This window comes from Scyliorhinus canicula, chromosome 6 (assembly GCF_902713615.1).
Source record: "Scyliorhinus canicula chromosome 6, sScyCan1.1, whole genome shotgun sequence".
Lineage (NCBI taxonomy): Eukaryota > Metazoa > Chordata > Chondrichthyes > Carcharhiniformes > Scyliorhinidae > Scyliorhinus > Scyliorhinus canicula.
In genome coordinates, this window is record NC_052151.1 from 127,183,914 (window position 1) to 128,337,346 (window position 1,153,433).

General features: G+C 47.2%; 6 protein-coding genes, 1 long non-coding RNA gene and 1 pseudogene across 27 annotated transcripts; 6 read left to right on the forward strand and 2 right to left on the reverse strand.

Moving 5' to 3' along the window:
- Nucleotides 1–20,341: 20,341 nt before the first annotated feature.
- agbl5 (ATP/GTP binding protein-like 5) lies at nucleotides 20,342–179,730 on the forward strand. Of its 9 annotated transcripts, XR_005460999.1 has the most exons (19): nucleotides 20,464–20,982; nucleotides 32,737–33,036; nucleotides 38,425–38,596; nucleotides 50,660–50,826; nucleotides 66,715–66,892; nucleotides 69,341–69,519; nucleotides 69,833–70,403; nucleotides 74,322–74,491; nucleotides 76,362–76,497; nucleotides 79,150–79,331; nucleotides 80,350–80,600; nucleotides 98,061–98,267; nucleotides 127,159–127,268; nucleotides 134,598–134,650; nucleotides 154,453–154,613; nucleotides 166,175–166,293; nucleotides 173,962–174,057; nucleotides 176,527–176,699; nucleotides 178,752–179,730. XR_005460999.1 is itself a non-coding variant. In XM_038800111.1 (18 exons), exons 2-17 carry the CDS (start codon nucleotides 32,816–32,818, stop codon nucleotides 174,031–174,033), a joined length of 2,949 nt encoding a protein of 982 aa, XP_038656039.1. In that variant the 5' UTR covers nucleotides 20,342–20,420; nucleotides 32,737–32,815; the 3' UTR covers nucleotides 174,034–174,057; nucleotides 176,527–179,730. The 9 variants fall into 9 exon arrangements, 8 of the variants coding, with proteins under 8 accessions (XP_038656039.1, XP_038656040.1, XP_038656042.1 ...); XM_038800111.1 differs by lacking the exon at nucleotides 20,464–20,982 and adding an exon at nucleotides 20,342–20,420 and having other exon boundaries at nucleotides 176,527–179,730; XM_038800110.1 differs by having other exon boundaries at nucleotides 176,527–179,730.
- A 16,129-nt stretch (nucleotides 179,731–195,859) lies between these two features.
- selenoi (selenoprotein I) lies at nucleotides 195,860–279,988 on the forward strand. Its single transcript, XM_038800119.1, has 10 exons — nucleotides 195,860–196,043; nucleotides 240,575–240,643; nucleotides 241,205–241,313; nucleotides 253,838–253,912; nucleotides 260,165–260,427; nucleotides 263,786–263,894; nucleotides 266,073–266,121; nucleotides 266,658–266,838; nucleotides 272,173–272,355; nucleotides 273,207–279,988. Exons 1-10 carry the CDS (start codon nucleotides 195,987–195,989, stop codon nucleotides 273,270–273,272), a joined length of 1,161 nt encoding a protein of 386 aa, XP_038656047.1. The 5' UTR covers nucleotides 195,860–195,986; the 3' UTR covers nucleotides 273,273–279,988.
- LOC119966894 (60S ribosomal protein L37a-like) lies at nucleotides 197,359–198,266 on the forward strand. Its single transcript, XM_038798852.1, has 2 exons — nucleotides 197,359–197,362; nucleotides 197,745–198,266. Exons 1-2 carry the CDS (start codon nucleotides 197,359–197,361, stop codon nucleotides 198,044–198,046), a joined length of 306 nt encoding a protein of 101 aa, XP_038654780.1. The 3' UTR covers nucleotides 198,047–198,266.
- Nucleotides 279,989–284,526: 4,538 nt separating the features above from the next.
- Nucleotides 284,527–284,635, forward strand: LOC119968092 (annotated as a pseudogene).
- A 16,349-nt stretch (nucleotides 284,636–300,984) lies between these two features.
- drc1 (dynein regulatory complex subunit 1 homolog (Chlamydomonas)) lies at nucleotides 300,985–434,670 on the forward strand. Its single transcript, XM_038800120.1, has 17 exons — nucleotides 300,985–301,413; nucleotides 315,219–315,306; nucleotides 331,849–331,961; nucleotides 342,407–342,590; nucleotides 351,764–351,901; nucleotides 369,394–369,480; nucleotides 375,595–375,717; nucleotides 380,764–380,903; nucleotides 381,890–382,024; nucleotides 391,368–391,603; nucleotides 393,366–393,553; nucleotides 396,153–396,242; nucleotides 400,925–401,014; nucleotides 418,022–418,263; nucleotides 422,992–423,135; nucleotides 430,995–431,097; nucleotides 434,222–434,670. Exons 1-17 carry the CDS (start codon nucleotides 301,289–301,291, stop codon nucleotides 434,282–434,284), a joined length of 2,289 nt encoding a protein of 762 aa, XP_038656048.1. The 5' UTR covers nucleotides 300,985–301,288; the 3' UTR covers nucleotides 434,285–434,670.
- Nucleotides 434,671–438,856: 4,186 nt separating this feature from the next.
- otofa (otoferlin a) lies at nucleotides 438,857–939,796 on the reverse strand. 13 transcript variants are annotated; one of them, XM_038800130.1, is made up of 49 exons: nucleotides 939,273–939,793; nucleotides 895,762–895,820; nucleotides 837,411–837,499; nucleotides 761,416–761,515; nucleotides 702,562–702,773; nucleotides 643,628–643,672; nucleotides 633,966–634,025; nucleotides 618,596–618,675; nucleotides 612,876–613,002; nucleotides 609,714–609,768; nucleotides 602,855–602,986; nucleotides 600,710–600,772; nucleotides 598,657–598,741; nucleotides 598,005–598,164; nucleotides 596,793–596,979; nucleotides 591,722–591,908; nucleotides 591,368–591,591; nucleotides 588,303–588,411; nucleotides 586,635–586,818; nucleotides 580,665–580,785; nucleotides 577,892–577,992; nucleotides 576,533–576,623; nucleotides 572,594–572,710; nucleotides 567,546–567,698; nucleotides 563,117–563,306; nucleotides 562,699–562,823; nucleotides 560,610–560,744; nucleotides 552,832–552,993; nucleotides 549,309–549,428; nucleotides 545,869–546,030; nucleotides 544,068–544,230; nucleotides 538,788–538,858; nucleotides 537,344–537,373; nucleotides 526,884–527,009; nucleotides 525,235–525,313; nucleotides 522,913–523,025; nucleotides 521,514–521,648; nucleotides 514,568–514,705; nucleotides 513,474–513,601; nucleotides 511,826–511,996; nucleotides 509,031–509,191; nucleotides 506,031–506,173; nucleotides 501,193–501,281; nucleotides 484,434–484,532; nucleotides 471,275–471,516; nucleotides 462,912–463,090; nucleotides 452,381–452,481; nucleotides 443,890–444,082; nucleotides 438,857–440,669 (listed from the first exon to the last, which is right to left on the reverse strand). In XM_038800130.1, exons 1-48 carry the CDS (start codon nucleotides 939,349–939,351, stop codon nucleotides 443,902–443,904), a joined length of 6,063 nt encoding a protein of 2,020 aa, XP_038656058.1. In that variant the 5' UTR covers nucleotides 939,352–939,793; the 3' UTR covers nucleotides 438,857–440,669; nucleotides 443,890–443,901. The 13 variants fall into 13 exon arrangements, with proteins under 13 accessions (XP_038656058.1, XP_038656056.1, XP_038656051.1 ...); XM_038800128.1 differs by having other exon boundaries at nucleotides 522,913–523,055; XM_038800123.1 differs by lacking the exon at nucleotides 484,434–484,532 and adding an exon at nucleotides 484,249–484,347 and having other exon boundaries at nucleotides 522,913–523,055; nucleotides 538,788–538,918.
- An 8,200-nt stretch (nucleotides 939,797–947,996) lies between these two features.
- Nucleotides 947,997–948,434, reverse strand: LOC119966831. The gene is made up of 2 exons (XR_005460848.1): nucleotides 948,378–948,434; nucleotides 947,997–948,138 (listed from the first exon to the last, which is right to left on the reverse strand). It is a non-coding gene; the product is annotated as an uncharacterized LOC119966831 (long non-coding RNA).
- A 54,680-nt stretch (nucleotides 948,435–1,003,114) lies between these two features.
- On the forward strand, nucleotides 1,003,115–1,067,854 carry fam166c (family with sequence similarity 166 member C). Its single transcript, XM_038798804.1, has 5 exons — nucleotides 1,003,115–1,003,343; nucleotides 1,031,076–1,031,349; nucleotides 1,046,152–1,046,264; nucleotides 1,062,804–1,062,947; nucleotides 1,067,646–1,067,854. The coding sequence occupies exons 1-5, from the start codon at nucleotides 1,003,270–1,003,272 to the stop codon at nucleotides 1,067,785–1,067,787; spliced, it is 747 nt and encodes a 248-aa protein (XP_038654732.1). The 5' UTR covers nucleotides 1,003,115–1,003,269; the 3' UTR covers nucleotides 1,067,788–1,067,854.
- The last annotated feature ends 85,579 nt before the right edge of the window (nucleotides 1,067,855–1,153,433 follow it).

Here is a 1,153,433-nt window from a genome sequence, read left to right on the forward strand (position 1 = left end):
CGTCTGTTTCGCTGACTGGGCAGCACCAATTGTACCTGTAATGAAGCCAGATGCCATAGTTCGCTTGTGCGGCGACTATAAACTTCAGTGAATACGGCTTCCCGACTTGACCGATACCCAATGTCTCGCATAGAGGATCTCTACGCGAAGCTTGCAGGCGGACTCTCGTTCACAAAATAAGATATTAGTCAGGCCTACCTACAGTTGGAGCTGGACCCTGCCTCCCGGCCATATGTAACGATTAATACACACTGCGGCCTGTATGAATATACACGTTTGCCCGTTGGAGTATCCTCTGCCTGCGCTATTTTTCAATGTGTTATGGAGGGCATTTTGAGAGGTTTACCGCGTGTTGCTGTTTACTTAGATGACGTTTTGATCACAGGGACGTCAGAGCAGGAACATTTGGAAAATTTGGAGGCTGTCCTTAGACGCTTTTCGGAGGCTGAAGTCCGTTTACGTTGCAGAAAGTGCGTTTTTCAGGCGAAGGAAGTAGTCTACCTGGGTTATCGGGTGGACTGCGAAGGTTTGCACTCCGTCGCAGAGAAGGTGCGCGCGATTCAACAGGCCCCTGCCCCGACTGACACTTCGCATCTTCGTTCGTTTCTCGGCCTCGTAAACTATTACGGAAAGTTCCTCCCCAATCTGGCAACTACGCTGGCCCCGTTGCACCTTCTGCTAAAGAAGAATCACACCTGGGTTTGGGGTCAGCCGCAAGAAACCGCTTTCCGGTGGGTAAAACAACAATTGTCATCGTCTGGGTTACTAACCCACTATGATCCTGGAAAGCCTTTGCTCGTCACATGTGATGCATCCCCGTATGGTATTGGGGCCGTCCTGTCCCACAAGATGGAGAACGGGGTCGAGCAGCCGATAGCTTTCGCCTCCCGCACACTGACTGCAGCGGAAAAAAAGTACGCGCAGATCGAGAAGGAGGGCCTGGCAGTGGTCTTTGCGGTGTAACGTTTCCACCAGTACGTATATAGCCGCCACTTCACTATCGTGACTGATCATAAGCCTTTGCTGGGACTTTTCAGAGAGGCTAAGCCAATACCGCCCATTGCTTCCGCACGGATCCAGTGCTGGGCTTTGTTGCTCGCTGCATACAAGTATTCTCTGGAGCACAAACCAGGAACCCAGATAGGGAATGCCGGGGTACTGAGCCGATTGCCTTATCGACCGGCCCCATGTTGACCCCCACGACCGGTGAGGTGGTTGCAAACCTAAATTTTATGGACACCTTGCCTGTCACGGCATCACAGATCCGTGAGTGGACCCAGACGGAGCCAGTCCTGTCAAAGGTTCGGCACATAGTCCTATATGGTGGGCAGCATAGACAGCTCCCAGGCGACTTGCGGGCATTTTCAAAGAGGGCAGGCTTTACTCGGATGAAATCCGCTCTCCTCTTGGTCAGTTCCGCACCCAGGTCCTGATATACCTGGTGCTCAGTATCCCTCCAGGTAACATCTCCTCGTCTGCCTGGCCCACCTCAAAATCCTTGCCCTACCCAGGAATCGGTGTAACCTCACCATCATTGTCCTGGGCGGCTCAGTCATCTGCGGCTTACTCATAAGCGCTCTATGCACTGATCCACCTCCAGGGGCTGGTCGAAGGCCCCCTCCCCCAGCAACCTCTCCAGCATTTTGGCTACGTAAGAGTCAACGTCCACTCCCTCAATGCCCCCCCGGCAACCCCACAATTCTCAAGTTCTGTCTCCGGGAGCGGTTCTCCAGATCCTCTACTTTCCCTTTGAGCCGCAACATCCCAATTCCAGCTGCCAATGAAGTAAGCTGCTCCTCGTGCTCCACCACCACCTCCTCCACCACCTTCTGGATTGCCTGGCTCTGGGTCTCCAGCCTCAGTTCTACACGATCAATCCCCACCAGATCCTCCTGAGAGTCCTTTCTCTGCTGGGTGAACCTCATTCAAAACGTCCATGTGGTAGTCACCACTAGTGGCATATTATATGTATTACGGCACTGCCCGTATATTGAGGTTACAATGGTAAATCCCTGCCTGCTGGCGTATAAAAGTGTGTGCTCTCTGGCGCTGCAGCCATTCTGGTTCCAGCTACAGGAGGCACAACATCGTGTTCAATAAAGCGTCGATTGTTCCACTATTCTCGTCTTTGTGGTAATTGATAGTGCATCAATTGATTGAGCAAGATTTTTTATACGATGTATCTTCACATCAAGCCTGATCGCCTGCAGCTGAGCCTTCAAGCAGCCAACGCTACGTCCGCCTTTGATCACTGGCTAGCCTGCTTCGAAAGCTACCTTAGAACAGCTGCTGAAGAACCCTCAGACTCGCAGAAGCTCCAAGTCCTCTATTCATGGGTGAGCCCTGACAATATTCCTCTCATCCGGGATGCGCCCACCTACTCCGAAGCAATGGAGCTCCTGAAGGGACATTACATTCGACCAGTAAATCAAGTATACGCCAGGCACCTCCTGGCCACGAGACAGCAACTCCCTGGGGAGTGTCTGGACGATTTCTGGCGTGCCCTGCACATCCTAGCTAGGAACTGTGACTGCCGGGCAGTTTTGGCAGTCCAGAACACAGAACTTTTAATTAGAGTCGCTTACATCACGGGCATGAAGTCTGCGTACGTCCGCCAGCGGCTACTGGAAGGGGATACGCGCGATCTTGCGGGAACTAGGCAGCTCGCTAATTCATTAGAAGTGGCCTCCCGTAATGTTCAGTTCTACGCCCCGGACCGCGCGGCAGCCTTGTGGGCATCATGTGCCACACCAGCTGCAGACTCCAGCTCACTGCAAGCCTGCGCCGCGTGGCTGACAGCCAACTCTGGGGGGCCCAAGTGTTATTTTTGCGGGCAAAACAAGCACCCCAGGCAGCGCTGTCCGGCACGGAGCGTGACCTGCAACGGGTGTGGGAAGAAAGGACACTTCGCTTCTGTTTGCCAGACCCAGTCGGTCGCCGCTGTTTCCAGGCCCGACGTTCCTACACCTCCCACGTGCGACCCAGGGGTGCCGCCATTTTCCCCTTCGCAAGCCACGTGCGGCCCATGGGCGCCGCCATCTTTGATGCCGCCCGCCATGTGCGCCTCGTGGGTGCCGCTATCTTCGGCGCCATTTTGGACCGTGCCTCAGGACCCCTGCTCATCTGGCTGTTCATCGCCTGCCGCTACCTCCACCACCACTGACCAGCCCGGGACCTCCCAGCATCTGCTGCAGCTCAACTCTATCACCCTGGATCAGTAGCGGCCTCGCGACCACGACGGTGAAGATCGATGGGCACGACACAACCTGCCTTTTTGACTCCGGGAGCACAGAGAGCTTCATGCACCCCACTACGGTAAGGCACTGCTCCCTCCCGGTACACCCCGTCACCCAGAAAATCTCCCTGGCCTCAGGATCCCATTCCGTGGAAATCCGGGGGTACTGCATCGACACCCTCACTGTCCAAGGCGTAGAGTTTAGCAACTTCCGGCTCTTCGTCCTCCCCCACCTCTGCACTGCCCTGTTACTCAGCCTGGATTTTCAGTGCCATCTCCAAAGCCTAACTTTAAAATTCGGTGGACCCCTACCCCCCTCACCGTTTGCGGCCTCACGACCCTTAAGGTCGATCCACCTTCCCTGTTTGCAAACCTCACCCCGGATTGCAAACCCGTCGCCACCAGGAGTAGATGGTACAGTGTCCAGGACAGACCTTCATCAGGTCGGAGGTCCAACAGCTTCTGCGGGAAGGGGTCATTGAGGCCAGCAACAGCCCCTGGAGAGCTCAAGTGGTGGTAGTGAAGACTGGGGAGAAGCACAGGATAATCATTGACTACAGTCAGGCCATCAATTGGTACACGCAGCTCAACGCGTACCCGCTCCCACGCATATCTGACATGGCCAATCAGATTGCGCAGTATCGAGTCTCTTCCATAGTGGACTAGAAGTCCGCCTACCACCAGCTCCCCATTCGCCCGGAGGACCGCCAATACACTGTGTTCGAAGCAGATGGCCGCCTCTATCACTTCCTTGGGGTTCCCTTCGGCGTCACTAATGGGGTCTCAGTCTTCCAGCGAGAGATGGACCGAATGGTTGACCGGTACGGACTGCGGGCCACCTTCCTGTACCTAGATAACATCACCATCTGCGGCCACAATCAGCAGGACCACACCGCAAACCTCCAAAAATTCCTCCAGACTACCAAACTCCTTAATCTCACCTACAATAAGGAGAAATGCGTGTTCCGCACCAACCGCTTAGCCATCCTTGGCTATATCATGGAAAATGGAGTCCTCGGCCCCGACCCCGATCACATGCGCCCCCTCCTGAAACTCCCCTCCCCCACTGCCCCAAGGCCCTGAAACGATGCCTGGGGTTTTTCTCCTATTACGCTCAGTGGGTCCCTAATTATGCGGACAAGGCCCGCCCACTCATTCAGTCCACAGTTTTCCCCCTGGTGGCTGAGGCCCACCAGGCCTTCAACCACATCAAGGAAGACATCGCAAAGGCCACGATGCACTCGGTCGACAGGACCCTCCCCTTTCAGATGGAGAGCGATGCATCGGACGTAGCTCTGGCCGCCACCCTCAACGAGGCGGGCAGGCCCGTGGCCTTCTTTTCCCACACCCTCCATGCTTCGAAATTCGGCACCCCTCTGTCGAAAAGGAGGCCCACGCCATTGTGGCCGGCAGGAGATTCACTCTCCTCACTGACCAACAGTCGGTTGCCTTTATCTTTAATAATACACTGTGGGGCAAGATAAAAAATGACAAGATCTTGAGGTGGAGGATCGAGCTCTCCACCTATAATTATGAGATCTTGTATCGCCCGGGGAAGCTCAACGAGCCCCCTGATACCCTATCCTGTGGTACATGTGCCAGTGCACAAGTGGACCGACTCCGGGCTCTTCACTATGACCTCTGCCACCCGGGGGTCACGCGGTTCTTCCATTTCCAAGGCCCGCTACCTGCCCTACTCCATTGAGGAGGTCAGGACCGTCACCAGAGACTGCCAAGTCTGCGCAGAGTGCAAGCCGCACTTCTACCGGCCAGATAGAGCGCACCTGGTGAAGGCCTCCCGCCCCTTTGAACGCCTCAGCGTGGACTTCAAAGGGCCCCTCCCCTCCACCGACCGCAACACGTATTTCCTGAACGTAATTTTTTTTTATTTAAAAATAATTTTTATTGAAAGAGTTTTTCCATACAGACATTTACCCCTACTAATTTTAAATTATTTACAACACAATCCCTCTAGGCAAATGTCCCTCCCTCGCCCGCCCTCTCGCGCGCACCAGTCCTCCCCCCCCCCCCCCCCCCCCCCCCCCCAGGCAACCTTAACAAACAAGGCAGCCTACAGTTTCAGACATGAGCAGCGAGCAGACTTGCCCGCGTTACAGTCGTGCATGTCCCCCCACGACCCTTGCTGCCCCCCCCCCCCCTCCCCCCCCCCCCTCCCACCCCCCGGGTTGCTGCTGCCACGACCCCGAACGTCTATCTCTGATCTAAAAAGTCAAGGAAAGGTTGCCACCGCCTGGCGAATCCCTGTACCGACCCTCTCAGGGCAAATTTGATCCTTTCTAGCTGAATATAGCTAGCCATATCGTTAATCCAAGTTTCAACGCTTGGAGGCCTCGCGTCCTTCCATTGAATTAATATCCTTCGTCGAGCCACTAGGGACGCAAAGGCCAGTATTCCGGCCTCCCTAGCCTCCTGTACCCCCGGTTCTACCCCGACCCCAAAGATCGCAAGCCCCCATCCTGGTTTGACCCTGGACCCCACCACCTTCGACACCGTCCTTGCCACCCCCTTCCAGAACCCTTCCAGCACCGGACATGCCCAGAACATATGCACATGGTTCGCTGGGCTTCCCAGACATCTGACACACCTGTCCTCACCCCCAAAGAACCGGCTCATCCTTGTCCCCGTCATGTGAGCTCTATGCAGCACCTTAAATTGAATGAGGCTCAGTCTCGCACACGAGGAGGAAGAGTTGACCTTCTCCAGTGCATCCGCCCACGTCCCGTCTTCTATCTGCTCTCCCAGCTCCCCTTCCCACTTGGCTTTCAGCTCCTCCCCTGATGCTGCTTCCGCCTCCTGCATTATCTTGTAGATGTCTGATATCTTCCCCCCTCCGACCCAGACCCCCGAGAGCACCCTATCACTCGCCCCCTTACTGGGGAGCAGGGGAAACCCCTCCACCTGCCGCCTAGCAAATGCCTTCACTTGTAAATATCTGAACATGTTTCCCGGGGGAAGCTCAAACTTCTCCTCCAGCCCTCCCAGGCTCGCAAACCTCCCCTCTATAAACAGGTCCTTCAGCTGCCGTATGCCCACCCTGTACCAGCTCTGAAATCCCCCGTCGATGTTCCCCGGGATGAATCTATGGTTCCCTCTTATTGGCGCCGCCAACAGACCTCCCATTTCCCCCCTATGTCGCCTCCACTGCCCCCATATCTTGAGGGTGGCCGCCACCACCGGGCTCGTGGTGTACCTCGTGGGGGGGAGCGGCCATGGTGCCGTTACTAGGGCCCCCAGGCTTGTGTTGCCACAGGACGCCCTCTCCATTCGTTTCCAAGCTGCCCCCTCCCCTTCCATCATCCACTTGCGCACCATTGACACATTTGCCGCCCAGTAGTACCCCGAGAGATTGGGCAGTGCCAGCCCTCCACTGTCCCTACTCCGCTCCAAAAAGACCCTCCTCACCCTTGGGGTGCCATGCGCCCACACGTAGCTCATGATGCTACTCGTCACCTTTTTGAAGAAGGCCCTAGGGAGGAAGATGGGCAAGCACTGAAATAAAAACAAGAACCTTGGGAGGACCGTCATTTTGATTGACTGCACCCTCCCCGCCAGCGACAACGGTACCATGTCCCACCTCTTAAATTCCTCCTCCATCTGTTCCACCAGCCTGGAAAAGTTCAACTTGTGGAGGATCCCCCAGTTCCTTGCCACCTGCACCCCTAAGTACCTAAAGCTCTTTCCTGCTCGCTTGAAGGGGAGTCTCCCAATACCCTCTCCCTGGTCCCCCGGGTGTATCACAAAAACCTCGCTTTTGCCCAAATTTAGTTTGTACCCCGAAAAGTCCCCAAACTCTGCTAATAGTTCCATTATCTCCGGCATTCCCCCTTCTGGGTCTGCCACGTACAGCAGTAGATCATCCGCATACAGCGATACTCGATGTTCCTCCCCTACCCTAGTCAGTCCTCTCCACCCCCCTGAACCCCTCAGTGCCATCGCCAACGGTTCAATCGCCAGTGCGAAAAGTAGGGGGGATAGGGGACATCCCTGCCTGGTCCCTCGGTGGAGCCCGAAATACTCCGACCTCCTCCCGTTTGTCACTACACTCGCCGTCGGGGCCGAGTAGAGCAACTTCACCCACTTAATAAACCCTTCCCCAAACCCAAACCGTTCCAACGTCTCCCACAGGTACTCCCACTCCACCCTATCGAATGCCTTCTCCGCGTCCAGCGCTACCACTATCTCAGCCTCCCCCTCCACTGCCGGCATCATAATTACATTCAGCAATCTCCGCACGTTCGTGTTGAGCTGCCGCCCCTTCACGAACCCCGTCTGGTCCTCATGGATTACCCCTGGCACACAATCCTCTATTCTAGCTGCCAGGATCTTTGCCAGCAACTTGGCATCCACGTTCAGAAGCGAGATAGGCCTGTAGGACCCGCACTGCACGGGGTCTTTATCCCGCTTCAATATCAGGGAGATCAGAGCCTGCGACATTGTCGGGGGCAGAACCCCCCCCTCTTGCGCCTCATTAAAGGCTCGTACCAGTACCGGTCCCACCAAGTCCACATTTTTCTTATAGAATTCCACCGGGAACCCATCTGGCCCCGGCGCCTTCCCCGCTTGCATCTGACCTATTCCCTTGACTAGCTCCTCTAGCCCTATTGGCGCCCCCAGCCCTTCTACCAGCCCCTCCTGGACCCTTGGGAACCTCAATTTGTTTAGGAAGTCCTCCATTCCCCCTCTCCTCGTCGGCGGCTCAGACCGATACAACTCCTTGTAAAAATCCCTGAAGACCCCGTTCACTTCTTGCCCCTTCTGCACTACCTTCCCGCCCCTCTCCTTCACTCCCCCAATCTCCCTAGCCGCATCTCGTTTGCGAAGCTGGTGTGCCAGCATCCTGCTCGCCTTTTCCCCATACTCATAGACCGCGCCCTGTGCCCTTCTCCACTGCGTCTCTGCCTTCCTGGTGGTCAGCAGGTCGAACTTGACCTGCAGGCTGCGCCGTTCTCCCAGCAGCCCCTCCTCTGGTGCCTCCGCATATCTCCTATCCACTTCCAATAGCTCCCCCACCAGCCTCTCCCTCTCCTGCCTCTCCTTTCTTTCTCTGTGCGCCCTTATGGAGATCAGCTCTCCCCTGATCACTGCCTTCAGGGCCTCCCAGACCATCCCCACCTGCACCTCACCCGTGTCATTCAAGTCCAGATAGCTCTCAATGCTCTTCCGGACCCTTTTACACACCTCGTCGTCCGCTAACAGCCCCACATCCAGCCGCCACAGCGGGCGCTGGTCCCGCGCCTCCCCCATTTCCACATCCACCCAATGCGGTGCATGATCAGAGATCACAATGGCCGAGTACTCAGCTTCCCGTACCCTCGGGATCAGCCCCCTGCTCAACACGAAGAAATCGATTCTGGAGTACACTCCATGGACGTGGGAGAAAAAGGAATACTCCCTCGCCCTCGGCCTACCAAACCTCCATGGGTCTACTCCTCCCATCTGCTCCATGTACCCCCTCAGCACTTCTGCCGCTGCCGGCCTCCTATTGGTCCTTGAGCTCGATCTGTCTAGCCCGGGGTCCAGCACTGTGTTAAAGTCCCCCCCCATGATCAAGCCCCCTGCCTCCAGTCCCGGAATGAGGCCCAATAGGCGCCTCATAAAACCCGCGTCATCCCAGTTCGGGGCATATACGTTGACCATCACCACTTTCTCCCCTGCAGCTTACCCTTCACCATCACATACCTACCCTCCTTATCCGCCACCACCTCCTCCGCCACGAATGACACCCTCTTTCCCACCAGAATCGCCACCCCCCGGTTCTTTGCGTCCAATCCAGAGTGGAACACCTGTCCCACCCACCCCCTTCTCAGGCGAACCTGGTCCACTACCTTCAAATGGGTCTCCTGTAACATTGCTACATCAGCCTTCAGTCCCTTCAGGTGTGAGAATACCCTTGATCTCTTGACCGGCCCATTCAACCCCCTCACGTTCCAAGTGATCAGCCGGGTCGCGGGACGACCCGCCCCCTTCCCCTGCCGATTAGCCATGTCCTGTTCCCTGCTCGCCCCGGGTCGACCCTCCCCTTCTGACCCGCTCCCCATGGCGATGTCCCCCTCCCCCCACCTCTCCAGTCCTCCACTTCCCGTTTCTGGTCTTTTCAGCAGCAACCCGGTGTCCCTCCCTTTCCTGAACGTAATTGATGAGTACTCCCAGTTCGCTTTCGCCATCCCATGCCCCAATATGACTTCTGCCACGGTAATTAAAGCCCTGCACAGCATCTTCACTCTGTTCAGTTTCCCCACCTACATCAACAGTGATCGGGGATCCTCTTTTATGAGCGATGAGCTGCTTAATTGCCTGCTCAGCAAGGACATCACCTCGAGCAGGACGACCAGCTACAACCCCCGGAGAAACAGGCAGGTGGAGAGGGAGAACAGGACGGTCTGGAAGGCTGTCCTGCGGGCACTGCGGTCTAAAAATCTCCCAGTCTCCCGCTGGCAGGAGGTCCTCCCCGACGCACTCCATTCCATCCGATCGCACCTAAGCACCGCGACTAATGAGACCCCTCACGAACGTGTGTTTGCCTTCCCCAGGAAGTCCACCTCCGGGGTCTCGCTCCCAACATGGCTGACAGTTACTGGACCCGTCCTCCTCCGGAAGCATGTGCGGACCCATAAGTCGGGCCCCTTGGTCGAAAAAGTCCACCTCTTGCATGCTAATCTGTAGTACGCCTACATGGCACACCCCGACGGGTGCCAAGACACAGTCTCCCTCCGGTGCCTGGCACCCGTGGGATCCCCACCCACGACTTGACACCGCTCCCCCCTCGGTTGCCTCATTCACCCCTGCGCCACTCATCCTTCCTCCAGCAAACCTCACCGCAGCCCCCACCCCAGCAGGGTCCGTCCTCCCACTGGATCCACTCAGGGGTGACGAAGGCGAGGACAATACGCTCCCAGAGTCGCAGGTGACCCAGTCGGCGTCCACATCACCACCAGGACCGAGGTGATCGAAGAGGAGGGTTAAGGCCCCGGACAGACTTAACTTGTAATGTTTTCCACCACCCTCGCCGGACTCTTTTTTTAACAGGGGGTGAATGTGGTAGTCATCACTAGTGGCATATTATATGTATTATGGCACTGCCCGTATATTAAGGGTACAACGGTAAATGCCTGCCTGCTGGCTCCACCCAGCAGGCAGCGTTTTAAAGTGTATGCTCTCCGATGTTTCAGCCATTCTGCCACTTCCCTCAGCGCCTCCCCTTGCTCCCGCACCTCCGCCACTGTGCTCGCCACCGCCGTCATCACCGGGGAAATCGCCTCCTCCACCAGTACACTCAAAACCTCTCTCATCTCCTTCCTCATTGTCTCCATGTATTTTGTAAACTACCTTTCGAATTCCGCAGCCATCACCTTAGTTATTTCTTCAGCCGTAAGCAATGCGGCCTTCCCTGGTGCTCCAGCCTCCATTTCCTTAGTGACCCCACGGTGATCTTTCTACTCCAAGACGAACTTTCAGCTGTTTTCACAGCCGTTTTCTTACTGGACCTCGACATATCCCTTCCCGGTGCTTTCTCCTGGCCTTCACTGCCTTCGCTGCCCCTAGGACCAGGCGTTAATCCCCGACAATGCCGTTCCCAAATGGGAGTCCTCCAACGCGCAGCTGCCTCCCGCCCGCCGTCACCGGAAGTCAGCCGTCACTGCTTCTTCAATGGCCTTGGTGAGATCTTTTCACAGTTGTTCCCTCTGCTGCTAGAATTCAGCTTTCATAAAGGCCCTCAAGTCAGCTTGAGGCCTTTAAGCTCGCCCTTCCCCCACCTGCATGCTGGAAGAGGCTTCTGTCTTTGCCCTAACCCTGCCCTTCCTTCTTATTGTGTTCCTCGTGGTCCCGTTTCCCCCTTGTCCCCCTTTCTTTTTTTTAATAGAAAATATTTTATTGAAGCATTTTTAATTTTCACAGTTTAACAATTGAACATTTCTTAAACAAGCCAGCGGGCCGACACAAGCAACAACATTAAAGTAACATACCGCCCTATCTGATTACCCGTATATTAAGTTTCCTGTCCTTGCCTTACACTACCATGCCTCCCCCCCCTGGGCCCCCGGATTTTCCGATACCCCAAATATTGCCATTTCCGGACTCGGAGTCACCCTCCCTTCCAGGACCTCTGACATGACGTCCGCAAATCCCTGCCAGAATTCCCTCAACTTCGGACATGCCCAGAACATGTGTACGTGGTTCTCTGGGCTTCCCCCACAGCGTCCGCACCTGTCCTCCACTTCCTCAAAAAACCTACTCATCCGGGCCAGTCATATGAGCCCTATGAACCACCTTGAACTGGATCAGGCTAAGCCTGGCACCACGACGAGGATGAATTAACTCTCCTCAAGGCAATGTGCCTCAATGACTACCGCCCGGTGGCCCTGACGTCAGTTGTAATGAAGTGCTTTGAGAGGCTGATCATGAAGCGCATCACCTCCATACTCCTGGAACGCCTTGACCCACTTCAATTCGCATACCGTCGCAACCGGTCCACATCAGATGCCATTTCCCTGGCCCTACACTCATCCCTAGAGCATCTCGAAAACAAGGACTCCTACATCAGACTCCTATTATTGACTACAGCTCCGCCTTCAACACCATAATCCCAGCCAAGCTCATATCAAAGCTCCAAAATCTAGGACTTGGCTCTCCACTCTGCAACTGGATCCTTGACTTTCTGACCAACAGACCACAGTCAGTAAGAATGAACACCAACACCTCCTCCACAATAGTCCTCAACAACGGTGCCCCGCAAGGCTGCGTACTTAGCCCCCTACTCTACTCCCTGTACACACATGACTGCATGGCAAAACTTGGTTCCAACTCCATCTACAAGTTTGCTGACGATACGACCATAGTGGGCCGGATCTCGAATAACGACGAGTCCGAATACAGGAGGGAGATAGAGAACCTAGTGGAGTGGTGCAACGACAACAATCTCTCCCTTAATGCCAGCAAAACTAAAGAGCTGGTCATCGACTTCAGGAAGCAAAGTACTGTACACACCCCTGTCAGCATCAACGGAGCCGAGGTAGAGATGGTGAGCAGTTTCAAATTCCTAGGGGTGCACATCACCAAAAATCTATCCTGGTCCACTCATGTCGACGCTATCACCAAGAAAGCACAACAGCGCCTTTACTTCCTCAGGAAACTAAGGAAATTTGGCATGTCCACATTAACCCTTACCAACTTTTACAGATGCACTATAGAGAGCATCCTATCGGGCTGCATCACAGCCTAGTATGGCAACTGCTCGGCCCAGGACCGCAAGGAACTTCAGAGAGTCGTGAATACCGCCCAGTCCATCACACGAACCTGCCTCCCATCCATTGATTCCATCTACACCTCCCACTGCCTGGGGAAAGCGGACAGCATAATCAAGGATCCCTCCCACCCGGCTTACTCACTTTTCCAACTTCTTCCATCGGGCAGGAGATTCAGAAGTCTGAGAACACGCACGAACAGGCTCAAAAACAGCTTCTTCCCCACTGTCACCAGACTCCTAAATGACCCTCTTATGGACTGTCCTCATTAACACTACACCCATGTCTGCTTCATCCGATGCCAATGCTTATGTAGTACATTGTATATATTGTGTTGCCCTATTATGTATTCTCATGTATTTTCTTGAATTCTGTTCAATTCCCTTTTCTTCCCATGTACTGAATGATCTGTTGAGCTGCTTGCAGAAAAATACTTTTCACTGTACCTCGGTACACGTGACAATAAACAAATCCAATCCAATCCAAGGCCTTGTCCCATATTCCGACTTCCAACTCCCCTCCCAATTCTTCCTCCCACTTCCTCTTCACCTCCCCTATTGGGACCCCTTCCCACTCCATCCACTCCTTGTATATCTCCGAAACCCTCCCCTCCCCAACCCCCGTTTTTGACATCACCTTATCCTATAGTCCCCTCAGGGGGAGGTGAGGAAAGCTTGCCTCCGAACAAAGTCCCGTACCTGCAGGTACCGAAAACCGTTCCCACCCAGCAACTCAAACTCCTCCTCCAATGACTCCAGGCTCAGGAAACCCTCCTCAATGAAGAGATCCCCAAATCTCTCAATTCCTGACCGTTGCCACCTCCTAAAGCCCCATCCAGCCCTCCCACCTCCCCGCCCGGAGCCGTCTCCCTTTCTAACCCCACCCTACCCCTGCGTCTCCCTCCCTATTTCTCCCTTATATTCCCATCCCTGCCCCTCTGCTCCCCCCCTCCCCCCCCCCCCCCCCCCCCCCCCCCTACCCCGCCAGACGCTCCCTCCCTGCTGGGAGGTGCGCCGCAGCTCCATTGCTTTCCTGCTTCCTCGGGCTAGCATTCCCTGCTAGTATGGTGTCCCCCCTCTCCCGGGGTTGATCTTACCCTTTTCCTGATCAATAGCTGTTCCCTCTGTCTCCTCTTCACCCTCTCCTGCACACTGCCGACCTCGCCTTTTCCTGTGGGCTGGTGCTTTTGCTCAAAGCAAGGCAGTACTGTTCCATGCAAACTTGTTTAAGTCTATCACTTTTCATTCTCCTTTCTTTCTTTGTTTCTTCCTCTTGTCTGCCCCTTGTCTATGCTATTCTTCCGCAAGAACACGTCTGCCTCTGCCGAGGTGTTAAAATATGAATTGTTTTGGAATGTAAACAGAGCGTAGATGGGAATAGCATCCCAAATTTTACTCCACTTTGTACAGGGTTGATTTTGCTTGGTTGAACTCAGCCCTGCGCTTTGCCATGTCTGCCCCAATTGTCATAATATACACACAAGTATATGATGGTGCACAGACAGACACTGACTGACACGCTGAATGACCAATCAACACACAGAACACAGCAGCCAATCACTAGACAGGGCACAGCCACTATAAAGCCAGAGGGCACTAGTTTTCCCGCTCTCTTGGGATGCAGCCTCTGAGACAGCCAGAGCCCGTGAGCAGGAACACGAACATCCACCATGTGCTAGCAGGATAGTCTGGTCAGGTTAGCCTCAGGTCTCCAGTCAACTTAGCATAGTGTCAACCCACAGTTCAAGTATGTTTAACAGCTCATAGTTCAATAAAATGGAGTTGTACTTCTACAAGTGTTGGAAGCCTGTCTCTCTCACTGCTCTGGTAAACGCAGTCTTCGCAGACCCAGCACACCCAATACATCACCAATGTTCTGGGACACTCCTGTTCTGTGTCCTTCCCAACTGCTCACCTTTGGCTGCCTAGCCCACCGCAGGATCCTCTCCCAATCCTGGTATCTGTGTAGTTTGGCGATTATCGCCCTTAGCTGCTCCCTGGCCTTGGGCTTCGGTTGGTGTGACCTGTGTGCCCTCTCGATCTCCGGCGGCTTGGGGAAGCTTTTCCTCCCGACAAAGTTGACCAACATCTGGGCCACATAGTCTGTCGGATCCCTTCGCCGAGACCGAGACTTTTCCCTTCAGGCTCCTCTGGGACGCCACCAACCTTTTTATTTCGACCTCCAGAGCAACAATCCTGTCGCTCTGATCCATCAATGACTTTTCAAGTTCCTGGATCGTCTTCCCTGAGCTTCCAGTTTCTTCCCCATTCCGTTGATTGCTGTCTGCAGGGCAACCAGCGCCTCTGTCACTATCACCTGGATCTCTATTTTAATCGCCTCCCTCATCGCTGTCCATTCCTTCGTCAGGAGCATCTTCCATCCATCTCCAGGCCCGCGGGGGGTGGGAGGAGGGGGGGGGGGGGTGAGGGTAGGGATGGAAGCCGTTGTTCGGGTCATCAGTCTCCCTCTCTCAGGGGTGGCTGGGGATTCTTCGCCTTGTGTGTCCGCCGACTCACTCACTCACTGTTCCTAACCTTTTCCTCCGTTTCTATCTTCTTCGCAGCCTCTTGAGCTCCCATTCACTGGCAAACTGCACCTTTTCTCTTCCTTTCTTGTTTGGGACTAAAATGAGTCCAATGTTCCAGGCTGAATTCATCCAAAAGTGCTTATTTTATTGTATTCTGGAGGAGAGCCATCTGATGTGCGACTGCTCAGCACTTCTCCGTCACCGGACGTCCCTCGTGTTGCCTCTTTAATATAAACTGTACCCCAAATCATCATTCCAAATATCAGGGAACTAAGCCACCAAACTATGTCAGGACATCATGGGCTAGTGCGTGGTCACATCCAGCCCCACATGACCTGAAATCGCGACACAGATAAAATTAGATTTTATTTAAAATACCCAAGGTCCTTGGTTGAGCTCAATAAAGTACAGTCACAAGGTTTGTAACACAAGTAACCTTTTTATTATTTATAGTATTATAATTAAACAGATAGAAAATGTAATTATCTAATACCCTTTCCCAACTCCCTCTTCCCAACTATCCCTACTCTCTATATACGCACAGACACACACAAAGACAAACAAACAACAAAGAGTGGAAAGGTAAAAAAAATTAATAAAATAACAAGATTAAAAAACTTTGATGCACTGGGATGACTTCCAGTTAGTCTCTGAAATCGGGCTTTCATTTTGATACTTTTTCTCTCGGTTTTGAGTTGTTTTTGTGGTGAGGGTGTCTATCTTCTCTACAGACTCAGCATCAATTTCACAGCAAAGGATGTGCTGGGTAATCACTGTTTTCATAACAATAAAGCAGGAGAGAGAGCATGCGTTCCTTTCACTTTCAAGGTCTCTGCCCAGTTCTCTCAGAAAGCATCACGCAGGAACCAAGCACTGAATATTGTCATGCAGAACACTGTCCCTGGCCAATCCACCGGCTGCCAGCTATCCAACCGATCCGACTCCCTCCAAACCTGGTTCCTAAGATCCACTCAGTGCCGAGTCTGATTTCTTTCCAAAAACAAAACTTGGGGACTCAGTGTCCTGACAAGCAGGTTGCTTCAACTTTGAGTCTTCTGCTTAAAGGCACATTCCTGTTCACGGACTGAAATAATAAAATAACATAACAGAAATGGGAAGAAAGGAAATAAACAGGAAGGATCCTTACATTTGTGATATCTAGAGGACAGAGAGAGAGTTACATTTCTAGGGAGCCACTTCAAAATAGTGCATTCAATGCTTACAATGAGCTCTTAGACATCACACATGGGAATCACCTCTGCTCTCTCCCCATCCAGTCAAGCCTGCCTCTCCTTCTTCCAGTTTCCAAACTCCACAGCATCACAGAACATTGACATCCTGGCTTCAACTCCATTTTTATTCCGCAGGTTTGCCTGCATTTCAGACTTCTGATATTTTTCTTCAGCCTGGGATGCGTAAAGGTTTATGACAACTGAAGGAAAGGAGTCATTGGAGCAAAGGTTAAGGAATAAGGAACAGGTAACGTCACCTGAAGACTACCATCATCTGCAGGTAAGGCAATGAAACTTATGAATTGGGGAACGTGGAGAGGATGCAGACAATGCATTATTATGGAGGAAGAGACTACATCTGTGAGACGTAAGGTGAGGCTTAAGACAACAGGACCATGAAGTGTTGGAGGATTTAAAGGGTGGTATAGAACACAAAGGCTCAGTGACATGATAATGAAGGATTATTATAACATGCAGAATGTGTTGTTGACAGGGAGATCTACAATGGGGAAGTGACAGTTGTTATGACACCCTGGGCTAATGCGTGGTCAATTCCAGCTCCACATACCCCCGAATCACAACAGAAGTGAATTAACCAATAATTCTTATAAAAATACCAAACGTCTTTGGCCCTTGGCACCCCAATAATTACAATCGCCAGGTTTGTAAATGTAAAAATGATTAATATTTATTTATAACAAGGACTATCATGAAATATGCAGTAAATACAACTGATTAATGACAAGCAAATACCTACTACCCACTTTAACTGTTGCATCCTCTACCCACACACATAAGACAAACACAGAGGGGCGGAAAGAGGTTAAAAAAAAGGATGGAGGTCAAAGGTGAAGAGTCTTTGCTTCAGATGGTGGTTCTTCAGCACAGTCTTCACAGCAAGCTTGCTGAATAAAGTCTCTGATTTACAGCAAATAATGGTCTTCTTTGTAGAGTAATTCATTCAGGTAGCTTAGAAAATGCATTCATCAGAAATTTCTCATCAAACTGGGCCGTCACCTCAAGGTCCTCATTCATGCCTCTATCCTCCTGTAGTCTCCCTTTGCCTTTCAGGAGAGAGAGTTGATCGGTTCTGGAATCTGCCTGTACATAGATTCATCCAGTTCAGTAACACAACCATTCTGGAGAAAAACGGAGATGAGTGGATAGCAGGTCCTTTCTTGGGGTTGCCAAAATCAAAACTGAAACAAAACTCAACCCTTGGAGCTCTGAAAACCATTCCAGTGGGATCAGATCGAGTTACCTCCTGTTGCTGGGCAGAGCACTGCCTTTATGGACCAACTCATAGGCCATCAGCCAATCAATAAAACCGAGTTCTCATTGATGCCGGCCAGTCTGCTTACACCAGTAGTGGAATTATTCCACAATGCTCAGTTTCAACTGTTCGTAGCGAAGTAGAATAGAAAAATGATAAGCACACTGCAGAGTCTTATGGATTCTTCTATTTGAATTAAAGGTACAGGCTTCTTACAGGCTGCTTGCCTTAAAATGAGACGTCCATCAATCATCCATAGATCAAAAGTGCAACAGCAAAATAAAAATAAGGGGAAATAAGGGAGTAAACAGGAAATAAACAGGAAGGAACTTTACATTATGCAGGGAGATGGTATGAAATTAATGGTTAGCATGATGGCAATGGGAAGCAGGATAAAGCTTTCCTTTCAAAACTGCTGACTGCAAGGGCGGCATGGTAGCACAGTGGTTAGCATTGTCGCTTCACAACTCCAGGTTTGATTCCTGAATTGGGTCACTGTCTGTGTGGAGTCTGTGTGTCTGCATAGGTTTCCTCCGGGAGCTCCAATTTCCTCCGACAGTCCAAAGACGTGAAGGTTAGGTGGATTGCTAAATTGCCCTTAGTGTCCAAAGGGGTTGGGTGGGGTTGCTGGGTTACGGGTATGTGTTGGAGTTGTGGGCTTAAGTGGGGTGCTCTTTCCAAGGGCTGGTGTGGGTTCGATGGGCCGAATGGCCTCCTTCTGCACTGTAAATTCTATGTTCTATACTACTCCAGGATCATTATGAAGAGGGAATATAACCACTGATTCTATTCCACACTGCTGATTATCTCTTTGAACCCCCATGCCCACCTCTTCCAAAGGAAGTGCAAGGAGTGCATTTATTTAGACGACTTATTTAGCAGTTTTTGCTACTTTCCCTTGTTCACCAAGCCATACCACCCTGCTTTTTTGGACACTTATCTTGTTCTCTCTCCAAGCTCCATTTCCATCCAACTTCCCTCCCTAGTTCTCATGCTATCTGACATTTCGACTGGTTCCCTCGCCAGGTGTTGTCCTTTCTTTGCCATATGAACCATCATCACTCCCTCCTCAAAAGATCTACTCTCAACCCTTGCAAACTAGTGCTAACATTTTCAATCACTTTTCCTCTCCAAAGTACTTGCATGTATAGTTGACTCCCAAATTTGTACCCAACTCTCCTATAATATACTATGACTTTCTCTAATCATGCTTCTGCCCTGATTTGCACAAAAATGTCTCTAATCGAAGTAATGGATTGAGTTCTGTGACTGTGACCATGTGCAATATCCTGATTTTGTCTTCCATGAGCTTTTTGCAGATTTTGATGGGTCAACCACACTATTCGCCCCAACATTATCTTCATAGTCTGGCTCAGTAGAACCACTCTGTTATAATTTCACTTATCCAATCAGAAGCGTAGCATCTCCAGAAATGCCTTCACTTCCTGTCTCCGCATTGCTCTTCCAAAAATCTATCTTTCATCTGTCCTGCTTTAGCTATGTTAACTCACGATGATGTTATCCAGACGTGGTATGCTGAAGATGCCCATTTACACCACCTGTTTTAACCTTTTCACTTTTATTATGGTGCTAGAAGAGATAATGAATAAATTGCAGAGCACCAAAGCTTGAATACTACATTCTATTCCAGTTGGTAAAAAACAAGACAGACCAACACTGGAGGCATTGTAGAGAAGAGCTGTTATAGTCATAGAGTTCTCAAAAAAGAGGCCCTTTGGCCCATCATGTCTGCACCAGCCATCTAACACCTATTTATTTTAATCCCATTTTGCAGCACTTAGTCATAGCCTTGTATGCTATGATGCCAAAAGTGCCAATCTAAATGCTTTTTAAATGCTGAGAGTTCCCACCTCTACCGCCGTTTCAGGCAGTGAGTTCCAGATTCCCACTAACATCTGGGTCAAAAGGTTTTTCCTCAATTTCCCTCTCAATCTCCTGACCCTTACCTTAAATCTATGTCTCCTGGTTATTGACCCCTCTATTAATGGGAAAAGTTTCTTCCTATATATGTCCCTCATAATTTTATACACCTCAATCACGTCTGAGCCTTCTCTAAGGAAAACAGCCCCAGCCGAGCCAGCCTCATTTCATAACAAAAATGCTCCAGTCCAGGCAACATCCTGGTTATTCTCCTCTGATCAGTGTTATGAATATAGATTAGAGCAAGTGGCTTAATTTTCAATTTGGACAGGGAAGGTTGATTATCATTGCTTCCACTTGTTGCTAATAATACAGGTCGCATTCTTGCTGTTACCCCTGGGAGACTCCAGAGGAAATCTTCCCAGGTTGGCAATAATCGGAGGGGTAAAAAGACTGACCAAAAAAATGCTGCAAATACTCAGCAGACTTGGCAGCATTTTTGTGGGACAACACTGGTTCCAGCATTTTCCGTCTTTATTTCTGATTTGCAGAATTCGCACGACTTTGCTATTGCACGGAGTGAAAAGGTCACACCGGTGGAACCCTCAGCCTCTCGAACTGCGCACGCGCCAGCGTTGATCCCGCTCGTCCGCCCTGTGAACCGCGCACGCGCAAGAGTAACCCTCCAACCCCGCGAACTGCGCACGCGCCGGCGAAACCCCGCGAACCGCGCAGTTGCCGGTGAAATTCCCCGGCCCCGCGCACGCGTCTGGATCCCCCCTTGCCCCCTTGCCCCCTCCCCCGACACCCGCGCGGCCCCGCGAATCGCGCACGCGCCGGTGGCGCTCCGGCCCGCCTCCCAGGAACTGCGCACGCGCAGTTGAAACGGTCCATCAAACTGCGCATGAGCCCTTTAAATGGGTCAAACCGGCTTTTTTTTCGAAAGAAAGAGTCTTGTGACCAACCAATCATTGCTCACTTTACTCCTGTGTGTGAGGTGGCCAATGAGGTGGGTGCTTGTTGATGTCAAGCAGAGTGAGGGGAAGTTGGCATTGGTTTGTTTGTCGGAAAAACAAAGCGAGAGGGACGGAGGGAGGGAGAGACGGAGCCTGCGAGACCGCGGCTGGCAGCGGCCGGTGACCAGAACACCAGGCGGCTCGGGGTGCGGGAGAGGAGTGGCGAGGGCTCGGGAGAGGGGGCGAGTGCGAGGCGGCGGAGGGAGCGGGGTAGTGAGGTGGAGGACGGCTCCCCAAGCCGCCGGCAGCGAGAGGCGGAGGCCAGGAGGCGGAGGGACCGGCACGCTGTGACCCAGGGCCGGAGAGAGCGGCTGAGAGAGGGCCCAGAATCGCCGCCTGATACCGGCCCCGAGGAAGAGGTGGCTTCGGCTTCCAGCCGGACTGAGAGCCCGAGCGATGGGAGCGGCGGTCCCGGCCTCCGGGTGAGCCCAGCGGCGGAGAGGCGGCGCTGTCGCTGAACCCTGGTGAGCGGGGACCGGGCATTCCGCCGGATCGGTCGCGATCAGGGTGGCTGGCCCCCACCGGCTGGCCAGGATAACTGGTTCCGCTGATCAGGTTAGTACCGTGAGGGTGACTGGCACTGCGGTTGGGATGTCGCTGATGGTTGTGACTGATGAAAGATTGCTTGGTCGGAGGTATTACCAGAACATTGGGAATTGTCCCTTATCCATATCATTCATGAGACTGACTGACTGGTGATCTCACCACTTAGGTTGACCTGGAGCTGCCATTTATTCATGTCAATAGATGGGAATGATTGGCACTGAGTAACAGCATTAGTAAACGTAACTGTGCCATTAATGAGTGCATTTGGCACTGATAGCTGACAGTTACTACTGCACTTGTTATCTGTTAATCTTGCACTTGTTATTTCTGCAAAGAAGGTCAACAATACATTAGCATCAACAACCAGTACAGTTACAGAACAGCTACATGTAACAGCCAGTGCCAATCGTACGTGGCTAATCTTGCAGTGGCTGTTGGCACTGCAGCCATGTACTCCCACGGTGGTGTTGACACCGCGATTTAGGCCTTATGTACGAACATACAAAATAGGAACAGAAGTAGGAAGTTCAAGCCCCTCGAGCCTGCTCAGGCATTCAATAAGAACATGGCTAACTGTTATATTCCACAGTTCCCATGTGGGAAGTTCCACGTTCCCATGTGCGCCGGGAAGCCTTTGATATCTTGCCTAGCATAAATCTATCAACCTCTGCTTTAACAGTATTCAATGACCAGCTTCCACTGTCTTCTGAGGCAGAGTTCCAAAGTTATATAGCCCTCAGAGGGGGAAAAATCCTCATCTTTGTACTATAAGGGCGAGCCTCATTTTAAAACCGTGCCCCCGTTCTCAATTTTGCCAAAAAGGAAGCATTCTTTCTGTGATCACCTTGTCAAGACCATTCATGATCTTGAATCCCCTTTGAATTTTTCTTTCTAGTAGGAATATACTTGTCTGAAATATCCCCTTAAAGGGCAGGTTTAGCTCAGTGTGTTAGACAGCTGGTTTGTGATGCAGAACAAGGCCAGCAGTGCTGGTTCAATTCCTGTACCAGCTGACCTGAACAGGTGCCGGAATGTGGCGACTAGTGGCTTTTCACAGTAACTTCATACTTGTGACAATAAAAGGTTATTATTTTATTATTAAATGTCTGCTACTGCTTTCATCCTCACATAGTTGCCCTTTATTTAAGTTTAAAATACTAGTCATAGACCCATTCTTCTCCCTTTCAAACTGGATGAAAAATTCAATCATGTTGTGATTGCTGCCTTTACATTACAGATCATTAATTAAACCTGTAACATTACACAACACCGAGTCTAATATGACCTGCTCTCTGTTTGGTTTCAGAATATGCTGCTGTAAGAAACTATTTCGGACAATCTATGAATTCCTCTTTCAGGCTACTACAGCCAGTCTGATTTTTCCAGTTCACGTTTAGATTAAGAATACTATGATTATTGCCGGCCTTTTATCACAAGCACCTAATATTTCTTATTGTATACTTTGTTTTACATTATAGTTACTGTTAGGGGGTTTGTAGACCACTCTCACTAGTGACTTATTTCCTCTACTATTCCTCATTTCCACCCAAACCGATTCTACCTTCTGATTGCCTGAGCCAAGGTCGTCTCAAACTATTGTACCAATGCTATCCTTGATTAACAATGCTACTCATCCACATTTACGTAGTTTCCTATTCTTCTTGAATTCCATGTACCATTTAATATTCCGAACCCAATCCTTGTCATCCTGCAGCCGCCTCTACAATGGCTACCAGATCATATTTATTTACTTCAGTGTTATCAGCTTGATAACTTCATGAATGCTACACGCATTCAGAAAAGGCCTTTAGTTTTGCCTTTTTGTTACCTTTGTAACATCTTGATTGTCAGTGCATTCTTAGGCTTTTTTCTTTGTCCCTCCCTGTTGTTGTCTGACCTTAATTTCCAATATTACTATTTTCCTCTCTTATTTTGCCTCTATTTAATGTATCACATCTTTCCACATCCCTTGTCCCAAATATTTAGTTTTGAACCCTTCCTCCCTGCCTAGTTGTATGGTTTGCATGAACCCTTGTCCCAGCATGGTTCAGATATAGATCATCCCAATGATACAGCCAGTTCTCGAGCCAGTGCTCCACAAACTGAATTCCACTTCTCCCACACTAGTCTTTGAATCACCTTTGTAAGTTTATGTATTCAATGCCAATTTGCACCTGGCTCGGGTAATAATTCAGAAATTATAACATTTGAGGTTCTCCTTTTTATTTTGGTGTCCAGCTCCTCCCATTCTCTGTGCAGAACCTCTTTCCTAGACCTGCCTATGTTGTTGGTACCTACATGGACGTTGACAACTGCATCCTCTCCCCTCCTGCAAGTTCCACCAAGCCCTGAGCAGATGAATCAAACCCTAGCATCAGGCAGGCAACACAGCCGCCTGGACTCTAGCTCTTTGCTGCAAAGAACAGTGTCAATCCCCCTCACTATATTGTTCCCTACTACCATCCCCCATCCTTTTTTGCTCAACTCTCACTTGAATGGCTTCCTGTACCACAGTCCTGTGTCAGTCAGCTCATCCATCTTGCAGCCCCCATTCTCATCCAAACAAGCTGAGAGAACCTCAAACCTGTTAGACAATTGCAGAGGCTGAAACTTCAATTCCGAACTAAAACTGACTGCTTTATTTGTTAAAAACCAGTCCAAATGTCAATTAAGTTCTGAATATCCTAGTTTCTCTTCATCTACGCATATATTGAAGAATAATTTGTGCTCTAACGTTCATTAAAAGTTCAGCATCCAGTTTGTCAACATGACCATGCAAAGGTTAAAATAATCTTTACTTATGCTCTATGTATCTCTTATGTATTTTGTTAAAAGCAGCATGTGCTGTCTTTTCATTCAAAGGCCATCCTGCTTTGTGACTGCTGCATTTGTAGTCTCTAGCTGCTGGTTGATGTTACATCGTTTTTGCTCTTTAAAATGCTCTGATTTTTTTCAAACTCTCTTTCCTCAGTTACTGAAACTTATATCCAAAAATAACTGTTTAAATAAAATAAAAATATTTATTTCAAACATCCCTTTAATTGTATTTCCATTTTTTAATGATTCAAAGGCTAATTTCTCCCATATGCCCAGGATGTGACTTGATAGTTTTGCACAGAGCCTTGCATGGTAATGTAATCTGAATTTGGATTATACAGTGTCTGTGTGGTGTGCATGCTTTCGAAGATGCCCCGGTATTGTTCAGCCAGCTGTGTGAGTGAAATATTTTTCTTCCAGCAACTTTTTCCCAGTTTTTCATAAGTGTCAAGAAAAGCTAGAGAAGATAGTGCAATTGATGTTTAATTAACTTTTAAAAGATATTTGCTAATTATCACAGATTTAAACTAAAATCTGTGGGAGGCAGTGGCATTGTGGATTCAAAATCGGTTAAGGGGGAAAAGACAAAGTAGTGGTGAAGGATTGTTTTAAAGCCAGGAGGGGAGTAAACAGTGGTGTGACCAGGAGCCAGCATTAGGATCACTACTCTTTTTCTGGACCTGAGTTTACAGGGCACAATTTCAAAATTTGCATATGACTCAAAACTCTGAATTGAAGCAAACAATGAGGAGGAGAATAATAGATGTCAGGGGGATATAGATTAACTGGTGAAATGGACAGATGCATGGCAGATGTCATGTAATCTGGCGTGCTGGGTAGAAAGTGGCAAAGTAAATAAGCTCAATGTACAATTTTTAAGGGATGCAGGAACAAGATCTGGATATGTACATCATCAAGGCTTTGTGACAGGTTGAGCAACTCTCGAAAAAGGTGCACAGGATCCTTGTCTTAAGAAACAAACATACAGTTGAAAAGCAAGAAAGTTGCTGGGTAGACCTCTGCTGGAGGATTGTGTCCAATTCTGTGCAGTGCATTTCAGGAAGGGTTTCGAGGTTTGAGGAGATGGTGCTGAGGAGATTCACTGGAATGGTACCAAAGATGTGGGACCAATTACATGGAGGGACTGAAGAAACATGATTGTACTCGTTTGAGTAGGGACGGTTAGGAGGGATCATGAGGAGATTTTGACATGAGTAAATAAGAAATAATTTCCAATGGCAGAAGGGTCAATAACCAAAGACAAATATTTCAGGTATTTGGGAAAAGAGCCAGAGTCAATATGATGCATTTGAGAGAGCTTTCTCGAGACAAAGTGGCTACCCTGCTTTTTACATTTCAACAGTGATTGCAATTTAAAAGTACTTTATTGACTGAAGTGCTTTGAAACATTGAGGTTGTGAAAGATGCTATATAAATACTCATCCTAATAAAGAGAATATTTTAATACCCAAACAGCAATGATTATTGCTGAAAGTGTGATGAAAACAGATTCAAAAAGGGATGATTTTAAAGTTGTGACCTCTGGTTATTGGCCCATTCATCAGAGGGAATAATTTTTCTCTGCTCTATGAAAGCCTACCTTCACCTTTTAAACCTCTTGGTTCACCTTTTAAACTTTTCTGTTCCAAAAGCAGCCCTAATTTATCCACCCTCTCCATTTAACAAGGCACTGGTAAAACGTCTATGATGTTCCTAAGACCTTCACATATTTCATGAAGTGTGATGTCCTGAATTGTTAACAATGAACAGTTATTAATAAATCCAGAACCAATGATTTATTAAGCTCCAACATCTGTTTGATTTGATTTCCATTCAGATGCCCTTATTTTATGAACCTGAATGACCTGGCTTTTTTAACCATCTTATCAACTTGTTCTGTCACTTTTAAGGATTTGTAAATACCAAGACCTCTCTGCTCATCTGCATAGTTTTACATTTAGTATACCATCTTTCACACTCACATCATTGAACTCCATCTGCCATGCTTCTTACCATTTAACCATCCTGTCTATTATCTTGAAGTTTATAACTTCACTATATTGACAAGTTCCATATCATCTGTAAATAATTTACATATTGCTCTCTAAATCTGAGTCTAGGTCATTTATAAAAAATCTATCTAAAACTGACCCTTGGGGAACACTGTTACAGATCACCTCCCAGTCTGAAAATCATCCATCATCCACTTACTGTCACTGAATCAATTCTTTTTATCCATACTGTCACATTACCCTTAAATTCTATGGGCTTTCACCTTTTTAATGAATCTCCTGTGTGATACTTTGTCAAATGTTTTCCAAAAGTTCATATGAGTAATATTTATTGAGCTATTTTGATCGATTTTCTTGTCTCATGAAAGATTCAATTGCATCTCTCCTTACCTTATGCTCTCATGACAGTTGCCCAGACCGTCCCTCTATTTTGATACCCACTTGTTTGTCACAGAGCAGAATAACATTTTCCTCTCCATCTTTATGCCTCCCAACGTAAGCCGCTGATCTTATGATTGCACCATAGCCACTCTCAGGCTTTTTCTTAATTTATCATCTTGACCATTTAAAATCTATTTTTGTCCAGTGCGGTCTTCCTCTTACTGGTATTGTGCAGTTTTTCTTATTTTTCCAGATTGTTGCTTACTTTTGGAACAAGGATTATAACATTTGCAAACTACATTCCTCCATTCCCACATCCAGGAATGACTGAAAGATTGTGGCTAAAGTCTGCTATTCCAACCTTTAATTCTCTCAGCAATGTAGGAAGCATCCTCTTTGATGTGGATAACTTTTGCGTTCTACTTTGAGAGCTGCCAGTCATTTAAATACCTCTACGTAATTATATTATATCATCCAATTTCACTGCATCTTTCTCATTTACAGTGATACTAGCAGCAGCATATTCGAGGACAGATGCAAAGTAGCTTTGTAGTGCAGCTGCAAGAAGGTTTATATTTTTGTCCTTAATTGGCACCACTCTTACTTTGCTTTATGATCCTGACATTTATCATAGGCTTCACTTTTTTGTTTAATTTTAATCTCAATTTCTTTTCGTTCAGGGGTTCTATCTTTGAATGATCTTCCATTCGTCCTTCATAAGAATATTTAGTCTGTCTCTGAATTATGTACTCCATGAAGATTGCTTTGTCAGATAAACTTTATTTCCATTCGACTTGGGCCTTATCCTTTTTCACCTCTCAACAATTAACTCCCTTGCAGTTAATATCTTCACCATTGATTGTTCCTCATCCTTTTTCATAACAACTGTCAACCTACTGAGCTTTAATTGGATTTGTTTTATTGTCACGTGTACCGAGGTTGAGTGAAAAGTATTGTTCCGTGTACAGTCCAGACAGATCATTCCATACATGAAAAAAAACATGGACCATACATAAATATACAATGTAAATACATAGACACAGGCAACGGGCGAGCATGCAGGAGTGCAGTACCACTCAGTAGAGAAGATGTGTGAAGAGATCAGTTCAGCCCATAAGAGAGTCATTCAGGAGTCTGGTAACAGTGGGGAAGAAGCTGTTTTTGAACCTGCTAGTGCGTTTTCTCAGACTTTTGTATCTCCTGCCCGATGGAAGAAGTTGGAAGAGTGAATAATTTGGATGGGAGGGAACATTGATTATGCTACCTGATTTCCCAAGGTAGCGGGAGGTGTAGACAGAGTCAATGGATGGGAGGTGGGTTTGTGTGATAGACTGGGCTGTGTTCACTATTCTGTGGTTTGTTACGGTCTTGGGCTGAGCAGTTACTACACCACGTGGTGGTGCAGCCAGTTAGGATGCTTTCTATGGTGTATCTGTAAAATTGGTAGGAGTTAATGCGGACATGCTGAACTTCCTTAGTTGTATAGGCTCTGTTGTGCTTTCTTGGTCGTGGTGTCAACGTGGGTGGACCAAGACAGATTATTGGTGATGTGCTCACCTAATAATTTGAAGCTGTCAACCATTTCCACCTGTGTGCCATTGATGCAGACAGGGATGTGTACGATACTTTTCTTCCTGAAGTCAATGACCAGCTCCTTAGTTTTGCTGTTGCTGAGGGACAGATTGTTGTTACACCACGCCACGAGGTTCTCTATCTCTCTTCTGTATCTGACTCATTGTTGTTCAAGATCTTGCCCAATAAGGTCATCAACAAACTTGTAGATGGAGTTGGAGCCAAAGTTTGCCATAGTTGTGTATGTGTGTGTATAGGGAGTATTGTAGGGGCCTAAGTACGCAGCCTCACAGCACCCTGGTATTGAGGACTATCGTGTAGGAGGTGTGGTTTATCCATACTGATTGTGGTCTATGGGTCAGGAAGTCGAGGATCCAGTTGCAGATGGAGGAGCCAAGTTTTGGAGCTTTGATATGAGTTTGGCTGGGATTATGGTGTTGAAGGTGGAGCTGTAGTCAAAGAATAAGAGTCTGACGTAGGACTCCTTGTTGTCGAGATGCTCTATGGATGAGTGTAGGTCCAGGAAGATGGCGTCTGCTGTGGTCCGGTTGTGGTGGTATGCAATCAGTTTCCAAAATGCTCTTCCAATGAAAGCTGCTCCACGTGGCTATTTCATTATCTGGAACTAGATAGAACATTATTTGATTCCTCATTAGACTGCAATATGCTGATGAACAAAATTTTTCCTCTATACATTTGAGCCCTTTTCCTTGATACTGTTTCCCCACCTCAAATCCCAAGTCTATATTGGGATAATTGAAGTCACCCATTATCATTATTCTGTTTTTACATCTTTATGAAATCAATTCTGAATTGTTCAGCAATGGATTACAGTGTGGAACATGTGTAAGGTCACCTTGTCCAGTCTCTCCCTATCAGTATCCATGGGTCTTCTGATACCCTTTTGTCACATTAAAAGTTTCCATTTTCCTGGTCCTAACTGCTGCCTTTTTACCATGGATGTCCATTCCTTTCCTTGATTTATCTGTCTCTATTTAACCATTAGCTAATATTATAAGCCCATCGACTCCGCCACCGTGACTACACCTTGTCACACCCGAGACACTGTAACAACTTCATTTTCCCAATTCCTCTACCTCTTGTTGCGTCTGTTTTGATTATTTAACTTTCCACACTGGTATTTCTGGAATGTCTTTTTTCGCTCAACTGAGGATTTCGCCCTACTGTGGTTGAAGGGGCACTCAACTGTGTCTGTCACATTTACTGCTTTTTTTTCGCACCCCTTCCCCTCTGTCCCATAACCATGATGGGAATTGCTTTGTCCACACTTTCCACCCCAGCATCCTCTATATTAAATGGATACTTTTCTGTCATTTCCACCACCTCCAGTATGATGCCACCACTGTACATTTCCTCCCCTTCAGCATTCCAAAGGGGCCGTTCCCTCAGAGTTGCCCTGGTCTACTCCCTGTTCCTTCCCACAGCATCGTCTCATGCAAACTTAGGAGCTATAATACCTGCTATTTTAGCTCCTCACTGTCCAAGGCCGTAAACATTCCTTCCATGTGAAGCAGCGATTTAGATGCACATCTTTCAACTTGGTGCACTGTATGCGCTGCTCAGGATGTGATTTACTCTCCTTTGGGAGACCAAAAGCACATTGGGTAACTGGAATACGATCCTGTTAGGGCCATGAATGTTTAAAGAAACCTGAATGCTTTGCAATTAACCGACAGAAGTTCACCACAAGATTTCATGAAGAGTTCAGTTATCTTACAACATCTTGCAGATTCTTTCAGTTTTCCTTGGACCAACCCAAAAAAGCACTCCAGAATTGACTTTAATTCTCCTTCGTATTCCAGCTAGTCCTCTTGGGTAAGATTTAATGGATGTCCTTTGATCAGGTTTTTAGCTATGTGACCCTACACCCTTTCTTTTATCGACCTCAACTGTGGATCCCTTGGGTTCCTGTTTGCGTTGCTGGCAAATATCTGATGCCTTGCCACAGCTTTCCAAGCTAGCCCTGCTAGGGAGGCATGGCAGCACAGTGGATATCGCTGTTGCTTCATAGAGCCAGGGTCCCAGGTTCGATTTCTGGCTTGGGTCACTGTCTGTGCGGAGTCTGCACGTTCTCCGTGTCTGGGTGGATTTACTCCGGGTGCTCTGGTTTCCTCCCACAAGTCCCGAAAGACGTGCTGTTAGGTAATTTGGACATTCTGAATTCTCCCTCTGTGTACCCGAACAGGCGCCGGAATGTCGCGACTAGGGGCTTTTCACAGTAACTTCATTGCAGTGTTAATGTAAGTCTACTTGTGACAATAATAAATATTATTATTATTATTAATTGTTTTCTGCTACAAGGCTTCGTGAAGACCACTGTAAATTTATTTCACTAATTGCAAACAGCTGCCTTTCCCTAAAATTGAAACAGCTTTGTTCCCAATTGGACCTGCTTGCTTCTGTCAGCAACACACAGATAAATTAAACAAAAGAACCTTCAAACAAGGCTTCACCTTGAATCACTACCTTTATGGCAATGTGACACACAAAGCCCATTCTTAATTAGAAATGCCAAATGCAAAATTTTTCTTGATTCTGTGAAACCCTATGAATAATGTCAATCTCTCGTAGTTTTACGATGCCTGCTCCCAGACTTGTTAACGTTTAGCTTTTATGGAGATGGCAATGCTATGTGTCTCCCAAGAGGTCCAGCAATGGGTCATCTATTGATATTTTTTTTCACTCACATCTGAGCTTGCGAGATACAAAAGGTTAGCTTTTAACTGCAGTTAACTCCAAGCTTGTTTGAATTGCATTTACTTCAGGGTTGCTTCCACAGTTCAAACTTTAATTCCCAATACTAAAAGTTATATTCAAGGGCAGCATGGTGGCACAGTGGTTAGCATTGCTGCCTACGGCGCTGAGGACCCGGGTTCGAATCCCAGCCCTGGGTCACTGTCTGTGTGGAGTTTGCACATTCTCCCCGTGTCTGCGTGGGTTTCGCTCCCACAGCCCAAAAGATGTGCAGGGTAGGTGGATTGGCCACACTAAATTGCCCCTTAATTGGAAAAAATAATTGGGTACTCTAAATTTTTTTTTTAAAGTTATATTCTAAAACATTGGAATTATGCACTAGATAGTTGCAACATGACCACTTTGCAAAACAACTCCATTCAGCTTGATAGCATGACACAGCTCCAATGGACTGTCATTTTAATTCTCCACCTTGCTATCTCACTGACATCTCTCTTTGATTTGTTGCACGGTTCCAATGAAGTTCAATGTAAACTTGAGGCACCACACCTCGTCCTTCAATTTGGCACTTTACAGCCTTTTGGACTTAATATTCCACAGAATCTCTATTGTGCAGAAGGGAGGGCATTTGGCCCATCAGGGCCATGCAAAAGAGCACTCTACCTAGATTAAGCACCTAGATTGCCTTGGATATCACACTCTCCCATGTCCTATCCCTGCAGCCCTGCACATGGTTCATGGCCGATCCGCCTAACCTGTACATCTTTAGATTGTGGGAGAAACCAGAACACCCAGAGGAAACCCATGCAGACAAGGGGAGAATATTGAATGCAACAATATCAGACTGTAAACTCTGTCCCTCCATTTTGTTTCCTTTACTTTGAAAGTTTAGATTTTTCTCTTATTTTTGCATTTAGACAACAGCGGATCTCCTAGGCCCATCTTTTGTTTCTATTTTTGCCCATCGCCATTCCCTTTCGCTCTTTAAGACTAGTTCTGTCATTCAATCTTTCCTGTCTTGTATCCTATCACAGACCTTCCTTTGTCCTTGTCCCACCTGCCATTCTGCCACTGGAAGGAGTTTATCCTTCTATACTGTATCAAAGCCATACATGATTTTGAGCAGCTCTATCACATCTCTCATAACCTTCTTTGTTCTAAGGAGAGCAAATTTAGTGTCTCCAAAATCGAACTGAAGGCTTTCATCCTGTAGTAAATTTCCTCTGCACCTTCTCCTTCAGGCATTTGACATCCTTTCTAAAGTGTGGTGCGCAGAAAAGACCACAATATCTCAGCTTGGAGCCCAGCAAGTTTTTTTCACACGTGTACCATTACTTCATTATTTTTGTACTGTGTGCTTCTATTTATAAAGCAAAGGGTCAGTAGCCTTCTGAACTTGCCCTGCCACCCTCAAAAAATTGTGTATGCCCAATGCCCACACCAGGTTTCCCTGTTCTTGCACTCCCTTTTCAATTGTACCATTTAGTGTACACCTTCTACATTTATCAATTCAGATTTTAGTGTTAAACTACATCCACCAGTCTGCTGCCCATTTTATCAGTCTATCCACTCGCTGTTTACAACATGTCTTTGTTGCCTCTAAACTTGACTCTGACCAATGCACCCCAGGCTGGCATTTCGCCATCTACCCTCCTGTAAACGGAAGGTCATTCAAAATTCTGCTGTTCGTGTCGTAACACACGGCCCCTTTCCACTATCATGTTTTAAGATTTCTGCCAGTGGTCTGCTGCTGTGAGGCCATTTTATTGATGCCCTTTTTTACCCCCTCGCTCCTCCACCACGACAGAATGTGTTCAGAGCTGTTGCTAGGAAATCAAAATGTTTTTATCAGGTGGTTAAAAATTGTGGAAGGTTCCTCAGGACGTAGAATTGGCTTGGTTGTGTATGCTGGGTTGGAGGAGATTTGAATAGCTTCTGTTAAAGGTGGCAGTGTGTCACTGCAGGTATGCCAATCCTTCTGAGTTCATTAAAAGTTGCACAATTTCTGAGCCTTGCTCATGATCTCGTGCGGGGGGTGGGTTTCAAATCTCACAACCCTTTTTGATTTTTTAAAAAGAGTTTGTCTTTTTATTTGAGGCAGTAGACTTGGCATTACTGTCACTGACTGGCATGGTGTGATATCCAAGGCAATCTAGGTGCTTCATTTTTGGTAACCTTTCTGTCACCGTTGCAATTCTATTCAACTAATCAGCATATAAATGCTTTTTGGAATTCTTGGGAATAACTATTTTCTTTCCTTGTTCAGATCTTCCAGACATAACTGCTGTCACGGTGGTGCGTAAAAGAATGAAATATGCCTTGAAACATTCTCTCTTGCCAGAAAAATGGAAATTCGATGTGGCGGCTTAGTTTTCAGTTCCAAGTTTGATTCTGGAAACATTGCTCAAGTTGAAAAAGTGGAGCATCCTGAAGGAGAAGTGGATTCAACTCCCATTGGCAGTACAAGCACAGGAAGTTTAGGGAATGTATTAACCACTCCAGATTGTGAGTTTAATGTATGGACCAAACCAGACTGCGCTGATACGGAGTTCGAGAATGGAAATAGGTAATTCTACAAGTTTTTTCTGTGCTTGGGATAATTGGAAATTTTATTGCCAGGCTAAAACTGCATAGAACCATACTCAATTTCTGTGTCATATCTTTTGCAATAAACTAGAAAATTGCATTATAACAAAATGGAACAGATAATACTAGCCATTATAGGTGGAATCACATTGTGGCACATGAATGGGGACATCTGTGGAGGAGACATCTGTAGAGGAGACTTATTATAGTTTAATTGTTGATCGGAATTCTGTCAGTTTTGACAGTTTTGTCTGGGCCTGCCCCAAACTTGTTGGGGACTGGACTGCCTTTTTCAAAGCCATGTGCAGTGGCTCAATGGTTAGCACTGTTGCCTCACAGCACCAGGGACCTGGGTTCAATTCCGGCCTTGGGTCATCGCCTGTGTGGAGTTTGTATGTTCTGTGTCTGTGTGGGTTTCCTCTGGGTGCTCTGGTTTCCTCCCACAGTCCAACGGTGTGCAGGTTACGTGGATTGGCCATGCTAAATTGCCCCTTAGTGCTCAGGGATGTGCAGGTTAGGTTATGGTGATAGAGTGAGGTGGATGTGGGTAGAGTGCACATTTGAAGGGTTGGTGCAGACTCAATGGGTCGAATGGCCTCCTTCTGCACTACAGGGATTCTAGGTCATCTGTATAGAGTGAGTCTCTGTGCTCTGTTTCCCTTTTGGGTGCATCTCCACTCCTTTTGACCTGAGGGCAATAGCCAGTGGCTCTATTGCCAGTGGATATTCCTGCCTCAGTGCAGCCGGAAGTATTCAAAGTTGTCCATGCTTGCCATGGGAGCACTGTACAGTAGTTTCACCCACGGGTGAACCCTGGCCCAACCCTAACTGTTCTAGCACCTCCAGGAGGTACCTCCGTCTAGAGAGATGATCACGTCTGGTGTCTCCTCCCTGGTTGGAGTCATAACCACGTTCAGCGGGCGCCTGATGTTCGCCGTTAGCTGTCTGCTCTTGACAGAACCAGTCTCATCTTCCGCAACTACCTCTGACACGCAACTCTCCAGTCGCCTCAATCATGCCCTCGCCAGGACTTTAGTGTCAGTGTTCAGGAGTGAGCTGAGACATTGTCTTTTTTACGGATCAGTGATATCGAGCCCTGGGCCAGCGTGGGTGGCAGCCCCTCTCGACAGCGAATCATTGAGCATCTCCCATAGGTGTGGCGTTAGTGCTGCTGCGAACGTTTTGTAGAAGTCCACCTGGAATCTGACTGCATGGAATTGATGTTCTCCCCCAGTCCTCGCAGTGCTTCCAGTCCCTGTTTCTTTTTCTCCCCCGCAATTGGCATGTCCAGGCCATCGAGAAACTGTTTCATTTTCGCGTCCCCCTCCAGCGGCTCTGAGGTGTACAGCTCCCAGTAGGTCGCAAAGGCCTCGTTGATTTCATTTGTTGCTGTGACTAGCCTGCCATCCCTGTCCCTCACAGCACCATCTCCCTTGTGGCTGCCTGCTTTCTCAGCTGGTGAGCCAGTAGGCCGCTGGTGTTATCTTCATGCTCATAATAGGTCCCCAATATCCTGTGGAGTGGGTTCAGAGCTTTTCCAATGGAAAGCAGGTCAAATTCCATTTGCAGTTTTTCCAATCAGTCGGGGCAGTGGAGTATCTACCATTGATTCCCTTTGAATATAGAGTCGATTTAGCCGCGCTTTCCTTTCTGTCCTTGAGAATTCTGAATGCTATTATTTCCCCTTATCATTGCCTTCAGTGCCTCCCAGAATGTGGAGATTGAGACCTCCCCATTTTGGTTGCAGATTACATACCATTGATGGCTTGTGACATTTTCTCTCTCCGAGGGCCTTCTCAGCGAAGAGAGCGCAGTCCAGCCTCCATGGGGGACCGGCTCATCTCCAATCTCGTGTCCATGTAGTATGGCACATGGTCCTAGATTACTATTGCGGAGTATTCTGCCCCTACTGCCTCTGGAAGCACCGATTTACCAACTGCAAAGAAGTTTATATGGGTGTGGACTTTCTGAATGTGGATGAAGAAGGAGAACTCTTCCCTCGGATGGTTGAACTTCCACAAGTCCATCCCCCGTCTCCTCCATAAAGGTGTTCAATTCCTTTGCCATTCCTGATTTTCATTTACCCTGCCTCCCATGATGAATTGGTGGGAGTTGAGGTCTGGGATCTCCGCCTTTTTTAAAATTAAGTCGGCGTTGTCCCATCCAGGGGCATATAGATTTACAAGCACCACCGGTATCCCTTCCAAGATATCACTAGCCATCTAGCCTGGTTCTAAATTCAATAACATTTTGAGCAAGCTGACGTTGAATAGTAAGACAAATGGTAACAATGTTGTTGCCTCTGAGTTGGAAGTTGAGTCGTAGCATGTATTCAAACTTTCAGTACACTATTGAGGGCACTAGCCTAGGGGCACTGTTGACGGCATCTCTGCCGTTCCTGCCGGCGAGGTACTCCACGGACCTGTTGGTGGTGGCGGCCCTGAGGATATGGCGACAGTGGCGGCAGCACCTGGGGTTGGAGGGTGCCTCGGTTTGGGCACTGATTTGTGGGAACCACAAGTTTGTCTGGAGATTGAAGCTGTTTATTGAGTTCTTCAAGGATAGTTAAGACGTCAGCAGTGGGGTGGGGGGAAACGCCATGGATGGAGTGGTGGTGGGGTGTTATTTATGGGCTGTGATTTGCTATTTGTACTCTTGGTTTTCGATTGTGTTTTATGTATATATTTATAAATACCTTAATAAAAATATTTAAAAAAAAGAACAATTGAGTATAAAATGAGGCATATGATTCTATCTTGGTACAAGATCTTGATCAGACCTCACTTGGAATAATGTGTCCAATTTTGAATATCTCAGTGCTGAGGGATATTGAGGTTTTGGAAAAAATACATTGTAGTGCCATGAGACTTAATTCCTAGTATAAATCAAATGGTAATCAGGGTAGGCTAAAAGAGGTGGGACTCTACACTATGGAGAAGTGTAGGTTTATATTTTTTTAATAGTTAAAATAAATTTAGTGTATCCAATTCAGTTTTTCCAATTAAGGGACAATTTAGTGTCCCACCTCACCTGCGCATCTTTGGGTTGTGGGGGCGAAACCCACACAAACACGGGGAGAATGTGCAAACTCCACACAGACAGTGACCTAGAGCTGGGATCGAACCTGGGACCTCATTGCCGTGAGGCTGCAGGGCTAACCCACTGCGCCACCGTGCTGACCTGAAGTGTAGGTTTATAAGTGTTTTGGAGATATAAGATCCAAAGGAGGGAATAGATTCAACTTGGTAGTCTGCTCCAATTAAATAGATTAGCGAGCACCAGGGGTCATAATGTTCGAGGCCACATCTATTTAAACACCAGGAAATTCCCAGAAAATAATGAATTACTGGTTTGTGTAGTGAACACTGATTTGCTGAATTCCCCTAAGCAAGAGCTGGACCCGTTTCTAGCTAGGACAGCGATCACTTCATCCAAAAAGTACGGAATTCAGGACCAGAGTAATTTCTTGGAGTAGTTTTGATCACCTAGATAGGTTAGACAGGAACTTTCAGATTTCATTCCCCAAAGTTGGTGTGCTTTTGGGCACTATTCATCAGAAAAAATTCTAAGTTTATTTGTGGTCGGTTTTTCAGAGAATTTCCTGCCAGCTTTGCCGGTGTGTTCTTCACCACTATCCAATGATACTTAGTCACTTTTTTGGGCCTTGGCGAGTTTCTCACCGGTACAGCCCACAATTAGAATTCGGCACTGAGGAGCTGAACTCTGAGAAAAGGCCGCCATTTTGAAAGGGTGCCTGATCTAGAAGTGAGTTTGTGGGTCCCCCCGCACTCCTTATCCATGGAAAGTGTTACCCCCCCATCCCCCAAAAGTAAGGACACTATGGGGTCCCTTGGGGTCCCCCCTCTTCCAGGACCCCCACACATTTTCTCCCCCCCCCCCCCCCCCCCACCCAACCTCTCAGAAGCCCCTATGTACCTGCCCTGCACCACCCGCACCCTTCATACTCTCCTCCACTCTCCTTTCATGGGCATGGCCCCCCTCAGCCCATGAGGCTTGACAGTGCCACCTTGGCACACTGGCACCCTTGCACTGCCACCTGGGCAGTGCTCCTGCCAGCTGCAAAGGTGCCCGCATTCAAGGGTGAGGGCCACACCCCTAATCCCTGATCATCCAGGGATCTCCGGTAGCCCAGGAGACTTCTGAATGTCGATCCGCCTTGTCCACTTGTGTGTGGACCAATGCTGAACCGGCACCCGGTTGTGGCCTCGCTGGGAAGGCTCGCAAAGGGGCTGGATTAGCACAGTGGGCTAAACAGCTGGCTTGTAATGCACAACAAGGCCAGCAGCGCGGGTTCAATTCCCGTACTGGTCTCCCCGAACAGGTGCCGGAATGTGGCGACTAGGGGCTTTTCACAGTAACTTAATTGAAGCCTACTTGCGACAATAAGCGACTATTATTATTAGATTCCAGATAAGTTCGCCGAAGTCGGTTTCAACGCGAGCTATTTGGTCTCGTCCATTTTGGGCAGGATTCTGACGCTTTGTGGGTCTTGGGCAGATCCCGCGAGTCACTAAGGCTGCCAGGAAACTCGCGGGAGGCATCTCCCAGCATTAACTGGATACACTGCGCTCGAGCGAGAGTGCAACGCGGCCATTGGATCACGCCCTTTATCTTATTTTCTCCTCTCCCAGTAGATCACAGGGTTTTGAGTAGGATGGAATGTATTCCACAGGCTGGTTTTGGACAGAGGGTTTTTAATCTGTTTATTATTCTTTGTATGCAAGTACTTTTCTGTGTCAAGAGGATGTGAGAGAAGCTATATAAATACAAGTCTTTTTCTTTCTAATTGGATTGGAAAGGAATTCTGTCTATTTTGTGCTTGTATAACTGTAAAGTTTGCTTACTTTCTATAAATGACAATACAAGGTTACAATGATTGAGGGAATGTGGAGGTTGGATTGTGAGGAAGGGTTATGCAAATTGGACAGTTTGTAACTGGAAATGTTTGATAGGCAATAGGCTGATTTTAGGCTTAAGTCTAGGGAAACTAGGACTATGATTAGCTATTTCAGTTTGTCCAGAACAGTACAATACAACCAAGGACACAGACTTGAAGACGATAAATTCAACATTAAACTATAAAGACAAACACATGGATTGTGACCTTTTTGTCCAGCAATGCTAATGTCCTGAAGAAAAACAAAGTAAAACTTAGCTATATTCAGGGATATTTCTTATCTTACAACCCCAATCATTGATTGGGGCTAATGAACTCAATGAAGAGAAATGGTAAGCATAAAAGGTATTTTGCTGGGAATCTTTTTGGATTAACTTGTACTTGTGTTCTGATTCATGAATTCCTGCAACATATTGACTCATTTATTTTGTCTTGTTTATTTATCTTCAGGTCCTGGTTTTATTTCGGTGTGAAGGGAGGAATTCCGAGTAAAGTTATTAAAATCAATATTATGAATATGAATAAGCAAAGTAAACTGTACTCTCAGGGAATGGCACCATTAGTTAGGACTCTACCTGGAAAGCCACGCTGGGAACGTGTACGAGAGAGACCAACATTTGAGGTATAGACATTCTGAATTAGAGATTTGGTACAGATTGCGGCTTATAAATTCACCTTTTGAAGTTTTGAAAAATCATTCCAAAAACAGGGGTTGACTTATATACTGAGTATAGAATGTGAGTCGCCACTGTTGGTATAGGCTGTTGCCATTTTTAAAAATACATTTAGAGTACCCAATTCTTTTTTTTCCAATTAAAGGACAATTTAGTGTTGCCAATCCGCCTACCCTGAACATCTTCTTTTGGTTCATGGAGGTGAGACTCACGCAGACGGGGAGAATGTGCAAACTCCACACGAACAATGTTCCGGGGCTAGGATCGAACTAGAGTCCTCGGCGCAGTGAGGCAGCAGTGCCTCTGTGCCACCATGGCATCCTTGGGTTCTTGCCATTTTGAAATGTGAAAACATTTCTGTTCATCGACTGTCGTGTGCATTTTACTCTGTGTGGTTGTCTTAAACTCTCTCGCATCTACTTGACAACACTGTTTGTATCGCCTGCTTTATCCCATATGCTGACTTAAGGCAAGCAGAACCCTGAGCATGTATTTCTTAACTGAAAAATAGAGGCCAAATCCAAATATGTGTAGAGCATATGTTTGCTGAAAAATGGGGAATGGACTTAAATGCCGAGTATAGGCCTAAATATGCAATTTGGTGTCTAAAACAGGGGTTGTCTTAAATGCCATGATATTTGGTAATTAGTATTGCACTAGTGTGATCAATTTTAAACTGGTGAATTCTTTGAAATTTCTCTGTACAATTGCATGAATTTAACAGAATGATTTGCACTGTAACCATAGTTAAGTGGCACATGCACGTGAAAAAACAACAGTTGCACCATAAGTGCAGTTAATAAGTGTGCTTTTGAATTGTTGAGTACTTAATTTGTGCTCTTGAATGCAGACAGCAGGAAAGTTCAGTAACTTCCAGAAAATGTCATACTTGCCACAATTGTGTTTAATTCAAATGTGCTAGACAGTTTTTAATGTCGAAATGGTTTGGGTAGAGATGATAAATGAGGCAATAACTCAATTGTGGGGTCATGTACAGGTCCTCTAACAGTAACCACATGGTAGGGTGGAGCATAAAGGAAGAAGTAACTGGAGCTTGATAGAATGGACGGTGTTAATTATGGGAGATTCTAATTTACATACAAACTGGAAAAGTTTGTTGAGCAAAGATTGCAGTTCATTGAATGTTTTCTTTCCATTTTCTGGAGCTAACCAAGGAGCAGGCATAAATTAGACCTATTATGCAACGAGATGGGAGTAATTAATAATCTCGGTGAAAGCGGCCCTAAGTAGCAGCGACCATAATGTGGTTGAATTTTATATTCAATTTTAAGCAGAAAGGAGTCTGTTTTAAATCTTAAAATAGTGGTGATTATGAGGACATAAAAAAAAGCTCAGCTGACTAAAGTGAATTGGCAAATTGGGTTACGGGATAGGTCAGTAGAGATGCACTGGCAAGCATTTAAGGAGATATTTCAGAATACACAGAATAGATGCATTCCAACGAGTAAGAAAATTTCCAAGGAACGGACCCACCATCTGTGGTTAGAAAGGTTAAAGATTGTATCAAACTTAAAGAAAAAGCATGTAATTGTGCAAAGACACATGGCAGGTCAAAAGATTGTAGAGAATATAAGGAACAGCAAATGATAACTAAAATAGTAATAAGGAGGGTAAAATTAGAGTATGAGTAAAAGCTAGCTAGAAATATAGAAACATTGATTTTATTAATGTTTAAAAAGAAAAGAGCTAATAAGGTGAGCGCTGATCCTATAGAAAGTTAGTGTAGAGAATTGATAATGGAAGACAAAGAGATGACTGATGAATGAAACAGGTATTTTGCGGCCATCTTCACTATAGAGGTTAGAAGTAATATCCCAGGAAATGGGAGAAAGGGATGAACGTGGGGAAAATTGCAATCACCAGAGTGGCACTGAGTAAATTGTTGCAGCTGTGGGTGATAAGAGCCCTGACCCTGATGGATTTCATCCAAGGGTCTTAAAATAAGTGTCTAATGAGATAATTGATACAGTGGTTTAGATTTTCCAAAACTCCCCAGATTTGGGAAGATTCCATTAGATTGGAAGGTAACAAATGTGGCACTATTATTCAAAAAGTAAGAAACTACAGCCCAGTCATCATCATCCCCCCCCCCCCCCCCCCCCCCCCCCCCCCCCCCACACACACACACACACACACACACAACTTCCCCTTTGCTGACACCTCAATCCTCCTTAAAGAAGTCGATGAATGGCTTCCACCACCACCACCCCTTCCCCCAAGTAAAATTCTTCTCTGGGCTTTCGGGCTACCCGGGTCTTAAGACACCCCAAATGTCGCTACCTGTGGGTTCAGAACCACCTTTACCCCCAACATCTTGGGCATTACGTCCACAAACCCCTTCCAGAACCCTTTCAGTTTCAGACCAAAACATGTAGACATGGTTTTCCCACGTCCCTCCCTCTGCCCCAAGCTCCTCCTCCCATTTTCGCTTAACATCACCTATCGGGGCTCCCTCTCAGTCCATCAGCTCCTTATAAACCTCGGACACCTTCCCGTCCCCTACCCACTTCCTCGACAGCACCTTTATCCTGTAGCCCTGGATGTGGCAACCTGGGAATAGATGGCATCTGCCTCCTCACAATGTCCTGCATGCGTAAGTATCTAAACCCATCCCGCTGGGCAGCTTGCATTCCTCCTCCAGGTTCTCCAAGCTCGCAAAGCTGCCGCCCCCCCCCCCCCCCCCCCCCCCCCGAAACCTTGCGTCCAAACCCCCCGTTGCAAGCCGATGGTTTTCACAAATCGGTGCCTACACTGAGGCACCTCCACTGCCCCCATACTTTCAAGTCCACACCACCACTGGGCTCACAGAGTACCTGACCATGCAAGAACGGCAGAGGCGCTGTCGCCAATGTTCCTGAACTCATTCCCCTGCAAGAAGCTGCCTCCATCTGACCCCTCCCCCACTACCCATTTCTGAACCATGCCGATGCTAGCTGCCCAGTAATAATTTAGTATATTTGGAAACGCCCTCTTGACCCGCGGGGTCTTCCCCACCGAAAAACAAACCCTGAAATTAACGTGTTGACCTTTTTTAAAAAAAGAAATGACTGTGGAATGAAGATCGGGAGGTTCTGACATATGAACAAGAGCCTTGCCAGCACCGTCATCTTCACTGTCTGCACCCGTCCCGCCAACGACAATGGAAGCACATGCCCCTCTTAAAATCCCCCTTCTTAAAATCCCCTTCCATTTGCTCCACCAACCGAGCCAAATTCAACTTATGCAGCTGTGCCCAACCCCATGCCACCTGGATGCCCAAGTACCTAAAATCCATCCCCACCACTTGAACGGCAGCTCCCCCAACCTCCTCTCCTGTCCTCAATCGGGAATACCGCACTCTTTCCCACGTTCAGCTTGTATCCGGAAAACCGGACCAAATCCCCATAATTCTGCCGATGCCCACTAGTGGACCCGAAATATATAGCAGCAGGTCAACTGGCTGCCCTTCACGAACCCCGTCTGATCCTCACCTATCACCCCTGGGACAGTTCTCGATTTGCAAGGCCAGCATCTTCGACAACAACGGCATCCACATTTAACAACGACATAGGACGGTCGGACCTGCACTGCTCTGGATCCTTATCTTTCTTCAGTATCAGGGAAATAGCTGCCTGCGATAGTGTGGGGGAGTTCCTCCCTCTCCCTAGCCTCGTTATATGCCCCCACCAGCAGAGGCCCCAGATCATCCCCAAACTTCGGGCTTCCCTGCCTGCATTGCCCGCCAACCTTGCCATTTCTGCTTGTTTAATCTTTGCCGTGTGCGCCCGAATCAAAATAAATCTCCTGCTCGCCCCCTCCCCCCTAACCACTGCCTTGAGTGCCTCCCACAGCATGGTGGCCATAAACTCCCCCTTATTGTTGAGTTCCATATGTCCCGGATGGCAGCCCTCACCCGCTTGCACATCACCTCATCCGCCAGCCACCCCACATCTAGCTTCCACTGTAGGATGAATGACTTGGATGAAGGGATGATTGTTAAATTTGTTAATGACACAAAGTAAGTTGTGACGGGGCCATGCGGTTACAAGAAGTTATAGCTGACTAGTGGGTGGGTAATGACTTGCCAAACAGAGTATAATGTGGGAAAAAGTGAAATTGTCTATTTTGGCAGGAGGAATAAATAAGAATTTCTAAATGGTGAGAGATTACAGAACTCTGGATAACAGAGGAAGCTGGTGTCCCAAGTGCATGGATCACACCAGGCTCTAGGCAGGTATTACAGCTCGTAATTAGGAAGGCTAATAGAATGTTATCATTTATTGCGAGGGGAGGTTATGTTTCATTTGTACAGGTCACTAGTGAGACCACATTTGGAGTACTGTGCACAGTATTAATCACCTTATTTAAGGAAAGATATAAATGCATTGGAAGCTGTTCGGAGAAGAGTGACCAGCCTAATACCGGCATTGGGTGGGATTATTTTACGAGGAAAGGTTAGACCAGCTAGGCTTTTATCTGCTGGGGTTTCGAAGAGTAAAAGATGACATGATTGAAACATTCAAAATCATAAGGGGTTTTGACAGGGTGGATGTGGAGAGGATGTTTCCTCTAGTGGGATAGTCTAGAATTTAGGGGTCATTGCTTAAAAATAAGATGTTGCCATTTAAAATAGAAGTGAGGCAAAATTCTTTCACTCGGGGGCAGAGTCTTTGGAACTCTCTTCCCGAAAAGGTTGTGGAAGCAGAAGCTTTGAATATTTATAAGGCAGAGGGGAGATGTTATCGGGAGTAAGCAGATTTGAGGTTTTCTGCAGAAAATCAGGTCAGTCTGTACACATTGACATCACAGTTGGATTGTCACATCACATTTTTGGAAAGAAAATAACGGAAAATTGTTCAGGTTTGTGGGGACATTGATCTTAAACTAAATAAATGTTTTGAATTTATTAATGGCCCCTATTGCTAGTACTTCTAATATACTCTGAATTCCACTCTCCTCTTCCCCCATTCCCCCCAACAGCAACTAAGAGTGATTAATTCCTTAAAGTAGGTAATGAATGGCTGCCTTTACCAGTAGAATCCTTCAACCGACCTCCTGACTGTATACTTATCAGGTGTAAGAATTCCATTAGGTCCCTCAGCTATACTGAGGCGCATCGCAGAGAAGAGGATCTCCAGCCCAGCAGAACTTGCCTCCGGGCAATCAGCGAGGCGAAGGCAACGACATCTCCCTTCACTCCTGGCTGCAGCCCCAGTGGGTCCGACACCCCATAAACGGTCACCAAAGGACAAGGCTCCAGCTCAATATTCAAAATCGGCGACATAGTGTTGAAGAAGGAGACCCAAAAGCGTACCAATTTGGAACAAGACCAGAACATATGTGTGTGATTGTCCGGCCCCCCCAGAACACCGCTCACACCTGTCTTGTACCTCAGTAAAGAAAAAAAACTTATCTGGTTTTGGTCAGGTGCGCCCTGCTCATCATCTTAATCTGGATCACCTGAAACTAAGCCGCTTGCATGAAGACATGGAGTTCACCCTGTGAAGGGCCTCACTCCACACCTCATCATCTACTATAGGCTTCAGCTCCCTCTCCCACTTCGCCTTCTCTCCATCCGCCAAACCCTAGTTCTCAGACAAAATTTGCCCATAAATACCAGACATGCTCCCTTCTTCCAACTCCGCCAGGGAAGGCATCCTTTCCAATAGAGATGCCCACAATTCCTGAAGAAATGTTGGGAAGGTGCCCACACAAAATTCCTTTTATCTGAATTAGTTTGTCTCTTCCCCCCCCCCCCCCCCCCCAGCTCAAACTTTGTCGTCAATTCCTCCAAGCTGGCAAACCATCCCTCTATAAATAGATCCCTGAATCTCTCCAGCCCCTTCCCTTCCCACATCCCAAACATTGCGTCCAATCTCAATAGTTCAAATAAATGATTGACACAGATTGACACGGCTCCAAGTTTAAAATGCTGCCTGAATTGTCCCTGTATCCTCAAAGTAGCTATGACCACTCCATTCGGGGAAAAACTGGTCAGAGAAAACTGAAGCAGGCCGTCACCAAAGCACCCAAGTTAAATCCCTTGCATGCTTTCACCTCTATTGAAAATTAACCAAAGCTTCTCAATAGCTCCATCATATCACTCATAGTTCGGACTGGGTCCGTGAAATAAGGCAATAGAATATCATCATATAGGGACACCCTGTACTCCGGCCTATCTCGCTGCTAGTACCCTTCCACTTACCTAAAGCCCTCAACACTGTCTCAGGGCTCAAAAGCTAACACAAATAAGAGGGGAAACATCAGATACCTCTGTCTGGTCCCCACTTTTAAAATTAAAGAACCTGGAACACTAGCCAAGTGGGCCCCATATAACAGCCGTGCTCATGAAATCAAATTTGGCCCAAGACCAAACCTCTCCAGGACTTCGAAGAGGTAATCCCACTCCACCTTGTTGAATGCCATCTCGGCATCTAAAGGCACTATTATCTCGCGTACAGACTCCTCGGAAGGGGAGAGAACCATATTCAATAGCCTCCGGATATTGGCTGACAATTGCCGCCCCTTAATAAACCTGTCTGATCCTCGAGTAGACAGGGCTCCAGACTTACTGCCAATAACTTGGCATCCACGTTTAGCAGCGAGATAGGCCGGTATGACCCACACTCGATGGGTCCTTATCCTTTTTCAACAGTGAAATGGAGGCTTGCGAGAGTGTAGCAAGCAGGGACCTCCTGGGACAAGAGTTGTTGAACATGTCTTATCAACAATGGAACTAACTCCCTGGGAAATATGGATGGGGGATTCCGGATATGGTGGAGAGCAGGGATTGAGAGAATGGGGGATATGTTTACAGAGGGGAGCTTTCTGAGTATGAGGGTGCTGGAGGGGACGTTTGGGTTGGCGAGGGGAAACAAATTCAGGTATCTGCAGGTGCGGGACTTCTATGTAAACGGGTGTCAACCTTCCTGCTCCTACCGCTAAGGGGGATTCGGGACAGGGTAGTTTCCAGAGGGTTGGTAGGAGAAGGGAGCGTATCGGACATTTACAAGGAACTTATTGGGTCAGAGGAGACGCAGACCGAGGACCTGAAGCGCAAGTGGGAGGAGGAGCTGGGAGGAGAGATAGAGGCTGGTCTATGGGCGGACGCGTTGAGTAGAGTCAATGCGTCTGCAACATGTGCCCGGCTTAGCCTGATACAATTTAAGGTCGTTCACCGGGCCCACATGACAGTGGCCCGGATGAGCAGATTCTTTGGGGTGGAAGACAGGTGTGCGGGAGGACCAGCGAACCATGTCCACATGTTCTGGGTATGTCCGAAGCTTAGGGAATTTTGGCAGGGGTTTGCAGATGTTATGTCCATGGTGTTAAAAACAAGGGTGGCGCTGAATCCAGAGGTGGCGATTTTCAGGGTGCCGGAAGACCCAGGAATACAGGAGGAGAAAGAGGCAGACGTTCTGGCCTTTGCTTCACTGTTAGCCCGGAGACGGATACTATTAGCTTGGAGGGACTCAAAGCCCCATGTCGGAGACCTGGCTATCGGACGTGGCTAGCTTTCTCTGTCTGGAGAAAATCAAGTGCCCCTTGAGAGGGTCACTGGGGTTAGTCGACTTCTTTGGGGAAAATTAATCGTCCGCAGAAGGGGGGGGGGATTAGTTTAGCTTAGAGTAGGGGGTTAATAAAGGTGGGACCTGTAAGGGAGGGAGACGGCTTTTGCACTATGTTTATCGTTTCCTGTACATTGTTTATTGTGTTGTTTTTATAATACCAAAAATACCTCAATAAAATGTTTATTTTTTAAAAAAGCAATGGAACCAACTGATATGCAAATGTGTTATGAAATTCGACTGGAAACCCATCAGGTCCAGGCACTTCACCTGTTTGCATCCGCCTAATACCAGTCAAAATCTCCTCAGGACCTAACGGGTTTCCCAACGCTCCCAGTCACATCTCCTACCACTGGAAACTCTAATCTGCCAAAAGAAAATTGACGTGCAGTCCCTCCCCACTTGCTGAGGGCTCCGATTTATAAAGATTCTTATAAAAAGCCTCAAATGCCACGTTAGCTTTATCTGGGGCGAAAACCAAACTCCCACTCTAATCCCCAACTTGAATAATCCCCCGGGAAGCTGCCTGCCGCCTCAGCTGACCATCTCCTAATTATAAAAGATCCTCCTCGACTGTCACAACTAACTGCCTTGCCCGTAGACTACAGATCAAACTGTCAGCAGCTTTTTCCTGCTCACCAGGAGCTCCAGGGTAGGGTCACACGAGTACCTGCGGTCCACCTCCATGATCTCATTTACCAACCTCTGCTGTTCCGCCCTTTCCTCCATCTCCATATGCACTTTGTATGATATAATCTCTCCTCTAATTACCACCTTCAAAGCCTCCCAAAGCGTGGAGGGTGAGACCAAATCATTCTTATTGAATTCCACATACTCCCCAATGGCCTTGGTCATGCACCCGCAAAAACCACAAATCAGCCAAGAGACCTACATCTAAACTCCATGGGGTTCGCTGAACGGAGCCCCACTCCAGAACCAAATCTACTATGAGGGGCATGACCCGAGATGACAATGACCGAGTATTCTGCCTTCCTCACCTGAGGGAGATGCCACCTACCCACCAGAGAAAAGTCAATCCTTAAATACAGCTTATATACTGAGAATAAGAACGCAAATTCCTTATTTCCCAGGGGCATAAACCCCCACAGATCTGCCTACCCCGCCTCTTCCATAAACACTAACTGCGTTTTCGCCACCCCCGAGGCACCAACGATTTTTACCTAGAATGGTCCATCTTTGGATCTAGCACACAATTTGAACCCCTGACACCCCAAAAGTTAGTTGGTGTGTATCCAAATCCATAATGCAAGCCAACAACTTCTTAATAAATGCTGTATCATCTCAATGCGAGGCACATACATTAACTAATGTCACCAACCTACCTGCCAAAGACCCTGTAACCATCATGTATCTGTATGTGTCCGCCACCACCTTGTTCGCTGAAAAATGAACCTGGTTATTGATTAAAATTGCCACCTCCCCAAGCTCTACTGTTGAAACCAAGTGAAAGATTTGGCTCACCGCAGCCTAGTCTGATCCCTCATCTGCAGTGAGCCTTCTGCAAAAATACCACATCAGCCCTCAGATTCTTTAGGTGAGAGAAAACTCAGTTTATTTTACTGGATCCCCCAATCACCTTGCATTCCAGGTGACCAACCAAATCTGCGATCACCCACCCGCCCTTGACAAGGAATCATCCATTTCCACCGTAAAGGATTCTCAAGTCCCTGCCCAGAGGATGTCAGCTCCCGACCCACCCAAGATGGCCACCAAGCCAACCCAAACAAGAAAACCAAGACAATCCATTTGTCACCATCAGAAAACTTGCGCCACCACCTCTCGTGAAACAAACCCCATCCAAACATCCATATTGATTACATTCCAGAGACCAGTACCCCCTCCTAACCACCCCTATTCCCCCAACCAAATAAAAGCACAAGACTCATCAAACCAATAAAACTAGTCCAACAAACCGCAGTATCTCTACCCACCTGTTCCCGTTCGCTAGCAAAAAGTTGATGCCAGCAAAGTAGCCCCTCCCCAGGGAAAAAGAAAAAAGTGCCCCTACCCTTCCTTGCTACTGAAATATAACAAACATTCAGCATCCCTTCCAAAACATGTTCTCACTGGGAGCCATATATTTCCAAATATAAGAGAAATATTGCCTTAAACAATATCCCACAAAACTGTTATCCTCCCATCCCCTACTGTACAGCTCGTACAAAGCAAACTCCATCCCTACCCAAAAAGCAACAAAATAACAGCAAATACATACAAAATGTAGACTACAAAATACCCCAGAGCCCCTTCCTATAGCCAACCATCACAAGGCTACACTGAGCACGTTCAACTTAACCCTAATCTTCACACTCTTCTTCCAAATGCTTCTTCCTCCTCCGAAGTATCGAAGTAATGGCCCTTTGACCAGAAGGTGACTCATAGCCTTGCAGGGTACACTATTCTAAACCTCACTCAACTCTTCTATAATTCTGCTTTGGGCTTATTAAAGTCCGCCTGCTTCTTCGCCAGCTCCGCACAGAAATCCTAACATGGCTTCCTTCCCATCTCTGGTCCCGATTCTCCTCGGTCCACGTCCGATCCTGATCCCGCTCCTTCTCCTTGAAGCTGTGGAATCTGGCTATCACCGCTCATGCTGGTTCGTTCGCCCGAGGCTCTTTTAAAAAAAAATATATATATATACATACATATTTTATTCCAAACACTCCAACGCAACAACATAGTGCAAAAGTAACACCCCTCCCCCCCCCGGCGCGGGACAAACAGTTCCTCATATGTGGACAGATACAGCTCCATCGCACATATAACCCCTCCTCCGTACCTTGGGGCAAACTTTATCTTCTCTAACCTGAGGAACTCGTACAAATTCTCCAAATATGCGTGACCCCCGCGCCGCTGCCAACTTGCGGTTCAAATAAGTCACCAAGCAAACGGATTGGTACCCCCTCAAAACATATGGACATGATTCGCTGGCCCATCCCGTTTCTCTCACACACAGCCACAATCCCCCGGCCTCCGAATGCAGCAACTTTTCGTGCAGCGTATATTTTGGCAACAGAGGGAAAGAGGGCAGCTCCTTCCGCACAAAGGCCTGCGCCAATACCGAAACGCACTCGCCCGTGGCAACTTGAACCTCTCCCGTACTTCCTCCAATTCCGTGAAACTTATCCTATCCAAACCAGTCCCTCACCCTCCCTGTTCCTCCCTCTTGCCATCTCTCTCACCGCACCCCTCCCCCCAGTACAAACCTGCGATTCCCACATAGTGGGGTAAATAGCAGCATATGCCCCCAGGTTCGCACTCTGCCCCAGAGCATTCACCGGGAAAACCTCACTTTTCCCAACATTCAATTTGTACCTGAAAAGGCCCCAAAGTTCCCCAGAAGATCCATAATTCTCCCTATACTGTCCGTCCACCCCCCCCCCCCCCCCCCCCCCGACTTGCATGACCACATTTAATTGCCTCTTAATATTTCTGAAAGCTGTCGTCCCTTCACAAACCCTGTCTGAACCTCTGACACACCTCCGACACACCCTTCCAGTTATCTCGTCAACAACTTGGCCAACACTTTAACATCTATGTTCAGCAACGAGATGGACCTATAGCACCCGCACTCCAACGGGTCCTTGTCTTTTTTGGGTTCAGTGAAATAGCCACTTGTGCCAACATAGCCAGCAGTTTCCCCCTTCTCCACTGCCTCTTTAAACATACTCCGAAGGTGAGGGGCCAGCTCCACTGCAAACTACTTATAAAATTCTGCTGGAAAGCCATGTGGCCTCAGCACCTTACCCAACTGCATTATTCCTATCCACCTCCACAGTCCCTTCCAACAACCTCAGCCTCTCCTCCGTCTCAACTCTGTCTCTGTGGGCCTTATTAAAATAATTCCACCCCCATCCCCCAACCACTGCCTTCAATGCTTCCCAGAACGTGGCCTTGGAGACATGCCGATTTTGAATTAGATCATGATTCTTAATCACCAGTGCTACCTTACCACAGAGCTCCTTGCCTGCCAGCAAAGCCGAATCTAGCCTCCACCCAGGTTTCCATGCGCCCCCCCCCCCCCCCCCCCCCCCCAACATAAGGCTAAGTAGTGTGATGCGTGGTCTGCAATCACTATTCTCACATATTCCGCTCCCACCACTCCCATCAATACTGCCTTTCCCACCACAAAGAATGGCACACCTGATGAATGTGTGAGAAGAAGGAGTACTGTCTCTCTCCCGGGTGCCGAAACCTCCACAGAGAGCCAGCATGGACTCGATGGGTCGAGTGGCACCCTTATGTGCTCTAATATTTGCCATTCTGAGTTTCTGCAAATTTTGTTCCATCCCATCAACTTCTCCCCACTTAATGAGCCTGATGATTGCTTGAATCAGTGACTTGCTGCCTGTAGGGTGCAAATATTAATTTCTATAAAATTCTTGTAGTTACATTTCTTTTTGCCATTTTCTTTCAATTTAGATGGTGGATAATCAGTTTATTCTCTCCTTCATGCATCGTTTTCTTGAATATCGTGGAGCAACAACCTACTTTGCATTTTGCTTTCCATTCACGTACTCTGAATGCCAAGAGATGTTGATGCGATTGGATGAAAAGTTTGAATATTGTAAACACCTGACTGTCAGGAGGTAGGGTGCAATCTCAAAACTTCAGTGCAGAACCTTGTGTAATTAGTTTTCCAAATGTTTGCCATGCTTTTTGACTGCATATAGTTGCTTTTTGAGAAACAACTTGTAAATTAAGTTTCTTATGCATTATTGCTGTGTACTTTTATGAATGGAAATGGACTGCTCTTGTTCACATCAGTGGACCTGCTCCCTATTAACTGTCCAGGAAGGTTATGTGAGAGTCATGTGTACATCTGGTAACTGGGAAAATATTCACACATACACATGAATGAGAAGTTAAACCTGATTGTATTTTTAAAAATAACTGCCAATAAGTTTCAAAGACAAATTGCGCTTATTTATCTGTCCCTTCTGCCTAGTATTTGCCATTTTCTGGGTATTACCGAAAAGGAAGTGTGGCAGAGACTCAACAATTACATTGTGAGGCTGCGCCTGATACTTGAAGAACTTAGAAGGAGGAACCAACATCTTACTTTAGCCCATTATTTACTACCTTGTTTTATTAACTTAAGACTTCATTAAAGAGCACGGAGAGTTTTTCAGCGGTAGCAGCGAGAGCACTAACCAGGGGGCTATAGGGAAGTTAAATTTCCCATTTTAAAAACTTAGCTTACCAGAGCGGTGAGAGGGAGGAGCTGAGTGGGAGCGGTCGAATTGCGCTCTGGGAAGGTGAGTGAACTGATATATTTGGGCAGCGGCTGAACCCGAGACACTACACGTGTAGTGTCTCCCACCTTGCCCTCCTCCTCTAACCAAAAAAAAAAGACTCTGGTGATAAGGAGCAGCGGCCTTCAGATTTTCGGCGGGAGCAGTGGCCAGGGGTCTGTCGGGAAGGTATGTTTACCTCTTTAAAAACTTTAAAAACTTACTTTGAAGAGTGACATCACAGCAAAACAGTGACCTGATTGGCTGGTAAGGAAAGTGCTCCAATTAGCAGTAGCTGGGAGAAATTTAACTCTTCGTGTGTTGGTAAGTAAAATCCTCATTCCTTTCACTTATTCATTATTTGATATTATTTGTAATCAGTTAAAGTAAAGTGTAAAAATGGCAGGAGATCCCAGACCCGTGTTATGCTCCTCGTGCTCAATGTGGGAGTTCAGGGACGCGGCCGATGCCCCTGACTCCTTCATGTGTGGGAAGTGTGTCCAGCTGCAGCTCCTGTTAGACCGCATGACGGCTCTGGAGCTGCGGTTGGACTCACATTGGCGCATCCGCGATGCTGAGGAGGTTGTGGATAGCACGTTCAGTGAGTTGGTCACACCGCAGGTTAGGATTGGTGAGGGAGACAGGGAATGGGTGACCAAAAGGCAGAGAAAGAGAAGGAAGGCAGTGCAGGTGTCCCCTGCGGTAATCTCCCTGCAAAACAGGTATACCGTTTTGGATACTGTTGGGGGAGATGACTCACCAGGGGAAGGCAGTAGTAGCCAGGCTCATGGCACCGTGGCTATCTCTGCTGCACAGAAGGGCTGGAAAAAGACTGGCAGGGCTATTTTCATAGGGATTCAATCGTAAAGGGAGTAGACAGGCGTTTCTGTGGTCGAAAACGAGACTCCTGAATGCAATGATGCCTCCCGGGTGCACGGGTCAGGGATGTCTCAGATCGGCTGCAGGACATACTGAAGGGGGAGCGTGAACAGCCAGTTGTCGTGGTGCATATAGGCACCAACGATATAGGTAAAAAACAGGATGAGGTCCTACAATCAGAATTTAGGGAGTTAGGAGATAAGTTTAAAAAGTAGGACCTCAAAGGTAGTAATCTCAGGATTGCTGCCAGTGCCACGAGACAGTCAGAGTAGAAATTCAAGAATAGTCAGAATGAATACGTGGCTTGAGAGATGGTGCAGGATAGAGGGGTTCAGATTTTTGGGACATTGGAACCAGTTCTGGGGGCGATGGGACCATTACAAATCGGATGGTCTACACCTGGGCAGGACTGCAACAATGTCCTAGGGGGTGCTTTTGCTAACACTGTTGTGGAGGTTTTAAACTAATGTGGCGGGGGATGGGAACCGGATTAGGAATTTAGAGGTCAGTAAAGAGGCAGCAACTAAAGCCAGTAAGGTACCAGATAATAAACTCAATGTGACTAAGGGGAAGAGTAGACAGGGAAGAGATGATGAACGCAAAGGGACAGGTGGTCTGAGGTGCATTTGTTTTAATGCGAGAAGTGTAGCAGGTAAGGCAGATGAATTTAGGGCTTGGATTAGTACCCGGGAATATGATATTGGTATTACTGAGACTTGGTTAAGGGAAGGGCAATACTGGCAACTAAATATCCCAGGGTATAGATGCTTCAGGAGGGATAGAGAGGGAGGTAAAAGGGGTTGAGGAGTTGCATTACTGGTCAGAGATGATATCACAGCTGTGATTAAGGAGGGCACAATGGAGTATTCGAGCACTGAGGCAATATGGGTAGAGCTAAGAAATAGGAAGGGTGCAGTAACATTGTTGGGACTTTACTACAGGCCTCCCAAAAGCGAGCGTGAAGTAGAGGTACAAATATGTTGACCGATTATAGTAAAATGTAGGAGCAATAGGGTGGTTGTGATGGGAGATTTTAACTTTCCCAACATTGAATGGGACTCGTGAAGTGTTGGAGGCATCGATGGAGCAGAATTTGTAAGGAGCATCCAGGAGAGTTTTTTTAGAGCAGTATGTAAATAGTCCAACTCGGGAAGGGGCCATACTGGACCTGGTATTGGGGAATGATCCCGGCCAGGTGATTAAAGTTTCAGTCGGTGATTACTTTGGGAATAGCGATCATAATTCCGTAAGTTTTAGAATACTCATGGACAAAGACGAGAGTGGCCCTAAAGGAAGAGTGCTAAATTGGGAAAAGGCCAAGTTAACAAAATTCAGCAGGAGCCAGGGAATGTGGATTGGGAGCAGCTGTTTAAGGGTAAATCCACATTTGAAATGTGGGAGTCTTTTGAGGAAAGGTTGATTGGCGTGCAGGATAGACATGTCCCTGTGAAAATGAGGGATCGAAATGGCAAGATTAGGGAACCATGGATGACGGGTGGAATCGTGAGACTAGCTAAGATGAAAAAGGAAGCATACATAAGATCGAGATGACTTAAAACTGATGAAGCTTTGGAGGAATATTGGGAAAGTAGGACAAATCTCAAACGAGCAATAAAGAGGGCTAAAAGGGGTCATGAAATATCTTTGGCTAACAGGATTAAGGAAAATCCCAAAGCCTTTTATTCGTATATAAGGAGCTCGAGGGTAACTAGAGAAAGGATTGGCCCACTCAAAGACAGAAGAGGGAATTTATGCGTGGAGTGAGAGGAAATGGGTGAGATTCTTAATGAGTACTTTACATCGGTATTCACCAAGGAGAGGGACATGCCGGATGTTGAGGCTAGAGATGGATGTTTAAATACTCTTAAATCAAGTCGGCATAAGGAAGGGGGAAGTTTTGGGTATTCTAAAAGGCATTAAGGTGGACAAGTCCCCAGGACCGGATGGGATCTATCCCAGGTTACTGAGGGAAGCGAGGGACGAAATAGCTGGGGCCTTAACAGATATATTTTTGCAGCATCCTTGAGCACGGGTGAGGTCCCGGAGGACTGGAGAATTGCTAATGTTGTCCCTTTGTTTAAGAAGGGTAGCAGTGATAATCCAGGGAATTATAGACCTGCGAGCTTGACGTCAGTGGTAGGCAAACTGTTGGAGAAGATACTGAGGGATAGGATCTATTCACGTTTGGAAGAAACCGACTTATCAGTGATAGGCAGCATGGTTTTGTGCAGGGAAGGTCATGTTTTACAAACCTAATAGAATTCTTTGAGGAAGTGACTAAGTTAATTGATGAGGGAAGGGCTGTAGATGTCATATACATGGACTTCAGTAAGGCGTTTGATAAAGTTTCCCATGGCAGGTTGATGGAAAAAGTGAAGTCATATAGGGTTCAGGGTGTACTAGCTAGAATCTAGCTAGATGGATAAAGAACTGGCTGGGCAACAGGAGACAGAGTAGTGGTGGAAGGGAGTGTCTCAGAATGGAGACAGGTGACTAGTGGTGTTCCACAGGGATCCGTGCTTGGACCACTGTTGTTTGTGATATACATAAATGACCTGGACGAAGGTATAGGTGGTCTGATTAGCAAGTTTGCAGATGATACTAAGATTGGTGGAGTTGCAGATAGCAAGGGGGACTGTCAGAGAATACAGCAAAATATAGATAGATTGGAGAGTTGGGCAGAGAGATGGTAGATGGAGTTCAGTCCAGGCAAATGCAAGGTGATGTATTTTGGAAGATCTAATTCAAGAGCGGACTATATGGTCAATGTAAGAGTCCTGGGGAAAATTGATGTACAGAGAGATCTGGGAGTTCAGGTCCATTATACCCTGAAGGTGGCAACGCAGGGCGATAGAGTGGTCAAGAAGGCATACAGCATGCTTGCCTTCATCGGACGTGGTATTGAGTACAAGCAGGTCATGTTACAGTTGTATGGGACTTTGGTTAGGCCACATTTGGAATACTGCGTGCAGTTCTGGTCGCCATATTAACAAAGGGATGTGGATGTTTTGGAGAGGGTGCAGAGGAGGTTCACCAGGATGTTGCCTGGTATGGAGGGTGCTAGCTATGAAGAAAGGTTGAGAAGATTAGGATTGTTTTCGTTGGAAGGACGGAGGTTGAGGGGGTGACCTGATTGAGGTCTACAAAATTGACCGGTATGGACAGGGTGGATAGCAACAAGCTTTTTCCCAAGAGTGGGGGTGTCAATTACAAGGGATCACTATTTCAAGGTGAGAGGGGGAAGTTTAAGGGAGATGTGCGTGGAAAGTTTTTTACGCAGAGGGTGGTGGGTGCCTGGAACGCTTTGCCAGCGGAGTTGGTGGAGGTGGGCACGATAGCATCATTAAGATGCATCTAGACAGATATATGAACGGGCGGGGAACAGAGGGAAGTAGATCGTTGAAAAATAGGTGACAGGTTTAGATAAAGGATCTGGATCGGTGCAGGCTGGGAGGGCCAAAGGGCCTGTTCCTGTGCTGTAATTTTCTTTGTTCTTAAAAATAATTTATTCAACCTTTTATAAGGAAGGAAGGTCAGAGGGCAAATATTCTCTTCCTGTTCTGGGTTTCATTTCCTTATTACTGCTCCTTGTCTTAAATACATAGAACATCTGGAAAGAAAGATGGCGCTGGAGCGAGGCAACTTCTTGCAAGCTGTGCCCAGCATACCCTCTAATTCTATCTTTTCTCTTTACAACAATCTGAGGTCCCTTTCTGATTCAAGAAGACGCGCATCATCCCTGTACCAAAAAAAAAGTCAAGCAGCGTGCCTTAATGACTATCGTCCAGTGGCTCTGACATCCATCATCGTGAAGTGCTTCAAAAGGTTAGTCATGGCACAAATCAACTCCAGCCTCCCGGATTGCCTTGATCCACCACAGTTCGCCTACCGCTGCAACAGGTCTACAGCAGACGCCATTTCCATGGCCCTGCACTCTACCCTGGAAGACCTAGATAATAAAGACACCTATGTCAGACTCTTATTTATCGACTACAGCTCAGCCTTCAACACCACCATTCCTACGAAACTCATCTCCAAACTCCATGGCCTTGGCCTCAGCTCCTCCCTCTGCGACTGGATCTTGAACTTTCTAACCCACAGGCCACAATCAGTAAAGATGGGCAACAACACCTCCTCCACAATCATCCTCAACACCGGTGCCCCACAAGGCTGTGTCCTCAGCCCCCGACTGTACTCCTCATATACCTGTGACTGTGTGGCCAAATTCCCCTCCAACTCTATTTTCAAATTTGGCGATGACACCACCATAGTGGGTTGGATTTCAAACAATGACGAGACAGAGTACAGGAATAAGATAGAGAATCTGGTGAACTGGTGCAACGACAATAATCTCTCCCTCAATGTCAACAAAACGAAGGAGATTGTCATCCACTTCAGGAAGCGTAGAGGAGTACATACCCCTGTCTTCATCAATGGGAATGAAGTAGAAAGGATCGAGAGCTTCATGTTTTTAGGTGTACGGATCACCAACAGCCTGTCCCGGTCCCCCCCATGCCGACACTATATTTAAGAGAGCCCACCAACGACTCCACTTTCTCAGAAGACAAAGGAACATTGGCATGTCAGCTATGACCCTCACCAACTTCTACAGATGCACCATTGAACGCATTTTTTCTGGTTCTATCGCAGCTTGGGATGGAGCCTGCTCTACCCAAGACCGCAGGAAACTACAAAAGGTCGTGAATGTAGCCCAGTCCATCACGCAAGCCAACCTCCCATCCATTGACTCTATCTATAATTCCCGCTGCCTCAGAAAGGCAGCCAGCATAATTAAGGACCCCAAGCACCCTGGGCATATTCTCTTCCACCTTCTTCCGGCAGGAAAAAGATACCAAAGTTTGAGGTCACGTACCACCCGACTCAAGAACAGCTTCTTCCCTGCTGCCATCAGACTTTTGAATGGACATACCTCGTATTAAGTTGATCTTTTCTCTACACCTTGCTATGATTATAATATTACATTCTGTAGTCTCTCCTTCTTTCCCTATGTACGGTATGCATTGTTTGTACAGCATGCAAGAAACAGTACTTTTCACTGTACACTAATACATGTGACAATAATAAATCAAATCAAACCTTGCTCTTCAATTTTAGCCCTGACTCAGTGGCAGCACTGCTACCTCGAGTCCGAAGGTTGACGACATTCATGGGGGTCATTGGATCAAAAATTTGTTTTTGTTTGCAGCAAGATTTAGCCCTCTTGCACTTGTATAATGACTTTGTTTATCAAATTTTTTACATGTAAAATAATCTCCATTCTAAAATGAAAAGAATATGATTTATGACAAGTAGAACTTGTGTTATTACATTGCAGCAATCATGGATTGTCAAGTCATTGCCATGTTACATGGCAGTATTTGTGATTATATTGTAGACCAATTAGTGTAATTAGTTGTGCTGCGTGTGTGGAATCAATAAGCAATGGATGTTCCACATAAAATTTGGAGATTAGAAATTTGATGATTTTTAGCATTAAATAGGTGATGTAATGTTAGGAGCACATTGAATAGCAGTTCATCAGGGATTGATGTTTGGATTTCATGTATTTATAAATTACCTGAATTCAGCAGCACATTTGGATTCTGGTCACATTTAAAAGTAGTGGAGCACTCTAAATTGTTGAAGCTATCAAGGAATTGCAGAAGGCGCTGGAAGAAAAAGTGCAGTGGGCAGAATTAAGGCAAATGCAATTCAATATAGATAAGTGCAAGGGACGGAATTTTCCGCTCCCCACGCGGACTGGGAGAATCGCGGAAGGGCCTCCCGACATTTTTGGCACCCCCGCGATTCCCCCCCCCTCGGAAAAATCGGCGCTCGCCATTTTTCACGGCGAGTCTCCGAGCCCGATGGGCCGAGCGGCCGGCCCTTACGCTCGTTTCACCACCACAGCAACCACACCTGGTCGCTGCGTTCGTGAAACGGGTGTCTGATGCCCGTTTGGGGCATCTAGGGGCCCGATTTGGACGGGAGCACCGCGACTGCTCCGGAGGGGACAGGCCCGCGATCGGTGCCCACCGATCGTCGGGCCATCGTCCAAAACGGACACACTCTTTCCCCTCCGCCGCCCGGCAAGATCAAGCCGCCACGTCTTGCCGGGCGGTGGTGGAGAAAGACGGAACCGCGCATGCACGGGTTCGTGCTGTCTGCGCGGTGATGTCTTCCGCGCATGCGCAGGTTGGAACCGGCAACCTGCGCATGCGCGGATGACATCATGAAAAGCGCCGTTCGAGCGTCATTTCTGGCGGTTGAAGTCGCGGCCGGGAACGCGGGGGCCCGCTCCTAGCCCTCTGGGTGGGGGTGAATTAGGTGCGGGGAGCGGGCCCCGAGGCCGTCATGAACCACGGGCGAGTTCACGACGGCCTCTGCGATTTTTGGCCGTAGCGGAGAATACCGCCCAAGATATTTCACATTGTAAAATACAAATGTTGTAAATATTGATTGATGTTGAACTGTTATAGTGGCATCCTCGATTTCCCAGATTATCCATTTTGGTAGTTCTCTAGTTGTTCCTCTAAAGAAATGGGTTATTTGGTCTTGTATTCAGACACTGCATCTCGGTGCACTTAAAAATGATATAAATACCATTCCAGTGTGGCGATTGTAATTTTACTTGGATATCCTAAACAATAGGGAAATATCATCCAGCTTTTAGATATATGCCTGGAGTTCAAGTTTATTGACAAGGGTCTGTGTCTGCTGAGTCTATTTGCAATGCTTCATATAACCTCATCAATGAAACGTGTTTCTTTGTCTGGGGGCAGTTGACGCAGGAATTTCTGATTTGGTGCGGTTTTCTTATTGAGTTCTGGTGAAGAAGGAGCTTTAATAGTCTCGCCATTGCCCTCGCCATTGCCCTCGCCATTGCCCTCGCCATTGCCCTTGCCATTGCCCTAGTCATTCCCTAGTAGTGTTAGTCTGAAGATGCTTTTGTATTTGGGAACGCTGGTGTAATCCTAGGATAAATCCCATCTGGCCCAGGGGACTTATCTATTTTGACATTTTCCAAAATTGCTAACACCTCCTCCTTTTGAACCTCAATTCCATCTAGCCTGGTCGACTGAACCTGAGTGTTCTCCTCGACAACATTGTCTTTCTCCAGTGTAAACACTGACGAAAAATATCCATTTAACGCTTCCCCTATCTCCTCTGATTCCACACACAACTTTCCACTACTATCCTTGATTGGCCCTAATCTTACTCTAGTCATTCTTTTGTTCCTGGTATACCTATAGAAAGCCTTAGGGTTTTCCTTGATCCTATCCGCCAACGACTTTTCGTGTCCTCTCCTCGCTCTTCTTAACTCTCCCTTTAGGTCCTTCCTGGCTAACCTGGAAGAGGGTGTAGAAGGATGGGTTAGTAAATTTGCAGATGACACGAAGATCGGTGGAGTTGTGGATAGTGCTGAAGGATGTTATAGGATACAGAGGGACATAGATAAGCTGCTGGGCTGAGAGGTGGCAGATGGAGTTTAATGCGGGAAAAGTGTGAGGTGGTTCACTTTGGAAGGAGTAACAGGAATGCAGAGTACTGGGCTAATGGCAAGATTCTTGGTAGTGTAGATGAACAGAGAGATCTCGGCATCCAGGTACATAAATCCCTGAAAGTTGCCACCCAGGTTAATAGGGCTGTTAAGAAGGCATATGGTGTGCTAGCCTTTATAAGCAGGGGGATTGAGTTTCGGAACCACAAGGTCATGCTGCAGCTGTACATAACTCTGGTGCGGCCGCACCTGGAGTACTGCGTGCAGTTCTGGTTACCACATTATAGGAAGGATGTGGAAGCTTTGGAAAGGGTTCAGAGGAGATTTACTAGGATGTTGCCTGGTATGGAGGGAAGGTCTTACGAGGAAAGGCTCAGGGACTTGAGGTTGTTTTCGTTAGAGAGGAGAAGGCTGAGAGGTGACTTAATAGAGACATATAAGACAGTCAGAGGGTTAGATAGGGTGGACAGTGAGAGTCTTTTTCCTCGGATGGTGATGACCAACACGAGGGGACATAGCTTTAAATTGAGGGGTGGTAGATATAGGACAGATGTCAGAGGCAGTTTCTTTACTCAGAGAGTATTAGGGGTGTGGAACGCCCTGCCTGCAACAGTAGTAGACTCGCCAACTTTAAGGGCATTTAAGTGGTCACTGGATAGACATATGGATGAAAATGGAATAGTGTAGGTCAGATAGGCTTCAGATGGTTTCACAGGTCGGCGCAACATCGAGGGCCGAAGGGCCCGTACTGCGCTGTAGTGTTCTATGTTCTAATTCATGGTTTCAGATTTGGTCATGGTCAACTTGGCAGGCCACCAATTTTCTTGCAGTGAGTTTTGTGGAGATCCCTGTCTGTTGTCTGATCTTTGAAAAATAATGCTGTGTTTCAGTGTGAGATTTGGGCAGAGGTTAGTGTAGATACAGTGCTTCTGGGCTTTACTTGGATCGACTGGTGCCGGGTTCTTTTTGATTTATAAGAGGCAGCAATTGCTGCTTGGGGTAGACATTTGAACTACTTGCTGTCCAGATGTAGGATGGAGGCAAAGGTCACCTAATATAGTCTTAGTATGTTTCTTTCTCTGACTCATCTTTCTCAATACTGTTTAAAACTCTCAACCAGTTGGATTCCTTGAGTTAGGTTTGCAATACGTTGATTTGAAAGATCAGCACTGGAGAAGATTGCAGAAACTATTAACAGAATCAAAGGCAGTGAGCGCACACTATTTATTATCCAACTCTGTAGCTTAAAGAGGTTATGATTGATCGCAAATGAGCATTCTTTGCCAATTTAATGAGATCTCCAAAGGATTCAGTGGCTGGAGATTGTAGGTGAATCCATGGGGAAGGTACTTGTAGATTAATTAAAGAAAATTCTAGAGAATTTTTCTTCCGCTTGCCCCTTCATACTAGTTTCTTCAAAGATTTTTGACCATGTGGCTGCTTTCCTCAGTATGATGGTTGACTTGCAAAGCCAATGATGCTCATGAATATAGATAGCCCTATAGCAAGTTTCACTTTTGTCCAGGGCCAAAAACTCCCAGCAGGTACCCCTGCTATGCCGAGGTACAGGGTGGAGAAGGTAACCTCACAAGACCAGCCTGCGAGCAATCAGCGAGGCAAAGGCAAAACATCTGCCCCTGCACCTCTGGCCAGTCCAACACCCTGAATATGGCTGCTAGGGGACTGGGCTTCACACTCACATGTAGAACCCCCGTAATGATGCTGAACACCGTCCTCCAAAACCTTTCCAGCTTAGGGCAGACCCAAAACATATTCCCATGGTTCACAGGGCCCCTCCCATATCGCTCACCGACATCTTCCACTCCCTCAAACAGCCGCCTTATCCTAGACTTTTGTAAGGTGCGCCCTGTACACTACCTTCAGCTGTATCAGCTCCAGCCACGCATGAGGTTGAGACATTTACCTGCCACAGCACCTCTTACCACAATCCCGCCTCCAGCTTTTCCTCCCACTTTGCCTTAACCCATCCAAGGACACACCATCCTCCTCCAAAATCCTCCGGTAAATTGCTGAGAAGACTCCCCTCTCCAACCCCGTCACTGCCACACTGCCTCCAGCAACGAGGAGGCATAAGCTATCGGGAAGGTCGGGAAGAACTTCTTCACAAAGTCCCACACCTGCATATACCTGAAACATTTGCCCTCCGCCAGCCCAAATGTCTCGCCCAGCTTCTCCAGACTCTCAAATTGCCCTCCCAGAAATAGATCCTTCATTTCCTTGATCCTCCTCTATTCCCTTGCATCCATTCTCCCCAGTTCGAACCCATGATTCCTCGGCAACCCACCCGATCCAGCTTCCAACCTAAAATGCTGCCTAGACTGCCTCCAGATCTTCAGCGTGGCCACCACCACTGGACTCACCAGGTACTTCCCTCTGACCATCGGGAGTGGCACCGTTGCCAGTGCCCGTACCCCGACCCCCTGCAAGAGCCCACCTCCATCCTCGCCCACAGAGCCCCCATCTCCCTGAATCTTCTCTGCATTTGCCGCCCAATAATAATACATCAAATTTGGAGGTGTAGCCCCGCCCCACCGTCCCCTCTGCAATATCACCTTCCTAATCCTAGCCACCATCCCTGCCCAAACAAACGAGGAGATTCGCCTGTCAACCCCCTTTTTTAAAAGGAAAAAAGCCGTGGGTAAGAAGACCGGCAGGCACCGAAACAAAAACAGGAATCGCAGTGAAATATTCATTTTCGCTGCCTGTAACGGGCCCGCGAACAGCAGAAGGAGATTATCCCACCTCAGCAAGTCAGCCTTCGCTCTCCCCACCAAGATGGTGAGCCCTGCCCAATCCTGGGCCACCAAATACCTAAAATGAACCGCTGCCAGACGCAATAGCATCCCCCCACACACCCTTCTGGAGGGGAGACCATAAAGTACTCACTTTTTCCTAAATTTAATTTGCACTCTGAAAACGTCCCAAATCTCTGAAGCAGCTTCATTTTGCTGCCTGGCTCTGAAATATATATGCCATCTTAAATGCATTTAAGGTAATCCTCCACCCCCTCCCTCACTATCCCTTTTCACAACCCTGAGCTCCTCAGCGCAACATCCAAGAGCTCTATAGCCAATGCACACAGAAAGGGGGAGGGGTGGGGGGGTGTCATGTAAGGGCAGCACGGTGGCGCAGTGGGTTAGCCCTGTTGCCTCACGGTGCCGAGGTCCCAAGTTCGATCCTGACTCTGGGTCACTGTCACATTCTCTCCGTGTTTGCTTGGGTTTCTCCCACACAACCAAAAGATGTTTAGGCGAGGTGGATTGGCCACGCTAAATTGCCCCTTAACTGGAAAAAATTAATTCATTTTTTTTTTAAAAAGGGGGGTCATGTGGCATCCCTGCCTCGTACTCTGGTGCAATGCAAAGTACCCTGAATTCATACTATTCGTACGCATGTTAGCTCTCTGCTCCTTATATAACAGCTGCACCCACGGCACAAACTTTGGCCCAATCCCAAATTTCTCCAATACCGCCATCAAATAACACCACTCTGCCCGATCAAACACCTTGTCCGCATTCAATGCCGCTACCACCTCCGTCTCCCTTCTTTCTGTTGGAGAAAGCACCACATTCAACAGCCTCCTCACATTCAAGGACAGCTATCTGCCCTTTATGAACCCCGTCTGATTCTCCCCAATCACCTTTTGGTAGGCACCCTTCCAACCAAACGGCAACGCCTTCGGCAGTATCTTGGCAGCTGCATTCAGCAGAGATATCGGCCTGTACGACCCACACCACCAGATCCTTGTCCTACTTGAGCACCAACGAGATGGAGGCCTGCCCCATCGTTTGCGGCAAGGCACCACATCCATTGCTTCCTCGATCATTCCCACCATCAATGTCGCAAGCCTATCCTTGAATCTTTTATAAAATGTAAACAGGAACTCATCTGCCTGCATCCTCCCAATTGCCACCTTCACCTCCTCCACCCCCATCGGCACCTCCAACCCTGCCCTCTCCACCTCCCTTAACCTCTGGGACTCTAACCCACCCAGAAATTGCCTCATCCCTGCTCCTCTGGTGGCTCCAACTTAGTCAAGTCCCCATAAAACTCATTGAACACTCTCCCCGGGTCTGTGTGGGTTTCACCCCACAACCCAAAAGATGTGCAGGGTAGGTGGATTGGCCACGCTAAATTGCCCCTTAATTGGAAAAAATAGTTGGGTACTCTAAATTTATCTTTAAAAACTCCTTGAACACCTTTATTAATCTGTTCCGGAGCCACCACCAACTCCCCATCCTGTCCTCCACCTGAACTATCACCCTCTCCATGGCCTCCCTATGGAGCTGACCTGCCAACATACATCCTGCCTTAAACCCTGGACTCCCTCACTAGACAGACCCCCTCACTTTTCTCAGCTGACGCACTGCTTTCTCTGTGGACAATAGGCCTAACCCCGCCTGCTTCCTCTATTTCAGGAGCCCTGGGACCAGGTCCCCTGTGTACCTCTCAAATCTCTTCTATGAGTCGTTTATTTTTCCTCCCTCTCCTCCTTATCCACCTTGGCCTTGAATGTGATCACCTACCCACTCACCACTGCCTTCAAAGCCTCCCAAACCACTGGCCATGAAACCTCCCTCGTGCAATTAAATCCCACATAGTCCTCAATCATCTTCCCCATCTTGTCACAGGAGCTCTGATCTGCCAACAACCCCACATCCATCCTCCACCCCAACTTGTGGGCTGCCCCCTTCACCAATACCACGTCCATACAATGTGGAGCGTGATCCAAGATCACAATTGCCGAATAGTCTGCACTCTTAACCCTGGCCAACTGCACCTTTCCCACCACAAAAAAGTTAATCCTTGAAAACACCTTGTGCACCGGGAAGAGAAACAAATAGTCCCGATTTCACCCCATCTTATCTCTGAGCTGTTTGTTAACCTCTATCACCCCCCGCATCGCCTCACCCACCGAGGGAACTGTTGCTGTGTTGCAACGGTGCCATGCCCTTTTAACCTCTCCTTGCTCCCACTCATCGACCGACGTCTTCATCACAGCCACCTTTACCAGGGCAATTGCTACCTACAGCCACTCTTTAAGCAAAGTCGACATCTCGACTGGGGCTGGCTTTTCAAGCAGACCAAGGCAGGCCAGCAGCACGGTTCAATTCCTGTACCAGCCTCCCCGAACAGGTGCCGGAATGTGACGACTAGTGGTTCTTCACAGTAACTTCATTTGAAGCCTACTTGTGACAATAAGTGATTTTAATTTCATTTCATCTCCCTCCGAAGCACCTCCAAATGCTTGGCAAACAGTCCTTCAAACTCCACCGACATCACCTTGGAAAGAGTTGCCACCGTAATTGGAGCCGCCCACCCAATGACCCAGCCCCCACCATCTTCCTTCTTGCTGGACTCACAGCAGCACTCGGCAGCGGAAGTTTGCTTGCCCCCTTCTTTCCACGACCTTTCTTCTGGCACTTTGACATTCCTTGACCTCCTTATGATATACCACACCAATTCATCCAAAAACTATCCCTGGGACAGCATAAAAGTCCAAAACCTCTAGCGGGAGCCACCTAACGCGCAACCTCCACCTACATGCTGACACTGGAACTCCGCTCATGAATATAAATAAGAGAGAATGGGAGCAAATCGTTTTGGGCATCAGATTTTATTTTTATTGGGACTTCTTTGCGAGCATTATTTAGAAGAAAATGAAGCTTCAATTTGCCTTTAAATTTAAGTTCTTTAATTTTTTTGACTGTCTCTCAATGTGAGAGGTGCAATGCATCCAGCACCTGACACTCCTGGATCAGGTATTCAACTGTTGAAACTATATCAGGTCCCTTCACTTTCTGGGTCAAAATCCTGGAACTCTCTTCCTAACAGCACTGTGCGTATTCCGACAACACATGAACTGCAGCGGTCCAAGCAGCTTTTCAAGGGAAATTGGGCTGGGCAATAAATGCTGACCAAGCCAGCAACACCCACATACCATGAACAAGTATTAAAAGAAAATCAAAAGTGGAATAAAATTCACATCACTAACCCAACAGTGTGCTTCAATATCTGAGCACCTCTGCTTCACCATTGTGACTTTCTTTTTTTTTCTTCTGACCAGCCATCCTGTGGCCCATGAGTAAAGTTACCAATTAAGGCTGAATTCAAGATGGTTTGGGGTTTAGGCTAATACTGACAAAGAACTGAATTATATTTTTTATAATCGTTATTGTCACAAGGAGGCTTGCATTAACACTGCAATGAAGTTACTGTGAAAATCCCCCAGTTGCCACATTCTGGCGCCTGTTTGGGTACACTGAGGGAGAATTCAGAATGTCCAATTCACTTAACAGCACGTCTTTTGGGACTTGTGGGAGGAAACTGAGCACCCAGAGGAAACCAATGCAAACACAGGGAGAATGTGCAGACTCCTCTCAGACAGTGACCCAAGCCGCGAATTGAACTGGGACCCTGGTGCCGTGAAGCAACTGTGCTAACCACTGTGCTACTGTGCTGCCCATTAAGACCACTCAAACACATTTTCACAGGATCCTTGTGGCAAACAGTTAAGTGAATCCTCTATCCCCATATTCTAGCCTTAATTTGAACTCTGATCACTAATAAAAGAGCAATTTGTAACTCGCTGTGCAGCTGGGTCCTCTGTTTTTAGATGTCTGTGATATTAAACATGCAGAAGTCTTTTCTGGGTTTTGGAGCTTCCGCAGGCTACTGGCCAGGCCATGAAAACTATGTTCTCCTTAATTCACCTCTAGCAAAAGTATCTTTGGCCCCTTTGTGCACGGGAAAGTACTTTGAGAATACTTTTGGTCCATTTTATTTACATGAGTTGACTTTGTGAAGAGTATAGTTTGTAACTAGAAGAACTTTTGTTTCAGTCCTCCAGATTCTACTTACTATCACCGTGAGCCTCTGTGTTACTCCTTGGACAAACGACGTGTTGATCTTATCACCATTACATCATGTGATGGAATGACAGCAGAATGTGAACCACGACTTGAAAAGCTTTTTCCAGATCATTCCACTCCTCGTCCAAAGCAGTTCTTTGGAAAGCAAGTAAGAAAATCCAAAGCTGTCTACTCTATGCATGAAGGCTTTTCTAACAGTTATTTAACGGACAAAAAAACCATTATTTGAAAATTATTCTAATCTTTGGTTTAGCAAGCTTCATTTAAAGCTGTTGTGCAACATAGACCATTGAGTGCAATTTTACTAAATGGGAACAAACCCCATAGCGAGTGCGTTTAGCCACGTGTGAGCGGTGAGAAACTCAAGGCTATAAAACGCCACTCGTGTTTGATAAGGGGTCTCGGCAGGGAATGCATGGCTGAGGCCACATATAGTCCAGTTTTGTGTACCGCTTGACAGAACCCTTCAGTGTAGCAAGTGATTGGGGCATCATTATCCAAGGCCCTGACACGACCCTTGACACCCCTTCTAAACCCCATTGCACTATGGGAGGACCCCACCCCCCACCAGACACGTGGGCACCCCCGGCCCAATTGCACTGACAGAAAAAATGCCAGCGTGGCACCTTGGCAGTGCTGGATTGCACCCTGGCAGTGCCCTTGCTAGCTGGAAGTGCCAGGCTGGTACCCAGGTAGCACTGCTGGGGTGCCAGGCTGGCCATGCCAAGGTACCAGGGTTGCCAGCATATCACCTTGCCCAAAGGGCAAGCACCTGGGGGGACTCTGATTCCCTGGGAGAACCCTGCACAAGTGCCATTTCATTTGGTCCCCGTATTTGGAGATCAGGACTGAACGGTGCTCGCCCGAGGTCTCCGAGGCGAAGGGGATAGATCGCATGGCCTCGGAATCTGTGAATTAAAGTGAGACTACCTGCGTCGCTTTAATGTGCAGATTTTCTAAAAAGTGATCCCACCCACAATGCGAGCAGGATCTCCCAGTTTCTATTGGCCACACTGCGCCACAGCGCGCTTCTTGTCGGGTGCAGCGTGGCCATAAAATCACGTCCTACCATTTTTGTAATCCAAGTGGGAAGTCCAAACTTGATTTTCTGCTGGGTCCAATATAGATCCAATTTTTAGTTTCATTTTACCAGCTCTTTTAAAGAACCGAGAAAATTTTTATCTTTCATGGTTTAAATTGTTTTATTCCTCTAATCTTCAATGTGAAATTGTCCATTTTGGCAGGAAGAATTAAAAAGAAGCTTATTATCTAAATGATATGAAATTGCAGAGCTCTGAGGTGCAGAAGGATCTGGGTATCCTAATGCATGAATCACAAAAGGCTAGTTTACAGGTACAGTAAGTAATTAGGAAAGCTAATAGAATGTTATTTTATCTGAGGAGAATTTAGTATAAAAGTAGGAAGGTTATGCTCCAGATGTGCAAGGCATTGGTGACACCACATCTGAAGTATTGTGTACAGTATTGGTATCCTTATTTAAGGAAAGATGTAAATACATTGGAAGCAGTTCAGAGACACTTTACTCAACTAATACAGGAATAGGCGGGTTGTCTTCTGAGAAAGAGTGGAGAGGTTGGGTTTCTATAGAGTAAAAGGCAACTTGATCGAAACCGTTTAAGATCCTTGAGGTTATTAACTGTGTAATTATGGAGTGGATACTTCTTGTTGGAGAGTTAAAACTAGGGTCATTTTTTTTTTTTAATTAAGGGGTTGCTAATTTAAGATGGAGATGAGGAGAAATATTTTCTGAGGGTCGTGAGTCTCTGGAACTCTCCCTCAAAAGGCATTGGAGCAGAATTTTTGAACTGTCACCAGACTCCGAAATGACCCTCTTATGGACTGACCTCATTAACACTACACCCTGTATGCTTCATCCGATGCCAGTGCTTATGTAGTTACACTGTATATCTTGTGTTGCCCTATTATGTATTTTCTTTTATTCCCTTTTCTTCCCATGTATTTAATGATCTGTTGAGCTGCTCGCAGAAAAAAAAATTTCACTGTACCTTGGTACGCGTAACAATAAACACCCAATCCAATCTGAATATTTTTAAGGCACAGCTAGATAGATTTGTGATTAACAAGGGGATGAAAGGTTATCAGGGATTGGCAGAATGTAGGGTTGGAGTTGCAAGCAGATCAGCCATGATCTTATTGAAGGGCAGAACAGGCTCGAGGGGTTGAGTGGCTTACTGTTAATTCATATGTTTATATGTGATGTGCTGATCCAACTATTATTTCTGGGTCTTAAACAATACAGGGATCCTTAAAAGGACCATAGTTGGCCACTAAAATAGACCAAAAAACCTGGAGTTCTCCTCCAAGCTCTACAAAAAGCTGTAGGCTGCTGCTGACAACAAATCTCCCTCAGCTCTTGACATACTTCTGGGTGTCACTGGGACAGTAGAATGTCTGATTTATTCTTAGAAGGCCCAGGCACAGACTTATTTGGTCCTCCAATCCCCAGGCCCAGGAATGGCACCCAGTCCAATGAGTTACAGCACCCATTCATATCGATGGTCATTTGATTGTGTATTAAATTATTTATATCTGGAACATGTTTCTTCTGTTCCAGGTATTTTTCCTCAGCAGCCGAGTGCATCCTGGTGAAACTCCTTCCAGTTTTGTTTTTAATGGTTTCCTAGATTTTATTTTGCGGGCTGATGATCTTCGTGCACGGATTTTGAGACGAATGTTTGTCTTTAAACTTATACCCATGTTGAATCCAGATGGTGTAGTGAGGGGACATTATCGGTAAGCTTGAATCTTTTGAAAATTTTACTGTATTATTTAGTCAGGAAACTGCAGTGGTTGTGTCTTTGAATACCTGTTTGTGACAGCTTTATCATTGAACCATGAAGTATATAGCACGAAAGCCCAATTAACAAATCAACAGTATAAAATTCTTGTTTATGTAACACATGCAAAGAAATTACAGGGCCTAAAAAACAGCAAGAGAATGGGGTTAATTAGATAGCTCTGCCAAAGAGGCAGCGCAGGTACAATGGATTGAATGGCCTCCTTCTTTGCCATATCATTCAATGTTTCTATGTTTTGTATTTCTCAGGACTGATTCTAGAGGCGTGAATCTGAATCGTTTGTACTTGGACCCAGATTTTAACTTGCACCCTTCAATTTATGCGGCACGAGCAGTCATCCTGTATCATCATGTTAACAAGCGTGTGTCTTCAGATAATTGTGATTTAAGAAAGATTGCTTCAGTGACATCCAGTGGTCCTTTATGCACAAAAGACTTGAATCATTCCATCAATATTACTTCTATGTCCTCTGAAACCACTCTGTCAGAGATGGAGAAAAACAAAAATCTGAAAAACTTTGAAAATGGGGAAATGGATTGCATAATTTCCTGTAAAGATCTTTGCCAATCAGATGCATTAATACGATGCAAAGACAACAATGGGCAGCCACTTTCAGAAACACATAATGGAAAAATTACTTCATCCAGTGGTGATGGTGCAATCTGTGAGAAAGCAACTGATAGTTCTGACTCTCCGCAAACTGCTGAGCACATTCCTCCACATGAGAGTGGAATTGCATATTATGTGGACTTGCATGGACATGCTTCAAAGCGGGGCTGTTTTATGTATGGAAATTCGATTCCAGGTGAAAATAACCAGGTCAGTATTCAGAGTATCAGTGTTCAGTGAATGCATAGAATAGCATGTCTGTGAACACAGTGATTTTATTGCATTCAGGCATAAAATACTAGCTGAATCTTCCTAATATATTTTCCTTACACTTAACTGATGGATTTCAGTAAATGTTTTTTATGTGAGTGATATCAGCATGCGACAGAAAATGTTGCCTGATATCACAAAGATTTGGATAGAATTAACAAAGTATGTGCAATCTGCTCATCTGAAAATGTTACAGTGCATTTGACTCTGAATCTTATAGCTTTAAAAGTGCAACATTTACCTTCATAATAGTTGATTCGTATACTGTCCACAAAGACGATGCTCAAAGGGTTTCTAAGGTGTTAATGTTGCTGTAATGGCTAATATATACAGAAATACACAAGATTTACAAGGAAACTGGCCATTTGACTTAACCAATCCAGTAACAGCAATAATATGAAAAGTCCAAAGGTGCTTCTTACATGAGAATAATCAGACAAAATTTGTCTGTGATTCTGCGAGAAAATGTCACAGGCCATCGACAGATAGATATATAATCTGCAACCAGAATGGTCAGGTCTCGCACTCCACGTTCTGGGAGGCACTGAAGGTGGTGATAAAGGGGGAAATAATAGTGTACAGAGCACTCGGAGACAGGAAGGATGGGTGGCCAGGCAACAGTTGATCAGCTACATATTGGAGGTGGACCAATGGTAATCCATGGCCCGGACTGTAGAACTGCTGGTGGAGAGGAAAAAAACAAATGGGATTTTATTTGCTTTCCACCAGGAAAGCAGTCGAACTCCAGCAGAGACGGGGGACCTTTTATAAACATGGGGACAAGGCCAACCAACTGCTGGCTCACCAGCTGAGAAAGCAGGTAGCCATGAGGGACATAGTGCGGGTGAAAGACTGGAATGGGCTCCCCTCTGAGGAGGGGGACTCGGGATGAAACGGTTCCTCGATGGACTGGACATGCCAGTGGTGGGGGAGAAGAAGAAACAGGGTCTGGAAGCACTACTGGAACCTGGGAAAGTCATGGAGAGTATTAACTCCATGCAGTCGGTGAAGGCACCGGGTTCGGATGGATTCCCGGTACACTTTTATAAAAACATTTGTGACAGCACTGGCCCGCACCTACGGGAGATGTTCAACAACTCTAATAGGAGGGACCCTGTCGCCCACATTGGCACAGGCCTTGATATTGCTGATCCCTAGAAAAGATAAATACCCGACGGAGTGCGGGTCATACAGACCCAATTCTCTCCTAAACACTGACTCTAAAATTCTGGCGAAGACCCTGGCGAGGCGACTGGTTAGTTGCATGCCGGTGATGGTCGCAGAGGATCAGGCGGTCTCTGTCAAGGGTAGCCAACTAATGGTGAACATCAGACACCTGCAGAACGTGATTAAGAGCCCACCCAGGGAGGAGGCACCAGAAGTGACCATCTCTCCAGATGCAGAGAAGACCTTCGACAGAATCGAATGGAGTGACTGGAATGGTTTGGGCCAGGGTTCACCTTGTGAGTGAGACTACTGTGCAGCACTTCCACCACGAGCATACGGACGAACACCACCAGCTCTGAATACTTCCAGCTGCACAGAGGCAGGGATACCCATTTGTCCCTGCTGCTCTTTGCCCTGGCAATTGAGCTGCTGACCATCGCTCTCAGATCAGCGAAGGGGTGGAGAGGCACGCAGAGAGAGGGAGCATAGTCTCACTATGCGGATGACGTACTTATCTGCATCTCGAATCCTCTAGCCAGCATGGGAGGATTATTGAAACTCCTAAGAGAATTCAGAGCCTTCTCATGTTACAAACTTAACATGAGCAAGAGCAAAATCGTCCCGTGAACCCCCAGGGGGGAGAACCAAAGCTGCCGTTCAAGCTTGTCCAAACCAAATTCCGATATCTGGGGATCCAAATAGCGCACGACTGGATATGGACCCAGTGGAGCCTGTAAACTCTGGTAGAGGAGGTGAAGAGAGACCTGTGGAGGTGGGACTCTATCCTGTTCTCCCTGGTGGGGAGAGTGCAGACGATCAAGTTGAACATGCTGCCTGGATTCCTCTTCCTGTTCAGATCCCTCCCAATCTTCAACCCAAGGCCGCCTTTACCAAAATAGGCAAATTAATCATAGTGTTTGTGTGTTGGGAGGGGGAGTGGGGGCGGGAGTGGGGCAGAACCCAAGGATCTGAAAGGGCGTACTAAGAACGAGGAATATGGGGGAATTCAAGCTCCAGCTTGACACCAAATGTCCTCCCCTGACATGTTCTAATACCAGGAGGCAGCATGTACATTATTAAAACAGTACGGTTGTGGCAACCGATCACCAGTCTGTACATCTGTTAACTCTGGATGTATACCTGTTTGTCAGTCTTTTATTTTTCATTTATTTTTTAAAAAATTGACAAGTGAGCCACAAAATATATTAGCACAGAGGACTAAAAGCTAGTCGGGGGTAGATTGTAAGGAGTGTCATGTAGAAAGAGAAATGGAGAGGTTTTAGGGAAGGAATTCCTGGGTTTAGTACCTGGTCAGCTTGAGGCATGGCTGCTAATAGATCAATGGAAATGATGGACATAAAAGAAGGCAAATTGGGTGACTGCAGAAATCTGAGGGTTAGCCCATTACTGTCTCTTTTTTTCTTGCTCCATCGTCCCTTTAATTTAAATCCATCTTATTTAATCTCTTCTGTCTTCCATCCTATCACAGACATTTCCTTTTGTTCTTTACTCCCCTCGCCCACTTTGCTTAAAAATAAACATCTCTAACTTCTTTCTGTTCTGGTGAAAGGGCAACAACCTGAAACATTAACTCTCTTCCTCCCTCTACAGATGCTTCTTGACCTCTTGTGTTTTCCAGCATTTTCAGTGTGTATTTCAGATTTTCAGTGTCAGTAGTATTTTGTTTTTTTAATCTAGTTTGGGTTCAATTCCCTGAATGTTTGGAAAATCCCATAGAGCTTGCATCACATTCAGTTCAAGCTATTAAGGCTTGTTATCACTACAGTGACATCTAGTACTGTAACAAAGCCAATAAAACACCATAATTGTCGGAACTTTCCAGGTTTTTTATTCGTTCATGGATGTTGCTCAGTCAGCATTTGTTACTCCTCCTTAATTGCCCTTGAGAAGGTGCTGGTAAGCTGCCTTCTTGAACAGACATTGGACTATTCAGATCTATGTAAAGAGTTGAAGAGGAGACAACCAAATGCCAGAGTATTCAGAGTATTATCACCAAACTTAACTAGAAATCAAATTTGTAAACATGGTCCCTCCTTGCACACCAAAATCTCAAACTTAAACTTCTTGCTGTTTCTATAATGTTAGGGCATGTTGTTCACCTGAGGGCATAGCTCTCAAAAGCACTTAAAAACAAGCTTTGATTTGATCTTCGCAGCCACCAAATCTTCATCTGCTGCTTCAGCCAGGGGCACAAACCTTGGACAGTGCACCCTTTGTTGTTCGTTCAATGCAGACTCTAAGTCAATCCATTCCTGCAGATCTAAATAAATAGATAAAAGCAAATTACTGCAGATGCTGGACCCTAACCCTAAATAAATAGATATTGGCTCTGAAATATTTGAACAGCTTGAGGTTTCAGTTAGCTTTTTAACGATTTCAAGTTTCCAAAATAGTTTACAATTTTGCATAATATTTACACTTTCTTTTAGTTATTGTTTACTATCCTATACGCCAAGTTTAATTATAAATCTTAATTTGACAAAACAGTGAAATCAAATAATTTTAGCTTCTGATTAGATGACAAACACTCAATATATTACTGTCAAAAATGCTTTTACTTTCATGGGACTAAACATTTATCCATGTGCTTAGTGACCTTTCAGCTTCACAGTCACAAATAGGGTAAAACTCTTTATTTTAATAATGTTGCTTTTTTCATTATCCATATAGATGGAGAATATGTTGTTTCCAAAACTGATCTCCATGAACTCAGCACACTTTGATTTCATGGCTTGCAATTTCTCTGAAAGAAACATGTATGCCAAAGACAAAAGGGATGGCCAGTCTAAAGAGGGAAGTGGGAGAGTGGCAATTTATAAAGCTACGGGAATTATTCACAGGTAAGAGGATGTAGCTTATGAGTTACATTGGGTAAAAATCGTTCTTTGGTTATTTTTATGTTCATTTTTTTTGCTTGCATAGCTTTCAATAGAAATTTTCAAATATTAATTTTTTAATTGTTAATGCTGTATGAAGGAATACAGGTAGTGGCATCTGAAAATCTTACATTATTTTGATCTTAAACTTAAATGTTCCAGTTCAAAAGTAGTAACTGGAAAAAAAACTGGAGAAAAAAAAAACTGAATGCCCTATTTGTTGTAAATATTAATTTTATTTGTTATGAGTAGAATTTTGTGATAGGCCAAATCTTACAATCTCTGGATCCTTGGAGACTGAAGATGCATGTAGACTCTGGAAGTCCTGGCACACTGACCTCCATGGGAACTGCCTTGGAGGTTTCAACCTCTGATGGGCACTTCCTTGATTTAAAGGCACTTCCTTTATTTAGGGACCCTCTGTGAACATCAAGTCTGATAATTGCTTACCAGGAAATGTTAGCCAGATTAAAGAATTTGGGTAACTACGCAATCCCCCCCCCCCTCCCCCCCCAAAACAACCACCCCAGCCTGACTACCCCACCGACATGAGTAGTCCTCCCCACCACCACTCCACTAACCCGCTGACCCAACAAACCCTCCCAACTCAATTCTCCCACCCCTCCTGACCAGACCTGATAGCACCCCCATCCTCGCCCATTACCAGACAACCACTCTCGACCACCCAACTACCTCCCCTGACCTGAATATCCCTCAACCTGTAACTCGCCCAACCTACCATCTCTACCACCTACTCCCATCCCTTGGGGCCCCCGACTGTCATCCCTGGGCCCCCTTACCCCCATAGCACTGTACTCCCTTATTCACCTACTCACTCAGCCCCTTATCCACTAGTCTCTTACCCACCTATTCGCCTACCTCCATTGTCACCTCTCCCATTTTACCCACTTATCCCATTACCCATCTTATCCATCTACCCACCCACTCACCAACATTCAGTACGACATTTAAGCTTGCCATATTGCAGCTAATGCTGTAAAAAGGGGCCAGCCTGTCTCTTCTCTTACCCCCCCCCCCCCCCCCCCCCCGCCACTTCCCCAATGGATAAGTGCATTCCTGTAAAAGCCACGCTCAAGAAAATCTTAGAAGAAATGCAGAGCAACATCAAGTTGGAGGCATTTTTGACCGAAATAGCAAATTGCTACTCCTTGGAAGATCCGAGCCAATGATTCTGTTCAAATGCAGTGTTTTTAACATTAGTGTTACATTTTCTAAAATTTGAATCTGTCCTCCAACCGGGCTATAATTTGTGAACACAGGTCAAGATGGGTTTGGTCCAGACAATAAATACATCTTCAAGCTATAGCATTTACATTTCTCTTGACTATCTGAAAAACAAATCTGAAGTCTACTCCTTATTCAAAGTCAATTATTTTGTATGAATTTTCAGAAATAGACATTGCAGTAAAGCATTATTGTGATTATTGATCTTTTTGAAAAGGTGGCTGATCATTTGTTTTTACTGCTCGACAGAAAATTGCACCATCCACTCTGATCTGAAAAGTGGTGCTTTTGACTCTATTTCAATTACATTACACGCTTTTCATTGTGGTCAGTATTGTCTGACTCAATCAACTAAGGATGCAGAACCGTAACTGTCCATAATCCTATTTTTCAATTTAAAACTTTGTTATGACTCTGGTATGATTGAAGGTGGTCATGTAGTACACCTTATTGTACAAAAGAAAACAGAATAGTTAATCTCTTTGTAATTTTATTTGACAGCATAAATGCTTATTCTAATATTTATGTTAATAGAGAATTTTGCCATGAATTATTTGTGATTTTTAAGTTTCTATATTCTCTTCCACAGCTACACCTTGGAATGCAATTATAATACAGGCCGTTGTGTGAATTCAGTTCCTCCTGCATGCCATGACAATGGGAGAGCAAGTCCACCACCGCTACCTACCTTTCCACCTAAATATACAACAGAAATATTTGAGCAAGTATGCAAAGATGCAAATTATAATGTAATGTATAAATATATTTGTGATTCATATACAAGGGCACCGAGGCGCCTCTGAATGTAAACATTTACTCATATATCTCCTTTTCCAAAATATCTGCTTTTCCATTCATCCTACTGTAATTAATAATTTTCACACTTCTCCCTCCCGCTTCCATTACATCTGTCACTTTCTCTCCCAATAACTAAAGTAATCCATATGCAGTCTGTTGAGTCATTCTTGTAACTTACTTTCTTTCCTAGCTTTCTGCTTTCTATCATCGACAAACTTGAATATATCACTCTTGGTTTGCTCATCTAATTAATTGACATAGAGAGTAAATCACTAAAGTTCCAAACACTGATCGTTACAGTTACACCCTGTCAGCCCAAAAATGACTTTCTTTTGTATTCTCAGTCTATTCCCATATATTATTCACAATCCCATGAGCAATGTTGTGCAACAACCGAATGTGTGGCACGTTATCCAGTGCTTTCTGAAAATCCACCACATCCACCAGCTCTCCCTAGTATATCCTGCTAGTGAAATGAAAATGAAAATCGCTTATTGTCACGAGTAGGCTTCAATGAAGTTACTGTGAAAAGCCCCTAGTCGCCACATTCCGGCGCCTGTCCGGGGAGGCTGGTACGGGAATCGAACCGTGCTGCTGGCCTGCTTGGTCTGCTTTAAAAGCCAGCGATTTAGCCTTGTGAGCTAAACCAGCCCCTGTAGTTATACTGTCAAAAACTCTTAATAGATTTATTTATTTCTCAACCTTGACAACCAATTTGCTATAATGGCTACTAGATTTTATATCTCCTTTGCCATCATTTAATGTTTATAATGCGCTGTTTGTTAAACTCTGCATCCTTGCACAACATAATTGGTTTGATTTTACCCAGGTCACTGCGTTCTGCAACTTTGACCTTGCTCTACAGACTTGTCAGTGTACCCTGAATGAATCTTCCATCTACCTTATTTACTGCCCTAGTTATTTGATTTGCCAGTACATAGGTCCAAGCTGGTTTTAGTGCAGTCTATTCTAATGGAACCGCTTCCTCTTTCCCCAGTACTGCGGTCACTATCTCATTAATTGGAACCCCTGCCTCAAACACCATTCTTTCAGCGACACAACCTTTAAAATCTTTAATTGTTCATTACTCACAATTTCATTGATCCTGTTGATGCAGTTTCTTTGTGAATTGGTTTGGCATTTGGCACCTAATGTAACATTCAAAGCTCATATTCCTAGCTACCGTGCACTGCGCAAAGTACACCTAAGACTACACTTCAGAAGTTCTTAATTGGCTGTACAGCATTTTCAGATGTTGGTGGTCATGAAAAGCACTTTAAAAATGCAATCTTTATTTTCCTCACTAAGTCAACTAATTTCCAGCAAGAAGAAAAATATTACAAATATGTAGGAAGTGCAATTTTTAGATTAGTTTTTGCTTGTTTCCTGGTGCGCTTCATTTTGCTATGCAGTCTGGGATGGACACTATCTTTGTCTGTGGGTAAGTGTGTAAATGATCTGCATGCTTTGTTTATTAACAGCAAATTTAGAATACATGCAAGTCATTTTCAGAATGAGTGTTCAATAGGGTTTGCGCTATTTACCATTTATAGAGTTGCCTAACTACCATGACAAGGGGGGGGGGACTGGGTAAACCTGCAACCTGCATTCTTATATTTACTTTATTGTTGATGAAAACTTGCAATTATTTTAACTGCCGTCTCCGCGTTATTAGGACTCCAAAATAGATTGGGAATGAAAGCAGGATAGCACGGTAGCACAGTGCTTCACAGCGGCAGGATCCCAAGTTCGATTCCTGCTTGGATCACTGTCTGTGCAGAGTCTGCACATTCTCCCAGTGTCTGCATGGGTTTCCTCCTGGGTGTTCCAGTTTCCTCCCGCAAGACGTGCTTGTCCAGTGAATTGGACATTCTGAATTCTCCCTCTGTGCACCCGAACAGGTGCTGGAATGTGGCAACTAGGGGATTTTCACATTAACTTCATTGCAGTGTTAATTATTATTATAAGAAGTGAGGGGTTCAATTTCTATTTTGGAAACCAAACTTGTGTATTCAGTTTTTATTTCTATACAGTATTTACACAAATCCTGAAACCAAATAGCTTGCAATGGTACAGTGGAAGTTAGATTTGAATGAATTAGAGTTTGTATAGCTGAAATTTAGCCTGGTTTGGACAAGAAACCTAATCAGTTGTGGTACATGTAGTTTATGGTTTTAGATTAATTTATGCTACTGGTCAACAATCTGCAATCTTTAGCTGTAAAAACAAAATACAAAAATTGAATTTTAGGATTAAAGAATTGGTTATCAAATAGTGCCTCCTTGATTAACCATTTTAAGCCAGCCACATATCAGAATTCCATTGTAAGCAAATAAAAAGTAAATACATTTTGAGAGAATGAGGTTGCCATGGTTAATTTGGAGCTCAAAGGCTCCAGGAGTTTGGAATACAGACTTGACTTAAATAACTTGTTGTCTTCCATCTGGTCAACTAATTACTCACCTGGGTGGGTCCACAAATATTTGATAAATATTTTGAGGGAAAATGTGGAAAAGCCTCAACTATTGTATTAAAAGAATTATTTGATCTGTTTAAACCTGTCTCCCTAAATTCCTCAGGTAGGAAGAGCTGTAGCCATTGCAGCCTTGGATATGGCTGATTGTAATCCTTGGCCAAGAGTAGTTATGTCAGAATACAGCTGTCTGACTAAACTTCGTGCATGGATGTTGAAGCACATTCGAAATACCAGAAGCATGGCAATGTCAAAGAAAAATGTTACAAGGATTTCTAAAGTTTCCAAGTAAGTCTCCCAATGTTCTGTCATAATAATTCCTTCCCAGTAATTTTGCACAGTCTTGAGCTTTCAGCATTGAAGTTTCATTTTTTTATACCTATATTATGGCACTAAATTTCATGATAGGAGTGACGTATTTAAGTGACTTGTGACATAATACAGATATCCCCGTTTTATGTGTGGGCAGCTCGGTAGCACAGTGGTTATCACAGTGGCTTCACCGCTCCAGGGTCCCAGGTTCGATTCCCGGCTTGGGTCGCTGTCTGTGCGGAGTCTGCATGTTCACCCCATGTGTGTGTTGGTTTCCTCCGGGTGCTCTGGCTTTCTCCCACAGTCCAAAGGTTAGATGGATTGGCCATTATAAATTGCCCTTAGTGTGAAAAAAGGTTAGGTGGGGTTACTGGGGATAGGGTGGAAGTAGTGTGCTCTTTCCAAGGGCCGATGCAGACTCTATGGGCCGAATGGCCTCCTTCTGCATTAAATTCTATGATTCTATGAATAGCATGTTTTTGTTTTAGCAAAGTTTTCAAATGAGAAGTGCTGCTGGCTTTGACCTCCATGTATACTTCCGACTGAGGTTTGAATTGAATTTATTCAGAAGCCATTCTCATTGAGTAATTAACCTATTTAGGCTTTTTTATGTTTATCTTTTCGTTACATTTTATGTATATAACTTTTAAAATGTCGTCTTTAGGTACAGCTTTACTGTTTAATGTTGTTATCGCTGTTTTCACACCCATATACTTTCTTTACCCTTTGGGAAATAGTGGGGAAACAGTGGAAGGATTTCTGAGCTGATTGTCAGCCCATTGAACGCTCCTTCCAGAGCCAACAGGTCCCGGCATGGACCCGAACCCAGAGCTTCTGGTCCAGTGGTAGGGGCGCTACCACTGCGCCACAAGGCCTTTACATTATTTAAAGTGACATTGTGCTCCCAAAGAGAAATAATTATTTACTAAGTTGATATTTGTGTGCTTTATAACAGAGATTTTGAAGTATTTGTTCTCTCTTTACTTGAACATAGTGGGTTAACATCCTCCGTCTCCGAAAATTCCCTCAGCAAAACAAAGAGTAATGGGAATGGCATCTCTGGAATCAGCAATGGACACCAAAATCCATCTCTGATTAAAGCATCTCCCAGTTTCACATTTGGCTCCAGCCCTGGAACAACCAAAGGGGCCTGTGCGCCACCTGGAACAGCCAAAGGGGCCTGTGCACCAGGATTAACTCATAATCCTCCAAAAGGTGGCCTCAAAACGCTTGGCCCAGTGAGAGGTAAGATGTCTTTTAATATACACTGTAAACCGTAACGGAGATATATCTGCTAAAGCAAAATACTGCAGAAAATAATTTTTCAGCTGATTGTTAGCCTTACTAATTGTTCCTTACTTGGCTTGGTGTTCCCTCTTATTTTTATTTTGTTTCTAATTGTTGGTGATTTCTGAGTGCAGTTTGTTGGTGCAGCTGATGATTTAAATAGGTTCTAAGTGAAAAATTAACAAATTTAATATTGAAAAATGGAAAGTGTTGCAAGTTGATCAAAGTAATATTACTTTGATGAGAGAGAACTGAAATCCTAATTCCCTTCCTTGTGTGTTTTGGAAAAGGACGTTGTGTATGTTTCTTGACCCCCGATTGCGCGGTCAATTTTATTAACCAGCAGCAAGTTTTCATGGATTTAAAGAAAGAGGATTATTTATTCATACATTCACTTTGAAAGTCTAATACAATATCACTGACGCGCACACATACTCACACTTTCTCTCTCTCAAAAAAGTACAGTTAAAGTGAATAGTGCATTTTTACATATAAACAAAATAATAGTTTATAATTTACTTGTTTGTAAAAAGTTGTGTTGCAGGCCCAGCGAAGAACTGAAGGGTAGTCTAGGTGGATTCAATAGCTGGAGTTCTGTATCAGAATTATTGCAGGATTCCCTGAAAGAGATGGATTTTCAGATGGCCACTAAGTTAGTTACTTGTAGTCTTCTTGCCAGGAGTTCAAATTCCTATCCTGGCGTACCTACAAAGGAACAGGCTGGGAGACCTTATAATGTTGCAGTTTTAAGGTTTAGATGTTGCCGTATTTGCTGCTACAAATATTGAAAAATGGAAAGTGTTGCAAGTTGATCAAAGTAATATTACTTTGATGCGAGAGAACTGAAATCCTAATTCCCTTCCTTGTGTGTTTTGGAAAAGGACGTTGTGTATGTTTCTTGACCCCCGATTGCGCGGTCAATTTTATTAACCAGCAGTTTTCATGGATTTAAAAAAAGAGGATTATTTATTGTGTGGTTCTTGCTGTGTGGTTTGCAGACAGACTTCTTTCTCCATAGTTCCTTAGGTATTAAGATTAATGATCGGAAAACAGTTTTGATCTACATGATTAACACTTTTTGATTATCCACCCAGAAAAATTTGAAGATGAAAGCCATTGCTGTTCAGTGGTAGATAAATGATGACCATTCACACCGATTTATGATAACTAGTTTCTACAGCAGCTCTCTTTTGTAGTGTATCAGGCTTTGAGACCATGGGTTTAGGAGTCCATAGTTTTTGAGTTTGGGGTAAATCTACAAACGAGAGGAAATATGAATTGCACAAATGGTTTGTCTTGGTATGTTCATTCAAAAGAAGCACCCCACCGATGGTCATTCAATTCCGAACTTTCTGGAGACTTCGGTAGCACAGTGGTTAGCAGGGTAGCACAGTGGCGGCACAGTAGCACAGTGGTTCGAACTGTTTCTTCACAGCTGCAGGGTCCATTTTCGATATCCGGCTTGGGCCACTGTCTGTGCGGAATCTGCACTTTCTCCCCGTGTCTGCGTGGGTTTCCTCCCACAGACATAGATGTGCAGGTGAGGTGTATTGGCCATTCTAAATTGCCCTTAGTACTGGGTTACAGGGATAGGGTGGAGGCACGGGCTTAAGTAGGGTGCTCTTTCCAAGATATGGTGCAGAATGGCCTCCTTCCGTGCTGTAAATTTTATGATTCTATGATTTGAATTCATCTGCTTCTTGCAGAAATAGTAGAAATCACCTGATCCTCTGCAGCCTCCTTAGCAGCCTTTTAACTTCCATTTCTTTAAACATAAAAACACTGTTCCAGACAATGTTACAAGTTATGAATAGGACCTGCCTTTACTGGATATTGTTGCACGTTTTACTGGAGTGTTACGTGTTTTATTGGAGTGTATTAACACGCCTCCGTTTAAAGGCCGTGTGCTTAACACTACTATGGCTCTGTGTATGTAATTCTGCTCAGGAGTCGCCAGGTGCCGTATTTAGACACCTCACAAGTACATCAAGGTCAGGTTCAAAGTAATAAATCTGTACACCGATTAGTAAGTTCAAACGATTGATATTTATTATAACAAACGCATACGCTAAAGAGACTAAGTTACTTCTAAACAAAACGACTAAAATACTTATCTAGACAGGAACAGGCAAGGTCAGGGAGCGAGGCCTTCGTCCCATTCTTGGTCTGCAACTCTCAGGGTCTTAAAATCGTCAGGGTCTAGTAAAGTCTGGATCACGTAGCGATCGTTGTGGTGACACTTACAGTTCGATGGCTGGTGGCTCAACGGCTGGTGATGGAACTGGTGTCAGGATGCGATGTATCAGCAAAGCGATGAAACAACAGAGAGCCGGAGCCAAAAACAACAGACCGGACCATGTGCGGGGTCTACTTTTATAGGTCCCCCAAAGTCCGTGCCTCTTCGGGGCGGTTCTCTACCTGCTGTGTATCGATTGGGCCTTCTCCCAATCGATATTTTCCAAACCCCCCAATCTGAGGGTCGCTTCTCGATGGGTGGGGCGGTCTCTATGGTTCTTTGTGATGGATACTTATGGTGCCATTTCGTCTGGGCGTCTACTCAAAAGTATCCATTCATACCTAAATGTTTCTATTGTGTGGGCCTGGATCTGGATCATCTCATTACTATGTAAATCGTTGTTGCCATTTACACCTTTAGCTGAGATTCTGCACCTGGCCGCAAACTGGTTTCTGTACGTGCAGAATGCTAATTAGCCTTCTGCAAACTGCTTGTCCTTGCTAAGACTGTTTTCTCCCTGCAGCCTTAGCAGTTCTCCATTTTGTAGCCCAGTGTCCATCTTAGGTGGCTACAATATGACAGTGATATCTGAAGCACATTGGAAACGTTTTAGAAAAGCTTAACCGTTGCAGCTTTTGCATCATGGTAAATTTCTGAAAGTTCCTCACTTGTATTCCACACACATGACCCAGCTATATGAAAGAGTAGATGTAACATTTTACTGTAATTGGATTCATGTTTAGACTCAGATGTTCATGTATAATAAATACTATTGGGACCGTGTTGGGCACTGGTCCCCAAGACAATGATATAGTTATCAATCTTGCACTCTTGAGACAATTCCATTGTCATTCTATTTTTTATTTCCATGGAGGTGACCTCCAAAACAATTATGATGAAGTTTGACTTTGTATCACACAGTACGAGTATGGAAATGAGTGAGTTCACATAATTTCTGTTATCAAGTGGATACTACCACAATACCTCCATTATTTATCAATGTGTCTGAGTTAAAGGTGTGTTTCCTGTTCTTGGGATAGGACTGAGCCTGTTCCTAGTTTTGGAAAGGGGGAAGAAAAGAGCTAGTTGAAAGTACTTGAATGAATGTAGATTCCAAGTAAAAATTGATGGTGGTTAAGGATAATCATTGCCAAATACAGATATGTAAAACTTCTTCCTGGTCTATGTGTTCTGTCTGTGTAAAGAACATTTTTATTACTTCTTGGTTACTTTGTGGAATCCGGTGTATATCCATTTCAGGCACTAAGTGGAGCTGATAAATGAGAATGGAACTAATTAAAGTCATCTTTCTTCAGAGTTATTGCTGGAACAACTTTTGATTCTCTGATACACAATGTTGTGTGGCACAACCACTGTGTTAAATAGGATAGATTTTAAACAAAGCTAACAACTCAAAACTGGTCATCCATGAGACGCTGTTGGCCATCGGCAGCAGCTGAATTGTATTGGACCACAATCTATAACCTCATGGCCCAGCAGATCCCTCTACCATCACTCTACCATTACCATCAAGCCAGGGGATCAGCCCTGGTTCAATGAAGAGCGCAGGTTGGTATGCCAGGAGGTGTCATCCTGGTGAAGCTCCAACACAGGACAATTTTCATGCAAAAAGCAGAAGCAGCAGCAATAGACAGAGCTAAGCGATCGCACAGCCAATAGATCAGATCAAAGCTCTGCAGTTCTGCCACACCCAGTCATGAATATTGGTGGATAATTAAATAACTCGCTGGAGGAGGAGGCTCCACAAATATCCCCTTCCTCAATCATCGAAGTTACAGAGCAGAAGGAGGCTATTCGGCCCATCGAGTCTGCACCGGCTCTTGAAAAGAGCACCCTACTTAACCTTTTTATTTGGACACTAAGGACAATTTAGCATGGCCAACCCACCTAACCCACAGATCTTTGGACTGTGGAAGGAAACCGGAACACCTGGAGGAAACCCACATAGACACGGGGAGAACGTGCAGACTCCGCACAGACAGTGACCCAAGCCGGGAATCGAACTTGGGACCCTGGAGCTGTGAAGCAACTGTGCTACCGTGGTGCTCTCAATGATGGGAGACGCAAAACATTTGTGCAAAAGGCAAGGATGAAATATTTGCAGCCACCTTTAACCAAAAGTGTTGAGTCAATGATCCATCTCTGCCTCCACCTGAGGTCTCTAGCATTACAGATGCCAGTCTTCAGCCAATTTGAATTACTCCACTTGATATCAAAAAATGGCTGAAGGCACCAGAAACTGCAAAGGCTTTGGGCCTTGACTACATTCCAGAAATGGCACTGAATACTTGTGCTCCAGAACTAGCTTTGTTCTTAGCCAAGCTGTTCCAATACAGCTACAACACTGACATCTGCCTGGCAATGTGGAAAATTGCCCAGGCATGTTCTGTTCACAAAAAAACAGGACAAATCCAGTCTGGCCAATTACTGCTCAATCAGTTGACTCTTGATCATCAAAGTGATCGCAGGGGTCATCAACAGTGCTATCAAGTGGGATTTACTCCACAATAACCTCACTGATGCTCAACTTTGATTCTGGCAAGAGCAACTCAGTCCTGACCTCAATAAAGTCCAAACATGGACAAAAGAGCTAAGGTGAGACTGACTGTCTTTTAACTTCAAGGCAGCATTTGACTGAGTCCGGTATCATTGAGCCCTAGCAAAATTGGAGTCATTGGGAATCATGGAATCCACTGGTTGGAGTCAAACATCGCACAAAGGAAGATGGTTGTGGTTGTTGGGGGCCAGTCATCTCAGTCCCAGGGCATCATTGCCGGATTTCCATTTTCAGCTGCTTCAGCTGTAGAAGGGTCATTTAGAGCCAAAGCATTAACTCTGCTTCCCAGTTTTGCTGAGTTTATCCAGCATTTATATTTTTATTTAATTAATTACCTTCTTTCCATCATAAGGTCAGAAGTGGGGAATTACGTGGATGATTGCACTATTGTCATGTGAGAGTACCTAAGAAATGGGTGTTTATTACTGCAGTGATGTTAGACTGTGGGTAGAGCTGGGCTGCCTGTCAGCTTTTACTTTCGTTTTGGGCTTGCAGCTACAGGGTGTGTTTAGTTTCATTTTAGTTTTGGAGATGCTGCAGTCACAGCAGGATGTGTATGAATCTCTGCAAGCTTATGAATGTCCATTTGGTGATTTCAACGTGGTAACTGTTCTCAGTAGTGAAGTTAAACCTGATGTCTTTCTGTACAAAGGGTTATTTTTGTCTTATGGATGTTAAAAGGAAAGTTTAAGGATTACTTAGTGTTGAATTCTTTGGGGGTTGTATTTGAATTGATGGTTGCTAAGATGTTCACTGTGTATGTTTTAAAAAGGTTAACTGAGTTCACAGAATAAACATTGTTTTGCTTTAAAAATACATTTAGATTTCTGCTGCACCCATACCTGTAGAGTGGACTGTGTGTTCCCCATAACCACAATCTATTAAAAGTTGTGGGTCAGGTGAACTCCTTGATACACTTTGGGGTTCTCTAAACCCTGGTCCAATAAGCTATTTGTGGCTCCTCAGATAATGAAGCAGTCCATATCCATATGCAGCAAGACCTGGGCAATATTCAGGCTTGGGCTGATCAGTGGCATGCAACATTTGTGCCATCTCCAGAAAAAGGGAATCTAACCATTTCCCCATGACATTCAATGACATTGCCATTTCTGAATCTCACACTATCAACATCCTGGGGGTCACCATTGACCAGACATTTAACTAGACCAGCCATATAAATACTGTGGCTACAAGAGCTTGTCAATGGCTAGGAATTCTGCAAAGAGTAACTCATCTCCAACTCTCCAAAATCTGTCCACTATCTACAAGGTGCAAATCAGGAGTGTGATGGATTGCTCTCCACCTGCCTGGGTAAGTGCAGCTCCCGCGACACTCAAGAAGCTTAACACCATCTAGGACAAAACAGCTTGTTTGATTAGCGCACCATACACCACCTTCACCATTCACTCGCTTTAATACTGATACACAGTGGCAGCAATGTGTACCAGATGCATTGTAGCAATTCATCAAGGCTCCTTTTTTTAAATATAATTTTTATTGGAATTTTTTACAGAAAATATAAAAAATAACGACAAACAATGAAATGCAACAAAATAACCCATAATAACTGTAACACCCCCAGACCGTATCGGCGCATGTATCACATCCCCCCCCCCCCCCCAACCCCAATGAACAACAAAAGAACTTAAAAATAAATTAAAATTAAATAAACAAACAAACATAGTCATTGTCCGCCCCCCCTTTTCCCTCCCCCTTCCCCCTTCCCCCTTCCCCTTCCCACTCCCCTTCCCACTCCCCTTCCCCTTCCCCTTCCCACTCCCCTTCCCCCTCCCCTCCCCTTCCCCTCCCCTTCCCCCTCCCCTTCCCCTTCCCCTCCCCCTTCCCCTCCCCTTCCCCCTCCCCTTCCCCCTCCCCTTCCCCCTCCCCTTCCCCCTCCCCTTCCCCCGCCCCTTCCCCCTCCCCCTCCCCTCCCCCTCCCCCTCCCCCTCCCCTCCCCCTCCCCCTCCCCCTCCCCCTCCCCCTCCCCTCCCCTTCCCCCTCCCCTTCCCCCTCCCCCTTCCCCTCCCCTCCCCCTTCCCCTTCCCCCTCCCCTTCCCCCTCCCCTTCCCCCTCCCCTTCCCCCTCCCCTTCCCCTCCCCTTCCCCCTCCCCTTCTCCCCTTCCCCCTCCCCTTCCCCCTCCCCTTCCCCTCCCTTCCCCCTCCCCTTCCCCCTCCCCTTCCCCCTCCCCTTCCCCCTCCCCTTCCCCCTCCCCTTCCCCCTCCCCTTCCCCCTCCCCTTCCCCCTCCCCTTCTCCCTTCCCCTTCCCCTTCCCCTTCCCCCTCCCCCTCCCCCTCCCCCTCCCCCTTCCCCCTCCCCTCCCCCTCCCCCTCCCCCTCCCCCTCCCCCTCCCCCTCCCCCACCCCTTCCCCCTCCCCTTCCCCCTCCCCTTCCCCTTCCCCCTCCCCCTCCCCTTCCCCCTTCCCCTCCCCCTCCCCTTCCCCCTCCCCCTTCCCCTTCCCCCTCCCCTTCCCCTTCCCCCCTTCCCCCCTTCCCCCTTCCCCCTCCCCCTTCCCCCTCCCCCTCCCCCTCCCCCTTCCCCTCCCCCTTCCCCCCCTTCCCCCCTTCCCCCTCCCCCTCCCCCTCCCCCTCCCCCTTCCCCCTTCCCCTTCCCCCTTCCCCTTCCCCTTTCCCTTTCCCCCCTCCCCCCTCCCCCCTCCCCCTCCCGTTCCCCCGGTGCAGCACCTTGAATTGGATGAGGCTAAGCCGCGCACACGAGGAGGAAGAATTAACCCTCTCCAGAGCATCAGCCCATGTCCCGCCTTTGATCTGTTCCCCAGTTCCCCCTCCCACTTAGCTTTCAGCTCCTCTACTGACGCCTCCTCCGCCTCCTGCATAACCTTGTAGACCCCCGAAAGCACCCTGTCGCTCACCCCCCTCGCGGGAAGCGAAGGGAATCCCTCCACCTGCCGCCTAGCAAATGCCTTTACTTGCAGATACCTGAACATGTTCCCCGGGGGGAGCCCATATTTCTCCTCCAACTCCCCCAAGCTCGCAAACCTCCCATCAATAAACAGGTCCCTCAGCTGTCTGATGCCCGCTCTGTGCCAACCCTGAAATCCCCCATCAATGTTCCCTGGGACGAACCTATGGTTCCCCCTTAACGGAGCCTCCATCGAGCCCCCCACTTCTCCCCTATGTCGCCTCCACTGCCCCCAAATCTTGAGGGTAGCCGCCACCACCGGACTCATGGTATACCTCGTAGGAGGGAGCGGCCACGGCGCCGTTACCAGGGCCCCCAGGCTTGTATCTCCACAGGACGCCCTCTCCATCCGTTTCCATGCTGCCCCCTCCATTACCCACTTGCGCACCATCGACACATTGGCCGCCCAATAATACCCCGAGAGATTGGGTAACGCCAGACCCCCCCAATCTCTACCCCGCTCCAAGAAGACCCTCTTCACCCTCGGGGTCCCATGCGCCCAAACAAAGCTCATGATGCTGCTAGTCACCCTTCTAAAAAAGGCCCTAGGGATAAAGATGGGCAAACACTGAAAAAGGAACAAGAACCTCGGGAGAACCGTCATTTTGACGGACTGCACTCTACCCGCCAACGATAGCGGCACCATGTCCCACCTTTTAAATTCCTCCTCCATCTACTCCACCAGCCTGGTAAAATTAAGCTTATGGAGAGTCCCCCAACTCCTGGCCACCTCCACCCCCAGGTATCTGAAACTCTTCACTGCCCTCTTAAATGGGAGTCTCCCATTTCCCCCCTCCTGATCACCCGGGTGTACTACAAATACCTCACTCTTGCCTAAATGTAACTTATAGCCTGAGAAGCCCCCAAATTCCGCTAACAGCTCCATCACCCCCGGCATTCCCCCTTCTGGATCCGCCACATACAACAGCAGGTCGTCCGCATACAGCGATACACGATGTTCCTCCCCACCCCGCACCAGACCCCTCCATCTCCCTGACTCCCTCAACGCCATAGCCAAAGGTTCAATCGCCAATGCAAAGATTAAGGGGGACAGGGGGCACCCCTGCCTGGTCCCACGGTAGAGCCTAAAGTACTCCGATCTCCTTCCATTGGTAACTACACTTGCCATCGGAGCCGTGTAGAGCAGCCTCACCCATTTGATGAATCCCTCCCCGAATCCGAACTGCTCCAGCACCTCCCACAGGTACCCCCACTCAACTCTATCAAACGCTTTCTCTGCATCCAGCGCCACCACTATCTCCGCCTCCCCCTCCACTGCCGGCATCATAATAACATTTAGCAGTCTCCACACATTCGTGTTGAGCTGCCGTCCCTTGACAGATCCTGTCTGATCCTCGTGTATCACCCCTGGCACACAGTCCTCTATCCTGGTGGCCAGGATCTTCGCCAGCAACGTAGTGTCAACATTGAGGAGCGAGATAGGCCTGTATGATCCACACTGCAAGGGGTCCTTATCCCGCTTCAGGATCAGAGAGATCAGTGCCCGCGACATCGTCGGGGGCAAAGCCCCCCCCTCCCATGCCTCATTGAAGGCTCGCACCAACAGGGGGCCCATCAGATCCGCATACTTTTTATAAAATTCCACCGGGAACCCGTCCGGCCCCGGCGCCTTACCTGACTGCATTTGTCCAATCCCCCTGACTAGCTCCTCCAACTCTATCGGCTCCCCCAGCCCCTCTACCAGCTCCTCTTGAACCCTTGGGAAACATATCCTGTTCATGAAGCTCTCCATCCCCCCCCCTCCCCATCGGAGGTTCTGACCGGTACAGTTCCTCGTAGAAGTCCCTAAAGACCCCATTTACTTCCGTCCCCTTCTGCACTACATTCCCACCCCTATCCGTCACTCCACCAATTTCACTAGCCGCATCTCGCCTGCGGAGCTGATGCATCAAGGCTCCTTCAACAACATCTTCTAAACTTGTAATCTCTACCACTCAGAAGGACAAGGACAGCAGATGCATGGGAACGCCTGCAAGTTTGCCTCCAAGTTACACGCACCATCCTGACTTTCAACCATATTGCCATTCCTTCACTGTCACTGGGTCAAAATCCTGAAACTCTCCAACAGCACATGGACTGTAGTGGTTCATGAAGGCAGCTCACCATCACCTTCTCAAGGGCAATCAGAGATGGACAATAAATGCTGGCCTAGCCAGCAACATCAACATCCCATGGTCAAATAAAAAAGCATAATTAGCTACTGATTCAGTAATGCTTGTTTATTTTTCAAAAAGCCCTTGGATTGCAACTAGTTTCAACTGAAAGTATTGGTGTTGCTAATTGTGAGTGATTGCACTATATGTTTTTTTAAAAATAATTTTTATTCAAAATTTTCATAAAATATCAATAACAAAAAGTTTTTTTTTTACAAAGAACAGAAAAAAGAAAAAACACTACCACCCCCCCCCCCCCCCCCCCCCCCCCCCGTGTATGCGTAGAGAAATAAATAAATCAACACCCGCCATTAGCATAGAACAATTATGCCCGTCCCTCCGGTCCAAAACAATGAAACAACCCCCCGGGGTTGCTGCTGCTGCTGGCCTTTTCCTATCGTTCTGCCAGGAAATCCAGAAATGGCTGCCACCTCCTGAAAAACCCCTGTACTGATCCCCTTGGGGCAAATTTCACCTTCTCTAATTTAAGAAACCCTGCCATATCATTGACCCAGGCCTCCACGCTTGGGGGCCTCTCATCCTTCCACTGAAGAAGAATCCTCCGCCGGGGTACTAGGGACGCAAAGGCCAGAACACCGGCCTCTTTCGCCTCCTGCACTCCTGGCTCCACTGCAACCCCAAAAATTGTGAGCCCCCAGCCTGGATTGACCCTGGATCCTACCACCCTCGACACCGTCCTCGCTACGCCCTTCTAAAATTCCCCCAGCGCTGGGCATGCCCAAAACATATGGGCATGGTTTGCTGGGCTCCCCGAGCACCTGATACACCTGTCCTCACTCCTGAAGAACCGACTCATCCTTGTCCCAATCATGTGAGCCCTATGCAGCACCTTAAACTGTATGAGGCCAAGCCTCTCACAAGAAGAGGAGGAGTTCACCCTCCCCAGGGCGTCTGCCCATGTCCCCTCATCTATCTCCTCACCCAGCTCCTCCTCCCATTTACCCTTCAGCTCCTCGACCGAAGCCTCATCCATCTCCTGCATCACCTGGTACGCTGCCGAGATCCTCCCCTCACCAACCCACACTCCCGAGAGCACCCTGTCCTGGATCCCACGCGGCGGCAGCAAAGGAAACTCCGCCACCTGCCGCCTGACAAACACCCTTACCTGCATGTACCTGCAGGAGCTCCCCGGGGGGCGTCCGAACTTCCCCTCCAGCGCACCCAGGCTCGCAAACTTCCCGTCTACAAACAGTTCCCTCAACCTCCTGATACCTGCCCTGTGCCAACTCAGGAACCCGCCATCAATTCTCCCCGGGACAAACCGGTGGTTGCCCCGCATCGGGGTCCCCATCGAGGCCCCCACCTCCCCCCTGTACCGTCTCCATTGCCCCCAAGTTTTGAGGGTAGCCGCTGTTGCTCATTTTGGGTGAGTGTGCTTAACACTCACTTGGCTCTGTTTCTCATTCTAAGCTCTGGAGTCGCCAGGTGCCGTAAAGACACCATCACAAGTTTCAAGGTCAAGTTCAAAGCAATAAAGCTGTACACCAATTAGTAAGTCCAAAACAATTAGAGTTTATTATATCACAATTATAATAACACTCATGCACACGCTAAAGATTAAACCTACTTCTACCACTAAACAACTAATACTTAGCTCAGAAGGAACTGCGAGGTCAGGGAACAAGGCCTTTGTTCTGGTCTGGTCTGCAGGCTTCGGATCACTATCAGTCGGCAAGGGTGTAAGTAATGTCGGTTTCAGGTAGCGGTCGTCATTAGGCACTTACTTATTGGTGGCTGCTGCTCAACGGCTGATGTAGAAGACAGGGGTCTGGAGGCTGGAGTCGGAGGCCGGAGACAGGAGACTGAACCATGTGTGGGACCTTTCTTTTATAGGTCCCAGGGGGTCCGCGCCCCTTTGGGCGGGCTCTCTTACCTGCTGGGGGTCGATTGGGCCTCTTCCCAATCGATATGGTTTGAACCCCCCAATCCTAGGGCCGTTCCTTGATCGCTGGGGCGGTTCTTAGGACTTATTGTCCTGGGCTTCTCTGGCTCCACCGTGTCTGGTCTGCTATTGAATGTATCGATTGATACTTAATTTGTGTCCCTTGTACCTGGGACTGGCCCGGTATCACCTCATTAATATGCTAACGGCTTCTCATTTACAGCACTGCCTGATCTCTGCAGCTGTCAGGAAACCGGTTTCTGCAATTGTCTCAATACATAATTGCTCTGCAAGCTGTTTGCTCTTTAACATGTCCGTTTTCCCTGCACTCTTTGCAGTCTTCCATTTTGTGTTCGTTAGTGGCCATCTTAGATGGCTACACCGCCACCACCGGGCTCGTGGTATACCTCGTTGGAGGGAGCGGCAGCGGCGCCGTTACCAGCGCCTCTAGGCTCGTTCCCACACAGGATGCCATCTCCATCCTCTTCCATGCTGCCCCCTCCCCCTCCATCACCCATTTACGCACCATCGCTGTATTGGCAGCCCAGTAGTACCCAGAGGTTAGGCAGCGCCAGCCCCCCCTGTCCCTGCCCCGCTCCAAGAACACCCTTCTCACCCTCGGGGTCCCGTGTGCCTACACAAACCCCGTAATGCTCTTGTTAACCCGCCTGAAAAAGGCCTTTGGGATAAGGATGGGGAGGCACTGGAACAGGAACAGAAACCTCGGGAGCACCGTCATTTTGACTGACTGTACCCTACCCGCCAGAGACAGTGCCAACATGTCCCACCTCTTAAACCCCTCCTCCATTTGCTCCACCAGCCTTGTGAGGTTTAGCTTATGCAAGGCCCCCCAACTCCTGGCCTCCTGAACCCCCAAGTACCTGAACCTCCTCTCCGCCCTTTTTAGTGGAAGCCTGCCAATTCCCCTCTCCTGATCCCCTGGGTGTACCACAAATAGCTCGCTCTTCCCCAAGTTGAGCTTGTATCCTGAGAAATCCCCAAATTCCCGGAGAATCCCCATCACCTCCGGCATTCCTCCCACCGGGTCCGCCACATACAACAATAGGTCATCCACATAGAGCGACACTCCTCCCCACCCCGGACCAGCCCCCTCCAACTCCCCGACTCCCTCAGCGCCATAGCCAGGGTTCAATTGCCAGCGCAAAGAGCAGAGGGGGCAAGGGACACCTCTGCCTCGTCCCTCGGAATAGCCGAAAAAACTCCGACCTCCTCCTATTCGTGGCCACGCTTGCCATCGGGGCCTCGTACAACAGCCTCACCCAACTAACAAACCCCTCCCCAAACCCGAACCTTTCCAACACCTCCCACAAGTACCCCCACTCAACTCTATCAAAGGTCTTCTCCGCGTCCAGTGCCACCACAATCTCCGCCTCCCCTTCTACCACCGGCATCATTATAATGTTCAAGAGCCTCCTTATGTTGGTGTTCAGCTGCCTCCCCTTCACAAACCCCGTTTGATCTTCGTGCATAACCTGCGGCACACGGTACTCTATCCTCGGCCAAGATCTTTGCCAACAGCTTGGCGTCCACATTCAAAGTAAGATCGGCCTGTATGACCCACACTGCAGGGGATCCTTGTCCCGCTTAAGAATCAGGGAAATCAGCACCCGAGACATCGTCGGGGGCAAGGCCCCCCCTTCCCTTGCCTCGTTAAAAGTCCTAACCAACAGGGGACCCAACAGGCCTGCATACTTCTTGTAAAATTCAGCCGGGAACCCATCCGGCCCCGGCGCCTACCCCGACTGCATGCTCCCTATCCCTTTGACCAGCTCAACCGGCGCCCCCAGTCTCTCCACCTGTCCCTCCTCCACCCTCGGGAATCTCAGCCTGTCCAAATAGTGCCCCCTCCGCTGGGGGTTCGGACCGATACAGTTTCTCATAAGTCCCTGAGGACCGCATTAATGTCTACCCCCCTTCGCACCTCATTTCCTCCCCGATCCTTAACTCCACCGATCTCCCTAGCCGCATCCCGCTTACGGAGCTGGTGTGCCAGCATCCTGCTCGCCTTCTCCCCATATTCATACACCGCACCCTGTGCCTTCCTCCACTGAGCTTTCACCTTTCTGGTGGTCAACAAGTCGAACTCAGCCTGGAGGCTGTGCCGCTCCCTCAGCAATCCCTCCTCCGGGGCCTCCGCGTATCTCCTGTCCACCCTCACCATCTCCCCAACCAATCTCTCCCTCTCTCTCTGCTCCCTTCTCTCCCTGTGGGCTCGAATGGAGATCAACCCCCCCCCTAACCACCGCCTTCAGCGCCTCCCAGACTGTCCCGACTCGGACCTCCCCATTGTCATTGGCCTCCAGGTACCTCTCAAGACATCCTCGAACCCGTCCCCCCATCTCCAAGCGCCAAAGCTCTCTCCTCCCCCAGCTCGAGGTCCACCCAGTGCGGGGCATGGTCGGAAATGGCTATCGCCGAATACTCAGCATCCTCCACCCTCGCAATCAGCGCCCTACTGATAACGAAGAAGTCGATCCAGGAATAGGCCTTATGCACGTGGCAGAAGTATGAAAATTCCCTGGCCCTCGGCCTCGCAAACCTCCATAGCTCCACCCGTCCCATCTGGTCCATAAACCCCCTCAACACCTTAGCCGCCTCCTACCCGTCCTGGAACTAGATTGATCCAGTGGCGGATCCAGCACCGTGTTGAAATCCCTCCCATTATCAGACCCCCCGCCTCCAAATCTGGAAACTGGCCCAACATGCGCCGCATGAAACCTGCATCATCCCAATTCGGGGCGTATACATTAACCAGCACCACCCGCTCCCCTTGCAGCTTGCCACTCACCATCACATACCTCCCGCCACTGTCTGCCACCACATTCGACGCCTCAAACGACACCCTCTTCCCCACCAGGATCGCCACTCCCCCCATTTTTTGCATCCAGCCCCGAATGAAACACTTGGCTCACCCATCCCTTCCTCAATCTAACCTGAACCGCCACCTTCAGGTGTGTCTCCTGAAGCATGGCCACATCTGCCTTCAGCCCCTTCAGGTGCGCAAACACTCGGGCCCGTTTGACTGGCCCATTCAGTCCCCTCACATTCCAGGTGATCAGCCGGATCAGGGGACCGCCTGCCCCCCTCCTCTGTCGACTAGCCATCACCCTTCAGCAATCCGCCACGTCCCTGCGCCCCCCGCTCAGCCCGTTCCCCACAGCGACAGACCCCCATCCCGACCCCCCCCCCCCCTACATGCTCCAGGTCTGCCTTGGCCATTCCAGCAGCAACCCAGTACCCCCCCCCCCCCCCCCCCCCCCCCCCCAAGCTAGGGCCCCCCAGCTGCGTAACCCCTTCCATTGCACTTCCGTAAGTCAGCCGACTACTGCTGACCCCGGCTGCTCCCGCCACCCCAATGACCCCCCCCAAGTGCAACACAACCACCTCCCCAGTGCCGGCCCCGCCCACCATTCCTCTAGCGCGGGAGAAAAGCCCGCGCTTCCATCCCAAGCCCCACCCCCGACCCAAAACGCGGGAAAAGACGGGCACGTGACCCAACGGGACCGCGAACCCCACCCAAACTCTCAACCAGTGAACAAAGTACAGACCCCAAACATGACAAAACACCCAAATAAACAGATAACAGTCCCAAACAAGCAGAAAAAAAAAGCAGAACAGCAAAAACAAATCATCCAATAGAACTGATAAAGCGAAAGGATACCCAGGAGGACAAAGCCTCCGGGCTGTATACAGCATTCCCCAGCCCTCAGTCCTCAGTTCAAGTCCAGCTTCTCTGCCTGAACAAAAGTCCAGGCCTCCTCCAGGGAGTCAAAATATAGCTGGCGATCTTTATACGTGACCCACAGGCGTGCCGGCTGTAACAAGCCAAACTTGACCCCCTTCTTGTGAAGCACTGCTTTCACCCGGTTAAAGCCAGCCCTTCTCTTCGCCACCTCCGCACTCCAGTCCTGGTATATCCTGACCTCTGCATTCTCCCACTTGCTACTCCTCTCCTTCGCCCAACGCAGCACACACTCGCGGTCGACAAAGCGGTGAAAACGGACCAGCACTGCCCGAGGTGGCACGTTTGTCCTGGGTTTCCTCAGCAGCACCCGATGGGCACCCTCCAGCTCCAAAGGCCCCTGGAACGACCTCGCACCCATTAACGTGTTCAGCATCATGGCCACATAGGCCCCCAAATCCGAACCTTCCAGCCCCTCTGGGAGGCCCAGGATCCACAGGTTCTTCCGACGGGCCCGGTTCTCCATCTCCTCCATCCTCGCTGACCACTTCTTATGGAGCGCCTCGTGCGACTCCACCTTCACTGCCAGGCCCAGGAGTCCGTCTTCGCCCTCCGAGGCCTTTTGCCGAAGCTCTCGGATCTCCGTACCCTGAGCCGTCTGGGTCGCCATGAGCTTGTCCAGAAAGGCCTTAAAAGGCTCCAGAATCTCTGCCTTCAGCTCCTTAAAGGAGCGCTGAAGCAGCTCCTGCTGTTCACATGCCCACTGCTGCCACGCTACTGCTGCTTCCCCGCCCGTCGCCATCTTGCTTCTTCTGCCTCGCACCTTTCTCTGCTCCAAAGCCAATTTTTTGACCGCTTCGCTCCTAGTCCAGGCCATCCACCGGCGGAGAATCGTAGAGAGAGTGTTCCCACACGGGCAAAAGTCCAACCAGAACCGCTACGGGCCCTTAAAAGAGCCCAAAAGACCGAGAAAAGCGGGAGCTACCAAACGTGCGGCTTAGCTCCGCATCACCGCAACCGGAAGTCATTGCACTATATGTTAAGTGAACATTTTAAATAAGGGAGTCCGAAATGATACCACCGGCTTTTTAGCACTGTAATGACCCTATCTGAAAATACAAGCATCTTTTTTGACGAGCGGAGAACACATTATTGACACCTCCTTTGTCTTATCCAAAGCAAGGGCGGAACGTGGTGCAGTGGTTAGCACTGGGCCTACGGCGCTGAGGACCTGGGTTTGAATCCCGGCCCTGGGTCACTCTGTCCGTGTGGAGTTTGCACATTCTCCCCATGTCTGCGTGGGTTTCACTCCCACAACCCAAAGATGTGCAGGTTAGGTGGATTGGCCACGCTAAATTGCCCCTCAATTGAAAAAAAAAAATAATTGGGCACTCTAAATTTTTTTAAAAAGAAAAAAAAATCTTATTCAAAACCAATCATTTATTAATTCCAGAAAATAAAATTAAAGACAGTAATTTCTGGCTGATGCATTCTGAAATTTTTGCATGTGTTTATTTGTTACCCTCCATCTATCTGATGCAATGACATGAGAATTTAGAAACATTTAGAAGCAGGTTTGAGTACATTTTTGCTTTGGTGCCTTAAGCAAATTTCTGGAGCGAACCAATTGTAGAAAGCAATGTATACACGAAAAGGTGAGGTAAATGGTAACCTAGTTTGCATATAGAAGCAAATTACTGTGAATACTGGAATCTGAAACAGGAACAGAAAATGCTGGACAATCTCAGCGGGTCTGACAACATCTGTGGAGAGAGAACCAAACTAATGTTTCGAGTCTGGATGTCAAAGCTGGATTGTACTTAATTGTTTCACGTAGAAGTTGCATGTAGAATTTATATTTTCTGTTCATTAATTTTGTAGTATTTGTGTTTTGTTCATTTAGAAACTAGAGCACAGGAGAAGCGTCGTCAGCATCAGGCTGTAATGAGAGCAGCAACAGTCAACACCTCCAGCAGCCAGCATAGCTCTCCAACCCATCGGCACATGCAATGCCCAGCATCTGTCTCCCTCAACCTCTCCAAAGACTCATCCCAAGTCCAGCCTTCCAGCTTAAGGCCTTGCTCTCTTCCAACCTCCTTCAAAATGGCAGGTTTGTATGCAATCCAAACTTCAAGCATTTCCAAATTTTACCCATCTATAAAATCCATGCCCAAGCCAAACCTGTTGAACAAAGCCTTTAGCAAACACCTTTCACCTCTGCTTCACCCCAACCTACCTTCCATGGGGTTTCTGGGTGAAAGAAACAGCATTTTGGGAACTTCATATGACATCAGTGGCAGGCAAAGAAGGGATAATCAAAATTGAGGAAAAAAGTATGGCTAACCAAAAGAAAAATTATGTAACTTTATATTTTCATTGTGAAAAGAACTGTTCTAAAAGACAGAACTTGAGTATTACTGAAAAAGGAGATATTTGTTGAAGCTGCAAAGCTCAAAACATAATGACTAACATTAGATTCTACAATTGGACTGCATTTGGTAAATGTGCGAAGAATTACACCAAATACCAATATAAGATTATGATTTGGGTTCTCAATTTGCATCATTTATGGTTGCTGGAAGCCACGTGTAATCGTACCTGTCCTCTGCAGACAATAGGACCATGTCCCGGCATTGTGCTTTTTAAAAAATTAAACAAAAGTGCGGTGGACAATAGTTCCCAGGTGCATTCTCAATGCCAAAGCTTTGACCAATCCGCTCTCTTTTCTCATGCAGCACAAATTGTTGTTCGCTTTGAAGTTAGGTATTCTTGCATCTGTGCTGACGAGTGCAAGATGAAAAGCTTCAACAACATCTCATTTTTTCAGCAATACTCATTTTTTAAAAGGGAGGACCCAGTATGAATCCATTGTTCTGAGGGTTTCTTAGGTTATCGGTTGATTGTGCGTTCAGTTCCACAAGCTGGTAAGAGGCCAGTTCAACAAGGAAGTACAATATTAAATTTATCTCTCTCACTTCTCTATTTTGGATCATTGACACCAATCAAGAACAACATTCCAGTAAATGTAACTGTGCTGTTCTTCATTGTTGACAGAATTTCATCAAACAAACCTCAGCGAAAGAGGTAAAATATCAAATTGCTCTGTGAAAGATGCTGTTATTTTAGTGGTCTCGCTTGCTAATTTGTGTTCCAACTAGCCAAGCCAGAGGGAAGTTTGAAGTCGTTTTGGATTCTCTTCAAGTACAACCATGTTTTGAATGCTTAATCTTGCCAGTGAGAAAACAATAATTTGCTTACAGGTTTCAATATTATCAGGAATTAAATTACATTAGCATTAGAATATTTAACCAAGACTTAATATTACAACAGATTCATTTCTTAACATTAAATTGCATGTTTTCTCTATTTTCTGTATCTCTCTATACTCCTTAACATTTGTCACCCTAATTATTGATTCAAAGGCCTGGGTTTTGTCAGAAAGTCATGGACCTGCCTTCAAGAATTGCCAGCCAATTGGAGGGCCAGCAGCTCTTCAGTCTCAGCAGGGCCACCAGGAGCGTGTTGGACATTGGTGGGACTGCATTTGACCGAGAAATATAGTGATGGGTGCACCCTTCGGAATCTGTTAAGTGGAGCTGGGTGTTGCTAGGACCAGTCAGACGGGCTCTGACGAGGGACAAGTTGAGCTTGTGACAGCAAAGCAATGTCACCACGGACCCTTGCATGGGCCTCCACACCTGATTAGAAGCCCATCCCCACCAAGGCCAGAGGAAGTGGCACAGTTAGCCGCTGGACAGACGGGCCATCCGTTAATATATCCATTGCAGGCAGAATGCCACGATGGCAGTAAGGTGACGGGCATTCCACCTCTTGATTTTTTTATTTTTTTTGTTCCCCCATTCATTAAAACTCTTAGATAATTCCTCCACCAAATTCAATTGTAATATTCTCACTAATTATTTTATTTTTATTCCTGTGATTTTTCTATTCTCCTGAATCTTTTCTTTGGTGCTGTTCCATAGCCAGTTGTGATGTCGACCACTTTGTATCTCACTGCCTTTTGCTGCGATCAGGCTATTCTTTGTGTGAGAATTGACTGAGTCTGGGAGGCGATTTGATCTGAGCCAGACTCCGTCTTCACTTACATTTTCACACGGAGTGACTGGATAAAAGGGTGGTAGTCCACACTTCCTTTTTATCCTCCTACCTTCTCTGCTTTTAGAAAGCTGAGCACCATTATAGTACCTCAAGTGTTAGCCCAGGTGAGAATAGCTAACTTAGCACAGACCAAAAGTAAAAGCTATGACCCTTCTTGTCTATGTCTTACTGACCCCACCTATGTTTACCTACTGAGCCCTTATTGACTCCAGATCAATGTTTTGAAGTTACAATTTACCAGTGATGTTCAATCAATTTCCCTTTTCTCGAAGTTTATCAGTTGCAATTATTACGAGTGTGTGTACTATAATTTCATTGCCATGCATGAGGACAGTAGCAGCATTATCAATTAGGCATCTGGGAAGTTATCTAAGAAATATTTGAGGTGGTGGCCCATTAGTGCATCATGTTGGAACAGCATACACCAACAAGTTTTAATATTATATTGCCCGTAGTTTTAATTTCAATCATGGCTCTTGTGGGGAGGACTAAATGGAAACTAGTCATCTGTCTGCATTGCTTGTGTTCTTCCCTGCTGGACAAAGCTGGTATGTCCTCTGGGACTGACTAGTGGGATATCGGTATGCATTTGACAAGAGTGTGAAAAAAGTCATTGCTGCCTCATGGCGCCGAGGTCCCAGGCTCGATTCTGGCTCTGGGTCACTGTCCGTGTGGAGTTTGCACATTCTCCCCGTGTTTGTGTGGGTTTCGCCCCCACAACCCAAAGATGTGTGGGGCAGGTGGATTGGTCACGCTAAATTGTCCCTTAATTGGACAAAATGAATTGGGTACTCTAAGTGTTCATCATGAAATGCATATGAGCTCTTAAATACAGCATAATTTACTACAATGTAAAATATAAATGGGTAATGTCTCATTTAGCTATGATAACTTGCTGAAAACCTGACCTCAGGTGATTTCACGAAAGTCATTTTAAAATTCTCCAATTTTCTTTGTAGCATTCTTAGATCTGGAAGTTGTGAGAGAGGACTTAGAGGTTTGCCAATGTAATGCCTCTGTTCCAAAAGGGAGAAGCCAGGTGGCTACAGACCAGTCAACTTAACATTGGTTGTGTGTAACCTTCTGTGGGTCATACTAAAGAATGCAATAATGGAATATCTTGATAAATATGTGGATGATGTGTGAAATTTTTGAAAGGAGTTTGCTGATGTGGAATTTGGAAAGTTTATGAATAAAAATAAGGCATGGTTTAAGAGTGTGGCAGTATAGATATAGGATAGAAAACAAATTGTGGTTCATGTTTATTTTTCTGCCTGCAGGTATATAAAAGTGGTGTCTCATAAGGGCTTGCTTAATGATTTATTTTCTACCTTTCTCTCTATGTTTATCTCACTCTTTTCTTGATATCTCCCGTTTCTCTCAACAAAGTATTCAAAACTCTGGTTTGGGACAGCAAATCAAAGTTTGTTGATGACAAAAATGGGAGTATGGCTAACTGACGTAAGCTAACCTAACAGTGTTAGACTTCCACTGCACTTCTGTTGAACATCCATTAGACAGCATACTAGAGTAGTTTGATAAAACTCAGTCGGGAATTTCTCCTCTCAATGCCTGTCCTTCAATCATTACCTTCCTGTTGAGAGACAACTGAGAGAAGTCTAATGTGTTATAGCTGGGCATTTAAGTGTGTAGTCCAGGAAACCTTCCATATGAATCCTCATCAGAAATGTACATTTTTATAAATGGTGCAGTGTTTTGAAGTGCAAAGGTTTGGCTAAAGTTAATCTATTCAGTCTTGCCTCAGTGGTAGCATTGTTGTTGCCTCTGAATCAGATGGCTGTAGGTTGAACCTCCATTCTAAACACCTGAACACATAATATGGGCCGACACCTGGGCAGCACGGTAGCATTGTGGTTAGCACAATTGCTTCACAGCTCCAGGGTCCCAGGTTTGATTCCGGATTGGTCGCTGTCTGTGCGGAGTCTGCACATCCTCCCCGTGTGTGCGTGGGTTTCCTCCGGTTTCCTCCCACAGTCCAAAGATGTGCAGGTTAGGTGGATTGGCCATGTTAAATTGCCCTTAGTGTTGGGTGGGATTACTGGGTTATGGGGATAGGGTGGAGGTGTTGACCTTGGGTAAGGTGCTCTTTCCAGGAGCCGGTGCAGACTCGATGGGCCGAATGGCCTCCTGCACTGTAAATTCTATGTAAACCTCAGTGTAACAGGTGTTGTCATTTGGTAAAGAGAAGAAAAAACCTGTCTACCCGCTCTGGACATTCAAGGAGCAGTGGAGTTCTCCCATGCACTAGCCAACAATTATCCCTCAACCAACATCACTAAAACAGATTATCTGGTCATTTATCTCATTGTAGTTTACGATACTTCACTGTGCAGAAGTTGGCTGTCGCTTTTCCTTGCTTTACAGCAGCAAATATACGTCATAAATGCTCGGCTCTGAAGAGCTTTAGCATGTCCTTGGAGTGGTCGATGTTTACGGCATGGAAACAGGCCCTTCGGCCCAGCTTGTCCATGTCGCCCAGTTTCTATCACTAAGCCACTCTCACTTCCCACATTTGGCCCGTATCCCTCTATACCCACCCTGCCCATGTAACTGCTATTTTAATTGTAGCTGCCTCTACCACTGCCTCATCTGATCCAGATGTTCACCACCCTCTGTGAAGAAATTTCCCCTCTGGTCTCTTTTGTCTCTCTCCCCTCTCACCTTAAACCCTCTAGTTTGAGACATCTCTACGTTTGGGAAAATATGTTGACTATCTACCTTATCTATGCTCATTATTTTATAGACCTCTATAAGATCACTCCTCAGCCTCCTATGCTCCAGGGGAAAAAAGGTCCTAGTCTATCCAACCTCCTTATAACTCCGACCATCAAGTCCTGGTATCATCCTCGTAAATCTCTTCTGCACTCTTTCTAGTTTAACAATCTCCTCCCTATAATAGGGTGACGAGAACTGAACACAGCATTCCATGTGTGGTCTTACCAATGTCTTGTACAACTTCAACAAGACATCCCAACTCCTGTATTCGATGGTTCTGACCAATAAAACCGAGCATGCTGAAGGCCTTCTTCACCACCCTGTCCACCTGCGACTCCACATTCAAGAAGCTATGAACCTGTACGCCTAGATCTCTTTGCTCTGTAACTCTCCCCAACTCCCTACCATTAACTGAGTAGGTCCTGCCCTGATTTGATCTACCAAAATGCATCTCCTCACGTTTACCCAAATTAAACTCAATCTGCCATTCATCGGCCCACCGGGACAAGATCCTGTTGCAATCTTGTATGTATTGCAAGACTGCCTGGCTTTGTGGCTGCAAGGTCATGCAAAGCACTATATAAATGCAAATTACTTCTTAGTTGGCTAATGTTCATCCACAGAGTATGTGTGATAAAAATCTGGGGCTGCCCACAACATTTGTTGGCTAATTAGAAAGTTGGTTTAACCCTGACATTTGCTACGATACTTAATCGGTAGATCACTTGGCATTGAAGGAAGCATGTGAATTGATCACTCATGTCATTTTGGACATTTTCAAAAATGTATTTTACGGGATGTGTGCATTGCTGGCTAGGCCAGCATTTATTGCCCAGTTGCCCTTCAGAAGGTGGTGGCGAGCTGCTGCTTGAACTGCTGCAGTCCCTGGGGTTACGTACATACGCAGTGCTGTTAGGGAGGAAATTCCAGGATTTTGACTCAGCCACAGCCAAGGAAAGACAATATATTTCCAAATTAGGATGGTGAGTGACTTGGCGCGGATCCTGCAGGTGCTAGTGTTCCCAGGTATCTGCTGCTCTTATTCTTCTAGATAGTAGTGGTCATGAGTTTGTACGGTGCTGCCTAAGGAACCTTGATTTGTTCCTGCAGTGCACCTTATAGATGGGACACTGCCACTGTTTGTTGGTGGTGGAGGGGTGATGTTTGTGGAAAGGTTAACAATCAGCAGGCTGCTTTGTCCTTGATGGTGTTGAGCTTCTTCAATGTTGGAGCTGCATATGTCCAGGCAAGTAGAGAGCATTCCATGGTGGTGGACTGGCTTTAGGGGATGGTCAGGAGGTGAGTTACTCGCTGCAGGATTCCTAGCCTTTGACCTGCTCTGGCAGCCACAATACTTATATGACTATCCAATTCAATTTCTGGACAATGGATGTTGATAGTGGGGGATTCAGCGATGATAATGACAGTGGATGTCAAGCAGCAATTGTTAGATCCTCTCTTGTTGGAGATGGACATTGCCTGGCACTTGTGTGGTGTGAATGTTACTTGTCATTTGTCAGCCCAAGCCTGGATATTGTCCAGGTCTTGCTGCTTTTGGACATGAACTGCTTTAATATCTGAAGTCATGAATGGTGCTGATCATTGTGCAGCCATCAGCGAACATCCCCACTTACGATTTCATGATCGTATATGTTGGCTCCTTTTGGAGGAAAGTAAGTCAGAAACTACCTTAAATTATTTTTGTTTATTGTTCGTGGAACTATAAAATTGACCAGGTCGTAGAAGCTGCTTTCATTTTGGTTTTAAACAATTCAAATTTAAATTTTTGAGACTTATTTTTAAAGCTCTCAAGTTTATGAGCATCCAACGGTTTAAAACTAACGTAAAATAAAAAGTTACTTCAAATATTATTTTTGAAAATATAACCACTTGAATCATTTTTGGATGTTGTGGCATTAAAATCATCAAACTGATATCCTCTTCCTAATTTCTTTGGTTGTACATTACAATGAGCACCAATGCATGAGTGATGAGCTGAAATGCTGCACTCCTATAATTGCCATGATTCTACCTGATTCATGTACTAGTGGAGCACATGGTGAAAGAATAGGTTATTCCCAAGTTAATTTGATGCATGATCCAGGAATCATCATTATTGGTGCTACATACATGCCAGATTTATTGTAGCTGCAACTTAATATTTTGAACAGAATCAATGTGATGTCATTGTACAATATATGAGTGATAAGTCTTCACTTTCTGTAAGATAACAAGTTTTCATTAGGCAGTGAAAGTTATTTACTTCATCACAGCTGAGCTGTATCAGTTACATAAACACTTTGCAAACCTTTTGAATTTAATTTATTGTGGTTGTAAAATCAAATTTAAAACTACCTGTTGTAGAGTGGGAATGAGTTCCTTATACCAAGTGCTATCCTTGCTTTGAGGTTCCCAGTTGGTAAAATATATTTTTAGGAAGAAGGATATATATTGATATTTAACGTGGTCAGTATGCCCCAAATATTGAAGTACTACATCAATAACAGAAACTAAAACTTACCATAGCATAGAGAAAAAGGTAACTGTTTTTCTCTTTGAAGCTGCTTGTGGACTCTTAATATTAATTTATTGGAATGGTTCAACGAGGAAGGATATACAATCTAAGAGTATTCATTTAAGAAAATTCATTTTTGAAAACAAAACATATTTGGAAGTAGAATTTTCTCAAAAATGAAAGTGTAAGCAAAAAATACTTCCTAAACTTTACTTTTCACTTTTAAAATGTACAAATTAATCGAGCAAGAGTGAAAGAACATTCAAAATCATGACTGGATAATTTTAATTTGCGATTTTCGAACAAGCTGAAAAGTGTAGGCACTTTAGCAAACACTATTGAAGCATCCTCATTTAACTGTCAATGTATATTGTGGAGATTGTGTTGAGAACAGGTTGTCATGTAAGGTTCAGGCTGATGCCACTGGAACCTGTAAGCAAATATGGTTGACATTTAAAATTACTTTTTAAAAACGAAATATTGAGCATGGTCTAAGCAATGCATGAATAAGGTTGTTTGTTATGAATTATGACCAGCAAAGTTGGTTGAAAGTTATTGGCTTAGCCTACTGATTGGATGTGTCGAAACCAGGGACCATATTCATGTTGCCTCTACTTTTACTAAGCATGGAGAATAAAATGCAAGGGGGATTTAATTTTCCTGATTCTTGGGATTGACCGCATGAAATGGGACCAGCAGAGTCTTTTCTATCCATGTACTTTACTATGTTCTTATATCGTGGACTTGGTGCAAGATTTTTGAAAGAAATCCTATTTTTATCTCTTTTGTCCTTTTTTGGATCATACATCAGAAATTAGTTTGGGTTTCTATTCCAATATTGTAAATAAACAGTATTTGTTTCACTGACTTAATTTTGTACAGTTGCTATTTTGTAACATTAAATGAACACAATGCCTTGCAACATAGGAAAACTTGAAAAGTAGCCTTATGATAAGGTAAAGTCAAATGTGAAATTTACTTCAGTGTAAAAATTGTCACCTTAATGAAAACATTTCAATACATTTTTTATTTGTCTGGTTAAGGGAGCAGTTATAGTTTGAGGCTTCAGGTTAACAAACCAAAAACAATTTAATTACTGAACAAAAGGAGTCAAGCTATTTGTCTCTTGACCCTTGAAGTAACTTCCAAGTTTATTCAATAAGCCTATTTCTACTCTGTTTAAAAATCTCATTCCATTAGGAGTTTACCAGAAGAGTAAATTATTTTCTTTTGTCACATTGCACTTTATATTAGAATTACTTTGTGCTGTTTGTTTTTATTGGCAAATATCTAGAAAAACTCTTTAACCGATTAGATATCTTTTTGCACTTGAACAGATAAGTGAAAAATCAAACCATGTTTGTGAATTCTAATGTTCAACATAAACATCAAATTTGTCATGCGTTTAACCAATTGCCATTAGATTGCAGTTGGAACCGGACTAATTTGAGAGAGAGTAAACGGACTGAATTGAAACGACCAGCATTAATACTGTTTCTTTGAAGTCTGTCATGATAATGAACATAATGAGTAAAAAAAAATAGTTGTGCCCCCAAAATCTGTTTCAGCCGATGCAGCAGAAATTGATTTTGAATTTGAAAATACTTATTGCACACCATAAACTATATCTTGCTCTAGAGTAGCATAAATAGATCCATAATCAATTGTAGAAACACTTTTGATTAGAACCATAGGAATTCTTCACTACACGCACATACATTTGGCAATAATTTGATACTGAGTAAAACATAAACTATTTTGGAGGAAAGATTTCTTTAGGATTCAAATAATCAGAGTTGAATTAGTTCTCCCACTCTGAAGAGCGAAGCACATGCTTTGATCATCCTGATACCTACCAGATATGCTGGAAATATAAGGGTTGAGTGCCACTAACCCTTTGTCTTGTCAATGTTCCTGTAAATTCTCATCTCTCATATCTCTAACATGTATTAGTTAACTCACATTTGAATATGTTGCACAGAAAAGCTTTAACTATAGATCTAATACTAAACATCATTAATAGTTTTATGATGGTGTTTTCCTGTTGGTTGCCAAATTTCGTTGATGTAACTTGAGGCCATTTTGTTTTTTGTGGTGTGGCAAAAACATTTTTTACGGCAACAATTTAAAACTTGAGAACCAGGACTAAACTGGATCAGCTTTTTACGTAATTGTAATCTGATGATAAGAGGATCGTTTTATTATATACAAAATGCATGTGTGCACATTTGATGTTTCATTTGGAGTCTAATTTTGCTTTCATTAATAAAGTGAACAGCAATTCAATAGTTTTGATTGATCAATTATGTAGTAAGCTTCAACTATCCAATTCCAGCACTTTTTTTCCATGTAAAATTATTGACTCTATACTGTAATGACAGAAAATGATTTAAAATAACATTTTTTGATCTGTTTATGTTGAATTCATATAAGTAATGTGGAAAGTTCATCTGAGTAATTGTATTCTTGACCCTGTAGTGTCAAAGATGAACTTTTATAAATCGTTTTTTCAAAAATATTTTGATAGCAAGGTGGGCTTTTTACTCAAGTCTTTTACTAATTCCTTTTCAGTGTTTAGTACTAGTTTCACCCCTTTTATGCTAGTCTGATTTACTAAATTACATTGATTTGATTTGACAGATTGTGGGAAATTTATTTATTGATCTATGCCGTTTCTTGTTGTAATGACATCGCTTCTGTTTAAAAAACATTGTGCTTGTGTTGGTAGTTTTCCAAAAATGCCAGCTTGCCTTGTGCAAACATGCATGAGACTTTATAATTATCTACATTTAGAAAGGCAACAGAGCGGTCATAAATGAGTGATTTTTGTAACTCTGCAAACATTGCCCAAATTATAACCCTTTCAGTGACACCAGTCTATACGTCAGCTGAAACCAATGCCTTCAATATGGCATTAATACATAATTATATTTTCACTGCTTTACTTTGCTATTAATTTCACTGTGATATTCTGTGAAAGGAAATTATGTAGTGGGTGTTTTTGCAATTTCTACTTAATGTTTGTGTTCAAAATAAATTTTCATCATGATTTGTTTCTTCCATGTAGCATTCTCAGAGTAGAGAGTGCAAACGTGACGTGCCACTGCTACACTGTAAGTGACCACTGATGGTAGAAAGAGAATTGAGGGATTAAACCTGTCCACTAACCTCACTCTCATGGAAGAAGTAAAAAGCAAAATGTTGCGGATTCTGGAAATCTGAAATAAAAACTGAAAATGCTGGAAATACTAAGTAAGCCTGGCAGCATCTGTAGAGAGAGAACGTTTTCTAGTTCTGATGCAAGGTTATTGATCTGAAACATTTAGCTCTGTTTCCATTTCCACAGTTGCTACCAGACCTGTTGAGTATTCTCATGATTTTCCTATTGTCTCAATTCAATATTTTCCCTCTGATACATCAACTATAATTGGAAGCATGTCTAATTACAAAATGTCAACTTTACAGCAAATATATTTTTACACTAAATATATCATTATACATCTGACTCCATAAGAGCCATTGATGGGTTAAAGATGGATGCATCAAGTGTTAAACTGTATTATTTAATCATCTTCACATAGGCTTTGTAATGTGCTCAACAATAACTTACCAATTAACATTAAAAATAATTTTATATTCTGCTGATTACTGTTTTGATTTTGAAAGTTGTTTAAATGCAGTTATACATGAGGACTGCAGTGAAACAAAGACAGACAAAATTAATGATTGATCCCCTGTGTTGTAATATCCTAGAATATGAAGTATTCTGCTCAAGGGGGGTTGGGATGAAATTAACTGTTCATGGAACAGGATAATGTAAGAGCAATTCAGAAAACGGGAAAGTTATAAAATGACAACCACCTATCATAAAATGAGGAACCTATGATCACTTAAAGCTGACATATGTGCTCTTGCAATTAGAGGAGGAGTGACTTGTAATGTAATTCCATCATTTATAACAGCAGAAGTACAAAAGCAGTCAGGGCAATGTTGAAAAGCATTAAATTTGTCTGCTGTCACTTATTCAGTTCCCCATTTCACTTGATCATTTGCTATGTTTGAGAAAAGCCTTATGGTTTTACTGTGAGTAGGTCACATTTTCATGCCAATTACTTTTTTTTGTGTAATTTGAATGTTCTTGTTATCTTTTTGTCATTTGTGTGGAGTTTGTGAAATTGCCTCAAATGTGTGTTTTTGGTAAATAAACTTTATTTGTATGTTTTTGAAAAAAAAAATTCTCTTGCATTGTTCCCTTCTTTCATGTGTGATTATGTGTGAACATATGATAACTAAAGGATATAAATCACAAATTCAAAAGCACAATACTGTGGCTGCTGTAAATCTAAAACAGAAAATGCGGAAAATACTCAGCATGTCAGGCAGCATATGTGGAGAGAAATTGAGATAATGTTTCAGGTCAGGGACCTTTCATCAGAAATGTAATAGGTTTGAGCAGGTGACAAAAAGAATAAAAGATAAGGGGTGAAATTCTCCGACCCCCATGACGGGTCGGAGAATAGCGGGAGGGCCTTCCCGACATTTTTCCCACCCTCCCGCTATTATTCCCCCCCCCCCCCCCCCCCCCCCCAACTCCCGACACGAATCGTTGCCGCCGTTTTTTTACGGCCGGCAGCGATTCACAGCTGTTCGATGGGCCGAAATCCCAGCCCTTTACGCTGTTTTTACGAACGGCAAACAGACCTGGTCTGGCCGTTCGTAAAAACGGCGGGAACAACTCGCTTTTTATAACCATGGCACCGATTGGCACGGCAGTACCACGGCCGTGCCAAGGGTGCCATGGGCCCGCGATCGGTGCCCACTGATCGCGGGCCCGATGCCCGCGCACTATTTGTCCTTCCGCCGCCCCGCAGTATCCATTCGCGGGGCGGCTGAGGGGCATCCCAGCCCGCGCATGCGCGGGTTTTGCGCAAATACGCGATGACGTCATCCGCGCATGCGCGGGTTGGAGTCTTCCAATCCGCGCATGCGCGGCTGACGTCATATGACCGTCAGCTGGCGCTAACTCCGGCAAGCGGGCTTAACGAAATTCGTTAAGCCCGTGATGCCGGAGCTTGCGGCGTCGGGCTGCTAGCCCCAACCGGGGACCAGAATCGGTTCCCGGTCGGGAAGGGGCGCGCTGGCGTCAAACCCGCCCGGGTTTGACGCCAGCCTTACGATTTCTCCCATTTTGGGAGAATCGCGCCCAAGGTTTGTGATGGGATGAAGGGTCAAGGAGGAGAGAATAAATGACAAAGTTGATGGCGCGAGGCTAAAGTTAGTGGCAATGGGACAAATAAAGAAACAAAAGGTATGACTGGCAGGCTGCTGTCCAAAAGAGAGAGAAATGACCGAAAAATAAACGACTCACCACTATCAGAAATACCGTGTGCAGCGGATGATTATTTTTTTGCAAATTGCTAGGTGGAAGTGAAATGTCAGTGTTTACTCTGGGTTTGTTGATGGCTTATATGCCATCACTGTACCTCGGTACAAGTAACAATAAACAAATCCAATCCCTATATTAGGCTGTCCGAAACTGAGGACGTCAGCTGCTGCTGCAGATTGTTAGGTGGAACAGTTGCCCTCTTTTTCTGCTTCTCTCGTTGTTCTCTTTCAGTGGCTAATCTTGTTGTTGAAAGGTCTTTACACCATTTTTGATGATTAATCGTCATTTTGGTCATGACTGGGCATTTGTTTCCCATGTGTTGATATTAATAAGGTAGACCTTCATAGAGGCTGTCTATGAACATCTCCTTTAGCCCCCATGTCAACAAGATCCTTGAAGTAGTGGAACAGTTATTTGGGCAGTTTTAAGTATTGCACCCTGAATAAATGCCCCATCCATCTCCACTTTACTCGGCATATCTGCATCTTGGAGGATGCTCACTTTTTTTTTCTTTAGTCCCCATCCTTGAGTTGCAAGATCCTTCTAAGTCAACATTGATAATGTTGTTCAAGCTTCAGCATGGTAGAGAAGTGTTAGGAGAGGATTACTGACCGATGGACTTTTGAGTTTGGTGTCGGGTCTGACAAACATCATTCTTAAACTCGAGTACTATATATGATCGACCAGAGGCTGAACCAGCATTTTGGATTTGATGGTGTAGCTATTCATCAATGTTCGCTTTTTCGGATAGACAGTTCCAAGATGTGGAAAGTGAGGGACATTTTCCAACTTTTCATGCTTCTCAACTGAAAGCATTAGATTTGATACAGATGGGCTTAAAGCTGTATTACTGAATTAATTATTTACAGAATTATGCAGAGACTGCCATGCCAGAATGGGACTCCTGAGCCCCACAATACACAGAATTGAGCACTGTTGTCTCACAAGACAGAGGCTGCCACATAGATTAGAGGACTTTGTCTTGCTGGTGTTCAGGGCATGTCTCATGCTCTTGTACACTTTGGTGAATGTCAACTATCTGTTGTAAGTTCTTTTTCAGGGTGAGCACTAACATCTGCAGCTTTAGCATAGAAGCGGTTGCTATCTTCATTGTGGTCTTCAGGCGGTTGAGATTGAAGAGTTTATCATCAATGTGATAAGTTATTATCATATCTGGGGGAGCTTGTCAGTAGCAAGTTTCAGCATTGCTGCAAGCAAGATAGACATGTCCTTTCCCTATGTGATGCCTTGTTTAACAAGGAAGAGGTCTGCAGCAGAACATAGTGGAATACTGTTATTTGCATATTGCCTTGTTGGCAATGGATGATGCTGGGCATCAATATTGCTGCAGCACCTTCTAAAGCAATTGCTGAGTCAAAGGCTTTGTGAGATTGAAGGAAGCCATGTAGAAAGGGATATTCTGGTTTGTGGTTTTCCTGAAATTAAAATGTTACACCACTTGTGAGTCGGAGGACACACTGGAACTCTTAGAAGGACCTCTGCATTTGATGAGGTGATTAAGGAGTAACACAGTTTGGACTTTGCAAACTAATGAGAGTAATGCTCTGCCTTGAGGTTATTACAGTTCAACTTGCCACCTTTCTTGGAGATTGTGGTCAATTGGGCGATACAGTGGCACAAGTGGTTAAAACTGCTGCCTCACAAATCCAGGGATCCCTGGTTCAATTCCGGCCGTGTCAAGTTTGCACGTTTTCTCCGTGTCTGTGTGGGTTTCCTCCAGGTGCTCCAGTTTTCTCCCATGTTCCGAAAGACATGATCTTAGGTAATTTGAACATTCTAAATTCTCCTTTAGTGTACCCGAACAGGCGCCAGAATGTGGGGACTAGGGGCTTTTTGCAATAACTTCATTGCAGTGTTAATATCAAGTCTATGCCAGAGAGAGCACATTGTTTGAAACAGATAATAAATTCTATTGAGAACCTTCTTTAGCCTGAATGTTCATGCATCAAATGCAGTTTCCAAGCGCCATTAGTAATTGTTACAAGTACACATTCCATCTGATAAAGGATTTGGAAAAATATGATGTCACTGTTTCATATAACTAAGGCTTGAATTAGTTTTTGAGACGAATCAACATTTCTCAAGAAAGGAACCTAAAGATTAAAGGAGTGTAAAATTAAAAACTGAACAGTGGTGTATTGATACTCCTACACTGCCTTAGATTTACGTCTAAAAAATGTCATTGGGAAGGCCCTGACAGGATACCACTTGCTTTTCTACACTGGGGAGTAAGGTTTTTAATCCCCCTGTTCTGCCTCCGAATTGCCAGAGCAGAAAAATTAATTTCCCATGCACTGTTGTGAGCAATACATTACAATTTGCGAGCTCTCATTTATTTATTTTGATATGCTTTAACCCAAAGAAAAAGCCAGTTATCCGAATAGCCTTAATTAGTTTTCAGAATTCTTTCCTCTCATTGGCGACTGCATTTTCTCCTATCGGACAAATGAGGATTTGTTTACAGCAGGATTTGGAATGGGGAAAAAGAAAGTTGAAGGGCAAATAGTATTCTGAGTTTATTATGTACTGCATTGAATAGCAAAGTAAGTGATGGCTAATGTATCTATTTGTTAGACCACATTTAGAGTACTTCCATTTTCCACTCGTTCATGGGTCACCGGCTGGGTCAGCATTTCTTGCCCATCCTTAATAGCCCTTGAACTGAGTGGCCACTTGATAGGGCAATTAAGAGGCAACGGCATTGCTGTGGGTCTGGAGTGACATGTAAGCCAGATAAGGTAAGGCAGCAGATTAGTGAACCAGATGACTTTTTACAACAATCCACAATGGTTTCATCATTAGACTTTTAATTCCAGATTTTTATTGAATTCAAATGTTGCCGTCTGCCTGGATTGCTGGTCCAGTGATGATACCACTGAGCCATTGCCTCCCCTACAATTCTCATTATAGAAAAAAAGGCTTTTGTGTCACAGACAAGGTGGTGGTGTAGATTTTCTAAGACAGTGCGTGTATGTCACCTTCATGAACAATGTCAGTTGTGACTTGGTTATTAGTGCTGTGACTGGGGCAGTAACAACAGGGTAAGAAAGATTCAGAACAATTTGGGAGGCTACAACATCTTCAAGGAGAAAATGAAAATTGAAAATGGGGTGCCGTGTAAATGGCACAGACAGAGGGGAATCCCACCAATCAACCTGTCCATAAGCTCCTTAATGAAAAATGAAAGACGAGCCTCATTGTCACTCGGCCTCAATGAGGAGCTCTCAGTCTGCCACTCCTTCAAGCGAACCATGGACAAGATCACAAAATCACACTTGAAGGGATACAGCTAAACGTGTCTTTCATTTCCTGGAGTGTAATATCTTTACATAGGTACATGGTTTATATAATGTATACAACATTTCATTTTTTAAATCTGTGGTTCAGTCAATCAGCCAATCACATTTATCCATGGTATTTGATTCAGAGAGGCACCCTACACTGAATCAGTAGTACTCAACATTTTCACATCATTGTTTAAAGGTTGCTTTCTTTCCATAGCTTACAAAAGAGCCTCCAGGGCTTCTGCTGTTTTGAACCCGCAAAATCTGTCATAAGCCTCCCTTTTTCTCCTGATCCAATGCTTTATATCCCTTGATATCCAGGGTCCACTGGATTTGTTGGTCCCACCCTTTTTCTTGATTGGAACATGTTGACCCTGTTCTCTGTATTTCCTTTTGAATGTGGCCCACTGTTCTGTCACAGGTTTATCTAAAAGTTTCTGTTTCCTGTACTCTCTGGCCAAATCATATCTGATCTTAATAAAATCAGCCTTCCCCCAGATTAGAGTGTTGATCTCAGGCCCATCCTTGTCCTTTTCCGTAACAATCTTGACTCTAACAGAGTTATGATCACTGTCTGCAGTATGCTCCCCCACTGATACTTCAACCACTTGCCCAGCTTTGTGACCGAAAAGTAAATCCAGGACTGCCCCCTCTCTTGTAAGTCCTTTTGCATACTGGCTTAAAAGGTTTTCCTGGATGCATTTTAAGAATTCTGCTCCCAATAAACATCAAAACTATGCGACCCCAGTTAATATTGGGGAAGTTGAAATCCCCACATCACTACCCTATTACTTTTACACTTCTCTGAAATTCCCCTACATAGCTGCTATTCTATTTCTCGCGCACTGTTAGGGGGCCTATGGAACACTCCCAGAAATGTGATTGCTCCTTTTTGGTTTTTAAGATCTACCCATACGGCTTCAGTTGAAGAACGTTCTAAGATGTTGTTCCTTCCTATTGCTGTAATTGATTCCATGATCAAAATTGTGACACCCCCTCCTCTTTTACCTCCTTCCCTGTCTCACCTGAAGATCCTGTATCCTGGAATATTGAGCTGCCAATCCTGCCCATCTCTCAACCATGTCTCAGTGACAGCAATAACATCATAGGCCTTATTTCAAGTACCTCTCTGATACGAAATGTCTTTATTCCTCTTATCCTTCAACCACCCATTAAACCCAGTCGTTCATGTTAACATGGGCCAGAATGTCGCTCAGGTGCGCAAGTGAAATCACGCGAGAAGACATCGGGCTTGCATGCCGCCCTCACCCTGCACTTGTGTAACATTTTGGTCGGCGGGCACAGGCAAGAGTCAGCTGTGTGCCTGCTGACAGTTAAGCAGCCAGTTAAGTGGATTAAAAGTCAAATTGACTGGAATTTTACGTTGCCCATGCAACTTTCAGGTCGGTGCATGCACAACATGGGCAGGCAGCCATCCTGTTTACGCACTTTTCTCATCCAAGGGCGGGATAAAATGGGGCAGCAGTGCTGATTGTGAGAGTTGTTCGCCGTTCTGGGTAGAGTTTGCTGTCATATTCCAGTTGAGATTTCAGTCCTTTTCCTCTGGTTTCTTGTGAGGTCTTTGCATTGTTAACCTTGTTCTGATGACTCTTCTGTCCTGCTAATTCTGTTGGAGCATTTCTGCCTGTTGCAACCCTTAGTGCCCAGGGCAGTGCCATCTGGATTTCAGCAGATGGGGATTGTCTGCTCTGCGGGGAGGAACCTCTGCTGAGGAGGATGAGAGGGCAGAAGGGAGAGGAGGCTGCGTGTCCACAGGCAGGGGTTGCATGGCCAGCAGGGAGAGAAATGAGGTTAGACCTGCAGAAGATGCCATAATTCTGCTACTAGAGTGTACAGTCAGCAATCCAGCCGCCTCAACATGTCTGATGCCCAGTGCCAAGGAAGCTTTGTCTCTCTAGGGAAACCATGATATTATGCCACATGATTGGGCCAGAGATTACCTCTAACTATGTGGGTGGGCATCAAATGCAATGGCTCTAAAGGTCACTCTTGTCCTCAATTTTTATGCATCCAGATCTTTCCAGGGGAGAGTAGGGATCTTTGTATACTGTCTCTATAGCTGCGTAAAGCTCATAACTGATGCTCTGTTCAGACGGGTTTGCACATTCATTCATTACCAGACAGATCAAGCCAGCCAACCTGAGCGAGACCGAGGCTTTGCAGCTATTGCTAGGTTTCCCCAGTGCTAGGTACCAATGGGTCAGCTGAGCACCTTTGTGAATAGGCAAAGTTATGACTCCATAAATATTCGGATAATATGCGACCAAAGGACTCAGATTCTGCAAGTCTGCGTGAGGTACCCTGGCAGCTCCCATGATGCATACATACTGTGACACCTTCAGCTGCTGAGGCTGTTCATGACTCCAGCTCGGCAGGATGGTTGGTTGCTGAGCGACAAAGGGTATCCATTGGAAAGGTGGCTCATGATGCCACTCCAGCACCCTGGGTCGGAGCGGAAGAGAGATACAATCATTGCCTTCATGGGGTGCTGGTTGAGAGGACCATAAGCCAAGTTAAGGTGAGATTTCACTGCCTGGTTCATTCCCAAGGGTCCTCCAGTACCCTCCAAGTGTTGCTTATTATCATGATCTGCTGCACTCTGAACAATCGAGCACTGGCTGGAGGGACCTATTCGAGAATGGTGATATCGAGGCAGCTCCACAGGCTTATGAGGATGGGTCTGCTGAGCCCGGACAGAGACAGGGTGAGAATGAGGGGGCAAATGTGAGGACCCTTCAGGGGGATTTGATTCAATGCTCCTTCACCTAGGCTGCCAAGGCTTGTCTTCCATCTCGGGGCAAGGGCACCGCCTACTTGGCACACATTTCTGAGAATACACCCTCTGTAATAAAGTTTGCTTCCCCTGCAGCCGAGAGTAAAGCCTGCACCTATGGAAAACATGAAAGGCACTCAGGTTATTGCAACACAATACTTATTTACATCTTTAGCAGACTTGCAAACAAGAAACCGAACATAAAAGGGCTGGCACAGTTACACAGAAACAAATGATCTTAAGTCACCTGTGCCTTAAATGTATGTTTGTTGGCAGCAGCATTGGAGGCAGATTGCTGATTCTGCTGTGCTGACCTTGATGGTCGTCCTATGGCTGGCAGGGCTTGAGCAGGCTCTGCCTTGGAGGGTGTGACTAGTGACATGGCTGGGTCTCTTCAGTCATCATGGTCTCAGAAGATGCCATGGTTACTGACAGAGGGCAGAGCACTGAGAGGAGCCCACAGAGATGACAGGCAGCTTGTCCACCAGCATGGGGCATGTCTGGGCCTCCAAGCTCACCAATGCTGGATGGACACCTAGCAGAGATGCTCATTATCTCATCCACCTTACATTGGCAGTGACCTCCTGAGGCCGTTGCCTGTGTGAGAGCTTGCAAATTCAAGCACTGGACCCCAGGAATCCCTGATTCTACTCCTGGAGCTGCATCTCCACGAGAGTTGCCACTCACAATGGGGGGGTGGGGGGGGGGGGGGTGCTCTTAGTCATCAGGGTCAACGCAGCGATCAATCGCCACATGACGTACTATGGCATGCAGACTCTTGGGGATCTCCACCAGATCTCACCACACATCCTGCCGAGCATCTGCCACCTGATGGACGACAAGACTCATCACCTGCCTTGGACTCGGCATACTCCTGGTTTCAGTAGCCCTGTGACAGCTAACGCTCTGGACATGTTTGCCTCCTCCAACTCCTGAGGTGCCCTCCCCACAGTGCAATACTAGCTGAGCTGATTAACTGACACTCACTGACACGCTTGTATCTGAGCTGGTGCCTGGTAGCAAGAGAGGGTGTGATGCAGGGAGATGTGTGTGTGGCTCCTCCTCTGGTGACAATGGAGGCTCCTTGGGGTCCAAGGGTCTCTGGAGGATAGTGTATCTGAAGGTAAGACAATGTCTGGTATCAATCATCACATAGTCAATGTGCATGCTAGAACTTCTGGCAGCCCTCATTGGTGCCCGCTGTGCTCCCGCCCTGCCCTCTCCAATGTCAGGGGCATTTCTATAGATTCATAGAATCCCTACCACAGAGAAGGAGGCCAAAATCAGGTCTGTGATGACCCTCCAAAAGAATACTCTACCTCGGCCCACTCTCCCACTATATCCATGTAATCCGTGCATTGATCATGGCCATTCCACCTAACCTGCACATCTTTGGACTGTGGGAGAAAACTGATGCAGACACGGGGAGAATGTGCAAGGTCCACACAGGCAGTCGCTCAAGGCTGGAACCTAAGCCGGGTCCCAAGCACTGTGAGCCAGCAGTGCTAACAACCTCGGGGGCGGGTGGGGGGTTGCTGAGGGGGCACAATACCCATGGGCCCGCTATGCCACCTCCGGATCATTTATACCCATAATAGGAGAAGCTCCAGCTTCTGCCTGCCCATCCCACTGATCTCCCCCGTGACCGTGATAATATGGTGAAGGCCACTTTAAACTCCAACTGACCGTGGAGGCCACTGGCTGCACAGCTGAAGGCTTTTGCTAATAGGGAATTGGTAATTCTAGTAATGTGAGCACTTCCCAGCTCTCAAGTTGCTGCAGGTTGGGTGGCTCTGTGCGCCTTTCTTTTGGCTGAAAGTGCCTAAAGGCTGCTGTGGCTTCGAGTTTATTTGCAGCTTGTTTGCTACTGCCATTTTCTGCTTGCCTGCTGTCTCTTCCCCTTGGGCTTACTTGCTGTTTTCTGGAAGAAGGGGAGGAAGAAAGAAGGGAAGGAAGGAAATTGCCTTTCGGTCCCTTTAACTTGGAGTGCAGCGGGCGGGCCTACAGCCAGGCTGAGGATGTAGAAGGGCCTGCTTGATTGATTGATATTTATTGTGTCACGTACTGAAGTACAGTGAAAGGTATTTTTCTGCGGCCAAGGGAATGTACACAGTACATGCACAGTAGACCAGTTACTGCTCGAGCAGCCTGGATGTTTTTTTTAAAAGGTCAGTTTTGTACATTGATTGTGTGTTCTGTTATGGATATGGGTCACCTGTTAATGCCCCCGTGTTCCTGTGGCCCGGTCCTCGGACAGGGTGGTGATGGAAGATTGAATACTGATACTGCAGGAGAGGAGGGGTGGCGACCCGGCTTGACTGCGCAGCCTAGAGGTTGCGTCAGGACACTTTAATGGACTACTGTGACTTTTTATGTTTAGTGGCCATGTGCTGCTCCCTTTATGGGAGCCGTGCAGGTTGCTGATGTTCCTGGTTTCTTTTTGCTGTACGTTTGTCGGGGAGGAAATTGTAGAATAAGAATCTTTATTGACACAAGTAGTACATTAACAGTGCAATGAAGTTACTGTGAAAAGCCCCTTATGGGTACCATGTACCTGCTGCTTATATTTTTTGCCTGTTGCAGCCCCTCCTGCCTCTATGGCCTGTGAGTTGCTGGAAGATGCTGCCAGTGCAGGAGAGGAGGAGGTGGTTTTCGCTCTCTCGCCTTCCTCAGCTTCGCTGCAGGTCAGTGAGACCTTCTGCTGGTTGGCTTCCCATGTGGCTGTTCCAGGTCCACTGTAGGGGGAGGGGGGAGTTTGTTTTTGCACCAATAGCAGTTTATAGAACAGTACAGCACAGAACAGGCCCTGCGGCCCTCAATGTTGTGCCGAGCCATGATCACCCTACTCAAACCCACGTATCCACCCTATACCCGTAAACCAACAACCCCCCCCCTTAACCTTACTTTTTATTAGGACACTACGGGCAATTTAGCATGGCCAATCCACCTAACCCGCGCATCTTTGGACTGTGGGAGGAAACCGGAGCACCCGGAGGAAACCCACGCACACAGGGGGAGGACGTGCAGACTCCACACAGACAGTGACCCAGCCGGGACACTTGGTTTATTGATCTTTTTCCTGGCAGCTGTGTGTTTGTCCGCTGCGACCCCTTTCAATTCTATGACCTGGACCCTCGTCAAGTAACAGTGCTGGAGAAAGGGTGGGGTGTTCTCTCTCCACCTTCCAAAGTGCCCTGTGTCGGTGTGATCTTTTCTGGTGGTCTGTGCTGCTCTCCCTCATGCGCACACACGCGCTGTCATTCATGCCTTTACTCTTTATGCACACACTCTTGTCGATATGCACACACACTTGCCGATATGAAAATGAAAATCGCTTATTGCCACGAGTAGGCTTCAATGAAGTTACTGTGAAAAGCCCCTAGTCACCACATTCCGGTGCCTGTCCGGGGAGGCTGGTACGGGAATCGAACCTTGTTGCTGGCCTGCTTGGTCTGCTTTAAAAGCCAGCGATTTCGCCCAGTGAGCTAAACAAGCCCCTAATATGCACGCACTGACGGTACACATGCATGCATGCATTGGGTGCCTTTTCACTGCTGTGGGTCTGTTGCTCTGTCCGCAGGGGTGGGGGTGGGGCAGCTGGCGATATTGTATTCTTTTTGTTTTTTGTCTCAGTTTTGTCTTCGGTGTGCAACTGGTGTCCTTGTTATATTCCTGCCAGTTGTGTGTTTTTGTTTGGTGCACAGTACCGATATCTTTTGGGGGGGGGGGGGTGCGGTGGAGTGTTCTCTCTCCTTGTGATGAACTTGTGTTGGTGTCCTTTTCCAGCGGATTGAGCGCTTCTTCGAAACCTGCCGCCGATGTATGTCTGATGCTGGGATGGGGTGGGATGTGGGGGACGCTGCCTCAGCGGTCGGTGGCGTTCAGCTGCTTTTTGTTTTCCTCTTTGTCCTTTGCATATGGCTGGTGTCTTCATTGACTTGTCCGTTTTACAGTTTCCTTCAGTGGTTGTTCCGTATTTAAAATGTGCCGGACCTGTGCTGGACTGAACTGTGCCCCTCTTGGGAGGGGTGGAATGGATTCTCTCTCTCTCCTCCACTGCGCTCCATGTTGGAGCAGACTTTCTGGTGGGCTGGACTGGTGAATCTTTCTGCTGATATGGGTTGGGGGGGAGGTGCTTTATTGCTCCTACTGTGCCCAGTGGGAGGGGCTGTTGGGTATGCACTGGCTTAGATGCTGGTGATTATTTGTTGCCTGGTTATTGATTTTTTTGCCTATAGTGTATAGTGGGTAATTTCAGTGTATCGCTGTATCAGTATTGTCCTTTGTATCATGGTACTGTTATTCAACTAAAATATATCCAAGTAGCCGCAGCTTGTCTGTGCTCTGTGCTCCTGCTGTTTGGCCGCAAAACTGATTGCGGACCTAGTGTTTTGTTTTCTGGCTGCCTTTTCTACTCCTGAAGCCTGGAATGAGACGAAGAAAGCTGTGAACAGGCCTACTACCAGTCTGAAAAAGGGGAAGAGATGCTTTCTCACTCCGCTGCTATGCTTTGCTTTACTATGGCTTCAGGTACTGACTGCTCTTGTTTTGAGATTCTGCTATTGGAAGCTGCCAGAGGGGGAGAGGGAGGAGGTACCCTGCCTGTTACTGCAATGCCTGGGTCGGTGTTTCTGCTTGTACCTGCCCTACTGCTTCTTTGACCTAGAGTGAGGCAAGGGGAGGATTTTGGCTAGCCTACTACTAGGCTGAAGATGGAGGATGGTTTGTGATGCACTATCAATTACGACGAGACGAGAGAAGTGTAATCGAGGCTTTATGAAGCAGAGATGTGTAGCCTCCTGCAGCTGCTGCCGAAATGGCTGCAGCTCGGTGAGCCCACACATTTCTACTCCATGGGGGGGGGGGGGGGGGGGGGTTGCATTAGTCGCAGTGCAAAGTAGTGATCGGATGGAGTGAAAGATGTCGGGGAGAACCTCCTGCCAGCGGGAGACTGGGAGAATTTTGGGCGGTAGGGCCAGCTGGACGGCCTCCAGACCGTCCCATTCTCCCGCTCCACCTGCCCATTTCCCCGGGGGTTGTAGCTGGTCGTCCTGCTCGAGGCAATGCCCTTGCTGAGCAGGTACTGACGCAGCTCATCACTCATAAAGGAGTATCCCCGGTCGCTGTGGATATAGGCGGGGAAACCGAACAGGACGAAGGTGGTGTTGAGTGCATTGATGACTGTGGCTGATGTTATATTGGGTTATGGGACGGCGAAGGGGAATCGGGAATATTCGTCGACCATGTTAAGACAGTACGTGTTTCGGTCAGTGGAGGGGAGGGGCCCTTTGAAATCCACACTGAGGCGTTCAAAGGGGCGGGAGGCCTTCACTAGATGCGCGGTCTCGCCGGTAGAAGTGGAGTTTGCACTCCACACAGACCTGGCAGTCTCTGGTGATAGCCCTGACCTCAATGGAGTAGGGCAGATTGTAGGCCTTTATGAAGTGAAAGAACAGGGTGACAGAGCGTGCCGTGTAGGGTCCGGAGTCGGTCCATTTGTGCGCTGGCACATGTACCTCGGGGTAGGGCGTCGGGGGCACGTTGAGCTTACCAGCTCAAAAGTCTCGTAATTTTAGGTGGAGAGCTCGATCCTCCACCTCAAGATCGTATCATTTTTGACCTTGCCCCGCTGTGTTGTTGAACATGAAGGCAACCGACCGTTGGTCAGTGAGGAGAGTGAATCTCCTGCCAGCCAGGTAATGCCTCCAATGCCGCACAGCTTCTACGATGACTTGGGCCTCTTTCTTGACGGAGGAGTGCCGAATTTCGGACGCATGGAGGGTTGAGGGTGCCTGCCTGGTTGAGGGTGGCGGCCAGAGCGACGTCTGATGCATCACTTTCGACTTGGAAGGGGCCTTGGCGATGTCATCCTTGATACGGTTGAAGGACTGGTGAGCCTTGGCCATCAGGGGAAAGGCGGTGGAGTGAATGAGTGGGCGGGCCTTGTCCGCATTGTTAGGGACCCACTGGGCGTAGTATGAGAAGAATCCCAGGCATCGTTTTAGGGCCTTGGGGCAGTGGGGGAGGGGTGCATGCGATCAGGGTCGGGCTCTAGAACTCCATTTTGCACCACATAGTCAAGGATGGCTAAGGGGTTGGTGCTGAACATGCACTTCTCCTTGTTGTACGTAAGGTTGAGGAGTTTGGCGGTGTGGAGGAATTTGGAAAGATTAGCATTGTGGTCCTGCCGGTCGTGGCCACAGATGGTGACGTTATCCAGGTACGGAAAGGTGGCCCAAAGTCCGTACCGGTCAATCATTCAGTGCATCTCCGTTAGACCGAGATCCCATTAGAGAATCCGAAGAGAACCCTAAGGAAATGGTAAAGGCGGCCGTCCGCTTCAAACGCAGTGTACTGGCGGTCCGCCTTGCGAATGGGGAGTTGGTGGTAGGCAGATTTCAGGTCCACTGTCGAGAAGACCCGGTACTGTGCAATCTGATTGACCATATCAGATGTGCCTGGGTGGGGGTACGCGTTGAGCTGCGTGGACCTATTGATGGTCTGACTGCAGTAAACGACCATCCTGTTTTTCTCCCCAGTTTTCGCAACTACCACTTGGGCTCTCCAGGGGCTGTTGCTGGCCGCGATGATGCCTTCCCGCAGCTGCCGCTGGACCTCAGACCTGATGAAGGTCCTGTCCTGGGCACTGCACTGTCTGCTCCTGGTGGTGACGGGTTTGCAATCCGGGGTGAGGTTTGCAAACAGAGAAGGCGGGTCGACCTTGAGGGTCGTGAGACCCCATACAGTAAGGGGTGGTAGGGGCCCGCCGAATTTTAGAGTGAGACTTTGGAGGTTGCACTGGAAGTCCAGGCCGAGTAGCAAGGCAGCGCAGAGGTTGGGGAGGACGTAGAGCAAGCCTCGCAGTATCCTGTAAGTTTCAACAAGATCCCCCCCTCATTCTTCTGAACTCCAACGAGTACAGACCCAGAATCCTCAATCATTCCTCATAAGAAAAGCTCTTCATTCCAAGGATCATTCTTGTGAACATCCCCTGGACCCTTTCCGAGGATAGCACATCCTTTCTTAGATATGGGACCCAAAACTGCTCACAATACTCCAAATGGGGTCTGACCAGAGCCTTATAGAGCCTCAGAAGTGCATCCCTGCTCTTGTATTCTAGCCGTCTCAACATGTGTGCTAACATTGCATTTGCCTTCCTAACTGCTGACTGAACCTGCACGTTAACTGTAAGAGAATCTTGAACCAGGACTCCCAAGTCCCTTTGTGCTTCTGATTTCGTAAGCATTTGCCCATTTAGAAAATAGTCTATGCCTCCATTCCTCCTTCCAAAGTGCATAACCTCACACTTTTCCACATTGTATTCCATCTGCCACTTCATTGCCCACTCTCCTAGACTGTCCAAGAAGTCCTTCTGTAGCCCCCTTGCTTCCTCAATACTACCTGTCCCTCTACAGATCTTTAATCATCTGCAAACTTAGCAACAGTGCCTTCAGTACCTTCTTCCAGATCATTAATGTCAGCTGTCGGGAAACACCTGCCGATTTCCGCTCGTTACGACATTTAGAGCGAATTTGATTAGATCACGCCCTACGTTATTTCTACCAAGCTCTTTGACCAAAACAGTCTTAAAGCAATATAATGTTGGATAATCATAGAATTTTCATAGAATTTATAGTGCAGAAGGAGGCCATTCGGCCCATCGAGTCTGCACCGGCTCTTGGAAAGAGCACCCTACCCAAGGTCAACACCTCCACCTTATCCCCATAACCCAGTAACCCCACCCAACACTAAGGGCAATTTTGGACACTAAGGGCAATTTCTCATGGCCAATCCACCTAACCTGCACATCTTTGGACTGTGGGAGGAAACCGGAGCACCCGGAGGAAACCCACGCACACACAGGGAGGATGTGCAGACTCCACACAGACAGTGACCCAAGCCGGAATCGAACCTGGGACCCTGGAGCTGTGAAGCAATTGTGCTAACCACAATGCTACCGTGCTGCCCTAATGGCCTAACCTTTAATTTATGTGGAGCATAAGTTATGCTTGACTAGCGAATGTTCTGATGGTTTTAGTGTCAACTAGATTGGTAAGTAAACTGCATGAATGTCATTATGTTCATACTAAAAGTATGTCTTTCTCTCACTTTACTGCACTTAAGATATCATTATTCTGTACTTATTTCTATATCTCATGATCTGATATGCAATATTGATTGTTTGCAGAGCTGCTAAAGGACTGATTTTAAATGTAGAAAGAACAGTAGGAGTTTTTGGATATACAATCCTACTTTGTCCCATGAAAAGTATCCATTTCCTCCGGTGAAATCCCTTTATGCAGTCATCCTGACACTTTTTTGCATATTGCCATTTTGATGAAATCATTAATAGATACATACAGTTTGCTAGGACATTTCTGTCTCTCTGACAAACATACCAATCCTCCCTAGTAAACTAATCTGTTTGGGGAGAATGAATGAATAAAAGTAGGTTATTCACCAAATATAAGGGTGGCACAGTAGTTAGCACTACTGCCTCACACCAGGGACCCGGGTTCAATTCTAGCCTCGGATGACTGTCCATGTGGAGTTTTCACTTCCTCCCACAGTCCAAAGATGTGCAGGTTAGGTGGATTGGCCATGCTAAATTGCCCCTTAGTGTCCAAAAGGTTAGGTGGCGTTACTGGGTTACGGGAATAGAGTGGCGGCGTGGGCTTAAGTAGGGTGCTCTTTCCAAGGGCTGTTGCAGACTCGATGGGCCAAATGGCCTCTTTCTGCACTAAATTCTATGATCTATAAATTTCCCCATTTTCTTTAACTGAATAATTACAGATCAACTTCTTGGCTTGTCTCCTTTATACTTCCTGATGTGCTGACCTTTGTGTTTACAACATCATTTACCTTTTATGTCAATTACTTGGGAAAAACTTGAATGTCTCTTATGGAAGTCTGTTTGTTTTTGAAAATGCATCTGTGAACCTAAAGATCCACGTCTATTTATAATTTGCACTGGATTGACAATTCCATTCAACAAATGTGCTACTTGCAAATTGAACAAATCATTTTTCAATGATTCTCTTCCATTAGACATGATTGAGTCCCATTGGAATAATAGAATATCAAACGGATGGTGGAAAATGGTAAATTTTCTGCACCACATCACACCTAAGCTATAGTTGTAGCTTGAAGACTTTTGCAGCATTATTAGCTTTGATCACATTCTGCAAAGAATGTCCCTGCGAATATCACACAAGAAAGATTCGCTATTGTTTTTTTATGTGAATGAGAATAATTTTCTTCCCAGTTTTTCTTATGTTCTCATAGTGGCATAGCAACTAGAGCTCTTTCAATGCCGCTCAAAGCCAGTCATTAGAGTATATGTGACAAGGGCTAAGAGCCATTTCCACCTGCCAGTGCCACAAACAGCAGTTGAAGCTAGAACAGTTGTTAATTTTAAATCTGAGATAGATAGTTTTTGTTAGCAAAGATATTAAGGGAAATGGGCCAAAGGTAGGTATATGGAGTTGATATCTGGGGCAGCATGATCTTATTGAATGGAGGGACAGGTTTGAGGGGCTGAATGGCTTACTCATGTCTCTATGAAGGCTAGCAACTTAGTTAATACACTTCCTTTCTTGTTCAGACCTTCCTCATTGAGTTCAAACAGAAAAGTGATTTGTTCAATTTGGAAATAACACATTTGATGAATAGAATTGCCAATCTAGTGCAAATAATAAACAACATCTCAAGTGTGACTGTTGGTAGATAAACTGATCTAATTGACATCTTTGACAGTTTCTGAAATTAATTGTCCTTCAGGAAGTTGTAATGGGAGTCAAGTTAATTTTCTGAACTGTATTCTTTTAAGTCTGAAGGGCAATGAAACTGTATGGAACCAATAAGCTGCTGAAGATATGAAATGAAATGAAAATCGCTTATTGTCACAAGGCTTCAAATTAAGTTACTGTGAAAAGTCCCTAGTCGCCAGATTCTGGCGCCTGTTCGGGGAGGCTGATACGGGAATTGAACCGTGCTGCTGGCTTGCCTTGGTCTGCTTTAAAAGCCAGCTCTTTAGCCCTGTGCTAAACCAGCCCCATACTAAATAGTAGATACTAGATACTTAATACTAGATATTAAAACTTGCACTATGTTGAATGCTTATATTTGCAATTATTAACATTTTAGGGTTCAAAGGTGTGACTGGTGCACTTAAAAATGGCTTTTCTCATGAAATATTAGAACATTCTCAGCCATTGGAAAATAGTACAGACGCTGGGAGGAAATTTCAACTGCAGGTACAAAGCAACTAATTTTTCATCTGCTGAGAAATGAGAAAAATACTTGGATAAGATTGAGAATAGGAACTAAAATATTGTCTTGTTCAAAAATTTGTTTGACAGAAATACTTTGTTCTGACTGTTAACCAGTGTAGAGAAATGTAGTTCAATTCACAGTGTGAGAAATGCAATTTTAGAACATTTTTGCCAACTCATATACTTATCTTTAAGAACTTACTGACTTTATAATGAAAATAATATTTGTAAAAATGTTACTAAATATTTAATATTGCATTCGTTCCTGCTTCACAATTCCTTTACACCGCGATCTTACCCTCTCTCAGAAAGATAATAAAACCACCAAAATTGCCTTTTATATTACCTATGCATGTTTTGATATTCCGATTTAGCACAGCTATTCTTTCTCCCTACCAGCACACGCCACCACTACACTTTTTATTCATCCTGCTTTTCTTCAGTATTGCAGTCCTACACCCTTACATTTAACCCCAGAACTCTCCGTCTTGTGTGTCTATATTGGATCTGTGTTGTGGTCGCCACTTCCAATTTATTCTTCTCTCTCAGCTATCCAGTAAAATTCTGGTGATCTAGAAATTCAATTTCATTGGAATTATCAAAAGTCACCCTTGCACAACCCATTGCCTGTCTAAATAGTGTTTATTTACCTATCCTTGTAGTCTTACAAATTATTTCCTCAGTAGCTAAAGTTTGAGAAGCAGCAGGCTGATGAGCCCCTATTGAAGACATCAAATGTTAGCGTTGATCGACCTTGAGAGCTTGGCTACAGTGGCGTAATCTTGACATGGGCCTCAACACTATTGATCTGTGGCACCAATAAGGGCACTGGCATAGTGGGTGGTGAGGCTGGCATGAAAGGACAACAAGGTTTCTATCCCATGAAGCCAAGTTACCAATCTGGGATAGTTCCTCTGCATTTCTAGACTCAGGGCAAAAACAGGGTGCAAGAGAGAGATGATGCTTTGGAAGCCTGTGTCAATAATTGCCCCAGAGCCTAATTGGACTTATTTGTCAAAATGTTAGGTGCCATGGAAACTGTCAATATGTTAGGTGCCATGGAAACTGTCAATATGTTAGGTGCCATGGAAACTGTCAATATGTTAGGTGCCATGGGAACTGTCAATATGTTAGGTGCCATGGAAACTGTCAATATGTTAGGTGCCATGGAAACTGTCAATATGTTAGGTGTCGTGGAAACTATCAGAGTTTTAAACCAATACTTTATCATGGTGGGTGCCACTGTCACTGACCACTCGCTCCAAGTTGAACAGAATAATTTCCATGCTTGGCCAGAGCCAGCACAAGTTAAGGATGCTCTGGATCATTGTGCAAAATTTTTCCGGCAGTCTTTCCAGTCAATTCCTGGTGTATACATGGACCCTTGAAGTTGGCATGCGCTCTCTGCAGCAAAAATAATATGTATTCTAGCTCTCTGGTGAACTGGAACGTGTGATGTCCCACACACTGCTATAACTCCTGCACATGTGGTCAGCGTTTCACCACATGAAGACACCTCCTCCAACTTCTCTTCTGAAGTATGTGCAGTACAAATCTCAAAACTGGTGTTTGATAGGGTCAGAGTCAGTGACAGCCGGCAGTGTTTGCTCCACAGAGGATAATGTGTGCAGGTAGACTGCGCAGGTTAGTGACCGGCTTGTGAGGTTTTTTTTAAACATATATTTTTTATTAGCATTTTTCCAGCTTAACAAATAATGCATAAAAATGATCAAAACTGGCTCAGTAGAGTATAAAAGCTTCCGTGTGCATGAATGGAGAAAAAGGCAGGAGAACACCAGCACAGTTGGTTTAACTTAATCATTACATTTGGTGCTTCCATTTATAGAAGAAAAGATGGTAAACTAGAGATTGAGGGCGAAACATACAGGCAGCACGGTAGCATTGTGGATAGCACAATTGCTTCACAGCTCCAGGGTCCCAGGTTTGATTCCGGCTTGGGTCACTGTCTGTGCGGAGTCTGCACATCCTCCCCGTGTGTGCGTGGGTTTCCTCCGGGTGCTCCGGTTTCCTCCCACAGTCCAAAGATGTGCAGGTTAGGTGGATTGCCATGAAAAATTGCCCTTAGAGTCCAAAATTGCCCTTAGTGTTGGGTGGGGTTACTGGGTTATGGGGATAGGGTGGAATTGTTGACCTTGGGTAAGGTGCTCTTTCCAAGAGCTGGTGCAGACTCGATGGGCTGGATGGCCTCCTTCTGCACTGTAAATTCTATGATTCTATACATAGAAAACATACATACAAGGGTAGCACAGTAGCATAGTGGTTAGCACAATTGCTTCACAGCTCCAGGGTCCCAAGTTCGATTCCCGGCTTGGGTCACTGGCTGTGCAGAGTCTGCACGTTCACCCCTTGTCTGCATGGGTTTCCTCCGGGTGCTCCGGTTTCCTCCCACAGTCCAAAGATGTGCAGGTTAGGTGAATTGGTCATGCTAAATTGCCCTTAGTGTCCAAAATTGCCCTTAGTGTTGGCTGGGGTTACTGGGTTATGGGGATAGGGTGGAGGTGTGGGTTTGGATAGGGTGCTCTTTCCAAGAGCCGGTGCAGACTCGATGGGCTGAATGGCCTCCTTCTGCACTGAAATTCTATGATTCTATACATAGAAAACATACATACAAGGGCAGCACAGTAGCATAGTGGTTAGCACAATTGCTTCACAGCTCCAGGGTCCCAAGTTCGATTCCCGGCTTGGGTCACTGGCTGTGCGGAGTCTGCACGTTCTCCCCGTGTCTGCATGGGTTTCCTCCGGGTGCTCCGGTTTCCTCCCACAGTCCAAAGATGTGCAGGTTAGGTGAATTGGTCATGCTAAATTGCCCTTAGTGTCCAAAATTGCCCTTAGTGTTGGCTGGGGTTACTGGGTTATGGGGATAGGGTGGAGGTGTGGGTTTGGATAGGGTGCTCTTTCCAAGAGCCGGTGCAGACTCGATGGGCTGAATGGCCTCCTTCTGCACTGAAACTCTATGAAATCTATGAAAATAGAAGCAGGAGGAGGCTATTCGGCCCTTCGAGCCTGCATTCATTATGATCATGGCTGATCATCAAGTTCAGTACCCTGATCCTGCCTTTCCCCCATATCCCTTGATCCCTTTAGCCCCAAGAGCTATGTCTAATTCTTTCTTGGAAATTATATAACATTTTGGTCTCAACTACTTTTTGCGGTAGAGATTCCACAGATTTACCACTCTCTGGGTGAAGAAATTTCTCTTCACCTTAGTCCTAAAAGGTTTACCCCTTATCCTCAAACTATGACCCCCAGTTTTGGACTTCCTCACCATCGGGAAGATTCTTTCTAATACTACCTTGTCTAATCCTGTTAGAGTTTTGTAAGTTTCTATGAGATCCCTTCTCACCCTTCTAAACTCCAATGAAATTAATATTATCCTCACCGACTTAGTCTCTCCTCATATGACAGTCCCACCACCCCAGGAATCAGTCTAGTAAACCTTCACTGCACTCCCTCCATAGGAAGAACATCAAGAAGAGGGTAAAGCCAAGAAAACATGCTAAAGCGGCATGCATACCTTCACATATAGTGATTGTTTATATAGTCCAACGAAAATGCAGGATAAGATTTCCAGGCCAAATTTTGGACGTACACCAGTACATATCTCCTTCAACTCCAGTTATACCAGAGGCACCAGTGACATATTATAACATTTTTTCCTTTGGGGATATGAGACCTGCCTGTATCCTTACAGGAGCCAGTTAAAGCTTCTTTAACCCCAAAACGATGAAAAGAAATACAGATAAAATTTGAGAAGACGTTAGTTCTAAGAAGATGTTTTCGATATAACCACAACAAATTCCTAAAATTTAGTGCAGTATAGACTGATCATTATTCCACATATTTATATAGAGAAGATCAGCAAATGGGCAGCACGGTAGCACAGTGAATAGCATTGTGGCTTCACAGCGCCAGGGTCCCAGGTTCAATTCCCCACTGGGTCACTGTCTGTGTGGAGTCTGCACGTTCTCCCCGTATCTGTGTGGGTTTCCTCCGGGTGCTCCGGTTTCCTCCCACAGTCCAAAGATGTGCGGGTTAGGTGGATTGGCCATGCTAAATTGCCCGTAGTGTCCTAAAAAGTAAGGTTAAGGGGGGGGGGTTGTTGGGTTACGGGTATAGGGTGGATACGTGGGTTTGAGTAGGGTGATCATTGCTCGGCACAACATCGAGGGCCGAAGGGCCTGTTCTGTGCTGTACTGTTCTATGTTCTATTGGGTTACGGGAATAGGATTGAAGTGAGGGCTTTAGTGGGTCGCTGCAGGCCCGATGGGCTGAATGGCCTCTTCTGCACTGTATAAATGTTCAATAAATATTTGTATACAGTTGGTTCAGTTTGTAATCATTGTGGTTGGCATCTACCTTCACGCAGACAATGAAAGGATAAAAAGATACCACAAAGAGCAGGGGAATCTGAGGGGGAACATGTTCCAGGATAAAGCCATGAGCACATGGCCCTATGGTGCACATACCAACCCCCTCCCCCCATAAGAAAAAGCTACACTTTGAAACTTAACTCAGCCTTCCAAGACTTCTGGGCAATGAAAGGATACCTCAAAGGGGAACAACAATATACCGCCCTCAGTACAAGACATGGCATGGCAATGCACACTCTCGTATACAGGAGCCAGTAAGCCAAGGATACTTACACCATGCCAAGACCCGCAACACAACAGACCTCAAACCACTCCAGTCAAATCCGAGATACCACTCCGGCCCTGCTCACGCTGGAAGACTTGAATCATCCTCCAAAGATGAAACCCCATCGACAAGGGGAAGAAGAATCATCAGGACACCCATCAATGGGGTCTCGGGAAGGGATATGACGCAGGTAAACACAGGTAAACGCAGTTACAACTGCCCTAACCTATTCAATCAAGTGACCACTGCTGCTTTCCACACAGCCAAGCAAATATAGAAGACTTACCCAAGAAATGCTAGATATCCGATGATTAACCGACCACGCACTAGTGCATATTTCCTCCTACTCCCAACAACACCAGAGGTGCCAACCACAAAAGACAAAAATAGGAACCCAATCTTTCTCAGGATACATAATCTGTCTGTGCCTTCATTGGAGATGAGCAATGATTCCATCATCCAAAATAACGAAAGTAGAAAAGAGAAACACAACACTAATAGTTCTAACGGGGACTTTTGCTCACCCACAATGAGGGCTTATAAGGCCATACCAACAATCTCTACACCAAACCATCTATCCACCATTCTGCTGTTGCACTATTCATCTTCTCTGTAAATAAAGTGAAGCGTACCTAAAAAAAAGTACTCCCTTATTGTAAAAACAAGGATTACAGCACTCATAAAAACAAAACTAGGGAAATTCTGCACAACCATCATATTATATTACCAACTCAGCATGATTTTAGCCACAACAGGATAACATGACAAACACCTCTATGCTCATATATCGTACACCCTTGTCAGGATAAAAGGCATGAACACAAAATCAGCAATATAATTGCAAGGGGATAATATTCAGGATTGTTGATGAACCGCAGGATAATATCACTGTTCATGGAAATTGGAATCATTGAGCTACATCGAGGATCCATCCGGAGTTTTACTGAAGCCTCTTCACCTCCACCATGTCATCGTCCCGAAACACCAATGGTGAAAGAACTAGGCCCCGGCTGGTGGTGAAGTCCTGTCGCGCCCGCCCGTCTCAAACCCTTCTTGATTAACATCGAGGACAAGACAGCGGAAGACCAGTGGTCGGAACCCTCGATCAACACCAGGCCGCGAAGATTGGATATCCAGTCTTCAAATCGGGATTGTGAATACATGACAACCAGTTCTGAAAATCCAGCCGGGCATTCAATCTCAGAAGACGGGACAGACGGGCACTCCCTGTCCAGCCCCCTCTCCCTGAATTGGCCAGGATAATCAACATGCCATGCAGCAGGATTTTCAAGGACTGAAGGTGAGCCCCCATCAAGGAGGCTTCCCTCTTGACGGACATAATTCCCCTCTCTGCTTCATCCATTCTCTTTAGGATATCTCGCAGTTCATCAATGTGAGCACCAATAACCTGTGCCAGACCATCGTCCACAACTTCATTCACAGTGGCAACCATTATCTCGATGCCAATGGCATTGCTGAAGCATAAACCACTCACCAGCGAAACGGCCACTGTGAGCTGGGCCCCACCCCAGGCACCTCCAAGCACCTCAATCAAACAAGGGTTTTCTTGACTTATCTCTCTCTCTCCACCACCCCCGCCCCTCCCAGCCATTACCAAAATCTAGCTAGGATCTTCCAGGAACATAGCACAGGACCTGCACACCAGTATCAAATAATTATGGGTTGTGCGTCATACAGGCCAGGATCAAATAATTATGGTTTGTGCATCAATGTCAGAAAAGGATTAAAAGATGAATAGAGCTTGAGCTCGGGAAAATGCAGCTCCTCCCATGTTGACATCATGTGACCCCCATGCATTTTTTTTTAAGAACCTTGCTGACATTCTGAAACAGTTTGGCTGTTGTGGGAATAGGTAGGGAAAAGAGCAAGATGTGGAGTGAATTGTGGCCAGTGCTTTCAGGAAAGTGAAAGGGAAGGGGAGAAGGTTACTGCAAGTAGTGAGGGTGGAGGTGGCAGGAGAGAGTAATAGATGTGAGAGGTAAGAATTTTAACTCTAAGGAGGTTATTGCAGCCATTCCAGGGAACTAAACTCCAAGCATTCACCTCCTATGGCACCTCTTCTAACTTGTGGCGGGATTATTGCCTGAAGATGTCAGGATCTCCATAGCCCAGTTCATTGCCTGAACCAGTGCTTCTAAAGTGACAATGGAGAACCTGGGCTCTCGTCTCTGGCTCTTGCAACAATTTCTCCTCACCAATGTTCCACAATAATAACAGTCGCATTCCACCACTTGTTGAAGAGATGCTGGCTGACTTTAAGTAGTGTCAGTGAAGCCAAAGCTCCTCCCCCACACCATTCATCCGCTGCCCCCCTCTGTCCCCCTTGCCCCATCAAAACAAGCATGTAACCAGGGACTGGTGTGGATATTGGTGGCTGCTTCCCTGAGCTCACATCATCAGCACAACCACATGAATAGGTGCATGAAGCTTGCATCCGATCCATTTTTGGATATGATCAAACTTCTTAAACCATGGAAGCTTAGATTGTCAAAAATAAAACAAACCACAATATTGGTCTAGTAATTGTGAATATCTTCTATGTGGATTCATTTCTTTACTGCAATGAACAGTTGATTATGATTTAATTGCTTGAACCCAGTCTTATTTTTCTATTTGTTTTATTTTGTTCCCTAGAATCCATTGAAGAAATACAAATTAAAATTAAGGACATCTTTAGATATTACCAGGTAGTAGCATACTTCTTGTTTTTCTTAACCAGTTTATTCTTCCACAAACCTTGCCCCACTTCCTCCACTAACTCACAGCTCTTGGCACCAATGAAAGTTAGTTTAGCATTTGTATCTAGTTACATGCTATGTTATGGCACTCAAAGTGGCACAGAATTAATCTCTTTTGATTTATGCATGCTTGAATTTTGCGAAAGGTATAACAGTGAAGCTCGCAGCACTAAATTTAATAACAGGGTAAATTAAACAGCAACATGTGTCTGCACATGTGCAGTTAAATGCACCATTACGGAAGTTGCTGTGCGAGATGTCCTACTCCTTAACATGATGCATTGCTGTGATCCTCAACAATAGAGTTAGCATTAAAATTAATGTAATAATGTAAGTGTAGGTTACCAGCCCACGAGTTCTACACTAAAGCCAGCAAAAACATGTTGGTGCAAAAAGTTGGTGCATTGAGTAGGTGAGTTTTTAATTTCGTGGTGAATGATAATTACTGTTGGTGCTGTAAACAATGTTTTTTAAGTGTTGAGTCTCATTCCTTTAGAAAACAACTAGTATGAAAACATAAAATAACTGACTTTTTTACCTGTCTCTTTCATCTCTCTCCCTTAACTCCAGCTATATTTCCCAAACTTTAGTTTGCTTTCTGTACTTTAATTGATATTTCCTGCTTTATACTTCTGGTTTAGAGTCAACATGCCTCAGTGAAGGATCTTCAATGTGATTGATTAAAGAACATTGCTGTTACTCAACCTTCTTGCAGGCAATGCAGGTCCCCTGTGGAGGGATTGTATTGGCTCAGACCCAGGGTGGAGCAAGCTCTGATCTGAAGTTCACAAAACCTTGGTGAGGTGAATGGCAAATGCCATTTCTTCACTAACTGATCGCAAAATCCAAGCCATATCATTTACATTACCTTTGTTGGTGTACCGCAGCTTTGAGATTTGAAGCTTACATCGGAAAGTTTTGTTTTATTACACAAAAAAGAAAGGAACTAAAAAGATGATGAGTATTATTTTTGGACATATATTTAGACATATGTGAGCTAAAAAACCTGCAGATGATATTTACATAAACAGAATTAACAATGAATAAGGAGGCCATTCAGTCCATCAAATCTGCACCAGCCCTTGGAAAGAGCACCCTACCCAAGCCCACGCCTCTACACCATCTCTGCAACCCAACCCAGTCTTTGGACACTAAGGGACAATTTAGCATAGCCAATCCACCTAACCTGCACATCTTTGGACTGTAGAAACCGGAGCACCCGGAGGAAACCCACGCAGATACGGGGAGAATGTGCAAACTCCACACAGTCACCAGAGGCCGGAATTGAACCCGGGACCCTGACGCTGTAAGACAGCAGTGTTAACCACTGTGCCGCCCCATGTCTAAATGTCTTCTTCAGTTTCTGTTCCAAACATATTCCATTCCAAACATATTCAAAACTACAAAAACATAAATCAAAAACAATCAACATGTTCACTCCATCCCCCCCCCACCCCTCATCCTTCGCGACAAACAATTCCTCACACATTGTCATGAACAGTCCCCACTGTAAAAGCACTCCACTGATCCCCTCAACTCAAACTTGATCTTTTCCAGCCGGAGGGAATCGTACTTGCCCCCTGCGGGCCCGCCGTTCCCGGTGGCATTGCCGATCACCAATCTAACAATATCCTTCACTGGGCAGTAAGAGAGACAAAGGCAACAATATCGGCCTCCTCTCCTCCATCAGCTTCGGCATTTCCGATACCCCAAAAATCGTCACCATTGGGTCCGGCCCGGCCTCTGCCCCATAATCTTCAAAAGGGTCCCAAACGCCCCCTTCCAGAATTTCTCCAACTTCTCACAGCCCCAGAACATGTGCCGTGATTCGCTGGTCCTCGCTGCACTTCTCACACTCGTCTGCTACTCCCTGGAAGAACCCACTCATATGCATCCTATGCACCACCTTAAATTGAATCAAACTCATCCTCACACACAAAGAGTCTGAATTTACCCCAGGCATCGCCTGACTCCACACTGCCCATCCTATATCTCCCCCCTGCCCCCAGCTTCTCCACCCGTTTATTCTTAATTCTCACCACCTGGACTTCCGGTTGCGGCTATGACCAGCTAAGTCGCACGTTTGGCTGCTCCTGCTACAAAGGTGTTTTCGGGCCGATTGGAGGGCCCCAACGGCGCTGTAAGGACAAATCCCGGTGGGGGAAGGCTCCCTGAAGAGAACCAGACCAACTTTATGGTCGGTACCCGGAGTGGGGTGGTAAAGAAAGCAACAGCAGCTCCCAAAAAAAAGCGGGGGAAGAAAACCAAAATGGCGGCCGGTGGAGCACCCGAGGAATGGAGGAAATGGGCGGAGGAGCAGCAGGCCGCTCTCCTGCGCTTCTTTACGGAGCTGAAAATGGAGCTCTTGGAGTCAATGAATGCGACGACCACCAGGCTGATGGGAGCCCAGGCGACCCAAGAGGCGTCGATTCGGGAGCTGCAACAGGAGATGACTGTGAGGGAGGAGGAGGCCACGGTCCTCGTGGGAAAGGTAGAGGTGCACGAGGCACTCCACCTGAAATGGCAGAGCCGTTTTGAGGAGCTGGATACCCGAATGAGGCGGAAGAACCTGAGGATCTTGGGCCTGGCAGAAGGCCTGGAGGGGTCAGACCTCCCGGGATATGTAGCAGAAATGCTGAGCTCCCTGATGGGGGCAGGGGCCGTCCCTTCGCCCCTGGAGCTGGAAGAGGCCTACAGGGTCATGGCTAGGAGGCCAAGAGCAAATGAGCCCCCGAGGGCGGTGCTGGTGCGGTTCCAGCGACTCAGCGACCGTGAGAGAGTGCTGGAGTGGGCCAAGAGGGAAAGGAGCAGTAAGTGGGAGAATTCGACGGTGAGGGTCTACCAGGACTGGAGTGCGGAGGTGGCAAAGCGGCGGGCCCGGTACAACCGGACGAAGGCGGTGCTACATGCAAAACGGATCAGGTTCGGAATGCTGCAGCCAGCGCGCTTGTGGGTCACCTACAGGAACCAACACCACTATTTTGAGTCCCCAGAGGAGGCGTGGGCCTTTGTACAGGAAGAGAAACTGGACTCGAATTAGACCCAGGGGATACTTGGCGGCCGTAGCCGCTCGGGTACTTTCAGCTGAATTCTTTGTTTGGATTTTGAACTCTTGCTGTGGTTTTTCTTCTGATGTTTTTTCCCCCTTTGCCAACTTCCCTTAGTTATTGTTATTGCGGTTATTCAGGGTTATTTATGGTTATTTATGCTGTTTGGTAGAGGGCGACTGTTAAGTACATTGTTATTTGTTATTTATCTGTTATTTATAATGTTAAGTTGGGGAGGCGGGACGGGGGGGAGAGCAGATCGGGGATATGGGCCCCTAGGGGGGGTTCTTTTACAGGCATGGACGGGGACGGGGGTGGAACTGAAGATGGCGGGGTGGGGTGTGGCAGGGCGAAAGCGCGGGCTTTCCTCTGTTTTCCCGCGCGCGGGGCAGAGGAGGGGGGAGGGGAGGAGTGCGGGGCGTGGCTAGCAATGGCGACCTTTCCCGCGCTGGAGCGGGGCCAGGGAGGAGTGGCAAGGGGGGGGGAGGCCCCCCCCCGAGCCGGGGGGAGTCGGAGTGGGGCAGGAGCAGCCGGGTCAGCGTGAACCAGCTGACTTACGGGAGTACGATGGAGGGTACATCGCGGCTAGGAGGGGTCCTAGCCTGGGGGGGGGGGGAGGGGGGTTAGGGAGGGACACCGGGTTGCTGCTGAAAAGACCAGAAACGGGAAGTGGAGGACTGGAGAGGTGGGGGGGGGGGGACATCGCCATGGGGAGCGGGTCAGAAGGGGAGGGTCGACCCGGGGCGAGCAGGGAACAGGACATGGCTAATCGGCAGGGGAAGGGGGCGGGTCGTCCCGCGACCCGGCTGATCACTTGGAACGTGAGGGGGTTGAATGGGCCGGTCAAGAGATCAAGGGTATTCTCACACCTGAAGGGACTGAAGGCTGATGTAGCAATGTTACAGGAGACCCATTTGAAGGTAGTGGACCAGGTTCGCCTGAGAAGGGGGTGGGTGGGACAGGTGTTCCACTCTGGATTGGACGCAAAGAACCGGGGGGTGGCGATTCTGGTGGGAAAGAGGGTGTCGTTCGTGGCGGAGGAGGTGGTGGCGGATAAGGAGGGTAGGTATGTGATGGTGAAGGGTAAGCTGCAGGGGGAGAAAGTGGTGATGGTCAACGTATATGCCCCGAACTGGGATGACGCGGGTTTTATGAGGCGCCTATTGGGCCTCATTCCGGGACTGGAGGCAGGGGGCTTGATCATGGGGGGGGACTTTAATACAGTGCTGGACCCCGGGCTAGACAGATCGAGCGCAAGGACCAATAGGAGGCCGGCAGCGGCAGAAGTGCTGAGGGGGTACATGGAGCAGATGGGAGGAGTAGACCCATGGAGGTTTGGTAGGCCGAGGGCGAGGGAGTATTCCTTTTTCTCCCACGTCCATAGAGTGTACTCCAGAATCGATTTCTTCGTGTTGAGCAGGGGGCTGATCCCGAGGGTACGGGAAGCTGAGTACTCGGCCATTGCGATCTCTGATCATGCACCGCATTGGGTGGATGTGGAAATGGGGGAGGCGCGGGACCAGCGCCCGCTGTGGCGGCTGGATGTGGGGCTGTTAGCGGACGACGAGGTGTGTAAAAGGGTCCGGAAGAGCATTGAGAGCTATCTGGACTTGAATGACACGGGTGAGGTGCAGGTGGGGATGGTCTGGGAGGCCCTGAAGGCAGTGATCAGGGGAGAGCTGATCTCCATAAGGGCGCATAGAGAAAGAAAGGAGAGGCAGGAGAGGGAGAGGCTGGTGGGGGAGCTATTGGAAGTGGATAGGAGATACGCGGAGGCACCAGAGGAGGGGCTGCTGGAAGAACGGCGCAGCCTGCAGGTCAAGTTCGACCTGCTGACCACCAGGAAGGCAGAGACGCAGTGGAGAAGGGCACAGGGCGCGGTCTATGAGTATGGGGAAAAGGCGAGCAGGATGCTGGCACACCAGCTTCGCAAACGGGATGCGGCTAGGGAGATTGGGGGAGTGAAGGAGAGGGGCGGGAAGGTAGTGCAGAAGGGGAAAGAAGTGAACGGGGTCTTCAGGGATTTCTACAAGGAGTTGTATCGGTCAGAGCCGCCGACAAGGAGAGGGGGAATGGAGGACTTCCTAAACAAATTGAGGTTCCCAAGGGTCCAGGAGGGGCTGGTAGAAGGGCTGGGGGCGCCAATAGGGCTAGAGGAGCTAGTCAAGGGAATAGGTCAGATGCAAGCGGGGAAGGCGCCGGGGCCAGATGGGTTCCCGGTGGAATTCTATAAGAAAAATGTGGACTTGGTGGGACCGGTACTGGTACGAGCCTTTAATGAGGCGCGAGAGGGGGGGGTTCTGCCCCCGACAATGTCGCAGGCTCTGATCTCCCTGATATTGAAGCGGGATAAAGACCCCGTGCAGTGCGGGTCCTACAGGCCTATCTCGCTTTTGAACGTGGATGCCAAGTTGCTGGCAAAGATCCTGGCAGCTAGAATAGAGGATTGTGTGCCAGGGGTAATCCATGAGGACCAGACGGGGTTCGTGAAGGGGCGGCAGCTCAACACGAACGTGCGGAGATTGCTGAATGTAATTATGATGCCGGCAGTGGAGGGGGAGACTGAGATAGTGGTAGCGCTGGACGCGGAGAAGGCATTCGATAGGGTGGAGTGGGAGTACCTGTGGGAGACGTTGGAACGGTTTGGGTTTGGGGAAGGGTTTATTAAGTGGGTGAAGTTGCTCTACTCGGCCCCGACGGCGAGTGTAGTGACAAACGGGAGGAGGTCGGAGTATTTCGGGCTCCACCGAGGGACCAGGCAGGGATGTCCCCTATCCCCCCTACTTTTCGCACTGGCGATTGAACCGTTGGCGATGGCACTGAGGGGTTCAGGGGGGTGGAGAGGACTGACTAGGGGAGGGGAGGAACATCGAGTATCGCTGTATGCGGATGATCTACTGCTGTACGTGGCAGACCCAGAAGGGGGAATGCCAGAGATAATGGAACTATTAGCAGAGTTTGGGGACTTTTCGGGGTACAAATTAAATTTGGGCAAAAGCGAGGTTTTTGTGATACACCCGGGGGACCAGGGAGAGGGTATTGGGAGACTCCCCTTCAAGCGAGCAGGAAAGAGCTTTAGGTACTTAGGGGTGCAGGTGGCAAGGAACTGGGGGACCCTCCACAAGTTGAACTTTTCCAGGCTGGTGGAACAGATGGAGGAGGAGTTTAAGAGGTGGGACATGGTACCGTTGTCGCTGGCGGGGAGGGTGCAGTCAATCAAAATGACGGTCCTCCCAAGGTTCTTGTTTTTATTTCAGTGCTTGCCCATCTTCCTCCCTAGGGCCTTCTTCAAAAAGGTGACGAGTAGCATCATGAGCTACGTGTGGGCGCATGGCACCCCAAGGGTGAGGAGGGTCTTTTTGGAGCGGAGTAGGGACAGTGGAGGGCTGGCACTGCCCAATCTCTCGGGGTACTACTGGGCGGCAAATGTGTCAATGGTGCGCAAGTGGATGATGGAAGGGGAGGGGGCAGCTTGGAAACGAATGGAGAGGGCGTCCTGTGGCAACACAAGCCTGGGGGCCCTAGTAACGGCACCATGGCCGCTCCCCCCCACGAGGTACACCACGAGCCCGGTGGTGGCGGCCACCCTCAAGATATGGGGGCAGTGGAGGCGACATAGGGGTGAAATGGGAGGTCTGTTGGCGGCGCCAATAAGAGGGAACCATAGATTCATCCCGGGGAACATCGACGGGGGATTTCAGAGCTGGTACAGGGTGGGCATACGGCAGCTGAAGGACCTGTTTATAGAGGGGAGGTTTGCGAGCCTGGGAGGGCTGGAGGAGAAGTTTGAGCTCCCCCCGGGAAACATGTTCAGATATTTACAAGTGAAGGCATTTGCTAGGCGGCAGGTGGAGGGGTTTCCCCTGCTCCCCAGTAAGGGGGCGAGTGATAGGGTGCTCTCGGGGGTCTGGGTTGGAGGGGGGAAGATATCAGACATCTACAAGATAATGCAGGAGGCGGAAGCAGCATCGGGGGAGGAGCTGAAAGCCAAGTGGGAAGGGGAGCTGGGAGAGCAGATAGAAGACGGGACGTGGGCGGATGCACTGGAGAAGGTCAACTCTTCCTCCTCGTGTGCGAGACTGAGCCTCATTCAATTTAAGGTGCTGCATAGAGCTCACATGACGGGGACAAGGATGAGCCGGTTCTTTGGGGGTGAGGACAGGTGTGTCAGATGTCTGGGAAGCCCAGCGAACCATGTGCATATGTTCTGGGCATGTCCGGTGCTGGAAGGGTTCTGGAAGGGGGTGGCAAGGACGGTGTCGAAGGTGGTGGGGTCCAGGGTCAAACCAGGATGGGGGCTTGCGATCTTTGGGGTCGGGGTAGAACCGGGGGTACAGGAGGCTAGGGAGGCCGGAATACTGGCCTTTGCGTCCCTAGTGGCTCGACGAAGGATATTAATTCAATGGAAGGACGCGAGGCCTCCAAGCGTTGAAACTTGGATTAACGATATGGCTAGCTATATTCAGCTAGAAAGGATCAAAATTTGCCCTGAGAGGGTCGGTACAGGGATTCGCCAGGCGGTGGCAACCTTTCCTTGACTTTTTAGATCAGAGATAGACGTTCGGGGTCGTGGCAGCAGCAACCCGGGGGGGGGGGGGGGGGGGGGAGGGGGGGGGGAGGGGGGAGGGGAGGGGAGGGGGGGCAGCAAGGGTCGTGGGGGGACACGCACGACTGTAACGCGGGCAAGCCTGCTCGCTGCTCATGTCTGAAACTGTAGGCTGCCTTGGTTGTTAAGGTTGCCGGGGGGGGGGGGGGGGGGGGGGGGGGGGGGGGAGGACTGGTGCGCGCGAGAGGGCGGTGCGAGGGAGGGACACTTGCCTAGAGGGATTGTGTTGTAAATAATTTAAAATTAGTAGGGGTAAATTTCTGTATGGAAAAACTCTTTCAATAAAAATTATTTAAAAAAAAAAAAAAAAAAAAAAAAAAAAAAATTCTCACCACCTGCGCTACCCTGTGCTCCCCCAGCTACCCATATATATTACCAATCCTGCCCTCCCCTTCCACATCCGGGAGCAGCAAACACTCCAGCAGGATATACTCTGGCAGCTTGAGAAACCCTCCCCATTCCTTCCGTGCAAAATCCCTCACTTGCATATACCTGAACTCAGTTCCCTTCGGCAGCTCCACCCTGTCCCACAGATCTTCCTGACCTGCAATCCTCTCCTCCAGATATGGATCCCTTGCCCTCACCAGCCCCACCTCCCTCCACTTCCTGGACATGCCATCTGTCTCCCCTGGCTTCAATCTGTAGTTTCCACACACTGGTGTCAAACACCGATATCCTCTCCATCCTAAAGTGTCTCCTCAACTGGTTCCACACACTAATCATGAACTGAACCATTGGGCTCACTGTGTACCTCCCCGGCGCCAGAGGAAGCTACACTGTCAACATGGCCTTCAGGCTGGGCTCTCAACAGGTCTCCTCCTCCATCCAAACCCACTCTAACCCCTCCCCTTCCCACCACCGCCTCACCTCCACATTCGCCGCCCAGTAGTAATGCAGCAGGTTTGGTAGCACTAACCCCCCCTTTCTGCCTCTGCCTCTGTAAAAGGCCCTCGTTATGTTCCCCACCCATATAAACTCCAAAATCGCTGCGTCCAATTTCTAGAAAAAGGTCTTTGGAATGAAGATCGGGAGGGTCTGGAAAACAAACAGGAACCGTGACAGAATGTTCATTTTAACCACCTGGACCCTCCTGCACGAATGTTGTCAGGTTAAACTTGTGCATCGTCGACCACTTCCCCTTCCCTTGGATCCCCAAATACCTGAACCTGTCCATGGCTTCCCTAAATGCAAAGCTCCCAGATTGGCTCCCTGACCCACAGCTTTTATCGGAAACATCTCACTCTTACCGACATTCAAGTTATAACCCGAGAAGGCCCCGAACCTTCCCAATATGTCCATAAATCTCCCCATTCTCTCCAGCGGGTCAGACACGAACAGCAGCAGGTCGTATGCATATAGCGACACCCGGTTCCCTACTGCCCCTCACAATCCTCTGCCACTACTGACCCCCTAAGGGCAATCGTCAAGGGCTGTATCGCGAGCGCAAACAACAACGGCGACAGCGGACAACCCTGTCCCTGCCTCGTTCCCGTCTGCAACCCAAAACTCCGTCAACTCATCTATTTTGTACGTACACTTGCCACTGTGCTACATACAACAGATGCAACCATGCCACAAACCTCGGGCCAAACCCGAACCTTCCCAAGCTCTCAAATAGGTACCGTCACTCCACCTGATCGAAAGCCTTCTCCACATCCACAGAGACCACCACCTGCAGTATTCACCGCTTTGACAGGGTCATAATTACGTTTAGTAGCATCCTGATGTTGTTGGAAAGCTGTCAACCCTTGACAAAACCCGTTTGGTCCTCAGTGACCACCCTCGAAACACATCCCTCCATCCTCCCCGCCACTAATTTGCCCACCACTTTCACATCCGTGTTTAGGAGTGAAATGGGCCTATATAACCCACACTTCAACAGGTTCTTCCCCTTCTTTGGGATTAGCGTGATTGATGCTTGGGTCAGTGTCTCCGATAGCTCCCCTTTCTCCAGCGCCTCGCATCCTCAACATCCCCAGCAAATGTGGTGCCAACGCCGTCACAAACTCTTTATAGAACTCCGCTGGGTAGCTGTCTAGCCCCGGGCTTCCCTTGCTTCACCCCCTTACACTATCCATCCGCTCACTCAGCCCTAGCGGTTCCTCCAACACCTGCCTCCTCTCTTCATCCAGCCTTGTGAATTCCAGCTCATCCAAAAACCGCCCCATATTTCCTTCCTCACCACCTGATTTGGCCCTGTACAGCATCTCATAATACTCCCTAAACGCCTCATTAATCTTCCCCGGATCTGGCACTACCTCCCCCTTCCTTGTCCGCAACCTCAGAATGTTCCTGGATGTGGCCTGCCTCCCTAGCTGGTGGGCCAGCTTACGGCTCTCCTTCTCTCCATATTTATATTGCCCCCCCCCCTCCGTTGTTGTCCCACTGCCTTCCCCGTCGCCAGCCTGTCAAACTGCCCCTGTAACCTTTTACTCTCTGCCAACCCCTCCTTGGTGGGAGCACTCGAATATTCCCTGTCCACCTCGACTATCTCATCCAACAACCGTCCATACTCCTCCCTCCTCCAGCCCCTGTGCGTATTGAATGAGATAACTGTCCCCTGCATCTTCGCCTTCAATGCCTCCCAGAATGTGACCGTCGACACCTCCCCATTGTGATTCAGCTCCACACAATTTCTCATCTCCAACTGCACCTTTTCACAGAACCCCTTGTCTGCCAAAAGCCCCAAATCCAACCTCCATCCTGGCCTCTGCTCCTGCCTCGAGCTAAGCCTAACCTCCAAATAGTACGGAGCATGGCCTGAGATCACAATACCTGCATACTCCACCCCCACCAACACCCTTCGGCTCACTATAAGAAAGTCGGTTCTAGGGTATACCTTGTACACGGGTGAGAAGAAAGAGTACTCCCTCGCCCCCGGTTCCTAAACCTCCACGGATCCGCCATTCCCATCTGTTCCATAAACCCTCCCAACTCCTTCACCATCCTCAACCTTCCCATTGACTTAGGCCTCAACTCACCACCCTTGGTTCCAGCACGCAGTTAAAATCATCTCCCACAATCAACTGATGCATGTCTGGAATCACTTCCAGCAAACCCTTCACAAACCCCACGTCCTCCCAATTTGGCGCATAAATGTTCACTAACACCACAGCCATCCCTTCCAGCACCCCTTTCACTATCACATACCTCCCACCCGAGTCCTGCACTTCCATGGCCCCCTACAAACCCTGTCCTTTTACTCAGCAAGATGGCCACCCCCCGTGACTTTGAATCAAACCCCGAGTGGAATACTTGACCCATCCATCCCTTTCTCAACCTAACCTGATCCTTCACCCGGAGGAGCCTATCCTGCAGAAAGACCACCCCGCCTTCAAACTCCTCAAGTGTGCGAAGACCTGAGACATTTACACTAGCCCATTCAGTCCCTGTACATTCCATGTTACAAACCTTTCTGGATGCTTGCGCCTCCACTCCCCACTACCATCTACCATCATCCCCTTCCCATTCTATCTCCTTTAATTTTGCCCTGAACTGGGTCCATCCAAGATTGCCCCCTTCTCCGCTCATGACCACGCTCGGTCTCCAACACTGCCACGTCGCATTCCCGCCCCTCCCACGTGGCCATTCCCTACGGCCACCTCCCTACCTCACTTCCGTTCACCAGCATGACCTGCCAGCGTGTCAGCTCCTGCCTGAAGGGTCCTCCTACCTACCCCTTCATTCCACCCCCCGCCAGTCCCTCCTTGGTCTGTGCAAATGGCTCCCCGTGGACCCCACCAATCTTCACACAAAGGCAGTTCCAAAACCACAGGTCACCCCCATCAAAAAGAAAAACGCCACAGGGGGTGGGGGGTGATGTAGTTGTCCCCTTATACACCTACTGCTTCATAACAAACAACAACTACAAAATCACCCAACCCCAAAAACAAACACCTGCCGGCCCCCAGAATACCCACATCTTCCAATCTCTGATGTTCCAGCTCCTCCATCTTCCATTGACATTCAGTTCTCCCCCAATTTCTGGTCTCTGATGAAGCTATTGCCTCTTCTGGAGTTTCAAAATAATACTCCCGACCATCAAAAGTTACCCATAGTTTTGCCAGGTACAGTACCCCAAACCAAATCTGCCTTTGTTATAAAACCGCTTTGGCCTTGTTAAACCCAGCACGCCTGTTTGCCAGCTCCACTCTGAGATCTTGTAATGTTTGACCTTGTTCCCCTTCCATTCACATTTCTGCTTCTCCCTGGCCCATCGCAGAATCTTTTCCTTCTCCACAAGCTTATGGAGTTTCACAAACACCACCTGCAGCGGCTCCCCTGGTCTCCGCTTCTGCCTTCGGGACCTGCGCGCCTTGTTCACCCCTGGGCATTGTCCAGCATTCCCTCCGGCACCAGCCTCGCTATCATCCTTGAAATGTATCTCGTGGCACTTGCGCCTTCCACACCCTTAGGCAGGACAACAAAACCCAGGTTCTGTTCTTCTGCTCCTCTACCTTTGCTTTAACGTCTTGTAAAGGCCCCCCAGCAGTCCCACCTCTGCCACCACCCAATCTTCTCCATCTTCAGGATCAGCGAACCCTGTGCCTCCAGACATATCTCAGCCGGAGCTGCCCTGTGTGCGACCACTCGCACCATGGCCATCACCGGAAGTCTTACAATGCTTTCTTTCTGTAGAATCTGCCTTGTCGATTATGGCTGTAAAAGGTGTTGCTTAAGTTTTCAGTTCTGGCTATGGGTTTTAACCAAACTCTCCTTCCTCTTTAACATGCCTGACCTGTACGTTTCGTGAAATTTCTGCTCTTGTTCAGATTTTTAGCATTTATAATTGTTTTCTCATTTTTGCATTGTGATGCATTAACATGTTCAATAAGGCATACTACTTTTTCTAACTTTGTAACTTGTTGTTAGAGTGAAGCCACGGTTTTGTTACTTCATGCTCTTTCTCCAACATGAACAACATAGAAGTATAGAAATTGCTGGACGGAAATAACAAGTTCCACCTTGGGTGCCTTCTACCATGCTGGTAGTTGCACGATACGACAGTGGAGTTGTTGGCTAATCATGGCAATCAAGCTCTATCCATTTTTGTCTACAACGGACCCTGACAGAAGGAAAGGGAAGCCAGAGCGGTTGGAAATCTTAGCAACCGAACTAGCAGTTTTATTTCATATCTTTCTCTGTGACCTACCATCATTAAATGGCATCGTTTTTTGTAGAATGATGTCTTGCGTCATGAATATAATTGTGATTAAATACTGAAAAGTAAGTCTACTGTTTAAAAAGAAGATTGTATATGATTGAGGTGAGAGTTTCAAAATTCACCCCTTTTGTAAAGATTTGTGGTGTTCTCCTTTGACTGTGGAGTGAATTCAACCACAATAAGACCACACTGGGATTTTAGTGTTGAAATCAAGATATAGTACGCAATACTACGATATCTAGTACTAAATCTGTAAAGATGTAGTAGTACATCTTTTGTGAAAGGTGCCATTTTGCAACTAAAGAATTACTGACAAATCCAAAATAAGGTCTGCTCAATTAATGACTATGCATATAACCAGGTAAAACAAATTGATTGCTAACCTCACAAATAAAGAACAATTTCATAGAATTTACAGTGCAGAAGGAGGCCATTTGGCCCATTGAATCTGCACCAGCCCTTGGAAAGAGCACACTAACTTTTTTTTTATAAATTTAGGTACCCAATTCATTTTTTCCAATTAAGGGACAATTTAGCGTGGCCAAACCACCTCCCTGCACATCTTTTGGGTTGTGGGGGCGAAATCCACACAAACACAGGGAGAATGTGCAAACTCCACACTGACATTGACCGAGAGCCGGGATCGAATCTGGGACCACGGCGCCATGAGGCAGCAGTGCTAACCACTGTGCCACCGTGCGTTGCCCTGGAAAGAGCACCCTACTTAAGGCCACACCTCCACCTAATCCCCATAACCCAATAACCCCACCTAACCTTTTTTTTTATAAATTTAGATTAGCCAATTATTTTTTTCCAATTAAGGGGCAATTTAGCGTGGCCAATCCACCTACTCTGCACATTTTTGGGTTGTGGGGGCGAAACCCACGCAGACACGGGGAGAACGTGCAAACTCCACACGGACAGTGTCCCAGAGCCGGGATCGAACCTGGGACCTCAGCGCCGTGAGGCGGTTGTGCTAACCACTAGGCCACCGTGCTGCCCTAACCTTTTTGGACACTAAGGGCAATTTAGCATTGCAAATCCACCTAACCTGCACGTCTCTGGACTGTGGGAGGAAACTGGAGCACCCGGATGAAACCCACGCAGACACGGGGAGAATGTGCAGACTCCACACAGACAGTGACCCAAGCCGGGATCGAACCTGGGACCCTGAAGCTGTGAAATAACAGTGCTAACCACTGCGCTACCGTGCGACTATCTTGCAGATTACAATATTCATGAGCTTTGGGATAAAATATTTTAGTCACCAAATTTGCTTTTGATTGTGTTACTGCAATTCTGTATTTAGCATTGACTAAAGCAGACAATGATAATATTGCTGTTAAGGTGACTAATTAGTGCAAACTATCACAATAACTAGCAAAATAGAAAATGCTGGAAATACTCATAAGATCTGCCAACATCTATGGAGAGAGAAAAACAGAGTTAATGCTTCAGGTTAGTGAGGGCGGCACGGTGGCTCAGTAGTTAGCAGTGCTGCCTCACGGCACCGAGGATCCAAGTTCGTTCCCGGCCCCGGGTCACTGTCTGTGTGGAGTTTGCACATTCTCCCCGTGGCTGCGTGGGTCTCAGCTCCACAGCCCAAAGATGTGCAGAGTAGGTGCAATGGCAATGCTAAATTGTCCCTTAATTGGAAAATTTAAAAAAAAATGTTTCAGGTTAGTGATCCTTTTTCAGAACCAGAGCCCTTATTTTAAACCAGGCAGGGAAAAGGGGGAAGAGGAGGGAAGAACAAAAGGGAAGACCTCTGACCTGGTGGAAGGCAAAGGCAAGAGACAAAAAGGAGGATAACGCAAGGGGAAAAAAAGATGGGAGTGTGAGAAGGAAACATCTAGAGGAGTGTAAATGAGAAGGCTGAGTCACTGCCACCAGTTACCATCCAAAAAAAGAGGCAGAGTTATGATCTGAAGTTGTTTAACTCAATACTGAGTCTGGAAAGCTGTAAAGTGTCTAACTGAAATGAGGTGCTGTTCCTCAAGCTTACATTGAGTTTCATTAGAACAATGTAGGAGGTCAAGGAAAAAGATCAGTGGGAGTGAAACAGAGAGTTAAATGACCAAAAGCCTGGGATCACTCATGCGGATTAAATGATGATGCTCCGCAGGGCGATCATCTTATCATTGTTTGGTATCATGTGTGGCAAATACATTAGACTAAACTAAAAGAAGTACAAGTAAATCACTGTTTCACCTGGAAGGAGTGTCTGGATTCCTGGATGGTAAGAAGGGAAGAAGTAAAAAGGGCAGATGGTGCACCACCTATACATAGCCAGAGTAAGTGAAAGATCTGACGAGGCCTGGCAAGTTATTGCTCCCACTTGTTCTTAGATAGTGCCTTTTAATATAATGTAACGTCCTAAGATGCTTCAGAAGAACATTATAACGTAAATATTTGGCACCGAGCCTCTTGAAGGAGATGTTAGGGCAGATGCCTACAGGCTTGGTCAAAAGTGTAGTTTTTAAGAAGTATCTTAAAGGAGGAAGGAGAGATAGAGAGATGGAGAAAGTTAGGAAACCAGGGCCTAGGCAGTTTACAGCATGGTCACCGACAGTGGAATTTTTAAAATGGAGGATGCTTAAGGGGGCTGAATTAGAGGAGTGCAGATATCTCTGAGGATTGTAGGGCTGAAGCAGATTTCAAAGCTAGAAAAGGGGACACATAAAAGGATTTGCAAAGAAGGGTGATTACCCAGTAGAGAATGTAGATCAGTAAGAATAGGGATGATAGGTGAACAGGAACTGGTGTGAGTTGGAATGGGGCAACAGAGTTTTGGATGATCCCCAATTTATAGCAGGCAGACTATGGGAGGCAAGGCAGGAGTAATGGAGTCAAGAGGAAACAAAAGCCATGGATGACGGTTTCAGCAGCAAATTGAAAAAAGGGTGGAATCGGGCAGAGGTACAAGGGTGGAATCGGGCAGAGGTACAAGGGTGGAATCGGGCAGAGGTACAAGGGTGGAATCGGGCAGAGGTACAAGGGTGGAATAGGCAGTATTGGTGGTGGTGTGGATACATGGTCAGAAATTTACTTTAAATATTTTCATTGGCATTTTCAACTTTAAAAGTATAACAGTTTGATATGTAAAGAACATGGCATTTACAAAGTAGCAGCTCGTGTGTCTGATATTTACAAGCCAGTTCATGTCTTATGTACAACAGTTTTTACAAGCGCCCCCCCACCCCTCCCCCTCTTCCCCTGTTGGAGGCATGTTTCGTTTGTTTCCTTTTCACCCCGCTGGGGTTTTAAAATTTTTGTTGTTTGGTGTTGGGTGGGGGGCTGCGTGGCCCTTCCCCTCCTCCCCATGCCCTCCGGGCTTCGCTTCGTGCCATCTTTGGAACCCCTTCCCTACGCTGCCACACACACCCCCCCCCCCCCCCCCCGCCCCCTCTGCCCCGGCTCTTATACGTGCACTCCCTTGTCTTTCTCTCTCTATGTCTACTCCATCCCCTCTTCCTGTGGTAAACCACTGTTGCACCTATATTAGGTGATGTATGGTAGGACCTGTACTACAGGTATGTCGGTAGTCCCTGCCTGCTGGCTCCGCCCGGTAGGCGGAATATAAATATGTGTGTGTCCCCATGCTGCAGCCATTTCTCCACTCCAGCTGCTGTGGGAGGCCACACATCTCAGAGCAATAAAGCCTCAGTTGTATCCAACTCTCGTCTTTGTGCAATTGATTGTGCATCACTTCCTAGTCACTGTTTGCCTTGATTCGGCCTTGGAACAGACTGATGAATAGCCTCCACACTGTGTGGAAGCCCTCGTCTGACCCTCGGATGGTGAACTTGATCTTCTCCAGGTGGAGAAATTCCGCCAGGTCTGCAGGCAGTCTGCAGCTGTGGATGGTGCTGCCGATTGGAAGGCGAGGAGGATTCTCCGGCATGCGTTGGCCCTCTTCCCCATATGAAGGACTGGCTGGTCCGATACCCTGAAGACTGCCACTCTCGCGCACGCCTCCACCCTCACAACCGTGAATACTGCCTCGGAGAAGGCTGTCCAGAATCCGACAAGACTCATGTCCAGAACATGTGAGCTTGGTTGGCCGGGCCTACCTGGCACCGTCCACATTTGTCCTCCACCTCCGGGAAGAACATGCTCATTTGGGTTCTGTGCATCACTTTAAACTGCATAAGGCTTAGCCTAGCATAGGAGGAGGTGGAGTTGGCCCTGCTCAGTGCTTCGCTCCAGAGTCCCCAACCCACTTCCGTCCCCAGTTCGTCCTCCCATTTCCATCTAGGTACTCTTGCCCCGTCTAGTAACTGTCTGTATATGTTCCCACAGTTTCCCCCTTTCTTATTAGTGATTAGCTCCTCTCAGAGAGTATCTATCGGGGCCCCAGAGTACCTTGCCATCTCAGCTCCTGCCCCGTCGGTAGGTCCAGGTCCTCTTGTTAGTTTGTCCAAGGTTGTGAGTCTGTCCCCTATGTATAGGCCCCTAACCGCTAACGTTCCCCCGTCTTGTCTCCACTTTTTAAAGGTTGCGTCGAGCATGACCAGTGGGAATTTGTAGTTGCCGCAGATGGGGGCCATGGGGGACATCTCGGTTAGGCTGAAATGTTGCTTCATTTGATTCCACGTCTCCAATATAGCTACCACCACTGGGCTGGATGTGCGCTTTGATGTGGGGGGATGGGAGTGCTGCTGTGGTGAGTGCTCAGAGGGTCATTCCCTTGCAGGAGGACTCCTCCAGCCTCACCCATTTCGCAGTTGCCTCTCGTATCCATCCCCTCACCCTCTCAGCTGTGGTCGCCCAGAGGTAGTACTGCAAATTCGGCAAGGATGTTTGTCCCATGTTTTTCCTCCTTTGCAGCGTTGAGTAGGGAACCTCTGGTTCGTGCTCTCTGCCTTCTCTTTGTATACCCTTCTAGATTTTCGTTTCTCGCAGAGTGATAGCCAGTGATTCACTTGCCAGGGCGAACAAGGGCGGGGCAGTTGGCATCCCTGCCTTGTGCATCTGTGTAGCTGGAAGTATTCAGAGCTGGTTGTGTTGGTCTGAACGCTCGCCTTGGGCAGCGTTGTATGAGAGTTTCACCAATGAGGTAAACCCTGTCCCTAGCCCAAACTACTCCAGTAACTCGATGAGGTACTTCCATTCGACTCGGTCGAAGGCCTTTTCTGCATCCAGAGAGACGATCACCTCTGGTGTTCTCTCCCCGGATGGTGTTAGTATCATATTCAGCAGCCACCTGAATGTTCGCAGTTAGCTGCCTACCCTTGACAAAGCCCATCTGGTCCTCTGCGACCACCTCTGGTACGCAGTTCTCCAGTTTCTTGGCCAGGACATTTGTGAGTAACTTTGCGTCTACATTCGCGTCTACATTGGCACGGCCAATCCACCTAGCTTTCATATCTTTGGATTGTGGGAGGAAGCTGGAGCACCCAGAGGAAGCCCATGCAGACACGAGGAGAATGTGCAAACTCCACACAGTCACCCCAGGTTGAATCGAACCTGTGTCCCTGGCACTGTGAGGCAGCAGTGCTAACCACCATGCTGCCATGTCAAAGCTGACATTGTATTTTTGGACGATGTCACTGAGCGGCAGCATGTGAATGAGAAACAGGAGAAGCCAAAGAGACACCAGATGTAACATTGCAGAAGTGAGAGGTGAAGCCATTAATAGATAATAAAGAAACTAGGCAAGCTTAGTGCTACTCAGGTGGAAGTGGATTGAAGGAGATTAGTTTGAGCCCTCCTTTGGGCAACAAATACTTGGATTTTTTCACATATGGCATAGTAGGCAGTGCAACTTCTCAGCAATTGAGAACCTGTCAAATTCCTCTTCATAGTTTCTGAGGATGGTAATGATTTGGAACTGGGGTGTTCGGCTCTGCCTTCCCACTGATGATTACATCCAATGGGGCAGTGGCCTTCTCTTCTGGCATGTAGTAGGAGAAAGGCTGGTTTAGGGTAAGACTGGGAGTTAACACTCAACCATCCTGTATAATTTTCTCACTATTTTTGCTCCGAACACTCTGGATTTGGAATGGGATCATGGAAGAAAGTCCATTTTTAAAAAGATGTTATACCTACAGGCTCATTGGATATACTATCCCACACCCTCCAGTTGTTGCCTATGATCTATGAACCATAAGATGTAGGAGCAGAAGTAGGCTATTCGGCCCATCGAGTCTGCTCCGCCGTTCAATCATGGCTGATATGTTTCTCATATCCCCATAACACCTGATCCCTTTATTTTGTTTTCTAACATATTTAGAGTACCCAATTACTTTTTTCCAATTAAGGGGCAAATTAGTGTGGCCAATTCACCTAACCAGCACATCTTTGGGTTATGGGGGTGAAACCCACGCAGACACAGGGAGAATGTGCAAACTCCACATGGACAGTGACCCGGGGCCGGGATTCGAACGCAGGTCCTCAGTGCCGCAGTCCCAGTGCTAACCACTGCACCACCGTGCTGTCACCTGATCCCCTTATTAATCAACAACCAATCTATCTCTGTCTTAAAGACACTCAGTGACTTCTCACCATGGCCTTCTGCGGCAAAGAGTTCCACAGATTCACCACCCTCTGGCTGAAGAAATTCCTCCTCATCTCAGTTTAAGGCTGGGCCCTCAGGTACTTGTCTCTCCAATTAGTAGAAACATCCTGTCCACATCCACTCTATCCAGGCCTCACCGTGTTCTGTAAATTTCAATGAGATCCCCCCTCATTCTTCTAAACTTCATCAAGTACAGACCCAGAGTCCTCAACCGCTCCTGTTCTATTGATGCATACTAAACATAATTTTAATCACAATGATAGACAATATATTCAACTAATACAGGCATATACAGTTTCTTTTTTCCCCATAAGTAGTATCCTTTCAGAATTCAAACTATAAATTTTGCAATCTTTTGTTTGTGGTCAGTGGTCATGCCGCAAATGTTGGCTTCTGTTTTCTTTTCATTCACAGTTCTGAACAACAGCTGAGACCCAGTGGAATTCCAGTGAGAAAATATGATGTACTTACATCGCAGGGAAACCTGCGCCTGATCCCCAGCAAAGCCAGTCATAATCCTATGCTGAAAGTGTGGAAAAGCGTGCAGCCAAATGTTACACAAGAGTCTAAAGGATGTAAGTGCAAAATTCTTAGTTTGAATTAGCGTGAACAGAAGTGTCGGAATTTAACTTTGTGGCACACTGCTATTTGTTTCTGTGTCGCTTTGAAAAAACACCCTTAACCCCTACACACTGTTTTCAATCAGATTGGCTAGCAGCCCTTTTGTAGTCCCAGCAGCGCCAGCAGCAAGTAGTGGCCACTGCTGGGACTATTTGCAGATTTCAGGAGAAGGAAGATACCTTGAAGGCAAGTCCAGAGATAATAGTCAGGGAGGGTTCAGAACCCCTAGTGAGGAGTTGGAAGAGTGTGGGCGAGGGGTCAGAGGCTAGGGGCGGAAGCATAAAACGGGAAGTACCATAGTACGGATGGCACACATTTGGCACGGGAATTTTAATGGAGCTACCCCTTCCTGCCTTTTAGCTCGAGCTGTTAAGGTTGCTGGCTGGCCACCTTCCTTCTCTCTGAGGGTTGTGAAACTTTGCAACTCTGAAGGTGCTGGAGGCAGGGTCACTGAATAATTTTAAGCAGGAAGTAGATAGATTCTTTTGGGCAAGAGAATCAAGAGTTATTGGGGGTAGTTGGGAAAGTGAAACTCCATTCAAACAGATCAGCCGTGATCTTATTGAATGCCAGAACAGGCTGGATGGGCTGAATGGCCTACTTCAGTTCCTGTTTAGTATATTTGTATGTTCCCTGGCTGCACGTATTATTGCAGCAGAGATGGAATGTGGTCTTTAATTGGCAACTCAAGGGACTCGATAAACCTAAGGGCTGTATTGTGGGCGTAGCTAGGGTTGAGCAGGAGTGGTGTGGGAGTGAGAATTTTAAAGGGGCGGGTCTGGCAGACCACACGACCAGCTCAGGGCCAATTGCACAGAAGCACACAAACTCTGGGCAACCATCACCAAGGGACCCGCCACTGTTCAGAAAATTTGCGTTTCTGATGTAATTGTACGGGTCATATTCAAGAACCTTGCTCTGCGAGGCAAAATGCGCCAATGGAGAAAAAAACAGCAGCAGTAGTCCACAACGCATTGAACAGTGGAGGAGCTCTGAAGAGGAGCACGCAATGTACTGCAGTTGAACAAGATGGCCCCAATTGAAATTATCCTAAAGGTAAATGGCAAACCTTTGAAAATGGTAGTTGATAGCAGGTCCTCGGTGACGCTGTGGAGAACAGAACTTCAAGTATATCCATGATGGAGCTCAAACAAAATTTGAGCAGCACCGCAGTCAAACTTTCCACTTACACCGGGGGAACCTTGGAAATCCTTGGGACGACCAACATTAGAGGCTTATAAAGAGCAAGAGTCCAATCTATCCCTGTTGTTGTGGAAGGGCACAGATCCAGTCTCATGCGAAGGGACTGGTTACAACAAAATTGGCTGGAAATTTTTTTAATTTCCAACGGTCTCTTCAAGACTTCCTGAGAAGGTATGAGGATGTTTTCCATGGCAAACAAGGCCGGTTAAAGGTGTCAAAGCCACAATCTATGTCAATTTTGATTCTAGAGCCAGACTAGTTCCCTTTGCCCTTTATCAGAAGGTTGAAGCTGAGCATAAGAGATTAGAAAAACTGGACATGGTCAGGTTGGTTCAGTTTTCCGAGGAGGCAAACCATATTCCTTCTTCTCAAGCTGAATCATTCCATAAGAATCTGTGGAGACATTCTCCCCATGTCTGCATGGATCTCACCCCCACAACCCAAAAAAAATGTGCAGAGTAGGTGGATTGGCCACGCTAAATTGCCCCTCAATTTGAAAAAAAAAGGAACCTGTGGGGACTACAAATCAACCATGAATTAGGCTGCCCAGATGGATAAGGACCCGATGCCCTAGGACATGTGCACCAAGCTAGCAGGAGACCTGACCTACTATGAATCTCTGCTATGCATTCCTTCAATTAGAATTGGACAAAGAGTCCCAGGATTCTGCCACCATAAACATCCACAAAGGCCTTTTTCAATACACAAGGTTGCCATTTGGTATTGTGTCAGCCTGCGTTATGTTACAAGCTATGTTGGAAATTCTTCTCCAAGAAATTCCCACGGTGATGGTCTACCTGAATAACGTGTTAATCACCAGTACCACCCCTAAACAGTACATGTCTGGGGAGGCATTAAAGTTTCAGGACGCAGGGGTCTGTCTCAAATGCGGAAAATGAACATTCCAGGCCTCAGAAATGATTTAGATTTATGGCGTTGATGGGGAGGCACTAATGCCCTGAAGACCGGAGACATTTGGGGGGGGGGGGGGGGGGGGGGGGGGGAGGGGGAGGAGGAGGAGGGGGTAGTGAGGCTGCTGCCCCGAAGATCCAATGCTGGTTGGGAAGTGGGAGGCGGTATGAGGGTGAGTGCAATGCTGGCAATGAAGGAGGATTTGAGATTGGGGCATCCTTTAAAAATGGCCCCCCGATCTCTGTGGAGCCAAGCTTGCTGGCCTCTTTAGGCTCTGCCCCTCACACAAATAATGTTTTAAAAAAAGGTGTGGGAAGACCGCAACGGAAACCTGCCTGTTTCTCTGGGAGAAAATGGGCTGGTTTTCAGTCAGAAACTGACACTTTGCCATTGTTTGGAAAAATTCCACCCACTATTTTTCAGCCTATTGGATATTCCCTTACCTCAACATAAGGAAACATTTAGGTGTTTCTGTCTGATCTGCAAAAGCCTGCCTAGCATTTCTAACCACTGAATTCATCATACTGATTGCACTTCTGGCTATGTTGCTAATCTTCCACCACTTGCACACCCACAATAACCCTTGATTCCCTGAGAAACAAATAACTGTCTACCCCAGCCCTAAATAAATGATGTAGCATCCACAACCTTCTGGAGTAGAGGATTCCAAAGATTCACAATCCTCTGAGTGAAAAGAAATTTGCGTTTCAAATCTATATGGGGTAGTAAATGGCCCTTATTCTTTTTTTATTCATTTACTGGATGTGGCCGTTGCTGGTTAGGCCAATATTTATTGCCCATTCCCATGTAAATTCTGAGGAACTAATGGACCTTGACGTGTTTGGATTGGATTGGATTTATTGTCATGTGTACCGAGGTATGGTGAAAAGTAGTGTTCTGTGTACAGTCCAGACAGATGTTCTATACATGAAAAACATAGGATATACTGAAATACACAATGTAAATACATAGACAGAGGCCATTGATCCCTGAAGGCAGAAGGGTAGGTTAATAGGGTGGTAAAAAATTCAAATGGGACTCTTGCCTTTATCAGTCAATGCATAGATTACAAAAGCAAGGAGGTCATGTTGGAGTTGTATTGAACTTTGGTGAGGCCACAGCAGGAGTACTGTGTGCAATTCTGGTCACCACATTATAGGAAGGATGTGATTGCACTGGAGGGGGTGCAGAGGCGTTTCACCAGGATGTTGCCTCGGATGGAACATTTAAGTTATTTTGTTTTAATATTTAGAATACCCAATTAATTTTTTTCCAATTAAGGGGCAATTTAGCGTGGCTAATCCACCTAACCTGCACATCTTTGAGTTCTGGGGGCGAAACCCACGCAAACACGTGGAGAATGTGCAAACTCCACACAAACAGTGACCCAGAGCCGGGATCGAACCTGGGACCTCGGCGCCGTGAGGCAGTAATGCTAACCACTGCGCCACCATGCTGTCCCTGAACATTTATTTTATGAAGAGAAGTTGGGTTGTTTTCGCTGGAGCAGAGAAGATTGAGAGGCGACCTGATCGAGGTATGCAAGATTAAGTGGGGCTTGGACAGGGTGGATAGGGATCCGCTGTTCCCTTAGTTGAAGGGTCACTTACCAGGGGACTCAAGTTCAAGTTGAGGGACAGGAGGTTTCAGGGAGATTTGAGGAAAAATCTTTTTACCCAGAGGGTGGTGACGGTCTGGAATACACTACCTGGGAGGGTGTTAGAGGCGGAGTGCCTCCCAGCCTTTAAAGTGTACCTGGATGAGCACTTAGCACTTAGCACGTCATAAGGGGTGGCACGGTAGCATGGTGGTTAGCATAAATGCTTCACAGCTCCAGGGTCCCAGGTTCAGTTCCCGGCTGGGTCACTGTCTGTGCGGAGTCTGCACGTCCTCCCCGTGTGTGCGTGGGTTTCCTCCGGGTCCTCCGGTTTCCTCCCACAGTCCAAAGATGTGCGGGTTAGGTGGATTGGCCATGATAAATTGCCCGTAGTGTCCTAAAAGTAAGGTGAAGGGGGGGGAGTTGTTGGGTTACGGGTATAGGGTGGATACGTGGGTTTGAGTAGGGTGATCATTGCTCGGCACAACATCGAGGGCCGAAGGGCCTGTTCTGTGCTGTACTGTTCTATGTTCTATAACATTCAAGGCTATGGGCCATGATGGCAATTGGTGTTAGGTAGGCAGGTGTCTTTCGTGCGTCGGTGCAAACTCGATGGTCTGAACGGCCTCTTCTGCACTGTATTATTCTGTGATTCATTCCTACTTGCCCTCTTGAACCGCTGCAGTCCCTGAGGTGTAGGTACACACAAAGTGCTGTTAGGAAGGGAATTCCAGGGTTTTGTCTCAGCGACAATGAAGTAACAGCGATACATTTCCAAGTTGGGGTGGTGAATGACTTGGAGGGGAACCTCCAGGTGATGGTGTTCCCATGTGGTGGGGTTCCCATGTACCTGCTGCTCTTGTCATTCTAGATGGTAGTGGTCATGGGTTTGGAACGTGCTGCCTAAGGAACGTTGGCGAGTTCCTGCAATGCATCTTGTAGATGGTACACACTGCAGCTCCTGTTCATCGGTGGTGGAGGGATTGAATGTAAGTGGAATGGGGAGCAATCAAGCGGCTGCTTCGTCCTGGATGGTGTTGAGCTTCTTGAATGTTGTTGGAGCTGCACTGATCCAGCCAAGTGGAGAGTATTCTATCACACTCCTGACTTGTGCCTTGTAGATGGTGGACAGGCTTTCGGAGGTCAGGAGGTGAATTACCCGCGAGGATTCCTAGCCTTTGATCTGCCCTAATAGCCACAGTAGTTTTAAAAAAAAATTTATTAAGGCATTTATAATTTTATAATAATAACAGTAAACAGTACAAATACAAATATAAACACAGTGCAAAGACCGTCTCCCTCCCTCACAAGTCCCACCTCCTCTAAACAATAATCTAACTCTCCCCCACCTCTGCCGACAGTTTTCTCCAAAGAAGTCGACAAACGGCTGCCTCTGGACGAACCCTAGCATTGACCCTCTTAGGGCGAACTTTATTTTCTCAAGTCTTGGGGGCTTCGAGTCCCTCCACATTAACAATATCCGTCTCCGGGCTACCAAGGAGGCAAAGGCCAAGATGTCAGCCTCTCTCACTCCCTAGATTCCCGGAACTTCCGACACTCCGAAAATTGCCACCTCTGGACTCAGCACCACCCTTGTTTTTAACACTGTGGACATGACATCTGTAAAACCCTGCCAAAATCCCCTAAGCTTCGGACATGCCCAGAACATGTGGACATGATTTGCTGGCCCACCCGCAGATCTCGCACACCTGTCCTCTATCCCAAAAAACTTGCTCATCCAGACCACCGTGATGTGTGCCTGGTGAACGACGTTAAACTAAATCAGGCTGAGCCTGGCACATGATGAGGACCTGTTGACTCTGCTTAATGCATTCGCCCAAAGACCTGCCTCTATCTCCCCCCCCGCCCCCCCAGCTCATCTTCCCATTTGCACTTTAGCTCCTCTGTCTGCGTTTCCTCCATCTCCATGAGTTCTTTATAAATATCCAAAACCTTCCCCTCTCCCACCCCCGTTCTGGAAACTACCCTGTCCTGTATCCTTCGTGGTGGTCAGAAAGGTCGAAACCTGCCTTCGCAAAAAATCCCGTAACTGCAGATATCTGAATCCATTTCCTGCTGGCAGTTCAAATTTCTCCTCTAAATCCTAGGGAAAGCTCCCATCTATAAATAGATCCCCCATCCTCTCAATCCTTGCTCTCCGCCACCTCTGCTCAACCACCGTGGTACAAACCAATGGTTATTGCCGATTGGAGGCCAGACCGATGCTCCCTCTATTCTCATATGCTTCCTCCACTGCCCTCAGACTCTCAGGGCCGACACTACCACCGGGCTTGTAGAGTATCTGGCCAGCAAGAACGGCAGAGGTGCCGTTAACAGTGCCCCCAAACCTGTGTCCTTGCATAATGCCGCCTCTCCTCACTCCCCTACCGACACCCCCCATTACCCACTTCCTAACCATGGCTATATTTTCCGCCCAGTAATAGTTGTTAAAGTTTGACAGCGCCAACCCACCCTACCCTCGGTCACACTCCAGCAACACTTTCTTCACTTGCGGCGTTTTACCCTGCACACAAAATCACCTTGTTTACGCATTAAAAAAAGGTCCTTGGGATAAAGATGGGGAGGCACTGAAAAACAAAGAGAAATCTCGGGAGGACCATCATTTTCACAATCTGTACTCTCCCTGCCAGTGACTGGGAGCATGTCCCACCTTCGACAGTCCTCCTTTATCTGTTCTACTAGCTGGGTCAAATTTAGTTTATGTAACAGCCCCCAGACCCGTGCCACCTGGATTCCCAAATAACGGAAGCTCCCTCCCACCACTCTGAATGGCAGCTCTCCCAATCTCCTCTCCTGCCCCCTTGCTAGGATCGCAAACATCTTGCTTTTCCCCATATTCAATTTGTACCCCGGAAACCGGCCAAATTCCCCTAAAACCCTCAATCTCTCCCATCCCCCCTAATGGGTCGGAAATATACAGGAGCAGGTCGTCGGCATATCGTGAGACCCTGTGTTCTACCCACCCTCGGACCAACCCCTTCCAGTCCCTTGAAGCTCTTAGCGCCATCGCCAGTGGCTCGTTGGCCAAAGCGAACAGCATTGGGGAGAGGGGGCATCCCTGCCTAGTCCCCCAGTGCAATTTAAAATAGTCCGACATCAACCAATTCGTTTGGACCTTCGCCACCCGTGCCTGGTACAACAATCGGACCCAATCAATAAAGCCCCGCCCAAACCCGAAGCGCTCCAACACGTCCAACAGATAGTTCCATTCCTGGTCTTAGACATTTTCTGCATCCATCGTGACCATTATTGGGCTATGGGGATAGGGTGGAAGTGAGGGCTTTAGTGGTTCGGTGCAGATTCGATGGGCCGAATGGCCTCCTGCATAGTATGTTCTATGTTCTACGTCCACCTCCGTCCCCTCTGGGGGAATTATGATCACGTTTAAGAGCCTTCTAACATTGGCCGTTAGCCGTCTGCCCTTAACAAACCCGTCTGGTCCAACCCTCCCAGAAACTGTCTCATCCCTTCCACCCCAGCTGGGGGCTCTAACCCATATAGCCAGCTATAAAAGTCCTTAAACACCCCGTTTACCCCTGCTGGGTCCAAGACCGAATTCCCAGCTCTGTCCTTCACTCTACCTATCTCCCTGGCTGCCTCCCTTTCCCTCAACTGGTGTACAAGGATCCTGCTCGCCTTCTCTCCATACTCGTATATCGTCCCTCTTGTCTTCCTCAGCTGCTCCACCGCATTCCCCATAGACAACAGACCAAACTCCATCTGTAGCTTCCGCCACTCCTCAGACCCAGGTTCTGGTCGATGTGCAGCATGCTGTTCTCCCTCTTGCAGTTCCGTGTCTGCTTGGCCCACTGCAAAATCGCTTCCTTATCCAGGAACCGGTGCACTCGCACCACCATTGCCCTCGGCGGCTTGTTCACACGCGGTCTGCTCGCAAGCGTTCTGTGCGCTCTATCCACTTCCAAGGGTCGAGCAAACACCCCATCATCCATTAACATCTCGAGCATATTCGCCACATAGGCCCTTGCGTCCATTCCCTCGCAGCCCTCAGGAACGCCGACGATCCTCAAGTTCTGTCGACGGGACCTGTTCTCCAGGTCCTCCACCTTCTCCTGCAGCGTTTTCTGCTGATCCTTCATCAGCCCACCTGTAACTCCAGCTCAGTTAGGTGGTCCTCGTGCTCGACCACCTTCTCCTCAACCTTCTGGACCGCCCGACCTTGGGCTTCCAGCCCTTGCTCCACCCGATCGATCGATGCCTTGATCGGCTCTAGACCTTCCTCCTTTTGCTTGGCGAAACCCTCCTGAATAAATTTCATCAGCTGCTCCATTGACCATTGGGCCGCTGAGCCAGTACCCTGCACCTCCGCCATGTTTTTCTGTGCTGTTGGGTTTTACACGTGCCTTCTCTGCTCGATTTTTCCTTCTTACACGACCACTTCTGGTCCATGTCCCCATATACTGGTGTGGGATTCCTCTTCACTGTCCCATCCACTCCTGATATTTCAAACAAAATTTTTTTTTAATCGGGGGAAAAGGTCTAAAAGGTCCGTAACGAGAGGGAGCTACCAAATGTGCGTCCTCCTACTCCATGGTCGCCTCTGGAAGTCTTTATTGCCACAGTATTAATATGGCTAGTCCAGTTCACAGTTTCAGATCATTGGTAACCCCCCAGGATGTTGAATGTGGGGATTCAGCGATGGTTATGCCAAGATTGTCAAGTGGTGATGGTTAGATCCTCTCGTGTAGGAGATGATCATTGGCTGGCACTTGTTTGGAGCGAATATTACTTGCCACTTGTCAACCCAAGCCTGGATATTGTCCAGGTCTTGCTGCATTTGGACATGAACTGCTTCGGTATTTGAGGAGTTGTGAATGGGGCTGGACTTTGTGCAATCATCTGCAAACATCCCTATTTCTGACCTTATGATGGAAGGGAGATCACTGATGAAGCAGCTGAAGATGGTTGAGTCTTGGACACTACTGTGTGGAACCCGTGCAGTGATGTCCTTGAGCTCAGATGATTGACTTCCAACCACCACAACCATCTTCCTTTTTGCACGGTATGACTTCAACCACCGGAGTGTTTTCCCCCTGATTCCCATTGACTCCAGTTTTGCTAGGGCTTCTTGATGCCATACTTGGTCAAATGCTGCCTTGATGTCAAGAGCAGTCATTCTCACTTCAAATCTAGCAATCATGCTCTTTTGTCCATGTTTGAACCAATGCTGTTTTGGGGTCAGGAACTGTGACACTAGTGGAACCCAAACTGAGCATCAGTGAGCAGGTTATTGCTGAGTAATTGCTCTCCCAACTTTGGTACAAGCTCCCAGACATTAGTAAGGAGGACTTTGCAGGGTCAACAGGACTGGGTTTGCCATTGTCCTTTCCGTTGCCTGGGTTGATGCAACTGAGTGGCTTGCTCGGCCATTTCCAGAGGGTATTTAAGAGTCAACCACATTGCAGTAGGTCTGGAGTCACTGTAGGCCAGACCAGGTAAAGGTGGCAGATTTCCTTCCCTAAGAGACATTAGTAAGCCAGATGGGTTTTTACACCAATGGCTGTCATTAAACGTACAATTCCAGATATTTTATTGAGTCTAAATTCTAGCACATTTTATGGTAGGATTCGAACCCGCATCCCAAGATCATTAGCCTGGGTCTCTGGATCACTAGTTCAGCGACAATACCACTATACCACTGCCTCCTTTCTGAGACTGTGCCCCGGTGTCTTAGTGTCCTCCGCCAGGGAAACTACTTCTGTGCCTACTGAATCAAGACACTTCTAGAATCTTTTATATTCCACTGATATCACCTCTCATTCTTCTAAACTCCAGAGAATACAGGCCCAATTTACATAGCCTCTCAGCATAGGACCTTATTCCCAGCAGCCCACCTAGCGAACCTTCAATGGCTCCAATGCAAGTACACCCCTCCTTAAATATGGAGACCTAAAAGTGCATTGTATTCCAGATGTCACCAAAGCCCTATACTATTGAAGCAAGAATTCCTTACCCCCCCAACATCTAAAGGCCAATATGCAATTTTCCGAATTGCTTGCTGTACCTGCCTGCTAACTTTCTGTGCTCTTGATATGAGGTCTCTTTGAACATCGACATTTATAAGTTTCACATCTTTTGAAAATATTCTGGCTTTTCATTTTTACTACCAAAGTGAATAATCTCACACTTCCTCACATTATACTTTTTCCCCACCGATTTAAACTGGCTGCATCTCTTTGCAATCTCTTTTGTGTCCCCATAGTTTGCATTCCCACATAGCTTTGTAAATGGTTACCTGTTGGGATGAAAAGCCCATTTTCTCCACTACATGCTGTTTACTTCCCACTCTCTGTTAAACTCCCACTCTTGTAAATTCCCATTTTTGGATATCGGTTCTCAGTGCACTCTTCTTTAACTCCATTAAGGGCTGTCAGGAATTGAATGTAAAGCCAAGTGGGGAAGATTCATTCATCATTGGTGTCATCTTTGCAATCTGAATCCACTAAGTTTGACTCTGCCTATAGAACTGGGGTAATTCCAAGACTGAACCTGGAAAACTACACAAAGCGGAAGGAGAGCAGAGATGGGACTGCAGCATTGCAGATTGGATTTCTCAACCCAAGTTACCTGCTTGTATCACAAAATTAACCCTAGTGTTCCCTGGCATGTACCCAAATGCGTACAAACATCTAAATGGGACACATGGAGCTGGATCTGACTATACCATCAGTTCCTTTGTAGCTGGAGAAGCATTGGCATCTGATTTTAAGATTCTGGCAAAGGAATCATGATGACTGCAGTTTTCCGTATCTGCAATTAAAGTCACCAGTCTTGCTGAATGAGAATTAAAATGCTGACTTTACAACCCTGTGGTGTCAGGTTTATTCATCCAATCTAGCATGAAGCTCTACCAGCCACATACATAATTAACTTCATGGCCTGAATTTTTCGGATGGCGGGGCTTCCATTCCCACGATCCAAAGAGGTAGGAGGGAACATATCTCTGATGGTGCTGAGTGCTCCACAGCCATTTCATGCTCGTATCAGCATCATCAGTTGGCTGCAGGCGGGAGTCGTGCCCATCACTCGGGAGGAAGACTTGCCTTAGAGAGCTGCCGGGCAATCTGATTGGCTGGCAGGTCTCCAGCCCCTGCAGTGACTAGAGCTGCAGAAGACAGAAGAGGGACTTTAGGAAGATAACTGAGCCCAAATCCCAGGACCGGAAAGTAAGGTAAGTTTAATAACAATCTTTATTGTCACAAGTAGGCTTACATTAACACTGCAATTAAGTTACTGTGAAAAGCCCCTAGTTGCCACATTCCGGCGCCTGTTTGGGTACACAGGGAGAATTCAGAACGTCGCATTCACCGAACAGCACGTCTTTTGGGACTTGTGGGAGGAAACCGGAACATCCGGAGGAAACCCATGCAGACACGGGGAGAAAGTGCAGACTCCGCACAGTGATCCAAGCCAGAAATTGAACCTTGGACCCTGGCACCCTGAAGGTACTGCCAACAGTCGGAAGGGGGCTACAGATGGGGGGTCCTTCCCATCCAAGATCGATGCCCATTCTTTTTCGTCCTCCCCCACACCAGGAAAATCCTTAACTGCCCTTGAGTGACCAATAATTGGAAGATTAGGGATGGATGAAGAGGAAATAAGTAAATCATTCTAAAGATTATTTCAGCAATATTAATTTTCAAAGTTTGGGGTTCAAATATTGAAGAAGTAGCAGCTTGGAAGTCAAATGTTCACAAATGGTTTGCTCTTAATTTGTGCAGGGGTAAGAATCAAAAATAATCAGTGCATTCTCTTTCTTGACAGGTAGCATATTGGATTGTTCTGCAATGACCTTGACTCCATCAGCATTGAAATGTAATTCTGAAGACTCTGTATTCAACATTAACAGTGAAGCAGAAACACAACTGGATATTTCTGAGAAGGTATTTGCATACTTGTCAGCTATGGCTCAGTGGTAACACTCTTGCCTGTGGGTCTGGAAGGTTCTTGGTTCAAGTCCCATTCCAGGGTTTGAGCACAAAATGAAGTTCAGGGGAAGTGCCGCACTGTCTGATGTGTTATCTTTCAAACAAGGCATTCAAACAAGTTGCCATCTTTCTGAGGCGGATATAAAAGATCCCATGTCACTATTTTGAAGCAGTGTAGGGCAGCAATCCCCAGTGTCCTGGCCAATATTTATCCTTCAATCAACATCATAAAAAATGATCATGTGAACACTATCACACTGCAGTTTGTGGGAGTTTGCTTTGCCATGTACCTTACATTACACGGCCGCTACATTTCAAATATACTTAGTTGGCTGCAAAGAATTTTGGTCAAGGAAGGCACTCTATAAATCTTTTGTACAGCACAGGTCAATGCTAAACTGTCTGCAGTAGCACAGTCAAGCTGTTTGCCTCACAAACAGTGAGTTTATTCTTTCGCTATAACCGACATGGAGGTCTACCAGCCAGGTGCTTTATTAGCTTTATCACTTTAGGGCTCCCAGCAGTTCTTTTACTGAAAAATAAATTGTTATTCTTCCTGTATTGCACCATAATAAATTGTGCCAAAAATAGCAACGCTTCTTTTCAAAAGCTTAAATCATCCTTACTTTGGAAGGTTTCACCACAATTAAAAATCAGATTTGAATTGAATCACCAAATTCAATCTTGCTGCAGCATTTCTTCTTTCTTTGTTCCTTTTATACTTAATCATCAGATGCATGCCCAAACAATATAATCGGAAAATAAAGCAGTATTTTTATTTGCACAGAGTGGGTATGCTTTTTCTGTAAAGTTATTTGGGATGCACTGAAAATTGGAGGCCAATATACTGCCCAAGGGCTAATGATTACTCTGTTCTCTCCTTTTTACCTCTGAAACTAGTGAGCCTTGCTGGGGTATGGACTTCATATAGTTATTGTTTTCATGAGCCCAGATTGTGTGGTTCAAGGGACAATTCCCTTCAGGGACAATTTGGCAATGGGAATATTAATGGTGATCTCAGTTCTTTCTTTGCTCAATATCCACACATTGGAAGCGATCAGAAATCCCAAGTGACTGTTACCATCAAAAAGCCTACAGACATTGAGGCATGTTGTACAGTCTATCCCATTGCTGCTAAAATCAAACCAGTTCAACACAGACTTGAAATTAATGGGGTTGTTGGGGGGGGGGGGGGGGGGGGTAGGTGGGGTGCTGTCTTGAACTATGCAGGTCAGTACTTTTTACCCATGTACTTCCCAATGGAGTGTCCCAGATATTTCATGTTTAATGTGTAAGTGCATCTAATTTAGTTAACTGAAATAATATGTTGACTTTTACTACTTTCTGTCCTTTTCAGACGGAATTGATCATTTTAACAATTATTGTAATAAAATTGAATACTTTTGGCTATGGTGAATTGTTTTTGTCTTCTGTCCTGTTGATCATAGTTTCAGAAAGGTTAAAAAGACAGGCTAACTTGCAGAAATTGGTCAGTTTTGGGGGAGGCAGTAGCATAGTGGTATTGTCGCTAGGCTAGTAATCCAGAGACTCAGAGTCATTCTCTGGGGACCTGGGTTCGAATCCCGCCACGGCAGATGGTGAAATTTGAATTCAATTTAAAACATTTGGAATTACAAATCAAATGATGACCATGAAACCGTTGTCGAATTGTGGTAAAAACCCATCTGGTTCACTAATATGTGTGGCACGGTAGCACAGTGGGTAGCACGGTTGCTTCACAGCTCCAGGGTCCCAGGTTCGATTCCTGGCTTGGGTCACTGACTGTGTGGAGCCTGCATGTTCTCCCTGTGTCTGTATGGGTTTCCTCCGGGTGCTCCGGTTTCCTCCCACAAGTCCTGAAAGATGTGCTGATAGGTAATTTGGATATTCTGAATTCTTCCTCTGTGTACCCGAACAAGCGCTGGAATGTGGCTAATAGGGGCTTTTCACAGTAACTTCATTGAAGTGTTAATGTAAGCCTACTTATGACAATAAAGATTACTATTATAATGTCCTTTAAGGAACAAAATCAGCCGCCTTAGGTCCACAATGTGGTTGACTCTTAAATGCCCTCAGGGATGGGCAATTAATGCTGGCCCAGCCAGCAACGCCCACATCCCATTAATTAATTTTTTAAAAACCATGGATGTAACTTGGAGGTTGTTTAGACAGGCTTCTGTTAGTCATGCTTATAGTATTGGCAATTCTCTGGTGATTGGCTGGTTCATTTTGTTCCAAAATACTGTTGAAAACTGGTGATGCATCCAATTGTCACAACTGAATTACTATAGCAACACTTTGTTAGTGCCAAGTAGATCTCTTTTTAAATATATGTTTGATTGGTGGCTGTATACGAGTGAACAAGCACCTTTTTGTAACATGTGAATGATTCACCACTTACTTCAGCTATAAATATTGTCGAAGCTCTGTGGTTTGGGCCTGTTTCTTTACTGAAAGAAATCATGAATGCATGAATGACTTACTGATGAGATCCAAGTGTGAACTGAAGCTTAGATTTGTGCAAATTGATACGCTCTGAACTTTCATCATTGGTTTGATCCAGTTTGGAGTTGAGCATCTCATTCTCTCTGAAAAGATTTATGCTGGCTGCTTGCAATTCTTATTGCATGTGATTGGTGGGCTCAGTGGAAACGGTAGACAGATTCACTACTTTATTACCTTCTTCAACAGAAGAGAAAACAAAAATGACAATCATTGCCAGTGGAATCAAAGAGTGCAGTAAGATCTAGGACCTCTTCCTTCAACAGGTCTTCTGCTTCTGTGGCAACCTGAGTCTCTTGAACTCTGTCCTGAAAGTGCAAACCAAGGTCTAGAGCCTCAGCTAGAAGAGGATGGTCACCATTTTTTTAGTGCGTCCTGTTTCCACCTCTTCTCGCCTGTTTCCAATGGACAAAGATTGGCTCAATCCGTAATAAGACAACTTCAATTTCTGCTGCAGTTTTGAGCTTTCTCAGTCATAGGCACAACTTTGGAAATTCAGTATTCAATATTGCTCCACTGTCATCTATTGATGTCTCACCTTTGCCTCATTTTTGGAAAGACAAATTCCAGAGCATGCTATCGTGCTGAGAAGCGAAATTGGCTGCTTTTGTAAGTTATAAAGAATTTAATTAGTTTATTTTGTCTTCATGCCTAAGGGTTGTAGTGAATTGGCCCTTTACTTTGAGGTCTGTGCCTCCTGGCACTTGTAGCTGTGACCCTAATCCCGGTGTCTATTTTAAATGATGTTCTGGATCCTTGGACTTCCAGCTCAACGGGCCAGAACTGTTTATCGGGATATTTGATTTCTCTTTTGTATAGACAAGCTAAAATGCAATATTTCCAATTTCCTGCACTACAAAATGGTTGGAAGCATGTTCCAGCTTTCTTCCTTTAAATTGTGCTTTAGATCTGCAGAATTATTTAAAATATCTTGGGCGGGATTCTTCGTTGCCCGACGCCGAAATCGGGAACGGTGATCGGGGGGACAATGGCACCCGATGCCAAAATTGCGGCAGGCGCCAGATCGCGATGCTCCACCCCCTCCAAATTGGTGTCATCGAGACACGCGCCACGTGCAGTCGCAAACCCGTTGGAATGTCATTAGCGGGCCCACCCACAATACTCTGCCTCCGATGGGCCGAGTTCCTGACCGCGCGGGCTACGTGTGGTCTCAGCAATCCTGAGCCTGTTGTGGCAGCTATGGAGAGAGAGAGAGAAGGCGTGCGGACAGTGTCCAACACTGCCATACTCGGCTGAGATCCATGCCACTGGCTTGTGAGGGGGGGGGCAGAAAGTGGGCTGTAGGGTCAGGTAGGTGGGTACGTAGTCCCGCACAGCCAGCGCCATCTTTTCCAGGCATGATCGGTGCGTATGTGGGGGATGTAGGCGTACGCGCGGCTGCAGCCTGTCAGCCCTGCGCATGTGGAGCATGGACCCGGCGATTCTCTAACCGTTTTCCACACATTCTGCAGGTGTTTCCCGCGGCACCGGTGCTAGCCCGTCACTGGTAGCAGAATCGGTGCGGGTTTTACACCATGGACCCTCCGTTGGCTTCGACAATGCCTCAGGAATGGCGAATCCAGCCCCTGATCTTGCCACAGAAAAAACTTTTGGCTCCTTCTGTTGGGCATTCTGCACGGCAATGTTGCTTTTTGGTGCTGCATCTGGAAAAAATGTAAATAGTTGGGAGAGTTCTTCCTGCCCCTTCGATGGTGTTGCCAGCCTTTCTCATGGGCTTTTTGCCTGAGCTCCCGATTTTGGGCTTATGTACTGGATCGACCTCGACATCACCCTGAAATACACCCCAATTCTGCTTTGCCACTCTGCTTGCTTTTCAAACTGTTCAGCTTTCCAGAATGTTAAATCCCCACTGGTTTTACAAAAATGGCTTGTTGAGCATGCCGACTACATTGCACTCACAATTTAACTCAATATTTTAAAGATTGTATCTGCAACTGCTGGCCAGTTCTATAAATGTTATTAATAAATGAATTGCTGGATTCATGCAGTCTTTGACTCCTTTGGTTGGGTTGCGCCTGTTCAATGTCAAATTCTTCTTATGCCAGAGGTAATTATAGATGGCCCTCAAAACCTCATAAGCTGCTAAGATCTCCTTAACTCCTTGTCATGCCAGGAAATCATCACCTCTGGCCCCAATTGCATATAAAAGAGTAGTGACCTGGTTTTTGGGCCTCCTCTTGAAAGCCAAAATTTGTTCAGTGCCTTTTAAACTGTTGCCCCCAAAGTGCCCATTGTTGTTCTTGCTGCAGATTCTCAATGTTTTTAAAGGACTGTAGAAGGGGTAGTGGCTGTTCAATGGCTACCAACATTGTGAGTGGTTCGTTCACTGTCCCCTCCCAAGGTATGTTTTATTTTTGTTCCTTTTCCAGATGTTCTTTGGTCTTCACCCATGGATTCCCAAACTGCGGCCTCATCTTTCTTAAACTGCGGCTTATAGCTCTACCACCATGGTTTGTGCTGCCACCATAGTATGGCTTGTTTCCCTTTACTTGTATTGTCTTCTGGCTCAATGAGGTTTCACTTACTCATATGTGACTTGGGGAGAATCAGTATTTTGTTTTTCTTGGAACTATTTATTTTGAACTATTTACATCGAAGACCTCATGGTAAGTACATTGGGCGGGATTCTCTCAGCCCGAGCCGGGCCGGAGAATCCCTGCGACCGAAGCGAATAGCGGTATGCTGACCCGACACCCGCACGCGATTCTCCACAGTGCGGAGAATCAGCGGCACTGACGTGATGTCGGTCGGGGGCCACTCTACATGGCCAGCGCGCCGATTCTCGGCCCGGGATGGGCCGAACGGCCGTCGTGAAAACACCGAGTCCCAGTTCGCGCCGGGATCAGCAACTGGAGCACCGTGAACCGTTCCAGTGTCGTACTGGCCCCTTTTGCAGACCAGAATTAGTCGTCAGGTTGGCCCGTTCACGCCGTCGTAAAACACGATGGCATTTACGACGGTGTGGACACTCTGCCGCAGAAATGAGGCCCCCAGCCAGAGAGGCCAGCCACTTATCGGTGAGAATCCCGCCCATTATTCTCAGACACAGAGTGGTCATCTGACCCTAATGGCATACTTGCATCATCGGAAGCACCATTGCCTAATTGACATTATCATCGATGCTTTATTCTATAACTTAGATGGTCATTCGGACTGTCAAACATGGTCTGAGAGCAACACAGCAGTGGGATGTTTCTCAGGCCTCCTTGAGGCACAGGACATAGTTCTACGAAGCTAGTTACACTTTTTCACCATTTTCCATCCACAAAATGTGCAGGAGAACCATTTTTTGACCTGCATTTTACTGTTTGTAACTATTAGCATATCTCCCATGGCATTGTTCATGGTGTGTATGGTGATGGGACATTTTAAAACAACTCAAATGTAGCCCACATTGCCATGCTGGTAGTTAATACGTAGGTGGCACTAGGGTAAAAACCATTAATTATATAGATGGTGAAAAGCTTCCATACTAAAATTCATTTACAAAGTAATGTGATATGCTCAAAATGATGATTGGACCAAGCTATGTTAATTGGAAAGTGGCTGTTTTATTGTAAATATTATCAAAGTGGGCGGCATGGTGGCACAGTGGTTAGCATTGCTGCCTACGGCGCTGAGGACCCGGGTTCAATCCCAGCCCAGTGTGGCGTTTTCGCATTCTCACCGTGTCTGCTTGGGTTTCACCCCTGCAATCCAAAAATGTGCAGATTACGTGGATTGGCCACGCTAAATTGCCCCTTCATTGGGAAAAAAAAATAATTGGGTACTCTAAAAATGTATTTAATTATCTATGTATTATAGTTGCCAAGTTGACAAAACAAACGAAAAAAAACACAGAAATGGAACAAAGTATCTAATGTACTAGTTTTGGAGATTTCTATTGTCTTTAAGTAGTACCTTGAGTAAGTGGGTTTTTGTTGAGTATACTGTTAAAAACATGTTGTTTAAAATTTCAACATATTTTAAGAAAAAAAATGGATAAATTCCCTGCTTTCCTTTTCCACAACATATTCAGTTTCTGTAACTCGACCATATTCAGACTCCTGCTATGTTTTCATTAGCCACAAATTTTAGACACAAATTGATTGAAGATTGATACAAATGAAAATGCTGCAGCAATGTACGTTAACTCATGTACAGTGCAGAAGGCCATTCAGCCCATCAGGTCTGCACTGACCCTATCCTTGTAGCACCACCTAACTGTTGGACACTGTTGGAGGGAAGAAATGCTCAGTCTTTTCTCGACCGCATGGAGTTGTAAAAGTTGCATTTATTCGGAATTGCTGTGTGCACACAGGAGAGACAAATTCTGCTGCTACCCTTAGCTTGCAAAAGTCAGCTCTGATCATATTCAGAGTTACATGCATATATATTTAAAGTTCTTTCAAAGTTACAAGCAGGCATTGACGTCATCGATTCATTCGCAACAATATAGGTGATCAGTATGCATATTTCCTGGACCCCTTAATGGGAAAACGATCAACTAATACAATGCTGCTTTACAATCTCCAGGATTCTGTTCAACATATTTCCCTTAACCTGAACTCCTTGATAGGGTGTTAATGTGTTTTTATTCCCTGCTCTGGGCTGGACAATGAATCTCCGAGACAGGTTGGAGCCCTGGTTTTGTGACGTGGGTCCCCATACTTATCCGACTGCCCTGTAGGATGATTGGATTATCTCAATTGCCGTTGACTGTTTCTTTGAGGTTCAACATTTTAACCCCTTGCCTCCTGTTTTTTTCCTTGATCTGTGCTGCTATAAACTTGAGACATCTTTTTTATTACTTATATCAATTCTTGTGACACATATAGCAATTTCTTCCACGAACAGACACTAAGTGGCAATTTAGCGTGGCCAATCCACCTAACCTGCACATCTTTGGACTGTGGGATGAAATCGGAGCAGACACGGGAGAACGTATAAACTCCACGCAGACAGTCACTCAAAGTCGGAATTCAACCCAGGTTCCTGCGCTGTGAGGCAGCAGTGCTAACCACTGTGGCAACATGCCACCATTTTAATGTTTGAAGAAAATCATTCGAGTAGTTCTGATTATTAGCATTTCCATAGTAATTCTTGTACCTTTTTCAACAGCTTTCATTGGCGACTGGAACAGAGCAACTTCCCACATATAGACAGATATTTTCATTTTGTACCGATGGCTGACACCATAGCTATACTGTTTCTATGGTTTGTATTGAAACTTTATTGTGTGTATTTTAGGTCGGCCTGAAATGAGTGTGTGTGGTGTCAATTTACCTTTATTTCCATGTGTTTAAATTGGTGTGCGGGCATGCAGCTACTAGCTCAAAGCTAGCATTGTGCCAACATGCCTTCAGTGTTTCCTGAGTCTCATGGGAAATAAGGTTGGGTATTTCGTGCAGCAACCAGGAAAATTTAAAAACACTTTACCAATTCTTAGTGCTGAATATCAGAAATTTCATCAGAAACTGGATTGTTAAGTAACTGACCACACTTGAAACCATTTGTGTCCCATTGAGGAGTAATAGAGCCAATTGTGCAAACTCTGGGTCTCCACCCCCAGCAAGCAGTATTCACTTCCTTGGGTATAGAAGCCAGGAAATTATGATCTGATGATCCTGATTATGTGATATATGCCCCTTTAATTATGCCCTGGGATTTCTCAAAGTATTAGAACCATAAAGAAGTTACAGAGTAGAAGGAGGCCATTTGGCCCATATTGTCCATGCCAGCCCGAGGGCACCTAGGTTCCCTTTCAAATCCCACCTCCCTGCACCCAGTTGATAGCCATGTAGCTTAGAGCAGTTAAGGTGCAGATCCAGGTACTTTTTAAAAATAGTTTAGGGTCTCTGCCACCACACCAACTCGAGCAGCGAATTCCAGGCTCCCACTACACTCTGCGTAAAAAACAGTTCTCCCACATGTCCCCTCTACACCGTCTGCCACTTATCTTGAATCTATGTCCCCTGGTTTTAGAATTCTCCACCAAGGGAAACAATTTTATCCTGTTCATGCTATCTCTTCCCTTGAACACCTCACTTAATTCACTTCTTTGTTCCAAGGAAAATATTCTGAAATAATCTTTCATCATTGTTACACTTTTCTAGTCCTGGCAACATTCTTGTAAACCACCTCTGCACTCTCTCCAGGGCAATTATGTCCTTCCTATAATGTGGTGACCAGAACTGCACACAAAACTCCAGTTGTGGCCTCACCAGTGTTTTATACAATTCCAACAGTATATCTTTACTTTTATATTCTATAACTCTACCAATGAAGGAATTATGCAAGTAAAATTGGTACAAATGTTTCTATTATAATGTTATAGCGTTACAAAAGTTTGGGTTCAGCCAGAACAGAAGGTGAACGTTCCATGTTACAAAATAGGGGAAAGCAGGAAGAAAAGCGGTAGGGTGGTGGTAAGATACATGGCTGAAGTCTAAAGTAGGTTTGATACAAAACCGCATCTTTTTGGTTCGGGAATGAAATGGATAAAGGGTTCTATAGACAAATTAGGCATAAATGGAAGCAAGAGGGAGTGTAGGATATAAGAAATAGGAACAGGAGTAAGCCATGCAGCCTCTCAAGCCTGCTCCCTGTTCAGCTAGGTCATGGCTGAACTTTTACAATAGCTCCACTTTCCCATACTTTTCCCCGTATCCCTTAATTCCTTTAGTGCCCAAAGATCTGCCTTTCTCAGATTTGACTGAGTATTTACAATGTAAGGAGGGCTTTAGTTGTTCACAAAAGACAATGGTAAATGGACAGTACAGAGGCAGAGGGATTGCCATAATGTGTCCAGGACTGCTCTATTAATTAGCATGTTTTTAATTTAGCAGAGAAATAGGCAGTGCTGGATTTAGTTCTGAAGCTTGGCTAATATCAAGGAAACAATGACTATAGTATAATTAAAGTATTTAACTCGAGAAAGCCAATTTTAATTAGCTAGAAGAGGAACTAACCAGTATAATTAGGTAAACTGGCAACAACAATTGACAGGTAAAAACCATGCACAAATAAGGGGCGATTGGAATACTGTATGAACATGTCTGGATAGAAGTAAAGGTGTGTTTTTCAAAAAATGATAAGTGAAACAACTTATGTTTTTAAATAAAAGCCATCTAACAAACGTAGAGCCAATAGTACAAAAGAAACTCGACCTACATGTGACCCCAGTCCGACATAAATCGTTCACTGTTAATTCCCTCGGGGAAACTAGGGATTGGCAACGAATACTGCCTTGCTGGTGGTGCCCATACCACACACATTCCAATTGAAATTCCAAATCAACATCTGTGAGTTATCTGAACTTGGGTTATAGGGGTTGCAATAATCAAATTTGCAAATGACACTAAATGAAATGCATGGTTAACAGGGAAGTGGACTGCAAGTAGCTTCAGGGAGACATGGACAAATTAGTGTATTGGGCAGATGTCCATTGACAATTTATATGGAGAGAAAAAATGAAAACATATTTACGAAATGATAAAAGCAAGGGGAATAAAGGCATCAGGGTGTTCAGATATAGAAATCTTTGAAATTGAGAGGACATTTTTATAAAGCATATGGTATCCTAAGATTTATTAATAGCTGTACTGAACAAATGCTAAACCTATACAAATCATTGGTTAGGCTACAGGTGGAATATTATGTCTAATTTTGCATCTCCTTCTTTAGGAAGTACGCCACGGTCATGGAGAAGATGTGGAAGAGCATCCACTAAGATGAAACTAAAGATAAGAGAAGGAATGTTTTCATTAGGGCAAAGAAGTTTAAGAGGAGATCAGATACAAATGTTCAATAATATTCCAGTGGGAAATTTAAGTCATAAAGACCTTTAGAAAACAATGGTAAAAACTGAGCCCACAGCAACTTTTAAAAGAGAGTAGACAAATAATTGAAAAATAAAACATTTAAAAGAATATAATGAAAGGGGAAAGCAATAGAACTGAATGCGTACCTCTTTCGGGGGAGTGACACTAGCTTGATGGGCTGACTAGTATCATCAGCTATAAGGTTTTATGATTCTGTAAAATTGAATCCATGTTTGGAAGTCTGACTATTTCAATGTAGCAGGCAGAAAATAAAACCTTAAGTGCGCATATGCTAACAAGCAAAGAAGTGCTAATGATCATATTAGAATTGGTGCAAATTGACTTCTCCAAATGAATATATATCATAGTTGGCACTATCACTTATGAAATCTTGAAAAGCAGTCTTGAACAAATTTTAAGCAAACTTTGTAATTTGTGACATTAGCATTTTGTTGTTTCCAGGATTGTTAGCATGATTTCTAATGTAATCCTTTACAACATCCAAAATTAATACAATGCCTGAAATGTGAAAGTTCAACAATGCCACAAAAATACACATTTAGATTCATATGAAATCCTAACACAGTCACAGCAGTGTTGTGCACTAACAAGAGCACTACACTTTTTAAACATTTCAGTGCAGTTTATGATACCCGTTTAAAATTTATCATAAGGTTGATTTTGTTTGGATTACTGGCTCATGTAGTTTGTTTATGGGCATTGCAATGATGCATGTTCACAGACTTTATTAGAAACACTAAAGATATTTATTGATATGAAAACTGTACAGGTGCCAGCAGCTCACCCCACTACCCTAGTACTGACATGTCTTCCGCCTAAGAGAGGACTCCACCCCCTGGGGTGAGTTGCCCACTTTCATTCTTAATTTTAAGAGGGAGATCTGATACAAATGTTCAATAATATTCCCCCAGGCCAGGTAACCCTGTATTGCCTTGAAAGAGACAATCACCACAAACATAAAAGAGAAAATCAAATGCTCTTTTATCTTAAATAGGCTTAATGAGATCTGTGGTGCACTGTACGTTTTTATTTTCTACCACACCAGATCTTTGCAAGAGTTGAGTAAAATGACTTGGAACCAAATGTTTTCCTTATGATGCACTCAAATGCTGATAAACCGCATAATTCTTGCCTGTCCAACAGGGCTCATGAGTTTGGAGATCCAGTGTCAATCTGCTCTGTTTTTCAGTAAATCGCTTTTCATCATTAAACTCTCAGTTCTGAAATATGCCTGCAGGTTAGAGCCGTGACCCTGATTGCTTGGAAACTGGAATTAGCAATAGAGATGAGCATTTTTTTATCTGAGCTGCACTGTGTCAATTGACGTTCTGTGGATGCCCTTACGACGAACCTGTGGTGCACAAGATAACCCCATGATAATTTATTCAGTTAAGTAAATGCCATTAAATATATGTGTCACCACCTTAATTGATTGTAACTGCCGAAAAACTGAAACCTACTTGACTGAAGGATATAAAACTTGATCCCATTGGGCTTCATTGGATTGAGTTTGTGATATCACCACAGCAAGAGACTATGAATAATTTATTTGTATCATGCCTGTTTATGATATCAAATGTTACACAAATTCTGATCTGTAGTCAGTACAACAGGATACAGAATTTCTTGCTCCCTGCCATTTCTGCAGCCTACTAATCCAGTCCCAGCATTGGTTAGGAGCTATGCCTGCATAGCAGCAATTTCAGCCTGAAATATGTTTAGCAACCATAGCAACATTGTAAAGCATCTCATTGCAAATGCTCCTTTTAATCATTTTTTTTTGCAAAAAGAAACCAAGTGCCGACTGGAATGTTTAAAATCATGAATGTTCCAGGTCAGAAACGATCCATTTGGTCCTCCAATTTAGTTTTGTACAAACTGACAGAAAAAATTAAACAATTATTAATCTATGATAATCTATGATTAATCTAGGACAAAGGTTTGGCACAACATCGTGGGCCGAAGGGCCTGTTCTGTGCTGTAATTTTCTCTGTTCTATGTTCTATAATTGTATAGCAATTCATAATGTGTGTGACCAGATCTTTGACTCCTTTACACCTCCTCCAGGTACCAAGCTCGAAGAGGGCGTTGGCTACCATGGATTTCCATTGGCGTAGTTCATGATTATGCCTGGCGAAGTACAGCAGTGGTTTGCAGTTGCCTTCTGCAGTATGGCTGATCAGGAAACACTCCTTCTTTTACATCACCTATGTTATTTCGAACCGTTTGAATGTTTGATTGTTGTTGTTAGCTTTAAAATTTGCATTTGACAAGTTTCTGTAATTTTAACACTATCCTAAATATCTTTGAATCGAGAAGTGGAACACTTGCGAAGTGTAAATATCACACTTGAAGAGAATGTAAAAGATGGTAACTTCTGAGATGGACTTTTGTTCAAAAGATTATTCTGTAACATTTTGTGAATCTAGAGTAATTTTGGAAATGGTTATAATGAAATGTATCTGTAAATATGTTGGGGTACTGTACATCCAAGTTAAAAACGTTTTTGGTATTTATTGTGCGGGCATGGTGTTTCTATCTTTCATCAATCGACCAGTCAACGTAAACTTTAATTGTGCAAATTACATTCACTTGAATCCCTAAATTACTACAAATAATTCTCTATAACAAATTACAGTTGTTGTAATAATATTTCATTGTACTGGTTGGAATTCTCCCATAATTATTTATGACGTAAATACTGTGAGAATTAGTTTAAGATCTGGGTAAAACTAGGCATATTTGAACTTTGTTTCCCCATTTGTGTATTTTGCATATTAATTATTTTATTTGTTTAATATATTTGCACAATTAAACATTTCTGGATACATTTTTGCTGTTGTTACACTTAGATTTTTATAATTGCATCTCCCTCTGCAAATACACTATTTGGCAGGAAATTTGGGGAAATGATTTTATATACTTTGTTTTTCTTTCTAAGAATATGTTTGTGTTTTTCTAGTAATATTTTAGCAAATAGTTCAAAATATTTTTTTTACCTTGTAAAATGTGTATTGGCAAACAATATTGAGCAATGGAAATCAAACTAACTTTTGTAAGTGACTCTTTTCTCCTTCGTACTAGACAGTAATTTGCACTCTTCACCTCTTACAAATGATATGTGTAATCTACAGGTTGTTTAAAGGAACAGTTCACAATATCATGGATGACTATTTATGTCTGGGTAAGGATACCAGCCAAATGAACTGTACAGCTTTTCTAAATTGTTGCTGTCACACACAATTCACCTGTTTAGGAACAAAATGCCAAAGGTTACCATGGTGTTTAAGGGAAGTCCTATCATAGATTGCATTGTTTACAACCACAGTACATCTGCAGACTATGCTTCCCCTGTTAGTACAATTGAATATCAAAAGGGGTTTTGGGTCTCTTTCGATACCATTCTCGTTTTTTTTATTCTCTAGGTTTCTAACTAAATGAAAGAACAGGGTAGGAGACGGTTCCCCAGCTTACCCAGCTATAGCGTAGGTACCGTTAATCACGTTAATTGTGGGTGTACCTGAAAATGGAAATTTAAACTCAATTAACTATTTTTGCTTATTTTAATGTGCAGAATTATGATGCATTTCCACAGCCAAGCATTTGATATTTTTAAGCATTTGACTGAAAGCAATGTTCTGATCAGTGGACTGTTTTTCCTTCTTGAATTAAATATTACACACGCTTACCAAAAAATATCTAATTTCATGTGTTTTGGGAATATAATGTTTAGTTTGGGGATTGAATTTTTATAATGCAAAATAATGAAGCACCTGGTTTGAGATGTTGAAAAACATTTTAAAAATTTAGGGTACCCAACTATTTTTTCCAATTAAGGGGCAATTTAGCGTGGCCAATCCACCTAACCTGCACACCTTTGAGTTGTGGGGATGAAACCCACGCAGACACAGGGAGAATGTGCAAACTCCACACGGAGAGTGACGCAGGGCCAGGATTCGAACCCAGGTCCTCAGCGCCATAATCCCAGTGCTGACCACTGCGCCACGTGCGGAAAACATACCTAAAGTGGTTGTAATTCAAAGGGTAGCCTATGCTTATTGAACAAGATCGAGAGATGGAAAGAAGAATGAACAACTGGTGGTCCTCATTTAGCTTTGAAGTGGAGCCTATGGGTCTGGTAAGATTGCAGTTGTCCCCAATAGAGAGAGAAATTATTCATGTGCATTCTTGAATTGAAGGGATGGTTTGGAGGGCTAAGTTAATTCATTTAAATCTCTCTGAGATATCCCAGGTGTGCCTTGGGGCTAGGTTTTGGGGTTTATATGTCTGATTCCCAAAGCAGCTTTGAGCCAGAGGCTGCAGACCAATAGCAGAGGGCTATCAGAAATCAAGGGTGTTTCATGATTTTGGAGTCACTGAGCAAGGATATGCATGCTTGAGATCGCGAGATGCCCGACAAGATTTGCAGGATCGCCCAGCGGATGCTGGGCTATGGACCCCAAGAAATCACAGACCATGGAGAACAGCAGAGACACTGAGAGAAATCAAAAGAATTCCTGAGAGAAGTGAAGGAACCCTTAAGATCCTATAAAATGCACGGGACTTCTGGGTGGAACTAAAAGTAGAGCAGGGAGCGTTCCCTTGAGTTATTTGGCCTAAAGGAATATGTCAAAGGCATAGAATTTACAGTGCAGAGGAGGCCATTTGGCTAATCAAGTCTGCACCGGCCCTTGGAAAGAGCACCCCACTTAAGCCCAGGCTTCCACTCTATAACCCAGTAACCCCAGCTAACCTTTTTGAACAGTATGGGCAATTTAGCTTGTCCAATCCACCTAACCTGCACTTCTTTGCACTGTGGGAGGAAATTGGAGCACTTGGGAGAAAACCCATGCAAACACAGGGAAAACATGTAGACTAAAACAGACAGTGACCCAAGCCGGGAATCTAACCTGGGACCCTGGAGCTGTGGAGCAACAGTGCTAGCCACTGTGCTGCCGTGCCAGTTTATGAAATGTGGTATTAAGTTTGTGGTGCTTGATTTGTTCAACTCTTGTATACTAAAGGTTTTTGTGTAAAATGTGAAATATTGTGGCATGTTCTTTAAGTTAATCATTGGGAGTTCAAATTTATTTTTATGTTACACTGAGATCATTACACTTTGGTATAAAATTAGTTTGTACAATTGTTTGAATATTTGAAATGAGATATTACTGAGATATGGTGATTTCTTGTATTTATGATTTACAAAAGATAAAAGCAGATTGACTGTCGAGATATGTGGGCAGCACGATGGCACAGTGGTTAGCACTGCTGTCTCAAAGCACCGAGGACCCAGGTTCGATCCCGGCTCCAGGTCACTGTCTGTGTGGAGTTTGCACATTCGGGTTAGGTGGATTGGCCATGCTAAATTGCCCTTAGTGTCCAAAAAGGTAAGTGGTGTTACTGGGTTACGGGGATAGGGTAGATAAGTGGGCTTGAGAACAGTGCTCTTTGTAAGGGTCGGTGCAGACTCGATGGGCCGAATGGCCTCCTGCACTGTAAATTCTATGATTCTCCCCGTGTCTGCGTGAGTCTCACCCCCACAACCCAAAGATGTGCAGGGTAGATGGATTGGCCACGCTTAATTGCCCCTTAATTGGAAATGAAAAGATTTGGGCGCTTATCCATACAGATATACATCTGAAATGCTGTATCCTACAAGCATGTTGACCAAGAGCTGCAAGTGGCATTGAGCTAGAGGACTCTATTTGGGCTATACAATAGGGTGAATGGCCTCTTTCTGTGCTGTACATTTCCGTGACTTCTATTTCAACTCGCTTGAAACATTCAACAGCAAAAGCAAATCAACGTGAAGGGACATAGTTGGACTTTATATTACACCGTAGAGTTTAGCCATCCATTCTGTCTGAAATTTGGGTTTGGTAGTCACTCCGTTCTGTGCCACCGCAGCTAGCTAGATTCTTTATTTGTCCATAGAGTACTGAAACAAGATTAGCCACCTGAAATAGCATCACCTACTTTGTATCAAAATATTGGGGACATTAAAAATCCTTCAATTTAGAGCAGGAACATCCTTACTTTTCGATTGACATTCATAACATTTTTTCACTTTATATTTTTAGCATTTATTTAAACAGTTTAATAAAAATGAAAGATGCCACAGAAATTATGATTTATGTATGTGCCAAATATCCTAATTTACCAATATAAAGGCACATGATTTGTTACAGTTGCAATCTGACAAAGCATGATCAAAGCATGTAGTTTTTCACTGATGTGGTCCTGCTTAGGAATCATTCTTCCAGAATGAGGGGCGGTGAAACTTAAGCTCTTGCACAAATTGTTTTTCCAACATGTAAAAACTGATGTCAGTGTGTCAACAGGAAATTAATTTTCCCTCAAAGGTGCAACCTCCCTCCTCCACCCACCTTAAAGCACTGCACATGATGCATAAAAATCTTCCAATATTTGAGAACCAAGTACTTGACTATTTTTGTCCAGTTGATTTTTGTAACCATATGAAAGTGGCATTACAGAGTGGGCGAGATTAAAATCTCTTGAGTGTATCGCAAAAAAGCAAAATTGAACCGATAGAAAAACATATCCTAAATTTCCAAAGGTATTTTCAAATCGGTTCATTCAAATGTAAATGGTTCAGGCTGCACAATACATCTGATTATCATACAATTATCATGCCGCAGTGTGAAATTATTGCACCATTTTTACTGAACGAAAATCATCTGTGCCTGTGCTAACATGTGTGAATTCTGATGTAAATACAGCTATCAGCAGACACTGTGAAAGGGAAATGGAGATGCTTCATCAGATAACTCATGTAAATGGCCAGCATTTCTATACCAGCACAGAGTTATTTTGGGCAAGTTTTATTCCAAAATTAAGTAACAATATACTTTGGAAAAATTGTTCGCTTGTAATGTAGAATCAAAATGAAAGATTTTTAAATTACATGCCTTCAGATAAGTTAAAACAAAGGATTGTAGAATTTGCAGTTTTACAAATAAGGTAGCAGTTTCTGAAATTTTTGAAATTTGTGTTTTTAATTTATACTTACGAAAATATATCAGGATGTTTTAATATTTACTTTGGACTTTTCAAAATGCATTTTTTAAAAACAGGCAACAGTTTGAAAGATGAAGTTACGCAGTTGAAAAATAAATATGCGCTTATCAGCAGCATTGTTCTCTGTTATACTTAGAGAGTCTAAAACGCAAATGTATTTCACAGAATTATTTTAAGGTATAAAGAGAAATAGATTCTGAGTAATGAGAAGCAACTATTGCAGTTCAAATTAATGGATGAGCATTTGAATCAGAGGAAAAGTGAAACTAGAAGGAACAATGCTAGGAAGGGGAAATTTTCAGACAACAGGCGCAGGAATGTGAAAATAGATCTGTACAAAAACTGTTGAAAATAAATTTTGTGTGCAAAAATTTTCTTCATATTTTGTTTCTGAAAATGTTGTAAGCTTTGTACATTTTGTTATGGTAATATCTTTACAATAAAAATTGATCAAGCCCTTTCCACTGAATCTGCCACTAACTTCATAAGCTATGAATCTGTTGGTTCCTTCGAACTGAACAACTTTCTTCTTCTACTTGAATGCTCATGTCTGTTTTTTTCTTCTCCTTCATTGGATAATTTCTACTCTTTATTTTATAGTTATAATAGGTAACGGGAAGGGCAGCACGGTGGCCTAGTGGTTAGCACAACCGCCTCACGGCGCTGAGGTCCCAGGTTCAATCCCGGCTCTGGGTCACTGCCCGTGTGGAGTTTGCACATTCTCCCCGTGTCTGCGTGGGTTTCGTCCCCACAACCCAAAAATGTGCAGAGTAGGTGGATTGGCCACGCTAAATTGCCCCTTAATAGAAAAAAATAATTGGGTAATCTAAATTTATTTTTTTTTTAAATAATAGGTAACGGGGCAGGTTTAGCACAGTGGGCTAAACAGCTGGCTTGTAATGCAGAACAAGGCCAGCAGTGTGGGTTCAATCCCATACCGGCCTCCCCGAACAGGCGCCAGAATGTGGCAACTCGGGGCTTTTCACAGTAACTTCATTGAAGCCTATTTGTGACAATAAGCAATTATTATTATTAAAGGGTTTCACCCCAATCACATTCCAGAAAACATTCGTAGGCAGAGCTACCATGCCAGTTTATAAGACCATAAGACATAGGAGTAGAATTAGGCCATTTAGCCCATTGAGCTGACTCCACCATACATAGAACAGTACAGCACAGAACAGGCCCTTCGGCCCTCGATGTTGTGGCGAGCAACGATCACCCTACTCAAACCCACGTATCCACCCTATACCCGCTACCCAACAACCCCCCCCTTAACCTTACTTTTAGGACACTGCGGGCAATTTAGCATGGCCAGTCCACCTAACCCGCACATCTTTGGACTGTGGGAGGAATTTACAGTGTAGAAGGAGGCCATTCGGCCCATCAAGTCTGCACCGGCTCTTGGAAAGAGCACCTCCACCCTATACCCATAACCCAGTAACCCCACCCAACACTAAGGGCAATTTTGGACACTAAGGGCAATTTAGCATAGCCAACCCACCTAACCTGCACATCTTTGGACTGCGGGAGGAAACCGGAGCACCCGGAGGAAACCCACGCACACATGGGGAGGATGTGCAGACTCCGCACAGACAGTGACCCAAGCCGGAATCGAACCTGGGACCCTGGAGCTGTGAAGCAATTGTGCTATCCACAATGTTACCGTGCTGCCCTGATCATGGTTGATATATTTCTCATCCCCATTCTCCTGCCTCTCCCTGTAACCCCTGATCCCCTTATTAATCAAGAACCTACCTATCTCTGTCTTAAAGACACTCAGTGACTTGGCCTCCACAGCCTTCTGCAGCAATGAGTTCCACAGATTACTACCCTCTGACTGAAGATATCCCTATTCATCTCGGTTTTAAAGGATCGTCTTTTCGGTCTGAGTCTGTGCCCTCAAGTTCTAGTTTTTCATACAAGTGGAAACATCTCCACATTCACTCTACCTAGGCCTCTCCATATTCTGTAAGTTTTAATTACCTCCCCTCATTTCCTTCTAAAAGTACAAATCCAGAGTCCTCAACTGCTTCTCATATGACAAGCCTTTCATTCCCGGGATCATTCTTGTGAACCTCTGGATTTATTTGATTGGGTTTTTTGAAGATGACTGATGAAGGAAGGGAAGTTGATGTTGTCTACATGGACTTCAGTAAAGCCTTTAACAGGGTCCCCCTCATGGCAGACTGGTACAAAAGGTGAAGTCACCATCAGAGGTGAGCTAGCAAGATGGATACAGAACTGGCTTGGTCATAGAGGATAGTGGCGGAAAGGTACTTTTCTGAATGGACGGCTGGGACTTTTGATGTTCATAGTATATATAAATGATTTGGTGGACAATGTAACTGCTCTGGCCCCGAAGTGCAGAAGGTTTTAGTTTAGAAAGGCATTAATTATCAAGGGTAGGCCAGGCCTGAGAAATCTGGTAGAATTCTTTGCAGAGGCGCAGGCTCTTTGTTACACTCCTAGGCCAGCACACCTTTCCTTAGTTACGGGGTCCAAAACTGCTCATAATATTCCATATGCGGTTTGACCATACTTATACAGCCTCAGCAGTACATCCCTGCTCTTGTATTCTAGCCCTCTCAGAATGAATGCTGTCATTGCATTTGCATTCTAACTGCCAACTGAACCTGCATGTGAACCTTATGAGGATCCTGAACCAGGACTCCCAAGTCCCTTTGTGCTTCAGATTTCTGAAGCCTTCCAAATTTAGAAAATAATCTATGCCTCTATTCTTCCTACCAAAGTGCATCACCTCACACTTTTCTACATTGTATTCCATCTGCCACTTCTTGGCTCATTCCCCTAGCCTTTCCAGGTCCTTCTGCAGCCTCCCACTTCCTCAACACTACTTGTCCCTCTACACATCTTTGGACCATCTGCAAACTTAGCAACAATGCCCTTAATTCTTTTTTCCAGATCGTTAATGTATATCGTGAATAGCCATGGTCCCAACACTGATCCCTGAGGCACACCACTAGTTACCAGCTGCCATTCTGAAAAAGACTCCTTTATCCCCACCTGCCAGTCAGCCAATCCTGTATCCATGCCAATACCATTCCCCAACACCATGGGCTCTTATTTTATTTGGCAGCCTCCTGTACGGCACCTTTCAAAGGCCCGGAAATCCAAATAGATCACATCCACTGACTTTCCTTTGTCTAACTCCCTCGTTACCTCCTCAAAGAACTCTAACAGATTTGCCAGACATGACCTCCCCTTGAGAAAACTGTGCTGACTCAGCCCTATTTTACCATGCACTTCCAAGTACCCTTAATAATCGACTGTCAAATCTTTGCAATGATCGAAGTCAGGTTAACCGGCCTATAATTTCCTCTCTTCAGCCTTCCTCCCTTCTTAAACAGGGGTGTTACATTAGCTATGTTCCAGTCCTCCTGGACCCTCCCTACTTCCAGTGATTTTGTCTTTAATGCCTCCACAATCTCCTCAGCCATTTCCTTTAGAAACCTGGGGTGTAGTCCATCCGGTCCGGGTGATTTATCCACCTTCTGACTTTTCAGCTTCCTCAGCACCTTCTCCTTAGTGATGGCCATTATAGAACATACAGTGCAGGAGGATGCCATTTGGCCCATCGAGTCTGCACCGACCCATTTTAAGTCCTTACATCCACCCTATCTCCATACCCTAACAACCCCTCCTAACCTTTTGAACACTAAGGCAATTTAGCATGTCCAATCCACCTAACCTGCACGTCTTTGGGAAACCGGAGCACCCGAAGGAAACCCACGCAGACAAGGGGAGAACGTGCAGACTCCGCAAAGATAGTGACCCATCGGGGACTCGAACCTGGCACCCTGGTGCTGTGAAGCCATAGTGCGAACTACACTCACCTCTGCCCAATGACTCTCCTGAAGTTCTGGTGTGCCACAGGTGTCTTCCAAAGTGATGCAAAGTACTATTCAGTTCCTCTGCCATTTCTTTGTTCCTTATTACTAATTCTCCAGCCTCATTTTCCAAGGTCCAATGTCCATTCTTGCCTCTCTCTTACCTTATATATCGATTGAAAATCTCTTACAATCTTCTTTTATATTACTAGCGAGTTTACACACCTATTTCATCTTCTCCTTTATTGCTTTTTTAGTTGTCCTCTGCTCAAGTCTGCCTCATTATACATCACGAAATCCAGAATTGCCTGTTCCCCCATGGGCTCTACCACAAGCTGCTCCAAACAAAACATCTTGTAGACATTCTCCAAATTCCATTTCTTGAGATCTACTACCAACTTAATTTTCCCAGTCCACCCGCATATTGAAGTCCCCCATGATTATTGTAATGTTGCCTTATATGCCTTTTCTATCTCCTGATTTATTTTCTGCCCCACATACTGACTACTGCTAGTGATCCTGTACATAAGGATCTTATTTTCTTTCCAATTCCTCAACTCTACCCACACAGATTCTATGCCTTCTATGGTGTTTCTTGCTATTGATTTAATTTCATTCCTTACTAACAATGCAACCCTGCCCTCTTTGCCCATCTGCCTGTGCTTTCGATAGGACACATATCCTTGGATATTTAGATCCCAGCCCTGATCCCCATGCAATCAAGTCTCTGTGATGTCCACAACATTGTACCTGCCAATTTCAATATGCGCTACACTCTCATTTACCTTGTTTCATATACTGCACACATTCAGATACAACAATCACAGTCCTGCACTGACTGCCTTTCTTTTCATAGTTGCCGGCCTTATCTGCAGTGCCTGAAGTTAGATTCCTGCCGCTTTCTATACTATCTGTTATACTATTTCTATTGTTTCCCATTATTCTTCCTTAATACGATGTTTCCACAAGCTTGGCCATGCAATTCTCTTTGCCTTCTCCCAAAGAGTTCTGTACTATTGTCCCTGGCTCCTGAACTCTGGCGACTTTCCGTCGATCGCTATGTGATAAATCTTCAAAACCACCTTAAGGTGTCCACTTATGGGCTTACAGTATCCAGAAGATGCGACAGGACCAGCTGACTGGTGTGTCCTGGTATTTGTGGAGAGGGCGCAAGGGAGAGCAATAGCCAGGGGAAGACCCAGAGAACCTGGGGATGCCGAGGTACTAAGCATGTTTAACAGTAAAACCTCATTGTGGCTTTTTCTTGATTCTCGGCCAGCTACAATAACCTGGGGGTATGGTCCCCGAGAATCTGGGCTTGAGTTCAAGGATTGGGATCGATTTTCTTTACCAAAAATGGGTGTGCATACATGTTGGGAAAGGATTGACAGGCTGGGTCTCTTTCTCCTGAAAAAGGCCGAGGGGTGACCCACTGGAGATCTTTAAAATAATGAAAGGTTTTGTTGATGGGTCCAGTGAGAATGTTTCCTCTTGTGAAGAGATGTGTAACTAGAGGCCTTCAAGATAAGATAATCACCAAGAAATCCAATAGGGAATTGAGAAGAAACTTCTTTACCCAAAGAGTGGTGAGAATATAGCACTCAGTGACATGGAATGGTTGAACAAATAGTAATCGGAAGTTAAACAAGCATTTGTGGGAGAAGATGAGAAAACGGGAAGGAGGCTCAAGTGAAGCATAAATGCCAACATTTGGGGTGGGTGGGGGGGGGGGGCATGGTCCATTTCAATGCTGTACATCCAATGTCTGTAATAACCTTTACCAGCTATGTGTGTAGATGAAATAGTCATTTTTCAGTTCTCCTACCCTTCATCCAAAATTGAAAGATATCAACCAGCAAACTTTTCAAGGCAATGCCATGGGGATGGGAAGTGGGGTGAACAATAAATATACCCGTGTCTCATCACAGCTGAGAATGGGGTTAGATTAAGAATTCTTGGGGCTCATTTTGTGCACCAAAAACAATTGTCAGCCCTCTGTGTCTTCTACACAACTTCTCCCTTATTGCCTCTCATTGACACAAATACACAAATTGCAATGGCAACTGTCAGTATTCATATATTTTAAAAATATGTTCATTCATTCGCTATGGACATCGCTGGCCATCTCTCGTTTCCTTTGTGATTGTGGTGCTGAGATGCCTTCTTCAACTGCTGCAGGCCCTGTGGTGTAGTTCCACCCACAGTGCTGTTAGGGAGCTAGTTTCAGGATTTTGATCCAGCGACAGTGAAGGAGTAGCGACATAGTCCAAAGTCAAGATGGTGTATGGCTTTGAGTGAATTTGGAGGTGGCACTGTTTCCATGTTTCTGCTGCCCTTGTCCTTCTAGATGGTAGTGGCCATGGGTTGGAAAGTGCTGTCAGAGAGGTTTTGGCGAGAAGCAGTGCCCTGCATTAATCCAGGCAAGTGGAGAGAATTCCCACACATTCCTGACTTGTGCCTTGTAAATGGCCGACGGATTTATTTGGGGGGGGGGGGGGGGGGGGGTTCAGAGGGTGAGATAGATATTCGCCATAGGATTTCCAGATTTCCTGCCTCTGACCTCCTCTTGTACACATAGTATTTTTTTCCAATTAAGGGGCAATTTAACGTGGCCAATCCACCTAGCCTGCACATCTTTGGGTTGTGGGGACGAAACCAACACAAACATGGGGAGAATGTGCAAACTCCACACTGACAGTGACCCAGAGCTGGGATCGAACCTGGGACCTCGGTGCCGTGAGGCATCAGGGCTAACCCACTGCGCCACGGTGCTGCCCTATACCCATAGTATTTATATGGCTAGTCCAACTCTGTTTTTGAACACTGGTAATAGCCCCAGGATATTGATAGTGGGGGATTAGCAATAGTAATGCCATTGAATGTCAAGGGACGATAGTTAAATTCCCTCTTGTTGTAGATGATCATGGCCTGGCACTATTGTGACATGAATGTTACTTGCAACTTGTCAGCCCATGCCTGGATATTGTCCAGTTCTTGCTGCATTTAGAAGTGGACTGCTTCAGTGTCTTATGAGTTGCGAATGGTGCTGGTATTGTGCAATCATCAGCGAGCATCCCCACTTCTGACTTTATAATGGAAGAAAGGTCATTGATGAAGCAGCTGAAGATGGTTGGGACTAAGACACTACCCTGAGGAACTCCTGGAATAATGTTCTGGGACTGAGATGACTGCCCTCCAACTATTTTCCTTTGTGCTAGGTATGACTCCAGCCAGCGAAAAGGTTTCCCCTCTGATTCCCCTTGACTTCAGTTTTGTTAGGGCTACTTGATTCAATACTCAAAAAATGCTGCCTTGATGTCAGAGGGCGGTCATGCTCACCTCACCTCTGGAGTTTCAGCTCTTGTGTCCATGTTGAACCAAGGCTGTAATGAGGTCAGGAGCTGAGTGACCCTGGTGGAACCCAAACTGAGCACCAGTGGGAAGGTTATGATGAGTAAATGTAGCTTGATAGCGCTGTTGATGACCCCTTCCATACTTTTACAGATGACTGGAAGTAGATTGATGGGGCGGTAACTGGCCGGATTGGATTTGCCCTGTTTTCTGTGTACAGGACATACCTGGGTAGATGTCAGTGTTGTAGCTGTACTGGAAGCGCTTAGCTAGGGGTGCGGCAAGTTCTGGAGACAAGTACTATTGCTGCAATGTTGTCAGGTCCCATAGCCTTTGCAGTATCCAGTGCCTTCAGCTGTTTCTTCATATCATGTGGCGTGAATCCAATTGACTGAAGACTGGTGTCTGTTATGCTGGGCAGCTCCGAAGGAGGTCTGCCTCATGCTTTCTGACAATGTTTCTGAGAACATTAATTCCACAATATTTTCATCCAGTGGTTGTTTTGAGTTTTTGTGTCATGGTGAATTTTACTGCCCTGGGGGAGATGAGGAACAAACTTGAGGAACAGCACGTCATCGTCTGATTAGGCATTTTCCAGCCTTCTAGATTTGACACGGTGTTTAACAATTTCAGACCATGAACTTTATGTACTCCATTACGATTCTGATTCTCTGCCAGGTTCTGGTTTCGGGTTTGAATCTTATTGTTCAAGTTTTTTGCTTTCAGACAGAGCCATTCATTACTCTGGCATTTACACTCACTTTGAAAAAATATTTTTTTAGCTGATTTCCTACCTCCCCATCAACGGTCTCTTTCTCGGCAGCAGGAAGTGGCCCATGGTTGGCCAGTGGCGGGATATTCTGGACCTATCGCTATCAATGGGATTTCCTATGGAATTTTCCTAGGAAAGCCTGCAGGCGGGTTTCGCTGTCGGCGGGACTGGAAGATCCCCCCTTTGTCTCTTTGATACAACAAAACACACTCTTTGTCATTTGTCTGATGATCTCTCCCTGACCCCTTTGACAAATTTAGCACGCTGGGTACATGGTGGCATAATGGTATTTTCACTGGACTAGTAATCCAGCGACCCAAGAACAAAGAACAAAGAAAAGTACAGCACAGGATCAGGCCCTTCGGCCCTCCAAGCCTGCGCTGACCATGCTGCCCGTCTAAACTAAAATCTTTGCACTTCCTGGGTCTGTATCCCTCTATTCCCATCCTATTCATGTATTTGTCAAGATGCCCCTTAAACGTCACTATCGTCCCTGCTTCTACCACCTCCTCCAGCAGCGAGCTCCAGCCACCCACTGCCCTCTGTGTAAAACAACTTGCCTCGTCCATCTCCTCTTAACCTTGCCCCTCGCATCTTAAACCTATGCCCCCTAGTAATTGACCCCTCTACCCTGGGAAAAAGTCTCTATCTACTCTGTCTATGCCCCTCATAATTTTGCAGATCTCTATCAGGTCACCCCCTCAACCTCCTTCGTTCCAGTGAGAACAAACCAAGTTCATTCAACCTCTCCTTATAGCTAATGCCCTCCATACCAGGCAACATTCTGGTAAATCTCTTCTGCACCCTCTCTAAAGCCTCCACATCCTTCTGGTAGTGTGGCGACCAGAATTGAACACTACAAGTGTGGCCTAACTAAGGTTCTATACAGCTGCAACATAACTTGCCAATTTTTATACTCAATGCCCCGGTCAATGAAGTCAAGCATGCCATATGCCTTCTTGACTACCTTCTCCACATGTGTTGCCCCTTTCAGTGACCTGTGGACCTGTACAGCTAGATCTCCCTGACTGTCAATACTCTTGAGGGTTCTACCATTCACTGTATATTCCCTACCTGCGTTAGACCTTCCAAAATGCATTACCTCACATTTGTCCGGATTAAACTCCATCTGCCATCTCTCCGCCCAAGTCTCCAAACGACCCAGTTTCAGGAAACAGAGATAGTTTTAAGTGATCTATGTTTGTATTGTTAAATTTTTTAAATGAAGGATAGATTTAATTTGGTGTTTAAGTGTAAAAAGAGTAAACTCCAGTTAGATTCATGTTAGACAAAAGTGTTTGCATGTGTGAGGTTTTGGTTTCAGTTCAAACTGTGTTCCTATTGTGCTTGGAGAGTGTACGGTATGAAAAGTAAATAAAAGCTTGGAGAAGGAATGCTGATCAAACGGAGGCATCTTTAGGATAGGAAGGATTTTTGAATTTCATTTTAGCTGAATTCATATCAGTTGGTGACAGGAAGCTAGAGAGAGAGCAGTTGTCAGCCCTGCTAGACGAAAAGCCATTCAATGGAGTAATGGTTACAAAAGCCAGTGCCAGAAATCTAAAGGACAGCTAGTTAAGGAAACTAGAGAAAAGAAGTTTCCATGAGGCCGGAAGTTAAAAGAACAGAAGAAACTGGAACAGAATACTGTTCATTGAAGCTATAGGCAGAGCTGGTAAAGAGTTGGCTAGTGAGAATCCAGAAATATATCAGAAGTGATTCTCAGGATTGTGGGGCGAAATTCTCCCCTACCCGGCGGGGCGGGGGGTCCCGGCGTAGCGGAGTGGCGCCAACCACTCCGGCGTCGGGCCTCCCCAAAGGTGCGGAATTCTCCGCACCTTTAGGGCCTTGGCCTGCCCCGGAGTGGCTCCCGCTCCACCGATGGCGGCAAAACTGGCGCTAACGGCCTTTGCCGCTACTCCGCCCGGCGTCGGGGCTGGCTGAAAGGCCTTCGCCGGTCCGCGCATGCGCCGGTGCGTCAGTGGCCACTGACGTCACCACCGGCGCATGCGCGGTGGAGGGGGTCTCTTCCGCCTCCGCCATGGTGGAGGCCGTGGCGGCGGTGGAAGAAAAAGAGTGCCCCCGTGGGGGCACCCCCCTGGGTCCGATCGCCCTGCGCCCCCCCCAGGACCCCGGAGGCCCGCTCGCGCCGCCAATCCCGCCGGCACAGAAGTGGTTTAAACCACATCGGCGGGATTGGCCCGTCAGCGGCGGGACTTCGGCCCATCGCGGGTCAGAGAATCGCAGCGGGGGGCACGCCGATCGGCGGGGTGTGATTCCCGCTCCCGCCGATTCCTGGGTGGCGGAGAATTCCGGCCACGGCGGGGGCGGGATTTATGCCGGCCCCGGGCGATTCCCGACCCTGCGGGGGGGGTCGGAGAATTCCGTCCGTGATATCTCATGACAGACTGTGCAGTGATAGGTGAAATCATCGTGGAACAATCAATGGCCGGATCTCAGAGTTTGTGTAAAAGCATTTCAGACAAAAGAATACTGGAAGGAGAGTTTGAAACCTGGAGGTGGATCCTTGTTTGAAAGGATAGTTGGAAAACCTGGAGGTGGATCCTTGATTGAAACAGTTGATGGAAGGCATTGGTTGAAAGGTTTTAAGCACTCTCCGTTTTGGAGAGTGGAATTTGGAAACACTCATATGACAATCATCTGGGGGAATTTGAGGAGAAATCCACATAATGTGGATCTACCACTTGGTATCTACCACTTGGTTTCAGAGTGCGATGTTGTCTGACCACAGTCAGCCTGTTGGGTTACAGGGACTTTATGTGCATTGAGAACATTATAACAGGATATATTGTGTAATCTGTGGTATCCTTAAAATCCGTGTACATTTGTGAAGATAAGAGGGAGTGAAGGAGTATTGTATTATAGTCAAACTTTTTCTGTTTAATAAATGTGTTTTTTTGTTGTTAAAAGATAATTGGCTTTCCTGTGACCCTGTTCCTCTATGTTTTCTAAAATAAAAGTAACTTATGATCTTTTGAGTCGATTCCATTCAGGGATCTTCCCTTCCGACAGTAACATTAACTGGGATCGTAACACACAGATATAAAATTTTAATTCAATAAAAATTTGGAATTATAAATGTAAAATTTTAAATAAAATTAAAAATCCATCATCAATTGCCGCAAAAGCCTTATGGTTCACCAATGTCCTTTCAAGAAGGTATCTGCCATCCTCACCTCGTCTGGCCTACATGTGCCTCCAGACCCACAGCAATGTGGTTGACTCTTAAAATGCCCTCTGAAATGGCCTAGCTCAGTTCAAGGCCAATTAGGGATGAGCAATAAGTGCTGGCCAAGCCAGTGACGCCCACATCCCATGAAGGAATAAAAAAAATGGTACCCTCCTTCAGTTTGGAACAACTTGTATTTGACTTGAAATGTTAACTGGCTTTTTCCACAAATGCTGCCAGACCAACTGAGTATTATCAGCATTTTCTGTTTTTATTTTAAAGTCCCAGCATCCAGTTTTGAAAACATTCCTGGTCATTTGGGTCTGGATTTAAATTCAGTTCAAATTATTTGTAAAACAGTAAGCAAAAAGTAAAAACAAAGCTGCAGATGCTGGAAGTCTGAAAGTGCTGGAAATATTTGTGATAAATTAATTTCAGGTTATTCAAGTATTCTTGCGGCTCTTGTTATTCTGTTCAAGAATCCACACCTGTACTGATAAATCCGTTGGCTGAATGAAAAGCATGAAAATAAGTCTGACTAGCCCTGAATCAGGTTCCAATAGCCCCTGGGTCATTGCAGAAAATTGACATCCTCAGTCAGTGAGGGGCCAGAATGGAAGAAGTGGGAAGGTAGCAGACACGCTGAAGGATCCTATTCTTCGGCAGCGTCCCGTCCTGCGGCTCGGGGTCGAGCTACCGCCACCATTGCCCTGCAGGTGGGACCGTGTGAGGAGGACCCTGGGACGAGAGGTACCACCATCGCCTGTGGTGTGTGGGGCTTGGACCGTGAGTGTGTTGGTGGGGGTGGCGGGGTGGGTGGTGCCTCTATGTCCTACAGATGGCGGTGTCGCGGGAGGCCTCACCAGGATGAGTTGGCGCGTCTGCCCTGTAGATGGCGGTGCCTTCGGAGCACTCGTTAGGGTGAGGTGGCGCTCCTGCCCTGTAGATGGCGGTGCCTTCGGAGCGCTCATCAGAGTGAGGTGGCGCTCCTGTCTCCTCTGTGCCTTCTCGCTGCCGGTGGGATTCACGGAGCTGGGTGTGGGGAGCGGTGCAGCTGCCCCGGTGTGTGCGAGCGGCCCGTACCGCTGGTGGGAACCATGTTTTCTTACGAGTATGTCACAGAGGAGCAGCTGGCCGGCTTCGACAAGTACAAGGTAACCCGGTCTCGCCGCTCCTAAAGGCGAGGGTCAGCCGCAGCTTGTGGTCAGTCAGATGGGAGGGAGCAGCCGGAGCAGCGGTCCCCACAGCCCACCCCCTCAGTGCTGCGGAGGCACGGCTGCATTCCGCTGGTGTGGCCGGCTCCCGGGCTCGCCTGTTGGATTGCATTGCCCGCTACTCAGCCCGGCCAAGTGGTGCCCTGGAGCTGGTAGCTCCGCTGTGGGTGAGACACGAATCTGCGCTTGTTAACAACCCAACAAAAGGGACTGTCGAGTTCAGTAAACGAGGGTTAATAATTCATCACTGGTACTTGCAGTACTTAATAATATTTCACATTACTATCATTAGAATATTGTATAATTAAAACAGGCCATCGATTCAATGTCAGTATTTATGCTCCACCCTAATCCTTCTCACCCATCAACTCCTCATGTCGTGACTTAGCTTCTTAAATGCATCTATATTATTTGCCTCAACTGTTCCTCCCGACCCCTCAATTCTGAGTAAAAGAAGCTTCTCCTGAATTCCTAAATACATATATTGGCGACGATCTTATTATGGCTCTCCGTTTTTCACAAAGGGAAACATCATCTGTGCGTCTACCATATTGAACTGGCTATTTTTAATATCTCTGTCTTTGTCTTTTTTTTCTCGAGAGATAACAGCCATAGCTTATGCAGTCTTTATTGATAGTTGTACCCGCTCGCCTCTGGTATCATTGCTGTAATACTTTTGGGTGCTTTTTCCAGTGCTTCTAGTTTTGTATAATAGACCAAAACAGTTTGCAGTACTCCCAAGATAGATCCAACCAAGGTTTGTTACAACTTTAGCATAACTTTTCTGCTTTTGACTTCTATTCCTTTGGAAATGAATCCCGAAGCTTTTTAACTTTTTTTATGATTTTGATAACTGATGTTGCAACTTTTAATGAGCTGTAGATTTCTATCCATGCAGACTGACCCCATTTAGATTATTTCCAAGCACATGGCTTATTCTTTCTACCATTGCACTGTCTCACTCCTCTATATTGAAATTTATTTGCTGATTATATTCCATTATATGTTAATTTAGTTTTCCTTTATACCTTCTGAGTGTACAGTGAAAGGCCCATGTTTTAATTTGTTTGGAGAAGAAGTTGATAATGACCTTAGTTTGGGTGTGTACACAAACGTTAGCTGCATACTGAAACTCTTATGAATGAGGTTGGAGTAGTTTAGCTGAACACTTTCCCAACTGTTTTACAAAAATACAAATTAGGAGGAGGAGTAAGCCATTCAGGTCCTTGAGCGTGCTCTGCTATTTGATAAGATCATGGGTGAGCTGAGTGTGACCTTAACTATACTTTCCAGTATACCTCTCATAACCTCCTATCCAGCCTCCACTCTTCTCTGGGGAAGAGTTCCACAGACGAACAACCCTCTGAAAAGTTTCCCCTTATCTCTGTCATAAATACCTAATCCCTTATTTTTAAACTTTCCCTTAATTCGAGTCTCTCCCACAAGGGCAAATGTCTTCTCAGCATTTACCATAATCCATTCTTGGCATTTACGCTGAAAAACTCGGGATCTGGTATATTTCAATCAGATCACCGTTCAATCTTCTAAACTCCATTTGATCTTCTAAACCTGTCCAGCCTTTCCTCCAGCACTTAGTCAAGTGAACCTTGTTTGAACTGCCAAGACAATTATATCCTTTAGTGGGGAGAACCCCCTACTCCACCCAGGAAGATGGCAAAACGCACCAAGAAATAGAAATTGTTGGGAAATACGGAACCCAATATGGGGCCTCACTCCACAAAATGGTGAAAAATATTGATCAGTTAGCATGCAAAATACAACACCTTTTGTGGCAAACAAAGATGAAACGCAGGGCAGTCTGTATTTGGCATTGCGGATCTTGCATGAAAACGGTGGCTGGAGGAACTTGGACCTACACCACCACCTTGACAGTTACAGTAAAGTCTGCAATTTGCCATTTGTTGGAGCTGAAGGATCAGTAAGTACTGGCTGTGGAATCTGACCTGTTCAGAGGTTCATGCCAGAAAACCTGTTAATAAAATGTTAAAGGCAAAAAGAAAGCTGTACTCTGTACTCTTTATGGTCTTGCCAACGCCCTGTACAACTGAGGCAAAACTCTACTTTTAGATTCAATTCTCCTTGCAATAAACAACAGTGCATTAACCTGTGTACTAATTATTTGTGGTTCATGTACCAGGAAACCCAGATTCTTCTGTACCTAGAGTTCTGCAGTCTCCCTCCATTTAAATAGTATATTGCTTTTTTATTCTTGCTGAAGTGGGCAAGTTCACATTTTCCTACATTACAATACAATGTCATATTTTTGCCCACTCACTTAACTTATCTATATCCCTTTGCAGACTCCTTATGTCCTCTTCACACCTTACTTTCCGACCTATCTTTGTGTCATCTGCAAATTTATCTTGATGCCTGTGGGTAATTTGCTGGAGGTGGGATTCTGTATTGCAATAAGGAAAATGGAGAAGAGAGATGGTGCAGTGAGAGTGCTAGCGTCCTCGTCCAACCAGCTCCCACAGTGAAACACCTTTCCTCGTTGATTAAAATCAACGGCAGAGTTCCTGGAAAATGTGGATTATTTTCATAGAATTTACAGTGCAGAAGGAGGCCATTCGGCCCATCGAGTCTGCACCGGCTCTTGGAAAGAGCACCCTACCCAACGTCAATACCTCCACCTCCACCCTATCCCCATAACCCAGTAACCCCACCCAACACTAAGGGCAATTTTGGACACTAAGGGCAATTTTGGACACTAAGGGCAATTTTGGACACTAAGGGCAATTTATCATGGCCAATCCACCTAACCTGCACATCTTTGGACTGTGGGAGGAAACCGGAGCACCAGGAGGAAACCCACGCACACACGGGGAGGATGTGCAGACTCCGCACAGACAGTGACCCAAGCCGGAATCGAACCTGTGACCCTGGAGCTGTGAAGCCATTGTGCTATCCACAATGCTACCGTGCTGCCCTTTGGGGGGGGGGCCTCCTATTTATGAAGACTGACATAGAGGATGAAACTAATCATTGCCTTCAATATGCCGGCTCCGCCTTTCTGCTGGCTGAGGAATTGTGTATTTGAAGACTGCAATCTCAAACCTGAGACTGTCATGGATTACCAGCCAGCAGTGATGCCTGCACGCCTATATGCTTCATGGACTTGGAACAACCTACAGCAGGCACCAGCGTTGCAAGATCCTCCGAATCCAGTGGAAGGAAAGGCAGCGACAACAAGCTGATTTGCCCAACATTGAGATGCTAAGCACTCCAAGCCCTACTGGGCAGGACACGTTGTTTGCATGTCTGACACCAAACACCTCAAGCAAGTGTTTCACTCACCAGGTGGGGTTATGTGTAGGGTGGAGATGTGGGCTTGGGTAGCGTGCTCTTTCCAAGGGTTGGTGCAAACTGGATGGGACGAATGGCCTCCTGTACTGTAAATTCTATGATTCTATACTCTCCAATTTGTCTGCGAATTGACCTTCTTTGAAATGGTGGTACAGGCATCAGATGTTACATCTTTGCTTAAAAGGTACAAGGAAAGCTTATCAACTGTAGGCCAACCAGTTTAACATTATTGGTGGGGGAAGCTTTTAGAAACCATCCGAGACCAAATTTGCAGTCATTTGGACAAATGTGGAGTAATTGAGGAAAACCAGGACAAATCTGTTAACTAATTGTTTTTAACTAACTTGCTTGTTGAGATAACAGAAGGTTGATGAGGGTCATTGTTGATTGGTGTACATGGACTTTCAAAAGGCTTGTCAGCAAAGTTGAAGCCCATGGAATAAAATAGATAGTGGCTGCATAGATGCCACTGTGACAGGAAGCAGTAATGGTAAAACTGTTTTTTGGGGCTGAAGGAAGGTGTAAAGTGGCGTTCCTCAGGGGCCGTTGTTGGGGACACTGCTTTTCTTGATCTGTATTAATGACCTGGGCTTTAGTGTTCAAGGCACAGTCTCAATTTGTAGTTGACATAACCTGGAAATGGAAGTATTGTGGACTGTGAGGAGGATAGTAACAAAGAGGACCGTGATAAGTTGGTGGATTGAGTGGACAAGTGGCAGATGAAAAATTTTAGAACGAAGTGCACATGGACAATATAAAATAAATTATACAATTCAAAAGGCACAGGAGCAGAGGGACCTGGGAGTATTTGTGTGCAAATCATTTGAAGGTGAAGGGTGGTATGAGAGTGCAGAATTCTGGTCTTTAGGCATTAAGAGTGCTAAAGCAAAGAAGTTCTGATGAACCTCTTTGAAACACTGGTTCAGTCTTAACTGGAGTGTTGTTTAATTCTGGGCTCCATCCGTTGGAAAATATGTGAAACATTAGAGAGGGTACAGAAAAGGTTTAGGGGAATGGTTCCAGGGCTGAGAAACTTCAACTATGTGGATTGATTTGAGAAGCTGTTCTCCTTTGCGAGTAGATTGAGGAGATTTGGAGTGCACGTTCCAGACCCAGGAGTCCCAACATAAGTTGTTTAACCAATAATTTGTGTATTTCTCTGAGATCTTTAACCCTTGACTGCGTCAGTGAATTACAAGCACCAGATTCCTAAGTAAAACATTAACAAACTGTTCATTTATAACAAGAGTAAAATATGAGCACATATAATAGAAATAACGGAACAATGGTTTACTAGCCTGTATATTCCTGAAACCTTTTGTACCCTCCACCCAGATACACATGAGACCGACACACAGTGAAGGGGATAGGAAAGGTTCAAAAATAATAGGGATTAAGGGCTATGAGAGATTTGAGGATCTTTACTGCTGAGGTTGAGGTCCTTGTAGGAGGTGAACTCTTCAGAATGCGAGGTGTTGCAAAACAGTGGTGAGTTCAGATCTTTGAAGGACTACAATCTATTAGAAACCCTAGATTGAAGGGCTTCCTCTGGGGAATGGCCTTCAGACTGGAGATTCAGGTCTGCGATTCTGACCACAAGTTCGACTCTGTCTCCCTGAGAGATTATTGGAGTTTTCCACAAGAGTTTACAGCAGATTTTACAGCCACAATGCCGTTCAACTGCTTGTCTGATCTGTGTGCAGAGATTATGGCTGTATCGTGAAGAGAGTTCGCAGACTGGTCTCTTCCCAGCCATTCCGTCAGAGGATTAAATTATTACAGACCTGGTGAGAGACCTGTCTGCAGCCTTCCTGTTGGGCTGCTTGTCCAGCATCCACTCTTGGATAAGTGTCACCTTGAATCTTCAACGCAAATTCCACTATCTCGCTACTGATTTTAACTCCCTTCCTGTCTCGGACTGGTTGTAATGTCTGTGTCCAATTCAGTCTTGAACTGAGTTTACCATCCCACATGCTCTATATTACAAAGATGTCCTCCTGTTTAACACAATCCACTTCCATCTGTGGCTAAAACCCTTATCTATGATTTTGTCGCCTTCAGAGTTGACTAATCCAGGATCTGACCAATCCCCTCATCCTCCCTTTGTAAACTCCGGTTATCCAAAATTCGCCTTCACAGATTCAATTCCCCATCAAACCCTGTTTAGCTATCTCCATGCTGACCTGCAATGCTTCTCAGCCCACCAGTGACTACAATTTTAAAATGCTCTTGATTCTAATTCCCTTCATGGCATTGCACAGACCTATATCTATAACCTATCCAACTTGAAAGCAGCCTCACCAAAACTCTGTTCTGCTGATTCTTGCCTTTTGTGCATTTTCTATCCCTTACTCCACCAGTCAGCTCCCTTGTTACTGAATCCATCCTTCCTGACAACTGTTCAAGGTTGAACCAGACTGTTCACACCCTTCAATGTCATATTTCACAATGAGATGAGCTTTCGACTACATACTGAAATAACCTATTTCCATCTCTAATATCACCTGTCCCACCTCATTGGCTGCAGAAAACTTTGTTCATGCCATTTCCTCCAGATGACTATTCTAATGCTCCGCATAGGTACCCACACTTTAAAAATATCACTTACGGGATGTGGGCGTTGCTGGCTGGATCAGTTTTTATTGCTCATCCCTAATTGCCTTGTGAAGGTGGTGGTCAGCTGCTGCCTTGAATCGCTGCAGAGCCTGACATGGAGGTACCCCAACTCTTTTATTGGAGAGGGAGATCCAGGATTTTAACCCAGCGACATTGAAGGAACAGCGATGTATTTCCAAGTCAGGATGGTGAGTGACTTGAAGGGGAACCTCTAGATGGTGTTCCAAGGTATCTGCTCTTGTCCTTCTAAATGGTAGCTGTTGTGGGTTTCAAAGGTGCTGCTTAAGGAGCCTTGGTGAGTCCCTGCAGTGCTTCTTGTAGATGGTACTTACAGCTACCACTGTTCATCAGTAGTGGAGGGATTGAATGTTTGTGGAAGGGGTAGCAGTCGAGTGATTTGACCTGGATGGTATTGAGCTTCTTGAGTGTTGGAGCTGCACTCACCCAGACAAGTGGAGAATATTCCATCACACTCCTGACTTGTGCCTTGCAGAAGATGGACAGGTTTGGGGTGTCAGGAGGTGAATTGCTTGCTGAAGGTTTCCGAGCCTTTGACTTGCTCTTGTAGCCACAGTATTTGTATGGTGAGTCCAGTTCAGTTTCTGGTCAGTGGTAACCCTGAGGATGTTAGTGGGGGATTCAGTGATGGTAATTGAATGTGAAGAGGTGAAGGCTAAATTCTGTTGTTGGAGATGGTAATTACTTGGCACAATGTCATTTTCCACTTGTCAGCTCGAGCTTGGGTATTGTTCAGATCTTGTTGCATTTGCATGTGGACTGCTTAAATATCTGAGTCGCGAACGAGACTGAGCATTGCGCAATCATCTATGCACATCTCCACTTCTGACCATATGTTGGAAGGAAGGTCATTGATGAAGCAACTGAAAATGGTGGGTTTCGAACCTGGGTCCCCAGAACGTTACCCTGGGTCCTTGGATTATTTGTTAGGCAGCAATACCACTGTGCCGCCGCCTCCCCAGACATTCTACTCTTCATATGAAATGAAAATCGCTTATTGTCACGAGTAGGCTTCAATGAAGTTACTGTGAAAAGCCCTTAGTCTGTTTGGGGAGGCTGGTACAGGAATTGAATCGTGCTGCTGGCCTGCCTTGGTCTGCTTTCAAAGACAGCGATTTTGCCCAGTGTGCTAAACCAACCCCATATATACTTCATATACTTGAGATCATCCAAAATACTGCTCCCGTCTTTACTTTCTCCAAGTCCCGTTCAACCATCCATGACTGTGCTCGCTGCTCTACGCTAGCTACTGTTTAGGCAGAACTTTGATTTAAAATTCCCACAGTTTTCAAATTCTTCCTTGACCTCGTCACCCACACTCTGTAATCTCCTGCAGTCTTATAAACCTCCAACCTATCTGTAGTTCTCCAATTCTGGCTGCTTGGCATTCCTGTTTTTAATTATTCTACCAGTTGCCTTGTCCCTAAACTCTGGAATTTCTTTCCTAACCTCGCTACCTCTCTACCTTGTCTTCTTCCATGCTGAAAACTCTGACCAATTTGTTTACACCCATGTCAACCACACATATTTGGTGATTCCCTGCTTAAGCCCTCTACCTCTTTATGCAGTTTCACTGTAAAATTTGAGTGCCTAGTAGCTCTTCCTTTGTCTTGGTGTGTGTGATTAACTGTGAAATATCTTGGAACCGCTTAAATATTGTTCATGTCATTTGCGGTGGAATTTTTCTCCAGTTCAGATTGTATTGGCCAAGAGGAGTAATACAGTCTTCAACGTGACCTGGTTGTTTTGCTCTGGCACTGAGAGCATAATTAAACAAGGAAGTGGTGTAATTTTTATGAAGATTTTGTACATCCTGATACTGAAACGGCTTGTGTGAATTGGCAAACTTTCATAATTATGTCCAAGTGGTTTCTATTGTTTTAACATTTAAAATTTTTTAAAACTTGCACATCCCTGAAAAACAGTGTGCAGTACTTGAATATTTGTGTGGAAAACAAACTTTTGGAAACTCCGAACTATTATTATTACTTCTGCAAAGCCTTAGATTGGATTTTCTACTCCAAACTGTACTTCTATAATGATTTACTTGCATGAAACCTTATTGCTTAGAAATAAGGGTGGCAGCCCTTTCTCGATTTCCTGGCGAAGGGGTAGAGAGTGGTTGGTCTCGGCAGCAACCGGGGGGGGGGTTTGGATGGTTGGGGGGTTTGTTTTTGCGGCGGTGGGTTTGTTATGTTATTTTCTTCTTTCTTGTATTGTTATTTGTTATTATTTATTTTGGTGGGGGAGAGTTCTTTTCTTGTTTTAGTGTGGAAACACGACTTGTTTGTTTTAAATTGCGGGGAGAAAAATTTGTTATTGTTATTAAAAAAAACTTGAATAAAAATTATTTTAAAAAAAAATGTTACAGCCAATGCAGAAGAACGTACATTCCTTCCTTGGAGTCATGGGACAATACCATATGTTTGAATCATTAACGTATGACGTGCCCCATATCATTTGTGGAATATTTTCAACATCTATTCAGTAAAAAGCTTGCATATTATGTGGCAAGCTGCCGTTTGATTGTATAGCAATAGTAGTGAAGTCTTGGCACAAAACAAGATGGTTCTGGGATTTGCTGCCTCTTATTTCAGGGTAATTTTAGCATTGCAACATCAGCTTTCTAGTTTTGACCTTGATGTGAATCCACCTGATTTGTTTTTGTGCTTTTGAACTGGGACCATGCAAACAAGGTAATCACAATCGTCCAGCATAATGCTTTCTCAGCATGTTCTTGGCTGGCATTTATTACTTAGCCATGGTTGCCTCAAAGATGGTAGCTGAGTAGTTTGTCAGGGCACTTCAAGCATCAGCTACAAGTCAATCATGTTGGTGTGGGACTTGTCACATGGAGGCTAGACTGGGTAAGGCTGACTGGTTTTCTTCCCTAAAGGAGATGAGTGAGGAACCTTTTGGTTTTTACATCATTCTGACAGCTTTCTGTGCACTTTTAGTGCAATCAACGTTTTATTGCTTTATTTAAAAAAAAAACTGATTTCACATTCTCAAACTGCTGCAGTAGATTGACAATACAAACCTGTTATTAGCATCACAGTAACATTAACAGAAAGTTGGCATGGCAGTGAGCTGATGAAGGCTCAAATTCAAATACCTATGGTGCTGTTGAGCAGTGTTCTGTGCGGACATGTACATAAGGGTGCACGTACAGTATTTTGCTGAGCTTTCGGTTACTTGACCATAAAAGGACAGTCAATGCAGTTAATCTTTAATCTATTAAAATTAACAAAGTTTTAATGCAGTACAGACTCAAACAGGAGAAGCTAGTTGAACATAGAAATAACAGTAATAGAAATAACAGTAATAGAAATAACAGTAATAGAAATAACAGTAATAGAAATAACAGTAATAGAAATAACAGTAATAGAAATAACAGTAATAGAAATAACAGTAATAGAAATAACAGTAATAGAAATAACAGTAATAGAAATAACAGTAATAGAAATAACAGTAATAGAAATAACAGTAATAGAAATAACAGTAATAGAAATAACAGTAAGAAGTCTTACAACACCAGGTTAAAGTCCAACAGGTTTGTTTCAAACACGAGCTTTCGGAGCGCAGGTCCTTCCTCAGGTGAATGGAGAGGTATGTTCCAGAAACATTTATATAGACAAAGTCAGAGATGCTGGACAATGCTTGGAATGCGAGCATTTGCAGATAATCAAATCATTACAGATCCAGAGATAGGGGGTGATCACAGGTTAAAGAGGTGTGAATTGTCTCAAGCCAGAACAGTTGGTAGGATTTTGCAAGTCCAGGCCAGATGGTGGGGGGTGGATGTAATAACAGTAATGGAAAACAATCAGAACTAACGACAGATAAATATGAATGTACACTGGTAACAGCAACAAATTACGTCAAAGTACTTACTGATGGCATCAGCAATGAATTTAAATAAGATGAATATAACACTTTTTTTTTCCCCCTCCCGCTTAAATTTTAATCCGCTTTTAAGAACAAAATACAATGAAACTAATGCCTTAATTATACATCAGTCTTTAAGGAGCTTGCAGCTATGCTGTGATCTTTGCAGTACCACTAGTGACTCCGTCAAATCTATTGATGCTTGACTTAATTCGACTGAAGTTGTGGGTTCAGGAGTGGGTGAAGTACCTGTGCAAGAGTGTCCCTCTCCAGAATTAGTCTACTGGAATCCTGGAACAACTGGAGCCACTTCTTGTTGCATTTCCATAGCCACATTTCCTTCTATTGTGTTATCCGGAACTTGTGCTGTCTCTGAGTCATGGCGAATATGATCTTTGTACCTGCGAGCAACTTTTTAATTGTTCAATTTCACTACCAAAGATAGTGAACTACTTTGATTAAGAATAACTCCAGGAGTTCAAAGTGGTGGGAGAGAGTTTCTGCGAAACGGGAGTGGTGTAGGGGGAGATTTCGGACATTTATGAAGAGCTCATGGAATGAGCAGGAACCCTGATAGCGGAGGTAAAGTGTAAATAGGAGGAAGAGTTGGGCAAGGAATGGAGGCGGGATTGTGGGAGGATGCCTTGAAGGGTTAAGGTGTCCTTGCCATGTGCCAGGCTTCACCAGTTACAATTCAAGGTGGTCCATGGGGCGCATTTGACTGGTCCGTATGTAGTTCTTTGAACTGGTGGAGGACAGGTATGTAGGAGGGCCCATGACTCATGTCCACATGTTTTTGGCATGTCCTACGCTTGGGGGATTCTGGCAAGGATTTTCTGATGTCATGTACACGGTATGGAAGGTACGTGTGGTTTTGAGTCCAGAGGTGACGATAATTGGTGTGTCGGAAGACCTGGGAGTCCAGGGCGCGAGAGGGGCTGAATTTTGACCTTTGCCTCCCTGGTAGCCCGGAGAAGGATCTTATTGGCGTGGAGGGACTCTGAACCCCCGAAATCGAGGGTCTGGGTGAGTGACCTGGTCGGGTTTCTCAGGCTTGAAAAGATCAAGTTTGCCCTGAGAGGATCGATGCTAGGGTTCGCCAGGAGGTGGCAGCCGTTTAGCAGCGACTTTGGGGAAAATTAAGCTGTCAGCAGATACAAAGGGGGGGGGTGGTTTAAGGTAGGGGGGGGTTGGTCCAGGTGGGAAGTAGTGGGAGTGAGGAACTGTGTATGTAAGTCATGTTGGTTGGGTGGTTGTTATTTACTTATTTTTCCTCTTGAAAATTGTTAATTTATGAATGCCTTAATAAAAATATTTTCAAAAAAAAAAAAATAACTCAAGAATAACTCTTGCGTGCTTTATCTCGCCCCAGTTAAATTGAATTTTTGAGCCAGTTATGCTGTTGTAGACTACCAGGAGCCGTACTCGTGCTTCTTGGCTATTAGATGCAATGTCTACCTCCAGGCAATGGTATAGTCTCACCAGTCTATGTCCGAAGTTTGATTTTGCCTGAATACGGGCTGATGCTTGGTGCCCCAAATCTTCCTGAAGGTCTACTCTCTGATTACCGATGCAGAGGCTCCTTTGTCCATGTCCATCGGCCTCCACTGTAGCATAAATGGCCTCTGCACGCTCCTCAATCTTATTAAACATGTCCTAATACCCCCCCCCCCCCCAAAACCTGGTCAGAGTTTCCAAGCAATGCACCTGTTGCTTGTTATGCTTTCCCTTAATTTGCTCTGTTCTAATTACCTTTGCTCAAGAGTCGCCAGGTATCTTTCTGATACCACCACAAGGTTCAAAGCCGAATACTGATCAATGACCCAGTTAGTAAGTTTGAAATCGATGCACATTTATTTACACACACAGTCAATTATTACTCATGCATAAACTCTACTTGCTAAACTACAACTACTACTAAAAGCCTATACTTGGCTTTGAGTGCCCACTCAGTCAGAGGAACAATGGCCGTTGTCCGGTTCTGATACTGTTGGCTTCGAACTGGTATAGAATAGTAGCTAGGAGCGCCTATCTCGTAGCGTGCGTTGACCTTAGACTTGCTTGGCGGGCCTCTCGTCACTGAGAGCCAAATGCCAAGTGAAGATGACGAAGAGGAGTAAGAGTGAACTGACCTTGGGAGCTCTGTTTTATAGCCCCCAGGGTTTTGCGCCCTTCTGGGCGGACCCTGGACTTGATCCCAATTAATTAGACCATGTCCCAATCGTTTGTATCGATTCTCTCCAATAACGGGGTCGTTCCCCAATCTTTGGGCGGGCTCTATGTAACCGTTGGCCTGCCTTTGCTTTAGCCTCCACTGGCACCGGGGAGTCTGTCCTGGTACCGATTTGTTTCAATGTTTCCTTTTTGTCCCCGGAAATAGCTCATTACTATGCTAATGGCTTGTAGTTTCAGTTCTGTCTGGGTTCTGCAAGTTCCAATCCACAGGAAACCTTGCACCTGCTTGTTTTTCTAGTGCTGTCCATTTTTCCCTGCACTCTTTGTGAGTATCCATTTTGGAATCGGGACGTGGCCACCCCAGGTGGCTATACACCGTTGACTGAGGCTTCCCTGCATTTGAAGTTTCCTGCTCGGCCTTTGCCTTTCCCTTAGCACTAAATGCTCCTTGCTGCGCTGGTGATGAACAATGCAATGATTTGCCTAGTGTGACTCTCCACACCTAAAACACTCATTGTCTTCACCTTTTTACTTGCTGCTTTTTCTACTTTATGCAGTGCACCTGCCTGCATGTTGCCATTGGCCTGCTGAATATCTTTTGCATTATTGGCAGCCACTTCCATACCCTGACATTTCTAGAACCTTCTTAAAACTGTGGCTTCTCCCCACAAATGTTGCTGAATGCTGTGCTCGTTAATGGACAAACTAGTCTGTCCTGAAGCATGTCTTCCAAACCTGCCCCAAACCTGTATTGTTTAGAAAGCTCGCGCGAAGACAGCAGACTGTCTTGACTTCTAAAAACGGCTGTGGAATGTGAAACATTGTACAATTCCTGAGGGCTTAGATTCGTGGTGATTATGAACAAAAGCAATTAAATCCACAAATGAAATGTGTCGTCACTGCCCCCACCCCCTGGAATCCTTGATGCAGCTAAATGTCTCACTAGCTCAGACAATTGAACTCTTTCTAACCTCTTCTACGATCCCATTTGCCAAGAAAGTGTTCCAACCTTTCCAAATATTTAGTCTATTTCCTGTTCTCTTCCACAAAATCACTGATAGACCCAAACGTAGCCATGGTTCTGTTAGCTTGTCTTCCTTTGGTAAACTTAGCAAAACCTTGTGCTGAATGAAGCACTACTTTATTTTTATTCTCGTTGCCAAAAAGATGTCTTAACTTGACCACAAAAAGGCAATCAAAATACATTAATCTTAAAGTTAATCTTAGCAGCTAGTTAAACATTAAAATAACAATAACAAAATAGAATTAGATTAGAACTAAGTTAGATGCGCATATACAAATCATAGAATTTACAGTGCAGAAGGAGGCCATTTGAACCATCGAGTCTGCACCAGTCCTTGGAAAGCGCACCCTAGGTAAGCCCATGCCTCCACCCTATCCCGTAACCCAGTAACCCCACCTAACCTTTTTGGACACTCAGGGCAATTTTGCATGGCTGATCCACCTAACCTGAACATCTTTGGACTGTGGGAGGAACCGGAGCACCCGGAGGAAACCCACGCAGACACTGGGAGAACGTGCAAACTCCACATAGACAGTGACCCAAGCTGGGAATGGAACCTGGGATCCTGGAGCTGTGCTAACCACTGCTACCATGCTGCCCAAATGACATCACAGCACTTACTGATGACATCAGTAATGGATTTAAATAATAAGATGCATAATAATAACATTCTCTTTAACAGAGCTGAAAAGCAACATAGAGCAAACTGTACAGCGCTGGTTTCTCCACTCTCAAAAGTGACTTATCTCAAACTAGTATTTCCTCAAAGCTCCCAAGAGTTTTTTTTAATGGACTCTAGATCCTATTTACATAGATTTGAAGGTGTAATACTGCATAACAATTATATGATGCAGTTTTAATTGGAGGTTTAAAATATTGCACAATGCATTTGTTCCTATTCAGGGCAATAATGCATTTTGTCACTTGTGTAGTGATGGAAATACTTTGGCGTGTTGAAACACTAGAAATTACTTTTTGGTGTCTTCTTTTTTAAAAAAAAGCCAAAATCACTGATTTAGGGATTGGATAAAAGAAATGTATAGATTTGCATAATTCACTTTCCAAAATGCTGGTTAGAAAAGCCCAGACCCTTGTGTAATAAAAACAGAATTAGATATTCAATCTTGTAATTTCGTGGCCCATATTCTAGCTGACTGGGTGGAATTCAGTGTCTGAATTTCGGGGTAATTTCTTTTCTCTTTATGCAGAAGTTAAATTTTGGTCAAAATGTCTATTTTTGTTAAGCAGGGTAAAACAATTGCTTGTGCGTATGCTATATTTCAGCCACTAATGAATAAATAGACAGATGGGAAAATACTTTTTGCAGCAGAAGCTTCTTGAAGCACTTCTTGTCGCTCCAACAACAGGTACAGTGCCTGGGTAGCCTGTCAGCTTGAATAAGCCTACCATCTACACTGCTGGGAAGTTTAAATGTGATATTATGTATCCTTACATTCTTGATGTTTCATAAGTTGCAAAAAGTGAAGATCCTTAAATGACTAGCACAAAAACCACTTGTGTTAGCAACTTTTTAATAAAAGCTCTCTATCAAAGATGGGGGTTTTTGTATGAAAATGTAACTGTTTAATTTTGCTCTTGGGGGGGGGGGGGGGTGGTTCTCTGTTTAATGCAAGATGTGGGTGGGGCGATGTCTTTGTCTTTTTGTATGGGTCTGGTGGATGGGTTCGGGCAGGGAGGTAAACTGGGAGTGCGGGGAGATGGTGGTGGGGACTGGCAATGGGAGGTGCCCTAGAGGAGGCGGTGTTGGATCTCTGGTTTCCCGTGCTGTGGGATGATGGTGGGCGGGGTCAGGGCTGAGAAGCGCCAGAGCGGGGGGGGGGGGGGAGAGAAGAGAGAGAGGAGGGCCTGCTGATGGGCACGAAGGAGGAGGAATAGTCCCACGTGGGGAGGGGTCGTAGGTATGGTGGGAGTTGCCGGGTTCAGCAGAAGTTAGCTGGCTCACAGGAGTGCTGCGGAGGGGAGGGCGCGGCTGGGAGGGGTCCTAGCCCGTTTTGGGGGGGGGGGTACCGGGTTGCTGCTGAAATGGGGGGGGAAGGTTGCCGCCGTGGGGAACAGGCCGAGCGGGGGGGTGCTGGCCACTGGCGGGCATGGGTTTTGGCTAGTCGGCAGGGGAGGGGGGCAGGGAGCCCTCTGATCCGGCTGATAACCTGGAATGTCAGGGGGCTGAATGGGCCAGTCAAATGGGCCCGGGTGTTTGCGCACTTGAAGGGACTGAAGGCGGATGTGGCCATGCTCCAAGAGACACACCTGAAGGTGGACCAGGTTCGACTGAGGAAGGGGTGGGTGGGCCAAGTATTTCATTCAGGGCTGGATGGGAAGAATCGGGGGGTGACGATCCTGGTGGGAAAGAGGGTGTCGGTTGAGGCATTAAAGGTGGTGGCTGACAGTGGCGGGAGGTATGTGATGGTGAGTGGTAAGCTGCAGGGGGAGCGGGTGGTGTTGGTGAATGTTTACGCACCAAACTGGGACGATGCGGGGTTTATGCGGCGCATGTTGGGCCGCATTCCGGACCTGGTGGAGGTGGGGGGCCTGATCATTGGGGGGGGGGGGGGGGGGGGAGAGAGAGAGAGAGAGAGAGAGAGAGAGAGACTTCAACACAGTGCTGGATCCCCCATTGGATTGATCCAAGTCTCGGACGGGTAGGAGGCCAGCGGCGGCTAAGGTGTTGAGGGGGTTTATGGATCAGATGGGAGGGGTGGATCCCTGGAGGTTTGCGAGGCCAAGGGCTAGGGAGTACTCGTTTTTCTCCCAGGTGCATAAGGCCTATTCTAGGGTTGATTTTTTTTGTCCTGAGCAGGGGGCTGGTTTCGAGGGTGGAGGATGTTGAATACTCTGCCATTGCAATTAAGGATCATCCCCGCACTGGGTGGACCTCGGGCTGGGGGAGGAGAGGGACCAGCGCCCGCTCTGGCGCTTGGAGGTGGGGCTACTGGCAGACGAGGAGGTGGCCGGAAAGGTTCAGGGGTGTATTAAGAGGCAAACCTTGAGGCAAACGATAACGAGGAGGTCCAAGTGCGGACGGTCTGGGAGGCATTGAAGGCGGTGATTAGAGGGGAGTTGATTTCCATCCGAACCCATAGGGAGAGGGGGGAGCAGAGGGAGAGATTGGTTGGGGAGATGGTGAGGGTGGATAGGAGATACGCGGAGGCTCCGTAGGAGGGATTGCTGGTGGAGCGGCGTAGCCTTCAGGCCAGGTTCGATCTATTGACCACCAGAAAGGCGGAAGCTCCGTGGAGCAAAGCATAGGAGGCGGTGTATGAATACGGGGAGAAGGCGAGCAGGATGCTGGCACACCAGCCATGAAAGCGAGACGCGGCCATGGAGATTGGGGGAGTGACGGATAGAGTTGGGAAGGTGGTGCGGAGGGTGGTAGACGTTAATGGGGTCTTTAGGGACTTTTATGGCGAATTGTACTGGTCTGAACCCCCGGTTGGGGGGGGGGGGGGGGGGGGGGGGGGGAATGGGGCGCTTCTTGGACAAGCTGCGATTTCCGAGGGTGGAGGCGGGGCAGGTGGAGGGACTGGGGGTGCCAATTGAGCTGGAGGAGCTGGTTAAAGGGGTAGGGAGCATGCAGTCGGGGAAGGCGCCGGGGCCGGATGGGTTTCCGGCCGAATTTAATAAAATGTATGCGGACCTGTTGGGCCCACTGTTGGTCCGGACCTTTAACGAGGCAAGGGAGGGGGGGCTTTGCCCCCAACTATTGTCACGGACGCTGATTTCCTTGATCCTTAAGCGGGACAAGGACCCTCTGCAATGTGGGTCATATAGGCCGATCTCGCTGCTAAATGTAGACGCCAAGCTGCTGGCAAAGATCTTAGCCACAAGAATAGAGGATTGTGTACCGGGGGTCATTCACGAGGACCAGACGGGGTTTGTGAAGGGAAGGCAGTTGAATACCAACATACGAAGGCTCCGCAATGTCATTATGGTGCCGGCTGTGGAAGGGGAGGCGGAGATAATGGTGGCATTAGATGTGGAGAAGGCCTTCGATAGGGTTGAGTGGGGGTATCTGTGGGAGGCGTTGGAAAGGATTGGGTTTGGGGAGGGGTTTATCTGTTGGGTGAGGTTGCTTTATGAGGCCCTGATGGCGAGTGTGGCCACGAATAGGAGGAGGTCGGAGTACTTTCGGCTGTACCGGGGGACGAGACGGGAGTCCCCTGTCCCCCTTGCTCTTTGCGTTGGCAATTGAGCCCCTGGCCATGGTGCTGAGGGAGTCGGGGAACTGGAGGGGCCTGGTGCGGGGTGGGGAGGAGCATCGAGTGTCACTTTATGCGGATGACCTGTTGCTGTATGTGGCGGACCCGGTGGGGGGATGCCGGAGATGATGAGGATTCTCAGCGAATTTGGGGGCTTCTCTGGGTATAAGCTCAACCTGGGCAAGAGCGAGTTGTTCGTGGTGCACCCGGGGAATCTGGAGGAGGGGATTGGTAGGCTCCCACTGAAGCAGGCAGGGAAGAGCTTCAGGTACCTAGGAGTCCAGGTAGCTGGGGGGCCTTGCACAAGCTCAACCTCACAAAGTTGGTGGAGCAGATGGAGGAGGAGTTCAAAAGGTTACCGCTGTCACTGGCGGGGAGGGTGCAGTCCGTCAAGATGACGGTGCTCCTGAGGTTTTTGTTCCTGTTCCAGTTCCTTCCAATCCTTGTCCCGAAGGCCTTTTTTAGGAGAGTTAACAGGAGTATTACGGGATTTGTGTGGGCGCATGGGACTCCGAGGGTGAGAAGGGTGTTCTTGGAACGGGGCAGGGATGGGGGGGCTGGCGCTGCCCAACCTCTGTGGGTACTATTGGGCTGCCAACGCAGCGATGGTGCGTAAGTGGGTAATGGACGGGGAAGGGGCAGCATGGAAGAGGATGGAGATGGTGTCCTGTGTGGGCACGAGCCTGGAGGCGCTGGTAACGGCGCCATTGCCGCTCCCTCCAACGAGGTATACCACGAGCCCGGTGGTGGCGGCTACCCTCAAAATTTGGGGGCAATGGAGACTGCATAGGGGAGAGGTGGGGGACTCGATGGAGGCCCCGATACGGGGAAACCATCGGTTTGTTCCAGGGAGCATTGATGGCAGATTTCTGGGCTGGCACAGGGTAGGTGTTAGGAGGTTGAGGGACCTGTTTGTGGATGGGAGGTTCGCGAGCTTGGGGGAGTTAGAGGGGAAGTTTGGGCTCCCCCCAGGGAACATGTTTAGGTACATGCAGGTTAGGGCGTTTGCCAGGCGGCAGGTGGAGGGGTTCCCCTTGTTGCCCCCACGTGGGGTACGGGACAGGGTGCCCTCGGGGGTGTGGGTTGGAGGAGGGAGGATTTTGGACATATACCAGGTAATGCAGGAGCTTGAAGAGGCCTCGGTGGAGGAGCTGAAGGGTAAATGGGGAGAGGAGCTGGGTGAGGAGATTGAGGAGGGGACATGGGCAGATGCCCTAGAAAGGGTGAATTCCTCCCCTTCCTGTGCGAGGCTTAGCCTCATACAGTTCAAGGTGCTGCATAGGGCCCACATGACTGGGACGAGGATGAGTAGGTTTTTCAGGGGCGAAGACAGGTGTGCTAGCTGCTCGGGGAGCCCAGCGAACCACGCCCATATGTTTTGGGTGTGCCCAGCGCTGGGGGAGTTTTGGAAGGGGGTAGCAAGGACGGTGTCGAGGGTGGTGGGATCCAGGGTCAAGCCAGGCTGGGGACTCGCAATCTTTGGGGTTTGCAGTGGAGCCGGGAGTGCAGGAGGCGAAAGAGGCCGGTGTTCTGGCCTTTGCATCCCTAGTAGCCCGGCGGAGGATTCTTCTTCAGTGGAAGGATGCGAGGCCCCCAAGCGTGGAGGCCTGGGTCAATGATATGGTGGGGTTACCCTGAGGGGATCAGTACAGGGGTTCTTTAGGCGGTGGCAGCCTTTCCTGGACTTCCTGGCAGAACGGTAGGAGAATAGGCCGGCAGCAGCAGCAACCTGGGGGGGGGGGGGGGGGGGGGGGGGCGGTGGAGAGAGAGAGGGAGAAGTGTGTACATGGGTTTGTGGGATGTGGCGGGTGTTATCTCTTTCCTTTCTGTTGTTTGCTTTTTTTTTGTTTTTGATTTAGTAGTTGCTTTTGTAGGGGGGTGGGTGTTGTTCTTGGGTTTTTACAATGGTTATTCTGTTAATATTGTTTTGTTGTTTATATTTTCTGAAAATCTTAATAAAAATTATTTTTAGAAAAATAAATAAAAGCTCTCTAGATTTGTCTAGCTAAATTGCTCCTCATTGGTGCCTTTTTAAAAATCTAACCCCTGCTTTCTTTGTCTGCATGTTGCCTGTTGGTGACGTTATCTACAGGCTGCTTATGTATAGAACATAAATTATACTGCTACACTGCCCCTCAATTACTTACATACATACAGAGAGATTGTTTCTCCAACATCATCATGGAGGAGTCACAGATTCCAGTGTCCTTTGCCCTGATGTGTTTTTAGGGGAGTTCATAGTCCAGTGATGTTTGCGGGGTGTTACTGGAAAATATCTAGGTTCTTTGGATGTAGTTGAAATGACTGCATCTGTTCATCACTTTGTTGATGCATTCTGGGTGTTGGCAGGGATTGGCTTAAACAGTCATTTGCTGGAGGACAGTTTTTTAAAAATGTTTTTCCAAGTGGTTAATTTGATTGCTTTATTAGCCACAGTCTGATAGACTTTGAATGCTAAGAATTACAATCTATAAAATAGACTATAGATCAGTAATGGGTAAGCTAGGCTAGTAAGAAGGCTGCATGAGTGGCCCTCCTTCATCTCATGTGGGTGGCAAGATTGAAATTGGGTTTGTTCACAAACCATGACCCCATGAAAAAGCCACACTCTAAATATTTCATAATTATTTATTGAAAATGCTTAATCAGTTTTATATTAATAAAACTCATCAACTTCAAAAGGTAAAACAAAATAAATGTTTACACTCTGGACATAGCGGGAGAGGATCTATCACAGTCAGAGTTGTGTGCAATCAGCACGCACCTCACTTCACTTGCGAACATGTGTATCATTCAGTCATACTGGTAGGAAAAAGACTACGTGGATGGAAATCAGTGGAATGTAGCAACCCTGCACGTGGGCAATAGTCAAATGTCTCGTGGGCCGCACTCTACCCAGATGGGCCGCAGGTCGCCCATCACTGCCCTAAATGTCATGTCTTGAGCTCTTTGGATTACGGTTCTAACCTGTGCTGAGTGAAGGAATGACTCTGCAAGGGGAAACAAAGTTAAGTCTTAATTGGAAATTTGTTTGGGATAGTTTCAACAGGTTTACACATTCAAAAATAACATGTTTCCAAAATACTACTTTTATATTTAAAACCATTTCAATTATTTTTGTTTTAACAATAAATGGAATATTATTTGTAACGACCGGAGATGAGGATGAAGTCGCTGCTGAGGACTTTCTTCTGTAACTAGTTCTGCTAGTGTGATTTCAGTGGAGATCCATGTCATATTGCACTAACCAAACAACTGGGAGTTGGAACTGATGAACCTGCAATGGTTGGCCTGGAGTCTCCATGATATTGCAATAGTAAGATAATTCCTAGTATTCCCAGCTGCCTTGACATTATGTATTTACATTTGTGATTTGCATATTTGAACAGTGCTATTGTTATAAAATAGTGCAACCTCAATCCCTTGTGCACCACCAGTGAAGTTAAAACCAATAGTTTTAACAATAGGAAGATGGGTGAAGCACTGTTGACACAGGGTGCTGAAATTCAAGTAAATTTATAACCTGCCATAGCCATGGTTGTAATTGTCATTTGCCAATTTCTTTCTGATGTCTGTATTTTATACTTTGTCCTTTACAGCCATCTCGCTAAAGTCCTGTTAAGTTTGGCTGTGTCTTTTCAAATTCTGAGGATGGAAGGTTAAAGTGTGATATGGCATAGTAATAACTTGGCAGCATAGTAATAACTTGGCAGTATATATATATGTGTTTGATTGGATTTATTTTTGACTCATTCCCACTATTATTTAGCACTGAAGCTAAACTAGATTATTAAAAATAAGTTATTGTAGTGATTGGAAAGATGGTAATCTGCTAGTATGTTTTTGCCATTTACTTAATGCTAAACTGTATTTCCCTTTGTGGGGTGAAAGCCCTCTTTCCAAAGTAATGCTGGTTTAGTAAGCTTTACAATGAAATATATATTGTTCAATCATTTTTAAGTGATTAATCCATTGTGTTTATTTAGGCCTGAATGTTGTTGCCAGTGGGAGAAGTACGGTGTTTTTTTTGTTGACTTCGAGAAAAACTGTCTAGAAAGATTTAGTAGGCTGTGAGACCTCAGTTTCCCCAATTACAACAGAGGATGCTGGGAAAGCTCAGCAGTTCTGGCAGCATCTATTGGGAGACATAGCAGAGCTAAAGTTTTGAGTCCTTTGGCGAAGAGTCAAATGACTCGAAACGTTAACTGTTTTTGAAGTTCACTGTTCTTCCAGCATCCTCTGTTCTTGTTTCAGATTCCAACATCCACAGTATTTTGCACATTTCCCCTATTACACTACTAGTTTCAGTTGACGCCATCTATAAGGGATATCTGGCGTCCAAAATAATAAATCAGCAAGCAGGTTGAGCAGCAAATTGGGTTGAAGAATTCTCACTGCAAACCAGGAAGTGAAGAGTACTGACTATGATTCAGTTTATTTTAGTAATTTTAGAGAGGGCTTAATATTGGATCTGAATCTGGGAGTAAAGTAGAAAATAGAATAGCATGAACATTTATGAGATTTTAATCATAGAATGAAATAAATGACATTCCAGATTCTTGTCTTTCAGGGCCAGATTAAGTAATTACAACTTGGTATGTCATTTAAAAGCTCAGTTATACCTCATGCACATTTAACATGTGTAATGATTTTTACATTGAACTTCATGTCAAAGCACTGATTCGGTGCTGATTGTCTCTGTAGAGAAGCAGGGTATTATGATAGCAACTTGTGGATTTCTGCATTTAACTGCAAGATTGGGCATCCGTTTTGCCATAATTGCAACTGCAGATTCCTGGCCATTACTCTTAAGCTTTGTTGCAGCATTTCCTGTAGGCCAAATATTTATTGAGTGGGTGAGGTGCAGTTCATAATTTATGTACAGACACATGTTTTCATTTTTATGGTATCTATAAATATTTGAAAATTATTGCTAGCTTACATTATATAATCTGTGGAATAACTGAAATAATTGCTTTTCTTTATTAAAATCAATTCATAGAATCATGCAATTTACAGAGCAGAAGGGGGCCGTTTGGCCCATCGTATCTGCACCAGTCCTTTGGAAAGAGCATCCAACTTGAGTCCATGCCTCCAGCCTATCCCTGTTACCCAGTAACCCCACCTAACCTTTTGGACACCTAAGGGGCAATTTAGCATGGCCAATCCACCTAACCGTATCTTTGAACTGTGGGGGGAAACTGGAGCAACCAGAGGAAACCCATGCAGACACTGGGAGAAAGTGCAAACTCCACACAGTCAGTCACCCAAGGCCGGAATTGAACCTGGGTCCCTGGAGCTGTGAGACAGCAGTACTAACCACTGTGCTACCTGTAACTTGTCTGTTCACTTGCATGCTGGATAGAAATGTAAGCGTGAAGAATTGTGCTGTATTTGAATTTACTTCTTGTGATTTATCTTCTTGTGATTATCAAGTTTTTAAAAAATCAATTAAACATTCCAGGATTTAGATGCTTCAGGCAAGATAGAGGAGGATGCATTATTGGTTAAGGAGAACATCACAGCTGACCTGAGGGAGGACACCTCTGAGGGTTCACGCAGCGAGGCAACATGGCGAGAGCTCAGGAATAGGAAAGGTGCTGTCACAATGTTCGGGGTTTAGTACAGACCTCCTAACAGCCAGCGGGAGATAGAGGAGCAGATATGCAGTCAGATCTTGGAAAGATGCTTAAACAACAGGGTTGATGTGACTGCCAGAAGCATGAATGGAGCAGAATTTGTAAGGAGTGTCCAGGAACGTTTTCTGAAACAATTTGTAAATAGCCCAACTCGGGAAGGGCCATATTAGACCTGGTGCTGGGGAATGAGCCTGCCAGGAGATCGAAGTTTCAGTCGGAGATAAGTGGTCCTCGGGTGAAGGTGTTACTGGGGGGAGGCTAATTACAACCGCATTAGGCAGGATCTGGAGAGAGTGTTGATTAGGTGAGGCTGTTTTGAGGGAAAACCAACATCCGGCATGTGGGAGGCTTTCAAATGTCAATTGATTAGAATTCGGGACCGGCATGTACCTGTGAGGATGAAAGATAAGGGTGGTAAGTGTAGAGAACCCTGGATAACGAGGAATATTATGAACCTTGTCAAAAAGAAGCATTCGTACGGTCTAAAAGGCTTGGGACAGATGAAGCCCTTGAAGAATATAAAGCAAGTAGGAAGGAATGTAAGGTAGGATTTAGGAAGGCTAAAAGAAGTCATGAAATGTTGTTGGCAAGCAGGATTAAGGAAAATCCTAAGGTGTTTTATACATGTGTAAAGAGCAAAAGGGTAGCCAGTCTATGTACATTTTAAAATCATCATTGCCATACCTTTCTTAATTTCCTAGTTTATACTGTGCCCTCAATGGGAAACTACTGGCTTGGGGACCTATGGATTGCTTCTACCAGATCATAGAATTTACAGTGCTGAAGGAGGCCATTCGGCCCATCGAGTCTGTACCGGCTCCTGGAAAAAGCACCCTACCCAAGGTTAACACCTCCACCCTATCCCCATAACCCAGTAACCCCACCCAACACTAAGGGCAATTTTGGACACTAAGGGCAATTTTATCAAGTCCAATCTACCTAACTTGCACATCTTTGGACTGTGGGAGGAAACCGGAGCACCCGGAGGAAACCCACGCACACACGGGGAGGACGTGCAGACTCCGCACAGGGACCACTTCCCATTGCTATTTCTTATATCTACCCAGCCTGATTCCACATCATGAACCCCAGTGCTTCTCATTCCAGCACTGATCCTTTTCTTCACCAGCAAAGCTCCACTTCATTTCCTTACAGTCTGTCTTCAGCACCTATGATTGTGGTTGCCTTAGTTGCCTCTGGGTTTGATTTTAGTTCACTGTTAATAAAACATTTCAACATATCTTTTATAGATGCCTATGTTACAACGCCTAGAGGAAGATGTCAGTGCAGAGAGCCTTTGGGAGCCAAAGTATTAATTTGGGTTCTTTAGGAATTGCTTTAGGTTCTGAAAGCTTCCTCAACTTTAAAGCTTGTATCGGCAACTGAGCAACATGATTACCATATTGAACCCTTCCATCAACCCTGCCTTGTTATTTTTCTCACTTCACTCCCCTTCTGTGAAGTGCCTCTGCAAAGGCTGTACACATCCAAGTTACTGTAAGTTTAGTTTCATGTTCATAATCCAGTTATACTGAGCAACACCCTCTCTCAGCTAACCACATTAAAATGTCAGCAAGTCCATTTATTCTATTTGCTCTGTGCGTGTTAAAATTGCTGCCAAAACTTTACCTAGAAGTTGCCTACATTCTAAAAGTAAATGCATTGCAATGTGGCGAATGCCCGGAGGACATGAGGTTCTGTTTTAAATTCACGTTAATTTGCAGAGAGGGTTAATTGTGTTTACGGCTTAATTTACTGTTTTTCCAGTAATTTAGGTGGAGGTTGCTTCTGTTTAAACATGTCTGGAACCTCCCCACCTGTCTCCAGTCTTTCAGTTCCTGAGCCGTTCGTTACCACAAAACTCTTTTGGATAAATACTGTGAGCAGTCAAATTAAGATTCTTATTTCTAACTTCAAAAGTGTGACTCATCAAATTATGGTTTTCATTTCTAATTTCAAAGTGGGGTGGGAAAACAGTGGAATGGGGATTTCTTCAGTAACAACTACTCATGGGTGCATGCCAACTTGCAAACCGCAGTCCAGTGCGTGTTAGGATAACTTTAATATTCAAATCGTTTACAGGTTTGGATCTGTGAAAAAAGTAGTTCAGGTCCTATATCGACTGTTTATGCCATTTTTAAAGATATGCAGAACCGTAACAATCTTGTATGCACGTTTGCAACATACTTATTGATCTCTTTGCTGCAATTTTTCTCAGCTGTCCTTCCAATGAGTATTGATCTTAAATTTTCCATTCCATTTTCTTCCCCGCTGGCCCCTCGTGTCAGGTTCAAGCAGAAGTTTGCTTATTACAAGTTTTCATTGTGATTGTAATGCTGCTGTTAATTTTAGTTCCCATCACTATATTTTGTGTGGGCCCCTGCACTATGTAGTATTATGCAACAAATAAATAATTCTAGCCCTTTTCAAAGGCAGATACAATGGTCTTTTAGTTACTCGCACATTGCCTTTGTTTAAAAGGGTATTTATATTTGAAATCCCACTTAAGGAGAATGTTTAAGCAAAGTACAGGTACAATATAATCATGACGTTATGATGCAATTACATCATTTTGCCTCAAATTCTCTGACAGCAAAAACTCCAGAAAGCATAAATGAGAGGAAATCATAAAAAATTGGGGCCCGAGGAAAGTACAAAATTCTTGCCGTAAAAGTTTCAAGTCCTCTTTTATTATTCATGCCTGTTAAATGAAAGATGTTGATGCTAAGAATGTTTTGGGGTACAGGACACCAGGCCCTGCCATACATGCTTGGGCTGATAGCTGATGACACTTCCTGGGCAGAATAACATTAGCTCAGCACTCTTGAATTTATTCAACCAACTTTTGTTCCTTGAATACTTTGCTGATGCATAAGAAATAGAAGCAGGATTCAACCATCTGGTCCTGTGTACTTGCTTTGCCATTCAGTGAGGTCATGACCAAGCTTCTACGCCAGTTACACTTTTCCATCCAATAGTGCCCCAAAATTTATCGATTTGTGCCTTGGATCTATTCAAATGAGTATCCGGAATCTTCTGGGGAAGAGAATTCCATAGATTCAGAATCCAGTGAGTGAAGTACCTTCTCATCGTTCTAAATCATAGAATCCCTACAGTGCTGAAGGAGGCCATTTGGCTCATCGAGTCTGCACCAACCCTTCGAAAGAGTACCCCAGCGAGGCCCTTGCCCCCGCCCTTTCCCCATAACCGCATCTAACCTTTTGGACACCAAGGGGTAATTGCTCATTGTCAATCCACCAACCTGCACATCTTTGGGCAGTGGGAGGAAACCAGAGCAACCGAAGGAAGCCCACACAGACAAGGGGAAACAGTGCAAACTCCACACAGACAAGTCGCCCAAGGTCGGAATCTAACCCGGGTCTATGGCACTGAGGCAGCATTGCTAACCACTTTGCCACCAGTGCCGTCCCTGGTTGACTCTGTATCCTGATGCCAGGTTTTAGACTCCAGCTAGTTGAAACATCCACTCAACATCTACACTTGTTAAGTGCTCTAAGAATTTTATAAACTTCAATGAAATCACCTGTCACTCTTCAACTCCAGAGAACGTAGAAACAAAATGCTGCAGATGGTGAAAATCTAAAACTAAAACCAATTCTGCAAACACTCAGTAGATCTGGTCTGGTAGCACCTGTGGCAAGGAACTGATGACCTGTCCATAGAATCATTAGAATTCCTACAGTGCAGAAGGAGGCCATTTGGCCCATCAAGTCTGCATCGACCCAGCGAATGAGCACTCTACCCATTTACAACCCCACCCCGCCCTATCCCTGTAATCCAGAACCTAATCTGCACATCCCTGGATTTTAAGGGGCAATTTAGCATGGCCAGTCTACCTAGCTGACACATCTTTGGACTCTGGGAGGAAATCAGAGCACCCAGAGGAAACCCACACAGACAAGGGAGAACGTACAAACTCCACACACAGGCCTGAATTGAACCTGGATCCCTGGCACTTGAAGCAGCAGTGCTAATTTGACCACTGTGTCACCATGCTGTCCTGTCCAGTTCTGATCATTCCTTGAGAAAGTTCTGATGGGACATGTTTGAATTGCTCCAGTCCTTGTGCTGCAGATATATTCAGTGATGTTCGTTAAGCTGTTCAATGTTTTTGATTCAGCAAAGTGAAGGAAGGGAGATTGCAGCAGATGATCTTGTGTGCCAGCTACCCTTATTCTTCTCGGAAGTAGAGGTCACTGGTTTGGAAACAAGACTGTTGAAGGGGTCTTGGCAAGTTGCTGCAGTGCATCTTGTTGATGGTTCACATGGCAGTCATGGTGTGCTGGTGGTAGGGAGTGAATGTTTATGGTGGTGGATGGGGTGCAATTCAAGCAAGCTGCTTTTGTATTGGATGGCGCAAACTTGTGTTTTTTTTTTAAATAATTTTTATTGAAAGAGTTTTTCCATACAAACATTTACCCCTACTAATTTTTAAATTATTTACAACACAATCCCTCTAGGCAAATGTCCCTCCCTCGCCCGCCCTCTCGCGCGCACCAGTCCTCCCCCCCCCCCCCCCCCCCCCCCCCCGGGCAACCTTAACAAACAAGGCAGCCTACAGTTCAGACATGAGCAGCGAGCAGACTTGCCCGCGTTACAGTCGTGCATGTCCCCCCACGACCCTTGCTGCCCCCCCCCCCCTCCCCCCCCCCCTCCCCCCTCTCTCCCCCCCCCCCCCCCCCCCCCCCCCCCCCCGGGTTGCTGCTGCCACGACCCCGAACGTCTATCTCTGATCTAAAAAGTCAAGGAAAGGTTGCCACCGCCTGGCGAATCCCTGTACCGACCCTCTCAGGGCAAATTTGATCCTTTCTAGCTGAATATAGCTAGCCATATCGTTAATCCAAGTTTCAACGCTTGGAGGCCTCGCGTCCTTCCATTGAATTAATATCCTTCGTCGAGCCACTAGGGACGCAAAGGCCAGTATTCCGGCCTCCCTAGCCTCCTGTACCCCCGGTTCTACCCCGACCCCAAAGATCGCAAGCCCCCATCCTGGTTTGACCCTGGACCCCACCACCTTCGACACCGTCCTTGCCACCCCCTTCCAGAACCCTTCCAGCACCGGACATGCCCAGAACATATGCACATGGTTCGCTGGGCTTCCCAGACATCTGACACACCTGTCCTCACCCCCAAAGAACCGGCTCATCCTTGTCCCCGTCATGTGAGCTCTATGCAGCACCTTAAATTGAATGAGGCTCAGTCTCGCACACGAGGAGGAAGAGTTGACCTTCTCCAGTGCATCCGCCCACGTCCCGTCTTCTATCTGCTCTCCCAGCTCCCCTTCCCACTTGGCTTTCAGCTCCTCCCCTGATGCTGCTTCCGCCTCCTGCATTATCTTGTAGATGTCTGATATCTTCCCCCCTCCGACCCAGACCCCCGAGAGCACCCTATCACTCGCCCCCTTACTGGGGAGCAGGGGAAACCCCTCCACCTGCCGCCTAGCAAATGCCTTCACTTGTAAATATCTGAACATGTTTCCCGGGGGGAGCTCAAACTTCTCCTCCAGCCCTCCCAGGCTCGCAAACCTCCCCTCTATAAACAGGTCCTTCAGCTGCCGTATGCCCACCCTGTACCAGCTCTGAAATCCCCCGTCGATGTTCCCCGGGATGAATCTATGGTTCCCTCTTATTGGCGCCGCCAACAGACCTCCCATTTCCCCCCTATGTCGCCTCCACTGCCCCATATCTTGAGGGTGGCCGCCACCACCGGGCTCGTGGTGTACCTCGTGGGGGGGGCGGCCATGGTGCCGTTACTAGGGCCCCCAGGCTTGTGTTACCACAGGACGCCCTCTCCATTCGTTCCAAGCTGCCCCCTCCCCTTCCATCATCCACTTGCGCACCATTGACACATTTGCCGCCCAGTAGTACCCCGAGAGATTGGGCAGTGCCAGCCCTCCACTGTCCCTACTCCGCTCCAAAAAGACCCTCCTCACCCTTGGGGTGCCATGCGCCCACACGTAGCTCATGATGCTACTCGTCACCTTTTTGAAGAAGGCCCTAGGGAGGAAGATGGGCAAGCACTGAAATAAAAACAAGAACCTTGGGAGGACCGTCATTTTGATTGACTGCACCCTCCCCGCCAGCGACAACGGTACCATGTCCCACCTCTTAAATTCCTCCTCCATCTGTTCCACCAGCCTGGAAAAATTCAACTTGTGGAGGGTCCCCCAGTTCCTTGCCACCTGCACCCCTAAGTACCTAAAGCTCTTTCCTGCTCGCTTGAAGGGGAGTCTCCCAATACCCTCTCCCTGGTCCCCCGGGTGTATCACAAAAACCTCGCTTTTGCCCAAATTTAGTTTGTACCCCGAAAAGTCCCCAAACTCTGCTAATAGTTCCATTATCTCCGGCATTCCCCCTTCTGGGTCTGCCACGTACAGCAGTAGATCATCCGCATACAGCGATACTCGATGTTCCTCCCCTCCCCTAGTCAGTCCTCTCCACCCCCCTGAACCCCTCAGTGCCATCGCCAACGGTTCAATCGCCAGTGCGAAAAGTAGGGGGGATAGGGGACATCCCTGCCTGGTCCCTCGGTGGAGCCCGAAATACTCCGACCTCCTCCCGTTTGTCACTACACTCGCCGTCGGGGCCGAGTAGAGCAACTTCACCCACTTAATAAACCCTTCCCCAAACCCAAACCGTTCCAACGTCCCCCACAGGTACTCCCACTCCACCCTATCGAATGCCTTCTCCGCGTCCAGCGCTACCACTATCTCAGCCTCCCCCTCCACTGCCGGCATCATAATTACATTCAGCAATCTCCGCACGTTCGTGTTGAGCTGCCGCCCCTTCACGAACCCCGTCTGGTCCTCATGGATTACCCCTGGCACACAATCCTCTATTCTATGGTGCAAACTTGTGTTGTTGGAGTAATACTCATCCAGGCAAGGTACCTTTTTATAAATGGTGGAAAGTCTTTGGGGAGTCAGGAGATTATTTCCCCACACAGAATTCCCAGCCTCTGACCTGTTGCAACCATAGTATTTATGTAACTGGTCCAGTTAAGTTTCTGGTCAATGGTGACACCCAGGATGGTGGGGGGAATTCAGCAATGGTTGTTGAATGACATGGGGAGACGGGGGGGGGGGGGGGGGGGGGGGGGGATTTGTTTAACACAATCAAAAAAACTGTAATTTGATTACAAAAGCCTGTTTAGCGTACTTGACACATAACAAATGGGTAAGCATCCGTATCATCACATCCGTACAATCAATGTGTTTCAAGTGGTCGTACTAACTACACCACAACATATCTTCTCTTTTTAGGTTTAGGAAACAGCTTGCAGTTAACATAAAATGATAGGATTGTAGGGCACTTATGCAGCAATATTAAATGATATAGAATTTAGAAATGTCAGTTTGCCCAAAGGATTAGGGAAAATTAAAGAATAAAATGGGCTGATCTTTTGTTGGATAATGTGCGCACACATTAGAAACAAATTGATTCTGTAGTGAATTGGTCTTGCTCATGTGTGCAGTGTTCCTAAAAGTAGTTACATTTTGATAATTGCTCCAAGCCTCTTTTTAAAAAAAATATATGGAAGTAGGTTTGGAGGATGATGCAGCTGCTGGATTCATTATGACAATACAATACATATTAACAATGTTGGGCGTTCTTTTTTGTCCATTAGCTAAACCAGTGAAGAGATTTTGTTCTTGGATTTAGTACTAGGCTTTCATGGTATTAGTTGAATAAAATGTGCACAATGAATAATGTACTTATTATAAGGGTGTCCTATAGGATGTTTCATCACTTGTGCAATGTAACGCAAAGGGTTTTAATTAATTAATTCTAAGTTCCTTTGGGCAAATCGATTAGTAGTACACTGAACATATATCCTGAACAAAATAGAAAATGTTGAAGTATGCACCAGATTAGTCAGCATTTGACAATGTAGATTGTTTTACTTGTTCTTTCCTTAATGCCCATACAAAATACCCTACTTGAAATAACTTGTCCTTCTGCTCTTAACTGACCATTGAAAAGGCCTACGTTAAATTGTGACCCTCCAGATTTTTGAGAATGAGAAAAACAGCCTGGAGCACAATTCCTGCCTGCTCACTCTCTAACTGAAACTATTAGTATTGTAATGTTTGTTTAACTCTTCACTTAAGTGAACTCTCAAATATTCAGTGCTTCCTTTCGGTGAATACTACTAGTAATACAGCAAAAATTGCCAAATAGAAAGACACTTGAGAATGTTTGGTTGGCCACAATTCATTGTCGTAAAGGTAGTTTGCAGCAATATTCTTACAGGAATCTCAAGATTTGGAATTTACTTTAAATGTGTCTTATGGGCTGACATGTTCACAGTCAGGTCTACATTGGAACAATGGACATGAATTTAAATATACAGTGGTCTGTGGTACTGCTAAAGTGCCTGGAAAATATCACTTTGATGTTTAGTATAAACAGATGGTGATATTGCCGGAGGTGCCATTTTGGAATTGAAATATGAACCAAGCTATTCCAATTAATTATTTGATGTACAATCGTTTACATTTTTAATAAATTGTACACCCACATACAATTTAACATGTCATTGATTACCTTAAATAGCTACCATTAATTCCAATAGATTACACTGTGTTGATGGTATGCGCTGTGAGATGCCATAGCTGCTATTGTGGATTTCTGGTATATGGCACAATTGGATGAAACAATCTGATTTGTCCAAAATATTTCACAAGATTAAGTTCATCATCTGCAGAGAAAATACTTGGATTTCAAACCCTCAAAACTAGAATGGAGGTTTATTGGCAGGTACTTGCTTTCTCTTTGATTTAATCAGTTATGTTAAGAGAAACTAAATATTACCTGTATTTCCACATGTCCGAACCATCATTGTAAACTTTAAAATACATCCAGAAATTCCGGTCATTAACTAATTTGATTTGCAAAGTTAATGTCGCTATAATTTTGCACAAAGTTTTTTTTTCATCTGATAAACCATCTTTTCCCCTGCAAGAAACTTGCCATGATAGCTGCAGCATGTGTGTAATCCTCGCATTAAACTAAATTAGATTAAAATTTCTGAATTTTGCATTCTGTGCCATCTTGTAAAAACATCTGCTCTTGGACTGCCCCACCCATGATTATTATCTGGCTAGTTCACATATCAAACAATTGAAATCTGTAATTGTACTGTAATTTCTATTCATTCTGTATAACGTATTGAATGTATTGGATCCCAGCTATGTTGCTGCTGGACAGTCTGGTCCTAAGAGCAGAACCCTGGCAACTTTTATTTTTAGTTTAGAGACGTGGATGAAGAGTCTCAAGACTACCGAATAACTTAACTAAAGAATAAATTATTAAACAAAAGATTAACTGTAATCTTCTCCTTCATCCTAGTCATATCTTTAGGATTGCACAAGTTAAATGTTTTCAGTGAGTACACGGTCCATGTAAGCCACTAGGTGAAATATGGTCAGACATACCACACTCTGAAACCAAATGGCAGGTGTCATCCAACACAACGTCTGTGGATTTCCCATCAGATGCTTGTACACTGGAAGTTAACTAATCTCACTGGAACTCTGACTTCCACATGAGGGTTTCCAAACTCCACACTCTTGAAATCTTTTCCCCCACAAGGTTTCCCCTCTGCCTTCACCAAGGATCCATATCCAGGATTTCAACCTTTCCTTTCAGTACTCCGCATATGTACTGGAGTGCATATGTGTTCCAACTTTCATATACTCTCTCGGGTACCCACCTGTGCCAACAGCATCACTGCGTCACAGGCTGTATTAAGGTGTCACAAACTGTAGGATTACTTCAGAAGTCTGATGTCTCGCTATCTGACTTCTCCAGGTCTGCACCTTGAATTCTGTCTTTAACTGAGAGCCTTCGTGAACTACCTCATTCAAAATCTGCTTCTTTGTCCCTTTTACTTCGGTCTTTTCCTTCCCTGGTTTCTGACTATTAGCTTCTGGGAGTAGTTTATTGCGCCTTGTGTATTGTCCTGCCTGTACTGGCAGCCTCTGTGAACAGGATCTTGCTTCTTGGGTTATCTGGATCCAACTGAAAATGGTTTACTTTTAAGTGTGGGCCTCTGGTTGCTAAGCAACAGCTGAGTGTTTTTTTTTAAAAACCTCCAATTGCTTTTTACGTTGTATACTATTTGTTACAATACAGGCAAAGTTTAAAATTGAAACCCAAACCTAGAGCCATACAGGCACCTTTGTTCAACATGAAGCTAAACTAAAACTTTAACCCTTAGCACACAAGTAAGCTTAAATATAAACTGATATCTCCTTTTTAATATCCACAATACAAATATCAGTTGTTTAAGCAAGCTCCCTTTCCGACCAAATTTATCAATTGATCACTGCGATAATTTTCTGTTGAAATATGAGCAAATATTCGTTTCTGGTGAAGATTGCTTGATTGTATAAATGCTGTCATTTTGGGGTGCTGCCAGACATTATTCTTAACGTTTTTAAGAGATTTCTACTTTCATGCTCGCCGTGAGGGGTAAATGGCAGCGAGTAAATTACATTATCTCTCTCTGACTTTCTGTTCCTAGCACCTGCTGGGTTCGGAACAGAACTGCAGCTTTCAGACACAAATGTGGTGTGATCTGCCACAGTTCAGGCCTCAAAAGGAAATTTTAGTTTGGGCAACAGTAAACAGCTCTTTGACCAAGGAAAGTGTGCCCAAATTATTTGTCAGTCTTGGGGTAGATTAATGTGTCTCTGATAGTACACTGACAATGCAGATTCCTGTAAGCTCTGATTGGAGCTTGATCTTGCAGTGTGCTTCAGAACAATTCACTGCATTTCATTGGGAATGTTCAGAATGTCAATGCAGCTGAATTTGTTTCCCACAAGTAAAACTTATTTTCATATGTTTCATCTCAAGACACAGTAACCTTTTATGCTATTCACCCATAATTGTATAATACATGGGAATCGATACATGTTTTGTTCAGGGACTAAGTTTTGTTCTTGTCCTATAATTATTGAAGAATTAATCTTTACTGTGCATGTTACACTTGGTTTAAAATATTTGTTCTTGTTGACGCAAAAAGATGTCTCTATTGGGAATACAATGTTTTCCTCCCCTTTGAATTTTACAGTTTGTTCTAGACATAGGCCATAAAATATAGAAGAAGAATTAGGCCATCAGCCCATCGCGTATGCTCCATATTTGATCATGGCTGATGGGTTTCTCATCCCCATTCTCTTGCCTTCTCTTGGTAACTCTTGATCCCTTTATTAATCAAAATCAAGAAGCTATCTAAAGGTAAAGTCACCATAGTCCCTGATGACCAAAAGCTGCTTTCTCCTTTTTGAGGGGGAGAGATGACCGGAGGTGATTTAACCTGTGGTGATTTAAGGCGGACCTTCTTGAATAATCTCAGCCGGTACGGGGGTTGAACCTGCGTGATTAGCCTTGCTCTGCATCACAAACCAGCAGTCTCGCTAACTGAGCTAAACCTGAGCTGGACAGCAACTGAAGACCAGACTTTTAGTTTGTGAAGATGTGGTGCTGTAGGGTAAATCTGGGCAGCGAAGGATGAACAGGGTCTTTTGTTCCATTGCTGAACTGATCAAGAGGGGGCGAAGGCAATGAATGGGCTTAGTATCCAGAGCAGGGCTCAGAAAGGCGTGGGTGACAATTCGAAAATAAAATAAAATCTTGCCAAGTTAACCTGAGGTTCAGATATTTTGTACAACATGTGAAAGCCAGCAGTTTTAAGTTCCATTGAATCAAGTGAGATCTTTGGTCAAATTTTAACAAAGCCAGTCTTTTGCAGCATGTTGGTGGGTGCCCAGTGAAAATCTCAAACATATTGTGCAGGATGTGTAAATCCTCACATTATGCTAACTTGACATCCTGGCAATTGGCATTAATGTCCAATAGTGGAGATTCACTTTGTGGGCAGTGAGGTGTTGGAAGTAAAAGAAAAAGTGCTGATTCTGCTAACAAATGAGACAAATGTTTGGAGAAACATTAGCATTAACCGTTTTGTGGATAGACAAGACATGATTATGTTTGGGCTGCAGCCAGCCCATCATTGGAAGTGGAAAAATTAGCAATTTTAACTAATATCAAAACAATAGGGAGGGAAATGAAATCAGGAAGTCGAGAGCAGCTTGTATTTATATAACTTGTTTAATATCAGAAAATGTCCAAAAGCACTTCACAGAAGCAACATTTGACAGATTTTATGACGCATGCCCAAACACTTGCCAAAGTAGCTGGTTTTTAAAATATGTCTTGAGATAAGAGAAGTGGAGAAATTTCAGGAGGAAATTCCAGAGGCTGGAGCCTTGGCAACTGTAGGCGCAACTATCAGTGTGGGGATGATCAAAAGGCCTGAATTGGAAGAATGCTGATATCCTGGATGGTTGTGGGCTGGGGGTGATTAGAAAAATAGGGTGGCCATGGAAGGTGCAGGCTCCTCTGAGGATACGTGACAAAGGATAATTGTTCTTCAGTATGCTCGAGCCCATTTTTAAATGGTACACGCTCTCCTTATTTTTATATTGTCTTTATGAATTCCTGTGATCACGTGTCTATAAAGGGAAGTGCCTGTGTGCCTATGTAAACTCGTCATGCTATAACTGCACTTTAAAAAAAAAACTTGAGTACCCAATTAATTTTTTCCAATTAAGGGGCAATTTAGCGTGGCCAATCCACTACTCTGCACACCTTTGGGTTGTTGGGGCAAAACCCACGCAAACACTGGGAGAAAGTGCAAACTCCACACGGACAGTGATCCAGAGCCAGGATTGAATCTGGGACCTCGGTGCTGTGAGGCAGCAGTGATAGCCACTCTGCTACCGTGCTGCCCCCCCCCCCCCCCCCCAATAACAGCACTATTCTGCTAGAAGTTCAATGAAGTGGATAAACTGCGATTGTTTGTTTTTTTTGAAATTGGAAATCTCACCCGAAATGGGTATATGTATTTTCAGTACTGAGGAAAGAGATTGTTAGATTGGTCAGGCTCTGTTTATTTTTGTGCATGATACTGATTGTTGTCACTGGAATTGAGAATTTTGCATTTGTAAAAAATTTGTATTTATGTAGTACCGTATGTCCTTGGTTCCTGGCCACTGCCTTCAAATTTGATGAGAGTTCCAGTGGGCAAGTCCACACATTAAAGAGCTCTGCATGCAAGCTCAAATGGAACCTCTGAGAACCTTAAACCCTAATGGACAGTGTTGAGGTGGTATACTTGATACATTGGTCAATGCTAAATCTAGTGTTAGGTACATGTAGCAAAAAAGTATTCTCGCCATCTATTCATTTTGCTGGTTAACTCTATACTGGACTGGAGCACGGCTGGATGGGTGCTGCCTGTCTCCTACAAACGCACAAAATGTTCATGGGGAACCTGGTGCTAAAATATTTGTAGATGACCTGATGCTGGCTCAGGGTTTCGTATGTAGCAGAGCAGCTATCTTGCTGCGATCTATTGAATGCCATCCCTAGAGTTTAAGAAATAAATAAATTATTAGGGCAGCAAGGTAGCACACGTGGCTAGCACTGTGGCTTCACGGTGCCAGGGTCCCAGATTTGATTCCCTGCTGGGTCACTGTCTGTGCGGAGTCTGCATGTTCTCCGCGTGTCTGTGTGGGTTTCCTCCGGGTTTCCTCCCACAGTCTAAAGACATGCAGGTTAGGCGGATTGGCCATGCTAAATTGCCCTTGGTGTCCAAAAAAGGTTAGGAGGGGTTATTGGGTTACGGGGATAGGGTGAAGTGCATTGGTGCAGACTCGATGGGCCGAATGGCCTCCTTCTGCACTGTATTTTCTATGTATTTATGCTCTGCTGATGCTGGAAAAATGGAAATTCTAGCAAGTTGGGCAGCATGTCTGGGAGAGAAGCAGTGTTAACATTTAAGGTCAATGACCTTTCGTGCATTTTGTTTTAGGATACTAACCAGAAGACTCTTTGCCTTTTTATATGTCCATTTTACAATTTGATTCCAATTTTCAATGTTGTGTGTAACTATATGCTGTCAACTCTAGGACCCATTTGGAAGAAATGCCTGTTGAAATTACCATGTTACATAGATACATAGAAGATAGGAGCAGGAGGAGGCCTTTTGGCCCTTCGAGCCTGTTCCACCATTCATCACGATCATGGCTGATTATCCAACTCAATAGCCTAATCCTGCTTTCTCCCCGTAGTCTTTGATCCCATTCTCCCCAAGTGCTATATCCAGCCGCCTCTTGAATATATTCAAATATGTTATTTGGTGAATATTGACCTCTGCAGTAAACCAACCATCCTTTGCACAGTTATATCTGGGATATTAAAATATTTTAAGATATTTATATTTTTATGCATGCATGGGTTGTGGGCATTGCTAGCAAGGCCAGCATTTATTATCCATCCCTAATTTCCCTGAGTGTGTTGCTAGGGCAGTAAGAGTAGAGCACATTACTCTGGATCTGGAGTCCCAATTGAAGACAGGAGATTTCTTTCCCTGAAGGACATTAGTGAACCAGAGGAGCTTTTACATCATGCTGCTAGTTGCATAGTAACTATTACTGATGAAACCTTTTATTGCAAATTTATATACAACTGAATGTAACAGGTGATATGGTGGGATTTGAGCTCTGGGCTTTGGATCACTAGTCCAGATCTTTGGATACCAGTCCAGTAACATAACCACAATGCTTCCATCTGGCAATATCTAATCTTGTGTCAATGGTGATATTTTACCTTCAATGTAATGGCATCCCAAGGTACTTCTCATGCACTGAAATATATAAGATAGTACCTGCGCACTATCAACTCAACCACAATTACATAAAGTTTACAAGAAGTTAATGTGAGCAAATATTTGGTCCGATTTAAAGAGGCACTCGCTGAGCAAACCAAAGGCATTGACACAACTTGGTGACTCATTTTGGTAATGTTTTGCCCAAAAACAAGTACTAGTTCCGAATGGCCATTCCAAATAAGAGTTTTAAGACCCCATATGACTTGATGGCCTCTGAATGGATGACTGGCTACAGAACCACCTCCGAATCCAGAGATTAAGCAGCTTTCTGCTGCTTATTACCAGTCAATGACACCTATTACAATTGCAAATGTCTGAATATTGACCAAAGACTGACTTGGGCCCGACTGATCAGTTCCTTTCGTTTCATTGCCTTCAACATAGAAAAATTCCAAGCCATTTCAGAGAGGGTTGGGCTGGGAGGGAGGGAGAGTGGAGATAAGCAGGCTCACAGCGAGGATAACATTTTGGATAAATGTAACTGGTACAGCACTCACTGCCTTGTTTTGAGTAAGCAGCAGGATCTTGGGGTGGGAAGCGGTGAGAGTTGATTTTCAAAATTGAGATGGGATAAGAAAGCAACATTTTTGAATGGTTTCCATTAAGTACCGCAGTTCTGGAAAACAACTTGCTTTGCTCCCTCAAGATGATAGGACTGTGCTAGCATGGGAGCGCTCTGGATCTTTTAATCCATACCAATTCATTCCAGTAATCCTCATAAAATCGTCACCTTTTTAACCTAAAAAGCATCTATGGTTTTCTTGGGGTTTTTTTTGGAATATGAAACCCATTCAAAGTGACTCAATAGAATTTCGGAAAACGAGGTGCAGCTAAATTCCACAAATGTTGAAATTTATGCAGAATCCAACTGGGGGCTACAGTAAAGTGTTGATATTTCATATTATTTTCAGTGTAACTATTCAAGAGGGATATTCAATCAAACATTCTAAGGATAAACTACACTATCATTTGGTACATTGTGTCTCATTTCCAAATTTTTAGGCTAATTGTGATGAAAGCTCATCACCAATCAGCTACTAAGAAGCTCTTATGTTTTTCATTTGAACGAACTCAAAAGTATTCTCCTGACAAACTTGCAGGTGCCCCATTTTCAACGCCTGTGCGTATTGTACTGTCATGTCTTCTGTAAAGGCTGAATTTTTTTTGGGAATAATTTTTATTCAAGTTTTCAACAACAAATTTTTATCACAACAGAGAAAAACAGTAACCCCTCCCCTCCAATACAAAAACAATAAATTAACAAGAAAAATAAATAAGCGTAAAACCATGTGAACAAACCCCCATAACGAACTCGTAGCCCCCCCCCCCCCCCCCCCCCCCCCCCCCCCCCCCCCCCCGGGCTACCTTCCCCCGATTTCCGTCCATTTTCCCCTGATTCTTGGCCACCCGACTCTTGTTCGTTGGCCACAAACAGGTCCCGGATCAATTGCATGAATGACTCCCACGCTCTTTGGAAGCCGTCATCTGACCCTTGGATGGCGAATTAGATTTTCTCCATTTGGAGAGATTCCGAGAGGTCGGACCGCCAGTCTGCAGCTCTGGGCGGTGCTGCTGACCGCCAGCCAAACAGGATTCTACGGCGGGCGATCAGGGAGGCAAAGGCAAGGGTGTCTGCCCTCCTCCCCAGGAATAGATCTGGCTGGTCTGAAACCCTGAAGACCGCCACTATCGGGCATGGCTCCACCCTCACCCCCACCACTTTGGACATAGCCTCGAAGAAGGCTGTCCAGTACTCCACAAGTCTGGGGCAAGACCAGAACATGTGGGCGTGGTTGGCCGTGCCTCTTTGGCACCATTCACATCTGTTCTCCACCTCCGGGAAGAACCTACTCCTACGGTTTCTTGTTAAGTGGGCTCTATGTACCACTTTTAATTGCGTCAGGATGAGCCTTGCGCACGTGGAGGTGGAGTTGACCCTATGCAGTGCTTCGCTCCAGAGTCCCCACCCTATCTCAATCCCCAGGTCATCCTCCCATTTCGTTCTTGTTGCGTCCAGTACGGTGTCGTCCCTTTCTACCAGTCGGTCATATATGTCGCTACAGTTCCCTTTCTCTAGGATACTTGCGTCCAGTAGGTCTTCCAGTAGTGTCTGTCGTGGCGGTTGTGGGTACGTCCTTGTCTCCTTTCGTAAGAAGTTTTTGAGCTGCAGGTACCGTAGTTCGTTCCCCCCGGCTAGTCGAAATTTCTCTGTCAGTTCGTCCAGTGTTGCGATCCTGTTGTCCGTGTCTAGGTCCCTGACTGTCAGTGTCCCCCCGTCCTGCCTCCACCTTTTGAAGGTGGCGTCAGTCAGTGCTGGTGTGAACCTTTGGTTGTTGCAGATGGGAGCCTTGTCCGACATTTTGGTCAGGCCAAATTGCTGCCGCAGTTGGTTCCAGGATTGGAGGTTGGCTGTCACCACTGGGCTGCTGGAGTGTCTTTTGGGTGGGGATGGGAGTGCTGCCGTGGCGAGGGCCCGGAGGGAGGTCCCCGTGCAGGAGGCCTCCTCCGCACGCACCCACTCAGCTTCTGGCTCCTGGATCCATCCCCTTACTCGCTCGGCTGTTGCCGCCCAGTGGTAGAACTGTAGGTTCGGGAGGGCTAGCCCCCCCCCATGGATTTTGTTTTTTGTAGGACCTTCTTTGGGATCCTAGCATTTCTCCCCCCCCCCCCCCCCCCCCCCCCCCCCCCCCCCATACGAACGCCATGATAAGTTTGTCCAGCGCTTTGAAAAAGTCCTTGGGGATGTAGATCAGAATGGATCTAAACAGGAAGAGGAACCTGGGCAGTACGTTCATTTTGATCGTCTGGACTCTCCCCGCGAGGGAGAGTGGGAGTGTGTTCCATCTTTGCAGGTCCTTTTTTACTTCCTCCGTCAGGCTGGTGAGGTTCCATTTGTGGATCCCTTTCCAGTCATGGGCTATTTGGATCCCCAGGTAGCGGAATTTGTGTCGGGCTTGTTTGAACGGCAGCCCCTTTAGTGCTGCCCCCCGCCCCGCGGGTGTACTGGGAAGATCTCTCTTTCGCTCATGTTGAGTTTGTAGCCCGAGAAGGCTCCAAACTCTTTCAGGAGCGCGATGATTCCGTCCATGCTGCTTTGTGGGTCCGAGATGTAGAGGAGCAGATCATCTGCATAGTGCGACTCTGTGCTCTCTGCCTCCCCTTCGGATCCCCCTCCAATTTTTTGCTGCCCTGAGCGCGATTGCTAGCGGTTCGATTGCTAGTGCGCACAGCAGCGGGGACAGTGGGCATCCTTCTCTGGTGCCCCTGTGCAGCTGGAAGTATTCGGAGTTGGTATTGTTGGTCCGTACACTCGCCATGGGAGCGTTGTATAGGAGCTTTACCCAAGTGGTGAACCGTGTTCCAAGCCCGAACAGCTCCAGTACCTCTGAGGTATTTCCATTCGACTGTAAAGGCTGAATTGATGATTTCTGGGCTCCTGCACATAATCAAGCGACTCAGCTAGATTGCCATATATTCCTTTCAGTGTTGCCACTATTTTAAGCTAGCTGATTATGTATATTACAAAGAAATAGCACTTGTTGAGTGGAGGTACAATTCATTAACTGGGCTTTTCTCTTGTTGGTTTTGACACTTTCTCAACTTTTGTTTTCCAACACTCTTGTGTTAGTGGTGCAACGGGTTTGTTAAGTAAACTGTGTCCACAGTAGTGCAAGGGATGGTGTATTTCATTGCACTGTTAATATTGTTGTGAACCACGCCAATGTTAAATGCGAGAAGATCCCAAAACCCAGAAGGGTAACTTGGAACATCAGTTCAAAGTGGTGCATATGTTTTGTTTTTGGTATAATGTAAGAAACTATGTACAAGCCAGTGAGCAACAGTCCAATTATGTGAACAATTAATAAAAATATTTATTAACTAAAGCCGAAAACACAACAGACTCTAAAGTGTCATAGTGTATTAAGTACACTGATGACTATACAAGCATAAATTTACATGAAACTAGCCCTTGGTCCCCAAATGCATTTATCTGAAATCTGAGACACTCCTTTCCCCAAATAACATCCAATTAAAAGTAACTTTTATGAGCCAAATCCAGCAAGAAATTACCATAACCAGCATCTGGGAAATAGCCTTCCGGTTCAGCGAAGGTGGAAAAAGGCAGCAGCTTTCGGGAGACTATCTGTAACTTGATACAGTTTTGATCTTGTCTTGCTACACTTTGAGGTTACCTCTCTAGCATCGTTGTTTTCCAAATCACATATGTAAAATACTTTTTTCCACTGATGGGTTCACTCGCATCTCATCATTTCTCCTCTTAATATACTCTCTGTTTTTACTTTTGTTTTAAATAATTTTTCCCCAGTGGTTTTAAAAGAAGCTTTGAAAAGACATGTGCCAGATTTGTTACAAGGTTTCTTGGTGTGTCAGCTAAAGTCATGGCGAGCAATCTCTGCACATTGCCTACAGCAAAGATCAATATCCATACTTCAGATATTTTTGATGTGACAGGTTCTGTTGGAATTATCCATTTTTGTTAACTTGAGATTTATTTGTTGTAACTTATTGGGTTTCTTTTAACTGACCCTTGGGATGTAACTACTTTGGTTTGATGGGTTCTGAAATGATTAATAAATGCAATGAATGATCTATAGACTCTGCCACATGGTGGCAGAATAGTGCTTGGAGGATTAAGTCGATGGGTTGTTGGGAGGTTTGTACAAGTTCTCTGGTACCTCCATTTGACTGCTGTAATTCTGAAGCCTTCTGTCCATCAGTTTGGTGACTTCTTGAATGGACATACTGAATTCTGGTCAATCAGAAGCTAGTCACTCTTGAATTTGTGGGTGTGTTGGATCTCCAGGGATGTTTTGAGGGCATTACTGAAATATTTCTTGTTCTCCTGAGAGTCTCCTGTTGAGGCCAAGTTCCACGTAAAGCTGTTTGCTTGTGTCGGGCATCCAAACAACTTGTACTGCCCAGCGGAGCTGCTTTTCAGTGATTTAGAGCCTCGATGCTGGGCATGTTGGTTGTACAGAGGACTCTCCCTGCTGTCTGCCATTGAGAAGATTTACATGAATTCTCAGTGATCAAAGGACTCCCTTCCAGAGTCTTCTCGCACTGCAGTTGTCAGCCAGTGAGAGGCACCACAGACATCTTCACTGGGTAGCAAGTACAAAGAATAGCACTAGCTATTGTACATGGCATTGTTGGATCTTGCAAAAACCGTTAGCTTATCAGGTATCCACAAAATTGACTACCTTCAATCTATCACTACCCACTGCTTATTCCCTGATGACTTGCACACAATGATCTGCAACAATGGAACCACCACCATCTCCATGAAGTTTGGGATCAGACAAGGCTGTGCTGATCACACCAACCCTTTTCTCCATCTTCTCACTGAAATACTGCATCACCTCCAGCAAATTGATGGAGATAATTTTACAAAGCAGATGGGAAACCGTTCATTCTATCAGTCCCAAACCAAAATCACTCCACTTCAGTCATTGAGCCCCAAGTACAGAAGACGCTTCAGCGTGCACTAACTAAAACTAAGCTCCAGTTGGGCCTGGGCCTATCACTAAACACCTGGAAAGCGAATGCCTCTTCCAACCAACCCCACAGCACGAACCCATCACCATCGATCAAAATCACTGACCAGGTCCTGGAATAAGTATACCACTTTCCATATCTTGGGAGGTTGCTTTCTATGAAAGTCAATATAGATAAGAAAACCCATCAATGTGCTAGTCCAACTTTCGGCAGACTGGGGAAAAAGGATAGTTGAGAATGGGGAACTAAGATGAGACTACAGTCGCTGTTCACCAGGCTGCCGTGATCCCTGTGCTTCTCTCTGCTTTTGGGGACTTGGACAAGGTTCTATTTACTAATCCTTCAAAAGCATCTTTCTAAACTTGTTGTCATTACAACTGCTATTAAAAATTCTCCTACAGATAATCAAACTCATTGAGTTAACTATTGTTGTCGTATTATGCACATTAAAGGCAACAAATGGTGTTAATTTGGGGAAAATAGTAGAAAATCCTAAAAACATGCAATAGGTCAGACAGTAACAGATTTTAACCTTTGTCAGAAGTGGAAACTAAAAGATGAAAGTTTTTTTTCTGGTAAAGTCACCATAATCCCAGATGACCACAGGCTGTTTTCCCCTATGAGGGGGAGAGCTAACTGATGGTTATTTAACCTGAGGATCATCACACCTCTGGCAAGGTTGAGAAGGCAAGGTCTTCATAAAACAACCTCAGCCGGTAGAGGAATTGAACCTGCGCAAATGAACAAAAGGTGTGAATGCAGTTAGTGATCTCGGAATAGGGATTTTCACAATTAAGAGCAGTGACCAGGTTGATTTGATTCAAATGCTGAGGAACCAGTACGTCGCAATGTCTATAATTTGTTCATTGTATAGCATAATCCTTTTGACTAGAGGTTTGAGCTCTAGGAGTTAACTATTCTTGATTCCACCTGGGGTAATGGGGGGTAAACTACAGCAGGCTTGTTTGGGTGCAACATTATTTGATTTGATGTTGATGAAGACAAAGTAAATACTATATTTAACTTCCTCCCCATAAGAGCACGACTGCCATTGACTGAGCACTTTACTGCAATTTGTGGTGGTTGCAGTAGCCAATGTATTCCTTCACTCAGCTGAAGCAACGATATCTAGTTAAATATGCAATAAAAGAAAAATCCAGCAACGCACCAGTTATGAAGAAGCCTTATTTTGCTTGCATCATGCGATAGTTACCTTCTTTGTAAATGTTAAGATTCAGTTCTTTAAATAAGTATATAAGAGTTTTTTTCTCTTTATTTCCTTTGCAGTATAGTGCAGTGGACACGAATCCGTTGTCTGTATATGTTATGCACCCATTTTGGAATTCTGTAGTTAAGGTAAGAGCATATTACGATGAACATTGTATATTATTGGATCCTTGTATGGGTTCTTTTATATTCAGGGCTGCATTAGAGATTTTGGAATAAGTTTGACAAATATAAATATATATTTTTACCAGAATAAGGAAGAAATCATATCAGCTTGCATAGAAGTCTTGTAAAATATAACTTGGAAGTCATGGGCTTTCTGCCATGTAAGAGATGATCCTGACAATGCTATACCTGTACTGTAGTCATCTTTTAGAATACCTTTCACAGTGCCAACAGCTTCATGTTGCATGGGATGGAGGGAAAAGGCATATTAGGAACAGTGAAATTGGGTGTCACTGATATTGAGATATTTGCTGAAGACCCAGATGGTGAGAATGACCAGTGATAGTCTTTGGTCTTTATTCATTATAAAATGGTCCGCTTTAAAAATAATGGACAGCCAACCTGGTCTGACATATATTCAGTATTAGGTTATAACTTTTGAATTACGTTTAAAGACTAGTTGACCTAAAGTGGAGAAGTTCTGCTCTCCCTACTTATCAACCTTTTTTCTTTTTGCTTTTATAGATTTTACCTACATGGTTGGCACCAAATCTGTTGACGTTCTCTGGTTTCATGCTACTAGTGCTTAATTTTTTTATGTTGGCCTATTTTGACTATGATTTCTATGCTTCAGGTAAGAGCTTGGATTCTATGCGTGTTTAAAAAATATAATTGAAGCTACGTAAAGGTAACCCATTCTGTAGCTCCAATGCACAAATGCCTAATTTCCTTCACAGGGTTCATTCTGATAACAGTGTAACTCAGCCAGCTCAATTGTTACCTATGTTCTATGCATAACAGTTTTTCTGCAACTGTCATTTGCATTTCATTTATTATGTTAATTGTAACTGCAGATCCCCATACAAAAGCACATTGCTGGCATACTGCCACTGGTCTGTGCGATCCATGTGCACGTTTAATTGAATCACTCATTCATAACTGTGTATAATGCATTGGCCCCTGTCCAAGGGACACAGTACTCCTGCACCTGGTGCCTCTTACTCCTTGCATTAAGCACAATGCTGTGCATTATGTTGTGGGGTAGTGATGAGCAATTCGGTGGGCCAGAATTGCTGTGAAGCTCCCTCTAATGGCACTGTCATATAGCCTCATCTCAGCAACTGCCCCTGGCCCCATGTAGAAAGGGCTTACCTAATGAATGGCTTGCCTCCCCTCAGCCTGGCAGTGTATGACAAAGCTTTACATGCCTTGGAACAGATTAGACTTTTTTGATGGAACATACAGTGCAGAAGGAAGCCATTTGGTCCATCGAGTCTGCACCAACCCACTTCATCCCTCACTTCCACCCTATCCCCGTAACCCAATAACCCCATCTAAACTTTTTGGTCACTAAGGGCAATTCATCATGACCAATCCACCTAACCACATCTTTGGGACTGTGGGAGGAAACCGGAGCACTCGGAGGCAACCCACTCGGACACGGGGAGAACGTGCAGACTCCACACAGACAGTGACCCAGCGGGGAGTCGAACCTGGGACCCTGGCGCTGTGAAGCCACCGTGCTACCACTTGTGCTGCCCTGATTTCAGGATTTTTGATCATCTGCTTTCTTGGCGCCAAGGTTCCTTGGAAACGTGATAATTATCAGGCAGAGTTATCTCTTCGCTGAGATGCCCAGAAAAAACAAAGCTTTGAATAGAAATGTTATTCCGAAGCCTCATTAGGCTCAACGGGAATTAAGAAGGCAAAGTTGTTTTCTTTCTCTGTCCGCTCCACTAATGGCTGAGGTTCTCAATAATATCTTGGTGAGTTTGAGAAGCACTGATAAATCACACGGTGGATCTTAAAAGATAATTGAAGAGGCCTTGACCGGCACGATGGCACAGTGGTTAGCAATGCTGCCTCACAGCTCCAGGAACCCAAGTTCAATTCTGGCCTTGTGTGACTGTGTGTGGAGTTTGCACTTCCTCCCTGTGCCTGCGTTGGTTTCCTCCCGGGTGCTCCGGTTCCCTCCCATAGTACAAAGATGTGAAGGTTGGGTGGATTGGCCATGCTAAATTGTTCCTCAGTATCCAAAAGATTAGGTGGGGTTACTGAGAAATGGAGATAGTGTGGGCATGCTGAAGTAGGGTGCTCTTTTCAAGGGGCAGTGCAGACGATGGGCTAAATGGCCTCCTTCTGCATTGTAAATTCTATGATTCGAGCGACTCTGGGCAGAACTAGTGACACGGTCTAAGTCCATGGAGTCACAATTAAGAGTATGGAGGCAGCTTTATCTGATGACAGTGATCTGATTGCCGCACTGGAGACACCAGAAAAAGACTTATTTTCAACATACCGGGAGATGCGGACTCTCTATTGTTCAAAGGCACAAGCATGTCGGGAAATGCGGACTCTCTTTGTTACAAGGTACAGTTGGGCACTGTGTAATTTGGTTTGTGGCTCTGTCGGTGGGCATGTTGTATTAATTGTTTTTGGGTTTTTTTTCTTGTTTGGGTTCTGTTCTTATTGCTTTGGATTAGATTTGAGGTTCTCCACTATGGGGTTTTATTCTTTATATTAATATATAGTTTCCTTTTTTTGTTATTCAACGTGATGTTTAGTTGCTTGGCTTTTAATTTTTTTTATTTGATCTATTTTTCTCATTCCCACAGTTGGGAGTCTCCCAGCTAGCAAGGGAGTTGGTTAACGGGACTGGGTTGGAGGATTGGCTGCAGCTCATTGAAGTTGTTAGAAAATGAGCTTAAGAGTTTTAGTTTTGTTTAATGTAGGTTTTGATTTTAGAAGTCTTTCTTTGCCTCGCTTTTATTTGTTTTTGGGTGTGTTCACAATCAATGGCGATGGTTGTTTTTGGGGGGTGGAGCTAGTTTGCTGACTATCTATTGGTTTTTCTTTGCCTAGTCTTCTGACTTGGTTTGGTTTGGCTATCTTGGGTGGACCTTTTTTGCTTTATCTTTTCAGTATCCTTGATTGATCTCTCTTGGTGGAAATGGCTGACTCTGGATTAAGGCGTGGTGAAAGACTTCCCAATGTGGGCAGCATGGTAACACAGTGGGTAGCACTGTTGCTTCACAGCTCCAGGGTCCCAGGTTCGATTCCTGGCTTGGGTCACTGTCTGTGTGGAGTCTGCACGTTCTCCCCATGTCTGTGTGGGTTTCCTCCAGGTGCTCCAGTTTCCTCCCACAAGTCCTGAAAGGCCTGCTGTTAGATAATTTGGATGTTCTGAATTCTCCCTCTGTACCTGAACAGGTGCCGGAATGTGGCGACTAGTGGATTTTCCCAGTAACTTCATTGCAGTGTTAATGTAAGCCTACTTGTGACAATAAAGATCATTAGTATTAATTTGTTTGGTCACCTGGAATGTTAAGAGTTTTGAATGACCCAATGAAGAGGTCGAGGACAGCTTAAACTCCAATGTTGTTTTGCAGGACGATCCGCTTGTGTGTTGGGGATCACCAGGCTGAGCAAGGGGTGGGTTGGGCAGATTTTTCATTCTTCTGGTTTTGATGGCAGTGCAGGGGTACGGCGATCCTAATTAAGAGTTCAGTTTTCCCCCTCGGATTATAGCTGACCCCAATGGATGATATATGTTTGAGGCTCCCTGTCGAACCCCCCAGTTGTCATGGTCAATCTTTATGTCACCAGCTGGGATGATTCTAATTTTATTAACTTACTGGCCACCCTACCCAACCTCGACTTTCATCAGCTTATTTAGGTGGGGACCTGCATTGTGTTTGGACCCTAAATTTGATTGTTCCAAGCTGAAATCTCTTAAATCTCGTGTTCCACTGGTGTTAGCCAGGCCTTTGTCTTTTATGTCTCAGATGGAAGGGTGGCGGTTTCTTGACTATTTTGCACCCAAAGTAGAGAAAGAGGCTTGAGTGAAGGTCTGGGGCAGGCCTTCTGTTTTTTCACATGTCCACCATGCGTATTCTTGCATTATTATTTTTTTTGTTGGTTTGGTTAGGGTTCTCCTTCCTTCGTTGATGACAGCTAAGTACTCAGCAATTATTATTTCTGAGCATGTCCCACACTTTATTAATTTAGTGCAAGAGTCTGGCCCAACCCAACGTCCACCCTAGAGACTACACAATACATTGTTAGCTGATAAATTTTGTACATGTGCCCACTGCCATAGATGACTACATAAAATCTAACCGGTCCGATTCAATCTCTCCTTCCACCTTGTGGGAGGCTCTGAAGACGGTCCTTGTGGGAGTGGGAGGCTATCTCTTACAGGGCATGTATGTTAAAGACATTGAAGTTGGAGCAGCAGAGGCTGGTGGATTTCAATTTACAAGATGTTCTCTGAGCAACTTGTACCTTTTATTACTGGACCTGTTCAACGATTTTCTATCTGGTGAGTTGCTGCCCCAGACCTTCACTCAAGCCTCTTTCTCTACTTCTTGAGAGGGACAAGGAGCTGAGAGTATAGTTCATATTGCCCTATCTTGCTTTTGAATGCGGACATTAAGGTACTCGCTAATGTATTGGCGCTTTGGTTGGAGCCTTACTTTCAAAATATAATTTCAGAGGATCAAACAGGCTTCATGAAAGGCCGACAATTGCCAGCCAATATACATTGCCTGTTAAATGTCATCCATTCCTCCTCTCCTATACGCGAGCCTGAGGTGATAGTATCTCTTGATGCTGAAAATTTGAGAGAGTGGAATGGGAGTATTTATTTGGAATGCTTGAGGTTTCGATTTGGTCAGAAATTTGGTTCACCTGTTATATAATGTCCCTAAATACCAGTATTCGTATGAACGCTTTGAACTCTAATTATTTTTAGGGAACTAGGCAGGGCTGCTCACTTTCTCCATTCTTGTTTGCTATGCCAAGAGTTGCTTTCTGTAGTGTATTAGTCGGGATAAGGTGGAGCATTGGGGTGTCTCTGCGAATATCCCTCCATCGGCAGCATAATGAAGTTGCTTTACACCTTCTGCTCCTTCTCTGGATATAAACTGAATTTAGGCAAGAGCGAATGTAGGCCAGCACCACGGTTCAATTCCCGTACCAGCCTTCCCGAACAGGCGCTGGAATGTGGCGACTAAGGGTTTTTCACAGTAACTTAATTTGAAGCCTACTTGTGACGATAAGCGATTTTCATTTTCATTTTCATTTCCTTTCATTTCATGATCATGTTTCCCGGGTAATCCCTTTTTCGCCTTCTAATATGACCGTTTGCTATTTGTGGTCCAGGTGGCCCACCACAGTGCCGCACTTCATAAGTTGAATTACACAAGCCTGGTTAATAGTGTTAAGATAGATTTGCAGAGGTGGAACAACCTCCCTCTATCCTTGGGTAGGATTCAAACTATTAAAATCTACGTCCTCCCAAGATGTTTGTTTGTTCTTTCAATGTCTTAGCATTTTTCTCCCCAAATCCTTTTTTTACCAAGTTTAACAAATTGATATAGTTTATTTGGATTGGTAAGAATCCCAATATCTGCTTCTAAGGGATAGGGCTTAGCCCTCCCCAATTTATTGGTTTATTATTGAACACCTAATGTTCAACACTTTTGTTTTTTGATCAGTGGCCCCAATTCTATTTGGGGACAAATGGAGGCCAGTTCCTGCATTCCTTCTATTCTTCTTGCCAGAATCACGGCACCATTGCCCTATTCCCCTGCTAGATTTTCCTCAAACCCAGTGGTGGCCTTCTCTCTTAGGATTTGGAAACCGTTTAGACAGCTCCTTCCTGTGTCTTCACTAGCCACTATTTACAACAGTCCCCTCTTCCTACTTTCTGGCTTGGACCCAACATTGAAATCTTGGGAATTGATGGGTCTGGAGTGTTTTGGGGACTTGTTTGTGGAGAGGAGGTTTGCCAGTTTTGGGGAATTAGGTGATGAATCCCACCTGCCCAACTCCAGCCTTTTTTGGTATCTCCAAGTTTGCAAATTCTTGTGAAAGGCTTTTCCTTCCTTTGACAGTACCTCCTTCCTTGATGGAGAAGCGTTTGGCTTGGCCGGGCGAGGAACCTCTATGGCCACATTTTCCAATGGGATTCTGCTACATTAACCGGTGTAAGGGCAAAATGGTAAAGTGCATTGGGTCCCATTCTTAGTAGTGAGGTTTAGAGTGAGGCCCTTCACACGGGCAACTCCACGTCTTCATATGCTCGGCTTAGTCTAATTTAATCAGATGTTACACAGGACCCACTTGACTAGGATGAGTGAGTTTTCCCCAAATGTTGAGAATAGGTGTGAGCACCGTTCTCTTGACCTGGCTAGCCACACGCTTATGTTCTGGTCCTGCCCCAAATATTTAGCCTTCGGGGCTTTATTCTTTAATACCATGTTGAAGATACTCCATGTGGATTTAGACCCATGTCCTTTGGTGGCCATATTTGGGATGTAAGATTTGCCAGTAATTCAGCCTGGGATAGAAGCAGCTATTGTCACCTTTGCCTCGCTGACAGCCTGAGGTGAATATTGCTTGGTTAGAGGTCTTCCACTCTGTCCAGTATCCCTGCGTGGTTGGGGGACTTAATGTCATTCCTATACTTGGAAAAAGTCAAATTTGCCATTATGGGGTTGGTGGGCGGGGGGGGGGGGGGGGGGGGGGGGGTTGGAGGAGAGGTTCTATCAGTCACAGTTAGTTGTTAGGGAGTTTAGGTTAGGTTTAGTATTTAAGTTAATTAAGTGGTTTTTTTTTACTTGCATATTTGCTTGTGATTGATGCATTGTTTTCTTCTGGTTTGTTGAAAAAAGAGTTGACCTACCTATATTGCTGTCCCCAATGTCACAAAGCTTGTGATCTGCCCATCATTTTTGAAACATAGGCTTTACCTCCAAATCTGTACTTCATAACTCCTCTGGCCTTGACCTCGCAGGGACAGCAGCTAGGTTGTGTGGTTCATCTGCAGGTCACCTTTTCTTTTAAAAAAAAAAAATCATTTTGGGGATATTGCGTAGCTAGCTAGGCCAGTGCTTATTGCCCATCCCTAGTTGCCCTTCAGAAGCTGGTGGTAAGCTGCCCCCTTAAGCCGCTGTAGTCCCACAATGTTGTTACGGAGGGAATTCCAGGACTCTGACCCAGTGAACGGGAAGAAACCGCAATAAATTTCCAAGTCCGGGAGGTGAGAGTCTTGGAGGGAAATCTCCAGATGATTGTGTTCCCAGGTATCTGCAGCTCTTGTTCTTCTAGATGTTAGTGGTCTTTGGTCTGGAAGGTTGTGCTTAAGGGACCGTGGGGAGTTCCTGCTGTGCATCTTGTCGATCATACACACTGCTGCTATTGTGTGTCGATGGTGGAACAAATGTTTGTGGAAGGAAGAAGTAGCAATTGAGCAGCTTGCTTTGTCCTGAATGCTGTTGAGCTGAGTGTTGTTGGAGCTGCACTCATCTGGGCAAATGGAGAGTATTCTATTACTTGGTGATTTATGCTTTTTAGATGGTGGACAGGGGGGTTAGGACATGAATTACTCGCTGCAGGATTCCAAGCCTTTGACCTGTTCTGTTAGCCACAGTATTTATATGGTTAGTCCAGTTCAGTTTCAGGTCAATGGTAACCCCAGGATGCTGATGGTAGGGATTCTGCGATAATAATGCCATTGAATGTCGAGGGATGATGGTTTGATCCTATCTTGTTCAAGATGGTGATTGCCTGGCACTTCGATCAATATCCCTTGCCACATGTCAGCCCAATCCTGGATATTTTCCGGGTCTTGCTGCATTTGGGCATGGGCTTCTTAGTATCTGAGGAGTTACAAACATTGCTGAACATTGTGCAATCATCTGCGAACATCCTCACTTCTTCTGACCATTTGATGGAAGGAGGGTGATTGATGAAGCAGTTGAAGGTGGTTAGGGTTAGGTTGGCCTTGAACTCATGCTGTGGTGTCCAAGAGCTCGGAGGACTGACATCCAATCATCACAACCGTCCTCCTTTGTGCTGGGTATGGCTCCAACCAACAGAGGGTTCCTCCCTGAATACCATTGACTAGTTTTTGTTGCTGCCTTAATGTCAATTGCCATCACTCTCACCTCTGGCATACAGCTCTTTAAACCAATGCCACAATGATGTCAGGAGCTGAGTGACCCAGGTGGAATCCAAACTCTGTATCCATGGGCAGGTTATTGCTCAGTAAGTGTCATATGATAGCACTGTTGATGATCCCTTCTGTCATTTTGCTGATTGGTAATTGGCCAGGTTGAATTTGTCTTGTTTCTTGTGTACAGGACCTATCTGGGCAATTTTCCACATTGCAGAGTAGATGCCAGTGTTGTAGCTGTGTAGGATCAGGTTAGCTAGGGGTGTGGCAATTCTGGAGTTCCAAGTCTGTGGGACTGCAGTATCCAGTGCCTTCTGTTGTTTCTTGATATCATGTGAAGTGAATCGAATTGGCTTAAGACTGAACTGTGATGCTGGGGACCTCCGACGGTTGTATCATCCACTCGACAGTTTGACTGAAAATTGTTGCGAATGCTTCTGTCGTTTGAGACAAATGTGCTGGGCTTCTCCATTATTGAGGTTGCGGATATTTGTGGAGCCACCTTCTCTACTGGGTTGTTTAATTGTCCACTGCCATTCATGGCTAGGTGTAGATCTGATCTGGTTATGGAATAATTTAGCTCTATCTATTACTTGCTGTTTATGTTGTTTGGCAAGCAAGTGCTGAGTTGCTCCTTCGCCAGGTTGACGCATCATTTTTAGGTATGCCTGGTGTTGCCCCTGGCATGCCCGCCTTCACTCTTCATTGCAGCAGGGTTGATAGTAATGGTGTGCGATATAGCCAGGCCGTGAGTTTACAGATTGTGGTGGAGTACAATTCTACTGCTGCTGATGGGCCACAACACCTCATGGATGTCCAGTCTTGAGTTGCTAGGTCTTTTTGAAGTCTACCCCATTTAGCAGGTTGATAGTGCCACACAACACAATGGAGAGTATCCTCAGTGTGAAGACGGGACTTCATCACCACAAGGATTGTGCGATGGCCACTCCTAATGATCTGGTCACTCCTAATGATACTGCCAGATGTATCTGCGGCAGGTAGGGTGATACAGATGAGGTCAATCACATTTTCCCCTCCTGTTGGCACCCTCCCCACCTGTCACAGATCCAGTCTAGTTGATGTGCCCTTTTGGTCTTGTCAGTAGTGGTTCTACTGAGCTACTCTTGGTGATGGACAGTGAAGTCCCCACCCAGAGTAAATTTTGTGCCATTACCACCCTCGGTGTTTCGTTTGAGCGATGTTTGACATGGGGGAGTACTGATTCTTCAGCGGGGGACAATACGTGATAATCAGCAGGAGGTTTCATTGCCCATGTTTGACCTGAAGCCATGAAACGTCATGAGGTCCAGAGGACTTCCAGGGCAACTCTCTCCTGACTGTACACCACTATGCTGCCACCTCTGTGGGTCTGTCCTGGTGGTGAGACAGGACATATGCAAGGATGGTGATAGTGGTGACTGGGACATAAGGTATGATTCGGACTGGGACATAAGGTATGTACATGGAACATACAGTGCAGAAGGAGGCCATTCGGCCCATCGAGTCTGCACCGACCCACTTAAACCCTCACTTCCCTATTCCCCATAACCCCTCCTAACCTTTTTGGTCACTAAGGGCAATTTATCACAGTCAATCCACCTAACCTGCACGTCTTTGGACTGTGGGAGGAAAATGGAGCACCTGGAGGAAACTCACGCAGACACTGGGAGAACGTGCAGACTCTACACAGACAGTGACCCAGTGGGGATTCAAACCTGGGACACTTGAGCTGTGAAGCCACAGTGCTATCCACTTGTGCTGCTGGTTCGGAGAATGACTGTCAGGCTATTGCTGGACTTGCCTGAGACCGCTCTTCCAATTTTGGCGCAAGCCCTCAGATGTTGGTTTTTGCAGGGTCGACTGGGCTGGGTTTGCTGTTGTTTTCGGTGCCTAGGTTGATGCCAGGTGGTTCCTTCTGGTTTCATTCCTTTGTTTTCGTTGTAGTAGTTAGGCCATTTGGGCATTTAAGAACCAACCACATTGCTGTGGGTCTGGAGTTGCGTGTAGGCCAGACCGGGTAAGGACTGCAGGTTTCCTTCCCTAAAGGACATTAGTGAACCAGTTGGGCTGTTACGACAGTCGAAAATGATTTCATGACCATTACTAGTCCAACGACAATACCACTGGGCCATTGTCTGACCTTGCTTATGAAACCTTCAAGACATTAGCACATGTTCACAGCGATGACTGTATTACTTACACTCCAGTTGATTTTTTAAAAAAGAGTCAGATTCCTAAAAGAATTACAACTTCTGTCCGAAATTAGATGCTTGGAGTAAAACAAAGAAGACCTTTACACTCCCTTCCTTTCCGAACTGCATTGACCACAATAACCATTTCTCTAAATATTGAATGAATAGCTCTTTTCTTGGCTTCTTGTATTTGATCTGTATGCTGCAGGTGTTTAATTGAGCATCAAGGCAAGCATGTTTTATAATATATTAAATGCCGCTGATTGGTTGACATGTGAGGATATCATGAACATCTTTCTAGTTAATGAACTGGATGAAATTGACACACTTGCTAAATGTGACCACTTTTCATGGCCTCAATTTCTAGACTTCTTGATACACATTTCTCTTTAATTTCATGAACATAAAGACACTTGTTCTTGCTTCGATGGCCATGTATATTCATTTCTGCTTAAGCTGATGTATTTTAGCCTCATTTTTGCCTTTGAAGTTGACTTCTCTCACTGGGCAACAGGCTTCTGCCTATATTTTCATGTTCTTTCGCTAGCTGAAGCAGCTTTCTGAAACTCTCTTTGTTAGCGTTATGGATCCCTCCATGTCACTCTTCATCCATTGATTTACCACTCTCTAGTTATGGGATTTAATGCCCAACATCTAATCTGTTCATTGGTCTCAATGCCTTCACACCTTCCTGAGCATCAAAATTCCAGAACATTGAAATACTTTGTCTGAGCTAATATCATCCACCACCTTTGTTCTTTGGACAATGTAACAATCTCTAATCACCAGTACATGATATGTTTTTAGAAATAATTGTTTTCTTTTGTATTTGGCGGTGACAAATTTTTTGGCTTTTAATTGGTGTTGTTGCTGATGCTTAAACGTGTCACATGTTTATAATGTTGTGGTAAGATTAATGTTCCTGAGATACTTTCAGCAGGGCGGTACGGTGGCACAGTGGTTAGCACTGCTGCCTCAATGCCAGGGACCTGGGTTCAATTCCGGCCTCGGGTGACTGAGGAGTTTGCACATTCTCCCCGTGTCTGTGTGGGTTTCTTCCGAGTGCTCCGGTTTCCTCCCACTGTCCAAAGATGTGCAGGTTAGGTGGATTGGCCATAATAAATTGCCTCTGTGTCCAAAAGGTTAGGTGAAGTTACTGGGTTACGGGGATAGGGTAGAGGTGTGAGCTGAAGTAGGGTGCTCTTTCCAAGGGCCGGTTCTGACTTGATGGGCCGAATGGCCTCCTGCACTGTAAATTCTATGATTTCAGTTGGAATACAATATGGAAAAGTGTGAGGCAATGCACTTTTGTAGGAAGAATCGAGCCATAGATTATTTTCTAAATGGGAAAAGGCTTTGGAAAGCAGAAGCACAAAGGGACTTGGGAGCCTGAATTCAGCATTCTCTTGAGGTTAACATGCCGGTTCAGTTGGCAGTTAGGAAGGTTAACAAGCTGGTTCAGTTGGCAGTTAGGAAGGCAAATGCAATGTTAGCATTCATGTCGTGCGGGCTAGAACAGAAGAGCAGGGATGTACTGTTGAGGCTGTATAAGGCTCTGGGCAGACCCCATTTGGAATCTTGTCGTCATTTTTTGGCATCGTATCTAAGGAAGAATGTGCTGACCTTTGCAAGGGTCCAGAGGAGGTTCATAAGAATGATCCTAGGAATGAAGGACTTGTCAAATGAGGAGGGGTGGAGTCTGTTTTAAATGGAGTTGAGAAGGATGAGAGGAGGATCCCATTGAAACTTACAGAATACTGAGAGGCCTGGATCGAGTGGATGTGGAGAGGATGTTTCCATAGTAGGAGAAACTGGAACCCGAGGGCAGAGTCTCAGACTGGTGGGGCAATCCTTTAAAACAGAGAGGAGGAATTTCTTCAGCCAGAGAGTGGGGAATCTGTGGAACTCCTTGCTGCAGAAGGTTGTGGAGGCCAAATCACTGAGTGTCTTTAAGACAGAGGTTCTTGATTAAACACTTTGATCAGGGGTTATGGGGAGAAGGCAGGAGTATGGGGATGAGAAACACATCTGCCATGATTAAATGGTGGAACAGAGTTGATGGGCCAAATGGCGTAATTCTGCTCTGTCTTGTGGTTAGTTGCTCAGGTTTTCAACAGCAACATGTGCTATTTATTACTTTGCTCATATTTTGGTTAGCTTTCCAGTTTTGGAAAATTAAGTGCTTGGGTAAGCCTTTTAGTATTTGTTTCCAGTTCAAAATTGTATTTTTAATCATATAGTAGAATTTTAAATACTGTGAATTCTGAACACTTTTTAGATCATGTATAATCAAAGTATCAGATGGTTAAAAATTGGTGCAAGCCTTTTGAACATTTTTTCAGCACTACTTGGAATCCATGGTTGCTTTGTGGCCAGCGGGGTAACCTTTTTAACTGAGTAACTACAGTTTTTGTAATAAATGTAGTTGTGGTGACCAAGATCACATGAAATGTCTTCCCAACTCCCTATTACATTTGAGAAAAGAGGAGGGGACAGTTGAATTATTTTTCAAGCAAATCGGGGCAGCACGGTAGCATTGTGGATAGCACAATCGCTTCACAGCTCCAGAGTCCCAGGTTTGATTCTAGCTTGGGTCACTGTCTGTGCGGAGTCTGCACATCCTCCCCGTGTGTGCGTGGGTTTCCTTCGGGTACTCCGGTTTCCTCCCACAGTCCAAAGATGTGCAGGTTAGGTGGATTGGCCATGATAAATTGCCCTTAGTGTCCAAAATTGCCCTTAGTGTTGGGAGGGGTTACTGGGTTATGGGGATAGGGTGGAGGTGTTGACCTTGGGTAGGGTGCTCTTTCCAAGAGCCAGTGCAGACTTGATGGGCCGAATGGCCTCCTTCTGCACTGTAAATTCTATATATCTTTAAAATGCAAAGATTTATTTCTGGAAACTTAAAAGGAAATCCTTGTTCTGTAACATGCTGTTGAACAAATGTTTAGAGAATCTTGATCTTCTATTGGAGAGTGCCCACTTTTTCTCCCCTCCTTTCTGTTATAGGTGCAGGTTATACGCATGTTCCAAGTTGGGTATGGATTGCTGCTGGTCTCCTAAACTTCACAGCCTATACGCTAGGTCAGTGTTTCTCAAATACAGCTGATGAACCCTTTTTTGAATGGATTAATCACCATTGTATCCACATCTGAATTATAAATACTGTATTATATTCATATGAGCTGTATATAAATCATTTTACAATGTTTATAAGGAAAAATAATTTCCTAGCGACCTAGGTGAGATGGGTATGCCTGTTTAATGCAGTCTGTATGTCCTTGGTAGGAGACCAGACAACAAAAACCTGAGGAGAACAGAGCATTGCGGAAGTACTAAAGGGGGGGTGGTTGCAGCAGAGGACGATTAAGAACATTGAGGAACTGAAGCACAACAAAGGCAGGAGCATTGTGGGAGAAGAGCACCTCTTTAGCTGCTGCTCACTTACTCTTGACCAGGGCATCTTGGGATACTGCCCATGTTGCCCATCTGTAAGCACCTCTGAAGGGGAACACCCAAGATTTCGTGAATTCCAAGATTCCAAAAAAGGTTTGAGAACCTTTGTTAGATGATGCTGTTTAGATTGCTAACTTATTGAATATCGTTATGGGATTATGAACATACATAGACCATATACTTGAGTTGTGATTGTAGTCCTCCTGGAACGTTGAGATAACGCGTGCTGCTTTTCTGCACTGCCAACCACACCTTAACTCCTCGCTCCTGCCACTTCCATGCCGACCTCCAACAAATTTAAGGAGCTTAAGGGCTTTTTCACTTCAGATTGAGACCATATATTCAGCTGATCCCTTCTGCTTGTTGACCATGCCAAACACTCTCTTCCCAACCCCCAAACCTACTTTTTTCCAGTCTTTTATGTACCCTCATGCCTCTCCAAGCTTTTCTTATCTGTGAGATGATCTCCTCCTTTCTGGACCTTGGTCCTGTTAAACTGCTGATCACTTAACTTCCCATTCTGGCCTCCATGCTGTTTTTGCCCATTCTGGGCTATATTGTTTCTCTCACCAATCTAGTTTGAATCTTGACTACCCTATGCAATCCACTCAGCCATTCATTTCAAGAGCAATAAATGCCAGCAATGCTCATTTCCCAAAAATGAATTGTTGAGAGAGATGGATAAGCGGGTGGTGAAGGAAAAATGTAAGATCCTGGATAATCCAGTAATTCCTTGAATTTTTATTACTTAAGTGACCTAGTGTGGCATCCAGGAATCCTGGGTGATGGGGGGGGGGGGGAGGAAGAGAAGAGACTCTCCACTGTTTGGAGCCATACCTAGCTCAAAGGAAGATGGTTGTAGTTGTTGGGAGGTCAGTCATCTCCGTCTCTGATCATTGCAGGAGTTCCTTAGGGTCGTGTCCCCGGTCCAAGTATCTCCAGCTGCTTCCTAAATGACCTTCCTTCCATTGTAAGGTCAGAAATGGACATGCTCACTGGTGATTGTGCAATGTTCAGTACCATTTATGACACCTCAGTTACTGAAGCAGACCATGCCTACATGTACAAAGACCTGCCTGGACAAGACCAATTACCAAAGGGGTGGAGGGAGGGAGAAGAGGAAAGGCCACATGACTACTTACCAAAAAGGCTGCTCATTTGACCATGGTACTGAGACCCGCCAGCTTAACATTTCTCATGTGCTCAGGGGACAACCAAGAACCGGAGGACTGAGTAGCCTTCCCTCTTGGGAAGGTGGGAGGGGGTCTCAAAAAAGAGAAAAAGACTAGGGGAAAGAACTGATTAACCTGATGACTAAACTAGCCAGACTACCACCCAAGGCGTGTAAAAATGGACACGAACCTGGCATCTGAACCACAAAGGGACCGTACTCCTACCTTGAGGACAAAGAAAAGGATAACCCTTGGGTAAAATGTTTGGTCCATTTCAAAGTCATTACTCAACCGGGCGCCTGACCCAGCCACACCAGGCTCACCCCTGTGGGCACCCTAAAAGAGGATGCCCCCATTCCCTGGGATAGCAGAATACTGACTTTAGCACTGGGCTTGGCCTAACCCAGTGCTGCCAGAAGAGACTCCAGAGATTCTGACCCCAGGAGTTTTCACAAACCCCAACCCCTATTTAGGAAAAATACTTATTCTATGTTCAACTCAACTTGATATGAACTTGTTAAATCAGGATAATCAACGGTACAGGCCCTCACATCCACATTATTCACTTCCCTGTAAACGGGTGGGGAAAATGGCCACATCAAGGCAGACAACAACATGATCAACAGGGAGTGACAATAACTGAGATTCAGAAATGTGAGGCACTCAGAATAAAAATTTGTTCTTCAATGGCATATGAAGGCAGCCAAAATAGAGGATGAATCCTGAGGTTGAATCCGGAGGATGAATCTGGATCAATGAGCAATCATCAGGATCTCTCTAATTTCAGAACACAAGCACAAGACACCATTACTTCCATCATACTGTCTCAACAAGCATGTGGTCAACAACCTAGGCTCCAGCCGGAGGGAATGGCTCGACCAGCTCTGCATCCCCCAACCCCTCACAATTGGCATCCGGAGCAGGGCAACACTGGACCAATGGCTGGAAGGCCACACCAACTCCAGGCCCCGGAGACGGCCTGTACTGTGATAGCCCCTCCAGGGGTGGTGGAGAGGGGGGCAGGGGGTGGATTCTAATTTAAGTAGCCCAGCCTCCAGATCAAGATTCCTGAAACATTGCGTCCAATTATGAAACTCATTAGGAACTTCTCCACTGGGACAGGGCTTGACAGTACTTGTCCTGTTCCCCTATTTCTCTCCTGAGTCCATCAGGATGAACAACAGGCCATGCAGCAGGAACCCAACCATACGGAGGTGGGTTCCTACCAGGAACAGTGCTCCTTATATTGCGCTTCCATTAAAACACCCCTGTAAATCTTGAAATTAGGCCTTGATGACCTGTACCTCGTATCTGAGAACGCTAACCAGAACAGCATATTTGTTGGCAGCCGTCACCCATCGATGCACACTGTGCCGACAGGGCCGGGACCCACTCAAAAGTAACTGTGCCACTAAAGGCAGAGCCTTTCTTCCAGGCACTATAATCAAGTGAGGATGTGAACATTGTAACTCCGCTCTATTGTGCAGAAACATCGATCAACAATTCTTGGGACATGGCAAAATTCTTGGGACATGGCGGAAACTATGTAAACCAAGAAAATGAAATATGCACAAGGATGAAAAGATGAGCAGACTGGAGCTTGTAGAAAAGCAACCGCTCCCATTATGTGATTCACGCCCAAGAATACATTTTTAGAAAGGTTCAGATGTTTCCGGATGATCAGAGAAGTTACTGTGGTAAACGGGGAGAATCAATTTTCTCCAGTGGAACTGTGAATTCAGCCCAACACATCACACAAGCTTGCCATCCTCCCATTGATTCTGTGTACACCTCCCGCTGCCTCAGAAAGGCAGACACCATTGTCAGAGACCCCTCACACCCAGGCTTTGCCCTCTTCCAGACCCTTCCATCAAGCAGAAGGTACAGAAGTCTGAAGACCCGCACATCCAGACACAGGAACAGCTTCTTCCCCACAGCTACAAGACTCCTCAATTACTCTCCCATGGACTGATCTGTTCTGTAGTGCAAGAACACTATTCACTAACGCCCTATGCTGCTCTTGTTTGGCCTTGTTCTGCACTGTAACCTATCACTATTTGTTGATGCACCACTGTCAATGTACTGTTGATTATTCTTTTGTCTACTATGTACGTACTGCGTACGTTCCCTTGGCTGCAGAAAAATACTTTTCACTGTACTTTGGTACATGTGACAATAAATATCTATCAATTAATCAAGTGCAGAACCTTAAAGTTAAAGCTGAGCTGTTCTAGGATGATATCAGAATGCAAAAGGGTAGTGGAAATCTGAAACACATTTTCTCCAAAAAACATCTAGAGGAGAGGACAGTTGAAAACTAGACTTTTTTTTTGTTTGACAAGGGTTTTGAGGATTTCATGGGTGGGTTTATCTCTTTATCAATTTCTGACAGATGGGTTAGTGGGAAGCAAGCTCGGCGAACCAGCACTCCACTACGAGAACTCTTTGGTTTGCACAGCTGGGTCTGTATATTTTTTGTAGTCACTGTCTATTCCATCTTTGGACTTTGGAGGAAGGTGTCAGTATTTTTTAAAAAATATTTATTTCTCCTTTTTCACATTTTCTCCCAAATTTACACCCACGAAGAATAAACAATCAGTAACAAATATGTCAATCTCCATATCAATAACAACGATCCCATCCTCCCACCAAACCCAACATATCAATAACAACGATCCCATCCTCCCACCAAACCCAAAACATTCGCCCATGTGTTCACATAACTGACAAAAAGGAATCAGGAATCCCCCATATCCCCCATTAACACCCCCCCCAAAACTAACGTCTGATGTCATCCAGTTCTTGAAAGTGCATAATGAGTAATGCCCATGAATTGTAGAACCCCTCTGTCCTTTCCCCCTCGGTTCAAACTTAACCTTCTCAAGAGTCCTTAACCCGTTTCTTCATTCTGTGGGTGCTGCTGTTTCCCATCATACTTTTTGTTACGACACCCTGGAAAAGTGCACAGTCCATTCCACTCACTCGTCCCGGACAACACAAGTGAATTAACCAACAATTCATATAAAATACCCCAAATCTTTGGCCCTTGGCAGCCCAGTAATCACAGCCACCAGTTTATAAGTTTTTAAACACATTTACTGTTTATTTATAACTAGAACAAATATGTAATATGCAGTGAATACATGGTTCAGTGTACCTTAAATGCCTGACCCTCTACCCACATACAGAAGACAGACAAATAGAGGGGAAGGACACTGGTGAAGAAAGATAAGGATTAAGGTCGAAAGATTAGAGTCCTTGTGAGTTCTTCAGTGCACTCTTTTCATAGTGTGGTTTAAAGTCTGTGGCCTACAGCATGTAATCTTTTGCATTTCAGCAGCATATTTTGCACACAACTTTTGTAGGAGAAACCTCTGGCTTCACATCAGCCTGTTCTTGGAGAGAACTATCAGATTCTGGTCTCTACTTCACACCAACCTTTTCTGGAGAGAGAGTTATTAAATTCTGGATTCTGTTTGCACAGCCATTTCTGCAGAGAGATTGATTCTCTCAGTGGCCTTTTGGTGAGAATTAACTGGATATTCTTGGAGTGAGTTGGTTAGATTCCTCCAGCCAGCTTACAGAATCGAAAGTCAAAGGAAAAACGTGCCTTGTGACTCTGAGAAAAATTCCAGAAAAATAATATCCAATCATTGTCTATTGTTGGGCAAATTTATTGACAATAAGCCAAATCAATCAAAGCAAGCCATAATTGTCTTCTGGTTTCTTCCTGCATGAATTAAAGGCACAGGCCATTGCTTTTGCTTGAGTTAACTATACAGGCTGCATTAAAATCGCAGGTTCATTACTCATCCATGGATCAATGGTAATTGCAAAAATAAAAGGTGGGGGAAATAAGGGAATAAACAAGAACAACCAGGAAGGATCCTCCTATTTCCCACTGGGACAATACAGGAGACCTTTTCCTTCCTTGGGGGTTATGACATTAGTCAAGTGGTAAGTAACTTTAAAAATAAAATTATTTTGATTTATGCAAGAGTTTGCCATGGTGAAGCTTAAGTGTTAATACAGATCTGCCGTTATCTGATTGAATGTTGAGACAGGTTTGAGGAGCTGAAAAGCTCACTCCTGTTCTATTGCCCTGAGATTAAAACAATATGAACTTTATTTTATTGCTAACCAACATTTGTTTTCCAGTTAAGATGCACCTTGATGTTAATCCTTGTCCTTGTGAGCTCTTCCAGTCAGCAGTTCTCCAACTCTGGCCTCTTGATTTTAATCACTCCACTGTTGATGGCCTTGCCATCAGCTGTCTCTTAAGACTAAGCTCTGGATTTCACCCAACCGAAATCTCTCTGCCTCTCTCCTTTTGAGACACAACTTAAAATCTAGCTCTGACCAAGTGCTTGGTTATCCGCTATAATAACCTCTTGAACGACATGGTGTCAAATTGTGTTTTGGATATTCCTGTGAAGAACCTTGGTTGTTCTACTGTTAAAGATGCTGTACAAATACAAATTTGTTTTTTAGAGATGTACAGTCCATGACACGTGATTTCCTTTTCCTACCCTTTCCTACCCATATATTTGTATAACCCAGTGAAGAAATGGGAGGAAATATTTATAACAATGGCCGTATACCTGGATTGGTGGATTATCAATACATGGTTATAAAACCAAAATTGCTTAGTTTTGGAAATATTGTTTTAACTCTTAACACTGGGTTTATTTCTATCACTTTCTGACAGATGGGGTTGATGGGAAGCAAGCTCGGCGGACCAGTTCCAGCACTCCACTCGGAGAACTCTTTGACCATGGTTTGGACAGCTGGGCGTGCATATTTTTTGTAGTGCCTGTCTATTCCATCTTTGGACGTGGGGAGGCAGGTGTCAGTGTTCTTACCCTCTTCTTCATTCTTTGGGTGGTGCTGTTTTCCTTCATACTTTCCCACTGGGAGAAGTACAATACAGGAGTTCTTTTCCTTCCTTGGGGATATGACATTAGTCAAGTGGTAAGTAACTTTAAAAATAAAAATATTTTGATTTTATGTGGTAGTTTTGTCATGGTAAGTGCTTCCCACACTGAACCCTTTTGATGTGCAGTGCTTGAGACAAACATGGTTTTACCTACTGTCTACATGTGTTTAGTTGAAGTGCATTGGTTTTTGAAACTCTTAAAACTGGCATACACTTCAGTGGATGTCAGTTGGGGGAAGTGATACTGTAACCTGCATTCAACTGTTTTTCTTGGTCAAATATTTGTGCATGTGGCTGATAGTTAAGAGTTAGCGAAGTGTTCAGATAAATATTTTTAATATTGAAAGTCCGAAGTTTAAGCGTGGTATTTTCTTGAAAAATGTGGTATTTCATGAATTGTAAAATGGTTGCAGCATGGAAGGAAGCCATTTGGTACATTGAGTCCTTGCAAGAGCAATCCAGCAAGTCTTCCACTTTCCACTGTTCCCGCTAACCCTGCAAATTTATTTCACTTCAAGTACTCGTCTAATTCCCGTTTGAAAACCAAACTTGAATCTTCCTGCACTACCCTTTTCTGCCAGTGCATTTCAGATCATACCAGTCTGGTTACACAAAGATGGATAGAACATTGTGTATGGCACAGGAACTGATCATTTGGCCCAACTGATCTACACTGGCACTTATGAAAGCCTCCTCCAAGTTAGCTTCATCTAGCTCTATTTTTGTATCCTTCTAATCCATTCTCGTGTGCTTATCTAGTCACCTTAAAATGCATCTGTACTATTGACTTCAACTGCTCGTAGCACGTTACACATTCTTGCCATAGTTTTTTATGAATTCGGTATTGAATTCATTAGTTAGTACACATTTTTATGACTTCTAGTTTGGGTCTTCCCCACAGTGGAAATATTTTCTTTAAGATCTCCATCAGAACTCCACATCTGGTTCCGCCTTTTCTGATTTATATTTTCTTTAGCTTGGTATTATCCTTGTGATCATTTTTTGCAACTTCTGCAACAGTTACGTGCCCTGTTCATATTATTATGGAGACCAGAGCGTGAACAATACTCCAACCAAAATTCCACACAGGGTTGACATAGAACATAGAACAGTACAGCACAGAACAGACCCTTCGGCCCTCGATGTTGTGCCGAGCAATGATCACCCTACTCAAACCCACGTATCCACCCTATACCCGTAACCCAACAACCCCCCCCTTAACCTTACTTTTTAGGACACTACGGGCAATTTACCGTGGCCAATCCACCTAACCCGCACATCTTTGGACTGTGGGAGGAAACCGGAGCACCCGGAGGAAACCCACGCACACACGGGGAGGACGTGCAGACTCCGCACAGACAGTTTCTTTGATCTTCAAATCCATCCCTTTAGAAATGAACTCTAGCACTTGCTTTTTGCTTGTGTTGCTACTTTGTGATTTGCACTCCAACCCATTCAAACATTTATTTTTCAAAAAATACGTGGCCCCATTCTTCCTAACCAAATCCAGCACCTCACACTTGTGGGCAGCACGGTAGCATACGTGGCTACACTGTGGCTTCACAGCACCAGGGTCCCAGGTTCAATTCCCCACTGGGTCACTGTCTGTGCGGAGTCTGCACGTTCTCCCCGTGTCTGCGTGGGGATAGGGTGGAAGTGAGGGCTTAAGTGGTTCAGTGCAGGCTCGATGGGCCAAATGGCCTCCTGCACTGTATGTTCTATGCATGTATCTATGTAAGAACAAGGAATTCTTCTATGCACTTGGCTGTATTGAAATCGATTTTCTAAATAGATTTCCATTCTGCAAGCTTTTTAATGTTGTATTTTGTCACCTTCTTCCTTTGTGTTAGCCACACCTCCCAATTTGGTGCCTTCTGCAAATTTTGAAATTATGTTTCTGATTTTGGAGTCCAAATCATTGATGTAAATTGTGACTAGCTTTGGTTCCAGCACTGATCCCTGTACAGCAGCATTAGCTGATCTGACCAGCTGCCCTAACTCCCACCCTCAGTTTAAAATGGCCTGGAATTTGGAGGCATTTTGAAGTGAACTGTCAGCATTTTCTGCCTTTTACCCCCTCAGTCTGACCACCACTTCAGGATTTGGTGCAAGTGCAGGTTGATATGGAAACCTGAAGTTGCAGTCCGTCACTCATTGCTCTGCCACAGGCTACACCGTGGACCACCCCAGCAATCAGTAAAATCCTTTTCTGCTCTGATATCACTGTTAGAAATCCCTTAAAAAGTTCAGCCTTGGTGAAGCTGGGTTTCTGACAGTGATCTGAGTAATGTTCTGTGGAAAAACAGATCTGACCCTAAAAAGAAAATGTTATATTTGTGGAGTGTTAAATGTCTTTATGACTTAATGGCTAGATTTTAATAACTTTTTTAAGTTTTTGTGATATTTCACCTTTGCTTGGACTCCATCTGTTTGTCCCAAACTTTAAGTTGCACTATATGGAAAAAAAATTAAGTGACTTGATTCGTGCTTTTCATTTCCTGGTTGGCTGTCTGTGAAAATTTTCTAATGTGACTGGCTGCCTGGGCAGTTTGATGACATCAGTGCAGCGTAACACTGGAACTTTCATTAAACTATGCTGAATCAATTGCACATTGAAAGATAAAGTTCTTGCCGGTGATTGTTATATCTTTTGAGTCAGGCTTTTTGTTAAAGTCAGCAGTGAGCGCCCTTGCTTTGATGGTGACTACAGAAGTCTAGGCCACTGAAAATCATTTTGTATTGAGCCTTGCTTACCGCAAACTTATTTCCTTCAGTTCCAAAAAGAGTTGTCTTTAGGTTTGATAATGGTTCAAAATAGGGGAGTGCCCTTAATGAGACGTTGAGGTTGAAAGGCGCTGTGTATGGATTCAACCATATTCTTCTGAAATAGTTCCGTAAAACTCCAAAGCTGTTTCCATAAATGTCAGTCCGTTGTTTTAACATTAAAATATTTTAATGAAGACCAAACTGTAACACAAGGATATTAGTTTATTTTTATAAAATGCCAATTTAAAAAGTGTGCGGATACACTTAATTCTGTCTGCTTTTTCCTTATGTCTACAGTGTGTAAGAATTTTATACGCTCAAGATACAGCTTGAATATATTAGTTAATGGTATTTTGTGTTGATTACCTTGTTGAACGGGCGATTCCCTATGGTGAAAATGTTAAGACAGTTAATGAACTGGCTTAGACTTGCCAACTTCTCACTACAGTAATTAAGATAATCATTTATAACATTTCTTCTTTATAGAGATGGTTAAGCATGTTTAATTATGAAATTAGTTGGGTGTTATAGATCTGTTGCAGACCGACACACACAAATGCAGAGCATTGCAGAAAAACAGGCCACAATGAAGCCTAAAAAAGCTTAGACCTCTTAATTCTCTTCCAGACCATTTCAGTTGTATACATCATAACTGCTATAGTTGGCGTTGAAGCTTGGTATGGACCCATCGTCCTTAATTTCCAGTACCGAGATCTCTTCAGTGTCATGATTCTGGGTATGTAGCATTAGTTAAATATGGTAAGAGTTATTGGTGTGAAAACAGTATTGGCTTAGGTTGTTCCTCTGTGCTTCACATCTGCACAGGGCACGCCCTTGGTCTCTGTCCCGCTGACAAAGGACAGTCAATTATATTCCTTCCATCTGACTAGGATAATGTTGCTATTTTGTCCTTCTGACTCAGGAATGATATATAGGCATTTAAGCAAAATCAGAAAATTAGATTCTGCATCAAAAGATTTTTTTTTTACCATAAATAAAATGCTGAAAATGCTCAACAAGTCGAACAGCATCTGTGGGGAGAGAAACAGTTGATGTTTAAGATTGATGAACTTTCATCAGATCTGAGTTCTGATGAAAGATCATTCAGCTGAAATATTAAACTCTTTTTTTTTCTCTCCACAGATGCAGTCTGACCTGAGCATTTTCTGTTTTATAGTATTTCAGACTTGTCTTCAGCATTCACCGTATTTTGGTTATATATTACCCACTTTGCCGTATCCTTTTTTAACTGGTAATTTAATTTCTGAGCACGGGTGTGGAATATTTGGACACTACATAGGAGAAACATAATTTTTTTTATGTTGGTGTACTGGAGATTCCACATTTGTTTCCTCAAATCTCTACAACACTGATTTTTAGATATCCTATTTTTATGTTCAACTTGAATGTCATGTGTGAAGTAGTGTTTTTAAAACTTACTTTAGACTTTATAATCCAAGCGTTAACCCAAACATCATGTCCAAGTTTGACCTAGTTGTGTTATTGAAGCAATCAGTATTTTTATTTTTAGGACAAGTCTTCAGAATTATAGACTGAATTTTACTCAATGGGTCACAGGTTACACATTAATGCCATGAAGAGGTTGGTACTCAAAACTAGAGTCAGAATTATCGGAATTTAAATGTAAAGCCAGAATCAAATACATGTAAAACATGCTATGCAGGTGAAATAAAAGTAAAAGTTGAGGTAGTAAAAATAGGTGATAGACAGTTGCAAAAATACAATTTGGCTGGCATCATTAAAACTATGGCCTGGATTTTGCCACCCTGGTGAAACACTGTGCTCCCTGCTGACCTTTAAGAACACTGTCCATAAAGATCTAATGATCTCTGTGGCATGGACTTTTGCTTTCTTGGTGGTAGATTCCACCTGGCGTCAAGTTAAATGCATCTGAGTGGATCTCTGTGATGTCAGCGAGCAAGTAGGCAGTTAATCACATTAAAGCATTCTCACAGACAGCAAACCAGTAAGTTTTATACTTTTCACTTTTAATTTCAGTTACACCTCATTCAGTAAAATGTAACTTTCAGTCCAAGGGTGTGTCAACAAGAACATCATAGATTTACCTGGAGCAACATTTGGATATCCATGTTGTTCCATGCATGCGTGGATTCCAGGTTTTGCGTCATTTTCTGAAGCCAAAGATAGTGAATGCCGACTATGTTGCTGCCATTAACAGCACAAAGTCCAGGCCTTTAAATTCTCCAGTTTAGCATTCGCCAAATTGTTTGACTTTGTGAGCCATTTACGAGTTATGTAAATGTATGCCATGGAGCTTCATGACCATTTATAATGTTTAAGGTATTCTCATTAGTTTTCCTGTATGCAAAACCAGTACGAGCCCATCTTGATGTTTTGATTTAGGAATTATTATTCATTGATTGAAGCATAAGAAATTGAATCAGGATAAAGCAGAAGATGAGACACCTTACATGAGTAATACTATGATCTGAACTTTCTGGTCTAGATTGCCAGGATTTGAATGTCGGAACCAGTCCATGGCCATAGTTTGGATCCTATGGTCATTGTATGCTTCAAAAATGTAACTGTTTCACGTCAAAAAATATTTGACATCACGTTATTGTAATACTTGGTTTTTCAACATGTTTGTGAATTGAAATCTAACAGCATGAGGAAGACATTAGGCACAAATTAATATTTTTTTATTTTTAAACTTTCAGAATGTGGGGAAATTAATTAGTTAAGACTGAGCACCCGGAGCATTGAAGCATTGTTCCCATCTTCAGCATACCATTTTCCTTTTATTAGGTGATTTGGATGTGAAGAATTTCTCAGCCTACCATTGTAAATTTATTGAAAATTAGAGCAACTGGTTTAATGGACATAGCTGCTGCTTTTGTATGTATTGAAAATTATTTGATTTATTTTCTAGGTTGTGCCTTTATCGTCACATTTCCTGTGAGTTTGTATAATGTTTTCAAGTAAGTATTTGATTTGGATAAATTTGTTTCCATATTTAAGTTCTGTCAGATGTTAAATGTTATAATTTAAAAACGAATGAGTAACTTTAATTAAACAAGTGCTGTCATTAACCTCAATCACAAATTTAGTATTTAACAGCCTTGTTTATTCTTTATTCCAATATTCCTTGAAATAAAATTCGAGACTTAATATCATGGATGCTCACTTATTAGAGGGGTCTGGAATTGTAAATGCTTGTGATGATGTGCTATGATTATGTATATAGATGATGTATTACATCTGCACTCCTTGGGCCAAGTTATTAAGCACATACAAGGAAAGAACTGTTTTCCAAATGTATGTACAATGTAATAAATTAGTGTAAAGCTTTGGTGGGAGTGGTGTCATTTTTGGAGCCTGTTTTAGCTAAAATTTGGGTTTTTGAAGTGTGCTGTGCTGCATGATAAAGAATTCTGTTATAAACGTAGCATGGGAATTTTGATTTACTTGGGTAGAGTTTGACTACTTTGATTACCTGTACTTTCTTCATTGTCAGAGCATATAGGTCTAACACCCTGAAGCACCACTCCTTTTATGAAGCCATGCTGCCAATCATCTCGCCAGTATTGCTTTTCGGTCTTTGCTCGTTCTGGGTCTGTACATCACCATACGATGTTATAGAGAAACATCCAAGAACAGTATACTTTTTGGTTGGCACAGCGTTTTCTAATATTACGGTAAGATCCAGTCATGCAAATTATTGTAGTATATGATTAGCAGGAAGTGACTATGCTTGTTACGCTTGAAGTGGTTTCTGAGAGATGTACGAACTGTGACACTGCTGAAGTAGCAGTTAATAGATGTGGAGCATTCAGTGGAACTATATATTTTGTAAGATCAAAACCTTCAGGGTAGAAAATGTATTGTGGCCATGTATTTCCCAAATATAACATTTCCATTTCAGCATTACTTCTGATCATGTATTTTACTGATGATGTATTTTCAGAATGGTCATCAATGGCAGAAACCCACCGATAGATGCATTGTTTACAGACCTATTCATATTGGATGAATGGTTCATCAGTTTCTCATCGATTAACTGTCAATTGAATAGACCTTTGGGAATAGTCTCAACCATGTTTGTTCAGCTTTTATCCCAGGCTTGGAGATTAAAAATGATATATAATATTAACTGAAAGTTGCAGGACTGATGGCAACTATTTTTTTCAGTATCCAGTGAAAACATTCCGAGTTTCCTTGTACCTCAATTCATTTCCAATTGAGGATTGTGGGCGGCACAGTGGTTAGCACAGTTGCTTCACCGCTCCAGTGTTCCAGGTTCGATTCCAGGCTTGGGTCACTATCTGTGCAGAGTCTGCACGTTCTCCCCGTGTCTGAATGGGTTTCCTCCAGGTGCGTTTCCTCCCACAGTTCAAAGATGTGCAGGTTAGGTGGATTGGCCATGCTAAATTGCCCTTGGTGTCCAAAAAGGTTAGGTGGGGTTACAGGGATAGGGTGGAGGTGTGGGCTTAAGTAGGGTGCTCTTTCCAAGTGCCAGTGCAGACTCGATGGGCTGAATGCCCTTCTGCACTATAGATTCTATGATGATCCGCATTGCCCATGATAATGTGGTGGGCACCAGAATTTGGTAGTGCAGCACAATCTTGACGACTGATTTTTCTTTTGCATTAATTAACACTTTTTCTTGAGACTGGGAGCTCACTTGCACAATCTCTTTAAATATAACATACTCGTGCAGTGGTGCACAACTTCAAGCACTATATCTAGCTTTGGACTTTCAGAATTCTGTTCTATAAATAGTAGGTGTGGCTCGCTTTATAGTGGTTCTTATGTGCAAATGGGAGAGATTTGTTTACCATTAAAGATCTAGCTATCTTTGCAGATTAACATGTTAGATATTGGCTACACAGTACTTTGGGTGGGTAGTCTTGAATCCTTGTACTAATCTATTAGATGTTTCTTAATGAGTAGGAAATTTGCACATTTTCAGTCCCGTAGTAAAAATGATAGTTTCCAGAAAAGCATCCACCAATTCCAGCAGGTCCCCCCGTCACACCAGGGCACAGGGTGGAGAGGTTGATCCCCACCCTAACAGGATCCACCTTCGGGCAATCAACGAGGCAAAGGCTACAACATCTGCCTCCATGCCCGTTTCCAACCCCGGCTGGTCTGACACCCTGAATATGGCTTCCCGAAGGCCCAGGTCCAGTTTCATGTGCACCACTTGCCCTAAAAACCACCTTCCAGTGATCCTCCAGCTTTGGACAGGACCAAAACATATGAACGTTGTTTGCCCCCCCCCCCCCCCCCCCCCCTCCCTAAAACAATGTTCACACACATCTACCCCCTCAAAGAGCCGGCTCATCCTCGCCCTTCTAAGGTGTGCTCTATACACCACCTTCAGCTGTATCAGCCCCAACCTTGCTCATTAGGTGGAGGCGATTCATAATTATCTTTACATGGCATGGACAATATTATGATCTCGGACCAGACCCTCACAGTTGGTAGGACACCGGACAGAAACCCCAATATTTTATTTAATTTGTAAGACTGAGGAAAGGATACTGCATTCCAGGAGTGAATCCAATCACAAATAAACACATGGTATGTTAAAACAAACTTTATTACTAACTTTCACATCATAAAGAAAATAGCTTACAATTATCAGTTAAACAATGCTTAACAATGACCATGAAACACTAAATCCTAACTGCTGTCTTTTATCTCCACTTGAGCAAAACCCATCTTTGGTCAAAATCCACCGTCAATATTTTTATATCTTGTAAAGAGAAATGTTCAATGAAAATGACAAAAAATCTTTTTAATGTTCTGATGACTGTCTCCTGGGTTTGATGTTGAGATTCATTTGGGCAGCACGGTAGCATTCTGGTTAGCACAATTGCTTCACAGCTCCAGGGTCCCAGGTTCGATTCCCAGCTTGGGTCACTGTCTGTGCGTGGGTTTCCTCCGGGTGCTCCGGTTTCCTCCCACAGGCCAAAGATGTGCAGGTTAGGTGGATTAGCCATGCTAAATTGCCCTTAGTGTCCAAAATTGCCCTTAGTGTTGGGTGGGGTTACTGGGTCATGGGGATAGGGTGGAAGTGTGGACCTTAGGTAGGGTGCTCTTTCCAAGAGCCGGTGCAGACTCGATGGGCCAAATGGCCTCCATCCGCACTATAAATTCTATGAGTAGGCTCGATATCGCACAATAGCGATTGCATAAATTTTTAATAATCTTTATTAGTGTCACAAGTAAGCTTACAGTCAGATGTAAGCTTACATTAACACTGCAATGAAGTTACTGTGAAAATCCCCTAGTCGCCACACTACGGCGCCTGTTCAGGTACACGGAGGGAGAATTCAAAATGTCCGATTCACTGAACAATCTTTTGGGACTTTCAGTTATTGTCTTCATTATATGTCCAGGAAGTAATCGCAATGGGCCATATTTTAAATGGAGTGACAATCAGATTGCGCCACTGTACCCACTTGCCTGCACTAAAATTCTTGCCCAACCTTCCTGACTCTGGCTGGGTGAATTTAGTCAGTGTGGCCATTTCATGGCTCCAGTGATTTGAGTCCAAAAGAAGCGGAGCGTTGGAGAAAATGGCTCCTTTTTAACGGCACTAGCTGCTGTAAAGCAGGTGTTTAAAGATCCCATTGAAAATAATGGGCCACAAGCCAGGGAGAAGCAAGTTTCTAAGCTAAGTGGATGGGATTTGGAGGAGGTCAGATGGTAACATGTGGGGATGGCTAATACTGTTGGTGCAGGGAAGTGGGCGTGTGTGTTCCTTGTGGGGACTGGTCTGAGTCATTTAATTATTTATGCTGAAACTATTAGTGAAACACTGGCAAAAACATAAGAATTTAAATCACTGTTGGATGAATTCTAGCCAATTGTCCAGGGAAGTTGGCGCTTCCTCATAATTGCCGTGTAAAACCCTTGCCTGGGAGAGCAATTCCCCAATACATCCCCAAATCCTGGGGAGTCAGGAAGTTGTCAGTCAATATTGAACTACTCTTGTTTCTATAAACCAGGGGTTTTCAAAGTGGGGTCGCGACCCGTGGGTGGGTCGCAGGCGAGTGTCAGAAGTGTTGCGGAGGCAGGATCGAATTGCTGTTCGATGTGCCCAACAGCCGCCAGTGCAGAGTTTCTCAACAGCAGCGTTCGGAAGCCTGCAGGGAAAATCCTACCTAAAACGTCAATTCAGTCCTCTCCTTAAACAATTCCAATAAGGACAGATTTGACGATTAGGAATTCTAACTTATTGCACCAGATTAATGTTTATTAATTTTGCCCCTTTAATTATTTTAAAGTAATTTCAGTGCACTGTAATTGGTTTTGGGGACATAGGAGCTGATGGACGTATATTTATCAGGACGATCATGCTGGAGTGAATGTAACTTGGGGAAGTGACCGTGTGTCAACCACTGTAGGTGCGAACAGAGCGGGGGTTCATAGCTTAAAATCTTTCCTGAATCCGTGCTCAGCATTTCTGCCTGGAAATGTGATGAAGCCGGCTGGTGATGAGTGAAGGGTGTTTAAGGTGGCATTTGATTAACCTACCAAATTGTAAAGGTGCGGGAGGCAACTTCTGTATTGAAGGGCAGGATTGGCAAGATCATAAATATCGTAGTTAATCAATGTATTTGTCTATTGATTAAAGGGGAAAGCCACCAATTCTTATTAAATGATCGAGGTGAAATTGTACATTGGCTTGGAGGCAAATTTATATGGTCCTATCTGAAATTATGTTCTAATTGCTGAATACGATTGACCATTGGATTCAGACTGTTTTGTGATTCTGCACGCGTTTTAAATCCCTCCACACCATTGAGCACAAAAACTGTCATTCCCATCTCTCCCTATTTTACTTAAATGTCTGCCCACTTGTGCTGGTTTCATGTGACTGTGAAGGCGGATGTATTCAATTGCACAACTCGGCCAGCTGACGTAACTCTCAGCGGATTCAACACTTGGAATATGGAAGACACCATGTCGCTGAGAAAGCGGAGACAGGATGACTGAATAAGGATATGCGTTTACTTTTTCTTGCCATTCATTTTAGCTTTGAGCAATATTTCAAAGTTCAGTGATTTAAAAAAAAAAGAAAGAAAGAAATGGCTAAACTTTTCCGATCGATGGCCTTCCATTACAGCCATCAATGCTGCCTGATCTGACTATTTCCAGTATTGTCTGTTTTAAATTCAGGTACTTTGTATTTTGGGGGTCTGTTAGTTCAATTATCCTGTCCTCACTCAATGTTGACACATGTTCAATGCATCAGGGGCTGTGGGCAGCACGGTGGCGCAGTGGGGTAGCCCTGCCGCCTCAGGGTGCCGAGGTCCCAGGTTCGATCCCGGCTCTGGGTCACTGTCCGTGTGGAGTTTGCACATTCTCCCCATGTTTGCATAGGTTTCGCCCCCATAACCCAAAGATGTGCAGTGTAGGTGGATTGAACACTCTAAATTGCCCCTTAAATTGGCAAAAATGAATTGGGTACTCTAAATTTATATAGAAAAAAAAAGAAAATGCGCCGGGGCTACTCGATAGTGATTAAGATCAGGAAAACTGGATAATTTTCTTTCTCTCCCTTGTCTGGGGAAAGGAAGCGTTAGTGTCCCAATCATGGCCTAGACTCTGGGAAAACTGGGGAAGCGAACGGGACTTGGATTTTGAAGGTCGGCCGGCGTGGGTCCCGAAGGTTGGCCCGTTGGCAAAAGTGGGTCCCGGGAAAAAAAAGTTTGAAAAACACTCTTATAAACTATAAGAAAATTGCATTTGTAGAGTACTTTCATATTTTTGAATCTCAATCATGACTGTGTATGCAAATATGATGGGCAATTCAGCACAAATTTCCACAAAGTGCAAAGACCCACCAACAGGAAATGAAATGAATGCTCTTATTGGTCCATTGAACTTGACTCGTTCATCAGGAGGGCTCCCTATCCATTTTTGGAAATGTTAGTAATTTTGGGGGGGGTTATAAAGAAGTGCTCTTGTCCTTTATTTGTCTAAATGTAAGTAACTGCTTTTCTTTTACTCTGCAGTGTAAACTCATAGTTTGCCAGATGAGTAACACTCGCTGTCAGCCTCTCAGTTGGCTTCTCCTACCATTGGCTGCTGGTATGATCTTTGTGATCTCTGGTATTCTACAAGACAAAGAATATTATCTTCTTATTATTCTGGCAACAGTGATGACCCTTGCACATATTCACTATGGAGTATGTGTGGTGAGTGGATTGCATATTTTGCTGCTTTTTATATTTCTAGTTATGCAATAGTTAAATAATCGCTGTTAATTGTAGTACATAGGACACATTAGCTTTAGAAGGTAATACTATTGAAGGGTGAAGACTAAAAACCTCTACCAATATTGATTGAACTGTATTTTCAGCATTTCCATTTTAATTTTGGAATAGATGTGTGAATTAACATACACTTCTGAAGCTTAGAAAGTAGTCCAGACTGATGGAATAAACATGTTCCCACATTGCTGCTTTTTGGTGGTGTTTCCGATAATGCAGATGTAAATGTCAATTTCAGTGGATATGTTTTCATTGTATTGGTTGCATCAAGTTGGGTAAATGGAGCTTAGCTTCTGTCTTTGAGCTAGGCAAAATTTTAAAGAACCCATTTTTATAAGTATTGAACTGATTTCCATAGTTGCACTTTTGTTCTTGTGACTATCCATGTTTTGCCTCTATATCTTTGGTTCCTGAGATGGCAATTGACATGTATATTAGTGAATTAGAGGAAACACACACTTGGGGAAACATACCTTTCTAATCGGTGAATTGACAAACACGGGTGCAACACGATTCCAATGAAAGGGAGACAGATGAAGGAAACATTCCAGGCATGTGTGACTAAAACTTTAATATAAGTTGATCAATATGGGTGAACATGTAAAGAATTCTCAGCAGTTTCAGAACAGTTCATTCATAATGAAAAGAAAGTATCACAAATAACCCAATCTCCCTTTCAATTGAAAATGTATGTAAGGATTAGGTAAGTGTCACTTTCCAGGAACTGAAAAATATCCTCATATTTTTAACCTGTATTCTCATTTTATCGCACACAGGTGAATCAGCTGAGCAAACATTTTGGCATTTACGTCTTCTCACTGAAGAAACCGAATACAGAATGACTAGAGGAGGAGCAGAAAATTGGCTTGCAGGCTTCTGAAGTATTGTAAAGAATGACCACGCCAGCAGCCTGTGTATGCTTCAACCATCACTGCAAACTGTGCCCACTACCACCATCACCAACAGTAGAAAACAAGATTCAGATGGTCCCTCTAAGTATTAAAATATTGTTTTAGAAGAGATTGACTGATGATAAAGGTTTAATAACTCAATTAAGTGTGTAAATATACATTAACTGTGCACAAGCAAAGATTGTGTGCAATTGGCTGGCACTGGATTTTTTTCTTTGGTGAGCTGCTCCTTTGAGTAAAGTTCTATTACATCATTGGAGTCTTCAATATATTAGATAACTTTAATCCAAGAAAACAGACAGAAATACTTCAGCAGACTTTCATTTTACAGATTCAGAACCTAGTCCTTGAGCAATGTGATTATGTTTTTGTAACTTACTCATTGGAAGTTTTGTCCATCTTTTTATTTCAACATGTGTTCTGAAAAATAATTCCATCTTGCTTTTAACACTGGAGACTGAATGTTGATTTGCTGTTATAAGCCCAATTGAGCAACACTGCTGATTTTAGCAATTGCAGGATTTTAAGAAGCTGGAATTATAATGGTGCCTCTGATGTAGAAGTTTGCCACAGTCCTTATAAAAGCATGTATTTGAAAACTTTGTTGAATGAGTAAGTTATAACATTGAAGAGAAATTGAATGAAAATGTAAAGTAATTTTTAAACTGTTGATTATCAGAAACAAATCAAAACCTCAAATTGCTGTTTTCACTTTTGTTTCAAATATTCTGTTTTGTGGTGGTGAATGCATGCTGATTTTCTACTCTAAATAGTTTTCTTCAATGGGGGATTATGCTTGAATGATGAGTATACTAAAAGTCTCTGAGCAAGGTATACTTGGAAGGAACAAGCATGACTAGCAGTAATTGTGTTTAGTTTACAAAACACAATTTGCAAAACCAGAGGTTTTGTACCTAAACTCTGTTTAGGAAAGGCAATGAATATATTGTGTGTATTTACGTATTTTGGCAATTACTGTCAGTCGGGGAGGGGGGGGGGCAGCAATGCTCAGGCAGATGTGCTTCATGGTATAACGATTCATACTTTTGTTAACCAAATTTGATGGATCCTTATGTGTTAAGTACAATTCTGTCAATGGTCTCTTCCCTAGAGGTACTGTATATCTTATTGGTGAAGTTTGTCATAATAAAACATTGCAATTATCCATTTTCCTATTACATCAGTGTAATTTATGTTCAAAATATAATTTGGACCAGTGGAATAGTATCAGTTCTAATATTTTGTTTACTATTTTGTGCTAATCATTTTGAACTGGCTCCAGTTTTAGTTTCAAGCAATTCAACTGGCCCAAAATAATGTAATACTAAAAGATAAAAATTACATTACATCTTCCATAAGATACTTGCAAATCTGCATGGCACATCAAATTAATTTATAATTAAAAGTTGTGTTATAGCTACATATCTACAGTTGTCTCTGAACATGGAACTATTGATTAAACTCTTGTACCGCATTATGACAAAACATCAAATCCTTTTATTTGACCATTTTAATTTGACCATCTTAATGACATGTAGTATAAAAGTAGAGAAATTTGAATCCACTTGATGTCTATTACTTTTTTGTGCATTATCCACCTTTTGTAGATTTAGATCAATAATCATGGTTTTCATTTATCATTTTTATATTTCACCTGTGGCTCACACATGTTTATTTCTGATATTTTACACGTCAGTATTCTTGTGGATGAGTGCCCAAGGTTCAGCTTTGGTATAATTCAGTCAGTTGAAAGCTGAACTTCAGATCATAAGTAAATTAAAAGTGTTCAATTCGACCATTCAATTTTCAATCAAACCACGTGTTTAAAAACTCACGTGTGGTTTGCATTCTGTGTTCAAAACAGTGTGACAAATGGTTTGACCGTCGACTAGACTATTTTGTGTTTGAAGGATGCAACTCTGTTCAAATATTATTTTTCCTAATCTTTAGCTTTGGTTCAGTGGATGTAATTTATTCATTTTTGAACTCTTCGAATTCACTTGTAGAAGCGATTGGGGACCGTGATCTGGCTGATCTAGCTGTGGTTTGGAAACTATCTCTTGCCTGTATACATAGACGTAGGGAATTGGGATGCAAGACTTTTGTCGGAAGCTTTAATTTGAAGAGGAACTGTTTGACATGCAAGCAATTGCATAGTACAGTACTAGAAACATATGCAAGTTCTGTACCAGTTCCATTAAGGTCTGATTATTTATGGTTTCAAATGTTAACTAAATAATTCACAAAGTAGCTATTATCAATTGCTACAACATTTATAAAAGACATCACTATTTGTTTGCTATGATGAGATCACTCATGTAGCTGTTTGCAATTAGTTTTATTTCCCTATATCTTCCGTCTTCATTGCAGAAATGAGATTGTGTCCATGGAACATTGGTTAATAATTAGCAACTAGGGGCTTTTCACAGTAACTCCATTTGAAGCCTACTTGTGACAAGTGATTTTCATTTCATTTCATTTGGTGTGAAGCATTGATGTGTGAACCATCTCTATATGGCTTTTCTAGGTGTATGTTCTATGAATCATTCCCAACCAGCTATCGCTTTGAACAAAAATATGCAGGATACTGTTTCCATTCTTGCTGTTAATTTAGTCCTAATCATATGAATGAATCCGTATTATACCGTATCCATGATATTAGAGGTATGTTACAATTTCTGACTTAGAAAATATAAAATTACTGGAGAATGTGTTTATTTTGTGGTGTAAATGGATTCTTCTGTTGCACAATGCACTCACATTTCAAGACATTGAGTGAGGGGTGAGGTGCCCACAGAGTTTGTGGCCTCTAGGTATCACAGAATTTTCATTTATTTTTATATTAAATTCACAGTAAGAACCTGCAAAAAGTACAATTTTCCCCCTAAATTATAAGCTTTAAATAAAGTTTGATTAACCAGCTGTTGTGTGGAGAAAATTGTGAACATGCGCACTCAGGGGTAACTTGTGGTGGAACTGACTTAATGAATGATAAATTTAGTATTGAATATTTCCCCGTGCACTACCTGTCTTTTTTTTTCTAAAATAGATAACTTGGTGGGTGTTAATTTTTACCTCTTAACTTTGATATTTCTCACAGGACTGCAGTATTCTCTTTGGCCTTCATTTTAAACTATGAAATATATAGCAGGAAAAAAAAGCAGATTATTAACTTTGTCTTTTTTAGCAGCAGAAGTCTAATTTTTCTACAAAACTTCAAATGTTGGAAATGAAGGGCTGATGGTCAATCTTTGACTTTGTTTACAACCCTCTATTAGGACAATTGATTCAACTGTTATTTAGCACTGAGGTCTATAAACATCTTTATATGTAATTATGAAACAGATGCAGTAATGTTTGCTGTTCATGGTTTTAAGGTCCAAAGGTGCATGGCTATTTTCATATATTCCACGTACCAGAGGTTCTGTACAGTCAGTAATTTTTTTCAAATATTTTAGTTTACTACAATATTAACCCTCAACAGGTTTATACTGGATTGTGCTTCTCAAGCATAATGTTCCAGTGCACTGTTGTTCAGTTCAATTTGCACATAGTTCAGTTAGCACACTGATCTTTGAAATGTTTTTTGCAAACTAGTGAATTAGGATTCAACTATATAGAGATCTGCTTTCTATCCTTTGAATGCAGATTTTATTCATATAGGTAATAAAACATTTTGTTGCTCACCTTAATACTGATGTTTTAAACCGTGGATAATTGACTGGTTTAATTATTTATGTTCATGTTTTATAATTCGAAGACATCTGATTGCAGCTGAACATTGTGAAGGTATTCAATTATTGTTGCCTCGCCTCTTTTCCATGCAATTAATTTGATCTGAATATCAAAGTACAGTTTTATCTCGATTTTGATATGTTCAGTAATATTTTACTGCCTTGATCTTTTTGAGACTATGTTTGGGGCTGCTCATTTTCTTTTGCCCATATTTTCATAAGTTTACAAGGTTTACTTTGGAATGAGGAAGTATGAAAAGACGAGATCCACATGCCCATAGAGAAAACGCGGATGGCAATTACAAACATATTAAACAGTTCAGTATCCATTTGAATTTACAAAATCAATCTATGAATTTCTCCCTTTGTATTACTGACATAATTTATGATTAATAAGGGTTAGATTAGTGAGCTTTCACCCTGAGAAATGAATAATAAAAATTATCACCGTGCTTAACAAAGTTATGAATTTTCTTTCCTGTAAGCCTACAATGTCATTATAGCCTACAGCTTCCATTTTTTTTTTCTTGAACAGAGCTGGTTTTATGGGGGGGTGCAAACACTTGGGTCAACCTCTTCTCTTCAACCCCTTATGTTAAATTGAAAGATTTGAAATGAATTTGTTAACTGGTTACAAATTAAAAGTTTTCGGCATTTTGTAAAACATGTTCAATATACATTATCAGAATTAATTCAAATTGTTTCTTTGTCAATCTTAGGTAATTTAAAGCCCTTTATGACTTCTGTACTTTCACTCAATGACATTCAGTTGGGTTACATCAATATTTAGCAGTTTCACGGTTGTACGGCAATGTTTAGCAAATCTTGTGTTTTAATTGAACATTTATTTTGATAAATTTGCTAAACATTGGGAGGGATTTCATTTTAAACCTGTCATGCCTAGCTTTAGCATTCCTAATTGGCATCCACATGCTGTGCATTCAGTTGTTTTGTATTTTCTTTGTCACTTTGATTCTTAATCTCCCAGTTATTAAATGATTGATTTATTTTCATACATATCAGATTTCCAGTAACCTGATTATTACAGGTAGCCTCCTTGATTAAATATAGTTCATTAGCATGGCATTTTACCTGACATTGAATGCTAGCTCTAAAGCAAAGAACATAACTTTTGAGAAGAATGGGATGTGCACAGAAAGATTTGCCAGAAATGTCTTAATGCTATGAAAAATCAGTAAAACAAAAAAATGCCTGTTTATTTTCTAAGATTAACTAGTATTTGTTGTGACTCAGTCTATGTTTACCCAAGTGAAGAGGTAACTATAATGAGAGGAAATGCACTATTTGCAAATAGGATAGAACAAGTATCACTTTGTTGAATGAGGAAATGGTGACGAACTGCTACACCCGTTAATCAGGGGATCCTGAAGGAAGACCCAACTTTAAGATTAGGGATGTCTGCTTTTTTTAAACCAGTAACATTTTATTCTTGAGGAAGCAGCTTTTTGTCGATGCAAAATTTGCTCTCATTGAGTTCAGTTAATTTTTTTGCAATATTTAATCATTTTTTAAGTGGCTTCAGTGCATATATTCGGAAAATTAATCCATCAGCCTTGGGTGAGAATTTTGAAAGAGACAAGATTGCACTTCAAAATGATGCGGTCATTGTGTTGGTGGTAAATTTTGCAATAGATTACCTCAAAGTGACTGGTGTTAATCGTATTGTAATGGGACTATGTCAAATCGAGATACAGCTGAGAATTAAATAATCATAGTATTCAGTTAAGATTGTGTTTGAATATGTGTTCATTTGATTACACTCTGAATGCCAATGTGTAAAATACATTACACAAAATTGACTACTTAATTTACTATTGTTTCACAAGGATTGAATGATTTGCCTTTGGCCCTGACTCCATCTTAATGTTTATAAAGAACAATTTATTAAGGAAACCCTGGCTGCCTTTGCTTAAACTACCCATTCTACCTCATTAGCATTTATTAGCTATAGAATGACTAATATAGGTCTAACTGGTTCAACTATCCTAACTGGTACTAATATCTTGATCATTACTATTACAATGTTCTCTCTCCTGCAGATCATTACTTTATTTCTGTACACAATAACATCTAAACCAGAAAGCATGCAGTGCAAGAAGCACACACTTATTGTAAACTACGTATGCAGAGGCTGAGGAAGCTGTACAAACTTTATACTGTAAACTAAGTATATGCTGACCCAGACATGTATTGCATAAAGAGACACCTTGGTGGTACATGTTCTATAGCTCATTGAATTTGCTGCTAAGCATAGTCAACAAATGAGGCAGAATTTTATTCCATATTGTCAGGGTTTTGTATTCCACACTTAGTGCATTCATATGCTACATCAAAATTTAATAGAGCAAAATAGGACACAAAGTCCATTGACTGCCGGTCTTTGGTACAGTAATTTCTTGATAATTGTCCCTTTTGGTTTGTTTTCAAGTCAATGAAAGAAATGCGTTTTACAAGATTCTTTTCCATGCATAAAGTAATGATCTACATTGTAATAAATAAGGAATTCCCAGTACTGTTGCTATATAATAGAGATAGAAATATGACAATTTTCTTCCTGGATATTTTCCATACGCTATCTCTCCAAAATTATGTATTCAATTAGTTGCATTACTTCCATATTGCCAACCCCGCCTCATTTTTAACTGAACATAGTTGGGAACTTCACATTGCACACAGAATATGTCACATCCAATGGTCAATGTGCACTGATTCAGCAGAAGTAAAGTAGATCTCTGTTGTAGAATCCCACTCCCCTATGATCATCAGAAAAAAATGTATGTCTGCTGTTGAATAAGGTGTACGGTAGCTTTATTTTAGTTTGTAAAACGCTACTACGTTATTTATTTATTGTAAAGACTAACTTTGTGAAAGTTTAATAAATGTGGAAAACAACAGCAGTTTGATTTGTCTTCTCTCATAGGATACTGCAATGTGATTTCCTGAATATTTCTGAGGTTTTTCCAATTGGTTATCTCAACTTTATTAAAAATTTTCATCATTTATATCCTTGTTCCTTCACTGTAAAAAGGATAATGTCTTGATGAAAAAACATCCTGAAAACTTATGACAAACTCTGACAAAACAATGCACGGCATCTGCATTCCAAGACTATAACAATTTGCCATCCCATTTTCATAATTATGTAATTTAAGCTTGCATCTTTTTTAATGTACTAGATCATAGACAAACCAGAAGCTTTCCTTTTCCTATTTGTGCAACTGTCTATGATTATTAATTGAACCATAAAATTATTCTACTTCACTATCGCATCTCTCGAAGAATAGGCAATATCTTCATGTTGAAAGAGTGTGGTAATGGTTCAGTCGTCGAACATTTAAACACATCTGTATTTAAATTAGCACTAATACAAGCCAGCCTTCATCCAACACACATACTCATGCTTACAACAAAATATATTGTATTCATGGTATCTGTAGCAAACCTATCTCTCCAATAGTATAAAGCGACTACAGTGCAGAAGGAGGCCATTTGGCCCATTAAGTCTGCACTGACCCTCTGAAAAAGTACCTTAATCGAGGCCCATTCCACTCCCCTATTCCTGTAACCCCACTTCACCTGCACACCTTTTTGGACACAAAGGGGCAATTTAGCATAGCCAATACCCCTAACCTGCACATCTTTGAACTGTGGGAGGAAACCGGAGCATCCAGATGAAACCCACATAGACACTGGGGGAAAGTGCAATCTCCACACAGACATTCACCCAAAGCTGCAATTGAACCCTGGGACTGAGGTAGCAGTGGTAACCACTGTATGAAAGGTTAAACTTCAATCTATGTTCCTATAGCAAAAAATGGACTTTTTAGCTCCTCCAGCTTGTTTTGCCTTTCAATGAGGTTGTGGCTAATCTCTGACTTGATCCCATGTGCCCTGCTTTGTCCCATATCTCTGAATAGCTTTGGATAACAATTTACCAAACCAGCAATATTTGCCTTTTGTGAAGAAACTTTCAAATTCTGAGAATCAAAAATGCTAGAATATTATAAGGATGTGATAACTGGGTACTTGGAAATAATGGTGGAATTGGGTTGTCAACATGGATTTCTGAAAGGAAAATCACATTTGAACAAAGTTATTTGAGAATATTGCTCTTTTTGAGGATATTACACTCGGGGGGGGGGGGGGGGGGGAACTAGTGGATGTGGCTTTAGATAAGGTCTCAAGCAAGAGTTTAGTAAGCCAAAAATAAAACGTGGGATTGGGGACGATATACTGGCATGCATTGAGGATTGGTTAACAGAAAGGATAGATGGGTCATTCTCTAGTTGGCAAGCTGTGACTGGTGGGATACAGCAAAAGTCAGTGCTTCAATCCCAGCTGTTTATAATTTATTTCAATGATTTTGATGTAGGAATAATTGGAAATATTAATATTTCTAAATTTGACACGTTGATTATATCGTGAGTTGTGAAGAGGGTGTAAAGAGGCTTCAATGGGATTTAAACCGACTGAGTGGGCAAGAATATGACTGATGTTATGACCACTTTGCAAAGCAAACCAGAGGAAAACTTTTTGGTTTCCGGATCATACTTTTTTTTATATATTTAAATAAGAATAGTACTGACCTCTGCAGAAGGAAGTCCAGTAACACTTGAGATTTTTACAATTAAAAGAAAAAGAAAACTTCACACAAGATTATAGTTGTCTTCCAAAACATTCCCACCAACAGACTCCCTACTTGAACAAACCTAAAAGTAAACACCCTCCATTCAACACTCATTGAAGTTTATAAAAATCTGTAATATTACCCAAGGCAAAGTTGACCTCAAACTCTATTCCACTCTGCTGTTGAAATAAAAAACATTTTGAGACAGAAACCGGCTTTTCACAGCCCAATACTTTTCTGGCTTGACTGGATGTCTGATTCAAGCTTCACCTCACACACGGCAAACAACAAATCCTCTCATCACTGATATTGATAGGTAGTGACCTTTCCCCTCCGAGGGATTAATAACTGGGAGTATAGATTTAAAGCGGATTTGAGGAAAAACCTTTTTGACCCAGAGGGTGGTGGCAATCTGGAACTTACAGCCTGAAAGGGTGGGAACCCTCAAACCATTTAAGCATTTGGAAAAATATAGCTTTATAAGGCTATGGAACTGGGGTGGTATGTGGCACAGTGGTTAGCACTGCTGCCTTACTGCACTGAGGATCTGGGCTCGATCCTGGCCTCGGGTCACTGTCCATGTGGAGTTTGCACATGGGGGTCTCCCCCACAACCCAAAGATGTGCAGTGTAGGTGGCTTAGCCATGCTAAATTGCCCCTTAATTAGGGAGAATTGGATACTCTAAATGTAAAAAAATTTTTTATAGACTACAGACCAAATGTTAGAAAAGGGGATTAGAATAGATAGGTGCTTGATGGCTGCCGCACAGACAATGGGCCGAAGGTCCTCTTTCTGGGTTGTAAAACGCTCTCTTAATTATCCCTTTCATTTACTATTTCATTATCCTCAGCACTTTGAACTCAAATTTTCCAAAATATAAGAATCTTGCTTTGTCTCTGCTTTTGGGTCAATAAAATGTGGTATACATACATCCATTTACCAACAGAATTCCTGTAAGATGCAAAATGTTTGTTCTCACTTCTGAGTTCTCTTTGATATTCAACAGCTGGAAATAAATCAAGTTCTTATCTCTAATGCAAATTTCTAAACCTAGCTTATTTAATTATAAAGCACTTGATGGGACACTGCCTGGGAATACCAGGCGCAGTAGGCTTTTGTGGCCAGCAGAGACTGCTTGCGCCAAGCACTCCACACCAGAGGCAGGCAATCCTTTTGCTGCTCTCTGCGTCCTCACCATTTGCCTGCGGGCTCAGCTCAGAGGTGGATTGGCCGGGCCATTCAGCTGCTGCAGCTTTGCTGGGCCTTTGCAATGGAGCACGGTTGGGTGCCTTGGCTTGATGCGCTTTGGTGTCATGTGAGAGTACCTTTTAAGAAATGGGGGTTTATAAAATAGCTATAGTGGATGTACCTTTAAGAAATGGGTGTTTATCAGTGATGTCAGAGTGTGGGTGGAGCTGGGCTGTCTGCTTTTTTTTGCTACAGGGTGTGTTTAGTTTCATTTTAGACATTCAACAGTGGAAATAAATCAAGTTCTTATCTCCTAATGCAAATGTCTAAACCTAGCTTATTTAATTATAAACCACTTGATCCGGACAGTCTCTTGACAAATGGATGCATCTCACACTTTTACTCCTTTCCCTCAACTCTTCCAAACAAAGTCTTCACTAACCTTTTCCCTTTTCCCATCTTAATTAAATAATTAACATACACCGCCTTCACTATTACGGGCCAGGGTTTAGAGATCCCAAAGTGTATCATGGAATTCACCTGACCCACAACTTTTAATAGTGGTTATGGGGAGCACAAGGGCCCACTTTTTAGGTGTGATGCAACAGGGAACTAAAACTATTTTTAAACAAAACACTATGTTTATTCTATGAATCTAGTTAACATTTTTCTAAACATACAGTAAACATCTTATCAACTATCAACTCAAATACTCTCTCCCCCCCCCCCCAAGAATACAGTACTCTATAAGTAACCCTTAATCTTTCCTAGCAACATCCATAAGACAAATACCCTCTTTAACAAAGACAACAGGTTTAAATTCTCTACTCAGAGCAGTTATCACTTTTAAATTAGCAAGTGATCTGAAGACATTCTTTTCATGCATAGAGTGATCAAAATTACACCTTGTTTGACTGGATGCAGCAACTAAACTAAACACTAGCTGCCAGCTCAAAAATGAAAGTAAAAGCAGACAACCCAGCTCCACCCACACTGTGACATCACTGCAGCTATTTGCTAAACACCCATTTCTTAAAGGTACTCTCACATGACATGACAGAATAACACATTATTCTCCAAGAATATTTAAAAAGGAGCATTCCTTTTCATACCTCCATGCCTGCGAACTGTCAAAAGTTAAAAGATGTAATTTTTGCAACACATTTTGCGCCACTATATTCATCTATGTAAACAAAATTCTTGCACCACAGTGCCCATTATCCATGAAAATATATGCAAGTCTGTTGTAAAAATAGAACTCCTTCCAGTCCAAAGGGTACCCTAAAAATAGTCTGCTCTGCCCCCTAACCTGGCTGGAAAATTACATCCAGCAGGTTCATCTACCTATGGTCAGTCAAACTGAATTTCAGAACCTGGAAAGTATGAACCCTTGTGGATAATGAACAAAACAGACAACTGGAAAGGAGAACTGTCCTTGTTGCCCTTGGGCTCAGGCACTTGCAAGAGAGATAAGTGGGGATGGCATGAAAGGGAGCGAGTAGCAGGCAAATAGGCCAGAAGGAGGAGAAGAAGTTGAAAGAGGAAAGTAAAAACCGGAAAGAGGAAGTGGTGAAGGTGCCAGACTTGAATAGGCGAGAAGGTGGTGCTGCAAATGCCTGCAGCCATACTAGTCTGAAAATGCCTGATCTCAGAAGCTAAGCAGACTCTGGCCTGGTTTGTACTTGGATGGGAGACTGCCTGGGAATACTAGGTGCAGTAGGCTTTTGCGGCCAGCAGAGACTGCTCATGCCATGCACTCTCCATTGATGTTGCTGCCCTGCAAGAGATCCGAAGAGCAGGCGACGGACAGTTGAAGGCAGATGGTGGAGGTTACACCTTCTGGAGAGGAAAGCAAGAGGATCAGCCCAGGACGCATGGAATTGGTTTTGTAATGAACAAACTCATCAACCAACTATTGGAGCTCGCTGTCGGCATCAACAAGCCCTTTGTGACCCTCTATCTACAACTTGCTGTCAACCAGCAGACAATGGTCGTGAGTGCCTATGCCTGAGCCCTTTGCCACTGATTAGTCCAAAGAAAGCTTTTACTCTACCCTGGAGGCCATACACACCAGCATTCCAAAGGAAAATGAGATAATTCTCCTTGGAGACTTCAATGCCAAGGTTGGAAAAGACTCCCAAATCTGAAATGAACCATCAGAAAGGAAGGAGTTGGAAATTGCGACTCCAAAGAGAGGTTATCCTGCTCGCCAAATGCACAGGACACCAGCTTGTCAATCCTTAACCACTGGTTTGCCAAAAAGACAAGTTCAAGACATCCTGGAGACATCCACGATCCCATGATCAAAGCACTGGCACATGATTGACTTGATCATCCGATTCCCGACACCAAAACGATGCACTCCTCACCAAAGCTATGATTACAGCAGATGACTGTTGGACGGACCAACTCATCATCTGTGTCCATCAAACTCAATCAGAAGCAGTGGAAGATGAAGTAACATCTTTGAATAAAGATCGATGTTGAGCAGCTTCATGTGTCAAGCAGGCTAGTGAACGTCCAACAATGTCTTCTCCAAAATCTCCAGTGGAGTGGAGGAAAACTGGAAAGAGCCAAAACTGAAGAAACCATTGGCTTTAAGACCAGGAAACACCAGGACAGTTTCGACTGGAATGACCACACCATCCAAGACCTCATTGACAAGAAGAGGAAAGCCGTTACCAGTAAAGAAAAAAAGCGAGTTCATCAATTAGCCAAGGTGGATTTATAAAGAAGAACTAGTGAAATCAATAACCAATGGTGGACTTGCAAAGCTAAGGGGCTGCAACTCACTGACCAGCATGACACCTGGAGCTTCTTCAGTGGCACCAATGGACCTAATACCCTAGGTCTCAAACCAGTGTGGAGTTTGAAAGGAACCCTCGAGAGAGAAAATATTAGCCTTCGATAGAGAGAACACTTCAAAGAGCTACTAAATTGAGATAGAACCTCAGATAAGGACGTATTTGAGGAAATTTCCCCAATTCCCTGTCAATGCTTATCTTGGATTCCAACCAAGTATAGATAAAGTTGAAGCTGCTATTAAACACTTGAAGAATAGGGCGGCGCGGTGGTGCAGCAGTTAGCACTGCTGTCTATGGCGCTGAGGACCCTGGTTCGATCCCGGCCCTGTGTCACTGTCTGTGTGAAGTTTGCAAATTCTCCCCGTGTCTGCGTGGGATTCACCCCCAGAACCCAAAGATGTGTGGGTTAAGTGGATTGGTCATGCTAAATTACCCCTTAACTGGTGAAAAACAAATTGGGTACTCTAAATTAAAAAAGAAAAAACACTTGAATGGAAAAGCTGTAGGTGTGGACTGGATACCAGCAGAGATTTTCAAGCTTGGAGGATTACCCATCTTCGTCAGCTGTTGTTGAAAATCTGGGACAGAGAAAAAATTCTTGATGACCTCTGATGCTGTCATCACGACCATCTTCAAGAAAGGAGACGAGGTGGACTGTGGGAACTATCGAGGAATTGGTTTTTAAAAAAACCTCAATCGCCAGAAAGATCATTGTCTGAATCCTTGCCAGCCGCCTTTTCCCAGTCTGAAGTAACTTTCCGGAATGCCAGTGTAGCTTCCGACAAAACCATGGAAAAGCAGACATGATTTCCACTGCTTGACAACTTCAAGAGAAATGCCAGGAGCAACATTAACCACTCTATATGGCCTTCATCGAGCTGACCAAGGCTTTTGACTCAGTCAATTGGGAAGTGTCAAAGGCTGCTGTCCAGAGAAATTCATCAACGTCCTCCAACTCATCACTTGCACCTTTCTCCATCTTAATCATCACCATCCTTCACTGTGTAAAGAAAAAGCTTTCCAGTGGAATGGACATCATCCACAGGATGGACGGAAAACTTTTCAACCTCAACCGGTTGAAATCCAAGAAGACAACTACACTGACATGGCTCGTGGGACTTCAGAATGCGGCTTACATTGGCATCTCCACTCTCATAAAAGAATCGCCCAAGCCACACTTGACGTCTTCGTGGGAGTGTACCAAAGAATCAGCCTCTGCCTCAATCTCAAAGAAGACTCTATACTTTTACCAACATGCCCCAGGACAAGATCCAGTCTCTCTTTTTGGAAAAATAGGACGGGGCTTTTCTGCTCCAATTAGTGTAAGGGGAGGCAGACCAGGCTCTGACTCTGGTCGACCGAAGTAACTATAGAGCAATTAGTCAGGGGTACAGTTGTTGGCACTGCTGCTTCACAGTGCCAGGGATATGGGTTCGATTCCAAGCTCTGGTGACTGTCTGCATGGAATTTGCACATTCTCCCCTTGTCTTGTGTAGGTTTCCTCTGGCTGCTCCGGTTTACTCCCACAGTTCAAAGATGTGCATGTTATGTGGATTGCTCATACTAAATTGCCCCTTAGTATCCAAAGGTTATGGGGATGTGGCAGGGGATTGGGGCTATGTGGGGTGCTTTTCGAAGGGTTGTTGCAGACTCGATGGGCCGAATGGCCTCCTTCTGTGTTGTAGGGACTCTATGAATTTCCCTGCTGTTGGCAACCGGGAAGGTCATCCTCAATCACTTCACTGTGGCTAAAGAGCTCCTCCCCGAATGAGCGGAATCCACGTTGCTAAAGGACACAATGGACATAACATTCACTGCACTGCAACTACAAGGGAAATGTAGGGAACAACACCAACCCTTGTTCATGGCCTTCATTGAGCTCGCAAGATGTTTTCATTCCAAAAGTGAGGAATTATGGAGCGTCTTCCTTCGTTTTGGCTGTTCTCAAAGGTTTGTCCCCATTCTCTGCCTGCTTCATGATGACATGTAAGCCATGATTCTGACCAGCGGATCCATTCAGACTGCAGTCAAGCGAGGCTTGTCATTGCACCAATGCACAACTTGATCTTCCTTGCTGCAGTGATCCATCTCTCCCTCCCCAAGCTCCTCGCTGGGGTGAAGCTAAACTACAGAACAAACGGGAATCTGTTCAACCTCCGCTGCCTGCAAGCCAGATCCAAGGTCACCCCAATCTCGCGCTGAGCTGCAGCATGCTGACGATACTCGTGTCCGAGGCCGACCTCCAAGCCATCGTCAACACTTTCAAATCATACAGGAGCATTGTTGATAGTTCAAAAATCATTAGTGTGGTTATCATTTTGTGGTTTGAATTAATATGCTCTTAGCAGAAACAGATGGAAGTTATTTTAATAAACTAAACAGCATTATTGGAACCAGCCAGAATAATTAAGTCGAAAGCCTGAATTGTGAGACAATTAAAGAATAAGTAATTAATTAATATATATGTTTAAAAGGCTGGAAATGTGATTTGGAACACAAATTACTTTTGTAATTCTAATTATGGGGCAGCATGGTAGCACTGCAGCTTCACAATGCCAGGGTCCCAGGTTCGATTCCCGGCTTGGGTCACTGTCTGTGCGGAGTCTGCACGTTCTCCCCATGTCTGCGTGGGTTTCCTCTGGGTGCTCTGGTTTCCTTCCACGAGTCCCAAAAGATGTGCTTATTAGGTGAACTGGACATTCTGAATTCTCCCTCTGTGTACCCTCAGATTTTTATGTGCAAGGCCTGTGCTATAATATTTATGGGTTTAACTATGATTGCAGTAGCCCATCCTATCATAAATCACATCAGGCTCTCGTAACATAACCATATGGCTGGCGAGAGCACTTTAAAATGACAAATTCAAAATGTTTATTCACAATGACATGCTCCTGTATGATTTGAAATGATTCTGACCAACAGACCCAATTCCCATTTAGACTACAGGCGGTGGGAGTGTGGCGACTAGGGGCTTTTCACAGTAACTTCATTGCAGTGTTAATGTGAGCCTACTTGTGAGACTAATAAAGATTGTTATTATTATGCACAATAACACTTGATCATTTAACTTTTAAAGTGCCTAGAGAGAAGCATAATGTATGTCATGAGACAGAATGAAGAGGTAACATGAATGTAAACCTTGACTATGAGAAGGACTGAATAGGCCCTTGTCTAAGGGACCGCAATTCCAGACGACAGAAGGCTATGTTGACCAATTGTTGGTACAGACATGCCTGCCTCAAGGCAAGAAATATGGTTTGAGAAGAAGCATTGTCTTAAAGCTAAGGCAATATGCGTTATTAGCTAAAGACCTGGGCTAATTATTTCATTGACAAATATAGACCAATTGACTATGGTGGGCTTTCAATATTTTAAAGTATAAAACTTGGTCTGAGAAGCCATTTTGCGGAGTTAGGACAGGCAGAGAGAAGAGTGATGTTTATAGTGAGATGTATGTTCAATTGTTAGTTAAGCTTTCTCCTCTTGCTGTTAATTACAGATTCATTATTTGCTCTTTGTCTGACTTACCTGTTTAATGGTTAATAAACATTCTGAATTCATCATTTTAAAGTGCTCTCTCCTGCCATATGGTTATGTTACAAGAGCCTGATGTGATTTATGATACGATGGGCTACTGCAATCATAGTTAAACCCATGAATCTTATAGCACAGGCCATGCACATAAAAATCTGTAAGACAAAGGTCCTCTACCAACCTGCCCCACCGCACAGCACAGCCCCTCTCAGTTATCAAATTCCAGGATGAGGCCTTGTCCAATGTATAACTCTTTCCATACTTTCAGAGCCTACTGTCAACAGGCAGTTAAGGGCAGGCATCATGACTAGATAAACACTGCCTCCAGTGTGCCAGCGCCGCCTTCGGACACTTGTGTGATGAATGTAGAAATATTTTATATTCTGTTGCAGTAATGTTATACAGATGATGTAATTAATAGGAGGAGCCAGGTATGGCTGTACTTTTGCAGTCTGTTATAGGAGTTGAACAGCAGATTTGCCAAATGCTGTTAGGTTGAGCAGAAGTGTACTGGTCTTGAAAGGAACTCCCTTCAAACGTTTCTACACAGATAAGCAAGTAACCTGTTTGTTTAACAGTGGCATTTTAACTGTCCAGGATTGTTTAACTGGAATTAATGGCAGGGGTAGATAGTACGTTCAAATGTTTTCCCTTTGTTTGAGAACTGTTTAACTGATCACTGTAAAATTAATCATAGAATTTACAGTGCAGAAGGAGGCCATTTGACCCATCAAGTCTGCACTGGCTCTTGGAAAGAGCACCCTACCCAAGGTCAACACCTCCACCCTATCCCCATAACCCAGTAACCACACCCAACACTAAGGGCAATTTATCATGGCCAATCCACCTAACCTGCACATCTTTGGACTGTGGGAGGAAACCGGAGCACCCGGAGGAAACCCATGCACACACGGGGAGGATGTGCAGACTCCGCACAGACAGTGACCCAAGCCGGAATCGAACCTGGGACCCTGGAGCTGTGAAGCAATTGTGCTATCCACAATGCTGCCGTGCTGCCAGGGGTAGATAGTACTTTCAAGTGTTTCCCTTTGTTTAAGAACTGTTTAACTGATCATTTGTAAAGCTTTTCTTTGATGTTAAAATGGTCAATTCTTTGCTTAAAATGTATTTTAACATGAAAGACAGCTATTGGTCAGAGTCATTACACCTGGTGTGAAGTATCCTTTCATCACAGTTTTACAAAAATAGTTTGGTGTTCTCGTCAGGTATCATAACCAAAGTTGGAGTCTGGTAACCTAATATGAGGAACAGAATGCCGAAAGACCAGGGCCTCAGACCCAGTACCATGGTCTGTGGTGATGTGCATCACTGTAAATACACAAGGGGTTAATGTAAATACATGTAGACTAGCTAGACACTAGAGGGAGCACCAGAGACATCACACCCACACACACACAACCAATAGATCAGTTGGATAGGACCCGACTAATGGGCATTCAAGATACACACACAGGTGACACAACCACAGGGGGGCATTACAGCAACCCATATATAAAGGACACCACACACATGATCTGCCTCTTTCCAGTGGAGACAGTCAGTGAGTACAGACACAGGGTTGATTCAATATCACTCCCACCAAGTGGATTGTAGCAGACTGGTTAATCAGTCTGGGTAGCTATAGTAGGATTGGCAGTAGTGTTGAACCCGAGTAATAGAAGTGTAAATAGTTTAATAAACGTTTTGAAGTTATCTCCAAGTCTGAACCTTCCTTTGTCAAGTGCACCACCAGGAAGCTGCTTATGCCACACTTAGAGCATAACAAGACATGGTCTATATCAGTTAGTGATGCCTGCCCTCCTATATATTTTCAAGTGTTTTTATCCAAGATTTTAATTGATATTTATAAAAGAGGGAAAAAAAGAAACACAAGTATAATCCAAATACACAGTTGTGACAAACGGGCCACACTATTGTCGTGAACATAATAGAAATATGCGCGTAGTAACTAAAATATAACAGAAATAGCTATGGCAACATAAATAAGTATTTTACATCCTTTGACTTCCACTAACCATCTGTGGTCTATGCTGATGGAGCATGCGCAGCATGGTAGCTTTATGGTTTAGGGTCAAGACCATCCTCTGTCCCCTGTGGAGGAGCAGAGAGTCCCAACATACAAGGCCCACAGAAGGTGGTGAGGACTCATCAGGTGAATTTACCCTTCTTTTGGGGGCGTGCTTCTGTAGCGCTGCTCATGGGCCCCCACACCCCTGCTGTAGTATATATTTCCCCTGGGTGTTGGGTTCTACCTCTTCTTTCTTTCCCTCCCCTCTTCTGCCCCCTCCCCCCCCCCCCCCCCCCCCTCCAGTGGTCATGAACAGGTCCTCAAAGAGGCTGATGAATAGCTTCCCTGTCTAGTGGAAGCCTACTTCTGATCTCTTTTTTTTAATATAATTTTTATTGGAATTTTTTACAGAAAATATAAAACATGACAAACAATGAAATGCAACAAAATAACCCATAATAACTGTGACACCCCCAGACCGTATCGGCGCATGTATCACATCCCCCCCCCCACCCCAAGAACAACAAAAGAACTTAAAAATATATTAAAATTAAATAAACAAACATAGTCATTGTCGCCCCCCCCCCCCCTTTTCCCTCCCCTCCCCCCCCCCCCCCCCCCCCCGGGTTGCTGCTGCTACTGTCCCTGTACACTATCATTGAGCCAGAATGTCGAGGAAAGGTTGCCACCGCCTAAAGAACCCTTGTACCGACCCTCTCAGGGCGAATTTGACCTTCTCTAGCTTAATGAAACCCGCCATGTCATTGATCCAGGTCTCCACGCTTGGGGGCCTCGCATCCTTCCATTGTAGCAAGATCCTTCGCCGGGCTACTAGGGACGCAAAGGCCAGCACACCGGCCTCTTTCGCCTCCTGCACTCCCGGCTCCACCCCAACCCCAAAAATCGCGAGTCCCCATCCTGGCTTGACCCTGGATCCCACCACCCTCGACACCGTCCTCGCCACCCCCTTCCAGAACTCCTCCAGTGCCGGGCATGCCCAGAACATATGGGCATGGTTTGCTGGACTCCCCGAGCACCTGACACACCTGTCCTCACCCCCAAAGAACCTACTCATCCTCGTCCCAGTCATGTGGGCCCTATGCAGCACCTTGAATTGGATGAGGCTAAGCCGCGCACACGAGGAGGAAGAATTAACCCTCTCCAGAGCATCAGCCCATGTCCCGTCTTCGATCTGTTCCCCCAGTTCCCCCTCCCACTTAGCTTTCAGCTCCTCTACTGACGCCTCCTCCGCCTCCTGCATAACCTTGTAGATATCAGATATCTTCCCCTCTCCGACCCAGACCCCCGAAAGCACCCTGTCGCTCACCCCCCTCGCGGGAAGCGAAGGGAATCCCTCCACCTGCCGCCTAGCAAATGCCTTTACCTGCAGATACCTGAACATGTTCCCCGGGGGAGCCCAAATTTCTCCTCCAACTCCCCCAGGCTCGCAAACCTCCCATCAATAAACAGGTCCCTCAGCTGTCTGATGCCCGCTCTGTGCCAACCCTGAAATCCCCCATCAATGTTCCCCGGGACGAACCTATGGTTCCCCCTTAACGGAGCCTCCATCGAGCCCCCCACTTCTCCCCTATGTCGCCTCCACTGCCCCCAAATCTTGAGGGTAGCCGCCACCACCGGACTCGTGGTATACCTCGTAGGAGGGAACGGCCACGGCGCCGTTACCAGGGCCCCCAGGCTTGTATCGCCACAGGACGCCCTCTCCATCCGTTTCCATGCTGCCCCCTCCCCCTCCATTACCCACTTGCGCACCATCGACACATTGGCCGCCCAATAATACCCCGAGAGATTGGGTACCTACTTCTGATCTCTAATGGCAAATTTTATTTTTTCCAATTTGAAGAATTCTACTTTGTACAGCCAGTCCACAACACTGGGTGGCACTGCTGATCTCCACCTGAGCAAGGTTTTCTGGTGGGCAATCAGGGAGGCTAAGGCTAGGGCATCTGCCCCTCTCCCCATAAGAGTTTTGGCTTCCCAACACCCCGAAGACAGCCACCAATGGGACGGCTCCACTCTCACCCCCACAGCCCTGATGTGGCCTCAAAAAAGTTGGTCCAGTTCCTGACAAGCTTGGGGCAGGATTAGAACCTGTGGGTGTGGTTAGCCGTACCTCTCTGGCACTATTCACATTTATTCTCTGGGAAGAACCTGGGCAGCATGGTAACTGTGCCTAGCTCCATTGCTTCACAGCTCCAGGGTCCCAGGTTCTGTTCCTGGCTTGGGTCACTCTATTTGGAGTTTGCACGTTCTCCCTGTGTCTGCGTGGGTTTGTTCCGGTTTCCTCCCACAAGTCCAAAAGACGTGCTTGGTAGGTGAATTGGACATTCTGAATTCTCCCTCTGTGTATCCAAACAGGCGCTGGAATGTGGCGACTAGAAGTTTTTCACAGTAACTTCTTTGCAGTGTTAATGGAAGCCTACTTGTGACAATAAAGATTATTATTTCCCATGCGTGTCCTGGTTGGATGCGCCCTGTGCACCATCTTTACCTGTATTAGGCTGAGCCCTGCGCATGAGGAGGTGGAGTTCACCCTATGGAGTGCTTTGATTCAGAGTCCTCTCCCTATCTCCATGCTCAGTTCTTTTTTCCATCTTTCTTGTGTTTCACCTAGCAGGGCCCTCGACGCTTCTAACATTTGTCCACACATGGTGCATTTTCCATCCCCGAATTCATCTGCCGCAAGCAGTCTGTCCAGTAGGGAGTATTTGGGTAATTGGGGAAACATTGCAGTGGATGTCCCGCAGTTGTATTTGAGCTCATTCCGTTTATGGAGATGGAACTTATTTGAGCTCATTCCATTTATGGAGATGGAGCTTCTCTGTTAGTTCCCCCAGGGTTGCTTCTCTACCATCTACATACAAGTCTCCTACCGTCAGTACACCTTTGTCCTTTCTCCATGTTTTGAAGGTGGCGGCATCTATTTTTGTAGTATGAATTTATGGTTATGCAGATGGATGCCACAGTAGACATGTCCCCAAGTTTGTCTGAGCTGGTTCCAGGTCCTTAGCGTGGCCACCATCACTGGGCTCCATGGGTATTTGGTTGGGGGGAATGGGGCTGTGGGCTCGGACGGATGTCCCAATACAGGAGGTTTGCACCCATTCTGCCCCTGGTTCTCTCAGCCACTCTGCACCCTTTCTGCGTTTCCTGCCCAGTGGATGTAGAGGTTCAGCAGTGCCAAGCACCCCATGCTCTGCTGTCTTTGTAAGATGCTTTTGCGGATCCTGGGATTTTTTTTCTAGCCCACACAAATTCCATGATTATAATAATCTTAGGGCAGCACGGTGGTGCAGTGGGTAGCACAGCTGGCTCACGGCGCCAAAGTCTCTGGTTCGATGCCGGCTTTGGGTCACTGCCCGTGTGGAGTTTGCACATTCTCCCCGTGTTTCCATGGGTTTCGCCCCCAAAACCCAAAGATGTGCAGGGTAGGTGGATTGGCCAAGCTAAATTGCCCCAATAACTTGGGCACTAAATTTAGAAAAAAAAAAATAATCTTTATTGTCACAAGTAAGCTCACATTAACACTGCAGTGACGTTTCTGTGAAAAGCCCCTTCTCACCACATTCTGGCACCTGTTCGGGTACACGTAGGGAGAATTCAGAATGTCCAAATTACCTAACAGCATGTCTTTCGGGACTAGTGGGAGGAAACCAGAGCACCTGGAGGAAACCTGTGCAGACTTTGCAAAGACAGTGATCCAAGCCAGGAATTGAACCTTGGACCCTGGCGCCGTGAAGCAACAGTGCTAACCACTGTGCTACCGTGCCGCCCTTAACTTATCTACCTTGTTGAAGAAGGCTTGGGGATGAAGAACGAGAGGGATCTGAATAGGACAAGGAAACCCTGAAGCACATCTTGCCAGGGAGAGCAGGAGCGAGTCCCATCTTTGTCGGTCTCTCTTTACCATTTGTGCATCAGTGTCCAGTCGTGGGCTATCTGGATCCCCAGGTATCAGATCTTGGTTTGGGTCAGTCTGAATGGCAACTCTGATTCTCCCTCCTGGGGATTCACAGGGAAGATTCCGCTCTTGCTCAGTTTAAGATTGTGAACTCCTTTAGGAGTTCCATTATCTTTCCCATGCTGGCTAGGGGGTTTGAAACTTAGAGGAGCAAGTAATCCGCATAGAGTGAGACTCTGTGCTCTCTGTCTCGCCTCTACATCCACTTTGCTGATCTGACAGTGATAGCCTGTGTCTCACAGCTTACAGCAGTGAGAACAACGGGCATCCCTGCCTCATGCCTCCGTGTAGCCGAGCGCTGTATAGCAGTTTCCCCCCATGATTTGAAACCTGGCCCAAACCGATCCAGCACCTCTATGAGGTACATCCATTAGGCTCTGTCGAAAGCCTTCTCTGTGTCGAGGGAGATGATACATCTGGTGCTTCATGCCCGGGTGGGGGGTCATATTCACATTTAGCAGGTTCTGGCTGTCTGATCGTCCACAATTACTTCTGGCAAGCAATTCTCCAGTCGCCTCACCAGAGCCTTTGCTCGGATTTTGGCGTCACTGTTCAGGAGTGAGATGGAGGTATACAGTCCCTGGTAGAAGGTGGCAAAGGCCTTGTTGATCTTATTTGGTGCTGTGACTAGCCTACCGTTCCTGTCCCTTACCTGTGCTATCGCCCTTGTTGCAGTCTGCTTCCCCAGCTGGTGTGCCAGTATGTGGCTAGCCTTGTTCCGTGTTCGCAAAAGGTCATCTTGTCTGATCACATTCCATTTGAAGCTATTTTCTCTGCTAGTGGCTCCAAGATTGGGGCCGTGGAATACCGCTGATCCACATCCAATATAATCAATCAATCAGCCATTGCCTGGCCCTTCCTGCCCCTTGAATCCCATACGCTATTATCCACCCCCACTCCCCGAAATCACTGCCTTAAGTGTCTCCTAGAATGTGGAGGGTGAGACCTCCCCATTTCGGTTGCAGGCTACATACCCATCAATGGCTCGTGACACTTTTTCCCAGAATGCTTTGTCCGGGAGGAGGGCTCTGTCCAGCCTCCATGGGGGGGGGGGGGGGGGGGGGGGGGGGGGAGTGCAGCAGCCCATCTCCAACCTCACGTCCATGCAGTGGCTTGCAGGGGGGTGGGGGGGGGGGAGGGGGGGGGGGGGCGACGGTGCGTTGGCCCCGGGCATCCATTGGATGGGGGCATTCAATCAGAGAAGGAATTGTTTTTTTCTAATTACCCAATTATTTTTTTCAATTAAGGGGCAATTTAGCGTGGCCAATCCACTTACTCTGCACATTTTTTGGGTTGTGGGGGCGAAACCCACGCAGACACGGGGAGAATGTGCAAACTCCACACGGACAGTGACCCAGAGCCGGGATCGAACCTGGGACCTCAGCGCCGTGAGGCGGTTGTGCTAACCACTAGGCCACCGTGCTGCCCCAGAGAAGGAAATAAGATAGTAATTTATTCCTTAACATGCTAATATTCGAATACAGATACCACTAATTTGCAAGTCTATGATATAAATTGCACAAAATTATCAGTGGAGAATCAGTGTGAAATAATTTGATACGAAGGAACAAAGAAATGAAATATGGTTTATCCGTCTGCAACTGACCGATTGTTTACCATTTTCTTCCCATTTTCTCATGTGACTTATGGTTTTTGAGATAGAAAATGAAATGTTACGAGTATTTCGTGTACAACCGAGTGGAGCACAGAACAGGAAAAAAAAGAGGGCCAGAGTCGAAGAAGAGTCCCATCAAAGAGGGGCATTAGATGCATGGATAAAAAGAAGTAAAGAAGAAGTAGGAGAACCTGGAGAAGTAAAAGATGATGTGGGTGCAGAGAAGGATTTTTCTGATACGGATTCAGCTCGGTCAGAACATAATACTCTCTCTCCTCAGTCTCGTTGTCAGGATGATGATCCATGTGAAGAAAATAAAGAAGATTTTAGCATATTTTTGCAAAGAAGCGATTTTGGCTTTTTGAAGAAACCGATTCCAGATCATTTGAAGATGACAATATTACAACATGGCCCTGAAAGATATCAGAATAAAAGTGGTCCATTTGCTGAGAAGGATGGGAGATCATTTTCCAAACAGTGGTTTGATAAAGTTTCCACAAACAGAGAAATTGTGGAGAAAAAATGGTTGTTATACTCTCCATATCGGAAAGCATGCTACTGTTTGTGCTTTTTGTTTTCAAAGGAGCATTTGTCATCTGTGTCAAACTTTGGAAAGGAAGACGGTTTCTCCACTTGGAGAAAATTAAATCCAAGAATACCTGACCATGAGAAAAGCCCTTCTCATAGAGCTCACGAGGGAATACCTGAACCTCGTAGTTCGACTCCATCATTCAACTACAATAGATGCTGAACTTCAACAGCAAATATCTGCTGAAAAGAAAAGATGGAAAGCTAAAACTGAACGGATTGTCGAGGTTATATCCTTTCTGGCAAAACAGAATCTGGCCTATCGTGGACATCGAGGAGAAGGAATATCTGGGTTATCAGAGCCAGGGGAGACAGTCAGTGAAAATACAGGAAACTTTCTAGCAACAATCAGACTTTTGGCCAAATATTATGACATCTTAGCAAATCACTTGCAGAGAGGGAAAGAGAAACCAAAAAGTGTCACCTACTTGTCCAACAGAATTCAAAACGAAATAATCAATCTTCTTGGTGAAACTGTCAAGAAAAATATAATTTCCGAAATTAAGGACATATATTTTAGCATAATGCTGGATTCAACTCCAGATATTGCCCATGAAGATCAGGTTTCTGAAATTCTGCGTTACGTTCATATTGATGAAAACAGAAAAGTAGAAAGAAAGGAGACATTTCTGGGATTTTTTCAAGTCAACAAGAAAGATGCAGTCAGCCTGGTAAATAAAATTCAGGAAAAATTGGAAGAAGACAAAATTTCCATGAATGACTGTCGTGGTCAAGCATATGATAACGCAGCAGTTATGGCTGGAGTGAGAGGAGCTGTTCAACAAAAAATTCTTTAAGTTAACCCAAAAGCTGTGTTTGTGAACTGCGAGAACCACAGCCTCAATTTGGCCTGTGTCCATGCAAGTGAGGTGCAACCTGTTGTTGTTACATTTTTTGGCATTCTAGAAAAACTCTTTACTTTTTTTTCTTCATCTACTTCTCGTTGGGAAGTGTTAAAATCATTTGTCACTCGGACTGTGAAAAGACAGTGTGACACAAGATGGAGTTCCAGCCATGATGCTGTGCAAGTAATCCACGAAGAGTGTGACAACGTTTTTGCAAGCCTTCAACACCTGCTGGAAGGAGAATTTTCAAGGGAAACTAAATCTGATGCAGGATCGCTACTGAACTCTATTCAACAGTTCCCGTTTATAGCTTTATAAAATTTTTGGTACTCAGTTTTATCATCAGTGGAGAAAGTCTCAAAACGTTTGCAGGATCCGAAAATGGGGTTCCATGAAGCTTCTTGTGATCTGAGAGGACTTATTCATATCTTGAATTTGAAGAATGATGAAATTATCCACAATGCAATAGATTTAGCCAATGAATATTGTGAAAATTGGGGAATACCAATTGCACGAACAAGGAGAAGAAGAATAATGCCTGGAGAGTCAGCAAGAGATAGTGGACTGACAAGAAGAAACGAATAGAGTAATGGTAGAGATTGTGAACCGATTAAAAACTGAAATTGAAGACCGCAGTGTCCATCTTCAAAGACTCAGTGACCGATTTTCTTTTCTTCTGAACTTGAATTCAGTAGTGATTGAAGATGAACAAGAAAGAGAGAAATTAAAAAAGGAATGTTCAGACTTTGCAAATTATTATGACAATGATGTGGTTGCAATTCAGTTATATGACGAAATTATTGATTTTGTGATGCTCCTTCGAGCTGGAGGGAAAAGAGTTCCCCCTGATCCTAAAGATGCTCTGGAGTCTTTACTGCAGTATGGGAGGGATGTCTTTCCGATGCTGTGTGTTTCATACAGATTACTGCTTACAATCGCATTTTCAAAACTGAAATTAATAAAAACATATCTGAGGTCTTCTATGTTACAGGAGCAACTGACCAACCTGGCTTTAATAAGCATTGAAAGAGAATTTCTCACAGCTGATGTAAAAAGTGAAGTAGTTCAGGTGTTTTGTGACAGGAGGTATCATTTGGGGAAAAGAACTTAATAAATTTGATTGATTTATATTAAAATCGAATAAAGCGTTTATTTCATGTTTCATCTGTGTTTATATATTCAAAATGTTTTCCTTTCTCATAATATTTCTCAGTATATTAGGCCTTATACTTGAGTCTTTGGGGCATACAATCAAGATTTTCCCCGGGCATCACCAGAACTCTGCACGCCACTGCGTCCATGTGGTGTGTTGTGTGGTCCAAGATTACTATCGTAAGAGTATTCTGCCCCTACCATCCCTGGAAGCATCAATTTACCCACTACAAAAAAGTCTATGTGGGAGTAGGCTTCTATAAAACTCCTCTCTCAGGCAGTTGAACCTCCCCAGGTCCACCCCTGCCCAAAATCTGTTCCACAAAAGGTGGTGTTTAGCTCTTTCGCCATTCCTAATTTCCCCTCTTTCTCCCTCCCCCCCCCGGATCTGGGGCTGGATTTTTCTATCGTTGGTCCTGCACACAGTCTCCCCCCATGATTAATTGCGGGATCTCGGCCATTGTTTTTTTTAATGAACTCAGCGTCGTCCCAATATTTTGCTCTTTAATCTGTCTATTTATCCAGGTAGCTGATTTGTATCCAAACCACCTCCTTTAAATCAGCCTATTGTCAATCTTTATTTCCAATTTACCTGGGCCAGATTAGTTCTCATTCTACTGAAATTGGCCCAACTCAAAATATTTTAAATTCAGATAGCTGCGTGTCCTATTCCGTGGTTAACTTTATCATACTATGATTACTGTTCGCTAAAAGGTTCCCAACTAAACATTGAGGTGGTAAAAAGGGGGATGATTTCAGAAGGAAAGTGGATTGGGCACTCGGTGGCATGGGCTGTCTGACTACTCCACTGACATAGACTCGGCCTGAATGGCCCGAGAGGGACTTGAATTTAAAACCTTCTGGCTTAAAAGCTTGCGACCTCCCAGCCAAAGGCGACACTTCATTAGGTAGCAAGAAAGACGCAACAAGAGACTCCAATCGCAGTTGTCACGGCATCGTTATTTATATTATATCCGATATCAGAACTTACATTTTGGACAGTTTCCAGCAGTAGCTTTCATAACTAAAACTATTTTTATGCTTTTGATTAAAGTCAACCTTTGGCACTCCATATTTGTTTTCTAAATTTAGAGTACTCAATTCATTTTTTCCAATTAAGGGGCAATTTAGCATGGCCAATCCACCTAGCCTGCACATCTTTGGGTTGTGGGGGCAAAACCCACGCAAACACAGGGAGAATGTGCAAACTCCACAAGGACAGTGACCCAGAGCCGGGATTGAAACTGGGACCTCGGCGCCATGAGGCAGCAGTGCTAACCCACTCCGCCACCCTGCTGTCCCTATTTCCAGTATAAACACTAGCTTTCGGAGCACTGCTCCTTCCTCAGGTGAATGAAGAAGGATATCTCTTCATTCACCTGAGGAAGAAGCAGTGCTCCGAAAGCTCGTGTTTGAAACAAACTTGTTGGACTTTAACCTGGTGTTGTAAGACTTCTACTGTGCACACCCCAGTCCAACGCCGGCATCTCCACATCCAGTATAAACTTAAAGGACCCCGTGATTTAAGAAACTGTTAACTAGAGGCCTTCATTCTGTTTAAGGCATTTCAAGTCGCGGTTGGCCTTTGTAAGGGACTGAATGGAGGAGTCGATAGAAAGGGGTTGAAAATCGAGTTCCCCGCCTCTCTCCGAGGTCCCGGGGCCTTGAGCCAGGGGCCCGCCCTGACTGTCCGCCCGAGCGTGCGCCGTCTCCTAGCGACCACCGTCTGCTAGCAACCGCGGTCTCCTGGCAACGGCAGCCAGCAGTCGGCCTCAGGCCCCTGACTGAAGGACAGCGACTTGGAGACTCGGGCTCCGCTCGTCGCTCATCATGTCGGAGATACTTCTACCCAAGGCCGATGAGCAGCAGGCCCTCAGCGTGAACTCGGATGTCCCCGAACAGAGGATCGCCGCCCGCCGGCAGCGAATTGCCCAGCGGCTGGAGGACAAGCAACGGTGAGAGCGCGGGTCGTGCCCGGTTCGCCAGAGGGAAAAAAACCTGGAGCCGGCTGGGCACCGTCCCACTCGAACCTCCCCTTCCTCTCCCAGTCTCCGCGCTGCCAATTTCGCGGCAGTCTCTCCCTTTGGATCACAGTTGCTCGCCCACGTTTCATTCGCTGAAACTTTTTAAAAATCTGTGCGCTCTTTCAGCCACTTGCCCTGCAAAATAAATGCATATCTAAACGAGCAAAAGGCAGATCTTAAGATAAAAGCAAATTACTGCGGATGCAATAATCGGAAACAAAAAATAGAAATGCTGGACAATCTCAACCGTCCCAGATGTCTCCTTGTCAAATGCAGCGCCTGTCGGGTTCATTGATCTAGCAAATTTACAGCCCATTTCAGAGGATTAGAAAACGAACGGCAGAGCGCAGTTAATTTTTGCACACTAGTTACAACAAATTCTGATGTATGAATGGATTCCAATTCGGGTAAATTCAATGCAGAAATCCCTAAAACACTAGCAGGGGTGGGGTGGGTAATTAAGTATTGCGAAGAAACTCAAAGAACTAACTAAATCGTTAAAGACACCTGGACCAAATGGGATACTTAAGTTCTGCAGCAGTCAAGATGTGCATATGATATTACTTCCAATTATGCTTCTGGTTCTCTGGAGGTTAATTCCATTGAGTCCATCTGGCTTCAGCTCTAATTTAATCTGCTTTTTTCCATTGTTAATTAGCGTCATTTTAATTTTATTACTTCAAGATTCCCTTTACATATCAGGAATCAGTTGATTGCTCCTGGTTGATTGATTGTGAAATAAAGAATGCAGCAGCACTTAGATTTTGAATGACAACATTGGGTTCTAAGATGAGAATTTAGCTTTGGGATGTGTTTAATTAATATATTGCTTATATATTGCAGTATTCAGGGATATTTTTTTGAAATAATTTTTATTGAAAAATTTTGAATTTATACAACAACATCAAACCATACTAAAATACCAACGATAACAGTAATGACAACAATCCTGAACCTTCGCCCCTCCTCAATGAACAACCCAACATATTAACAACAACTTAAGTTAACACAATGCTAAGTTACATAACCGTAGCGAAAAAATATAGAAACTATAATAAGGACCCCCCCTCTCGCCCCCCCCTCTCTCGCCCCCCCTCTCTCGCCCCCCCCTCTCTCGCCCCCCCCCTCCCCTCTCTCGCCCCCCTCTCTCACCCCCCCTCTCTCGCCCCCCCCTCTCTCGCCCCCCCCTCTCTCGCCCCCCCCTCTCTCGCCCCCCCTCTCTCGCCCCCCCCTCTCTCGCCCCCCCCTCTCTCGCCCCCCCCCTCTCTCCGCCCCCCCCTCTCTCTCGCCCCCCCCTCTCGCCCCCCCCCCTCTCTCGCCCCCCCCCCCTCTCTCGCCCCCCCCCTCTCTCGCCCCCCCCTCTCTCGCCCCCCCCCCTCTCTCGCCCCCCCTCTCTCTCTCTCTTCCCACGGGTTGCTGCTGCTATTGACCAAGATACCTATCTTTGAGCCAGGAAGTCCAGAAAAGGCTGCCACCGTTTCGAGCCTGAGGTATCTAAACATTTCTCCCTGCTCCAGCCCATACTTCGCTTCCAGCTCCCTCAATCCTGCAAACCGACCCCGAAGAAACAAATCTTTTAGCATCTTAATCCCCTTCTCTTCCCATTTCCGAAAACTTCCGTCCCACCTCCCTGGCTCAAATCTGTGGTTCCCCCGAATCAGCATTTCCCTTGACCCTGCTCCCAACCCGAAGTGTTCGTGAAACTGCCTCCAGATTTTCAATGAAGCTATTATTACCGGACTCCCTGAGTATTTCCCCGGAGCTATCTGGAGCGGCGCTGTTGCTAGTGCTTTCAGTCCCGACCCCCTGCACAAACTCTCCTCCATTCTGACCCACTGGGAATCAACCCCCCTGACCCAGTCCCGCACCTTCTCCACATTCTCCGCCCAGCAGTAGTACATCAGGTTCGGGAGACCCAAACCCGCCTTCCTCTCTCTAGTGGCACCTTTCTAACTCTGGCCACCCTCCCTCCCCATATGAACGAAGTAATCCTTCCCTCAATCTCCCTTTGGTAGGAAAATCGGTAGGCATTGAAAAATAAACAGAAATTGCGGCAACACATTCATTTTAACCGCCTGTACTCAACCCGCCAGTGACAGAGGGAGACCATCCCACCTTGCCAGATCGGCTTTCACTCTCCCCACCAAACTAGTAATATTGGGCGCGATTCTCCGCTGCCCAGGCCGGGTGGGAGAATCGCAGGAGGGCCGCTCTGGCACCCCCCACGATTCTCCCACCCCCCCCCCCCAAAATGGCGTGCCGTGTTTTGTGACACGCCGCTCGGAGAATCGCGGGTCGCCGTTTTTCACGGCGACCCGTGATTCTCCGGCCCGGATGGGCCGAGCGGCCTGCAGTTCCCGACCTGTTCATGCCGGGAACGAAGTGATATGGGCCTATACGACCCACACTCCATCGGATCCTTATCTTTTTTTAGCAACAGTGAAATCGATGCCTGCCCCAAGGTTTGCGGCAGCACTCCCTTCCTTATCGCCTCTTCAAACATCCCTACCATCAGGGGTGCGAGCTTATCCTTGAATTTTTAATAATATTCCACTGGAAACCCATCCGGCCCTGCCACCTTTCCCGACTGCATCCTCCCAATCGCATTCTTTATCTCCTGCTCCACTATTGCTTCTTCTAATGTAGCCCTGTCCCCCTCCCCTAGCTTCAGGTACTCCAACCCATCTAGAAATTCCTGCAACTCACGGTCTCCCTCGGGTGGCTCTGACCTGTACAACCTCTCATAAAACTCCTCAAAAACCTTGCTAATCAGATCCGGTGCCACCACCAACTTCCCTGCCCTATCCCTCACCTGAAGAATTTCCCTTGCCGCTGCTTCCCTCTGGAGCTGACCTTATCTCCATGTTCATAAACTGCACCCCTTTTTCGTTTCAGTTGGCGCACCGCCTTCCTGGTGGACAGGCAGTCGAATCTCACCTGTATTTCCTTCCTCTTTTCCAGCTCCACTGGGTCACCATCTTCTGCATAACTCCTATCTACCTCCAACACCTCATCTATTACCCTCTGCCGCTCCAACCTCTCCTCTTTGTCCACCCCGGCATTAAACAAAATTTCTCACCCCTCACCACCGCCTTTAGAGCCTTCCAGACAACTGCCTTCGACACCTCACCCGTACAGTTGAAACCTAGATATTCCTTTTTTTTCTCCAAGGTATTTCTAAATGTTTTTATTCTCCATTTTCACATTTTCCTTCAAAATTTACACCCCACCTACAGACAGTAAACGGTAACAAATACAAAATCAATCCCCTCAACAATAACAATCCCATCCCCCCACCGCCCCAAACAACGGCGCATCTGTCAACATATGCATCCAGTAAAACAAACCCACCCACGGTGGAAACAAAAAACAAAGGAGAAAAAGAAAAAAGGAGTCCGGGACTGCCCATGGTCACCATAGAACCCACTACCCCCCCCCCCCCCCCCCCCCCCCCCCCCCCCCCCCCCCCACCCCCGCACACCGTCCAACCTCTGAAAGAGTGCCGTACATGGGAGCTAGGATGGAAGCTCAGAGCGAGAACAAACAGAGTTGTTATCTCTGGGTTGTTGCCCGTGCCACGTGATAGTGAGCCGAGGAATAGGGAGAGAGAGCAATTAAACACGTGGCTACAGGGATGGAGCAGGCGGGAGGGATTCAGATTTCTGGATAACTGGGGCTCTTTCTGGGGAAGGTGGGACCTCTATAGACAGGATGGTCTACATCTGAACCTGAGGGGCACCAATATCCTGGGGGGGAGATTTGTTAGTGTTCTTTGGGGGGGTTTAAACTAATTCAGCAGGGGCATGGGAACCTGGATTGTAGTTTTGGGGTACGGGAGATTGAGAGTATAGAGGTCAGGAGCACATATTTGACTTCACAGGAGGGTGCCAGTGTTCAGGTAGGTGGTTTGAAGTGTGTCTACTTCAATGCCAGGAGTATACGAAATAAGGTAGGGGAACTGGCAGCATGGGTTGGTACCTGGGACTTCGATGTTGTGGCCATTTCAGAGACATGGATAGAGCAGGGACAGGAATGGTTGTTGCAGGTTCCGGGGTTTAGGTGTTTTAGTAAGCTCAGAGAAGGGGGCAAAAGAGGGGGAGGTGTGGCGCTGCTAGTCAAGGACAGTATTACGGTGGCAGAAAGGATGCTAGATGGGGACTCTTCTTCTGAGGTAGTATGGGCTGAGGTTAGAAACAGGAAAGGAGAGGTCACCCTGTTGGGAGTTTTCTATAGGCCACCTAATAGTTCTAGGGATGTAGAGGAAAGGATGGCGAAGATGATTCTGGAAAAGAGCGAAAGTAACAGGGTAGTTATGGGAGACTTTAACTTTCCAAATATTGACTGGAAAAGATATAGTTCGAGTACATTAGATGGGTCGTTCTTTGTACAATGTGTGCAGGAGGGTTTCCTGACACAATTTGTTGACAGGCCAACAAGAGGTGAGGCCACATTGGATTTGGTTTTGGGTAATGAACCAGGCCAGGTGTTAGATCTGGAGGTAGGTGAGCACTTTGGAGACAGTGACCACAATTCGGTGACCTTTGCGTTAGTGATGGAAAGGGATAAGTATACCCCGCAGGGCAAGAGTTATAGCTGGGGGAAGGGCAATTATGATGCCATTAGACATGACTTAGGATGTGTAGGTTGGAGAAGTACGCTGCAAGGGTTGGGCACACTGGATATGTGGAGCTTGTTCAAGGAACAGCTATTGCGTGTTCTTGATAAGTACGTACCAGTCAGGCAGGGAGGAAGGGGTAGAGCGAGGGAACCGTGGTTTACCAAAGAAGTGGAATCTCTTGTTAAGAGGAAGAAGGAGGCCTATGTGAAGATGAGGCGTGAAGTTTCAGTTGGGGCGCTTGATAGTTACAAGGAAGTGAGGAAGGATCTAAAGAGAGAGCTAAGACGAGCAAGGAGGGGACATGAGAAGTCTTTGGCAGGTAGGATCAAGGAAAACCCAAAAGCTTTCTATAGGTATGTCAGGAATAAAAGAATGACTAGGGTAAGAGTAGGGCCAGTCAAGGACAGTGGTGGGAAGTTGTGTGTGGAGGCTGAGGAGATAAGCGAGATACTAAATGAATACTTTTCGTCAGTATTCACTCAGGAAAAAGATAATGTTGGGGAGGAGAATGCTGAGACCCAGGCTATTAGAATAGATGGCATTGAGGTGCGTAGGGAAGAAGTGTTGGCAATTCTGGACAAGGTGAAAATAGATAAGTCCCCGGGGCCTGATGGGATTTATCCTAGGATTCTCTGGGAAGCCAGGGAAGAGATTGCTGAGCCTTTGGCTTTGATTTTTAGGTCATCATTGGCTACAGGAATAGTGCCAGAGGACTGGAGGATAGCAAATGTGGTCCCTTTGCTCAAGAAGGGGAATAGAGATAACCCCGGTAACTATAGGCCGGTGAGCCTCACGTCTGTTGTGGGTAAAGTCTTGGAGAGGATTATAAGAGATACGATTTATAATCATCTAGATAGGAATAATATGATTAGGGATAGTCAGCATAGTTTTGTGAAGGGTAGGTCATGCCTCACAAACCTTTGAGAAGGTGACTGAACAGGTAGACGAGGGTAGAGCAGTTGATGTGGTGTATATGGATTTCAGTAAAGCGTTTGATAAGGTTCCCCACGGTCGGCTATTGCAGAAAATACGGAGGCTGAGGATTGAGGGTGATTTAGAGATGTGGATCAGAAATTGGCTAGTTGAAAGAAGACAGAGGGTGGTGGTTGATGGCAAATGTTCAGAATGGAGTTCAGTTATGAGTGGCGTACCACAAGGATCTGTTCTGGGGCCGTTGCTGTTTGTCATTTTTATAAATGACCTAGAGGAGGGCACAGAAGGTTGGGTGAGTAAATTTGCAGACGCCACTAAAGTCGGTGGAGTTGTAGACAGTGTGGAAGGATGTTGCAGGTTACAGAGGGACATAGATAAGCTGCAGAGCTGGGCTGAGAGGTGGCAAATGGAGTTTAATGTAGAGAAGTGTGAGGTGATTCACTTTGGAAAGAATAACAGGAATGCAGAATATTTGGCTAATGGTAAAATTCTTGGTAGTGTGGATGAGCAGAGGGATCTCGGTGTCCATGTACATAGATCCCTCAAAGTTGCCACCCAGGTTGATAGGGTTGTTAAGAAGGCCTATGGTGTGTTAGGTTTTATTGGTAGAGGGATTGAGTTCCGGAGCCATGAGGTCATGTTGCAGCTGTACAAAACTCTGGTATGGCCGCATTTGGAGTATTGCGTACAGTTCTGGTTGCCTCATTATAGGAAGGACGTGGAAGCTTTGGAACGGGTGCACAGGAGATTTACCAGGATGTTGCCTGGTATGGAGGGAAAATCTTATGAGGAAAGGCTGATGGACTTGAGGTTGTTTTCGTTAGAGCGAAGAAGGTTAAGAGGTGACTTAATAGAGGCATACAAAATGATCAGAGGGTTAGATAGGGTGGACAGTGAGAGCCTTCTCCCGCGGAGGTGGCTAGCACGAGGGGGACATAGCCTTAAATTGAGGGGTAATAGATATAGGACAGAGGTCAGAGGTAGGTTTTTTACGCAAAGAGTGGTGAGGCCGTGGAATGCCCTACCTGCAACAGTAGTGAACTCGCCAACATTGAGGGCATTTAAAAGTTTATTGGATAAGCATATGGATGATAATGGCATAGTGTAGGTTAGATGGCCTTTAGTTTTTGACTTCCCATGTCGGTGCAACATCGTGGGCCGAAGGGCCTGTACTGCGCTGTATCGTTCTATGTTCTATGTTCTATGATAACCAAGAGTTGTAAACCCCGCCCCCCTCTCCAACTCCTCCCGTCCACTGCCTCTTGGAAAACTCCCCCCCCAAACCTCGGTTCCTTCCACCCAACTTTCCACCCCGGCTAGACCACCGGCTTAAACCGGCCAGCGTGGAGGCCCCCGCCCGGGTCCCTTTTCCCCTTGCCCGGCCCTAAGGAAAGCCCAGAAATCCCCTTTTAGCACACAAACCCCGCATATCCACCTGCACCCCAAAGAGCCCTCACTTTGAGTGAAAGTCCCATCGCTTCCCTTGTCCAAATATATACAGCATTGGCTCCTTTAGCCTATACACCTGCACGCAGTGAAACAAAAACAAGAAGAAAATACAATTACATCGGCACATGGCCATTTCTCAATTTCTCAGTTCTGCTGCAGTCCTTCTGCCTTCGCAAACTCCTCCGCTGCTTCCGCCGTTCCAAAATAAAAGTCGTTGAGCTTATAAGTCACCCTCAGCTTCGCTGGATATACAATGCCGCACTGCACCTTGCTAATGTACAGTGCCCTCTTCACCCGGTTGAAAGCAGCCCGTCTCCTCGCCAGCTCCACCGGAAAGTCCTTGTATACACGTATAGCAGCCGCAGCCCATTGCACCATCTGTTTCTGCTTGGCCCAGCACAGGACCTTCTCCTTCACACTGACCTACGGAAGCACAGAGTCACTACCCTTGGCGGCTCAGTCGCCTTTGGTACACGCCTCCACGACCAATGAGCCCGATCCAGTTCATATCGGGAGGGATCCTCCCCCTCCTCCAATAGTTTTGCCAGCATCGCAGCAAAATACTCAGTCGGCCTCGGCCCTTCAACTCCTTCGGGCAGCCCCACAATCCTAAAATTCTGTCGCCTGGATCTGTTTTCCAGGTCTTCCATTTTTCCTTGCAGATCCTTGTTAATCTCCATCACCTTCCGCATCTCCTTCGCCATCGAGGTAAGTTGATCTCCATGCTGAAATAATGTCTCCTCCACTTCCTTCAGCTCCTCCCCTTGCTCCCGCACCTCCGCCACTGCGCTCGCCACCGCCATCGTCACCGGGGAAATCGCCTCCTCCACCAGCACACTCAAAACCTCCCTCATCTCCTTCCTCATTGTCTCCATGTATTTTGTAAATTGCCTTTCGAATTCCGCAGCCATCACCTTAGTTATTTCTTCAGCCGTAAGCAATGCGGCCTCCCCTGGTGCTCCAGCCTCCATTTTCTTCACCAATCCTGCGGTGACCTTTCTACACCCCGATGGACTTTCATCTGTTTTCACGGCTGTTTTTTTACTGGTCCTCGACATATCCCTTCCCTGTGCTTTCTCCTGACCTTCACCGTCTTCGCTGCCCCTACGACCGGGCGTCAATCCCCGACAATGCCTTTCCCGAAAGGGAGCCCTCCAACGCGCGGCTGCCTCCCGCCCGCCATCACCGGAAGTCCTCTCAATCAAGGTATTTAAACGGGAATTGGATTGTTATCTGCAGATCCCGTGTTTGCTGCTCCAAATCTTTCTCCCGAGACACAACTCTGGTTAACTGCCGCCATCTTGGTTCAGTGTCGAAACCTACATATTCCTGAATTACCGTTTCAATTTTCTCAAAGAACAGTTGGTTCCCCAAAAGCCCCACATCCAGTTTCCACCCCGTCCTCTGCGCTACCCCCTTCTCCAGTACCATATCCACCCAATGCGGAGCGTGATCTGATACTGCAATTGCCGAGTATTCCAACCCCTTAACCCCAGCCAACAAAGCCTTCCCCACCGCGAAAAAGTCGATCCGCGAGTATACCTTATGGACTGCTGAGAAAAATAAGTACTCCCGTTCCCTTGGGTGCAGAAACCTCCAAGGGTCCACCCCTCCCATTTCCACCATTATCCAGCAAGCGCCTTCGCCCCCCATGATGGGACCAGCGAGCGCGGCCATGACCTGTCCAACCTTGTCTCCTGCACCAAGTTCCAGCACCCCCCCCACAATCAGTTTGTGTGTCCAAGTCGGGGATGGCCCCGAACACCTTCTTTGCGAATCCCACATCGTCCCAATTGGGACCATATACACTTAACAGCGCCACTAACCTCCCCTCCAGCGCCTAAGATATATCGTCCCCTCCCACCCAGTCCCAGAGCAAGAAAAAACAAAAACAACAATCCAACCCATACAATTCACTAAAATAAGATATAACCGTCGCAACACAGAACGCCAATCAACCCAACCATTAACTTGAACTCCATAACAATGTAAAGAGAAGTAAATTACAATACGCATCAGTAAACAGAAAGCTGTAGCATTTATACATTTTCCAGCTCCCCAACCACAGTCCACAGTCTCTCTTCCAGCTCTGCTCCTCGCGTCTGTCCCAAGCCTTCTGCCCTCACGAACGCCTCAGTCGCCTCCGCTGTCTCGAAATAAAAGTCTTTGGCATCATACGTTACCCTCAGCTTCGCCGGGTACACCATACCAAATCACACCCCCTTCTTGTATAGTGCCGCCTTCACTCGCCCAAACGCCGCTCGTCTTTTTGCCAACTCCACCGTCAAGTCCTGGTAGATCCGAACTACCGCACCATCCCACTGCACCTTGCGCTTCTGCTTCGCCCAGCTTAACACTTTCTCTTTCATGCAGTACTTATGGAAGCAAATATTTACTGCTCTTGGCGGCCGGTTCACTTTGGGACCGATGAGCTCGGTCTAGCTCATACTGGAAGGGGTTCTCACCCTCCCCCATCAGCTCCGCCAACCTCTTAGCAAAGTATTCTGTTGGCCTTGGGCCCTCTGCCCCTTCGGACAAGCCCACAATTCCCAAATTGTGCCGTCTCGAGCAGTTCTCCAAGTCCTCAAGTTTTGCTCGGAGTCCTCTGTTGATCTCCACCACTTTCTGAAGCTCGTCCCTCATCGAGGCGAGCTGGTTGCTGTGCTGCGTCACGGCCTCCTCCACTTCCTTTATCTTCTCACCCTGCTGAATTTGAGCAAGTCAAAAAGGAATTAATAAAACAATTAAAAAGTCTAATGATGCCCTTGAAACCATTGTAGATTGTCATAAAAACCCATCTGGCTCACTAATATCCTCAGGGGAGGAAATCTGCTATACTTGTGTGGTTTGACCGACATGTGACTCCAGACCCATAGCAATGTGGTTGACTCTTAAATGCCCTCTGAAATGACCTAGAAAGTCACTCAGTTCAAGGGAAATTAGGGACGCCCACATCCCATGAAAGAATAGGAATACAATCCTGGGTTTTATGTACTGAATTTCTCATGTGCGGCACTTAGATGATCCAGTAATTTCTCCAATAACAGCTTGTATTTATATGGTACCTTTAATAGGGTTGTGGTAGTCAGTATTAGGGGTATTACGGTACCCAGGTTGATGCTGTGAGACCACTGGTGTGGGAGGTGCCTGAGACAGCAATATCATTGGTGAAGCCTGCCTGCTGGTTCCACCCAGTAAGGCGGAGTATAAGAGCCTGTGTCCCCCTAGCAGCTGCATTCTGTACCTGCGCTGCTGGGGGAAACATCTAGTCCAATAAAGCCTTCAATTGTCATCCAATCTCGCTTATGGAGTCATTGATCGAGCATCAAGGGTAAAGAATCCCAAGATGCTACAGAGTAGTGCTATCCAACAAAATTTGACATCAGATAATACGGTAGATGTACAAAAGCTTCGTCAAAGACATAAGCTTTAAGGAACATCTTAAAGGAGAAAAGAATATTTAAAGGTGGAGAGGTTGAGAGAGGGAAGTCCAGACCTTACAGCCCTGATAGCTGAAGGCCTAGCAGCCTATCATAGAGTAGGTCAAATTGGGGTTGCTCGAGAAACCAGAATTGGGAGAATGAGATTTTGGAGGGTTGTGGGAGTGGAGCAGATTATAAGGATAGGGAGACGCAAAGCCATAAAGGAATTTGAAAACAAGGTACGAATTTTCCAATCTTGATGTCGCTTGTCTAAAAGAATGAGCTCAGGTGTCATGGATGAACAGAAATTGGTTCAAGTTATGAAACGGACAAATAAATTTTGAATGACCTGACGCTAATGGAAGGTGGGACATGGGAGGCTGGCTAGGAGTAAATTGGAATAGTCAAATTTCGGGTACATGGATGGGAGTTTTAGCAGCAGGTGAGTTGAGGCAGAGCTGGAATTGAGCAGTGTGACAGAGGTGGAATTAGGTAGCCATAGTGATGATACGAATATGTGGTCAGAAGCTCTCTTCAGAATCAAATATGACACTAAGTTTGCAGATCATCTCTCATTGATGTCCAGGAGAGTAATGAAGTTGGCATTTAGGGAACAGCGTCTGTGGTGGAGGGTGAAGAGACAATGGAGGAAGTTTTGGATCATACTGTACTGATTTTGGATAAGGAGTCTGACAATTTAGAGATAATGGATGGGTTGAAAGAGGTGGGGATGAAATGAAAATGAATGAAATGAAAATCGCTTATTGTCACAAGTAGGCTTCAAATGAAGTTACTGTGAAAAGCCCCTAGTCGCCACATTCAAGTAGAGCTAGATGTAATCAGCGCACATGTGGAAACATGTTATTAGATGATGTCGCAGAGGGCCATCATGTAAATGAGAAATAGGAAGTGGCCATAGATAGATAGATTCTTGGGGGACACCAGAGTTAACCATACAATAACTGGAAGAAGAGCCATTGCAGGTGACTCGACAGCTATTACAGCACTGGATGGGTACGAATGGAAACAGACAAGTACAATTTAACTCTGCTGAGTGACAGGGAAGAGGTGTTTGTGGATGATAATGTAGTCACCTCTGTCAAAAGATGTAGGCAGATCAATACAATTGAGGAGGGATAGTTGACCTTTGTCACAGCCACATGGAACACAATTTGTGATGTTGAGAAGGGCCATTTTGGTATTGTGGCAGGAGTGGAAACTTGATTCCAGGGAATCAAATATAGAGTTTCAGGAAAGGTGGTCTTGAATTTAGGAGGCAAGAGCGTGTTCAGGGATTTTGTAGAGGAAAGGATGGTTGAAGGTGGGATGATTGCAAGGACAGGAAGGTCAATGTTGTTTTTAAGGAGAGTGGTAGTGACACAGATTTTCAGGACAGTGAGCAAGGGAGAGAACTGTTAACAAAATTGGCTAATATGATAACCTGGAAGAGAGGCGGGATGGCCAGCAGGCTCATGGAAATAGGGTTGAGGGAACAGGAGGATGGCCTCAAGAGCAAATTGATTTTGGAGAGAGCATGAAGGAAGATAGGAGTAGAACTAAAGATGTGAGTTTAGGGCTCGAGTAGGAGAGAACCCTCAAGGAAGTTTGGCCCAATGGGTTATTGGAAGAGAGAGAAGTGGCCGAGGTAGCTGAGGAGATGGTTCCAATCTGATTGGCAAAGAAGTCTATGGGTTTCTTTATAATCTTTATTGTCGACTTATTGTCACAAGTCGGCTTACATTAACACTGCAATAAAGTTACTATGAATAGCCCCTAGTTGCCACATTCCGGCACCTGTTCAGGTACACTGAGGGAGAATTCAGAATGCCCAAATTATCTAACAGCACTTTTGGGACTTGTGAGAGGAAACCAGAGCACCTTGAGGAAACCCACGCAGACACAGGGTGAACGTGCAGACTCTACACAGACAGTGACCCAAGCCGGGATTTGAACCTGGGACCCTGGTGCTATGAAGCAACAGTGCTAACAGTGCTACCGTGTCGTCTTTGTAGTTGTAGTTAGTGAGGTTGTAGTTTTAATTAGTGAGGTTGGAGAAGACGAGGATAAGGGGTTTGTAAATGAGAAAGGAAGCCAGAGTCACTTTTGCCTTGCAAGATAAGATAAAATGGGAATAGTTAACAGATTTAGCAGAGGAAAGCAGGATCCAATAATGCTCTATGTGCTAGATCTGATGGTGAATGGTTGGACCAGTTATTAACCATAGTCTCCTTGGGGATCTGGCATTATCCAAGCACCCACTAATCGAAGAGGCTGTGCTTCCCGGTCCGACAGGATCTAAGTCCCCAGGAAACATCTATTCCCCAGGAGGCAACTCATTTTCCCTGACAATGGGTGTCATCGGCCAATGGTAACTGATGCTGTCCACTGAAAGGGGCAGTGATTAGGAGCTGAGCCTGGGCGAGGCGGAGAAATAGACGTAGAGATACGGTGGAAATTGAGATGGGGATGAGTGAGTGGGAGGTGGTAGAATGGTTGAACAAGTGATAATTGTTGAGGAGGGAGGGCATGAGTTGGGGGTGTTGAGTGGAGAGAGAGGAAAAGAGATTGGGAAGAGGGGCTGCTGTGAATTTAGGGGGAGGAGAATGTGTGCTCGGAATAGTTTGTGTGTGTGTCTGTAGTCATGGGAATACAAGCTGATTACAATGTGTGTGACTGCAGGGAGAAAGGATTCACTGAGTTTTCTGTCACAATGCGATGAGATCTACAATGCTGAATTAGTGAGGTCTTGCGACACTAAAACGCAGTAGAAATTTGAGTTAAACTTCTCAGATGCAAACAAGAATCTTTATTGTCTCTATTTGATTATAATTGAGAGAAACTTAAATCTATTCTAATTGCCCTTGAGAAGGCGTTAGTGAATTAAACTGCGGTCACATCGGAAAATACTTTGTGTCTTCACATTACATGCATTAACTACACTGAATGCTCAAATGCACCACTTTGGTGATGGTATACAAATGCAGTTTTCCACAATCTTCATGGTAATAGTAAACAAAGGAATAAGTAAACAAAGGAATAATGTATGTTTCTACCCACTTGAACTCTAATTTGATGTTGCCTAGAAGTATTTGCATTTCACAACAGAATAAAAAGGTCTATAATTACATGAGACAAAAACACTTCAGCCGTCTTTGGCCAGTCTCATCCCTGAAAGAGTAGTGTTGTGTGGCGAAGGAGGGATGTGGGTGGAGAGTGATACAAACAAGTGACGAAATGGCCTTATCTATGTTTTTGTCTGTCATATTTAAAAGATCCACATAATAAATAAGGGGTCTGTAAAATATTTTTTCCAGGGAAGCAATGGAGAAGATTTATGGTGTTGAAGAGGAGGTCGAAGAGGATCTAGGTAAAGGCTGCAAGCAAGTTGTAGAATCGCATCAGGTCAGTCTTTAAGGTTAACATACGCCTGTTTGTGTCCAGTGTTTACTTACCTTTATCTTGATATTCAACACTCATTACTCAGCCATAGCATATAGATTCTGCTGTGAGTGACCTTTATGGTATAAGGAAAATAAAAAGACATGTATTCTGTGACATGATGGATTGGAATTTTCTCCTCATTGACTTTGAATCTGTGGTACCGCTTTGTTTCTGATGATACATTACTTTCTTAACTAATTTTGCTTGGCTTCGTGAAGTAGGCATCAGTTCTTTGCTCAGTCCATTCTAAGCCCGCTCAATTGGGGAAACTGTATTATATCTGATATCAGCGGTGCAGTTAGTGAAATTTTTTACTGCAATTGCACAGGTGTTGAAATCCTCATCCGTACCTTTGTTATTATAATGTGTAATAGCATCTTCTTCTGTGTGTATACAGTCAAACCAGAATAAATTAGGTCCAGTTGGTTCTTGACTTTACATGCAGAACACTGTTTTTTATCCTGCAAAGATATCATGGTTTGACAATGAGGTGAGATTATGGATTCCTAAACCAAACAATTAAAAAAAATCCAATTAAGGAGCAATTTAGCATGTCCAATCCACTTGCATCAACAGGTATTATTGGGTGACTGGGACAGTACAGTTGTTGCTGAGGTAAATAAGCTGTGGCTGAGTAAGAAGAAGACCCTCATACCAACATTTACTAGTAGCAGAGAATCTGAGTAGTCCTATTATAGTGCTCAGACGAACATTGGACACAGAATTTCCATATGTGAAGTTCGGGTACTAGAGCTGCAAGAAGAAGGGGCATCATACCAATGCATGTCAAAAGAATGTAAACAGAAAATATTGGCTGAAGAAGATGGCAGCCACTGCATACGTTTGTCGAGCAGCACCAGGTCAATAAGGGTTTGGTTGAGACCTGTATAATCTGAAGCACAAGGATGTCCAGTAGAAATCTGCAGGGCATTGTAACCCAAGTAATGTTGGATCAATCTCCAGTAGGCATGGGTGAAAGAACTGAAAAGGTTGGAAATTGAAACTTTTTTGGGCTTAGTGAATTACTACAGTAAATTCATATCAATTTTGGCAGCTTATTGCATCCACAAGATGATCTCTTGCGGAAGGGTGTTTTGTGAAGTTGGACAAGGGAGTGTGACAAAGAATTCCAGTTGTGTCAAAGTAAATTTAAAGATGTTACAATGCTTGTACGTTACAAAGTATCCAAAAAGGATAACCTAGCTTATGATGTTTCTCCATATGGAGCGGTGCTGAGATCTCTCCTGTGTTGGTTAATGGTGAAGAGAAACCAATTGCATTTGCTTCATGCACCCTCCATGCATTCGGTCTGCTTATCAGCACAACATTATGTATAAACCAGAGGTTAGACGGGCAGCATGGTCAATGCAGGCTTGGAGAGCCGAAGGGCCCGTTCCTGTGCTGTACTTTTTTTTTGTCCTTTGTTCTAAATCCAGAGTAACTGTAGTGGTCTCTATATGTGTATGTACACAAGGGGTTAATGTGTAATCAGCAGCACCACATGATCATTAGAGGGCCAGACCAACAGGGGTATAAAAGACAAACACATTGGGTCTCTGGCTGTGTCTCGGGGGTGCACTATGACCAGGGCAATAGCAGAGTAGTTCAGATAGCTAGTGGAGTTACGTATAGTTACTGTAGTTAGTTAGATCTTGGTAACCATATCACCAGTATCAAAGTTGAAGTAAAGAACTCATGCAATTATTATTATAGTTACTCAATAAACCTTTTGTTACTACTGGATGAGTTCGAGTCTTCTTCATCGAGATTCAGAAGATCTGTTCATTAGCCAAGGATTGAGTAGCACATGTTACCTACCACACAGGTAACAAAACAGTAACTATTTTTTAAAAATCTGCACCCAGTCTTGCGTGTGTGTGGGCACCCCACACACACAACCCCCACTATGAGGACGTTACCGGCCTTATTTAAAAAAAAATCTTATTAATCTCCACATTTTCATCAAGCAAACAAAAACAAACAAATTAACAATCCCCCAAAACAGCCCCATCAATATACAGTCTGATACATCCATTCATACCTTCCAATTCTAACTTAACAACAAAATAGAGAACCCCCCCCCCAGTGTTTGATGGCAACAGGTTCCTGAAAGTGCATGATAAACAATCCCCATGAATTGTAGGACCCTCTTAGCTCCCCCCTTAGCTCAAATCTCATCTTCTCAAGGGTCAAGAATTCCTGTAAGTCCCCTCCGCCACGTCGAGGCATAGGTCAGAGAAGCTGACCTCCACCCCAACAGGACCTGCCTCCAGGCGAAGGCTAAAACATCAGCTCCCACACCCACCTGCAGCTCGGGCTGGTCTGACACCCGAAAATTGCCTCTAGGGGACCTGGTTCCAAGTCCACATGTAGTATCCCTGAGATGATGCTAAAGACCTCCCTCCAATACCTCACCAACTTCGGGAAAGACCAAAACGTATGTACATGGTTTGCGGGGCCTCCTGCACCATTCACAGACTCCCTCCACCCCCTCAAAGAGCCGGCCGATCCTTGCTTTTGTGATGTGCGCCCTATACACGACCTTCAGCTGTATCAGCCCCAACCTCGCGCGTGAGGTTTGAAGCATTAACCCATTGTAGTACCACACGCCACAGACGTTCTTCCATTACCTCCGTTCTTCTCACTTGGCCGTAAGCCCATCCATGGACATCCTGTTCTCCTCCAGAATCTTCCCGTATATTGACGACACCACCCCCTTCTCCAATCCTCGTGCCGACAGTACCTCTTCTAACAATGAGGGGGCCAATGCTATCGGGATGCTCGGAAACTCCTTCCTTTCAAAGTCTCAGAGCTGCAGTTACCTGGGTCTAGGACAACTCATCGCCGCCGACTCATCGCCGCTGACTCATCGCCAGCCCAACTCATTGCCAGCCAACTCATCGCCAGCCCAACTCATCGCCAGCCCACAATAATTACCGACTAACTATATAGCAGACGTGCCCCACTCTTCCCAATGGAAATGTGGAATTTGTATGTTCGAACTTTAAATCATGAAGACAGAACCAACAACCACGCAGAAGCAGCAAACAGAAGACTACAAATGGAATTAGGGATGGAACATCCTACAATATGGAAATTCATTAATGCACTCAGAAAAGTTCAAAAAGGACGAGACTGTTATTTGGAATTGCTTATAGCTGGCAGTGCACCACCAGCAAAATTACAAAGATACCTAGATACTGATAACCGCATTCTTAGGATAGTCCAAAGTTTTAATGAAAGGATTCCTATTGAATATTTACGCGGTATTTCTCATAACATAAAATAAGTCTCCATGAATTTCAATTTTAAATAAGTCTTTTAACCTCCATTAATTTTTATTGAATTTGAAATACCACCGGTCTGAACTGTGATATAACTTGGTTCGCCGGCCGGTCTATCTATCAAATGCTTGGTGCGGGCCGTTCACCAGTTACCCGCCGCTGACAGCTTTTACCATGAATTACCATGAATTTCAATTTTTAGTTGGGCTGGCGATGAGTTGGGCTGGCGATGAGTCGGCGGTGATGAGTCGGCGGCGATGAATTGTCCCATTCCCGCAGTTACCTGAACCCTTCCGGTTGTGCCAGTCTCTACTTCTCCCCCAACTCCTCCAACCTCGAAAACTGCCCCCCTGGAACTGTTCTTTTATTACCTAGCTCCCCCTCTCCTCCCATCTCCGAAATCTCCTGTCCAACCTCCCCGGCTATAGCCTATGATTCCACCTAATTGGCATCATCCTTGACCCAGCCCCCAACTGCTACCCCAGCTGCCTCCAAATCTTCAACGTTGCCACCACCATCGGACTCCCAGAGTACTTGCCCTCAACCCCAAACCCTTACCCAGACCGTCCTTCATCCTAACCTATCGGGACTCTTCCCCCTACCCCCCTCCACAAGACCCAACCCCTCACCTTCTCCCTGTTCGGAGTTACCGCCCATATTAATTGAATTTTAAACTTTACCAGTTGCCATGGTGGGATTGGAAGCCATTGTAGGAGCATTTTCAGAGACTGAGTATTGAGCTGGCTTTTACATAGGGGACTTCCCCTCTTAATTGCGGCTCAGCTAACACAAAGACTCGTAGAATCAGCAACTCTGGTTAAGACGGCTTTACTTTCCAGGCTTGGTCAACATACGAGGGAGAGAGTTTTGGATTAGTGCCGAAACCAACTCTGCTTTACATTGCTTTAGGTTCAAAAGATATACAATTTCCAAAAATCAGTAGCCCTACCTCAGCTGGACTCGGTCCAATCCTTGTAGCTATAGATTATACCTTGACCAATTAATTTTACTTTAGGCAGCATGGTAATTGCGTGATCAGCTTATGGGGTAGTCATGTCCTGCCCACTGGCCATCTGTTGATTTTTGAGACCCCCTCATCCACTGTTCTTCGCTCTCTGGCACTCCTATCTCCTCTTTTTAAAAACAGTGTGAGTTGTTTGGTGAGGAAGTATCAAATGTGGGTTGTGAAAACTACAAAGCATGCATTTCAGAGACAGTTGTGAGATTGAATGTGGCGCCAGAGCGTGAGTTGTTGGGTGAGGAAGTGTGAGTTGTTGGGTGAGGAAGTGTGAGTTGTTGGGTGAGGAAGTGTGAGTTGTTGGGTGAGGAAGTGTGAGTTGTTGGGTGAGGAAGTGTGAGTTGTTGGGTGAGGAAGTATCAAATGTGGGTTGTGAAAACTACAAAGCATGCATTTCAGAGACAGTTGTGAGATTGAATGTGGCCCAGAGCGTGAGACAGCCAGGTCAGACACCCCTGAGCATAGCTGCTGACTGGGAGGAAATCTGGTGGCTGGCAGACAACTTCCAGAGAGTGCAGTTCGCAAGCACCAAGCGGCGATACAACTGTGTTGTTTTTATTTCCCCTTTTGGCACCAGTTTCCAAGCCTTCAACAAGCATTCACCATTTCAACCTTATCTCAAAGTTGACCTATTTTCTGCCTCAATTACTAACCCAGAAGTGAATTCCATATCCTCACAACTTTGTGTAAATATATTTATCTTTCTCTCTTTTCTAAACCTTTTACATTAATGTTTTACTTTGTAACTATGCCTCTCTCATTCTTGATCCTAATCCTCTTGTAGTCACCTGTGCAATATTTTATCAAATGCTTTCTTAAATTGTATGTACTCTAAATCCATTGTTTTCCCATAACTTGTTACCTCTTCAAAGAATTCTGAGTTTTTCAAGCATGGCTATAAAATCTATTCTAGTTATTTCAAATTAGTTTTGCTTTACTTCACAACTTTGTTGCCATCATTTGCGTTCATTTGATGTACTCTTTCTGGTAAGCAACTCTACAAAACCATATTTTGGCATACTCAGGTTTTTCTATTATTTTAAACTGATCATTCTAATTTTATCCTATATTAAGTGCACAAAACCTGTACCTACCACAGATATTAAACTAACTGGCCTGTAATTGCCTGGATTAACCCTGCCACCCTTTATAAAGATCAATACTACAATAGCCACTGGCTAGCAGTCCGCCCACAAATCATTATTTGGCAAAGTATTATAAATTCTTGGAACTTAATATTTTTTTCTTAATCTGTTTTAGCTTTACCTCCTTCCTGTACCCCTCCCTTCCCTTGAAAAGACTCACCAAAATTATTTCTTTAACCATGCACTGTTATCCCCCACAGCTCTTCACTACTGTTTCCATTCAGCATCGTTTTTGTGAGGATCCTTGGGATCTTTGCTACCTTAAACGTTCTTCAAAAATGAAATTTGTTTAGGTGTAGGCGAGGTGCAGGTGGGCCCGCGATCCATGAGGTGTGGGCAGTGTGCGGGTGGGCACGCGAACCATGCCCACATGAGGTGTGGGTGGTGTGCGGGTGGGCACGCGAACCATGCCCACATGAGGTGTGGGTGGTGTGTGGGTCGGCCCACGAACCATGTCCACATGTAGGTGAGGGTGGACCCGCGAACCACGTCCACATGTTAGGTGCGTGAGGGTGAACCCGCGAACCATGTCCACATGTTAGGTGCGTGAGGGTGAACCCGTGAACCATGTCCACATGTTAGGTGCGTGAGGGTGAACCCGCGAACCATGTCCACATGTTAGGTGCGTGAGGGTTGTTGCACGTTTTACTATGGGCGTAAAACGCGTTTATTGGAGTGTATTAACACGCCTCCGAGTTCGACGTGTGCTTAACACTGCTAGGCTCTGTTCTATGTAATTATTTAAGCTCTGGAGTCGCCAGCTGCCGTATAGGCAACGTCACAAGTATTCCAAGGTCAAATTCAAAGTAATAAAGACGATACACCGATTAGTCAAGTTCAAACGATCAATATTTATTATACAGTTAATAATAAATACTCATGCACACACTAAGAGACTAAGCTACAACTAAACATAAGCAAACAGAATACTTATCTAACAGGAACAGGCAAGGTCAGAGAACGAGGCCTTCGTCCTGGTTTTGTCTGCAGCCTTCAGCAAGCGTTCTGGCACTTGGGAGTCTAGCGGGCTTGGATCGCGTAGCGAGCGTTGAACTTACGGTTTCGGCGGCTGGTGCTCAACGGCTGGAGTCAGGATACCAGGTGTCAGTCGGGGCCGGAGCACAGGTTTAACAGACCGGACAACACGAGGTCCCTATCTTTTATAGGGGTTCCGTTGTCCTTCCCTCTTCTCGGGCGGGCTCTACCTATTGGATCAATTTCTTATCGATACTGGATTAATTCCCCAATGCGAGGGGGTCTCCGTGATGGAGGGGGCGTTTCTTATGTCCTTTTGTTTGGAGGTTTCTGGTGCCTCGATGTCTGGGTCTTGATTGGAATGTGTCCATTCAGAACCAAATGTATCTATTGTGTGGGTGTTCAAGTCTGATGGCCTCATTAGCATGCAAAGCGTTTTGCCATTTGCACCTAGCTAAGGTCTCTTCACCTGAGCCCAAACTGGTTTCTGCTACTGCAGAATGCAAACTGCTCTTTGCAGACTGCTGTTCTGGCTGAACTGTCTGTTTCTCAGCAGCCTTCCATTTTAGTTTGGCTCAGTGTCCATTTTGCGTGGCCAGCATGGCTACATTCCCTCCTTGTGATCCTCACAATCATACTATTGTGAAGGATCACCTATGTGCTTTGCCTCCTTGTGTTCTGACCTCTTGCCAGTTCCTGTTCTACTCTGTTCTAAACTATGGGAAGAAGAGAAAAAAATTTTAACTAACATTTCTACTTGGCCCTATGTCAAAGGGACATGCATTACTACAATTGGGAACCTCTACCTATCACTATTAACCTTAACCTTAACTTAAACATTTAATCACTCTAAACCTTAACCATTCACACCACAACATCACACTTCCCAACTCGGCAGTCGAGTATGGAACAATATAATACATGGCTGAATTTTATTTACAGAGTGTTGTAATCAGTGAGGGGTTGAGGGGTTTGGTGGAATCCGAAGATGGGGGATTGCACTCTATAGATGGGTGAGGTGCTGGAACGAGAGGCTCTCCTCTTCCATTTCCTCAACCTGAGGGTCTGCACTAGGATGATGAGGATCGCAATCACCAACAGTGATTCGATTATGTAGGACATGGAGTACCACGTCATGAATTTAGTACACCAGGTCTGAACCTCGCTGATCAGAGCTGAGCACTGGGGGTTTGTTGTACTAACATTTACGGTGGGGGTTGTGGGGGAAACGTGTCTTGTTTCCACACATATACATATGACATTGAACAGTAATAAGTGGGCTTCCATCATTTTGCTGTTCTTCCTCTTTCTCTTCCTTCTTCCTCCGGTATTGACAATCCTGGCTTCGACCTCTGTCTCGTCCTTTGAAACCTTTGGGATCAAGCACAGTATCTGTCAATACACAGTTTAAGACCTTTACTTGTTAGTGCATCTGTCTTTCAAAACCCAATTGACCCTTTAAAATGACTGGCTAAGTCACACCCTGTGACTCCCCTCATTTTTTTTTCAAAAAGCGAATTTAAAGACCAGCATACACCTAACAATCCTTCCTTCTGCGAGCCGTCTCGCAGGCTTTGCTGATTTACCATCCGAATGTTCCCGGATGTAAATAGCATGTGGGATGGCGGCCGAAGGGCTACCTAACGTAAAATGAAAACAAAATTTGGAAAGAAACGTCCGAATGAGTTGCGTATGGGCCGCTACGGGTACGAGTTGGATGGAATCCCCGGGTAGGGCGTGCTGTGCCATACCCGAGCTTGGCTGACCAAGGGTTGGTTCTCAGACAGGGCGGGTCCTCAGTGCCGTTTGTCCACTGCCTGAGTAACCTGGAAAGAAACGGGTACGAATGTGTTGACCATGACTTGCAGCCTCTATTTCGCCGAATAGAGGGGCACCTAAAAAACCAAGGGAGCCAAGATGCTCCAACTGAGGACATCCCTGAAGTTCTCAGAGATATCTGCGGACAAGCTATTTGGCGTGTGGCCTTACAACTTTGGAAAGGATCTCCAATCAAACCGAAGTTCTCAGAAGTATCTGCGGACAAGCTAACGTGTATGTGAGGTGGTCACAATCTTTTCAGCTGAAAAGAAGATGTCCATCCTCCAACTGAAACATTTACATTCCTGAGACAAACAAACATGAAACGAAGACAAACATACGTGCAGGTTCCATCAGAAAGGACATCGTTTCCCTCAAACGATTCCTATCTTGCATCATCTGGACACCTCACTTTGATTCTGCCTCTGTGAACAGGGTCACAAAGGGGTTGCCGTGTCGGGAGTCAGACATTGCGTCGTCCTGCTCTCCCGGATCCCACACCCTTGTGTGGATCAGGCATGCTATTTTGGAGTTGTGTGACCGGGGGTCACTCTCGTCATTGCGGACAAGTCTGTAGGAATTGTCCCTGTGCCATTGTGTGGCGTCGAGTGTGTTGTCGGGGTAGTCGGGGTCGGGTGGTGGTTCGGGGTTTTTGAGGTAAGTGACTTCCATGGGGTCACTGGAGTCGGGGTCGTAGGTGGTGCAGTGTGGGCTGTATGGCTGTGTGCTGTCGCTGTCTTCAGAGTCAGTGTCTGTCCTACTGTCTCTGCTGTGGCAGCTTGTGGGCGTGTCGGGGCGTGGTCTGTAGTGGTCTGTGGGCGGAGTCGTGGGCGAGTCCGTGGATGAACTGGTCTGTGAGGGGGATGGTGGAAAAGTGTTTCTGGTGGGCGGGGTGAAGTGTTCTGCTGCGTCTAGCAGGACATGGTGGGCATGGTTGGCCTGTGTTCCATATGCCTTTAACTGGTTTATATGGAACCACGCGGTCTTCCCATTAGGATACTTTATCCTGTAAACGGAGGGGCTAATTTTGTCCGAAATTGAGTAGGGACCGGAATATTTTGGAGCCAAAAAACTGCTGGGGTTATAAACAGATAACATTACCTGTTGCCCAACCTGGAATTCTGTGGTGTGTACGGTCTTATTGAAACAGGCAGTACGTTGCTGTCGGCGTTTCCCTAGCTGGACTGCGGCTGCGAGCTGTGCAGACCTCACAGTCTCAACTAGATCTCTAACTGCCTTTTCACGTGTGAGGGCCGTCACTTCGGGGCTTGTCATGTCCAGTCCTAAAAGGAATTCTGTACCCTTCATAGGGCGTCCGGTCATGAGTGTGTGTGGTGTGTATCCTGTCGATGTGGAGACAGTGTTCCTTATGAACATAAGTGCAAAGGGGAGCACTGAATCCCATGTGGAATTATTCTCTTGAACCATTTTCCTAAGGGTAGTTTTTAGGGTCCGATTCATGCGCTCCACAATCCCGCTGGACTGTGGATGATACGCAATGTGGAAGTTCTGTTTGATTCCGAATATTGTCAGGACGTTCCTCATGACCCGTCCTGTAAAGTGAGATCCCTGGTCCGAATCGATACTTCGGGGTAAACCCCATCTCGTGAAGATGTGGTGGGTCAGGATCTTTGCAGCTGTCTTTGCTGTATTTGTTCGTGAGGGAAATGCCTCTACCCATTTGGTAAAGGTGTCTATCACCACCAGAACGTATTTATAGCCATTCCGACAAGGGGGCAATGGACCTATAAAGTCGATCTGGAGGTTTGTCCAAGGGCCGTTAACTGGGCGAGTATGCCGAAGTTGTGCCTTCTTAGAATACCTCTCCGGGTTATTCTGAGCACAAATCAGGCAATTCTCTATGTAGTGCGTTACATCATTCCTGAGATTAGGCCACCAACAGAGTTGCCTGAGGTGCCTCGTTGTTGCATCAATTCCCTGATGCCCGTGTCCGTCATGGAACAAGGCAATCATCTGATTCCTGTCCTGCTGTGGGACCACATAAAGTCGGTCCTTAATGATCACACCCTCATGTGTGGTCAGTGCGTGTTTAAAGTGCTCGTAAGCAGGCACAAAGTTTCCCTTGAAAACCTCCCTGAGGTCTCCGTCCTGTTTTTGTGCTGCCACGAGATCTTTAATATCAGTCTGTGAGACTTGGACTGCGCTCACAGGGGCGCTAGCTGGTGCGCTAGCTGGGGGGGTCCATAAGTGTCCTCTCCTGGAACCTGCCTTAGCCAATGCGTCGGCCTTTACGTTCCCAGGGGGTGATGACCTATGGTGACTTCTTACTTTTATTATGCCGAAGGTCCTGTCCTTCGCTTTCGCTAAAATATGCTGGAGTAGAGGGGCTGATGGAAGGGGTTTTCCGTCTGCGGAGACAAAACCTCGTGTCCTCCACAGGGGCAGAAAATCGGTTAAACTGTTACAGACATATAAGCTGTCTGAATATATGTCTGCTGGGCTGGGGAAAGAATCGGGGTGGTCCACTATGTACGCTATGGCTGCTAGCTCTGCTGCCTGCGCGCCTAAGTGACCTGGTAACTTAAGAGCGATTTCTTCGAGAGCGCGCCCCTGCGCGTCCTCTACATAGATGCCGCATCCTGTGATACGCTCACCATTTAAAACTGTGGAGGAACCGTCTACATAAATCCTCAAGGGTCCACACGTGTCTGTGGGCTGGGGGCTTTGTTTTGGGTTCCCTATCTTCCTGGGGGGTGTTTTGGCTAAAAAGGGTCCTGTGTTATGCAGGGGAGCTACAATTTCACAGTCATGGGGCTGTCCGGGGTATTGGAGGTTGTCGGCTAAGTATGTGTGGGTGCGTGTCCGTTTCACTGTAATGTCCCGTCCTTGTAAAGTAGGGTCCACCTAGCTGCCCTAATCTGGCTAACTGAACCGTCCTTCAGTCGACCGTCTAGTAGTAGCTGTGTGGGTGTGTGTTCGGTTAGAATGGTGATGGGGTTGAGTCCGGTTATGTAGGAAAAGTACTGTACTGCCCAGAAGACAGCAAGGAGGTGCCTCTCACAGGCCGAAAATCCTTGTTCTACTGGGTCTAACAGTCGGGAGGCATAAGCCACTGGTCTTAGCTGCTCGTGCCGTTCCTGAAGCAACACGGCCGAGAGGGTCAGATCGGTGCTCGCTACCTCTATTGCGTACGGTGAAAGTTGGTCGGGGACTAGCAGCGCGGGTGCTGCACTAAGGGCTCGTTTCAACTCTTCCACAGCGCCTGTATGCTGCGGAAGCCATTCCCAGGGGGCTCCTTTCTTAAGGAGGTCTGAAAGTGGGGCGGCTTTTGTCGCGAATCCGTCGATGTGGTTCCGACAATAGCCAACCAGTCCTAAAAACGACCGGAGGGCTGATACATTCTGGGGAAGGGGCAATTTGACAATCGAATCAATTCTTTTGAATTCGATTTCGCGTTTGCCGTGCGTGATGACTGATCCCAAATACATCACTTTACTTTCCAATATTTGGGCCTTTTTCGGGTTAACTTTACAGCCAATTTCAGTTAAGAGTTCCAGGAGTTCGGCCAGAAGCGAAATGTGCTCTGCCTTTGTGTCTGTCTGCAGTAGTAGGTCGTCTACATACTGTACCAGACATTCGGGTCGGGAAAATTTCTCTAATCCACTTGCCAGCTGTCGGTGGAAAATGGAGGGTGAATTGTGGAATCCTTGTGGGAGGCATGTCCACGTGTACTGCTGTGTTTTAAAAGTGAATGCGAATTTGTATTGGCACGCTTTTGCCAATGGTATTGACCAGAATCCATTACTGATGTCCAATACCGTGAAGTACTTGGCGTTGAGACCCTGCTTGAGCATGGTCTCGGGACTAGTAGCTACCGTTGGGGCTACTGCGGGGGTTACTTTGTTGAGTTCCCGATAATCGATGGTCAGACGCCATGATCCATCGGGCTTCCTCACTGGCCAAATAGGGGCATTGTTGGTGGAGGCTACCGTTCTCAGTACACCTTGGTCCAACAAGCTGCCTATAACCTTTTCTATTTCCACCTCTGCCTCGAGGGGAAATCTATACTGCTTTTGCGGTCGGGGGTCCTGTCCGGTAACATGAACTTGTCCAGTCATTCTGCCACAGTCATGACGGTGACTTGCAAATGCTGTCCTGTGTTTGTTCAGTAGGGCCTTAATTTGTCGGTCGGTGTGGAGTGTAGTCAGGTCGAATGAGTACTCTCCCACTGCGCTAATCCGATTAGCGTAGTCTCCTACTGTGAGGGTGGCTGGGGCTCTGTCTGATCTCGCCATTCGCCAGACACACTGGTTCACTGGGTCGAACGACAAGCTGTGGGCGTTCATAAAATCTATCCCCAGGATGTGCTCTGCTGTCCGGGGAAGATTTACTAAAACTACGGGGTGTCTTGTGGAAATGTTCCCTAGCTGGATCGCTACGGGTGCTGTGATATGTCCCTGCTGCGAGTGTCCGGTGAACCCGCTAAGTGTGATGGTGGAGGTGGTCGGCCACGTGTCTGCGCGTGCCGTGGTTGTGGAGTTAATGGTGGTGCGGGATCCTCCTGTGTCCCACAATAACTCTATGGGCTTCCCTTTGACTTTTGCCGTGACTACGGGCCTCCCTGATGAGTCCCATAGTGTGTCACAGACCCAAGTGGGGGAGCCCGAACACCGTCAGTTCGTCTCGTCCACATTGGTGGGTCCTGACTGTACTGCTACATTGTGGATGGGTTTTGCTTTGTTGCGGTTCAGAGTGCCTGTCTGCTGGCCTCTCTGAGATCGCTGGGGTGCTTGGCACTCTTTTGCCCAATGCCCTAACTGTCCACAGTTATAGCATTCCTGTCCTTTCTGTTGAGGGCTGCTCTTGCCTTCATTTACCCATGCGGGCTTCTGGTGCTCTCTGACTGCTTGGATATCTGCAGCAGCCTGAGCCTCTTCTGGGGATCTAACCTTTGCTTTTGCCTGAAGCGATTGCTCCCAAGCGCGGGACAATCTTTTGAGGACCCATTTTTCGTTATGGGCCTCTTCTGAGGGGTCGTAATTATTGCAAGCGCTCTGTCCTGCTTCTGTTGCGTGTGAGATAATTGTGCGCGTCCATTTAACCATGTTTTCGCGGGTTAAATGCGCTCTATCTAGCTGTCCGAAAACTGCGCTGAAGTGAATCCACAGCCTTCCGGCGAATGCTGTGGGGTGTTCAGATCTCTTCTGCCTGCACTTATTCAAGCCTTCTACGGGGTCACCTCTATTGTACCCGATGGCATCTAAAATGGCAGTGTGCATCTCCTCTAGGCTGCCTCCTGCCACGTTTTGTGGGTCGGGGAGGGCTGCCACTACACTCTGGTCTAAGCTCAGCACGGTGAGCTTAACCTGCTCTCTCTCATCCAGGCCGTACATGGTAGCCTGCTGTTTTACTTTAGCGAAGAACTGGTGGGGGTCTGCGGTGGGGAGGAACGGAGTGATCTTTTCACAAGCGTCCCTTAGCTGGGTTACTGTTAAAGGGGTGGTGTAAGTTATGTCTGGGGCGCCTTCTGATTCGGCTTTCCTCTGTGTGGTTACGGGATTCATGGGTGCGGTTATGATCTGAGCTGTGGGGGGTTGGGGTGCCTGTCGTTTCTGCTGAGCTGCTGGCGCACATGTTCCCTGAACATAACGCTGCGCTGTCTCGCTTAATTCCTGCCAATCTGGGGCGTTTTCCCCATCTAACTGAGCTCCAAAGGTGCTTTGGAAGCCATTCTGCACCGAAAGCAGAGATTGCAGTTCCGCAATCTGTTTTCTGCATTTCGCGTGGTCAACTGTGCTTTGTCTTTGTTCGGTCGTTGCAGCGTGGAGTGCTCTCAAAGCTGCTTTGAGATCGGAGCATTGCCTCTGCAATGCCTCCACCTGCTTCTCCGATTCCTGTCTTATCAGAACGGCACGTTGCACGTCCTGATAGGCTTTCTCATACTGGGTCTGGGAACTGTTCAGATGAGCTAGACAAGACTGGTGAGCCCTCTTGGCATCATCCACCTCTCTACCCTTCTCTGCCAACTTCCCTTTAAGATCCAGGTTTTCTTTCTCGATGTCCCTGACATCGACCTTACTCATTCGGTTCCTTTCCTCTAAATCTGCCCGGAGCGTCCTGATAACCTCCTCTGCGCCTCGCAACTGTGCCAAGCAGGACACAATCGCCATCGGCTTGCGTGCTTTACCTAAACTCTTTTTGTGTATTTGAGAGAGGTTCTCCCACCAAGTATGACCTATACTTCCGGGACCTGTCTCCTCATTTGCACAAAACTCTTTCCAAAGGGGCCATCCCTTTCCTTGTAAATATTTGCGGAGTTCCAGCTCCCACGTGGGACACTGGCCTACTCTGCTACTGCTGCTGGTCGCTGCGACCACAAACCTTTCTGGGTCCATCAGACGTTCCATTGCCTGCATGGCCATTTCCTCTGACTCTCTTTTTATAATTTGGAACAGGGGGTTGTTGGGGTGGTGTTTCGTAAAAAAGGGTACGGCTTACGCTATTTTCCGATTACAAAACTACCGAAAGTTTGTCGCAACAAAAAGCTTTCAGTTTTACCTTACAGCCCTGTTAGTACGCATGCACTAAACACACTTCCGAATTTCGCTTATTATTTTGAACACCTTGAATACTTGTGATCTCTTTCTTTCTCTGCAATTTGGAGTTCTAATTCAAATTTCAGGGTCCTGGACACTGTGGTGTTTCCACTTGCAACAGGGTCCCGGCGGATGTCGCCACTAAATGTTGCACGTTTTACTATGGGCGTAAAACGCGTTTATTGGAGTGTATTAACACGCCTCCGAGTTCGACGTGTGCTTAACACTGCTAGGCTCTGTTCTATGTAATTATTTAAGCTCTGGAGTCGCCAGCTGCCGTATAGGCAACGTCACAAGTATTCCAAGGTCAAATTCAAAGTAATAAAGACGATACACCGATTAGTCAAGTTCAAACGATCAATATTTATTATACAGTTAATAATAAATACTCATGCACACACTAAGAGACTAAGCTACAACTAAACATAAGCAAACAGAATACTTATCTAACAGGAACAGGCAAGGTCAGAGAACGAGGCCTTCGTCCTGGTTTTGTCTGCAGCCTTCAGCAAGCGTTCTGGCACTTGGGAGTCTAGCGGGCTTGGATCGCGTAGCGAGCGTTGAACTTACGGTTTCGGCGGCTGGTGCTCAACGGCTGGAGTCAGGATACCAGGTGTCAGTCGGGGCCGGAGCACAGGTTTAACAGACCGGACAACACGAGGTCCCTATCTTTTATAGGGGTTCCGTTGTCCTTCCCTCTTCTCGGGCGGGCTCTACCTATTGGATCAATTTCTTATCGATACTGGATTAATTCCCCAATGCGAGGGGGTCTCCGTGATGGAGGGGGCGTTTCTTATGTCCTTTTGTTTGGAGGTTTCTGGTGCCTCGATGTCTGGGTCTTGATTGGAATGTGTCCATTCAGAACCAAATGTATCTATTGTGTGGGTGTTCAAGTCTGATGGCCTCATTAGCATGCAAAGCGTTTTGCCATTTGCACCTAGCTAAGGTCTCTTCACCTGAGCCCAAACTGGTTTCTGCTACTGCAGAATGCAAACTGCTCTTTGCAGACTGCTGTTCTGGCTGAACTGTCTGTTTCTCAGCAGCCTTCCATTTTAGTTTGGCTCAGTGTCCATTTTGCGTGGCCAGCATGGCTACAGGGTGAACCCGTGAACCATGTCCACATGTTAGGTGTGGGCGGTGGGCCCGCGAACCATGTCCACATGTTCTGGGCGCGTCCAAAGCTTGGGGGATTCTGGCAGGGGTTTGCCGACGTTATGTCGGAGGTTCTGAAAGTAAGGGTGGTTCCGAGTCCAGAGGTGGCGATTTTGGTGTGTCACAAGACCCAGGAGTCCAGGGGAGAGGCCGAAGTCTTGGCCTTTGCCTCCCTGGTATCCCAGAGACAGATCTTGCTAGAATGGAGGGACCCTCTCAAAATCGGGGGTGTGGATGAGTGACCTGACTGAGTTTCTCAGGCTCGAGAAAATTAAGTTTGCCCTGAGGGGCTAGGTGGAAGGTTTGCTTGGAGGTGGCAGCCGATTATCGACTTCTTTGGGAAAAATTAAGCTGACAGCAGGAGGGCGGGGAGCCGTGTTGGCTGGTTTGGGAGTATGTTGTTGTCCATTGTGTTAACATTTATAATATAAATGCCTGCATAAAATATTTTTCAAAACAAAATGATATTTGTTTTCATGTCAACTGTGGGTGGTGGTGTTCGGGACTTTAATTTCGAAGCATTGGTGATCGACGGTTTGTTTTAATTTTTATAGAGACTGATTAAACTCCAAAGAGATGGGACATCATTAGTCACAAATGTGCAAATTGCTGAAGACATGAGGGAGATGCAGCGAAGAAACACCGAACGAGAAATGCAAAACCATAGGTGAGTCAATGATACCGTCTTTATACTTTGTTATTCATGCCAGCACTAAACTGATGTTTGAAGTTGTTGATGAGAAAATAAATTTCCTCCTGACTTCTACCCTTTGGTGACTTTCTTGAAGAAAAAGCGGGCTAGAAATTTGTTGGCATAGTGGCATTTATCGGCACAGTAGCACAGTGGTTAGCACTGCTGCTTTACAGCGCCAGGGTCCTAGATTCGAATCCCGGCTTGGGTCACTGTCTGTGCGGAGTCTGCATGTTCTCCCCGCTTCTGCATGGGTTTCCTCCGGGGGCTCCGGTTTCCTTCCACAAGTACAGAAAGACGTGCTGTTAGGCGAATTGGACAACATTCTGAATTCTCCCTCAGTGTACCAGGTGTCGGAGTGTGGAGTCGAGGGGATTTTCAGTGGTTTCATTGCAGTGTTAATGTAAGCCTACTTGTGACAATAGTAAAGATTATTGATTATTATTATTGTATCAGTTCCAGCACAGGATACTTGATAGAATGTCCACCTTTCCAGTTGTAGGAACCCTAGCTGGATATTCCCTGGATGCTAAGACAAAGCTGAAACTACTGCCTTATTTTTGGACTTCCGCCTGAGGTGACTCCCACGGGAGAACTGATCTTTTTTCCCTTTTTCTTGGCGTTATGGGGTGTTAACTTTCATGAGTTTCCAAGAAGTAAACGGGTAGCGTTTTCTCTCTGCTGAGATGACTAGAGGAAACAAAGCTTAAAAAGGTTTATACAGAAAACCGTTGACTGTGTCGGAAGCCTCTCGGGGCTCAGCGGGAGGTAAGATGAAGAAGTCAGCTTCTTCCTCTCCATCCACTCAACTAACAGCCTAGGCCCCCACTAGTATTTTGATGAAGGAGATCGAGAAGCACCAACAAAACATATCGGTGGATCTTAAAATGTCAATTGAAGCGGCCTTGGCCCCCATTAGTGTGGAAAATAGCTGTCAGTCCTATGCGAGGTGAGAATGAAATGGGAAAGTGAATTGGGTGCTGTACCTACTTGTGAGATTTGGAGGGAGGCTCTTCACAGGGTCAACTCCTCATATGCTTGGTTGAGCCTAATTCAGTTTAAGGCGTTACACAGGACGCACTTGACTAGGGCAAGGATGAGTAAGTGTTGAGGATAGATGTGATTGCTGTGCTCTTGTGCCCGGCTAGTCTGGTCCTGTCCCAAACCCGTAGGCTTCTGGGCCTTCTTCGTTAGCACCATGTCAGAGACACCTAATTTGGAATTCTTCCCACGTCCGCTGGTGGCCATATTTAGGGTGTCAGATTCGGCAGTAATTCTTTCTTGGGTAGAAGCGGATGTTGTCGCCTTTGCCTCACTGATAGCCTGGAGGCGAATATTGCTTGCTTGGAGAACACCCACTGTCCAGTGCCTCTGTTTGGTTGGGTAACTTAATTTCATTCCTACACTTGGAAACAGTCAAATTCACCATCAGGGGGGTCAGTGGAGTGGTTCTACCTAAGATGGCAACCATTTATTTTCTTTTTTTAAGAATTTACTCACCGCAGCTGTTTGGGGATTCAGTTTAGTTTTAGTATTTAAGTTATTTGTGTGTTGGTTTTTAAAACTTATATTTGCTTGTGATTTTTTGCATTCTTTTATTCTTGTTTGTTGTGATTATTGTGTAAAAACTAATAAACATACTTAAAAAAACTACTGCCCTTTTTTTTTATTGATTGGCACAGCAGATTAGTGATTGAATCAGGAGTCAAAGAGGTACAAAGCAGTGCTTCGAACTTTTTGGCTGTCATAAAATTTTCTGGTAGTAGCAACAAGAGCTGATCTAAACAAAATGTTCTTCAAAATATTAATGGTAAAATATTAGTGAAGGATAGAGTGGGGCCCATAGGAACAAGCAGGGTAAACTGCTCACTGAAGTGGAGGATATGGCAGTGGTACTAATTGAGTACTTTGCTTCTGTCTTTGCCAAATTTGAAGATGGTGACAATGGCCCAGTTGATGTGAATGTTGAGCAATTGAACAGTATAGAGATAGATAAAGAAAAGATGCTAAAAAGGCTGCCAGCACTCCAGGTAGAGAGGCCGCCAGGCCTGGGTGGAATGCATCCTAGATTGCTGAGATAGGTAAGGGAGCATATTGCAGAGCCGTTAACAGAAACTTTTCAGGCGTCTCTGAGCACAGGATTAGTTGCAGGGGGCTGGAGGATTGAAAATGTGATGCCGTTGCTTAAGAAACAGGCAAAGGATAACCGAAGGAACTGCAGACCTGTCAGCTTGACATCAACAGTGGGAAACTAATGGAGGAATAACATAGGATGAGATTAATATACACTTAGAGAAAAATCAGTTAATAATAGACGGTCAACATGGCTTTGTCAAGGGCAGATCATGCCTGACAAATTTAATTGAGTTCCTTGATGAGGTGACACAGGCAGTGGATGAAGGTAGTGCTGTGGATGCTGTATATTTGGACTTTTAACAAACATTTGATATGGTGCCACATGGTAGATTGGTTAGCAAATTAAAAATGTTTGGGATTGATGAGTCCTTGGCATCATGGATTAGAAGTTGGCTAAGAGATAGGAAACAGTGTAGGTACGGAGGGGCATTTCTCTGAAGACGACTTGAAAGTGGTGTTCCCCAGGGCTCAGTGTTTCGACCCTTGCTTTCTCTGATTTAGATAAATGATTTAGAAGTGGGTGTTGAGGGCAAAATCTCTAAATTTGCAAATGATACCAAGCTAGGGAGAATAGCGAATTGTGAGGATTGGGCCGCTCCAAAATGACGCTGGTAATCTAGTGATGGGAGACAAGGAAATAGCTGAGGAACTTAATAAGTACTTTGCGTCAGTCTTCACAGTAGAAGACATGAGTAATATCCCAACAATTCAGGAAAGTCAGGGGGCAGAGTTGAATATGGTTGCCATCACAAAGGAGAAAGTGCTAGAGAAACTAAAAGGTCTGAAAATTGATAAATCTCCGGGCCCAGATGGGCTACATCCTAGAGTTCTAAAGGAGATACTGAAGAAATAGTGGAGGCGATAGTTATGATCTTTCAAAAGTCACTGGAATCAGGGAAAGTCCCAGAGGATTGGAAAATCGCTGTTGTAACCCCCCTGTTCAAGAAGGGAACAAGAAAAAAGATGGAAAATTATAGGCCAATTAGCCTAACCTCGGTTGTTGGCAAAATTCTAGAATCCATCGTTAAGGATGAGATTTCTAAATTCTTGGAAGTGCAGGGTCGGATTAGGACCAGTCAGCATGGATTTAGTAAGGGGAGGTCGTGCCTGACAAACCTGTTAGAGTTCTTTGAAGAGCTAACAAATAGGTTAGACCAAGGAGAGCCAATGGATGTTATCTATCTTGACTTCCAAAAGGCCTTTGACAAGGTGCCTCACGGGAGACTGCTGAGTAAAATAAGCGCCCATGGTATTCGAGGCAAGGTACTAACATGGATTGACGATTGGCTGTCAGACAGAAGGCAGAGAGTTGGGATAAAAGGTTCTTTTTCGGAATGGCAACCGGTGACAAGTGGTGTCCCGCAGGGTTCAGTGTTGGGGCCACAGCTGTTCTCTTTATATATTAACGATCTAGATGATGGGACTGGGGGCATTCTGGCCAAGTTTGCCGATGATACAAAGATAGGTGGAGGGGCAGGTAGTATTGAGGAGGTGGGGAGGCTGCAGAAAGATTTAGACAGTTTAGGAGAATGGTCCAAGAAGTGGCTGATGAAATTCAACGTGGGCAAGTGCGAGGTCTTGCACTTTGGAAAAAAGAATAGAGGCATGGACTATTTTCTAAAAGGTGACAAAATTCATAATGCTAAAGTGCAAAGGGACTTGGGAGTCCTAGTCCAGAATTCTCTAAAGGTAAACTTGCAGGTTGAGTCCGTAATTAAGAAAGCAAATGTAATGTTGTCATTTATCTCAAGAGGCTTGGAATATAAAAGCAGGGATGTACTTCTGAGGCTTTATAAAGCACTAGTTAGGCCCCATTTAGAATACTGTGAGCAATTTTGGGCCCCACACCTCAGGAAGGACATACTGGCACTGGAGCGGGTCCAGCGGAGATTCACACGGATGATCCCAGGAATGGTAGGCCTAACATACGATGAACGTCTGAGGATCGTGGGATTATATTCATTGGAGTTTAGGAGGTTGAGGGGAGATCTAATAGAAACTTACAAGATAATGAATGGCTTGGATAGGATGGACGTAGGGAAGTTGTTTCCATTAGCAGGGGAGACTAGGACGCGGGGGCACAGCCTTAGAATAAAAGGGAGTCACTTTAGAACAGAGATGAGGAGAAATTTCTTCAGCCAGAGAGTGGTAGGTCTGTGGAATTCATTGCCACAGAGGGCGGTGGAGGCCGGGACGTTGAGTGTCTTTAAGACAGAAATTGATAAATTCTTGATTTCTCGAGGAATTAAGGGCTATGGGGAGAGAGCGGGTAAATGGAGTTGAAATCAACCATGATTGAATGGTGGAGTGGACTCGATGGGCCGAATGGCCTTACTTCCGCTCCTATGTCTTATGGTCTTATGGATGACGCTGAGTGACTTCAGAGGGTCATTGTCAAGGTCAAATAGGCAGACAACTGGCAGATGAACTTCAATGCAGCGAAATGTAAGGTGCTACATTTTGGTATGAGAAAGGTGGGGAGACAATATAGGCTCAATGGTATAACTTTGAGGGGAGTACAGGAGCAGAGGGACCTTGGGGTTCAAGTGCATAATTCTCTGAAGGTGGCCAGGCAAGTTGAAACAGATGGTAAGAAAGCTTATAGGATCTTTGGGTTTATAAATAGAGGCATAGAGTATAAAAACAGGTATGTGACGTTACACTTCTAGGGCAGGATGTTAAAGCCCTGGAGAGAGCACAGAATTGTACCAGGAATGCAGAATTTTAGCCCTAGCCCTCTGGGCTTGCCAGACCCTTGCCTGCAGGTCCTCCCCGGGCTCATCCTCCAGCCCCTCCTGGTCCAGCGGCTCCTCGTCCTCTTCCACCTCCTGAGGTGGACACATGTTCGTCCTCCTCCACCTCCAGTACGTCGCCCCGCTGCCAGGTTGTGGAGGACACAGCAGACCACCACAAAGCGGGCGACCCTCTGGCGACCAGTGCGATCGAGGCATCGACACCGCATTTTGAGGAGTCTGATGCACCGCTTGATGACAGCCAGGGTGGCCGCATGGGCCTCATTGTATTGGGTCTCCGTATAAGTCACTGGCCTCCTTACTGGCGTCATTAACCAGATCCTCAGCGGGTAACCCTTATTCCCCCAAGAGCCTACCGACCAAGAGCATACCGGTTGTCTTTGAAGAGGCCGGGGATGTCCGACTGCCCCAGGATGTAGCTGTTGTGCACACTCCCTGGGAAGCGTTCACTTAGGAAGTAAAACCTCATCCTGTTGATGTAGAGCACTCCCGGCCGGCCTGGTGAGCGCAAGGCGACGTGCCATCTATTACCCCCTTGACCTGGGGCATCCCGTCAGTGGCAGAAAATCCTGCTGCCTGGGCAGCCTGTTGTGCCTGGTCCAATGTCAAATTTATATAATCCGCTGTCCGAGCAAACAGGATGCACTTGTGGGCTGTAGCCTGTGAGATGCTGCACAAGTTCCCGCTGGAGCCCTGGAATGATCCTGAGCCATAGAGGTTCAGGGCTGTGGTGATCTTGTTGGTCATCGGGGGCAGGTATCCTCTGCTTCCACGTGGTGCTAAGTCCATGAGGACATGGTGCCGGTGCTGCACCGTCCCCTTGTTTAGGCGGAGCCTCCTGCGGCACTCGATATCCGTCATCTGTTCGAAACATCATTGATGACAGCCAGGGTGGCCGCGCCAGAGCGGCACCTGTACACCTTGGGCCGTCACGAGCCTCTACCTTTGGGTCCCTCCCTGGCCTGTTCATCAGCTGGGTCCTCCAGGTATGAGCGGGGTCTGCACATGGTCCGCCACCTCGAATCTCTGTTGATGATACTGCCGCCGCCACCTCCAGCGGCAAGGGTTCAAGACATCGTCCATACCATCTAATATCTGTAAGGAATTGGGAGAGGGCCTGGGATTGAAGACCAGCGATGTCATGCAGCCTGAGAATCTTCAGTTCCCCCTCCGCCCCATGCAGCCCGGCCGCAGCGGGACCCCCTGCCGGACCCCTGAGCCTATACCCTGGACACCTGCACGTAACGTTACCTGGACTGGGCGCTGGTCCTCATCCCGGTGCACATACTTACTGTCTGGCAGCCGAGATGTCCCCGGTGCTGGGGCCTAGCCGCTGGGTGGGTTCAGATGTTGCCGTCTGTGATGTTGACTCCCGCAGTGTTCAAGCACAATGTCCAGGCATCACGGTCTGATTGGGATGCTAGGCAATAACTCACAAATGCTACATGGCATGACTACCCATGGGAATCCACTTGGGATGTGTGACGTGCTCACTTAACTGCGATTTCCAATTCCCAATTAGCAAAAAAGCGTCCGTGCGGCCAGAGGCCTCCGTGGTCAGTGGGAGTTATGGGTAGTCGGTGGAGCAGGTGGGCTGGGGTTGCCTCAGAAGCAACCACACGGTCCAGGGATTGGCATGGTGGATCTGCGGGTGCTGAGACACGGCACGGTAGCACAGTGGTTCGCACTGTTGCTTCACAGCGCCAGGGTCCCAGGTTTGACTCCCGGCTTGGCTCGCTGTCTGTGTGTAGTTTTCACGTTCTCCCCGTGTCTGCGTGGGTTTCCTCCGGGTGCTTCAGTTTCCTCCCACAAGTCCCAAAAGACGTGCTTGTTCAGTGAATTGGACATCCTGAATTTTCCCTCGGTGTACCTGAAACTATTCGGAAGGACAGAGTGGATGGTAAGGGAGGTGGTGTTGCTCTGTTATTTAAGGATGACATCCGGGCAATAGTAAGGGATGACATCGGTGCTATGGAGGATAAGGTTGAATCCATTTGGGTGGAAATCAGGAATAGTAAGGCGAAAAAGTCACTGATAGGAGTAGTCTATCGGCCACCAAATAGTAACGATATGGTGGGGCAGGCAATAAACAAAGAAATAACTGATGCATGTAGAAATGGTACAGCAGTTATCATGGGGGATTTTAATCTACATGTCGATTGGTTTAACCAGGTCAGTCAAGGCAACCGTGAGGAGGAGTTTATAGAATGTATCCGCGATAGTTTCCTAGAACAGTATGTAATGGAACCTACGAGGGAACAAGCGGTCCTAGATCTTGTCCTGTGTAATGAGACAGGATTGATTCATGATCTCATAGTTAGGGATCCTCTCGGAAGGAGCGATCACAATATGGTGGAATTTAAAATACAGATGGAGGGTGAGAAAGTAAAATCAAATACTAGTGTTTTGTGTTTAAACAAAGGAGATTACAAGGGGATGAGAGAAGAACTAGCTAAGGTAGACTGGGAGCTAAGACTTTATGGTGGAACAGTTGAGGAACAGTGGAGAACCTTCCAAGCGATTTTTCACAGTGCTCAGCAAAGGTTTATACCAACAAAAAGGAAGGACGGAAGAAAGAGGGAAAATCGACCGTGGATATCTAAGGAAATAAGGGAGAGTATCAAATTGAAGGAAAAAGCATATAAAGTGGCAAAGATTGCTGGGAGATTAGAGGACTGGGAAATCTTTAGGGGGCAACAGAAAGCTACTAAAAAAGCTATAAAGAAGAGTAAGATAGAGTATGAGAGTAAACTTGCTCAGAATATAAAAACAGACAGTAAAAGTTTTTACAAATATATAAGACAAAAAAGAGTGGCTAAGGTAAATATTGGTCCTTTAGAGGATGAGAAGGGAGTTTTAATAATGGGAAATGAGGAAATGGCTGAGGAACTGAACAGGTTTTTTGGGTCGGTCTTCACAGTGGAAGACACAAATAACATGCCAGCGACTGATAGAAATGAGACTATGACAGGTGAGGACCTTGAGAGGATTGTTATCACTAAGGAGGGAGTGATGGGCAAGCTAATGGGGCTAAAGGTAGACAAGTCTCCTGGCCCTGATGGAATGCATCCCAGAGTGCTAAAAGAGATGGCTAGGGAAATTGCAGATGCACTAGTGATCATTTACCGAAATTCACTAGACTCTGGGGTGGTCCCGGTGGATTGGAAATTAGCAAACGTGACGCCACTGTTTAAAAAAGGAGGTAGGCAGAAAGCAGGAAATTATAGGCCAGTGAGTTTAACTTCGGTAATAGGGAAGATGCTGGAATCTATCATCAAGGAAGAAATTGCGAGGCATCTGGATAGAAATTGTCCCATTGGGCAGACGCAGCATGGGTTCGTTAAAGGCAGGTCATGCCTAACTAATTTAGTGGAATTTTTTGAGGACATTACCAGTGCAGTAGATAACGGGGAGCCGATGGATGTGGTATATCTGGATTTCCAGAAAGCCTTTGACAAGGTGCCACACAAAAGGTTGCTGCATAAGATAAAGATGCATGGCATTAAGGGTAAAGTAGTAGCATGGATAGAGGATTGGTTAATTAATAGAAAGCAAAGAGTTGGGATAAATGGGTGTTTCTCTGGTTGGCAATCAGTAGCTAGTGGTGTCCCTCAGGGATCCGTGTTGGGCCCACAATTGTTCACAATTTACATTGATGATTTGGAGTTGGGGACCAAGGGCAATGTGTCCAAGTTTGCAGATGACACTAAGATGAGTGGTAAAGCGAAAAGTGCAGAGGATACTGGAATTCTGCAGAGGGATTTGGATAGGTTAAGTGAATGGGCTCGGGTCTGGCAGATGGAATACAATGTTGACAAATGTGAGGTTATCCATTTTGGTAGGAATAACAGCAAACGGGATTATTATTTAAACGATAAAATATTAAAGCATGCCGCTGTTCAGAGAGACTTGGGTGTGCTAGTGCATGAGTCACAGAAGGTTGGTTTACAAGTGCAACAGGTGATTAAGAAGGCAAATGGAATTTTGTCCTTCATTGCTAGAGGGATGGAGTTTAAGACTAGGGAGGTTATGTTGCAATTGTATAAGGTGTTAGTGCGGCCACACCTGGAGTATTGTGTTCAGTTTTGGTCTCCTTACTTGAGAAAGGACGTACTGGCACTGGAGGGTGTGCAGAGGAGATTCACTAGGTTAATCCCAGAGCTGAAGGGGTTGGATTATGAGGAGAGGTTGAGTAGACTGGGACTGTACTCGTTGGAATTTAGAAGGATGAGGGGGGATCTTATAGAAACATTTACAATTATGAAGGGAATAGATAGGATAGATGCGGGCAGGTTGTTTCCACTGGCGGGTGACAGCAGAACTAGGGGTCATAGCCTCAAAATAAGGGGAAGTAGATTTAGAACTGAGTTTAGGAGGAACTTCTTCACCCAAAGGGTTGTGAATCTATGGAATTCCTTGCCCAGTGAAGCAGTTGAGGCTCCTTCATTACATGTTTTTAAGGTAAAGATAGATAGTTTTTTGAAGAATAAAGGGATTAAGGGTTATGGTGTTCGGGCCGGAAAGTGGAGCTGAGTCCACAAAAGATCAGCCATGATCTAATTGAATGGCGGAGCAGGCTCGAGGGGCCAGATGGCCTACTCCTGCTCCTAGTTCTTATGTTCTTATGTTCTTATGAACGGGCATCGGAATGTGACGATTAGGTGATTTTCACAGTAACTTCTTTGCAGTGTTAATGTAAGGCTACTCGTGACACTAATAAAGATTATATCATATCCACCCTCTGCCTAGTCCTGCCAGGTCATGGGTGGTCAACCCCCCTTCTCCACCCATCACTGATGGTGGCCAACCTGGATTAGGGCTGCCCCCGAGCGCTGGGGCCGCAACCCCCACGCCATCAGGCTCTTTGCCTTTGAGCGAAAATGTCTACTCATCTCCTGAGGTCCGTGCAGCAGCCCTTCCGGCAGCTTCACGTTTTTAAAAAGATGTACTAATAGGTGCCCAAGTGACCACTTGCTGGGGAGGCGGTTAGATCACAAGGCTCCATTAGATAGTGGCCGCTCCCATTAATTGTATGGAGATTGGGCTTAAGTGGTGATTATTGGTTTCTCGCCAGGCTAAGGCGGGATCCTGATTTTGCGGAGAGGGCCATTTAGATCGACAACAGATTGGCACCTGGCGCAGTTCTCAATTTTGCCCTCTCCCGCGATTTAACAGCCTTGTTTAAGCGTAGCATGGCCATTAAATCGAGCCCTTTATTTGAAAAGAGAAAGCAAAGTATTCGTAATGTAAAAATACAGAGAGACATTCAGACTGTTGTCTGGTAGTGGTTTGAATATCAGATCGTTCGTGAATTCACTTGACAAGAGTTTTGAATTTAAAGGTAACTGTTTTGGTTGGGTATGATTAAAATCACAAATTATTGCAGAGAAAACGATAAGGAAACCTCCAAGGTAAATAAATGTTGACATCGCCATAATAATGAGTTTGTGTTGACGTCACCATAATAATGACATTAAAAAGAATTCTATATACAAACTGCTGGATTTTTAAAATTTATTTTGTTGTTTGAAGGACTGCAAAGCTGGAGAATGAAGCAACAATGAGTGAGGAAAAATTTGAAGTCATCACAAAGAAATGGCTGACAGCAAAGGCCCGTAAGATACCACAGGATCTGCGTGACATTCTTATAAAACAGCAACAGCTCTGTGCTGATTTAATTGAAGGGAAAAACAAGCTGATTAAAACTTTGCAAAAGGTAAACTGTCACACATTAGGAAGGTTGGGGGCAGGCAGTATGATGTTTAATTTTAAATTATGCATGTTATTGTTGCAATTTGGGAACGCAGGAGTTATAATGCTGCTTCAAACCAGATTATCCTTTGTGTTTACTGTAGGAACATAGGACTTAGGAGCAGGAGTTGACCATTTGACCCTTCAAGCCTGCTCGTCATTCAATCCCCTCATGGCTGAATTGGTTGTGGTCTCAACCCCACTTTGTTGTTTGCCCTCCATATCCTTAGATTTTGATAGACATGGGAGTCCATCAAACCCTGCCTTGAATAAATTCAATGACCCAGCTTTCATTGCTTTCTGAGGAAAACAATTCCACAGACTAATGACCCTATGGGAGAAAAAATGTATTCTCATCTCCATCCTAAATGGGAAACCTCTTATCCTTATACTGTTCTATAGTTCTAGTCACCCCATGGGAGGGAACTTCTCTCGGTATCCACTCTACCAAGTCCACTCAGAATCTTTCAATAAGATCACTTCTCATTCTTCTAAACTCCAATGGATATAGGCCCAATATTTCATAGAATTTACAATGCAGAAGGAGGCTATTTGGCCCATTGAGTCTACACTCTTAGAAAGAGCACCCTACTCAAGTCCACACTCCACCCTATCCTCATAACCCATTAACCCCACCCAACACTAAGGGCAATTTTGGACACTCAGGGCAATTTAGCATGAGCAATCCACCTAATCTGTACATCTTTAGACTGTGGGAGGAAACCGGAGCACCCGGAGGAAACCCACGCACACACGGGGAGAACGTGCAGACTCTGCACAGACAGTGACCCAAGCCGGGAATCGAACCTGGGACCCTGGAGCTGTGAAGCAATTGTGCTAACCACTGTGCTACCGAGCTGCCCTATGACCAACTTTTCTTCATAACATAAGGCCTTCATCCGAGGAATGAGTCGGGTGAACTTCCTTGGAACTGTTTCTAATACAATTGTTTCTGTTTTTTAAATAAGGAGATCAAAACTGTACACTGCACTCCAGATGTGGTCTCACCAAGGTCCTGTACAGCTGCAGTAAAACCTCTCTACTTTTATATTTAATTCTCCTTGCAATAAATGCTGACATTCTACTTGCTTTCCTAATCACGTGCTGTATCTGCATACGTTTTTGAGATTCATGTACCAGGATACCCAGATCCATCTGTACCACTGAGTTTTCCAACTTCTCTCAATTAAACTAATTTACTGCTTTTCTATCCTTCCTGCCAAAGTAGAAAATTCTTTGATAATAAGATGATTTCTTAATTCTGAACTTTCCTTGCTGACCCAGTAGCTTGAATTTTACTGTGGGTGTCCTGACTGAAGTTGCCGCAGAAGGCGGGTTCCAAGCCCACTGTAAGCAGGACCACCTCAGCAATTTTACAAAAAGCAGCCTTCTAATTGGTTACCTGTGGACCTGCTGTCCAATTAAGGATGGGTGGTGGTCTGTTTATGCTGCCAGCCCAGTGATAGGGCTGCCAGCCTTAAAGCCTCAGAGGTGGTCGATGTTGAGGTAGGCAAGAGACCTTGGGAATTCGGACAGGTAAGGTTAAAAAAAATTCAGGGGTGCCAAGAGTTGAAGGGAAACTCCTCCAGGGAGATTATATGTGGACTGCCTTCTCGCCAACCAGGGTCCCCTGGGCAAGACCCCATCTTCTACACTTAATTAGTCAACTTGGTGGCGAAAGCCTTCAGCTCCCCAGATAACTGATCTGCATTGCCGCCAACGAGGACAACGTTTCGTAGCTTCGCAAAGACTGAATCCTTTGGCGTCCAATCATGGATACGCAAGGCTGTGACAGGAAGAGTGTCTGCCGACAAGGTGGGGAGGCAGTGACTCCGAGGGCAACGGCAGGCGACTCAGTGCATCTGCGTGGGAAGTCTGGGTCCCAGGACAGTGGTCGAATGTGTATTCAGAAGAAGTTCGTAGCAGTGCCCAGCGTTGGATTCCAACCGAGGCTATGGGTGAATGGCCTTGTCTTATTTATAAAGGCCCAGCAGGGACATTCCTGAAGAAGCAGGTGGTGGCCTTCCCGCTGCTGCCGCCACGGGGATTACAGGATAGAGTAGTTTCCGGTACCTAGGTGGGGGAGGGAAAGGTGTTGGATATCTACCAGGAGCTGTCGGAGGCGGAGGAAACCCTGGTGGAGGAGTTAGGAGGGGGTTAGATCCGGGATTATGGGCGGAAGCCCTAAGTAGGGTCAATTCCTTCTCATCATGTGCCAGGCTCAGTCTTATACAGTTTAAGGTGGTACATCGGGCACACATGGCGGCGAGGATGAGCAACTTTTTCGGAGATAGAAGACAGGTGTGCGGGGAGCCCAGCAAACCATGTCCAGATGTTTTGGGCATGCCTGAAGTTTGGAGGGTTCAGGCAGGGGTTTGCCAGGGCAATGTCCAAGGTGCTAGGTATGCGGGTGGTGCCGAGTCCAGAGGTGGCGATCTTTGGCGTGTCAGAAGACCAAGGAGTTCAGGGAGTGAAAGAGGCCAAAGTCCTGGCTTTTGCCTCCCTGGTAGCCTGGAGACGAATCCTGTTAATGTGGAGGGACTCGAAGCCCCCCTAGTGTAGAGACCTGGGTTAGTGACATGGCTGGGTTTCTCAGCCTCGAGAAAATAAAGTTTGCCTTAAGAGGATCAATGTTAGGGCTCTCCTGGAGGTGGCAGCCGTTTGTCGACTTGCTTGGGGAAATTTAATTTAAAATGTCGGCAGTAGCAGCTTTCCGAGGGCGGGGGGGGGGGGGGGTGTGTGTGTGTGTGTGTGTGTGTGTGTGTGCGTTTGAGGAAATATCTATTTTTGCACTATGTTAATGTTTAACGTTTAGTGTTCTTTTTCTGTTTTTGTTATAAAATTTTACAAATACTTCAATAAAAATATTTTTTTAAAAATAAAAAGGCACAGCAGAGGTTTGTGGCCTGTGATCAAAAAGAAATACACATATTGATGGAATTTCCTGACAGCGTAGATCACTGCCAAACCTTCTTTCGCCATATGGGCATAGCAGTGCAACAGGGTTCTGGAAGCAAAGGCAACAGGATGCTCTCAGCCATCCGGCATTTGATCCCATATGGGGCGGTGTGACAGGTGACGATCAAAGGTGTCCAAGGGTCACAGTGCGTCAGCAAGCCCGAGGTTGTCAGGCACTTCTTTATTTGCCAGAAGGCGGCTTCCTGGTCAGGACCCCAATGCCATTTCGAGTTTTTCCTCAAAAGAGAATGTAAATGGGCCAGAATAACAGGCAGGTACGGAACAAATTTTCCATAATAATTAACAAGGCCTAAGAACGACCTCAGAGTCGTGGCGTTGGTGGGAACCAGAGTCATTTGGATGGCCTTCACCTTATCCACCACGGGGTGGAGACCAGCGCTATCCACAGGTATATTTGGTGCAGTCAAATGCCGAAGTCTGAGAACCTGTGGAGCACTGCCACCAGACTTTTCAAGTGTTTCTCTTCCAAGATGCTGGTGACCAAAACATCATCCAGATAAACGGCTACTCGTGGCAATCCACAAAGCAAGCTTTCCATGGGACGCTGAAAAATGGCACATGCAGAAGACACCCCAAAAGGCAAATGCGTACATTCAAACAGGCCCCGTTGGGTGTTGGTGGTGACATAACGCCGCAAGGCCTCATCTAGCAGCAACTGCCGATATTTGTTGCTCATGTCTAATTTTGTGAAAGTAATGCTGGCGGCCAGTCTGGCATAAAAATCTTTCATTTGCGGAAGCGGATATTTGTCCAGGCGGGAAGTGGTATTCACGGTTAATTTATAACCCCCCACAATTGCGGACGGAGCAGTCTGGCTCGAGGACGGGAGCAGCCGAATCGGCAAAACGGACAGGCCAGATTATGTCCAACGTTTCCAGATGATCCAAGTCTGCATTAGCTTTGTCAACTAAGGGATATGGAACAGAGTGGGCCTGGAAGAATCGAGGCTCGGCCAGAGGGTCGATGTGAATCCTTGCTACCATCCCTCTGATGGTGCTGAGCTCTGGGCGGAATATCTCGGGGAAACTTCCTGACAACAGCATATAAACTGCCCGAGCCAACCTGGAGAATTTGGCTCCAATCCAAGTGTAGATGGCGGAGCCAATCGTGGCCCAACAAACGAGACCCTCCCCATGACTACTATTCAAGACAATTGGGCCTCCTGGTGACCATACGCTACGGGGGCCTTCGTTGTTCCGGCAATGCGTAGTTTGTCTCCAAATAACCAAATAACCGACCAAATAACTGCGTCCCGGGGACGGAAGAACCCAACCGGAACGCGGTGCTTCAGAGGCAGCGAAGGCCAAAGGCTGCACCGTCGTCCAGAGACAAGAGTTTACTCCTCCTCGCCAGTATTATAAAGGTCCGGAAAGTAGCTTACACTGAACCAAACAGGTTGAATCAAAAGGAAAAAGTTCTAATGCAATAGAACAAGAATACAGAGCAATTACTCTACTACCAGAGACAGCTCCCAGTTAATGGCCCTCCTGTTTTATACAGGATGTAGAAGGGGTGCCCTGCCCCTCAGTAGGGGAGTGCATATACCAATCCCCCAGTCTGATAAGTGTGCCATGACCTGCTTAAGCCCAGGTTATGATGACCACCATCACAGCAAGAAATTGCATATCATTTGACACGGAATTCGGAGTCCGAATGAGAGACCATGGATGCCTGGTATAAAAATTTAAAACATCACACTTGTCTAACGGGATATGGTTCTGAAGTTGAGGTTATTGTTTGTAACAGAGTAGAGAAAGCTTATTTTATTCATTGGATGTGGTGCCACTGGCAAATCCAGCATTTATTGCCTGTCACTAATTGCTGGCTGAGAAGCTAGTGCTGAATTGCCTTCTTGAGTTGCTGCAGTGTGTGTTGTGTCAGTAAACCCACAGTGCTATTAAGGAGGAGATTCCAAGATTTTGGTACAGCACCAGTGAAAGAAGGGTCATAGTCTTCTAAGACAGGATGGTTGTGACTTGGAGATGAACTTGTTGGTGCTGGTGTTTTCATGCACCTGCTCCTATTGCTCTTCAAGGTGGCAGAGGACACAGGTTTGGAAGGTTGTGGTAGTCACCACTGACGTATTATACTGTATATATATTTGGGTTTTACGGTAAGGCCCCTGTACTACAGGTACGGGGGTAGATCCCTGCCTGCTGGCTCCGCCCAGTAGGCGGAGTATAAATATGTGTGCTCTCTGTACAGCAGTCATTTCGTCAGCTGCTGTAGGAGGACACACATCTCTGTGCAATAAAGCCTCGATTACATTCTACTCTCGTCTCATCGTAATTGATAGTGCATCAATTTATTACACAGAGATTTTTCAGAGATGGACCTCCGCATCAAGCCGGATTGCGTGTAGCTGCATCCTCAAGCAGACAATGTCAAAAAAGACTTTGAACGTTGGCTAGCCTGTTTTGAAGCTTACATCGGGTCTGCGCCAGACCCAATCCCAGAAGCACAGAAGCTCCAGATTCTGTACACGCGGCTGAGCTCCACCATTTTTCCCCTCGTCCAGGATGCGCCGACCTACACAGAAGCCATGGCGCTACTGAAGGAGAATTACGCTCAGCGGACCAACAGAATCTACACCAGGCATCTCCTATCCACGTGGCACCAACTTCCCGAGGAGTCTGTGGAAGATTTCTGGCGTGCCCTGCTCGCCCTAGTGAGAGACTGTGACTGGCAGGCCGTTTCCACCACTGAACATTTGAACCTGCTGATGAGAGACGTGTTCGTTATGGCCATAGGGTCTGACTACATTTGCCAGCACCTCTTAGAAAGGGCCACGCTTGACCTCGCGGCGACCAAAATACTAGCGCTCTTGCTTACGGCCGCCTCGCAACGTACAGGCCTATGCCCCTGACCGCCTCAGGACTCCTGCTCGTCGGGCACCTCATCAGGCCGCTCATCGCCTGCATTGCCGACGACCAGCCACGTCTCGCCTCGGTCACGATTGATCAGTCTCGACCGTACAACCTCGCGACCGCTTCGACAAAGGTAAAGGTTGACGGGCATGAGATATCCTGCCTTTTGGACTCCGGGAGCACTGAGAGCTTCATCCACCCCAATACGGTAAGGTGCTTCTCCCTCGCGGTACACCCCGCTAACCAGAGAATCTCTCTGGCCTCCGGATCGCCACCCTCACCTTCCAGGGGGTAGAGTTCAGCGGCTTCTGCCTCTACGTCCTCCCCAACCTCTACGCTGCCTTGCTACTCGGCTTGGATTTCCAGTGCAACCTCCAGAGCCTAACCCTGAAATTTGGCGGGCCCTTACCACCCCTTACTGTTTGTGGCCTCATGACCCTTAAGGTCGACCCGCCTTTCCTTTTTGCAAATCTCACCCCAGGTTGCAAACCCGTCGCCACCAGCAGCAGACGGTACAGCGCCCAGAGCAGGACCTTCATCAGGTCTGAGGTCCAGCGACTAATGCGGGAAGGTATCATCGAGGCCAGCAACAGCCCATGGAGAGCCCAAGTGGTAGTGGTGAAAACCGGGGAGAAAAACAGGATGGTCTTTGACTACATGAGTTGCATGAGTATCATCAACCGGTACATGCAGCTTGACGCGTATCCCCTCCCACGCATATCTGATATTGTCAATCAGATTGCACAATACCGGGTCTTCTCGACAGTGGATCTGAAATCTGCCTACCACCAGCTCCCCATCCGTAAGGCGGACCGTTCATACACTGCGTTCGAAGCAGACGGCTGCCTTTACCATTTCCTTCGGGTTCCCTTCGGTGTCACCAACGGGGTCTCGGTCTTCCAACAGGAGATGGACCGAATGGTTGACTGGTACGGACTGCGGGCCACTTTCCCGTACCTGGACAACGTCACCATCTGCAGCCACAACCAGCAGGACCACGATGCTAACCTTTCCAAATTTCTCCACACCGCCACTCTCCTCAACCTCACTTACAACAAGGAGAAGTGTGTGTTCAGCATGAACCGATTAGCCATACTCAGCTATGTGGTTCAGAACGGAGTTCTAGGGCCCGACCCCGATCGCATGCGCCCCCTCATGGAACTCCCCCTCTCCCACTGCCCCAAGGCCCTCAAACGATTCCTGGGGTTCTTTTCGTATTACGCCCAGTGGGTCCCAAACTATGCGGACAAGGCCCGCCCACTCATTCAATCCACCGTTTTCCCATTGATGGCCGAGGCTCACCAGGCCTTCAACAGTATCAAGGCCGACATCGCCAAGGCCGCGATACACGTGGTCAACGAGACGCTCTCCTTCCAAGTCGAGAGCGATGCATCAGACGTCGCTCTGGCCGCCACCCTCAAGCAGGCAGGCAGGCCCGTGGCATTCTTTTCCCGCACCCTCCATGCCTCCGAAATTTGGCACTCCGTCGAAAAGGAGGCCCAAGCCATCGTAAAGATGCACGTGACCCTTGAAAACAAGCACAATGGAAGGGATGAGGAGCTGAATCCAGGCAAGGTGGTGAAATCCAGTTCGGGAGGAGAGTTGGAGAAGGAAGAGAAAATGCGTGGAAGAATGTGTGAGGATGTATGGGGAAAGAGGGAAGGGCTGAGTGATTGCGATGTGTGGGGAGGGATGGAAATGCTGATTGAGTGTGCGGAGAGAGGGGAGCTGTATTTGTGTGTGCGTGCGTGCGTGCGCCTGTGTGCAGGAGTGTGTGTGCAGGTGGTTTTTGAAAAGATGGGTGGTAGGGGGAAGAGTTTCACTGGCCTTTCTGGCACCAGGAAATATGGAGATCTTGGCTGAAGCCTACAGTAAGTATATAAATTACATTTTCACAAAATACTTTAAAACATGGATATCATCTTTTTATTATATATTATGTGTTGATGGACTTTAATTATATACTGAATGTTATGATGCTGTCTTATTGCTGTTTTATTTTTGCTGGCATCTGGTGCCAGCTTAATTTTAATATATACTATTCATGGGATGTGGGCATTACAGGCAAGGCCAGCCTTTGTTGCCCACCTCTAACTGCCCTTAAGAAGACGGTGGTGAGTTAAAATGGGGTCACATTGGAAAATAGTTTGTGAAGCAATGCTTCTCTTTTTCTGTACATAAGCCAGCGAGGTCATATTTTGTTGTTCGTATAGATTTCATCCTGTATTATTACATGGACTAATTGCACTGAATACTGAAAAGCTGAGGACACTGGTAATTTTACACAAATGCATTGGTCCACATACAGTAAGCAAAGGGAAATTTACCCATTTAAGTCCAAAATTTCTGCCTATTTGAAATGACCTAGATGTATTTGCATTTCATGACTGATCATAAAAGTACCACAATTACATGGACCTTTTCTGCCATCAGCCACTAACTTTCAGATTTTTTGTCTTTGGTCACTTTTAGCCCTGAGACTAAACGTTTTTATTGGCGTACCATACTGAGAGTCCTGTCAAGTTATTTGTACAACGTTGCTTTTTTTCTCAGGTTGTGTATCTTTAAAGCAACATATGGTATGGGTGGCACGGTAGTGCAATGGCTAGCACTGTACCGTCACAGTGCCAGGAACCCGAGTTCGATTCCTGGCTTGATTGCTGTCTGTGCGGAGTCTGAACATTCTCCCTGCGTCTGCGTGAGTTTCCTTCCACAAGTCCTGAAAGACGTGCTTGTTCAGTGAATTGGATATTCTGAACTCTCCCTCAGTGAACCCAAACAGGCGCTGGAGTGTGGCGACTCGGGGATTTTCACATTAACTTCATTGCAATGGTAATGTAAGCCTACTTGTGACACTAATAAAGATTATTATTATTATGTTTTGCAGCTGTTAACATGGCACTTGTTTTATTCTGGCAGGCAAGATTAGAAAAAACGACAAGCTCAGTTAAAGAACCTACACGTTCATAGAATCCCTACAGTGCACAGTGCACATTTGGCCTATTGAACATGCACCAACCCTCCGAAAGAGCACTCTATCTAGGCCCACTCCCCGATCCCTTTAACCCACACATTGATCATGTCCAACCCACCTAACCTGCACATTTTTGGAGTATGGGAGGAACCCAGAGCACCCAGGAAACCCATGCTGACATGGGGAGAATGGGCAAACTTCACAAAATCATTCAAAGCCAGAGTTGAACTCGAGTCCCTAGTACTGTGAGATAGAAGTGCTAATCACTGCCACCCATTCTATATATAGATAACTCATTATATTGACTTGTATTTGCAGGAGCTAAAGTTGAATGATGACCACTATGTGAAAGACCTGAAGAAATCAGCTGAAGATATTGACCTGTTGTTGGAACGGATGGAAGAACAAATAAAAACCGTAACCAGATCCTATAGAGAGGAAATCATACAGATAGAGGTAAGGCCAGTTTTTATTCTCTTTCATATGACCTGGTTCAGTTGAAAAAGCTTTGCAACATGTGGGAGTTTGTAGACTATATTGTAGTCTCAGAAAACATATCTGTGCTCTGCAACGTGAGCAACCTTAGCTCAGAGCTGGAGTCTGAGTTGCAGACATTGTGGGGCATCAGAAAGGAGAAGAGCTCAGTGGACACTTCCTTGAGTGAGGCAGTGAGTTAAAATGGGGTCACATTGTATTTACCCATTTAAGTCTAAAATTTCTGCCTATTTGAAATGACCTAGAAGTATTTGCATTTCATGACTGATCATTAAAGTACCACAATTACATGGACCTTTTCTGCCTTCAGCCACTAACTTTCAGATCTTTTGTCTTTGGTCACTTTTAGCCCCGCGACTAAACGTTTTATTGGCGTACCATACTGAGAGTCCTGTCAAGTTGTTTGTACAATATTGCTTTTTTTCTCGCGTTGTGAAAGGAGGAGAGTTGTGGATACTTTCTTGAGTAAGGCAGTGAAAAGGAACTGTGTAGTCCTGGGGATAAATGCAGTAAAATCTTTATTATCCAGCATTCACATGGAGCAGGTGATGCTGGGTAGTCAATAATGCTAATAATTGAAAGTTCCATTTACTAATGAAATTTTTAATCCAGTAATCGTATGTTGAGAAAAGAATGAGTCTGAAGCCAGTCTGCACATTAAGTTGTGTTTATTTCCAAGCCTGTAGATTGAAGTCACTGGGGGCAATTTTCCGCATACCCTTTAGCATGTTTCTTGGTGGCAGGAAGCGACTTGCCTTTGGCCGGTGGTGGGATTTTCTAGTCTTGCTGGGGTCAGTGAGATTTCCGATTGAATCCACCCCACGTCACCGGGAAACCCACGGTGGGCGTTAGCCGTCGGCAGGACCAGAAGATCCTGCTGGTGAGAACAATCCCCCACACACACTCTCCAATTCCCCCCCAACACCTTTTTATAGTCTCGTAGTGAAGACCTAACATTTCCCCAATCAGGGACAGCCGCTCTTGATTATCAACTTGTACTCTATTGTGGCATAGGTCCACCACTAACATGGAATACAGTACAATAATTGTAGCGTGAACTAATATGCAAGTAGTCAGGAAGCAAAGAACAGTATTCTTTTTACATTTAATCTTCAACAGTATATTAAAACATAAATTAAAGTACTAAATAGTGCCCTATGTAGGAAGAAGTTCTGAATAACTTTGTAATTGCTTCTGATTGACAAAGTGAGGACATTTAGGGGACATCAGAAATTTTGATTGGTACAGAATTCCAGTTGGTAGAGCATTGGATAACGCAGAGTTTACTGTACTGTGCTCTGCAGCAAGACCAGGGGTTCCAAAGGTTGTGTTATCTAGTGGGTGCCAAAGTTAAGGAGATTTCTTTGCAACTGCAGGTGAACTTGGGAGCGAAAGGAGAGGATCCAGTTGTCATGTTCCATTTTGGATTCGGTGACAAAGGTCAAACAAGGAGTAATATTATGTTGAGAGAATTAGGGTCCAGATTAAAACTCAAAGAAAAAAGTCAAGACAAAATAAGAGTGAAGTGATTTTTCAAGCAGAATGGGCCAGGAAGGGACAAGAGAGTTTTATGATAATAGTCCATCAGTGAACAAGGTCTATACAAATAATGGTCTTCAAAAAAGATGAAAAGATTCTTTATCTGAATGCACCAAGCATTCACAATAAGTTAGACAAAGTGGCACAAACAGAGATAAATAGTTTTTTTTAACTAATCACCAAAATCAAGGCATGTTTACAAGATGACCAAAGTTGGAAACTAGATATTCAGGGTACACAGCCTTTTGAAAAGGTCAGTAAAATGGAAATGGAGGAGTAGTAGCCCTTGTAGTAAAGAACGCCATAAGGTCAGCCATAACAAAGGATTCAAAATTCCCTAGACTCTGGAAGAATCATAATTGGAGTCTTGAATAAACTTCCTGAAAGGGTGGCGGAGGCAGGTTCATTCGAGGTATTCAAAAGGGAATTAGATTGCTATCTGAAAAGAAACAATGGTTCTGGGAATAAAGCAGGGGAGTAGGATTAGGTAGAAACCCTTTCAGTGAGCCAATGCAGACTCAATGTGCCTTCTACACTGTAAAAACTCTGATTCTGTGATGCATTGGAAGTTAGCAAATGCAACTTCGCAATTCAAGAAGAGGGCGGGGGTGCGGGGAGAGAGAAAACAGGAAAGTTACAAGTTAGTTAGCCTGACACCAATTATCAGGAAAATGTTGGAATCTATTCATAGAATCCCTACAATGCAGAAGGAGGCCATTTGGCCCATTGAGTCTGCACCTACCATTCAAAGGTCCACTCTACACATGCTCTATCTCTGTAATCCTAACTCATCTTTGGACACTTGGGGGCAATTTAGCATGGCCAATCCATCTAACCTGCACATCTTTGGACTGGGAGGAAACCAGAGCACCCGCAGGAAACCCACGCAGACACGGAGAGAATGTGCAAACTCCACACAGTCACCTGTGGTCGGAATCGAACCAGGGTCCCTGGCGCGGTAAGGCATTGGAGATGGGAGGAGAGGGGGTTGAGGGTATTAAAAGAGCTGTTCCTGGGGAATGTTTTGTGAGGTTGGAAGAGTTGAGGGAGAAATATGGACTGGGGGAAGGGTTTATGTATCTGAAGCTCTGAGACTTTGCTGGGAAGGAGGTTCAGAGCTTCCTGATAGCACCAATCCCCTCTTATTGGAAAAGGTATTGACGGCAGGGGTGATGGAGAAGGGGGTGGTGTAGACGATCTACGGGAGTATTTTGGAGGAGGACGGGGAATCCATGGAGGGGATGAAAGCCAAGTGGGAGGAAGAGTTGGGAGAGGCTATGGAAGATGGTTTGTGGTGTGAGGTGCTCCGGAGGGTGAACGCCTCAACCTCATGAGCGAGGTTGGGGCTGATGCAGCTGATGGTCATGTATAGGCCGCACCTCACGAGGGCGAGAATGGGCCAACCCTTGGGAAGTGGAGGACGTATGTGAGCATTGTGGGAGAAGCCCTGCAAACCATGTATATATTTTTGGTCCTGTCTGAAACTGGAGAAGTATTGGAGGGAGGTTTTCACTATCATCTCCGGGGGGGGGGGGGGGGGGGGGGGGGGGGTTAGTGCATGTGAACTTTGAATCAGGCCCTGTAGAAGCCATTTTTGGGGTTAACGACTGGCCCGTGCTGCAGGCGAGTGCGGGGGCAGATGTTTTAGCCTTCGTCTCGCTGATTGCCCGGAGGCAGGTCCTGTTGGGGTGGAGGTCACCTTCTCTGCCCTGTGCCTCGGCTTGGCGTGGAGATCTAATTAAATTTCTGACTCTTAAGAAGGTGAAGTTTGAGCTGAGGGGGATGAAGGAAGGGTATAACAATTCATGGGGATTGTTTATTATGCACTTTCGAGAATTGGTTGTCATTAAACATTAGCGTGGGGGGGGGGGAGGGGGTGTTGGGGTTATTGTTCTTGATTACATTGTTTACACATTGACTTAATTTTTTTATCTGGAATGTGTGGGTGAATGTTTTGGTCTGTCTCTTGAGCGGGGTGCTGTTTTCGTTTGGGGGATTGTTATTGTATTTGTTTTTGTTTGTTTTGTCTTTTAGTGTTTATTTGATGAAAATGTTGAAAATGAGGAGAATAAAAAGATTTAAAAAAAATTATCCCTGTTATATTGCATTTGCCATGCATATGCTCACTCACTCAACCTTCCCAAATCCTGATGAAGACTTTCTGTATCTTCCTCGCAGTTCACCCTCCCAACCAACTTTGTATCATCTGCAAATTTGCAAATACTACATTTAGTTCCCTCCTCCAAATCACTAATATATAATGTGAACAGTTGGGGTCCTTGCACAGATCCCCGCGGTACGCCACTAGTCACTGCTTGCCAGTCGGAAACTTTTTGCTTCCAGTCTGCTAACCAGCTTTCTATTCATCTGAAGACACTACCTGCAATCCAATGTGCCTTAACTTTATATAGTAATTTCCTATCTGAGACCTTTTCGAAAGCCTTCTGAAAGTCTCAATAAACCACATGCACCGGGTCTTCATTGTCCACTCTACTAGTTACAGAAAGAATGAGAGCGATCACCGATGATGGCCCTCTTAACTGAGTTATTCAGTAAATGATCAAACTGTGTCTGCTGTCTATTAGTGATTTTACCTACAGTATTGACAATTCTTACCTTTACCTCGCATAGCTCCTTTAGGGGGCTGGCCCGCCAAGGACTATGTGACCAGCTCTGAATCAATGACATGGGAGCACGTGTTGCTCTTTCTTGGTGAGTGTGCTTTATACTCAATTTGGCTCTGTTTCGTTCCTTAGCTCTAGAGTCGCCAGGTATCGTTAAGATACCGCCACAAGTTTCAAGTTCAAGTTCAGACCAATACCTCCATACACCAGTTAGTAAGTTCAAACAAGACACGTTTATTATAATAGTTATCTACTAATTGTGCATATAAAACTACAAGACTAGGCTAATCCTACCACTAACAGGCCAAATACTTATCTGGATAAGGGAACTGCCGGATCAGGGATCAATGGTCTCTTGCTCTGCATTGGGTCCGCAGGTTTCCAGTAGTTGTGGACTAAAGGGGTCAGGAGTGTCTACTCTCGTAGCGTGCGTTGTATGACACTTACTTGATGGCGGCTGCTGGCCAGGCCTCTCCTTCTCAAGGTTCTTCGAGAGCTGCTAAGATGTTCTGCTGGGAGGGCCGGCTAAGAGAGCTGGTCAAGGAGAGGCTGGCTAAGAGAGAGAGCTGGGGTCGGGGTCTCTGTCTTATACCTCCCCCAGGGTCTCGCGCCCACCTGGGCGGACCCTCTATACACTCGCAATCGATTGGGTCTCTTCCCAATCGATTGATTTGAATTTCCCCAATAACGGGGCTGTTCTTCGATCACTGGGCGGTTCTTGGGGCTTATTGTTTTGGACTTCTCTTGGCGCCGAGAAGTCTGGCCTTCTATTCAATGTAGCGATTTGAGTTAACTTGTTTCCATTGTACCTGGGAATCACCGGGTATTGCCTTATTAGTATGCTAACTTGTTCTTTTCACAGTGCTGTCTGGTTTCTGCAGCAGTCAGAATACACAAGCGCTTTTGCAAGCTGCTTGCTTTTGCAACATGTCCATTTTCCCTGCATTCTTTGTCATCTTCCATTTTGTGTTGGGCAGTGGCCACCCCAGGTGGCTACACACGTGAACACTGGCCTATGGGGGTTTTACACGGGGCCCTGGGAGCAGGACCCTGAGCAGTGTGGACCAGGGAGCTGAAGTGTAAGGATCTGTTGTGTAGTGTTCTGTGCCTGTAACTTGACTGCCATTGCCTTTCATCAATCAACCCCTTTGTTAACTACTGGAAACCTCCAGTGTATGTCTCGAGCCACCACATTGGTGATGAGATAAAAGTTTTTGATCGCAGCTGACAGTTGTCGTGAATCAAGGGGGAAAGGAAGGAGAAGTTGAGAAAGTAGAGAAGCTCCAGCAAGAGTTGAAATTATTTTAACTTTGAGTGAAAATGCCTATCATTGGGAAACTAGATCCTTTTGACCAGGGGTTGAGTCATGGAGTCAGTACACCGGATGGCTCTGGTTCTTCTTTACTGTGAACGAGATCACAGGTGAGGACAAGTAGGAGGTGATACTTATGACAGTTTGTGGGCCTTAAATGTATAATCTGATTAGGAACCATAAGTCCCCAGAGGCACCCCAGTTGAAGACCTTTGACTGGATTGTGAAATTGGATAAAGAACATGTGGTAAACCACTGTTGCACCCATATTAGGTGATGTTTGGTAGGACCTGTACTACAGGTACGTTGGTAGTCCCTGCCTGCTGGCTTCACCCAGTAGCGGAGTATAAATATGTGTGTGTCCCCATGCTTCAACCATTTCGCCAGCTGCTGTGGGAGGCCACACATCTTACAGCAATAAAGCCTCAGTTGTACCCAACTCAAGTCTTTGTGCAATTGATTGTGCATCATTTCAAAAGATGGACCTCCGTATCAAACCGGATCGCCTGCAGCTGGATCCGCATTCAAGCGACGCCAGAAAAAGGACTTTTAACACTGGCTAGCTCAGGGGTGGGCAAACTTTTCCGTGCAAGGGCCACATTCAAAAATTCACAATTCACAAAGGGCCGCATAGTATATTAAGTAAAATAATTACTTCACCCGGTTATGATTCTGGGCGCCTCATATAGAACATAGAACAGTACAGCACAGAACAGGCCCTTCGGCCCTCGACGTTGTGCCGAGCAATGATCACCCTACTCAAGTCAATGTATCCACCCTATACCAGTAAGTAACCCAACAGCCCGCCTCCATTAACCTTAAAAAAAATAAAAAAAAATAAAAAAAAAAATTAAAAAAAAAATAATTTTTTTTTCTTTTTTTAATGACTTGGCGGGCCGCAGAAATACCTTTGGCGGGCCGCATGCGGCCCGCGGGCCGTAGTTTGCCCACCCCTGGGCTAGCTTGTTTCGAGACGTACATCAACTCGGCGCCCAGCCCTGTCTCGGAGGCTCAGAAGATACAGATCCTGTACTCAAGGTTGAGCTCCAGCATCTTTCCACTAATCCAGGACGCGCCGAACTACACCGAAGCTATGACGCTTCTCAAAGAGAATTACGCTCAGAAGACGAACACGCTCTTCGGCAGGCACGTACTCGCCACTCGCTCTCAACTCCCTGATGAGTCCATAGAAGACTTCTGGCGGGCCCTAATCCCACTCGTCCAGGACTGTGACTGTCAGGCCGTTACGGCCACCGAACATTCAAACCTCCTCATGCGGGACGCATTTGTTACGGGGATTGGGTCGCACCTCATACGCCAGCGACTGTTAGAAGTGGCCACGCTCGACCTAGCAGAGACAAAGAAACTAGCGCTATCTATGACGGTTGCCTCGTGCAATGTTTAGGCCTACACCCCCAGCCGTGCGGCCCACCCTTTCTACGCAGCGTGGACCCCACAGACGGCCGCCCCAGCAGGGGCCTTACGCAGCCAATACGCCTGCGCCACACGCCAGCCAGCGAACGGGGGTCCCCGATGTTACTTTTGCGGCCAGCAGAAACACCCGTGCCAATGCTGCCCAGCCCGCGCTGCCCTTTGTAAATCTTGCGCAGTTGCCGCTATCGCCCCCATGCCCTCGTTTACGGACAATGGGCGCCGTCATCGTCACCTCCCCGGACCACGCGTGGCCAGTGGACACCGCCATCTTCTCCCCCTCAGACCACGTGCGGCCAGTGGGCACCGCCATCTTCTCCCCCTCCGACCAAGCGCAGCCAGTGGGCGCTGCCATCTTCCCCTCCGAGCAACACGTGCAGCCCATGGGTGCCGCCATCTTGTTCAACCCCCACCACGTGCGCCCATGGGCGCCGCCATTTTGTCTTCCTCAAGATCTTAAGGCGCCGCCATCTTGTCTCCCCCACGGCACATGGGCACCGCCAAGTTCCAGTACCTGTGCCCCCCGGCCTCTCCATCATCCGACACTAGCGTCGATCGACTACGACTCACCTCTGACCATCGACCAGTCTCGTCCGCACAACCTGGCCACTGCATTGACCAGCGTTAAAATCAACGGACACATGACCTCTTGCATGCTGGACTCCGGGAGCATCGAAAGCTTCATCCACCCGGATACGATAAGGCGCTGCTCCCTCGCGGTACACCCTGCCACCCAAAAAATCTCCCTGGCTTCCGGATCCCATTCCGTGGCGATCCAGGGGTACTGTACAGTCACACTCACGGTCCAGGACATAGAATTCAGCAGCCTCCGCCTCTACGTCCTCTCTAACCTCTGCTCTGCCCCACTACTCGGCCTGGACTTCCAGTGCAACCTCCAGAGCTTAACCCTGAAATTCGGCGGGCCTCTACCATCCCTCACTGTGTGCGGCCTCGCGACGCTAAAGGTCGATCCGCCTTCCCTCTTCGCAAATCTAACCTCAGATTGCAAACCTGTCGCCACCAGGAGTGGACGGTACAGCACCCAGGACAGGACCTTCATCAGGTCCGAGGTCCAGCGGCTGCTTCGGGAAGGCATCATCGAGGCCAGCAACAGCCCCTGGAGAGCCCAAGTGGTAGTAGTTAAAACTGGGGAGAAAAACAGAATGGTCGTGGACTACAGCCAGACCATCAATCGGTACACGCAGCTCGACGCGTACCCCCTCCCACGCATATCTCATATGGTCAATCAGATTGCACAGTGCCGGGTCTTCTCAACGGTAGACCTCAAATCTGCCTACCACCAGCTCCCCATTCGTAAATCGGACTGTCCATACACTGCGTTCGAGGCAGACGGCCGTCTCTATTACTTCCACAGGGTTCCCTTCGGCGTCACCAACGGGGTCTCGGTCTTCCAACAGGAGATGGACCGAATGGTCGACCGGTACACTTTTCCGTACCTAGACAACGTCACCATCTGCGGCCATGATCAGCAGGACCATAAAACAAACCTTGCCAAATTTCTCCACACCGCCACTCTCCTAAACCTCACCTACAACAAGGAGAAGTGCGTGCAAATCTGCCCTACTCTGTCGAGGAAGTACGGGCAATCACCAGGGACTGCCAGGTCTGTGCGGAGTGCAAGCTGCACTTCTACCGGCCAGACCGGGCGTGCCTGGTGAAGGCCTCCCGTCCCTTTGAGTGCCTCAGTGTGGATTTCAAAGGGCCCCTCCCCTCCACCGACCGTAACACGTATTTTCTCATTGTGGTCGATGAGTACTCCAGATTCCCCTTCGCCATGCCATGCCCCGATATGACGTCTGCCACCGTCATCAAAGCGCTCAACATAATCTTTGCTCTGTTCAGTTTCCCCGCCTACATCCACAGTGACTGGGGATCCTCCTTCATGAATGATGAGCTGCGTCAGTTCCTGCTCAGCATGGATATCGCCTCCAGCAGAACGACAAGCTACAACCCCCGGGGAAACGGACAGGTAGAGATGGAGAATGGGACGGTATGGAGGGCCGTCCAACTGGCCCTACGGTCCAAGAACTCCCCGGCCTCCCGCTGGCAGGAGGTCCTCCCTGATGCACTACGCTCCATTTGGTCACTACTGTGCACCACCACTAACAACACACCCTATGCACGTCTTTTTGCCTTCCCCAGGAAGTCCACATCCGGGGTGACTTGGCTCGCAGCTCCAGGACCCGTCCTGCTCCGTAGGCATGTCCGACTCCACAAGGCGGACCCGTTGGTGGAAAGGGTGCAATTGCTCCATGCAAACCTCCAGTGCACCTACTGGAGTACCCCGACGGCCGCCAGGATACTGTCTCCCTCAGGGACCTGGCACCAGCAGGTCACACACACACACACACACACACACCCCTGGCCCGGCACCACCCTCCCCTCCCCTGGCGCTACCAGCAGCAACCCCCCCCTGGACCATCCGTCCTCTCCCTGCCCACGCCCGAGGATGAAGAGGATTTCGGTACGCTCCCGGAGGCTCCGGACATCGGACCAGCATCGGCATCGCCACCACTACTACGTCGCTCCCAGCGGCACATCAAGGCCCCGAACCGGTTTAACCTCTAACTGGACTTCAAAAGACATTTCTTTTCTTCTCTCTGTCAAGTATTGTAAATGTAAATGTAAAAAAAAAATACATTTGTTGGATATAGTTCTCCATCACCCCCGCCGGACTCAGTTTTAACAGGGGGTGAATCTGTTGCACCTCTATTAGGTGATTTATGGTAGGACCTGTACTACACGTACGTTGGTAGTCCCTGCCTGCTGGCTCCGCCCAGTAGGCGGAATATAAATATGTGTGTGTCCCCATGCTGCAGCCATTTCTCCAGCTGCTGTGGGAGGCCACACATCTTAGAGCAATAAAGCCTCAGTTGTACCCAACTCAAGTCTTTGTGCAATTGATCGTGCATCAGAACATTACAGGCATGACCGTTGATTATCTTCCAATGTTATAAGTTTAACTCTGCAGTGAGGGACTTCATAGCCAGGCTTCGACAGCTTGCTGAGTACTTGAGAGTTTGGGACTGTGCTTAGTGACATTGCACGGCCAGCTTGTTTGTAGGACCATAGCCTCAATATCCAGAAGAAACTTCTGGTGGCGACCCCAATTTCACTCAAAAAAGCGATTGAGATAGCTAAGGCGACAGAGTGCGCTAAATGGCACCACTGAGCTTCAAAGTGTGGCTGAAGCGAAAGTTAACCAAGTGTCGGGCGGTACTGGGCCAGCTCTATGGTGGGATCAACAGACACAGCTCAGAGCCAGACACAGCCGCCCGGTCCCAGAACCCAAGGAGTGGCAAGGAATTGGGGCATCAAACAGAATCCGAGGTCGACTGCTGTTGTTTCAGGGTGATCACTCCAGGAGACGTACCATGTTAAGAAGTTTGTGTACATCCATTGCAACCGAAGGGGCATATTCAAGCATATTGCACGTGAGGCAAATCTTGCCAATGCAAAAAAAAAAACAGCACCAACAGTCCACAACATAACTGAAGTTAGTGGAGAAAAGCTCTGAAGGCAGATGGTGAAATTTGAATTCAATAAAAATCTGGAATTAAAAGTGTAATGATGACCATGAAACCATGTCGATTGTCGTAAAAACCCATCTGGTTCACTACTGTCCTTTAGGGAAGGAAATCTGCCGTCCTTACCTGGTTTGACCGACATGTGCCTCCAGATCCACAGCAATGTGGTTGACTCTTAAAATGCCCTCAGGGATGGACAGCGGGATGCTCCCGCTGTCACTGGCAGGGAGGGTGCTGACCGTGAAAATGACTGTCCTCCCCAGATTTTTGTTTGTCTTTCAGTGCCTCCCCATCTTCATCCCTAAGGCCTTTTTCAAGCGGGTGAGTAGGATCATTACGGGCTTTGTGTGGGCGAATAAGACCCGGCGAGTAAGGAGATCGCTGTTGGAGAGCGGGGGGGGGGGGGGGGGGGTGTTGGGTGGGAGCAGCTGGAGGCGGCGTCATGTAAAGGTACTAGTCTGGGAGCTTTGATAACGGCTCCTTTGCCGCTCTCGCCGACCCATTACTCCACAAGTCCAGTGGTGATGGAGACACTGCGGATCTGGGGACAGTGGAAGAGGTACAAGAGGGTGGAGGGAGCGTCGGTCTGGACCCCGATATGCAACAACCACAGGTTTGTCCCGGGTAGGATGGATGGTGGGTTCCAGAGCTGGCAGAGGGCAGGCATCAGAAGGATGGGAGATCAGTTCATAGATGGAGGCTTTCCCAGTTTGAAGGCGCTAGAGGACAAATTTAATCTGCTGCCAGGAAATGCCTTTAAATATCTGCAAGTACGAGCCTTCCTGAAAAAACAGGTAGTGGCCTTTCTGAAGCTGCCACCACTGAGGATACAGGACAGGGTGGTCTCCGGCACCTGGGTGGGGGAGGGGAGGGTGTCGGATATCTACCAGGAACTACAGGAGGCGGAGGAAACCCCGGTGGAGGAGCACAAGGGCAAGTGGGAGGAGGAGCTAGGTGAGGAGTTGGAAGCAGGTCTGTCGGTAGAGGTCCTGGGCAGGGTTAATTCCTCCTCATCATGTGCCAGGCTCAATCTAATTCAATTTAAGGTGGTCCACCGGGCACACATGACGGCAGCGAGAACGAGCACGTTTTTTGGGGTAGAAGACAGTTGTATGAGGTGCAAGGGCAGCCCTGCAAACCATGTCCACATGTTTTGGGCATGCCCGGAGCTTAGAGTGTTCTGGCAATGGTTCACGAGGGCAATGTCCAAGGTGCTTAACACACGGGTGGTACCGAGTCCAGAGATAGCGATCTTTGGAGTGTCAGAAGACCCGGGAGTTCAGGGGGCGAAAGAGGCCGACGTCTTGGCCTTTGCCTCCCTAGTAGCCCGGAGAAGGATTTTATTAATGTGGAGTGACTCAAAGCCCCCGAGTGTAGAGACTTGGGTTACCGACATGGTTGGGTTTCTCAGCCTCGAGGAAATAAAGTTTTCCTTAAGAGGGTCTACGCTAGGGTTCTCTCGGAGGTGGCAGCCGTTTGTAGACTTTCTCAGGGAAAATTAAAATGTCAGCAGCAGCAGAAATCCGTGGGGGGGTGGGGGGGGGGGGGGGGGTGTGAGTGCTTCATTGGGATGGTGTGAGAAGACTGGGTCGCGTGGGGTAATGTCTATTTAATTGTTACTGTATATTTTCTTTTTGCACTATGTTAATGTTCACTCTAGTTTGTTTTGTTATTATGGTTACTACTATTTCAGTATGAAAAATTCTGCAAAACCTTAATAAAAATACTTTTCTAAAAAAAAGGCGATGTCCTCCTTGGGGCCAATAGCACAGGTGCTGAAGTGTGAAGACGTATTGTATTGCTTTCTGCACCTGTTATTGAACTGCCTTTACCTTTAGATAAACTTCTTTGTTTACTACTGGAAGTCTCCAATGCATGCCTTGGGCCACCACAGTTACCATAAGAGACTGTCACATTAAATGTTAAAATACTCTCTACCAGAACTTTGTATACCTTCTCTAAAAAATCTTGATTCACTCCAAAGCGTTTCAGTTTTTTAATTAAAAACACGCTGTCTTTTAAAAAATACAGTTAGTATTCTCTGTGAAGTTTAGCTTCTGGTTCAAATATATTCCCTGATATTTGCATAACCCTACGATATCTACAGGTTGATCATGAAGATGCAGAGGTTCATACATCTGCAGGCTATTGCTATATATAGATAGCTCTTTGGATTAACCTGCAGAGCACACAATCAACACCATTCCTTAAGGGTGGCAAAAGTAATTTCCTTCAGTTGTCATTTCATCTTTTAAAAACAATCCCACCAAAGCCATATCATCTGCATACTTAAATAAGTATTAGTTCCCTTGATTCGTTGGTATATATGGAAAATAACAGCGGTATCAGGTCACAGCCCTGAGGATTACCTGAGTTTAAAATACGTTCATCAGATAAAAAGCCATTCATAAAAACATGAGGCTGAGGGTGATCAGAAAGAAAATCCCATATCCAATGAATTAGGCCCCCATCTATGTTCAAGGTAAACAACCTTTGTAACGGGGTGTGATTTACATTGTATTGAATGCTGAACTAAAATCAATAAATAAGGTACGGACAAATAATATTAGCTAATGGAAGTGCAAACACTCCATCATTGAATATATTTAAGACTGAGAAGAGTTTTGGTAATCATGGGATGAGGAGAGGATAGGAATTTGGAGTTAATGTTGAAGATTCAGTCATGATAGTATTGAATGACGGAACAGGATTGACAGGTTTAAGAACATAAGAACTAGGAGCAGGAGTAGGCCATCTGGCCCCTCGAGCCTGCTCTAGTCTAAGGTCTAGTTTAAGGTCTAGTCCTGCTCTTATTTCTTATGTTCTTTGAACTTCACTCCATGATTGCTGCAAAATCCATTTCAATAAATTGTCGAGGTCTATTCAAATTGTTGAGAAAGATTATTTTTCTCTCGAGCAACACCAATTAACTAGATGTTTAATCAAGTGATAGATTGCAATTTAAAATATCCAACCTGTCTATGGCAGATAAGGCTGAAACCCAATATGGGGGTTTGTAAGCATCTGTGGATCAGTTAGCTGTGGATCAGTCAGAAGGACGGTCTTCCAGACCGTCGCGTTCTCCCTCTCCACCTGCCCTTGTCGAGCAGGTACTGACGCAGCTCGTCGCTCATGAAGGACGAACCCCTGTCGCTGTGTACGTAGCTGGGGAATCCGAACAGGGTGAAGACACTGTGCAGTGCTCTGATGACTGTGTGGGAGGTCATATTGGGGCATGGGATGGCAAAGGGGAAGCGGGAGAATTTGTCTATGACATTGAGGAAGTACACATTTTGATTGGTCGAGGGGAGTGGCCCTTTAAAATCGATGCTCAAGCATTCAAAGGGCCGGGAAGCCTTTACCAGGTGGGCCTTGTCTGGTCTATAGAAGTGCGGTTTGCACTCCTCGCAGATCGGGCAATCCGTGGTGATGGCTTTTACCTCCTCGGTGGAGAAAGGCAGATTTCGGGCTTTGACGTAGTGGGCGGGCCGGGTGAACCCCCGGGTGGCAGAAGTCATCGTGGATAGCTTTCAGGCGGTCGTCTTGCACGCTGGCGCACGTGCCGCGGGACAGGGCATCTGGGGGCTCATTGAGCTTCCCCAGTCGATATGTGATATCATAATTATGGGTGGAGAGTTCGATCCTCCACCGCAAGATTTTATCGTTTTTTATTTTGCCCCTTTGCGAGTTGTCGAACATGAAGGCAACCGATCTTTGGTCGGTGATGAGGGTAAACCTCCTACCTGCGAGGTAGTGCCTCCAGTGCCGTACGGCTTCCACAATGGCTTGAGCTTCCTTTTCGACTGAGGAGTGTTGAAGTTCTGAAGCGGAGAGGGTTCGGGAGAAAAAGGCTACCGGTCTCCCTGCCTGATTCAGAGTGGCAGTGAGAGCGACCTCTGAGGCGTCGCTCTCCACCTGAAAGGGGACGGATTCATCCACCGCCCGCATGGCGGCTTTGGCGATGTCCTCCTTGATGCAGTTGAAGGCCTGGCGGGCGTCTGCTGACAGTGGGAAGATTGTGGTCTTAAATAGTGGGCGGGCTTTGTCCGCATACTGGGGGACCCACTGGGCGTAATAAGAAATGAATCCCAGGCACCTCTTGAGGGCCCTGGGACAATGAGGGAGAGGGAGTTGAAAGAGGGGGCGCATATGGTCTGGGTCGAGGCCCAGGACTCCGTTTTCCACGACATAGCCGAGGATGGCTAGTCTGGTAATGTGGAAAACGCATTTCTCCTTATTGTAGGTGAGATTGAGTTTCTGGGCAGTTTGGAGAAATCGGTGGAGGTTGGCGTCGTCATCCTGCTGGTCATGGCCGCAGATGGTGACATTGTCCAAGTACTGAAACGTGGCCCGCAGCCCGTACTGGTCCACTATTCGGTCCATTGTTCGTTGGAACACCGAGACCCCATTTGTGACGCCAAAGGGGACCCGGAGGAAATGGAAGATGCGGCCATCTGCCTCGAACGCCGTGTAGTGGCGGTCCTCCGGGCGGATTGGGAGCTGGTGGTAAGCAGACTTCAGATCCACCGTGGAGAATATGCGGTACTGGGCAATCTGGTTGACCATGTCTGCAATTCTGGGGAGGGGGTACGCATCGAGCTGCGTGAACCGGTTAATGGTTTGGCTGTAATCAACCACCATACGGAACTTTTCCCCGGTCCTGACGACCACCACCTGAGCTCTCCAGGGGCTGTTACTGGCCTCTATGACTCCCTCACATAGGAGCCGTTGGACTTCGGCTCTGATGAATACTCTATCCTGCAGGCTGTAACGCCTGCTGCGAGTGGCTACTGGTTTACAGTTAGCCGTTAGGTTAGCGAAGAGTGGAGGGGGGTCGATTTTCAGAGGCGCTAAGCAGCATATAGTGAGTGGAGGTAGGGGTCCGCCGAAGCTGAGTGTGAGACTCTTGAGATTACATTGGAAATCGAGCCTGAGTAAGAGTGGGGCGCAGAGTTCGGGGAGTACGTACAGCTGGAAATTAGAGTAGCTGGCGCCCTGAATCGTTAGGGTTGCGACGGTGCGCCCTAGTATGTGGACAGGATGCGAGCCTGAGGCGAGGGAGATAGTTTGCCGTGCAGGGAAGATAGGGAGCGAACAGCGTCTTACCAGGTCAGGATGTACGAAGCTCTTGGTGCTCCAGGAGTCGAAGAGGCACGGTGTCCTGTACCCGTTGATTTGAACGGACATCATCGAGCTCTGGAGGTGCTTCAGACGCGACTGGTCCAACGTGACTGCGTTGAGTTGCGGGTAGTCGGTGGCTCGATTAGCAGTGCTGGAGTGGCCCCGTGATGACTGTCCACTGAGGTCGTAGTCGTCGAGGTGAACTTCGTTGATGGCCAAGATGACGGCCCCCGTTGATTGCACGTGGCGGGTGATGAAGATGGCGTCCAAGATGGCCACCCCGTGGATCGCACGTGGCGAGGAAGATGCCGTCCAAGATGGCGGCTCCTATGACTCGCAGATGGCCGGCCGCGTGGGGAGGATTGCCAAGATGGCGGCCCCCATGAGTCGCACATGTCGGGCGGAGGCGGAGTTGGCAGACACGCTGCAACATTACGGGGTCTGTGAGCCTGCGAGTTGGGGGGCGAGTGCTCTGGAGTGCGGGGGAGTTAGAGAGTTTCGATTTCATCAGGCATACTCTGGCATAATTCCTTTACGACCGCAGCTGCTGCAGGTCGTGTTGCGGGCCAGGCAGTGCTGCCGTGGATGTTGGGGTTGGCGACAAAAATGGCATGCTGGCGCTCCATAGTGAGTGAGTGGTCGTGCGGCGCAGGCCTGGGGCAGTTGCTGGTCGGGGGTCCACGATGGGGTCGCTTGGTCCATGGGGAATGAGTTTAGACTTCGGGAACGCGACCTCCATAGTAGTTGCTAGCTCTATCGTGTCCTCCAAGTTCTGGGCCCCTTTCTCGAGTAGTCGCTGGTGCACATAGTTAGACCGGAGCCCCACAACGTAAACATCGCGGACAGCGAGTTCCATATGCTGGGAGGCCGTTACAGCCTGAAGGTTACAGTCCCGAGCAAGGGCTTTTAAGTCGCGCAGGAAGTACTATAGCGACTCTGCAGGGCGCTGGCGGCGGGTAGTGAAAATGTGCCGCATGTAGACCTCGTTTATCGGCCGCACGTACAATCAGTCGAGCATAGCAAGGGCCTCAGTATAGGAGGTGGTACAATTGAATTGCGTAGAGATGCGATGGCTCACCTGAGCGTGCAGTCGGCTGAGTTTCTGCACCTCTGTAGTCTCGGAGGTGCGCGATTCAGCCAGGTAGGCCTTGAAACACCGAAGCCAGTGTAGGAAGTTTTCCTTCGCCTCTGCAGCCTGCGGGTTGAGTTCTAGTCGATCAGGTTTGAGGGCTGATTCCATAGTAGTTTTCTTCAAGTTTTCTAAGACTATTAAATTGATGAGACCATCAATTCACTCGGAACACGATTGGAAGTAAACTGTGGTTTTAATAGTCTTACAACTGAGCCTGCCTGCGACCAGAAGAACTGAGGGCAGGCTCACACGGCTGCAGCACTTTATACTTCCAGCAGTGGGAGGGGCCATGGGTGGAGCCATGGGCGGAGCCAAGGGTAGAGCCCTGTACAAGCCCCTCATTTCCCCCTATGGGCAGAGCTGCGCAACGGCTCACAGACAGAGCCCACAAAGACATAATACTATACAATACAATACAGCGTGAATTACATTCACCACATTTTGTTAGAGCACCATTGGACTAGGAAGAATTAGAAAATGCAACAAAGTCTCACTCCAGATCATGACTGGGTGACCGTGCACTGAAAAGGTGCACATTTGAAAATTGTCTGAACTTCGAACTGTATCGGTCATGACCACAGAGATACAAAATCTGTTAGCCATTTTTGATAATTTATTGTAGAGATCCAATTGATCATGCAATGATTTCAGGAACCATGGTGGTGGATCATACACATTTAAATTCAAATTTAAAATTTGTTTGACACTGGTTTATTTATCTCTTTTTATTTTGCTGTGTTTGACAGAAAGCCTTTCAGTTGGAACGTCATGAGCTAATGAATAGTAACCTTTTGATATGGGAAAGAAAAATGCAGATGCGAAGAGACAAAGAGGTAAATAAATGGCACTTCTGGAAGGGTTGCATGTTTTAAAGTGTGCTGAAGAAAGCAAGTTATCAAAACTACCAACTTCTTGAAAAATGTAAACTTAAGCAATGTTATGTTTTCAAACTTGATGTAGGTTATTTGTTTGACCTTGTTAAGCTTGGTGTACTGACTGTCCATTAAGCTGATGTGGATTTAAAGACTTCTGCACCTTGTTCCCTGTGTGACAGTTTGTAACTACATTTCCAGTTCAATCCACAAGTTTAATCCTCCTGATTGGTCTTTAAAGAGCAAGCTTTTGGAACCTGTTTTAAAAAAAAACTAATTAGAGATTGATTTAAGATTGCTAGATGAATCCCAGACAAACAGTGAGAGAACAGAGGAGAGTGGGGAAACCGCAGTAAATACAGAAGTGCTGAAAGTTGTCAAGGTGACTTGCTGATGGCAGAGGCAGCTGAGTCTCATTTCAGTGTTGTCTAGTTGATGGTAATGCTCCAAATGGTGACTACTTTTGCACATTTTCCGAATGTACATTTGATTTATGATCAAATATGAAGCCAAGAATACTCTTAAGGCAATTAGTAACTTTTTTTTTTACTTATTAAAAGGACGTGGGCTTTGCTGGCTAGGCCTGATTAACACAACTCATTCCAAAAAAGATCATTTTGATTTTTAAAAGTTATAATTTTATTCTGAACTCAAACAAGGTTAGGTTACAAAAACCACCTGCAACCACAATAGTTACACATAGTTTGTAACATTGTAACATAGAAATAGGTCCCTCACTCACCCTACCCCTGCCCTCCACCACCTTTCATACATCACATTCATCCGTCAGGGCACAATCCTATGATTCCTGCACGGCGGGGCCAGTATTGATGCCTGCCACAACTTAAAGTGCTTCCGTAGCTGATTCCAGATCTTCATCATTAGTGTATTTCCCCGGGGCAAATAGGAATAGCGCCATTACCATAGCCCTTAAACTCAACCCCTTACAGGAGTCCTCCTCCACCCGCACCCATTCCGACCCCCCTTCTGCACACCATTGTCTCACCTTCTCCACATTCTTTGTCAAGTGCATCAGATTTGGGAGTGCTAACAATGGCCTCTACCTCTGCAAAAAGCCCTACCGACCCTCGGTGTCTTGCTTGCCCAAACAAACTCGGAGATCAGTCCATCCAACTTCCGGAAAAAGGCCTTAGTGAGACTGGAAGATAAACAAAAACCCAAGCAACACGTCCATCTTTATGGCTTCCCTCCCTGCCAATGACAAAGGCAAAGTGTCCCATCTCTTCAAATCCCCCTTAACCACCTCCACCAGTCCTGTTAAGTTCCATCTGTGCATCATTACACAATCATGTACAACCTGAATCCCCAAATACCAGAACCTAACCTTAGTAGCCCTAAATGGCAAAGCCCCAAGATTTGTACTCCTTCCCAAATGATTTACCAGGAAGACCTCACTCTTTCCCACATTCAATATCTACCTAGCAGGTCCATAACTCTGCCCATGCTCTCCAACGAGCCCACCACATATAGCAGTAGGTCGTTGATATACAAGAACACCTTATGCTCTTTGACCCCCCCCCCCCCCCCCCCATACACACACACACACTCCCATGCCACTCCTCCGAAACGCAGAGTGCAATCGCCAAAGGCTCTATGGCCAGCGCAAACAATAATGACAACAAAGGGCACCCCTGCCTCGTTCTCCTATGTAACCTGAATCCATCCCTCGCACACTCACCATGTGGGATGCATAAAGTAACTATACCCATGTCGCGAACTTCAGCCCGAACCCAAATTTCCTCAGAGTCTAAACAAATGTCACCGATCCACTCGCTCAAAGGGCTACTCCGCATCCATTCACACTATTACCTCGGGTACCCTACTAACCTCCTAATGTTACTAGACAGCTGCCGCCCCTTCACAAACCCCATCAAATCTCCTGATACTACCTCCGGCACACACCCCTCCAATCGCCTTGCCAGTAACTTGGCCAGAATCTTTACCTCCGTATTTAGCAACAAAATGGGCCTATATGACCCACACTCCAGTGGAGTCTTATCTTTTTTGGAATCTTTTTTGACGTGAACAGCCAATGAGCTTCACTCTAGAATTTAAGTTTCAGCCAAATGAGCAGTTTACAAATGAGGTAATCACGTACCAGCGTACTAGTGGAATACCAGCGTGAATTCTCATTCTGTGAAATCATTGGATGCACAAGGTGCCAGACCGACTGGAAGAAAGGAAAAAAATGTCACATTGAAAACCATTAAAATTAAACCGAAGCATAAAGGTTGGAACACTCGCAAAACAGTTACGAAAACCACCAAATGTCTCCTTCTTTAATTTCTTCATTCATCTAGAAGCTCCGCAGCATGGAATGTTAAATAAAAGTTTTGCAGCAAGTCTTGCTGCTGACTTTGAAGTTGGTAGCCTCATGCATGAACACGTAATTCCATGTGCAATGTCATACTTTACAGGAGAAGTCTTTGCAGATGATACTGACTTCGGTGATGAGTAACATGATGATATCTACGAAGACCATGAAGACAATGAAGAAAGTGAAGGTTCGGAGGATGAGCTGGAGGAGGACGACTATGAAACGCTAGTGAGTTTGTATTGTGGGAGAGATGGCAAACTCAGTGAGGGAGACTGTGAAGCCCTAAGCCGGTGGTTTGGCGGGAATGATGTGGTGATCACAAGGGACTCCTAGGACACAGAGAAGTGCGAAAGCTCTGAGATGGCACACGTAGAGATGGAAAGTGAGATTGCAGTAGCAGATACCTCGGAGGAAAACGATTCAGCTGCAAATAAACTAATAACGGAAGATATAGTATCCATTCTGGAGAAACTGGCTCCAGAGGCACGGGGAATCATTGCATGAGCCACTGGCTATATCTGTATGCCGCGCCACAACAACATTCGATATTGATACCATGTTACTAGATGTGGCTGTATCTATATGCAGTTCCACGACGATGGATAATACGTTTATAATATCACAAGACGAGGATGAGTCATTGCCTGGTCTCTCTGGAAAAGACGACTTGTAATTTCGAGTCACGAGGAGTCATCACTTGGGGTTCAAGCACAAGATGTGGGGTTCAAGCACAAGATGTGGGGTTCAAGCACAAGATGTAGGGACAGCACCCAACGCTGGGGATGCAAATCGAACCCAGACACCAGGGTGCAGTCCAACCCAAACACAAGAGTGCAATACAACCCAGATACCAGAGGGTGAGGCTCTGCAGCCAGCTGTTCAGGCTTGACCACCATCGCACAGTTCCTCAGAAGCACGGCAACATGAGACGTCTCTGCAGATGATCCACAAACTACTGCTTCAATGACGCAGGCCAGTGGAAAGACAGGTGCTGCCAGAGCCAAGTGGAAAAAGAGTAGTCACAAAATCAGTTACAAAATCACTCTCAGAAAAAAAAGAGGAAGAGAAGGAGAGTGGGGGATATAGTGAGTTCCACTGATGACACAAAGTAAGAAGACAGTGGCAATTTAGCCGACACTCAGGATGCTGAACAAGAAAACATTGGCAATGTGGCCAACAGGCCAAAGGGCACACAACAACGCAGCAGCAAAACGTTTTGCATTAAGAAACAAAAGAAACCGGTGACTCAAAAGCTGAAGATGCAGGCATGGTCAACAAGGATACCGGTCTTTAGGACGCATCGCACTAACAGGCTAAGGCACAAAAGACAAGCACGGAAACCAGTCTTCCAGAAAGCTGACAAGATCCCAGACGATCAGCGGGGTGAGCCCATCAGAGATGCACAATGAGCTGTGCACAAGGGACACAGTTAACAGGTATATCATGCCAGTTGAAGCCCAGTTAAATCTGTATATACATATGCCACATGTGTTAAACGATCATACAAATAATGTTTCAGTATATTACAAATAATGTTTCTGTATATATATGTTAAAATCCCTAAAGGAAGGGGGATGTGGTGATATGCCTGTGAATAGTATTGTACATAGTTAGCAATGCGACCTCTAACCAGTTGGCGGCGTCAGACCTTGGTCACGTGATGTGTAACACTCTCCAGTAAGTAGTAAGGTGTATAACAGGACAGTCACACATTGGGTAGTTCCAGAGTAACCTAGTTTGTAGAATATTCTGATTATTATTTTTTCCACTTGTTCATCAATAAATCATCATTACAACAGCAAAACAACAGAACACAACATCCATCGCAGCCCCCATCCCCACTTCTGTTTACTAGCATACCTTGCCAGCATGGCGGCTCCTACCTGGAGGACAAAACAAAGGATCTCACCTCCACCCCCACCCCCACAGTACTTACTCCATTTACTCCCCTCTTCATCCCAATCACACTCTCCACTGGCCTATACATACAGAATTCAACCATCTTCCCCACATTACCAAAACTACCCATCCTACCAAAGTATCCAAGGCAGGAAAGACCAAAATCCCATCAGCACTAGGAAGCGCACAAAAACAACATCACATATACAAACAAAAATCCATAACATATTACAGATACAATTGAACATACACCTGACAAATCGTGAACCATACAAAACGTCCCAGCTCTATCCCCCCCCCCCAACCGTGGTCTCAGAGAAAGTCATTTGCCTCTTCTGGCGTCTGAAAATAGTGTTTCTTGGCCTTGAATGTTACCCACAACTTGGCAGAGTACAACACCCCAAACTGAACCTTACTCTGCTTTGGGCCTGTTGAATCCCGCCCGTCTTTTGGTCTGGTACATCCAGACCCGATTCCCCTTCCAGCTACAGTCCCGAGTTGCCTTGGCCCTCAGTTTCTTTTATTTGCCGTAAAATTTGTGCAAAATACCAGCCTCCCCGGACTAGGGGCTTTTCACAGTAACTTCATTGAAGCCTACTCGTGACAATAAGCGATTTTCATTTCATTTCATTTTTCATTTTCATTTCATTTCACCCCCCTCCCTCTGTCTCAAGGACTGGTGGACCTGATCCTACTTCAGGGGCTCTCTCAAATACCTTCTCATCTACCAACTTCTCAAAACATCCTCGTAACAATAGCTGGTGGCACTTGTTCCCTCCACCCCCTCCAACGGACCTACGATGCGCACATTCTGCCACCTGGACCGATTTTTCCTGGTCATCTACCCTCACCTGCAGGACCTTGCACATGTCCCCCAGCATCGACATCTCTGTCTCCAGGGGTGCGATTAGGTCATTCTAGTCCAAAACCACCTGTTCCACTTCTTTTTTTGTTGCACCCTGTGCCTTCAGAGGCTTCTCCACTCGATCCAAAGACCCGCGGAGTGGTGCTATGCACCCTCAATTGCCCTTGACCAATCTCCCTGCAACTCCTTTCCTTGTTGTCGGAATTCTTCTTTTATGAAGTTCATATTGCTCCATTGGCAATGTGGCCACCAACTAAGACCCATCACCCTCCACCATCTTTCCCAATACTGCTGTGCCAGGAGGCTCCTCCAACTCCTGCTTTCACCAACTTTTTCTGGGTCTGGTATCCCATCTTCATTCCACACTGGGGGAGAATCCACCACCCTCCTCTCTCCTCACAATTTGTCACCCAAATCATCCATCAAATGGGCAGAAAGTTCCAAAACCAACACCTCCACACAGGAGCCACCCTGTGTGCGACCGGTCAAATCATGACCGCCACTGGAAGTTGGTAATTTAATTTTTATTTTACAAATTTATCTGAATTTATTTTGATTTCTTTACACTTCACTTCTATATCGCTAAACAGTGCATTTTAAATCATCCTTTGTGCGCAGTGAGTGGAAGAACATAGAAATTTGCATTTATATATTTCTCCCTTGTATCCTATCGCAACAAATGAATTAGTTTTTAAAGTGTAGGTACTGTTCTGTAGACATATATACCAGCCATAGTCTTTTTGAATTATAGCTTTACAGAGTATATATTTTGAGTATATATTTGTTCTTCATCATTCGCAGTTGTAGATTTAACATACTGCATGAAGACCAGTCACAGTTAGGAATTGTGGAAAGAATCTCTGATTCCACTTGCCAGTCCCTTAAATAGAAAGGTGGACAAAGATAATGCTTATTTTCACAATTTTGTGTTTACAGAAGGCACTCGCTGTCACAATGAGTTCATTTCTTTCAGATTGAGTATCTGATGGTCCGAATGGAGAAAGTGGAGCAATATGAAAGTCAACTTCAGCAGCTGAGAGTTCAAGATGCAGAGGAATACAATATGATCAAAATTAAGTTGGAGACTGATGTAGAGGTATTTTAAAGAAATGTGTCATTCTGTTCACAAAATGCAATTCCCATTGTATTGTTTCAATTTTATAATACTGGTGATTATAAATCAAAGAGGGCATGGAATGAGAAAAGGCTCACCAAACCTGCTCCTTCCACAAACCATTAGGTTCCACCCGGAGTGGAACGGTGAATGACAAGGCATGAACATACCAGCACTGGCAATCCAATCCCCTGTTACCATTCCTACCACCAGTGATTGTTACCAGGATGGGTAAACAGCAGTCCCAGGAACCTGCCCAATCTATAAATTATTGCAATTGAGGTAATTAATGAGTTCATTGAGATCTTACTGAGGGCCTTACTGAGATTTGGTGGTGATTCAAGGGCTGCACTCTCTAGGTTGTCAAAGTCACTGTGACCATTAATTTTGCTTTTGGCACCTTCCAAGGATAAATAGCAGACTTTGCTGGTGTCTCATAAGTGGCTGCACACCCACTTCATCTTATAAGTCATTGATTAGAGCTTTTGTGAGATCTCGACAGTGTATTCAATTCTAGATAGATGGGCCTTGCGGAAGCAAAGAGCAATGAGCTTTGCCTCCAGGTGCAGGATGTCATCTATTGCATCCACCTGGCCATCAAGGCATAGTGAGATTCATCAACAGGAATGGCTGCTACTCCCTCAATATTCAGCTAGTCTGCGAGCACAATAGAGCTTCCTCAAGTGTGTTTGCTGGGTGCTGCTCCACGTGACTAGAGAGGATCATTTGATGAGGTGCAACTGGAAACCCCCCTATACATCTCTGTGCCATCAGCACCACTGACCGGCCAAAGCTACACATTGTGGTCTGCAGTGTGTGAAAGTCAGTGCTCAGTTCCTGCATGGAGCCAGAATGCTGTTGCATAAGGATGTCCATGAGATTGGCTACTCTTTGAATAGAGGAGTTCATATATTTAAAGCCTGAGTCATGGTGGCGCATATGATATGCCTACAATCTTGCACTGCTTTGGAATTCTGACTTGTGGGAGCACATTTGTTGTTGCTGGTCTAAGTACAATCTCCTTTCCTGTGACTACTAAGCCCTGCATTAGTGACTAACAGAGAAAGGCGACTGTTCACAGCTGCCTCTGTCACCTCTTTCTGCACAGTTGTGATGTGCTTATCACTCAGCCCCACCTAATGGCATGCAAGGACTCTTCAAAGTGACTGTATCTTGTGCTGGTAGAGGGTGCACTTGTAAGATGTGATGGTGCTTACTTTGAGGTCTACTCTGGCAAAGCGTGGCCTGGTGATAGCACATGGATTGGTCTCTTGCACCTATCTTGGCATGCTAAACTTTGGGATACACAAAATAAATTATGATGACTATAAATCATGGAGGGCAGAAGCCTCTGCCAAGATAAATCTTCTCCATGCATCTCAGTCTTCGGCACACTGTTGGATGAGCTGGAGTGTAGGCACCCCCCTAAGTACTTGCTTCTATCCATCCCCATGATGGCCATCTCACCTTCCCCAATTTACAGGGTCAGCGACCCTGGCACTCTCCATGTTAGCTCATTTAAATTTACATATTTGACTTATGTGAGTTACATATTACATATTTTACTCATCTGAGTTCCAGATCATATTGCTTTTGAGCATGATATGTTTGCTTTGCATGGTTCAATTTCCTCTGTGTAACCTGGATTAATAACTTGCATTTATATAATGCCTTTAGCTTAGTAAATGCCAACTCAGCGATAGCAATTTCTGATCATGCGCTGCATTGGATGGACATGGTCTTGGAGAAGGGGGCAGTGCAGAGGCCGGGTGGAGATTGAACGCGGGGTTGGTGCGGGACCAATGTTTTTGTCAAAAGATTGGGAGGGTAATTGAGGAATACGTGGGTTTTAACTGCACGGTGGAGGTATCCAGGCGGTGGTACGGGAGGCTCTGAAGGAGGTGGGAGGTGATATCGTTCAAGGCTAAGGTGGATAAAGAGGAGAGGGTGGAGCGGTTAGGTTGAGGTGGACAGGAGGTACGCGGGGGATGCAGATCCAGTGCTTTTGGATAGAAGAAGGGATCTACAGGCTAGTTTCAATCGGTTGTCCACAGGGAAGGTAGTGCGCCAATTGAGGTGGGTGAAGGGAGCAGTCTACGAGTATGGGGAGCAGGCGGAGCGCATGCTGGTAGGCCAACTTTGGATAGAGGCGGTGGCGAGGGAAATTGTTTAGGTGCGGGACAGGGAAGTTGGTGGTGACCCGGGACCAGATCAACAGGGCGTTTGAGGAGTTTTATGAAAATTTGTATAGGCTGGAGCCACCGGGAATTGAGGGAATTCCTGGACGGTCTGGAGTACCCGAGGTTGGGGGAGGAAGATAGGGCCACATTGGAGGGGTCGGTAGGGGAACAGGAGATAAAGGAGGCAATTGGGAGGATGCTGTCGGGAAAGGTGGCAGGACCGGATGGGTTCCCAGTGGTGTATTCTAAGAGATTTAGGGACAAGTTGGCGCCGCTGATGGTGGGGATGTTTGAGGAGGCGATAGGGAAGGGGGTTCTGGCACAGACTTTGGGGCAGGCCTCAATTTCCTTGCTGTTGAAGAATAAGGACCCAACAGAGCGTGGGCTGTTTAGGCCTATATCGCTACTGAATGTGGATGCGATGATACTGGCGAAGGTGCTGGCGGCTAGGTTGGTGGGGTGCCTCCCAATGCCGATAGGGGAGGACCAGACGGGGTTCGTGAAAGGGAGGCAGCTATTTTCGACTATTAGGAGGGTGCTAAATGTAGTTATGACGCCAGCAGAGGAAAAGGAGACAGAGGTGGTGGTTGCCCTGGATTCAGAAAAGGCATTTGATCGGGTAGAGTGAACGTATTTGATTGCTGTGCTTGAGAGGTTTGGGATTGGGCCAAGATTTGTGGCGTGGGTACGGTTATTGTATCGGGATCCGAGGGCGAATGTCCGCACAAACAATATGACGTTATGGAAGACAGTCTGTGGTGTGCGGTGCTCCAGAGGGTAGACGCCTCAACCTCGTGCAGGAGGTTGGGGCTGATACTGCTGAAGGTTGTGTAGAGGGCACACCTCATGAGTATGAGCTGACTCTTTGAGGGGGTGGAGGATATATGTGAGCGCTGTGGGAGGAGCCCCACAAACCATGTTCACATGCTTTGGTCCTGTCCGAAGCTGGAAGAGTATTGGGGGGAGGATTTTAAGGTAATCTCGGAGGTGGTACATGTGAGCTTGGAGCCAGGGCCCCTAGAAGACAATTTTGGGGTATCGGACCAGCGGAAGTGGGGGCAAATGTTTTAGCCGTTGCCTCGCTGATTGCCCAGAGGCGGGTCCTGCTGGGTGGAGGTCAGCTTGTCTGCCCTGTGACTTGGCTTGGCGGGGGGTTCTCCTGGAGTTCTTAACTCTCGAGAAGGTGAAGTTTGAGCTGAGGGGAAGGATGGAAGGGTTCTACAATTCATGGGCTTTGTTTATCATGCACTTTCAAGAATTGGATGCCATCGAACATTAGCCGGGGGGGGGGGGGGGGGGGGGGGGGGGGGGGCTATTAGGGCAGGTTGAGCACAGTTTACGGGGTGACCGTTAATTCTCTTTTTGTTTCTTTCTTTTGTGGTATTGGGAATGTATGGGTTATGTTTGCGTTTGGAGGTTGAAGGGGATACTGTTTGGGGGATTGACACTGTATCATTGTTGTTGGTTATCTTTTGTTGTGTATTTGATGAAAAAGTGGAAAAAGAGGAGAATAAAAAAAGTTTTTAAAAAAAGCTGAGTAAATGTCCCAGACTCTTCATCGGAGCATAATCAGACAAAGATTTAGCAAAAAAGGAAACTTTAGCACAGGTGACCAAAAACTACAAATGAGTTGTTTGTAATGAGGATCTTAAAAGACTAAAGAGAGATAGAACAGTGTAGTGGTTTAGAAAGGTTAATGGAGAGCACACAACGATGGCTAAAAGCATGGATACCAATGGTTCAGTAAAGGAAATGGGGAATGTGTAAAAGATCAGAATTGGAGGAATACAGAGTTCTTGGGGGTTATTCAGCTGCAGATAGTAAAAGTTATATGGCTGCAGGTGATAATGGATATTGGGCCAGGCAAAAGTAATCATTTAAAATATTTTTAAAAATTAATTTACGGGACGTGGGCATCGTTGGTTAGACAAGTATTTATTGCCCATCCCCAGTTGCCCTTCAGAAGGTGGTGACGAGTTGCCTTCTTGAACCGCTGCAGTCCTTGAGGGTAGGTACATCCACTATGCTATTAGGGAAGGCGTTCCAGGATGTTGCCCCAGTAACAGTGAAGGAAGGGCGATATATTTCCAAGTCAGGGTGGTCAGTGACTTGGAGGGGAATCTCCAGGTGGTGAGGTTCCCAGGCATCTGCTGCTCGCCCTTCCAGATGGTAATAGTGATGGGTTTGGAAGGTGTTGTCTAAGGAACCTTGGTGTGTTCCTGCAGTGCATCTCGTAGATGGTACACATGGCTGCCACCATTCGTCGGTGGTGCAGGGATTGAATGTTTGTGGAAGGGGGAGCAATCAAGTGGGCTGCTTTGTCCTGAATGGTGTCGAGCTTCTTGAGTTGTTGGAGCTGTACTCATCAAGGCCAGTGGAGAGTATTCCATTACGCTCCTGACTTGTGCCTTGTAGATGGTGGACAGGCTTTGGGGGGATTCCTAGCCTTTGACCTGCCCTGGTAGCCACAGTATTAATGTGACTAGTCCAGTTCAGTTTCTGATCAATAAGTTGGGAAGAACCACACAGGTGGTTGCACCTTACACAAAATAATCAAGTTGATTTTTACGATGTTTCTAGGAGTGGAAAGATAATCCATTAAATTCTTACAACATATTAATTTATTTTCCAATAACCTTTGAGATGTGCAATTATTGATTCCTTCTTCTAACCTTGGCTTGTACTTGGAGTGAAACGTGCATGATTTTCTCTGAGTACAGGTAGTAAATATGTCAGTGACAACATTGTGAGTAATGAATAATATGAAATTCATAAAGAAGAAATTCTGTTATTTATATTAAATAAACACACAAAATGGTACAGTTTAAGACTTTTATTATGTATTCAGATTCTAGAGCAACAGCTGGAGCAGATGAAAGCTATATACCAACTAAACCAAGAAAAACTTGAATACAACTTTCAGGTGTTGAAGAAACGTGACGAGGAAAACACAATCACAAAATCGCAACAAAAACGGAGGATTACCAGGTTACAGAAATTTACATTGAGTTTTACAGCACAGAAACATGCCATTTGGTCCAACAACTGATCATAAAAGCATTACTTCATCTCACCCTGTCACTATGTTCTATTCCTTTCTCCTTCGTGTACTTGTCCAACTTTCCCTTAAATGCATTTAACTCAGCCACTTCAATATGGTAGCACATTTTGCATTCTCACCACTTGAATTCGACAAGATTTACTATCTTATGTTAACCGGGACATAGGAAAAAAGAAGGAGAGAATAACAAAAATTAAAGCAAAACAAGTTTTAAATAAAATTGCAATTCTAGGTTAGTTTGCAGTAAACGTTCCCCAGCCGTTGGGATTTTCTGTTCCTGCCAGCAGCGCACCCCTGCCTGCGGGTTTCCTGGTGGCATGGGGTGGCTTCAATGGAAAATCTCGTTGTCAAGAGACGGGAATACAGAATTCCACCGCCAGTGAATGGTGTGCTGCCGAGAATCATGGGGCTGGGGGACTGGAGAATCCTGCCCAACAATTGTGGTTCTCCCCTTAATTCAGGAATTTGGTGCCTTAGAATAAAAGGATACATTATGATTTTAGCAGAATAATTTAAAATGTCCAAAATGTTGTGAAAGATCTCACTAAGATTTCACCAAAATATTGAGGTAAGTGACATTTTCCATCAGTTTGAAGCAACATACATGATTGATGTCAGCTGTTTATTATTTCAGGGGAGTAAGAACATTGCATTGAAAGTACTGTTTTAATAGAAAATTGTTTTACTTCCCCCAAAATGACTCAAAAAATTGCTAATATACTCAGAAAGCAAGAGTATTGCCACTGAGACAAGGTGACAATGAAATTAGTTAAATGATAAAAAAGGGCTGCAAATAATTGCTGGTCCGATCTGCTGGGTCTTAGGGTCCAAGGACTTTGGGGAAGAAAGAGTTGTTGGTGTGCAGTAGATGATCCAACAGTCTTGAAATAGCATAATGTGTATTGCTTTACAGGCAACATGATATTCTGAACAGACTGATGGGAAAATTGGCTAAACAAGAAAAAATGTATCGTGAAGAGAATCGGAACCTAACTGACCAATACGCAAGGACTGTAGAACTATACAAGGACCTACAGGAGAAAATGAGGTTTTTGAACCCTATTTGAAAACATGTCTGTTGTACATATCCTCACTGTAGCTAACGCTCAGTACTTCCTCCTATTTTTCATCAGCCAAGTTCACCTTGTTCAGCATCCTTCAATCTTACCTCATACCACACATGTCTCTGTGAAGAAAAAAACAGATCTCCAAGTCTTTTACAAATATATTCTCAATCTCTACACTGCCTGGCCTTTGGCCTTCTATTCACTATAGTTCCTCTGTAGTAGTCGAGCTGTTCAACCTCTCTCTTGTCACCACCTTTGATGCCTTTTCCCCAGCTAAGTACTGCATTTACTTTTTCCCATTCTCTCTCTGGGATAATCCATGTCTTTGCTTTCTCAAGTCCAAAGTGTGCATGTACCTGGCAAGCACTGCTTTCGCTATCGAAATTCATATCTGACTTAACCATGTCAAGCTTAACCAGGCCTTGCCTCTATTAGCCTTAGACTCATTTCGAAGGGCAATGATAACCCCTCTATTCCTTTTCTACGAATAACTTCCTTAAACGCTTCTCCCCAGCCTTATCTCTAATAACGTGTAAAGTGATTACATTTTTTATCTCCTGCAAAGGAGATCATCCATTTTTCTGTATTTGTTGCTTTTTCTTTTGCCCAAAAGGTTCCATCCCCACGAGAGCTCTAAATCTTCGACTGTGAGGGCGGCGAGGTGGTGCAGTGGTTAGCACTGATGCTTCCAGCGCCGAGGACCCGGGTTAGATCCCGGCCCTGGGTCACTGTCTATGTGGAGTTTGCACATTCTCCCCGTGTCTGTGTGGGTCTCACCCTCACAACCCAAAGATGTGCAGGGTCGGTGGATTGTCCATGCTAAATTGCCCCTTATTTGGAAAAATAAAAAAAAGTCTAAAATCTTTATCTGTCTTTTTCTTTAGTTTCTCCACCATCTCCCTTTTGTCCACTCCAATTCTATCTCTTCCATGGAATCTAACTTCTGCTTCCAACCCCACTTTTACTGAACCTTTAGTCACTCAGTGCCCTTCCTCGTCTTCATTTTAGCTGACATTGTAAATATTTTCCTCTACTCAAGGTGTTGTCCTTTCTTTGAAAATGTTATCATATCTCTTTCCTCTAAATACCCACCCGCTGTTCTCACTAAAGACCTTTATTTGGTTCTCATTTTTCATAATCTCCAAATGTCCCAAAGCACTTTATAGTCAATGATGCACTTTTGAAATGTAGCCACTGTTGTAATTTAGGAAATGCAGCATCTTAATGTGTAACCCAAAAGACAGAATCCCTGAAAGTGGAGCAATCTTTAGTCGCTAGCCTGGAGATTGTACTCAAGACTCTGGAGGTCGGAACTTTTGAGTCTGACCATTCATTTTGATCATGGCTGATCATCCAACTCAGTAACCTGTTCCCGCTTTCCCCCATGTCCATAGCACCATGAAATTCCTACAGTGCAGAAGAAGGCCACTTGGCCCATCGGGTCTGTACCGACCCTTTGAAAGACTACCCTAACTAGGCCCACTCTGCCCTAACCCCTTAATATCATCTAAACTGCACATCCCTGGACACTGAGGGGCAATTTTAACCTGCACATTTTTGGACTGCGGGAGGAAACCAGAGCACCCGGAGGAAACCCATGCAGACACGGGAGAACGTGCAAACTCCACACAGACAATCATCCAAGGCCTGAAATCAACCTGGGTCCTTGCAACTGTGAGGCAGTAGTGCTAACCACTGTGCTGCCCAAGACCTATATCTAACTCCTTGAAAGGATACAATATTTTGGCCTCAACTGCATTATATGGTGGTGAGTTCCACAGGCTCTTCAGTCTGGGTGAAGAAATTTCTCCTCATCTTAGTCCCAAATGCATCACTCTGTATTTTTAGATTGTGACTCCTGGTTCTGGACTCTCTCAATATTGGGAACATCCTTCCTGCATCTACTCTGTGTAGTCTTGTTAGAATTACTGGGTTATGGGGATAGGGTGGAGATGTGGGCCTGGGTAGGGTGCTCTTTCCAAGAGCCTGTGCAGACTCGATGGGCCGAATGGCCTCCTTCTGTTAGGGGACATAGCCTCAAAATAAGGGGAAGTAGATTTAGGACTGAGTTTAGAAGGAACTTCTTCACCCAAAGGGTTGTGAATCTATGGAATTCCTTGCCCAGTGAAGCAGTTGAGGCTCCTTCATTAAAGCAGAGGGCAGCAGAGCAGAGCTTCTGATTGGCTGTTCCGGGGAGATTTGCATACGTGCAGTGCGGTCAGCGTAAGTTGAAGGTGCACCTGCATCAGTGACCCGAGGAGTTCGACGGAAGGTGAGCATCCAGCAGAGGGCAGCAGAGCAGAGCTTCTGATTGGCTGTTCCGGGGAGATTTGCATACGTGCAGTGCGGTCAGCGTAAGTTGAAGGTGCACCTGCATCAGTGACCCGAGGAGTTCGACGGAAGGTGAGCATCCAGCAGAGGGCAGCAGAGCAGAGCTTCTGATTGGCTGTTCCGGGGAGATTTGCATACGTGCAGTGCGGTCAGCGTAAGTTGAAAGTGCACCTGCATCAGTGACCCGAGGAGTTCGACGGAAGGTGAGCATCCAGCAGAGGGCAGCAGAGCAGAGCTTCTGATTGGCTGTTCCGGGGAGATTTGCATACGTGCAGTGCGGTCAGCGTAAGTTGAAGGTGGTTTGTGAAGGGGCTGTTCTCGGGTGACAGCTTTACCCGAAACACTACTTCTGTAGTGTCTCCCACCCATCCTCCTCCTCTAACCAAAAAAAAAGCTCTGTCCGTTGGATTGCTAAACTAATAAGTTTTTTATTTTTTTATTTTTCAGTAGTTGGGAAGTTAGTTCAGTGGGAATGGAGGCTAGGGCAGTTGAATGTTCCTCCTGCAGAATGTGGGAGGAAAGGGTCACCTCTCGTGTCCCTTCTGACTACATCTGCGGGAAGTGCACCCAACTCCAGCTCCTCGAGAGCCGCATTAGGGACCTGGAGCTGGAGCTGGATGAACTTCGGATCATTCGGGAGGCGGAGGAGGTTATTGAGAGGAGTTATAGGGAGGTAGTCACACCTCAGGTAAAAGAAGAAAGTAGATGGGTTACCGTCAGGGGAGGCAGAGGGAACCGGCAGGCAGTGCAGGGATCCCCTGTGGTCGTTCCCCTCTATAACAAGTATACCGTTTTGGATACTGTTGAGGGGGACGACTTACCAGGGGTAAGCAATAGGGCGCAGGTCTCTGGCACAGAGTCTGTCCCTGTTGCTCAGAAGGGAAGGGAGAAGAGGAACAGAGCACTTGTCATTGGGGACTCCATAGTTAGAGGAACAGACAGGAGGTTCTGTGGGAACGAAAGAGACTCACGGTTGGTGTGTTGCCTCCCAGGTGCCAGGGTTCGTGATGTCTCTGATCGTGTTTTTGGGATCCTTAAGGGGGAGGGGGAGCAGCCCCAAGTCGTGGTCCACATAGGTACCAACGACATAGGTAGGAAGAGAGATGGGGATTTGAGACAGAAATTCAGGGAGCTAGGGTGGAAGCTGAGAGCTAGAACAAACAGAGTTGTTATCTCTGGGTTGTTACCCATGCCACGTGCTAGCGAAGTAAGAAATAAGGAGAGAGAGGAGTTGAACACGTGGCTACAGGGATGGTGCAGGAGGGAGGGTTTTGGTTTCCTGGATAATTGGGGCTCATTCTGGGGTAGGTGGGACCTCTACAAACAGGATGGTCTTCACCTGAACCAGAGGGGTACCAATATCCTGGGAGGGAGATTTGCTAGTGCTCTTCAGGGGGGTTTAAACTAATTCAACAGGGGGATGGGAACCTAAATTGTAGTCCCAGTGTACAGGATGTTGAGAGTAGTGAGGTCAGGGATAGGGTTAAAAGTTCGAAAGAGGGCACCGGCAAGCAGGACGCTGGTTTGAAGTGTGTCTACTTCAACGCCAGGAGCATCCGGAATAAGGTGGGTGAGCTTGCAGCATGGGTTGGTACCTGGGATCTCGATGTTGTGGCGATTTCGGAGACATGGGTAGAGCAGGGACAGGAATGGTTGTTGCAGGTTCCAGGATTTAGATGTTTCTGTAAGAACAGAGAAGATGGTAAAAGAGGGGGGGGGTGTGGCATTGTTAATCAAGGAAAGTATTACGGCGGTAGAAAGGACGCTTGAGGACTCGTCTACTGAGGCAGTATGGGCCGAGGTTAGGAACAGTAGAGGAGAGGTCACCCTGTTGGGAGTTGTCTATAGACCTCCGAATAGTCCCAGAGATGTAGAGGAAAGGATTGCAAAGATGATTCTTGACAGGAGCGAGAGTAACAGGGTAGTTGTTATGGGGGACTTTAACTTTCCAAATATTGACTGGAAATACTATAGTTCGAGTACTATAGATGGGTCAGTTTTTGTGCAGTGTGTGCAGGAGGGTTTTCTGACACAGTATGTAGACAGGCCAACAAGGGGCGAGGCCACATTGGATTTGGTACTGGGTAATGAACCCGGCCAGGTGTTAGATTTAGATGTAGGTGAGCACTTTGGTGATAGTGATCACAACTCGGTTATGTTTACTTTAGCAATGGGCAGGGATAGGTGTATACCGCAAGGCAAGAATTATAGCTGGGGGAAAGGCAATTATGATGCTATTCGGCAAGATTTAGGAGGTATAGGATGGGGAAGGAAACTGCAGGGGATGGGTACAATCGAAATGTGGAGCTTTTTCAAGGAACAGCTACTGCGTGTCCTTGATAAGTATGTACCAGTCAGGCAGGGAGGAAGTTGTCGAGCAAGGGAGCCGTGGTTTACTAAGGAAGTTGAAGCACTTGTCAAGAGGAAGAAGAAGGCTTATGTTAGGATGAGACATGAAGGCTCAGTTAGGGCACTTGAGAGTTACAAGTTAGCCAGGAAGGACCTAAAGGGAGAGTTAAGAAGAGCGAGGAGAGGACACGAAAAGTCGTTGGCGGATAGGATCAAGGAAAACCCTAAGGCTTTCTATAGGTATATCAGGAACAAAGAATGACTCGAGTAAGATTAGGGCCAATCAAGGATAGTAGTGGAAAGTTGTGTGTGGAATCAGAGGAGATAGGGGAAGCATTAAATGGATATTTTTCGTCAGTGTTTACACTGGAGAAAGACAATGTTGTCGAGGAGAACACTCAGGTTCAGTCGACCAGGCTAGATGGAATTGAGGTTCAAAAGGAGGAGGTGTTAGCAATTTTAGAAAATGTCAAAATAGATAAGTCCCCTGGGCCAGATGGGATTTATCCTAGGATTCTCTGGGAAGCCAGGGAGGAGATTGCTGAGCCTTTGTCCTTGATCTTTATGTCGTCTTTGTCGACAGGAATAGTGCCGGAAGACTGGAGGATAGCAAATGTTGTCCCCTTGTTCAAGAAGGGGAGTAGCGACAACCCTGGTAATTATAGACCTGTGAGCCTTACTTCGGTTGTGGGTAAAATGTTGGAAAAGGTTATAAGAGATAGGGTTTATAATCATCTTGAAAAGAACAAGTTGATTAGCGATACTCAACACGGTTTTGTGAAGGGTAGGTCATGTCTCACAAACCTTATTGAGTTTTTTGAGAAGGTGACCAAACAGGTGGATCAGGGTAAAGCTGTTGATGTGGTGTATATGGATTTCAGTAAGGCGTTTGATACGGTTCCCCACGGTAGGCTATTGCAGAAAATAAGGAAGTATGGAATTGAAGGTGATTTAGCGGTTTGGATCAGTAATTGGCTAGCTGAAAGAAGACAGAGGGTGGTGGTTGATGGCAAATGTTCATCCTGGAGTTCAGTTACTAGTGGTGTACCGCAAGGATCTGTTTTGGGGCCACTGCTGTTTGTCATTTTTATAAATGACCTGGAAGAGGGTGTAGAAGGATGGGTTAGTAAATTTGCAGATGACACGAAGGTCGGTGGAGTTGTGGATAGTGCTGAAGGATGTTATAGGATACAGAGGGACATAGATAAGCTGCAGAGCTGGGCTGAGAGGTGGCAGATGGAGTTTAATGCGGAAAAGTGTGAGGTGGTTCACTTTGGAAGGAGTAACAGGAATGCAGAGTACTGGGCTAATGGCAAGATTCTTGGTAGTGTAGATGAACAGAGAGATCTCGGCATCCAGGTACATAAATCCCTGAAAGTTGCCACCCAGGTTAATAGGGCTGTTAAGAAGGCATATGGTGTGCTAGCCTTTATAAGCAGGGGGATTGAGTTTCGGAACCACAAGGTCATGCTGCAGCTGTACATAACTCTGGTGCGGCCACACCTGGAGTACTGCGTGCAGTTCTGGTCACCACATTATAGGAAGGATGTGGAAGCTTTGGAAAGGGTTCAGAGGAGATTTACTAGGATGTTGCCTGGTATGGAGGGAAGGTCTTACGAGGAAAGGCTCAGGGAATTGAGGTTGTTTTCGTTAGAGAGGAGAAGGCTGAGAGGTGACTTAATAGAGACATATAAGATAGTCAGAGGGTTAGATAGGGTGGACAGTGAGAGTCTTTTTCCTCGGATGGTGATGACCAACACGAGGGGACATAGCTTTAAATTGAGGGGTGATAGATATAGGACAGATGTCAGAGGCAGTTTCTTTACTCAGAGAGTAGTAGGGGTGTGGAACGCCCTGCCTGCAATAGTAGTAGACTCGCCAACTTTAAGGGTATTTAAGTGGTCACTGGATAGACATATGGATGAATATGGAATAGTGTAGGTCAGATAGGCTTCAGATGGTTTCACAGGTCGGCGCAACATCGAGGGCCGAAGGGCCCGTACTGCGCTGTAGTGTTCTATGTTCTATGTTCTAAATGTTTTTAAGGTAAAGATAGATAGTTTTTTGAAGAATAAAGGGATTAAGGGTTATGGTGTTCGGGCCGGAAAGTGGAGCTGAGTCCACAAAAGATCAGCCATGATCTCATTGAATGGCGGAGCAGGCTCGAGGGGCCAGATGGCCTACTCCTGTTCCTAGTTCTTATGTTCTTCTTATGTTCTTATATGTTTCTATGAGATCCCCCTCTTTCCTCTAAACTCCAGCAAATGTATTCCTACCCCACTCAGTCTCTCCTTGTACGTCAGTCCTGCCATCTCAGGAATCAGTTTCTAAACCTTCTTGCACTCCCTCCATAACAAGAACATTCTTTCGGATAAGGAAACCGAAACTGCACACAATATTTCAGGTGTGGCCTCACCATGACCCTGTATAACTGCAACAAGACATTTCTGCTATACTCAAATCCTCTTGCTATGAAGGCCAACATACCATTTGCCTTCTTTACCACCTGTTGCACCTGCATGCTTACTTTCAGCGACTGGTGTACAAGGGCACCCGGGTCTCATTGCACATTCCTCTCTCCCATTCTATCACCATTCAGATAATCTGCCTCCTGTCCTTGCTACCAAAGTGGATAACCTCACATTTATCCACATTATACTGCACCTGCGATATATTTGCCCACTCACTCATATTGTCCAAATCACAGTGAAGTATTGCTAAAACCCCCTCACAGCTTACCCTCCCACCCAACTTTGTGTCATCTGCAAATTTGGAGATATTGCATTTAGTTCCCTCATCTAAATCATTAAGATACATTATGAATAACTAGGGACCTAACACTGATTCCTACGGTACCTCACTAATCACTTGTACAAAGCTTTGTTTATTCCTACTTTTTTGCTTCCTGTCTGCCAACCAGTTTTTTAATCCATCCCAATACACTACCCTAATCCCATGCGCTTTAATTTTACATGCTAATCTCTTATGTGGGACTTTGTCGGAAGCGTTCTGAAAGTCCAAAAAAACCACATCACTAGCTCCTCCTCGTCAACTCTACTAGTTACATCATCAGAAAACTTCAGTAGATTTGTCAAGCATGATTTTCCTTTCATAAATCCATGCTGACTCTGTCCGATCCTGCCACTATTTTCCAATTGCTCTGCTGTTAAATCTTTTTAATGGACTCGAGCATTTTCCCCACTACCAACATCAGGCTGATTGGTCTATAATTCCATTTCTTTTCACCTTCCCTTTTGTACTATTGATTCCCTGGACTCTGGCCTTTTGTGTCTTTAAATACAAGTCTTTCATTCTTTGCTTCCTTCTTTCACCTATCTCTATCTTTATTCATCTTCTCCCAGTTTTTGGTATTTCCTGCCTAAATCCCTTTGCTTCAATACCACCACTCCTTTAAACCCATCTCTGGTTCACTAAGATTTTTGGTTAAATCCAATGTCCTACTTTTTCACAGCATCTGTTTTCCTTATGTGTCTGTGAGTGCCTTTAGATACTTTTCTATGTTAAAATTGGTATATAAATTTGTTAGAATTATACCATTTCATTGGTTGATACACTAACACTGAAATTGAAGTATATTCATATTACATGCAGTGTACATTATATTACATGCATGGGCTATTTACACTTTTTGATAAATTGGGTCATTTAGCATTCCATTCAATAAATATGTTTTGACTGGTACGTTCCAGCATTGCCAAGTGATTCACAAAAAGGTTTATCATTTTTTATGTTTCCTTTGCTATTAATTCATAGTAGGCAGCTCTTTTATCCTGCAAATATTATAACCATCAGACAGGAGTAGTTATAACTGAATAAAGGTTTGAGTTTTATGCTATTAGAATAATTTATGATTGTAAAATAATTGCCATTGGGTATACTGGTCGTAAATTCTGCTATTGTACCAATCAGCCGGAGCGTATCGTACTCGCACTCTTCTGAACTGATTCCAAAACTACTAGGCCAATATGTCTTTCTAACTTTTTAAACTGTAAATGGTGGAAAGAGATGGGGAGGAAGTGGAATTGTTACATGATGAACATACCATATCAAAAAACCCACCTCTTCTTAGCATGTGGATCTTGGCTGTGATCATTGGCCATTTTTTTGAATGGATCTAGTTATTAAGTTCTTATTAGCAAGACTAATCATGTGAGGAGGCTTGCATCTTGAGAGTATTTGATTATAATATTTAGGTCAATAATGAAACCATTTTTGAAGTAAGCCCTAGGCTTTCAAATTCCATGAGGCATCCAAGGGTCATTTACTTGAGAGAAGTGTGACATGGGTGATTTTATGACTTTGGCATCTAAGTTATGAAGAGTGGCTTACAGAGCTGCATTGATATTATTGGAGAAAAGGACATAGACAACTAGGAATGATCCACGTCTATAAAATATTGACAAGCATAGATATGTTGAAACAAACATGTACTGTAATTTTATTATCGGAACACATTTATGCAAGTTCAAAATGAACAGATTTCAAATAATACTACAGATTGGAAGGAGTTTTTTATTGGCAAGTCTCCTAAAGACTAACAAAAGCAGTCTTTGCCATTTTAACTATTTTTTCAAATTTTTAATTAGAATATTGGGAAAATACTTTTCCTTTTTCTTTTATCAGACGTTTTTCTGCAATTGATGCAAAGAAATTTGAAGGTATTTGGTTAATGAATGAGAAGGAGGCAAAGGATCTAGTCAGCAAGGCCCTAGATGCTGACCGAATAATTCATGAGCAACAGCTGGGATTGAGTTGGACAAGTCCAGATCTGTGTTTTATGAAGAACATTGGACCTATTGTATGCAATATCAAGAAGAAAAGATCAGCTGCCCAGCTGGCAGAGGAAGTTATTCTAGGAGGTAGGGGTTCTTCAATGTGTGTAAGTGTTCTGTAAGGGCAATGGATTAGTAGCAACGTTTAAATGGTAACTAGTCTTTTTTTTTGCCCAATTCTTTTTTTTCCAATTAAGTGGCAATTTAGTGTGGCCAATTCACCTACCCTGCATCTTTGGGTTGTGGGAGTGAGACCCGTGCACCCACGGGGAGAATATACAAACTCCACATGGACAGTGACTCGGGGCTGGGATCGAACCCGGGTTCACGGCGCCATGAGGCAGCAGTGCTAACCTCTGTGCCACCGTGCTGCCCTGTAACTAGTCAATTGTGAATGGTCAAGATAATTTTCAAGTTTATTAGTCAGTTAATAACTTAAATGAAATTACTTACTTAGCTTTTTATATTTCATGTTGTATTATGGTTTTGTCAGTTGAGTTGCAATTTGGTGTGTTCTACTATGTGAAAACGGATGACTGTGGTCAATCATTTTTAATTAATTCTTGGGAGATGACCATTGCTGGCAAGGCCATTATTTATTGCCCATCTCTAATTGCCCTGAGTGGTTTGCTGGGCCATTTCCGAAGGCAGTTAAGGGTCACCCATATTGCTGGAGGTCTGGAGTCACGTATAGGCCAGACCAGGTAAGGACAGCAATCTTCCTCCCAGAAGAACATTAACGTTTTTATGACAATCTAATGTTTTCATGATCATTATTAATGGACTAGTCTTTTATTCCCAATTAGTTATTTGGATTTTGAACCAATTTCTCCCAGAAAATAAGTTCAAGTCTCCGGATTCCTTGTCCAGTAACATTTCCAGCATGTAACAACTTCCCCCAATCATGAAAAAGAAAATCCTTCAGCTTATTAGTCCTCCTCGGGACAGGTGGTTGCCTTAAGGTGTTTAGGTTTGAGATGCTGGGGCAGCACGGTGGCCTAGTGGTTAGCACAACCGCCTCACGGCGCTGAGGTCCCAGGTTCGATCCCGGCTCTGGGTCACTGTCCGTGTGGAGTTTGCACATTCTCCCCGTATCTGCGTGGGTTTTGCCCCCACAACCCAAAAAAAAATAAAAATGTGCAGAGTAGGTGGATTGGCCACGCTAAATTGCCCCTTAATCGGAAAAAATAATTGGCTAATCTAAATTTATATTTAAAAAAAAGGTTTGAGATGCTGTGAGGAAATCAAGCCCATTTTCAGCCCATCACTGTGAAGGATCATAATTGGGCCGAGTCAGCAATGGTTGAAATTGTTATGTTCTGGTTATTTTTTCCCTCAATGTTTCCCATTAAGGGGCAATTTAGCATAGCCAATCTACCTCCCCTGCACATCTTTGGGTTGTGGGCGTGAGAGCCACGCAGACAGAATGTGCAAACTCCACATAGATAGTGATCCAGGGCCAAGATCGAACTTGGGTCATCGCTGCCTTGAGGCAACAGTGCTAGCTACTGCACCACTGTGCTGCCCTCTGGTTATCTTTTCTGATATTTCTGTCCTTTTCCATGTGCCTCTTGCAAATCAGAGAGTAGAGTGGCCAGCCTGTTCTCAATGTTTGCATCATTATTGTCCTGTCTGGTTTATCCTCTTCTTTCTTGGAAACCTTGGTTCAGGGACTGCACCCTAGTATTCCTGTTATCAGGAAATAAGCATATTAGGGGGTATCAATCCTGCATCTCACCATTATATATTTTTTTATCTTGGTGCTCCAATGCACTTCATTGCACTAAATGAATAGGTTTTGGAATTAGCAAAATATGAACTTTTACAGAATTCAAACTTGTTTTGACAGAAAGAAGAGAAAGGGATTCGGTGGGAGGAACAGAAACAGGCCAGGAACCATCATTATGGAATGCAATTTTCCAAAACATTTGTTATTCAGCTAGTGAGGAGAAGGCATTGGAATTATGTGGTGGAAAACCTGGAAAGATCTCATTGTCAACAGTCAAAACATTGTTAGAAGTCTTGTGCGATGAGTCTGTGAGTATTTTTATTGCTCCATGAATGCAGAATTTCATTTGATTAGATATAATTGTTTCATATGGCAGGCAAAAATGGTGTCTATCTCAATCTTTTACTCACAATGGAGTGAGATTAGAGGCCACAAGACTATGGAAAGCCACAGTACACAGCAGGCAACCATGCACAAAGGAATTTCTTCAAACATCCCCCTTTTCATAAAAAGAAAAAAAACTCAATGCATGCACTTTCAGTTGCAGGTTACCTACATAAATGGGGTGAACTTTTATCAATCTGCGCACAGTGTGCTTGCTGGGGCAAGAAAACTGATGTACAGCTCTCCAAAATCTGGGGGGGGGGGGGGGGGGGGGGGGGATGGTTTTAGCCATCATGTTGGTATGGCAGGCCTGATACCGCTTGCAGTGCTGGTTCACAGAGAATCTGTTAAAACAAAACTTCTTGGCCTCTTCCTGCAGAAACTACTTTCCCTTCCTGGATGTGCATCCTTTTCTTTTGCGTGATGTCCTCTCGGCTGTTTACAGCTACTACTATGGCCTTAATTTTCCTGTTGACCCTTCTATAAATAATTCTTCCTCTTTCCGTTGTCTTGTGCTTGGAAGGCCTGAATTTCCTTTCCGCATACTGCAAAGCCTCGTCAGTTCTCCCATCAATACTCTTCAGCCAATGATTGACCACTTAGAACTCCTGCACGTGTCAGTAGCTTTCTCGAGAATAGGTTTATTTTCTCTCAGCCTATTTGTTCTCACAGCAGGATGTTTTGTTCCTAATCTCTGATCAAAACATTCTCCAGTTGTTCAAAATCACAGGTTGAACTAGATGTCTCTATGCAGTTACATACTGATCAATATTCTACCCATCTTCCTGAGATTTTGTGTTGAATAAAAAGCATTCATGAATAACATTAGCAGATGCTCAAAGTGGGTCTTTAAGGCTTCCAAAATTTCACAAGACTAGTTTTCCTGCTCCTCAGTGAGGTCTTGCGTGCAAGAACCCTATCCCCAGTATTGATAAGAGTTGCTCATTCAGTTTTCTTATTTAAATCTGTGGCAATTTCATAGCTCTCCCATTGAGGCTGGAAAAGTTTCCAATTTATTTTCAAATCTCCCTTCATCTCCACAGGAGTCAGTATGCCATACTGACTCGCCCAGCAGTCAATGGCCTATACAAAATTGAAAACTGAAGTTTTAACTATTCTCTATTTCTTACAGCAGCTGGCTCTCTTACAGCTATCAAGGCCAACTCAAATTCAGCTGTACAATGCTGACACCATATTTCATGTGTTGAGTAAAAATGGCTTCTGCCTTAATCCTTTACTCATAAAGAAATTACATCAGAGCTCACGTGACTCAGGCCACATTACTACGACAAGCCATAAAATAGAACAGCCAACAACAGCTTAAACACATTTCTCCGATCAATAATTGTGTGGTCAAATCTCTTTATTTAGCCTATAAAATGCCATTGACGTTATTCAGAACAGTGTTCTCCCAGCGTCCTTTACTGGGTAATTAATAAAGGTCTTGTGTGCATTGAACTGTTTCATTCAGGTAGTAATGTATACAATATAATGGGGTAGAGTTTCAGCTAGGGTGTGTTGATATTTCCAATGCAATTCACCCAAAACCAGCCACACCACTGAAAAATTGAGGAATATCAAGTGCAAATTACATTCAGCTCATATTGTGTCTCTACCATTATTGACGCTAGCTTAAAATACATCATTCTGTAAGCTGACCATGTCCATAAAACTGGCTATTTCCCAGATCAAATTAATTATCGTGTCTTGGTTCCACTGTGGACGTTCGAGGAATTTGATAAAATTGAGTTTTTTAGGTATAGAGCACTAATGTTAAGACTTGTACCAAAAAAATGTAATTGACTACTGCACACCAATTAAACTAGTAAATGATCTTGTATGGTTTTTTAAAATGCATTTTCAATTATTTCAAATTCAGCTTCTCAGGCGGTGAACTAGGCACTCCTATTAAAAATGCAAAATTTCAGCCCATTTTAATAAAATTTAATCAAGCCACCCCTCTTCCATATATTGAGGAATATTTTTTAATGAAAAAAATTACATTCTACACGCTGTCTGATTTTGCTGTTTCTTGGACAATTCTATGTTTGTTATTGTACAAATGAGTAGTAATTTGAACCACAAAATCAATTTGGAAAACTAATGCAATTTAGAGCACTATTTGCCCCTGATTGCTGATTGCACCCAAAGTGGAAACTCTATTCCAATGATTCAAAGTTGAATATGTGACGCTAGCTTAAAATACATCGTTCTGTAAGCTGACCATGTCCATAAAACTGGCTATTTCCCAGATCAAATTAATTATCGTGTCTTGTTTCCACTGTGGCAAGCTTGTCTTGTTTTCACTGTGGCAAGCTTGTGACAAGAGGAGGATAAAGTTTGGATTTTTTAATCATAAGCATCATTCTATCCGTACAATAAAAAAAATGAGGAAACAAAATATAAATTTAAACCAGATACAAGACAATGTGTTAATTCCCTGTGAAATATAGTATTTTCCACAGAATTCTCCTCTATATTGCTATATTTAGAGTATAAAACAACATTTTCTTATTTTGACAGGGTTTCCTGATTGAAAGCAAGCTGCTTAAAATTATTGCCCCTCTCAAGAAAGATGAACGATATCTAATAAAGCTGGATGCCGTATTTGCAGTAAGAGCTACAGATTTTCAAGAGAACATTTCCATGCAGCCTTTAGATTTTCTGTCTGATTTTGATTCTTTCATATTACTAAAATGGCATTGTGCTTCATGAAACTGATAGTGTGAATACAATGGGAACTTAAAGTAGAAGCGTTATCTAATTAGAGTGGTGTTACTGTGCAAAAATGCACTTACAAGAAAGATAACTGCATGGCCAGGTACCATTTCTGAAGGGTACAATACTCATTCAGTTCTTCAAAGCTGTTAATATATATTTTTTTACTTCCTTCAATAAAGTCAATTTGTGAGCCCTCACCTGATAAGTAACCATCTGCTGCCCATGTTTGGCTGTTGTTATTACCATTCTAATGAATTCATTTTGGTAAGAGAAATGAGGAGAGGCAATATTAATTAAATGGTACAATTTCAGGGTTGCAGAAACGTGTTGAGGCAACACGACAAGTTTTGAAAGCTGTTCCAAAAACAGACAGGATTCTTTGCTTTATAAATAGAAGCATAATCTTAAAGAGGAAGTTGTACCACCCCTGGTTAGGTTCCAACTGGAGTATTGTGGCAAAGTCTGGGCATCATATTTTAGAAAGCATGTCAAGACCTTAGAAAGGGTATAGAGGATATTTATTAGAATGGGGCCAGAATGAATTACCAATTACTTTGAGAGATTGGAGAAACAACGTCCCACATGGGAGGCTTCTCAAGAAGGCAAATGCACATGGAATACGGGTTAACTTCAAAATTGGCTTCGCTGTAGCAGACAGAAAGTGATGACAGATGGTTGCTTTAGTGAAGCTAATGTCCAGTGGCGTACCACAGGAAACTGTGCTGGGTCTCCTATTGTTTGTCATTTATCTAAACTACATAGATGGGCCGGGTGGTTAACAGTGAGGTTGAGTGTCTTGGGTTTCAGGAAGATACAGACAGGATGGTCAATTGGGCAGATAAGTGACAGTTGGAATTTAACCCTGAAAAGTGTGAGGTGATATAATTTGGAAGGAGTAATTTGACAAGGAAGTATTCAATGAATGGCCTGACACTGGGAATTTCTGAGGAGTAAAGGAACCTTGTACAAGATTTCTGAAGGCAGAAAGGCAGGTTAGTCAGGTGGTGAAAAGGCATATGGGATATTTGCCTTTATCAATTGAGGCATAGATTACAAAAGCAGGGAGGTCATGTTGGAGTGTAGAACTTTGGTGAGACCACAGCTGGAGTACTGTGTGCAATTCTGGTCACCACATTACAGGAAGGATGTGATTGCACTGGAGCGGGTGCAGAGGCAATTCACTAGGATATTGCCTAGAATGGAACATTTAAGTTATGAAGAGAGGTTGAATAGGCTTGGGTTGTTTTCGCTGGAGCAGAGAAGACTGCGGGGCTACCTGATCGAGGTGTACAAGATTGAGTGGCATGGACAGGGTGGATAGGGAGCAGCTGTTCCACTTAGTTGAAGGGTCAGTTACAATTTCGAGGTGAGGTTTAGGGGGGATTTGGGGGAAAACCTTTTTACCCACCAGTGGTGACGGTCCGGAATGCACTGCCTGGGAAGGTGGTAGAGATTGGTTGCCTCCCATCCAATAAAAAATATCTGGATGAGTACTTGGCATGTCATAACATTCAAGGCTATGGGTCAAGTGCTGGCAAATGGGATTAGGTAGACAGGTCAGGTGTTTTTCATGTATTGGTGCAGACTCGATGGGCCAAAGGGCTCTTCTGGACTATTATTCTGTGATTCTGTGAACTGAGGTAATTCTTCTTGGAGCAGAAAGGTTAAATGGATATGTGCACAAAATCACGAAGGGTTTTAATAGAGTTAATAAGGGGGCAACATTTCCAGTTACAGAGGACAGACAGTGGCGGCATGAGGAAACGTTTTTCTATTCAGCAAGTTGTCATGATCTGGAATGCATTGCCTGAAAAGGTGATGATAGCTGATTAATTAATAACTTTGAAAAATAGTTTGTTGAATTAATGGAGAAAAGCATTTTGCAAGCTACGAAGAAATAACAGGGGAATGTGACAAATTGTATAGCCTTTCAAAGAATCCATAAAGGCTTGATAGGCCGAATTACTCTTTTCTGTGCTGTATGATTTTTTTGAATACAAAAATAGACAAAATATATTTTCCTTCTTGTGTCTCTCAAATGACCTGACAGAAAACAGAGAAAACCTGCTGCATTTGTTGAGACATTACTGATTAGTGCCATTCTAGCAATGTCAAGCAAGTATTTTAATTGTTTAATTACTAGACTGCTAAAACTCTACACTGTGTATCAACTTTCAAGCAGTCTTGCTAAGGAAATAATCTATAATTTTAAGAATACTGATAGGAGGTTTCTACACTACAGTTGATCAGACCATTGTGAATATTGAGACTTGGAAATGGATAGCACATGTATTACTTAGGGGGTGATTCTCAGGCCGCCTTGCACCTAGCACACATCCCGCTTTGTCGGGAAAAGATTGTGAAAGCCCCTAAATAGGGTTCGCGCCAGGCGACAATAGTGCACTGCAGCAGATGTAATCTTTCAACCCAGCTTCTCCCGGTATTCTCCACCCCCCCTCCCTGCCGCCCCTTGCCGTATCACTACTGGTCTACACTACTGGAGACCAGACATAATGACCACGCTTGGGGGCACAGAGAACATTGGAGTCCTGGATGGTTGGGTCATGGCATGCCCCATGGCACCTTAGCGCCCTGGCACAGCCACCAGAGCCAGGTTGGCCCTGTCAGGGTACCGGGGGTAGCGATAGGTTTGCACCGCCAAGGGGGTGATGCCTGAAAGGGCAGTGCCTTAATGAGTGGGCCTGAAAGGGGGCATGAACGGGAGTGAATGGGGGAGGGGACGTGTCTGATGGCGGTGAGAAGGGGGGACCCATTGGGAGGATCTTGATGCCAGCGATCCTTGTGTGTGTGTGTGTGTGTGTGTGTGAGGGGGGGGGGTTCAATTTAGGCAGTCGCGAAATGACTTATTGACATGATTGAATGTTTGCAACCTTCCTGTAGAAAAGATTAAATGTTGTGAATGACTGCATTGTGTGGTCAAAAGGGCAGGATTAAAGAAATTTAATTCATAATTGGTCATTTTGAGAAGCACCAAGTCAAAAACTTCCTTTCCATTCGTAAGTTTACTGCTCACAAGTGTCTGATCATAATTCTATGATTTACTCAGTGAGTAATTCCCAAACTTATGTGCCAGATCTGTTTTCTGGCACGGTGCGCCCCGCACCAGCAGAGGATCCTCCGTCCTGGCAACCGGCCAATGGGAGTTTCATATTGTAGCCACCCCCATGTCATTGGAAATCTGAGGGCGTGAGTGCGCTGCCGGCGAAGCGGAGGATCCCACCGACGGAGAATCCAGCCCATCTACTCTGTAGTTATCAAATCATATTTATTGTGATTGCTGCAAAGAATCAATTATGTCTGATATTAGAAGCAAGTATCGGCAAATTCATTCTCAATAGAAATAATACCTAAGCAATAAAAAGTGTATATTACCATCATAGGCCAAAATCTAAAACAAATTTCAAATTTATAAACGCTACTTTCTTTTTGTTAATACATTTTCTGTGCTGTGCTTTTAAATATAATTTGGTTGGCTGCTTCCAACTGAGGTGTGATATACAACATTTGAATACTACAAGTCAGTTTAGTATCATGGATATTTTTAGCCAAGGAATGAGGTCTTGATCTGAAAACAGGTATGGATTTCTCCAAACCCCTATGAAGTGCTGTGACAGATTTAAAAAATCATGTTGAAGATATGGGACCACACTTCTTTGAAATTTCCTATCTATTCCTAAATTGTTTTGAAATATTGAAGCTTTTTTTGATCTAAGTGAGGTACCAAAATATACTTCAGTGGTATCTCCGTGTGTATCATCTACATGATGCACTGCAGGAACTCACCAAAGTTCTTCGGGCAGTACTTTCCAAACCCATCTGGAAGGACAAGAGCAGCAGATACCTGGGACCACCACCTGGAGTTTCCCTCCAAGTCACTCGCCAACCTGACTTGGAAATATATCTCCATTCCTGCACTGTCACTGGGTCAAAATCCTTGAATTCCCTCCCTTCCAGCACTGTGGGTGTACTCACACCTCAAGGTCTGCAGTGGTTCAAGAAGGCATTTTACCACCGCCTTCTGAAGGGCAACTGTGGCTGAACAATAAATGCTGGCCTAGCCAGCGATGCCCACATCCCATAAACTAATTTTTTTAAAAATTGGATTTGAAATATAAATGGGGAGGACAGAAGCATGCTGTTAGAAGCTTCATACAAATAGTTACACAAACAATACTTAGTTGCCCAAGTTTTGAAAAGGCAAGCACACAATTTTCTTCTGTTTCTTTACAAGTTGCCGAGTTGAAAACTGGCACAATTTAAATCCACAGAGCTCCAGCTAGCCCATATAAAGGTAAAGAGAATTAATCAGTTCATAGAATTCTATGGCTTTGGTCTTCACATGTAAATAAAGCGATTTGGGGCACAGGAGAAAGTGGAAGCTTGACAAACTTGATCCTTACTAAATATAAATAAAATTTTCCTGAGACAATCATTCTAATGGAAGTTACGTAAATTGCTTCACCCGAGAGAATGAAATTTGGTGCATCTGTAACATGACATATCTAATTAAAAGACTGAAAAAGCAATTCTGATTAATTTCTTATTTTATGTAGGCTTTAGGAATAGAGAATGAAGATGATATCATCAAACTGACAGAGTTCTTCATAAAACATTGTAAGATGTCTAAAGTTGAAGTAGATAAGGTAAGATATCAGCAACTTCAGGAATAAATTTAAGTGCATTTTCGATTTATAGGTGAAATTGTTCTCTGAAAGGAATGCATTGGTCCATTGCTGAGAATTTGTTTTTGAATATTTTGAATAAACCATTTCTTTTTAATTTAGGTTTTTTATGTTAATATGTGGCGTGTTCTGTTACAGAAGATTGAAATTAATGTGAAAAAGTGTAAACATTTTGATTGATTGGATGGATAGTGTGATGAACTGCAGATTTGTTGACAACTGATATACTATATGCACAGATTTATTCCATTGCATTGGAAGCTGATGTGGCTTCACTTCAAAGTAAATATAATTTCAATTTAAATTGTAAAATTGGCTGGCAAAATTTGGCAGTTGCCCACTTAAATATGAATGAATATTGTTCAAGACTTTCTGCCCTACCCAGCACCAGTGGGGCAGAGTGGTCCCTGTCTCTGCATGTATTTCCTACCCTGGGATCATTTAAAAATGTGAGGCAGACATCCTTGGATCAGTGGTAAAACTCTTGCCTCTGAATCAGAAGGCCTTGGATTCGAAATCCACTCCAGAGACTTAGTAATGTGCTGTCCTGAGAAATTGCTTTCCTGCCAGAGGTACGATCTTCTGAGGGAGATATTGAACCAAGATGTCTGCCCTCTCAGATAAACCCCAAGATCTTGTGCTACAATTTAAAGCAGGGGTGGGCAAACTTTTCCGTGCAAGGGCCACATTCAGAAATTCACAATTTTAAAGGGCCGCATAGTATATTAAGTAAAATAATTAATATTTAAAATAGCCAAAATAAAAGGTTTTTAAAGAAAAAAAAAGCAATTAATTTTTATTAATTGATATTTTAAAGTAGAAACTTCACATGAAACACATGTTGTGCCGAGCAATGATCACTCTACTCAAGTCAACGTATCCACCCTATACCAGTAACCCAACAGCCCCCCCCATTAACATTATTTTTTTTTTTAAATTAAAAAAAAATTTAAAAAAAAAAAAATGACTTGATCTTGGTGGGCCGCATAAAGACCTTTGGCGGGCCGCATGTGGCCCGCGGGCCGTAGTTTGCCCACCCCTGATTTAAAGAGTAGGGGAGTTCTCTCAATGTCCTGGCCTGACCAATATTTAGCCCTCAATAGATTACCTGATTTTCACTTCATTGCTGTTTATAAGACCTTGGACAGAATTTAACAGGTGGCAGTGTTTCCTGAACAACCAGTGAAGTGATGATGGAGAATGCATCCACGTGATACTGACTGCCCTTCAGCCAATAAATGCTCCGGAAAGTATAACTTGGCTGGATTTAAGTCTCTGCCCTCACTTACGCAAAGTTAGAGCACCATGGCTGGGATTACAAGCAACTGCCAGATTCTACACTGAATCCAGGACCAGGTAATTGTAAGGGGTTCTCTTGACTGGTGTTGCTCTGTTTCAGTTCCAACAGAGTCGCCAATACTATGGGCATTTCTGTTTATCTTAGTGAACCGCAAGCCTTCCCTTATATCGATTAAATGACCACACAACCAGTTAGTTAGTTCAAAAGATGGTTTATTTACATATACAAGAGTTATCTCAACATGCAAACACAATATCTACTATGAGTTAAACTACACCCATCAGCTACAATAACCTATACATAACTTCACGGTGACCGGCACTGTGAAAATGGATCAGGCCTCTATCTGGATTTCACTTGGCTGATTCGAAAAAAATGGCTCTGTCTCTGTCATCATTTTGCGCTCTTTGGGGCGGTCCTTAACCTTGGACCCAATAGTTCGACAATGCTCTGATCACTCTCTTTGATTTCGCCCAATAAAGGGGCGGGTGCCTTGGTAGCTGGGTGGGTCCTTAGCGGTCATTGACCTTGGCAGTTGTGCTTTCTGAGTAAGGGGAGTGGCACCGATCAGTCTGTGGCTGTACCGGTTGCTTGATTGGAGTTCTATTGTCCTGGGAAAATGGGCCATTAAAATGCAAACAAGCGGGGGTTTCGATCAGGTGTTTTAGATGCACATAGGATGTGTATCTGTCTGAGTCCTGGGTTGGCCATAATTCCCATGGTCCTTTGCAGGTGTCCATCTTAGATGGCTACACTGGCATGGGGAGGTGAGGCTTTGAGGGGATGGGGAGATGTGGAGGATTTGATGGAAAGCTTTGGAGCAAGCGAGCACGCAGGGGAACAGAGTACCCTGGTAATGTACAAGGGCAGATCTTGCAGGAAAAGCTTTATGTTGAAATGGTGCCCTTGATGGTGCAGCAAGTAGCATTTAAGGAACCATTAATTTGGACGATGGCGGGCAGGCTGCTCTCGGCCTTGACACTTCCTGTAAAATGGAGGATAGCTGAGAGTGCCGGGAAGGCGTCCCGTGTAATTTAACAGCCCTCTCTGCCTGCTACCCGCTGGATATTCTGCCCCTTGATGTGCCCTAATTAGCTGCTGTGTTTCCTACATTACAACATTGACTACACTTCAAAAATACTTAATTTGCTGTGAAGTGCTTTTCAAAATCGAGAAATTGTGAAAGATGCAAGTTATTTTTCCACATAAATAATTTACTTAATTGGATGTAAATCAATTTGAGATATCTGAGGTCATGGAAGAACTATGGACGTGATCTACCGGCCGCATTGCGCTCAACCGGGAGCACTGTGCGCTGGAAGAAGCGGGATGAAGTCTCCCATGTGTTTCCCGAGATCAGGATCCCACCCACATTAGGTGTGACCAAGCCACACTCGCTTACATAGGCTTTAAATCTACTTAGGTGAGCTCACCTGGGATCCACCAGCCTCCCCAGGGAGACTCCAGCTGGGTGCCATTCAGTACTGGTCCACACAAGCGAGCCATTAGAGGCCCCTTGACGGTCAGGGGTGTCAGGTGCAGGCAGGATCCCTGACCCTCCCTCTGGAAGGTGGGCACCTTGGCACTGCCACCCTGGCACTGCCAAGTTGCTCGCATGGCACTGCAAAAAGCAAGGTGCCCAGGTGACAGGGTGGCACTGCCAAGGGGTCTGGAAGGCGTAGTGGGGAGGTCTAAAGAAGGGGGTGCCCAGGGACCCCATAGCAGGGTGTCATCACATGTGGGGGGTTGGTGTAATGCCCATATGTGTTGGCGGTGATGTTGCCCATGGATAGGGGGTGTGGGGGACTCACAAACGCACTTAGAGATCAGGGCACCCTTTCAAAATGGCAGCCTGACTTCTGAGGAACTGGCCAGCAAGTTCAGCTCCCCGTGATGAAAATAATTAAAAAAAATATATATTTTATTCCAAACATATTCAAAAGTACAAAACTATAAATAAATCGGAGAACATTCTCCACAACCCACGGTTTACAGTTTTACAGGTATTCCCCCTTTTCATCCCCCGATGAACAATTCCTCAAATATGGTCATGAATAGACCCCACCATGTCTCAAAGCCCTGCTCTGATCCCCTCAATTCAAACTTAATCTTCTCCAGCCGGAGAAAGTCGCACAGGTCCCTAGCCAGGCCTCCACCTCTGGTGACGTTGTTCACTGCCATTCCAGCAAAATCCTTCACCAGGCACTAGAGAGGCGAAGGCCACCACATCGGACCTCCATCAGCCCCAGCATTTCCGTTACCCCAAAAATCGCCACTGTAGGTCTGGCCCGGCCTCTACCCCCACAATCATTATCGCTTCCCGACCACCCCTCCCAGTACCTCTCTAAATTCTTACAAACCCAGAACGTTGTGTGTGGTTTGCTGCTCCTCACACTCGTCTGCCACCCCCTGAAAGCACCCACTCATCCTTTTAAGTCATGTGCATCCTATGTACCACCTTAAACCGAATCAAACTAATTCTCGCACACGGGGCGTTGAAATTCATTCCACACGCCCCATGCTATCTCTCCCACAACTCCTCCTTCCATTTCTCCTTGATCCTCACCACTTGCACTCGCACGACCATCTGTGTATGTCCCCGACCCGACCCTCCCCTTTCATGTCCGTAAGCTGCAACCTTTCCAATAAGGCATATTTTGACAATTTGGGACAATCTTCATACCTCCATGCAAAGTCCCTCATTTGCATATACCTGAATTCACTTTCCTTTGGGAGCTCTCCCGCAGCTCTTCCAGACGTGCAAACCTCTCCTCCAGGTATAGATCCCTCACCCTCACCAGCCCCTCTCTCCACCTTTTATACACACCATCCGTGTCCCCTGGCTTGAACCCGTGGTTTTCACAGCGGTGTTAGCACTGACACCTCCTCAATCCTAAAATGTCTCCTCAGCTGGTTCCACACCCGAATCGTGGACTATACAACTGGGCTCTTTGTATACTTCCCTGGTGCCAGTGGTAGCTCTGCTGTCGCTATGGTCCATAGGCTGGATCCCCTACAGGACTCCTCCTCCATTCTAACCCCAGTCCTTCCTACCATTGCCTCAATTTCTCCACATTCGCTGCCCAGTAATGATGCAGCAGATTTGGTAACGCCAACCCACCTTTCTGCCTCTGCAGCAGGGCCCTCTTCCACCCTAAGTACTTTCCCCACCCATATAACCTCCAAAATTGGTGCGTCCAGTTTCCGGAAAAAGGCCTTCCGAATGAAGATTGGGAGTCTCTGGGATAAAAATAGGAACCTTGGCAGGATGTTCATTTTTACCACCTGGACCCTCCCCACTAGTGTCAGGTGTAACGTATTCCATCTCCGAAAGTCCTCCTTTACCTCCTCCACCAACTTTGTTATGTTCCGTTTGTGCATCATCGACCATTTCCCTGTCACCTGGACCCCCAGATAACCTTAACCTACTCCTTGCTACCTTAAATTGGCTCCCCGACTAGCTTCATTCACCTTGCTTTTTGCTACATTCAACTCAGAGCCCGAAAGGCCCTGAACCTCTCTAAAAAGCCCACAATTCTCCCTATACTCTCCAGTGGGTCTGAAACGATCGGCAACAGGTTGTCTGCATGCAGTGACATCCAGTGTTCCCTACTCCCTCCTCGTTTCCTACTCCCCTGCCACTCTGCTGACCCCCCCTAAAGGCCATTGCTAAGGGCTCTATCACCAGCACAAACAGCAGTGGCGACAACGGACACCCCTGCCTTGTTCCGCTATACAACCCGAAGCTCCGTGAACTCATCTTGTTTGTCCGTACGCTTGGCACCGGGGCCACGTACAGCAGACGCACTCACGCCACAAACTTCGGCCGAACCCAAACCTCGAACAGGTACCACCACGCCACCCGGTCGAAAGCCTTCTCCGCATCTATAGATATCACTACTTCCGGTACCCTTCCCCACGACGGGATCATGATCACATTTAGTAACCGCCTAATATTATTGGAAAGTTGCCTGCCCTTCACGAAGCCCATTTTGTCCGCTTCAACCACCCCCAGACTGCACCCTTCCATCCTCCCCGCCACTAACGTAGCCAACACTTTCACATCTCTATTCAACACTGATAAGTGCCTGTATGACTCACACTCTAGCGGTCCTTCCCCTTCTTCGGAATTAGCGTTTTCGTCGCCTGTGTCAGTGTCTCTGGCAGCTCCTTCTTCTCCAGCGCCTCGCTAAAGGCCCCCAATAAATGGCTGTGCCTGCCATGGCTGAGTAGCTGAAGGTCTGCAGAGATAATTAAAGGTGGGTGTGAGGCTGGCAGCATTGGCAGCTGTTTGAGGGTGAGGTATCTGGATTTTGTGCACGAGTCTTGAATGTGTGGGTGCTGCTGTGTGAGTGACAGGGGTTTGGTGCATTGAGCAGTGCGAGAGACTTGTGTTGTGATGCATATGAAATGTCATAAGAAGATGCATTCATAGATCTTGACTAGCTGTGTGAAGCCTCCGCAGAACCATAACATCCCTCTTCCTCTCTAGCACTAATACTTCCAATGGCCCATCTGTGCCTTTGAAGCTCTCTCTTGTCCGGGTGTTCCATTTTCTTGTACAATATTAAGTAGCAGCCTTCTGCAATTCAGTGTAACATCCCTTTAAGAGGGGTAGGTTGCTGTTGAAGACAGAAGTCTTGACTGCATCACAAGCTATTATTAGAACATGCTTGACGGCTCCTTGCTGAGTACTGAGGTAACAATGCATGACAGACACTAGTGTAAGCGTCCTTCCTATTTACTCCTTGTTTATTCCTTTATTTTCATTTATTTTATTTTAGCCGTTAACGGTTTGATCCATGGATGATTATTGGACATATCTTTATCAGGCAAGAAGCCTGTATCTTTAATTAAAGCAGGAAGAATCCAGAAGGCTGTGCTGGTTTAAACTAGAAGCTGCAAACTGGCCAGCATAAGTGACAGAGAGAGATTGGTTGGGACTCAGTTTGATTGATTTAGCTGGTGGCCAATTAATCAGTTCAAAGGCTGTGCTCTACATGGTAACAGGTGGTGATTGGATCTGATCCCACTGGAATGCTTTTCAGAGTCCAAGGTTTGAGTTTGGTTTCTTTTTTTGTTCTGGCAGCACAGTGAAGGGATCCAGTTAACTCTCTTTCCAGAAAGATCCAGCTAGCTCTGTCCAGAAGGCTACAGTGAGGGCTGACTCTCTCATCAGAAAGTCTGTGGGGGCTGCGTTCCTGAGACTACAGAGGCCTGAAGACAAACCACAAACTGAAAGCAAAGTTTGATGTGAACGAAGAACATAGAACATACAGTGCAGAAGGAGGCCATTCGGCCCATCGAGTCTGCACCGACCCACTTAAGCCCTCACTTCCACCCTATCCCCGTAACCCAATAACCCCTCCAAACCATTTTGGTCACTAAGGGCAATGTAGCATGGCCAATCCACCTAACCTGCACATCTTTGGACAGTGGAAGGAAACCGGTGCACCCAGAGGAAACCCACGCAGACATAGGGAGAACGTGCAGATTCCGCACAGACAGTGACCCAGCGGGGAATTGAACCTGGGACCCTGGCGCTGTGAAGCCACAGTGCTATCCACTTGTGCTACTGTGCTGCCCTACTGTGAAGCAAGGGGCCTCTCCAGGAAAAGCTGTGAGCAATACATTTCTAAACTACAGAGTACCTGAATGAATGAATCTGCAAAGGAGATCATTACAGGCTGCAAACCAAAGACTTGGGTCCATCATTAATGAGACACGAGGCCAGGCTCAATATCCAAGCTTAGTTCAATAGAAGAGGGAGTCATAGGCAGGGTTTGAGCCTCACAGCCATGGGGTTGCACAAGGGCACCCACTGTTACCAGACCATGGATTCACTGTCACACAGCAAGTGAAGGGAGAGGTCCCATGGACCGGATGCTGTGGGCATACAGTAGGGGATATGGGGCGGTGTATGTGATCGTGCAAGATTCCAGTTGTGGCTATTAGCTCATTAACGCTGAGCTGGGTGGGGGAGGAATGGTGAGAGTAACTCAGCAGTGATATGCAGGATGACCATGGGGTGCTTGCTGTATACCTGGCCGCTGCTGCAATCGTGGATGTACAGTGGCAAGAACAATACAGCACAGGTACAGGCCCTTCAGCCCTCCAAGCCTGTGCCTAGACTAAGCGCCTGTATCCTTCTATACCCCATCTGTTCATGTGCCTATCCAGACAAGTCTTAAAGGTCGGTAATGTATCTGCCTCAACTTGGCAGTGCATTCCAGAACACCACCAACCTCTTGCGTAAAAATACTTCCCCCGCACATCTCCAATGAACTTCCCCCTCACCTTGAATTTCTGCCCTCTTGTAATTGTCATTTCCGCCCTGGGAAAAAGCCTCCAACTATCGATATCCCTAATTATTTTATAAACTTCTATCAGGTCGCCCCTCAGCATTCGTCTCTCTAGGGAGAACAATCCCAGTTTATTCAATCTCTTCTCACAGCTAATACCCTCCATACCAGGCAACAACCTAGTAAACCTTTTCTGTACTCTCTCCAAAGCCTCCACTTTGGAGACCAGTGACCAGAATTAGATACAGTACTTTAAATGTGGCCGAACCAACATTCTATATAATTGTAACATAATTGTTGAGCTTTTGTACTCGATATCCCGTCCTATGAAGGCAAGCATGCCATATGCTTTCTTTACCACCATTTCCACCTGTGCTGCCACTTTAAAAAAAAATTCAGAGTACCCAATTAATTTTTTCCAATTAAGGGGCAATTTAGCGTGACCAATCCACCTAGCCTGCACATCTTTGGGTTGTGGGGGCGAAACCCACGCAAACACTGGGAGAATGTGCAAACTCGTGATCCGGGATCGTATCTGGGACCTCGAAGCGGTGAGGCAGCAGGACTAACCACTGCGCCACCGTGTTGCCTGGTGTGCTGCCACTTTTAAGGATCTGTGGCCATGCACGCCCAGATCTCTCTGTGTCTCTATGTTCCTGATGGCTCTGTCATTTATTTTATAGCTCCCACCTGAATTGGATCAATCAAAATGCATCAATTCGCATTTGTCCGGGTTAAATTCCATCTGCCATTTCTCTGCCAATTTTGCAGCCTATCTATATCCTGTTGTATTCTCTGACAATCTTCATCACTATCCACAACTCCAGCAACCATAGTGTAATCAGCAAACTTGCTAATCAGACCAGCTATGTCTTCTTCCAAGTCATTTATATATAGTATGTGCATGGGTTTCCTCCGGGTGCTCCGGTTTCCTCCCACAGTCCAAAGATGTGCAGGTTAGGTGGCCATGCTAAATTGCCCGTAGTGTCCTAAAAAGTAAGGTTATGGGGGGGGTTGTTGGGTATAGGGTGGATACGTGGGTCTGAGTAGGCTGATCATGGCTCGGCACAACATCGAGGGCCGAAGGGCCTGTTCTGTGCTGTACTGTTCTATTACAAAGAGCAGAGGTCCCATTCTCCCTGTGGAATATCACTAGTTACAGATCTCCATTCGGAAAATACCCTTCCGCTGCCTCCCTCTGTCTTCTATGGTCAAGCCAGTTCTGGATCCATCCAGCTAGTTCACCCCTGACCCCATGTGACCTAATCTTTTGCACCAGCCTGCAATGAGGGACCTTATCATTTGCTTTACTAAAGTCTATGTAGACAACATCCACAGCCCTTCCCTCGTCAATCATTTTTGTCACCTCCTCAAAAAATTCAATCAAATTAGTAAGACATGACCTCCCTCGTACAAAACCATGTTGCCTGTCGCTAATAAGACCATTCACTTCCAAATGTGCATAGATCCCATCTCTGAGAATCTTTTCCAACAATTTCATTATCACTCACGTCAAGATCACTGGCCTATAATTACCCGGATTATCCTTGCAACCCTTCTTATTTTTTCCAATTAAGGAGAAATTTACCTTGGCCAATCCACCTACACTGCACATCTTTTGGGTTGTGGGGGCGAAACCCATGCAAACATGGGGAGAATGTGCAAACTCCACACGGCCAGTGACCCAGAGCCGGGATCGAACCTGGGACCACCAAGTCGAACGCTGTTCCCTCCCCCTCCACCCCCAACACACACTCATATGTCATGATTAATTTGTCTATATTTTTCAAAAAGGTCTTGGAGATGAAGATTGGGAAGGATCTGAGCAGGAAGAGGAATCCTGGCAGCAAGTTAATTTTCATTGTCGGCACTCTCACCACCAGGGATAGCGGGAGCGGGTCCAAGCTCTGTCGGTCTCTCTTTACATCTTCTACCAGACTCGGTCGGATCCACTTATGGTTCTTTGTCCAGTCATGGGCTATCTGGATTCCCAGCTATCTGGATTTGGTTTGGACCAACTTGAATGGCAGCTTCACCTTCCCCCGCAGGTTCACAGGGAAGATTTTGTTCTTGCTCAGTTTGAGTTTGTAACCTGAGAAGGCTCTGAACTCCCAGTTCCATTATTCCTCCCATGCTGGCTATGGGGTTTGAGACGTAGAGCAGGTCGTCTGCATAGAGTGAGACTCTGTGCTCCTTGTCTCCCCTCTGGATGCCTCTCCACGCCTTCGCTGATCTGAGAGCAATAGCTAGTGGCTCTTTGCCAGGGCAAATAGCAGCGGGGACAGTGCGCATCCCTGCTTCATGCCCCTGTGTAGCCAGAAGTATTCAGGACGGTGCTGTTTGTCTGTACGCTCATCATGGGAATGATCTACATCACTTTCACCCATGATGTGTACACTGGCTCCAACCCAAACCATTATCGTACTTCCATGAGGTACCTCCATTCGACTTGTTGAAGGCCTTCTTTACATCTCGGGAGATGATCACTTCTGATGTCCCTCCCTGGGTAAGGTCATAATCATGTTCAGCAGACGTTTGTTGTTCATCGTTAGCTGTCCACCCTTGACAAAGCTCATCTGTTCTTCCGCATCTACCTCGTCAGGGCCTTCGCCAGGACTTTGCGATTGGTGTTTAGAGAGACATGGGTCTTTATGGCCCGCACTACGTCAGGTCTTTTTTTAGGGATCAGCAATATCAAGGCCTGCGCCAGTGTGGGTGGAAGGGTCCTCCTCGACAACGAATCATTGCTAAAGGTCCACGGTTATTGATGGTACTCGTGTCGCTCCCCAAGTACCGGCTTGACAGGGGATGCCCTTTGTCAACATCAAGGGGTTCCACTCCCTGAATGTGCAGTTGGTGTGCAATCACCAGCTGCACATCATGCGCATATCTCCTGGTTCCCAGGAGATCTCAGAGGTTCTCAGTGCCAGGTGAGGTGTTGGCTAGAGGGTGATGAGGCCTATCCACTTGGGGAATGGCTGATGATGCCTGTGTGGATGCCCCAGATATTGCTGTGGTCTCCTAGAGCATGGCCCACTCACAAAAGGTCTTGGCTGAGGGCTTCAAAAACATTGGCCGGGTTCTAACAGACCATAACCAGACACCGAGGGACATGTCTGAGGCACTGAGGGGCATGACACAAGACACAGAGGGACATGACTGAGGAAATGAGGGACATGGCTCACTTGCTGTAGGACATATCCCAGTCACAGAGCACCATGGTGGAGGGCATCAACACCATTGTTCAGTGGGTGGAAACCGGAGCACCCGGAGGATACCCACGCAGACAGGGGAGAACGTGCAGACTCCGCACAGTGACCCAAGCCGGGAATCGAACCCGCTGTGTCCCTGGCGCTGTGAAGCAACAGTGCTAACCACTGTGCATACTGAGGAGGGCGTCCCTCCTCCTCCTCCTCAACAGGTCCAGAATTCAGTCAATATCTGCATCGAGGCACCTTGGATTTGGTCTTCTTGCGGTCATCTTCTTGACTGGAATGACAGTCTGGGGTGAGTGGAGCACTTAAAAGCTGCTCCAGTTTGGAAGGCTAATAGGCTGAATCCCGACCCCAGCGAATCGCTCTCCAAGGGAAATGGGAATCGGGAGAGATTCCCGAGCCTATTTGCATGCTGTGAGTCTCGCCTCTGCAGTGCTCCTACCGCCTGAGGGAACCATCCGGAGATTCGCGCCCTATGACTCTAAAGTCTCTTCAGCCACAAAGAGTGATGGAATTCCATAAACAGATTGCTGGGAAACCAAAGTTGTTACACAAGCTGTAATTGACAGCTCCTTAGAAAAGAATGATTGATGAAAGTTTGTAAAACTTTATTTCTTTATGGGATGATGTCAGCCACAATTTTAAGTGTCTGGCCTAGAGTCGCAGATATAGATGAAAATACTAAAGGAAAAGCTTCAAACATCATGGAGATGACATATTGACCACTCTTGGGAAGCAGTAGTCAAGAGTAAAAATCTTTGCATTCCCCTGTCCTAATGTCCCATGAGCATCTCCAGCACATTAGATAAGACTGAAATGTTAATGTTTGGAGCGATCCATGGGCCACGCTGTGCACGAAAAGCAGCTCGATGCAGCGGAGGCCCCCAGCTGCATATATTTTGGGCAGGGTGGTACTATGACACTGCTGGTGCCACCTGGGCACCCTAGCACTGGCACCCTGGCAGTGCCACCTGAGTGTCAGCCTTCCACTGCCAAGGTGTCCAGCTGGCACTTCCAGCTGGCAAGGGTACTGCGAGGTGCCAGAAAACTCCCATAATGCGTTGGGGCTTGGGAGAGGGGTGGGGGTTGTGCCAGGCGCCTCGGGAATCAGGACGCCATTTAAAAATGGCGTTCCAATCTCTTGCTGCACTGAGGCGAGTGGAGCTCCTCAGCGCACAAAAGTGTGCCCTCGGCTGTACATTCCCCACTTAGACCCCTTATCTAAAGCCATGTTTCTTGGCTCTGCAAGCGCTGGGAAAAATGCGGCTAAACGCACTCACAATGGGACTTTGTTCCCTTTTACATAGAACATCGAACAGTACAGCACAGCTTCGGCCTTCGATGTTGTGCCGAGCATTGTCCGAAACCATGATCAAGCTATCCCACCCCCTGTCATTCTGGTGTGCTCCATTAGTTGAAATGCGCCTGTTGTTTCCCTCTCTATAGATACTGTTAGACCTGGTCAGTATCTCCTGCATTTTTGTCATTTTTAAAATGTATTTTATTCCAAAATTACATAAAAGGTTACAAAACATAAACCAATCAGGGAGCAAACTCCCCAACACACAACAAAGCAGTTCCTACAGTTTTTTCCCCTTTTCAACCCCTCACCCCCCCCCCCCCCACATCTGCAATGAACAGCTCCTCAAACATGGCCATGAATATCCCCCACCATGCCTCAAAGCCCTCCGCTGAACCCCTTAATTCGTACTTTACCTTTTCCAGCTGAAGAAAAGCAAAGGTCCTCCAGCCAAGCTGCCACCCCGTGGCGTTGCTGACCGCTACTCCTACAGAATTCTTCGCCGGGCAATCAGAGAGATGAAGGCCACAACGTCGACCTTCCACCCTTCCACCAGCGCCGGCTTTTCCGATATCCCGAATATCACCACCAAAGGGTTGGGCTCAACCTCCTCCCCCACTATCCTTGTTCGCAACACAGACACTCCCACCCAGAATCTCGCAGGAAGGCAGGAACATATATGTCTGATTCGCTGCCCCAAGCCCACACTTCTCACACTTCTCTGCCACTCCCTGGAAGAACCCATTCATTATTGCCTGAGCCATGTGTACCCTGTGTACCACCTTGATCTGTATCAGGTTCATCCTTGTGCACGAATAGGTCGCATTTACCCTTCGTAGCGCCTCACTCCATACTCCCCAGTTTATCTCCCCTCCCAGCTCCCCCTCCCACTTCTCCTTAATCTTCACCACCTGCTCACCTCCCTGCTCTCCCAGCCACCATTATGTGTCTCCGATCCTGCCCTCCCCTTCCAAATCTGGAAGCAGCAGTCGCTCCAACAGGGTGTACCACGGCAACCTGGGGAGCTCTTTCCAAACCTCCTGCTCGAAGTCCCTTACTTCCTCTCGGGAGCTCTATCCTTTCCTTCAATTCCTCTATACTGCCAAACGCCAGGTACAGATCCCTCACCTTAACGAACACCGCATCTCTCCGAAGATCCGCGCCAAAATCGCAAAACACAATCGGCTGGAGAATCGGCTCCGACGCCGAAATCGGCGTTGACGCCGGTTTGGCGCTGATACCCGATTTTCCGAAGCCCCCAACACGACAGAATTGTGGCGCCTGCTGCGTGGCCCCGGAGAATCGCGTGAGGTGCCCCGACAGCCGATTCTCTGGGGACGTAGGGATTCTGCACCACGGATGGGCCGAAGTCACGACGGCATGGTTCTAACCACATATAGAATTTTGTGAAGCCGGCGTGCTGGCTGCTGAGGATGCGGGAGGAGGTAGGGGTTGGCGTGGGGGGACCGTGGGTTCCAGAAAGGGACACGGCCGTGGCTGCTCCGGGGGGAGGCCTGCCAGGGTCGGGGAAGGGGGAACAGGCTGAGCGGCCGAGGACACCCCATCATGATAGGGCGATGCCCACGCAACGGATGCCATTACGGCGGCCATGTTGATGGGCAGCCACCCCGGGCGCTGGGTGAGCGCAGGCTTCACGGCCGTATGGGTGAGTGCCGGCCCCCTCCCTGGCCACCCCACCCAACCGGCGGCGCCTACCGGGGGGATGACCCAGGGCCATACACACGGCAGCCCCCAGTGAGGGCAGTGCCATTAAACGATAGACCTGGCAGCAGGGACGGGTGCCAGGAGCGGGGGGCACTGACGGGGGGTTGGGGGGCATGCGTGGCTGGGGCACGCACTGCTAACCGCAGCGACCATGTAGTCCATGGCACCTGGTTGGCCACGGGTGTATGCACCATGATAACATTTGCGCCATCCCCTGCAGATTATAATGTTTGGGCACCACCCAGCGATGCTGGCCGCTGTGGTGGGGGCTGCTGCCCTGCATGCAGCCCTGTGGGAGCTTAAGCGCATGAGGCTGAGACAGGAGGCAGAGGCCGCAGTAGCGGAGCGGGCCGTAGAGGGACGAGGAGGAGGAGGAGGAGGCGCCTGATGAGGCCCCGCCCGCTCCGAGCTCCACATTGTTAGACAATGGCTGGCTAATGCCCACAGTAATACCCTCCACCTGGACACTCCGTCACATGGCCCTGCCGTTTTGCTGAGGACAGGGTGATGGGGACGTCTGGGGGGGAGGGAGGGTTGGGGGACTGCACGGCACACCCACCTGGGCTCAGTCTTCCATCACCCCCATGGTGGCCTTCACCCCGCACCAACCCTGCACACATCAGACATAGCACAGAGGCGGCTTTCATCGGTGATAACATAGGTGTTTAATGTGAACATGTGCCCTAGCCCCTATAACTGAACTGTGGCCTGCACCGTGCCAACTTACTTAAGTGTCTATCTTTCTGGCGTTATGGGCCCTATCACTACGCCTAGGTGGATCCCCAGATGGTATAGCCCCTGTTGGCGCACATTTCCTGGGGCAGCCCGGCCTGGGTGGACCAGGCTGCTCCTCGGGCATCCTGGCTAGCATGGTGCCACCCTGCCCTGCCCGCTGCCCACCAGCTGCACCGGGGACGGAGATGGGGGTGATTTTGAGATGCTGTGGTGTTCCGGGACCTCCGCTGCAGGAGTCATCAGCACGGGCCCCAGCACCTCCCCCCCCCCTCCCTCTGGGTGGCCAATGGCCCCTGGGCTTCTCCATGGGGGTGTGAGCGGAGCCATCCCCGAGCCCCCCCCCACCCCCCCCCCCCCCCCCCCCCCCCCCGCATCTGGCGCTGCCAGTCCTAGAGGCCAACTCTTGTATCATCCACATTTTGTATGCTAGCGGCCATGGAACTTGGAGTGGACCATCCCTGACTGGGATTGTGCTACCTCCCTCTGGGACTGCGCCACCTCCTTCTGGGACTGCGCCACCTCCCTCTGCGACTGCGCCATCTCTCTCTGGGACTGCACCATCTCTCTCTGGGTCTGTGTGACGCTGGCCAGCACCTGGGCATTGGCGCCGATGCTCTTAGCCATGGCCTGCTGGGACTGCGCCACGTTGAGGAGCGCCACTGCAATCTACAGCTCTGGCACATGGCTGCCTGTGAGTGGGCAGCCATGTCCTGGGCCATGGCCACGCCTGCACAGATAGCCCCAGGCCTTGCATAACCTGACCCATATCCGGCACTCGCCCCATAGCTTCAACTGCGAGCGCCACTCGTGCAGTTTCAGCCTGGGTGACACGTATGACTGGCACCACTCCCTGCTTCTGCATGCGGTTGGATTCCTCTACCTGTGTCTGCAGGTGCTGGAAACCGGCCGTCATCCCCTTGTCTGGTCTCCTGGGCTACTGACTGCATCTAATCTATGGGTGGGATTGGATATTCCAGGAACCCGGGACCCGACTGGGTAACAGCTGGTTGCTGGGACCGGACTGCCCTCCGACTGCCTGGCCCCTCGGCTGCTTCTACCTCCACCTGCTGTACCGGAGCGGTTGTGTGGTGCTCTCCAGTAAGTGTACCAGGAGCCTCCTCACTAAAGATCCAAACCGAGGTGATAGTCTCTGTTCTGGTGGAGGGTGTCGGAGATAGCAGTGGCGGGAAGTCTGTGTCGTCATCGGACCCGAGGTCCGGGGTCTCCTGTGTTGTGTTGTGCTGTGTGTTGGTTTCCTGTGTCGTTGTGTGCTCAGTGTCCGTCCCCAGTGTGTTGGTCCCCTGTGCCGTTGTGTCCGTCTCATCCGTGTTTGTTCCCTGTGTCGTTGGGTGCTGTGTGCCTGTCCTGTGTGCCCGTCCCCTGTGTGTCCATCCCCTGGGTCGCTGTGTCCTGGCTTGTATCGGGCGGAGGGCTGTTGTGACGGCTACCCTCCCTGTCGGTGTTCGCGTCCCTGGGGGGCACCGACCCTGGCACTGGCTGGGGATGGGGTCGCCGGATGGGCCGGGACCATCACGGGCTGGTCCTGCAAGACACGAGACAACTTGTATGGTTAGACAGCCGGATGGAGGTGAGGCGTTATGTGGTGAGGGGGTGGGGTGAGGGGGTGGGCGTTGGCACATGTGTTATGAAGGGCTGCAACCAGGAAGGGGGGTCTCGCTTGGTGACGCGCCTCCGATCTCTGCATTGGCAACCTCTCGCTCCTCAGGTCCGCCAACCTGTTTTCCTGCTCCTCCACCTTGCTCTCAACATCTTGCAAAGGTCTCCTAAGTGCCTCGCCTCCAAGGCCATCACTATCGCTGTATTTAGAGATCATCCTCTCAATCTCTCGAATCTGCAACCCCTGAGCTTCCAGACATTTTTCTACCCTCTTCATTGAGCCCTTCAGGGGTGTCACAGTCCGTTTGATGGGCTTCGATTGACACTCCTGCATCTCCTTCCTCTACTGGTGGGCTGAACTCTTCCTTGATGATGGCCATCAACTGGGGCTTTCCAACTTGCATTGACCCTTTCCCCTCTGCCATCTTCCCACTAGCTGCTGTGCCACAGGTCCCTTCCAACTTCTTGGCCAGATCTTTCACCTTCTGCCGGATTCGGTACCCTGCAGACATGCACCTCCTGGGAAAGCTTCTCCTCCGATCTTCAGTTACGCACTTCTATTGAAATTACACCTGCTTTTGGGTAAAAAGAGCTCTTTTCTACGCCTTCAAGCAGAGCTGCCTTGCGTGCAACCACTCACACATGGCCACCACCGGAAGTCTGTATTTCTAGCATTTGTATTGAAAATAATTTAGTTTCACACAATATAGGCATTTCAGGATCAGCAGCAAGGGCTTTCTCCATTCTGTAATTATGTGTATCGGTTGCTTTTAGGAGACTGAAGATTTGTTGCACAGACTTGATGGAGAGATACAGAAAGAGTTCGAAGAAAGTGCAGCAATGCGAGAAGATGGTATGGAACCAGTAGATGAAGAAGAAGTTTGTATAACTGAAACTGATGAGCAAGAGGCCACTGTGTGCACAGAAATGCTCGCCAAACAGCATGTGGAGCTGGTTCATCCCAATGACATCCTTAAAACCCTAAGACTTTTCCTTGAAGACAACCAGCAATCAAGGTGTGTCATTTTTTTTTTCTTAAGCCTTTATAACTCCTAACTTTACACCATTCTTTGTCCCTGAGGATACTTGCCCACCATTTTTATACCTGTGTCTTCTGGCTGCAGATACCCATGCAGGACTTCAGATTCATGGTTTCTGGCAGCCCTTTTAAACCTTATTCAAGTGGCCATTCTCTACTACTCAACATGGTATAAATGGGGAGCAAAGATAATCGTAGGCAAGACCAATACAGTTTTCTCATTCACATGGACTTTCCGGAATGACTTACTACATAGTGATGAGGAGTCAAACGCTTATACCCCTTGTTACACCACTGCCCAAATTAAGATCACTGAACATGCTCAGTCTGTATGGCTTTGTGCTGCAATGTTATGTTATTTCCCTAAACTAGCTGTTAAGGGCTGTATTTTTTAAAATGGTAATGACATTAACTATCAGTAATGTTGGTTGATGACACCAATTTGAGGAGATAAATAAGCCTTGGTTAATTTCTACTTGCCTTTTTGAAAGCTGGTGGTCAGGACTATCATATATTTGTGTGAGATCAGTATTGGAAAGAAAGTATATAAATACAATGCCAATAGAGGATGTAAGAAGAGACGTAAGGTAACCAAAAAATCAGAACAGATGCTCAAAGGCATTGCTACAGTTTAATCTTTGAAGAAGTAAGATGGAGCGAGATGCTGTATATTTGCGTTTTATTATAGGCTTAAGAAAGTAATTTGCAGCTAAGTTTGGATACCTATTTATTTTGTGTAGCCAAAGATTTTGCCATCAGCATAAATAACTGAATGTTTCTGAATGTTCGTACCATGTGAGAAGCAGTTATAATAATTTGAAAGAATTAAAGCAAAAGGGAAATTACTTAAAATGTGGGTGAGAATAATGAAAATGTGCATTGTTTCAGAAAAGCTGTAAGAATCATCAATTGGCCCTTGTAAACGAAAAATCCTTCAGCTCATTGAAAGTGGGACAGGCCTAGGCCATTCAGCATGTCAAACCTGCTCTGTCATTTTAGGATCATGGCTGCTCTGATTGTAGACTTAATTCCACTTTTCTGCCTGTCCTCCATAATCCTGGACTACCTTGTAAATCAAAAATCAATTTAACTGAGCCTTGAATGTATTCAATGACCCAACTTCAATTGCAAGTGAATTCCTAAAATTAACATCCCTCGATGAGAAGAAATTCCTCCTCATCTCCACCTGAAACGAATCACCCCTTATTTTTAACTGTGCCCTTAAGTTCTAGATTCCCCATGAGGGGAAACATCCTCTTAGCATCCACTCCGTCAATCCCTCTCAGAATTTTAGGCGTTTCAATAAGATAACTTTTTTCAGAACTCCAATGAATATAAGCCCAACCAGCTCGATCATTCCTCATAAGACAGCCCTTCATCCCAGGAATTAGCCTGCTCCGATCCGGTTCCAATGCAGGTATATCTGTTGTTAAGTAAGGAGGCCAACACTATACACAATACTCTAGATGTCGTCTCTCAATTTTATCTACTGTTGCAGCAAGACTTTACTACTTTTATGCTCCCATCCTGTTCACAATTTTAAATTTATTTATTTATTCTTGGTATGTAGGCATCACTCGTTAGGCCAGCATTTATTGCCCACCCCTATAGCTCTTGAGAATGTGGTGGTGAGCTGGCTTCTTGAACCATTAAAGTTCATGTGGTGTGGTTACATCCACAGTGCTGTTGGGGGGGCGGGGGGCAGGGGAGTTCCAAGGTTTTGACCTAGCAACAGTGAGGGAATGGTGATTTATTTCCAAATAAGGATGATGGGTGGCTTGAAGGGGAGCTTTCAAGTGGTGGTGTTCCCATGCGTCTGCTGCCCTTGTCCTTCTAGATGGTAGTGGTTTGGGGGTGTAGAAGGTGCGGTCGAAAGAGTCTTGGTAAGTTGCTGCAGTGCATCTTGTAAATGGTACACACTGTTGCCACTGTGCATTGGTGGTAGAGGGAGTGGAGGGGGTGTCAATCAAATGGGCTGCTCTGTCCTGAATGGTGTCAAGCTTCTTGAGTGTTATTGGAACTGCACTTCTCCAGACAAGGGGGAGTATTTCATCACACTCCTGACTTGTGCCTTGTCACTGATGGACAAGCTTTGGGGAGTCAGGAGGTGAGTTACTTGTGGCAGCATTCCTAGCCAATATTCCAGTTGTCTTCCTGATAATTTCCTGTACCTGCATGCTAACCTTTTAAAATTCCTGGCCAAGGACACCATGATCCTTCTGTACTGCAGCATCTGCAGTCAGTTTCCATTTTAACATCATGTTCTGTTTTTGTATTCTTCCTGCCAAAGTGAACTACTTCACATTTACTCACATATACTCAGGAATTATGCTCAATTTTTGCCAATTTACTAAATCAATCTATTTCCCTTTTGCAGACTCTTTTTACCCTCTTCAAATCTTGCTTTTCTACCTATCTTTGTATCATTAGCAACTTTAATTACAATATAATTAGTCCCTATATTCAAGCCATTAACATAGATTGTAAATAGTTGAGGTCCCAGCACTGATCCCTGTGACGCTCCACTTCTTACAGTTTGCCAAAATGATCCACTTAACCCAACTCTCTGTTTCCTGTTAGTTAACCAATCCTCTCTCCACTCAGTATTCAGATTCCAGCCGTGATCACTTTGTAACCACCTTTCTGTAATGGCTATCATATTGTACTCATGTATTTCTATTTGTCCTATCAATTCATCCATCTAGTTACGAATGCTGCGAGCATTCAGACAAAGAGCTTTTAATTCTGCCTTTTTAAATTTTTTCCCTTTTTGGCCTTATTTGCTGGTGCACCCTTATGTTTGTCCCTCTCTGTCAGATTCTTGTTATCATTACCTGTATTGTTGCCTTACACAATTGCCCTGTCCTTTTCCCCCCTCACATGAGACCCCCCCCCCCCCCCCCCCCCCCCCCCCACACTTCTTAGTTTAAAGCCCTCTCAACAGCTCAAAATATGCAATTCACCAGGATACTGGTCGCAGCATACTTCACTCTTTTGCTCTGTGCCCCGTGAATGTAAACTCATTTTTCCAGTACCAATCTTTGAGCGAGACATTCAGCTCTCTAATCTTATTTTCCCTATATCATTTTGTCCGTGGCTCAGGTAGTATTCCTGAGATTATCATGGGGAGGCAGTGGCATAGTAGTATTGTCACTGGACTAGGTAATCCAGAGACCCGGGTAATGCTCTGGGGACATGGGTTTGAATTCCACTAGGGCAGATGGTTGAATTTGAATTCAATGAAAAAAAGTCTAATAACGACCATGAAACCATTGTTGATTGCTGTAAAAACCCATTTGGTTAACTAATGTCCTTTAGGGAAGAAAATCTGTCATCCTTACCTTATTTTGCCTACATGACTACCTAATTGAATGGGGAGCAATGTAGTTGACTTATAAATGCCCTCAGGGAAAAGCAACAAATGCTGACCCAGCCAGCGACGCCCATATCCCACAAACGAATTCAAAAACAATTATTGCTTTTGTGGTTCTACTTTTTTATTTAGCCCCTAACTGCTCATATTCCTTAAACAGAACATCTTTCTTAGTCCTACTTATATCATTGGGCTATGACAACTAGATCCTTTCCATCTCACTTAACCCTGGCACCAGAAATAAAACGTAGCCTTTGGGACTCACGTTCTTGGCTGCAGGGAACAGTTTCTTTTCCCCAAACTATACTGTCCCAACCATAGCTATATTCCTCTTTCTTCCTCCCCGCTTGAATGGCCCCTTGTACTATGGCACTGTGGTCAGTTGGCTCATCCTCCCTCCAGTCTCTGCTCCCCTTCTCACAAGCTGCAAGAACATCAAACCTGTCAGACAATTGCAAGGGCTAAGACTATTACCTTCTGGATTCCTATACTTGCCTCCCTTACAGTCACAGCCTTCTGCCCTTAACTACGAATCAAATCTGAAGCATCTAGCCTAGGGGCTGTGACTGCCTCCTCGAACAAAGTGTACAGGTAACTTCTTCCCTCCCTGGTGCGTTGCAGTGTCCGAAGCTCAGACTCAAGCTAATCAACTTTGAGTAAACGTTCCTTGAGCTGCAGACGCAGTAAATGTGATTTCTGTGGATCATACAGGTGTCCACCAGCACCCACATGTTACAGCTGCAACACACCACCCATCCTGCCATCTTTATTTCACTCTCAGAAGCTTCATATGAATTGGTTTTAAAATTATACATGTTTAAAACCCTTTTATAAGCTTTACTGTTTGGCTTTTTTGTAAGCACTCCTCTCACAAATTAATATCATTTAAGCACAGTTTCTGATTAACCTTTTGGTCTGATGTTTCTTTTCCTTATCCTTATGTACATTTATTTTCTTCCAGATACTGATTTCCCACAAATATTCCACACAAGATATTCTGGTCACTAGCATTCAAAATAGGATGTGGAAAATAGACACAGCTCATCTCTCCCCTGAAATTGGTATCATCAACCAATAGCATCGAAAGTTCATACAGTCACCAATTCTCTTGCATATAGTCATTCATAAATAACACATTTTTCTGGCAAATGTGCAATATTATTGTGGGAGATTGATCAGAAAAAAAAAATCAAAATCTCTGCAAATTGCAGAAAATGTTGTCATCTGTTTCTTGTCGGTGATTTTGCAATTTGATTATGACCAATGGTGAAAGACATGAATACAGTGTAGCATAATTTCCCAGCAAAATTTTATTAGGTTTATTTTCCTCAGGGAAAAATCACAGCCCAAAGCGACTACTGTGAAGGAGAGAGATAGTTCTGAGGATAGTGCTTACTGGGATATCATGGCAAAAATCATACCTGAACACAAATTGAAGACCTGGAGTTGTCTAGAAGATGCACTGGAAAAATATTAGTAAGTATATCACACACTAATGGTAATTTCCCTCTGTACCCATGTTGCTGTTTATACGTGACCTGGTAAGGCTTGGATCAATTGGCAAAACGTGGTAATGGTGCGAGAGTAGCATAACGGAAATTAGATATGCTCTGCTAGTTTTGGTTTAGTGGTTGTTTCTTTAATGCCAGTCACATCTGCAGTTTGAGGCGCGATTGAACGGGACAAGTTCAAAGTGTCATAGTGAGAGAGGTTCCCCACAATCTCCTTGACGGCTGCGTTGGCGAGCTCCTGACTGCTATTGAATGGCACTTAGTCATTTTTTGGGCCCTAGCGAGTTCCTCTCCGGGCAAGCCCACACTTGGAATTATTTTCAGCACTGGGGAGCCCTAGCTCGCTGGCCAGACAGGCTCCTCAGAGATCGGGCTGCCATTTTGGAAGGGTGCTTCGATCTCTGAGTGAGTTTGAGGGACCCCCACAACCCCCACCCACGGGCAGTGGCAACCCCGCAGATGGGTATTGCCCCACCCCCCTTGGGGTCACCCCACCTTGGGACGCTGAGGACCCCCATTTTCAGGCTACCTTGCACCTTCTTTTGGCCTCCCCCTATTCGGGACTCCCACCCTGCACCCGTCAACATTCTGGAGGCCACTCATGCCTGCCCGTCAACCCCCACCCTTCATATTCTCCCCCACCTTCCGTCTTGCCACGGGCATCGTTCCCCTCAGGCCCTGACATGGCAGTGCCACCCAGATGCCTTGGCACTGACACCCTGGAACCCTGTCAGTGCTCCTGTCAGCTGGCAGTGCCAGGGGGAGAACCCTGCCCTTGACCCAGGGGCCTCCAATGGCTTGGAAGAACCCCCCCCCCTGCCCAGGTGCTGTTCGCCTAGCCTTCGCTTGTGTGGACCAGTGGACCAATCATTTCTCGCGGGACCTCGTGCTGTGAGCCAGTTCCCAAGTGACCCCAGGAGGCCGTTGGATTGGGCGACCATCTCGTGAATGAGATGAGAATGGCCTTAATTGGTGACTATTGTTTTCTCGGCGCACCCAAGCGAATTCTGGCATCCGCCAACGGAAGTGAGACGGTTTTATTCGCAAACTGCTCGACACCTGGCGAGGTTCAATCGTCTCGCACGGATTCTTGCCAGGCGCTGTGAGTCCATTAAATCACGCCCAGATTCCTGTACAAGGCTGGTTTGACCCAATGTTGAAAGTTGTATCTATAATCGACTAGAAAGAAAAATAATTGTATGGTTGAGGGTTAGTTTCTTCTGACAGGCAGTTTCCTTGTATGTATAACTCAAAATTGAGAAAGTCTTGACAATTAATTCCTCTTGGGCCCAAATGCTGATAATTTGTTGGAATGAAGGATCCAATTGTAAACTTCTAAAAGAGAAAATTCAATTATGATTAAACTGTCTGGATTAATTAGGCTCCCAAAATGGGAAGAAATTAAAGGAGAAGGCGCATAATTATTAAATTAAAAACATATAGGTAAACAAAATATGCTAATTTTCTGTTTCAGGGCAGCACGGTAGCATAGTGATTAGCACAATTGCTTCACAGCTCCAGGGTCCCAGGTTCGATTCCCGGCTTGGGTCATTGTCTGTGCGGAGTCTGCATGTTCTTCCCGTGTGTGCGTGGGTTTCCTCTGGGTGCTCCGGTTTCCTCCCAGAGTCCAAAGATGTGCAGGTTAGGTGGATTGGCCATGATAAATTGCCCTTAGTGTCCAGAATTGCCCTTAGTGTTGGGTGGGGTAACTGGGTAATGGGGATTGGGTGGAGGTGTGCAGTTGGGAAGGCTGCTCTTCCAAGAGCCGGTGCAGACTCGATGGGGCGAATGGCCTCCTTCTGCACTGTAAATTCTATGAAAAAAATTACAGCCAGGAACAGACCGACTGGTTCTGCCAGCCATTTACCCAAAGATGAGCTTAGTTATTAGAATTACATTCTTTTATTATCTGCCACCCCCGAGCAAGGTGGAAGGATGTCAATTGTAAGTATTGAACTATATTATAGGCATCACTTCTTTGGTTGTTCAATTTTTAAAACAATACATTCTCTAACATTTGATTGTCTTATGAAAATGAAACAAGTGTTTCAGGAAAGATAAGCTGAATTCAGTAGCTAAAAGAAATTGCCAGATAGTTTGCTCATTTACAATTCATGAGACCACATGATTATTTAGATTTCAAAATAAGGATAAATGTTCCTGGTGCTCTGGTTAGCTACGACTCAGCTGAGAATGATCTAAGACATGGGAGCTAGAATAATCAAGTAAGAAAGTAATCAAAAACACTAAAATGTAGCCAGTGGTATTGACAGTGCATGAAAGTTCAGAGGTGCTGTAGTGTTGTTGACCCACAATAGTTTCATAATGAAACAGAATTTACAGGTTTAAATAAATTATATCAGGTTCCCAAATTTATTTCAAAAAGAAAAAAAATATGTTTAATGTAGCATCTTAACATATCTGAAAGACTTTCAAAGCCTTTCATAGTTCATGGAGTACTTTTGAAGGGTTACTGTTGTGTAGACAAACGTAGCAGTTGACTTATGCACAGGAAATTTTCTGCAAAGGATCAATGAAGTAAATAACCAATTAAATTATTTTGGTAGTATAGATCGAGTTAGAAAAGTTGCCTATGCTGCCACTTTGAAGAATGCAATGCAATTTTTTATATGCACTATAAATGCAGAATAGAGCTGTTTGCTATATAATCCCAAATATGATGCCTCTGATAAGTATTAGCCAAGGTCATGTGCGGACGTCCTGTGCTTAAGTGTGTTATCCCTTTCCATTAAGCTTTATTTGTAGAGGATTATCTATCAATATTTGAGAAAATGGTTACAATTTTTGTTACTATTTGGATATAGCAGTAACTTAATGATACTGCCTACTGACCTATTCTGGATTTTTAAATGGTTTAAAAATGGTTTGCTTTTGTTTAAATCCTCCCCCCCCCCAAATTTTCTCTCTAACCCCCTCCGCGGTGCAGTCCACCAACCCTCCGAGATATCTGTGCTCCCCAATTGAGCATTCCAGTTTAAAAAAAAAATTATTTTATTGCAAATATTATCAAATTCTTACATACAAAGACTTAGCTATATCATACAAACAGTTGGTCATTTTTCTTTTAACAAAGTAACAGCACCAATCCTAAATCTCCTATCCTCCCTCAGCCCCACTATCTTCCTTCCCTTATCGCCTCCCACCCCGTCCCCCTAATTGCTGGCCACAAACAGGTCCTTAAAGAAAGTGATGAACGATATCCACCTGGAATAGAACCTTCCTTCCAACCCTCTCAGGGTATATTTAATCTTTTCCAATCGCAGGAATTCTGCCAGGCCACTCAACAATGCCGAGGCCCTGGTTGGCACTGACGACCTCCACCCAAGCAGGATCCGCCTCCGAGCCACCAAGGAGGCAAAGGCCAAGACGTCAGTCTCCCCCCACCCCCCTCAAGGAGCTCCGGGGAGTCCAACTCTCCAAAGATCGCTACAAGCGGGCCTGGCTCTAGTTTGGCCGCAATTATCTCCAACGTGATCTCAAAAAATGAGACCCAGAACTCAACTAGCTTGGGGCAGGACCAGAACATTTGTGAGTGATTTGAGGCCCCCCCACCCAGTACAATGCTCCCACCTGTCCTCCACCCCCAGGGAAAAACCCACTCATGCGCATCTTAGTTAAGTGCACTCTATGTACTACTTTTAATTGTATCAGGCTCAAGCTTGCGCAGGAGGAAGTAAAGTTCACTCTATGCAGAATCTCACTCCACATCCCTCCTTCTAGCCCTAGGCCCAGCTCTAATTCCCACTTGCCCCTCACCTCTTCTAGTAATGGTTCCCCGTCTCCAGCAAACAATTGTATATATCGGAGATGTTCCCTTGCCCCATCGCATCCCACGATAGCATCCTATTTATCAGTGTCGGTCTTGGCAACGAGGACAGCCCTTTAGGAATAAAGTTCCTCATCTGCAAACACCTGAATGCACTCACCCTCAGGAGTTAAAATTTGTCCTCCATTTCCTCTAACTCGCAAAGCTCCCTTCCACATATAAATCCCTGAACCTCTCAACCCCTCTTCTCCTCCATATCCTGTACATTGCATCCCACCTTGATGGTGCAAACCTATGACTAATGCAGATTAGAGAGATGTCCCCCAGTCCAAAACGTTGTCTAAACTGGTTCCAAATGCTTAAAGATGCCACTACCACCGGGCTCATTGAGAGTTTGACTGGGCAAACGTAAGAGGGGCCGTAATCAACTCCCTTAGACATGACCCTATGCAAGACGCCTCCTCCATCCGACCCCACCCCGCACTGGGCTCCTCAAACCATCTTCGCACTTTCCGAATGTTCACCACCCAGTAATAGAGCATCAGGTTTGGTAGCGCCAACCAACCTGATTGTTGCCTTCTCTGCAGGAAAGCTCTTCTAATCCAAGGAATCTTTTCCGTCCAAACAAAGACAGAGATTAGCAACCCTAGCGAAAAAAGATTTAGGGAGGGAGATCAGAAGACTCTGGAACACCAATAGAAACCTTGATAAAACGTTAATTTTGACGCGTGTACTCTACCAACCAAGGTTCATGCGAGGGCATCCCACCTCCTCAGCTGCCCCTTCACCTCTTCCACAAGACTGGTCAAGTTCAACTTACGCAACAGTATTCAATTGTGCCCCACCTGAATCCTAAATACCTAAACTTCGTCTTGGCCAGCTTAAAAGGCAGCCTCCCCAGATCCGTCCTTTTCCCCAGGGAATTTACAAGGAACATCTCACTTTTGCTCATATTCAATCTATACCCTGAAAAGGATCCAAATTTTTTCAACAGTTTCATAATTTCACCCGTACCTGTGAGAGAATCAGAAATGTTCAACAACAAATTGCCTGCGTAAGGGGACACTCCATGTTCCTCACCGCCCCCCCCCCCCCCCCCCCCCTCAATACCTTTCCATTCCCCTGAAGATCTAAGTGCAATGGCTAATGGTTCAATCGCTAGCGCAAACCTAGTGGAGACAGTGGGCATCCCTGTCTCATACCCCTGTGTAATCGGAAATATCCTGAGCTCACAGCATTTGGCCGAACACTAGCATTAGTGGGGGCATTATATGGCTGTTTCACCCAGGAAATAAAAATAGGACAAAAGCCAAATCGCCCCAAGACCCCGAAGAGGTAGTTCCATTCAACACGGTCAAAGGCCTTCTCCGCATCCATGGAGATAATTACCTCCAGCACCGCTCCATAGAGGTATTGTGGTCACATGACCACATTCAAAAGCCTCCTGATCTTGGATGACAATTGTCGGCCCCTGACAAATCCTGTCTGGTCCTCAGAGATAATTTCTGGTCAGCACCCCTCCCAACGTTTTGCCAGAACCTTAGCTAGTATTTTCGGGTCAGTGTTTAATAGTGAAATAGGTCTATAAGACCCACACTCAAGGGATCTTTGTCTTTTTTCGGCATTAGACAAATCAAGGCCTGTGTCAGCTTGGCAGGCAGCACCACTCTCAACAGAGAGTCGTTGAACATTCCCAGCAAGTGCAGAGCCAACAAGATTGCAAGCTGTTTGTAAAATTTGGCCAGCAAACCATCTGGCCCTGGCGTTTTCCCCGATTGCATGGAACCAATACAGTGTATAATTTCCTCCAGCCTCAATGGTGCCTCCTGACCCTCCCTCTTCACCCTTTCTACCACTGGGAAGTCCAATCTGTCCAAAAATCACTGCATCTCCAAGCCATCCTCTGGCGGTTCAGACTTGTATAGCCCTCAATTTAAAAAAATCCTCAAAAGCTCCATTAATCATATCTGGGGCAGTAACCAGCTCTCTCCCCTCATCTTTAACCTGAGTTATTTCCCGTGTTTCTGCCTGCCATCTCAATTGGAGAGCCAATAATCGACTGGCTTTATCCCTGTACTCACAAAATGTCCCTCACAAATGGCGGAGCTGACTCACCATATTCTCCGTCGATTCAAGCTCAAACATCATTTGGAGCCTCTCTCTCTGCCAACAACTCTGCCGTAGAGACCGTGGAGTACTGCCGATCCAACTCCAAGATTGAGTCTACCAACCTCTACCTCTCAGCCCTGCCAGCCTTAGCCTTGTGGGCCCTGTACAAATATTGTTTCTGCTCTGATCACCGCCTTCAACACTTCCCAGAATGTGGAAGGCAAGACCTCCTCACTCTGTTTGGAATTTGCGTAATTCCTTATGGCTGAAGTCCCCCTTTCACAAAACCTCTTGTTTGCCAGGAGTGATGTGTCCACCCTCCATGGTGGGTGCTGAACTTGGCCCTACTCTAATCGCGTATCCACATAATATGGAGCAGGGTCCGATATTATTGTCGAGTACCCAGCTCCCACCGCCCCCATGAGTACCGCCTTTCCCACCATGAAAAACTCTATTCTGGAGCTGACCCGGTGCACCTGAGAGAAGAAAGAAAACTCCCTCTCCTGTGGGTGATTAAAACTCCATGGATCCACCACCCCCAACTGTATAATGAACATAGCCAACTCTCTTGCCATCCGAGAAGTAACCAGAGACCTGGGACCTGCCTGACCTGTCCATCCTCGGATCTAATATAGAATTGAAATCTCCACCATAATCAACTGGTGTGAGTCCAGATCAGAGATGATTGCCAACACCGTTTTGATAAGATCTGCGTTGTCTCAATTTGGTGCATAATTGTTTACTCATACCACTGGTGCCATCACCTGACTCACCTTAACATATCGCCCCGCTCCCCCCAGGGTCTTTCAAAGTTCTAGTCACCGTAAATGCCATCCTCTTATTGATCAAGGTCTCCACCTTGAATCAAAATTTGAGTGGACACTTGCCCCACCCACCCTTTCATCAGTCTCATCTGATCCCTAATTCGCAAATATGTCTCCTGCAAGAAGACCACCTCTGCGTTCAGAGTCCTCAAATGAATAAACACCCGAGACCTTTTAACCAGACCATTAAATCCCCTAAAGTTCCATGTCACCAACCTAGTGGGCGGGTTTTAGTACGTCTAGTAGAGTCAGCCATATCCCTTCTGTGAGGACCTCCAACTGGGCCCAACCTATCTTGAATCCAAGGCCCACCCAAGATGGACGCCGCCTCCACCCCTACGTCAGCTCATACATAAAGAGACCCTCATCGCCAGCATTTTATCGACCCCCCTTCCTATTCCCCACCCGGCTGTCCACCCAACACCCTTCTCCCCCCCTCCCCCCACCCTTCCCTCGCCCTTCCAAACATCTGTGAACCATTCCTCCCAGCCCAAAAGAGGCACCCATTCCCTCCCCTTCCCGCCCCCAGAGCATTCCAGATTTTAATCGCTGCACCATTGGCCGATGTTCCCACAGCTACTTGTTCTAAACTCTGGAATTCCTTCCCTAACCCTCTCCATCTCTCTTTTTATAGAATGTATAGAATCCCTACAGTGTAGTAGGAGGCCATTTGGCCCAAAGAGGGTCAGTATTGACCTTTTGAAAGAGGACTCTACCTAGGCCCACTCCCCATAACACACACAACCCTCACACTAAGAGGATATTTTTGCATGGCCAATCCACCTAACGTGCACATCTTTGGAGTGTGGGAGGAAACTGGAGCTCCCGGAGGAAACCCATGCAGACATGGGGAGAACGTACAAACTCCACACAGTCACCCAAGGCCGGAATCAAACCCTGGTGCTGTGCTAACCACTGAGCCACCGTGCTACCCTATTATCCTTTTAAGACATTCCTTGGAGCAAGTTTTTGGGCATCTTCCTTTTGAATTCGCTGATGTTGCTCAGTGTAAAATTTTGTTTGACAATGATCTTGATAATCTTCACTGATATTAGCTCAAGAAGGCTTTTGTGTGTATTAAAGTTATGCATCTTGTTTTTGCAGCAAAGTCTTGGTCAAAAGATCAAAGTTAATTGCTGATAGGTATAGTCTTTCTCAGCAAAATTCAGAGTTCAGGATATTACTTCAGCAGTATATGCATTCCAGGGTAAGTCTTTTATGATCCACACTTTTTTTTCTTCTGTTCTCCTCTTCTCCTCTTCTTGAAAGCAATGAGATGATTTATTTGCTTCAGGTACAGTTCCACATAACATACACCCTTCAATGTCTCTTCTTAGTCATGATTAATCATGTGACCCATCAGCAGGCTGCCTGGCTATGGGACATGAAACCGGAGTTGTTGACCACAGGTGGACACATCCAACATTGTCCTGTGAAACTATCATAAACCTTGCTCCATTTTTGTGACACTTTTGTAAGAGAATATTCAGTTGTTAATGTAATTGGGAACAAAATAAATTTGAGAGATGTATTGTATTTCTGCTTTTAGGATAATACATATCAAGTGGACAGGTACATGTTTTATTCCCTAATGGCAGTTCTCACTTCCGTTTCATTAATATCTTCTGTTTTCCTGGTTCCTTCCTCTATATATTTGCAGGTTTGCTAAAGATTTTATTCTGTGCTTTTATCTTTACAAATTCTTACTTTATGTCACAAAGAAGAAACATAAAGAAAAACCACCTTTGAGTATATTCAAAGATATGTAAATCGCAAGGTGACTGAGATTAAATTAGATCCTGTGTGATCTGTCCCACAAGTCTATTAATATTTAATTAATTTTCTTTGATACTCAACTTGAATAACCATGTTTGACAAAGAAAGTTACATATAATTTACAGCACAGAAACAGACCACTCAATGTCAGAAAACAATATTGTAAGTTGGAGAAGTACAGCTATTTTAAAAAAAAGTAGTCATTCACATTACATTGTGATTCATTTAACTTCCACTAAGTAGTTATAAATTGACACACCATGCTTCTTTGTACACACTGTATGTTTTAGCATGCTTAATACTTGTGTAACTCATTCAATTTATAGTGTCTAGAATGGTGAATCAGAAAAGGCTGTTTGCCCCACAAAGCTTTTTCCTACAGACCATTAATAATCCTCTTTATCCTGAACTTATTTGGTCATGGCATGTTCCATCGCGCCTACGCTTTCTCAGGGAACTAAGGAAATTCATCATGTCCACTTTGACTCTTTCCAATTTTTACAGATGCACCATAGAAAGCCTCTTATCTAGCTGCATCACAGCCTGGTATGGCAACTGCTCGGCCCAAGACTGTAAAAATTGCAGAGAGTCGTGAACACCGCCCAAACCCGTCTCCCATCCATTGACTCTGTCTATACCTTCCGCTGCCTGGGGAAAGCGGGCAGCATAATCAAAACCCCGCCCATCTGGCTTATTCACTCTTCCAACTTCTTCTATCGGGCAGGAGATAGAAAAGTCTGAGATCATGCACTAACATTCAAAAACAGCTTCTTCCCCGCTATTACCAGTCTCCTAAATGACCCTCTTATGGATTGTCTGATCTCTTCACACATCTCTACTGAGTAGTACTACACTCCTGCATGCTTCACCCGATGCCTGTGTCTATGTATTTACGTTGTGTATTTTATGTTTGCCTTATGTATTTTCTTTTCATGTATGGAGCGATCTCTCTGAACTGTACGCAGAACAATACTTTTCACTCTACCCAGGTACACGTGACAATAAACCAATCCAACATCCAAATTATAATCAATTGAAACTTTAGAATATTTCTTCATCTCCCATATCCACAATTAATCCCTAGTACGTTACCTCCTGCCGCTGAAATTTCCTTGGTTTAATCAGCAGTTTTATCTTTGTCCAGATTTGTTTTAACTTTCAGAGAAATACCAGTATTATCTCCAAAGTACTTTATTGAATTTCGATGGTTCAAATTATTTTGGGTGAAATATCTCGCCCTGCAACTTTAGTGATATCCATTTTTTAAAAGAAAATGGTTGGTGTGTCCCAGTAAGGTTGGGTCAAGCTATAATATCATTAGCCAAAAAGGTAAGATCCCCCTGTGTAATGCTTGAGACCCTTAAAGCATCCAATATGGTTTGACAGTGCCCGATTCTACAGTTCTGGCAGTCCATCTAAAATGGGATAATTTTACCATGCATGAACTATGATTTGTGATGACCTGTGTGCTTATTTGCATTGCTAATGCATTGCATGAAATTTAGTTTATATTAGACCTCATTTCTCTAATTTAATTTTCTTTCGTTATTTGTGCTTAAAGCTACAGTGAGTGGGCTAGGTTGTCCATTGAATAGTTATTGGTATTGCTCTTTTAAGGAAGGCATTTATCACCTCTTAATTAGAGTGAGCGTTGCCCAATTCTAGAAACACTGATTACAAATAGAATTGTGTGCTTTCATCCTGATTAACTGACATTGCTTTTGGCCAGAGGTCTTCTGGATACCCCTGAGTTTCCACTTGGGAAGGCAGCCTATAGCAGTCCGCTTCGCACATAAGAGATATCTGAGAAATGTGGTTCAGTGGTTGTGGGGCCCAGAATTTCCTAAAGAGAGGGCTGAACAAAACCTAGGAGCTTATTGTGAGAAAACTGAAATTTTGGGTGGAATCCTGCCACCTCACACATTTCCCCATGGCCCCTCAGACCCTCCAAGCCAACCACTGCCCTCAACCTACCTCCATAGCCCCTCAAACCCTCCATGCCAACCCATAGCTCCCATTCGTCCCCATGTGGCAGGAAGGGACACAGAGTACAAATCTAAGAGTAAATCAATAGATAAGGCTAGAAGTTACAAAAAGAACAAAACTAAAGACTATATCTGTAGTTCTAGCAGCTTTCAACCTTTTCCTGGAATGCCTAAATCCCACGAGTTGTGTTTTGGACATCTCACTAATGATAATTACTTTTGTTTGACGGTAACTGCATTTTTACATATGCAGCTGCATCTGATCACCCCACCCTCCTCCTTCAGTGAAAATAGTGGGTGCTGGGTTTAGGCAAGGGACTTCCAGAATATGGCTGAGGTGTGTAGCCCTTCCATCTTTATGAAAATTCATGCCCAAATGTAAAAAGGTATTTTATATTAATTTTAATGAGGAATTTTAGATGAATACTGCCTGTAATTACCCACAGTGGATTTTCAGATAATATTATATATGAAATCCTTTGCTCATTATGAAAAAAAAAGAACTGTAATTTTGAATACTCTGGGAAAGGGATTTAACTGTTAATCTGAAAATGTTGTCCTTTCTCTTAGGTAAACAATGAACTTGAGATTCCACCAACACAACTGATACAGTTTAATGCTGATCAAAAATAAGACACTAACTTGAAGAATTTTCAGCTTTCATGATTAAACTTTGTGAAAAGGAATTTATATCCAATTTGTTGTGGACTCAGAGCTTATTGTGGAATGCTTTTGATTGCACTCCAAATTAAATATTTGAATTGCAGATCTTGTGTGTATTCTAATACTTGATATATCTAATCATTCATTACATTAATAATAATCAAAATAAATATTGTTTTTAATAACATTACGCAGTACAAGTATGATTCCCTTATATTGTTAATAGTTCTCTTTTTTTTCCTGCTGTCAGCCCATTTCTGAGCAACACTTTTTTAAGTGAAGATGTATGATTAGACAAGTCAGTGCTTTTGGAAAATTGTGATGGTATTCATGAAATAAACTGCTTTTTAAAACTATGTAGTGGTTCATGGATACCTAGTAGTGATTACAAGGCAACATGCGAAATGTGGGACATGTGATATTGTCATAACTATCAGCATTACAAGGTTAATGTAGTGTCAAAAGCAGCCACTAGAGGGAGCTGCAAATACAACTATATAAGGCAGTGATGCTAGACCTTAGGGAAGGTGTGTATGCAGGAGACAGCTAGTGAAGGTCACAAGAGCAGTTAATGGCGAGCGGTTGGTGCTTGCCATCCTGAGAGTCAGCGTGTTACGTGCTCCCGCTGACTCTCAGAAGCCCACTGCCATATCACGCTCAATTGAGCCCTGGTTGGCAGTGGGCTGGACTTCTGTCTCCCCCCCAACCCTCTGGAAGGAGTCCCACCTTGGAGAGCTGTTGGCCAGTCAGATTCGCCAACAGCTCTCTGACCTGCCCAGGTACTGCGCTGCAGTAGCCAGATGAGGTACTGTTGTGCCCTGCCTGGAACTGTCCCAGAACCAGTCTTGGGTAAGTCCTGGGGGGATAGGTGTCCTGGGGAGTAGGGGGGGGGGGGAGAAGAGAGATTCACTAGCTTTGACAGGTAGGCCGGTGGGGAGGGGGTGGGGATGGGGGGGGGGGGGGGGGGGGGAGGGCAGGAACCCCCAGGTCCTGGAGTGGAGGGCTCTCCAAATCTGGAGGGGCCTTCAGATTGAGCCCCAACCCTTCCCATCCGAGATCGAGGATTGTTTCTTTTTCTGTATCACACACTGAAACAGCATGAAAATTGAGGCTGCGTGGGAAAAGCACGAAAGTGGCCACTTCAGGGCCTTAACAATATAAAGGGTAGATTTCCCGTTCAAGGTGCTGAATATTGAACTGTGAAATTGGGTCTGAGTTGGAATGGTCAGATTTCTGTGGGGAATACCGTACATGCAATTTAGCGCTCCCCCTCCCTCCTAGGACCCGCTTTTTTGGGGGGGGGGGGGATCTGCTCAGGTAATTTTTATCCTATTTGTGTTTATTTTCTGGCCCTGGAGGTTTACAAAGAGCTGTCTTTCATACTGTTAACTCATTTGGGTTAAATTCAAAAGTAGAATTATTTGCCTTCAGCAAATTCAAGATATATGTCAAACACGGATTTAAATTTTATAACTGGCTGTCAGCACTTCCCCAGAGCCATCTCATAGCCCACAATAACAACAGGTCGGACCTTTCTAACATAAACCAACTTGGCGTTTTTGGTCAAGACTTGATGGGCTGAATGACCTCCTTCTGCACTGGAGGAATTCTAATTCTAAGATCCCAGTGCCTTAGCATTGTGGCTAAAAAATAATTTCCTGATTGGCCCTGTTGGAGACCATTAAATGTAGTGCTTACAGTTTTAAAAAATAGTGTGGTTGGTTCTTGGAGTGGTACAGCACAGAAACAACTCTTCCATTATTTTACATTGCTGAAATAAAACAGGATCACTGGAAAGTGTTAGTAGGTGAGGCACCATCTGTGGAAGAAGACAAAAGTCTATGTTAGAACCATAGAATCCGTACAGTGCGGAAGGAGGCCATTCGGCCCATTGAGTTTGCACCGACCCTCCTAAGGAGCACACCATCTAGGCCCACGCCCTATCCCTGTGACCACACTTAACCTTTTGGGCACTGAGGGGTAATTTAGTGTGGCCAATGCACATCTTTGGACTGTGGGAGGAAACCCGGCACCCGGAGAAAACCTACACATACACGGGGAGAATGTGCAAACTCCATTCCCTTCTTTTGAAAGGCCACAGACTGGAAACATTAACTTGGCATGTTTCCTTTCTCTTTAGATGATTCCAGATCAGTGGCACATTTCCCACATTTTTCTTTTTCAGATTTCCAGCATTGGTAGTTTTTAATTTTTATTTTGTATTTATGGCTGGATTATATACCACAATCTGAACTTTTTTCATGTTTGTTCATGGGAGGTGGGCGATGCCTCAAGGCCAGCAATTATTATCCATAACTTAAAAAAAATAAATTTAGAGTACCCAATTATTTTTTTCCTAATTAAGGGATAATTTAGCATGGCCAATCCACCTATTCAGCACATCTTTGGGTTGTGGGGGTGAAACCCACACAGACATGGGGAGAATGTGCAAACTCCACACAGATAGTGACCCAGAGCCGGGATTCGAACCTGGGTCTTCAGCGCCCTGCAGCAGTGCTAACCACTGTGCTATCGTGCTGCCCTAATTCATAGAATCATCATAGATTCATCGGATTTACAGTGCACAAGGAGGCCATTCAGCACATCAAGTCTGCACCGGCCCTTGGAAAGAGCACCTTACCTAATCCCACACCTCCACCCTATCCCCGTAACCCAGTAACCCCACCTAAGCTTTTTGGACACTTAAGGGGCAATTTCGCATGGGCAATCCATCTAACCTGCATGTCTTTGGACTTTGGGAGGAAACCGGAGCACTCGGAGGAAACCCATGCAGAGAGGGGGAGACCGTGCAGACTCCACACAGACAGTGACCCGAACTAGGAATCGAACCTGAAACCCTGAACTGTGAAGCAACTGTGTTACTGTGCCGCCCATTATTGTCCATACCTAAGTGCCCACTCTCCCTACTTCATTCCGAGGTTCCCACCTGCTTTAAGAAGACCACCATCATACAGTTGCCAAAGAAGAACTAGGCAACTTGCCTCACAACTACCGTCCGGTGGCCATGACCTCTTTCATTATGATGTGCTTCGAGAGGTTGGTCATGAGGCACATCAACTTCGTACTCCCAAAATACCTTGATCCATTGCAATTCGCATACTTCCACAATCGGTCAACAGCAGACGCTATCTCCCTGGCCTTACACTCATCACTGGTGCATCTCGACAACAAGGATTTCCACATCAGACTCCTCTTTATTGACCACAGCTCCGCTTTCAACACCAGCCAAACTCATATCAAAACCTAGGACGTGGCTCCTCCCTCTGCAACTGGATCCTCGACTTCCTGACTCATAGACCACAATTATTAAGGATAAACAACAACACCTCCTCTAAATCTCAAAATCGGGACACTGCAAAGCTACATACTTAGCACCCTACTATACTCCCGACACACACACGACTGTGTGGCAAAATTTGGCTCCAACTCCATCTACATGTTTGCTGATGACACAACCGTAGTGGGTCGGATCATGAACAATGATGAGTCAGAGTACAGGAGGGAGATAGAGAACCTAGTGGCATGGTGTAACGACAACAATCTCTTCCTCAACGTAAGCAAAACTAGGGAGCTGGTCATTGACTTCAGGAAACTAAGTATCGTACATACTCCTGCCTGCACGATGGTCCTGAGGTGGAGGTGGTTGACAGCTTCAAATTCCTAGGTCTGTACGTCAACAATCTGTCCTGGTCCACCCAAGGCGACGCTACGACCAAGAAAGCACAACAGCACCTATACTTCCTCAGGAAACTGAGGAAATTTGGCATATCCACATTGACTCAACCAATTTTTGCAGATGCACCGTAAAAAGCATCCTATCTGGCTGCATCACAGCTTGGTATGGAAACTGTTCGGCCCAAGACTGTAAGAAACTAGTCATGAACACAGCCCAGGTCATCACACGAACCCGCCTCCCATCCATTGACTCTGTCTAACCTCCCATTGCCTTGGGAAACCGGGCAGCATAATCAAAGACCACTCCCATCTGGGTTATTCGCTCTTCCAACCTCTTCAATCGGGCAAGAGATACAAATGTCAGAGAACACGCACTAGTAGATTGAAAAACTGCTTCTTCCCCATTGTTACCAGACACCTGAACACCCTCTTATCAACTGTACTGATCTCTCCCTATACATCTTCCCTACCGAGTAGCACTACACACCGTATGCTTCACCCAATGTTGATGTATTTACTTTGTGTATTTATCATATGTCCTTTTCATGTGTGGAATGATCTGTCACGCAGAACAATACTTTTCACTGTACCTTGATACACGTCGCAAATCCTAATGCAAATCTTAAATCCTTGATTAGGTTGTGTTGAGCCACCATATGTTGTGTTTTGTTGTCAATTAAGCAAAGAACCTTGTCATTACTCCTTCCATGTATGGAGGACGGATATCTTACAAGCTAGGCAAACTGAATCACTGGAGTATGTTTCATTAATTAGTGCAATTCTCTTGACTGTAATCTGATTGTCTTCCATTAGCTAGGTGCAGTGAAACCAGTCTCAAATTTGATGTAGATTTCTTAATACTTTATTTTAAATTTTAGTTATTTATTTCTTTGGATTGTTCTCACAACAGGAACCAGAAGTTAGTTACACAAAAACGATTCATACAAAGAGTAACACAAAATACAGCATAACAGGTTTTTGTAGACATACAATCCTATTTTCACGGATGTACACAATGAGAAATGTATTACAAAGAGAGATGATTACCAATTATAAAGCAAATAGAACATTGTTAACTCGGGCATACTGTCTGCCATTTCCCACAGTGAAATCATGCCCTGTAAAGTGCTACTTTATTAGTCTTGAAAATTACATTAATACTAGATCTGGTCTGATAGAAAAATAAGCGGTTATCTGTACTTGTGGCCTTAGACAAATATGCTCTCAGCTATTTAAACGAGTGTTTCTTAGATATATGTTAATTCATTTTTTGCTTCTACCTGAAATGCCACCTCCAGCTGTTTACCCAGCAATTGGAGTGCCACTCACATGCTCCAGCAGCACTTCAGTCCTATATTGGGGGAATGACAGGAGCATGGTAAGCCTCTGGACCTTTACGATTTTCTGACTTTCTACGGCTAATGATTTGAAGTCCGGAATATCTGCAACGAATCTCACAAATATCTTAATTTGCACCATATAGTGCAATGTGTTGTTCAAGTAAAATTTTGCTTAAAAGCCATGGAAGTATTAAATGTGCTAATTTCAGAGCAAATTACTCAATAGTCGGGTGGATTTGAACACCATTCTCAAAACGTCACCCTGTATATTGTATCTATTGCCAATAATTAGTCAGCAAACAACCTTCATGAACGCTAAACCCAGGTGGCAGTAAAATGGTATGTTTGTTTTTGAACTTCTACTTATGGGAATAAATTAAATGCACTGGTGTTCAATTCGTCCTTGAATATCGCCCTTCTATCTTTATGCATCCATTACTCAACGCAGAGATAAACCCACTATCTGCTTGATAGATTTAAACACTCCATGAAGCATTAGTCCCTGGCTTACACCAGATGAACTGTTTCCCTCCCCAAAAATAACTTATTCTGAAGCAATATTAATATCTGACAAGAGCATTACTCATAAAATCACCTTCCAGCATTAAAGATTTTTTCACTTATTTGATTGGGTATGCTGAAGATTATCAGGGCCACAAACAGTAAAAGGAACAGCCCGGCCAAGAATCCAATGATGTAGCACTTGTAGTTTCTCCAGATCAGAAGATAAGCAACACGCATTGGGTTCAACCACCAGGACAAACTGGTATTTGGACGGCTAGTGAAACAGGTCATTTTTAATACGAATGAAAGAAAATTGTAAGAAAAATACACAGCACAATGATAGAGTTACAAATACTTTTGTTATAAATTCCGAAAGCTTAAAACAAATCAAACAAAGTTTACTTGGTAATGAGAGCAAAAAAAAAGACTTAACTACAGTTCAAACAGAGTAATTCTGAAGAACTGCACACTGCACACCAAAATAATGATGCCTTGTTAAAGTTTAACTCAAAAGTTTTCAAAATGATCCCCAATCATTGTCATATCCCATTTCCTTTCTCCTCTATTAATTCAGACACACAAAAATATGTTTTACTAAAGGTATTAGCTGTTTAGTTGCATTGAATGATGGGATTCATGCACCGATTAGCTTCTTTACCATATAACCAGGCATGCTGTAAAGGAAAAGGCCTATCATCATCAACATCAACAAAGCCAGCACAATCTTCACAATAAGCCACTTGTATCTGTTGCAGATGAGGTATTTGATAGACTTGAGTGGATTGAGGAACCAGATAAAAGAGGTGTCTGGCCGACTGTCCAAGGCAGCATTAGAGAAAATGGGAGGGGGAAAAAAATGGTTAGTGATGAATGATTTAACAATATATATTAATAGGTAGGTACTTAGTGAATGTTACCACCTCCATGAGGGGGATAATTGGTTCATGTTCATCCCTTAACATTGTTATTTTAATGCAAGAATCATGATTAGTTTAGAGAACAGCCAAAGTAAAACATACAAGTTACTTCTAAAAATGTTAATCTTACAGTCGTGTCACCAGTGAAAACGCTGGAAGGCAATATGGCTTTGTAGGTAAAACTAATTTGCAATTTGATGCAAGATCAACGCACACAGCACACCCACCCAAACATCATACCTCCACTTATTAGCCGACTTACAACAACCCACAAAATGACACAAAAAGTTTGCTACCTCCCCACCTGCCACTTTATGCGAATCTATTCAGCCCACCCAAGGTATCACTCCAATCAAAAAGGGCAATCTGGAAAAATCCTCCCACACAACTCAAGTTTCATCTGGACAAATGAATGGGGATCTTTTGGCATGACAAACAAGTACCTGGTCTCAAACCCAACCCAACAGCTGCCTGGTTTCAACCTTCCAAGGAAAGAGTGGTACACCCTTAGCAGGTTCAAGACTAGCCACGGCCTCTGCTTAGTCTACCTCCACAGATGAGGTATGAGTGGCAGTTCTCTATGTGCCTGTGAGAGTGAGAACACAATGGATAAAATCTACAGACTCAGCAGAGGCCTATCCTCACTCAACACCACAGGATGGGAAGAAACTGCTTGGCTTAAGGACTTTGCAATTGATAAATAAATAAAATTTGTTTCTGATCTCGGGTGGAGCAAAATAATATGTCACTCTCACATTAGAATTTCCAATTAACATTGTTGTGGCAATTGCCTGTATCCCTACAGTTTATGATCAATCAAGATTGGGATGTGTTTGATCAATGGTACCTCTAATGAATACTTGGGAGCATACTGTTAGAAATAATTAAGGACCATGGATCAGAAAGTGCACATTGCAATCTGAAACTATCACTCTCTGATCATTGCAAGTGGAGGAAGTTCTACGGGTGTCCCAAGCAAGAGTCCTTTCAGAGTGGTGCAGACCTGAAATCTTACCAACAATGACTCGGATCTGAGATTAACTTGGGCCTTCCACACTTCAACATGCCAGCGGAGAAGATTGGAAATAATTCACATGAACCACTATGCTCCCATTTCTGGAGTAAGTGTCGGTCACAGTGGCAGACAGTTCCAAGACATTGGAGACTATTTCAATAGCAATCCAAACATTACATTAGTAATTGAAACTGTTAATATGATTGGCTGTCACAATCAAGAATGACACTTTTACTCTTGGCTGCTGATGTCAATCACTAGAACTTTTACTTGTTTGAGCTGTGTGAAACATTTCCCTTTTAAAATTAAACAATTATCTGAAAGGAACAATGATAAACACACACTAATTTAAGTTTTCAGATGATAAATGTTCCTTCAACAATTTGACTTTAAACATGCATTCTGCAGTCTGAGGAATCAAAGATAACTGCCACACCCCTCACCGTGGTGACTATTTATTAACAATAAAGGTTTCCTTAATATTAATATTATTTAACTTCCAGTAAGTGTAATGTTGCAGAAGATTTAAAGAGATTGAGAAAATAAATGAAAAAGAACAGGAAAATAGCTGTAGAGTAACATTAAAAAGAATAATTATGTGCATGAAGACACAGCATACACCTATAATTTAGAGCATGGGATTTGGTACATGTAGAAGAGTCAATTTCTGTGGACTGCTATTTGTCAATACTGTCATGAAGGAAGCTTAACTCCTGGAGACTACTGCATCCTTTGTGTTCCTATACAGGATATATTGTACCTTAATATTGTTATAATTGATATATCGTAAATTAATATCTTCAATAAAATTTAAATTAGTTGAAGTGAAAGATAAAGCCAGAACTTTGCAGTAAATGTAATGAGAGGCTAACAGGTTCATAATTATGGAGTAAATTGGGCTGTTAACGCCCAGCGACTGCACTTGTGCAGTTAAACACATATCAGGAAGTTGTTGACTGGGGTGTTCCATGGCTCCAGATGCTTCAGTGCACTGGTGCTGGTAGTTCACTAAGATACTTGGCATTGAAGTATATGGAAGAGTGCCAGGTTGCTATACTTGTGTGGTAGATACCCATTAATTTGAAACATTTTTTTTGAATATCCAATTAAGGGGCAATTTAGCGTGGCCAATCCACCTGGCCTGCACATCTTTGGGTTGTGGGGGCAAAACCCACACAAACACGGGGAGAATATGTAAACTCCACACGGACAGTGACCCAGAGTCGGGATCGAACCTGGGACCTCAGCGCCGTGAGGCAGCAGTGCTAACCATCGCACCACCGTGTTGCCCACCCACCAAATTAAGCAGAAAATTCGAAGGCTTGTCCACTCTAGTGTAAGTGCATTTTTACTGGTGTGATGAATCCTAATTTCTACCAACAAACACTAGCACTGAAGATGAACTTTTACAAGTGTTGAGTCTTAATTGTGGAAATTTTAATTATCAGATATTTTTAAATTAAATACTTTTACAACTTGCGCTTTTTGTAATTTTATCTCTCCTCTTAAGCCTGTTTTTCTTTTACTCTATTGCGCTTTCTGTACATAATTCAATATTAAATCAACTGTTATAACTTACAATTTCTGGTTCAGACTTTGCCTGTCATGTAAAGAATTCAGCAATCTGATAAGGTGACACTCTATTGCTTGGCCTGTTTACAATCACCAGATGACATCTGCAGTGCTGTTAGAATTATCCTAGGTTCCAGTGAAAAAGCCCAGTGAAATGATGTGGGAAATATAAGAGCAAAGAATGGCTGGTGCCATTCATTCACTGCTGACTGCAAAAGCCATTGTCTTTCCCAATAGTTCATTTTCTTGCTTTTATTGTGATATTTAGCTGCACAAATTTACATTTTCGTTATTAGTGTAACTCGGTCCAGCTAAGTTAATAGAAATAATTAGCAATTGATTATATTGCCAATCTACCAATGTGCTTGATTAGATAGTGCATTATAACTAAGGTTAGCAAATACATCAATTAAAATAATCAATAAAACATAACTGATGACAACTCCAGTAAGGATTTCCTGCTCTGAAACAAAAGTAGATTAAATAAAAGGAATGCACAAAGTACATGAAATATGAGGAAAAAATGGCTACCATTTAAGGCCATTAGGCTCCAAGAATCTTCTTAACCAGGTAACCAGGCATGGAGTAAAGGAAGAGCCCAAGCAGAAGGAGAAGAAGCACAATTGCGAGGATCTTCAAAATCAGCCCACGATAGTTGTGCCAGATGAAATATCTGATTGACTTTAGGGGGTTCATAAACCAGATAAAGCTGGTGTCAGGACGACTGCAGATTGGAGGGCAGCAAGATGTGAGGGATCAAGAAGAAAAGAGTGCAGAAGGGAAAGGGAGCAGGGTAACAGAGATGGAAAGAAGCAAATAGATTATAATTAAACGAGTTACTGTTCAGCATCAAATAGAGACTGAAGAGTTCTACTTAGTAAATACATAACATATGATTAATCCAAACAATTTTGTCGTATTTGTGAATTTATTTCCATGGGGAAGAATGAAGTTTAAATATTAGCACTGATGTAAAACGAAAAAGAAGCTGAAAGAAAATAGATTTTGCAAAAGGATTCTGCACTTTAATGGGATGACAATATATTTTTTAGTGATATAAAATGAGTGGTGTCTCATGGTTTATCTTGCAGGATTCTCTTGTAAAGACTGAAAGTTAATCCATAATGCTCACTTCTCTTCTGTAGTACGAAATGGAATAAAATGGATTTTTTAATGGCAAAAAAAGTCCTAATGTTGCTTTCAAATGAGCTGTGTTATTGTTGCTCTTATTTGGGGAAAAGCTGAATGGATCAATATAGAATGATACAACACAGGGGATCATTCATCTCATCGTGTCAGTGTTGGCTCTTTGGTGGAATAGTACAGGCTCACTGTCCTGTTAATAGAATCAGATCACTACAGTACAGAAGGAGGCCATTCGGCCCATTGAGTCTGCACCAACCCTCTGAAAGAGCACTCTAACAAGGCGACCTCCCTATCCCTGCAACCCTATCCAACCCACCACACATTCCTGGGCACTAAGGGGCAATTTAGCATGACCAATCCACCTAACCTGCACACCTTTGGACTGTGGGAGGAAACCGGAGCACCCGGAGGAAACCCACGTAGACACAGGAAGAAAGTACAAACTCCACACAGTCACCAAAGCTGGAATTGAACCTGGGTCCCTGGCCCTGTGAGGCAGCAGTGCTAGATATTGGGACTAAGACGGTAAAGGTATCATTAAAGCTTTTTTCCTGGCGGTGCAGAATTAATGCACCAATCTGTTTCTTTGAATATTATGTTTTTTCAATGGTAAATTATTCCCTAGTTCTTCAAATCACCTTGGGTGTGGACACTCTGGGACCGAGTCAAGACTACTCTGGGACCTTTTAAAATAATGGGTGGTATCTGGAAGCAGAAGTCTTTCCTCCATTTTCAACAGATAGGATTTTTGCTGGCAGGGGATGAGGTGGAGCCTGAATCGCACAGGCGGGAAACCCAAACTCAACATGCCATTTCATTTCACTGCTGAGTACAAAGGTACTCAATTTTTGTTGCTTCAATGGCCTTAACAATTTTATGGAGAAGACATAAACACTTGTGAAGGGTGGATTTAAGGTAGATTTAAATGCCATGGTTGGAAGAGATTTAAATACTCATCCCTTGGGTGAGGGAGGTTTGGGATCGTGAGATATGGAGATGGCATGGGAGGTTAAGGGAGTTGGGGGTGGGTGGCTGAGGATGAAGTGGTGTGAAAGGTGAGGCCCGGGTCCTAATAACCTTCAATACAACTGGGCCAAAGCCCCAGGGAACCAAGGTGGACTTTCTCACCAGCTTTGGCACTCACCCACTTCTATGATCACTGTGGCAGGGGTCTTTTTAAAGGAGATAGGTTTGCTGAGTCGGAAAATTTATTAACTTGACATTCCCGTCTTTTCAACAAAAATCTGACCCTGGGTGTCAACATCTCAAGACAGTGGGTGGAGAGTCTGGTTCATTAATATTGCCCTCTATTTAACTAGCCATCAGATTATAGTTGTGACTCACTTCTAGTGTGCGATTCTCCCCCAAAATTTCTAAATTAATTTGTGGCTGGTTTTTCGGGGCGTTTCCCACCAGCTCTGCCGGCGAGTTCCCCCACCGCTAATCAATGACACTTAGGGTGGATTGTTCTGCCCTGCTCGAGCCAGAACACCATGGGTGAAATGAAATGAAAATCGCTTATTGTCACAAGTAGGCTTCAAATGTAGTTACTGTGAAAAGCCCCTAGTCACCACATTCCGGTGCCTGTTTGGGGAGGCTGGTACAGGAATTGAACCGTGCTGTTGGCCTGTCTTGGTCTGCTTTAAAAACCAGCGATTTAGCCCAGTGTACTAAACCAGCAGCCAATAGAGAAGTCCATTGACCTTGGGCGGGAATCTCCGACCGCACCTGCCTGCCGACCGAAGAATCCCGTCCTTATTCACTTTTTTAGGCCCTGGGGAGTTTCTCACTGGTTTAGCCCACACTTCAAATTATTTTAGCACTAGGGAGCTGAACTCCGATATCGGGCCGCCATTTTGAAAGGGTGCCCCGATCACTAACTGAGCTTGTGGGTCCCTCCACCCACGGGCAGTATCACCCTCACACACATGGACATTACTCCACAACCCCCAAAGTGAGGACATCCCACTATGGGGTCCCTGGGGGCCCCCCACTTCAGGCCCCCAAAAGCCCCTTCTAGCACACCTCCTGCTTCTAGGAACCCCCAGCTGTTACCCCCCTAACCAACCAGATGCCCCTACTTAACTGCCCTACACTCTCCCACCCTTCAAATCCCACTCCACCCTCATTTCATGGGCATGGTCCCCCTTCCCCCCTGGCACTCAGGCACCCTTGCACTGGCACCCAATCAGTGCTCCTGCTGGCTTAGCAGCGCCATCTGGGCACCTTGCCAGTGTCAGGGTGGCAGTGCCAAGGTGCCGGCATTCCAGGGGGAGGGCCAGGGTGCCACCCTGCACTTCCCCTGATCACTCAGGGGTCTCCGATGTCCGGGAGACTCCCGGGTGCCATTCCATCTGGTCCATGTTTGAGTCGCCCAGCACTGATCGGCGCCCAGCTGCAGCCTCCCTGGAGAGGCTGGTGTATTGATGGAGGCTGGTGGATCCCAGGTAAGTAGGTTGTAAGTAGGTTTACGAGCTACCTTTGGGAGCATCATGGGGCTGGATTCTGCCAGAATGGGGCTATATCCCCACGCAAGCGTAAAGACGCAGGCGTTGCACTCTCCAGTTTCCTGCAAAAAAATAAAAGTTGATTCACTTAGCTTCTTGGGGCCAGCAGGGACCCGGGGAGCTTTGGATACCCCTGCACTTCCGGTTCCATGTCTGCGATTGTGCATGGTGGCGGCCTCCAGCGGCCGAGATTGTGCCATGATGGACTCGGACCAACACCAACAAACTAGGCCCCCTCCCCCGATCGGCCGCGTGCCCGAGGATCCTTCCGGCCCAATCGCTGCCCCAGCCGCCCATAAGGCCCCCCACCAGGTGCTTGATCCCCCTGCCCCTACCAGGGCGGCTGCAAACTGAGTCCCCAGCCGCTATGCGAGAGTCCCAACCGGCCATACCACATTAGTTCCACACTGTCGTGAACTCATCCGGTCGGGAGCTGAGCATCGCTGGGTGGGCCTCTATCAATGGCTCACCAGTCGCGCGACGTAAATCGCGGACCAGCGGATATTTGGGGCCCAGAGAATCACCGGAGGGGCGCTGGGCCCGATTCCGTCGGGAACTTTGATTGTCCGCCCCGGCGCCAAACACGATTTCGGTGTGGGGCTACGGAGAATCCAGCCCATGCTTGTTCGGTGAATTGGACATTCTGAATTCTCCGTCTGTGACCCAAACAGGCGACGGAGTGTGGCAACTATGGAATTTTCACAGTAACTTCATTGCAGTGTTAATGTCAGCCGACTTGTGACACTAATAAAGATTATTATTTTTATTTGCTGTTCTCTTTAATATATACTGAAAAACTCAAAACTTCTTGAATGTTATTAAGGGAATAGAAAATTGATTTAAGATACAATAAGTACAGTTAGAAAAAAATTCTACTTCAGTAACACATCAAGACTGTGGTTATTATTCTACCTGTGTCAGAATTATGAGCTGTATTATGTTTTGAGCTCACACCTAATGTGGCTGAGGTTGCAAACAGTTCATTTTTGATGAGGAGCTGAATTCTCCGCCGTCGGGATTCTCTATTTTGCCGGCAGCCCGGGGGTATCCCGACGGCGTTAGGCTGCCCCACAATGGGAAACCACATTGATCGGCCGGCGAAATGGAGAAACCCGCCCACGATCTTTTGGGACTATGGGAAAAGAAAACCTAATCTGAATGGATAAAATTTCAATTGAAGTCAATTTGGGTAAAGGAACACAGGAACACATGCTCCTCATTTTGCTCAAAATAAATATAAGCCATTTCTCATGACTTAGGGCATAAACAGCTGGGCATGGCCACCAATGGTGTGGTGAAAGAAGTTGTGGTTGCATGAGAGGCCGGAATTAGAGAAACACACAGAGTTTACAGACATGGGGGTGTGGCGCAGGACGGGACGGGACGGGAAGGGGGGGGGGGGGGAGTGTCGTTGAGAAAAATGTACCCTAATTTGCAAATTAATTTTCTGTTTCTTGCACATGATGTGTGCCTCAGATTTTACTTGTCTTAAAGGTATAATTTTCTGAGGTACCTTGAAGTTATAACTGCTACTTTGCTCTTTAATAGCCAAATAGTTCCAGCAGTAATGGGTGGGATTTGCAGCCCTTCCCACCAGCAGAATCTTTGCTGGCTTGCCGCTATCCAGTGCAGCAGGACCCACCTTGCTGTGGACGGTAAACCTCAGCCAATGTGATTTTAGGGAATACAAGAGTAAATGTTGCCTCTTCCACTAACTCTGTTCCATAGCCATTGATTCATTCTCATTCCCAGCCACTTTCTCAGAGCGAAGCCTGAGAACCTTGCCATCCTATTTGACGGAGACAAATCTCTGGCCCAGTATCTACTCCATTACAAGGCCCTGCCCCTCTTTAGCTCATCTGCCACTGAAATGCTCATCTATGCCTTTGCTACTTCCAGATCAAAGTATCAAATGCTCTGTTGATTATCCTCCCAGGTTCCACCTTCTATAACTTGAGCTCATCCAAAGTTTTATTATCCATATCTGAATTGCACCAAATCCTATAATCACATTCATTCTTTACCCCTGTACGTGCTGACCTATGTTGCTACTGATCCATATATTTTTAAATCCCTCCAAAGCCTTGGCCTTGCCGAAATCCCCCCCCCCCCCCCCCCCCCCCCCCCCCCGGCGCCACACCCCCATGTCTGTAAACTCTGTGCGTTTCTCCAATTCCGGCCTCTCATGCAACCACAACTTCTTTCACCACACCATTGGTGGCCATGCCCAGCTGTTTATGCCCTAAGTTCTGAAAATCGTTCACTAAATCTCTCTGTTCCTCCTTCAAGACACTCTTCTCTAGTCACATTTCTATTGCGTTCATCTTTGACTTGGTGCCAATATTTTGTCTGAGAGAAATACTGTGAAGCAACTTGAGATGCTTTACAATGCTATAAATGCTACATAAATGCTGCTGTAAAATACCTCAGTCACAAGTGAACAACATAGAAAAAAATCAAGGACTGGTTAAGGCCCTGTGGCCTTTTCTTATTCCAAAATTTCTTACATTTCTAAAACTGATCATCTAGTGTTTAATCATTGGAGAAATGTTTAAAAGACAAGCACAATTGCAATACTTAGCTGCAACAATATAAGTTGGAATTTAGAAGGATGAGGGGGGATCTTATGGAAACATATAAAATTATGAAGGGAATAGATAGGATAGATACGGGCAGGTTGTTTCCACTGGTGGGTGAAAGCAGAACTAGGGGACATAGCCTCAAAATAAGGGGAAGTAGATTTAGGACTGAGTTTAGGAGGTACTTCTTCACCCAAAGGGTTGTGAATCTATGGAATTCCTTGCCCAGTGAAGCAGTTGAGGCTCCTTCATTAAATGTTTTTAAGATAAAGATAGATAGTTTTTTGAAGAATAAAGGGATTAAGGGTTATGGTGTTCAGGCCGGAAAGTGGAGCTGAGTCCACAAAAGATCAGCCATGATCTCATTAAATGGCGGAGCAGGCTCGAGGGGCCATCTGGCCTACTCCTGCTCTTAGTTCTTATGTTCTTATGAGATTGCATTGTCTTGAAAGCAGTATTCTGGTATTCAGGGAAATAAAGTTTCTTTGTGCATCAACTGCAGAAATTTTAACCGGGGGTGAGGAGCAAGAATCAGGTTTGTTCCAGATTGTCGATGTTCGGCCTGGGCTTAAGGCCACCATTTAAATATATCAGGTCCAATACCTGCCTGAACCTGGTGTCAATGATATTAGGTCAGGGTTCGTGAATATAACAGAAAGCGGTGACAGGGAGTCTTCAGGAACTGCCCCAGGCAGTTGGGACAACTGATGGAAGGAGACCATGGTCGGGGAAAGAAAAAAGGAGCCAGGTATCCCATTGGGGCTCAGTGGAACACTCCTGTTCCTGGGCGAGAAGGTAACCTTCATGAACTGCATCCAATGTAAGTACATTCCCCCTTAATTAAAGCAACCAAAACTGCACACACTACTCAGGATGTGGTCTCATCAATGCCCTGTGCAGTTGTATCAAGACTTTCCTGCTTCTATACTCCGTTCTGCTTATGATAAAGGCCAACATTCCATTTGCCTTCCTAATTATTTGCTTTACCTGCATGCTGACCTTTTGTGATCCATGTAGAAAGCCACCCAGGTCGCTCTGTACTGAGCACTCTGTCATCTCTCTCCATTTAAATAATGACCCAGATCTTCCACTCATTGCTGCTGCCTACAAGGTTTTCTGTAGAATTGTCCATTTTCAGCTGGAACATTTGATCCCGGCAGTGGCAGAAATCAAGAGGCAGTCTCTCCAGGGTAAGTCCAGAAAATGCAGGAGAATCAAAGGAAGGCCATGCCTTCTGTTTGTAGGGTTGCCATATTTAGTTTTTAACAATCTCAAATTTTTTAATGAATGAATGCAACTGAGGGAGCGATTCTCCGACCCCCACGCCGGGTGGTAGAATCGGGGGAGTGCCGGGCGAATCACGCCACACCGCCCTGGCACTCGCACGCGATTCTCCCACCCCACCCTAAACGGCGTGTCGCGATTTGCGACAGGCCGCTCGGAGAATCGCCGCTCCGGTCGAGCGGTGATTCTCCGGCCCGGATGGGCCGAGCGGCCTGCCTAATACGACCAGTTGACGCCGGTGCCAACCACACCTGGTCGTTGCCGGCGTGAACAGCGCGTGACCGCTATGTGTGGGGCCTGTGGGGGGCGGAGGGAGGATCGAGCACCAGGGGGGTGCTCAGGAGGGGTCTGGCCCGCGATCGGAGCCCACCAATCGTCGGGCCGGCATCTCTGAAAGACGCACTCTTTTCCCTCTGCCGCCCCGCTAGATCAATCCTCCATGTCTTGTGGGGCAGCAGAGGGGAGAACGGTAACCGTGCATGCGTGGGTTGGCGCCGGCCAACCTGAGCATGCGCGGGTGACGTCATTTAGGCGCCTCCGGCCACGTCATTCAGGCGGCGCCGCTTTTACGCGGGCGTCAAGGCCCGGCGCGCGAGATTGATGCACCGCCACTCCTAGCCCACTGGGGGTGGGAGAATAGGGGGCGAGGAGCGGCCTCCGACATCAAAGTGAAACACTCTGGTTTTCACTCCGGCGTCGGCACTTTGTCTCTCTTTGGGAGAATCGTGCCCTGAGTGTCTGTGAGTGGCCGAATGAGTGGGTAATTGGGCAGTCAGATCGGTGGTTAGTGGTGGGAGGAAGAGCTGGGGTTGGGTCAGATTAGATGAGTTGGTTATGGTGTTCAGTTCAGTAATGCTGACTAATATCTGCATTAGAGCAAGTATTGCCAAATACCTGCACGGTAAATTGTATGAAATCTATGTAACATTTTCAGGGTACGTTTCCTGGTAAGTCCCACGTCTATGGCTCAAGTCTCTGACCCTTTTGCGGAGGGTCCCAAGCAGAGCAGATTAGCCCATTGGAAGTTTAAACTTACTGGGCAATGGGTCCATGTCAGGATTTCCACAGTGTCTTGACTTGCAACACAGACTTAATTACAGAATGTGAGAATCGTGTTTCCCGATTCTCGCGGGATTTCTCCCCCCCTGCCAGTGATCCTGAGGGTGGTGAGTGCGGGCTCACGATTGCGCCCAATGGCCTTATGACTCTGTAAAGTTGCACAATGACTTCAGTAGCCAATTTGAATATTAATATCGTAGTAATACTTTTGAAAGAAATGGAGTCATGAGGATGCTATTTTTATTCTGCTCGTCCAACCTTTCAAAAATATGTATATAGAGTATAAAGTAATAAAACAGATTAGAGCAGTTAAAATAGAACTGTTTTTTGTAAATACTTGTTTAAATACTTGACTATAATCTGATATTGCCTGATACTTCAAATGGCTGTAAATGCATAGTGACATTCCTGAGCCATGAACTGTAATTCAAATGGAGATATACTTACTTTGGCTTCTCCAGTGGCTCTGGTTCATTACGGGCTAGGCCTGCTGGGCTCTTCTCAGCTTCTTCCGCTGTCAACAGGTGTAACTCAGCCTCCACTTTACCCTGAAAAACAACGCAGATGGTGAATGATTCTTTCACTGGGAAGTGACGGTCACTTCATGTGAGTTCATTCCAGGTGCTGGTGACACCATGTTGCAGTGACCTGACCCGAGGGATTCAGCCACGCTTCACAGTGCAGAGAGGGGCTGATACCAAGCTACCAAACAGGTGCCCTCTTGACTGGATGAAGAACTATTGAGTAAAGTAAGAACAATGTTCAGGCTTGCCATAATTTATGAGGTGGCATTCTGAAATTATGATTTTTTTTTGTAGTTGTTTCTCATTGTTTTGGGGATGCACGGCATCCAATGGAATGAAAGAGCGACATGACAGTTGTTACATTGTAATTGTGGAAACCATGTCACAATTTTCAACCCACCACCCACAACGGGCGTGATTTAATGTAAAAAGTTCCAAGGGCGCGATGTACCGGCTGTCTTTCGCTCGAATGGGTGCATGACACTGCCGGTAGATGCCAGGTGAAACCTCTCACAGGCTTGCTGGCAACCAGTGCGCCTCTGAAGCGTCGGGATCAGGCTCCCGCCCACACTGGGCTTGACCAGGCCGCGCTCGCTTGCATTGGTTTTAAACTGACTTCATCAAGCTCACCCGGGATCTACCGGCCTCCCCAGGGAGCCGTTCAGTACTGGTCCACACAAACGTGGGGCAGGCAGAGCAGCACTCAATGGTCTCCAAGGCAATCGGAGGCCCCTGGGTGGACAAGAACTGGGCAGGGTGGCTCCCTGAACCTTCCCCATGGAACGCAGACATCTTTGCACTGCCACCCTGACACTGCCAAGGTACCCAGGTAGCACTGCAAAGCTGGCAGGACAGCCAGGGTGGCAGTGCCAGGGTGCTCAGATGCCCAGGTGCCAGGGCCCACTGCCAACAGTTGGCAGAGGGTGGCCATGCCCATGAAAGGAAGGTGGAAGGGGGTATGAAGGGTGGGGGATGCAACACAGTAAATGGGGGCTTCTGGGAGATTGGAGGAGTTGAAGGTGGAGGTCCTGGATGGGGGGCACCTGTAAGTGGTGTGGGGGGGGGTCTGGAATGGGCCCTGAGGGACCCCATAACAGAGTGTCCTCACTTGGGGGGGGTTGTGGGCTGATGCCCATGTGTGTGTGTGTGGGGGGGGTGACATTGCCCATGAATGGGGGGTGGGGAAACCCTCATGCTCACTCTTGACTCTTAAATGCCGTCTGAAATGGCCTAACAAGCCACTCAGTTGTATTCAACTGCTATGGAAACACAAACAAGGAATGAAAGGGGTGGACCACCTGGCATCAACCCAGGCGCTGGCAATGGCAAACCCAGCCCTGTTAACACTGCAGAATCCTCCTCAAACATCTGGGGGCTTCTGCCAAGGTTGGGAGAGCTGTCTCACAGACTAGTCAAGCAACAGTTACACTTATCTAACCAGACCGTTATTTTTTGGGGCCCTGGGGAGTTTCTCCCTGGTCATGCCCACATTTAGCATTGTTTTCAGCACTGGGGAGCTGAATTGGTTCACCAGACTGGTCCCTCAGAGATCGGGCCGCCATTTTCGAAGGGTGCCCCGATCTCAAAGTGAGCTGAAGGGTCCTCCACACCCCCACCCACGGGAAATGTCCCCCGCCCCAAACACATGGACAGTGCACCATACCCTGAGAGGCAGTGGCCACAATAGTGAGTGCCAGCTCACTACAAAAGAGGACGGGGCAACAGTGCCGGAAGAAATTGAATGAGCTTCTTTGCGCACCCAGAGTAAGTCTGGCTCCTGATGTATATCTCTGCACGCCTCACACACTCTTCACATCTCCACGGTGATCTTTCACCCAGCCACCTCACGGATTCCCAACACTTCTCATGGCGCCCTCCCCGCCCCCATTCCCCATCTTCCCACAGTAGACCTGTTCCTCACAACCATGCTCCCACTCACCTCCGATGCATGCCAGGCTTCATCGCCATCTGACATGGCAAGACTCCCACCTACAACTCCTCCCATCTGTCTCATTGCAGGACAAACTCAAGCACAACTGGCATGAGCGGGCACAACCTTCTGGTGTCATGCTCAAGCTGAAATGCTTAACGCCCTTTGAGGAGAGAGCCTTTGAGCTGGCAGGCAATGAGCAAGACCGCACCTGGGCAGAGGGCAAATTGGGGACACCAGACGAAAGTGAGAACCCTCAACACATGCAGCCATGGTGCATGTCTCACATGAGTTAACTTTCTTCATCAGTCTGCCCCTTTGGTGCACTAATACCATCTCACTTCCTTTGCAGGTCGATCAGTTGACCAGCCCAGACCATCCTCAAGCCCTCAGGAGACCACAGACCAGAGCAGCTCCGAGGCAGAGATTATCATAGAATTTACAGTGCAGAAGGAGGCCATTCGACCCATTGAATCTGCACCGGCTCTTGGAAAGAGCACCCTATCCAAGGTCAACACCTCCACCCTATTCCCATAACCCAGTAACCCCACCCAACACTAAGGGCAATTTATCATGGCCAATCCACCTAACCTGCACATCTTTGGACTGTGGGAGGAAACCGGAGCACCCGGAGGAAACCCACGCACACACGGGGAGGATGTGCAGATTCTGCACAGACAGTGACCCAAGCCGGAATCGAATCTGGGACCCTGGAGCTGTGAAGCAATTGTGCTATCCACAATGCTACCATGCTACCGATCTTGGAGACAAATATGGAGGAGGGGTCAGGGCTGTCACCGCAGCCTCCACCAGCACAGATACTCACACCTCAGTGAGATTAACTAGTCAGCAGGCGTCTGTATCTCTCATTGGGGAGCATCTCAGAGTTGAAGATCCATAACTGGCGGAGGAAGTACTGGGCACTCAGGGGCATACCGGACGGCCCAGGACTCGGCTGAGCTACTGGGTCCAGTCATCTCAGAGCTTCTACAACAACAAAGGCAGAGTCACGAGCATCAGGAAGGGTGGACTCCTTCAGGGGCATTCTTCCTTCAACTGCACGCCGACCACAGGTATCCCCTCGCCTTCTGTCTGAGGAAATGGTGCCGTCACTCCAATGAAATGAGGACAAAAATGTGAGCGTGGCATCCGCAGTCGAGACTATGGCGCAGGAGCTGTAGTCCATGGTGGGGGATGTCCATTCCATGGTTCCTTCGTGGCTGAGGGCATGAGCTCCATGGCACAGGGCTTCAATTGTGTGGTGCAGGTACTGACAAGAATCCATGAGTGCCAGCACTGGGGGACTCTGCAGCTTTTGGATCTCACTCCAGCTGCTCCTGAAGGAGCCATGGATGAGCCCAGGGGCCTCTGAGCACCGGAAGGGAAGATGATTGGCAGGAGTGGATTGCGGAGCCTTCCACCCAGCAGACCCTGGGGGTGACCAGCCCATCTGACACTCCCCACCCTGTGAGCGACATACCTCCCGCTTGCTTACCGATGAGGGCAGCAATGCAACGCCTGTGCAGCCCGAAAGTAGGCCCAGATCCTCAAGATCTAGGCACCCCCCCTCCTCAAGATCATGTCAGACAACAGGGCATGGAAAGCAGAAAAAGACCACCTCAAACTCAGCTGTGGATCCTAGGGATACTGTTAAACGTAGCAGGAGGTTGAGGAAGTGTAAGAAACTATAGGCACCTAGTGGACAGGGGTGAACCTAGGCAGTAGTACAGAAACAAACATAGAACAAATAGGAGGAGGAGGAGGCCATTCGGCCCTTTAAGCCCGCTCTGCCTTCATTACGATCATGGCCGATCATTCAATTCAATAGCCTAATAACACTTCCCCCCATATCCTTTGATCCCCTTCGTTCGAAGTGCTATACCTAACTGTTTCTTGAAACCATACAATGATTTGGACTCAACTACTTCCTGTACAACGAATTCCACAGGCTCACCACTCTCTGGGTGAAGAAATTGCTTCTCATCTCTGTCCCCCTTTTCCTCAGACTGTGTCCCCTGGTTCTGGACACACCCAGCAAATACAATCCTAACTGACTCAATCTCTCATCATACGTCAGTCCGGCCATCCCAGGGATCAGTCTGGTAAACCTTCACTGCACTCCCTCTATAACTAGAACATCCTTCCTCAGATAAGGAGACCAAAAGTGCATTCAATATTCCAGATAAGTCATCATTATAATAGCGCACTTGTATTAGACATCACTTTGATCACCCATACAGATCCTCCACCCTGTCATTTCATTGCACATGCTCTGCAAACCCCCTGCGCACACTCGGCACTACATCCCTGTTGAGTGTGAGAATAGCAGCACTATGTCTCTTCTATCATCCACACTGATGATGCAGTAAAGACGGAGGTCCTTTCTCCTCCTTCTCTCCATGATGAGCCTCGACTCCCTCCTCGACCTCCTCCTTATCCGAGGAGATGTGGCACTCCTCCATGTCCTCCTGTTGCAGCTGCTCGCCCCACTGCAGTAGCAGGTTGTGGAGAGCGCAGCAGACCACTATGATACGGGACACCCTCTGGGGCACCTCCTGACCGAAACCCCAGCTTGAGCAGTCCAATCGGCTGCTCGACCAGCATGGCGTTGATGCATGATTCCCGTTGTAGCGAATATCAATGAGTGTTTGTGGCCTCTGCATTGGTGTCAGCAGCCACCTCCTGAGTGGGCCCACTTTGTCCCCAAGGAGCCATCCCTCCAGCCACTGCTCTCCCTCAAAAATGGTTGGGATTTGAGAGTGCTGCAAGATGTAACTATCCTGGACAAAGTGTTGGGAGCATGTCTACCTTGAACGTAAGGTGGAGAAATAAACCAGGGCTTCTGACCTCGGACGGGGCAGTAGCAGCTGAGAAATGATCACACACCAGCATGATGTTTATCGTGTGGCCACAGATGAGCTGGATGCTGAGGAAGTGGTACCCCTAGCGCTTCCTGAATGGTACTTCATGCTGCCTTGGAGACCACAGAGCCATGTGGGTGCAGTTGATGGCACCCTACACCGGAGGCATAGAACATTACAGCGCAGCACGGGCCCTTCGGCCTTCGATGTTGCGCCGACCTGTGAAACCACTCTAAAGCCCATCTATATAGAACATAGAACATAGCATGCCTTCCATGTGGGCAAAGGCTATGGCCCTGGTGTCCTGGCTCACCTGATTCTGATCTAAGTTGATGTACATGTGGGCCCTCACCCTCACAAAATGGCATCCATGACCTCCTTTAGGCACATGTACGCTACTGACCACATGACGCTATATGCCGCACGGGCCACCTGTGCAGTCCTGAAACGAGCTGCTGACACATAGGCTCAGCCGCAGTAACTTTCAGGGCCACAGGTAATGGGTGACCTCCTAGTCCATGTGGTGTGAACTCCCACATATCCTGGCACAGGTGGTCCATCATCCCCCGGGACAGACATAGTCTTCTCCGGCACTGGAGTTCTGACATCTGGAGATGGGAAGTTCGACGTCGGAGTCCCCTTGGCCTGGAGTCTCCTCCGATGCTCCGCCATCTGTGCTCTGCTCCCGGAAGAGCAATGGTCCCAGCCTCCCCTTCCTCAATGGGGCACTGTTCCTGGCCTCATGCAGCAGCACGTTGATTGCCACAATTGACTCATCAAAGAAGGGTCAAGAAGCAGGCGAGACACACTTGATTTGTGTGAAGACTGCAATGAGCATGTCAACTTCATCCTTAGAGGAAACGCTCATTCCTCCAGCTCACATAAACTGCGGATTAAACAAGCCATCTAACTGGAAAAGCCAGCCACCCAGAAACTAATCCCTGACAGCCTGGCTTCCATAATCAGTGGCCTTGAGCTTCCATACAGCTCATGCTCTCTGGTTTCACAGTGCAGCCTGAGTGTAGGGGTTCATCCTCACTGCACTCATCCACCCCGCGTGTGGGGGTCTTCAGCCACCACAAGGCTGGAAAACACACCTTGTCAGAGTCCCCACTCTGCCCACCTGACCCGAATGCTCACCTCCGATATCCTCTTCATTCTTGTTTTAATACAGCTGTTGTAAATCACACTGGCCATGCCACCACATTGGCGACCAATGAATATTCAGTGACTGGAGGGAGGGCTCACTCGTGATATTTAATGTATTAAAATGAGGTTCCCAGCCTTCCGTGGTGGATTTCTCATCATGCTGCCAGCGAGGGTTCTGGAAAATCAGAGGTTGCGATCTCATTGGGGAAAATCTCGTTTCCCGACTCTCTCAGAATTTTCCGCTCGCATCTCAGTTCCCACTGACGGCTGATACTGGTTCAAAATCTCCCCCAATAGCAATAAAGAACGCAGCAGTAAGGATAAATGTAGTGGGGCACAAGATCAAATTCCTCCTTTCCCAGCAGATGAGGTACAAATGAAGAATTTTTAAAAATAATAATTTTACAGGATCTGGACTTCACTGGCTAGGCCAGAATTTATTGCCTTTCCCAGTTGTCCTTCAGAAGGTGGTGGTGAGCTCTTTTCTTGAACCGCTGTAGTCCCGGACGGCACAGCGGTTATCACTGCTGCTTTACAGCGTTGAGTTCAATTCCAGCCTTGAGTGACTGTCTGCGAGGATTTCCTTTGGTGCTCTAGTTTCCTCCTACAGTCTAAAAATGCGCAGGTTAGGTGGAGTGGCCATAATAAATTGTGCCATAATGTCCAGGAATGTGGAGGTTAGGTTACGGGTATAGGGCAGAGTGGATCAATGCAGGCTCGATTAGCCAAATGGCCTCCTTCTGCAGTGTAGGAATTCTAGCATTCTATGTGGTGTAGTTACACCCACAAAGTTATTAGGAGAGAATTCCAGGATTCTGACCCAGTGACTGTGTAGGAATGGTGATGTATTTCCAAGTCAGGATGGGGAATGACTTGGAGGGGAACCTCCAGATGGTGGTGTTCCCATATATCTGCTGCCCTTGTCCTTCTAGATGGTAGTGGTTGTGTTTGGAAGGTGCTGTCTAAGAAACCCTGGTGAGTTCCAACAGTGTATCTTGTACACGTGGTTCGTTGGTGGTGGAGGATGTGAATGTTTGTGGAAGGAGGAGCAATCAAGCGGGCTACTTTGTCCTGGATGGTGTTGAGCTTTTTGAGTGTTGTTGGAGTTGTACTCATCCAGGCAAGTGGAGAATCATCCATTATACTACTGACTTGTGCCTTCCAGATGGCGCCCAGGCTTTAGTGGGTCAGGTGGTGAGTTACTCACCGCCTTTGACCTGCTTTGGTAGCCACAGTATTTATATTGGAAATCCAGTTCAATTTGTGGTTAATGGTAATCTCCAGAATGTTGATAGTGGGGATTCAGCAATAGGAATGCCATTGAATATCAAGTGGTGATGATTAAATTCTCTCTTGTTGGAGATGATCATTGCCTGGCACTTGTGTGGCATGACTGTTACTTGCCACTTGTCAGCCCAAGCCTGGTATTGTCCAGGTCTTGCTGCATTTGGACATGGACTGCTTCGTTATCTGAGGAGTTGCGAATGGTGCTGAACATTGTGCAGTCATCTGTGCTCACCCCATTTCTGACCTTATGATGGAAGGAAGGTCATTGACAAAGCAATTGAAGATGGTTGGGCCCAGGACACTACCCTGAGGAACTTCTGCAGTGTTGTCCTGGAGCTGAGATCATTTACCTCCAACCACCACAACCATCTTCCTTTGTGCCAGGTATGACCCCAGCCAATAGAGAGTTTTCCCCCCTGATTCCCATTGACTCCAGTTTAGCTGGGGCTCCTTGATGCCATATTCGGTCAAATGCTGCCTTGATGTCAAGGGCAGTAGCTCTCACCTCACCTCTAGCATACAGTTCTTTTGTTCATGTTTGAATCAAGGCTGCAATGAGATCAGGAGATGAGTGACCCTGGCAGAACCCAAACTGAGCGTCTTTGAGCAGGTTATTGCTGAGTAAGTGCCGCTTGATAGCACTGTTGATCAAGAGTAGACTGATGGGGCAATAATTGGCCGGGTTTGATTTATCGTGTCTCTTGTGCACAGGACATACCTGGCAATTTTCCACATTGCTAGGTAGATGCCAGTGTTGCAGCTGTACTGGAACAGCTTGGCAAGTGTGCGGCAAGCTCTAGAACACAAGTCTTCAGCACAATTGCCGAATATTGTCAGGGCCCATATCCTTTGCAGCATCCAGTGCCTTCAGCCATTTCGTGATATCTCGTGGAGTGAATCAAATTAGCTGAAGACTGACATCTATGATGCTGGGGACCTCCGGAGGAGACCGAGATGGATCATCCACTTTGCATTTCTGGCTGAAGATCGTTGTGAATGCTTCAGCCTTATCTTTTGCACTGATGTTTCTGGGCTCCACAATTATTGAGGTTGGGATATTTGTGGAGCCTCCTCCTCCAGCAAGTTGTTTAATTGTCCACCACCATTCACGGCTGGATTTGGCAGGACTGCAGAGCATGAATCTAATGAGTTTATTGTGGAATCACTTAGCTCTGTCTATTACTTGCTGCTTATGCTGTTTTGCACTTAAGTAGGCCTGTATTGTAGCTTCACCAGGTTGACACCTGATTTTTCGATCTGCTTGGTGCTGTTCCTGGCATGTCCACCTGCACTCTTCATTAAACCAGGGTTGTTCTCCTGGCTTTGTGGTAATGGTAGAGTGGGAGATATGCGGGTTCGGGAAGTTGCTTACAATTTTGCTGCTGCAGATGGCCCCCAGCACCTCCACCTCACAGATGCCCAGTCTTGAGTTGCTAGATCTGTTTAAATCCTATCTGATTTAACACAGTGGTATCTCCACACATGATGGAAGGTATCCTCAATGTGAAGACGGGACTCTGTCTCCATAAGGATTATGCGGTGGTCACTCCTACCAATACTGTCATAGGCAGATGCATCTGTGGCAGGCAGGTTGGTGAGAGCGAGGTCAGGTATGTCTTTCCCCTTAGTGGTTCCCTCACCACCTGTCGCAGTCCCAGTCTAGCAACTATGTCCTTTAAGATCCAGCCAGCTTGGTCTGTGGTGGTACTACAGAGCCACTCTTGTTGACAGACATTGCACTCTTGCCACCCTCAGTCCTTCCTCCAAGTGGTATTCATCATGGAGGAGTACTGATTCATCAGACGGAGGGGTTATGATACGTGATAAGCAGCAGGAATTTCCCTTGCTCAGGTTTGACCTGGTGCCATGAGACTTCATGGGGTCCAGAATGGATTTTGAGGATTCCCAGGGCAACTCCCTCCCTACTGAATACCACTGTGCTGTCACCTCTGCTGGGCCAGACCTACCCAGGAATTGTGATGGTGGCGTCCTAGATACCACCATCACTAAAGTGAAAAATGAGCATGAAGACGGGATGGGCGAAAGGTCAGCCTCTGTGATCCAGCACTTTTCCCAGTTGCAAAGAAACCCTAAAAATGCCCTCTAGCCCTCACCCCTTTACACCACCTCACCCCACACACTCCCAATGCCCCATCCTTGACTGAAGTTAGTTACACTTTAAAATATGCAGCTAAATGGGTGCGGAGGCAGATGTTGTAGCCTTCGCCTCGTTGATCGCCCGAAGGCGGATCCTTCTGGGATGGAGAGCAGCCTCTCCACCCTGTGCCCTGGCGTGGCGGGGGGACCTGTTGGAATTCTTAACGCTTGAAAAGGTCAAATTTGAACTGAGGGGTAGGATGGAGGGGTTCTACAATTCATGGGCGTTATTCATTATGCACTTTCGAGAATTGGATCACATCGAACATGGGAGCTGGGAGGGTTGGGGGGGGTGGGGGTGGGGGGGACTGTATGTGTTAATGGTGATTATGGGTGATTCCTGATTCCTTTTTGTCATTTGTTTGTGTTAACATGTAGGCCAATGTTTGGGGTTTTATCGTTGTTATTGATATGGGGATTGACATTACATTTGTTACTGATTATTGTCTATTGTTGGGTATAAATTTGGCAGAAAATGTCAAAAAGGAGAATTAAAAAATATTTTAAAAAATAAAATGTGCTGCCTTCCCCCTCCCTCTTCCCCTGCGGAAATGGCAGATGCTGGGCGTTGGGGCAGGACTTCTGGAAGCAGACCTCTGCCACTGTTTTGGAGAAGTTGGAGACCATTGTTGCGCAAATTGAGGCCGAAGTGTTTTAAAATATGTATATTTTAAAAATATCTTCATTATGTGCATCTTTATTACCTTAGTCCTATAATGTTTGAACCAAACACTTATTTCACTAAAATTAAAAGTGAAGGGATTCAGAGGGATTTATTTACTGGTTTGCTGTACTACTTCAATATAATTGGCCACCTATCCCGCTTGATAACATTCTGACGTTCCACCTGATGGAAATGGATGTGAGGAAAGGGGAAATCCATGCTGCAGAGACCTTTCTTCGAGGTCAGTGGCAAGCAATGGTTTTCCACTGACCACAAAATCCACTCTGATCGATTTTGTTCTACCCACCCGCATTGAAATATTTGTATTCTTTAGTGTCAATGCGGCCATCTTTTTTTTTTACAAGAGACGAAATCCGTTTAAAATTCATAAAGATAAATTTCTTACTGTCAGCTCCATTTCATCATTTTCATTTCTTGCCACAAATGGCCACCAGCCTTTCACCCTTTTCTGTTTAAAAATAGAGACCATGGGAAAAGCAGCTTCATCCGTCGCCATTTCAATTGTGCACAGCTTGGCAGTTTTTGCTCCACGTGTAAACCTGTTCAGATCCAATTCAATCGCCCCTGCCAGGAAAATGAACAGTGACAGAAGTAACAGCCATGTTAAGGAAAATTACCTAGCTAAAAGAGTACCTCTTTTTAAACAGTATAAGTAACGTTGTTGAATTACTTTGTGGAGAACATTACCAGGTTTCTGGTGGGCCAAGACTGTCAATCTTAAGCAGTTTCTGAAGGCTGAGATTTTTTTTCTCCTGCCACTGAGCCATAGAAATGAGGCACCAACTTGTCATAAATAGTGACTTTAGTTAAAGGAGCCAAGCAGCAACTGAGCATGTGGCAAATGCAGGACTATTCCAGAGTATGGACTACTGGCTGATGGCTGTTAGGAAAAACCTTACAGTGGCAACTGATTTTTCAAAGCCATTTAAACACCCAAGACGCTTAAAGCCACCAAAAAAGCACAACACCGTCTATACTTCCTCAGGAAACTAAGGAAATTCGGCATGTCCACATTAACCCTTACCAACTTTTACAGATGCACCATAGAAAGCATCCTATCGGGCTGCATCATGCCTGGCATGGCAATTGCTCAGCCCAAAACCGCAAGAAATTTCAGAGAGTTATGAACACAGCCCTTTCCGTCACACAAACCTGCCTTCCATCCATTGACTCTATCTGCACCTCCCGCTACCTGGGGAAAGCGGGCAGCATAATCAAAGACCTCTCCCACTCGGCCTACTCACTTTTCCAACTTCTTCCATCGGGCAGGGGATATGAAAGTCTGAGAACACTGACAAACAGACACAAAAACAGCTTCTTCCCCACTGTCACCAGACTTCTAAACGACCCTCTTATGGACTGACCTGAATAACACTACGCCCCTCTCTGCTTCACCCAATGCCAGTGTTATATAGTTACATTGTGTACCTTGTGTTGCCCTATTATGTATTTTCTTTTGTTTCCTTTAATAATCTGTTGAGCTGATAGCAGAAAAATACTTTTCACTATACCTTGGTACACATGACAATAAACAAATCCAATCTAATCCAAATCAATTTTGAAGCAAAATCTCATTGATGTAAAGGAGGGAACTATGTATCACAATGACAAACAGTGTTTAGAAACCTGGTAAAGTAGCTACAATATTTTTGCAGCATCAGCAACTAATGTTTTCTACTCCAGTCTCCAGTCACCCCACCCAGTCAAACAGGCTGATTTGTCCCACCTCCAACAGTCTCAGAACTAAAGTATTCAAATAAAATGAAAACATACACTTTTATCTTCAGTGATTTTTCAGGATATTCTTGGAGGCTTGTCAACCCTATGTACAGTGTTAATGTAGCAGGTTGAGGGTATGATCTTCCTGTTCCTGATGTTAAGATTCTGGATACCCTGGCACTCAAGCACTGTAAAATGTAGCCATGATTAGGGCTTCAGCGTAAACCTACTACTATACTTCTGTTCACCGGGCATAGGAAAAACTACAACAGTGTACAATGTTCATCTGATTGCACTCAGATTAAATTCTGCCCCTTGCCATGCTTCCATTCCTCATCAAATCTGTTTTACGATCATGGTTCCCTATCCAGGGGAGATGGAACCATCTGCAACAACCCCAGTGCCACACTGGTTGGCCTAACTCTGCACAGGCCAGAGATGAACACTGGCAGCTTCAAGACCTTCATTGGTTCGATACTGCACTGCATGCAGCATTTTGCTTGTTAAGAAACCTAACTGAGACAAGGGCCTATTTTGAAAATAAATAATTTTGATGTTCAATAAAACAGAAAAGGCAACGGGATAAAATAAGAAACAATGATGACGTGACACAAAGGTGGGCTTTAAAAGCCTCAAGTTGTAAGATTGGAAGTGAAGACGGGATACAAGTTCCATACTTTTGAACTGCTGAGAATTGCGATTGGGCGGACAATTGCGCATCAGCCGAAAATAGAGGTGAGCGGAACGCCCAATGGAATGCTATGCTTGATAGCGCGTGAATGTGTTCCACGTCGTGCACAGGCGTGGGCATGTAAATTGTACAGTAACGTCCATCAGAATATGACTATCCTGACCCGGTAATCTCCAGCCTTCCGCCATGTTCCACCTCTGCCAAGCGGAAGTGACAGCGGTGCGGTTCACCTGTCGTATTTAAAATTGGGAAATGGGCACCGTGACTGATAAGGCAAGCTACCAAAGGCGCAATGGTGGACTGCCAGTTGTGCCGCTGGTGAGAGGAGCCTCTGATGGGGGCAGCCAGGAGATGGGCCGCGGGGTTGGGGAGTCCACCTGGGACTGAGGTGTCAGGGCACAGACTGCATTGCCGCGGCCTGTGCACCCCATTGACTGCTCACAGTTTCCCATAGATGTGTAGAGTGTCATCGACAGTATGGGTGCCTCCCCCCCCGCAAACCAAGGCACTCCCCTAGGAGCCCACAGACCCCCTCTGACCCATCAACAGGATGGGAATGGCCCAGCAGGTGTTGGCACTCCCTAGTGCCCCCATCCGAGGCGATGCCCCACTGCAGGGCAGCAAGCGAGCCGTGGAGTGTGCCTTGACCGATGTAACATGGGCATCAGCACCCTCCCTGGCAAGGTGCCACTCACAGGGCAGACGACATTCTCAGTTATACCCTTAGCTATCTCACCGCACAGGGCCACCGGCTGTCACCAAGCATTGTCTGCCTACTTCGCGCCAGCCCCCTTCCCTCTTGCCCTCAGAAAACCAGACACAACCGGTGCACCGCACAAAGGACCCACAGCACACTGCAACTACAGTTCCAGCAAGTGCCAATACCCTGGCCAAGCTCCACTCCACCCTGTCTGCATGCATGCCACCAAGCATGGCGCCAGTCAGTGGCACACTGTGTCCACCTGCCACCCCCACCCAACAACCTGGCACCACCCTGCTGGTGGGGTATCGCACAGCTTACAGCAGGACAAGGGCCACAGAGCGTACCGTTGGCATAGGTAGTGCAAGCCACTGGTACCCCTGCTGGCAGGGATAGGTTGTGGGGTCAGAGGCTCTCCGGTGCCAGGCACTGGTGGGGCCAGGGGTGTGGTGGGGAGGGCAAAATATAGCGGGAACGGCCAGGGGTGTGGTGGGAAATGGAGGGGTAGGGGACATGCGTGGGAAGGGACCGCAATGCAGGACTACCGTGCAGCCTGTTGGACGTGGTTGGGAATGGGTACTCACTATGCTAACATGTCTGCCCTTTACCCCCTACAGAAAATTGAGTTTGGTATCAAGCCAGGAGTGGTTGGTATCTGCCAGTCGCCGTTGCCCTTGCGGATGCACTGAGGCTGCATGAGCAGGAGCTGCTGAGGGGCCCTCCCTGACACACAGCTCTCCACACCTCATCCCTGCAGAACAGGAGCCTGCTTCAGAGGAGCAGGAGCCAGGCGGTGATGATGCCCAAATGGTTGAGGAGGAGGTGGGACAGAAGCGTCAGATCAGGTCTCGAGTGTATCGACAATGCCCATCATATGAGGAACTGCCTTATTGAGTTTGCCTGATGACTGTGGCTGAGCAGGGTGATTGAGAGACAACTGTGCCAATCATGGTGCATCTGAAACCGTAGGGGTATGGGGGAGGGCATCCTCTCCCAGTGGCCACCAAGGTACGGTCGCCCTGAACTTCTTTGAAATGGGGTCCTTCCAGGTGCTGAGTTGGGACATGTCTGGGATCTATCAAACCTCCAAGCACAGGTGCATCCGCGCTGTTACGGAAGCCCCGTATGTCTGGAAGATGCAATACATCCACCTGGATATGGACCGAGCCCACCAACTGCCCAGGCAGCGGGATCTACCACCATCGCTGGGATGCCCCAGGTCCAGGGGGTGATCAACAATACTCATGTCCCCCTACGGGCTCTGCTGCATGAAGGGGTGCCCTTCACAAACCGGAAAGCATTCCACTCACTCAATGTGCAGTTGCTGTGTGACCATTAGCACATCATGCATGTCTGCGGCCAATACCCGGGCAGCGTGCACTGCCTCTTCCTCTTCGTGCTATCGATGATGCCCAACACATTGGAGGCACTCTCCCTGGTGAGGGGTTGGTTCCTGGGCGACAGGGGTTATCTGCTGTGGTCATGGCTGATGACACCTATCCGGAGGCCACAGGCCAAAGCAGAGAACCACTACAATGATGCCCAGGTTGCAACCAGAGGTGTGAGCGAGCAGTACATTGGCATCTTGAAGATGCGGTTCAGGTGTCTGGACTGCTCTGGAGGGGCCCTCCAGTGCAATCGTAGTCATTTCCCCTGTCGTGGTGGCCTCCTGCATCCTCCACAACATTGCACAGCGGAGGAGTGACGCTGTAAGAGGAGGAGGAACGTCAGGCCTAATCCGACGAGGAGGATGTGGAGGAGGGCCAGTATATGGGCCCGGGGCAGCCACAGAAGGCCGCACAATGTGTGAGCTAGGGCTGGTGAGCACGAGACAATCTTATTGCCTCCAGGTTCGCCGATTAGGGGACCTGTCCACCAGCAGCCCGAATGACCCATCCCCCGCCGCACACACCAATTCTCCCCCCAAACCCGGCCAACCAACCTCTCCCCTGTCTCCCTGCTCCCTGTACTCCCCCCCCCCCCCCCCCCCCCCCCCCCCCCCCCCCCCACCCCACCGAACCCACACCTCTCCACTCTGTGCTTCCCACCTACTTCATTACAGGGTGCTGACCCTGGGTTGACAACATCAGTGGGGCCTGGCCAACAGGATGGAGGATTATGACAAACCTCTCAGCGATGAGCTCTGGTGCTCCCCATTGTTTGACAAGATCTGACTCCTGCCCACGGTAGCACTTTCCACCATCCACCCGGGTGATTCCTGCATGCGTAATGGCCATTCCACCGGGGCGGTGTGCCCTAACACTCCTTTGATGGGTCCCCCAGGCGGTATATCAGAAGCGGAGGTAACCTGCTGCATTTCTCACCCTGTGACCTGGGTTCCTTTGGCAGCTATCCGCTGGAGTGACTGGGCCCATCCTGGGTGTCACAGGTGGCATGGTGCCACCTTGTTCTGCCCGTTACCCATTGGATTCACCAGGGACAGGTGGCAGGGATTCTGTGGTGCTGCGTCTCTGTGGCACGTCTCCCGCGGGAGTCACCAGCATGGGCCCCATCACCTCCTCCTCTCTCGGGTGCGAGCTTCAGGGCCTCTGCCGTCACCTGCCACGGCCAGTCCTTGTGTGCCACTCTCGTTTCTATCAGAGTCTCAATGCTCGTGTTCGTGGAGCACAGGGACAGGGCCACCTCCCTCTTGGACTGTGCCACCTCCTTCTGGGACTGTGCCACGTCTCTCTGGGACAGTATCAAGTCTCTCTGGGACCATGGCACATCACTCAGGGACTGAGCCAGGTCCCTCTGTGACTGTCTCAGGTTAGCCAGTGCCAGGTCAATACCCCCGGCACCAGCAGTCATGACCAGTTGTGACTGGGTCAAGCTCTGGAGCGCTGTTGCAATGCCAGGTGGCTCTGGCACATGGCTACCTGTGACAGGACAGACTTGTCCTGTCCCTCGACCACTGCATGCACAAAATGCCACAGGACATCTTGACCCATGGCCTCTATCTTTGCATCCAAGGCCTTCACTGCGGACTCCACCCGTGTGGTGTTGGCTTAGGTGGCACACATTGTTGGCACCGCCCCCTGCCCCTGCAGGCGGTTGGAGTCCTCCAGCTGCACCTGCAGGTGCTGGATAGTAGTCCCCAGCTCTACACCTGCATCTCCAGCATTGATGGGACCGCTTTTTTCAAAAGCCTGAGACCTGTCTGGATGGTAGCTAGACCCTGGGGTCAGGCCGCCCTCCGACCAACCGCCCCCACCTTATGTACCGCTGCATGTGTGTCATGTGCGTCAGATAGTGCCACAGGAGCCTCTTCACTAAAGTGCCCAGTCGAGGTTAGAGTTTCTGTTTTATGGTGGAGGGTGCTGGTGATAGCAATGACGAGAATATGGTGTCGTCCCTGGACTTGTGCTCCGGGGTGTCTCAGGGATGTGGCAGGGCCGAAGGACCCCTGTCTTGTTGCCAGGTGATCCTGCAAGACATAACAAAAGATGAATGGTTAGATCATGAGTAGGTGTGGTTTGGGGAAGGGAGGGATGCCACATGCAGCGGTATCTGCAGGGATACCGCATTCTGTTGGGGGCTCATTGCCACCCAACGTCTGCCTCAGCGACTGCCCACGTTCCAACCCTGCTGACAGGTCCAACACCTTCTGCTTTACTGCGGTGAGGGGCTGCAGGTCCAGTGCGCCACCCCCACCCAGGGTCTTCCCCCGCTTCCTGCAGTTGTGGGCCGCCCTCTCCTGGGGTGACATAATGCACAGTGTGAGACACTTGGACACGGGCAGCACAGGTGGTTCGCGGCCACTGGCCTGTGTGTACGGGGCACCTGGCCATGACGGATGGCATGGGTGTTGACATGCGGTGTGGGGTGGGGTGCAAGCATCCTGCCGGCGGCTGGGGTTCGATTGCCCTCTAGAAAGGGGGAGGGGTGGTGGGGTGCGTAGAAGTGTGTGGGACGAGGGTTGGTGCCAGGGGCACTGGTGTAGTGCCTCACCCTGGCTGGCCTGGGGGGGGATTGCCCATCCGCACCCAGCACTACCTACCAGTCTGCCTGGTACGGGCCACAGTAGGGGCTTGTGTCAGGGACTGGTGGTGGCGACTCACCCTGGCTGCCCTGAGGAGTTTGTGCAGCCTCTTTTGGCACTGCTACCCAGTCCTGGAGGTGGGGCCCATGGCGTTCGTGGGCTCTGCTACCTGTGCTCAGGCCCCGTTGACATCTGCGTGTGACAGCCTCCACCCCACCCCGGCGAATAGGGCGTCGCGCCTCTCCTCCATGCCATCCAGCAATGTCTCCAGCTCTGCATCGGCGAATCTTGGGGCTGCTCTCCAGGGTGGCATCTTCCATGGTGGAATAAAATTGTGTGGGGAGTGGAATGCTTATCCGCAGCTCCAGCTTGTCGGGCTCCCCAGTGTCAATCTCGACCACAGAGAATCTGACACCGGCGTGTGTTGGAATTGCACTAGTTCCTCATGGCACTGGTGCTGTCCCATTAGCATGTCCTGAGTTGCTCCAGGACCCACGCTACTATTGGGGCCATAGAATGCCCACGATTCGAACCCGGCATCAGCATTTTAGTCTCTGAAATGGAGAATACAGCCCTATGATCTTGTCATTCCCCCTTCTCCAATTTTTCTCATGTTCCAGCTTCCTGGGTGTGGAATTTCACCTGAATTCACCGAGTCACCCATCCTAACAGTAAAGAGATCTAGAAACCTCAGAAAGATGATAAAACCTGAAGGATCAAAATTCTAGACTTGCAGTTATGACAGACAAATGGGAGAACTCACGCAAAAACCTCACTTGCACCCAGTATATTTTAATCAAGTAATTGAAAAGAAAATGAACCTGAATCTTTAATCTCAAATTACATTCTTGCTTTTATGTTGTGGTTGAATTGAAGGTTAAAACTTTTTGAAGCAAACCAAACTCAATGTAGAGAAAAACCTGCAAAAAAGGCTGATTTTTTAAAACCATCCAACAAGTGCACTTAACAGAGGAAAACTGTCCCAAATGACTTCAAAGAGAAGCACGGAAAAAGAAACCAGTTGCTGAGCCAGAGAAAATCATGGGAAAGGATGAACAGAAGTTTGGTTGAAGAGGTACGTTTTTTTTTCCCGTAAAAGGATTTTTAAAGAGGAAAAAGATGTTGGAAAGGCCCAAGTATTCAGAGAGGATGGGGTGCTGATGGATGTCACTTGCGAATCAAAAAGTGGGATGGAGTAGAGAATTCAGGGGGTTTTACAAGGCTGGAAGAAATTAGGAGGGGCAAAGCCATGAATGGATTTAAACACAAGGGTGTGAATTTTAACTTGGAAATGTTGGAGGACCAAGAGTCAATGTAGATCAATGAGGATAGGAGTGATGGGCATCAGGGTTTGGTGCAGGATAAGGTACAGGTAACAACGTTTCACAAGGGCTGAATTACAGAGGGTGGAAGTATGTGTCTAATTTGAAACAGTGTTTAGCGTATCCTGATCGATTATAGGTGGGTATCATTGATGTCAATCTAAAATGCCATCTCAGGGAAGGAGGCCAATTGATTATTTCCCCTCAACCTGTGGAAATAAGGAGAAAAGATATTCTGAATGATGAACATACATTCAGATTAGCCATCCAAAGAAGGCCCTGGATTTAAAAATCCTGGATTTAATGCCTCAGTAGAAACTAGATTGAAACATACCGAGGAAATCGTCAGCTGAGAAGTGGTCAGCATCCCACACTTGCAGAGTTAGACGAGCTGGAATCTTGTACTCTGTCTCATCCCAGGAAAACATGGACTCCTTCTTGGAGATGACAATCTTCTCCTCAGCCATCAAGTAATCGAAGGGGAAGATAAACCGCCAGTTGAAATTGCCTTCACCAGTCAGGGAGTGATAATGTACATCAGTGTCCTGCTTGTCCTCCTGCTGCCCTTTCAGCCAGCTACAAGAGACACCCAAATAACCGTAATACATGTAAGCAGAGAAATTATTGCATTAACTGTTCCTTGAAAAGAAAATAGAAACTGGTTGTCTGCAAGTTTCCTTCAGGAGATTTTGCATTTGCACTGTTTATTAGAAAGAATAGTCCAAATTATGATGGGTCCTAATTGGAGTAACTTGTTCAATTTTGTACATGGATATGCATGACAACCTTTAGCTGCCCTGAATGCTGGATTAGGAGATTTTTAAAATGTGCGCTGTAATGGTTTAGCACAGTGGGCTAAAGTGCTGGCTTGTAATGCAGAACATGCCAGCAGCATGGGTTCAATTCCCGTACCAGCCTCCCCGAATGGTGCCGGAATGTGGCGACTAGGGGCTTTTCACAGTAACTTCATTGAAGCTGACTTGTGACAATAAGTGATTATTATTATTATTATTATTAATGATTGTGCAAATTAGGTTTTGATGAGCGTGTGTGACTTGGAGGGGAAATTGAACCCTACCGTTATCCCTGTATTCCGCATTCATATTTGCCCTTCCAAAATGGACAACCTCACACTTGTCAGGGTTAAACTCCATCTGCCACTTCTCAGCCCAGCTCTGCATCCTATCTATGTCTCTTTGCAGCCGACAACAGCCCTCCTCACTATCCACAACTTCACCAATCTTCGTATCATCTGCAAATTTACTGACCCACCCTTCAACTCCCTCATCCAAGTCATTAATGAAAATCACAAACAGCAGAGGACCCAGAACTGATCCCTGCAGTACGCCACTGGTAACTGGGCTCCAGGCTGAATATTTCCCATCCACCACCACTCTCTGACTTCTATCGGTTAGCCAGTTTGTTATCCAACTGGCCAAATTTCCCACTATCCCATGCCTCCTTACTTTCTGCATAAGCCTACAATGGGGAACCTTATCAAATGCCTTACTAAAATCCATGTCCACTACATCCACTGCTTTACCTTCATCCACATGCTTAGTCACCTCCTCAAAGAAGTCAATAAGACTTGTAAGGCAAGACTACCCCTCAGAAATCTGTGCTGACTATCCCTAATCAAGCAGTGTCTTTCCAGATGCTCAGAATCCTATCCCTCAGTACCCTTTCCATTACTTTGCCTACCACCGAAGTAAGACTAACTGGCCTGTAATTCCCAGGGTTATCCCTATTCCCTTTTTAGAACAGGGGCACAACATTCGCCACTCTCCAATCCCCTGGTACCACCCCTGTTGACAGTGAGGACGAAAAGATAATTGCCAACGGCTCTGCAATTTCATTTCTTGCTTCCCATAGAATCCTTGGATATATCCCGTCAGGCCCGGGAGACTTGTCTATCCTCAAGTTTTTCAAAATGCCCAACACATCTTCCTTCCTAACAAGTATCTCCTCGAGCTTACCAGTCTGTTTCACACTGTCCTCTCCAACAATATGGCCCCTCTCGTTTGTAAATACTGAAGAAAAGTACTCGTTCAAGACCTCTCCTATCTCTTCAGACTCAATACACAATCTCCCGCTACTGTCCTTGATCGGACCCACCCTCGCTCTGGTCATTCTCATATTTCTCACATATGTGTAAAAGGCCTTGGGGTTTTCCTTGATCCTACCCGCCAAAGATTTTTCATGCCCTCTCTTAGTTCTCCTAATCCCTTTCTTCAGTTCCCTCCTGGCTATCTTGTATCCCTCCAGCGCCCTGTCTGAACCTTGTTTCTTCAGCCTTACATAAGTCTCCTTCTTCCTCTTTACAAGACATTCAACCTCTCTTGTCAACCATGGTTCCCTCACTCGACCATCTCTTCCCTGCCTGACAGGGGCATACATATCAAAGACACGCAGTACCTGTTCCTTGAACAAGTTCCACATTTCACTTGTGTCCTTCCCTGACAGCCTATGTTCCCAACTTATGCACTCCAATTCTTGTCTGACAGCATTGTATTTACCCTTCCCCCAATTGTAAACCTTGCCCTGTTGCACGTACCTATCCCTCTCCATTACTAAAGTGAAAGTCACAGAATTGTGATCACTACCTCCAAAATGCTCCCCCACTAACAAATCTATCACCTGCCCTGGTTCATTACCAAGTACCAAATCCAATATGGCCTCCCCTCTGGTCAGACAATCTACATACTGTGTTAGAAAAGCTTCCTGGACACACTGCACAAACATCACCCCATCCAAACTATTTGATCTAAAGAGTTTCCACTCAATATTTGGGAAGTTGAAGTCACCCATGACTACTACCCTGTGACTTCTGCACCTTTCCAAAAACTGTTTCCAAATCTGTTCCTCCACATCTCTGCTGCTATTGGGGCGCCTATAGAAAACTCCCAACAAGGTGACTGCTCCTTTCCTATTTCTGACTTCAACCCATACTACCTCAGTAGGCAGATCCTCCTCGAACTGCCTTTCTGCAGCTGTTATACTATCTCTAATTAACAATGCCACTCCACCCACCTCTTTTACCATCCTCCCTAATCTTGTTGAAACATCTATAACCAGGGAGCTCCAACAACCATTTCTGCCCCTCTTCTATCCAAGTTTCCGTGATGGCCACCACATCGTAGTCCCAAGTACCGATCCATGCCTTAAGTTCACCCACCTTATTCCTGATGCTTCTTGCGTTGAAGTATACACACTTCAACCCATCTCCTTCCCTGCAAGTACTCTCCTTTGTCAGTGTTACCTTCCCCACTGCATCACTACACGCTTTGGCGTCCTGAATATCGGCTTCCTTAGTTGCTGGACTACAAATCCGGTTCCCATTCCCCTGCCAAATTAGCTTAAACCCTCCCGAAGACTATTAGAAAACCTTCTCCCAGGATATTGGTGCCCCTCTGGTTCAGATGCAACCCGTCCTGCTTGTACAGGTCCCACCTTCCTCAGAATGCGCTCCAATTATCCAAATACCTGAAGCCCTCCCTCCTACACCATTCCTGCAGACACGTGTTCAACTGCACTCTCTCCCTATTCCTAGCCTCGCTATCACGTGGCACCGGCAACAAACCAGAGATGACAACTCTGTCTGTCCTGGCCTTTAACTTCCAGCCTAACTCCCTAAACTTGTTTATTACCTCCACACCCCTTTTCCTACCTACCTTTCCTATTCAGTATGATATATGAGCGAACATTGCCTTTAGGTTGTTTATGTCAGCCCACCCCACTAAGCTCTGTAAATGATTACTGCTAATCTAGTTCTCTCCATTGTTTGTACTTTGTTCTCCAGAGAGTACTCTGGCAAGAAGTGAAACGAATATCTGTTTCATAACAGGTGTTGTTGAGTTTGAATTCTAAGGATCTTTTCAACTTCACCAGCTACAGTGGGAGTTTTTTTTTATTGTTTGCTAATCTTCAAAGTAGAACAGAAGTTGTAGTGATTATAGCCACAGAAATCGCATTTTCTATTGCCGGGTGTGAAGTATCTTAGGCTAGGCTTGTCAGAAATTTATATTGCTCTGCTTTCTTGGCTGAGTTTAGGTTCTGGAAAACAAGAGGATTTGGACATAACCTACAAAAGACAGAGCAGCTCAGGTGATCAACAACGTGCTTTAAAGTAGAATGAGTAACTCTCGCTTTCCCATTACTCACTCTATTCAGAGGAATCATATCAGCTCCCAGATAGCTTTGGAGATATAAAGGAAAGTGATAGTGAAAGGCAACTTGGGATGTGGAAAATTCACCCTTCCAGCCAGCTAACTTATCAATACCAATTGTGGCTTGAAGTCATTCATTATAATTTATCGTAATGCACATAAACTGAAAATTGTACATTTAATTGTTGTAAAAATTATTCCAGAGATGTGGATGTTACTACCAGTCCAGCATTTATTCCCGGCCCCTAGCTTCTATTGAGGAGGTGGGGGTGAAGCTATTTTTTTGAACCGCTGCAGTCTATGTGGTGAAAGCAATTCCTTAGTGCCATTAGGAAGGAGCTCCCAGGATTTTTACTCAACAATGATGAAGAAACAGTGATAGAGATTTTTAGGAAATAATAATAATCTTTATTAGTGTCTCAAGTAGGCTTAAATTACACTGCAACAAAGTTACTGTGAAAATCCCCTAATCGCCACACTCCGGCGGCTGTTGGGTACACAGAGGGAGAATTCAGAATGTCCAATTCACCTAACAAGCACATCTTTGGGACTTGCGGGTCGAAACCCGAGTGTCCGGAGGAAACCCACACAGACACGGGGCGAACGAGTAGACCCAAGCTGGGAATCGAACCCAGATCCCTGGCGTTGTGAAGCAACAATGCTAACCACTGTGCTACCATGTGTTATAGTAACACTTACTTCTAGCATTCTGTTTAGTAATACTGAGAATTTATCAGTACTGTAAAATAAACTTTCCACATTCCTACTGGCAAAACTCATTAAGTTCTCAAATTCAGAACTGAAATAAAGATTTCACAGCAGTAGCCTTGTCTACAATCCAGCCTTCATGTTTAGGCTCATCCTTTGAGAACTCGATAATCATTGCTCATAGAGAACATACCCTACCCATACTTCTGTTCCAAAAATGGGCGTAATGATAATCATGATAATTCCAAAACATCATGATGTCTGACAGAGAGAAAAAATGGCTGAAAGGCTATGAACGAGAGTTTTATGATCATGTCATTATGAGTTTTGGAAAGGACAGCCAGTAATCACTCTCAGGGAGAACGGCGACACAGGCAGTAAAATCCAGAGAGAATTGGGAAACGCAATTCTCTCTGAAAAGATTGCATTTCCCGATTTTCCACACCCCTCGCTGGCCATGTCGCGAGGTTCACACCCTCAAAGGACAGGAATCTCATTTAAATGCATTATAATAAACATTATAATTATTAACAGGCCTCCCGCCACATGATTGCACCCTGACGTCAGCGAGGTTAACAGCAGCTTATTAAAACTGAGATTCAGTCCCCAGCTCAGGTTAGTACTGCCAACCTGGCAATGCCAGCCTGTACCTGGACAGTGGTGGGATGGGCCCTCGTGGGAGTCCAATGTGGGGGGGGCGGTCTGTTTCTGTGTGGTGTGGGTCTGGTGGGGAGAGCAGTCAGTGAGGGGGAACTTGCAGGCAAGGGGTGGAGTGGGCACAGAGTGGGGGCGGGAGGATCGCCGGCAATACTTCCACAATGTTGGGGGAGCCGCCGATGATTGTGGGGAAGAGGGAGAGAGCTCCTGATGATTGTTTGGGGGAGGTACTGATACCTACGTGATTGGCGGGGTGGGGTTAATGTCTGTCTCTGATCGGAACGTCATTTAAAGATGGCGTCCTGATCCCTGTGGAGTCGGGTGCTGGCTCTATCTGGCCCCGCCCCACCAGAATGACGGCGTAAACCACACCCACTCATTTTTTATCTTTAGAAAGGCTCAAAATCTGGAATGAAACCTGGGCAATGCAACTGGAAAGTTACACGACAGTTTTCATTCTGAGCCTCAGTCTGAGAATCAGTAAGATTCTACCCAGCGTCTCTTTATCAACCTTGTATGTCAGCAATTTAATACATTTTCATCAGTCATGCATACCCCAAAAAACATGCAGCAAGCTTTTCACCTCCAAGCAAAGTCAACTTAATACTAACTGCACTGCAACATCGAACACCATCATTACAGTAATTCCCTGTTATGAGGTATATTTTCTGTGAAAGACAATAAACTCTATTTTATGCTGTGAGGGCTGTAATTATTTGAAAATAAGCCATGCAGATTTTTACTGGCTATTTCTCAAGTTGTTGTCAGCATCCATAAGCTAATTCCAGTTACAGTTGGATACTGACTTGTCCAGTGAGGATTATGAATTTGAAGATGAATTTGATGTTGATCGGAAAATTTGTTCTGGTATGAAACCAGTCAGTTGGTATCTTTCTGTGTGAAAGATTCATAAGCTCAAAAAAAATACCTCTTAACACAGTAAGTTAGAGTAACAGTACATAAACTAACAGAAGATAATAGTTGTTTGATATAGCTCATGCCAAAAATTCCTAGGATTCTAAGAAACAAATTCTTGACCGAAAAATGTTAAAAATGATCACTTTTAATGGAAAAAGAAAATAACATTATAAAGGAAATATCCCGTGGACTTCATGTCATTTAACCCTTTGAGTATTGATCCTAACATGTTGTCATGCTTCATTCATTTATGCTGCTGTTGTTCTAAAAAGCTGCCATTTACTCTTCCCGCCAGCAGAGCACATCCCCCAGTCCGTGGGTTTCCCGGTGGCGTGGGTTGGCTTCAATGGGAATCCCATTGACAGGCGGCGGGAAGGCAGAATCCCGCCACCAGCGAACGGCGCGCCGCCGGGAAACACGCGGCTGGGGAACCGGAGAAATTCGATACAAAATACTTTGCACTTCTCAAAGGGTTAAATGCTTTTATACAATTTAAAGTTAATTATTGGTAGGACTGATCTGTTCCACATCTCAATCCATATCAAGGTTGCACAACAAATGAAACCTGTGGTGCTTCCATGGTTTGTCCCCACCAGACTGTGAGGGTCTCTATAAGTGCTTCACAACAGGATTTTGCTGCAATCAGCTTTTTGCATCGACATGATATAATCTATTAGTCCGTAAAATATTGGTGAATGCACTAGAAATGTTTTACGGTTGGTATCCCTGCAAATGGATGTTAAAAATACGGCAATAAAATAATCAAGGTAAATGTATGGAATATTGCTTTTTAACTGATTATAAGTTGTACTAACTAAACCTCCCCTCTTTGCAGGTGGTATTTTGGGTAATGTTGGGTAATGTATTGTACATAATCATGCATGACTTGAACTAGTTGCAAGCAACATGGCAATTTGCATTGCATAAACATGTCATCCATTTAGGCATTAAACATGTTTATATGACAGCAACAGCTGAAACAAACACCAAAGCATTGATAAATTAGAATTTCTCCAATTTTGCTAGCTCTCTTTTTAGTTAACATGAACCAATGGTCTACAATTTGTAAAAAAAATATATTTTTGGTTCCATGTTTCTTTATTCTTTCCATGGGTTTTTCTCTGTGTAAATTCTCCCACAGCTGGTAGAGAAATCCTCTGGGTTACAAAGGTTTTTATGATTAGGATGTTGAGAATATTCCGTACTTAGCTGATGGGAGGAACCTGCAGAGGGAAGGAGCCTGGAGAAAGGAGGGAGGTATTGTTCATGTGGATAAATGGAAAAATATTGCTTTTTTTGCTCTAATGCAGAGGTTCTCAAACTGGGATCCATAGAAGTATTCCAGGGGTTTATGACCCAGGCCGATCCACAGATGGGCAACATGGGCAACCGGCTAAGGTGCTGTTGCCACAGTGGCACAGTGATTAGCACTGCTGCCCCACAACGGCAGGAACCTGGGTTCAATTCTGACCTTGGGTTGCTGTGTTTGTACGCTCTCCCCATATATGCGTGGATTTCCTCCGGGTTCTTCCCACAGTCCAAAGATGTGCAGTTTAGTTGGACTGGCCATAATAAATTTTCCCTTAGTGTCTAAAGGTTACAGGGATAGTGTGGGGGAGTAGGCCTAGGTAGGGTGCACTTTTGGAGGGTTAACACAAACTTGATGGGCTGTAGGGATTCTATGAAATGAGTGAGATGTGGCTAGAGGCATATTCTTCTGCTCCCCCTATACTCCTGATTTTCCCCCTGCTCCTTTAGTGCACTTTCTGTTCTCCTGGTCCCCCATGCTCCTTCTCTCTCTTTGTCCCCTTTCTCCAGACCCCTTCCCTCTGTAGGTTCCTACTCGCCCCATACTCCTGCTTTCTCCATTCTCAGCTTTTCACAGGTTTCAGTTCTCATTGTGGTGTGACTTCCACTGCTCCTGTTTTCCCCCCTGATGTTTTCTCTGTGTTTTGCGCTCCCTGGGCTCTTGAAAAGGATAGATAGACTCTGTAATGAAAAGAAATGAAAATCGCTTATTGTCACGAGTAGGCTTCAATGAAGTTACTGTGAAAAGCCCCTAGTCGCCACATTCCGGCGCCTGTCCGGGGAGGCTGGTACGGTAATCGAACCGTGCTGCTGGCCTGCTTGGTCTGCTTTAAAAGCCAGCGATTTAGCCCAGTGAGCTAAACCAGCCCCAGTGAGAAACTGGCACATCCATCTCACTGATGTGTGAAGTAAATGCCTGAAAAGTGTTATTATATCATATTTCCCATGCAATACTTTAATATTATAAATATCATGTTATATTAAATTTATTTGGGGGTGCCATGATTACTGATCTATTTGAAAAGGGGTCCTTCAACCAAAAAGGGTTTGAGAACCACTCTCTAGAGTTGCTGCCTATCCAGCCTAAGGAACAGGCCATGATAATCATTTTAAATGAATACCTTTAACAGCATGCTATTGTGCCTTCTGAAGAAAATATTATTATTTCATAAAATGCTCAGGCAAGAACCTAGAGAATCATCCAGTGATGTAGGGGAGGATCTGAAGAGGAATCAAAACAAGAAAAGCCATCCACTGGCTCTGTCTACACTTCGCGCTGACTTAGGAAAGTGGGCAGCATAATCAAAGACTCCTCCCACCCCGGCTAGTCTCTCTTCCAACCTCTTCCATCAGGCAAGAGATACAAAAGTCTGAGAACACACACGAACAGAATCAAAAACAGCTTCTTCCCCGCTGTTACCAGACTCCCGAATAACCCTCTTGTGGTCTGAACTTATCTTTCCACACATCTTCTCTGCTGAGTAGCACAACACTCTCTATGCTTCACCCGATGTCTTATGTGTTTACATTGTGTATTTATTGTATGTCTTATGATTAGGGGCTGGTTTAGCACAGGGCTAAATAGCTGGCTTTTAAAGTAGACCAAGGCAGGCCAGTAGCACAGTTCAATTCCCGTACCAGCCTCCCTGAACAGGCGCCTGAATGTGGCGACTAGGGGCTTTTCACGGTAACTTCATTTGAAGCCTACTTGTGACAGAAGCGATTTTCGTTTCATTTCATTTTTTCATTTTTATGTATGGAATGATCTATCTGGATTGTATGCCGAACAATACTTTTCATTGTACCTCGGTACACGTGACAATAAATCTAAATCTAATCAAAACATGTAAATACGTTGATTACAAATTTATTATGATTGTGAGATAACCCTGAGATTACCCTACAATAAAGTGATATGCAACAGTGTAGTAGCACGCAGGTTTGTGTCTGTTATTCATTCTTGATAGGCTTCTGACCTTACCTGAGCTACCAACTGGAAAGTAGCTGCAATCCTGTGAGGAGGAAGAGAATATTTCAGGGTGAACCAGCTCACCTATTCTCATGAACCTCCAAGTGATGCGTTACAGAGACAGAAGATGTCTGAAAATGGGTAACCATGCACTCTTATGGGAGAGGACTGGTGTGGCATTTTCAGGGAAGTAGGGGCAGGAAGAAGTTGAACTCTCAAAGAAGGGAAGAATATAATTAATGAAGATTCAATGTTCACTTTTTTCCTTGCAGTTAGCTGGTTCAGTTGCTCTCTTGCAATTGTCATTAAAAAAAATAATAGAGCTTTATTCCAAATAATTCTGCTTTCATGAATGATATCGGCAACCTTTATGAATTATGACATACTCATTTTTCTTATGAGGGAAGTAAGCTACGTCCAAATTAATTAATACAGTTTGCTACAATCCATCTTCGGGAGTTGTATGAAATTTTGTGAATGTGTACTTTTTTTTGAACCAATCTCACTGTTTAGAGACAGTATTGTACCAAGGGGATTTTACAATGAGTTGTTACTGAGAGTCAAACTAGGAGATTCCAGTAAAATTTAATGACTCCAACTTAAAGTTTTAAGACATTACCATCCCCGTGCACCCACAAGCAAATATCCTGGTTACTTTGTTGCATGCCCTTTATGAACAAAAAAGATCCTGTAGCCCAAAGTTAATTTAAGCGCTGATCATGCATGGAAATATGTACAGCCATGCCAGAAAAAAATAACAATTTAGTCCCGCTCACTCTGAAAAAAAATTAAATAGTAATGAATATTCAAATGTTGTTATCACAGACACCATACCAATCATATTTGTAGTTCTTTTCAGGTTAACATATTTGCCATATTTTATCATGTGTGCCATATTTTATACTCTTAAAAACTTATATTTCTTTTATCATATTTCTGAATTAATGATAATGATAATTTTAATTATTGCAACAGGTAGGCTTACATTAACACTGCAATGAATTTATTGTGAAAATCTCCGAGTCGCCACACTCCGGCGCCTGTTCGGGTACACAGAGGGAGAATTCAGAATGTCCAATTCACCTAACAAGCACATCTTTCGGGACTTGTGGGAGGGAACCGGAGCACCCGGAGAAAACCCATGCAGACATGGGGAGAACGTGCAGACTCTGCACAGTCAGTGACCCAAGCCGGGAATCGAACCTCGGTCCCTGGCGCTGTGAAGCAACAGGGCTAACCACTATGCGACCGTGCTGACTGATCTTCAATAACAAAAATCAGTTCAGATAGATTATATAAATTCATGAGGAGTTATAATCTTTGCTCTGATTTTGTGTACTGAAATCTACAAATTATACCGTGGTGATTGTTTAAAGCCTCTGTTAAAAGAGTGGGCAAAGATATTTCATCCAATTAAGATGGAATAAATTACCCAAGTTTATATTCCAGGCTGAAGATGCTGAAGAGGAACGTTTTTCATTCAGACTAATATCCTTAGTATACAAAAATCCAACAGACTAACACTGAATGTACCAGACTCATGGATTAGCATTTATATCAAATTATAAATGTGAACATTCTTCAATCATCAATCCCTAAACTAACTAGTTTATTTTCTACAGATTTTAAATTTTGTGCAGTCTGCCTTTGTGCTCTAGTCCATTGGTTTGAGTTAAGTATCAATCATAGAACAGTACAGCACAGAACAGGCCCTTCGGCCCTCGATGTTGTGCCGAGCAATGATCACCCTACTTAAACCCACGTAACCCGTATACCCGTAACCCAACAATCCCCCCATTAACCTTACACTACGGGCAATTTAGCATGGCCAATCCACCTAACCCGCACATCTTTGGACTGTGGGAGGAAACCGGAGCACCCGGAGGAAACCCACGCACACACAGGGAGGACGTGCAGACTCCACACAGACAGTGACCCAGCCGGGAATCGAACCTGGGACCCTGGAGCTGTGAAGCATTGATGCTAACCACCATGCTACCGTGAGGCCCAAATCATTTAGGTTTCAACCTCTTGTTCATGCTTGTTCATCATTCTTTTGTCCATTGTAGATTATCTTTGATGTGGTTTTGAATGGAGACACTTTAGTTGAGGCTCCAGGGGGATCTGTGTCAATTGAAAATGTCTGATAATCCATGGACACCATAACAATCTTTCAACACCAGGCAAAATATATTAAAAGCCCCATCAAGGGCATGATATCAATCAGAAGGTCAATCTGGACTTGTAGGGTCCTATAGGTACAGACCCAGAGTACGCTCCAGAGAATATTTAAAGCATATTATTTGAATACTAATTGAAATGAATTTATTTTCAGCTCATTCATGAGGAGAGACTTGAGTAATTGGGTTCATTGGATTACAGGAAATGTAATGGGGGAGAGGAATTCTTCTAAATTATGAAGAACTTTAATAAAGATAATAGGAAGGGCAGCAGGGTGGCGCAGTGGTTAGCATTGCTGCCTCACGGCGTCGAGGTCCCAGGTTCGATCCCGGCTCTGGGTCACTGTCCGTATGGAGTTTGCACATTCGCCTCGTGTTTGCGTGCGTATCGCCTCCACCATCCAAAGATGTGCAGGGGAGGTGGATTGGCTACGCTAAATTGCCCCTTAATTGGAAAAAATGAATTGGGTACTCTAAATTTATTTTTAATAAAGAGAATAGGTTAAGACTATGGGCGCGACTCTCCAAAAGGGAACAAGACCCATAGCGAGCGCATTTAGCTGTGTATTTCCCAATCTTACAGTACACGGCTATTTATCACGACTTGCATTGATTACGGGGCCTGAGCGGGGAATGCATGACCGAGGCTGCACATAGCCCCATTTTGTGAAGTGGGGAGCTCCGCTCGCCGGAACTCCCCAGTGTAGCAAGAGATCAGGGCACCATTTTTATCGCCGTCGTCACGTCACCGAGTCGAGCGCGACAAGGCCATTCGATCACGCCCCTTATCTCTTAAGATAAATATTTTAAATGGTTGATGATAGAGAGCTATGGGTAAAAGCAAAAACAGTCACTTTGTTTTCGATTATGCCAACAAAGTGCTGACCTAAATGTGAACTTAATGGCCTTCCTCAATGAAAACCACAATGATTCTAAGGGAATTTAAATAAACCATTTCACCTATGGTTTCTCATCAGTCTCAGAAGTCTAAGTACTTAGAGAGAATCCATGACAATCACCTGCAGCCTTAATGAGCCAAAAACGTTTTTTATTCCACACTTTATGTTCTTGGGTGGTCTTCCATCAAATCTGAGTCCCACCTCTAAGCCAATTATTCTAAAAGCAAGAAGTATTCAGATTGTAGCTGGGTGTTACAAGGATGATTTTTAAATTTAAAAAATATATTTTTTGATTTTAATTTTAAAGGGCTACTTCATAATTTTTCTTCATGCAGGATACTGTACTTCAAACAAATTGTGAAAGGAACCAGAAATATGTTTGGTATGGATTTGAAATGCAGTTAAATGCAATTGCCAATAGCTGTGTTACAGAAATGTATGGTGAGATATGAATGATTGCTCAGCACAGAGGGGGGGGATGAGTCGTGCAATGGTATCATTACCCCCTGACATAGATGTCTGACATCTTCTCTCCTGTCATGAAAGCATCATCTTCAAGAACAACGTCATCAGTGTTCCAAATAATAACACGCAGTTCATAACTGGTTAACAACAAAAGCAACAAACAAAGAGGAATTAGAAAAGAAAGCACTTCACGACCCAACACAGGTCACACAGTTGTACATACCCCCTGACAAAAATGTCACTAGATTTCTCTCCAGTGAAGTAATCATCGTCTTCCAAGATAACCTCATCTGTATTCCAAACTATCACTCTAAGCTCATATCTGGCAAGGAGGAAGGAAGACAAGGTGAGATGCTAAGGCACAAATAATACTTATTGCATTACACACCTGTTGCATTTTCTCTGGTCAGTGTAACCTTTGCACACGTAATCGAGATTTCATTATTAAAATGTACTGATGGAGAGCAAGGGAATATTTGAAACTGAAAAGGATACACTGCAAAAAACATAATCAAAGTGCCCCTAAAGTGTATCCTTTGTTAATTTCTTGTAACCACTGTTTTACTGTGCTTAACTACTCTATTTACTGGGCCTTACAACAAACAAAACCTCAAGCATGAAAGTACAGGAAGCAGGCAATTCACTGGCACTCTCACAGTTACATCAACATTTGACTTTAGTACTTTAGATATTTTGCTATCTAGCAGTTACCAGGTCAAACCAATCAATACACAGAGAAGTTGAATTCCCAGTCTAGGTTTATTGAACAGGGTGAATAAAGGTTTTGATAAAGGAAGTCGTATTTAAAGCAATAAACTATAACTCAAGAATGAGACAGCAGAATTTATTCTGTTTGAATACTGCTTGAAAAATAGTCTTGCGCCACTGCAATACTCCAGTACCCGATTTTTTCTTTTTCCAATTCGGGGCAATTGAGCCTAGCCAATCCACCTAGCATGCACATGTTTGGGTTGTGGGGGTGGGACCCACGCAGACCGGGGAGAATGTGCAAACTCCATATGGACAGTGACCCAGGGCTGGGATCGAACCCGGGTCCTCGGCGCCTTACTTGGAAAGTTAAAATATTTTATTATTTTTATGCCTTTTTGTTAAAATAATATGCAAATAAATGGCTCATTGCTGCAGCTGCAAATCAAACCATAGAGAAGTTATTGGTGAAGCTGCAGATTGAAAATTCCTCCCATAAAATATATTAACGGTTGAGTGTAACACTGACTGAATACGCATTGATATCAACATCCTGGTATTGAACACCCAATTACCACAAACTGGTTTCCCTTGAGCTTTGATTGCTGGAACACTTCAGTGGACGATTATAGATTCTTGAGGTGGAGTTAAACTTCACTCTCTAAAAGTGAAAAGTGGTATCTTCAACCAGCTCAGACTGTAAGAAACGATACTGAGGATCTGGGTGCTCATTGAAGCTCATCAATCATAGTGGAGAACAAACATTTTCCAAGTTTTTGGGAAGTCAGTGTTCTCAGTAGTGGAAAACACATGATAGAAATTCATATTAAATTGTGTATTATAATGAATTATAATTCATTTAATTCCTCTCTAACAGCTGGAACAGAATTGCTACTTATCTGCATTCCCGCCACACCCACCCATTCCTTAACATGGTGGATAACTCCCTAGCCCAGCCAGGGTAAGCCACTAGCTCCATGCTCCTGGCACACAGACCTATCACTACACCCCCATGCGACCACCACCCGGCAGACCGGTAAGCTGTGCTGGGTGAGGATGGGCAACCCCCCCCAGCCGGTTAGCCTGACTTCAGTCATTGGTAAATTTTTAGAGTCCATTATTAAGGATGAGATTGCGGTGTACTTGGAAGTACATGGTAAAATACCTCTGAGTCAGCACAGCTTCATCAAGAGGAGGTCATGCTTGTCAAAATCTTTAGAATTCTTTGAGGAGGTGACAAGGAGGTTAGACAAAGGTGAGCCAGTGGATGTGATCTATTTGGATTTACAGAAGGCCTTTGACAAGGTGATGTACAGGAGGCTGCAAAATAAGATAAGAGTCCATGGTGTTAGGGACAGGGTAATGTCATGGATAGAGGATTAGTAAACTGGCAGAAGGCACAGTGTGTATAGAGGGGTCTTTTGCAGGACAGCAACCAGTGACTAGTGGTGTTCTGCAGGGGTCAGTGTTGGGACCACAACTATTCACAATATACATTAACGATCTGAAAGATGGAACTGAGGGCATTGTTGCTAAGTGATACAAAGATATGTAGAGAGACAGGTAGTTTGAGGAAAGGGGGAAGGCTGCTGAAGGACTTGGACAGGTTAGGAGAGTGGGCAAAGAAGTGGCAGATGGAGTACAAGTGAAAACGTGTGAGGTTATGCACTTTGGTAAGAAAAACAGAGGCATAGACTATTTTCTAAATGGGGAAAGGCTTTGAAAATCTGAATAATAAATGAGTCCAGTTAAGGGTTCTCTTAAGGTTAACATGCAGGTTCAGTTGGCAGTTAGGGAGGCAAATGCATTGTTAGCATTCATTTCGCGAGGGCTATATAACAAGGACAGAGATTACTCTGAGGTTGTATAAGGCTCTGGTCATACCATATTTGGAATATTGTGAGCAGTTTTGGGCCCCATATCTAAGGAAGGATGTACTGACCTTGGAGGGGGTCCAGAGGAGGTTTACAAGAATGATCCCGGGAATGAAGGGCTTGTCATATAAGGAGCAGTTGGGTCTGTATACAATAGAGTTCAAAAGGATGATGGGGGGATCTCATTGAATACTGTGAGGCCTGGATAGTGTGGACATGGAGCTAATGCTTCAGATTGAAGGAACGATCATTAAAAAAAATAAATTGAGAGTACCCAATTAATTTTTTCAAATTAAGGGGAAATTTAGCGTAGCGCCGGCCCTAGGGTTGCTGGCACCCCGGGCAAGCTGAACTTCGCCGCTCTTCGGGGGGGGGGGGGGGGGGGGTGGGGCGGGGGGGGCCGGGGGGGGGGGTGGAGGGGGGGGGCGGAGGGTGGGGGGCGGAGGGGGGGGGGCGGAGGGGGGGGGGGCGGAGGGGGGGTTGGAGGGGGGGGTGGGGCGGGGGGGGGGCGGGGGGGGGGGGCTGGAGGGGGGGGGGCGGAGGGTGGGGGGCGGAGGGGGGGGGCGGAGGGGGGGTTGGAGGGGGGGCAGAGGGGGGGCGGAGGGGGGGGCGGAGGGGGGGGGCGGAGGGGGGGGCGGAGTGGGGGGGGGCGGAGGGGGGGGCCGGAGGGGGCCGAGGGGGGGGGCGGAGTGACCACCGGCGAGCCTGGATCCATCCGCCATGTTTGTGCGGGGCGGCCTGAGGGAGGGCGGCCACCGCGCATGCGCTGGTTGGCACCGGCCCAACTGCGCATGCGCGGTACCCGAGTCTTTTACGCGGCGCCCCTAGCACATGGCGCCCCAGGCGACTGCCCGAGTTGCCGGTACCTTGAGCCGGCCCTGATTTAGCGTGACCAATCCACCTACCCTGCACATCTTTGGGTTGTGGGGGTGAAACCCACGCAAACACAGGGAGAATGTGCAAACTCCACATAGACAGTGACTCAGATCCAGGATCGAACCTGGGACCTCGGCGCCTTGAGACAGCAGGGCTAACCCACTGTGCCACTGTGCTGCCCTAAGGAACGATCATTTAAAACTGAGATGAGGAGGAATTTCTTCAGCTGGAGGGTGGTAAACCTGTGGACTGTTTGCCACAGGAGGCTGTGGCGGCCAAATCACTGAGTGTCTTTAAGACAGACATAGATAGGTTCTTGATTAAGAAGTGGATCTTGGGTAACAGGGAGAAGGCAGGAGAATGGGGATGACAAATGTATCAGCAAAGATTGAATGGTGGAGCAGGTTCGATGGACCAAATGGCCTAATTATGCTCTTGTATCTTACCGTCTTCTGGTTGTGGCTTGTGACTGTTCCCCTTGTGACTGCAGAGAGACAGTATCAAGTGAACAGGAAATGTCAGATAGGCACTGGTGCATCATGCAGCATAACAACCTTCACAGCTTTGTGTGAAGTGGCCTGACATGGTGAACCAAAAATGAAGCTGTTGAAAGTAAGGTTGAGGCCATATGATGGCATGATACTCATATCAAGAGGACAAATTAGTCTGGCAACCAAATACAATGGTACAAAAGTGACCTTGTGGTACAGATCATAGATGGGATGCAACAGCCACTCATTTTTTCATCTGGAGCAAGTCTAAAGCTTAGACTGATAACTCTCAACATGTCTACAGAGAGCGGGAAACAAAATACTCCAGAACGAGGGGTACAGAAGGACACAGAGATAAGACCCAAAAATAAATGAGGCAATCTTAGAAGAAAATGTTCACATCAGAGCTGAATTAGAAGATTTAAAATGCAAGATTCCAGTTGAGTATAAACCTGTAAAAGTGCATGATTAACTGAAGCTAGTCAGGATACAAACCTTCAATGCTCTCAAGGAAGTCATTCCATGTGGAAACTTGGGAGAGGCCTAGAGATATTGTCACCTCAGTCATATGCAGTGGAAGTGAATGACCGAATTTGCATATCTGAACAACTTGCGAATCTGTTCCTTCACAGAAACTGGCCAGTCAGGGAGAAGGCATCACTCATCAGTTGTACTGAGTACAGAACTACCATCAATCCCAGTGGTTCCCAAGGCTCCAACCACAATGGAACAACAACAGTCGCCAAGACAACAATTACTATAGGAACAACACTCTGGACAAGGAATATTATCCAGATAAATATCCAATGGCAACGCACACATGGACCATTAAGAGTTCTGCATGGGTTGAAAGCCTATGTATGCAATGCATTTGCTGTAACGGACTAGTAGAACAAACAGTTGTCAATGCATGAGAACAGTGGGTGTATAGTGGGTAACCTGGGTAATTCACAGTCACACAGGATCCTGCATTCATATTGCAGAAGGCATTTGATAAGGTGCCACACAGGAGGCTGCTGAGTAAGGTGAGGGCCCATGGTGTTCGAGGTGAGCTACTGGCATGGGTTGAGGATTGGCTGTCTGACAGAAGGCAGAGAGTTGGGATAAAAGGTTCTTTTTCGGAATGGCAGCCGGTGACCAGCGGTGTCCCACAGGGTTCAGTGTTGGGGCTGCAGCTGTTCACCATATATATTAATGATCTGGATGAAGGGACTGGGGGCATTCTAGCGAAGTTTGCCGATGATACGAAGTTAGGTGGTCAGGCAGGTAGTGCTGAGGAAGTGGGGAGGCTGCAGAAGGATCTAGACAGTTTGGGAGAGTGGTGCAGGAAATGGCTGATGCAATTCAACGTGAGAAAATGTGAGGTCTTGCACTTTGGAAAAAAGAATCCAAGCATAGACTACTTTCTAAACGGTGAGAAAATTCATAAAGCCAAAGTACAAAGGGATCTGGGAGTGCTAGTTGAGGATTCCCTAAAGGTAAACATGCAGGTTGAATCTGTGATTAAGAAAGCGAATGCAATGTTGTCATTTATCTCAAGAGGGTTGGAATATAAAAGCAGCGATGTGCTACTGAGCCTTTACAAGGCTCTGGTTAGGCCCCATTTGGAGTACTGTGTCCAGTTTCGGGCCCCACATCTCAGGAAGGACATACTGGCACTGGAGCGTGTCCAGCGGAGATTCACACGGATGATCCCTGGAATGGCGGGTCTAACATATGATGAACGGCTGAGGATCCTGGGATTGTATTCATTGGAGTTTAGAAGGTTAAGGGGAGATCGAATAGAAACTTACAAGATAATACATGGCTTAGAAAGGGTGGACGCAAAGAAACTGTTTCCGTTAGGCGAGGAGACGAGGACCCGTGGGCACAGCCTTAGAATTAGAGGGGGTAAATTCAGAACAGAAATGCGGAGACATTTCTTCAGCCAGAGAGTGGTGGGCCTGTGGAATTCATTGCCGCGGAGTGCAGTGGAGGCCGGGACGCTAAATGGCTTCAAGGCAGAGATAGATAAATTCTTGATGTCGCGAGGAATTAAGGGCTACGGGGAGAATGCTGGTAGGTGGAGTTGAAATGCCCATCAGCCATGATTGAATGGTGGAGTGGACTCGATGGGCCGAATGGCCTTACTTCCACTCCTATCTCTTATGGTCTTATGGTCTTATATGTGTTTTTGCTCATGAGGAAAAGAGGGATGTTTGTATATTTTGTTCGATTTTAGAGGGGGTGATTGAATTTTGAAAATGCAATGTACTCAGTATACTACCTAGCTAGCTGTGGTGATATGCATCACTGTAAATCAGGGGTGGGCAAACTTTTCCGTGCAAGGCCACATTCAGAAATTCACAATTTTAAAGGGCCGCATAGTATATTAAGTAAAATAATTACTTCACCCGGTTATGATTCTGGGCGCCTCATATAGAACACAGAACATAGAACAGTACAGCACAGAACAGGCCCTTCGGCCCTCGATGTTGTGCTGAGCAATGATCACCCTACTCAAGTCAACGTATCCACCCTATACCAGTAAGTAACCCAACAGCCCCCCCCCATTAACAATTTTTTAAATTTTTTTTTTAATGACTTGGTGGGCCGCATAAAGACCTTTGGCGGGCCGCATGCGGCCCGCGGGCCGTAGTTTGCCCACCCCTGCTGTAAATACACAAGGGGTTAATGTAAATACATGTAGACTAGATAGACACTAGAGGGAGCACCAGAGACATGACACAGACACTCAACCAATAGGTCAGTTAGATAGGACATGACCAATGGGCATTCACGACACGCACAGAGGTGACACTACCACAGGAGGGCATTACACCAACCCATATAAAAGGACACAGCACACATGATCTTCCTCTTTCCAGTGGAGACACTCAGTGAGTACACAGGGTTGATTAAACACATCAGACCCACCACGTGGATTGTAGCAGACTGGTTCGTCAGTCTGAGTAGCTATAGCAGGATTAACAGGAGAGTCGAATCCAAGTAGGAGAATCGTTAACAGTTTAATAAATGTGTTACAGGGACTTCCGGTAGCAGCTATGACCAGCTAAGTCGCACGTTTGGCGGCTCCTGCTACAAAGGTGTTTTCGGGCCGATTGGAGGGCCCCAACGGCGCTGGAAGGACAAATCCCGGTGGGGGAAGGCTCCCTGAGGAGAACCAGACCAACTTTATGGTCGGTACCCGGAGTGGGGTGGTAAAGAAAGCAACAGCAGCTCCCAAAAAAAGCGGGGGAAGAAGACCAAAATGGCGGCCGGTGGCGCACCCGAGGAATGGAGGAAATGGGCGGAGGAGCAGCAGGCCGCTCTCCTGCGCTTCTTTACGGAGCTGAAAATGGAGCTCTTGGAGTCAATGAATGCGACGACCACCAGGCTGATGGGAGCCCAGGCGACCCAAGAGGCGTCGATTCGGAAGCTGCAGCAGGAGATGACTGCGAGGGAGGAGGAGGCCACGGTCCTCGTGGGAAAGGTAGAGGTGCACGAGGCACTCCACCTGAAATGGCAGAGCCGTTTTGAGGAGCTGGATACCCGAATGAGGCGGAAGAACCTGAGGATCTTGGGCCTGGCAGAAGGCCTGGAGGGGTCAGACCTCCCGGGATACGTAGCAGAAATGCTGAGCTCCCTGATGGGGGCAGGGGCCGTCCCTTCGCCCCTGGAGCTGGAAGAGGCCTACAGGGTCATGGCTAGGAAGCCAAGAGCAAATGAGCCCCCGAGGGCAGTGCTGGTGCGGTTCCAGCGACTCAGCGATCGTGAGAGCTGGAGTGGGCCAAGAGGGAAAGGAGCAGCAAGTGGGAGAATTCGACGGTGAGGGTCTACCAGGACTGGAGTGCGGAGGTGGCAAAGCGGCGGGCCCGGTACAACCGGACGAAGGCGGTGCTACATGCAAAACGGATCAGGTTCGGAATGCTGCAGCCAGCGCGCTTGTGGGTCACCTACAAGAACCAACACCACTATTTTGAGTCCCCAGAGGAGGCGTGGGCCTTTGTACAGGAAAAGAAACTGGACTCGAATTAGACCCAGGGGATACTTGGCGGCCGTAGCCGCTCGGGTACTTTCAGCTGAACAAGCGGTTTTTTTTTTCGGCTGGGTCGGAACTGGGCAACTCTTATTGGAACGGTTTCCTTTTTTTTTCTTCTTTCTTTGTTTGGATCCTGAACTCTTGCTTTGGGTTTTTCTTCTGATGTTTTTTCCCCCCTTTGCCAACTTCCCTTAGTTAGTGTTATTGTGGTTATTCATGGTTATTTATGGTTATTAATATTGTTTGGTAGAGGGCGACTGTTAAGTACATTGTTATTGTGGTTATTCATGGTTATTTATGGTTATTTATACTGTTTGGTAGAGGGCGACTGTTAAGTACATTGTTATTTGTTATCTATCTGTTATTTATAATGTTAAGTTGGGGAGGCGGGACGGGGGGGAGAGCAGATCGGGGATATGGGCTCCTAGGGGGGGTTCTTTACAGGCATGGACGGGGACGGGGGTGGAACTGAAGATGGCGGGGTGGGGTGTGGCAGGGCGAATGCGCGGGCTTTCCTCTGTTTTCCCGCGCGCGGGGCAGAGGAGGGGGGAGGGGAGGAGCGCGGGGCGTGGCTAGCAATGGCGACCTTTCCCGCGTTTGAGCGGGGCCAGGGAGGAGTGGCAAGGGGGGGGAGGCCCCCCCCCCCCCCCCCCCCCCCCCCCGAGCCGGGAGGAGTCGGAGTGTGGCAGGAGCAGCCGGGTCAGCGCAAACCAGCTGACTTACGGGAGTACGATGGAGGGTACATCGCGGCTAGGAGGGGTCCTAGCCTGGGGGGGGGGGGGGGGGGGGGGGGGGGGGGGGGCAGGGGGGTTAGGGAGGGACACCGGGTTGCTGCTGGAAAGGCCAGGAACGGGAAGTGGAGGACTGGAGGGGTGGGGGGAGGGGGCCATCGCCATGGGGAGCGGGTCAGAAGGGGAGGGTCGACCCGGGGCGAGCAGGGAACAGGACATGGCTAATCGGCAGGGGAAGGGGGCGGGTCGTCCCGCGACCCGGCTGATCACTTGGAACGTGAGGGGGCTGAATGGGCCGGTCAAGAGATCAAGGGTATTCTCACACCTGAAGGGACTGAAGGCTGATGTAGCAATGCTACAGGAGACCCATTTGAAGGTAGTGGACCAGGTTCGCCTGAGAAGGGGGTGGGTGGGACAGGTGTTCCACTCTGGATTGGACGCAAAGAACCGGGGGGTGGCGATTCTGGTGGGAAAGAGGGTGTCGTTCGTGGCGGAGGAGGTGGTGGCGGATAAGGAGGGTAGGTATGTGATGGTGAAGGGTAAGCTGCAGGGGGAGAAAGTGGTGATGGTCAACGTATATGCCCCGAACTGGGATGACGCGGGTTTATGAGGCGCCTATTGGGCCTCATTCCGGGACTGGAGGCAGGGGGCTTGATCATGGGGGGGGACTTTAACACAGTGCTGGACCCCGGGCTAGACAGATCGAGCTCAAGGACCAATAGGAGGCCGGCAGCGGCAGAAGTGCTGAGGGGGTACATGGAGCAGATGGGAGGAGTAGACCCATGGAGGTTTGGTAGGCCGAGGGCGAGGGAGTATTCCTTTTTCTCCCACGTCCATAGAGTGTACTCCAGAATCGATTTCTTCGTGTTGAGCAGGGGGCTGATCCCGAGGGTACGGGAAGCTGAGTACTCGGCCATTGCGATCTCTGATCATGCACCACATTGGGTGGATGTGGAAATGGGGGAGGGGCGGGACCAGCGCCCGCTGTGGCGGCTGGATGTGGGGCTGTTAGCGGACGACGAGGTGTGTAAAAGGGTCCGGAAGAGCATTGAGAGCTATCTGGACTTGAATGACACGGGTGAGGTGCAGGTGGGGATGGTCTGGGAGGCCCTGAAGGCAGTGATCAGGGGAGAGCTGATCTCCATAAGGGCACACAGAGAAAGAAAGGAGAGGCAGGAGAGGGAGAGGCTGGTGGGGGAGCTATTGGAAGTGGATAGGAGATATGCGGAGGCACCAGAGGAGGGGCTGCTGGGAGAACGGCGCAGCCTGCAGGTCAAGTTCGACCTGCTGACCACCAGGAAGGCAGAGACGCAGTGGAGAAGGGCCCAGGGCGCGGTCTATGAGTAATGGGAAAAGGCGAGCAGGATGCTGGCACACCAGCTTCGCAAACGAGATGCGGCTAGGGAGATTGGGGGAGTGAAGGAGAGGGGCGGGAAGGTAGTGCAGAAGGGGCAAGAAGTGAACGGGGTCTTCAGGGATTTTTACAAGGAGTTGTATCGGTCTGAGCCGCCGACGAGGAGAGGGGGAATGGAGGACTTCCTAAACAAATTGAGGTTCCCAAGGGTCCAGGAGGGGCTGGTAGAAGGGCTGGGGGCGCCAATAGGGCTAGAGGAGCTAGTCAAGGAAATAGGTCAGATGCAAGCGGGGAAGGCGCCGGGGCCAGATGGGTTCCCGGTGGAATTCTATAAGAAAAATGTGGACTTGGTGGGACCGGTACTGGTACGAGCCTTTAATGAGGCGCGAGAGGGAGGGGTTCTGCCCCCGACAATGTCGCAGGCTCTGATCTCCCTGATATTGAAGCGGGATAAAGACCCCGTGCAGTGCGGGTCCTACAGGCCTATCTCGCTTCTGAACGTGGATGCCAAGTTGCTGGCAAAGATCCTGGCAGCTAGAATAGAGGATTGTGTGCCAGGGGTAATCCATGAGGACCAGACGGGGTTCGTGAAGGGGCGGCAGCTCAACACGAACGTGCGGAGATTGCTGAATGTAATTATGATGCCGGCAGTGGAGGGGGAGGCTGAGATAGTGGTAGCGCTGGACGCGGAGAAGGCATTCGATAGGGTGGAGTGGGAGTACCTGTGGGAGACGTTGGAACGGTTTGGGTTTGGGGAAGGGTTTATTAAGTGGGTGAAGTTGCTCTACTCGGCCCCGACGGCGAGTGTAGTGACAAACAGGAGGAGGTCGGAGTATTTCGGGCTCCACCGAGGGACCAGGCAGGGATGTCCCCTATCCCCCTTACTTTTCGCACTGGCGATTGAACCGTTGGCGATGGCACTGAGGGGTTCAGGGGGGTGGAGAGGACTGACTAGGGGAGGGGAGGAACATCGGGTATCGCTGTATGCGGATGATCTACTGCTGTACGTGGCAGACCCAGAAGGGGGATATCCTGGAGATAATGGAACTATTAGCAGAGTTTGGGGACTTTTCGGGGTACAAACTAAATTTGGGCAAAAGTGAGGTTTTTGTGATACACCCGGGGGACCAGGGAGAGGGAATTGGGGGACTCCCCTTCAAGCGAGCAGGAAAGAGCTTTAGGTACTTAGGGGTGCAGGTGGCAAGGAACTGGGGGACCCTCCACAAGTTGAACTTTTCCAGGCTGGTGGAACAGATGGAGGAGGAATTTAAGAGGTGGGACATGGTACCGCTGTCGCTGGCGGGGAGGGTGCAGTCAATCAAAATGACGGTCCTCCCAAGGTTCTTGTTTTTATTTCAGTGCTTGCCCATCTTCCTCCCTAGGGCCTTCTTCAAAAAGGAGACGAGTAGCATCATGAGCTACGTGTGGGCGCGCGGCACCCCAAGGGTGAGGAGGGTCTTTTTGGAGCGGAGTAGGGGCAGTGGAGGGCTGGCACTACCCAATCTCTTGGGGTATTACTGGGCGGCAAATGTGTCGATGGTGCGCAAGTGGATGATGGAAGGGGAGGGGGCAGCTTGGAAACGAATGGAGAGGGCGTCCTGTGGCAACACAAGCCTGGGGGCCCTAGTAACGGCACCATGGCCGCTCCCCCCCACGAGGTACACCACGAGCCCGGTGGTGGCGGCCACCCTCAAGATATGGGGGCAGTGGAGGCGACACAGGGGGGAAAAGGGAGGTCTGTTGGCGGCGCCAATAAGAGGGAACCATAGATTCATCCCGGGGAACATCGACGGGGGATTTCAGAGCTGGTACAGGGTGGGCATACGGCAGCTGAAGGACCTGTTTATAGAGGGGAGGTTTGCGAGCCTGGGAGGGCTGGAGGAGAAATTTGAGCTCCCCCCGGGGAACACGTTTAGATACCTGCAGGTGAAGGCATTTGCTAGGCGGCAGGTGGAGAGGTTCCCCCTGCTCCCCAGTAAGGGGGCGAGTGATAGGGTGCTCTCGGGGGTCTGGGTCGGAGGGGGGAGGATATCGGACATCTACAAGATAATGCAGGAGGCGGAGGAAGCATCGGGGGAGGAGCTGAAAGCCAAGTGGGAAGGGGAGCTGGGAGAGCAGATAGAAGACGGGACGTGGGCGGATGCACTGGAGAAGGTCACTTCTTCCTCCTCGTGTTCGAGGCTGAGCCTCATTCAATTTAAGGTGCTGCATAGAGCTCACATGACGGGGACAAGGATGAGCCGGTTCTTTGGGGGTGAGGACAGGTGTGTCAGATGTCGGGGAAGCCCAGCGAACCATGTGCATATGTTCTGGGCATGTCCGGTGCTGGAAGGGTTCTGGAAGGGGGTGGCAAGGACGGTGTCGAAGGTGGTGGGGTCCAGGGTCAAACCAGGATGGGGGCTTGCGATCTTTGGGGTCGGGGTAGAACCGGGGGTACAGGAGGCTAGGGAGGCCGGAATACTGGCCTTTGCGTCCCTAGTGGCTCGATGAAGGATATTAATTCAATGGAAGGACGCGAGGCCTCCAAGCGTTGAAACTTGGATTAACGATATGGCTAGCTATATTCAGCTAGAAAGGATCAAATTTGCCCTGAGAGGGTCGGTACAGGGATTCTCCAGGGGGGGAGGGGGGGGGGGGGGGGGGGGGGGGGGGGGGGAGGGGGGGGGGGGGGCAGCAATGGTCGTGGGGGACATGCACGACTGTAACGCGGGCAAGTCTGCTCGCTGCTCATGTCTGAAACTGTAGGCTGCCTTGTTTGTTAAGTTGTTGCTTGGGGGGGGGGGGGGGAGGACTGGTGCGCGCGAGAGGGCGGGCGAGGGAGGGATATTTGCCTAGAGGGATTGTGTTGTAAATAATTTAAAAATTAGTAGGGGTAAATGTCTGTATGGAAAAACTCTTTCAATAAAAATTATTTAAAAAAATAAAAATAAATGTGTTAAAGCTATCTCCAAGTCTGAACCTTCCTTTGTCAAGGAAGCAGCTTATGCTAAGTCAAGAGCATAACAAAACACTAGCCACAGTCATGTGGCGGCTCTGCCATGAGGCAAGCCAACAGGAGGCTGCCATTTATATTCAGTTCAATAAAGCCTCACAGTGAGACAAGGCACTGATGAAGACTCCTGTCCTTATACCTAAAACACTGTTTATGGGTTCCCAGATGAAATTGTGTCTGACAGCGAGCATCGGTTTTGTTCAGAAGAATTTACAAACTTTGTGAGAAATAAAAGACACCAGAGTACACTGTGTCACCCCGTTTCCAATGGAGCAGCAGAGCACATGATGAGTGTGTTCTTGTTAAACACATACTAGATACAAATTGGAAAAAAGATGTCAGTGGTCTCTGAATCACAAACAGGTGATTTTCTTTGTTTATTTATCATGACACATCTCACAATACTATTGGCAGAACATCATTGTTTCTGAGACGACAGCTTTCCACTGCTGAAGTCACATTTAGCATAGTCAGTAGAAGAGAAACAAACCAGATGGAAAGGAGTCATGATAGGAATAAAGCAGAAAAAAGAATTCTGAAGTTGAACCGGAAGGTGAAAGAACATCATCATAAGTGGTTACCAGGAAGCATTCTGAACATACGTGCTCCTGACACATATTTGGTCAAATGTTTGGTAGTGGAAATATTCTGTTTGTACGGTTAGACCATGTTTTACCTTCAAAGGTTGACGTCGAAGAGGGAGTTGGGAAGAATCAAACTAATCTGATGAATCAGCTAGTTGAGATACCAGTAGAGTACCAACAATTACTCCAAAACATGTTGTAACTGAACATAGTTCAGACAGATATGTCTGATGAAGTAGAAATTTTGATTGAAGATCAAGGGCAAAATCAGTTTTTGTTGGAGAAAACATCTCCTCCGATTCAGGCCCAAATGGGTCCTGGTCCTTACCCAAATTCTGAAAGTTTGACTCAAGAAAGGAAGCATATAACAAATAGAAAGCAGTGGTTAAGTTAGATTTGTTATGTTCACGTTCATCTTTACTTTGTATAAAAGGAAAAATCCGAATAAAAACTTTACACAAAAGTTGGATTTGTAAAAACATGTAAAACAAAAATTGTATAGAAATTGTCTAGAATTTAAACACTGAATAACTTTCTTTTTTTTAAAATTTAGAGTGCCCAATTATTTTTTCCAATTAAGGGGCAATTTAACATGGCCAATCCACCTAACCTGCACACCTTTGGGTTGTGGGAATGAAACCCATGCAGACACGGGGAGAATGTGCAAACTCCTCACAGACAGTGACCCAGGGCCGGGATTCGAACCCAGGTCCTCAGCGCCGTATGCAGCAATGCTAACCACTGTGCCACCGTGCTGCCCTCTTGGATAACTTTATAACTAGTGTAATAGCATCCTCCTGTGTCCATTTGAGTATGTATGTATATCTAGTCAAGCCAGAATAAACCACTCTCAGTTGGTACTTCACAAGTAGCACACTGTCTCTTTTCTGTCCTACAAAGATATCACAAGATGTAGATGGCAGGATACACATGATAGCTATAAATTCATATGGTTCAGAACAAAGTATTCTATCGGTCATGGGAAACTATTCTGCATCTTCAAAGGTTTTTAAATATCATTTACAAATATGAATGGGTTCATCCATAATCAAACATCAGAACTGGTCCAAATATAGATCTGTTTAAATAGATCCAAACTTAGTTGACTTTGGTGCAATGGATGTGGCGTATGTAAGCCCCTATTCCAAACAAACTGAACTTTAGCTCTTGAGCGGGATTCTCCCCTACCCGGCGGGGGCGGGGGTTCCTGGCGGGACGGAGTGGCGTGAACCACTCCGGCGTCGGGCCGCACCAAAGGTGCAGAATCGTCCGCACCTTCAGGGGCTCGGCCTGCTCTGGAGTGGTTGGCACCCCGCCGGCCGGCAGGATAGGGGGCTTGGCGCCATGCCAACCGGCGGCGAAGGGCCTCCGCCGGCCGGCGTGAGTCGCCGCATGCGCATGAGCCCCACGACTGCTGGCGTCATCCCCTCGCATGCACAGAGGGAATCGCTTCTGCACCGGGAATGGTAGAGGATCACGGTCTCTGATGCAGAACAATAGAGTGCCCCCATGGCACAGGCCCGCCCGCGGATCGGTGGGCCCCGACCACGTGCCAAGCCACCATGGGGGCACCTCCCGGGACCAGATCCCCCCGCGACACCCCAAGAACCCCGGAGCCCGCCTGCGCCGCCAGGTCCCGCCGGTAAGGGACCTACTCCTACTCTAATTTACGCCAGCATAACCGGCAAAGAGCAGGCGGAACTTCGGCCCCATTGCAGGCTGGAGAATTTGGGCAGCCGCGGGGCCTATTGAGTTGCGCCGGACCCCGCCATTCTCCGAGGCGCGCGGCGCGACTTATGCCGGGGCAAATTTTGGGGGGCGGGAGAATTAGGAGGATGATGGGGGTGGGATTCACGCTGAACCCCGGCGATTCTCCCACCTGGCAGGGGGGTCAGAGAATCCCACCCCTTGTTTCTGATGTGGATTCAAACCAAGATGTGAGAAATGAAGAGAAAGTAGTCAGCATATCAGCAACTACCAAAAGAAAAATACTGCTGTTATTCGATAAGCTTATTATACCAATTTTCAAATGAAATAAAATTGAATATTTGTTTCAACAAAAAAAAGTAAACTGGATGAAACCTATCCCAGTTTAAAACACTTACCGGTAGTTGCAATTGCCTTAGACACATTAAAAAAAACAATGTTGTGCTATGGGTCTTTCCTTCCTCCTAGAATTACTGGACTTCCTTTCTCTGGAAAGGAAATAACTTATTAACATATACTGCCATTGTGTGTTGATTTTACTCCTGGACACTCTCTATTACTCATCTCTCTCAAGTTGAAAAAATATGGGCGCGATTCTCCCAGACAGGGAGAAATCGTAAGGCTGGCGTCAAATCCGGGCGGGTTTGACGCCAGCCTCCCCCTCCCCGACCGGGAACCGATTCTGGTCCCCGGTCGGGGCTAGTATGCCGCGGCCGTGAACTCCGGCATCGCGGGCTTAACGAATTTCGTTAAGCCCGCTTGCCAGAGTTTGCGCCGACTGACGCGTCACATGACGTCAGCCGCGCATGCGCAGATTGGAAGACTCCAACCCGCGCATGCGCGGATGACGTCATCGCGCATTTGCACGAAACCCGCGCATGCGCGGGCCGGGATGCCCCTCAGCCGCCCCGCGAAGTGATACAGCGGGGCGGCGGAAGGACAAAGAGTGCGCGGGAATCGGACCCGCTGCCCGCGATCGGTGGGCACCGATCGCGGGCCCATGGCACCCTTGGCACGGCCGTGGTACTGCCGTGCCAATCGGTGCCATGGTTTTCAAAATCGGGACTTTACGGCCGTTTTTACGAACGGCCAGACCAGGTGTGATTGCCGTTCGTAAAAACAGCCGTAAAGGGCTTGGATTTCGGCCCATCGGCCAGCTGAGAATCGCTGCTGGCCGTAAAAAAACGGCGGCAGCGATTCGTGTCGGGAGTCGGGCGTGGGGGGGGGGGGGGGGGGGAGAATAGCGGGAGGGCGTCAGACTAGCATGGCCGTAAAAATTTACGAACCCCGCTATTCTCCGCACCATCGTGAGTGCGGAGAATTGCGCCCTATATGTTTAGACTCAGATTCCAGGGAATTAAAGAACATTTCGAGTGATTAGATGTTAAAATAAACAAGAACTATGCTGTTCAATTTGAGCCTGGTGTAATGCACTGAGCAGCTAATACATAAGAATATTGATGCCACTCGACTTCCTAATCAAATTGCATTCCGAGAGATAAATGTGTTAGTTAATGCAGAAAAACGACAACAAAAGAAGATTATTATAAAAGTGCACAGAAGCCGTAAAACATGCATTAAAAGAGCAGCTGTACGGAGTTAAATTTGTTACATTGCACATTCCTAACAATGAGAATACTTTACTTCTTTGGCTTCCGTGGTGCTATATCAATTGGAGCTCCTGGTGCAGGCATGTCCTTTGGAAACATGTCAACGAACAATTCAATCCGACCCTGGAAATTGTGCAGAAAGGGAATTTCAAATTAATTATCTTTAGTTGTCTGCCTCACTGCAGAATTTTCCATAGAATCTCCAGTGTTGGGAGTGGCTTTTGAGGACTGTGTTGCATTTGGAAAGTGGGACCCTGGCAGTGGAGGTCTAAACTTTCCTTGTGGGGTTTGGCTGAGTGCTCTTCCATCTCCTGGGCCACCAACAATGTAACAGATTATCTCTTCTGGCCTCCAGCTCCTCTGTCGTTGTCACCCAAGAGGGAAGCTACAGCGGCTTTTCTGTTCAGCCCAGGACTATGAATTGTACTTGGGAGCTGGCATGCATATGTAAACAAGGGTTCCACCAGCTTAGTGCCTGCTTTATAAAGCAGCTTAGCTTTAATACAGGTAAAATAAACAAACTCTAGAGATCAATTAGGGGAATGTAAGGTGGAAAATTTAAAAGCTGCAGCCTATTTACTGGGAAAGTTCTTCACCAGTACCAAAACCCACTGAAAGGACCAATGTTTTCTTTCTCCCATGATCTTCTATGAATTGAGCCAGATGCAACCATGATACAAATCACTAATTAATTGTCAAGGTCCAGAAATAAACAGCCTTTATCATTTATTCTTTGATAAGTGAGTATCAGGATGGCCTCTCATTTGCATCTCATATTGGAATTATGTTGTTATGTTGATAGTACGATCTGAAGCATGGCTTTTTGAAAAACATTCATATTTATTAGTTAATTGCCTATGAATGCAGATTAATCCTCAGTTGAAGCCCCCCCCCCTCCAGCTCTGACATTGCCTGGATAACAACAGTCACGTTGATGTGCACAAACTTCACTTGGGTGATTTCTTTCGTGATTGTGACAGCTATCGGGTACTTTTTGTTCTTTCTCTCGGGCTGTGAACAAAACACTGCTGCTTTGGTCTTTATGTTATGCAGTTATTTAGGACATTTAATTCACAATATCAATTAGTAGCAATCATAGGCTCTCTCCTGAAATACTTTGGGAGCCTGTTCTCTGCAAGGAATCTGACCTTAAGTATATAGATGAGCAACGTTTTGTATTAATTTTAGATTCCTGAATAACTGAACTGAAATCAGCTCTAAATAGGAATCAAACTCCAAACTTTGCTGTATCATCCACGGTCCTGATGAAGAGTTTTGCCCGCTGAGAGTGTGTAATTGAATTGTGAGTGTAGGCTGTTCACAATTTTCCAACCCATTCTGATTAGAAAATCATAATCTATGGCCCTCCAATTTTAGATATGCATTCTTGGTAGACAAGGGGCTGGATTCTCCGATTCTGAGGCTATGTCCCCATGGCGGCTTGGGAATGGTGGTGTTTTACAACTGAAAATATGGCGTAAAACATCCACCCATCATCTGTGTAACTGGGGTCTAGCAGCCGAGCAGCGTAGAGCACCCGCTCTAGCTGCTGAAACGGCCTGGAAAATTGCCGGGTTCATGAACGCGCATGCGCATGGCGGACAGACCCGGCCTGCAAAATAGTGTCCTCCCATTGGTCGGCTCGTGCACCCCGGACCACCCCATAATAGTACCCCCAGCCCCTGACAAAATTCCCCCTGCCCGTGGATCGGCCCTCCCCTGACTGTGGTGGCACTGGGCTGAGTCCACAGCCGCCACGCCGAGTTCCTGACGGTTGAAACCACACTCAATCGACACCGTCGGGAACTCGGCCGCATGGGGACGGAGTGTCATGTGACAGTACCCTTTAAGAAATGGGTGTTTAAGAAATGTACCTTTAAGAAATGAAGCTGCTCATGTTAATGGTGTGATGTCAGAGTATGGGTGGAGCTGAGCTTCACTTCTGCTTTTTAGTTTCACTTTGAGAAAGTGAGAAAGAAATATGTCCAAGCATTGCCAAGGTTTGACGAGAAGGAAGTAGAAGCCTTTTTCATTTCATTTGAGAAGGTATCTGAACAAAGGAAATGGCCACAGGACATGTGGGTATTACTGATTCAAACAAAGCTGGTAGGTAGAGCTAGTGAAGTGTTTGCATCACTAATGGAGGAGGTATCTGAGACGCATGAGGAGGTGAAAAAATCCATCTTAGGTGCATATGAACTAATGCCTGAAGCTTCGAGACAAAGGTTTAGAAATTTAAGGAAAGAATTTGGTCAAACATACATGGAGTTTGAAAGGCTCAAACAGAGTAATTTTGACAGGTGGATAAGATCTTTGAAAATAGACCAAACGTATGAAGCTCTCAGAGAAATTATACTTTTGGAAGAGTTTAAAAATTCAATTCCTGATGTAGTGAGAACTCATGTGGAAGAACAGAGGGTTAAAACTGTGAGGTTAACAGCAGAAATGGCAGATGATTATGAATGAGTTCATAAATAAAAGCTTGGTTTCCGACATCAGTTTCACCCTGTGAGGGATAGAAACTGGGGACATGAGAAATACTCAAGTGGTAAAAGTAAAGGTGATCTGATGGGAGATAATAAGGAGAGTGTACCTCAGATTAAAAAAGAAACCCAGGAGGGTGAGAGACATGAAAAGTTTCAAATGTTTTCACTGTAATAAACTAGGCCATGTAAAGTCACAGTGCTGGTGGATGAAGAAAAGCACTGGGAAGGCTGATGTGGTAAAACAGGATAAGACAGTTGGGTTTGTCAAAGTGGTAAAGGAAAGCCCAAGTGAAGTGAAGGAGGTGTGAAAGATTGTACAGCCTGATCAAGAGGTGATTGATACAAAGGTGCCAGATCTCTTTAAAGAATTTACTTGTGTGGGTAAAGTTTACTCATGTGTACCAGGAGGAGCAGGTAAAGAAGTCACAATTTTAAGAGATATGGAGCTAGTCAATCTTTAATGGCAAGAGATGAGGAGTTATGTAGTTTGGAAAAAATGTTGCCAGAAAAGGTGGTAATATGTGGAATTCAGGGTGAGAGGAGTAGTGTGCCATTACATAAGGTAAGGTTGGAAAGTCCAGTGAAGAGTGGTGAAGTGGTAGTAGGAGTAATAGAGAAACTATCTTGTCCAGGAATACAGTTTATCTTGGGGAATGATATAGCTGGATCACAAATGGGAGTAATGCCTACTGTGGTTGATAAGCCAGTGGAAAATCAGACAACTGAAGTGTTGTGTAGTAACAAGGTCGCAAAGTCACAGGTTAAGACAAGAGGAGAAATCAAAGAGTGAAGATGACGTTGAAGTGCAATTGTCAGAAACGATTTTTGATCAGATGGTTGAAAAAGAACAAGAACAGGTGGAGGATGAGGCAGATATTTTTAGTTCAGTAAAATTGGTGGAGTTACAACAAAAAGATCTAGAAATAAAACGGATGTATCAGAAAGCTTACACGAAGAGGAATTTGAATGTATACCAGAGTGTTATTACCGTAAAAGTGATGTCTTGATGAGAAAATGGAGACCTTTACATATGCAGGCGGCCTATTGGTTATTTTTCAAAGAAATTGAATTCTCACCAGAAAATGTATTCCACGATTGAGAAGGAGACTTTGAGTTTGGTGCTGGCTTTGCAACATTTTCACATTTATGTAACCAGCAATCCATCTCACTCCGTTATATATACTGATCATAATCCGTTGACATTTTTGGAGCGAATCCGGAATAACAATGCAAGGCTGTTCCGCTGGAGTTTACTGTTACAGCCATTTCATTTCAAAATAGTACATGTGGCAGGACGAGAAAGCGTGATAGCTGATGCTTTGTCACGAATGTGATGAACGGAAGCAATTTCAGTTGGCAGAAGAAGGGGAAAATGGACTATATTATTGTACCTGTTTGCGTGTGTTGTTTTTTTTAAACAAAAAGTATATCTACTGTGTGCATGTCTTAAAGGATGGTAAAATGGTGAAAAATGAAACAATCTTGAAGTTGACTGTTTATTTTTTTTTCTTGGGGGAGAGGTGTCATGTGACAGTACCCTTTAAGAAATGGGTGTTTAAGAAATGTACCTTTAAGAAATGTACCTTTAAGAAATGAGCTGCTCATGTTAATGGAGTGATGTCAGAGTATGGGTGGAGCTGAGCTCCACTTCTGCTTTTTAGTTTCATTTGAGAAAGAGCTTGGGTGTGTCTGTGTTTTTCAGGGAGCTGAATCTGAAGTTAAAAGTGAGCTGCACTGCTGTTGATCTCTACCATCAAAAGCCTATCTATGGATCACTTGGTGAACTCAGAACTTGTAAAAAGGTCTCAGTATTGAATATAAATCTAATGTTCTCCTGTTTGAAGGTTTGTTAAGTCTTTTGGATGTTAAAAGGACAGCAAACAGGTTATTTAGTTTTGTATTCTTTGGAGGGTGAATTTGATTTACTGGTTGCTAAGATATTCACTGTTTGTTTTAAAAAGGTTAACTTGAGTTCATAGAATAAACGTTGTTTTGTTTTAAAAAAACACTGGTCCATTTTCTGCTGTACTATACCTGTAGAGTGGTCCGTGTGCTCCCCATACCACAATCTATTTAAAGTTATGGGTCAGGTGAACTCCATGATACACTTTGGGATTCTCTAAACCCTGGCCCATAACAGGAGCGTCGGGGGGTGGGCCTCAGGCAACGTCCTGAGGCCATAGGTATGGAGGGGGTGGTGCATCGCGTAAGCGGCGTAGCCCCCGATTTGGTCGGAAACGGTTATTTTCCGGCCGATAGCCGAACGCGATTTCAGCGTCGGTGACCGGAGAATCCTGTCCAAGGTTTTTGCTGGGAGCACACTTATAAAGTTACCCTAGACAGTTTTTTTTCCCAACACCTTCTCCATGCCTCGTTTTTCCTGTACCTGCTCAATGCCTGGTTTCTCAGGGTTTAGCAGAGGCCTGGTTTCCACATGTTCAGGAACCAACTTGCAGCCGACTCGTGGCACATCGCCCCAGTGGTGTAGAACAATTAGGGACAAATGCTCATCAGTCTCTTTCTTTACACCTGATTAGGAGAAATGGAAAAGGTCAGTCAAGTTAAACTGACTACTGAACTGCCTACAAACATTATTTCTGAATATTCTTCCTGGGTAAATGAATGAAGCTGCAGTGCTAGTGAAGAGCCTCAGCTGGCTGCTGCGCATATTAGGACAACTGAACATATCTTGATCTATTTTCTAAAAAAACACTAAAGTCTCCAGTATGAAAACATTTTGACGTGTACAAAACAGAAAAAAACTGTACACCATTCCATCCTTACGTCACTAACTCAGAATAATCTATAATAATAATCTTTATCATTGTCACAAGTAGGCTTACATTAACACTGCAATGAAATTACTATGAAAATCCCCTGGTCGCCACATTCGGCGCCTGTTTGGGTACACAGAGGGAGAATTCAGAATGTCCAATTCACCTAACAAGCAAATCTTTCGGGACTTGTGGGAAGAAACCAGAGCGCCTGGAGGAAGCCCACACTGACACAGGGAGACCATGCAGACACCGCACAGACGGTGATCCAAGCTAGGGTCGAACCCGGGACCCTGACGTTGTGAAGCAACATTACAACCAGAAATAAAATAATACACTAATGGGGTGGCAAATTGGAATTAACCCTTGGACTGCCAGAAGGTATTTGTAAGGTGCCACATCAAAGATTATTGTGGAAAGTAAAAGTTCATGGTGTATCGGGTAACATATTAACATGGCTAGAACATTGTTTTGCAGGCTGGCAGTAAATAGAGAGTCTTTGTCTGATTGGTAGGATGTTTTAAGTGCAGTTCTGTAGTGGTCTGTGCTGGGGCCTGAACGTTTTACACTTTTACAGCAATGATTTAGCTTGGTAGCTAAATTTGCAGATTACACAAAGATAGGTAGGAAAGTATGTTGTGAAGAGGATGTAAGGAGTTTGCAGACAGATAAAGATGAGTTGAATGAGCAGGCAAAAATCTGGCAGAGGGAAAGTGTGAAGTTGTTCACTTTGGCAGGAAGAATGAGAAGAACTGCTGCAGAATTCCGAGGTGCAGAGGGATCTTGGTGTTCCGGAGCATGAGTCACAAAAAGTTAATATGCAGGTAGAGCAAGTAATTAAGAAGGATAATGGAATGCAATTCTTTATTACGAGAGAAATGTATCATAAAAGTAAGGATGTAATGCTTCAGTTATACAGGGCATCGGTGAGACCACATCTCGAATACCCTGTACAGTTTTGGCGTCCTTATTTAAGGAACAATGTTCATATGTTGGAGGCGGTTCAGAGGAGGTTTAAGAGTTTGACACCTGGAATGAGTGGGTTGTTTTATGAATAAGGGCTGGACACACTGGGCTTGTTTCCATTGGAGTTTAGAAGAGAACTTGATTGAAAAATATGAGATCCTGTACGATGCAAAGAAGTGGCAGATGGAATACAATGTGGGAAAGTGTGAGGTTATGCACTTTGGAAGGAGGAATGGAGGCATAGACTATTTTCTAAATTGGAAAATGCCTAGGAAATCAGAAGCATAAAGGGACTTAGGAGTCCTTGTTAAAGATTCTCTTAAGGTTAACGTGCAGGTTCAGTCGGCAGTGAGGAAGGCAAATGCAATGTTAGCATTCATGTTGAGAGGGCTAGAATACAAGGGCAGGGATGTACTTCTGAGGCTGTATGAGGCTCTGGTCAGACCTTATTTGGAGTATTGTGAGCAGTTTTGGGCCCCGTATCTAAGGAAGGATGTGCTGGCCTTGGAAAGGGTCCAGAGGAGGTTCACAAGAATGATTCTTGGAATGAAGAGCTTTTCATATGAGGAACGGTTGAGGACTCTAAATCTGTACTCGTTGGAATTTAGAAGCATGAGGGGGGGATGTTATTGAAACTTACAGGATGCTGCGTGGCCTGGATAGAGTGGACGTGGAGAGGATGTTTCCATATGTAGGAAAAACTAGAACCAGAGGACACCATCTCAGACTAAAGGGACAATCCTTTAAAACAGAGATGAGGAGGAATTTCTTCAGTCAGAGGGTGGTGAATCTGTGGAACTCTTTGCCACAGAAGGCTGTGGAGGCCAAATCACTGAGTGTCTTTAAGACAGATATAGATAGGGTCTTGATTAATAAGGGGATCAGGGGTTATGGGGAGAAGGCAGGAGACTGGGGACGAGAGAAATATCAGCCATGATTGAATGGCGGACAGACTTGATGGGGGGTGGGGGGGGGGTAGCCTAATTCTGCTCTTATGTCTCATGGTCTTACATGTAATGAAGGCTCCAGTGAAATGGAGGTGGCCTCCCAGCAAAGCAGCCTGGATGTGGGGGTTGGTGGGAGCTGGGTGGGGGTGGGAAGGTATTTTAAAGAAAAGACACAGTGATGGGCAAGGAACGCAGCCCCTTTGGCTGCAATGATTTCCTTCAAAGGTTTAAATTTTTTTCTCTATCTGCTGAAGCCTGCCTCAGCAATGATCCCTGGTGGCACTGCTGAGGTACTAAGTTGGCCGACTGAGCAAAATGGTAGCCCTGGCAACAGCCACTTAATTGGCTACTGTACATAAAGTTCAAGGGGAGGCCCTGCCAGCTACCCGTGCGTGCCAGTGTCACGTTATTCCCTCCGCATATCGGGCTTCCTACCCGAACAGCAAAGATCTGCCCAATGTATAATAATATAATAATAATCTTTATTGTCACAAGTCGACTTACATTAACACTGCAATGAATCTACTGTGAAATGTCTCAGGTCGATGACATTTTATCCGAACTTTAAGATACTGGAGATGAACAGCTTTTAAGAAACTGTGGAACCTGAAGATAGGAGGGAGGAGGGGAGGAGGGATAGAATAGAAATGTCTTTGCTGGGATACAAGTGGATAAATGGCAAAACTATTATTTTCATACCATTTTCATCCTCAATCTCTGTTGGCCCTGTGAAGACTCTATTAGCGACCTTCACTCTTCCTCCTGGCCCGAAGTGAGGTCCATCGACTTTACCTTCTTTACAGAGTTTGGTTAGCAACTGTGTAGGTTTCACAGGATCTCTCCACATATTGTATCCATGACTGTGTATAGGAAGAATACATCAGGAAAAGTTGCAGCCTAATGTCCAAAAACTATAGAACATAACCAACTGAAGACAAAGTTATGTTGCCGTTCTGACCTCAGTAACCTGATGGCATATTTTATTTGTCTATTAGAAGATGTCTATAATTCATAATCTGTTCCTTGGGCTGGATTTACTTAACACTCATGTGGAACTCCCTCCCTGAGGGGATCCTATACTTTGGTGTTCTTTCTACTCTTTCAAGCCTATTTCCACAAAAACCTTGATGACCCTACTTCCTTTCCTGCCTACCATGTTAACCGGTATTGCTAATTGCTCCCTCTCTTCAGGTTCTGTAGCCTTCTCCTCCCAATCTGTCATCCTGCACCCCTCTCAAACAAATGCTCCTTGCAAACTCTGCCCCATCAGTAACCTCCCTTTCTCTCCAGAATCCTTGAACATGCTGTCGCTTCACAAATCTAAACCCAAACTCATCTTTCCTGCAACTCCATCTTTGAACCGCTCTAACCAGGTTTCCACCCCTTCCACCCCTATCAAAGTCACAAGTTAAATCCTGTACAGCTCTGACAAAGGCAAACGCATCCTTCCCAGCATGTCTGCAGCCTTTGAAGTAGTTGACCGCACCAACCTCCAATGTGTATGCTAGCATAGTGGTAATGTTATTTGGCTAATAATCCAGATACTTGTACTAACAATCTGGAGATAAGTGTTCAAATTCTACCCCAGTAGTTGATGAACTGAAATTTGGTTAATTTTGGCCACAAAACTATTGGATTGTTGGAAAGACCCTCTGGTTCATTAATGTCCTTTAGGGAAGGAAATCTGCCATGCTTACCTATTCTGATTTGTATGTGAATCCAGACTTGCAGCAATGTGGTTAACTCCCAATGGCCCACTGAAATTCAATCAATCCACTCAATTATATTCAAGGGGGTAGTTCATCACCATCTTCTCAATGGCATTACGGATGGGAAAATGAATGCTGGCTTTAATTTAAAAAAGCACCTTTTTATTGTCACCAATGTCACCCAAAGATCTATCCAAGACTCCCGCCTATCTCTCACCTCCTATCATCCAAAATCCTAGCTTCAGTTTCCAAATAAGCACTGATGATAAACAGTTCTATCTCATCGCCACCTCCTTTGACCCTCTATTTCTAAACTACCAGACTATTTGTCTGACATTCAATACAGGGTGTGTGAAAATTTCTTCCAATTAAACACCGGGAAGACGGAAGTCATTGCTTTCGTACCATAAACTCCATGCCCTAACTATTGGCTCCAACCCTCTGCCTGGAAACTCTCTGGGCTGAACCAGGCTGTCAGATAGTGTCTCTGCTGGGTTGATGACTTCCAGATCATGTTGAGCTGCTGCTTTATGTGGAATCTGGAAGATTTCACATTCTGTTGTAGCATCGTCAACTTTCTTCATTGGGAGCACTGCTCTCCACAGCATTTCAGTGATAAAATCTATTTCCTTTGCTTGTTGCTTGCATGTCACATGCACAATCCAGAGGAAGGCCGGGATTCTCCGTCCCCCACTGCTAAGTAGTTTCACTTCCTCTTTTCTAACAGCAGAAAGCACTTGGCATTGTTGAAGTCGTCAGCAGTTGTCAATCATAACAAGAATGTTTATAAAATTGCAGTTAAGATCAAGCTGTGAAGGGAACCACTACAAAGGTGTCAGTGCTATGGTGCCAGGAGGAAGAACACCATTGGCAATTCTAGGGGGCAGGGATTAGAATCATAGAATTTACAGTGCAGAAGGAGGCCATTCGGCCCATCAAGTCTGCACCGGCTCTTGGAAAGAGCACCCTACCCAAGCCCACACCTCCACCCTATCCCCATAGCCCAGTAACCCCACCAAACACTAAGGGCAATTTGGGACACTAAGGGCAATTTAGTATGGCCAATCCACCTAACCTGCACATCTTTGGACTGTGGGAGGAAACCAGAGCACCCAGAGGAAACCCACGCACACACGGGGAGAACGTGCAGACTCCACACGTGACAGTGACCCAGCCAGGAATCGAACCTGGGATCCTGGAGCTGTGAAACAATTGTGCTAACATGCTGCCCAAAGGGACTGAAGGGCGAACTGAAGGGTTAAAGAGGAGTGGGGCTAAAGGTGGCTGGGGGGCTGAGGGGGTTGTGTGTGGGGTTGGGTCACCCTCACGTGTGCATGGTGTGGGGGGTTGACCCATTATTACCATGGTGGGGGGAGAATGTTCCTCCTTGATGAGGGGTTGGTTTGCTCCCCTTGTCAGCAGGGGAGGTCAACATCTGTGGTGTGGGGGGAAGGGGGGGGGGGCAAGCTTCCTACATCTCTCAGACTCACTACGTCCTTTAAGATACTCGTAACTCTTTGACCAAGCATTCAGCCATCTGATCTAATATCTCCTAATGTAGCTCAGTGTCATGTTTTGTTCTATAATGCTCTTGTGAACAGCTTGAGACATTTTATTACATTAAAGCTTCTATATAAATATAAGCAGTCGTTGTTGTTTTTCTGATTGTTGTTGGATTGCTCTCATTACTCTCCAGGACAGCTCAGTAGAGAAAAACACTAACAGTCATTTGTCCAAAGGTAATTTTAAACGTATGTTAATTAAATTAAATGTTAAATTACTCACAGGGAATATTGTTGTGCAATGCCAGACGTTGCTCTGTGTTTGCTGTAGTAGCGATTTTCTAAGTCTAGTTTGGTTTCTCCAATTAGATCATCTGTACCTACTAAATCCCAGTCAAATATAGCGACTGTCAGCATGGACTCCATTGGAAATGTGGCTTCGATATCAAAAGATCTGTTTGAGCAGATAAAATCATACTGAAGTAATAAGAGATTATCGGAGCTCCAATTTTTGGATGATAACTGCCTGGTACAAAATAAAGCCTTTTAATAATAATCTTTATTGTCACAAGTAGGCTTACATTGCAATGAAGTTACTGGGAAAAGCCCCTAGTTGCCACATTCCGGCCCCTGTTCGGGTCCACAGAGGGAGAATTCAGGCTGTCCAAATTACCTAACAGCACATCTTTCGGGACTAGTGGGAGGAAACCGGAGCACCCGGAGGAAACCCACGCAGACACGGGGAGAACGTGCAGACTCCACACAGACAGTGACCCAGCCGGGAATAGAATGTGGGACCCTGGCACTGTAAAGCCACCGTGCTAACCATTGTGTGACCGTGCTTCCCTGTGCAAATGTAACCGCATTCCATAATATCTATTCAGACTCTGGAATGTCACTGTATGAAGTGTGGTCGGGTGGAACTTTGTCCTACTACTTAGCTTCTGCCAGGGCCCTGTCCCACATTGAGTAAGTCAATTCCATACCGGGGAAAAGCATCGATCTCTTTAGCGATACCCAGTGTGAAGGCTGGAAACCTGGAGTGGCATTCTGCAGTTATGTCAAGAGGGGGAGCCAGAGTTATGTTTTCGCCAATGATGAACAGAGTTTACTTACATTCCCTGACTTGAATGAAGTTAAATTTCAAGTGGAGGGACCCAATTTACAGCCTGAATTGATCACAAAATTCGTGCCTGATTTCAACAGATGCCAGTTCCCATCGGGTTATCAAGGGTGTAGTTGATTGGATTCATGGATTAGCCCAGGAATATTCCTTAGATGCCCTCTAAACTGTTGCCATGTTGTAATAAACTGATAAAAATAACCGCACCTCACACTCATGACTAGAATTTGTGTTGAATAGCAAGGTAGAAATTGGCCCACCTGGGGTATGCTACAACTGCCATAGTCATTGTTTTCTCTGAGAAAGTTCTAGTTCAAAAAATAAATACATTTAGAGTACCCAATTCATTTTTTCAATTAAGGGGCTATTTAGTGCAGCCAATCCACCTACCCTGCACAACTTTGGATTGTGGGGGTGAAACCCACGCAAACATGGGGAGAATGCGCAGACTCCACACAGACAGTGACCCAGAGCTGGGATCAAATCTGGGACCTTGGCGCTGTGATGCAGCATTGCTAACCACTGTGCCACCGTGCTGCCTAGAAAGCTCTAGATTAAATGGCTGGCTTATTGCCACAGGATCACCTAGCATAGGAAGAGGCTATTTGGCCCATTATTTCTCTGCTGGCTCTTTGACAGAACACTCCAAAACATCCCACTCAAATATCAATGATTTCTTAATGATGTGACAGCATCGGATGCTCTGTGTGACAAAATACCTAACTTCTCAAGAATGGGTTTATGGTCTTGTTATCTTGAACACTGAAAATCTATCTCTGTATTTTGTGGACTCTTCAACAGGACTTACTTGCCAAAGACAGGATTGAGTTGCTTGGAGATGTAGTTCTCCTTGTCTCTGATTTCTGTCTTGCCTAGTTTAATGACGATGTACGGATCTGCTTTGCCATTGATGTCAGCTGGGTGCAACTCTGTGGCCTAAATGGACAGGCAAGGCAAAACAAAAACAAGAATTGTCAGATTAGCTAGCTGAGATTTGATGAATGACAAAGAATTAAAACAAATGACCGCAAGTACTGTAATTCAAAGGAAATGAGAAATTAGGGATATTGATTTGGTGATTCTGCTGCAACTATAGGTACTTATTAACTCAATTTTAGATGAATAAATAATATTTATTATTTAATCAAGTGCTGCCATATAATTAAATTGATAGCCTATAGTTGTAAATTTGTTTTATCTGAAACGTCCATAGGGTCTTTTCCAATTGCCCTTTGTGGCTTCGGTGGAAATCTGAAACAAAAGGGTGTAAATAACTGGTCCTGTAGAGATTTTACTGATCTTCCTTTGAAGTTATGGCAGGAGACTGGGGACATTCCATGAACATTCTGCCCGCTTATCACTTCAATATAAAATGTTTTGTGAACAAAAATGTCTGTGTTTTCAGTGAAGGAACCATTGTAACTTTCTCCTAGTGTAACATTACAGTTCATTCAGTAGTCAGATTATGTCCAACTTTCTTATTGAGGGTTCATGAATGGGAGTGGCCAGGAGCCCTGGGATTAAAATAGTTGTGTTACTGGGCCACCTTGAGGTTCAGGGTAAAAAAAACATCTTGTGAACTATGATCTCTCATCTCACAATGTTTAGCAAGGTTGGGATTAGCATTTGAAAATGAAAATCGCTTATTGTCACGAGTAGGCTGTAGAATCAGCAAAACTGCTTATGTTGCCAGTGATGTAGGTGGGTGCTATCTAGTTCACTGTTTAACGTTAGTTAATTTAATTCAATGAATCAATTAGAAAAAGAAAAAATATTGAATAATGTTTGAAAGAAATTACCATTTTGGATGATAAGCAGAATCTATTCAAATGTTATGGCTAAAATAAATATCCACAAAAAGGAAACCCAGGACCTCCTTTGAGTCGACTGGTAGTCACTTACCCTTACTACATAAACTCTGACTAAAACATTGACAAGATCATTGTTCGGAATTCCCTGGAACATTCCAAATGTGGGTTCATAACCTGCTTCTCGAGCCACATCATCTGGTAGAGGTACTTTGTATACACAGACGGAGCCCTGCATTGTATTTTTGAAAACAAAAGAATTGATAAGATCAAACAAAATTTTTAAAAATTAGAATTAGTAGTCATGCAAGTCAACTAATATATTAATCGATCAAGGTAATACAAGTCTAGTTGCTGGCTTCTGTTAAACTATTTTATTTGCAGAGGCTGACCAAAATGATAATCGTTGTTATTTGTATGTAAAATATGGGCCTGGATTCTCCAATCCTGCGGCAAAGTTCTGACGCTGGCGTGAAAAGTGGCGCGAGCCACTCAGGCGTCAACGGGCCTCAACTAGCAGCTATCTACCCCTTCCTAGGGGGCTAGTACGGCGCCGGAGTGGTGTCCGCAGTTCCGGTGCCCGAAAGCCGACGCGTCACAGCCGGTGCGAGTTTGCGCATGCGCACCACTGCCGGCACGGGTTTACGCATGCGCGTGGGTTCCCGTCTCCGCTCCGGTCCCTGGGCAATATGGCGGAGCCCGACAAGGACCCGGTGGGGAGGAACATAGGTCCCCACGGAACTAGCCCGCCCATCCACCAGGACAGCCCGCGCAGACAGAACTCTGAGGTTCCACCGGTTGGGACCATATGTAACCCACGCAGGTGGGACTCGGCTGAACTTGGCGGGCACTCGGCCAGTAGAGGCCCGGATAATCACTGAGGGGCCGCTTTCAACAGCCCCCGACTGGCGCGGCGGCGATCCCGTGGGTGCCCCAAAATCGCTGGCAGAGAATCGGCGAGCTGGCGTCGAGGCGGTATGGTGCGATTCTTGCGCCCCCGTGGTGATTCTCCGACCCGTGGCAGGGTCGGAGAATACCAGCCATGGTCTATTCTCCTTAGTTATTGAATAATCTTAAACATTATAAATGGAGAATGTCTCTATACATTTTGCTGTACACAGCTTCCTCTGGTGTGAAATCAATATACCCCAGTGAAAATGGTCTCACATCAGCGAATAACTGACACACTCTTGTCAATTTCTCATTTTCCTTTGAACTAACAGAGCAACCAATTATTTAAACATATTGGGCACGATTCTCCGGAAATATTTCTGAGTGTGGCAGCGAGCTTCCTAGCGCTCGGCCCAGCGAGGCCGGCAACTCAATTCAACAATAATTGGTCCACTTAACGAGACCTCACGGGCTTTTCGCCACAAATAAAGGCTCGCCAGCTGATTTGCCGGGACTGTGCTTGCCAGCCCTCTGCTAACAAGGTTGAGCAATACTTAAGCTGCACTTGCTCAGCCAACCCCAGCCAGCTCGCAACAATGGCGCTGAGGAGACCAACCCCAAGATTCGGGGATAGTGACCTGGGTAGGCCCCTGGACGCGTGCAGGCCAGGTAGAATGCCCTGTCCGCCCGAGGATCCCGGGCTCTGAGCCACAAGGCAGCCAGTGCTGCCTGGGATGAGGCAGGCTCGAATAGCATGACCAAGTGGACTGGCCAGCAGTGCTGGAAGGTCAACGACCTACACCGGGCAGTACGAGCACACCCCCCCCCTCCCCCACCCCGCCCCCACTGAGACCCTTCCGCCCCCATGGGAGCATCCATCCTCCAAATCTCCCCCAGCCTCCCTCCCCCTCTCAACCTTGCCTTCACACCCTCTCTCCCACTGTGAATCGCGCGTGTGGTTAATGATGCCCCCTCTGTGTCTGCAGGAAAAGCTCTCCCTCAGTTGGCAGGAGAGGGCCCAGACCGGTGGAGGGGTGCCAGATCACCCACGCGGAGGCTGGCGGACCGGCTCCACCCGGGGGACATGTCAAACACGAGTATTGATTGCCTTACTGACTGATCCAGCCCTCCCACTGACCACATGTCCATTCTCCCGCAGGTCCTCCAGTCAACGGCGCTGGCCCATCCTGGGCAGCCCCCTCTCCTGACCCAAAGGCAGAACATCAGAGAATGCCACTGTGGTCGTGGAACAGCTGTCATCCCCACCCTCCAACAGCACAGATACACACACCTCGGTGGGACATGTTAATGGATTGGCCTCTGGGCCACAATCAGGTGAGCATCACACCGCTGATGATGCACATCAGTTGGAGGCAGGAACCATCAGGCGAGCCAATAGTCAGATATCTGCTGGATCCCAGGACCCAGCTGAGTCCCAGCCTGATGCTGAGCATGTGGAAGTGGGTTACCTGAAACTGATGGAGACGCGAGGCAGCAGCCAGGACATTCAGAGGGAGATGTCAGCGTCGTTCCAGCAGATTCAAAGCAGCTTGGAGGAGTGCCAGAGGCTCCAGGAACAGGAGATGGCGCAAGGAATGAGTGACACTGAGCCCAACACTGCTAGGGTGATGACCGCAGTAGAGAGCCTGGTGCATGACATCAGCACCAGTTGGTGACGGCCATGGCTGAGGGTCTCGGCAGAATGCCCGACTTGCACTCGGCCAACCTTGATGAGGTGCTGCGGAACATGTCCCGCTCTCAGATGGGAATGGCCGAGGCGTGGCAGAACTTGTCCCAGTTGTAGGTGGGCACTGCCAAGGTGCTGCAGAGCTTATCCCAGTCACTGAGGAGCATCGCTGAGGGTGTCGACACGATGGTGCGGACCATGGGGCACCGCCAGGGCTGGCAGAAACAGATGATGCAGGGGCGAGGTAAGCAGCCGGCTGCCTCCGCCTCTGATGTGCAATCCTGGGAAAACACTAAGACCTATTGGTAGAGCTAGGAGGGCCAGGCACGTTGAGGATCACTGAAGGCACCGGGGGAGGGGGTGGAGATTGAGGGCAGGGGTGGGGAGCGGGCACCATCGGGAGTGGGGTATTGTACAGCACATTAAATACCTTTTTGTAGAACCATTATGGTGTCTCTGTCACTTTCCTCCAGACATGTGGGCCCGGTACAGCACCTTAAATTGGATGAGGCTAAGCCTCGCACATGAAGAGGAAGAGTTGACTCTCTCCAAGGCATCCGCCCAAATCCCGTCCTCTATCTGCTCCCCAAGTTCCCCCTCCCATTTAGCCTTCAGCTCCTCCACTGACGACTCCTCCACCTCCTGCATTACCTTATAGATGTCAGACACCTTCCCCTCTCTGACCCACAACCCCGAAAGCACTCTGTCCATCATACTCCGCGAGGGCAGCAAAGGGAATCCCTCTACCTGTTGCCTAGCAAACGCCTTTACCTGCAAGTATCTGAACATGTTCCCTTGGGGAAGCCCAAAGTTATCTTCCAGTTCCCCCAGGCCTGCAAACCTCCCGCAATAAACAGGTCCCTCAATTTACTGATGCCCACCCTTTTATAGAATAGAACAGTACAGCACAGAACAGGCCCTTCGGCCCTCGATGTTGTGCCGCGCAATGATCACCCTACTCAAGCCAACGTATCAACCCTATACCAGTAAACCCCCCCCCCCCCCCCCCCCCCACATTAACCTTTATTTTTTAGGACACTAAGGGCAATTTAGCATGACCAATCCACCTAACCCGCACATCTTTGGACTGTGGGAGGAAACCGGAGTACCCGGAGGAAACCCACGCACACACGGGGAGGACGTGTCACCCCCTAAATCCCCCATCCTTGTTCCCCGGGATGAACCGATGATTTCCACCCAATGGAGCCTCCATCGAGCCCCCTATTTCGCCTCCGATGCCGTCTCCACTGTCCCCAGATTCTTAGGGTCGCCTCCACCACCGGGCTCGTGGTAAACCTCTTAGGGGAGAGCGGCAGCGGCGCTGTTACCATGGCACCCAGGCTCGTACCACTACATGACGCCATCTCCATTCTTTTCCATGCCGCCCCTCCCCTCTCCATCACCCATTTACGCACCATTGACACATTGGCCGCCCAATAGCGATTATTGGTTTCTAACTACACTACGGCGAGATCCTGGGCCGGAATTCTCTGACCCCCCCCCGCAGGGTCGGGGAATCGCCCGGGGCCGGTGTAAATCCCGCCCCCGCCGTGGCCGGATTCCTTCGCCACCTGGGAATCGGCGGCAGCGGGAAACACGCCCCGCCGATTGGTGTGCCCCCCGCGGCGATTCTCCGGCCCGCGATGGGTCGAAGCCCCGCCGCTGACAGGCTTCTCCCGCCGACATAGTTTTAACCATCTCTGGTGCCGGAGGGATTGGCGGTGCGAGCGGGCCCCCGGGGTCCTGGGGGGGGCGTGGGGCGATCTGACCCCGGGGGTGCCCCCATGGTGGCCTGGCCCGTGATCGGGTCCCACCGATTGGCGGGCGGGCTAGTGCCGTGGGAGCACTCTTTTTCTTCCGTCGCTGCCACGGCTTCCACCATGGCGGAAGCGGAAGAGACCCCCCCTACTGTGCATGCGCCGGTGGTGACGCAGCGGCCGCTGACGCAGTGGTGCATGCGCGGACCGGCGAAGGCCTTTCGGCCAGCCCCGACGGCGGGCGGCGTAGCGCCAAAGGCCGTTGGCGCCGATTTTGGCTTCATCGGCGTAGCGGAAACCACTCCGGCGCGGGCCTAGCCCCTAAAGGTGTGGAGAATTCCGCACCTTTCGGGGAGGCCCGACGCCGGAGTGGTTGGCGCCACTCCGCTATGCCGGGACCCCCCCGCCCCGCCGGGTAGGGGAGAACCCCGGCCCTGATTTCACCTATGGGAATGGTCCTGTTGCATCGCAAACTGTTTGGCGTCTGGCGTGGAAGTCATTGTTGGCCTCTCCCGCTATTCACCGCCCTTGTTACACTTGAGCGAGAGCGCAACGAAGCTGGAGAATCGCATATGACAGCTTACAAAAATTATTTCTTTTTTTTATCCTATCATCTTTATTTTTAAAAATAAATTTGGAGAACCCGATTCATTTTTCCCATTTTTCCCAATCAGGGGCAATTTAGCATGGCCAATCCACCGACCCTGCATACCTTTGGGCTGTGGGGGTGAAACCCATGCAGACACGGGGAGAACGTGCAGACTCGGCACAGACAGTGACCCAGGGCCGGGATTGAACCTGGGATCTCGGCGCCGTGAGGCAGCAGTGCCAACCATTGCGCCACTGTGCTGCCCCCACCCCCACAAAATTATTTCGCAGATTTTTGACATCACTGGATTGGACAGCATTTGTTTCCATCCAAACTTATCCTTGAGAAGTTGGTGGTGAGCTGTCTTGAACCGCTGCAATCAGTGTGGTGCAGGTACATCCACAGTAGTGTAGAGAGGGAGGCAGTTCCAGGTTTCTGACCCAATAACAGTGAAGGAATGATGATATAGTTCCAAGTCAATATGGTATATGGCCTGGAGAGGAACTTAACGGTGATAATGTTCCTGTCCATCTGCTGCCTTGTCCTTCTATGTGGTAGAAGTCGCGAGTTTAGAAGGTGCTGCCAAAGGAGTCGTGCTGAATGCATATACTTCTGGTTGGAGCTGTGCCAAATGCTGTTTTGGATAGATCATGAGTGCAGATGCTGGGTCTGTGCACTAAAAATATGTAGTTAGGCAGATTTTGGCATCAGGTAGAATGTAAGCTGATTTTACTCTTGTCATACCATTTTTGAACTCAACACTCCTGCATTTAACCGTATACAACTGAATATGCATTCAGCAGCAGTAAGTATTCCTCCCCTCACTAGCCTTATTTAAACGTAATCAGTAATGGGAAGTGTGCCTCTTCTAGTAGTTGTCCATATAGGTCCCCGCAGTTCCCCCTTTCTAGATTACCTGCGTCCAACAGTTCCTCTAACATTGAATGACTCGGGGTTCCGTGTGTATGATGTCATTTCCTTGCGGAGAAAGTTCTTTAACTGTAGGTGTCGCAGTTTGTTCCCGTTGGGTAGTTCTGCTTTTTCTGTCAGCTTCTCTAACGTCACTAGTCTGTCCTCCATATAGAAGTCCCTGACAGTCAATATCCCCCGGTCCCGTCTCCACCTCTTAAAGATGGCGTCCATCCTGCCTGCTGAACCTGAGCTTGCCGCAGATGGCCCCCATAGAGGACATTTCGGATAGGCCAAAGTGCTGTCTCATTTGATTCCAGATTCAAAGTGTGGCTACCACCACTGGGCTTGTTGAATGCTTGACTGGCGGGGATGGGAGTGTCGCTGTGATGAGGGCTCGGAGGGTCGTCCTTGTACAGGAGCTCTCCTCCATCCTCACCCATTCCATTTCTGATTCTTTCACCCACCCCTCATTCTTTCTGCTGTGTGCAGAACGTTATTTGATGAGTAGCAAACATGACAGCTTTTAGCTTGAAAGCAGCTTTGTGCTTCATTCCTTTTGTTGGAGGATTCATTCCTATTCGTCACTTACCATGCTTCTGTGGAATTTCTTAAATTTCTACACACATTTTCACTACACAGCCCGCATCATCTCCTTGATTCCCATATTAAACATAAACTTCGGAGGTAAAAAAACTGAGGCTGATTACTAATGTGAGGATAACATTTTGTAGTTGAAAAGGGGAGTTGACTTATACACTGAGTACAGGCAAAAGCATGATCTTTGGCACCAAAATATTGTCTTATAGACCAGACTGAGTTATATGTCACAATCTATGGCAATGTGAAACAAGTTATTTTTAATTCCAGCTTTTTATTTTAAGAGAGCCTTGATATTGAATAAACCTATACATAAGGTTCAGCTGTATGGTTTCCGGCTTCCAATGGCTGAAAAAGTGTTTAATTTTTTTATGGTGCAAACTTCAGCTGATTGATGCTGATCCAGTTGAAAAAGCCTGACGTTAACATTTGAATTTGAACTTCAGCGCTCTGAATGATATTTGAATACTTAGCATTGCTCAAGTATTTTGATGTTTTCCTTACTGCCATTTTTCTAATAAATCTCTTGGATCAATACATAGGGACAATTAATGTTTACCTTCTGCAAGGATGTTTAAACTCATGTCCTTAAAAGTGAAATACTCACTTTAAATCTCCCAGCAATTCTTTCTTCATCTGCAGAGCTGTCATCATCATCACCAATTTTGCCTCGATAGAGATTAAAAGTGTGCAGCCAGTCTTCAAAGTTTCCAAACTCATCTTCTAATTCCTTGTCATAAATCTGTTAATTGAAATAGAATAGTTAACCACAAAAGGTCTCATATGCAAGCCTTTTTTTCCTCAATTCACCCTTCCTTGTAAAAGGCTAATTGCTTTTCATGGGGTGTTCTAAAGTTTCCAATAGTCCTGCCTGTAATATGAGATGCTTGAGGGATGTGCATAATTGGGGCAGCAGGGTAGCATGGTGGTTAGCATAAATGCTTCACAACTCCAGGGTCCCAGGTTCGATTCCCGGCTGGGTCACTGTCTGTGTGGAGTCTGCACGTCTCCCCCTGTGTGCGTGGGTTTCCTCCGGGTGCTCCGGTTTCCTCCCACAGTCCAAAGATGTGCGGGTTAGGTGGATTGGCCATGCTAAATTGCCCGTAGTGTCCTAATAAAAGTAAGGTTAAGGGGGATGTTGTTGGGTTACGGGTATAGGGTGGATACGTGGGTTTGAGTAGGGTGATCATGGCTCGGCACAACATTGAGGGCTGAAGGGCCTGTTCTGTGCTGTACTGTTCTATGTTCTAATACCTAATAGGCTACTCATTATTTGTATACCATTGATGTGTGTTGATATTTTTGAGAATTCAGTATTCAGGAGTTATTTACCTTTTCATTCAAATGAGTTTAAAAGTTCCATTAAAATAACTGCACAATATTTCAGCAACTTTTGCCCTGGGGTGCTTACACACAGAATGAGAAATCCTGTATTACACTGCTGTGTGTTGGAAACATTATCTTCCATGTTAATAGCTCTAGAAATGCAACTGGGTACCTTTAGGTCACTTTGACAGACAAAATGGCCCATTTTAGTTTGAAGTGCATGTTGGGCAATTGGCAGTTGGAGAGGGCCGAACTAAAGTAGCCATGAACAGACTATTCTAAAAAGTCCTGTTATTTATCCATAGGAACATCACAAATGTGTCCAATCCTGTCATTACTACTGGAACCATCCAGTCGTGGAAATTCAGGTTTCTTAGCCTAAGGGTACAGAGGACATTTATAAAACTTCGACTATCCTGGCTGAAATCTACCAGCTATGCTTTAAGTGCAAACCAAATCTAGATTCTCTCTGGTATTCATGGTTTAGTTCAATACTGCATTTAACAGTTCGGCTATTGATTAATAACAGATCAGATAGAGTCGGATTCATTCATTCATTTCTCGCAGAATACAGTAACTGTATGTGCAACTTCATTCAATCATTCAAAATCATTCATTCAAAATTTTCAGAGCAACAACTTGAACAGAGCATATTACAATAACCTTTTACACCCACTTACCTGTAATTCATCAATTTTAATCTTCTCCTTCTTTTCAATCACTTCAAGCTGCTTTTTCTTCTTCTCTTTCTCCTGTGCTTTGGCCTTGTCTTTACTCTTGGACTGCTTTGTGCCTTTCATAGGAGAGTCATCAATTTTGAGATCTGAATGTAGAGGAGGGAGGGTGGACACAAAACACTCAAACATGAAAGGCATGAAAGTTGACACCTTGGTGTTTTCTAGACTAGGAAGGAAACCACCATGTAGGGAGCTACATTCTAAAGTAAGCTACCAACCCTAAAAGGGCAAACAGACCACAATGGAAAACTACTGATTCTAAAAGGACAAACAGACTATAATGATATGGAATATTCAAGGAACAAACAAACCGTAGAGGGAACAATGAGACTCTGAAGAGGCTGGGAATTCTGCAACAACTAATTCACCTCCTAATTCCCTATCTACAAAGCACAAGTCAGGAGTGTGATAGAATACCGTACTTGCCTGGATGAGGGCAACTCTAAGTCTTATCAAGCTTAACATCCATCAGCACAAAACAGCCCACTTGATTGGCATCCCATCCACCACCTGAAACATTCACTCTCTCCACCACTGATGCACAGTGGCAACAGTGTATGACATCTGCACGATGCATTACTGCAACTCACCAAGGTTCCTTCAATAACACCTTCCAAATCTGTGATCGTGACTAACGAAAACAAACAACAGCATGGAAACACCACCACTTCAAATTCCCCTCCAAGAAAAACATCATGCTGATTTGGAGATCTTCCCTGTCACTGGGTCAAAATCCTGGAACTCCCTTCCTGACAGTCCTGTGGATGCACATCAGATTACCTAATGTAGTTCAAGAAAGTGGCTCACCATCATCTTCTCAAGGACAATTAAGGATAAATCAGAAATAGCCTTGCCAAGTGACGCATAAAAAAACAGCAAAGGAATGCCTAAAATAATCCAAATCAATGCCTTAGTTATCTTTTACAGGTCCATATGACCAAAAAGCTGGGCAGTTTTCACCAATTTCCTTTTGAGCTGGGGTCTCAAAGAGAAGCCTACTGTCAGTGGCAGTAAGAATTGCTCTCAATACCTCCCTCTAGATCTGGCCTCTTCTCTAGACACACAAACACAACTTAAGCCTTCGTATCACTTTTTCCCTGTATGCTCTGATCTCTGAGATAACACTTCAGTCTTGTTAGTGCCAACTTTCATGATGGCTCAGTGATGAGATGAGTGACAGATTCTGTCATGATGAAAATGGGTGGAGAATGGGCAAAGCAAAGCACTCACAATAAGCAGAAGTTTAGAATTTTCAACAGTAGATGAGATCTACAAGCAGTCCAAACACATTGTTGAACATTAAAAAAACACATGGATGATCCTTATCAATATATCCTATAAGTTCCTCTGTTAAAAATCCTATCACATCCAAAGAGGATTCTTATAAATGTGAGCACAATTTCAAAGACACACAGGAAAACAAAGTTAGAATTCCACAGGATTTTTATAATGTCCAATATAAGACAACGTAAACTTATAGGATGTTGTTGTAAGGGACAAAAAATGCAACAACAGGAATAAATGCTATTTACACAATCCCAGCCATAACATACCCTTAACTGGTAACTTGGTTCCACCCATAACACACATCCATCCATTAACACATTCCCAGCCCTTAACATTGTGCTCCCAGCCCTCAGCATGTTCCCAGCACTTAGCACACTCCTGACCCTAACATCCTGCTCCGAGCCCTGAGCAAGTTCAAAACCCTTAGCCTGTTCCTGAATCTTAATTTTCCGCTCCCAGACCTTAGCAAGCTCAAAGCCTTTAGCCTGTTCTTGAACCTTAACTTCCTACTCCCAGCCCTTAGCAAGCTGAAAGTCTTTAGCCTGTTCCTGAACCTTAACTTCCCACTCCCAGCCCTTAGCAAGCTGAAAGTCTTTAGCCTGTTCCTGAACCTTAACTTCCCACTCCTAGCCCTTAGCAAGCTCAAAGCCTTTAGCCTGTTCCTGAACCTTAACTTCCCACTCCCAGCCCTTAGCAAGCTCAAAGCCCTTAGCCTGTTCCTGAATCTTAACATCCTGCTCCCAGCCCTCAGCAAGCTCAAAGCCATTAATCTGCTCCTGAATCTTAACGTCCTGCTCCCAGCCCTCATCATGCTCTCGGCCCTTGGCATGCTCCCTATTAACATTGCATTTCTAGATGACATTATATTTTCAGTGAAATAACATGCATATGTCACACATATATATGTCTGGGATAGCCAGTCTGTAGTTCACTCCTTTGTTCAATTTCCATGAAGTGTGAGTGTAAACCTTTCCAGACCTAGTTTACCCTCCGCTGCTATCTCCATGTCCTCCTTCTCCTCTGCCTCAGCTGCAGCTGCTTCCTGCTGTCGGATACGCTAAAACAGAATTTGCAAATCACACTCTGAATTTGAAGAAATGCACAACTATTGAAAGCATAAAAGTTCTTTTTTTTTGTCTTTCTCATTTTGTGGTTATATGATGGGGGTTGGGGAGGGGTAGGATGTAAACTCTGGTTAAAACATTGGATACACGTCCATTGCCGCCTCCCTTAATGGATGGAGTGCGAAAAAAACCTAAAACTGTACCCCTGTGGACTGGTGCCCAATCTCAGTCATTCTGTAATGGGGAAGCACAGAAAGGAGATTCCTACAGGGAGGAACACATAGCGAACAGTCACTTGGGTTGCTTTAGAATGCTGCTTTCAGCAGCCTGTCATAGAGAACCTATACTGAAGAGTGGGGAACAGTTTGGCCATCTTTCTTTGGTCAAAAATGGTGCAACATGAACAAAAGAAGTTACCAGTTACATCTAATGACACAAAATTCTATCTAGATTTGAAACACAGACATTCTGCAAGGTCCTATTACTTTCATTCTTGCCACAAAGGCGTCAGTGAGGAGGTCAACCTGTTGTTGGGACGAGGCTGTTGAATCTCGTGAGAGGCCTCTCTTGAGATTTGCGATGCTTAAAACTCCCCACGAGATTTAATGCAGTCTCACGAGACATTGCAATCTGGGATCTTGCCCTCACTGGTCGCGACCCAGATTAGCATAATGGCTAATTTAAATATGCATTTGCAGGATCCTCCCAGTGCCCGGGACCTAATGGGTGCACCTGGGAGACTATGCCAGGATGTCTTTAGTACTGGTTTCCACAAACGTAGACCTGTCATAATGGCACCTGGGGTGGGGGGGGGGGGGGGGGGGGGGGGGGGGTCTCCTGGGCCATTAGAGACCTCTGGGTGGTAAGGGACAGGGCAGATAGGGCAGAATGGCACTGCCAACCTGGATCCCTGTCAGTGCCACCCTGGCACTACCCGGGTGCTCGGGTGGCACTGTCAGGATGTCAGGATGGCACTGCCAGGGTGCTTTGATGCCAGGTTGGAAGTGCCGGAGATCTTTTAGGTAAGATATTTAACCAGGGTTCTATCAGCTTGTTTAGGTGAGATCCCAAGGCACTATTTGAAGAAGAGCAGAGTGTGGAAGGTAGATTTCTATCTGCATTATGGTTGGACCCTGATTAGCATTAAATGTGTTTCCTAACTGAGCCATGCACTTCAGCTGTCATACTTCCTAGTTCCCAAAAGTAAGTAATAATTATACTTTAGACTCAGAATACTGGAGCTTCATTGGGTATATTTTTTCAGCTCTCCATATGGCTGCAGGGTAGACTGATACATTTGTCCCTCAGCAGCTGTGACACTGAATGTGCATCCTGGGTTATATATTTGCATAGCAATTAGTTTCTAGCTCATTACGAATGGTACAACAAAATAACAAAGATTGTGCATATGGGAACACTCGGCTGGGCACCAGTGTATTGTCCTGAGCAATGAAGTTCTGGTGTAATACGTTACATGACTGACATATGAATATATTCTCAAATTTGCTTCTCACATCACATTGTACAATAATCCAACGGACAAACTTCTAAATCAGTGCATACCTCCATGAGAGTTTCAATGGAGGCAAAATATTTTGACCACCAGTCCAGCATGCTTTCATCAGGCTCCTCCTCTTCTATTTCCTCCCCTTTCTTTTTCTTCTTCTTTTTTGCTTTCTCATCCTCATTCTAGAGACAAGGAAGACATGGTGTAAGAAAAAGTCACAATCAGCTGGAGCAATGGACGTTTGCCATTGTGTCAATTCTCTGGTTTTCGGTGGTCATTCGTGCTGAGGTACAATTACCTGATGGTATGGATTTAAATCCCTGTTTTAACCACTTCGGCTGCCATTTCATTTACAGCACAAAATTTAGTGAATTTTTATTCACTGAAATATTTCGTACAAAATAAAACCTGCCCAGCAAAAGATTTAGAAAATTGGTTGAATCATGATGAGTTTGATATCTATTTTTTGTAAATCCATTTCTAAATTTGAAATACATATTCTGATTGCATACTGGGCCCAGGGTGCCCAGGCAGCATTGCCAGAGTGCCAAGCTCTGAGCACCCTGGAGAGCTGGAAGAGAGAGGTTGATTGTGCATGATCATACTGTTATTCATCTGTTGCTTTGTACATAGTTGACCCAGAGTTAGTTAATAAATTGTTTATAGCTTGAGCTACAAGTGTTCTTGTAATACAAATCAGGCCATACGACAAGAACATTACATGGCACCAGGGTTGGGTGGTATTAAACACTGAGAAAGAAACTATCAACCTGCCACGAGGACCACAGAGATTTGAAGATTTGGCAAACTGCCAGAATTAACGGCAATTGTTGAAGCCACCAATGAGTCTCAGATGGTAATGTGGACAGCAACTGCCGTGTGTTTAGACAATAATTGAATCTGTTTCTTAGTGCAATAAATTTAGGAGATCAACCAGATTCACTTCAGGTAGCGATGCTCCAAACAGCGGCAGGGCCCGAAGCAATTACTGTGTCTGGCAACTAAAGCTAGAGAAACAAAGTACAAAGTACTGCACTTTTAAAACGCCATTTGGATGGTGTTGCTTTCTGAGAATGTCATTTGGCATAATTTTGGCATCAGAAAATTTTCACCGTGCCATGGAGCACATAATTGAAGGCTTCGAGGGTGTATGTGTGCACGATATCATCATTTGGGGCTCAACCATAGAAGAGCACAATACGAGGTTGTTTAAACTTCTAACGGGTGTCAGGAGAAATGGGCTGGAGCTCAACAAGCAAAAGTGCCAATTTGGAGTAACTGAGGTCACCTTCCTAGGTGACAAGCTCTCATCACATGGCATTGAACCTGACTAGGACAACATCCAAGCAATTCTCAACATGCCAAAACCACACAACCAGAAAGCCATCTTAAGAGTGATGGGTATGATCAATTTTATAGGGACATTATTCCAAACCTGTCAGCAAAAACAACACAAGACAACGGACTTCACTTGGACTGAGCAACAAGAGCAAGAGTGGAGGAAGCTCAAGACTTCACTAGCCACCACGCCAGTTCTCACATTTTCTTGACCCATCTAAGCCGATTAAAGTGATGCCTTGAAAGATGTTCTAAGAGAAGTTCTTCTGCAACTCGAGCATGGTGATTAGAAACCAGTCGCATATGCATCATGATCCATGATGAGAACAGAACAGAGGTACCCTCAAATTGAAAAAGAATGGCTCGGTTTAGTTGTAGGCATGGCAGCAGAGCGCAGGGCAGGACGAGCGGAGGCCCGGACCAAAGCAGTGACCGAGCCAGCAGGAACGACCGACGACTCCCCCCCACTCCCCAAACCCGGCAGGAGAGCGCAGGGTAGGACGAGCAGCGAGCGGCGGCCCGGACCAAGGCAGGGACCAAAGCGGGGACTCAGCCAGCACCAGGTACTGACCGACCACCCCCCCCCCCCCCCCCCCCCCCCCCGCAGCGGCGACCACCACGAGGCAGGGACAAAGAGGGACTCCCGGCCAGAAGACTCTCTCTCTCGACCCTGGGTGGGTGAGGGAAATACAACATTTTGAAAAGAAAACTTTTAAAGAGAAATAAACTTTTTCACTTTTTTTTTCGAAAAACAAATTATCTTGAAAGAATTTTATTTAAAAAAAGTGTAAAGGAGAGAAGGGAGGGGAAAAGAAAAAGGGGGGAAAAAGGGGGAAAAGAAAGGGAAAAGAAAAAGGGGGGGAGAAAAAAATGCCAGAAGGGAGCCAATGCAGAGGGAGAAGGGGCTCCAAAAGCAGGCGGGGCAATGTGCGAGCCTGTTCAGACGAGCTAATCAGCGCATGAAGCGGCAGAACGGAAGATTTGCCGCAACAAAAAGAACTGGGCAGACAGGAGTATTTTCCCCCTGGGCCAGAGGGGAACTGGAACTGGAAGGCAGCCTTTGCCGAGGCGCTGAGGGAGCATCAGCAGGTAAACAAAGCAGAGGCTAGGGCAGACATGGAGGCCGCAGTACAGACAGCAATGGACAAGGCCCTGGCGGAGGTGCAGCACGCCCTGGGCAGAGCAGAGGAGAAACAGGAAGCCCAAGAGGCGACCATTAAGGAGCTGGAGAAAGCAGCGACTGACATGAGCGACCGGGTCACGGCCCTGGAGAGGGAGGTGACGAGACTGGGCACAACACAGGGGAGCCTGAAGGGCAGAGTGGATGATCAGGAAAACCGCTCAAGAAGGCAAAATGTTAGGATAGTGGGCCTACCAGAGGGAATTGAGGGTAGAAACCCCACGGCATACATGGCCGAGATGCTGGGCAACATAGTGGGGAGGAAAACTTTCCCAAACCTACCAGAAATGGACATAGCATGCTGGTCGTTGCGCCCGAAGCCCAAGGCAGGGGATCATCCGAGGGCTGTTATAGCTAAACTGCACCGGTACCAAGATAGGGAAACAATCCTACGCTGGGCCAGGAAAAATACAGCCGGCAAATGGGAAGGACGCTTCATTAGAATTTACGAATGAAACTTTGGGTCACATACCAAGAAAGAGAATACTTCTTCACAGCCCCCGCCGAAGCAAACAAGTTTGTCGAAGAACATGGGCTGGAAAACCAGCAGCTAGGGTAGAAATAAGGGGCCCCTGGCAAGGGGCAACAACACGCCGACCGGGGGGAAGGGGGGGGGGGGGAATGGGAGGGGTGAGGCAACGCCACGGCAGATATCCCTGACACAGCGACGTACCGACTAATCCTGGGGGCGGACTTCATCTGTGTACAGGATCCAACGACAGACAGATCAAAGCCCAAAATGGGGAAAACCTCAAACATGGCAAGGGAACTCAGTCACTTTATGGAACAGATGGGAGTGGTGGACCCCTGGAGGTTCGCCCACCCAGGGGAGAAGGAATTCTCCTTCTTTTCTCCAGTACACAACATATACACCAGAATTGACTTCTTTGTGGTGGGGAAAACGGTGATCCGGGGGTAGACAAAGTGGAATACTCCGCAATTGGGATATCAGACCATGCCCCATATTACATGGTCGTGAGGCTGGAGGCGGGCAGGGCCCAACGCCCCCATGGAGGTTGGTCATTGCCCTAGTAGCTGACAAGGCCTTCAACGAAAAGATATCATGGGCCATAGCAGAGTACACGGAGAACAACCAGAATGGGGAGGTCTCATCCTCCAGGTTCTGGGAAGCGCTAAAGACTGTACTAAGAGGGAAATCATCGATTTCAATGCACGAAGAGATAGGGAGGAAAGGGTGGCTAGGCAGCAGCTGGTCGATTCCTTACTGGAGGTATACCGTAAATACTCCGAGGCCCCGACCGTAGAGCTCCTGGCAGAGAGAAAAGAGCTACAAAGGAACTTTGATCTTCTCTCCACCAGGAAAGCAGTGCACCAACTCTGCCAGGCACGTGGGACCCTATACGAACACGGAGACAAAGCCAGCCGCCTGTTGGCACACCAGCTGAGAAAGCAGGCAGCCACCAGAGAAATTGCGCAAATCAGGGGTACCAGAGGCACGTTGGAAACAGAACCAGAACAGATCAACAAAACCTTCAAGGCCTTCTACCAAGACCTGTACACCTCAGAGCCCCAAAAGGGGAAGGCTGGGATGAACCGGTTCCTTGATGGACTGGACATTCCAGTCGTGGGGAGGGCAGAGAACGGGGCCTGGAAGCACCACTAGCACTGGGAGAGATCATGGAGAGCATTAGCTCCATGCAGGCGGGTAAGGCGCCGGGACCAGATGGGTTCCCGGCGGACTTCTATAAAACATTTGCGACAGCACTGGCCCCGCACCTGCGGGAGATGTTCACAGACTCGCTAGCTAGGGGCACACTGCCACCCACGTTAGCACAGGCCTCAATCTCGCTGATACCTAAGAAAGACAAAGACCCAACGGGATGTGGGTCATACAGACCCATCTCACTGCTGAATGCAGACGCCAAAATACTGGCCAAGATTCTAGCCAAAAGGCTAGAAGACTGTGTACCAGAGGTGGTCGCAGAGGACCAGACGAACTTTGTCAAAGGTAGACAGCTTACCTCGAAAATCAGGCGCCTGCTGAACGTAATAATGACCCCCTCCGGGGAGAGAACACCAGAGGTGATCATCTCCCTAGACGCAGAAAAGGCCTTCGACAGAGTCAAATGGAAATACCTCATAGAGGTAATGGAGCGGTTCGGGCATGGAACACGGTTCACCTCCTGGGTAAAGCTCCTATATAACGCTCCCATGGTGACTGTACGGACCAACAACACCAACCCCGATACTTCCAGCTGCACAGGGGCACCAGACAAGGATGCCCACTGACCCCGCTGCTGTTCACTCTCGCGATTGAGCCACTAGCGATAGCGCTCAGAGCAGGAAAATGCTGGAGGGGGATCTGAAGGGGCGGCAGAGAACACAGAGTCTCATTCTATGCAGATGACCTGCTCCTCTACATCTCGGACCCACAAAGCAGCATGGACGGAATCATCGCGCTCCTGAAAGAGTTTGCACCTTCTCGGGCTACAAACCCAACATGAGCAAAACCGAGATCTTCCCGGTACACCGACAAGTAGGGGGGGGGGGGGGGGGGGGGAGCACTAACGGGACTGCCGTTTAAACAAGCCCGACACAAATTCCGCTACCTGGGGAGCCAAATAGCCCATGACTGGAAAGGGATCCACAAATGGAACCTCACCAGTCTGACGGAGGAAGTAAAAAAGGACCTGCAAAGATGGAACACACTCCCACTCTCCCTCGCGGGGAGAGTCCAGACGATCAAAATGAATGTACTGCCCAGGTACCTCTTCCTACTTAGATCCATTCCGATCTACATCCCCAAGGCCTTTTTCAAAGCACTGGACAAACTAATCATGGCGAAGGTCTTACAAAAAACAAAATCCAGGGGGGGGTTAGCTCTCCAAAACCTACAATTCTCCTACAGGGCAGCGACGGCTGAGCGAATAAGGGGATAGATCCAGGAGCCAGAAGCCAAGTGGGTGCGCACAAAGAGGCCTCCTGCATGAGGACCTCCCTCCGGGCCCTCGCCACGGCAGCACTCCCATCCCCACCCAAAAAACTCTCCAGTAGCCCGGTGGTGATAGCCACCCTCCAATCCTGGAACCAACTGCGGCAGCAATTTGGCCTGACCAAAATGTCAGACAAAGCTCCCATCTGCAACAACCATAGGTTCACACCAGCACTGACTGACGCCATCTTCAAAAGGTGGGGGCAGGACGGAGGGACAGTGACAGTCAGGGACCTAGACACGGACGGCACGGTCGCAACACTGGATGAACTGACAGAGAAATTCCAGCTTGCCAGGGGGAACGAGCTAAGGTATCTACAACTCAAAAACTTCCTATGAAAGGAGACAAGGACGTATCCACAACCGCCATGACAGACATTACTGCAAGCAAGCATCCTAGATAAAGGAAACCGTAGCGACATGTATGACTGACTGGTAGAGAGGGCCAACACCGTACTGGACGTAACACGAAAGGAATGGGAGGAGGACCTGCTGATTGAAATAGGGTGGGGACTCTGGAGCGAAGCACTGCACTAGGTCAACACCACCTCCACGTGCACAAGGGTCAGCCTGATGCAGCTAAAAGTGGTACATAGAGCCCACTCAACAAGAACCCGTATGAGTAGGTTCTTCATGGAGGATAGATGTGAATGGTGTCAAGGAGGCCCGGCCAACCACACCCACATGTTCTGGTCTTGCCCCAGACTTGCAGGTACTGGACAGCCTTCTTCGAGGCTATGTCCAAAGTGGTGGGGGTGAGGGTGGAGCCATGCCCGATAGTGGCGGTCTTCGGGGTTTCGGACCAGCCAGATCTATTCCTGGGGAGGAGGGCGGGCGCCCTTGCCTTTGCCTCCCTGATCGGCCGCCGGAGAATCCTGTTCGGCTGGCGGTCAGCAGCACCGCCCAGAGCTGCAGACTGACTGTCCGACCTCTTGGAATCTCTCCAAATGGAGAAAATCAAATTCGTCATCCAAGGGTCAGATGACGGCTTCCACAGAACGTGGGAGCCATTCACGCAATTGTTCCGGGACCTGTTTGTGGCCAACGTACAAGCAGAAGAATAGCCAGGTAGCCAAAAATCAGGGGAAAGTAGCCAAAGCGTGAGAGGGAGAGATAGACCGGGAAGGAGGGGGGGGGGGGGGGGGGGGGGGGGGGGGGGGGGGGGGGGGGGGGGGGGGGGGGGGGGGGGGGCAGCTAAACCTAAGAGGAAAGAAAGGTGAATCACAGGAGGGGGGGGGGGGGGGAAGGGACAGGGAACAAGAGAGGAGAACCAGGGAGGTGGGGAGGAGGCAGGGAAATGACAGCCGGAAGGAAGGCATGGAATACAATAACGAACATGGCATCTCCAGGAACAGAGAACAAGGTGAATACAGGCGAAAGACGGGAGGAACGGCTGAAGCGGAGGTGAGCGCGAGACAACAACGGCAGCGTGATCCATCCGGGAGAAGCAAGCGACAACACCAACACCAAACCCATTCGAGTATTGCCCTCTGTAATTGTTTCTCTGGCACCCAAATGTATATTTACCTCCCCAGTCTCCACCCCCCCCCCCCCCCCCCCCCCCCCCCGGTCACCCCCCACAAACAGTCGCCTACTTATGTGTTGTAAATAATTTTGCCAGGTGTACAGAGTTGCTGCTATTGAGCTGGTGCACAATACCCTACCAGTTATTCTATTTTTATTTTTATTTTATTTTGTATTATTACTTTTTTTTGGGTATGTTTGGGTGTGCCCTTCTCTTCTATATATGTATATATATATATATTTCTTATTCTGTGTCCATAACGGTAAATATACTTTGTTCAAAAACCCAATAAAATCATTTATTTAAAAAAAATCTTAGTCGTTAGGTGCAATTTAGTACAGAGCCGCGTATATTATTGCATAGAGATACAAGTCTTGTGTTATTAATAAACTGTGTTTTTGAGCTAACATATTGGTTGTGTGGCCATTTGGTTGATATAAGAAACTGCTTGTGGTTCACCCCAAAGTAAAGAAGGCAACAATACCAAGTCAATTTTTGCTCGATACGGAATTCCTCAAGTTGTCGTGAGTGACAACGGTCCTTATTTTAGCTGTAACAAGTGCCAACACTTCGCAATCACATACGATTTCAATCAAGTCGAGTCCGTTGAACCCACAAGCCAATGAAAACGCCAAAAAAAGGTGCAAATATTGTTTAGCAATTGTTGAAGAAAGCAATGGACAACCAATCTGATCCATATCTCAGACGATTGAGTTACAGAGCATCAGCATTGTCACATGGTAGATCGCCAGCCGAGTTACTCATAAATAGAACATTGCATACCACATTTCCATACTTGGAAAGGAAGGAGGAGAATGCAATGTTACAGCAGGAAATGTCAAATGTTAAAGCAAAACAAAAGCAGTTCTATGATAGTGTCCAGAACTTTGCCACCTCTGAGTAGTGATGACATTGTGAGAGTAGAAGATGAAGGCAATTGGTCAAGAAAAACTATTGTACTTGAAGAAGTAACACCTTGTTTCTACAATGTAGACAGAGAACTGGTTGGTTTTCAGAAGAAATCGTCATGCGCTCTTGAAAACCAGAGAAGACTTACACAACAACGTGATGGATGACGATGATCAGAATCAACGTCAGCTGCAGTGTCAGATAGTTCAGCAGTTCCTGAGCATGAGAATGTCATGAAGAACATTAAATCTACAAGTTCTGAGCAGCAAGGTCAAACTTTGTGAAGATCAACCAGATTCAGAAGAAAACCTGCCGACTCAATTTGTAGATTTGGACTATTTGTACACACTATGCTTGCTGTTCTTGTTGTTCAACTAGTTTTAAAAATTAAAACAAAATTGTTAGACTCAGGCTCATGGTATCACATGTAAATATATTGATAATAATATATTAGTTTATTCCTTCAAAGGAAAGGTGATGTAGTGATAGCAAGGTTGTGTTGTAATTCACCAACTGACCACTAGGAGTCTCACTAGTATGTAAGTGAATGTTAAGAGTCAGGTGACCTCAGACTGACTGGACAGCTGGAAGAGAGAGGTTGCTTGTGCATGATCATACGGTTATTCATCTGTTGTTTGTATATCGTTGACCCACAGTTAATGTTAAGAAATTGTTTATAGCTTCAACTACAAATGTTCTTGGTATATAAATCACGCCATCCAACAAGAACATTGCACTCGTCTCATCCTGTGTCAGGAGTGGCGAGAGTCTTAGATCACGCCCCCTATTCCTCATGGGGGTTCAATTTCTCTGGAGTGTGAGCTGTCACAGTTCCATTTTACATGCTACCCTATATGTGCAATGGAAAGCAGACATGGGGTAACTAATACCATGATTCATCAGTTTTGTTGACAACCAGTGCTTTGCACACAACTTATCGACATTCATGGGTCAAATCGTAAGTAAATGCTAGTAGCCTATAATTATTGGGGAACCGTTGTCGGGCTTAATATTGTCAAAATGTCGTCAAATCTGAAAGTCTGGTGATTTTTTTCTGGCAATAAATACCTCAGTAGTAAGTGGAAAAAGCTTCCCTTGCTGGAATCTAACAGGTATTAAACCATGACAGTCCTTCGATAGAGCCACATGGGAGAACTTGGTTTACATAGAACAGCTTCTAGGGTGTTCCACGGGCTTACACCAATTCCCCAGGGGCAGGTAGGCTGCGTGATATCCTTCAGTGGTACCAGAACTAAAGGCATGCTTTTGGGAATCACTGCCACATCAGGCACTTGTTAGGTCAGTGCCAGGATGAAAGGTCCCGTTATGGACGCCCCACATTGCTGAGAGCAGCTGACCAATCGGTTGGCATACTCATTGGATAACAGTGCCACCACGGAAGTGGTGGCATCATTGCATGGCCCCAGACCTGACTTAAGTGATGGCAGGAAGAGGTTGTGGAGTGGTGGGGGTGAGACTGGGGGTGGGGGGGGGGGGGGGGGGGTGGGGGGTCAGATGCAGGGACAAGGGTGGTTCACAGTGAACCCTCCCTTCCCGATTCAGGGTTCCTCAATCAGACACTTAGTGCGTTTGAACAAATGGTCGCCCCCCCCCCCCCACCCTGCCCCTGTGAGACCCTGCAAGCAACTGCACATGGGTTTTCTTGTTATGCTTCCTGTATGGTGAGCAACCCTCCTCCCCACCCCCACCATCTACTGCTAGACTGATATCAGTGACAGTAGGATGACGCCTTAAAGTAGGCATTAATTGCCTGACTAAAAGACTCAAAAGCAGCAAGATGGGATGACTGTCCATTGACCCTCTCACCACAGACTTAATAAGGATGGATGTGGCAAGATGGCAGGGTCCCCACTCGCCACCCTCCCATCTGATTGAATACCCCCCAGCCACCAAACGAGCCAAGACGGAGGGCACAGGATTCTGCCCAGTATCTGACATGTAGAAATGTTATATCCTATTTATGTTGCTGCTTAATATTTGCCCAGGTATCATCAAAGAACCATCCTGGTTTGGTTTTCTACAATATAATCACTCCAGCAAAGATTTGGTGAAGGCTAGCACTAGATTAAAAACAACAGAGAGGAGAAATAAAGAATAATGTTAACCTGATGCCTAGCTTGGGTTTTGGTACCTTGGAGGCTGAAGGTGAGAAAGGAGAAACAATGTGCTGAGGAGTTCCAGGGATTTGAGGTCCTGCAAGAGAATCAATCAGAGTGGGGGACTGCAAGATGTATCTTCGTATCAACACGTTGAGTCGATAAGCACAACACAAGTGTAGGCTGGCTACTTGGAGCTCAACAGGAACGAAAGAAGAAAGCTCATAGCTGGGTAGGTGAGTTAATACATGTTGCTGGAGCAATGAGGGAAGAGATTGCCTCTTGGATGACAAGCTAGATCTTTTACAGAAGTGCATAAAGGATATGAGAACAATCTTCGCAGATAGGGGAGCAGTGCTCATGTCTTAGTCAAACATGGGGGTTGCAGAGAGCTAAGATTTCTTAAAGGGAAAAGAGAGTTTTCTTCTCAGGATTGTTATCTTACGGTGCTCTGACATGTGATGACTCATCACCACTGCAGTATTTCAACTTACCGCATCAACCTTAACAACAGCATCGGAGTTCTGCCATCAAATGGAAACAAACAAAATGAGATGATGTCAGCATCACAAAATTAACAACACAAATATCATGAAATACTGTCCCCATCGTGATCAAAAATGGAGCAAGAAAACGATAAAGGAAACGCAGATCCATGTGGATAATAAAATATCTTATATGTTTGGAAATCAAGAGCACTCACAAAAAGGAAGCAAAATTAAATTAAAATAAAATGAGAAATCACACAAATGTGCTTGTGAGTACAAAGTGTTGCTTGGGCCTGGCATTCTAAAACTCAATAAACCCCCTGTCTGATAGCTTTATTTTTGTACCTGGTCCGCAATCCCATCTATTACAAATGGCATGTGACCGACTTCCGTGCCTCTGCCAATGTCAATTAATTGATCAGAGGGGGATGTGTGTGACTATCTTTCTGATTTTGATGTCTGCTGAATGTGTTTGCCAATTCCAGATCAGCAGATTTTGGGATTGTATGCACAGAACTTGCTCTGGCTCCACAGGTGCCCTCTTATCCAAAACCATTCTTTATTTCTCAGCCAAGACAGTAAACGTCTCTGTGGGGTTTGTTGCCCCATCCTCATATGGCATATTCCACCAACACGAGTCACTGGAACCAGCAGCAACTTGCCTGTTTGTTTTCTTTCTTTTCTGTTGGGGGTTGTTTGCAATGGCCTCACTGTTGACCTGGCGAGGCCTGTGCAAGCTTTGAACCTGTGAAATTCCTGACCTGAAGGCCTCAATATCATAGCCTACAAATAGGTTTAATCTGCTGGATAGAATGAGAGCAGATTTCTTTATCACCACTCGTGGACCCCTTATGAATCTGAGGGTTAGAGAGCCAACAATCAAAGGAGAGATGCTGAAGTGTTCTTTGAGGAGCCTGGAGAGCAGACCTACTCCCCCTGATCCACAAGGGTTGCTGAAACTGTCATCATAGATATCATAGAATTTACAGTGCAGAAGGAGGCCATTCGGCCCATCGAGTCTGCACTGGCTCTTGGAAAGAGCACCCTACCCAAGGTCAACACCTCCACCTTATCCCCATAACCCAGTAGCCCCACCCAACACTAAGGGCAATTTTGGACACTAAGGGCAATTTATCATGGCCCAATCCACCTTGGGGAGCTGGCAATTCCTGCCTCCATTTCACGCTGAGTTTCCGGACCACTGGAATCCCGTACATCAACACACAACTTTCAATTGGATTTTCAATTACATTGAAGGAACCTAATTTAAATATGTAAAAAGGGTCTTGCCTCTCTACCATGGGACAGTCAGACCCCTTAAATATCCACTGCTGTAAAAATAGTGGTGGGTGCAGCGCATACCCATGCATTTCACTTTTTAACTACCTCCCGCCCCACCCTGAACTCCCTCCTGTCCACGGTGGGGGTTTCAAATCAAGGTCATACTTACAGCATCCAGCTTGACGACGGTCTCAATTTTCTTCACAGGAATCTCCGTTTCCATGTTAACGTTGATGTCTCCTGCAGGGCGAAAGAACGGGCCTCCATTTGCCAGTGCTTGGTAGCCATTTATTAGCTTAGCTGAACAGAAGCCAGTGAAAATCCGGAAGACAGAGAAGGCCAGAAAAAGACAAGGACAGAACAAGGAAAGAAAAATATCAGACTATGTATGGAAATGATTCCAAAGGTCAGAGGTGAGACAAAAGTAAATTACAAGTGTCATGTTGAAGAGAGTTCCCATTGGTTGAGATGCTCTAAGAATGCTCGAACAGATCTAAAGATTTGTCTAAAGATCTAAAGAATGGTGTTGAACGGGTAAAAGTCCTTTCAAAATTATGTTGGTTCCGATTTAGCTACCTTTGATAAAGGGTAAAGCAAACCACGGGTCTTGGGTATATAACTTGAAAGGAAAATTTGCAGATTTCTGGGAAAGAGAGAGAATTGAACCTCTTTGAAGTGTGGACACTAGCATGGTTTGTCAAACGGCCTCCTGTCAGATTCTATGGCTGGAATTTTGTTGTCCCTTGCAGCAGGCTGGTAGGTGGAGTGGGCTGGGGGGTGGGTACATAAGATCAGTTAGCATAGTGTAAGGGGTTCATTCCCATTACCTCCTACCTCTGCTGGAAATTTACCAACGACAAGGGAGGTGGTGGGGCTGTTCACCTGCTCTTTGGCCAAATGAGGATCTTAATTGGTCCACCATTAACAACTTAAAGTCCTCCTCGTGCCGCTGCTAGCATTTTCCCAGTTACTGCTGGTATCTAGACCATGTAGTGAGGCCACAGGAAAATCCTGCTAACCTCGCTCTGTGGGCTGGTGCTTTAATTGGTCCAGTGGTGGTTTGCCTCAATAGTGTCCCTCAGCCCAGCTTGTTCCGTCTCCTGGTTACCCGTCATGTCCTTCCCACCCCCTCACCAGCGCCTGCCTGCTTAACCATCCCATGTGGCTCCATCGATGATCTCTGATGGGGACTGGCTCCTGTTGGCGCTGTTGAGACCAGAGGGCTGCCGGCACTGATTGGCTGGCAGCTCTCAGAGGCGGGACTTCCTCCAAGGTGAAGGTGGAAGCCACTAGCTGAACCGATTAACAGGCTGCCAACTGTGAAAGCAGTTCAGAGCTTCCCAGCCATGAGGAGGCAGACTCATCCCGACTTTGCAACCGGAAGGTGGCACAGCCACCTCCACACAAAATTCTGACCTCTGACCCTTTTCTAGGATTAACCATGTAAAATAGTGTAAAGTAAAAAGAGTATTATCCAGAATTAAGTTCTGTATTGAAATTATTAATGTACATTTCTAAAAATTGTATTTCCAGTACAGTTTTCTCCCCAAGGATATCATTATATTTACCTTACCCATCCAAATTGTCTAGTTTATTTCCATCATATACCCATTCAATTTTCTGAGGATTATGGTGGATCTCCCCTTCATTAGTTGACTTATGTGAGATGAGCTTCAAGATGGGATCAGGTGGATAAAACCAATTGCCCTGCCATGAGACAGAATGCTCATAGAAAGCATTTAGTCCATTGGATTAAATAACAAAAGCTGAAATATTGGACATATGAAATAACACGGAAGATGCTGGATCACAGAGCAGTTGTGCCAGCATTTAAAGGAAAAATGACAGGACGTTGCCTCTTTTGCAATGCTGATGTACATTTTCAGTATTTTCTGCTTTCTCCATTGATTCATGAACCATATTGGGTTGATTCCCATAGCCCTTAAACTGAAAGTTTTAATCATCTGCTAAGGAGTCAGCCTTTCCACAACTCTGGCCGGGATTCTCTGTTTGGGAGAAGTTCTCCCGCTGAATGTGAATTGCGGGAAATTCGTGCTCCAGTTAGGAACACTGGGCGATGAAATTAAGGTGATGCAAAGGGACCAGCAGAATTCTTTCCTTCATCCCAAGTGATTCCTGGCCCCGGTGGCATCTGATTCGCTGGAGTCGGGATTCGCATCAAAAGGCCTGACAGGCTGCAGCATCTGTTAAGCGTTCCACTCACCACAGACCGTCATTCCAGCCAAGAAGATGGCTGCATGCAGATCAGTCCCAAGATTCTGTGAATGCTGCATGCCATTAAGGAGACGAGGGACACCCCCTTCCCCAGGGTGGTGGTGGACTCAAGTCTGCCCGACTCAACAGCAGCTGGGATGAGGAAGGTAGTAGAGAATGTCAGTGCTGTCAGCCTCACTGGCAGAAAACACTGAAAATGTACATCAACACGCACTGCAGAAAGAAAATGAATGACCTCCTGAGGGCATCTTGAGTGATTTGCCACCTCTGTGCCCCTGGCATCACTCCTCGTGACTCACATCAGTCCCCAATCCTCACAGGCCAACATAGAACTTCCATGGGCCCAATCCCTGGCAGTGCCAATCTGGCATCATGACACTGCCAGCCTGGAACCCTGGAAGTGCCCATAGCATGATGACAGTACCACCAAGGCATCCAGACAGTGGTACCAGGATACTCAGGTGGCAGTGCCAAGGTGCCGGGGGCATGCCAGGGTACCACCCTGCCCTCTCCCTGGCAACTCGGGGCTCTCTAATGGCCTGCATTAAGCCCCCCCCACCCCCGAGTTGCTGTTACGCTTGGTCCACGTTTGTGTGGACCAGTACTAAACGCGACCTGGCGAGGTCTCATAGGTGCGACCGTTGAGTCCCGGGCACCTGGTGAATCCAGGCAGCGAGGATGAGATTTAGTTGCGTTGGGCAGAGTGAGTCGGGTGCCTTATGAGCGGCCCAGTTTGGAGCCAGATTTAGGCTCTCGCGCGATTCACCCAACTTTGACACAGGTTTCTCGATGAACCAGCTTAGAAAGTTAACGGAATCAAAGGAAAGCTGGAAAATTTCAGAAATATGACAGAAAAGTCACAAATAAAATGGAAGTGCTCAGGCAACTTTATCTGGTCCTTGGGTGACAAATTTATTAAAACGCAACACCCACCTGCCTTTTTTACCCTGCGCGATGGAGTGCAAAATCACATGGGCAATGTAAAACCTGGGTTAATCAGACTTTTTTTTAAATTTAGAGATCCCAATTATTTTTTTTCAATTAAGGGGCAATTTAGTTGGGCCAATCCACCTAAACTGCACATCTTTGGGTTGTGGGTGTAAGACACACACAGACACGGGGAGAATGTGCAAACTCCACACAGAAAGTGACCCAGGGCCCGGATCGATCCTGGGTCCTCAGCGCTGTAGGCAGCAGCACTAACCATAGTGCCACTGTGCCATCCACATTAATAGACTTTTTAATTGCCTTTTTCAATGTCGGTGGGCTACAGACTACTGTGGATGTCTGCCGACCTCAATATTGCACGTGCTTGTGGTGACATCGGGGCACACGCTCAGCGTCATTTCGTACAATTTTACTTTCTTTTGGGTTGGAAGCAAGTCCGACTGTACTGTAAAATTCAGACCCTTGTGTTGCTATGGCATTCATGCTGGGCTATGCAGATTTTTATTCCAGATTGACCTGAATTGGATAGAGTGGGAATGGAAAATCTTACCTCCAATGACTGAATGCATGTGAAGAAAGCATTTGTTTTCTCAAAGATAGGAATATAGTAGTACGGGATACTTAAAAATACAGTGGAAAACTGCTATCATATAAGGCTTGAATTTATTTATTTTCAATGGCTTTCACATCGTCAAAATTGCAGTGAGCTTGTTAATTTTTCCAACCTTTCTAGTGCGGTTTCCTCCCACGTGTTCAAGATTGGTGAAATAAACTTTTACATCACTTACTGTGCTCATACATAATCCCACTTGTATCTAGTGTCAAAAATATAAAATTGGACCCCTCATTTCTGTACTAACTTCACAGAATCACAAAATAGTACAGTGCAGAAGAGACCCTTCAGCCCATCGAGTCTGCACCGATGCATGAAAGGTGCTGACCTGCCCACCTAATCCCATTTGCCAGTACTTGGCCCATAGCCTTGAATGTTATGATGCAACAAGTAGTCATCCAGATACTTTTTCAAGGATGTGAGGCATCCCACGTCTACCACCCTCCCAGGCAGCGCATTCCAGACTGTCACCACCCTCTGGGTAGAATAGTTTTTCCTCAAATCCCCCTTGAACCTCTCACCCCCTCACCTTGAACTTGTGTCGCCTCGTAACTGACCCTTCAACTATGGGGAACAGCTGCTCCCTATCCACCCTGTCCATGCCCCTCATAATTTTGTACACCTCAATCAGGTTACCCCTCAGTCTTCTCTGCTCCAGCGAAAACAACCCAAGCCTATCCAACCTCTCTTCATAACTTAAATGTTCCATCCCAGGCAACATTAATTAGACATTTCATCGGTCGGATTTTCGTGCATTCAGCTTTGATTGTTCAAGGAGTATATGGATAAGAGTGATATAGTGCATTTCTTTTGATAGAGAAAATGGAGTCAATCGTTCGGGCAAATTTAGGAATTCTATACGGGGAGATAGCAATCCTGGTTACAGCTAAAGCATGTAGTTTTAAATGTCAAAAATAAGCATCATTCTATAAAGATATCGAACACTTTTACAACTAAATGAATTAAAACTTAACACAGAACACATATTAAATTAAAAATAACTACAGTTAAACAAAATAAAAGGCAGATTGAAAACAAAGTATTTAACAGTAATATTTCACAATTAATAAGCATAATTGGATTGCTTGCTAAATTCTTCTGATAAGCTAATTTTTGCCATTGAAATGGGAAGAGATGAATTTACCAAGGCATCCACATATCAAGTAAAATACAATAGGGCTTTCCCAGGTCTACTCAGTATAATTGGCCTAGAGTTGATGACTTATCTTAGTTCTGATTTCATATGAAGAGAAACATGCACACAAGTCTGGAAAATGCCTACTGTTCCCTATATTTCAACCGAAGGTTCACATCTCTTGCTCTGATGGAGAGGCTTTTCCATTTCCCATTCTAGTTTTTTAATTTTTAATTTTTTTTCGGAAATTGGGATTGTAAAGCAATATAATGAGGAGCAGAGCACACATAATGAAGAAGATGTATCTTGAAGGTTGTCCTTTTGGTATTTGCAAAGAAAGACTTGGAGAAATTACAATGACAATCTAAAGGGGTTCCTGTAGCCTCATAGTCCAGAAAACCGGGTTTAGTGAACGGCCTTAACCACATGTATGTACAAGGAATAAACTTCCAGTGATGACACTCCGGGGGTGCGGGGGGGGGGTTACACTACAGAAAAATTCTTAGGTTTTTACATACCTGCATTTACCCACTTCTGAACTTTATTGTCTGGTGGTCTGTAGATGAACTTTCTCAGGGAACTGACTGCATGTGAACCAACCAGCGTGTACCTGCCAAAAGCCCGGCAGTCTACCACACGAATATTAAGTGGAGGGTGAAGAAGTTCATTCTCTGGAAGATCCTAATAGGATCATGAAAGAAAAGCATTAATTGAAACAGTATGCCTGCCATACACTGGAGAATAAATTGAAGTCAGATTGTTACACCAATGTATTCATTATGATACTCATTCCAAGGTGCTACACTGTGATTGGGCAGGGACATTTATGATGGATTTCAGCAAGCCTCAGTTTGGCTACTAGCTGAGACATCTTGGGCAACTTCCTTGGGAAAGAATGCTAACTTCCACATATAGCTGTCAACACCAGATCGATTGTTGTAACTGTTCCACAGGAACAGGAATGAGAAACTTAGGCCAATGAGGATGGAATTGAGAATACCTAGGTGACCTGTGATACAAAACTCTCAGTCGCTTTCTGTACCATAACCAAACAATACTTAGCCTAATTTTATTCTGATCTCCCAAGATATTAGCCCAGATCTTATTAATGCATCTGTTTTGTAGGTTGGAACACTTCAAGGTATCCTTAGCGAAAGTTACCCTCTGCAAGGGTAACTTTAATCCATTTTGAAATTATTGGCTTGATGCAGCATCTCTCTTTATCTGGTGAAAAGTTGGAGTTGGTGTTGACCCTGCCCATCAGCCACTCTGACTACCCATAAACTCCACCGACTGCCGAGGCCTCTGGCAGTGCGGCTGAAGAGTATTGTTGAAAGGGAGTATTGTTGAAAGGGAATTGGCAATCGTGGTTAAGTGAGCATTTCACAAAACCCAAGAGGATTCTCGTGTCTGTGGGGGGGGGGGGGGGGGCATGTAGCATGTGGGAATCATTGCTAGCATCCCAATCACACCTTGATATCTGGACACAATGCTTGAATAGACATACGCAGCAACCAACATCCAAACACCCAGGAGTTGTGCACAAAGGTGTTTATTGTGTTTGCTAATTCCCCAGTCTCCCCCAACCCCATCCACAGTCCCCTGACCCCGTACCTGCTCCCCCCCCCCCCCCTCCCCTGGCACTCTCAGTGATCCTCAATGTGCTTTTCCCTCCAAGCTCTACCACTACATCTAGGTGTGTCCCCAGGATGCACATCAGAGGTAGAGGCAGCCTTTGATGCCCCTGGGGCACCTGGGGGGCTCTGGGACTGGAGGGCCCTGGCTCACTTGTCAGCGACACATGCACAGCCTTGCCGCACTGTCCGGCGTGCTGGCTGCGAGACGCAGCCTTATTGGAGGGGTAGAACTCGGGGGAGCTGGTGACCATCGTCGCCATTCCATGGCACGGTTCTAGGTTGGCACTCAGCATCCCTTCCTCCTGTTCGGTGCCATAGGGCCCTGGGGTTCACCTTGGTAGAGAGGCGTAGCTGGTTCCATTCCCGGCTGCTGCTGCATCATCTGGCTTTGCCAGTCCTGGCAGTTCCCCAATGTCTGCATCATCGTGTTGATGCCCTCGGCAATGCTCCTCAGTGACTGGAACATGCTCTGCAGCACCTCGGCAATGCCCACCTGTGAGTAGGATGTGCCCTGCAGAACCTCATCAAGGTCAGCCTGGCACTGGGTGACATCCGTCAGCGGGTCGGGCATTATGTCGAGACCCTCAGCCATTGCTGTCCCGACTGCGCGATGTCTTGGACACCTCTACATGTTCCCCCAGTTATATGTAAGTTACAGACAGATGCAGTAGTCAGTTCTCACCACTTCAAAATACTTGACCAAAGTGCTGAAATTTGGATTTTTCTTGTAGCTCTGAATGACCGCAGACTGCACACCCTTACCAGCACACTCAATGTCAACTCGTGGTCTATCAACCTGTGCTAGATTCACACGCTTGAGATCTCGGAGGCCCCAAAAGAGAATCTGGAAGGAATAAAAAGAACAAAATGATTTTAGGTACATCTATATCAACACAAACTAATATTTACAAGTTCTGTCTTGCAATTTACACAAACAGAAATATGTTGTCCTAAAGTTCAGAATCAGAGGGCTGGATTCCCCGTTTCGGTGACTAAGTGTTGACGCCAACGGAGCATGTGTGGTCATTTACGACCCAAAATTCTGCGTGAAACCCTCACCAACTCCGGGACCGGTGAGGGGCTAGCAGTGGTGCTGGGTGAAACTCCCGGCTCCCATGCCAAAAATGGGTGGAGAATGGCCAGGTCCCTGGCCGTGCATGCCCACATCTGACGACCTACAGTTGCACCGTATAACATGGCGTCGGCCGTGCGTGATCCCTACCCACCATCCGCGACCTCACAGCCCACCTCCTGGCCACTCCCCACCAGTTCCCCTAGCCCTCGCGGAAGCACCCCTCAATGGCCAGCGGCACGGATTCTGGCTGAATGTGGCAGCGCTGGACACAGTCTGCAGCCACCAGGCCAGGTACCCGCATGGCTGAGACCACACGTCTCCCGTGCCGTCGGGAACTCGGCCCATCGGGGGCGGAGAATTGCGAGAGGGCCGGCCGATGACATGCCAACACCGTTGCCAAGGTGCGCGCCGTGCGACACGATGACGCCATTTCTGAGAGGGCAGAGCATGGCTGACCGACGTCAAACGTCGGCGCCAGCCCCGATTTGAACATCGGAGTCGATTCTCCGCCCAATCGCCGATTACGTTATCGGCGTTGGCCAACGAAGAATCCAGTCCAGAGTTTTTGCTGATTCAAGACTCTATTTGGTGTAATGTGGTAATCAGACTTCTGTTTCAATCACATGTGAGGTCTTTATTCAGTCCAAAAGTGAGGTCAAATACACCTTATAATATTTGGTGAACAATAGTGAATAAAAAGTTAAGTATCTGTTTTTTGCCTGAAATACTTCTGTGCTCGTATCTATTTTTTTCCCATGGAGATTAGATAGACAATGCTGCTCTTAATGCCTGTTCCAGAGGATAAAACTGGAAGGTCTGAGTCACTGACCTCTTCTTTCCTCTGACAAAGTGCCTCATATCTGCTTGGAGTGCTTCTTGAACAGCCTATCTATGTTGGGGCCTTAAGTGTGGGAACAAACTCACATTCTGCAACTTTATACCTGAGTATCCAATATTCCAAATTCCTCACCATTGGATTAACTCATGTTTTATCTTATTCATATGCAGCCCCTCCCCAGCATCCCCACCCTTCACCACTGACTAAATCATGCAGAAAGAGCATCTTCCTCTGTCTAACCAGTACATTAGCATTCTTCAGGAAGACCTGTCACTCTTCACCATTCAAACCTATTATGATGTGGAGATGCCGGCGTTGGACTGGGGTGAGCACAGTAAGAAGTCTTACAACACCAGGTTAAAGTCCAACAGGTTTGTTTCAAACACGAGCTTTCGGAGCACGGCTCCTTCTTCAGGTGAATGCCTTCTTCATTCACCTGAAGAAGGAGCCGTGCTCCGAAAGCTCGTGTTTGAAACAAACCTGTTGGACTTTAACCTGGTGTTGTAAGACTTCTTACTGTGCAAACCTATTATGCAACAGATGTACTCTGATTGCATTCAGGTCAAATAGGGATGAATCGTAAATATTCAACAAACATTAACGTGTGATTTTTCCATTTAATTATGGTCTGGGGTAAGTGGTTGTAATGATGGCAAAGTTGTCAGCACTCACCGCCATTACTCCGTCAAACTGACAGCAATTTCTGCCAGATGCGCAGTTAAACACAAAAATCCTGAAGTTACTGTGTGTGATGCCCTCCTCCTTGACAGGGTAAACTGTTGCAATCTTTGCAGATGTAATTAATAGTGAATCAGTAATTTGTTGTGAACTTCAACCTTCTTACTATGAATATGGATCAAAATGTTAAGTCTTGCTTGGACAGGCACTACTCATTTTTAACAGCAAAAGGGCTTATATTCTCTGGTTCTGAAACTTTTGATTTTTTTAACAAGTGTGGGGTACTTTCCCTGAGGGAAACAACTGAAGTGTCCATGATTTTTAAAATAATGAAAATCATTTTTCTTTATGATATTTCATCTTCCACCTTAATCCAAGTATATGGTCCAATCATAATTTTGTTTTCTGAACAATAATGAAACTGTGGTGAATTATCTGTTTTTTACTTCCTGCTCTGCAGTCTATGAGAATTATTCTATGTGATTGGCTGATCAGTCTGTCTGCTACCTGATCAATTGCCTGATAGATATCAGAGATGGTGCCAAATTTAAAGTCATGTTGCAGTAGAAGAAATCTATCCGCTAGAGCCCACTAAATCTTCACAGACAGCTTATTAAAAAAATATATTTTTATTCTCTTCCTTTTTCACATTTTCTCCAAAATCTACACCCACCAACAATAAACAATAATCAGTAATTAATATGTCAATCCCTATATCAATAACAACAATCCCATCCTCCCACCAAACCCCAAACATTAGCCTGCATGTTCACATAAACGAATGATAAAAAGGAATCAGGAATCATCCATAGTCACCATTAACACACACAGCCCCCCTCTCCCCAACCCTCACACCCACCCGCCCCAATTAATGTTCGATGTTATCCAGTTCTTGAGTGCATAATGAATACTGCCCATGAATTGTAGAACCCCTCCATCCTTCCCCTCAGTTCAAACTTAACCTTTTCAAGAGTCAAGAATTCCAATAGGTCCCCCCGCCACGCCAGGGCACAGGGTGGAGAGGCTGCTCTCCAACCTATCTGGATCCGCCTTCAGGCGATCAACGAGGCAAAGGCTACAACATCTGCCTCCACACCCGTTTCCAACCCTGGCTGGTCCGACACCCCGAATATGGCCTCCCGGGGGCCCGGGTCCAGTTTCACATGCACCACTTTAGAAATTACCCTACAAATGTCCTTCCAATAATCCTCCAGCTTTGGACAGGACCAAGACATATGAATGTGAATAGCCCCCCCCCCCCCCCCCCCCCCCCCCCCCGCAACGTTCACACACATCTTCTACTCCTTCAAAGAATCGGCTCATCCTCACCCTCGTGAGGTGTGCTCTGTATACCACCTTCAACTGTATCAGCCCCAACCTCGCGCACGAGGTGGAGGCGTTCACGCTCCGGAGCACCTTACACTCGAAGCCCTCCTCCACACAGGCAGCTTTTATCAAGATTGGTTAGATGTGTGTAACATTCCTTCGCTTCTGACTGTAAAATCTGGGCCACATGCTAAGGGTTGCCTACCTCAATCCTGTACTTGCTCAACACAGGCCGGATCCCTTTGGGAACAGGGAGAATTGGACCACGTTCAGAGTCTGTTGGGCCATCAATTGGAGGCAGATTGTGTTTTCCTGAGGGAGGAATCTGTATTGAATGAATAAAACTCTGTGTAAATAATTTTTAAAGGGAATATTTGAGATTCCCCCCACCTCATAGAATATGGATAAAAAATTGCAGGTTCTGCAGTTCCCATATGGAGCACCAAATTAACTAAGTAATTTAAAGATTTGTATCTAATGGGAAACGGCTCATGATAAAATCATTTCCCTCATCTCAAATACATAACACAAATTAGTCCAAAAGGCATCACTGAGTCACATGTGTATAATGTCATTTTGATGTAAATGAAACATAATTCTTCATAGAATTTACAGTGCAGAAGGAGGCCATTCAGCCCACCGAGTCTGCACCGGCCCTTGGAAAGAGCACCCTCATTAAGCCCATGCCTCCACCCTATCCCTGACTTCTCTTACCCCAAACAGTAGAAGGTTTGACAAATACTTAAAAATAACATTGGATCTTACAAGCATGAACCTCTGTGATACGGATTGCTTCCCCTCTCAAACCTTGTCCTCCACCATCTCAAAGTGCAATGACAGCAGGTGCTTGGGAATACCATCTCTTAGTTGTTTTATTCTCATGCACACACCATCTCAACTTGGATAACTGAGCAACCACTTGATTTTTGGGTGCAGGGGACAAGGGACCACCAAGCAGATTGTGGTTAAACCCTGTGGTATTGTGTATTTATAATCCAAGAAACATTTGATATATTCTACATGAAAGACTATTGATTAAACTCAAAGCTCTGGGGTTTCAAGCTATATCATAGGAATAAATGAGAAACTGAAAGGTAGAAAAGAATAAACACTTGTTCAAAGTGTCAGACTGGGGCTGAGTTTGATGTTGGACTCCCTACTGTTTTTAATTTGCATCAATGTCTTAGTCTAATTTTAAGTTAATAGTAAGCTGGGAGAGATAGTAGAATATAAAGAGGTAGCCCAGAAGTAATGGAACATGTGGAACAAAATATGGGCAGGCAAAACAATGGCAGACAAATGTAAAGAAAGAAAACTGTGCGACACATGAATGATTGTCAAAAAACTAAAATGAAGTTCAAAGAGACGTAGCTGTCTGTGTGATGCTTACCAGGTCCAACCAATGCAAAAACGTCATCCAAAAAGCTGAAAGAACTTCATAGTCAAAACAGTAGAATTTGGGGAATTTTAAACACCCACTCTTCACATCCCCATGATATGTAGGATTGGGTTTGGGGACTAGAGTCCCGAGGTGTGGTCTTCTACCAATAACGTTCCTGTTGGCAGCTGACAGGCCTTTTAATCTGGTTGGCCATCGGGCAGGAAACTGAGTAAAAGTTGATAATGGGTTCCTCTTAAATTCAGTTTATCTTGCAGAAACATGTTCAGGTTCTTGAAGATCCCAAATTTACTGCAACTGTGGGTTTCTGTCACTATCTTGTTGTCTGCAGCTGCCTCTGTCTGATGCTGTTAGAGCCGGGAGTTTTGTAGGAGCAGGTGAACAGTCCGAGTAAGGGACTTTAATGCAAAACCAGTAAACAAGTTCAAATGGCAATAATTATTACTTTTCTAATCTTTCCCCTTAATGGAAGCAGAACAGCTCAAATAAAAGGGTTTACCTCAAGAGTGTGGGTAGGAATGGACATTAATGCACATAGATCCTTAATCAAAATGTCAGCAATCCGATACGTGGTTTCCAGAATAAACTGGTACCTCTCCTCCCCATTGAACTGAGGTGATTAAAAGTGTCTCAAATTTTAAAATGAAATGAATAAATGAAATGAAATGAAAATGGCTTATTGTCACAAGTAGGCTTCAAATGAAGTTACTGTGAAAAGCCCCTAGTCGCCACATTCCGGCGGGGAGGCTGGTACAGGAATTAAACCGTGCTGCTGGCCTGCCTTGGTCTGCTTTCAAAGCCAGCTCTTTAGCCCTGTGCTAAACCATCCCAGATAACTGTTTCAGGTTTATTCTGCATCGATGATGACCATGAGAAGCAACTGATCAAGCATTGGAAACATTGCAGGATTAGAAGATGTTCCTTTCTTATTTCAACAGAATTTTATTGCACACATGGACAGGACAGAAATCGCAATACCATTGTGTTTTTACATTCCATGTTTTTAAAAATTTATTATTTCACGGAATGAAAGCTTTGCTGGCCAATCCCTAATTGCCCTTACAAAGGTGGTGGTGAGCTGCCTTCTTGAACTGTTGCAGCCCATGTGGTGAAGCACATCACCTGGAGACATTCTTCTTCAGGTAGGAAAGTGGGCAAATGAATAACTTTCACTCCCTCATAATTTTAATAGCAGCATTGATCTGTGCTCAGTTGATTGGAAAAGTACTTGAGGTCAAGTCAAGGGGGTTGAAATGCCAGGCATTTGGGAATGATGCGGTTTTGTTTCCAAGAAGGAGTAAAAGCTCCTTGATACTCCGGCTCCAGCTACTCCACCTCAACAGGTAGGTTGATCAAATGATACAAAGCGGAGCCATGAGGATCCAGGTACATTTCCTGATCTTAGCTGTGGTGGCATCGGATACTGTAACTGGCTTCTGTACTCTGGCTTACGAGAGAGATCATTTTTAAAAAACTGGGAACGGTATCCACTCAGCAGGACCGGCAGCATATGTGGAGAGAGAAACAGATTTAATGTTTCAGGTCAATACCCCTGAACAGCAGAAAGGCCATTGACTTGAAAAATGTACTCTGGTCCAGATATTCATTGAGACGGAGAGGCTTTCTGTCCTGTTGAACATCCTAGAAATGCCCCAAATCTCTAAGTCCCACCTCTGAACCTGGCATTTCATAACTGCAGAGGGGTGGTCCTCGAAGTACACTAGGGCTTATGTATGCTTGATTCATGGAGATAGTTAGCCATTTAAATCACCAGTATTTTAACTTATGTCTTGTAGTGATGACATCCACCTACGATTACTTCACAGTGACTGCTACATAGAAGGAGGGTCCATTGAGCAGAGGGTGAGGCTTGAGACATTCGGAGAATAAGTTGATGAATGAAGAATGAACTTTGCTGAGGCTGCAAGCAGCTACACCTGTAATGGAACCCCAAAACAAGCCACTATCTTTAGCTAATAAGGAGAAGGGGTGAGAGTAAATCTGAGCCATTTACTTTCCGACCATGGATGGAAAAATAAGAATTGTTGTGCATTCGGTGTAGCCGCATTTTTTAAAAAGTGGGACACAAACATCTTATAAACCTGTAATAATATTTTTATTCAATCACTTGATTTTCCTCGCGGAATAACTTTTTTTATTGATAGATGTGAAGAAAAATTCCAAGAACCTTGAATCTGGCTAACTCAGATTTGGCTTTGGGCAGTACGAACTCCAATGTCATTGTCATCATGGAGTCCAATGAAAAGAGGCAGACAGAATGGGGCAAAACACATGTAATCAAGAGTTATTTCTATAGGCACAGAATTACCTGAAGGAGCTCAAAAGCAGCCAGCAAGTCTCCAGCAGTCGTATTCCCCCGATATATCTGATAATATTCGAGTTGTGGAGGAAAGCGAGGGGAGCAATATTCCTCTTCTGCCATCTTCACCACTGGCTTCGAAAATGTTCGCCCAATATACTCTGCTTTTCCCTGCAAGTGTAGAATTGTTAGCCACTACCTAACATAACTGAAGTATAAAGAAACATCCGTTGCCACATTGGGTCTCCAAGATGTTCTGAGAACTTGAATAGTTAATGCTCAAAATCAAGCCATGTGAATTTGACAAGACTTTCTCAAAACAGGACTGAATAGACCGCAACACGATCCAACACAATCAAATGCTGCACTATACTTTCTGAATCAGTTAAATTGCTGTTTTTGATTTTCACTATTGTTCAATCTGGGAATCCCTGCATTTAACACTTGTGTTATTGAAGAAATGTTTCTATTGACTTTAGCTTCAATTCCCCGACAATCTGACTATAATTCTATTGAGATCATCAGATTTTAGTTTCAAAATTGTTCTTACCGGATCCATGTCAAACTTTGATGGCTGTTTTGTTTGACGTAATATTGTATTCATAAGATGAGACATTTAATAACAGGGTTAATCAAAGTCACAACTTTCTGTAAAATGATCTATATCTATAATTCACTAAGATCCTGTTCTAAGAATAGAGCACTCAGAATTTTCACAAAGAGAGTTCTTCCATTGGCTTACTTTTAGCGAATTATCTTCATAAGTTAACTTTTAACTATTCGGTTCCTGGCTTCCTTGGTGTCTACTTTATCTTTGTCTTTTGGGAGATATGTCAAAGTAATAGCCCAGCCTTGCCATTCGAATTAATAGCATAAACTGCAGATCAGACATCCTGGGCACTCAATCTTCTTCCTCTAATATAATAATTGAACTTCACACAAAAATTGACTTGAAGGGTATGTTACACCATGTAGTCAATCTGGAATTTTCAATTCACATTGAATTCCTAGGATTTTTGAATAAAGATGAAACTTTATGCCATCAGTAACAAACAGCTGGGATTGTAAATATTTTCTAAAAACAGTAATTTTACGGTGTTGTAAGTCACAATGGAATAATCTATTTGAGAGCTTCAAAACAGGTATGCTAATGACATGCAAACCAGAAATTAAATCTATTTTATAGATGATTAATTTCAAAAACTATTCCTGGGATTGCTATTCCCTAACATACTCATTCAAGAAACTTGAACCAGTCTTTAACATGATACTCTCAAAGAAAAGAAATCTGATTTCTTTATTTTCCTCCTTTTTCCACCAATTGTTCTCTGCTATTCCTTTCCTGAAGACACTTTCTGCTGGACCAGAAAGCACTTTCTGATAACTTATCCAAGCAATTATTTTGTGTGCTCAGATTAATAAATATTGGTAGGGAACTCGGCTGAAGGGAGTATCACAGTTGAGCCCGGTAGAATCATTGAATGTTTACAGCACAAAAGGAGGCCATTCAGCTTGTCTCGTGCATGCTGGTTCTCTGTAAGAGCAATTTATCTAGTACCACTCTCATGCTCTTTCCACAAAGATATAGCCCTTCAATTGTTTTTTTCAGGTACTTAATCCAATTCCATTTTGAATCTGCCTCTCAGCTTGTGCACTTCTGATTCTAATCACTCACTGCATAAAGAAAAATGTTCCTTCTGTCATCTTTGCTTTTTTTCACTTTAAATCTGTGTCCTTTGCTTCTTGACACTTCTGCCAATGGGAACAACATCTCTCTATTTACTCTATCTATCTCTCTATCCACCTTCATGTTTTGGAACAACTCGATCAAATCTCTACTCAACCCTCTTCTCCAAGGAGATTCCCCAACATAGCTGAATATTCTCTGGAACCATTCTCATAAATCTTTTCTGCACCCCTTCAACAGCTTTGACATCCTTACTGAAGTGCGATGCCCAGAATTGGACACAATACTGCAGCTCAAGGCAATGTTTTATAAAGTATCAGCATAATTTCTATGCTTTTGTACTCTATGCCTTTACTGAGAAAGCCCAGGATCTCATTTGCCTTTACACCCACTCTCTTAACTTGCCCCGACACCTTCAACGATTTGTGTACATGTTCCACTGTTCCTGAAATATTAGGTTATATTGTCTCTCAATGTTCTTCTGGCCAAAATGTATAGTTTCATAATCCTTAGCATTAAATTCCATTTGCTGTGCATCTGCCCATTTCACCAGCCTGATTATGTCCTTAAGTCTGCCATTATCATATCCATAGGTCACAATACTGGCAAGTTTTGGTTGCCATCAAATGTGAAATTATGCCCTGTACATCCAAGTTGAGGTCATTAATATATTTCAAGAGAAACAATGACCCTGGGAAACTCCTTTGTATACCTTCCTCCAGGCTGAAAATCAAACACTCTCCACTGCTCTGTTTCCTGTCACTCAGCTAACTTTATATCCATGCTACCATTGTCCATTTTATACTGTAGGCTTTAACTTTTCTGGCCAGTCATCCTCTCTTAATGACTTTTAGAAGTCCATATAGAGCACATTACCAACATAACCCTTAAGAACCCTTTCTGTCAATCAAGTTAGTGAAACACAATTTGCCTATAACAAATCCATGCTGGTTTTGCTTAATTAACCTGCATTATTCAAGAAACTGCTAATTTCCTTACAGACTATCATTCCCACCAATGAGGTTAAACTGACCAGCATGTATCTATCCTTACACACCCTTTTGATCAAGAATGTAACATTTGCAATTCTCCAGACCTCGTGCACTACTCCCACATCTCAGTAGGATTGGAAGATTACGGCGAGTTTCTCAGAATCGTCGGATGCATCCTATCCAATCCTAGTGATTTATCAATTTTAAGTACAGTCAGCCTGTCTATTTCTCCGTCTTTATCAATTATTGGCCCCACTACTACCTCAAGTGTCTCCTCTTTCACTATGACTCTGGCAGCATCTTTTTTCTTGAGATACATGCAAAGCATTCATTTAGTACCTCAGCCATGTGCTCTTTTTGGTCCCTAATCCTTCTTTCATTATCCTTTCATTATACGCCTATCGAAGGACTTTTGGCTGAGATTTTATGTTAGCTGTCATCCCCTTCTCTATCTCTGTTTGCCTCTCTAATTTCCTTATTCAACCTGCTTCTCACTAGAATTATCAACCTGACATCTGCCATACACACCATTTACCTGCTTCATCTTACTCCCCATTTCTTTCGTCACCGAGGGAGCTCTGGCTTTCTTTACCCTTTTCCGCCTCTTGGGAATGTACCTTGACTGTACCTGAGTCACTTTAAAGACAGGCCACTGTTTGTTTACAGTTTTACTTGTCAATTTATCATTCCAATTCCAACACTGAAACTGGCCCTCCTCCAATTAAGTACTTTTACTCGAGATTTTAAAAAATCTTGTCCTTTTATATAACTAATCCTTGTGACCTTATGATAACTGTTTCCCAAATTTTCCCCTACTGACATTTGATCCACCTCCTTCCCCAGAACCAGATCCAGTAATGCCTCCTTGCTTGTTGGGTGGGTGCTTCTACTAATGGTCCACAGTATTCATTGGTGCTGCGTTTTTGGCTATTAGATCTGTTCTATGCTAGATCAATTCCAGACACATTGTCGTAGCAGTGAAACATCAGTCAAAACAAAGAAGAACTGATGCTAAGTTTTGAAAATTGGAGGGAAAATAAACAGAAACCAAATGTAAGAATTATCACTTTAAAATAAAAGACAAAGGGCGGGATTCTCCGCTTCGCCGACAGCGCACTCACCCCGTGGATTTCCCGACGGCCTGGGGATGGCCACAATGGGAAATTCCATTGGCCGGCTGCCGGGACGGACGATGCCACTGCCGGCAGGGGTGCGCTGCACCAGAAAAGGGATCTGGCGGGACGGAAAATCCCGCCCAAAGTGTTTGCCTAGTTCCAGTGCACAGAACTATCTGACTACACACAACACACAGCAGTGGACTTATAGATGCAATACAGTTTTCGTTTGATAATGGAGTAACAGTTTTTCTGTTGCATCTTTTATGCTGAACTGCCTAATCTACTCAAATTCTGCTCTACAGCTACTGAAATCACAACTAGTCTGAACAATGTAAACTCTACTTAGACCATCATGCAAAGGCATCCAGCAACAAGGGGAAGTTAGAGGAAATAAAGCAGAAACATACAGTCAACCTTCACTTATCATCCAAATTATTTATAGTCAGGTGCTAATGTTACATTAATTGTATTGTTAAGGTTAAGGATAAGCAGGTGGAGGATTTTGTTTGACTAAGTATCTTAAACAAATATAAAAAGGGATTGCTGGGATGCCAGGGTGTTGGGAGGAAGGTGGCAGAGATATATGTAATGTGCTTTCTGTGAATAAACCTGCTAACAAGAAAAAGATCTGTGTCTAGTTTCATACTACACCAGCAGATTGGGGTCTATTTAACATGTGGAGAAATTGAAACTTATAAAGAGCAAAGGTTTATCCACAGGGAGCTTAAAATACAACATTCTCAGTTCTAGAAACATACAGGCATCAGTTTCCTAATCAAAGTTGTCTGTTCTTTCTATCTGTTTAACATGGTAAATTTAATCAGAGTTGTCAGCTGGAAAATACTAACTATTCACACTGTATTCCATTGCTGAATAGATTGGGGTGAAGGAGACGGGTGGTGTGGGGCTGCTACTGTCTATGTCTCTGTTGATGTAGTGCCTATCCTTTTAAATTGTTCTTAAAGAAACCTAGGTGCTGTTTATGAAGGTGTCCAGGGGAGCAATCGAATGGCCTCATCACATCTGACTTGGTGACCCGACAAGGCCATTAAATCTCGGCAGAGGCTTCTGGTGAGATTTGGAACACTTGGGATGCCTTACGAGATCTCATGAAATGTTGCGCCGTGGATCTTGCCCTCGCTGGGCGAGATCCAGATTAACATATTAGGCTAATGTAAATATGCCTGTGCTATTCTCCCAAAGCCCAGATAATAACATCCGTGCCTGGGAGATTTCGCCATAGCACCATTGGGCACTGGTCCATTGCGTAATGACACCCTGGGGGGGGGGGGGGGCTCCCAGGCCTCCGGGTAGTCAGGCACTGGGCATTGTGGTATCCTGGCACTCCTGCTGGTCCCCAGGCCCCTTGGCAGTGCCACCCAGACTCTCTGGAAGTGCCATCACACTGCCACTTTGGCAGTGCCAAGGTGCTAGTTTTCCCATGCTAGGGATCGGATCTGCCCTGCCCTTCAGAGGTGGGGTGAGGGAATGCTCAAGGACCCCCTAACCCCTAAGAAGAAAGTTGGGGCAGTGGGGGGGAGGTGGGCAGGGTGGTTCGAGAGGCCATTGTGGGGTGCTCGAGGTGGGGGTCAAGAGATCGGAACGGCATTTAGAAATGGCACCCCGATCTCTGAGCTCATCAGTGCAGGAAGCGATGCAAGTGTGGCCTCCGTGGGGGTATACCTCGCCAAGCCCAAAAAACACCCCTAGCGTCCCGCTTAATAACGGGGTCATTTACGGTGCTGCAGGTGCCGAGAAAGTCCCCGGGATATGCGTCCAAAACAGGTTTCTGTGTTTTGTGCATTAAATCACATCCCGTGACTTTCACACATCCCTAGTTTCTCAGCTGGACATCGTTAAATGAAGGGGGAAAGATCTCCAGAAGGGATAGCAGTAAGTAAATTGAAGTAGATGCTGGGCGGGACTCCCTGTTTCAGAAACAAAGTGCTCCTGTCAGCGGCGAATTGTGACAGTGTCCCGCTGGCGTAGTGGCTTCATCGAGGTGGTATTCTCATAACTTTACTGTGCAAATTTATGCATAGTGGCGAACACGTCGTTTACCTGCACTGACTGGTCCCGGGTTGCAATTCTGAATAGGTTCCCTGATCCTAGGGGCCAGAGACAGAATGTTGACCCCCCACCCACCCCCCCCCCCCCCCGCTTAGCCATCCAAACTCCCCCTCAGCTAACCCCTTAGCCCCTCTCAACCAACCACTCAGCCAACCCCCCTCCTCCCCAGGCCCTCCACTTCTGAACCCCCATTCAGGCCCCTTGCTTTTGAACGGTGCACTTCCCATAGGCACCATGGCACTGACAACACTGGCAGTGACACCCTAGCCTGGCATGCTGGATGAAGGAGGTTAGTCCATTACTCAAGTGCCCCTCTGCCATTACCAGGCTCAGGCTATCATAAGTAGTTGACCTGGAACCCTCCCCAGGGGAGGTGATCTTGTACCTGGACTGACCCTTCCAACCTTGGACAACCTGCGGTTAGAAAAGAGGAAGTGAAAGCACTTAGCATTGTTGAAGTGGCCAGCAGCTGTGAATCATAAGAAGGGTCATTATAAACATTGTGGTTAGGATCAATGGTTTATCAGATGTACTCGCACATGAAGGGAAAGATAAATAAAGATGCCTCCCACCTGCTGTGTTTAAACCATTAAGAAGGCAATCAAAGGGGCTGCATGGTAGCACAAGTGGATAGCACTGTGGCTTCACAGCGCTAGGGTCCCAGGTTCAATTCCCTGCTGTGTCACTGTCTGTGCGGAGTCTGCACGTTCTCCCCGTGTCTGCGTGGGTTTCCTCTGGGTGCTCCGGTTTCCTCCCACAGTCCAAAGACGTGCAGGTTAGGTTGATTGACCATGATAAATTGCCCTTAGTGACCAAAAAGGTTAGGAGGGGATGTTGGGTTATGGGGATGGGGGGAATGTGAGGACTTAGGTGGGTCGGTGCAGACTTGATGGGCCGAATGGCCTCCTTCTGCACTGTATGTTCTATGTTCAGAGGCTAGTTAAAAGTACTGCAATGTGAAATTGAATGATTACGAAGCACATCAAAGTATCTCAGGGGATTTCAATGCTTTTCAAATGCGGTGGGCTTTCTAGGAAGGTTCAGACACTTCACAAAGCAGCAGTTTTTAATGCATGGGACTGAGAGAGCAGGTGAGAGAAAAGGGAAAGTCTTTCTATCTTGCATCTTCAACGAACTGTCTGATCTGCTCATCAGCTGTCAGGCAAAGCGGTTCAGAGTGAGAAAGCCACTTCAAGGTTTAAACAGGTCAGACAAGGATGATGATTTCAAACAGAGGGCCACATGTGAATACCTCGCCAAGAGTGATCTTTAGGTTGCCCAAGGCTGGAAGCAACAGTCCAGACACAGGACCGACATCCTAGAGGAGGGTCCATGGGTTAACCCCTCATCCACAACCCAAGCCAACCCAACCCTAGGGCCCTAGGGGGACCCTCCCTCTGCCCCCTAGCTGTGGTAGAGGGGCACATGAGCAATAGGATAACATCCTTGACTCCCCTCGGGGTCCATTATGCCAGGACAGTGCTTGCATCAAACCCCACGCTGTGGAGTGCCTGCGAGGTGGTTTGGAACATAACGGAGGTGTAAGGGAGTGGATGGCGGAGGTGGAGATTCGGGCCTCCAGCCATTATCACATTAAAATGAATGCAAGTGAGCTGTTTACATGTTCCTGGAGCAGGGTGTGAGTCAACTATGGCTGGAGGGGTGAGACGGGAGACTGGGAACGGTCTGCTGTCAGGCGCCAATCCAATTTTTGAGCCGACACGGGATTCTTTGCCTGATAGGGATTGCTGATCTTAACAGCGTGGAGCAGAGAATTCCATCCACTATGTCTATCAGTTTAAGGATATTTCAATTGTAATATTCCAAGCCCAATATTGTTTAAAATATTAATATGCAAAATGAAATGGAACTAGAATTTTGAATTGTTTGGATGAAAAATAGTCAATTAGGACTCCTTACCACAGTATCCTGGTCATAAATTTCAATGACCACAATGGGAGGGTCATCTCTAAGTTCCTGTGCTTCACCATATAACTCAATGTTGTCAAACACCAACAATTGGTCCCAGGTAGGACACAGAGTCTCCTGTAAAACCTGTGGATGACAGATCAATGAAATTGAAATTTGATATCCGACATGACATTGTTTCATGATTTAATTTCCTATCAACATCCTGGAAGTTAGCATTGATCAGAAACTGAAATGGATCAGCCACCTAAATACTATAAGAACAGTCCAGAGGCTGGGAATTCTATGGTGAGTAACTCACCTCCTGACTTCCCAAAGCCTGTCCACCACCACCTGCAGGGCACAGTGCAGGAGTATGATAAATATTCTCCAATTGCCTGGATGAGTGTAGCTCCAACAAACGCAAGTGGACCATCACCATCTGGGACAAAGCAGCCCACTGATTGGCACCCAATCCACCAACTTAAACACTGACTCCCTCCACCACTAACGCACAGTAGAAGCAGTGTGTACTATCTACAAGGTGCACTGCAGGAACTCATGAAGGTTCCTTTGACAGAACCTTCCAAACCTGTGACTTATACCACCTCAAAGGTCAAGGACAGCAGATGGATGGGATCACCACCATCTGCAAGTTCTCCTCCAAGCCACACACCATCCTGACTTGGAACTATATCGTCCTTCCTTCACTGTAGCTAGATCAAAATCCTGGGGAACTCTCTCTCTTAAAGAAATGTCGGTTGCAGCAGTTCAAGAGGGCAGCTCAGCATCACCTTCTCAAGGGAAATTAGGGATGGGCAATAAATGTTGGCCCAACCAGCGACACCCATATCCTGCAAAAGAAAAAAAAATCCACTGTTCCCTCCAACCCTGCCACTTCCTTTATTTGCCTTCAGGGCAACTGAAACACCGACTCTCATATGTACCCGATGAAATGAAATGAAAATGAAAAATGAAAATCGCTTATTGTCACGAGTAGGCTTCAATGAAGTTACTGTGAAAAGCCCCTAGTCGCCACATTCCGGCACCTGTCCGGGGAGGCTGGTACGGGAATTGAACTGTGCTACTGGCCTGCTTAGTCTGCTTTAAAAGCCAGCGATTTAGCCTGGTGAGCTAAACCAGCCCCTGTGAATTGTGAAAGACATTATGAGAAGAAATCCAAAGCAGCACACTGTCGGAAAAGCTAGTGGATGATGTTTGTTATGAGTATCACAAATTCATAAAATTGTCCCCTAAATCTCGTAAGAAGCTATCTCCATTGAGGTAAAGAGCAGAAGATTAGTTTATATTTTTTAATTAAATAAATAGGATACCAGTCTCCTTTCACATTATTTCACAGTAAAATGGTGGGCTGATGACAGGCTTCCCTGTCTCTACCAAAGCTGATATGGACTGTTCACCCAGTCATTTGGGGACAGCATAGCTCACGGATGGTGAGCCACCTTCTTGAAACCTTGCACTCCATATTTTTTTTATTTGTTCAGGGTATTGCTGGCTGGACCAGCAATTATTGCTCATCCCTAATTGCTCCTGTTCCTAATTCGCGAGGACATTTAAGAGTCGAACCACATGTAGGCAGATTTCCTTCCTTAGTGAACCTGATGGGTTTTTACAAAAATCGCCAATGGTCACGAATAGACTTTTGATTCCAGATTTTTATTAAATTCAAATTTCACCATAGGCCTTGGTGGGATTCAAACCTGGGTCTCCAAAGTATTACACTGGATCCCTGGATTACTAGTGCAGTGACAATACCACAATGCCACCTCCTTCCCTTTATGGTGTAGTAGCACACACAGTGCGGTTAAGAATAGGTTACACCTTTTGCTGAGTGTTTAATTACTATGGGCCCATCTTTCCAACAAATATTTTCTCTATTGGTTCTACAAATACTCCCAGCAGCTTTGCTCAAGACTATAATTGGCAACTGCCCCCAATGACATGTCCATAGCTGCAATAGGGTATTCCAGATGGGAGTTGATTAATAAGCTGCCTATCCTGGTATTAGCAATGGAACAAGTGTTACATTGGAACAATTCTTTGATAGAAACAGGTCCCATTTGGGTTGTACAGTATTTACCTCAGTGCATTGGCTTTGTGTGGAGAAGAAGACACGGGCGAATGGATCCGAAAGGCCACTGGTGTCTGCAGCACACAGGCTACGTGCTTGGTACATGTGAACTCTTAGCTGGAAAAGCTGCTTCTCTGTTTTGGCACAAAAAAAATCCCACTAAGAATTAAAATTTCACTTTCACTCAAGTGAATAAATTCTCTTATTTTCACTGGCCAAGCATTCAAACATCATTATGGACAGTCTTTCCAAATGACTTCCACCTTTGAGGAATTTCATGCCTCGAAAGGAGCAATGATATTTCTGTCAACTTATTCAGCAGAACAACATAATGTAACTCGAACTCCTTTGCTCCAATTAATCATCCAATATATATGTTAGGATCTGAATACTGCAGTGGTTATTTGTTTTCAAAATCAGTACTTACTGATGTAGGTCAAACTTATAGGTGGGAAGGACTGCAATCCCTGACCCTTTACCGCTTTGTTCTCTTCATATCCACTGGGCAAGCCACACAGGAAATCCTTCCGTTGCTTATTCAATCCCAACCAAAAGTAAATCTCTATTTTAGATTGAACTGTCCATCCTGCGGTGCCAAAGCCTCGCTTTCCAGGCAGCTGACAAAACAAAATAGTTGCTATTTGAGACAATTTAAACAGAGGTAAATACTATTCCTAAATTTTGCACAATGGTGACTTTGGGAAGGAGTATACATTTTGTGAAAAATGCTGCATGGAATTAGCTAAACATTCTTGTTGGGTAAAATTAATAATTTTCGTCCGCCATTCTTACACACTCATTGAGTACTGTCCTATTTACAAAGAGGGTATTTACGCTTCAGTTATCACCAGCATGACAGAAATGGAATCGTAACAGCATGATTAGGCTGCATAAGTGACAGTTAAGCAAGGATTTATTATTATATGTGTCCCTGTATTACTGGAAGTTGAAAATGTATCACTGAATGAGGTAAAAAGAAGCACAAAATTTTCACTGGGAAACTGAGTATCCATTTCTGAACCTGACACTCTTTCGGCAGGTGACCTTCCCACTGCTTGAATTATATAATAATATATAATATGAGAGGTTATCATTCAAAGGCAGATTGGCATAGAAAAGAAAACGTGCACTAATAACTCAGTTTTGCACAAATGGAATTGTACAGGACAGGAGGAGGCTGTGCACTTTATCTATACCAGCTCTGGAAAAGGTGGGTCTATTCACTCCCATTCCCCTGCCATTTTCTTTTTCAAATATTTTTCCATCTAAGTGTGAAGATAATGTGTTCCTATATCCACCTAGAATATGGTCACAGTAGTGTAACGGGTATAGGAAAGAAAGAAGAAAGAGTTTGCCAAAGAAGAACTCGGCAACGTGCCTCAATGACTACTGTCCGGTGGCCCTGACTTCAGACGTAATTAAGTGCTTTGAGAGGTTGATCGTGAAGCGCATCACCTCCATAGTCCCAGAACGCCTTGGTCCACTGCAATTCGCATAAAGCCGCAACCGGTCCACAGCAGACGCCATCCCCCTGGTCCTACACTCATCCCGAGAGCATCTCGACAACAAGGACTCCTACATCAGACTCCTATTTATTGACTACAGCTCCGTCTTCAACACCATAATCCCAGCCAAGCTCATATCAAAGCTCCAAAACCTAGGACTTGGCTCCTCACTCTGCAACTGGATCCTCAACTTTCTGACCCACAGACCACAATCAGTAAGAATAAACAACACTTACTCCACAATAGTCCTAAATACCAGAGCCCTGCAAGGTTGCGTACTTAGCTCCCTCCGAAACTCCCTGAATACACACACGACTGCAAGGCAAAATTTGGTTCCAACTCCATCTACAAGTTTGCTGATGATACGACCATAGTGGGCCGGACCTCAAATAATGAAAACAGGAGGGAGATAGAGAACCTAGTGGAGTGGTGCAGCGACAAAATTCTATCCCTCAACGCCAACAAAACTAAAGAGCTGGTCATTGACTTCAGGAAGCAAAGTACTGTACACACCCCTGTCAGCATCAACGGGGCCGAGGTGGAGATGGTTAGCAGCTTCAAATTTCTAGGGGTACATATCTCCAAAAATCTGTCCTGCTCCATCCACGTTGACACTACCATCAAGAAAGCACAACAGCGCCTATTCTTCCTTAGGAAACTAAGGAAATTCGGCATGTCCACATTAACCCTTACCAACTTTTACAGATGCACCATAGAAAGCTTCCTATCTGGCTGCATCACAGGCTGGTTTGGCAACTGCTCGGCCCAAGACCGCAAGATACTTCAGAGAATCGTGAACACAGCCCAGTCCATCACACGAACCTGCCTCCCATCCATTGACTCCATCTACACCTCCCGCTGCCTGGGGAAAGCGGGCAGCATAATCAAAGACCCCTTCTTCCCCGCTGTTACCAGACTCCTAAACGACCCTCTTATGGACTGACCTGATTAACACTACACCCTTGCATGCTTCACCTAATGCCAGTGTTTATATAGTTACATTGTGTACCTAGTGTTGCCCTATTATGTATTTCTTTTCTTTTCATGTACTTAATGATCTATTTGAGCTGCTCGCAGAAAAATACTTTTCACTGTACCTTGGTACACGTGACAATAAACAAAATCCAAATCAATTTACTAGCACATTTCACAGCTTCAGAACATGCCAATGCACTCTGGTCAATGAAACCCATTTCAAAGTGTAGACACTGTTGTTATGTAGGGAAATGCAGCAGCCAATTTGCACACAGTAAGGACCCACAAACAGCAATGGGATTCATGTCCAGGTAGCCTTTTTAGTGATGTTGCTTGAGGGACAAGTATTTGTCAGGACAGAAGGAGAACTCTCTTGCTAGTGTGAACAATGGTTATAGTAGTGCATGTAATGATTACATATGTGTCATAACTATGATAGTGGAATGGATTTGTTGTGCAATAATCACCACAGTGTTATGCCCACTGTAGTGAGTATTGGCTATAGTCATGTAATAGCGACAAAGCCGAGTGGCTACAGTTGAGTGGATGGTGACTACAGTAGTAGAATAGCTACAGAAGTGCAATGCAATCCAAGCAGAGAAATATTGTTCTCTTTGGGATGGTTAAGTTATTCCTGAAGGAGCCTAATTCTTTTTCGTTCTTTAAAACCATAACGATTAAGTTTATTTTCCTCTTGAGCATATAATTAAAATATGTTTCAGAATTTAATCCACTTTTTCTTGCATTTTTTTTCTCTCTATAACAATTCAATCTCTGCAACTTTTGAATGTTGAATCTACCAGCACATGAGAATTAAAAAGTACAATTTTATCTGTATCAATTCTAATATTTGTCATCGGAATCAGAAAATCCGTGTATTTAAATGATCTTGGTGGTGACAGTTTATAAATTGCTCTGAATGTCGCTCCTGTGACATTAAACAAGGAATTGCCGCATTTTAAATTTTTGCATATAATGTGAATGATACAGATGGTGCTGCATATATTGTCCATCCCTATTTGTGTTTGATTTTCTCCTTACAATCCTTCTGCATTGCTACCAAGTTTGTGATCCTAGAGCCCTACTGCTGGGCCTGTGATCATATATGGGAGGGATTTTAATCCACTCTGTCTGCTGTGCTGAATGTTTCTACAGGCCCCACAGGGGAAGTCTTGGCCTCTGCTCCCTGGGGCTACCTCAGCACCCCAACCACTAAATTGGTCTCCTTCTGCAGTTTAATGGTGCTTTTGGATGGCCTCTGGACTCTGCAAATTTAGGTAGGCAACTGGGCAGTGGAATGTAAATGAGACCCATCCATTATGATTGGTCAAAGTTTTCCATGGAGCCACATGTTTTGGAAGACCAGCAGCACTCTTGAGTTGCCAGTGCAGGAGTTCAGATAGATAGATAGATAGATAGAGAAATACAGCACAGAACAGGCCCTTCGGCCCACGATGTTGCACCGAACTTTTGTCCTAGGTTAATCATAGAATTTTGGACAATTTTTCATGGCCAATCCACCCAACCTGCACATCTTTGGACTATGGGAGGAAACCGGAGTACCCGAAGGAAACCCACGCAGTCACGGGGAGGATGTGCAGACTCCACACAGACAGCGACCCAAGTCGAAATCGAACTTGGGACCCTGGAGCTGTGAAGCAATTGTGCTATCCACAATGCTACCATGCTGCCCTTAAGAAGTTACCTACACTCCATTATTCTACCCTAGTCCATGTACCTATCCAATAGCCGCCTGAAGGTCCCTAACTTTTCCGACTCAGCTACTACCACAGGCAGTGCATTCCATGCCCCCACTACTCTCTGGGTAAAGAACCTACCTCTGACATCCCCTCTATATCTTCCACCATTTATCTTAAATTTATGTCCCCTTGTAATGGTGTGTTCCACCCGGGGAAAAAGTCTCTGACTGTGTACTCTATCTATTCCCCTAATGATCTTATAAACCTCTATCAAGTCGCCCCTCATCCTTCTCCGTTCTAATGAGAAAAGGCCTAGCACCCTCAACCTTTCCTCGTATGACCTACTCTCCATTCCAGGCAACATCCTGGTAAATCTCCTTTGCACCTTTTCCAAAGCTTCCACATCCTTCCTAAAATGAGGTGACCAGAACTGCACACAGTACTCCAAATGTGGCCTGACCAAGGTTTTGTACAGCTGCATCATCACCTCACGGCTCTTAAATTCAATCCCTCTGCTAATGAACGCTAGCACACCATAGGCCTTCTTCACAGCTCTATCCACTTGAGTGGCAACTTTCAAAGATCTATGAACATAGACCACAAAACCTCATATCTATCCTATTACCCTTTCAATGGAATAACAGCTGTACAGATTCACCAGGTGAGATCATATTACCTTTAGGAAGACAGTCTTAACTTTGCCACAATCCTTGCCTGTTTCTTCATCCACTATTGAGTAGAGGATATCTTTGGATTGAATTCGAACGTATGCAATCCGCTTGTTGTTGCTCATCATCCAGAGGAAAATTTCAGGAATACTGTGCTGAGGCTGCAATGGGAATTTGGTATATTAGTAAAGACATTAAAAGAAGCTGCCTCCTGAGTAATGATAGGGGGAATGAGGGTTAGGACGGCTACATTAATGCATTCAGGTAGAAATAAAATTAATATTGAGGAGCAAGGTGTATAGGGCTTCGTGGTGTGATAAACAGAATACAAAATAGTCCTTTGGTACGATAGAACTTGAGTTTTGCAGATAAAAGACACATTCTGTCAAAGCTTTTTGTCTCGGATGCATCAGGATAGACACGAGAATACCAAAATTTCAAAAGAAGCTACAATTTATACTGTATGTGAAAAGGGTGCTGATTAGTTGGCTGGTCGACTGATTGGTTAAGTTAAATGCTAAACAATCCCGAGTGTGCTAAGAATTACATGAGCAACCAATTTACGGTTATCAGTTGGGCTTGCAATGTTGCTCACTTTTGTTTCCTAGAAGCTTCATATAGTCATAATTTGGGACCAATGCGGATAAAAGCAACGTATCCACAATTTGCACCTTTTTTGAATTGAACAAAAGCATGGGAGACAACAGTTTCCCGCTGCATTCTCTTTGGCAACACTTCGACCAATCAGAGTTGACTTGCCAGCCAATCAGCCAAGGATACAGCCTTTCCTGCGTGTAGCCCCTTCTTAGGGCCATGGAGCATCAGGCTTCGATGGCCACCCAGGCTGCCGAAGGGAGGCATCCTCCATGGATCTAGCTGCCTCCTCTCACAGGGAGTCACCCAGCTTCATCAATGTACAGCCATTACAGGGCCTTTAATTATTCAAGCTGGCTGCCAACTCTCTGCAGCAGGCAGCCGATTCACTTCACAACCTGATGAATGAAAACCTCCCCAGTCTATTGTAGCCATGTCAGGGAGCCCTCCCGATGCGGCTGCTACCTATATTTCCAGCCACTACAGCAGCACCCCACCTCCCAAACCACCTGTGTTCCCATCACCTGTGGGCCAGTAAAATTTAGCTGTATATTTGAAGGTTCTATTCAGTGAAGATGTGTACCAGAGGAATGGAGAGTGGCAAATGCAATATCCATTTTTTGAAAGGGATAGTGCTAAACAGGATCATTATGCTACATGCTCCAGTTAGTTTAACATGGATTTCAGAAAGAAATACTAAATTTGGCAACCCTGAAAGAGTTCATTGAAGAGTTGACAAATTTAGTGGAATTGGAAATCACTATGTTTCATGACAAGGAAATACACAGGGGATTGCTGGAGAATAATGAGGAGGATGGTAGAACATTGGACGGTAAACTATTTAGAAGAGAAGATTCAGAGTGCAGGAGTAAAGGAAAGTTTCTCCTAATGGCGAAGAGCATTTAATGGGGTTCTGTTCTACTACTGGGCCGGGATTCTCCCCTACCCAGCAGGGCGGGGGGCCCCGGCGTATTGGTGTGGCGTGAACAACTCCAGCGTCGGGCCACCCCAAAGGTGCGGACGTCTTCGCACCTTTAGGGGCCAAGCCCTCACATTAAGCGGCTAGGCCCGCACCGGAGTGGTTCCCACTCCGCCGGCTGGCGTGAACGGCCTTTGGCGCCGCGCCAGCCAGGGCCAAAAGGACTTCGCCGGCCGGCGTAAGTCCGTGCATGCGCCGGAGCGCCAGCGGCTGCTGACGTCATACCGGCGCATGCGCAGGGGAGGGGGTCTCTTCCGCCTCCGCCATGGTGAAGGCCATGGCGGGGCGGAAGAAAAAGAGTGCCCCCACGGCACAGGCCTGCCCGCCGATCGGTGGGCCTGGATTATGGGCCAGGCCACCGTGGGGGCACCCCCCGGGGCCAGATCGCCCCGCGCCCCCCCCAGGACCACGGCGCCCCCATGCGCCGCCATTTCCGCCAGTCAAGTAGGTGGTTTAATCCATGCCGGCGGGAGAGGCCTGTCAGCGGCGGGACTTCGGCCCATCGCGGGCCGGAGAATCGCCGTGGGGGGCCCACCGACGGGCATTGCACGATTCCCGCCCCCGCCAAATCTCGGGGGGGGCGGAGAATTCGGGACACGGCGGGGGCGGGATGACGCTGGCCCCGGGCGATTCTCCGACCTGGTGGGGGGGGTCGGAGAATCCCGCCCCTGCTTCTGTTTGCTGTGTGCAACACTGCTTTGAGTATAGAGCGATCTGCAAATTGGCAGATGTAGCAGCAACACTGAAATAGGAAGAATAAGACATAATTTTGAACATTATTGGCAAGAACATGTTGGTAAAATGATCGGACAAGAATAGAAGATGAAATTCAATGTGAAATGGTATATTTGGTAAAGAAAGGGTAACTTTGATTGAGGGAAAGTTGATGAGAAAGAGCGGAGTGATTTTGGACAATCAAGTTGACATGACATTAAGAGCAGCACCTCAAGTAGAAAAGGCCAGAAAAAACTAATAGGAATACTGGGTTTTCCTGGTAAGAGAACATAAAAGCAAAGATACAAATGTAAATCTCTGTAAAACCTTACTAAGTTCACAGTTGGAATACTGTGTTCAGTTTTGGGCTCCACACTTTGGATAGGATGTTGAGACAGTACAGAAGGGTATAGTACTGATTCACTCGGATGCATGAGGAAATATTAATACAGAGGGTGGGAATCACTGGCCTCCTAGCCGCATGTTTCTCGGCAGCGGGTGGCGACGCTGGTGGTGGCATTCTCTATTCTCGGCGCTGTTAATGGGAATTCCCAGTGAAGCCACCCCACGCCACTGGAAAACCGGTCACAGGACTAGAGAATCCCGCCGGCAGTGAACGGCTGGAGAATTCCGGCCAAAGAAAGAAAGACATGTGTAAGTGGGACTTTTTTGTTGGAATAGAGAAGATTACTGGAGATTTGGTACAGATGTTCAGGTTATGAAGGGGAGAGACAAAGCAGATAGAAGCCAATTGAATGTGAGAGATTAAGGACATTTTATGATCAGGCACACAATACAGTTTGGCAAACAAAGGTCCTCCTGTCCCATGCCGAATAAGATGTGTCGGACATCATCACAGCATCATCCTTTAATACTAGTATCTTATATTCTATCTAATATCTGAATTTCAACTGGAAAGTCAGCATGAAACTGAGGCGGGGGTCGGGAAATATTGCCTAGTGCAAGCAGTGTTAAAGAGGCCTTCTGCCATTCCTAATTCATATGCTACCTGAATTGCATTGCACTGTTCCTATGTGGCTTACACAGATTTAGATATGAAGAACCCATGTAGATGTATTCCCTATTCACTGGAAAACTTTGAATGAACACTATGCTGAAGCCACACTGCTCAACAAGCTGATGTCATGTGAGGGTTCCAAATTTGATCAACGAATATGCAGATAACCTCTTCAGTTGTTGATTCTGCAAACAGAAGGTGTGAAGCTGCAGGAAGGGCCCTGTACTAATGACATTTAAAGGACCAGCATCCAAACTGCAACAGTTTTTTGAAAAAAACAATTTCCATTGCAAAGTGTATGGAGGTATTCTAGAATACTTCTGGAAGTTTTTTGGTGAGTTCTTAGATTTTCCAGAGTGTGTTGCCACATCCTTTTGGGAAACAGGGGCACACAGATCAGGGGCAGGAGTAAGCCATTTGGCCCCTCCAGTCTGCTCCGCCATTTGAGAAGACCATGGTTGATCGGATCGTAGCCTCTACACCAAATTCCAGTGGATACAGGCCCAGATTTCTACACAAAGGCTGCAAAAGGTGTAGGGGCAGCAACGACAGTGCCTCTGACTTTGCAGGAAAACAGAAAATTGGAGACGATTCTACAAATGGGCAACCCACTGCCAAGTTGGAACTGGGCCTCCATGTTTTTTGACAGGGTCAGGGGGTTGTCTGGAAGAAAAGCCAATGCACCCAGTACGTTGATGCGTATATCCATCAGCATTGTCCTGTATGCCCGACTGAGGCCCTCATCTGCATTCTCTACAATAGAGCCCATTTTCTACCTCTCCTTGCACCAGGCTGACACACAAACCACCTCTTCCCTAGTCTGGCTGCAGGTCACATGCCTGGATGACTCAACATGCATTGATCCCAGAACTAAAGCGGCCTCTAAGGCACATGCAGTGCCAATATCTGAGTTGATATCTGTGAGTGCTCTGCTATTGCTTTCTTTCCTCCTGTGGCTGTTCTTGGGTGTCTGAAAGTAGGAAATTAGAAGAGGAATGTTATTATGGGTGGGGGTTGGGGTTGGGTGGGAAGCAAAGTTCTGTGGTCATATCATCAGTATGCCAGCTAACCGGATGAAGGTGAGCTGGTAGTTGAGAAGGGCATTAGGCAGGAAGATGTCATGATCCTCAGTGTTTCCTATTGATGTTGAATGCCTTGTCCAAAAGCCAGAAATATCAATTTCTAGCCCCTGACAGATCAGTACGTTAGCAAAGTGAGTAGCTGAGGCACACAGATTGGCAAGGAATCAAATTCAGTCCTTGGACTATGCTGAGCCGTTGGGTGTTTACTGAGACAATAATAAGGATCAACAATTGCCTTTGTTGTCAGGGTTGAGAATAAATTTGCACCCCCAATCACTGCCTAGTAATCCCTGCTGGAAAACCTTGGAATGTGTGTCAGATTAGGACATGGTTCTGCTTAAACTGTGATGACAATAAAGACAGTGAGGTATCACAACCAGTGCTCATGGAACTATACCTTTGAAAACAATCAATGTCGTGAAAATAGGAAAAGAGAAATGGGGAAGGACTAGGAAAACAAGGAGCGGGAGTGAAGGAAATGAGGGAATGAGGGGGTGAGAAGTTTTGTAACAAAAATTGCTTAAAAGTTATCTTTACACTTATTTTCTACATTTATTCCTTAATGTTACTAGGAATTCATTTTTTGGAATAAAATGCAACAGTATTGCTCATTGTTCTGTGCAAAGTAATTTGTATTTCATACATTCTGCATGTAAGTAAATCTCTTACCTCATCAATCATAAAGCGAAGTTTATGCAGAAAGGCTTGAACCTGTTTCAGTTTGTCCTTTAGTGTGTTTTTCTTCACCTGGGTCCTCATTGTCTTTGCTTGCTGTGCCATGTTCTCCTGTATTTAGACATATGTGTAATAGTTTAGAATAAAGATTACAACAAACCTTTCGTAAATATTATTTTGTCTCCAGAAAAGGGAATTATCATTTCAATAGTACAGCCCTCATGTTGCTTATTACATTTGTTTTTGTCTCTGGTTTCCACACTACAAATTTCATAAAAGTGGTTCAGAAGCTTTTAGTTATTGGCAACATGTGGAGGCAGTGGCGTAGTGGTATTGTCACTGGACTAGTAAATCAGAGACCCAGAGTAATGCTCTGGGGACCTAGGTTCAAAACCCGCCACTGCAGATGGGTGAAATTTGAATTCAATAAAAAATCTGGAATTAAAAGTCTAATGAAAATCGTGAAACCATTGTCGATTGTTGTAAAAATCCATCTGTTTCACTATCGTATGATGGGCCAGGACTTAGAGAACAGCAAAGTATATCATGGAGTTCACCTTACCCACATCTTTTAATAGATTTTGGTTGTGGGGAGCACAAGGGCCCACTTTACATGTCTGATGCAACAGAGATCTAAAGTATTTTTAAACAAAATGCTGTTTATTCTATGAATCCAGTTGACATTTAAAAAACACACAGTAAACATCTTATCAACTACCAATACTGATACCCCCCCCCCCCCCCCCCAACCATACAGTGCTCTATAGGGAACCCTTAGTAACTTTTCTAACAACATCCATTAGTCAAAGACCCTTTTTAACACAAATAGGTTTGCATTCCTTGCAGAAACAGGTATTACTTTGAAATTATCAAGTAATCTGGAGACATTATTTAGCGTACAGAGAAAGACCAAAATACACCTCCTTGGTTTGAATGCAGCTCTCCAACTGAAAACGAAACTAAAACATAGCCAAAAACAGCTTCCAGCTCAAAATGAAAGTAAAAAGGAGAGCCAGAGCCCAGCTTCACCCACACACTGACATCACTGCAGCCACTTGAGAAGACAAACATTTCTTAAAGTGAGATTCCCATGACAAATGTCCCTTTAGGGAAGGAAATTTGTCATCTTTATCATGTGACTCCAGACCCACCACAAGGTGGTTGACTCTTAAATGGACAATTAGGGATGGGCAATAAATGCTGGCACAGCCTGTGATGCAAACATCCAATGAATAAAAAAAAACTATTATTTATGAACAGCAGTAACATGTATTTGAGAAAACATCTGTGGTATCATTAAAGCAAGTGAGTGATTTTGAAAAAATATATTTAACCTCCCAGGAGCCAAATCTGAGTGGTGTAGCCATCCAGCACTCAGTTACATACCATGAGGCATGACAGGGATTGGAGGGCATGCTTTTAAAATTATCTTAAATTGAAGCATGGGGTTCGGACATGGCAGTTAATAAGGGCTATCATAAAAAATCATTGACCAGAGGCAACAACATAATTTCTGCTGCAAACGATTTGCTGTTGCTTAGATCCACTCAGGAACTATTTGTCTGGCAGTCACTGGGACTGCTTGTGCAGAATTGGTGCTCTTGGATCATAGGAACAGTTGGCCATTCAGCCCCCAAAGCTTGTTCTACAAATCAGCAGCAGATGAGTTCACAAAATCTTTCACGTTACATGACATCAGTTACTTCCAACAACATTAATGGGCTGACCTCAGGCTAAAATAGGAATAAGATGAGTGAAAAACTGCAAAGGTTGGAAATTGACAATTAATGAGTGTTTATAAGATGTAAGAAAATGCAAATGGTGTTTGTGCCACCTGCAGAAGCGAAGAGCAACTCATGATTAACTCGCCATTGGGAGAATTGCAACCTGATTTTACTTTTCAGTCTTATAGGGCAGGATTCTGCGGGAATCGGCAGGCCGGGCAACTCTGGCGCCGAGGAGTGGCGTGAACCACTCTGGCATCAGGCCGCCCTAAAGGTGCGGAATCCTCCCCACCTTCAGGGGCTAGGCTGCCGGCGGGGTGCAGCGGCCATGGCGGAGGACCACAGTGGCCGATGCGGACAGTGCCCCACGGCACAGGCCCAAGCCACGGATCGGTGCCCCGATCGCGGGCCAGCCCACCGCGGGGGCACCTCCTGGGGCCAGATCACCCCGCATCCCCCTGAGGACCCCGCGTAGCCAGGTCCTGCTAGTAATTACCTACTCTAATTTACGGTGATGGGACGGGCCTAAAACAGGTGGTCACTCGGCCCATCGCGGGCCGGAGAATTGCCGGGGGGGCCACTGGCAAATCCCCGGCACCGGAGAATTTGTCAGCAGGCGGGGGCGGGATTCATGCCACCTCCCAGCGATTCACCGACCCGGCGGGGGGGTCGGAGAATCCCGCCCATAATTTCCCGCCAGGTTCACCACGTCGGCCCATCACCAAACCCTCCCCCAGGCTGGTTGGGTGAATTCTGTCCTTAGGCCGGCAGTGAAAGGAATCCTGATGGCCCTCTGAATCAGGCATTGGGCCAAAATAATAATAATAATCTTTATTATCACAAGTAGGTTTGCATTAACACTGCAATGAAGTTACTGTGAAAAGCCCTGAGTCGGCACATTCTGTGCCTATCCGGGTACACAGGACACAGGACAGTACAGCACAGAACAGGCCCTTCGGCCCTCAATGTTGTGCCGAGCAATGATCACCCTACTCAAGCCCACGTATCCACCTCATACCCGTAACCCAACAACCCCCCCCTTAACCTTACTTTTTAGGACACTACGGGCAATTTAGCCTGGCCAATCCACCTACCCGCACATCTTTGGACTTGTGGGAGGAAACCGGAGCACCCGGAGGAAACCCAAGCAGACACAGGGAGAATGTGCAACCTCCGCATAGACAGTGATCTAAGCCAGGAATTGAACCTGGGACCCTGGAGCTGTGAAGCAACAGTGCTACCCACCGTATTACCATGGTGCCCTCAAAAGACTGGTTTCACACCGGTGCTGAAACCCACTGCGAATCTCCCAGCTCATCCCATCAAGTTACCTGGCGTCTCCCGATGCAATTCAAAGCTTTTAGGCTTCTGAGCTTGCAAAAAGGACTCAATACTTAAAAGGGTAATTAAATTGATTGTGAAAAAAATACCTCAAAGGTTTCCACCACATTAAAGGGAATACATTTACCTGCATCTCACAGATCTTTGAACTTGACATACTGACGGACTGTTTAAAGGAGTTAGTGTACGGGTGGGAACACTTGCTTTATTATCACAGAACTGTATTTTTGAGGTACTGACGGACAGGTTTAATGGTCGCAGATGGCAAGAGCTGCCAAATGACCCCCATCCCAGGAAAGACCCCCGACCTGATCCCTCCAGCCTAGCACAAGCTCCCCTGACCCCCACCTCCAATGATGGACCCCTTATGGCACCCTGGAAGCATTTGTAGGGAGGGTGCTCACCCCCTTGCCACCCCAAGGACTACAAGGTGCCAGGTTGGCAAGGGGCCGGGCTTGAAAGGGGGATAACTGGGGGATGAATGGGAGGATGGATGGGAGGATGGAGGGGCTGAAGGAGGGGGAAATAGGGAGTGATGCCCTTGCCAGTGATCTGGGTTGTGGGTTGAAACATTATTCTCAGATTGGGGTGCCTTTAAAAAGAGTTCCCTAGTCTCTGAAGATAAGAACCTGTCAGCGAAGTTCTGACAGAATGGCGAGAACCCCTTTCGATGGTACTGAGAACCCGACTGAGGATAAAACAGTTTTGAAGTGCCATTCAATGGGGTCTCTCCTAGCACCAGCGGGAATCACTCCGGTTTTCCCGCTGCGGGGCACTTTGTCTCTGATTGGGAGAATCATGTCATTAGTTTCTCTTTAAGTTTTCTTGTTATAATTAATTTGTAATACATTCGGCATATTTAACATACCATTTCTCTAATGCAGGACTTAAGCCTTTCCCTATCCAGTTTAGTCCTCCCTGGTGCATTTTCGTCCTTATTTGCCAATGACACAAAACGGCTGCAGGGAAAATATAAAGAGCGAAGAGTTACACAAAGCTTTGATACACAAAGTTCAGATATACAAAGTAGTTTGGATGAATAACGAGTAAACAGTTCAGTGACTTGAATTTGTGACTACCATCAGTCTCATTTATTAAATAAGTCATCAAGGTTGGAATTCTCCAGCTGTTATGATTCACTTTTCCCGCCGGCAGGGAACCTCTGACCATGCATTTCCTTGGGGGGGGGGGGGGGGGGGGATGATTCCCCCTATTATAGGTGTACCTGTGGGGGTATTCCTACTACAGGGGTCTCTGTGAGGAGGGGGTCGTGGGAAGGGTCTAGTAGAGGAGGCATGGGCAGGCAGTGTATTGTTAGGGGGGATGGGTCCCTCGGATTTACTCGGAGGGTCTCTATCAGCGTAGCCCTGGCGTGGTGGACTGAGGTTCACCACGTCAGGGCCTCGCTGGTAAAAACCACTAGTGATCCGCGCCCACCTGATTTCACGGCCGCGGGGACCAGGGAATCACGGGTGCCAGAGCATAGGACTCTGGTCCCGCTAAATAGAGGCAAATGGGTCATTAAGACCATTTGCATTTATTCCCATGCTCCCGCTGGTGTGCGGAAGAGACCTTGTTCCCACTGCCAGCAGGGGCGGGGTCAGAGCATTGCGTTCGGTTCAGCGCACAGTGTCGATTCCAATTTCACCCCGATGGCCAGTTCTCCATCCCGTCGGGGAACGGGATCCGGGCGTCGCTGGTCGTAGGATCCAGACCAACATTTTGTATGTGGCAAATGTCCACAAACAGCTACGATATGATTGACTGGGTAATCTGTTCATGGTGGTATCAGGTGAAAAAGGAATATTGGCCGGCAAGAAACCAGCAGACTGTTTGCTTCCCTTCCAACAGTATGGGATCGGTGATATTCACCTGGAGTAGGAAGACCTGACTTCAGTTGAATAGGATTGGTAAAGAGAGGGCAGCACAGTGGTGCAGTGGGTTAGCCCTGCTGCCTCACGGCACCGAGGTCCCAGGTTCAATCCCCGCTCTGGGTCACTGTCCGTGTGAAGTTTGCACATTCTCCCCGTGTTTGCGTGGGTTTCACCCCCACAACCCAAAGATGTGCAGGGTAGGTGGATTGAAAACGCTAAATTGCCCCAATATTAGAAAAAAAAAATGAATTGGGTACACTAAATTTATAAAAAGGATTGGTAAAGAGGAACAGCAATCATTTCAGAAATAAGTGACATATTTGGTGAAAGCAGTAATCACTATTCATACGTACTTGCATCCGCTACTCAACTCCTCCAAGACACCTCGGAGCCGTCGCTCTGGATGTGGTTTTTCTGTCTTCAAGATCTCCTGAACATCATTCAGGCCTTCCTCCTATTGCCAAGATTAGGGAATATTAAATAATTATTGCTGCAGGGGCAGTAGACAAGGAGACAAGCAATATGTTGACATCTGTAACAGAATATAACTTTTCACTCTGGACCATCTCCTAAATATATAAACAGAACCACAGAGTTGTTACAGTGCAGAACAAGGCCATTTGACCTCTTGTGTCACCATCGGCTCTCTGAATAAAAAAAAATCATTTTGTGCCATTCTCCACGTTCTCCCCAGAATTTAGCACTTCCTTCCTTTTCAGATAATGGGATTCTATGATTCTATGAAGGATTCTTAAATCTGGACTATGTTGATGACTCCATTGAGGGACATGAACCACGAGTCATGGAGAAGCTGGCCAAACACCACAAAAGCTATAATGGGGCTGACTTGATCAGGAGTCCAGGGTTGGAGACATGGAAAACCAGGCTACATTGTGTGCCGCATCTCCTTGCAGCAGTCAGAACATCACATGGAAGTGTACAAACACATGGATGACCCACATGATAGTGTGCATGTGCCAAAGCATTAATTGTGGCCTCAGTCTAAGGGACTGCTGGCTGCCACTCAACTAAAAGCTCAGAATATCTTTGGGGGGGGAAGTATTGTGTGGAATAGGACTGCGGCTCATTGCTGATCGTGCTTAACTCAATTTCCCTTCCACCCCCGCCCTCCCTGCCTGCTCCCCCACCCTCACCCACTCCCCCTTAAACCCAGCCTGCCAGTCAGCTCAGTGTAGAACTTGGCTGATTTTGCACCATCACACATTGAGAGCTACAGTGTGGCATCCATTTGGTGCCCTTAGCTCGCTGGCAGTTTTTGATATACCAGCAAAATGTAAAGGTTTGTATTATTTTCTGAAATTGCCTAAATAGAAGAAGAATCATTGAATCACGACAGTGCAGAAGGAGGCCATTTGGCCCATAAAGTCTGCACCAACCCTTTGAAGGAGCACCCTACCTAGATCCACTCCCCTGTCATATTCCCATAACCTAGAAACCCCATTTAACCTTTTTTAGACACTAAGGGGCAATTTAGCATGGCCAATCCGCCTAACTTGCTCATCTTTCGACCTTGGGAGGAAACTGGAGCACCCAGAGGAAACCCATGCGGACACGGGGAGTACGTGCAAACTCCACATTAGACTGGAATCGAACCCAGGTCTCTGGTGCTGTGAGGCAGCAGTGCTAACCACTGGGCCACTATACGCCCCTATTTAAAAATGTATTTAAAAACTTCAGATTCTTCAAGTCATCAAATTTTATTTATCTCTTAGTAAATGAAGTGTGCTGCATTCTATAGCTACTAAATAATAGTTTAAAAAGGAGTGAAAAATGTAATAGTTAAAATTTTAGTTCAAAATATTTAAATTATTTTAAATTTAATATTGGGAGCAACATTGCAATTCAAGGAGCTAGGAACTTACAGCTTTAAAATAATCTTTTCAAAATATTTCCCTATTTCATTTATTTTTGTCATATTATTTAAATGCATTGTATTTGGCATATTAGACCAAGATTCTCTCAATGTTGTTCTTCATCTGGCCATGAAGGAGTGTTTGAAGACAGTCTAATCACCTGATGAAGCTACAGCTGAAATCAACAGCCAAGCATCAAGGGAATCGTGAGTGCAAATTACAGTCCTCACATTACATGGCACACATAGTGTGCATTGAAGCATCAACATGTCAAACCCCCAAGCTCCCTGGTGCTACCACAATCACTTACAGTAAATAGCTTTCCAAGACTATAATTGCCTTTTTCAGGACTTCAAAGCAGAACCAGCCTGTTCCAAATAATTGTGGCATCTTAGTGTTTTCATGGTGTGATGGGATTTTCAATACAGTTTTAAAACAGCTAAGGTATTTCACACATGGCTTCATCACTGGCTTTATCAACCACGTTTTCTTTCTCAAATAAAAATTGAAGTGGAAAGCTTTGAGTAAAATACTTGCATATTAGTTCATTTCAAAAGTGGGGATAATATGAACCTTTTGTTAATCATGTCTATTCTCTGTGCATATCATGGGGGGATTCTCCGCCCTGCTGCGCCACATTTCTGCCCCAACCTGCCGGTGGGATTCTCCGTTACGCCACCCAGTCAATGGGGTTTCTCATTGTGGGGCAGCCCCACGCCATTGGGAAACCCCCGGGCGCCGGCATAATTAGAATCATGCCGGCGGAGAATCCCGGCCAATGCTTTTCAACATGTGCCACTTTCATGATCCATTCTTTTGCCAGTAGTGTTTTGAGACATAGGCCGGAATTCTCCCTTTGTTGAGATTCTCTTTTCCCACTGGCAGCGCACCCCCACCTGTGGATTTCCCGGCAGCGTAGGGTGGCTTGAATGGAAAATTCCATTGACAAGCGGCGGGAAGAGAGAATCCCGCTGCTGGCGAACGCTGCACAGCAGAGAATCACGGGGAGGCTGGGGGACCGGAGAATCCCGCCCATTTAATCTTACACAAATATTTTGAAGAACAGAACTTCTGAAAGAAACATGGAAAGATTTATGGCAGAGAAGGATGTCATTTCGTTCACGTTGTCTGAGAACGACGTCAGAAACTATGCCCAATTGCTGGACTACTCATCAGGCAGATACCGCACCTTTTGAAATATGTTTTAGATTGGGAGCTGGAAGAGAAAATAAAATCATTCTGAAAAACTAACCAGTTTATCTGCAATTTTGTCCATGATATTTGCATTGTAGAGACGTCTTCTCTGGTCTTGCCACCAGCTTTTGATATATATACAAGGTTTCTTTTCAAAGTATGGCAGGTGAAAGTAGTTTCTGAAAATAAAGACATTTGGTAAATAGACCTTTTCTGTCATGGATAGTGTTCCCTCTGAAAGATTCATAACTAAAGCGTTGCTGAAATATTCCTCCAATTACACATAACTAATACCATCCTTCACTTCTTTTACAATACTTCATATGCTTCAGTAGTTTTATTTTCACATGCTTAGCCAAGCTATTTCACACTAAAAATAACATATATGCACAAATCTCACTCTCCAGTATTACACTTTCTATATGCTGCTCTCAGATAGGCACTACAAGAGTATCACCCCACAGGATGGAATATTCTTTCAAGGGCTGACATACCTGAAATCTAATATTTATATACCAGTGATGGTATTATTAAACACCAAGATATCTTAATTTGCTTCACTTTGTTGACTAAGTTAGGTGGAAAGAGAAGCAGTGTGGAAGACGCAAAGGGGTTGCAGAGGGATGTAGAGAAGTTGGGGGAATTGGCAAGAACATGGAATACCACAAGGAGAAATGTGAAGTTGTCCACATTGGTCGGAAAAATAAAGAAAACACCATGGGCGAGATTTTCTGGCTGTTCACGCCAGTGGGACCTTCCGGTCTCGCTGATGGCACACTCCTGGTGGCGTGGGGTGGACTCAATGGGAAATCCTATTGACTGCTGCAGGACCAGAAAAAACAGGCCGCGGGGGAGGCCTGCGAATCTCCCCCAATATTTACTGAATGTTGAAAGACTGGGAAATGTTTATATTTTGAGGAACCTGAGAGTCACAGAAATTTAACTTATTGGTCCAGCAAAAAATTAGAATGATAAATGACATGCCAGCTATCGTTACAAAGCAATTGTGGTGTCGAAGAGTAAAGAAGACTTAGCTCAATTAAACAGGGCGTCGGTGAGGCCACATATGGAGTACTGTGTGCAGTTTTCGTCTCCTAACTTGAGGAAGGAGATGGAGGGACTTCAACAAACGTTCACTAAACTGTTTCCAAGGATGAAGGGATTGTCCTATGGGGAGAGATTTAATAGACCAGGCCTATATTTCCTGGAATTTACAAGAATGAGAGGTGACCTAATTGAAACATATGCAATTCTTATGGGACTTACTGGATAGAGTCAAATTCACAGAGTTTTAAGGTGCAAAAATAGACTCTTTGGCCCATCATGTCGGCACAGGCCAACAAGCATAGAGTCATAGAGGTCAACAGCACAGAGAAGGCCGGTCAAAAACTAACTACTCTAATTCCGTTTTCCAACACTTGGTCCATAGCCTTGTATGCTATGGCATTTCAAGTGCTCATCTAAATGCTTCTTAAATGCTGTGAGGGTTCCCGCCACTTCACCTTTCAGGCAGTGAGTTCCAGATTTCCACCACCCTCTGAGTGAAAAGGTTTTCCCTCAAATCCCCTATAAATCTTTTCCCCCTGACCTTCATTCTTAGCCCCCTGGTTATTGACCCTTCCACTAAGGGAAACAGTTACTTCCTTTCTACCTGATCAATGCCCTTCATAATTTTGTACACCTTAATCAGGTCACACCCTCAGACTTCTCTGCTCTAAGGAAAACAACCCCTGCCTAACCAGCCTCTCTTCATTTTTTTTTAAAAATTTAGATTACCCAATTATTTTTTCCAATTAAGGGGCAATTTAGCGTGGCCAATCCACCTACTCTGCACATTTTTGGGTTGTGGGGGCGAAACCCACGCAGACACGGGGAGAATGTGCAAACTCCACACAGACAGTGACCCAGAGCCGGGATCGAACCCGGGATCGAACCTGGGACCTCAGCGCCGTGAGGCGGTTGTGCTAACCACTAGGCCACCGTGCTGCCCGACCAGCCTCTCTTCATAGCCAAAATGCTTCAGGCAACATCCTGGTGAATCTCCTTTGCACTTTCTCTGGTGCAATCTCTCCTTCCTATAGGTGTGGCAACCAGAATTGCACACAGTATTCTCGCTGTGACCCAATGAGTATTTTATACAACTCCATCATAGCCTCCCAGCTCTTATATTCAATGCCTTGGCTAATAAAGGAAGTATTCCATATGCCTTCTTCACCCCTTATCCACCTGTCCTGGCCTTCAGGGATCTGTGGATGCACCCAAAAATCCCTCTGGTCCTCTGTACTTCCTACTATCCTACTGTTCATTGTGTATTCCCTTGTCTTGCTTGTCCTCCCCAGATGCATCACTTTCCAGAGTTAAAATCCATTTGCCCATCTGACCAGCCCACCTATATGGTCCTGTCAATGCATAGAAAATGGTTCCCCTGGCTGGGGAATCTAGGACATGGGGCCACAGTCATAGAATAAGATTTGCAATTCTCGGGAATGTTCTTATGATTTAAAATGTTCAAATAATTTCTGACCTGTCTTTTTCAAATGCCAGTTTGAACATAACATAAAATAATGTTCCATTAGTGGCACATTACTGACTTCTTGTTAATGTGGATGTGCCAGCAGTGGATTTTCTTTCACACTCATGAAGCAAGCGCAAACATGCACACTATTATTTTTAACTGTTTGCATGGGCCTGGGGTAATTATGTTAGAGTATCCTTGGGAAATAATGAGATTAAGTCAGTCAGTTTTTGAATTCAGGCAAAGTAAGAATTTACCCTTGAAGGTTTTACCTTCTGGCAACTGAAAGGTTTGCTCAGCCATTTTAGAGGGCAATTATAACGCAACCATAGTTCTGATCACTGTTACTTATTCTAGCTATTTTATTGCTCTTCTTTCTTTAAATCTCAGGTATTTTTAATTAACCAAATTTACGTTCCCCAACTGCTATGTGGGATTAAAGTTCATGCCTCTGGATCGTTAACCCAGGTTTAGTGAAGATAGCCAGGGGTTCCTGTTGAGGCTCTGCCTATTAAAGGGGTCCTGGGGTTCCCTGTGAGGTGTCCCCACTATTTCAGAGTTCCCAAGGAGGGCCCTATTACAAGGTTCCATGTGTGGGGGGGGGGGGGTTTCCCCTATTACAGGGGTTCCTGTGGGGATTCCCCTATTTCAGGGGTCCCTGGGGTGTCCCTCTATTACAGGGGTCCGAGTTGGGGTCTTCCCCTATTATAGGGGTCCTTGGGGCGGGGGTTCCTTTATTATAGGGGTCCCTGGGGGAGCAGGTTGGGTCACCCCGTACTTGGGGTGGAAGGGTACTCAGACAATCTAGGGGTGGGGAGGCTTCTGTGTGGTGGGTGGGGTGGGGAATCGGGGCTGAATGCGGTGTGAGGGTGAGGTGGCTGGCTGTGGCACCTCGCTCGTGGCCCACCCGCTCAAGATGGCACCCGAATTCGGGGCAACTATAAATCCCTTGTGTTCCATGCCATGCATAAATGCGCATGCATGGAACATTGAACTGCATCCCGCTTTACTATAGGAGATTCAGCTCTGGCAGGTGAACATGGGGCTGGATTTACCATTTTGGAGGATAAGTGCCAACATCGGCGTGGGAACTGTGCCATTTTACGATGGAAAAATTGTCGCTGAACCCTCACTGATCCTGCAATCGGTGAGGAGTGAGCAGCCGCACCGAGTAAACCACACGGCTCCCACGATATAAATGCCTGGAGAATGGACGGGTACGCAGCTGCGCATGCGCACGACAACTACCTGCAGAGGCCGCACCGTAAAACATGGCGCCGAACATGCCTGGACCCAACCTGCCAAATACAGCCCCCTGGCCACCCCCCACCAGTACCCCCAACCCTCGGGGAAGCTCCCGCTGGGCCAGCAGCACGGCCCCGGGTTGACACTGGCGGTGCTGGACACAGTCCAAGCCGCCTCGCCGGGTTCCTGACCGCTGAGTCCGCAAGTGAACTGCGCCATCGGGAGCTCGGCCCATCGGCAGCGGTGAATCACGGAGGCACCGGAGAATAGAGGGTCAGGCCCGCTCATGATAGGCCAAATCATTACACATGCCAGTAAATAAATGCCGCACGGTGAGCGATGCATTTACGCAATTTGCGGGGTGCTGAAGGGTCCTGATTTGGCATGAAACCGGCACTTATCGTGATTTTGGCATTGGAAGCTATTCTCCGCCAAATCGCGTTTTGCGATTTCGGCATCAGCCGATGCTGAATCCCGCCCATAGTCTCTCCAGCCCATGATGTCGTGGCACAGGCCCCTTCCTTTTTTTTGTCAAATGCTTGAAAATCTTGTGGGAAAAGCCGGCAAGGCAGCTGACGGTGTGCCCTCCGATGCCCCCGCTCCCTTCCCCCCCTCCACCCCCAAGGTAACACTTTAATAATCATCATCAAATTCTGGCCAAGGTTTCTGATTTCATACAGTGCAGCACAGTGGCACAGTGTTTAGCATTTTTGCCTCACAGCGCCAGGGTCCCAGGTTCAATTCCAGCCTTGGGTGACTGTCTGACTGTCTTTCTCCCCGTGTGTGAGTGGGTTTCCTCCGGGCGCTCCGGTTTCCTCCCACAGTCCAAAGATGTGCAGGTTAGGTGGATTGGCCATGCTAAATTGCCCCTTAGTATCCATAAGGTCAGGTGGGGTTACTGGTTACAGGGACTGGGGGGAAGGGGGGTGATGGTGCTGGGGGCCAGGTAGGGTGTTCTTTTAGAGGGTTGGTGCAGGCGTGATGGGCAGATTGGCCAACTTCTGCAATGTAGAGATTCCATGATAATTATTAAACAGAGAAAGAGTCAATAATTTTATTGGTCAGTTACATTATCAGTTTTGCATTCATGTGAAATAATCTCAGTTGCCCAATATGATGCAGTGATATTACTTTGTGATATAATGTGGACAGCATTGTGCCAGAAGATTAGAAATTAGTTTGAAAAGGTCTGATGGCCGACGCCGGAATCGGGAAACACAATTAGGCGGAAAATCCGGCGTCAGCCGAAAATTGAGGTTGGCACCAGGCGCCAAACGGAATGCCATGCTCCGGTCCCTCGACAGCTGCATGAATGATTTCTACACACAAGCCAGCATGGGCATGCAAATTGTACAGTAAAGGCCGTTGGCATATCACGAATGTGCCCGATCCTGCAGGAAGAATTACCGATGGTGAGGTTCACTTCTGGTATTTCAAATCAGGACACAGGCGCCATTGCCGCTGAGGGTGCGGGAGGGGGTACAAACAGTGTCCAACATCGCTATAGTGTTGATTGTTGTGTCGCTGGCCAGGGGCCACTACTAGCGCCCGGGAGTGTAGCGGGGGTGGGGGGCATCTAGGAGGTGGGCTGTGGGGTCGGAGTGGCTGGGCACGGAATGCATTGCTGCAGTATGCACGGCAGCCATGCGGCTGTGCACGCCACTGACTGCCCACTGGGAACGTAGCTCCACAGGTCATTTGGGTGACCCCCATCCTCAGGCATCCCCTTAGGTACCCTCTGGCCCCAGTCGACCCATCAATGGGATGGGTGTGCTCCAGCACAACCAGTGTCATCATCTTGGCTGGGAAGAGGGTTGGTATGCATTGGAATTGCGCGAGCTCTATGGCTCAATGTGTCACCTGTGCTTGCCCATTAACGGAACCCGAATCACTCCTGGACTGGCACCGCTTTCGTCCACAGAGAATACTCGTGATTCAGTCCCAGCGTCAGCACTTCGTCTCTCAAACGGAGAATTCGCACTGGTAATTCCCCGGGTTGCATTTCACACCTAGTACAACGTAACTGCAATATGAAGACAAATTCTCCTGTTGGCCCTCTTCTAACATTACAACAACCAAACTGCTATTCAGCAGCTAGTGAGTACATTCTGCTCATGTGTGCATGTGAGCTCCATTGTCCCTCCTCAGAGAGTATTACAGGGACAGAAGACAGGTGTGGCAGCTTTCTTTGTATAGTGCAATTCTCTGTGTGAATGAGTAGTTGAATGAATAGTTCAGTGAAGCTCTATTTATGTATACAGCAGAGACCTGTCAGTTATAACGGGCTTCATTGCTGGAGTGCAGGAAACAGGCACAAGATCTCCATCATCATCTGCTTCATCGTCACTTGAGTTCTGAAGAAGCTCGGACTCCTCCTCATCAGTGTCTCCTCCGCCTCTTTTCTTGCGAACAGCTGGCTTGCTGATTCCGTCAATTTGGTTCCCATAGTTTCCTACATAGAATCAAAATGATTAAGTTTCCATTCAATGGGTGAAAAGGAAAAGATTGACACCAAGCCATGTACGGAGGGATTACATCAGATGACCAAATGCTTGGTCGCAGAGAGGGAGGTTTTAAGAAGTTTCTAAAAGGATGGAAGTGTAGTAGCGAGGTGGAGAGGCATAGCAAGGGTGTTCCAGAGCTTAAGGCTTAGGCAACTGAATGCATAGCCATCAAAGATGGAGCAATTATATAACGGGAATGCACAAGAAGCCAGTCTTAGAGGAATGCAGATATCTTGGGGGGGGTTGTGGAGCCGGAAGAGATGACAGAGTAGTTGCATTTACAATTCTTCCTTATTCTGGGCTAGATTCTCCATTTGAAGACTAAGTTCTCCCGCCAGGGTAGAAGCACTCCTGGTCTGCACTGGTGCTAGGAGTGTGCCCAGGAGCCATGCCCTCTCCTTTGCCATGCAAATTTATGCATGGTGGAGAGCTTGTAGGATTTTGTCAGAATACTGGTATTGGGCCATCAGTTTGAGCGGGTGGCCCTATAGCGAGGTCCGGCTTCAGGCCCCAAACCCCCGCACAATGCAAATCCTGACCCCCCCCACCTCCCACCACCACCACGGGAATTAGGGGTTACCCCCCCCCCCCCACAACACACACACATGAGGGTGAAACTATTATCCCCCCCCCCCCCCACTGAATCCCCATCAGACCACCCCAGAGAGCCCATATCAGAGATTCTCCAATCAGGGAGCCCTCTCTCCCATTAGAGATCCCATATTAGAGACCTCCCATATGCGATCCCCTCATCAGTAACCCCTGCCTGAAAGAGCAGTCCAGGCAGAAACAGTGAAATATCACTCCTTTTTCACTTACCAACCCCCTTACACCTGCAGGATTTCTGTTTTGGGAGGGAGGAGACCCTCTGATAGACTTTGGGGACACCAATATTCAATACTTATCTCCTTGACCCACTGCAGGATTCACCGCGTCATGCCCACGTGAACTCCGACCGAGAGGGTCTGAGCATCATGGGGCTGGGGAGAATCACGTTTCCAGCCATTTAATCGGATGCAATTGGGTTCAAATGACCTGCTAATGTGGGGCATGCAGCTTGCTGCCCCCGCCAGTAGAGGACGAGAGCATCGGAGCACCCAGCACCCAGTGCCAATCCCGTTTTTTGCCCGATGCTCATTTCTCCACTGGATCGAGAACCCCGCTACAGGCGGCGGGCAGCAGAGAATCCACCGCTATGTATTATCTATGAAAAGGTAACTGTGAGGAGACAGTAGGGTAAACCTATGACCTCTAAACTCAGTATGCATGCTGGGAGTGCACATCGTGAAATTGCCCACCCCACAGTGTGGAATCAACAGAAATTTGGGATTAGACACACTCAACTTCATGTTGTATATTCCAACAGGGTATATAGAAACAGAAAATGCTCCAATTATTCACTCCTCTGAGACCCTGAGGATTACACGCTTACCTATGGTAACTTCAAAATTGACTGGTTTATCTCCAATTCTCCTATCAAGCATCGTTGCTTCCAGAAAGGCACCAAAGAGAAAGAATTCTTCCAATTTTCCTGTAGAAAGCTGGGATTAAAAATTAAAACATATGGATACTATTTAGGAATTATTCTGCCATGCAAAATATTTGGCTTGGACTCTGAAGGTAAATATGAAAATGTCAATGCTGTCAAAACTGGCAAAACGTTCTGAAATCTGCACCAATGCGTACAATGGTGGGAAGTAAATATCACTATACCATCAACCTTGAAATTGGGATTCCTGATCCGTAGAAGGTCTGCAAAGGATCCCAGAGGGTCTGCAGAATTATCAAATCTCTATCTATTGTCATCAAGTTTTTCAGTTTGTCTGTTTCTGGCGACTTATCAGCATCATTTCATAATATTGTTGCAATGTTTTCCTGGTGTTATTTTATTGACATTTATAGCAGATTTCCATATGGAACAGCTTGAAAAATCACTTCTTTTTATTGGCCCATACAATTTAGCAACAAATTATTGCTTCATGTTTTCAGTCCTCAGACATAATGATGCAGAGTCATAGTCGGTTATGGAGGGAAACTGTGTCACCCATCTGGCAGTTTAGGAACGATTATTGCAAAACACACTGAGCAAGTCTTTATGGCATCATTGTTAACACTGAAAAGATTACTTTACAACTAGACCAATGCTTACTCACCAACCTTACCCTGCCCAATAGCACAAAGGTAAAAATTAGTGCCATTAGGCAGGATTTGCTGCTGCCATCGGTGGTGAGCTTGAAGGCATAAGGGAATGTTAGGAAGTGGGGTGGTGGAGTACCGGAACCCTGCCGCTTTCTTGCCTTCGCAAGAATTAAGTTTGGAGGAGAGGAGGGGCCGGGGGGGGGGGGGGGGGGGGGGGGGGGGGGGGAATGTTTGGGGAGGCGAATGTTGTGGGGTGTGGGGGAGACTCATGTTGGCTTACCCACCCCATTACCTATTGAGGCATTTAAATGGCCAATTAATGACCAATTATGGGCCTTATCCTTCCGATGCTAGTAGTGACCCAGTGGCAGAAAGAGGAGGTCCTTTGGTCAATGGGCAGAATTTTATGTATAAGGTTCGGGAGCATGCCCATCCCTGAAGGATGTAAAATTGCACAAGAAGATGTCAGGCACAAGTCCCAATGTCTTTCTGCCCTTGGCCAGGCCCACACCACATCGTGTTAACAACGCAATTTTGGGCGGGATCGGGTTTCACATCTGCTCCCGTCCATGTCAACTTTGGCACGCACGGTAGCATGGCAGCACAGTGGTTGGCACAGTTGTTTCACAGCTCCAGGGTCCCAGGTTCAATTCTGGCTTGGGTCACTGTCTGTGCGGAGTCTGCACATCCTCCCCGTGTGTGCGTGGGTTTCCTCCGGGTGCTCCGGTTTCCTTCCACAGTCCAAAGATGTGCAGGTTAGGTGGATTGGACATGATAAATTGCCCTTAGTGTCCAACAGGGTTAAATGGATTTATTGGGTTATGGGGATAGGGTGGAGGGCTTAAGTGTGTGGTATTGCCAAGGGTCGGTGCAGACTTGATGGGCTGATTTGCCTCCTTCTGCACTGTAAAGTCTTTGATTCTATGCCCCAAATGTAAAATTCAGGCCAGTGTCTGATTGAGGGACTGGGTATCAAAAGGAGATGTAGACGCTACTGAAAGCCTCCCCCATGCCCTTGCTGCCAACCAGCAGAACCCCACACAATGAAACCACCCCCCCACATTACTTACTTCTGGCAGCTGGATCGCACATGTGTCTGGAGCTCCGGTGCCTGTCTTACTGGCAGAAGCTGCAGTCTCTCCAGTAGCGCTGTTAAACACAAGAGCATCTGGCTCTGAATTGCCAATAGCTCTCGAAAGGCAAGCTTTCTGATTCCTGAGGTCTTGACCCCAGTGGAATGCCTGCTGCTGTCCTTGCACTGACTGATGGGCCTATGGTTTGTCGGGCTTTTCTGAAAGGAGGCAGTGCAGCTCTCTCGAAAGGTCTCCAGCGAGCAAGCGAGACCCCCAACAACTCAACAAGACTCCACCCAGCAAATGAATAACAAAAATCGCGTATCTATAGCACCTTGAACATGATAAAATATCCCAGGTGCTTCATAGGATCATTCTAAAGCCAAAGTAGATACCAAGTCAATTAATGCCACATCAGGGCATATGGCAATAAACTTAATCAAAGAGGCATGTTTTAAAGAGTTGGTCTTGCACTATAGAGGCGAGGCGGAGTCAGCAAAGTTTAAGGAGGGACTACCAGAGCTTAGGGTTTTGGCCCCTGAACCCATGGGTCTCAAATGGAAACAATGAAAATCGAGGATGCTCATGAGGCCAGAATGAAATGAGTGCATATATCTCAGATGGTTATGGGGCTGGGCGAGATAACAGAGATAGTGTTGGAGAGATTTGAAAGGGATGAGAATATTAAAATTAAGGCATAGCTTGACTGAGAGCTAATGAAGGTCAGTGAATACAGGACTGGTAGCTCATGGGACTTGTTGTGAGTTAGGAAATAAGCAGCAGAGTATAGAATAGTTAGCATACTTTTGAAAAAACTCTTTGTAATGATGCACGTTCACAGACTTCATTACAAACACAAAAAGTATTTATTAATAAGAAGTACAGCGGCCAACAGCCACCACACCTGGCTGCCCCAGTCCCTACATGTGTTCTGCCGAAGAGGACTCCACCCTCTGGGGTGATTACCCACTCTCGGTCTCAGTGATCCTCCAAGGCAGGTGATCCTTATTCTGCTATGTTGCCTTAAAGGAACAATCACCACACCTTTCAACAATAACTTAATGAAGGCATTAGTCTGGTTATTACAAAATGAATGAAATCTCCACAAATGAGGAGAGAGCACTGTTTTATATGTTATTAAACATTTGTACAATTATTTAGTGGACAATACTTTCCAGGTTGCAATGCTTGACAATGTGATATTTGCAAATATGTTTTTGAATTGTGAGCTAGAAAAGTAGGATGAAATAAAAATCCCCATTTAATTTCCAGAGATACTACTTACATCTGATATCTGTTGTATTGATTCCACTTGAACGTCAGTGGAGCTCATTATCTCTGTTGAGGCTGTGTCCAGGATTTCCATACCAATACTAATAAGTAATCGAGCTCTGAACGAAACACCCTCACCCAGTCCCTCATTTAAATCCTGGTGCTCATCCATTAAGGTGTAGTTACGAGTGGAGCCATACATATTCACCCAGGAAGGACCAAATGTGGGCAGAAACCCTATAAAAAGGATACATATGTTGACGATATCCATTGAACTTTGAATAAGAAATTTTAAAATTCTAAAGGAGGACACTAAAAAGATCCTATGAAATAGCTGCAGGATAATCAAGAAATCCCACTGGGTTACCTTTGTCTCCATCATTTGAAATCTTTTTCAAGTCGACAAAATGGGTACCTATAGCAACTTCATTCACTTTATCTGAATCACGGATCTGGATTTTAATTCGTGTGCAGAGGGGTGGAAACATCTCAGTAAATATGATTTGCTCATTCCATGTTGGTTCATATGTGTTTTTTTGGACACTGGATTTTCCCTAGCGGAAGAATAAAAGACTGGTTATGGTGAGTTTGGCTTACCATCACAATTAGCGTTATGATTTTGCAGAATGGTAATTAACTGTAATTTGAATAGCATTTATGGTTGGTGAGAGCAACACAGTTTACAGAACTACATAGATCAAAGTGAACCACATTTGTAATCCAAAATGAGACACTAAAATCTCTAGTAAGTGATGTTTGGCAGGTCTATAATGCCAACGCAATTTCAGGAACATTCAGGTGGGATGCTCATTGTTTCAGACAGTTTATTTCCAGTTGTGATTTTCCTCTCAAAATCCAGTCATTTGCTTCGAGTGTGGTAGGCGAATGACTCATTGGGACTGTGTCTGAGGCTTTGTCTGCATGAAAATTATACTGTCTTCAACCTACACTACAAATTCTTACTGTGAAAAATATATTCAATTCTGATTAAAACTCTTCTTCACAAGTTTTAGAATATCCAAAGCATATATGTAAATGCTAACTAAAGATGTTGACCCAGCCTTCACCTCAAAACATCTCAAAACAAATAATTCCACGGATTTTTGTAATTTATTAATCATTGTATCTCTGGTAGAAGGCCGCAAATGTGACTTTACAGAGTGGATGTGTTCTTGCAAATCTTAGCTTCAATGCAGTTAGGAATTGGAGATTTGCCTTATCTCCTGAATTATAGCAGGTTTTATGTGTGGACTTAAAAGCTGTCTAATTGACGAATAAGAGGAAAGAGGACTTTTTGGTTTTCCTTCCCTTTTTCGGGGGAATTGCGTCACACATGAATTCCCCCAGGACCCAACAGAAGAAAGACTGGGAGCACATCATTTAATTTCAAATTTTGTTTGTGCTCTTCTGACTGCAACAAAAATACCTGATCGCACATTTTAACAGCTCATACTTAGATAGCACTTCCAAATTAGAAAATATTAGCAGATAAATACAATGGGGTAGAGTTTCCTCAGGGGTCCTCCAAAACCTTCATGGAAACCACCACAAAGAAAAGTTGTAAAAACACCTCCGACACCATTCTCTGAGAATTCCAGCAATCTTCCACTACAGTTACAGTGAGAGAATAGTAAACTACTGTTGAACATGTTCAGATGATGTTCCTCTTTCTGCTACTTTCTTTTTTTAAAAAATATTTTTATTCGCCTCCTTTTACACAATTTTCTCCCGAATTTACACCCACCAACAACAAACAATAATCAACAACAAATATATCAAACCCCATAACAATAACAACGATCCCACCCTCCCACCAACCCCCCAAACATCAGCCCGCATGTTAACATAAACAAATAACAAAAAAGGAATCAGGGATTACCCACAGTCATCCTTAATATACACAGCCCCCCTCCCCCCAACCCACCACCCATCCCCCCCAACTAATGTTCGATGTTATCCAGTTCTTGAAAGTGCATAATAAATGGTTCCCATGACTTGTAGAACCTCTCCGAGCTTCCCCTCAGTTCGAACTTAACCTTCTCAAGGGTCAAGTATTCCAACAGGTCCCCCCGCCACGCCAGGGCACAGGGTGGAGAGGCTGCTCTCCATCCCAACAGGATCCGCCTTCAACGATCAACAACGCGAAGGCTATAATATCTGCCTCTGCACCCGTTTCCAACCCTGGCTGGTCCGACACCCCGAATATGGCCTCCCGGGGACCCAGGTCTAATTTCACATGCACCACCTTGGAAATTACCCTAAAAATCTCCTTCCAGTAATCCTCTAGCTTTGGACAGGACCAAAACATATGAACGTGATTAGCGGGGCCCCCTCCCCGCAACGTTCACACACATCTTCTACTCCTTCAAAGAATCGGCTCATCCTTGCCCTCATGAGGTGTGCTCTGTATACCACCTTCAGCTGTATACCACCTTCAACCTCACACATGAGGTGGAGGCATTTATCTCTCCGGAGCACCGCACACCAGACCCCCTCTTTTATAACCTCTCCCAACTCTTCCTCCCATTTTGCTTTGATCCCCTCCAGTGGTGCCTTATCCTTTTCCAACATAGCTCCGTACACTGCTGACACTACCCCCCTCTCCAATCCACTTGCTGTCAGCACCTCCTCCAACAATGTGGAAGCCGGTTCCTCCGGGAAGCTCTGTATTTCCTTCCTGGCAAAGACCCGAACCTGCATGTATCCAAACATTTCTCCCTGCTCCAGCCCAAACTTCGCTTCCAGCTCCCTCAATCATGCAAATCGACCCAAAGAAACAAATCTTTTAGCGCCTTAATCCCCTTCTCTTCCCATTTCCGAAAGCTTCCATCCCACCTTCCTGGCTCAAATCTGTGGTTCCCCCGAATCGGCATTTCCCTTGTCCCTGCCCCCAACCCGAAGTGTTGGTGAAACTGCCTCCAGATTTTCAATGAAGCTATTATTACCGGACTCCCTGAGTATTTCCCCGGAGCTATCGGGAGCGGTACTGTTGCTAGTGCTTTCAGTCCCGACCCCTGCACAAACTCTCCTCCATTCTGACCCACTGGGAATCAACCCCTCTGACCCAGCTCTGAACCTTCTCCACATTCGCCGCCCAGTAGTAGTACATCAGGTTCGGGAGACCCAAACCCCTGCCTGCCTTCCCCTCTGTAGCAGCACCTTCCTCACTCTGGCCACTTTCCCTCCCCATATGAACCAGGTAATCCTTCCCCTAATCCCCCTAAAAAAAGACTTTGGCAGGAAAATGAGGAGGCATTGAAAAATAAACAGAAATCGCGGCAACACATTCAATTTAACCGCCTGTACCCGACCCGCCAGTGACAGAGGGAGACCATCCCACCTTGTCAGATCGGCTTTCACTCTCCCCACCAAACTAGTGATGTTGTATCTGCGAAGCCTTCCCCACTCCTGGGCAACCTGCACCCCCAGATACCTAAAGTGAATCCCTGCCCTACGGAATTGCAGCCCCCCCATCCTTGCCCCCACCCCCGGCCGAGACACCACAAAATACTCACTCTTGTCCAGGTTCAGCTTGTACCCCGAGAAAGACCCAAATACCTGCAGAAACTCCAATATTCCCCTTATCGACGCACTCGGTTCCGACACATACAGCAGCAAGTCGTCGGCATATAAGGGCACCCTATGCTCTATCCCCCCCCCCCGCACTATTCCTTTCCATGCTCCCGAATTTCTTAATGCGATGGCCAACAGCTCAATCGCAAGTTCAAACAGCAGGTGGGACATAGGACATCCCTGCCTCGTCCCACAGTTGAGAGAAAAGTATTTCGAACTGATATTGTTCGTGCGGACACTCACCTTCAGCTCCTTATATAATAGCTTTACCCAGTTCACAAATCTTGGTCCAATCCCAAAGCGCTCCAGCACTGCCATCGAGTACCCCCATTCTACCCGATCAAACGCCTTCTCGGCATCCAATGCCACAACCACCTGTTTCCTTCCCTTCTGCCGGTGCCATAACGATGTTCAAAACCCTCCTAATATTCGAAAACAGCTGCCTCCCTTTCACGAACCCCGTCTGATCCTCACCAATCACCTTCGGGAGGCACTCCTCCAGCCTACCCACCAGTACCTTCGCCAATACTTTTGCGTCCACATTCAGAAGTGATATGGGCCTGTACAACCCACACTCCGTCCGATCCGTATCCTTTTTAAGCAACAGTGAAATCGATGCCTTCCCCAAGGTTTGTGGCAGCACTCCCTTCCCTATCACCTCTTCAAACATCCCCACCATCAGGGGTGCCAACTTATCCTTACAGTTTTTATAAATTCCACCGGAAACCCATCCGGCCCTGCCACCTTCCCCGACTGCATCCTCCCAATCGCATCTTTTATCTCCTGCTCCAGTATTGCTCCTTCTAATGTAGCCCTGTCCCCCTCCCCTAGCCACGGGTACTCCAACCCATCTAGAAATTCCTGCATCTCACGGTCTCCCCCGGGTGGCTCTGATCTGTACAACCTCTTATATAACTCCTCAAAAACCTTGTTAATCAGCTCCGGAGCCACCACCAACTTCCCGGCCCTATCCCTTACCTGAAGAATTTTCCTTGCCACTGCCTCCCTTCGGAGCTGACCTGCTAACATACGTCCCAACTCCATGTTCATAAACTGCACCTCTTGCTCATCTCAGTTGACGCACCGCCTTCCTGGTGGATAGTCGGTCGAAGCTTGCCTGTAGTTCCTTCCTCTTTTCCAGCTTCGCTGGATCCCCATCTTCTGCATAACTCCTATCTCCCTCCAACATCTCATCTATTACCCTCTGCCACTCCAACCTCTCCTCTTTGTCCACCCTGGCCTTGAACGAAATTACCTCACCCCTCACCATCACCTTTAGAGCCTCCCAGACGACTGCCTTCGACAACTCACCCGTACAGTTGAATCTTCCATATTCCTTAATTACCGTTTCAATTTTCTCACAGAATACTTGGTTCCCCAAAAGCCCCACATCCAGTTTCCACCCCAGCCTCTGCGCTACCCCCTTCTCCAGCACCATATCCACCCAATGTGGAGCGTGATCTGACATAGCAATTGCAGAGTATTCTGACCCCTTGACTCCAGCCAGCAAAGCCTTTCCCAACACAAAAAAGTCGATCCGTGAGTACTTTCTGCTACTTTCGTCATGCTTACTTAAAACGAGGTCACTTAACATATTTACAATAAGCTGTTAGCATTGCAGTTATTCTGTTTTAAAATTTGTTTGTCTTCTGATACTTTCATGACACAAAGGTACATTTGAAAAAATGGATTGTTGTTACTTATTTTTTTCCTTCATTCCAATAGGTTATGAAATGAATTATTTAGCCAATGATCAGCAAAATAGACAAGACAAAGAATTAAAGTCCAGCTACACTAGCACCATATGTGTTTTTGTTGTGTATACAAATAGTAATAATGTGGACCATAAATGTTTATTACTGTACCTTTTGTCCTGCAAATGATACTTGAACATAGGGATCGACTAAATCTTTGTTTTCTCCAATGAATGCCTTCTTCATATTAGCCATTATGCTGGCATTCATCTTTGGAAGTCCCTCTGCTCTGTAGATCTTGACATAATACCGGGCCCACTGTCTCTCTGAGGGTACTCCTTCAGGAAGCAATAGGTTCCTATTGATAGGACATAAGCAAATTACAAAACCCCTAAATATCTGGGGTTAATACTGGTTATGAAGAATGTAATTTTACTTTCTCTGTAAAAATCTGTAAATTGACGGAATAATATGTTCCACTTCCACGGTTTTGGTTCCAGACTGACATTTATATTGCTAATGCTGAACACTTATACCAGCAATTTCCATAAGGCTTCTCCTTATTTTTGATGTAACTGCAGCAGAAGACCAGTGGATACCTAGAAAAATGATAAAATCTCCAGTGTTCCTGTTAATCTCCCTCTGAAGACATAATGAGAGTTTAGGAAAATCCCTGTGGAAATTCATCCCCTTCGACAGTATGTTTAGAATCAAAGATAGCTTGTAAGGGGCTTGTTTAGAAGCACGCATTGACAAAAATATTTGGGAAGGAAGAAGAGCCATGTGCCATTTCATGACAGTAAAATCACCTACAAATGGTGCAATGATGCATGTTAACACAATTTACTCCTGTTCCATCATATATTGGACAACAAATTAAAAGAGGGTGTAGCAAATACATTTTCACGAAGAACTTAAATTTCATTTAAGCAATTGTAAACAAATGCTACGTTCAAATTTGTTCGCAAAGATTGTGCACAATATATTCTTTGCTAAATGGTATTAATCAAGAATGGCAGCGATTGTTTAGCATTCTGCTTTGCCTTATACTAAAGTAATTGCTGTCATATAAAGTTTTTTGCCACCCTGCCTCATGATTACATTCTTGATGACATCATCTAAATATAAATCTTGTCTAGTGTAAATTCTTCTTCACAAGCAAAACAAAAATCACGTGACCATTACAGATTACAAATTTCCCTTAACCAGGATAGGCATTGGGGAAGAGTCCATGCTGGCGTATGTGTGCATGGATCATGCTTTATCGGAGAATATCATAGAGGGAAGATACTGCTCATCAGAAAGAAATACTTTCTACTTCAGGTTCTGGAGTATAAGCACTGAAAATCTTTGAGAACCTAAAGTAACAATGTAATTCCTCACCCTTCTATGTCATCCTCATCGGTCTCATTAGACTTGTGTGGTGTCTTGATGTTATCTCCCTTCCCAACAACAGCAACGTCACACTTTATGTAACCTTTCACGCCAGCAGTAATGTCACCAGGGTCGCAAATGATTGCCCATTTGTGGAAAAATTGATGTTCTGTTAAAACAATGTGTAAGTATAGGAAGGTTACAAAATTGGTGATTGAAATGGTGATAATGTGATAGATGCCCGTTAGTATCACTTAAAATAAATTGCAATGTGCCATTTATTTTTCAAACGTACAATGAGATAAAATGTTAAGACAGTTAGTAGCATAAAAGCAGTTTGTCAGGCAAACAAGCTGCCTTGCACAAATTAGTCCAACTGTCATCAGTTGCCTGGTAAATTATGGAGTAGTGCATCTTGTGAATTACATTTTCATTTTTCGGTGGAAAATAAATTAAATGGCCTTGATAAAACATTTCCTCGGTTTGATTGGCGGAATCATTCATTGATGGTGTGGGAAGTGATCTAAACATAAAATTAGGGAAAAGTGAAGGGGAAATGTGGGCCCGGTGGGTGGAACATTTTTGGTGTATTAAACCCTCACGGAGGCCAGTTGAAGGTCAATTTCTGCACTGTCGATTCCATGTAATTCTAAGTAATTACCTGGCTGTGAATAGATTGTTCCTATATCAAGCTTGAACATGCCCACCAATGTCCCACTGCGCAGGAGGTTTTTGGAATGGATCACCTGCAATAGAATAGAGACCGATTATTTTGATGGGTTTTCTTTGCTCTGGCAGGAATTAAACTCCCTTCATAATTTCAAGAGCAAGGGGCACAGTTGATATTAATTTTCCCATGACAGTGAAAAGGAAAACCAATTAATTTTACTTGAATAATTAATTTTACCAGTGCTACCAGAATGTTATTCTATTTTTTCTAAAGAGAGAGACATGTTGCTGAAGCATTTTGTTTTGCACTCATCAGGGCTAATGCAAGAATGCTAAATTTCAAATGTGCACAATTTATACAACAGGAGAAAGGATGTTGATTGGTTGGAAAGTTGACTCTGATTTGGCATCAGAAATCTTTCTTTTCAGCAATATTCAAGTTCTGTACTCCCAAGTGACCAATTATATTTTCATTACATTCAGGGCACAGTTCCCCATATTTTCTTTCTATTCCCCTTTATGATTCTGGTCTTGTGTCAGCCATGGTTCGGTGCTCATACTCTTGTCTGTGATCACAAGGTTCCAGATTCATGCCCCACTTTAGGACTTGAGCTCAAAAATAAACATTGACACTTCAGTGCAGTACTAAGAAAGTGCTGCACTGTCGGCAATGCCATCTTTCAGATGAAAGAGGCCCAGTCTGCCCTCTCACATGGATGTAAAAGATCCCAAGGCAATATTTCAAAGAGAAAGGGATTTGTTTCTGATATCTTGGCCAATATTTATCCCTCATTCGAAATTGCAAAAACAGCTTTCCCGATTATTATCACATTACTGTTTCGGAGAGCTTTCTGTGTGTTAGTTGGCTGCTGCATTTTCTATATTGCAACAGTGGCGATACTTCCAAAGTACTTAATTGATTGTAAAACACTTTGGTTGGCCAGTGGTTCGATAAAGTGCTCGGTTAGCTCAGTTGGCTTGTTGGCTGGTTCATAATGCAGAACGTGAGTTCAATTCCCATACCGGCGGAGGTTATTCATGAAGGGCCCGCCTTCTCACCCTTGCCCCGTGCCTGAAAACTGGTGACCCTCAGGTTAAAACACCACCAATCAGATCTCTCTTCAAAAAATGCAGTGAGCAGCCAATGGTCCTCTGGGACTTCAGCGACTTAATAAAATATATAAATGCAAGTTTTTCTTTATACCTGCATGAAAAAATGTATTACAGCATCTATACTTTATATTGAGTTTTACACATCTACTTTGTCATTCTTCTTATTCCTCCTTTATGTTCGGCTTTCTCTACCATTTTCTCCATGCTTGTGAATGCCACCACAATCCTCAACCCCAAACCCTCTCAGAGCGGCTTGTTCCCTCCTCTCTGTAATTTAAAAAAAAATGAATACCCAATTCACCTTTTCCAATTAAGGGGCAATTTACTGTGGCCAATTCACCACTCTGCACATCTTTTGGGTTGTGGGGATGAAACCCACACAAACACAGGGAGAATGTGCAAACTCCACATGGACAGTGACCCAGAGCCGGGATCGAACCTGGGACCTCGGCGCCGTGCTGCCCTCTCTTCTCTCTGTAATGAAGTAATTAACTTCTGCCTACCATCTCCTCATAAGGACATAGCTAGGATTACTAGCTAGTTGACCATGTAGGAAACCATGAGGGACGGTTTAGCATAGGGCTAAATAGCTGGCTTTTGACAATAAGCGATTTTCATTTTATTTTTAATTTCAAACTGTTGCATTGCACTTGCACAATAGCTCTTTAGTGAACAAGAATAATTACATTTGAAGTCGAACCATGCAGAGGAAACCTAGAGCCAAGAAAAAACACCTTGCAGGATTATATATTGTGTATAAATGTCTCTATCCTTGCATTTTATTGAGGATTTATTATTCTGCTTTGTTCTCTTAGGCTTAGGTTTTAAAAAATATTTTCTTTCCATTCTTTACTCTCAAGGCCTTAATGTTTTCATAAAATTATTTTCACAACAAGCAACACTGTTAAATACAAATATATAAATGTTCTCACCGAGAGCTTGACTATCTTATCAAACATGACATCCGGAGACACATGAAAATCAAAGACGAAGTACTGGAGAGAAAAAATGGAAAACTTTAATAACTATCCAATTAGCTTTTAAGTACTATCTGCATAAAAGTGCATCAAGGGGCATTAAACACAACATTTAGGTTTGCTGTAAAGACCTGAATCATCAAAAATGAGCAAACATTGTTAAATTACAATATAATGGGCACAATCCTATGCCATGCTGAGCCGCTCCTGGGACCTACCCAGCTCGCAACTCCTCGTGAGATTCAACAAAACGTTTCAATGTGAATTCTGCCCACAAATCTGCATATGAGAGCGAGGCAGCTAGCCTCACTCTAATGTGCAGAATCCCGAGGTACCTGAAGCTTTGGGATTCAACACCAACACCCCAGAGACCTCGGGCAAGTGCCATTTGGTACAGGTCCCCACAAACGGGGACCAGATGGAATGGCACTCATGGGGGTCTCCAAGGGGATCGGAGGCCCCCAGCAACACGACCTTGAGCAGGGTGGTGCCCTGGCACTGCTGGTGCCACCTGGGTACCCTGGCAGTGGCACCTGGCTGCCAGCCTGGCACTGCCAATATTCCCAGATGGCACTGCCCACTGGCATTGTCGGGTGCCAGGTTTGCATTTCCAAGTTGCCAAGCTGACATTTTTTGCACTGCACGATTGGGCTGGTGTTGCTTGTCGTGGGTGGTGAGGTGGGTGCAGGGGATGGGGGACCCAATGATAGATTATTGATTTCTTGATTCATTGATTTAATGGTGTCTTTAGGTATTGATTGAGTGCATAGCTAGGGAATAGAATTATTCAAAAGGCCATAACTGCGAAAAGATGGTCATTGTTTCAGAAAATTAATAAACTATTGAACTTTGGAGTCATGTCTGCAGAAATTCAGATACTTGTTTCAATAAATGTTTCATACAATGAATAGAACATTGTATTCCGGTGCATGCAGTAATAAGAATGTACCAATTAAGTAGTTACAGCAATGATGTGGAGATGCCTGTGTTGGACTGGGGTGGGCACAGTAAGAAGTCTTACAACACCAGGTTAAAGTCCAACAGGTTTGTTTCAACAGCCACAGCCCAATGTGCTTCAAGTCACATGATAAGAGACTAAACCTTTCTTAAAGGAACACTTACATGACACAATAAAGTTGTATTTTGGACACCTCCAATCAACCTGACAATTGACTGTTATGAAAAGATAGAATAAGAGATCCTACACCCTCCCATATTGCGTTCGGACTTGGAGGAAGGTTGGGGATTCTTTCAGGGGCCTCGGAGATCGGGACGCTATTTAAAAATGGCGTCCCAATCTCTCGCTACAATGGAGAGTTCCGGCGAGTGAAGCTCCCCACTGTATAAAATGGGGCTATGTGTGGCATCAGGGAAACATGCGGTTTAACGAGCTCGCTTGGGGACTTTGCTATCTTTTTGGAAAATCGTGCCCAACACCTCTTAAAAGTTCCTTCCCGAAAAAAGGGTACTTTTCAATCACATTTTAAGTACTTCTGGAATAAAATCAATTCACTTAAAAAACAGCAGAGATTTTCTCAGAAGCGTCCGTTTAATGTCATCTGTAGCCATTTATTGTTAACATCAATGTCAAAATAAGAGTGATTACATTTTTAGATAGACGATTAAAGGATTTACCAAAAAAAGGAATATTGAAATAGTAATGACGTTAAGTTTTATTTGGTATATTTGATCTTTAACAGTTGAATGCACTGATGATCTTGATGATATCCCAGTAATACAAACAGTTTGCACTGGTACTATTTGCCAAATGGAATTGTTAAAGCTATTTTGTTAGGCCTTGAAGCTTTTGCGTGTGAAATGTTGACATAAAAACTAAAACTTTTAAAGGGATACTGTGCCCTAGAATTGTACTTCTCATCTCTTTTTTCTTTGAGAAGGAATTAATCATCATTTATAATTCTTATTATATCATGGCTTAGTTCTACCAAATACTTAATGGGGATTTATTTCTTTAGTAGGAAGATTGAGTTAGAATAAAGCTCCTGGAAGAGATGGTAGTTAGTGATTAGTTTAATCTAAATGATTTCTGAGGGTGCGTGACTGAGGAGGGATGTTATGTCAAGTGCATAAATACTTCACCTCATTGTAGTAGGGGCTGTTTGTTGATTCCTTCATGCTTGTATATTTCTTGTCATCTCCAATTTCAACACATACAACTGGATCCATGTTCAATCCGACGAGCTGTCTTGCTTCGATGATTGTGATACTCACCTTGAGGAAAAAGAAATGTAGAAAAAAAGAATTTAGCTCAAGCATCATTTGTTACTTTGAGCAATCATTGGGCAAACTGCTGTAGAAATACAGGACTAAGTGTATCCTTCCAAATGGGTGAAAACGTAATTGTCTAAAATGACATCAAAATGACCTTGTACAGTTGTTTTGTTTCCAATTTGTAAACTATTCTTCATTCTATTACAAGTATCCTGTGCTATAAAAATTCTGCCTGGTGTTCCCACAGTCCAAAGATGTGCAGGTTAGGTGGATTGGCCTTGATAAATTGCCCTTAGTGATCAAAAAGGTTAGGAGAGGTTATTGGGTTCCAGGGATAGGGTGGAAGTGAAGGTTAAGTGGGTCAGTGAAGACTCGATGGGCCGAATGGCCTCCTTCTGCACTGTATGTTCTATGTTCTAACAAGGAGAACATGAGGGACCGCTGGAAAATGCAAAAGACTCAGCTACGTTGCGTTTTCCCTGATTCTGGGAGAAGGGCGGAATCCCCACCCACGGCATAACGAGTAAATCGTATCACTGCTCCTGTCACTCAGGTCAAACCTGGACCAGCTGTGATGGTTGTTACATTCATTGAGGTGAGGCATATCATCCTTCACGTAGATGGTGGAACTGGTTTCACTGGCATGCTGAAATTACAATGCCCAGCACAGACCAGAGGTCAGAAATGGCACCAATCCTTCAATGCTCCCATCTGCACATGCTCATGAGATGCTTATATGTTCTAGGCAGGAGCATCAGATGCCAGCACAACCTGAAGATTAAGCAGGGCCTTAAGCAAGTGAGAACATGGTAGAACTGATTTTTGTGTTTCTGGTATCTTGTTGCCTTCTAAAAGCAGGGCAACAGTAAAATAAAAACCATCCCAGTGTTTTAATTTGCTGTAGCACTCAATCCCCAGCTTCTCTCTAATGTGTTCCCAAGTGAATTTTCCGTCCCGGAAATGACAGGCCGGTGAGCCTTACGTCAGTGGCGCAGAAATTATTAGACAGGATTCTTCAAGACAGGATTTACTCCCATTTTGAAGCAAGTGGACATATTAGCGAGAGGCATCATGGTTTTGTGAAGAGGAAGTCATGTCTCACTAATTTAATCGGGTTTTTCGTGGAAGTGACGAAGGTGATTGATGAAGGTAGGGTAGTGGATGTTGTCTACATAGACTTTAGTAAGGTCTTTGACAAGGTCCCTCATAGCAGACTGGTACAGAAGGTCAAGTCACACAGGATTAAAGGTGAGTTAGCAAGATGGATAGAGAACAGGCTCAGTCATAGAAGGTAGAGAGTAACAATGGAAGGGTGCTTTTCTGAATGGAGGGCTGTGACCAGTGGTCTTCCATAGGCATTGGTGTTGGAACTTTTGCTCTTTGTGGTATATATAAACAATTTGGAGAAAATGCAATTGATCTAATTAGTAAGTTTGCGGACGACACAAAGGTTGGTGGAATTGCGGATATCGATGAGGACTGTCAGAGGATTCAGCAGGATAAAGTTCGGTTGGAGACTTGGGCGGAGAGATGGCAGATGGAGTTTAATCTGGACAAATGGGAGGTAATGCATTTTGGAAGGTCTAATACAGGTGGAAAATATACAGTAAATGGCAGAACCTGTAAGAGTGTTGACAGGCAGAGTGATCTGGGTGTACAGGTCCACAGGTCACTGAAAGTGCCAACGCAGGTGGAGAAGGTAGTTAAGAAGCATACGGCATACTTACCTTCATCAGCCGGAGTATTGTGTATAAAAATTGGCAAGTTATGCTTCAGCTGTATAGAACCTTAGTTAGGCCACACTTGGAATATAGCATTCAATTCTGGTCGCCACACTACCAGAAGAATGTGGAGGCTTTGGAGAGGATACAGAAGAGGTTTACCAGGATGTTGCCTGGTATGGAGGGCATTAGCTCTTCCGAGGAGAGGTTGGATAAACTCGATTTGTTCTCACTGGAATGACGGAGGTTGAAAGGCGACCTGAAAGAAGTCTACAAAGTTATGAGGGGCATGGACCGAGTGGATAATCAGAAGCTTTTTCCCAGGGTGGAAGAGTCAATTACTAGGGGGAATAGTCATGATGTGGAGATGCCGGCGTTGGACTGGGGTGAGCACAGTAAGAAGTCTTACAACACCAGGTTAAAGTCCAACAGGTTTGTTTCAAACACGAGCTTTCGGAGCACGGCTCCTTCTTCAGGTGAAGAAGGAGCCGTGCTCCGAAAGCTCGTGTTTGAAACAAACCTGTTGGACTTTAACCTGGTGTTGTAAGACTTCTTACTAGGGGGAATAGGTTTAAGGTGCGAGGGGCAAAGTTTGGAAGAGATGTGCGAGGGAAGTGTTTTTTACACAGAGGGTAGTGGGTGCCTGGAACTCGCTGCTGGAGGAGTTGGTGGAAGCAGGTACGATAGTGATGTTTAAGGGGTGTCTAGACCAATACAATAATAGGATGGGAATAGAGGGATACGGGTTCTTGGAAGTTTAGAAGGTTTTAGGTTAGACGGGCAGCACAGTTGGCGCAGACATGGAGGGCCGAAGTGCCTGCTCCTGTGCTGTACGTTTCTTTGTTCTTTGTCCTAAGGCTGTAATGAGGTCAGGAGCTGAGGGATCATGGCGGAACTCAAACTGAGCATCCAAGAGCAAGTTATTGCTGAGTAAGTGCCACTTAGTAGCGCTGCTGATGACTCCTTCAATCACTTTATTGATGATTAACAATAGACTAATGGGGTGGTAATTGACCGGGTTAGATTTGTCCTGTTTCTTGTGTACAGGATATATCTGGGCAATTTTCCAGATTGCCTGGTAGATGCCAGTGTTGTAGTTGTACTGGAACAGATTTGCTCAGGGCGTGGCAAGTTCTGGAGTACATGTCTTCAGTACTATTGCTAAAATATTGTCAGGACCCAATAGCCTTTGCAATATCCAGCACCCTCAGCCATTTCTTAATGTCACTTGGAGTGAATCAAGTTGGCTGAATTCTGACATCTGTGATGCTGGGACCTCTTCAGGAGGCAGAGATGGATCATCCACTCAGCACTTCTGGCTGAAGATTGTTGTGATTGCTTCAGCCTTATGTTTTGCACTGATATGCTCGGCTCCTCCTTCATTGAGGATGGGATATTTGTGGAGCTTCCTCCTCCAGTGATTTGTTTAATTGTCCACCACCATTCACGGCTGGATGTGGCAGCCTGCAAAGATTATATCTGACGTGTTGATTATGGAACTGCTTAGCTCTGTCTATTACTTGCTCCTTGAGCTGTTTGGCACACAAGTAGTCCTGTGTTGTAGCTTCACCAGGCTGACATCTCATTTTTCGGTATTTCTGATGTTGCTCCTGGCATGCCCTCCTGCACTCTTTATTGAACCAGGGTTGGTCCCCTGGCTTGGTGGTAATGGGAGAGTGGGGGATATCAGGGCCATGAGGTTACAGATTGTGTTTGAGTACAATTCTGCTGCTGCTGCTGATGACCCACAGTACCTCATGGATGCCCAATCTTGAGTTGCTACATCTGTTCGAAGTCTATCCCATTTAGCACGATGGTAGTGCCACACAACACGATGGAGGGCATCCTCAATGTGAAGATTGGACTTTGGCTCCACAAGGACTGTGCGGTGGTCACTTCTACCGATACTGTCACGGACAGATGCATCTGCGGCAGGTAGATTGGTGAGGATGAGGTCTCAAGTATGTTTTTCCCTCTTGCTGGCTCTCTCACCACTTGATGCAGTCCCAGTCTAGCAGCTATGGCTTTTAGGACTCGGCCAGCTCGATCTGTGGTGGTACTACCAAGCCACACTTGGTGATGGACATTGAAGTCCCCCACCCAGAGCATATTCTTGCTTTTGCCGTCCTCAGTGCTGCCTCCAAGTGGTGTTCAACATGGAGGAGTTGTGATTCATAGCTGATGGTGGCCGGTATGTGATAATCAGCAGGAGGTTTCCTTGCATGAGAATTCATGGGTCCAGAGTTGATGTTGAGGACTCCCAGGGCAACTCGCTCCCACCTGTGTACCACTGTGCTGCCACCTCTGCTGGCTCTGTCCTTCCGGTGGAACAGGACATACCCAGGAATGGTGATAATGTTGACTGGAACATTATCTGTAAGGTATGATTCTGTGAGTATGATTATGTCAGACTGTTGCTTGACCAGTCTGTGAGATAGGTCTCCAAATATTGGCACAAGCCCCCAGATATTAGTAAAGAGGGCTTTGCAGGATCGACAGGGCTGGATTTGCCACTGTGATTTCTGGTACTCAAGTCGATGACAGGTGGGTCTGTCTGGCTGCATTCCTTCTGTTTCCTTTTGTAGCAGTTGAATACAACCGAGTGGCTTGCTATGCCATATCAGAAGACATGTTACATTTCTGTGCATCTGGCGTTGCATGTATGCCAGACCAAGTAAGGACTGCAGGCTTCCTTCCCTATGAACTAGACGGGTTTTTTTTTTTTAAATTTAGAGTAGCCAGTTATTTTTCTTTTCCAATTAAGGGGCAATTTAGCTTGGCCAATCCACATAACAAGCACATTTTTGGGTTGTGGGGGTGAAACCCACGCAGACACGGGAGAATGTGCAAACTCCACAAGGACAGTGACCCAGGGCCCAGATCGAACCCAGGCCGAGCATCCACCTGTTATCACTTGCACAAAGGGAACTTTTTTTTAATGGTATCTGATTTTATTTCCTTCAGATTAGCATATTCTTGTGATCTCTGGGGCGCTTAGTCTGTTTTACTGTAAATCAAAAGCATCAAAACTAGGCTATTTCATATTTTATGTAATTTAATTAGGTTCCTCCTCAAATACCTTACCTCATGCAGGGCACTCCAACACAAATCATTAAGTGGTGCCAGAAGCATGAGTTTCATTGTGGTCTGGATATGTAGTAGACACTTTTTGGGACATGAACATTTGAATACATTTAATACCTTCCTCTGGGCGGTGGGAACTGATCTTTTATACCCTTTCCTGAATGCTCAACAACCATCCCCGCAGCACGCCCTGCCCCCATTCCCCACACACCCACCCCACCTCCCTGCATCCCACTTGGTATTATTCTCTTTTATTTTCTCTTCATCTTTGTTTGTACACCTCCTTTATGGCTTAGCAAACAGAAATACATATGGTTGTCCAAATGTACTCTCAGCATTTCACTGAAAGCAAAACCGGCTTAAGAGGAGAGTCATATCTCTTTAATGCAATTACAGAAGGAGAAATGAGTGTTGCCTTGCTGACGATACCCACATCTTGAAAAGTGAAAAGAAAACTCTTTCACCATTCACGTTATGTCTCATAACATTTTATTATTGTTTGCCTCACTGCATTAGTAAATCATTGCTCCTCAGAAACTTTGTGGGTCTCAATTTACCAGTATTGTATCATTTAGTTGGTACTTGTATTGAGGAGTTGGTACTTGTACTACCCAATGTGCAGTATTTTACATTTATCAGTAACCTTTTCTTCCACAGCTTTCTCTATTTTATCATCTGCAAACTTGCCCATCAGCTTCAAGAATTTTTAAAATTAAAAAAAATAATAAATTTAGAGTACCCAATTCATTTTTTCCAATTAAGGGACAATTTTAGCATGGCCAATCCACCTAGCCTGCACATTTTGGGTTGTTGGGGGCGAGACCCACGCAAACACAGGGAGAATATGCAAACTCCACATGGACAGTGACCCAGAGCCGGGATCGAACCTGGGACCTCAGCACCATGAGGCAGCAGGGTTAATCCACTGTGTCACCGGTGCTGCCCCGGCAGCTTCAAGAATGATGACTTGTCCCAGCTACTGGCTGGACTAACAGAAGCTTTGCCGCAGGATATCAGAGTGTTTTCTTCCAAGGATGAAGAGAACTAAAAATGTCGATCTTGCTTTATTGTTGCTGTACCCCCTGTTACTTATGATTAATGACATTCAACACTTCCTCAGTCCTACAACTAAATAAAGCTGTAAAAATCCATATAACCACATGATGAAAAATGATCGTCAAAAAATGACAACTGAAACTATAATTTAATAATCACTCTCTCCTTTGGTAAATGCACAGGATTGGCAGTTGACAAGTGGTGAAATCCATTACCCTCAGACCTGAGGGATGAATAGAAGACAATGATGAGGGCATAAATTTCCCAACCAAGTTGTCAGAGGCTTGAGAAAAAGACCACATACCTATTTAGTTAATAGAGTGATTGCAAGAGTTTCATCAATTCAGTAGTAGGCTGAGGTTTTCAAGCAAGTTTGAGATTGGGTTTTAGTGAAAGGGATGAGTTACTTATCTTGTTCCACTATAACTGGTCTTTCAGCAGGAGACCTACATCCCAGGTCAACTTTACCTTCTGGAAAAAGTGTGAATTAATTCTGAACAATGCAAGTAGAACCTTATACAAGAAATTAAAAACAATTAAGTGCAGGTCATAGATCATTGCTTAGGTAAGGAAAGATATTTAAGCATGATTGACAGTTTTGACAATAACTGAACCAGGCTAAATGACACACAATTCTCCAATAATCTGTTTGAGAACAGAGAGAACTTGTTTCAGAACAAGTTCCAAATATTAGATTTGGCTGGATTCAGATTTTTGTTTTGTTACAGCCAGTTAATTTATGATAGGAATGTTTAAATGATCTTTTTTCTCTAGTTTAAGTGAAAGGGATTTATCTTCATATACTTCCCAACCAGTCACAACCAGTTCAATGTTTTGACATTGTAAAGAAATCCTTTGTAACTTACTTGGTAATCCTGAGGTCTGCCTGCACTGGGTTCCATTTTGATATCAGGCTTTGACCTGTGAATAAGTGCAAAATAATTGAATGTTCATAATGAGATGATGCCTGATGAGGTACGTTGGTGTGCTTTTCATTCATCATGGTTCGCTACAAGTTCAACTGGGATCAACAATATCTTCTTCTGTACTGTATTTCCCTTCAATGGGATGTTGGTAGAAATTAAAGTGTGAGAGGAAGCTAGCTAGAAATGTAAAAACAGACGGCAAGAGTTCCTAGAGGTATTTAACAAAAAACAGAGTAAGTAAAGTGCTCGTTGGTTCTCTAGAAAGTGACACTGGGGAGTTAATAGTAGATAATAAAGAAATGGCAGACAAAATTAACAAATATTTTGCTTCTGTCTTCACTATAGAAGATACAAAAAACATTCTGGTAATAGTGGTAAATCAGGAGGTGAAAGGGAGAGAGGAACGTGCTGAAATTAAAATCTCTAGGGAAATGATACTGGGCAAACTGATAGAGCTGTGGGCTGACAAATCTCCAGGCCCTGATGGATTCATCCTGGGGTCTTAAAAGAGGTGGTTAACGAGGTAGTAAATGCTTTGGTCTTAATTTTCTAAAAATTGCTAAACTTTGGAAAGGATCTACTGGAAAGTAGCAAATATAAGCACTCTATTCAAAAAGGCTGTTTTGCATCGTTTAACATTCTCCTTGATTAGCTTAAGGCATCTGAATTTGTGTTGGTGAGTACCCTGCTCACCAAAACTTAAAATAGCTGTAAGCACCTCTTCAGGTCTTGATCTTTGGAACTTCAATGAGATAAAGAACCATGGTCCTCAACAGCTATCCATGGGTTGGTAAAAAATGAATAATTATGGTAACTGCTGGATCAAATAATTAATCAATAAGATTCTGTAGCTAGGCTTATATATCAGCTACATATTCAGAGACTGGATATCATTTCTGATTGTGAAGGTGTAGGCACTGAGGAATGGGGCTCGTATGGCCATGACAATGTACTTTACTTTGGGAAATAAGATTCTTTTGTGCTGGTGTCTGTTTTATAGGAGGAAATTGATGAAGTCAGCTCCCCAGATGAAAAAGACGCCTGGGATTTGTATGATGTAAATCTGCACTATAGATTGGGCGCTGTGGCACATTCTCATTGTTGCTTCTAAGAACTCTAGTGACGTAAGTGCTCAATGCAGCAGTTACCTTCACAGTTAATGACCAAACTGCCCCAATCCTGAAAATGTTTTTGCTCTGGCCAGAGAGAACAGCAATATTTAAATATTGACTCATTGTGGAATCAAGGGGGCTGATCTTTCTTTGCTCTTGGGATCATGCCCTATTCTCTGAGCATAAATGCCAACAGAAAAATGAATAGAGACCTATGAGAGGCAGCACGGTAGCATGGTGGTTAGCATAAATGCTTCACAGCTCCAGGGTCCCAGGTTCGGTTCCTGGCTGGGTCACTGTCTGTGCGGAGTCTGCACGTCCTCCCTGTGTGTGCGTGGGTTTCCTCCGGGTGCTCCGGTTTCCTCCCACAGTCCAAAGATGTGCGGGTTAGGTGGATTGGCCATGCTAAATTGCCCGTAGTGTCCTAAAAATTAAGGTTAGGGGGGGGGGGGGGTTGTTGGGTTACGGGTATAGGGTGGATACGTGGGTTTGAGTAGGGTGATCATTGCTCGGCACAACATCGAGGGCCGAAGGGCCTGTTCTGTGCTGTACTGTTCTATGTTCTATGTTCTATGTTCTATGTTCAGAACCTGCCTCCGTTACATTGCCCTGAGATTCCTTGGGCTTCCTCAAAGTGCCTCTTGAGAGTAATGGAAGCAAACAAGGTGTCAATATTCCCTGCCCTCCTGCCTCAATCTCCTATGGTTGCAGATGAGAGGAAACACAATAAATTGGGATTGGGTCTGAAACTGCCTGAAACTCTTCAGGCTAGAGGCAGTCAGGTAGCAAAGCTTGTAGCTGCAATTGTGTGTGTGTCTATTCCGTTTTAGTTCTGCACCATGGATGCAACTAGGCCTTGTTCATGGTCATCAAATTCAACGATGCTCTGCCTGTTGAGAACCCACATTCAGAATCCTTTGCCTATGTTCAAGCATGGTTGCCTCGGCCTGCTTATATAGATGGATGTATAAGGTTGTCTTTCTCTCCAGAATTTGAAAAGCGATTGGAAAACCAAAACATGTAGCTCTTTTCTAGACAGGGTACAACAACAGTTTTGTGGCAATGAGGCTATAGCAGTTGGGATAAAGAAATACTGCAACAAGCCCAACTTGGCAACTATGCTCCCAGGCAGCATCTATTTGAAGTGAGCACTGACTGCCTGGAATGCTTTCCAGGTGCTCGAATTGGATTTGGGTTTTTCTAGAGCTTGCATGCGGTCAGCAACTTATCAAGAGATTGAAGACTGTAGCTGCATTGTACTGTTGTGAGACTCTGCTGGCATTGTGGCTTTATGGAAAATTTCATTACCCTGTCTTATTTTAACAGAAGCAGTATGTGTGAATAATTATTGGAATAGTACAACTCTAAAGTAATCTTTAATCTGACACAAAGGTATTGTCATGTGAGAGTACCTGTAAGAAATGGGTGTTTATCAAATAACTGCAGTGATGTCAGTGTGTGGGTGGAGCTGAGCTGTGACTCTGCTTTTACTTTCGCTTTGAGCAAAAAAGCTGGTGTGCGTCTGTGTGTTTTAGTTTCGTTTTCAGATTTGAAGAAGCTGCAGTCACAGAAGAAGGTGCATTGATCTCTCTCTGCAATCTAAAGACTGTCTCCAGATCATTTGAGGATTTCAAAGTAACACCTGTTTCTGTATAGAATTTAAACCTGTTATCTTTCTGTAAAAAGGGTCTTTTGGTCTTCTGGAATGTTGTTAGGAAAGTTATGAAGGGTTACTTATAGAATATTGTATCTGTGGGGATTATTGGTGTTGATAGTTGTTAAGATGTTGACTATGGGCTTATAAAGTGTTAACTAGATTCATAAATAAACATTTAAAAAAAAGTACTTTCGATCCCTGTTTAGATCCCTGTAAAGTAGGCCCTTGTGCTCCCCATAACCACAATCTATTAATGTGGTGGGTCAGGTGAACTCCATGATATACTTTGGTGTTCTCTAAACCCTGGCCCGTAACAGTATGTAGTTCAATTACCTCTTGTTTGAGACATTGGTGGTGACTGCAGTGACAGACGCCAGTGAGATGGTGTCTGGGTCCAAGCCCTTACCAAACCGCATAGCTTTTCTGTCCAGGTCTTCTGTTTCCAGAACAGCAGGTTCATCTGGAAGAGTCAAAGCAATTTCTGTTTAATCTAATGGAATCAAAGCTCCACACTTTTCCCTATAACTATTTTCCAATCAGAAGTATTCTCCCAAATCACATTTTCTTTCAAAAACCAGCAATCAAATGTATTGGGCCAGAATTTGTTGTCAAATTAATGATAAAGCTTACAGTGCTCACTGTTGTTTGAGGGCGATGATCCAGTGACTTAAGGTGAGGGGCAGATGAGTGATTAAATATCTAAATATCTAAACGTTGTCGCCCAGGTTGTGCCATTTCTCCTTCAGCTTTGAAAAGCATCATTTCACTATTTGCCACAACATTGAATTGGGTAAAGTTGCTACTGTGAATATGAATTAAACTCGCCCCAGGAGGCTGGGATTTTCCGGCCTCGCTGTGGTGGGGCCTGCTGCAGGGTTTGCAGCAAAATGCAGAACGTCCATTGACAGGGGAGGGGGGGGGGGGGGGGGGTGCGGGAAGTAAGTAAGTAAGTACCCTTCTAACAAGGGAGCAGAGCTTTCCGTTTCAGGGAGCGAGAGATTGTTGAAGGCTTGATCCACAAAATTAGTACAAATAAGGGACGATTGATGGAATGGCTGTAGAATGGCGAGGATTTTAAAAGATCAGGAGCACCAGCTATAGGTTCAAGGGACAGTCCAATGAGAGCTCATATCGGAGTTCTGAAGGAGAAGTGGAGCATATCAATGGTTGTGGGAAGTATGTATACAGCACCTGAGTAGAAATCATTCAACAGTGTTACAGCAGCATCCAGAGTAGAATGGAACTGCAGGAATAGATCATCCAGTGCAGAGTGAAATGGCCCATTGGAGGAGTGGAAACTAATACTACAGAAATAAGCCAGATATTCAAAATGGAGGTCGCCCATTCTGAACATTCGCATTTGTTCTCATAGTTGGGGAGGAGATGAAAATAATACTTAAGATTCACAGCAATTATTCAGACCTGCAGCATGCTGAGGAGGAAGATCATTAATGTCTCTCTCTGACAATGTGTGATTTTGGGTGAGGAGGTGAGATAACTTACATGAGGGTCTGAATTTTCAGGGTGGCGAGTGCCCAGTGCCTGCCATCTTGAGTGTTGGCAGGAAACGCACTGACAGGCCTGCTGCCATTTCATACTCAATTGAGCCTTGACTGGCAGCAGGCGGGGCATCCGTCCTCCCTTGGACGGATCCTCCCATCTTGGAGAGCTGTCGGCCAATCAATTTGGAAAACAGCTGTCCGAACGCAGGGCTGCAGTGTCCCTCGATCAAGATTGTTAACTTCTTCTATTCAGCACCCTGATCCAACAGCTGCCTGCCACCTACAATTTGAGGCCGGGTGGGAGAAAGTCTCTGAGTGACCATTATATGACCACTTAATAGGGGCCATGGGCAAGCTTCCTATCTGCGGCCTTGTTCACCCTACTGTGAAATCGCGTCTGGGTCATGACGAGCAGGATCCCGGAGGGAATCCTGTCCATGCAATTTTATGACCCTCCCCCGCCTTGCAATCTGCCGGGGTAGCTTAAAACTCTGGCCTAAAAGAGAACGGAAGTGATTATTTTGCTCAGACTAAGGGAGGAGGAGGTGAGAGACGGGTAGAATGGGACCACTCTCATTGTTAGCACCGATGACGAATAGGATTTAGTTCTAGGGTGACATTAGCTAGAATAGTTAAAATCTATTTCATGGGGCTTAGGCAAATGATGGATGCATTAATTTAACAGGAAATGATCAAAGTGGGACTGAATACTCGAATTGAATTAAGTTAGTCAGCAGTCACAACTGCTCAGTCAAGTAATTTGTGGGACAGAATTCCCCGATCGTTCACTGGCAGCATATTTCTCTGATCCCGCTGGCAGAGCACCCCTGCCCATGAGTTTCCTGGCAGGCCGGGGTGCCTTCAACGGGAAATTCCATTGATAGTGGCGGGAGCAGAGATTCCTGCTACCAACGAATCGAGTGCCTTCTGCCACCCAGAAACATGCAGCTGGGGACAAGAGAATCCCACCTGTGATCTTTTCATGGTGTTATTAGGTATAGTCAGAATGACTTTGCCTTACAATGCCTACACATTGGCATATCTTTTTTGCCAAATTGAAATGGCTACCTTTTCCCTTTTATATTGTATGATCCATTGAATTGAATGTAAAACAAAGTTAGTCAAGGCATGTAGACTGAGGAACGTTGGGTCAAATTTAAACTTTGATCAGCTGAGCAGCGTACAGGCTGAAGAAATTCAGAGGGCCCAAATATAACTGTATAAATAGTTGGGTTTTGAAGGAGTTCAATTTCTTTTTGTAAAAAGGTTGGCGGAAGCCACAGAGGTGAGGAACCACCGTCATACTGAACAGAATGGACTACTGCAAAGAAGTGTACCGACAACTCAACAACCAGGAACACTACAGACAGTTACCCGCAGATCTGACCAAAGAACACACCCGCCAACTCAGCAGACTGATCATTGGATCCAGACCTTCAGAGCACTCTATGTGCTCTCATCCCACATACTCCCTGCATTGGAGATCTCTACTGCCTCCCGAAAATACACAAGGCCAACACACCAGGCCGTCCTATCATATCAGGCAATGGGATCCTGTGTGAGAACCTCTCTGACTACATTGAGGGCATCTTAAAACCCATCGGACAAGAAACTCCCAGCTTCTGTTGCGATACGGCTGACTTCTTACAGAAACTCAGCACCCATGGACCAGTTGAACCAGGAACATTCATCATCACAATGGACGTCCTGATACTCTACACCAGCAGCCTCCATGATGATGGCATTGCTGCAAAAGCCTCAGTACTCAACACCGACAACTGCCAATCTCCAGATGCAATTCTACAACTCATCCACTTCATCCTAGATCACAACATTTTCACATTCGATAAGCTCTTCATCCAGACACATGGAACAGCCATGGGGACCAAATCCGCATCTCAATATGCCAACATCTTCATGCACAAGTTTGAACAAGACCTCCTCACCGCACAGGACCTTCAACCGTTGTTATACCAGATACATTGATGACATTTTCTTCCTTTGGTCCCATGGCGAAGAATCACTGAAACTACTACATGATGACATCAATAAGTTCCATCGCACCTTCAGACTCACCATGGACTACTCTTCAGAATCGGTTCCATTCTTGGACACACTCATCTCCATCAAGGATGGTCACCTTAGCACTTCGCTTTACCGCAGGCCCACGGATAACCTCACGATGCTCCACTTCTCCAGCTTCCACACTAAACATATTAAAGAAGCCATCCCCTATGGACAAGCCCTCTGTATACACAGGATCTGCTCAGACGAGGAGGAACGTAACAGACATCTACAGACACTGAAAGATGCCCTCGTACGAACGGGATATGGCGACTCCTCGATCGACGGTTCCAACGCGCCACAGCAAAAAACTGAACCGACCTCCTCAAAAGACAAACACGGGACACAACCGACAGAGTACCCTTCGTCGTCCAGTACTTCCCCAGAGTGGAGAAACTTCTTCACAGCCTTCAACACATCATCAATGAAGACGAACATCTCGCCAAGGCCATCCCCACACCCCCAATACTTGCCTTCAAACAACCGCGTAACCTCGAACAGACAATTGTTTGCAGCAAACAGGAGAACAGTGACCACAACACCACAGAACTCTTTCATGGCAACCTCTGCAAGATATGCCAGATCGTCGACATGGGTGCCACCGTGACGCGTGAGAACACCAGTCGCCAGGTACGCAGTACATACTCATGCTACTCGTGTTGTCTACCTCATACGCTGCAAGAAAAGATATCCTGAGGCGTGGTACTCAGCGAGACCATGCAGACACTGCGACAATGGATGAACGGACACCGCGCGACAATCGCCAGGCAGGAATGTTTCCTTCCAGGCGGGGGACACTTCAGTAGTAAAGGGCATTCAGACTCTGATCTTCAGGTAAGTGATCTCCAAGGCAGCCTTCAGGACACGCGACAATGCAGAATCGCTGAACAGAAACCAATAGCCAAGTGCCACCAGCATGAGTACGGCCTCAACCGGGACCTTGGATTCATGTCTCAATACATTCACCCACCAACATTTGGCCTGGGCTTGCGAAATCCTATCAATTGCCCTGGCTTGATACAATTCACACCTCTTTAACCTGTGATTATCCCTCTCTCCAGTTGCACCATCTGGACCTGTAAAGACCTAATAACCTGCAAAGACTCGTGTTCAAAGTATCATCTTACATCATTGAATTTGTCTATAGATGTGTTTGTGGAACCTACCTCTTCATTCATCTGATGAAGGAGCTGCGCTCTGAAAGCTAGTGATTCAAAACAACCCTTTTGGACTTTAACCTGGTGTTGTAAGACTTCTTACGATGTGCATCAGGCAGGAACCTCCAAGTGAGCCTGCAGTCAGAGGTCTGCTGGATCCAAGGGCCCAGCTGGGTTACAGCCTGATGCTAAGCCTATGGAAGAAGTTTACCCAGAGCTGATGGAGATAATAGGGAACACCTGGAACATTCACAGGGCGATCTGCATGTGCATGACAAGTTTGCTGGGGCCCTCCGGCCCCAGATCCCCAGAGGACACCCGCCAGGGCACTGAAGGCCACGGAACAAAGTAAGCAGCTGGCTGCCTCCATCTCTGAAGTGCATCCTAGGGAGACACCTAGATGTAGCAGTAGAGCTAAGAGGGAATCGAGGATCACTGAGGGCACCGGGGGAGGGGAAACGAGGGGGTGAGGGAGGGTGGGGAAATGTTATACAAATTAAACATCCTCGAGCACAACCAGTACCCCCCCCCCCCCCCCCCCCCCCCCCCGGGCCAGGCACTCGCTCATAACGTCACCTGGACCGGGCACTGGTCCCCTCCCCATGGCACTCACCCACCATCCGGCCATGGAACTGTCCCCAAAGCTGTTTCTCATTCCTTGGGATGCCAGGCAATGACACACATTCTAAGTGGCCTGCCCACCCACGGGAATCCACTTGGGTTGTGTGGTGTTCACTTAACCAGGACTGCCAATTACCTATCAGCAATAGCCGTCAGCCACATGGCCAGAAGCCTCAGCAGTCGGTGGGGATCATGGGTGGTTGGTGGGGCAGAAGAGCAGGGTCAAGGGTTGCCCCCAGAACGAATACACATGATCCAGGGGTAGGTTAATGTAGGCTTACATTAACACTGCAATGAAGTTGCTGTGAAAAGCCCCTGGTCACCACACTCCGGCGCCTGTTCCGGTACACTGAGGGAGCATTCAGAATCTCCAATTCACCTGACAAGCGTTGTTTTCGGGACATGTGGGAGGAAACCGGAGCATCAAGCAGACACAGGGAGAATGTGCAGACCCTCCACAGTCAGTGATCCAAGCCGGGAATCAAACCTGTGCCACCCTTCACAGTGATATGTTTACATTTTTACTTTTTGGTTCATATTTCTCAATGTTTCTTCATATGGGTCACTAACTAAATCACTGTTTGCAAACAATTTACTGCAGTTCATTCCGTGAGAGCTCAGCTCTTTTATTAACGCCATTAAATCTGGACTTCATTGGAATTCTACCAATTCAGTGTGAAAGAGTAATCAACGTTTAGATTGTCTTTACCTCCATGACCCTTCTTATGGTCATCTTTAGCATGCCGTGCCTTTCCCAGCTTCATTCCTGAGAAAACTCCTTTGCCAGTTCTGTAAAAAAGCAGTTTTAATGTAAATGCAAATCATATTCAACAGAATGGTATGGCTGTGATGTATCCATCCTGGCTGCAGAGTTTCCATTTCATTGTGTTGGTTTGAATGGCGCAATGCAATTCAGTCAAAACCATTATTACTGGCACAGAAGATCACAGAATATTAAGCATTATTTATGTTCAGCGCAACTTGAGCTTATGTTGTAAGTTTAAAAAACTTAAGCCTGAAGCAGGCCCTGCTCAAAAAACTGCCCACTCCCTTGAGATTCTGATAATTGCAGGTCTTCAGGAAGGCATTAAAATTAAACTGATTTATTGTTTGCAAGGACTGCAAAAGCATTAAGAGGTTTTGTCAATTTTATTTTAATTTACTAAAAACTGACAACAGCTCCTCATAGCCCAGACACCTTCTGTTCCCTTGCTTCGAAGCTTAAACATATAGTTGAGGTTTTTGATTAACTGTGCAGACACCTGTTCCCTTCCTTTTAAGTTTCAACAGATAGCTGAGCTCCTTTAATAACTTCAAAGGTTTGAATCTAGTCAGCTCTAGAGGCTTTGTTTTCATAGCTGTGAAAAATGAATGCTTTGTTACATTCTAAACCATACTAATAGGTTTAATCAAATCTCGTTATTCATGTTTGTCTGAGCTCCAAACCCCACCAATAGATTCAACTCAGCAAAGGTTGTTGCCACAGCTGTCCAACAGGCTGTGAGTTTGTTTAGCTCGACAGTCTTATGACCACTTGCAGTTCATTCCGTGAGAGCTCAGCTCTTTTATTAATGCCACTAAGTCTGGTTGTTATGAAGTAGCTTTTTAATGACATTGTTTATTTTTAGTTTCATGAGTACTCAAAGACTTCTGAATGTTATTGTAGGGTTAAAGAGTTCAGTACATAGTAGATACTGGGGGAGTGGACATGGGGATGAGGGGATATGGGCATGAGGTATGGAGAGGGTTGCTAAGTGCGAATGAGGGCTTGGGAACATGGAGGTAAGAGGTGAGGGTTGAGAAGCAGAGGACCTTAAACTCAATCACTGAACTGGGCTGAGTGGATCTTCTAACCTGCCCACCTAATCATACTCCCACCTGTACCGTGCTTGTGGCACAGTTGCACAGTGGTTAGCACTGTCACCTCACAGCACCAGTGACTCAGGTTCAATTCCAGCCTTGGGTGACTGTCTGTGTGGGTTTTCTCCGGCTGCTCCTGTTTCCTCCCACCATTCAAAGATGTGGTTAGTTGGATTGGCCATGCTAAATTGCCCCTTAGTGTCCAAAGATGTGCAGTTAAGTGGGGTTACGGGGGTTGGGCGGGGTGGTTTCAGACTTGATGGGCCAAATGGCATCCCTCTGCACTGCAGAGATTTTATAATTTCTGCCTGAGGCCAGCTTCTGAAGGCAGTGGTCCTGACTCCAGCCTATCCTGCCACCCCACAATGAAAATGCCAAGGTTGGCACTGCCAGGAGGTGGGATTGTGACATCAGGAAATGGTATGACTCAAGATTCCCAACTTGAAGATGAAAACCTGGGCCTAGGATTTGTTTGGGCTTATTACTGGTCTGCACAATTTTAACGTACGGTAAAATATACGTTACAATTGATCTGCCCATTTTCCTTTCCTCCAACAAGGGGTTTGCTACATTCACAAAGTACATCATTTAGTAGACAAATTCCCAATTGATTCTTAGCAGAAACACTTAAGGGAAACAACAAGAATTGAACCTTGAGCCTAAATTTTAATTCAGGGTGAGAAGTAGGCATGAGTCACGTGGAACAAATCCTCAAGTTATTTGATGTGTATTATCGGTCATAATACGTCTCGGGCCTAATTTAATATAAGAAGATCGACTGCAACCCAAACCAGTATTAATGTTTTCAGGTTTGTGGGCAACAGCTGGAAAGTTCACAATCAGCACTGTGGACAGTCAGGTAGGTGATGCTGGATGTGGTGGTTGAGGAGGGATGGTCAGGTCGCTACTGAAAATGCCTTTCCAGGCCCCACAAGGAAACCATTTTGAAAAATGGCTGCTTTTTGGTCCTTTTCTGGGCTGCTGTTCTGTCATGCCAGGATTCTCTACTGAGGCTGGCAACAGTGCTCCAACCTCACAACACAAGTTAAAATAGCATCAGGATCTGATTGACATAATCAAAATCCAACATTTTTATTTTAAAGGGCCTTCAATTGCCTGTGACAAGGGCCTCACTTCCCCCAAAACGTGGAGTTAAAATACCGACTGTTGTGAGTGACAGGAAGTAGGATACTGTTTCTTTTTTAAACCACCATATGGTCCATTCTCATTGAGTGTTGAAGGTTAACATCATGCTTCTTGACTTGGGGCTGATCCACTGAATAGAACCCAAAGCTTCTCCATTAAATACCATCCGTAACTCATTTCAAATGTTCCTAACTTACCTTTAGTAAATTGTCATTAGGTTTTTAGAATCACATATAATTTATTCTGAATAAAAATGTAAAAATTCTTAATATTTTTGTTCATGATATGTAAGGAAGCTACCATGTAAGCCAACTCAAATGATGCACAGTACGGCAGTAACACAAAAGCTTTTCAAAATCTAATTTCTGTCACTATCTCAATTTCAACTATTTGTTTTGTTGAAAAAGTATCTCTTAAACTTGTCTATGAAGTGCAGTATGTATCAAAATCATATGAAACAGTATTCTGAAGTATTAAATGGCAGCAATAAAACAGGGGAGCTAAAATTAATCACAAACGAATTGTCGGTTAGAAAACCAGTCGCGTTAGGAACCCGAGGATACATATCTCAGCATCATGAAGGCTGCTAAATCGTACTTTAAATAAGCTGGTGCTGGCTTCTTATAATAAATTTTTTTCCTTAATCATCTATATTTTGGGTTTCTTTACTTTGAAACAAAACAAATTCCTCCCACAATAAGTGCAACAAATAAATAGAAAGTTTCTATTATCCCAGATAATAGAAAATGCTTTCTGCAAAGCAATATTTGAACGACAATTGTCAAACTATAGTACTAGCAGCTTTTAAACAATTATTGTGAAGGAGCCAGTCTTCCGTGTTACAAATCTTGGACATTTTTTGCAGCTAAAATATTAACTTTTTTCTCTTGATGACATTAGTCACCCTTTATTCATTAGGTTTATCACCGTTAAGTAACTAATACTGTCTTTGTTTAATTTACCGAGCATTTTTTTGTGCGAATGTAAAGTCATCAAAATCACTCATAATTTTCATTTGAGGCCATTGTAGTGTCTGAATATATCAAATGAGTCTCACAATGAATGAACACATAGATTATCTTAATTAAGAGCTATTCACTTAAAACAATGCTTAACAACATCAAATCCCTTGATGCCAGATCACATTAGAACAAAAGTAAAACAAATTCCTCATGATATCGATTTGTTCGAGTCCTTCCATTAAGTTCTTTGGCAAATCCAGCTTAATCCTCAGTGGACCTGATGGCACGTTTATTATCATTGTATGAACTTGGTTCATCAATGAGGTCTCATCTTTTTCTTACAGCAATATTAGATCAAAACAGTTTGTCTCAAATGCAAATTGTAGTTTATTGTTGAAAAGCAAATACAAAAATATTCAACAATGCACATCTCAGGAGCATTGACTCAACAGGGTGACCTTTTCAATTTTGGAAACACACAGACTTTCTCATTGTCAGAAAGACACGTACACAGCAAAAACATTCTTAATTCCTGTGTTTTGTTGAGCAAACACTACATGTGCACTGTTTTGTTGGATTCATCATCTCAAGTATTAAATGCTACTACGACCTAAAAAAAGTTAAATAGCCTAATCCTAATTTTAAAACATACTTTGTGGATAGAACGCAGTTAGATGATTTTAGATTCTGGCATCTACTTTCCAAAATGCATGAATGTTACATACCGTATAAAAACGTTGCTTCTTCAGTTTGAATTTCTTGCACCCGTCAAAATTTCCAGTGGAAAAAGCAAAAATAAAGAAATTCTTCAGAATGTATTGCCCGTCTTACTAATACTCAAACCCATCTTGGTGGTGATATTGATGAAACTCCAAGAGAAAGAAAAAGCAACAAATGGAAAATATATTTTTAAAAACCTTTAATTGGGACAGAGGCAGGGGACTGTGCTGCTGTGAGAGGACACCTGATGAATGTTGCATGAGATGGAGAGAACCTGAGACTCTGAAAAGAATGCTTAGATCACTTACTCACACTGGCACCATCCTCCATTTCAAAGGCAGCAGTGACTCATACAATCTTACAGCCATAATCATCCATGAAATAAAATTAAACATTTCCAAAGTCACTTTCCTCTGCATCACTTCAGAATATGATTAAATCCTACCATTTCTGCTTACTATTCATTATCAAACATTAAACTTTTTGCATTTAATATTATAACATGGTTCGATATTAAAAGTGCCTGCCAAATAATTCCTTGCCTCAACCTGCCCACTGTCCGTATTTACCCCTATTTCCTCAGTTGAATTGCTTATCATCCACTTTAAGATAATCGTTCCTGAAATGCTGTTTTAGATGACACTGAATTTGTAGTTTTTAAAAATCAATTATTTATTGAATCCCGGCTGCATTCTTAATTGATGGCTGATTGTAAATAATTAAAGGGAGTTAGATATAGATTTCCCTGTGTTCAATGTGCTATGTGACGCTCATTGAATTTTGTAACTACTAAAAAGAATATGTTAATTATTGTTTTATATTTTTAATTAATTTGATGGGGAATGTTCATATGGATTACTATTGGATAGCATTTCCCACTTGGTCACCTATGGACTCTCCTTTTAAGAACCAACTGGTATCTGTGGAGAATAATCTTGAACTGAACAAATTGCTGAAGCCATCAATAGGCTGACCTGCAGGTCTTGTGATATTTCGGCTGGGTTTACTGGTTCAGTGGAGAATGCATGGGGTTGCAGTTCTACATGCTGACCGAGGCCCACATTTCACCTCTAAACCAGTGCTGCAAAAGCTGCACTGGTCTTGATTGAGCATTACAAATTTAATCGTGATCTCTAATATGCATGGAGAGGGAAAAAAAACTCCATAATCTCAATTGCTCACAATGGACATGAACAAAACCAGTCCCCTCTCACTACACCACCACCTCCCTCTCTACATTCATTAACTTATTTTACAAAATAATCAAGATGTATGATGTTAGTATCGGTGTTACGATTAAATATTCTATAGAGTATAACAGGTCTTTGCCATCTAGAGTTTGGGGAGGATTATTACCTGAGACGAGCTGCTGGCCAGAATTGGATAGCTGAGAGATGAAGATCGACAAATATTCAGATGTTTTCTTTGATTACATTTGGGGATCAGGAAATGTTCCTGCATAAGTCTTTATTGAGAAGTTTGATAGGGCTCAAAATTGGACACAACATCATCCATTTACTGACAAAACAGGTGCAAAAATGTTTTTATTTCGATGGCTGTTTTATATGCACCCAGTGCACCTGAAATATATCCAAAACTATATTGAGTGGGGCAAAATTTAGGGGCGGATTTCTCCAAAGCCCCTCCGGGTCGGAGAATCGGCATGGGGGGGGGGGGGGTGTGGCATGAATCCAGCCCCACCGCTCCGATGCCTGCTGCCGAATTCTCAGGCGCTGGTTTTCAGGTGGGGGCGGGGATCACGCCGCGCCAGTCGGGGGCTGTTGGCAGCGGCCCCCCCCCCCGGCAATTCTCCAGGCCCTGATGGGAGCGGCCACCCGTTTTCGGCTAGAGCCACCGGCGTGAAATGGACATGGTTCATCCTGCCGGGACCTGACTTGGAGGGCAGCTAGCGGAGTCCTCGGGGGGGGGGGGGTTCTGGCCCCCATGGTGGCCTGGCCCACGATCGGGGCCCACCGATCTGCAGGCGGGCCTGTGCCATGGGGGCACTCTTTCCCTCTGTGCTGGCCTCTGTAAGGCTCCGCCATGGCCGGCGCGAAGAAGAAACCCCCTGCGCATGCGCAGGAAACACGGCGGCGATTCTTCGCATGCGCCAACTCGTGCCGGCCCACTTCGGCCCTTCGGGGCTGGTTGGCGCGGCGCCCGCCAGCGCCAGCCTAGTCCCCGGAAGTGTGGAGTATTCCGTAACTTGTGGGCAGCCCGACGCTGGAGTGGTTCGCGCCGCTCTTGGCGCCGGTGTCGGGCCATTCCGCCAATTGTGAGAGAATCCCGGCCTAGGTGTCCAAGTGGCTGCCCAAAACAGGTGGGAAGTCTCATGAATATGTTATCCCAGCCACTTTTCTCCGGTGTCCTGTTCCAACCTCACTCCAATTCTTCTTCCCCACTTGCCAAGCCACAACTTTCGGCTGATGGGTCAAACTGGTGAACCGCGTCAAGATACAGCCGACTGAAAATATGTTGCTTGTGCCAGAGGTCAGCTTTTGCATGAGCCTCAGACCTCCAGTTTATAGCTTGTTCAACTATTTCAAACCTCAAATTGAGCCTAAACCAATTTCTACCCCGTGGTATCCAATGTTAGATAAATAGGATATAGGTAACAGAAGGGAAAATACTTTCACTTTGTAGTTATCTCAACAACTTCAAAAATCTAACATAGATAGGCAGGTTTCAGAGGGCAAGGGAAGGAAAACGAAAGTTTCTGTAGATGCATTGATATCTCTTTACCTAAGCTTGGAAGTCAGGTCCTGAGGACGCAAAATTTATTCCTCACAATCCAATCAGCATAAGGACTTTTCCTGTCCATGACAGCAGTGTTGTGACAGCAGGGACTATAAGAGAATCACAGCATTGCTTCAGGCAAAGGAAGTTATGCCCCATTAGCTGGATTGATTTTCTTTAGTGCTGCTGAATGACAGAAACCTAGTCGTTAATATGCGCATAGATTTTATCATTGGATGGGTAGGCAGATCCCAGCTTAAATTGGTTGCATTCACAGGGACAGAGGGAGAAATTCTCCAACTCACGATGGTGCAAACGCCAACTGCGATCAAGCAGAGTATCAGACGTCCGGCAACAATCAAGGCCCACGGCAGTGTCGGCAGCAGCCACTGGGCTAGTGCGCGGCCAATTCCAGCCTATCCTTGATCCGTAGTCGCAATGCAGTTGAATTAGCTAATAATTCTTAGAGACTTTTGGCCCTTGGCTGCCCAATAATTACAGTCACCAGGTTTGTAAATTTAAACACAATTACCTTTTATTTATAACAAGAACTATAATGAAATTTGTAGCAAATACGACAGGTTAACTATTAGCTAATTCCTAATCCCCCGCTTTAATATGCTTCCCACCCTCTACACACATGACAGACAAACACAGAGGGGAGGAGAGGGGTGGAAACAACATGTAAAAGGAAAAAGAGTCTTTCTTTATAGATGGTTGTCTTTAAGCAGACCTTCCTTTAAGGTAAGCTTTCAGATCCAGGGCCGGGATTCTCCCCTACCCGGCGGGGCAGGGGGTCCCGGCGTAGCGGAGTGGCGCCAACCACTCTGGCGTCGGGCCTCGGAGAATTCCGCACCTTTGGGGGCTAGGCCCGCGCCGGAGTGTTGGCGCCACGCCGACTGCCGCCAAAACCGGCGCCAACGGCCTTTGACGCCCGCCCCCCGGCATCGGGGCTGGCGAAAGGCCTTCACCGGTTCGCGCATGCGCCGGTGCGTCAGCTGCCGCTGACGCATGCGCGGTAGGGGGTTCTCTTCTGCCTCCGCCATGGTGGTTGGCCGTTGCGGCGGCGGAAGAAAAAGAGTGCCCCCCACGGCACTGGCCCGCCCGCCGATAGGTGGGCCCCGATCGCGGGCCTGGCCACCGTGGGGGCACACCCCAGGGTCCGATCGCCCGCGCCACCCAGGACCCCAGGGGCCCACTCGCGACGCCGATCCCGCCGCCACCAGAGGTGGTTGAAACCACGGCGGCGGGAGAGGCCTCTCAGCGGCGGGTTTTGGGCCCATCGCGGGCCGGAGAATCGCCGCAGGGGGCTCGCTGATCGGCGCGGAGGGCACGCTGATCGGTGGGGCATGATTCCCGCCCCCGCCAATTCCCAGGTGGCGGAGAATTCCGGCCACGGCGGGGGCGGAGAATTTCGCCTCAGGTCTCTGTTTGCAGCCTGTAATGGTTTCACTGTAGATCCACTGAGGTATCTGCAGTTTCAGAGCTACAGCAACTCACAGCACTTTTGGAGAGAGAGAGGGAAGAGGGTCCTTCCCCCGAGTGTTCAGGATTCAAACTGAAATGCTTAGTCTCCGAAAATCATTCCTCTTGAGCAGGATCCAATCAGCAGCTGTTACCGGGCAGAATATGACCTTTTGCTCAATCTATTGGCCATCAGCTAATCAATCGTACTGAGTGCCACCCCATATCCTGGGTGCCGAACAGGCTGAGTTCTCCTGTTTGAAGAACAGCACCATATTTGTTGCAACTTTTTGAATTACTAATTACTAAGCATAAATGTATGTTTAACTTAAAGATACATGTCCTTTACGTATCCAGGGATCAAAATGATAACGGCAAAAATAAATAAAGGGGAAGTAAGGGAATCAACAGGAAGGACCATTACAACAATATGCAAAACCAGTATTTGATTGCATTTAAATGTGATTAGTATGCTTGACCCACTACGCTCCAGGCCTCCCCGATACTCCACCACTATCAGGTGGAAGTTACCCGGGCGTGATTTACTCCAGGTATTTACACATGGAGACCGAGAGAGAAGGTAAGTAAAGTTTGAAAAATTGTTCAAAATGGTACCGCTTGCTGGGGGGTGGCTGCCAGGGCTGGATGGATTGGCGGGGAGCGACTTGGCGACAGCTCTGTGGATTTGGGTGTCCCCCCCCCCCGGATTGGGGTGGCCTGGCTCAGTACTTGTTTTAAATGCACCCATTTGCTACAGGTTACAGGTCCCTGCCTTCTCATTCTGCTGACTGCTCACTTTGACCTGTAAAAGTTCACAGAGCCTCTGGTTATTTGAGAGCTCACCCTCTGGAAACCCTCAGACCCCGTCTGACCCATCAATGGGATTGGTGTGGCAAAGCTAAATCATTGGCACACCAGGTGTTGGCAGTCAAGTGCAGTCATCTGAAGCATAGCCCCACTGCAGGGGAAGCAGGGGAATAGCAGAGCTCACCCCAAACAAAGATGGCATTTGGCACCCTCCCTAGCACACTGCCCTTCTCAGGGCAGAGGCCTCACCTGTGACACTATCAGCTAGCCCATTCCGCAGGATCACCAGCTGTTTCCAAGCCATGCCTCCCCACTAAGCCCCTGCTTCCATCCATTCTGCACCCGGACAAGTTGTCACAACCTGTGTGTCACACCCAGGACCCACATCACACTGCAGCCAAGCTCCCAGCAGATGTACACTTCCCTGTCTCACCCCCATCTGTAGGACCAGCCCACACACAAACCTGTAAGCATGGAAGTGATTGGTGGCACACGGCAACCCTCTCCACCACACAACCAGGTACCACCCTGCTGGCAGGTAACACACGGCCCACCCACAGTATGGCCCACCGCGGAAACAGGAAAGAAGCCACCGAGGCTATCGCTGACATGGGTTGCAACAGCCACCGGTACCCCTGGCAATAGGGACGGGTGGTGAGGATAAAGGCTTCCCCAGTGCCACTCACTGATGGGGACAGGAGTACAGTGTGGAAGGAAACATATTGCGGGAACAGTTGAGGGGTGGGTGCGGGTTTGGGGAGGACATGTGGAGGTTGAAGCTGAAGTACAACTCAGGGTCACCATGTAGCCTGTTGGATCTGGATGGGTAAGGGAATGTTCATCATGCTAACATGTCTTCTCTTTTCTCCCCCTGCAGAGAATGAATTTCAGAGTCCAGCCAGTAATGCTCACTATCTACCCAGCCGCAGTTGCCTTTGTGGACGCACAGAGGCTAGAGGGAAAAGGCCTGCTCAGGGAGGACCCTGCACAAGAGTAGCCTGACCCAGAAGAGCAGGGGCCAGCCAGTGAGGCCCCAACACTGGCCATTCAACAGGCCGAGGATGAGACGCGAAGAAGGTGCGGCATCAGGCCACGTGTATACCGTCAGACACTGTCCTTCAAGGGGATGCCAGGCCACCTGTCCTGCCAAAGACTTCAGCTAACCTGGTGCCAGATGATGTTGCACCTGGCACCCTGGGGGTTTGGAGAAGGATACCCGCGCCCAGTCGTTGTCAAGGTGACGATCGCCCTGAACTTCTTTTTAAATTCTTCCAATTCAGGGGCAATTTAGCGTGGCCAATCCACCTACTCTGCACATCTTTGGGTCATGGGGGTAAGATCCACGCAGACACAGGGAGAATATGCAAATTCCACACGGACAGTGACCCGGGGCCAGCATCAAACCCGGGTCCTCGGCGCCGTGAGGCACAAGTGCTATGCATTGTATCACTTGCCACCCTGCCCTGAACTTTTATGCCTCTGGGTCTTTTCAGAGGCCAAGCGGGGACCTGTCTGGGATCTCTCAGACATCCGCACACAGTGCACCCATGCTGTGAAGGATGGCCTCTGCACCCAGGCAGCAGACTGTAAAAACTCCAATCTGGTCCAGGCACATCAGGATGCCCGGGCAGCAGGATCTGTTGCCATTGCTGGTATGTCCCAGCTTCCGGGGGTGATCGCTGGCACACATGTCCCCCTTCAAGCACCAGCTCATCGGGGGGTGGCCTTCATCAATAGGAAGGGCTTCCACTCCCTGAATGTACAGTTGATGTGATTACCAGCTGCACATCATGCACGTCTACGCCCTATACCCAAGCTGCGCGCATGCAGCTTCCCGGCTCCCTCGGGTCAGGGTTGGTTCTTGGGTGACAAGCGTTACCCGGTGAGTTCTTGGCAATGATGCCTGTCTGGAGACCCCAGACCAACGTGGAAAACTGTTATAATGACACCCATGCAGCAACCAGGAACAGCATTGCGGGTGCATTGGTGTTCTCAAGGTGGGCTTCCGATACCTGGACTGCTTCACTGGGGCTTTCCAATATAGCCCCAGCATTTCGAACTTTGTGCTGGCCTGCTGCATCCTGCACAACATCGCACAGCAGTGGAGGGAACATGCTGGAGGAGGAGGAGGAACACCAGGCCTCATCTAATGAGGAGTATGGCCAGGAAGAACCGGTCATGGAGTCCAGGCTGGCACAGCAGGTCACCCAACGTGTACTTCAGACCCGCCACACACTGACAACGTCATCACTTCCATATTTGCCCACTAGGAGGTCTGGCCAAGGTGAGAAGTTCACGGTATGACAAAGTGGCCTGTCTTTTATTACACTCCTGTTTCATCTTTTATTTCACCTCTGTGTGTTTTGATATACTGAGTGTAGTATGTGTTACTCAAACCTTGGTTGCTGATGAGGTTTTCTGAATCTCAATGAAGAAGACTCGAACTTGTCCAGTAGTAACAAAAGGTTTATTGAGTAACTATAACCATAATTGCGTGAGTTTTTTACTTTAACATTGATACTAGTGATAAGGTCAAGATCTAACTACAGTAACTATGCTTAACTACACTAACCATCTGAGCTAATCTTATACTCCTGTCCTGGTCGCAGTACGCCCGAAAGAGAGAGAGAAACACAATGCGGTTGCTGTTATACCCCTGTTGATCCGGCCCTCTACTGATCATCTGGTGCTACTGATTACACATTAACCCTTTATGTACATGCACATAGAGACCACTACAACCTGAATGTTTACGCCCAGGCCAGGAGCGTGAGTTGGGACAATTCCTGATTCCACAAACCCAGCCTAGGAAAATGTGCCACAGATGTTCCGCCTTTCACTTCCCATGGGGTGGAGTGCCGGTAAAAATGGGAGTCATGGTGGTTCTCCCTAGAATGAGTATACAGGCCGCTAGTTGTGGAGGTGGGCTGGGTGAAAGACCCTCAGTGGTCCGGCACATTGTCAAATATGTATAATGATGTATAAAACAATAAACAGCCTTCCAGTCAACTTAATGCCATCTCATGTTAACCCATGCCCATCATCCTTTGCCCTTACCATGACAACTCAGTTTGTATCCATCATGGGCAGAATTCAGGACTGATGTTGAGATTGAATGAAGTTCGTAAGCGCCTACTGATGAATTGACTATTTCAAAAAAAGCATACTCATTGACAAAAGCCCATTCACTACATTTAACTTCCTTCAAACCCTTATGAAAACAAGCATTTGTGTATTAATAATCCCATTTCAAAGCGTTTACAATCCAACTGTTAACTGACAGACATCCCATTATGATAATGACAGGTTGTGAAATAGCAGGCAATGATTTTTTTAATACTGCAGACAGCTTTTTAAAATTTCTATAGGGCAGACAATGTTAAGGCATTGACATCTTGATAGTTCTTCTGAGAGTTCTCTTGTCAGTTCCAATAAGTTGATGCATTCTTTACACATATTCATGCCTACCTTCAACAATCCGAAACAGCACTTTACCACTCCCAAAGGGCACTTTACGCCTCACAAAGGAGTCCCTGTACCATATCCAAAAGGATACCGTACCTCTTGTAAGTTAAAATATGGAAAGATGTGTCATTTGAACCATGGAAGTCTGGCAATATCTGATCTGAGAGAAACATGAGAGGATACAGGGAAAGATCCCATGAAGGGTTAACAACAGCTGCAAAGAGCAGAATTATAAAATGCAGATAGCCTTGGTCAAACAGGCTTAGCAAACACACAGGATTTTTGTATGAAGCTAAAAACAATGGTTCACACCTTCATTGAAATTAACTATCTTAGTAAGCATCTAGAAAAGCATGGATGAGGGTTTTAGTTGAGCTAGGTGACAAATGTAAATTTTTCAAGTTATAACCAAGTGGACTTTCAGCATTACGCTAAAAGCAATGATTCACACCTTCATTGAAGTTAAATTAGCAGATAGAAAAGAATGACTAGGGGGGCAAATATATAGGCGTGAAATCCAATCTACAATCCAATCTACAATCCAAGTGAAATAAAAGTTACTTTACAATAAAGTCATAAAAACTTAATAACTGTTAGAAAAATATATAAACCCGAAGAAAGGGGTCAGCCAGCAGAGCCAGCTCTCACAGCTCGGTACATGGGAAAGACAGGACATAGCAACCGAGCTAACCAGCGAATACATCTAAAGAAGACCAGATTTTAAAAAGAAGATTGATTGTCAAGTTGGGCCTGAAGGTCCCTTCAACCAAGCAGGAGGATCCAGAAGCAAGATCTTTTTACTTTTCTGTAAAGACAGTGATTACATCGTTTAAAAGAAAAAATATATAATAAAATAACTTAAAAGTTTTAACCTGAAACAGTGGTTATTAGCCTACTTTACTTGCTTAGCAACGCAGGACCCAGGATATCACTGCTACTAAGGGGTAAGTAGGTAAAATTATTCTGTGAAGGTATGGGTTATACCGGGGGACAACTTGAAAACATTGTTTGACCTGAATAGCACCCACTGAAGCCTGCATCGGAGTCAGGGAGTGAGAATCCCTGTTCACCATTTAGAATGTTGGCCCTTTTTGGGATAGGGGGACTTCTAAGAATAGTGGTGAGTTTTCAACAACACTCTCCAAAAGGGTACCTTAACTCTCCAAAGAACTCTGGTATTCCACTAACCAAAATTAGATCTGATTGAGGCAGCTGTACTTTAACATATGCAGTTGCCTCTGTGAAACCCGGATGTGTACATTAGAACCATTCCTCCCCCTGAAAAACTGGCAGAGGTCGGCTTTGGGGCAGGAATTCCAGAATTTCTACTAAGGTGGAGAGACTCCCTGTCAGCACAAAATTCTGCCCAGGATTAAAAATTCACCTGTGTCATTAATTCAGGCCCTCAAGGACCATATTCAGATGGATTGAGACCTGAAGGTTAATTCCTGGCGTCTGGATCTGAGGACCCAAAAAAGAGACCTATAACCTCATGCGAGTGATCAAGGTCAGTGAACATGCATTAGTTCCTATGGCTTCTCCTACCCACCACACCATCAATCTCTCGCGCCACTCAATGCACTGCACCCCATAACTCACCTAGTACCATTCCCTGACACTCAGGACTCAGGTCTAACATTCTGATACTGCATTTCACTCTCACACAACAAACAAAGATGCCAATCTCACACCCACCTCTAGCTGCCTCCACATAGTTTCAACTATTTAACTATAGCAGGCACATCACCCAAAAGAGTGCAAGAGAATCACTTTCATTTGACCCTCTGTCTTGCAGAACAAGGTGTCCATAATAAAAGGGAGCTGAAGCAGAACAAGGCAGAAATAAATGCCTGCATCTTCTGACCCTATGGAGGTGAAAGTTCTCCATTGCCTCTCCAGACACAGAGGAACTGCAATTGCAGCCCCCATGCCTGTTTTAAGCCTTTGGGTGGACAAACCATATATGTCGTTGGTGTCTGAGGCTGACTAAACCCAACAACTCACCATTATATGAGCAGAGATATAGCGTGTCCTTTCAGACACTTCGCAATAGCAAGAATTCTCAAAAATCACTTTTTTCTGCACGCTGGATGCCTGATCCTTCAAAATAACACAAGTCTAAGGCCCAGCTTTCAATTCAACACTTGCAGAATAACATGTAAATTTGTTAAATGACCTGCATGATCCAAATTAGGAAGTCGCTGATGTGAACGCCCTTCTGAAGAGGGGCCAGATGCAACCGGTGGCACAGTTTATCTTTCTCAAAGGATACAAAGCTCATCTAGTGCCACTAGAGGAAACCAAATTCAGGCCAACAACCTTTTTGACATTGTATAATGCGACAAACATTTCCTTTGAGCTCATGGAGCACAAAATAGTGTCTTTCTTCAAACACTGGACTTTTCACTTTGAGAATACAACTAATACAAACATAAGGGCCCAATACTGCAGGTAAGATTATAACAATGGCCAATTCTTGGTGAGGACTGGGGAGAGGAAAGGGTGTTATCAAGCTCTGATAAATCCAAGTGCCTCAGTTTAACATATATTAAAGGAAAAGTACACAACTGATGGAATGATAAGTGGACCTGTCCCATGGACAACCTTTGAACCTGGGTCAAGCTAAAGGCTGCTGCAAACGCGTCATCAGTTTAACATCCTCCCTGCAAGGTGCGGCAGGGGAAAAGGTAGCACACACTTCAGTAAAGTATACATTTTTAAAATATTCATAATTTCATTGGCAAATCCAATTTTAGTTATTGCCCAGCTGATAGGAGAATACTGTTCTTTAAATCAGTCGATGAAACTAACTTTCTTCATTTGCACTTTGTGTTTGGTCACCATTCCGTTACTGTGAATATTCCTGATTACAGGAATCACTATTATTAACTTACATACACAACATTGACTGATACCTACTTTTCTTTGCTTTCTTTTTTTCCCTTTCCATCCGTAGGCTTGAGAACGTCCTTTCCTGTGCTAAATGGCGAATAGACCGTAGAGTGCAGAACAAATTCAGAAATGAGCAACAGAAACAGAATGTAAACAAATGAACTGAGGTTTATCATTACAAATGCAGTATCTGACTCTTCTGTATTTCACCCCCTAGGTACTTGAAGGGATAGAATGTTGACAACAGCACATACCCATCTGTGTTGTACTATTTATTCTATAGACAGAATGAGATGACAAAAATATAGAATTGTTACATGACAGCAGTTGCGTTCCATACCATTATAATAATTTAAGAACAGTAAGACAGAGCCATTTTGTAAGCCCTGTAAAGCCACTGTAAATCGGTTATTGCCAACTTCATTCACAAAGAAAATCTACCCAAAATCTCATTTCCCAGGACCTCAATCAAAATATGATATGCATTTGATTCAATTGCTACGTCATTTGATCCAAAGACCACACATAATTCCCGAGCATTTGATTCAATCCAATGGCACATATCATTCTCAAGAGCAAGTAAAGCTTCCTTGTTGTGCCAGAAACATGCTGATCAAGACATTTCTCTTCAAAACTCTTCCCCCTCTCTGCCCTTTACAATATTATTATCCCCGTCTATATTAGAATAATTAAAAACTCCCATTTTCACCACTGTAGCTTGTCACTATAATTTCCCTGAAAATTCCCCTGAAAATTCTATCCTTGACAGCTATAGGATATACCCACTCCCCAGCATTTTAATACTCTCCTTAATCAGCCTCTTCTCCTTTCCTTCCTCATCTTCCTTGATCACCTCAACTCCATGAATATTTAGTACTAAGTCCTGCCCTTTCTTGAGCTAGGTCTCTGTTATTGCCACAATACCATACTCCCATGTGGTTATCTGCACCTGAAGCTCACCAACGTTATTTGATATTTTTCATGTGTCTACATACATGCACAATGCACCTATTTTAGACCTTATTGCATTCCCTCTTTCCGATCCCATTCTTTCTATTTCTTACCCTGGTTCTATGTATCTCCGCAAATACTTTGTGAATCTTGTTTCTCCTTTCTATTGTTGCAGCTTAGTTCCAATCCCCTACCAAGTTAGTACACCCTCCCCAGCACTAGAAAGTTGCCTTGCCAGGATGTTGGTCGAACTTCTGTTGAGGTGCATCCAAAATGTTTGTGAAATTCCAACCACCCCCAAAACCTGTCACAGTGCTCCAGGAATCTAAAGCCCTCATTCCTGCACCGTACCTCAAACAGTGCATTCCTCTCCTCTGTCCTCTTATTTCGATACTCACTGGCACGCAGCACAATGAGCGATCCAGAGATTACTACCCTTGAGCTGGTCAATGGGTTTTCCCATTGTGGGGCAGCCCCACGGCGCCGGGAAACCACCAGGCTGTTGGCAAAACGAAGAATCCCGACGGCGGAGAATTAAGCCCATTGTCTCCAATTAACTACTCTGCAGGAAACCCTCTCAATATAAATTAAAGTCCATCAGCCAAAACTATTATGATACTTTAATTGTACCTCTGGCTTCAAAAACTTAGCTGTCTTGCAAACCAAGACTTTTACAAACACTACTGCAGCAGTCACACACATACCAACCCAGGCTTTTAATCCTTACTGCACCAAATACTTATAATACAATATATTGGTGCAGACTCAATGGGCCGAATGGCCTCCTTCTGCACTGTAAAGACAATGATTCTGTGAATCGGCTGGATTCTCCATTCCTGAGATTAAAGGCGGGATTCTCAGTTTCTGAGACTATGTGTTGACACTGACGCAGAATTCGTCACAACAGCAAAACTGGTGCTGCACCTGGACCAATTCTGCTACTGTTAAGGGGCTAGCAACGGCACCATGTGGAACACAATCAGGCAACGTCGCTGCGGATCCACCAGCAGTGCCGAAAATAAAATGCATAACTTCCTCAGGGTGGCCAGGGTGAGTAGGTAGCAGTGTAACTCTCGTCCCACACACCCATAACCCCGCCCTGCACCCCATGTGTGTACCCATACCATCCACCATGGCTGGGTACCCTGACCATCCCCCCCACCCCCAACACCCTCCCAGGAGACAGCCGGACCTGCGACCCCCTCACTGTGGCTGAGCAGAGGGCCCTGGATGTGGTCAGCGGTGTGGTCAGTGGCCCAGAGTAAAGGGAGGACGTCGAGGTGGAGTTCAGCAGCAGGCGAGTATGTGAGATCCCGCTTAGTTCCGGTTCCTCTGTAGTGGAGATGTAGTCGCAGAGCCAGCGACTATATTAGACGTTGTCGGGGAGCATCCAGCATCTACAGGTGCAGTTGGAGGAGACCAACCACGTGCAGAAGATGGTGTCGACCATGCGTGACACCCAGGTGAACACCGCAAGGGTAGTGTCTGCGGTGGAGGCTTTAGGGGGAAAGGAATGCAGCTATGGAACAGCATGTCCAAGGCCTGAGCCATTCTGTGCAGGTGCTGGCCAAGGCCCAGGGCAGGTCTGCCCTCTCACAGGCAGCCTTCTGCCAGAGCCACCTGGACATTACAACGGCGCTTCTGAGCATAGCCCAGTCACAGCGGGTCATGGCTGATAATTTGGCGGCATTGCCCAGGCATTGGCCGACATGGTGCAGACACAGAGGGGGGTGGCCCAGTCCCAGAGGGTAATGGTGCAGTCACTGGCTGATGTGGCACAGACCAAGAAGGTAGTGGTAGTCAATGGGTTATGTGACGCAATCCCATATGGAGATGGTTCACCTGTGCTCCATGCCCGCGAGCATGCAGACCCTGGTCGAGACCAGAGCGGGCCTCCAGGACTGGCTGCGCCAGGTGCCGGCGTTGCCTCAGGGGATAGCTCCGCTTGCAGTCCCGTCCCATGGAGAGGCTTGATGACTATCGGGCACCCCAAGGGAGGAGGAGGTGATGGGCCCGTGCCGTTGACTCGGCAGGGGAGGTGCTGGAACTCCGCAACACCTTGGACTCCGCCCAACTGTCCCTAGTGCATCTGGTCGGCAGCGTGCCGAACAGGGCGGCACCACACCACCGAGGACACCAGAGCAGCACCGGCTCCATACAGGCCTGGTCATCCCAGAAGACAGCCGCTAAACGGGGCCCAGGTCGCAGGGTGGGAATAACAGCAGGTTGCCTCCACTCCTGATGTACCGTCTGGGAAGCTACCTAGGCATAGCGTTAGGGCTCTAGGTAGACACTAGTTAAGTTCGCAGGACACAGTTTAGTGATATGGGCTGAGACACACATCTATATATATTCGTTCACATTAAATACCTGTTTACACTGTTACAACCTGCCTCGGTGCTCTGTCAGATAGGTCCGACGGGTGGGCTGCTCTGAGCTGACCAGAGAGCAGGTGCGGGGGGAGGGGGGGGGGGGGGGGGGGGGGGGGGGCGAATGTTGTGTTTGGGCTGGGCTCTCTACCGTCTCCACCACCGTCACCCCGGGATCCGAAGGCTCCATATGATGGAATGGCCAGCTCACATGCAGAGATAACACAAGTGGATAGGTGACATTGCTAACATGGGCAGGAGTTAGCTATTGTCAAACGATGCGGAGCACTAGAGCTCATCCCAGAATGGGTTGGCATCATCCTCCATGCTATGGACCATACCGGCTGTTACATGGGCCCACAGCCCCGTAGTGCGGAAGGTATGTATCATGGACTGGGTTGCAGATGGGATTGGGGGGGGGGGGGGGGGGGGGGGGGGGATGTGGTGTCCGTGCCCCTGGCCAGTTCCCCCCTCCATTAATCGGTGAACCTGGAGGCAATCAGAGTGTCCTGTGCGCATTGGCTCTGGTGCACATGTCATGCGGCCACCCATGCCTGCCTGGGTCCATGTCCTGTCCATCCTCTCCCCCCCCCACCCCCCGCCCTGCTGGCCTAGCGAGCGATGCCCACCTCCCGTGAATTGATAAAAAAATGAAAAAATGCAGTTCAGTGATCCACTTTACCCTGGCACCAGGGAGGCAAAACAACATCCCGGATTCATGTCTAATGTGAGTAAGTGCTGCAATGTACTGTCATTTGGACATGATGGATGCTCCAAGTCCTTGTGTGTGTCACTTTTCCTTCCAGATTCTTGTGGAACTTATTTGTGTCCTAATAATTTACTTAGCAATTTAAAAACAATTTACTGGTTGGGAAATACTTTTGGATGTCCTGAAGACATGATGAATGTATAAATGCACATTCTTTTTTATTTTAAATACAGCAATGCCACTAATCGGATTTTCACATGATATCTAATGCTGAAGAGCTGGTTTCATATTCTACGTCATTGCAAATGCAGATTAGTGATGTCACCAGGATCACTTTCCACTACATTTGTTCTTGGGTCTCGCTTTGGTAACATCAGGTGAAATAGGATCATGTCAATTTTAATGTGAGCAGGGCATGAACATTATTTTACAATGTTGTTACTACGTTAACTTTACTTTCGTGTTCATATAGTTGAGATCATTGGTTGGGTGACATAATAGTTATTAGGTGGCATATCCCCATTTGCAATTAGTTGTATACCAAAGGTGAAGCTGTTAAACAAGGCCTCTTTTAAAGAACTCTCGAGGATATCAAGACAGATTTTCTTCTGGCAATTGTAGCTGTTAAAAAGCGAGGAAGGGTGAATTGCCTCAGATCTACTTGCACTCTTGGCCTTGACACTGTACACATATATGATAGGTGTTGCCAGTGGCAATACAGTAGAAACATAATTATGACAATTTGTAGATTTATAAGACACAAATATCAGATAAATTTGCATTGACACTAAGTCAGTGCCCCAAAATGTCATGATGTTGTCAACATTCACTTCATTAAAATCTAATTTTTCTTGCTTTATTTTGGTTTCACGTTCCCTTTTGTATCCACCCAAGTACTCATTTTTCTAAATGGGGAAAGTTGAATGTGAATGGGTTATTCAATTGTCAAGACTATCAATCCTGTTCTCACTCAATATTTAATTGTGTCTTTCTCATTGGTATCACTGGATAACATTTTGGAGCAAGCAAACTACTGTCTTTCCTGGGATCAGTTAACTCAGTACCGATGAGGCCTGGGGACATTGGTGCCTGTAATGCTCAATCCTACTCAATGCTTCCACGCACTGATCTGAGCAACCTAAGGATGAGTTTAAACTGAAGTCCCAAATATCTTACCACGATAACAAAGAGTAGGAAAGATGGTCATAAAATCAGTCTTCATGCTCAAAAGAAACACAAGCTGATTTTCACTTCGTTTTTCATTTCACTCTCTGATCTCAATCTCTACATTGCTAAATAAGCAAATCTCCACACTTACAACAATTGGTTTTATTAACTATTTAATAGATAGAACCTAGCAAAAGTCAGATACTACATTTTCAATCAATAATTTTCACACTTGCCGCCATCAATAACCTCTGTAGCATTTAAAGAATAAATGAATCTAACACAAAATACTCCTTTGTACTTCAATCATTTTATCAGTTGGAGGAAAGACACATTGAGATCTAATTTAGTTCCAGGAACAGTTTTCAGGAATCTCCCAAAAATTTATACCATTGGCACAGGTACTTTTACTGATTATTGGTTGGTGAAAGAGCATTTGTATTTCAATATCCATGCGTGATTTATTCATGAAAGAGTTGATGCAAAATAGTAATTTAAAAACTAACCGCAACATAAACCAAAATACTGGAACAATTAAGCACAGGCTTTCAAATAGAAACCTTCAAGAGAAATTAATGACAAATTTGCAATTTAAAGACCATAAACCTTAATTTTAACATGTGGAATAAGTTTTTTTTTCTGTGTATGAGGTAAAAATGTCACCAATATGATAACTATAGGAGACGTGAAAGGCTTTCACCATCACGGTACATGAACTAAATAATTTTGTTTTTTACTTTGCTTCTTGCTCCACAAAAGTAAGTTAATTTACCAATACTAAAATAAATCTTTATTTGTACACTTCTTATAATTTTTGTTCCTTTTGAATGCACTGCTGGCTTTACATTTCTTTCTTCATTTAGGAAATATCTTTGAAATTACATATTCATATTAGACCCATAATTTTTAACGTTTTCTTTTTCTCTGCCTGGTTTCTTGGACTTCCTACATCATGTATCACACTCCTCTGAGAAAGTGAATTATTCGCTCACTTGTTTCTTTGGAAATCAGCCCATGGAAGGTACATCAAAGCTATCTGCTCATTCTTTCCAATTCTCTAAGCTCCCTTCCAAATATGGACTGCTTGGTTTAAAGTGCTGGAAATACTTTTGCAGATCCAGCAGCATCCATGGAAAGAGAAACAGAGTTAACGGCAGAATCTTCCCGAATGAATTCGAAGTGCTGCGCCAGCGGGAAATTTGGTCCATTTCCTGCAGATCAGGGCAGTGCTAAAACAGATGCGATTCAACGGCATTTAGAAATTTTATTTTGGGTGGGCGGCTTTTGCACTAAAACGCTGTCAAATTGCGCTCCTCAGAAATTGGGGCATCCTTTATAAAGCATGCCCTGATCTCGGAATAACATTGCAGCCCACCAGTCACTGGCAGGGCTCCCCCCGGAATAACTGGCACATACCCCATCACCAAGGCCACCCCAATTGCTGGCAAGGACCCTCCCTGAATCACTGGCATGCCCCCCCCCCCCCCCGAATCAATCATTGGAAAGGCCCCCCCCAAATGAGCGACATCCCCTTATGGGCTGGTCAAATGCCCTACCCTTAAGGGTCTCCACCTCAGGCTCCTCTACCCTTCAGGCCCCCCTTCCTCAGTCTCCCACTTTTGCCCCACCCCTTGGCAGTGCCAACCTGCACTGTGGACTCTGAAGGGGAGCAAGGGAGTTTGTACCTTCTTTACACTTACATCCAAGGTGCCGAGGGGGTCAATCCCAGCATGTTAAGTTCAAAGATCCATCAGATAAAGGTGAAAGTCTTCCCTCTGATGTGTTGGAAACGTTTGAAGTGCTGTTTTCGCAGTTAATTTCATTGCCGTTTAACCCTTTCAAGCCTCTGGGCATGCTGAGAAGCCTAAAAGCTTTGAACTGTATTGTTACATTTGATTTCACGATCCATTACTTTTTACAAGCCTCTCAGTTGGCAGGCCCAGGTTATTTCACAGAAGGAATTACCTTTGTTTGTTTTTATAGTTCATTATGGTCCATTAATTCTGAAGTGCTTCCTCTATTGAGTGGGTGCTGTTTCTAGCTAGTTTTTCAAAGAGGCTGAGATCAGAACCAAGAAAGAGCCTCTTAAAAAAAAAACTGCGGTTAGAAACAACACCTGCTCAAAAGTGGAAGCACTTCAGAGTCCCACCTGGGGCTAGTGGCCCCAGAGAATCGTTCCCAACATGTCAGGTGCGTGAAGATCAGTTTTGATGAAAGGCCATCGACCTGAAACATTGGGTGGAACCTTCTGCTAATTCAGTGCTAATGTGACCTACCAGAACACTCTGCTTACCTGCCTTCACAAACTTTAGGTTCTGGGCCAGGAAGTCCCATGGTTGACCTCCTCACACCAACATCAACACCAATTACAAACCACTTAAGTGTGCCTTATCTACCTGCCATTGGTATTAACCCAGCTTCAGGCGGGCCTGTGACTATGCAGTATTCATGACAGCTAAAACTGTATGGCCAGCTTTGCACCTCAGTGGTGGGTGGGGGGACGGTCCCTCGGTCAAAGGCATTTAGCGCTTGATTGAGGGACTGGACACTGAGAAGGGGGTGGTACCACTGAGAGCTACTACCCTGCTCTTACTGCCAAATGCCAAAACCTCCTGCACCCCTCTCCCCATGACCCCGACCCGTAAACTTCCCCTCCCCATCTGTGGCTTGAATTGCTCTGTGATCCTGGGACTCCGGTACCTGTCCTTTCAGCAGAAGCCACCGTAATCCCCCGTGGCACTGCTTAGCACAAGAGCTGGCAGCTTCTGATTGGCCGACAGTTCTCAGTGAGACATCTGTCACTGTGTCTTGATTCTAGGGGGTGATCCGATCCTGGCTTTCCCACTGCTTGATTGGCTTGTGGCTCTATGGGGCCTTCACAAAAAGGTACCCCCAAAAAGCCCAACAAGATTCCGCTCATTAACTCTGTTTCTTTCTCCAAGGGTGCTTCTGCACCTGCTGTGTATTTTTGGAAATTTCTGTTCTTATTTCAGAATTCCAGCATCTGCAGTTTTCAGATTTTCAATGGCTATTTTCAAATTAGGAGATGGACTTACATTTTACTTCTTCCTGGTATAATACCTTGGGGTTCCATTCATTTTCACTTGAAAGTATTAATGGGGGCTCTGGCATTTTGATTCAGTTTTACACACAATTTAGGCACCGGAACCTGTGGTATATTTTTTGGAGGAAGGGGTATCATATAATGTGTCCACAATATTTTTGGATTGTAATCTTTTCAGCTACCTTATTCTGTTGCCTAATGAAATGATTTGAATATATAGATTCTATTTTCAAAATAACCTGTAACACCAAAGAAAGTGTTTCCATCAATCCAAACAATCTGTTAAAAATGGTGAAAATTATAGTAATGCTTCATTGATACAGTTTACTGCAATAGTAACAAATGGACATTTTCTCCGATATATCTTAAGACTCCTTTAATTATAATTCCCAGTTAAATGCTTAAATTGCTTCAGAATTCTCAGTAGCCTATTTCAGTTCCAATATTGGTAGACATCATTAGATAATCTAACAATCCAATGCTAAATGTTGGAATCAAGTGGACTTTAGGAATAATTTCCATTAGGCTTTTGGCTCATACATCATTTCGAAATGAAAACTGCCTTTCACTAAAACATTGTGGTTAATATTAGCCTACCTTATCAGGTGAGAAATACATGTGATAGATTGTAAAGCTGGTTGTATACCCAGTCCAATATTGGTTTCAATGGGGAGTAACATTGGGCAGCATATAAAACCAGCAATGCATCCAATCATGTCAAATTTCCCAAAGGGTGGGTTACATTAATACAGCCCCACGTAGCCATGGTTTTTTTGTCTTTGGTTAGGATTTCAGTATAAAACTATTTACTAGTAATCAACATCTGTTGCAAATGTCCATTTCTTCATAGCGCAGTCCACAGTTCATCAATAAAGTGAATAAATCAATAGAAATTCATTTTTCACTTCAATCTTTACTACAACTGCAGCAAGGTCTGGTCAAGTGGCGCAATGAAATGAAATGAAAATCGCCTATTGTCACAAGTAGGCTTCAAATGAAGTTACTGTGAAAAGCCCCTCGTCGCCACATTCCGGCGCCTGTTCGGGGAGACTGGTACGGGACTTGAACCGTGCTGCTGGCATGCCTTGGTCTGCTTTCAAAGCCAGTAATTTAGCCCTGTGCTAAACCAGCCCCTGCAATGCCAGTTAAATCAAGACTGCAACATATAGGGTGGATTTGCTAAATTTGAACTCCTAATATTGAGTTTTGTGCATCAGAGAACTTTTTTATTGAATGCACTGATGAATTACCTCCATGGTTAATTTCTTAAACTGTGATCCTGGAACACAAATCCTGATAAGAGAACAGTGATAACACTTAAGATAATACAGAAGCATCTAAGGATGAAGTGACCACATACATTTTCATCTGGTTTTCTTTTAAGAATAGATCACAGATATCATATTGAGCTCTGCATGAATCACAGTACCTGAATGGTATAATACTTGGCCTTTTCTCTTTGTTACCCTTACTTCTGCAATCACAAAATCATTCATGTCAATTATATGCCCATGGTGGCTATGACATGTTTACACAGCGAAGAAATTCCAAAGCAAATAACAAATAATCAATATAAAATAAAATGAACGCCCTGCAGAAAGCAATGCTATAAATTCTAGCTCTAGAGGACATTTCAATAAAGCCACACAGTGCAGAGATGCCAGAGTTAGCTAATTACACAGCAACCACCATATAGTTAAACGCTCTGTATACCCTGGCATACCTGCACCTTATCCTAGAAATACATCTAAAAGGGTAATGGTTACATTGAAAATGTTTGAAAAACACAATTTTTGTTTTTGGTAAAGAGGTGACTAAAAGCCATGACATCACTTGTAAGTGCCATGCTGATGATGTATTTCAATAACATTCACATTAATTCACATACTTAGAAATAAACAAGAAAATGTTTTTCAAACACTTTTCATAACTTTATACCCTTTTAAGATATATCATTCCTCTCTGTGCTAGGTTCCTGGTACGCTAATAAACTCATTACTAATTTTGAAATAGAAAACAACCTTTATCTCAAGTAAAATAATCTTGTCTTCCTTGTGATGCATATAGTACTAATGCTGTCTTATGATGGAGCACATGCTCACTGCCTTAGCTAGATGCTTCAAGATGTTCCTGTTCACAGATGTTGCTGATGTTTCCATTACCCTTGTTACAGTGCTGGCATTCTTGCCTACTGAGTCAGAGCATTGGTAGTTCAAGCCCCACTTATAAGACTCGAAAACACACCTTTGAAGTCCCCTGCTGAATGGTGTCGCCTTTTAGACAAGATGCTAAATCACAGGTTGGGGGTGCAGGAGGGAAATGTGCTTTGCCTGATCTTCAGATGGATGTCAACATCCTGTAGAACTTTCTTTGAAGAAGAGCAGGAAATTCTCCTGGTGATTAACCTACTCACCCATTAAAACTATTTAACAGTCATTCATCACTTTGCCATTGTGGGAACTTCCCATTTCTATGCAAAACAACAATGATTGCACTTCAAAATGAATTAATTGGAAGGGATTTTGGAATACCTTGAGGATACAAATGTATCCAGATAAATGCAAATTAATATTTTTGATTCACAATATTTATGCTGCCAGCATTCTCTGTATTGTGCAACAGTAATGAGTGGCAGCACAACACACTCCTGCAAGGCTCCACATCAATTCCATGTGGCATTTTGTTTTTGTTCTGTTGTCTCAAGCAAAATAAAATGTTTTTGTGATTTTTATCTAATTAGAAATAAGAGCCCTGATGAAAATGTCCCTGTATGCCATGGCACAAAACATGCTTTATATCAAGGAGTCCTCCAGCTGGAAACCTGAATTGAACTTTTGAAAAAATGAGAATTAAGACCATAAGATTATAAGACATAGGAGCAGAATTAGGCCATTCAACCCATCGAGTCTGCTCTGCCATTCAATGAGACCATGATTGATCTGATAAAGCCCTCAACACCACTCTCCTGCCTTATCTCCATAACCCTTGATTCCCTTACTGTTTAAAAATCTGTTTATCTCAAAAACCACATGTGAACTTAGCTACACAATTTACATTTCCAAACCTTCCACATTCCAACCCCATTAAGATAGAGATCCCATTTCTGCAAAGTCAAGTCCCATCAAAGACAATAACTTTGGGGGACTATGAGTGAACCACATCTCCTGTCCCATTAACAGAACATCAATGCAATTAACTAGGCAACGTTTTTCAAACTTTCTTTCCTGGGCCCATTCCAATAAACTGGCTGACCTTTGGGACCCACACCAGCCGACTTTTGCAGCCCATTCCAGCTGACCTTCGTGACACACGTTACGTTCGCTTACCTTTAATTTGAAAGGACAGCCTGCTTGGTCCTGATGATCTCACTCCAATCAGGTTCACAGTAGGAGAGGGCAACGTACATATCAGGTGCAGACTTCAGCCAGTTACTGTCTTCATCTTTGTGAAAACGGAAAATCCAACCATGCACATATAGGTCGTCATGAAGGGCAACAGCAATAAAATGTGTGTCGCAGGCCGTCACTTACTTGTAAGAAAATGATCCACCTTCTTACAGTTCCCTTGCCTTATTGCTAGCAGCTAGAAAATGGAAGCAGATCTCCTCCATGATTTGGCGCCAATAGCATGTACAAGGCGCTTGACATCAAGTGTACATGCAGTGCACTGATTTGCTCTTTGCTGCTGCTTCTAGCCGGAAGACTTCACACAGCCTCATTTCTTTTCATTTAAAAGGCAGCTGCGGCTGCCACTCTCAATTTAAAAGCTGTTAGCGCTTCTCCTGTGACCACCACGGGAACAGCGCGACCAATCATTCCGTGACCCTCCCAACATCCGCCTGCGACCCACATGCGCGTCGCAACATGCATTTTGAAAAACCCTGACCTAGGGCACTTAAACAGGAGGAGGCAAACCATTAAACCTAATCAATTGGACAATGAGAGGCTAGGTGATGGTTTCCCATACATAATTGAATGAAATTAGAATTGAAACACACTAGTCATTACCTTAGCCAGTTTGAATTACTGGCCAGTTAATGAGGAAGGTGAACACATTTGTGTATTTTAAACCCAAGTTTTCTCTGAGAGTACGACAAGCAGCTGAGATGCTGATGGAAGAAGATGCGAGTGGGGCCCCTCCTCTCTCTCCAAATCAGCTAGCATGCTTTTGAACCCTGTTTAGTGATTATAATATTCAGCTGCCACCGCCGACAGAGATATCTTCAAAGAGTTCCAGCATTACTGTCCCAGAAGCACAGACATATTTTCAGTCTAAATTTTAAAATACCACACTACTGGAAGCATCTCAGAACCACCAAGGGAAAGCAACAGGACCACCCAAATTTAGCTTGAAGCCAGTCAAGTCACCAACCTCCACAAACTGGATACCCCGTTAATGGTTACTAGCCTCTAACTTGCTTAATCTATATTTCCCCACTCTAATCTATTTGTGAGTGTGTACTTTGAGTGAGTGTATCTGTATGAAAGATGGAGTACAATTTTATTATTTTACTTAGACCAGGTTAAGTACAATCAAAGCTATCCCCTTTCCTTTGCTAAAACCAAGAATACTTGAATGATTGTGCATGTTATGATTGCAGCATGTACACAGTTAAGCACTCACTGAACTGATAAATATCCTTTGTGACGAATGGAGGATTTTAGGAATATCAGCTTCTAAACATTGGGACAATTTAAGGGGTAAAAGCCTTGGGTTATGGTGTGTTTGGCTACAGTGGTCATGGTTTTAAAAATGAGGTTGTTTTGTAAGGCCCGGGAGCTTCTGGGAACCAGAAGGTGCACATTGACCAAGGGAATGTGGTTTGACTGGGGAGCTAATGTGCTTTGCAGCCTGCAGAGATAATTTGTTTCTCAGCTTGGGGAGAGGAGATCACTGCTCGGTGGATCCAAGAAATGCAAAGAGGCAGTCAACTTTTGTAGAAAGCTTCGGGAGAGACAGGAGTTGAATTCTGATCTGCCTGGCCCTGAATCCACAATTCTCTCACAGTCATATAGTTCTGAAAGAGTAAAGCACAGTAGTCCTGTCTGGGGACAAAGAAGAAGTTGAAACACACCAAATAAACCAGCTTTTTTAAAGACATTCAGCCAGAGTCTGAAGGGTTTTAACAGGAGCCAAATCTATTTTATAAAGCAAGTATTACTCAATGCCTTGCTGATCTTAAGATGTATTCAGAGCTGTATGTTTCTTTTCTTGTTGTTTAAAGGGCAATTGTATAGTTGTGTTAAAGGGTAATTGTAAGCTGTTCTTTTCAGGTGTAAAGTTAAAAAGTTTTAATATTGTATTCATAATGAAGTTTTGTTTTAGAAATACCAAAGCCCTATTTCTTCATGCAATTACTCCTAGAGCGAATCATTCTTTCCGTACAGTCTTAAAATAAACTAAAATATTGGAGTTTTGGTCCAGTATCTTAGCAACTGCTGGAATTTGGTCTTGGATCTTAATACCTTTTGAAAAGAATCAAGGGGATGGAAAAGAGGGGAGCGATCGCACCTCATCTCATCTGACTGGAACAGCCACATCTGCTAGGAGTGTATATGAAAAAAAAACTGCATTCTCCCTGGCCAAGTTTTTGGCCCATTAAAGTGAATGGATCCAAAATGACATGCTGCGAATAGCTTTTGACATGCAATCCTTTGATAACAGTTCAGCACTGAAACAGAAGGCAACCCCATAGCACTTTTTACATTACCAAGCCAGTAGTTTTAATATCACTCTTGAGCAAAACCGATGCAAAGGCAATATTAAAATATTTAATCCTGGTGACGTTTTAATTACTTTAATTAAAATTTATTATATTAAAATTAAATTAAAATTTATTAAGGTTATTTTACTTTCTATTTTCCATTATTACACAATTATACAATATTGAAATATTGTATATTCTATAATAATTGAAGGATAATAGCTTAATTCCCTGTGCTGTAACACAACCATATTCATTGTAGTAAATTACGAGGGAACATCGATATAAGGTGCGTGTGGCAAAGTTTAGAGGTTAAAGGGAAGTTTTTTTACACAGAGGGAAGTTTTTTTACACAGAGGGTAGTGGGTGCCTGGAACTCGCTGCCAGAGGAGATAGTGGAACCAGGTACATAGTGACGTTAAAGGGACGTCTTGACAAATATATGAATAGAATGGTAAATAGAGGGATACAGACCCCGGAAATGTTGAAGGTTTTAGGTTAGATGGGCAGCATGATTGGCATAGGCTTGGAGGGCTGAAGGGCCTGTTCCTGTGCTGTACTTTTCTTTGTTCTTCTCTTTATATTACAAATACAATGGCAGTATGGAGCAGTTTTCACTCGAGTTTCATTACCGAGCTACCTGGTGTTTCAGCACATATTCATATCCATACCCTGGTTTACAGTGGGAGAACAGGCTTCAATGCCAAAATAAACTGTTCCCAACCCAGAAATATCTGTTGCTGTTCTTGTTTGCTGGATCAGAATTCACACTATCAACCTACTTAAAAGAGTTATCTAACTAAGTTATCAATTGAATTTTTTAATCTACAGCTTCCTTTCATCCTTTTCTCGGCACCTTAAATCACCTAAATGCGATGCCCTCCAACATGAATTATGGGGACTAGGAGCTGCATCAATTTAGCACATTATGATTAAACTAAATTGATGTCAACTATTATCTGGCATGCATATGAAAAGAGATTCACAGACGAATAGAGAACTGCAGTCTCCTTTTCTGTAAACTGTGTTATGTGGAATTAATTATCCAAACAATTCACTGGAAAAGTTAATATATCAACTTTTCAAATACCTGGGATATTAATTTGCTTGCTAGCATACACCATAAAAAGAATATACTTTACAATACATAGAATAAAGGCATATTCTTAAAATATAATCAAAAAATTCAGTATATCGTAAATCTGCATGAGATAGGCAAGGCATAAAAAGATGGTCACAGTCCATTTGCTAGTCTCATTACTTTCACTGTGCGAATCTCCTTATGAGGCCTTCTCGAGTCAAAATTTCAAGACAGTTTCATTCCTCCAGGCAGGCACAGAGTGGCGGCTTGTTCAAACCACCATTGCGGAGGCGGTAGCATAGTTGTATTGTCACTGGACGAGTAAACCAGAGACCCAGAGTAACACTCTAGGGCCCCGGGTTCAAATCCCGCCACTGTAGATGATGAAATTTGAATTCAATAAAAATCTGGAATTAAAATTCTAATGATTACCATGAAAACATTGTCGATTGTTGCAAAAACCCATCTGCCTCACTAATGTCCTTCAGGGAAGGAAATCTGCCATCCTTACCTGGTCTGGCCGACATGTGACTCCAGACCCACAGCAATGTGGTTGATTCTTAACTGCACCTTCAAGGGCAATTAGGCATGGGCAATAAATGCTGACACAGCCTGTGATGCCCACATCCCATTAACAAATAAAAAAAAATTCTCATTTGGGAATTTGGAGTGCTATTTGATTTTAAAAAGAAGAGGCTCTGGAGCTAGATCTTTTCCCAAATTTGGATAACGGAGAATACATCCATCTGCTGGTGCACTGAATGCTGACACAACAACACCTTGGATCCTGGTGGATCAAGGTTTTAAGGAAACCTCCCTACAACCATCTTCAGTCTGAACTGCCACTCAAGAAATTCATTTTGATGCTTATCTGACTAATGTTCATAAAGATCCCTGATTAACATGAGGTACATTTGTTCTACAAGAAGATGAATAGTGTCAGTTTTCCCCTTCCTCACAATAGAATGACAGCTGCTTCCTCCTTAGCTGTCAGTCTGAAAACTGCTAAACTTGAGGATGTACTGTGATTTCTTTCCAATCTTTACTAAGACTCTGATTAAATGGAATAATTTACAATTCTGAGCCCCTCATCAAGCGAACATAATTGATATTCGGTGTACTTCATGTCTTGAACTTGTGATGTCTAGATTGTTAAAATATGTACCATCAGCGCAGATAGTTTCAAATAATTTGTGTCTTCTATTAAATTTTATAATGCTTTTTCACAGCACTGTAGTTTAAGCTGAGAGTTCAGATATGATGTTCTGTTGAACTGATTTGGAGGACTTACTCATCCAATTCAGACTTGTTTTATATCAATTAAGTCAACAAGAACAGACATAATTCTGCCATTCCAATTATGTAATATTACATCTGACTATTTGCAATCCATTAATTTTTAAAAGAGACTCTCTCCTTGAGTGAAAGCTCCTCTGCTACAATGCCACAATTTTCTCCATCAGTGTGCCAAATTGCTAAAGTATTAATAGTTTGTTCAAATTCGATGTTAATGAAAAATGTAGGCCTGCCTTTTGCGCACGTTGTGTGTGCACAATCAACTGGAACCAGCTGTGTTTCCTGCTTCTGGCCGCAGTTGGAACCCAAACGTGATTTTACATTGGTTGTCCAACTACAGCCCGGCCAGCGTGAAACTGACGAGACATTGGTGCAGTCCTACCGGCAAGGGTGGGTGCCGGACGGTGCCGAGGTTCTGAATTCAGTTGAAGCAACTCCCTGTAGGCTGCCAGGGGAGGGGTGGAGACTCAGAAAGCTGTTCAGGAAAGACTATAAAAATTGTCAGCAGTTACGGTCTCAGCACTCTGCCCTCCCGTTCTTTGGACGAGTATCTGTACACTCTAGTGGAGACACTGAATGCCAGGTGAGACAAACTCATGCTGTGGGCTGGCAAGAGGAGACTCACACACCGGACAAAGAATGTCTGGTCAGAAGGGGCAGGCCAGGTCGGCGGACATAGTGTAGTGTGTAGCACCTGGATGTACAAGGATACAAAAATTATCTTTGTGCTCGACAGCAGAGTACCAGGTTAGCATGGTGTACAGGTGGCCTGGCGCTCAGGGGTGTAACTATAGAATTCCTACAGTGCAGAAGGAGGCCGTTTGGCCCATCAAGTCTGACAGAGCACCCTATCTTGACCCACTGTCCCACCCTATACCCGTAACTCCACCTAACCCGCACATCTTTGGACACTAAGGGGCAATTGATTCTGGTCAATCCACCTAATCTGCACATTTTTGGATTGAGAGGAAACCTGAGCACCTGGAGGAATGCACGTGGACACGGGGAGAAACACAGAAAGTTGCCCAAGACCGGATTGAACCAGGGTCCCTGGCACTGTGAGGCAGCAGTGCTAACCACTGTGCCACCCTGATGTCCAAGATTCAGAGTTACAAAAAGCACATATACCTGTGTTGGCCAGGGTTGGGAGATGTCCCCATTAGCCTTAGTGTGCAAATCCAATGATCACCTCAACCTGGTTCTCTTGAGGGTGGGTGGGGGAAAGGGGTGGGGAGTGGGGGTTGGATTGGGGTTGTGTGAGGTTGGTATAGTGTTGGTATAGGTAGAGGTTGGACAAATGAATACACTTTTTTCCATACAGGGGAAGAGAAGCCATAATGTTGGGGAGCTCACACAAATGGGTGGTGGGATGGCCAACCTGCTTATACTGAGCAACTTTGAGGCTGATGCCCCCGAGTTAGAATGCAGCATGGGGCAAGATCCTCATGTCATGGAAAGGTAGGGGTCTCGGAGGAAGAGACTGACGGAGGGTGAAAACAATGTGTGGTGATCTTATCTAAAATGAGAAGCGAGAGTCCCCCATGATCCAGCAATGACGATACCATCATGTCCACAGTCTCACCAGCCTGGCAAGCATACCCAATCATGCTGTGATGGTTGATATTGCTGACATATTGGCAGAGGTTACCAGGACTGGAGGAACCTCCATTGACACCTGAGAAGGAAACACAGACCGATTCACCCGTGTCAAACTCTCTTTCGCTACCAGGCCCAGCACAGATGCAACACATTGATGGATATTAGTTCATCAGCTCACATATTTCTGCATGGTGGAGAGGGCACAACACACTCGCATGAGGAGCTGACCGAGGCAGCGAGAGCCACGGGCAGGCAGAGTACTGCTGGAGACCAGGATGAAGCTGAGTCCGAGGATGATGAATAAATCTCTACACTTGTCCATCAGGCAACAAATGGATGTCTAGTGGGATGTGCAGGAAGATCTGGCCGAGATCCCCGAGCTTCTGCGTGCCATGGTCTCTGTTTTGGAGGAGCTTGATCGCTGTGTTTATCCTGAGCACAGAGCGCATAGCCTCCTCCATTGAGAGTGGCGACTCTCATGGAGAGGCAGCTCCAGGTACAGAAGTAGGGACTCCTGGTATTGTGCTCAGACCTACAAAGCCTCACAATGCCAGTGAACTCAGGAGGTCACTGCCAACATGAGAAATAGAGGAGGTGCCCAGTCTTTAGCATGGTTGCACAGTGGTTAGCACTGTTTCACAGTGCCAGGGACCCAGGTTCAATTACCGGCTTGGGTCACTGTTTGTGTGGAATCTGCACGTTCTCCCTGTGTCTGCGTGGGTTTCCTCACACAAGTCCCAAAGTCGTGCTGTTAGGTGAATTGGACATTCTGAATTCTCCCTCTGTGACCCAAACAGGCTCCGGAGTGTGGTGACTAGGGAATTTTCACAGTAACTTCATTGCATTGTTAATGTAAGCCTACTTGTGACAACAATAAAGATTCTTATTCTTTGCTAGTTGGCTGCACATCAATGGCAAGCAGGGAGGTTTATACTTACTTCATACTGGCAGATGAGCTGTCTGTCGGCTCTGTGGGCTCCTCTCAAAGTGCTGTGGATGAGGGTAGCAGCTCCTCTGGCCCCTCTGCCAGTGATGTGTCATCTGATAAAGCTGCAATGATTGTGGAGTGCCCAGCCATGATGCTGGACACAGCCTCCCAGGCAGAGAGGCTCAGGCCCGGGCTGCCAGAGGATGAAGGTCAAGAGTCAGCAGGCTGCCTCCAATACCACTGCTAGTGAGCGGGGGGCAGGGCCCAGCAATAGCTCATGGTAGACTGCAGGGGCAGCAAACTTTATTACAGAGGTTGTGATTCGACATTTGGGTCGTAGGATTGCCTCCCCAGAAATCTTTACAAAGGAGGTGGAGCCTTTACCATGAGATCAAAGCCATGCCTTGGCAGCCTAGCTGAAACGGCTCTCTGGTGTCCCTGACTCACTGAAAGTTCCTCATGTCTGCCTCCATGTCCTCACCCTGTGCCTCCTGTGCATACAATGACTATAAGCGACATATGTTCTGGGGATATTACAGTGCATTCCCTGATTGTTCCTGGCATCTGAACCTCATCTTCAGCAGCCCAATCAATGATCCACTCAACCAACATCCTTGTGGATGCACGACTCCTATTGTATTTCTATTCTGCCTCCGTCCTGGGGTGCCGTGGTGGCGTCATGAACCATCTTTTCAAGGAATATAACTTGGCCAACCATCCAACTGAACTGGAACCAGGAGCAACCTTAGCATCTGGGAGTGTCACAGGATGTATGCACCACGGCAACTTCCCAGCAACAGCATCTTCTGGTCCTGTCGATATTTACTTTGTTCACCAGCCAAGCTGGTGTGTCGCGGTCAGCAGGATCAGAGGATCGCACCGGCGGGAAAAGTTGGAAATTCAGCGCATTGATTTTAAACACAACTCCAAAATTTTTGAAAACTGATATGCACAATACTTGATTTGGGGTAAATTTTCTTTTATTGAACAAATGATTATAAATTTTAATAAGTAAAAACAAAATAATAAATTTTTGGATGAGAATCTCTAGTAAAGAACACTGTTCACAAATGCCAAAGATGTTTTGTCCAATATTGTTTGAAGAAGTAATTCTGAAATGATTATGCATTGTTCATAACCATTATTTATTCAGAACCAGATATCAATTGAAGTATTTCAGAACGCTTTACACAATCTAACAAATGAAGCTTCTGACACAGTTGAAGACAATTGACCTTTCAGTTTCAATAATAGCTACAGGAGAACAATTCTAATTGGAGAAGATAGTGGGGTAGATTGTTCTCTAATATTTCTCACTGGGTATCTGTGGTGCACTGCGCTCATCAATGGTATTAGGGCATGGTGGGTGGGCAGTTTTCAGATCGAGGGTACTTGCATGACCTTGCTGAACTCCTGATGCAGTTTCCAAGCTAGGATTAACACCAGAGAGCAGGGCAAGACACAGATCAGAGCTGCATGCAATGGAGAAATACAGTCAAAAGATCATCCTGGGAAGGGAGGAAAGTCGCTGCTGAATAGCTTCAATGTCTCTTCTTGTTTGTTGTGCTGCCATTTTCCATTCTAAAGGAGACTAAGTATTAAGCCTATTACCAAGTTTCTTCAGAAGGCCTTTTGCAGTGCTATCAAAAAGGTCACCTAATGAGGGGTATGAAGCAGGAGAACAGCAATACCCTCCCTTAACCAATCACATTGCACCTATGATACTTGGTTCAAAGTTATCAATTTGATAGAATTGATTGCAATGGTTATTATAACCTGCAACTACCATGGTGGCAGAGGGAAAATTAGCCTTTCTTTATTTATCACTTCAATTGTTTCTACCTCTCAGGCAAAGGCCCAATGCCACACCTTTAGAAAGTCCCCCAGAAATTCTGAGGCAGTGCAATGGGGGTTAAGGGTCTGATAGAACTAGTTTTGACTCCCTTTCCTTCATTGCTGCACTTGGGAATTCAGAACAGGATTTTATGTACTTTAGGGGTTAATGTCTTCCACCAGAATAAGAGGCAATGGTGAACTCCTCCCCATCTCACCCTCCTTCTGTCAGGCTGCTCCGCAGCCATTTAATGTTCAGACAAGCGTTAGGTTGCTCAAGGTGAAACTTCAAACTTGCTTCAGGAAGAGGACCTGTCTCCAGGAGCTGCCAGCTGAGTCACAGCAGCACCGCCCGGACTGGGTGGCTACTCCCTATTCAGTTCCTATGGAAGATAGTCACTGAAGCTGGATGGAGAGATAAGATGGGCGGTTGTCAGCAGAAACACCCCATTGAGGGTGGGGGGATGGTGAGAGGGATTGGGGGGGGGGGGGCTAGGAGCACAGGCTAAGGGGGGGGTTAAAAGCTGGGGGAGGGGGTGTGGGGGCGGAACCAGAATTTGCCTTTGGAACAGTTGGCTGGGAAAGGACGAGCCCACCACTTTCCTGTTCCGAATAGTGCGTCTGGTGGGCATCAAATTGGGCTCCCTCATCTAGCCACCACGGCAAAAGTGCAAAAAGGCAGGAACCCTTTGAATAGCTATTTCTCAGAACTGGGAGAATCTCAAATGTCAATGTTCTTGGCTCTGCTTGAAGATACTAAGGGGGAGGAAGCGGTTCTTAGGCAGAAATTAATTGGGCAGTGAGCTGCCCGAAACCTCCAGCACTGCATGTAAAATTATGGTGGGGGTGGGGGTCGGCGGGTTGGCAGCAGGAGAGATATCCATGGCACTATGCCCAATGCTACGCTCCATGCCCACCGACCAAGCTGCCCTTCAGGGAGTGTAAAATTCTGCCTAAGAGTTCTCTTCGTCGAAAGACCTGTCTTCAGCTGGAGTCAAGAACATTGACATTTGATCTCACAGTTCTGAGAAATAATTCTTCAAAGCCTTTCTGTTCACTTTGAAAATTTTGCTGGCCTGAAAACCTTTATCCTCCAGGGATGAAGCAATACTTTAATGTATCTCTCGACTCAGTGCAGCAATCTTTATGTGTGAAGCTGCTGTGTGTTGCAAGATCAGAAATGTAGAACTGACTATACTGAATACATTTTTCTGCTTATGTTATTTGTAACACATTCAATTTTTAAAAATCACACTTTTCTCGGGTGGTGGTCAGTGGATTGTTTTTTATTTTTAAATTTAGAGTACCCAATTAATTTTTTCCAATTAAGGGGCAATTTAGTGTGGCCAATGTGGTAGTCACCACTGTTCTATGATATTGTATATATGGGTTTTACGGTAAGGCCCCTGTACTACAGGTACCAGGGTAGATCCCTGCCTGCTGGCTCCGCCCAGTAGGCGGAGTATAAATGTGTGTGCTCTCCGAACAGCAGCCATTTTGTCAGCTGCTGTAGGAGGCCACACATCTCTGTGTAATAAAGCCTCGATTCCATTCTACTCTTGTCTCACCGTAATTGATAGTGCATCAATTTATTACACAGAGATTTTTCAGAGATGGACCTCCTCATCAAGCCGGATCGCCTGCATCCTCAAGCAGACAATGCAAAAAAAGACTTTGAACATTGGCCAGCCTGCTTTGAAGCATACATCGGGTCTGCGCCAGACCCAATCCCAGAAGCACAGAAGCTCCAGATTCTGTACACGCGGCTGAGCTCCAACGTTTTTCCCCTCGTCCAGGACGCGCCGACCTAAGCAGAAGCCATGGCGCTACTGAAGGAGAATTACGCTCAGCGGACCAACAAGATCTACGCCAGGCATCTCCTGTCCACGTGGCACCAACTTCACAGTGAGTCTGTGGAAGATTTCTGGCTGCCCTGCTTGCCCTAGTTAGAGACTGTGACTGCCAGACCGTTTCGGCCACTGAACTTTCGAACCTGCTAATGAGAGACGCGTTCGCTACGGACATAGGGTCTGACTACATCTGCCAGCGCCTCTTAGAAGGAGCCATGCTTGACCTCGCAGCGACCAAGAAACTAGCGCTCTCACTTACAGTTGCCTCACGCAACGTACAGGCTTATGCCCCCGACTGCATGGCCCACCCCCTCTGTGCATCATGGACCCCGCATGCGTCCACCCCCTCGTGGACCCCATCAGCGACTGTCCCCAGCCAACCCCATGCCTGCGCCACGCGGCAGCCAACCAACCCTGGGAAACCCAAATGCTACTTCTGCGGACAGACAAAACACCCCGGCAGCGCTGCCCGGCGCGGACCGCACTCTGCAAGGCCTGTGGCAAGAAAGGACATTTCGCTGCAGTGTGCCAGGCCTGCTCAATCGGCGCTATTGTCCCGACACACCCCACATGCGGCCCGTGGGGCGCAACCATCTTGCCTGCCTCAGAAACAATAGGCGCTGCAACCTTGCCTGACCCAGGACACTTGCGGCTGTTGGGCGCCACTATCTTACCCTCCTCAGGACCCCTGCCCCCACCTCATCAGGCCGCTCATCGCCTGCAACCGCCGATGACCAGCCGCGTCTCGTCTCGCAACCGCTTCAACAAAGGTGAAGGTCGACGGGCACGAGATATCCTGCCTTCTGGACTCCGGGAGCACTGAGAGCTTCATCCACCCCGATACGGTAAGGCGCTGCTCCATCGCGGTCCACCCCGCCAACCAAAGAATCTCCCTGGCCTCCGGATCCCACTCCGTGGCGATCCGGGAGTACTGCATCGTCACCCTTACCGTCCAGGGCATAGAGTTCAGTGGCTTCTGGCTCTACGTCCTCCTCAACCTCTGCACTGCCTTGCTACTCGCCCTGGACATCCAGTGCAACCTCCAGCATTTAACCCTGAAATTTGGCGGGCCCTTACGACCCCTTACTGTTTGCAGCCTCGCGACCCTTAGGGTTGACCCGCCTTCCCTTTTTGAAAACCTAACCCCGGATTGCAAACCCGTCGCCAGCAGGAGCAGACGGTACAGCGCCCAGGACAGGACCTTCATCAGGTCTGAGGGCCAGCGGCTGCTGCGGGAAGGTTTATTGAGCCAAGCAACAGCCCCTGGAGACCTCAAGTGGTAGTGGTGAAAGAGGATTTCGACACGCTCCCTGAGTCACCGAAGACCAAGCCGACGCCTGAGTCACCACCAGCACTGCGGCGTTCTCAACGACAGATCAAGGCGCTGGATCGTCTAAATTTGTAACCTTCTGTAATTTGTAAACGCAATCTGTACGAATATAGTTTTCCGCCACGCCCGCTGGACTCATTTTTAACAGGGAGTGAATGTGGTAGTCACCACTGTTGTATGATATTGTATATATGGGTTTTACGGTAAGGCCCCTGCACTACAGGTACGGGGGTAGATTCCGGCCTGCTGGCTCCGCCCAGTAGGCGGAGTATAAATGTGTGTGCTCTCCGTACAGCAGCCATTTCGTCAGCTGCTGCAGGAGGCCACACTTCTCTGTGTAATAAAGGCTCAATTACATTCTACTCTCGTCTCGTCGTAATTGATCGTGCATCAGCCAATCCACCGAGCCCGCACATCTTTGGGTTGTGGGGGCGAAACCCAAGCATACACGGGGAGAATGTGAAAACTGCACATGGTCAGTGACCCAGAGCCGGGATCAAACCTGGGACCTCAGCGCCGTGAGACTGCAGTGCTAACCACTGCGCCACTGCGCTGCCCTGTCAGTGGATTGTTAACATAAAAGTCTCATATCTAGTGGCTACTTTCGTGAATCCTTCTTCTACTTTGCAAATGCTTTAAAGAATGGCTACTTGAATCCTTTATACAAGTGACTTTTTTGATACGGCTGACCATTCAAATTAATTGCCTTTGTTGAGGAGCAGTTTGCTGTTGAGTCATCACGCGGAATACATCAATTATTCACTGGGGTCTGACTGCTTGTTGCCAAATGCTGTTCTGTGGGGAGCATTAAAGTTTAATGTTAATGGCCTATCATGAGGTATCATGTTTGGATTAGTTAGTTCTTGCTGTTGGCCTCGGATCAGTTTGTCATCAGCAGGAGATTGGTGGTGGTGTTGGGAGGGGGAGGGGGAGGGGGAGGGGTAGGGGGAGGAGGAGGTGTAGGTGGAGGGGGAGTGGGAGGGGGAGGGGTAGGGGAGGAGGAGGTGTAGGTGGAGGGGGAGTGGGAGGGGGCAGCGGCGGTGACAAGCATGGGGGAAGCAAACCATCTTTTTCTCAGTTAACCACGCTCAAATACAATTCTCGCAGCTTGTAATGGAACAAATTAATTATGCTGTTGTTATCTTACCTTAGATAATAAGCCTGCACATTTTCCCTTTCTTTTCCAATTTAGCTCATCAGCGGCACAACACAATTATCTTTCTCATTTGTGGTGAATGTAACTTGGTAATTCACACTGTATCTTTGTAAGCGCAGTAGCGCTATCCGACCACTAGGGGGAGTAGCTCTGGGAATGCTCAGGAGTTTGTACGGGGCTCCACCCTTGGCTCCGCCCATGACTCCTCCCCTTGTGCTGCTGTATAAATACCCTTGTCCAGAGTCAGCCTCAGCCTGCAGTTCACCGAGAGTTCATCAACAGGTAACAGGCTGGCTCTGTAGTAAGTAGATTAAAACCACTGTTCATATCGGAAAGCACGTGTCTGGTGAATTGATGGTTCCATCATCATTATATTGTGTTAATAGTTTAAAAACTGAAAGTCTGTTGTAATCTTTTTGCAATATTGGGCGCGATTTAACAGAAGTTCTATGCCCATATCTGGCGCGACTTCCTGGGTGTTTCCCAATGGCTGAGTCGGCGAAACCACGATCCATATTTCATGGCACGTACTGCTGGAAATAACCCCCATGAGATTCCTGGTGGAAATGGCTGTCCTGCCAGCTAATTCGCCTCAACCGTGCTCGGCAGCTCTCCACTAACAAGTGGGAGCTGCTCATCAATGCAACCTCTAAACACACTCCAGTCAGCACACAGCCATGGCACCACGTAGGCCACCTCCATGTTTCAGGGATGCCCACTTGGCCAGGCTGCAGGATGCTATGGAGGTGAAACAGGAGACTCTGTTCCCCCCCTGAGGGGATCGGAAGATCAGCCACAGGGCCGCCAATGCCGCCTGGAGGCAGTGGCAGCATTTGTCAATGCGAAAGCGTGACCAGGAGGATCGCCATCCAGTGCAGGAATAATACCCAACGGCCACTACCGGGCAACACAGGTAAGTTGACACCAATCCCCTGGCATTGGTCCCACCTACTACCACAGTGACATCCCCCTCCCCCCCCCAACAAGTTGATGGCTGGCACCTCGCACCCCTCCCCAGCATATTACCATGCCTATGCTACACCAGCACAACCCTCCAATGCCCGAGAGCGATGCCCACATATCCGCCTGCCATAGAACCTCCGCCTGACACATCAAGTGTGCAGCTCACAATGCCCTTGATTTGCCCCCACAGGAGAAGTTAGCCCATAATAGGTGGGAAAGGGTGCAGGGGGACGGCGGGGTTCTGGACATCAGAGTCCTCACCCCCAATGAGGACCGGGCCCTGAAGTTTGCAGGGTTGGCCGAGGATAGAGCAGTCACCGACAGCGAGGTTTGCCTCCGCCATAGAGGTGAGGATCCACTGCCCCTTCACCCAGATGACCTGTCTCAAGTGAGTTGTTCATGTCAGACAAAATGGTCCTTCCCTCTCACTAACCACATGTCCATTCTCTCGCAGGACATCAATCTCTCGGGGCCAGGCAATCCAGGGTGGCCACCCTCTCTACCCCAAGAGAACACCTTGGAGAAAAGCCTGAGGAGACCACCATCAAGGCATCACAGCTTTCACCTCCACCTTCCAACAGTGCAGAGTCACACACCTCATTGGCTGACAATAGTGTGCAGGCTTCTGGGTACAACCTGGTGAGCACCACAGAGTTGCCAATGCACATTTGGTGGAGGCAGGGACAACCAAGGGGGTCAATAGTTGGAGGTCTGCTGGATCCCAGGACTCAGGTGAGTCTCAGTCAGATGCTGAACCTCTGGACAAGGTTATCCTGGAACTAATACAGATGCTGGGACACAGCCGTGAGATTCAGGAGGGGATGTCAGCAACACTCCGGCATCTGCATAGCTGATTGGTGGAGTCCCAAAGGCTATGGGCGCAGGAGATGGTGCCGGTAATGCATGTCACTGAGCAAATGCTGCTTTGTTGGTGATCGCAGTGGAAAACCTGCAGCACGACATTGGTGCCTTGAAAGATGGTGTCCAAGGCGTGGCTCAGTCAGTGACGACCATGGCTGAGGGCCTCGATATCATGTCCCAGTTGCTACAAGATGTGCTCCTGATGCAGGTGGACACTATCGAGGCACTCCACAGCATGTCCCAGTCACAGAATCATAGAATCCCTCCAGAGTGGAAGGAGGCCATTTGGCCCATCATGTCTGCACTGACCCTTGGAAAGAGCACCCTGCCAAGGCCCACGCACCCACCATCCCAGTAACCCCACCTAACCTTTTGGTCACTAAGGCCAATCCAGCTAACCTGCACATCTTTGGACTGTGGGAGGAAACCGGAGCACCTGGAGGAAATCCACGCACACACGGGGAGAACGTTCAAACTCAACATAGTCACCCAAGGTCAGAATCATACCCGGGTCCCTGGCACTGTGAGACAGCAGTGCTAACCACTGTGCCACCGTGCCACCCTAAATCAAAGAGACATGTCGCAGATGTAGGTGGACATTGGTGGGGCACTCCAGAGCATGGCCCAGTCACTGGCAGCATCGCTGAAGGCGTCAACACCATGGCGCAAACAGAAGGGTGACATCAGGGCCAGCAGGGTTGGATGAAGCAGAGGCTTCTGGAGCTCACCCCAGCTGCCTGACCATCCCCTGGAGACTCCCAGGTAGGACCCATGGGCACCATCCAGGAGGAGGGATTATTGGAGGCCGACCAGGGGCCTGCCACCAGCGAGACAATAATGGTCTCCTCTCTCGAATCACCTCTTCCTGACACCAGCACGTCTCACGCTCAGCAGGCAGAACAGGGTAGCATGGCATGAATGCTGAGGGATGACCTTTACCAGGTAATCCTATGAGATGTAGTTAACTGTATGGAATAGACACATCTCCGTGTGAAGGACCAGGTTAGGTTAAGGAAGGGGTGAGTTGGCAGGTTTTCCTCTTGGGGTTTGATTAAAAATCGAGAGGAGTGGAGATTTTAATGAGCAAAAAATGGGATTTGTGAATGCAAAGGATGGATCTCGGTAAGAGACATGCGATTGTGAGTGGGGTATTGGAGAGGGCACTGGTGATGTTAGTAAATGTGTACGCCCCAAATTGGGATGAAGTGAGTTCCATGAGGGAGTTGCTGGCAGCGATCCTGAATTTGGCCACACACCATCATCGGAACAGATTCTAATTATGTCCTAGGGCCGAAGGTGGATAGGTCGAACCCAAGGTCGATGGGTAGGGTACAAATGGCAAGGGAGATGGATGGGTTTATGAAGAGATGGGTATGGTGGATCCATGGTGCTTTCAGAACCCGGGGGAAGGGAGTATGCCTTCTTTTCACACGTTTATAAGGTGTATTCGAGGATTGATTACTTTGTAATGATCCGGGAGATTTTGTTTGGCGTGGAGGGGGCAGAGTATGTGGGGATAGTTATCTCAGACCATGCGACCCACTGGAGATTCGGTTTAGATCGGGACGAGGGCAGGGGCCAGGGTGGAGGTTTAATTCGGGGTTGTTGGCGGATGGAGGTTTTTGTGATAAGGTGTGGGCGGTGATTAAGGAGTATGTGGAGTTGAATTAGAATGGGGGGGGTGTCAGCAGCCATTTTTTGGGGAAGCACTGAAGGCAGTGGTCTGGGGGGAAATTACTTTGTTTAAGGCTCGTGCGGATAGGGAAAGGAGGGAGGAACATGACCGTCTAGTGAGTGAGATAGTAGAGGTGGACAGGGAATATTTAAGGGTGCCCACGGAGGGATTGGCGAGGAGGGAAGCATTGCTGGGGCAGTTTAACAGCTTGACAACGGGGAGGGCGGTAGGGCAATTAAGTAGGGCAAGAGGGGTGCAATATGAGTATGGGGAGAGAGCGAGCCACATGCTGGCACACCAGCTGCAGAGGCAAGCCACATCAAGGGAAATAATGAAGATATGGACTGGAGCTGAGAATGTGCCGTCGGAGCCGGGGAAAATAAACAAGGCATTTATGGAGTACTACCAAAGTCTGTACAAGGTGGACCCAGGGGGAGAGGAAGGGGACATAGTTTAGTTTCTGGATGAGCTTAAATTTCCCCAGGTGGAGGAAGTAAAGAGGCAGGTGTTGGAGAAGCCCCTGGATCTGAGGGAGGTGCTGGATAGTATCAGGGGTATGAAGTCAGGGAAGGCCCCAGGGCCAGATTGGTACCCGACGGAATTTTATAAGGAATTTGCGACGGACCTGGCACCACGTCTGCTGGGGGTGTTTAATGAAGCACTGGAGAAGGGGGAGCTTCCGGAGACGATGACGCAGGCAGTAATCACGCTAATCCTGAAAAGGGGAAGGACAGGTTGGAATTTGGGTTTTTTAGGCCCATATCACCATTGAACACGGATGTGAAATTATTGGCTAAGTTGTTGGCGGGGAGGATGGGGGAGTGTATCCCGGGGATGGTGGCAGATGATCAAACAGGCTTCGTGAAGGTCAGGCAGTTCGCGAGTAATATAAGATGGCTGTTGAATGTAATGATGAATCCGTCAGGGTCTCTGGTACCGGAGGTGGTGGTGTCCATGGACGCGAAGAAGGCATCTGACCGGGTGGAGTGGTGGAGGTTTGGATTCGGGCCGAGGTTTGTGGCATGGGTGCGGTTGCTGTTTGTGGCACCAAGGGTGAGTGTGAGGATGAGTAATATGAGTTTGCGAAGCTTTGACTTACACAGGGGTACGGGGCAGGGGTGCCCGCTGTCGCCATTGCTGTTTTCACTGACCATAGAGCCTTTGGCAATGGCTCTTAGGGGGTCAGCAGAGTGGCAGGGGATAGTGAGGGGACAGAGGGAGCATCGCGTGTCGCTCGATGCGGATGACCTCTTGCTGTATGTTTCAGATCCGCTAGAGAGTATGGGAAGGATTATAGGCCTGCTGAGGAGGTGCGGAGGGTTCTCGTGGTAAAAACTGAATGTAGGAAAAGCGAGGTTTTCCCGGTGAATGAGCTGGGACAGCGGGCTAATTTAGGGGGGGGGGGAATGCCATTTACGGTAGCGAGGGTTAGGTTTAGGTATTTGGGGATTAAGGTAGTGAGGGAATGGACGGGGCTCCATAAGTGGAACTTAATGAAGCTGGTAGAGGAAGCCAAGGGGGGAGTCTCAGGAGGTGGGATACATTGCACTTAACATTGTTGGGGAGAGTCCAAGTGGTGAAAATGAATATTCTGCCGAGGTTCTTGTTTATTTTTCAGGCTCTCCAGATCTTTATACCAAAGGTCTTTTTAGGAAATTGGACATGATCATCTCGGTCTTTGTATGGGCGGGGAAGATGCCGAGGGTGGGGATGACCCTGCTACAGAGGCAGAGGCAGCAGGGGGTTTGGCGTTGCGGAATCTGCTTCATTATTATTGGGCGGCAAATGTGGATAAGGTGCGGCGATGGTGGGAAGAGAGAAGAGGTGGAGGGATTAAGATGGAGGAGAAATCTTGTAAGGGGTCCAGTTTGAGGGCTATGTAAATGGCAGTGTTGTCAATGGCTCTGAGTAAGTATTCAGGGAGCCTGGTGGAATTGGTTTGAGCCGGGAAGGGGGGGGGGGGGGGGGGGGGGGGGGGGGGGGTGGATAGTGTATACAAGAGGTGGAGGGAAGTGGGGCTGGTCAAGGTGGATCTTTATTTGGATGAAACATTCACCAGTCTGGAGGAGCTAAGGTAGAGGGTAGAGCTGCCGAGGGGAAGTGAGTTCAGGTATCTGCAGGTTAGGAACTTTGCGCAAAAGGTCTGGAGAGGCTCCCCTAGGTTGCCGGGTACACCCTGCTGGAGCAACTGCTGCTCCCGGATCTGGAACAGGAGGGAAGAATTGGGGATATAAACAAGTGGCTGGGGGAGCAGGGAGGTGAACGGGTGGTGAAGATCAAGTAGAAATGGGAAGCGGAGTTGGGAGGGTAGATTGATTGGGGAGTATGGAGTGAGGCACTGCAAAGGGTAAACGGGACCTCCTCCTGTGCAAAGATGTGTATGATACCGTTTAAGGTGGTGCACAGGATGCATATGACTTGGGCGAGAATGTGTGGGTTCTTCAAAGGGGTAGCAGATGAGTTTGAGAGGTGTAGGCAGGGGCCAGCAAATCACACGCACATGTTTTGGGTTGCAAAATATTGGGTACATTCTGGGTGGGTGTGTTAGCCGTCTTAGCCAGGATAGTGGAGGAGGAGATGGACCCGGACCCTTTGGTAGCAATATTTGGGGTTTTAGAGAAGCCAGAGCTCATGGAGAGGAGGAAGGCCGATGTCAGGGCCTTCGCCTCTCTGACTGCATGGCCCTGAACTTTGCTGGAGGGGCGGTCAGCATTGCTACTGGGGGTAGCGGCTTGGTTGGGTGACCTGTACGACTTCCTGCGGTTGGAGAGGATAAAGTATGAGTTAAGGGGCTCTGTAGAGGGGTTTGGGAAAAGATGGGGATTGTTTGTGACTGTGTTTGAGGAGCTGTTCGTCGCAACGGGTGGGGGGGAGGAGGAGTGGTGAAAAGGGAAAAGAAATTTGTACAGACAGTATAGTTGATTACTGGGAAGTATGTTTCCCGGGGTGTTTATTTGTTGTAACATGGTTTGATACATGTTTGCAATAAAATACATTTTAAACAAAAACTATGGAATGAAAATAATCTCTATGCCATCCTAGCTATTTTTCTTTTTCCTCATTATTTCTCTTTCGCCTGTATTTTTTTCTTTGGGATTTATTTTATGTATGTGTTTGCCATTAATACAATGCAGTTATTAACTTCTTTCTTTCACTTTGCCAGTCAATGAAGATTTATATACCTTGTTTTTTCATTGTTAGTTTTCTCTTCTTCACTTTTTCTGCCTTTTTATCCTAATTGGAGGCCGTAGATTTACATAGTTGAATACAGACTGTTATCAGAATGTCTCTCCCTTCAAATACTTAGAGGATTTTTGATGCAGAAAACCTCAATGCAAAACTCTGGGAAGCTGTGAATGAGCAAACCCACTGGGAACCTGGGCTATATCCCAACCACCTTTTAGAGAAATGGGTTGAGCAAGCTAATTTCACATGGAGCTAATAGGCATACAAATGAGCACTTTTGGGCTTGTATAGGGGATTGGGGCCTGGTTCACGTTACTTGTTTTTGTAAGCAAACGCTGATATGTTGATGGGACCCTAAAAGGCTGAAATTATGACCTGCCTGAATTCTCTGTGCCTCCCCATTCACTACCAGCAAAATGACACACTGTCCTTTGGAAGTCCTTGCTCCTTTCCTTGGGCAACTTTATTGAAAATCGATGCGTATCGTTCTTATTAAGATACCTCAAAGTTTATAATGGTGCAAGACTGAGGAGACAGCCACTGCATTAACACCCTACTGCTGCTAATGAGGAAGAAGATCATAATGCTCCACATTAACAACATAGAGGAAAATTATATGAGTTCTAAAGATCATGGGCGCGATTCTCCGCACCCACGGAAAATTTCACGGCCGACTTTTGCGACGGCCCGACACATCCCAGTTCCCGACGTATTCACGTCCGGGAAATGGGCTAGGAACGGGGCCGCGTCAATCACGTGCGCGATGATGCCGGAACGCGGAGACGATACGAACACGCCCACGTGACGCCGCCCGACGCCGTAAAAAGGTGCGGGCGAGCACAGAAACTAGGCCAGGATGTCGGAGCTGAGGAGAGCAGCCCTGCGATTCGTTGAGGCTGACGTGGAGATGCTGCTCGAATCAATCGAGCAGAGGAGGGGCATCATCTGCCCGCGTAGAGGGCATCATCTGCCCACGTAGAGGGCATCGCCACCCTGCCAGCGCGTGAGGTGGCTGCTGCCGTCAGTGCTGTGGGGCAGACCCCTCGCTCTGCAGAGCAATGTCGGAAGAAGATGCACGACCTCACCAGGGCTGCCAGGGTAAGTGCCAAGAGGGTGCCCCCGGGTGACAACCATCCCTCCCCCCTTTACTTAATCACCCACCTCCACCCCCGGCACGGGGGGTGGAGGGGGATTGGGGCAGAGTGAGTTGAGGGTGGTTCACAAAGTAGTCACAGACCCAGCGCTCTGGCCCCCGTGAGGAGATGCAATGGTCTTATTACAACTTGACCCCCAAACTGTACCAGTATCTGAACGGCCTGCTGATACCTGCCGTATTGTAATGATCTACCTATGCCCCCTCCCCCAACAGGACAAGGCCGCTCACAACACTCGTGAGCGGAACAAGACTGGAGGGGGTTCGCCCATCCTGCACCCCCTCACCACGTTTGAGCAGAGGGCACTGGAACTTGTTGGGGGATCTGCCACCCGGGAGATCGCGCAATGCGAGGTTGGCGGAGCTGCAACAAGTGAGACAACCCTGCATGACAAACACCCCCCCCCTCCCCCATCCTCTGTCCCTTCACACCCTGCCCACTGGGACACCTCCCCCATCCTCTGTCCCTTCACACTCTGCTCACTGGGACACCTCCCCCATCCTCTGTCCCTTCACACCCTGCCCACTTGGACACCTCCCCCATCCTCTGTCCCTTCACACCCTGCCCACTGGGACACCTCCCCTATCCTCTGTCCCTTCACACCCTGCCCACTGGGACACCTCCCCCATCCTCTGTCCCTTCACACCCTGCCCACTTGGACACCTCCCCCATCCTCTGTCCCTTCACACTCTGCCCACTGGGACCGTCCAGCGCTCGGCCGAGAGTATCTAAATAACCCGTTTCATTCTCTTCCCTAGGACGTGATGCCACATGACCAGGGCCGCCTGCCTCCAGGCGGACACAGGCATCTGCCCCCACCTCACCCAGGGCCGCACAGGAGAGGGTGCCCGATCAGCGGGGAGTCCCATCCTCCCCCACCGAATCTGTGGAGCAGGACGCCCAGAGGGCAGCGAGAGAGCAAGAGAGAGAAATGGCCGTGAACGCCCAGCGGCCTATCAGTGGGCCGATAACATAGCAGAGGCGTGCACCCAAGACGACCTCGAGCTTGCGGCACAGCTATCTCCCACACCATCCACCATCCCAGAGACACTCACCCCGGTTGGCCTATTTAGTGATGAGGCTCCTGGATCACAGTCTGGGTCGCACATCACAGCTGAGCAGGTACAGCAGGTGGAGGCCGGAGCAGCCGAGGGCCCGGACTGGCGGAGGGCAGGCCAGGCCCAGGATCCAGCTGGCTCCCAGACGTTTTCCGAGTTCCTGGACTTTCTCAACCCACCCGCACAGCCGATGCATCAAGAAACCCAGGGACACAATGACGGGATGAGGGCTGTCTTCCAGATTCTGCAGACGCTGTTAGAGGAGTCGAACCGCGTCCACGAGCAGGGAGTGGTGCCGCTCATGGCAGCAACCCAGGCCGACTCCGCACGGGTGGCATCCGCGGTGGAGGCAATGGGTCAGGTTATGCAAGGCGTTGGGCTTAATGTGCACGCATCATCCTCGGCCCTGGACAGGGTTGCCCTCTCACAGGCAGCAATGCGCCAGAGCCAACACGACATTGCCGGTTCACTGCGGGCCTTGGCCGAGTCTCAGCAGGTCATGGCCCAGTCGCAGCACGCCATGGCGCAGTCACATCAGTCGATGGCACAGTCCCAGCAGTCAGTCGCGGAGAGCATCAACCGCCTGACACATGTGCTGGATGGCGTTGTGCACTCACAGGTTGAGATCGCACAGTCCCTGGTGGGAATGTCTAACTCCCTGGACTCCGTCTCTGCAAACCTTCGGATCCTGGTGGATACCGTTGCAGGCCTCCAGGACTGGCAGCGCCAGGTGTCAGTGGCGCGACGGGGCACCTCCCCGCTCGCACCTCTGTCCCAAAGTGAGGCCCGGGGGCCACCGGGCTCCCCGAGGGAGGAGGAGGTTTCGGGGCCCGTCCCATTAACTCCATCACGGGACATCCCGGAATTCTCGGCCTCCCCCTGTCCCATCCCCAGTGCATCGGGTGGGCAGCAGGCAGAGCAGGGTGGCACAACGTCACCCGAGACGCCCGCAGAGCAGCCTGGCCCATCAAAGCCGGGTCGCCCCAGGAAACGCTTGCCGAAGGAGAAACAAGTCGAAGGGGGCGATTCGCAGCAGTCCTCCTCAACTCCTGCTGTATCATCTGGGGAATCACTTAGACGTAGTGGTAGGGCCCGTAAGGCAACAAAGAGAGACACTGAGTAAGTTGGCACGGGTGAAAGGCACAGTTTAGTTGTAGGGGCTAGGGCACCTGTAAATTATTGTTCACATTAAACGCACTGTTCCACCTTACTTGTAATACCGTGTGATTGTTCCACAGCCACAGGAATCGTGATGGTGACCGAGTGTCGCTGGGGTTGACGAGCGGTGAAACTTCGGTGCTGGGTGTGCAGTCCCTTCCCCCCCACCCCCTCCCACAGCTAGCCCACGTGGGCACGTGATGGAGTATCCGTGACTAACTCAGCGGCCACCAAGGTGGATGGTTCAGCTATTGCCATGGGTCAGACTCTCTCTAACGATTCTGAGCTCACAGCTCATCGCAGAGCGAGCTGTCATCATTCCACATGGCACTGATCACACCCGCTGACACAGCCATCAATGTTGTGCCATACCGTCTGGACCCAGTGGTAAGGGTGATGTCGAAGTGGAGCAGTGTACACTGAGAGGGGGTGGGGGAGGGGGGGCTGTGGTGGTGGCAGTTGTGTGTTGACCCTCTGCTCGACTAGCGATGCAGGTGGTGGTTTGGTGTTCAGCGGGGACGTCGCATGCGACGCGTGAACCGTGCTGCCACCAAGGCATCGCGTGCCCGCCGTCCTCGCCGGGTCCGTCGTGCCGCCTCCTGGACATCACCAGCACCTGGGTCGTGTCTGTGTGCTGCGCCCGCCACTCCGCCAGCCTCCTCCTCCTCCTCCTCCCTCTCCTCCTCCTCCTCCTCCTCTGTGCTGGCACCACTGCCACTGGCTTCTCCCTCCGCCTCCTGCAGCAGGTTATCTCCCCTCTGCATCGCGATGTTGTGCAGCGCACAGCAGACCACAACAATGCGAGTGACCCTGTCGGGCTGGTACTGCAGGGCCCCTCCGGAGCGGTCCAGGCACCTGAATCTCATAATCAGGAGGCCAAGGCAGCGCTCCACCACACCCCTGGTTGCTGCATGGGCTTCGTTGTATCGTGTTTCCGCATTGGTCTGAGGCCTCCGTATAGGCGTCATCAGCCAAGACCTCAGCGGATAACCCCTGTCGCCTAGCAACCAGCCCCTCAGCCGGGGGGGGACGTCCCTCAAACATCGCAGGGATGTACGACTGTGCCAGTATGTAGGAGTCATGCACACTCCCTGGGAACCTTGCACAGACGTTCATGAACGTCATGTGGGGGTCGCATACCACCTGGATATTCATGGAGTATGTCCCCCTCCTGTTTGTGAACACCTCCCTGTCCCCTGCAGGCGGGCACATGGGGACGTGAACACAATCGATTGCCCCCTGCACCATAGGTATCCCAGCCACGCTGGCAAATCCACGAGCTCGTGCGTCTTGAGTTGCTCGGTCCTTGGGAAAGGTGATGTAGCGGTCCGCGATGGCATAGAGGGCGTCGGTCACATCCCGAATGCACCTGTGGACCGATGACTGGGAGATCCCGGAGAGGTCCACGCTCGGAGACTGGAAGGAGCCGGTCGCATAGAAGTTAAGAGCGACCGTCACCTTGATGGCAACCGGGATCGCGTGTCCTCCCCCCGTTCCACATGGGGCGAGGTGCGCCACGAGGTGACAGATATGTATCACCATCCGCCTACTCAGCCGGAGTCTCCTCCTGCAGGTGATGTCCGTCATTGTTAGGAAAGAGACCCGGACACGGTACACCCTCGGCCTTGGTCGTCGCCTCTGGCGCCGTGGCTGCACCCTCACTCTCTCCTCCTCCTCCTCCTCCCCCCAATGCTGCTCGACGATTGGCAACTCCTCAGCCCTTCCCTCTGCTGCTGCAGCTGGCCCTGCATCCACTGCAGGTTGTGGCTGTGGATGCTGCTGCATCTCCAAATGCAGTGCAGCGGCCCCAACCACAGCACAGAACATAGGCCTTCTGTTCACAGACATTGTGCTAACCTACAGAAGGGTGGTGGGGGGCAGAGAAACGGGAAATGTTAGACGAACGTTAGGCGACACCTCGGCAGCCGCCGGCCACGGGATACCTGTGTGTCCCGGTGGCCTGGTCGCGCTGCTGACACGCGGGCAGCCTAACCCCAGGTCACTTTCTGCATCCAACGGGCAGTTAACTACGTCCTCTTCACTGGTGCGTCAGTGGCCTGTGGCCGTAAGCCACAGGGGAACCAGCGGCCGTGTCCTCGTGACCGGCACTCCATGGCATGGTGGCAGACATTCTGTAACCGGGGTTGGACAGGTCACTCGCTTACTCTCTCCCTACCCCCCCTCCCACTCCCCGCCCCGTCTCCCCCACTCCCCCCTCAGTCTCCCCCACTCCCCCTCCGTCTCCCCCACTCCCCCCTCAGTCTCCCCCACTCCCCCCTCAGTCTCCCCCACTCCCCCCTCCGTCTCCCCCACTCCCCCCCCTCAGTCTCCCCCACTCCCCCCTCCGTCTCCCCAGTCTCCCCCCTCCCCCTTCAGTCTACCCCACTCCCCCCTCAGTCTCCCCCACTCCCCCCTCAGTCTCCCCCACTCCCCCCTCAGTCTCCCCCACTCCCCCCTCCATCTCCCTCACTCCCCCCTCAGTCTCCCCCACTCCCCCTCCGTCTCCCTCACTCCCCTACCGTCTCCCCCACTCCCCCCTCAGTCTCCCCCACTCCCCCCTCAGTATCCCCCACTCCCCCCTCAGTCTCCCCACTCCCCCACTTCCCCCTCCGTCTCCCCCACTCCCCTCTCAGTCTCCCCCACTCCCCCCTCTGTCTCCCCCCTCAGTCCTCCCCACTCCCCCCTCAGTCTCCCCCACTCCCCCCTCAGTCTCCCCCACTCCCCCCTCCGTCTCCCCCACTCCCCCCCTCAGTCTCCCCACTCCCCCCTCAGTCTCTCCCACTCCCCCCTCAGTCTCCCCCACTCCCCCCCTCAGTCTCCCCCACTCCCCCCCTCCGTTTCCCTCACTCCCCCCTGTCTCCCCCAGTCCCCCACTCCCCCCTCCGTCTCCCCCACTCCCCCCATAGTCTCCCCACCTCTGTCTCCCCACTCCCCCCTCAGTCTCCCCCACTCCCCCCTTCCGTCTCCCCCACTCCCCCCTCAGTCTCCCCCACTCCCCCTCCATCTCCCCCACTCCCCCTCAGTCTCCCCCACTCCCCACCTCCTCCCTCCGCTCCCCCACTACCCCCCTCAGTCTCCCCCACTCCCCCCTCAGTCTCCCCCACTCCCCCCTCAGTCTCCCCCACTCCCCCCTCAGTCCTCCCCCACTCCCCCTCTCCCCCCAGCCTCCCCCACTCCCCCCTCAGTCTCCCCACTCCCCCCTCCATCTCCCCACTCCCCCCCTCAGCCTCCCCACTCCCCCCTCAGTCTCCCTAACTCCCCCCTCAGTCTCCCCCACTCCCCCCTCAGTCTCCCCCACTCCCCCCTCAGTCTCCCCCCATTCCCCCCCTCAGTCTCCCCCACTCCCCCCCTCCGTCTCCCACACTCCCCCCCCGCTCTGGACCCCCTCCCGTTCTCGGGGATGCCTTCCCCGTTGTGGCCAGACTCCAGCAGTGCGCTGAGCTGTGCGCTGAGCGGTGCGCTCACCTACTCGAAGCCCACATCAGCCAGCACGACTGGTTGACGAACGTGAAAAGCAGGTGTGTTGGCCGGCGTGAAAACATTGCGTGATGACGTCGGGACTTCGGCCCATTCGGGCCGGAGAATAGCGGGGGGCCAATAAGTTGCGATTCTGGTCGTGTCGGGGGGGCTTTCGAGGCCTTTGCCGGGAATGCCGACGTGTAGTTTGTGCGGGGTTCGGAGAATAGCGGGAGGGCGTCGGACCGGCGTCACCGTGAAAATATGCGCGGCCCGCTATTCTCCGAACCGGCGTGAGTGCGGAGAATCACGCCCCATGGGTTTTATAATCAGACACTATTACTTGCCTGGGCAGAGAGATGGGCTGTTGGTATATGTGCTCTCTTTACATGTTGTCCTCGTTCGTGGGTAGGAGGTAGGTGCAACAGAGGGTTAAATTCTGGGTGTGAGGGGCTGTGGTGAACCTCAAATGAATGAAATTTCCATGGACATGGTGGGAATATAATAACTGAACAGGGAACAAAACCTTCTCAGGGATGTGGCTGTCCACCAGTGTGTTTGCATTGAACTGAGCCTAGGTCAGGGAGGGGAACAGCAGCCCACTGTTGTGGTCAGCAAATGCCACATCACATAAACAGATAGCAGTGAAACATTTCAATACAGGCCAAGGAACATGGGCAAACACTTAACACTTTGGATGAAATTCTTTCCTCCATTATTTTTACAAAAATATTAACTCATTCACTTTTAATTAAGAGAAATGTAACATCCTTCTGGGAATCCTCAAATAATTATCAAATATGTATTTGATCACAGCAGGCATTGATGCAACAAGGTGTTTATTTCATAAAAGTAAATGGCCTGGATCTGAGATTTCAGAGCAACCTCCAACATTCCTTTGGCCACCATCCACAATTGTGATGGTAACCCTATTGGAGACCATTTAAGCGGGCACTGCCAAGGTCACTACGCTCCCCAGGTCCTATTGTTTGAAGCAAGGTTACCTCCTGCTTTTGGTCTCAAAGATGGGACTTTAACTAGCATGGGAACATTCAGAACCTTAAGTTAAAGTTAGTGTCCAAATGTTTGTGGCTAGCTGTAAGCATGATAAATGGTGAGCACCATTCCTTTGCCACTGGCTACAATTATAATGCACTAGGTGTGGAAGATAGCCATGTAGTATATAACACAGCAAGTACTCTTGGATATTTTCTAGCTTTTTATGTATTTAGAAAAATTAAATCCTCAAAATCTTGCTCCTTATGATCTTTGTTACAAAATAAAACCTGGAATAGAGAAAATAAACAGTTCTGGAATAAAACTGAAGCTGAAATGTTACCTTTTATATGATACAAACAGTCCTTGTTAAACCATCGAGCAAATCAAAAAAGGTTCACAGTATGGGAAAATCATAAGCTTCTATGTCTGCTAGTTAATTTGTTTGTCCTCACAAATGTTCTTCTGGGAAGCTAAATGTAAATCTATTCGCTGTTTCCAAAAACAAAATGATGCCTCCTGTCTGTATTTCTGATGGTAGGAAATAAAATCTTACAATAAACCAACTCAGCAAACAATTGGTACCTGTTTGCAGATTGGTAGTGTTATGAATCATGGGAAGAAAAATGATGCAGAATGTTCCTGAATACAATTCTTGAGACAATGAAAAACCAAGTATTGCAAAATGATTGAGAGGCATTTCAAGCATTATCTCTTGATAGGTTTTGGTTACTATTGGCTGGGATAGTGACAGCACAGAAATCCATTTGAAAGCTAGGTATTCTGACAAACAAAGAAATTTCCTGACCTACAGCGAGTGAAGAAGCTAATTAAAGGACCTCTGCAAAAATCTGTAAGCTGAAGAGACTGTTGGGAATGCATGCATTTCCAGCCAGAAGTTAAATGACGGTCTGTGGCAGAGCCCAAAGGCTAAAGAGGATTTTAATACCTCTCGACTAATTTTGAGCAGTATTTCTTGGTCCTCTCTGTACAAGTCATTAATACAGACTATTACAATCTTGGGGCTAAGAAAGCTTTATTGTAAATCTTAGTACAGTGCGGAAGCAAACATCCCTTGACATAAGTAATTTTGAATCCACTAAAGAAATTGTAAATTCACCAGATATTCCACAGGAGGACAATTTAGCCAGAAGGCCATTTCTTAAATAAATGCTCCAGCAATGTCAGCTAGCTCTTATCATGCACCATGGACAGGGGAGATTGCTTGATGCCTGGCCTGGAAGATCATTTGTTTTTTTTACCAATCAATTCTTTGTTCAGGGGCCATACTGTGGGAGAATGTTTCAACTCCTGTTAGCGGAAGATAATTTTGGTGCAACAACAAATAAAAATGTTCCCACAGTCGTTAAAAAGCACAGAGCAAAAATCAGTCCAATGTACAACCTCACAAAAACTGTTCCAATTTGAGCTATGGTGTTAGGAGTGGGTAGTTGTCAAATAGTTCACTGTTCTTTTTCATATTATATTTTCTTCTTTTTTTTGGTCTTGTACCACTCATGGCCAAAAAGCTCAATTACAGGCTGCTACTGAATGCCCGTCAACTCTGTAATTGGCCTGTGGGATATACGAGAGTGGCATACAATAATCTTCAATAACCTTTATTGTCACAAGTAGGCTTACATTTGCAATGAAGTTACTGTGAAAAGCTCCTCGTCGCCACATTCCGGCGCCTGTTCGGGTACACAGAGGGAGAAATCAGAATGAGAAATTACCTAACAACAATGTCTTTTGGGACTAGTGGGAAGAAACGGAGCACCCAGAGGAAACCCACGCAGACACGGGGAAAACGTGCAGACTCCGCACAGATAGTGACCCATCCGGGAATCGAACCTGGGACCCTGGCACTGTGAAGCCACAGGGCTAACCAGTGCGCCACCGTGCATACCAAGGGAAACCTCTGACCTCGATGCCGATGCACCTTTGTGGACTATGGATAGTTACTTATCTATTTATTCAGCACTGCATTTTCAACAGCATAAATACTACTCATGCCATCTTTACAGGGAATCATGCCATGTCGCTAATGGTGCAGCATGCACCTTTATTTAAAACTCATAAATGTACTTGGATACTTCAGCAGCAAGTCTTTATCAGCCTTATTGCAAAGCTAATAGATTGAATGCATGCCTCAATTTAAAACAAATTTTACAAATGCAAATACACTTCAAAACATGGAAGGACTCATTAAGCAGAACTCTTTATATACTACACTGATGTTCTGATGAATGCTGCCTTAGTACCAGAGTGATAATTAATATTAAAGAATGTAATCTGTAGTAATAAATACAAATCTCTCTTTTACAGTGGGAACAGACATCTTAAGTACTTAATTATTAGTTATGCATTAACAGCGGCACAGTTAACGACTGACTTCACTTTGGAGTTTAGCATAATGGAGTCAGTTAACACGTCTACTACTATTAAATTACTGTTACAAATAAATAGTTGCAATACTCTTACAAAATACATTTTAGGTTACCGATTTTAGGTTAAGAGTGATGATGTGCAGCTAACACTGACTTGTTATTGCAAGTGCTTCCAATTTCTTTTCACATTTTAAATTCTTGATTCCTGCCAATAGCATTGTACTAAAATTAAAAGATATCTCTCATTCGTTTAATATTCCTATTCTAAGCTGATGATTTAATCCATTACATTATCTTTGAGACTATAATTCTCATTTAACCAAATTTCTGTGTTTTTCTAAACAGAATCAGATGGCACTGAGCTGCTTGTGATTCAATTTCTTCACGCAATTGCAATATCATCAGTTAGCTATTCTATATGGTCAAGTAGGAGATGCTGGGAATGCACACTGAATCAGTAAATTCTATATTAGGGGCTATGTATGACATGTGTTGCAGAACATCACTGTGAACAGCAGTGCATTCCATCCACACAAAGATGGGTGGAATAGCCAAATTCACCCACCCTCATTCATCTATTCCTGGATGGTTTCAGAGTGACAGAACTGGGGCGAAATTCTCCGACCCCCAGCAGGGTCGGGGAATCGCCTGGGGATGCCGAAAATCCGGCCCCCGCCGTGGCAGAGGTTCTCCGCCACCCGGGAAGTGATGGGGGCGGGAATCTCGCCACTCCGATCGGCGAGGCCCCTGCGGCGATTCTCCGGCCCGCGATGGGCCGAAGTCCTGCCGCTGGGAGGCCTCTCCCACCGCCGAGGTTTGAACCACCTCTGGTGGCGGCGGGATCGGCGGCGGGAGCGGGCCCCCGGGGTCTTGGGGGGGGAGGCACGGGGCGATCGGACCCCGGGGGTGCCCCCACGGTCGCCTGGCCCGCGATCGGGGCCCCCCTATCAGGGAGCGGACCAGTGCCCTTGGTGCACTCTTTCTCTTCCGCCATGGCGGAAGCGGAAGAGAAACCCACATCGCGCATGCGCCGACCAGCGAAAGCCTTTCGGCCAGCCCCGCTGCCGGGGGCGCCGGTTTTTTGCGCCAGTCTTCTGGTGCCAACTGCTCCGGCGCGGGGCTGGCCCCCAAAGGTGGGAGAATGCCCCACCTTTGGGGAGGTCCGACCCCGGAGTGGTTGACGCCACTCCCCTACGCCGGGACCCTCCGTCACGCCGGGTAGGGGAGAATCCCGCCCCAGTTCACTTAGCTGTTTTTCAGATTGAGAATACAATGAGACATTGGCGGGGAAAACATAAATGAGCATTGAATTTGTACTTGAAGTGGAAGCCTCTTTCAGTAGCGTTAGAGAAGGTAGATCAAATTAAACCATAAGCACTTTAAAAAAAAAATCCGAATCAGAGCCTAGGTCGAAGCCAAGTGATCAGTCCAGTAAAGTTTAAGGTTATGATCTGGTTAGGGACTAGTAACTTGTTTTATAAAGCAGACTACATTTGAGATCCTAGTTCCTTGTTATTAGCATAAGACCACAACATTCCCTGGTTTTAAACAAACATCAGAAATTTTACCATACAAGAGCCAGCATAGCAAACACTAAATATGACCTATCTTCTACTCTAATATTCATAACTAATGTGAGTTAAACATGAATTAACAGGCAAACTGTGGTTGTACACCACCACAAACTGCAAATTAGAGGTAAATACAACCAAGACAGGCCGGACAAATTTCTCAGCAGCCCACCCAAATGTCAGTGATCACTGAGAGTCACAAAAATTCTTTAACTCTGTATTCCTCATGAAGGATTTCAGTTCCTCTCCTTTGATGATTTAGCCTCTGATTTCCTTCAACAATAGCTTCAACTCGGCCTGAAGGCCATCTTGCTTTTTTGCCTGCAATTAATTGTCAGGCAACCTGAATCCAAATCAGGCTGCCCAAGCAAACGCTCACCTCTGAGCTGCTCATTCAATTTGTCGGAGACTACGGCACACTGGATTGGCCAGGCTGCACCCAAGGATCTAACCACCTGCGCGATCCTAGCTATCTAACTCTGCTCAGCATATAAACACTGCTAACAACAGACTTCTCTTTGCCCCATCTGCCAGTTTCACAGACAAAATGGTTTCACTGAACTGCCAACTACTCCAGGGCTTCTCTGAGGTGTGACTGATGTCCCCAGCAAGCCAGTCATGTCCTGATGTGCAAGAGGATTGAATTTGTGTAGTCCCCACTTACATCAGTATCAGAGCTATGCCACAAGCCAATTTCTACCCCGAAATGTTCAACCTTACGGTGCCATAGATGTGGGAGTTGTCACTCATCGTTTCTCTTCCTTATGCTTTGAGAAAGAGGCGACTATTTAACACCAGGAAAATGTCTGAAAAATGAATGTCAATAAATTTTTAATATTGGAGAACAGGCAGAATAAACAGAATGCTGTGCAAAGGATTTTGAAATTTCTTCATCCCACGCCTTCTCTGAATTACCCAAAAAGGTCTCGATTTTGCGTTCAGAATAATGGTGAAGCTATTTGTGTTCATGGTTATTAATGAGTCAATCAGATAGCAACCTCCACATCTGCAAAGGGCACAGTTAAATGAGAAATCAGAAAGTCACTCCTCCACAAGCTTCATTGCATTGGTAGTTTATAGAGAGGTGGCATTCAAATACATGCAAGAACGTGAAGTTCACTGCGACATGCCCAATAAAAATGACAGAAAAGTTTGGCCATCTCCAATTGTTATGTGCATGCTTAACGGTGTCTGAATGCCACTTGGGATTTTTGAGGCCAATTAATGCTCACTTAAGCATCTCAACCTGCTGCCGCTGCTATTTAACCAATGGCAGGCAGGAACCCACCATGTGGGTGTACTGACAAGCAAACTATTGGGATGGGCGGGTCCTTCAATCAAAGACACTCTGCCTGATTGAGGGACCTGGCATTGGAAGAGGGTTGCTGATAGCCACCCATTACCTTTACTCAGACCCCCATCTCCCCTTGGTGGCGAACCCCATACAAGCATACAAGCGACCCTCATCCTACTGTCACTTACCTTTCTCTAGGAATCTAATGATGAATCCTGGCCAAGGTCCAGGTTTATTAGCAGAATCGGCCACTACCTTTGGAAATCCTGCAATTAAATGTCCCCCGTGGAGCTGGGAGTCCCCATGGTAGATTTCCCGCACCCGATCAGGAACTCACATAGAACCATACATAGACAATAGAAGCAGAATTAGACTATTTTGGCCCTTTGCGCATGCTCCGCCATTCATTATGATCATTGCTAATCATCAAATTCAATACCTGATCCCACACACCCCCATATCCCTTGATCCCTTTAGCCCCAAGAGCGATATTGATTCCTTCTTGAAATCACACAACGTTTTGGCCTCAACTACTTTCTGTGGTATTGAATGTGGTGTTCTTTGCGTTGCTAAATTCAGGATGGTTAGCATAGTTCACAAAGACCACAAAATAGCTTGAACTTGAATAAAGCTATAAATTTATTTACATTACTAATTTGGGAAGCACGGCAGCACGGTAGCACAATCGCTTCACAGCTCCAGGGTCCCAGGTTCGATTCCGGCTTGGGTCACTGTCTGTGCGGAGTCTGCACATCCTCCCTGTGTGTGCGTGGGTTTCCTCCGGGTGCTCTGGTTTCCTCCCACAGTCCAAAGATGTGCAGGTTAGGTGGATTGGCCATGATAAATTTCCCTTAGTGTCCAAAATTGCCCTCAGTGTTGGGTGGGGTTACTGGGTTATGGAGATAGGGTGGAGTTGTTGACCTTGGGTAGGGTGCTCTTTCCAAGAGCCGGTGCAGACTCGATGGGCTGAATGGCCTCCTTCTGCACTGTAAATTCTATGATTCTATGATTTGACACATACTCCTAAAAAACACACAGTTGATTATTAACTTATTAACTACACTCATCTACAACTAATCTTTATACTGATATAAACTATGATCTGCTCTTACTCACACTATCTGTAATTCTGACTCACACTATCTGTACTTCTGACTGTCTCGAGCTAATTCCTGCACACCCTCTCCCAAAAGGCTTAGCATCAAAGTCTTATATGCTCATAACTGTAGCTCCCTCTAGTGGCCACTCTGGACATTTCATTAACCCTTGCAGTTCTTACATTTATGATAATACCATAGTGAATTCCTCTGCCTTGGTGAAGAAATGTCACCTCGCCTCAGTCCTAAAAGGTTTACCCCTTATTCTCAAATTATGACCCCTAGTTCTGGATTCCCCCACCATCGGGAACATTCTTTCTGAACCTACCCTGTCAAATAGAATTTTATAAGTTTCAATGAGATATTGTCTCATTCTTCCACACTCTAATATAATTCTAACCAACTTAATCTCTCTTCAAATGACAGTCCTGCCATCCGAGGACTTAATTCCCTCAGGGCTCCTGGATATTGGGTCGGTGAGGCTGACATCTGTTTTGGTGGCACACCCCCCCCCCATCCCTACCTCCCTTTTTAAATTCTACCCTTTATTTTACTTTCCGACAATTCTACCCTTTATTTTACTTTCCGACATCATTTTACATTGAATGGAATATTCCAATATCTACTTCCTGGCTTAGACTCTGGATGTCTCAGTAAAGAGTCTTCAACCTTTATTGAAGAATAGGGGCAATGCCATTGTTTTGCCTATTAAACAGATATTCCAACTGCATCAAAGATCAAAGAAGGACAAAGAAAATTACAGCACAGGAACAGGCCCTTCGGCCCTCCAATCCTGTGACGATCATGATGTCCGAACTAAAAAAAAAATCTTCTGCCGTTACTCGGTCCGTATCCCGCTATTTCCTCCCTATTCATGTGAAATGTTTCTACTTTTGACACCAGATCTGTTCTGAATTTCTCTGCTGCTGCTTCATTTACACTGAAGGACAAATCCATGTGATGGATTTTCATCCCCATCAATGTGATCGGAGTTTAAACTCAGAGAGCAAAAGGCAGTGTTTAACCCACTGCATCATCCAGGACACGGCTAATATATTTATTTTCGGTAGGAATCAAAATACTTCTTATGGTAGAAATAAATTGATTCCTCTGAACGCACTGGCAACGTTCATAAAAATACCACAGATCAGCTAATGCCATACTGAATGGCGGAGCAAGCTCGAGGGGCTCAATGGCCCACTTCTGCACCTATTTTCTTTGCTCGTATGAACAAAGAACAAAGAAAAGTACAGCACAGGAACAGGCCCTTCGGCCCTCCAAGCCTGTGCCGACCATGCTGCCCGTCTAACCTAAAATCCTCTACACTTCCTGGGTCCGTATCCCTCTATTCCCATCCTATTCATGTAGAATAAACGAACGTAAGTATGGATGCCAGTTTTGTAAATGGAATGAATATTCAGTATAATTTTAAATCTATAAAAGAACCATGCCCTGAGGATTTTACATTATATCATGTGTGAAGCTGCACAGGGGTTTCATAGTCAAGTAGATATATTTTAATGCATCACTCTTAGCACTTCCTTTGCTGTTTGGAGTGTTCCTGCTCATTAGGCAAATGGATTATTTATTACAGAATTTCAAACTGTCTGCACATCTAAAGCACATCCATCAACATATCTTTGCATAATGGTGTACTAAAGTCAATTAAAATCCTACTGTGTGGAAGTGAACAGCTTTGAACTAGCACTCTCAGACCAGTGCATAACATGGATATTTGTGGAACCTTCTGTAATTAATTGCTGTGTTCGAAAGGAATGCTAATGTTGGGTTCCCGTTATTCCTATTTCCCCATATATTTACATTTGTAGCCTTCTTTTCTTTGAACGTCAAAACAGAACGTTAGCTTTATTTCCTCCATTCATTATCTTATTTCCTCTACTGACAAAATCTATGGTTTTTTTGTAGTCCTAGTTCATGTGTCATTTAAATTTAAACGGACAGGCTGTCAGTTTGAATTCTTCTTGGGTTGATGAGGTGTGGCTGGGGTGGGGAGGGTGGTTGGGGCCTGATAACATTTCTTGGTGGGCTGATCTCTCAAAGGGGAGATGGAGTGCTTCTCGTGGGGTTCCACTGAAAGCAGCTTGTGTCCATGAACTCAACAAATGCATGGATGGATTCTTCGATAATGCCCTTGAAATTTTAGAAAGGATGTAAGGAGAAGGAAAAATATAGTATTCCATCAGATGAGAGAAGAATGATCCACCAACCAGCTGGAGAAGGAAAATCCATGTAGTTGAGTATATCAATACCATGAAGGTGCTTTCTGCCAGAATGACACTACAAGCATTAAACCCAATGCAACAAATTAGAAGTTTCCCAAAAGCCCCTGGACAGATTCACTCTGTTCAGTCACCAAATTACTCTCACAAATAATTACTGTCAGTTCTGACAGTCAAAATACAACAGAAAATCAGGAACAGCACACTAGCAGCCTAAACAGACTAACCAGCAATTTTCCTGAAAGCTTTTTATGATCCCTTGAAATATCGAGAGAAATGGTACCTCCATGTTGTTAATGAATTCCATGGCTAATTGAGATTTGATGAACTGGACACCAGGGGTGGTTTTAAAGGACATTAAAGTCCCAAGGCAAGTCCGGGTCAATAGTGAGTGGGGATGGGATATAGGTCATAGGGTGGGATTGCATGATTGGGGAAGGGAGGGTGGAGGCAATGGCATGGCCTGACTTTCAGTGGTCACCCTTCTCCTCCGCCTGGGGATGGGTCTCTTGATTGCGCACAAAATACCTGACTACGAGGGATCCAGCCCTATAGACTGCTGGTAAACATGACAGGATTTGCTGGGTGGCCTTCTGAGGATGCAGAAAAGCCATAAATCACTAGATTGTAGTGGACTCAGGGATAATGAATGTAAACTGATCATTAATGATCCTAATTGATACCCCTCCGATGCAAATCTTACGTCAGCCCCGACTACCCTCCGACTTAATTGGGAGAGTTCTTGCTGAAGCCGGGAGACTGATGTGTGGCCTCTCCATGATTCAGTGGGCCAATCCATCTTGTTGCCAACCATGACTGTTGTAATATGCCTTCAAGAGATGGCAGTATGTCATCAATGGAATGGAAGCATGTCATGCGGTCCAACCTCAGTTGCATTTTGGCCTGTGCGCAGAACAGAGCAGGCACAGCTCTGCTGCTGATGTCTTCAAGCTTTATAACCATGTATTTATTTTTTCATGTGTTTAGTTTGAATAAATGAACCTACAGCATGCTTATCTAATCACTTATGAAAGATTGGTGTTGATCTGAAGCTAAGGTCCTAAATCTAAGTCAAGGAAACCACAAAGGTATGAGGAGCGAGTTGGCTAAGATAAACTGGAAAACTTAATTAAAAGGCATGATGGTGGATCAGCAATGGCTAATATTTAAGGAACGAATGCATACATAGCAATAGTTATAAATTCCTTATATGAAAAGTGACCTAACTATGGCTAACAAAAGAAAATAAGGATAATATGAGATCCAAAGAGGCACCATATACAGTTGCGAGAAAAAGTAATTAGCCTGAGAATTGGGAGCAGTTCTGAATTCAGTAGAGGACGACTTTGAGATTACTTATGAGGGATTTAAGAAGAGTAAGACAGTAAGCTTGCACAAAATATGAGTGGACTATAAAAACTTCTGTAAGTATGTAAAAAGTAAAAGATTAGTGAAGAAAAGTGTCGGTCACTTACAACTGAATTGGGAGAATTTATAAGCAAGAACAAGGAAATGGAAGAGCAGTTAAACAACTATTTTAGTGTTGTCTTCATGGAAGAAGACACTTCCCAGAAATAGTAAGGAACCAAGGAATAATTGAAGGAAATCAGTAATTAAGGGTACTGAAAACCAATAAATTCCCACGATAATCTACATTCAAGGGTTCTAAAGGAGGTGACCATAGAAATAATGGATGCTTTGGTAATAATCTTCCAAAATTTAGTGAATTCTGAAAAAGTCCTGGTAGATTGGAGGGTGGTAAATCTAACCCCACTATTTAAAAAAGGAAGGAGAAAAGAGCCGAGTTAGCTTAACTTCAGTAGTAGAAAAAATGCTCGAGTTTATTAAATGTGATAGCACGACACTTAAAAAATATCAACGGATTTGACAAAGTCAAGATGAAATTCAGAAAGGGAAAGTATGTTTGACAAAGCTACTGGAGTTTTTGCAGGATGCCACCAATAAATTAGATAAAGGAGAGCCAGTGGATGTGGTGCATTTAGATTTTCAGAAACCTTTTGATAAAGTTCCACATAAGGGGCGAAATTCTCCGACCCCCAGCAGGGTCGGAGAATCGCCTGGGACCGCCGATTCTCCGCCACCCGGGAAGTGGCGGCGGTAGGAATCTCGCCATTCCAATCGGCGAGGCCCCTGCGGTGATTCTTCGGCCCAGACGGGCCGAAGTCCCGTCGCTGGGAGGCCTCTCCCGCCGCCGAGGTTTGAACCACCTCTGTAATGGCGGGATCAGTGGCGCGAGCGGGCCCCCGGGGTCCTGGGGGGGGCAGGGGCTGATCGGACCCCGGGGGGTGCCCCCACGGTGGCCTGGCCCGCGATTGGGACCCCACGCTCAGACTCCGGGCCAGTGCCCTGGGGGCACTATTTCTCTTCCGCGGCCGCCACGGCCTCCGCCATGGCAGAAGCGGAAGAGAAACCCACATTGCGCATGTGCCGGTGGTGACGTCAGCGGCAGCTGGCCGCTGACGTCACCGCCGGCGCATGCGCCGACCGGCAAAAGCCTTTCAGCCAGCCCCGCTGCCGGGGGCGCCGGTTTTTTGCGCCAGTCTTCTGGTGCCAACCGCTCCGGCGCGGGGCTGGCCCCCAAAGGTGGGGAGAATGCCCCACCTTTGGGGAAGCCCGACCCCAGAGTGGTTGGCGCCACTCCCCTACGCCGGGACCCTCCGTCACGCCGGGTAGGGGAGAATCCAGCCCAAGGTGTGCAAAATTAAACACATGGGATTGGGGATAATATATTGGCATGGACTGTGAATTGGTTATCAGGCAGGGAACAGAGAGTAGGAATATATGGGTCCTTTTTGAAGTGCCTGCCCCCACAGTGCTTCTTGGGCCCCAGCTATTCACAGTATACATCAGTGATGTGGATGAAGGCACAAAATGTAACATTCCCAAGTTTACTGACAACACGAAAATTGGTGAGAATGCGAGTGGCGAGAGAGACTTAAGAGACTTAAAGTGGAGTGAATTGGGTAAAAACATGGCAGATGCAGTTTAATGTGGATACATGTGAAGTTATCCACTTCAGATGGGCTGCATAGTGACAGTGGTTAGCACTGCTGCCCCATAGCGCCAGGGACCCGGATTCAATATCAGCCTTGGATGACTGTCTGTGTGCAGTTTGCACTTTCTCACATGTCTGCATGGGTTTCATTTGGGTGCTCTGATTTCCTCCCACAGTCCAATGATGACCATGTTAGGTGGATTGGCCAGGATAAATTGCTCCTTAATGTCCAAAAAAAATGTTAGGTGGGGTTACTGGGTTACAGGGATAGGGTGGGACGTTGGCCTAGGTAGGGTGCTCTTTCAAAGGGTCAGTACAGACTCAATAGACCAAATGGTCTCCACCTGCACTGTAGGGATTCTCTGATTCTATGAAACAGAATGGCAGAGTATCATTTAAATGGTGATATATTGAGAAAAGTTGATGTACAAAGGGGCCTGGGTGTCCTCGTACACCAGTCAATGAGAAGCAAGCACGCAGATGCAGCACGTAGTTAGGAAGGCAGATAGTATGTTGGACTTCATTGCAAAAGGATTTCGGCACAGGGGCAAGGACGTCTTACTGCAGCTATACAGGTCCTTGGTGACACCACACCTGGAGTATTGTCGGCCGTTTTGGTCTTCTCATCTAAGAAACAATATACTTGCCATAGAGGGAGTGCAGCAAAAGTTCACCAGACGGGATCCTGGGATAGCAGGATGACCAGAGATTTGGTTGATCAGGACTGTATTCACTGGAATTTAGAAGAATGTGCGGAGATCTCATTGAAACATATAAAATTGTGACAGGGATGGACAGACTGGAATGAGGGATGATGTTCCACGGCTGGGGTTGTCGAGAACAAGGGGCCACGTTCTCAGGATACGGGGTGAGATCAGGAGAACAGCTCCACTCAGAGGGTGGGAATATTCTCCCACAGAAGGCTCTGGAGGCCAAATCACTGAACATATTTAAGAAGGAAATAGATAGATTTCTAGATTCTAAAGGTGTCAAGGGGTATGGGGAGAGTGCAGGAGCACAGTATTGAGGCAGAGGATCAGCTGTGATCATACTAAATGGTGAAGCAGGTTCAAAGGGTTAAATGACCTATTCCTATTTCCTATGTTTCTGTTTCAATGTGCCTTTACATCATTATAAAAAAACAAAATGGTGTTCAGTGGTGGTCAGACAATATGGCAACGAGATTAGGTACAGGCATGATATGATGACCAGCCGTAGATCAAGCTACCAGGCATGATAAGATCCTTTACATTTTGGTGAGGCCCCAACAAGTCCCAGCGTTGGAGAATGTTGACACTGCAGCATGATGACTGTGCAGAAAAGCTTTGATGACACCGATAGTGCTGAAATAAAGAGCTGGTGGGCAGTCAGATCCCCCGTGGTGAGATTGCAGTGCAGATCCTGCCAGTCAGTGAGTGGAACAGCATGTCGGGATGACCAGCACTGGTTTAGCTCGGTCAGTGCAAGTGAGTAATAAGTGTGGGCTGAGTCGATGACAAGCGAGGGACTTCAACAAAATGAAGAAAAAGAACAGAGTAGCTGGGGGGAGGGGGGGGGGGGGGGGGGGGGGGGGGGGGAAAGAGGGGGTGAGCTGGCGGACAAAGCCTCATCCTATGAGTGTCTGGTGAGGATGAGTCCCTCCCTGGTCCTCCAGGCATGCCGCACTCTCACCATCGCCAGTCCTCCATCCGCCGGTTCCTCCTACGCATCCTCCCTGGGATTGTCCTCCATCCCCTCTTAGTCCTCCTCCTCAGACGAGGTCACATATCCCTCCTCCTCCTCAACCTCCAGAATTTCATCCTGCTGCTGTGCCATGTTGTGGAGGGCACAGCAGACCACCATAAAGCGGAAGACACAGCAGTGCACCTCAGCGGGTACCTCTTATCCCCCAAGGGCCAATCCCTTATCCTGGAATGGTCCTCGAAGACGCCGGGGATTTCCCGGGTGTCCCAGGATGTAGCTATCACGTACACTCCCTGGGAATCGTGCACACACAAGCATGATCCAAAGCTGGTGGTCGAACATGAGTTGGCCATTCAGCGGGTGAACCCCTTCCTGTTAATGAAGCGCAAACTCCCTGATGCCCTGCTGCGCGCAAGGCAACATACGTGTCATCAATTATCCCCTGGACCTGGGCATCCCAGCAATGGCGGAGAATCAAAGTTCAAGGCTGTGGTGACCTTCACAGCCACATGGAGTGGGTGTCCCCCTTCCTCCACAGGGTGCAACGTCTGCGAGGACATGCCACAGGTGTTTCACTGTCTCTATGTTGAAATGGAGCCTCCTGCGGCACATGCTGTCTGTTTTCTACTCAAAAGACAAACAACACCTATACACCTTGGGCTGTCACTGGGGTCCTCCTTGGCCTGATGGGCAGCTGGGTCTTGAGGGTGTGTGGCAACATAGGGTACCACCTCCACCCTGCATCGATGGTGCTGCCTTCTCTGGTGTCTGGAAGTCTAAGCTATCACAAGCATCGTGAGGGCATCCTCTACGGGAACAATACCACCATCGATTTTGGTATTTGAAAGTAATTGGAGAAGGAGAGAGACCGACAATCAGTGAGGGATTTCCCCCTGGAGCCCTCATATCTCCCAAACCTCTCCACCCTTAAGTGCCCCGCTTTCTCTCAGAGTGCCATCCAGTGAACCTGTTGTGCTGGAGAACCTTGATGTGCACATACATCCCTGGCCACATCAGGAGCCCCTAGAACACAGACCCATGCCGGGAACATTAGGAAGGCCATGCTCAGGTGCCCTCCCTTGACCCATACACTCACCCTTTGGTCGTGATGATATCCCAGTGCTGAAGCCCAGCTCTTGAGTGTTTAGTTGATGGTGCTGCCTCTATGGTGCTGAATCTAGAGTTCAGGTAAACTGTTCAGGCTTCAAAGTTTGAATGAAATGTGAGGCAATAATCATCGTCTGAGACACGGCACATGTGCCCACAGGAATCCACTTCAGAATATTTTGTTTATTAAATGGTCAACAGTAACAAAGATTTGAAAATCAACTATGTAACATTCCACATAAGACACTAATCATTATACAATAAGGAAATGTCACCGTTCCATTTTGGTACCAATATAAAGTTATATCAATTCATTTTCAGAACAAAAAAACATGCGGTTTCACCCCTCGCAGGTTCCTCAACAGAAATGGAGGTGAAGCCTGAGAATGGGTTATCATATTCAGAACTTTGTCATAGAAATTATCCATTCATCATATGTTACTTGTTCCACGTATCAGTGCCATTCTCTGTCCATGAGCTGCAGCTGTGCAGGCCCTCCCACAGGGCCCAATCTCACCGGAACCAAATCCTGGACCCACATATTCCACTGGCGCTCATGGTGCAGTTGAATGGCCTTGACTTCCAGCAGTGTTTAACCTGCAGTGACGTTACATGTAGCGCTCAGCAGACCAGCAACAAAAACATCAGCAATCTGCGAAAGCATTTCTTCAACGGCGTCATCAGGTGGCCATTTGGGTCAATGTCATGAACCAAGTCCCGCAGCGTCTTCTTGCTTCAAAACAGATTTCCTTTTGGACTCATACATCCCCCTGAGCCCAGTATTCCAGGACCCAGGTATCTCAGAAACAATTGTCCTTCTTTCTGGTTACAGGAAGGGAAGGAAACAGCAACAGTGGTGCAGCCAACAACACGTGCAAGCAGCAAACATAACCTGCAGCTGTGAAGTGCTCTCACAACTATCAAAGCCAATTCCTTATTAACAATAGCTTTCAGTTGTGAAGCTAGAGGCTGCTCATGTCAAAGGGAGTTAAAGTGTCTGTCAACATATAACCAAGAACAGGGCTCTGTCCTGGGAGTGTTTGGTAGTACAGACAGGCAGCAGCTGTGGTTGTCCCTGCTGGGGGTATCCACGTTATTTAAAGATGGCTTGAAGGCCTCACAGATGAAAAGTCCCTCAGCCTTCCCGCTCTCCCCCGGCCCAAGGGTGACCACCAACCTGGAACGCTGCAATCCTCTGTCCAAGCCCAGCCCCCCGAGGGGTCCCCTTCCCCATAGCACTGGGGCAGCAGCTCTAGTGCCCTTGATCTGCGTGGCCAAAAATGGAAATAGCTCCTCAGATCCCATCAGCAGCCATTATGCCAGCTTCATGTTTTTAAAAACGTATACTAAATGATGCCCGCATGATTTCTCGCTGGGGAGCTGGTCAATTTCCTGGAGGTCGTTACATTCAACTTCAATCTCACTAATGAGATTATAATTCATGCAAATTGAGGTTAATGGCATGCCCGCCATATTTGGGACAGATCCAGAACTCGCCATCGGGAGCGTGTCGGTGAGATAGCAAACTGATTCGTGCCTGACACAAATCTCGATTTTGGGCTTTCCCGCTATTTAATCGAATGCCCAGATCCGTGTCGGGCTCAATGCGGTGGTTAAATCGCGACCATGGTTTCTTGATTCATGTGTGTCTGACCCAGAGAAGCGAGCCATAAACATTTGCCTGGCAATTGGGAACGAAGGTCGAGATATGGCTGGATATGCCAGAATTAACAGAAGAGCTAAAGAATCCCGAAAGATATGGACTACATTGGAAAGCCAGTTCAGTGTCAGGTTAAACCTCTGTAATCATTGACCAGACTTCATACAATTTCTACAACAAACTACAGAATCTATAGACCACTTTGTCAACAGATGCAGAGAAAAGGATATGTATTGTGATTTTTCCAATGTTTAGCTAGCAGACAAAAATGTTGAGCTCATGATCACATCTACTCCCATGGAAAATTCCAGCATGATCTGCTGGGCAAGCTCAAAACACATAGCATTGAACAGCTATTCATGGATGGATACAAGTATGGAGCAATCCTCACACGTCGACAGAATTGACATGTTCTAAGTACAGCCCCAGTTTCTGACACACTGAGTGGAACACCCAAACCTGGCAGGACATGTGGAAGGTGTGGACCTCGGAAATCACCAAGGAAATGCCCAGTTTGCAAGCAATTCTGCAAGGCAGATGCCAGAAAAATTCCTTAGCAGTGGCAATGCATCAGAGCAAAGGCTAATGCAGCTACAAAGAGCTGTGCACTAATCTAATCAAACCGTACAAAACAGGTACCTTCACGCAGTAAGAATGGCCATCCGGTATCCCAGTTGAAGCATACACATAAGCTGATTGACAAACCAGAAAGTGACAATGATATGTGCAAAGAGATGAGTGATGAACACAGGTTTCTCATCTTCAAACTCACGGAAAACTTAAACACCGTTGCATTGTTTGAAGTGTTTGCCAAGATCCAAATTATCTGCCCAAAGTAAGTTGGCAACTATTTGTCACTGGCCAAGATTGACAAGGGGCAAGTGCCAACATACTACACCTGCGAATTCTAAAAGACAAGTATCTACAGCCATGGAAGGCAATGGCAAAAGCTACGACTGCGCAACTTTCAGTTTACAATGATTCACTAATCTCATGCACAGGATACATAGTCCTGGACTGCAGTTCCAATCAATCCACCTGGGTGCCACAGTTCTACATTGTCGAGACTAATGGGCTGGTGATTGTAGATCTATGGGAATGCCATGACCTCAGACGAGTGACAATCCCTGGAATTAATCAGACAACAGGCAGATAAGCCTCAGAAATGGATCCAACAGGCAGATAAGCCTCAGAAATGGATCCAACAGGCAGATACGCCTTAGAAATGGCTCCAACGCCTCAGTTCATGACCTAACATCAAAATATCCAGAAGGTTTCAACAAAATTGGCAGTTTCAAGGGAGTTATAATAATACAGATACAGGAGAATGCAAGTCCATCAACTGATCTTGTATATTTTGCGCATGGTAAATGCCAGCAGCTACAAGAAGAAATGGGGAAAGATTCCACATTACAGAAACTGTGGTAAACTATTCTTGAAGGATGGTCGTATTCAATTCAGCATGTCCATGAACACGGGACCATTTTGGCCATATCAGGATGAGATAGGCATTCTCGGGTAGTCATTTTTAAAGGCAGGCAGACCATCATATGGGAATCTTTCTGACCTAATATTCTTCAACAACTTCATCGCTCACACATGGGCATAGATTGTAAAGAGACATCTCACAAGAGACTGTCTATTGACTGGGTATGAACAATAGCATTGATGTTGTCATCAAGAAGTACGAGGCATGTCAAGAGCACATACCAAGTCAGCACAAAGAACAGGTGATTCCACATGACGGTTCTATGCATCCTTTTTCCAAAGTTGCATCCAATTTCCTTCATTTTATTGGCACTGGCTTCGTTATCGGAGATTACCAAGTACCCAATTATTCAACAATTGCATAATACATCAAGAATAACTGTCTTGGATATTCTAAGTGCTATCTTCAGTTTATTTGGTGTGTCTACAGTGCAATTTCAGGATATGTATGAGAAGTGGAATATTGATCACACTACTTGTTTTTCTCATTTTACTAGATAATGGCCAAGCTGTGTGAATGATTCACATGGAGAAATCCCTCATTCTCAAAAGTAGACAAACCAAGTAAAATCTACACATTGCAATGCTACATCTGAGAATGATGCCTTTAATTGCAACTTTCCCATCATCAGTAGAGCTCACGTTTGACAGACTAGTGTGTGCTGATCGACCTATTCTTATTCATTCTACTTTTTCAAAAACTAAAAAGCAACTTTTAAAACTGCAGGAAAAGATGACCAGCATGCACGATAAAAATGCTAGGAACAGAATTGTTAAGTTTAGAGTTGGGACAACAAGTTTGAATCCAGAATCCCACTGAAGGTGGTTGGCAATCAACCGAGCTGACGAGGAATCATTCGAACCAAAGTTCTATGAAGTCATTACACACAAAGGCACAACTGTGAGGTGTAACCAAGAACAAATCAGATCCATTTCAGTTCCTTAACCTCAGTTCCATATAGTACTATTGCATCTATGACGAGATCCCAATAAAACCAACATATAAGGATGACAGTGCCACAGATCACGGTGAGGAATTAAAGATGCCATCAGACAAGGTCACCATTGGCTGGACCAGCAGATTACTTGTACAAGAGACTCATAGTTTCACGGGTCCTATAGAGTTATGAAATAGTAACTAAACATGACCATGCATTATAAATAGTTTGATTCTTTGGAAGGGGCGGGGGGGTATCTTTCAATAGAAAGGAGGAATGTTGTAATATGCCTTTAAGGGATGGCAGCATTCCACCATCGGAAGGGAAGTGTGTCACGCTCAGTTTCACCTTGACCTGTGACCAAAATATAGCAGACACATCCCTGCCCCTGATGTCTTCAAGCTTTCTATCCCTGCATATATATTCTCATGCGTTTACTCTAAATAAATGAACCCACAACTTGTTTACCCAATTCCTTGTGAGGGATTGGTTCCTTATATCATTATAAAAACACAACAATTATGGGCTGCAGCGTTTAAAACATTGAAATAAAAAATAAATCACAACAGCCAGGCCTCAGGGTGGGCTGTAGATGCCAGGCTGGTGGGGAGGGCCTCAAAGCTTCCATTGAGTGCTGGACCCCCCCAATCAGTTGTCAGCAGACCACCACCAGGCAGCTGGTCTAATTCTGGATAGACAGGAAGTAGATGCAGGCCACTGGAAAATTCCAGTTGGCCTTAATTTGGATTTTACTAACCTCAATTCGCTACCCGCCACAAATGTGTTTTTGTGTCTGTCCACCCCCATACTTGCCCAATATGAGGGTGGGGTAAAACCATCATTTCCAATGATAACATAAGCTGTAAGTATCAATCATCCATAATGATTATAGTCACCTAATTATGTTTCACATGATCACATTTTTAGTTTCATTCATGTTACCTCTTGATACCGGCACTAGGTACAACCATTGGTGCCAATCGGGCAATGGTCAACTATGAATATGTTGCTCCCTCTAAGTCCTAAATGTGGCATATCAGACTCTGGAACAGTAGTTAGAATAAGTCTGTTGAAATTGAATATTGGACAGTATTTAAGGAGACAGGGGTCTTGGCCACAAGCTGGTGCCCCATGCCACCTACTTTAGAGAAGGCCCACTGAAATATGTGCCACTCAGACACTTAACTGGATAGCAAAAGATGTTTCCCAGGAACAGAGACTGTGGGGATGGGAGTCTTGCCCTCTGAAATCTGCCAGCCAATCGGAGACCCACAGCTTTATTGAACAGCAGTGCTACCGGGGAGACAGTGGCTGCTGCCAGTACAACACCCATATGAGGTTTGTATCGACTTCAGGTCTTGGAGAAAGATGGTAAGAAGGGAAGTTTTTTTGATGGGGATCACGGGTGAACGGTGTCGGCAACAAGGGCAGAGAGGAGCATCTCAGCAGGTCCACCTTGTTGGGATGTTGGATCCCTCAATCAGACACTGAGTGCGTTTGAACAAGAGACACTAACGGGAGCTCAGAAGCAATCCCAATGGCCATAAACTGTCCACATAAGGGCCTGAATTGGCAACAGGGCCACTGAACAGAATAAAATGGAAATTAGAATTGTATCCCGAAGTGGCTGATCCAATATTGATTGATTTTACACCCTGCTGATGTTGGAAGTTCTGTCCAATAAATTCAGATTAATGGCAGGATGAGAAATGTAATAGTTTATCCAGATTATACACAATCCCTTATTAGGTGATATCATCTTATTAAACTATGATTTTTCTTTTGCATTGATTTGCTGTACTGTTGAGCGACATTCCACAATTTTAACATTGCTTATTCTCTTGTAAGTTAATATAACTACTCGTAAAGTTCTTCCCAAGTTTTATCAATCCAATTGATTCTTCTGCTAACAGATAAACTCAGATTTGAAGCTGAATTTTCACAGCAGGTAGCACAAGGACCCAAACTTTCAACTCTCTGCCTAAAATGATCTGTATAAAGTTTTTCCAGAGGTAAATTCAATAGTTTCATGTATTCGACTTCTAAACAACCATTAGCAGACAACTGAACAGAAAGAAAGTAAAACAAGTATATTCAAAAAACACATCTCTTCAAATCACAGCAACCTTGTTAGAAAATAGTTTAGAGTTGCATGACCAGACATTTTATCAGTGAACCATCTGTGAGACTGCAAAAGGAGCACAGACCAAAAGGAAAATTGCAATATTACTGTATTATTTTTTGTGGGTTTTGATAAGTTCCTAAAGGGGAAGGGGACAGAGGAATATACCTGTTAGAATATTGTCCTTTCACTTCTGGGCCTTGGGCAAAAAGGCCCTAAGTTGTATGAATTGTGTGGCCTAAGTTAGCTGCTCTTAGTTATGGTAATGTCAGTGCCCAGAGTCAAGGAGCTAGGGCACCCATGTCTTAATACAGTTCAGCAAGCCCTACTGCCAAGTACGGATACTTGTTGAGGACAGAATTAAGATTGGCTTTAATGAGCCCATTGGTCAAATATCCTGTCCTGACTAATTCAAGAAGTTAATATCTGAAGAATGGTACTTTGCTTGAGCTACAGAGGTCAGATGACACAGAGACCAAATCCCAGAGACGACAAGGAGAAAATAAAGAGAAAACTAAAGTACAGTGTGCTCAAAGCTGTGGAATTTGCATTACTGTTGCTCAGCTTTCTTGGCCAGAGAGTCAAATTGAAAAAAATGGAAAGGCTATGCGATCCACAAAAAAAGACCATGCAGCTTGGAATAGCGAAAGAAAATAACGGTGGTAAAATTTCAATAACATTTGATTATTTCCTTTCATATGAAGAAAGGATTGATATGCATTTTACCAGTATTTGATTTGTTGGTTTATTGGCCATGAAACCCATTTAAACTATTTCTACAAGTCACACGCTCAGAAGGGCCAAGTGTGAGATTGGCCCTATACTTCACTACCTTAAGTTTGTCTCTCCCTCTTCGTCACTATTATAATCACCGCCATCAGGCCTGAGATCAATCAGAGTGTCAATCAATATTAGAGACACAGTTGGAAACTAATAACAGAGACAAGCCTATGAACAAAGATATTGAGTAAAATTATCATATCCTGGAGGTCCATTTATTTTAAAGGCATCACGCGATCATGGGGTGTGGTTTTCTGGCACCCCGACAGTGTGTGTTTCGGTGGCAGAGGCAGCTTCCCATTGGCTGTCAGCGGAATCTTCCAGTTCTGCCAATGCCTGGGTGTTTTGCATGGCTCACCCGTCCCAACGCTAGAGAACACGCCACAGGCGGGATTGCCTTTGGTGGGACCGGAAGATTCTGAAAGGCGGGAAAATCTTGTCCCATGTTTTTAAAATCCATTATATAATTCAGTCTCGTTCCGATGATCCAAATTTATTACTTTGATAAAATTCAACAGTTCTTTTATTAGCTGTATGGTTATGAGATTCCATTGAACATTTAACCAACATTTGGCAAAAACCTACCAACATTTTGACAAAAACTTAAATAAATCCTCTAAGGTAAATCCAACATCTAAAGTAATACAACTTGTGATGAGAGCTTTCATTCACTGAACTACCTTATTCAACGCATACCTGTAACAGATCATATGAGAGTGTACAAATATGGCATCAACCCGATGAGACTTTTATTATTCCACCTTATATAATTCAGAAAAATTTAAAAATGCAATGTTTACATGAAGATCTTGAACTCTTGCAGTCAGTAAAATGAACTTGGACATATTTATTAAAGGATCTTATTTCTCCTGGAACCTTAATTTTAAAGGTTTTGTGGAATTTGGTTTAATTGGTATCATATCTGTGATTAAATTAAAATAAAACGATCTTGGTGGATTTTTCATATTCCCAGCAATACATATTAAATACAATAATATGCATCACTCCAAGTGGTGAAATGATTTACAATAGTCTTAGGGGTACAAAATCATTGTGGATACTCATGCAAAATGGGTTTTGTATGGGCATGTGTAATTAATTAAGTTAATTTCAATAGAACTGAATTTTAAGTGGGGGCTATTAGAAGTGGCCCATTTGTTTATACTCTTAATATTATCATCCAAGACAAACTTTTACCCATTGATTTGTCAGTACATTTAATCAAATTCTACTTTATTGTTGTTTGCAAAGTTATTAATTACAGTCCTTGTACCCGAGGGCTTGAATTTCCCCAGAGTGACAATCAGTGCCATAAACCAGGTTAAGTGTAAAGGTTCAGTGAAATGTAAAGGTCTTGACAGGCCTGGGAGAAGGTAAATGACGAATGTAAGTGGATAGGATTGGGGAGGTGGGGTGACTGTAAATCAGTGTGAGGAATTGGAGGTGGGGGGGGGGGGGGGTGGGTGGCAGGGAGATCAGAGGTCAGGTGGTTCAAGGTCAGGGGGGATAAGAGTATGGGGGAAATCTAAGGTTTGGGGTCCGAGACCAGAGGGTGGGGGCTTGGAAGTCAGGAGAGGAATGGACTTCAGATCGGGTCATGTAGGGTCTGTGGGGATGTAGGAGGGTGAGTATCGGGCCTTGGTGGGAGTGAGTGCCTCCAGAAGGGGGTCAGGCCTCATGGGTCGTGGGTGCCTGGCCTTGAGGTAGTGAGATCGTGCCTTAGATCAGGTCCAGTCAGGCCTAGGGAGGATGGGAGAAGTCCAGTGCGACTGGGGGAGTCCCATGCGACTGGAGGAGTCCCGTGAGGTGCTACTGCGGGAGTTGGGGGAGTGAGGGAGGTCCCATGGGGGTTAGTCTGGATCTGTAAAATAGTTACCTAAAAGTTAGAAGTGGTTTTAATCCTTCTAACGTTTTCTCGGTAACTATTGATGTAACCCTGTTGGAACCATCTGAAGTTGGCAATTTTCAGATTTTCTGTTGGTCCTCAGTGCAGGGCAATTTCCCAGGGGAAGTTTGCACTTTTGGGCCATTGCCATGCAAACCTTACCTTTGAATCTCCAAAGAGATTCCCCAGCTCATCTTCTGGGTAACCTCCCCCAATCCGATGCTGGGAAACTAAGATAGTAAAGCCCTCTGTCTCAAAAAACAACCTCCATGTACTCCTACCACAGTTTCACATTTTGCTGGCTATTTTGTCATTTTTGAATAAAAATTTAAACTTCTGGTGTGGAAAAATGATTTATTAATATTTCTTGGCAGCTTAATTGTAACAGTTTTCTGTCAATGAGAAAACCTAAATCAATGAACTAAATTTTTATTACTACATTTTTACTGATTTCTCAAATATATTACACAACACACATTTGGATCCTTGGTACTCATTTGGACCCTCTCACCGGCCAAGAACGAGCTTTTCTCCCATCATATTTCTCATAGTGAATTTCTCTTCATACAACTTGTGCGACCAGAAGTTCACTGTATTCAAAATACCTCAGGCTGAGGCTTTTCACAGAATTCATGGCAATGCCTCCATTGGCCGCAGGTTCCTTAGGGGATTGTCCTAGGCCCAACCATTTTCAGCTATTTCATCAATGAGCTTCCTTCTGTCAGAAGGTAAGAAGTGGGGGTGTTTGCTGATCATTTCACCATGCTCAGCAATATTCTCAACTCCACAGATACTGAAGCAGTCTGTGCCCATATGCTACAAGAGCTGGACAACATTCAGCCTTGGGTTGATTAGTGGCAAGTAACATTCATGCCACAGAAGTGCCAGGCAATGACTATCCCCAGCAAGAAAGAATCAAACTATCTCCCCTTGACATTCAATGACATTGCCATCCCTGAAGACCCCACTAACAACATTCTGAGCATTACCATTGACCAGAAACTGAACTGGCCATATAAATGCTCTGGATATCAGAGCAGATCAGAAACTGGGAATTCTGCAGCAAGTAACTCACCTTCTGACTCCCAAAGACTTCCCACCACCTACACAGCACAAGTCAGGACTGGGTGATTGAATATTGTCCACTTACTTGGATGAGTGCAGCTCCAACAACACTCAAGAAGCTCAACACCATCTAGGGAAAAGCAGTCCACTTAATTGGTACCCGTTCCACAAACATTCACGTCCTCCACCAGCGATGAACAGTGGCAGCCGTGTGTACCATCTACACGATGTACAGCAGGAACTCACCATAGCTGCTTAGGCAGAACCTTCTAAACCCATGACCACTACCATCTGGAAGGACAAGAGCAGCAGATACCTTGGAACACCACAACCTGGAGGTTCCCCTCCAATTCATTCACCACCCCGTCTTGAAAATATATTGCTGTTCCTTCACTGTTACTGGGTCAAAGTCCTGGAACTACCTCCTGTGCTGTTCTCTGTTGGGTCTATCAGGATGCTCAGAGAATGCAGTGTTAGCAAAGAACATCAAGCTGAGTTATTTTACACTATTAAATGAAAGATTCTTAACCAGTCAACAAGGAATAAGTTATTAACTAAAACAATACGATATCTCTTACAACAGAACTCTATGCTATAGACCTAATCTCTCTAACGCCTTACAACCTTCTCTCATAATTCCAGAAGTCACATGATATTTATATCACTGCTCCTTTTCTCCATCTAGTGGCGAGAAGTATTATTACCTTATTGTTAACCGCTTCTATTCCTTACAATAAACATATTGTTACACCTCCCTAACAGCAGTGTGGGTGTACTTACATCTCAGGGACTGCTGTGGCTCACGAAGGTGGCTCACCACTACCTTCTAAAGTGCACCTAGTTCTGGGCAACAAATGCTGGTCTAACCAGCGACGTTTGCATCCCGAAAATGAATTTTTAAAAAAAAATTGTTTTTAAAATTTCCAGCTCAGAATTGCCTTTCACTACTTAAAACTGGACCCTCTGAAATTAAAATTCAGAGTACGTGACACAGTACACAGAATTTATGCAATTAAACTGGATTGCCAGATAGATAATTGTTTTGCTTATTGTGTGTATACATCACTGTCAGATTTATTGAGTTGTGTAATTACTTAAGGGGTAGCTTGTAAATTGCTGAGTTTGCATGGCTTTCTTTAAAGTATACATTTTAGACTTCAATTTTCTCTGGTGCACTACTTAACTTCACATAAAATTCCTTTGTGTTCTATTTTAATATATTGCAGATTTGTCTTAATGACTACATTTAAATTTTATGTGAATTTATTTTAACAACTAAACCATTCAAAATTGAAAATTGTAGCTCCGCTATCAGAATGTTAATGTTATTTCATTTTTAATTTCTCAGAATGCAAGAAACACCTGCAAGGCCACGTTCACTGCCTTGAGAAAGGGGTGATGAGCCTTGAACTGGGTTGCAGTCCCTTTGGTGTTGGCGTTCCCACAGGATCTGCAGCAGATCGAGGGGTACAGCCAATTATATCTCTTTAGGGATCAAGAGATGGATAATAAATGCTTGCCTGTAACGCTCATATCCATTTAAAGTTTAATTAAAAAGCATAAACTTTCTGATGATGAGGTTGAGTTATTGTTCTATCCACTGATATCTATGCTCACCTAAAATTCCTCTCTACACTATTGTATTGACTCCAATTGTACACTGACTGCTCGCACAAGTGCTCTACTCGCATGTACCCACTCACACACCGACAGTTCGCATATATACATGCACACAGGCATCTGATGCAATGTTCCTTGTGAGGTTAGAGAATAGCTCCCCAAACATCCTGACATCTTGCTGAGAGTTCTTGTCCCCTCTCTTCCTTTCTCCTTTTCCAGCAGCTTGCTCTCCATTTTGTCACCTCTACAATCCTGTGGCTCAAAGGTAATGTATACTTCTGCAACCATATTATGCTCTGTGCAGAATCTTTGAAATAAGGATAAAATCCTTTAGCATAAGCCACACCACTCCATCTTTACTTTAGCAACTACAAACAACTTTAAATGCCAACAAGGACTTCTACAATTGCGGAAAGAGCCAGTAGAAATCAATCAGCAATTAACCTGAAAGTGGCAGTGGTGTGAATGGGGTCCACCTTGCAGTCCAAAGATGCACAGGTTTAGGTGGATTGGCTATGCTAATTGCCCATAGTGCCCCAAAAGATTATTTGGGATTACTGGGTTACAGGGATAGGGTGGAGGTGTGGGCTTGGGTAGGGTGCTCTTTCCAAGGGTCAGTGCAGACTCGATGGGCTGAATGGCCTCCTTCTGCAGTGTAAATTGTATGATTCATGATTCTATTTTGAATGTTAAGCTCCAACAATGTTACATGCCAAATGTTTGTGTGCATTTTGGACACTATATTGCATCTCGTAGCCTTGAAAAATCTACGACCAAATAATTGAATCTTCTTTCTTGTTCTGTCACAGGACGTGGGTGTCACTGGCTCAGCCAGCATTTTTATTGCCTATCACTAATTGTCCTTGAGAAGGTGATGGTGAGCCACCTTCTTGAACTGCTGCGGTCAATGTGGTATAGGTACACCCACAGAGGGAGTTCCAGAATTTTGACTGAGCGACAATGAAGGAATGGTGATAAATTTCCAAGTCAGGATGGTGTGTGACTTGGAGGGGAACGTACAGGTGGTGGGGTTCCCATGCATCTGTTGCTCTTGTCCTTCCAGATGGTCTCGGTTGCAGGTTTGGAAGGTGCAGTTGAGGGAGCCTTGGTGATGCTGCAATGCAACTTGTATATGGTACACACGACTACCACTGTGCGATGGTGGTGGAGGAAGTGGATGTTGGATCTGGTAGATGGAGTGCCAATCCAGCGGGTTGCCCTATCCTGGATGTTGTCGAGATTCTTGAGTGTCGATGGAGCAGCACTTATTCAGGAAAGTGGAGAGTATTCTATGAATGCTACACTTATCAGCTCAAGCCTCAATGTCATCCTCCAAGTCTTGCTGCATTTGACCATAGACTGCTTCAGAATCTGAGGAGTTGGGAAGCTGATGGTGGTTGGGCCTAGCCCACTATCCTCAGGAACTCCTGCAGTGATGTCCTGGAACAAAATGATTGACCTCTAACTGCCAATAGAGAAACTAGTGATCGATACACAACAGTAAAAGTTATGGAGTTATGAAAAGAAAATAAGGAGCATGCCCCTTTAAAAATAAACAGTGAATGCTAATATTATCACCAGGAAGCGGTTTTGAGAAATTACTGAAATTGATGGTGTGAGGAAATTGATGCTAACATGATACAATTACTGAAGCGTTCAGGGTTAATGAGTATTTCCTTTGATGCTCACAGTCTCTCCCACTGTTATGCTCATTAAATCCATCATCCCTGCTGATGTTATTGTTTAGGCAATAATAATATTGTAAATCCAGCAAGAACAGGGCAACCTGCAAAAGAATGATTGCATTTTGTTCTTCACTCCAGTGATTTCCTCGTATCTCAAAGATGCTGACTTATGTTGGAATCTGTTTCCACATTGACTACTTGACCTCCAGTACTGTGAACAAGAAACCATTTTTCAGGTGTCTGAGTCCAGAAGTGGATGTCAGTTTGCTACGCTAACCGAGGGACATCTCATGTAACCTGATCCTTTTCTCACCTAATGTCCGCTGGTTTTCCTGCAGGGATAACTGGGTAGAGCTCAGCAGGAGACGAGGATAATACTCCAGACTGGAATACTGAGTCAGTTGCAACAGTCTGACTTTCTGACTTAAATGAGCTAATTCAACAGAATAAGGTTTTCATGTGGGATATTCCACATTGTTTGATGCGACTCCCTCCATCAGGGCTAAGCACTTTATTCACTTTGCTGGAAATACTGTAGTTTCAATTTGGGCTAAGAAACATAGGTGAACGTAAAGGATAATATAGTAAGGTGCATTCCAGGCTGCTGATCCAATGTTATCTGCTTAACTCCATTCCTGAAGTTAAAATTACCCTCTTCGTTTCTTTTCCCTTCATTTCTGACTAACACACCTCTCCCTCTTCCACTTCACCCAAGGCTGAGAAGCAGGTGAAATATTTTTATTAGCTTTCCAAAGGTTTTATGTTCACCTTAACTACTCACATCCCTTTAAATTTGACTCACATAATTTTCTGCTTGGGCTGACTGCTGGAAAACTGAATGTTATTACTGTTTTCCTATCCTGCTGAGATTTCTATCAATTCTTAACCATGTGGAACTGAGTTTCACCATTCTGCGAGAATCGGCCTTGATATCTAAGCCCCTTTGCCTTGAATTAGATGTATTCAAGAAATAATTTGTACATCTTCAATAAGGAGCAACAAAGGATTGCCAACAGGTCCACAAATCCATAAAGGTGATGCTCAGAACATGTTCATGGAAGCAGCACAGAATTCTAAAGGTCACATGTTCACTGGGGACCCTTGCTATATTTGTAATCATTTGTTTAGTGGGGATCGTCTGTGGCTTTGGACCTACCTAAAAAATCAGTAAACCATTCATGTATGGCGAATGCAAAAGTGTTATTATATACGTCTCCCTTCATCTTCACCTTTAATTGAAGAAACAAAACAAATGGAAACAAAGAATACCTATAATAGAGTTATTTTTGTAAATACCATGTATGATTTATTATTTTGGCAAAGTAAATCTGACAAAAATAATGAAAATATTTCAAAGTAAAAATTAATGAGCTCCTCTTTGGAATATCATCATTTCTACAGGTAGGATTCTTGTTCTTACATAAAGAAGTAGCTTACTTACTTTTTCCTTTCTCCTAAGAGATTTTGGAGGGATCTGCCTGGAGAGGCTCCTGATCCCTGGCTCTGGCCACTGCCGGATAGTAAACTGTCCGTCTCAAAAAGAAAGGTCTCGTGTTCTGGCCTTTGGTTTGGATTTTCTAAGAAATCACTTTCATTCCAGGCTCCAACAGTACCATCCATTGCCTGGTATTTTATCTCAATGGAGACACAGGTCTAGATAAAAAAAAAGAAAGGGAAAAAATTAACACTAAGATTTTTTGTAAAATTGCAATGTTTGCTACATAAAGGGTAGCCATGATGTGCAGATGCTGGCGTTGGACTGGGGTGGGCACAGTAAGAAGTCTTACAACACAGGTAAAAGTCCAAGAGGTTTGTTTGGAATCACTAGCTTTCGGAGCGCTAGTGATTCCAAACAAACTTGTTGGACACACAGGGTAGCCAAAGGTTTACAACTTTCTCTCTCCAGGTCGGCATGTAGCGCAGTGGATAGCACTGGGACTGCGGCGCTGAGGACTAGGGTTCGAATCCCGGCCCTGGGTCACTGTCCTTGTGGAGTTTGCATTTTCTCCCCATGTCTGCGTGGGTTTCACCTCCACAACCCAAAAGATAAGCAGTTAGGTGGATTGGCCAAGCTAAATTGCCCCTTAATTGGAAAAAAAAATAATTGGGTACTCTAAATTTATAAAAAAAACTTTTTCTCTCCAATCATTGATATAGGTTTTAAGGAAAATAAATTTGGGTTGCAAATCTGTATATGGTCTCATATAGACAGACACAAACAACAACAATGATAACTTCTATTGATTATAGATTTTACAGTCCAGAAGGAGGCCATTCAGCCCATCGGGTCTGCACTGGCCCTTGGAAAGAGCACCCACCACCCCACCCCACCCAATCTTTCTGGACACTAAGGGAAATTTAGCATGGCCAATCCACCTAACCTGCACATCTTTGGACTGTGGGAGGAAACCGGAGCACCCAGAGGAAACCCATTCAGACACAGGAGGTCAAACAGTGACCCAAGCCGGGAATCGAACCCGGGACCCTGGAACTGTGAAGCAACTGTGCTAACCATTATGCTACCGTGCTGTCCAGTATATAGCTCCTTTGATCCAATGAAACATCCCAAGGCATCGTAAAACAATTAGTTCAAATGACCAAATGTTTGTCAAAAAGGTGTCTTGAAGGAGAAAAACAAGGTAGAGAGGCAGAGAGGTGCAGGAAGGTTATTACAGAACTTGGGCCAAGACAACTGATGTAATTGCCACTGCGGTACAACTAAAACTGAGGAGGAAGAAGAGACCAGAATTAGAGGAGCACAGAAATCTCAGGCGGTTGTAGGGTTGGAGAAAATTCCAGAGACAGGGAAAGGAGAGGCCATGGAGATATTTGAAAACAAGGATGGGAATTTTTCAAGTTGAGACGTTGCTTGACTGGGAGCCAATGGAGATCAGTGAGGACAGAGGTGACAAGCCACAGGCAGCAAAGCTTTGGATGATCTTAAGTTTGCAGAAGGTATAATATGGGACAACAGCCAGGAATAGTTGAGTCCAATGTAACTAAATCATGAATAAGGATTTCAGCAGCACATGAGATAAGGCAGGGGTAATGGTAGACGATGTTACAGAGGTGAAAATAGATCTCTTCACAATTCTTGTGAAGAGTTATATGAACTGCTGCTGAAACTCTGGCGGCATTTTCCGACCCCCCTGCTGGGTCGGAGAATCGCCGGGGGGCGACGTGAATCCCGCCCTGCCGCTCTGACGCCGGCTGCCGAATTCTCCGGCGCCCATTTTTGGGCAGGGGTGGGAATCGCACCGCGCTGGTCGGGGGCCGTTGGCAGTGACCACCCCCGGCGATTCTCCGGTCCCCGATGTGCCGAGCGGTGGCCCGTTTTTGGCCAGTCCCGCCAGTGTGGATTAGTCCAGGTCTGTACCGGCGGGACCTACCTCTGAGGGCAGCCTGCGGAGTCTTCGCGGGGGTGGGGGAGGGAGATCCGGCACCCGGAGGGGGCACCCACAGCGGCCTGGCCCGTGATCGGGGCCCACCGATCTGCGGGCGGGCCTGTGACATGGGGGCACTCTTTCCCTCCGTGCCAGCCTGTGTAAAACTCCGCCATGGCCGGCGGGGAGAAGAAACCCACTGCGCATGCACAGGAATCCCGCCAGTGCTTCTGGGAACAAGCTGGCGCTTCTGCGCATGCGCCAACTCGCACCGGCCGGCGGAGGTCCTTCGACGCGGCGCCAACCACTCCGGCGCCGGCCTAGCCCCCGAAGGTGCGGAGGAGTCCGCACCTTCCGGGCAGCCTGACGCCAGAGTGGTTCACGCCACTCTTTGCCTGCCGGTACGGCCCGCCCGCCGGATACCGGAGAATCTCGGCCCCTGTTTCTCTCTCCACAGATGCTGCCGGACCTGCTCAGCTTTTCCTGTTTTTATTTTAGATTTCCAGCATCCACAGTATTTTGCTTGTATTTTTGTAATTAAAAATCGTTGTCATGGTCACCATTAGTGAGACAAGCTTTATAGAATAATTTGAGATTTATTAATTGAATTCAAATTAAATTAGCTGCTGTGGTGAGATTTGATACCATGTCCCCCCAAGCATTATCATTTGGCCGCCATCTGCCCTAAGTATGTCAAAGGCTGCAGAAAGGTTGGGAATGATGAGAAGGGAAAGTTTGCCTATGTCACAGTCTCTCAGGATGTCATTTATGATTTTAATAAGATCTGCTCTATTAACCTGTCTTTCTGCCTTCAGAGATTGGTTTTTTTTTTACAAGGGATTAAGTATTTGAAAGGATTTAAATGTATTGAATGAACTTGTATCAAGAAGAGGGTTTCATTTTAATATAGTGAAGTTTGTAACAGATACTTGGACCTTTATTTTATTGTGAAGGGCAGAGTGTGGTGGGTAGAGGACTTGGGTTGGCACTAACTTGTCACAGGGCTTATAAAGGACAACTGGTGGGTAGAGGGGCATAGGTTGGCTTGGAAGGTAGAAGGTGCCACGGGAGGTGGTACGAGGGCATGGTTGATTCAGAAAGTCTGTGGAGGATGAGAGGATGTGAGTGGTGAGGGTTAGAGGGCTGCTTGTGTTTCACTTTTTTCATTTCAGTTAGGATGAAGTCCCAGAGCATAGTGGCAGGCTTTTGAACCAGCCTGTCTCAGCAAGTAACATTCGTGCCACACAAGTGCCAGGCAATGACCATCTCCAATAAAAGAGAAGCAAACCATCACCCTTTGACATTCAAAGCATAACCATCACTGAATCCCCCACTATTGACATTCTGGGGGTTACCATTGACAAGAAACTGAACTAGACTAGCCATATAAATACTGTGGCTAAAAGAGCAGGACAGAGGCTAGTGTAGCCATGCTGGCCACGCAAAATGGACACTGAACCAAACTAAAATGGAAGGCTGCTGGGAAACAGACAGTTCAGCCAGAACAGCAGTCTGCAAAGAGCAGTTTGCATTCTGCAGCAGCAGAAACCAGTTTGGGCTCAGGTGAAAAGACCTTAGCTAGGTGCAAATGGCAAAACGCTTTGCATGCTAATGAGGCCATCAGACTTGAACACCCACACAATAGATACATTTGGTTCTGAATGGACACATTCCAATCAAGACCCAGACATCGAGGCACCAGAAACCTCCAAACAAAAGGACATAAGAAACGCCCCCTCCATCACGGAGACCCCCTCGCATTGGGGAATTAATCCAGTATCGATAAGAAATTGATCCAATAGGTAGAGCCCGCCCGAGAAGAGGGAAGGACAACGGAACCCCTATAAAAGATAGGGACCTCGTGTTGTCCGGTCTGTTACACCCGTGCTCCGGCCCCGACTGACACCTGGTATCCTGACTCCAGCCGTTGAGCACCAGCCGCCGAAACCGTAAGTTCAACGCTCGCTACGCGATCCAAGCCCACTAGACTCCCAAGTACCAGAACGCTTGCTGAAGGCTGCAGACAAAACCAGGACGAAGGCCTCGTTCTCTGACCTTGCCTGTTCCTGTTAGATAAGTATTCTGTTTGCTTATGTTTAGTTGTAGCTTAGTCTCTTAGTGTGTGCATGAGTATTTATTATTAACTGTATAATAAATATTGATCGTTTGAACTTTACTAATCGGTGTATCGTCTTTATTACTTTGAACTTGACCTTGGAATACTTGTGACGTTGCCTATACGGCAACTGGCGACTCCAGAGCTAAATAATTACATAGAACAGAGCCTAGCAGTGTTAAGCACACGTCGAACTCGGAGGCGTGTTAATACACTCCAATAAACGCGTTTTACGCCCATAGTAAAACGTGCAACACTAGGAATCCTGTGGCGAGTAACTCACGTCCTGACTCCCCAAAGCCTGTCCACCATCTACAAGGCAGAAGTCAGGAGTTTGATGGAATCCTCCCCACTTGCCTGCATGAGTGCAGCTCTGATGAGTGCAGCTCCAACAACACTTAAGAAGCTCAATACCATCCAGAACAAAGCAGCCCATTCGATTGGCACTCCAGTTGCAGCAATATGTCCCATCTACAAGATGCACTACAGGAACTCACCAAGGCTCCTTAGGGAGCACCTTCCAAACCCACAACCACACCATCTAGAAGGACAAGGGATTCAGATAGAACAGTACAGCACAGAACAGGCCCTTCGGCCCTCGATGTTGTGCCGAGCAATGATCACCCCACTTAAACCCACGTAACCCGTATACCCGTAACCCAACAATCCCCCCATTAACCTTACACTACGGGCAATTTAGCATGGCCAATCCACCTAACCCGCACATCTTTGGACTGTGGGAGGAAACCGGAGCACCCGGAGGAAACCCACGCACACACTGGGAGGACGTGCAGACTCCACACAGACAGTGACCCAGCCGGGAATCGAACCTGGGACCCTGGAGCTGTGAAGCATTGATGCTAACCACCATGCTACCGTGAGGCCTTAAGATACATTGGAACACCACCACCTGTAAATTCCCCTCCAAATCACTCACCATCCTGACATGGAAATATGTCGCTGTTCCTTCATTGTCCCTGGGTCAAAATCTTGGAACTTCATCCCTAATAGCACTGTGGGTGTACCTACATCACATGAACTGCAGAGGTTCAAGAAGGCAGCTCACCACCACCTTCTGAAGGCAATTATAGATTGTGAATTATAGAACTATAGAATTATAGTTTGCGGATGACACAAAGGTTGGTGGAATTGCAGATAGCGATGAGGACTGTCAGAGGATACAGCAGGAATTAGATCGTTGGAGACTTGGGCGGAGAGATGGCAGATGGAGTTTAATCCGGACAAATGTGAGGTAATGCATTTTGGAAAGTCTAATACAGGTAGGGAATATACAGTGAATGGTAGAACCCTCAAGAGTATTGAAAGTCAGAGAGCTCCAGGTGTACAGGTCCACAGGTCACTGAAAGGTGCAACACAGGCAGAGAAGGTAGTCAAGGAGGCATACAGCATGCTTGCCTTCATTGGCCGGGGCATTGAGTATAAAAATTGGCAAGTCATGTTGCAGTTCTATAGAACCTTAGTTAGGTCACACTTGGAGTATATTGTTCAATTCTGGTTGCATTACTGCCAGAAGGATGTGGAGGCGTTAGAGAGGGTGCAGAAGAGATTTACCAGAATGTTGCCTGGTATGGAGGGCATTAGCTATGAGGAGAGGTTGAATAAACTTGTTTTTTTTCTCTCTGGAACAAAGGAGGTTGAGGGGCGACCTGATAAAGGTCTACTAAATTATGAGGGGCATAGACAGAGTGGATACTCAGAGACCTTTTCCCAGGGTAGAGGGGTCAATTACTAGGGGGCATAAGTTTAAGGTGCGAGGGGCAAGGTTTAGAGGAGATGTACGAGACAAGTTTTTTTTAAACACAGAGGGTAGTGGGTGCCTGGAACTTGCTGCTGGAGGAGGTGGTGGAAGCAGGGACGATAGTGGCGTTAAAGGAGCATCTTGACAAATACATGAATAGGATGGGAATAGAGGGATATGGACCCCGGAAGTGTAGAAGATCTTAGTTTAGACCTGCAGCATGGTTGGCGCAGGCTTGGAGGGCCAAAGGGCCTGTTCCTGTGCTGTACTTTTCTTTGTTCTTTGTTCTTTGTTCTTATAGGCAACATATGGTGATCTAGCCAGGGAAGCCCACATCCCGTAAAAATTATTTTTGAAAAAAATGGCAATCCCTGTGGCTGCTGCCGCACTGTTTCCAGGATCACTGGGTCTGACTCCAGTTAGTGCCCTATGCCAGAACAAAATCCAGCAGTTTGGGACAGTTTCTCCCATGTTGGTTTTGCAGAGCCGAGCAACTTCCCAACTCTGCGTACTTGACTCGGCAGCAAAAAGTCAGCCCTCGGTATTTTTAAAATGTTGACCTGGTATGCTCTGGGCCGCTCCAATGCTCCTCCCCTTTCAGTTGGAAGTCACGTGGGCACGGTTTGCTATATGTATGCACAAACTGGGACTGGCCGCCATGGTAACTGAGAGGGAGAGAGTAGGAAAGCAAAGTTTGAAAAAATATTTAAAAGTGTAGCGTTTGCTGGGGGCTGCCAGGGTCAGGGCAGCAGTAGGAAGCAGCTTGCTGATAGTGCAATGGATTAGGGGTGTCCCCCAGGGGATCAGGGTGGCCTGGCTCAGGCTGCCTTTGCTGCAGTACTTGTTTTCAACGCACCCATTTGGTACAAGTTACAGACCCCTGGCTGCTCACTCTGCTAATTGCTCACTGTGTTGTGCAAATGTTCACAGAGCCTCTGGTCATTTTGGAGCCCACCCAGACCACCCCTCTGGAGATCCAAAGACCCCAGCTGACCCATCGTGGGATATGCATGACCAAGTTCAATCAGTGGCATACCAGCTGCTGGCACTCAGTTCATTCATCTCATCAGCACACAGGTGCATCCACACGGTCATTGATACCCTATGTGCCCAGACAGCAGACTTCTGTACCTGGCACACCATGATGCCTAGACAGAAGCATTTTCCGCCATTGCCAACATGCCCCAGGTCCAGGGGATGAGCGATGGCACGCATGTCCTCCTATGAGCACCGGTTCATTAAGAGGTGCCCATCATTATTTGGAAGGGCTTCCACTCCCTAAATGTGCAATTGGCGTGTGAACAGCAGCTGCACATCATGCACCTCTGCGCCCAAAATCCAGCCAGCGTGCACGACACATACATCCTGGCGCACTCGTCAGTTCCTGGCTCCTTCATGGTGCTCCCTCGGGTGCGGGGCTGGCTCTTGGGCAGCAAGGGTTACCTGCTGAGGTCTTGGCTAATGACGCCCGTCCAATTGCCTCAAATCGGAGAACCGATAGGACGACATCCATGGAGCAACCAGGAACATCATTTGGCATCCTCAAGATGGTCTTCCGACGCCCGGACCGCCCCAGTGGGACACTCCAATATAACCCCAGGAAGATCTCTCACATCGTCCTGGCCTTTTGCATCCTGCACAACTTTGAGCAGCAGAGGGGAGACAAGAGGAGGAGGAAGAATTCCGGCCACGGGGGGGGGGGGGGGGGGGGGGGGGGGGCGTGATTTACGAAGGCCCCGGGCAATTCCTCGACCCTGCGGGGGGTCAGAGAATTGCGCCCAGGAGTGATGCCAGGGGAACAGAGGTGGTGGCCCTGTCATCTTCTTGCGGTACTGCATGCTAGGTGTTGAGCAGCCCGGCCATCTCCACCCAGGCCTCATTGATGACAACGGGTGGTAACCTCCTGCCCACCCTGGGTAAGAGGGTGTCCTGCCTCTCCTCCACCCCATCCAACATTCTCTCAAGCTCCGCACCTGCAAAGCATGGTACTGTTCTTCCTGGGCCACCTTCTTGGCTTGAATGAGAGTGTGTGGGGAGTAAGTGCTTATGGCACAGTAGCACAGTGGTTAGCACTGTTGGTTCACCGCGCTAGAGACCCAGGTTCTAATTCAAGCTTGGGTCATGTCTGTGCAGAGTCTGCACGTTCTCAGCGTGTCTGCGTGGGCCTCCTCTGGGTGGTCCGGTTACCTCCCACTGGTCCCGTGCTCGTTAAGTGAATTGGACATTCGACATTCTCCCTCAATGTACCCAAACAGGTGCCGGAGTGTGGTGACCAGGGGACTTTCAGTAACTTCATTGCAGTGTTAATGTAAGCCTACTTGTGACACTAATAAAGGTTTGGGCAGCACGGTAGCACAAGTGATTAGCACTGTGGCTTCACAGCGCCAAGGTCTCAGGCTCGATTCCCGGCTTGGGTCACTGTCTGTGCGGAGTCTGCACGTTCTCCCCGTGTCTACATGGGTTTCCTCTGGGTGCTCCGGTTTCCTCCCACAGTCCAAAGACGTGCAGGTTAGGTGGATTAGCCATAATAAATTGCCCTTCGTGACCAAAAAGATTAGGAGGGGTTATTGGGTTACGGGGATAGGGGGGCAGTGAGGGTTTAAGTGGGTCAATGGGCCGAATGGCCTCCTTCTGCACTGTATGTTCTAAGTTCTAAATTATTATTATTAAGCAGCTCCAGCTTGTCAATCTCTCCAGCACGAGATCCGCAGAGAATCTGACCTGGCGGAATGAGTACTTCCCGAGATTAAAGTGGGTACAGTGCTGGTCCATTAGCATGTCCTGAATTACTTCAGAAATAGCTCACGACCCCCCCTCCCCCCCCCCCCCCCCCTCCCCCCGGGTCGGAGAATCCTCGCAGAGCGGCACAAATCCTGCCCCTCCATTCCAATGCTGGCTGCCGTATTCTCCGGCGGCGGTTTTCAGGCGCGGGCGGGGATCGCACCACACCATTCGGCAATTTTCCGGGCCCTGATTGGCCGAGCGGTCGTCGGTTTCTGGCCAGTCCCGCCTGCCTGGATTGGACATAGTCCCACATGGAGGGACCTGGCTGGTAGGCCGGCTGATGCGGTCCTCAAGGGGGTGCGGGGGGATCCGGCCCCAGGGGTGCCCCCACGGTGGCCTGGCCCACGATCAGGGCCCACCGATCTGTGGGTGGGCCTGTGCCGTGAGGGCACTCCTTCCTTCCGCGCCGGCCCCTGTCGGGTTCCGCCATTATCGGCGCGGAGAAGACATCCCCCCTGCGCATGCGGCAGAATACGCCGGCCGATCTGCGCATGCGCTAAACCATGGCAGTGGTTCTGCGCATGCGCTAACTTGCGCAGTCCCTTCGGCGCCAGCTGCTGCCGCGCCAACCCCTCTGGCACCGGCCTAGCCCCCCCGAAATGCGGAGAATTCCACAACTTCCGGTTGGCCTAATGTCGGAGAGGTTCGCGCCGTTCTTGGCGCCAGTGTCGGGCCAATTCGCCGATTGTGGTGAATCCCGCCCTTAGTCTCCCAAATAGAGAATGTCGCCCCACATCTTTTAATCTTCTCTAAATAAACATGCAAGCATTTAAAAAAAACTCTTCAAATAGTGGTCAATTTATTACAAGGTAATAAAACTGTCAATCAAACATAGCTATCACTGTCGCACAAGCTGAGTCAACATTGACTGCAGAGTAGCATTATAAATTCCTGAAAGAGCACACTTAAAACTCTAAAATGAAGTTATTATTAGGATGTAGTTCTACTCGGTATGAGTAATGTCTTCTTTTCAAATGCTACACATGCCTAAAGAGATCAGCACAGACTTGTCCAGAGGATTTTATTTGTACTGGAAGAATTAAAGTAATTTGCATATTTTGGTTAATTTTCCAGGACATTTTCATTGTTGTATGGAATTATTCCCATAGATCTGAAGTTGGCACCTTTTGTGGCAGTAAAATAATTAATTATATTTATATGTGAATCCAGTTCAGGCACACAGTTCTGGGGAAAGAACTGAACCGTGCATTCCTGAAGATGACAGACACTGTATAAATAAGGGAATACAAAATAGCATGTGGGAGAAAGGCAGCTAAAAATGTCAATTGAAGTGCTAATCTCTGACCTATTTGCTTTGTGAAATGGTGGATCCCTTAGCTTTCTGAAAGGAGAGGCCACAATTTTCTTACACTGCTTCGAATGATTGCTGTCATGTCGAGTTGCAATAGACTTTCACTTGTGAAAGTAATCAAAGTTATTACAAATAGAATCTTTCCACCTCTGCTGAGTCAACGGAAAGTGGCCACATTGATCTCATTGCAAGTTGTTAATTTTCCTTTTCCAGCAAATGAATTCTAGTTGCCACAAGAAGTGACTATGTCATGTAAAAATCACCCCCAAATAATTTTGTTTATATTTTGATTGACCAACAAAAAATTATTTAAAGCTTTTTTTAATAATGAGGGCAAAGTAATTAATCTCTGCGAGTTGGGGATACAGGGCCACAGTACTGTCGTGCTGAATCTGGCTTAAACTCTCCTTTCAGCATGGCTGCCTAACTGGAGTTGCAGGATCAGTGAATTTACCTCCACGTATAAGGGCTTTGCTGCATTGTTGTTGAGATTCTGGGAGACAGTTTTGTTCTGGACAAGTGTAACACTCTGTACACTGCAAACATAAAACGTGTGCACAATTGTTGGCTATCCCTTGAGTCAAGGAGAACATCTCTCAGTGTCATGAGTTTCTGCTGTGGGTCTTTGCACAAGCCCATTCTCCACCTGCAGCTTTTTTGCCCATGGGCCAGGATACCCCATGAGGCAATGGGATCCGGAGTGCAGAGTTTGCTTCCTTTTCTTTAATTTTCCAGTGCTGCCCTGCCTCATCATTAAGGCAAGATGTCACCATTTTGAACAATTGGTAGCAAGCTTCTCTCAGCCATTAATATCAATGCTGCTGCCCTGGAAAGAGAACTTCAGAGTGTCTTCTTTGTCCTACCATTGAACGCTGTCCATTTAAAAATTGAGAAAGCGGGACATAGCGGGTGAGACTCTTTTCAGCCATCGGGACACAGTCTAGTCATTAAAGTGGATTTTGTAGAAGGTTTGCTCTGATGCTTGTGGAGCTGGCTTCAAGAAGTACATTAATATCTGTTAGAAGGTCCTCCCATTGAAACTGGAGGATATGGTGGGAGCATTGCTGGTGTAGTTTCTCAAGGGCTCCAATATGCACTGATACACAGTCCCGGCTTCACAGCAGCACAGGACTGTGGTGATGATGACCTCTCTGTACACCAAGACTTCTGTTGACCTGAGGAGGTCTTTGTTGCCAATTATTTGCTGCTTTATAGTTTCTAGAAGGCTGAGCTGGTGGCAAGAAATGTTGTTCTGACTAACAGCAATTACTGGTCAAATAGGATGCACCAAAGTCTCCTTTCTTGCTGGGACTCCTGTGCAGGTGGCTGGTGGCTGCTGGAGTGCAAGGTGAGGTGAAGTGCCTTGTGCTTTATCTCTACCCCCTGAAGCCGTTCCTGACTTCCCTCAATGGTGTGGCTGGGTATGGAGACCCAGTAGGGGCAGGAGCCTCTGGGTTCTCAAAACATCAAAAGTTGAAGTGCCAAAGAAATTCACACAAATTTCTTGCCAATTTCTAAACCTTCATTGACCCCACACTTATAAATTCCATGCCAATCTACCTGAAACAGCCATTCTAGCAGATTCCTGCACTGATAATTTATGGACATGAATCCAGTTGCACTGTCATTGGTGACTTGCTGGCACAGAGATACGAGGATAATTGCACCCCCATGTTGATGCCATTCCTTTCCAATATACCAGATGATTGCTCCACAGCAAAAGGATACTGGCTGCTGCAAATGTCCCTTCTCCACTCAACGCGATTTTCTGACTTGAGTATGGAGATCATGCGGGGCGGCATGGTAGCACAGTGGTTAGCACAGCTCCAGGGTCCCAGATTCGATTCCTGGCTTGGGTCACTGTCTGTGCAGAGTCTGCACGTTCTGCCAGTGTCTGCGTGGGTTTCCTCCGGGTGCTCCGGTTTCCTCCCACAGTCCAAAGATGTGCAGGTTAGGTGGATTGGCCATGTTAAATTGCCCTTAGAGTCCAAAAAGGTTAGGTGGGGTTACTGGGTTATGGGGATAAGGTGGAGGTGTGGGTTTAGGTAGGGTGCTCTTTCCAACGGCTGGTGCAGACTCGATGGGCCGAATGGCCACCTTCTGCACTGCAAATTCTATGATTCTATAATTCTATGATTCTATAATTCTATGATTCTATGCTCAGACCATTAGCGAGGGCGAGAATGAGGCACATTTTGAATTATGTCTAATCCTTTCTAGGTGGCACATAAATATTGAGTGTGTTTCATATTAGGTTCAGTCAGTGGTTTACACTGGTGGCGAGACACCAAATCGGTGTTATATGGATTATTGCCCTCAGTGATCTCACTTCCTTAGTCCAGACTAAGTACATGTTCTGAGTAGCTTCTTACCTTTGCACATTCGTCACTGTTGCATTTTGAAATCTAAGCGGGCACTTCAAGGTTTCATCTGATTTGCTGACATGCTGTGTGCAGTCACACCCCTGAGCCTACCTCTAACTGCACTCCAAGGCCAGTTAATGTTAGTCTTATTATATCAATGAATTTTTGAAAACCTTCATGTGAAGCTCAGGATTCCATTGCAACATTATTCTGATCATAACTCAAACATTTATGTTCAAACTGTGGCAGGGATCAGAACTACACACTCAACTGCTACACAGTTATACAGATATATAACTCTACAAGTAAGCATTATAAGCAGTCAGAACACCATTTTGCTTAATGTTTTGTTAGGTCAATGTTCTCCAGCACTCCTTTTTATTTACCTGATGTTAGATTTAATTTGTATAATAATGAGACTGAGTTCAGTACATGAATAATTTAGGGCTAATGTTTTTTTCAAAACATCTCTGGGATTTGTCTCAAGTGTGTGAACGGAGTGTTCCCCCATAGACTGAGACTTCTTCCATTTTCTCATTTTTTTTAATACATCTTTTAAATAATCATAAATAATTTGTGTAAGCCCCTTATGCACCCAGTGGAAGGATAAAAATTGTGAACATTTGAAATACAAGGAGGCAATAATTGAGCAGAAGGAGCTTAAATCAATGAACATTGATGGGTGAACCTTGAAATGGGGTAAAAATTTACATTGAGGGGGAAGGCTGCCCGGGGTGATTAGGCGGGCCCGGAAACACGGGAAGTGCTGGGGCCCATAACTCCTCTCCCTGACCCTGGATAATCATTCACCTAAGGATTCTACCACAGGGTAATGGGGAATTATCCTGGAGAGTATTAGCTGCCACTGTGCATTGTCTGGAGTTATTGAAATACCCTTTGCAGCATTGACAGTTGGCATCGTCATCCTGTAGAAGAGAAGCACCATTTTGTGAATGGATTATGCACATTTAACTTTAGTCTGCTGATGGTTTCAAAAAATCGTTGCATGTCATGATGGTCAGCATATTGAACACAGAAAATAGGTGTTAATTATCAAAGATGGAAAAAGATTCATTCATCAAATCCCTTCGTAAGTTCTGTCCTTCCTCGGATTTCAAAACTATACTCTACTTCCTTCACCCTTTTCTATCTCCTTCAGAGGTTTAAAACCCAGACGTGGAAACACTACTTTCTGATTTGCCTTGCCTTCTCATACACTGTTTTCAACTTTGCAGGTGATCCAAGACCTTGAACATTCAACCTAGTTTTTCAAAAATAAAATACATTTAAAAGTAAAAGGCATCATCACAGGTGAAATGTTCCATCAACAGTAATCATTCTTTTTGACTACAGCTAGCTTCCTTTTTGATGCAAAACTTGAAAGAAAAAGCTGGAGAGAAAATGAAATTGTTACTCTGCCTGGGGTATAGAACAAAAGCAGGGAATTCGGAAATGCCACAGATTAACAAGATCACAGCCTTTAGCTCCTGTAGTCTTTGTCTGGGGCCAATAGGGATATATTCAACTACCTTTGAGAAGGAATGGGAAGGGAGAAAGTATCCATAGCCAATCCCCCTCCTCCATTGCAGTCACCATCTCCAACCCAGGTTCATTTGAGCAGGAAGATGCCCTGTTGCTTGGACATAAATGAGGTGACCACCCATTGACCACATTTACTCCGGTGGGTTCCGTAATGGAGGTCATCGGTGGTTGTGATTCCGGCACATTCGCTGGGAAAATGACTTAAACAATTTCAAGGATTAAATATTAAGACCGTACAAAGAGAACAAAAAACAAAGAAAAATTACAGCACAGGTACAGGCCCTTCGGCCCTCCAAGCCTGTGCCGATCCAGATCCTCTATCTAAAACTGTCGCCTATTTTCTAAGGATCTGTATCCCTCTGCTCCCTGCCCATTCATGTATTTGTCCAGATACATCTTAAATGACGCTATCGTGCCCACCTCTACCACCTCTACCGACAATGCGTTCCAGGCACCCACCACCCTCTGTGTAAAGAACTTTCCACCACATATCTCTCTTAAACTTTCTCCCTCTCACCTTGAACTCATGACCACTTGTAATTGAGTACCCAACTCTGGGAAAAAGCTTGTTGCTATCCACCCTGTCCATACCTCTCATGATTTTGTAGCCCTCAATGAGGTCCCTCCTCAACCTCCGTCTTTCTCATGAAAATAATCCTAATCTACTCAACCTCTCTTCATAGCTAGCACCCTCCATACCAGGCAACATCTTGGTGTACCTCCTCTGCACCTTCTCCAAAGCATCCACATCCTTATGGTAATTTGGCGACCAGAACTGTACGCAGTATTCCAAATGTGGCCGAACCAAATTCTTATACAACTGTAACATGACCTGCCAACTCTTGTACTCAATACCCCGTCCAATGAAGGCAAGCATGCTGTATGCCTTCTTGACCACTCTATCGACCTGCGTTGCCACCTTCAGGGTACAATGGACCTGAACACCCAGATCTCTCTGTACATCAATTTTCCCCAGTGCTTTTCCATTTACCGTATAGTTCGCTCTTGAATTGGATCTTCCAAAATGCATAACATTGCATTTGCCCGGATTGAACTCCATCTGCCATTTCTCCGCCCAACTCTCCAATCTATCTATATTCTGCTGTATTCTCTGATAGTCCCCTTCACTATCTGCTACTCCACCAATCTTAGTGTCATCTGCAAACTTGCTAATCAGACCACCTATACCTTCTTCCAGATCATTTGTGTATATCACAAACAACAGTGGTCCCAGCACGGATCCCTGTTGAACACCATTGGTCACAGTTCTCCATTTTGAGAAACTCCCTTCCACTATACTCTCTGTCTCCTGTTTCCCAGCCAGTTCTTTATCCATCTAGCTAGTACACCCTGGACCCCATGAGACTTCACTTTCTCCATCAGCCTACCATGGGGAACCTTATCAAATGCCTTACTGGTCCGTGTATGACATCTACAGCCCCTCCCTCATCAATCAACTTTGTCACTTCCTCAAAGAATTCTATTAAGTTGGTAAGACATGACCTACCCTGCACAAAACCATGTTGCCTATCACTGGTACGCCCATTTTCTTCCAAATTGGAATAGATCCTATCCCTCAGTATCTTCTCCAGCAGCTTCCCTACCACTGATGTCAGGCTCACCGGTCTATAATTGTCTGATATTTCCCTGCTACCCTTCTTAAACAAGGGGACAACATTAGCAATTCTCCAGTTGTCTGGTACCTCATCCGTGTTCAAGGATGCTGCAAAGATATCTGTTAAGGCCCCAGCTATTTCCTCTCTCACTTCTCCCAGTAACCTGGTATAGATCCCATCCACCCTGGGGACTTGTCCACCTTAATGCCTTTTAGAATACCCAACACATCCTCCCTCCTTATGCCGACTTGACCTAGAGTAATCAAACATCTATCCCTAACCTCAACATCTGTCATGTCCCTCTCCTCGGTGAATACCGATGCAAAGTACTCGTTGAGAATCTCACCCATTTTCTCTGACTCCACGCATAACTTTCCTCCTTTGTCCTTGAGTGGGCCAACCCTTTCTCTAGTTACCCTCTTGCTCCTTATATATGAATAAAAGGCTTTGGGATTTTCCTTAACCCTGTTTGCTAAAGACATTTCATGATCCCTTTTAGCACTCTCGATTCCTCGTTTCAGATTGGTCCTACATTCCCGATATTCTTCAAAGCTTCATCTGTCTTCAATCGCCGAGACTTTATGAATGCTACCTTTTTCCTCTTAGCTCGTCTCACAATTCCACCCGTCATCCATGGTTCCCTAATCTTGTCATTTCTATCCCTCATTTTCACAGGGACATGTCTGTCCTGCACTCTAATCAACCTATCTTTAAAAGCCTCTCACATATCAAATGTGGATTTACTTTCAAACAGCTTCTCCCAATCCACATTCCCCAGCTCCTGCCGAATTTTGGTATAGTTGGCCTTCCCCCAATTTAGCACTCTTCCTTTAAGACCACTCTCGTCTTTGTCCATGAGTATTCTAAAGCTTACGGAATTGTGATCACTATTCCCAAAGTAATCCCCGACTGAAACTTCAACCACCTGGCCGGGCTCATTCCTCAACACCAGGTCCAGTATGGCCCCTTCCCGAGTTGGACTATTTACATACTGCTCTAGAAAATCCTCCTGGATGCTCCTTACAAATTCTGCTCCATCTAGACCTCTGACATTAAGTATATCCCAGTCAATACTGGGAAAATTAAAATCTCCACGCACCAAGGGGATTGCTCCTACATCTTTCCATAATCTGTTTACATATTTGTACCTCTATCTCACGCTCGCTGTTGGGAGGTCTGTAGTACAGTCCCAACATTGTTACCGCACCCCTCCTATTTTTGAGCTCTGCCCATATCGCCTCACTGCTCGAGTCCTCCATAGTGCCCTCCTTCAGCACAACTTTGATATCCTCTCTGACCAGTAATGCAATCCTCCACCCCGTTTACCTCCCTTTCTATCCCGCCTGAAGCATCAATATCCTGGGATACTTAGTTGCCAATCATGCCCTTCCCTCAACCAAGTCTCAATAATAGCAATAACATCATATTCCCAGGTACTAATCCAAGCCCTAAGTTCATCTGCCTTACCTACTATACTTTTGCATTAAAACAAATGCACCTTAAACCACCAGTCCCTTTGCGCTGATCATCTGCTCCCTGCCTACTCTTCCCCTTAGTCACGCTGACTTCATGATCTAGTTACTTACAGGCTTTAGTTACTACCTCCTTACTGTCCACTAACCTCCTAATTTGGTTCCCATCCCCCGGCCACATTAGTTTAAACCCTCCCCAACAGCGTTAGCAAAAGCACCCCTAAGGACATTGGTTCCAGTCCGACCCAGGTGTAGACCGTCCAATTTGTAGTAGTCTCACCTCCCCCAGAACCGGTCCCAATGTCCCAAAAATCTGAACCCCCTCCCTCCTGCACCATCTCTCAAGCCACACATTCATCCTGCCTATTCTTTAATTTCTACTCTGACTACCATGTGGCATTGGTAGCAATCCTGAGATTATTACCTCTGAGGTCAGACTTTTTAACTTGGCTCCTAACTCCCTGAATTCTGCTTGTAGGACCTCATCCTGTTTTTTACCTATATCATTGGTGCCTATATGCACCACGACAACTGACTGTTCACCCTCCGCCTTCAGCATGTTCTGCAGCCAATCTGAGACATCCCTGACCCGTGCACCTGGGAGGCAACATATCATTCGGGAGTCTCGTTCTCGACCACAGAACCACCTATCTTCTCCCCTTACAATTGAATCCCCTATGACCATAACCCTCCCACTCTTTTTCCCGCCCTTCTGTATAGCAGAGCCAGCCATGGTGCCATGAACCGGGCTACTGCTGCCTTCCCCTGGTGAGCCATCTCCTCCAACAATATCCAAAACGGCATACCTGTTTTGGAGGGAGATGACCGCAGGGGACACCTGCACTGCCTTCCTGCTTTTTCTCTGCCCTTTGGTCACCCATTCCCTTTCTCCCTCAGCAATCCTAATCTGTGGTGTGACCAATTCACTAAACGTGCTATCCATGGCCTCCTCCACATCGCGGATGTCCCAAAGTGAGTCCATCCGCAGCTCCAGAGCCGTCAGGCGGTCTAACTGGAGCTGCAGCTGGACACACTTCCTGCATGTGAAGGAGCTAGGGACATCATCCACGTCCCTGAGCTCCCACATTGAGCAAGAGGAGCATAACATGGGTAACAGCGTAATTACAGATGTTTCTTTTGAAACCCAGGATGTAAGTTGTGCTGCCAGACCTGCTGAAATTTTCCAGCATTTTCTCTTTCGTTGTCACTGACGAATTGAGTATGAAATCTAGACACAGTTATTTTAAACGTCAATGTGGCAGGCAATTTACACAAGTCCCACAAATAAACATATAATCCCTACAGTGCAGAAGAAGGTCATTCGGCCAATCGAGTCTGTACTGATCCTCTGTAAGAGCATCCTACCCAAGCTCACTCCCCTGCTCTATCCCAGTCGCCCCACTGAATCTGAGCTCATTGATTGGGGAGGGAGGGTGATTGGTTGCTCCTCTCAAGGTCCAGAATATATTCAGCCAATAATTGTTTTAAGCAGCAGACCCTTCATGGGCCACTCAATCGACTCTCAGTAGCTGGTGCAAGTGAGAAGCCATGGATTTTTAAAGCTTTGCCAGTTTGTACCTGAAAATGTCGTTAGGGCCCTCCCATGCCCATGTACATATTCAAGCATTTTTGTGGTGATTTCAGATTTGGGTGTGCTTATTTGTCACTCATTGAACGTTTATAACGACTCATTTATAGAAAAAACTGTGCAAAATGTGAAAAAAGTCTCTAGAAATGAGCAATTGTGCCTTTTGCCCAGTCTGTGTCAGAATTGCCTCACTCTTTTGTTCAAACAATTAACTAGAAGTGTGCTTATCACACTTTCAGTAATATACAACAGCAGTAAGGTGATGAGAACTTCTCGAGCTCAAATTTAGCACGTAATTGAAAGCATCACTGGCTGCGGAGTTCTGGTGACATTGATTGTTTTTATATCTTTTAGGTTAGGAACAATCAGCTTTGAATGAAGTGAATTAGTTTGCTTTCCTGAGGCATATACAGACTTGAGTCACATACAAATTCGATGATAAATCTTTGTGTTGATCCAGTAAATGTAACTTTGGACTGGTAAAAATCTTAAGGAGGTGGAATTTGTCTTGGGTCAGAGCACAAAATGGGCAATAGAAAGCCAGAGGTGATTTTAAACTGAGACCCACCAGAAACTGAGTGGGGGCCAAACGGATTGGTGATTCACTATCAGCCCATTTCGTATTATGGACCAAGACCAATTTCACTGCTTTCATTTCAGGATACTTGGGGCTGGATTCTCTGGACGTATTCTCTGGACGCCGTTGCCAAAATTGCATTTGGTGATCAGCCAGAGAATCACAGTTCCTGTCCGAATTGCGGATTGCACAATGTTCGCGATGCTCCGCCCCCTCCAAAGCAACGTACTCTAGGAGTACACTGTGCCACGTATCGACGGCTTCTGGACTTTGCCTGAGGACCCCCTGATGCTCCGCTCTCGACCGGCCGAGTTCCCGACGGCATTCGTCACATTAGCGGCTGGGGGCACTGTGGGAGGGAGGTCCGTTGTCCGTTGAGCTGGTCAAAGGGGGGGCACTATTTTGTGGGCTGGGTCCACGAGCGGTCTCCGCCATGTAGCACGACCCGGTCCCTGCAGGCCGTCGCCATACGCATGCCCGGCCACGGACCCATCAATTCTCCGGGCCGTGTCTACAGCCGGGTGCTGTACTCTGCTGGCATGCTAGCCCACAGCAAAACGAGGAATCGGTGGTCGTTTAACGCCATTGTTTCGGGCGTGAAATGCCACCGTTCCCACGATGGTGTGGGGACAAAGCCTCAGAATTGGAGAATCCTGCCCACGGCCTCAGCACAGCCAGAAAAAATATAAGGCGCGATCTTCCCTAAAAGGAATAAAGTGCCTGAGCGGGCGCATTTAGCCACGTGTTTCCCAGCACTCGGGTTGCCGAGAACCACATGGCTAATCAATGTGACTCATGTTGAATAAGGGGCCTGAATGGTGAACACACGGCCGAGGCTACATAGCCTCGTTTGTTTACAATGGGGAGCTACCGAGGGATCATTTTTAAATGCTGCCCCGATCTCCGAGGCCCCAAAAGAATCCCGACCTCCCTCCCCACCCCAGCCCAAACGCAATATGGGAGGGTACCCGGCTCCCTCCAACACCCACGCCAGCCTGATTAGGCACGCGCATCAAAAATGCCAATTTGGCACTTTGGCAGTGTCCATGCCAGCTGGCCATGTCAGGCCTGCACCCAGGAGGTACTGTCAGTGTGCCAGGCTGGCACTGCCAGGGTACCCAGGTGGCACCAGCAGTGCCAGGGTACCACCATGCCCAATGGACATGCATCTAGGGGCCTCCGATCACTTATGGAAACCCCCACGAGTGTTGTTCCGTCTGGTCCCTGTTTGTGGGGACCAGTACTAAACGATGCTCACCCGAGGTCTCTGAGGCAAAGGCATTAAATCCCAAAGCCTCAGGTACCTTGGGAATCTGTACATTAGAATAAGCCTTATTGCCTCACTCTAATATGAAATGAAAATGAAAATCGCTTATTGTCACGAGTAGGCTTCAATGAAGTTACTGTGAAAAGCCCCTAGTCGCCACATTCCGGCGCCTGTCCGGGGAGGCTGGTACGGGAATCGAACTGTGCTGCTGGCCTGCTTGGTCTGCTTTAAAAGCCAGCGATTTAGCTGAGTGAGCTAAACCAGCCCAGTTTGGCAAATATGTTGGATCACGCGAGGCGCTGCGAGCCGGGTAGATCCTGGGAGTGGGGTCTGCCGGCTTTCAATGGCCATGCTGCGATGCGGCGAGATTCTGTTACGGCGTAGTGTAGCCGTAGGATTACGCCCACAGTTTTACACTTCCATAAAGTGTTACAGTGCAGAAGGAGGCCATTCGGCCCATCAAATCTACACTGACGGTCAGAAAGAGCATCCCTACCTAGGCCCACTCCCCTGCCCTATCTATCCCATGATGTGGAGATGCTGGCGTTGGACTGGGGTGAACACAGTAAGAAGACTTACAACACCAGGTTAACGTCCAACAGGTTTGTTTCAAACTAGCTTTTGGAGCACTGCTCCTTCCTCAGGTGAATGAAGAGGTATGAGACTCGGCCAATGTTGTCTACCTCATACGCTGCAGGAAAGGATGTCCTGAAGCGTGGTACATTGGCGAGACCATGCAGACACTGCGACAACGAATGAACGGACATCGCGCGACAATCACCAGGCTGGAATGTTCCCTTCCAGTCGGGGAACACTTCAGCAGTCAAGGGCATTCAGCCTCTGATCTTCGGGTAAGCGTTCTCCAAGGCGGCCTTCAGGGCGCGCGACAACGCAGAATCGGCGAGCAGAAACTTATAGCCAAGTTCCGCACATGAGTGCGGCCTCAACCAGGACCTGGGATTCATGTCTGCATTACATTCACCCCCCACCATCTGGCCTGGGTTTGTGAAATCCTAGCAACTGTCCTGGCTTGAGACAATTCACACCTCGTTAACCTGGGGTTACCCCTATCTCTGGATCTGTAAAGACTTAATTACCTGCAAATGCTCGCATTCAAAGTATCATCTTGCATCTTTGAATTTGTCTATATATATGTTTCTGGAACATACCTCTTCATTCACCTGAGGAAGGAGCAGTGCTCCGAAAGCAAGTGTTTGAAACAAACCTGTTGGACTTTAACCTGGTGTTGTGAGACTTCTTACTGTCTATCCCAGTAATCCCATCCAACCTGCATATCTTTGAACACAAAGGGGCAATTTAGCATGACCAATTCAGCTAACCTGCACATCTTTAGACCATGGGAGGAAAACGGAGCACCCGGAGGAAATCCACGCAGACACAGAGAGAACATGTAAACTCCCCACAGTCACCCAATGTCAGGATTAACCTCCGGTCCCTGGTGCTGAGGCAGCAGTGCTAACTGCTGTGCCACCGTGGAATTAGGTGATTGAGCAATGATCTGGTTTGATGTCCTGGTTGAGGAATAAGTGTTGTCCAGGACACTTACTCACTTGCAGGCTGTCAGGACCTTCATTTAACATCACAACTGAAACACTTTTGACAATGCAATTCTTCCTTATTATTGCACTGACGTGTTAGCCTACTTTACATGCTCAAATCTTCAATGACCAAGTGTGATGTGTGTCCAAAATGGATGCAAAGCTCAAAGCACCAAAACCTCCGTGCATCAGTTTTTATCAACCCGAGACGGGCGGTAAATCCTGCTGAAGTCCTCATTTAAATGCAGTCAGTGGGCAGCAGGTGAGAGACAGCATGCAGCTGCAACTCATTGGAAAGGGAGGGAGATTGGCTGCTCCTCTCAAGGAGCTGGCTGTCAAATTAGGTCTGAGGGAAGGGCGGGGGTGGTCAATTCTGGGCGATTATCTATGTGCCAGTGGGCTAAATTTCTTTATGATTTCCAGAAGGAGCACTCCGGCTTCTCAGCACCACAATTTGGAATATCTTCAGCAAATAATTGTGTTAAGCAGACCCTTCATGGGCCACTCAATCGACTTTCAGCAGCTGGGACATGTGTGAAGCCATGGATTTTGTAAGCTTTGCCCATTTGTATCTGGATATGTAGTTAGGGTCCTACCATGCCCATGTACATATTCAAGCATTTTTATGGCAATTTCAGATTTGGGTGTGGTTATTTGTCACTCATTGAACGTTTATAACGACTCATATTTATAGAAAGAACTGTGCAAAATGTGAAAAATGTGTCTATTATACAGGAAAAGTCACTAGAAATGAGCAATTGTGCCTTTTGCCTAGTCTGTGTCAGAATTGCCTCACTCTTTTGTTCATAGATTATAATAGATTTTTTTTTGCAGTGCAGAAGGAGGCCATTCGGCCCATCGACTCTTCACCGGCTCTTGGAAAGAGCACCCTAACCAACGTCAACACCTCCACCCTATCCCCATAACCCAGTAACCCCACCCAACACTAGGGGCAATTTTTGACACTAAGGGCAATTTTTCATGGCCAATCCACCTAACCTGCACATCTTTGGACTGTGGGAGGAAACCGGAGCACCCGGAGGAAATCCACGCACACACGGGGAGGATGTGCAGTGACCCAAGCCAGAATCGAACCTGGGACCCTGGAGCTGTGAAGCAATTGTGCTATCCAAAATGCTACCGTGCTGCCCCAAAAAATTAACTGTTCAAACAATTAACTAGAAGTGTACTTATCACACTTTCAGTAATATACAACAGCAGTAAGATAATGAGAATATCTCGAGCTCAAATTTAGCACGTAATTGAAAGCATCACTGGCTGCGGAGTTCTGGTGACATTGATTATTTTTATATCTTTTAGGTTAGGAACAATCAGCTTTGAATGAAGTGAATTAGTTTGCTTTCCTGAGGCATATACAGACTTGAGTCACATACAAATTAGATGATAAATCTTTGTGTTGATCCAGTAAATATAACTTTGGACTGGTAAAAATCTTAAGGAGGTGGAATTTGTCTTGGGTCAGAGAACAAAATGGGCGATAGAAAGCCAGAGGTGATTTTAAACTGAGACCCACCAGAAGCTGAATGGGGGCCAAACGGGTTGGTGATTCACGATCAGCCCATTTCGTATTATGGCCCGAGACCAATTTCACTGCTTTCATTTCCAGGTACGTGACCTCAGCACAGCCAGAAAATATATTGGGCGTGATTCTCCGAAACCGGGAGAAATCGTGAGGCTGGCGTCAAAAACGGGCGGGTTTGACGCCAGCCTCCGCCCCCCCCGACCAGGAACCGATTCTGGTCCCCGGTCGGGGCTAGCATGCCACGGCCGTGAACTCCGGCATCGCGGGCTTAACGAATTTCGTTAAGCCCGCTTGCCAGAGTTTGCGACGTCTGACGCGTCACATGACGTCAGCCGCGCATGCGCAGATTGGAAGACTCCAACCCGCGCATGCGGGATGACGTCATCGCACATTTGCGCGAAACCCACGCATGCGCGGGCCGGGATGCCCCTCAGCCGCCCCGCGAATGGATACAGCGGGGCGGCGGAAGGACAAAGAGTGCGCGGGGTAAGTACCCGCTGCCGTGGTACTGCCGTGCCAATCGGTGCCATGGTTCCCAAGATCGCAACTTTACGGCCGTTTTTACGAACGGTCAGACCAGGTGTGTTTGACGTTCCTAAAAACAGCCGTAAAGGGCTTGGACTTCGGCCCATCGGCCACTGAGAATCGCTGCTCGCCGTAAAAAAATGGCGGGCAGCGATTCGTGTCGGGAGGCGGGCGTGGTGGGGGGGAGAATAGCGGGAGGGCGTCAGACCAGCGTGGCCGTAAAAATTTACGACCCCCGCTATTCTCCGCACCGTCGTGAGTGCGGAGAATCGCCCCCGTAGTTTTACACTTCCATAGTATGCCTACAGTGCTGAACTAGTCTGCACCGACCCTCTGAAAGAGCACTCTACTTAGGCCCACTCCCCTGCCCTACCCCAGGTCCCAGCACTGATCCCTATAGAACATCACCAGTCACAGCTCTCTATTCAGAAAAGCACCCTTCCATTCCTACCCTCTGTTTTCTATGACCGAGCCCGTTCTGTATCAATTTTGCCAGCTCACCTCTGATCCCTTGTGACTTCACCTTCTGTACCAGTCTGCCATGAGAGACCTTGTCAAAGGCCTTACTGACGTCCATGTTGACAACATCCACTGCCCTACCTTCAATTGTTTTTGTCACTTCCACAAAAAACGTATAATAATAATATATTAATCTTTATTGTCACAAGTAGGCTTACATTAACACTGCAATGAGGTTACTGTGAAAAGCCCCAAGTTGCCACATTCCGGCGCCTGTTCGGGTACACAAAGGGAGAATTCAGAATGTCCAAATTACCTAACAGCACATCTTTCGGGACTTGTGGCAGGAAACTGGAGCACCAGGAGGAAACCCACGCAAACACGGGGAGAACGTGTGACTCCACACAGACAGTGACCCAAACCAATCACGTTAGTGAGACATGACACCCCCTCTTCATAAAACCATGCTGCCTCTCGCTAATGTGTCCACTTGCTTCCAAATGGGAGTTAACCCTGTCTCGAAGAAGCCTTTCGAATAACGTCCCTACCACTGATATGAGGCTGACTGGCCTGTAATTTTCTGGATTATCCTTTGCTACTCTTCTTAAACAAAGGAGCAACATTAGCTATTCTCTAGTCCTCTGGGACCTCATCTGTATCTTCATTGAGAATACAAAGATTTCTGTCAAGGCCCCAGCAACTTCCTCCCTTGCCTCGCTCAGTATTCTGGGGTAGATACCATCAGGCCCTGGGGACTTAACTATCTTAATGTTTTTCAAGAATCCTAACACCTCCTCCTTTTTGATGTCAATGTGAACCAGACTATCTGCACACCCTTCCCCAGTGTGGTAATCACCACTAGTAGTATATTACATGTATTATGGCACTGCCCGTATAGTAGAGGTACATGGGTAAATCCCTGCCTGCTGGCTTCACCCCATAGGTGGCATATAAATGTGTGTGCTTGCCGGTGCTGCAGCCATTCTGGTTCCAGCTACAGGAGGCACCACATCTTGCTCAATAAATTGATGCACTATCAATTACCACAAAGCCTTGATTATTCCACTACTCTCGTCTTTGTGGGAATTGATAGTGCATCACCCAGACTCATCATCCACCAAGTCCTTCTCTTTGGCAAATAATGACGCAAAGTAGTCATTCAGTATCTCGCCCATTTCCCCTGGTTCCACGCATAGATTTACTCCCCTGTCTTTGAGTGGGCCAACCCTTTCCCTGACTACCCTCTTGATCTTTTTATAAGTGTAAAAAGCCTTGGCATTTTCCTTAATCCTGTTTGCCAATGACCTTTGTGAACCTTTTAGCCCTCCTTCTTGCTTAAATTCCTTCCTACTTTCATTAAATTCCTCACGGGTTTTGTCTGTTCCCAGCCTTCGAGCCCTTACAAATACTTCCTTTTCCTTTTGGACTCAGCTCATAATAGCCCTCGTTATCCAAGATTCCTGAAACTTGCCATCCTCATCCTTTTTCTTCACAGGAATATGCTGGTCCTGAATTTCTATCAACTGACGTTTGAAAGCCTCGCACATGTCAGATGTCGATTTACCCTCAAACATCCACCCCCAATCTAAATTTTTCAGTTTCTCACAAATATTGTTATAATCAGCCTTCCCTCAATTTAGCACCTTCAATCAAGATCTACTTTTATCTTTATCCAACAGTACCTTAAAACTTACTGAATTATGGGCCGGGATTCTCCCCTGCCCGGCGGAGGGCGGGGGGTCCCGGCGTAGCGGAGTGGGCTAGGCCTGCGCCGGAGTGGTTTCCGCTACACCGACTGACGCCAAAACCGGCGCCAACGGCCATGGCGCCCACCGACCTCGGGGCTGGCCGAAAGGCCTTCACCAGTCCGCGCATGCACCGGTGCGTCAGCGGCTGTTGATGTCACCACCGGCGCATGCGCGGTGGGGGGGTCTCTTCCGCCTCCGCCATGGTGAAGAAAAAGAGTACCCCACCGCACGGTGGTCCCTGATCGCGGGCCAGGTCACCGTGGGGCACCGCCCGGGGTCCGATCGCCCCGTGCCCCCCCAGGACCCTGGGGGCCCGCTCGCGCTGCCGGCACCAGAGGTGGTTTAAACCACGTCGGTGGGGTTGGCCTGTCAGCGGCGGTACTTCGGCCGGAGAATCGCCACGGGGGGCACGCTGATCGGCGGGGCGTGATTCCCGCCAATTCCCGGGTGGCGGAGAATTCCAGCCACGGCGGGGGCGGGATTTACACCGGCCCCGGGCGATTCCCCGACCCTGCGGAGGGTTGGAGAATTCCGCCCATGGTCACTGTTCCCGAAATGCTTCCCTACTGAAACTTCGACCACCTGGCCAGACTCATTCCCCAATGCCAGATCCAGTGTGGCCCCTTCCCTAGTTGGACTATCGACATATTGTTTCATGAAGCCCTCCTGGAAGCCCCTCCCAAACTCTTCCCCATACAAGCCCCTAGCACTAAGTGAGTCCCACTCAATATAGTGGAAGTTAAAATCCTCCACCACAACAACTCTGTTGCTTTTAGACCATTCCAAAATCTGTCTACATATCTGCTCCTCTATCTCCCACTGGCTGTTGGGAGGTCTGTGAGGGGCTGTAATTGGGTGCACTTCCTGAAGGTGTACTTGTCCGGAATGCTGGAAGCTTCACGTACCTCCCACATCTCACAAGTGAAGCATTTTACCCCTTTAACTGCCATTTCTAGAGCTAATTAATAAATTAATTAAAAAATAAATCCGTATTATATTAAAATAAGTTAGTTAACTCTATGCTTCCTAGCGCTAGATTTCTACTATAAATGTAAAATGCTAAATGTAAAATTGTAAATGCTTTTTTCATATTTGCACAGATGCCTCATTAGCCAATCAAATCACAGCCTTCCTGTGATGCCACTTTTCAGATGTTTTCTCCCAGTTGGAACACTCAGTCAGTGAACCAGTGAAACTGAGGAATTGAACAAACGAATGTGATATAAAATAGGATTATTAGTTAGAATAATGTAGTTGTGAGCCAGTCTGATAGTAGTGAGTTCACAGACAAAGGACAAAGGGATTCAGAAAGCATGGCCAGGAAGGGGGGAGGGAGCCTCGTGGAGGATGGTGAAAAGGATGCTGGGTAACAGGAGGCCCATGGTTGAGGAATGCAAAGTGAGCTAATCAGGATATATGGCCAGGTCAGGAGGTGTATAGGATGACCTATGGGAATCTTGTATGTGAAACCTGATGCCATTTGAATGATATTTGCAGAGAGTGTATCCTAAGTGCACCCAACTGCTTTTGGAGCACTCCACAGGCTGGGGGAACTACCAGTAAACCGTGACAGCCTCCCAGTGGGTTCCAGGGATAGGAGAGAGCTTCCCACTTTGTACACATTTTGGTGCTAACTGGGGCCCTCCAATGGCATCGGCCATCCTCCTTAAATTGGTTCTATGTGCCCTTGGTGACTCCATCGCCAGAACCTGTTTATCTGACTTCTGAGGGCGCCATTATCAATGCGCCCCCATTCTGCAATTGAAGCCCCAGAACAGCATGGACTGGTTGGGCCCCCAATTTAAAAAATCATGGCGAGCTCCAGACCCTCCTAGTGAAGGATAGATGTAGAGGGATTGCATATCCATGGTGATCTGGGAAAGGAGGTGATATGTGAGCTGTTGAACATACTTGCACTGTGGGTCGACGCTATGTTAGATTGATTGAAGACCTATGCCTAACCTGACCAGCCTAAACTTCTAGCACATGGTGGATGTTTGTGCTACTGACTGCGGGCTCTGTCTGTCTCAGAGGCTGCATCCCAAATGAGCAGGAAAACTAGTGCCCTCTGGTTTTATAGTGACCGTGCCCTAACTGGTGATTGGCTGCTGTGTTGTGTGTGTTGATTGGTCTTGCAGCGTGTCAGTCAGTGTCTGTCTCTGCACCATCATATACTGATATGCATATTATGACAGGAGGTAGAAGTGGGCTATGTAGGTTTAGAGGTATTAGGACTGGATCTCTATGATGAAAATATGTAGTTATGAGGTGGGAGGCCATAGAGACAAGATCTCCAAAGGTGATTAGGAAATTGAAAATCAGCAAGAGGTTGATATTCATGTGGGGTCATGCATCTTGGAGAGCTTGGGGGTAATATCAGAGACTTAGGCCTGAATTTCCACGCCTGGGTCAGGAGCACAGAACATAGAACATAGAACAGTACAGCACAGAACAGGCCCTTCGGCCCTCGATGTTGTGCCGAGCAATGATCACCCTACTCAAACCCACATATCCACCCTATACCCATAACCCAACAACCCCCCCTTAACCTTACTGTTTAGGACACTACGGGCAATTTAGCATGGCCAATCCACCTAACCCGCACATCTTTGGACTGCGGGAGGAAACCGGAGCACCCGGAGGAAACCCACGCAAACACGGGGAGGACGTGCAGACTCCACACAGACAGTGACCCAGCCGGGAATCGAACCTGGGACCCTGGAGCTGTGAAGCATTTATGCTAACCACCATGCTACAGAGTTGGGAAATTCTCAGCTCCACAAATCTGGCTCAAGAAAAAGTGGCTCAGATGGTCAGACATTGTTCCAGTGGTGGGTGGGTGTTCACAGGAGCCGTGTCGTCCATCCGCAGGAACTGAGACATAGAAAATAGGAGCAGGAAAAGGCCATTCAGCCCTTCAAGGTTGCTCCGCCATTCATTATGATCATGACTGATCATCCAACTCAGTAATGATTCCTGTTTTTCCCCCCATATCCTTTAATTCCCTTTTCAGCACAAATTGTATAATAATCACCATCAGGTTTAAATCAATGACAGTGAAATAGCAAGAACTGAAATTATTGCGTTCAGAATGTTTTTTAAATTAAAGGTCAAAAGATTTAAATTTCTCGACAGCTTTGAACTTCCAATCAGCTTGACAGTCCCAATGAATTTATCTACTTTATACGCACATTGTCTATTTTTAACAATCCCAAAGTGTGCTTAACCTCTCCCTGGTCCTATCCAAAAGGGTAATCTACCTCTCCAAAATTGTTCCCTAGCTCTCCAGATAACTCTCCTATCTTTCGACTTTTACCTGATACATCTAAAGTGTACAAGTTGTGTTTTGGACATCCCACTTGTCGAAACTGGAACTGCCTCCATGAATGAATGATGGTTGTGCAAAGATCAACCAGTTCCCATGTTCCCCAAGTCCCCACCCGTGGTGAAAATGGCAGGTCCTGGTTTTGGAGAACTGGTTCTCCAACGGCATTTTGGATAAGGCCTCAGCTTTTTTTGTTGCCAAACATCAGTACTTCCTTGTCAGAATGTTTCATGAGAATTTTAGGGTGGAACATAAGAGAAACGTGTTGTTGTGGTAAGTTCAGAGGGCAGTAGATTGGGTGAGCACAGCAGAAACCTGGAATGGACGATGTCACCCGACAGTTGGCACTGAATAGCTGTGGGGAGAGTTAGAAACCAGGCGGAGGGACCCAGATGGAATAAACATTTGGAACATGGGAGAAAGGGCCATGCATTTTTGGGGGCGAGTACTCCTGGCCAAAGTAGTTTTTGCAGGGGCGATGGATACAGGAGAAAAGTTCTGCATCATGCCAAGCTCAAAATTAATTGAGGTGGAGCAACCAAAGATCCTTAACAGAGCAGTTGCTCGAGTTAATTGGGTGTATGTGTGACATATACTTTATATATATGCTACTGTCAAGTGAGACATGTAACATATATTTTTTAAGCATGACAAGCATGTTCTCAATATAAGGGATATATAGGTAGACGATTACACTAATACTGACTACTGTGCATTATACTTCAATGAAAGCGAGGCAGTGAAAGTGAATTGAGGCATTATGAATTGATATCCAGAAGCATTCAAAACCTCAAATTTGCTTTTGCTACACTTTCTTAACTGGCAACTTCCTCCGATTGTAGCAGTGTTGCTATGGCAACATACTTGCTGTTACATAGCTTCATTGTGAATGCTGAATGTGCTCCCAGAGGATTAAGTTTAATGTGGGATACATCTTCATAGCTAAGCAGAATAGCAAATTAATATGATGTACTTATACATGTATCCTGTACTTATTTCCCAGGAAATGGTGAATGAAACGGTTGCAAAGTGGCGATACATATTAAATAATTAGACTTGTGTCTGAACATTTGCACTTTTTCTTCAACAATCCTGTCTTTGTGCCCATTGTTCATGATATATTTTCATGTACGAGAAAATGCAAGTCTAAGTCTAGGGTACAATCTTCACAGTAGCTAGGAAACGTAAGACGGGATTTTACGCTCCCTTCTTTGTCGGGCAGGAATGGTGATGGGAGCATAACATTTTGCATGTTTTACACCAGCGGGAATGTTCCCGCACCCCCGCCAACGCGTTTTTACCATGACATGCCAGGGACCTCATTTCCATTCAGTAACATATCATTTTGGGTAGCACAGTGGTTCGCACAGTTGCTTCATAGCTCCAGGGTCCCAGGTTCGATTCCCAGCTTGGGTCACTGTCTGTGCGGAGTCTGCACGTCCTCCCCGTGTGTGCGTGGGTTTCCTCCGGGTGCTCCGGTTTCCTCCCACAGTCCAAAGGTGTGCAAGTTAGGTGGATTGCACATGATAAAGTGCCCTTTATCTCCAAAAAGGTTATGTGGGGTTACTGGGTTACGGGATAAGGTGGCAGCGTGGGCTTAAGTGGGGTGCTCTTTCCAAGGGTCGGTGCAGACTTGATGGGCCGAAAGGCCTCCTTCTGCACTGTAAATTCTATGATTATTGGACCTCCCCACAGCAATCATCCTACCCATGTTCAAAGGTCTGCCCATGGCGGTGTGACTTCACAACGGCTTGATTTAAGCCAATTTTCAGAAGATGGGAACCTGGAAAGCTCACCTCTGAGAGGAATTCATTGGTGAGCGCACAGCCCGCCATGGGCCATTGCTGACTCTGATTCCTCCGCTGAGTGGAGAGAGGGGATTGGTAGTGGCAAGGGGGAAGTGGCAGAGCTCTCAGGGCGACGGTACAGGCAGGGGAACTAATGGGGGGGGGGGGGTGCTGGAGGAGGACTTTGGGATGTCCTGACAGAGGATTCGGAGGGTTGCAGCGAGGATGAAGTGCCTAGCGGCAGTGGCACTGGGACCAGAAGGGGCCAATGCATTGGGCCTGAATGCTGAAGGCACAGGAGAAAAAGGGTAATGGAACAGGGCCAAAGTGTCATTGGCCTTGGAGCCAGAAAGGGGAAGTGGTGGCCCATGAAGGGGGGAGGACTCAGCAGCAGAAGGGGAAGGGTCTTAAAATGATCCCCGCACCATTGGTTGAATGGGCAAGCACATATATCCCCTTTGACAGTGAGTAAGGTCACATTGGCTGAGGAGAGCACTCCGACCCATCAGTTTTGTGTGCTGGTGCATCTTGGCAGGTGCCCCCCTCCACCCTCCCTCCCCAATGACTGTGTTGCACGCTAGGCCTTGGAATGAAGCTTGGGTCAGTGCTAGTGCATTACATGAAAGCTTACGATTCAGTACAGCGGCCTACGCTGTGGCCGTTTGGTCAAGCTGCGTGGTGCAAGGTTAGTGTGGGGTCTTGTCCATTTTAGGAGCTGATGAAGGACAGGTGCTCAGCTCAAAGTGATGGCCAGCACATGAGTCACTGGCCATTGAGACACAGCTATTGAAGGTGAATGGGCAAAGGAGGAAAAGGTTAATGCTCTCTCTTAACTTTTGCAATTATTAATGCAAGGATTCGATGGAGCCTGTGGATGGAGACTGCACTTGCGTGGCTATCATTCTTCTGGTGCATTGAGAGGAGAGAAGACATCAGTGGAGACGTATGGTTCTCCAGAGGCAGGAGCAAAAGCCCGAGGAGGAAGGTGCAGCACTGCCTGCTCCACTGGCACAGGAGAGACCCAGAGAGCAGTAGCTCGGAGGCACCTTCAGTGGCCCCCTATGTACAGATGGCTCCTGACCATCCTGCAGATGAGAAATTAGCAATGTTGGCAAAACCCTCACCTGTCAAGGGGCCTGTTGGCTTACTTATGCACCATTGTGCCGGAGTTAGTGCCATGGCGACTTGAAAGTCATGCCACCCTCAACTTTAATGTGACTGGCTCCTTCCAGGCCTCCAGGCGACCTCTGCAGCACCTCGCAAGCCTGTGCACATAAATGCATCAAGGAGGTGATAGAACCACTCTTCACAACCATTTCAACTGGGATTGAGCTAACCAGGATGCAAGAGCCATGGGCCCATAATTCTGGTTGCAGAGTTGCAGAGTTCTATTGATTGCACTTATGTGGCTCTACAATTTCCATGGCATCAAGGAGTGTAGTTCATCAACTGCAAAGGCTTCCACTAAATGTTCAGTTGGTCTGCGACCACAAGAAGCGCATCCTCCAGATGTGTGTTATGTTCTTGGGGCCACAACTCATACATCCTGAGCCAATCTAAGAGCCCCGACATTTTTGAGGTTGCACAGCGGCTACATGGTTGTCTCTTCAGTGACAGGGGATACCCACTGAGGATCCAGCTGATGATGCCTGCCCAGAGGCCACAGGCTGCAGCTGAGCCCAGATATAACAAGACTCATGCTGCTACTCACACTTTGCTGGAGCAGCCCATCGGGATGCTGAAAATGAAGTTCCAATGACTGGACCAGTCTACTGGAGCCCTGCAATACAATCCTCAGAGGGAGTCATTCATCATAGTCGTCTGCTGTGCCCTTCACAACCTGGCACTTCAACAGGGGGAGGAACTGCCTGAATGAGAGAGGAGGTTGAGGTGGGCGACAAAGAGGCCATCCTTGAAGGAGAGGACGTTGGCCATGAGGCAGTGATGATGGCCAGATGGGGTAGAAGAGCTTGGGACGCGTTCACAGGAGCCCAATTCATGGATGATGATGATGTGGACCACTGAACACATCCCATCATCCTCCTGTCCCTTTTATGAGAATGGCTCTTTGTCTGCATGGGAGCTCACAACCCACACTGATAATGCTCGTGTCATGGCAAAGGAGCAGTTGCCCATAGTCCCCACATCGCAGGACGATGATGGTGACTTGCAGTGGGGGTAGTGGGGATTGATATTGTCAAAGAGTTACTGCAAATGTCTGACTCCTGCCTGGCTGAAGGCAGCTGACTTACTTTCAATGACTTGGGGCATATCAGGGCAATGTCACACTGAAAGTTTCACCTCTCCTGATCTAAGCTCCTCCTTAATAATCTGTGCCCTTGAGGTTCAGTGTCACCGGAGACTGAGGTTAACATTTTATACAAGCAGCAGGGCAACATGTGCAGAAAGCACACATTGACAATGACTGGAATGAGAGTCACTCTGAGGGGATGCCATCAATGTATGGGCCACATTGCAGAAAACACATGGACGAAGCTCTGGCCTGAGCACCTACCCTTCTGTGGAAGAGGAATTTGGTTGTCTGAGTGGCAGTGCAGAAAGCAGCTCATCAGAGCAAGGAGCCATAGAGAGCGTGCAATGAGTGAGAGTTTATTTACAGAGGTAAACACTCATGCCCACACAGTTAAATTCGACGGGCGAAATTCTCCGACCCCCACGACGGGTCGGAGAATAGCGGGAGGGCCTTCCCGACATTTTTCCCGCCCTCCCGCTATTCTCCCCCCCCCCCCGCCCAACTCCCGACACGAAACGCTGCAGGCGTTTTTTTACGGCCGGCAGCGATTCACAGCTGTTCGATGGGCCCAAGTCCCAGCCCTTTACGCTGTTTTTACGAACGGCAAACAGACCTGGTCTGGCCGTTCGTAAAAACGGCGGGAACAACTCGCTTTTTATAACCATGGCACCGATTGGCACGGCAGTACCACGGCCGTGCCAAGGGTGCCATGGGCCCGCGATCGGTGGGCACCGATCGCGGGCAGCGGGCCCGATGCCCGCGCACTATTTGTCCTTCCGCCGCTCCGCAGTATCCATTCGCGGGGCGGCTGAGGGGCATCCCGGCCCGCACATGCGCGGGTTTCGCGCAAATACGCGATGACGTCATCCGCGCATGCGCGGGTTGGAGTCTTCCAATCCGCGCATGCGCGGCTGACGTCATATGTCGCGTCAGCCGGCGCTAACTCCGGCAAGCGGGCTTAACGAAATTCGTTAAGCCCGTGATGCCGGAGCTTGCGGCGTCGGGCTGCTAGCCCCGACCGGGGACCAGAATCGGTTCCCGGTCGGGAAGGGGCGCGCTGGCGTCAAACCCGCCCGGGTTTGACGCCAGCCTTACGATTTCTCCCGTTTTGGGAGAATCGCGCCCGACATTCTTGGCCTGTCTAACCTTGCCGTTACATCTTAGGTGTATCCTCATGAAATCAGTATTAGTAAGAAAATGATGTTGGGAAATTAATGGTGTTAAAGGCTGACAAATCACCAGGGCCTGATAATCTACACCCCAGAGTATTAAAGGAAGTGGCCCTGGAAATATTGGAATCATTAGTGGTCATCTTCCAAAATTCTACCGGCTCTGCAGTAGTTCCTACAGATTGGAGGGTGGCAGGTGTATTTAAAACGGGACGGAGAAGGGCAGCACGGTGGCGCAGTGGTTAGCACTGTTGTCTCACAGCACTGGGTCACTGACCGTGTGGAGTTTTCACAATCCCCCCCCTCCCCCCAGTGTTTGCGTGGGTTCCGCCCCCACAGCCCAAAGATGTGCAGGGTAGCTGGATTGGCCATGCTAAATTGCCCCTTAATTGGAAAAAATGAATTGGGCACTCAAAATTTATTAAAAAAAAACTCACTTTGAGATCGGGGACCCCTTTCAAAATGGCTCCCCAATCTCGGAGGTTCTGGTCTGGCTGGCAAGTTTAGTTCACCACCACAGTGTGGGATTTACCGGTGAGAAACTCCCCAAGCTCCCAATAAAATGACTAAGTGTCGGTGAATGCCGGTCTGGATCTCACCCAAAAAAGCTGCATGAATTACCCCGCCAAACTCAACCAAAATGACACGTGACATTTATTGGGTGAATTGCGCTGAAGATTACAGACAAGAGAAAACCAAACTGCCCACCTATCCTGTTCCATGTACTTTCAACGTTTCATGGTATAGCTACTTCCAACCCACCCAGATAGTTGGACAAACAGAAGAAACATATTAGGGAATATGCAATAAATAGGATTACTTGGAAGAATTTCCTTGTTCCTCTTCAAAATAATTCTATTGGATCTTTCATATCTATCTGTCAGAGCCTGCATTAGAGTGCCAGCTTAGATTTTTATGCTCAGGTTTCTGGAGTCAGTCTTGAAACTATGATCAGAGACAAAAGTGCGAACAATTAGATAACAGCCGACAGAGTTCTCAAAGATTATCTCCAATTTTTGGACTAAGAATTGACTAAAGCTATCGCCAAAATATTTTTTGATGTGCTCTACATGTGTACTGCAAACCCAGGTATTGACTGAAGCTGAGAGATATTTTAATATCCATAAGAAGATCAACAAACCAAAAAGCTCATCAGACAGGGAGGTTTTCCAAATGAAACAATTCTCATTAATGATTATGGTCTTAATAGTCCATTAGAGATGCTGCATGAACAGCAGCCTTAAGCACAGCAAGGGTGTAGCAACTAATTTAAAGTTCATAAGCACATCAGACAAGCCATTAACATTATTAGGCCTTACATCTCAGACCCAAACATTGTTACTGACACATGGTGCTTCCTATTCTCTAGATTAGTATTAAAAAACATAACAGCATCATCAGCACAAAACAGACTTTGGTCTGAATCTGTTCTGATTGGTTCCTTGTTGTTGTTAAGACAACACTGAAAATTATAGTCAATTGCATACATTACGTACATATTCCTTTGCCCATCATGTACTCTGCAATCTGCTAATTTCACCAATCATCATTATTAAAATAAAGACATCTGCTAATTATGAGGTTCACTATAAAAGGAAGCTTCAAAGACTTAACAGTGTTATAAATAAGTGTTGTGGATGTACCAATTCATTATAGAATCACAGCATCTTTACAGAGCAGAAGGAGGTCATTCGGCAAATCAAGTCTGCACTGGCTCTCTGAAAGAACATTGTAGCTCGAATTTTCTATCCATTGGGATTATATCATGATGAGAAACTTTGTGTATAAAACAATAAAAGTTTACAGCATGCAAGGAGGTCATTCAGCTTATTATGCCTGCCCTGATTCTTCATTGGACCACTCCGAGACTAACTCCCCTATCTCTCTCTCTCTCTCTCTCTCCATAATCCTCAATTTTTCTTGGATTCAAGTATTTATCCAGGCTTTTCTTAAAAGATGAAATGGTCTCGGCTTCAATTATCTTCTCTGGAAAAATATCTCAACTGTCAATAACGCAGCACCCTGCAGAAAATATTCCCTGTGCTCTTTCTTCATTCTTAGAAAAAAATAACCTGCTGTCACTGACTTACCAAACAGAGAAATAGAACTTCTCCATTTATTTTATCAGAACTCTTCATAATATTAAAACATTTCATTAAACTCTGCTTACCATTCTCTGGTGCTATGGAGGTAATCCCATTACCTCTGGTTTATGTTCGTAATAATAGTGTCTGCACAATCCTGGTGAATCTGCACAATACAACCTTTAAGAATTTAATTTATTTTTTATAGTTTTGCTATCTCCTTAGCTATTTAGCTAATAAATTTGAACGACCTGTTGGTAGCTGAAAGGAGGACATGACAAGATTTCATGTTTTAAGTGTTTTACTCGAACAATCAGACAAAAAGCAATATTGACTAAACACTGGGCGGGAATCTCTGATCCGGCGGCTAAGTGTTGACGCCATTGTAACACCCGGAGAGTTTTATGACGGCGTGAACGGGCCGCTGTCAGAAGCGATTCTGGCCTGCAAAAGGGGCTAGGACGGGTGCTGCGAGAAGTGGGGTGGGAGCGGCCCCAGACCAGCGTCAGATAGGCACGATGCGTCAATGACGCTGGACTGCATCGCTAAAGGTGTGCGAGCGGCGCTCAGTCCCGAGACACACAAGATGGCCGCCGTGCGGCGTGCCGCCCAAGGTTCAGGGACCACGACCTAGACACGCTGCTGGACCTGGTGGAGGAGAGGAGGGCGATCCTGTGCCCCAGACGTGGACACCACCACTCGTGCAGCACCATCCGGCGTTTGTGGAGGGAGGTGGGCAATGCCGTCAGCACTGTGGGGCACACCCCACGTACCGACGAACAGTGCCGGAAGCAGATTCATGACCTTACGTGGGCAGGCAGGGTGAGTACACAGTGACGTGCCCCTGGCACCACCCCTGCATACCACCCACACATGTGAAAGGCGCCCTCCCACCCCCCAGGGGGATGGCGCAACCCCCTACTTGATGCACATGGGCTGCACCCACCCACGCCAGGTGCTTTGGCTGGGTGCCCGGTGCTGCCATGCCATCATATACCCAACGTCAGCGCTGCCTGCGTCGGACCGCCTAACACTGATGTTTGACACCCAGGACACTGACACCCAGGACACTGACACCCAGGACACTGACACCCAGGGCACTGACACCCAGGACACTGACTCCCAGGGCACTGACACCCAGGACACTGACACCCAGGGCACTGACACCCAGGACACTGACACCCAGGGCACTGACACCCAGGACACTGACACCCAGGACACTGACGCACAGGACACTGACGCCCAGGACACTGACACCCAGGGCACTGACCCACAGAGCACTGACACACAGGACACTGACACCCAGGGCACTGACTCCCAGGGCACTGACACCCAGGACACTGACACCCAGGACACTGACCCACAGAGCACTGACACACAGGACACTGACACCCAGGGCACTGACTCCCAGGGCACTGACACCCAGGACACTGACACCCAGGACACTGACACACAGGGCACTGACACCCAGGACACTGACTCCCAGGGCACTGACACCCAGGACACTGACTCCCAGGGCACTGACACCCAGGACACTGACACCCAGGACACTGACACCCAGGGCACTGACACCCAGGACACTGACACCCAGGGCACTGACACCCAGGACACTGACTCCCAGGACACTGACTCCCAGGACACTGACACCCAGGACACTGACACCCAGGACACTGACTCCCAGGACACTGACTCCCAGGACACTGACACCCAGGACACTGACACCCAGGACACTGACACCCAGGACACTGACTCCCAGGACACTGACACCCAGGACACCGACACACAGAAGTCGGCAACCCAGAGGACTTGCAGACCGGACAGTGAAATGCAGACGAGTGCGACTCAGGGCCCATCGGGCCAGGGGTCACGCAGGAGACCCCGGACTTTGGCTCAGACGAGAACCTTGAATTTTCGGCACTGCTATCTCCCACACCCTCCACCACCGCGGAGACTCTCACCTCAGTTGGCCACTTTAGTGATGAGGTTTCTGGGAAACTGACTGGTGCAGATCACACAGCCGTCCCGGTACAGCAGGTGGAGGTAGGAGCAGCCGAGGGGCCGGACAGTCGGTGGGAAGCAAAGCCCCAGCAACCAGCTGCCCAAGGAGCAGCCTGGCCCATCCAAGCTGGGCCGCCCCAGGAAACGAGCGCCGACGGGGAGCCAAGTCGCAGGGCAGGAGTCTCAGCAGTCTGCCTCCACTCCTGCTGTACCGTCCGGGGAGGCACAGAGACGTAGTGGTAGGGCCCGTAAGGCCAGGAAGTTAGACACCTCATAATTTGCAGGGCACAGTTTAGTTACAGGAGCCAGGGCACGTGTGTATAACCTTTCTAATTAAACTCACGGTTACACTAATGCAAGCTGCCTCTGTGCTATGTCCGATGCCTGCGAGATCGGGGAGGGGACTGAGTGACACTGTGGTTGAGGGGTGAACGGACTTGATCCCCAGTGGGTGCATTGTGTGACCCCCCCCCCCCCCCACCCCCCGGACGTCCACGCCACTCCGCCCTCAGCGATTCGACAGGGCCATGCGATGGAGTGTCCAGCACAACCCAGGTGGAGGGCATAAATGTGGCCACGAGTCAGACATTGTCGAACGATTTTGAGCTCAGAACTCATCGCAGAGCGGTTTGTCATCATTCTCCATGGCATCGAGCACACGGTTGCTCATGGAAGCACACCCCCTTCCACAAGTAACCGTGTGAGCCCAGCCCGTTGTGCCGCAGGTGGATGTGAAATGGGGGAATGTGATGCATGAGGTCGTGTGGGAGTGAAGGGTGGTGGGTGCTGTGGGTGGTGCGCCTTATCGGTGTTGTGAGAGGTGGGGATGCAGGATGGTGAGGTGGTGCCGTACAGTGGGGCCAGTGCCCATGCTCAGTGAGCCCCTACCACCCTAGTTGGTGAAACGTGCGGCGATCAATGCCTCCTGTGCTCACTGGCCAAGCCGGTGTTGTCGTGCAGCCTTCTGTCCATATCCAGCCCCCATGTCCCATCCCGTCGATTCCGCCCCCTTCCATCCTCCTCATCTGGAGAGTCATGCCCTTCCCCGGGCTCCCCCTCGGCCTCCTCCTCCACCTCCTCCTCCAGCACATCACTCCTCTGCTGGGCTATATTATGCAGGACGCAGCGGACCACAACGATGCAGCGGACCCTCTCCGACGTGTACTGGTGGGCTCCTCCAGAGCGGTCCTGGCACTTGAAGCGTATCTTCAGCACCCCAAAGCATCTCTCAACCACATCCCTGGTTGCTGCATGGGCCTCATTGTAGCGGGTCTCCTTGTCGGTCTGTGGCGTCTGTATAGGCGTCATCAGCCAGGGCCGCAACAGGTAATTCCCAGTAACCAGCCCCGCAGCCGGGGGGTGTCCCTCGAACAAGGCGGGAATGAACGATTGTGCCAGGATAAACACATCATGTAAACTGCCCGGGTACCGGGCGCAGACGTGCAGGATCTTCATCTAGTGGTCACAGACCGCCTGAATGTTCATGGATTAGGACCCCTTCCTGTTCATGAACATGTCCCTGTTCTCCGCTGGTGACCGCCTGGTGACGTGCACCCCATCAATCACCCCCTGGACCATTGGTATCCTGGCCACGGCTGCCGAAGCATTCTAGTGGGCCTGGTCCACAGGGAACTGATGTAGCGTGCCGCGATGTCATACAGGGCGTAGTCACTGCACGGATGCACAGGTGCACCGATGCCTGGGAGATTCCGGATAGGTCCCCACTCGGCGACTGGAATGACCCCGTTGCGTAAAAGTTCAGGGCCACCGTAATCTTGATGGCCACCGGGATAGCATGTCCTCCCCCAGTTCCACGTGGTGCCAGGTGTGCCATCAGGTGGCGGATATGGGCGACTTACTCCTGGCTGATCCGGAGTCTCCTCCTGCATGCCCTGTCCGGCAGGTTCTCGAAGGACATGCGGCGCCGGTAGACACGATGCCTCATCGGGCACCTCCGGCGCCTTGGCACCTCCTTCTCGACTTCCTCCTCCTCCTCCTTCCCCTGCTCCTCACCTTCCCCATCCACATCGATATATCCCCATCCTGTGCCTCGCCTCCGTTGTTGTCCTACTCCTGCACCTGTCGGGGGGGCGGCCCTGCAGCCTCAGCGGGTGTCACCTGGCCCTCTGCAGCCCGTCTCTCTGCTGCAACTGCCGCTGCCTCTCTGAGCCAACTGCGCCGACGCTGCCTCAGCGCTGCATGCAGGCAGCGGCTCCTGCCACGGCGGCCAATATCACTGGCTGGTGCCCAAACATTGTGATCTGCAGGGTGTAGGGGGTAGACAACAGGTTTAACCATGGATCATGGCCCCCTCCACAACCATATGCCATGGGCTACATGGCCGCCCTGGTTGGCCGGTTGTGCCACGCTTGCGCCACACACGCACGCATGCACACCCACCCTTGGCCGCATCCTCTGCTCCCCGACTCCTGTTGCCCGTCCCTCAAGGTGGCGCCACCGATGGATGGCAGTGCCCTCACTGGGGGATGCCATGGGTGCGGTCCTGCACCTACCCACCGGTGGGTGCTGCCGGCTGGGTGGCCCGCCCCCACGAGGTGGGGGTGTCCGACACCCATCCGCACGGCCGGGGGCTTGCGCTCAGCCAGCACCCAGGGCCGGTGCCCATCGGCCTGGTTGCCGTAATGGCGGCCGTGGCTCAGGCTCCGCCCTGCCATGGCAGGCCGTATCTGGCTGGTGGGGCTGTCCTTCCCATGCCCTCCCCAGAACCTGGAGACCCTCCCACATCACCCCCTTGCCTCGCAGCCATGCCCGTGCCCGTCCTGCCACCCATAGGTCCCCCACGCCGACCACCTCACATCCTGCCTCCGGATTGTGAGCCAGTACGACTAGCTCACTATTTGTAAAAGCAGGTTAGAGTGGCGCCGGTGGGTTCATGCGGTAGGGCTGCAGAATCGCAGGAGCCCTGGAGAATCGCTAATTGGACCCCCTCCGGCGACTCTTCGGGCTGTGCGACGTCGCTCACGACGGCGCCATTTTGGCTTGTTGGAAGAATCGTGAAACGTGTTGGACCGGCGTCGCGCCAAAAACTGGCGGGAACAGGGATTCCCCCAACCAGCACGGGCTGAGAGAATCCCGCCCACTGTGTTTTTGTAGGTAACCTATACTTTAAACATAACTTTCCATTTTACTTCTAACCCAACCAAAAAAAACCACTTCACAGGTGTGGTAGTCACCACTGATGTATTATACTGTATATATATGGGTTTTACGGTAAAGCCCCTGTACTACAGGTACGGGGGTAGATCTCTGTCTGCTGGCTCCGCCCAGTAGGCGGAGTATAAATATGTGTGCTCTCCGTACAGCAGCCATTTCATCAGCTGCTGTAGGAGGCCACACATCTCTGTGCAATAAAGCCTCGATTACTCTCTATTCTCATCTCGCCGTAATTGATAATGTATCAATTTATTATACAGAGACTTTTCAGAGATGGACCTCCGAATCAAGCCGGATTGCCTGCAGCTGCATCCTCAAGCAGACGACGCCAAAAAAGACTTTGAACATTGGCTAGCCTGTTTTGAAGCTTACATCGGGTCTGTGCCAGACCCAATCCCAGAAGCACAGAAGCTCCAGATTCTGTACACGCGGCTGAGCTCCAACGTTTTTCCCCTCGTCCAGGATGCGCCGACCTAAGCAGAAGCCATGGTGCTACTGAAGGAGAATTACGCTCAGCGGACCAACAGAATCCACGCCAGGCATCTCCTATCCACGTGGCACCAACTTCCCGGTGAGTCTGTGGAAGATTTCTGGCGTGCCCTGCTCGCCCTAGTGAGAGACTGTGACTGCCAGGCCGTTTCAGCCACTGAACATTCGAACCTGCTGATGAGAGACGCGTTTGTTATGGGCATAGGGTCTGACTACATCCGCCAGAGCCTCTTAGAAGGAGCCACGCTTGACCTCGCAGCGACCACAAAATTAGCGCTCTCGCAACATACAGGCCTATGCCCCCGACCGTGCGGCCCACCCCCCTGTGCATCGTGGTCCCCGCCAACGGCCACCCCATCATGGACCCCATCAGCGACCGCCCCCAGAAAACCCCACGCCTGCGCTGCGCGGCAGCCAACCAACCCCGGGGTCCCAAATGCTACTTCTGCGGACAGTTAAAACACCCCCGGCAGGGACATTTTGCTGCAGTGTGCCAGGCCCGCTCAATCGCCGCTATTGCTCTGGCACCCCCCAAATGCGGCCAGTGGGTGCCGCCATCTTGCCCTACTCACAACATGTGCGGCTGTGGGCACCGCCATCTTGCCTGCCTCAGAACCAATGGGCACCGCCATCGTGCCTACCCCAGGACACTTGTGGCCCGAGGGCGCCACCATCGTGCCTGCCTCAGGACACATGCAGCCCGTGGGTGCCACCATTTTACCCGCCTCAGGACCCCTGCTGGTTGGGCACCTCATCAGGCCGCTCATCCCCTCCAGCCGTCGTCAACCAGCCGCGGCTCGCCTCGGTCACGATTGATCAGTCTCGACCGCACAACCTCGCGTTTGCTTTGCAAAGGTGAAGGTTGACGGGCACGAGATCTTCTGCCTTCTGGACTCCGGGAGCACTGAGGGCTTCATCCACCCCGATACGGTAAGGCGCTGCTCCCTTGTGGTACACCACGCTAATCAGAGAATCTCCCTGGTCTCCAGGTCCCACCCATGGCAATCCGGGGGTACTGCATCGCCACCCTCACCGTCCAGGGTGTAGAGTTCAGCGGCGTCCGGCTCTACGTCCTCCCCAACCTCTGCGCTGCCTTACTACTCGGCCTGGACGTCCAGTGCAACCTCCAGAGCCTAACCCTGAAATTTGACGGGCCCTTCCCACCCCTTACTGTTTACGGCCAAGCAACCCTTAAGGTCGACCCGCCTTCCCTTTTTGCAAACCTAACCCCAGATTGCAAACCAGTTACCACCAGGAGCAGATGGCACAGCGCCCAGGCCAGGACCTTCAGCAGGTCTGAGGTCCAGCGACTGCCGCGGGAAGGTATCATCGAGGCCAGCAACAGCCCCTGGAGAGGCCAAATGGTAGTGGTGAAAACCAGGGAGAAAAACAGGATGGTCGTTGACTACAGTCAGACCATCAATTGGTACACGCAGCTCGACGCGTACCCCCTCCCACGCATATCTGATATGGTCAATCAGATTGCACAATACCGGGTCTTCTCGACAGTGGACCTGAAATCTGCCGACCACCACCTCCCCATCCGTAAGGTGGACCTCCCATAAACTGCGTTCGAAGCAGACGGCCGGCTTTACCATTTCCTTAGGGTTCCCTTCGGCGTCACCAATGGGGTCTAGGTCTTCCAACAGGAGATGGTTGACCGGTACGGACTGCGGGCCACTTTCCCGTACCTGGGCAACGTCACCATCTGCAGCCACGACCAGCAGGACCACGACGCTAACCTTTCCAAATGTCTCCACACCGCCACTCTCCTCAACCTCACTTACAACAAGGAGAAGTGTGTGTTCAGCACGAACCAATTAGCCATCCTCGACTATGTTGTCCAGAACGGAGTTCTAGGGCCCGACCCCGATCGCATGCGCCCCCTCATGGAACTTCCCCTTCCCCAATGCCCCAAGGCAGTTCTTGGGGTTCTTTTTGTATTCCACCCAGTGGGTCCCAAACTATGCGGACAAGGCTCGCCCACTGATTCAATCCACCGTTTTCCCACTGACAGCCGAGGCTCACCAGGCCTTCAACCGTATCAAGGCCAAAATCACCAAGGCTGCAATGCATGCGGTCGACGAGACGCTCCCCTTCCAAGTCGAGAGCGATGCATCAGACGTCACTCTGGCCGCCACCCTCAACTAGGCAGGCAGGCCCGTGGTATTCTTTTCCCGCATCCTCCATGCCTCTGAAATTCGGCACTCCTCCATCGATAAGGAGGCCCAAGCCATCGTTGCAGCTGTGCGACATTGGAGGCATTATCTGGCCGGCAGGAGATTCACTCTCCTCACTCTCCTCTCCTCAGTTGCCTTCATATTCAACACACAGCGGGGCAAGATCAAAAATGATAAGATCTTGAGGTGGAGGATCGAGCTCTCCACCTATAACTACGAGATTTTGTATCGCCCCAGTAAGCTCAACAAGCCTCCCGATGCCCTATCCCGAGGTACATGTGCCAGCGCACAAGTGGACCAACTCCGGACCCTGCATGACAATCTCTGTCACCCAGGAGTCACCCGTTTTTACCACTTCATTAAGGCCCGCAATCTGCCCTACTCCATCGAGGAAGTCAGGGCTATAACCAGGAACTGACAGGTCTGCGCGGAGTGTAAACCGCATTTCTACCGCTAGACCATGCGCACCTGGTGAAGGCCTCCCTCCCCTTTGAATGCCTCAGCGTGGAATTCAAAGGGCCCCTCCCCTCCACCGACCAAAACCCATACTTCCTCAGTGTGGTCGACGGATATTCCCGATTCCCCTTTGCCAGGGGCATTGCCTCGAGCAGGATGACCAGCTACAACCCCAGGGGCAACGGCAGGTGGAGCGGGAGAATAGGACGGTCTGGAGGGCTGTCCAGCTGGCCCTACGGTCCAGAAATCCCCCGGCCTCCCGCTGGCAGGAGGTCCTCCCCGACGCACTTCACTCCATTCGGTCGCTCCTGTGCACCGCGACTAACGAAACCTCCCATGAATGTCTCTTTGCCTTCCGCAGGAAGTCCATCTCCAAGGTTTCGCTCCCAACGTGGCTGGCAGCTTCAGGACCTGTTTGTCCTCCGTAGACACGTGCGACTCCACAAGGCAGACCCGTTGGTTGAGAGGGTACAGCTACTCCACGCCAACTCGCAGTACGCTTACGTAGTGTACCCCGACGGCCGCCAAGACACAGTCTCCCTCAGGGACCTAGCACCAGCTGATTCCCCACACACACCCCCCACTGCCCCGGCGCCACCCACCCTTCCCCCGGCGCACCCCACCGCAGCTCCCGCTCCAGGACAATCCGTCCTCCCCTTGCTCCAACCCGGGGTTGAAGAGGATTTCGACACGCTCCCGGAGTCACCGAATACCAAGCTGACGCCAGAGTCACCACCAGCACTGCGGCGCTCTCAATGACAGATCAAGGCACTAGACCGCCTTACTTTGTAATATTCTCTGTGATTTTTAAAAGCAACTTGTCTCTGTATAGTTCTCCACCACCCCCGACTCACTTTTAACAGGGGGTGAATGTGGTAGTCACCACTGATGTATTATACTGTATATATAGATATGAGTTTTACGGTAAGGCCCATGTACTATAGGTACGGGGGTAGATACCTGCCTGCTGGCTCCGCCCAGTAGGCGGAGTATAAATATGTGTGCTCTCCGTACAGCAGCCATTTCGTCAGCTGCTGTAGGAGGCCACACATCTTTGTGTAATAAATCCTCGATTACATTCTACTCTCGTCTCGTTGGCTGTAGATGTCATATACATGGACTTCAGTAAGGCATTTGATAAAGTTTTCCATGGCAGGTTGATCGAATAAGTGAAGTCGTATGGGGTTCAGGGTGTACTAGCTAGATGGATAAAGAACTGGCTGGGCAATAGGAGACAGAGAGTAGTGGTGGAAGGGAGTGTCTCAAAATGGAGAAAGGTGACTAGTGGTGTTCCACAAGGATCCGTGCTCGGACCACTGTTGCTTGTGATATACATAAATGACCTGGAGGAAGGTATAGGTGGTCGCATTAGCAAGTTTGCAGATGATACTAAGATTGGTGGAGTTGCAGATAGCAAGGAGGACTGTCAGAGAAGACAGCAAAATATAGATAGATTGGAGAGTTGGGCAGAGAAATGGCAGATGGAGTTCAATCCAGGCAAATGCGAGGTGATGCATTTTGGAAGATTTAATTCGAGAGCAGACTATATGGTCAATGGAAGAGTCCTGGGGAAAATTGATGTACAGAGAGATCTGGGAGCTCAGGTCCACTGTACCCTGAAGGTGACAACGCAGGTTGATAGAGTGGTCAAGAAGGCATACAGCATGCTTGCCTTCATCGGACGGGGTATTGAGTACAAGAGTAGGCAGGTCATGTTACAGTTGTATAGGACTTTGGTTAGGCCACATTTGGAATACTGCGTGCAGTTCTGGTCGCCACATTACCAGAAGGATGTGGATGCTTTAGAGAGGGTGCAGAGGAGGTTCACCAGGATGTTGCCTGGTATGGAGGGTGCTAACTATGAAGAAAGGTTGAGTAGATTAGGATTGTTTTCGTTGGAAAGACGGAAGTTGAGGGGGGACCTGATTGAGGTCTACAAAATTATGAGAGGTATGGACAGGGTGGATAGCAACAAGCTTTTTCCAAGATTGGGGGTGTCAATTACAAGGGGTCACGATTTCAAGGTGAGAGGGGAAAAGTTTAAGGGAGATGTGCGTGGAAAGGTTTTTACGCAGAGGGTGGTGGATGCCTGGAACGCTTTACCAGCGGAGGTGGTAGAGGCGGGCACGATAGCATCATTTAAGATGCATCTAGACAGGTATATGAACGGGCGGGGAACAGAGGGAAGTAGATCGTTGGAAAATAGGCAACAGGTTTAGATAAAGGATCTGGATCGGCGCAGGCTGGGAGGGCTGAAGGGCCTGTTCCTGTGCTGTAATTTTATTTGTTCTTTGTTCTAATTGATAGTGCATCCTTACACTGCCCCTTATGTAATGAATGTAAGAAACTGGTATAGAAATTGTTTTTTCTGTGTCTGGTGCAGTAATGGTCTTCAATGCCTGGTTTAGGGTACGTATCTATCTGATGCAGTAATACTTTTAAATAGTCCTGGTATAAAAGAAAGACAGACACTGGATGCAATTGAGATGTTGTGAAAGTTAGATCATTGTTAATTTTAACCATGCTTATGTTTAAAAGGAGAGTTTTTTGTTATGATTGCTGGGGAGTAGATAATTAGAGACATTGGGCGCAATCTATCCGAATGGGAACAGAGTCCCATGGTTAACGCGTTGAGCCGGGTGTTTATCAGCGTTCGGAGTGCTGAGAAACCACACACTATCGAACGGGGCTCTGTTCCCATTCGGGAAGATTTGGGGCCTCAACGGGGAATTCCGTGATGAAGCCATATTTACCCCCATTTTCAGCACTGGAGGAGCTTCGCTCGCTGGAACTCATCAGTGCAGAAGGACAAGCAGATGCCATTTTTAAATGGTGTCTCGCTCTCTCACCCCCCTCCATTACCGACGCCCCCCCAAACCCTAACTCACCTATAAATGGGTCCACAGGTGCCCCCCCCAAGCTCCTGCATCCACGCAGGGCACCCCTGGACCTGATCTATGTCACGGGAAAAATGCCAGCTTGGCAATTTGGTGCTTTGGTTAGATTGTGGGAGTGTATATTACAGTGAGACTAACTGCCTCGCTCTAATATACAGATTTTCTAAAACGTGATCCACCAATATTGGGCGGGATTCACATTACGGGATCATATTAGATCTTGTGAAGCATGGCGATCTGGGTCAATGCCAGAAGAGGGATCTCCCAGCATCCACCAGCTATGTTGAGCCATGCCGCATTGCCTTTCAGGTGTAACGCAGCTGCTAGCTTGCGCTCACGTGTTTAGACTTAAGAAATTATGTCATGATAAAGATGATGAAGTAATAAAAGGAGCCAGGTCTGTACCAGGTATCTAGCAGTCAGTTTAGACTTAGCTGTTAATAGAACAGCAGCTACTGCAGTGGTATTTCACAGACAAGAATCTGCTTCCTGTCAGGAATCTCTCTTTCTCTCCATGCAGTCTTTGAAAGGAAATCTTTATCCAGTACTCCTGTGCTGTGTTAGCTAACTTTATTTATAAGTATGTTTTGATCTGTGATGTGTTTTGCTTGATTGGAGATAAAGAAGGCAGCAGTTAGGAGTTAAAGTGTTTTATTGTTAAGCACTGTTTAACTGGTAATTGTAAGTTATATTTCTGTGCTGTTAAGTTAGTTTAATACTGTGTTAATAACAATGTTTGTTTTAATATAGCATGTGCGGGATTCTCCGTTGGCTGATGCCGAAATCGGGAAAGGTGATTCGGTGGAGATTTAAGGTTTGACGCCCAGATCGTGGTGTCCGCTGGGTTCACGTCAGATCGAAATTCTCCACATGCACAGTAACTGCCATTTGCAATCATTAGTGGGCCTGACCTGGTATTCTCCGGGGCCTCTGCAATCCTCCACCTCCATTGGGCCAAATCTCCGACGGCGAGGTTCGTTTGTGCTTTTAAAACCGAGAAACAGCCACAATGGCTGATGAGGAATAGAGAGGAGTTAAGACATGAAGAAGCACAATCACGGGCTGTTGGTCCTGACACTGACCCGGCTCTGGCTAGGGTTGGGACACTGCCAGGGCTGGTGGGGGAGGGGGGGGGGGGAATAGGTGCCCCCTCTCCTCATCCCCCTGTAATCCAGCCGCCACCCTTGCACCCCAGCACCTACCCCACATCCCACCCTCTGCCATACATACCCCCACCAACAAACCGGCAACCGCCGGCGGGACATCACACGGCCTGCCCAAGGACAATGGCCACAGTAGCCCCTATGGGGGGGGGGGTACCGGATGTGGGCCACAGAGTGTCCCGCTGGGGGTACCAGGGCCAGAGGCCCCCATGGTGTGGGGTTCGCTTAAGGAGGACCACCATGCAGTAGCGGAGCCTGCCCCAGAGAAACATGCGAGCTGGCCATTCCATCACACGGTCCCATCGATTCCCTAGGGTGGCTGAGGTGGGGACGGTTGGGGGTGGAGCAGGAGGGATGGGGGTGGGGCGCAGGAGCGGTGAGCTCTGGCTGAACCATGGTCCCTGGGCCAAGCCTTTCCCCAACATCCGCCCATCTCCCCCCCACCCAGCGGCCAGTCTAGTGCAGCCCAACCCTCACACCCTTCTGACCGAGCACCGAGGCAGGTTGTAACATTGTACACAGGTGTTTAATATGTAAACATATGTACAGGGTTGTGCCCTAACTCCTATCACTAAACTGTGCCCTGCACCCATGCCAACCTAACTGGTGTCGACTTTTCTGGTCTTACGGGCGCTAATGCTATGCTTAGATGGATCCCCAGACTACATCAGGAGTGGTGTCAGCCTGCCATGATTTCCACCCTGTGACCTGGGTGCCCTTTGGCACCCTTCCACTTCCACATGCTAATCATATGTCAAACTATGGATTCTCGAAAGAATGGACACAGCTGAAAGTGGTCAATATCCATCATCCTTTTCTTCTTTCTTGAGCAAAGATATTCCATCAGCTACTCACCAGTCCATTCGCACTAATGACATATTTAAGCTCTTTTTGTTCAGAATTCTTTCAGTAATTTCGGATTTTATTTATTCATTCACGGTGTGGGCATTGCTGGCTGGGCCAGCATTTTTGATCCATCCCAAACTGCGCTTGAGAAGGTGATGGTGAGCCGCAAGGTTGAATTGTTGCAGTTCATGTGGTGTAGGTAAACCTGTGCTATTGAGAAGGGAGTTCCAGGATTTTGAATCTGCGACAGTAAAGGAATGGTAACATGGGGCTTACTTTCTGGTCCTGCCCATCACAGTTTGGACGAAAAATCTTGATGGACCGTTTAAAGATCTGTTGATCTCAGACGGGAATTTCGTGTCTCAGGGCTAGTGTGACCGGAAAATACCACCCATCGTATCAAGTCAGGAGAGTGTGTGGCTTGGAGGGACCTTGAAGGTGGCGCTGGTCCATGTTTTTGCTGCCTTTGTCCTTTTGGGTGGTAGAGGTCTCAGGTTTGGAACGTGCTGTCGAAGGAGCCAAGTGAATGACTGCAGTGCATCCTGCAGATGGTACACAGGTATGCCACAGTGGATCAGTGTTGGAAAGAGTGAATGTTTGCGGATGAGATGCCAATCAAGTTAGCTGCTTTGTCCGAGATAGTGTCAAGCTTCTTGTGTGTTGTTGGAGCTGCACTCATCCAGGCAAGTGGGGCGTATTCCATTGCACTCCTGACTTGGGCCTTGTAGAACAGGCTTTGGGGAGTCAGGAGGTGAGTTACTCACTTGAGAGATCCCAGCTTCTGACCTACTGTTGTCGTCACAATATTTATTTGGCTGGTCTAGTTCAGTTTCCGGTCAATGGTTAGCCCCAGTAAGTTAATAATCGAGGATTCAGCGGTGGTAATGTCAAGGGGGGATGGTTAGATTCTCTCTTGTTGGAGATGGTCAGAGGATGGCACTTGTGTGGTGTGGATGTTACTTGGCACTTATCACTTGCCAAAGACTGAATGTTGATAAATTTGATCTCCCCTCTGTCAATATCGAGGGAGGGGGGGGGGGGGGGGGGGGGGGGGGGGGGTGGCGGTTTACCACTGACCAGAAACTGAACTGGACCAGCCATGTATGTATTATGGAAACAAGAATCTAGGATGAATTCGAGGCCTGGTGTCTTATTCAGTTGAGTTGTGCTGATTGTTTTTTTAAATACTAGTTATCTCATCTGCAGCCTCACTTCCACCATCATTTGCAAAAAAATATACAAAACATTTATTTTAATCTAACAGTATAACTTGAGCTCATTCAACTCCAAGCGACAAATGATTTCTGGTAGATTGTTAAGTGCTAAATTCATCATAATTTTGAATACTTGCTTTACATACAACGTGACTATGAGTTACTACTTTGATTATTTTTTCAAATGCCCCTTTATTATCTTAAAATTAACATATCAAAATTGCCTGCAGTCCCAACATTTCACTTTCTACCTAATGGCTCCATTCTTCAATTTTAAACAAGTCAGAAATCTCTCTTCCTATTAAAGCTGGATCGGCTTTCACTCAGTTAAAAATGTATTAGATTAATTTAGAACAAAGTCTTTTTCCATTCCTATTCAATAAATATTTTCTGCTGTCTTAATCGTAAACCTAATTGGCCTAGAAATTGGATTGCGCAGTGATCTTTTCGGCAAAACGTAGGTGCTGAAGCCTCGATGTGGCCTCCGGTGTTCACGGCAGAGAGAGTTTCACATACTGGACTGGTTAGGATGCCGCAGAGCTGTCCAGAACACATACCTGAATGCAGTATCAGGTCAAAATTCCTACTGTAATCTTGGACTCAACACTTGCTTCAGTCCCCTTTCTCAGATTGGTTTGCAACTGATTAAGGCTGCATTCATTTTTCTTGGTCTTAACATAGTCAAACTAGCAAAAAGGGACTGCTGGAGAATGACTCAAAAATGCAGATTAAAGAAAAATATACACAATGGAACACCAGTGGCTTACTGTTAGCCACCCATCATCCACTCACAATACCCCCCCCATCCTGTCAACACCCATTCCCAATCTCAAGGTAGACCTGGTGCCAATATCCCTGTTGCATCACTTATACATCTCCAGTACTGGTGCGCTGCTTCCAGGGATGCGATTGTCCACTTTTCCCGTGTCCCAAGAAAACACAATGGGCTGGATTCTCCGTCGGCAGGATCCGCTTCGCTGGCAGTGCAATTGCACCTGCGGATTTCCTGAGGCACGGGGGTGCCCACAATGGAAAGCTCCATTGGCCGGCTGTCAAGACAGAGGATCCCGCTGCCGGCGGGGCGCACTGCACCAGAAAACGGGTGAGGCTTGACAGAGAATCCTGCCCAATGGGTTTTCTATTCAGAACATCTACATTTTTAAAATTTTTTAAAATCTGAGGAGCTACAGACTATTGTCCAGAAGCACTGGAAGAGTATGATGCACAGACACCAGTAGCCATTCAGACAGAGTTGTTCCTATGTGCACTTGTCTTAATAATACTTGCAGATCCTGTGCTTCATAAAATAAGCCATGAATTTTGAGTCCACCTCCACCATATACATTCCGCTGCTAATGTCTGTCAAAGGTATATCTGCCTTTAACTTTATGATAGGATAATTTGCCACACAAGTGCCAGGCAATAACCATCTCCAACAAAAAAAATCTAAACATCATCCCATGACAGTCAGTGACAATACCATTACTTAATCTCCCACTCTCAACATCCTGAGGGTTCCCATTACCCAGAAATCGAACTGGACTAGGCATATAAATACTGCGGCTACATGAGCAGGTCAGAGTCTATGAATCCTGCAGCGAGTAATTCACTTCCAGACTTTCCAAAGCCTATCTACAAGGTGCAAGTCAGGAGTGTAATGGAATACTCTCCGCTTACCTGGATTAGTGCAGCTCCACCAATACTCAAGCAGCTAGGCACCATCCAAGACAAAGTAGCCCGCTTGATTGGTGCCCCTTGCACAAACATTCACTCCCTCCACCACTGACAAACAGGAGCAGCAGTGTGTACCATCTACAAAATGCAGTGAGGAAGCTCACCAAGTCTCCTTAAGGCACAATCAGTCATCTAAAAGGACAAGGCCAGTAGACATATGGTAACATCACCACCTGGAAGTTCCCCTCCAAGTCACTCACCATTCTGACTTGGAAATACATCACTGTTCCTTCACTGTTGCTGGGTCAAAATCCTGGACCTCCTTCCCTAACAGCACTGTGGGTGTACCGACACAACAAAGACTGCAGCGGTTCAAGAAGGAAGCTCACCACCACCTTCTCAAGGGCAATTAGGGATGGGCAATACCGCTGACCGAGCCAGTGATGCCAGTGATCTCCCATAAGTGAATTTGAAAACAATTCCAGGTTGCCACTTGGAATATCATGATCAGGGGCAAAATTCTCCCCTACCCGGCGGGGCGGTGGGTCCCGGCATAGCGGAGTGGCGCCAACCACTCCAGCGTCGGGCCTTCCCAAAGGTGAGGAATTCTCCACACCTTTAGCGGCTGGGCCCGCGCTGGAGTGGCTCCCGCTACGCCGACTGGCGCCAAAACCGGTGCCAACGGCCTTTGGCGCCGGCCGGCCGGCTTCGGGGCTGGCCGAAAGGCCTTCGCTGGTCGGCATGAGTCCGCGCATGTGCCGGGCATCAGCGGCCGCTGACGTCACCACCGGCGCATGCGCGGTGGAGAGGGTCTCTTCCACCTCCGCCATGGTGGAGGCCGTGGCGGTGGCGGAAGAAAAAGAGTGCCGCCACGGCACTGGCCCGCCTGCCGATCGGTGGGCCCCGATCGTGGGCCAGGCCACCGTGGATGCACCCCCCGGGGTCTGATCGCCCTGCGCCCCCCCAGGACCCTGGGAGCCCGCTCGCGTCGCCAATCCCGCCAGCACAGAGGTGGTTTAAACCACGTCGGCGGGATTGGCCTGTCAGTGGCGGGGGGCACGCCGATCGGCGGGACGTGATTCCTGCTCCCGCCAATTCCCGGGTGGTGGGGAATTCCGGCCATGGCAGGGGCGGGATTTACGCCGGCCCTGGGCGATTCCCCGACCCTGCGGGGGTTCGGAGAATTCCGCCCCAGATGTCAGTCAGTTTTTAAGACGCATTTTGCAATAAAGGCATCGTTTTCAACAGGAAGCTATTTGTCATGGATGACCAGTGACAACAAGGGACATTCAATTTTACAAAGTAGTAGGATTTTATAACAATCAAGTAGTCACAGAGGGAAGTTGCATAGACAGAAAAATACCTATAATGACACCCTAAGTTTGCTGTTATGTCAGTTTTCCAGATTTGGTTATAGAGAACCCACAGAATCAGAGAATGGTTACAGCACAGGGTGTGCCTGTGTTGGTTTTTCGCAAGAACCGGTCAGCTGGTCCCATTCCCCAGTCCTTTCCCCATAGCCCTGCATTTTCCTTTTTCCTCAGGTGCTTATCCAGTTCACATGTAGACCCTGAACAGAATCAATGAACTGAAAAAAGATCAAATAACCAATAGATGGAAACAAAATTGTCCTTCCTAGCACTTATAAAACTACACTGAATATTAAGGTGGGCAGGGATAATGTTGTCTTGAATATTTAATGATGTAAATATATTTCCCTTCAATTGTAAATATTTAATCGAAAGGTTGGAAAATTTTAGCATTAAATACAATTTTAAAATAGAGTTAATAGAGTTGTATAGAGTTTACCTCCCTTTATGAATGAGGTTGAAAAGTAGAGCTTGAATTAGAATTAGGTATGCCTAGGTTTTGTTTCCAAATTTGCCCAGTTCTGACCAATTTGTATGTCACGCTCCCCTTCCTCAAAGTAAGGTCAGTGCGTGTATTATTTTTTAAAAGTCAAAATCTAAGGATAATAGTCTTGCGGATCCAAGATGCAGACTCTAGATCCTCCTTGCCTTCAGTTCTGAACATTATTGCTGGACTCCTGCTAATGGGCTACTGATCATGTCATCTAAGTGATGCTGCGTGGCCCAAAATGATGGGGAGAAAATAGGAGGATTTCACAAGCCCACCCACAAAATAAGAAAATCTGCGAACTCGTGGAGCTGATTCGAGTTTGTCCACAATTAATACTTTCAATTGTTTTCTTCTAAATCTTTATCTTGCTGATTTTCTGTTGCTGGTACATTTACAGATTGAAAATCACCTGAACTGCTTAATTCTATTGCTAATGGAACTTAGCCATTAATTATTGATTGTAATTGAAAGCCAATGTTATCTGGAAAGAAGATGATTTCTGATTGTTTGAATGCATTTAAAATAAGAGCTCTTTGTTGGGACAGGATTTGAATGTGGTTAGGCAGGGCGGTTGGGTGCTTGAAGCGACCCTGGTTCTGTTGAGTTGTTTCCGCAAATTCAATGCAGGCAAATTCAATTGGTGGAGTTTGCATTTCACCCATTTGCCCGCCTGTCCTGCCTACATTTTGAGGCATATCTGGTGGAACTCCCAGAGTACAGATTGGGAATTCCTTGACTCAGCTATACTCTTGGGGGTGGAAAGCAGGATTCATTCTGGGCCACCCATGGGCCCCAGCAGGAAGCAATTGCATGATAGGCCTGCAAGCATGGGAGCAAAACTATGAAATTACAAGTGCACCTGAAATCTTCAGTCTGATCAACCTGTGGCTCTCCTCTCAAGTGAAGCAGCAGTAGTTAAATAAAGTTCTAACTGCTATTTTTTTTACATATTGTAATAATTCCAGCAGAGGCCTGGCTAAATGAAAGAAAGATTTATTCCTGAACAGAAATAAAGCTGCTGCTGTGGCATTCCAGTCTAGCATCCCAAACTGGGACCATGGGGAATGCCGGTCAGGGTCTGGGACACAGAATTTAAATTCTCACTTGCGAGTCCCTTTTGGGCAAGCCCCTGGCTGCTCAATACACCAGGTTGGCAATGCCAAAGTTCCAAGCTGGCATTTTGCCTGTACTGGGCATCAGGCCCGAGTGTGCCAGCCAGTATGTGGCAGGTTGTGGGGCGGAAACAAGGACCCCCCAACAGGTGAGTTGGGACATTATGGGGAGGTCTGGGGTCGCGTCGGAGGGGGAGGGGGAGGGGGGAGTCGATAACGACACCATTTAAAAATGGGTTCCCAATTCTTCCTGCACTTAGGAGATCTGCTCGTTGGAGCTCCTCAGTGCAGGAAATGACATTAAGTGCGGCCTGGTGCGGGGGGGGGGGGGGGGGGGGAGATGGGGGGTTTGGTGGATGGGGGGGGGGGGTTTGGTGGATGCGGGAGGGGGGGGGTTTGGTGGATGCGGGAGGGGGGGGGTTTGGTGGATGCGGGAGGGGGGGGGTTTGGTGGATGCGGGAGGGGGGGGGGTTTGGTGGATGCGGGAGGGGGGGGGGGTTTGGTGGATGCGGGAGGGGGGGGGTTGGTGGATGCGGGGGGGGGGGGGTTGGTGGATGCGGGGGGGGGGGGGTTTGGTGGATGCGGGAGGGGGGGGTTTGGTGGATGCGGGGGGGGGGGGGTTTTGGTGGATGCGGGGGGGGGGGGGTTTGTGGATGCGGGAGGGGGGGGGTTTGGTGGATGCGGGAGGGGGGGGGGTTGGGTGGATGCGGGAGGGGGTGGGTTTGGTGGATGCGGGAGGGGGGGTTGGGGATGCGGGAGGGGGGGTTTGGTGGATCGGGAGGCGGGTGGGGGGGGTTTGGTGGATGGCTGGGAGGGGGGGGGTTTGGTGGATGCGGGGGGGGGGGGGGGTTTGGTGGATGCGGGGGGGGGGGGGGTTTGGTGGATGCGGGAAGTGGGGGGGGTTGGTGGATGCGGGAGGGGGGGGTTTGGTGGATGCGGGGGGGGGGGTGTTTGGTGGATGCGGGAGGGGGGGGGGTTTGGTGGATGCGGGAGGGGGGGGGGTTTGGTGGATGCGGGAGGAGGGTGGTTTGGTGGATGCGGGAGGGGGGGGGGGTTTGGTGGATGCGGGAGGGGGGGGGGTTTTGGTGGATGCGGGAGGGGGGGGGTTTGGTGGATGCGGGAGGGGGGGGTTGTGGTGGATGCGGGAGGGGGGGGTTTGGTGGATGCGGGAGGGGGGGGTTTGGTGGATGCGGGAGGGGGGGGGTTTGGTGGATGCGGGAGGGGGGGGTTTGGTGGATGCGGGAGGGGGGGTTTGGTGGATGCGGGAGGGGGGGTTTGGTGGATGCGGGGAGGGGGGGGTTTGGTGGATGCGGGAGGGGGGGGGGGTTTGGTGGATGCGGGAGGGGGGGGGGGTTTGGGGATGCGGGAGGGGGGGGGGGGGGTTTGGTGGATGCGGGAGGGGGGGGGGGGGTCTGCGGCAGCGGCGGGTTGCCCCACCGGGCCCAAAATAGCAACATTAGATAGCGGGGTCATTCCTGCCGCTTTTACTCGCTAATCCCGCTCAGAATGGATTGATATTGTTTGGTTAGAACGTGCCCATAGTTACTCTGAAAGAGTTAGAAGGGGGAATAAATGCAATTCCATTCAGAGTAACTATTTGAAAGACCCAGACTGAACCCTGCAGGGAACACCCTCCACATCGCCAGCCCCCCAACTAAGCATCCCACCCCTCACGGTATTCCCACCCGCAAAATATTCTGCACCTCCACCCCGACGCAACAGGGCCTGGCCCACACCGGTTCTTCCACCTCCTGATTCAAATGAGCCCCCCACAACCTGACCCACCCCCAACTGGATCTGGCCCCATGGCCCCGCCTGCAACCCCACCTCCCCACAAATGTCCAACTCCTCCCCCATACCTGACTCATCCGCTCCTGCCCGATTCCCCCCTCCTCATGTCCATCTCCCCCCACGATGTTCAATTTCACCCCGAGTTCTGAATCCCATCCCGCCATGTCTGAAACTCCACCCTTCCCACTGCCCCACCCAAACGTCTAAAGCTCCCATCCTCCGATGTTCAGTCTCACCCGGCCTGAGTCAGAAAGGCCATGCGAAACTGGTGCTTTACAATTTAAGCACAGGCAAGTCAGTATGGAGTGACAATCTGCCGCCGATAGCCATTCCAAGGAGGTTACTGGCCAAGTGAAGACCCTGCGCCCTTATCTGTAGAAATGTACCACCAAACGAAGTGTGATGGAAGGAGTGGGGAGCGGAGTGTATCACACTGGCAACAGCTCAAACCTGGCTCTCAACTTGGGGGGAATATTATGGAAAATGTATTCCATATGTATTCTCCACCCCCGCCCCCCCCCCGGCCCACACCACTTGCAAGGTCAATAAAAACTATGCCTTCAGTATTTTAGAGTTAACAGGCTAAGGGTAGTGGTCAAAATGAGAGAAGAGTGGAACGTCTACCCTCAGGGACAGGAAGCCCCACCCTGGAGAGCTTCTGTCTGGCCAATCCGATTGGCCGAACGTTCCATCGTCTCAGCTCCGCCAGACGCAAGTAGTCCCCAGAAAGGAAGAATGTAGATACCAGACTTGAAGGTAAATATGGTATTTTTTTCTGAGAGGCTTTGGGGACCACAGCAAGATGGGGGAAGGTGGCAGTGGAACGGGTTTTAGAGGAGTGGGGGGAGGCACAATTGGGATTTTATCACCTTGGACGGGGCCCTGGTGGGAGTGAAATCTGCCTGGTCAGCTGCCTTCCCCAGCCATACCTATTATTGTGCTGGAGTTGGAATAAGTCCTTAGGTGACCATTATTAGGTGGGTTGCGACACCCACTTTATTTTATGTGCTCTCCCCCACTATTGAAATATATCAGCAATGGGGCTGTAAAATTGTCCTATTTTCCGAGTCTGGATATCAAAGAGGCCTCATCTTCCTTTGTTTAGACTGAACAACTTTCCTTCTGTTTGCCTTCTCTGTTGAAAGATAGGTGGGAGGATATGAAGGGAGCCAAACACTAGTAAGGGAGAAAAAAGTTCAAAACACTTACCCTGATTGAGCTGTTGTTGTCATCTATTAGTGTGTCTGCAATTTCCAGATGTCCTTCTTCCACTACCTTCTGTAATACCATCCCGAAAGTCCCAATTAATCTGGGAGGAACACAAGAATGGAACATCAGCGCCAACATTTCTTGAATTTGGAAATGGTGCCAAATGATAAAACCCACGATATACTGCACATAACCGTCATATCATTTTCGAAAAAGAAACCAATTTATGGTCAATTCTACTGTCAATGGTACTATTTAATAACAGTGTATAAGGAAAATGCATATTAGTGATCATTTCACGAAGGAATGCAATTGTGTATGTGGACTTGCACCAGCATCTAGAAACCATTGCCAAAGTTTGTCCAATGTAAAAATTGCGTTTCAAGCTGCAATACGTAACAATGCATCACAAAGCAACAAAATAATGTTTTGGGCAGGAAAATAACCATTGTCTATTTTAGTTAATCCTTTAAAACTTCTTTATGGTTTCTGTACTGTGATTTTGGATTGAATAGTCAGTATCCAGTTTTGTACACATTAAGCATCCCTTCTCTGAAATTCCAAAAACCGAGAAAATCCAAAACCTGCACTTTTTTTCTAGTTCCGATCTGATGACACGAGTCAGAAATCCCACAAGACTCTGGAAAGGTTCCCTGGTGATGCGTAGGTCCCAATGCGGCGCACATGTGCAGGTCCCGGGAACAGGCTGTTTCATCCCCTCCAAAATTATATTCTGAAATCCGATACACACTCGGCCCCAAGCATTTCGGATAATGGATGCTCAACTTGTAATAGGACTTCATCCAGCCCTTATTTAAATCCATGTGGAGTTACCAAACCATGTTGGTAATCTGTTCCACAATTTTATCAACTGCTGACTAAAACAAAATGGCTACATTTCCCATTACTTTATGACACACTGAACCTTGAACTGTATCTTTTGCTCCTTGTTAGCTCCCTCAATCCAAAATCTCTACGCCTGTCAAAATCTTAAAGCTTGCCACCTATTTTCCTCCCAATCCTCCATTGTTTTCTGACACTACAGTCTCAGGGGGGCAATACCAACATTTTAGCTGCTTTCTTCACTGATAGCAAACAAGGAACTGATGGTTTTAATGAACTAACTAGCAAAACCCCTGCTCAATTTATCCGATTTACACAATTCTGTAACATGTAATCCCCTTTTCTGTTCCTTCTACCTAACCTCATGGCCATTCTGTCCTGATCCTATTGTTTCGTGGAAGTTGATCCCCTCCACGAGCCATTATTCCGGGTTTGACATCATCTGAAAAATTGGGACTTCATGAATAATATCCCCCTTACAAGTCATTCATAAAAACAATAAAGAAAACTGCAGTCCCAATACTGACCCCTGTGGACCCCTACAGTATTCATCTTCCACTCCGTATACATTACCAGCCTGTGCTGTCGCAACCCAGCCTAATATTTGCTATTAATTCCGTGAATCGGGCATCACACCTGTGACCTCCTCAAAGAACAATAAATTGTCAGACATGAATTCATTCTGAAACCACGCCAAATCTCTGCAAACAGATGCTGTTATTCTCCATGATCTATTTTGCTTCACTACAAACAACTTAAACTCTTCAGGTCTGTCATTTGGCGATTCAACTCTTAAAACAAAGACTGAATATGTGCAATAAGTGAGCTGTAACAAAAATGGAGGCAGTGTTATTGTGGCCTAAAATCAAAATACGCCTTTATTGGCTGCTGTAAAATCCACTGCAATGTTTCCCTATTGAATGAGCTGTGAAAGCTTTCTAAGGCCTTTTTAATATGTCTTCCTCTGTAATGGTAACAATGTGATAACCAATCTCTTATATTCATCCGTCAACTCAAGTGTTTCTCATATTATAAAAAGTCACAAATATCATTTAGCAATTGTAATTTTCCCATTATCACATTCCAGCTTTCATCGTCACTGGTAAATGATCCCATATCCTTCTATTCCTATTAATAGTTACTGGTTGAGGCACCCTCAATTACGACGCGAGAGCGAGGTCGGTAATCAAAAGGCTTTAATCTACAGAGAACTGAACAGCATCCGAGAGAAGTGTGCTCACCACATGGAGCCTTATCCTATATACCGTTTCCTGGGGGTGTAGCCAGAGGCGGAGTCCCCCAGGGTTCCAAGCCTCTTAAAGGGGCAAGGTATTAAATGTCAGGTACCGTTTACGGCAGTTATTAATACCGTTCATCACACTGGTATAGTTGTACAATGGGTTCTTATTGTTCTTGATATTTTCTGCTATAAAGCAACCTTCCATTTAGCATTCCTAATGTATTCTCAAAAAATGGCTGGCTAAATGAAAATCACTTGCCCCATAAGAAAGCATGTAATAAGTGTGGGTTACATTCCTGGCCTGTTTGCATTAAAGACCCATCAGCTGCCTTGAACACAATTGGCCCAAAAATCATCTTACTAGCTGACTCTTTTACTGACCTCCTGCTTGCCACTTTCTACACGTCTCCCGACCCTCTTGCTCGCGTCTCCCTCTACCAACTCTCCTGCTCGCCGCTTCACTCTCTCGCTCTCCCCTTGTGCTCCTGCTGGCCTTTTCCCTCCCCCAGTTCTCCTGCTTGCTCTTGGGAGGTCAGGGGAGGTAAGCAGCAAGTGAGGGGTTCAGAGGAGGGAAGGGTGAATGGGAGAGTCAGGGGAGGGAAGCAGAAAATGGGTTGGGAGAGGGAAGAGATGAGTGGGAGGGAGCAAAGGGGTCAATGAAAGTGACAAGCGAAGTGGTTACTAATTTTTTTTTAAAAGATTGAACATGCGCAATAAGTGAGCTATAACAAAATATAACAAAAATGGAGGCAGTGTTACTGCGGCTAAAATCAAAATACACCTTTTAAACACAGAATACCAGTATTTCCCTTATGATCATTTCATGAAGCTGATGAATCTCTTGTTCTTTCTCTGCATGCTAGTATATTTCTGCCTAAGATGTTCCTTCCCAATATATTTAGAAGTTTTCTACGTTGTTTATTTTCCCCTCATGCATTCCTTGACTTTTCTTTCCGACATTGCTCTCGACTCGCTTCTGGAACAAATTGCCTCTGAATTATAAAGTAGATTTGCTTAAAATATTCCATTTTCCTTTCCTTTATATAATTCTGCCCATTTTGATATTGTATTTCATCTCTTCAGCATTTGTTCTCTTCAAATCCAATTTCTTAGAATCAGACAGGACAGGAATATATATCCAGTCTGCTACGATTCTTGTTTCTCTCAACTATTCATAAAAAAAGATTCTCAAGTATTTTCAATAAATGCTGTTGTGTATGTGGAGTATCTCCTTTGTAAGTCCCAACCTAAGTCAGGAAGACTAAAATCTTTATTTTGATCTTCAACAATTGAAAAAATAACCAACTTAAAAAGAAAACTTCATTCCCTTTAGGTTTGATTTGTTGCATTTATTTATTTCTGCCAGTCCTAACACATGGACAAATGAAGGGTACCAGGTGTAGTCCCACCGTAGCCACATGATTGATAAAGTATATAAAATATTTCTACATCTCATTAAGTAAAGATTTTTCTTTCATTTAGTTTAGAAAATGTTTTTCAGCTAAATGCCTTGTAGCTTTGTCTCTGGCCTAGCGGCAGTTGTGTTAGGATATAATCTAATTAGCTTCAGCTTGTCAACAAATGTGCAATGAAATCCAAGCAACCTTTTCATCTTGTCAAGCTGTGAAATAAAAATATTTCCCTGAACTATCTTAATTCTTTACTTTAGGTTCACATAAATAGTGCAACAATGAAAATGCCTTGCTCAACATATTTTATTTCTTCAATCACTATCTCGAGCGTCAGTGGCTATACTTGGCTTTCTTTGTTGTTTTGTTCACTTTATAAGTATGATTTATTTCATCGAGTATTTTTAACTTTTCATTTGATTTTTGAAACAAATGCACAAATTGGGCTGAATTTTGTTACTCACCTCTCACACGGTGGGACCCAGAAGGTAAGTGTGCGGGGGCCGTCCTGGAGGGGGGTGGGGGGGATCCGACCCCGGGTGGGACCCCACGGTGGCCCGGCCCGGTCCAAATCACTGAAGGATCTCTGCATCCTCCTCACAGCTCACCCTCCCACACAACTTAGTGTCATCTGCAAATTTGGAGATGTGATATTTTGTTCCCTCATCTAAATCATTAATATATATTGTGAATAACTGGGGTCCTAGCAGCGATCCCTGCGGTACTCCACTACTCACTGCCTGCCAATTTGAAAAAGACCCGTTAATTCCTACTCTTTGTATTCTATCTGCCAAACAGTTTTCTATCCAACTCAATATACTGCCCCCCAATCCCATGGCAGAGATTCTCCGCGACCCGGGAAGTGGCGGCGGCGGGAATCACGGCACTCCGATCGGTGAGGCCCCTGCCGGCGATTCTCCGGCCCGCGATGGGCCGAAGTCCCGCCGCTGGGAGGCCTGGGGGCGGCGCGGAGCGATCGGACCCCAGGGGGTGCCCCCACGGTGGCCTGGCCCCCGCGATCGGGGCCCCCAGCTCAGACTCCGGGCCAGTGCCCTGGGTGCACTCTTTCTCCTCCGCGGCCGCCACGGTCTCCGCCATGGCGGAAGCGGAAGAGAAACCCACATCGCGCATGCGCCGGTGGTGACATCACCGCCAGCGCATGCGCCGACTGGCGAAAGCCTTCGGCCAGCCCAACTGCTGCTGGCGCCGGTTTTTTGCGCCAGTCTTCTGTGCCAACCGCTCCGGCGCGGGGCTAGTCCCCAAAGGTGCGGAGAATTCCCCACCTTTGGGGAGGCCCGACCCCAGAGTGGTTGGCGCCACTCCCCTACGCCAGGACCCCCCGTCACGCCGGGTAGGGGAGAATCCCGCTCCCTATACAGTGGCTCCCCTTCATCAATTCTCCAAGTTACAAACTCAAACAATTCCAGTAGATTTATCAAGCATGGTTTCCCCTTCATAAATCCTCTGTCCAATCCAGCCACTGTTTTCCAGGTGCTCTCCTATACTCCTTCAGTATTCTGGGGCGTAGATTATCAGGACCTGAAAATGTATCACCCTTCAATTCCATCAATTTCCCCAACACAATTTCTCTATCGATATTGATCACCTTTAGTTCCTCCCTCTCACTAAACCCTGCATTCCCCAACATTTCTAGTTACCTCCCTTTGATGTCAGGGGGCCCCTGAGGAGAGGGTGCCCCTATTGTAGCTGTCCCTGGGGGGGGGGGGGGGGGGGGGGGGGGGGGGGGGGGAGGGCCCACTCCCTATTACAGGGGTCCCTAAAGGCGCTCTCCCTATTTTAAATAGCTCTAGGGGAGTCTCCCCATTCAGGTGTCCCTTGGGGGGTCTCACCCTTTTGCATGTGACCCTGGGAGGGAGCACAGGGCCTCCCTGTTGCAAGTGTCCCTGATGGGTTCTCTCTATTACAGGGGTCACTGGGGTAGTCTCCCTATTACAGGAGTCCCATCATCCCTGTACTCAGACGAAGGGGATGGCACCCTGGTAATCCGGGGGTGGGGGGCTGTTTTGTGGTGTGTGTGGGGGGGGGGGGGGGGGGGGGAGAGGGGGAAGGGGGGATTGCAAGACTTCGCTAATGGCGGTCCGAAAACAGGATTCCCTTGGGAATCCCTAATATTCCTCACCCTGCACAAATTTGCACAGCAATAAATATGGAATTGCATTCCAGGGAAATCATAAATCGTTTGCAATTCTCGTCCGGTGGAAGAAGAAAGGGCGGGATTCTCTGTCCCCTAAGGCCGATTTCTGAATCAGCAATCGGGCAGAGAATCCCTTTTGACACCGAAATCAGGGGTGGCGCCTGTTTGTCACAGGTTTCGTATGTTCCGCTCTCTCTGAAATGACATCATCGTGGCAAGCGCTGTTGGGACGGCCTCAGTATATCACCTGAAGATCACGACAGCACGGTTCATTTGTGGTCCCAACAGTCAGGAAACCCGGGGGGGGTATTCTCCCCTACCCGGTGGGGTGGGGGGTCCCGGCGTACCGGAGTGGCGCCAACCACTCTGGTGTCGGGCCTCCCCACAGGTGCGGAATTCTCCGCACCTTTAGGGGCTAGGCCTGCGCCGGAGGGGTTGGCACCCCGCCAACCGGCGCAAGCAGCCTTTGGCTCCCCGCCGGCTGCCACGAACGGCCTTTCCGCCCCACCAGCCGAGGCGAATGGCTGGCCGAAAGGCCTTTGCCAGCCGGCGTGAGGCCGCGCATGCGCCGGAGCGTCAGCGGCCACTGACGTCATCCCGGCGCATGTGCAGTAGGGGGGTCCATGGTGGCGGCGGAAGAAAAAGAGTGCCCCCACGGCTCTGCCCCCCCCCCCCCGATCGGTGGGCCCCAATCACGGGCCAGACCACCGTGAGGGCACCCCCCAGGATCTGATCGCCCGCGCTCCCCCCAGGACCCTGGGACCCGCTCGCGCCATCTGCTCCCGCCGGCACCAGAGGTGCTCCAATTCCCGCCGGCAGGGGAGGCCTGTCAGCGGTGGGACTTTGGCCCATCGCAGGCCGGAGAATCGCCGCAGGGGGCCCGCCGACCGGCGCGGCGGGATTCCCGCCCCTGTCGATTCTCGGGTGGCGGAGAATTCCAGCCACGGCGGGGGGCGGGTTCTACGCAGGCCCCCGGGTGATTCTCCGACCCTGCAGGGGTGTCGGAGAATACCGCCCCCGGTGTGGCGGCTGTTGACTGTGTCCAGCGCCACCACACTCGGGCGGGAGCCGAGCTGCTGGCCGGGGGGGGGGGGGGGGGGGGGGGGGGGGGGGGCTTCCGCGAGGGATGGAAGGACTGGTGGTGGTGGCCAGGGGGCGACGAGTGATGACCCAGGGGACACCATCTTGTAGGTCAAGACTGGTGCCATGTTTTACGGCACGGATGCCGCTGGTCATTGCTGTGCGCATGTGCAGCCATGGACCTGGCCATTCTCCGACATTTATTTTGTGGAGGCCCGGAGTTTTACGTGGCGCGCCTGCTAGCCCTTCACTGGTCGCAGCATCGGTGAGGGCTCGCTGCTGATTTTTTCCATGTAAAATCCCACAGATCCTCCGCACTAAGCCTCAGAATCAGAGAATCTGGCCTAAAATTCATATATGGAGAGTTCACCCCTGAATCTTTCAAAATTTGAACAAGGTATGTTCTACCCCCTTTCGAAGTGTTATAATTAGCTGAATTTGAGCTGTTTTTGTAATTATAAAACAATTTTTAAAAAAAGGTTAGCAAAATAAAGACTGATTGAAAAAATAACCTGTGAGTATTTCAACTAAACAAAACAACTGTTTAACAATACCGTGGGCAGCATGGTAGCATTGCGGATAGCACAATCGCTTCACAGCTCCAGGGTCCCAGGTTCGATTCCTGCTTGGGTCACTGTCTGTGTGGAGTCTGCACATCCTCCCTGTGTGTGCGTGGGTTTCCTCCGGGTGCTCAGGTTTCCTCCCACAGTCCAAAGATGTGCAGGTTAGGTGGATTGGCCATGAGAAATTGCCCTTAGAGTCCAAAATTGCCCTTAGTGTTGGGTGGGGTTACTGGGTTATGGGGATAGGGTGGAGTTGTTGACCTCGGGTAGGGTGCTCTTTCCAAGGGCTGGTGCAGACTCGATGGGCTGAATAGCCTCCTTCTGCACTGTAAATTCTACGATTCTATGATAATTCTATGATTATATTCATTCATGGCATCCAGAGAGTGTGTGTGCTGTTCCAAAATCATATTTGTTGAGCCCATCAAAAGTAAGGGATTCCAAATTGGGAAGTTGTGTATCCAATGCTAACTTGACCTATTGTTACAACAAATGATCTTCATTGACAGTGTTCCCTATTTTTCTCTGATCTCTGGCCTGAATAGTTTCCCAGCTTGGAAGCTGAGTGCTGGTTTAGTAAGGTCTCTTCCTGTTGATTCCCTTATTTCCTATTTCTTTAATTTTGTCGTTATCATTTTTGGTCTGTTAAGCCGAGCAGAGGAATGAGGAGCTCAAAAGTTGCAACTGTGTTATGAAGTTTTAGCTTTTGAACTGAAGAACTTAGACTTTCTGGCACCCAAGGGATTGGAGGGCTTCGGTTCGATTTGTTGGCTGGTAGCCAAAGGATATTCTTCCTGGCAACAGACTGTAATTGGGTCCTGCCAGGTGGCGTGTTTTCAGGGAACCCAAGAAAAAGCTCTTGGATGCTGAGAGGAGAGGTTGTGTGTTGATCTCTCTCTCTCCCATGTTTCCTGCCTGCTGGCTCTGAGTCTGTAGAGAAGTCTCAAGACCCCGATGAAGATACAGTGAAAACCATTACAGACTGCAAGCAAAGACATCCAACTGGAGGCCGAGACTAAAAAAATCTAACTTGAAACCGTCCATCTGAAACAGAGACTTTTATCCTTTAACATTGTTTTTTTTACACCCCTCTTTCCCCTCTGTGTTTGTCTGTCTAGTGTGTGTGTAGAGGGTGGGGCAAGTTAAAGTGAGGAGCTTAGAAATTAGATCATAGTTAATCAGTTGTACTTGTTGCCTATTTAATTACAGTTACTGCTATTAATATAACTTAATTGTGTTTTAATTTACAAACGTGGTGACTGTAGTTATTGGAGAGAAAAGAATATCTATGTGGTTAAAGAAAAAATTTATACTCAAATATTCGGCATGTAGTAATAATCACACCAGCTATTAGATTCTATTTTGTTTTTACAACTTGTTTTTAATTAACAACCTTTATTTTTAATAGACATTTTATTGATGTATTTTCGGTATAGTAACAACAAAATAAACATTATACATGAAACCATAAATATAGTACCAAAGCCATTTACCTCTCGTACAGGTCCCACCCTTATTGACCCCCTACTCTAATCTAAACTACTCCCCTCCCCCGTCTGCTGACGATTAATTTTCCGCAAAGAAATCGACGAACGGTTTGACACCTCCGGGCGAACCCTAACAGTGACCCTCTCAATGTGAACTTGATTTTCTCCAAACAGAGAAAGCTAGCCATGTCCAACAGCCAGGTCTCCACCTTCGGGGGCTTTGGGTCCCTCCAAGCTAATAATATCCATGTCCGGGCTACCAGGGAAGCAAAGGCCAGAACATCTGCCTCTTTCTCCTCCTAGATTCCCGGGTCTTCTGACACCCTAAAATTCGCCACCTCTGGACTAAGCTTTGGACATGCCCAGAACATGTGGATATGGTTCGCCGGTCCTCCCGCACGTTTTGCACACCTGTCTTCCACCCCAAAGAATCTGCTCATCTGGGCCACTGTCATGTGAGCCCGGTGAACGACCTTAAATTGTATTAGGCTGTGCCTGGCACATGTTGCAGACGCGTTGACTCTACACACCACGTCAGCCCATAGACCATCCTCCATCTCACCTCCCAGCTCCTCCTCCCACTTGCGCTTCAGCTCCTCAGTCTGAGTCTCCTCTGACCCCATAAGTTCCTTGTAAATGTCAGAGAAGATCCCTTCTCCTACCCCCCCCTCTGGAAACTACCCTGTCCTGAATCTCCCTTAGCGGTAGGAGCAGGAAGGTTTGCACCTGCTTACGTAGGAAGTCCCGCACCTGCAGATACCTGAATTTATTTCCTCACGCCAACCCAACCTTCTCCTCCAGCACCCTCAAACTCGGAAAGCTCCCCTCTATGAACATATCCCCCATCCTCTCAATCCCTGCTCTCCGCCATATCTGGAACCCCCCCCCATCCATCCTTCCCAGGGAAAACCGGTGATTATTACAGATTGGGGACCAGGACTGATGCTCCAAACTGCTCCCACATGCCGCCTCCACTGGCCCCAAAACTCTCAGGGCCGCTACCACCACTGGACTGGTGGAGTACTGTGCTGGCAGGAACGGCAGAGGCGCAGTTACCACGCCCCCAAAACTGATGCCCTTGCATGAAGCCGCCTCCATACACACCCATGCTGACCCCTCCCCCACCCATCCACTTCCTGATAATGGCTATATTAGCCGCCCAGTAATAGTTACTAAAATTTGGCAGTGCCAGCCCGCCCTCTCCCTGACTCCGCTCATGCATTAGCTTCCTTACTCGCGGGTCTTGCCCGCCCAGACGATGCCCAGTGATCACTCTGTTGACCCGTTTAAAAAGGACCACGGAATAAAAATGGTGAGACACTGAAATACAAATAGGAATCTCGGGAGGACCGTCATCTTCACGGTTTGCACCCTCCCAGCAGAGACAACGGAAGGGTGTCCCATCTCCGAAAATCATCCTTCATTTGGTCCACCAGCCGGGCCAGATTCAATTTATGCAAGACGGTTCCCATTCCCGCGCCACTTGGATGCCTAGGCACCTAAAGCTTCCCTCTACTAACCTAACCGGCAGCTCTCCCAGTCGCCTCTCCTGTCCCCTCGCCTGGAACACAATATCTCACTTTTCCCATATTAAGCTTATACCCCGAAAACCGGCCAAATTCCCCTAGAGCCCTCATGATTTCTTCCATCCCCTCTATTGGGTCCAAACGTACAGAATCAGGTCATCCACATAGAGCGAAAACCCTGTGCTCCAAATCCCCCTGGACCAGTCCTCTCCAGCCCTCAAGGCTCTCAGAGCAATTGCCAGCAGCTCTATAGCCAGCGCAAACAACAGTGGGGAGAGGGGCATCCCTGTCTCGTCCCCCAGTGCAGTCTAAAATACTCAGAGTAGGTTCATCCGTACACTTGCCACAAAGAGCCTGATACAGCAACCTGACCCAGTCGATAAAGCACCGCCGAATCCGAACCGTCCACAGTACCTCCACAGATAGTCCCATTCTACCCTATCAAAAGCCTTTTCTGCATCCATTGCAATCACTAACTCACCCTCCCTACCTTCCGGGGGCATCCTGATCACATTTAACGCCTTCTTACATTGACCACCAACTGCCTGCGCTTAACAAACCCCGTCTGGTCCTCCCCAATATCGTGTGGAACATAATCCTCAATCCTGGAAGACATGATTTTGGCCAGCAACTTGGCATCCACATTCAGCAGGGAGATCGGCCTGTAGGACCCATACAGCTCCGGGTTCTTGTCCCGCTTAAGAATCAGTAAAATTATTGCCTCTGACATCGTCGGGGGCAGCATCCCTTGTTCCCTTGCCTCATTGAACATCCTCAACAACACTGGCCCCAATATCCAGAGAACCTTTTATAGAATTCCACTGGTACCCGTACGACCTGACTGCATGGCTTTCAGACCCTCCACTATCTCTTCCAACCCGATCGGAGCCCCCAGCCCTTCTACCCGCTCTCCGTCCACCTTTGGGAAATTCAGCCCTCCCAAGAAGTGCCTCATCCCCTCCGACCTGTACAGCCTGCTGTAGAACTCCCTAAACGCCCTTATTTCACCCCGACTGAATCACCAACCAGGTTTCCCATCTCCATCCTTTACTTTCCCTATCTCCCTAGCTGCCTCCCTCTTCCTAAGCTGTTGTGCAAGCCATTCTGCTGGCCTTCTCTCCATGTTCATAATCGCCCCCCCTCACCTTTCTCAGCTGCTCCACCGCCCTCCCTGAGGTCAGCAAGCTAAACTCCGCCTGTAACCTCCGACGTTCCCTTAAAGCCCTGCCTCTGGGGTCTCCTCCGATCAAGCTGTAGAATGGCCTTACAGTTGGTCCGTCTGTGCCCCTGTCCACCTATTCCCTGCGGGCCTGGATCGAGATCAAACTCCCCCCTGACCACCGCCTTCAGTGCTTCCCACAACACCGCATGCTGAAATTTCCCCCGTATCATTGGCCTGCAGGTAGCTCTGAATACATTTCCTCAGCCGCTTGCACACCCCTTCATCCGCCAAAAGTCCCACATCCAACCTCCAGTGCGGGCGCTGGTTACTGTCTTTGCCTAACTTACAGGTCAACCTAGTGAGGAGCATAGTCTGAGATTGTAATCGCCGAATACCCTGTGTCCACCACCCCAGCCAGCAAGGCCCTGCTCAAAATAAAGAAATCAATCCGGGAATACACTTTATGCACGTGTGAGTAGAAGGAGAATTCCTTCACCTTGGCTGCCCAAATCTCCATGGATCCACTCCCCCCCATCAGCTCCATGAACCTTCTTAGTTCCTTTGCCATTGTTGCACCCTGCCCATTTCGAGCTTGACCGGTCCAAGCCATGGTCAATAAATATATTGAAGTCCCCTCCCATGACCAACCTGTGTGAGTCCAGGTCCGGGATCTTCCCCAGCATCCTCTTTATAAACTCCACATCATCCAATTTGGCGCATATACATTTACTAATACCACCCTGCTCCCCCTCCAGTTTCCCACTGACCATAATGTACCGACCTCCCACATCCGAGACTATTCTACCCGACTCAAACACCATCTGCTTATTGATTAGAATCGCGACCCCTCTAGTCTTTGAATCTAATCCCGAGTGAAAGATCTGACTGACCCAGCTTTTCCTCAGTCTAACCTGGTCCATTACTCTAAGGTGTGTCTCCAGCAACATTACCACGTCCGCCTTCAATCCCCTAAAATGCGCGAACACACGTGCCCTTTTGACCGGCCTATTTAACCCTCGAACATTCCAGGTGATCAACCTAGTTGGGGGCTCATTGCACCCCCCCCTCCACCTCCAGCCCATGCTCTGCGCCTCCACCAGTCCATCCCAGGCAACCCCCACCCCCAACCGCCTCTCTGACCCTCAGCTCAAGTCCCTCCCTCGTCAGCAAGAACATCCGCCCCCCTTCCCCCGCCAGTAAAACACCCTGTAACCCAACCCCTTTACTAAACCAAACATATGCACCCCCCCCCCCCCCCCCCCCCCCCCCACTGCGCTTCTGTGAGCTAGCTCACCCAGCTAGCTTGGTGGCCCCCAACCCCGGCGCCAGATAGTCTCCCACCTATTGTTCCCTCCCCTCCCTTCCCCCCCACTGATACAAACAAACTCCAGCATCAAACAATCCCCACACAATTGCCCAACAGAAAAAACACCAAGATCAAAAACAAGCAACCCTCCATCTCCAACAGTACAAATGAAAACCTTAACTATTAACATCCTTTTTAATGGATTTTGCTTACTGTAAATGTATACAAATGTATGTTTAATGAACTGGGCATTGCAATTTAGAATTAACATGCTTCCCTGCTGCTGGTAGACATGAGAATTTCTCCTCTCATTTAGAAACAGAATATAAAATAGAAATGTTGTATATTTCAGTTGTTATGTTGCAAGGAAATAGCCTGTTGTTCAAGGGATATGTATGTCAGACATTTACAGGAGTGTTGAGAGCAGACCTGGCAATGTTTGTTCTTGTATCTACATCCTGATTAAAGGCTGTGACAAACATCAATCACGTAGCATGTCATGGAAATGCAGTGGCCATGTTAACTCTTATTCCCCAGTAAAAACCCAGGCAGGTTCGGGATGGTGGATGTTTTGGGGATGCAGGTGCAGTTAAAACGTAAAGGGGAACTTACCCTCTCTGTTCTTAACCCCACTTTGGCCACTGTAATTTAAGATGTTGAGTTTGACAAAGAGTCATCGGACTCGAAACGTTAGCTCTTATCTCGCCCTTACAGATGCTGCCAGACTTGCTGAGATTTTCCAGCATTTTTCCCTTTCGTTTCAGATTCCAGCATCCGCAGTAAGTATTTGCTTTTATAAGATGTTGTTGATTTTATTTGGTAATGTTTGTGTATATTTTCCTACATCATTATGACTACTAAAAGGCCACTGCAACTATAAACCTGCCCCGTGCGGGATTTCAGCAATTAGCGGGATGGCCCGAGGCCGGCACCAGGAAATGGCGCCAACCACTCCGGCGTCAGGCCAACCGGAGGTTGCAGAATCCTCCGTACTTCCGGGGGCTAGGCCGGCGCCGGAGGGGTTGGCGCCGTGCCAACCGGCGGCAAAGGGCTGGCGCAAGTGGCACATGCACAGAACCACTGGCATGGTTCTGCACATGCGCAGAACAGCCGGAGTGTTCCTGCGCATGCACGGGGGGGGGGGGGTTCTTCTCCGCGCCGGCCATGATGGAGCCCTACAGAGGCCGGCGCGGAAGGAAGGAGTGCCCCCACGGGTACAGGCCCCACCGCAGAGCAGTGGGCCTCGATCGTGGGCCAGGCCATCGTGGGGTGCCCCCCTGGGCCGATCCCTCCGCTCTGGTTGGCGTCTGGTTGCTCCCATCTGGAATATGGTCTTTTTCATCTGAGTCAGTGTTGGTTTGTCGATGCTCCCGTCTGGAGTCATAGCAGGTTCACTGGAGTCGCCTGAGATTTCTTGATGCTCCATGTCTGGAGTCAAAAATTCAGCAATGCATTTGCTTGTGGAGAGGCTTGATTCCACTAGACGGCCTACCAGCCAGGTCCCGCAGTGTGGGGACCATGTCCATTTCACGCCGGCGGGACAGGCAGGAACTGATGGCCGCTTGGCCCATCGGGGCCCGGAGAATTGCCGGGGGGGGCTGCTGCCAACGGCCCCAGACTGGCGAGGCGTAAACCCCACCCGAAAACTGGCAGGGGAGAATACGGCAGCCGGCGTTGGAGCGGCGGTGCGGGATTCACTTCACCCTCTGGGGATTCGCTGACCCGGTGGGGCGTCGGAGAATCCCGCCCGGGAAGTCTCACTTTTGCTCACACAAACTTTTTTTATTTACATCAATGTCAGCGGGAAATGTACCTTCCTTATATAATGAACATCATTTTTAGGAATCTTCTCATTTCAACCATATACATGAGTCTGGTTCCTTTGTATCATTTCAACTTCATGACTCCTCTATGCATATGCCATACTCCCAACCCCACCGCCCAACTCTGCCCAATTTTCAGTCCAACATTCATCGTACCTACACTCAAGGCACTAGTTACACCTCAGCTGAAGTATTGTGTACAATAGGAAGGATCTGAACACATTGGAGAGAATGCAGAAAAGGTTTACAAGAATGGTTCCAGAGATGAGAAGCCTTAGTTATGAGAATAGATAGGGCGGCACGGTGGCGTAGTTGTTAGCACCCATGCCTCACGGTGCTGAGGACCCGGGTTTAAACCTGTCTTTCCTTGTTGGGTTGGTGAGTTGGTGATTTTGACGGTGGCATGTCCTTGTGAACGCCATCAGTGTCCCTGTGCATAAGGTACCAAGAAGCGGTCAATCACTTAGTTGTCTGATTTGGACTCTTTTTTTCTTCCGATGCTTGTGATAGCGATGTTGGATGGCATCTGTCCTGAAAGCCATGTTGCTTGTTGGTAGTGCAGCACACGTGAAATGGGAAGATGCATCATCCTGCCATGGTACATCATTGTACTGATCTGAGCAGTAACAGTGTCCCTCATGGGCAGAGTCGTATCATGTTGTATCAGTCGCAGTTCCATTGGTGTAGTCTTTGTCGTTGGTACGCGTAGTGTTGTTGTCTTTGAGATGGTGTTCATAGGTTGTGATGTTGTGTTGGATGGTGCTGTTGTTGTGTTCTCTGCGCTCAAGGACCACACTCCGTGGATAATACAAGTCCTTCACACAGTTACTCATGTCAGTGTGCGTTGTGGCATCTGCTGTCACCTTGAGCGTGCCATCACTGAAGTTGCGGCGCTCCCTTACTGGAGTCAAGTCCGGCTTACTTGAATCAGCGTTGGCGTCTGGTTGCTCCCCATCTGGAATCTGGTCTTTTCATCTGAGTCAGTGTTGGTTTGTCGATGCTCCCCGTCTGGAGTCATAGCAGGTTCACTGGAGTCGCCTGAGATTTCTTGATGCTCCATGTCTGGAGTCAAAAATTCAGCAATGCATTTGCTTGTGGAGAGGCTTGAGCGAATGAGGTTTGAAGTAACGCGGTGTCACCGGAGTCACCAGTGGTCTCACTGTGATCGTCAAGTGCCTCTGTACACACTAGCTGAGATCTATCACATTGCATATCTTGCATGGGAAGTGGGATGCTGGCGTCACCTGTCTCACATACAGTGGGTAGAGCCTCAGTAGCTTCTTATTGTTCACTTGGGCTGGGTAGACTGTCAGAGTCTTCTTCTGATGGCTCAAACAATGTGGGTGGACTGTCATAGTCTTCGTGCTGTGCACTTGAGCATGGCAGACTGTCATAGTCTTGCTGTTGTTCACTTGAGCATGTCAGACTTGCATTGTCTGCTGCTGGTTGCTCAGAGGAGGTTGCTAGACCCTCATGGTCATGTTCAGGCAAGGACTGCGCTTTGGAGTCTTGTGTTGCTTCTATCGTGGAGGCTGTCCACGAGCTCACTGTGGAGGTTTGTGTCACTCGAGTCACTTCTTGTTCATGCAAGGACTACGGTGTGCAGTCTTGCGTTTCTTCTATCGTGGAGTCTTTCATCGCTTTCTGTGTGGAAGCTGGGACCCTCTGTGGTGTGTGGACCACTCTCTGTGTGGCAGAAGGCCGCTCTCTGTGGGCTTGTACGCTGTCTGTCTCTTGGTGTCAGGCCGCAGCATAATCCTGCACTCACGAGTCGGGATATCGTATATGCTGGGCTGAAGATCCTCAAATTCAAAGAACTCGTCATCGGAGTCTTGAAAGTACAACACGTCTAGTTGTGGTTCAGATTTGGTACTGGGGTAGTCTCCCAAGACGAAAGATTCATCTGAGTCGTAGTCTTCTAGGACCATATCATCACTGTTTGTGTCGGAGCTGGCATTGGGCTCGCAATGTGCAGAGAAGAAATAAAGGTCGGTGTCGTAGTATTCAATGACTGTATCATCTCTTTGGGCGATGCTAACTGCTTGTTGCAGGGTTCTACGGAGGTTACTTTCAGTTCCTGGTTGAATTTCAGGCATTGTGCTGTCATTCCAGGTGAAAGAATCTTGTTTTACGGCTTTAAGACATTTTTTCCGAGTTTTGGGAGATTTCCCCTTTAAGTGGGCGTAGTCTGGGGCCCCTGACATCATGACGTAGGTTGTAGGAAGTGATTGGGCATGCTCAGAGCACTGTTCCTTTACTGGGGCCTTTTTCTCCACTGCGCATGTGCAGTACCTGTACCAAGATGGCTGCAATTCAAAACTGCAGATTTCTTCTGCAAGCTACCTCGTGGTGAGTTTTGGTGCTTCTTTTCCCATTTGTTTTGTATTCTCCTCACAGAATTCTTGGAATTTGTCCAGGACTGTCTGGAAATCGCTCTTGTTAACCCTTTGAGTATTTGAAGGTCTGGAAGATTTCAGCTGCTGCTGAACCTGCGATGGTGAGTATAAGCTTTATTTTCTCTGCTTCCGCCACATCTAGGTCGGACGCTTCCAGGTAGCTCTCGAATCTCTGACTGAACCAACGCCAGTTTTCACTGAGATTGCCTTGGTACCTGAGCTGCTGCGGAACCGGAATCCCGAACATCGTCTTGCCTGGCTGTTGTTGCTGGTTGTCACTGTTTGCTGAGTTGTAACAAGGATTTAACAGGTCACTCCGTTGGCACCATGTCTTGTTATACTCTTGGTGTAGCATAAGCGGCTTCCTTGATGTGCACTCTGACAAAGGAAGTTTCAGACATGGAGATAACTTCAACACATTTATTGAGCTATTTACAATTCTCCTATTCGGGTTCACCTCTACTGTTAATCCTTTTATAGCTACTCAGACTGACGAACCAGTCTACTACAATCCACATGGTGGGTGTGATATTGAATCTACCCTGTGTCTCTACTCACTGAGTGTCTCCACTGGAAAGAGGAAGATCATGTGTGTGGTGTCCTTTAAAATTGGCTTGGTGTAATGCCCCCCTGTGGTAGTATCACCTCTGTGTGTATCGTGAATGCCCATTGGCGTGGCGTGTCCTATCTAACTGACCTATTGGTTGAGTGTCTGTGTGTCATGTCTCTGGTGCTCCCTCTAGTGTCTAGCTAGTCTACATGTATTTACATTAACCCCTTGTGCATTTACAGTGATGCAAATCACCACAACCCCCACAACCCAAAAAGATGTGTAGGCTGAGTGGACTGGCCACGCTAAACTGCCCCTTAATTGGAAAAAAAAGTTAGAGGATAGATTGGAGAGGCTGGCACTGTTGTCCTGTATGGCTAAATTCTCCTCCAACTCGATTATCAAATTTGCTGATGACACCACCGTAGTGAGTCGGATTTCAAACAATGACGAGACAGAGTTCAGGAATGAGATAGAAAATCTGGTGAACTGGTGCGACAACAATAATCTCTCCTTCAATGTCAACAAAATGAAAGAGATTGTCATCGACTTCAGGAAATGTAGAGGAGAACATGTCCCTGTCTACATCAATGGGAATGAAGGAGAATAGTCGAGAGCTTCAAGTTTTTAGGTGTCCAGATCACCAACAGCCTGTCCTGGTCCCCCCTGCCGACACTATAGTTAAGAAAGCCTACCAACGACGCTACTTTCTCAGAAGGCTAAGGAAATTTGGCATGTCAGCTACGACTCTCACTAACTTTTACAGAAGCACCACTGAAAGCATTCTTTCTGGTTGTATCACAGCTTGGTGTGGAGCCTGCTCTACCCAAGACCGCAGGAAATTACAAAAGGTCGTGAATGCCCAATCCATCATGCAAACCAGCCTCCCATCCATTAACTCTATTCCATCCATTAACTCTATCTATAATTCCCGCTGCCTCGGAAAGGCAGCCAGCATAATTAAGGACCCCATGCACCCCGGACATAATCTCTTCCACGTTCTTCCATCAGGAAAAAGATACAAAAGTTTGAGGTCACGTACCAACCGGCTCAAGAACAGCTCTTCCCTGCTGCCATCAGACTTTTGAATGGATCTACCTCATATTAAGTTGATCTTTTCTCTATACCTTGCTATAACTGTAAATTATATTCTGCAGTCTCTCTTCCTTCCCTATGTACGGTATGCATTGTCTGTATAGCATGCAGGAAACAATACTTTTCACTGTATACGAATACATGTGACGATAATAAATCAAATCAAGGCAAAATCAAATCCTGGGACAGAAGACTGAGAGGGGATTTGGTCGAGATGTTCAAAATTATGAGGAGGCTGGACAGAGTACATAGGAAGAAACTGTTTCCACTTGTAAAAGGAAAAAGAATGAGAGGGCACAGATTTAAAGTGATTTGTAAAGAAGCAAATATGCAAGAAAAATATTTTCACCCAGTGGGCGGGATTCTCCGACCCCACGCAGGGTCCGAGAATTGGCGGGAAGCGGCGTTATTTCCGCTCCCGCAGGTTTTCGAATTCTCCCGCCGGTAAAAAACCGGCGTTGTGCAAATCCCGCCGGCAGCCTGTGAAAACAGCTGGCGCCGGCGGGATTTCATTTTATTTGCACTGACCTTAAATCTCCGGCCCGGATGGGCCGAAGTCCCGCCGACGTGGCCACGGGTCACGTCGGCGAAAATCACAGTTGATTTAAAACGGCGTCAACCATTGATGGTGGTTGACGCCGTTCAGTGTCGGGGTGGGTTGCGGCATGGGGGGGGGAGTGGGTTGCGGCATGGGGGGGGTGGGTTGCGGCATGGGGGGGGTGGGTTGCGGCATGGGGGGGGGTGGGTGGCGGCATGGGGGGGTGGGTTGCGGCATGGGGGGGGTGGGTTGCGGCATGGGGGGGGTGGGTTGCGGCATGGGGGGGTGGGTTGCGGCAGGGGGGGTGGGTTGCGGCATGGGGGGGGTGGGTTGCGGCATGGGGGGGTGGGGTTGCGGCCATGGGGGGGGGGTGGGTTGCGGCCATCGGGGGGTGGGTTGCGGCCATCGGGGGGTTGCGTTGCGGCCATCGGGGGGTTGCGTTGCGGCCATCGGGGGGTTGCGGCCATCGGGGGAGTGGGTTGCGGCCATCGGGGGGTTGCGTTGCGGCCATCGGGGGGTTGCGGCCATCGGGGGAGTGGTTGCGGCCATCGGGGGGTTGCGTTGCGGCCATCGGGGGGTTGCGGCCATCGGGGGAGTGGGTTGCGGCATCGGGGGAGTGGGTTGCGGCATGGGGGGGCATCGGGGGGGGGTGGGTTGCGGCCATCGGGGGGGTTGCGGCCATCGGGGGGTTGCGGCCATCGGGGGGTTGCGGCCATCGGGGGGGTTGGGGGCAGCGGCGGGCAGAGAGGGGGGGGGCGACAGATGCCCGGGGCCAACGCACCGTCGCCCCCCCCCCTCTGTACGCCGCTGCCCCCTACCCTAACCACCCCCCCCCCTCACCACCCCTACCCCCCTCCAACGCCGCCCCCCATCTCTCGCAACGCCGCAACCCCCCCCCTCAACGCCAGGTCCCCCCCCCCCTCAACGCCGGGTCCCCCCCCCCCCCTCAACGCCGGGTCCCCCCCCCTCAACGCCGGGTCCCCCCCCCCTCAACGCCGGGTCCCCCCCCCTCAACGCCGCAACCCCCCACCCTCAACGCCGCAACCCCCCACCCTCAACGCCGCAACCCACACCCCGTCCCCCTCCCTCTGAAGGCCGGTACCCACACGCCCCCCTCTCTCCTCCTCCCCCCCTTCCTTCCTCCTCCCCCCCTTCCTTCCTCCTCCCCCCTCCTCCCCCCCCTCCCCCCCTTCCTTCCTCCTCCCCCCCTTCCTTCCTCCGTTAGTGGGGGGGGGGTGCGGCGTTAGTGGGGGGTGGGTGCGGCGTTGGAGGGGGGTAGGGGTGGTGAAGGGGGTAGGGGTGGTGAGGGGAGGGGGTTGGGGTAGGGGCAGCGGCGTGCAGAGGAGGGGGGCGACGGATGCCCGGGGCCAACGCACCGTCGCCCCCCCTCTGCACGCAGCTGCCCCTACCCCAACCCCCTCCCTTCCCCACCCCTACCCCCTTCACCACCCCTACCCCCCTCCAACGCCGCACCCCCACACCCCCACTAACGCCGCACCCCCCCCCCCCCACTAACAGAGGAAGGAAGGGGGGGGAGGAGGAGAGAGGGAGGGGGGAGGAGGAGAGAGGGAGGGGGGGGGGAGGAGGAGAGAGGGAGGGGGGGGAGGAGGAGAGAGGGAGGGGGGGAGGAGAGGGGGAGGGGGGGAGGAGAGAGGGAGGGGGGGGAGGAGGAGAGAGGGAGGGAGGAGAGAGGGAGGGGGGGAGAGAGGGGAGGGGGGAGAGAGGGGAGGGGGGGAGAGAGGGGGGAGGAGGAGAGAGGGGGGGAGGAGGAGAGCGGGGGGGGGAGGAGGAGAGAGGGGGGGAGGAGGAGAGAGGGGGGGGAGGAGGAGAGAGGGGGGAGGAGGAGAGAGGAGGAGAGAGGGGGGGGGGTGTGGGTACCGGCCTTCAGAGGGAGGGGGACGGGGTGTGGGTACCGGCATTGAGGGGGGGGGGAGACCCAGCATTGAGGGGGGGGGACCCGGCATTGAGGGGGGGGGCACCCGGCATTGAGGGGGGGGGGACCCGGCATTGAGGGGGGGGGACCCGGCATTGAGGGGGGGGGGACCCGGCATTGAGGGGGGGGGGACCCGGCGTTGAGGGGAGGGGGGGACCCGGCGTTGGGGGGAGGGGGGGACCCGGCGTTGGGGGAGGGGGGGGACCCGGGGAGGGGGGGGGGGCCCGGGGGAGGGGGGGGGGGGACCCGGCGTTGGGGGGGGGGGGGGACCCGGCGTTGAGGGGGGGGGACCCGGCGTTGAGGGGGGGGGGACCCGGCGTTGAGGGGGGGGGGGAGACCCGGCGTTGGAGGGGGGTAGGGGGGGTGGGGAGGGAGGTAGGGGTGGTGGGGAGGGAGGTAGGGGTGGTGGGGAGGGAGGTAGGGGTGGTGGGGAGGGAGGTAGGGGTGGTGAGGGGGGGTTGAGGTAGGGGTGGTGAGGGGGGGGTTGGGGTAGGGGGCAGCGGCGTACAGAGGGGGGGGCGACGGTGCGTTGGCCCCGGGCATCCGTCACCCCCCCTCTCTGCCCGCCGCTGCCCCCCAAACCCCCCCCCCCCCAAATGCCGGAACACACCCCCCCCCCAATGCCGGAACACACCCCCCCCCCAAACTGCCGGAAACACACCCACCCCAAATGCCGGAACACACCCCCCCCCCCCCAAATGCCGGAACACACCCCCCCCCAAATGCCGGAACACACACACCCCCCCCCAAATGCCGGAACACACCCACCCCCCCCAAATGCCGGAACACACACCCCCCCCCAAATGCCGGGAACACACACCACCCCCCCCCAAATGCCGGAACACACACCCCCCCCCCCCAAATGCGGAACACACACCCCCCCCCCCCAAATGCCGAACACCACCCCCCCCCCCCCCAAATGCGGAACACAACACCCCCCCCCCCGCCCCCCCAAATGCCGGAACACACCCCCCCCCCCCCAAATGCCGGAACACACACCCCCCCCCCCCCAAATGCCGGAACACACACCCCCCACACCCCCCAAATGCCGGAACACACACACCCCCCCCCCAAATGCCGTAACACCACACACCCCCCCCCCCAAATGCCGGAACACACACCCCCCACACCCCCCAAATGCCGGAACACACACACCCCCCCCCCAAATGCCGTAACACACACACCCCCCCCCCCCCAAAATGCCGGAACACACACCCCCCCCCCAAATGCCGGAACACACACCCCCCCCCCCCCAAATGCCGAAACACACACCCCCCCCCCCCCGCCCCCAAAAGCCGGGTCTGTCTCTCTCCTCCTTATCCTCCAAAAAACGGCGGGTCTCACCACTTCCGCAGCTGGTGAAACTGACGCGTATAGCGTCAGTCAGCTGCTAGCCCCTCCGGGAACGGAGAATAGCGGCCTTAAAGAAGGCTTCGACGCCGGAGTCATTAACACCGATTTTTCTCGCAGGCAACCCGCGTTACGAAGGGCTACGGAGAATCCCGCCCAGTGAGTTGTTTGGGTCTGGAATACTCTGCCTAGAAATATGCTCAAGGGGAAAAAGCACAGTTCAGACTAGTATTCTTATTTCCCAGTTTTTACTGGTTTACAATCTTAAGGTATACAAGGCCAGTTTGGACCAGTATTCTAATTTCCCCCTTTTTAATGTTTTTTCATTCTGGATGTTGGAGACAGCTTCAATTGAGACATTCAAGAGGGCATTAGATGATTATTTGAATAGAAACAATGTACAGGACCATGGACAAAAGGCAGGGGTATGGCACTAACTCATGGTGTTCGTTTGGAGAGTTGGTGCAGGCACAATGGGCCAAATGGCCTTTTTCTGTTCCGTAACAATTCTCGATTCTTTAATTTTTCTAAAGACACAGAAATAGAAATGCATGGTGACCACTGTTAAGTGAAAATATTAGAATTTGAAAATTTGTTCCTTAAAGAGGTGATTATAAATTTTCCACTGTGGGTGCTCTGAGATGTTGTGTCTATGAGAAGCTATAGCATCTTTGTCTTGCAACCTTTGGTCATTTGCATGTTTTAGGAATTGCGGAACTCTAGGGCCAGTCCCCTTCCCTAGCTAGAGCATGACCTTCAAAATTGGCAGGAAATTTGAGTTACATTGGGAGACATCAAATCAGCAGCCTGCAGGGCCTGGCTGCCTCTAAACTCCCCTGAAAGGCAGTCTAATTTCAAAGAACCTTGTCATCCTTCATTAAGCCTAACTCCGTTCATCCACATTGACATCTGGCTGAGGGGAATCTTGAGCTAAGTTGAGTCCATGGCCAGGATACCCGACCCTGCGCTGGGTCGGAGAATCCTCGGGGGGGGGAGACATGAGAATCGTGCCCTGCCGCCGGCTTACTTATTCTCCGGCGCCAATTCACGGGCGCCCGCAGGATCACCGCCGCGCTGGTCGGGGGCCGTTGAAAGCGCCCCCCACGGCGATTCTCCGGGCCCCGACGGGCCGAGTGGCGGCTGAGTCCCGCCAGCGTGGGTTACTCGGGTCCCAAATGGCGGTACCTGGAAGGTGTGTCTGAGGGGGCCGTCCTGGAGGGGGGGCAAGGGGTTCCGACCCTGCGGGGGGGGGGGGGGGGGGGTGGTTACGGTGGTCTGATCTGCGATTGGGGCCTACCGATCGGCGGGCAGGCTGATTCCGTGAGGGCCTAGGTTCCTGCGCGCTGGGCCCCTGTAGGGCTCCGCCATATTGCCCGGGGGCCGGCGTGGAGACGGGAATCCCTGCGCATGCGTGGAATCACGCCGGCCGTTGCGCGCTGGCGGAAGCTGCGGGGACCACTCCACCACCGACCTAGCCCCCATAGGAAGGGGAGCATTCCACAATATCGGGGACCGTTGACGCCGGAGTGGTTGGCGCCGCTTTTCACACCGGCATCAGAACTTGGCCGCGGGATTGGAGAATCCCGGCCCATAGCTATATCATAACTCTGGAGTATTAATAGGCACACCATGTTAGGTGTCCAGTGAGCAAAATTAGAATCTGTGAGGCCAGGAATACCAACGTATATATATATATATATATAGATAGATATATATATACAAAAAGTGTTGCAGGTTAAAACATGTAGTACTACAAGGCAGCCAAACAAGTTTTTTTTAAAGAAGTCACATCATATGTAGCAAGTGTGATGCCTATGGTTGTTTTATAAATGCTTTTATTGTAGCTTTTTAATTACTTCTAATTATGTGTATTGGTTATGGCTGGGCACTTATGTGCAAAAGAAGTCTGGCTCGAATGATGCAATATAACCTTTTTCCAACAGTTAGAAGATGCTGCTATAGCTAATATGTTACCAAGCCATGCACCTGAAAGGTATTCAGTTAAAATTTCAATTCAAATTACTACAATTCTACATGTGTTAAGTTTAAGTAATGCCTACACAAGTCCTGGTGCATATGAACCCTGCAGCGTTCAATAGTTTGATTGATCTGTCTTTGATTGCGTTTGTCAGTTCATTGATCTATGTTCTCTGAACCGAATACTTACGCCTGTGAGTGAATCTAGAGAGTTAAGTAATGGCACCATGCTGAATGTTCCAGAAACAAATCTGGGTTTTGGCTGAGACCAGGGGCAGGATCTATCGGCCGCATCCCACTGGAATCAGATTCCTGAAGAAGCCTCCTCCAGGATTCCCAACGGCTGTTGCGCCTTGTGAAATCTAAAGAGGGATACAGCTAGGGTGCCAGGCTGGCAGTGCTAACATTTTGCCCATGCCAGGAATTGGGCCAAGGGGTACCCTGCCAGTATGTGGTGGGGTGCAGGGTGGAAGGGGGGGCAGCTCAAGGACCTCCCAACAGATGCGTTGGGGCATTAGGGGGATCCAGGGTCAGGCCAGGGGGTCGGGAAATCGGGTTGCCATTTATAAATTGCGTCCCAATCTCTTTCTGGACTGAGGAGCTCTACTCGTTCCCCTCCAGGGCCCAAAATAGCAACAGAATGTTGTTAGATAGCAGGGTATTTTACGGCGCTACAAGCGCGGGGAATGACCCTACTAATCCCACCCAGAACAGATTGTGATGTTTTTTGATTAGATCGCACTCCATGTGTGTATAAATCTTGTAAGTGCTGAGGTACTTGAAATTTACTGTAAACCATTTGTAGATTTCGAACTAGTGGCATCTCCGAGATAAATCAGATGTATAATAAAATACAGCAAATAGGCAAATATATAACAAACCCAAAGTCCAAAACATCCCATTATTCAACACAAATTTACTATATCAGAACAAAGTGGAGGGACTGGCAGAGGAAGCATTCATGCTTTGATCAGCTTAGAGACAGTGCCTCAATATGAAACTATTATTCTAATGCTAAGCTTTTGTAATTAATGCAACATAAGATTAGAAAGTTAGCCTGAGAACAGAGGAATCTTTATTTTGCAATTGCTGATAACGTGCAAGCTACATTGCTTGATGTTACAGTAACTGCTTGAAACTGTATCCTTATTAAAACCAATTTCACATTCACTCATAAATAACCATAAGTGAAATTATTGCAACCAACGACCCCTCATTATATGCACAATTGGTTACATTTATCTACGCAAAAGTCGCCTTCAATTCAATTTAAATCCATTCATTTAATTGTAAGGCTGCATCTAATTTAGAGTTCAAATAATGTGACAGGACATGAAAGAATTTTTTTTAAATTTGAAGTCCAGAAATTAGCACTTAGTGGTAGATATACACATTTTGTCTCTGACAAATAATAACACAGATTAAAATATGTGAATGACTTGTGACATATGAAAGTGATTATTAATGAATTTTAGTTTGCAATTGACCAGCAGTGCACCCTGTCTCAAAATATATCAACCTAAAGATTCACAATACCTCAATAACAATAGAAAAGTAATTTTTATTGCATTACATAGAATTCTAAAATCATAGAATGATACAGCACAGACCATTCAGTTCCTCGGGCGAAATTCTCCCCTACCCGGTGGGGCGGGTCGTAGCGGAGTGGCGCCAACCACTCCAGCGTCAGGCCTCCCCAAAGGTGCGGAATTCTCCGCACCTGTAGAGGCTAGGCCCACACCGGAGTGACTCCCACTCTGCCGACTGGCGTCAACGGCCTTTGGCGCTACGCCAGCTGGCTGGCGTCGGAGCTGGCCGAAAGGCCTTCGCCGGTTGGCGTGAGTCCGCGCATGCGCCGGAGCGTCAGCGGTCGCTGACGTCACCACGGGTGCATGCACGGTGGAGGGGGTCTCTTCCGCCTCCGCCATGGTGGAGGCCGTGGCGGCGGCGGCGGAAGAAAAAGAGTGTCCCCACGGCACTGGCCTGCCCGCCGATCGGTGGGCCCCGATTGCGGGCCAGGCCACCGTGGGGGCACCTCCCGGTGTCCGATCGCCCCGCGCCCCTCCCAGGACCCTGGGGTCCCACTCGCGCCGTCAACCCCGCCAGCACAGAGGTGGTTTAAACCACGTCGGCGGGAGAGGTCCGACAGCAGCGGGACTTCAGCCCATCGTACATGTGCAAACCACTGTCATGTTCTCAGAAGGTCTCATCAAGGGGAAGTCTGTGGATGAGAAATAGGAGGGGACCGAGTATAGATACTTGGATGATTCTAGAGGTAACAGTGCGAAAGTGGGAAGAGAAATCATTGCAGACTATCCGATGTTAGATTAAACTAAAGACTTGTGCCTATCCTAACCAGTTTAATCACTCAGCACATGGTGAAGGTCTGTGCTGTAAGCTGTAAACTCTGTACTTCTGATAGGCTGCATCTCGAATGAGCTGGAAAACTGATGCCCTCTGTCTTTATAGTGAGTGTGCTCTAACTGGTGATTGGCTGCGGTGTTATGCATGTTGATTGGTCCTATTGTATGTCCATCAGTGTGTCTGCACCATGATATACTGGTGTATATTATGACAGGGACCAACTCCAATTTACGCCGGTGGGACCGACATAGAATGGCCGGGACTTTGGCCCATCGCGGGCTGGAGAATCGCCGGGGGTTTCCGCCGACCGGCGTGGTGTGATTCCCGCCCTCGCCAAATCTCCAGCACTGGAGAATTCGGCAGCTGGCAGGGGCGGGATTCACGCCGCCTCCCGGCGATTCTCCGACCCGGCGGGGGGTCGAAGAATCCCGCCCTTTGTCTTCGCTGTTTTGATTTCTCTTTGCTTCCCCTCTCTTTGACTCATGTTAATTTCTCATCTTGGATCACTTTTCTGCCATATCTCCTTTACCGTCTCAGTTTTCTCCAAGTTCTTCTTCTCCATCCGCAAGACATTCTCACTTTTTTCCACTCTCAACAGTTTTTGGCTTTTTTCTTGCATCTCATCTTTGGGCAGCATGGTAGCACAAGTGGATAGCACTGTGGCTTCACAGCGCCAGGGTCCCAGGTTCGATTCCCCACTGGGTCACTGTCTGCGGAGTCTGCACGTTCTCCCAGTATCTGCGTGGGTTTCCTCCGGGTGCTTCGGTTTCCTCCCACAGTCCAAAGACATGCAGGTTAGGTGGATTGGCCATGCTAAATTGCCCTCAGTGACCAAAAAGGTTAGGGCCCACATGGTTCACTCGTGTTTGTGATTTTGAAGGGACATATTCAGCATTGATTCACGAGACTCAATGGGCACTATGTTTATTTTATTTCTTTTTGTTTTACAAATTTAGTGTACCCAATTCATTTTTTTCCAATTAAGGGGCAATTTAGCATGTTCAATCCACCTACCCTGCACATCTTTGGGTTGTGGGGGTGAAACCCACGCAAACACGGGGAGAATGTGCAAACTCCACACGGACAGTGACCAGAGCCGGGATCGAACCTGGGACCTCGGCGCCGTGAGGCAACAGGGCTAACCCACTGCGCCACCGTGCTGCCCCAGCTATGTTTATTTTATGATAACAGTTAATCATTTCACTGCTCACTGAGCTGATAAATCAAACTGAAAGAATAGTAACAGCAATAGACATGATAATTGTAACTTCAAGCACAGATCATCCTCCACAATGCAATGAATCAGGTGTTCTCAAATGTTATGAGTTTCAGACTTTTAATTTTACTTGTTCAAGATCTTCTTAACATTTTCACTCATGAAATGGTTTTGGTAACATAAGCCTGCATTTTCACACAGGAGAGGAAAATTGTTACTGGGTGCCTGGATCTAAAAGTTCTGCCCCTGAACTTGGCCCCCTCCGTTACACAGGGAGAAAATGGGGGGATGGCTTGTACTTTGCACATCTGTGGTTTGTGGAGTTTGTTGTAATATGCCTTTAAAGGATATCAGCATGACATCACTCGAACGGAAATGTGTCTTAGTTTCACTTATACTTTGAGCAGAGCACACACACACAGCTCTGATATCTTCAAGCTTTAAACCTATGTAAAACTGTTCTCATTTGCCAATCTTTTAAGAGCAATTGTTACCATGTGTCTTCTACAGTAAATAAGCCCAAGGTATTAATTATGTCATTACAATAACACAACATGGTGATTAGTGGTGGTAAGGTAGGCTGCAGCAAGATTAAGTACAAGTATATATCATGGAGAACACCTTTAGATTATCCTATGGCACATGACATGAGGTCACCCTCAACATTTGGTGAGATTGCAACAAAGTTGCAGCATCAGAGAGTATTGCAAATGCAGCATAGTGACTGCGAAGAAAGGTTATGTGGACATCGTGCCAAGCTACTGCTTGAGTAAAAAGCTAGTAAGCAGATAGATTCCATGTGGTGAGATTCCAGTGCATAACCGGTTAGTTCTGTGAATGGGACAACACATTGAGAGGACCAGCACTGTGCTAGCTCAGACGGAAAAGACGGGTGACCATGGAGCAGGCTGAATCAAAGAAAAAATATCAAACAAACCAGGCCAAGGTTGCTATTGTAGTTGACATTGAATAAAAATCAAAGATGCCATTACTCTGTGGGTGCATTCCTACCGCAACTTGTCTTTCTGGGAGGAGCTTCAGAAAAGTGTGCGAGAACGACTACAGAAGAAGGAAAGTCAAAGGAAAAGTGTCAAAATGCCCTTAAGATCCCCGAACTTGAATTGGGATGCAACTGACCTACTATCCAAATTTAAAGGGCAGGGATTCTCCGACCCCCTGCCGGGTCAGAGAATCGCCGGGGGGCGGTCTGAATCCCGCTCCGCTGCCCCGACGCTGGCTGCCAAATTCTCTGGCGCTGGAGTTTTGGCGGGGCCAGGAATCGTGCCGCGCCGGTCGGGGGCTGTTGGCAGCGCCCCCCCCCCCCCGGCGATTCTCCACCCCGTGATGGGCCGAGCGGCCGCCCATTTTCGGCCGGTCCTACCAGTCAAACCCGGTCCATACCGGAGGGACCTGGTTCTACGGGCCGCCTGCAGAGTCCTTGGGGGGGGGGGGTGATCTGGCCCCGGGGGCTGCTCCCATAGTGGCCTGTCCCGCCATCGGGGCCCACCAATCCGCGGGCGGGCCTGTGCCGTGGGGGCACTCTTTCCCTCCGCGCCAGTTACTGTCAACCTCCGCCATGGCCGGCGCGGAAAAGAACCCCCCTGCGCATGCGCTGGGATGACACCAGCATACACTAGCGCTCCCACGCATGCGCCAACTCATGCCGGCCAGTGGAGGCCCTTTGGCGCCGGTTGGCATGGCGCCAAGCCCTTCCGCACCAGCTGGCGCGACGCCATCCCCCCGCGACGCTTGTCAGCCTCCTGAGTGACCCAGCGGATCCGGCACCGTTTCTCATTGGAATTGATTTTGTTCCACATGGCGTTGGTGCTAGCCCATTAACAGTTGCTGAAGCGGTTCAGGTGCAGCACCAGTTTTGCTGTCATGAAAGTCTATAAATCCTGCCCTGCCTCAGGAACGGAGAAGGCCGCCAATGGACTATATTACATAATGACTGATTCAGAATCAGGTTAAACATCCATATTCATCAACTGGAATCACAGAATCATAGAAGTTACAGTGCAGGAGGCCATTCGCTCATCGAGTCTGCACCGGCCCTTGGAAAGAACACCACACCCAAGCCCACACCTCCCGCACTGGAGATCATTTTATTTTGGCAGAATCCATAGATCACTTTGTCAGCAGATGCAGTACTGTCATTCTTCAAATCCAGAGCTAGCAGACAGAATTGCTGAGTTGATGAATTGCTGAGTTGATGAATTGCTGAGTTGATGAATTGCTGAGTTGATGATCATATCCACTATCATGGAAGCATTGCAGAATGATCTGCTAGACAAGCCCAAGGTCTAGAGCATCAGAGAGTTACTCTAATCCTCTCACAATTAAGGCCAGCATACCATTTCCCTTCTTTGCCACCTGCTGCACCTGAATGCTTTCCTTTAGTGACTGGTGTACGGTGACACCCAGGTCTTGTTGCATGTTCCCTTCTCCTAATTTATGGCCATTTAGATAATAGTCTGCCTTCTTGTTTTTGCTACATTCCGGCCTCGGGTTACTGTCTGTGTGGAGTTTGCACTTTCTCCCCGTGTCTGCGTGGGTTTCCTCCGGGTGCTCCAATTTCCTCCCCCTATTCAAAGATGTGCTGGTTAGGTGGATTAGCCATGCTAAATTGTCCTTAAGTGTCCAAAAGGTTAGGGGGGTTACTGGGATAGGGTGTGGGTGTAGGCTTAAGTAGGGTGCTCTTTCCGAGGGCCGGTGAGGACTCGATGGGCTGAATGGCATCCTTCTGCAATATAAATTCTATGAAATTCTATCATCTCAGATCAAACACAGGAACTACTCCTATTATCTCAGTTCATGACCTAACATCAACATATCCAGAATGTTTCAACAACATTGTCAATTTCAAGGGAGATGCAGCATTACACTTGCAGGAGAATGCAATTCTGTCAACTGATCCACTAAATAAGTGTGACATCCAAATACAAGACAAATTGAAGGTTGAACTAGACAAACTGGAGAAAGTCGACATTAAAAGAGTACATGAGCATATAGATTGGTGCAGCCTAACTACATGTGTCATTACAAAGGACAGATCATGGAGATATGATCCGCAATGTTTAAACGCAGGTTTGAAACATTGCCCATACAAAACATTCAACTTACAATCACAAATGCACTCACTTACACACACAAAATCTCTTTTTGTCACAAACACTCTCGACACACTCTCACTCTAAAACATTCTCACATACTCATTCACACACAGGGCGGAATTCTCCGCTCCCGCGCGGCATCGGGAAGGCCGTTGTGAACTCGGCCGAGTTTCACGACGGCCTCGGAGGCCGCTCCTCGCACCCTATTCACCCCCCCCCCCCCCACCCCAGGGGGCTATGAGCGGCGCTCCGTAAATCTCGGCCGCCGGGCCTTGACACTTGCACCAAGGCGGCGAGCCGAGAATGAAGCGACGGCGGCGCCTAAGTGACGTCAGCCCCGCATGCGCAGGTTGGCCGGCTCCAACCCGCGCATGCGCGGCTGACGTCACGACGGCTGCCAGCTCCAGCCCGCGCATGCACGGTTGCCATCTTCCCCTCCGCTGCCCCGCAAGACGTGGCGGCTTGATCTTGCGGGGCGGTGGAGGGGAAAGAGTGCGTCGCTTGGAGACGCCGGCCCGACGATCGGTGGGCATCGATCGCGGGCCAGTCCCCTCCCGAGCACGGCCGTGGTGCTCACTCCCCTCTCCGTCCCCCACAAGCCTCAAACGAAGATTTGGTGCCATGTTCACGACGGCAGCGACCAGGTGTGGTTGCCGCCGGCGTGAACAGGTCGGGAACGTAAGGCCGCTCGGCCCATCCGGGCCGGAGAATCGGCGGTCGCCGTGAAAAACGGTGAGCGCCGACTCTGCGAGCGGGGGGGGGGGGGGGGAGAATCACGGGGGGTGCCAGGGCGGCATGTCGTGAGTTACCTAGCCCTCCCGCGATTCTCCCACCCGGCGTGGGGAGCGGAGAATTCCGCCCACTCATTTTCTCCCTCTCAAACATCCATTTTCTCTTACACACACAAATTCATTCTTTCCCTCTCACACACACTCATTCTTTCCCTCCCACACTCAAGACACATTCACACTCTCTCTCGTTCTCTCTCCTCCGCACACACTCTGACACATTCTAGCTTCACACTCACTCATTCTCTCTCACGCTCTCACTGTTAGATGCACTCTCACAGACACACATTCATACTCTCAAACACTGTCTCTTACATACTCACTTCCAAACACTTTCTCTCTCTCTCAAACACTCATTTTCTCTCACACACTCTCACCGTCACTGTCACACGCACTCTCTCACACATGCACACACTTGTGAGATCTCGCTAGGCTCCCCGAGTGGTGTAAATCTCATGAGAGGCCTCTTGCGAGATTTAACGGCCTTGTCACTCTCTCATACGCACGCGCTCTCTCATGCTCCCCTCTCACACACATGTACGCACACTCTTACATGCACACACTCTCATTTTCTCAAGCGCACACACTACCCATTTGGCTAGATTCGGGGCTTCAGCGGGGAACTCCCTTACAAAGCCGCACTCGAGTCCTGTTTTCTGCTCCGTGCGTTGGAACTCCTCAGTGCAGAAGGAGATCGGGACACCATTAAAAATAGCGCCAGTCTCTAAACCCCTCGACGTGACCCCCGAATATCCCAAAGCCCCAATTCACCAATAGGCTCCTCAGGCCTCCCCACAACCCTGTACCTATACAGGGCACCCCCAGGTCCGATCCCTGCCACAAGAAAAATACCAGCTTGTCACTGTCTGCCTGGCACCCTGGCAGTGCCAGTTGGTAGTGCAAAGGTGCACAGATGACACCAGCTGTGCCAAGGTGCCACCCTGCTCTTCAATCCTCTGGAGACCCCCACGAGTGCCCTTCCATTTGGTCCCAATTTGTGGGGATCAGCACTGAACGCCGCTGGCCCGAGATCTCCAAGGAAAAGGGGTTAGATCCCAACGCCTTGGTTAGATAGTGGGAATGCATATTAGAGTGAGACTAGCTACCTCGCTCTAACTGCAGATTTGCTAACAAGTGGAACACTCTCTATCTCTCACGCACATACACTCTCTCACATTCACAGACACACTCACTCTCACACACACTCTCTCATTCACACACAGTGACATACTCAAATACTGTCACACACTCACATACTCTCACACACACGCACGCATACTCTCTCACTCACACACAGTCACACACTCAAATACTGTCACACACTCACATACTCTCACACACACGCACACTCTCTCACTCACACACACACACACACGCACTCACACTCTCTCACTCACACACACACACTCTGGGCGGAATTCCCGCCCCCGCCGTGGCCGGAATTCTCCGCCACCCGGGAATCGGTGGGAGCGGGAATCGCGCCGCGCCAATCGCGTGCCCCCCGCACTGATCGGCGTGCCCCCCGCGGCGATTCTCTGGCCCATGATGGGCCGAAGACAGGCCTCTCCCGCTGACGTGGTTTCAACCACCTCTGGTGGCGGCAGGATTGGTGGCGCAAGCGGGTCCCCGAGGTCCTGGGGGGGGGGGGGGGGGGGCGCGTGGGGTGATCGGACACCAGGGGGTGCCCCGACGGTGGCCTGGCCCGCGATCGGGGCCCACCGATCGGCGGGCGGGCCAGTGCCGTGGGAGCACTCTTTTTCTTCCGCCGCCACCACGGCCTCCACCATGGCGGAGGCGGAAGAGACCCCCCCTACCGTGCATGCGCCGGTGGTGATGTCAGCGGCCACTAACGCACCGGCGCATGCGCGAACCGGTGAAGGCCTTTCGGCCAGCCCCGACGCCGGCCGGCGGGTGGTACAGGCCGTTGGCGCCGGTTTTGGCGCCAGTCGGCGTGGCGCCAACCACTCCGGCGAGGGCCTAGCCCCTAAAGGTGCGGAGAACTTTGCACCTTTGGGGAGGCCCGACGCCGGAGTGGTTGGCGCCACTCCGCTACGCCGGGTAGGGGAGAATCCCGCCCTCTCTCTCACAGACACACTACACACATAGTCTCCCACTCAGGAACTCTCTCTCTCACACTCTCTCATATTTTCACACACTCACACACACTTTCTCTCACACACGTGCTCACATACACACTCTCTCACACACTCTCTGTCACACACATACTATCACACTCTCACACTCATTCTAACTCACACTCTCACACACATACTCTCACACAATCGCTCTCATACACACACACACATACTCTCTCACACACTCTAACATAGTCTCTTTCACATGCACACTCTCCACACACAGACGCATGCATGTACACGCACAGACTCTTTCTATCATCCTCTCTGTCACACACACACAATCTCTCTCTCTGTCACAAACACACTCACATCTCTTAATACCTTTGGATTAACAAGAATCTATCAATCTCATGTTTAAAATTAATAATTGGTCTAGCATCAATTGCCATTTGCAAATGAGTATTCCAAGGTTCTATCAGCCTCTGTGTGGAAGTGGTTCCTAATTTCACCCGTGAAAGGGATGGCTCTATATTTTAAACTTTACCCCTTGTCCTGGATGTTATATGTCAAAAAGCCAAATGGTGAATGACAAAAAGAAAGCCAATCTTTACACACTTTTAGAAGCATTTATTTGCAAGGTTACTATTACAGATGTGCCCCGCCTCAACCAACAACACATTTTCAATCTGCTTCTTTTTAATCTGGGCTCAAGTGAATCCCCTGTCAATGCCCATCATCTGGGTACAATTCAGTGAAATTAATAAATAATTAATAAGAGAGTCCCCAAACAGCAGAAATATTTTCTCTCCACCTACCCTACACCTGTTGCCCTTAATCTCGCAAACACTGATCAAATCTCCCCATAACCTTATAACTTCCAAGGATTGCAATCCTAGTTCGTATAATCAGTCTTTATAATTTAATCCTTGATGCCCACGTACCATTTTGATACGTCTATGCCAATATTTTATTCCTAAAGTGTGATGTACAGAACTGCTCACATTATTCCAGGTCTGGTTCAACCAGATGTTTGTATAGCTGTAGCATAGCTTTCAGAGAATATTAAATTAGGCCAAAGTTATAACATCTGGCAGGGTCAGCGATGGGTACAAAATCTGATGTAGAACATTCCAGTCGCGAAAGAAATCGCCACCAATAATGTAACCATAGTGTAATTTCCTAGGGCTCAGTTTGAGGAAGTGGCTGAAACATTTTTTGAAGCAGGGTGGCATTTTTAACACAAAAACATTGAATAAAGTGAACATTCGCATTGCAGATGGCAGCATCAAAGTGAGTGAATTATTGAAATATCAGTGTATCATGTTTTGGCCAATGAACAGATACAGAAGGACTGGCATAAAATATTTAGCATCTGTCTGTACCAGTTAACTCTCGGGTGCTGTATAATTAACAAGTTCTCATCTTTCAACAAAGTTTACCTTTCCTGGCTCACCAATAACCTCACAATGGATTTGGAAGGTCTCACCTTACATCGCATTAAAAGCAGTTGTATTTGATATTACAACCCACACACCAGCTTTACATATGTTCATTTAAAGACATCTATTAATCAATGTAATACCGTTCAGCTTCTTAAAATAACATTTTGATCATTATGTGGCAGGTGTGCCAGTTCTACCGGTACTATAAATGAAATGACTTCTGGAAAACATGAAGCTTTCTCTCTATGTGCTGTTCATCTTTCATAACTAGTTTAAATTACTAGCAGGGGATGCAACAAAGTGATCATAGAATCATAGAATTTACAGTGCAGAAGGAGGCCATTCGGCCAATCGAGTCTGCACCGACCCACTGAGAGAGCACCCTACAAGCCATTGCCTTCACCCTATCCCCATAATCCAAGAACCCCACCTAAACTTTTGGACACTAAGGGGCAATTTATCATGGCCAATCCAGCTAATCTGCACATCTTTGAACTGTGGGAGGAAACCAGAGCACCCGGAGGAAACCCACGCAGACACGGGAAGAAAGCAAAGATTCTACACAGTCATCCGAGGCTAGAATTGAACCTGGGTCCATGGAGCTGTGAGGCAGCAGTGCCAACCACAGTGTCACCATGCAGCCCATGATATTTTATTGCTGGCACAATCTATTTAATAGCTAATGCAAATAATCTATTTCTCTGAATGAAGATGTTGCTTGAGATCAATTTGTTTTCCCATAAATTTAGAGTACCCAATTTTTTCCAATTAAGGGCCAATTTAACGTGGCCAATCTATCTACCCTGCACACCTTTGAGCAGTGGGAGCGAAACCCACACAAAGCCGAGGAGAATGTGCAAACTCCACATGGAGACCCAGGGCCGGATTCGAACCTGAGACATCAACGCCATGAGGCAGCAGTGCTAACCATTGCAACACCATGCTGCACTTGAGATCAATCTTGTCATAATATCCACTCATGTATATAATGAGATGCAGACAGGCAGTGATTGACACACAGGATAACCAATGAACACACAACACTGAACAGCCAATCACCAGACAGGACACCACCACTATAAAGCCCACAGGGCATTAAGACTCTCCCTCTCTCAGGACCCAGCTACTGAGACAGTCAGGGTGCACAAGCTAGTGAGCACTATTACCGTGCGGTAGCTAGTAAGTCTGGTCAAGCCAGTAAGAGGTCATCAGTTGGATTAGTACAGTGTCAACCCACAGGTGAACATGTACAGCAGTCCATAGTTAAATAAAACCGTGTTGGATCATCTCCTGTGTCAGACGTTTGTTTCTAGCTTCCCTGCATCCAGTTGCAGTCAACGTCGAACCAACCTGCCTAACACATCAAATCTTGCCAAAGATTTGTGGTTTGTTTACATTGTGGAAAAATTATTTTTAACATATGCATTTTATTTTAATATGCAGTAGTAAAGTTGGAATGATTTCATAGAATCCCTAAAGTGCATTTAGCCCATTGAGTCTGCAATGATTTACTCTGCCCTGTACCCTAACCTAACCTGCCTATCCCTGAACACAAAGGGGTAATTTAGCGTGGCTAATCCTCCTAACCTGCACATCCTTGGATTGTGGGAGGAATCCGGAGCAGCCGGAGGAAACCCACGCGGGCACAGGGAGAAAGTGCAAATCCCACACAGGCAGTCACCCAAGGCTGGAATTAAAGCCAGGTCCCTGGCGCTGCGAGGCAGCAGTACTAACCACTGTGCCACTGTGCCACCCATATTTGGAGAACTTCTACGTTATATTTTTATGTAACAACATATACAGGTTAGATGGATTTTTAGAAGTAATCAGAGTTAAGACCAAAGTTCACTCTCCCTGATAATGTTTCAGAATTGAGACTGGTTCCCAGCAGTCTGCAACACAATTAAGGGCAGGACCTTTGATTTATTGTTTAAAGCATGAATTAACACGTTCTTGGCCAGCCTCGCATCTTTCTACCTTCCAAACCTATCCAAAGTCCTGCTGGCTATAACGTAACTCACACCAAGTGCCATTCACCTGTCACCACTGTGTTCGTTCACCTACACTGGCTTGCAGTTCAGCTATGCCTTGATATTAAAATTCGCATCTTTCTTTACAAAAAACCCTCATAGCCTCATCCTTTCCTACCCTTGTAATATGCAGCCCTACAATCCTCTAAGATATTTACATTCTTACAATTCTAGCCACATGGCACAGTGGCACAATGGTTAGCACTGTTGTCTCACAGCACCAGGTACCCGGGTTCGATTCCCGGCTTGGGTCACTGTCTGTGCGGAGACTGCATGTTCTCCCAGTGTCTGCGTGGGTTTCCTCCGAGTGCTCCAGTTTCCTCCCACAAATCCCAAAAGACGTGCTTTTAGGTGAATTGGACATTCCGAATTCCTCCTCAGTGTATCCGAACAGGCGCCGGAATGTGGCAACTGGGGGCTTTTCACAGTAACTTCATTGCAGTGTTAATGTATGCCTACTTGTGACACTAATAAAGATAATTATTAAAACACCAATTTTAATCGCTTCACTATAAGTGGTCATGCCTCCAAAACTCTGGAATACCCGACATACACCAATTTGCCATTGTTTCCCCCCTTTTAGACTGCTCCTTAAACCTACCTCTTTGACTGAGTTTTTAGTCATCTGTTCCAAGATCTCATTATTTGGCTTGGTATCAATTTCTTTTTGATAATGCTGCTGTGAAGCAGGTTTGTTTCACTATGTTAGAAGTGCCGTAACACTATGAGTTGTTGTTGTTGTAATAAATATGCGAAGACTGGATGCAGTATGAACATCTGTTCAAGTTATTTTATGCATGTGATGCTCCACTGAGACTTTGAACTTGATTGACTGACAGCACTTCACTCCTGAGCATTTCACCAAGGATATACATTGCAACTTGTTTTCAATATGTTTTGTCCATATTAGTTTGGGTTGGGATTGGAATTTTTTCTGGCCAACTGCCTGTTTTTCAAAATGCAGCAGAGAAGGGAAAGTGGTGAAGTGGCCTATTGATGAACACTTCTCTTGAAATAAGCTCTCAGCCCACTGCAGTTAAGTGATGGTCAGGGGATAGGCTTGAGAAATTGGAACAATTTATCTTTGTTTCTGCTTCTCTTTGGCAAGAGCAGTACAGGGTTGGAATGCAGGGCATGGTGGAACTGAAATGTTTGTAACCACCTTCAACAAAGAGTGGCAAGTGGACATTCACATTCAGCCCCCACTGTGGTCAATATCCAACCAATTCAGTTCACTCCATATGACATTAGGAAATGCTGAATAAGCAAATGCAATTATGGAGCCTGACAACGGGTGGAATTTTCCGGAAAAATGGCAAAGTGCCATTCTTGGCTAGGAAATTACTACAAGTACAGTCGGCCCCAGTGACGCGATCTGGATCCCAATCTTTAGGCACTTGGAAAATTATTTTTCCATCCAATGTGAAAAAAGCAATCTCTGAGGCGCAATGCGTCTGATTTGTCCACCAGGGGGAAGGGGGGGGGGGGGTCATCTGAGAACTTCAATGAAGGGGGCGCTGAATTTAAATGGCTCCACAGTAGTTGCTCACTTTCAAGCCAGGAGGATGGCAGCTAGACGACCAGCTCTCAGATTCTCAGAGGGGGCCCTCATTGGACGACTGGATGCCGTAGAGGAGAGGTGGGCCATGGGCTGACAGGAGGCCCTCCAGCAAGGTCACCAATCCCGCCTGGGTGATAGTGGGTGCACTGGTCAGTGCCAGCTGCCTGGCCAAGAGGACATGGGTTCCATGTAGAAATAAAATGAATAACCTACTATTATCTGCAAGGGTAAGTGCCCCCTGTCTCCCTTTGGCACTCCGCCCTTCCATCAACCCCCAGAATGTCAACTTGAACTCACATGCCGCCACCTCACAGGTTCCCAGCACCCGAAATTCCAGCATCATCCTCAAACCCCTCCCCACCACCACTCCTCATTAGAGCCCCGCCCAGCTTAAGTACAGTGCCCACACACTTGACCTCTGGCCCACCAGGCGTCGGCTCACACTATCCCCGTTTGTGCCCTTGCAGAAGAATACGAGCAGCACGGTAGCACATGTGATTAGCACTGTGGCTTCACAGCGCCAGGGTCCCAGGTTCGATTCCCCGCTGGGTCACTGTCTGTGCGGAGTCTACACGTTCTCCCCGTGTCTGCGTGGGTTTCCTCCGGGTTCTCCAGTTTCCTCCCACAGTCCAAAGACGTGCAGGTTAGGTGGATTGGCCATGATAAATTGCCTTTAGTTACCAAAAAGGTAAGGAGGGGTTATTGGCTTACAGGGATGGGGTGGACGTGAGGGCTTAAGTGGGTCGGTGCAGACTCGATGGGCCGAATGGCCTTCTTCTGCACTGTATGTTCTATGTTTATGTCAATATTTCCCACAACTGCAGAAAGAGAGAAGACAGCTATGGGCCAAGTGCTGGAGCTCACATGGGAGATCCAGGAGCGGGCCTGCACAGATACCAAGGCTGCAACAGAAAAGTGAGGAGCCACTGCACCTTTACCCAGATGACCAGTCTCAAGTGAGTTTTTTGTTGTCCAAACCCTTGACCAGGCCATTTACTAAAACCATACCCTTTGCCTTGTCGGAAAATCAACTGAAGAGTCTGGCCTCCTCCACCACCATTGTCCACTCCCCAGCCACCCACAACACCATCTTGGAGGAGATCTCTGAGGAAGACCAGGCTGACACGTCACAGCTATCACCCGCACCACCCACCATCCAGAGAGAAGAATCTCGGTAAGCGAACTTAGCATCGAGGCTTCTGGGTCACTATCCGGTGAGCACCAACCTGCTTCTGAGCACATCAGGTGGAGCCAAAATCCTTTCAGGGATTGGACAGTCAGAGGTCTGCTGGATCCCAGGACTCAATTGTGCCGCAGCCAGCTGAGGGACACATTTGTCCTCCAGCTGCTGGAGATTCAAAGGCAGAGCAGGGAATACCAGGAGGGGTTGTCAGCGACATTCCTGCAACTGCAAGGCCGAATAGAGGAGTCCCAAAGCTCTCAGTCACAGGAGATGTTGCCGGCATTGCGAGCTATCAAGGCCAATACTGCATGGGAAGCGTCTGCAGTGGAAAGCATGTCTCGGTCCCTGGGACTATGGCTGAGGGGTTCAACACCATGATGCAGATTCGACTTCCGGGCGGCGAGCGAGGAGGTCGCAGGGAGAGGGGCTCCCGCAAGCGCCAGACAAGGAACCCCCCCGACAGGCCGGACGGCGGAGGAGAAGGAGCGAGCGGAGGAGAAGCGGCGGCAGCGGAGGAGAAGGAGCGAGCGGAGGAGAAGCGGCAGCGGAGGAGAAGGAGCGAGCCGAGGAGAAGCGGCAGCGGAGGAGAAGGAGCGAGCGGAGGAGGAGCGAGCGGAGGCGGAGAAGCGAGCGGAGGCGGAGAGGCGACGCAGAGGAGCGGCGGCAACACCCCCAGCCCAACAGCGGCAGGTCCAACCCCTCTCCCTCCCCCCCCCACGCGGGCCAGGAGCGGTGCGGCAGCGGCGGACCCTCTTCTCCCTCCCCCCCCCCCCCCCCAGACGCGGGCCGGGAGCAGTGAGGCAGCGGTGGGCCCTCTTCTCTCCCCCCCCCCCCCCCCAGACGCGGGCCGGGAGCAGTGCGGCAGCGGCGGGCCCTCTTTTCTCTTCCCCCCCCCCCAACCAGCAGCGGGGCCCCCCCCCCCCAACCAGCAGCGGGGACCCCCCCCCCCCAAACCAGCAGCGGGGACCCCCCCCCCCCCCCAACCAGCAGCGGGGACCCCCCCCCCCAACCAGCAGCGGGGACCCCCCCCCAACCAGCAGCGGGGACACCCCCCCCCCCCAACCAGCAGCGGGGACACCTCCCCCCCCAACCAGCAGCGGGGACACCTCCCCCCCCCCCCAACCAGCAGCGGGGACACCCCCCCCCCAACCAGCAGCGGGGACACCCCCCCCCCCCCTTACCGGCAGCGACCACCGGCTCACTCGCCCCTCCCCCCCCAACTGCAGTGACCACCACGTGGCAAGGACAAAGGGACTCTCTCTCTCTCTCTCCTGGGCGAGTGGAGAGAGAAAACAAAAGAAAAAAAGAGACTTATATTTCTGTTTTTAAAAAAAAACCCCCAAAAGAAAACTGGTAAAGAGAAAAGGGGTAAAATAAAGGGGTAAAGGAAAGAAGGGGGGAAATAAATTTTTATTTAAAAAAAAAAATAATAATATATATATATATATATATAATAATAAATAAAATAAAAATAGGGTGCGGAAAAGGGGGAAAAGAAGAACAAGGAGAGAAGAAAAGATGAAGGGGAAGGGGGAGGAAAAAATGCCAGAAGGGAGCCAAGAGAAAGGGGGCACCGGAAGTAGACGGGGCAAAGGGCAAACCAGCTTGGGCGAACGAGTCAACACGCGAAGCAGCGGGAAGGATGTATCGCCGCATCCAAAAGAGCTGGACGGGCGGGCAACCTCTCCCCTGGGGTTAGAGGGGGGCGTGAATTGGAAGGAAGCCATTGCCGAGGTGGTAAGGGAGCAGCTGCAGGCAATCAAGGCAGAGTTTAAAGCAGATGCAGAGGCCGCAGCACAGGCAGCAGTGACCAGGGCCATGTCAGGGGTGCAGCAGACTCTGACCAGATTGGAGGAGAAAGTGGATGCCCAAGGGAAGATACTGGAAGCCCAGGGGGCAACCATTAAAGAGCTGGAGAAGGCAGCGACTGACGTGAGCGACCGGGTCATGTCCCTGGAGAGGGAAATGGCGAAACTGAGTGCAACACAGGGGAGCCTGAAGGGCAGGGTAGACAACCAGGAGATCAGCTCGAGAAGGCAAAATATTAAGATAGTGGGCCTGCCAGAGGGGATAGAGGGTAGAAATCCCACAACATTCGTGGCTGCGATGCTGGGCTCCTTAGTGGGGCGGGAAACTTTTCCCACCCCACCGGAAATGGACAGAGCTCATCGGTCACTGCGCCCGAAGCCCAAGGAAGGGGAAAAAACCGAGAGCAGTTATAGCCAGACTGCACCGGTACCGGGATAGGGAGACAATCCTGCGCTGGGCCAAGGAGAATAGAGCCTGCAATTGGGACGGGCACGCCATCCGAATCTACGAGGATTTTGGAGCGGACATAGCTAAGAGACGGGCGGAGTTCAACAGAGCGAAAGCAGCTCTCTATAAGAACAAAGTACGTTTTGGTATGCTGTACCCAGCAAAACTCTGGGTCACATACCAACACAAGGAATATTTCTTTACAGCCCCTGCCGAGGCGAATAGATTCGTCGAGGAGCACGGGCTGGAAAAACGCCATGGGAAGTAGGGACGAGGGGCCCATGGCAAGGAGATACGTCATGCCGACGGGGGGGTGGGGAGGGGCGAGGCAAAGCCAGCCCCCTCCCCCCTGGCAGGAACACCCAGAACGAAAAACAACCCAATACCCAAGGGCCCGCTCCAGGTGGGAGGCCAGGCCCCGGCACGAGGGAACGGGAGTACTGGAGAGGGGAGAGGGGAAGCGGGACAGCAACCTCCGAGAGGGGAGCCACCGTGCTAGCAGGAAAGCTAGCGAAGGGGGCGCGCAACAGAGCAGGGCCGCAGCGCACCCCCAACAGGGGGGAAGGCGCCAGGCAGGGGAGGGGGGGAATCACCCATCAAAGGTGGGAGAGCAAATGGGGACAGGAATGGGGGAGAGAGGGGCAATGGAGGGGTATACAGGGGTATCCCCGAAAGGGATAGAGCGGGGGGGGGGGGGGGGGGGCACTCGGGGGGCGAGAGACCAGGGAGGGGAAATGCAGGGACGAAGGGACAAAAGAGGCCAGAAAGGGAATAGGGCCACAAAGTGCCACAGACAAGGGCTCGAAACAGGGAACTGCTGCAAGCACCCACCCAGTACGGTCTGTGGGTGAAGGGGCCCCCCGGAGTGCAGGGGACTACCCGCGTGGCGGACACACAGTGGACGGCCATGGCGGGTGTCCCCGGGACAAGGGGGAACCCCGGAGCGCAGGGACCCGACCGCATGGGGAGAGCAGTGATAGTGGACATCCTGGACGGCCCCCTAACAAAGGGAAACCCCAGAGGGCAGGGGCGCGTCCACCGGACAAATATGGTTAACCCCACAGGAGCAAGGGGGCAGAAGCCCCCCACCAGAATAGTCACCTGGAACGTAAGGGGACTTAACGGCCCAGTGAAGAGATCTAGAGTCCTCACCCACCTTAGAAACATGAGGGCCGACATAGTCTTCCTCCAAGAGACGCACTTGAGGGAGCAGGACCAACTGCGGGTAAGAAAGGGCTGGGTGGGACAAACCTATCATTCCTGTTATGGGGCAAGGGCCAGGGGGGTGGCGATCCTGATTGGCAAGAGGACAATGTTTAGGGCGACAAAGACGGTTACGGACCCAGGGGGGCGGTATGTCATGGTCAGCGGGGCCCTGGATGGGGCGCCGGTAGTTCTAGTTAACGTGTACGCGCCCAACTGGGACGACACGAGCTTCATCCAAAAGACCATGGCAGAAATCCCGGACATAGCGACGCACCGACTAATCATGGGGGGGGACTTCAACTGTGTACAGGACCCAACGACGGACAGATCAAACCCCAGAACGGGGAAAACCTCAAACATGGCAAGGGAACTCAGTCACTATATGGAGCAGATGGGAGCAGTAGACCCCTGGAGATTCGCCCACCCGGGGGAGAAAGAATTCTCTTTCTTCTCCCCAGTACACAACGTGTACACCAGAATTGACTTCTTTGTGGTGGGGAAAACGGTGCTTCCAGAGATAGACAAGGTGGAATACTCCGCAATTGTGATATCAGACCACGCTCCACACTACATGGATGTGCGGCTAGATACGGGAAGGGCCCAGCGCCCCAAATGGAGGTTGGACGGTGCCTTACTAGCTGACAAGGCCTTCAGCGAAAGGATAGCGCAGGCCATAGCGGAGTACACGGAGAACAACCAAAACGGGGAGGTCTCACCCTCCACGTTCTGGGAAGCGCTTAAGGCCGTACTAAGAGGGGAAATCATAGCCTACAAAGCGCAAAGAGATAGGGAGGAAAGGGTGGCTAGGCAGAAGCTGGTCGACTCCATACTGGAGGTAGACCATAAATACTCCGAGGCCCCGACTGTAGAACTCCTGGCGGAGAGAAAAGAATTACAAAGGAACTTTGACCTGCTCTCCACCAGGAAAGCAGTACACCAACTCCGCCAGGCACGCGGGGCCCTATACGAACACGGAGACAAAGCCAGCCGCCTGTTGGCCCACCAGCTGAGAAAGCAGGCAGCCAGCAGAGAAATTGCGCAAATCAGAGATACCAGAGGCACGTTGGAAACAGAACCAGAGAGGATTAACAAAACCTTCAAGGCCTTCTACCAAGAGCTGTACACCTCAGAGCCCCCAACGGGGAAGGCTGGGATGAACCGGTTTCTTGATGGACTGGACATACCAGTTGTGGGAGAGGGCAGAAAACGGGATCTGGAAGCACCACTAGCACTGGGAGAGATCATGGAGAGCATTAGCTCCATGCAGGCGGGGAAGGCGCCGGGACCGGACGGATTCCCGGCGGACTTCTACAAAAAATTTGCGACAGCGCTGGCCCCGCACCTGCGGGAGATGTTCACAGACTCGCTAGCTAGGGGCACGTTGCCACCCACGTTAGCACAGGCCTCAATCTCGCTGATACCTAAGAAAGACAAAGACCCAACGGAATGTGGGTCATACAGACCCATATCTCTGCTGAATGCAGACGCCAAAATACTGGCCAAAATCCTAGCCAAGAGGCTAGAAGACTGTACCTGAGGTGGTCACAGAGGACCAGACGGGCTTTGTCAAAGGTAGACAGCTTACCGCGAACATCAGGCGCCTGCTGAACGTGATAATGACCCCCTCCGGGGAGAGAACACAAGAGGTGATCGTCTCCCTGGACGCAGAAAAGGCCTTCGACAGAGTCGAGTGGAAATACCTCATAGAGGTACTGGAGCGGTTCGGGCTTGGAACAGGGTTCACCGCTTGGGTAAAGCTCCTGTACAACGCTCCCATGGCAAGTGTACAGACCAACAATACCAACTCCCAATACTTCCAGCTGCACAGGGGCACCAGACAAGGATGCCCACTGTCCCCGCTGCTGTTCGCACTAGCAATTGAACCGCTAGCAATCGCGCTCAGGGCAGCAAAAAATTGGAGGGGGATCCGAAGGGGAGGTAGAGAGCACAGAGTCTCACTCTATGCGGATGATCTGCTCCTCTATATCTCGGACCCACAAAGCAGCATGGACGAAATCATCGCGCTCCTGAAAGAGTTTGGAGCCTTCTCGGGCTACAAACTCAACATGAGCAAAAGTGAGATCTTCCCAGTACACCCGCAAGGGGGGGAGGGGGCAGCACTAAAGGGGCTGCCGTTCAAACAAGCCCGACATAAATTCCGCTACCTGGGGATCCAAATAGCCCATGACTGGAAAGGGATCCACAAATGGAACCTCACCAGCCTGACGGAGGAAGTTAAAAAGGACCTGCAAAGATGGAACACACTCCCGCTCTCCCTCGCGGGGAGAGTTCAGACGATCAAAATGAACGTACTGCCCAGGTTCCTCTTCCTGTTTAGATCCATTCCGATCTACATCCCCAAGGCCTTTTTCAAAGCGCTGGACAAACTCATCATGGCGTTCGTATGGGGGGGTAAAAATGCTAGGATCCCAAAGAAGGTCTTACAAAAAACAAAAACCAGGGGAGGGCTAGCCCTCCCAAATCTACAATTCTACCACTGGGCAGCAACAGCCGAGCGAGTAAGGGGATGGATCCAGGAGCCAGAAGCTGAGTGGGTGCGTGCGGAGGAGGCCTCCTGCATGGGAACCTCCCTCCGGGCCCTCGCCACGGCAGCACTCCCATCCCCACCCAAAAAACACTCCAGCAGCCCAGTGGTGACAGCCACCCTCCAATCCTGGAACCAACTGCGGCAGCAACTTGGCCTGACCAAAATGTCGAACAGGGCTCCCATCTGCAACAACCATAGGTTCACACCAGCACTGACTGACGCCACCTTCAAAAGGTGGAGGCAGGACGGGGGGACACTGACAGTCAAGGACCTATACACGGACGACAGGATTGCAACACTGGACGAACTGACAGAGAAATTTCAGCTAGCTGGGGGGAACGAGCTACGGTACCTGCAGCTCAAAAACTTCCTACGAAAGGAGACAAGGACATACCCACAACCGCCACGACGGACACTACTGGAAGACCTACTGGACGCAAGTATCCTACAGAAAGGGAACTGTAGTGACATGTATGACCGACTGGTAGATAGGGACGACACCGTACTGGACGCAACAAGAAGGAAATGGGAGGACGACCTGGGGATGGAGATAGGGTGGGGACTCTGGAGCGAAGCACTGCATAGGGTCAACTCCACCTCCACGTGCGCAAGGCTCAGCCTGACGCAACTAAAAGTGGTACATAGAGCCCACTTAACGAGAAACCGTATGAGTAGGTTCTTCCCGGAGGTGGAGGACAAATGTGAGCGGTGCCAGAGAGGCCCGGCCAACCACGCCCACATGTTCTGGTCTTGCCCCAGACTTGTGGAGTACTGGACAGCCTTCTTCGAGGCTATGTCCAAAGTGGTGGGAGTGAGGGTGGAGCCATGCCCGATAGTGGCGGTCTTCGGGGTTTCAGAACAGCCAGATCTATTCCTGGGGAGGAGGGCGGACGCCCTTGCCTTTGCCTCCCTGATCGCCCGCCGTAGAATCCTGTTTGGCTGGCGGTCAGCAGCACCGCCCAGAGCTGCGGACTGGCTGTCCGACCTCTCGGAATCTCTCCAAATGGAGAAAATCAAATTTGCCATCCGAGGGTCGGACGACGGCTTCCACAGAACGTGGGAGCCATTCATGCAACTGTTCCGGGACCTATTTGTGGCCAATGTACAAGAGGAAGAATAGTCGGGGGAAGGTAGCGGGAGGGGGGGGGGGGGGGCTGCAGGTTCGGTACGGGGGTTCGATGGCTAGCTAAGGCCCAAAACCAAACTAAATAAACATGTTGAGCGGGGGGGGGGGGGGGGGGGGGGGGGGGCGCAGTTCCTACTACGAAGATGCTTACCTGTAAATATGTATGTTAATTTTTGCGTGTTGTTTTTCTCTCCTAACAATTTGTAATTTGTTCAATATAAAATATGAAAACTGAATAAAAACATTTATAAAAAAAAACACCATGATGCAGACATTGGTGGGCCTTCAGGACTGGCAGTGCCAGATGACATTGAGGCTTCTGGAGCTCACTCCAGCTGCCCCTCCATCCAATGGAGTAACTCTAGGGTCCATGAGCCCCTGAGGTAGAAGGAAGATTTCCAGGCTCTCCCACCCAGGAGTGCTTGGAGTGACTAGCCCTTCGGAGTCCCCCCACTTTCTGATACTGGCACATCTCAAAGGCAGTGGGAAGAACAGGGTGACGTGGCAATATTAATGCCACCCAAAGGCAGTCCAGGACCCTCCAGAGGACGCTTGCCAAGGGCAACAGGATGCGGAAGGCAGCAGGCAACCTCCATTTCTGATATGCATCCTCGAAATACACCAAGATGTAGTGGGAGGATTTGCAAGACTGAGGAGTTGTAGGGGCACAGCGTGGGCACAAGAGACGTTAGGCACAGATAGGTGGCGGTCATAATGAAATGTCAAAATTGCATTTGTCACCTGATTAAAACCTCTTGTTGTTCACAACCTTACAGCCTCACTCTCTGAGCCTTCTCCAACTGGGATATGCCTTCACCTCATTTAGACACAGCTTTCCTAACAGGCCCTCAAGGTGAGGGAAACATTAGGCCCACTCAAACAGAGAGTAATGTACATCCTGGAAGGACTCTGACATTAATCAGTGAATGCTAGAACCTTGCCCAAATCCCCTGCAGTGCTATGGGACAAAGGGATGTAGGCCCTTGCATACGAGCCGGGGAGTTAGAGTGCTGGCAGCAGATAGACAGGAGCCAGACATAAGTAAAAGCGAAGTGTCAGAGCTTTCCTCACTGCAAGTCATTATCACCCTCCTACATAGACTGGCTAAGCAGGCACAAGGACTCCCCTCGTCCAGCATCCTGCAGACTTGTTTTCAAATGGACCTCCTCCCTTAGTCGCAGAGGAGTCACTAGGCTCTTGTGGAATTGGGGGGGGGGGGGGGGGGCTCCTCCTGGTCATCCTCAAGGACATTGCCCCACTGCTTCACCAGGTTTGTAGGGCACAGCAGACCCTAACAAAGCAAAAAACTCTCGAGGAACTGTACTTCAGAGCCACACTGGACCTGTCGAGGCAGCAGAAGTACATCTTCATTAGCCCGATGAACTGCTCAATCACACACTGGGTTGCACTGTGAGCCTCGTTATACTGGGCCTCTGCACTGGTCAGTCTCTGCACTGGTCTCAGCCTCTGCACTGGTCAGTCTCTGCATTGGTCTCAGCCTCTGCACTGGTCAGTCTCTGCACTGGTCTCAGCCTCTGCACTGGTCAGTCTCTGCACTGGTCTCAGCCTCTGCACTGCTCTCAGCCTCTGCACTGGTCCCAGTCTCTGCACTGGTCTCAGCCTCTGCACTGGTCTCAGTCTCTGCACTGGTCTCAGCCTCTACACTGGTCTCAGTCTCTGCACTGGTCTCAGTCTCTGCACTGGTCTCAGCCTCTGCACTGGTCTCAGTCTCTGCACTGCTCTCAGCCTCTGCACTGGTCTCAGCCTCTGCACTGGTCTCAGTCTCTGCACTGCTCTCAGCCTCTGCACTGGTCTCAGTCTCTGCACTGGTCTCAGCCTCTGCATTGGTCTCAGTCTCTGCATTGGTCTCAGTCTCTGCACTGGTCTCAGTCTCTGCATTGGTCTCAGTCTCTGCACTGGTCTCAGTCTCTGCACTGGTCTCAGCCTCTGCACTGGTCTCAGTCTCTGCACTGGTCTAAGACTCTGCACTGGTCTCAGCCTCTGCACTGGTCTCAGTCTCTGCATTGGTCTCAGTCTCTGCATTGGTCTCAGTCTCTGCACTGCTCTCAGCCTCTGCACTGCTCTCAGCCTCTGCACTGGTCTCAGTCTCTGCACTGGTCTCAGCCTCTGCACTGGTCTCAGTCTCTGGACTGGTCTCAGTCTCTGCACTGCTCTCAGCCTCTGGACTGGTCTCAGCCTCTGCACTGGTCAGTCTCTGCACTGGTCTCAGCCTCTGCACTGGTCTCAGCCTCTGCACTGGTCTCAGCCTCTGCATTGGTCTCAGTCTCTGCACTGGTCTCAGCCTCTGCACTGGTCTCAGCCTCTGCATTGGTCTCAGTCTCTGCACTGGTCTAAGACTCTGCACTGGTCTCAGCCTCTGCACTGGTCTCAGTCTCTGCACTGGTCTCCGTCTCTGCACTGGTCTCAGTCTCTGCATTGGTCTCAGTCTCTGCACTGGTCTCAGTCTCTGCACTGGTCTCAGCCTCTGCACTGGTCTCAGCCTCTGCACTGCTCAGCCTCTGGACTGGTCTCAGCCTCTGCACTGGTCTCAGCCTCTGCACTGGTCTCAGTCTCTGCACTGCTCTCAGCCTCTGCACTGGTCTCAGTCTCTGCACTGCTCTCAGTCTCTGCACTGCTCTCAGCCTCTGCACTGGTCTCAGTCTCTGCACTGGGCTCAGCCTCTGCACTGGTCTCAGCCTCTGCACTGGTCTCAGCCTCTGCACTGCTCTCAGCCTCTGCACTGGTCTCAGCCTCTGCACTGGTCTCAGTCTCTGCACTGCTCTCAGTCTCTGCACTGGTCTCAGCCTCTGCACTGGTCTCAGTCTCTGCACAGGTCTCAGTCTCTGCACTGGTCTCAGCCTCTGCACTGCTCTCAGCCTCTGCACTGGTCTCAGCCTCTGCACAGGTCTCAGTCTCTGCACGGATGTCCTCAGCCAAGACCTCAGTGGGTATCCCTTGCCCGCAATGTGTGATCCCTGCAACCTGGAGTGACCCATAAATATCCCAGGGATTTCAGATTGCCCAAGGATGAAGCTACCATACACGCTCCCTGGAAAACATGCACACTCGTTCACCATCCTCATCAGGTGGTCACAGGGGGTCACAGACCATCTCAACATGATGGGAGTGGAACCCCTTCCTGTTAATAAAAGGGATTCCCCGCACTGCCGCGCCAGATTTCTGTCCCGACCCGCTGACGGGATTCTCCATTACGCTGGCTGGTCAATGGGGTTTCCCATTGTGGGGCAGCCCCACGCCGCTGGCAAAGCGGAGAATCCTGACCCATGTTTTACAAATATGATTGAATTTTTTGAGGAGGTGACGAGGTGTGTAGATGAATGTGTATATGGAATTCAGTAAAGCTTTTTACATTATTTCGAATGATTTGTCAAAGATGGGAGCACATGGGATCCAAGGCAATTTGGCAATTGGATCCAATATTGGCTGAGTGGCAGGAAGCAGAGGGTAATTGCTGAAGGTTGTTTTTGTGACTGAAAGCCTGTGTCCAGTGGTGTTCTGCAGGGATTGGTCCTGGGTCTTTTACTGTTTGAAGTGTACGTTAATAATCTGGACATGAATGTAGGAGGTTTGATCAGCAGGTTCGCAGATTACAAAAAAATTGATGGTGTGGTGAATATTGAGGAGGAAAGCCCGCCGATGGAGAAACCAGCCCTGAATGTTTTCAAACATGAGTTAGGTACAGCTCTTGAGGCTAAAGAGATCAAAGGATATGGGGGGAAAGTGGGAGCAGGTTACTGAATTGAATGATCAGCCATGATCATAATGAATGTTGGAGCAGGCTCGAAGGGCTGTACGGCCTCCTCCTGCTCTTTTCTATGTTTCTATAAAAGGACGATATAGATGGGCTGGGTAGACGGGCAAAAGAGTGGCAAATGGAATTTAACCCTGAAAAGTGTGAGGTAATGCATTTTGGGCGGAAGGGGTCGAGCAAGGCAAGGGAATATGCAATGAATGATAGGACCCTAGGAAGTACAGAGGATCGGAAGGACATGGCTGTGTATCTCCATTAATCCCTGAAGACAGCAAGACAGGCAGATAAAGTGGCTAAGAAGGCAGATGGGATACTTGCCTTTATTAGCCAAAGCATAGAATATAGGATCAGGGTGCTTATGATGGAGGCGTAGAAAATGCTGGTTAGGTCACAGGTGGACTCTTGTGTGTAGTTCTGGTCGCCACACTATAGGAAGGACTGATTGCACTCGAAAAGGTGCAGAGAGGGAAGCACAGTGGCTAGCACTGCTGCCTCACAGCGCCGTGGTCCCAGGCTCGAACCCGGCTCTGGGTGACTGTCTGTGTGGAGTTTGCACATTCTCCCAGTGTTTGCACGGGTTCCGCCCCCACAACCCAAAGATGTGCAGGTAGGTGGATTGGCCATGCTAAATTGCCCCTTAATTGGAAAAAATTGATGGGATACTCTAAATTTATTAAAAGGCTGCAGATAAGATTCACCAGTAAGTTGCCTGAGTTGGAACGTTTCAGCTATGAAGCCATTTCACACTCAGTATGTAGGTTTCAGGCATCCATCCCTCACTCGGGAGGCAGTCCCGTCTTAGAGACCTGCCAGGCAATCAGACCGGCTGGCAGCTCTCCAGATCCTGCAGCGCCAGTGCTGCTGTGGATATAAGAAATGCAGGAGGACATCGGAGACCACGTCCAGGAACCGGATGCCCAGGGAAGTCCAGGCAGTCCAGGGAAGAAAGGGTAGAGAAGACCTTGGGGAGGGGGGTGGAACACTTAGAGAGCTTCAATTGGGGAAAGGGTGGGCTTCCCTACCGAGGCCTTGCCCACTCCAGCGTGAAATTGCTGTGTGGGTGGGGTAGGGGGGGAACTATAGGGAATTCTGTAGGGAGTTCCGTCCCTTCAATTTCACACTTCTTCCCCAGGTAATAAACAGTCAGTGGGGAGGGCATAATTCTGGCCTATGTATCTTCCCATCCACGTAGTGATCTGATAAAGCATCAATAGAAACCACCGCTCCCACCTCCGATCTTCATTCCATTGAGAACTCGGTTCTACAAGGGATGGATGATGTCCTCTGCCGATTTACCTCCCAGTTGACAAATTGGAAATCACCCCCAGTGTGTGCCAGCCATATTTCAGGACATTCAGTTGTGAAATACACTGTCCACGGAATAGGAAGAATTTAATCCTCAAAACTGTCTGAATTTTACAAAGTCTCCATGTTAATTATTGTTCTATTTTGTGAGTTATCATCGTGATCTATGAGTTATGATGTTCCATTGTTAATTGCATTTAAGGCTGAGGTAGACAGAATTTGGTCTCTCAAGGAATCAAGGGACATGATGAGTGGGTGGCAAGGTATTGAAGCCCAAGATCAGCCATGATAGCATGGAGAATAGGCTCAATGGCCCAAATGACCCTTTTCCTGCTCCAGGGGTATGTTGGGGCTGAACCTTTGTGGAGTGGCAAACTGAGTCGGACTTGGGGCAGGGTCCCATGGAGGGCTTGGAACTGCAATAGGTGTGTGGGAGGTCGTTGTGGTTTCTTTGTGGGGGGGGGGGGGGGGGTGTCAGGATGGGTCAATTACAATAGTTAGCCAGAAGCAGGAATTGGTTTTAATTTTTCTGGGTGACTATTATTGTAAGAAAGTCAGAACCATCCGACGTTTGTGATTTAAATCACATTTTCTGACGGTTCCCAGTGCAGGACCCCTCAGGCACATTGCAGGAGCTTGAAACTATGGGCCATTTTCCCATAACTAGGCGCATACATGTGATGATAGCCTAGGAATTGCGGTTTGTGCTTTTACTATTTGGATATTCAAAACATTCACCCAGTATTTAAACTGAGGCATTAATCCATTTGTTTTAAACGGCTTAATTTCTCTGCTAAAACAGTGGGCAGGGGATTAACTTCTAGCCTATCATAATTTTTAGATTTATATTTCGATCAGACATACAAATGCCCCCTGTATCAGTTAGAATTACAGAAGACCTAAAGGACAGTACCATATTGCATTGTTAATAATTCTGGCTTTTCGTCCTCAGTTAAATTATTTACAATTGGACTGGCATATATGCTGTATTTATGAATCTTGGGGATGCAATCAGATGCAATGTGTAAAGAGACTTTATAAATGTTGACCAGGATGGAGAAGATTATCTAGAACTTGTCCTTCAGTTCTTTCCAGACCTCAAACAGTAAAGAGACCAAGACTGTACCATAAGATTGGCACATAATGCATCAGGAGTGGCTCATTTTCAATTTAAAGCATCCCTGACATACAGACCTGATTGTGAGCAGCCCTTTATTAATTATTTATTTTACTGCTCTTTTTTATTATGCTCTGGAATCTTACGGCTAATCTTTTCCTATTTGATTTTTTATCAAAAGCACCAGTTAGAAATTAATTGAAATTGCACAATTTTGGGTAAACCGATGGAAGTAAACGCAAAATGCTTGCACATTTATTATTCTAGAAGTGGTAACTGCACACCTGTAGAATGCTGACAGAATAATATGATTCCAAATTATCTTTTGGTATATGGTCAGTGCATTCTCTATTTCATTGTATTCTGTAGCAAGATGTTTTTGCAAAATGTCATTTTGAAGACAATTTGTTGAAGCCAAGTTCATTCTGCAGAATTATTTTGAGTGCAGCATTTTCTTTATGTTTTCTAGTCTTGATGGTTTTTGGTCCATAAGTTTACAAATTTAATTGAGGTGAATGTTCGGTTTTCATGGCGAAATTCTTTATTTTCTTTACAGCAACGCACCAGTTCTAGCTGCCATGGAAACAAGATTGAAGCACTTAACAGTTATTAGAGAGGCAATCATTTTGTCCGTTTAGGTTTAATCTAAAGTAATACATTGTAGGTAAGAAGAGACAACAATACAAATGTTTGCTAGATCACCCATAAAAATTGACGTTGTAATCGTCCCAGTTGCATTTGAAATAAATGTTACAATGGATGAACAATGAACGAGAAACCCCCCAAAAAATGAGTACAGTACATTTTATTTCACTGCCTTTAGATTTTGCTATTTTTTCTGTTTAAGAACATAATTTCAGTGTGCGTCTTTGGTCACATTTTAATGCTGTTTCTCTTTATTAATTTGCAAAGATATCTTAGGCAGAACTATATTTCCCGTCAATACACAGTCCACATATTCCCATATCTTACGTGGGTCCCATAATATCAATTGGATAATATGATAATTCACACTATGTCTTTGTAAGCTCAGTAGCATTATCCGACCACTAGGGGGAGTAGCTCTGGGAATGCTCAGGAGCTTGTACAGGCTCCACCCTTGGCTCCGCCCACAACTCCTCCCCCTAGTGCTGCTGTATAAATACCCTTGTCCAGAGTCAGCCTGCAGTTCACTGAGAGTTCATCAACAGGTAACAGGCTGGCTCTGTAGTAAGTCGATTAAAGCCTATATTCATATCGGAAACACATGTCTGGTGAATTGATGGTTCCATCAATTTAATCGACTTAAGATCAGCAAGATCGATCATGGAATCAGCCCTCAAGCCTGGACGCCTGGAACACGACCTGCAGGATGCAGAGGCTAAAGAAATCTTCTCCCACTGCCTGCAGTACTTCAAGGCCTACCTGGTAGAAGCGTGCACAGCCGAAACAACAGAGGAACAGAAGTTGAGTCTACTGCACACGAGGGTGAGCCACAGAATTTCTGCACAACTAAACTCAGCCGGCGCTAGCAGTACTCGATAAGATATATGTGACGCCCATTAACGAAGTTTACGCACACCATGTGTTCACGACTCGCCGCCAGCGGCCTACAGAATCACTCGCCGAATTTCTAAGGGAACTCAATAATTTGTCCAATGACTGTAATTATCAAGCGGTTACCGCAGCTGAACACAGAGAACTTGCTGTACGCGATGTTTTTGTAGCGGGCCTCAGGTCTAATTATGTGCGCCAACGATTGCTGGAAAAGGGGGCCCAAGACTTAGAAACGACTGTGGAAGCTGCTACCACGATGGAGGTCTCCTTCCGCAGCCTTAACTCGTTCCCCGCGGACCCCGCGACCCAATCATGGGCCCCCGACCAGCGACTCCCCCAGGCCTGTGCTACGTGGCCGCCCAGCCACCATGCTGCTCCAGCCAGCCACTATGCTGCCCCAGCCAGCCACTATGCTGCTCCAGCCAGCCACTATGCTGCTCCAGCCTGCCATTTCTGCCGCCAGAACCAGCACCCGCGGCAGCACTGCTCGGCCCGCAACGCGACCTGCAGCAGCTGCAGGCGGAAAGGCCATTATGCAAGAGTGTGCCTCGCTAAAAGGGCCCCAGCTTCCATCTCCCCAGCGGCATGAAGTAACCGCTCCACACACCCGCAGGCCCGCGGGCCCCGAAATGCTGCGGCCTATGCCCCGACTCCGCCCCCTCCAGCCACGTGCGATCCATGGGGGCCGCCATCTTGGCAAACCTCCACCACACGGCCGGCCACGTGCGACTCATGGGGGCCGCCACCTTGGACACCATCTTCCTCGCCGCCCGCCACGTGCATTCCACGGGCCCGACCTGCATCTCTGCGCTCGGACAACTCTTCGGAAGAATACGACTATGAACTCAGAGGGCAGTCATCACGGGGCCACTCCAGCCCAGCTGATCGAACTGCCGACTACCCGCAACTCAGCGCAGTCACTCTGGACCAATCACACCCAAAGCATCTGCAAAATTCGATGGCAGTGGTCCACGTCAACGGGTACAAAACGCCATGCCTCTTCGACTCCGGGAGCAGTGAGAGCTTCATACATCCGTACCTGGTAAGACGCTGTTCGCTCCCCGTTTTCCCCGTGCAGCAAACTATCTCGCTCGCTTCAGGCTCCCATTCGGTCCAGATCCAGGGGCGCACCGCCGCGACACTCACAATCCGAGGCGCTAGCTACTCAAAATTCAAACTCTACGTTTTGCCCGAACTCTGCGCGCCACTCTTATTAGGCCTAGACTTCCAATGTAACATCAAGAGTCTCACCCTCAGCTTCGGCGGGCTCCTGCCCCCACTCACTATCTGCAGCCTCGCTACGCTGCGAATCCCCCTCTCCTCTCTTTGCCAATCTCACAAAGGACTGTAAACCCGTAGCCACTCGCAGCAGGCGGTATAGCCTGCAGGATAGGGTATTTGTCAGAGCAGAGGTCCGAAGGCTACTCAGTGAGGGGGTTATAGAGGCCAGCAATGGTCCCTGGAGAGCTCAGGTGGTGGTCGTTAAGACCGGGGAAAAATTCCGCATGGTTGTCGACTATAGTCAGACCATAAATAGATTTACGCTCCTCGACGCGTATCCCCTCCCCAGGATTGCAGACATGGTAAACCAGATCGCCCAGTACCGGCTCTTTTCCACGGTGGATCTGAAGTCTGCATACCACCAGCTCCCAATCCGCCCGGAGGACCGCCACTACACGGCATTCGATGCCGATGGCCGCCTCTTCCATTTCCTCCGGGTCCCTTTCGGCATCACTAATGGGGTCTCGGTGTTCCAACGAGCAATGGACCGAATGGTGGACCAGTACGGGCTGCGGGCCACGTTTCCGTACTTGGACAATGTCACCGTCTGCGGCAATGACCAGCAGGACCACGACGCCAACCTCCACCGTTTTCTCCAGACCTCACAGAAACTGAATCTCACGTATAACAAGGAGAAATGCGTTTTCCGCACAACCAGACTAGCCATCCTCGGCTATGTCGTGGAAAACGGAGTCCTGGGCCCAGACCCGGACCGTAGCCCCCTCTTAGAACTCCCCGTCCCCCATTGCCCCAAGGCCCTCAAACGGTGCTTGGGTTTCTTTTCCTACTACGCCCAGTGGGTCCCTCAATATGTGGACAAAGCCCGCCCACTCTTTAGGGCCACACGATTTCCCCTGTCAGCTGAGGCACGCCCGGCCTTCGACGGCATCAAGGAGGACATCGCCAAAGCGGTCATGCGGGCGGTGGATGAATCCACTTCATTTCAGGTAGAGAGCGACGCCTCAGAGGTCGCTCTTGCAGCCACATTGAATCAGGCAGGGAGACCAGTCGCATTTTTCTCCCGAACCCTCTCCGCTTCGGAACTTCAACACTCCTCAGTCGAGAAAGAAGCACAAGCCATTGTGGAGGTTATCCGTTACTGGAGGCACTACCTCGCAGGTAGGAGGTTCACCCTCATCACCGACCAAAGATCGGTTGCCTTCATGTTCGACAACTCGCAAAGGGGCAAAATTAAAAACGACAAAATTCTGAGGTGGAGGATCGAACTCTCCACCTACAATTACGACATTATGTATCGACTCGGGAAGCTCAACGAGCCTCCGGATGCCCTATCCCGCGGGACATGCGCCAGCGCGCAGATTGACCGATTGAAAGTCATCCACAATGACCTCTGCCACCCGGGGGTCACCCGGCTCGCCCACTACATCAGGGCCCGAAACCTGCCTTTCTCCAACAAGGAGGTAAAAGCGGTCACCAGAGACTGCCCGATCTGTGCGGAGTGCAAACTGCACTTCTATAGACCAGACAGAGCCCACCTGGTCAAGGCTTCTAGGCCCTTTGAACGCCTCGCGATTGATTTCAAAGGGCCACTCCCCTCAACTAACAAGAACGTTTACTTTTTAAACATCGTAGACGAGTTCTCCCGTTTCCCATTCGCTATCCCGTGCCCTGACATGCCCTCACACACAGTCATTAGGGCCCTGCATAGCATCTTCACCCTGTTTGGTTTCCCCAGCTACGTACACAGCGACCGGGGTTTGTCCTTCATGAGCGACGAGCTGCGTCAGTACCTGCTCGACAAGGGCATTGCCTCAAGCAGGACTACTAGCTGCAACCCCAGGGGGAACGGGCAGGTGGAAAGGGAGAACGTGACGGTCTGGAAGACCGTCCTACTGACCCTCCGGTCTAGAAAGCTCCAAGTCTCCCAGTGGCAGGAAGTCCTCCCAGACGCGCTCCACGCTATTAGGTCCCTTTTGTGCTCAGCGACCAATCAGACCCCTCACGAGAGTCTCTTCATTTTTTCCAGGGGCACTACCACGGGGGTCTCACTTCCGGCATGGCTGAGGACACCGGGCCCCGTACTTCTGAGAAAACAAGTCAGGGCGCACAAAACCGACCCCCTTGTTGAAAAGGTGCGCCTGCTCCACTCCAACCCCCAGTACGCATTCGTCGAGTTCCCTGACGGCCGTCAGGACACGGTACCCCTCCGGGATCTGGCACCCGCCGGATCCAGCGCCCCCTCTACCCCCACAGAATGACCTCTCACCCTACACCCCATGCTGCCGCCCCCTCACGCTCCCGAGCCCGCGAGCTCGCTCCACCAGTTCCGCGCACCTGCGCCGGCCAGCCCCCAGCGCCCCCAGTCCCCGGTCGAACCAGGCGAGTATGAAGCTCGGATACAACCCTCCCTGGAGTCTGCCATCGTACCCCAGCACACAACACCCATCCAGCCAGCGCAAGAGGCTGCAATCCCGGTGCTCCGCAGATCACAACGGACAATTCGACCACCGGACAGACTGACGTTGTAGGCCACCACCCCCGCCGGACTTGATTTTTTTTGCAGGGGGTGAATGTGGTGAATGTAATATGATAATTCACACTATGTCTTTGTAAGCTCAGTAGCGTTATCCGACCACTAGGGGGAGTAGCTCTGGGAATGCTCAGGAGCTTGTACAGGCTCCACCCTTGGCTCCGCCCACAACTCCTCCCCCTAGTGCTGCTGTATAAATACCCTTGTCCAGAGTCAGCCTGCAGTTCACTGAGAGTTCATCAACGGGTAACAGGCTGGCTCTGTAGTAAGTCGATTAAAGCCTAGATTCATATCGGAAACACGTGTCTGGTGAATTGATTGTTCCATCACCCAGTACCAAATCCGAACCGCAACTAGACGTGTTGTACATTGAAGACCGCGACAACGAGTTCTTTGGATTGGGGAATCTTCAGCCCAGCATATCCCGAATCGTGAGTGCAGGATTATGCTGCGGCCTGACACCAAGAGACAGAGAGCGGTACAAGCCCACAGAGAGCCTCCTGCTGCCACATAGAGAGTGGTCCACGCACCGCGAAGGGTCCCAGCCTCCACACAGAGAGTGGTCCACGCACCACAAAGGGTCCCATCCTCCACACAGAAAGCGATGAAAGACTCCACAGTGAGCTTGTGGACAAACTCCACGATAGAAGCAACGCAAGACTCCAGAGCGCAGTCCTTGCATGAACAAGAAGTGACTCGAGTGACATAAGCCTCCACTGCAAGCTCGTGGACAGACTCCATGATTGAAGGAACGCAAGACTCCAAAGCGCAGTCCTTGCATGAACAAGACCATGAGGGTCTAGCAACCTCCTCTGAGCAACCAGCAGCAGACGATGCAAGTCTGCCATGCTCAAGTGAACAACAGAAAGACTATGACAGTCCACCCACATTGTTTGAGCCACAAGAAGAAGACTCTGACAGTCTACCCAGCTCAAATGAACAACAAGGAGACACTGAGGCTCTACCCACTGTATGTGAGACAAGTGATGACGGGATCCCACTTCCCATACCAGATGTGCAATGTGACAGACTTCAGCTAGTGTGTACAGAGGCACTCGACAATCACAGTGAGACTACTGGTGACTCCGGTGACACCACGTTACTTCAATCCTCATTTGTGCGAGCCTCTCCACATGCAAATACATTCCTGAATGTTTTGACTCCGGACGTGGAGCATCAAGAAACCTCAGCTGACTCAAGTGAACCTGCTATGACTCCGGACGGGGAGCAGCAAGACACCAAAGCTGATTCAGGTGAACCAGAAAGGGCTTCGGACGGGGAGCATCGACAAGCCAAAACTGACTCAGGTGAAACAGACCAGACTCCAGACGGGGGGCATCAACAGAGTGTAGTCCTTGAGCGCAGCAAACACAACAACTGAACCATCCAACACAACAACAACATCAAAGACAATAACAAGAAGTGTACCAAAGGCAACAGCGTTGACAACAAGCATGACAAAGACAACAACAATGGAACTACAACTGGTACGACATGGTATAACTCTACAAATGAGGGACACTGTAATTGCTCAGCTCAGTACAATGACATACCATGGCAGGATGATGCATCTTACCAATTCACGTTTGCTGCACTACCAACAGGCAACATGGCTTTCGACACGGATTGCATACATCGCTACCACAAGCATTGGAAGAAAAAAAAGACTCCAAATCAGACAATTAAGTGATTTGACCACTTCTTGGTTCCTTACGCACAGGGACACTGACGGCGTTTACAAAGCAATGCCACTTTCAACATCACCACCTCACCAACCAAACAAGAAAGACACTCGACCATAATAATTAATGAATTTTGGACTCATGCATATGATTTGGACTTATTGTTTAATGATCACTGTTATCATGATTTGTACATATCATCACTTATCTACCCAGTTTGTTTAATTTTCTTTAACAACTGTATGGAAAATATGTAACATGAAAAAAGGGGGGATGTGGTGATATGCATCACTGTAAATACACAAGAGGTTAATATAAATACACGTAGACTAGCTAGACACTAGAGGGAGCACCAGAGACATGACACACAGGCACTCAACCAATAGGTCAGTTAGATTGGACACGACTAATGGACATTCATGATACACACAGAGGTGACACTACCACAGGAGGGCATTACACCAACCCATATAAAAGGACACAGCATACATGATCTTCCTCTTTCCAGTGGAGACACTCAGTGAGTAGATAGGGTCGATTTAAACACATCACACCCACCACCACATGGATTGTAGCAGACTGGTTAGTCAGTCTGAGTAGCTACAGCAGGATTAACAGGAGAGTTGAATCCAAGTAGGAGAATTGTTAACAGTTTAATAAATGTATTAAAGCTATCTCCAAGTCTGAACCTTCCTTTGTCAGAGTGCACATCAAGGAAGCAGCTTATACTACGTCAAGAGCATAACAAAACAGGGCCCATTTTTTTAACATGAGTGTTTGAGAAGGTTATATGCTTCTGTCCAGTATTCTTTAGAAATGATCAACTGATTAAATGTTTTTGGTCTTTTATTGAAGCTCCATTGTTTCTATTTTCTTGATTTAGAAAAAACCTCAATATCCCTGAAATGTTGTGATGAGACGGTCTCCAGCTTATCCAACACTCTGCCAGAGGTCAATCCTGCCACCAAACCCCTGCCATTTTCTGAAGAGGGAGGGTGTATGGAAGGGAGGTTTGGTTTGAAATGGGGGTGGGTTGCGAGTTTGCGCATTGTGGCTATAAACGGCCATTGGGGTGGGTGGTAGGGCATAGGTTGGAATGGAGGGTAGGGCCCATAGGAAGTGGGTGCAGAGAATAAGAAGGCATTGGTTGACATGGATGGGGCACGGTGTATGTGGGAAAATGAAGAGGTTAGGGCTAGAAGGCTTTTATTGTTTTATTTGCAGCTGGGATACAGTGCTGACTTACCAAGGCTGGCCATTCAACTCCTACTCTGCACAGCAGAGCCTGTGCTGCCTCCGAACTGTTTCCAGAGCCAGTGGGCCCAACACCCCTGCTTAACCACCCTGCTCGAGTGAAAATCTGATCATCCAGGACATTTTCTCCCTCATCAGGTTTGTGTTGCTTGGAGTTTTCAATTTTTGTTCCAAGACTAAATGTGTGGGGTGGAAATGTATTTCTGGATTCGTTGAATTAGGGTCCCTTTATCCTGATGCTACAAAGGTCATCAATTAGTGAATGTGGCCATCAATCAAACCAATCTGCTCTCCAAGCTGCATATGTGCACAAAAATGCAGAAACCTGATGGATCTGTGCGGGCATCTCACAGTCACTCAGAAAAAAAGTGAAACCATGGCCGGGATTCTCCGACCCGGTGCCAGGTGCGGTGCGGTGCATGAATCGCAGCCCGCCACCCCGACGCCGGCCTCCCCATTCTCCGGCACCGTTTTTCGGGCGCCCGCCAGATTGCCGCCACACCGGTCAGTGGCCATTGACAGCTGCCCCCCCCCGGCGATTCTCTGGGCCCCGATAGGCCGACAGGTTTGGCTGAGTGCCGCCGGCGTGTATTACTCAGCTCCCAACGGCGGGATCTGGAAGGAGGGGGCCCCAATGGTAGCCTGGCTCGCGATCGGGGCCTACCGATCGGCGGGCTGATTCCGTAGGGGCCGACTTTACTCTGCACCGGGCCCCTGTCGGGCTCCACCATATTGACTGGGATCCAGTGCGGCGAAGGGAATCCCCATGCTTGCGTGGAAATACGCCGGCCATTCTGCGCATGCGCGGAGATATGCTGGCCGTTCCGTGCATGCGCAGAATCACACGGGCCGTTCCGACCTAGTCCCCTAGGAAGGGGAGAATTACACACTTTCGGGGCAGTTGACGCTGGAGACGTTGGCGCCGGTTTTCACGCCGGCGTGGGGACATAGCTCCATTATTAGAGCATCCTGCCCCATGTGTTGCAATAACCATTGAAGTTAATTTGCTTGTCAGGCCACCATAAGGATATGTAGCAGTTCACAAGACATAGAACAGGTCATAGAGTCAAGTACAGCAGCCAAGTTTGAATATATCTTTGGGTTGAACTTAAGAGCAAACACTTGCGTATTTATTAGTCAAAATTTATACTCATTCAGCACAAGGAATTCAACTTGACCACAACTCCACCAACCCTCCCGTCTCGGCAACATGACATTTACAAATGTTGGAAGCAGGAAAATCCATAGAGAATCCTGATATTACCCCCCCTCGCCAGTGACGTCAACAAGGTTCATGCCATAAAGGGTAGGAACTAATTGGAATGAATTATAATAAATTTCACTACGATGAACTGGCCCCCCTGCCACTTGATCCCTCCTCACTAAGTATTCATATCTCGCCGACGTGATGGGGAGGTGTGAATCAGTTGAGGGGATCCCTCTGGGGCCCAAAGGTCAGTGCCCCCTGGCACAGGTTGGCAGTGCCAACCTGGTAGTTTGACCTGTATCAGAGGGCAGTGCCACGGCAGGCCCTCATGGGAGTCTTATTGGATGGGGGAAGGACGGACAGAGGAGGGTTTCCATTTACTTGTGGTGGGGAGGCACAGTGGAGTGGGCTGTAAAGGGGTAACTTGCAGACACAGTGAGTGAGCAGCCATTGAAGAGGGGTGGGATGCTGGCAATACTTCTGCAGTGGTGGTGTGCGGAGCCCCTGATAATTGTGGGGGAGGGAGGCTCAAATACCCCTGTTGCAGGGAGTAGGAGATCCTGATACCTCTGGGGTGGGGGCTGAATGGGTTGCTCTTTAAAGATAGCGACCCAATCTCTGTGGAGCTGGGTGCTGGCTCTATCAGGTCCCATATTGCCAGAGTGATGGCGTAAACCCCATCCACTTATTTCATTCCTTTAAAGAGGCTCAATATTGGGAGAAAAAAGGGACTGTGCAACGGGAGACCTACAAGCCAGTTTTCAGTTTGAGCCTGAGGCAATAATCAGGTGAGATTCTGTCCACTATCTGGCTGAATTTGAGTGGCAAACAATATAAACTTTTGTTATGTGTGTGCCCCGTGCTATTTAATACATCCACTATTTGCAGTCTTCTAGTTTTAATTTCAAGAAACAATGATTTGAAATACCCATCAAAGGTGACTTACACAGCCAGAACAACTCTGGTTTTCTCAAGATACGAGCTGTGGATTTATGAATCAGATCCCGCCAAAACTAAAGTCTTATTTTGGGTTCAATGCAGCAGAAAAACAGTCATCTGGTTTCAGGATGTGTTACTATAAACATTCGTCAGCATCCACACATGCTATGGGCCAATTATGAAGTAAATAAAAAGCGATAAATCAATTTTTCATGTCAAATTTACTTATTTTTAGATTCAATAACATAACATGTTGTGTCCAGAGATTACAGTAATAAAAAAATAAGAAATATGACTATGATTATTGCTGAGAAATACATAGTGACAGGAACAGAGGATTTAACCCATTTCTTTGTCATTCACTTTGATTATGGTTGGTCTGTAACTCCATTTACCTACATGTTAATCCCTGATATCATTACCAAACACAAATCTACAGATCTCGGCCTTGAAATTTTCAATGGTCTTGGCATTTTACAAGATTTCTACTGAAAATTGTTTCCTGATTACATTTTTCTCTGACACTTCCAAAACTGTATCCTTTCATTTTTCAAAAAGTTTGGCATGGACTCTAATCAGATGCTTCTATGAAGTCCGCATAGACAATATGCAGAGACTCATCCCTGTCCACCATGGTAGCTAATTCCTCAAAAATTAGACTAAATTAGTTTAACCCATCCTTCACAAATTAATCCTGATTGTCTTTGATCAGCTCATGTTTGTCCAAATACTGAGTCACTCTAGGCAGACCGTAATGTTCTCCTTCATTGCAAGTTGGGTGGTGGGGCAGGCATTTGATTGAGCAGAACGTTAGCATGCCTGCCCTGCTACCAATTGAGGCCATTCAGTGGGCAATTCACTCAGGGCAGATGAGGGACTCACTGTGTGGGAAGCCCAAAAGTAAATCTTGTGAGGTGCTTGTGATCTCCTGAGGTGGGTCTGGGGCAGGGGTATCCCTTGTTCAAAGATATTAAGCGCCTGATCGAGGGTCCCAACTTTAGTAAGGGGTACACATACTGAGAGCCCCCCTGTGTCCTTGCTGCTGACTCCCCCTCCCTTCTGCGACCCCACCCGACAACCCCCATCCTATCCTCACTCACCTGTGCCCAGGTCAATAGTGGGTGCCATGCCAAGCATTGAAGAGTTGCTGGATTCTAATTGGCTGGCAGCATTCTGCAGGCAGGACTTCTGCTGCCCAGTCAAGTGCCTGATTGGCAATTAATGTAGTGAGTCTTCCTAAATTGAGGTGACACAGGGCTCCTGGCAAACAAGAGCCCCTGTAGCCCACATTAAATTTTTGCCCTTCTGTCTCCAATAACTTGCAGTGACTTCCCAACAACCAAAGATGGACTGACAGATGGTTTATTTCTCCTCCTCTTAATAAATATTGGAGGGATATTTGTTATCTTCCACTCCAGAGTCACATTTCCCGAATCTAGGAACTTTGGAAATTGTACTCACTGTTGCAGAATTCCCTGTTATTTTTCTGAATGTTCTGCTTCCGATAGCAGTGGGAATCCTAGTGGGTGGGGGGTCACAACATTTGGAGCAATGGGAAACATCAGGAAATCAGGGTGGAATTGTTTTCACGTGCCTTTGATGGCATTCATGGTAGCTTGACTTCCCTGCTGATATGTCAGGAAACATATTTGCATTCATTTGCATTTCATGAATGCTTATTATAAATTCAACTCATTGGGATGTCGTTCCTTCTCCAAATTAAATGCCTTGCCAAAGGATAACTAGAATGGTCTGTGTCATAACTATACATGGCTGGCGGCCTTCACTTTATCAAGAACAACCTCAAAGCTGCTTTTGCCTACCTTTAAGACGGTCGCAATTCATGTGCGACTATCACTGGCAGCTCCAAGACTGGACACAGGAGGCAGGCTTCAAGGGGAACGTGGACTGTATCTCCACGGATGTCCAGGAGAGATTGAGTGTGTTAGAGCACGGGTCGAAGGAGTTGACAGGGGGGTCCTGCATGTGTGTGTGGGTTAGGGTTGGGTTGAGGTAGGGGATAGGGGTGGGGGAGGAGGGAACAGTGGCAGTCAGAAGAGGAAATGTGGTGTAGTAGGTTAGCAAGTTTAGGGTATGTCTCAGGTTAAGCAGTCATTGAGTGGGTCACAGAGGGGGGACAAGGAATGTGGTTCGGCTACCTGGAGGGGGCAGGGTCTGAGTCGGCTAGTAACTAGATGTGAGCTCTGAGGGGAGGAAAGGCATGTGGAGGTGGATCATGTTGGGGTCCAGGGCAACAGCAGATGCAGGTGTGACAGAGGAGAGATGATTAGTGATATTGGATGGGGAAATGTTGATGAGTGACAGGGGAGGGTAGAAGGTGGTGAAGCACGTCTGGGAAGTGACGCGCACCATCTTTCCAGTTACACAATGCAACGCATTCAATGTGCAACTGCGATGCCTCCAAGGAATTTAAGGTCAGCTCATTTCACTGATTAAAGGGACACTTCAATAATCATTACAAAACTGTATGAGAACATACAGTCCAGAAGGAGGCCATTCAGCCCATCGAGTCCGCGCTGACCACTTGAAAAAAATGAATGAAAATCGCTTATTGTCACGAGTAGGCTTCAATGAAGTTACTGTGAAAAGACCCTAGTCGCCACATTCCGGCGCCTGTCCGGGGAAGCTGGTACGGGAATCGAACCGTGCTGCTGGCCTGCTTGGTCTGCTTTAAAAGCCAGCGATTTCATCACTCTATAATGGAGTCCATTCCAGTTCCTGGCAATCATTCAATAGCCACGTACAACCTGAATGGTTCTCAGACTCTTGACGTTGTAGCCAAATGGCCTTCCTTCCATAAGTATCTAATCAACCGGCTTGCACAATGACATTAAATGTTAAAAGATCTTCTATAAACCCTCATGTATACATCATTGTATTTCACTTATATTTGGAGAATAAGGGAAAGATAAAGTTGCCATAATTCCAGATGACCACAGGATGCTTTCTCTTTAGAGGGGGAGAGTAGACTGGTGTGAATTAATCTGAAGATCACCACACCTCAGGCGAGGGGCAAGGTTGAGAAGGCAGGGCCTTCATGAATAACCTCAGCTGGTATGGGAATTGAAGCGACATGCTGGTCTCGCTCTGACAAACCAGCTGTCTAGCCAAGTGAGTTAAACTGACCCCCGTACATGGAGGAATATGGACAGGACGTATAGCTGATTACAAATTGGTAGAGCCCCCCCAACCAAACTCTGGATTTCTTACAAGTATTTCCAGGATATCCCTGTTCATCAACACAGGGAACAAATGTGCAGGGGGCCACTAGAGTCCGAACATCTGCCTGAATTGAAGAGGTGACATTTGGTGCATCTTGATTTGAATCAGTGAAAGGAATAGGGGATGAGGGGAGTGGGCTGTTCATGGGATTGCTACAATCACCCAACAGATACCCTCTATTTCCATTGTTACCCTTGGTCACTTTCACACTCAGTAACTGACTCCTTGAATGACATTACTTTGATATTAAACATGGCCAACAACTGCAGGGTAGCATCAACTAAGCTAACCGAATGCGGAACTATGGAACCAAAATGGTAGAGTACAAGCTAAACCTGCTCTTTGCTGAGATGATACCTTGTGTGTACTATGATCAATGCAGATTGCCAAGACATAGGGTAGATATGCAAATACAGGATTGCAGTGAAAAGAGATGCATTATAGTGAAAGACTCTGTGTGCGATTTAATGAGAAAGAAGAGTCCCATTTTGGGCATTGTAAGGAACCTCCTGTTTAATCTCTGTATGTATTTCTTTCCTCCTTTTAATTTCCATTAACCTGTTCGCTATCGCCATTCTTTGTCTGGCACCCTGGTAGTGCCCCTGACAGCCTGGCTGTGTGCCTTCCAGCCTGCCAGTGCCACCCATGCACCCTGGTAGTGCCAGGGCAGCACTGCCAGGGTGCCCAGGTCGCAGTGCCAAGGTGTCCAGGTGGCAGCGGGAGTGCCAAGATACTACCCTTCACAGAAACTGACCACCCGGGGGCCTTCAATCGCATGGTCCTCATTTGTGTGGAACAGTGCTAAATGGCGCCATGGCGAAGTCTCTCAGGCGACGGTCTCAGGGAAATCCAGCATAGACATAATGAAATGAGCCTAATGGCCAGTTTGGGTGAGATCCAGATTGCGATGTCTCGCACCATCTTGTTAGATCTCCCGAGGCATTCCGGGCATCGCAAATCATTAATTGGCCTGGTTGCATTGCCAAGTCAGGCATGACGGGGCCATTGAATCATGCCCTAGGTAAATTTAGAACATAGGAATAGGAGTCGGCAATTCAGCCAATTAAATCTGCTCTGTCATTCAATTAGGTCATGGTTATTCAGTACCTCAACACCATTTACCAGCCATCGGTCCATTTCACTTAATGCCTCGACCCAACAAAATCAAGATGCTCGGCTATTTAAGGAATCATGGGGGCGATTCTCCGCACTCACGACGGTGCGGAGAATAGCGGGGGTTGTAAATTTTTACGGCGACGCTGGTCTGACGCCCTCCCGCTATTCTGCCGCCTCCACGCCTGCCTCCCGACACGAATCGCTGCCCGTTGTTTTTTTGCGGCGAGCAGCGATTCTCAGCTGGCCGATGGGCCGAAGTCCAAGCCCTTTACGGCCGTTTTTAGGAACGTCAAACACACCTGGTCTGACCGTTCGTAAAAACGGCCGTAAAGTTGTGATCTTGGGAACCATGGCACCGATTGGCACGGCAGTACCACGGCGGTGCCAAGGGTGCCATGGGCCCGCGATCGGTGGGCACCGATCGTGGGCAGCGTGTACTTACCCCGCGCACTCTTTGTCCTTTCGCCGCCCCGCTGTATCCATTCGCGGGGCGGCTGAGGGGCATCCCGGCCCGCGCATGCGCGGGTTTCGCGCAAATGTGCGATGATGTCATCTGCGCATGCGCGGGTTGGAGTCTTCCAATCCGCGCATGCGCGGCTGACGTCATGTGACGCGTCAGCCGTCGCAAACTCTGGCAAGCGGGCTTAACGAAATTCGTTAAGCCCGCGATGCCGGAGTTCACGGCGGCGGCATGCTAGCCCCGACCGGGGACCAGAATCGGTTCCCGGTCGGGGGGGCGGAGGCTGGCGTCAAACCCGCCCGTTTTTGACGCCAGCCTCACGATTTCTCCCGGTTTCGGAGAATCACGCCCCATGTTTGCTGCCAAAATCATCTTGATTTTTTCAAAGAACTCCAATGGGTGCAAAATAAATGAAAATTAATGAACAATAGCTGAGAATGTTTGTCAGTTCAATTGTAGTTCCAGCTGTAATCCAATATTCACACAGTGAATCTCCAATGTCTGAACAATAACAATTGAGGACAAAAGCATTTTGGACAGCATGCATTCTAATAACTATCCTGCTCAGTTGCTTGAATAAAGAGACTAGCTGCACAAGTAATTAATCCCATGGTGACTGAAACCTAGAAAAGATGTTGACACATAGGATACTGAATCCAATCAGATTCAATAATTAAATTTGTGCCCATTTGATACTGCATGCATCCAGTGCCTGTTGGTCGTTAAGATGAACAATGCCTGTGCATTATTAATAGCTGCTACCTTTAATTTCCCTGCCAGAAATTAAACTGGTTCATAAATGGGTTGCCATAGTTAGAAAAGAATGAGATAGTCAAAAGAGGAGACACTGGTGTCACTGGACTAGATAGAAACAATGACAGGTGTACAACATTTGTTACATAGAGTGGAAGAGCTTCGTTCAAAGAAAGTCTCATTTCCAAGTATCATCTGTTGCTAATTACCCGTATACTACCTCAGTTAGCCTGATTTGTGACAACAGCATCCTGGTTACAGCAGGGGCTGGATTCTCCAAATATGGGGCAATGTCTCCACGCTGGTGTAAAAGCTCTGGCATTTCACGCCAGACTTCGCATTAAAAAATTTACAGCAATTCTGCTACCTGCAGGGGGCTGACAGGGCCCCGGAGTGCTTTTCGCAGCGAACGTGCTCCCGCACTTCCGGTTGCAAGTCCGCGCATGCACACGGCAGCGGCCATGCCGAACGCGATGGCTGACTCAGCCGGCGACCAGGACCAACAAAGAAGGTCCCAACGATCTACCCCGTGCCGCTCGATCTATCCCGCCTGATCGCTGCCCCGGCCTCCAATAAGGCCCCCCCCCACCCCCACCCACCGGCATTTGATCCCCGCCTTCCACCAAGGCAGCCACAGACTGAGTCCGCAGCCGCTGCGCGTGAATCCTGACCGGCCTGACGTGGTTAGAACCACGCTGTTAGGAATTCGGCCGGTTGGGACCGGAGCATCGCTGGGAGGGCCCCTGGCGTAATTCGCGGGTGAGCTATTCTCTGGGGACCGGAGAATCGCGGGAGCGGCGTCGAGCCCGATCCTGTCATAAAAGTGATTTTGGCGCGGGGCTGCGGAGAATCCAGCCCCACATGTCAAAAGGATAATTAATAAGTAAGATAGAATTATAGTTGGAGCTATGCTCCCTTTAAAAGACACTTCATTCAGTAACTAACACATTAGCTTTTGTGCGATTTTAAAAGACGGATTCTGTACACTTATATTTCCTGAATAACGGATGATCATTTAAATTTAACACCCGGAGGCATTTTACACCCATCTTTGATGTACAGTGACGATATGACAGTTCTGAAATCTTCTTGTTCCTCTTTCCTTCGCAAATTTTCAGTCAGATTGATATTTTTAAACTTATGAATTCACATCTTGTGCCAGTCAATTTCCTTCAAGTATGAATGTGTATCATGGACAGAGATGGAAAATCACTTTGATACTTGTAGATTACAAACTGTTCAAATGAAAATTATATCAGGTAGCTCAAATCCTCGTGGCTAGATGAGAATAATTAGAATGTAGATCTGAAGCAGGTGGTAGCTTTGTCTTCCTACAAGAAACCTGCCCTGCAATATGCATCATGATAAATTCTGCAGGAACTGAATGGAGTTCTTATGTGTACCATCTTGTCTCACATAAAGGAATATAGTTTCCCTGGTCCTGAACATCTGAGGAATGGCAATCATAATTGGATTGCCACTCCACTCCTACATTCCTACTTGGAAATCCAGCCGATCCTTTCTTACCTGGCCTTCCAACCAGTGTGGGACGAGAACTGTGTCATGCAATGTACTCCTGAGGCCTTTAGTCAAGGGTGGCAGAGTCCCAGGTAAGGAAGCCACACCCCCCATTTACTAGCAGCGGTAAATCAGGCAAGTTTAAAGGTCAGTTTCAAGTCAAGGAGATGGTAGGTTTGTAAGGTAAGTGGGTAGGAATTGTGGAGGGAGGTAGGGGGTTGTCGGGTAATCATGGTTGGTTGGGGGATGAGTTGGGTGGTCATGGGAACCATGTAGTCAGTGGATGGTTGCGTAGGGGAGGAATGTCGGGTGTTCACGGACGGTACCTGAGCGGGAGTGCAGTCGATGGGAGGGCGGGGGGGGGGGGGGGGGTTCTGTTAGGGTATGCAAGTTATGGGGGGTGAGACGTCCTGTGGGGCGGTCAATGGGTGGTCGGGGAATATGGGGTATTTGGGGTATCTCTTTTGTTGTTGTGGAGTGGGGGATGTCCAGTTTGGGTTTGAAGGGATGTTGGGTGATCACATGGCAGATTGGTTGAAGTGGGAGTCCCACGGGAGGTCAGGACAATAGAAGGGCTAGGGTGCATGGATTACTATCCTTTTTCCAATTTTTTGAAGAGAAAAGTGAGTTTGATGGAATTTGCTTTGTTACTCTGCATGCCGACTTGATTTCTGTGAAATAAAGTGGCTGTGAAATTTGATTGTAACTGGCCTTACTTCAAAAAATGCTTTCAGAAAGAAAGGAGAAGCACATATAAGATTATGGCCGTAATCGATCGGCCTCACCGTGCCCGACTGGGTGACGTGACAAGGCCGGTTTACGAAGCTCTGGACCCCTCGCGGGATGGGTGAGATCCAGATATTATATTTATTATTATTATTATTATTTAAATGTGCAGTTAAGCTCACTTAATATGTTCGTGCCAGAGTCTCCCAGTGCGCGGGATAAAATGTCTGCTCCTTGGAGACCTCGCCATTTGCAGTTTAGCACTGGTCCACACAAACGTGGACCAGACGTAATGGTACTTGTGTGGGGGGGGGGGGGGGGGGGGGGTTCTCCCAGGCGACCGGAGGCCTCTGTGTGGTTGGGGTTTGGTCAAGGTAGTACCTTGGCTTCCCGGATGCCACTCAGACACCTTGGCACTGCCACTCTGGCACCCTGGCAGTGTCAATGTTCCCGGGGGGGAAGTTGCCCATGTCAGGGATAGGCCCGGGGGTGCACTGCCTTTAAGAGGTGGGGTGAGGGGGCTCAAGGATGCCCGAATCAGAAAGCTTTGGGGGTGGGGGTTTGGCGGCCCCGGTGGGAGGGGGGGGGGGGGGGGGTCGTGAGCTTATCAGTGCAGGAAATGAATGCAAGTGTAGTCTCGGCGGAGCTATTGTTGCTGACGTCAGAAAAAAAACCAGTCCAGTTCAACAGCGGGGTCATTCCTGGCATTGCAGGTACAGAGAAACACCCCGCTAAATGCGCCCAAAACGGGGCTCTCTTCCCCATTATTTTCACCCTTGGTGTGAAATAACTGTATCCAATTCAGATCACCTTGCTATAGGAACCCTAAGATACCAGACTAAATCTATGACCCACTTATTCAAACTCCTGAAAATAAATGGTAACAATGCAAACCTCATCCATGGTTACTTCTATCTTACTCATTTTAATGCTTTTCGATAATGTTTTCAGAAGTTTACACAAAGACATATGCTGTACACATTTTGATAGAAGGTTATTCGTTCGTTTTGTCAATGTTCTGCATACCCTAAGGAAAATATCCAGACAATAATTCGATCAATTTGTATAATTGTTTAGAGTAATTCCGTGATTGAATACTCCCTATGGTGTGCATTCCTTACAGGGAGCAAACCTTGGAAAATCTTAAGCATGCAGTCTATGATTTTCTGGCCATTAATAATTATAGATAGAACTCTTCAGACTACAGACATTTTTTTCTAAGATACAGAGTTCAAATGGAATGGTTAGGGACACCTATCCTGGCACATTAGTTAATGATTCTTTTAGTTGTGATTATTGTCATTTCCTGCCTTCCAGTGAGCAGGCACTGTTAACTTATTCCCACTTGGCATGTGTATATTGCCTTCTCTTGAGAGGTTTAGATATTCTGTATAAACTTGTATCATGTGTGCATCAGAGAATGCATCGCACAATGCATGTCACTGCCTCCATTCCAGGCAGAACCTAAGAATTACATGCTCTGATCAGCATATGGTTGAATTGATTGTTTTCCTGTTCAGCTCATTGAAATAGTTTCTATGCCATGTAAAACAGAATGTAGGGCAATACATTGGAAAAGGAGAAAAATCTTTATATGTAAACATTGTGCAATTTTGATCTTCTTCTATCCCCTTCCTGGTATGCAGCCTATATTAATTATAATCTGAAAGAGGTCATGGCACAAGAATGCTTTCCATTTAAGGGAACCGTTGAGGCATTGAATATCTTGGGATATGATTATCCATGATCTGCATCATTTGTATGGGTACCAGATTGTTTGCAACATATAAAAGGATATATTCAGGTCATCGACTTGTTTTCTTCTTGCACTTATCAGTCTCAAAATGAACCTGTTGCATGATATTATTTTGAAAAGCTGTACCCTTTATGTGGAGACATACTTTTCAAAAACTTGCCCAATAGATTCCCCATGTTATATGCTAATGATAAATCCCACTCAGCACCTCTAGATAAATTGCCTCCAGCGAGTGACATTTCCGACATATCTTTTTCCATAACTCAGCCAAAACTCCATTGATATTGGCTTCAATTCTAAACAAACATTGATGAATGAAGATTGAGGAATGATTAATCACTCATTTTTCCCTTGATACTTGTGAATGCAAACATTGAGAGGAATTCTATTTGTTTAGGTTTACATATCTATAAAGATGAATTTTGCACATGACCAACTGGATATTTTGTTTTGAATCATAAAGATTCTCTGGCCTTGAAAAGTCTGCCAAAGAGACATAAGTTAGTGTTTGCCATGACCCACCTTGAGATGTGGATTCTGATGAGCTTGTTTCGAGCTGTACCTGTTCTAACTTTACCAGTAGTGCCAGAGAAAGAATAGGTCTAGGTTTGGGGGTGGGTGGGGATGTGGGGTAGTGACATGGAGGAGGTGAATGGGAAGTCTCTGTAGCAGGAGTCTCTACTTTCCTGTCCGTCAGTGCTACACTGAGTAAATAAAGATAGCAGTATTATGACTGGACATGTTATGTCACTAAATGGCAGAAGTGGGGGCCTCCAAGTTAGTGGCTTGACTAATGTGCTAATTCAAATTGTCGGCATATTACTTGCTGATTGCAAAACTATTGGGATAAAATTAAATGTCTATAAGAAATGTGTTTTGTTCACTTTACATATACAAATGTACTTATTAAAACAGTGGGCACAGCTATTTCAATAATGCATTAATGATTAGTATCACATAACCTATTTCCAATCCATTAATATAAAGCAGAGTTAAAACAAATTTAATTAAAGGTGTAATATTCCATACCTGTACCTTTAGCCTCAACTCAGCCTAAACTCCATCAATATTGGTTTCAATTCTAAACAAACATTTATGGATGACGATTGAGGAAATGATGCTGTTCTAATATAGCAACTATATACGTAGAGTTAATTAGCTCTGTAGAGTAACAAATGTGCTATCGAAGTTCCTGCTCCCTGTTCATGCACAGTGAAGGCTGAAATTATATTAAAAATTGCTTTCTTCATAGAATTGACGATATAGTTTGATAATATTATTCATGTGACATTTGGCAAGGTGATTATAGCTAGCAAAGTTTGTCAGTTTTAGCTTGAAGAATATTCACTTCACTCAAGTATAAAGCTCTGGTTGTCAAAGCAGAAATCTTAAAACAAATCTTGGGGTTTCCTGCTGATTTGGGAAGTATCTGCGTTGTTCAATCATCTATTGAATCTGGGTTAATATTAAGGAATAATTCTGTAATTAAGTTACACTGGTGTAATTTGAATCTAACATGTCCATCCAGAAAAATATCAAGATTGAGTGCAATACCAGTGTTACTCACTGGCAAAATCAGTCAAGATTCACCTTGGCTTGGATGCTCACCTAATTTCTTCAGTTTTCCATTGTTTTGTCCAGCATGTTTAGGTTAAAAATGGTCCCCACTGCGTTACATTTACATATTGTGGTCTATCATTCTCCTCAAACACTGCAGATTGTAATGAATACTCCTAACACCCATTAATCTTTCTACCTTCCTGTTACAATAAATGATTAAATGATGACACATGAAACAATTGAAAACATCTGAATTATCTAAATCTAAGCACGTCTTATATCTTCCCTGTGATAGAACTTGGATATTTTATTAGCCAAATGAGCCCAAATCCAAAGGAGAAGGCCGTAAAAACAAATTTTAGTCTCAGGCATTCATCTCGAAAAATATTCTCAATCAGGCAATTTGTCAATCCTCCTTTGACAACATCTCCCAAATCTGTGATCTATGCACCTAAAAGAACAAGCACAGCAGATGTATGGGAACACCAATACCTGCAAGTTTTCCTTAAAGCCACAAACCATTCTGATTTGGAATGATATCACTGTGCCTTCACTGCTACTGGATCAAGTTCCTTTCAGCACTGTGGATGTACTTACACCACATAGACTGCAGTAGTTCTCAAGGACATTCAGAGCTGGACACTGGCCTAGACAGTGGCTCTCAAATCCCATGAATTTAAAAATAACTTAAATGTGTGTTTCTATAATCCATAATTGGATTCAAAATCAGTAATTACTATTATCCTTTTAAGGTGTACCAATGGAAGAATGAACAAAACGGTGAATGCGTTCTGGAAATATTTTATGTCATGAGGCATACTTGATAATCCAGCCTGTGGACAGTCTGAAAATTGATTTCGAAATGAAAACAAAAGTGATCCAATTAATGTCAAACCCTGTGAATTAATGTGGGTCAATAGAATGCACTGCCTCACCTATTTGTAAAGACTTTGCTGTAGTTGTAAACTTGAATCTCCAGCATCTCATTCCCATCAATATTACTGGCAATAGGCCATCGGAAAGTCTGCAAATGAAATAAAGAGGGATTAGAATCAGTATGTCTTGTCAGAATATTTCCATTAACCTGGGTATTAAAGGAAAATAATGAGCAGTAGATTACTGTTAATTAAAATCCAGCACTTTGATTAACTGAGGACAAGGCTACAGCACATGATGATAGATCAATCTGTCTCAGTTTCAAAGTGCTATAAAAACATTGGCAGAATTTTAGAAAATAAGATAAATTGGCAAGTTACCCATTCACTTTTTATGGCTAACTGTTATTAATATACCTATGCCAATTTTTATTTTCTTTCTTCTGTGTGCTCTTTGAATCTCTCAATACATGTCCATATACATCTGCAAGAGGTTGTGTTCTGGTGAAATTTTAACACTATATTTGCTCTTTGAAGCTGCCTGACTGTGATGAACAGTATTAATAACTGCCGTAAACAGTACCTGACCTTTAATACCTTGCCCCTTTAAGAGGCTTGGAACCCTGGGGGACTCCGCCTCTGGCTACGCCCCCAGGAAACGGTATATAGGATAAGGCTCCATGTGGTGAGCATACTTCTCTCGGATGCTGTTCAGTTCTCTGTAGATTAAAGCCTTTTGATTACCGACCTCGCTCTCACATCGTAATTGAGGGTGCCTCACTGACTTACTGAGTATTTCCAGTGTTCTCCCAATGGCAGGATGGTGGGCCTCATTATTGCCCCAAAATGAATTCACTGGGATGAAAAGACCATAGTCACGGTCACAAACTACCCTGTGGAATGGTTCCCCTGCCACATTGATGGCTTGATAATGATTTTAAAATGTTTAGAATGTTGTAGAGGGTGCATCCATTTTGAAACACCCTTGCATTCACCTGTCTCCCTCAGCAACACCCACCCCTTCAAGTGAGGTTGATGACTGTGCAGAGCTTCAAGTCTTTTCATTGGGCCTTCTGCCTTGATATCCTACCCATGATCCTAAAATGGATGGCAAACATGGAAACAGCACTTAATTGGTCACCTCCATATTTCCACCTGGCACCATCATGGTGGGAACGTGCATTTGCAATCTGTAATGAGAAGGATTAAATAAAGACCTCAAAGTAAAGGATCCTCGAGGGTAGAGTGATCATAACCTGATTAAATTCCACATTCAGTTTGAGAGTGAAAATTGTGGGTCAATAATTTGTGTCTGAAACTTAAATAAAGATATTTACAAGGGTATGAAAAGTGTTGGCTAAGTGGTTTGTCAAAATAGAGTAAGAGGTAATTCGATAGAGAAGCAGTGGCAAACATTGAAGGAAGTATTTCATAATTCCCGACATGGATATATTTTATTGAAGAAGAAGGACTCTCAGGATGCATCATCTCTGGCTATCTAAGGAAATTAAGGATAGTATCAAATTGAAAGCAAAACATACAGTGCTGCAAAAGGTAGTGGTGGAAACTAGAAGAGGATGACCAGCAGCTAATAAAGAAGGGTATGGAGTGTGAGAGAAAACTAGCAAGAGATATAATGATGGAAAATAAAAGCTTCTATAAGTGCGTAAGTAGGAAAAGAGTAACTAAGGCAAGCACTGATCCCTTAGAATGTGACATTAAGAAATTATTATTTTTTTTTAATTTAGAGTACCCAATTAGTTTTTTTTCCAATTAAGGGGCAATTTACCATGGCCAATCCATGGTAAACTTGCACATCTTTGGGTTGTGGGGATGAAACTCACGCAGGCACAGGGAGAATGTGCAAACTCCACATGGACAGTGACCCAGGGCCGGGATTTGAACCTGGGTCCTCAGCGCCGTGGTCCCACATGCCACCCTTCGGAAATTAATAATGGGAAACGGAAATGGCAGATATTTAAACAAATATTTAGCATTTGTCTTCACAGTAGCTCAAATTGTATCCCAAGAATAATGGAAAATCAAGGGCCGAAAAGGAGAGAGGAACTTAAAACTATCACTGCAGAAAAAATAATGAGAATACCAAAGGAACCTAAAGTTGCGAAGTCCCCTGGACCTGATGGTCAGCATCCTAGGGCTTTAAAAGAAGTAGCTGTAGAGATAATGGTTGCAATCTTTCAAAATTCCTAGATTCTGGAAATGTCCCAATGACTGATCAGAAAAAGGCAAATGTAACACCTCTGTTCAAGGAAGAGACAGAAAGCAGGAAACTGTAGGTCAGTTAACCTAATATCTGTCATTGGGAAACTGCTGGACTGCATTATTAAATAGGTAATAACAGGAAGCGGGATGCTCCTTCCCACCAGCCCCATTTTCCGGCGCGGTGCACCCCCACCAGCAGCAAGATTCTCCGTTCCCACAGCCAGCCAATGGGGTTTTCCATTGTGGCCACCCCACGCTGTCGGGAAAGCTGTGGGCGTGGGTGAGCGTCCGGCGAAGTGGAGCATCCCGTTGATGGAGAATTCCCCAGAGGATGTTTAGAAAATCAAAATACAATCAGGCAGAGTTAACATGGTTCTGTGGAAATTGTGATTGATAAATTAATGATGTAACAAACAGGATAAATAAAGGGGAACCAGTAGATATTGTGCACTTGGATTTCGAAAAGGCATGGTGTCACATAAAAGGTTACTGCACCAGATAAAAGCTTATGGTGCTGGGGTTATTATATTAGCATGTATAGCAGCCTGGCTAATGAACATGCACCAGAGATTCAGGGCAAATTGCTCATTTCAGGATGGCAAACTAACTGGGGGAGTACCACAGGGATCAGTATTGGATAACTGACTATTTATGATCTCTATCGATGACTTGGACCAACTGTAGTGCAACCAAGTTTGCTGATGATAAAAAAAGGTAAGAAAGCAAGTTCGTGAGGAAGATACAAAGAGTCTGCAAAGGGATTTGATAGGTTAAGTCGTCAAAGAATTGTCAGATGGAGTATAATATGGGAAATATGAGGTTGTCCACTTTTGAAGGAAGAATAAAAATCAAATATTAAACGGGACCTGACTGCAGAATGTTGCAGTGCAAAGGGATCTGGATGTCCTTATACATGAATTACAGGAGGTTAGCATGCAGGCACAGCAAGTAATTAGTAAGGCAAGTGGAATGTTGGCCTTTCTTGCCCAGTGTGTGGTGTATAAAAGTGGGCAAACCCTACTACAACAGTGATGAGACCACATCTAGAGTACCCTCTGGTTTTGGTCACCTCCACAGTTGTCATACATAGGCTGTCCTGGAAGGGTCAGCGGTGTGTGAATGATTCCTCCCCCTGATGTTAGGGAAATGTGGGACTTGCTGGATGACTTTATCCATTTGAATTCCTGTCTCTGGTTCTGCCAGAGTACTTTGACAAGGCTGACATAGAACCTAACTATGTTCCAAAAGTTGGTTCACTCACAGCAAGATACCATTTGCCTTCTTGCTTTGGATGGACATGCTATGACTCTTCTCTTCAAGCCCAGCAGGTGCCCCAGTTGTACTGGTATTGGTTTGGGTGCCACTGACTATAATAATAATCAGTTATTGTTACAAGTAGGCTTCAATAAAATTATTGTGAAAAGCCCCTAGTCACCACATTCCAGCACCTGTTCAGGGAGGCTGATACGGGAATTGAACCCACACTGCTGGCCTTGTTCTGCATTACAAGCCAGCTGCTTAGTCCACTGTGCTAAACCAGCCCCTTATATATAATCTCAGGAATTCTAAAGGGATCAGATCATAATAATTAAGAGTGGTAGAAGGCTACTCAGCCCGACCAGCCTGCCCTGCTATTAAATAAGACCAGGACTGATCTGATTGTGGTCTTAACTCTACTTTCCCTGCTCCATGATGATACTTCACAATATCTTCTTGCCTATGCATCTGCACACACACTATTTTTCTTCATTATCCTTTACTCCATCTGTTCTACCAGCCATTATCCGGCCATCTGAAACTTTCCGTTTTTTCACGCCTCTCCCATCTTTCAAAATACATCGTCAAAGCCTTCTTCCTCAACCATGCCTTTAGTTCTCCATCCCAGCTTCTGCTTTGCTTCACTCTAGCCTTGTTGGAAAGAACATTAAGACAGAGTGCCTTGTAAATGGTTGGTATTACACTGAGGCTTACATGTCATGTGCATCCATTCAACCAAATGTTATACTCAAACACGTGCCAAGGAAATAGTAAGTATCCATCTTGGAGTAGATTACATGTAGATAAATAGAAAGGTGTTTGTTTATCCACCTATTGAGCTCATTTCTCCATGAAAACTAATGACAGCATCTAATTTCTTCTTGAATTATGCCAATATTTGTGCTCCAGTACCCACCCCAGTCTGTGCTATCTACCTTGGGCACTGAAGTATATGTAATTCTGCATCTGTTGTGCATTGTAGATTTCTCTTTAAAATGCTCTGAGGTCCAATGCTCTGTTGTATGTTAGTAGAGCTGCATGCCATCTGTTATTATTATACAAACCTTTTCCTCAGGCGAATCTTAATCAATCTGCATTTGCACTAGTTGGGTTTGGCAGCATTCCCCAAGTGCATTTAACAGCACTTCAGGAGATATTTACATGCCTCAATGTTAAGATAAATAGCATGGAAAAAATGTTGAATGCTACCTTATCATGTCAGACCACTAAGTGTCGATCATCTAACTTCTATCCTGAAATGATGCAACAGAAATAATGAAAGCAAATGAAGTAAGCTTACAATTCTGAAATATGATTTGGTGTTGATTTAACTTGGATAAACCTTTCCAACCATGAACCAGAAAGATTTGGATTAAAGTCAAGTTCCATTGAATTGTAACCCAGACAACATTGGCCTCATCAAGCACTGCTTTTAGGATGAGAAGCTAAACTAAGACCCTGTCCATTCATTTTGGGTTTGTAGCAGAGATGTGGGGTAGATTTTCAATCATCTGTGGGGATGAGGTTGGGTGTTCCCTTGGATGGCATGTTAGCTTTGTGCCGCCTCCGTAATGCACTACAAAAGGAGGGTATTGGTGGTGGGGAGGCTGGAATATAAATGGCTAATAGATGGGATATGCTAATATATAACATAGATAATGATGTGATCGACTCTTGAGAGGTTGGAATCGTGCCGAGGAGCAATGTGCCTAGTCTGTATCCTGTTTAGATATAGTACTGATAAATAGTATAGTGCTAATAAACAAGTGTTAAGCAGATATGAGAGTATGTCTACAATCTGTCTAAGAACCAAGTCCCATGCCTAGTGTCCAAGATGGAAGGAGCCAATCTCAGATCAAGAGCTGAATATTATGCTCCCAGATCCGGAACGTTCATTAATTCGAGGAGCGTAATATGGAACATGATGACGCCTGGCACCATTTCTGATGTCATCACACTGGTTTGTGATAATACGGTCCGTGGGCGGGTCAGAAAGTCAGAAACCCGCTCAAGTTATTCAATTGGAAATTGAGAAGACAATTATGGTCATTAACGATCCAACTCACAGAAATAATATCCTCTGAAAGTAATAATATGTCTTCAAGTTGAGAATCACAACAGATGAGGAATCCATTTTTTAAATGGGACAGTTTGGGCGAATATTGAATCTACAGCTGAAACAAGAATCTGAGCTTTGCAGTTAACCCTTCATGGACTGCAGAGACTGCTCATGTGAATGAGCAGGGAAACCGTTTTGAGCTTATTTAATCAGGAGGGCCCTCCTCTGACTCAGAGGGATCGTTTGATTGATTTTATTTCCTGTTCATTACCCAGGGTGTAAAGTCTATGAAACAAATGGTCATTAATGGTCTCAGTTGGAAACATACCCTCCAGTGAGGAGGAGAGAAGGATTAGGAGGAGGAAGAGGAGGAGGAGAAGGGTGAAAGGAAGAAGGGAATCCAGGGAGCCTCAGGATGCTGTGCTTTTGCAGGAAGGTGATAGAGCACCTTCTCCCAGAGACCCTCAGCGGAGGTGCAGATGATCTTATGCTGCCCCAGGAGTATACAGGCAGGCATCTAGCTATCTGCAGCTGTGCGAGACTTGGTGCTCAAGTAGAATCAGCTTTCAAGAGCCATGGTAATGTCACTTTGTGAGATACTCATCTAACTGCGTTGGGGGTCACCCAATGCCTGTCGCATTGTAGGCCTCTTCACAACAGGCTCATTCCAGGATGCTTGTCGAGATGTAAGACTGGCAACTGCATCTCCTTCACCAGGGTGTCCAGAGTTGAATGGATAGTCTTAAGGTGATCCTGTCAACCGTATAACAAGATAATTTCATGTCATGCTCAATGGCATGGTCTAGGATAATTGTGTCCTTGAAGAATCATGCTACCTTCGATGAGCAGCAGACTCAATTACCTCCTGCATGCACTAGCAGGATCTGTGGCACATTGGGCCAATATTGCTCATCCTGATGCCATACCCACTCCGGCTGACTTCATTGAGTCTTTTGTGGCACTTGGACCAAGTCCTTCTCACTTCATCTACACCTGACTCCTCTTTGGCCTCCTCGTTGCATGCAGCACAAGTCTGGCTGGGCTTCCTCCTCTGATCAGCGGTTGGCATGAGCTTATCCGTGTCAGGAGGGAACCAAAGCGGCCTCACTGAATCTGGGGGCTGGTTTGGCCTTTCTAAAATGCCGCTACCTTTACTCTGGAAGAGGAGATATCTATATCTATACGTAACAAATGGACAACTCCCCAATGCCAAAAGGTGAGAGACGTTTAAAAATATGAGCCACCGATGATGATTGACACGGGGCGTGATTTAACGGGAAAAGAACAGAGTCCCTGTTTGGGTGTGTTTAATGGGGTGTTTGCTGATGGTTGCAGAGCTGAGAATGACCCCACTATTAAATGGGACTCTGCTTTCTTTTTGGGCCTCGGCGTGGGCACCGATCGCGGGCAGCGGGTCCAATACCCGCGCACTCTTTGTTCCTCCACCACCCCGCAGGATCAGTACGCGGGGCGGCTGAGGGGCATGACGGCCCGCGCATGCGCGGGTTTGACGGATATGCATGATGGCGTCATCCGCGCATGCGCGGGTTGGAGCAGTCCAACCCGCGCATGCGCGGCTGACATCATCGAGCGCGTCAGCCGCCGTGACGCTTGGCGCGCGGGCTTAGCGGCGGTCGCTAAGCATCAATGCCGTGCTTCATGGGGCCGCGCTGCTTGCCCCACCCGGGAGGGAGAATCGGGTCCTGGGAGGTGGCGCAGAGGCTGCCGTGAAACACGCCCAGTTTCACGGCAGCCTTTACGACTCTCCGCATTTGCGGAGAATCGCGCCCTTCAAGATATATGGGGATATTTGTACAAAAGTAACTTTTTAACTGCCGTCAAAAACTCCCTAATACATGGTAAGAATGCTAGTAAGTGCCTTTGGATGTTTTACAATGTGGTATATAAATGTAAGTTCCTGCTGTTGTTGTTAAATAGGACAAGTGGTTTATTCTAGGAACAATGCCGGATTCGTTGGGTTTATCTCTGCACACATACTCTATCACAGTTTGCCCAAACAGGACTGCAATTATTCTTCGAGGATACTCCACTGCAATGCAGCTTTTGACCCAGATTACTTGCTGATGGATTTTGCAGCTATTATCACAAGGTGCAGTGCAGCTGCCTTTCTTGGTTCTTAATGGAGGAGTACAAAAGCCCACAACTGCAAGTCCCCTGGCGAAATTTCAACAACACAGTGTGGGACATTGTCAATGTTGAATCCACATCAAAGGTTAGGATCGATCATCGAGCATTTACCACTACTCTTGAAAATATACCTTTCCACAAAACAAGACTCTGCTCCAGTGCCGGGTCACCGCTGCCACACAAGAGGTGAGAGGAAAAGGTGAATACCCCAATTTCATATCACTTCAACTCTGTGATGTGATGTGAACTCAGATAAATAATAAATAAGGTACAGAAGAAACAAAGAGCAAATAAATATCAGCATCAAAGGTGACCAGACTAAACGAGAGTATGTCACCCCATAAAGCACAAGCATTGAATTTTATTCAAGTTCTCACATTCAATATTTCCATGTGATTTTGGCTGATTTAAAGATCTAAGACCGATACAGAAATTCCATGTGGATATGAATGCTTATTGAGCAATGAGCTTGAAACGCAAATCATTTACTTCCTTCCATGAGCAAAATTGAACTGGTTTAAAAGCCACCAAAATATTTTCGATAAAGCGAGAGTTCCAAAGCAGGTTGTGACAAGACGCTCGCTGCATCCATTTTATATTATCAAATTTAATTTTCAAACTCAGAAGTTAGCTTGCTGACATTCTCATCACCACAAAAGATATGCTGCGGGATTCTCCGGGAATCGGCGGGGCGAGCAGAAACAGAGCAGTGGAGTGACGGGAACCACTCTGGCGTCGGGCCGCCCCAAAAGTGCGGAATCCTCTGCACCTTTAGGGGTTAGGCCGGCGCCGGAGTTGTTTGTGCCACACCGGCCGGCGTGGAAGGCCATTGGCGCCGTGCCAGCCGGGGCCGAAGGGACTCCACCGGCTGGCGTGGGTCCGCGCATGCGCGGGGATGACATCAGCAGGGGGAAGGGTTCACAATCATATTCGCGCCGGCCATCGCAAGCGCTTACACGGCTGTTGCGGAGGAATAGAGTGTGTCCATGGCACAGGCCCGGCGGCGGATCGGTGGGCGGGCCAGGCCATCGTGGGGGCACCCACCGGGGCCAGATTGCCCCGCGCCCCACCCCCCCCTCCCCGAGGACCCCAGAGCCCGCCCACGCCGCCAGGTCCTGACAATAAGGGACCTACTCCAATTTACGCCGGCGGGACCTGCATAGAACGGGCGTGACGTCCGCCCATTGCGAGCAGGAGAATCGCTGTGGGGGGGGGGACCACCAACCGGCGCGGCGCGATTCCTGCCCCCGCTAAATCTCTGGCACCGGAGAATTCGTTAGCCGGCGGGGGCAGGATTCACGGCGCCCCCCCAGTGATTCTCTGACCCGGCGGGGGGGGGGGGGGTTGAGGAATCCGGCCCATGTTATGAGGAACATGTTTCACGTTAGACTGCTTTTGGGAGCAATAACCTTTGAAAATAATTCTGCCATAGTGGCTGATGACCCTCCTGTGTTCACACCATGAGTAAGTGAGCCAAACACCAGAGAATTATAGATTGGTTACAGCACAGAAGATAGAGATAGAGAAATACAGCACAGAACAGGCCCTTCGGCCCACGATGTTGTGTCAAACTTTTGTCCTAGGTTAATCATAGAATTTTGGACAATTTTTCATGGCCAATCCACCCAACCTGCACATCTTTGGACTGTGGGAGGAAACGGGAGCACCCGGAGGAAACCCACGCACACACGGGGAGGATGTGCAGACTCCACACAGACAGTGACCCAAGTCAAAATCGAACTTGGGACCCTGGAGCTGTGAAGCAATTGTGCTATCCACAATGCTACCGTGCTGCCCTTAATAAGTTAACCTACACTCCATTATTCTACCCTAATCCATGTACCTATCCAATAGCCGCTTGAAGGTCCCTAACTTTTCCGACTCAACTACTTCCACAGGCAATGCATTCCATTCCCCACTACTCTCTGGGTAAAGAACCTACCTCTGACATCCCCTCTATATCTTCCACCATTTACCTTAAATTTATGTCCCCTTGTAATGGTGTGTTCCACCCGGGGAAAAAGTCTCTGACTGTCTACTCTATCTATTCCCCTGATTATCTTATAAACCTCTATCAAGTCACCCCTCATCCTTCTCCGTTCTAATGAGAAAAGGCCTAGCACCCTCAACCTTTCCTCGTATGACCTACTCTCCATTCCAGGCAACATCCTGGTAAATCTCCTTTGCACCTTTTTCAAAGCTTCCACATCCTTCCTAAAATGAGGTGACCAGAACTGCACACAGTACTCCAAATGAGGCCTGACCAAGGTTTTGTACAGCTGCATCATCACCTCACGGCTCTTAAATTCAATCCCTCTGCTAATGAACGCTAGCACACCATAGGCCTTCTTCACAGCTCTATCCACTTGAGTGGCAACTTTCAAAGATCTATGAACATAGACCCCAAGATCTCTCTGCTCCTCCACATTGCCAAGAACCCTACCATTAACCCTGTATTCCGCATTCATATTTGTCCTTCCAAAATGGACAACCTCACACTTGTCAGGGTTAAACTCCATCTGCCACTTCTCAGTCCAGCTCTGCATTCTATCTATGTCTCTTTGAAGTCAACAACAGCCCTCCTCACTATCCACAACTCCACCAATCTTCGTATCATCTTCAAATTTACTGACCCACCCTTCAACTCCCTCATCCAAGTCGTTAATGAAAATCACAAGCAGCCAAGGACCCAGAACTGATCCCTGCGGTATGCCACTGATAACTGGGCACCAGGCTGAATATTTGCCATCCACCACCACTCTCTGTCTTCTATCGGTTAGCCAGTTTGTTATCCAACTGGCCAAATTTCCCACTACCCCATGCCTCCTTACTTTCTGCATAAGCCTACAACGGGGAACCTTATCAAATGCCTTACTAAAATCCATGTACACTACATCCACTGCTTTACCTTCATCCACATGCTTGGTCACCTCCTCAAAGAAGTCAATGAGACTTGTAAGGCAAGACCTACCCCTCACAAATCCATGCTGACTATCCCTAATCAAGCAATGCCTTTCCAGATGCTCAGAAATCCTATCCCTCAGTACCCTTTCCATTACTTTGCCTACCACCGAAGTAAGACTAACTGGCCTGTAATTCCCAGGGTTATCCCTATTCCCTTTTTTGAACAGGGGCACGACATTCGCCACTCTCCAATCCTCTGGTACCACCCCTGTTGACAGTGAGGACGAAAAGATCATTGCCAACGGCTTTGCAATTTCATTTCTTGCTTCCCATAGAATCCTTGGATATATCCCGTCAGGCCCGGGGGACTTGTCTATCCTCAAGTTTTTCAAAACGCGCAACACATCTTCCTTCCTGACAAGTATCTCCTCAAGCTTATCAGTCTGCTTCACGCTGTCCTCTCCAACAATATGGCCCCTCTCGTTTGTAAATACTGAAGAAAAATACTTGTTCAAGACCTCTCCTATCTCTTCAGACTCAATACACAATCTCCCGCTACTGTCCTTAATCGGACCTACCCTCGCTCTAGTCATTCTCATATTTCTCACATATGTGTAAAAGGCCTTGGGGTTTTCCTTGATCCTACCCGCCAAAGATTTTTCATGCCCTCTCTTAGCTCTCCTAATCCCTTTCTTCAGTTCCCTCCTGGCTATCTTGTATCCCTCCAGCGCCCTGTCTGAACCTTGTTTCTTCAGCCTTACATAAGTCTCCTTCTTCCTCTTAACAAGACATTCAACCTCTCTTGTCAACCATGGTTCCCTCACTCGACCATCTCTTCCCTGCTTGACAGGGACATACATATCAAAGACACGCAGTACCTGTTCCTTGAACAAGTTCCACATTTCACTTGTGTCCTTCCCTGACAGCCTATGTTCCCAACTTCTGCACTTCAATTCTTGTCTGACAACATTGTATTTACCCTTCCCCCAATTATAAACCTTGTCCTGTTGCACGCACCTACCCCTCTCCATAACTAAAGTGAAAGTCACAGAATTGTGGTCACTACCTCCAAAATGCTCCCCCACTAACAAATCTATCACCTGCCCTGGTTCATTACCAAGTACTAAATCTAATATGGCCTCCCCCCTGGTCGGACAATCTACATACTGTGTTAGAAAAGCTTCCTGGACACACTGCACCAACACTACCCCATCTAAACTATTTGATCTAAAGAGTTTCCACTCAATGTTTGGGAAGTTGAAGTCACCCATGACTACTACCCTGTGACTTCTGCACCTTTCCAAAATCTGTTTCCCAATCTGTTCCTCCACATCTCTGCTGCTATTGGGGGGCCTATAGAAAACTCCCAACAAGGTGACTGCTCCTTTCTTATTTCTGACTTCAACCCATATTACCTCAGTAGGTAGATCCCCCTCGAACTGCCTTTCTGCAGTTGTTATACTATCTCTAATTAACAATGCCACCCCCCACCTCTTTTACCATCCTCCCTAATCTTGTTGAAACATCTATAACCAGGGACCTCCAACAACCATTTCTGCCCCTCTTCTATCCAAGTTTCCGTGATGGCCACCACATCATAGTCCCAAGTACCGATCCATGCCTTAAGTTCACCCACCTTATTCCTGATGCTTCTTGCATTAAAGTATACACACTTCAACCCATCTCCTTTCCTGCAAGTACTCTCCTTTGTCAGTGTTACCTTCCCCACTGCATCACTACGTGCTTTGGCGTCCTGACTATCGGCTTCCTTAGTTGCTGGACTACAGATCCGGTTCCCATTCCCCTGCCAAATTAGTTTAAACCACCCCACCAGGATATTGGTGCCCCTCTGGTTCAGATGCAACCCGTCCTGCTTGTACAGGTCCCACCTTCCCCAGAATGCGCTCCAATTATCCAAATACCTGAAGCCCTCCCTCCTACACCATTTCTGCAGCCACGTGTTCAACTGCACTCTCTCCCTATTCCTAGCCTCGCTATCACGTGGCACCGGCAACAAACCAGAGATGACAACTCTGTCTGTCCTGGCCTTTAACTTCCAGCCTAACTCCCTAAACTTGTTTATTACCGCCACACCCTTTTTCCTACCTACGTCGTTGGTACCAATGTGCACCACGACTTCTGGCTGCTCACCCTCCCCCTTCAGGATCCTGATGACACGATCCGAGACATCCCTGGCCCTGGCACCCGGGAGGCAACATACCTTTCGGGAGTCTCGCTCGCGACCACAGAATCTCCTATCTATTCCCCTAACCATTGAATCTCCTATTACTATTGCTTTTCTATGCTCCCCCCTTCCCTTCTGATCCCCAGAGCCAGAGACCTGGCCGCTGGGGCCTTCCCCCGGTAGGTCATCCCCCCCAACAGCATCCAAAACGGTATACTTGTTTTGAAGTGGAACGGCCACGAGGGATCCCTGCACTGTCTGCCTGTTAGTTTTCTTTCCCCTGACTGTAACCCAGGTACTCTTGTCCAGTACCTTTGGTGTGGCTACCTCCCTGTAACTCTTCTCGATAACCCCCTCTGCGTCCCGGATGATCCGAAGTTCATCCAGCTCCAGCTCCAGTACCTTAACACGGTCTCTGATGAGCTGGAGTTGGGTGCACTTCCCGCAGGTATAGTCAACGGGGACACCAGTGGTTTCCCTCACCACCCACATCCTACAGGAGGAGCATACAACTGCCCGAGCCTCCATCCCCTCTTACTTTACAGAATTAGCTGCCCTGTAGACCAACTGGACCTCCGCCCTCCGACTCTACTTCCAGTCAGCTGTACTCTAAACTCCTGGCTCCCTTCACGGTCTTTGATAAATATAGGAAATGAAATGTAAGGAGCACCTTACTCCCTCCTCACCTAACTCCCTCAGTCACCAAACTCTCACTGTAGCACTCAAATGCCACAAGCTCAGCACTCCAGTGCAAACCTAAGGAAGTAATTCAGCCCGATTATGTTGTGTTGGCTCTCTGAGACCAATTCAACTAGTTCCACTCTCCCACCTTTTCCCTGTAACCCTGCAAATCTTTTCTCATCAGATAATTATCCAGCCCATTTTGAAAACCACGATTGAGCCAACCTCAACCACAATGTCAACCAGCATTGACGGGCACTGTGAGAGGGACGACTCAATCAAAGAGGCTGTTGCTTGGTGGTGGTGGGCTCCCCTCTGCTAAACAGGTATCATGCTTGTCTCTTTGGCCCTTCAGACTGAGACCCTATCAATTCTGCAAGGCTCTGTAATAGAGGCTGCTCCTGCATTGACGCAAGCACAGCAACCTTTGGTGGAGACCACATGTGCACCTTTGGCATGAGAACTGGAACCAGGGGCAGATGCAATAGAGCAGGTTGCCTCCACCTCCTCTTCATACACATGGGCACCATCACATAGGGGTGGGTGTGAGTACCTGGTGCCATAATGTTAATTCCATGGGTGGGTCACTTGGATGAAGTTAGCTCTGCGATTTTTCTGTTTTATTGTTCCAATAATATTGCTTGATGATATCGATCAGTCTTATGTGTGTTAACGTTGTCGTGGGGACTTGTATAGAAAGCTGTGGAGGAATGAGGCTGCAGGGAAAAGAGGGAGTGCTAGGAATGGGCACTGCCTTGTTGTGAGTCCCTGATCAATGAAATGTGTGGCCCGATGGTGGTGATGGAGATCCCATGCTTCATGGCACGATTTAACGGGAAAGGTTCACATGTCATATCTGGTGAAGGTACCCGGGTGCTCTCCGATGGCTGGGATGGCAAATGCAGCCCGCATTTCATGGCACTTAGTGCCGGAAATGACTGTCCCGCCAGCTGATTCACCACAACATGCCCAGCTGCTCCCCGCTATCAAGGGTGATCGGCACATAAACGCTTCCTACAAACTCGCCCCCAGGCAGCACACGACCATGTCACCATTAGGCCTGCTCATCGCATCAGGGGATGCCGAGCTGGACAGGTTGCTGGATGCCGTGGAGGCAGGATGGGACACATGTTCACCAAGAGGGTCGGTGGACCAGCAACAAGGCCGCCAATTTAAAAAATCATTTAAAAACCAGCATTGCTGGTTAGGCCAACATTTATTCCCTATTACTAGTTGCCCTTCAGAAGGTGATGGTAAATTGCCTTCTTGAACCACTGTAGTCCCTGAGGTGTAGGTAAAACCACAGTCCTGTTAGGGAGGGAGCTCCAGAATTTTGACCCAGCGACAGTGAAGGGAACGTGATACATTTCCAAGTCGGGGTGGTGAGTGACTTGGAGGAGAACCCCCGGGTTGTTGTGCTCCCTGGTATCTGCTGCTCTTGTCTTTCTAGATGGTAGTGGTCATAGCCTGCTTTGTCCTGGATGGTGACGAGCTTCTTGAGTGTTGTTGGAGCTGCACTCATCCAGACAAATGGAGAGTATTTTATTACACTCCTGTTTTGTGCTTTGTAGATGGTGGACATACTTTGGAAGGTGAGGAGGTGAGTTACTTGCCGTAGAATTCCCAACCTTTGCCTGCTCTGGTAGCCACAGTATTAATATAGCTAGCCCAGTTCTGTTTCTGATCAATAGGAACCCCCAGAATTGTGGGGTTTCAGCGATGGTAATGCTGATGGTTAGATCCTCTCTTGCAGGAGATGGTCATTGCCTGGCACTTGTGTGGCATGAATGTTACTTGCCACTTGTCAACCCAAGCCTGGATCTTGTTCAGGTCTGACTGAATTGAACATGGTCTGCTTCATTATCTGAGGAGTCGTGAATGGTGCTGAACATTGTGCAATCATCTGCGAACATTCCCACTTCTGACCTTACGATGAGAGGTCATTGATGAAGCAGCTGAAATGATTGGGCCGAGACACTACCCTGAGGAACTGCTGCAGTGATGTACTGGAGCTGAGATGATTGGCATCCAACCACCACAACTATCTTCCTTTGTGCCAGGAATGACTCCAACCAGTGGAGAATTTTCCCCTGATTCCCATTGACTCCAGTTTAGCTAGGGTTCCTTGATGCCATACTCCGTCAAATGATGTCATGATGTCAAGGGCAGTCACTCCCACATCACTTCTGGCATGCAGCTCTTTTGTCAATGTTTGAACCAAGGCTGCACCGAGGTCAAGAGCTGAGTAACCCTGGTTGAACCCAAACTGAGCGTCCAGAGCAGGTTATTGCTGAATAAGTGCTGTTGATAGCAGTGTTGAAGACTCCTTCCATCACCTTGCTGATGATGGAGAGTAGACTGATAGGGCGATAATTGGCTAGGTTTGATTTGTCCTGTTTCTTGTGTACAGTACATACCTGGGCAATTTTCCACGTTGCTGGGTAGATGCCAGTGTTGTACTGGAACAGCTTGACTCGGGGTACAGCAAGTACTGGAGCACAAGTCTTCAGTACTATTGCCAAAATATTGTTAGGGCCCAATAGCATTTGCAGTATCCAGTGCCTTCAGCTGTTTCTTGATATCACATGGAGTGAATTCTGGGGACCTCAGGGGGAGACCAAGGTGGATCATGCACTCAGCACTTCTGGCTGAAGATTGTAGCAAATGTTTCCGCCTTGTCTGTTGCATAGAGATGCTGGGCTCCTCCAACATTGAGGATGGGGATATTTGTGGAGCCTCCTCCTCCAGTGAGTTGTTTAATTGTCCACCACCATTCACGGCTGGATGTGGCAGGACTACAGAGCTTTGTTCTGATGTGTTCATTGTTGAATCACTTAGCTCTGTCTATTACATGCTGCTTATGTTGATTGGCACACAAGTAGTCCTGTTGTAGCTCCATCAGATTGACACATTATTTTTAGGTATGCCTGATGTTGCTCCTGGCATGTCTCCTGCTCTATATATTGAACCAGGGTTGATCCCCTGGTTTGGTGGCAATGGTTGAGTGGGGGATATGCCGGACATGAGGTTACAGATTGTGATTGGGTACAATTCTGCTGCTGCTGATGGCCCTCATGGATGCCCAGTCTTAAGTTGCTAGATCTGTTCGAAGTCTAACCTATTTAGCACGGTGGTAGTCACACAACACGATGGAGGGTAGCCTCCATGTGAAGACGGGACGTTGTCTCCACAAGGACTGTGCAGTGACCGCTTCTACTGACACTGTCATGGACAGATGCATCTGCGGCAGGCAGGTTGATGAGGATGAGGTTAAGTAGGTTTTTCCCTCTTGTTGGTTCCCTCACCACCTGCTGCAATCCCAGTCTAGTAGCTATGCCCTTTAGGACTCGACCAGCTCAGTCTGTGGGGGTGCTACCGAACCGAAGGGTGACGGACATTAAAGTCCCCGACCCAGATCATATTCTGCGGCCTTGTCACCCTCAGTGCTTCCTCCAACATGGAGGAATAGTGATTTATCAGCTGATGGTGGATGGTATGTGGTCATAAGCAGGTGGTTTCCTTGCTCATGTTTAACCTGAAGCTATCAGACTTCATGGGGTCCAGAGTCGATGTTGGGGACTCCGAGGGAAACTCTCATTTGACTGCATAACGCTGTGCTGCAACTTCTGCTTGGTCTGGTGAGACAGGACATAACCAAGAATGGGGACAGTGAATCATAAAATCATAGAATTTACGGTACGGAAGGAGGCCATTTGGCCCATCGAGTCTGCACCAGCCCTTGGAAAGAGTACCCTACTTAAGCCCATACCTCCACCCCTATCCACGTATCCCAGTAACCCCACCTAACCATTTTGGACACTAAGGGCAATTTAGCATGGTCAATCCACCTAACCTGCACATTGTTGGACTGTGGGAGGAAACCGGAGCACCCGGAGGAAACCCACGCAGACACGGAGAGAACATGCAGTCCCTGCACAGGCAGTGACCCAAGCCAGGAATCAAACCTGGGACCCTAGAGGTGTGAAGCAACTGTGCTAACCACTGTGCTCACGTGTGTCTGGACATTGTCTGTAAGCTATGATTCTGGGAGTATGACTATGTCAGGCTGTTGCTTAACTGGTCTGTGACAGCTCTCCCAACCATGGCACAAGCTCTCAGACGTTAGTAAGGAGGAGTTTGCCATTGTAATTTTCAGTGTCTTGGTCGATGCTGGGTGGTCCGTCCGGTTCATTCCTTTCTCATGTTTTTAATAATAATAATCGCTTATTGTCACAAGAACGCTTCAATTAAGTTACTGTGAAAAGCCTCTAGTTGCCACATTCCGCCGCCTGCTCGTGAAGGCCGGTACGGGAATTGAACCCGCGCTGCTGGCATTGTTCTGCATTACAAACCAGCTGTTTAGCCCACTGTGCTAAACCAGCCCCTATAGCGGTTTTATAACGGTTAAATACAACTAAGTGACTTACAAAGCCAATTCAGAGAACATTTAAGAGTCAACCACATTGCTGTGGTTCTGGAGTCATACGTTGGCCAGACCAGGTAAGGATAGCACTAAAGGACATTAGTGAACCCGATGATGAACCAGACAATCGACAATGGTTTCATGGTCATCATTAGACTTTTAATTCCAGATATTTTATCTGAGTTTAAATTCAACAACCTGCCATGGTGGGATTTGAACTCAGGCCCCCAAATAATTACCCTGGGTCTCTGGATTACTATCCCAGCGGAAATACCACTATGCCACTATGCCACTGCCTCCCCAGCAGCCCTCAGTTCGGGCAGCATGACTAGGAGGACTGACATACAATGTCCAAAGAGAACCCGTGACCTCCACCGGGTCACAAGTCTACGTTAACACCGGCCTCCAGGCATTAGTCCTGCCTGCCACCCCCCTGATCTCTGCCCCAACTACCCCAGCAACAAGTCGGCGGCTAGCACCTCGCACCCCGCCCCACCTTGATGCAGCAAGCATGCGGCTCACAATGGCAGCCGCCCTCTGTCCCTGCAGAAGGCATGACAGGGCAGGAGAAATGGTGAGCCATTTGCCATCAAAACTCCTCACAGTATTCCAGATGGGGTCTGACCAGAGTCTTATACAGCCTCAGAAAACATGTTACACCTGAGACGTGTGAAGCCTCTGTGACGTTATTCTTCACAGTGGGCCTGCTCTCCACCCCCCCCCCCCCCCCAAAAAAAAACACCCTCCCCAGCTTCCCTCCGCTCACAACCCCCAGTGGCCCTATAGTTCCCGGGAACCAAGCACAAACCTGCAAGGTGCACTGCCTGGATCACAGAACAGCTGCATATTCAGTGATGAAAGCTTTTTCTGTTGAGGAATCCAGCTTGCTGCTCTGTCAGTACCCTCAGGGCTACATGGGTACAATTGATTTCCCACTGGACTTGGAGGAATCCGTTGATGGCAGCAAAGTCCATTTCTCATCTCTCGTCACTCTGATGCCAATTGTTTGCGCAGCACGACTTTCCCCTAACTCCTGCTGCTCAGGTGATGTTCCTCTCGGGACTCCCAGCTCTCAGTGTTGAGAAATGCAAAGCTGAATTTTATAGCTCCCTAGGGGTGGGTTGGTAGGTGAAGCTATGGGGGAAGGGTTGTAAAATATTGTGCATTGCCAGCAGTGGCATTGGTGGCACCTATCTGCCAACCGCCACCCGACTGAAATGGCCATGAGAGAGGTGCCAGGTGTGCCTCACTCACTTGTGGAGTAATTAAGGCCTTTCACTGGACAATTAATCATCACTTAAGGACTTCCTCCTGTGGTGACCAGAATTTTACCCATGACAGAGGAGGCTGGTGCCAATTGTCAAACTTGCCCTGTGAAATGTGGTGGGCTGATGACTTGGCAAAGGAAGGGTGGTATGTGCCTCCTCTACTGGCCATCTGTGTGAATCATATCGCCCCTCCCCCCCAAAGATATTCCTCCTTCCTACACTGTTTTCTGAGCCCAACCACTCCACACCAGAACTTACTAGAAGACTGTAAGTGATTTACACTCGGAGAGTAGGAAATCAAGGGATTTCTATACTTAGCTAGCCAACAGTCAAACTATGGGGAGGAAATTACTTTGTTGGGACACCTTGGACAGGTTAATTGTGGGCCTGGACCCCTTTTGATTGGCCTTTTTATGTCCATGGGTTAGGCTGATAATGGGTTATGAGTATATGGTGCATATTCTGCTTGTTGGATCCAACAACTGTAGGATTCCAATTTGGAAATATAAGCAGTCTGTCCTCTGCTGTCTTCGCCTTCTGGCCCGATCACCAAATCCCCAGCCCCAGTCTCCATTCTGAACCTGGCTCAAACCCCAGCACCAATTTCCTGTTTGCTCATCACCTAAACTCTGAGCTTCATCCTCTATTTCCCCTCCACTACATCACCGGATTCCTGGGAAATGAAAAAAATGAAATGAAAAACAATGAAAATGGGGTGGAGTTCTCTGATAATGGGGCTATGTCCCCACGCCCGCGAGAAAACTGGACTTTCCTGGAGAAAGTCCAGGGTGATTCTCCATTTTGCAGGGGGATAGCAGGGCCCTGGAGTGCTCCTCGCAGCTCCGGCTGCCGATACGGGGCCCTGCACTTCCAGCAGCAACTTCGCGCAACACGGCAGACCGACATCACGGGTCGGCCCCGACAACATAGGTCCTGAGATCGCACGCCCCCGCCGATCAGTGGCCTCGATCGCGAGCCTGGCCGTCCTGGAGGCACCCCCCCCCGGTGATGGATCCCCCTGTCCCCCCCCCCCACCAGGGCGGCCGTGGACTGAGTCCGCAGCCGCCATGCTGAGTGCCCGCTGGGTGGAACCATGAGTGAACCATGTTGGTGGGAACCCGGCCAGTTGCCGGCAGAGAATCGCCGCGGGGTCCTCTTTGAAAGAATGGTGTAGCCATACCAAAACTGGAGAAATTGACACTGTAGAGGCAGCTACCATCACAACCACACCCAGCTGCGGAAAGCAATCGCCCAGAAAACAAGGGCAGTTGGTTAAAATTAAAAACTTGAACCGAGAAGATTATGCCTTCGCTGAAAATGAAGATGGTTTTTCCAAACGTGGAAAAATAACCTTTGCGTGGTAATTATCTGCTGGATTTATCTCATAGAATTGGATAATATTGGTTGTTGTTTGGGAACAAGGGGCATCTCAGAGTTCAGGAAACATAGGCCGTTGGGAACAAAGGGGTAACTTCATATAATTCTGTGTATGTATGGCCATTAGTATAGTCAAGCGTACTGTTGTAGTTTATTATATTCCTATATAAATCAGGGGCTGGTTTAGCTCACAAGGCTAAATCGCTGGCTTTTAAAGCAGACCAAGCAGGCCAGCAGCACGGTTCGATTCCCGTACCAGCCTCCCCGGACAGGTGCCGGAATGTGGCGACTTGGGGCTTTTCACAGTAACTTCATTGAAGCCTACTTGACAATAAGCGATTTTCATTTTTCATTTCATTGTTGTTGTGTGTTTCTCTTTTAAGTTAATAAATATTCTTTACTAATTGACCACAAAATGACAGACATGTCTTTTCTCCCAATGTACCAAATTGAAAACATGCACCGCAATTAACTGGTGTTCCAAGTTACACTTCTGGGTTTTGAGATACCCTCGCATTAATATCTGCGGGGTTTATAACAGTAGTCCTGGATACCTTCATTAGTTGTCATTAATCATCTCGACAGATGCATGGAAGAAGTTGGTGTTAGTAGCAAGCTAACTGTAGTCATCTTTTACTCTTATACAGTTCCTCCTTCCCGCGTTCTACCTCAGTTCAACTAAAGAATCATCATACACACTGTAGTGATATCATCACAGGGCAGCACGGTAGCATGGTGGTTAGCATCAATGCTTCACAGCTCCAGGGTCCCAGGTTCGATTCCCGGCTGGGTCACTGTCTGTGCGGAGTCTGCACGTCCTCCCCGTGTGTGCGTGGGTTTCCTCCGGGTGCTCCGGTTTCCTCCCACAGACCAAAGATGTGCGGGTTAGGTGGATTGGCCATGCTAAATTGCCCGTAGTGTCCTAAAAAGTAAGGTTAAGGGGGGGGTTGTTGGGTTACGGGTATAGGGTGGATACGTGGGTTTGAGTAGGGTGATCATTGCTCGGCACAACATCGAGGGCCGAAGGGCCTGTTCTGTGCTGTACTGTTCTATGGTTGTATTGTAACCAACTGACCACTAGGAGTCTCACTAGTACATAAGTGAAGTCAGCTGACCAGAAACTGGCTGGAAGGAAGTAAAAGAGAGAGCTTGCATGTGCGTGAATTTGTTGTTGTTCGTCTATTGTCTTGTATATAGTTTACCCCCAGTTAGTGTAAATAAATCATTTATAACTTTAACTACAAGTGTTCTTGTAATAAATCAGGTCATCTAACAAGAATGTTACATCATACCAGAGTGAGAAGGTATTAAACACAGAGAAAAAGAAAAACTATTAGCCTACCACAGAGATTTGCAGATTTACCAGACTGCAGAATTAACACCATGGAGTCATTGATGCCATCAAAGCTTTCATGGTAATGTAGACAGCAACTGGCAAATGTTTAAACAACAATTTAATCTGTTCCTTCTTGCAGTAAGTTTAGATGATCAATCAGATTCACTTAAGGTAGCAATGTCCCCAACAGCGGCAGGGTCAGAAGCAATTGCTGTGTTTCATATGTTTAACTTTTCAAACGATGAAGATAGTAAAAATTTTAATTAAGTAATTCAAAAGTTTGATGCCCATTGTAGCCCCAGCAAGAATGAAATTGCTGAACGCTATGTGTTTAGATCATGTTTACAGAAGACTGGAGAGTCCATAGATCAGTTCAAAGTTAAAAGCTAAAACTTCTAATTTCTTTGTAGTAAAATCGTCCATGATACGGGACCAGATTGTCTTTGGTGTGAATGAAAATAAACTGAGGGAACGGTTGCTGAGAGAATCGGAGCTGTCTTTGGAACAAATAGTTCAGATTTGTCAGGCTCACGAGCTAGTAGCACAGCATTCTGAAATGTTTCTCAGTAATAGAACATAGAACATAGAACACTACAGCGCAGTACGGGCCCTTCGGCCCTCGATGTTGCGCCGACCTGTGAAACCATCTGAAGCCTATCTGACCTACACTATTCCATTTTCATCCATATGTCTATCCAGTGACCACTTAAATATCCTTAAAGTTGGCGAGTCTACTACTATTGCAGGCAGGGCGTTCCACACCCCTACTACTCTCTGAGTAAAGAAACTGCCTCTGACATCTGTCCTATATCTCTCACCCCTCAATTTAAAGCTATGTCCCCTCGTGTTGGTCATCACCATCCGAGGAAAAAGACTCTCACTGTCCACCCTATCTAACCCTCTGACTATCTTATATGTCTCTATTAAGTCACCTCTCAGCCTTCTCCTCTCTAACGAAAACAACCTCAATTCCCTGAGCCTTTCCTCGTAAGACCTTCCCTCCATACCAGGCAACATCCTAGTAAATCTCCTCTGAACCCTTTCCAAAGCTTCCACATCCTTCCTATAATGTGGTGACCAGAACTGCATGCAGTACTCCAGGTGTGGCCGCACCAGAGTTATGTACAGCTGCAGCATGACCTTGTGGTTCCGAAACTCAATCCCCCTGCTTATAAAGGCTAGCACACCATATGCCTTCTTAACAGCCCTATTAACCTGCGTGGCAACTTTCAGGGATTTATGTACCTGGATGCCGAGATCTCTCTGTTCATCTACACTACCAAGAATCTTGCCATTAGCCCAGTACTCTGCATTCCTGTTACTCCTTCCAAAGTGAACCACCTCACACTTTTCCGCATTAAACTCCATCTGCCACCTCTCAGCCCAGCTCTGCAGCTTATCTATGTCCCTCTGTATCCTATAACATCCAGAGGCCAGTCCAGAAAACATGTCCATTAAAAGGGGGAGGGGGATGTAGTGATCTGTGCATCTCTACGTACATCTGCACATACACCAGGGACTACAGACAGATGTAACAGCCACAGCATCACTAGAGGGCAGCATCAGTGACGGGTATAAAGGATCCAGCCCAAGGGAGGATCCGACTCTTTCAGAAGCACAGGGCTAGTGAGCAGCAGCAGACAGAGACAGCTCAGCATAGGCAGCTTACCTTAGCTTCACTGGTCATACCTCTTGACTGTATTATATCTAGTTAAACTCTGGAAACAGAACAAACCCATTGAATAAAGTATGTGTGTTAACTGGAAGTCTACAATCTTTATTCAGACTTAGAGAATAACATAAACGGTACACTGGTGCCAAAGCCAATTTAATAAGCATGACTGAATTGAAAAATATAAAAATTTGGCCGATTAGAAGAAATCACAAAATATCTCTGGGAGACTATAATGGTTCAAGTATTAAAGTTATGGTGCTTGTGACTTGCGTGTGGTGGTAAGGAACACAGTTTATTCTGTCCCATTTTATATTGTATCCGTGGGCTTGGATTTATTATTAGGTGATCAGTCTTGTGAAGAATTAGGTCAGGTATATCGCATCCACAATGGATTGGATCAACACTCTAATGATTCGGAGAACATTATTAGCAAATTCACCTCTGGTTTCACAGGATTTGGTACACTATCATTCACCAACAAAACCTGCGGTGCAGGCACCCAGAAGAGTACCTGCACCTCTTTGGGATCGCCTCAAAAAGGAGCTAGACGGGGAGGCACATGGCACAGTGGTTAGCACTAGGGCTACACAACTGAGGACTGGTTCAAATCCCGGCCCTAGGTCACCGTCCGTGTGGGGTTTGCACATTTTCCCCGTGTCTGTGTGGGTTTCACTCCCACAACCCAAAGATTTGCAGATTATGTGGATTGGCCATTCTTAATTGCCCCTTCGACCATAAAGAACATAGAATATACAGTGCAGAAGGAGGCCATTCGGCCCATCGAGTCTGCACCGACCCACTTAAAACCTCACTTCCACCCTATCCCCATAACCCAATAACCCCTCCTAACTTTTTTGGTCACTAAGGGCAATTTAGCATGACCAATCCACCTAACCTGCACGTCTTTTGACTGTGGTAGGAAACCGGAGTACTTGGAGGAATCCAACGCAGACACAGGGAGAATGTGCAGACTCCGCACAGACAGTGACCCAGCGGGGAATCGAACCTGGGACCCTGGCACTGTGAAGCCACAGTGCTATCCCCTTGTGCTACCCTGCTGCCCTTAAGACCATAAGACATAGGAGCAGAATTAGGCCACTTGGCCCATCGAGTCTGCACCGCTATTCAATCATGGCTGATATATTTCTCTTCCCCAGTCTCCTACCTTCTCCCAATAACCCCTGTTCCACTTATTAATCAAGAGATAATTAATTAATTCCAATTAATTGGGAAAAATCATTGTGCTAACTATGCTAACCACTGTGCTACTATGCCCCCCGCACATAATGTGAGAGTAACAAATTTATGGAGGTATAATGGGCAGCACGGAAGTACAGTGGTTAGCACAGTTGCTTCACAGCCCTCGGGTCCCAGGTTTGATTCCTGGCTTGAGTCACTGTCTATGTGGAGTCTGCATGTTCTCCCCGTGTTTGTGTGGGTTTCCTCCAGGTGCTCCGGTTTCTTCCCACAGTCCAAAGATATGCAGGTTAGGTGGATTGGCCATGCTAAATTGCCCCTTAGTGTCCAAAAAGGTTGGGTAGGGTTACTGGGCTACATAGATAGGATGGAGGCTTAAATTGGGTGCTCTTTCTAAGAGCCCGTGCAGATATGATGGGCTGAATGGCCTCCTTCTGCACTGTAAACTCTAAGTATTATCAGTCTTGAAGGACAGATTAAGTCTCTTTCAATATCATGATCTGAAATTATTTAAACACCTCGGGCAGGATTCTCCGCCAACGGGATCCTCCATTTTGACGGAGCCTGGGGGTTTCCCGATGGCGTGGGAATGTCCCACAATGGGAAAACCCCATTGACTGGCCGGCGGGTCGAGGCTGAAAAGTGGCGTGGCGGGGCGGAGAATCCAGCCCCTAGCCTTTTAAAAATTAAAACTAAAGCACACATACAGGCCGCATGGTTTCAGTTAGAGTATAAAATGAAGGCAACCATTGCTGAGATGCATTGGTTGATAGGCCAACTTGTAGCTTTGAAAAAAAACATTAGCCATCTCTTCCTACAGTTTTGACACCTGCAGTTTTGACAGACTTCGGGCGGGATTCTCTGTTTCAAAGACTGAGGTCTAGATTCTCTGATTTTGAGGCTATGTGCGGAGAATGCGTCCAGTCTTACGGCCAAAAAGTCGGCTCTGCCCCCGCACCGATGCTCCGCCTGGTGGGGGGCTGGCAGCCGTGCCACATAAAGCCCCCGGCTTTACCTGCAGATACACACAGAGAATTACTGGATCCGTGGCCGCCTTGTGGACGACTGTGCCCTGCAGCGGTCGCGCCACACAACATAACCCCGGCCACACGCAGACATGGCGTGCCAGACAGTGGGCAGTGGAGTGGCTCATCACCCCTCCCCAACTGTGGCAGCGCTGGACACAGTCTGCAACCGCCAACCGAGGATGACGAAACCTCAGACCACAAGTGATCCACGCCGTCAGGAAGTCGGTCCATCGGGGGCAGAGCATCGGGAGAGGGCCTTCAGGTAATGTCCTGAGGCCGTCCCAATGGCATGCGGCATACTCAGCAATGACGCTGTTTTGGCGGGGAAGGTGCATCCAAAAACAGGTGCTGTCCCCGATTTCGGCATCAAAAGGGATTTTCCGCCTGATCCCAAATGCGATTTCGGCATCAAAAGGGATTTTCCGCCTGATCCCGAATGCGATTTCGGCATCGGCAATCGGGGAATCTAAGTGTTGATGCCAGGACTGAATCAGTAGACTTCCACAACAACTAGATTTGCGTCGCTCCCGGAGCAATTCATGAACCATTAATGAGCGAGCAGCAGGGCTAGCAGCCCATGGTCGTGCCTTTGGGAACATGTCCTACCTCCTCTCTCTCCCTCAGCAGCCACAGCATCTGTTTCCCGATTTTTAAAACGACAAGTGAAACTCACCGTCAGTAATTCCACCTGGCGGAGGCGGAGCATCGTGGAGGACTCGGAGAATACTGGGTCAGGCCCCCTAATAATATGCCAATGGCGTTTGCTGTAGGTTTACTGAGTTAAATGCATTGACGTGCTGTTGGAGCACTGCAGCATGGCATTCTGCTGGGCGCCTTCGGCTTGCCACAAATTTCACATCACACACAATTCTCTGCCCAATCACATTTTGCGATTCTGAAGTCGTTGTATGGAGAATCCCTCCCTTCATGTGTGACAATTCCCAAGGGTTGTTACGACAGCTGAGCATATTATGAATGCTTGACTGAGTTTCAAAAGTTCAACAAAAATACTTTAATCAGGAGTATGGTTGGTTCAAATTTTGATTGACTGTTTTAAGCTATTAAAAGATTTGATGTGCTTTGTGAATAGAACTTTGTTTTTGATTGAGCACTTGAGAAGATTTAACATCTTTGGGTTTCATGAATTAAAGTTTCTTTTTAAAGAATTTAGTGCGTATGAATGAGAGCTCCCTTATAGTGTAAAATGTCATTTTAACTTCCCACTTGGCGCACACCCATTTATTTTTGAAGTTTAAAGTAATACACAATTATTTTGAGTATAAATTGTCAGCATATTGGTTTACTGTTCATTCAAGGCACAGTACCTCCCCATTCACTTTTAATCATAAGGCCATCTTTTGTGGCAGAGGAAGTGTAAGCTAGCCTATAGAGATGATCTCTGGCTTTGGGTACACAAACCCATGTATGAAAATCATCAAATCATAATTTTTAGACATTATTTTTAAAAAAAATTAATCTGTAATACAATTAAAAGTTTGTAATAAAAAGTTACATGTTCTTGTATACAATGTGTTTTTAGATATTCAGAACTAAAGTTAATAGACAGACTGAAATACAAAGTGTTGTAACTTGGGCATTTTGTTAATAAGTCTATTGTGAACGCTAAACTTTATACTTCAAACTGTGTTTTTAATTGAAGGTAAACCAGAATGCCCAGGAAAGAGGGATGGTGTGAAATTGTGCTAAACTCTGCCCAGCAATAAGCCCATGTGACCTGCTTGCCATAAGGAAAGAGGGTCAGGCCAAAAATTATTCAATGAGCGTGATTTAATGGAAAGGGCAGAGTCCCATGTCGGGCACGTTTAAGCAGGTGTTCCCGGTGTTTGCAGTGCCAAGAATGACCCCAAATGGAATGGGATTCTCCTTCCTTTCTGGGCCTCAGTGAGGAACCACCAGTCAAGGCCATACTTAGTCCCATTTCCTGCACTAATGTGCTCCGCTCGCCATGCAGGAAGAGATCAGAAATGGCGCCCTGATCTCTGATATCCCCGCCGTGTCCTCTGGATCCCCCCCCCTAATGCCCCAACTTACCAATGAGGGGGTACCTGAGCCCTCTGCGCCCCACCTCATAAGGGCAGGGCACCCCTGGGTCCTATCCCCAGTGTGGACAAGATGCGTCCCAGGGACTGCTAGCCTGGCAGTATCCCTGCCAGCCTGGCAGTGCCACCTGGCACCCTGGTGGTGCCAGTAGCACAATGCCTGGGTGGCATTGGGATGCCAGGGAACCACCCTGCCCAGAGCCTGACCACCAGGGACCCTTAATCACATTGGAGACCCGCCCCCCCCCCCTCAAGTGCTTGTATGTTTGGTCCATGTTGAGTGGAGAGCAGTACTAAATGGCGCTTGCTCGGGGTCCCCAAGACACAGAGATTAGATACCACGCCTTGTGTAACTGCGGTGAGAGCATAATCAAGTGACCTTGACTGCACACTTGAATATGCAAATCTGGATCCCAAGCTCAATGGGCGGAATCCAGATCATGACGCCTGATGAGATCTCGTTATTTTGTGTATTTTTTTTTGATTCGTTCATAGGATGTGGGCATCGCAGGCTGTGCAGCATTTTTGCACATTTCTAATTGCCCTTGATGGGCCATTAAGAGTCAACCACATTGCTGTGGGTCTGGAGATACATGTCGGCCAGACCGGATAAGGACGCAGATTTCCTTCCCTAAGGGGCATTTGTGAACCAGGTGAGTTTTTACAACAATCGGCAATGGTTTTGTGATCATCATTAGACTTTTAATTCCAGATTTTAAAAAAATTGAAATTTCACCACCTATAGTGGCGGGATTCGGACCGGAGTCCCCAGAGCTTACCCTGGGTTTCTGGTTTACTAGTCCGGTAAGCCACTACACTACTACCTGCCCGAAAGGGAAGGAAATCCCGTAAGAGGCCTTTCGTAAGATTTACTGGCCCCGTTGCGTCCCGTGTCAGGTGCGACAAGGCTGGTGGATCACAGCCAAAGTCAGGTATGAGGTTTAACACCAAGAAAAGAGTAGCTGCTCCTTACTGCTGCAGACTCACAGATTCAGAGGCCCTTGAGAAAGAGAGAGATGGGCAGGGTGAGTGAAGCAGGATGCTTGTAAGTGTCGGTGTACTGTTTGGACAGATGAAGACAGGACATATGGGGCTTTTGGAAACTTACAAACCAAAAAACCATCAGAGAAAACATTGCCACAGGAAGTCCATTTGATGATGCTCGAAGGGTTGAGTAAAGATGACTCTGGAACACTCACCTTGGCGAAGCAAAGGAAAGGGATCCTAGTAATGCTGGAAGGAGTTGGCCTTTAAATTTAAGACGACATGTCTTTGAAGAGTGTGGTATAATGTATTACTGAAGTTTATGTGATAATGTGTTAAGAGGTTAAAGAGGGAATACGTTCTAGTAGTTTGGAGTATAGGTGCCTACTACATAATGTATAGTTGCCTTGAGTTTAGTTAATTTGTTTCAGTAAAAGTCTTAAAACATGAAATTATGTTGTATGATCCTTTGAATTGTTCACTGGGAAACTCATGTTTCTTTTTAAAATGTATCAATCTCACACAGGAATTGTAATATACCATTGAACCTTATTCCAAGTACATCATTATTTGTACATTTATTATGATTAGACTATAATAATTGGACAGGAATATTGTTTGAATTTAATTGCTGCTAGCAGCCTGGAGGCAAGTTCTTTATAAAGCCAGACATCAGGAAGGATCAGAAACAGAAAGTGCAATTAAATGTTTTATATCTTCCTTTGCAAACATTACAGACCATTATTGTGATTTACTAGATTTAGATCCATTCCTCATATTGTAAAAGAATGCACTTAGTTTAAGACATTTCCATACTTCCTTCCTGTATATCATAGTTTGGTTAAACATAGTCCTAGAATTATACACTATTCAATTTGTTACCCGTATTAGCCTAGCAGCTATTCTGTTAATAATGTACCCGTGATGTGGAGATGCCAGCGTTACATAGAATTTACAGTACAGAAGGAGGCCATTCGGCCCATCGAGTCTGCACCGGCTCCTGGAAAGAGCACCCTACCCAAGGTCAACACCTCCACCCTATCTCCAAGTAACCCCACCCAACACTAAGTGCAATTTTGGACACTAAGGGCAATTTATCATGGCCAATCCACCTAACCCGCACATCTTTGGACTGTGGGAGGAAACCGGAGCACCCGGAGGAAACCCACGCACACACGGTGAGGATGTGCAGACTCCGCACAGACAGTGACCCAAGCCGGAATCGAACCTGGGACCCTGGAGCTGTGAAGCGATTGTGCTATCCACAATGCTACCATGCTGCCCGTGCTGCAGTTGGACTGGGGTGAGCACAGTATGAAGTCTTACAACACCAGGTTAAAGTCCAACAAGTTTATTTGGAATCACAAGCTCTCAGAGCGCAGCTCCTTCATCAAGTGAGTGACTCCTGATGAACACGGTCATTGAGTCAAGTTTGGACCGGTTGAGCCTGAGATTGCTTCTGAATAATTGGCGATTGTGGATTGTGGTCTTAGACCACATGACACACTGGGTGGATTTGCGAGTGTACTAAGGGTAGGGGGGGGGGCAGCGCTCACAGTGGAGGCTGGATGTGGGGCTGTTGGCGGATGAGGAGGTGTCTGAACAGGTGAGTACTGCTATTCGGGGTTAAGTGGAGCTGAATGACACGGGGGAGGTCACGGCCATCACACTGTGGGAGGCACTCAAGGCAGTGGGCCGGGGGTGGTTGTTTCGAATCGGCCACATAGGGAGAAGGCGAACTGGCAAGGCTGGTGGAAGAGATCCTGAGGATGGGCAGGAAGTACTCGGAGGCCCCAGAGGCAGGGCTGTTGAGGGAGTGGCAGAGACTTCATATGGAGTTTGGAGTGGTGACCATGGGGAAGGTGGTAGGGCAGTTGCGGAGGGTCAATGTGCGAGTACGGGGAGAAGGTGAGCAGGTTGTTGGCCCACCAGTTTGGGAAACAGGAGGCGGCACGGGAGATTGGTAGAGTGAAGGATGGGACGGGAAGGGTGGTGCTGGACCCAGTGGCAGTGAATGGGGTGTTTGAGGATTTTTATGGGACATTGTATGGGTCAGAGCCCCCGAGGGGGGGGGAGGGGAGGAAGAATACAGTGGTTGGAATTTCCCCGAGTTGACGAAGAGCGAAGAGTTGGTGCCAGGATTGGGGGCCCTTATTTGGTTGAGGAGGTGATGTAAAGTATGGGGGTGATGCAGGCAGGGAGGGCCCTGGGCCCGGATGGGTTCCCAATGGAATTTTATAAAACTTTTGGGTGGGACCTGGGCCCTTGCTGGTGAGGGCATTCAATGAGGCTAGGTAGAGGGGGGATCTCCCTCCTTCACTGTTGCAGGCTTCCATCTCCCTGAAATTCAAAAAAGATAAGGGGCGGGATTCTCCGACCCCCCCGCTGGGTCGTAGAATGGCCGGAGGTTTCACGGAGGCAGGAATCACGCCGCACCAGTCGGCGGGCTCCCTCTGGCGATTCTCCGACCCGCGATGGGCTGAAGTCCCGCTCGTTCTATGCAGGTCCTGCCGGCATAAATTGGACTAGGTCCCTTACTGGCGGGACCTGGCGGCGCGGGCGGGCTCTGGGGTCCTGGGGGGGGGGGGGGTGCGAGGTGTTCTGGCCCAGGAGGGTGCCCCCACGGTGTTCTGGTCTGTGATCGGTGCCCACCGATCCGCGGGCGGCCTGTGCGTGAGAGCACTCTTTTCCTACGCGCCAGCCGTGTAGGCCTCCGCAATGGCTGGCGCGAAGGTGAACCCCCCCCTGCGCATGCGCGGGGATGACATCAGCAGCCGCTGACGGACCCGCGCCAGCTGGCGGAGTCCCTTCGGCACTGGCTGGCGTGGCGCCAAGAGCCTTCCACTCCGGCCGGCGGGGCGCAAACCACTCAGGCGCCGGCGTAGCCCCTGAGGGTGCGGAGGATTCCGCAACTTTGGGGCGGCCCGACGCCGGAGTGGTTCACGCCACTACGTCCCGCCAGGACCCCCCGCCCCGCCGGGTACGGGAGAATCCCGGCCAAGGATCCAGAGAATGTGGGTCGTACCGTCCGATATCATTATTGAATGTGGACGCTAAATTGTTGGCAAAGGTGTTGGCTTCACGACTTGAGGACTGTGTCCCGGGGGTGATAGGACAGGATCAAACAGGGTTTGTGAAAGTGAGACAGTTGTCAGCAAATATGAGGATGTTGCCTAACGTGATTGTGATGTCCCCAGAGGGCAGGAATTGGAAGTGGCATTGATGATGGACGCAGAGAGGGCTTTCGGCCAGGTGGAGTGGGAATGTCTTTGGGAGGTGCTGGGACGGTTCGGGTTCGGACAGGGGTTTGTGGACTGGAACTGGTTGCTGTATAGGACGCTGGTCACAAGTGTGCAGATGAATCGGGTGAGCTCGGGATATTTTGGGCTGCACCATGGAACGAGGGAGGGGTGCCCACTCTCCCCATTGCTTTTTGCCTTGGCTATAGAGCTATTGGCAATGGAGCTTAGAGCGTCAAGGGATTGGAAAGGGATAGTGCAGGGGGGTGTCGAGCACAGGATTTTGCTGTACACGGACTATCTGTTGTTATACATTTCGGACCGATTGGGGGTATTGGCAGGATTATGGGGATTTTAGAAGACTTGGTTCAATTCTTCGGGTACAAGTTGAACATGGGAAAGAGAAAACTGTTCCTGATTGAGACTGGAGGCCAGGAGAGGAGGTTGGGGGTGCTGCCGTTCAAGGTGGTGAGGGGCGAGCTTTAAATACTTAGGCATTCAGGTGGCGCAGGGTTGGGCGCAACTGCAGAAGTTAAATTTGATCCAGCTGGTGGAGCAGATGAAGGGGGATTTTAAGAGGTGGGAAGTACTGCCACTGTCTTTGGCAGGACGGGTGCAGACAGTGAAGATGACGGCGCTGTCAAGGCTCTTGTTCATTTTTCAGAACCTTCAGATCTTTGTAACAAAGTCATTCTTTAAGAAGATTAATGGGTTAATCTCGGTGTTTGTTTGGGCCGGGAAGACCCCTCGGGTCAAAAGAGCTTCTTTGGAGAGGGCACGGTTGGCGCTGCCAAATATAATGAATTCCTCCTGGGTGGCAAATATCGCTATGGTCAGGAAATGGGTAGTGGAGTAAGGGTCGGTATGGAGTTAGCTTCTTGTAGGGAAACAAGCTTAAAGGCATTGTTGACAACACCTCTGCCATTCTCACTGGCCAGGTGCTCTGTGAGCCCATTGGTGGTGTCTGCCTTGACGGTATGGGGGCAGTAGAGGCAGCACTTGAGACTGGTGGAGGACTCGTCATGGGCGCCATATCTATGATATTCATAGGTTTGCACCCGGAGGGCTGCAGACGAGGTTTCAGGGGTGGCAGTAGGCAGGGATCAAGTGATTCGGGGACCTGTTAATAGGGGGCTGCTTTGCAAAATTAGAGGACCTGGAGGAAGAATATGAGCTTCCCAGGGGGAATAGTTTTAAGGATTTGCAGATCTGGGATTTTGTGAGGAGGGAGGTGCCTTCCTTTCCCAGGTGGCAAGGTGGAGGGGGTAGGGCAGGGGAAGGTGTCCGAGGTCTACAAGGAGCAGATGGATTGGGAGGAGGGCTTGATGTGTGAGGAGGAGCTGAGGGGGAAGTGCAGGCTGTGCTCCGAAATCTAGTGATTCAAAACAAACCTGTTGGACTTTAACCTGGTGTTGTAAGACTTCTTACTGTGCTCACCCCAGTCCAACGCCGGCATCTCCACATCATTCTTTAAGGAGAATTGAGGTTTCAATAGTGGGGGAGGAGGGGGTTAAAATGGGGTAGGTAGGTTGGGAAGAGGGGGTGAGATAGGGTGGGAGTGGGTGTTGGTTATTTATTATGTTGTATAATTTCACTTCTGCTTTAATTTATTCTGTTTGTTGTTTTTTTACTTAAATGCCTGAATAAAATATTTTTCAAAACATATTAGTGAACTGAAGTAGATGGGTTTTTATGAAAAACAATAATAGTTTTTATGGTCACCATTACCGATACTAGCTTTCAATTCCATATTTTATTAATTAAATTCAAATTTCGTCAGCTGCAAGGAGCAGATGGATTGGGAGGAGGTCCCGAAAGGGGACATTAAACGGAAGTGGGAGGAGGAGCAAGTGGAGGCCAGGACATAGGAGGAGGCTCTGTGGAGGGTGAATGCGGGATTTGAACCCATGTCCCCAGAGCATTCGCCTGGTCCACGCCTTGTTCCCGACTGCTGAGACCACACATCCCCCACGCGGTCAGGAACACGGCCCATCGGGGGCGGAGCAGTTTGGGAATGCCTGCCGGTGATGCGCCAACGCCGCTGCAATGGTGTGCGATGTGATTATGCCACTTCCGAGTGGGCTTCATGGCTGACTGGTGTCAAACTGGCACCAACCCCGATTTGGCCGTCCGATCGCCATTTACGAGATCGGCGACGGGCAATGGAGATTCCCGCCCAAAGACTGTCAAAACGCAGCTGGATTAGAGCAGATAATTTGGCTAAGTAACTACTGCAGCAGTTCAGATCACCAAATCACTTCGACGAAACATTTTCCTTTGCAGGATTTCAGCATTACAATCAGCATTTCCTGGATTTTGTTGTTCAACTATATTTATGAGCAGAAGAGCACCACGCACCGTGATCATTTTATTCCAAATTTTCCCAAGAGATTATAGTTATGCACAAAGAATTATGTAACTGAATAGCCATTGCAGTTTTTTTTTTAAATTTAGAATATCCAATTCATTTTTTCCAATTAAGGGGCAATGTAACGTGGCCAATCCACCTAACCTGCACATCTTTGGGCATCTTTGGCAGACACGGTGAGAATATGCAAACTCCTCACAGACAGTGACCGAGGGCCGGGATTCGAACCCGGGTCCTCAGCGCCGTAGGCAGCAATGCTAACCACTGTGCCACTGTGTCGCCCGCCATTGCAGTTTTTAGGAACAAATTTGTAAGGCGTGTGCATTTTGTTGAGCATTTCTAGCACTTGGCTCCAGGATATACATGTTAGGTGGATAGGGAGGAGGAGTGGGCCTCTTGCTTTCAGATGCTCAGTGCAGATTTGATGGGCTGAATGGCCTCCTTCTGCACAGTAAAGATTCTATGATTCTAAGAAGTAGTTTAGAAAAAATTATTTTGTGCAAAAATAAAGAATGAATATCTTAAGAATAAGAAGAAATCATAATTAGGTACATTGTATAGAAGTTTTACATTAAAAAATACATTGACATAAGTGAGTTTGGCTCCATTATTTGCATGTTAGAAACTCAACTATGTTGTGGTTAGCTCCTGAGTCGATGCCATTTTCAGGTCATGATCTACCAATGTCAATCAGAGCAGGTTTCAACAAAAAAAAGGAAATTGATATTTTTGTCGGGTGAGAAAATGTGCTGTGGCTCCTTTGCACTGTGTTGTTATTCTGCACCCAGGCAGGTGGCTGTGCTTAATCAAGTTCATGAGAAGGGTCAATTAAGAGGTCAAGAAATTATGTAATTACATTACACAAACTGTTTTTGTTTTATTAATCCAACAAAACACAGAATATGGATTTTTAATTCAAGAATTGTCATGTGTTCAGTTTGGAAAATGGGTCTTCAGCTGTGTTAGTCTATTGCCGCAGCCAAGTAATTGTGATAATTCTGCTTCAATGATTGTTTGGGAGCATTTTGTAGAAAACAATAGATCTCTGCTTGGGAGGTAATCAACTGCATTCGGTTCCAGGATTGAATTTTTTTGTTCAAGTTTCCAGTCAAACTTATCTGCATAGTCACAAATGTAAAATCTTCCCTGAACCAGAGGATTTGAATAGTGGCTTACAATATAATTGCTTATTTTTGTTTCCTCACCTTAAAAAAATATTCATTCATGTACTTAAATAAATAATTTGGTGTCATTTTATTAATGCTGCTAAAAGTGGATTTTTCACAAATATGCATTTTAAACAATTGTCTAGTTTACAAATTGAGTAATCTCATTTAAATCATTGAAAATATGACCAATTATTAGTTTCATTGGCGTTTAGTACTCACTTACTTAGTAAATGATGTTTTAATATTGAAATGTTTTTAAAAATGTGCCCTTGCACTTAATTTTAAGAGTTTCCACAAAAGCTCACGAATGGTCACAATTAACGGAACCTCGCCATGGCGATTAACTTGATCTGGGGCGCAGCCTGTTTTGTGGGGACAGACAATCGTGTTGCGCAATGTTTTTCAAACCACAGTAAAATATTGCAGACATTCAATTTTCACTGAATGGAGCACGGTCTTGAGGTTTCTCAATCTCTCGTGCTTATTTGCCCACTTTTGAGTGAATTGTGCTGCCTGACGCTTTGAGAAACATTGTGCTGCAGACTGGGCTGTCCACAAACAGGCTGCACCCCAGATCATATTAAATCACCGTGACTATTTCGTGAGTGAATGGTCAGGGATGTTCCGGCTCGTAATGAAAAATATAAGAAAGAACACTCGGACGGAAAATTCAATGGGTAGCTTATTGGAAGATCACTGGTGTAGTGCCTGTGATTTTCCAGCCATTAATGTGCATGCATTGCAGACCTTGTTTCTTACGATTCTAGAAACTCACCTTGCCTGCATATGAGGCCCTGCCAGAGTTTCGGGCGTAAGAATATATATTTTTTTATCTTTCCAATTAGGGGGCAATTTAGCGTGGCCAATCCTACCCTGCACATCTTTAGGTTGTGGGGTGAGACCCATGCAGACACAGGGAGGGCCTCAGAAGATTTTGACTGTGCTTTTAAATTTTCCTTAAATACTTTTGTGACAAAACTAGATATATTTTGCCTTTGGATTTATATGATTTAAAAAAATAAGGAGCTGGGATTCAAATGGAGCTGAACTCGGGCAGATATAAAATTGAAGACAGCAGCATTCCAAGCAGCACGAAATGCTGCTAACCTGAGCACCCTTTGTTGCATTGAACCGTTAAAATTGGATGGATTGTGTAATAATCCACAGGAGGCAGGAGTCCCGTCACCACACCAATATTTATTGTCAATAACTAGATACAAGAGCAGCCCCAAACAGTGCTGCTAGCATTCTAGTCAACTTAAGACTGCTCACAAAGCCTACACAGGTGCTTATATGGGCCCCTTCAATGAGCTATCATTGAGGGAGCTCATACTCCAATTGGCCAACCAATAATGCTAATTGGAGATCATTACACACCCCCCCCCCCCCCCCCCCCCCCCCCCCCCCAAGGTCCAAGGAATTCCTGCCAGCTGGCATTCTCTCTGAGCTTCTTCCTGCTCCTCATGTCCGGGTCTGTCACCTGTGTCGTCCGCCGGATCGTTCACCGACGTGGGCGGGGTGTACCTTATAGGTGCCCGTCTTTTTCTTGATGACCTCCTTGGAAGTTATTCTTCCTCCTCCTCGGGGAGAGGTGTCGCAGCGGCCTCGTCGAACGTGTCCATCTCCGACTCTGATGACTGGATGACGGGGTCTGGAGAAATTGCTCGGGGCTGGGGTGTGGGTATCTTTTCCGTCTGGGCTATCCCAGCTTGAGGCGGTCCTGCTTCGCCTGCCTCCAGGTGTGGTTCCGCTGCCCTTGTTTGGTCTAGGTGTTTCTTCAGCACCTTACCTCCTATCGAAACCTCATAGGATATGGGCCTTGTTTGGGACTCTACAGTGCCTTTGACCCACGTTGGTCCATTCCCATAATTCTTGACCCAAACCGGTGCCCCCACCTGGAAATGTCTCTGCTGCTGACTATTATCATGCCCCCTGCGTTGGGCCTCCTGTTGTTTCTCCACTTTCCCTGTTAAATTTGGGAAAAGGAGACTTAGCCTCATTCGCAGCCGCCTTCCCATTAAGGGTTCAGCTGGCGGTATGCCCGTTGTGGAATGCGGTGTGGTCCTGTAATCAAACAGCCAGCGGGAGAGCTTTGTGTCCATTGGCGCTGCCGGCTGCTTCTTGAGTCCCGCTTTTAGTGTCTGGACCGCTCTCTCTGCCAGGCCGTTGGATGCTGGATGGTAAGGGGCCGTCTTGATGTGGCGGACTCCGTTTTCTTTGAGGAATTTTCCAAATTCCCCACTTGTGAATGCCGTTCCGTTGTCCGGCACCAATACCTCCAGAAGTCCATGTGTTGCAAACGACGCCCTGAGCTTTTCAATTGTCGATGCTGTGCTTGCCGTGTTTACCCGGTGGACGTCCAACCATTTGGAGTAGGCATCCACTATCACCAAAAACATTGAGCCCATGAAAGGGCCGGCGTGGTCAATATGCAGGTGGGTCCATGGTCTGCCTGGCCATTCCCACGGGTGTAATGGAGCAGCTGGTGGCACTCTTTGCCCCTGTTGGCACTCCTGGCACCGACGTACCAAGGCTGCTATGTCTGTGTCCAATCCTGGCCACCAAACGTAGCTTCGAGCTAGCATCTTCATTTTAGACACCCCAGGGTGTCCGCGATGCAACTCGGTTAAGATTGCCCGACGGCCCTGAGCTGGGACTATTACCCGGGCTCCCCATAATAGGATACCATCTTCTACGGTTATTTGGTCCCTTCTGCTCCAGTATGGGTGCATCTGGGGCTCCACTGGTCTTTCCAGTTCCCCTGTTAGCAGTAAATGCTTCATCTTGGCTAAAACTGGGTCTTTTTGCGTCCACAACCGAATATGTTGTGCGTCTACTGGTAGGGTGTCCAAAAAATTTAGAGTCATTACTGTCTCCTCTACTTTTGGTATTTGCGGCGGTGTGTCCGGGAGGGGATGTCTGCTCAAAGCATCTGCATTTGCCACTCGCGTTCCCGGTCTGTGCTCCATAACGTATCTATATGCCGCCAGTATCAACGCCCAGCATTGGATTCTAGCTGATGCGATCGGGGGTATTGACTTGCCTTCTTTTAATAATCCTAATAACGGCTTATGGTCCGTTACTACGGTGAATTTCTCCCCGGACAGATACTGGTGAAATTTTTTTTTACTGCAAATATCACCGCCAGTCCTTCCTTCTCGATTTGGGCGTACTTCCTCTCAGCCATCGCCAAGGTCCTCGAAGCATAGGCTATTGGCCGTTCTTCCCCATTCCTTCCTCTATGGGCTAAGACGGCTCCTAACCCGTAAGGGGATGCGTCACAAGTGACCACCAACTCCTTCCTTGGGTCATAATGCTCTAGGGCATTTTCGGATGACAGCTGTTCCTTAATGTCCCTAAATGCTCGGTTTTGGCGAGCGGACCATTTCCATTCTTGCCCTTTTTTTAGTAGCTGGTGGAGGGGTTCTAGGATGGACACCCTATTTTCAATAAATTTGCCATAACAGGTTACCAACCCTAGAAATTATCGTAACTCCTGGACCGTGGTGGGAGCTGGGGCTTCTTTTATTGCCCTTACTCTGTCTTTCAATGGGTGTAAGCCCAACTCGTCTACTTTATATCCCAGGTACGTCACTTGTGGGGCCAGAAAAACACATTTTTCTCTTTTAAGCCGTACGCCTGCCTTTGCGAAACGCCTGAGCACTTCCTCCAGGTTCCTTAAGTGTTCCCTGTTTGTCCTAGCCGTGATTAAGACATCGTCCAAATAAATCGCCACCTGCGGTAGTCCCTGCAGAATATTTTCCATCGTACGCTGGAATATAGCGCAGGCTGATGACACTCCAAAAGGTAGCCTAGTATAATGAAAAAGGCCCTTCAGGGTGTTGATCGTAGCGAACTTCTGGGAGCCCTTGTCCAGTTTTAACTGCAGATAGGCGTCGCTCATGTCCAGTTTCGTGAACAAAAGCCCACCTGCCAATTTGGCATATAGGTCGTCTATTTTCGGGATCGGGTATTTGTCCAGCAGTGCGTATTTGTTTACCGTCTGTTTGAAATCTCCACAGAGACGTATCGAGCCATCTGGCTTCAAAATTGGTACCATCGGCGCTGCCCATTCCGAGAACTGTCCTGGTCTAATAATGCTGTTGCGCCGTAACCTTTCTATTTCGACCTCTACTTTCTTCCTTAACGCGAAAGGTACCGGCCTGGCCTTACAAAGGTTCAGAAGGGCTTCTGGGTCCACGTGCAAAGTTGCTTTGACACCTATGATTTCCCCTAAACCTTTTTGGAAGACCTCCGGGTATTTTTGGAGTACTCCACTCAACTGCCCGCTTCCACTCTGCAAAATTTTCATCCAATCTAATTTCAAGTCTTTCAGCCAGTTCCGTCCAATTAAGCTCAGTCCGGAGCCCTCTACTATCGTCAACGGTAATCTGAGCAATTGTTTCTCATATTCCACAGGTACATGAGTCGTGCCTAGAACTTCCAGGGGTTCCCCCGTGTAGGTTTTAAGTTTTGTCGATGTTTTTGTTAGGGTTAGTGGCTGGAGTCCAGCTTTGATTTTTTAAAAATGCTGCCACTCCCATTACTGATACGGCCACCCCCGTGTCTATTTCCATTATTGTCAGCTGACCGTCCACCCGTGGGGTAATCGCAATATTATATAATTGTTCCCCTTCGGAGGAGGATGGGGCATCTAAGTTGTATACTTCCCTGCGTCCCCACCTGCTATTCCTCTTTTGCCACCTCCTTCTAGGGTTTCTGTCGCTGTTACCCCACTCTGTCTGGTGCCAAAAATGGTCCTTCTCTGTTGGTGGAGCCTCAGCCGGTACTTCCCTCTGTCTCCAGTTAGTCCTAGCAGACTTGGGGGCAGTTCTGGGGTTTTCCTTTGGCCCTCTATTCCTCAGGCTTTTCCTGAGAGCGGCTATCTGGTAGCTGGACCGTTGTGGTAGTCCCTCTCACAGGTATCTACCTCCATTGGCGTGCCCTGTAGTTCCTGCGCCCCACTTGCTGCCTTTTCTAGGAACAGTGCGAGCTGTAACGCCTGCCTGCAGTCTAACTGCGTTTCCGCCAACAGGCGCTTCTGTATTGTGAGGTCGTTTCTGCCACACACTAACCGGTCCCGAAGCATTTCATTTAGCGTCGGGCCGAACTCACATTTTTCCGCCAGCCTCCTCAGGCGGGTCACAAAATTTGTGACTGACTCCCTGTCTTCCCGCTTCGCTGTGTAGAATCTGTACCTACGCAAAATGAGGGGTGGTTTTGGGTCGTAGTGCTCTTTCACCAATTCCGTTAATTCTTGGAAAGAATTCGTGTCCGGCGCATCGGCATAAGTTAGACTACGTATAATGGTGAAAGCTGAGGGTCCGCATGCCGACAGCAGGATAACCCATCTCCTTTCGTCCGTAATTATATCATTGGCCTGGAAGAAGTAACACATTCTCTCCAAATATTAGGACCAGTCCTCAATAGTCGGGTCGAATGCATCTAATCTCCCAAAAAACAGCATTTTTGAAATAGCAAGGCTTACCCTCCGAGTGCGGCAGCTGCTCTCTGCAAAGTTCTTTGTTTACCTTGTCGCCGCTGTAATAATCCACAGGAGGCAGGAGTCCTCCGGCCCGGATGGGCCGAAGTCCCGCCGCTGGGAGGCCTCTCCCACCGCCGAGGTTTGAACCACCTCTGTAACGGCGGGATCAGCGGCGCGAGCGGGCCCCCGGGGTCCTGGGGGGGGCGGGGGGCGAACGAACGCCGGGGGATGCCCCCACGGTGGCCTGGCCCGCGATCGGGGCCCCCCGCTCAGAGTCCGGGCCAGTGCCCTGGGGGCACTATTTCTCTTCCGCGGCCGCCACGGCCTCCGCCATGACGGAAGCAGAAGGGAAACCCGCATCGCGCATGCGCCGGTGGTGACGTCAGTGGCAGCTGGCTGCTGACGTCACCGCCGGCGCATGCGCCGACCGGCGAAAGCCTTTCAGCCAGCCCCACTGCCGGGGGCGCCGGTTTTTTGCGGCAGCCTTCTGGTGCCAATCGCTCCGGCGCGGGGCTGGCCCCCAAAGGTGGGGAGAATGCTTTGGGGAGGCCCGACCCCTGAGTGTTTGGCCCCACTCCCCTATGCTGGGACCCTCCGTCACGCCGGGTAGGGGAGAATCCAGCCCCAAGTCTGAAACAAAAAAGCCCCATAGATTAATGCAAACTGATTAAAAGATTGTGTTCTGGACTTCCGGTGGCGGCGATGTCCGAGTGAGCCGCATATTCGGTGGGCTCTCACTCCGGCGGGCCTGAACAGCTGTTTCCCCGCGATAGCGGGACCACGGAGGCGGCAGAAAGGCTGCCGGGAATAGAAGAGGAGAGCGGGCTGCAGAAAATGAAAGTGTGGGAGGCCAGCAGGTGAGGAAAAAAGAGAGAGAGACGGAGGCAAGGAGGAAGCTGACCTGAAGGGTAAGATGGCGGACCCACGGACCTTCCTTCCTCCAGGACAAAGGGAAAAAAAAGTTTGGAGTTGCTGAGGAGGGACAGCTTGGACCCACTTCAGATGCCCAGGAGGGGGGAAAAATTTAAGGTGCTGGGCAAAGGAAAGCGGCAGCGAAGGCGCTGAGGAGCGGGCTGCGGCATATGGAACAGCGGGATTCCAGAAGGCAGAAGAAGAAGGAGAAAAAGGGACAGAGACAAGGACCTGAAGAAAATTACCTGGGACCTAAGATGGCGGACACACGGACCCCGGACTCAGCAATCCAGTTGGCGCTGGATAACATGCTCCAGGTAATGAAGTCCAGTTTTGAAGCGCTGAAGCGGGACAGCTTGGACCCAATCCAGAAAGCGGTGGATCAGCTGAACCAGAGGATGGACGCCCAGGATAGAACATAGAACATAGAACAGTACAGCACAGAACAGACCCTTCGGCCCTCAATGTTGTGCCGAGCCATGATCACCCTACTCAAACCCACGTATCCACCCTATACCCAGTAACCCAACAACCCCCCCCCCCTTAACCTTACTTTTATTAGGACACTACGGGCAATTTATCATGGCCAATCCACCTAACCCGCACATCTTTGGACTGTGGGAGGAAACCGGAGCACCCGGAGGAAACCCACGCACACAGGGGGAGGACGTGCAGACTCCACACAGACAGTGACCCAGCCGGGAATCGAACCTGGGACCCTGGAGCTGTGAAGCATTTATGCTAACCACCATGCTACCCTGCTGCCCCAATGTTAAAGTTAAGGAGCTGGGAGAGGCGGTGGAGGAGCAGGCGGATGCGCAAACAGTTGCAGCGGTAGAAGTGGACGGCCTGAAAGAGCGGCAGAGAAGACTGCTGGACAGAGTGGAGGAGCTGGAGAATAGAGTCCGCAGGAACAATCTGAGGATGGTCGGCCTCCCGGAGGGGGCGGAGGGAGCTGATGCTGCAGCGTTTGTAGCAGACCTGCTGAAGCAGCTGATGGGAGCCGAAGCCTTTCCACGACCGCTGGAGCTGGAGGGGGCACACAGAGTGCAGGCAAGGCAGGGGCGGCCGGGCGGACCCCCCCCCGCCCGATGGTGATTAGGTTCCACAGGTTCGTGGACAAGGAGCGGGTGCTGCAGTGGGCAAAGAGCGCCAGGAGCAGTACGTGGAACAACAGTGTTCTCCGCATTTATCAGGATCTAAGCCAGGAGGTGGCTCGGCGGCGAGCAGCCTTTAAGAATGTCAAGGAGGTGCTGTTCAAGAAGCACGTGAAGTTTGGTCTGCTGTTCCCAGCCCGGCTATGGGTCACGCACCAGGGTCAACACCACTACTTCTCCGAGCCCGAAGAAGCGATGGATTTTGTGAGGGACCTGGGGCTGGTCCCGAAAGGAGGCCCCAAGGACGCGAGTTAGGGCCCGAGGATTTTTGTGGGAAGGAACGCCGAATGTGCCTGGACCGCTGCTCAACGGTTTGCTGGGCCAAAGGGGCCAAGCGGAACATTTGAGACTCTTTCCTTTGTTCATGGACATTTATGTGCTTTTTCTCTTTTTTCTGTGGTTTTTTCCCTTTTTATGGTTTATTTTTTTTCCTGTTTGGGCTTTTTGTGCAGCTCGTGGAAGACACTGGAGCCGGCTTGCCCCAGTGGGGGGGGGAGGAGGACGGGGGAACAAGGGGAATGGGACAGGAAGGCGCCGGAGTGTTGAGTCACCGGGCTAGCAGATTGGCTAGTCAAGGAAGTCAGATGGGGGGGGAAGTTACAGCCAGTAGATGGCGGGGGTGGGGGTATCGGGGGATGGGGTTAGGGGAGGGGGGGGTTGTTCTGCTGACGGGAGAGGGACTTGAAATAGGCACTGGAAAGGAGGTCGAGGGTGGAGGCAGCCAAAGGGCGGGCCAGGAATGGTGCGACGCACGGGTCAGGGGCCGGCCCGAGAAAGGCTATGGCTGACCGGCGGGGTGGGGGGGGTGGGATGTGCCCCCCGACCAGGCTGATCACCTGGAACGTCAAGGGACTGAATGGGCCGGTTAAGAGGGTGCGGGTGTTCGCGCACTTGCGGGCCCTGAGGGCGGACGTAATTATGTTGCAGGAGACACATCTGAAAGTGTCAGACCAGACCAGGCTAAGGAAGGGCTGGATTAGCCAGGTCTTCCACTCGGACTTGGACTCGAAGTCCAGAGGGGTGGCAATCATGATCAACAAGCGCGTGCAATTTGAGGCAGAGGGCATATCTGCAGACAGGGGGGGCAGATACCTGATGGTACGGGGCAGACTGGAGGGGAGAAGGGTGGTGCTGGTGAATATATATGCCCCGAACTGGGATGACGTGGACTTTATTAAAAGAGTGCTGGGGAAGATCCCGGACTTGGATTCTCGCAAGCTAATAATGGGAGGGGACTTTAACATGGTCCTTGACCCGACTTTGGATCGGTCGTGTCCCAGAACGGGTAGACTCTCAGCAATGGCAAGGGAGCTGAAAGGGTTTATGGGGCAAATGGGGGCAGTGGACCCCTGGAGAGAGGGACAGCCAACAGGAAGGGGCTACTCGTTTTACTCGCACGTCCATAAAGTATATTCCAGGATAGATTTCTTTGTAATAAGCAGGGACTGTATGGGGGAGGTAAAGAACACGGAATACTCAGCAATTACCATTTCAGACCATGCCCCGCATTGGGTGGACCTGCAGTTCGGGGGAGCGAGTTATCAACGCCCGCAATGGAGGCTAGATGTGGGACTGCTGTCGGAGGAGGGGATCTGCGAGAGGCTTCGGAAATGTATAAAAAATTACCTGCAGGTGAATGACACTGGGGAGGTCTCAGCGGCGACCGTGTGGGAGGCGCTAAAGGCAGTAGTTCGGGGGGAGCTGATTTCAATTGGGGCCCACAAAGCCAAGGCAGACCGGGCAGAGATGGATAGATTGGTCAGGGAAATGGGCCGGATAGATGAAGAGCACGCGGAGTCCCCGGGGGAGGTTTTACTCAGGGAAAGGCGGAGGCTACAGGCGGAACTGGGGGCACTATCCACGAGCAGGGCCGTGGAACAGCTTAGGAAGGCGAGGGGAGTGGTGTACGAGTATGGGGAAAAGGCTAGCAGACTGTTAGCGCAGCAACTCAGGAGGAGGGAGGCGGCCAGGGAAATAGGTAGAGTGAGGGACGAGGGGGGGCGCAAAGTGGAGGATCCGGCAGAATTGAATAGGGTATTCCGGGACTTCTATCGTAAGCTGTATACTTCGGAGCCGCCGGAAGAACCGGAGGGGATGAAAAGGTTTCTGGACGGGTTAACATTCCCAACAGTTGGGGGGGGGCAAGTGGAAGAGCTGGGCGCCCCGATTAGAGTAGAGGAGGTATTGGGGGGCCTAAAGGCCATGCAGTCGGGGAAGTCCCCGGGGCCGGATGGATACCCAGTAGAGTTTTATAGGAAGTTCTCTGAGCTGGTGGGCCCGGTCTTGGCGAGGGTTTTCAATGAGGCAAGGGACAGAGGGACCCTGCCGCCGACAATGTCACAAGCCACCATATCTCTGATATTGAAGCGGGGTAAAGACCCGGAGGTGTGCGGGTCCTACAGGCCAATCTCCCTGATTAATGTAGACGCCAAGCTCCTGGCAAAGGTACTGGCGGGGAGAATGGAGGACTGTGTACCGGAGGTGATTGGGGAGGATCAAACGGGGTTCGTGAAAGGTCGGCAGCTGGCGGCCAATCTGAGGAGATTGCTCAACGTGATAATGATGCCCCCGGCTGGTAGAGAGGTGGAGGTAGTGGTGGCAATGGACGCCGAGAAGGCCTTTGACCGGGTGGAGTGGGACTATCTATGGGAGGTGCTCGGACGGTTTGGGTTCGGGGAGGGATTGGTGGATTGGATCAAATTATTATATCAGGCCCCGAGGGCCAGCGTCAGGACCAACAGAGAAGTGTCGGAGTACTTTAGGTTGTACCGAGGGACCAGGCAGGGCTGCCCGCTCTCCCCGCTGCTGTTTGCGCTGGCCATAGAGCCGCTGGCGATGGCGCTGAGAGCCGCAGAGGGTTGGAAGGGGATGGTGAGGGGCGGGGTTGAACACAGGGTTTCTCTTTATGCAGACGACCTGCTCCTGTACGTGTCGGACCCAGTGGCCGGGATGGGAAATATACTGGGAATGCTGAGGAAGTTCGGCCAGTTCTCAGGATACAAATTAAATACGGTCAAGAATGAAATGTTTGTGGTCCAGGCAAGGGGCCAGGAGAACAGATTGAGAGGGCTACCGTTTAGGCTGGTTGAGGAAAATTTCCGGTATTTGGGAATCCAGGTGGCACGAGACTGGGGCAGGCTGCATAAGTTAAATTTGGCCAGGGTGGAGGAGCAAATGAAGGGAGAGTTTCGGAGATGGGATGCACTCCCGCTGTCGCTGGCAGGGAGGGTGCAGACTGTAAAGATGACAATCCTCCCTCGATTTTTGTTTATTTTTCAGTGCCTCCCGATCTTTATCCCACAGTCCTTCTTCAAAAGAGTTAACGGGCTGATCATGAGCTTTGTCTGGGCGGGAAAATCCCCGCAGGTGAAGAAGGCAATGTTGGAGAGGAACCGCAGCGAGGGAGGGCTGGCTTTGCCGAGTCTGGTCAATTATTACTGGGCGGCCAACATCGCTATGATAAGGACGTGGATGGTGGGTACGGGGTCTATTTGGGAGCGGGTGGAGGCGGCTTCGTGCAGGGGCTCCAGTTTGGAAGCCCTGGTCACGGCTCCTCTACCGCTGCCGCCGGCCAAGTACACCACCAGCCCGGTAGTGGTGGCGACCCTGCGGATATGGGGCCAGTGGAGGAGGCATGTGGGGGAGATGGGGGCGTCTGTCTGGGCGCCAATCTGCGACAACCATCGGTTTGCCCCCGGCAGTATGGATGGGGGATTCCGAGTATGGCGGCGAGCAGGGGCGGGAAGAGTGGGTGATATGTTCCTGGAAGGGAGCTTCGCGAGTTTGAGGAGCTTGGAGGAGAAATTTGGGGTGGTAAGGGGAAATGATTTTAGATACCTACAGTTGCGGGACTTTGTTCGTAGACAGGTCCCATCTTTCCCGCGCCTCCCGCCAATGGGGATCCTAGACAGAATAGTCTCTGGGAGGGATGAAGGGGAGGGTAGAGTCTCGGGTATTTATAAGGTGCTCATGAGGGAGGAAGGGTCCCAGACAGAGGAACTGAAACTTAAATGGGAGGAGGAGCTAGGCGGGGAAATGGAGGATGGGCTGTGGGCAGAGGCCCTGAGTAGGGTAAACTCGACCGCGACATGTGCTAGGCTCGGGCTGATCCAATTTAAGGTCGTTCACCGGGCCCATATGACGGTGGCTCGGATGAGCAAATTTTTCGGGATAGAGGACAAATGCGCTAGGTGCGCGGGAGGACCAGCGAACCATGTTCACATGTTTTGGGCATGCCCTGAGCTGAGGGGGTACTGGGAGGGATTTGCGGGGGTCATGTCCCAGGTGCTAAAAACAAGGGTGGTGATGAGCCCAGGGGTGGCAATTTTTGGGGTTTCGGAAGACCCGGGCGTCCAGGGGGAGAAAGAGGCCGATGTGCTGGCCTTTGCTTCCCTGATAGCCCGGCGACGAATATTATTGGCGTGGAGGGACTCAAAGCCCCCGAAGACGGAGTGGTGGCTTGCGGACATGTCGAGTTTCCTGGGGATGGAAAAAATCAAGTTCGCCTTGAGGGGTTCTGTGCAGGGGTTCACCCGGAGGTGGCAACCATTTATTGACTTCTTTGCGGGAGAGTGAGCGTCAGCAGGGGGGGGGGGGGGGGGGGGGGGTTAGAGTAGAGTAGGACGGAAAATATGGCGGGTAGTACCGGTGGGAGGGGAGCGGGCTTGTGCAATATGTTACGGTGGAAGTATTGAAAGTACGTGGATGTTTGCACATTTTTGCCTTTTTTGCTTCCTTTCTGATGATGTCTGTAACTGTTTATAAAGCCAAAAACTACCTCAATAAAATTGTTTATTAAAAAAAAAGATTGTGTTCTAAACATTCATGAAAAGGACTGTTTGATGCAAAATGTAATTTACTGTAAAAACAAATAGGCCCTTCTCCCATTAATGATAACAAGGTGAAACCTGTTAACAACCTGTCTGTTGTAAAGAACTTGTTTAAACTTCAACAGAAATGCAGAAGAAGTGAATGTTTTTGACACTGCCTTTCTCTTACATGATGATAAGACAAAGGTCTTTGCTGTCTGTGGGAACACCCAGTCTCACTGAGTAGATTTTTATTTCACTGGGTAGATTTTTATGTCATAGTTAGTAATAGCAACTACCAAGCTCAGTTTATTGTACAGTTAATGCATATCTGACATTCCAGGCATAAATCTGAGAAAGTCACTGGACATGCAACTGGTTATTCAAATGCTAGACAAATTGGTGTTCAAACTCTTACCCGGTACTGTTATCAGTTGTCTCATTTAAATAAATACTTTACAATGTGTCCGTGCATTCATTCCATGAAAAATGTGATAGGCATTTCTCTGAGTGGAGTGAGTTTTGAATAAGCACTTATGCGCTGGCCTCCAATACCTTTTCACCGAAACAGCCAAAGTGGTCAGGTATTGTGGTGAGAAAGAGGATTGGGATATTTTGGCAAAGAGAAATTTTTTTTAACAAGAATTTACAATGGAAATTTCTCAACAAAACAACTTTCCTGTAAGAGAAAGTAATTTTGTTACATAATTAACAACACATTGTAAGTTTTATGCGAAGTATAAAATGCAATTCTCAGTAGAATTACTACAGCGAAGGAACAGAAAAGACGACCATATTCTATAAAATATGGAATGGACTGGTGGGAATTGACAGAAACAAGTACCTAGAAATGACAAAACATGAGGTAACCATCCGCACCATCAATAAGGGCACATGGTCAGGAGACTATGCTCAAGTTCCAATTTTAGGGCAGCACGGTAGCATAGTGATTAGCACAAATGCTTCACAGCTCCAGGGTCCCAGGTTCGAATCCCGGCTTGGGTCACTGTCTGTGTGGAGTCTGCACGTCCTCCCCCTGTGTGCGTGGGTTTCCTCCGGGTGCTCCGATTCCCTCCCACAGACCAAAGATGTGCGGGTTAGGTGGATTGGCCATGCTAAATTGCCCGTAGTGTCCTAATTAAAGTAAGGTTAAGGGTGGGGTTGTTGGGTTACGAGTATAGGGTGGATACGTGGGTTTGAGTAGGGTGATCATGGCTCGGCACAACATTGAGGGCCGAAGGGCCTGTTCTGTGCTGTACTGTTCTATGTTCTATGTATGTTAAGTATTAGTTAGATTTATCAGTACTAGTGAGATTTACTAATAGTTGTGAGGTTGATTAAGTTAAGGCTAAATAAATTGAAGTTAATATAAGTAAGCAGAGTAAAATAAAGTTATTGTAAGTGAAGTCAAGTTAAGTTATGGTAAGGCATCTCAGTCATGTGGAATGCATGCCCTATAGTATGAGGGAAGCAATGGATGCTACCAGTGACCTAGGCAACCACTAGTGCAGGAAGTGTCACCAGCTGCAGAAAGTTGAGTTCCAGGTTTCTTTGGAGGTGGCACAGTTCAGTAACTATCCCTCAGTGAAGCTTATTGAATGTACTACTGCTAAGGCACAGATAGGAAGGAAATGTGTACACTGAAGATTCTAGGTGGATAAAACCTTTTGCAAAGATCACTCTTTTTCCTTCCTCTGTCTGTCTTCCTTGCTCCTCTGCTTCACCTCTCTCTGATGCTACATCCCAAAGTACTTGCAACTATAGCCCCCAGAAGCAGCTGGTGTACTCCAAGACCTTCCTAAAGTGTGCAATTCCTTCCAAAGCTCCAGCAATACTTCCTTATGACTTACAAAATCTTAGTCAACTCCTCAACTACACAAAGATCCATTGCACATCTCAATGAATGCTCAATCTCGCATTTTTAAAAGATAGCATGAACTTGACTGGCCTGGTCCAAAATGGCTGGCTGGACAGCAAATCCATTAAGACGCTGACTAATGTCAGGATCTGCCCACTTTTAATGCTTCATTGTATGCATTGGATAGTTGCCCCAACGTCCTCCACAATGTGTAGATCAGTATGTGCCACACCAGAAGTTGTTGGTAATTGTGGTGATTGTAGATCTGAGTAGATGCAATACAACTGAGCAAGCACTAGTGGGAGCACAGGAGAACTATATATACACAGGGACAGGAAGTGACGACACACTCCATGGAAGGCAGAACTCGTAGCAGGACACAGACACAGGCAGCATTTGAGGTAGCCGTACGTTAAGCTCTGAAGACAGAACAAATTCACAATAAAGCATCTTCTCCACCTTTGAGACTACGAGCTTTATTAAGACACGAGGAACAACACATAGTACCAGGAGTGGCTTCAGGCGCTTACTATTTGACGACCCCAGGAGGGCAGGTAAGAGAGTCAACCTCATTGTTTTTTTCTTTATAAATTTAGAAAACCCATGAGGAACAACACAGTAATGGAACTAACCACCATTTTATTCCTCGCCAACACCCACAGCACTGAAATCAGAGATGCCAAGCAACTGAGTTTTGTGGACTTGCTCCAAGACAATGTAAGATTCTCAGAAGTTAAGATTTCTGCAAGAGATGTGATCACAATATAATGTAGTTTCTTTGGATATTGACATTTTCCAGTAAACAGACTATTGTTACACTTGTTTTACCATCATCAAACAGTGAAAATTTGCAATGAACTTCACACTACAGATCACTGGAGCTTGTAACTTTAATAGAATCCTGTGGGCATTAAATCCTGATGTGAGAAACGGCAGTTGAAGTACCCAGCTAGCATTATCATGTAGCTTAACAGCTCAGTTAATCAGGGATTAGCAGCATTCTCTCCCAAGCCAATTTCACAGAATCACAGAATTGTTACGGCACAGAAGGAGGTCATTCAGCTCATTCCATTTGCACCAGCTCTGCAAGTCAGCATTATGACTTAGTGCCATTCCCCTGCCTTTTCCCACACCTTTGTGGATTGTTTCTTTTCAAGTAATCATTGAAAGCCTCAATGGAACCTGCCTCCACCAGAATTCCGGCTAGTGCATTCTAGACCCGAACCTCTCGTTGTGTGAAAAAGTTTGTCTCACATCACATTTGCTTCTTTTGCAAGTTACATTAAATCTGTGTCCTTTCATTCTTGATCCTTTTACGACAGGAAACATCTTCTTCCTATCTACTCTGTCCACCCCCTCATGAGTTTGAACATCTTTATCAAATTTCCTCTTTGCCTTCTTCTCTCCGAGGAGAACAGCCCAATCTATTCTCATAACTGACGTTTCTCATCCTTGGACCCATCCTTGTCAACCTCTTCTGCACTGTCTCCAATGCACATCCTTCCTACAGCGTGGCACCCAGAATTGTACATAATATTCCAGCTGAGGTCTAACTAGTCTTGTGTAAATTCAGCATAACTCGTTGCTCTTGCATACTATGCCCCTATTAATAAATTTCAGGATATTATATGCTATACTGACTGTTCTCTCCACCTGTCCTGCTTCCTTCAATGATCTTTGCACATACACACCAAGGTCCATCTGCTCGGCACCCCCTTAAGAATTATACCCCTTATTTTATATTGTCAGTCCACGTTCTTCCTACCAAAATGCATCACCTAACACTTTTCCGCATTGAACTTCACCTGCCATTGATCTATCCACACCAACTTGTCTATGTCATTTTGAACATGCCCAGCATGTCCAGGTATTAATTACTTACAAGCATCTCCACTGGACACCGGACTCTGAAAGCAAGTGCTCTCATAGAAACTTGGTTGTGGCAGAAGACTCCAGGAGGACAGCAGGAACTCTTTAGCAATTTCCTTAAAACATCTCTGAAGCGGCCAAACAACCCTGCTAACTTATGGAAGTCCCTGGTTTGTAACCAACCATAATGGAGAAGGCTCATCCAGGAACGCATCAAGAACATCAAGTATTTCCATCAGAAAGGTGTAAAGATGAAGTCTCGAAGTCAGAGCGAGCGCACAAAACTTCGAACAGCCCCTCAACCCAACCCTTCAATCACTAGCCTGCCCTGCATGTGGCAGATCACACATTGGACTTAGCAGCCATCACAGAACCCATTGAATAGGGGTGGAAGCAAATCGACATTGATCCCAAGGGACTGACTAAAGAGAGAGTCAGAGGATTGTATAGCTATCTAGTAAAATGTCCACCATTCCTTCTTCGGCCAGGGACAGGCAGCAGCCATAAAGACAAGTTGACAGCTTACCTTGGAGCTTGTGCCTTTATTGCTTTGAAGGAATCAGAGCAATGCAAACACAAAGGGAAGACTCAGACCATACTTTTTCAAAGTGTCAGGCTCAGACTGAAAACCAACGTGTAGCTATCCAGATACACACGTCAGCTTTCTCTTCAGATCTTGAGCTTCTCTGAGAAAAGAAAGTGAGGGGGTGGGGTTTATGCCATCGTTCTGGTGATGTGGGTCTGACATAACAGGTACCCAGCTCACCATCTGCGGCCATGATCAGAAGGACCACGACGCCAACCTCCACCGATTTCTCCAAACCTCCCAGAAACTCAATCTCACCTACAATTGCGTTTTCCGCACTACCAGACCAGCCATCCTCGGCTATGTCGTGGAAAACGGAGTCCTGGGCCCCGACCCGGACCGTATGCGCCCCCTCTTACAACTCCCTCTCCCTCATTGTCTCAGGGCCCTCAAGAGGTGCCTGGGATTCTTCTCTTATTACGCCCAGTGGGTCCCCCAGTATGCGGACAAAGCCGGCCACTATTTAAGACCACACTCTTTCCACTGTCAGCTGAGGCCCGCCAGGCCTTCAACTGCATCAAGGAGGACATCGCCAAAGCGGCCATGCGGGCGGTGGATGAATCCGTCCCCTTTCAGGTGGAGAGCGACGCCTCAGAGGTTGCTCTCGCCGCCACTCTGAATCAGGCAGGGAGACCAGTCGCCTTCTTCTCCTGAACCCTCTCCGCTTCGGAACTTCGACACTCCTCAGTCAAAAAAGAAGCTCAAGCCATTGTGAAAACCGTGCGGTACTGTAGGCACTACCTTGCAGGTAGGAGGTTTACCCTCATTACCGACCAAAGATCGGTTGCCTTCATGTTCGACAACTCGCAAAGGGGCAAAATAAAAAATGATAAAATCTTGCGGTGGAAGATCGAACTCTCCACCTATAATTATGACATCATATATCGACCAGGGAAGTTCAACGAGCCCCCAGGTGCCCTGTCCCGCGGCACATGCGCCAGCGTGTAAGACGACCGCCTGAAGGCTATCCACAACGACCTCTGCCACCCGGGGGTCACCCGGCTCGCCCACTACGTCAAAGCCCTAAATCTGCCTTTCTCCACCGAGGAGGTAAAAGCCATCACCAGGGATTGCCCGATCTGCGCGGAGTGCAAACCGCACTTCTATAGACCAGACAAGGCCCACCTAGAAAAGGCATTCCGGTCCTTTGAACACCTGAGCATCGATTTCAAAGGGCCCCTCCCCTCGACCAATCGAAATCTGTACTTCCTCAACGTCATAGACGAATTCTCCCGCTTCCCCTTCCCGTGCCCCGATATGACCTCCCACACAGTCATCAGAGCCCTGCACAGTGTCTTCACCCTGTTCGGTTTCCCCAGCTACGTACATAGTGACAGGGGTTCGTCCTTCATGAGCTGCGTCAGTACCTGCTCGACAAGGGCATCGCTTCGAGCAGAACTACCAGCTATAACCCCAGGGGGAACGGGCAGGTGGAGAGGGAGAACGCGACGGTCTGGAAGATCGTCCTACTAACCCTCCGGTCCAGGAATCTCCCGACCTCCCACTGGCAGGAGATCCCCCCCCGACGCGCTCCATGTAATTAGGTCCCTCCTATGCACTGCCACTAACCAGACCCCTCACGAGCGATTATTTGTTTTCCTGAGGGGCACTACCACGGGGGCTTCGCTCCCACCTTGGTTGAGGACACCGGGCCCGGTTCTCCTCCGGAAGCACGTCCGGACACACAAAACGGACCCACTAGTAGACAGGGTACTACTGCTACACTCAAACCCACACTACGCCTTTATTGAATACCCCGACGGCCGTCAGGACACCGTTTCCCTCCGGGACCTGGCGCCTGCAGGATCCACCACCACCACCAGCGCCGAGGTACCCCTCACACTATACCCCACCCAACCCCCCATGCCCTGCGCCCCCATGCCTATAGGTTTCCTGCCCCTCTGCGCCCGTCACACCTGTCAGGAATGGAGCTCGGACCAAAACACCCCGGAGTCCACCCTCATATCCACACCGACCGTCACCACCCAGCCACCCGAAGAGGCTGCAACCCCGGTGCTCTGCCGATCCCAAAGGACGACTTGGCCACCGGACCGGCTCAACCTGTAGATCCGTCACCCCCGCCGGACTTGATTTTTTTTACAGGCGGTGAATGTGGTGAATGTAATTCACACTGTATTGTATTGTGTCCTTGTGGGCTCTATCCACAGGGGGAGATGAGGAGCTTGTACAGGGCTCCACCCTCCGCTCCGCCCATGGATCCGCCCATGGCCCCTCCCAGTACCGGAAGTATAATGTGCTGCAGCCGTGTGAGCCTGCCCTCAGTTCTTCTGGTCGCAGGCAGGCTCAGTTGTAAGTCTATTAAAACCACAGTTTACTTCCAATCGTGTCTCGAGTGAATTGATGGTCACATCACCGGTGTTGGACTGGAGCGGGCACAGCACAATGTCTTACAACAGCAGGTTAAAATCCAACATATTTATTTGGAATCACAAGCTTTTGGAGTGTAGCTCCTTCATCAGTTGAGTCAGGGTGACAAGTCAAGGAGTCAAGGAGGGTGGAGAGCAGGGGATGGCAATTCCACATCTTGGGAGGAATCCATACCTTGGGTGAGGGAGGGGTGTGGGGGTGGTGGTTGCAGGGAGTTGGGTTGCCAAACCAGCAGAAACTCCCCACCCCAGCCTGTCCACATGGCTGATAGCTCTTGCTGGGCAGCTTAGAGACCTGTCATGGACCTCTCCTGCCCTATGTTAAAGCCCAGTGACTGTGGGAAAAGGTCATTAAGTGCCAATTAATTGGCCACTTGAGGGCTTTAATTGGCCCACAGGAATGATGCATTCCCTGCCACAGATCAATACCTGTGGGGGTGGGCAGGGAATGTGTATGGCACCACTGGCATGGCACCTAATTTTACTTTCTATTCCATTCTGCCAACAAAGGGGCTGAAAATGATAGCCAATGTCCCTGTTCTTAACAGGATGGCAATTTCCATTTTGATTTTTCAGCATGCAATCATAGCAACCACCTTCCTGGGCCCACAGTAGAATGGGCTGCACCTCTTGGAGCTTGGGAGTGAATCCCATTACAACCCCATGAGTCAAGCAGGCATCCTAGAGAACAGCGATATTGCGGAAAAAACAGAGAGAATTGCATTTCCTGATTTTCCTTGACTGTCATTGGTGATGTCATGAGGTTCACATTGACAATGGGTGAAAATCTAATTTTAATGGATTTAAATACATTTAAATATCAATACCCAGTTCCCCCTGCCACATGATCCCCCCTCGCTGAAAATAGAAACCTCGCCGACATGACATCATGTTGGCGAGGTTTACTAGAACCTTTTAAAAACTAGATTCAGTCGAGGAAATCCCTTCAGTGGCACAAAGGTCAGTCAAGGCCCCTGCGGAAAGTAAGGGTCATGCCTGAGCAGTGCCCAGGTATTGCCCCCTGGCACAGGTTTACACTGCCAGGTTGACACATTGCCGACAATTCGGTGCCAAGATGTGCTAAGGGGCAGTGCCAGGAAAGTGCCATGGGCGGGCTCTTGTAAGAGCCCCATTGATGGGGGTTCCATTTATTAGTGGTGGGATGGAGGAAGCATGGACAGTGAGGGAGAAAGCCACGATGGTGTGTGTGTGGGGGGGGGCTCGATACCTCCATGATGGGGGCAGGGGATTTCACTTCAGGCTCACACGGCTGCAGCACTTTATACTTCTGGTAGTGGGAGGGGCCATGGGCGGATCCATGGGCGGAGCAGGGGGTGGAGCCCTGTACAAGCTCCTCCCCCTGTGGGCAGAGCCGCACAACGGCTCACAGACATAGCCCACAAGGACACAATACAATACAGTGTGAATTACATTCACCACAGCCAGCATCTCCACATCTTGTCCATCTTGTTAGAGCCTGCCAGCCTGGCCCCAGGCAGACCCTGGTCTTGACTCACAGTCGAGGCTCCATCATTAAACAGCTTCCTCGGGGATTGCTGCAGTCTTGGCAGTGGATATTGCTCCCAGCGGCACTGCTGGGACAAGACAACTGCCAACCATTAGATTGGCTGGCAGCTCTCCGAGGTGGGGTTTCTTCATTGAGCAAAAGTTCAAAAGAAGTCTGGAAAAATGACCGAAGGATATAGCAATAAATATTCTTATAGATTTTCACAGCCCTACCTGAACCTGAACATGTATTTATTGTGGGCAGGTTTATTACTCTTTGCCAATTTGGTGTTAACAGTAGAAAATTGCACATGGACAGAACACCCTTGGGGTCTCATTTAAACATTGGAACTGGGAAAGGAGCAGAGGTTTTTGATGCAACCTTTCATTCATTTCAGTGCAATGAAGATCAGGTGGATTCTAATTCATTCTGCCAGATTACCGGCAACTCAGAGACAACAAAAATCAACCCAATTTGTACTTATGCAAATACTATAAGACTGTGTGCATCTATTAGAAAAGGCATGCATCTTAACTTAAATGTAAATAAACTATTACTCAAGACATTCAAAATGTGCCCTCTGGTCCCAAGATTATTGGAAACTGGAAGACTGAGACCATATAATCTAAATGTCAGGCTAGTTTAGAAATATGACAACTGCTGCAATTATTTTCCATGAGGCATGTATTGGGCAGTCTTTAGAAAATTGTAGACAAAAATATCATACAAATATGTCCTTCAAAATCAATTCAAATGATAACAGTATAATGGTACTTTCCTTCAATATTTAGTTGCGTCTGGTATTAATCAATTCTCTGAGATGAAGCCTGAAATGTGCAGCAGGTTTGCATGTTCCTATTGATATCATAATAATTTTTAACTTAACTGTTTCTGTATGACTGTTAAACAGATTTTACATCAGTTTGTTGCTCTTTTGTTAAAAATGGCTGCTCACCTACTGTAACCGTGAGATAATGGGACAATCAAGCATGTGGGTGTCCATGAGCAATTTGCACTCTAATTGTTGCACGTGCAACATTAATCAGGCTGCATAGCTTTTCTCATTTTTGTTGTGAGGTCATTCACCAAAGAGTTCAATTGCATCCTTCTTGAGTTTCCAAGGCACTGTTTTCCTTATGAGAAGATGTTGTCTGTGTTTCATGAAGCAAAGGTTAGGGCAGTTGCACAAAGATGTGAAATCTCCGCGCTCTTGTGCAAAACAAATACAATTATCTGGGTTCTGTTGTTATTTATATGAAAAAAGGTTCCATCCTGATACATTAAAAAACATAAATTTGTAATGCCATGGTATCAATTTTAATTCTCCCTACGCAAACAATCAAGTCTATGTACAGCCATGAATTAAGACCAGCACCACATTTAGCTGAAGTAAAGTTGCCATGCTCCCAGATGACCATAGGGTGCTTTCCCCTTTGAGGGTGAGAGCTGACTGGGGTGATTTAACCTGAGGATCACCACACCTTGGGTGAGGGACATGTTTGAGAAGGCAGGGCCTTCATGAATAATCTCTGGCAGTATGGGAATTGAACCTGTACTATTGGCCTTCTCTCTGCATCACAAACCAGCTGTCCAACCAACTGAGCTATACCAGCCGTCGGTTTATCTGCATTTATCTGCAAGCTGGGACAATATGGTATCTATGACTATTTGTCCTTCCAAAAAAAACCAAACTTTGCCCTATCAAAGGTCGATTATAGTTATGAATTTAGATACATACAGTTTAATATAAAGTTATTTCTGTTTGATAGCTGACGGTGAAAAAACCTTTGAGCATAAGCAAGCTCTCCTTCCAAAAAAAGCATGTTCTTTCTATGTATCCTGTGATTGTTTAACATTAATTATTGTGGCACAATACATAATATAACCAAACAAACCTCTCATTAGGTATAATTATGCACAGCCACTACTTTGAAACCTTTCCAAGCATACGTAATTGAACAAACACTCCAGAGGGTACTTCAACTTTATTCGGCAATAAAATGGTGCAGAAACACTTTAACACGTTTTGCATAATAAAATAAAGTGGTTCAGCATCATTTAAGTTGCTACAGTGTTATAACCTCTTCTAATAAAAAAATATGCAAAATACAGATGGCCTCTTGATAAAATTATTTGAAACTCGTGTATACAGTGCGAGGAATTGAATCATGAGTGTATATGATCTGCCAGAACACATGTTTTTCGAACTTTAATGCAGCCTGAATAATGAAAAATTTACAAGAAATGCAATATAATCTTACCTCATCAAATTGTGCTTCTTCTTCACAGTTTTCGAGTACTCTTGTATAAAATGAGAGCCCTTGAAATTTTACAAAACAAAAGTCAGTCAACAAAGAAAATTTAAAAATAATTAAATTACATTTTATAATCTAAATTCAATTATATTTAACTTGAAATTTAAAATGAGCACTAATCTGCCTAAACCACCCAAAGTAAATCTTAATTTTGTTTGGCATGTTCTCAGTGAGCCTTTAACAAACCTTCGGGTCCCTGAGTCCCGGTTTATATTGTGCACGTGTGTGAAAGGCAAACGGTCATCTCCTTGGTATTCATTTGAAAATTATAGCATTAGTTTTAATTTATAAAGGCAGATTACAATTTTGAGTATGAAGAAGTGAAAGAATACGCTGGTTTGCAGAATCGCATTAGAAATGAACTCATTTCTGAAATGTTGCATTCTGGAATCTTACAGAAATGTTGGTGTTAATCCCTTATTAATTTGCTGTCAGTCTAAATTCAATAAAATCTGAGATGGATTTGCAGGTATCATATCATTTAATAATAACTAACTTGCAAGGCTGACTCAATCCATAGGACCTCAGGACACACATACTGTCTTCTGCAGAGCCCAGGATAAAGAGAGACTGGGAAGACAAAGGGTCTCTACAGATATATTCAAAATCACAGTAAGATTCACATATAAGCTTCCCATTGGTCATTCTATACACCTCCTGACCTGGCCCTATATCCTAATTGGTCACTTTGCATTTCTCAATCCTGGGCCCCTGGTTACCCAGCATCCTTTTCACCATTCTCACCATGAGGCTACCCTCCCCCGAGCCATGCTTTGCTCATCCCTTTGTTCTCTGTCTGTGAACACATTACCCTCAGGGTCCTACTGTCCATCATATTCCTTTGCTCACTTCCTCATTGGGACAAGGCACATGTAATAGAATTGGGGGAAAAAAGAGTAATTGGGACTCCCTTTTCATATACATGTCTGAAAGTGGGCAGTTTTAGTCAGTTAATATTGGGATGTGTTTTCAAGGTACTGTGCACTTATTTTCTTAGCTGTGGACCAGAGTGGAAGTTGCATTTTATTGGTACAAGTTCAATAATTTGGTTATCTTGATTCCAATTGAGTTTAAAATGACTGAGTTTAGGCTTACTCATCCCAAATAATATGAAAATGGCGCATCACAGCCAATTCCTAAACAACACAGGGAATTCCTTGGAACGCACATTTAGTAAACATTAGCAGAGATTAACAAGGCTTGTTATGCTCTCCATTCACTATATTAGCAAATAAATAGATTAAAAAAGAAAGACTTTATATAGCGTCTCATGATCAGCAGATGACACAAGGCATTTCAATTAAGTACTTTTGAAATGTAATCATTGTTACCATGTCAGAAACTCAATATCTGCACAGAACACTCCCTGACAAAGCAATGTTGTAATGACCAGGTCATCTGTTTTTGTGATGTTGATTGAGAAATGAATATTGGCCAGGACACTGGAGATAACTCGCCTACCCGTCCTTGGGATAGTGCCAAGGGATCTTTTATGTCCATAGCATGGGCAGGCAGATGGGGCCTCAGTTTAATGTCCCATCCAAATAACAGCACATCTGACAGTGGAGCACTCCCTCAGTATTGCATAGGGGTGTCAGCCCTGATTTCTGCTCTTCAAGCCTTGGAGCACTTGAACGGCAACAGACTATAATTCAGAGGCAAGAGTACTACCAACTGAACCACAGCTTTATTTTTAAAAATTTAGATTACCCAATTATTTTTTCCAATTAAGGGGCAATTTAGCGTGTCCAATCCACCTACTCTGCACATTTTTGGGTTGTGGGGGCGAAACCCACGCAGACACGGAGATACCACAGCTGACACAAACATCATTAATAGTTGCATTAGAATAGCAGACAGAAGAATACCATACAAATCTGCTAATTCTTCAACTACAAATCATGGTCAATGTTTTTAAACAGATAGTTAAAGTAGTGAAAGAAATGTTATACATTCAAAATATATTCAAACTTACAGTTTGTTTTCCCAATTGTCTATATGACTCTAGGGAATATTGTTAGGACACTTGGCTGCCAGAAGAAAAAACATCAGCTATCAGAGACCACAAGAAATAAATAAACCAAAATCTAAAAGAAAAACCTGAGTTCCTGCTTAAAAATTATCTAGTATTTTAGAACCATGGAAGTACAGCGCAGAAGAAAGCATGTGGTCCATTTTGTTTATTTTTTTGTTACAGCAATCTAAAATTGATCCCAGTCCTTTATGTTCTCCCCTTAGCCCTTTAATTTTGTATCTCAAATGGATCATGAAATGTGAAAAAAGCGTAGGCCGGAGTTTTCCAGCCGTTGCAATTCACTTTCCCCGCTAGCCGTGCACATGTGCCCAGGGGTTTCCAGTGGTGTGGGGTGGCTTAAATGGAAAATCCCATTGACAAATGGTGTGAATATAGAATCCCGCTGCCAGCGATCGGCACAGTACCAAGAAACACACGGCTGGGGGACTGGAGAATCCATAGTTTTTGATTAAATCAGCAGGATTCTTATGAAGTGAGAAATTACTGCTTGTAATATCTGCAGAACAATATTTAGTGTGTTTGAATGGATTGTTGATGGCTAATTCATTCATGTTAAATGGATTAAAGGTTTCATTAAAATATTGGACAGTACAATTTCATATGCACTGTGGACTATTAAATCCAACAATAGTTTCTAGCCAATGATGATTCTTCAGAGTTAGTGCTGTTTTACATTCAAGGTCTAGAGCCAGAAACATAATGAACTGAGCAGTTCCTAGTTACATCTTGAATCAGGTATCACTACTCCAGTGCTTTGTTACCGCAGTGCTTTGTCAGCACATCTACTACCTAATATGGAACACAGGGATATAACTGATGATACGAGAGTCCAAGAAATGTTCCTGTTCCTTATACTCTTTTGACAGGGAGGACAATAATGCTTGGAAAAGTGATCTTCAAAGGACCTATTTTCAATTGGAAATAAGATTTTAGCCAGAGACTATAATTCTCTCGACATTTTCTCAGTACCTCACCAACAGTAGGAAAATGGCTTTACCTGGCAGACACTATTTCCGCCAAGGAAATTCATCCAAGAATCAGGTTGTATCTGTTGGAAAATTTAGCAATCTGTGTTTTGAATTAAACATTGGGCAATATGTACTGAAAAGGTAATGCTGCCTAAATGTTACTAATGTATAAATTGAGAATGACACTTTACCTACAACTCCGCCATTGTCATCAGTGCTTATGTCCCAACCTTTGACTCCGATGATGATATTAAGGAAATGTTCTATTCTGACCTTCACTGCCATTCAAAAAGAATAAAAGACCATTCTTCTGTGGGACTTTAATTTCAGGGTTTCCTGTGTGTCCAATGTCTGGAGTGAAACCATTGGGAAAATTGGTTGTCCTTTTTAACCAGAAGGACAAATACAAACCACATGGATTCTTTTTGGACCAAAACATTGGTGGCCTCCTGGATTATACCACTCTCCAGGTCAAAGATTGAGGTAATGTCTGTATCATTCTATCCATGCATGATAATGATATCTGAGGATTATTTAGCAAATATTGTCCAATCGCTGAATCATACCTAATGTTCGCCAGTAAAGGATGCTGCCGTCAAGCCAAAAAGACAATCTGCCCTTCACACAAATGATTAGTATGCTTTACTAATTTCAGTGCCAGTTAGTATGTGTGTCGTATGTTCTAAACACTGGTGGATCATATCAAACAACAGGTACAGATCGTACCTAACCAGCCCATGCTTACAAAATTCAAAACAACAGTGTCCAACATTAATGTGATTCCATGATTGGACAACATTTGCTAAATAATTCTTAGTGTGCTTAAAGTTACACTGACAACCCATTTAAGATTGTCTGTTGTGTTCGCAGTGAGATACACAGTTGGCCCTGACCTCCACCAAAATCCCATTTCTCCTGTTATCTTTGCTGTGCCATAATCAGCTCGTTCTCCCAGAAACCTTGTATGAAAAACCTCTTATAAACAAGGAACATACATAAACAAACATAATGGGCCATAATATGGGCAGATTGCAACTCTGAATCGACTTATCTGTGCCAAAATCCTTCACTCACGGTCTTGCCCAAAATTCCTGGCTCAGGCCGGGTGGGATTCAGGCAGAGCAGTGGGACACAGGCTCCAGTGACAAAGTGCAATAGAAGCTGTGCGAAGAATGAGATGCACTCCTTAGAATGGCACCAGTTGCTGTAAAGCAGGTCAGATCAGGATGTGGGGAGAACTGTGTGAAATCTGCATGTTTTCCCTGTCTCTGCGTCGGTTTCCTCCGGGTGCTCCAGTTTCCTCCCACAAGTCCTGAAAGACGTGCTGTTAATTGGAATGTTGGACATTCTGAATTCTCCCTCTGTGACCCGAACAGGCGCCGGAAAGTGGTGACTAGGGGCTTTTCACAGTAAATTCGTAAGCTTACTTGTGACAATAATAAAGATTATTATTACTATAGAGAGAATTGGGCCAGGTCATGTTGGCATCAGGTTGGGTTGTGGCAGGTTGAGACGTGGGTTGGGGGAGTGTCGGGTCAGAGGGAAGGTCAGGTGTCGGGGCATGGGGGTCAGTTTGGGGGGATCAGGTTGATAAGGTGGGGCGGTTGGGCCGGGCTGGGTTTGGGGTGGAAAGGGTCAAGTTGGGGAGAGTGTTGGGTTCGGGATTGGAGGGGCAGGTCCAGTCAAGTCAGGGAGGTCAGGTCAAGTATTGGGGAATCCCATTGGGTGGGGATACTCTGGGGAGGTGGGGTGCTCACTTGGTGGATTTGTGGGTCTTCCCTGCGTGATCAGTGGTGTGGGGGTTTCCCATGCAGGGTTTGCACATTCTCCCCGTGTTTGAGTGGGTTTCGCTTTCACAACACAAAGATGTGCAGAGTAGGTGGATTGGGCACGCTAAATTGCCCCTTAATTGGAAAAATAATGAATTGGGTACTCTAAATTTAAAAAAAAACTATTAGTGTATCACTGGCAGCACCATCCAAAGTTAGTAATTTAATCACTTTGTTGGTTCTGGGGTGTGTGAAGAGGCTTGAGTGGAGCAGAAGCCCTAGCATGGATTGGTTGGGCAGAATGGCCTGTTTCTGTGACATTAATCCTTTGAATGTAATCCAATGGGTGGGATTCTCCATTTGAGAGACAAAGTGCTGACGCCGGGCCTGAACGGCGGGTGTTCCACGGTCCCTATAGGGATGGCTGTCCCAGAGCCGTTCAGGACATGCTAATTGGCGATCGAACTCCAACCGCCAGCAGCCCCCTGCACCACGTGAGAACACCCATACTGCCTGCCATGGCCGGGTGCCCTGCACACATGGGCCACCAGCTGCCGACCTCCTCCTGTGCTGCTCTTGTTACAGGGAACACAAGCAGGTGCAAGGTTTCCTGTGTATTAAGATTTGCAGAATAGATAATAATAATAATAATCGCTTATTGTCACAAGTAGGCTTCAATTAAGTTACTGTGAAAAGCCCCTAGTCAACACATTCCGGTGCCTGTTCAGGGAGGCCGGTCCGGGATTTGAACCCGCGCCGTTGGCCTTATTCTGCCTTACAAGCCAGCTCTTTAGCCCACTGTGCTAAACCAGATTATCAACAACTTCCTCTATCTTTCTTTAATTTTTTCTTATTTCTAACTGTAAAATGAGTCCCTTGTTAGTTCTTAATTTCTGTGCCCGGTAGAAGAACTTTCCAGAATTCAATTTTTACACAAACCCTTTATTGCGCTAAGAGCCACCAGCTGTCTGTTCCTTCAAATCAGCAATGTACTGCTATAAACTGATTGCATCCTTTTTAAATTACTTTATCAGAATTACAAAGCCAAACCTCAGAGTGTGGACAGGGGCATACCCCTAATCCAGCTCCTTGCCTGCTCCAAAAAACAATTCAAATTGAATCCAATTCATGGTGCCCATCTCAGGGTATTGTTTGCATTATTTAATTTTCACAACGCAATGGAAATATTTTGTAGGCCGTGGGATTGTTGGTTGGGGCCCAGATGACGATATAGTTGGCACCAAAAATGAAAGTTTGTCCTTGTAATTTATAAATTTATGATGGATGAGTAGAAATAAAAATTACAGGTTAGAGATTTTTCAGATTCATGATGAACAAGGTTTGTAAGGGCATTAAAGAAAGCTGTTTGACATAATTTAACTGAGTCAGGTGGGTGGGCTGAATCGTTTGCTTTTAACACCCACACAGTGGGGAGTCACACAAATTAATGCAGAGGAGTGCTTACTAAGTGCAGTATTTGGACCATTAATACAACACGAGCGCTGTGCCACAGCAATCTGAAGAATGCAGAAATTAAAGCAAATGAAGACCAGTTCCTAGCCTTGCATGAAGGAATGAAGGAGGGAATGGTACAAATGTCTCTGACACCTCCCCATACCCTCTCTAACACACATTTGCTGCAAATCTGGGAGCAAATCACAAGAAAGCTCAATGGTATCCAAAACCCCTTAAGGTATAGAATGTCGCGTAACGCGATCAGATTAATAACTGTTAAACTAATCGCACATTATACCAAAAATAGTGTAGATATGATCATCACTGCTCTTTTACACTTTCGAACTAGAGCCTGTAATTCTAACAAGAGGTTATCCAGATTCAGTTGTGACAGTGTAAACTGCCTAATGAATACTTATAGGAAATAAACTGTTTATGTTCATGTTCTATTTACAATTATTGAGTGTTTATGGCTACTTGTGAGCATATCAGCAGCATTTAAAGGAGATTCACACAGAGGGCACTGTTTTTAGTCGGGGGTCTTCAGTTCTTCATTCTCGCCACTAGGAGTGATGGCCACTGCTAGGGCTGCACCCAGCTGAGAGGGCACTGAGATGGGCTCTGCCCTTATAACACAGTGAGTGAAATCTGGTGTCACTACAGCCAGTCAGAAAGGTCCTGGTAAAAGGCATGGGTAGTTATTAGGGCAGGGTTTTGTGACTGCAGGGGTCGCCATTGGCACACTGGGGCTCTTCCGTAAGACACGGAATGCCTGATTTGGAGGGTACCCCCAAGGCAACAGGCTTTTCCAGGTGCTCTCCCAAGTTGCGGAGGGCTCACTCGCTGCTGATAAATTGCAGGTGGAAGCAGGAAGAGGTCCTTAATTGGCCACTTAAGTGGCACAATTTGCCACTTTATGGGAGAGACATTCTCCACCTTCATTGTTGTTGGTAAATTGCCATGGCGGTGGGTGGGAAGGTGACTCTTTCCTTAACCATTTACACCCCTCACTACCCAGGCTACTGGCCTGTTCCTAAAATCCAGCTCAGAATGTATATCTTCAAATTCCCAGCCAATGTGGGTGTGCCGCTGTGTGACATTGCCACTATTTTTGTTGTGCGAGCTCTGCGTCATTCTCCTGTTTGCATGATCAGGCCCAAAGCATTTCAAGCCTTGCTCATCTTTAAAGAGGCCAGTCAACAAATCATAGGCTAGGACAACATCAAGGGAGTAAAGAACCATGAATCTGGCAGCATCCTTAAAGTTAATAGCACAATGTTGATGTAATTTATTAACTCTCAAGGCAAGTACACACACAACAAATTCACTGGAGAATAATAAACAAAAGTAGTGATTGAAGGTGTCCTATTCCCATTTGTATCAGAACTAAAGTAAATGTAAAGTATGACAGAAATATGGATGAATCCAGCAGGCAGATTGGTACAGCCATTGATGAATGGCTCTTTGCATTGTAATCTGCCTTTTAGTGTCCACAACACCTGCATCATCTTTAGTGAAACATTCAGAGTTGTATGCCAAAGGCACAATGGAGATTATTCTGATAAATGTTCACACTGATGCTGCAGAGGTTGGGCATCCAATCTTAAAAACCTGCTTTTGGTTTTATCAATATGCTATGTAAAGGAGTGACAGGCCACAAAGATGCCTAAATCTTCATCACACACTGATCAGTGGTTATGTTGAGGGAATGCCCAATGGGTTCACTATATAAGACTGTAATGGAGCAGCAACTTTCTCTGAAGGCAATGCCATACCTCATCCATCATCTGTGCATTCTAATAGATAGAGAAGAAAGCTATTACGACCTCAACAAGAACAGCTAATGGCTAACTCAGATAGAGGACTGTTATAATGTATGCTTAGTCTAGGGCCACTGATTCCTCACAAACTGTCAGACACCCTGCAGCCAGCCAGCACACTTCATTCATCTGCAAGCAGTAGTAAGTTAGGTGTCACGTGATAAAAAACACAAATGGGGATCCCCATGGAAAATCATGCCAACAACATAGGAGGCCACAGAATATGAAAGGAAAATGGAGCTGCCGTCCCTTCCTTTGCAATTTTATCAAACCTATTGACTGCATTTTCAAAGGAAATGCCATTAGGAAGACATGTTGGCCTTTATTGCAAGGGGATCGGATTGCAAGAATACAGAAGCCTTGCTGTAGTTGTACAGGGTTTTGGTGAAGATGGATCTGGAGTACTGTGTGCAGTTTTGACCTGCACATTTAAGAAAGGATATCCTTGCATTGGAGGCAGTACAGCAAAGGTAGATTAAATTGATACCTGGGATGAGGGGGTTGTTTTATGATGCGAGGATAAGTGAACTGGGCTTACATTCTCTGAGGTGAAGAAGAATGAGAGGCAATCTCATTGAATACTACACAATTCTGAGAGGGTGAATAAGGGTGGCTGCGAAGAGATTGTTTCCATTGGTCAGAGAATCTAAAACATGGGGGCACAGTCTGAAGACAAGGTGCCAAGCATTTAGGACTGGGATGCAGAGACATTTCTTCACGCAAAGGATTGTGAATCTTTGAAATTCTGTATCCCAGAGGGTTGTGAATGCTCCATCATTGAATACATTTTAGAATTTGGGTCTCAGGATATTAAGGGATGTGGGAGTGGGTGTGAAATTGAGTTGAAGTCCAGGATGAGCCATTATCATATTGAATGGCGGAGCAGGCTCGACAGCAAGTCCTGCCCCTATTTCCTTTGTTTATCAAAGCAGCATAGTGTGGAAATGAATGGGTAGAACATCAAAGGGGTTCTTCTGATGATCTTCTGTTGGACCGGTGGAAACCTCAGAGGGACAGGCGTCAATTTTAGAAGTGGAAATGGTGGCCTGTTGTTGACCATCGCACTCCCCCCTCCAGTAGAAATGTTGGTCTATAGCTCGCCAACTTTAAAAAGGGGGACTGGCCTTGAAAGGTGAAAGTGGGACAGATTGAATAGCTGCCTAACCAATCTCATGGCAGACAGCTTAGTAGCCACAACAGCACCAGAACAGTTTAGTGGCCACTGCTGGGACTACAAGTAGTCCAGAGGAGAAGGTCCATGGATGCCAGACCTACAGGTCAGCTTGGAGTTTTGGTTGAGGAGGGATAGGGGACCCTGGGGAGAGAGTGAGTCAATAGGTTTGATAAAATGTTTTGGAGGCCTAAGGCAAGAATCAATTTGGGGGAGGGAGGTATCCCCTGATGGACATAGAGGGTCCTCCCCTTCTTCCCACCTTTTAGCCTGTGCTACAAATGTAGCGGGTTGACTTCCTTCATTCTTCCTTCCCCAGCTGCATGTTTTATTGCAGCAGAGGCAGAAACAGGCCCTAAAGTGGCCTTCAGTTGTCAACCTAAGGGTCTCATTGGATATAATGTTGGGTAGGCTGGTAAACACCTTATCCACCCAGCATAATATGGAGGCGAGCGTAAGAATGAGTGGAAAGGCTAGCCACTAATTTTATTTGACGTTCCTCCAAATATGCTGTCAAAGGGAGTGAAAGGTTCTCCCTGCAGTTTAAACCACCGTTTTCACCATTGGTTTGGGGCATGGTAGCATAGTGGTTAAGACAATTGCTTCACAGCTCCAGGATCCCAGGTTAGATTTCCAGCTTGGGTCACTGTGCAGAGTCTGCACGTTCTCCCCGTGTCTGCGTGGGTTTCCTCCGGGTGCTCCGGTTTCCTCCCACAGTCCAAAGATGTGCAGGTTAGGTGGATTGGCCATGCTAAATTGCCCTTAGTGTCCAAAATTACCCTTAGTGTTGGGTGGGGTTAAAGGGTTATGGGGATGGGGTGGAGGTATGGGCTTGGGTGGGGTGCTCTTTCCAAGAGCCGGTGCAGACTCGATGGGCCGAATGGCCTCCTTCTGCACTGTAAATTCTATGATTCTATGATTCTGCTGACTGAGAGCTCAGGAGTATCTCAACAGAACTTCTACTCCAATAAGTGCAGAGCAGTTTATTTGAATATTGTGCCAAAATTTATGCAAATTTACAGATGACTGATAAAATGGGCAGAAAACGAGCTGAAAGTGGTATAGGCAGTTTTATTATGGATCGGTACACAATATTTCAGAAAGGGGACGGTTTATATACTTATTGCATATATTGTGTACATAGCCGGGACAATGTTTTTCGGGCTGCAATGATGCTTCAGCAATTATTTCTTCATGATCATGATTGCTTTCTTGCTTGGACAAGCAAGAAATTGGACAGCATTCTACAGTACTTACTCTGTACTGCAGCAAAGCGGGGCAGCAGCGAATGACTTTTATTTTGATACTCCCTCCAAAAGAGATTGGCAGGATTCTCGGTCCAGTGATGCGGGAATCACGAATCTCGATCAGGCGGGAATTCGCCCGTCAGGCGAAAATCAAGGTCGGTGCCGGGCGGCCAACGAATGCCATGTTCCAGTGCCTCAGTAACAGCGTGAATGTGTTCCACGCTGTATGCCAGCTTGGGCATACAAATTGTACAGTAATATCCATTTCCATATCACTAGCAGGCTCGACCTAGTATTCGCTAGCATCCCGTGATGCTCCGCCTCCACCAGGCGGAAGTGACGACTGCGTGGTTCACCTGTGGTATTTAATATCAGGAAACTGGCACCATGGCCGATGAGGGAGAGAGAGCAGGTAAGCTAAGTTACCAAAGGCGCAACGGTGGACTGCCAGTTGTGCTGCTGGCCTGGGGTGGGCTGGGAGGAGTGGTGGGGGAGCGACTGAGAGAATGGCTACGGGGTCGGTGTCTCCCTCTGCATGGACTACCATTGGCGCAGCCTACAATACAGCCACCTGGAGCCCGCAACCCCCCCCCTCCCCTCCCTCCCGAACCCCCCAGACCACCTCCCTGGGAGCCCACAGACCTCAGCCGACCCATCTCAGCCATGGCCCACCAGCTGTTGACACACCTCTCATCATCCATGTGAGGCGCTGCACAACTGCAGGGGCAGCAGGGGACCAACGGAGCGTGCTCTGACCGGCGGATGCATGTACCGTGGCAAGCACCCTGTCACACTGCGTCTCGCACAGTATATGTCCCTCCAGTGACACCCTCAGCTAGCATCCCCGCATGACCACTGGCTGTCACCAAGTGCTGCCTGCCACTGCACCCCCATGCATCCTGCCCCCAGGCAAGTAGGCACAACCGGTGCACCACACAAAGGACTCACAGCACACGACAGCTATGGTCCCAACAGATGCCCAACCCCTGGCTGAGTATCATCAATGGGCCCTGCCCGCACGCATACCACCAAGCATGGTGACGGTTGGTTGGGCACTGTGCCCACACCCCCCACAACCAGGCACCATGCTGCTGGCAGGGTAAACACAGAGGGCCCACAGGATGGCACAGGTCAGAGGCCACAGAGTATACTGCTGGCATGGCTGAGGAGGTTGTGCAGCTTCTTCCTGCACTGCTGCCCGGACCTGGTGGTGGGCTGCATGGGACCCGTGGCCTCTGCCACCTGAACACAGGCCAGGATAACATCTGTAGGTGGCAGCCTCCTTCCCACCCTGGAAACAGGGTGTCCCTCCTCTCCTCCATGGCATCCAGCAGTATCTCCAGCTCTGCATCTGCGAATTGCGGGGCCTCTCTTCAGGGAGGCATCTTCTTGGCTGGAATGAGACTGTGTGGGAAGTGGAATGCTTATATGCAGCTCCAGTCTGTCGGGCTCTCCAATGACAATCAGTTGGAATTACACAGTTCATCAGCATGTCCTGAATCACTCCGGAACCAATGCTGCTATCGGAGGGTAGAACACTTGCAATTCAGTCCCGGAGTCAATGCTTTAGTCTCTGAAACGGAGAATCCCGCCCATTTTATTTCAGTGTACCTGGATCTGCCAAAGATTTGTAGTGGCGGTTCAGGATTCCAGTAGGTTTCTCTGATGTGACCATCAATTCACTCGAGACACGATTTAAGTAATTGTGGTTTTAATAGACTTACAACTGAGCCTGCCTGCGACCAGAAGAACTGAGGGCAGGCTCACACGGCTGCAGCACTTTATACTTTCAGTAGTGGGAGGGGCCATGGGTGGAGCCATGGGCGGAGCTGAGGGTGGAGCCCTGTACAAGCTTCTCATCTCCTCCTGTGGGCAGAGCCACGCAACGGCTCACAGACAGAGCCCACAAGGACACAATACTATAGTGTGAATTATATGAAGTACATTCACCACATTCACCCCCTGTAAGAAAAATCAAGTCCGGCGGGGGTGACGGGTCTACAGGTTGAGCTGGTCCGGTGGCCGAGTCGTCCTTTGGGATCGGCGGAGCACCGGGGTTGCAGCCTCATCGGGTGGCTGGGTGGTCACGATCGACGTGGATATGAGGGTGGACTCCCGGGGTGTTTCGGTCCGAGCTTCATTCCTGACTGGTGTGACGGGCGAAGGGGGGGCGCAGGAAACCTATAGGTGCGGGGGCACAGGGCATGGGGAGTTGGGTGGGGTGTTGTGTGAGGGGTACCTCGGCGGTGGTGGTGGTGGTGGTTGCGGTGGATCCTGCAGGCGCCAGGTACCGGAGGGAAACGGTGTCCTGACGGCCGTCGGGGTATTCAATAAAGGCGTAGTGTGGGCTTGAGTGTGGCAGTAGTACCCTCTCTACTAGTGGGTCCGTTTTGTGTGCCCGGATGTGCTTCTGGAGGAGAACCGGGCCCGGTGTCCTCAACCAAGATGGGAGCGAAGCCCCCGTGGTAGTGCCCCAGGTCAGGAAGCTCTCAGTGCTCCCGGAGTCGAAGAGGCACGGTGTCTTGTATCCGTTGATTTGAACGGACATTATCGAGCTCCTGAGGTATTTCAGATGCGACTGGTCCAACGTGACAGCGTTGAGTTGCGGGTAATCGGCGGCTTGATCAGCAGTGCTGGAGTGGCCTCGTGATGACTGTCCGCTGAGGTCGTAGTCATCGGGTGAACATCGGGTGATGGCCAAGATGGCGGCCCCCGTTGATCGCACGTGGCGGGCGATGAAAAAGATAGCGTCCAAGATGGCCACCCCCGTGGATCGCACGTGGCGGGCGGCGAGGAAGATGGCGTCCAAGATGGCGGCCCCCATAACGCGCACATGGTCGGCCGCATGGGGGAGGATTGCCAAGACGGCGGCCCACATGAGTCACACATGTTGGGCGGAGGTGGAATCGGCAGACACGCTGCAACATTGCAGGGCCTGCGAGTTGGGGGAGCGATTGTTCTGGACTGCGGGGGAGTTATAGGGTTTTGATTTCGCCAGGCATACTTTGGCATAATGTTCTTTTCGACCACAGCTGCTGCAGGTTGTGTTGTGGCCGGGCAGTGCTGCTGTGGGTGTTGGGGCTGGCCACAGAAATGGCATGCTGGTGCTCCACAGTGAGTGGGCGGCCGCGCGGCGCAGGCCTGGGGCAGTCGCTGGTCGGGGGTCCACGATGGGGTCGCTTGGTCTGCAGGGAATGAGTTGAGACTTTGAAACGCGATGGTTGCTAGCGCTACCATGTCCCCCAAGTTCTGGGCCCCTTTTTTGATTAGTCGCTGGTGCAGATAGTTAGACCGGATCCCCGCAACGTACACATCACGGACAGCGAGTTCCATATACTGGGAGGAAGTTACAGCCTGAAAGTTGCAGTCCCGAGCAAGGGCCTTTAAGTCACGCAGGAAGTCCTCTAGCGACTCTGTGGGGCGCTGGCGTCGGGTAGCGAAAATGTGCCGCGCGTATACCTCGTTTACCGACCGCATGTATTATCGGTCGAGCATAGCGAGGGCCTCAGTATAGGAGTCGGTACAGTTGAGTTGCGTAGAGATGCGATGGCTCACCTGTGCGTGCTGTAGGCTGAGTTTCTGCTCCTCTGTAGTCTCGGAGGTGGTCAATGCAGCCAGGTAGGCCTTGAAACACCGAAGCCAGTGTAGGAAGATTTCCTTCGCCTCTGCAGCCTGTGGGTCGGGTTCTAATCGATCAGGTTTGAGGGCTGATTCCATAGTAGTTTTCTTAAGTCTATTAAATTGATGTGACCATCAATTCATTACGAGACACAATTGGAAGTAAACTGTGGTTTTAATAGACTTACAACTGAGTCTGCCTGCGACCAGAAGAACTGAGGGCAGTCTCACACGGCTGCAGCACTTTATACTTCCGGTAGTGGGTGGGGCCATGGGTGGAGCCATGGGCGGAGCCGAGGGTGGAGCCCTGTACAAGCTCCTGATCTCCTCCTGTGGGCAGAACCGCGCAACGGCTCACAGACAGAGCCCACAAGGACACAATACTATACAGTGTGAATTATACGAAGTACATTCACCACATCCTCCATACTCATTCTGCTAGCAGAATAGGTCCAATTATACCCATGCTTCATTTTCATCTTAGCTTTTGTTCAGGTATTATCACAGTTGTAGTGGATTACAAATTGTCTCCAAGAAGCCATCCTTCCACTCTATCATTCCCTTTAGGTTGGATATTGAGAAAAAATGTGGGAATTGTGGGGAAGCAGGAAAGGAGTCACATGATTTTGGCCATCAACTGCACACTGAGGATGGAATTCCTTTTAGCTAATGGAGACCAGAGCACATAAGGGCTAAACTGTACAGCCAAACTTTACAAGGATGCTGTCCAATTTGAGTAAACATAAACATATGAAAAGACTTGGTAAGATTGTACTGCATTTTCTCGAAAAAAGGAGATTCTTGGATGATATGATAGAGATCTTTAAATTCTGAAAGGATATTAAAAATCAGTTAAAAACCTGACTGCCTCCAGTAGTTGGCGGGTATATTTAGAGAAACAAAGAATCCCTATAGTTCAGGAGGAGGCCATTCACCCATCGGGTCTGCGCTGACTCTCTAAAAGATCATTTTAACTCAGGTCCACTGTCCTGCCCACCCCACCCTATCTGGCACATCTTTGGACACTAAGGAGCAATTTAACATGGCTAATACACCTAACCTGCACATCTTTGGACTGTGGGAGAAAACTGGAGCACCCGGAGAAAACCCACACAGACACAGGGAGAACATGCAAACTCCCCATAGTCACCCAAGGCTGGAATTGAATCCGAGTGCCTGGTGATGTGAGGCAGCAGTGCTAGCCACTGTGCCACCATGGCGCAATTCTGAGGGCATATAGCTACAAGATTGAATGTAAGAGATTTAGGAAAGAAAAATACTTCGGGAGGTTTCATTATGTTGAAGGCACTATACAAATGGAAGTATTATAATTTGGAGGTATGCCTCTTGCCTATAAATATATCCACCACTGAGCTATTTGGGTATTTATATAAATTCAATTATAATAAATGGTTTATTTAAAGAAAAAGAATTAGACAGTTTCAACATTCAATCTTAACATTCTAATTCTATTATACAAAAGATAACAACACAAATTATAGGGCAGGAAATATTTTTGTAGGTCACAAATACTTTGCCTAAAGAGATTCATCTTGAAGCATGTCAGATGTAGCTAGCAGTAAGGAGAGGAAGTAAAAACTAATCAAGACGAAAAGGGCATAGAGTGTTTTATATTTGCCAAACACTTGAAAAATAAAATGAAAAATAGTCATATTCAGGAGGACAAGGCTTCTGTTCTCCTTTGATGCAGTTAGAGTTAGAAAATGTGATGTAACATACTTTTGAATTGGGAAAAAATACACCTTAAATAGTCATCTTTGAAAGGGAATGGAGAAGTAAGTAGATTTGCAGACAATTGAAGATTGCAACACTGTTGAAAGACCATGAAAGGGGAGCAAAATCATTGGTTTTGGATCAAGAGGGAGAGGACAAAAGCAAATATAATGTTGAACATTAATGATGTCACAGTTGGAGCAGTGCATGCATTGTTGGACACGATTGTAGAATTGATACAACGTCAAACGGGCAAGTGCAGTATCGATTCACTGGCGTATTATGAGGGGTGATGTCTTGCTATGAAGAAAGACTTGAGAAGTTAAAGTCCTTCAATGAAGATCAAAAACTTAAGGAATGGCTTAATAGAACCTTCAACATTATGAAGGGTCAACGGGCAGCACAATAGCATAAGAGGATAGCACTGAGGCTTCACAGCGCCAGAATCCCAGGTTCGATTCCGCACTGGGTCACTGTCTGTGCGGAGTCTGCAAGTTCTCCCCGTGTCTGTGTGGGTTTCCTCCGGGTGCTCCAGTTTCCTCCCACAGTCTAAAGACATGCAGGTTAGGTGGATTGGCCATGCTAAATTGCCCTTAGTGTCCAAAAAAAAAGGTTAGATGGGGTTATTGGGATACGGAGATAGGGTGGAAGTGAGGGCTTAAGTGGGTCGGTGCAGGCTTGATGGGCCGAACGGCCTCTTTCTGCTCTGTATGTTCTATGAGCAGAGAACCCATGATAGATTTTTTCCTCTAGTTGCAGCGACGGCAGCCAGTGGACAAGAAATTAAGGTAATTACAGAACAAATTAAAGGAAAATTTGTTAGAACAGAGATAGATTTCAAAAAAAAAATTCTGGCCAGAATTGACTGGCCGTTGGGATTCTCTATTTCCACTGGCAGTGCACCTCTGCCCGTGGTGGCATGGGGTGAATGCAATGGAAAATCCCATTGACAAGCGACGGGAGGAGAAAATCCCACCCCAAGTGGACGACATGCTACCCAGAAACATGGCTGGGGGAACCAGAGAATCCTGCCCTCTCTGTCACAAACATACTGAAAACTACATGTTTTCCAAAAAGCGAATTGGCTAATTGCATCAAAGCAGATGAGTGTAATCAGACAAGATGGTCCATGCAGAAAACAACACCAGTACAGACGTTTTATTTGTTCTTCCATGGGATGTGGGCATCACGGGCATTTGTTGCCCATCCATCATTGCCTTGATTTGAGTGGCTTGCCAGGCCATTTCAAGGGACAGTTAAGAGTCAATCACATTGCATTGTGTCAGGATTCACAGGTAGGACAGACCAGGTAAGGATGGCAGGTTTCCTTCGCCAAATGGAAGGAAAGTGAAGGAGATGAGTTTTTACCAAAATTGACAATGGTTTCCTGGTCACTATTGCTGAGACTAGTTTTTACTTCCATATTTTATTAATGGAATTTAAATTCACGCAGCTGCCCTATTGCGATTTGAATCTATGTCCCCGTAGCATTAGCCTGGACCTCTGGATTACTATTCCGGTGACAATATCCACCATGGGACAAATAACCTGTATCATTCTTTTTGTGCCTGTGTGGCCAAGTCCCACTATTCATAACACACCAACAATCAGATGAGCCATCCCAACGTTATCTGAAATATAAAGATCGAAATACATTATTCCAGCTAGAATGCACCTGTCTTTTCTTAAAGTACAATGTTTGATGATATATTGTGCATCAGGATTGGCCGTGTGTTTTCTCTTCATTCACTGCTTGGCTGCATATCATAAAGCATCATGAGCCACATTTAAAATTGACACCAAAGCTCCAATTAATCTTCTTCCGTTTCAAACAATGCATTTTTGGTGTTTCGATTCGCATAGCACTAAAATAGCCCTTTCTAAATTGTCATAATCTACACACAAGTATATGATGGTGCACAGACAGGCAGTGATTGACACACAGGATGACCAATGAACACACAGAACACAGCAGCCAATCACCAGACAGGACATGGCCACTATAAAGCCAGGGGGCACTAGTTTTCCCGCTCTCTTGGGATGCAGCCTCTGAGACAGTCTGAGACCGTGAGCGACAACTAGAACATACACCATGTGGTAGTAAGATAGTCTGGTCAGGTTAGCCTCAGGTCTCCAGTCAACTCAGCATAATGTCAACCCACAGTTAAAGTATGTATGATAGTTAAGAGATCAATAAAATCAGGTTGCATTTCTTCAAGTGTTGGAAGCCTGTCTCTCTCACTGCTGCTGTAAACACAGTCCTCGCAGACCCAGCTTACCCAACACATCATGGTACCAGTGAGTCCTGCTCGAGTGTGACAGACCTACCTTGAGATAGTCTGCCTTTGAACAGCGATCAGCCATCCGGTAAAATGGACATCATCAGCCCTCCCCCGCCTCTCCGCATCGCCGGCAAGCTCGGTGCCAACTGGAAGATTTTCAAGCAGAAGTTCCAGCTATATCTTGAAGCCACCGACCTCAAAGCCGCATCAGATGCCAGGAAGATCGCTCTCTTCCTCTCCACAGCAGGGAACCACACTATCCACATCTTTAACTCCCTCACCTTTGCTGAAGGCGAGGACAAGTTTAAAACAGTCCTGCTGAAGTTCGACAGCCATTGTGACATCGAAGTCAACGAGAGCTTTGAACGCTATGTGTTCCAGCAGAGGCTTCAGGGTAAGGATGAACCTTTTCAGTCCTTCTTAACCCCTCTCCGTATCCTCACGCAGTCCTGCAACTACGGCTCCACTTCCGACTCCATGATCCGCAACCAGATCGTTTCGGGGTCCACTCTGATCCCCTTCGCCAGCAGCTCCTTAAAGTGAAGCAGCTCACCCTTACCATCGAGACCTGCGTCCTACACGAGCATGCTAATACCGGTACTCCCATATCAAGGCGGCAGAGACGGCGCGGCAAGGTCCCCACGATGCGGAGCGGGTGCAAGCTTTAAAACAGCTCCAGAGTCTGGATGAGGGCGGTCATTTTGTGTGTTTTCCCGGGCTCCTGCGCATGCGTGCAACGACCAAGGGGACGGCGAGGCCGACGACCGAACTGCGCACGTGCGCACATCGTTTGACCACACCGCGCATGCGCGGTGGCGCACGGAGCATCCTGACATCGGCGCCATGACGTGCAACAACTGTGGCTCCGCCCATTTAAAGCGGCAATGTCCCGCGAAATCTCGATGCTGTCTCCAGTGTGGCAAGCTTGGCCACTACACAGCCCTGTGCTCAACTGCCCAACACACAGCGATCCCAGCCGCAGCGCAGGAATGTCCGGTCAGTGCAGCAACCCGTTGCAGACTCCGACTCCGACATGGTTCCAGATCCTAACACTGAGGATCGCACATTCGCATTCCGGGTGGGCATCATCACCAAGCATACGATGCTTTCCGCAAAGAAGGTTAAACAACTCCCAGTGATGAGCATTGATCTGGACGACGAGTGAGTGGCGTGCCACCTTTACGGTCAACAAGGCTCGCATACGGGTGGCACGGTGGCACAGTGGTTAGCATTGCTGCCTACGGCGCTGAGGACCCGGGTTCGAATCCCGGCCCTGGGTCACTGTCTGTGAGGAGTTTGCACATTCTCCCCGTGTCTGCGTGGATTTCACCCCCACAACCCAAAGATGTGCAGGTTAGGTGGATTGGCCACGTTAAATTGCCCCTTAATTGGAAAAAATGAATTGGATATACTAAATAAATAAAAAAACAAGGCTCGCATACTCTTCAGGCTGGACACCGGCGTTTCAGCGAACCTCATTTCAAAGTCCGACCTGGATACCATCCGCATCAAGCTGAGCTTTCTTCCACCGGCCTGCCAGCTCCTCGACTACAATGGCAATGCCATTGCTGCCAGTGGTTCATGTCAGCTTGCGGTATCCCATCGTTCTTCAAAAGCAACCCTGCGTTTTGAAATTGTAGGATCCAACAGAGCTTCCTTGCTCGGTGCTCAGGCCTGCAAAATCTTGAATCTTGTGCAGCGGGTTCACACCATGTCACCCGTTGAGGCAACGGCCTCGCCAGATGTCAACTTCCAAACCCAATTAGATGATATCATAGCACAATACCACAGCTTCTTCGAAGGTATGGGCACCCCTTACCGATACAAGATACTACTGAAGCCGAATGCCACACCTGTGATTCATGCACCGTGTCGGGGGCCGGCACCCCTTAAGGACCGCCTCAAGCAGCAGCTACAAAGCCTCCAGGACCAGGGCATCATTTCTAAGGTCACGGAACCCACGGACTGGGTTAGCTCCATGATTTGTGTCAAAAAACCGTCACGGGAACTTTGCATTTGTATCGACCCCAAAGACTTGAACCGTAACATTATGAGGGAACACTACACTATACCTAAACGAGAAGAGCTCACCAGTGATATGGCTCACGCCAAGTTTTTCACGAAGCTGGATGCCTCCAAGGGGTTTTGGCAAATACAGCTGGACGCGTCCAGTCGAAAGCTGTACACATTTAACACCCCGTTTGGTCGTTACAACCGGATGCCCTTTGGCATCATCTCCGCCTCGGAGGTGTTCCACCAAATAATGGAGCAAATGATGGAGGGCATCGAGGGGGTGCGAGTGTACATCGATGACATCATTGTCTGGTCCACAACTCCTCAGGAGCACATCGATCGCCTCAAACAAGTGTTCCATAGGATCCACGAGCATGGCCTCCGACTCAACAGAGCCAAATTCTCGTTCGGTCAAGCAGAAATAAAGTTCCTTGGCGACCATATTTTGCAGCTCACTGTGCAGCCAGATGCAGACAAGGTGTCGGCGATAAACGCCATGAAGACCCCGGAGGACAAGAAGGCGGTCCTCCGCTTCCTAGGGATGGTCAACTTCCTTGGGACATTTATCCCCAACCTTGCATCTCACACCACAGCTCTCTGCAATCTTGTTAAAAATCCACCGACTTCCAGTGGCTCCCCGCTCATGACGAGTGTGGCGTGAGCTCAGGGCGAAACTCACCAAGGCCCCGGTGCTGCCATTTTTCGACCCCGCCAAGGAGACGAAAATCTGCACCGACGCAAGCCAGGCTGGCATTGGGGCAGTACTCCTCCAGCGGGACGAATCCTCCTTCTGGGCCCCAGTCGCATATGCATCTAGAGCCATGCCACCTACTGAGCAGCGATATGCTCAAATCGAAAAAGAGTGCCTGGGCCTCCTCACAGGGATTGACAAATTCCATGATTACGTGTATGGACTCCCCAAATTCACGGTCGAGACGGACCACAGGCCATTGGTTCACATCATCCAGAAAGATCTCAATGATATGATGCCACGGCTACAACGTACCCTCTTCAAACTCCGCCGCTACGATTTTGACCTGGTCTACACCCCCGGGCAAGGAGCTCATTGTGGCCGACGCACTCTCTCGATCCATCACCACGCCGTGCGAGCAGTCGGACTTTGTCTGTCAGATAGACGCTCAGGTGATGTTTTGTGCATCCAACTTTCCGGCCACTGTTGAAAGGGTCGTGCAGATTCATCAGGAGACGGCCAGGGATCCTTTACTCCAGCGGGTCATGCAACATCTCACGGATGGTTGGCAAAAGGGGCAGTGCCCACAGTTCTATAATGTAAAGGACGATCTACCGGTAGTGGACGGCATATTAATGACACTGGACAGGATAATAATCCCACAGAGCATGCGAGAGCTGGTCCTCGGCCAATTCCACAAAGGTCACCTGGGGATCGAAAAGTGTTGCCGATGAGCCCGAGAGGCAGTATATTGGCCAGGCATCAGTCAGGATATCGCCATCACGGTCCTCAATTGCCCAACGTGCCAAAGGTTCCAGCCGGCTCAGCCGAAAGAGACTTTGCAGCTGCATGAACTGGTGTCCTCCCCATGGTCCAAAGTTGGTATTGATCTCTTTCATGCAAAGGACAGTGACTACGTCCTCCTCATGGACTATTTTTCTAACTACCCCGAGGTGGTCAGACTGAATGACCTCACATCAGCAACAGTCATCCGGGCGTGCAAAGAGACCTTTGCCCGTCATGGCATTCCACTTACGGTCATGACTGATAATAGCCCGTGCCTCTTCAGTCAGGAGTGACGGATTTTGCCTGACAGTCCAATTTTACGCATGTCACTTCAAGCCCCCACTACCCCCAGTTGAACGGGAAAGCTGAAAAGGGGTCCACATTGTTAAACGACTGTTGTGCAAAGTTGCTGATTCGGGTTCAGATTTTAATCTGGCGCTGCTGGCCTACAGGGCGACTCCTTTGTCCGCTGGCCTGTCCCCAGCACAGCTGCTAATGAACCACACAATACCGATGACGGTGCCAGCTATCCACATCCCGGACCTTGACAATTTTGAGGTCCTGAAAAGGATGCAACAGTCTCGGGCCCAATGCAAGTTGGCGTATGACGCCCACGCCACAGATCTCCCTGCTCTCGGCCCTGCTGACCGAGTTCGCGTTCAGCTACCTGACGGTGGCTGGTCTGCCACAGCTGTGGTGGTCAAGCAAGTGGCCCCCAGATCATTTCTCGTTTGCATGCATGATGGCTCTTTTCTTCGGTGTAATAGGCGGGCACTACGGCTGCTTCCACGCTCGCCACCTCAATGTGATGTCCCGCCTCGCGTGCTAGTTCCTCAGGACACACCCTTCCACAAGGCCACCGATCTGCCAGTTCTTTTACCGACCTCTACATTGGAGGCAGCTCTGCCCGTTCCAGTGCAGGCGGCCCCTGACCCACCCTTGAGGCGGTCAACCAGAATGCATCGCCCTCCACAGAGACTGAATTTATAGACTGAATGTTGCATTGCCTTGTGATCCAATTACACATCTGTACATATTGTTTCTTCCTAATTTGTTGTCTGCCCTCTATCTGCACTAGACACCTTCCCATGTAAATACGTTCACATACTTTGTATATAGTCAGGCTCCTACACACACACACACTCTTTATTGACCTATATACATTTTTTTTTAAAGTAACAAAAAAAAAGGGGGAGATGTCATAATATACACACAAGTATATGATGGTGCACAGACAGGCAGTGATTGACACACAGCAAGTCCAATGAACACACAGAACACAGCAGCCAATCACCAGACAGGACACCACCACTATAAAGCCAGTGGGCTTTATAGCTAGTTTTCCCGCCCTCTCGGGATGCAACCTCTGAGACAGTCAGAGCCCGTGAGCAACAACTAGAACATACACCATGTGGTAGTAAGATAGTCTGGTCAGGTTAGCCTCAGGTCTCCAGTCATCTCAGCATAGTGTCAACCCACAGTTAAAGTATGTATGATAGTTAAGAGTTCAATAAAATCGAGTTGCATTTCTTCAAGTGTTGGAAGCCTGTCTCTCACTGCTGCAGTAAACACAGTCCTCGCAGACCCAGCTTACCCAACACATCATAAATCATCAGGGAAAATCAGCCCATAAGCAGTATAGAATTGAGCTGCTGGATTTAGTGGGCTGAACTGCCAGCCACAAATGGTGCACGGAGTGTTGTTTGGTCATCTTTACGATACCTTAATGGTAAGAAGTCTTACAACACCAGGTTAAAGTCAAACAGGCAAACAGGTTTGTTTCGAATCACTAGCATTCAGAGCACAGCTTCTTCATCATGTGAGTCACCTGATGAAGGAGCTGTGCTCTGAAAGTTAGTGATTCGAAAGAAACCTGAAGGACTTTAACCTGGTGTTTTGAGGCTTCTTTCTGTGCTCACCCCAGCCTAACATTACATTAATAGTGTCTCAGTTCACCAATCCTCAACAATGAATCTGGAAGTTAAAATTGCTTTAATGGCAGAGTGTAGAAACAAATACCCAAAACACCCTTCGTAAACGCCACTGCAATAAGGATAGTTTTCAGAATGTGTACTACCAGTGGAGCCTCATCCACCATCTCTTGCAATGATGATGCTGCTCATGATTTTCTGCATTAATTAATGGAAAAAAATAGTGTGCCTGCTCTAATAGCATGCATTTTGGGAAACCTGCCCTATGGTTGTTTTCGTTTTGCACGTCATACAATTTAATTTAATTGAAAGGCCTGTGAGGTTCATGTTGTTATCCTCCAAATGGTTAGTCAACTGTTCCTGACCTTATTATCTCAATAAAGTATTTCAAAAGTAAGTACGTGCATACACACACACAGACCCTTTCTTTCCTAGTAACTATACCCTTTGTTGAAGCAAATATATTTCAGAATACAGCCTGTTTCCCATCAGAATCCCACTTTAACAGATTCGATATTATTCAGTAATAACTGTGTAGAATGGAAAGATTATCATCTTCCAATGTTTAAGTGCTGAGCATGTTCCTGTCTGGGCACTTAAATATATATTGTCATGCCAGGTACAATATCGCTTTAGTTTTTTTTTCCTGTTGATAACCAACTGAGAAAGTTTCCTGATTGAAGGTTTCTCTATGCAGGAAACCATGTTCATCTCATTTCCTGTTGTACCAACAAAGTCAGACGGCAGCTTAATCACACTAAACAGCCTTGGAATAATATGAAGTGTGTTACTTGAGCAGAATTATAGACACAACAAGCCCAAATAGTAATACATATGACTTAATGCTGAAAACAAGAGCTAAGTAACAAGAAATGACACTGTCTTGGATTTTTGTCTTAGATTTATATTGATATTGTATTCATTATTTTAATTACAGTACATAAAGAATTAAAAACAACGTCATTCATGGAGGAATATTCCAGTTAACTTGTTTGGAAGAATTAATTATGTGAGGACCCAAGCTATTCCGTTAAAAAAAATTCCATGTGATTTGTTCAAAGATTTGCTTGATTGGCATCTCTTCCTGAATTTAAAAGACAACTATTTAAATTCAAATGGCCCAAGCGATTATTTCAAAGTCTGCCTTTTAAATCAGTGAGTCTATGGAAATCTTTGAAAAGAGATTCTTGAGCTAGATAATTCATGTAATCAGCGAGAGTCGTTAGCACTGTTGTCTCACATGCCAGGGACGTGGGTTCGATTCCCGGCTTGGTCACTGTCTGTGCGGAGTCTGCACGTTCTCCCTGTGTCTGCGTGGGTTTCCTCTGGCTGCTCCAGTTTCCTCCCACTAGTCCCAAAAGATGTTGTGTACCTTTTGTTGCCCGATTATGTATTTTCTTTTAATGTACTAAATGAACTGTTTGAGCTGCACGCAGAAAAATACTTTTCACTGGACCTAGGTACATGTGACAATAAACAAACAAACAAACGTGCTGTTAGCTGAATTGGACATTCTGAATTCTCCCTCAGTGTACCTGAACAGGCGCAGGAGTGTGATGTCTAGGGGATTTTGATAGTAACTTCATTGCAGTGTTAATGTATGCCTACTTGTGACACTAATAAAGATTATTATGATATTACAAGGGAAAGAAGACTACCAATCATTTCTATTTCTATTACAACAAAAGGTGGGCAGATTTCAACAAAACTCGGTATACATGCAGGGTATGGCCGAAAGAAGAAATTATATGTTTTTGGCGAATATGCAGATCCAGATTTGGACCCTGGAATTTTTTTTAAAGATCTGTTAACATTGAGAGTTAGGGCAAACTTACTTTTTTTATTGAATGTTTGAGTGGTTTATTTAAAATGTTATTGATTTTTTTTAGAATATTATGAATTTTCTCAACCTCTGATATCCAATTTATCAGAGCTGTCAAAATGAGCAGAGTTTTCAGAACAGGTAGTGGATTGGCCCGAAGCGTCCTCAATTAAATGAAAGCTGAAATATATATATAGTTTTTCAGCTTTGTAGTTACAGAGCACCAGCCAGGGAGCGAAAATCCTCAATAAATAGAACATAGAAAACATAGAAAAATACAGCACAGAACAAGCCCTTCAGCCCACGATGTTGTGCTGAACATTTGTCCTAGATTAATCATAGATTATCATAGAATTTACAGTGCAGAAGGAGGCCATTCGGCCCATCGAGTCTGCACCGGCCCTTGGAAAGACCACCTTACCCAATGTCAACACCTCCACCCTATCCCCATAACCCAGTAACCCCACCCAACACTAAGGGAATTTTGGACACTAAGGGTAATTTATCATGGCCAATCCACCTAACCTGCACAGCTTTGGACTGTGGGAGGAAACCGGAGCACCCGGAGGAAACCCACGCACACACGGGGAGGATGTGCAGACTCCACACAGACAGTGAGCCAAGTCGAAATCGAACTTGGGACCCTGGAGCTGTGAAGCAATTGTGCTATCCACAATGCTACCGTGCTGCCCTTAAGAACAAAATAATCTACACTCCATTAGTCTACCATAGAAGGTAGATACACGAGGTAGATCTGCATGTGGGAAATATGTGTGATCTACTGATCAGTGCCCTCTCCATTCTCAATAATGTTTAAAGAAATTAAAGCTGCAAAATTGGTCAAATATGGTGTCATTCTTCCCCCTTCATTTGTTGAGCTGTTGTGTATTTTACCTCATTATCAGAGCATATAAAAATACTTCCTGGGACTTGGGGCCACCTAGGAAAATAGTTTGAAATACAAATGTCAAAAATATCTAAAGTAACAAAGGCAAAATGAAAACCCCAAAACATAATGATCATTGAAAATGTAAATGTATGGCAGCCCGGATAAACAGAAAGAAAGACTTATTTTTAACGCAGCCACAGAATTACTTTTTTTTCTATTATATTCATTCTTGGGATGTGGACGTCTTTGGCTGGGTTGGCATTTACTGTTCACATCTAATTGTCCTTGACAAGATGGTGGTGATCTACTTTCAGGCAGTCCCTGACGTGTAGGTCCCTGCCAGTGTTGTTAGGGAGCTAGTTCCAGGACTTTGACCGAGCAACAGTGAAGGAATAGTAATGTATTTCCAAGTCAGGACGGTGAATGACTTAGAGCAGTGTTCTTCAAACTCGGGGACGCAACCCTCGGATGGGTCGCGGGCGGGTGCCGGGAGGGTCACGGAGCCGTCCTTCACGGCGCTCCCGATCGCGCAAATTCCCGCGCAGCAGCCGGCTTTTAATAATGCCGGCTGCAAGCAGCCAGTAAAATGCCCACGAACATGTAAAAAAAAATTTGGCCGCAATGCGCATGCGCGCTGATGATCGGGCGCGCATGCACAGTGCTGCCGCTATTTTTTTAAATGGATGCAGCTTTTTGTTTTACAAGTTCGGGGTTTTCTTATTCATTTATTTTATTAATTTAATTTTTATTTTTTTTACAAGTTCGGGGGGGTTTCTTCATTTATTTTATTCATTGTTATTTTTATTTTTTTTACAAGCTCGGGTGGTTTTATTCATTTATTTTATTCATTTTAATTTTTTTCAGTTATTTTATTCATTTTATTTTTTATTTACAAGCTTGGGGGTGTTTTATTTGATAAAATTTTACAGGAAAAAATGCCGAACTTTGGACAGGTGGAGACTCCACTCTTTGCGACACTGGAAGGCTTCACCTTCATCCAACAGGTTCCATTGGAGGAGCGTGTACGAGGGCCAAAGGGACCTAAAACCATTTCCTCCATTTTTGTCAGCAGCAAACAAGGTAAGAGAAAATGATGGGTCGCTCAGGTTGGCCGGTGTGGGTCGCTCAGGGCGGCCGCCGTGGGTCGCGAAGGTCGGCCGGGTTGGGTCCCGAAGGTCGGCCGGGTTGGGTCCTGAAGATTGGCCGGTTGGTAAAAATGGGTCCCCGGAAAAAAAGTTTGAAGAACACTGACTTAGAGGGGAACTTCCAGATGGTGGTGTTCCCATATGTCTGCTGCTTGTATCTTCTACATTGTAGTGGTCATGGGTTTGGGAGGTGCTGTCCAAAGATGCTTGATGAGTTGCTGCAGCGCATTTTGAAGATTACACACACTACTGCCACTATGTATTGATGGTGGAGGGAGTGAATGTGGATGTGGTGCCAATCAAATAGGCCCCTTTGTCCAGAATGGTGTTGAACTTCTTGAGTGCTATTGGAGCTGCACTCATCCAGGCAAGTGGAGAGTTTTTAATTAAGCTCCTGACCTGTGCCTAGTAGATAGTGAACAGGCATTGAGGGGTCAGGACGTGAGTCACTTGTTGCAGGATTCCGAACCTCTGACCTGCTGTTGTAGCCACAGTATTTATATCGCCAATCCAGTTCAGTTTTCAATGGTAACTCCCAGGGTGTTGATAGCAGGAGACTCAGCGATGGTAATGTCATTGAATGTCAAGGGGCGATGGTTCAATTCTCTCTGGCTGGATATGGTCAGTTCCTGGAACTTGTGTGGTGCAAATGTTACTTGCCACTTGTCAGTCCAAGCCTTGATATTGTCTATGTCTTGCTGCTTTTGGATATGGACTGCTTCAATCTCTGAGGAGTTGCAAATAGTGCTGAACATTGTGCAATCATGTACAATCATCAGGGAACATCCCCACTTATGGAGAGAGTGCAGCGAAGGTTTACCAGGCTGATTCCGAGGGTGGCGGAACTGCCATATGAGGAGCGACTAAATTGGTTAGGATTATATTCATTGCAGTTTCGAAGAGTGAATCAATCATAGTATTTACAGTGCAGAAGGAGGCCATTCAGCCCATTGGGTATGCATCGGCTCTTGGAAAGAGCACCCTCTCCAAGCCCACACCTCCATCCTATCACCATAACCCAGTAACCCCACCCAATACTAAGGGCAATTTTTGGACACTAAGGGCAATTTATCATGGTCAATCCACCTAACCTGCACATCTTTGGATTGTGGGAGGAAACCGGAGCACCCGGAGGAAACCCACGCACACACGGGGTGAACGTGCAGACTCCACACAGGCAGTGACTCGAACCTGGGTCCCTGGAGCTGTGAAGCAATTGTGCTAACCACTATGCTACTGTGCTGAGTGAGATGGGATCTCATAGAAACTTACAAAATTCTAACAGAATTAGACAGAGTAAATTCAGAAAGAATGTTCCTGATGGTGGGGGGAGCCCAGAACTTTTTGAAAATTAATTTACGGGACGTGAGCATCACTGATTAGGCCTGCCACTTGTGTGGTGCAAATGCAACTTGCCACTTGCCAGCCCAAGCCTGGATATTGTCCAGGTCTTGTTGCATTTGGATATGGACTGCTTCATTATCTGAGGAGTCATGAATGGTGCTGAGCATTGTACAGTCATCCGCTAACATCCCCACTTCATGACCTTATGATGGAAAGGAGGTCATTGATGAAGCAGCTGGAGATGGTTGGCTAGGATACTACCCTGAGGAACTCCTGCAGTGATGTCCTGGAGCTGAGATGAGTGACCTCCAACCACCACAACCATATTTCTTTGTGCAAGGTATGACTCCAAACAGCAGAGATTTCCCCTCCCCCCGATTCACAATGACTCCAGTTTAGCTAGGGCTCCTTGATGCCATAGTCGGTCAAATGCTGCCTTGATGTCAAGGGTAGTCACTCTCACATCACCTCTGGCATTCTCCTGTTTTGTCCAATAGGAGTCATAGTTTGAGGTAAGGGGTAAACCTTTTAGGACTGAGGTGAGGATAAATTTCTTCATCCAGTGAATGTTGAATCTGTGGAATTCACTACTACAGAAAATAGTTAAGGTATTGTGTGATTTCAAGAAGGAATTTGAAATAGCTCTTGGGGCTAAAGGGATCAAGGGATATGGGAGGGCGGGGATGAAAATCAGTCATGATCACAATGAATGGTGGAACTGGCTCAAAGGGCCGAATGGTCTCCATTGCTTCGATTTTCTACGTATCTTTCTTTATATGAAAGCTATTGACAATGGCTGGACCATAAACCCCACTGCTGGCCAATGGCACCACACAAAATGTTGGATTTCACTTGTGTGCTTAGGACACTTAGTTCTACTTCACTGTCACCTAGAATAGAAGAATTGTACAGCGCAGAAGGAGACCATTTGGCCCATCGTTACTGCACTGGCTCCTGAAAGAGCTACCTAGCTAGCCCTGTTCCCCAGCCTTATCTCTGTGGCCCTCTAAATTCATCATTTTCAAATATATATCCAGCTCTCTTTTGACTCTCAACTCCTCCACTGTTGTTAAATTAAGAGATGGCTTATCTGACATTCAGTATTGGATGAGCAGAAATTTCCTCCATTTAAATATTGAGAAGACTGAAGTCATTGTTTTTGGTCCCTGCTTCAAAGTATAACAGTCTGAAATTAAACCAGTCTGTCTGCAATCTTGGCGTCACATTTGCTTCTGAGAAGAACCTCCAAACTCATATTCGTGCCATCTGTAACATCGCCTATTTTCACTTCTGTTTCATCGCTCGTCTTCGCCCCTGTTTCACTTCATCTGCTGCTGAAAGCTCATCCATGCCTGTGTTACCTTTAGATTTGACTATTCCAATGAACTGCCTGGTCTTCCACTTTCTGCCCTCCTTAAACTTGAGGTAAATTGAAACCTCAGCAGCTCGTACCTTAGCATCTTAACCATGTTTGCCTATCACCCCTGTGCACGCTAACCTACATTGGCTCCCAGTCAAACAATGCCTTGATTTTAAGATTCTTATTTGTTTTCAAATGCCTCCATTACTTCTCTCTTCCCCATCTCTATAACATCCAGTACCTTCTGAGATATTCTTGCTTCTCTAATCCTGCCTCTTGCGCATCCCCAGTTTTAATTGCTTCACCATTGGTGGCCATGCCTTTATTTGTCTGTACTCCAAATTCTGGAATTTTCTCCCGAAACATCTCCACCTCCCTCTCTCATTTTTGTTCTTTAAGGACTTTTTCAACTTTACATCATTGACCAAGCTTTTGATCATCTGACCTAATATCACCTATGCCTCATACTTTTTTTTTTGTAATGCTCCTGTGTAGCACTTAGGGACATTTCATGACTATATAGGCACCATATAAATGTAAATTGCTGTTGATATTGGTATATATTGCACCTTCGACAACCTCAATGTGTCCTCAAAGCTGCTCAAAATACTTTTGAAGTGTAGTCACTTTTGAAAGATAGATTGTCGATATGATAACTACATCCTAATTATTGGTTTAGTTATTAATGGTATTCTGTGAATTCACTAAATTAATAATATATCATTGACACTAAATACATGCATTGAATCTTTCTTTCCTTTGATTTCCAAGTTGCAGTGCTGTGGTGAATGTAACTTGGTAATTCACACTGTATTTACCAATACCTTTGTAAGCGCAGTAGCGTTATCCGACCACTAGGGGGAGTAGCTCTGGGAATGCTCAGGAGTTTGTACAGGGCTCCACCCTTGGCTCCGCCCATGACTCCCCCCCCCTGTGCTGCTGTATAAATACCCTTGTCCAGAGTCAGCCTGCAGTTCATAGAGAGTTCATCAACAGGTAACAGGCTGGCTCTATAGTAAGTAGATTAAAACCACTGTTCATATCTGAAAGCACGTGTCTGGTGAATTGATGGTTCCATCAAGTGCCCCTTTTAAGAACTCCAAGGTGAATAATTTCATTCGATTGCCAGTGAATTGAAATCTCCTCGTATTGATTTTTAGGCATTTCAGTGAAAATCATTTGTTTGGTTCTCAGGTTAGCTAAAAACCTGAGTGGAAAAGAACTCTGCACATTTTGATTTGCTCACCCCTTATTTGTATCTGTCTTAGATGCATGGCATTCACAGATGCCTTTACAACATCATTTATATGTTCAAATGTCACTTACAAGGATGAAACTGTGAATCAGAAATAATTACACAGGTATTTCAAACTATATTTTGGGTTGTTTTTGACTCAACTATAATATATCGTGTGTCCAGACTTTAAAGCTTCAGTTATATTCTTTTAAACTGTTTCAAATGCTGTTTGGTGTGAAAATAACAATGTAACACAGGAGTCAGTCTCCGATCAAATTCCTGAGTGTGCTAGAAGCGATCATTTTGAGACTCCCTCCAGAAGCCTATTTAATATTGTCTAGGCTATGGGCAGCAAAGTGGCTCAATGGTTAGCACTGCTGCCTCATGGCACCGAGGTCCCAGGTTTGATCCCGGCCCTGGGTCACTGTCTGTGTGGAGTTTGCACATTCTCCCGTGTCTGTGTGGGTTTCACCCCCACAGCCCACAGATGTGCAGCGAAGGTGGATTGGCCACGCTAAATTGCCCCTTAATTGGAAAAAATGAACCAGGTATTCTAAATTTTTTTAAAAATCATTAAAAATAAAGATATTGTCCAGGCTGCAAAATGCATGGCATACAGCTTGGCTTAATTTAACACCAGAATTTAACGAGGCGTTCAGTTAGATCACCTTGATACTTTATAAATTAAGGACTGAATATTTGTCAGTATCAGGCTTGGTAATACACCCATCTATGAGTCAGAAGGCTTTCCATTCAATTTCCACTCCAGAGACTTGAGCACATCAGCTAGGGCGAGAGCTCAGTGCAATACTAAAGGAGTGCTGCAATGTTGGAGATATTGGGCTGGATTCTCCGATTCTGCGGTTATGTCCACAGTATCGATCTGGTCTTATGACCAGAAAGTCGGCACTGCCTCCGCACCAATCCTCTGTCCGGTGGGGGACCAGCAGCTGCACAGCATAAAGCCCCCAGCTTTACCTGTGGATACGGCCGCAGAATGGCGGGGTCCATGGCCGCGCATGCGCACACAGGCGGCCTTCTGCGGCCGCGCCATGCAATATGACGGCAACCGTGTGCGGACCCGGCCTGCCAAAAACTGCCCCCCTGTAACCAGCTTCGCCACCCCCCCAGGTCCCTGAATGGTGTGAGCACACGTGTCCCATGCCATCGGGGACTCGGCCCATTGTGGGTGAAGAATCGTGGGAGGCCTCAGGTGACATCCTGAGGCCGTCCATACGGTGTGCGGAATATTCCCCGAGTATGCTGTTTTTGAGGGGGATGGAGCATCGCAAAAACGTACCCCCAATTCCGGCGTAAACGACGATTTTCCGGCTGATCGCTGTACGCAATTTCGGTGTTGCTGATTGGAGAATCCCACTCACTGACTTTCAGGATGAGGTCTCAAGCTGAGGCATTATCTGGCCCTGTGGGTGGCTCCAAAAATGTAGCACAATTTAAACAGACACAAGTTTCCACAACTTTCTGTCAACCTTTGCCCCTCAATCAACATCAGAAAACCTAATGATTTGGTCATTTATTTCACTGCTGTTTGTGGGTCAAACCTTTCAAATGTGCCTAACCCCCTTTGTTACCACATTTCAAAAATACTCCATTGGCTGTGAAGCTCTTTGAGATATCCAACGACCATGAAATGTGCTATATAAATACAAGTTTGTCTTAAGAGACTCCGCAACCCATTCGATTCAGATTAAAATATAAATATGGAAATACATATGAGGATGCATATGCAGAGTTGACTACTTATGGTCAGTGCTGACAGTGTAAATCAGGTCGAGCGGCTACCAATCTCAGACTAGGGGTGCCGAGTCATTCGAGTCTTTAAGGTGAGATGAAAGCTTGATTTTGGAGAACCTCCAGTCCATTAAAGCAATACTAAACTCTGCCTTAAATGGAATGTAGTCTGATTACATATATATCTGACAGCAAAAACAGTGATCACGTTAGTATGTTTCCTCTGAAGACATTTCTCATTACATTGTATGACACTTTTATCAGATATTCAGCAGTGATCGTGCGCACTTCCACTGTGTATTCATGGGGAAAGTTATCATATTGATCAGTAACTTCCTGACAGTGAGATAACATCGATTTAGTTATCAACAGCATGATGAGAAAAAGAAAGTGTGGAATTACTGTGCATTCATGAGGGGTTAAAATGTTATTGGCCATTTTGTGAACTAATGATGATACGCAGGTATTATACTCCATCCACTATTTCAATGGAAGAATTAAAACATTAATCACTCCATTAAAAAATGGCTGAAGAATCTCATCCCATACATTAAGCGTTGTGTGCACGGATACCACGCACGTCAACTTTTACCCTTATAGATGTTTAATTATAAGCTTAAAAAATTAAAAAAGCGCAGTTAGTGCCATGTATGATTTTTTTTTAAAAATCATACAAGTTCCTTGATTGGGTGGCAGGGTGGTGTCATAATATCCACTCTTGTATATCATGAGATGCAGACAGGCAGTGATTGACACACAGGATAACCAATGAACACACACGACACAGAACAACCAATCACCAGACAGGACACCACCACTATAAAGCCCACAGGGCATTAAGACTCTCCCTCTCTCACAGGACACAGCTACTGAGATTGTCACAGTGCACAAGCCAGTGAACATCATAACCATGTGGTAGAGAGCTAGTCTGGTCAAGCCAGTAGGAGGTTATCAGCTAGGTTAATAGAGTGTCAACCCACAGCAGATTATGTACAGCAATCAGCAAGTTCAATAAAACAGTGTTGGACCACCTCCTGTGTCGGAAGCCTGTTTCTCGTTTTACTGCATCCAGTTGCAGTCGATGTTAGACCAACTCAGACAACACATCATGGTACCAGAGAATTATTAATTCTAATGAACCTACCTCAAGTGTATCTGCAATGACCAGCACGAAGCCATCCAGCGGCATGGAGAAGATCCAGCCTCCTCTGTAACTCCGGATCTCCGACAAACTCGGCACCAACTGGAAAGTCTTCAAACAGAAGTTCCTCCTGTATATTGAGGCCTCTGACCTCGAGAAAGCATCGGATGCCCGAAAGATCACGCTGTTTCTGTCGACTGCGGGGGATCACGCCATCCACATCTATAACTCGCTCACGTTTGCTGATGGCGAAGACAAGACGAAGTTCAAGACTGTTCTGCTGAAATTCGACAACCACTGCGACATTGAGGTGAATGAGAGCTTTGAACGGCACATCTTCCAACAGAGGTTTCAGGGTAAGGATGGACCTTTTCAGTCCTTCTTGACCCATCTCTGCATCCATGTAATTATGATTCGACGGCTGATTCCATGATATGGGATCAGATCATTTTCGGGGACCAGTCCGACTCCCTGTGGGAGCAGCTCCTCAAAGTCAAACAGTAGACCCTCTCCATCGCCATCAAAATGTGCGTAGTCCATGAGCATGCCAGAAATCGTTACTCCCGCATTAAGGCGGCAGAAAATGCAAAACTAGCCTCCTACGAGGCAGAAAGGGTGCAGGCCATCGCAAAAATGCAAGGCCTGAGCATCGAGGAGAGTGGTCATTTTGCGCGCTTTTCCCGGGTCCCTGCGCATGCGCACCACGACCGAGTGGACGAAGAGGCCGAAGACCCTAATGCGCATGTGCGAACATCGGCCGACCGCACTGCGCATGCGTGATGGTGCACAAAACGCGCTGACGTCAGCGTCATGAAGTGTCCAAATTGTGGCTCCGCACATTTAAAGCGGCAATGTCCAGCCAAAGGAAAGCGATGTCTACAGTGCAGAAAGCCTGGGCATTACGCAGCCTTCTGCAGGTCCGCTCCCACCAACCAACAGCCAGCGATCCCAGCTGCAGCGCAGATGTGTCCGCTGTGTACAACAAGGCATGCAGGATTCGGATCCTGACAGCCCAACGGACCCCGATGCTGACTGCCTCGAGTCTCCATATTTGGTGGGCATAATCACCACGCGCCAGCTGGTCTCCACCGCGCCTGCAAACTGCCTTTCAATCTTCACTGTGGATCCTGATGACGAGTGGTGTGCTGTCATCACGGTTAACCAGTCTTGCATCCGATTTAAATTGGACACTGGCGTATCTGCAAACCTCATATCACAGTCGGATCTCGACAGCATCCGAGACCAACCTAGCATTCTTCCACCAGCCTGGCAGCTCCTTGACTACAATGGCAATGCCATAGCTGCCGGTGGATCGTGTCAGCTAGGTCTATCTCACAAGGCAATTAAGGCGACGTTACGATTCGAGATCGTCCGCCTGACAAGGCATCCCTGCTCAGTGCTTGCGCATGCAAACTACTAAATCTGGTCCAGCGCGTCCATGCCATGTCCTCGACACCGGCAACTGCCTCGCCCAATGTAAATCTCCAGGCTGAGATAGACGACATTCTCACGCAAAACCACAATGTGCTGATGGAATGGGCACGCTCCCATATCGTTACAAGATATTGCTCAAAATGAATGCCATCCCAGTCATCCATGCACCACGCTGGGTGCCGGCTCCTCTCAAGGATCGTCTGAAAACGCAGCTACGAGAGCTCCAAGACCGGGGTATCATCTCAAAGGTCACGGAACCAACAGACTGGGTCAGCTCCATGGTCTGCGTCAAGAAGCCTTCTGGTGAACTCCGCATTTGCATCGATCCCAAAGACCTGAATCGCAACATCATGCGAGACCTGATCCCGAAGCGTCAAGAGTTAACCTGTGAGATGGCTCATGCCAAATTCTTTACCAAGCTGGAACCTCCCGTTGGTTCTGGCAGCTGCAGCTGGAGAGTCCAGTCGGAAGCTGTGCACGTTTAACACTCCGTTCGGCAGGTATTGCTACAACCGCATGCCTTTTGGTATCATCTCAGCTTCCGAAGTATTTCATCGCATAATAGAGCAAATGGTGGAGGGCATCGAGGGGGTGCAAGTCTATGTGGACGGCGTGATCATCTGGTCCACGATGCCCGAGGATCACATCGCTCGCCTCAAACAGGTTTTCCAGAGGATACATGAAAACGGCCTCCAGCTCAACAGGGCCAAATGCTCATTTGGTAGGTCCGCTATCAAGTTCCTAAGTGACTACATTTCACAGTAGGGTGTGCAACCTGACGCTGACAAGGTGCTGGCAATCAATGCCATGAAGACCCCAGAGAACAAAAACGCGGTACTCCGTTTTCTCGGGATGGTAAATTTTCTCGGGAAATTCATTCCCAATATGGCATCCCACACCATGGCCCTACGGCATCTCATAAAAATGTCGACAGTGTTCCAGTGGCTTTCCGCACATCAAGCGGAGTGGCTTGAGCTGAAGGCGAAGCTCACCACAGCCCCAGTACTGGCTTTCTTTGACCCAACCAAGGATACCAAGATATCCACAGACGCAAGCCAGGACGGCATTGGGGCTGTGCTCCTCCAGCGAGTCGACTCCTCGTCCTGGGCTCCAGTGGCATATGCCGCCAGGGCCATGACTCCGACCGAACAACAGTATGCGCAGATCGAAAAGGAGTGCTTGGGTCTCCTGACAGGAATAGTCAAGTTTCATGACTAAGTATACGGCCTGCCAAAGTTCACGGTGGAAACAGACCACAGGCATTTAGTCCACATAATCCAGAAGGATTTAAATGATATGACACCTTGGCTGCATCGAATTCTTCTTTGTCTCCGCCGATATGACTTCGAGCTTGTCTACACACCAGTAAGGGGCTGATCATCTGATCGGTGCCCTATCCCGATCCGTCACCACGCCGTGTGAAGAGGGCGACTTCATTCGCCACATTGAAGCACAGGTGCAGTTGTGTGCCAGCAACCTCCCAGCCACTGATGAACGAGTTAGACAAATACGCGAAGAAACTGCCAAAGATCCTCTACTGCAGCGTGTGATGCAGCACCTCGCCCATGGCTGGCAAAAGGGACAGTGCCCCCAGTTCTTCAATGTTAAGGACAAGCTGACAGTTGTTGAGGGGATCCTTCTTAAACTAGATAGAATCATCATTCCCCAAAGCATGCAAACGATGGTGCTCAGACAGATCCGTGAGGGTCACCTTGGGGTCGAGAAATGTCGACGCAGAGCTCTGCAGGCTGTTTACTGGCCTGGCATCAGCCAGGACATTGCCAACACAGTCCTCAACAGCACAATATGCCAGAAGTTTCAACTAGCTCAGCCGAAGAAAATGCTGCAACAGCACGAGATTGTGACCTCTCCGTGGTCCAAGGTGGGGATAGATCTCTTTAACGCCAATGGGCGTGATTACGTGCTCTTGGTCGACTACTTCTCCAGCTACCCGGAAGTGGTGGAACTGTCGGACCTCAGGTCCAAGTCAGTCATCAAAGCCTGCAAAGAGACGTTTGTCAGGCACGGGATACCACTCACAGCACTGAGTGAGCCCCAGCTGTTGTCGTCAGAATGGCTGCTCCCAGGTCTTTCGTTGTTCAAATGGCTGATGGCTCCATTCTACGGCGCAACAGGAAGGCGCTGCGTAAAGTTCCCTGCCCACCACCTGACCGCACTTCTCCGCATGTCATCATGACTCCTCTGTACATCACGCACCACATGGCCATCGATCTGGCAGCAATCCCACCTGTCCATGAGGCCACGGATCTGGCAGCCATCCCACCTGTCCATGAGGCCACCGTAATGGCAGCCATCCCACCTGTCCATGAGGCCACCCATCTGGCAGCAATCCCACCTGTCCATGAGGCCACCGATCTGGCAGCCATCCCACCTGTCCATGAGGCCACTGATCTGGCAGCAAACCCACCTGTCGATGAGGCCACCGATCTGGCAGCCATCCCACCTGTCCATGAGGCCACCGATCTGGCAGCAAACCCACCTGTCCATGAGGCCACCGATCTGGCAGCCATCCCACCTGTCCATGAGGCCACCGATCTGGCAGCCATCCCACCTGTCCACAAGGCCACCATAATGGCAGCCATCCCACCTGTCCATGAGGCCACCGATCTGGCAGCCATCCCACCTGTCCATGAGGCCACCGTAATGGCAGCAATCCCACCTGTCCATGAGGCCATTGTAATGGCAGCCATCCCACCTGTCCATGAGGCCACCGATCTGGCAGCCATCCCACCTGTCCATGAGGCCACCGATCTGGCAGCCATCCCACCTGTCCATGAGGCCACCGATCTGGCAGCAATCCCACCTGTCCATGAGGCCACCGATCTGGCAGCAAACCCACCTGTCCATGAGGCCACCAATCTGGCAGCCATCCCACCTGTCCATGAGGCCACCGTAATGGCAGCCATCCCACCTGTCCATGAGGCCACCGATCTGGCAGCCATCCCACCTGTCCATGAGGCCACCGTAATGGCAGCAATCCCACCTGTCCATGAGGCCATTGTAATGGCAGCAATCCCACCTGTCCATGAGGCCACCGATCTGGCAGCCATCCCACCTGTCCAAGAGGCCACCGTAATGGCAGCCATCCCACCTGTCCTTGAGGCCACCGATCTGGCAGCAATCCCACCTGTCCATGAGGCCACCGATCTGGCAGCCATCCCACCTGTCCATGAGGTCACCGATCTGGCAGCAAACCCACCTGTCCATGAGGCCACCGATCTGGCAGCCATCCCACCTGTCCATGAGGCCACCGATCTGGCAGCCATCCCACCTGTCCATGAGGCCACCGATCTGGCAGCAATCCCACCTGTCCATGAGGCCACCGATCTGGCAGCCATCCCACCTGTCCATGAGGCCACCGATCTGGCAGCCATCCCACCTGTCCATGAGGCCACCGATCTGGCAGCAATCCCACCTGTCCATGAGGTCACCGATCTGGCAGCAAACCCACCTGTCCATGAGGCCACCGATCTGGCAGCAATCCCACCTGTCCACAAGGCCACCATAATGGCAGCCATCCCACCTGTCCATGAGGCCACTGATCTGGCAGCAATCCACCTGTCCATGAGGCCACCAATCTGGCAGCCATCCCACCTGTCCATGAGGCCACCGATCTGGCAGCAAACCCACCTGTCCATGAGGCCACCGTAATGGCAGCAATCCCGCCTGTCCATGAGGCCACCGATCTGGCAGCAAACCCACCTGTCCATGAGGCCACCGATCTGGCAGCCATCCCACCTGTCCATGAGGCCACCGATCTGGCAGCCATCCCACCTGTCCATGAGGCCACCGATCTGGCAGCAAACCCACCTGTCCATGAGGCCACCGATCTGGCAGCAAACCCACCTGTCCATGAGGCCACCGATCTGGCAGCCATCCCACCTGTCCATGAGGCCACCGATCTGGCAGCAATCCCACCTGTCCATGAGGCCACCATAATGGCAGCAATCCCACCTGTCCATGAGGCCACCGTAATGGCAGCAATCCCACCTGTCCATGAGGCCATTGTAATGGCAGCCATCCCACCTGTCCATGAGGCCACCGATCTGGCAGCAATCCCACCTGTCCATGAGGCCACTGACTTGGCAGCAATCCAACCTGTCCATGAGGCCACCGATCTGGCAGCCATCCCACCTGTCCATGAGGCCATTGTAATGGCAGCCATCCCACCTGTCCATGAGGCCACCGATCTGGCAGCCATCCCACCTGTCCATGAGGCCACCGAGATGGCAGCAATCCCACCTGTCCATGAGGCCACCGATCTGGCAGCCATCCCACCTGTCCATGAGGCCACCGATCTGGCAGCCATCCCACCTGTCCATGAGGCCACCGAGATGGCAGCAATCCCACCTGTCCATGAGGCCACCGATCTGGCAGCAATCCCACCTGTCCATGAGGCCACCGATCTGGCAGCCATCCCACCTGTCCATGAGGCCACTGATCTGGCAGCCATCCCACCTGTCCATGAGGCCACCATAATGGCAGCAATCCCACCTGTCCATGAGGCCACCGAGATGGCAGCAATCCCACCTGTCCATGAGGCCACCGATCTGGGAGCCATCCCACCTGTCCATGAGGCCACCGATCTGGCAGCAATCCCACCTGTCCATGAGGCCACCGATCTGGCAGCAATCCCACCTGTCCATGAGGCCACCGATCTGGCAGCCATCCCACCTGTCCATGAGGCCACTGATCTGGCAGCCATCCCACCTGTCCATGAGGCCACCATAATGGCAGCAATCCCACCTGTCCATGAGGCCACCGAGATGGCAGCAATCCCACCTGTCCATGAGGCCACCGATCTGGCAGCCATCCCACCTGTCCAAGAGGCCACCGATCTGGCAGCAATCCCACCTGTCCATGAGGCCACCGATCTGGCAGCCATCCAACCTGTCCATGAGGCCACCGTAATGGCAGCCATCCCACCTGTCCATGAGGCCACCGATCTGGCAGCAATCCCACCTGTCCATGAGGCCACCGATCTGGCAGCAATCCCACCTGTCCAGGTGCCAGCGTTCCCCCCCCCCCTCCTCCTCTGAGGCGATCGGCAAGAATTTGTCGCACGCCAGAAAGACTGAATCTATCAACTTAAATCTTGTAAATTTTGTTTAGTTTGCTCTGTATCTGGACGATAGACACCTTCCATGTACATATGTTCCTTCATTCACCACTTGTACATAGTCATACACGGGCAGCATGGTAGCATGGTGGTTAGCATAAATGCTTCACAGCTCCAGGGTCCCAGGTTCGATTCCCGGCTGGGTCACTGTCTGTGCGGAGTCTGCACGTCCTCCCCAAGTGTGCGTGGGTTTCCTCCGGGTGCTCCGGTTTCCTCCCACAGTCCAAAGATGTGCGGGTTAGGTGGATTGGCCATGCTAAATTGCCCGTAGTGTTCTAAAAAGTAAGGTTAAGGGGGGGGTTGTTGGGTTGCGGGTATAGGGTGGATACGTGGGTTTGAGTAGGGTGATCATTGCTCGGCACAACATCGAGGGCCGAAGGGCCTGTTCTGTGCTGTACTGTTCTATGTTCTATACACGTATATATAGTCACGTTCCAAAATTTATTTAAAAAAGGGGAGATGTCATAATATCCACTCATGTATATCATGAGATGCAGACAGACAGTGATTGACACACAGGATAACCAATGAACACACACGACACAGAACAACCAATCATCAGACAGGACACCACCACTATAAAGCCCACAGGGCATTAAGACTCTCTCTCTCACAGGACATGGCTACTGAGATAGTCAGAGTGCACAGGCCAGTGAACATCATCACCATGTAGTAGAGAGCTAGTCTAGTCAAGCCAGTAGGAAGTTGTCAGTTAGGTTAATAGAGTGTCCACCCACAGCAGATTATGTAAAGCCATCAGGAAGTTCAATAAAACAGTGTTGAACCATCTCTTGTGTCGGAAGCCTGTTTCTCGTTTCACTGTATCCAGTTGCAGTTGATGGGGCTGTTTAGCTCACAGGGCTAATCGCTGGCTTTGAAAGCAGACCAAGGCAAGCCAGCAGCACGGTTCGATTCCCGTAACAGCCTCCCCGAACAGGCGCCGGAATGTGGCGACTAGGGGCTTTTCACAGTAACTTCATTTGAAGCCTACTCGTGACAATAAGCGATTTTTATCTTGGGGCCTCACGGTAGCATGGTGGTTAGCATCAATGCTTCACAGCTCCAGGGTCCCAGGTTCAATTCCCAGCTGGGTCACTGTCTGTGTGGAGTCTGCACATCCTCCCTGTGTGCGCGTGGGTTTCCTCCGGGTGCTCCGGTTTCCTCCCACAGTCCAAAGATGTGCGGGTTAGGTGGATTGGCCATGCTAAATTGCCCATAGTGTAAGGTTAATGGGGGGTTTGTTGGGGTACGGGTATACGGTTTAAGTGGGGTGATCATTGTTCGGCACAACATCGAGGGCTGAAGGGCCTGTTCTGTGCTGTACTGTTCTATGTTCTATGTTCTATGTTAGACCAACTCAGATAACAGATCAGGTGGAACAGTGGATGGCACTGCTGCCTCATTGTGCCAGGGACCCAGGTTCGATTCTGACCTCGGGTGACTGCGGAGTTTGCACTTTCTCCTCCTGTCTGCGTGGGTTTCCTCCGGATGCTCCGGTTTCCTCCCACAATTTAAAGATGAGCAGGTTAGGTGGATTGGCCACGATCAATTCTCCTTAGTGTCCAAATGTTAGGTGGGGTTATGGGGGGGGGGGGGGGGGGGGGTGAGCATAGGTTAGGGTGCTCTTTCGAAGGGTCATTGCAGATTTGATGGGCAGAATGGTCTCCTTCTGCACTGTAGGGATTCTATGGGAATGTTTTTCCTCCATCTGTGGGAAACCGGGAATGGGAGGAGTCCGCCTGAGTAGCTCTTTGAGGGATTTGCCCATTGATTTCACTCGCTGCCCCTTTTCAGCCTACCTTCCTTCCAGGCTCGACTATGGTGTTCATGTTTGTTGTGTGGCCACTTGGTGACTCCGGAGAGGCATATGGAAACCTTCACTCTGTTCCTCTCTCCCCAGATGCTGCCAGACCCGCAATTTCTGCTTTCAATTTCAGGTTTGCCGCTATTTTGCTTCTCCTTCCAACAGGCAACACCACCTCTCCCACTCCCCTTTCTCTGCCTGTCCCTCATCCGGAGTCCCAAAAACCTGGAAACAGCTTCAAAACACACAAAACGGGATGCCAATCAAACACTAGACTCGGGTTTAGCACAAGAAACGATCATCTGAGGATGAATTGATCAACCAGAAACCGAATCACGCAGTCCAGTCAAATGGGAAAAATTGGGAATAAGTATGTGGAATCGGCTGCCTCCTCCAGCTCGGAGACCTATGGCAGCACCACTCAGATAGATTTTAGCACACACATTAAAAAAAACACCCAACCGCTCCTGAGACCAATGGTAATGTAACCAGACCGAACCATTTGTATTTAGAATGTGCATACAGCTGTTCCAGATGTCCAGTGCACCATGGTCAGTTAAATAGGTGAAGTACCATAACCCCCCCCCCCAGTCAGCAGAACTCGCTCAGCCGGCTTCACACCGCTGTGGACGCCGACTTCAGAGCACTATCCAGCTCCCCGGCCATCAGAACTTTCTTTGGTGCCAAACCTGGATGGATTTCAGCGGGGTCACACCGCACCGTCACACAACAGTCTGGCTGAGCCGGGGACTGACACATGAGCGCCCTGTGTCCTGGCACAACACGCGGCTGCATCCAAATGCGGTGCTTTGATGTTTAAATATGTACTAGAGGTTATTATACATATATATATTAAAGTCCCTACTTACCTCGAAAGGCTACTTTGGCGATCCTGTCGCCTTTCCCTCGGAGATCGGTGACCGTTTTCAGGTGGACCATGAGAGCCATGCTGAGCGCTGAGCCTGGCCACAGTTACAGTGTTGCTCTGGGATGCTGCGCTCTGACTAGCTGTTCCCGGCCAGTTCAGGCACACCGCGGCGAGAGAAACTGCTGCCCAGCGTCTCCTCCTCTCAGTGCAACTCACTGCAGTCCATCCCGTTTGCTGTTCGCCGTCCCTAAATAATTTAGAGGCTTTATGAACAGAGCGGGTTTCGTGCACCGTTGACATATATTGTTTTTTTTCCAAGCTACTTAGACTATCATATTTACTGTCATTCAATAGGCGCCAATTGACTTCATCCAGCTGTTAGGGGCGTTGACTTGCATTTTAAAACTGCAGCAGATGTATTTCCAATGTGTACAGCTGACTTTGCATCTATAATCCTAGAAACATAGAACGGGGTTCCTGGTCTATTGAGAGTTATGACATAATTCATTTTATTTCTATCATAATCTTGCCTTGCTGTAACCTTGGAAGACAAAGAGACTGCTTGTAGAAGGGGGTCTAGCATATTGTAGTGTGCTAGAAGGTGATATGGTGAAATTGACAATCTGCATTCTGTGTCTATTACTTTCCCAGGTCAATGAAGCCAGGTCCAAACATGATCAGAGAGAAGATATAAGGCAGAGATGAAGACTGCCCTGGATCAATTGAAGACACAAAGTGAGAATGGCATCAGGATGTAGAACAGGAAGATGTTTACTCAAGCAGTCTTGTTCACCCATGGATATGTCTGATCTACCAATGAGGAAGGCAATTTGGCTCATTTGATTCATCCACCCAGAAAGGACCTCCCACCCAACTGCTACACCCAACTAACTGTTCAATGATTCCAGAATTTTACTTTCGCTACTGAAGTAGGACATTTTTTAAGGCTATATTGGATTCGTATTAATATTTACATCATCAAAGCATTCTTCATTTATTGGACTGATTGGCACCATTTATGATGTAAAGGGATGGGCATTCGTTTGAATCCCATTTTTGCACAGCTGAGAAACCTTTTTCGAAGAAATGGAGAATCTATAATCTGCCTAGCAACAGCACAAAGCTGCATCTTAAAACGGCGCCATGGCCAGAAGATCGGGATATCTGCGATTCAAGACCCTGACAGTGGGGCAAATATATATATATATTTTGATTAAAACTAAGACTTATAAAATGAAATGTTATAAAATGAAAATGTTGTAAAACCAAAATGACCCAGACAGGCAAAAGAAACCTAAGGATTAAATATATTGATTAGATTAGTTTTACACACAGACACAAATCCTATCAAACAGGAGGCTGACACAATAGATTCCCAGGTTAACCCAGGAACCACACTCAACACCTAATCAAGGTACAGCATAGAGATAATGGGACCCCATTGTAAATCAAGGGAACACCTATTAAAACCAAGCAGATAACGAGACATTGACGTCAGAGTCAGGAAGCCCGGGAAATCATGTATCTGTACTATTTATCTGTACTATTCAAATGTAAAACGGCAAAAGTCCGCCAAAACCTTGCAAATGCTTGTACTCTCTATAAATATTGAACCTCGTCTGCATATCGGGGAGATCACCGTGGTCAAGCTATTGTTAGAAGCTGGCTGCGTGGGTCTCCCTGAAGGACTTCAGGACTTGTACAATACAGTAAAAACGCTTTGAACCTTGCCTTGAGACTCGACCTCTTGAATGCACTGGCACAAGGGATTTTTCCCTACAACAAATGGCGCTGCGAGCAGGGTTTGATATCTGACTTCTTGACTGGTGGCCACGGTCTGGAAGCCGGGATCAAATTTAAACGAATCTGAGAAAAATCCAGTGCAGCCAAGAACGGGTACAAGTCTCCGTTCAAAGTGAAGTACCTTTAAAGGGTTAGGGTTTGTCTGTTTTAAATATTGTCCTGGAGAATTGTATAATCTTGCCTAAGTTTTTTTGAAATAGTACAGAGAATTCTTTGAGTAAAAGAGGACGCCGGACAGAGATACCGTGCGCTAAAGAGGTGTAGGTCAAAGACAACCGCGTGGAAAAAGGTAAGTAAAACCTTAAGTGAAACTTTTAATAGGAGAAATAGAGAACCAGAGGTAAAGATAACAGTTTTTAGGGTATTTGATAACGGGAAATATAAGGATATGAACCGCATGCAGAACTAATTGGTGTGACTAACCCAGGACTGTAAATGAAACCGCTGTCTGTGCCAAAGCTATAGGACAAGGGAGTGCTTGACTCGAGGTGCCCTACCTTAAATCTGACGCTAAGAGGAGGAATCTCCCACGCTAGGGTTAGGTGTTGAAAAGGGCACTGAGAGATACAGGCACTCAGGGAGCAAGGCACGGACAGTGTATAATCGGGTAGCAACACCGACTCTGTAGAGGCGAACAACGCAGAGTCGACACAGTTACTAATTTTAACAGGGGCTTTGATAACAAATACACATGTGTAAGTGTTGAGGAAAAGGGGACCCGATCCATCCTGACCAAGAGACACGACGACGGAGAGTCCATTTGGGGCCCAGTCGGAGTTTGATAACCTTGTTCGTCTGTAGGGAACACCACAGCCCATAGCAGGGTACCAGGGAGCTGAGACTCCCTCTTTGGGGTGATGGATCAGCCTTGCTAGTGGGGGTGGTGGCCAAGCGGGAGGCGTTGTACTTAAAGGGGCTGGGAACAGGGGCCGACAAACCCACTAAAGACCAGCACACATCCCAATAAGACAACATAAAATAGACCAAGCGTGAGGTGTCAGGAATAGTTGGGGGAGCACAGGGGCAAGAGGCTCACTGGGGCCCCACTACGAGACCCTACAGCAATACAGACGGTGCTGGAGCAGTATCAGTGAAAAGGAGATAAGGGAGAGAAAGTTGGAGCACTTTTACTGTTAGAACCAGCATACGGGGGTTGCAGGACTGCTAGACAGCAAAATGGCAGACCACGTTGATAAGGGAGAAACTACAGTGGCTCTCATTTTTAAGTATTTGTTAGCCAGAGAAGCGATTGTTGAAAAGATGAAACGGAACGGGTGGAATGCATCACAAACTTTGGAAGATCAAAGAAAATGGGTAGATAGAGTAAAACGAGATAAAACAAAGGCAATGGGAGTAATATTGGTGACTCAGTTAGCTGGACTAATTGAGAAGGTAAATGCCTCTATGGAGGAGAGACACAAAGAAACAGGACATATTAAGGTATTGCAGGAGAGTGAGAGAGAGTTAGAACACAGAAACTACATTGCGGAGATAGAGCAGAGATCAGCCGAAACGGACCCTCTGCCCTCATACCAGTCAGTGCAGAGCGAAGCAGCAGCTCCCATATTAAAGGAAGACATAAAAAATTATAATCTTACGCCAGTCACCAGAGGAGGGACGGCAGCACAACCGAAAGCGACCTATAAGCCTTTTACCCCAGGGGAAAGACAGCAGATTATGGCCTCACTGGGGAAGTTAAAACCCAGAAGCGCAAATTCGGAACTTTGGGGCGAACTAGATACACTCTGGGTAGGGCACCAATTACATTTGAGGGACATACACCAGCTGGTCAGGGCAGCCTGCCCAGCGGATAAATGGAGGCTAGTGGCAGGAGGGCCAGCGGCCTAAGCAGCACAGGACTATAATGGAGGAAGGTGGATACATGCCGTTCCTGCAACGGCTGAGATAGATGCCCAGCAGGCACCCTTCACAGCATTCAAGACAGAAGTCCAATGGGTCTTAGGGAACTCCCCCACTAATTGGAGCAGGATCACGAATACCAGACAAGGACGGGGGGAAAGTGCATCGGAGTTTGGAGAATGATTATTCCAAGTACAGTAGTCCCCCGTTATAACGCGGGTGTTGGGGTCCAAGACAGCCACCCGCGTTGTATCCGAGCCGCGGATATCCACGATGGGGGTTTTAAATTTATTTAAAAATCTATGCATGCACTTCCCATTGTGAGTCTACGGGGGGCGGGGGGAGAGGTCAGACCCCCGTAGACTCACAATGGGAAGTGCATGCATAGATTTTTAAATAAATTTAAAACCCCCATCGTGGATCTAATTAAAACAAGCTCTCTGATTGCCACAGAATGAGGCTGGGAGTTATTCCAGAGGGAAACCCACAGAAACTTACCAGGAACTCTGGTGGGTTTCACCAAACTGGAGGAAAGGATTGCCTTTCAAAAATATGTTCTGACCGCCACCGGTTTAAAGAACCTGTCTGCTGTGCAGGGTTGAGGCAGCTGTAGCTCTGCACTATCCACTTCCGGACGCTGTGTGAGCTGCTCCTCTCTCACTGAATCTCCCTCCAATCAGCCGGCAGTGTCAACTTCAGCGGCCGGCTCACTTTGATCCGGAGAGGGAAGCTGACAGTTGGGGTCCATAAGCCTCCCCGCCGTATATCGCGAACCGCGGTATTGCGGAGCGCGGTGTAACGGGGGACTACTTATATAGGGAGTGTTCAGGACAGGACAATGTGGATAGGAGAGACATGGCTTTTACCCAAGCATTTAAGGACGGGCTATCGGAGGCACACCAGGAAGTCCTTAGGATGGGGGTGATAGCATCCCAGGACTATGACGAGCTAGTCGAGTGGGCTAGCGGAATAAAAGAAAAAAAGGGTGTCCAGACAAAGCCCAGATCAGAGAGGACCGGGACCCCCCATAACGGAGGTGAGGGGAGAACTGGGTTCAGCTGCTACACATGTGGCCAGCCAGGGCATATGGCTAGAATCTGCAGGGGAGCGCCATTCAGGGGGAAACCCGAGGATGGCGGACTCCGCTGTGACCACTGCCACAGAGCAGGGCATACCGAGGCAACGTGTTGGGGGAAACATGGGAGACCCCAAGACCACCACAGACCAACCCCGGGGGCATCACATCCCCGGAATTCACAGGGGTGACTACAAGGGACCCAAAACCAGGGAGTTGGGAGACAGGAGAGGATTAGTGTAGCCACGCCCACAGAAGACAGTGAATCCCGACAGAAGCTGGTGTCCGTCCACACCACGCATCGACCAACACAGGTCAAAATCTCCCAATCCGTAGCTCCCGTTCACAGCAGGAAAGAGGAGGATAGAATATATGTGGAAGCCTTGGTGGGGGGGTAGGGAATGCCACATGTTAGTAGATACAGGAGCAGCAATATCAATTACAAATCTACCCTTGCCACTAACCAACAAAAGGATATACATAACCGGGGTAGGGGGAGAGAGAATGCCTGCCTATCTTAGCGAGGCCACATTAGTAGAAATTAACCACAAGTACATTCCAATGCAATTTTACGTGTGTCAGAATAATGAGGGCACAATCATGGGAAACAACCTAATGAAGGAATACCAGGTGCTGATAGATTGTGGGAGAGAGAAACTAATTTGGCCACAACCGGACGGTAGGAAGACCGAAATAGGGACATTAGCAAGCCACCTGGGGACAATCGGGGTAGCCACCATTGTGGTCTGAGATTGGGATGAGGAGAGAAAAGGGTTCAGAGCCATCTGTGTTTCCATTCCCGAAGCCTGGGCCAGGACGAAATTAGACACCGGACTAACTGACACAGCCGATAAAAGTCCCAGGACCGGAACACAAGCCCCACCGACAACACCCTATCAAGCAAGAAGCGCAAGAGGCAGTGGTAGAGATAGTTAAGGGACTGATAGAAAAGGGAATCCTCAGAGAAACCACCAGCACCACTAATTCCCCCACATGGCCAGTTATAAAACCTGATGGGAGCTACCGACTCACCATCGATTACACAGGTTTGAACAAAGTGACACCTAAATTACACCCCATTGTGGCAAACCCCTCGACTATTTTAAACAGATTGGCACAAGACCACAAAATTTTCACGGTATTGGACATAGTAAATGGGTTCTGGTCCCTTCCACTGGACACAGAATCCCAAGATAAATTCGCTTTCACTGTGGGAGAAAAACAGTATACATGGACTCGCCTCCCACAGGGGTTTCACAACAGCCCCGCCATATTTCACAGAACAATGAGCGATATCCTGAGTAGGGTGAAATTGCACGAGGACAATACGGTCCTTCAGTATGTGGAGGATGTGTTAATAGCGTCCAAAACAGAAGAAGGGCACAAAGCAGCCCTGTATTCTGTATTAAAAGGATTGGCGGATGCCAGGCTGAGAGTCAGCCCACATAAGGCACAAATTTCAAAACCTCAGGTCCTGTACTTAGGACATCTAATTTCCCAGGGAATTAAAGAAATGCCCGTAGATCGCAAAATCACAATTAAAGAGATGCCACGACCAGTTACAGTAAGAGGGGTCCGGAAAGTTTTAGGATTATTCAATTATAGTAGGAGTTTTATCCCTGACTTCGCAAAGATCATGGAACCAATCCAGAGACTAGTGAAGGGAGGGAAGCCAGCCTTAGAACGTATAGAGTGGGGACAGGAGCAAGAGACAGCATATACAGAATTGAAAGCTAGGTTAGTTTCAGCCCCAGGGCTAGGACTGCCAGATGGAAGCAAGGAGTTCCACATATTTTGTGATAACCAGGACGGCTTCTATTCTGCCGTAGTGGCACAGACACGTGGGGATAGGAAGAGACCCAAAGGGTATTTTTCAACGGCTGAGGGACCAGTAGTCACCGGGATGCCCAGGTGCATAGCCGCCCTAGATTGTGCAGCATGGGCTGTGAGGGTAAGCGAGCCCATTGTCATGACAGGAGAGATCGTGTTACACACAAGACACACACTGGTAGAAATGCTAAACACGGGCAAACTTAAAACAGTCTTAAATATTAGAAGGGCAAGGTGGGAGGCCACACTCCTACCACCTAACAAGTCAGTCACCATCATTAGGGACACGGGAGAAAACCCCGCGGCAGGGATTTTAAATATTGGGGAAGCGCACAGCTGTGGAGAAATTGACAACGATAGCGAGGGAGGGAAGATTAGGGACGAACCCCTTCCAACAGCAGATGAGACCCTCTATGTGGATGGGTCCCGCAAATATGTATCCGGAGCACCAAGGACAGGGTGGGCAGTAGTAGACCAGAACCTGAAAACCCTAGAATCGGGACGGATCGACGGGGGTCAGTCCGCTCAGGTAGCAGAATTAGTTGCCCTCACCCAAGCCTTGAGGTTAGCAGCAGGGAAAACCGTAAACGTATACACGGACAGCCAATACGCGTTCGGGGTGGTCCATGACTACATGTCAGCATGGGGAGAAGGGGGTTCATTACCACAGGAGGTACCCCCATTAAACATCAGCAGCGAATAAGGGCTCTGCTAGCAGCTAGTGAACAGCCTAAAGAGGCTGCAGTAATCAAAATAAACGCCTACCAGCAGGAACCAGGAAAGGATACCCCGGGGTGGATTCATTTCAAAGGAAACCAAGCCGCAGACACAGCGGCACAACAAGCATTGGAGAATAGCGATATTAAAAGCCTGCCCCTTGCAGCGATAGTGGTAGAACAGGAGGAAATTGACATACAGAAATTACACAGGGACATTCCCCAAGAAGAACGAGATAGATGGGAGGAGTTGGGCGCAGTTAAAGGGACAGATGGGGTTGGGAGAAAAGATAACCGGGTATTGGCACCAGGATGCATCCAGACCACATTATTAGAACTACACTACGGACTCTCCCACACAGGCAGGGATGCAATGATACATAGCCTGGGAAGAGAGTGGTGGTGGAGAGGACTAGGACGAGATGTGCCTACATACTGCCGCAGATGCACTATATGTGCACAGCACAACCCAGGGAAACCCATAAAAGTAAAGATGGGCTATCAACCTAGACCAAAGGGACCCTGGGAACAGATACAAATGGACTTTATAGGACCATTGCCTCCCTCTCACGGAAAAACATACTGCCTAGTAATAGTTGACCAATTCACCAGGTGGGTGGAAGCATTCCCCACAACCAATTGTACAGCTCCAACGGTAGCCAGGATAATGGCATCCGAAATTATTCCCCGATGGGGGATGCCAACTCAGGTTGATTCAGACCAGGGAACACATTTTACAGGAAAAATTATGAAGAATATTTGCCAATTATTGGGAATAAAACAGAAATTTCACATCCCCTACCACCCACAAAGTTCCGGGATGTTGGAGAGGATGAATCGGACTCTAAAAGTAACTGTAGCAAAAGCAATGCAATCCTCAGGTAGAAATTGGACAGAAGTCCTACCTGCGGTTCTGATGAGGCTTAGAGCGACCACAAATCGAACTACCGGCTTGACTCCATACGAGCTGATGACCAGGCGAGCAATGCACTTACCCGAAAACATTATCACAGGTGGGACAGACGTGGGTCCGATAAAAGATCGGATCCACCGGTACATCCGAGACCTCAGCACCCAATTAAAGGGGATGCGCCGGTCCGTAATTTAAAATCAGGCACAGGTTGACACACAGGAGGACTCAGAAACATTACCAGAGGTCCCAAAAGCCGGGATCCGGGTCTTAACAAAAATGCTTCCTGCAAAACCAGGATTTGCCCCGAGATGGCACGGACCTTACGAGGTCATTATTAGCGGAGACACCTGTGCCTGCATAGATATAAGGGGACAGGGGATCTGGAAACACTGGACCCAATTGAAGCTGTATAAAGACAAGTAAACTAAAGGTACTGTTTTCATTGTTCAAATCTCATAGGGACCAGGACCAGACCTACGATCAAGACATCAAAACCAATAACCTTTAATTTAATCACCTGTTTGTTTATTTTCTGTATATATCGTAACTATTGTAAAAAGAAAAAAACAAGATGGGAGTAGAGTTACATTTAATGATAGCCATGACCATTGTAAATACGCTCCAACACATGAGGGTTAGGGGAGCAGAACCACCAATTGTGGAAGAAAACCTATTCCTTTTTTTTAATAAATTTAGATTAGCCAATTATTTTTTCCAACTAAGGGGCAATTTAGCGTGGCCAATCCACCTACTCTGCACATTTTTGGGTTGTGGGGGCGAAACCCACGCAGACACGGGGAGAATGTGCAAACTCCACACGGACAGTGACCCAGAGCCGGGATCGAACCTGGGACCTCAGCGCCGTGAGGCGGTTGTGCTAACCACTAGGCCACCGTGCTGCCAGAAAACCTATTCCTGAGGACACACCAGCAGATCTATGGGAATAGGACCGCTTGTTACCCTTCAATGCGATCGGTAAACTCTCTATTTATCGCAACACCAGCATGGCTCCCATAAGACCTGTTTACTATTGACATATTGTACTGTATTGGGGCAACACGGTAGCATGGTGGTTAGCATAAATGCTTCACAGCTCCAGGGTCCCAGGTTTGATTCCCGGCTGGGTCACTGTCTGTGTGGAGTCTGCACGTCCTCCCCCTGTGTGCGTGGGTTTCCTCCGGGTGCTCAGGTTTCCTCCCACAGTCCAAAGATGTGCGGGTTAGGTGGATTGGCCATGCTAAATTGCCCGTAATGTCCTAAAAAGTAAGGTTAAGGGGGGGGTTGTTGGGTTACGGGTATAGGGTGGATACGTGGGTTTGAGTAGGGTGATCATGGCTCGGCACAACATCGAGGGCCGAAGGGCCTGTTCTGTGCTGTACTGTTCTATGTTCTATATCGGGGCGCCCTGCAAGGAACATTTTGGACATTTCAAACAAGGGATCCAAGGGAGATGTTTAGAGCTCACTGAGCCGGGAATTTCTGGGGGGATGGGACCCCAATGGGTAGAGACACATGGGGACTACCCACAATGTTTCAAGGGAAAGGGATGGGGGTGCATGCATGCCTTTGTCTCTAAAAATGACTCGTGCGCTGAGGCCCATTGTGCCCTCCAGGAGTGCCGGGTCCGGGAAGGACACTTCACTTGTGACTGTAAACAACAAAAATGCATTGCAGTCACCGCGGTTAGGCAGCTCATGTGTGGCAAGTGCAACGGCACCCACGTAAGCTCAGCCTCGTGGACATACCGAAAATGAAAATCACTTATTGTCACGAGTAGGCTTCAATGAAGTTACTGTGAAAAGCCCCTAGTCGCCACATTCGCCTGTCCGGGGAGGCTGGTACGGGAATCGAACCGTGCTGCTGGCCTGCTTGGTCTGCTTTAAAAGCCAGTGATTTAGCCTGGTGAGCTAAACCAGCCCCTATGATTCCAACCCATTTGATTCTCACCAAGAGGTACAATCGAGTGGGCAGTCCCGGGGGAAGAAAGGTTCCACAACATGGAACCATGGGGTCAGACGACCCAGGGGTAATGCATGTTATCGGGTTAAAGAGGGTTATGTGTTTTTCTTTAAAAATGTATATATGACGGTTACAGACAGGCCTCCAAGGTTCTTTGCCGTGGGGACAATCAAACCCCTCATGGTTCCATGCCCAAGCGAAGGGCATGTCCAAAAACGCATAGTGGCCAAGGCCATCAGTGCAGAATTCTGCGCCGACTGGCAGACCCCTGTCACATTGGGATCCTCATTGGGATATGGATTCCTGGGGACATTATCCCTAGGGGGCGCAGCAGGGGTGGTTAGCGCCAAGAATAGGAATTTCTTTCTATGCGGCCTGACCATCCTAGGAAACAGCACCCTACAAGCACTAGGGCCAATTGACCAAGAACTCGCCGAACTCAGACTATACACACAACAAACAAAATATGTGGTAGACTATCAGTTAGCCAGACAAGGAGGGGTATGCACCATCATCAAAGAAAAATGCAACACATATGTACACGACGAGACACTAAACATAACCGCAGCCATGTCCAGGATACAAAAACAATTGGATAGTTTTAAATAGGGACTCACAGGGACTGATGGGTGGTTAGGGTGGTTGTTTAACACAGTTTGGGGAGCATACATCATGAAAGGAGTAATTTTAGTAATAGCCATCCTGTTCACACTCTGCCTGGGTCTAACTTGTATTAAAGTCATATGTGCAAATATTGTATCAAGAACCACTATCCACTGCCAGCATCCAGATGCAAGAACTGTACCACACCATGGGGGAAGAGGGACAATAGCAAGGACGACATCTATACAGGTCCCTTTACCTCTGAAGATCGTCCATGGGGAGTCAGCCATGAATGGGACCCCCTGGACTGAAGTAGGACATTTTTTAAGGTTATATTGGATTCGTATTAATATTTACATCATCAAAGCATTCTTCATTTATTGGACTGATTGGCACCATTTATGATGTAAAGCGATGGGCATTCGTTTGAATCCCATTTTTGCACAGCTGAGAAACCTTTTTTGAATGAAATGGAGAATCTATAATCTGCCTAGCAACAGCACAAAGCTGCATCTTAAAACGGCACCATGGCCAGAAGATCGGGATATCTGCGATTCAAGACCCTGACAGTGGGGCAGATATATATATATTTTGATTAAAACTAAGACTTATAAAATGAAATGTTATAAAATGAAATGTTGTAAAACCAAAATGACCCAGGCAGGCAAAAGAAACCTAAGGATTAAATATATTGATTAGATTAGTTTTACACACAGACACAAATCCTATCAAACAAGAGGCTGACACAATAGATTCCCAGGTTAACCCAGGAACCACACTCAACACCTAATCAAGGTACAGCATAGAGATAATGGGACCCCATTGTAAATCAAGGGAACATCTATTAAAACCAAGCAGATAACGAGACATTGACGTCAGAGTCAGGAAGCCCGGGAAATCATGTATCTGTACTATTTATCTGTACTATTCAAATGTAAAACGGCAAAAGCCCGGCAAAACCTTGCAAATGCTTGTACTCTCTATAAATATTGAACATCGTCTGCATATCGGGGAGATCACCGTGGTCAAGCCATTGTTAGGAGCTGGCTGCATGGGTCTCCCTGAAGGACTTCAGAACTTGTACAATACAGTAAAAACGCTTTGAACCTTGCCTTGAGACTCGACCTCTTGAATGCACTGGTTAAAGGGATTTTTCCCTACAACACTACTTTATCTGGAAGTTCACTCCATATTTTGCTCAATTGTTGTTTTAGGAAGAAATTCATGGTACCTATCCCGAGGAGATTCTTCTTGATCTGTGAACCTGTGTCCTCCAGTGTATTCCTGCAATTTAATCTAGTGTAATATTCCAAGTTTTTTTTCCAGACCCTTAATAATCTATATTCACTCTCAGATCACTGTACAGGTGGCTCATTTCCAATCCTAAATCCAGGTTTCTTCCAGTTTTCTTTTCATGACTCATTTATCTGACATGCAATTTAGTCTTGTAACCAAATACACTACATTTTAATTGCAGTGTACAATATCTGTCTTTATTGATTGATTGATTGAGGATCTGCATTGATAGCACCACCTCCCAATGTGTATTTTGAGATTGTTGAGCAAAGTTTTTTTTTATAAATTTAGCGTATCCAATTATTTTTTTCCAGTTAAGGGGCAATTCAGTGTGGCCAATCCACCTAACCTGCACATCTTTGGGTTGTGGGGGTGAAACCCACGCAGGCACGGGGAGAACGTGCAAACTCCACACGGACAGTGACCCAGTTGTTGAGCAAAGTTGAACAAAATATCAAGACAGGAAATGTACAGATCAGAAAGTGAATGCATGGCATAGCATTCTTTTGACAGGAATGAGAAAAGAGCATTAATAGCATCATTTCAGTACGTCAAATTAATGTACAAGATAGCTTGGTTCATGACAAATTCATTACAACTTCCATTTGAAAAATTAACAAAATGTTCCCGAGATAGGAAATGGACAAGCTTTTTGCATCTATGAGTCATTTAATTACAAAGCAATGGATGGAGAAGGAATTAAGTGCAGCAAACCTTGGAACGTATTTGATTTCTGTCTGCTATACGCCTGTCAAGTCTTCGAGGGTTAGGAATACAATACATGCATAAATACATATGTACAAGTGGAGGCATGTACCTCAGCTGACCAGGTAGCTAACATTTGGTTCAGAATAATGCCAACAGTATGGGTTCAATTCCTGTTCCAGTTGCAATTGACATGGAATCTTCCTCCTCGTCCTGCCCTTGAGAGTGGAGGTAATGGCAAAACATCATGACAAAAACTGCTATAACTATTGGCTCATTGTTAAGCATCAGCAGACAGTGAGCCAAGGACCTGATCTTAGGCAGAGTACGTATACCCAGTGTGGAAAACAACTAGTCAGTAGTAGATTAATGTCTGGGTAGCAGGATCAGATCAAAGCTCTGCCACATCCAGCCATAATTTGTGGTGAGCAATTAAATCATTAATGGTAGAGAAGGCTCCATGATTATTCTCTTTGCTGAAGCCAAGTATATGAGTGCAAAAGACAAGGCTAAACCTTTTGTAGCCAACTTGAGCCAAAGGTGTAGAGTGGACCGTCCACACTGGCCTCCCTCTGAAGTTCCCACCATCACAGAAGCCGATCTTCAGCCAATTCGATTCACTGCAGTAATGTCAGAAAGAGCAGTGCCCACCGAATGCAGCATGTCGGCTGCAGTGCTGAAGACTTGTGAATACCAGGATGAAAGGTAATTGACAGTGCTATCAAGTGACACTTGCCCACCTACTCAGCAATGCGTTGCAGCCTTGGTGCAAGCATGGGCAAAATAGCTGAATTCAGAGGTGAGGTGAATAATGTAATAATAATAATAATTACTTATTATCAGGCTTCGATGAAGTTACCCCTAGTTGCCACATTCTGGCACCTGTTCAGGGAGGCCGGTACGGGAATTGAACCCGTGCTGCTGCCTTGTTCTGCATTACAAGCCAGCTGTTTAGCCCACTGTGCTAAACCAGCCACTGAATGTGACAGCCCCTGACATTAAAAAAGCTTTTGACTGAGAGTGGGTGGTATCATCGTGGCCAGTAAAACTGAAATCAATAGTAATTGAGGGAAAACTCTCCACTGGTTGGAATCATACCTATCACAAAGAAAGATAATTGTGGTTATTGAAGGCGATTCATCCCAGCCCAGGACATTGCTGCAGCAGTTCCTTAGAGTAGTGTCCGAGGCCCAGACATCTTTAGCTACTTGAGCAGCATGGTAGCACAGTGGTTAGCACAGCTGCTTCACAGCTCCAGGGTCCCAGGTTCGATTCCCAGCTTGTGTCACTGTCTGTGCGGAGTCTCATGTTCTCCCTCTGTCTGCGTGGATTTCCTCCAGGTGCTCCAGTTTACTCCCACAGTCCAAAGATGTGCAGGTAAAGGGCAATTTATCATGGCCAATGCACCTAGTGTCCAAAGGGTTGGGTGGGGTTACGGGGATAGGGTGGATGCGTGGGCTTAAGTAGGGTGCTCTTTCCAAGGGCCAGTGCAGACTTGATGGGCCAAATGGCCTCCTTCTGCACTGTAAATTCTATGGCTCTATGATTCAATGCACTACCCTTCCTCATAATGCCAGAAGTGGGGATTGTAGTGACACTAACCCATGTCCCACACACCTGTAAACTGAGCCCCCCCCCCCCCCCACTCCCGACCCCACACCCCGAAGGGTGGCCAAACTCCCCACCCTGCGCCACATGCTGGCACCAATACCGGCCACCATGGCTGGGTGCCCTGGCCACTGAAGCTACCAGCTACCCATCCCCGGGCGTCTTGCGTCAGATTGTCTAACACTGTCATTTTCTGTCCCCCCCCGCCCTGCCCTGCCCTGCCCTGCCCAGGAGAAGGCCGCTCATAACCACTGGGAGCGGGAGAAAACTGGAGTAGGACTGCCAGACCTGGAGGCCCCTGACCATGGCAAAGCAGAGGGACCTGGACATGGTCGGCGACTAGAGGAAAGGGAGGGGTGGAGGTCAGCCGCGGGCAAGGAAGTGAGACCCTGCTGAGTTGCGGCTCCCCGTGACATGTGTCAGCCCCACTCCCCCACCACCACCTCCATATCACCCTCACTCCCACATCACCCTCATCCTCACTACATCCCACACCACTCTCACATTCACCCTCTACCTCCCCCCTCACCACCCACATCACCCTTACCGTCACCCTCACTACCACCCCACACCACTCACCCGCGCCCTAACCCCTTCACCACCTTCAGCATCCCCCAAAACCACCTCCACACTACCCTCACCACTCCCCTACACCACTCTCACCACCCCCACACCACCCTTACACTCACAACCGCCCTCACCATCACCCCCACACCACCCCCCCACCACCATCACCAGCCTCCCACACTACCGTTACCCTCACCTGCACACCACTCGCATCCCCACCACCTGCACTCCCCACCACGGCCCACCGTCTAATCATGCGTCTTGCAGGACCCGCTGGTGATGGGGCAGGTCCATCCGGTGCTCCACCCCCCAGCCAGTGCCACACCTGCTCGTGAGCCGAACACTGACGATGAGAGCAGCTCGGTCACCACCCCTCGACTCGAGATGCAGGACACCCTGGAGCTTGAGTCTGAGGAAGACAGTGATTTTCCATCACAGCTGCCTCCAGCACCCCCTACCACCCCAGAGACACTCACCTGGGTTGGGCACTTTAGTGAAGAGGCTCCTGGGACACTCTCTGGTGCTCACCACGCAGCTGCTCCGATACATCAGGTAAAAGTAGGAACCCCCGAGGGGGTGAGCAGTCAGAGGGCGGGCCCACCACGGGACTAGCTGCTGTCCAGATGGGTTTCGGGCTTTTGGAACGGACAGTCTATCAATTGTGGAGAAGCAGTTGCAGAGCCAGGGACTACATGAGGGGTTGTTGGCGAGCGTCCTGTCCCTGTAGTCACAGGTGGAGGAGTCCAAATGCCTGCAGGAGCAGGAGGTGGTGCAACAATTCGTGCCACTCAGGCCAATGCCGCACGGATGGCATCCACGCTGAGGGGTTTGAGGGGTTTGAATATGGATCAGCATGTCCAAGGCCAGGGACATTTTGTGCAAGCACTGACCGAGGCCCAGGATATGCTTTCCATCTCACAGGCAGCAATGTGCTAAAGCCACCTGTGTATTGCAGCAGTACTTCTGAGCGTGGCCGAGTCACAGCAGGCCATGGCTGGGAATGTCAGCGGCACTGCCCAGATGCCATCTGATATGCACAGATACAGAGGAGGGTGGTACAGTCCCAGAGGGAGATAGCACAGTCATTGGCTAATGTGTCACATACCTAGAAGGTGGCACAGTTAATGGGTGATGTGGCGCAGTCCCAGACGGAGATGTTCCCCTCCCTGTGCTCCATGGCTGCCAGCATGCAGACCCTTGTTGAGACCAGAGAGGGCCTCCAGGACTGGCAGCGCCAGGTGGCGGGGGAGCCTCAAGGGACAGCTCTGCTCCCACCCACATCCCATGGAGTAGCCCGGGGGCCACTGGGACCCCGAAGGAGTTAGAAGTGATGTTGCCCATGCCGGTGATCCCATAGGCAGGGGGGGGGGGGGGGGGGTATCGGAACACCGCTGCTCCTCGGACTCATCCCTTCTGTCCCTGGCACATCAGGTGGGCAGCGGGCAGAAAACGCCACCTGGGACGCCCGAGCAGCAGCCGGGCCCATCAAGGCCCAGTCGTTCCAGAAGAAACCCACCAATGGGGACCCAGGTCACAGGGCAGGGATCACAGGAGGCCGCCTCCACTCCTGCTGTACCAAGAGGGGATCCACCTAGACGTAGCATAAGGGCACGAAAAGCCAGAAAGTTAGACACCAATCATGTTAGCACGAGAGCAGGGCACAGTTTAGTGGTGGGGCTAGGGCACAAATCTGTACTTATGTTGTCACATTAAACACATGCTCATACTGGCACAATCTGATTTAGTGCTTTGTCAGACGGGTGTGAGGGGTGGGCTGGTCTGGGCTGGCCAGAGAGGGGGTGAGAGGGTTTGGAGCTTGGGCGGACCCTGTGGGTGGCCTGGGCTTCCCAACCTCCTCCCCCCCCCCCCCCCCCCCCCCCTCCCCAACCATCCTGACAGTGAACCTGGTGGCGTGTTGGCTCCGCTGTTGTGTGGCTTCCCATGTCGACCTGGTCCCCATGTTCTGCCCACCCTCCCCCTCCCTCGCATCCTCCTCACTAGAGGGGGCCTAGCGTTCATCCTCCTCCTCCTCCTCCAGCACATCGCCTCCCCTGCTGTGCGATGTTGTGGAGGATGCAGCAGGCCACCACGATGCAGGCGACCTTCTCAGCATCATACTGGAGGCCCCTCCAGAGCATTCCAGGCACCTGAACCGCATCTTCAGGAGGTCGAAGCACCACGAGATCATGCTCCTGGTCGCTGTATGGGCGTCATTGTAGCGAGTCTCGACATCAGCCTATGGCCTCGAGATAGGCATCATCAGCCACGACTACAGTGGAAAACCCCTAACACCCCAGCCGGAGCGGACGTCTCAAACATGCCAGGAATCGTGGATGAAGGCAGAACTCCGTCACATAAAAGTTCAGGGCGGGACTTCCGGTGGCGGCAATGATCGGGTGAGCCGCACATTCGGCGGGCTCTCACTCAGGCGGGGCTTTAGGGACTGATTCCCTGCGATAGCAGGACTGCGGAGCAGCGGAAAGGCGGCCGCGGAAGTGCGGAGGAGCGGGCTGCAGTGCATGGAACCACGGAAGACCAGGAGACAAAGGAAGAGGGAGAGAAAGGGACAGAGGCAAGGAGCAGAGGAAGCTGACCTGGAACCTAAGATGGCGGATACACGGACCTCGGATTCAGCAATCCAGCAGGCACTGGATAACATGCTCCAGGTGATGAAGAGCAGTTTTGAGTCGCTGAAGTGGGACAACTTGGACCCACTTCAGAAGGCAGTGGATCAGCTGAATCAAAGGCTGGATGCTCAAGATGTAAAAGTTAAGGAGCTGGGAGACGCGGTGAAGGAGCAGGCGGACGTGCAGACGATTGCGGCGTTAGAAGTCGACGGGCTGAAGGAGCGGCAAAGAAGACTGCTGGACAGAGTGGAGGAGCTGGAGAATAGAGCCCGCAGGAATAATCTGAGGATCATCGGCCTCCCGGACGGGGCTGAGGGAGCTGATGCGGCAGCGTTTGTGGCAGACCTGCTGAAGCAGCTGATGGGGGCCGAAGCCTTTCCGCGATCGCCGGAGCTGGAGGGGGCACACGGAGTGCAGGCGAGGCAGAGGCGAGGCAGGGGCGGCCCGGGGACCCCCCCCCCCCGCCCGATGGTGATCAGGTTCCATAGGTTCGTGGACAAGGAGCGGGTGCTGCAGTGGGTGAAGAGCGCCAGGAGCAGCTCGTGGAACAACAGTGTTCTCCGTATATACCAGGACCTAAGCCAAGAGGTGGCTCGGGGCGAGCAGCCTTTAAACAAGTCAAGGAGGTGCTGTTCAAGAAGCACGTGCAGTTTGGTCTGCTGTTCCCGGCCCGTCTTTGGGTCACGCATCAGGGTCAACACCACTACTTCTCCAAGCCCGAAGAAGCGATGGACTTTGCGAGGGCTCAGGGGCTGGTCCCGAAAAGAGGTCCCATGGGCGCGGATTAGGACCCGAGAACTATCGTTTGAAGGGACGCCGAATGTGCCTGGACTGCTGTTCAATGGTTTGCTGAGTTAAGGGTGCCAAGCGGGACATTTGGGACTCTTCCTTTTTTGGTTGCTGTTTTTTTTTTCTTTTTGTTTCTTTTTTCCTTTTCGTGTGGATTTTTCGTTTCTGGGTCTGTCGGTTGTGTTGGGTACTTTTTGTGGGGCTCGCTGAGTGCACTGGAGCCAGCATGGTACTAAGGGTGTCCGGTCAGCGAGGGGGGTTAAGGACGTGGGTTTGGGGGGTTTTTGTTTTACTGGTGTTCATGCTTTCCTGTGCCAGTGAGTTTGTTCCAGCAGGTTGGAGAGGGGGATGGGGCGCCGGGGAGTGGGGATGAGGACGGGGAAACAATGGGAATGAGACAGGGGGGCGCCGGAGTGATGAGTCACCGGGCTAGCAGATTGGCTAGTCAAGGGAGTCAGGTGGGGGGGGGGGGGGGGAGAATACAGCCAATGGATGGCAGGGGTGTGGTTACCCGGGGATATTGCTGGGGGGGGGGGGGGAGGGGGGGCGTTGTTCTGCTGACGTGGGACGGATTTGAAGTAGGCAGTGGAAAGGAGGTTGAGGGTGGAGGCAGCCAAGAGGCGGGCCAAGAATGGCGCGACGCACGGGCCGGGGACCGGCCCGAGAAAGGCTATTGCTGACCGGCGCTGGGGGGGGGGGGGGGGGGGGGGGGGGGTTGTGCCACCCAACCAGGCTGATCACCTGGAATGTCAGGGGACTGAATGGGCCGGTTAAGAGGGCGCGGATGTTCGCGCACTTGCGGGCTCTGAAAGCGGACATAATTATGTTGCAGGAGACACATCTGAAAGTGTCTGACCAGACTAGGCTAAGGAAGGGCTGGATTAGCCAGGTCTTCCACTCGGACTTGGACTCGAAGTCCAGGGGGGTGGCAATCATGATCAGCAAGTGGGTGCAATTTGAGGCGGAGGGCATAGCCGCAGACAGGGGGGGCAGATACCTGATGGTAAGGGGCAGATTAGAGGGGAGAAGAGTGGTGCTGATGAATATATATGCCCCGAACTGGGACGACGTGGACTTTATTAAAAGAGTGCTGGGGAAGATCCCGAACCTGGACTCTCGCAGGCTAATAATGGGAGGGGGACTTCAACATGGTCCTTGACCCGGGGCTGGATCGGTCGTGTCCCAGAACGGGTAGACTCCCAGCAATGGCAAGGGAGCTGAAAGGGTTTAATGGAGCAAATGGGGGCAGTGGACCCCTGGAGCGCCAGACAACCGACGGGAAGGGGCTACTCGTTTAACTCGCACGTCCATAAAGTATATTCTAGGATAGACTTCTTTGTACTAAGCAGGGACTGTATAGGGGAGGTTAAGAACACGGAATATTCAGCAATCACTATCTCGGGCCATGCCCCGCACTGGGTAGACCTGCAGATCGGTGGGGCGAATCACCAACGCCCACAATGGAGGCTAGACGTGGGACTGTGTCGGAGGAGGGGATTTGTGAGAGGCTTCGGAGGTGTATGCAAAACTACTTGCAGGTGAATGATACAGAAGAGGTCTCAGCGGCGACCCTGTGGGAGGCGCTAAAGGCAGTAATGCGGGGAGAGTTGATCTCAATTGGGGTCCACAGGGCCAAGGCCGACAGGGCAGAGATGGACAGATTGGTTAGGGAAATGAGTCGAATAGATGAGGAAAATGCGGAGTCCCCGGGGGAGGACCTACTCAGGGAGAGGCAGAGACTAGAGGCGGAACTGGGGGCGCTATCCATGAATAGGGCCGTGGAACAGCTTAGGAAGGCGAGGGGTGTGGTGTACGAGCATGGGGAGAAGGCCAGCAGATTGTTAGCGCAGCAACTCAGGAAGAGGGAGGCGGTCAGGGAAATGAGTAGAGTGATGGATGGGGAGGGGTGTAGGGTGGAGGACCCGGCAGGTTTGAATAAGGTATTCCGGGACTTCTATAGCAAGCTGTACACTTCGGAGCCCCCGGAAGAGCCAGAGGATATGAAAAGGTTTCTGGACGGGTTAACATCCCCAACAATAGGTGGGGGGGCGAGTGGATGGGCTGGGGGCCCCAATTAGAGTTTAGGAGGTATTGGGGGTCGTGAAGGCCATGCAGTCGGGAAAAGCCCCGGGGCCGGATTGATACCTAGTAGAGTTTTACTGAGTTAGTGGGACCGGTCTTGGCGAGGGTGTTTAATGAGGCAAGGGACAGAGGGACCCTGCCGCCGCCGATGTCGCAAGCCACCATATCACTGATATTGAAGCGGGGTAAGGAGCCGGAAGCGTGTGGGTCATACAGGCCAATCTCCCTGATCAATGTAGATGCCAAGCTCCTGGCAAAGGTCCTGGCGATTAGAATTGAGGACTGCGTACCGGAGGTGATTGGGGACGATCAGACAGGGTTCGTGAAAGGCAGGCAGCTGTCAGTCAACTTGAGAAGATTACTCAATGTGATCATGATGCCCCCGACGGGCAAGGAGGTGGAGGTAGTGGTAGCGATGGACGCCGAGAAGGCCTTCGACCGGGTGGAGTGGGGCTATCTATGGGAGGTGCTCGGACGGTTTGGGTTCAGGGAGGGACTGGTGAATTGGATCAGACTATTGTATTAGGCCCCAAAGGCCAGCGTCAGGACAAACAGAGAAGTTTCAGAGTATTTTAGACTATACCGCAGGACCAGACCGGGCTGCCCGCTCTCCCCGCTGCTGTTTGCGCTGGTCATAGAGCCGCTGGTGATTGCGCTGAGAGCCGCAAAGGGATGGAAGGGGATGGTTAGGGGCAGCGTGGAACATAGGGTCTCTCTCTATGTGGACGACTTGCTCCTGTATGTGTCGGACCCATTGGCCGGGATGGAAAGTATAATGGAAACATTGAGGAAGTTCGGCCAGTTCTCAGGGTACAAATTAAATATGGCCAAGAGTGAGATGTTTGTGGTGCAGGCAAGGGGCCAGAAGAACAGACTGAGAGGGCTACCATTTAGGCTGGTTGAGGAAAGTTTCCGGTATTTGGGAATCCAGGTGGCACGGGACTGGGGCAGGCTGCACAAGTTAAATTTGGCCAGGGTGGTGGAACAAATGAAGGGAGAGTTTCGGAGATGGGATGCACTCCCGCTGTCATTGGCAGGGAGGGTGCAGACTGTAAAGATGACAATCCTCCCTAGATTCCTGTTCATTTTTCAGTGCCTCCCAATCTTTATCCCACAGTCCTTCTTCAAAAGGATTAACAAGATGATCATGAGCTTTGTCTGGGCAGAAAATCCCCGCGGGTGAAGAAGGCGATGCTTGAGAGGAGCCGCAGCGAGGGAGGGCTGGCATTGCCGAGTCTGATTAACTATTACTGGGCGGCCAACATCGCTATGATAAGGAAGTGGATGGTGGGTACGGGGTCTATCTGGGAGTGGGTGGAGGCGGCCTCGTGCAGGGGCACCAGCTTGGCGGCCCTGGTCACGGCTCTTCTACCGCTGCCACCGGCCAGGTACTCCACCAGTCCGGTAGTGGCGGCGACCCTGCGGATATGGGGCCAGTGGAGGGGGCATGTAGGGGAGGTGGGGGCATCTGTCTGTGCGCCAATCTGCGACAACCATCGGTTTGCCCCCGGGAGTATGGATGGGGGGTTTCGAGCATGGCGGCGGGCGGGGGTGGGGAGGGTGGGCGATATGTTCCTGGAGGGGAGTTTTGCGAGTTTGAGGAGCTTGGAGGATAAATTTGGTCTGGTAAGGGGAAACGATTTCAGGTACCTACAGTTGCAGGACTTTGTCCGTAGACAGGTCCCATCCTTCCCACGCCTCCCGCCAATGGGGATCCAAGACAGAGTAGTCTCTAGGGGGGAAGGAGGGGAGGGTAGAGTCTCTGATATTTATAAGGTACTCATGAAGGGGGACGGGTCCCAGACGGAGGAACCGAAACTCAAATGGGAGGAGGAGCTAGGCGGGGAAATGGAGGATGGGCTGTGGGCAGAAGTCCTGAGTAGGGTAAATTCGACCGCAACATGTGCCAGGCTCGGCCTGATTCACTTTAAGGTCGTTCACCGGGCCCACAGACGGTGGCTCGGACGAGAAAATTCTTTGGGGTAGAGGACAAATGCGTTTGGTGCGCAGGAGGATCAGTGGACGTTGCCCTGGGTGGGCCGCCTGGTGCCCCGCCGGCGGGTGGTGGCCGGGTAGGTGGTGGAGGGTGGAGTGTGGGGGTGCAGGGGTGGGGTCACCCATATGGCCGGTGTTACTCTGCAGAACCAGGGCCCAATTTGGGTGGCCAGTGGGTAGCGCAGCAAGTTGGCTGCCTTTCAGGCCAAGGCAATGGCGGGTCATCCCAGCCACTGGCCCATTCCCCTATCACCCCCCCATCCCCCGGCCTTGACAGGGCCCCCCCCTCCCCCCAGCCCCGCAACCCCGCGTCCGGCCCGTAAACCCACAATCGTTCCTCTCCATGTCCTACCGACACCGGTTTCACAATTGTTAAAAGCACAAGTGAATCACGCCGTCGGGAATTCAGTCCATCAGAGGTACAGAATCATGGAGGCTCCGGAGAACTCCGGGTTAGGACCACCAATGATGTACAAATGGTGATTACGGACCGCATATAAGCCACTATCGAGGTGATGGAGAATTGCGATTTGGCGTCAAATCGGTGCGTCGGACCCTATTCACTGCCCAATCGCATTTCCCGATTTTGGCATCAGCCAATGGAGAATCCCCCCTTTGCTTTGACTGGATCAGCCAATTATTAACATGACAGAGGCTGGGAATTCTGCAGCAAAAAGCTTCCTACCACACACAAGGCACAAGTGAGGAGTGAGATGTAATACTCTCCACCTGTTTGGATGAGGTGATCTCCAACAATGCTCAATAGGTTCAACACCATCCAGGTAAAAGCGGTCCATTGATTTGCACCAAATCCACCATCTTAAATTCTCACTTGATCTGGCAATGGTGCACTGTGCTTGCCATCTACCAGCCTTCAGCAACTTGCCCAGTTTTCTTTGATAGTCCCCTTCTCAAACCTTGATATCTAGCATGTAGAAAGACAATTAGTTGTTAGGGAGCACCACCACCCACACCCCACTTCTCCCTCCCCAAAGTCTCTCCCAAGTAAGCCTGACTTGGTGAGGAGGCGCTATTTCTTCATTCTCACTGAGTTAAAATCCGGGCAACTCCCTCTCTAACAACACAGACCTTCACCTTGCAGATTGCACCAATTCAAGAAGGTGGCTTAGCATAATCTTCTCAAGGGTAAATAGGGGTGGCAATAAATGTTGTCCTTGCCAATGATGCACAGTTGCCCTGGTGAATAAAAGGAAAGGATATCCACTGCTGGTGCAGGAACTTAGAAGCACAAGCCAATAGTTTAAAGAACAAGACTTCTTTGGTCAATACAACTACAAGCACAATACAAATCATTGCCCCAGTGGAGCAGAGACATACATGAATCCTTTACTTTGTCAATGCACCAATCCATGTACCGCTTGTGGAAATTTGCCATGGGATTGCCTGAGTGATACAGGGCACAATCCAAATAGGCAAGCTATAAAGAGTGTATGGGAAGGCAGAATAGTCCCTGATTGCTCTATTTCCACCACTTTCCTTCTTCTTCTTCTTGGACAGTCCCTCAGGGTCGAGTATGACTTGCTTCCACTCCGGGGAGGTGGGTTCTGCGGTGGCTGAATAGTCCGATCCTGGCTCCGTAGACTCTGCCACAGGTTTGGCAGGGGGTGCTTGATGAAGTAGGTTGGTTAGTTTTCTGGATTCTACGCTCTCCTTCCGCTGTTAGTCGTGGCCTCTGCGTGCTCCACCCTACGACGCTCGAGGTGATTAGTGCCTTCGCGGATGCTTTTTCTCCAGTTCGTGTGTTCTAAGTCAAGCAATTTCCATGCGTTGGTGGGTATATTGCATTTATTTAGGGAGACTTTCAGAGTGTCCTTGTAGCGTTTCTTCTGCTCATCTGGTGATTTCTTGCCATTGTGGAGGTCTTGTTTCAGGAGTCTTGTGTCGGTCATGCAGGCAATGTAGCCCACCTATCACAGCTGGTCGAGTATGACTAGTGCCTCGATACTGGGGATCTTGGCCTGGGAGATGATGCTCACGTTGGTAGTCTATCCTACCAGTGGATTTACAGGATTTTGCGGTAACAACATCGGTGATATGTCTCCAAATATTTGAGGTCTCTGCTGTACATTGTCCATGTTTCAGATGATCGCGGCTGCTCTGTAGACCATGAGCTTGATGTTGGGTTTGCGGTCTCGCTCTTCGATTACTCTGTTCCTCAGGCATCCAAAGTCTACACTGGCACATTGGAGGTGATGTTGAAATTCATCGTCAATGTCTGCTCGCACCAAGAGGAAGTTTCCGAGATATGGGAAATAATCCACATTGTTCAAGGCCTCACCGTGGGTCTTGATGGTCGGGAGACAGTTTTCTGTGGCAAGAAAAGGCTGGTAGAGAACCTTTGTTCCGCAGATGTTTAGACTAAGGTCCATTCTCTCATATGTCTCGGCGTATGTGTTGACGGTGGGTTATGGTTCGGCCTCTGAATATGCGCACACACAGATGTCGTCTGCATACTGCAGCTCAATGACAGAGGTTGGAGTCGTCTTGGTTCTGGCCTGGAGGCGTTGGAGGTTGAACAGTTTCCCACTTGTCTGGTAGGTTAGCTCCACTCCAAGGGGAGCTTCAGGGTGACAGGGTGGAGTGCTGTAAGGAAGATGGGTAAGAGCATTGGTGCAACGATGCACCCCAATTTGCACACAAATTGGGTCTGTAGTGGGTCCGTTGGTGAGGATTATAGCTTGCATGTCATCGTGGAACAGGCAGAGAATGGTGACAAATTTCTATGGGCAACCGAATTTGAGCAGGATGTTCCACAATCCCTCACAGTTGACAGAGTCGAAGGCCTTTGCGAGATTGAAGAAGGCTATGTACATAGGTTGATGCTGCTCCCTGCACTTTTCCTGGATTTGTCACACGTTGAAGATAATGTCCATTGAGCCTCTTGATGGCGGAAGCCTCAGTGAAACTCAGGGAGGAGATCTTCAGCCACTGGGAGGAGGTGGTTGAGGATTATTCTCAAGATGACTATTCCCATAGTGGAGAGTAGGGAAATCCCTCTGTAATTTCCGCAGTCGGACCTGTCTCATTTCTTGATGATGCTCACCAATAAAGCATCTCTTGAGACCATCCGGCATGCTCTCTTCCTTCCAGACAATGGTGATGAGGTTGTGGATTCTTGTCAAGGGGGAATCTCCGCCACATTTTAGCATGGGGATTCCATCTGCATCAGAGGTCTTGTTGTCCTTCAGCTGTTGGATGCTTTTCCGACCTCACAGCAAGCTGGGGTTACACTAGGTAGCGTGTTGCGGGATGGTGTTGAGGGTGCTTGTGTTGAGGGCTGTGTCTTGGATTGAGGAGGTCCTTCAAGTGCTCTCTCCAGTGGGCGATGACTGCCTCTCTGTCTTTGATGAACGCCTCTCTGTTTTGGGCTCTCAGTGGGGTGGGTCCCTGGGTACTCAGACCCTTGATGGTTTTGATTGTGCTGAAGAAGCCACGCACGTAGTGGTTGTCAGCGAGTTGCTGAGTCTCCTGCACTCTTTCCAGCCACCATCTGTTCTTTAGGTCATGGATTCTTTGTTGCACCTCGGCTTTCAGTTATCTGTCGCCTTGTTTCTTTTCACTCGAGTTTTGGTGGAACCGCCAGTTCAGGAATGTCTTGCGCTTGTTGTCGAGGAAATCCTGGATGTCCTGATTGTTTTCGTTGAACCAGTCTTGGTGTTTCCTGTTTGAGTATCTGGGCGTCTCCTTGCAGGTGCTGACTATGTTGGCTTTTTAGGCCGACCAGGAGCTGTGGGCATTCTGCAGCTCTGGCTCATTGGTTGTCGCCAGGTTAGCTGTGAGGCGCCAGCTGAATAGCTCTTTCTTCTCGGGGTCTTTGAGTCCAGCGACATTGAATCTCCTGCGGCAAAGTTTCTTCTGCCTGTGTCGGTTTGGGGCCGGGTGATGGAGATGGTAGAGCAAATTAGTTAGTGGTCAGTCCATCGGTCGTCGCTTCCGGTATTGGCACAGGTGATGCAGACATCTTTGTGGTCCCTTGTCCAGATGATTATCTATTAGGTGCCAGTGCTTGGAGCGAGGGTGTTGCCATGAGGTCTTCTGCTTGGCCCTCTGCTGGAAGAGGGTGTCATGTCATGTTCTAAATATTTTGTCAGGAGGAGGGCTCAGTTGGTGTTTGTTTCCCTCATGATTTGCCTCCCTAACGCGTCTTTCTAAAGGTTTGCATCATTCCCGACTCTAGCATTGAAGTTGCTGGGGAGAATCAACTTGTCTCCCTTTGGGATATGCAACAGAGGCGACACCAGTTGGTCGAAGCTGGAGTAGAATGCCTCTTTTGTCTCATCTGTTGCATCTAAGTTTGAAACGTAGGCACGGACAGCTGTGATGTGCTGTTTCTAGGCTCCTCATGCCTCGCATCCTGACACCTTGGAAAGCTTTGCTGTAGGTGCATGAGTACTTTGTCTACCCTATGTACAAAAGGTGTCTACGTAAAGGTGGAAAGAGCATTTTTAGCAGAGAGAGACAAAGATTACAGAGCTACAGACTCTTGGAATGTAGTTGTTGCACCACTGCAGGAAAATTTGGCAGCCAAAATGTGCATAGAATGGTTCCACAAACAGTAGTGGAATAAATAACCAAACAGTCTGTTGTTGTTTTGCTTGTACTGATTGAGGGACACATATTGGCCAGCCAAGAAGTCACCTGCTGTTTTTTGAATACTTCACAAAATTGTTTGCATCCACTAGATAGGCCTCGGTTACAGTGCCTGGCAGTGCAACGCTTTTCCTGTAATGCATTGAAGTGTTAGCCCCTCGATTACATGTTCAGGTTCATGGAGTGGAATTTAAACCCATACCTTGCTCACTTTGAAACAAGTGTGTTACCACTGGTTCGGGGTTGCTCCTTGTACAACTATGATGTGAAACATGCTCTCCTGAGAGAAGTGACAATAAGGGGAGACGAAACTGAGGTATTCAGAATTATGCTATGTTTTCCTAAGATCATAAGAAATAGGAGCAGAAGTGGACCATTTCTATGTTCTATGTTCTATTTGGTCCACGGGGCCTGCTCTGCAATTTGATGTGATCATGGTTGATCTGACTGTGTCCCTAACTCTACTTTTCTGTCAGACCCCTTAACTCTGTCTCCCTAGTAGAACAAAAATCTGTCAAATTGGGTCTGACTGTGGTGTTTTTGCGTGCGTTGGACAGCTCTGTTATTTAGAATGTTGATATCTTAAAATGTTAAAATTATAAATGCCTCAATAAAATGTTTTCTAAAAAAAAGAACAAAAGTCTTTCTAACTCACCTTGAATGTATTCAATGACTCAGTCTCATTACTCTCTGGGGAAAATAATTCCAATGACTAACGACTAATGAGAGATCATTTTTTTTCCTAATCTCAGTCTTAAATTGGAAACTGTTTATTTTTAAATGGTGCTCCTGGGGTCTGGATTATTTTACGATAGGTAACATCGTCAGCATCTACTGTATCAAATTTCTCAGGTTTCACTAAGATTGCCTCTCATTTTACTAAAACCCAATGGGTATAGGCCCAAACTGCTTTTCCATTCATCATAAAATAACCCCCTTCATCCGAGAAATCAGCCTGGTGCACCATCTCTGAACTTTATCCAATGCAAATACATCCCTCCTTGAGTAATGATACCAAAATTATGCACAATATGTACAGTCTCAATACCTGGACTGCCGTAGTCTGACTTTTCTACTTTCACGCCTGAAATAAAGGCCAATGTGCCATTTGCCTTCCTAATTACTTGCTGTGTCCACACACTAACCTCTTGTGATTTAAGTACAAGGACCCACAGATCTCTCTGAACTGCCGCATCCTGCAGTCTCTCCATTGCAGTGGCCGTGGTTAGCACTACTGCCTCACAGGCTGCGGGTTCAATTCTGGCCCTGGATGACTGTGGATTTTGCACGTTCTCCCCGTGTCCGCGTGGGTTTTCTCCGAGTGCTCTGGTTTCCTCTCAAAGTCCAGAGATGTTGGTAGGTGTATTGGCCATGCTAAATTGCCTTTCGTGTCCAGGAATGTGCAGGTTAGGTTACAGGGATAGAGCGGAGAGTGGACCTCAGAACGGTGCTCTTTCAGAGGGTCGGTGCAGACGCGATGGGCCAAATGGTCTCCTTCTGCACTGCAGGCATTCTATGGTTGTAAATGATATTCTGTTTGTCTATTTTTCCTGCCAAAGCGGACACCCTCACATTTTTCATTATACTCCATCTGCCAAATGTTTGATCACTCACTTATCTATATTCCTTTGAAGACTCTTTGTATCCTCCGCACAACTAGCTTTCCTATCTATCATTGTATTTGCAGTAAATTTGGATTCAATACAGTAGTCAGTCCATACATCCAAGTCAGTAATATAGATTGTAAATAGTTGAAGTCCCAGCACTGATCCGTGCGGGAGTCTACTAGTTACAGTTTGCCAACCTGAAAATGACCCATTTATCCTGACACTCTATTTCCTGTGAGCCAATCCTCTATCTATGCTAATATATCACCCCCAAACATGCACGCTCTTACTTTGTGTAATAACCACTATATGAACCTGATCGATGGGATGTATGTTCCCCTACAAGCACGGCCCATGGCAGGTCAGTCTTCACAAATCGAAGGGGGTTCCACTAGATGAACATGCAGCTGGTTTGTGACCATGAGCTTCGCATCATGCACTTTTGCGCCCAATATCTGGGCAGTGTGCACAACGCCTTCATCCTGGCACACTCTATGGTTCCTGACCTCTTCGAGGCAGACCCCCAGCTGAGGGGTTGCCCCCTGGACGACAGGGGTTATCCACTGCGGCTGTGGCTGATGAAGCCCATCCGGAGGCCATAGACCGATATAGAGACCCGCTACAATGACACCCATGCAGCGAGCAGAGGTGTGATCAAGTGATGCTCCGGCATCCTGAAGATGTGGTTCAGGTGTCTGGACTGCTGTGGAGGGGCCTTCCTGCATAGTGCTAGGAGAGTCTCCCAGATCATAATAACCGGCTGCACCTTCCACAACATCGTGCAGCAGAGGGGTGACATGCTGGAGGATGGGGATGAACGGCAGTCCTCGTACGATGAAGAGGATATGGGGGAGGGCAAAGATGTGCAAGACATGGGGCCTGGAGGCCGCACAGGAGGCCGCACACAGGACAATTGAATTGCCTCCAGGTTCATCGACTAGGGGGCCTGGCCAGCAGCATGAACACACTCATCCCCACAGCCACACGCCCCCTCCCATGAACACCCTTACTGTGCAACCCCTCTTGCAACCCCCTCCGTGATTCCACTGTCCACTCGGGTGATCCCTGCATGCGAGCTGGCCATTCCATTGCAGAGACCTAGCAAATCCTTGGGCTGGCAGAGGTGGGGACAGTGGGGGTGGGGGAGAAGTGGGTAGGACACAGGAGCGGTGAGTGCTGACTGAACTGGGATCCCTGGGCCAAGCACATCCCCAAAGCCCACCCATCCACCTCCCTCCTCTGCCCCCTGTGTCCATCTGCAGCCAGCCCAGACCAGACCATCCCATCCCTCACAATTCTGATGGAGCACCGAGGCATGTTGTAACATTGTGCACAGGTGTTCAATGTGAACTAGTGAACATATATATGTTCGCATCCCTATCCCATGGAGTGGCCATCAGGCCCCCAGAGGGAGGAGGAGGTGCTGGGGCCCATGCCGGTTACTCCTGCAGGGGAAGTGCCGGAACAGCACAGCGTCTTGGACTCGACCCCTCCTGTCGCTGGCTCATTTGGTGGGCAGCGGGCAGGGCTGGGTAGCATCATGCTACCTGGGAACCCGAGCAGCAGCCTGGTTCATTCAGGCCTGGTCGTTCCAGAGGACAGCTGCCAAAGGGGACCCAGGTCACAGGGCGGGAATTGCAGTAGGCCGATTCCACTCCTGATGTACCATCTGTGGATTAAATTAGACGTAGCGCAGGGCCCATAAGGTCAGAAAGGCACAGTAAGAAGTCTTACAACACCAGGTTAAAGTCCAACTTGTTTGTTTCAAACACTAGCTTTCGGAGCACTGCTCCTTCCTCAGGTGAATCACCTGAAGAAGGAGCAGTGCTCCGAAAGCTAGTGATGCGAAACAGATGCGAAACAAACCTGTTGGACTTTAACCTGGTGTTGTAAGACTTCTTACTGTGCTCACCCCAGTCCAATGATGGCATCTCCACATCACGTCAGAAAGGTAGACACCAGTTAAGTTGGCACGGGTACAGGACACAGGATAGCAGTAGGGACTAGGGCACAAACTGTTTTCGAGACATTCACCTGTCATGTTGAAAATAAACACCTGCACACAAAGCAGGGCTCGGCTGGTTGCAGAGTGGACACCGGGTGAGGTTGGGGGTGGCAGATGGGCGGACCTTGGAGGTTTGCATGGGCTGGGGCCCTGTGATCGGACGCAGCACATCGCCCCACCACACCCCCCCCACCCCACCCCCAGCACCATATCCCCACCTCCACTGTTTTGGTTGGACCGTGTGATGGAATGGCCAGCTCGAATGCAGGAATCACCTGAATGGATGGTGGAAAGTGCTATCGTGGGCAGGAGTCAAATGACGAGGAGCACTAGAGCTCGTCGCAGAGCGAGTCATCATGATCCTCTATCCCATGGACTAGACCCACTGTTACTGCCAACCCAGGGCCCGCACCCTATAGTGAGGCAGGTTGGAATCATGGAGGGGGTTGTAGGGAATGCCGGACGGGGCGGGGGTTCATGGGAGGAGGTCGTCGACTGGGGAGGGTTTTGGGGATGGGATGGGATATTCGTGCCCCCTAATTGGTGAACCTGGAGGTGATTAGCGTGTCACCGGCCCTGGTGCAGACATTGTGCGGCCTCCTGTGTCTGCATGGGCCCCATGCCCTGACCATCCTGGCCCTCCTTTACATCATCCTCATCGAACAAGGCCTGCTCTTCATCCCCCTCCTCCAGCACATTGTTCCTCTGCTGCATGTTGTTGTGGAGGGCGCAGCAGGCCACCATGTTGTGGGAGATTGTCCTAGCGCAAGACTGGAGGGCCCGTCCACAGCGATCCGTGCATCTGTACCGCATCTTTAGGATACCGAAACACCACTTGATCATGCCCCTGGTTGCCACATGGGCACAATTGTATTGGATCTCCGCGTCGGTTTGTGGCCTCCGGATAGGCGTCATCAGCCATAATGGCAGCGGATACCCCTGTCGCCCAGGAGCCAACCCCTCACCCCGGGGTGCGCCTTGAAGGTCTCAGGAACCGTTGAGTGTGCCAGGATGAAGGTGTTGAGCACACTGCTGGGGTATTGGGTGCAGATCATGGTCACACACCAGCTACATGTTTATTGAGTGGAATATCTTTCAGTTTGTGAAGTCTGGCCCGCCATGGGCCAGTGCTCATAGGGCGACATGCATCCTTTTGATCACCCGCTGCTCGGGTATCCCGGTGGGCTCGGTCCATATTGAATTTGATATATTGTGCCAACCGGGCATATAGGGCCTCCATGATGGTGTGACTGTACCTGTGCACGGAGTGCTGCATGATCCCAGACAGGACCCCATTCAGTGCCTGGAAGGATCCCGTGACGTAAAAGTTCACAGTGAGCATCACCTTGGCCACCGGGAGGGGGTGCCCGCCCCAATTCTCCTGCGGCTCCAGGTGTGCCATGATCTGGCAGATATGTTACACGGTCCCCCCCCCCCCCCCCCCCCCGACCACGGTCATGTCTCTGGGAACATGTCCTACCTCCTCTCTCTCCCTCAGCAGCTAAGGGGCCTGATTCCGATTTTTAAAAGCACAGGGGAAAGTGAACCTCGCCGTTGATAATTCCTCCTGGTGGAAGTGGAGCATCACGGGAGCCCCGGAGAGTACTGTATCAGATCATTTTAATGGTATGCCATCACCGTTTGCTGTACATGCGGAGTACAATGCATTGATGCAGCTGTCGAGGCATCAGAGTATGGCATTCCTTCGAGCGCCTGGCACCGGCCACGATTTTCGGCTAACAGTTAATTCTCCGCCTAATCATGTTTTACGATTCCGGCGTCGCTGGACAGAGAAAACCACCCCATCTTTCTGAAGGACTTTAATTCCAGGGTTTGCCGTGAGTCCAATGTCTTTTTTTAAATGACACAAGACGGTTATCAAGGAGAAATGTCTTCACACAGAGCATTGTTATAATCAAGAATGCATTACCTGAAAGGGTAGTGGAGGCAGATTCCATGGAAAACTTTTATAAGGCAATTGAACATGTACTTGAAGACGCTATTTTGCTTGGTAATGAGGGAAAATTGTATTGAGAGACTAAAGGGCAGCTCTTTTAATGAGCTGGATAAAGCATGGTGAGCTGAATGATCTTCTTCTGCACTATAAAGTTCTATGATTCTATACCAGGTGGATACAATTTCACAACTTCGATGTATAAACTACCCAGAGATTAAAGGAGGAGAGAATGAAGACAGCTCTCTGGAAACAGAAGCAGAGGAAGAATGGATAGCAACCCGACTGATAAACATTTATCATTGTGACACCTTCGACAACTAAAAACAGTTCCTTCCAGGAGGTGAGGCAGCGAGTTCATCATTGAGAACTCATAAGGATGAGGTTCTTCAAAATCTGGCAACATTGCTATCTATGAGCACATATCTCTGTCCAATAGATTAACAATCTAATGTTGTTAACTTGGAAGTTATCCAGGAATCTAATCCAAAACCAATATCACCAATTTACAGCAATTTCATACATTTATCATGCCTGTAAATTTATAATCAGAAAGCAGTTAATGCTGAATTACGGTAACATAACTGAAACAACTTTGTAAATTCTTATCCCTTTCAGGCATCAACGCCATTTCCTGACTATTTGCATATTGTGGCCCAGAATGTGTGCTAGCTTGCACTAATTTTATCACTACAATCTGGATGAAATCGGCCCATGGATTGAAATAATGGGTGTTAATTCACATTTTCAAGTGTTCGGGTTTTCATTGTGTGTGTCTGTCACCTGTTGTGTGTTTACTGTTCACCCAGCCTGGGTGTGGTTAGAAAAAACATATGTCCAAAAACCGCTACACCTAATCCTACAACAACCATCTTGTTCATTGACTTTTTAGACAAGCTGTTTACAAAATGGGGTTTGCCAGGGATTATCACTATGGATAAAGGACTGCAGCTTCTTTCCAGTCAGTTCATTGAGTTCCTAGCAAGCTACGGAATTCACCACCGTCTGACATTTCAAAACAATGGTCATATTTAATGATACACTGATGTATAAGGGACAGTCCGAGCTTCTGTTGGAAGTCAAAATATTTGAACAATCCATTTTTACCTTACTCCGGGCCCGATTTCAGCGTGAAATTGGATTCATGTGGCATTGAACTATTCAATGTTTAATTGTGTGTATTGTTTAACTGTTCTGAGTGTGTTGTTTGTGAAGCCTGGGTATGTCTATAAAAACAGAAACTCAGCTGAAAACAGCAAGCTGTAAGCATGAGGGCAGTCATTCAAAAAAGCAGATATAATTCCTGTTTAGAAAGAGTAGGAAGTCTTCCAAGAACAGGAAACTTGAGAAATAAGACTTCTTATTGTGCTCACCCCAGTCCAATGCCGGCATCTCTTGATGCGACCATCAATTCAACCAGAGACACGAGTTGGAGTAAACTGTGGCTTTAATCGGCTTACAACTGAGCCTGCCTCCGACTGTGCTGAACTGGAGATGGACTCGCAGGACCACAGCACTTATACTTCCTGAAGGGGCAGAGCCTAGGGTGGAGCCCTGTACAAGCTCCTCATCTCCCCTGTGGGCAGAGCCGCGCAATGGCTCACAGACAGAGCCCACAGGGACACAGTAATATACAGTGTGAATTATAGTGCTTACACATTCACCACATTCACCCCGTTAAAAAAAATCAAGTCTGGCTGGGGTGACGGGTCTACAAGTTCAGTCAGTCCGGCACCCAAATCGTGCGTTGCGACCGTTTCGGATGGCTGTGGAAGGATGTTTGGTGCGGGTCCGGGGGTGGACCCTGGGGATGGTTCTTCCTGAGCTTTGTTCCTGCGAACCGGTGTATCGGGTGGAAGGGAGCGGGGGAAGCAAATAGGCACAGGGGCGCAGGGCTTGGGAAGTCGGGTGGGGTGTAGTGTGGGGGGTACATCGGCGGTAGTGGTAGTAGAGCCTGCGGGTGCCAGGTCCCGGAGGGAAACGGTGTCCTGTCGGCCATCGGGGTATTCAACAAACGCGTAGTGGGGGTTCAAGTGCAGGAGTCAGACCCTCTCTACCAGGGGGTCGGTCTTATGTATCCGAACGTGTTTTTGGAGGAGGACAGGGCTCGGTGTCCTCAACTAGGGCGGAAGCAAGACCCCCGTAGTAGTTCCCCTAGGGAAGACATCGGGGAGGACCTCCTGCCAGTGGGAGGTTGGGAGATTACTGGACCCTCGAGTCAGTAGGACAAACTTCCAGACCGTCACGTTCTCCCTCTCGTCCTGCTCGAGGCGATGCCCTTACTGAGCAGGTACTGACGCAGTTCGTTGCTCATGAAGGACGAACCCCTGTCACTGTGGACGTAGCTGGGGAAGCCGAACAGGGTGAAGACACTGTGCAGGGCTCTGATAACTGTAAGGGAGGTCATATCGGGGCATGGGATGGCAAACGGGAAATGGGAGAATTCATCTATAACGTTGAGGAAATAAATGTTGCGATTAGTTGAAGGGAGCGGCCCGTTGAAATCGATGCTCAGGTTTTCAAAGGGCCGGGATGCCTTTACCAGGTGGGCCTTGTCTGGTCTATAGAAGTGCGGATTACACTCCGCGCAGATTGGGAAATTCCCAGTACCGGCTTTAACCTCCTCTGTGGAGAAGGGCAGGTTGCGGGCCTTGATGTAATGGGCGAGCCGGGGGACCCTCAGATGGCAGAGGTCATTGTGGATTGCCTGAAGACAGTCGTCTTGCGTGCTGGCACATGTGCCGTGAGACAGGGCATCTGGGGGCTCATTGATCTTCCCGGGACGATATACGATATCGTAATTGTAGGTGGAGTGTTCGATCCTCCACCTCAAGATCTTGTCATTTTTGATCTTGCCCCGCTGCGAATTGTCAAACATGAAGGCAACCGATCTTTGGTCGGTGATGAGGGTAAACCTCCTACCTGCAAGGTAGTGCCTCCAGTGCCGCACGGCTTTCACAATGGCTTGGGCTTCTTTTTCGACAGGAGTGTCGAAGTTCGGAAGAGGAGAGGGTTCAGGAAAAGAACGCTACTGGCCTGCCTGCCTGGTTCAGATTGGCAGTGAGAGCGACCTCTGAGGCGTTGCTCTCCACCTGGAATGGGACAGACTTGTCTATTGCACTCATGGAGGCCTTATCGATGTCCGCCTTAATACAGTCGAAGGCCCGGCGAGCCTCAGCTGACAGTGGGAAGAGGGTGGCCTTAAATAGTGGGAGGGCTTTGTCCGCATACTGGGGGACCCACTGGGCATAGTACGTAAAAAATCCGAGGCACCTCTTGAGGGCCTTGGGACAGTGAGGGAGAGGGAGTTGTAAGAGGGGTTGCATACGGTCAGGGTCGGGTCCTAGGACTCCGTTTTCCACGGCGTAGCCGAGGATGGCTAGTCTGGTAATGCGGAAAACGCATTTCTCCGTATTATAGGTGAAAGTGAGTTTTTGGGCGGTTTGGAGAAATCGGTGGAGGTTGGCGTCGTGGTCCTGCTGATCATGGCTGCAGATGGTGACATTATCCAAGTACGGGAAAGTGGCCCCGCAGCCCGTTCTGGTCCACCATTCGGTCCATTACTCTTTGGAACACCAAAACCCCATTTGTGACGCCAAAGGGGACCCAGAGGAAATGGAAGAGGCGGCCGTCTGCCTCGAACGCCGTGTAGCGGCAGTCCTCCAGGCGGATTGGGAGCTGATGGTATGAGGACTTCAGATCCATCGTGGAGAACACGAGGTACTGTGCAATGAGGACTTCAGATCTGATAAACACCCTGTCCTGCAGACTATACCTCCTGCTACGAGTGGCCACTGGCTTGCAGTTAGTGGTGAGGTTAGCGAAGAGTGATGGGGGGGTCGAATTTCAGAGTTGCTAGGCTGCATATAAGCGAGTGGGGGCAGGGGCCCGCCAAAGCTGAGTGTGAGGCTCCTGTGGTTACACTGGAAATCCAGTCCAAGGAGGAGCGGGGCGCAGAGGTCTGGGAGCACGTACAATTTGAAATTCGTATAAGTGGCGCCCTGTAGCATTAGAGTCGCTGAGGTGCACCCTTGTATTTGGACTGAGTGCGACCCTGAGGGGAGAGAGATTGTTTGCCGCATTGGGAATACCGGGAGCGAACAGCGCCTTACCAGGTCCAGGTAAACAAAGCTCTCGGTGCTCCCGGAGTCGAAGAGGCACAGTGTCTCCGTTGATCCGGACGGCCGTCATGGAGCTTTAGAGGTGCTTGGGCCGCGACTGGTCCAAGGTGACGGCGCTGAGTTGAGGGTAGACGGCGGTGTGGTCGGCAATGCTGGAGTGGCCCCGCGATGAATGTTCGAGTTGGGTAGCAGGTGATGGCCAAGATGGTGGCCCCCGTTGATCGCACGTGGCGAACGGCGAGGAAGATGACATCCAAGATGGCCGCCCCCATGGATCGCACGTGGCGGGCGGCGAGGAAGATGGCGTCCAAGATGGCCACCCCCATGGATCGCATGTGGTGGGCGGCGAGGAAGGTGGCGTCCAAGATGGCGGCCCCCATGAATCGCACGTGGCCGGCCACATGGGGGAGGATGGCCAAGATGGCGGCTCCCGTGAGTCGCACATGTTGTGCAGAGGCGGAGTCGGCAGACACGCTGCCACGTTACGGGGTCTGCGAGCCTGATAGTCGGAGGAGCGAGTGTTCGAGTTGGGGTTCAAGTTTTTGGATTTGCCCAGGCAGACCTTAGCAAAGTGCCCTTTTCGCCCGCAGCTGCTGCAGGTCGCGTTGCGGGCCGGGCATTCCTGTCGGGGGTGTTGGGGCTGGCCGCAAAAATGCCACGATAGTCCTCCGTGGTGGGCGGGTGGCCGCGCGACGCAGGCCTGGGGCAGCCTTTGATCGGGGGTCCACGATGGGGGTCACGTGATTGGCCGGGAACGCAGTTAGGCTTTGGACAGAGACCTCCAACGCGGTCGCCAGTTTTACCGTGTCCTCCGGGTCCTGGGCGCTTTCTCAAGAAGACGCTGCAGCACATAATTTGATCGGACCCCCGCAACGTACACGTCTTGGACGGCGAGTTCCATGTGCTGAGAGGCTGTCACAGCCTGGAAGTTACAGTCGCGTGCTAGGGCTTTGAGGTCATGCAGATAGTCATCTAGCGACTCCCCAGGGCGCTGGCGACAAGTTGTGAAGATGTGTCGCGCGTAGACTTCGTTCACGGGCCGCACGTACAGACGGTCGAGCATTGCGAGGGCCTCGGTGTAAGAGTCAGCTTCATTAAGTTGAGTAGAAATACGATGGCTCACCCGTGTCTGGAGAAGACCTAGTTTCTGTTCATCTGTAACAGAGGAGGTCGTCGATGCAGCCAGGTAGGCCTTGAAGCACCGAAGCCAATGTAAAAAAATTTCCTTTGCGGCCTGTGGATCGAGTTCCAGTCAGTCAGGTTTGAGGGCTGATTCCATAGTGGTTCTTTAAGCCGATTAAATTGATGTGACCATCAATTCAACCAGAGACACGAGTTGAAGTAAACTGTGGCTTTAATCGGTTTTCAACTGAGCCTGCCTGCGACTGTGCTGAACTGAAGGCGGACTCGCAGGACTGCAACATTTATACTTCCTGCTGGGGGCGGAGCCAGGGGCAGAGCCCTGTACATGCTCCTCATCTCTTCCTGTGCGCAGAGCTGCGCAACAGCTCACAGATGGAGCCCACAGGGACACAGTAATGTAGTGTGAATTATAGTGCTTACACATTCACCACAATCTCCACATCATGTTTATAAATAGGCAGTGGTGTGCATCATCTCTACACATCTCCCAGACTCAAAGCACAACATTGGGGAAGGCAAATTTTAACCAGTTGTGCCCGGTTGAGGAGGGTTATCAAACAGCATTGATATTTTGGGATGCAGTTCCAGCAGGCATCCATAATCATGTGATTTCATCCTTCCTTTTGTGACCAGTAATCATTGCAGCAAGGTACAGATCTGGTGATAATCACTGAGTTAAATTGAGCCATATATATCAGAGCTGTAGGTGTTACATTATGCAGTTTCTGCCAAGGTTATTTTCGTTGTTTTACTCAAGAATTTAAGAGGGTGCATTTCCCAGACCCCCTCATCTTTGTAATGATGGAGGAAGTGGAGGAAAGGCAGAGACTCAAAATTCATAGGCTTGAGGCTTAATGAGTACAAGCAGAGTTTTCACCCTGTCCATAATTATTCCATTCCTGTTTGTAGGTCTCACTTAATTTATGAATAAATACCAGAGAAGTGGGTTAGGTCATGAACTGTCTGATTTACCAAGGCAGCAATGGGCAGTTCTCCGATTTGTTTAGGGAAGACCTGAGGTCTTAACTGTTGATGAAGCTCATATTAATGTTAAGTTTCTACAGGAGTAGCTCATTCAGGCCTGGGTCAGAAGCTTGGGCCAAGGCCAGAGCTTTCATGGAATACTGAAAGTCAACTTTTGGCTGGTCAACTGATGCATATCCTTAAGGTGAGCGACTTTATTGACTTTGATTTAACACTTATGGTGCAACAGTAAAAGTTGTTAGATTCCATTGAACAGCCTCCTTGAACAGGTGTTCAAGGTGTTTGAGGCAATTGTTGGCACTCAAGACATGGAAGTTCCTGATGGGAACTCACAGAGCTACCTGAGCAAGTTGTCCTCAGGTTGTGTGCGGTGCTTGTCTGTGAATGTTACATAGCAATCCAGTGAACGCAGAATTAATCCACAATGTCTCAATCTGACAGTCCAGCATCAGGGAGGTTGATTGGCTTGAGGATTGGCTAATTGGAATAAGGTCTGCCTCTGCTGCCATGGCTAATGACACAATTTCAAACACTTACAGAGGTGAAGGTGAAATGAAGTCCATATTGTCACGGCATGGAGAATGTCACTGGATATCTGGAAGTTGCTTCAGGTGCATGCTCAGATCTGGGGAGTAGAGCAGTGTTCCCAAAAGAGAGTGGACAGGATGACCTTTGTCTGCAGTGCTTGGCATTAATTTCACTCTTGAACAAGGTATGGACATCCCAGGAGAGAAACCAGATGAGCATAAATGTTGCGTTCTCGGACAGCTCGATGGGACAGGGCTTTCAGAGTTCAGCTCCTTTAGCTGGCCATTGGATAATAAACACTACCTCATGTACAAAAATCCCCACCTCATTTCAACCCTGTACTGAAGGAGTAGAAATCTTGGACACTAATATTTTAAAAATCAAAAGAGTTTTATTACAATATCTAATGAAAAGAATGTAAATACATTTGTTCCTTGTTCACGTTACAACAAATTTGTTTTTCCTTTCATAATCTTTTGAAGTGGGTAGATTTATTTAAAAATATGCATATTCAGAATTATTCAGCATCATGTAAATGGAAAAATGAAATGTCTGCAATTATTCAAAAATAAATAGAAACTCTTTTAACTTGAATCTTGAGTCACTTGTTCGGTCCCTGTGTCCAAAGTACTGTTCTCGCTGCTCCACCCCCCCCCCCCCCCCCCCCCCCCCTGCCTACCAACCACAAAGGCAAGTGAAAAGTCTCAGAAATAATTTGCAGAAGTGCAATTACATAACGTATGCTGTGCTAAAGAAACACTGATCAGCGTAGAGATCCAATTTTCGCAGCCGAAAGATGAGTTTGTACAGGAAAAATAAGAACTGATGAGAACACTGGAATGTTGCTCACAGGAAGGAGAACACTTGAATAATGAACTTTTAGAAGCAAATTTAAAGAAGATAGATCTTCAGTGAAAACTTTATGAACTTCAAGCATCAGACGTCTCTGGTAAGCACCGTACAAAATACCTGAAATAGGAGAAAGTATTGCTGATGCATCGGAACAGTTGCTTGAAATCATAATTAGTAACCAAAACTGACAAGCGTCTTGAAGTTTGGTCCAATTTGAACAACATGAAGGATCCGTAACATGGAAGAGCAAATTCAGACTTTGAAAGCAGAACAGAGAAACTTGATGAAACAGATTGATCTAATGGATGAATTGAAAGCGTCCAAGGAAGTCAGTGAATATTGAAGAAAGATTCTGAATGGAACTGAATATCCAGGCGAAGTTGTCAAACTTATAGGGCGGGATTCTCCGACCCCACGCCGGGTCTGAGAATCTCCCAAGGGGCGGCGCAAATCCTGCCCCGACGCCGGCTGCCGTATTCACCGGCGCCGTTTTTTGGACGGCGGCGGGGATCCCGTCTCGCCGGTTGGGGGCCGTTGGCAGCGGCCCCCCCTGGCAATTCTCCGGACCCGATGGGGCGAGCGGCCATCCATTTTTGGCCAGTCCTGCCGGCGTGAATCACTCAACTCACACACCGGCGGGACCTGGCACGTGAGTATGCGTGGGCAGTGCTCGGGGGAGGCGCGGGGGATCCGACCCCTGGGTTCAAGGACCAAAGTTCAAGAGTGGCCTGGCCCGTGATCGGAGCCCACCGATCTGTGGGCGGGCTTGTTCCGTGGGGGCATTTCTTCCTTCCGTGCCGGGCCCCTGTAGGGCTCTGTCATATTGCCCAAGGACCAGCGCGGAGAAGAGAACCCCCATGCATGCATGAAAATACGCCGGCCTGTCCACGCATACACGGAATCACGCCAGTTGTTGTGTACATGCGCGAACTCGCACCATCCCTTCTGCGCTGGCTAGAGCTGTGCCAACCTCTCCGACATTAACCGAGCCCCCTAGAAAGTTGAGAATTCCTCACCTTAGGCGGCCGTTGACCATAAGTCATTGCCGCCGGTTTTCCCGCCGGCGCGGGGACTTAGTCCCCAGAAATTATTGTCACAAGTAGGCTTCAAATGAAGTTACTGGGAAAAGCCCCTAGTCGCCACATTCCGGCGCCTGTTCAAGGAGGCTGTTACGGGAAGTACGGAAAGGAGCATTCTGGCCATAGTTCCAAAGATAACTCTTAAAGAAAGACAACATAGTTTACCAGAGTAGTTGCTGAGCTGAACGAAGACTCAAAAACACTATTGGAAAAGAAGGAAGTACTCAAAAATATGGATAAAACTGTGAAAAAGATGGAAATGAGGGTGCCATCTTTCAGCCATAAACTTTCATATACACATGTGGAAGGGTTATAAGGGTTCCAGGTGGCTTGAACCTTTGAATTAAAGATCTTGAAGGGGGAAAAAGGGGCAGTGACAATGCAATAATGGCAATGTAAATGTATGGTAGTAATAACAATGTAAGACATAAGGTAATCTCTAATCACTTAAAATACATTGGACAAAGACATGGGGGGAGGTGTAAGGTGTAGTAAGGGCCTGGCACATATAGGGTTAATGGGAGATTGAGTGCAGTACTGCATACAGTGATTTAATAGTGCACATGATTCACATCCAGGCCAGTCAAGTGTTGGACAGAGCCATGTATACCAGCAGCATGGAACCAGCTCCTTTCTTTTGTCCTTCACTGTGTATTTGTAAATAATTCGAAGGATCAATAAAGACTTATGGTTAACCCACATATGACAATGAAGACTTATTCAGACCATCCAAACTATTATCAACACCCTACATCACATACCAGGGAGCTCTGCACCCTCTAGTACTCCATTGTTCTGCCTCCTCGTTTCGTGCTCCTCTAATTCACTGCTCCTTACCTGCTTATTGACCACTTTCACCAAAGAGGCTGGTACACCTTCTACCTCCAATAGGTTTTCCATTGCCACGGTGCTGCCATACTCAAGTGCCTCAGAGCTATCACAAAATGGAGGTCCTCTCTGAGTATGGTCATGTGAGGGTTAATCCCAAATAGGAGCTTTGGTGAGTGACTGGGATTTGTATCAGTCTCTTAACATAAGGTGCAGGTTATCTTCTGAAGCCAGGGCCTGCTCCCTCCATCTTACACTGAAGCTGCTGCACCTCATTTTCCCACAACATTCCCCCTCTCCACCACCTTCTCTTCTGAGTCGTTCCCCTCCAATTCCTCGAATGCAATTGCCTTTGACATTTTTAGTGAAATTCAAGAAGAAAGCTAGATGATTAGAATATTTATGCTACTGGAAATGGTTTGCATGAGAGTGGCAATACTCTCTCACTGTCCTGCAGAGGCGCACTGAATGGCCAGAGAGTAGGTATTCACCAGTTGTTGCACTGTTTCCTTGCCTTGCCCAACTAGACTCCCACCACAGCCACAACAGTGCATTTCCCCAGCAGATCATGGTATGTCAACACCCTGAGGCTTGGCATGCTGCACCACTCCTTGTCCCTTCCTAGACATTGTGTTCATGCTTGACCTGCAACCTGACCTGAAACAACAATAAATTACTATTGTACATATGTTAGGAGAGGAGCGTTCAGTAGTCTCCAACAGATTGGTGGTCCTACTGCCGCACCTAAATTTGACAAAAGGTGCCACTATCTCTGACCTTACCATGTCACTGCATTTGTTTCAGTACTGGTCAATCACCTTGAAGATCAGTGTGGACCGAATCAGTGCCTCTGCTACCTCCTGCCAGGCTCACCAACTTACTACCCATGAGGGTGGACCCCAAACAAGCCTCTCTCGCTGTGCCTCAGGCTCATGGGAGAGTGTCCAGAGATTTTCATCCATGTTCTCTTTTGGCCAATCTGAGAAATTTTTGAATTAGACATTTGCAGAGAAGAAGGAAATGGCAAATTGAAAACACTCATCACTGCTGTTAAAATTTAAGCATGATTAAATTTTAAAAATAAGTTAAATCAAACAGATCAATTAATACATTCCTTAAAATCCATTGACATGCTATTGAAAACACTTACCACTGCATTAACTTTTTTCCGATGACTTAAATAATTTATTATATTTAAATCAATAGGATCAATGCCATTCCTGAAATCAATTACCTCACTGTTCTGATTGAAATCACTCATTATCCCTATCCATTGAATCTAACAGTATAACTGTCAGGTCACTTGGCAGAATGATTGGAATGTTCTCTCACCTTTTACTCTTCAGCCCTACTCTGAATTTTCAGACTAGCTTTTTATAGGAGCCCTCCCTAGGTACCCTAGGTCCCTAGGGTCCATTGGCTGTACTCCCAGGCCCTTGTTGATTATGCCTGTTGTAAGGATCATGCTGTTCGTTCACAGTTTCTCCTATAAATTTGTTATTTTTCGCTATTACAATTTTTGTCTGTGGATGATTAATGACTTTAAGGCAAAGCGGTTTACCTTGAATTCAAGCAGAGGCCTGGTTGCCTAAACTGAAGACTTACCTGTGACCTCCAGGAAAATAATAATAATAACCTTTTATTATTCACAAGTATAAAAAGCCCCGAGTCTCCGCATTCCTGTGCCTGTTCGGGTAAGCTGGTACGGGAATTAAACACGCGTTGCTGGCCTTATTCTGCACCACAAACCAGCTGTCTAGCCCACTGAGCTAAACCAGCCTGACAGTCTGCAGGAATCTGTTTGCATTTCAGATCAGCAGATTCCGGAAGGATCTGACTGACATCAGTGCTGAAGGATCTGACTGACATCAGTGCTGAAGGATCTGACTGACATTAGTGCTGACTCAGGTTGATGCACCTTGCTGGTGGACAATTGATTGGCTCAGTTTGCCTGGCTTGTTAATAGCCCATGCTGATTGGTTCTGATGTTCTATGGACTGTATCGTCCCCAGCAAGACTGGTTTTTTTTTGTTTTTGAGATCAGCTACTCTGATTCTCTCTCTTGGAGATCTCGTGTGGAAATTCTGTTCCTTCCTCAGTAAGGCTGGAGGTCATTCTGGTGCCACTGAAAGCAAATTAAGTTTAAAACTCCGACTGGAGCTGGGCTAAGGTGAGACAAAGAGTCTTAAGAATTAAACAGGCCTGAGGCTGTTGGTGTGAGTGAGAGCCCAGGTTAAGAAAGATTGAAGTGACTCTCTGGAGGAAAACATACCATTTGGGAGTACTGATGCTGCCAGAAGATCATCACTAACAATACACTGGTGGCTTTGATCACTCCGCATCCTGGGAGGACAGCCTGCTGCAAAAACTTCAACATCGGAAGCAAGGGCCGGGATTCTCCTCCAACTGATGGGCGGGCTGTACCGCCGCCAAAGAGTGGCGTGAAACACTCCGGCATCGGGCCTCCCGGAAGTTGCCGAATCCTCCGCACTTCCAGGGCCGAGGCTAGCACTGGAGTGGTTGATGCCGTGTCAAATGGCGCCGAAGTGCCTCCGCCGGCCAGAGTGTGTTGGCGCATGTGCATGAGCGCCAGTGTATTCCGGCGCATGCGCAGAGCCACTGGCGTGGTCCCTGCGCATGTGCAGGGGGTTTCTTCTCCGCGCCGGCCATGACAGAGGCCGGCGCGGAGGGAAAGAGTGCCCCCACGGCACAGGCCCGCCCACAGATCGATAGGCCCCAATCGCAGACCAGGCCAATCGTGGGGGCCCCCCAGGGCCAGATCCCCTTGCGCCACCCCGAGGACCCCGCTAACGGCCTTCAGATCCAGGTCCCGCCGGTATGGACCCTGTGTATTTCACGCCGGCGCGACTGGCCGAAAACGGACGGCCGCTCGGCTCATCGGAGCCCGGAGAATCGCCGGGGGGGGGGGGGGGGGGGGGGTGGCAGCGCCAACGGCCCCCGACCGGTGTGACATGATCCCTGCCCCTGCCAAAGAAACAGCACCAGGGAATTCGGCAGCTGACGTAGGAGCGGCGGGGCGGGATTCACGCCGCCTCCCAGCGATTCTCCGACCCCCCACGGATTCTTATCCTTCTTTTGCCTTTACACTCGTATTATTTTTCCCCTCTTCTGTGTATGTCTGTCTTGTGTATGTTTGGGTGGAGGGTGGTTGGTAAAAAAAGAGGATAGTAGGTCAGCTGGCCATTATTCTGTTGTAATTGCTGCATATTTTGACTTTATTTCAGTTATAAATAAAGTTATTCTGTTCAACTAACAGCCACAGTGACTATAAATTATTGAGCAGTCAAGGGGCAAGGATTTTGAGAATTTTACACAAATTATTGCTTAATTCACTTGTGTTGGGACTCTGGGGGCTAGAATAGACCGCGCACTAGCCCAGGGTGTTGAAACACTGTTCCTCCTGCTCCATTGCACTGATTGATTTTGCATTTGGTCATATGGGAATTTGTTCGAGTGTAAACTTGAACCATAACTTTGTTTTGGAAAAAAGATCCAGATTTTGTCCAAGGTGGAAACTCTGTCAATGTTTGAGTCGTGTCCATAACTATCTTTCTAAGCAAATATAAGTCAGTATTTCGTTGAGACTAAACAATTATTAATTCATGACTTTGTGTTCAAATTCCTTCTTTGAAGTATAGTTCAATCATTTAGTAATTTCAGTTGACCCTGGTGAATCTTTTCTCTGTTGGTGATGAAATGCCAATGAAATTTGAACGTATTTATGTTCAGGAAGTCAATTTAGTCATTATGATCATAAACTAGGTTGTAAACACCAGATGGATATCTGACAAAGAATTACATTGAAGGGTTAATGATTTTGCTGATGCTCTTGATGTGTATTCTTGTCAGGGTATTGATATCGTCAGCGTTTTTATAGTCTACTAAAGTCCCAGATCAGTATATATACTAAATTAATGCAGAATGAATGGAAGGAAATGACTTGAGAACATAATCTGAGTGAGGATTTGGTGAGATTATTTGCTGCCTAATTTTCTAGTCACTCCATATTTAAACTCTGTTATTGATATTGAAACTGCCTGTTGCAAATTCTGCCCTACCTTGGTGATTTGCAGGCAAAACAGAAGTCTGAATCAAGTTATCGATAATTTGAATCAATTTAAGTTGTTGATACCATTTCAAGTTGATTTCCTGTTTTAATTTGTATTCACCGCTTGGGAAACAACCTCAAGAGAAGCCCTTTCCAAAAGTACAGGTTCATGTCAAAACTGGACAAACCAGAAGTAAGAAGTATCAGCACAATTAAAATGGCATTGGCTGGGTAGGCTTGTAGACAACAAGTTATTCACCTAGGTCTAGTTTGAGGTTACTCATGAAGACCCCACCTTCTCAACCCTGCACCTCACCTGAGGTGTGGTAACCCTTTGGTTAAACCACCACCAGTCAGCTCCCTCTCAAAAGAGAAGAGCAATTTATGGTAATCTGGGACTATGTCAACATTGCCCAACTGTTCGATACTGACAAATCTTTGTATCTGTCATTATTGGTTGGAAACTTATTGCAAATGTGTTACACAATTCACCAATGTAGTAGATGTGCAGTTATTTAGACTAGGTGTGTGATTTAACGGCATCGATTGTGAGATTCACAACGCTCAAAGTCTCGCCAGATGTAACAGAGTCCAACGAGGCATCGCGATATGGATCTCTGATTTCTGATTCAGATAAGCAGATTTAAATGAGCCATTAAATGAGCCGGATTCCCCCAGCGCCCAGGGCCTACCAGCAGTGCCTGGGCGAGCTTGCCAGGGCGCAGTTTAGTTTAGTCAAAATGGCATCGGGGGGGGGGGGGGGGGGGGTTCCCTGCCATTAGAGACCCCCTGGTGGTCGGGGACAGAGAAAGGTGGGACCTGGCACTCCCTGTCACACCTTGGCACTGCCAGCCCGGCACCTGAGACCTGAGCAGTGCCACCTGGATACCCTGGAAATGCCAGCCTGGCACTGCCAGGATCCCTGGGTAGTATTGCTAGGCTGGAATGGACATTGCCAGGGTGACAATGGCAGGGTGGCTGGGTTCTAGGTTGGCACCGCCAGGGATCGGGCACGGGGGGCCTTACCAGATGGAGGGGGTGGATGAGGGGGTATTCCGGGGCCTCCCAGAGGTAGGGGTGGGTGGGGTTGAAAGTGGGGGAGGGGCAGAAGATTGGGGCAGCCAGACAAAATGGTGCCCCAATCTAAAAGGAGCCTTTCAGTTGCCCCGATCTGCGAAAAAGTCCCTGAGGCCAAAAGAAACCCCAGGAAAATGTAGAGAAACACCCAAATCTGGACATAGATTTCCTTCCGGTTAAATCTAGGTGTGGCAAGGGAATGGGATGAAGCCAGGTAACAATGGATTTGAAAAAAATAAAGACTTGCGTTTATATAGTGCCTTTCATCGCCGCCGGATGTCTGAAAGTAATTTATAGCCAAAGAAGTACTTTTGAATTGTAATCGCTGTTGCACTCTGGGTAATGCAGCAGCTAATTGTACACACAGCACCCTCCCACAAGCAGCAATGTGATAATGATCTGATAATCTGTTTTATTTTTGTGATGTTGGTTCAGGGATTGGCCAGGACAATACTCTTGCTCCTCTTCAAAATAGCCACATGGGGTCTTTTACATCCATCTGGGAGGGCAGATAGCCTTGGCTTAATGTTTCATCCAGAAGGTGGCACCTCCAACAACACTACACTCCCACAGTGCAGCAATGGGATTCCACCCTTGACTTTTCTTCTTAATTCCTGGAATTGGATTTGAATGTGGAATTTGTGACTCAGAAGCAAGAGTGCTACTCTTAGTCTTACCATGGTCAGAATTAAAACCTCTGCAACCAGTGGCTTCTGAGTCACAAATTCCACATTCAAATCCAATGCCTTTTCTATAGGCAAAGTATTGTGATCAATAGAATAGAATAGAATAGAACAGTACAGCACAGAACAGGCCCTTCGGCCCTCAATGTTGTGCCGAACAATGATCACCCTACTCAAACCCACACATCCACCCTATACCCATAACCCAACAAACCCCCCTAACCTTTACTTTTTAGGACACTAAGGGCAATTTAGCATAGCCAATCCACCTAACCCGCACATCTTTGGACTGTGGGAGGAAACCGGAGCACCCGGAGGAAACCCACGCACACACGGGGAGGACGTGCAGACTCTGCACAGACAGTGACCCAGCCGGGAATCGAACCTGGGACCCTGGAGCTGTGAAGCATTTATGCTAACCACCATGCTACCGAGTTGCCCAAAATTAAGTTAAACAAGCTAATATTTTCAAAGCTCTTAACTGCTACAAGACAGTTATTGCTGCAAATTGAAAACTACCTCTATGAATGAAAAATGAACAAATTTGCAGCTTAAAAATAAAAAAAATTAAATGATTCCCATATTATCCAAAGATATCAGTTTGGAACAAAAAGATCCCAAGTGAACCAATGAAATTGCTCAATCAATTCATTCCGAACTTCCTGACCAGGATCATTGGAGACCAGGGATATGACCCAGGATATGTGTTGGGACCCTATGGAAGTTCTGATGCACTGACGGTCACTCCTTGGGCATTACTCAGGAAGCTAGAATTTCTGACTGGCAATTGCCCTGCTCCCGGAAACCCCCTCCAAATGTCCCCAACTCTGAGCATGAGGCGAAGACTTCTGACCCTTCCGTGGGACCTATAAGAATAGCTCTTCTCTTCTTGGGCAGTCCCTTCGCATCGAAGATGACATGCTTCCACTCCAGGGAGGTGGGTTCTACGGTGGCTGAAAAGTACACTCCTGGATCCACAGACTCTGACACAGGTTTGGCGGGTGGTTCTTGATGAGTAGGTGGGTGGGGCGCCCTAGATTCTGGGCTCTCCTTCCACTGTTTACAGTTGGCCTCTGTGTGCTCCACCCTGTGGCACTCAAGGTGATTGGCAGCATCATGGCTTTTTCTCCAGTTTGCACGTTCTAATGCAAGCGATTCCCACATGTCGCTGGGGATGTTGCATTTATTTAGGGAGGCTTTCAGGGTGTTCTGCAGTGATTCCCCTGCCCTCCTCATATCACTTGCCATTGTGGAGCTTGAAGTAGAGCACTTTACAGAAACACAGAAAAATACAATGCAGAAAAGGCCATTTGGCCCATTGAGTCTGTACCGCCGCATGAAAGGCACATGATCTGCCAATCTTAATCCTATTTGCCAGCACTTGGCCCATAGCCTCGAATGTTAAGACGTGCCAAGTGCTCATCCAAGAACCGTTTAAAGAATGTGAGGCAACCTGCTTCTACCACCCTCCCAAGCAGAGCGTCACCACCCTTTGGGTAAAACGTTTTTCCTCAAATCCCCCCTGAACCTTCCACCCCTCACCTTGAACTTGTGTTTTTGGAGTCTTGTGTCAGGTATGCAGGAAATGTGGTCTGTCCATCGCAGCTGCCATGATACTGGGGATACTGGCCTGGAGGACGGTTACGTTGATACGCCTATCCTTCTAGTGATACATTCTGTTCCTCAGGCATCTGAAGACTGCACTGGCGCATTGGAGTCGATGTTGGATTTTGTTGTCAATGTCGCCTCACATCGAGAGGAGGCTCCCGAGGTATGGGAAATAATCCACATTGTCCAAGGCCTCACCATGGATCTTGATGATTGTGGAGCAGTTTTATGTGACAGGAGTGGGCTGATAGAGAACCTTTGTTTACCACACAAAACTGCCCCATTGAGGCCCATTCTCTCATATGCCTCGGTGAATGCGTCAACAAAGGTTTGTGGCTCAGTCCCTGAATGTGCGCACACAGAGGCATCGTCTACATATTGCAGCTCAATGACAGAGGTTGTGGTGGTCTTGGTTCTGGCCTGGAGGCATCACAGGTTGACCAGTTTCCCGCTTGTCCAGTAGGTTAGCTTCACTCCAGCGGGGAGCTTCAGGGTAACGGGGTGTAGTATTGGTATAAGGAAGATGGGGAAGATAGTTGGTGCAGTGACGCAGCCCTGGAGGGGGAGGGGGTGGAACAGGCAGAGTGGTTGGTTAGTCAGAGGTGGGGCGCCCCTTGGGGAGTCTGATATGTGGGGGTTGTTCCAAGTGAGGCTCGGTCTAGGGGGTTTCCCAGTTATTGGAGACCCCTAGGTGGTTGTGGATAGGGCAAAACCTGATTCTCCCTCAGGCACCCGGGCACCTTGGCCCTGCCAGCCAGGCACCTTGGCACTGCCAGCCTGGCACTGCCATGGTGCCTGGGTGACACATTCAGGCTGGCAGGGGCACTTCCAAGGTGCCGATGTGCCAGGGTGCCACTGTCAAGGGTCAGGGCATGTCCATGAAAGGTGGGATGAGGAGGTGTGAAGGGTGGAAAGGGTTTGAAAGGTGGGTATGAAGGGGCTTCCTAAAGGTTGGGGGTTGAACCTAAAAAGGGAAGCCCTCATGACTCCATGGCATGGTGTCCTCACTTGTGGTAAGTGGGGGTGTGGGGTAATGCCCATGTCGATGGATGGGGGGGGGGGGGGGAACCCCTCAAACTCACTTAGAGATAAGGGCACCCTTTCAAAATGGCGGCCCCATCTCTGCGGAGGCTACCTGGCCAGCGAGTTCAGCTCCCCAGTGTTGAAAAAAAATTGTAGTGTGGGCTAGTCTGGAGAGAAACTCCCCAAGATTCAAGAAGTTGCTGTTGAATACTGGTGTGGATCTTACTCATGAAACCACAGGAAACACCTTGCCAAACTTGCCAAAAATGACAAACGTTTTGCTTGAATCCCACCCTTGCTATTTCAATTGCCCTTTGCTATTTTCATGCTTTTATGTCCTTCCCAAAGTGTATTTTATTGATAAAGTATTACCACTGAATGCTCCACCGTTTTCTTAGAACTATATGTGAATACAATGAAACTGTGCATTCTTCATGTGTCGATTAAGGTCACAATACTTTGGGCATGATCTTCCGGCCACGTTGCCCCAGAAAAGCAGCTTGCTGTGGGGTAGCGTGGCTGGTGAAAGCCGTGATATCCCGCTCCCGGAGATGTTCCCACGTCGCTATGCCTCGCGAGATTCAACGCAATATTGCGAGACAGTGCAAGGAGAATCCTGCTCACAATGGGCGGGATCAGTTTTTGCCAAATCTGCATGTTAGAGTTTACTCTAATGTTCAGATTCCTAAAGTACCCGAGGCTTTAGGATGCAATCGCTTTGGCTCGGGGGAGCGCTGTTTGGTGCTGTTCCTCACAAATGGGGACCAGACGGAGTGGCACCCATGGGGGTCTCCAAGTGTATCGGAGGCCTCCAGCTCATGCCTTTTGGGCAGGGTGGTGCTCTTACACTGCTGGTGCCAACTGGGCACCCTGGCAGTGCAGCCTGACACTTTGGCACTGAGAGCTTTCCATACTTGCAGTGCCACCTGGGCACCTTGGCAGTGTCAGGCTGGCACCCAAGTATTCTGGCAAGTGGTGCTCCCCGGTATAAAAATCGGGACTATGTGCGGTCTTGGCTGCGCGTTCCCCGTTCAGGCCCCTTATTCAAAGAGAGTCTCGTTGAAAAGCCATGTGTTTCTCGACACGGCGAATGCTCGGGAACTTTGTTTCCTTTTGGCAAGATCGCGTTCCCTTTGTGTATTGCACCTATCAAAAATGCTGCTCAGTCTGGTGTTGTTCGAGCAATTATGTCTTCTAGAGATTGAAAAATGCAAGCCAGGTTTTAACATTCTTAGAACCTAAAACTAAATAAGATGAACACTTTTTTGCTGAAAAGGTCATGTGCATCACTTGAAATATCTTACAAAAACAACGAAAAACTTATTGATCATTATTTTTAATCTTTGTACTAGATTTTCTTTACTGTCATCAGTCATGTTCACAGAAACCAAACTCGGAAATAACAAAACAACTTTTTCAACTAGATTGTCAAACAAAGAAACTAGCCATTCCATTAAAGCTGTAGATCTATTCATTGCAGCAGATTTTTGGCATTAATCTCCTGAGGAGTAGACTGGTGGAGTGGATTGCCTGCCCTTTATAGAACTCATCTAATTCAAGGATAAAGAGGGAGGATAAAATATTTTAGTGAAAAAGCACTTTTGTGCGCAGGAGTGCAATTTGATTTAATAAATCCACGATTCTTTTTCAGAAGGTTGATGTTAGCTTAGAATAGGGGCTTCCTTTGAGTCCAGCGGATTTTACACATGGTACAGCAGAAAATTGCCGTTAAACTTTATTATGCTATAAGAACCATAAAAATATAAAGTGGCAGAAATGAAAAAGAAAATAATACTTGCATTTTTATTCCACCTTACTGTGGGTCAGAAATATTCCAAAGACGTTCTTGTGAAATGAATTACTTTGGGGAACAGTGTACAGGCAGACTGACAACAGAAAGGTGGTACCTGGGATAATGTAATTCTGGATAGTAGGTTAAAGCATCTGAAAGAGAAAGATTACTTAATCTATTCTGTTGGGTCATTGATCGGACCGGTCAGTTCTGATAAAGGTAACACCAGTTATCTTTCTTATTCAGATTGATTCAGTGCTGTGCATTTCCTGTTTTTAAATAAGATTTCCAACATTCACCATTTTTCGTTATCACTCTGTGGCCATGTCCTTTTCAATGAAATCAAATATCGTCACACAAAGGAAGCATTAATTCATTCCTGGGCATTGACAAATAATACTGAGGGTGTTTGATTTAGCCATGGAAAATGCAAAGATCTCAGGCAGATTTCCAACATTCTCAATAAATCACTCTCTGAAGGGATTTACTTCGTGGCAAACCAGAAAATCATGAGAATTTTCAGTCAATGCAATAGCTCCAGCAGTAGCTAATAGCACCAATAAACATGAGATTATTCACATTTCCTTTTTAGAATTTGATACCGATAATGAAATAAATATTTGGGAATTCTATATATGAATATCAACAAAATCACATAGGTAAAGAAATTACTCCGGAGAGCAGCAATAGAAATTGTTCTATAAATGTTCATTAACACTGAATGGCATGACTTAATGAGTCCTTGAAAAAGTATATACGTGACAGGAAGAAGAATGGTGCCATATTAAAAGGCTCTTGGAAGGTCTTTTGTGTGTGCACTGAACAGTGCCCCTCAGTGCTGTGCATTTCCTGTTTTTAAATAAGATTTTAAATAAGATTTCCAACATTCATCATTTTTTATTATCACTCTGTGACCATGTCCTTTTCCATGAAATCAAATATCATCAAATGAGTGAGGGGCTCAGCGTCCGTGGTCCTACAGGCTGCCCCCCAGGATTGTGTATACTCATAACAGGGGTAACTGCAGTTGCTGCCTGTCTGCCCCGGTGTTTATTATGGTGCAGGTCACATTAACTCCCTCTGGCTGCACAGCTGAAGGCTATTGCTAATAGGGAATTGGCATTGTTAATTATATGAGCACTTCACAGGTTTCAAGTACAGTCTTGTGCGTACCTATGCCTTGTCCTATGTGAGTGTTATTGCCCAGCAACCCAATCATGCTGTGAGGCCTGGACACTTTGCCTGAGCTTGGAGGCATCAACACCATGGAAGTAGCAGGCAACAATCTGCTGATGTGCAGGGGCCCATCAGGCCGGTGAGGGACCAAGAGGGGGAGGCCAGCGATGGCTCAAGGTGTACAGGTGTCATTGTCATCTGAGAGGATGTCAGACTGCATGGGCCACAGGTGGCTTCGCTTCAACAAGGGGATGGTGCGGCACCTGTGCCACGTCATTGCATACTTGGCACATCATGGAGGAAGAGGATTCCTTTAACTTCTTTGCCACCGATTCATTCCAGGGCTTCCAGGGCTCGAGTGGGACTTCTGCGGCATTTCATAACGTAAAGCCCATAAGTGCATCCGTGAAGCTCTGTATGCCCAGGCATCAGACTATATAAACTATGAGCTGAACCAAGTCCATTAAGATGGCTGGGAGCAGGATTCTCTGCCATCGCTGGGTTGCCCCAGGTCCAGGGGTAATGGATGGCACCTTTTGCACACGGTGGGAACAGTGAGTGTCCTTCCTTAACAGGAAGAGTTTCCACTCCCTGAACGTTCAATTTGTGATCGGCCGCGACGTCTAGATCATGCACATTTGTGCACACTTCCCAGGGAATTTGCATGATAGGTACACACTGGGACATTCCGAGATCCCTGGCCTCTTCGAGGGCCACCCCAGGATGATGGGTTGTCTCTTGAGATGAAGGGGTACTTGCAGTGGTCCTGGCTGATGACACCAGTACGGAAGCCGGAAGATGATGTGGAGACCCGGTATTACGAGGTCCAGGTTGACACCTGTGCTGTCATTGAGTGGTGCATCAGACTGCTAATTATGCTGTTCCGATGCCTTGACCGCTCTGCTGGTGCCCTGCAGCACACCCCACAGTGGGTCGCCCCGCTTTGTGGTGACCTGCTGTGCCCTTCACAACCTGGCACAGCAGCCGGACGACATGCTGGAGGAGGAGGGACGTGCAGCTTTGTCTAAGGATGAGGGTGAGGAGGGGCCAGACCAGGAAGAGCAAGGGGAGGACCCGTGGAAGCAACTGGAGGAAGGAGGACAGGCAGTGGCGAGGGTCCGGCATTCCTGGAGGGCCAGGGAGGCCCTAATCCTTGTTCACCTCTCATAGGACAAGGTTTTCCCCTCACCCCTCCTCCCCCCACCCATGACTATCCTATTCCACCCTCCCAGGGTCTGTTTATCTTCACTCCAGGGTGATGGGCTTGATTTGGCACTTAAAGCAGGCCGTAACAAAAGGCATGAGGGTGATCAAAACCCGCTGTCAGGTAAGCTATGATGCTCCTCAATTTATGCAACAGTCTGACCCCTGTCTTTCTGCACACCTATCACCTGCACATGGTATGCTTCAGGGGCCCCAGATCTAGGACCACTGTGCCCTGGGGGGTAGGGCTGGGGGAGTGCAGAGGGCAGTAGGGGGTGGGGGTGTAGGCCAGCTTGCTATGCGGAATAACGTGACAGAGGCTTCACATGTCACAGGTGTAACATGTTTTAATTGTGAACATTCGAAACCCTAACTGTCCATAGCTAACGACGGTGCCCTGTCCCCCCAGCCCCATCCCCACCCCACAGTGGCTAGTCAGTGATGCTCAATCTTCTTAAACCTCCATGCTCTGCTGCTACGTCTGGGTGTGTTCCCAGGATGCACATCAGAGGTGGAGGTAACCTGCTGCTTTACGCACCCTGTGGTCTTTGATGCCCTTGGTGGATGCCTTTTGTTTTGTTTTGCCGTTATGTCTTCCTTGACTTCCTTGTTTAGCTATGGAATGTTTTTCTCCCTTTTAACATTCTTCTTCCTCTCATGTATATACTTTGAGAAGTACTTACTTTCTCCCCGAATATCTGTGATTGTTCCTCAACTGTCCTACCCTCAATAATCTGAGCCCAGTCTACTTAGGCCAACTTGTTCCGCAGGTCTGTATAATTACCTCTGCCTAATTCTAAAACTCTAGTACGGCACTTTTATCTTTCGCTCAATCTGAATTTGAAATTATAACATGCTGTGATCACTCCTTCCTTTATTTCTTTATTCGTTCATGGGACGTGGGCGTCGCTGGCTAGGCCCATCCTTAATTGCCCTTGAGGGGGTAGTTCAAAGTCAACCATGTTGCTGTGCATCTGGATTCACATGTAGGCCAGACCAGGTAAGGACGGCAGATTTCCTTCCCTAAAGGACAGTAGTGAACCAGATGGGTTTTTACAACAATCGACATGGTTTCATGGTCAACATTAGACTTTTAATTACAGATTATTATTGAATTCAAATTTCACCATCTGCAGTGGCAGGATTTGAACCTGGGTCCCCAGAGCATTACTCTGTGTCTCTGGTTTACTAGTCCAGTGACAATACCACTACAACACCGCCTTCACCCCGTAGTCGTTAGACAAGTCCTGCCTGTTCATTTTATTAACCTCTACCTTCTCCTCACTTGCTAACCTGTTGCTTTGGTTCCCATTAACCATTATGCTTCTTGTAGTTTTGCCCTTCCCTTCCCCCACATTGGCTAGCTTAAAGTCCTTGTGACCACCCTATTTATCCTTTCCGCTAGAACACTGGTACAAGATCGTTTCAGGTGGAGTCTGTCCCTACGGTACAGATCCCTCCTGTCCCAATATTGGTGCCAGTGCCCCATGAAATGGAACCCCTCTTTCCCGCACAACTCCTTTAGCCACGTGTTTACTTCCCTAGTTTTCTCATTCCTATGCCAATTTGCACGTGGCCCAGGTAGTATTTCAGAGATTATAACCCTTGAGGACCTGTTCTTTAATTTTGTTCCTAGTTGCTGATAATCCCCAAACTGTTCCTCTTTCATAGCGCATAGAGCATAGAACATACAGTGCAGAAGGAGGCCATTTGGACCATCGAGTCTGTACCGACCGACTTAAGCTCTCACTTTCACCCTATCCCCATAACCCAATAACCCCTCCTTACCTTTTTGGTCACTAAGGGCAATTTAGCATGGCTAATCCACCTAACCTGCACGTCTTTGGATTGTGGGAGGAAACTGGAGCACCCGGAGGAAACCCACGCAGACACAGGGTGAAGGTGCAGACTCCACACAGACAGTGACCCAGCGGGTGATCGAACCTGGGACCCTGGTGCTATGAAGCCACTTGTGCTCCCGTGCTGCCCAAACTAGAGACTCCTGTTTGAAATAGGAATCACATTTTAATGTAACACAATACTTAATGCACACACACACCCTTTAAAGCCTCTCCTTGTCCTGTTTAAGTAATTCAAACTGCACACTGTGAAGGAAATAACAGCAACAAGGCCAGGTTTCACCTTGTGAAACCAAAGGAAGTCGCACTGGGCTGAAAGTGTTGTCAGGGAACCTCCCATAGTTTTAGCAAGTGGAGTGGAAGACTCCTCCAACTCGTGTACCCCGACTGGCCAACACATTGTACGCTCACACAGCCTCCTCCGTCTGAAGGACTTCACCTCAACCCCTTTGTTCTTAAGATACTCCAGTGTTCTTTCCTAGTCTTGCCTTTATTATTTGTCCCACTGTGGAGCCAACAACTGGATCCTCACCCTCCTGCTCCCATATCCTTTCAAACTGGTTAGATATGTCCCTCACCCTGGCACCGGGCAGGACTCTTGGTCCTGCTTCCAAAGGATGCAATCAGTTCCTCTAATTATAGAATCCCCTACAACTACCACTTGTCTTTTTACTCCGCTGCTTGACTGGCCTCCTGTACCACGGTGCAGTGGTCAGCTAGCTCACTCTCCCTCCAGCCCTTTTCCTCATCCACACAGGGACAAGGTTGTTGGTCAAGAGCTGAGGCTCCACCATTTCTGAATTCAGGATCCATCTACCTGCCTCACTTGCAGTCACACCCTGCTCTCCCTGACCATTGGCCGAATTTGAGGTACTGAATGTACCGGGTGTGACTGCCTCCTTTCTGCATTGGACATGCCGGTCCCCTGGTCATGCTACTCAAACTAACGGCTGCTGCAGCTGCTTTTCAGGCAGCACTGTGGTTGGCATCTCCAAAATGTGGAGCAGCTCTCCAGGGTGCCATGGCTGTGTGCTGTCTGGAGTGTGTTCGGAGGGGGCGGTTTAAATGCTGCCCCCCTTGTTAGGGGAGCTTCCGCGCACAGTCCAGGTGAATCAGCTGGCAGGACAGCCATTTCCATTGTGAAGCCCATGGGGGACTATTTCCAGCATTAATTGATGTTAGATACTGTTCGCGGTCTAGCCGGTTCAGCTATCGGGAAGTAAATCGTGCTGACTACCGCACTTAAGTGCTTCTCCCACTAGAACACCCTGGGAGACGGGCACAGGTTGCTGTTCTGCGCGATGTTCTTCAGTTAAATCAAAGAGGAATTCTTATATATCTGGAAATGCATTCTTGCTGACTGTGCATCATGTGATGTGTAGTGACATCAGCAGAGCGTTTGCGTAGGCTTTGAGCAGATCAGCAGCTTGATTGTATGAGCAACACCTTAATAAACCTCTCATCGTGTTTTCCAAGAATACAGAGTGTGGGTACCTTCATGCCTTTTCCCTTTGTGACAACAGAGAAATACAACAGGAGCGAAATAATGACAAGGATTGAGGCAGAAAAATCGCTGGAAAGAAGATTTCCGTCAACTAATTTGAGGCCGGCATCAGGAGCAACGTAAGATTCCCGGAACGAACTTGCATGCACAAGTCATTGGGAAAAGCACAGCCGCCGATGTGAAGATTTAACAAAAGTTTTTGACAGCAACGCTGAGTAAGAAGAACAAAAGTTTCTTTGTTGTCGTAAAGATAAAAAATATGGAAGTGCCCACACTCCGGTTTATTAATGGTGTTCCTCATACAATCAAGATGGTGATCTGCGCAAAACTTGCACAAACACTCTGCTGATGTCACTGTACATCACATGACACTAAACCAGCAAAAATATATTCCCAGAAACATAACACCCCTCCCTCTTTACTTTATTAGTGCAACAACAACAATTAACATTTATACAACGGGTTGCCTGATATTTTATTTCTATACATGCATGCAATTCAATAACACCAGGTTAAAGTCCAACAGGTTTATTCCGAATCACTAGCTTTTGGAGTACAGCTCCTTCCTCAGGCGAAAGCTAGTGATTTGGAACAAACCTGTTGGACTTTAAACTGTGTTGTAAGACTTCTTACTGTGCTCACCCCATCCAATGCTGGCATCTCCACATCATAGCAATTCAATAAGACAGTCTCTGTGGTTGACGTTTTTGGGAGAATTCGGCATTCTTGCTACTCGGCTACTTGCGTCCTCAGAAGTACCTCATTCCTTTTTGTAGAAAGTATTTCATGACTAGTTACTTCAGTATCTATTACTATGGACATTGAAAGGTCCTCAAAAACAGAATCCCACCTCTGTTTCTATTCTCCATGCCAAAGCATAGCTCTTTAGATCTTCTAAAGATGGATCCCCTTGAGAGATTTCTGTAAACTCACTTTCTGCAGCAATAACTGATCAGCAAGATGTTACCAAACTCTTTCATCGTCCGTCTGTACAGTGTATAATATTGGACCTATCTTTACTGGGATAATAGCTGATGTCCATTTCTAGTTGGTGGTTCCACTCTCCCAGTTGAATACTCATCTTCTAGAGATTTTCTCCCTCCCAGAAATTTGAGTTTGTTGCTGTTGTTTGGCAATCTCTGAAGTATCAGGTGGAGTTAACAAATCAAACTGTAGTTTCCTCTTAAACAACAGCATTCCAGTGAACCTTTCTTGGTAGCATGTACAGTGTTCTGAAAAGATATTAGAAATGTGTTTACTCTTCTTGATAATGGTCCCTGGTCTTTCGATGCTTTGACAGGGTGCATTAATGATTGCACAAAACGTTCAACCAATGTATTTGTTGCTCGATGATATGGAGCTGAGTTGATATGGTGTATACCATTCCCTTTCAAGTGATTCTCAAACTCCTTAAAAGTAAACTGCGTACCATTATCACTGACAATCTACTCTGGTGCTCTGAATCTTGTGAGTACTTTGCCTAGTTTCACAATGGTCTGCTCAGTCATCGTTGACTTCATTATTGTGACTTCTGGCCATTTCGAGTGCGTGTCCACAATCACTAAGAACATGTGATCCTCCAGTGTCCAGCATAATCGATGTGTATTCTCTGCCATTGCTCAGTTGGCCATTCCCATGGATGTAATGGTTGTTATGGTGGAGTATTCCTTAGTTTTGCAGAAGATTTTAATTACCCAACTTTCTCTTCAATTTGAGCAGATTCCACACAGACAGTGACTTAAACCGAGAATCAAACCCGGGTGTCTGGCACTGTGAAGCAACAGTGCTGCCCATAACTTACAGCCCTTTCAGAACTGGTGTACATTCAGGAAATTTGCATGAGCTACACTTATACAACAAGCGATACAACAAGCGAGAGTGGAACTATGTTGAGTGGCAGAATAGTAGAGGTTTTATGGAATCAATGTAAAAAATTATGGAAATTTGGGGATAATGTTATCTGGTGCAAGTCACTTGTTCGAAAATGTCCTGAATGCTTTGTACCTAAACTTATGCTATATCCAGCAAAATCCAGGTCAGTACAAAGTAGTATGGACTTGGGCCATAAAGACCATCAGGTTCCAGGCTGGATTCCTAGCCAATGGTAAACTTAGTTGTAACTAAACGCCGACTGGATGAGAACTTTGTGGAACATCTTCGCTCAGTTTGCAAGCATGACCCTGACCTCCCGGTCGTTTGCCATTTCAACTCACCATCTTGCTCTGAAGTCCATTTGTCTTGTTGCAAGGTTCTAATGAAGCCCAACTCAAACGGGAAGCACAGCACCTGATCTTCCGATTAGGCACCTTACAGCCTTCTGGACTCAACAATCAGTTCAACAGTTTCAGACTGTGAACAGTTTCCTCCATCTTGACCCCCTTTTTATCAACCAATTTTGTTTGTCCCAATGCACCACCCCTCCCCCACACAGTTACTTGTTCTTTAATTTTGTTTTCACAGAGCACTGTTCTGCTATTGACACATTCTGCTATCTGACCTTTATGCCACTGTCAACACCTTCTTTAGGCTTGTGCCCAAAGCATCTTTGTCCAATCTCTCCTTGCTCCCACCTATCCCTGGCCTGGAACCTGATGGTCTTTATGGCCCAAGACTATACTACTTTATACTGACCTGGATTTTGCTGAAAACAGCATAAATATAGCACGGTAGCATAGTGGTTAGCATAGTTGTTTCACAGCTCCAGGGTCCCAGGTTTGATTCCCAGCTGGGTCACTGTCTGTGTGGAGTCTGCACGTTCTCTCTGTGTCTGCGTGGGTTTCCTCCGGGTGCTCCGGTTTCCTCCCACAGTCCAAAGATGTGCAGGTTAGGTGGGCTGGCCGTGCTAAATTGTGTTCAAAAAACGTTAAATGGGGGTTACTGGGTTATGGGGATTGGGTAGATACGTGGGCTTGAGTAGGGTGCTCTTTGTAAGGGCCGGTGCAGACTCCATGGGCTGAATGGCCTCCTTCTGCACTGTAATTTCTATGATCTATGACCTCCTACTTTGCTCCACCACCTCTTAAACAGTATAAAATCCATCACATTTCTCCCTCTCTTTAGCTCTTAAGAAGAAGTCTGACAAACTCAAAATGTTAACTCTGTTTCTCTATCTGCAGATGCTGCCAGACCCGCTGAGGTTTCGCCAGAATTTTCTATTTTTATTTTAGTAATAATACCGAAGTAAACCAGAGTCCAAGAAGTCAGCTAAGTGGTTTCTTCCTGTGAACATATGTCGTAAAGTGCAAATTTCCAATGGATAAGGAAAAGATTGTTGGTGATGGCATCATAGATAAATGGGCTGTCCATGATCAATGCTATTTGGTGCAGCACACGGTGGCGCAGTGGGTTAGTCCTGCTGCCTCACGGCACCGAGGTCCCAGGTTCAATACTGGCTCTGGGTCACTGTCCGTGTGGTGTTTGCACATTTTCCCCATGTCTGCATGGATTTCACCTCCGCAATCCAAAGATGTGCAGGGTAGGTGGATTGGCCATGCTAAATTGCCCCTTAATTGGCAAAAACAAATTGGGTACTCTCAATTTATTTTTTAAAAATGATCAATGCTACTAAAGAACAATGACATGTATTGTGAGATACCTGAATATTGCCTTTCAGAAAGCCAAAATGGAAGCAGATAAGAGGAAGCAAATAATAATAATCTTTATTGTCACAAGTCGGCTTACATTAACACTACAATGAGGTTACTGTGAAAAGCCCTTAGTAGCCCCATTCCGGCACCTGTTTGGGTACACAGAGGGAGATTTCAGAATGTCCAAATTACTTACAGCACATCTTTCGGGTTTGTGGGAGGAAACCGGAGCACCCGGAGGAAACCCACGCAGACACAGGTAGAACGTACAGACTCCACACAGATAGTGACCCAAGGGAATCGGGAATCGAGCCAAGGACCCTGGCGCTGTGAAGCAACAGTGCTAACCACTGTGCTACCGTGCTGTCCATCTGGTCAATGACAAAGTAATGTATTTATGAGTGGGAATGAAAAGGGCTATCTTTTGTTAATATTGAAATGAAGAGTGAAGTGAATCATTTTTGAGTATGACAGAAAACATATCCAAGAAAGATGAGAATCAGTGATAAAACTCAAATGGGTACGAAATGCAACTGATAATGTAAAATATGGGTCTTTGAATTTTCTTAACTTCACATTTCTTAAATTGAATGTTTAAATTTTGTACATAGGAACTTTTAAAGACAAATAAACCACCTCTGTTTAAAGCAAATATTTAGTTGAAATATTGAAAAGCATAAAGCATAGAATCCCCCATCGTACTATTGCCGAGCTTGTCAACAGAGAAATGATACAGTGACAAAGCAACAGTATTATCCTACTATAGTTAAATATAACTTTTAGAAACTGCATAACTTTACCTAAAAAAACAGAAAAAACATCATATTACGGAATGTGTATTGCCAATATGGCAGGATGACTTTACAGAGTACTCAACATTGCAGCATTTTAATTTTAATTTAAAAAAATAATTTAGAGTACCCAATAATTTGTTTTCAATTAAGGGACAATTTAGCATGGCCAATTCACCTACCTACCCTACATATCTTTGGGTTGTAGGGGTGAGACCCATGTAGATGCGGGGAGAATGTGGAAACTCCACAGTGACCCGGGGCCGGGATTGAACCTGGGACCTCAGCGCCTTAGGCAGCAGTGCTAACCACCGTGCCGCCCTGCATTGCAGCATTGAAGCTGCATTTTCACTGCAGCTGCTGTGAGAACTTGCTTAAAACATTACTAATTGTGTCCACATCACTTCATTTTGATATCAATTTTATCTGAATATGCTTGCTCACTATTTCATTTGATTGGAAATATATAAAGCAATCATAAATTGAACCCGAGATCCAAAGAAGAGTCATATTCAACTCAAAACATTCTCTCCGCAGATGTTTCCAGACCTGCCTTATTCATTCACAGGATCGGGATGTCATTGGCAAAGTGCAGTAAGAAGTCTTACAACACCAGGTTAAAGTCCAACAGGTTTGTTTCAAACACGAGCTTTCGGAGCACGGCTCCTTCAAGAAGGAGCCGTGCTCCGAAAGCTCGTGTTTGAAACAAACCTGTTGGACTTTAACCTGGTGTTGTAAGACTTCTTACTGTGCTCACCCCAGTCCAACGCCGGCATCTCCACATCTTGGCAAAGTGGGCATTCGTAACCCATGCCCAATGGTTCTTGACTAGGTGGTGGTGAGCCAGTTCCTTGTCTTCAACTGGATGACTTGCTGGGCCATTTCAGAGGGCAGTTGCATTGCTTTGGGTCTGGAGCAACATATAGCAAGAGGAACGTGAGCCAAATGGGTGTTTATCACAGTCCTGTTTGGTCACCACTCTGTTTTATTCCAGATTGCTATAATTAACTGAATTTAAATCTCCCAGCTAGTGTGGGATTTGAACTGATTGACTTGTGGAATAACATGAACACTGTACTATTATATCCCTTCATTGCAGGAAAATAAACAAAGACACGCGTAGCGATTGGACGGAAGTGACATTCTCGAAGTGGATTAAAAGCAGTCTTTCTAAAACCAGACTTTCTAAACTCGGGGTTCGCGGAGAATTCTTTCGGGCAGGATATTCAGCTGTGTCTCTGTGCCAGCTAACAGCTCAAGGCAACCTTTCCTCACGATCAACTCCTGTTTATCGGCGATGTGACCGGGCAGAGCGGCGTTGTTGCCTAGTGACAGTTTGTTACACAAGGGCAGCGGCGCCTGACAGCTCGAGCTCACAGGGCACGGGGGAAATCTCTATGCAAAACAAAATAAAATAAACCAAAGCTGGTAGTTATCATTTCCTCGTGTTAGAGACTCACATTTCCGAGGCAAACGTTGTGGAATCATGGCTTCCCGAAGTGCTGGGACACTCATTACTAACTACAATGCGACATACATTCCTCCTGCCTTAATGCCAGGGTAAGATTAATGGTGCATTGGTAAGATTAAATATTAGAATTTGTGTTGTGCTGCTCATGACTGTAAGTGTTATTGTTTACATTGTTCAGAAATCCAGGGTGGGATTCTCCGTTGGCTGACGCCGGAATCGGGAAATGCGTTTGGGCGGAGAATGGTACGTGAGGTGCCCGAGAGAATGCCAAACTCCCGTTCAGGCGGCGTCAGTGCGTTCTACTCTGATTGTACACTTGTGGTTTTAAAATCGGTGGATAGGTGGCTGCTGAGCGAGAGAGAGGAGGTATGACATGTTCCGAGAGACATGACCGTACGCTGCTGGTCCTGATGCTGGGCAGGCTAGCGGCGGGGGGGTGGGGGGGGAATGGGGGGGCGGACGGCGGACGCCTGCCTGCCAAGCCCGCCAAGCCTGGGGGAGGAGGGAGCAGCATGGGGTAATGGGGATGATGAGGGGATGGGCTGTGGGTATCAGGGTGACCCCCCCTCCCCCCCCCCCCCCGGACCAGGGTGTCCAGGCACAGACCACCAGAATACAAGACCAGAAGTGTACTTCTGAGGCTGTATAAGGCTCTTGTCAGACCCCATTTGGAGTATTGTGGGCAGTTTTGGACCCCGTATCTAAGGAAGGCCTTAGAAAGGGTCCAGAGAAGGTTCAAAAGAATTATCCCTGGAATGAAGAGCTTGTTGTACGAGGAACGGTTGAGGATTCTGGATCTGTACTCGGAGTTTAGAAGGATGAGGGGGATCTTATTGAAACTTAGAAGACACTGCAAGGCCTGGATAGAGTGGACGTGGAGAGGATGTTTCTACTTGTAGGGAAAACTAGAACCAGAGGATACCATCTCAGACTGAAGGGAATTTCCTTTGAAACAGAGATGAGGAGTAATTTCTTCAGCCGGAGGGTGGTGAATCTGTGGAACTTTTTGCCGCAGAAGGCTGTGGAGGCAAATCACTGAGTGTCTTTAAGGCAGAGATACTGTTGGGGTATGGTGGAGGACACCTGCTCCCGGTGGCCGTCAAAGTCATGGGATCCTTCCAGGTGCTGAGGGGGGACCTGTCCAAGATCTCACAGACCTCGGTGCACAGGTGCATCTGCTCCATAAGGAGGCCCTATATGTCTGGTCAGGACAATGTACCAAAATGAATGTGGACCGAGCCCACCAGGCTGCCCGGGCAGCGGGGCTCGCCACCATCACTGAGGTGCCCCAGGTCCAGGGGGTGATCGATGGGATGCATGCCATTCTATGAGCACCAGCCCATGATGACCAGCCTTTACAAACCTAAAGGGGTCCACCCGATGAATGTGCAGCTGGTGTGTGACCATGAGCTGCACATGATACACGTCTGCGACCGATACCAGAGCAGTGTACGTGACACCTTCATCCTGGCACACTCGACGGTTCCTGAAATCTTCAAGGCGCATGCTGGGTGAGTGCTTGGCTCCTGGGCAACGGGTTATCCGCTGCGATTGTGGCTGATGACGCCTATCCGGAGGCCATAGACACGGAGACCTGCTACAACGACACTATACAGCGACCAGTGGTGCTTCAGCATCCTGAAGATGTGGCTCAGGTGCCTGGACTACTATGGAGAAGCCGTCCAGTATAAGAGGGACATCCACATCATGGTGTCCTGTTGCATCCTTCACAAAGCAGAGTGGTGACATACTGGAGGAGGAGAATGTACTCTAGGTCTTGTCCGACAAGGAGGATGCGGAGACTGTGTCACATCACTCAGTGACTCCGCCGCTTCCCTCTGCAACTGGCTCTGGTCGGCCAGTGCCCAGGCAGTGCTGGTGATGCCCTCAGTCATGACCCTCAGTCAATCTCTGGAGTGCCGCTGCAATGTTCAGGTGGCTCTGGTACATGTCCTGTGCCTCAGCCACCGCCTGCACAGTGTCCCAGGCCTTGGACATCTTGACCCATGGTTGATACTTTCGTCCCCCAGTGGCACAGTGGTACAATAGTTAGCACTGCTCTCTCACAGCACCAGGGATTCAGGTTCGATTCCGACCTGGGTTTCGTCCCATTGTCCAAAGATGTGCAGTTAAGTAGATTGGCCATGTTAAATTGCCCCTTAGTATCTCCAGGTTAGTGGGGTAATGGGGCTAGGATGGGGGACTGGCCGAGTGAGAGTGGTCTTTTGGAGGGTCAGTGCAGACTCGATGGGCCGAATGGCCTCCTTCTGCACTGTAGGGATTCTATGATTCTATGAAGGCATTGTCAGCAATGCGACTTGTGTGGTGTGCACCAGATAATGCCTCAGGAGCCACTTCGCTAAAGTGCCCAAGAAAGGTGTATCTCTCGGATGGTGGAGGGTGTTGGAGACAGCCGTGATGGGAAATCAGTGACGTTCTTGAACTGGTGATCCATGACCTCTCGAGCTGCGATTTGGGGGCTCCCACCTATGTCCGTGTTCTCCTCGCTGGAATTTGCTTGGGGTTGGGGTCGGGGATGGGGGAACACCGGAAGGACCCACCTCATCAGCAGGTGATCCTGCAAGACACAAGACATGATGCATGATTGGATTATGCGTTGGGGTGGTGGGTGGTGATGTAGGGATGGTGTGTGGATGGTGAGGGGGTGATGCCAGATGTGCCATGGGGAACCCCAACTCAGCCGACCTTTACCTTGGCGGCTGCCCTCTTTCCGGGCCCACCAACTAAGAACAGTGCCTGCCACCCCGCTGCGGTGTGGCGCCGCACATCTGGTGGTCCCCCTCCCATCTTCTTTCTCTCCTGGTGGCTCTGCACCACCTTTCGTTGGGATGTGGGGGGTGCGGGTGTGAGACAGAAAGGGCAGTCTGACGCATGTAACACAGGGAAGGTGTAGGCTGTTGGTGGTCTCTGTGGCCAATGCACCCGGCTATGGCGGCTGGCATGGATGATAGCATGTGGTGCAGAGTGGGGAGTGCGCACACAGCCTGCGGGTGGGGTTCGGTCACTCTCTGGGTGGGCAGAAGGGGTGGCTATAGGGTTTAGTGTCAGAGGCATAGTGTTGCCTACTCACACTGGCTGCCCTGAGGAGGTTGTGCAGTTTCTTCCTGCTCTGTTGTCCGGTCCTGGTGGTGGGCCCACAGCGCTCACGACCTCTGCCACCTGTGCCCAGGCCCGATTTACGGCAGCGGCTGGCAACCTCCTTCTCATCCCAGGGTACCAGAGTGACCCTCATTTCTCCTCCACGGTGTCCAACAGGGTCTTGAGCTCTGCATCCGCAAGTCGGGATGCCGGTCTCTGCGCTGGCATCTTGTTGGCTGGGATGAGTGTGTGTGGGAAGTGGAGAGTTAATATGCGGCTTGTCAGCCTCTCGACCCTGGCGAATCCAACACCGTTTTTCATTGGTATCACTCGTGTTCCGTGTGGCACTGGTGCTAGCCCATTGTCGTTGAATTGTTCTGGGAGCGGCACCCATTTAGGTGTCATAGAAGTCCTCCGATTCAATCCCGGCATCAATACATTAGTTTCTGAAATGGAGAATCCCAGCCCCAGTGTTTGGAAAATTTCCACCACTGCAGGAATAATGTCGCAACTTTTAGAAGTTATTATTATCTTCTGGTCTGTCATATGATCTTGCATTTATATTCTTCAAATGAGTAACTATCATATTAAATTCTTAAACATCTCCTATCCAGTATATAATTCTACGGAAGCCACAACTGCCCAGGGCCATTCAGACATTCCTGAACTCAACCAGATTTGTCTTGGAATAAAGCCAAAGGGAGTCACACAAAAACAAAATTTAAGGGCAGCAGGGTAGCATGGTGGTCAGCATAAATGCTTCACAGCTCCAGGGTCCCAGGTTCGATTCCCGGCTGGTTCACTCTCTGTGCGGAGTCTGCACGTCCTCCCCGTGTGTGCGTGGGTTTCCTCCGGGTGCTCCGGTTTCCTCCCACAGTCCAAAGATGTGCGGGTTAGGTGGATTGGCCATGCTAAATTGCCCGTAGTGTCCTAAAAAGTAAAGGTTGGGGGGGGGGGTTGTTGTGTTACGGGTATAGGGTGGATATGTGGGTTTGAGTAGGGTGATCATTGCTCGGCACAACATCGAGGGCCGAAGGGCCTGTTCTGTGCTGTACTGTTCTATCTATCTAAAATTGCTCCAAAATAAACAAAAATTCAAGGAGCTATTGATTGAGACGGCATCAAGCATCTGTCCAGACATGCATTTTATAAAAGCAAATTACTTCGGATGCTGGAATCTGAAACAAAAACAGAAAATACTGGACAATCTCAGCCCCCTGCTGTGGAGAGAGAAGGGAGCTGACATTTCAAGTCTGGATGATTCATTGTCAAAGGTTTTATGTTTGAAGTCAGCAGTTAGGTCATATTAACCACATATTATGTAAACATAATGTAACTTCCAAAGATATGAATATGCCATCCCTTGTCATTCGTAGCCCTGGCCTTATATCTTAATGTCCAGTGAATAACGGGAAAAATGATTAAGCAACCTAGACTGGACTCAAATTGTTGAATCATGGAATAGTGCAGTCCTGTACTGTACTTTAAAAAAAATTTTTATTCTGATTTTCACAAAATATCAATAACAGAAAATATTAACAAAAAATATTAACAACTAAGAAAACAAAAAAAGAGCAACCCCCCCCCCCCCCCCCCCCCCCGGTAAATACAAAAAAGAAGAAATAGATTAACGCCCGTCATAAACAAAGAACACATATACACGTCCCTTCAACCCAACCCACAGAAACCACCCCCCCCCACCCCGGGTTGCTGCTGCTGCTGGCCTTTTTCCCTACCGTTCTGCCAGGAAATCTAGGAAAGGCTGCCACCGCCTGAAAAACCCTGTACTGATCCCCTCAGGGCAAATTTCACCCTCTCCAATTTGATAAATCCCGCCATATCATTGATGCAGGCCTCCACGCTTGGATGCCTCGCATCCTTCCACTGAAGAAGAATCCTCCGCCGGGCTACTAAGGATGCAAAGGCCAGAACACCGGCCGCTTTCGCCTCCTGCGCTCCCAGCTCCACGGCAAACCCAAATATTGCAAGTCCCCAGCCTGGATTGACCCTGGATCCTACCACCCTCGACACTGTGCTTGCTAACCCCTTCCAAAATTCCCCCAGCGCTGGGCATGCCCAGAACATATGGGCATGGTTCGCTGGGCTCCCCGAGCACCTAATACACCTGTCCTCGCCCCCAAAGAACCTACTCATCCTCCTCCCGGTCATATGAGTCCTATGTAGCACCTTGAACTTTATGAGGCTAAGCCTCGCACAAGAAGAGGAGTTCACCCTTTCCAGAGCATCCGCCCATGTCCCCTCCTCAATCTCCTCACCCAGCTCCTCTTCCCATTTACCCTTCAGCTACTCCACCGAGGCATCGTCTATCTCCTGCATCACTTGGTACATGTCCGAAATCCTCCCCTCTCCAACCCACACCCCCGAGAGCACCCTGTCCTGGACCCCACGCAGGGGCAACAGAGGGAACCCCGCCACCTGCCGTCTGGCAAACGCCCTTACCTGCATGTTCCCCGGGGGAGCCTGAACTTTCCCTCTAACTCACCCAGGCTCGCAAACTTCCCGTCTACAAACAGGTCCCTCAACCTCCTAACACCTGCCCTGTGCCAACTCAGGAACACCGCCATCAATTCTCCCTGGAACAAACCGGTGGTTCCCCCGTACCGGGGACACCATCGAGACCCCCACCTCCCCCTGTGCCGTCTCCATTGCCCCTAAATTCTGAGGGTAGCCGCCACCACCGGGCTCGTGGTATACCTCGTTGGAGGGAGCGGCAGCGGCGCCGTTACCAGCGCCTCCAGGTTCGTGCCCACACACGATGCCATCTCCATCCTCTTCCATGCTGCCCCTTCCCCATCCATTACCCACTTATGCACCATCGTTGCGTTGGCAGCTCAATAGTACCCACAGAGGTTGGGCAGCGCCAGCCCCCCCTATCCCTGCCCCGCTCCAAAAACACCCTTCTCACCCTCGGGGTCCCATGTGCCCATACAAACCCCGTAATGCTCCTGTTGACCCTCCTAAAAAAAGACCTTCGGGATAAGGATGGAACAGGAACAAAAACCTCAGGAGCACCGTCATCTTGACTGACTGCATCCTGCCCGCCAGCGACAGCGGCAACATGTCCCAGTCCTGTACTGTATTGACCACCTTTTTGTGCATGCAACTTTGAACAGCAATCCAGAGCTGACCCATTTCCTGGCCCTTCCCCTTTTCCCATCTTTATTAAATTCCCCATTGATGGATATTACTACATTTGTTTCTACCAGCCTATCAAGCAGTTCACTCCAAATCCTAACCACAATTTAAGTCTGTGCCCTTTGATTATTGAGCCTTTGGTCATTGACAATAGAGTAATAGATTAATAGTCATCGTAAATAAAGAGAAACTATCTCAACCCTTATTTTTAAAAAATAATTTAGAGTATGCAATTATTTTTCTTTTTCAATTAAGGAGCAATTTAGCGTGGCTAATCCACCTAACCAGCACATCTTTGGGTTGTGGGGGTGAAACACGGGGAGAATGTGCAAACTCCACATGGACAGTGACCCGGGGCCAGGATTTGAACCCGGGTCCTCAGCGCCGTAGTCCTAGTGCTAACCACTGCGCCACTTGCCGCCTATCTAAACCCTTTATGTCTGTAAACACCTGCAAGAAATCTCCTCTTAGCCTTGGCAGCTCGAAGGAGCACAACCCCAACTTATCCAATCTATCTATGTCACTGCAATATCTCACCTCTGGAATGATTTCAGTAACTTTGTTCTCTACCTTTGACAAAGCCTTCACACTAAAGTGTAGTCACCAGAATTAGACACAGTGGGCTGGATTTTAGGATCCCCCCCCCCGCCACACCTCCTCCCCACCCTCCACTAGTGTGTTTGAAAGTGGCGGGACTTGTACAATGCATGGATAGTCTTCCCACTGCTATCCCAGACCTGTTTCCCATTTTAAGGTGGGGAGGGGTGGAAGATGATAATCGTCAGGCAGCCTTAAATGTCTCATTCCACCACTATTTTGTCCCAGACACTTTAAATGCGCTGGCTGGTGTCGGCACTTCCTTTGGTGGTCCCCTGTGCCTATCTTTACACTCAGTTGGCTCTGTTTTATTCCTTAGCTCTAGAGTCGCCGGTATCTTTATGATACCGCCACGAGGTTCAAGTTCAGATCAATGACTCAATACACCAGTTAGTAATGTTCAATCAAACACGTTTATTATTACACAGTAAATCGATACTCATGCAACTAATACTAACGGACTAAACTATTCCTACCACTATAAGCCAATACTTATCTTCGATAAGGAAACACACTGGATCAGGGAACAATGGCCTCTTGTTCTGTCCTGAGACTGCAGGCTTCCCAGTTGGTACGGCCTAAGGGGCCAGGAGTGTCTACTCTCGTAGCGAGCGTTGGTTGACACTTACTTGTCGGTGTAGCTGTTGGCCAGGCCTCTCCTTCTCACGGTCAAGCTCTTAGAGAGCTGCTGCAAAGGTGTTCTGCTGGGAGGGCCGGCTAAGAGAGAGAGCTAAACTTGGGTTCTGTCCTTTATAGGTCACAGAGGCTTCACGCCCATCTGGGCGGACCCTATACCTGCTTGCAATCGATTGGACCTCATACCAATCGATTGGTTTGAATTCCACAATACTGGGGCTGTTTCCTGATCGCTGGGCGGTTCTTGGGGCTGTTTGTAACTTATTGTCCGGGACTCCTGCTGGTGCCTAAGAGTCTGGCTTGACCTTTGTTATTCTCGATTGTGTCCATTGTGCCCGGGAATCACCGGGAATCGCTCAATTAATATGCCCAACTGTTAGTTTCAGTGCTGTCTGGTTTCTTTGCAGACAGAATACACAGGGAGATTCTGCAGCCTGCCTGTTTTCCTTACATTGTCCTGTTTTCCTTGCATGCATTTCAATTCTCCATTTTGTGTCGGGCAGTGGCCAACTTCGGTGGCTACAACTTTAAATGCGCTGGCTGGTGTCGGCACCTCCTTTGGTGGTCCCCGTGCCTATCTGAGGCACTCGTTCCCCATGAACCCTCCGACTGACCTCTCAAAACTCTCCCAGTCCCTCACCTTCTTCACAGAAGCCTGCAAGCATGGCCCACTGATGCCCTGGACATACCTTGAAGTCTGGCTCCATAACGCTCTCTAGTTTGGAGACTGCCTTTAGGCTCCACAGTGGCCAGCACTCAAACCTAGTACTTCTGGGCCTATCAGATTAGCTGGCAGCTCTCTAAGGCAGGGCTTTCTTCCCAGATGAGGGTGGGAGTCTTGACCTTAGACAATTAACACAGCTTCCAGTGTAAAATGCCAGTGGGGCAGCTAGCATTTTGGTGGACAGGCTCCCATCCAACTTTTTAGTCAGAGGTCAGGGAATGTGGCACCCTGTAAAATCCAGTCCAATATTCAAATCGGAGTTGAACTAGTGTTTATATAGTTTGCATAACTCCCTGGCTTTTGTGCTTTATTCCTCTATTTATTCCTAGCGCTTTAATAAAACTGCTTTGTTGACCTGTTCTACCAACTTCAAATATCTCTCCATTAATGCATCGCTATAAAATTGTACCATTTATCTTGCATAGCTTCTCCTAATTCTTCACATTATGGTTTTTCTGTTCTTTCATTCCTTTAAAATTGCACCTGTTGTGATATTATTTTAAGAGAATACGCAAATATAAAGGTCCAGGATTCAAAGCAGCATGTAACCATCAGTGGTGTGTGAGTGGTTGCAGCTAATACGATGAATAATGAAGGTTGCTGCATCCCTTCAGTAGATCTGCCTAGTGTGTGTGTGTATAAAACCATTCCTATGTGTAAGATTGGTGTGTATGCACAAAGGAGGCAAAAATGCAACATTTTAACTAGCTTGTTTTTCCTCATTCTTACACCCGAAAGGCCCCATCTCACACCGAAGCATTGAATTTTATCTACCCATTCCATCAGCCTATTTGTGTCCTCTTGATGCCTGTTATATTCCGCGCTGTTTACTACACTTCCAATTTTCGTGCCAACTGCAAATTTCAAATTCTGCTTTATATCCATCCGCAGGCCATTAATGTGGGCCAAAATACCTAGCCCTAGAATCCTTGGAAACAAATATACCTCCCTCTGGTTTGACAAGCATCTGCTACCACCGTGTTCTGATTTCTATCCCTTAAACAATTAGTTTGAAATCAAATATTAAATATAGAAAATTTGATGTGGTACTAAAGGAAACTAAAATAATAAGTGATTCACATTTAAAGTGTGTGATATTTGAGGTTCCTTATCAGTTTTTGAAAAGAAAGCTCGCTGGTTACTGAAATGGCTTTCAGTTCCTTTTAATGTGAAATCTCAATAGTGTCAGCCTATCATTATAACCACAGTTACAATGCTGAATATCAATAGCATACTGAATGTTCTGTGAATCACCTAATGTATCACATTAGACGGCTCTTTGAATGCATCTTTTGCAACCACAACTGTTACATAGATTGTTAAGAAGGAGAGAAGGTAAAGGGGAGTTTAATAGAGCTGTTTAAAATCATGAAATGTTTTGATCGAGTAAATAAAGAGGCACTGTTTCCAGTGACAGAAGGGTCAGCAACCAGAGAACTCAGATTTGGCAAATTGTGATAATCTGTAATGCATTTGGCTGAATAGGTAGAAGCAGATTCAATAATAATTTTCAAAAGGGAATTGGAAAGAAATGCAAGGCTATGGGGAAAGGATAGGGAAATAAGACAAATTGGATAGCTCTTAAAGAACAGACACAATGGATTATGTGGCTTTCCTCTGTGCTGCATCAGTCTACACTTTGATGTTGCTTGTAACGAGGTGTAGAACATGCTTTGTAAAGTTCAGATGATTGGATTAGTCAGGGTGAATTTATATTGTGTAGGTTCTCTGTGAATGGCAGCATGTGTGTTTATTATAAAATGTATCAAGTTGTATGTTTAAGAGGAAGCAACCAGACATAAATGATGGATAAACTCTTGCTTTTTTTCTATATTTACCCTGCAAAAATATGCGTGTAGTGGTTTGTAAAGGCCAAAGGGATAATGTGTCATTAAATTTATTAACACCAAGTGAAGTATGAAGTGATCAGAGCTGGTCAGCATGGCATGATGGGGAAGGACCAGGCAAAACAAGCAAATTTGAATTATCTGAGGCGTTCAAAGAAATTTTACATAAAGAGATCTCCATGGGAATCAATCGACTTGCATAATAGTAATTCCACATTAAAGGAGAATACTGTGCAGAGAATTTTCAATGTGGAGAGCTCTCTCATCTCTAACTACCATGACTTGTCCACGCAATCATGACTTCAGGAAAAATAATTTGGTATCATTCTGTTTTGTTTCTGTTCACATATTTAACAGTGAAACTTTCAGCAGCCTTAAGGTTTGAAGCTTAACAACAGAAGAGCACTTGTACTTTAAACCACAAGCCATTGAGTCTTTTCATAAATTTAATGGGGATTTTAAACTGGTTTAAACTTTCCACTGCATCCAATTTGTAAAATTGGCTGATAATCCATTGTGTGTTCATTTCACAATACTGGCATAGATATATTCCCCCCCCCCCTCCCCCCCCCCCAATTTTTTTTAGAAGGTTTTTTTTGAAGAAATAATTGCTGAAAGCTTTTTCTTTATTAAGACAGTGATCCTAACATTGTGAAATGTGTTTTGTCCTGTTAAATGAGCCGAGATGTAAACCATTTTTGATGCTTGGTATATAACTAATGCTGCAAATAAAACCTGATCCATAATGCATTAGCAGTGCAAATATTTTCAAGAATTGTCCTCTGTGCGTTCTGGGAGGTGATGCCTGCTGTCGTGGAAGAAGGGTTGAAGATTCATCAGAACATCATAAAGTAACAACATTTCAAACAGCCTTCCATTTTACTGAAAGAAATGAGCACCTGTACATGGAATGAATTACACTAAACAAAGATCATTAGCGTCTTATTTTATCAAAAAGATAGCATTCCTTTGTACGGAGATTACTCTAATTCATAATTTCATTAGGAGCCAGTTCATGCAATTTCTCGAGCCCAAGTGAAAATTATTCAGATAGCGGTGATAAGGACAGCTTTCATTGCTGTACAAAGTTGACAATCTGTGTTTCTACTTTTTGGTCACAGACATACCTCAACTCAATTTAATTTAAATGTTTATTTAAATGGTTAGGATGTCACTCGCACCATATACCCAAGTTTCTGAAATACACATTTAATCAGTCAGATTCCTTACTGGAAACACAAATTTAGCATGTCCCCTTGCTACCAATTTGTCAAACAGTAGAAGCAGACTTTTGTTATTTACCCTATCAAAAAATTCAAATTTGAGAAAACTTCTACCTGCACACCCTTTAATCTTCTGGTGAAGAATCTCCCAATTTTTTGAGCCTTTCTTCAAAACTGTAATTTCTTACCCCTGTTATTAATCTTGTGAAGTTTCACAACACTTTTTCCAATGGCTGGATTGTTCCTCAGTATTCTGGAATACTTACCATTAAGAGGACTTGACCTTTTAATTTCATTTCTTACTTTGATACAGTTTCCTCTTTCATATGTTCTTTAAGGGTTTTCATAATACCATTTTCATCCACTTTTTCTGTAAACCGAAGCAAAATGAATATTATTCATAGAACATAGAACATAGAACAGTACAGCACAGAACAGGCCCTTCGGCCCTCAATGTTGTGCCGAGCCATGATCACCCTACTCAAACCCACGTATCCACCCTATACCCGTAACCCAACAACCCCCCCCCATCTTCATTATTCCTTCATTCTCAAATACAATGGCATCGAAAAACATGATTTTCTCTAGTGGCAGTGCTGTGTAAGATCTTATCTGATGTCGGTAAAATACTCTAGGAGAAATGGCACCTAGCCTGGAAGCCAGAACTTTGAGTGATCTGTATTGTTATTGTTGAGGGGCCATAATTCAACATTACTATAATAACTGTGGACAGTTAATAGCACCTCCTGCCCTCCCCCAGCAGAGGGAAGCCAGAGAGACCTTCAGGATCTTTACACTTGTTGCTAAGAGTTACAAACCCAAAGAAGGAAAAATAAAATCTAGAAACTAAACACAGGCGGCAATGAATGTAGAGCATTGAATGAGCCCAGCTACAGACAGATGGGCAAATCAGATGTTATGAAGCCTCTCTGGTATACCAGACCAAATACCATGGACAGAGCAAAAAAGCTGGGGATGTGCCTCATAAATACACCATATGAAGCAAAATTGTTGTGGTAGGTTTGCAAACTAACAGCAATTTCATTTCTCACCCTATTGAGATTAATAAAGAATTTACAAATGATTGTACCTCACTCCACATCAGAGTCCCAAGCCATACAATAGTAAACAAATGAGAGCAGCTGAGGGAACTGAGTGCAAACCTGAGACTTTGGTGAGTAGGGGAATTGAAAAGTGTTAATTTTGTTCTATAATTAGCAGTAACTGGAATGTACTGATTAAATGGATTAATTTTTTCCTTGCAGTTAAACGGGGTAAACACACTGCGGAGAGAGCTGAATAATTAATTAGCTGTATCAGCTTTGACAAAGAGTCACCCAAAGTCGAAACGTTAGCTTCCTTCTCTCTCTGCCAGACCTGCTGAGATTGTCTAAAATGTTCTGTTTTTGTTGTAGTCAATTAGCTAAATGTTTGAATCTAGTTCCTCCAGACCCAGTTTGATTTACTTTAAATTAAGGGTTCTTTCATGCAGCTGAGGAAACTGAGAGTGCGATGAATGGGGGAATTAGGAGAGATATGGGGATTATTATGTGTTCATGTTTGTCCCTAGTTGGAACAAGGTCACTTTAAAAGTTGGATCACATGATGGATTGATGACACCATCGGCCGTTTATGCCAGCAAAGGGGCAGTCTATGCTAGCAACCTGTTGAGTAAACACCTTTCCAATAAAGCTCTTGTTTGGTTGTACCTGCGTGGTCTACAAGCAGATCCTTTAAAAATGCCACAAAGAAAACTGGTGACGAGGAGGCCAGAACCACGTTAGCAGACCCCCGGAGAAGAAAAAAAATCTAGAAAAATCGTTGATCCATGCACAGACATTTGAAAAGGATTAAGAAGCAAAAAATGTTGCGACACCAAAGTTGGCGACAGAGGAGTGCCAAATATACGTAACAGCCATCGAAAATTTTAAATTAGATTTTGGAGGAATTGACATTGAAAAGAAGCTTGCCATGTTCTCTGCCCAGAAAGATCTAGAACAATACAGGGAACACTGTGAGTAATGAGTACCCTGCAACAATTGTTCCAAAACTCACTACAAAAGATTACAGAGCACATTGTATTTATGCAAGCACTTTTCATAGTAAAAATGATGGGAAATGCTGTTGTCGTGGAATTGTATGATGCGAACACTGAGCGGTGGAATTCATATGCTGAAAGGTTTGATTATTTTGTTCAGATGAATAAAATTGTGCCAGATATTGTAGTCCCAACTCTCCTCATTGCAATGGGAGGAGGGGAAACGTTCATCGGCAGGTGATCCTGCACGGCATGATTGGATCGCAGGTTGGGGGGTGGGTGGTGGAGGAGGGTGATGTGGGGGTTGGTGGGTGAGGGGTTGTGGGGTGGTGTTGGTGTGGTGGTGGTGGTGGAGGGGTGGGTGGGCAGTATTAGAGGGGGTGTGTTGGTGTGTGGGCCCTTCGGGTGTTCCCTGCCCCCGACCCTAACCACAACCCCAACTCCAAGTGGATAGCAGTGAGGAAAAGGAAACGGTCAGCGTTGGAAGCCCTGGAAACGCAGCCCGCAACACCCCACAGCAACAGTCTGGGGACAACAGTGACTTCCCAACACAGCTGTCTGCACACCCTCCACCATTCCAAAGACACTCATCTCGGTGGGCACCTTAGTGAATAGGTTCCTGGGACACTATCTGGTGTGCACTACAAACGGGCTGGTGTAGGGATGGTAGTATGGATCGTGACACATGTGGTATGGGAGCCGCAACTCAGCGGGATCTCAATTGCTCGCCCGATGCCAATCTGCACTGCGGCGACTTCCCTCTCTCTGGGCACACCAACCATGAGCAGTGTCCACTGCGGTGAGGGGCCGCAGGTCCGGCGGCCCACCTCCAGTCTTTCTCCTTGCCCAGAAAACGCACAGTGTTAGGTAGTTGGACACATGCCGCACAGGGGGTGGGTAGCTGGTGGCCTTTGTGGCCAGAGCATCCGGCTATGGCAGCCAATATGGGTGCTGGCATGTGGTGCAGGGTAGAGTGTGCACCCCCTCCGGGTGGGTAAAGCAGGGTTAGGGTGACTGGGACAGGGGTTAGTGCTGTGACATGGTGCTGCCTACTCACCCTGGTGGCCCTGAGGAGGTTGTGCAGTTTTTTGCAGCAACCAGGCGGTGAGGCCCACGGCATTCACTGCGTCTGCCACCTGCACCGAGGCCCGGTGTACAGAGTTGGGTGGAAACCTCCTTCCCACCCAAGGGTAAAGGGTGGCTTGCCTCTTCTCCATGGCGTCTAGCAGGGTCTCGAGCTCAGCATCCATCAGGGTGCCGCTCTCCATGCTACCATCTTGCTGGCTGGGATGAGTGTGTGTGGGGAGTGGAATGCTGATATTCGGCTGCAGCTTGTCAGACTTCCGAGTGTCAATCCCGACTCCTGCGTATCTAACATCCTTTCTCATTGGAATCGCTCTCTTTCCAATGGATCCAGAATTGCTCCAGGAGCGGTCCCAATTTTGCTGTTGTAGACCACCACCGATTCTGTCTTGGCGTCTGAAATTAGCCTCTGAAATGGAGAATCCCACCCCGTGTTTTTCAGAAAGGTTAGGAAGTATTGACAAGGCATGATACCATCAGTGGGAAGTGCTTATCTTCCAATCTTCTTAGCACAGACAGGGCCAGTATCCTACACCGTTCCAACTCAGGATGATATAGTGTGCAGAAGACACGCTGATCAACTTTTAGCAACTAGAACTAGTTTGCCAAGGATAGAGTGAACTGAGACTCCGCAACAAATTGTGCCAAGTGAATTCATAGACATTCACGAGAACCCGGCAATCCCAGAAACAGCTGTGGAAGACAATACCCTAGGTGAGGACACTTCAAAAACCCAGGCAACATTCAAACACAACACTGATTCTGGTTGAGACAACTATGGACGACGTAAAGACTATACCAAAAACCTTGAAGTCAACACAGAAAAGCAAACATCTGAGGTTTGCCGACAACTACACAGAAATGGATGTCCTCCAAAGTGTCTAACATATTGACTGTTGTGTTTATTAATTGTTCATATTGTAAATTTTGATTGTTAACATTGTATTGTGTTTCATTGCAGGAACCTCTAATGTAAAGAGGGAGGAAAGTGCTCTGTATTCATCTATGTTCCTAGTTGGAAAAAGACCGCTTTAAGAGTCTGGTCACGTGACATATTGATGACATCATTGTCCGTTTGCAGACTATCCTAACAGCCTGTTAAGGAAAAACCTTCCCAATAAAGCTCTTGTTTATTTATACCTTCCTCTTTAGGTCCTATAAGAGTGAGGATGGGATTCTTAACAGTAGATAAAAAGGAGATAGTAAATTAAATCAACAAATATTTTGCTTCTGTCTTCATTATTCACGTGTTTCCCAATCGGAAACTCTTGATGAACAGGGATATCCACTGCTTACTGAAGTCTAGGTTTGAGGCGTTCAAGTCAGGTGATCCTGACCTCTACAAAAAAGCCATATATGATCTAAAGAAATCCATCAAAGATGCCAAAAACCAGTACCGGACCAAGCTCGAGGCCCAGGCTAGCCACACGGATCCCCGCTGTCTATGGCAAGGTCTGCAAGACATAACGGGCTACAAGATGAAGGCATGTAAAATCGTCGGCTCCAACACTCCCCTCCCTGATGTGCTCAACACATTCTATGCCCGCTTTGAGCAAGAGGTCAGCGAGAGCGAGCCCTCCACCCCAGAAGCCTCGGATGAACTTGTATCTGAGATCATCATTGCAGATGTCAGAGCAGCCTTCTCGAAGGTCAACCCACGGAAAGCCACTGGCCCGGATGGGGTACTGGGACGAGCACTCAGGTCTTGCGCAGATCAGCTGGCCGGAGTATTTGCAGATATCTTCAACCTCTCTTTACATTAATCTGAAGTCCCTATCTGATTCAAGAAGACAACCACCATCCCAGTACCAAAATAAAATCAAGCAGCGTGCCTTAATGACTATCGTCCAGTGGCTCTGACATCCATCATCATGAAGTGCTTCGAAAGGTTATTCATTGCACGAATCAACTCCAGCCTCCTGGATTGCCTTGATGCACTACAGTTCGCCTACCGCTGGAACAGGTCCACAGCAGACGCCATTTCCATGGCCCTGCACTCTACCCTGGAACACCTAGACAATAAAGACACCTATGTCAGACTCCTATTTTTCGACTACAGCTCAGTCTTCAACACCATCATTCCTACGAAACTCATCTCCAACTCCGTGTCTTTGGCCTTGGCTCCTCCCTCTGCGGCTGGATCCTGAACTTTCGAACCCACAGGCCACAATCAGTAAAGATAGGCAACAACACCTTCTCCACGATCATCCTCAACACCGGTACCCCACAAGGCTGTGTCCTTAGCCCCCTCCTATACTCCTTATACACCTTTGACTGTGTGGCCAAATTCCCCTCCAACTCGATTTTCAAATTTGCTGATGACACCACCGTAGTGGGTCGGATTTCAAACAATGACGAGACAGAGTACAGGAATTAGATAGAGAACCTGGTGAACTGGTGCGACGACAATAATCTCTCCCTCAATGTCAACAAAACGAAAGAGATTGTAATCAATGTCAGGAAGCGTAGTGAAGAACATGCCCCTGTCTACATCAATGGGAATGAAGTAGAAAGGAGTCGAGAGCTTCATGTTTTTAGGTGTACAGATCACCAACAACCTGTCCTGGTCCCCCCCATGCCGACACATAGTTAAGAAAGCCCACCAACGACTCTACTTTCTCAGAAGACTAAGGAAATTTGGCATGTCAGCTACGACCCTCACCAACTTCTACAGATGCATCATAGAAAGCATTATTTCTGGTTGTATCACAGCTTGGTATGGATCCTGCTCTGCCCAAGACCGCAGGAAACTACAAACGGTCATGAATATAGCCCAGTCCATCACGCAAGCCAGCCTCCCATCCATTGACTCTATCTATAATTCCCACTGCCTCAGAAAGGCAGCCAGCATAATTAAGGAACCCGTGCACCCCGGACATAATCTCTTCCACCTTCTTCCATCAGGAAAAAGATACTAAAGTTTGAGGTCACGTACCAACCGACTCAAGACCAGCTTCTTCCCTACTGCCATCAGACTTTTGAAAGGACCTACTTTGTATTAAGTTGATCTTTTCTCTACACCTTGCTATAACTGTAACATCATATTCTGCAGTCTCTCCTTCCTTCCCTGTGTACGGTATGCATTGTTTGCACAGCATGCAAGAAACAAAACGTTTCACTGTATGCTAATACATGTGACAATAATAAATCAATTCAAATCATCTTTGTGTGGAACCAGGGGATATGGGCAAGATCTTAAATGGTAAGATACCATTAATAGTTTTCATCTGCATTCACTAAGAAGATATGGTAGCTGGAGATTTCAGTTGGGACAGTGAAGTTCTCGAGCAAGTTAAGGTTAATAAGGATGAGGTATTAGATGTTTTCGTGGGCATAAAGATGCCTATGTCCCCAGATGACGAGATGTAGCCCAGGCTACTATGGGAAGAAAGGGAGGAGGTTGCTATAGATATTTAAATCTTCAGTCATCTTCAGGTGATGTGCCAGATGACTAGAGGATAAATAAAGTGGTACCGTTATTCAAGAAAGGCAGCAGAGATAAGCTAGATAATTACAGACCAGTTAGTCTAATGGCAGTGGTCAGGAAATTAATCGAGAAAATTCTGAGGAACAGGATTAATCAATACTTGGAAAGGTAGGGATTGATCTGGGATGAAAGGAAGAATGCTGGAAAATCTCAGCAAGTCTGGCAGCATCTGTAAGGAGATAAAAGAGCTAATGTTTCGAGTCCGATGACTCTGTCAAAGCTCAAAGGATTACAGGTACCTCCAGGATATACAACGTTCTTTCAACTGCTGCTCTCGCCGCATCCTGAAAGCCACACTTAGTGCCATGCGGCGCCACATGAAGACACTTGACATCTCTCTCTAGCAGCACCATCTTACTCTCTCTCAAAGCTGTCCCTGTCCCCAGTTTCATTTCATTCTTCGCAACATTCAACGCCTTAACAAGAATCTTTTCCTGTTTCTTACAGATGTTAAGGAACGCAAGCATCAACACCATAGCCCATCCTAGGCCCTCCATCAGTCCCAATCTCTTGTACCCCATTACTCTCAGTATCAACACCATTACCCACCCTGGGCCCTCCACCAGTCCCAATCACTTGTACCCAATTACTCCCAGTATCAACACCATTGCCCATCCCGGGCCCTCCACCAGTCCCAATCCCTCGTACCCCATTTCTCCCAGTATCAACACCACTGCCCATCCCAGGCCCTCCACCAGTCCCAATCCCTCGTACCCCATTACTCCCAGTATCAACACCATTGCCCATCCCGGGCCCTCCACCAGTCCCAATCCCTCGTACCCCATTTCTCCCAGTATCAACACCACTGCCCATCCCAGGCCCTCCACCAGTCCCAATCCCTCGTACCCCATTACTCCCAGTATCAACACCATTGCCCATCCCGGGCCCTCCACCAGTCCCAATCCCTCGTACCCCATTTCTCCCAGTATCAACACCACTGCCCATCCCAGGCCCTCCACCAGTCCCAATCCCTCGTACCCCATTTCTCCCAGTATCAACACCACTGCCCATCCCAGGCCCTCCACCAGTCCCAATCCCTCGTACCCAATTTCTTCCAATATCAACACGACTGCCCATCCCAGGGCCTCCACCAGTCCCAATCCCTCATACCCCATTTCTCCCAGCCCCAGCCCTTGCCGTGTGCTCACCATACCCTCTGACCTTCCCCTCTCTGAGGCTGAGCGTGCTGTTCTCAGCAAAGGACTCAGCTTTGTACCCTTACGTCCCCACCTCAATGAATTCCAGGCTCGACATGATCTTGAACTCTTCTTTCGCCGCCTTTGTCTCCATGTCCACTTCTTTGGGCATGAATCCTCTCCCCGTTCCACTGATTCTTTCATGTGCCTCCAACATTCTGCCTCCAAGTGGACCCCCCCCCCCTCCCCTGCCGCGACAATTACCTGCCCTTGATCTTTTCATTGAGAACTGTCGACGGGATATCGGCCATCTTAATTTTCTACGCCCCTCACCCATTCCAACCTCTCTCCTTCCGAACTTTCTGATCTTCACTCCATCAGGTCTAACCCCGACTTTGTAATCAAACCTGCCGACAAAGGGGATGCTGTTGTCATCTGGCACACTGACCCCTTCCTCGCAGAGGCTGAGTGCCAACTCTCCGATACTTCCTCTTACCTCCCCCTGGATCATGACCAGATCACTGAACATCAAACCATTATCTCCAATACCGTTGGCGACCTCATTTCCTCCGGATGCCTTCCCCCGAAGGCTTCCAACCTCATAGTCTCCCAAAAAAAACCCCCCAAAAAAAACAAAGAGTCATCGGACTCGAAACATTAGCTCTTTTCTCTCCCTACAGATGCTGCCAGACTTGCTGAGATTTTCCAGCATTTTCTCTTTCATTTCAGATTCCAGCATCCGCAGTAATTTGCTTTTATCCAGTGATTGATCTGCGATAGTCAGCGTGGATTTGTTGGTGGGAGATTATATCTAACTAATTTAATTGAGTTTTTTGAAAAGGTAACTGTATATATTGATGAAAGTAGCAGAGTTGATGCGGTTTACATAGACCTCAATAAGGCCTTTGATAAGGTCCCACATGGAAGGCTGGTCCAAAAGGTTTGAGTCCATGGGATCTTGGGCAAGTTGGCAAATTGGATCCAAAATTGGCTGGTTAAAAGGCGGCGAAGGTTGATAGTGAAGCGTTCCATTTGTGATTGGAAGCCTGTGGCCAGCGGTGTGCCACAGGGATCAATGCTGGGACCTTGCTGTTTGTTATATACTTTAACGACTTGGATGTGAATATATAAGGTATATATAATAGATTTGCAGATAACATGACAATTTGGGGTGTGGTTGATAGTGAGGAGAGTAGTCTTAGGCTACAGACTGATATGGATCAGCTGGTAAATTGGGCAGAGCAATGACAGATGGAATTTAATCCTGATAAATGTGAGGAGGTGCATTTTGGGAGTCTAATAAGGGTAGGAAAAAGGCAATGAACGATACATCCCTCGGGAGTATTGAAGAACAAAGGGACCTTGGTGCACAAGCCCATGGATCCCTGAAGGTGGCAACACAAGTAGATTGGGTGGTGAAGAAGGCATACAGAATGCTTGCCTTAATTTGCTGGGGCATAGAATGTAGGAGCAGGGAGGTCTTGATACAACTTTATCAAACATTGGTTCGGCCACAGATGGAATATTATGCACAGTTCTGGTTGGCACACCATTGGAAGGATGTAATTACACTGAGGGGGTGCAGAGAAGGATCACCAGGATGTTGCCTGGGATGGAAGGTTTCAGCTATGAGGAGAGACTGGATAAGACCATAAGACCATAAGACATAGGAGTGGAAGTAAGGCCATTCGGCCCATCGAGTCCACTCCGCCATTCAATCATGGCTGATGGGCATTTCAACTCCACCTCCCAGCATTCTCCCCATAGCCCTTAATTTCTCGCGACATCAAGAATTTATCTATCTCTGCCTTGAAGCCATTTAGCGTCCCGGCCTCCACTGCACTCTGCGGCAATGAATTCCACAGGCCCACCACTCTCTGGCTGAAGAAATGTCTCCGCATTTCTGTTTTGAATTTACCCCCTCTAATTCTAAGGCTGTGCCCACGGGTCCTCGACTCCTCGCCTAACGGAAACAGTTTCTTTGCGTCCATCCTTTCTAAGCCATGTATTATCTTGTAAGTTTCTATTAGATCTCCCCTTAACCTTCTGAACTCCAATGAATACAATCCCAGGAACGCCAGCCGTTCCTCATATGCTAGACCCGCCATTCCAGGGATCATCCGTGTGAATCTCCGCTGGACACGCTCCAGTGCCAGTATGTCCTTCCTGAGATGTGGGGCCCAAAACTGGACACAGTACTCCAAATGGGGCCTAACCAGAGCCTTATAAAGGCTCAGTAGCACATCGCTGCTTTTATATTCCAACCCTCTTGAGATAAATGACAACATAGCATTCGCTTTCTTAATCACGGATTCAACCTGCATGTTTACCTTTAGGGAATCCTCGACTAGCACTCCCAGATCCCTTTGTACTTTGGCATTATGAATTTTCTCACCGTTTAGAAAGTAGTCTATGCTTGGATTCTTTTTTCCAAAGTGCAAGACCTCACATTTTCTCACGTTGAAATGCATCAGCCATTTCCTGCACCACTCTCCCAAACTGTCTAGATCCTTCTGCAGCCTCCCCACTTCCTCAGCACTACCTGCCTGACCACCTAACTTCGTATCATCAGCAAACTTCGCTAGAATGCCCCCAGTCCCTTCATCCAGATCATTAATATATATGGTGAACAGCTGCGGCCCCAACACTGAACCCTGTGGGACACCGCTGGTCACCGGCTGCCATTCCGAAAAAGAACCTTTTATCCCAACTCTCTGCCTTCTGTCAGACAGCCAATCCTCAACCCATGCCAGTAGCTCACCTCGAACACCATGGGCCCTCACCTTACTCAGCAGCCTCCTGTGTGGCACCTTATCAAAGGCCTTTTGGAAATCCAGATAGACCACATCCACTGGGTTTCCCTGGTCTAACCTACTTGTCACCTCCTCAAAGAATTCTAACAGGTTCGTCAGGCACGACCTCCCCTTACTAAATCCATGTTGACTTGTTCTAATCCGACCCTGCTCTTCCAAGAAATTAGAAATCTCATCCTTAACGATCGATTCTAGAATTTTACCAACAACCGAGGTTAGGCTAATTGGCCTATAATTTTCCATCTTTTGTCTTGATCCTTTCTTGAACAAGGGGGTTACAACAGCGATCTTCCAATCGTCCGGGACTTTCCCTGACTCCAGTGATTTTTGAAAGATCTCAACCAACGCTTCCGCTATTTCTTCAGCCACCTCCCTCAGAACTCTAGGATGTAGCCCATCGGGGCCAGGAGATTTGTCAATTTTAAGACCTTTTAGCTTTTTTAGCACCATCTCTTTTGTAATGGCAACCATACTCAACTCAGCCCCCTGACCCTTTATAATTTTTGGGATATTACTAACGTCTTCCACTGTGAAGACAGACGCAAAGTACTTATTAAGTTCTCCAGCCATTTCCTCATCTCCCATCACTAGCCTTCCAGAATCAGTTTGAATTGGCCCAATGTCTACTTTGGCCTGACGTTTGTTTCTTATGTATTGAAAGAAACTTTTACTATCATTTCTTATATTACTGGCTAGCCTGCCTTCATATTTGATCCTCTCCTTCCTTATTTGTCTCTTTGTTAACCTCTGTTTGTTTTTGTAGCCTTCCCAATCTTCTGATTTCCCGGTGCTTTTGGCCACTTTATAGGATCTCTCTTTTTCTTTGATACATTTCCTGACCTCCTTTGTCAGCCATGGCTGTCTAATCCCTCCCTGGATAATCTTTCTTTTCTTGGGGATGAACCTCTGTACAGTGTCCTCAATTATGCATACAAACTCCTGCCATTTTTGCTCTACTGTCTTCCCTGCTAGGGTCTGCTTCCAGTTGATTTTCACCAGTTCCTCTCCACATAGGGTGGGTTTGCTTTCCCTGGAGCAGAGGAAGCTGAGGGGGGATCTAATAAAGGTATAAAAATTTATGAAAGGCATAGATAAGGTAGATTGTAAGAATCTTTTCCACATGGCAGAGGTGTCTAAGACCAGAGGGCATAGGTTTAAGGTGAGGAGTAAGTGGCTTGGAGGGGTCCTGAGGAAACAGTTTTTCACCCAGAGGTTGATGGAAATATGGATCGAGCTGCCTGAAAGTGTGGAGGAGGCAGGTACTCTTGCAACATTTAAGAAGCACCTGGATGAACATTTAAATCAGCAAGGCATAGTAGGGGATTAGTATAGATCAGTATAGATTGGTATTTGATAAGGGCAGCACGGTGGCACAGTGGTTAGCACTGTTGCCTCATGACGCCGAGGTCCCAGATTCGATTCCGGCTCTGGGTCACTCTCCGTGTGGAGTTTGCACATTCGCCCCATGTCTGCGTGGGTTTCGCCCCCACAACCCAAAGATGTGCAGAGTCGGTGGATTGGCCACGCTAAATTTCCCCTTAATTTGTAAAATGAATTGGGTACTCTAAATTAAATAAAAAGATTGGTATTTGATGGTCAGCATATGCATGGTGGGCTGAAGGGCATGTTCTGTTCTGCATGGCTCTATCTCTATAATTTCCACTCTGGCATGTAATTCTAAAAAGAAGTTCAGAAACAAACTACTTTCTAAAACAAAGACTCCTGGTTTAAAACTGGGTGGCTGCTTCCAATTCAAAATGTTCACAGCTTCTCAGCACAGAGGAGGTGGTCTTCAGGGCTTTTCCTCACAGCCACTCGCACTCAGTTGATCATTCCTTTCCTTAATATCTTTTCCCCCTTTCATCTCAGGTTCCATTGTCCTTAAATACGTCCTGAAACAAAACTTCCCCGAGGATACAAATCTTTCATGCTTTTTATTTTGCCTCCATTTTTAAGTGAATAAAATGTAATATACCTTCCCCTGTTTACTCAAAGATAAGATGAAAATGTTCATTATCACCTCTGCTTTCCCTTTTGAAATTAAACTGCTGAAAGGTGGTTCAGAGGAGGTTTACTAGATTGATATCTGGAATGAGTGGGTTGTCTTATGAGGATACTTTAGACCGGCCAGGCTTCTTCCTGTTGGAGTTTAGAAGACTTCATTGAAGTATATAAGATCCTGAATGCTCTTCTCAAGGTGGATGTGGAAAGGATGTTCCCTCTTGTGAATGAGTCCAGAACTAGGGGGCACTGTATTAAAATTAGCGACTGCCCTTATAGGAAAAAAGTGAGGATGACTTTATTAATGTTAGAAAGTTGTGAGACTTTGAAATTCTCTGCCCCAGAACATGGTCAAAGTGGGGTCAGCAAACATTTTTAAGGTCGAGATAGATAGATCCTTATTGGGCAAGGGAATTATCTCACAATGCAAAGTTCAGTTCCACCCTATTTATTTGTCACTCAAACTCATCACAACCTCTCATTACAAATGCACAAACCTAACGCCTTTAACCATTCATCTCTTAAACCTCACAGACAACCTGGCCGGGATTCTCTGACCCCGCGCTGGGTTGGAGGATACCCAGGGTGATGCGAGACTCACACCACCACTCTGGCTTACCGACTCTCTCCCCCCCCCGCCGATTTTCTGGCGCCTGTGGGATTCCCACCGTGCCTGTCGGGGGCCATTGAAAGCTGCTCCTAGGCGATTCTCTGGGCTACGATGAGCCGAGTGGCCGCCGAGTTCGGCCGAGTCCCGTTGGCGTGGGTTACTCAGGTCCCACACGGCGGGACCTGGAAAGTGTGACTGCGGGGGCCGTCCTGGAGGGGGCGCGGGGGGATACGACCCCCATGGTGGCCTGGCCCATGATTGGGGCCTACCGATCGACGGGCGGGCTGGTTCTGTGGAGCCTATGTTCCTCCATGTCGGGCCCCTGTAGGCCTCCGCCATATTGCCCGGGAGCCAGCGCGGAGAAGGGAAGCCCCGCACATGCATGGAATCACGCCGGCCGTTCCGTGCCGGCTGGAGCTACAGGGACCACTCCGGCGCTGACCTAGCCCCCTAGGAAAGAGAGCATTCCTCATTGTCAAGGACCGTTGACGTCGGAGTGGTTCGCGCCCTTTTTCCGCGGTCGTGGGGACATTGCTATTGGAGGATCCTGCCCCCTGAATCTCGTAATCTTCCTCTGTTCAATTAATCTTGATCTAACACACACACATAGTTTTCTTTAACTACACTACAAACATAATCACAAAAAATATAAAAATGTATATCTCATCACATTACAGCAATGACTTGGATGAGGGGAACACAGGCATGGTAGCTAAATTTGTTGATAAGATAACATGAAGGGTTTGCCTACGAATATAGATGGGTTAGGCGAGTGGGGAAAATCTTGCTGATGGAGTATAATATGGGAAAATGGGAAATCATTTACTCTGGTAGGAAGACTAAAAACTACAGAATTCCAGTGTGCGGAGGGATCTAGGTGTTCTATTATATGAGTCACAAAATGTTAGCATGTAGATGCAGCACATAATCAAGAAGGCTAATGGAATGCAATGCTTTATTATGAGAGAAATTGACGTTGAAAGTAAATATATGGGGCGGGAATCTCTGGTCTCCGACGCCAAAATTGTGTTTGGCGATCGGCCGGAGAATCCCCGTTTGTGCTAAAATCAGGGGGCGGCACCGCTTTTGTGACGCTCCGTCCCCTCCAAAACGATGTACTCTGAGTACGACGCACACCGTATGGATGGCCTCAGGAAATCACCTGAGGCCCTCCCCCGATGGGCCAAATTCCCGGTGGCGTGGGTCGCTCATGCTGTTTATTTTCGTGAACCCGACGTGGTGGCTACGGACTGAGTCCAGTGCCGCCACAGTCTGGTGGAGTTGCTCCTCAGGCAGGGGGCACTGCTGGTGGCTGATCCGGGGGTTGGGGGCACTGGTAGGGTGTGGTCTGGGGGTGGCGAGCCTGATCAAAGGGGGCATGTTTTTGGCAGGCTGGGTCCATGCGTGGCCAGCATCACGTTGCACGGCGTGACCGTTGTAAGCCACCACTGTGCGCATGCGCGGCCACTGATCCGGCAGTTCTCCGGCCGTATCCGCAGCTAAAGCTGGGGGCTTTACGCTGCGTGCCTGCTAGCCCCCTCACCTGACAGAAGATCAGTGCAGCTTTTGCACCGTTTCTTCGGGGTTAAAATGCCACTGTTCCCATGCCGGCATCAGCACCTCGTCTTCAAATTGGAGAATCCAGCCCGTTGTGCTTGGGTTATACGGGGCATTGGTGAGACCAGAGGCTGTATTCTTCAGTCCCCCAGCTATTTCTTTCTCAGTGACACGTCATTCAGTGGTGACAGAATTCTCTCTTCCAGCTGCTTGTCAATAGGATTTCCTATTCAAGGCACCCCTGCCATGTTCTGTAGACTGATCGAAGTGAATCTGCAGGTAGTTTAAAATAAGTTATTATAGAACAAACTATGTGGTAAGATAACTCGGATACATTAACTAACAAACAACTAACACTAAACAACTCCCACGGATACTTCTATCTCCCAGCATGACCAACTCCCAACTTCCAGATCACATGGTGACGTGATGGGTTTCCAATGCCACCTAGTGGTTAGAGATCATACATAGCATTATTAACAAACTTACATTATGCATATCATCACAACCCCATGCCACAGGGAAACACATAGGTGGGGGTGCGCTGCAGGTGGGAACAGAGAATCCCAATGGCCAGAGAATTCCGGCCCACATCTTGAATATTGCGTGGAGTTTTGGTCTCCTTATTTGAAGAAGGATGTAAATCTGTCGAAGGTGGCTCAGAGGAGGTTTACTAGATTGATATCTGGAATGAGTGGGTTGTCTTATGAGGATACTTTGGACCGGCCAGGCTTCTTCCTGTTGGAGTTTAGGAGACTTCATTGAAGTATATAAGATCCTGAATGCTCTTCTTAAGGTGGATGTGGAAAGGATGTTCCCTCTTGTGAATGAGTCCAGAACTAGGGGGCACTGTTTTAAAATTAGGGGTTGCCCTTATAGGACAAAAGTGAGGATGACTTTATTTATGTTAGAAAGTTGTGAGACTTTGAAATTCTCTGCTGCAGAACATGGTCAAAGCGGGGTCAGCAAACATTTTTAAGGTTGAGATAGATAGATCCTTATTGGGCAAGGGAATTAAAGGCTATTGGGGAATGATGGAAATGTGGAATGGGAAATGCAAACACATCAGCCGTGATCTTATTGAATGGTGGAGCAGACGCCAGGAGCTGAATGACCTACCCCTGCTTCTATTTTGTATGATTGTACGTAACCACACATTACTAACCATTGTCAGATCTCCAGGAGGAGAGTGCACAACTGCTTAATTCCTTAATCACAGACTGTGATGCTGACTATTACCCAATGGCTTCCCACCTAAATTCTACAAGACTTTTTTTTAAATTCCTGGGATGTGCCATCACTGGATGAACCAGCATTTAGTGCCCATCCCTTGAACTGAGTGACATTTCTTTTCAGAAAGCATTTAAGAGTTGCGGTGGACCTGGACTTATGGCAGATTTCCATCCCTATAGGACATTAATGAACCAGATAGGTTTTTACAACAATTGTCAATGGTCTTATGGTCATCATTCTATTCTTAAATCCAGATTTTTATTGAATTCAAATTTCACCATCTGCAATGGTGGGATTTGAACCCAGGTTACTAACCCAGTGACAATACTACTGCACCACTGCAACCTTTGGTGCCCCATGAGTTGACTCTTCTGCTAAAACTTCTCCCCTGTGTGCAGGATATGCCATTCCAGAACATTGAAACCTCAGCCTGATAATGTGGATGGAATGGAATATCTGATCAGATCACCATCTTATTCATTACTGTTTAATCGTTAAACATCATTGAGACAGTGCGCTATCAGTGAGACATTTTGTGGACTGAACTGAATTCTCATTAATTGTTATATTCTTCTTTCCAGGTACCGTGGCTACGTTCCTACTATAAATTTTACTTACGGTGATACCTATGGAAACACCACCAGGAAGTACTTCCAGGATTTCCGTATGTCAGCTCTGAATACAAGTCAGAGTCCTTACAGTAAAGGAGGACAATTCCCAACTATTTACTCCAATGATCCCTCTCTTGTGATAGCAGACAGGTCCCACAACCGGAACAGATGGCTGGATGCCCCGCAATGGTCAAGATACGATATGGACTTTGACAGGAATGAAGAACTGAAAAATTTTGATAAGGTAAGAACAAGGTTTATTTTTAAAATTGTATTTTATTTCAAACTTAATCGAAAAGTTACAAAACATAAATAATTCGGGGCACACACTCCCCAACTCACAGTTTTACAGTCTGTACAAATTTTCCCACTTTTTCATCCTGCCCCCAAATGCCCTCCACGACAACCAGCTCCTCAAAAATGGCCACAAACAATGCCACGCACCGTGCCTTAAAGCCCTCCACTGAACTCCTCAGTTCAAACTTAATTTACTCCAGCCAGAGGAAGTCGTATAGATCCGCTATCCATCTGCACCCCCAGCGGTGTTACCGACTGCCATTCAGTAAAATTCTCCGCCGGCCAATCAGGGAGGTGAAGGCCACGATGTGGCCTTCCTCCCCTCCATCAGCTTCGGCTTTTCCGACATCCCAAAAATCGCCAGTATAGAGTCTGGCCCGACATCCACCCCCACAATCCTTGCTAGCGCCCCAAATTTCCCACCCAGTATCTCACTAACTTCTCGCAGCCCCAGAATATATGTGCGTTGTTTGCTGGCCCTCACCCACACTTCTCACACTCGCCTGCCACCCGCTAGAAGAACCCACTCCTTCTCGCACGAGTCATGTGCACCCTGTGTACCACCTTAAACTTATCAAGCTCGGGCAGCACGGTGGCACAGTGGGTTAGCCCTGTTGCCTCACGGCGCCGAGGTCCCAAGTTCGATCCCGGCTCTGGGTCACTGTCCGTGTGGAGTTTGCAAATTCTCCCTTTGTTTGTGTGGGTTTCGCCCCCACAACCCAAAGACATGCAGGGTAGTTGGATTGGCCACGCTAAATTGCCCTTTAATTGGAAAAAAAAATTGGGTACTCTAAATTTATAAAAGTAATTTTTAAAAAATTGTCAAACTCATCCTCGCACATGAGGAAGTCGAATTCACCCTGTGCAGTGCCTCACTTCACACTCCCCAACCTATCTCTCTCCCCAACTCCTCCCGTTTCTACTTGATCCTCACCATCTGCACACCCCCTAATCTCCCAGCCACCCAAATATGTCCCCAATCCTACCCTCCCCTTCGAGTCTGGAAACAGTAACCGTTCCAAAAGGGAATATTTTGGGAGCCTGTCAAACCCTTTCCACACATTCCGTGCAAAGCCCGTTACTTGTAAATACCTAAATTCACTTCCCCATCGGGAGCTCTACCCTCTCCCTGAACTCCTCTATTTTGTGAACCTCTCATCCAGATACAAATAGATCACCCTCACCAGCACCATCTCTCTCTACTTGCTGTACATACCGTCTGTCGCCCCGGCTTAAACCCATGGTTATCACCAGCGCCGGCCCTAGGGTTGATGGCGCCCGGGCAAGCTGAACTTCGGCGCCCTTCGGGGGGGGGGGGGGGGGGGGGGGGGGTCGGGTCGGGTCGGGGGGGGGGGTCGGGTCGGGGGGGGGGGGGGGTCGGGTCGGGGGGGGGGGGTCGGGTCGGGGGGGGGGGTCGGGTCGGGTCGGGGGGGGTCGGGTCGGGGGGGGGTCGGGTCGGGTCGGGGGGGGTCGGGTCGGGTCGGGGGGGGGGGGTCGGGTCGGATCGGGGGCGGGGGGGGCCGGAGTGACCTGGTATATGATCGGGACTCACCGATCGGCGGGCCTGTCTCTCTGTCGGCAGGTCTCTGACGCCGGTCACGCACTTGTTGATGGCGCCCCCTAGCACATGGCGCCCCGGGCGACTGCCCGAGTTGCCGGTACCTTGAGCCGGCCCTGGTTATCACGTAACAGTGTTAACACCGACATCCCCTCTATCCTAAAATGTCTCCTCAGCTGGTTCCACACCTTAATCGTGGACTGTACAATCGGGTTCTCAGTACATCTCATCGATGCCAGCTGTGGCACCACCGCCACCATGGCCCTCAGGCTGGACCTCCTACAGGACTTTTGCTCCATTCTAATCCATTCTAACCCTTCTCCTTCCCATCAGCGACTCACTTTCTCCACATTTTCTGACTGATAGTAGTGCAGCATGTTCAGCAACGCCAACCCCCCTTCTGCCTCTGTCTCTGCAGCAGGGTTCTCTTCACCGTTGGCACCTTCCCAGCCTATACAAACTCTGAAATGACTGGATCCAACTTTTTTTAAAAAGGCCTTTAGAATAGAAATCGTGAGTGTCTGAAATATAAACAATACAAGGGGCTGGTTTAGCACAGGGCTAAATAGCTGGCTTTTAAAGCAGACCAAGGCAGGTCAGCAGCACGCTTCAATTCCCATACCAGCCTCCCCGAACAGGCTCTGTAATGTGTTGACTAGGGGCTTTTTACAGTAACTTAATTTGAAGCCTACTTGTGACAATGTGATTTTCATTTCATTTTCATTTCATAACCTTGGCAGAACATTCATTTTCACCACTTGAACCCTCCCTGCCAGCGCCAAATGTAGTGTATCCCACCTCCTAAAGTCCTCCCTTATCTTCTCCACCAAATTTGTTGAGTTCCACTTAAGTAACATTGGCCACTCTCCCATTACCTGGATCCCCAAATACCTAAACCTATTCTTGGTTACCCTAAATGGCAGCCCCCTAAATTGGCTCTCTGACCCGACTTGTTCACCGGGAACACCTCACTTTTCTCCACGTTCAACTTATAGCGTAAGAAAGCCCCAAACCTCTCGAATAGGCTCACAATCCTCCCTAGACACTCTAGTGGGTCTGGCACATCGTCCACATACAGAGACACCCGGTGATCCCTGCTCCCACTCCTAATCCCCTGCCACTCTGCTGACCCACTAAGGGCCGTCGCCAAGGGCTCTATCACCTGAAAAAACAGTAGCAGCATGAGCGGTCTCCCCTGTCTCGTTACCCTGTGCAACCCGAAACACTGTGAGCTCATCTCATTGGTCCGTATGCTCGCCACCAGGACCACATACAGAAGACACACGCAGGCCACAAATTTTGGCCCAAACCCAAACCTTCCCCGGACCTCGAACATGTACCATCACTCCACCCGATCAAATGTCTTCTCCGCGTCCATAGACACCACCACCCGTCCTCTTCACGGGGTCACCATCACATTCAATCGCCTTATATTGCTCGAGGTTTGCCTGCCTTTAACAAAGCTCGTTTGGTCCTCTGCAACCACCCCTGGGGTGCATCCTTCCATCCTCCCCGCCACTATCTTACCCAGCACTTTTATATCCATATTTAACAGCCACCCACATTCTAATGGTTCTTCCCTTTCTTTGGTATTAGCATAATCGTCGCCTGCGTCATTGTCTATGGTAGCTCCGCCTTCGTCGGCGCCTCGCTAAATGCCCAGTAGGTGTGGTGCCAATTCCGCCGCAAACTCCTCATAAAATTCTGCCAGGTAACCATCTGGCCCGGGACCTTCCCCGACTTCATCCCTCTTATACTCTCCATTACCTTCCTCAGTCTTAAAGGCTCCTCTAGCGCCTGCCTCCTCTACTAATTCAGCCGTGGAAATTCCAGCCCGTTGCTTATCCCCCTCTTCACCCCCCCGGGTCCACCCTATGCAATTCCTCGTAATATCCCCTGAACATCCTGCTTATCTTTCCCGCTCTGACACTAGCTCCCCCATCATCCGTACCCTCAAGGTTTCCCTGGATGCGGCCTGCCTCTATAACTGATGGGTAACAGGCAGCTTGCCTTCTCTACATATTCAACCTGCACCCTCTTCGCCCTCAGTAGCTGCCCAACCGCCCTTCCCGTCGTCAACCTGTCAAACTGAGCCTGTAACCTACCTTTTCCTTTCCGCGGTGGGGGCTCTCGAATATACCGTATCCATCTTGACTATCTCGCCCAACAATTGTTTGAACTCCTCTCTCCTTTTCCAGTCTTCATGCGCCTTGAATGAGATAATTTCCCGCCGAACCGCCACCTTCAATGCGTCCCAGGATGTGGCCGCTGATACCTCCCCATTTTGGTTCAACTCCACGTAGTCCTTAATCACCAACTGCACCTTATCACAAAACGCCCTGTCCACTAACAACCTCAAATCCAACTTCCATCCTGGCCTCTACTTCCATTCCGAACTAAGCCGACTCTCCAGTCAGTGCGGCGCATGGTCCGACATGACTAGCCCCGCATACTCTGCCCCCACCAACCCTACCAATACCACCCGGTTCACCACAAAAACAAATTCTGGTGTATACCCTATAGATGTGTGAAAAGTAGTACTCCCTCCCCCCCCAGGTTCTTAAATCTCCATTGGTCCACGATACCCATCCTTTCCCTAAACCCTCCAGCTCCTTCACCATCTGCAGCCTTCCCATTGACCTGGGGCTCGACCTGTCCACCCTCGATTCCAGCACATTTTTAAGTCTCCTCCCATAACAGTGGTGTGCAGAGGTCTGGTGATGCCCGGGGCAAATCTTGATTGTATGCCCCAAAGACTCAAGTATAAGGCCTAATATACTGAGAAATATTATGAGAAAGGAAAACATTTTGAATATAACTTCCCGTACCAGCCTCCTGAACAGGCGCCGGAATGTGGCGACTAGGGGTTTTTCACACTAACTTCAGTGAAGCCTACTTGTGACAATAAGTGATTTTCATTTCAATGTAGATGATGTTCTAAACCGTTGTGTGCAGAGAGCAGTGAATGGTCTCTCCCCAGTGCGAACTCGCTGGTGTCTCAGCAGTTGGGGTGAATGACTGAATCCCTTACCACACAGAGGGCAGGTCAATGGCTTCTCACCTGTATGAACTCACTGATGTCTCAGCAGGATGGATGGCTGAGTGAATTCCCTCCTACACACACTGCAGGTGAACGGCCTCTTCCCGGAGTGAACTCCCTGGTATGTCAGCAGGTTGGTTAATTGAGAGAATCTCTTCCCACACACAGAGCAGGTGAACAGCCTCTCCCCAGAGTGAACTCGCTGGTGTGTCAGCAGTTGGGGGTGAATGACTGAATCCCTAATCACACTCAGAACTGAGGGAGTGCTGCACTGTCAGAACAGCCTTCTTTCAAATAAGTTGTTAAACTGAGGCTCTGTCTGTCCCTATTAGGTGGATGTTGAAGATCCCACAGCCATTATTTTGAAGAAGAGCAGGGGAGTTACCCCCGTGTCCTGGTCAATACTAGGGGCTTTTCACAGTAACTTCATTTGAAGCCTACTTATGAAATGAAAATCGCTTATTGTCACATTCCGCATTCGCCACATTCCAGCGCCTGTTTGGGGAGGCTGTTACAGGAATCGAATCGTGCTGCTGGCTTGCCTTGGTCTGCTTTCAAAGCCAGCAATGTAGCCCTGTGCTAAACAGCCCCTGACAATAAGCGATTTTCATTTCATTTCATGTGTCAAACTGAGGGAGCAAAGGATGTCAATATTTTTAAGAGAGAGACCTGGGCCAAGCTTTCCAGAGTCTGAACCCTCCCTGGATTCACTTCCTTTCCCTTCAGTTGCTGCAAGTGACCAATTGATGGTCAGAATGAAAAAAGAAATGGAAAGAGGGAGAAAAGAAAATGTTTTACTCACAGATGTTGGAGACAGGAGGAAGATTCCGTCGGTGTGAAAGCTCAATTATCACTCACACAAAGCCCGTGCTCTGATTGGCTGGAGAACCACAGTCCCTCCGGTCCTCAATCTTTTTTCATTGGTCAACATCTCAGCACGCAGATCAGGGGGTGGGGCCTTTCCCTGCATGTGAGGAGCTCTGATTGGCTGGAGAACCACAGTCCCTCCGGTCCTCAATCCTTTTTCATTGGTCAACATCTCAGCACGCAGATCAGGGGGCGGGGCCTTTCCCTGCATGTGAGGAGCTCTGATTGGCTGGAGAACCACAGTCCCTCCGGTCCTCAATCTTTTTTCATTGGTCAACATCTCAGCATGCAGATCAGGGGGCCGGGCCTTTCCCTGCATGTGAGGAGCTCCCCCTCCCTTGGACATGCGCAGTCCCGGGCCGCCCGCCCGTGCGGCAGATAGAGCGGTTTCCCCACCGCGGGGGAGTCTGGGAGCGCAGTCACCTCACCCTGACACAAGGTACATGTCGGTAGTCACTGGATTTGATTGTGACGCCCCCCCCCCCCCCCCCCCTTAGCAAAACAATTTGTTAAATTCAGGTGGAAACATTTAGGCATCTGGGTGACATTGGGGATGCTACTGTCATTATTTAATCTTTTTTTAAAATAATTTTAATTCAAATTTCTTTCAAAACATAACTTTTTGCATAACCGTTAACAACATTTAACATAACAAAATAAATGTTAACCATATATACAGAAAAAGGAACAATACTATGTAACAATTCCACCCCCCCCATCACCACCAAGTTGCTGCTGCTGCTGAACTTTACTGCTCTCCTAGAAAGTCGAGGAACGGCTGCCACCTCCGAGAGAACCCTGCCAAGGACCCTCTCAGGGCAAACTTTATTTTCTCGAGGCTGAGAAACCCAGCCATGTCCCCGACCCAAGTCTCCACACTCGGGGGCTTCGAGTCCCTCCACATTAATAGGATCTGTCTCCGGGCTACCAGGGAGGCAAAGGCCAATACGTCGGCCTCTTTCGCTTCCTGAACTCCTGGATCATCTGACACACCAAAGATGGCTATCTCTGGACTCGGCACCACCCGCGTGTCCAAGATCTTGGACATTGCCTTAGCAAATCCCTGCCAGAATCCCTTAAGAGCCGGGCAGCCCAGAACATATGGACATGATCTGCAGGGCTTCCCGCACACTTCGCACATTTATCCTCAACCCCAAAGAGCTTGCTCATCCTGGCTGCTGTCATGTGTGCCCGGTGGACCACCTTAAACTGGATTAAGCTAAGCCTGGCACATGATGAAGAAGAATTGACCCTGTTTAGGGCGTCCGCCCACAGGTTCACATCCAGCTCCCCGCCTAGCTCCTCCTCCCACTTGCCCTAAAGTTCCTCCACTGGGCTTTCTCTGCCTCCTGAAGTTCCTGGTTGATGTCCGATACCTTCCCCTCCCCTACCCAGGTTCCGGAGACCAACCTATCCTGTATCCTGCGTGGGGGTAGCAACGGAAATGTCACCACCTGTTTTTTGAGAAAGGCGCGTACCTGAGAGTATCTGAAAGCATTTCCAGGGGGCAAACTGAATTTCTCCTCCAGCACTTTCAGGCTGGGAAAGGTCCCGTCCATGAACAGGTCCCCCATCCTTTTGCCTGTCCTATGCCAGCTTTGAAACCCTCCGTCTATCTTGCCCGGGACAAATCTGTGATTGTTGCGTATCGGGGTCCAAACTGAGGCTCCCTCCACCCCCTTGTGTCTTCTCCACTGACCCCAGATCTTTAATGCCGGCACCGGACTGGAGGAGTAGCGGACCGGCGAGAACGGCAGAGGTGCCGTTACAAGTGCCCCTAGGCTGGTACCTTTGCATGAAGCCACCAATAACCACTCCTACATCGACCCCTCCCCCAATACACATTTTCTAATCATGGCTATGTTAGCCGCCCAATATTGGCTGCAAAGGGTCGGCAGCGCCAACCCCCCCCAACCCACCCCCCGCCGACTGCTCTAGGTACGGTCTCTTTACTCGCGGGGTTTTATTTCCCCATACAAATCCCGAGATGATCTTGTTCACCCGCTTAAAGAAGGACTTGGGGATGAAGATGGGAAGGCACTGGAAGACGAACAAAAACCTGGGGAGGACGGTCATCTTAATGGTCTGCACCCTCCCCGCTAGAGGTAGCGGGAGCATGTCCCACCTTTTGAAGTCCCCTCCATCTGTTCTACCAGCCGAGATAAATTAAGCTTGTGGAGGGCATCCCACTTTCGAGCCACCTGTATACCTAGGTACTGAAAGCCCTTCTCGACCATCTTCAGCGGAAGCTTTCACAGTCTCTTTTCCTGCCCCTTAGCTTGGATCACGAACATCTCGCTTTTCTTCTCGTTTAGTTTATACCCCGAAAAATTGCCAAAGTCCCTCAAAATCTGCATGACCTCCCCCATCCCCTCTAGTGGGTCCGAGATATACAAGAGCAGATCATCCGCATAGAGCGAGACCCGATGCTCCTCCCTCCGCAGGCCAGCCCCTGCCAGTTCTTTGAAGCCCGCAACGCTATGGCCAATGGCTCTATCGCAAGGGTGAATAAAACGCAGAGAGGGGGCATCCCTGCCTCGTCTCCTGGTGGAGCCTAAAGTATTCCGACCTCACCCTGTTCATGCACACACTTGCCATGGGGGCCTAATAGATTAGCTGGACCGAATCTATGAACCCCTCACCGAATCCAACCCTTCTTAGCGCTTCCCACAGGTACTCCCATCCCACCCGGTCGAAGGCTTTGTTATTATTTAATCTTGATGGGTTTCCCTCACTTAATCCATTGTAAGCAATATTGAGAACTGTGTGCTTTGATATCATATTTCAGAAATGTTAGGAATGATGTTAGCAATTGTCTGAAAATGTCAAGAGTACTTTGTAATCTTTACATCATATAAATTGGAATTGGTTAGAACCTATGCTGTCCGCTCAACATTGCAGAGGTGAAATTCCCATCCTTTGTTTCAAATCAGTTCCTGACCCATTTACCCCACCCTACTTTGGTGATTATGAACACACCTTATGCTCCTCTAAGCAACTTCTCAATCCTTGCTTTCTCTGTTCTACCACTGACAGCTGCCTGTTTAATCACTCTGGAAATCCCTACCCATTTCCTTCCTCCTGTTAAAAGCAGTCCTGCTGTAAGAAACCTGTTAAAAAGCCATTTCCTCACTGTTCTATTGGAGGCCTTAATGTGATTTGTCTGCATATGTTCCAATGTTGCACATGCTATGGTGCTCCCTTACATTTTTGTTTTGCTTGTAAAGTGTTATTTCTGGTTGCTCATTAAATGAAGTTATATTGAGCAATCTCGATATAGATGCTGCAATCTTTCTGATGTAGCTCATGACCTCAGACTGAAAACAAATCACCTCAGTTCACATTGAAGCGAAGACTCTCCCCAATTGTCCAAACTGAGCAGTGCAATTGATGGAGAGACAATTGGTTGCTGAAGAGAGGTGCTGGCGTCTTAGCAGATGGGTAAGGCTGACATTTTCTGCAGGTTTATATTGGCCTGTCAGTTTCTACAGCTTCAGGCCCTGTTGGTGCAGCGGAGACCTCCAGCTGGTACTATTAGTGTATATATAATTAACATGATCCATTCAGGGGAGAAGGGTGGTGCAGCAGCCTACGAAAGGTGCATCTACAAGAACGGCTGCAAAAAGTCCTGAGACTGAAGAGGTTTATTGTGAGATCATGAAGTTTTACTTAGGAATCAGTGGGGCGAGATTCTGCGCAAATGCGGAGAATCGTAAAGGCTGCCATGGGACAGGCCGTGACCCACGGCAGCCTTCACGGCCACTTCCGGGGCCGATTCTCCCCCCCGGGCGGGGCTAGGAGCGCGGCCCCGTGCATCACGGCGGCGCTGCCTTGACGACGGTCATCAAGGCCGCATGTCAAGCGTCACGCCGGCTGGCGTAGCCGATGACGTCAGCCGCGCATGCGCAGTTGGCGTCTTTCTCCTCAGCCGCCCAGCAAGACGTGGCAGCTTGATCTTGCCGGGCGGCGGAGGGGAAAGAGTGGGTCTGTTTTGGACGCTGGCCCGATGATCGGTGGGCACCGATCGCGGGCCTGTCCCCTCCCGAGCACAATCGGGCCTCTCATGGTGCTCCCATGCCAATCGGGCCTCTGGATGCCCCAAACGGGCATCTGGCGACCGTTTCACGACGGCAGTGAGCAGGTGTGTTTGCTGCCGTGTTGAAACGGGCATGAAGGCCCGGCCGCTCGGCCCATCGGCCTCGGAGAATCGCCGCTCGCCGTAAAAAACGGCGAGCGGCGATTCGTGGCGTGGGTCGGGGGTGAGGGGGGGGGGAGAATAGCGGGAGGGCGTGAAAAATGTCGGGAGGCCCTCCCGCTATTCTCCCACCAGCGTAGGGGGCGGAGAATCGCACCCCACAACTCTCCCAATGAATTTTTGAGAGTTGGGATGTCTGCAGTTATCTGCACAAAGCTACGCATTTTGCAATGCCACAAAATATAAAACAAATGGGATAACACTTATAAAGTTTCATGGGTAATGAAGCACTACTGTTTTGAAATATATGGAGCAGGAGAGAAAATTGGCCTAATAGTGAATGGATCGCCTGTTTTGTGTCACATTGCATTTTAATTTAATTAACTTTACAGAAAAGAAACTGGGCAGCGTTGTTAAGCTGTAAAGTCCATTCATCATGAGCCTTCTGGCATTGACCAATTTTATGCCTAGTTTAACCAGCACTGCCCATATAAATGTTGGCAGAATACAGAAATCTGTCTGCGATGGTGTCAAAAGTAAAGCAGAGGCAGTACCCTATTTACTCTTGTGAAAAATATCTTTGCCTATATTTTGGATTGGATTGGTTTATTGTCATGTGTACTGAGGTACAGTGAAAAGTATTTTTCTGTGAGCAGTTTAACAGATCATTAAGGACATGAAAATAAAATAAAATAAAAAGGAATAGGGAAACGACAGGTACACAATGTAGCTGCATGAACACTAGCATTGGGTGAAGCATACAGGGGTGTAGTGTTAATCAGGTCAGTCCATAAGAGGGACATTTAAGAGTCTGGTAACAGCGGGGAAGGAGCTGTTTTTGAATTTGCTCGTGCGTGTTCTCAGACTTTTGTATCTCCTGCCTGATGGAAAAAGTTGGAAGAATGAGTAAGCCAGGTAGGAGGGATCATTGATTATATTACCCGCTTTCCCCAGGCAGTGGGAAGTGTAGTAATGTGGTAATTTTCCAATCATTACCACTATAAAAATGACAATTTGGACATACCTGAGTGAAAATTCAGGTGGAACAGTCAGATTGGTTTTCTGTCATTTTGTGACCCATATCGTTTCCTTCTGATCCGTTTGAAGTTTTTCAGCTTCAATATGTATATGAGACTCGAATGGCACATTACCATCGTTCAGCCAATTACTTTGGAATGATGTTGAGTTATCACTTATTCATCTACCCTCCTACATAAACTGGATCTGTGGTTGCTAGGCTGTTGATTGAATTGCTTTTATGGAGCTCTGCATGAAGATTGCAAGGATAATCTATGCCTTCATTTTTTTTCTGTTTTATCTTTTAACTCTGCAAAGTCTTTGAAAGATGTTGTCACCCCTCAAATCCATGCCTATCTTTCTCGAAATTCCATGTTTGAATCTCTCCAATCAGATTTCTGTCCCTGCCGCAGTACTGAAATGTCTCTTACCAAAGTCACAAATAACATCCTGTGTGACTATGACAAATGTAACCTTACCCTCCTCGACCAGTCTGCATCCATTGACTATGGTGACCACACTAACCTGCTCCAGCACCCCTCAGCAGTCAGCCAGCTGGGTGCTCTTACCTGGTTCCATTTTAATCTATATAACCATAACCAGAAAATAACTTGCAATGGCTTATTTTCCTAGTCCTGCACCATTACCTCTGCTGTCCCCCAAAGATCTATCCTTGGCCCCTCATATTTGTCAGCCACATGGTACCCTTCAGTGCCATCATCTGAAAGCTCCTTGGGCCCACTGTCTCGAGAGACATGGGTGCATGTCAATGGATCACTGATTGGTTTGGCAGTGTCTGGATCTCTCTTTGCGATGCCGTCTCATGCCTTGCCAGCTGCTGTGTCTCATCGCCTCTTTTCACTCCCTCCTTCACTGCTGTCCACCAGCGTTGACAATCGCTGGCAACTTGCTCCCGATGCTTGTGGTCCATTTCACAGGACATCATGTCATGTTTGCAGGCATCATCAAACTGAAATGATGGGTGGCGAGTGAGTCCAGTGGCGAGCTTGTTGTACAATATATCCTTGGGGATCCTGCCTTCCATCATGCAGCTCACCCATGTCTAAACCAGCTCAAGTGCTGCTGGCTCAGTGTGGCGTACATGTTGGGGATGTTAGCTACCTCAAAGATTTCAATGTTGGAGATGCGGTCCTGCCACCTCATGTTGAGGATTCATTAGAGGCAGCAAAGATGGAATACGGTGAGACGTCGTTCTTGTTTGGCATCCATTGCCCAGGCCTCACTGCTGTAAAGCAGGTTACCGAGGATGGAAGCTTGAAGCACTCAAACATTTGTGTTTCATGTGGGTGCACCATTTTTCCACACCTTTTGGTCAGTCTGCACATAGCAGCAGATACCTTTCCAATGTGCCTGTTGATTTCTGCATGGAGAGATAGATTGCTGGTAATGAATGTTGAAGGAAGGAGAAATGTCTCGCCGGAGAATCGACAGCCCAGCGTCGGAGCGGCGTGGCACGTTTCTCGTGCCCCCTCGGCAATTCTCCGACCCAGCGCGGGATCGGAGAATCTTATCTTTATTTTCTTTTCAGAAATCACATTTTCTGTCAAAATGTCTCAGAACATTTGCCAAGAAATGCCACAGGATTACAAGTTGTTATTCTTAAATACTGAAGGATTTCTTTCTGCTAGTGGTCGATAATCACTCCACTTTTGAACATCAAAATAATGTTAATTATTTGCAGGTAAACCTTTTGTGTTTATAGTGTGAACGCAGAAAGTGTATCTCAATTTACGCTGGGCAGAATTTAATATGGACTCGAGGATATGCCTGACGTCCACCTGAAAAACTGATAGCACCCCTGCTGAACTAATCACTGGTAGCCCCGGGAGAATTAAGTTCCTAGTTGGCAATGCAAACCCTGCCGCCAGGGTTCCCATCACCCAGATGGGGGGGGGGGGGGGGGGGGGGGGCGGCGGCATTTAATTGCAAGACCTTCCCCAGTAAGGCGGAAATTTCTCTTCCGAGAGCTGCTGGCCAATCAGAAGCCGATATCTCTCCATTACCAGTAGTGAGTGTCAGTTATTTACTTCAACTTTCACAAAGAATCATCATTAGATTCCTGGAGAAAGGTAATTAAGGGAGGGATGGGGGCCATGGGGAGTGGGCGTTTCTGGCAAAGTGGGGGAGGAGTCAATAGGAGGAAAAGGCGAGTAGTGGATCCTTGTGGGCTCTCCCATTCCCAATACTCGGCCCCTCTGTCAGGCACCGAGTGCCTTTAAACGATGGCTCCCCTCACTGCAACCGCCCCTCCCACCCCCTCCCAAGGACTTCAATTAGCATCTGGGCAGGAAGACTGTTCCCAAGACAATTTGGAGCGGGGGCTATCCCCCCTGACCTTGTATCTCGCCCCCAGGGGGCATTACATTTCACACTGTTGTCATGTGAGAGTACCTTTAAGAAATGGGTGTTTAAGAAATGTACCTTTAAGAAATGGGTATTTATCAGTGATGTCAGAGTGTGGGCAGAGCTGGGGCTGTCTGTCAGCTTTAACTTTTGTATTAGGCTGATTGCTGCAGGGTGTGTTTTAGTTTCATTTTCAGAGTTGGAGCTGAAGCCAGACAAATCAGGTGTACTGTTGATCTCTCTGCCATGAAAAGACTATCTCTTGATCATTTGGAATTATAAATGTTTTCAGCAGTGAATGTAAACCTGATGTGCTTCTGTTAAAAGGTGTTTCTTTTGTCTTCTAGATGTTGTTTGGGAAGCTATTAAGGATTACTTAGTGCTGTATTCTTTGGGGGTTGTATTTGAATTGATCTATGTTTTAAAAAGGTTAACTTGATTTCATAGAATAAACATTGTTTTGTTTTTAAAAATACTTTTCTATTTCTGCTGTACCGCACCTGTAGGCTGGGCCGTGTGCTCCCCATACCACAATCTAGTAACAGTTGTGAGTCAAGTGAACTCCATGATACACTTTGGGGTTCTCTAAACCCTGACCCATAACACTATCTTTCCATAAAATTTGTGCAGCATTCATGACCAAGTTTTAGATTCAATTTCTCATGCTTGCCACACTGCTTTCCAAACATTAGCATTGGCAAGCTTCTATCCTCTGTACCCAGAAATCTAATATACAGGGGGTTAACATTACCACATGATAACAACACAAAAGATCTGGAGAATTAAGTGTCAAGTTCTATTCACATTACATTTCATTCTGGGTGTACTTTCTTCTCAATTCCTATAAATTATTAATTTTTAATTTTTTAAATTATACTTTTCCTTTCAAATATTTCAGATTTTTGGTCAGGAAACACTGATTTAAAATATTTATACAATGAAATTATAATGCCAGACCGAGAAGAATAACATGGCCCAGATTTTGCAGGGCCTGAGGGGTGGCGAGGACAGGTGTTGACGATGAATTGTCGACATTCACCGTCGCAGAACCTGAGAATTACAGAATTATTACCGCACAGAAGGAGACCATTTGACCCATCTTGTCTGCACCGGCTCTTCAAACAAGCATCATGACTTAGTGCCATTCCCGTTTTTTCTCCCGTACCCCTGCATATTAGTTTCAATTGTGATAATCCTCAAATGCCCTGTTGAATGCCTTGCATGAAACCTGCCTCCACCATGCTCCAGGCAGTGCATTCCAGACCCTCACCGCTCGTTTCACATCATATTTGCTTCGTTTACAAATCACTTTAAATCTGTGCCCTCTCGTTCTTGATCCTTTTTACCAGCGGCAACAGCTTCTCCCTACCTATTCTTGCCAGCCCCCTCATTTCCCCCCTGAACCTGATCGCAAGACTCAATCACAAATTCAGTAGATTGAGAATGCACAGATTAGTCTTGCAATCCTGAAGTTGCTGTCTGCCAATCAGTGCTCTGTCACAGGAATGCCTTCGCAGCTGTCTGAAAAATTGAGCCTGTCATACTGTCGAATTCAGGTAACAAAGAAAAGGTTGATTTTCACAATTTTGCAAAAGAAAATCATGAAATGGCAAATTGCTAGGAGGACACAGACATTATATTTATGTCGCGGCAAAGTGGGAACAAGAAATAAACAAGAAATAAATAAGTTATTTTTTTTTAACTACAGCTAGCCCAGCAACACCGGGAGAACTACAAGGATAAGACAGGCACAGTACGCAGAGTGGACCATTTTGTAATGGCTGGAACAGAAGTGGACTCATTCCCTTGTTTACCAAATATGTGAGTATGAGCAGGTGGAATGAACTCAAAGTGAATTATTACAGTATCATTTAAGCAGATCATTGACTTAGCAAAATTATGTTAACAAACCTCTCACTGTTTGGGATAAATTGGGATGAAGAAAAAACAGAAAGTCAGATTTTATTTTCTTCCACACAATAGCATGGTTCAGTGTGCTTTACACTCCCTCATGTACTTATAAATTCTAACGATCTTCCAAATACATTTTACATCTACCACCGGAAGATACATATATTCCATGAATAAACGAGGCCTCCTTTGTACAGGAACATGGGCAGTTCAGTTGGTATAATTGGAAAATCGACACGGGCGCTGAGGTCCCAGGTTCGATCCCGGATCTGGGTCACTGTCCGTGTGGAGTTTGCGCATTCTCCCCGTGTTTGCGTGGGTTTCACCCCCACAACCCAAAGATGTGCAGGCTAGGTGGATTGGCCACGCTAAAATGCCCCTTAATTGGAAAAAATGAATTGGGTACTCTAAATTTATATTTAAAAAATTGGAAAATCTCAACTCAAATAATGGCTAGATGGCAGTCCCATGTGATTGTAGACTACAGCAGTGTTATCATGGGTATAAGGATCCTCCTCTAAATCCCTGTTTGTCCTTTTTTCCACATTTTAATTTCTGTTATTTCAATTTTTGTACATGGGTTATTTAATGAGTCTCTGCCTTTAAAATGGACTTCACCTTTAATTCGAGGGCTGGTAAACTGAGGATTGATTTATGACCTCAGGCAAGGCAGGTTGCAAAGAGCTGTTTATATTTTGGATCTGCAGATTCAAGGGAGATCAGTGCTGACACCTCATGGCCAATGGGCTGTTTCGGATTGTCGAGCCTTATCAATGACCCCTGTGATTAGTCGGGGTTTTCTCTGGAATGATCTTTCCTCTGACTGTGTTTTCTCTTTTACTTTCGATTTGACGTCAGACGTTGGGGGGTTACAGCTCTGCCCTCCCTTTCATCTAATGGATTATTCTGAAGATCCAAAGTAAAGACCTTTCTCTCTCCACAGTCAGACTGAATTGCAAAGAAACCCAGCCCAGCCATCAGTTAAAGGCAGGGTCAGTTGTTTAAAATCTTGTGTTGGGAACCCTGTTCTTACCTCAATCATTCTGGCGCAGTTGGAAACCAGTAAGAGTTGAACAGGCTTGAGGCTGTTCATTTGAGTGAATACCCAGGGTGGGAAAATTAAAGTGCCTCTCCAGAGGAAAACCTATTTTCTGGGCGTATGGACAAGTATTTCTACCGAGGGACCATCTCTAACTGGTGGCTTCAATCCATAAGCATCATGGAACATTGGAACCAAGAATGCTCACCTTTCATTTCATTTATATTCCTATTATGTTACCCCTCCCCCTTCCTCTGTGTATGTCTGCCTTGTGTGTGTTTGGGAGAGGGTGGGACGGTAGCAAGTATGGGGAGGGGGGGGGGGGGGGTAGTAGATTAACAGTCCATTACTCTGTTATAATTATTGCATATTTTCACTTTGTTCCTGTTATAAATAAACAGCTATTGTGTTCAACTTACAAACCTGGTGGCTTAATTTATTGAGAAGTCCAGGAGGCCAGGGATTCGGTAAATTTTATACAAATTGGGACTCCGGGGTCTATGGGGCTGGAATAAACTGCACACTAGCCCAAGGTGCTGTAACATGGTTTGTTGCTGATTTATTTATAATTATTGAACCATAGGATGTTGTTTCCAGCTTGGTAACTTGCTCAGGCAGTTTAGAGGGCATCAAAAGAGTTATGTGGTGCTGGAGTCACATGTAGGCTGGGTGAAGTTTTCATGCTCTTTACATGACGGACTTCAGTGAAGCAATTCAGTTTTTAACTATAAAATGGAAGTTATCAAAATTAATTTTTCACCAAATGTATTGAATTAAATTTCAATGGTTGTGTTATGTATCTAGGAATGCATTCTTGCTGGTTCTGTGTCCTGTGACATGTAGTGACATCAGCAGAGCATTTGCGCAAGCTTTGAACAGATCACCATCTTGATTGTTTGAGCAACACCCTTAATAATCCTCTCATCGTGTTTAACAAGAATCCAGAGTGTGCGGAACTCCCTTTTCTCTTTGCGGCAACAAAGAAATATAACATGATGCTGTGATAGGATTTGAGAGCTTTCATTATCTATGTTAGGGACGGGTGACAAAATGATCCTTACCTGCTCAGTTGGTGAAGGAGCACAGAGTGATCTGCAGATTGGACTCTCCAAGATGCGAGGCTGTTATCTGGTCTAACAGTATTTTAATGCATTGAAAGCATTGTAGTGCTATTAGTATGCAAATATTGCAAAAGGAGCATTTTATACTTTGCATTAGGAAGCTGGAGAAAAACATTTCAATCAATTAAGCTTCTGATAACAATGACTACTAATGCTGAACCATTAGATTTTCTTCATTGCCTCTTTGCTCTGTGGTGCCCCACAGGTTTGGAAAATATAATTTTTCTACATTAGCCAATCTGAAAGTCCTAGAGTGGGATTCTCTGATGGCCGGTGCCAGGATTGGAAAATGTGATTGGGCGGAGAATTGCCCGTCAGCCAAAAATTGTGGCTGTCACCGCCTGACGGAATGCAATGCATGCTACTCTGCACGTATAGTAAACGCCATTGGCATATCAGTAACGGGCCCGACCCGGTATTCTCCTAGGCTGCTGCAATGCTCCGCCTCCGCCGGGGGGGATTACCGATGGCGAGTTTCACTTGTGGTTTTAAAAATTAGTGAACAGGCGCCACGGCGGCTGAGAGAGGGAGAGGAGGTCGGCCATGTTCCCAGAGGCGCAACTGTGGGCTGACGGTCCAGCAGGCTGCTGGTGGGAATCTGCCAGGGCCGGAGTGTGGGGGGGGGGGGGGGGGGGGAGTAGCAGGGGCAACCAGGGGATGAGCCTAACTCTGGAATTCCCTCATCACACCTCTCCACCTTTCTACTTTGTTTTCATCCATTAAAACACTTCTTAAAATCTAGCTTTTTGACAAAATGTTTGGTCATCTGACCTAATATCTCCTTTTGTGATCATTGTTTGTTCTATAAGGTTCCTGTGAAGAGACTTGGGCCGTTTCAATTTGTTAAAAGTGTTATATGAATATCAGTATTGTAATGTTTCATACACTTCTGAAAACAGGTTTTTACGGGAGAGTGGCCATTTATCTGGTTTTGTACTGGTTAGTTTGGATTTCAATGCATCCGGCACCATTCCATTATCAGACACCCTTAGTTAGGTTCTGTATTTTGAATCTCGTTATCTTGAATAATGCCTGTATCATGGACCATGATGGGAGACAGTGGGGGGGGGGGGGGGGGGGGGGGAGGCATGCAGCAATGGTTCCAGGAACGGGTTGCTGTGACGGGTGGGATGCTGAGAACAGGTTGCAGTCAGATGCCAAGGGCTGGGGGCTGGGACCGGTCGTAGTTGAAGGGTGGAGGCTAAGGAAGAGGCTGGGGACAGGCTACAGCAATAGAGAGGGAGCTGAGGAGGTAGGCCAGCAACAGGCGACAGTGGAATAGTTTGGGGAGGGGGATTTTGGAGGAGGATCAGTCCACTGGGCTGGGGTGACCCCAGGATCTGGGGTGTTCAGTCACGGACCGCCATTGCCACGGCCTGCAAGGCAGCCAAATTGCTGTGCGCCCCACTGACCGCCCACCGGGGCCCGTGGTTGCCCAGAGTGACTACGGCTGTATGGGTGCCCCGACCTCACCAGGAGTGCGGGCAGAGTGCCATGGGAATGGCCGGTGGTGGGTATGGAGATGAGCAGAGCAGGGGGAGGGGGGGGGGGGGGGGGGGGAAACATGCGGGGGTAGGGGCTGCAGTGCAGACCAGGGCCACTGAATAGCCCATTGGACCTGGTTGGGCATAGAACATAGAACATAGAACGATACAGCGCAGTACAGGCCCTTCGGCCCTCGATGTTGCACCGACATGGAAAAAAAATCTAAAGGCCATCTAACCTACACTATGCCCTTATCATCCATATGCTTATCCAATAAATTTTTAAATGCCCTCAATGTTGGCGTGTTCACTACTGTTGCAGGTAGGGCATTCCACGGCCTCACCACTCTTTGCGTAAAAAAACCCACCTCTGACCTCTGTCCTATATCTATTACCCCTCAATTTAAGGCTATGTCCCCTCGTGCTAGCCACCTCCATCCGCGGGAGAAGGCTCTCGCTGTCCACCCTATCTAACCCTCTGATCATTTTGTATGCCTCTATTAAGTCACCTCTTAACCTTCTTCTCTCTAACGAAACAACCTCAAGTCCATCAGCCTTTCCTCATAAGATTTTCCCTCCATACCAGGCAACATCCTGGTAAATCTCCTCTGCACCCGTTCCAAAGCTTCCACGTCCTTCCTATAATGAGGCGACCAGAACTGTACGCAATACTCCAAATGCGGCCGTACTAGAGTTTTGTACAACTGCAACATGACCTCATGGCTCCGGAACTCAATCCCTCTACCAATAAAGGCCAACACACCATAGGCCTTCTTCACAACCCTATCAACCTGGGTGGCAACTTTCAGGGATCTATGTACATGGACACCGAGATCCCTCTGCTCATCCACACTACCAAGAATTTTACCATTAGCCAAATATTCCACATTTCTGTTATTCTTTCCAAAGTGAATCACCTCACACTTCTCCACATTAAACTCCATTTGCCACCTCTCAGCCCAGCTCTGCAGCTTATCTATGTCCCTCTGTAACCTGCAACATCCTTCCGCACTGTCTACAACTCCACCGACTTTAGTGTCGTCTGCAAATTTACTCACCCATCCTTCTGCGCCCTCCTCTAGGTCATTTATAAAAATGACAAACAGCAACGGCCCCAGAACAGATCCTTGTGGTACGCCACTCGTAACTGAACTCCATTCTGAACATTTCCCATCAACTACCACTCTCTGTCTTCTTTCAACTAGCCAATTTCTGATCCACATCTCTAAATCACCCTCAATCCCCAGCCTCCGTATTTTCTGCAATAGACGACCGTGGGGAACCTTATCAAACGCTTTACTGAAATCCATATACACCACATCAACTGCTCTACCCTCGTCTACCTGTTCAGTCACCTTCTCAAAGAACTCGATAAGGTTTGTGAGGCATGACCTACCCTTCACAAAACCATGCTGACTGTCCCTAATCATATTATTCCTATCTAGATGATTATAAATCGTATCTTTTATAATCCTCTCCAAGACTTTACCCACCACAGACGTTAGGCTCACCGGCCTATAGTTACCGGGGTTATCTCTACTCCCCTTCTTGAACAAAGGGACCACATTTGCTATCCTCCAGTCCTCTGGCACTATTCCTGTAGCCAATGATGACCTAAAAATCAAAGCCAAAGGCTCAGCAATCTCTTCCCTGGCTTCCCAGAGAATCCTAGGATAAATCCCATCCGGCCCCGGGGACTTATCTATTTTCACCTTGTCCAGAATTGCCAACACTTCTTCCCTACGCACCTCAATGCCATCTATTCTAATAGCCTGGGTCTCAGCATTCTCCTCCACAATATTATCTTTTTCTTGAGTGAATACTGACGAAAAGTATTCATTTAGTATCTCGCTTATCTCCTCAGCCTCCACACACAACTTCCCACCACTGTCCTTGACTGGCCCTACTCTTACCCTAGTCATTCTTTTATTCCTGACATACCTATAGAAAGCTTTTGGGTTTTCCTTGATCCTACCTGCCAAAGACTTCTCATGTCCCCTCCTTGCTCGTCTCAGCTCTCTCTTTAGATCCTTCCTCGCTTCCTTGTAACTATCAAGCGCCCCAACTGAAACTTCATGCCTCATCTTCACATAGGCCTCCTTCTTCCTCTTAACAAGAGATTCCACTTCTTTGGTAAACCACGGTTCCCTCGCTCGACCCCTTCCTCCCTGCCTGACTGGTACGTACTTATCAAGAACATGCAATAGCTGTTCCTTGAACAAGCTCCACATATCCAGTGTGCCCAACCCTTGCAGCCTACTTCTCCAACCAACACATCCTAAGTCATGTCTAATGGCATCATAATTGCCCTTCCCCCAGCTATAACTCTTGCCCTGCGGGGTATACTTATCCCTTTCCATCACTAACTTAAAGGTCACCGAATTGTGGTCACTGTTTCCAAAGTGCTCACCTACCTCCAGATCTAACACCTGGCCTGGTTCATTACCCAAAACCAAATCCAATGTGGCCTCGCCTCTTGTTGGCCTGTCAACATATTGTGTCATGGGGGTGAATCTTTCAAATGAAGATTTTATCTAAATCTTCTTCTATTGATGTATTGATATTCAGAAAAATAATTAAAAGTTGACCATGAAGCTGGTTGTCTAAATGTCGCTGGCGGTTACAGGCAACAACACTGGGCAGGATTTACCGACCAACTGCCGGCTGTTTTATTGTGGCGGAAGTTACCTGCCAGCTGGATTTACCAACACTGCCATTGTCAACAGGTTTCCATGGTGACTTCACCCTTTGTCACCGGGAAACTCGTGCGCCGCCGTAGGACTGGAATGTGTCGCAGGTGTGAACAGCCGGTACATCGTGCCCGTTGTGCTACTATACATAACTTTGTTTTTGATAACTAATGTAAATCAGTGACACAGAGTGGCTTGATTATATGACAGTACACTAAACTTGGATTAAAGCGCAGGGAGTTCATCTAACATGGCAAATTTGTTAGATGCAGTTCAAATGTTTCAACCATGTTTGTATTTTTAAAAATCCATTCCAGGGCTGTGGGCCTTGCTGGCTAGGCCAGCAGATATTACCCTTCCCTAATTCTCCTCGAGAAGGAGGTAGTGAGCTGTCCCTTGAATTCCATGTAGCTAGCTACACTCACACTGTTGTGAGGGAGTGAGTTCCAAGATTTTGACCCAGCGACAGTGAAGGAAAAATGATGGGCAGGATGCGGGAATCGGCGGGGCGGGCAACTCCGGTGCTGAGGAGTGGCGTCAGCCACTCTGGTGTCGGGCCGCCCCAAAGGTGCGGAATCCTCCACACCTTCAGGTGCTAGGCCGACGCCGAGGTGGTTTGCGCTGTGCCAACTGGCGGGGAAGAGGCTTGGCACCGTGCCAACCGGCGCCGAAGGGCCTCCGCCGGCCGGGGTGAGTTGGCGCATGCGCAGGAGCGCCAGCGTGTGCTGGCATCATCCCAACGCATGTGCAGGGGGGGTTCATCTCCACATCGGCCATGGTGGAGGACCATAGCGGCCATCGTGGAAGAATAGGGTGCCCCCACAGCACAGCCCACCCGTGGATTGGTGGGTCTTGATCGTGGGCCAGGCCACCGTGGAGGCACCTCCTGAGGGCAGATCCCCCCGCGCCCCTCCGAGTAGCCCGGAGGCCGCCCAGGCAGCCAGGTCCCGCCGGTAAGTACCTACTCTAATTTACGCCGATGGGACTGGCCGAAAATGGGCGGCCACTTGGCCCATCGCGGGCCAGAGAATCGCCGGGGGGCTCTGCTGCCAGCGGCCACCGATCAGCTCAGTGCCATTCCCGCCCCCGCCATATCCCCGGTGCCGGAGAATTCGGCAGCTGGCGGGGGCCACTATCCTCCCCCCCCCCCCCCCCCCCCCCCCCCCCCCCCCGGCGATTCTCTGACCCGGCGGGGAGTTGGAGAATCCCACCCGATATATTTCCAAGTCAGGGTGGTGAGCGATTTGGAGGGGAATTTCCAGGTGGTGGTGTTCCCATGTGACTGCTGGCCTTGTCCTTCTGGGTGCAGATCTAAAGTTGCTGGACTCAACATTGAGTCCATACAGCAGTTGCCCAGTAGAAAGACAAGGTGCGGCTCCTCGAGCTTCCATTGGGTTTCATGGGAACACTGTTTGGACATGGAAAGAAAGGTGGGGAAATAAAATGACAAGCAGCCAGAAGCTGAGGATTGTGCTTGAGGACTGAATGGAGATGGTTAGGGGCCTCTTGAACTGATGTGGACTTTGTGGTAAAGGTACTCCAATACCCTTATCATTAGGGTAGCTCAGAATTTTGATTTGGTGACAAAGAAGGTCTGATTATAAATGTCTCAAATGGTTGGTGTTTGACTTGAACCTTTGATGCCCACAATTGGTAAGCATCATAAACTATGTGCTGCTGGGACTTGCTTAACAGTCAAATGTGAAGTAAATGTTGACGTACCATCAATTGGACGCGAGGCACGATGAAGATCCAAACTGTGGCTTTAATCAGCTAGTTGTTAGCCTGGTGGTCGACTACAGAGAAAGGCCGACCGCCGGGAACTCTGGGTACTTATACCCCGCCTCGGAGGCGGGGTCTACTTGCCTCTCGACCAATTGGTGAGCAGTCACATGACTAGTTCCAGCCAATCAGACGAGAGGCACATGACCAGCCAGAGCCAATGGGAAACCAATGCTCTGCACCAATGGCAGTGCTCCCATTCATACCACCACAAATGTCACAGTGGTTTTAGCTCTAAAAGCTTTTGCAAGAACCTCAGCTGTGTCATGAGTTAGAATCATTCAGATAAGAAAAACCTATAGATCAGGAGTATTAGAGGTCTTGCAGTGCACAGCACTATCCCTTATTCCCTCTTATTGGGTCTTTGTTCATTGCTTTCACAGAGTCCATGGTATATTTTTTCTTTTAATTTGAAACTTTTGTTTTTATTGGTGCTGAACTTTATGTCGGATTATTTACGGATTATTTTCAGCAATACCAGGAGAAAAATGCTAAACCTTTTAAATTTCAGTAAACAGCAATTCATGGAAAAAATAGATGTTTCATTTCGCCCGAACCAATCAATTCAACAATTTTGCTGCATTTAAGAACATGCATTAACATTTTTATCATTACTTTCCCTGTAAATAGAAAGGAGGTCTACTCCATCAATTTGCATCTAGTGGGGGATCAGGATCAGGAATGTGCACATTATTGCCTATTAGCCTTGAAGTTGGTCCACTATATTGTATTTAAGCCAATTCACAATCATGTTCTTTCAAAGATCAGGGAAATGCATGGATGTGTGCCAGAGCATCAAGTTTCATCGCTGCAGCCTTGACCACTTACCACATTCAGGCCATGGCCTGATGAATTATATAATATGGCCCTTCTGCATCTCAGGATTTTGATGAAGTACACCTGGATAATTATAATAATAATAATTATTATTATATTTGACCGTGTATGGCATCAAGGAGCCCATGCTAACCTCGAACCACTTATGGGAATCAGTGGGAAAATTGTCTGCTGCTTGGAGTCATACCTAGCACAAAAGAAGATGGTCCTGGTTGTTGGAGGTTGATTTTCAAGCAGAAGTTCCAGCTATATCTTGAAGCTACCGACCTCTACAACCACAGCATTAGAGGCCGTTCCGCCCATTCAAGTGCAGGCGGCCCCTGACCCACCCTTGAGGCAGTCAACCAGAATTCGTCGCCCGCCACAGAGACTGAATTTATAGACTGAATGTTGCATTACCTTGTTATCTCATCGTTTATACATCTGTACATATCGTTTTTTTGTCATGTGTTATCTGCCCTCTATTTGCACTAGACACCTTCCCATGTATATATGTTAGCATATTCTGTATATAGTCAGGTTCCTGTGCACATATTCGTTAGTTATTGACCTGAACACATATTTTTTTTTTAAAAGGGTGGGAGATGTCATAATATACATCCAGGTATATAATGGAGTGCAGACAGGCAGTGATTGACACACGGATGACCAGTGAGCACACAGAACACAGCAGCCAATCACCAGACAGGACACGACCACTATAAAACCAGAGGGCACCAGTTTTCCCACTCTCTCTCGGGATCCAGCCTCTGAGACAGTCAGAGCTCGTGAGCAGCAGCCAGGGCAAACACCATGTGGTAGTCAGTTAGTCTGGTCAGGCTAGCCTCAGGTCTCCACTCAAGTCAGCATAGTGTCAACCCGCAGTCAAGCATGTATTATAGTTAGATGTTAAATAAAATCATGTTGCATTTCTTCAAGTGTTGGAAGCCTGTCTTTCTCTACACTGCATCAAACGCAGTCCATGTAGACCCAGCTTACCCAACACATCAGAGGTCAGTCATCTCAACTTCTGGAAATCATTGCAGGTGTTCCTTAGGGGAGTGTTCTCGGCTTAACTGTCTTCAGCTACTTCATAAATGACTTCCTTCCACCATAATGTTAGAACTGGGGATATTCTCTGAAGATTACACAATGTTCAGCCGCATTTGCGACTCCTCAGATTGAAACAGTCCATATCGAAATGCAACAATAGCTGGACAATATCCAGATTTGGGCTGACAAGTGGCAAGTAACATTCATGCCACACAAGTTCCAGGCAATGACCATCTTGAACAAGAGAGAACCTAACCATCATCCCTTGACATTCAATTCCATTACCATCACAGAATCCTCAGCTATCAACATCTTGGGAGCTCCCATTGACCATAAAATGAACTGGACTAGCTTCAGAGGAATGAGGGGGGATCTCATAGAAACCTATAAAATTCTAACAGAACCAGACAGGGTAGATGTAGAAAGGATGTTCCTGATGGCAGCTGGTTCAGAACCAGGAGTCATAGTTTAAGGACAATGGAGTAAACAATTTAGGACTGAGATGAGGAGAAATGTCTTTACCCAGAGAATATTTATTTACCACAGAGCCTGTGTAATTTACTGCAACAGAAAGCAGTTGAGGCTAAAAATTGTATGTTTGGAAGAAGTAGTTAGATGTAGCTCTTGGGGCTAAAGGGATCAAAGGATATGGGGGAAAGTGGGAACAGGTTACTGAGTTGGATGATCAGCCATGATTATAATGAATGATGGAGCAGACTCAAAGGGCCGAACGACCTATTCTTGCTCCTGTTTTCTATGTTTATATGCTTTGATATAAACACTGTGGCAACAAGAGCATGACAGAGGCTACGAATGCTGTGGTGAGGAACTCACCTGTCTCCCCAAAGCTGGTTCACATTCTACAAGGTACAAGTGTGATGGGATACTCCCCATTTGCTGGATGAGTGCAGCTCCAACAAAATTCAAGAAACTTAACACCATCCAAAACAAAACAAACTGCTTCATTGACATCCCTCCCCCACTGACGCACATTAGTAACAGTGTGTACCATCTACAAGATGCACTGCAGGTACTCATCAAGGCTCCTTAGACAGCACCGTCCAAAACCATGACCACTATCATCAAGAAGGACAAGTACAGCAGATACAAAGGAACATCAGCACCTAAATGTTTCCCTTGGAGCCACTCACTATCCTGACTTGGAAATATGTCCATTCCTTCACTGTCGCTCGGTCAAAACCCTGGAACTCCCTCCTTAACAGCACTGTGGGTGCACCTACACCACTTGGGATGCTGCGTTTCATGAAGTCAGCTCACCACCACCTTCTCAAGGGTAATTAAGGACAGGCAACGAATACTGACCTCGCTAATGAAACCCATAGTTCGTGAATGAATAAAAAAAAGTCTGTCTTGCAATAATTGAAATATTTCCAGGTATTTTTATAGTTTATTTCTAAATATATTTATTTGAATCTACTGTGTGGATATGATGGTAGTCTCTACAGGTTTTTCCAAATGGATTTCGCTAATATTTTTAAAAACCTTAATTTGTGACATTGTGACATGTCTCAAAAATGGATAACAAGGAATCTGTAAACTGCAGGAAAGTGGGCAGAAAAGTGGCAAATGGAATTCAGCACAGAGAAGTGTGAAATGATGTATTTGAGAAGGGAAAACAAGGTAAAGGAATGCATGATAATTGGGAGAATACATGAGAGATGTAGAAGAAGTGGGACCTTGGAGTGATTATCCACAGGTCCCTGAAGGTAGCAGAACAGGTCAATAAGGTGGTTAAGAAGGCACGTAGAATCCTTTTGTTTATTTGCCAAGGTGTAGAATGGAGGAACAGGGAGATTATGCTCTAACTATATAAAACATTAGATCGGCCACAAATTGATTATTGTGTATAATTCTAGTTACCCCATCACAGAAAGGATCTGATTGCACTGGAGTGGGTACAGAGGAGATTTATGAGGAAGTTGCCAAAACTGGAAAATTACAGCTATAAAGAATGATTGGATGGGATGATGTTGTTCTCCAGGAGGCTGAGGGGAGATTTAATTGAGATGTACAACATTGTGAAGGGCCTGGATAGAGTGGATGGGGAGGGCCTGTTTACTTTAGCAGAGAACTCAGAGACAAGGGGGCATAGACTTATGGTGATTGGCAGAGGATCAGAGAGCAGATAAGGAAACGTTTTTTCAGCCAGAGGGTTGTAGCTGTCTTAAACTCACATCCTCAAAGGTTAGTAAAGGCAGAAACTCCCAACTCATTTAAAACATTCCCGGGGGGCGCATGAATCCCGCCCCGCCACTCCGACGCCGGCTGCCATATTCTCCGGCGCTGGTTTTCAGGCGGGGGCGGTAATCATGCCATGCCGGTCAAGGGCCGTTGGCAGCGGCTCCCCGGCAATTCTCCGGGCCCCGGTGGGCCACGTGCTGTCTGTTTTCAGCCAGTCCCGCCGGGGTGAAACGGACATGGTCCAACAAGGTGGGACCTGCCCGCTAGGCCGGCTGGTGTGATCCTCGGAGGGGGTGCGGGGGGATCTGGCACGGTGGCCTGGCCTGCGATATGGAGTCAGGACTTTCTCTCCATAAGGACTTTGGGGTGGTCACTCCCACTGACACTGTCATGGACAGATACACTTGCAGTAGGCAGGTGGTGAGAATGAGGCCAAGTATGTTTTTCCTCTTGTTGGTTCCCTCACCACCTGCCTTTGCAGTTATGTCCTTCAGGAGTCTGCCAGCTCGGTCTGTAGCGGTGCTACCGAGCCACACTTCGGGATGGACATTAAAACCCCCCACCGAGAAAACATTCTGCACCCTGGCCACCCTCAGTGCTTCTTGCATTTGGTGTTCAACATGGAAGGGTACTTTTTCATTAGCTGAACGGGGCAGTACATTCAGCAGGTTACCTTCACCATGTTTGACCTGGTGCCTCAAGGCTTCATGGAGTCTGGAGTCGATATTGAGGAGCCACAGGGCAACTCTCTTCAACTGTATACACTGTGTTGATGGAACAGGATGTACCCGGTGGTGATGATATCTTGGAAATTAACTTTAATTTATAATTCCATGTATATGACTATGCCAGAATAGTTTGCAGAGACAGCTCTACTAATTTTGGCACAAGTGGATTGTGCAAGGTTGACTGGGCTGAGTTTGCCCTTGGTGATGGTCTGTAGTTAGTGGTCCGGTTTCATTGCTTAGTAAGCACTGAGGGCGCAATTCTCCGCACTCACGATGGTGCGGAGAATAGCGGGGGTCGTAAATTTTTACAGCCACGCTAGTCTGACGCCCTCCCGCTATTCTCCCCCCCCCCCCCCATGCCCGACTCCCGACACGAATCGCTGCCGCCGTTTTTTTACGGCGAGCAGCGATTCTCAGCTGGCCGATGGGCCGAAGTCCAAGCCCTTTACGGCCGTTTTTACGAACGGCAAACACACCTGGTCTGGCCGTTCGTAAAAACGGCCGTAAAGTTCGGATCTTGGCAACCATGGCACCGATTGGCACGGCAGTACCGCGGCCGTGCCAAGGGTGCCAGGGCCCATGATCGGTAGGCACCGATCGCGGGCAGCGGGTCCGATTCCCGCGCACTCTTTGTCCTTCCGCCGCCCCGCTGTATCAATTCGCGGGGCGGCTGAGGGGCATCCGGCCCGCGCATGCGCGGGTTTCGCGCAAATGCGCGATGACGTCATCCGCGCATGCGCGGGTTGGAGTCTTCCAATCCGCACATGCGCGGCTGACGTCATGTGACGCGTCAGCCGTCGCAAACTCTGGCAAGTGGGCTTAACGAAATTCGTTAAGCCCGCGATGCCGGAGTTCACGGCCGCGGCATGCTAGCCCCGACCGGGGACCAGAATCGGTTCCCGGTCGGGGAGGGGGAGGCTGGCGTCAAACCCGCCCGTTTTTGACGCCAGCCTTACGATTTCTCCCTGTTTGGGAGAATCGCGCCCTGAGTGTCTTGCTAGATCACTGAAGAGTCAATCGTATTGCTGTGGATCTGGAATCATCTGTAGGCTAGTCTAGGTAAGATCGGCAGCTCCTTTCCTGAAGGGCATTAGTGAACCAGATGGGTTTTCCGGAAAAGGTTTTCTTTAGTCTTTTTATTCCAAATTTCAATTGAATTTAATTTCCACCATCTGCCATGGTGTGATTTGAACCCAGAACCCCAGCACATTTCCCTGGATCTCTGGATATCTAGACTCGTGTCAATACAAATTTGCCACCACCTCCTCAGCATTAGAATACAAGAAACTTCACAACTTGCTGTGAACCCACCACTTTCCAAGACTCTCACTTCAACTTTAAACCATTAAATCCACTCAAGAAACCACGGGCGTAATTCTCCAGATGGAGAATCGGGGGTAAATAGGGATCAGCGCCATCTATTTATCGGGCCCGGCATCCTATGCTCCAGCCTCCCATCATTCTTCAGACTCTCTGGCTGGGAATAATGTGGGCATGGATCACTTGTGATCTCTACCAGTGAGGCCCTGCCAACCATTGCACTCTTGGCCCACCGGAAGGTCTCCTTATCACAGGGTTCCCTGCAGGCCCCCTATAACAGGGATCTCTGTGGAGGTCTTCCTATCACAGAGATCCATGTGGGGAATTCCCCTATCACAGGGGTCCCTGCGGGGGATCTTTCTATTACAGGTATCCCTATGTGGGGGCTTCCTTCAACAGGGATCCCTGTGGGGTGGGTCACCTTTCACAGTGGTCCCTGTGAGCAGGTCATCCCTATTACAGGGATCATGGGGGTTGCGTGTTGGGCCACTCCCTTATTTGGGGGGGTGGGGGTGGCTCCTAGGCAATCCTGGGGTAGGGGCTGTTGTGTGGTGTGTGTGTGGGGGGGGGGGGGGGGGGGGGGGGGGGGGGTGGGCGGGCGGAGCAAGTGACTAGCCACAGGACCTCGCTATTAGACCGCCTGCTCAAGATGGCGGCCTGATAATGGGATACCAAAGAAATTCCTTGTATTCCACGGCATGCATATATTTACATGGCAAGGAATTTGAAATTACATCCTCCTTTACAACCCCACAGGGATCATAAAATGGGTGCAATTGAGCTCTGGTGGAGAAATTGAGCGGCATTCACCAGTAGCCAAAATCACGTTCGGCGATTGGCCAGAGAATCAATGTTTGTGCGAAATCGGGGGCTGTGCCGCTTTCGTGATGCGCTGCCCCCTACAAAGCGACATTCTAGGAGTATGCCCCACACCGTATCAATGGCTTCAGGACATTGCCCGAGGCCCTCCCCCCGATGCTCCGTCCCCGACCGGCTGAGTTCCCGATGGCGTGGGTCTCTCTGCCATTATATGTCGGGAACTCGGCGTGGTGGCTGCGGATTCAAGCCAGCGCTACCACAGTCAGGGGAGAGCCGATCCGCGGGCAGGGGGGACTTTGGCAGGGGCTGGGGGCACTGTTGAGGGATGGTCCGGGGATCGTGAGCCGGCCAAAGGGGGGGCACTAATTGGCAGGCAGGGTCTGTGCATGCGCAGTGCCATGTTGCACGGCGCGGCCACTGCAGGCCGCAGCTGTGCGCATGCGCGACCATGAACCCGGCAATTCTACGGCCATATCGGCAGCTAGAGCTGGGTGCTCTACCCTGCCTGCTTGCTAGCCCCCCACCAAATGGAGGATTGGTGCCCGTTGAACACCAAATTTTCAGTTGTAAAAGCCCACCGTTCCCAGGCCGGCATCAGGACATAGCTTGAAAATTGGAGAATCCAGCCCATTGTCTCTCAAATGGAGAATCCAGCCCCACAGGTCTGCAACATGAGGGACTGGAAATTGTAAATCAGAGCGTGATTTGTGCACGTGTGTGCATGTTACTGTGCATGTCTGTGTACATGTGTGTGTGCATGCATATGTGACCCGAGTGTTTGGCATTGTATTAATTTGAGGTAAGCGTGTGAATATAAATAACCATTTTCATTTTCTAAACTCACAAAAGTTTCCAGCTGAATTTTTAAAATTACTTAATTGGAATACATACTCCAAGAGTAAGAAAATACACATACTTTCCAGACAAAATATATTGATTACAGGCAATACAAAAGCAAATTTATTCTGTCCGTGACACTATATATATTTGATGAGCTGCTCAACAGTGGCTGATTCACAGCCAGAAATAGCTGCTGATCTTTGCACCGATACAGCTCGCAAACGGTAATGCTGATTTATTTAATTGACTATGCTGCAGTAGATAATTTTGGGTAAATTTTCAGTTCTGCCCCGCTGCATGAAGCGTGGACAAGATGGTAAATTTGATGGACCAGTATAAGGTTTCTTGACTTCTCACAGGAATTCACAGTCTCTCGGTGGTGACGAGGATTACTGGGCAGGGGGTGTGTGTGGAAAGTCCCAACTTTTAGAACCAATATTGTAACATTCTTTGTTTTAGAATTCTTGAGGCTTGATTTGGATGAACCCGTTTTGTGAATATATAACTTCTGAATTAATACCAAACTGATCTGTGTGCTAAATTATTTTCAAACAGACAAAGAAACAAAGATGTTTGCCCTTCCCCCAACTACATGGCCTGGCCACGTGAACACTTAGAAAGATTATGCAAAGATAATTTGGAAGCTGCTCTGTGCATCTCTTCGAAAGGACATTCAGGCGATTTTAATGATGCACCACCGTGAGTAAAAATACCTGTACTCATCAAGGAGTAGGATCATAGGCTTCATGTTGATGGGCTGGATTCTCCGGTCCCCAGCCGCGGGGTTCTTAGCGACGCTCCATTTGCCGACTATGGGATGCTACACTCCTGCTGCTTGTCAATGGGACTTCCAATTGAAGCCACCCCATGCTGCCGGGAAACCTGTGGGATGGAGTATGCTGTTGGCGGGAAATGGGAATGGCAACAGCCGGAGAATTCCGGCCATTATCTAGGAACGCCTCTGCTTAGAAATAAGATGGGCTAACAGCTTTATAAGAGTAATCCTATCAACATATGGTATGCATATGGGGCAATAGAATATCTGTCTAAACTAGGGCAGTAGAATATATAGAATATCAGACCCAAGGGGTGGGGAGGGTGGGTGTTAGGTGGAGGTGGGGGTTTGATCGGACTGGGGTCGGGGTGTTGGGCCAGACCAGAGGTTGGCTGGGGGTAGGTGGGGTTGGGTTGGATAAGGGGATTTGGATCAGACCAAAGAGGGAGTTTGGTTCAGACTGGGGGTGGGGGAATTGAGGGGTGGACCGGAGGATCAGTCCAGGAGGGAGGGGTCAGTGTGGAGGATGGGGGTCAGTGTGCAGGATGGGGGTCAGTGCGGGGTGGGGGGGGTTAGACTGGAGTGGGATGCCAGTCCAGGAGGGGGGGACGTCAGTTGGAGAAGGGGGGGGGGGGGTCAGTCCAGGAGGGGGGATATTTAGTTGGTGTGAGGGGGGAAGGTCAATCTGGGAAGAGGGGTTGTTCACACCAGGCCACGCCTGGAGGGTGTGGGTCATGTCCGGCTTGGGTGTGTTCGTGCAGAGAAGGTGGGAAGGGTAGCTGGGCAGAGGTGGGGAGACGGGATTGGACTGAGTTGCACTTGGATAGGGGGCCGGACTGGAAGGGGCAGCTCAGTCTGGGAAGGTTCAATGTGGGAGGAGCGGGTCAAACCAGCTGGGCGTGTGCGGATGGGTGGATGGGGGTCAGACTGGAGGGTGAGGATCGGTCCGGAAAAGGAGGGGGGTTAGTCTGGGAGGGGAGTCGGCCTGGGAGGGGGAGATGGGTCAGACCGGAGTGGGGTGGGGTCAGTCCAAGATTATGCGGTTCAGTACTGGAGGGGAGTCAGTCTGTGAGGAGGGAGTGGGTCATACCAGGGGGTGGGCCCGGGGGGAGGGGGTCAGTCCAGGAGGGGGGAGTCAGTCGGGACAGGGTGCCATGCGGAGGGCAGTGCTGGATATGGCGTGGGTATGTTTGGACCAGGGTGGGAGGAGTGAGTCGGACCGGATTGCACCTGGATGGGGGGTTCAGACCGGGTTTGGAGGGTGCCAGTCCGCGAGGGGAGGGGAGAGTTAGTTGAGGGGGGGAACAGTGCAGGGAGAAGGGCCAGATATGGCGTGGGTATGGTTGTACCAGGGTGGGCGTCCGGGGTCGGACCGTGTTGCACATGGATGGGGGTCTGTTCGGACCAGGTCAGGACGGGGGTCAGACCACGAGCAGGGGGTGGGGGGTGCCGGTCTCTACGGGATGGGTCGGTGTAGTGGGTCGCCTGGGAGGGGGGGGGGGGTGCATGGGGTGCCCTGTGGGAGATGGATCTGGATGTTTTAAACATTTACGCTGGAGTTAGAAGTGATTTTTGTTTTTACTCTTAACTTTTTCAGAGTAACTATCAGGGTAAACTATTGGGTGGCATAGTAGTTAACACTGCTGCATCACAGCACCAGGGACCTGGGTTCAATTCCAACCTTGGGTAACTCTGATGTGGAGTTTGTACTTTATTCCGTGTCTCTGTGGGTTTTCTCCGGGTGCTCCAGTTTCCTTCCACAGACTTAAGGGGCAAAATTCTCCGACCCCCAGCAGGGTCGGAGAATCGCCTGGGGCCGCCGAAAATCCCGCCCCCGCCGTGGCAGAGATTCTCTGCCACCCGGGAAGTGGCGGTGGCGGGAATCTCGCCACTCTGATCGGAGAGGCCCCTGCGGTGATTCTCCGGCCCGGATGGGCCGAAGTCCCGCCACTGGGAGGCCTCTCCTGCCGCCGAGGTTTGAACCATCTCTGGAACGGCAGGATCAGCGGCGCGAGCGGCCCCGGGGTCCTGGGGGCAGGGGGGTGCGGGGGGCGATTGAACCCCGGGGGGTGCCCCCACGGTGGCCTGGCCCGCGATCAGGGCCCCCCGCTCAGACTCCGGGCCAGTGCCCTGGGTGCACTATTTTCCTCCGCGGCCGCCACGGCCTTCGCCATGGCGGAAGCGGAAGAGAACCCCACATCGCGCATGCGCCGGCAGTGACGTCAGCGGCCAGCTGCCGCTGACGTCAATGCCGGCGCATGCGCCGACCGGCGAAAGCCTTTCGGCCAGCCCCGCTGCCGGGGGCGCCGGTTTTTTGCGCCAGTCTTCTGGTGCCAACCGCTCCGGCGCGGGGCTGGCCCCCAAAGGTGGGGAGAATTCCCCACCTTTGGGGAGGCCCGACCCCTGAGTGGTTGGCACCACTCCCCTACTCCGGGACCCTCCGTCACGCCGGGTAGGGGAGAATGCCGCCCAAGTTGTGCAGATTAGGTGAGGTTGAGGGTGGAGGAGTGGGCTTAGATGGCGTGCTCCATCAGAGGGTCAGTGCACACTTGATAGACCAATTTGCCTCTTCAGCACTGTAGGTGTTCTATGGTTCTAAAACTGACAGAACAATCTAACTGACAATTAGCAATTTAAAATGCTTCTGTTAGATAGTCCCGAGTGCAGTGCAATTGTCCAATGAAAGTTAGACTTCTGGGCAATTGCTGTGTAAACCCTTACATGGGGAACTCCTGGAGGGATTCCCGCTAAATGCAACGCTGGGGAACCAGGAAGTTGTGGGCCAACATTTTAAAAAATGTTTCCTTTCATGGGCTGCGAGTGTTACGAGCAAAGCCAGCAGTTATTACCCATCCCTAGTTGCCCTTGAAATGAATGCCTTGCTAGGATATATCAGAGAGCAATAGAGTTAACCACATTGCTGTGGGTTTAGAGTCGCATGTAGGCCAGACCAGGTAAAGGTGGCAGATTTCCTTCCCTAAAGGATATAAGTGAACTAGGTGGGTTTCTATGGCAATCATTTCATGCTCGTCATTACTGAGACTAGCTTTCAATTCCAGACTATTAATTGAATTTCAATTCTACCAACTGCTGTGATGGGATTTGAATCCATGTCCTAGAGCATCAGCTGAGAACTCTAGTGACATTACCTCTATGCTGCCATCACCCCTGGAGATAATGCTGACCCTATTATTGTTATATAGAACCTACCTTTTACATGGGCTGCTTTCTTTGGCTGCAATATTACTCTTAGGAAATAAAGTGCCAAAGAAGAATGTGCAGCATTTAAAAAGTATTGTTATATCTCCAATAATAATAAAGGCTTGATGCCCACTAGAAGCTCAGGGTTCATATGATTTGAAGACACAAACCATCCAGCTCATGTCAAAAATATCAAGAGCGAAAGAAGTGAACTTACAAACAATGGTGCACAGTATTATCATCACGGAAACATGGCAATTGACCAGACAGGTCCATGCTGGTTTTTATTACAGACATGAGGCTGCTCCCACCCTTCTCCATTTAAACCCGCCAACATATCCTTCCATTCTTTGCTTCTCATGTATTTAGATAATTTCTCTTAAAATGCGATAATGCTATTCACCTTAACTATAGTTGTCGTTCGATACTTTAAATGCTCTCTGAGTAAATACGTTTCTCACAAATTTCCCATTGGATTTATTAGTCACTTATATTTATTGGCCCTCATTCTGATCTCGCTTCAAATTGCAAACATAGGTTCATAAAATTTGTGTAATGTCGTTATACTTGTTATCGGTTTTGCTAATTAATTATCACTGTGTAAAATTTTGCTGAACCATACTATAGGTGCTGCCACGAAAACCAGCAAATAAGGGTTATTAGGCTGAACTGCCAAGAACTATGCTGTCTCTTCAGTATTGCTTCAAGGCAATATTCTTTCCAGAAGAAAAAAAATGTTGGTTATACTTGCAGAATTTTGCTGTATGCTCGACAAAATGCCAGGAATAAATATTTACAGTATATTAATTATATTTAACTATATGCAGGTGGTAGGTCTTGACTGGGGATTCAGATGTGCCCTTCTAAATAGGAACAGATTGAAACTGTGATTGTTGGATAAATAAATGCTCATAAAAATATGTAAAGGTTGGCTCCAGTTCTATCCTTCACCATCTTGCTTTCCAGAAGGCGGTGGCCCAGTGGTATTGTCACAGGATGTGTAATCCAGAGGCCCAGGATTAAGCTCTGGGAACCCGGATTCAAATCCCATCAAAGCAGATGGTGCAATTTGAATTCAAGTCGAATGATCAATGAAACCATCTGATATTAATATCCTTTAGGGAAGGAAGGAAATCTGCCATTCTTACCCCAGTCTGGCCTACATGTGACCTACCCATGGCAATGTGGTTGACTCTTAAATGGCCTCTAAAATGGCCTAGCAAACCATTCAGTTTCAGAGCAATTAGGGATGAGCAATGAATGCTAGTCCATCCAGCGGCGCCCACGTTCCATGATTGAAGGTTTAATTCTGAGAATTCTCAGCCCACCTACGCCATACAACCTACAGCACAAATGTTATTGAAAGTGAAGTGAGGAGTTAAAGACCTGTTGCTTCCTAAACTAATTTATGTTCCTCCCAGTTATCTGCATTGTCCGAGAGTGGATGGCGGCATGCTGTTTGGTGCTAATGGGCCAACTTCACCTTTGCGATGCAGTCCTCAAAAAATTACTGACTACCAAGCAGGATATGATCGAAAAACGTATTCTTGTGAGGACAAATAATTATCCACAAACAAAATGCTATTATGAAACTGTTGGTTGAACTGAAATAAAGCATTTTCTCTTTCTAGTTTGTGTCAGTTTTTCTGTCTGCTCCTGACTGAATGGATGCATTGCTAGAGTACAGTGTTATGAGCATCAGTCCTTTGTGAACTTAGCTGGAGCGTCTAAGATATTTGAACTGGGTGAGGGAGGGCAAGAAAGAAATGTTGGCATCACAGCCAGCTCAAATTGATCTTGAACAGTGATCAGATGCTGAATTTATGCAGGGCGGGAATGTAAAATAAGGCGGTGTAGCCATGCTGGCCACGCAAAATGGACACTGAGCCAAACTAAAATGGAAGACAGCAGGGGAAGCCTGTTTAGTGAGAACAGACAGCCTGCTCTCAACTAATTAGCATTTTGCAAGCAGCAAACCAGTTTTCTGGCCAGGTGCAGATCTCCAAGCCAAAGGTGTTAATGGCAAAGTGCTTAACATTCTGATGAGGCAGCCCAGATCCAGGCACACACAATGGCAACATTTCCATCTCAATGTAGCACTTAATTGGTGGAGCAGACAGGATGGCACCAGAGTAACGAATATCGAAACCACCCCCCAACATCGAGGGAAGCCCCGCATTGGAGGATTTCGAAGGTAGCCGTTTGGAAACGTTCCAATCGGTACCGAAAGGTAGAGCCCGCCTAGAAGGGGGCAAGGACATTAGAGAGGGGTATAAAAGCAAATCCCCCACAGAGCCCGGTCTGTTAAACCCGTGCTCCGGCTCTGACTGACATCTTGCATCCTGACTCCAGCCGTTGAGCACCAGCCGCCGAAACCGTAAGTTCAACGCTCGCTACGCGATCCAAGCCCACTAGACTCCCAAGTACCAGAACGCTTGCTGAAGGCTGCAGTACCAAACCAGGACGAAGGCCTCGTTCTCTGACCTTGCCTGTTCCTGTTAGATAAGTATTCTGTTTGCTTAAGTTTAGTTATAGCTTAGTCTCTTAGTGTGTGCATGAGTATTTATTATAACTGTATAATAAATATTGATCGTTTGAACTTTACTAATCGGTGTATCGTCTTTATTACTTTGAACTTGACCTTGGAATACTTGTGACGTTGCCTATACGGCAACTGGCGACTCCAGAGCTAAATAATTACATAGAACAGAGCCTAGTAGTGTTAAGCACACGTCGAACTCGAAGGCGTGTTAATACACTCCAATAAACGCGTTTTACGCCCATAGTAAAACGTGCAACATTTAGTGGCGACTCCGCCGGGACCCTGTTGTAAGTGGAAACACCACAGTGTCCAGGACCCTGAAATTTGAATTAGAACTCCAAATTGCAGAGAAATAAAAGAAATCACAAGTATTCAAGGTGTTCAAAATAATAAGCGAAATTCGGAAGTGTGTTTAGTGCATGCGTACTAACAGGGCTGTAAGGTAAAACTGAAAGCTTTTTGTTGCGACAAACTTTTGGTAGTTTTGTTAACGGAACATAGCATAAGCCGTACCCGTTTCTCGAAACACCACCCCAGCAACCCCCTGTTCCAAATTATAAAAAGAGAGTCAGAGGAAATGGCCATGCAGGCAATGGAACGTCTGATGGATCCAGCAAAGTTTGTGGTCGCAGCGACCAGCAGCAGTAGCAGAGTAGGCCAGTGTCCCACGTGGGAGCTGGAACTCCGCAAATATTTACAAGGAAAGGGATGGCCCCTTTGGAAAGAGTTTTGTGCAAATGAGGAGACAGGTCCCGGGAGTATAGGTCATACTTGGTGGGAGAACCTCTCTCAAATACACAAAAAAAATTTAGGTAAAGCACGCAAGCCGATGGCGATTGTGTCCTGTTTGGCACAGTTGCGAGGCGCAGAGGAGGTCATCAGGACGCTCCGGACAGATTTAGAAGAGAGGAATAGGATGAGTAAGGTCAATGTCAGGGACATCGAGAAAGAAAACCTGGAATTAAAAGGGAAGTTGGCAGAGAAGGATAGAGAGGTGGATGATGCCAAGAGGGCTCACCAGTCTTGTCTAGCTCATCTGAACAGTTCCCAGACCCAGTATGAGAAAGCCTATCAGGACGTGCAACGTGCCGTTCTGATAAGACAGGAATCGGAAAAGCAGGTGGAGGCATTGCAGAGGCAATGTTCTGATCTCAAAGCAGCTTTGAGAGCACTCCATGCTGCAACGACCGAACAAAGACAAAGCACAGTTGACCACGCGAAATGCAGGAAACAGATTGCGGAACTGCAATCTCTGCTTTCGGTGCAGAATGGCTTCCAAAGCACCTTTGGAGCTCAGTTAGATGGGGAAAACGCCCCAGATTGGCAGGAATTAAGTGAGACAGCGCAGCGTTATGTTCAGGGAACATGTGCGCCCGCAGCTCAGCAGAAACGACAGGCACCCCAACCCCCCACAGCTCAGACCATAACCGCACCCATGAATCCCGTAACCACGCAGAGGAAAGCCGAATCAGAAGGCGCCCCAGACATAACTTACACCACCCCTTTAACAGTAACCCAGCTAAGGGACGCTTGTGAAAAGATCACTCCGTTCCTCCCCACCGCAGACCCCCACCAGTTTTTCGCTAAAGTAAAACAGCAGGCTACCATGTACGGCCTGGATGAGAGAGAGCAGGTTAAGCTCACCGTGCTGAGCTTAGACCAGAGTGTAGTAGCAGCCCTCCCCGACCCACAGAACGTGGCAGGAGGCAGCCTAGAGGAGATGCACACTGCCATTTTAGATGCCATCGGGTACAATAGAGGTGACCCCGTAGAAGGATTGAATAAGTGCAGGCAGAAAAGATCTGAACACCCCACAGCATTCGCAGGAAGGCTGTGGATTCATTTCAGCGCAGTTTTCGGACAGCTAGATAGAGCGCATTTAACCCGCGAAAACATGGTTAAGTGGACGCGCACAATTATCTCACACGCAACAGAAGCAGGACAGAGCGCTTGCAATAGCTATGACCCCTCAGAAGAGGCCCATAACGAAAAATGGGTCCTGAAAAGATTGTCCCGCGCTTGGGAGCAATCGCTTCAGGCAAAAGGAAAAGTTAGATCCCCAGAAGAGGCTCAGGCTGCTGCAGATATCCAAGCAGTCAGAGAGCACCAGAAGCCCGCATGGGTAAATGAAGGCAAGAGCAGCCCTCAACAGAAAGGACAGGAATGCTATAACTGTGGACAGTTAGGGCATTGGGCTAAAGAGTGTAATGCACCCCAGCGATCTCAGAGAGGCCAGCAGACAGGCACTCTGAACCGCAGTAAGGCAAAACCCATCCACAATGTAGCAGTACAGTCAGGACCCACCAATGTGGACGAGACGAACTGACGGTGTTCGGGCTCCCCCACTTGGGTCTGTGACACACTATGGGACTCATCAGGGAGGCCCGTAGTCACAGCAAAAGTCAAAGGGAAGCCCATAGAGTTACTGTGGGACACAGGAGGATCCCGCACCACCATTAACTCCACAACCACGGCACACTCAGACACGTGGCCGACCACCTCCACCATTACACTTAGCGGGTTCACCGGACACTCGCAGCAGGGACATATCACAGCACCCGTAGCGATCCAGCTAGGGAACATTAGCACAAGGCACCCCGTAGTTCTAGTAAATCTTCCCAGGACAGCAGAACACATCCTGGGGATAGATTTTATGAACGCTCATAGCTTGTCGTTCGACCCAGTGAACCAGTGTGTCTGGCGAATGGCTAGATCAGACAGAGCCCCAGCCACCCTCACAGTAGGAGACTACGCTAATCGGATTAGCGCAGTGGGAGAGTACTCATTCGACCTGACTACACTCCACACCGACCGACAAATTAAGGCCCTACTAAACAAACACAGGACAGCATTTGCAAGTCACCGTCATGACTGTGGCAGAATGACTGGACAAGTTCATGTTACCGGACAGGACCCCCGACCGCAAAAGCAATATAGATTTCCCCTTGAAGCAGAGGTGGAAATAGAAAAAGTTATAGGTAGCTTGTTGGACCAAGGTGTACTGAGAACGGTAGCCTCCACCAACAATGCCCCTATTTGGCCAGTGAGGAAGCCCGATGGATCATGGCGTCTGACCATCGATTATCGGGAACTCAACAAAGTAACCCCCGCAGTAGCCCCAACGGTAGCTACTAGTCCCGAGACCCTGCTCAAGCAGGGTCTCAACGCCAAGTACTTCACGGTATTGGATATCAGTAACGGATTCTGGTCCATACCATTGGCAAAAGCGTGCCAATACAAATTCGCATTCACTTTTTAAAACTCAGCAGTACACGTGGACATGCCTCCCATAAGGATTCCACAATTCACCCTCCATTTTCCACCGACAGCTGGCAAGTGGATTAGAAAAATTTTCCCGACCCGAATGTCTGGTACAGTATGTAGACGACCTACTACTGCAGACAGACACAAAGGCAGAGCACATTTCGCTTCTGGCCGAACTCCTGGAACTCTTGACTGAAATTGGCTGTAAAGTTAACCCGAAAAAGGCCCAAATATTGGAAAGTAAAGTGATGTATTTGGGATCAGTCATCACGCACGGCAAACGCGAGATCGAATTCAAAAGAATTGATTCGATTGTCAAATTGCCCCTTCCCCAGAATGTATCAGCCCTCCGGTCGTTTTTAGGACTGGTTGGCTATTGTCGGAACCACATAGACGGATTCGCGACAAAAGCCGCCCCACTTTCAGACCTCCTTAAGAAAGGAGCCCCCTGGGAATGGCTTCCGCAGCATACAGGCGCTGTGGAAGAGTTAAAACGAGCCCTTAGTGCAGCACCCGCGCTGCTAGTCCCCGACCAACTTTCCCCGTACGCAATCGAGGTAGCTAGCACAGATCTAACCCTCTCGGCCGTGTTGCTTCAGGAACGGCACGAGCAGCTAAGACCAGTGGCTTATGCCTCCCGACTGTTAGACCCGGTAGAACAAGGATTTTCAGCCTGTGAGAGGCACCTCCTTGCTGTCTTCTGGGCAGTACAGTATTTCTCATACATAACCGGACTAAACCCCATCACCATTCTAACCGAACACACACCCACACAGCTACTACTAGACGGTCGACTGAAGGACGGTTCAGTTAGCCAGATTAGGGCAGCTAGGTGGACTCTACTTTTACAAGGACGGGACATTACAGTAAAACGGACACGCACACACACATATTTAGCAGACAACCTCCAATACCCCGGACAGCCCCATGACTGTGAAATTGTAGCTCCCCTGCATAACACAGGACCCTTTTTAGCAAAAACACCCCCCAGGAAGATAGGGAACCCGAAACAAAGCCCCCAGCCCACAGACACGTGTGGACCCTTGAGGATTTATGTAGACGGTTCCTCCACAGTTTTAAATGGTGAGCGTATCACAGGATGCGGCATCTATGTAGAGGACGCGCAGGGGCGCGCTCTCGAAGAGATAGCTCTTAAGTTACCAGGTCACTTAGGCGCGCAGGCAGCAGAGCTCGCGGCCATTGCGTATATAGTGGACCACCCCGATTCTTTCCCCAGCCCAGCAGACATATATTCAGACAGCTTATATGTATGCAACAGTTTGACAGATTTTCTGCCCCTGTGGAGGACACGAGGTTTTGTCTCCGCAGACGGAAAACCCCTTCCATCAGCCCCCTTACTCCAGCATATCCTAGAGAAAGCGAAGGACAGGACCTTCGGCATTATAAAAGTTCGCAGCCACCATAGGTCATCACCCCCTGGGAATGTAAAAGCCGACGCATTGGCTAAGGCAAGTTCCAGGAGAGGACACTTATGGACCCCCCCAGCTAGCGCACCAGCTAGCGCCCCTGTGAGCGCAGTACAAGTCTCACAAACAGAGGTTAAAGATCTCGTGGCAGCACAGAAACAGGACGGAGACCTCAGGGAGGTTTTCAAGGGAAACTTTGTGCCTGCGTACGAGCACTTTAAACACACACTGACCACACATGAGGGTGTGATCATTAAGGACCAACTTTATGTGGTCCCGAAGCAGGACAGGAATCAGATGATTGCCTTGTTCCATGACGGACACGGGCATCAGGGAATTGATGCAACAACGAGGCACCTCAGGCAACTCTGTTGGTGGCCTAATCTCAGGACTGATGTCACACACTACATTGAGAATTGCCTGATTTGTGCTCAGAATAACCCGGAGAGGTATTCTAAGAAGGCACAACTTCGGCATACTCGCCCAGTTAACGGCCCTTGGACAAACCTCCAGATCGATTTTATAGGTCCATTGCCCCCTTGTAGGAATGGCTATAAATACGTTCTGGTGGTCATCGACACCTTTACCAAATGGGTAGAGGCATTTCCCTCACGAACAAACACAGCTAAGACAGCTGCAAAGATCCTGACCCACCACATCTTCACGAGATGGGGTTTACCCCGAAGTATCGATTCGGACCAGGGATCTCACTTTACAGGACGGGTCATGAGGAACGTCCTGACAATATTCGGAATCAAACAGAACTTCCATATTGCGTATCATCCACAGTCCAGCGGGATTGTGGAGCGCATGAATCGGACCCTAAAAACTACCCTCAGGAAAATGGTTCAAGAGAATAATTCCACATGGGATTCAGTGCTCCCCTTTGCACTTATGTTCATAAGGAACACTGTCTCCACATCGACAGGATACACACCACATACACTCATGACCGGACGCCCTATGAAAGGTACAGAATTCCTTTTAGGACTGGACATGACAAGACCCGAAGTGACGGCCCTCACACATGAAAAGGCAGTTAAAGATCTAGTTGAGACTGTGAGGTCTGCACAGCTCGCAGCCGCAGTCCAGCTAGGGAAACGCCGACAGCAACGTACTGCCTGTTTCAATAAGACCGTACACACCACAGAATTCCAGGTTGGGCAACAGGTAATGTTATCTGTTTATAACCCCAGCAGTTTTTTGGCTCCAAAATATTCCGGTCCCTACTCAATTTCGGACAAAATTAGCCCCTCCGTTTACAGGATAAAGTATCCTAATGGGAAGACCGCGTGGTTCCATATAAACCAGTTAAAGGCATATGGAACACAGGCCAACCATGCTCACCATGTCCTGCTGGATGCAGCAGAACACTTCACCCCGCCCACCAGAAACACTTTTCCACCATCCCCCTCACAGACCAGTTCATCAACGGACTCGCCCACGACTCCGCCCACAGACCACTACAGACCACGCCCCGACACGCCCACAAGCTGCCACAGCAGAGACAGCAGGACTGACACTGACTCTGAAGACAGCGACAGCACACAGCCATACAGCCCACACTGCACCAACTACGACCCCGACTCCAGTGACCCCATGGAAGTCACTTACCTCAAAAACCCAGAACCACCACCCGACCCCGACTACCCCGACAACACACTCGACACTACACAATGGCACAGGGACAATTCCTACAGACTTGTCCGCAATGACGAGAGTGACCCCCGGTCACACAATTCCAAGGTTTCATGCCTGATCCACACAAGGGTGTGGGATCCGGGAGAGCAGGACGACACGGTGTCTGACTCCCGACACGGCAACCCCTTTGTGACCCTGTTCACAGAGGCAGAATCAAAGTGAGGTGTCCAGATGATGTAAAATAGGAATCGTTTGAGGGAAACGATGTCCTTTCTGATGGAACCTGCACGTATGTTTGTCTTCGTTTTATGTTTGTTTGTCTCAGGATTGTACATTGTTCAGCTGGAGGATGGACATCTTCTTTTCAGCTGAAAAGATTGTGACCACCTCACATACACGTTAGTTTGTCCGCAGATACTTTTGAGAACTTCGGTTTGATTGGAGATCTTTTCCAAAGTTGTAAGGCCACACGCCAAATAGCTTGTCCGCAGATATCTCTGAGAACTTCAGTGATGTCCTCAGTTGGAGCATCTTGGCTCCCTTGGTTTTTTTTTTCAGGTGCCCCTCTATTCGGCGAAATAGAGGCTGCAAGTCATGGTAAACACATTCGTACCCGTTTCTTTCCAGGTTACTCAGGCAGTGGACAAACGGCACTGAGGACCCGCCCTGTCTGAGAACCAACCCTTGGTCAGCCAAGCTCGGGTATGGCACAGCACGCCCTACCCGGGGATTCCATCCAACTCGTACCCGTAGCGGCCCATACGCAACTCATTCAGATGTTTATTTCAAAGTTTGTTTTCATTTTACGTTAGGTAGCCCTTCGGCCACCATCCCACATGCTATTTACATCCGGGAACATTCGGATGGTAAATCAGCAAAGCCTGCGAGACGGCTCGCAGAAGGAAGGATTGTTAGGTGTATGCTGGTCTTTAAATTCGCTTTTTGAAAAAAAAAATGAGGGGAGTCACAGGGTGTGACTTAGCCAGTCATTTTAAAGGGTCAATTGGGTTTTGAAAGACAGATGCACTAACAAGTAAAGGTCTTAAACTGTGTATTGACAGATACTGTGCTTGATCCCAAAGGTTTCAAAGGACGAGACAGAGGTCGAAGCCAGGATTGTCAATACCGGAGGAAGAAGGAAGAGAAAGAAGAAGAACAACAAAAGATGATGGAAGCCCACTTATTACTGTTTAATGTCATATGTATATGTGTGGAAACAAGACACGTTTCCCCCACAACCCCCACCGTAAATGTTTCAATTACAGCAAACCCCCAGTGCTCAGCTCTGATCAGCGAGGTTCAGACCTGGTGTACTAAATTCATGACATGGTACTCCATGTCCTATATAATCGAATCACTGTTGGTGATCGCGATCCTCATCATACTAGTGCAGACCCTTAGGTTGAGGAAATGGAAGAGGAGAGCCTCTCGTTCCAGCACCTCACCCATCTATAGAGTTCAATCCCCCATCTTCGGATTCCACCAAACCCCTCAACCCCTCACTGATTACAACACTCTGTAAATAAAAATTCAGCCATGTATTATATTGTTCCATACTCGACTGCCGAGTTGGGAAGTGTGATGTTGTGGTGTGAATGGTTAAGGTTTTAGAGTGATGAAATGTTAAGTTAAGGTTAAGGTTAATAGTGATAGGTAGAGGTTCCCAGTTGTAGTAATGCATGTCCCTTTGACATAGGGCCAAGTAGAAATGTTAGTTAAAAAATTTTTTCTCTTCTTCCCATAGTTTAAGATAGAGTAGAACAGGAACTGGCAAGAGGTCAGAACACAAGGAAGGCAAAGTACATAGGTGATCCTTCACAATAGTATGATTGTGAGGATCACAAGGAGGGAATGTAGCCATGCTGGCCACGCAAAATGGACACTGAGCCAAACTAAAATGGAAGACAGCAGGGGAAGCCTGTTTAGTGAGAACAGACAGCCTGCTCTCAACTAATTAGCATTTTGCAAGCAGCAAACCAGTTTTCTGGCCAGGTGCAGATCTCCAAGCCAAAGGTGTTAATGGCAAAGCGCTTAACATTCTGATGAGGCAGCCCAGATCCAGGCACACACAATGGCAACATTTCCATCTCAATGTAGCACTTAATTGGTGGAGCAGACAGGATGGCACCAGAGTAACGAATATCGAAACCACCCCCCAACATCGAGGGAAGCCCCGCATTGGAGGATTTCGAAGGTAGCCGTTTGGAAACGTTCCAATCGGTACCGAAAGGTAGAGCCCGCCTAGAAGGGGGCAAGGACATTAGAGAGGGGTATAAAAGCAAATCCCCCACAGAGCCCGGTCTGTTAAACCCGTGCTCCGGCTCTGACTGACATCTTGCATCCTGACTCCAGCCGTTGAGCACCAGCCGCCGAAACCGTAAGTTCAACGCTCGCTACGCGATCCAAGCCCACTAGACTCCCAAGTACCAGAACGCTTGCTGAAGGCTGCAGTACCAAACCAGGACGAAGGCCTCGTTCTCTGACCTTGCCTGTTCCTGTTAGATAAGTATTCTGTTTGCTTAAGTTTAGTTATAGCTTAGTCTCTTAGTGTGTGCATGAGTATTTATTATAACTGTATAATAAATATTGATCGTTTGAACTTTACTAATCGGTGTATCGTCTTTATTACTTTGAACTTGACCTTGGAATACTTGTGACGTTGCCTATACGGCAACTGGCGACTCCAGAGCTAAATAATTACATAGAACAGAGCCTAGTAGTGTTAAGCACACGTCGAACTCGGAGGCGTGTTAATACACTCCAATAAACGCGTTTTACGCCCATAGTAAAACGTGCAACAGCGGGTGCCCATCCCATCACCTTCTCACTAACCCACAGGCTTTCCCCCATAACATAGGTGAGGGAAGGGGGAAGGTGCTGAAATTGGCAGAGCGCCCTGCATATTTAAATGAATAGTAAAGTGTCAATTAGATTTGTTATCAGTCCAATTGACCCTGACAATACACTGCACACGCCAAAGCGTTTCATGTGACTCAACAGTATCCTGGGCTCTAACACCCCTCCGAGTGCCAGGTCCCTGGGACATGCCTGCCTCCACCTGCTGTGGATCTTCAGCTATGAGGCTCTCAACAGTGAGTAACCCAGAAGCCTGCCTACTACTTACTCCCACTGAGGTGTAAGTATTTGCACTAGTGGAGGGTGCAGGTGACAGATGTGACACCTGCTCTATGGTGATGTCCGAGAACGCCCCCTCTGAGCTGCTCAAGTCAGTGGTATCCAGAGGCTCCGATTGCTGGAAAGGTGCCCAGAAAGGGAAGGGAGATGGCATTAGTACATCACAGGGGATAAATGATGCAATATGTTTACATGTCAGATTTGAGCAATGACTGTTTGTCCTTCGGGTTCTCACTTTTGCTCGCTGGTCCCACTTCACCATCGGCACAGGTGCAGTCTTGCTCCTCCCCTGACCAGCTCAAGGCTATTTCCTCTTATTTGGTGAGGGTGTGGAGCTCTTGCATTACTCCATTTGGTTCTTCTCACATCTGCTGTGCTCGATTTTCTCCTGCAGAGAGACAGATGAGGAGATTGGAGGTGGGAGTTTTGCCAGTTCAGATGGTTAAGTAGTGGCATGCGAGGGACCTGGAGTGGGAGCGGGAGGGGAAGGGGGGATGTGAGGAGCAGAGTTGTGACGATGGGGATTGCAGGGGAGGGGGGGAGTGGGCCTTATGACAGGTGGGCACCAACAAAGTGGCTGAGTGAGAGATAACCCTGGATGTGCAAGGGATGGGTGAGGAGGTGCCAGAGAGACTGGAGGTGCAGACGTACTCTGGTGTGTGAAGAAAGTCATCCATCTTTTTGCAGCTGCGTGCTCTTTTGTAGGGAACTGGCACTGACTAAGGCAGCCACAGCCTCCCAGGTAGGGGCGGTTACCTTGCTAAGTAGTCAGTATTAGGGGTATTACGGTACCCAGGTTGATGCTGTGAGACCATTGGTGCGGGAGGTACCTGAGACAGCAAGATCATTGGTGAAGCCTGCCTGATGGTTCCGCCCAGTAAGGCGGAGTATAAGAGCCTGTGTCTCCCCAGCTGCTGCATTCTGTACCTGCGCTGCTGGGGGAAACATCTAGTCCAATAAAGCCTTCAATTGTCGTCCAATCTCGCTTCTGGAGTCATTGATCGAGCATCAATTTATTGGACTAGATTTTAAAGAATGGAGCTCCGAAACAAGCCGGAGTGTCTGCAATTCAGCTCCCACGCGGCAATCTCAGCGGCAACTTTCAAACACTGGCTAGCGTGCTTCAACGGGTACCTCAGGACGTCCACAACTACACCCACGGAGGACCAGAAGATGCACGTTCTTCACTCGAGGGAGAACCCAGAGATCTACACCCTCATCGAGGATGTGGACGATTTCGAGGCCGCGATGGCCCTGTTGAAAGGACACTATATTCGCCCAGTAAACCAGGTCTACGCCCAACATCTGTGGCGACGAAGCGACAAATCCCCGGGGAATCACTGGATGAATTCTACCGTGCGCTCCTGGTACTAGGTAGGAACTGTGACTGCCCGCAAGTTTCAGCCAGCGACCATACAGAACTTTTAATCCAGGACACATTCGTTGCAGGTATGCTGTCCTCTCAGATCCGCCAGCGGCTGCTAGAGAAAGAGACACTAGGCCTCAAGGAGGCACGGGCCCTTGCTAGCTCCCTGGATGTGGCCTCCCGAAACGCCCGCGCGTACATCCCCGACCGCGCGGCAGCCCCTTGAGCAGCGTGGAACCCGCAGCCGACCCCGATGTGTCCCCCATCCCCATCCCCCCACAAGCTTGTGCCGCGTGGCTACCAGGCAACCCCGGGGGTCCCCGCTGTTATTTCTGTGGGCAGGCCAAGCACCCCCGGCAGCGCTGCCCGGCCCGCTCCTCCACCTGCAAAGGGTGCATCAAAAAGGGCCATTTCGTGGCGGTTGCCGCGGTCTCCGGGGGCGAACCGGGACCACCATCACAACTCTCTCCACGAGCCACGTGTGGCCAGTGGGCGCCGCCATCTTCCTTTTCCCGAGCCATGGCGGGCCCCGGGTGCCGCCATCTTGTTCCCCAGCGAACACGTGCGACGGATGGCCGCCGCCATCTTGCACACCCCCAGCGATGTGCGACCAGTGGGCGGCGCCATCTTGGCTGGAGTCTCAGGTCCCCAATTTGGATGACCACACACTGCCCGAGGAAAATCTCCAACTTTTACCATGACTCGCCTCGGTGACCCTGGACCAGTCTCGGCCCTGAACGCCCTCGACCGCGACGACGACCGTGCTCATCAACGGGCGCAAAACATCCTGCCTGATCGACTCTGGGAGCACAGAGAGCTTCATGCACCCCAACACGGTAAGGCGCTGTTCTCTTCCCATCCACCCAGTTATCCAAAGTATCTCCCCGGCCTCCGGGTCTCACTCTGTAGAGATCAAAGGGTTTCTGCGTAGCTAACCTCACGGTCCAGGGAAGGGAATTAAAAAATTTCCGGCTCTGCGTCCTTCCTCACCTCTGCGCTGCCACGCTCCTAGGGTTAGACTTCCAGTGTAACCTCCAGAGTTTAACTTTTAAATTCGGCAGCCCTATAAACTGTCTGCAGCCTCGCGACCCTCAAGGTCGATCCGCCTTCCCTTTTTGTGAACCTCACTCCAGATTGCAAGCCCGTCGCCACCAGGAGCAGACGGTACAGTCCCAGAACCAGACCTTTGTTTGGTCGGAAGTCCAGCGGTTACTGAAAGAAGGTATTATCGACGCTAGCAACAGCCCCTGGAGAGCTCAAGTAGTGATTGTAAAGACCGGGGAGAAGCACAGGATGGCTGAGATACCCTCAATTACGACACAGGAGAGAAGATTGGTAATTCAAAGGCTTTAATTACCAGAGAACCGGACAGCTGCCGAGAATGTGGTCACAGCATGCTGCCCACTAAGCATCACCTTATATACCGTTTCCTGGGGTCGGAGCCAGAGGCGGAGTCCCCCAGGGGTCCAAGCCCGGTCTTCAAGGGCCAATGTATTAAAGGCAAGGTACAGTTATAGCAGTTACCGATACCATTCATCACATTCACCCCCTGTTTAAAAAAAACACAAAGTCCGTCGGGGGTGAAAGTGGAGTTATACGTTCAGTCTTTTGGGTGGTCTGACCGTCCGTGCTGACTTTCTCTGCTCCAGTGGTGGTGCTGTGGATACGGTCGGTTGCGGTGATGGTATATCTGGGAGCACGGTTGACTGAGCCTTTGCCCTCTTTGGAGCGGGGGGGGTATCCGGGGTGACTAGGATGATTGGTGCCGGCGCTGGCTGGGGTGAAGGGGGCGCTATGGGGGGGGTGCTGTCGGGGTCGGCAGTTGGTGCGGGGAGGGGAGCGTCGGTAGGAGGGGGTTGGTCGGTGGGGAAGCCGGCGGGTGCCAGGTCTCGCAGGGAGACAGTATCCTGCCTGCCGTCGGGGTGCTCGACGTAGGCGTATTGAGGTTTTGCGTGTAGCAATTGGACCCTCTTGACTATCGGATCTGTTTTATGGCTCCTCACGTGTCTTCGGAGTAGGACTGGTCCCGGAGTCGTCAGCCAGCGTGGAAGCGAGACTCCAGAGGTGGACTTCCTGGGGAAGACAAACAAACGATTGTGAGGGGTCTCGTTCGTGGCCGTAGAGGAGCGACCTAATGGAATGTAGGGCATCGGGTAGGACCTCCTGCCAGCGGGCGATAGGGAGACTCCTTGACTGTAGGGCTCGAAGGACAGCCTTCCAAACTGTCGCGTTCTCCCTCTCCACTTGCCCATTTCCCCGCGGGTTATAGCTCGTCGTCCTGCTCGAGGCGATGCCCTTGCTGAGCAGATATCGATGCAGCTCATGAACGATGTACCCCGGTCGCTGTGGATATAAGCGGGGAAACCAAACAGTGTGAAGATGCTGCGCAGTGCCTTGATTACGGAGGCCGAGGTCATATCGGGGCAGGGGACTGCAAAAGGGAAGCGGGAGAACTCATCGATGATGGTGAGGAAATAGGTGTTGCGGTTGGTGGACGGGAGGGGCCCTTTGAAGTCCACACTTAGTCTCTCAAAGGGCCTAGAGGCCTTTATCTGGTCGATAGAATTGCGGTTTGCACTCCGCACAGATCTGGCATGCCTTAGTCATGGCCTTGACCTCTCCTGTGGAGTAGGGTAGGTTGCGGGACTTGATGAAATAGGCAAGCCGGGTGACCCCCGGGTGGCAGAGGTCATTGTGGATGGCTCTCAAGCGGTCTTTTTGCACGTTGCCACACGTGCCGCGGGACAGGGCATCCGGGGGCTCATTGAGCTTCCCCGGGCGGTGGAGAGCTCTATCCTCCACCTCAGAATTTTGTCATTCTTTATTTTGTCCCGTTGTGCGTTATCGAACATAAAGGCGACCGACTGTTGGTCGGTGACGAGGGTGAACCTCCTACCGGCTAGGTAGTGCCTCCAGTGCCGCACGGCCTCCACTATGGCTTGTGCCTCCTTCTCAACTGCAGAGTGCCGAATTTCTGAGGCGGTGAGGGTTCGGGAGAAGAACGCTACTGGTCTGCTTGCCTGGTTGAGGGTAGCAGCCAGGGCGACGTCTGATGTGTCGCTTTCTACCTGGAAGGAAATGGCTTTGTCCTCCGTGTGCATGGCGGCCTTGATGATGTCGGCCTTGATACGGCTGAAAGCCGACTGGGCCTCATCCGTCAGGGGAAAAATCGTGGTCTTAATGAGTGGCCGGGCTTTGTCCGCATATCTGGGGACCTACTGGGCGTAATAGGAGAAAAGCCCCAAGCACCGTTTGAGTGCCTTGAGGCTACGGGGGAGGGGGAGTTCCTTAAGGGGATGCATGCGGTCGGGGTCTGGGCCTAGGACCCCATTGTCCACGACGTAGCTGAGGATGGCTAGCCGGGTTGTGTGGAGCACGCATTTCTCTTTGTTTTACGTGAGGTTGAGGGCCCGGGCAGTCTGGGGGAACTTCCTCAGGTTTGCGTCGTAGTCCTGCTGGTCATGGCCGCAGATGGTGAAGTTGTCCAAGTACGGGAAGGTAGCCCGTAAGCCGTACTGGTCCACTATTTGATCCATCGCCCTCTGGAAAACGGAGACTCCGTTTGTGACACCAAAAGGGACCCTGAGGAAGTGAAACAGCCGACCGGCTGCTTCGAAAGCCGTGTAGGGGCGGTCCTCTGAGCGGATAGGGAGTTAGTGATCGGCCGATTTTAGGTCGACCATGGACAATACCCGATACTGGCCGATTTGAGTCACCATTTCCGCTATGCGGGGAAGTGGGTACGCATCGAGTTGCGTAAAGCGGTTTATGGTCTGGCTATAATCCACGACCATTCGTTGCTTTTCCCCGGAGCGGACTACCAATACTTGAGCCCTCCAAGGGCTGTTGCTGGCCTCTATGACCCCCTCTTTTAGTAGCCGCTGAACCTCTGACTTGATAAAAGTCATGTCTTGGGCACTGTACCGCCGACTCCTAGTGGCAACGGGCTTACAGTCAGGAGTGAGGTTCGCGAAGAGGGAGGGTGGCGCAACTTTGAGTGTCGCCAGGCTGCATACCGTGAGTGGGGGCAGGGGTCTGACGAACTTCAGTGTCAGGCTCCGGTGGCTGCACTGAAAGTCCAGACCGAGCAGCCGGGGGGCGCAGAGGTAAGGGAGGATGTAGAGTTTAAAACGGGTGTATTTAGCGCCTTGAATCGCGACATCCGCGACACAATACCCCGTGATTTGTACCGACTGGGACTCTGAAGTGAGGGCGATAGTTTGGGAGGCGGGGTGGGTGCGCAGGGAGCAGCGCCTAACCGTGTCTGGATGAATAAAGCTCTCCGTGCTCCCGGAGCCGAATACGCAGGGAGTGTCGTGACCGTTGATTTGTACCCGTATCATTGAGTTCCGCAGATGCTTTGGCCGCGATTGATCGAGCGTGATCGCTCCTAGTTGCGGGTAGTCAGAGTCCTCGGTTAAGTCGGACTCACAAAATGGCCGCCTGGAGTCACAAAATGGCCACCGCCGTCGGTCGCACGTGGCGGGATTCGAAGATGGCTGCCACCAAGATGGCCGCCCCATGACTCGCACGAGGTTGATGACGCATCGGAAGTAGGCGTGTCCGGCCGCTGTGCGGCCACGTTGCAGGGCCTGTGAGGCAGGGAGCTTGATTTCTGGGCCTGGTGAGGCTTTTGTTTGCGGCCTTTGGGCCCAGCCAGGCAGACTTTAGCGAAGTGCCCCTTCTTCCCGCAGTCATTGCAGATCGCAGAGCGGGCCAGGCAACGCTGACGTGGGTGCTGGCCTTGCCCACCGAAATAGCTCGGGGAACCCCCAGTGTGAGCGGATCGCGGCGCGGCGCAGGCCTGTAGCGTGGCCGAGTCTGGAGGGGATCGAGAGGGGTTTGCAAGGTCCGCGGAGTATGTACGGAGGTTGCGGTGGGTCGTTTCTAGAGAAGAGGTGAGTGTTACCGTGCCTTGGAGATCCTTCGCCCCGTCTTCTGGGAGCCGCTGCCGGATGTACGAGGACCTGATACTGGATACGAAGGCATCACGAATATGTAAGTTCACGTGGACTTCTGCCGTCACTTCTTTATGATTGCAGTTCCTCGCGAGCGCAGTGAGTCTCTCCACGTATTCGTCTAGAGTTTCCCCGGAGCGCTGGCTGCAGGTCGAGAGCAAATGTCTGGTGTGTACCTCGTTAATTGGCTTTACGAAGCAATTCTTTAGTATATTGACCGCAGTTTTGTATGTCGTAGCGTTCTCGATCACGGAGGAGAGTCGGTGGCCCACCCGGGCATGTAGTAAGCTCAGCTTGCGAGCGCCGTCGACTTCAGTCTCTGAGGAGTTTAGATAGGCCTCAAAACACCGGAGCCAATATTTAAACATTTCTGGGGCCTCCGGCGACCGAGCGTCTAGGTTGAGTTTCTCCGGCTTTAGAGCGTTGTCCATCTTGATGTGTCTGGTAATTAAATTGAGATACCCTCAATTACGACACAGGAGAGAAGATTACCAGAGAACCGGACAGCTGCTGAGAAGTGTGGTCACACCATGCTGCCCAGTGAGCATCACCTTATATACCGTTTCCTGGGGGCGGAGCCAGAGGCGGAGTCCCCCAGGGTTCCAAGCCCGGTCTTAAAGGGCCAATGTATTAAAGGCAAGGTACAGTTACAGCAGTTATCGATACCATTCATCACAATGGTCATCGATTGTAGTCAGACCATCAACAGGTATACGCAGCTCAACGCGTACGCTCTCCCCCGCATATCTGATTTGGTCAATCAGATTGCACAATACAAGGTCTTTTCCACGGTGACTCTCAAATCCACCTACCATAAGCTCCCCATCCGCCCTAGCGACCGCAAATACACTGCATTCGAAGCAGACGGGCGGCTCTACCACTTCCTCAGGGTTCCCTTCCGTGTCACAAATGGAGTCTCGGTCTTCCAACGGGAGATGGACCGAATGGTTGACTGGTATGGTTTGCGGGCCACGTTTCCGTACCTCGATAACGTCACCATCTACGGCCACGACCAGCAGGACCACAACACCAACCTCCGAAAAGTCTTCCATACCGCAAAACTCCTTAACCTAACCTACAACAAGGTACAAATGCGTGTTCAGCACCGACTGTCTAGCCATCCTCAGCAACGTAGTGCAAGATGGAGTTATAGGCCCAGATCCCGAATGCATGCACCCCCTCATGGAGTTTCCCCTCCCCCACTGCCCCAAGGCCCTGAAAAGCTGCCTGGGATTGTTTTCATATTATGCCCAGTGGGTCCCCAACTATGCGGACAAGGCCCGCCCACTAATTCAATCCACGGTCTTTCCCCTGTCGGCAGAGGCCCATCAGGCCTTCAGCCGCATCAAAGCGGACATCGCAAATCCACGATGCACGCAATCGGTGAATCCCTTCCCTTCCAAGTCGAGAGCATCTGACGTAGCTCTCGTGGCCACCCTCAACCAAGCGGGCAGGCCCGTGGCCTTCTTCTCATGTATCCTCCATGCTTCAGAAATCCGTCATTCCTCCGTTGAAAAGGAGGCCCAGGTCATTGTAGAAACTGTGCGGCACTGGAGGCATTACCTGGCCGGCAGGAGATTTACTCTCCTCACTGACCAACGGTCGGTTGCTTTCATGTGCGATAATGCACAGCGGGGCAAGATAAAGAATGATAAGATCTTACGGTGGAGGATCGAGCTCTCCACCTACAACTATGAGATCTTGTATCATCCCGGGAAGCTAAACGAGACCCTGATGCCCTATCCTGTGGCACATGTGCCAATGCATAAGTGGACCAACTCCGCACTCTCCACGTGGACCTCTGCCACCCGGGGGTCACGCGATTCTTCCATTTCATCAAGACCCGCAACCTGCCCTACTCCATCGAGGAGGTCAGGGCCGCCACCAGGAACTGCCAAATCTGCACGGAGTGCAAGCCGCACTTCTACAGGCCAGAGAAAGTGCACCTAATAAGGCTTCCCGTCCCTTTGAACGCCTCAGTATGAACTTCAAAGGGCCCCTCCTGTCCACCGACCGCAACACGTATTTCCTGAATGTGATTGATGAGTACTCCTGGTTCCCATTCGCCATCCCCTGCCCCGACATGACCGCAGCCACCATCATAAAAGCCCTCCACAGCATCTTTACCCTGTTCGGTTTCCCCGCCTACATACACAGCGATAGAGGGTCCTCCTTTATGAGAGACGAACTGCGTCAATTCCTGCTCAGCAAGGGCATTGCCTCGAGCAGGACGACTAGTTACAACCCCCGGGGAAACGGACAGGTTAAGAGGGTGAACGGAACGGTCTGGAAGACCGTCCTACTGGCCCTACGGTCCAGGAATCTCCCAGTCTCCCGCTGACAGGAGGTCCTCCCCGATGCACTCCACTCCATCCGATCACTGCTGTGTACCACGGCAAACGAAACACCTCATGAACGTCTCCTTGTCTTCCCTAGGAAGTCCTCCCAACCTGGCTGGCAGCTCCTGGACCCATCCTGCTCGGCAAACACGTACGGACGCACAAGTCGGACCCGTTGGTCGAGAGGGTCCACCTCCTTCATGCTAACTCTCAATACGCCTACGTGGCATACCCCGACGGCCGACAGGATACGGTCTCCCTATGGGACCTGTCTCCCGCTGGATCCACCCCACACCCCCCCCCACCAACCCCATCCTTCCTCCCACCGGCGCACCCTACAGCTGCCCCCTTCCCAGGCGGATCGGTCCTCCCACTGGTTCCATTTAAGGGTGATGAAGCTACCGAAGAATCCGAAGCCACGCTCCCGGAGCCACGGATGCCCGAGCCGGACCCTGCATCACCGCCGAAACTGCGACGATCGACTAATTGCTTCATTTTGACACATGAATGTAAATAAATACTGTAAATAGTTGCGACATGTAACGAGGCAAAACACTGTACTAATGTATACCTGGTACCACCATAACCTCAACCTCTACCACTGTATAACGCGAGACCACCACCCCCACCGCAGTCTTTTTTTAACAGGGGGTGAATGTGGTGATGGGTATTAGGGGTATTACGGTACCCAGGTTGATGCTGTAAGACCATTGGTGTGGGAGGTACCTGAGAGAGTAAGATCATTGGTGAAGCCTGCCTGCTGGTTCTGCCCAGTAAGGTGGAGTATAAGAGCCTGTGTCTCCCCAGCTGTTGCATTCTGTACCTGCGCTGCTGGGGGAAACATCTAGTCCAATAAAGCCTTCAATTGTCATCCAATCTCACTTCTGGAGTCATTTATCGAGCATCAGAGGGAAGGATTCTGGGATGCGGATACAGGAGGTCCTGCCTCCAGCCAGTAGTCTAGTCCGTGCTCCCTCTGAGAACCTTAGAGCAGGCTTTCTGGCTGTCATCCCCTCTGATGGATCCGGAACAAGTGCTGGGCAGTGCTGAGGAGGTGTTTATTTGAGGCTTCCCAATGATTGCAGTGATAAAGTTTTCCTGGGGTGAGAAAATCAGCGGGAGGGCGCCAAGAAAGCGACATGACTCATCTGAAGAAAAAGACTTTGCTTGAGAGGGTCAAAATTCCGTGAGAATTCCTGCCATTGCTGCCTATTGGTTTCGTGCTGATAGCAAGCTCACCACAGAACATCTTTTTGGGGATGCGGATTTCTTGGCTTCCATAAATTGTCCATGCCTCGCTGTTGTAAAGGATGCTGGGAACACATGTCTGGTGCACAAAGAACATAACCACAAAAGGCATAGAGATAACCTAATCTCTCTAGCAATAAAAACATCTTGCATCAGTGTTCCATTCCCTGCCTGCAACTTTTAATTTTATCATAAACTTTTTTGTAAACTATCACCATTTGAAATTCCACTGACAATGTTTCGAATGGAATCTGCCTCAGTAAGCAAGCTGTAATTGAACCGTCAGCAGTGGGATTCTGGGTTCTGCTTCTCAGCTCCTCAGCTCATACAGCAGAGAACTCCAATGCTCCGAAATACTTGACTTTTCTGCTTACCAAATCGTTTACGGTTTTATTATTTTAATAAAAAGTTGAAATGGAAATATAACAACCTCCCGCCATATGGTCCTGAATCGTGTAAAAATTAGAGTTGATCCTAACTTCTGGCATGCAATGCTATAGAAGGTTAATTAGCATGCAATTAAAATTCTTCCAGTGGAGCAGAATGATTGTTCACACTTTCACCTGCAGTATCATGGGCGGGTTTCTCCAAGCCCCGGGGGGGGGGGGGTGCTCTCATTCCGGGGCGGGGTTATGTTTCTCTGCGCCGGGCCCCTGTATGGCTCCACCATGTTGCCCGGAAGCCGGTGCCGAAACGGCCGTGGCGCGCATGCGCAGACCCATGCTGGCTGTGGCGTGCATGCGCAGACCCATGGGCAGCTTTTGGCGCCGGAGCAGCGTACAGCACCCCGGCACCGTGCTAGCCCCCAAGTTAGGCCCGTTGATGCCGGTATCGCTCGCACCGGTTCTGACGTCGGCATCAACACATGGGGCGCGATCCTCCGCAACGGCCGACTCCGGCATGAAACCCGGAGTGTTTCACGACGGCGTTGGAGGCCGCTCCTCGCCCCCTATTCTCCCCCCTCCCGGGGGACCATGAGTGGCATTGCGGGGAACGCTGGCGTCAAGACGGCGCGCCGATAATGACGCGGCTGGCGGCGCCTTAGTGATGTCAGCCGCGCATGTACAGTTGCCGTCTTCCCCTCTGCTCCCCCGCAAGATGTGGTGGCTTGATCTTGCGGGGCAGCGGAGGGGAAAGAGATGCATCTCTTAGAGACGCCGGCCCGACGATCGGTGGGCACCGATCGCGGGCCAGTCCCCTCCCGAGCACGGCCGTGGTGCTCAATCCCCTCTCCGCCCCCCCACAGGCCCCAAACTTACCTTTCGCGCGATGTTCACGCCGGCAGCGACCAGGTGTGGTTGACCCGCGATTCTCCGAGCGGCGTGTCACAAAACGCAACACACAATTTTGGGGGGTGGGAGAATCGCGGGGGGTGCCAGAGCGGCCCTCCCGCGATTCTCCCACCCGGCCTGGGCAGCAGAGATTCGTGCCCCAGGTCGGGATTTCGGAGAATCCTGGCCCATATTTTTGTCTTGCCTGTCACACCAGTAGTACTGCACTTTTCTAGTATTTACTGTAGGTGGTGCTGTTGTACAGGAAAATGTCCACCCTCAGCTCTGTCCTGTCTCAAACTGCAAGGCATTTTATTGGTTAAATGGTTTTAAAAATTAATGGCCTGGATTTTGTAGTACTGTAGTAATGACTGCAACATTTGCTGTAATTACGCCTCTGAAACTGACAGCAACATTTGGAGTCTGCACATGCACAATTAAATGTGGAAATCTAGGATTTTCTGCCAGTGTGCTGTTGAGGTCCCCCTGGAATGCAATCAGGTTGAAATTATTTGAATTGAACTGAATTCCCATTCTTAGGGATGGGTTTCCGCTACCTAGGCAGGTAGAATTTCCTGACTCACTGGGCTTGCCTCGGGAGAAAGGCCCCAAATGTTTCTCTGGGACAGGAAAGTGGCAGTGGTGGTGGTGTGCAGGATACAGTCGGGCCTGCCCAGACTCTGGAGGCAGAGAGTAGGTGGCTGAGTGCTGAGGTGGGCCAGTTAGAAGGCTAGCCTCAGTTCTCTGGGACTTTGTCTCAATTGTATTAAAGGCTGTTGGCTCCTCTAACCCTCGCCCTTCACATCCCTTTGTTCCCTACCCACCTCTATGCTAACTCATGGCCTACCACAAACCACAGTGGTCCCTTATAACTCCAATGCCAAACTGGGGGCTTGTGGAGTTAGAAGAGATAGGGAGGGGAAAGGCCGTTGAGGGATTTTAAAATGAGAATATTAAAATCAAGAAATTGGTTGACTGGGAGCAAATGTAGGTCAGGAACCACAGGGGTGATAAGGAAACAGGACTTGCTGTGAATGAAGACACAGGAAGCAGAGGGCGTGATTCTCCGGAAACATTTCTAAGTGTGGTAGCGAGCGGGAATTTCTGAGAGCTTCCCGGCGCTCGGCCCAGCGAGGACGGCAACACAATTAGTTAATTGGACAACAGTATGAGGCTTCACCGGCTTCTCGCCCCAAATGCCGGCTCGCCAGCTGATTCGCCGGCACTGCGCTCGCCAGCCCCCCGCTAACAAGGTCGAGCAGCATTTAAGCTGCACTAGCTCAGCCAACCCCAGCCAGCTCACAATAATGGCGTCCAGACCAGCCCCAAAATTCGGGAATGCTGACATGGGGGGACTCCTGGTGGCGATGGAGGCCAGGAGGGATGTCCTACTCCCTCGGGGTCCCGGAGGGTGAGCCACAAGGCAGCAGTGCTGCCTGGAATGAGGTGGCGGCAGAAGTCAGCTCGGGGAGTGTGACTAGGAGGACTTTCTTTCTGTGTGCAGGAAGAAAGTCAACACCTACACCAGGCAGTACAAGGGAGTAATGCCCTCCCCCCACTCAGAGAGCAATCACCCCCTAACCTCCCAGCCAACCCCCAGCCCTCCCTTCACACCCACCCCCACAACTGTGAACCGTGTGGTGAACGATGCCCTCTCTGTGTCTCCTCAGGAAAAGCTTGCCCATAATTGGCGGGAGAGGGCCTGGACTGGTCGTGGGTGCTGGACTTGAAAATCCTCACTTCCTCTGAGGAGTGTGCCCTATAGTCGCATCATAGCTGTCATCCCCACCCTCCACCAGCGCAGATACACACCTCGGTGGGACATATTAGCGGACAGGCTTCTGGGGCACAATCTGGTGAGCATCACACTGCTGATGATGCACATCTGGTGGATGCCGGAACCCCCAGGATCCCTGGACCTAACTGGGTCCCAGTCAGATGCTGAGCCTCTTGAACAGGGTTACCTGGGCTGTTGTAGACAATAGGGAATGGCCGGGACATTCAGAGGGAGATGTCAGCATCACTCCAGCAGATCCATAGCCAATTGGAGGAGGCCCAGATGCTACAGGATGCTACCACTGCTGTTTGCCAGTTTGACACCCTCTCCCAATGCCTTACAGATTTTGGGTATGTACGGCCCATGTGCACAATGGATTCAAATTCTCTCTAAATTTGATCCTATGGTGTTTCAGGGTAAATGGAACTGAATTTCACTGAGCTGTATGTGATACCCTATCTAAGCAAGGTATTTATATTTAATCTGTGGTTAAAACTACACACATTAACACTCAGTAAGGAAGAAACTGAAAGTTGTGCAACCATTGAAATATAAGTAATGGAAAGATAGAAAGCAAATTGTTTCAGTTCCCAATCCAAACTCCATGCTTTACCTACTGACTCCACCTCTCTCCCTGGTAACAGTCTGTGGTTAAGTCAGTCTGCTCACAACCTTGGTGTTACTTCTGATCCCAAGGTGAGCTTCCGAGTTCATATCTGCACCATCACTGAGACACCTCTGTTACATGGCTTGACCTTCCCTGTCTCAGCTCATTTGCTGATGAAACTCACATTCATACCTTCATTGCCTCTCGGCTCAACTATTCCAATGCACTCCTTGCTGGTCTCCCACATTCCAGTCTCTGTAAACCTGGAGCCTTGTGGGCGCGATCTTCCGGCCTTGTTGCGCTCACGCTCAAGTGTAACGAGTCCGGTGAATAGCGGGAAAGGCCAGAAACGAGATCCGCGCCAGGCGACAAACAGTTTACGATGCAACCGACCTGCTCCTAAAGGCAAAATCAGAATCTCGCCGTAGCGTAGAGAGAAAGCAATCATCACCACTTAAGCTCAATTTCCATACAATTAACGGGAGCCACCCCATATCCAACGGCCTCCTGTCATTCAAATGCCTCCTCGGCAATTGTTCATGCTTGTACCAATTAGTGCTCCTTTTGAAAAGCGTGAATCTGGCGGAAGGTCTTCTAAAGGGAGCCGAGGAGGGGAGTAGCCACCTTTGATCACAGGCAAAGAGCACGGGGGCACAGGATTTGCTGTCCCTGAGCTAGGCGGGGGATGGGGGATCCTCGGCTGAGGGTGGGGGACCCTCCACAGGGGTGAGTCGTCAGGGAGGGTGGGGAGGGGGGGTGTTGGGGGGGGGGGGGGAAACCAGGAGGCAACCGCTCACAGCACCATCATGCCAATCCCTGGATCATGTGTACCCATTCCAGGAGCAACTCTTGTCCCTGCCCATCTGCCCCAATGACCACTTATAACCCCCACCGACTGCCAAGTCCTCTGGCTGCGCGGCTGAAGTCTATCCCTAATAGGAAATTGACACATGCCAAGTGGATTCCTGTGGGTGGCCATGTAGTATGTGGGAGTCATTGGCTAGCATCCCAATCAGACCGCAATGCCTGGACAGTGTGCCAGAACACCGCGGGAGGCAACACCACACATGCAACAGCCAACATCCGAATACCCAGGGGATGGTTCACAGATCCGGGGACATGTCCATGGTCAGAGGCAGGATGAGTGCCACAGGGAGAGTGTCAGCACCCGGTCTGGTTGACGTTGTGAACGAGCGTCCGTGGTACAGGGACTGGGGCCTGGTGAGGGGGGTCTCGCTGCAGCTGAGGCTGTGTGGGCTGGATGCTCCGGGTTGGAGAAAGGGTGGTGGCTCAGTGGGGGAGTGGTCCCGGGGTGGGAACCACTGCTGTTTGCCAGTTTGACACCCTCTCCCAATGCCTTACAGATTTTGAATGCTATGGCAGGGATATTGTACTCAAGGTTGCCCTAGTGGTACTGATGCAACATGATGTAGTGACACACCGGAAACGGCAGCAGCAGCAACATCTGTAGAGGCCCAAGGCAGTGGCCCAAGTGTCGGACCCCGCCCCACACCCTGAGGACATGGCCTCCCCATCAGGCTAGGCAGGGACGTAGATGGGGAGTCCCACAACGGCCCAGGGTGTACAGGCATCACAGGTCCTTTGAATGATGATGGACAGCGTGTGCCACAGAAGGCTTCGCCTCAACAAGGAGATGATTGTGCCAGATCCTCGCGGACTTGGCACCACGTGAAGGAGGAGGACATCTGCACTCGGTGGCCATCAAAGTCACTGCAGCCCTGAACTTTTACGCCACGCGGTCATTCCAGGGCTCGAGCGCATAGCTGGGTGGTATCTCACAGGCCACAGCCCACAGGTGCATCCGACAGCTCATGAACGGCCTGTATGCCTGGGTGGAAGACTACATCATCTTTGACCAAGCCAAGCAAAATGCCGGGCTGCACGTTTCTCCGATATCATGCACCAGGCTCTCCACTGTGGTCGCATTGCCAGCTGCATTTCTTACTCAGAAGTCAGCTCGGGGAGTGTGACTAGGAGGACTTTCTTTCTGTGTGCAGGAAGAAAGTCAACACCTACACCAGGCAGCACAAGGGAGTAATGCCCTCCCCCCACTCAGAGAGCAATCACCCCCTAACCTCCCAGCCAACCCCCAGCCCTCCCTTCACACCCACCCCCACAACTGAGAACCGTAAGGGTCAGACATTCCCGGGGGGACATGAGAATCGCGCCCTGCCACCCGACTCCGGCTTCCCAATTCTCCACCGCTGATGCGCGGAATGCGCGGATGCACATGCGCGGAAATAGGCCGGGCGTAGCGGGCATGCGTGAATTTGCCCCGGTCGTTCCATGCCGGCTGGAGCTGCGGGGGCCACTCCGGCGCCAACCTAGCCCCTTAAGAAGGGGAGCATTCCCCATTATCGGGGACTGTTGATGCCAGGAGTGGTTGGCGCAGCTTTTTACACCGGCGTGGGGACATAGCCCCATTATTGGAGAACACCGCCCATGAGCTTTAAATATATATTCATCTGAATTAACTGACTGAAGGGAATAACTATTTTTCCTTGGAACATTGACAGAGGGAAAAAGTTTACAATGTCTGTGTTATATTCTTAAATCGCCGAAAAGAGAAAAGGTATGGAGGTGCCACACACTTGGATTTCTTCAAAGCACGATGCAAGTTTATTCACGGTAGCACAGTGGTTAGCACTGTTGCTTCACAGTGCCAGAGACCCGGGTTCGATTCCCAGCTTGGGTCACTGTCTGTGCGGAGTCTGCACGTTCTCCCCGTGTCTGCGTGGGTTTACCTCTGGGTGCTCTGGTTTCCTCCCACAAGTCCTGAAAGATTGTTTGGTGAATTGGACATTCTGAATTCTCCCTCTGTGTACCGGAACAGGTTCCGGAGTGTGGCGACTAGGGGCTTTTCACAGTAACTTCATTGCAGTGTTAATGTAAGCCTACTTGTGATACTAATAAAGATCATTATTAATAATAGACTGCATAACAGTAATTTGACTAAAACCATCATTTTTAGCAGGTCAAAGATATGTCAATGCTGGGTGGAAGGGGCCAACTATTTTGTGCCCTTTTGGGGAGTCTAGTCCCCATTCTTAATTCCTAAAAAAGTTTTTCTCTTGTTTTTTGTGACTAAGTAAATTTAACTGGTTTGATCCTACTGTAATTCACGTTGAATCATTAACACACCACGTATTGTGAATATTGATACTTTTATGCATTGTGAATATTGAAACTTTTGAATCTGTTAGGATTACACCCATGCTCAAGTTGGCACATGCAAATAAACTGTTAGTTACCAGACCACTACACTTTGTTCAGGAACAAAATTTAACTCTCATAATTTATGACAGATTAGCTTTCCTCTATTGAAGTATTATAGCAGTTAATTGTTTACGGCACAACAGTTAACTAAAAAAAAGCTTGCAATCTAACTGTTTCAGTGTAAGTGCATGTCGAGTGTACATAGTTCTGTGCAAAATCTTCAAATAATAGAAGCATTTATACAGTTTGATCTTTAGTCAATATTTAGATGACAATGGGACCACAGAAGTTAGAAACATCCATTACATGCATGAGACCATAAGACATAGGAGCAGAATTAGGCCACTCGGCCCATCGAGTCTGCTCTGCCATTTATTCATGGCTGATATTTTTCTCATCCCCATTCTCCTTCCTTCTCCCCATAACCCCTGATCCCCTCATTAATAAAGCATGAAGAACATTTGGCATTAAGTTGTTGGAGACGCAAGTCGATTATTGCTGCTTGTGATGTTCACAATGGAATGCATAATAACATTCCTCTGTTCAAATTTTTAATGGCGATGTTAACTCATTTATTTTTAATTTTAGCATTTATGCACTAACATTGGCAATATTAATGGACTATTCAGGGATGATCAGACTGTATTTGTTAAAGGAAGGTCTTGCCTCAATAATTTGTTGAATTATTTGAAGAAGTGACAAGAAGGGTTCATGAAGGTAGTACAGTGGATGTGGTGTACATTGATTTTAGCAAGACGTTTGACATTGCCCCACATGGCAGATTGGTCAAAAAAGTAAAAGCCCATGGGATACAGGGTAATGTGGCAAACTGGATAAAAAGTTAACTTGGTAAAAGGAGACAAAGGTTAATGGTCGATGGATGCCCTTGCGAATGGAAAGTTGTTTCAAGTGGTATTTCACAGAGTTCGGTGTTGAGACCCTTACTCTTTGCATTCTATATTAACGATTTGAATGTGAACGTGGGGGGCACAGTTGGGAAATTTGCAGATGACATAATAATTTGCTGAGTAATTGATAGTGTAGAGGATAGCTTTAATCTTCAAAATGATTTAGATGGATTGGTGGAGAGGGAGATAAAGTGGCAGATGGAATTTAACACAGAGAAATGTGAGGTTGTGCATTTATGTCGCTCAAACAGTTGCAGGGAGTACACAATAAATCGGAATATACTAAGTGGGGCAGATGAAGTGAGAGATCTTACACGGTCCTTAAGGCAGCACTTCAAGTAGACAGTGTTGTCTCCGTCATTGGTAGAGATATGGGGCCAGATTCTCTGTTTCTGCAACTAAGTGCTGATGTCAACGGAGAATCAGTGGACTTTCACATCCGAATTTCGACGCCTCACATGCACCGATTCTGCTACTGGTGAGGGGCTAGTATTGGTGCCACGTGGAACACCATCAAACCACATGAAAATGATGCAGGAATCCCTGGGTCCATGATGGATACTCGCAGGAGTGGTACCCCCCCCCCCCCCCCCCCCCCCCCCCCCACCGCCACACACACACACTGACAGGGCTGAGAAGATGGGATAGGTTGTGCTGGAGTGCCCATACAGCTGATGGGTGGGCTGGAGTCCGAGGGAACCCAGGGGGGTGTCCCCGGGGAGCGGTGGGGGGGAGAGGGGGGGAGAGGGGGGATCACTTTACGACCCAGGGCACCAGTTTTAAAGTGGGCTGTCAGCGGCATCCGCAGCTGCATAGCTGCCTTGCCGGCTGCGGTAATGGTGTTGCGTACCCATCCACCCCAACCCCACAGCCCACCTCCTGGCCACCCTCCACAACTCCCCACAGCCCTGCCACAAGCCCCCGGGACAGTGGCAAGACTATTGGTGAAGTATAGCGATGCTGGACACTGCCCATACCCCTCTCGCTCTCTCAGCAGCCACCACGTCAGGTTCACGATGTTTGAGAGTATATGTGGACAGCGCCGCCATGAACCTGGCACATCAGATGGGGAGTATCGCAGGTGGGCTCACTGATGATTTGTGAACAGTGTTTCAACTATGCTTGGCGTGCATCGTATTGATGGCGTTTTCATGGAGGCAGAACATCACGATTCAGCGTCAAACCATCACCTGCCGCGATTTTGCCGTCGGGAGCTATTCTTTGACCGATCGCACGCCCCGATTTCGGCATCGCCCAATGGAGAGTCCCATCCATGGAATATTAAAGGATGTAATGTTGAAATTGTATAAAATGCTGGTGCGGCTACAGATGGAATATCGTGTGCAATTCTAGTCACCACATTATAAGAAGGGTATAATTGCTCTGGAGAGAGTGCGGAGGAGGTTTACAAGAGTGTTGCCAGGGCTAGAAACTTGTAGCTGTGAGGAGAGATTGGATAGGTTGTTTTCCCTGGAACAAAGAAGACTGAGGGTGACTTGATTCAGGTGTATAAAACTATGAGGTGAAGAGATGGAATGGACAGGATAAAATTGTTTCCTTGGCGTAGAATCCTAGAACCAGGGGACATAGATTCAAGGTAAGTGGCAGAAGGTGTAGAGGGGACATGAGGATGAATGTTTTACACAGAGGGTAGTGGGTGTCTGGAATTTGCTGCTCAAGTTGGTGGTCGAGGCAGAGACCCTAAATCCTTTTAAAAAGAACCTGGATCTGCACCTTAAGTGCTCTAAGCTACAGGGCTGTAGACCAGATGCAGGAAGGTGGGATTAGAAAGGGGGCCTTGTCCTCGGGCTGGCATGGACAATATGGGCCAAATGGCTTACTTATGTGCTCTATTTCTGTAGTTCTAAAGTTCTAATTTCTAAGTTGGTGTGCTCTATTTCTGCTGATCTTTGCCTCTTCTCATTTTGGTTTTGTAGTTGCTTTTTTATATTTTCCACTCATGCAAGATCCAGTAGGAGCAACTTCTGCAGAGGGAGTTGTCTGGAGATTTGACAATCATTATTTTCAAAGTAAGCCGAGGGAAACTGAGTTAGGAGAAAGGTTTGGTGCAGCTGCTTCATGTGGATGCTCAGGGCGACAGTCTGACGAGAAAAACAAGGGGCGGGATTCTCCGCGCCTCTGCGCCAAACCCGCGTTCGGCACGGGTCCGTGATCGGGTCCGACGCCTACCCGCGATTCTCTGCGGACCGGAAATCGCTGCCAATTGCACACGGTCGATGCGACGGCGGTCGGCTGCCATTGAAAAAGGCCCCCGTGGCGATTCTCAGCTGGCAGCTGGCCGGGTTCCCGCCAGCGTGGTTCCCTCATGGTTTCACCCGGCGGGCACTTGGAGTGGCGGCTGCAGACACAGTCTGCGGCGCCCTGGTGGGGGGTGGGGTAATCCATCACGGTTGGGGGGGCTTCCAGGATGGCCAGGGTTCCGATTGGGGGCCACCAATCAGCGGGCCGTGCGATCTGGTGGGGTGAGGCCCTGTATTGTTGGGGTCGGCTTACTGTGTGGGTTTGCCATGTTGCCACACCTGTTTTCTTGTGGGTGTGGGGACATAGCCCCATTTTGAGAGAATTCCGCGTAAGATGTTGGTTGTGTTTGAAGAAATGAGGGGAACATTTCTAATCCAAAAAAAACCAGATTTTCGGTTTCATACAAAAACATTGGGGACAGCGATTTAGTAGAAAGAAATGGGAAGTGTTCCTGCGATTGAGAAAGAGATCAGAAGATAGCAGAAGTTAGAAGGTACGATTAGGATAAACCTTAAATGCAGAGTTTCGCCAGAGGACCAGTGAATGTAAATTTACCGATTTAATTATTACTTTGAACATACTTTTTTGAAAAAGTATAATTGCTGACCATTTTATAGCTCTGTGTGGAACTTAGTATATGGTATCCAAATTTGCACTTCGAGGCCCTGAACTAAATGAATGAATTACACAGAAATGAGTGTCTTTGGCAGTTATTTTTCACACTTCCTAACTAATTCTTAAGCATTAATTTCTCTCAATGGTGGGGGAGCTTGAAGGAGATGTGCAGTAGAGTTTCAGAAAACTCTGATACTTTTTCTTTAGAAATTCAACAAAGGTGGCACATTGGCACAGTGGTTAGCACTGCTGTTTTACCGTGCCAGGGGCCCAGATTCGATTCCGGCCTTGGGCCCAAAGATGTGCAGCTTAGGTGGATTGACAGTGTGACAAGATTGCGGGAATAGGGCGGGGGCCTAGATAGGGTGCTTTTTCAGAGGGTCGGTGCAGACTGATGGGCTGAATGGCCTTCTCCTGCACTGGAGGGGTTTTACGGCTCTATGGTAGGTTTTTAGTAAAGTGCCACTTGTGTTGAGAGTTATATTCTGAGAGACCGAATGAAGAGTCCCAAATAACTGCAGCATCTGATGAGCTGGCTCAATACCAATTAATTACAGGCAATCTTGTATTTGTGCGTTAAGACACTCACTTATCACTCATAATTCCTTTAATTTTTCAATGATCTGACAAGTGTCTCTCATATGGACTGAGCAATCTAATTATAAATTTGAATTAATATAAACCAAAGCCACTCCTGGGTGGGTCTATGGGATGTACAAACACATGCCAGTGAAACGAGCAGTAGATGTGTGCCTGAAATGGTTAATATCATCAATTCCGCTTCCCAATGCCACTCTCACAAAGTTAAAAGAATGACCTGCACATGCACAAAAAAAAGAGAGAACCCAACTATACCTCAGAATGTTAGAAACAATTTCATTCAATGAATGAATTTCATTCAATTCATTTGTACCAATTTGATTCCCTGATTACAAACACACGAAAATACACAATTTGATTTTGATTGTTATTTGTAGAATTTATGAAAGCAATATTTATTGCATATCTGAAGCTGGTGAAATGAAAAACAGCAATTCTTTCATCTTTCATGTGGAATGATTTATGACAGTAGATGTTGCCAGTTAGAATGACGAAGTGTGATGGTAATTAATTTTGGATGGCTGTGTTCAGTAGACTGTGACAAGACATTGATAAATGTTATTACATCATAAATCAACTGATGATTCTTCAAATGAATGTGATTCATTTATTTCCACAATAACTAAGCATAATTCACTTTCAACTGTTGCCAGGCATTATTTTTTTTTTTAAATAATTTTTATTGAATTTTTCAAAATACAAACATTTTAACCCCCCCTACATTTACATTTCAATTATAACAAAACAAAGTCAAACCCCCCTACTTAACAAGAAAAAGAAAAACCCCCCCCCCCCCTACCCGCACGTTCCCCCCCCCCCCCCCCCCCCCCCCCCCCCCCCCCCGCCGGCGAACCGACAGTCAGACCAACTTATCATTTCTAGCAGTGTCCTCGGGCAGGCCTTGCCCGTGCCACCGCCGCTACCGTACTTCCTTCGTCGTTGTCCCCCCCCCCCCCCCCCTCCCCCCCTCCCGCCCTCCCCTCCCCTCCCGGGTTGCTGCTGTCATGGCCTCAGTTTCTATCTCTGATCCAAGAGGTCTAGGAAGGGTTGCCATCGCCTGGAAAACCCCTGCACCGACCCTCTCAGGGCGAATTTGATCCTTTCCAGTTGGATGAAGTTTGCCATGTCGTTTAACCAGGTGTTAACACTCGGAGGCCTTTCGTCCCTCCACTGAATCAGGATCCTCCTCCGAGCCACCAAGGACGCAAAGGCTAATATTCCAGCCTCCCTCGCCTCCTGTACCCCCGGTTCCACCCCAACCCCGAAGATCGCAAGTCCCCATCCTGGCTTGACCCTGGACCCCACCACTCTCGACACCGTCCCTGCCACCCCCTTCCAGAACTCCTCCAGTGCCGGACATGCCCAAAACATATGTGCATGATTCGCAGGGCTTCCCGAACATCTAATACACCTGTCTTCACCCCCGAAAAAACCGACTCATCCTTGTCCCCGTCATGTGGGCTCTATGCAGTACCTTAAATTGAATGAGACTTAGTCTCGCACATGACGACGACGAGTTGACCCTCTCCAGGGCGTCTGCCCATGTCCCGTCCTCTATCTGTTCCCCCAGCTCTAACTCCCACTTATCTTTCAGCTCCTCTACTGGTACCTCCTCCACCTCCTGCATAATCTTATAGATGTCCGAGATCTTCCCCTCCCCGACCCAGACCCCTGATAGCACCCTATCACTCACCCCCCTGTCGGGGAGCGCGGGGAACCCCGCTACCTGTCGTCTGGCAAATGCCTTCACTTGGAGGTACCTGAACGTGTTCCCCGGGGGGAGCCCAAATTTCTCCTCCAGCTCTCCCAGGCTCGCAAACCTCCCCTCTATAAACAAGTCCCTCAGTTGTCTAATACCCGCCCTCTGCCAGCTCTGGAATCCCCCTCCTGTGTTTCCCGGCGCAAATCTGTGGTTCCCTCTTAGTGGTGCCCCTATCAGACCTCCCACTTCCCCCCTGTGTCGCCTCCACTGCCCCCAGATCTTGAGGGTGGCCGCCACCACCGGGCTCGTGGTATACCTCGTGGGAGGGAGCGGCCATGGTGCCGTTACCAGTGCCCCTAAGCTTATGTTGCCGCAGGACGCCCTCTCCATGCGCTTCCAGGCTGCCCCCTCCCCTTCCATCATCCACTTTCGTACCATCGATGTATTTGCCGCCCAGTAATATCCTGAAAGGTTGGGTAACGCCAGCCCTCCACTATCCCTACTCCGCTCCAAAAAGACCCTTCTAACTCTCGGGGTGCCATGTGCCCACACATACCCCATGATACTACTCGTTACCTTCTTGAAAAAGGCCCTGGGGAGGAAGATGGGCAGACACTGGAACAAAAACAAGAACCTCGGGAGGACCGTCATTTTAACTGACTGCACCCTCCCTGCCAGCGACAGCGGCACCATGTCCCACCTCTTAAACTCCTCCTCCATCTGCTCCACCAGTCTGGAAAAGTTCAACTTGTGTAGGGTCCCCCAGTTCTTTGCCACCTGCACCCCCAAATACCTAAAACTTTTAACTGCTCTTTTGAAGGGGAGCCTCCCAATTCCCTCCCCTTGGTCTCCCGGGTGTATTACAAAGACCTCACTTTTCCCCAGATTTAATTTATATCCCGAAAAGTCCCCGAACTCCGCTAGTATCCCCATTACCTCCGGCATTCCCCCCTCCGGGTCTGCCACATACAACAACAAATCATCCGCATAGAGCGAGACCCGATGTTCCTCCCCTCCCCTTGTCAGTCCTCTCCACCCCCCTGAACCCCTCAGTGCCATCGCCAACGGCTCAATCGCTAATGCAAAGAGTAAGGGAGATAGGGGACATCCCTGCCTAGTACCTCGATGGAGCCCAAAATATTCTGACCTCCTCCCGTTTGTTACCACACTTGCCATCGGAGCTGAATAGAGCAGTTTTACCCACTTGATAAATCCCTCCCCAAACCCAAACCTTTCCAACGTCTCCCACAAGTATTCCCACTCCACCCTGTCAAATGCCTTCTCCGCGTCCAGCGCTACCACTATCTCCGCCTCCCCTTCCACTGCTGGCATCATAATCACATTTAACAATCTCCGGACATTTGTGCTAAGTTGGCGTCCCTTCACGAACCCCGTCTGGTCTTCATGGACTACCCCTGGCACACAGTCCTCTATCCTGGTTGCCAGGACCTTTGCTAACAGCTTGGCATCTACATTTAAGAGGGAGATAGGCCTGTAGGACCCGCACTGGACCGGGTCCTTGTCCCGCTTCAAAATCAAGGAGATCAGGGCCTGCGACATTGTTGGAGGCAGAACCCCCCCCTCGCGCGCCTCATTGAAGGCTCGCACCAGCACTGGACCCACCAAGTCCACAAATTTCCTGTAAAACTCCACCGGGAACCCATCCGGCCCCGGCGCCTTCCCCGCCTGCATCTGGCCTATCCCTTTAATTAGCTCCTGCAGCTCTATCGGCGCCCCCAACCCTTCCACCAGCTCCTCCTGTACCTTTGGGAACCCCAATTTGTCGAGAAAGTTCTTCATTCCCCCTCTCCTCTTCGGCGGTTCAGACCTATACAATTCCCTATAGAAGTCCCTAAAGACCCTATTCACCTCTTGCCCCTTCTGCACTACATCCCCACCCCTCTCTCTCACTCCCCCAATCTCTCTGGCTGCATCTCGCTTACGAAGCTGGTGCGCCAGCATCCTGCTCGCCTTTTCCCCGTACTCATACGCCGCACCCTGCGCCCTTCTCCACTGCATTTCCGCCTTCCTAGTGGTCAGTAGGTCGAACCTGGCCTGCAAGCTACGCCGCTCCCTTAATAGCCCCTCCTCTGGCGCCGCCGCATATTTCCTATCTACTTCTAGGAGCTCCCCCACCAGCCTCTCCCTTTCCTGCCTCTCCTTCCTCTCTCTGTGTGCCCTTATGGAGATCAGCTCTCCTCTAATCACTGCTTTCAAGGCCTCCCAGACCGTCCCCACCTGCACCTCACCTGTGTCATTCGTACCCAGATAGTTCTCAATGCCCGTTCTCACCCTTCTGCACACCTCTTCGTCCGCCAACAGCCCTACATCCAGGCGCCACAACGGGCGTTGGTCCCGCGCCTCCCCCATGTCCACGTCCACCCAATGTGGTGCATGGTCCGATATCGCAATGGCCGAGTACTCCGTGTCCTGCACTCTCGGTATCAGCCCCCTGTTCAATACGAAAAAATCGATCCTAGAGTACACTCTGTGGACGTGGGAGAAAAAAGAATACTCCCTCGCCCTAGGCCTACCAAATCTCCATGGGTCTACCCCTCCCATCTGCTCCATGAACCCCCTTAACACCTCTGCCGCTGCCGGCCTCCTATTCGTCCTGGAACTCGATCTATCCAGCCCAGGGTCTAACACCGTATTAAAGTCCCCTCCCATGATCAGGCCCCCTGCCTCCAGTCCCGGGATGAGGCCCAGCAGGCGCCTCATAAAACCCGCGTCGTCCCAGTTCGGGGCATACACATTTACCAGTACCACACTCTCTCCCTGCAGCCTACCCCTCACCATCACGTACCTGCCCTCCTTGTCTGCCACCACCTCTGCCGCCACAAACGACACTCTCTTTCCCACCAAAATCGCCACCCCCCGGTTCTTGATATCCAAGCCTGAGTGGAACACCTGTCCCACCCACCCCCTTCTCAGGCGGACCTGATCTGCTACCCTCAAATGAGTCTCCTGCAGCATTGCTACATCAGCCTTCAGTCCCTTCAGGTGTGAGAAGACCCTTGATCTTTTGACCGGCCCATTCAGCCCCCTTACGTTCCACGTGATCAATCGGGTCGCAGAGCGACCCGTCCCTACTCCCTGTCGATTAGCCATGTCTTGTCCCTTGCTCGCCCCGGGTCATCCCTTCTTTTCTGACCCGCTTCCCATAGCGATGGCCCCCCCCCCCCTCACCCCCCCCGGCTCTCCCCTTCTCGTCCCTGGTCTTTCTAGCAGCAACCCGGTGTCCCCCCCCAGTCCCCCCCCCCCCTTCCCCCCCCCCCCCCCCCCCCCGGCTAGGACCCCTCCTAGCCGCGATGTACCCCACATCGTACTCCCGAGAGTCAGCTGGTCTCCGCTGACCCGGCTGCTCCTGCCACATTCCGACTCCTCCCGGTTCACCCCATCTGCGCCCGTGAAAGATCCCCTTAAAACCCCCGAGAAAGACCCGCATAGTCAACCCGCTCCCCCCCGTCCCGTCTCCCCAACTTAACGATATAAATACAAATACCCAATGGCAACTAAATACATAAATACTTAACTACATACTTAAATAACAAAATAATTAACTAACTATCAACTAACAGTGTGCCCAACCATCACCCTCCATCAAACAGTATAAATAACCGCAGATAACCATAACCCGAAAAGAAAAAAAAGAACAAAAAACCCCCCCAAGCACCCAAAGAAAAAGGGTAAGAGGGGTAAATAACTAAGGGAAATTGGAAACGGGAAAAAACACCCCATAAGAAGCCAACGACCCACAATAGAGATTTCAACAGTACAAATATACAGAAACACCCAACAACTCGAAACCTTCAAAATATTCAGAAAAGTCAACCGTTCGAGAAAAAACACCCCAAACACTCCACGAAACTGTTACCCAGTTCCGACCTGGCCTGAAAAAGAAAAGGGCCACTTGCACAATCCAGAGTCCCCCGGCGGCTACGACCGCCGGTGCTCCCAGGTTTTAGTTCGTGTCCAACTTTTCCTCTTGTACAAAGGTCCAGGCCTCCTCTGGGGACTCGAAATAATGATGTTGGTCCTTGTAGGTGACCCACAAGCGCGCCGGTTGCAACATTCCAAATTTGATCTTTTTCGCGTGTAGCACCGCCTTTGTCCGGTTGTACCGGGCCCGCCGCTTTGCCACCTCCGCACTCCAGTCCTGGTACACCCTTACCGTCGAGTTCTGCCACTTGCTGCTTTTCTCCCTTTTAGCCCACCTCAGGACTTTCTCTCGATCACTTAGCCGCTGGAACCGCACCAGCACCGCCCTCGGGGGCTCGTTTGCCCTAGGCCTCCTGGCCATGACCCGGTATGCCTCTTCCAATTCCAGGGGCGCCGGACCGGCCCCTTCCCCCATCAGGGAGCTCAACATCTCCGCCACATATCCCGGGAGATCCGACCCCTCCAGGCCTTCTTCCAGGCCCAGGATCCTCAAATTTTTCCTCCTCATCCGAGTGTCCAGCTCCTCGAAGCGGCTCTGCCACTTCATGTGGAGTGCCTCGTGCACCTCCACCTTTGCCCCGATGACTGTGGCCTCCTCCTCCCTCGCGGCCATCTCCTGCTGCAGATCTTTAATCGACGCCTCTTGGATCGCCTGGGCTCCCACCAACCTGGTGGCCGTCACGTTCATGGACTCTAAGAGTTCCACTTTCATCTCCGTGAAAAAACGGAGGAGAGCGGCCTGCTGCTCCTCCGCCCATTTCTTCCACTCCTCCGGTGCACCACCGGCCGCCATTTTGATTTTCTTCCCCCGCTTTTTTTGGGGAGCTGCTGCCGTTTTTCTTGCCGCTCCACTCCGGGTACCGACCATAAAATCGGTCTAGTTCTCCTCAGGGGACCTTCCCCCACCGGGATTCGTTTTTTCAGCGCCGTTGGGGCCCTCCAATTGGCCCAAAAACACCTTTGTTGCAGGAGCTTCCAAATGTGCGGCTTAGCTAGTCATAGCCGCAACCGGAAGTCTCTTGCCAGGCATTATTGGCATATAGAAATTATACAAAGTTTTTTTTTCCAAAATCAGCATTGCAAGATGAAGCTAAACTAACATTTACAACTTTATTTTATCATAAATGACACTTCTAAGTAATTAATAAATAACTTTTAACTGTTGGTTTGTCAGCTGTATTCCTCTTTAAATCATTCACTCAATGGTACAAAAATCACAATCGCAAGCTAGTTAAGTAAGTGATGATAAACTAATGCTGATCTCTTATCTACATTAGGAGTAATATTTCTTGAGTCTTTGAGCTAACAAAGAACAAGCCATAATTCCTGGCAAATTCTTCCGATACTGAATAAATTAATACACTGTGTAACTTCTGGGTCCAACCGCCAAAAGAGTAAAGGATGTTTCTGGTTTCTGTCTCCTTGAGAAACGTTTGGATGCAAGATAATTCTTCAAAGAGAAATTCTTAATTTTAAAATTTGCTACACAGGCTCAAAAATGCTCAATATCCTTTTTAAACATCTTTATTTCATAGAACATGTTATTTTTGACAGACTTGAGATTCAGCAATTTCATATCAGTTTATTTGAAACATATACAAACATTTATGCACGGACACTCCTAGAACACCAGTAGAATCCAATATTGAGAAATTAATGAGTGGGATTCTCTCTCTGTTTATGGCAGTGGGATTCTCTGATCCTGCAGCAGTGAATGGAAGATTTTGCTGAGCGCCACATTCTCTGTCTACACTAGCAACGGGAGCGGGGCAGACTGGCAATGGAGAATCCCGGCCAACGTTCTTGATTTCAATTCTTATTTCATGAGAATAATGATGAATTGTGTGAATAACTGAATCAAGAAGATTTTTTATGCCTACTGATCATCTGAAGAAGGAAACACATTCCAGTATGTTACATATTAGGCCATGGGCGGATTCTCCCCAACCCGGTGGGGCGGGCGTTCCTGGCGCCGAGGAGTGGCGTAAACCACTCTGGCGTCGGGCCGCCCGGAATGTGCGGAATCCTTCGCACCTTCAGTGACTAAGCCGGCGCCGGCAGGGTTGGCACCAACCCAACCGGCGCAGAATGGGCTCCGCCGGCCGGCGCGAGTTGGAGCATGTACGGGAGCACTAGCATGTGCTGGAGTCATCCCAGCGCATGCGCAGGGGGGTTCGTCTCCGCACCTGCCATGGCGGAGGTCGACAGCAGCCGGTGCGGAGGGAAAGAGTGCCCCCATGGCGCAGGCCCGCCAGTGGATCAGTGGGCCCGATCGCAGACCTGGCCACCGTGGGGGCACCCCCCAGAGCCAGATCCCCCCATGCCCCCTCCGAGGACCCCGAAGGCCGCTCACAGAGCCAGGTCCTGCTGGTAAGTTCCAGGTCTAATATACGCCGGCCTAAAACGGGCGGCCACCCGGCCCATTGCGGCCTGGAGAATCGCCAGCGGCCGCCGACTGGCGCGGCGTGATTCCCGTCCCCGCCAAAACTCCAGCGCGGGAGAATTCGGCAGCCAGCGGGGGCGGGATTTACGCCGCCCCCCTGGTGATTCTCCGGCCCGGCAGGGGGGGTCGGAGAATCCCACCCGAGATCTTTCAGCTATTCATGCCGACGGGATGCACCTGTCCTGCTGACCGTGCACAGCCCCCACAGATTTCCGTCATCGTCGGATGAAGTCAATGGGAACAGAACATCCCGCTGGCAATTGGTAGGCCACCTCCCTCCACTGGGAAGCATGCCATGGAGAGGGCAGAGAATTTCACCTGTTGTGTTAACTCAAATATTTTTATTTACAAATGGACTCAATTTATTTTTAAAAACTGTTCTCCACACATGCCTCGCACCAATCAAAACAAGGTTTAATAATTTTAATGATGCAGAAGTAATGATTGCGTTGTCTCTCTGGAACAAGTTGTGAACATACAAGGTCGAAAGACAAAGTTATTATTTCAGAGGAAACAGACCTTTAAACTTGAATCCATAATCTTAAATCTAGCGAACAGAGTGAAAGAAATACTATTTTAATTAGGCCTTACAGTCAACAGCTTTTCATTACAGTTTAGGATGGAAAGTGGATAATTTCCTGAAAACTTGAAACCAAATAATATTGGAACACCTTTAGATTCAATAAGATGAATAAAATTGATAAATCTGACCCAAATCATATTCGGCCCGTATGAACATGTGGAATTTTAATCAGCCATTTGAGCCTAATCCACCATTTGATAAAATCGAGGCTGATCTGATTGTGGCCGCATGTCTACTTAGCCATATAACACTTGATTCGCTTGTTCATAAATAATATATCGAACACTACCTTAAAGATATCCACTGACCCAGTCTCCCGTGCTCTCTGAGGAGAGAATTCCACATAGAAACCACAAATTCTCCTTAGCTCCGCCTGAAATGAGAGATGCCTTATTTTTAAACTGTGTCCTCCAGTTCAAAGATTCAGAATTTCTCACCATCATCTTTAAATCTTGTTACTTTTGTCTTCTACATTGAAAAGCATACTGACTAGCTACACACTCACATTCCTCACAATCAGAAAATAGTAGAACATTCCAGTAAATGCAGCATAGAAGCGAGAGAGAGAAAACTGAGAATGTGGACTGAAGGGGGGTGTGCCCTGAGATGAGACCCCTTAAAATCAGATAGCTAGGATAACATTGGAATTGTTCTACATAAGTTAGTTTTTTGATGATTGAGGCTAATCATAGAAATCATAGAAGGGCAGCACGGTAGCACAGTGGTTAGCACTGTCGCTTCACAGCTCCAGGGTCCCAGGTTCGATTCCCGGCTTGAGTCACTGTCCGTGCGGAATCTGCACGTTCTCCCCATGTCTGCGCAGGTTTCCTCCGGGTGCTCCAGTATCCTCCCACAGTCAAAGATGTGCAAGTTAGGTGGATTGGCTATGCTAAATTGCACTTTGTGTCCAAAAAGGTTATGTGGGATTACAAGGATAGGGTGGATGTGTGGGCTTGGGTAGGGTGCTCTTTCCAAGGGCAGGTGCAAGCTTGATAGCCGAATGGCCTCCTTCCACACTGTAAATTCTATGATCTAAAGTATATCCAGTAATGATTATTAAACATGTATTCTTAGAACATGGCAGTAACAAGCATTTAAACTTTTGCTAAAAGTAGTGGCCGCAATGCATGATGGGATTTAAGCTAGCCAATTTGCTCATATTCTTAACAGAATCTGACAGAATAATGTGGTTAGCGATAACACAGCCAGCTCAATAAGCAGTTCTTATCAGTAGCCCCAACATCCTGTGCTCAGACAAACCATGGTACAAAGAGGAACCAGCTTCAACGTCCTGCGCCCAGACAAACAATGCCACAGCAAGGAAACACTGAGTTAAGGGAAAATGGGAGTAAGAGAGAACAAGAGGTAGCCGATACAAGAATCCTGGAAAAAAATAGATGGGCAGGGAACAGGATAGGGTTAAATCATGAGTTAATCAGACAGTCACTATGCTGCCTGAAGTAAATTTCATTGGTCAAGGTAAAATTGACAGCTACAAGGATTGGATCAAGGCCAACTGGGGTGGGCTACTGATTTTTGGAAAGTGTATAACTGTTGAACCTGAAGCAATGTACAGCAGAGTGGTTTTGTCATTTATCCAAATCACTCTTCCTCGTACGTTGACCAAGCTTGGAAAATAAAGCCGTCTTAACCACAGTTGCTGTCTCCGTGGGTCTTTGTGTAACTAAAAGGGAAGATCCTCATGTAAAAGCCAGCTCAATACTCAGTCCCTGAAAACGTTCCTGCATAAAGGTACACTGATAACCTCTGCAGACTTCTACATTTTCTTAGGCTTGGATACAGCCAGAATATTAGATTGTCACCAAAATACAGACTTCATGCTGATAGATTTTGAAACATTCCTGTTTATTAGCATAAAAGGCAAATCTTGTACATGCCACCATCCTGCCCTAAAGCAATTATCTATTTCAAAACGTGCAGGGTCCTTGAGGCCTCCCACCCATTGGATAAAGGCTGGTAGCATCTCAAAAAACATTAGTGAATGAATTGCTACCCTATTCCCACTGACACCATAGTGAATGCTATCATCAAAGATGTGTCCACTTGAGTTAGGAGGTAGGCCCTACCAATATGCAATTCAGAGACATATTACATACATAGAATCCGAATAGCCTTTCAGTAAATAACCAAGCTGAGCATGCACAATGCAGATTCATCTAGCTTTGACTGATCGTCCAGACAAGAAGAGCCTAAAAAGTAAGTTTTAACTTACTTTTATGGGGTCAGGAGAAGCTTTCAGAAAATCGAAAGTGAACCCAGCCTTTTATCTGCATTGCCTTTTTAAAGTAAAATCACTCAGCAAAGGAGTCATTCTGAGGGAGCTAAGGGTTGTATCACACCTTTGTGTTTTAATTCACCAACTAACTGGCCTATTATTGTCTCTGAGTGTTTAAAACAACACCATTTTAAATTCAGAGGAAATGCCAGAGAATTGAAAATGATCAATGGCCCAACCTGGAAGTAGATGGAACACATCCCAGTGGAGACTCACCGTGTCAAAGCTTCTTCACTTCTGTCGAGTCACTCCTGGTTGTGACTCCCGCATCAGTGGTCCTCGATTGTCAGGTATTCACCCCTTCCTAGGGAACTAGGTCGGCGCTGGAGTGGTTCCCACAGCTCCAGCTGGCGTGGCATGGCCAGGGAAGGTCCATGCATGTGCGCTACAGCCGGCACACGTTCACGTGTGCGCATGGGTTCCCATGTCTGCGCCGGCACCCCGGGCAATATAGCGGAGCCATCCAGGCCCCCACAGAACCAGCCCGCCCACCGATTGGTAGGCGCTGACCACGGGCCAGGCCACTGTGGACCCCCCCCCCCACCTCGCGATGGCCCCCGCAGACAGAACTTCCAGGTCCCGCCGGGTGGGACCAGAGTAAGCTCTGCCGGTGGGACTCAGCCGTACTCGGCGGGCACTCGGCACCCGGCCGGCGCGGCGGCAATTCAACGGGCACCTGAGAATCGGCGCCAGAGAATCGGCGAGCTGGCATTGGGGAGGCGTGCCGTGATTCTCGCGCCCCAAGAGGAAATAGCTGAAGAATATCTTGAAAATATTAACAATCGGGCAGCACGGTGGCACAGTGGTTAGCACTGCTGCCTCATGCCACCGAGTCCTAGATTCGATTCCGGCTCTGCATCCCTGTCCATTTTGCACATTCTCCCCGTGTTTACATGGGTTTAGCCCCCACAACCCAAAGAGAAGGTGGAGTAGCCACACTAAATTGCCCCTTAACTGAAAATGAATTGGGTACTTTAAATTTATATTAAAAAAAGAAAATATTAACAATCAAGATAGCGACTTGGTTGGGTGACCTGTATGGCTTCCTGCGGTTGGAGAAGATAAAGTATGAGTTAAGGGGCTCTGCAGGGGGGTTTGAGAAAAGGTGGGGAATGTTTGTGATCGTATTTGAGGAGCTGCTCATCATGGGGGGGGGGGGGGTTAAAAGGGGGAAAAAATTGTAAAAGCTGTACAGCTGATTGCTGTAAAGTAATTTCCCGGGGTGTTTATTTGCTGTAACCTGTTTTGATACATGTTTGTAATGAAATACATGTGGTAGTCACCACTAACTGTATTAGATGTAGTACGGTAAGACTCATATACTAGAGGTACATGGGTAAATCCCTGCCTGCTGGCTCCGCCCAGTAGGCCGCGTATAAATGTGTGTGCTCGCCGGTGCTGCAGCCATTCTGGTAATGGCTACAGGAGGCACAACATCTTTCCTCAATAAAGCCTCGATTATTTACTACTCTCGTCTTTGTAGTAATTGATAGTGTATCAATACATTTTTAAAAAAACAATCAAGAATCAGAGGAATGTTTAGTTGCTTTTTTATGTTCTGCGGTCCTTTCATTTGTAATACTTTATTTGTTAGAATCAAAACTAGGAAAATTCCTTTATTTCAAATGAATGTTAAAAAATAAATTCCCAGAAATTGAAAATAACTAAAAGTGATGTCATTTAATAGCCTTATTAAGATTGGAAAATCCCACATGAACGTTTAATGGACTGAACTCTATGGTTTTGTGTGGAAATCTGCAAGTACCTTGTATTGCAGGTCCATGGCCAGAATTTTACACGTTATTTTCATGTCAGTGGCTGAAATAAAAGTTGCGCAAGAAGTTGTGGGCCGCACGTCCTTACAATTAATCAACTAGCTAAAGCAATGAAAAGGGCAATCGACTGGAATTCTATGTTGTCAGTGTGATTTTTATGTCAGCGCAAGGTTGTCAGACAGAGGTCAGGAGAGAGGTTTCTCTAACAGTCGCACTAGAGGGTGGTCACTCATTGTGATCGGCAGGCAAGGATGAGTGTAGGGATGGCAGGAGAGTGTGCGACCATTGTTTGAAAAGAAAAGAGACAGCAGGTCCAGGAAACTCAGGACTCCTTGGAGCTGCCCAAGTTATGAAATATTGCCTATCAAGTGAGCACCATGACTGAATCAGGCGTAGATGACTCGAGGTAAAACCATAGTACCATAGTGCCTGAGGTTACTCTAGAAAAAATAGGGAAGCTGGTAGGTCGATTAGAAAGGTGGTAGTGGTGGGTGACTCAATAGTTCGAGGGATGGACAGTCTAGTTTGCAGCTGAGATTGTGAGTCCCCTATGGTCTGTTGCTTCCTGGTGCAAAGGTTCAGGACATAACAGATCAGCTGGACTAACTTCTGGAAAGGAGGGGTGAACAACCAGAGATTGTGGTTCATGTGGAAACCAACAACATAAAGAGGGACAGTCTTGCGGTCTTGCTGGACCAGTTTCAGGATTTAGGGAGTAGGTTGAAACATTGGGCCTCCAGGATAGTAATCTCAGAAATACTACCTGTGCCATGAGCTTATCCATTTAGGCAAAGGCAGATCAGGGATGTAAATGCGTAGCTTGAGGGAAGGTGTAGAAGGGAGGGGTTTAGATTTTTGGCATTGGGATCAGTCTTGGGAAAGGAGAAAATTGTTTAGAAGAGATGGGCTTCATCTGAGCAGAAATGGAACCAAGCTCCTGGCTGAGAGTAAATAGTATAGTGGGGGTGGATTTAAACTTGTAAGGCAGGGGGGTGAGCTGTCTAATGGACCTAGTTTTAGACGTACCAGTGAGGGCAAAAGAGAGAAAATGGTGAACGGGGAAAGGGATGTGAAGGAAGGCTTGAGTGTTGACAGTGAACAAAGAAATGGTCACCTTCCAAAGGGCAAATAGAGATAAGGGCAGGGTTAAATTGTATGTGTATAGTGAACAAAATTGGGGAACTGGAAGCAGAAGTTGCTCTAGGGGCATATGACTTAGTAGCATTGATAGAAACATGGCTCAAGCCAGAACAGGACTGGATACTTAACATCCCTGCAGTTCTGGTCACCTCATTTTAGGAAGCTTTGGAAAAGGTACAAAGGAGATTGACCAGGATGTTGCCTGGAATGGAGAGTAGGTCTTACGAGGAAAGGTTGAGGGTACTAGGCCTTTTCTCATTAGAACTGAGAAGGATGAGGGGCGACTTGATAGAGGTTTATAAGATGATCAGGGGAATAGATAGGGTAGACAGTCAGAGACTTTTTCCCCGGGTGGAACAAACCATTACAAGGGGACATAAATTTAAGGTAAATGGTAGAAGATATAGGGGGGGTGTCAGAGGTAGGTTCTTTAGCCAGAGAGTAGTGGGGGCATGGAATGCACTGCCTGTGGAAGTAGTTGAGTCGGAAACGTTAGGGACGTTCGAGTGGCTATTGGATAGATACATGGATTAGGGTAGAATAATGGAGTGTAGATTAATTTCTTCTTAAGGGCAGCACAGTAGCATTGTGGATAACACAATTGCTTCACAGCTCCAGGGTCCCAGGTTCGATTTCGACTTGGGTCACTGTCTGTGTGGAGTCTGCACATCCTCCCCGTATGTGCGTGGGTTTCCTCCGGATACTCCGGTTTCCTCCCACAGTCCAAAGATGTGCAGGTTGGGTGGATTGGCCATGATAAATTGCCCTTAGTGTCCAAAATTCTATGATTAACCTAGGGCAAAAGTTCGGCACAACATCGTGGGCCAAAGGGCCTGTTCTGTGCTGTATTTCTCTATCTATCTATCCCGGGTGAGAGTTTGCTGTTGCTTCAATCTTGAAATTTCAGGCCTTTTTCTCCATTTTCTACTTCTGATGTATTTGATTTGCTTACCTTGTTCTGAAGTCATTTTTGTTTTGTTAGCTGTTGGAGCATTTCTGCCCATTGCAGCCTTCAGTGCCCAGGTCAGTGACACCTGCATTTCAGCATTACGGATTGTGTTCTCCGCTGGAGGGATTTCTTCTGAGGAGGAAGAGAGGGGGTGAAGGGAGAGGAGGCCAGCTGTCCACAGGCAGCAGTACAGGGAGAGACCTTTGGGAGGGGAGTCCCAGCACAGCAGGGAGAGCAAGGGCAATGGCACTGCAGAAGATGCCACTATCCTGCTGCCAGTGTGTACAGGCAGCGATTCAGCGACCTCAATTTAAGAGTCTTACAACACCAGGTTAAAGTCCAACAGGTTTGTTTCAAACACGAGCTTTCGGAGCACGGCTCCTTCTTCAGGTGAATGGAAAGGCTTGTGTTGTACCTGGTGTTGTAAGACTTCTTACTGTGCTCACCCCAGTCCAACGCCGGCATCTCCACATCTCAATTTAAGAACATAAGAACATAAGAACTAGGAGCAGGAATAGGCCATCTGGCTCCTCGAGCCTGCTCCGCCATTCGATGAGATCATGGCTGATCTTTTGTGGACTCAGCTCCACTTTCCGGCCCAAACACCATAACCCTTAATCCCTATATTCTTCAAAAAATTATCTGTCTTAAAAACATTTAATGAAGGAGTCTCAACTGCTTCACTGGGCAAGGAATTCCAAAGATTCACAACCCTTTGGGTGAAGACGTTCCTCCTAAACTCAGTCCTAAATCTACTTCCCCTTATTTTGAGACTATGCCCCCTAGTTCTGCTTTCACCTGCCAGTGGAAACAATCTTCCCGCATCTATCCTATCTATTCCCTTCATAATTTTATATGTTTCTATAAGATCCTCCCGCATCCTTCTAAATTCCAATGAGTACACTCCCAGTCTACTCAACCTCTCCTCGTAATCCAACCCCTTCAGCTCTGGGATTAACCTAGTGAATCTCCTCTGCACACCCTCCAGTGCCGGTACGTCCTTTCTCAGGTAAGGAGACCAAAACTGAACACAATACTCCAGCTGTGGCCTCACTAACACCTTATACAATTGCAGCATAATCTCCCTAGTCTTAAACTCCATCCCTCTGGCAATGAAGGACAAAACTCCATTTGCCTTCTTAATCACCTGTTGCACCTGTAAACCAACTTTTTGCGACTCATGCACTAGCACACCCAGGTCTCTCTGCGCAGCAGCATGTTTTAATATTTTATAATTTAAATAATAATCCCTTTTGTTGTTATTCCTCTGGATGAGGTCCAGTGCTGCAGGAGGCTCCACCTCTTTAAAGGCACCATGGCATCATTATGCCAAGGGATTGGGTTGGTGATCACCTCCAACTGTATGAGTGGGCACTTACAGTGTCACTGAAGGTGACAGTAGCCCTCAATCTTTATGCAGTGGATCATTCCATGGGTTGGTGATGGATTTGAGTGGAGTGCCCTAATCAACTTCCCATTGCTGCGTCTAGCTCATAACTGATGCTCTGTTCAGGCAGGTTTGCACATTCGTTCGTACCAGAGAGATCAAGCCACCCAGACCGAGGGAACCAAAGGATTGCAGCTATTGCAGGGTTCCCTGCATCTAGGGTGCGATTGGGTGTACTCATGTGGTCATCAAGTCTCCTGTGGGTCGGCCGGGTGCCTTTGTAATCAGGAAGGGTTACCACTCCATGAATGTGCAGATAGGATCTGACCACAGGACCCAGATTCTTCAAGTCTGGGCCAGAAGCCAGGAAGCTCCCTTGGCAGATACAGTCTTCGACACTCCCAGGTGCAAATGCTGTTTGTGGCTCCAGCTTGGCTGGATTGTTGGTTGCTGGGTGACAAAGGGTATCCATTGAAAAGATGGCTCATGACGCCACTCCAGAACCGTAGGACAGAGGTAGAAGAGTGGCACACTCATCACCTCCACAAGGGCGGTGGTTGAGAGGACAATAGGGCAACTGAAGATGAGGTTCTGCTGCTTGGACCATTCCGGATGGTCCTCAATACCTGCCAGAGTGAGTGTCCCACATCAGGGTGTCCTGCGCTCTGCACAATCTGGCACTGACAAAGTGGGCCCACTCAATGATGAGGACACTGAGGCAGCTCCACATACCTCAGAGGAAGACTCTACAGATGGATCTGATGAGGAACCCTAGCAGGCAAAGGGTGAGGACGAGGAGCCAGATGTGAGTAGCCTTCAGGGAGGCAGGCACACCCGGGAGGCCTTGATTCAATGCTCCTTCATCTAGGCTGACAAGGGTGAAACGGTAGCACAGTGGTTAGCACTGCTGCTTCACAGCACCAAAGACCCGGGTTCGATTCCCGTTTGGGTCAGTCTGTGCAGAGTCTGCACGTTCTCCCCGTGTCTAAGTGGATTTCTTCCGGGTGCTCCGGTTTCCTCCCACAAGTTTTGAAAGACATGCTGTTAGGTGAATTGGACATTCTGAATTCTCCCTCAGTGTACCCGAACCCGCATCGGAATGTGGTGACTAGGGGCTTATCACAGTAACCTCATTGCAGTGTTCATGTAAACCTACTTGTGATAATAATAAAGATTATGATTAGTACTAGTAAACGCATTTTTCAGTGGACTTTAACTTGAATTTGCGGAATCGTGCTCTCGGGCCTCATCCATCTCTCACACTAAAAGCGTTTTGGGTTCTGTCAAATATATATTAAAGCTGATTAGCAGATGACACAAAGATTGCCTGAGTGGTGGACAGTGGATAGTGTAGCGGGTAACTACAATCTCCAAAATTATTTGGTGGATTGGACAATAAAATGGCAGGTGAAATTTAACAGAGACGTGTGAGGTTGTGCATTTAGGAACGCCAAACAGTTATAGGGAGTACACAATAAATGGGAATATACTAAGAGGGGTAGATGAAGTGAGAGATCTTGGCACACATGTACACAAGTCCCTAAAGACAGCAGTTCAACTGGACAAGGTTGTTAAGATAGCATGTGGAATGCTCTCCTTCATTGGCAGCAGGGCCGGCTCAAGGTACCGGCAACTCGGCAGTCGCCAGGGGCGCCATGTGCTATCAAGGAGTGCGTGACAAAGACAAGGAAATTTCCACAACCGTCAGCTTGTACACGTCACCTAAGGTGGGTCGCGGGCGGCTGAGGATGCGGGCATAGTGATCGTCTTCGTCTATAAGACTTTGCATATCTGTTAAGTTTATTTGCAACGATTAATGATGTTTTAGTGACCTTTGAATTATATAAATCGAGATCCTTGGTAATCAGGTCAGTCCCAGGGGTAGGTATCTATCAGTATCAGGTGAGGTTGCGGTCAGGCCCTCACCTAAAAAGGTTGGGCATCGCCTACCTGATGTCAAAAACATTTTGTATTTTATTGGTGTGTGTAAGATACTGGTCTTTTTGTTCTAGCCTGATGAGGAAGGCAGTTGCCTTCGAAACGTCCAGAATAAATTTGTCTACCTGTGTGGGTTTCTTCATATAATGCTCTTCACGTTATTGTGATTTGTCCGTATCAACATCAGATAAAATATAGTCAGTTGCGTAAGTGTATTGTAACTGCTGAATTTTGAAACATAAGCGTCGATGCTTATTGCGTGATTCAGAGTTCACCCAGACACACTGGGCGCGATTCTCCGCCCCCCACGACGGGTCGGAGAATAGCGGGAAGGGCCTTCCCGACATTTTTTCCCGCCCTCCCGCTATTCTCCCCCCCCCCCCCCCCCCCCCCCCCCCGCCCAACTCCCGACACGAATCGCTGCCGCCGTTTTTTTTACGGCCGGCAGTGATTCACAGCTGATAGATGGGCCGAAGTCCCAGCCCTTTACGCTGTTTTTACGATCGGCAAACACACCTGGTCTGGCCGTTCGTAAAAACGGCGGGAACAACTCGCTTTTTATAACCATGGCACCGATTGGCACGGCAGTACCACGGCCGTGCCAAGGTTGCCATGGGCCCGCGATCGGTGGGCACCGATCGCAGGCAGCGGGCCCGATGCCCGCGCACTATTTGTCCTTCCGCCGCCCCCGCAGTAACCATTCGCGGGCGGCTGAGGGGCATCCCGGCGCGGGTTCGCGCAAATACGCGATGACGTCATCCGCGCATGCGCGGGTTGGAGTCTTCCAATCCGCGCATGCGCGGATGACGTCATATGACGCGTCAGCCGGCGCTAACTCCGGCAAGCGGGCTTAACGAAATCCGGTCGGGAAGGGGCGCGCTGGCGTCAAACCCGCCCGGGTTTGACGCCAGCCTTACGATTTCTCCCGTTTTGGGAGAATCCCGCCCACTAGGTTTCAAAATTCATCAGTTACAATACACTTAAGCAACTGACTGACCCTGACTATATTTTATAATATCTGAATCTGATGTTGACACGGACAAATTTTAAAAAATTATACTTGTAAGGGCGCCGAAGTTCAGCTTGCCCGGGGCGCCAGCAACCCTAGGGCCGGCGCTGATTGGCAGAGGTATAGAATATAAAAGTAAGGATATAAAACACTGGTGAGGCCACAACTGGAGTTTTGTGTGTAGTTCTGCTCATCACATTACAGGAAGAACGTAATTGCTCTGGGGAAAGTGCAGAGAAAGTTTACAAGGATGTTGCCAGACTAGAAAAGTGTAGCTAAGAGGAGAGATTGACTACATTGTAGTTATTTTCCTTGGAACAAAGAAGGCTGAGGGGTGACTTAATTGAGGTGTACAAACTTATGAGGGGAAGAGATAGAGTGGTCAGGCTAAAATTGTTCCCCTGGTGGAGAATTCTAGAACCAGGAGACATAGAATCATAGAACTGAAAGTGCAGAAGGAGGCTATTCGGCCCATTGGGTCTGCACCGGCCCTTGGAAAAGAGCACCCTACTTAAGCCCACACCTCCACCCTATCCCCGTATCCCAATAACACCACCTAACCTTTTTTGGGCACTAAGGCCAATTAATCATGGCCAATTCACCTAACCTGCACATCTTTAGGCTGTGGGAGGAAATAGGAGCACCCGGAGGAAACCCACACACACACGGGGAGATGTGCAGACTCTGCAACAGACAGTGACCCAAGCCGGGAATCAAACCTGGGACCCTGGAGCTGTAAGCAACTGAAGCAACTGTGCTAACCACTGTGTTACCGTGCTGCATGAGAAAGAACTTTGTTACGCAGAGGGGTAGTGGGTGTCTGGAATTCGCTCCCCACATTGGTAGTGGAGGCAAAGACCCAAATTCTTTTTCAAAAGTAACTGGATCTGCACCTTAAGTGCTCTAAGCTACACGGCTATGCACCGGGCGCAGGAAGGTGGGATTAGAAAGAGCACCTGAGTGTCCCTCGGGCTGGCAAGGACAAGATGGGCCAAATGGCCCTCCTTCTGTGCTGTAACATTCCTATGATTCAATGAATAGAAATCCTTCCACATTTGAACAACACCGGAAAAGCTAATTTCCTTGTTTATTCCATCCTCCGATTATGCTGAGTGTTTTGCATCATGTTTTTGTTAATGTAAATATACCAAACTTAATAACGATGCCAGCATCATTTTAAGTGGCATATATCAGCCCTAAAATTTAAAATCCCTCCATCAATTTTATTTTGTCCATTAAAAATACATCAGCCCTGTTGGTCTCTCTTTGTAACTCACCTCCGAAAGCTAGTGGTTCCAAATAAACCTGTTGGACTTTAACCTGGTGTTGTAAGACTTCTTATTGTGCTCACCCCAGTCCAACGCCGGCAGCTCCACATTTTTGTAACTTAAAGCTTAGATGCTGGTCTATCCTTCTTCTTTGAATCCTTTCTAATCCATCAATGCCAACTTGGAGGTAGAGGCTCAAATTGAACATGGCCAAACATGGTCTCATCTGTACAAGGTTAAAACAATTTGTTCTGATTTATAATAAAATTCTCCAGAGATATATTCAAGTATTTGATTTAATTTTAATGTTAACAGCTTCACATTGACCAGATACTCAAATTAACTTGTATGATTAAGTGCCTCTCCATTTTTATTATTCCACACCTTTAGGACATGACAGGTTTCATGTTCCAATATCTATTACATTATGTTAAATGCCATCTGGTATTAATCAGTAAGTTCATTTAATTCATCCACAGCCCTTTCTCCCTGCAGTCTTGTTTGTATGAATAATTTAATTGATCCACAGCCCTTTCTGCATGCTATTAGTCTTGCTTATATTAATCACCTGACCACATAGCTTGTTCGTAACTATTTCTATAAAATTAGTGGAAGAAAACGCTTTATAAGCACGACGAGCAACAGGAGATGTTATTTAAAATCGCAAGCCACCCTACAATGAAAAGTTTATTTCCTTCATATTTGCCATCACCGATTTATCTAACAGGGATCACATCAATTCCTTTATCGTAACATTACACCAGAAAGGAAACTCCAGACAAACGTAATTATGAAGAGTGCCAATTTTTATTATAGACTGATAATTAAGATTTGATCCATCTTTGCTCATAGTGACATAGATCTGGGTGATCTTTAGCTAAGATGGAGCATTTAATCCAGGTGGTTAATGTATAAAGTCAGAACCCAGCGATCCTGGGTGGGAAAATAGACACATTCCAATGGCATTTAAAAGCTATTGGGTGCGAGCTGTTTTAAGATTGGCAGCTGCTTGCAAATATGTTAACAGACAGAAATAAGAGAACAAAATGGTTTGCTTACTCGGTGTTGCTCCAATTTGTTTTAAAATTACTCTGTCGACGTGTGATGTCTGAAATATCTTTGAAATGTGACGAATGCTCACCAGATACAAGTTATATCGCAGGTGTGCACATAATGTAAGTGCAGGTGCAGCTGTGTTTTCATGGGCTCGGCTCTGCTCATCTTTTAATTCTTCATTTCACCCTGGTGCACCCTGGTGGTCTATGGCAGCTGGCTTGTGTGGGCACTGTACCTGGACTTGAAGAGGTTGTGCTGGTGGTTGCCAGGGTGGCACAATCGCAAAGATTGTATTTGGGGACGGTGCGAGGTGTCAGCCGCTGATCTGTGAGGGTGGCGGGGTTCGGAATGTGAGGTGTGAGAGGCGGAACTGATGCCAGGAGAGAAGTGGCAACTTACTCTTGCGGTTTGGTGGAGGTCATTGGTCTTCTTCCGAAATTGTATGGCAGTCCACCATGTCATGCTGCCCACACGAACAACCACTGCCATTGCCTCTCAGGCGGTATTGGTAGCCCTGGTGCTGGCCCTCTGACCCCCTCAGAAGAATAGGATGTCCCATCGCGCATCCATTGTGTGCAGAATCCTGATCAGGTTGGCAGCTCCAACGTGAGTAGCAGGTCTGCTCACTGCCATGCCTGTGTGTTGACTGGAGTGAGTGGTGAGGGAGCGTTTAAAAGCAGCGCCCTTTTGTTAATGGCAAGACACTGAGGTGCGAGTCTGGTGAATCAGATGGCGAGACAGCCAATAATGGTGAGAAGCTCATGGGGGCTCATTTTCGGCATACATTATGCGATCTCGCCAACCAGGCTGTCGTAAATCACCCCGTTAATCGCACCCAAAAAACGAACCTTTTCCATTAAATCACAGTCGATAGGCGGGATCGAACCCAATGGAAACTATGCCCCACAGCAACTGTGTCTAGCCGTGTTTTTCTCGGCCGTGGAACACAATGCTGCATAACGTGGCTCCGGTTAGATATGGGGCCTCAGCGGAGAACGAGCGGCAGATGTCGCACTTAGTCCCGTTTCCTGCACTGAGGTGCCTCACTCATCACAACTCCTCAGTGCAGGGGGAGAGCTCTTGACACAACCCCTGAACTCTTTCACCCCCTCCCCTCCAAAGTCCCAACTCACTGTACTGGGGACCCTTGGTCCCCAGCTTCCCCATGCAGGGCAACCCCTGGCCCAATCATCGCCGCACAAAAAATGCCAGCTTGGCACCTTGGCTGTGCCCCTTCCATCTGGCAGTGCCTGGCTGGCACCCAGGTGGCTCTGCCAGGATACCTGACTGGCAGTGCCAAGGTGCTCTGGTGGCACCAGCAGTGCATGGGCACCACCATGCCCAGAAGGCATTCACCTGGGGGCCTTGCCAATCTCTTGGGAGACCTCCATGAGTGCCGTTCTGTTTGGTCCACATTTGTGAAGCCCAGTACTGAACGGCGCTCGCCCGAGGTCTCCAAGGTAGAATGGGGTAGATCCTAACACCTTGGTTACCTAAGGGAACTGCATATTAGAGTGAAACTAGCTGTCTTGCTCTAATATGCAGATTTGCCGAACAGTGATCCCGCCCAATGGGCAGGCTTCACATTGCGACGTCTCACAAGATCGCATTAGATCTCGCGGGGCATGGCAAGCGGATAGATCCCGGGAGCGGCCACATTGCGTTGTGGCACATTGCTGTTCAGGTGCAGCTTAGCTGGTAGACCACACCTTTTTGTATTTTTGGCCTAAAACCTCTCCCTCTATCTTTCCTGCGCTGCAGTTGGTGAGTTTTACTGGGATTGTTCCATGGTTGTCAAGATGTTGTAGAAGTGCCTGTTCCTCACCAATGAACCTGAATAGCTGTTGTCAATGGGCCATGTGGTACCCAACCATATTCTACCCAACATTCACGGGTCATTCGAGCCTGCATTATTGGATCACTCTGCACCCCTGATGGCGAACTTGATCTTCTCTAAGTGCAGGAACTGTACAAAATCCCTCACCTACACCACTGCTCTCGGCAGCTCTGAGTCCCACCAGCACAATAAATTCTGTCTCCGGGCTACCAGGGACCTCTCCCCCCACCTGCACTCCTGGATCCCCCGACGCCCCAATTATTGCCACCTCCCGACTCGGAGCTACAGTTACCCCCAAAACCTTCGACATTATATCTGCAAATCTTGTCCGGGCGGGGAGGGGGGGGGGTTGGGGAGGGTGAGTGCCAGGAAGGAGGAGGGGGGGAGGGGGGGTTGGGGAGGGTGCGTGCTGGGGAGGAGAGGGGGGTAGGGGGGTTGGGGAGGGTGCGTGCTGGGGAGGAGAGGGGGTGGGGGGGTTGTGGAGGGTGCGTGCTGGGGAGGAGAGGGGGGTAGGGGGGTTAGGGAGGGTGCGTGCTGGGGAGAGGGGGGAGGGGAGGTTGGGGAGGGTGCATGCGGGGAGAAAATGGGGAGGGAGGTGTTGGGGAGGGTGCGTGCGGCGATGGAGGGGCCAGGGAGGGCGAGTGATGGGGAGGGTGCGTGCCGGGGGAGGAGAGGGGTGGATGGGGGGGTTGGGGAGGGTATGTGCCGGCGAGGTGGGTTTGGGAAGGGTGCATGCCGTGGGGGGTGGTTTGGGGAGAGTGCATGCTGGGGAGGGGGGGGGGTGGGCGGTTTGGGGAGGGTGCGTGCCGGGGGAGGGGGGGGTTTGGGGAGGATGCGTGCTGGGGGGGTATGGGGAGGGTTGTGTCTGGGAGGGCGGGTGTTTGGGGAGGGTGCGTGCTGGGGGGGGGGTGGTTTGGGGACGGTGCATGCGGCGATGGAGGGGCCAGGGAGGGCGAGTGATGGGGAGGGTGCGTGCCGGGGGAGGAGAGGGGTGGACGAGGGGTTTGGGGAGGGTGCATGCCGTGGGGGGTGGTTTGGGGAGGGTGTGTGCCAGGGGAGAGGGGGTTTGGGGAGGATGCGGCTGGGGGGGTATGGGGAGGGTGCGTGCCGGGGGGGGGGGGGGTGGTTTGGGGAGGGTGCGTGCCGGCGAGGGGGTTTGGGGATGGTGCATGCCGGGGTGGGGGGGGGGGGGGGGTTTGGGGAGGGTGCGTGCTGGGTGGAGGGGGGGGGTTTGGGGAGGGTGCGTGCCGGGTGGGGGGTGGATGGTTTGGGGAGGGTGCGTGCCGGGGGGGGGAGGGGGGGGGTTGGGGAGGGTGCGTGGCGGGGGGGGGGGGTGGTTTGGGGAGGGTGCGTGCTGGAGAAGGGGGGAGGTTTGGGGAGGGTGTGCGCAGGGGGGGGGTGGGTGGGTTGGGGAGGATGCGTGCCGGGGGGGGGGGGGGCGGGGGGGGGGGAGGGGGGGGGGGGGGTTTTGGGGAGGGTGCGTGCTGGGGAAGGGGGGAGGTTTGGGGAGGGTGTGTGCCGGGGGGGTTTGGGGAGGATGCGTGGCGGGTGTGGTGGTGGTTTGGGGAGGGTGCGTGCTGGGGAAGGGGGGAGGTTTGGGGAGGGTGTGTGCCGGGGGGGGGGGGTTTGGGGAGGGTGTGTGCCGGGGGGGGGGGTTTGGGAGGGTGCGTGCCGGGAGGGGGGGGTGGTTTGGAGAGGTTGTGTGGAGGGTGCGTGCCGGGAGGGGGGTGTTTGTGGGAGGGTGCATGCGGGGAGGGGGGGGTTTGGGGAAGGTGTGTGCCGTGGAGGGGGTTTAGAGAGGGTGTGCACCTGGGGGGGGTGTGTTTTAGGGAATGTTCGTGCCCGGGGGGCGTTTGGGGTGGGTGCATGCCAGGGAGGGGTTTTGGGGAGGGTGCGTGCCGGGGTGGGGGGTTTGGGGAAGGTGCGTGACCGGGGGAGGGGGGAGTTTTGGGGAGGGTGTGGTGCCGGGGGGTTTGGGGAGGGATGCGTGGCGGGGTGTGGGTGGTGGTTTGGGGAGGGTGCGTGCTGGGGAAGGGGTGAGGTTTGGGGAGGGTGTGTGCCGGGGGGGGGGGGGGGGGGTGGTTTGGGTAGGGTGTGTGCCGGGGGGGGTTTGGGGAGGATGCGTGGCGGGGTGTGGGTGGTGGTTTGGGGAGGGTGCGTGGCGGGATGTGGGGGGTGGTTTGGGGAGGGTGCGTGCTGGGGAAGGGGGGAGGTTTGGGGAGGGTGTGTGCCGGGGGGGGGGGGGGGCAGTTTGGGCAGGTGTGCGTGCCGGGAGGGGGGGTGGTTTGGAGAGGTTGTGTGGAGGGTGCGTGCCGGGGGGGGGGGGGGTTTGGGAAATGTGCGTGCCGGGAGGGGGGGTGTTTGGGGAGGGTGCATTGCCGGGGAGGGGGGGTTTGGGGAAGGTGTGTGCCGTGGAGGGGGTTTGGAGAGGGTGTGCGCCCGGGGGGGTGTGTTTTAGGGAATGTTCGTGCCCGGGGGGGGGGGCGTTTGGGGTGGGTGCATGCCAGGGAGGGGTTTTGGGGAGGGTGCGTGGGTGGGGGTTTTGGGGAAGGTGCGTGCCGGGGGAGGGGAGGGGTGGACGGGGGGTTGGGGAGGGTGTGTAACGGGGGGTGGGTATTGGGGAGGGGTGCGGGCTGGGGAGGGGGGGAGGTTTGGGGAGGGGGTGTGCCGGGGTGGTTTGGGGAGGATGCGTGGCGGGGTGTGGGTGGTGGTTTGGGGAGGGTGCGTGCTGGGGAAGGGGGGAGGTTTGGGGAGGGTGTGTGCCCGGGGGGGGCGGTTTTGGGAGGGTGTGTGCCGGGGGGGTTTGGGGAGGATGGGCGGGGGTGGGTAGTGGTTTGGGGAGGGTGCGTAGCGGGATGTGGGGGGTGGTTTGGGGAGGGTGCGTGCTGGGGAAGGGGGGAGGTTTGGGGAGGGTGTGTGCCGGGGGGGGGGGGGGGGGGGTGGGGTTTGGGAGGGTGCGTGCCGGGAGGGGGGGGTGGTTTGGAGAGGTTGTGTGGAGAGTGCGTGCCGGGGGGGGGGGGGGGGTTTGGGAAATGTGCGTGCCGGGTGGGGGGAGTTTGGGGAGGGTGCATGGGGAGGGGGGGGGGGGGGGTTTGGGGAAGGTGTGTGCCGTGGAGGGGGTTTGGAGAGGGTGTGCGCCCGTGGGGGTGTGTTTTAGGGAATGTTCGTGCCCGGGGGGGGGGGGGGGGGGGCGTTTGGGGTGGGTGCATGCCAGGGAGGGGTTTTGTGGAGGGTGCGTGCCGGGGTGGGGGGTTTGGGGAAGGTGCGTGCCCGGGGGAGGGGAGGGGTGGACGGGGGGGTTGGGGAGGGTGTGTAACGGGGGGTGGGTATTGGGGAGGGTGCGTGCCGGGGGGGTGGTTTGGAGAGGGTGCGTGGAGGGTGCGTGCCGGGGGGGGGGGGGGGTGGGTTTGGCGAATGTGCGTGCCGGGAGGGGGGGTGTTTGGGGAGGGTGCATGTCGGGGAGGGGGTGGGTTTGGGGAAGGTGTGTGCCCGGGGGTTGGGTTTTGGGGAGGGCGTGTGCCGGGGGGTGGTTTGGGGAATGTTCGTGCGGGGGGGGGGGGGGGGGGGGTTTGGGGAGGGTTGCGTGCTGGGGTGGGGGGTTTGGGGAGGGTGCATGCCGGGGGAGGGGGGGGGGGGTTTTGGGGAGGGTGCATGCCGGGGGAGGGGGGGTTTGGGGAGGGTGCATTGCGGGGAGGGGGTGGGGGGGGGTTTGGGGAGTGTGCGTGCCAGGTTGGAGAGGCGGGTGCCAGCGAGGGCGAGTGATGGGGAGCGTGCGTGCCGGGGAGCGACGGGTCCGCCTGGCCAGGTGCCAGCTGGCAACAGTTGCGACCATGCAGCCCATGGCACCTGGCTGCGGGGGAGGGGGGGGGTATGGGCAATGATGACATGTTGTCTATCCCCCCACACCTGTAGGCCGTTATGTTTGGTCATCACCCAGCTATGTTGGTGCCTGGCAGGAGCCGCACTGCTACTGTTGCCCTGGGGGAGCAGGAGGAGGAGCGTGCCAGGGAGGCAGCGGAGCGTGCCGCAGAGAGGCAGGTGGCAGCCACCCATGCTGGAGGGCCGCCCGCCCGACAGGACGAGGAGGAGGAGGAGGAGGAAGACGCCGATGAGGCCCCTTGTGTACCGGCGCCGCTTGTTCATACCAGGACCTCACGGATCGGGCATGCAGGAGGAGACTCCAGATGAGCCGGGGAAACCGTTTCGCCCATATCTGCCATCACATGGCGGATATGGCACTGCGTGGTACTGAGGGAGGGCACCCTATCCCCGTGACCGTCAAGGTTACGGTGGCCCTGAACGGTTATGTCATTCCACTCGCGGAGTGTTGACCTGTCCGGCATCTCGCAGGCATCGGTGCACCGGTGCATCTGTGCAGTGACAGGCGCACTAGTCGCCATTGCGGACTGCTATGTTCAGTTCCCTGTGGACCACGCCCACGATTAGCTGCCGTGGTCAGGATGCTCATGGTCCAGGGGGCGATCGATGGGATGCACATCGCCGTGCGGCCGCCTGTGGATAACAGGGCCGTGTTCACGAACAGGAAGGGGACCTACTCCATGGATGTGCAGGTGGTCTGTGACCACCGCATGATGATCCTGCACGTCTGCGCCCGGTACCCGAGCAGTCTACATGACTAATTCGTATTGGTGCAATCTTTCATCCCCACCATGTTCGAGGGGCGCCCCCCCCCCCCGGCTGAGGGGCTGGTTGCTGGGTGACAGGGGTTATCCATTGCGGTTGTGGCTGATGCTGCCTATACGGAGGCCACAGATTGACCTGGAGATCGGCTCCAACGATGCCCATACAGCGCCCAGGGGTGTGGTTGAGAGGTGCATTGGGCTGCTGAAGATGCGCTTCAGGTGCCTGGACCGCTCTGGAGGGGCCCTCGAGTACCCGTCAGATAGCATCTGATGCACGATCATTGACTACTAAAGCGAGGTTGTAGTCCAACTGAAGGCTTTAATAAGCTAGATGTTTCCCCCAGCAGCTCAGGTACAGAAAGGAAGCTGCTGGAGTGGTACGGGCTCTTATACCCCGCCTTGCAGGGTGGAGCTACCATACAGGCTCGACCAACGGAAAGCATACATTATCCACCAATGGTGTTCCAGCATTACTAGGTACCGTAATACCTCGACGCAGACTACCATAGCATCAGCCGTATCGTTGTGGCCTACTGCGTTATGCACAACATAGCCGAACAGAGGAGCGATGTGCTGCAGGCGGAGGGGGAGGGGCTGAAAGGCAAGAAGAGACGCAGACCTCCCCAGATGAGGAGGATGGGGGCAATGTTTAGGGCCGATGGGCTGGATATGGACGGGAGGCTGCCCACCGTTACCGGCTGGGCCAACAGGCGTGGGACAGGCTGAAATCCGCCCGGTTCACGGACTAGGAGGGCGTGGGAATCGCCGAGTATGGGCACAGACTGCACACTACGACACCAGTCTACCATCCTTACCCCACCAAACAACACCCACCACCCTCACCCCACACACCCAACACCAACCACCCTCACCCCATCCGCATGCACACCACCCCTCCATTGCAGATCCACCTGCGGCACGACAGGCAGGGCTCACACGGTCGCCGGTGGAAGCGGGTCTACTGCAGGCCATGGAGGATGATGACAACCCTCTCTGTGATGAGCTCTGGGCTCTACATCTTTGGACAATGTCTGACCCATGGCCACAGTACCACCCTCCATCTGGACCGTCCCTGCAAGCGACACTGCAGTGCACGGTCCCATCGTCTGCCCGTGAGGATAGCGAGGGTGACCCGAGGGAAGGGGTAGGCACACTCACCTGGGCCGATGTAATACCACCCCTCACACATACACTGGCGCTCACCTCACACCACACCCTCGCAATGCATCGGACAGAGCATAGAGGCGTGAAAGTGATTTTAATTACAAACAGTTCATACACGTGCCCTAGCCCCTGTAACTAATCTGTGCCCTGCACCCGTGCCAACTTACTCAGTGTCTAATTTTCTGGCCTTGCAGGCCCTTTGACTACACCTAGGTGGTTACCCAGACGGTACAGCAGAACTGGAGGTGGACTCCTGTGAGTCCTGCCCTGTGACTCGGATGACTCGGGCTCGGGCGACTCGGATGGCGAGCTGCCAGCCTGTCCTGCCCGTTTCCCACCAGATGCACCTGGGACGGAAGGGGGAGAGTCCAAGGTTAGCGGTGCTCTGGTACCTGCCCTACAGGGGAACCGGGAAGGGCCCCAGCACCTCCTCCTCCCTCGGCATGCCCAATGGCCCCCGGGCCTCGACATGGGTGGGGGATGCGAACAGACCGAACATCCAATGCCCCCCCGACACCTGGCGCTGCCAGTCCTGGAGGCCCGGCCTGGTATCAACAAGGGTCTGCAAGTTTGCAGCCATGGAGCTCAGTGAGTTGGTCATCCTTGTCTGTGTTTGGGTGACGCCGGTCAGCACCTGGGCAATGGCACCGATGCCCTCAGCAATGACCTGCTGGTTCTGCCTCATGGCTTCCAATGGGAGGGCAGCCATGTCCACAGAAAGCCCCAGGCCTTGAATACTGCGACCCAGGTCTGACACCATCACATCCATTGACTGCAGCACGGACACCACCTGTGTCAGCCTGGATGGCACGCATGACCAGAACCACTCCCAGCTCCTGCACATGGGTGGACTCCTCCACCTGTGTCTGCAGCTGCCGCAAGCCGGCCGTCACCCCCTTCGGTCGTCCCTTGGTCCGTGACTGCATCGGGTCTATGGGTGAGTGTGGTAACTCCAGGGACCCGGGTCCCGTCTGGGCGGCAGATGGTTACCTGAGCCGGGCTGCCCTCCGAACGCCCGGCCCCTCGGCTGCTCCTGCCTCCACCTGCTGTACCGGTACGACAGTGTTGTGCGCACCAGTGAGTGTACCAGAAGCCTCATCACAAAAGTGCCCAACCGAGGTGAGTGTCTCTGCGATGGTGGAGGGTGTAGGAAATAGCAGTGGCGTTGTGTCGTTCTCCTCAACCGACTCTAAACCGGGGTCCCCTGGAGTGGTGATTCCTGTCTGTCCGTCCCCTGTGTGAGGGTGTCATGTGTGTCAGTGTCCTGGGTGTCAGTGTCCTGTGTGTCAGTGTCCTGGGTGTCAGTGTCCTGGGTGTCAGTGTCCTGGGTGTCAGTGTCCTGGGTGTCAGTGTCCTGGGTGTCAGTGTCCTGGGTGTCAGTGTCCTGGGCGTCGGTGTCCTGGGTGTCAGTGTCCTGTGTGTCAGTGTCCTGGGCGTCAGTGCCCTGTGTGTCAGTATCCTGGGCGTCGGTGTCCTGGGTGTCAGTGTCCTGGGTGTCGGTGTCCTGGGTGTCGGTGTCCTGGGTGTCAGTGCCCTGGGTGTCAGTGTCCTGGGTGTCGGTGTCCTGGGTGTCAGTGTCCTGGGTGGGTGTGTCCTGGGTGTCAGTGCCCTGGGTGGGTGTGTCCTGGGTGTCGGTGTCCTGGGTGTCGGTGTCCTGGGTGTCAGTGTCCTGGGTGGGTGTGTCCTGGGTGTCAGTGCCCTGTGTGTCAGTGTCCTGTGTGTCAGTGTCCTAGGTGTCAGTGTCCTGGGTGTCAGTGTCCTGGGCGTCAGTGTCCTGGGTGTCAGTATCCTGGGTGTCAGTGTCCTGGGTGTCAGTGTCCTGGGTGTCAGTGTCCTGGGCGTCAGTGTCCTGGGTGTCAGTGTCCTGGGCGTCAGTGTCCTGGGTGTCAGTGTCCTGGGTGTCAGTGTCCTGGGTGTCAGTGTCCTGTGCGTCAGTGTCCTGGGTGTCAGTGTCCTGTGCGTCAGTGTCCTGGGTGTCAGTGTCCTGGGCGTCAGTGTCCTGTGCGTCAGTGTCCTGGGCGTCAGTGCCCTGGGTGTCAGTGTCCTGGGTGTCAGTGTCCTGGGTGGATGTGTCCTGGGTGGGTGTGTCCTGTATGTGGGTCTCCTGGGTTCTTGTGTCCCATGCGTCAGTGTACTGCGTCGACTGTGACGGGGGCCTGTTGCTGTGGCTGCCCTCCTCGTCGCTGGGTGTGGCCCGCTGGCGTCGCCGCACTCGCACTAGATGGGGGCGGCATCCGCCTGGTGCTCCGGGTCTGTCCATGGCTTATGGGTGCCCAGGCACATCCTGGGGGCGTAGTATGCCTGATGGGCCGGGTATGTCCCTGTCTTGTGGCCACCCTGGGACGTCCGGGGGCGGTCAGCATCCGTGGGGACGTGTGGGTTGACGTTTGGTCCTGCGATACATAATACAGCATGCATGGTTAGACACACAAATGGGGATAGGGAAATGGGGGGATATGGGGGAAGGGGGGATATGGGAATGGGGGATATGGGGGAAGGGGGGATGTGGGGAAGGAGGGAAATGGGGGAAGGGGATATGGGGAAATGGGGGATATGGGGAATGGGGAAGGGGATATGGGAAACGGGAGATATGGAGAAAGGGGGATATAGGGGAAGGGGATATGGGGGAAGGGGGATATGGGGAAGAAGGATATGGGGAGGGGGATACGGGGAAAATGAGGATATGGGGGAAAGGGGGATATGGGGAAGGGGATATGGGGGAAGGGGTGATATGGGGAAATGAGGATATGGGAGAAGGGGGATATGGGGAAGGGGATATGGGGGAAGGGGTGATGGGGAAGGGGGTTATGGGGGAAGGGGTGATATGGGGGAAGGGGGATATGGGGAAAGGAGATATGGGGAAGGGGTGATATGGGGAAGGGGATATGGGGTAAGATGGGGACGGGGATGGGGAAAGGGATATGGTGATAAGAGGTATATGGGGAAAGGGGGAGGTGGGAAAGGGGGATATGGGGAAAGGGGGACAGCCAGGGGGTGTCTCACTTGGTGGCGCGACCACGACCTCTGCATCTGCAACCTGCCGGTCCTCGGGTCCGCCTGCAAGGTCCAGGGCCCTCTCTTCATGAATGGTGAGTGGTCACAGTTCGGGCAGTCCCCCTCTGATCCTCTCACGCTCCCAGTTGTGAGCGTGCTTCACCTGTGGGGGGGGGGGGGGGGGGGGGGAGGGTGGCAGGGATAAAGGGCAACAGTGTTAGGCAGACATTGTGTGTATGTTGGCAGAGGTTCACAACACATCCTGCCACTGCAGCCTTGTCAGTTGCACCTAGGACTGTGCCGACCATCATGGGTAGCTGCCCTGACAAGGTCATTGACCTTCTTGTGGCACTGGGCGCCTGTCCTTGCTGTTACGGCCACGGCACTGACGGCCTCTGCCACCTCCCTCCTGAGGCATTGTGCGACCCTGCGGCCATGCCCGGGATGCAGGGCCTCCCTCCTCTGCTCCACTGCGTCCAGGAGCACCTCGATGTCCCGCTCCTGGAACCTCGGCGCTGTGCGGCGGACGCCCATTTTGCCTGGTCTTCGTGGGGGGGCGTCTTTTGTGCTGCGCCGCCGCGCATGTCCGTGGTGGGTGACGCCGTCGTGAATGGCGTCATACCGCTGCTAGCCCATTCTCGGCCGGAGAATTCATGACGTTCCGGGGGTCCCGACGCCGGAGTATTCTCGCCGTTTTTGGCACCGGCGCCGGCGTCGGGCCATCGCGCCGATTCCCAGATTCTCTGCACCAATAGAGTTATGCTTTTGAAAATATCCCTGAAAAGCTTCCAATTTATCTGTTACAAAACTTGCTGATGCTACTTGCGAGAGTGTTCTAACCTGAAACATTGGTTTCATGTAGTATATTTTTCGGAGAATATCAGTGAGAAATGTCTGTGGAAACAATGAGGACTCCAAACCTCACTTTCATTAAACAACAAAGAAAGATAATGAAAAACAAAAAAGAACAATATTATATGTTGGCACATTAACAGTAAACACTTAGTCCATCAAAGACTGGAAATCCAAAAGCACCTATTTTCCTGATAATTATAAATAATCATAAATCTATTGGTCAAACTTTGCCAGTGACTAGTGTGGTGAACCACTGTGTGCACCTGTATTAGGGGATGTAAGGTAGGACCTGCACGACAGGTTCGTCGGTAGCCGCTGCCGGCTAGCTCCGCCCACAAGGAGCCGTATAAATATGCGTGTCCTCCTCCTGATCAGCCATTTAGCCAGCTGCAGCAGGAGGCCACGCATCTGACTGTAATAAAGCCACAGTTGTACCAATCTGCAATTGATCGTCCATCAATTTATTGCAGTCAGATTTTCTAAGACATGGATATCAGAATCAAACCAGATCGCCTGCAGCTGGATCCGCACTCACCCGACGCCAGAAAGGACTTTAATCACTGGCTGGCTTGTTTTGAGGCCTACATCAACGCTGCAAACCCCACGCTGACGGAAACTCAGAAGATTCAGGTTTTATATTCCAGTTTGAGCTCCAACGTGTTCCCGTTGATCCAGGACGCCCCGAGTTCCGCGGAAGCGATGGCACTCCTAAAAGAGAACTACACACAGAAAGCTCTTCGCCAGGCACATACTCGCCACTTGCGCTCAGCTCCCTGGTGAGTCTATCGAAGACTTCTGGTGGGCTCTAATCCCACTCGTATGGAACTGTGACTGTCAGGCCGTTATGGCCACCAAACATTCCAATCTCCTCATGTGCAAGGAGAATGGAAGGGGCCACACTTGACAGAACGGAGACAAAAATTTTAGCGCTCTCAATGACGGTCGCATATCGTAATATCCAGACCTACTCCGCTCGCCGCGCGGCCCACCTGTCCTACCCCTCCTGGACCCTGCAAACGAAACCCCCGGCTGGGGCCCTGCCTACTCAATACGCCTGCACCGCCCGCCAATCCGCGCACCCCGGGGGCCCCCGCTGCTACTTCTGCGGTCAGCAGAAGCACCCCCGCCAATGCTGCCCAGCTCACGCCGCCACTTACAAGTCCTGCGGTAAAAAGGGCCACTTTGCCGCTGTGTGCCAGGCCTGCGCAGCCGCCGCTATTGAGTCCGCAATCGCCCCCTCCCCGCTGCCAAACGCACAATGGGCGCCGCCATCTTCTCCTCCGAGGGCCACATGCGACCAGTGGGCCCCACCATCTTCTCCTCCCAGATCCACGTGCGGCCAGTGGGCGCCGCCATCTTCTCCTTCCAGGGCCAGGTGCGGCCAGTGGGCACCACCATCCCCCCCCCCCCCCCCCCCCCCCCCAGTCCACGTGCGGACCATGGGCGCCGCCATTTTGTTTCCTACAGGACCCCCGGACGCCGCCATCTTGTCTTCCCCACGGGGCTGGAACGCCAGATTTGGGTTGTCGATGCTCTCCATCTGAAACCTCGGATGACCACCCACAGCTCGCCTCGATGACACTGGACCAGTCTCATCCTCACATCCTGGCCACCGCTTCGACGACGGTGAAAATCAACGACCACGCAACCTCTTGCCTGCTGGACTCCGGGAGCATCGAAAGCTTCATACACCCAGACATGGTAAGGCGCTGCTCCCTCGCGGTCCACCCCGCCAACCAACGGATCTCCCTGGCCTCCGGATCCCACTCTGTCCTGATCCGAGGATTCTGCATGGTCACTCTCACTGTCCAGGGCATCGAATTCAGCGGTTTCCGTCTCTACGTCCTCCCCAACCTCTGCGCTGCACTATTGCTGGGTCTGGATTTCTAGTGCAATCTCGAGAGCTTCACCCTCAAATTTGGCGGGCCCCTACCTCCACTCACTGTTTGCGGCCTCGCGACCCTCAAGGTTGACCCCCCCTCTGTCTTTGCCAATCTAACTGCGGATTGCAAGCCCGTCGCCACCAGGAGCAGACGGTACAGCACCCAGGACAAGACCTTCATCAGGTCCGAAGTCCAGCGGCTGCTTCGGGAGGGTATCATCGAGGCCAGCAACAGTCCCTGGAGAGTGCAAGTGGTGATAGTAAAAACTGGGTTGAAACACAGAATGGTCGTGGATTACAGCCAGACCATCAATCGGTACACGCAGTTTGACGCGTACCCCCTCCCACGCATATCTGAGATGGTCAACCAGATTGCGCAGTACTGGGTCTTCTCAACAATTGACCTGAAATCCGCCTACCACCAGTTCCCCATTCATAAATTTGACCGTCCATACACTGCCTTCGAGGCGGACGGTCGGTTCTATCACTTCCTCAGGGTTCCCTTCAGCGTCACTAACGGGGTCTCGGTCTTCCAAAGGGAGATGGACCGAATGGTTGACCGGTACGGTTTGCGGGCCACGTTTCCGCACTTAGACAATGTCACCATCTGCGGCCATGAGCAGCAGGACCACGACGCCAACCTCGCCTAAATTCCTCCACACCGCCACTCTCTCAACCTTACGTACAACAAGAAGTGTGTGTCCGCACGACCCGCCTAGCCATCCTCGGCTATGTAGTCCAAACGGACTTCTGGGGCCCGATCCCGACCCGCATGCGCCCCCTCATGGAGCTGCCCCTCCCCCCACTGCCCCAAGGCCCTCAAACGCTGCCTGGGGTTCTTCTCCTACTACACCCAGTGGGTCCCAAACTATGCGGATACGGCCCGCCCACTCATTCAGTCCACTCAATTCCACCTTGCGGCGAGGCACACACACGCCTTCAGATCAGAGCAGACATAGCCAGGGCCAGGATGCATGCAGTAGACGAGGCACTCCCCTTTCAAGTAGAGAGCGATGTTTCATATGTCGTCCTTGCGCCACTCTAAACCAGGCAGGCAGACCCGTGGCATTCTTTTCCCGAACCCTTCATGCCTCTGAAATTCGGCACTCATCCGTTCGAAAAAGAGGCCCAGGCTATCGTTGAAGCTGTGCGGCATTGGAGGCATACCTGGCCGGCAGGTGATTCACTCTCCTCACTGACCAACGGTCGTAGCCTTTCATGTTCAACAAAACGCAGCAGGGCAAGATCAAAAATGATAAATCTTGCGGTGGAGAATTGAAGCTCTCCACCTATAATTACGAGATTTTGTATCGCCCCGGCAAACTCAACGAGCCCCCCGACGCCCTTTCCGCGGTACATGTGCCAGCGCACAAGTAGACCGACTCCGGGCCCTTCATGACAGCCTTTGTCACCCGGGGGTCACAAACTCTACCACCTCAATCAAAGCTCGCTATCTGCCCTACTCCGTTGAGGAAGTAACGGACAGTTACCAGAGACTGCCAGGTCTGTGCGGAGTGCAAGCCGCACTTCTACCGGCCAGACCGCGCATGCCTGGTGAAAGCCTCCCGCCCCTTTGAACGCCTCAGCGTGGATTTCAAAGGACCCCTCCTCTCCACCGACTACAACACATATATCCTCAGTGTGGTTGATGAGTTCTCCAGATTCCCCTTCGCCATCCCATGCCCCGATATGACGTCTGCACCGTCATCAAGGCCCTCAACACAATTCTTCGCTCTGTTCGGATTCCCCGCCTACATCCACAGTGACAGGGGATCCTCACTCATGAGCGATGAGCTGCGTCAGTTCCTGCTCAGCAGGGGTATCGCCTCCAGCAGGACGACCAGCTACAACCCCCGGGGAAACGGGCAGGTAGAGAGGGAGAACGGGACGGTTTGGAGGGCCGTCCAGCTGGCCCTACGGTCCAGGAACCTCCCAGCCTCTCGCTGGCAGGAGGTCTTCCCTCTTGCACTACACTCCATCCGGTCACTACTGTGCACCACTACAAATAACACACCCCATGAACGTCTTTTTACCTTTCCCAGGAAGTCCACATCCGGGGTGTCGCTCCCGACCTGGCTCGCAGCTCCAGGAATGGTCCCTCTACGTAGGCACATCCGACTCCACAAGGCGGACCCCTTGGTGGACAGGGTACACTTGCTCCACGCCAACTCCCAGTATGCCTACGTGGAGTTCCCCGACGGCCGCCAAGATACTGTCTCCCTCAGGTTCCACTCCAACAGACTCCCCCACCCACGCGCCACCCTCCCCTCCCCCGGTGCTCCCAACATTAACCAAACCAGGTCCATCCCTCCTTCCCATGCCCACGCAAGAGGACAAGGAAGGTTTCGGCATGCTCCCAGGGTCATCCGACTACTGGCCAGCACCAACACCGCCAGCACCGCCATCGGCGACACCAGCACCGACATCGCCTCTGCCGTTACATTGCTCCCAGCGAACCGTCAAAGTAGCGGATCGACTGAACCTCTGACGGGCACCGGACCATCAAAATGGACATTTTTTTACACCCTCCCCCACTGTAAATTATTTGCAAAACTGTATATAGTTCCACGCCACCTCCGCCGGACTCATTTTTAACACGGGGTGAATGTGGTGAACCACGGTGTGCACCTGTATTAGGGGATGTAAGGTAGGGCCTGTACTACAGGTTCGCCGGTAGCCCCTGCCGGCTGGCTCCGCCCATAATGAGCCGTATAAATATGCGTGTCCTCTGTCTGATCAGCCATTTCGCCAGCTGCAGTAGGAGGCTACGCATCTGACTGTAATAAAGCCACAGTTGTACCAATCTGAGTCTTTTGTGCAATTGATCGTGCATCAACTAGCGTACAGAATGGCCGAAGTGACTAGGACTTGGGAATGGTCATTGGTTGAGAGAAGAAATAATCTTTGACACAAACTGTCTTTTGCCTTTGGCACTTCATCTCTAGCTGAACTGTTTCCTGAGGTCGTCTGCCCCACACTCTCTCTTGCTGTTGCTTCTCCAACACCTCATCTGTGACTCACCTGTTTCCAGCTCGTAGCATTCTGACTAGTAAATATATCAATTTCAAAGAAGACCCTGTTCCCTATTCTTTCTGATCCTTCCTTTCTCTTAGTTGCTGCTCAGGCCTGGTTTACAAAGTACATGGCAGTTTTGATTTTACTTGTGCAGAACCATTGCATTCATTTTAATAGCATCCTACCATTTCATGACTGTAAGAAGTAACGGTAAACTATATACAGTCACAGACTTACTAAACAGCTCTTCACTCTCTGACATCAGGGTCCACTCTACCCACGATCCTGCTCCCAGGGCCCAATGCGTTTTCCCCATTGGTCAGGGTTTGCATGCTTTCACGCGATAGGCCTGAGCCGGTTACTTGGACTGTGAGGGCTCGCCTCTTAAAGGGGTTGCACTATCACAGGAAGGTAAAGGTTAATTGGCTCTTTATTTTTTGTTAATTTCTGCACCTTACCTATTTTCCCTTGATCCAGTTATGAAACCCTACCCCACTCCTCTGTGTGATTTTCTCCTTTAAACTGGTAAGTTGCTCTGTTGGGCCATCTGTGCTGATCTGTGAATTCTCGCCACAAGTTGGTGGAAGCTCCACCCAAATGTCATACTGATCAGCCAATGTTCCAAAGAAATTGTTATGTGCTTTAAAGGGCGAAGAATTCATTTTTATTCAAATGACAGCGAGGGAATAAATATCAGCACAAAGCCAAGTATTCCTTTGCCATTGAGACAGTGGGGGCAACATAATTTCAGCACATTTAGGTTCGATAGTTTTGGCAGTGTGGAACCATCTAAACAGTGTGCCTGCCCTGAAACTTCATTCATTTTACATATTGCAGCAGAAAAAGTGGAAATCGTGAAGGTTCTTAGAAAAATTTAAAAATTATCATGTCGCCAAACATAAAACAGAAGAAAATAGTTGATGGTATTTTCAGCAAAAGATGCCACCTTCAATTTTCTGTATTTTATAGGGTTAATGACAAGCTTTTGCTGAAGTTTAGATTTCTCCTTCATTGCAGCATTTGTTACCAGCTAACAGCTGCTGTGGCTAAGGCATCAAGTGAACTAAGTTTTACTTCTACTCAACAGCAACATTCTTAATTTCTCAGGCATTGCCGGTGGTGAGAACAGATTGAAACTTGGGTAATACCTGACTCCTGTTTGTATTTTCTTTATTTAATCGGTAAGAAAATCTGAAAGGCAATTCAAGCAGTTGTAGCATTTCCACAGGTACAACTGATGATAAACCCAACATTGCCCATCCTAAGAAAATCACAATATATGAATCTAAATGAAAGCACAATGTAATGCTGTGTTAACATATCTTTAAGGGCGGCACGGTGGCACAGTAATCAGCACTACTACCTAAGGCGCTGAGGACCTGGGTTCGATCCTGGCCCCGGGTCACTGTCCGTGTGAGTTTGCACATTCTCCCTGTGTCTGCGTGGGTCTCACCCCACAACACAAAGATGTGCAGGGTAGGTGGATTGGCCACACTAAATTGCCCCTTAATTGGAAAAAAAATAATTGGGTACTCTAAATTTATTTAAAAAAAAATATCCATTTAAATAAGAGATACATTGCAGTGCTGTTTGATAATATTAAAGAATAAAATCGATAAAATATATCCAGAGAAAATAATCAGATTCACACTGAAATAAGTAAATAATCTTGTCACTTATTTAAAAATAGATTTAGAAAGGAGTGGGTCAGAAATTTGTGCAAATAAAGCTTTTACCCTTAGATGGCAGCAAAGGACCCATTCTATTCATTCATGAAATAATGTTGAGCAATGATTGAACCTCTGGACTGTTGCTTTACTTTATGGTTTAGCTAATAAAACAGTTTATGGATGTGTAATGGCTACACAGTAACATTTGAACTGATTTTCACGAATATTAATTTATTAACATGTCATACCTACTAGACGTAGAATTTCCTGGAAGCCAATTGCAGCTTATTTCTCGGTAAATCTATAGCAATTACATCATAGTCGTTAATCCTCTTGCTAGAATGCCTTTCTGAATCTTGGACATGAATGTTCTACCAGCTGGCACTTACACTCCCAGTCGTTGCCAGTATGACAACAAAATAAAATTCCACATCAAATTGAAACAGTGAATATCATAAACAAACCCTGATAGAAATGAATAGTTTAAGCTCTATTTAAACCTAGGGGTTCAAATGATGGATATAAACTGCTTAAAGTTTGCTCTTGTGCCTAATGATACCATCTGAAGCCACTAATTAGATTACTGCCTCAAAATCATTCAAACATTTTCATTCACTGCTCATCAATCTTTGTATGTGAATGTTCTCGTGCATCATGGGCTTGAACCAAGTCTGTCTGAGTTCAAAACAAAAGCCATAACTGTAGGGTGGTGTGTGAGATATGCAAGACTGACTAAATGACCCTTTATTACATTTGTGTTTTCGTACTTTTTTTGTAGTTTTGGCCAGCTTTTATGCATAAGCCTTGAATCCAGAAAACAGAAGTACTGCACAATTACCTCGAGACTTGAACACAATTGTGTTCCAACTGAATGACTGAAAGAAAATGGTTCACAGCATATGAATATTGCTAATTTATTTTGTTGTATTGTATGTTCCATTTTTCTCTGTCCAATTTTCCTCTGATTGGCCTTCCCGTAACTTCCTGAAGAAACAAGCTTATTGTTTAGTAAGATTGCGTAAGGTGTGGAAAGCTTCCAATAACTCACCCAAGTTGCTGTTCTTTTGTAACTGTAATGCAAGGTGCATTAGTGAGTCATGCAGATTATAAAAGACCCGGGGTGAATCTATGGTTCATACTGAATTTTTAAAAATCAGTCATGAAACTGACGTGCCGGGAAGCCACATCGCTATGTTTATGAGTCTCCGAATGTAGAAATGGAATGTTGTCGCTTAATGCAGAGGGAATGAAATATAAGAGGAAGCATGTTATACTCAAGTTGTATAGGGCATTGGTGAGACCACGGGTGGCATTTTCTAGCCCGCCAGCCCCTATATTTGGTGCTGTGCGCCCCTGACGGCCATCCCACGCCTTTGGTTAACCCGGGGGTGTGAGCGTGCTGCCGGTGAAGCTGAGGATCCTGCCAACGGAGAATCCCTTAGCACATCTGTAGTACTGTGTGCAGCTCTGGTCTCCATATTTAAGGAAGAATACAAATGTGTTAGAAGCAGTTCAGAGACGGTTCACTTGACTGATATCTGGGATGGGGGGGTTATCTTGTGAGGAAAAGTTTGACAGGTTGGGGCCTGTATCCGCTGCAGTTTAGAAGAATGAGATGAGACCCCTGAGAGGACTTGACAGGAAAGGATGTTTCTCTTTGCGGAAGAGACTAGAACTGGGGGACACAATTTGTAAATAAGGGGTTGCACATTTAAGCTGGAGGCAAGGAGAATTGATTTTCTCTCAGAGGGATGTGAGTCTTTGGAACTCGCTTCCCCAGAGAGCGATGGAGGCAGGGTCATTGAATATATTCAAGGCAAAGGTAGACACATTCCCAACTAACACGACAGTCAAAGGTTATCAGGAAGGTGGAAATGTGGAGTTGAGGTGGCAATCAGAACAACCATGACCTTATTGAATGGCAGAGCAGGCTCAAGGGACTGAAAGGTCCACTCTTGCTCCTAATTCATATGTTCATATGAATGAGTAATCTACAGTTGTAGAGCTTCTATTTCTCTGACATGTTATGTATATTTGCTCTTCATCGGTACAGAGAAATTAGATGCTGGTTGGCAGAACCATGATTTAGGGATGTCCTTGTACAGTGGTACTTTTGAGATTTTATCAGGTAAAAGCTACACAGTTTTCCAACATTGGGCACAAGCAAATTTCCTGCTGTTGATCCAACTGTGACCATCCCATGCTTTAGAACATTGGTTTACATGAGTGTCTGGAACTGAGGGGGTAAAATCTCAGCCACCAGTGAAGCTCTCCTCCCCGCAGTTCCATTTGTGGGCCAAAGCAACTCCTGGCCTGCAAAATCTGACGGCTGGCAGCAGATCTGCTTCCAACTACCTCAGGTATTTCCTGTGCCGCACGCCATACTGTACATGGGCTGGAAGAGGGCACAGTGGTCAGTTTGTGGCATCATCTCACGTTAAATGATGATTTGAGCACAACCTGCCATTTTGGACCTTCATGTTTGCATGTTTCCTGCATCACCTTGACCCGGATGTGGGGTAATCACCATTCCAGTGCCCGAAAACCAGTACAATCAAATATTTAGCCATTGGTCTTGGTATTTTGTCCCTCCAGGCACTTCCCCTCTGATAGAATCATAGAATCATAGAATATATGATATAGAATCTATGAATTTACAGTGCAGAAGGAGGCCATTCGGCCCATCGAGTCTGCACCGGCTCTTTGAAAGAGCACCCTACCCAAGCACACACCCCCACCCTATCCCCATAACCCAGTAACCCCACCCAACACTAAGGTGCAATTTTGGACACTAAGGGCAATTTTGGACACAAAGGGCAATTTATCATGGGCAATCCACCTAACCTGCACATCTCTGGACTGTGGGAGGAAACCGGAGCACCCAAAGGAAACCCACGCACACACGGGGAGAACGTGCAGACTCCGCACAGACAGCGACCCAAGCCGGGAATCGAACCTGGGCCCTGGAGCTGTGAAGCAATTGTGCTAACCACTATGCTACCGTGCTGCCCACGAGCAGGAGACATTTCCTGTTGATGGGTATCCAACTTGTGCACTGCACTAAGAAAGGACTGGCACAAGCTCAACTTTAAGCAGCCATTGCTAACTTTATCTACAATTCCCCAACAGAGAGGGCAGAAGAGAAGCAACTGTAATATACCACACTCCCTCCCTACTTAAAAAAATAACTTTGTATGAAAATGCAAAATGGCACATGTACATAATTAGCCACAATACAACATGATCAAACCAGTGGCAACAATTTCTGAAATTCAACTGAATGGGCTCCATATTATTTTCACTGTTGTTGGGACGCTGTGAAATGAAAAGAAATTCAACACTGTACGCATCAAAACCTTTTGACATTAAAGAAATAAATTACTATTAGCTGAACCAAAAATCGGCCGCTGTATGTCACATGATTGCATGAATCATAGAATCTACAGTAGAGAAGGAGGCCATTCGGCCCATCGTGTCTGCACCGGCCCTCGGAAAGAACACCCAACTTAAGACCATGAATCCACCCTATCCCTGTAACCCAGTAATCCCGCCTAACCTTTTTTTGACAACTAAGGGCAATTTAGCATGGCCAAACCTGCACATCTTTGGACTCTGGGAGGAAACTGGAGCACCCTGACGAAACCCATGCAGACATGGGGAGAATGTGCAGACTCCGCACAGATAGTCACCCTAACCGAACATGGGATCCTGGACCTGTGAAGCGACATTGCTAACCACTGTGTTACCGTGCCACCCTTTGTTCTGATTGGACCTTCGTTCTGGAAACCTCGAACAGGAGTTACAAGAACAAAATAATTCCTCCCTCAGACATTGAAATCTCACACCTCATTTTACAGACCCCCTTGTAATCAACAAAAGCAGAGAAAGTGCAATCAAACTGGCTCCCCAACCTGAACTATCACAAAAGGTGAGATTGAAACTCGTTATAGTGGAAGAGATGATAATAGCCACCTTGACTCTCTCTCTCCTAAGGAGGAACAAGGTATTCTGGCCAGAAACCTAGAAACTGTTTGTTAAGTTGCAATTAACCCACTGATAGACCATGTAACATGACCCACGCCTTTGCCTTTTGGACAGTTTCAAACTTACAGCTTTGGCCTCATAGGCAGTCTGCTGTTTAAAATCCAATTGGTGAACACCAAGAAGTAGGACGCCAGACTGAACAGCAGCCTGCTCCTTGTAGCAATTTCTACCAATTTCATCTTGCAGTATCAGCACCCACTGGAAAGCGGATTCTATAACTCTGGCCTTCTGTCAGCTGAACTCAAGCTCCTACATCAACGATGGACTCTGGAAGTCACGCGAACAAATATTAATTTCTGTGGTTATTGTACTATTACAGGTGGCACGGTAGCACAGTGGTTAGCGATGTTTCATAGTGCCAGGAACCCAGGTTTGACTATTGGCTTGGGTCACTGTCTGTGCGGAGTCTGCCGATCACCCCGTGTCTGTGTGGGGTTTCCTCTGGGTGCCCCGGTTTCCTCCCACATGTCCCGAAAGACGTGCTTGTTCAGTGAATTGGACATTCTGAATTTTCCCTCTGTGACCCAAACAGGTGTCACAGTGTGGCAACCAGGGGATTTTCACAGTAACTTCACTGCAGTGTTAATGTAAGCCTATATGTGACAATAATACGGGTTATTATTATCTATTATAAAATTATTTTTCCGAGCCCCTCTTTACTGTTTGTGTGTGTTTGTAATGGAGTAGAAAGTTGGAAACACTCCTCCCGAACTTATGAATGCGAAATGAACTAACTTTCTGATCTAATCATCATACAAGTTCACTGTGAGTTATTAGTAAATTGGATCACATAAACTGAGGGTTTGGGATAATATGCCATCAAAAATGATTTTAATGTCCTTAAAAGTGATTTAAAACACCTTCTGCTTACGGAGTGTGGTGACAGGAAAGAAGTAGTTTGCCTGTCTCTCTCCCGTCAATATGACTGTAGCCACAACCAAAACATACATGATTGACACTGCAGGAGTAATTTACATATTAAAATGTTTTTTTTCAACACTTTATTAACTGACTTTATTAAAAATATTATTATTTGACATGAAATAATGAAAGGAACAAATTTTCTCCTTTTCTTCCGACATACTTACAATTATCCTATCTGTTATTTATCTTCCCGTGTGGGTATCCTCTTCCATTTCCATTGGCGCAACTCTGATCTCTTAACATCTCTGACTGTGTCAAGTCTGAACTTTGACTTTGGCTATCAATTCGACTTAATGGTCAGAACAGTCACATTGATTGATTTGCCTTAATCAATGACCGTGACTTACTTTGCTCTACTGGTGAATTCTATGATGCTGGCAAACTTTCAGGTTATTTGTGACTTTCCCATTCTTTCTGACTTTCACTTTGCAATATCAGAGGAATTTGAATTAGAGGAGAGTTATCATGTTCCTCTTTCATTATAATTCCTCTTTTGAGGAAATGACTGACACGACACTGCTGGAGTCCCTCTCTAATCTTCATTGGATATCTGAATGCATCTGGTCTTTTTCCAACAACTCCAAGCTCCTACTTTTCTTTCCACCTCAGTAGTTTTTCCACCAGGGCCTTCTGATTTGCACTGAATTCTCTTAGATGGCACACTTGTGTATCATGATTCATTTACACTTTGGGCGGGATTCTCCATCCCCCCAGCCGCCAGTGGGATCCTCCGTTCTGGCAGCCGACCAATAGAATTTCCCATTATGGCCATCTCATGCCATCGGAAACCCACATGCGTGGATGCGCTATCGGTGAAGTGGGGGATCCCGCCGACAGAGAATCCCACAGTTTGTTTTTTCTTTTCTCTTACTTTGCTAATGATCTCAGGCTTAAAAATCGAAAACCTTGTCCTAGGAGCATGTCTAAATACTAACTCTGTAAACCAAGGAACTTATTGTAGACTGTGAGTTATTCTATAAGAGGACAGAAAATTGTCTCGAAACATAGAAATTACTACCTAGCCTGTCGCCTATTAAAAACATCTGCAAAGACCTCTTCACAATCGGTTCGCTTCTTTTTGCAGCACCACGTGATGCTGGGTGATATCTAATCGTACAGAAACACAATGTACACATGAAGAAATCTTTCAAGCTGCTCAATCTCCTCAAGATCTCCTTTACGATTTCTAAATTGTGTGTCACAATATTCTTCAGTCCTCGATTTCTCAAATAAAATGTGAAAAAAGTATTCCATCCCAAAATCGGTGCCATCTTATTGTTGGGTGCTGCACTGAGAAAAGATAACACGTGTTCAACTGCAACAGCCCTTATTTAACTAACTTTGTTTACACTGAACACTAAAGAGGGCATCTAGAAAATTGCAGAGCAAACTGGAATCAGAATTCAACAATATAAGGGGCAGCAGGGTAGCATGGTGGTTAGCATCAATGCTTCACAGCTCCAGGGTCCCAGGTTCGATTCCCGGCTGGGTCACTGTCTGTGCGGAGTCTGCACGTCCTCCCCCTGTGTGCGTGGGTTTCCTCCGGGTGCTCCGGTTTCCTCCCACAGTCCAAAGATGTGCGGGTTAGGTGGATTGGCCATGCTAAATTGCCCGTAGTGTTCTAATAAAAGTAAGGTTAAGGGGGGGTTGTTGGGTTATGGGTATAGGGTGGATACGTGGGTTTGAGTAGGGTGATCATGGCTCGGCACAACATTGAGGGCCGAAGGGCCTGTTCTGTGCTGTACTGTTCTATGTTCTATGTTCTAAGTGGTCTGCAAATTTTGACTGGGAATTGTCAGTGAGTTTCTTATTAAGCCTATCCAGTAAGGAACGCAGTTGTTGTTGGTAAAGGTCCCAAAGGTTAAATTAAATTTAAAGAATAATCCAAAGTGCTCCCTCTGGGCCCACATGAAAATCATAGGCTTATCCTGCCACGACCTTGCCAACACCCTTCCAGATCATGGGATCCTCTGCAGGACAGCCTGGCAGCGATACCATCAGCTCTTGGCTGGTAACCTCTAGTTCACAAGGATTGGTCTTTCCTTATCAAACTTCTAACCTGAAGAGGAGGGAAATTGCCAGATGACATTTAAATGAAGAGTTACCCCAAGCCTTATTTTATCTGGAACAGATAGGTTTTGAGCTGGGAAAAAGCTCACTTGCTAAGTCGCCCCCGGTTAAAATCGAGACCTGAGATCCTAACAGGTAGAAATTTTAAAAATACATTTGAAAATCAAAAACGCAGGAACAATCTTTATTTCAGTTTTTGCAAATGCCTTGCTGTCATTTGACACCCATCTCTACAAATTTATTTGTATTTACTGCCTCATTTATTGAGCTAAAGACTACTTCTTTGTAATATTAATTGTAAATTACAGAAGAAGCACTTGATCCTTTACTGTGAGTAAGGATTTATAAATAATGATTTCATCCAACATGTCCAACACAGTTAATAAGCAATAGACCTCTTATTTTCTACTCCCCCCTTCACAAAGTATTTGCCTCTTCATGTTTCGAGTATGTGACTGAGCAGGACCAGGATCTGCTTGATGCCATGCTGGTGTATCTATTATTTTGGCTGGTTAATTGTCTGAATATCAGAGAAATATCTGCAGCAGGATGCTGAGAACTCACCCACTGTTTTGCAAATGTATTCATGAAAATGGGATATTACAGCTTGCTGCACTTGCCTGTCATCACACTGACTTCAACAGAAAAAGAAATCCCCAGAAGATTTCCTTAACAGGCAGCTGTATAAATATTGCTTAATTTAAACCATTGTCTAAAGTGAAAATGATTCCCCATTGCCTCTATTCCTGGTCAGGAATTTAAGGATGATGGTGGCCGCATCCATGGGACAGAAAGTTGGGGACAATCCACCTTTGGCGGGTTGTAAGTGTCCCGACTGGATTTAAGATTTCCTGCAGTTGAGGGCTGCTGCTCTTCAAGGGACAATATCCCACTCCCTTGACCACAAGAACTGCTGGCCAATTAGAGGGTGCGCAGATCTTCAGGCACAGCAATGTGACCCAGGACTACTGCTGGTACTGAAGCAGGCCTGAGTCTCGAGGAGACCCTTCAATTAAAGTGAGTTTGTGAGGTTCACTGGGCAGTGACGGGTATGGGGGATGGTGGGGGAGTAAGATAGGGCCCAGAAAGGTGGGAAGGTCTATTGTGAGGACAGTGAGTGTCTTTCAGCAGGGGCAGCTGTTGAAACTAGGGGGCATGGGGCCTATGTGAGCCTCAGGGTGCCCAATCTGAAAGTCCTCCCCCAAATCTGCAATGAAGCTATCAGGGTATCTGACAAGGAGTACACCTGCTGCTGTAAAATGCCAGCGGTGCCGGGAAGAGGGCCTTAAAGAAGACTTTAATTGGACACACCACCCTCAATCATCCGGCCTAATTTTATGCTTCCCACCTCCCAGCATGCTCTCTGTGACCCCTTAAAATTCTGGTTAATGTCTGCATGCATGGTTCTCTTGATTAGCATCCCATAGCCCATGGTCGATATCCCTCCATCACTGAAAGAGGGGTTGCATTTGCTCTGATTACTGATATTGGTAAATGAGGCAGGCACTAGATTAGAAGAGTACCAACAAACTGGAATTCTTAAATATTTTCTACCAGTCAGTCACTCATTTACACTGCAAAGCATGGCTGGTAGTGAAATATCCTGGCTTTCCTCTCCACTAAAACTTTCCTGGCATCAGTGGGAGTATTCATTTCTTGAACATTTGTGGTATTTTCCAATACAGGGTTCCTGGTGTGGAGAGCAGTCTGCTGTACGCACATATCAGAAATTTCAGCTCACGCTATCAACTGCTGAGATGTCCACTGTGACTACAGAATTAGAAAATTATTTTACATGAAAATTCTTCTGGTGGCCTGTTACTCATGCATCGCCATGCTAAATCTAATATCCCGCCCCTCTGAGATCGGAGCGCTTTTTTTAAAGGCACCTGATCACAAAATGCTGCTACGGCCCCTTAATCACCGCAAGGACCCCCACCCCCCGTATCCCCTTACATACCCAGGCCCCCCTTCATCCCCTACCCTCAGGCCATGTCCCGTGGCAGTGTCAACCTGGTGGCTTGCAGTATGAGGGATTGCAAGGGTGTGAGTACCCTCCCTACAATTGCCCCCAGGGTGCTGAGCAGGGTCCTTCATGGGAGGGGAGCTTGTGCTGAGCCAGAGGGGTTCAGATAAGGGGTCTTTCCTGGGATGGGGGTCATTTGATTGTTTATCCCATCTCTAGCCTTTAAACAGTCAGTGAGTATCTAACAATTAAAGTTAACTCATAATAAAGTGAAAGTGTTTCCATCTGGGTCCCTGTCAGTATGCCAAGTTCAAATATCTGAGAGAGGAAGGTAAAAGTAATCCCTTTAATGTGATTTTCTGACCATCAAGTTTACAGCATTGGAGACTGTTTGCATGCTTGGAAAGCTAACAGCTTTGAACTGCATTGTGCACATTCAATTTCACAACCATTGCCTCCGAAATGTTCTTTTGATTGACAGGTCGAGGCAGTTTCAAAGGGGAAATTAAAATTGTGTATTTAGATAGGTCTGCGGGAATTAACTCAGGGGAGCAGGTAGCTTTCTAATCACAGTTTGTTTTTAAAGGCTATCTCTTTGTTCTCAAGTTCTTTCTAGAGTTATCTGAAAAATCTATGTTTGCTTGACATGTTCACACACTTCTTTTCCCCCTTTCGAGAATAGTGGGGAAGTTTTGGAAGAAATTATTAGGTGAAAGAATGCAGTAAAAGTAACAACAACTTGTAGTTAGATAGCACCATTAGATAATAAGCATTGCAGTGCCAACTTCACAGAAATGGCTCAGAGGCAAGATGCAAACACAAAACTGGCACTCCAGCTGGTGGGCTCATATTATGTTCCCCCAGCTGAAAATATAGTCCGTACTCTCAAACACAAAATGGATGGGATCAATATATTTTATAACCTTGGGTGCTGCACAAACCTGAATCCAAGTTTCAGTGTGTGATACATGCACTGATTTTCATCTGCTATCCTGCTCAAAATCAGGTAACAGTAGAGAACTGAGCAGTGAACCTCCTCTTCAGCTGAACTGCATTGCTTTCTTTATTGGGGTCACTGCTGGCAGCCTCTACTCCATCCAGCAAAAGTAATAACCCCTGAAAATACACTCACTGCATCAATGCAAGTTGTTATTGTTTTTTAAAAATAAATTTAGAGTACCCAATTCATATTTCCAATTAAGGGGCAATTTAGCGTGTTCAATCCACCTACCCTTGTACATCTTTTGGGTTGTGGGGGCGAAACCCACGCAAACACAGGGAGAACGTGCAAACTCCACACGGACAGTGACCCAGAGCCGGGATCGAACCTGGGACCTCAGCGCCGTGAGACTGCAATGCTACCACTGCGCCACCGTGCTGCCCGCAAGTTGTTATTGTTGTATGAAACAAGAGTAAATGTGAAGTGTAAGGGAAGGCGAATTTACCATGAATGATTAGATAGTATTATGGGCTAGAACCATACAGGAGTTCTTCAATTTCCTGCAATGACCTCCAACAGAAATCCAGGAGCAACAGGGTAAAAGGCTCTTTGCACCATTTCTCCAGGATTTCTGCTGATGTTCTGAGGACAATTGGTTGAACGAGCACATGTGATTACTGGCATTTGGAAAATTAAGAGGGGAAAGTTTTCTGGGTCTGCACCAAAGTGCACAGGTTTGCTTGAGCAAAGTAAGTATTAAGTAAATGAGGAAAACCATTTACATCCCTTAAACAAATGTATGCACCGACCTGCCCAGCCTTCCTGTCATTGCTGAGCCCGGGCGATCTTACACACTCTGGAAAACTTCTCCCCGGTTGTACATAGTTGAGCAGCTGCTTTTTATTACAAAGAACAAGCCATGAGATCTGTTGTTAAATTAAAGTGAAGAAAACATAAATAATGAGGCTTCATACTTTTGTCTTCTCTAAGAACTGAAGCATTACGTAGAGATGCCAGAGGCCTGATAAAGTGAATTTCACTAGACCACTAGATTATCAAATTTATTACTGAGAAAAATAACAATGATTAAATGTGTGATTAACTCTTTTGTTATCTTTATTTTTGAAGAACAAGAGCTGCTGCCGGAGCTCCAGAAATTGATTTGCACCAATGATTTGTCAGGCGTGCATGCTTCATACGCTTGATGTAACTGATAGTTCACGTTTTTTATCTCTGCTTATTTGTTTAGCAGTTTCTGTAAGTAGGCCTCAGATATAAATCTTCCCACTGCTTACATCTTTAAACATCGTTGTCAGAGCCCAATCTCCACCACAGTAGAGAAACAAAATTGATACAACGTGCTGGTAACATCACTCACGCCAATTTCCAGGTTCACTATGTTTTGCTCATTAATAATCATAATAATCTTTATTAGTGTCACAAGTAGCTTTACATTAACACTGTAATGAAGTTACTGTGAAAATTCCCTAGTCGTCACACTACGGCGCATGTTCGGATACGAGGGAGAATTCAGAATGTCCAATTCACCTAACAACATGTCTTTCGGAACTTGTGGGAGGAAACCGGAGCACCCGGAGGAAATCCACACAGACATGGGGAGAACATGCAGACTCCACACAGACAGTGAGCCAAGCCGGGAATCAAACCCGGGTCCCTGGCACTATGAAGCAACAGTGCTAACCACTGTGGTACCATGCAGCCCATTATTAACTGTTGAATCATGTATCCAAGATAGCGTAAAAGGTGTTGAAGTGAAAAAGTTTTGACTCAATTTTCTGCATCACACAGATTACAAACTTAGTCACTGAGTATTTTCTTTTCCAGAGTTCCAAACATAATAGTGATCGAATTTTGTTTATTCATTCACAAGGTGTGCGTGTCGCTGGCTGGGCCAACATTTATTGCCCATCCCTAATAGCTTTTGAGATGTAGTGATGAGCTGTCTTCTTGAACCGCTGTGGTCCATGTAGTGTAGGTACACCCACAGTGCTGGTAGGGAGGGAGCCCCTGAATATTAACCCAGTGACAGTGAAGGAACAACAAGAAGTCAGGATGTGAATGGCTTGGAAGGGAACTTCTAGGTGGTTATGTTCCCAAGTACATGTTGCCCTTGTCCCTTATAAATAGTAGTGCTGTCTAAGGAGCCTTGGTGAGTGCTTGTAGTGCATCTTGTATATGGTACACACTGCCACCACTGTCCGTGGGTGTTGGAGGGAGTGAATGTTTGTCGATGAGTTGCAAATCAAGCGGGTTGCTTTGTCTTGGATGGTGTCATGTTTCTTAAGTGTTCTTGGAGCTACACTCATCCAGGCAAGTGGAGAGTGTTCCATCACACTCCTGACCCCTTCCATCACTTCCATCAATGGTAGGCTGATGGGGTGGTGATTGGCTGGGTTGGATTTATCCTGCTTTTTGCATGCAGAACATACTAGAGTCATTTTCCACATTGCTAGTGTTGTAGCTGTACTGGAACAGCTGGCTAGTGATGTGACAAGTTCTGGAGCACAAGTCAGCACTATTGCTTGAATACTGTCGGTAGCCTTTGCAGTATCCAGCACTTTCAACCATTTCTTGATATCGCATGGAGTGAATCCAATTGGTTGAAGGCTGGCATCTATGATGCTGGGGACCTCTGGACGAGACCAAGCTGGATTATCCATTTGGTTCTTCTAGCTGAAGATAGTAGCAAATACTTCAGCCTTATCTTTTGCACTGATGTACTGGGCTTCCCCATTGAGGATGGGAGTATTTGATGGAAGTATGTGAGTGATAAATCTCCACAGCAGCTGGAAGCAGGGACAGCCTGGGTCTCCCATGAGGCTGCTTGAGATCAGCCACCCAGAGAGTCAGAGTCATATCATGAGCCTCTGCGAGTAACTGCGAACTCAGCACTGAAGATGCAATGACAGGGGAAGAACATCAGTCAGAGATGCGGCAGTCACTCGGCAGACTTGGGAGAACAATGGATGGGTCCGTTGCATTCTGTCTGATGTGCTGTCTCTTGTCTCCAACATGTGAGTGCATTGATGTCACCATGGGAAGGTTGGTGAACAATCTTGTTCAAGCAGATCTTGCCGGAATTACATTTGGTCCTGGATTCTATGGCCACGCATACCAGTGGGTACCATCAGTAGCTAAGTGATGGGAGTGGGGAACCATGACCTCCCTCCAGGTGCTTCTTCGCCTCAAAGAGTCAGGGTGGGGCCCTCAGGCATCCACAGGGGATCAGGCATCAGCCGGACACTTTGGGCCACCCTCTCGGGACACTTCAAGGGTGTATCCATAAAATTTAATACGGCCGACAATCCGTCCACATGGCGGGGAGGCACCGACTCCGAGGGTAACTTCAGGCTTGGGAAATCTGGGTCCCAGGGCGGTGGCCGAACGTGTATTCATAAGCTGCTAGTAGCAACACCCAGGATTCGGGCCAAGTCAATGGGCGAATGGCCTTATCTTCTTTAAAAAGGCCCAGCAGAGAAAAAGAAATACATATATTGATGGAATTTCCTGACGGTGTAGATCACTGCCAAACCTTCTTTCTCCATTTGGGCATTGCGGCGCTCGGCCGCTAACAGGGTCCTGGAAGCAAAGGCAATAGGCTGCTCTGAGCCACCAGGCATTTGATGCGCGAACAGCGCTCTGATCCTACACAGGGAAGCATCATGGGTGACGATCAAAGGTTTTTGAGAATCAAAGTGCGTCAGCAAGCCCGAGGTTGTCAGGGACCTCTTTATTCGCCTGAAGGTGGTTTCCTCATTCAGGCCCCAATGCCATTCGGAGATTTTCCTCAAAAGAGAATGTAGAGAGGCCAGAATAACAGCCAGGTACGGAACAAATTTTCCATAATAATTAACAAGGCCTAAAAACGACCTCAGAGTCTGTGGGAGCCGAAGCATTTGAATGGCCTTCATCTTCTCCACCACAAGGTGGAGACCAGCGCTGTCCACTCGGTACCCTAGGTAGACCACTTTCCAAGCATAAAAAACGCTTTTCTCTTGATGTAGTTGAATGCCGAAGTCCAAGAGCCTGTAGAGCACTGCCTCAGGTGTTCCTCTTCTGAGACGTCGGTGATCAAAACATCATCCAGATAAAGGGACACTCGTAGCAATCGACATAGCAAGCTTTCTATGGTGCGCTGAAAAATGGCACATGTGGAAGACATCCCAAAAGGCAAACGCGTATAATCAAATAGGCCCGTTGGGTGTTGATGGGGACATAACGCCGTGAGGCCTCATCCAACAGCAGCACAGATATGCATTGCTCATGCCTAATCTTGTGAATGTAACGCCGCCGGCCAGTTTGGCCTAAAGGTCTTCTATTCGCGGAAGCGGTGTTCACGGTTATTTTATAACCCTTACAAATGCGGATGGAGCCATCTGGCTTAAGGATGGGAGTGGCCCAATCGGGAAAACAAACAGGCCAGATTATATCCAATGCTTCAGACGATCCAACTCCGAATTGACTTTGTCAACTAAGGCATAAGGAACAAGCTGGACCCG

Excerpts from the sequence above, each read along its gene's own strand:
- selenoi (XM_038800119.1), top strand. The coding sequence starts at position 195,987 with ATGTTTTCTTACGAGTATGTCACAGAGGAGCAGCTGGCCGGCTTCGAC. Across the intron at positions 241,314-253,837 it reads CTATGATTTCTATGCTTCAG|GTGCAGGTTATACGCATGTT; the intron begins GTAAGAGCTTGG and ends TTTCTGTTATAG. Across the intron at positions 260,428-263,785 it reads GATATGACATTAGTCAAGTG|ACCATTTCAGTTGTATACAT; the intron begins GTAAGTAACTTT and ends ATTCTCTTCCAG.
- agbl5 (XM_038800111.1), top strand. The coding sequence starts at position 32,816 with ATGGAAATTCGATGTGGCGGCTTAGTTTTCAGTTCCAAGTTTGATTCT. Across the intron at positions 79,332-80,349 it reads AGGATTTCTAAAGTTTCCAA|TGGGTTAACATCCTCCGTCT; the intron begins GTAAGTCTCCCA and ends ACTTGAACATAG. Across the intron at positions 154,614-166,174 it reads TACACAAGAGTCTAAAGGAT|GTAGCATATTGGATTGTTCT; the intron begins GTAAGTGCAAAA and ends CTTTCTTGACAG.
- fam166c (XM_038798804.1), top strand. The coding sequence starts at position 1,003,270 with ATGGCTTCCCGAAGTGCTGGGACACTCATTACTAACTACAATGCGACA. Across the intron at positions 1,046,265-1,062,803 it reads TTCCCTTGTTTACCAAATAT|ACAAAGAAACAAAGATGTTT; the intron begins GTGAGTATGAGC and ends ATTTTCAAACAG. Across the intron at positions 1,062,948-1,067,645 it reads GATTTTAATGATGCACCACC|TTATCTGCATTGTCCGAGAG; the intron begins GTGAGTAAAAAT and ends TGTTCCTCCCAG.
- drc1 (XM_038800120.1), top strand. The coding sequence starts at position 301,289 with ATGTCGGAGATACTTCTACCCAAGGCCGATGAGCAGCAGGCCCTCAGC. Across the intron at positions 393,554-396,152 it reads AAGTCTTGTGCGATGAGTCT|GGTTTCCTGATTGAAAGCAA; the intron begins GTGAGTATTTTT and ends TTATTTTGACAG. Across the intron at positions 401,015-418,021 it reads CTAAAGTTGAAGTAGATAAG|GAGACTGAAGATTTGTTGCA; the intron begins GTAAGATATCAG and ends GGTTGCTTTTAG.
- otofa (XM_038800124.1), bottom strand. The coding sequence starts at position 939,351 with ATGGCTCTCATGGTCCACCTGAAAACGGTCACCGATCTCCGAGGGAAA. Across the intron at positions 560,745-562,698 it reads CACAAAGCCAATGCACTGAG|GTTTTACAGGAGACTCTGTG; the intron begins GTAAATACTGTA and ends TGTCATCCACAG. Across the intron at positions 521,649-522,912 it reads TTAAAATTGATGAATTACAG|ATTTATGACAAGGAATTAGA; the intron begins GTAAGTGGGTGT and ends TTCAATTAACAG.